We start from the raw sequence: 1,153,433 nt of genomic DNA, 5'->3' as shown, positions 1-1,153,433 counted from the left end.
CGTACAAAAAGCAGTTTTAGCCATTCTAATCAGCAGCATGTTTTAAATGGATGATTCAATCATAGAATTTCTTGTGTCGAAATTATCTGCAGCAAATACGGTTTAACTCAACTTGGAAGAGTTGTTTTTCATTGGAAACTCCACTTTGTGAGTTCAGTATGTGATAAGCAAAAATCTTTGGAAAATCCAGAGCTACATTACTACAGAGCTGCAGGCAAATTGCTCTGTACCTTCCAGTAATGTCTGCAGCCTTGTCGAGTGAAATTTGGAGCCATCAAATCTAAATAAAAAGCTCCAGATAAATAGAATATATATATAGAGAGAGAGAGAGAGAGGCAGAGAAAGGTATAGATCTACAGTACCTTTAGATGTACCTTTGGCCGCAGTTACAGCATCCAGTCTTAAGTATGATGCCACAGGTTTTGCACATCTGGATTTTGGGATTTTCCGCCATTCTTCTCTGAAGCTCCTTTCAAGCTTTGACAAGTTAGATAGGGACTGTCAGTGCACAGTCATTTTCTGGTCTCTCTAGAGATGTTCGATTGGGTTCAAGTCAAGGCTCTTGCTGGGCCTCTTAAGGACATTCATACAGTTGTCCATAAGCTACTCTTGTGTTGCTTTGGTTGTGTGCATAGGGTCATTGTCTTGTTGGAAGATGAACCTTCTGCCCAATTTTAAGTCCAGATCACTCCGGATAAGGTTTTTATTAAGAATGTCTGTACTTTGCTTCATTAAGCTTTCCCTCAACTCTGACCAGACTTCCTGTCCCAGCCTCTGAAAAACACCCCCACAGTATGATGCTGGATGCTTCACTTGTAGCGGTGGTATGGGAAGTGGCAGTATAGAGATGGTACTGTGTTTACCACAGGTGAACTCCAATTACGGTGTAGAAACAGCTCAGGGATCATAAAGAGAAATGGGAGGCCCAAGAGCTAAATTTGAAATGTCATAGCAAAGGGTCTGAAAACTTATATCTTTAAGAACTTTTAATTTTTCCTTTTTAATAAATTTGCAAAAACATCCCTAGAATTCTGTTTTCATGTTCTTATTAGGAGGTATTGAGCGCAGATTGATGAGGAAAACGTGACATTTTTTTTAGGCCGCTAAGTAACAAAATGTGAAAAACGTCAAAGGGTCTGAAGACTTTCCGAATTCCCTGTCGATAGACTGATAGATACAGATGCAGCCAAGCTAAACTTGATGGTTAAACGCATTAAGTAAAGAATGGCAAGAAAAAGATAACTAACTTTTCAATGGATTTCAATGGCTTTTGTCACAAGATAACCAAACTGTGACGTGTGTTACCAGAGTCAATTTTAGCTCGGCTAAAATCTGTATCATCAGATATGTAATCTGAATCGTCTGTATATTGAAAGATAGATAGGAGATAGAGCGAGATAGATAGAATGCAAGGGGAGCAGGTCACCGCTGCAGCCTGTGATTGGCTGCAACAGGCACATGTTCTCCATAAATGGTTGTGTTTATATCTGCGCAGAAGGGATTAGAAGTGCAGTTCCAGGAGTCACACAGACGGAACCAGTGGTAGGGACCAGGTGATCATCACCATGGCGGGTCAGCCACATCGTCTGATTTAGTCTCAGACAGCTCCTTTTAACAATTGCTTTAAAAGGTAAACTTTCACAAATCTGCATTTACTCCCATCAAATATATATTACAGGCCTTGAACTTTTTAACCCTCACATGATGGGTAAGACATCCTTTGATCTACGGTGTTATTTTGACATCAGTCTTACAAGTAGCATGAGGTTAAAATAGTGATTTGTCATGAATTAGAAGTGTATCACCCAGTGTAGACCTTCTCTTATCAGCAGGTAGTTGAGTGGAGACACTGAATCTTCCTCCGCTGTTTATTTGGGTTCTGTGCTACTATTATTCAAACACCATATGGCAATCCGGACAGCTCAGCACAGGAAGAGAGAGCCTTAAGCCAACCATATGTCATGAGCCCTATTTTCTCTCCAAAGGTTTATTTCAGATTTCTTAGTTGTCATAGACCATCCTCTATTCCACAGACTTTGCCTGACAAAGCTCATATCCCTGAGAGCAGGGAAATGATATTTTTTTTTCAACTCATTGAGGAATAAATCTATAATTCACAACTTCCTCCGAATCATTTTCTGCTATCCTTTGTGTTAAGGCTTCCAATGTTGTATTCTTCCTGTTAGGTTTCATTAAACACGGATTATTTGTATATTAAAAGATATGTTTCCAACTAAATGGTGAACACATTTGTCTATTCATATTTCAGTAGCCTAAACAAAGAAACATATATAGTGTTGAGTGAATCAAAGTGAAATTAATAGATTTTGATCTGAATTCAATTTGCAAACAATCCGAATTTCCTCGCGCTTCGTGGTAACAAGTCTTTTTCCTAAAATGCCAGCTACAGGTGTTAAAAAGTGAAAGTAAGAAGCCCAGGAATTCGATATGATCCATAATGCTATGCAGCCAGCCAATCAACAAATAGCCATAACCTGTGATGTCACAGCCCTATAAAAGCCTCATCCCAAGCAGTTGTCGCCATTTCACTGTGAACTGAGAGAGAGATGTGGCAAGCGCTAGAGACAGTATTTTAAAAATAAAGTTTTTAATTGTAGAATATTGGATAGAGACAATGCAGGGACAGTGTAGGAAGATCATAGGGAGAGTTTTTAGACAACGTAATGAGAGCATAGGGAGACTGCAGGGACAGTGCAGGCTGAGTGTAATCCCCCTGTGCATCTTGTTCACTTGCTGAGCCATTCATTCTTAATCTGGTCTGTTATATATAAATTTACTGTGCATAAGACTCCTTGTCAACAGGTGGTCTAATATATAGGTGTGTTCATCTGCCACGCCATTTCTACTTAATCTGTTCTGTTGTACTTAGACTTACTGTGCATCAGACTCAGTGTTAACAGGTGTTCTAATATATAGGCATTTTTATCTAGTTCATCTGCTGTGCCATTCATACTTAATCTGATCTTTTATACATAGATTTACTTTGCATCAGACTCAGTCTCAAAAGATGGTCTAATATACTGGCGAGTTTATCTAATTCACCTTCTGCCTCCATAGGGTCCAGGATCCTTCTATACTATGAACTTAATGGTATTTTACTTTTAATATGTATTTGGGTTAAAACCAGATGGGCCAATTTGCTGGATGGATCAAACATGGTAGCTGGATTATTGCCATACGATAGGAGTCTCGTTAGTTATTGGAATAAACCACGCAAATCACTCCACCAACTCAACCCAAATTCTTCATAGCTGATACATTATTTTAGTCAGTGTTTGGTCAGTGTTTTGCATAAGTACTTGATCAGAATTTGTAAACCAAAAGCAGGAGTGGGTCCAAAATACAGATCAGATGCAAATAATTCCATTACATGTTATCTCTATTTTTGGCTTACAATTAATGATCAAATACTGATGCAAAACACTGACAAAATCCTATCTTTCTGAAAGAGGCTTTATGGATGCTCAAAATATAGGATTGTTTTTTTGTTCTTCTGATGGATCAAAAGAAGGGAAACATAAACAATAATATTACCACAGCCTTACTGCCACTGCTGCTTCGCCCCTTTCCACTCTGTTATGGGGCCACTTTTGTCATGGTTACTGCCACTGCTTCTGCTGCCACCACCATCCCCACTCTGTCTTGGGGCCACTATTCTCACTGTTACTGTCACTGCTGCCACCACTGCCCCCACTTTGTCAAGAGGCCACTACTGTTGCTGCTGCTGCTGCTGCCACCATCCCCACTCTGTCATGGGGCCACGACTTGAATCTTGGGGCACTGCACAGTTAAGGCCATGGCAATGAAGAAGACCTGACGCTTTTATTGACCTGTAATACTGACACACAGTAATTCCAGCTAACAGAAGGGATTAGTTATGAATCTTGGTGCCCTGCACAGTGATATAGGTGGTGATGAATTACTGTACAGCTGCCTGTAATACTGATGGCATAGTACCTACAGAATGGATTAACTTTGAATGTGGGTGCACTAATATGTAATGCACACAGCGATACCCTTTCCCTGCACTGTCCCTGCAGTTTGTTCCAAGCCTTCACAGTGAGATTGGGCCACAAATTGGGATGCATATGATTAAGCAGAGTGGCCTGGGTATACCATATTTATCGTGATTCGTGACAAATTCATTTGGAACAAATCGAATTTCATGAAGAACTTCAGCAAATCGTCTGTATCAATTTTTAAAAACTTCACTCATCTGTAAACATATACATACACAGCCACACTGCCTAGTGTATATATATATATATATATATATATATATATACAGTACAGACCAAAAGTTTGGACACACCTTCTCATTCAAAGAGTTTTCTTTATTTTCATGACTATGAAAATTGTAGATTCACACTGAAGGCATCAAAACTATGAATTAACACATGTGGAATTATATACATAAAAAAAGGGTGAAACAACTGAAAATATGTCATATTCTAGGTTCTTCAAAGTAGCCACCTTTTGCTTTGATTACTGCTTTGCACACTCTTGGCATTCTCTTGATGAGCTTCAAGAGGTAATCACCTGAAATGGTTTTCACTTCACAGGTGTGCCCTGTCAGGTTTAATAAGTGGGATTTCTTGCCTTATAAATGGGGTTGGGACCATCAGTTGTGTTGTGGAGAAGTCAGGTGGATACACAGCTGATAGTCCTACTGAATAGACTGTTAGAATTTGTATTATGGCAAGAAAAAAGCAGCTAAGTAAAGAAAAACGAGTGGCCATCATTACTTTAAGAAATGAAGGTCAGTCAGTCCGAAAAATTGGGAAAACTTTGAAAGTGTCCCCGAGAAGCAGTCACAAAAACCACCAAGCGCTACAAAGAAACTGGCTCACATGCGGACCACCCCAGAAAAGGAAGAGCTGTGGAGGATAAGTTCATCCGGGTCACCAGCCTCAGAAATCGCAGGTTAACAGCAGCTCAGATTAGAGACCAGGTCAATGCCACACAGAGTTCTAGCAGCAGACACATCTCTAGAACAACTGTTAAGAGGAGACTGTGTGAATCAGGCCTTCAAGGTAGAATATCTGCTAGGAAACCACTGCTAAGGACAGGCAACGAGCAGAAGAGACTTGTTTGGGCTAAAGAATACAAGGAATGAACATTCGACCAGTGGAAATCTATGCTTTGGTCTGATGAGTCCAAATTTGAGATCTTTGGTTCCAACCACCGTGTCTTTGTGCGACGCAGAAAAGGTGAACGAATGGGCTCTACATGCCTGGTTTCCCACCGTGAAGCATGGAGGAGGAGGTGTGATGGTGTGGGGGTGCTTTGCTGGTGACACTGTTGGGGATTTATTCAAAATTGAAGGCATACTGAACTAGCATGGCTACCACAGCATCTTGCAGCGGCATGCTATTCCATCCGGTTTGCGTTTAGTTGGACCATCATTTATTTTTCAACAGGACAATGACCCTAAACACACCTCCAGGCTGTGTAAGGGCTATTTGACCATGAAGGAGAGTGATGGGGTGCTGCGCCAGATGACCTGGCTTCCACAGTCACCGGACCTGAACCCAATCGAGATGGTTTGGGGTGAGCTGGTCCGCAGAGTGAAGGCAAAAGGGCCAACAAGTGCTAAGCATCTCTGGGAACTCCTTCAAGACTGTTGGAAGACCATTTCAGGTGACTACCTCTTGAAGCTCATCAAGAGAATGCCAAGAGTGTGCAAAGCAGTAATCAAAGCAAAAGGTGGCTACTTTGAAGAACCTAGAATATGACATATTTTCAGTTGTTTCACACTTTTTTGTTATGTATATAATTCCACATGTTTTAATTCATAGTTTTGATGCCTTCAGTGTGAATCTACAATTTTCATAGTCATGAAAATAAAGAAAACTCTTTGAATGAGAAGGTGTGTCCAAACTTTTGGTCTGTACTGTATATATACAGTAAGATGACGTAGCTTAGGGGGGCGGCGCAGTTTACCTCGGCTGTGGGAGGATATTTCTGGATCAGGGGGCATGCTTGGGCTTCAAATTAAGGCGGGCTGGGCACTGCAGGGGGGCGTTACTGGGCTCCAGAGATTAAAAAAAAACGCCCCTCTGGGCACCTTGGAGGTTAATTTGCATAACAGGAAAAGGGCTTTTTTTAATCAAAATTACAATACGAAATGAAGAAAGAAGACCAGGAAATAAGATAGTTTATTGAACATGGCAATGGTGACAGCTTAAAATTATAAAACCAGGTGACAGATTACCTTTAAAGGAAATTTGTCATGAGGATAATTGCTATTGAAGTAAAGCCATGACCTAAACAGCACTTAGTGCCTTATTTCTAGATGTGCCTTTGTTTCAGCAATAGATGTTTTCTATCTTCTGAAAATCCAGTTTATTTGGTATGCAAATGAGCCAGTAAGGTTCCCAGACGGGCATCACTCTTGCAGGAAGGAGCCCAGGCACGCCTCCTGATAGTGCCCAAGCACTCCCTTATGCTGGGAGCAGGGAAAAGGGGAGCAGAGTTATGGCTTGAATGTGATGTAGGAGGGGTGGGTGGACACATTGTGGCAGTAGGCATGCCTGGGCTCCTTCCTGCAAGAATGATGCCCCTTGGGGCACCTTCGTCATATATTCGTAAATTCTAGAATTCGTGATCTCGTCATTATTTTCTTGATTGCGAAAATCGTCAATCGGAAAATTTGCTATAAAAATGAGTGATACGAAAATTTGTGATCAACACTACTCCTAAAGTCAAAGATATTGCAGCCTTCTCATTGGCCCACATTCAAGAAGCAGTGAAAGATCATGGGTACTGATGAAAAAAAATCTAGAATATTCGCAATTGCGAAGATATAGCACTATATTCTAGGTATTCTCAAATTCTTGAAGTGCCAATATTTGTGATAAAAATTTGCGATTTGAATATTCGAGATCAACACTAGAAATAAGGTACTAAGTGCTATTAGTCTATGGCTTTACTTCAATAGCGATTATCCTGGTGACATATTTCCTTTAAAGCTGACCTACAGCAGTGAAGAAAAATTGCTGGGTTGTTTTGGAAACCTGATGTAAAACTAGGTGTATGTGGAGACTAAGGGCCTGCGAGCTTCTATTGGGTGATAAGGGTCATATGATCAGGCTTCTATTGGCTAATGCATTTTCTGGGAATATCTCAGGAACGGTACGTGCTAGAGAGCTGAGACCTGGTCTAAATATATACACACGCATATGATTACATATGCAAACACATTTTGATACATACATATACAGTATACACACATAAATATACATAAACACACTCCCACGTATACATACACATATATACAGACATACACAAATATTCACGTTTGTTCATTTTAATTTTAAGTTACGGTATATTCCTTGTGACATGTCACCTTCAGGCAGTTTTCCCATAATCAATTATTTCTCGCAAAAGCACAGTACACTTTTAATATAGAATATTTTTGTTGAACAACTCCTTTAACCAATGGGGGAAAAAATGAATAACTGTAATCTTCCTGTCTATGCATTTTGAAGTCTCTTCAACCATTTTTACACAACAAAATGGCCAATCCGGTTGGCAGATCACATAACTGCCAATTTTAACTGGGTAAGAAAGTCCCCAGAAGTGCCCTGCATCCCCTACAAGCCCCTCCCAGTTGCCAATTTTTATAAATACATGTAACTGCCAACTAACCCATTTGCCTTTGGGCTACTTCTGGGGGCATTGTCATGGCAGTCACCATTTAAACCGTGTACCAGAATCTGTTCTTTGTTGTAAAGGGATCCATCAGGCCACCAAGCTGCTACTTCTTGCAATAGTCCCAGTGTAGTTGGATGCTTATTTACCCATAGGGATCACAGACACTGGTGCTAGGCACCAAGGGATGAGGCAGTACTTTAGTCAGGAAACAGGCAGAGGTCAGGGCAGGAAAAGTTTGTGTGAATCCATGAAACAATCCAAAGGTCAAAGTAGGTGGCACAAGATCAGTACTGTGAACAGGCACCCGTCAGTAATGGAGGCAGAGAGTTAAAATCCAGGAATCAGGCAGAAATCAATACACAGGCAGACAAATGTATTATAGCTCTTTAGCAGAGTCTAGCAAGCTAGAAGAAGTTTATAGAACATGATGTTCAGTCAAAAGGGTGGAACAAGTAACACAGTTTATATAGGAGAGCTGGTAAACTTTTTAATAAACATCTGAACACACAGAGCAAGAGAAGGTTAACACTTGCAGTACTATAACTGAGGTAATATACAATCAACAATGGCACTAATTCACACACAGAAAGCTGTGCACAGGACAGTGTGCTTTTATAGCCTGAAAATATGCATAATACAAATACCTACTGCATAGGTATACATACAAATTATTTATATTGACTGGTTCTCATGGATCTTCTATGCCTCAATCAAGTAACCTATTGAATAAATGGGGTAGATGGAAAGCAGAGTTTCAGATGTCATCTCTGCACATGATCTCACATTGCTAGAAACTGCACATACATGGCTTCCTTGCACAGGTATAGCCAGCTGGTGAATAGAGAAAATGGAAGGCTAATCTACCTGTGCTAGACCGTCAAGAATAGAACTACCACAGAAAGAAATCTCAAGTAGCATTAGAAGGTAAACATAGGTAAAATGTAGCATAGTTAAGGAGTGAGAAGTAAGAATGATGCATTTCCAAAATATTATTGCATTTAGAAAGATGATTGATCATATGTATATAGCCCTATGCCACATATGGTAGCTATATTATTTTTCCTTTATCTGACTCCTTTGGTCTTGGGTATCTTCTGGTAGAAATAATTGTGGTCTCGCCCTTCAGCTATGCAAAATATGTGCACATCCATGTTTAACTGCACTTTTCTAGTATCAGGACATGCTATCAATAAAATATGATATGTTGAATGCAATAATCATCACTATCTTACTACTTCTACCTTGAGAAAGTTAAAGGGCTGGTCCAGCCTTGGAGCCAACAACTCCTGGGGTCCTAACCTGTTCACTTTATCGTAAAAACACTACTTACCTGTGCACGTTCCTGCCGCTACCCCACTGTCAGTCATGTAGCAGTTACTGAAACGCTTTCTTGGTCCTGCCAGGACTGGAAGCAGTCAGGAATGGAGCAGTGGTGGAACCGCTGACAGGTGTGTGTTGTTGGGGTAGTTGGCTCCAAGGCCAAACAACCCTTTTAATTGTGTATCACCAAATTACTACAAATTACCATTACTATTACATGTGATGATAGAGTAGTCACCAATACATTAAGACAGGACAGGCTATCAGGACCAGGGCCGTTTCTAGAGCCGGGCAAGGGGTGCCACCACATGGGGCGCATAACATCAACAAGCAAAAGGGGGCTCTGGTCACTGGTGTTTACAGCTCATCAGCAGTAGAGCCAGGACGCAACTAATGAGCTTTTCCATTGTGGAAGTGCTCATTCATTAGTAAAGGAGGCTGAAGGAACGCTCCCACACTATCTGTACTCACCGCTGGCCCTCTTCTCTATGGCTGTAGTATTTTTGGGGATAGAGCAGCCTGTGCAGTGTGTGTGAGGGAGGAGGCGAGGCCTGTGGGAGCGTGTCAGGCAAGGAGGCGGGGCCAGTGTGAGAAGAGGACAAGGCACTGAGGGCTGTGTGGAGCTGCATGAGAGAGGAGGAGGAGCTTATCTGGGGAGGGGTCAGGTAGCACTGACCTGTGAGGAACTTTCTTCACAGGGAGTACAAAGTATAATGTAAATGTGCTGGAGCCTGTGCAGGAGGGATATACAGGGATATACAGTACATGAGGGGGAGATCCGGGGGGTGCTCAGTACATGAGGGGAGATCCGGGGGGTGCTCAGTACATGAGGGGAGATCTGGGGGGTGCTCAGTACATGAGGGGAGATCCGGGGGGTGCTCAGTACATGAGGGGAGATCCGGGGGTGCTCAGTACATGAGGGGAGATCCGGGGGGTGCTCAGTACATGAGGGGAGATCCAGGGGGTGCTCAGTACATGAGGGGAGATGCTAGGGGGGTGCTCAGTACATGAGGGGAGATGCTGCGGAGGATGGCGGTGCTCAGTGTATGAGGGCAGATGCTGCGGAGGATGGGGGTGCTCAGTACATAAGGGGAGATGCTGTGGAGGATGGGGGTGTTCAGTACATGAGGGGAGATACTGTGGAGGTTGGGGGTGTTCAGTGTATGGGGGGAGATAATTTGGAGGATGGGGGTGCTCAGCACATGAGGGGAAATGCGGGGAGGGTGCTCAGTACATGAGGGGAGATTCTGTGGAGGATGGTGGGGTTCAGTACATGAGGGGAGATAATATGTGGAGGATGGGGGTGTTCAGTGTATGAGGGGAGATACTCTGTGGCGGATGGGGGTGCTCAGTGTATGAGGGGAGATGCTGTGGAGGATGGGTGCTCAGTATAAGAGGGGAGATGCTGTGGAGAATAGGGGTGTTCAGTGTATGAGGGGAGATACTGTGGTGGCACTAGTGCTGCACTATGTCTTGGCAGCGCACAGCTCCAGGACGTATTGCACATATAGTAGGAGCACACTATGACCTGGCGCTGTGTGTTGTCAGGACATAGTGCAGCACTGGCGCCAGGACACAGTGCTAAACCAAAAGCAATGGTATCTGGAGGAGAAGCAGAGAGTGGAGTATACACCATATATATATATATATATATATTTTTTTTTTTTTTTTTTTTTTTTTTTTCTAGTCTGATGGCTGCATTTAAGGAGTGAGGTGGGGGTTATAGGGGGTGACAGGGGTCTGAATAAATTTTAGGCCTGTATAAATTTGTGGGCTGATCTGAATGAATTTGGGGGTTGTTCTGGGGTCTGAATGGATTTGGGGCTGACTTGGTGTCTAATCTTGGGTCTGTATGAATTTGGGGGCTGATCTGGAATCTGGAAACATTTTGAGATCTGGTCAGGAGGTCTGCATCATTATGGGATCTCATGTGGGCTCTGTATTAAGAAGAGTTTATCCAGCCATGTAAAATTAATTTTCTAAAACTGATTTGAATGTGATAATAAAAGTAGTGATCCATCTCTGATCCCTGCCGCACTCCTTCCACTACTTCCCGTGTCTTCGCTGGTCTATGTACTTCTAAGTCCCCCTCCACTGAGACATGAGACCACTGCAGCCAGTGATTGAGAAGTGAGCGGTGGGATCAAAAAAGTTTCACTACTTTTATTATTTTATCATGTTCTCAGCAGTGTTAAAGTAAACTAATGTAGGTCTATAGGGCAGCACCCGGCATAGCATTGGTGGACACTACTGGGAGGCAGTGTTAAAAGGGGCAACTATATAGAGAGGTTATTTGCTATAGAGGGTCAGGGTGGACTGCAGAAATAACAAGCCAAAGTCAAAGGTATAAGCTGAATTTCCTGGTCCCTAATGCAAAATCGGTAACAGACCTCCTCTACCCTGTGCCATTTATTAATATTGGTGTCTTTTTATGTGGCAGAGGGTGCTGGGCATCCCTGGCCGTAGATGTGTGCTCATGAGCTTCTGGAAACAAACTCAAAAGAAAAGGAAAGTGAACAAACTGAGATCTGTGGAGACTTTAAACGTGAAAGGGGGGGGGGTGCTTTTGTATTGTTCGCCCTGTTGGCAAAATTAAAGTAAAGAATGTATAGCATCATGTTACAAGGTATCTTATTGCTGTGGGGTACCAGCTTGCCCCAGTGATCATGTCCCTCCTTCTGCTGCATGCCCAGTAGAGGGGGAGAAAAGAGGAGAGAAGTGATAGTAGTGAGAATGGTGGTGGACATTCCCCTGGGCTGTGCAGTGATAGGAAGGGCCCAACTTTCCTCCCTTTGGGACACAACCTGGCTCTGGGGCTTCTCCTGCCTGATGGTGGTTTGGGGCACCCTTGGTGGTGTTGAATTGTGAGGTGTAAGACAGGGTCCCCTGCAGCACAGGAGGAAGCAATGATGAGTCCGTTTTAACAGTAGAACAGTTCTTTACTTGCAGTCAGGTCCAAATACGGCGTTCACAGTTCTCATCAGGCATGGACTGGCAGTTCTTACACAATGTGAAATTTCCACCGTTTTTACTGGCTGCAATAACATTTCATAGGCCAAGATGTCTCTTTAAAGCAATTTTTCTTCACACTGCACTTCTTTAAGTGACTTTAACATAAGTATCCAGAAATAGGGGTGCAACACTTTTCTTTCTCTGCCCAACCACAGGGCACTTTTTGCTCAGGTTGCCATACTCACAGGTACTGCAGGTTTCCATGGCAGGATGTAGTATAGTGGTTATATATGGAAAATGCCTTTGTAGGCCTGTCCAGGCACCAGAAGACTTGAATCTCCTGCACAGGTTTGCTGCGAAGCCTGTAAGTTTCTTTCTAAGTAGTTTATCTCCACAGTGCTTGTGTACGCGCCTTCTCTCAACACTGAAATGCTTTTCAAATATATCTTGCTGGCTAGCTTTCTTCAGGGCTGTGTTTTGCTGTGTTTTGCTGCGTCAACACAATTCACTGTCTAAACATCCACTCTTTGTACACTGACTGTTCTGAGGAGAGGTACACAGCCCCACCTAGAAATTTATTGCTAAGGTCTGTTAACTGTTAACTGCCTGTTACACAAAAATGTATAAATACTCAGTAAATCATATTTTTGCCCATCTTTCACAGAAAAGACCCCGTGCCACTATTTGAAACACATTTCAGTGTGTTTCACACTATGACAGTCTAGACAATTTTTTAGGCTGTATACAGTAGGTAGTCACATATGAATAGCAGCTGATCCTAATGTGGCTGCAGGTTACTAATACATTTATTTTAATGCCCTGCAGTAAAAAAAAAAAAAAAGTATTGTACTTTTGTTCAGCTCGCACTAGACCTTGTCTCCTCTAGGGTAACATTGTCTGTATATCGCCTATTGATTTTTGCATGATAATGTTGTAGAAATATCTTTGTTTATGTTCCAATTGACCTACAATAGATAAAACCCACACAAATTGCCCCAAGCCTGACATTTTACTAGCCCTATAAATAAAGAAGGCGATTTAAGGAATCCCAATAAAAGTGGGGTTATATAAAGTACTTTGTTTCATTAGGTATATTGTGAGAACTACACTGGGATGTACACTATAATGAAATTCAGCTTTAAAACAATCCAGTGAATACAAGCATCAGTTATATTCCTTATATTACTGTATTACCGTATGTTACACGACGTATGATTGTATACATCATTTTTACTCTGTCCTAAGGAGGAAAGCATGTAGTACTAGTAGTACATCACGTTTTTCACAATCGGATAATTTCCCTTGTTCTACAAGCATGTTGTCTTCCCCTACAGGTTATGGAATAGGACTTACATTTCCAGCCAAAATTGAAAAGGTCTAATTTTTCCAGATTTGTTTGTATGGCAAATAGATAATTGTCATTTTCTACTTCTTCTAGACCAGTATGCTTTTAGTAAACTCAATATCTTATGCGGCTGTAGCCTTGGTCTTCTTCTTAGTAAACTAGTCTTAGTGATTATACTGACTAGCTGGCATTCTTCATGGGTTTTCTTTCTCTCGTCTGGGCATCTATCAATGTGCAGTAAGTGCCCTTCTCCTGACCTGTTTTCACCATTAAAAATGTAATTCCATCCTGTACGTAGTACTTCCTGTTCCTGTTTCCAACCAAACCCATGATGCATTTCTCTTTTCTCTGCCACACCTCCAGCACCTCCCCTAAAGCCCAACTAGTTTATAGCTCTGGAAGTTTTTTTACCAGTAAAAACTAGAGATGAGCGAAGTAATGGAAAAATTCAGTTTCACAAAGAAATTCGCTTCATGCTGAATTACTTCGTCATGACGCGCATTTCTTTGTATGTAGCAGGCGCAATGACAGGGAAAAACAATCTCGTCACCCTCTATCATTGAACCCCTCAGATGCCAGATTTATCACTGATCGCGGTATCCGAGGCTACAGAGGTTAATCAGGGTGAAAATAAAATAAATAAATACTCACCTTATCCATTTGATCATGTAGAGGCCGTCATGGCCATCTTGATTGAAGACACCGAATGAAATCACGCGCTGTGACGTGATGACGTCATCACGCTGGCTTATTTTTTACAGTATTTGCACCTATGGTTTTTGCTGCATTTTTTGTGGGTGTATTTTGGGCATTTTATTGCACACAAAGTTCCTTATAAGTGTTTTCATGTTACTTTTCACCTATAGAAGGAGTTTTGGCAAGACACCAAGAAAAATGTCAAAATCTCCAGCATGCTGCATTTTTGAAAAGTGTAGAGAAAGACAAAAAGGCCACCTAATTAACAAAAATACCAGAAACATTACAGAGTTTGTGTTTCCTGCATTTAATATTTCCAATAGATCTTCAGCTAACATCTGAACCTGATGTTTTACTGATAAAAATGCTAAAAAAATGAATATGCAAAAAATGTGACAAAAATGCAAAAGGCCATAAAAACGCCAATGGAAAACTATGTGTGAAAGCACCTTTAATGCACCTAAGGCTACATGCACACGATCGTATGTGTTTTGCAGTTCGCAAATAGCGGATTCGCAAAAAAAAATGATGATGTTGGATGATCCATAAAACGGACAAGAATAGGACACGGAACGGAGCAACGGATGCGGACAGCACACGGAGTGCTGTCTGCATCTTTTGCGGCCCCATTGAAGTGAATGGGTCCACACCCGAGACGCAAAAAATGCGTCTCGGATGCGGAACCAAACCATGTTCGTGTGCATGTAGGCTAAATGTGGCACGTAGATGCGTAATAAGGAGCCTAAATTAGCTTCTTCGGTATGCAAACAAGCAGCTGATTGGGTATAATTTATGTAATTCTTTTGTATACTTATGTATATAAGTATATGTATTGGTGTTGCTTTAAGTCCTGCTGTGAGTTAATGCTGTGCTAACGGCTAAGAGAGATAACCTTAATTTATGTCACTTTCACAAGGTGAAAGTGAGTGGCTATTACAGCCGCCTACATTCTACTGCTGCCTGCTGGCATTTGTAGGACTCTATAGCTGATCACATTTACAGTCTCAAACCAGAGCCATGTGGAGTATAGTGTGAATAGAACCACAGATAGTCCCTGTAGTTCCATAATACAGAGACAAAAACACTGCTGCCACTTTAAGATGCTCTGCTTTGTGCAGTACCATATTTCTAAGATCGGCTTCCCTAGAAGCATGGAGAATAGCTTATCCAGAGTAACCATGGACCTCTTGCCTGCTTCCCTAATTAGTCCTCTCCTTGCCTGAGCTGTCAGTTTAAGTGGATAACAAAGTTTTTCAGGGGTCATGCGACCAAAGCGTGGCTTGAATCACCTACTGACTAAATTTTTATTTTTAATACATAAAACTTTTACTTTTATTGTTGATATTTAAAATTTTTAACACTCTAAATTGATTTAAAAATTCTCAGAGCGAGCAGTGAGTACTGATATATATTCCTGTGTACCTCTGCTCAGAGTACACCACTGTGTAGGATAGCCCCTGATATTTTTCTCAGGGCTTCCCAAATTTCCTAAGCCTTTTCTGCAACTTTATATTTAGTTGCACATATATCTCTACTATGGAGACTCACGATGCCCATCTGATTCTAAAATCTAAGGTGTTCCTGCTTCCCTACATGTTTCGCCGACAAACTTCGGCGTCCTCAGGGGATATGGTCAGTTTAAGTGGATGGCCATGTCTTGGTAGGTTTTCAGTTGTGCCATACTCCTATTTTTGGATGATGGATTGAACAGTGCTCCATAAGATGTTCAGAGTTTGGGATATTTTGTTTATAACCTAACACTACTTTACACTTCTCTACAACTTTATCCCTTACCTGTCTGCTGTGCTCCTTTGTTTTCATGATGCTTTTTAATCACTAATGCTCTCTAACAAACCTCTGTAATGGTTTGAAAACCATGTATCATTTTCTTTTCACTCCATACATACTTGATACGTTGTTTAGGTCTATTACATAAAATCCTAATAAAATACATTTAATTTTGTGGGTGTAACATGAAAAAATGTTTAAAGAAGTATGAATGAAATGGCTTATGATAAGGCAAGGCTCTAATACCTAACTTAATCCTGTGTTGGAGTTTTACTTTAAAGTGGCTATACTTTGGGAACACATTTGATATTTCTTAACTACTTTTCAAAAGTTTTGATTGGTTGTGGCCCCAACATTGAGACGTTCACCAACTATAATAAGGAGAGAGAAGTGCTCACATAGCTCTCCCCTTGCTGCAGAAGACAGAAGCAAGGGTGGCTCATAGACTTACTATTGAGTCCATGTCACCTCCATCTTCTGCAGCATGTTCAAATGATCAGTGAGGGTCTCAGTGTTCGACCCCAAAAGATCAAAATGTTTGATCCGTCTGTGTCGCTATAACATATTAAATGTTTTCCCCAAAGTACATGAACACTTTATGAAAAATAAAGTTGGCAGTAATATTACAATAAAAATACATAAAAAGTTCTCTATGCCTCCAAATCACAAGCTGTTCTACAGAACATGGAGGTTTGTATGTTTAAATTATGCCAGGTTTAAACGCTCAGAAAAGCTTTGTATATGATAAAAATGTATATTTAACTATGATGTTATACAGATTAAAATGCACCAAAAGTTTCAAAAGAGAAGCATATGGGGGTGTTGGAGTGGAATCATATGTATGCAAATCACACATATATATGAGGTTTTTATGACTGACTTGTTCTTCTCTTAATCAAAGCACGGGAAGCATTTGTGGTGGTATTGTATGGCTGATTTGCATTAAAACTTACTTGAGGTGGCTGTTATTTAGCATTGTAAAGCCGTCAGAGGCACAATTGCCTGTGTGTGCACATATATCTGTCTTTCGGTATATTTAGATACAGTTGAAAGGGGGTATTTATGTTTAAGATCTGCAGTAATTGGCCTGAGTCATTTGGTACTTTGGCGCTATAAAATCACTAAGGATTAATTAGGCCTTATGGTTTCCTGGAAGAGAAAAAAAAAGTGAGATACAGAAACCTGACAGTGATAGAGAAATTCTCTCCACTTTCATTTATCTTCATAAAAATACAATAAAAATATGTGTTCGAGCCTTTCCCACAGGAGCAAGGAGGGGCGGCGGATGCGAGGGTAGAACATTAAACGTACCTCACATGATACCAGTCTACCTTTAATTAATCATTTGCGTTCTGTGTGTTCAGCTTAAACTTTAAGCAAGGAAAAAGATTTTAGAATTTAACTGTGAAGTGGCTTTGAAAACAAAAGAAGCCATGAGAAGATACACACATCATAGATGTGGATGCATAAACAGAGGTATCCACTCAATAGAAAATAATATATAATGTCACGCCTTGACCTGAAATAATACTATATTCTGAGGGAACTAAATAATTACTTTAAACTAGTTTTCCAAGATTGTAAAGTTGATGGATAATCCCCAGGATAAAGTCTTCAGTATCAGATCAGCGGATGTCCGAGTCCTGGCACCTTTGACGATCAGCTGTTTTAGGAGGCCACGGCGATCCGGTGAGTGCTGCAGCTTCTTCCTTGACCAGTGATGTCACATTCATTGGCCAAATGGCATATGCTCAGCCCAGTCCCATGCAAGTGAATAGGACTGAGCTGGAACACCAAGCAAGGCCACCATCCAATGGAAGGTTTTGCCTCACTGAAGCTCTGCCATCCTCAAACAGTGGATTGGTGAGGGTTGTGAGTGTTGGACCCTCACCAATCTTATATTAATGGCCCATCAATATCACAATCTCAAAATACGCCTTTAGCATATACAGTAAGCAGCAGTATTTCTTAACTTAATAATAATAATCTTTATACTGCAGCACTTTACAATCAGAGAATATATGTACAACTAAAATGAGACATTACAGGGTAACAAACTAATCAACAATTCAAACAATAGCAGTCAGGGCCCTGCTCACAAGAGTTTACAATCTGCCTCTCTGGCTTTTCAGGGGCTCTCTGGGTGGAACTGTAGTGGCCCTGATGATGATACGTCATGGTGTACTCCCCCAGGCCGTCGTTCCCTGGGGTCGGTGCAGTGAAGAAGAGACACCTTCTACCATCAGGCATGGTGCCTTCTACCATCAGGTAGGGAGCCCACAGCTACAGGGAATGGTAGTTTGGCGGTGACAATTGTGTTAATGTCCATGTGAGTGCTAGGCAGGGCACATGTAGGAGATGCAATGGCCATTATGTCATGTTAGGAGAGTCAGAGACCAGGCCAGATGAAACTTAACAAGAGTCTCTCTTTACTGCAGGATTGAAGTTGTGTTTACAATGCAAAATCCTCCCAGATTTTCCAGCATAAGATAAACAGATAAATACAGGTTTGGCTCTCAGATTACTCTGGCTAAAATATTTAGGATATTAAGGCTATAGGGATGTTTGGCTAATTGTTGTGCACTGGCAACCGTGGCTATAGTGTCCACTATTCTGGGATGCCTATGGTGTCTTATTTTTTTTTACCTCTGCAGCAGCAGGGTCTGGTTCATCTTACGCTGTATTACCTTGCTGTATCTCTCTCTCTCTGTAGCCATGCAAATCCTCCTTCTTTAGTTCTTGCTTACTTGTATCTCCTGGAACTTGTGGAAGTGACAGAGACTCCAGGGCTTGTAATTTGAGTATAGGGGAGACGAGCACATGATGACTGCTCTTATTTCCTCCCTCTCTACAGCTACTGTGGCTGGAATCTTCTGGAGCTAGCCCACATGCTAAGCTCCAGAGAGGGATGGGCCAGATTTGGTAACCCTGGCCTTGCCTGGCTCATGCTGGAACAACAGTATGTAGTACATAGCATTAACATTGCAAATATAATATAGCAAACCAAACTTTGCCGATACCCACAGGTCTGGGGTACTGCAAATCTAAGAGGGAATAGCGGTGACACAAAAGGTATCTGTTTTCTGAAATGATCAGCCATGTTTTTTTTCTATTTAGTCTCTCTTGTCCCATTTTTTACCATGCAGACAAATCACAGTATGTAGTAGTTCCTGTATCCAGCCAACCCCATGATGCACTTCTCCTTTCTCTCCCACACCTCCAGCACTGCCCCTAACAGCATCCAGCTAGTTTATAGCTCATCCCACCCAGCTAGTTACATAGATGCTCCCCTATAACTGCCCCTGTTGCTGATTTGAGACCCCCATGGGCATACTATCACAGGAAATAAGAAAGAGTTGCATGGACATGGTGATGTGAAACCACAGTTCATGGAGTGTGGAAGAATTTTGTATTGGCACAAAGGTAAAAGCCCAGAGACACGTGCTGCGCAAACTGAAAATGGCTGGTGGTTCGCCAGAATCTGTAACCCAGAAACCGTTCAGCATATTTGTCATTTCCTTTTTTATTACATATACAAAAAAATAGATGGAGATCTTGGTATCAAAGTCATTTAGTGGAAAGCTTTGGCATTTCTGACATACACCTATGCATTAATATAATTTTCTCCAATTTTCTAGCATTAGCCCAGGCTGCAGCCCGTGGTGTCAGCAGGAGCAGTTAGCGCAGCACAGATTATAAAGAAGCAGTGCTGTGACCCGTTCTGAATGGTGCTATTTGCTGTATCTTTGCTTTAAAAAATCATCTGTTTTGAAAAATGGATTTTAGAGTGAGGCTGTTATACATTCACAAGCTTGCACTTAGGAGAACATTTAATTTCAGACAGATATATTTCACGTTGGAGCTTATATATTATTTTTTTTACATCACACTGCCATTTCAATCATCTTCTATAAATTCTCTCGTCCAATGTAAAGCAAAACCAAATGTTTCATGACACTGAATATACAGAAAACGAAAGGGTCAATGAGTTTTGTGAAAAAATTTCGATTGGTGGGGCTGAGCGCTGAGACCCCCACCAATTTATAGAACGACCCCTCTCTCCTCACAATAGAGCAAGCGCAATATGCAATCACTTTACCCTCTCCCCTTTTAGCAGTCAATGAGGGTCTCAGCAGTCCCACTGATCAAAACTTTTGATATGTCTCTATGACATATGAAAAATTTTAAAGCTTTCTCAAAACTCAGTGACCACCTAAGAAAAATGACAAAATAGGATTGCAGCTGTTAGTTGAAGGGGCTATCCAACCTCTCTAATGACCCCTTTGACGCCTGGGCACCTCATATAGGTTATACTTACCCTGCTCCCTGGCACCCGTGTTGCTCCAGCCCCCTAGCCTCCCTAGCATCACCTGCGATGGAAGGTTTGTCCCTGTTGTGGCCTGCTATTGGCTGCCCCCTCCTCCTCTCCGGATGTTTTGATCCACGTGACTGGGAGATGCAGTGGCGGCCGTGCAGGGAGCAGGAGCAACACGGGGTAAGTATAACCTATATATGGTTATATAGGTATATTGCAGAGGTCATTATAGGGGTTGGATAACCCTTTAATCAATTTTTTATCTAATGGGCTCCCAAAGTATTTGATAGGGGAAAAAAGCATGATCAGATACTGATGACCTATCCAGAATTTAAAGAACCCCTTTAAGCTCATATCTAGGGATGAGCGAACTCGAACTGTATAGTTCGGGTTCGTACCGAATTTTGGGGTGTCCGTGACACGGACCCGAACCCGGACATTTTCGTAAAAGTCCGGGTTCGGGTTCGGTGTTCGTCGCTTTCTTGGCGCTTTTGTGACGCTTTCTTGGCGCTTTTTGAAAGGCTGCAAAGCAGCCAATCAACAAGCGTCATACTACTTGCCCCAAGAGGCCATCACAGCCATGCCTACTATTGGCATGGCTGTGATTGGCCAGAGCACCATGTGACCCAGCCTCTATTTAAGCTGGAGTCACATAGCGCCGCCCGTCACTCTGCTCTGATTAGCGTAGGGAGAGGTTGCGGCTGCGACAGTAGGGCGAGATTAGGCAGATTAACTCCTCCAAAGGACTTGATTAACTGATCGATCTGCAGCTGTGGATCATTGAGCTGCTGATCCTCAATTGCTCACTGTTTTTAGGCTGCCCAGACCGTTTGTCAGTCACATTTTTCTGGGGTGATCGGCGGCCATTTTGTGTCTTGTGGTGCGCCAGCACAAGCTGCGACCAAGTGCATTTAACCCTCAATGGTGTGGTTGTTTTTTGGCTAAAGCCTACATCAGGGTGAAGCTGTCACACCAAGTGCATTTAACCCTCAGTAGTGTGGTTGGTCAAGCTATCACACCAAGTGCATTTAACCAGCAATAGTCTGTTCATTTTTTGGCCATATACTAAATCAGGGGCAAGCTGCGCCCGTCACCAAGTGCATTTAACCCTCAGTAGTGTGGTTGGTCAAGCTGTGACACCAAGTGCATTTAACCAGCAATAGTCTGTTCATTTTTTGGCCATATACTACATCAGGGGCAAGCTGCGCCCATCACCAAGTGCATTTAACCAGCAATAGTGTGGTTATTTTTTGGCCATATCCCAGTCTAATTCTGTCACTAAATCCATACCGGTCACCCAGCGCCTAAATACTAGGCCTCAAATTTATATCCCGCTAAATCTCTCATTACCGCTGTCCTGTTGTGGCTGGGAAAGTTATTTAGTGTCCGTCAAAGCACATTTTTTGTTCTGGGTTGAAATACAATTCCCAATTTAGCAATTTCATAATTTAGTGGTTTCTGCTATATCAGAGCTATTTGAAATCTATCCCTAAAAGGGTATATAATATTCAAGGTGCACATTGGGTCATTCAGAATAACTTCACACACACCCGCTACTGTGTATTTCCAAGTCTAATTCTGTCACTAAACCCATACCTGTCACCCAGCGCCTAAATACTAGGCCTCAAATGTATATCCTGCTAAATCTCTCGTTAGTGCTGTAGCTGGGCGAGTTATTTAGTGTCCGTTCAAGCACATTTCTTGTTCTGGGTTGAAATACAATTCCCAATTTAGCAATTTCATAATTTAGTGGTTTCTGCTATATCAGAGCTATTTGAAATCTATCCCTAAAAGGGTATATAATATTCAAGGTGCACATTGGGTCATTCAGAATAACTTCACACACACCCGCTACTGTGTATTTCCAAGTCTAATTCTGTCACTAAACCCATACCTGTCACCCAGCGCCTAAATACTAGGCCTCAAATTTATATCCTGCTAAATCTCTCGTTAGTGCTGTAGCTGGGCGAGTTATTTAGTGTCCGTTCAAGCACATTTCTTGTTCTGGGTTGAAATACAATTCCCAATTTAGCAATTTCATAATTTAGTGGTTTCTGCTATATCAGAGCTATTTGAAATCTATCCCTAAAAGGGTATATAATATTCAAGGTGCACATTGGGTCATTCAGAATAACTTCACACACACCCGCTACTGTGTATTTCCAAGTCTAATTCTGTCACTAAACCCATACCTGTCACCCAGCGCCTAAATACTAGGCCTCAAATTTATATCCTGCTAAATCTCTCGTTAGTGCTGTAGCTGGGCGAGTTATTTAGTGTCCGTTCAAGCACATTTCTTGTTCTGGGTTGAAATACAATTCCCAATTTAGCAATTTCATAATTTAGTGGTTTCTGCTATATCAGAGCTATTTGAAATCTATCCCTAAAAGGGTATATAATATTCAAGGTGCACATTGGGTCATTCAGAATAACTTCACACACACCCGCTACTGTGTATTTCCAAGTCTAATTCTGTCACTAAACCCATACCTGTCACCCAGCGCCTAAATACTAGGCCTCAAATTTATATCCTGCTAAATCTCTCGTTAGTGCTGTAGCTGGGCGAGTTATTTAGTGTCCGTTCAAGCACATTTCTTGTTCTGGGTTGAAATACAATTCCCAATTTAGCAATTTCATAATTTAGTGGTTTCTGCTATATCAGAGCTATTTGAAATCTATCCCTAAAAGGGTATATAATATTCAAGGTGCACATTGGGTCATTCAGAATAACTTCACACACACCCGCTACTGTGTATTTCCAAGTCTAATTCTGTCACTAAACCCATACCTGTCACCCAGCGCCTAAATACTAGGCCTCAAATTTATATCCTGCTAAATCTCTCGTTAGTGCTGTAGCTGGGCGAGTTATTTAGTGTCCGTTCAAGCACATTTCTTGTTCTGGGTTGAAATACAATTCCCAATTTAGCAATTTCATAATTTAGTGGTTTCTGCTATATCAGAGCTATTTGAAATCTATCCCTAAAAGGGTATATAATATTCAAGGTGCACATTGGGTCATTCAGAATAACTTCACACACACCCGCTACTGTGTATTTCCAAGTCTAATTCTGTCACTAAACCTATACCTGTCACCCAGCGCCTAAATACTAGGCCTCAAATTTATATCCTGCTAAATCTCTCGTTAGTGCTGTAGCTGGGCGAGTTATTTAGTGTCCGTTCAAGCACATTTCTTGTTCTGGGTTGAAATACAATTCCCAATTTAGCAATTTCATAATTTAGTGGTTTCTGCTATATCAGAGCTATTTGAAATCTATCCCTAAAAGGGTATATAATATTCAAGGTGCACATTGGGTCATTCAGAATAACTTCACACACACCCGCTACTGTGTATTTCCAAGTCTAATTCTGTCACTAAACCCATACCTGTCACCCAGCGCCTAAATACTAGGCCTCAAATTTATATCCTGCTAAATCTCTCGTTAGTGCTGTAGCTGGGCGAGTTATTTAGTGTCCGTTCAAGCACATTTCTTGTTCTGGGTTGAAATACAATTCCCAATTTAGCAATTTCATAATTTAGTGGTTTCTGCTATATCAGAGCTATTTGAAATCTATCCCTAAAAGGGTATATAATATTCAAGGTGCACATTGGGTCATTCAGAATAACTTCACACACACCCGCTACTGTGTATTTCCAAGTCTAATTCTGTCACTAAACCCATACCTGTCACCCAGCGCCTAAATACTAGGCCTCAAATTTATATCCTGCTAAATCTCTCGTTAGTGCTGTAGCTGGGCGAGTTATTTAGTGTCCGTTCAAGCACATTTCTTGTTCTGGGTTGAAATACAATTCCCAATTTAGCAATTTCATAATTTAGTGGTTTCTGCTATATCAGAGCTATTTGAAATCTATCCCTAAAAGGGTATATAATATTCAAGGTGCACATTGGGTCATTCAGAATAACTTCACACACACCCGCTACTGTGTATTTCCAAGTCTAATTCTGTCACTAAACCCATACCTGTTACCCAGCGCCTAAATACTAGGCCTCAAATTTATATCCTGCTAAATCTCTCGTTAGTGCTGTAGCTGGGCGAGTTATTTAGTGTCCGTTCAAGCACATTTCTTGTTCTGGGTTGAAATACAATTCCCAATTTAGCAATTTCATAATTTAGTGGTTTCTGCTATATCAGAGCTATTTGAAATCTATCCCTAAAAGGGTATATAATATTCAAGGTGCACATTGGGTCATTCAGAATAACTTCACACACACCCGCTACTGTGTATTTCCAAGTCTAATTCTGTCACTAAACCCATACCTGTCACCCAGCGCCTAAATACTAGGCCTCAAATTTATATCCTGCTAAATCTCTCGTTAGTGCTGTAGCTGGGCGAGTTATTTAGTGTCCGTTCAAGCACATTTCTTGTTCTGGGTTGAAATACAATTCCCAATTTAGCAATTTCATAATTTAGTGGTTTCTGCTATATCAGAGCTATTTGAAATCTATCCCTAAAAGGGTATATAATATTCAAGGTGCACATTGGGTCATTCAGAATAACTTCACACACACCCGCTACTGTGTATTTCCAAGTCTAATTCTGTCACTAAACCCATACCTGTCACCCAGCGCCTAAATACTAGGCCTCAAATTTATATCCTGCTAAATCTCTCGTTAGTGCTGTAGCTGGGCGAGTTATTTAGTGTCCGTTCAAGCACATTTCTTGTTCTGGGTTGAAATACAATTCCCAATTTAGCAATTTCATAATTTAGTGGTTTCTGCTATATCAGAGCTATTTGAAATCTATCCCTAAAAGGGTATATAATATTCAAGGTGCACATTGGGTCATTCAGAATAACTTCACACACACCCGCTACTGTGTATTTCCAAGTCTAATTCTGTCACTAAACCCATACCTGTCACCCAGCGCCTAAATACTAGGCCTCAAATTTATATCCTGCTAAATCTCTCGTTAGTGCTGTAGCTGGGCGAGTTATTTAGTGTCCGTTCAAGCACATTTCTTGTTCTGGGTTGAAATACAATTCCCAATTTAGCAATTTCATAATTTAGTGGTTTCTGCTATATCAGAGCTATTTGAAATCTATCCCTAAAAGGGTATATAATATTCAAGGTGCACATTGGGTCATTCAGAATAACTTCACACACACACGCTTCTGTGCATTTCCAAGTCTAATTCTGTCACTAAATCCATACCGGTCACCCAGCGCCTAAATACTAGGCCTCAAATTTATATCCCGCTGAATTTGAATACAATACATTGGGCCAAATAATATATTTGTTGTTGTGGTGAACCATAACAATGAGAAAAACATCTAGTAAGGGACGCGGACGTGGACATGGTCGTGGTGGTGTTAGTGGACCCTCTGGTGCTGGGAGAGGACGTGGCCGTTCTGCCACATCCACACGTCCTAGTGTACCAACTACCTCAGGTCCCAGTAGCCGCCAGAATTTACAGCGATATATGGTGGGGCCCAATGCCGTTCTAAGGATGGTAAGGCCTGAGCAGGTACAGGCATTAGTCAATTGGGTGGCCGACAGTGGATCCAGCACGTTCACATTATCTCCCACCCAGTCTTCTGCAGAAAGCGCACAGATGGCGCCTGAAAACCAACCCCATCAGTCTGTCACATCACCCCCATGCATACCAGGGAAACTGTCTCAGCCTCAAGTTATGCAGCAGTCTCTTATGCTGTTTGAAGACTCCGCTGGCAGGGTTTCCCAAGGGCATCCACCTAGCCCTTCCCCAGCGGTGAAAGACATAGAATGCACTGACGCACAACCACTTATGTTTCCTGATGATGAGGACATGGGAATACCACCTCAGCATGTCTCTGATGATGACGAAACACAGGTGCCAACTGCTGCGTCTTTCTGCAGTGTGCAGACTGAACAGGAGGTCAGGGATCAAGACTGGGTGGAAGACGATGCAGGGGACGATGAGGTCCTAGACCCCACATGGAATGAAGGTCGTGCCACTGACTTTCACAGTTCGGAGGAAGAGGCAGTGGTGAGACCGAGCCAACAGCGTAGCAAAAGAGGGAGCAGTGGGCAAAAGCAGAACACCCGCCGCCAAGAGACTCCGCCTGCTACTGACCGCAGCCATCTGGGACCGAGCACCCCAAAGGCAGCTTCAAGGAGTTCCCTGGCATGGCACTTCTTCAAACAATGTGCTGACGACAAGACCCGAGTGGTTTGCACGCTGTGCCATCAGAGCCTGAAGCGAGGCATTAACGTTCTGAACCTGAGCACAACCTGCATGACCAGGCACCTGCATGCAAAGCATGAACTGCAGTGGAGTAAACACCTTAAAACCAAGGAAGTCACTCAGGCTCCCCCTGCTACCTCTTCTGCTGCTGCCGCCTCGGCCTATTCTGCTGCTGCCGCCTCGGCCTCTTCCTCCGCCTCTGGAGGAACGTTGGCACCTGCCGCCCAGCAAACAGGGGATGTACCACCAACACCACCACCACCACCTCCGTCACCAAGCGTCTCAACCATGTCACACGCCAGCGTTCAGCTCTCCATCTCACAAACATTTGATAGAAAGCGTAAATTCCCACCTAGCCACCCTCGATCCCTGGCCCTGAATGCCAGCATTTCTAAACTACTGGCCTATGAAATGCTGTCATTTAGGCTGGTGGACACAGACAGCTTCAAACAGCTCATGTCGCTTGCTGTCCCACAGTATGTTGTTCCCAGCCGGCACTACTTCTCCAAGAGAGCCGTGCCTTCCCTGCACAACCAAGTATCCGATAAAATCAAGTGTGCACTGCGCAACGCCATCTGTAGCAAGGTCCACCTAACCACAGATACGTGGACCAGTAAGCACGGCCAGGGACGCTATATCTCCCTAACTGCACACTGGGTAAATGTAGTGGCAGCTGGGCCCCAGGCGGAGAGCTGTTTGGCGCACGTCCTTCCGCCGCCAAGGATCGCAGGGCAACATTCTTTGCCTCCTGTTGCCACCTCCTCCTTCTCGGCTTCCTCCTCCTCTTCTTCCACCTGCTCATCCAGTCAGCCACACACCTTCACCACCAACTTCAGCACAGCCCGGGGTAAACGTCAGCAGGCCATTCTGAAACTCATATGTTTGGGGGACAGGCCCCACACCGCACAGGAGTTGTGGCGGGGTATTGAACAACAGACCGACGAGTGGTTGCTGCCGGTGAGCCTCAAGCCCGGCCTGGTGGTGTGTGATAATGGGCGAAATCTCGTTGCAGCTCTGGGACTAGCCAATTTGACGCACATCCCTTGCTTGGCGCATGTGCTGAATTTGGTGGTGCAGAAGTTCATTCACAACTACCCCGACATGTCAGAGCTGCTGCATAAAGTGCGGGCCGTCTGTTCGCGCTTCCGGCGTTCACATCCTGCTGCTGCTCGCCTGTCTGCGCTACAGCGTAACTTCGGCCTTCCCGCTCACCGCCTCATATGCGACGTGCCCACCAGGTGGAACTCCACCTTGCACATGCTGGACAGACTGTGCGAGCAGCAGCAGGCCATAGTGGAGTTTCAGCTGCAGCACGCACGGGTCAGTCGCACTACAGAACAGCACCACTTCACCACCAATGACTGGGCCTCCATGCGAGACCTGTGTGCCCTGTTGCGCTGTTTCGAGTACTCCACCAACATGGCCAGTGGCGATGACACCGTTATCAGCGTTACAATACCACTTCTATGTCTCCTTGAGAAAACACTTAGGGCGATGATGGAAGAGGAGGTGGCCCAGGAGGAGGAGGAGGAGGAGGAAGAGGGGTCATTTTTAGCACTTTCAGGCCAGTCTCTTCGAAGTGACTCAGAGGGAGGTTTTTGGCAACAGCAGAGGCCAGGTACAAATGTGGCCAGCCAGGGCCCACTACTGGAGGACGAGGAGGACGAGGATGAGGAGGAGGTGGAGGAGGATGAGGATGAAGCATGGTCACAGCGGGGTGGCACCCAACGCAGCTCGGGTCCATCACTGGTGCGTGGCTGGGGGGAAAGGCAGGACGATGACGATACGCCTCCCACAGAGGACAGCTTGTCCTTACCCCTGGGCAGCCTGGCACACATGAGCGACTACATGCTGCAGTGCCTGCGCAACGACAGCAGAGTTGCCCACATTTTAACCTGTGCGGACTACTGGGTTGCCACCCTGCTGGATCCACGCTACAAAGACAATGTGCCCACCTTACTTCCTGCACTGGAGCGTGATAGGAAGATGCGCGAGTACAAGCGCACGTTGGTAGACACGCTACTGAGAGCATTCCCAAATGTCACAGGGGAACAAGTGGAAGCCCAAGGCCAAGGCAGAGGAGGAGCAAGAGGTCGCCAAGGCAGCTGTGTCACGGCCAGCTCCTCTGAGGGCAGGGTTAGCATGGCAGAGATGTGGAAAACTTTTGTCAACACGCCACAGCTAACTGCACCACCACCTGATACGCAACGTGTTAGCAGGAGGCAACATTTCACTAACATGGTGGAACAGTACGTGTGCACACCCCTCCACGTACTGACTGATGGTTCGGCCCCATTCAACTTCTGGGTCTCTAAATTGTCCACGTGGCCAGAGCTAGCCTTTTATGCCTTGGAGGTGCTGGCCTGCCCGGCAGCCAGCGTTTTGTCTGAACGTGTATTCAGCACGGCAGGGGGCGTCATTACAGACAAACGCAGCCGCCTGTCTACAGCCAATGTGGACAAGCTGACGTTCATAAAAATGAACCAGGCATGGATCCCACAGGACCTGTCCGTCCCTTGTCCAGATTAGACATTAACTACCTCTCCATAACCATATATTATTGGACTCCAGGGCACTTCCTCATTCAATCCTATTTTTATTTTCATTTTACCATTATATTGCGAGGCTACCCAAAGTTGAATGAACCTCTCCTCTGCCTGTGTGCTAGGCCTAAATATATGCCAATGGACTGTTGCAGTGGTGGGTGACGTGAAGCCTCATTCTCTGCTATGACATGCAGACTGATTCTCTGCTGACATGAAGCCAGATTCTCTGTTACGGGACCTCTCTCCTCTGCCTGTGTGCTAGGCCTAAATATATGCCAATGGACTGTTGCAGTGGTGGCTGACGTGAAGCCTCATTCTCTGCTATGACATGCAGACTAATTCTCTGCTGACATGAAGCCAGATTGTCTGTTACGGGACCTCTCTCCTCTGCCTGGGTGCTGGGCCTAAATTTATGACAATGGACTGTTGCAGTGGTGGCTGACGTGAAGCCTGATTCTCTGCTATGACATGCAGACTGATTCTCTGCTGACATGAAGCCAGATCCTCTGTTACGGGACCTCTCTCCTCTGCCTGTGTGTGTGCTGGGCCTAAATATATGCCAATGGACTGTTGCAGTGGTGGCTGACGTGAAGCCTCATTCTCTGCTATGACATGCAGACTGATTCTCTGCTGACATGAAGCCAGATTCTCTGTTACGGGACCTCTCTCCTCTGCCTGTGTGTGTGCTGGGCCTAAATATATGCCAATGGACTGTTGCAGTGGTGGCTGACGTGAAGCCTCATTCTCTGCTATGACATGCAGACTGATTCTCTGCTGACATGAAGCCAGATTCTCTGTTACGGGACCTCTCCTCTGCCTGTGTGTGTGCTGGGCCTAAATATATGCCAATGGACTGTTGCAGTGGTGGCTGACGTGAAGCCTCATTCTCTGCTATGACATGCAGACTGATTCTCTGCTGACATGAAGCCAGATTCTCTGTTACGGGACCTCTCTCCTCTGCCTGTGTGTGTGCTGGGCCTAAATATATGCCAATGGACTGTTGCAGTGGTGGCTGACGTGAAGCCTCATTCTCTGCTATGACATGCAGACTAATTCTCTGCTGACATGAAGACAGATTCTCTGTTACGGGACCTCCCTCCTCTGCCTGGGTGCTGGGCCTAAATATATGCCAATGGACTGTTGCAGTGGTGGCTGACGTGAAGCCTCATTCTCTGCTATGACATGCAGACTAATTCTCTGCTGACATGAAGACAGATTCTCTGTTACGGGACCTCTCTCCTCTGCCTGTGTGTGTGCTGGGCCTAAATATATGCCAATGGACTGTTGCAGTGGTGGCTGACGTGAAGCCTCATTCTCTGCTATGACATGCAGACTAATTCTCTGCTGACATGAAGACAGATTCTCTGTTACGGGACCTCCCTCCTCTGCCTGGGTGCTGGGCCTAAATATATGCCAATGAACTGTTGCAGTGGTGGCTGACGTGAAGCCTCATTCTCTGCTATGACATGCAGACTAATTCTCTGCTGACATGAAGACAGATTCTCTGTTACGGGACCTCCCTCCTCTGCCTGGGTGCTGGGCCTAAATATATGCCAATGGACTGTTGCAGTGGTGGGTGACGTGAAGCCTCATTCTCTGCTATGACATGCAGACTGATTCTCTGCTGACATGAAGCCAGATTGTCTGTTACGGGACCTCCCTCCTCTGCCTGGGTGCTGGGCCTAAATATATGCCAATGGACTGTTGCAGTGGTGGCTGACGTGAAGCCTCATTCTCTGCTATGACATGCAGACTTATTCTCTGCTGACATGAAGACAGATTCTCTGTTACGGGACCTCCCTCCTCTGCCTGGGTGCTGGGCCTAAATATATGCCAATGGACTGTTGCAGTGGTGGCTGACGTGAAGCCTCATTCTCTGCTATGACATGCAGACTAATTCTCTGCTGACATGAAGACAGATTCTCTGTTACGGGACCTCCCTCCTCTGCCTGGGTGCTGGGCCTAAATATATGCCAATGGACTGTTGCAGTGGTGGGTGACGTGAAGCCTCATTCTCTGCTATGACATGCAGACTGATTCTCTGCTGACATGAAGCCAGATTGTCTGTTACGGGACCTCTCTCCTCTGCCTGTGTGCTAGGCCTAAATATATGCCAATGGACTGTTGCAGTGGTGGCTGACGTGAAGCCTCATTCTCTGCTATGACATGCAGACTGATTCTCTGCTGACATGAAGCCAGATCGTCTGTTACGGGACCTCTCTGCTCTGCCTGTGTGCTAGGCCTAAATATATGCCAATGGACTGTTGCAGTGGTGGGTGACGTGAAGCCTCATTCTCTGCTATGACATGCAGACTGATTCTCTGCTGTCATGAAGCCAGATTGTCTGTTACGGGACCTCTCTGCTCTGCCTGTGTGCTAGGCCTAAATATATGCCAATGGACTGTTGCAGTGGTGGGTGACGTGAAGCCTCATTCTCTGCTATGACATGCAGACTGATTCTCTGCTGACATGAAGCCAGATTGTCTGTTACGGGACCTCTCTCCTCTGCCTGTGTGCTAGGCCTAAATATATGCCAATGGACTGTTGCAGTGGTGGCTGACGTGAAGCCTCATTCTCTGCTATGACATGCAGACTAATTCTCTGCTGACATGAAGCCAGATTGTCTGTTACGGGACCTCTCTCCTCTGCCTGGGTGCTGGGCCTAAATTTATGACAATGGACTGTTGCAGTGGTGGCTGACGTGAAGCCTGATTCTCTGCTATGACATGCAGACTGATTCTCTGCTGACATGAAGCCAGATCCTCTGTTACGGGACCTCTCTCCTCTGCCTGTGTGTGTGCTGGGCCTAAATATATGCCAATGGACTGTTGCAGTGGTGGCTGACGTGAAGCCTCATTCTCTGCTATGACATGCAGACTGATTCTCTGCTGACATGAAGCCAGATTCTCTGTTACGGGACCTCTCTCCTCTGCCTGTGTGTGTGCTGGGCCTAAATATATGCCAATGGACTGTTGCAGTGGTGGCTGACGTGAAGCCTCATTCTCTGCTATGACATGCAGACTAATTCTCTGCTGACATGAAGACAGATTCTCTGTTACGGGACCTCCCTCCTCTGCCTGGGTGCTGGGCCTAAATATATGCCAATGGACTGTTGCAGTGGTGGCTGACGTGAAGCCTCATTCTCTGCTATGACATGCAGACTAATTCTCTGCTGACATGAAGACAGATTCTCTGTTACGGGACCTCTCTCCTCTGCCTGGGTGCCGGGGCCTAAATATCTGAGAATGGACTGTTCCAGTGGTGGGTGACGGGAAGCCAGATTCTCTGCTATGGAACCTCTCTCCAATTGATTTTGGTTAATTTTTATTTATTTAATTTTTATTTTAATTCATTTCCCTATCCACATTTGTTTGCAGGGGATTTACCTACATGTTGCTGCCTTTTGCAGCCCTCTAGCTCTTTCCTGGGCTGTTTTACAGCCTTTTTAGTGCCGAAAAGTTCGGGTCCCCATTGACTTCAATGGGGTTCGGGTTCGGGACGAAGTTCGGATCGGGTTCGGATCCCGAACCCGAACATTTCCGGGATGTTCGGCCGAACTTCTCGAACCCGAACATCCAGGTGTTCGCTCAACTCTACTCATATCTCAAACAAGCACAAACTTACTAACAGTTTAAGCATGGATTATAAAATTGTGAAACAGGAATAAAAGCTACTTTAAAATCACGTGTAAACATTTTTTTAAAAGATTATATTTGACTGTTTCTTTTATCTTTTTTTTTTAATTCACTTGATTTTTCCACTGATGACTAAATTTTTTTTTTCCATTGTGCATTCCAGGTAGTTACAAATGGTAATAAACAGAAATCAAGGTTAGAGGAATAGACACATCAGCATACAGAGAGTGTAAACACATATTTGTTTTGATCGGTTGTTCCATTATCTAGTTGCATCTCTGTCAAGTGTTCCTAGCATCTTCTGCAAACAGTTAATACATTCCTTGTGCTCAGGAAAGTGAAGCATTATCTTCTTTATTTCTACACACGTTTAGTATACCTGCCTGCACATGAGACAACAGTATGCTGTATGTTATCAGTGTCACATATAGGCTTTTTGGGAATATATGTTACAGTGTACCTACACTATCCGATGACTTTTCAGAATAAACTGTTGTGAGTATTAGGGTTGATTGAATTGAAGTATCCAAAGTGGACTTCAAGACGAATTTCCTCATGCTTCATGGTAACGAATCAATTTGACCTGAAATGGCCATCTGAGGGCGAAGAGGCTTGCCGCGACCATCTTAATTGAAGATCCCATGCACAGAAACGTATGACGTCACCACGCCAGTCAGCATGATGAGGTCATCATGCACCATGCGAGATTTTGTGTGGAATCTTTAAGCAAGATGGCCGTGGCAGCCTATTCGTGCTCAAACGGATGAGGTAAGTGTTATTTTTTTTAACTAGTGAAAGGCCTCCGTTTTTAAATCAGATGCCGAGATCAGCAATGAATGCGGCATCTGAGGGGTTCAATGACGGGAGGTGGCGCAATTGCGGTTCCTCGACGTTGTGTCTGCTACTCACAAAGAAATGCGCTTTATGACTAAGTAATTCATCACAAAGGAAATTTATTTGTGAAATTCGGTGAAACAGCTGAATCTAAGTTTTCAGAACTTTGCTCAAAACTAGTGAGTATACAGTACATGAGTAATAGCACCACTTCTGACCAATATGGGACTTGTATTCTGCAGTTTTGGCAGATTTACCCTCTGTAGGCTCTGCCTTTTATTCTTACTTTTCCATGAGCTAGTGGATGGAAATTAGCCAATATGATGTCCGCAATAACAAGCACAAAAAAGCAGGGAGATTCTGCTCCTCTGTCATTACATTTCATTTACAGTGAAGCAGAAGAGCATTACATTACAGAGAAGTACTGAACTGTGTTGATGTGAATGAAACACTTGGGGGGAGATATAAAACTTGCTGCTAGCTGAAGCAGCTTCTTTCTCTCTGTGTTTTAGCATATAATTTAGATTTAATGCTAGTTTGGTAAAGAGAGGGGGAGGAAAAGAGCTAATAAGTGGAGAAAGAGGCATGCTCTTCTTATAAGATATACAACTTGCAGGATGACAGGTCGAACTGGATGGACAAATGTCTTTTTTCGGCCTTATGTACTATGTTACACGCAGATACGAGGTGGCCAGGATGGGAGCTGCTGTGCTTTTTTACTTCATGCCTTCTCTAAATTATAACTTTTTTATTTTTCTATTTACATAGCTTGTATGAAGGCATTCTTTTGCAGGACAAGTTGTACTTTCTCAAGGCACCATCTAATATTGTATACAATATAGTGGGAAGCTGGAAAAAAATGCTAAATGGGGTGGCATATGAAAAAAACAACACAATTTTGCCACAGTTTTGAGTTGTTTTTTTCTACGGCATGCCCTTCATTCTCTAGGTCCATGTCATTACAGCAATACCAATTTATGTAGTTTTTCTTGTGTTTTAATACTGTTTTCCTTTCATCACCATATTCTGACCATCATAACTTTTTATAGCTGTATCTATGGAGCTGTTGTTTTTTTTTGTTTGTTTTTTTTCAGGACAATCTGTAGTTTTTACTGATACTATTTTGTGGTGTGTATGACTTTTCTTATCACTTTTTAATTTTTGGGGAGGTGAAATTAAAAATGACCCATCAGTCATTTTTTTTACTCATTACTCTGCCATATGGGATAAATATTTATATATTTGAATAGTGTGTGAATTTGGGGATTTGGTGATGTCTATATGTTTATTTTATTATTTTTGTTTATTTTAATTGTGGGGAAAGTGCTATGGGAATTAATTGCAGATGTTCTTATGGAGCCCTGCCACCTTCAGGGCTCCATAGGAACTACAGCTGTAAAAGCCCTGGTTTCTTTCAGAGAAACCAATGCTTTCACATGCAATCAATGGCTTCTCCAATTGCAACACAGGGGTAGAAGGGGGCAGTTGAGACCTTGTAAGTGCAGCCATTCCGGGGAAAGCTGTCTCAGATGCCATGGTCAGAATTGAATCTTGACAATTGCAGACGTTAGCCCTGGGTGCTTGCTGTTTAAAACAGTAGAAGCCAGGTGGCCATGGCACCCACTGCGGTCGCCATTTTTAAAGACTGGACTTCCGCCATATATGTACTTTGGAGGTAGGGAAAGGGTTATTTGATTCCTGCCCCCTCTTTAAATTACTAGGATCTATCAAGCGCTGATTGAATCTTTCATATGACAGATTTAGCACAGCATTGTGCAGAAGTAATGAAGAAGACTTTAGGAGACATGAGTATCAGGCATTTATATCACAACTGTCCGATACATTTGTTCTCAGGGACAGGGGCGGATTGGCTATAGCCCCTTAGAGGGAAATTTCCCGGTGGGCCAATGCAATCCTCTATGAGCTAACCAACCAAGACTGTAGACTGATACATTTTGCCTACTCCATTATTGTAGTAAACTATCAGGCCAGGATAAAATTGAGAGTGAGAAATATTGGGTATGTATGGATTTTTTTCTTTCTATTGATGGCAAACAGATTATATAAATAGTGAGGAATTAAAACACACAATACATCGGGAATGTGCATAGCTTTTCATTGTAAAAAATGGATACGCTTTTACCAATAAAGCCTTCATTGATATTCCAAATCACAAGGTGGTCTGTACTCATTTTATTTAGTCAACTAAGCAAATTAAGTCCTAATTGCCTAATGATAGTTTTACTTTTTCCCCCCTACTGGGCTGATTTGTTATTTGGAACATTGGAGTACTAGTGTGGAATATCAATACTGACTAGTAACATTATTAATCAATGTGCATGACACATCCAGATTTCGATAAGAAATATGAGATCCGGATGTCTAAGGCTGCTTTCACACTAGCGTTCGCTGGTCCGCTCGTGAGCTCCGTTTGAAGGAGCTCACGAGCGGACCCGAACGCAGCCGTCCAGCCCTGATGCAGTCTGAATGGAGGCGGATCCGCTCAGACTGCATCAGTCTGGCGGCGTTCAGCCTCCGCTCCGCTCGCCTCCGCACGGACAGGCGGACAGCTGAACGCTGCTTGCAGCGTTCGGGTGTCCGCCTGGCCGTTCGGAGGCGTGCGGATCCGTGCGGATCCGTCCAGACTTTCAATGTAAGTCAATGGGGACGGATCCGTTTGAAGATGCCACAATGTGGCTCAATCTTCAAGCGGATCCGTCCCCCATTGACTTTACATTGAAAGTCTGGACGGATCCGTACTAGGCTATTTTCACACTTAGCTGTTCTATGCTAAAAATAATGCAGACGGATCCGTTCTGAACGGAGCCTCCGTCTGCATTATTATGAGCGGATCCGTTCAGAACGGATCCGCCCGAACGCTAGTGTGAAAGTAGCCTCATTTGTTTGAATTGCTGGGGCTCTTAAAGGGGTTACCCAGAATTTCACTCAAGCAGCCCCCCTGACAAGAAAATCGGAGCAGTTAATGAATCGCGCAGGACAAAGGCATTTTGTGGAGTTTCGGTGACGTACCAGGGTCTACTTCAGGCTGCCATACGGAGGCCTCTGCCCAGTGACATCACCGGTACTGGTGGGCGGGCTTTAGCACTGCCCTGGCCTGTAAAATGGCTAGGGCAGCGCTAAAGCACGCCCATCAGAGCTGGTGAAGCTTCCGCCCGGCAGTGTGTTATAGTAAATAAAAGAGCCCTTGCCCTGCGCTATCCTGTGTAGGGCAAGTGAGAGCATCGGAGCATGAACCCGGACAACCCCTTTAAATCAGCAATATTTCTATAGCTGGTCAATCGGAATATTTTTATTTTATTTTTTTGAATTTTTACCTCACTCTTGCTACTCATTTGACGTTAAATAAGTTTATCCTTCTGACATACAGATAGAGCAAACATTAACTTAACACATCAAATACACTTTGGGGAAAATTTATCTTGAGGGGAATTTTTTAAGTCAGTTTTGCAGGGGTCTGTTTTGCTGTAATTTGTGACAAATTTATCAAATGTTGGGCCATGTTTGATACATTTTGTGCATCTTTAAAGTGTATGTAACCTTTCGACAAACTATGCATTAATTAATAATACACTGATTGTACATGAAGAAGAACATATTTTCTGGCCACTATATCTGGCATTGTTAGCAGTTTTCCCCTATGCAATCTGAATGTCTAGTTTGCATTTTTTCCCAGAGATGGTGGGTGGAGACTAACTGACATTTGCTGCATAGAAAAAGTAGAAGTCTGTTTGTCTCATGCTGTAAAGACAAACACATAATTTCCTCCACATACTATGTTTAGCAGGTGGAACTGCATTTTATTGTCCTCTATTATCTTTTTATTGATATTAAACCGATAAAAACTATTAAAACAGAAAAAGTCGTCTGCTTCCTAACCTTCTCTTACTCACTCAGAAGTAGCCCCAGGTTCATGAAGGACATTGCAAAGAAGTACTGACCTGTATCATTGTGAATAGAGCACTTAGGCTGAGATATAAACTATTTAGCTGCAGCAGTCTCTTTGCTGTCTCTGAAGTCATGTCTCATGCTGCTTTTGTTCACTTCTCCCCCTCCCCTCTCAATAGACTCTTATAGACATGTGTAATATGATCTTTCTGTGAGCTGCTCCCATCCCGGATGGATTCAAAGCATATTTCAGAGAGAAAAGCAATTAGCAAGGGGTGGGAGGAATAAACAATGAGACATGGACATTACTCTCTGATGAGACATATTACAAAGTTTCTTATGGTGACTAATAATTTATGCAAAGTCTTGTAGAAAGTTAGTGATCATTTAAAGTCTAATACTTCTATCTTTAGATGTTACTCTGCCCTCCACGCCACCCCTTTACTGGAGTAAAATTGTGACAATTTCTGTAACTTTTTTATAAATCTTTCAGCTCAACAGGCTAACAATGCCACTTTCCCATTCAATTTTTAAAAATTAAGTTATTGATATAAAAATGCAAAAAGGTTGAAAAAATGCTCAAATAAGGCTAAGAAGTTGCAAAGCTGTATCTTGCGACTTTTTGCAGTTAGAATTCTGTAGTGCAGGGTTTGATGAATTCCCCCCCCCCCCCCCCCCCTGTGTATTTAATGTGTTAAGCATCAAGCTACTGTTTGCTCCTTCTGTAAATTGTGACAAATTGTTTTTTACTCCATGGCCATCGGTTACACATGTACTGTATTGCATGGCTTCAGAGATGATGCCTTCGATGTAGGCTTTACAAGATTTATTACCAGGTCATTGAGTTGGAGTAAGTAAGAAAAATATAAGTTTGGGGGTGAAGAGAATATACATTGTGTGGGCTCACGGCTCTCCAGCAGATGATATTGTGCTTGTCAATAGATTGTGTTTTATACGGATACATGCCTGGCAATCAACATTTTAGTCTGTATATTGAGGCTGCTTACAGCACAGTCCACTTTCTCTGTCTGTGCCTACTGGGGGCTGAATATGCATGTTAGGCACCCTAGCATCCTGGATATCTAATCTGAAAAAACATAATTAGGACATGCTCAAGTGACAGATAATATGGCGGTGGGTTTTCCCTTTGACTCCAGGATTGTTCTGTACTGGCTGGTGAGGTGGTCTGTCCACCCCTTGGCAACTACTTAATTCAGCTTCAGCTGATCTTTTTAATTCTGTCTAATTTGTCTCCGTTGACTGCTTTGTATCTGTATTCAGCAGGAACACATCTTACTTGACATACGGTGCCGACTGTAAGACTAGGAAACAAATTACTTGCAAATGTTGTTTAGCAAGAATTCAAATGTTCACTAGTGCTTGCCCTCTACTAAATAGAGAAGGGCAGAGCCAAAGGTGTGTCCTCGACATTCATTCCCTTACGTTTACCTAGACCAGGGATGCTCAACCTGTGGCCCTCCAGCTGTTGTAAAACTACAACTCCCATCATGCTCAGCTGTAGGCTGATAGCTGTAGGCTTTCCAGGCAAAATGGGAGTTGTAGTTTTGGAAAAGCTGGAGGGCCACAAGTCGGGCATCCCTGACCTAGACAATGCTTGATTAGTAGTAGCTGCTGATGATGGTTTTTGTAGTACAATTTGAGCCTTGTATGGTTAAGGAAATATTCCTATGTCAAGGTGATGTCTCCCCATATTCCATATTATCTGCAAATCAGTGCCATTAACATGATCATCCTTGGTGGTAATGAAAAGTTATTTTCTATTACGTCTCTTGTGTGCAGAAACTATGTCTCGTCTGGATTCATCACATTTAGCCGCATGTGTGTTTCTCATCATATTAAGTTGTGGGCAGAGAAGGATATTAACTCATCTCATTCTGGATTTCTGGATGCTACAGCTTACTCAAAGGGACATTTTCCTGCTTGCACCGCAGCATATGGGTTAAGGGTGTTTACGGATGGGTTGTTATCCCTCCTGCTGCGTAAGTTAATGACTTCTCCATCTTCCTACCCTCCTAATTTCTAAATATCAATAAAGTTAATTAAATGCCACACAGGGGGTCTTTTGAAGAGACATGCTAAAGGGATTGGCAAAGACTATTACAAAGGTGCTGTGTTACATTGCTGATAAAGCACGTCACAGGCACAAGGATGCCAAGGAAGAAGCTAGAAAAAGTGACTTTTTATGTAGAAATAGCTAAATATTTTAGGCCGCATTTCTTCTTCCTGTTCTATTTGCCAAGATGGGAAGTATAAGAGCAGAAGCATATCTCGATGAGGAAAAAGTCTATGCTGATCTATTGTCCTACAGAGCATGTAGCATTCATTAACTGGTATTCATTAATAGACTTGTCTCACTGCAAACTCTTTAATGTGGTTTTGAGACCCCCAAACATTGAGACATGTAGGCAGGAAGCAACCCTACTCACCTGTCCGATCCGCCAATGTTCCACCGTTCCCTGGTGGATTTTGTTTCTGATGCAGCAGCAAAGCCGTCCCCAGCTACCCAACATGATAGATGCCACCAATCAATGCCCTCAGCCATCTGGAGGACTTTACCTTTTGTAGCAAGGAGCTCTCTGCAGTGATGACTTGTCCAGTTTCCCCACATGATCATTAAAATCAATCACTGCCCTCAGCGATCATGTGTGGAAGACTTTATGTTGGTAGCGTGGGTCTCTCTGAAGCAATGACTTGTCCGACTCCCCCCTGATCATTACAGACAATCATTGTCCTTAGCCATCACGTTTGGAAGACTTCATATTGGTAACGTGGGTCTCTCTGCAGTGAGGACTTGCCCAACTACCCCACGTGAATGCCAAGACCAATGTTTAGCCACAGTCATCATGTGGAAATGTCTTTGATGCAGGTCTGGAAACAAAGAGGAGCATCAAAATGGCGGTAGCGAAATGGTGCGGGATCCTACTAAGGTTTCTTTTTCTTTTGTTGTTTTAGAATACTTTCTGCTTTTACCTCAATTTCTGGGGATATCCAAAACCCCTTTTCACATATATACATATATATATATATATATATATATATATATATATAAAGCTTTTTCAGCTACAGTCTGTACAGGTGAAATGTAGTATTACATGCAGCTCAATGTAAGAGTCACTTCTTGTTAGTTGCTCTTTGCACTAGTTTCTTAGAAGAGGATCCTGAATAAGGGATGCTCGTCTATGAAGTCCATATACTCTAATAGAGCTTATGACAATGGGTTGTCAAGATGAGACAATCCCCTCAAGTAAGATTCTTTCACCTGCATTGTGAACTTTAGATTCTAGAATTTTAAGAAGGGAAAACTCAAGTAACAGAAGACTGGATATCATGTAACATATGAAATTATTAATCGCTGATATAGGTGACCAAGTACTGTACATTGTATGTTTTTTATGTGCATTTTATGAGTAAAGCAGAAATTACCAAAACAACTGATCAGCAAATCAACTCTACAGAATTGAAATTTTAACCAATTTTCTTTTTCTAAAAAATTTATTAATTAAAATGAGAATTTCTTGAGATTTGATTCTAGAGCATTTGGAGAGAGAGAGATTTTCCTGGCACCTTTAATTCGGGTAGAACTGATTCATACCCGAATTGAAAATCTTGGCTAATTCAGATGAATAGGACTGAATTAAATTTTAGGAAATTTTAGGAAATCTCTAAATTGCTTAAATGGAGTCAATCACTAGGACAGATCCTTTAAATAGCACCTGTCACCTTTCCTGACTACTTTCATTCCCCATGTAATAAAAATTCTGGGTCATCTATAGTTATGTTATATGCTTGCAGTCTGCAATAAATATCCCAAGTGTGAGTGTGTCCCTGGACAGTCTGGCACTGTCCAATCAGTGCTTCCAGTTCCAGACTGTGCAGGGACACCCCAACCCTAGGTGGTACCACCCATATGGACCTTCACTGCAAACTGCTGGCAATTTATTCATAAACTTTTGGTAAGAATAATAGAAGAATGGCACAAAATAGAAATATATAAAACGATGCTCAAGAATTGGTATTGCATGCAGAATTCAATTAGTTATAGGGAGCCACTTCCCATAGGTGGCATTGGCAAGATGGTTCTCTTTCTTGGCAGATACCTCTTTGCATGACCTATATAAAGAAATATATCACATTTTGGGGTCGGTAAAAAGAACAAACTGCATTTCATATCTTCTGTATTAAACCAGTCTGTCCTAGGCACTTGCTGAAACAGCCTTCAATAAGTATATATTAGTTGAGTTAAAATTGCTAGCACGCAGTCATTCAAATTATAAACCTCTCAGTAAATACATTTGTTACAGTGTATATCCCAATATATATATATATATATATATATATATATATACACTGTGGAGATTTCTCACTAGTTTTTGACCATTTAGCATCCTGTATGGCTAAGTTTGGTATGTTTTTGTCTTTTTAATGCTGTTGTATGGTGCTTACATGCTGTTCACAGAACATATTAACAATTACATTAGAAACTAGCATAATCTATTGAAGCAGTTACTTAGTAATTAAAACTGATGACGTATCCTCAGGACAGGTATATGATTGGTGGGAATATAACAACTGGCACCACAGCCTCCTTGCAGCTTTCCTCCTTAGCTTAAAGTACAGCGACTGTGCTTGGTATTGCAGCTCAGCTCCATTCCCTTGAATAAGACTGAGCTGCACCTAGGTCATGTGACCAATGAACGTGATGTCACTTCCCTTGGAAGAGGCCATGGTGCTCACCGGATCAGCTACAGTCGGATCTCCGAAGATAGGTCATTGGTCTCAAGCACTCAGAAAGACCCTTTACTGCTGTAAGTATATTCCATCTTTTATGGAAACTTTGTCTCCAACGACACCACAGACATTCATTTACAATGTTCATTCTACCAAAGGTTAAAACTCGGCATCTCAGAAACACAGGCCTGTGAGCCTAGAAACTGCTTTTAATGTTTTGCTAATAAAGGACTGAAAGTGCAAGCACTTCATAAAAAGTGAGTAGCAATTATTCCTCACTAATACTTGTTAGCTAAGAGCTATATACAACTGACTTGTATTGAGATTATGGATACAGAGTCGGAGTGAGACTCAAGGTCAGTTGTTATCCACTAGTGGGAGTAATTTGATATTTTGCATTCTACCAAAGAACAATTCTCGATTGCTTAGATACAGTTCATAAAGGACGTACCTAGACCTACATGCCAGGTAAAAATTGCAGTCTGGCCACCAAATGTCAATTAAAGCTGGACGTACAATAGAGATTTTGGATGGTCGAAAGGCTGATTTAGACCATCTTCTGTTGACCATCAGCAACTTTTCATGGCATGAAAGAAGTCGACTAATCCCAGATATCTGTCAAAAAGATGATCTTAAGTGCTTGATATTTAGATTGTTGTTGGATGCAGCAATTGAAAAGTAATTTAAGTGGAATGACAGATCTTCATCCCAGATATGACAATAGAGACATTGCCATTGCAGAGAGCTGAGCTCCCTTTGCTCCTACAGGGTCATTTGCATATAATAAAACATCATTTTCATCAACAGTACAGTCACATATGAATATCGGACCAACACAGATGCCTTCAGCTGCCAAGCGCACATGCAACAGGTCAGATGCCCTTTAAACATCATCTGCCCCCGATAAGGGCCAATTTGTGAAAACTTTGGAATATGAAAAAGCATGAGACATGTGCCGGCGCGGTGTGTTTTTAAAAAAACGCTGTATGATAACACTGTCAAATGTGCATTTACCCATAGCTATGTATGTCAGTGTCACTCAGACATAATTTACTATTGTTGTCATTGCGTTCAAAAGCTTGGGGAGGGGGGGATGTTGGAGGGAAAAAAAAATCTAACATCTTTTTTTAAAGACATACGTTTTTCTAAAAATTATGAGTCCTAGGAGGCTAGAGGGGTTTATATATCAACTTTCGGGGCAACTGGAGCAACTTTGTTTTGGCCGGAATTGATACGAGTCCAAACGGAACTTTTTCAAAAATTCTGTGAACTGGACCTGAAACAAATCTCTCTCGTCTCTAGTTTGCAGGTTATTTAGGGCCCTTCACTCATAGACTCTTATTATCTTGATTATAGAGATAAGACTTTGCTGACAATTAGCTATGTTTGCAGTTCATCTTTGCATAGAACAAAGCCTTTTTTATGTGCATATTTGTAAATCAGAAAATATCAAACTTTGGCTACTTTCACACTAGCGTTCGGGTGTCCGCTCGTGAGTTCCGTTTGAAGGAGCTCACGAGCGGACCCGAACGCCTCCGTCCAGCCCTGATGCAGTCTGAATGGAGCGGATCCGCTCAGACTGCATCAGTCTGGCGGCGTTCAGCCTCCGCTCCGCTCGCCTCCGCACGGACAGGCGGACAGCTGAACGCTGCTTGCAGCGTTCAGCTGTCCGCCTGGCCGTGCGGAGGCGAGCGGATCCGTTCAGACTTACAATGGGAACGGATCCGCTTGAAGATGTCACCATATGGCTCAATCTTCAAGCGGATCCGTCCCCCATTGACTTTACATTGAAAGTCTGAACGGATCCGCTCAGGCTACTTTCACACTTAGAATTTTTTCTAAGTTATTAATGCAGACGGATCCGATCGAACGCTAGTGTGAAAGTAGCCTTAGATTGATTTTCCAGTGGTTGATTTGTACTGGTAGATGACTACAGAAATACCTGTTTGACATTGCAGATCTAGATTGGATCTGGCAGAATATGTTTCCAGTTGGGAATGAAACATCTAGAAATATGGAATGTGGATTAACTTGTTAATGACTGGAGAAACTTTAGCGCTGTTATCATTTCCATTGGTTTTCTACACATTTCCATATAACCATTTGTATTGTTACAAGACCAGTAGTGAAAGAAAACCTCGCAGAGTGTTTAACGATTTAAAAAAAATATATGTTCTCTACATAACACTTAGTGCAGTGGAGACGAAGCTGAATGCAAATAAGGGAACACTAAGTCTTACAATGCTCAATATCAGTGCTGTTTCCATGAAATAAACAGAGGTGCTGTGGATTGAGAATGATGCAAATGAGATTTCACTCATGTTGCATTCTCTATAGTCACCAATTCCTTAAAAAAAAAGTATAACGTATGAACAGCCTATTTGTGAATATTCTATGTCATTTTTTTAAATAAAAAATGGGTGAATGGTTTTCTGGATAAATTTTTTTAAGTCACTCCATGTATTCTACTTACTGTCCTAGTTGTTTAATTTCCTATTTGTTTGAACTTTTAGGACGGGTTTGCATTGGCGTTATGGAATTTCGTTATAGGTTCGGTTATCACAGATATAACGGAACCAAACAGAACCATTATTTGTCCCCATAGTTTTGCATTCCATTATAGAATTCCATTATATTCAGTTATAACTCTGTATAACGTAATTCCATAACGCCAATGCGAGCCCACCCTTAGTTCTACAGATAGCCATGATTAATATTTTCAGTCACGCCATCATTTTACCCAGAAAAAGCCCTCCCTGTAGTGACTTAATCAGAGCGCTACACATTACAATAGTCAATACAATGCTCTGTTGTGGGCACCTTCAGCTAGGCCTATCAAGAGAACAATTGTATTGTCATACTGTTATCCTGATTCTAGCCTTACTATTATCATGAAGATTACCTTTCAGATAGCATCTTGTCCTCATAGCAGCAGTAAGCTGACTGGATTACGTATCTATATAGGAGGTCTTACCATTTGTATTGACTGCTACATATTTATATTTAAAGTGTATAGTGTCATGTTTTCATTAAAAAAATATATATTTTAGCATATGTTACTGCTAGTGCAGCATTATGCATAAAGCAATCCTTAGTTTCTTCACCACTGTTTTCTTTGAGTTTTCCCTTAGTTACGGTTGTTCTGAATCCTGCATTATGATTATCTTCTCAAGATGGCTCCTCTGCCAGTTCAATGAGGGCAAAACTGCCTTTCCTTACTTCCCATACACATGTGCTTTAGCCAGCAGCCTTTGTGCCAGCCAATCAGATTGGATTACTGAAAGACACGCCTCCTCACTCTGAAACCTAATACAGGCATGCAGTGTGAAGGACCCCCTCTTCTGTTTACACTACAAGTGAAGACAGACAAGCCATAGCAATAAGGGACCAGTGGAAAGGGACGGGAGACATTAATGAAGGCTGTTATTATAAGGTAATTAAAGTCTCAGGTATACATGCCTATCTCCAATAAAATAAAATTATGATAGTTATATTGTAATTGTTAATGGTATAATACAGCCAAAATGACCAAAACATCTAAAAATTCAATTCTGGGCTGAATGGAATTTGTGTATAATACTCTAAGGTCTCCTAGGACTTATATTTTTCCCTGTTGGCTCTCTCTCTCAAAAATTCTCCAGAATCAAAACACCAAAAAGTCTGATTCAGATGCAGCTCAAATTTTTACAAAATTCAGGTCAGATACAACTAGTTTTAGGCCCATTTACATTGCCCGATGGAGAAGACGATTGTCAGGAAGGAAGCATTTCTTCCTGACAATCGCCTGCTCGTCAGTGGAGGATTAAGATGCATTTACATGCAGCAAAGATCTCCTCCACAGTATGGGGGGGGGGAATGATCACTATTGCCATCACTTAATCATTGTCTGCCGGCAGCAGAGGCTGTTTAGACACCATGATCTGCTGCCGGCAAACAATGATTTAGGTGTCCACACCAAAAATCTTTCACTCATTCATTGGGTAATTGGTGGCACTGCGGTACCAGATTATCACTAACCAGCATTTTTTACATCTAGTTAAGAAAAAATCTTTTACGCTCAAAAAAGAATTCAGTGGACGTTCAGGGACGCATTTTGACTAAAATTTTATAATCCAAGAATGAAATCAATCAGTCATGATAAGCGGCAGTTCATTATCACAGCAGAACATATGACGTTATGAAGCTTGACATTAGCCATGGTGCCATCCGATTGGACATATTCCTATTAATGAAAACAATAGATGAATAATTTAGGCCGTGACCTTTCAATTCTGATGTATGTCAGAAACTGGAGAGGATCATGTAAAAATGTCAATGGTATGCTATTCCCGCTGCTCTCAGTTGTACTGTTAATTAAAATCAGGGATAAAAACACAATTATGAATCTGATCAATAGTCTTCAGATAGCCATGGTGCGGTCTAGCAAGCAAATTAGATAGATATAGCCAGCATAATGAACCCCTGACACCTGCGATGGGTTTGTATCTCTGTGAAATTAATATGGCAATTGGGATTCTGCATATTGCGACCTCTTATGAAGTTTGTTAAGTGTCTGACTAGAGTTTATAATTGATACCGTATATCTCACAGTATTTCCACCCCTGTGCGCGGTTCAGTCTTTCTATGTTTTGACAGCTTCTCCAAGTGACAGGTTCTGCTATGATACAGCTGCCCGTTAGCCTCACTGCCCTATGGCGGTATTTTAATGAGTTTTTCCTAAGGGACGTATGGATTTTATAAGTGGTGAGTATCAGAGACCATTCTGATGGAGAAATGCACTAAACATCAGGGAAGTACTGTAGAATATCATCTTGTAAATTATGACCAGAGATGTATAATGCTGTTTAATCCATTTATTCAACATGTACAGTATATTGAGGGTTTTATGGAAGTAAAGCAGCTAAATAATATGTTTATAATTTACAGCTTTGACAGATTCCTAGTCTAAAACTGTGGTTTAAAGAGTAGCTGTCACCTCTCCTGCCTATTTTAGTAACTACGTGAATTTCCCATGCAATAACAATTATGACGCACCTATTCTTAGCACTCTATGTTGTGCCATTCCTTTATTATTTCTACTAGAAGTTATGAATAAATTGCTAGCAGTCTGCAGTAAGGGTACAGATGGGTGTTACCAGTTGGGAGGGAGTCCCTGCAGAGTTTAACAATATCCAATCAGTGCTGCTGGTGTCATACTGTGCAGCAGGGGTGGATTGGCCATAGATTCAGTGGCGTACCGCCAATATAGGCAGACCACGCCGTTGCTATGGGGCACAGGGGGGCCCGGAGCCCATGGAAGTCCCTGTGACGAAACCAACCTCGCCACGGTGTTTTGGAGGGGGCTGGTTGCCAGCCTCCTGCCTCAGGATTATGGCCCATACTAACTTTAAAGAAGACAGGCCGGCCGCACAGCTTAATTCTGTCTTTGGAATTGTATTTTGTTATGTGAGGGTACCCAGATGGCTAGTTTAATTGTATTCGTGTGGTCTGAGTGCCATTCGCCTAATGATATGCACTCAGACTTGAGCTATCTGGGAATATGTTAAATGTCTGTGTTTGCTGGGAGGGTGTGACATTGTGTGTTTAAATGGTGATGTCTGTCCTGTTGTCTCCACATGTGTATTGGCGATCTCCCCTTTGTCCTGAGAGATAATTGGATTATTCCTCGGTTGTCTCTGGGGCAGAGAGGAGGAAATCATGATGCATTGTGGGGATGTGTTGTATCTGTTCGGTGTGTCGCAGTCTCCATTCTGGTCCCCTGGGGGCGTGTCCACCAGATGGGGACCTGCATAAATACGGGCGGGTAGCCCTCAATAAAGTGTTCCTGTTTTATCCTTCATCATGTTGAGACTGGTGTTTGGATAACTGATCAAACTGGGGGATTGCTATACGCTGAAGATTTGCTATACTCCCCTGGCATAACTACTAGCTCTTGTAAGAGCTGTTTCTGCTCTCTGGCTGTAGGAGAGGCTCACCCACTGGAGCCTGGAGCCTTGTAGTAGGTCCAGCGTGGGTGGAGGACGGTGAGACCCCAACCAAGCTACGGCGGTTCGTGGGGTCTGCAGTGCGTACGGTGTCAAGTGGAGTGCTTGGAGTCCTCGGAAAGCACTAGGAGCATCTATCGACGGAGGTACCCGGTCGGGGTGCCAGGCGTTCCGTTACAGTCCCCGCCTCCTCTGTCTACTTTGCACAGACAGTTATTAGCTAATATGCGGCAGCTGCACTTGTGTTCACCCTTGGGCCCTCTCTGCCTGACCTGATGATCCTGGCTGCGGGCGTCTGCAGAATTTCACACTGGCCAATCAGCTTTTCGCAGCACAAAGACCCTGCTGCTGATTGGCCAGTGTGTAGCTGGCAGGCAGCAGGAGCAGGTGCCACGCAAGTTCACACACACTCTGCGTACTAGCATCCTCTTGGTCCCTGCGCTCTCTTCTGCCAGCCTAAAGTCATCAGCCAGTGGCAGTGAGTGCAGCCCCCCCCCAGCCCAGAGTGAAGGACCGGTCCGGTCTGTATGGGTATTCTTGAGGGCAGCAGGATTTGGGGGTATGGCCTCATAGAGGCTCAGAGAGCACTTGGGGGGTCTCATAGTGTCATGCCCGGCTCTGTGTGCAGAGGTCGGCCAGAATAGCAGCACGTGTTTAGTGTTTGTTTTGGAGTCGTGCTGGATCCGCCTCCCATCAGGTGCACTGGGTGGGGTCATTAGTTTAAATGGCTCTCAATTCCAGTGCTCTGAGCGGGTTATAGAAATCAGTCTGGCCTAGGAAGCAAGCAAGGAAGGAAGGTTTTCTGTCCCAGCTCTGATAAGATAAGTGTGGTTTCTGTTCTTGTTGTTTGCTGTTTTAGTTGTGTTGGTATCATCTCTCCCATCCAGGTTCTGTGCGAGCAGGCTGCTCCTATTTCCCCTTTTCACCATCTCAGGGAATTTAGGGTGTATTAGCCCAGGCACGAGGACACAGCATTCCTACCACCAAGGTCTGCCTGTGGGCTGAGCAGTACAGGGAGAGAGGTCAGGGATTAGCTAGGAGGTGACCCTTCCCCTGCTTCTCGCTCAGAGCCTGGTTGTTGGTTTTTCTGTGTGTCTGAGTGCTTGTCCACCGTGACACATATAGGCCTCAGGAGGGGGCCTCTATGAGACCCCCCAAGTGCTCTCTGAGCACTTGGGGGTCTCATAGAGCACTTGGGGGGTCTCATAGAGGCCTCAGGAGTAGGGATGAGCGAACTCGAACTGTATAGTTCGGGTTCGTACCGAATTTTGGGGTGTCCGTGACACGGACCCGAACCCGGACATTTTCGTAAAAGTCCGGGTTCGGGTTCGGTGTTCGTCGCTTTCTTGGCGCTTTTGTGACGCTTTCTTGGCGCTTTTTGAAAGGCTGCAAAGCAGCCAATCAACAAGCGTCATACTACTTGCCCCAAGAGGCCATCACAGCCATGCCTACTATTGGCATGGCTGTGATTGGCCAGAGCACCATGTGACCCAGCCTCTATTTAAGCTGGAGTCACATAGCGCCGCCCGTCACTCTGCTCTGATTAGCGTAGGGAGAGGTTGCGGCTGCGACAGTAGGGCGAGATTAGGCAGATTAACTCCTCCAAAGGACTTGATTAACTGATCGATCTGCAGCTGTGGATCATTGAGCTGCTGATCCTCAATTGCTCACTGTTTTTAGGCTGCCCAGACCGTTTGTCAGTCACATTTTTCTGGGGTGATCGGCGGCCATTTTGTGTCTTGTGGTGCGCCAGCACAAGCTGCGACCAAGTGCATTTAACCCTCAATGGTGTGGTTGTTTTTTGGCTAAAGCCTACATCAGGGTGAAGCTGTCACACCAAGTGCATTTAACCAGCAATAGTCTGTTCATTTTTTGGCCATATACAAAATCAGGGGCAAGCTGCGCCTGTCACCAAGTGCATTTAACCCTCAATGGTGTGGTTGTTTTTTGGCTAAAGCCTACATCAGGGTGAAGCTGTCACACCAAGTGCATTTAACCAGCAATAGTCTGTTCATTTTTTGGCCATATACAAAATCAGGGGCAAGCTGCGCCTGTCACCAAGTGCATTTAACCCTCAATGGTGTGGTTGTTTTTTGGCTAAAGCCTACATCAGGGTGAAGCTGTCACACCAAGTGCATTTAACCAGCAATAGTCTGTTCATTTTTTGGCCATATACAAAATCAGGGGCAAGCTGCGCCTGTCACCAAGTGCATTTAACCCTCAATGGTGTGGTTGTTTTTTGGCTAAAGCCTACATCAGGGTGAAGCTGTCACACCAAGTGCATTTAACCAGCAATAGTCTGTTCATTTTTTGGCCATATACAAAATCAGGGGCAAGCTGCGCCTGTCACCAAGTGCATTTAACCCTCAATGGTGTGGTTGTTTTCTGGCTAAAGCCTACATCAGGGTGAAGCTGTCACACCAAGTGCATTTAACCAGCAATAGTCTGTTTATTTTTTGGCCATATACTACATCAGGGGCAAGCTGCGCCCGTCACCAAGTGCATTTAACCCTCAGTAGTGTGGTTGGTCAAGCTGTGACACCAAGTGCATTTAACCAGCAATAGTCTGTTCATTTTTTGGCCATATACTACATCAGGGGCAAGCTGCGCCCGTCACCAAGTGCATTTAACCAGCAATAGTGTGGTTATTTTTTGGCCATATCCCAGTCTAATTCTGTCACTAAATCCATACCGGTCACCCAGCGCCTAAATACTAGGCCTCAAATTTATATCCCGCTAAATCTCTCGTTACCGCTGTCCTGTTGTAGCTGGGAAAGTTATTTAGTGTCCGTCAAAGCACATTTTTTGTTCTGGGTTGAAGTACAATTCCCAATTTAGCAATTTCATAATTTAGTGGTTTCTGCTATATCAGAGCTATTTGAAATCTATCCCTAAAAGGGTATATAATATTCAAGGTGCACATTGGGTCATTCAGAATAACTTCACACACACCCGCTACTGTGTATTTTCAAGTCTAATTCTGTCACTAAACCCATACCTGTCACCCAGCGCCTAAATACTAGGCCTCAAATTTATATCCTGCTAAATCTCTCGTTACCGCTGTCCTGTTGTAGCTGGGAAAGTTATTTAGTGTCCGTCAAAGCACATTTTTTGTTCTGGGTTGAAATACAATTCCCAATTTAGCAATTTCATAATTTAGTGGTTTCTGCTATATCAGAGCTATTTGAAATCTATCCCTAAAAGGGTAGATCATATTGAAGGTGCACATAGGGTCATTCAGAATAACTTCACACACACCCGCTACTGTGTATTTCCAAGTCTAATTCTGTCACTAAACCCATACCTGTCACCCAGCGCCTAAATACTAGGCCTCAAATTTATATCCCGCTAAATCTCTCGTTACCGCTGTCCTGTTGTAGCTGGGAAAGTTATTTAGTGTCCGTCAAAGCACATTTTTTGTTCTGGGTTGAAGTACAATTCCCAATTTAGCAATTTCATAATTTAGTGGTTTCTGCTATATCAGAGCTATTTGAAATCTATCCCTAAAAGGGTATATAATATTCAAGGTGCACATTGGGTCATTCAGAATAACTTCACACACACCCGCTACTGTGTATTTCCAAGTCTAATTCTGTCACTAAACCCATACCTGTCACCCAGCGCCTAAATACTAGGCCTCAAATTTATATCCCGCTAAATCTCTCGTTACCGCTGTCCTGTTGTAGCTGGGAAAGTTATTTAGTGTCCGTCAAAGCACATTTTTTGTTCTGGGTTGAAGTACAATTCCAAATTTAGCAATTTCATAATTTAGTGGTTTCTGCTATATCAGAGCTATTTGAAATCTATCCCTAAAAGGGTATATAATATTCAAGGTGCACATTGGGTCATTCAGAATAACTTCACACACACCCGCTACTGTGTATTTCCAAGTCTAATTCTGTCACTAAACCCATACCTGTCACCCAGCGCCTAAATACTAGGCCTCAAATTTATATCCTGCTAAATCTCTCGTTACCGCTGTACTGTTGTTGCTTGGAAAGATATTTAGTGTCCGTCAAAGCACATTTTTTGTTCTGGGTTGAAGTACAATTCCCAATTTAGCAATTTCATAATTTAGTGGTTTCTGCTATATCAGAGCTATTTGAAATCTATCCCTAAAAGGGTATATAATATTCAAGGTGCACATTGGGTCATTCAGAATAACTTCACACACACCCGCTACTGTGTATTTTCAAGTCTAATTCTGTCACTAAACCCATACCTGTCACCCAGCGCCTAAATACTAGGCCTCAAATTTATATCCTGCTAAATCTCTCGTTACCGCTGTCCTGTTGTAGCTGGGAAAGTTATTTAGTGTCCGTCAAAGCACATTTTTTCTTCTGGGTTGAAATACAATTCCCAATTTAGCAATTTCATAATTTAGTGGTTTCTGCTATATCAGAGCTATTTGAAATCTATCCCTAAAAGGGTAGATCATATTGAAGGTGCACATAGGGTCATTCAGAATAACTTCACACACACCCGCTACTGTGTATTTCCAAGTCTAATTCTGTCACTAAACCCATACCTGTCACCCAGCGCCTAAATACTAGGCCTCAAATTTATATCCCGCTAAATCTCTCGTTACCGCTGTCCTGTTGTAGCTGGGAAAGTTCTTTAGTGTCCGTCAAAGCACATTTTTTGTTCTGGGTTGAAGTACAATTCCCAATTTAGCAATTTCATAATTTAGTGGTTTCTGCTATATCAGAGCTATTTGAAATCTATCCCTAAAAGGGTATATAATATTCAAGGTGCACATTGGGTCATTCAGAATAACTTCACACACACCCGCTACTGTGTATTTCCAAGTCTAATTCTGTCACTAAACCCATACCTGTCACCCAGCGCCTAAATACTAGGCCTCAAATTTATATCCTGCTAAATCTCTCGTTACCGCTGTACTGTTGTTGCTTGGAAAGATATTTAGTGTCCGTCAAAGCACATTTTTTGTTCTGGGTTGAAGTACAATTCCCAATTTAGCAATTTCATAATTTAGTGGTTTCTGCTATATCAGAGCTATTTGAAATCTATCCCTAAAAGGGTATATAATATTCAAGGTGCACATTGGGTCATTCAGAATAACTTCACACACACCCGCTACTGTGTATTTTCAAGTCTAATTCTGTCACTAAACCCATACCTGTCACCCAGCGCCTAAATACTAGGCCTCAAATTTATATCCTGCTAAATCTCTCGTTACCGCTGTACTGTTGTTGCTGGGCAAGATATTTAGTGTCCGTCAAAGCACATTTTTTGTTCTGGGTTGAAATACAATTCCCAATTTAGCAATTTCATAATTTAGTGGTTTCTGCTATATCAGAGCTATTTGAAATCTATCCCTAAAAGGGTATATAATATTCAAGGTGCACATTGGGTCATTCAGAATAACTTCACACACACCCGCTACTGTGTATTTCCAAGTCTAATTCTGTCACTAAACCCATACCTGTCACCCAGCGCCTAAATACTAGGCCTCAAATTTATATCCTGCTAAATCTCTCGTTACCGCTGTACTGTTGTTGCTGGGCAAGATATTTAGTGTCCGTCAAAGCACATTTTTTGTTCTGGGTTGAAATACAATTCCCAATTTAGCAATTTCATAATTTAGTGGTTTCTGCTATATCAGAGCTATTTGAAATCTATCCCTAAAAGGGTATATAATATTCAAGGTGCACATTGGGTCATTCAGAATAACTTCACACACACCCGCTACTGTGTATTTCCAAGTCTAATTCTGTCACTAAACCCATACCTGTCACCCAGCGCCTAAATACTAGGCCTCAAATTTATATCCTGCTAAATCTCTCGTTACCGCTGTACTGTTGTTGCTGGGCAAGATATTTAGTGTCCGTCAAAGCACATTTTTTGTTCTGGGTTGAAATACAATTCCCAATTTAGCAATTTCATAATTTAGTGGTTTCTGCTATATCAGAGCTATTTGAAATCTATCCCTAAAAGGGTATATAATATTCAAGGTGCACATTGGGTCATTCAGAATAACTTCACACACACCCGCTACTGTGTATTTCCAAGTCTAATTCTGTCACTAAACCCATACCTGTCACCCAGCGCCTAAATACTAGGCCTCAAATTTATATCCTGCTAAATCTCTCGTTACCGCTGTACTGTTGTTGCTGGGCAAGATATTTAGTGTCCGTCAAAGCACATTTTTTGTTCTGGGTTGAAATACAATTCCCAATTTAGCAATTTCATAATTTAGTGGTTCCTGCTATATCAGAGCTATTTGAAATCTATCCCAAAAAGGGTATATAATATTCAAGGTGCACATAGGGTCATTCAGAATAACTTCACACACACGCTTCTGTGCATTTCCAAGTCTAATTCTGTCACTAAATCCATACCGGTCACCCAGCGCCTAAATACTAGGCCTCAAATTTATATCCCGCTGAATTTGAATACAATACATTGGGCCAAATAATATATTTGTTGTTGTGGTGAACCATAACAATGAGAAAAACATCTAGTAAGGGACGCGGACGTGGACATGGTCGTGGTGGTGTTAGTGGACCCTCTGGTGCTGGGAGAGGACGTGGCCGTTCTGCCACATCCACACGTCCTAGTGTACCAACTACCTCAGGTCCCAGTAGCCGCCAGAATTTACAGCGATATATGGTGGGGCCCAATGCCGTTCTAAGGATGGTAAGGCCTGAGCAGGTACAGGCATTAGTCAATTGGGTGGCCGACAGTGGATCCAGCACGTTCACATTATCTCCCACCCAGTCTTCTGCAGAAAGCGCACAGATGGCGCCTGAAAACCAACCCCATCAGTCTGTCACATCACCCCCATGCATACCAGGGAAACTGTCTCAGCCTCAAGTTATGCAGCAGTCTCTTATGCTGTTTGAAGACTCCGCTGGCAGGGTTTCCCAAGGGCATCCACCTAGCCCTTCCCCAGCGGTGAAAGACATAGAATGCACTGACGCACAACCACTTATGTTTCCTGATGATGAGGACATGGGAATACCACCTCAGCATGTCTCTGATGATGACGAAACACAGGTGCCAACTGCTGCGTCTTTCTGCAGTGTGCAGACTGAACAGGAGGTCAGGGATCAAGACTGGGTGGAAGACGATGCAGGGGACGATGAGGTCCTAGACCCCACATGGAATGAAGGTCGTGCCACTGACTTTCACAGTTCGGAGGAAGAGGCAGTGGTGAGACCGAGCCAACAGCGTAGCAAAAGAGGGAGCAGTGGGCAAAAGCAGAACACCCGCCGCCAAGAGACTCCGCCTGCTACTGACCGCCGCCATCTGGGACCGAGCACCCCAAAGGCAGCTTCAAGGAGTTCCCTGGCATGGCACTTCTTCAAACAATGTGCTGACGACAAGACCCGAGTGGTTTGCACGCTGTGCCATCAGAGCCTGAAGCGAGGCATTAACGTTCTGAACCTGAGCACAACCTGCATGACCAGGCACCTGCATGCAAAGCATGAACTGCAGTGGAGTAAACACCTTAAAACCAAGGAAGTCACTCAGGCTCCCCCTGCTACCTCTTCTGCTGCTGCCGCCTCGGCCTATTCTGCTGCTGCCGCCTCGGCCTCTTCCTCCGCCTCTGGAGGAACGTTGGCACCTGCCGCCCAGCAAACAGGGGATGTACCACCAACACCACCACCACCACCTCCGTCACCAAGCGTCTCAACCATGTCACACGCCAGCGTTCAGCTCTCCATCTCACAAACATTTGATAGAAAGCGTAAATTCCCACCTAGCCACCCTCGATCCCTGGCCCTGAATGCCAGCATTTCTAAACTACTGGCCTATGAAATGCTGTCATTTAGGCTGGTGGACACAGACAGCTTCAAACAGCTCATGTCGCTTGCTGTCCCACAGTATGTTGTTCCCAGCCGGCACTACTTCTCCAAGAGAGCCGTGCCTTCCCTGCACAACCAAGTATCCGATAAAATCAAGTGTGCACTGCGCAACGCCATCTGTAGCAAGGTCCACCTAACCACAGATACGTGGACCAGTAAGCACGGCCAGGGACGCTATATCTCCCTAACTGCACACTGGGTAAATGTAGTGGCAGCTGGGCCCCAGGCGGAGAGCTGTTTGGCGCACGTCCTTCCGCCGCCAAGGATCGCAGGGCAACATTCTTTGCCTCCTGTTGCCACCTCCTCCTTCTCGGCTTCCTCCTCCTCTTCTTCCACCTGCTCATCCAGTCAGCCACACACCTTCACCACCAACTTCAGCACAGCCCGGGGTAAACGTCAGCAGGCCATTCTGAAACTCATATGTTTGGGGGACAGGCCCCACACCGCACAGGAGTTGTGGCGGGGTATTGAACAACAGACCGACGAGTGGTTGCTGCCGGTGAGCCTCAAGCCCGGCCTGGTGGTGTGTGATAATGGGCGAAATCTCGTTGCAGCTCTGGGACTAGCCAATTTGACGCACATCCCTTGCTTGGCGCATGTGCTGAATTTGGTGGTGCAGAAGTTCATTCACAACTACCCCGACATGTCAGAGCTGCTGCATAAAGTGCGGGCCGTCTGTTCGCGCTTCCGGCGTTCACATCCTGCCGCTGCTCGCCTGTCTGCGCTACAGCGTAACTTCGGCCTTCCCGCTCACCGCCTCATATGCGACGTGCCCACCAGGTGGAACTCCACCTTGCACATGCTGGACAGACTGTGCGAGCAGCAGCAGGCCATAGTGGAGTTTCAGCTGCAGCACGCACGGGTCAGTCGCACTACAGAACAGCACCACTTCACCACCAATGACTGGGCCTCCATGCGAGACCTGTGTGCCCTGTTGCGCTGTTTCGAGTACTCCACCAACATGGCCAGTGGCGATGACACCGTTATCAGCGTTACAATACCACTTCTATGTCTCCTTGAGAAAACACTTAGGGCGATGATGGAAGAGGAGGTGGCCCAGGAGGAGGAGGAGGAGGAGGAGGAAGAGGGGTCATTTTTAGCACTTTCAGGCCAGTCTCTTCGAAGTGACTCAGAGGGAGGTTTTTGGCAACAGCAGAGGCCAGGTACAAATGTGGCCAGCCAGGGCCCACTACTGGAGGACGAGGAGGACGAGGATGAGGAGGAGGTGGAGGAGGATGAGGATGAAGCATGGTCACAGCGGGGTGGCACCCAACGCAGCTCGGGTCCATCACTGGTGCGTGGCTGGGGGGAAAGGCAGGACGATGACGATACGCCTCCCACAGAGGACAGCTTGTCCTTACCCCTGGGCAGCCTGGCACACATGAGCGACTACATGCTGCAGTGCCTGCGCAACGACAGCAGAGTTGCCCACATTTTAACCTGTGCGGACTACTGGGTTGCCACCCTGCTGGATCCACGCTACAAAGACAATGTGCCCACCTTACTTCCTGCACTGGAGCGTGATAGGAAGATGCGCGAGTACAAGCGCACGTTGGTAGACGCGCTACTGAGAGCATTCCCAAATGTCACAGGGGAACAAGTGGAAGCCCAAGGCCAAGGCAGAGGAGGAGCAAGAGGTCGCCAAGGCAGCTGTGTCACGGCCAGCTCCTCTGAGGGCAGGGTTAGCATGGCAGAGATGTGGAAAACTTTTGTCAACACGCCACAGCTAACTGCACCACCACCTGATACGCAACGTGTTAGCAGGAGGCAACATTTCACTAACATGGTGGAACAGTACGTGTGCACACCCCTCCACGTACTGACTGATGGTTCGGCCCCATTCAACTTCTGGGTCTCTAAATTGTCCACGTGGCCAGAGCTAGCCTTTTATGCCTTGGAGGTGCTGGCCTGCCCGGCAGCCAGCGTTTTGTCTGAACGTGTATTCAGCACGGCAGGGGGCGTCATTACAGACAAACGCAGCCGCCTGTCTACAGCCAATGTGGACAAGCTGACGTTCATAAAAATGAACCAGGCATGGATCCCACAGGACCTGTCCGTCCCTTGTCCAGATTAGACATTAACTACCTCCCCATAACCATATATTATTGGACTCCAGGGCACTTCCTCATTCAATCCTATTTTTATTTTCATTTTACCATTATATTGCAAGGCTACCCAAAGTTGAATGAACCTCTCCTCTGCCTGTGTGCTAGGCCTAAATATATGCCAATGGATTGTTGCAGTGGTGGCTGACGTGAAGCCTCATTCTCTGCTATGACATGCAGACTGATTCTCTGGTGACATGAAGCCAGATTGTCTGTTACGGGACCTCTCTCCTCTGCCTGGGTGCTGGGCCTGAATTTATGACAATGGACTGTTGCAGTGGTGGCTGACGTGAAGCCTGATTCTCTGCTATGACATGCAGACTGATTCTCTGCTGACATGAAGCCAGATCCTCTGTTGCGGGACCTCTCTCCTCTGCCTGGGTGCTGGGCCTAAATTTATGAAAATGGACTGTTGCAGTGGTGGGTGACGTGAAGCCTCATTCTCTGCTATGACATGCAGACTGATTCTCTGCTGACATGAAGCCAGATCGTCTGTTACGGGACCTCTCTCCTCTGCCTGGGTGCTGGGCCTAAATTTATGAAAATGGACTCTTACAGTGGTGGGTGACGTGAAGCCTGATTCTCTGCTATGACATGAAGACTGATTCTCTGCTGACATGAAGCCAGATCCTCTGTTACGGGACCTCTCTCCTCTGCCTGGGTGCTGGGCCTAAATATCTGACAATGGACTGTTGCATTGGTGGCTGACGTGAAGCCTGATTCTCTGCTATGATATGAAGACTGATTCTCTGCTGACATGAAGCCAGATTGTCTGTTACGGGACCTCTCTCCTCTGCCTGTGTGCTAGGCCTAAATATATGCCAATGGATTGTTGCAGTGGTGGCTGACGTGAAGCCTGATTCTCTGCTATGACATGCAGACTGATTCTCTGGTGACATGAAGCCAGATCCTCTGTTACGGGACCTCTCTCCTCTGCCTGGGTGCTGGGCCTAAATTTATGAAAATGGACTGTTGCAGTGGTGGGTGACGTGAAGCCTGATTCTCTGCTATGACATGCAGACTGATTCTCTGGTGACATGAAGCCAGATCCTCTGTTACGGGACCTCTCTCCTCTGCCTGGGTGCTGGGCCTAAATTTATGAAAATGGACTGTTGCAGTGGTGGGTGACGTGAAGCCTCATTCTCTGCTATGACATGCAGACTGATTCTCTGCTGACATGAAGCCAGATTGTCTGTTACGGGACCTCTCTCCTCTGCCTGGGTGCTGGGCCTGAATTTATGACAATGGACTGTTGCAGTGGTGGCTGACGTGAAGCCTGATTCTCTGCTATGATATGAAGACTGATTCTCTGCTGACATGAAGCCAGATTGTCTGTTACGGGACCTCTCTCCTCTGCCTGGGTGCCAGGGCCTAAATATCTGAGAATGGACTGTTCCAGTGGTGGGTAACGGGAAGCCAGATTCTCTGCTATGATATGAAGACTGATTCTCTGCTGACATGAAGCCAGATTGTCTGTTACGGGACCTCTCTCCTCTGCCTGGGTGCTGGGCCTAAATTTATGAAAATGGACTCTTACAGTGGTGGGTGACGTGAAGCCTGATTCTCTGCTATGACATGAAGACTGATTCTCTGCTGACATGAAGCCAGATTGTCTGTTACGGGACCTCTCTCCTCTGCCTGGGTGCCGGGGCCTAAATATCTGAGAATGGACTGTTCCAGTGGTGGGTGACGGGAAGCCAGATTCTCTGCTATGGAACCTCTCTCCAATTGATTTTGGTTAATTTTTATTTATTTAATTTTTATTTTAATTAATTTCCCTATCCACATTTGTTTGCAGGGGATTTACCTACATGTTGCTGCCTTTTGCAGCCCTCTAGCCCTTTCCTGGGCTGTTTTACAGCCGTTTTAGTGCCGAAAAGTTCGGGTCCCCATTGACTTCAATGGGGTTCGGGTTCGGGACGAAGTTCGGATCGGGTTCGGATCCCGAACCCGAACTTTTCCGGGATGTTCGGCCGAACTTCTCGAACCCGAACATCCAGGTGTTCGCTCAACTCTACTCAGGAGGGGGTGCATAGAGGACTCAGGGGGACAGTGTACTTTCCTCTTACATCCCTTCCCCCAAGGCATTTTGGGGGGCATTTAATTCCTTGCTGCTAAGTGTGCACATAGCCACCAATCATATCCCCCTCCCCCCAGCATATCAGTCACCTTTTGCACTACTACATTTTCGGTAATCAGAGAGCCATCACTGTGTTATCTGTATTCAGAGTGCTATCACTGTGTTATTTATGGTGTTACATAGGACTACAGGTGACATCTATTACATTATCTGTTACATAAAATTTTTATGGAATATCCACAGGGGCAGGAAAAGGGGCGTAGTTTTCTTGACTTGAAGCAAGGAGGCTGCGCCTCCTTGACTTCAAGCATGACTAGAGAAGCGCGCCGGCAGGGGATAAAAGAACGTTTTCTGAGCTTTAGCCCCATCGGCCTTCAGGAAGAAATTATCGTCGGAAACACACTGCTGGCTACTGTAAGGTACTGCTGGCGGCTTGGGATGGTTATGGAGGTGACAGGTTCCCTTTAAAGCTGATACAACTATAGCAAGTTTCCTGAGCCAGTCAATTCCATTGAGTTGATAATATCAGATCTAATCTTGGACGCGTTTTAACGATAAACCATGTATTTTATTCTAAAAACTAAAAAATGAAATTTATCTGTCCATGCAGACAACAATGTAAAATGTGTTACTGCAATATGTAGTTGCATTTAGTTAAAAGGAACCTGTCACAATGAACAGGGTGTCTGAGATGAAAGCAGCTTGTTTTAGAGCAGGAAGAGCTGAGCAGATTGATATATAGTTTTGTGGGAAAGAATTCAGTGCAACTTGTAATATATTCATTTAAATTTCTGCACATTCTGGGCTTTGAAGTCCAGGAGGCGGTCCTATCAGTGATTGACAGCCTGCCCTCTATAACTGTGTATACAGAGAGAGCTGTCAATCACTGGTAAAACCGCCTCCCGGACTTCAAAGCCTAGAATGAGCAGAAATTTAAATAAATTAAATATAAGTTCTACTGAATTCTTTCCCGCAGAACTATATACCAGTCTGCTCGTTTCCTCCAGCTCTATAACATGCTGCCTGCAGATTCATTCGCATTTTCGTGGTGACAGGTTCCCTTTAAACATGCTTTAATGATTTATATATTGGGGCCTTTAACACCAGAAGGCCTGAGGCGATTGTTTCAGTTGCATTGCCCTTGAGCTTGTTTTTTTTTTTATAGCTCTATCCTGAGGAGCAACTAATTATTTCCTACGTTTTAATAGACTGGCTTTAGATGAATGTAGCGAGTTGGGACAAAGCTGTGCATTATTAATTAGTGGTGAGATGACTGATGAGCAAGTCACAGCGCTTAAATTTTTATCACAAAATGTGGCACTCAGTCTGGCTTAGACATAGTGAAAATTTTATTTCTTCAGACGGTCAATAAAACAAGGGCATACATTATTCTATAGTCCTCAAAGTAACTTATTAGCATGACTTAACCAGTTGAAAACTGGGCCATTTACCCTCCTTCCTGACTAGGCACATTTCTGTTTTTTTAGTACATGCTTCTTTGAAATACATAACTTTTTTTTACTGCTCAGTAAATAATTGAGTGCTTTTTTTGGTGATACATAGAGCTTTTATGCCATTTTGATTTTAGCATTTATTATTTATTTTTTATTTATACCCAGGAAAAAGTCTGTTTTTATTTATTTTTTTCATTTTTGTTAATACCACAAAGTGCAAGTAAAATACTTTTTAAAATTATGTCTCCTTTTCCTAATGGTTATTTGTGGTAGCATTTGTTTATTTTTTATTTTGTCTTTATTTCTTTTTTATTTTAACCCCTACTAGCAAAAGCCAGTTTTGACCAAATGTTGAATCCCCATGTGTCACTTTATTTATTTTCCCCCTGCAATATATTTGATATGATAACTTTGTTCTGTGGATTGATACGGTTATGACTACACCAAATGTATATCCTTTTTTCCATGTTTTACTACTTTTGCAGCATAAAATCACTCTTATAAAAAAATTTATATTTTGCATCGTCATATACCAGCATCCATAACATTTTTATTTTTCACCAAACATAGTGTAGCTGTCTGAGGGCTTGTTTTTTGCAGAATGTGCTGTCGTTTTTATTGGTGCCACTTTGGGATACATAAAGGCTCTTTCACACAAGTGGATGTCGTGCGGGTAATCCGCTGTGTGAAAGAGTGCCAAGCCCCGCTCTGGACAGCAGAGACACGGAGCATTAACATGATTGATAATGCTCTGTGCCTCTGTAACCTTTTTACTACAATATCACAGTGAGATAAAGTTGTCAGTGTGATTTTGTAGTAAAAAGATCACAGAGATCATGTTAATGCTCCGTGTCTCTGCTGTCCGGAGTGGGGCTTGGCCCTCTTTCACACAGCGGATTACCCACACGGCATCCGCTCATGTAAAAGAGCCTTAAGACTTTTTGATCGCTTTTTAGTAAATTATTTGGGGAGTTAAGATGACAAAAACAGCAATTATTTTTTTTCTTTTTTACAGTGTTCACCACGCAGGTTAAGTAACATGATCCTTTTATAGTTCAGGTCATTACGGATGCAGCAATACCAATTATGTGTAGTTAATTTTATTTTTACATTTTTTAATCAATTTTAAATGTGCCGATATAAGAAAAGGCAATTTATTTATTTTTTATTAAAATTTTTATTTACATGTTTTTATTTTTATCTTACACAGTTTTTTTTATCAAGTTCAACTAGGATCTTGAAGATCCAATGTGGCTGATGGCTGCACTATACTCATATTGCAGAGTAAAGCACTGTCAGTTTTATGCCTTATACACACAGTCAGTGTTCGGTCAGTGATTTACATCAGTGATTTTACAGTGACTTTTAATCCTGATCAGGACCCTGCCTCTGACTTTGTTACATGGCAAGCCCGTATACCTTTGAAAGGTGTCCGATTGTCATGGTAACCATCAGGACGCTGCTGTCGCAGCTCGGTGTTCTGATGGAGAGGGAGCACCCTCCCTCTGCTAACCACATGGATGCCATGGTGGCTACTCACCACAGTATCTAAGGAGTTGATGGGCAGGAATCAGTGCCAGCATCAATCTTGGCCATTGCAGCAGAGTGTCAGCTGACACCTGCGGCTGATAGTGGCAGCTCATTTCCAGAGCTGCTATAATCAAGTTCTTAATGAGCAGGGGGGACATGAGCACTGAGGGGGCTGCAGGGAGCACAGATGGTGGACGGGGGGCACAGTGGAGAGGCAGATAATTACCTTCTTGCAGGCTCTGATCTCCACGGACAGGACCTGTGGAGATCAGAGCCTGCAAACAGAATATACACTCCTATTGGTTAGTCTATACAGACAAGGGACTGATCTGATTTGTCCCTTGTTAGTAGCTCCTATGTCTCCTCTGTCAGTAGGTAAGTATAAGAGTCCAGACTTAACTGTACATCCAGTTGCAATTTGGATGTAGAGTTACACCCATATATGGGAAGAGGTTATACAGTATGCCCCCCTTCCCCATAAGGTCATAAAAGAGCTACCCTGCCCCCAGTGACCACATAATCGCTAGGATTGGAGCAGGAGCAGGAAGTGACATTGCCAACTCCTGATCTGTATACATAGCACTCATTGAGTGCTCTGTATACAGCAATGGAGAATGCAGGGGTGGTAAAAAAAAAACCATCCCTGCCGCAGCACAATTAGCTTGTAGCTGCAAACTCTACAAGGAAGTTCAAGAATGTCCTTGCAGAGTTAGGGCTCATGCACATGAACGCATGGTGGCTGTGCCCATATTGCGGCCCACTTGAATGGGTCTGCAATCCAGAAGATACCGAGCAGAGGCACAGAGCAGAAGGCCACAGAAGTACTATGGTGTGGCATTTTGGTCTGTGCCTCTGCACCACAAAAAAATATAACACGCTCTATTATTTTGCGGTGCGGACAGATAGCGGACCCATTCAAGTTGAATGGGTCTGCGTACATCAGCGCAGGCCAAAGGGATTGTGCCCATGCATTGGGGACCGCAATTTGCAGTCCCCAATGCACAGCATGGGCACCCCACATTTAAGTGCATGACTCCTTAAGTATGGACCATTTGTATTTACCTGTAGAAAATAGATCAGTTTAATGCTTATATAACTGTCAATACGGTGTCAACTTTTAATCATCTCAGGGGGATAAACCATGGAGAATACTGAATACTGTGACAGTTTTTTTTTTTTTTGTGCCCAGCAGAGAAATTTATATTCAAAGTCTCTATTTCATCAAAAATGTCTATTAGGTTTTGAATCAAAGAAATATACTGTAGTTCCAAGTATTTTTTTTCTACTAGACCTTTGAAGCCCGCTATAGTATAATAGTCTGGGCCTACTGGAGGATTCTCTGGTGGGCCGGTACGACTCTACTTGACAGCATTTACTAACCAGACATCAGGAGAGCAGACAGGTCTTCTTTAGCTACAGTACTCATTAGTTATCCATATATTTGGCAAACTCATGAAATGTACGCTATCAAGTTAAATTGGGTCTCTGGTCTTGTTTAATATTCTCATTGTTGTCCCCAATTCAGTCAAATTGGAAATAAATATTATCTTCATATTTCAGTTAAAAATGGCAGCTCTTGAGGTAAACTATTAGCAAGATGTCCTTCTGGTAGAAATATCTTGAAAGGCGTGACAGTACAGCAGTGGTGATGATGAGGAACTCATCCGAGACGGAACATCAGGTTGGTCAGTAATGCGATAGCCGAATGTGTCTGAGCTTCAGTAGTTTATCATAGCAGACATCCAGTAATCACCTCTTGTCACTCACCACATGTTCCTCTAGCTCTTGTTGTTCCATTATGAAAGGCATTGTGAGAAGAAGACATGGAAGGATGTGCAGAAGATTTTGCATGTTGAACGTTTCTTATACAGAAGAGTATACTCAGTTCAAAGATCAATCCATGGAGCTACATCCTCATGTTGGCAAGGTTGTAAATTAAGAAAAAATTCCAAGAGGCTCTTCAATAAATATATGAATTCAAAGCCTAAATCAAAATGTCTAATTTGTGAAATTACTCCTAATGAAACCATTTAAGGTGACCTTGCTCGTTACACATCGTGTTCCTAGAAGCCGTGAATGACACAGCTGCGTCACTAACGCTAATGGACTAAACTCAGTTGCAGCTTTTAGCATTGAGGTCCTTCATTCACAAAAGGTCCACACATACTAATTTAACTCTTTAGGTAGCCAGAGAACCCACTATATAGCAACAATTACTGCTCTCTCTAGCAGAGGGCTATTATTATGTTCTTCTGATGGGCCTGTCAGCTCCGGAAATGATTGTCACATTTGTAAGCATTGATTTAATGACACATGGCACAGTCTCTCCATTACTGGAGACTCTAGCGCTAGAGACAGAGATGTGAGATGACCCAGCTCACATTGTCAATAGGATAGATAAATGAGGGTTGACGTGTCTTGTGTGTTGTTAGGGAGAGGGGAAGCATTTTATACACCTATATACACCAAAATAGGATGTGACCAGAGCTTCATAAAAAATAAATGTAATAGCAGTAAATAAGAAAAATATATAAGTGGAGATTGACTGTCATTGTATTACAGTAGTGACAGTGAAAGTTCAAAAAATGGATATTTAATTTAACCCCCTAATGACCAGCCTTGAAAAAGCCTTAATGACCTATAATCATATTTTTATTTTTGCCTCTTTTCATTTCAGCAACCATAACTTATTTTTCATTGACCTGACCGAGGCCTTGCTTTATGGGGGTGAAATGTTATTATTGTATTGCCGTTGTTCACGTTTACATATAAATTGCAATGGAATTTTTGGTTTTTATAAAAAAAAATAAAAAAATCCCATCATAGGATTGCCATCAAACCTCATCTGTCCTAGAACCATACATGTACGGCAGAATGAGGGGTTTTAAATATGGCGCCTACTTGCAAGCGCAGCGGGCACCATAGCTGCCAGGTTTCTGCTGTTTCAAACCGCAGAGGCCCGGTCTGCAATCGGCAATCACCCCGATTGCAGGCATTTAATTCTTTAGATGCTGCTTTTAAATGTGACCACATCATCTAAATGCCGAAAAACCCGAAGCTTGCGCTTCCGGGTCACGAACAGCTCCAACATACAGGGGAGCCATGCCTTTGCTCTGATGTACCCAGCGCATCAGAGATGTAGTTCTTATTGAGGTCTGGCAGGGCATTAAAGGATGGATATTAGATTTTACGGTAGTTCTATTGAAAGCAAGCTAAAAACAAGCTGAAGAAAAAAAACAAAGAACATAGGCATTACTGCATCCCAACATTCCTGAACTATTAGCATATAAAAATTGTTATAATACACGGCAAATAGCATAATGGGAAAAAATAAAAATAAATGCCCAATTTGCCATTTTTTCATCTCTTCACTTACCTACCAAAATTGAATAAAATGTGATTAAAAGGTCACACACACTCCAAAATGGTACCAATGAAAACTACAAATTGTCCCACAAAAAATAGCCCCTACATAGCTCTGTAGACATACCGTAACTATAAAAAGTTATGGGTGTGGCAGGCGCAGCACTATGAAGTGCCTTTTGCGCTGTGGCATTAGAAGAATTTTAATATCTTTAACTTTTAATCTAACCAGACTGTCTGCTGCTCTGCAATTCCTCTAGCACCGTACTAGGGTTAAAGAGCACACCAAATGCTTGAAATAACTTATTTATTAACTTCAACTTTTCTTCATATATAAAACTGACGCCTCCGCAGCAGATAGTCCATGTACATAACACTTGTTGAAAAGATATCACAAAATGGTGGTATGCATAAGATGGTGGTTCAACTGTTCAATCTTGTCATTCAACATAAAATGGTGGAAATATTTCTTTCTTGAGTATCTGTACTCTCACTTTAAGTTATTTAAGCACTTTATGATCTCTCTGAGAGGTATATCTGAGGTCTAACTAATAGTTCACTTGCTGAATTTGGTCGCAATTTGCAATATGTAGTTAGCAGTAACTATTTGCAGATTGATTAAGTATGATCTGGTATGGTTGTATGCAATTTGGATTGCAATATGGAATTTGAATTGTGAACTTTGTAGTTTGCAATTGCTGGAACTGTAAGTAAACACACATTTAACTGGTTCAGTATACAGTTTTAATCACTATAATAACAGTAGGAACATTATATAACTGTTTTAAATACCTATTTTGGCCTCTCTGTTTCCATCAAACACAGCTCTTTGTTGAGTGAATGTCTGTTCAGCGTCTCTCTCTGGTGAATAATAATTTCTAGCAGCTCCTGCTAGGGAATTCCCCACACAGGCTGTGTGTGAGGCTGGCTGTGGTTGGCCAAGACTCCTGCTGTGTGTGAGGCTGGCTGTGATTGGTCTAGACTTCTGCCCAGCAACAACAGTTTAACTCTATGCTTTCTGTTTCTGCTGTGTCATTGAGCTTACCTCACATCCATATAATGAATCTTAAAGGCATATTATCTTTTCTTCTTCTGTGAACACAATATATATGACAGTTATATGACATCCAAACATAAAGTCACTGTAAATAACTCTGCTTTTGTCTTTAACACACAAACATAGGAACTATATTAAGGTTATTGGCAGGTCTAGCTGTATAAACATATAAGCTATGTTATGAGATGCGCAGTTTCTATGGATTTGTGAGATGGGGTAGGATTGATGGTCAGTTTACGGGACCATACCTTGGGTCTACTCTGTTTACACACTTGTAGAACATTGATATAACATTGTCGAGATGTTCTATCCTGAAGACATTTGTTGTATTTTGTATAGATGGGTCATACTATGTTGAACACTTGTTATCAGTCCTTTCAGATGGATATAGCATGCGGTACATAATTGACTGCAGCAAGATTAGTATTATATTTTGGCCTTTGAAAGCATTGTAGTATTGTATTTTGTCTTGGTGAGTCATTGACGTGTCTTCTGTGGTTAAAGAATTTACTCTCATCCTCTTGTGTCAGCTGTTTACCTGAGCTTTCTTGTTGGTTCCAAGGACACATCTTAACTTTACCATTGAACTTATGTATTCACATGGAGGCTTAAGATGTTCCATTAATAGATAGCTCTTGAAAGCTATTCAGTGCATGCTAGACTGAGCCTTCCTAACGACCAATGTTTCTTCCAGTGGTTTTTAAAGTATGTTTACATTACACTATCCCAAGTTCAAGAAAATTTGAATGAGAGGTGAATAATGAAGAAGAACAATAACACTGAATTCAACAGATGCCACTAAATACAATAGGTTGGATCTGCAAAATAAATATCTCCAGCTTATGTGCCTAGATTTTTAGAAAGGACGTCATTTGTTTTTCCTATTGAAAATCTAGGTCCTGGCTCAGAAAAATTCTTCAGACTAAAGTGTAAAAGAATGTAAAGGATAAAACATGCTGGAGGCAATTTCATGTTTCTTCAGTGTCTCTTTTTGTTTAGATTGTAGGCAAGGAAAAGAAAATGTCCAAACTTTTCAAGCTCTGTGCCTAACATGGATGGAATTTATGGTATACAGTAGCATAGCTAAAAGCTATAATGTCCTATTCCCTCTATATACATATATGTTCTCATTCAATTTGGGGCAGGGGATAAGTGTCTACCAGAAACCTGTGGCACTGCCAACACCTAAGGCTACTTTCACACTAGCGTTCGGCTGTCCGCTCGTGAGCTCTGTTTGAAGGGGCTCACGAGCGGACCCGAACGCTTCCGTCCAGCCCTGATGCAGTCTGAATGGATGCGGATCCGCTCAGACTGCATCAGTCTGGCGGCGTTCAGCCTCCACTCCGCTCAGTGAGCGGACACCTGAACGCTGCTTGCAGCGTTCGGGTGTCCGCCTGGCCGTGCGGAGGCGTGCGGATCCGTCCAGACTTACAATGTAAGTCAATGGGGACGGATCCGTTTAAAGATGCCACAATATGGCTCAATCTTCAAGCGGATCCGTCCCCCATTGACTTTCAATGTAAAAGTCTGGACGGATCCGCTCAGGCTAATTTCACACTTAGCTTTTTTTTGCCAATTTAATGCAGACGGATCCGTTCTGAACGGAGCCTTCGTCTGCATTAATATGATCGGATCCGTTCAGAACGGATCCGATCGAACGTTAGTGTGAAAGTAGCCTAAGAGCAAACGATGAGTATGCTAATACACCATGGATAATTGGCGGATGAACGATTATTCAGATGACAACTATCTTCCTAACACCCCCATACACAAATACCATGTGAGAATGTGTCCTCAGGAAGGAAATACACTACGTGCAGAATTATTAGGCAAATGAGTATTTTGACCACATCATCCTCTTTATGCATGTTGTCTTATTCCAAGCTGTATAGGCTCGAAAGCCTACTACCAATTAAGCATATTAGGTGATGTGCATCTCTGTAATGAGAAGGGGTGTGGTCTAATGACATCAACACCCTATATCAGGTGTGCATAATTATTAGGCAACTTCCTTTCCTTTGGCAAAATGGGTCAAAAGAAGGACTTGATAGGCTCAGAAAAGTCAAAAATAGTGAGATATCTTGCAGAGGGATGCAGCACTCTTAAAATTGCAAAGCTTCTGAAGCGTGATCATGGAACAATCATGCGTCTCATTCAAAATAGTCAACAGGGTCGCAAGAAGCGTGTGGAAAAACCAAGGCGCAAAATAACTGCCCATGAACTGAGAAAAGTCAAGCGTGCAGCTGCCAAGATGCCACTTGCCACCAGTTTGGCCATATTTCAGAGCTGCAACATCACTGGAGTGCCCAAAAGCACAAGGTGTGCAATACTCAGAGACATGGCCAAGGTAAGAAAGGCTGAAAGACGACCACCACTGAACAAGACACACAAGCTGAAACGTCAAGACTGGGCCAAGAAATATCTCAAGACTGATTTTTCTAAGGTTTTATGGACTGATGAAATGCGAGTGAGTCTTGATGGGCCAGATGGCTGGATTGGTAAAGGGCAGAGAGCTCCAGTCCGACTCAGACGCCAGCAAGGTGGAGGTGGAGTACTGGTTTGGGCTGGTATCATCAAAGATAAGCTTGTGGGGCCTTTTTGGGTTGAGGATGGAGTCAAGCTCAACTCCCAGTCCTACTGCCAGTTTCTGGAAGACACCTTCTTCAAGCAGTGGTACAGGAAGAAGTCTGCAAGGTAAGAAAAACATGATTTTCATGCAGGACAATGCTCCATCACACGCGTCCAAGTACTCCACAACGTAGCTGGCAAGAAAGGGTATAAAAGAAGAAAATCTAATGACATGGCCTCCTTGTTCACCTGATCTGAACCCCATTGAGAACCTGTGGTCCATCATCAAATGTGAGATTTACAAGGAGGGAAAACAGTACACCTCTCTGAACAGTGACTGGAAGGCTGTGGTTGCTGCTGCACGCAATGTTGATGGTGAACAGATCAAAACACTGACAGAATCCATGGATGGCAGGCTTTTGAGTGTCCTTGCAAAGAAAGGTGGCTATATTGGTCACTGATTTGTTTTTGTTTTGTTTTTGAATGTCAGAAATGTATATTTGTGAATGTTGAGATGTTATATTGGTTTCACTGGTAAAAATAAATAATTGAAATGGGTATATATTTGTTTTTTGTTAAGTTGCCTAATAATTATGTACAGTAATAGTCACCTGCACACACAGATATCCCCCTAAAATAGCTAAAACTAAAAACAAACTAAAAACTACTTCCAAAAATATTCAGCTTTGATATTAATGAGTTTTTTGGGTTCATTGAGAACATGGTTGTTGTTCAATAATAAAATTAATCCTCAAAAATACAACTTGCCTAATAATTCTGCACTCCCTGTAGGAGTAATCTGCTGCCGGACACCTCTGGTGGCATATTCTCTCTTAAAAGGCTTTTTTTCTGAGTTTGCTATTGATGGCCTATCCTCAGGATAGATCGTCATTATCTGATTACCTGGTACCCCTGCTAATCAGCTGTTTGAAAAGGCAGAGGTCTCCAGTGAGCCCAAAGCCTCTTCCTACACCTGTAATGTTAGATTCATCAGTTCTGGCCTATTTGCCGCTCAATCCCATTAAAGGGAGTGGACCATGGCTGCAAAATCAAGCACAATTGCTATACAATGTATGATGCTGTCTGTGATTGGTAAGCTGTGAGGAGGCCACAGCACCCACTGTTGTCAGATCCCTATGTATGAGATAGTGATGACTTATCTGGAGGATATTCCATCAATATTAAACTCTCAGAAAAACCCTTTAAAACCAAAAAGATTTGGCATGATTCAATCCAATCCACTATTGAGGGAAAGTCAGGACAACCCCATAAACATTAGATTGTTAGTTGCTGCCTTCACAATTGGTGGATTCGCACTGTGGATATGGGCATTTTCTACTTGCCAACTTCCAGAGATATTTTATAGTTGTGAAAGGATTTTTTAAGCTGAAATAAAATATTTTAAAAACAAGAATGCAATGAAAAATTTAAATCCGTACTCACTTCAGGGATCCCCCACCAGCATTCTTCCTGCTGGCTCCCTTCCATTCTCAACATCCTGGTCCTGGTCTCTAAGTGTTAGCATTGGATCACCTCTGTAGTCAGTAATTGGCTGCAATGGTCAATACATCACCGCTGGACCAAGAAATAGTGAGCATTGGGGATCTGGGCAGTGTCAAAATGGGATGATGGCATTAATGAATTATCTGCTAGGAGTTCTGAGTGGTTTGTAATGATCATGCCCGATGTCCACAGATATATTTGCATTACCACCTCATAGTCTACCTAACCGTGTACATGAGAACATTGCTTTGCCTATAGGACTTGTTCTCCTCACATTTGTTAACTATAATTCTAAAGAAAGAAAAAAAAAATGGGATGATGGTGGAATCTGTCAGGTGACTATGTTTTTTTTTTTTTTTTTACTTTTTCACTGAATTGTTATTAGTTTTAAATGCTTATTTTTGGCTAGAAACTCCCCTTTAAGTGATGTCAGGTTACTTAAAGGTCTCTCTCTACTCTTGCTAAATGAGAACTCTGTTCTATAAACACGGAATTTGCCAAGTATTTGCAATAAGGCTTTTTACATCAGACATTCCGTATTACAGATTAAAATTATTTTTTATTTAAATGATTTTACTCCAAATGTCATTCAATTTAGAAATGACTCAAATTTCAACTATACTTTCCTTTAAAGTGTAGTGAGAATTACAGTATGTGGCAACGTGCCCAAATATTTACTGCAGCACTGATCAAATTCTACATTTTATTGTTACTACTATTACTAGCAATTACCATCGATGACGGCGTGTGGGAAGGCTTGCAGGTAAGCTGCTCACCATGGATGCCTGCACTAAATAAAAAAATAAAAATACAGAGATTATGTTTTTTTTCTTTCTTCATTTTATTATATACTAACTTGACACTAGTTACTTATTCAGGGTGAAATATAATGGAAATGTGCAAAGGTGGGGTGCCATGACGGTGGCAGGAAGAGGGGAATGTAGAAGAATGCTTTCCCCCTCCTCTTTCCTTCTCAGCTTGCTTCTCTTGTCATTTCCAAAGTAATGCTAGTTGTTTACCGCACACTGTTTGAAATTTTGACCGCAGGGGAAAATGATATGGCTGAGCAGAGAAACATACAGAAGGAACTCAGTCTGACAGTAGAGCTGGGGTACAGTTATTAGGTATGTCAGTATGGCAGAGAGACACAGCGGGGAGGAAGCGGGGACGTTATGGAGGAGGTGGAGTCTGTGCATGTGTAGCAGGCAATTCGCAAAACCAGACATATCCTTGCTGACAGCCTGAGTCACTAACATAGCTCCATACAATGTAAGTATATAGACCATGGAGGTACAGAGTGCACTGTGCCATACAGTAATGCAGGCATCATGTCTACATGGTACGATTGAATATAGGTCCTGTTGTGATGAATTGAAGACAATGCATTTCACTTTGCAACAGATTCAGTTTCTACGTGTTACTATTGTGTACTATGAATTCGGCATTCGGTGGTTGCAAGGGAGCAACAGAGATGAGCAAGAATCAGAAGTGAATGAACACTCGGATAATATTGATTTAAAGGGGTTGTCTCATTTCAGCAAATAACATTTATTAAGTAGAGAGCGTTAATATAAGCCACTTACTAATGTATTGTGATTGTCTATATTGCTTTCTTTTGCTGGTTGGATTTATCTTTCCATCACATTATACATTGCTCGTTTCCATGGTTACGACCACCCTGCTATCCATTAGTAGTGGTGGTGATTGCACTTTCTAGGAAAAAGCTCTAGCTTCTTTGGTGGCCGGGACCGTTGGCACGCACATAGGCTAGTGCCTTTTCCTATAGTGTGCAGGCACGACCACCACTGATGGATTGCAGGGTGGTCATAACCATGGAAACAAGCAGTGTATAATGTGATGGAAAAATGAATCCAATCCGGCAAAGGAGGCAATATGGATAATAGCAATACATTAGTATTAACTACGTCTACATAATAAATGCTATTTGTTGAAGAGAGACAATCCCTTTAAAGGCTATAGACACCTTTAGAGTATTTTATTTTATTGCATGTTACACATAATATTTTTTTTTCCAATGGTATTTATTAAAATGCTCAGCCATTTTTTGTATATAAACATTTAAAAAATCAATCTGTTTGCAGAATACCACTTCTCAGTCTTGTCAGCTGATGGCTCATGTGAAGCCTTATCTCTGATCTCCTGACCTCATAAACACTTGTTTAAGCCATATTCTTTTCACTTTGATAAAGAGTTTTAGCTATAATGAGTGTTTATGAGGTCATTAGACCATAGATAAGGATTCACATAAGCAGTCAGCTGAAAGATCTCAGGAGCGACAGACTGCAAATAGACTGATTTTTTTAACCCTTGTAACTCAAAAATGGCTGAACATTTTTAATAAAGACCAATTAAAAAACCTATTTTAGACCAAAATCATAAAATGCAAAAAGCAATCATAAAGAAAATTGCCCTGAAGGTATCGGTAGCCTTTTAATGAATAGTTTAACCAAGTTAAACATGAGAAATTATTGCTAAAACCTGCAGTTTAATTTTTATAGAATAAAAAGGAAAAATATTTAAAAATACTGTAGATAGCGTGCCACTTTAACAGATGCGTTGCTCGTGTCATCAGATCAATGTCTGTAGACTCCCCAATAACCTGCAGTGTTCCCCTGTCATTCTTATGATAGCGTTGCACTGGCAGTAAATGAGAACCTGTTGTAGTCAATAACTGCCAAAAAAGAGAACAGCTGGCCAGACCGCCCCAAGGAAGAAGGAACCCCTGCCATTCTCAGACAATAGAGGCCTCAAGTGCTGAGGATAAAAACATCAATTCCCATGAAATATTAGGTATTCTGTTAATAATATGCATTCTACAGAACACAAGCTTCACAGACAGCCCATGCCACCTTGGGAGTGCAGTTCTGTGATTTCTTTTTTCTGGGAAATTTCTCTATACTAGTGACATTGAAGCATTGGAATAATATAAATGCCCCATGCCTTAAAACATTCCTTCCTACTTGAATCTACAACATTGTTGGTAGCTTATAAACCAAATCGATTCATCTGCTGCCGAAAATGTGTAATTTCATAAAGCTATGCACATGTTGTACCATTCACCTTAATCCAGGATGAAGCAGAGGCATCCACAGTGGTTTCAGCAAGCCTGTAAGAGCTCTACTATAAGCTTCTACTGGATATATATTTCAGCTTTATGGACAATGCATGATAAATCAGCTCTAGATATCTCCCTATACAGATATTATAGGGCACATTCTATGTTTGAAATAGTGGAATAGGTGCTTGTTCTGAACTCCAGACGACAGGCGCAAATGAATTGATAAATTTCCTACATACAGCTCTAAATCTTCTGATTGCCTTGAACCAGTATGTGATGACAACTGGTTGACCTGCAGCCACCACTAGGGAGAGCTCAGTGGATAGGAATTTATATAGTTACTACTTAACACAATGGAAGCTGCAGAGTCTCTCTGCGCCAATCTCACTCTAGTGGTGGCTACAATAAAATGTGGTTTTATGGCAGGAACTGAGCCACCAGTGACCACAGGGCCCCCATAGTAGACGGATAGTCTGCTTCCACAGTGAATACACCACTACCTTCAGGAAATATATTGCACTTTCTTAATGGTAGCAGTAGAAACCTTGAGTGTATTAAATGATCAATCAGGGCAGGAGGGGTGTAATTAGTATCAGTTACATATACAGATCTGTCCTTCTGCAAGATATCCTTAGATATGTGGCACAAGATGTGGCACAAGATGAACAATTAAAAAAAAGCAAACACATAACTCTGTGAAATTCTCTCACCAGATGTCTTTCCTATATGTGCCTGTGTATGGCCACCCAGTGGTTAACATAGTAACATAGTACATAACATAGTAACATAGTACATAAGGCCGAAAAAAGACATCTGTCCATCCAGTTCGGCCTGTCATCCTGCAAGTTGATCCAGAAGAAGGCAAAAAAAAACTGAGGTAGAAGCCAATTTTCCTCACTTTAGGGGAATAAAAAATTCCTTCCCGACTCCGATCAGGCAATCAGAATAACTCCCTGGATCAACGACCCCTCTCTAGAAGCTATAGCCTGTAATATTATTACACTCCAGAAATACATCCAGACCCCTCTTGAATTCCTTTATTGTACTCACCATCACCACCTCCTCAGGCAGATAGTTCCATAGTCTCACTGCTCTTACCGTAAAGAATCCTCTTCTATGTCTGTGTACAAACCTTCTTTCCTCCAGACGCAGAGGATGTCACCTCGTCACAGTCACAGTCCTGGGGATAAATAGATGATGGGATAGATCTCTGTACTGCCCCCTGATATATTTATACATAGTAATTAGATCTCCCCGCAGTCGTCTTTTTTCTAAAGTGAATAACCCTAATTTTGATAATCTTTCAGGGTATTGTAGTTGCCACATTCCAGTTATTACTTTAGTTGCCCTCATCTGGACCCTCTCCAGCTCTGCTATGTCTGCCTGGTTCACTGGAGCCCAGAACTGTACACAGTACTCCATGTGTGGTCTGACTAATGATTTGTAAAGTGGTAGGACTATGTTCTCATCACGGGCATCTATGCCCCTTTTGATGCAACCCATTATCTTATTGGCCTAGGCAGCAGCTGCCTGATACTGGTTTTTGCAGCTTAGTTTGCTGTTTATTAAAATTCCTAGATCCTTTTCCATGTCAGTGTTACCGAGTGTTTTAGCATTTAGTATGTACGGGTGACTTGCATTTTTCCTTCCCATGTACATAACTTTACATTTGTCAGTGTTAAACCTCATCTGCCACTTATCTGTCCAAGGCTCCAATATATCCAGAACCCTCTGTAGTAGTATATTGTCCTCTTCAGTGTTAATTACTATACACAGTTTAGTGTCATCTGCGAAAATTGATATTTTACTATGCAAGCCTTCTACACGATCAATAATAAATATATTGAAGAGAATAGGGCCCAATACTGACCCCTGAGGTACTCCACTAGTGATAGTGACCCAATCTGAGTAGGTACCGTTAATAACCACCCTCTGTTTTCTATCATTGAGCCAGTTACTTACCCACTTACAGACGTTTTCTCCCAGTCCGAGCATTCTCATTTTATATACTAACCTTTTATGTGGTACAATGTCAAATGCTTTGGAGAAGTCCAGATACACAACATCCATTGATTCGCCGCTGTCAAGTCTAGAACTTACCTCCTCATAGAAACTGATTTAATTAGTTTGACATGACCGATCCCTCACAAAGCCATGCTGATATGGCGTTATTTGCCTATTTCCGTTAAGATGCTCTAACATAGCATCTCTCAGAAAACCTTCAAACAGTTTACCCACAACAGATGTTAAACTTACCGGCCTATAGATTCCAGGCTCTGTTATTGGATCCTTTTTGAATATTGGCACCACATTTGCCATGGTCCAATCCTGTGGGACAGTCCCTGTCAGTATAGAATCTGCAAATATCAGAAATAAGGGTCTGGCTATGACATTACTTAATTCCCTTAGGATACGGGGGTGTATGCCATCCGGTCCTGGCGATTTGTCTATTTTAATCTTTTTAAGTGGCTGTTGTACTTCTTCCTGGGTCAGACAGGACACTTTTAATGGGGAATTTATTTCAACATTTAGCATTTCATCTGACAGTTTATTTTCCTCAGTGAATACATTGGAGAAAAAATATTTAACAGCTTTGCTTTCTCCTCGTCGCTCTCTGCGACTCCCCCCTCATTGCTCTTTAAAGGGCCGACACATTCAGATTTATACTTTTTAACATTTATATAATTGAAGAACATTTTAGGGTTAGTTTTACTCTCTTTGGCAATTAATCTCTCGGTCTCTAGTTTGGCCGCTTTTATTTGTTTTTTACATGTTCTATTTTTTCCCTTATAGTTTTTCAGTGTTTCCGTGCTACCCTCCTGTTTTAGTGTTTTATATGCTTTTTTTTTTTGTCATTTATTGCTTTCTTTACAGTTCTGTTTGTCCACATTGGTTTCTTTTTGTTCCTTAACCTTTTATTCCCATACGGTATGTACCTCTCATAATGAGATTTTAGGATGCTTTTAAAGATATCCCATTTTGTGGCTGTATTTTTATTTTTGAGGACTTTGTCCCAGTTAGTTAGGCCTATGGCCTCTCTTAGTTGGCTAAATTTAGCTTTTTTGAAGTTTGGTATTTTTGTTCCTCCCTGTAGAAAAGCTCTTTTGAATGATAATTGGAAGGTTATTACTTTATGGTCACTATTTCCCAGGTGTCCCCCAACCTGCACGTCTGTTGTTCTGTCAGGCCTATTGGATAATATTAAGTCCAGTATGGCCGTCCCTCTAGTCGGGTCCTGAACCAGTTGGGAGAGATAATTGTCTTTGGTTATTGCCAAGAAGCTATTTCCCATATGAGATATACAAGTTTCAGTTTCCCAGTCTATATCTGGGTAGTTGAAGTCCCCCATAATAACCACCTCATTATGATTTGCCACCTTGTCTATCTCGTCTAATAGTAGATTTTCTGTGGACTCTGGTTTATTAGGTGGTTTATAGTAAACTCCTATTACTAATTTATTTTTGTTTTTGGCTCCCTGTATCTCTACCCACAGTGACTCCACATGTTCATGTCCCTCACTTATATCTTCACGGAGTGTGGGCTTTAGACAGGACTTTACATAAAGGCAGACCCCTCCTCCTCTCTGGTTTTGACGATCCTTTCTAAACAGACTGTAACCTTGTACATTAACTGCCCAGTCATAGCTATCATCCAGCCATGTCTCAGTTATTCCCACTATCTCATAGTGAATTGCAGCATATCAACTTTGTTCTTGACCATAGTTGAAATTCAATGGTAAGATATTTCTGCTGTACCAAAAATATAATACAATATTAATTGTATTAGAATAGTAATTATAACCACCAGAATCTTGATCAGGCAATACATAAAGCACAGTTCTGATTTTCCCATTATAATTATTAAGCAAAAGACAATTATAGATAATAGACTACAGGTGAAACTTTTAGATAATTTATATCTTACATACGGTATTCCTGAAAATGTTCACATTTTATCAGGCACATCGCAGGAGAATACATTTTAAGGCAGAACGGATCCCATGCATGTTTTATTGCAGTTACATCATCATGTATGAAAGAAGCGGGCTTTATCTAGTGATTGAGATGATGTGAAATGTAATTGTAATTAGCTGGGACTACCAGCAGCAAGACTATAATGAAACCCCTTATGATTGTATCTTTAATTAATTATGATAAAGTTCTGTGTGTTTTCGACTATGCTTTAACGTGGAAGAAGGTCAGAGAAGCCCCAGGGGTTCTTTAGCCCTGCCACCCATCAGAATCATCTCTCATCATTTTCTAAGTCTTAATAAGATTTTCTATAATTCTTTGTGGGGCTGTTATTGAGCAAATCCTCTTCTGTCATAGGTTCTAGTGGCAATGCTTTCCATACAACATAGTTCACGTCTTGGTAATGCAAAGGTTAGTCTAGCAGGAAAAATTGCAAAGCAGAAAAGAGTTACGTTCTTAGACAAGAACTTAGCTGGGAGGAATATAACCCAGATGCACCTCTCCTGGGATGCTGCTGTTTCCCAGCTTGGCTCTCTGCTCTGTGTAACATCAATCCCGGTGCTAATTTAAAATGATCCACCTTTCATAAAAATAACAATTCCAGTCTTGACATGCTTTTGCAAAAAGAACCATCTACAGTAACTCGTCCTATTCCCCTCAATTTCCTCCGTGTCTAAGAAATATTAGTTGTTCCCCACTGAAACAAACAGAGGCAATGTATCCATATAATCTTATAATACACCAAAGATTTAAGTTTTTGTACTTAATTTTAAAAAAAAATTCCCACCTGGTCATAATTATAGTTATTTATTTTTTCTAGGCAATGCAACCGCCACAACATTTTTTGAAGATAGGCTTTTCATACAGACAACAGACAGGGTGACGCTCTGTGATATTCAAATGCCACCTTCTTGCCTTTGCCAGGCAAGAAGGTGGCATTTGTTTGACAGCGCTACACAGCTGCAAAGCCCCATGTCATAGATAGACTAATAAAGTATGGCAAGGAGCAAAGCCTGCCTATAACACATAGACCTTGCAAAACTAACTGAATTATGGATGGTTAGGCTCAACAACAGAAAGTAATAAAAGGAATATTTTCACATAAAGTTGCAGAGTACCATATCTTTGACCAAGTATGGTAGATTGGCAGTAAAATAAGTTTTCTACTCTTTCAGTTGAAATAAGTCACTCCCCTGAAAACTCAATCACTCCTACTCATGCTTCAGTGACAATGGAGCCACCAAGGATGCAGATGTAGCAGTTACTTGTTTGCCCTGGTGTCTGAGATGGTCCAAAGGCCTATCAGGCACCAGGGCCAAGGCGTAACTGCTGCCTCTTCAACCTTGGTGGCTACATCCTTGTCACTGAGGCATGAGTAGGAGAGATAGGAGATTGTTGATTGTGTTTTCAGGTGAGTGACTCCTGCCAACTGAAAGAGCAGAAACCTCAATGGCTACAACAGACATGAACTGAAGAGAGGGGAGATCATTGAAGGCACCAATATTATATATGACATGTAGGAAGTTATGGGATTTTCTAGGAAGGATCACCAATGGACTAGTGAACAGGATCAAAAGATAAGACTAATTGCTTGCAGTAAAAGGTTATTGCAAGAATCTATGAAACTATGGGTGTTACTAAAAGGATGAGAAAGAATGATTTTTCAGTTTCATTAAATTCTTTGTTTAGCCGGGTTGCCATGACATGATAGGAACCTGTACAGAAAATAACTCTCTGCAGACTGCCATTCATTTCTGGTTGCATACTGGTCATGATGACAACTGCACTGACTACAGACTGTAGAAGTGACATGATTGGAGACTTCTATGCAGGGGCGTAGCTAGAAATGACTGGGCCCCATAGCAAAAAAAATTTATGGGCCCCCCCCTCCCGGATCTCCCACCCTCACATACCCCTCGGACCTCGCCGCCACATCCGCAGCTCCTCATGCACTTGCGACGGTTACGCGTTGGTCACTGGCAACGCATTTGTGCCAGTGTAGGAAATGTATGAATAAATATCTGTGTATTAAAGAAGATTGTTAAATTGTACAGGGGTCTGTAACCCAAGAAGGTGAAAGTACATATCGTGGGGTGTGTATGTGTATTAGACAGAAGGTAGGGATATGTATCTTGTGTAGTTTGGGTATTAGGGAGATTAAGGGGTATATATCTAGTGCTGATACACGTGTAGGTGAAGAGCGGCTCTGTATCAGCACTAGATATATACCCCTTACTCTCCCTAATACCCAAACTACACAAGATATATATCCCTACCTTCTGTCTAATACACATACACACCCCACGATATGTACTTTCACCTTCTTGTGCTACAGACCCCTCAGATAGGATTAGGTGGCTGTGTAATAGGGATTAGGGAAGATGCTGAGATCCGGCTGTACCTCACTGTAAGGTACAGCCGGATCTCAGCATCTTCCCTATTCACACATATACCTGCTGAAGCCTGGCAGGCGCAGCTGCATTATTTAATAGTGTGGTAATGGTTAATGGCATTTTGGCGAAGACACAGCCACCTAATCCTATCTGAGGGGTCTGGACCCCTCAGATAGGATTAGGTGGCTGTGTCTTCGCCAAAATGCCATTAATCATTCCCACATTACACTATTAAATAATGCAGCTGCGCCTGCCAGGCTTCAGCAGCAGTGGCGTAGGGATCGCCATAGCAGCCATAGCAATGGCTATGGGGCCCTACGCCACTGGGGGCCCGCCGCCGACTGAGGTTTAAAAAAATAAATACAATTTATTGTGTGGCGTGGGCCGGGCGTGGCGCTGTGATAGGGGGCAGTCGGAGCCGGAGGCAGAGAGGCAGTCTGGGCGGCGGTTCATCTAACTAGTCCTAGCCGGAAGTGGAGGAGGCGGAGTCGCGGACTCGGAGCGGGAAGTACAATGAAGGCAAAGCTGCGAGGCGAGCTGCTGGAGTCGGTCAGTTCAAGTGGCTGAGGACTGAGGTGAGGGCTCAGGGCTGGCTCTGGTCTGGCTGGGGAGTGGGACTGACTGAGTCTGTCACTGTAGTCTGTATCGGTGTGTGTCCGACCGAAGCAGCAGCGTCAGTCAGTGGAGTACTGGAGACTAGTGTAGTGGACAAGTGGAGATTGGAGTAAAAGTTATTTCATCTGTGTGTGTGAGGTATAGCCGGATCTCAGCATCTTCCCTAATCCCTATTCACACATATACCTGCTGAAGTTCTATGGGGTCAGTAGGGTTCAATTAAATATTCAGGGGAGGGGTTACCTTCTGTTACAGACAGTGGGTGTTAACCAATTGTGCCAACTAACCAGTCTGGCTTTGGACTAAACCTAAGGGCGTTGCCCTGGTGATTCCCTGGTATTCACCCTTTAACCCCTGTACAGGGATCTGGACTTCACCTCAAGGAACCAACTAGGCCGCAATCTCCTGGAGTAGTCCTGGTGTAGTTGTTTGCTGACCCACGGGGGCCAGAGACACTAGTGCAAAGCACCAAGAATATAGGCAAAGGCATAGTCTGAACATATTCCAATAGTCAAGGCTGGCTGAGTACTTACCTATTCCAATTAGCAGTTCCCAGGTCAGGGCAGACTGAGTGTGTGTATAATCCAGGTCACAATTCCAAGGTCAGGGCAGGCAGCAAGAAGCAGAATCAGAAGACAAACAAGGTTCGGTACACGGATATCCAGACGAGATCACCTTCACTGGCTACTAGTAACCTCAAAGCTCAGGCGAGGAGGTGGAACTACATTCCAGTTAAATAGGGAGGCTGATCAACAACTTAACCAGCACCTGGACAGGGGCAGGGGGAGAGCATTAACTCTCTCAGTGCTGAAGAAAAGTTCACAGAGCTCTAGTCCGAATTCAACCAGGGAGGGCAGAGCGATGTCCACGTCTGCTTGGGACAGGGGCCACAAGTGTGACTCCTTCCCTCCAGTCAAAAAACACATTTTCAGTTTTTGCTTGGAGGGTCAGTTAAAAAAATATTTTTTATGCATAAAACATCAAATCATACTATTTATTAATTGTTACTCTATCCATTTGTCATGTATGGGAAAAGTGCACACTTGACCTCCATCCACACCACTGTTCATACCTACGTGGACAATCTGTTTAAATGGTGACCCTCAACTGGGTGACGGTCTTTGACCTGACAACTTAGAAGAGACAAAAGGGGAAGTCAAAGAAACCAAGTCAAAAGCAGAGAAGAAACCACTACAGAGTAATAGACCAAGCAGGGTCAAAAGCAGAAGGAAATGTGAAAATCCAAAATCGGCAGTGAGAGGCAAAGTCACTAACAGGCAGAAGGTCAGAATTCCAGGAATCCATATGAATCACAAGCTAAGTGTGTGATGCAGGAAAACATATCACAGGCTATTGTGGCCAGCAATTGCCTGTTTAAAAACCCAGGAAGCACATGATGCTGACATTGAGTCTGATTGGCCCTCCATCCTTGCTTTCTGATAGGTTAATCAGCCAAACTCTCAGCTGGGCTGGCTGCCACAGTAATGGAGTGACACGGGCAGTGCTTTATGAGGCTAGACACACCCAAGCTGAATGACATAATGCTGTCGGTGTAATACAATAAATTCCAGGACCCTCAGGTTTACACAGCATTATAAATCAGTATAATGCTGTGCAAACCTGTGTCAGAGGAGGGGAGATCAGAATGGGACCTCTCATTGACACACACTGCATGTTCCTCACATTCAACTTGCTCTTGTGTGCATGGGCGTAGCTATAAGGGGTGCAGAGGTAGCAGTCGCTACCGGGCCCAAGAGCCTGAGGGGGCCCAAAGACCCTTGTGCCACATAAGAAGACACACAACGCACTGAGGGAAGGGGGGCCCAAGCTCAACTCTTGCACCAGGGCCCCTGTGCAGTTAGCTATGCCCCTGCTTGAGTGTCTGGCCAAAGTGAGTCCCAGGTGCATGGACAGCTAAGTACATGACATCATTGTTTAATTTTTTATTCAAATCATGCAAATGAATCATCTCATCAATTGCTCTAACACTTTGTTTTCAAGGCCTAATATCAAGAATTTCAATAAGATTCATTAGCAATACATAAACTGTATGTCTATTCTGCATCTGTTTCAGAAAACATATTTCCTGATTTGATTTCTGTTAGCATGGATCAATGACTATGGTACACTGGTTAAATTATTTATGGTAACAATGTAATCTACCTTATTAATTATATACAGTCCAAGGACTTCTTAGCATGCCCAAGAAGCATAAATACAAGCTATTTTATTCACCCATGCAAATAGCAATGACTACAGATGAGTGAATCAATTCTAAACTAATCAAATTCATCTCAAATCTCCCAACAATTCTGATTTTAGGCTAATCCTAATCTTTTGCGATTTGATTCAGACTAATCTCTCAAAATGGCAGCTATTATTTTACAGGTCGCAAGAGGGTATGATAATTTGTGTTAAAAAATAAAATCTGTTTGTTATCACTGGTTCCCACTCATTTGTACACATGCACATACAGGCATGGACTGGCCCACAGGGTAACAGGTGAATCCCCCGGTGGGCCCTTAATCCCACACCCTTTGCACAAGTGGCACATGGCACAGTACACTAACTGCACTGCATATAGAAAGGCAGTGTGCAACATCTCATCTAGCCTATGTGATCATATAAAAACTGGGGACATTATTTAACAAGTACCTAGTTTATTATTATAGATGCATCAGATAGCTGAGGAGACATCTACATAGAGTTGCCGATCAGCAAATATCCTCTTGTCCCAGGGACCTTCCCTCTTGAAGTCACTGCAGGGACTCCCACAATCATATTGAAGCATCTTGCTGCTGCTGTGTGAACAGATAGTATTTGCATGTTGCTATACAGTGGGCCCCCAGAATTAATGTAACTGGTGAGCCCTAGCCACCCCAGTCCCACACTGGCCACATATATATCATCATTGTCACTTTGACATTACTAATGCTGTTTTAGCGTAAAGAGTAGTGTTGAGCAAATCAAAGCCAAATAAATTGACTTTGATCCGAATTTCCAGAAAATTTCGATTCGCCACAAAGCCAAATTTTCTCTCGCTTCGTCATAACAAATCAATTTTTCCTGAAATGGCTAAAGAAAAAAAACAAAAACATACTCGCCTCATCAATTTACATGCGAAGAGGCAATGGCAGCCATCTTGACTGAAGGCACCATCTTTGCGAAATATCACGCTGGCTGAGCCACCACCCCCGTCCAGCATAATGACGTCATCACATCACTGTGCAAGATTACACGCTGTGTCGTCTTCAACAGCATCTATGCAAGCAAATGAATAAGGTGAGTCTTTATTTTTGTTTTTTTACCCCGATTAACCCCTGAAAAGCCAAAATTTTAATTTCAGATGCCGCAATCAGCGATGAATGCGGCATCTTAGGGGTTCAATGATGGCGGCCAGTGTGATCTCTGTCCCCGTCATTGTGCCTGCTACATACAAAGAAATGCACTTTGTGACAAAGTAATTAGTCCCAAATCAAATTTCTTTGTGAAGTTCGGGGAAGCAGTCGAATCAAATTTTTAATAACTTCTCTCATCTCTAGTAAAGAGCTTTGAAAAGGTTGGATACCGTCCAAGGAGACCTCACAGTGTCATGCACAACTTTTCATGGCAATCTGAGCACTTTCTGTTCAGGTCGAAATTTATTCATACCCAAATCAAATCTGCTGAAAGATTTGGAGCCCAAAAATATTTCAAGAAATTTACTCATGACTCTAGTCATGACAGCCTACACAACTGGGAATTTTCTCAATAAAAGGAATGCTGCTGAAACGTAGCTACAATGTACCTTCATTTCTATTTATGAATTTTGGGAGTGCTGGGAAGTTCATGGACTGTTTATGAAGGACTCCAGGATTGGAATATATTCCTGCTGGCTTCTTTGAATACACTCTATGCTGCTTTCTTTTATGATTTATTAATTGTATATGTGCACAAATATCAATACCAATGATCTTTAGACCCTGTGGGCTATGGGTTGGATTTCATAGATGTTACCATGGGTCTATGAGGGGGAAATGTCAATTTCATCAATATACATGGATTTTCCAGAAATGCTAGACAAAACTTCAGTAATCAGAGCCATATGCATGGTGGCACTGGAATCTCCACTGCTTTGTACTACAAAGACATAGGTACCTGATGTGCTCCTCTATTGTGTATCTTAATGCTTTAAGAGAATACACCCATAGTGTGGTTTCATAGTGAGGTTCAGTACCAAATACTTCTATGGGTGCTGTATTACTGATCTGTAAAACTTGGAGATTGTATAGGACCATAATAAGATCTTTGAGTAACGTGCTTCCAGCTGTCAGAAGGACCCATTACTTTCATCTTAAAGGGATTGTCCCATTACTAGAACCTATCCTCTATGTACACCATAGATAATAAGGGTCTGATTGTCAGGGGCACAACAACTGGATCCCGGTGATCACAAGAACAGGGGCCTGTGTCCCCTGATGGAATAGAGTGACAGACACACATGCTCATCCGTCTCTCCATTCAACCTTCTGGGACGGCCAGATATAGCAAACTACAAGCATTTGGCTATTTCCAGCAGCCTCATGGAACTGAATGAAACAGCAGTGCATATGACTGTCCACTGCTCCAGTCAGACAGGGGAACATGGATCCCCATTCTTTCAATTGGCAAGGGCCCAGAGTTGGACACCTGCTGGATAGTTCTAGTAATGGGACAACCTTTTTAAGGATAGAGTCACCAGCATGCAACTTCACTGCTGTCCCATTTGGCACTGACCTCACTGGGTCGGTTCTTGTCCCAAAAAGGGTAGGATGCTGTTAAATGGATCAGCTTGCAGTCATCATTAATCTGTGTCAATTTTGCCTTCAATGAAAGTGCAAAAGACAGAGAAGAAATCATTCATAAATGCAGAAACTATGAACTCAAAAATAATTGCAACCTGTAAGTTAAGAAGCCTCCTGCCCTGTACCTCCAACATTTTCCCATACTTTCAAACATATACAGAGTATATTTCCCTCATCTAAAATATCCACTAGTGGATGACTGCAAGATCATTTAATGTCACAAATGAATAATGAAAAGGATGTGCAGTCTCTAAAATTCTAGATAGATGGGACTTCTTTAAAGCAGATGCAGCATTCTGCATTTTTTAAGTGATAGATTCCCTTTAAGATTACTTGAAAGCAGTCACCTAATTTACTTGCAGTAAATTATTCAAACATTTCTAATTATGCGCCTGCAGCAGTACGTTAGCTACAGCTTTGTGATTGATCACCATCAGAAAGTCTAAAGTATTGGCAAAGTGAGGAGGCAGACATACAACTAAGCGATCCAAAATTCTAGCTTCTCCTGAGCAACATTTATACTAGTAATTGGATTATCAGTTGCTTTTTTACCAACTCTTGCCTGGCATCATTTAAAATGGCTTGGCACCAAAAGGACAAACATGAAAGGCAATTGTTCTATAAATGTGCCACCTCAAATATCAAAGACAAGCTTCCACGAGGGTCCAATCTAGATCATTACAGGTCTAGACAAAGGTTTGGCTACATGAGTAGATTTGGACCATAAATGGACATTAATTGATAATAGAGCCTCAGTAAGTTACACATTTCATGGATAAAGAAGAGCTGGTCTGGAAATGATTTCACCATGTATGAAAATATTCTATGGGTCACTAATGAAGATGAGCAAATCGATTCTAAAATTTTGAAATTTGACTTGAAATTTTCAAGAGAGAGAGAGAGAATGTTTCCAAGTAATCAAAGCACTTCCAAGTTGGGTTAAAATGTATTTGAATCAAATCTAATGGCCAATTCAGATCCATCAGACTAGAATTTAAATTTTTAAAAATTCATTCGTCTCTAGTCACTGAGCATTGCTATGATTACATTTAACACAAATCCCATACCTACAAATCAAACTATATTACACAACCTACAATCATACTTGGCAACATCAGGTCATAAAGTCCACATGACCTTATTGATTTTTCAAAAGCAACAACAATACATCAAAACATCACTAAAGAATATACCACCATAAATGTCAAAAAATGAGACTAGATGGGGTTGAAAAAGAGGTCCATACACATGGTTAGAAACAATAGTACAAAAAATCTCTGCTGCAAAATTTCATTGATATTACAAAAATTGCCTAATTAAGAAGGTTTCCTGAGTGTTTTATAATGATGCTCTATCCTCGGGATGGATCATTAGAATCTGATTGTCTAGAGTCTGACTCCCGGCACTCCCTGACGATCAGTTGTGCCGCAGTCTCCTCGTAGCTTACCGAGCACAGCGGCTTCCATTGGATAGGGGCTGTGCCTGCTATGGCAGTTTAGCCTCATTCACTTGAATGGGACAAAGTTTTGCCTGTGCCATGTTACCAAAGAGGCCTAGTGGAAGCTGCAAGGAGGCCACAGCACTTAACAGAGAACTGCGGCTTCTTCAAGCACTGATTGTTGGAGGAGCCAGGAGTTGGACCCTCACCGATCAGATACTGATGTCCTGTCCTGGAGTCATTAGTATAAAACACTTAGCAAACCCCAATAATACAAAGTGACAGTTAAGATTTAGTATTAATTCCCAATAGATGTGAAAAAAGGGCAGAGTATGAAAACGGCTAAGCAAAAGTGATCTGGAAATTAAATACGCACCTTCCACACCTATATGATTAGAAAAAAACACATAAATTACCTCTCTTAGGAGAATCTAGTTGTCTAAATGTTGTTTCATCAAGTGAATGCTTATAATAGAACAAAAAATTTATGGGGGGGGGGGGGGGCGCAAATAAATTATAACCTACTGACTCCATGAGAAAAAGGTTTTTTTAACCAGTATGGCACAGTAGAAACTATGCAAGTGTGACGTGTTTTGCCTGCTAGAGTTTAGTCCAGAGAACCGTGTTTCATGCTTTCTTAAGACTCTTTACACTGATAGATTTAGCAACCATTGTCAGAAAGTAGGCGTTCCTTCCCAACAACGGGCTGCTTGTCAGTGAAGGAGACTTGCAGCGATCCCCTCCACAGTATAGCGATTGCTCATCTCTGGCACACAATGGTTTAGGTGTCTGCGAAAACGCTCATACTCATCCGGTAATCGGCAGCATCTTTAATTGATCCAACGAGGACTGCATTGTTAATGGTCGGTCTGTATTGTTTGGTCGGTCTGTATTGTTAATGGTCAACCAACATAACCGACCCTTAGCATTAAAAATAAGGACCATTTGAAATTTCAGTTTTTCTGCTCCGTTAGAGGATTAGCACAACAAAAATAGCATAAGTACTGGATTCACATGTAACTGACACAAGTGGAGCCGAACAGACCCTATTCATTATAATGGTTTCCATTTGGGACACCACTTTTTTTCTGGCCCAAAAAAGGCCTGCATGGGTTTGTACACTACTGGAATAAGTAACCATGTCTAATATGGGCGTGGGGGGACTCTCTAATATGGGCGGGGACTTTTATGGTGCGCTGGTGACCAAGTAATTTTATGCTGCGCTGTGTTATTTATTTGGTGCTTTTGAGGTGGTATTTTGAGCTGCGTTGTGATATTTATTTAGGTGCTGCTGGTAGAGATATTTTGTGCTGTGGATTTATTTAGCTCTGTTGGGTTGGTATTTTGTGCTGCATTGTATTTATTCGGCACTGCTAGGGTAATATTTTGTGCTGCGTTGTGGTATTTATTTGTCGCTGTTGGGGTGGTATTTTGTACTGCGTTGTGATATTTATGTGGGGTTTTATGGCCTTGACCCTTACGCACAGAGATTGTTCCAGATTCTCTGAAACGTCGGATGATGTTATGCACAGTTGATGATGATAGATGCAAAGTCTTTGCAATTTTTTGCTGGGTAAGGCTACTTTCACACGAGCGTTCTGCTGTCCGCTCGTGAGCTCCGTTTGAAGGAGCTCACGAGCGGAGCAGAACGCTTCCGTCCAGCCTTGATGCAGTCTGAATGGATGCGGATCCGCTCAGACTGCATCAGTCTGGCTGCGTTCAGCCTCCGCTCCACTCGCCTCCGCACGGCCAGACGGACAGCTGGAGGCGTGCGGATCCGTCCAGACTTACAATGTAAGTCAATGGGAACGGATCCGCTTGAAGATGACACCATATGGCTCAATCTTCAAGCGGATCCGTCCCCCATTGACTTTACATTGAAAGTCTGAACGGATCCGCTCAGGCTACTTGCGCACTTAGAAATTTTTCTAAGTTATTAATGCAGACAGATCCGTACTGAACGGAGCCTGCGTCTGCATTAATATGATCGGATCCGTTCAGAACGGATCCGATCAAGTGCAAGTGTGAAAGTAGCCTAACACCTTTCTGATATTGCTCCACTATCTTTCTGCGCAACATTGTGGGAATTGGTGATCCTCTACCCATCTTGGCTTCTGAGAGACACTGCCACTCTGAGAAGCTCTTTTTATACCCAATCATGTTGCCAATTGACCTAATTAGTGTTAATTGGTCTTCCAGCTCTTCGTTATGCTCAAATTTACTTTTTACAGCCTCTTATTGCTACTTGTCCCAACTTTTTTGGGATCTGTCATCTACGTTCTATTACAAATTGAATATTGATATTTGCCATCTCCACATCATTGCATTCAGTTTTTATTCACAATTTGTTTAGTGTCCCAACTTTTTGGGAATCCGGTTTGTATTTCTATGGAACTGTGTGAAGGCTTGAGTTTTGTGGGACAACTTGCAGTTTTCATTGATATCATTTTGGAGTACATAAAACCTTTTAATAGCTTTTCATTCAGTTTTTTTTTTGTGAGGAGTAGGCAAAAAACGGCAATTTTGGCTTTTTTTGTGCTTTTTTATTATAGTGTTTACCGTGCACAAGAAATGACATGATACAATAACCGTGTAGTGTGGTTCGTTAAAGACACAGTGAAGCCAAACATGCAGAGGGGATTTTGTTTTTACAAATTTTTTAGGGGGGTATTTTGTACTGCGTTGTACTGGGTGTAAAGGTAGTAGTCACACCTACATTGACTCTGGTTCCTGATGGGCCCCAAAAGCCCCACTGACATGTTAAGATATCCCATAACAGATTTTGGGACCCATGAGCTTCAAGTTACAAATTAGTATGCCTGGGTCTAAAACTCATGCTTACACTATTCAAATTTATTTTATTTGGAGAGAGGTGTTACCTGACCACATAGGAAGATGTTATTCAACAGAAACAACATGTTCAGGCCATTACAGGTCAAATTGAGCGAGTTGATCTTATTTTATTCATATGGCCAGAAGGCCTTATCCTAATCATATTCTGCAACACATGCCAATAATGTATTTTCATACCCCCTAAAACAGCCTATTTCTACTTTTAAGACTTGAGGCCCGACCAGCCGTAAAATATAACCCTGGCTTGACATAATGCTCACCCATTAAGTTATAATTATACACATTACTGTCTTTTTTCATCCCACATTGTGCGGTACTGCATAATAGGCTGACAACATCTAAATAAATTATGCCAGCAGCAACCATTAACATGTCTATTTATGGGTTGTGGATTGAGCTTCTTTTGATCTTAAAAAAATAAAAGCGTCAGAAGCTCTTAATATCGGGGTTTAGACGGCGCTCTTATACGACAGATATGCTGGGCCTTCTCAGCACATGCTTCAGATACATTAAGTGTAAAAGAAAGACTACAAAGTAATTAAGTTTATCATTCAATATAGAAACATAGGGACAGAAGGGAAATAGGTTGAATTAATTAAGACGTTCAAGCAATAGTATAATGTTCCTCTTGCTTGAATCCTTTTCTTTAGCACATAGACTACAGATATTGTGCTGGCGGTCCATGCCTGCATGGCTGCCAATTGATGGGTGCCTGCTCTGCTCCCCCAGCGGACTGTGCTCCCTGGCGTCCCTTTGCTGATTCCCATTGGGCAAGGGTAGCACTACATCCTGATGGCTTTGCATATCTCTCTCTCTCTCTTTCTCTCTGGCTCGCCACACTTAATCTTCACCAGCCTTTGGCTGGCCACTCTTGGGTATTTTAAGCATCCTTCCCTGTCATTCCCCTGCTAAGGTTTGTTGCTTCTCATGTTAGCTCTCCTGTATACCAGTGTCAAAGCGGCTTTTAATTAAAGCCTTTAAGATACACTCTGGTGCTCTGAATCAAAGTACCCCCCAGGGGTTAATATCCATGCGTGGCTGAGAGACTAGAAGCTGACACATAGATGGTCAATGCAATCTGTAATTTATTACAGAAAGTCATTGTGCCACTCTGTGGCCTCCTGATGCTGCTTCCACCTCCACACTGTCATTGTTTCACTTTGTGGTCTCCTGATGCTGCCGACACCTCCACCTGTGGCCTCCTCCTGAAGCTGCTGCTGCCACCACCTCCACACTGTCATTGTGCCACTCTGTGGCCTGCTGATGCTGCTGCTTCCACCTCCACACTGTCATTGTGCCACTTTGTGGTCTCCTGATGCTGTGACACCTCCACCTGTGGCCTCCTCTTGAAGCTGCTGCTGCCGCCACCTCCACGCTGTCATTGTGCCACTCTGTGGCCTCTTTCTGATGCTGCCACCTCCCCACTGTCATTGTGCCACTCTGTGGCCTCCTGTTGCTGCTGCTGCCACCTCTGCACTGTCATTGTGCCACTCTGTGGCCTCCTCCTGATGCTGCTGCCACCTCCAGATTCTGAAATTGGGCCACTCTGTGGTCTCCTCATGCTGCTTGCACCTCACCAATATGTCATAGGGTCACTCTGTAGACTTCTCATGCTGTTCCCACCCTCCCCACTTCATGACTGGGCCACTATTCGGCCTGGCTGACATCATCATTTATTTGACTCCTCTTCTGATCTGTCAGAAGGAAGGAAAAATGAGAGGCTCAACGGATTCTGTCTATGTAACAGCTGTAAGACCTGCATGACATGGTCCCTATTTTTCATCAGAATTGGCTAATTATTTGGTAGCCAAAAGCAGTAGTGGGTACAAAACACAGAAGACATGCAAATATTCCATTTACGTGTCATCTCTGTTTTGGTTCCACTCCTGTTTTTTTTTTTGCTTTAGCAATACTGATGGATTACTGACCAAATACTGAACGAGTGAGGGCAGATGCTCCACAGACAGGATACATTTTTCGGGGGTTCTGACGGATCAGAGGAAGGGCAAAATATTCAGTGACGTCAACAGAAAACTTACTGCTGACAACCTCTCCACTCTGTCGGGGGGGGGGGGGCTCTACTTGTATAAGCGTTTAATAGAACAGGTTCTGTAGACATCTATTTGGAATCAGCTGGCGATGGTGTGAAAGGAGTGTGCTCCTTCTTGGCGCTAACATCGACCTGTAAGACTTAGTCCTTACTTGAGTTATTTGGACTGTTTTGGCCCAGTGACTGCCCAAATAAGTGAAGTGTGCAGTGATTCTAAGAGCGACGCCTGTCATCTTATTATTTCACTACCAAAGCAGACTCCCTATGCGTGTTACTACACGGCACAGTGTTCTAACACCACTATAAAGGCTCTCAGCAGCCAGTAAATAGCTGTTTTCAAGCGCTATTCGCCACCAATAAATTCAGATCGAACTGAATTTTTGGAAAAAATTCGGCAAACTGGCCGAATCAAATTTTTGAGAAATTTGCTCATCTCTAGAAATAACCAATGTCACTAATAATTGTTAGTTCATGGTTTGTGTAACCTTCATACAGCACAGTGAAACCTTTTTTGAGACTAATACCCAAATTGCATTGAAAATTGGTCTTATATTAGAATATCTTAGAAGAAGGTGTTCAGTATTCATAATATATGGTGGATCTGAAAATGTGTGTCACTTAATGGTGTGGATAAGGTCTTCTCAAAGAGCTGGTCTTTTGGCAAGATTTCATTCTGTATGCATAATTTGATACAGATGTGGCAGAACTGTAAAGGAAAATGGTTGTAGAAATTCGCTATGTGAACACTATTGGAATGCTGAAGCAGTCCTGTATCTCCAGCGCTGGCAAATGAGGAGAGCAGCGTCTGATTACAGTTCTTTGTGTTGCCTACAGACACTCCACTTCACAATGTTAACTAAACAAAAGAGACTTCAAGTTTAAAGGGTGCCTTCAATAAATGCAAGGATTTTGATCATCCATCTGGAAAGAGCACTATAATTGCACTGAGAGAAAAGGTAAAATGCTACATGACAAGGAAGTGAAAAAAAAAACCTTTACACTGTGACAAAAGTGAGAGAAACTGAAATATCCAACGGGGTGTGCAGTTTCTATAGATGGCTCAATATACCTTATATCAACAATAAGATTAGGAATTATAATGTTGGCAATCAGCCCCCATGGGCTTGGCTGCTAGAATACTCACCTCTTCCTCAGTGCCAGTAGTTTGTGGCAGCCAACATTTCTTTGCTTTCTCTCGGCAGGCTTGGCCAGCTGGTGGTTCCCCTGCAACAGAGTCCAGATCCCTGAGGGTTGAAGGAAGAAGACCAGGGGAGACACTTAGACAATGTTCTTAGGAGTAGCCCGGGTTCCACTCCCGCTGCATTACAGGGATTAGGGCTTCATGAGGGGCAGAACTTAAAGTGGCCCTGGAAAAAAAACTAAAAGTGGCCTCATGTTGTAGGGGACTCCAAATTGACAGCAGGCGGCAAAAACAAGCTAACAGTAGTCCGAGACAACAGAAGTAGGTGGGGCAAAACCAAAGGATAAAATACTGCCCTATCATACTGACAATGGTGTTACAGTTGAGTTCATGAAGGCACCTGCAGCTGCCGGCTAGATGATAAGTACCCGATGCTCCTAGCATTAATAATGCTGAGAACATCATATTGTAATGTACCTGGCAAGCAGTCACAAGGAGGGCTCAGGCAGACCATTTCCCTGTAGGGTATATGGCCAGTCTGCCGCTGGCTTCATGTCATAAATTTCTAGTAAATTAATCATTTGTGCTCAAACCAATTAACAGATCAATTAAAATGAATAAAATATCCAAATTTCATAATCAGTCTTGGTACTCCAAAGTTTTACGCAAAGATTGATGTAAAAAAATGAAAATAAGACATAATATAATACTTGAGAATCTCTTTGTAACAAAACTAGAACCAGCCGTGTACCTCACATGGATCCAGAGCTCCCCCATTGATTGCGCCATTAGCTCTTCTAGATTTATTTAAAGTTGGCAGCTCATGCCCTTTCTCAGGGGAGTGTCCTTTCTACCGCAGTTCTCTCCCTGTAGTCGTGATGGCTCAGGGGATGTGTCCTTTCTCAGGGGTGTGTACTTTCTGCAGGAGTGCTTTTCCTGTAACCGTCACAGCTACTAATGCAAGATCTGGCTTTTGGCAGTTTGGCAGATGGATGGAACTGAGCATGTGTGACCACCTCAGTAGGTGGACATGCACATTACTATACAGATTAAACACCAGATGACACTATCATAAAGTAAAAGAGAATATCTCACAACTGGGGCATTTTTGAAACAGAAAGTAAATTACAAAGCTAACTAGTTTTTTATGCTGGATTATTTATTATTTATTTACCTTGGTCACACCCATTCTAGTTCATCTATGTCTTCCTTAAACACAGGTGCCCAAAATTGGACACAATATTCCATATTTGGTCAGACTAGTGATTTGAGGTAAAATGATGTTCTTGTCATGAGCATACCCTGATTGTATTTGCCTTGACAGCAGCTGCTTGGCATTGGTCACTAAACTTAAGTTTATTATTCACCAATATCCCCAAGTATTTTTCATTGGCAGTTTTACCCAGTGTTAGGGTCCATTCACACGTCCGCAATTTCGTTCCACATTTTGCAGAACTGAATTGCGGACCCATTTATTTCTATGGGGCAGCACGATGCAGATCCGCAATTCTGTTCCCGAAAAAAAATAGAACATGTCCTATTCTTGTCCCCAATTACGGACAAGAATAGGCATTTTCTATTAAGTGCCGTATTTTGCGGATCCATGGATTCGTGGGTCCGCAAAACACACACGGACGTGTGAATGGACCCTTACACTGTTTGGTACTGAATTGTACTGTACATTTGGTTTGTGCATATGTTTATTAACATTGAGCTCCATCAAGCCTCCAGCTCCACCAAATTCCTTGGTAATATAATTTTTAGTGCTGGGCACAAATTTTCGAATCGCGAATATCGGCACTTTGAGAATTTGCGAATATTTAGAATATAGTGATATATATTCGTAATTTTGAATATTCAATTTTAGTTTTCATCAGTAACCTCCCTTCTTGCTTGTGGGCCAATGAGAAGGCTGCAATGTCTTTGTCAGAGCTTAGCAACATCCCGAGCAACCACTAGGAAAGTTGCCTCCCCCTTACTATATAAGAACCTCCCAAGCAGCCATTTTCTACAGTTTTTTTAAAGTTCTGAGAGAGACAGCAGTGTCATTGCTGTGCTCTGTGCTTTCCACACTACATTAGATAGTTAGTTAGCTCATATATATATATATATATATATATATATATATATTACAGATAGTTAGTGGGAGATAGTCAGTGTAGGTTATATCCTGATATAGTGTAGCTGTTGCAGTGCAGGGTGTTAGGTTCTGCTGTCCATACATGCTACAGCAATACTTAGTGCACCAATCAGTTGTCAGACCTGCTAAAATGTGAAGTTTCACGTATTGCGCCAAAATATTTGCATCATTAGTGCCGATTAGCGCAATTGTGAATATATTGGAGCACTTTAACTCCATATAAAGCCATTTTTAATGTTCTGCCTTGCCAACCATTTTCTCCAGTCTCAGGAAACTTCTAGCAGCTTGGAAAATGTAGCAAAAGTGACCCACGCCTGTATTTCGTGCGCATTACGCAAATATTACAGTGCTCATTTTTCGCAATCAAGAAAATAAATCTCGAATTTGCAAATTTGCGACTACATGAAGAATAATCGTCCAAATATTTGTGAAATATCGCAAATTCAAATAAAGCCCCTACCGCTCATCACTAATTATTTTATTCTCCCTTCGCACAATCGTATAAAGAAGAACATAATGGACTGAAACATAAAACATCTTATGCATGAATAATCCCAGGTTTTCAGCGATTGGGAGGCTCAGGACACAAAGCATATGACAAGTTTATTATGTAGGTTTTCAAACAATACTTTAAGAAATGTCTTTGCATAATGTGGGTAAATCCAACTGCTAATGGATTGAATAGGTGCTGTAACTACTGCAGGGACGGGCAGGCAGAACACATTTCTGTAAGAAAATGAAACTATAGTTCTACAATGTACTGATGTGTGAAGATCACATCTGTGACAGAGACCCACAGAAGGGCTTATTTTGAGTGTGAACCGGCTGCACAATATCTCAATGTCCTCAGAAACAGCAGATTGTGACTTTTATTAAGAAGTTCGAGTTGCTGCTTGGCCTATAGCCTGATTGCCTTGAGAGTATTTAAATGAAGTAATTTGAGAATAAGAATGCCAGCAAAGTCATTAAAGTGTATATCCAGCTAAAACCTAAAAAATGACATTTTACCCAGGTTAGGGTACGGTAAATCTCTAACAACCTCTCCTCAAAAAAATTGCAATATTACCTACGGATCATATTATACTCTATCTTCTAGAGGCAGCTGCTGATACAGAAGACAGGGTAGGCAGGGCAGTTAGAGATGTGATGGCAGCTCCTTCTAATTTGGGTGATACAGAACCACCTGGAATAAATATTAATCTTCATCAACATTATAATTAGCTATAAATAAATCATTAGCATCCATTCAAATAATTTTAAACAGCATCCAAGTCTAGTGAATTAAAGATTATTGCCTGCACCTCTGATTATCTATGGCAGTAAAGGGGTCTGTATCCTTCGTGGGTTATGGCAGTGAAGAGGTTACTGTATATGTGTTGGCAAGAAAGATGTTATGAGTATAAAAGGTGATCTAGAGCAGAGTTGAGGTTAGTTACAGTATCCTTGGTGGTCTAGGGCAGTGAAAGGGTTAATGTAAATGTAAAAATACCTTGGGCAGTCCGACAGTTAAATTTAAGATTCCCAAGGGGAAGGGGGGGGGGGCAGAAGAAAAGTTAATGCTGCAGACTTGAAGTACCTTTTTAGGATTCATCATTGTCCAGGCTGTACACTGATAGTTCAGCTTCCTATTTCCTCCCTGCATTAATCATACAGACCAGTGTGGGAGAGGACAGAGGGGACAGAGAAGCTGTTGTCTGTATAATTAACCCTATGTTCGGGCAGAGAAATTCAGATTTACTCTTCCTGATTATTAAGGGGGTTCTTAGAGAGTTTGCGTGGAAGAACACTTTCCCTGAGTGGGTATAGCTTCAGAGCTGGGCAGATGTGCAGCTACGCAGCTTAAAGGGAACCCTAAAGTCAAGCCCATTATTATGATTAACAATCAGCGAAGTTTGGTAAAATTTGATTCTGCGGCTTAGCCTAATTTTACAAAACAATTTGCTTTTCGTCACAAAGCGCATTTCTTTGTAAGTAGTGAGTGCAATGACAGGGAACAGCGATTGCTCCACTCCCTGTTATTGTACCCCTCTGATCGCGGCATCTGATATACATAAAAAGTGTAACATTTAAAAAAAAAAATACTTACTTTTATCCATTTGTTTGCGATGGGCCAGCCGCTGCCATCTTGTTTGTAGGTCTGGCACGAAATCTCTCATGCCCCCGAGATGACGTCATCACACCGGCTGGCGTCATACGTCACCGCGCACAGGATTTCAGCCGAGATCTTCAAGCAAGATGGTGGCGGACAGCCCGGCTTCACAGCGAATCAAATTTATCCTGAAATTCGGATCGAAGACCACTTTGTGGACTTATTTGCCACCAGGGTCTATGAGGCATTATTGATACTGTATGTCCTGCATGTAATACAGTTTACAATGCGATAAAAATGGAGATGCTTGTGTTTTAGATAGGTGGAAGATGAGAGAATTGTCTCTAGGGGGCTTAAGGAACCTCAGTTCGACAAAGTGCAGAGCTCCACAGAAGAGTTCCCTGAAGAAAAAAGACAGTTTTATAGTCACACTTGAATTTCGAGTTGCCCTCTGAAACCCACATACCAGACCTACATTCCAGTATGTCCATTTCATTTCCTAGATATTACAGGTGTGTTCAGTGGTTAAAGACTTGACGAATGGCTTAAAAACCACAGGTATAAGGAGAGATATTGACTTTGAGCCATTTAAAAAGCAAAACTCTTTTCAGGTCTGCAGTTGGTGCTGAGGCTTTTGTTGCACGGAAGAAGCAAAGATAAGAAACATAATGAACATTCTCAAGGAACTGAGGATTGCATTCACACAGTTGGAAATATATCCTAGACTTGAAAGTGAAAACAATACGTAATGTTATAAGCTCCGAAACCCTTATAGTTCCTGGAGTCTGTTTTACGCTCACATCGTGGACTAAGGAGAGAGATTTCTCTTGTGATTGAGTCCCCCGTCTATAAAACTGCAACTAAAGTCTTTCATCGAGCCTTTTATGCTCTAATTTTCCACATGTTCCTATTATGTAGCAATGACCTCACACTCATCCAAGTGAAATTTACTACTTATTGTATGTGCCAGGAAAAGAACATTAAATGATACTGTACAAAGTCTTCAAAGAAGGGGGAAAGTTCAGTCTCTTTTAAAAATGCAGAATTTGATGTATTTTAAAACATGCTTTTAGAAGTAACGTATTCATATTCTATTTCTCTTAATATGGTACATGCCTGGATTAAAAAGGGCTATTTCCCTTCTGTATTTAAGTACTTGAAACTAAACTGTTTAGCACCTGCTTTGTTCATGTGATTTTGAGATAATATTGGATCATCTACAGCGATTATATTAATAGGAGTTTTTGGTCATAATGATTTTTAAGCAAGTGCCCGCAGCCTGCCCTTACCTGCTCCACACCGCTCCAGTTCTCAATCTTCCAGTCCCAGCACTGCTTTCTTCTGGTCCAGCCAAAGACTGGGTTCAGCGGTGATGTGGCCACAAGCAGCACATCAGTGCTGAAGCCAGTGATTGGCTGAAGCAGTGTGTGCGACTATGTCCATGCACCACCAGAAGAAAACAGTGCGGGGACCAGAAGATGAGGGTAACGGAGGGAGTGTGGAGGGATCAGAGCACCGTGGAGCAGGTACTTATAAATCTTCTGTTTCAGCAGGCAGGCTGTGGGCACTGGCTTCAAAATCATTACAACCAGAAAACCCCTTTAAAAGGTGTTTTCCAGGTTTGAAGAGGCTGCAACGCTCCAGGTGCTGTGACCTTCTCACAGCGTACCAAGCACAGTGCCGTACATTGTAATTGTATAGTGGCTGTGCTTCGTATCGCTGTTCAGGTTCATTCATTTGAATGGGACTGAGCTGCACCTAGGCCATGTGATAGATGAAGGTGACATCAGTGGCCTAGAAGGCCACAGCCTCATCAGGAGGCGGACCCCCACTGATCAGATATTGATAACTTATCCTAAGAATATCAATATGAAAATCCTGGACAACTCCTTTTAGGCCACTTTTAAACCGAGAAATATGATTATTATGGATTTTTAAAAACATTTAGAAGAGAAGATTGTCTATCAAGCTCTGAACTTTTATTATTTTACTGCACCAGTGCCCTGTCTACTTCAGATATGTTGCCATATCTAAAGGGGTTATCACTTGAAGGCCATTTTTCACCACTGGGACCCTGACCAATCAGTGGGATTCCTGAACCCCTTGCTTCTACTTACTGAGTAATTTTAAGTCGAAGACATATAATGATTTACAAGTTTTTACTTCTCTTACCACAAATCAAAAGTGGTGAGAAAAGGGATGAGGCTTAGTGGAGGGAGCATGTCCTCCCAAAGCCCAAAATATTGACTGTGATTTACACCAGAAACTGGTATAAATGACAGCTCAAATCTACACCAGCTCATAGCTTATTGTACAGGAAGCTTTGGTGGCAGTATGAATAGCACAAATCTAACCCATTGAGAGAAAACATGTTGTCCGAGCTCGATTTCGACTGTTGTTATGCAGCTATCAGACTATGACTTAGTAATAGAACCAGCATGATAAAGAACTGGTTCTTGAATAGACAGCATGGAAAACTTTAGTTTTGGGTACTTTTTCTTTAGAGCGTTGATGGTACGTGTTCTGTATAGATCATTTCTTATGGTGGATTTAAAGGGTCACTGAGGTTTTGTTAAACATTTGATGTCATAAAGAAGCTCAGACCCCCACTGATTGCTAGAATGAAAAGAGAGAAATGCACGCTTATCGCGCTCTCTCTCCTCACTGCAGGAGACAAACTCAATAAAAAGTCTATGGGCACGTCTCGATTCTGTCCTCTGCAGTGAGGAAAGTGCAATATGTGCATGCTTCTCTCTTTCAGCGCTCAGACCTCCACTGATCGAAATGTTACTATGATATATCAAAACTTTTGCGAAAACCCAGTGACCTGTTAAAGGAAATGTGTCATCAGAAAATGACCTATTGTTCTTATTTTAAACATTCTTTTAGAATTTTAGATTTTTTTTACATATTTAATCTCTCTATATTTTACTAAAATTCATGCAATTTTTGAACAAGTCACTAGGCCTAATAATAGGGTCCTTATTTCCTGTTTTGTACAGGTAACTTTTCAGAAGCCTTCTCTTTATCATTACAGGCAGAAATACAGTGACAATAACACCTCTTTATAGATAACACCATTCACAATAGGTGATATCACAGCCTATCTGCTCACGCCTGACCTCTGCACTGGTCACCGAGCATACCTAGACAACTCTCCCATAGAAGTCATAGAGGTTCCCTCCAGACTATTGTGTCTATGGTTCACATGGGTGCTTTCAAAGAACAGGTAGCCTCTACTACTTTAGACCTAGTGGCTTGTACACAATTTTATGAGTTTTATTTAAATATAGATAGTGACATGGAAAAATAACCAAATATCATTAAAATTGCTTAACATAAAAACTTGGAGTGAAATTTACTAAGACTGGTAATTTAGATGCCGGTCTTAGTCCATGTCCGCTGACGCTTTGATACACCTAAGTTATGTAGAGGCGCCGGGCTCTACATAACTTCGGCGCTTTACCGGCGACCATGCAACTCGCTTAAATCTATGCCAGCTCCCTTGCTGGTGTAACATAGTAACATATTACATAAGGCCGAAAAAAGACATTTGTCCATCCAGTTCGGCCTGTTATCCTGCAAGTTGATCCAGAGGAAGGCAAAAAAAAAACAGTGAGGTAGAAGCAAATTTTCCCACTTTAGGGGAATAAAAAATTCCTTCCCGACTCCAATCAGGCAATCAGAATAAATCCCTGGATCAACGACCCCTCTCTAGTAGCTATAGCCTGTAATATTATTACACTCCAGAAATACATCCAGGCCCCTCTTGAATTCCTTTATTGTACTCACCATCACCACCTCCTCAGGCAGAGAATTCCATAGTCTCACTGCTCTTACCGTAAAGAATCCTTTTGTAGATTTAAGTCATTTTCTATGCCAAAAACATGCATTGAAAATGATGAATCCAGATGGGCATGCCGAGAGCCCAACTTATATATTGAGTGACGAATAGTATATATTCAGGAAAGGCTATTATGTCTTTGTCAGAGTTTCTCACCTATGTATTGCATTTATTTCACTTCTGCTGTTGTTGTTATTATTACAATAGCTGTGCCTACTGTATATTATATTTCTGTCATATTTTTTCCTGTTAGGAGTATGCCTATTAGCATGCTTTCTGCATAAGGACAAGAGGATTGAGAGTGTGAGGGTCATAAAATTGTGCATGTTTAATACATCAGAAATTATATTTGCACAATTACAATTAAAAAAACCTTTTATCATTTATCATTGGTTCTATTTACGGTGGGTGGGGTTAGACCCCTTTCACACGGGCCAAAATTCCATGCGGGTGCAATGCGTGAGGTGAACCCATTGCACCCACACTGAGTCAGGACCCATTCACTTCAGTGGGGCTGTTCAGACGAGCGGTGATTTTTCACGCATCACTTGTGCGTTGTGTGAAAATCACTGCATGTTCTTTATTCTGCGTTTTTCACGTTTTTCACGCAACGCAGGCCCCATAGAAATGAATGGCTCTGCATGAAAATCGCAAGCATCCGCAAGCAAGTGCGGATGCGGTGCGATTTTCACGCATGTTGCTAGGAGATGATGTAAGTAAATTGATAAGTCAATTTACTGTATTATTTTCCCTTATAACTTGGTTATAAGGGAAAATAGCATTCTTAATACAGAATGCTTACCAAAATGTGGCTTTAGGGGTTAAAAAAGAAAAAGAAATTAACTCACCTCATCCTATTGTTCGCGCAGCCGCATCTTCTTCTTTCTTCTTCTTTCAGGACTTGCAAAAGGACCTTTGATGACATAATCGCGCTCACCACGTGGTGAGCGTGGTGGCGTCAGCGCAGGTCCTGTGAATGATGTTACTTCATTCAGCAGGACCTGCGCTGATGTCAACGCGATTACGTAATCAAAAGGTCCTTTGGCAGGTCCTGAAAGAAGAAATAAGAAGAAGATGCCGGCTGTGCGAACAATAGGATGAGGTGAGTTAATATTTTTTTATTTTTTTTATTAACCCCTAAAGCCACATTTTAGTAAGCATTCTGTATTAAGAATGCTATTATTTTCCCTTATAGCCATGATAAAATATACAGAACACCTAACCCAAACACGAACTTCAGTGAAGAAGTCCGGGTTTGGGTCTGGGTACCACAGTCAGTTCTGTTCATTAGTGAAGGTATATCATAGGTCATTTTATTTCCAGGTATTCAGATAGACTCTTTGCAGACTGTTTTTAGTAAATGGAATTAAATATGACTGCGGGATCAGATAGCACTGGGTGTAATTGATTGTGATTGTGGATATACCCTTTAAGGCCCCTTTCACAAGAGTGAGTTTTCCGCGTGGGTGCAATGCATGACGTAAACGCATAGCACTCGCACTAAAACCTGACCTATTCATTTCAATGGGTCTGTGTACGAAAAGCGTTTTTTTTTTTTTCATGCATCAGTTCTGCAAAGCATCCGGAAGCAAGTGCGGATGCAATGCGTTTTTCACTGATCATTGCTAGGAGATGTTGTTTGTAAACCTTACGTTTTTTATCACGTGCGTGAAACTGGGCCCCACAGCAAATTTCTTTGCACCGCCCTTCTTCAAGATCACACTCTCAGACCAGGCCCAGCAGCCGCTTTATCCGTTTCCTACACATATATACTGTATGTCATGTCACTATACATAGTGTCATTGCATAGAATATCATATAATACTGTTGAGGGGGCCCTGACAATAAAATCTTTTAGTCCTCATGCTGGGTGGGCCCCTTCTGAGTTCGGGCCTCAAAGTAGTCGCTTCCCCGCCCTCCCCTATAGCTACACCCCTACACACAACCTAGGTGCCGCTTAGTCCCATTCAAGTTAGTGGGGCTATGCTGCAATAATAAGAACAGCCAGTGTGCTGTACTTGATGAGCTGTGAAAAAACCGATCTAATACTGATGACCTCTCCTGAGGAGAGGCTATCAATATCAAATTCCCCAAGTACCCATTTATTGATTACTTATCACATTTTCCTTTGGACATCTTTCTAATATTATGCATGAAGTACCCACAAAGATATTCTAATACACTTGGCACTTGGTGTGCAGGAAATAAAAAAAAAATTCATCATAGACACTTTATTAAATTGTTCTTTGTATTAAGGCTGATTTCAGCCTGTATTTGTGGGCAGGGCGTAGCTCCCTATATATGCCTGTCAAGGTCTCCCCTCAGGTGGTGTGTCTCACTTACGTTCGTAGGAGGAGCCACATCTAGCCGTCTAGCAAGCTGTTTGTTTCTCTCTCTCGTCCAGAGTGAATTGCTGCACGGTGCTACATTCCGGTGAGAAGTCTTTCTCCTCAAAGTAAGTTTATGGAGCGTGATACTCCCGTACGTCCTCCAGCAGTGCTTCCCTAAAATCACCTTGCGGTCCAAGGCGGAACGCATGTACTTCCGCCCGCCTCCTGTACGTGCTCAGCCGGCAGCAGCGCTTCCCCAAGTCGTCTTGCGGTCCAGGGTGGAACGCACCTACTTCCGCCCGCCTCCGGCACGCGCACAGCCGGCAGCAGCGCTTCCCCAAGTCGTCTTGCGGTCCAAGGTGGAACGCACTTACTTCCGCCTGCCCCATTCAGCCTCCCCAGGCGGAGCACAGACCGTTCCCACACACTCACCCGCCGGAGCCGCACCGGAGTCCTCCTTCCCCAGCGTGAGGTACCGCAGTATGACTGCAGTGTGTGGCTCTGGACTCATGGCGTTCCATCAGGGTCGGTCTGTGGCCCGCATGGTGACACTGCCAGGCACTCAGAAGATGGGTCACATCCACATGCGGCGAGGTTCTGGCATGTTGCCATTCCAAACTGGTCACTCACTCAGATATTCTCAGGCATGTCAGTTCGTCTTTTCAGATGAATGAGGTCTGAGAAGAGTTTGTCCCAGCAAGTCCAGCCCTGTGCCCCCACTCCCTGCAGTTCCCCAGCACACCCCGCATGTCACTCTGGTTCCATCTTCATGTCGTATGTCTCCTGGATCGTCCAGGCTCAGTGCCAACGTTGCATGTCACCTGGATCGTCCAGGCCCTGGTCATGTTGTATGTTACCTGGATCGTCCAGGCCTAGTCTAATGTTGTATGTTACCTGGATCGTCCAGGCCAGTCCAATGTTGTATGTTACCTGGATCGTCCAGGCCAGTCCAATGTTGTATGTTACCTGGATCGTCCAGGCCCTGGTCTCATGTTGTATGTTACCTGGATCGTCCAGGCCCAGTCCAATGTTGTATGTTACCTGGATCGTCCAGGCCCTGGTCTCATGTTGTATGTTACCTGGATCGTCCAGGCCCAGTCCAATGTTGTATGTTACCTGGATCGTCCAGGCCCTGGTCTCATGTTGTATGTTACCTGGATCGTCCAGGCCAGTCCAATGTTGTATGTTACCTGGATCGTCCAGGCCCTGGTCTCATGTTGTATGTTACCTGGATCGTCCGGGCCCAGTCCAATGTTGTATGTTACCTGGATCGTCCAGGCCCAGTCCAATGTTGTATGTTACCTGGATCGTCCAGGCCCTGGTCTCATGTTGTATGTTACCTGGATCGTCCAGGCCCTGGTCTCATGTTGTATGTTACCTGGATCGTCCAGGCCCTGGTCTCATGTTGTACGTTACCTGGATCGTCCAGGCCTAGTCCAATGTTTTTTGTCACCTGGTTCGTCCAGGCCACGCTTCACGTCATAGGTCACCTGGATCGTCCAGGCCATGGTCCAGTGTCGCGCGTTTCCTGGACCTTCCAGGCACGTTCCTGTAGGGTCACCTGGATCGTCCAGGACATGTCTCGCATGCGTACCTCCTGGATCATCCAGGTCCAGTGTCGATGTTGTATGTCACCTGGATCGTCCAGGCCAAGTTCAATGTGGTATATCACCCGGATCATCTGGGCTGTTCAATCTAGTGTGCCACTGGGCTCGCCATACCCTGTCCTAGTCTGCATAGGCTCGGCTTCATGAGCCTTACGGACGTTCAAGGGTCTCACGGTTCCCATCCTTTCTCACGGCTACGTCATTCAGTCTACTTAAATTTTCCCTCAGATTCCTAGAAGTGTTTCCAGCTGCTATAATTTCCAAGTAGAAAGTAGGCTAAAGTTCTGCAAGGTAAGATATTCGATACAAGAGTTATATCACTGGTAGGTTCTGTTCTTGCTTATTTCAGTCCACATATACCTTGTCTAGCTCTTATTTTTGGTTTTTCTCTCCGCGGCAATCCAGATCAAGTCATTCGTCAAAAGTCGGTTCAGCTTAAGGCGGGTCCAAGATGTCACAGGTGTCCGATATAGAAGACAACGTCTCTTCCTTAGGCTCTGCAGTCTCAGGTCGGGTCACCAACAGATCCCTCCGGAGCTGGACCATCCCAAAGTTAATTGCTGAGCTGAATAGGAAAGGGATCCGGTATCCTGCATCTGCCAGAAAAGCAGAACTTTTCAGAATTTTGATGTCTGAGGCTGGGCCCTCTGGGGAACAAACTTCCCTGTCATCAATTCAGCTCTCACTGTCTCAGCTCCAATCCTCCATCAGTGGTTTGGTCAGTTCGGTCTCGGACATCCAGTCCAGAGTCGACGTTCTGGAAGTCCAGCCCTCAACATCCGGTCAAAGTCAGGCTACCACATCATCCCTGGCCATCCCACAGTCTCTCCCAGGTATTCACATACCTACCCCCCAAATTGCCCCGTCCCACTTTCTGCCAGAGAATCTAAAAAAGGACATTGTGGCAGGGAAAGATATAAATCTAGCCTCCATTCTCATTGCATCCCACGATGTTCCAGAAAGTCGCGTGATTAACTGTGGGGACGTGTCCATAGTCATGAAAGCTAAAGATGCACGTCTCAACAGGAAGCTGACCATTCCGGAATTCGTGCTAGCTTTCAGCGTATATAGAGATGTGGTATGTTCAGCCCAGCCAGACAGAAGGGAGGAACTGGACAGATATCTTTACCAGGTCACCGACCTGGGTCAGAAATATGGTGGATCGGCATTTTACGATTACCACCGGTCCTTCTCCGCTAAAGCTGCAGCAGCACTTTCCCAGTTCCAGTTTGTCACCAATTGGGCGGAGATGGACACCGAGCTATTTTGCCGGCACTTTGCAGGTCTCAGGGCCCCCACCTGCTCGAACTGCCAATCCATATTTCATTTAACAGATTGGTGCCCGAACTCTAGCCCTGGCACGCCGCAAGGGGCGTGGCCCGGTCCCTCCGGTACTCAGGGTAATCCCAGTTCAGTGGACAAACTAGGCCGGCCCATAATCTACCTCGGCAAAAGCCAATTATGCAATAACTTTAACTTGGGAAGTTGTGCCTTCAATGCGTGTCGGGCCCTGCACATCTGTTCATTGTGTTTCAGAGCTCACCCACGCTCCTTGTGCCCTAGGAAAGCCTCAAAGCAGTTATGACTAACCGACATCAATGTCGAACTGCTGTCAAGTCTCCTCAAAAACCATCCTGACCGAGTCTTCACTGAATCCTTAATAGCTGGGTTCCACGAAGGGTTTCACACAGGGTTAGTCGCTCTTCCTCAAGCCAACTGGGAGGGTTCCAATTTACTGTCGGCCAGTCATGACCCAGAAGCAGTCGAGACATTGATACAAGCAGAGGTCAATAAAGGTTTCTTGCTGGGCCCCTTTTCTGATGTTCCCTTTCAGCACTGGCGCATCAGTCCTATCGGCATTGTGTCTAAACAGTCATCGAATAAAAAACGTATGATCTACGATTTGTCTGCTCCACATGCTTCGTCCACCCCCAGCCTGAATTCACTGATTCAATCAGAGGAGTACTCAATGAGATACTCTTCTATCGATCAGGCAGTCCAACTCATCTTGCTCTCAGGCAAGGGTTCTTGGCTCACCAAGGCAGATATAGCTGACGCCTTCAAGCTGCTGCCCATCCAGCCACAGCTTTGGGGTTTTTATGGCATCAGATGGTCCAATAAATTTTATTTTGCAAATCGTCTCACTTTCGGTTGCAAAAGCAGTCCATGGCTCTTTGACCAGTTAGCACAGGCCCTCCACTGGATATTGGTTCACCACGGCGGTTTGCCAATGGTCATCCACTATCTGGACGACTTCTTGATAATTGAGAAGCGGCATCCTCACCCGACCGGTTTAAACACTTTGACGGAGTTCTTTAATCAGTTACAGGTCCCGTTAGCTCAAAAAAAGACAGAAGGGCCAGCCACACAGGTCACCTTCCTAGGTATCATCTTGGACACGGTCCGTATGGAAGCCAGGCTTCCTCCAGAGAAATTAAGTAAAATCCGCATAGCCATGGACAGAGCAGTACTAGGAAACTCCATCACCAAAACGGAACTTCAGTCTCTTCTGGGAATGCTCAATTTTGCGACCAGGGTCATGCCGCAGGGTAAATCGTTTATGTCAAGGTTGCTGCAGCTTCTTCCTGAAGCTCAGGATCAGGACAGCACAATTTCTTTAGACAGTCATGCCAGGGCAGATCTGCACATGTGGAAGTCATTCTTGTCAAACTGGAACGGTATTTCTTTATTTATTCCTCCCCGAACCTCACTCTCCCCCATCATTTTTTCAGATGCAGCGGGGTCAGTCGGGTTTGCTGCTATTTCTGGCAACCATTGGATGGCGGGCAAATGGCCCCCAGAATTAAGCTCCGACATAGATGCTTTAAAATCATCCCCCCTCATAGAGCTTTATCCCATAGTAGCAGCCGCTCAAGTCTGGGGAAAACAGTGGGCCAATTCCTCTGTCCTTTTTGTCACGGATAGCCAGGCATTAGTTGACATCCTCGACAAACAAAGGGCTAAGTCCCCAAAAATCATGTCACTGCTACGCAGACTAGTATGGCTGTCCCTTTCTTTTAATTTCCGTTTTGCAGGGGAACACATTCAGGGACATAAAAATGTAGCAGCAGATGCATTGTCTAGATTCAATTTTTCGGTTTTTTTCCAGGAGATGCCCGACGCGGATCCCACGGGAGCCTCAATTCCGCCACACAACACTCTAGTGATGGACTAGAGTCTCTCATCTCGACAGCAAAACATTTCATAAGCCAATCCTTAGCCCCAAACACGGCCAGGAATTACAGAACCGGGTTGAAAGCATTCAGTAGGTTTAGACTCCTTTACCCTCAGGGCGACCGGGACGAAACATCGTACCTGCTGGCGTTCATAGCTTTCTGTCAATCCCAACTCAAACTCTCTCACAGTTCCATCAAAATATACCTAGCAGGCCTCCAACACCACTTCATGCTTAGTAATCCGGATCGTTCTTCCATTTTCTCAAACCAGGCCATCAAGGCAGCCCTTAGGGGAATTCAGAAAACCGCCAAACAAACTCCCTCCCGCAGACAACCGGTGTCCACCAAGCTGTTCAGGGATCTGTCTTCCGCGCTAGACGGCTCCCCTTTTGGGCCCTTGACCAGCACGGTATTACAAGCAGCCATGTTTTTAAGTTTTTACGGCTTTCTCCGTCCAGGAGAATTCACCGGCAGCACCCCGGGGCACGGCTGTCTTCGCAAAGACCAGCTGTCGTGGCATAATGACCATTTCATACTCAGCCTACCACTGACCAAAACAAGCCAAACAGGGCCACCCACGGAGATTAAATATTTCCCTACCCAAAACAACTGGTGCCCGGTCCGGATTCTTAACAAATTATTATCCCTGTTACAGTCTGCTCCTCCCAACAGTCCTCTCCTACCCTTCAAAGATAAACCCCTCTCTTCACATCAATTCACGTCCCATATCCGTTCGCTAACGGCAGGCCTTGGGTACGACCCAGGCGTCATCTCGGGTCACTCATTCCGCATCGGAGCGGCTTCGTCAGCTTCAAAACACCAAGTCCCTGCTCATGTCATCCGTTCCATGGGACGCTGGAGATCTTCTTGTTTCAACAGATACATCCCGAATCCACATAGGGAAATATCCCAGGCTTTTCAATCGTTGGCGTTATAGGTCATGCGGGGCGGTAGCACACAATAAACCGGTTTGCACGACACAGTGTACTTGTCTCTTTTGCCCTCTCCAGGCCTACCCACGCCCGTGGCTCCCGGCACAACTCAGCCATAGTTTAGGTTTGGCATGCCTTACCCACGTCCAAGACGCTTCCAGCCCTGCCCATAAGTAATATTATACATGGCATGACTGTAATATTTATTCAGCTTTGGCATATTTCTCCATTGCTTCTGTCGAGGCAAGCGTATACAGATATAAGCATGTAAAGGCCCCAAAATGGTGTTCAATATGAGGACAGTATAGCTGCTTGATCTCCTAAGCAATCTATATGCTACTTCCCTTTATTGGAGCTGCATCACTCTTTGTATGGCGCACAATCCCGGAGAATCTATTCACTCTGGGTTTTAACTGAGATAATTCTATATCTCTGATTGCTACTGTCTTTTCAATGACCCTATTTCCTGGGGCTCGCTGACCTGACTGATCTCATTTGGTGAAGCTCTTCAAGGAAAGATGAGCCAGCGTGTTGTCACCAAATTGTAGATGCAATCCCCCAATCCTCTTTTCTGTAGACTTCTATTTTAACAGCTAAAACTTCTTAGATACTTTGTTTCCAACTGGTTAAGAAATATAATTTCCTTCCTAGTTATAGTGCAATGCTTCTGTTATTGTTTCATGTGGTGTAATGGACATCTATAGTTGGAGTCCACCCAAAGCTTCATTCGACTGTATTCTGCCTATGAGGAGCAGCCGAGTGCGTGCAGAATATGGAGACAGTGTTATTCTGTGACGGTGCCCAACTCCAGTGTTTCAATACACAGCTCCAAAAGATACATGTATAAAAATGAAAAAATAAACAAATAAATAATACAAGGTTACAAAAGAAAAACAGGAAAAATTTATTTGGCCCGTTTCACACTTCCAATGTTGTTTTCCGGTATTGAGGTCCGGCAGAGGATCTCAATACCGGAATTATATATATTTTTTTTGTTTAGTCATCATGCATTCTGAATGGAAAGAGATTCATTCAGGATGCATCAGGATGTCTTCCATTCCGTCAGAATTCCGTTTTATGACTGGTCATAAAAATGGGAAAAAAAACGGATCCATCGCTGAAAACAATGTAAGTCAATGGTGACGGATCCGTTTTTTTAAGAGCCAAAAAAACTGATCCGTCACTGAGAAAATTGCAAGTCAAGGGTTACAGGGATGTATTGTGCACAAGCATCATACACTTATACAGGAGTCATGTAAGATATATATAGTAGTAGGTAGCAAAAAATCCACTATAAGAAAAAAACTCGTGCCTCCTACATCTGATGGTTTCGCCTCAAAACTATATGTGCTCTTCCTCCTACATAGAAAATCTGTATTGCGTGCAGAAGCAGCATGCCAACTTGAAAACATTAGATAAAAACAGGCAAATTAGCTACACCATATGTTGGCTTAAGGGCATACATTTGGCATCCGTGTGCACAAGTGTATTAGAAGATTATGCTTTATACTCTTACAATACAAAAGAAAAACTGTGCACTTTTATATTTCTGTCCATTTTCATTGGATAGGACTATAATAAACAAAAATTATATTGTTTTACATTCCAAAAAATAATAATAATATTTTGAGCCTAGAATGATATTGCAGATTTACTGGATAACTGGTTGCTTTGGATGTTAATGTAAAGAGTTGTCCACTATTTCACAAATGATGGCTTAGGCCTCATGCACACAACTGTTGTTTTGGTCCGCATCCAAAACGCAGTCCGCGTTTTGCGGACAAGAATAGGCAGTTATATCAATGGCTGTCTGTGCCGTTCACTCCATCAGTGTTTTTTGGATCCGCAATTTGTGGCCCTCAAAACACACAACGGTCGTGTGCATGAGGCCTTAGGCCCCTTTCACACGGGCGAGTTTTCCGTGCGGGTGCGATCCGTGCGGCGAACGTATGGCACCCACACTAAATCCTGACCCATTCATTTCTATGGGGCTGTGCACATGAGCGATGTTTTTAACGCATCACTTGTGCGTTCAGTTGAAATCGTAGCATGCTCTATATTGTCCGATTTCGACGTGACACAGGCCCCATAGAAATGAATGGGGTGTGTGAAAATCGGATGGCATCCGCAAGCAAGTACGGATGCGGTGCGATTTGCACGCACGGTTGCTAGGAGACGATCGGGATGGAGACCCGATCATTATTATTTTCCCTTATAACATGGTTATAAGGGAAAATAATAGCATTCTGAATACAGAATGCATAGTAAACCAGCGCTAGAGGGGTTAAAAAAAATAAAAAATAATTTAACTCACCTTAGTCCACTTGATCGCGAAGCTGGCATCTCCTTGTGTCTCCTCTGCGCTGAGCGGCTGAACAGGACCTGGGGTGAGCTGCTCCATTAAATATCGCTTAAGGACCTTCGATGACGTCACTCCGGTCATCACATGATCTTTTACCATGGTGAATCACCATGGTAAAAGATCATGTGACGTACCATGTGATGACTGGAGTGACGTCATCGAAGGTCCTTAACCTGTATTTAATGGAGCAGCTCACCCCAGGTCCTGTTCAGCCGCTCAGCGCAGAGGATACAGAAGGAGATGCCAGCTTCGCGATCAAGTGGACTAAGGTGAGTTAAATTTTTATTTTATTTTTTTAACCCCTCTAGCGCTGGTTTACTATGCATTCTGTATTCAGAATGCTATTATTTTCCCTTATAACCATGTTATAAGGGAAAATAATACAATCTTCAGAACATCAATCCCAAGCCCGAACTTCTATGAAGAAGTTCGGGTTTGGGTACCAAACATGCGCGATTTACCCATGACAAGCTGTTTTGCACTCGCGCGGGAAAATCGCGCATTTTCCCGCAACGCACCCGGGTCTTATCCGGGCAAAAAAACTGACGCCCGTGTGAAAGAGGCCTTAGGGTCCATTCACACGTCCGTTGTTTCTTTCCTGATCTGTTCCGTTTTTTGCTGAACAGATCTGGACCCATTCATTTTCAATGGGTCCTGAAAAAAAATCTGACATTGTGCTGTCCGGTTTTTTTCAGGACCCATTGAAAATGAATGGGTCCAGATCTGGTCCAGATCTGTTCCGCAAAAAACGGAACAGATCAGGAAAGAAACAACGGACGTGTGAATGGACCCTAAGTCTCACTATCTGATCACTGATTAGCTATTCTGCAGCACCTCTGGCCTTGGAGTATACTGAACTCTGTCAGTTGTGCAGTGGATGGAGCTACTGTGCTGTGCCCATTCACTTCCATGGACAAAGCTGAGTAGTTCCACTAACTATTTTGTGCCCATGCTACTGTAGCCATCACTTGTAAAAGACCAGGCAATCCCTCTGAGGAAAATGTCTCACAACCACCACAGACATTCTCAACTGGTCATCCCTCATTTCTTAAAATGAGTACTAAAGCCATCTGTGTCACTTTATGCCATCGATTCAAAGCTAATTTATTTTGACCCTTGAATTTCAGATGATTAGTTCATTGTTGCACTATTTTGGCTGTTTGCTGGACCATATTGGACATATATATTGTACAATATACTGTTGAGAAAAAAAGAAACACACCTAACGGTAAAATTGCTAACAGTTTTAAAGTAGAAGCTATATTTTGAGAGCCTCCTTGCAAGCTTTAGAGTGCATGCAATGGATCTGTAATACAAATTAATAGACTCATGTGGGCCCATATTGAGTTGTATTTTTCAAAGGCTTCCATTTGAAAACACAAGAAAAAAAATTGCGACGTATAATGCCATAAAATTGAGCATTTCTCAAATAGAGAAGAATTGAGTTAAGGTGGGATTCTCTTGTGCTCAAAAACAGCATGAGGAGATCCTGCAGTATCAACCAGTATCGGCTCTGCCACAGTCTAGGGTCTATGCCCAAGGCATTACAGTGTACATGAGGGGGTCATTTACTAATCAGAAATACGCCTATATTAGGTGTATTTCTGGGACAGATTGCAGTGCTAAGGTCCTTTGCGCAGCAATCTACAACTTCTCCCCACTCACTCCAGGTCTAAAAAAGTGGCGTGGGGGGGGTGTGGGGGGGGGGGGTACAGGGGACGGGAGGGAATGCCTGTCTCATTCACCATTTTCTACACCTGGTTTAGGCGTAAAAGCAACGGTGGATCCAAAGTCAAATCAATTCAAACAGCAACATTGACAAAGTTTTGCATGTGTAAGATCGTATATGGGTGTTGCAGAAACATCTACAAGTGTTAAAGGGGTTGTCCACTGGAAATATTTAACATTTTTCAAACCAGCATCTGGAGCTGAATATTTTTGTAATTGAATGTAATTTAAAATGTATAATAGACTCTGAGTTATTCAATAAAATGTATCTGAATCTGTATCCATTTCACAGAGCTGGTTCTAGCTTCGCTAGAAAGAAATTGTCATGTACTATATCAGCAGTCTCCAACCACCGGGCCATGGACCATCTGGTACTAGTCCGCGGGGAGTGCCAGAGTTCAACGGCGGAGACGGGAACTATTGGTTCCTATGCCCCGCTGTTTAGCCTCATAGACTGAGGGCTGCTAGGCCTGAGGCCTATGAGGCAGTGCTAAGGTGCAGGATCATCCTAATTACATCATTGTAGCCTCCTTCACTGGGTCACATGCAGCGTGATTTCATCACGCCACCAGAGGCACGGTGCAGGAGGTCGAAATGATGTTCACGACTGCCTGTACCGCAACCAAAGGCAGCCGGGAGGGCAGAAATCTGGAGGGAGGATATATATATATATATTTTTATTTTTTTTGGTTTGTGAGAATTTAGGGGGAGGGGTTATTGTCTTATATACTCGGGGGTACTATATATAAAAAGGCATTACTGGAGGGGGCACTATATTTTAAGAGGACACTACTTTGGGGGCACTATGTTTAAAGGGGCCACTACTAGGGGGGCACTATGTTTAAAGAGGCCACTACTAGGGGGGCACTATGTTTAAAGAAGCCACTACTAGGGGGGCACTATGTTTAAAGAAGCCACTACTAGGGGGGCACTATGTTTAAAGAAGCCACTACTTTGGGGGCACATTATTTAAAGAGCCCACTACTGGGCAGACTTTATGTAGGGGGGGGGGCACTTGTTTGTAAAGATGGCACTATAGGGGAGCATTATATGTAACAAAGCCGATACTGGGGGGCATCTTATGTGAAAAGGGCACTACTGGGGGCGTAAAAGAAGGCATTATCACTAAATGTTATGTGGGTGATTTACCCCCTCCTGCCGACACCCATCCTTCCTCCGCCTCCCCGGTCCAAGAGAAAATTGTCCTGCAAGAAACCGGTCCCTGGTACAAAATAGGTTGGGGGCCACTGTACTATATGATGTATGATTTTCATTTGTTACCCTGTTCATGGGATATTAAATGCAGATTGTACTAGATATTGTGCTTCAGATTCATCCATGTTACATCGAAAGAGGTAAAATCTGCAGTGAATATTGGAAGCCAATCTGTTACGTGTGAATTCACTCCATTACTTTTGACCCGCAGTCCAATTTTCACACAGATCTGTTTTTCCCGAACACATCCACATTGCATCCTACTTAGTGGAAGACATAAAATGTGCAGCTAGCTGTGGAGTTTTATAAGTACTGCTCTGTTATTGCTCACAAGTGCACTTTCAGTGATAATTGATATAAACATCCTCATTAGTTTATGAAAGCATATTTATTACATTTTATGCTGTGAAGGATTCATATTATAGGTAGAGCACTTTTCTACTCTCTGCACTAACTGCAGGATAACAGGAATTTTTTACTGGCCGGCTACGGACATTAGTTGCAGACTCAGCATTTTCTAAATGAACAGAACAATGGCTTTTTTGGTCAACCGTGCTTTCCACCCCCCACAATGGATAGAATTTACACTCCAGTCTCATTAAGTCATGCTATAGTAAAGATGCGAGAAAATGAAGGCACTCACCCAATAACAACCTTTTGCGGCACCGCCAATTGTTTTTACCTGTCTCTCTGGGAACAGTTCTCCAAACTCAACAGAAACTTGTAGAAAGTGAACATACCTTTTAACTTGTTTTACATGGATTTGCAATTTTTATGTCTGGGCAAAAAAAAAAAGAACATCACTGAAAAGCTAAAGAAAATGAAACCCAAACTAGAACTACATTTCTGTGGCGCAGCAGAGGTGCCAGTTGAAAATGCTTTCACCACCATATTTCATTAAAGGGGTTGTCCACATTGGACATTCCAATGTACACTAAGGACAGACAGCAGATTGCAGGATGCCATCTGCTCGGATCCCCAGTGATCTGCTTTAAATCCGGCAGAAAGTGTTCAGTTTCCCTACAGCACCACAACAGGAGAAACTGAGCATTACACATTTCCCAGTTTAGCTGATGGGCCGCCCATCTAATACTTGTGTTTTAAGTTCGGCGTCTAAAGTTCGGGTTCGGGTTATCGAAGAATCGCGTTATGGATTCCGCTACCACGGACCAAGTTATAGTCCTTGGTAGCGGAATCCATAACGCGATTCTTCGATAATCCGAACCCGAACTTTAGACGCCGAACTTAAAACACAAGTTCGCTCAACACTATTTGTAACAACTCTTTTGTCCAGGTAATAGAGGACAGTTTGGAACAGAAGACCTGACTTTAATCTCTATGATTTTGAGTATATAACCCCATATACAGTGGTTACTTACTGTGTCTACCAAGCGTTATTTCTTAACCCCTTAGTGACTACGCACTTTGTCATTTAAATCGCATTCCAACTTTTTTGTTTTTTCATCAATCTACTTGTATGAGATCTTATTTTTTTTCAGGAAAAGTTATAGTTTTTAATGCAGTTTTGGGAAAATGTAATGATTGATTAAAGCCAGCTGTTTAGCTAAAACCCCCTTTGTTGATAAAAAAATGAATCGGGTTCTACACTTTTTACTATCAGTTTTCTATTCAGATTTTTAATATACACTACTTTAATATACATTTTTCCCCCAGGTCCTCAAAGTGCAGGTTTTTGATCATGTCCAGAGATGTTACCTGAAACTCCTGGCCCTGATACAGAACCTGGAGCCTCTCATGTACCTGTCTTCTAATGTGGCAGAGAGCCATTTGGATCCCTTTAGACATGAGGGCCTGGGTGTGACTTTTACCTGTGCATTCCTATAGCCAGGGGCGTAACTATAGGGGGTGCAGAGGTAACAGTCGCTACCGGGCCCAGGATCCTAAGGGGGCCCAAAGACCCTTGTGCCGCATGAGAAGCATGATATAAAGTGCATGCTAGTCAAGTTATACCCCTGGCTGGAAGGAAAGGAGTTAGGTCAAGAATTTGGCATTGGGGTTGGGGAGGATTTACCATTTTAATTTTTGTCTCAGGCAGCACGAAGGCTATGTGCTTCCATATCCTTGGCCATAAAGCACTGAGGGAAAGGGGGCCCAAGCTGATTTTTTGCACCAGGACCCCCATGAGCCTTTATCTACACCCCTGGCTATAGCGCTACCCCTGATTACACCATTGACAAAATACTACTGATGTCCAGGCACATTTTACTGGACATGAGATGGCGACAGGTCACACTTGTGACATTCAGTATTATTTTACAAGTTACACACCAATTTCTGTCCATCTTAAAGGGGTATTCTGGTTCTTAAAAGTTATCCTATATTCACAGGATAATTAGATTGGCAGGAGTCTTATCTCAGGGACCCACACAGATCATGAGAACGGGTACCCCGTACTCCTCGGAGCCTACTCAAGTGAATGGAGTGGCGGGTCTAGTAAGCACACTGCCGCTCCATTTATCTCTACAGGAGTTCCGGAGAATGAGTATAGCGCTCTGTTATTTCTGGATCTTCCATAGAGATGACCAGAGCGGCAGTTCACATATTGATCTGCTGCTCTGTTTATTTCAATGGCTCTGAAGGGGAACAACGTCGGTGGGTAGGGCCCCCACACAACCGTATTTTGCATTCGTCCAATCCGCATTTTTCTTAATTAATTTCTTGTATATGTCGTCCTTGTGCCATCCACATCCATGTGTCCACAAGTTATAGAACATTTCCTATTGTGGTCCGCATTGTGAACTACAGTAACCATTTCTATTGATGGAAGAGAGAAAAATGCTGAAGCACACGGAAAGTGTCCGTATTTTGCCGATCTGTGGTTTGCAGACCAAAATACAGATAAGGTTGTGGGCAAAGGACCTAGTAGTTATTCCTTTTCCTGTGAATAGGGGGATGACTTATAAAAACTGGAATACACCTTGTAGTATCCTTGGTAGGCATTTTTGCTAAATTCCTGTCTATAAATGATTGGTGTTGTGTATTTCATGGCTTAAACCATGCACAAGGATTTCAAAGTATGATCTAAAAAGTTACCGTACATCCTGCTAAATATGTCAGAAAATATGTATTCAATATATCAAAGATGGATTTTTAATCTGAACCAATTCATTTCAGAACTGTCTAAATGCAGATAGAGTTGAGCATAGAAAACTTAAAATGACTTGACATGTCTGGGAAGATGAGGATCAGGTGGCTTCCTGACTGTGAACTGAGGACAGGGAAATGCAACATAACCTCAAGGGAGCGTGGCCGACACAGCTCTGCTACACCTATGTATGTGTCACATCATTGCAGGCCAATATGCATGTGTGAGAGCCCAGACGAGAGAAAGAGATTGCTCTTGTCACTTCTGTTCAGCCATCACCTGGGAAATGACTATAGACATGTAATTTATCTTAGAGCGCTTGGTTTAAATGGCTGCAGGAATACATTATCTCTCTGACATCAGGAAAATTCTTGAGTATGAGCACCAGAAACGTACATGAAACCCAAGGCCTATGTGAAAAGATTATAAATGATATTTACTAGTCATTGCTGCTTTTATTTTTTCCGCATTAGCAGAGCCTCGTGCATAATTTTTTAGTCATTCAATGGGCATATTGAAAATTCCCTTATGAAAGGGAGTGCCTCATTAGAAAATGATTCATCACTTTCTCCATACTGGAGTCTTGGGTTTTCAAAGGCTGCAAAATATGGCTTTTGAGACTTTTTAGGCTTATTTGCACAAAAATGTGAGACTTTTTGCATTTTTACACCACTCACTCCAGTTGGTGGGAAAGTGGAATTGGGTATTGTGAGGATTCGCTCTGGTAGGCCGCTTAGCGGGCGCAGTATAGAGGCAATCACAAAGTCTTTAACTTAAATAGTTCAGTGATTATTCACACAAAAGGCACAACAAAATAACAGTTCGCAGTGTTGGTGTATGTTCACACCATGGACAGTCCACGGAACACAAACGATAACCTTGTTAGTGGTTTTTCATCAGCCATCCACTGCAGGCTTTAGGGGGCCTGTTTTCCAGCAATGCGGCTCTCAGCCCTTTAGCACGGCACACCTCATGCAGATCCCAAATCCACAGCTTCACTGTCAAATGGAGGATAATCCACACAGCTGAGACTGCTGGCTGGGTTTTTATATTCCAGCCAAAACCCGGCCTGGAGTGTGGGGAGAAGCCACCCACCCTGCACGTTGGCTGCTCCCAGTAAGAGCCGGCCCTGATCGGCTCTACAGCCATACTAAATAACAAATAGTGTCAGTCAGCACTAACTGCCGCTGACACTTAGGTCCCTTTCACACGAGCAAGTTTTCCGCGCGGGTGCAATGCGTGACGTGTACACATAGCACCCGCACTGAATCCTGACCCATTCATTTCAATGGGTCTGTGTACATGAGCGTTGTTTTTCATGCATCAGTTCTGCGTTGTGTGAAAATCGCAGCATGTTCTATATTCTGCGTTTTTCACGCAGCCCTGGCCCCATAGAAGTGAATGGGGCTGCGTGAAAAACGCATTGCATCCGCAAGTAAGTGCGGGTGCGATGCGTTTTTCACTAATGGTTGCTAAGAGATGTTGTTTGTAAACCTTCAGTTTTTTATCACGCGCGTGAAAAATGCATCAAAACGCATTGCACCCGCGCGGAAAAAACTGAACAACCGAACGCAATCGCAGACAAAACTGACTGAACTTGCTTGCAAAATAGTGCGAGTTTCACTGAACGCACCCTGAACGCATCCGGCCCCAATCCGCAACGCCCGTGTGAAACCAGCCTTAAAATTACCAGCTCTTACCTCACCGAGGCCAGGAATCTCAGTGACACATACCTTCCGTCAATGACGGACCCTTGCTCCTTCCTACAGTATCTACATTCATTTCATTACAGAATTATCCCGTCACACTTCAGTAGGGGTGGAATAGTAACATTTCTAGATCAAAGTCCTAGGGGCAGATTTATCAAGCTTTCTGCATTTGTCTTGATATCCCCTGTGCTGCCAGAGGATGCGCCTAATTTATGACGAGGCACGCGACTTGTCATAAATTAGGCGTATTCTCCAGCAGTCCATTCACCTAAACAGAAATCTAAGGCAGCTCTGAGCTGCTGTAGATTTCTGGCTTCATTTCCACCAGAAAACCCCTTTCCCAACCTTGCACCCATTAAAAAGTGAGAAAGGCGTTGAAAAAGTGGAAGATGAAACAATTTAGTTGGCAATTTATTAATGGCACCTTTTAGGCACAAGGGAAATGATAAATCTCCCCCTTAGGTCTCTAGCACACGAATCTGTGCTGCCCGTGCCCGTGCTGCGGACCGCAAATTGCCATCCCCAATGCATGGGCACTGACCGCTGGCCAACCGCATGTGGATCGCGGACCCATTCACTTAAATGGTGTCCGTGATCCGTCCGTTCTGCAAAAAGATAGGACAAGTTAAATCTCTTTGCGGAACAGAAGCACGGAATGGAACCCCACAAAAGCACTCCGTATTGCTTCCGTTCCGTGGTTTGCACCGCATTTATGGATTTGCACACTCATTCAAGCGAATGGGTCCGCATCCATGATGTGGAATGCACCCGGCCGTTGTCCCGTGTATTGCGGACCCGCCGTATGGTCGTGTGAAAGAAGCCTTAGGCCGAAAAGCAAATGCTCCCTTAATTTGATAAATTCATCGCAAAGTACAGTCAGTAAAACTGACTTCAAATATTCCCCTCTTGATAAATCCCCCAATTGTTTAATAGAAGTTTTAATGTTAAACAAAATTTCATTATTTTTGGTCAATGTTTCTACAGTCAATATACAAGGGAAGATTGGCATACAGCAACAGAGTAGACAAAACTAAGTCCGAAAATTAAAAACACCCATGCTGACTAATTTCTGATGCTGTATCCCAATCATTTATTGTATATTGACTGGTCTGGTGATTTGGGAGGGATCTATTATGATTCAATGCTCATTTTTGTGTTCTATTGATTTTTTAAAACATTTTGAATAAAAAAAAAATCCTTTTCTGTTGAGATCACTTATCATCATAGACAGGATTGCAATGCAAGGTAGCTAAACACAGGATCACTTCACAAGAGGTGATGGTCACAGCTCAGCCCTCCCCTTCCCTGCACAATGACCTCTGCTCAGATCACGCCCACAGCACTCCCCCATAGACATCAATAAACCTTTCCACTCTACAGGCTTCTGCTGTTAAAGGGAACCTGTCACCGGGATTTTGTGTATAGAGCTGAAGACATGGGTTGCTAGATGGCCGCTAGCACATCCACAATACCCAGTCCCCATAGCTCTGTGTGCTTTTATTGCGGAAAAAAAAATATTTGATACATATGCAAATTAACCTGAGATGAGTCCTGTCCCTGACTCATCTCACATACAGGACTCATCTCAGGTTAATTTGCATATGTATCAAATCGTTTTTTAAAGCAATAAAAGCACACATAAGCTATGGGGACTGGGTATTGCGGATGTGCTAGCGGCGATCTAGCAACCTATGTCCTCAGCTCTATACACAAAATCCCGGTGACAGGTTCCCTTTAAGCATATCTCTGAATATGGAGGCAGAATTACAGAGATCCCAAGTTTGCATAGCTCCTATTCCCGGCCTCTCAGTTTTAGATGTTTTTGTAATCCCAGCTACTCCTTGACGCGCTCACTGTGGTTATTCCTTTCATGGCTGAGATGGGACAATCTCTTTAATAAGAGCTCAGGTAAGATGGCCGACCCCATAATCATGTTCAGAAAATAGAATTAAAAAAGTAAGATCATAAAATAAAAACAGATTTGAAAAAAAATATTTATCAGCATTGGTTTTAACTATTAAGAAATATAGGTGATGCATTCCCATGAAGCCGAAAGGACACTACAAGGAGGTTCTCTCTCCGGACTGCCAGCTATCAGCCATAGAAGAGCCTATATTACGTAGTCAATTATTTGAATCACCTACCTGTAATATTACAATTCCCTAAGGCCTCTTTTTTTTTTTCAGTTTACGTTCTGTTTATTGCGTTCCATATTCGGAACCATTCATTTCAATGGATCCCCAAACAAATGGAAGGTACTCTGTATGCCTTCCATTTCCGTATTTCCGTTTTTCTGTTCCGTTCAAAGATGGAACATGTCCTATTATTGTCCGCATAACGGACAAGGATAGTACTGTTCTATCAGGGGCCAGCTGTTCCGTTCCGCAAAAAACAAAATGCACACGGACGTCATCCGTATTTTTTGCGGATCCGTTTTTAGTGGACCGCAAAATACTGAAAAAGCCATATGGTCGTGTGCAAGAGGCCTAAGGGTATGAACACATATGCACGGTCGTGACACGGTTGCAGCACACCGTGTGGCCATACCAGTTGCAGGTCTCCAAATAACTAATTTTGGACCGCACTGTTTAGTCAGTCTTCATTGTTAATAGCCGCTCGGTATGGTGGATGCCGTGGGACAATTAGCAATGCAGGAGCTTGCTCTTAAGGCCACGTGCTACTCAACCTCTGTGTGGCCGCATTATAACCGTGCTTTGTGGCCATGCCTTAAAGAGGACTTCTGCAGGGGAAATTAATAATCAGCCATTGCTTTAAAGTGGGATAAGAGCTGATGGCTAGACAGGCTTCAGTTTACAAGGGGTTATCTTGATAAGGCAGCCACTTGAACATCTTAAAAATGTCTATTCTCCATTGACTCTCCAAATACAAACCCCCTTGTGAATTTTCTCCACCATTTCTGTTTGTTACACATCAAAACAAGTACGAATGTTGCATTATTTCCCACTCTAAGTCACTGAAAGACCTTCACTGCCTGACTATATTCCTGGCAATTCTTTGTAATAATGCAGAGAGTGACCAAAGTGAAAATCAATTTAAGGCAGCGCCGTAGGAGAAAAGTGTATGTTTGCCCTCATGCCTCCAGCTTACATGAATTGTCTTTGTTTCCAATCAAATCAGCTAAATGGAGGATTATACAGAGATCACAAAGGAAGTTGTTTTGTGTACAAGTACTATCATATGTACATTCATATAAGGTAGGTCTTTTAAAATCACATTTTTGGACATCTTGCCTCCAAACAAAATGACATGGGTTCGGATTCCCTCTATTTGCTTGTGTAGGGTCATCTTTTGACTACACTAAGAAGTTCCACACTTTAAATGGTTACTCATTATATGTATGTGCGCCAGATCACTTTGATCGCTTAAGGCTAGTCATACACATCAGATAGTTGTCAGCCATCTGAGTTCTGAATATGGTAATGAAAGCTCTGGTGGTTTATCACCTGTAGAACAAAATAATCTGGCATGTTTAAATCCAACTGCCCAGTCCTTCTTTTCTCCTGACTCCTTTTGGGGGTTAGAGTCAAAAAGCCCACATAGAGGTTAGTTGGGTGCTGCCAAAATTGGCAGTTTCAGACAACACTAATCTAATAGTGTATGTCCAGCTATATCATGTTCCCTAAAAGCCATGCTCAATCATCATACCATGCTTTTAGCCAAAAAGTGAGAACTACAAGAAGAAATTGAAAAAGTCCACCTGGAGGTCCACCTCAATTTGTGGTCTCCTAACCCGTTTTCATCATATAAACAAGAAAGATGACGAAACATAGAACATCAAAGCTTGCAGTGTATGAGACTATGTAGCCACAAAACTTTGAGGGCTCATGGTTACCCTGTCCATGGTTGGGTGTGTTTTCCTTTCCTGGGGAAGAGATGGTACAAGGATCTCCTATGGGAAGAAGGCAAGTAGAGGCAAAGTGATGCTCTGGGTAATAAAAACTTAAACATGGACCTGCGCTCTTTGAAACAGGTAGAGTTACTTTTCTTATGTAAGAAAGGTGAACATTCTCCGCAAGAGCTGAGATTGACTTCAAATCTCCTACATGAAGTTATTTCACACTCCAACTTCTTCTCCTTCACTCGGATATGTCTTTACCCACATATGGCCAAACCTCTGTGCACCTTATTCTAAAAAGAACAATAACATAGAATGTATCTGCAGCAATAGGCTCCACACAAAGACACTTTAATAACTTTTTGCTCCGCTTCATCAGGGGCATCCCATTAATTCTAATTGCTCAATTGAGAAATAATCTGGCGATTGAGCAGGTCAAGGAAAACATTCATGAGAAACCCTTGCTGTCTGTGGGCAAGCATTATCCTGTTGAAAAATGCCAGCTGGAGGGCCTGCCATGGGAGGCAATACACATGACTGCAGGATGTCCTGCACATATCTCTGAGCTGTTAGTGTCCATTGTATTACTACTAGTGATGACCGACTGTCATATGCAACAGCTCCCCAGATTATCACAGCAGCAGTTGGGACAGTGCTCACCATAAGGTCTCTGTACTGAAACCCGACCATCATGGAATTCCAAGCAAAACCTAGACAGGATGCTAAAGATGCTATGGTCCAGTCCATAGCAGTCTAGGTTTCGCTATCGGGACACCACTGCAAGCAAATTTAAGCCATGTGTGCATGCCCTCATGGAAGCATCACTCCCAACACCTCCTAACAGCTATCCATCCTGCTTTTCTCAATCCCCCTCATATGGTCTGTCTTCAAATATGTCATAGAGGCATGTCTAGCAGTCAGTGATCTCTCAACACGAGGTACCCTATCCAAAAGTAGCTTCTGAGAGCCTTTTTATAAGGCATTGGGAAAAGCACTTTTAGGACCTCTTGTGGTAAGACCCAGTGTCTAATCAGACCACACCTGTAATTATTTAGATATCTGCCTGAGACATAACTGCATGCCAAATTTTTTAGCAATCTCACATTTCTGAGTGTATTATTTTATTTATTTTTTTGTTAATGAGTGGTGCATATAGTGGTCTTAGCCAAGCAGAGAATGGGCTTCAGATTCTAATGAAGCATTGTATTTAGGTACAGTATATTCCTTCCAATCAACATAATGTCTTCTTTTTAGGGAAACTGCATAATAAAAGCTTGTTACATACTGTACTTGAGTGGAAGTGATTGGATGTATACAAATCTCATCTGTCTGCTTGCTAATCAACAGCGCTCATGATCAGTGCAGAACAGCAAAGGGAGAAAGGCTGGAATTCCTCCTCCACGACAACAAGAAAAGCTCGATTTAAGCGTTACTGAAGCAGTTTTTGAAAGGTTGCGCTTGTGGCTCGGTTTATGAATGTGAATACACAATGCACCATCTCCTTTAGATAGCTCAAATGTTTAATTTAATATAGACTATATTAAATACTAAAAAACGCTCTCTGATTTCTACCATTTTGCCTTTTTAATCCCAGCAATAGTAAGCATTTTAGAAACAATCCCAGCAGTGCAAATTGGAAGCAGGAATTAGAGACAGCTTTGTCCTCTGTGTGCCGGAGATAAGTGTATGAGTGACACGGAGGTTGGGAAAAAAGCTTTGACTTTTAATGGCACCCTGGAGAACTGCCATGTGGGAATTACTGTAAAGCTCGTTTTTCAATGTTTGGATACATAATGCCATTTATCATGAAGAAACCAAGAGGCAGAACTAGGCTACGAGCAAACAGAGAGGGATGGGTACTGTGTGGACAGAGCTTTTTTTTCAGCATGAATGCAGCAATATGTAAGAAACTGTTTCATGGCTTATGTTTGTCACAAAATCGAAAATCTAGTTTCCCATTGTGCCGGTATAGGATCCACCCATGGAAACTGTGCTTGAGTTTTTACTCACATGCTATGTCCACTTTCTTAGCCAGTGTGAATCAGCTCCTCAGCGTGGTGTGCGTATCAGCGAAATTGCCCTACGAGCAAAATGGAGATCAAATATGCACAGAAACGTAAGTTGAGGTACTTTATATCTGGGCCTTGTCTGCTTACCTAATGTCAACACAGCATCTTGATCTTTTGTGGTTTCAGGGGCGGATTGGCCATAGACCCTACAGGGAAACTTCCTGGAGGGCCGATGCCCAGGGGGTCACCCAAGCCATCTCAATGGCCACAGGCCAGGTACATAATGATCTGATGCTCAACAGCCACAGGTGCCATCCTGAACTCAACTGTATTACCACCCTCATAACAGTGATACAGTTTAATACTGTGCTTTGGGAGGCAGTATTTCGTGCTGCCCTGTGGTATTTGGTTCAGCTGGGGTGGTATTCTGTGCTGCACTATGGTATTACAGACCCTGCCTACTTGTTTTGGGGCCACTTTTAAGTTTTTTTCCCGGGCCACGTTAATTTCCCAATCTGCTCCTCAGTGGTTTAATCACTTTCATTATCCTGGATGATTGATTAATGAACGGGGACACGTGATCTGTGCCTCAGGTGCTGTTCTTCTCTGTGGGAGAACACAGCCCTTGGTTAAGGCCTCATGCACACGACCGTTTTTTTTTACGGTCCGCAAAAACGGGGTCCGTAGGTCCGTGATCCGTGACCATTTTTTTGTCCGTGGGTCTTCCTTGATTTTTGGAGGATCCACGGACATGAAAAAAAAGTCGTTTTGGTGTCCGCCTGGCCGTGCGGAGCCAAACGGATCCGTCCTGAATTACAATGCAAGTCAATGGGGACGGATCCGTTTGACGTTGGCACAATATGGTGCAATTGCAAACGGATCCGTCCCCATTGACTTTCAATGTAAAGTCTGGAGTCTCTTTTATACCATCGGATCAGAGTTTTCTCCAATCCGATGGTATATTTTAACTTGAAGCGTCCCCATCACCATGGGAACGCCTCTATGTTAGAATATACTGTCGGATATGAGTTACATCGTGAAAACTCATTTCCGACAGTATATTCTAACACAGAGGCGTTCCCATGGTGATGGGGACGCTTCTAGATAGAATATACTACAAACTGTGTACATGACTGCCCCCTGCTGCCTGGCAGCACCCGATCTCTTACAGGGGGCCGTGATCAGCACAATTAACCCCTCAGGTGCCGCACCTGAAAAGGTTAATTGTGCGTATCATAGCCCCCTGTAAGAGATCCGGGGCTGCCAGGCAGCAGGGGGCAGACCCCCCTCCCTCCCCAGTTTAAATTTCATTGGTGGCCAGTGCGGCCCCCCTCCCTCCCTCTATTGCATTAATTACATTGGTGGCAGTGTGCGGCCTCCCCCGGCCCCCCTCCCTCCCTCTATTGCATTAATTACATTGGTGGCAGTGTGCGGCCTCCCCCGACCCCCCCCCTCCCTCCCTCTATTGCATTAATTACATTGGTGGCAGTGTGCGGCCTCCCCCAGCCTCCCCTCCCTCCCTCTATTGCATTGATAACATTGGTAGCAGTGTGCGGCCTCCCTCCCCCTTCCCCCCCGATCGTTGGTGGCAGCGGAGTTCCGATCGGAGTCCCAGTTTAATCGTTGGGGCTCCAATCAGTAACCATGGCAACCAGGACGCTACTACGCTACAGGTCTGTGTGGCGCATTGCTGTCACTTACCAGTAGGAGGAGCTCCCGGCCGGACACAGACATCGCAGCAGCCAGCAGGTAAGTATGATGCTTCTACTATTGCTAAGTAACCATGGCAACCAAGACTGCAGTAGCGTCCTGGTTGCCATGGTTACCGATCAGAGCCCCAGCGATTAAACTGGGACTCCGATCGGAACTCCGCTGCCACCAATGATGGGGGGGGGGAGAAGGGAGGCCGCACACTGCCACCAATGTTATCAATGCAATAGAGGGAGGGAGGGGGGGCCGGGGGAGGCCGCACACTGCCACCAATGTTATTAATGCAATAGAGGGAGGGAGGGGGGGCCAGGGGAGGCTGCACACTGCCACCAATGTAATTAATGCAATAGAGGGAGGGAGGGGGGGCCGGGGGAGGACTCACACTGTGCCACCAATGTATTAATACAATAGAGGGAGGAAGGGGGTGGCCGGGGGGGCGCACACTGTGCCACCAATGTTATTATTACAATAGAGGGAGGGAGGGGGGGCCGCACTGGCCACCAATGAAATTTAAACTGGGGAGGGAGGGGGGTCTGCCCCCTGCTGCCTGGCAGCCCCGGATCTCTTACAGGGGGCTATGATACGCACAATTAACCCCTTCAGGTGCAGCACCTGAGGGGTTAATTGTACGGATCACGGCCCCCTGTAAGAGATCAGGTGATGCCAGGCAGCAGTCATGTACACAGTTCGTTGTATATTCTAACTAGAAGCGTCCCCATCACTATGGGAACACCTCTGTGTTTGAATATACTGTCGGATCTGAGTTTTCACGAAGTGAAAACTCAGCTCTGAAAAAGCTTTTATGCAGATGGATCTTCGGATCCGTCTGTATGAAAGTAACCTACGGCCACGGATCACGGACACGGATGCCAATCTTGTGTGCATCCGTGTTCTATCACGGACCCATTGACCTCATATTTTTTTGACGGACAGGGTACACAGATCACGGTCTCGGCTGCAAAATGGTCCATTTTCCGATTTTTCCATGGACCCATTGAAAGTCTGAAAACGGCACAACGGCCACGGATGCACACAACGGTCGTGTGCATGAAGCCTAACACTGGGGAGCTGCACCCTTCCTTGGGATAGACTTAGGTGGTTCTTTACCTTCATTGTAATCATCTCCATGGTCATTGGATTGTTTTGGAGAAGGGTCCAGGAACACATGACTAGTGTGCCTGGTCTCCTATCCCTACATTGAAAGGGGGGAGGCCCTTCCTCTTCGGGTGTTGACCAAGATGTCATCCTTTTAGCTCGGCCCACACTACGCTTAGATATTTTTTATGTCTGCCCTTATTTATGTACAGGTTTATGTGTGTGCAGGTTTGATCTCTATTTTGCTTGTGGGCAATTTTGCTGATACACACATCAAGCTGAGGAGCTAATTTGGCGTGCTACAGCTTTACTTGCGACCTAAGACTTTGGTGTGTGGACGCATGCCTGTCCATGTAAACTTCTGTTTACATATGGCTATGGAACTCCAAGCACGATGAGCCACATATGATGTATTTGTATTCTCTGTCCATTGTTAGTGGCCATATATGTACTACTGTATGTAGAAAAGGGTACTTTTAATAAAACCTCCATATAACACAGAGAAGGTTAACATGACCTCCCATCAGTAAATGTAAACCTGTGCCATAGTACCTGTCTATGCATTATATCTAGTAATGGAAATGGAAATAAAGTGCAGCACATGCTAAAAGCATCTTTATGTGTTTCCCACTTGGTTATATAGGCTCTGTTGTATTTCTTATCTAAATAACTGCCTTGGGTTTTATATCTAGGATGTAATATAGAAAACCTATTTTTTGTGCTCTCTTATTAAAAACAATCTACATAATTATATCAAAATATTATATTCTGGAAACTGTATTTCTTTCTTTTCTTTTTTCTTTTCTTTTCTTAAACTTTTACTAATTGATGGCTTATCTTCAGGAAAGACCATCAGTAGCTGATCGACAGGGGTCTGACACCCCAGCAATCGGCTGTTTGGTGCAGCTACATTGCAAATAGTCAACACTAGAGTTACATAGCACCGTCAACATTGTATTGGATTGAGGATGCTGCTACAGCGCTGTTCCTACTGAAGTCAATGGGAATACTGTAGTGGCAAACTCCCGCCACTACAATGATGATGGTGCTCTGTAACTACTCGGAAACAGAGCTGAACCACTTGATCTGTGGGAGTGCAGGCTACAGCACCCCTGCCGGACATCACTTAAAAAAAAGGCTGGACACCTGCTTTAAATAATCAGTTTTTCTTATCCTTAGGAGTCACTTGGGTGGTGCCAGGGGCAGACTGAGAACTTAAAGTGGCCCTGGAAAAAAATACTAAAAGTGGTTTTGTAGTTGGGTCTAAATTTATGGAAGGCAGGGCCAGCAATACCATATTGTGGGACATTATACCACCTTAACAGAGCCAAATACCACAGTCCATCACAAAATACTGCCAACAGCACAAAATACATCCCCAAAAACTTCCACTGGCCGGCGGTGAGGAGGACTCAGGCAGCCCCCTGGGCATCGGCCCACCAGGAAATTTCCCTGTAAGGTCTATGGCCAATCCACCCCTTGGGTGGTGCTACACAGTGAGTGACAGCTAAATCCGCATGATTAAGCATAAGGGAAGCGGTCATTTACTGACTCACCCACATGACTCCTAAGCATAAAAAAGTAAAGATTTAAATGAATACATTACAAGTTATTTACGTAGAAAACTATATATCAATCTTCTCAGCTGCTCCTGCTCTTTGACATGCTGCCTGCAGATTGTGCTGCATTTTCATGGTGACAGGTTCTCTTTAAAGGGTTACAATTCCTCGCCCATTAGACCAGACAAAATAAATCATACCTTGATTACCTGAAGGATAAGCTGTATGTGAATATTCCTGTAAAATCACAAAGCGACATTTAAAACAACAATATAACTATTGTCGGGATCTGTACTCAGGGTAGGGTCGGCAATGACAGACTTCAGCAGAGACAGCAGGTTATAAAGTCCAGTACATTTTCTGGTACTCAGCATAACAAAAAAGACTGTATTCAAGTTATCACTTCACTTGGTGGGATGAAACTGCGGCACCAACATCACCTAAAGAACAAAATAAACTTCTGCCCATCTGGGCACTTCCTAAACAGGTCATATTTAACACCACTACAGCACAATTCACACAAAGGGAATCATGCTCAGATAGCTAGCAGGTCAGCTAGCTTCTCAGGCTTTTTGACCCTGACTGAGAATCTGAGGCCTCTTTTTTTTATTCTGCAATAAGGGCTGTTTCACACGAGCGGATGCCGTGCGTGACATCCGCTGCGTGAATTACAGCCAAGACCCGATGCGGACAGCAGAAGTACGGAGCATTAACATGATTTATAATGCGTAGTAAAGAGATCACAGAGAGGCACGGAGCATTATCAATCATGTTAATGCTCCGTGCTTTTGCTATCCGCATCGGGTCTTGGCTGTCATTCACGCAGCGGATGTCACGCACGGCATCCGCTCGTGTGAAACAGCCCTAATGATCCTCAGCAGCCACACCTGGGATCACTTCAGGCTAGGGGAAATAACCGTGTTGGGAGGGTGTAGAATGGCAGGTCCCTCTACCAAACCTACCCACCAGTCCAAATAAAATCCAGCCCAGAACAGAATCCAAACAAACCAGTCTCAGGCTACTTTCACATATACATTTTGGCATCCCTGTTTTGAGATCCGGCAGAGGATCTCAAAGCCGGGCCAAAATGGTTCCTTTTTGTCCCCATTCATTCGGAATGGAAATAGATCCATTCAGGGTGCATCAGGATGACTGGACACAAAACCACTGCAAGCCGCGGTTTCGTATTCAGTCATCGAAATGGAACAAACCGGATCTATCACTAAAAACAATGTAAGTCACTGGTGAAGGATCCATTTTTTTTTAGGATCCTAAAAACACAGATCGGTCACCCTTTGACTTTCAATGTATTTAGTGACCAGGGGCGGATTGGAAGATTTTGGGGATGTATTTTTTGCTGCTGGGCAGTATTTTTTATGGACTGTGGTATTTGGCTCTGTTGGGCTGGTATAATGTACCGCAATATGGTATTGCTGGCCCGCCTACTTGTGTTGGCCCTGCCTTCCATCAATTTGGACCCGACTTCAAAATGGGGCCACTTTTAGTATTTTTTCCAGGGCCACTTTAAGTTCCCAGTCCGCCCCTGTTAGTGACTATCCCGTTTGTTGAATTTCGATTTCCCGCAACCGCATCCTAACGGAACGGATGCATCCTGAAGTGTAATCAAAACTGAACCGTTTTGGTCAGGTTTTAAGATCCTTTGCTGGATCTCAAAACCAAAACTCATATGTAGGGATTGGCGAATCGACTACGGATGAAACATCCGAAGTCAAGTCGCATAAAACTTCTTGGCTTCGATGAGCCAAAGCTATTGCTTCGCGAAGACTTGCAAGACTTTGCGCAATAACTTCATAAATTAATTTGTACTGTAAAAAACTATTTCCAGAACGCGGGTTCGGTTCCAAGGTACGGGAAATGTTTTTTTACAGTACAAATTCATTTATGAAGTTATTGCGTGAAGTCTCGTGAGACTTCGCAAAGCAACACCTTCGGCTCATCGGAGCCAATACATTCCAAGGGCTTGTTCACACAAACGTGCCATATTTTGTGGTCCGCAAATAGCGGATTCGCAAAACACGGATGCTGCCTGTGTGACTTCCGCAATTTGTGGAACGGAACAGATGGCCCTTTATAGAAATGCCTATTCTTGTCCGCAAAATGGACACGAATAGGACATGACTCATAATTTTTGCTGGGCCAGGGAACGGAGCAACGGATGCGGACAGCACACTGAGCATCTTTTGCGGCCCCATTGAAGTGAACGGCACCAAACCATGGTCGTGTGAATAAGCCCTTAGAACGAAGTTTTATGTGAATCGACTTCGGATGTTTCATCCAAAGTCGATTCGCTCATCCCTACTCATATGTGAAAGTAGCCTCCGCAAAATACACTTTTCCGAAATGTCTGCAGCTTTCTGGATTTTATTTATCTCCCCCAGTGGAGGATTCTGGGTGAAATATACACGTCTTCCAGCGCTTTACAGTACAATTTACCACTCTATATGAAACTAAATTAAAATATTGAAAAAAGGGAGACCAACAAATCATTGAACTGTACCAGGGGCCATTTCTGTCAATTTCTAGCGCAAATAGTACGAGATGACACACCAACCCTACCGCTTCTAGCCAAGGTTTATGTATAGACAAAATAAATCAGGGCCAAAAAAGAAATGCGAACTATGTCATCTTCACATCGAAAAAAATCTCAGCTTTAATTTTCCTTCTTTGTCTACAGAGGGCAAATTATTGCAAGCAAAAACATGACTCCCATTCAATTTCTCAGCTAAAACACTCTACTTAAAAATAAAGCAAAAAGAGAGAGAGAGAGAGAGAGAGGGAGGCCGCTTTTATCATGTCCTGATTAAAAAATACCAAAGCTTTTAATTCATCATTGTAATAAGGAGCTGGTCTGACAACATAGAAGGAGTGAAAATGTTGTGTGGGCAGAATAACGGGCGCTCTTTTGTCAGTGATGACAGCAGTAATTCTTCTTGACGAAGCTGTAAGAAGCAGCCACTTTGTGATCTGGACTCTATCAATTTGTGATTTACACGTAAGGTTCCAGGAAGAGGCTGCGGGCAAGTGAGAGGCCAGGGTGCCAGACAAGGAGGCAGGGAGGCAAAGAGAGAGCGCTCTGAAGGGCAAACCATTATTATTTTTTTTATGCCATTCAATTTCAATAGCTTTCAAAATGTCTCTTTTGCATTAATCTTTCTTCTTCCCTTTGATCAGCTCAAGTTAATGAGGTGGATATTTGTGTCATTACAGCAGATTGTAATCTGTAAGATGGTAAAACGCTATTGGCTTGTTCTACCCATGAAAGTATCCCTTCACCCAAGAATATCATTTATAATGCACAATTTTAACCACACTTGACAGGTGATAAGGGCTGCCCCAAAGATTAAATGTTCCTCTTCCAAATGTTACAGTCATGACAAACCGAATTCATAAAGCCTGGGCATGAAAAATAATCATGGCTGCTCTCTGATACCAAGGCAAGAACAATGGGTTTCAGCGTCGTTAGAGGAGAGCGATAACATTGTCCGGTATTGTTAATTTCCTGTCCTCCGTGATCCTGTCTTGTGATCACAATTTTAAACAGGAACCTGAAAACCAGTGAGTGAATAGACATGAAAAATTCTATTCAATATGCTAAATTAGGCTGCCCAGTTTACCATTCTATACAACACATCAGGGAAATTGATTGTTCTTTTCTTTTACCAAAGGAACCTTAAAGGGGTTTTCCGAGAGTCTATAACTGATTACCTATATCAGTCTGTGATCAGTGGGGGTCTGACACCCGGGACCCCAGCAGATTAGCTGTTTGAGAAGACACTGGTGTTCCTGTGAGCTCCACAGCCTTCTCACAGCTGTGGAGAAGGCTGCAGCGCTCGCAGGAGTGCCGGTGCCTTCTAAACAGCTGATCGGCATGTTCCCAGGTGTCAGACCCCCCCAAATCCCCACCGATCAGATCCTGATGACCTATCCAGAAGATAGGTCATCAGTATTAAAGTCTTAGAAAATCCTTTGAAGGCCTCTTGCACATGTTGTGAAATATGCATGGTTTTTCCGTGCGGATTCCATGTGGGAATATCACAGCGTAGTACAGTACCAGCAAAGTGCATGAGATTAGGCTAGTTTCACATTTGCGGCATGAGATCCGGCAGCCTGTTCTTGCCACAAATGCGAAACTAGCCTTATACAAATTTCATGTACACTTTGCGGATTGTTTCAAGGAAGAAATTAACCTGCAGTTTGCGCTTTTAGGTGCAGATTTCACCCTTTTCCAATGAAGGGCGAGAGCTGCAGCAAAACCGCATCTAATCTGCACCAAAATCTGCAAGTGGAATTTAGTGCTGATATGGTGCAGAAATGCACAGAAATCCGCACATAAATTCCAGCAGATCTTGTATGCAATAACCCTCATCGTGTGCAGGTAACCTAAAGGAGTTCCAAAGGATTTGAAAAAAGATGGCTACTTTCTTCTTAAAACTGTGCCACACTTTTCCATGAGTTATGTCAATATTACAGCTTAGTTAAATAGAACCAAATGGGACTTAACTGCAATACCACACACCTCCTGTCCTCAGCTATGGCACTGTTTCTGGAAGCTGTGTTTTTCCAATCCTCTATACATGTAAAATACTGATACTCAGTGTGTCTCAATGGTAGGCAATTTACAAAATCCATTTGTAAATGAGTTTCAAATTTGTACAAGGGAATCAAGTTATGTAAGCCTAATTCTTTAATTAAAGGGGTGTTCCAATTACTGATTACTGTGCTGAGAGAAGGTATATGGCCTGTACACCACCTCTGCCAGGATCACTCTATCAAACTCAATCAAAACGTCTGCCCCTACATTTCAACAGTTGTGGAGGTTTCATCACCTGGATCCCCACATATCAAAAAATATGATTAGAAATGAGCAAAGCTGTCGAGGTTCGGGTCAGATTCTTCAAATTTTTCAAAAACTTTGGTTAGGACCTGTATCGGTTCAGGCCAAAGCAGATTGGCTCCAATTACCCTGGAAATAGGTATATAACACCCTCTAGTAATTTTTTGAAAAACTTGTTATCTCTTTTCGTTCATTATTAATGAACTTTTGCTTTTTCTCTCCTCAAGCTCTTGAAGGCAATAACTACAATAAAAAATCATGCCTGAGTGACACTGACATACATAGCTATGGGTAAACGCATGTTTTACGGCGTTAACAAAAAGCATGTTTAAAAAAAATACCTCGGTGTGGCATGCGTTATGCTTTTTCATATTCCAAAGCCTCCATATATTGTCCCTTATTGGGGACAGATGGTGTTTAAGCATACACAGTGTTATGGAATAAAAAAATAAAAAAGTGGCTCCTTGGGGGACCGTCCAAAAAGTTTGCCTTGAAAAGGTCAGAATGCCTGCCCATATATCACGCACAAATGTTAATTCTCAGAAGGAAAAGAGGCTCGTTGTGAACGAGCCTAAAAAAATTCTCCCTTTTAGGGTCCATTCACACGTCCGCAATTTCATTCCGCATTTTGTGGAACGGAATTGCGGACCCATTCATTTCTATGGGGCAGCACATCGTGCTAACCTGCACTTCCGGGTCCGCAATTCCATTCCCGAATAAAAATAGAACATGTCCTATTCTTGTCTGCAATTGCGGACAAGAATAGGCATATTCTATTAGTGCCAGCAATGTGTGGATCCGCAAAACACGTTGCGGACGTGTGAATGGACCCTTAGGGCTCTTTCACGCTTGCGTTCTTTTCTTCCGGCATAGAGTTCCGTCGTCGGGGCTGTGGAAAGAGTAGGGTAAAAGGAGGCATGTGGCCACAATAGTAGCGGCAGCAAATGCAGGATAGCATGGAACATACAGGGCATGTATTTCTGTTAAAATGGCAAAAAAAAAAAAAAGTAATGTCCTTGCAGGCAGCTGCTTTTGATGTTCTGCAGCAGCTGCAGCTGTGTTAAAAGGCAGTAATTGCCACTAGAACGTGCTGCCAGACACACCCAGCCTCAGCTCCTAACTTCTCACTCCCTGGCTGACAGCTTTCCCTGGCTTTCCCTATTCTACACAATGGTCCTGGTGGTAGAATAAAAGCTTAATTGTGACTGTACACTGTTCCTAAGATCATTTTCTGTCGGACACTGCAAGATCCATCCACCCTCATTCACCGCCCAACACAGAATGATGTTCTGCAAGGATACCTCCCTGCTTGATGCTTGATACCCTGATAGGCTCATACTAGCTGTCTTTCGGCCCGTGAGCCGATCAGGGCAAACCCTCCCCCTCTACTTCCTCTTAGGGTCATGTGAGGATCCTTCTTCTTCCTCCCTAATGCTTTTTCCCGTCAACATGTGCAGTAAAACGGCGCTTTGGTGTTGTCCTCTATCTTGTGTCACACCCTTGCTCAACCTTTCCCTGCCTACACAGCTTCACTATCCCATCATCTCTCCAGTGATTGGACTTTTGATGTAGAAAGTTTGGGGCATGTTTTTTTTTTTTTTCTTTTGAAAGGTGAAAATGACATTTCCCTCAGGGGAATTACAAAGAATTTCCAATCGAGTACCTGAAAATGAAAGGGAGAAAGAGGAGTGATTAAATCCAGCAATATAACTTGGCCCAAGGTGACCCCTGACTCTAGATCAAAGGCATCTACGGTGCTGGCTCTAGTTTTCAATCTCAATTGGAAATGTCTGAGAGAGAACTCATGCATGCGAGTTAGATGTATATGGACCAAATTATTCAAAAAGAGGGTTCGCTGGCCTATATAGCTTGCCGTAGTGTATTTTAACTATTAAGCGGAGGCTGTTTTGTCATACATAGAGAAACACAATCGTCTTCAAATTTGTATTTTAGACAGCACACATTTCACTGATTGCAAATGCCAAACATAACAGACATTCATATTTCCCAGCAATGAGCAATTTGTCAATCACATGTACATGATGAATGAATGGTTCATAGCAATTCTAATAACTCACATGCCCTGAACAATTTTCTCAGAATACAATTTAGTTTATACCTGTTACAGGAAAAGGTCGTCTTTCTTCAGCTTCCTTTACGTGGTAGATGTTAATTTAAACGATTAATTACTTTAATTTAGATTTATTTTATAAAAATAGAAAGAAGACCTGGTGACCTGGTTTAAAGTGTCACTCGTTGTGTACTACCAATTTAAAGGTACACATGCCAATATACTGTATTAAGGGAAAGCCCCCAATTCGACAGGAATACACTAATTTACTCTGACTTGATGACTTGCTTCTGGTGCAAGCAGGAGGGATCTGAAGCTAGAGATCTGTCCCTAAAGCTTATGGGCAAACTATAGGTAGTTAGATAGAAGCATCATGACTAGAGTTGAGCGAACACCTGGATGTTCGGGTTCGAGAAGTTCGGCCGAACATCCCGGAAATGTTCGGGTTCGGGATCCGAACCCGATCCGAACTTCGTCCCGAACCCGAACCCCATTGAAGTCAATGGGGACCCGAACTTTTCGGCACTAAAACGGCTGTAAAACAGCCCAGGAAAGGGCTAGAGGGCTGCAAAAGGCAGCAACATGTAGGTAAATCCCCTGCAAACAAATGTGGATAGGGAAATTAATTAAAATAAAAATTAAATAAATAAAAATTAACCAAAATCAATTGGAGAGAGGTTCCATAGCAGAGAATCTGGCTTCCCGTCACCCACCACTGGAACAGTCCATTCTCAGATATTTAGGCCCCGGCACCCAGGCAGAGGAGAGAGGTCCCGTAACAGAGAATCTGTCTTCATGTCAGCAGAGAATTAGTCTGCATGTCATAGCAGAGAATGAGGCTTCACGTCAGCCACCACTGCAACAGTCCATTGGCATATATTTAGGCCTAGCACACAGGCAGAGGAGAGAGGTCCCGTAACAGAGAATCTGGCTTCATGTCAGCAGAGAATCAGTCTGCATGTCATAGCAGAGAATGAGGCTTCACGTCAGCCACCACTGCAACAGTCCATTGGCATATATTTAGGCCCAGCACACACACAGGCAGAGAAGAGAGGTCCCGTAACAGAGAATCTGGCTTCATGTCAGCAGAGAATCAGTCTGCATGTCATAGCAGAGAATGAGGCTTCACGTCAGCCACCACTGCAACAGTCCATTGGCATATATTTAGGCCCAGCACACACACAGGCAGAGGAGAGAGGTCCCGTAACAGAGAATCTGTCTTCATGTCAGCAGAGAATTAGTCTGCATGTCATAGCAGAGAATGAGGCTTCACGTCACCCACCACTGCAACAGTCCATTGGCATATATTTAGGCCTAGCACACAGGCAGAGCAGAGAGGTCCCGTAACAGACAATCTGGCTTCATGACAGCAGAGAATCAGTCTGCATGTCATAGCAGAGAATGAGGCTTCACGTCACCCACCACTGCAACAGTCCATTGGCATATATTTAGGCCTAGCACACAGGCAGAGCAGAGAGGTCCCGTAACAGACAATCTGGCTTCATGTCAGCAGAGAATCAGTCTGCATGTCATAGCAGAGAATGAGGCTTCACGTCACCCACCACTGCAACAGTCCATTGGCATATATTTAGGCCTAGCACACAGGCAGAGCAGAGAGGTCCCGTAACAGACGATCTGGCTTCATGTCAGCAGAGAATCAGTCTGCATGTCATAGCAGAGAATCAGGCTTCACGTCAGCCACCACTGCAACAGTCCATTGTCATAAATTTAGGCCCAGCACCCAGGCAGAGGAGAGAGGTCCCGTAACAGACAATCTGGCTTCATGTCAGCAGAGAATTAGTCTGCATGTCATAGCAGAGAATCAGGCTTCATGTCAGCCACCACTGCAACAGTCCATTGGCATATATTTAGGCCTAGCACACAGGCAGAGGAGAGGTTCATTCAACTTTGGGTAGCATCGCAATATAATGGTAAAATGAAAATAAAAATAGGATTGAATGAGGAAGTGCCCTGGAGTCCAATAATATATGGTTATGGGGAGGTAGTTAATGTCTAATCTGGACAAGGGACGGACAGGTCCTGTGGGATCCATGCCTGGTTCATTTTTATGAACGTCAGCTTGTCCACATTGGCTGTAGACAGGCGGCTGCGTTTGTCTGTAATGACGCCCCCTGCCGTGCTGAATACACGTTCAGACAAAACGCTGGCTGCCGGGCAGGCCAGCACCTCCAAGGCATAAAAGGCTAGCTCTGGCCACGTGGACAATTTAGAGACCCAGAAGTTGAATGGGGCCGAACCATCAGTCAGTACGTGGAGGGGTGTGCACACGTACTGTTCCACCATGTTAGTGAAATGTTGCCTCCTGCTAACACGTTGCGTATCAGGTGGTGGTGCAGTTAGCTGTGGCGTGTTGACAAAAGTTTTCCACATCTCTGCCATGCTAACCCTGCCCTCAGAGGAGCTGGCCGTGACACAGCTGCCTTGGCGACCTCTTGCTCCTCCTCTGCCTTGGCCTTGGGCTTCCACTTGTTCCCCTGTGACATTTGGGAATGCTCTCAGTAGCGCGTCTACCAACGTGCGCTTGTACTCGCGCATCTTCCTATCACGCTCCAGTGCAGGAAGTAAGGTGGGCACATTGTCTTTGTAGCGTGGATCCAGCAGGGTGGCAACCCAGTAGTCCGCACAGGTTAAAATGTGGGCAACTCTGCTGTCGTTGCGCAGGCACTGCAGCATGTAGTCGCTCATGTGTGCCAGGCTGCCCAGGGGTAAGGACAAGCTGTCCTCTGTGGGAGGCGTATCGTCATCGTCCTGCCTTTCCCCCCAGCCACGCACCAGTGATGGACCCGAGCTGCGTTGGGTGCCACCCCGCTGTGACCATGCTTCATCCTCATCCTCCTCCACCTCCTCCTCATCCTCGTCCTCCTCGTCCTCCAGTAGTGGGCCCTGGCTGGCCACATTTGTACCTGGCCTCTGCTGTTGCAAAAAACCTCCCTCTGAGTCACTCCGAAGAGACTGGCCTGAAAGTGCTAAAAATGACCCCTCTTTCTCATCCTCCTCCTCCTCCTCCTGGGCCACCTCCTGTTCCATCATCGCCCTAAGTGTTTTCTCAAGGAGACATAGAAGTGGTATTGTAACGCTGATAACGGTGTCATCGCCACTGGCCATGTTGGTGGAGTACTCGAAACAGCGCAACAGGGCACACAGGTCTCGCATGGAGGCCCAGTCATTGGTGGTGAAGTGGTGCTGTTCTGTAGTGCGACTGACCCGTGCGTGCTGCAGCTGAAACTCCACTATGGCCTGCTGCTGCTCGCACAGTCTGTCCAGCATGTGCAAGGTGGAGTTCCACCTGGTGGGCACGTCGCATATGAGGCGGTGAGCGGGAAGGCCGAAGTTACGCTGTAGCGCAGACAGGCGAGCAGCGGCAGGATGTGAACGCCGGAAGCGCGAACAGACGGCCCGCACTTTATGCAGCAGCTCTGACATGTCGGGGTAGTTGTGAATGAACTTCTGCACCACCAAATTCAGCACATGCGCCAAGCAAGGGATGTGCGTCAAATTGGCTAGTCCCAGAGCTGCAACGAGATTTCGCCCATTATCACACACCACCAGGCCGGGCTTGAGGCTCACCGGCAGCAACCACTCGTCGGTCTGTTGTTCAATACCCCGCCACAACTCCTGTGCGGTGTGGGGCCTGTCCCCCAAACATATGAGTTTCAGAATGGCCTGCTGACGTTTACCCCGGGCTGTGCTGAAGTTGGTGGTGAAGGTGTGTGGCTGACTGGATGAGCAGGTGGAAGAAGAGGAGGAGGAAGCCGAGAAGGAGGAGGTGGCAACAGGAGGCAAAGAATGTTGCCCTGCGATCCTTGGCGGCGGCAGGACGTGCGCCAAACAGCTCTCCGCCTGGGGCCCAGCTGCCACTACATTTACCCAGTGTGCAGTTAGGGAGATATAGCGTCCCTGGCCGTGCTTACTGGTCCACGTATCTGTGGTTAGGTGGACCTTGCTACAGATGGCGTTGCGCAGTGCACACTTGATTTTATCGGATACTTGGTTGTGCAGGGAAGGCACGGCTCTCTTGGAGAAGTAGTGCCGGCTGGGAACAACATACTGTGGGACAGCAAGCGACATGAGCTGTTTGAAGCTGTCTGTGTCCACCAGCCTAAATGACAGCATTTCATAGGCCAGTAGTTTAGAAATGCTGGCATTCAGGGCCAGGGATCGAGGGTGGCTAGGTGGGAATTTACGCTTTCTATCAAATGTTTGTGAGATGGAGAGCTGAACGCTGGCGTGTGACATGGTTGAGACGCTTGGTGACGGAGGTGGTGGTGGTGGTGTTGGTGGTACATCCCCTGTTTGCTGGGCGGCAGGTGCCAACGTTCCTCCAGAGGCGGAGGAAGAGGCCGAGGCGGCAGCAGCAGAATAGGCCGAGGCGGCAGCAGCAGAAGAGGTAGCAGGGGGAGCCTGAGTGACTTCCTTGGTTTTAAGGTGTTTACTCCACTGCAGTTCATGCTTTGCATGCAGGTGCCTGGTCATGCAGGTTGTGCTCAGGTTCAGAACGTTAATGCCTCGCTTCAGGCTCTGATGGCACAGCGTGCAAACCACTCGGGTCTTGTCGTCAGCACATTGTTTGAAGAAGTGCCATGCCAGGGAACTCCTTGAAGCTGCCTTTGGGGTGCTCGGTCCCAGATGGCGGCGGTCAGTAGCAGGCGGAGTCTCTTGGCGGCGGGTGTTCTGCTTTTGCCCACTGCTCCCTCTTTTGCTACGCTGTTGGCTCGGTCTCACCACTGCCTCTTCCTCCGAACTGTGAAAGTCAGTGGCACGACCTTCATTCCATGTGGGGTCTAGGACCTCATCGTCCCCTGCATCGTCTTCCACCCAGTCTTGATCCCTGACCTCCTGTTCAGTCTGCACACTGCAGAAAGACGCAGCAGTTGGCACCTGTGTTTCGTCATCATCAGAGACATGCTGAGGTGGTATTCCCATGTCCTCATCATCAGGAAACATAAGTGGTTGTGCGTCAGTGCATTCTATGTCTTTCACCGCTGGGGAAGGGCTAGGTGGATGCCCTTGGGAAACCCTGCCAGCGGAGTCTTCAAACAGCATAAGAGACTGCTGCATAACTTGAGGCTGAGACAGTTTCCCTGGTATGCATGGGGGTGATGTGACAGACTGATGGGGTTGGTTTTCAGGCGCCATCTGTGCGCTTTCTGCAGAAGACTGGGTGGGAGATAATGTGAACGTGCTGGATCCACTGTCGGCCACCCAATTGACTAATGCCTGTACCTGCTCAGGCCTTACCATCCTTAGAACGGCATTGGGCCCCACCATATATCGCTGTAAATTCTGGCGGCTACTGGGACCTGAGGTAGTTGGTACACTAGGACGTGTGGATGTGGCAGAACGGCCACGTCCTCTCCCAGCACCAGAGGGTCCACTAACACCACCACGACCATGTCCACGTCCGCGTCCCTTACTAGATGTTTTTCTCATTGTTATGGTTCACCACAACAACAAATATATTATTTGGCCCAATGTATTGTATTCAAATTCAGCGGGATATAAATTTGAGGCCTAGTATTTAGGCGCTGGGTGACCGGTATGGATTTAGTGACAGAATTAGACTTGGAAATGCACAGAAGCGTGTGTGTGAAGTTATTCTGAATGACCCAATGTGCACCTTGAATATTATATACCCTTTTTGGGATAGATTTCAAATAGCTCTGATATAGCAGGAACCACTAAATTATGAAATTGCTAAATTGGGAATTGTACTTCAACCCAGAACAAAAAATGTGCTTTGACGGGCACTAAATAACTTTCCCAGCTACAACAGTACAGCGGTAACGAGAGATTTAGAGGGATTTAAATTTGAGGCCTAGTATTTAGGCGCTGGGTGACAGGTATGGGTTTAGTGACAGAATTAGACTTGGAAATACACAGTAGCGGGTGTGTGTGAAGTTATTCTGAATGACCCAATGTGCACCTTCAATATTATATACCCTTTTTGGGATAGATTTCAAATAGCTCTGATATAGCAGGAACCACTAAATTATGAAATTGCTAAATTGGGAATTGTACTTCAACCCAGAACAAAAAATGTGCTTTGACGGACACTAAATATCTTGCCCAGCAACAACAGTACAGCGGTGGGTAACGAGAGATTTAGAGGGATTTAAATTTGAGGCCTAGTATTTAGGCGCTGGGTCACCGGTATGGATTTAGTGACAGAATTAGACTTGGAAATGCACAGAAGCGTGTGTGTGAAGTTATTCTGAATGACCCTATGTGCACCTTCAATATTATATACCCTTTTAGGGATAGATTTCAAATAGCTCTGATATAGCAGAAACCACTAAATTATGAAATTGCTAAATTGGGAATTGTACTTCAACCCAGAACAAAAAATGTGCTTTGACGGACACTAAATATCTTGCCCAGCAACAACAGTACAGCGGTGGGTAACGAGAGATTTAGAGGGATTTAAATTTGAGGCCTAGTATTTAGGCGCTGGGTCACCGGTATGGATTTAGTGACAGAATTAGACTTGGAAATGCACAGAAGCGTGTGTGTGAAGTTATTCTGAATGACCCTATGTGCACCTTCAATATTATATACCCTTTTAGGGATAGATTTCAAATAGCTCTGATATAGCAGAAACCACTAAATTATGAAATTGCTAAATTGGGAATTGTACTTCAACCCAGAACAAAAAATGTGCTTTGACGGACACTAAATATCTTGCCCAGCAACAACAGTACAGCGGTGGGTAACGAGAGATTTAGAGGGATTTAAATTTGAGGCCTAGTATTTAGGCGCTGGGTGACAGGTATGGGTTTAGTGACAGAATTAGACTTGGAAATACACAGTAGCGGGTGTGTGTGAAGTTATTCTGAATGACCCAATGTGCACCTTCAATATTATATACCCTTTTTGGGATAGATTTCAAATAGCTCTGATATAGCAGGAACCACTAAATTATGAAATTGCTAAATTGGGAATTGTATTTCAACCCAGAACAAGAAATGTGCTTGAACGGACACTAAATAACTCGCCCAGCTACAGCACTAGGGACAGATTTAGCTGGATATAAATTTGAGGCCTAGTATTTAGGCGCTGGGTGACCGGTATGGATTTAGTGACAGAATTAGACTGGGATATGGCCAAAAAATGAACAGACTATTGCTGGTTAAATGCACTTGGTGTGACAGCTTCACCCTGATGTAGGCTTTAGCCAAAAAACAACCACACCATTGAGGGTTAAATGCACTTGGTGACAGGCGCAGCTTGCCCCTGATTTTGTATATGGCCAAAAAATGAACAGACTATTGCTGGTTAAATGCACTTGGTGTGACAGCTTCACCCTGATGTAGGCTTTAGCCAAAAAACAACCACACCATTGAGGGTTAAATGCACTTGGTGACAGGCGCAGCTTGCCCCTGATTTTGTATATGGCCAAAAAATGAACAGACTATTGCTGGTTAAATGCACTTGGTGTGACAGCTTCACCCTGATGTAGGCTTTAGCCAAAAAACAACCACACCATTGAGGGTTAAATGCACTTGGTGACAGGCGCAGCTTGCCCCTGATTTTGTATATGGCCAAAAAATGAACAGACTATTGCTGGTTAAATGCACTTGGTGTGACAGCTTCACCCTGATGTAGGCTTTAGCCAAAAAACAACCACACCATTGAGGGTTAAATGCACTTGGTCGCAGCTTGTGCTGGCGCACCACAAGACACAAAATGGCCGCCGATCACCCCAGAAAAATGAGACTGACAAACGGTCTGTGCAGCCTAAAAACAGTGAGCAATTGAGGATCAGCAGCTCAATGATCCACAGCTGCAGATCGATCAGTTAATCAAGTCCTTTGGAGGAGTTAATCTGCCTAATCTCGCCCTACTGTCGCAGCCGCAACCTCTCCCTACGCTAATCAGAGCAGAGTGACGGGCGGCGCTATGTGACTCCAGCTTAAATAGAGGCTGGGTCACATGGTGCTCTGGCCAATCACAGCCATGCCAATAGTAGGCATGGCTGTGATGGCCTCTTGGGGCAAGTAGTATGACGCTTGTTGATTGGCTGCTTTGCAGCCTTTCAAAAAGCGCCAAGAAAGCGTCACAAAAGCGCGAAGAAAGCGACGAACACCGAACCCGAACCCGGACTTTTACGAAAATGTCCGGGTTCGGGTCCGTGTCACGGACACCCCAAAATTCGGTACGAACCCGAACTATACAGTTCGAGTTCGCTCATCCCTAATCATGACTTCCCTGATCACCAGAGATCACTCACATTATTCTGGATGCTGTAGGTGAAATGTTGAATAGTGTATGTACATAGATAACCACTCAAGTTGCTAGACTTGATTGAGAGGTCCTCATATCTTGGCTGGCACTGACAATCTTGTGCCTGTGCCACTGCCCTGAGTAGTGGCGCAGCCGCAGAGACTCTGCTTCCACTACCGGCGCAGCAACTGTGCATGTCCCGCTACAGTTCAAGATAGCGGCACAAGAACAGTGGCTACACCTACCCCACTACTTAAAGCAGTAGTGCAGCAATGAGATTGTCAGGTCCAGCTGAGATGTCTGACTTTTTAAATCAAAAGGCAGAGCGAGCCTCTTTGGATGTGGAGACACCCCCTCACAAGTGTAGATCACTAGATGATGAGACAAATCAATTCGCTCATCACTAGTCCCAATGAAAAATGGATTAAAGGTTGTCTCACTTCAGCAAATGGCATTTATCATGTAGAGAAAGTTAATACAAAGCACTTACTAATGTACTGTGATTTTCCATAGTGCTTCCTTTGCTGGCTTGATTTATTTTTCCATCACATTAAACACTGCTCATTTCCAGGGGTTACGACCACCCTGCATCTCAGCAGTGGTGGTCGTTATTGCACAATATATGAAAAAGGGGTGGCCTATTTGCACTCCCATGGTCCCAGCCACCAGGGAGGCTAGCGCTTTTCCTATGATATGCAAGCATGGCCAACCACTGGATTGCAGGGTAATCATAACCCCTGGACACGAGCAGTGTATAATGTCATGAAAAATTAATCAAGCCAGCAATGGAGACAAAATGGACCATCATAATACATTAGTAAGTGCCTTGTATAAACTTTCGCTACAAAATAAATGCCATTTGCTGCAGTGAGACAACCCCTTTAATGTAAAGTTGTAAAATAAATTAATAAAAGTATTAATAGATAAACATGTTTATTTCACGAAATAGATATGATTTCAGTTTATTCCTTATTGTGTGAAAAACATACGTAACGTTTATATGAATCTACATTACGTCTATATTTATAGATTAAATAGTGAGGGTTTCACAAGATATTTCTTGGCAGCTCTATTGCCTCTCTGTGGTATTTGAAAGTATAATACACAATGAAATGCATAATTTTCCAAACATGCTGGTATTTCCATGGCCTTGTCCATGTTTGTCCATAAATATTTTTATTCTTTAGCTAATAATTGGGCATATTAAGATAATTTGGGTAGACTGACACATTGCCAAAAACATTGAATTTAGTGAAAATATTGGATTCTTTTTGGCAATATATATGATCAATATTGTGTGCATCACGTGTATTTTAAAAAAAATCCATTCAATGTTGTAATACACTGAGGAGCAGTGTATTTCTATTTATGTAGAGGAAATTTTTCAAAGAAAAAATATGAACAGTTTATGTAATTTAGGTCTGAAAAAAGAAAAGAAAATGACTGCAGCTCCAGATCCCAGTGCAAATAATTTGTAACAGGGGCTCCTGGCTGCCATGTGAAGTACCCCAGACCCGGGGGTACTACTATGGTACCTGCAATTGTTTACTGTTTTATATGCAATGTAAATGCAATAACATGTAATACACCCTGTTCACCAGCAGAAGGGGTATGGTTGACAGTGTTTGGCAACAGGAATGGTAAGAGTGGGTTGGTCTGACTCTCTGCCAAGGGTGGGGCTGAGCTAAGGAGTGTCAGCGCAAGAATATAGAGTGAGGGAAAATCAGCATGCGATCCATCTCCTGTTCCTCCAGGCCAGGTGGATCACAGAGCCGGCTCACTTAGGCGAACGTTATTGCCCCAGGGAAACCTCAGGGTCATAGGCCACAAAGGAATTGCAAGCTATGATGTGTCAGAGTTAGCAGAGTGATCAGCGAAGAAGCTATCAAGACTCTAACTCTGCAAAGTGGTGGGAAACATGTTAAGACATCATCACAAGAGCTCAGGACAGGCATAGCTAAAAGCCTACATCGTACAGTGGACATCTACAGCCATTGGTGCCGGAGTAAAGCTATAGGGAAGGGAATCCTGTGAGAGACCGCATCAGCTAGCAAGTTTCTGAGTGTCATCTTTGCCACATACCACATTATCTGGGAGGAGAGACACTGAACTTTGTATGAGCTGCTGCTGGATGTGTTGCTATCCGTTTTTGCACTCCGTAAAGGAAGACGTTGTTTCTCAACCATCTCTACCTTGTTCCTTTCATCATCACTTTTTTCACTGCATCAAACCCCAGGGGGCAATGGCCTGAAGCAGGTCACCATGACACAACAATACCACATCAGAGCCACCACTAGAGATGAGTGAATCAAATCCCACGAAGTGGAATTCAATCCAAATTTCAGGATAAATTTGATTTGCCTCAAAGCCGAATTTTCTCATGCTTCTTGGTAACGAATCAATTTAACCTGAAATAGTGTAAAAAACTAAAAAAATTCTAACTTTCCGCCTCCATTTGCTCGAGACGGGTCGCCGGCCGCCATCTTGATTGAAGATCTCGGCTGAAATCCTGTGCATGGTGACATATGACGTCACCAAGCCGGCCAGCATGATGACATCATCTCGCGCTGCGTCAGATTTTGCACCAGATATTCAAGCAAGATGGCGGCGGCCAGCCCGTCGTGAGCAAATGGAGGCGGTAAGTTTGAGAAGAAAAAAAAAAATTATGTTAATTTTACACTGTTTTTACACTCAGATGCCACATTCATTAAGGCAGCATCTGAGCGGTTCAATGATGGGGAGCAGCGCTATCGAAACTCCCTGTCATTGCACCCACTATTTACAAAAAAAATTGCTTCATGAATAAGTAATTGGTCACAAAGTGAATTTTTTTGTAAAATTCGTTGAATCAGCCAAATCGAACTTTTCAATAATTCGCTCATCTTTAGCCACTACCACTCAAATCTTCAGCACCTGCTCCCACAGGGGCTCGCTTCACATGTGCCATTTATAATAATGGTGTCTTCTCAGACATTAGAACCTGGGAGCAGCGGCACCATCAATAACGACACCCCTAAATCAAGCTTTAGATACCGTATAAGTGCCCCAACATAGAGATGTATCACAGTCATCTAATGGGTAGGAGCTTTTGTTTCTAGCAACATGTCTGTAGACATGTTTGTGCACCATTCTGTAGCCCTCTAATTCCCCGCTAGTGAATGTGTCAAGTGCTTTACATTTGTCCCTCTGCCTTGGAAGAGGAGCAGCATTATATATTAGTTCTGGTCTGGAAATGCTAATGAGTTACAGAACAAGAACTGTAATTAAATCTGAATTGAATTACACTTTAATTTCATGGCAAGCAAATCAACGAGGAAACATTTCTATGAAATTTTCTAGTCATACAATTGCAGCTAATGAGACAGAGATGGGACACGAAGACACCTCAGCAGATGAGAGGTACAGAGGTGCATGTGGACAAAGAAGGGGCAAGTAAAAAAAAAAAAAAAATATATATATATATATATATATATACAGGTCCTTCTAAAAAAATTAGCATATTGTGATAAAGTTAATTATTTTTTGTAATGTACTGATCAACATTAGACTTTCTTATATTTTAGATTCATTACACACAACTGAAGTAGTTCAAGCCTTTTATTGTTTTAATATTGATGATTTTGGCATACAGCTCATGAAAACCCAAAATTACTATCTCAAAAAATTAGCATATCATGAAAAGGTTCTCTAAACGAGCTATTAACGTAATCATCTGAATCAACTAATTAACTCTAAACACCTGCAAAAGATTCCTGAGGTTTTTAAAAACTCCCAGCCTGGTTCATTACTCAAAACCGCAATCATGGGTAAGACTGCCGACCTGACTGCTGTCCAGAAGGCCATCATTGACACCCTCAAGCAAGAGGGTAAGACACAGAAAGAAATTTCTGAACGAATAGGCTGTTCCCAGAGTGCTGTATCAAGGCACCTCAGTGGGAAGTCTGTGGGAAGGAAAAAGTGTGGCAGAAAACGCTGCACAACGAGAAGAGGTGACCGGACCCTGAGGAAGATTGTGGAGAAGGACCGATTCCAGACCTTGGGGGACCTGCGGAAGCAGTGGACTGAGTCTGGAGTAGAAACATCCAGAGCCACCGTGTACAGGCGTGTGCAGGAAATGGGCTACAGGTGCCGAATTCCCCAGGTCAAGCCACTTTTGAACCAGAAACAGCGACAGAAGCGCCTGACCTGGGCTACAGAGAAGCAGCACTGGACTGTTGCATGTCATTCGGAAATCAAGGTGACAGAGTCTGGAGGAAGACTGGGGAAAGGGAAATGCCAAAATGCCTGAGGTCCAGTGTCAAGTCCCCACAGTCAGTGATGGTCTGGGGTGCCATGTCAGCTGCTGGTGTTGGTCCACTGTGTTTTATCAAGGGCAGGGTCAATGCAGCTAGCTATCAGGAGATTTTGGAGCACTTCATGCTTCCATCTGCTGAAAAGCTTTATGGAGATGAAGATTTCATTTTTCAGCACGACCTGGCACCTGCTCACAGTGCCAAAACCACTGGTAAATGGTTTACTGACCATGGTATTGCTGTGCTCAATTGGCCTGCCAACTCTCCTGACCTGAACCCCATAGAGAATCTGTGGGATATTGGGAAGAGAAAGTTGAGAGACGCAAGACCCAACACTCTGGGTGAGCTTAAGGCCGCTATCGAAGCATCCTGGGCCTCCATAACACCTCAGCAGTGCCACAGGCTGATTGCCTCCATGCCACGCCGCACTGAAGCAGTGATTTCTGCAAAAGGATACCCGACCAAGTATTGAGTGCATAACTGAACATAATTATTTGAAGGTTGACTTTTTTTGTATTAAAAACACTTTTCTTTTATTGGTCGGATGAAATATGCTAATTTTTTGAGATAGGAAATTTGGGTTTTCATGAGCTGTATGCCAAAATCATCAATATTAAAACAATAAAAGGCTTGAACTACTTCAGTTGGTGTGTAATGAATCTAAAATATATGAAAGTCTAATGTTTATCAGTACATTACAGAAAATAATGAACTTTATCACAATATGCTAATTTTTTTAGAAGGACCTGTATATATATATATATAGAAATATAGAGGAATTTAGAAAGATCTACAGCAATCACATTTGTTCTGTAGCTCAGGTTCTTGTGTATTATCATATAGCCAGTGGGACGGGTCCTTTTATTAAATGTCCCAGTGCAAAAGCTCAAATGATATGTTTTGTTTGACCAAATATTTTATTTCACCATTTCTAATTTCATTATTATCATTGATGGAATAGTTAAAGAGGTTGTCTGACTGTTTAATATTGGTGACCTGGTCAGGGTGGGTGGATCAGCCTCTGATTCTTGTCACCCCCATCCGATCAGAAGTTTGAAACAGAAGGTAAAACAGTGGAGCATCTCGGCCTCTTCCTAGGCCAGTGACGTCATGTTCATCGGTCACATGGCCTAAGCAAAGCTCAGTCCTATTCAAGTGAATCGGACTGTGCTTGGTAAGCTGAGGAGGCTGTGATGCTCACCGGACCACCGCAGACTCTTCAAAGATCTGATCAGTAGGGATGCCAGGAATCAGACTTCCACAGAGGAGAGGTCATCACTCTAAAAAGCCCTTTAATATTTTTGTGTTGCCTTTACTTTTGTATAGACAAGATATACTGTGCACCATAAACACACATACAAGTTTCTGAACAGGTGTGTAACTAAAAGGGGTGCAGAGGTCACAACTGCACATGGGCACTGGTGCCGAAGAAGCTTAAAGACCTCCAGTAATACACATGGTACATGGTAGTTACTATAAGTGACTCTGTTACAGTTTGTCATGGGGCTCTGGAGCTTCAAGTCACATCTTTGTTTTTTAAGGCAACAGTGGTCCTTCATCTCATATTCCTGGTACTTTCAGCTAGATTGTCCTAAGGTGACGGTACTGAATCTTGTCTCGCTCCCTTTTGTTCAAAGGGTTTTATGGCCTTATAAAAAAAAATAAACTTATGGCTGGCTGCAGTGTGCTGAATTTCTTTTTAACCTCCTCCCGTCTCGCTAACGCCGAAAGGCGTCAATGCTGCGGCGCTGCCAGGTCACACTAACGCCGATTGGCGTCATCTCGCGTGAGCCGAGATTTCCTGTGAACGCGCGCACACAGGCGCGCGCGCTCACAGGAACGGAAGGTAAGCGAGTGGCTCTCCAGCATGCCAGCGGCGATCGCTCGCTGGCAGGCTGGAGATCCGAATTTTTTAACCCCTAACAGGTATATTAGACGCTGTTTTCATAACAGCGTCTAATATACCTCCTACCTGGTCCTCTGGTGGTCCCTTTTGTTAGGATCGACCACCAGAGGACTCAGGTAGGTCAGTACAGTCGCACCAAACACTACACTACACCCCCCCCGTCACTTATTAACCCCTTATAAACCCCTGATCACCCCATATAAACTCCCTGATCACCCCCCTGTCATTGATCACCGCCCTGTCATTGATCACCCCCCCTGTCAGGCTCCGTTCAGACGTCCGTATGATTTTTACGGATCCACGGATACATGGATCGGATCCGCAAAAAGCATACGGACGTCTGAATGGAGCCTTACAGGGGGGTGATCAATGACAGGCGGGTGATCACCCATATACACTCCCTGATCACCCCCTGTCATTGATCACTTCCCTGTAAGGCTCCATTCAGACGTCCGCATGATTTTTACGGATCCATGGATCGGATCCGCAAAACACATGCGGACGTCTGAATGGAGCCTTACAGGGGGTGATCAATGACAGGCGGGTGATCACCCATATACACTCCCTGATCACCCCCCTGTCATTGATAACCCCCCTGTAAGGCTCCATTCAGACGTCCGCATGCGTTTTGTGGATCCGATCCATGGATCCGTAAAAAATCATGCGGATGTCTGAATGGAGCCTTACAGGGGGGGTGATCAGTGACAGGGGGGTGATTACCCTGATCACCCCCTGTCATTGATAACCCCCCTGTAAGGCTCCATTCAGACGTCAGCATGCGTTTTGTGGATCCGATCCATGTATCCATGGATCCGTAAAAAATCATGCGGATGTCTGAATGGAGCCTTACAGGGGGGGTGATCAGTGACAGGGGGGTGATCACCCTGATTACCCTGATCACCCCCTGTCATTGATAACCCCCCTGTAAGGCTCCATTCAGACGTCAGCATGCGTTTTGTGGATCCGATCCATGTATCCATGGATCCGTAAAAAATCATGCGGATGTCTGAATGGAGCCTTACAGGGGGGTGATCAATGACAGGGGGGTGATCAATGACAGGCGGGTGATCACCCATATACACTCCCTGATCACCCCCTGTCATTGATCACCCCCCCTGTAAGGCTCCATTCAGACATCCGCATGATTTTTTACGGATCCATGGATACATGGATCGGATCCACAAAACACATGCGGATGTCTGAATGGAGCCTTACAGGGGGGGTGATCAATGACAGGGGGTGATCAGGGAGTGTATATGGGTGATCACCCGCCTGTCATTGATCACCCCCCTGTAAGGCTCCATTCAGACGTCCGCATGCGTTTTGTGGATCCGATCCATGTATCCATGGATCCGTAAAAAATCATGCGGATGTCTGAATGGAGCCTTACAGGGGGGGTGATCAGTGACAGGGGGGTGATCACCCTGATTACCCTGATCACCCCCTGTCATTGATCACCCCCCTGTAAGGCTCCATTCAGACGTCAGCATGCGTTTTGTGGATCCGATCCATGTATCCATGGATCCGTAAAAAATCATGCGGATGTCTGAATGGAGCCTTACAGGGGGGGTGATCAGTGACAGGGGGGTGATCACCCTGATTACCCTGATCACCCCCTGTCATTGATAACCCCCCTGTAAGGCTCCATTCAGACGTCCGCATGCGTTTTGTGGATCCGATCCATGTATCCATGGATCCGTAAAAAATCATGCGGATGTCTGAATGGAGCCTTACAGGGGGGGTGATCAGTGACAGGGGGGTGATCACTCTGATTACCCTGATCACCCCCTGTCATTGATAACCCCCCTGTAAGGCTCCATTCAGACGTCCGCATGCGTTCTGTGGATCCGATACATGTATCCATGGATCCGTAAAAAATCATGCGGATGTCTGAATGGAGCTTTACAGGGGGGGTGATCAGTGACAGGGGGGTGATCACCCTGATTACCCTGATCACCCCCTGTCATTGATAACCCCCCTGTAAGGCTCCATTCAGACGTCCGCATGCGTTTTGTGGATCCGATACATGTATCCATGGATCCGTAAAAAATCATGCGGATGTCTGAATGGAGCCTTACAGGGGGGGTGATCAGTGACAGGGGGGTGATCACCCTGATTACCCTGATCACCCCCTGTCATTGATAACCCCCCTGTAAGGCTCCATTCAGACGTCCGCATGCGTTCTGTGGATCCGATACATGTATCCATGGATCCGTAAAAAATCATGCGGATGTCTGAATGGAGCTTTACAGGGGGGGTGATCAGTGACAGGGGGGTGATCACCCTGATTACCCTGATCACCCCCTGTCATTGATAACCCCCCTGTAAGGCTCCATTCAGACGTCCGCATGCGTTCTGTGGATCCGATCCATGTATCCATGGATCCGTAAAAAATCATGCGGACGTCTGAATGGAGCCTTACAGGGGGGGTGATCAGTGACAGGGGGGTGATCAGGGAGTCTATATGGGTGATCACCCCCCTGTCATTGATCACCCCCCTGTCATTGATCACCCCCCCCCCCCCCCCCGGTAAGGCTCCATTCAGACATTTTTTTTGGCACAAGTTAGCGGAAATTTTTTGTTTGTTTTTGTTTTTTCTTACAAAGTCTCATATTCCACTAACTTGTGTCAAAAAATAAAATCTCACATGGACGCACCATACCCCTCACGGAATCCAAATGCGTAAACATTTTTAGACATTTATATTCCAGACTTCTTCTCACGCTTTAGGGCCCCTAAAAAGCCAGGGCAGTATAAATACCCCACATGTGACCCCATTTCGGAAAGAAGACACCCCAAGGTATTCCGTGAGGGGCATATTGAGTCCATGAAAGATTGAAATTTTTGTCCTAAGTTAGCGGAAAGTGAGACTTTGTGAGGAAAAAAACAAAAAAAAATCAATATCCGCTAACTTATGCAAAAAAAAAAAAAATTCTAGGAACTCGCCAGGCCCCTCATTGAATACCTTGGGGTGTCTTCTTTCCAAAGTGGGGTCACATGTGGGGTATTTATACTGCCCTGGCTTTTTAGGGGCCCGAAAGTGTGAGAAGAAGTCTGGGATCCAAATGTCTAAAAATGCCCTCCTAAAAGGAATTTGGGCCCCTTTGCGCATCTAGGCTGCAAAAAAGTGTCACACATGTGGTATCGCCGTACTCAGGAGAAGTTGGGGAATGTGTTTTGGGGTGTCATTTTACATATACCCATGCTGGGTGAGAAAAATATCTTGGTCAAATGCCAACTTTGTATAAAAAAATGGGAAAAGTTGTCTTTTGCCAAGATATTTCTCTCACCCAGCATGGGTATATGTAAAATGACACCCCAAAACACATTCCCCAACTTCTCCTGAGTACGGCGATACCACATGTGTGACACTTTTTTGCTGCCAAGGTGGGCAAAGGGGCACATATTGCAAAGTGCACCTTTCGGATTTCACCGGCCATTTTTTACAGATTTTGATTGCAAGGTACTTCTTACACATTTGGGCCCCTAAATTGCCAGGGCAGTATAACTACGCCACAAGTGACCCCATTTTGGAAAGAAGACACCCCAAGGTATTCCGTGAGGGGCACGGCGAGTTCCTAGAATTTTTTATTTTTTGTCACAAGTTAGCGGAAAATGATGATTTTTCTTTTTTTTTCTTTTTTCCTTACAAAGTCTCATATTCCACTAACTTGCGACAAAAAATAAAAAATTCTAGGAACTCGCCATGCCCCTCACGGAATACCTTGGGGTGTCTTCTTTCCAAAATGGGGTCACTTGTGGCGTAGTTATACTGCCCTGGCAATTTAGGGGCCCAAATGTGTGAGAAGAACTTTGCAATCAAAATGTGTAAAAAATGCCCTGCAAAATCCGAAAGGTGCACTTTGGAATATGTGCCCCTTTGCCCACCTTGGCAGCAAAAAAGTGTGACACATCTGGTATCGCCGTACTCAGGAGAAGTTGGGGAATGTGTTTTGGGGTGTCATTTTACATATACCCATGCTGGGTGACAAAAATATCTTGGTCAAATGCCAACTTTGTATAAAAAAATGGGAAAAGTTGTCTTTTGCCAAGATATTTCTCTCACCCAGCATGGGTATATGTAAAATGATACCCCAAAACACATTCCCCAACTTCTCCTGAGTACGGCGATACCAGATGTGTGACATTTTTTTGATGCCAAGGTGGGCAAAGGGGCACATATTCCAAAGTGCACCTTTCGGATTTCACCGGCCATTTTTTACACATTTTGATTGCAAAGTACTTCTCACACATTTGGGCCCCTAAATTGCCAGGGCAGTATAACTACGCCACAAGTGACCCCATTTTGGAAAGAAGACACCCCAAGGTATTCCGTGAGGGGCATGGCGAGTTCCTAGAATTTTTTATTTTTTGTCGCAAGTTAGTGGAATATGAGACTTTGTAAGGAAAAAAGATAAAAAATAAAAAATCATCATTTTCCGCTAACTTGTGACAAAAAATAAAAAATTCTAGGAACTCGCCATGCCCCTCACGGAATACCTTGGGGTGTCTTCTTTCCAAAATGGGGTCACTTGTGGCGTAGTTATACTGCCCTGGCAATTTAGGGGCCCAAATGTGTGAGAAGAACTTTGCAATCAAAATGTGTAAAAAATGGCCTGCAAAATCTGAAAGGTGCACTTTGGAATATGTGCCCCTTTGCCCACCTTGGCAGCAAAAAAGTGTCACACATGTGGTATCGCCGTACTCAGGAGAAGTTGGGGAATGTGTTTTGGGGTGTCATTTTACATATACCCATGCTGGGTGAGAGAAATATCTTGGCAAAAGACAACTTTTCCCATTTTTTTATACAAAGTTGGCATTTGACCAAGATATTTTTCTCACCCAGCATGGGTATATGTAAAATGACACCCCAAAACACATTCCCCAACTTCTCCTGAGTACGGCGATACCAGATGTGTCACACTTTTTTGCAGCCAAGGTGGGCAAAGGGGCACATATTCCAAAGTGCACCTTTTGGATTTCACCGGTCATTTTTTACACATTTTGATTGCAAAGTTCTTCTCACACATTTGGGCCCCTAAATTGCCAGGGCAGTATAACTACCCCACAAGTGACCCCATTTTGGAAAGAAGACACCCCAAGGTATTCCGTGAGGGGCATGGCAAGTTTTTAGAATTTTTTTTTTTTGTCGCAAGTTAGTGGAATATGAGACTTTGTAAGAAAAAAAAAAAAAAAAAAAATCATCATCATTTTCCGCTAACTTGTGACAAAAAATAAAAAGTTCTATGAACTCACTATGCCCATCAGCGAATACCTTAGGGTGTCTACTTTCCGAAATGGGGTCATTTGTGGGGGTTTTCTACTGTTTGGGCATTGTAGAACCTCAGGAAACATGACAGGTGCTCAGAAAGTCAGAGCTGTTTCAAAAAGCGGAAATTCACATTTTTGTACCATAGTTTGCAAATGCTATAACTTTTACCCAAATCATTTTTTTTTTGCCCAAACATTTTTTTTTTATCAAAGACATGTAGAACAATAAATTTGGTGAAAAATGTATATATGGATGTCGTTTTTTTTGCAAAATTTTACAGCTGAAAGTGAAAAATGTCATTTTTTTGCAAAAAAATCGTTAAATTTCGATTAATAACAAAAAAAGTAAAAATGTCAGCGGCAATAAAATACCACCAAATGAAAGCTCCATTAGTGAGAAGAAAAGGAGGTAAAATTCATTTGGGTGGTAAGTTGCATGACCGAGCAATAAACCGCTAAAGTTGTGGAGTGCCGATTTGTAAAAAAGGGCCTGGTCACTAGGGGGGTATAAACCTGTGGTCCTTAAGTGGTTAAAAAAAAACCTCCCTCACAGTTTTCCAGGTGCTTTCTGTTCTAGCGATGTGGCTCTCGTTGGTTTATATGAAGATTTATATGAAGCTGGCAGCTCAGGGGGCGTGTCACAGCTGTCCCTATCACAGCTCAGGAGGTGTGTCTCAGCTCTCCCTATCACAGCTCAGGGGGCATGTCTCAGCTCTCCCTATCACAGCTCAGGAGGTGTGTCTCAGCTCTCCCTATCACAGCTCAGGAGGTGTTTCTCAGCTCTCCCTATCACAGCTCAGGAGGTGTTTCTCAGCTCTCCCTATCACAGCTCAGGAGGCAGTTGAAAGATGAAACTGAGCATGTGCGGCCTTTTTAATGAGCCGGTCAAAGAAATAAGAAAATAAGTGGCGCTATACAGATACATTTTACTGATTAGGTCAGTAGCTATACAAAATGTTTAATTACATGCAATCAGAAAAGCATTCAGATCCAGATGCTGGTTTTAAAACTGAAGAATATTTTTCGTGGGACATCCCCTTTAACCAGCCTATGGGCCCATATAAAACAAAAAAAACTGTGTAACTTATTTAACATACTACAAAGTTTATTATTATAGATACATAGGGTGGCTCAAATGACTTGGCAGTCAAGCCAGTATCCTTTTTCCCCAGGAACCCACCTTTTCAATGTCACTGCAGGAGCCACCATCATCAATCATCTTGCTGCTGTGTGAAAATATGTTCCTGGCTTGATAGCTAAGAGGGGCCTGGTCCAAGGCAAGAGCAAGTCAGCAGGATACAGAGACTTCAGGAAAGAACAGTCTGAAGCACAGGCTAGGCAGCGGGCTACCACTGAAAAAATGTGTTTACACATTTTCAGATGAGAGTTAGGTAATATTTGCACATAGATGTGTAGTGACCCCCAACAAGAATATTACCTGTGGGTCCTAGGAACCCCAGACTGACACTGGATTGGGGCACATTCTTGTCTGCGATACTGCTGCAGCCAATTAATGGCTTCAGCATGCCCATGATCAAGAACAGTTTGTCACTGATCAGCAGTGATGTACTATTGTTACACGTGTAACAGCTGAGGCCATTGGTTGCAGTCGTTTGCAATGCCAGAGTTATGGGGAAAATTCTTTAGGGTAACGGTTGCTTAGAGTTATTAAAATAATTAGTGCTGAGCGAATCAAAGCCAAGCAAATTGACTTCGATCCAAATCAGAAATAATTTGATTTCCCACGAAGACAAATTTTCTAGATTAACCCCTGAAAGGCCTTAATTTTAATCTCAGATGCTGCGATCAATGATGAACGTGGCATCTGAGGGGGTTCAATGAAGGGGAGCGGGGGCAATGGCTGTCCTTCGTCATTGCGCCCACTACATAAAAGAAACGCGCTTCAAGAAGAAGCATTTCATCACAAATCAAATGTCTTTGAAATTCAGTGAAGCAGCAGAATCAAATTTTTCATAACTTTGCTCATCACTAAAATTAATAAAATGTATTTCACCTTAAAGAAGATCAATACATAATGCAGGAGGGGACACATTAAAATGTCTACATTCTTTCTTAAAGGAGTTGTCTCACTATATTGCCACTATAGGAAAAAAGTGCCTGAGCCTTTTCCTACAGTGTGCAAGCACGGCCACCTCTCATGGATTGCAGGGTGGTTCTAACCCTTGGTTATGAAACAGTGTATATTGTGATGAAAAAATGAATCCAGCCAGCAAAGGAGGCAATAAGGACAATCACAATACATTAGTAAGTGACTTGTATTAACTTCTCTACATAATAAATGCCATTTTTGTAAGTGAGACAACACTTTTAAGTACACATATGCACATATATAGAGGAGGGGTACAGGTATATGGTATAGTAAAGTGTCAGGCAAGAGAAGCAGACCAGGCACAGATTGTACACTTCTATTAAGAACCCATTCGCATCTTCACATGATGTCTCTTATGAAGTACAGGGTTTAAGCTAAGTCCTATATAATCCGGGAAAAATATCGCCTTCGACCCTCAGTGACAAGCAATGAGCAAGAGCAGAGAAGTAACAGACAGCTCTGCTCCTTATCTGTGAGAAGAGCTGCAGGAAATTTTATCATTAGAAATGTATTTATGAGGTTTCGGCACTGTCTGTAGAACATCCGGAGGTGAGAGATGGCGAAGAATAATCATGGGAGTTATTTGTCACTTTCCAAAGTTTAAAGAGAAGTAGAAGTGAAAGACGTGATGGAGTTTATATATTCAAGGGACATAGTAATAAGCAACAGACAGATAAAAGCAAGATTAAGTCAGAGCATTTAGAGCAGCAGCATCGGGGTAATTGTAGACGTCCAGCCCTTGTGAAGTCCATAATACGCTTTCAACTTCTTTGACAATATTTTGACCGGAAACTTTATAAAAAAATAAAATTAATACTTTGCGGTTGTTAAGAAGCTCTCCATGTAAGCTGAAGATTTATAAGGTTCAGTTTGGAATCCAATGTTTTTAATACCTTGCTTGTATGGCTCATGAGCTCAAGTCCATAAATGAGCAAAAGTTTAAATGAAATGGTTTGCACAATTGTTTTTGTCCTCCTAGATCTTCTACTCTTTGTGTAACTTTCCTTGTCTCAGTGGCTTCCCAGGGTGGAGCAGCTTGGAACACATCACCAGTTGTATTAGTGCTATCAGATATGAACTCTCAGTATACGGAGGCGATCCAGCACCTAGTCATCTGCTTAAAGGGCATCTCTCAGAAGATTTTTACCTGTGAAACTGGCTGACCCGTTACATGTGCGCTTGGCAGCTGAAGGCATCTGTGTTGGTCCCATGTACATATGTGCCCGCATTGCTGAGAAAAATTATGTTTTAATATATGCAAATGAGACTCTAGGAGCAACGAGGGCGTTACCATTACACCCAGAGGCTCTGCTCTCTCTGCAGCTGGCGTGCCCTTTGCACTTAGATTGACAGGCACATATGAACATAGGACCACATGCACATGGAACAGGTCAGCCAGTTTCATAGGTACAAATCTGCTGACAGATGCCCTTTAATAGCTGCAGTAGGGACCACTAGTCCTGTAGAAATAACTTATCTCTGAAATGGTAAGGTCAAAGATGGTAGCATGACTATAGAGCTCCACCTAATCTGCCCAGTCATTATGCAGCAACAGTAGCCATTTCATTCCATACCAGGAGCATAGCTGGAAGGTTGCTGGTGGGCATATGTATAAGGAAGCCCCCCCATCCTCCAACATCAGGGACTACACATCCCATTGATTTACGGTGATATCTGAACTGGAATCCTTAAATGGATTCTGTCAGCTAGTTTGAGTCTATAGAGCTGAGGACATGTGCTGCTAGATCGCCACTAGCACGTCCACAATATACATTTTCCATAGCTCTGAGTGCTTTTATTCAGTCAAAAAAAAATTATATATATATGCAGATGAGGCTAGTAAGGAGCCCAAGGGGCTGTTACCATTGTTTCAGGAGCCCATCTATAGCCCAGCTCTGCCCCGCATCGTCCGAATCTCCTCTTTGCTCCCCTGATGTCACAAAGTTGAAGCGCTGTTATCTCGCGCATGCACGAGTATGCCGCATGTGAGTGCTGGCATGGTGTTACTTCCCTGTGCTGGCATCAGCCTCAGGGAATGAACTGTATATGTGCTAACTGGCATGCGAGAGAATACAGTACTTCAACTTTGTGACATCAGGGGAGCAAAGAGGAGATTCGGACGATGCGGGGCAGAGCTGGGCTCCTTCATAGTGGGCTTGGCTGGGCTCCTTAAAGGTTGGTAACAGCCCCTTGGGCTCCTTACTAGCCTCATTTGCATATATATAAATTCAGAACTATGGAAAATGTATATTGTGGACGTACTAGTGGTGACCTGGCAGTGCATGTCCTCAGCTCTATAGGCTCAAAATAGCTGACAGAATCCCTTTAATGGATTGTTTATGTACTGTCCAGCCTGTACCCTAAGAGTATGACCCCATGGTACAGCTGGCCACGTGCGGCCAGGCCACACCCGCCTGCAGTGGCCAACAGCCGGACAATTTAACAGCAAAATTGTGCGCCCATTGGTTGCCGCAGGAGGACATGGCTTGATCTCATGCTGCCAATTCCACTGTGGGGCCATACCCTAAAACTTTCTCAGGCAGGAACCAATGTCCTACTCCTTTGGTCTACTCTCTAAACATGATTCTAGCGTTCTTCAGCGGTAAACATAAAATTTGTCTAAATTGCAATTAGAGCATTTAGTGCAACTGATAAAGTAATAAGGACAATCCGAACAGGGACAAATATTTATCTTTTTTTTTTATTGCCCCAATAGATTGTGATCACTATGCTAGTACAAGTATCAGCGTGCGAGCTTCCAAACAGGTACATTTTCCGCTCCACTAATAACTATTCATGGCGCAAAGTAAACAAGACTATATGTCACGCCGGAAGAACAATTACTTGTTTCTCTCTTGTATTTCTCAATTATTGCCTTTAAATATTTTATGCTTTGAACATAAAATAAATACAATATAATTAAAAAGTAGATAAAGGAAACCACAGCTAGTAATGTCTCTAATAATTCTTAACCTGCGGGGAAGGAACCTAAATATTTTCAGGCCATCCACGCCTAGCTGCTCAACACATCACAGAGCTATGGAGCTGTACGTCTTATTTCTGACATATCGTCTAGCTTCTTAATTCCTGTTATATTTATAAGATAATAAAAAAATCTATTTTTGTTAGTGCCGAGTCTGTTGTGCTGCGCTTTGGGTGATATTCTCATTATACAACACTGTGGATGTTCGTTATTTTGGCACGGCAGCTGACACACTTCCTTTTCTTGGCATATGTTGCACTCATTTAAGATTGTGAATATATTTTAATAGGCCAACAAGAGACTTCTTGAAGCAACTATTTGGAAGTAGTAGGGTATCACCAGTCTCTTCTTCATGCTTAATGTAGCAGCACAGATGGATGGCAGCATATGTTCGATGGACTGAATTGTACGTAATAATGATTTGGGCTGTTTTGTCAATGGTAAGTATTGAGTTGGTCAATGTCTATTATCCTATTTAATGTGTACATCAAGATGATCATCTGCTATGCATATTCGTTATTATAATTATAACCTTATTCATTCTGATACTACAATCATCTAATCTTTTCAAGCCCATAAGGAAGAAAAAGTGTACTGCATGGAGTGATTCTAGTCCTCAAATTTTAGATTTTTTTTCAGGGTTAGAGCTAAACTCTACTTGTATGTATCTTCTTAAGGCTGACTTGTACTTAGCTCTTAAATTTGTTTAAACCCTGTAATAAGAAGCACAGCTATAGGAATTGCCAAGGTTCTCTGGTGCCTGAAGGAGCCAACGTGATTCACATAAAAATCAGTAAATTAACATAATAGATGATAAGTATCTGATTGCTGAGGTTCATGACCCCTGTCTGAATTATACAATGGACGGGTGTGTGCACTTGTAGAGGGGTCATACCTTACAGAAATGAACTTTTAGGCCCTGAGGAGAATGCGTGGCTCCCCACTAGAATGGCAGAGGGAAATATCTGGACACAAGCCTACTGGTCTCACGCTTAGGGGTTGCAGTCTTAGAAGAGGCAACAGGCTTACTTGTTTCAGAGTTGCTCTGTGAGGGCATTTATTTAAGGGCCCTTTTCCGAAAAATAATCGCTAATGAGCATTTATATGAACACTCGATAGCACTTATCTGGTGGTGTAAATGTACCGCTTCCTTCCCAACAATTTGCTGCTCTGTTGTCCCATGTAAAGAGACCTTTAGTCAGTCTCACCAGGCCTAATCCCCTTGAGGAAATGACTCACTCTACCTCTGGCTTGTGTTGCACCCACTCCCTGGGTGTCACCACTCTTGATCCAGTCTCCTTAGAGTAGCAGCAATGAAGATGTCTGTATCTGCAGTTATAACCTGCATGTCACATGTGGCTCAGTACTGCACAATCCTGACAGTCTATTTCAGGTCATGGACTGGTGTTTCTCTCTATATGACAAAAAAAATTGTGACTTAGGGCTCATGCATTCAAACGCTTTTTTTATTTTTTTGTTTTTTTGCGGCCCATATGCGGAACCATATATTTCAATGGGGCTGCAAAAAAAGGAAATTACTCCATGTGCATTCTGTTCCGTATGTCTGTATGTCCATTCCGCAAAAAAATTTTAATTGTCCTATTATTACGGACAAGGATAGGACTGTTCTATTAGGGGCCAGCTGTTTCATTCTGCAAAATACAGAATACACACGGACATCATCCGTATTTATTGTGGATCCGTGTTTTTCAGACCGCAGAATACATATGGGCGTGTGCATAAGCCCTTACACTGTGGTTCTCAGATGCTCTGTGACAGTATCTGTGCCCTGATGTGGGGCACCCATTTAACTAAGGGCTCACACCTCCATTTGCTAGCTAACTAAAATACAGGAATATTGCTGGATAAGTCTGTAGCAGTAGCTGCTCCCTAGTTTGAGCCTTTTAATACATTTTCCGCATTTTACACCTGCTTACTTTGTACTAATACCAGCATATGAAATACTTACTAACTCTTTCCTATTTTTTTCAGCTTTTCTTTAAACAGTTTTCTTCTTTTGTGTACTTAACACATCAGAAGGCATTACTAAAGTAGACATTAGATGAGAAGTGAAAAGTAATGGGAAGTGACATGGATATGTAGTATCCACTTGTAGCAATTGAGGTTGTGTTGTATTATATTAACTCTTGGAATTTAACTGATTAGTGTTCCTTCAGAAAGGTTGTTCCAGGCAGAAAAGCTATTTTTTAGCTGGCCTGACATAAGAAATTCCTGGGGATTTTATATTATTGCAACGTGAAGGTCACATATTTCTCTTGCTACAACTCCTTGTGTGCAGTTCTCTGCTCATAAAGGGGAAAGCTGAGCAGGGAAGCCCTATCATACGGCATATAGAAAGGGTTTGTGTGTCTTAATGAAATAACCCTGCTAAATGGGTTGACCGGGTTCAGAGCTGAAACCGGACATACCCTTATTTTCACCCAGGCAGCCTCCCTGAGGCTAGCATCGCGCAGGGCAACGGCTCTTTTGTTTATCATAACACACTGCTGGGCGGAAACTTCCGCCCGACAGTGTGTTTGGTGACGTCACCGGCTCTGATAGGCGGGCTTTAGCGCTGCCCTAGCCGTTTTACTAGGCTTGGGCAGCTCTAAATCCCGCCCATCAGTGCTGGCAACATCACCGGGCTTCCTGGCAGCACCATGGAGAGCCCCGGTACGTCACCGGATCTCCAAAAAATGCCTTTGCCCTGCGCGATTTAGTGCAGGGCAAAGGAGAGCATCGGAGCATGAACTGCTCCGATGCTCGTCAGGGGAGCTGCCGGGGTGAAAATGGAGGTATGACCGGGTTCAGCCCTTTAAAGTTGCCATCTGATATTTTAATTTTAACTTGGCAATTGTTGCATTTTTTTTTTATATTTTGCACATGTGTATGCTGTATGCAGCCATGTGTAAATGCTGTGTGTGTGACATGGCTTTAACATCAATATATATTGACTATTGTTGTATTAATGGCCTTTTTTCTCTCAGAGTGACTCTACTTCTCATGAGGTGTATGTCATTTTCCAGCAATACATTTCTCTGATACTTTGGAGAATAGATCTAGATGACGTGTGACATGTGTCAGTGACTAAATGGCTGTTCATCTGAAGGAGAATCAAAAGATGTACAAGGTCAAACACTTTGCCATGTTTCCTCTATGAATATTAACAGTGATTTCCACACCATGGCAGCACAAGGCCTTTAAGAGATTCCTTCTGTGCTTCTTCCTTTTCATTTATTTGCCTTTTGTCCTTTGGGTATCCTGGGCTCCTTTCTTGACTCATTTTTAGCTTATGCTACATACTTCAATGCATCACTACCTCTTCAAGTTAATCCACAGAGCACCGGGTAATATTTTTAGATAGAATCATGAAAGTGCGCCAAGCTTGATGTGAACAAACTTTGTATGTGGAATTTAACTGGCAATACAATCTAAATCTTCTAGTTGGTTTTCAAGATACCATTAATTAATTGGGCCCTTTTGGGAAATGTTATTAAAGGGGTCATATATGTTGGGGTAATGTTAGTTAATATGTTGGTTTAACAAAATGTCTGGGACTCACTGGTAATTTTAAAAAGGGTAATGTCCTGGTTAACTAATATATCTTCTTCATTAAAAGGGTTGTCTGACCAAGACAGCACATTTTCATATGATCTACTAAGGCGTATGAATGTTACATGCCCTCGGTCTAGCTGACCCAGCATGTTCTCGTATTAAATGCAAATACTGGGCTAAAGATGTTATAGGAAAAATAGGTACTTCATAGGGTGAGGATGTTCAGGACAAAAGGAAAAATCAAGCGATTAGGAAGTCTGATCTCTCATGGTTGAGCTTATAGGCACAATGCTATCGTAAGCATCCATGCCTCTCCTTGGTCAAATTGCTGTAGAAGATTGTAAGCCCTCACAGACAGGTACCCACCTTGCAGGCTAAGTTAAACGGAAAGGAAAGAATGATGGAGACAAGAATTTAAACTTAGACATTCAATTATCAGGTGTGCAACGTGCAAGTCCGCAGGTGTAGAACACGTGAGGTGCACGGTGGGCCGGAATGTATATACAGTGGACAACAGCCAGGTGGTGGTGGAGGTGCCCTTGATGGTGAATGGTTGTTGAGTGCCTGGGCAGCTGGGCCTCTGGTTTGAATAATGTCGTGACGCCATTACCTTTATGATGCAAGAGGTTGAGGGTAATAGTGGTGTGGAGTTGGAAGAATGAGGTTTAAATCCAACGATAAACTTTACTTTAACCAGGTTCTTGGTAACAGTTTACATCCAGCAATAAAACAGTCTCTGATACACATGCAAGTAGGATATGATTAATCCTAGTAACAGGCTGTACTGATAATACTGTGTCAGGCTAGCATGGTAAGTTATGTACTCACTGGGAAAACAGCTCTCGACCTTGCTTCAGTCATAGTTGAGGTAGTCCCAATCCTGAGCTTCTACAAAAGTGATATAACAGAATCCTTATCTGTCTTCAGAATAACAGTGAGGCTGCCTGAAGCTATTAAGTCCTTAACCAAATTGCAAAGGCGCCGAGAGCCTACAACAATGGCTTTGTCCTTCCTTTGTCTTGATCCACTTAATATCAGAAATCCACTTGTTGGTCCTGAAGAATAAAGGTAGACCTTCCTACACCTGTCTTCCTGCCTTGAATCCTAAGGTCTATGATGGCTTCTCTGGGCCGTGAAGCTCCAGAGAGCTGGGAGGAGAAGGAACCTCTCCTTCCCCCTGTAGCTCCTCACTCCATCTCCTCTTGAGAGCTCCCACACAACCAACTCCCTAACTAGGCCTGAACTACACTATTTATACTGTGGTGCTACCCCCATCTAGTGGTGGATGTATGTAGTGTACCTCACAGCCTGGTAAATAGGAATATCACAGGATGATGCAATACAGAATAATATACAGATTATAACAAAAAGCTTTTGCAGTTCCCACATAAGCTAGTGGGACGCTGCAGGTGCAGAAGACCACCAAGGGATCAATAAATAGAGACACTGTTTGTTTATTTCCAATCTAACCAAAGCAACATGAATTAGGGCTAATAATGACCTTTCATCAGGTTTACAACATCATTACCCATAAGCACCTTTAATCCCGCACATGCGCACGGACATATGCATTTCTTGAGGCTGCTGCCAGCACAGAGAAATAAGACCGCACAGGATTGCGGCGCTTCTGGGCAGTGATGTCATGCCTGGAAGGAGGACATTATTGGATGTGGGAATGCACTGGGCTCCCAGAGAATGGACGTGGCTCGGCTCCAACGGCAATAGGGACAGCCCCTTGGGCTCCTTAGGAAGGTATTTAGCATATAAATAAAATCTTTTTTTTTTTAAATGTAAACTAAATCATTGATGGCAGTAAGACAAGTATTTAAAACATGCTGAAGGAGACCTAACTGCACATATGAATATCTCTAGAGGCACAATCCTGCTGACAGAATCCCTTTAAGAATACATTACATTTCTGAGCACAATAGGATATAATTATCATGAGGGGAATTTTTTAAGTCAGTTTTCTTGAGTCTGTGTTGATTTAGTATGTGCCAAATTTATCAAACATATACTTACCATAAAGTAAAATTCTGATAATTTAATCCCTGCCTTTGGACTGCATAAGAGCATCCCCAAAATATCCTGGAAAGCCACAAAAACTTGCACTTTGTGGTGGGGCTTGTATGATCTCTGTCGCTTCCTCGACCCAATTCGCCCTGGTGTCCTGGCACATTAGGAACTGTTGGCAAAGTTTACAAACTTTGCATATTATTTGATAGCTTCGGCACTTCATACAAAAATAGCACTTTAGGCTTGAGATGTTGCTCCTGTTTTTAAAACCACCCATATATTGGAGTAAGTTTGTGACTGTAAGTGAAATAGTTGGAAATTTGAAGTGTTTAGGAGTGCTGAGTCACTTAGTGCACCAAACCTCGTCTGATAGTATCCCCACAAAAACTGCACCAGGATCTCTCTAAGATCTAATTTGCATCCCTTCTTTCCATAATTACTAGTATTACTGTAGGGAAAAGCTTGGGATCTAGTGATCACCAGTCAGTGTGGTTTACTATAAGTCAGACCACACAAAAACAAAAGTTTTAGATTAAAAAAAAACTGACTTTTTTAAAATTAGATTAGTGGTATACAAGTCCCTATCAGACTGGAACAGTTTCAATGGAGTCCAGGAGAAATAGGACCACTTAAAAGTGGCACTATTGAAGGCAACAGATAATTGCATTAGGCTTGTCAGTAAAAACAAAAAAAAGAAAGAGACCACTGTCGTACTCAGCAGAAGTGGCCAAAATCATTAAAAACAAAAAGATAGCAATTAGTAATTATAAAAAAAACTAAAATTACGATGACAGGGAAATTTATAAGATTAGGCAGAGAGAGGCCAAGCAAGTTATAAGAGCTTCTAAAGCACAGGCAGAAGAGAAATTATCTCAGTCAGTGAAAAAAATACATTCTTCAGATACATAAATGAAAAAAGGAAATTAAAACAAGGAATTACCAAATTAAAAACAAAAGAAGGAAGGTATATGGAAGAAGAACTATCTGACTGCCTTAATGAATACTTCGGTTCAGTTTTTACAAAAGGACCTCAGTTAGGGTGGAAGACTAATGAATCTTTTGATGCATGTTTCTTTACAGAGGAAGAGGTTCTAAGTCAGCTGTCTAAAATTAATACAAATAAGTCACAGAGGCCTGATGGGATACACCCAAAGCTATTAAAATGGCTTAGCTGTGTACTAGCAAAACCATTAACAGATTTATTTAACCAATCACTGGTAACAGGAGTCGTCCCAGAAGATTGGAAATTAGCAAATGTGCCCATTCACAAGAAAGGTAGTAGGGAGGAATCGGGCAACTATAGGTCAGTAAGCCTGACATCAATAGTGGGGAAATTAATGGAAACCATTCTTAAGGAGAGGATTGTGGAAAATCCCACAGATTGAAAGATAAAAAACAGCATGGGTTTACTTCAGGGAGATCATGTCAAACTAATCTTATAGATTTTTTTGATTGGGTAACTAAAATAATAGATAGAGGAGGTGCAGTAGACATCGCTTATCTAGACTTTAGTAAGGCTTTTGATACTGTCCCACATAGAAGGCTTATCAATAAATTGCAGTCTTGGACTCCCATATTGTTGAATGGATTAGACAGTGGCTGAGGGACAGACAACAGAGAGTTGTAGTCAATGGAGTATATTCAGACCATGGTCTTGTTACCAGTGGGGTACCTCAGCAATCTGTTCTGGGACCCATATTGTTTAATATCTTTATCAGCCAAATTGCAGAAGGCCTCAATTGTAAGGTGTGTCTTTTTGCTGATGACACAAAGATTTGTAACAGGGTTGATGTTCCTGGAGGGATACACCAAATAGAAAAGGATTTAGGAAAACTAGAGGAATGGTCAAAAATCTGGCAACTAAAATTTTATGTTGATAAGTGCAAGATAATGCACCTGGGGCGTAAAAACCGAAGAGCAGAATATAAAATCAGTGATACAGTCCTAACCTCAGTATTTGAGAAAAGAGATTTAGGCCTCATTATTTCAGAAGACTTAAAGGTAGGCAGACAATGTCATAGAGCAGCAGGAAATGCTATCAGAATGCTTGGGTGTATAGGGAAAGGCATTAACAGTAGAAAGAGGGAGGTGCTCATGCCGCTCTACAGAGCACTAGTGAGACCTCATTTGGAGTATTGTGCGCAGTACCGGAGACCATATCTCCAGAAGGATATTGATACTTTGGAGAGAGTTCAGAGAAAAGATACTAAACTGGTACATGGATTGCAGGATAAAACTTACCAGGAAAGGTTAAAGGACCTTAACATGTATAGCTTGGAAGAAAGATGAGACAGAGGGGATATGATAAAAACTTTTAAATACATAAAGGTCTGGGTGGCCCACAATATAAGACTTGTGGGGAAATATCCTTATTTTTAAAAATTAGCTTTTATACGATATGCATTAAAATATACACCTAAGGATGTATCACAAACAAAACATGTAATTAAGGGGTACTATGGTGTTGACCCCACTGCTGGCAGAAAAGAAAAGGTACTCATTAGCACTATAGCACCTGTGAGTGCACTAAAGTGTTACCCAGCTAACACACACAAACGACAATATATTGAGGTTCAATGGTAGGTACCCCACTTCTGGTTGAACAAGAATAAATGTTACTGCTGCGCCACAAAGGACGCAAGCAGTCTTACCTTACCCACCAGGTAACAGGGATCAGCGCAACAATGGACCAAGCCTGATGAAGGGGAGTATAGACAGGGGATGTAGTCATGAAAATAACAATAATAACAGTTCTGTGCCCTGTAACACCCTATATTCTTGGTAGGAGTTGGGGGCCTATTTTCATGCTACCTGTCTATACAGAGCACTCGCCCTGAGAAGGGCGACCCCGTCCGGATGCCTGTCCCTAGTTCGGACCTGAACCCTATAATACAAAACAAAACAAAAATAGAAATATAGATACTGTAGTGACTACAAGCCTCCCGACGTGGCACGTTTCTGTCGTGTCGACTCCTCAGGGGGATTTAGAACGTGTAGAGACAATAAACAAAAAACCAGGCTATGACCACAGGTAACAGGTTAGTATACACTGCGGTTATGCGGTTATATAGAATGCTAGACTAACACAATGTAGATGGAGGTCAAAGTCTAGGGGCAGGCATCCGTGGTGCTGGATCGCCATGCTGCAGAGGAAAAAATGCTTCTCCGCTTTCTAGTGTGAGAGGATATGGTGGTCCTCAGTACGGTGGTGTCCCTATCATTAAGGGGGTTCCTCAACCTATACCAGCCACCCTGACACATACCTTGGTGGGATTTAAATACATCCCCAGCGCGCCTCTTCTTGTGAGACCGCCCTGTCAGCACCTGCATCGGCGTGTGACGTCACGCGCATGCGCCACGACGCACAACACGCCGATGCCTGTGCCACATGATTACGGCGGCCAATCAGATCCGGAGGCGGAACGGGATGGCGGTTACCTAGGAGAGTATGTCAACAGGAAGTAACCTCACAGTACGTCCCCTGATGGAGGCGTCCGTGACAACGCTGCGATATAAAGTCGCAGCAAAGTAAGGCCGATATTTCTTGCACAATACCGGCGACATGAATACAAAACAGAGAACTGGACGCGAAACGAAGAATTATATAAGTATTTTGGAGTGGAAAAACGTCTCACATATTAGCGCATTATCCAAGGGGAGAATACCATCAATGATGTAGGCACAGACTCCAGTGAAGGAGAATATATTGCCATCACCCCTATAAGAATAATCACTATCATGGGAGAGAACATTCCACACATTTATATAAAGCACCCAAAATCCAGCCTTTCATTTAGGCCTAAGGGTGCAGATGTTTTGAGTTGGAAAATCCATCGAGATTCCTGTTGCAGCAGGCACCTGTCCCAATTGCCCCCTCTCACAGGCGGTTTGACCAGGTCAAAACCCAAAAATTTCAAGGAGGCTTTACCATTGTGTACAGTATGTACATGTTTCGAGATTGGGGTATCTCGTTTGTGAGAGATATCCCCCAAATGCTCCCCTATCCGCCTCCTAAATTCACGTATTGTTTTACCAACATATTCAATCCCACATTCACACCGGATCCGATAGATGACCCCTCTGGATTTGCAATTGATGAAATGTGGGATTGAATATGTTTTGTTGGTGACATTGCTCACAAACGTCTTGGTGACGTCTATGCGTTTGCATGCAATACAGTTTCCACATCTATAGCACCCCACACTCCTAGATCGCAACCAAGTGGTATTGGTGCGACCTGGTGCGTAGTGACTATGTACTAACTTATCGCGTATGTTCGATCCTCTACGGTAAGTAATTTGTGGTTGGTCACCCAGGACGTCTTGTAGGTCAGGATCCATTTTGAGAATTTGCCAGTGGCGTCCTAAAATCTGTCTCACTTGTTTGGACCCCCTATCAAAATTGGCAATCATTCTCATAACCCTAGTTGGTGGAACAGAGGTTTGATTCGGAGTGAGCAGTGGGCCTCTTGGTCGGGACAGAGCTGTTTGATATGCCGATCTCAAAACATGGTCAGGGTATCCCCTGGACAAAAATCTACTCCTCATATCCGCTGCTTGGATGACAAAATCACGTTTATCAGAGCAATTTCGTCTAAGACGCAGGTATTGGCCTCTAGGAATTCCTGTCCTGAGTGGGAGAGGGTGGTTGCTCTCCCATCTCAGAAGGGAATTCGTAGAGGTGGCCTTCCTGTAAATAGAGGTGTCTAGCTCCCCCCTCCCATTCTTAGAGATTTTTATATCAAGGAATGGTAGAGTGGTGGGGTGGGACTCGCTAGTGAAGCACATACCAATATTGTTACAATTGAGATGCTGGACAAAGGCTTCAAAAGTCCCCCGATCACCGTTCCAAAGAATGAAAATGTCGTCAATGTATCGCGCCCACAGACCAATCTCATAGGTGTCCAGAGCTTCATCCTCCTTAAATACGATGGTCTCCTCCCACCAGCCCAGGAATAGGTTAGCATACGATGGGGCACACGGGCTCCCCATCGCTGTACCCCTGAGCTGGTGGTAGGTCCTCCCATCGAAGGTGAAAAAATTACGTGTGAGCGTGAACTCAAGTAAACGCAGGACAAATTGGCTGTGGGCGCGATACTGACAGCCCCGTGATCGGAGAAAATGTTCAACCGCGTTGAGACCCAAATTGTGTGGTATAGATGAATAGAGGGCCTCAACATCAATACTGGACAAGAGACATGTCTCCTCCAATGTCAGCCCCTCAATGCGCTTGAGGAGATCAGTGGTATCTCTGACATGGGAGGGGAGAGCCGTGACAAACGGTGCCAGTACCCGGTCAATATAAATTCCCAGATTCTGGTTAAGGTTGTCCACCCCCGATACAATGGGTCTTCCCTTTAGGGGACTAACCCCCTTATGCACCTTGGGGAGACTATAGAACGTAGATTTTCGAGGATGCAGAGGGAAAAGGAAGGCAAATTCCTCAGCGGAAATGATATTATTGGTTTTCGCTTCTTCCAAAATATTTTTAAGTTCACGCCTATAACCCTCAGTGGGGTCACTATATAGTACTTCATACGTTCCTGAGTCAGATAGTATATTCCTACACATATTCACATACTGTTCCGAGTCCATGACCACGACATTCCCCCCCTTGTCAGCGGGTTTGATGACGATTTGGTGGTCGTCGGCTAATGATGAAATGGCGGTGGTCACAGACTCGGCGCAGTTGGAATAATGTGTGGACACCTGGAGATCCTCCAGGTCCTTAGTGACCATATTAAGGAATACATCTAAGCATGACAGTTCATTCGCAGTGGGTGGCATCTTTGTACTCTTTACTTTTAAGTTAGTAAAGGGACCGTTGCCCTGGGTGTTATCCCTATTGGAATCCAGGGACTGCAGAAGTTCTACATCCCTAAGTAGTTCAATCGGGATCCCTAACTCAAGGCATTGACGACGGTCCATCAGTCTAAAGTGTTTGTGCCACCTTAATTTGCGAATGAATAGATTGACGTCTTTAACGGACGAAAATCTATCAAATTTTGGGGTCGGCACAAAGCTAAGGCCTAGTTCAAGGGCTTTAATCTCATCAGTATTGAGAACACGTGAGGAAAGGTTTAGGATTTGTGGTCCCAAGACTAATTCGGAGGTTTCTGTATGCGATTGCGTAGTGGATATTCCACGTTCTGGTTGGACTGGCCTAAAAAACGGTTATCCTGGCCTCTATAAGCGCCCCGACCTCTACCCCTCCTATACCTACCCCTGTTGGGGTGTTGACTCGTTTTAGGGGCAGTTTCTCTCTCAGAATCGGATAAATCAGTTTCAGTGGAGGATCTCTCAGAGTTACTTGGTACGGTGTCTCTTCTGGTGTTACCAAGAGAGGAATATATACGGTTTTCTTTAAAGTCTGAGAGATCTCTAATAAACTGTCGATGTTTCCTTTCTTTGAGATGGTATTGGTATTTTTCTAAAGTGAGATGGAGCTGCTTTTCTTTGTTCTGGAATTCCGCTTCTTGTGAAAAAGTCTGCACTACCTCTGTGTGTTCTGTGAGTTTCTGACTAAGGGTGGCTAGGTTAGCTCTCTCCTCATCCAACAGGAGCCTCATCAACCTGAGGGAACTACTGGTGGCTTCTTGCTCCCACTTGGTTAAAAAGCCAGGGTGTTGTCGTAAGCGTGCCGCTGGGAGGAGAGAGATACGCAGCCCCCTTGGGACAATGTTATTTTTAATATAGTTGTCTAAACTTTGCACTTCCCACCAGGACGTAATCTGTTCTTTGTAGACCTGAGTAAGGTCCACAAAGGCGGTTTGGAAAGAAGGTAAGTACTTTTTTTGGGTAAATTGTTTATCAGAAAATATATCCTTGGCCTCGTGCAACCAGCTCTCTGCATCAAATCCCGTCGCCAGGAATCCTGCCATATCAGTAGGAAAAGATAATATCTGATTAGGACTATTGGTGAAAACAGTCCCACTGATATTTCAAGATTAACAAAGCTCTGGGTGGCCCACAATATAAGACTTGTGGGGAAATATCCTTATTTTTAAAAATTAGCTTTTATACGATATGCATTAAAATATACACCTAAGGATGTATCACAAACAAAACATGTAATTAAGGGGTACTATGGTGTTGACCCCACTGCTGGCAGAAAAGAAAAGGTACTCATTAGCACTATAGCACCTGTAAGTTTCGCGTCCAGTTCTCTGTTTTGTATTCATGTCGCCGGTATTGTGCAAGAAATATCGGCCTTACTTTGCTGCGACTTTATATCGCAGCGTTGTCACGGACGCCTCCATCAGGGGACGTACTGTGAGGTTACTTCCTGTTGACATACTCTCCTAGGTAACCGCCATCCCGTTCCGCCTCCGGATCTGATTGGCCGCCGTAATCATGTGGCACAGGCATCGGCGTGTTGTGCGTCGTGGCGCATGCGCGTGACGTCACACGCCGATGCAGGTGCTGACAGGGCGGTCTCACAAGAAGAGGCGCGCTGGGGATGTATTTAAATCCCACCAAGGTATGTGTCAGGGTGGCTGGTATAGGTTGAGGAACCCCCTTAATGATAGGGACACCACCGTACTGAGGACCACCATATCCTCTCACACTAGAAAGCGGAGAAGCATTTTTTCCTCTGCAGCATGGCGATCCAGCACCACGGATGCCTGCCCCTAGACTTTGACCTCCATCTATATTGTGTTAGTCTAGCATTCTATATAACCGCATAACCGCAGTGTATACTAACCTGTTACCTGTGGTCATAGCCTGGTTTTTTGTTTATTGTCTCTACACGTTCTAAATCCCCCTGAGGAGTCGACACGACAGAAACGTGCCACGTCGGGAGGCTTGTAGTCACTACAGTATCTATATTTCTATTTTTGTTTTGTTTTGTATTATAGGGTTCAGGTCCGAACTAGGGACAGGCATCCGGACGGGGTCGCCCTTCTTAGGGCGAGTGCTCTGTATAGACAGGTAGCATGAAAATAGGCCCCCAACTCCTACCAAGAATATAGGGTGTTACAGGGCACAGAACTGTTATTATTGTTATTTTCATGACTACATCCCCTGTCTATACTCCCCTTCATCAGGCTTGGTCCATTGTTGCGCTGATCCCTGTTACCTGGTGGGTAAGGTAAGACTGCTTGCGTCCTTTGTGGCGCAGCAGTAACATTTATTCTTGTTCAACCAGAAGTGGGGTACCTACCATTGAACCTCAATATATTGTCGTTTGTGTGTGTTAGCTGGGTAACACTTTAGTGCACTCACAGGTGCTATAGTGCTAATGAGTACCTTTTCTTTTCTGCCAGCAGTGGGGTCAACACCATAGTACCCCTTAATTACATGTTTTGTTTGTGATACATCCTTAGGTGTATATTTTAATGCATATCGTATAAAAGCTAATTTTTAAAAATAAGGATATTTCCCCACAAGTCTTATATTGTGGGCCACCCAGAGCTTTGTTAATCTTGAAATATCAGTGGGACTGTTTTCACCAATAGTCCTAATCAGATATTATCTTTTCCTACTGATATGGCAGGATTCCTGGCGACGGGATTTGATGCAGAGAGCTGGTTGCACGAGGCCAAGGATATATTTTCTGATAAACAATTTACCCAAAAAAAGTACTTACCTTCTTTCCAAACCGCCTTTGTGGACCTTACTCAGGTCTACAAAGAACAGATTACGTCCTGGTGGGAAGTGCAAAGTTTAGACAACTATATTAAAAATAACATTGTCCCAAGGGGGCTGCGTATCTCTCTCCTCCCAGCGGCACGCTTACGACAACACCCTGGCTTTTTAACCAAGTGGGAGCAAGAAGCCACCAGTAGTTCCCTCAGGTTGATGAGGCTCCTGTTGGATGAGGAGAGAGCTAACCTAGCCACCCTTAGTCAGAAACTCACAGAACACACAGAGGTAGTGCAGACTTTTTCACAAGAAGCGGAATTCCAGAACAAAGAAAAGCAGCTCCATCTCACTTTAGAAAAATACCAATACCATCTCAAAGAAAGGAAACATCGACAGTTTATTAGAGATCTCTCAGACTTTAAAGAAAACCGTATATATTCCTCTCTTGGTAACACCAGAAGAGACACCGTACCAAGTAACTCTGAGAGATCCTCCACTGAAACTGATTTATCCGATTCTGAGAGAGAAACTGCCCCTAAAACGAGTCAACACCCCAACAGGGGTAGGTATAGGAGGGGTAGAGGTCGGGGCGCTTATAGAGGCCAGGATAACCGTTTTTTAGGCCAGTTCAACCAGAACGTGGAATATCCACTACGCAATCGCATACAGAAACCTCCGAATTAGTCTTGGGACCACAAATCCTAAACCTTTCCTCACGTGTTCTCAATACTGATGAGATTAAAGCCCTTGAACTAGGCCTTAGCTTTGTGCCGACCCCAAAATTTGATAGATTTTCGTCCGTTAAAGACGTCAATCTATTCATTCGCAAATTAAGGTGGCACAAACACTTTAGACTGATGGACCGTCGTCAATGCCTTGAGTTAGGGATCCCGATTGAACTACTTAGGGATGTAGAACTTCTGCAGTCCCTGGATTCCAATAGGGATAACACCCAGGGCAACGGTCCCTTTACTAACTTAAAAGTAAAGAGTACAAAGATGCCACCCACTGCGAATGAACTGTCATGCTTAGATGTATTCCTTAATATGGTCACTAAGGACCTGGAGGATCTCCAGGTGTCCACACATTATTCCAACTGCGCCGAGTCTGTGACCACCGCCATTTCATCATTAGCCGACGACCACCAAATCGTCATCAAACCCGCTGACAAGGGGGGGAATGTCGTGGTCATGGACTCGGAACAGTATGTGAATATGTGTAGGAATATACTATCTGACTCAGGAACGTATGAAGTACTATATAGTGACCCCACTGAGGGTTATAGGCGTGAACTTAAAAATATTTTGGAAGAAGCGAAAACCAATAATATCATTTCCGCTGAGGAATTTGCCTTCCTTTTCCCTCTGCATCCTCGAAAATCTACGTTCTATAGTCTCCCCAAGGTGCATAAGGGGGTTAGTCCCCTAAAGGGAAGACCCATTGTATCGGGGGTGGACAACCTTAACCAGAATCTGGGAATTTATATTGACCGGGTACTGGCACCGTTTGTCACGGCTCTCCCCTCCCATGTCAGAGATACCACTGATCTCCTCAAGCGCATTGAGGGGCTGACATTGGAGGAGACATGTCTCTTGTCCAGTATTGATGTTGAGGCCCTCTATTCATCTATACCACACAATTTGGGTCTCAACGCGGTTGAACATTTTCTCCGATCACGGGGCTGTCAGTATCGCGCCCACAGCCAATTTGTCCTGCGTTTACTTGAGTTCACGCTCACACGTAATTTTTTCACCTTCGATGGGAGGACCTACCACCAGCTCAGGGGTACAGCGATGGGGAGCCCGTGTGCCCCATCGTATGCTAACCTATTCCTGGGCTGGTGGGAGGAGACCATCGTATTTAAGGAGGATGAAGCTCTGGACACCTATGAGATTGGTCTGTGGGCGCGATACATTGACGACATTTTCATTCTTTGGAATGGTGATCGGGGGACTTTTGAAGCCTTTGTCCAGCATCTCAATTGTAACAATATTGGTATGTGCTTCACTAGCGAGTCCCACCCCACCACTCTACCATTCCTTGATATAAAAATCTCTAAGAATGGGAGGGGGGAGCTAGACACCTCTATTTACAGGAAGGCCACCTCTACGAATTCCCTTCTGAGATGGGAGAGCAACCACCCTCTCCCACTCAGGACAGGAATTCCTAGAGGCCAATACCTGCGTCTTAGACGAAATTGCTCTGATAAACGTGATTTTGTCATCCAAGCAGCGGATATGAGGAGTAGATTTTTGTCCAGGGGATACCCTGACCATGTTTTGAGATCGGCATATCAAACAGCTCTGTCCCGACCAAGAGGCCCACTGCTCACTCCGAATCAAACCTCTGTTCCACCAACTAGGGTTATGAGAATGATTGCCAATTTTGATAGGGGGTCCAAACAAGTGAGACAGATTTTAGGACGCCACTGGCAAATTCTCAAAATGGATCCTGACCTACAAGACGTCCTGGGTGACCAACCACAAATTACTTACCGTAGAGGATCGAACATACGCGATAAGTTAGTACATAGTCACTACGCACCAGGTCGCACCAATACCACTTGGTTGCGATCTAGGAGTGTGGGGTGCTATAGATGTGGAAACTGTATTGCATGCAAACGCATAGACGTCACCAAGACGTTTGTGAGCAATGTCACCAACAAAACATATTCAATCCCACATTTCATCAATTGCAAATCCAGAGGGGTCATCTATCGGATCCGGTGTGAATGTGGGATTGAATATGTTGGTAAAACAATACGTGAATTTAGGAGGCGGATAGGGGAGCATTTGGGGGATATCTCTCACAAACGAGATACCCCAATCTCGAAACATGTACATACTGTACACAATGGTAAAGCCTCCTTGAAATTTTTGGGTTTTGACCTGGTCAAACCGCCTGTGAGAGGGGGCAATTGGGACAGGTGCCTGCTGCAACAGGAATCTCGATGGATTTTCCAACTCAAAACATCTGCACCCTTAGGCCTAAATGAAAGGCTGGATTTTGGGTGCTTTATATAAATGTGTGGAATGTTCTCTTCCATGATAGTGATTATTCTTATAGGGGTGATGGCAATATATTCTCCTTCACTGGAGTCTGTGCCTACATCATTGATGGTATTTCTCCCCTTGGATAATGCGCTAATATGTGAGACGTTTTTCCACTCCAAAATACTTATATAATTCTTTGTTTCGCGTCCAGTTCTCTGTTTTGTATTCATGTCGCCGGTATTGTGCAAGAAATATCGGCCTTACTTTAGCTGCGACTTTATATCGCAGCGTTGTCACGGACGCCTCCATCAGGGGACGTACTGTGAGGTTACTTCCTGTTGACATACTCTCCTAGGTAACCGCCATCCCGTTCCGCCTCCGGATCTGATTGGCCGCCGTAATCATGTGGCACAGGCATCGGCGTGTTGTGCGTCGTGGCGCATGCGCGTGACGTCACACGCCGATGCAGGTGCTGACAGGGCGGTCTCACAAGAAGAGGCGCGCTGGGGATGTATTTAAATCCCACCAAGGTATGTGTCAGGGTGGCTGGTATAGGTTGAGGAACCCCCTTAATGATAGGGACACCACCGTACTGAGGACCACCATATCCTCTCACACTAGAAAGCGGAGAAGCATTTTTTCCTCTGCAGCATGGCGATCCAGCACCACGGATGCCTGCCCCTAGACTTTGACCTCCATCTATATTGTGTTAGTCTAGCATTCTATATAACCGCATAACCGCAGTGTATACTAACCTGTTACCTGTGGTCATAGCCTGGTTTTTTGTTTATTGTCTCTACACGTTCTAAATCCCCCTGAGGAGTCGACACGACAGAAACGTGCCACGTCGGGAGGCTTGTAGTCACTACAGTATCTATATTTCTATTTTTGTTTTGTTTTGTATTATAGGGTTCAGGTCCGAACTAGGGACAGGCATCCGGACGGGGTCGCCCTTCTTAGGGCGAGTGCTCTGTATAGACAGGTAGCATGAAAATAGGCCCCCAACTCCTACCAAGAATATAGGGTGTTACAGGGCACAGAACTGTTATTATTGTTATTTTCATGACTACATCCCCTGTCTATACTCCCCTTCATCAGGCTTGGTCCATTGTTGCGCTGATCCCTGTTACCTGGTGGGTAAGGTAAGACTGCTTGCGTCCTTTGTGGCGCAGCAGTAACATTTATTCTTGTTCAACCAGAAGTGGGGTACCTACCATTGAACCTCAATATATTGTCGTTTGTGTGTGTTAGCTGGGTAACACTTTAGTGCACTCACAGGTGCTATAGTGCTAATGAGTACCTTTTCTTTTCTGCCAGCAGTGGGGTCAACACCATAGTACCCCTTAATTACATGTTTTGTTTGTGATACATCCTTAGGTGTATATTTTAATGCATATCGTATAAAAGCTAATTTTTAAAAATAAGGATATTTCCCCACAAGTCTTATATTGTGGGCCACCCAGAGCTTTGTTAATCTTGAAATATCAGTGGGACTGTTTTCACCAATAGTCCTAATCAGATATTATCTTTTCCTACTGATATGGCAGGATTCCTGGCGACGGGATTTGATGCAGAGAGCTGGTTGCACGAGGCCAAGGATATATTTTCTGATAAACAATTTACCCAAAAAAAGTACTTACCTTCTTTCCAAACCGCCTTTGTGGACCTTACTCAGGTCTACAAAGAACAGATTACGTCCTGGTGGGAAGTGCAAAGTTTAGACAACTATATTAAAAATAACATTGTCCCAAGGGGGCTGCGTATCTCTCTCCTCCCAGCGGCACGCTTACGACAACACCCTGGCTTTTTAACCAAGTGGGAGCAAGAAGCCACCAGTAGTTCCCTCAGGTTGATGAGGCTCCTGTTGGATGAGGAGAGAGCTAACCTAGCCACCCTTAGTCAGAAACTCACAGAACACACAGAGGTAGTGCAGACTTTTTCACAAGAAGCGGAATTCCAGAACAAAGAAAAGCAGCTCCATCTCACTTTAGAAAAATACCAATACCATCTCAAAGAAAGGAAACATCGACAGTTTATTAGAGATCTCTCAGACTTTAAAGAAAACCGTATATATTCCTCTCTTGGTAACACCAGAAGAGACACCGTACCAAGTAACTCTGAGAGATCCTCCACTGAAACTGATTTATCCGATTCTGAGAGAGAAACTGCCCCTAAAACGAGTCAACACCCCAACAGGGGTAGGTATAGGAGGGGTAGAGGTCGGGGCGCTTATAGAGGCCAGGATAACCGTTTTTTAGGCCAGTTCAACCAGAACGTGGAATATCCACTACGCAATCGCATACAGAAACCTCCGAATTAGTCTTGGGACCACAAATCCTAAACCTTTCCTCACGTGTTCTCAATACTGATGAGATTAAAGCCCTTGAACTAGGCCTTAGCTTTGTGCCGACCCCAAAATTTGATAGATTTTCGTCCGTTAAAGACGTCAATCTATTCATTCGCAAATTAAGGTGGCACAAACACTTTAGACTGATGGACCGTCGTCAATGCCTTGAGTTAGGGATCCCGGTTGAACTACTTAGGGATGTAGAACTTCTGCAGTCCCTGGATTCCAATAGGGATAACACCCAGGGCAACGGTCCCTTTACTAACTTAAAAGTAAAGAGTACAAAGATGCCACCCACTGCGAATGAACTGTCATGCTTAGATGTATTCCTTAATATGGTCACTAAGGACCTGGAGGATCTCCAGGTGTCCACACATTATTCCAACTGCGCCGAGTCTGTGACCACCGCCATTTCATCATTAGCCGACGACCACCAAATCGTCATCAAACCCGCTGACAAGGGGGGGAATGTCGTGGTCATGGACTCGGAACAGTATGTGAATATGTGTAGGAATATACTATCTGACTCAGGAACGTATGAAGTACTATATAGTGACCCCACTGAGGGTTATAGGCGTGAACTTAAAAATATTTTGGAAGAAGCGAAAACCAATAATATCATTTCCGCTGAGGAATTTGCCTTCCTTTTCCCTCTGCATCCTCGAAAATCTACGTTCTATAGTCTCCCCAAGGTGCATAAGGGGGTTAGTCCCCTAAAGGGAAGACCCATTGTATCGGGGGTGGACAACCTTAACCAGAATCTGGGAATTTATATTGACCGGGTACTGGCACCGTTTGTCACGGCTCTCCCCTCCCATGTCAGAGATACCACTGATCTCCTCAAGCGCATTGAGGGGCTGACATTGGAGGAGACATGTCTCTTGTCCAGTATTGATGTTGAGGCCCTCTATTCATCTATACCACACAATTTGGGTCTCAACGCGGTTGAACATTTTCTCCGATCACGGGGCTGTCAGTATCGCGCCCACAGCCAATTTGTCCTGCGTTTACTTGAGTTCACGCTCACACGTAATTTTTTCACCTTCGATGGGAGGACCTACCACCAGCTCAGGGGTACAGCGATGGGGAGCCCGTGTGCCCCATCGTATGCTAACCTATTCCTGGGCTGGTGGGAGGAGACCATCGTATTTAAGGAGGATGAAGCTCTGGACACCTATGAGATTGGTCTGTGGGCGCGATACATTGACGACATTTTCATTCTTTGGAATGGTGATCGGGGGACTTTTGAAGCCTTTGTCCAGCATCTCAATTGTAACAATATTGGTATGTGCTTCACTAGCGAGTCCCACCCCACCACTCTACCATTCCTTGATATAAAAATCTCTAAGAATGGGAGGGGGGAGCTAGACACCTCTATTTACAGGAAGGCCACCTCTACGAATTCCCTTCTGAGATGGGAGAGCAACCACCCTCTCCCACTCAGGACAGGAATTCCTAGAGGCCAATACCTGCGTCTTAGACGAAATTGCTCTGATAAACGTGATTTTGTCATCCAAGCAGCGGATATGAGGAGTAGATTTTTGTCCAGGGGATACCCTGACCATGTTTTGAGATCGGCATACCAAACAGCTCTGTCCCGACCAAGAGGCCCACTGCTCACTCCGAATCAAACCTCTGTTCCACCAACTAGGGTTATGAGAATGATTGCCAATTTTGATAGGGGGTCCAAACAAGTGAGACAGATTTTAGGACGCCACTGGCAAATTCTCAAAATGGATCCTGACCTACAAGACGTCCTGGGTGACCAACCACAAATTACTTACCGTAGAGGATCGAACATACGCGATAAGTTAGTACATAGTCACTACGCACCAGGTCGCACCAATACCACTTGGTTGCGATCTAGGAGTGTGGGGTGCTATAGATGTGGAAACTGTATTGCATGCAAACGCATAGACGTCACCAAGACGTTTGTGAGCAATGTCACCAACAAAACATATTCAATCCCACATTTCATCAATTGCAAATCCAGAGGGGTCATCTATCGGATCCGGTGTGAATGTGGGATTGAATATGTTGGTAAAACAATACGTGAATTTAGGAGGCGGATAGGGGAGCATTTGGGGGATATCTCTCACAAACGAGATACCCCAATCTCGAAACATGTACATACTGTACACAATGGTAAAGCCTCCTTGAAATTTTTGGGTTTTGACCTGGTCAAACCGCCTGTGAGAGGGGGCAATTGGGACAGGTGCCTGCTGCAACAGGAATCTCGATGGATTTTCCAACTCAAAACATCTGCACCCTTAGGCCTAAATGAAAGGCTGGATTTTGGGTGCTTTATATAAATGTGTGGAATGTTCTCTTCCATGATAGTGATTATTCTTATAGGGGTGATGGCAATATATTCTCCTTCACTGGAGTCTGTGCCTACATCATTGATGGTATTTTCTCCCCTTGGATAATGCGCTAATATGTGAGACGTTTTTCCACTCCAAAATACTTATATAATTCTTTGTTTCGCGTCCAGTTCTCTGTTTTGTATTCATGTCGCCGGTATTGTGCAAGAAATATCGGCCTTACTTTAGCTGCGACTTTATATCGCAGCGTTGTCACGGACGCCTCCATCAGGGGACGTACTGTGAGGTTACTTCCTGTTGACATACTCTCCTAGGTAACCGCCATCCCGTTCCGCCTCCGGATCTGATTGGCCGCCGTAATCATGTGGCACAGGCATCGGCGTGTTGTGCGTCGTGGCGCATGCGCGTGACGTCACACGCCGATGCAGGTGCTGACAGGGCGGTCTCACAAGAAGAGGCGCGCTGGGGATGTATTTAAATCCCACCAAGGTATGTGTCAGGGTGGCTGGTATAGGTTGAGGAACCCCCTTAATGATAGGGACACCACCGTACTGAGGACCACCATATCCTCTCACACTAGAAAGCGGAGAAGCATTTTTTCCTCTGCAGCATGGCGATCCAGCACCACGGATGCCTGCCCCTAGACTTTGACCTCCATCTATATTGTGTTAGTCTAGCATTCTATATAACCGCATAACCGCAGTGTATACTAACCTGTTACCTGTGGTCATAGCCTGGTTTTTTGTTTATTGTCTCTACACGTTCTAAATCCCCCTGAGGAGTCGACACGACAGAAACGTGCCACGTCGGGAGGCTTGTAGTCACTACAGTATCTATATTTCTATTTTTGTTTTGTTTTGTATTATAGGGTTCAGGTCCGAACTAGGGACAGGCATCCGGACGGGGTCGCCCTTCTTAGGGCGAGTGCTCTGTATAGACAGGTAGCATGAAAATAGGCCCCCAACTCCTACCAAGAATATAGGGTGTTACAGGGCACAGAACTGTTATTATTGTTATTTTCATGACTACATCCCCTGTCTATACTCCCCTTCATCAGGCTTGGTCCATTGTTGCGCTGATCCCTGTTACCTGGTGGGTAAGGTAAGACTGCTTGCGTCCTTTGTGGCGCAGCAGTAACATTTATTCTTGTTCAACCAGAAGTGGGGTACCTACCATTGAACCTCAATATATTGTCGTTTGTGTGTGTTAGCTGGGTAACACTTTAGTGCACTCACAGGTGCTATAGTGCTAATGAGTACCTTTTCTTTTCTGCCAGCAGTGGGGTCAACACCATAGTACCCCTTAATTACATGTTTTGTTTGTGATACATCCTTAGGTGTATATTTTAATGCATATCGTATAAAAGCTAATTTTTAAAAATAAGGATATTTCCCCACAAGTCTTATATTGTGGGCCACCCAGAGCTTTGTTAATCTTGAAATATCAGTGGGACTGTTTTCACCAATAGTCCTAATCAGATATTAAATACATAAAGGGAATCAACAAGGTAAAAGAGGAGAGAATATTTAAAAGAAGAAAAACTGCTACAAGAGGACATAGTTTTAAATTAGAGGGGAAAAGGTTTTAAAGTAATATTAGGAAGTATTACTTTACTGAGAGAGTAGTGGAGGCATGGAACAGCCTTCCTGCAGAAGTGGTAGCTGCAAATACAGTGAAGGAGTTTAAAGGGACACTGACAGGCCCAAAAAGCATATTTAGGGGTATATATGACAGTATAGGTCTTATAAAGGGTATTAGAATCATCTAAGTATCCCCCCTGTCCGCCTCATAAATACAGTAATCTGAAGTTTTATAACCTGCTTTCCTGGCGTTCAATCTGCCCAAGGGGCGGTGCTTCATATCAACTTGCGCCCAGCCAGCCTCGCCACAACTGCCATTTGAAGCGCCGCCCAGCATGCGCATAAAGCAGACGCGCGATGCGATCCCGGCCAGTGAGGGTGCCGGGCGCATGCGCTGAAGATGGCCGGGGACACTAGTACAGCGCTTCAGAGTAGCCGCCCAGCTCAGTGAATATTGATGAGCTGGGCGGCGCTTAAAACGGCAGTTGTGGCGAGGCTGGCTGGGCGCAAGTTGATATGAAGCACCGCCCCTTGGGCAGATTGAATGCCAGGAAAGCAGGTTATAAAACTTCAGATTACTGTATTTATGAGGCGGACAGGGGGGATACTTAGATGATTCTAATACCCTTTATAAGACCTATACTGTCATATATATACCCCTAAATATGCTTTTTGGGCCTGTCAGTGTCCCTTTAAGCATGCATGGGATAGGCATAAGGCCATCCTTCATATAAGATAGGGCCAGGGGCTATTCATAGTATTCAGTATATTGACTAGATGGGCCAAATGGTTCTTATCTGCCGACACATTCTATGTTTCTATGTAAGTTGATCCAGAGGAAGACAAAAAAAGCCCTGTGAGGTAGAATACAATTTTCCCCACATAAGGGGAAAACAATTCCTTCCCGACTCCATTCAGGCAATCAGATAACTCCCTGTATCAACTACCTATCTCTAGTAACTATAGCCTGTAATATTATTACACTCCAGAAATACATCCAGGCCCCTCTTGAACTCTTTTAGTGAACTCACCATCACCACCTCCTCAGGCAGAGAGTTCCATAGTCTCACTGCTCTTACTGTAAAGAATCCTCTTCTATGTTTTTGTACAAACCTTCTTTCCTCCAGACGCAGAGGATGTCACCTCGTCACAGTCACAGTCCTGGGGATAAATATATGATGGGAGAGATCTCTGTACTGACCCCTGATATATTTATACATAGTAATTAATTCTCCCCTCAGTCATCTTTTTTCAAAAGTTAACAACCCTAATTTTGACAATCTTTCAGGGTACTGTAGTTCCCTCGTTCCAGTATTACTTTAGTTGCCCTCCTCTGAACCCTCTCCAGCTCTGCTATGTCTGCCTTTTTCACAGGAGACCAGAACTGTACACAGTACTTCATGTGTGGTCTGACCAGTGATTTGTAAGGTGGTAGGACTATGTTCTCATCACGGGCATCTATGCCCCTTTTGATGCAATCCATTATCTTATTGGCGTTGGCAGCAGCTGCTTGACACTAGTTTTTACAGCTTAGTTTGCTGTTCACTAAAATTCCTAGGTCCTTTTCCATGTCAGTGTTACCCAGTGTTTTACCATATAGTATGTACGGGTGACTTGCATTATTCCTATCCATGTGCATAACCTTACATTTGTCAGTGTTAAAACTCAGTTAACATGTTAGGGTCTATAAAAACATGGTTCTGTGAGTTTGGTGTGGAAGAACTTAACTGGCCTACACAGAGCCCTAACCTCAACCCCATCCAACGCCTTTTGGATGAACTGCAATGGACATAGCAAGCCAGACCTTCCCATCCAACATCAGTGTTCAACCTCAAAAGTGGTCTTCTGGATGAATTGGCAAAAAAATGTCCACAGACATTTCCAAAATTTTGTAGAAATCCTTCCCAGGAGAGTGGAAGCTGTTTTGGCAGCAAAGGGGGGGCGGGGGACGACGACTCCATATTAATGCCTTTGGGTTTAGAATGAGATATAATAAAAACTCCTGTAGATGTAACATACAGATGTTCCAATACTATTGCACATTTACAAGCTATCTTCCATGCTCAACTGAACGTTATTGTCTTTAATTTACCATTTGTAATAATTTCTCACACACCAGTTTAGCTGTGACCAGTAAAAGGTTGTAAGAACTAAGACTAGGGAATGGAAGGAGTGCTGTGCATTCAGCTGCTGTATAATGGAGGAGAACAATGCTCACCTGCAAACTTTTTTTCGCATTTTTATTAAGCACATTCTGACTGAACTGTTCTGTCCTCCAATAATAATGTACATTCATTCCCTCAAATATACCTTGACCTGGCGCAACTAATGCTTCTCAATCTTGCCAGTTTTCTTTACAAGTCACTAAAACAATAAACCGTGTTCTACATCTCCTGGAGGTCTTTACAATGGTAATAAAACAGCACAGAACAAGGGAATAACACTAGGATACAACAAGTCCAATAAAGTAGCTAAGTAAAATCATGAAGCACTAAGGAACCAGTGAAACTTAAATAAAACATGAAATGGGATTAAAAGTAGCATGCTGCCAAGATACGCTGTCCAGCAAATCAGAGAATAAAAAGCATAGCCAGAAGCACCATGGGGCACACACCATTTTAAAAGTCACTGCCGCTCACTGTTTGTGTCTTTCAAACCCTTTCAGCAATTTATAATACTATCATATAAGCACTGTGGCTGGCTGGAGCCACCGGGATCTTAGGCAATACAGGGCATCACTGGATACTAGAATAATATCACAGTGAACAGATGTATATAATATGAGTCAAGTACACAACAAATGCAACATGCATGCTTGACATCTGCAGTCGGGGGAGAGACAAGGTATAGCCAACATTTATCTAATTTATATGGTCAGCTTGGCCCCTTTCCAACCTTTTGTGGGCATATGGACATTGCAGAATTAGGACCTCTATTAGCCAGATTGGAGCTGCAAGCAGTAAATTAAAATGTATTGCCATTCCCAGCTTCCCCATCTATAACCTTCTGCAAATGAACAAGCAAGACCCCATGCAGGTCTCCCATTTCTCCTGCATTTAACCAACTAGAGGTGGTCTCACACTTTAATCCTCACCTGTTATCCATTCTGTACTACAAAAATAGTCCCTTGTGGCATCTCTGTAGCCAAGTTGATGCGGAGCACGGCCGCAGTCCTCCTATTATGTTTTTGCTTCCCTTTCAATCTATTCTTAGTATGGAGATGCATCATACACATATATAAAATAAAACACGAGTGCTCACCACCTTTGCTCGACCTGAATCTTCCTGACATCCTTAATCTTCCAGCAGCCAGAAGCAGTTGTCCAACAGCATTAATCCGAAGTAAAAGATCAGTTTTCGACCCCTTGGGTAAAAACTATTCTTTTATTCTATCATTATATAAAATAGTACACTACAGTCCTTATAGTACAGTGCAGTCCATGATGTAATGGACTGCACTGTACTATGCTTTATGTATAACTGGAATAAAAGTATTGTTTTTATCTAAGCACCAGAAAACTGATCTTTGACATCATACACTGTAGCTACAAATAGTGGGATGCAATGTGTTCTCCACCTACTATGTAGCCCACCCGCTTCACAACCGGTCAAATTGGACAAGCCAACTGGAAAGCTAGCATTCCAATGAAAGTTTGTACAAGTTTTGGAATAAGAAAGCAATGTCAATGTCAATTGGTAAGCCTCGATATACTGTATGAGAACACCCTGGAATAATTGTGTTTTGAGTCCCTAAAATATCCCTTCAGAATTGTAAGAAATATAATTTGAAATTGCTGATTCTTTATGTTCCGACAGAACAATCAGCTTCTTCATATTATATCGCAGCACAACTGAGAATGTCTAGGGCAGCTGGAAAACACTGGCCCATTTTTACTAATGTGAGTGTACCTAAGCACTTTAGATAATTGCTTAAAAATTGGGAAAAATGGAACGCACTTTGGTTACAGTTTGATGCCTCCAGTTTTAGATCACCACGGGTGAGGTGGGGCTTAGACAGAAAGGCGCTGTGGTCTAAAAAGACACATTTTGCACCAAAATTGTTACAACGTAAGCTAATTGGTAGTTGGTGTAAGGTTAGAGACAAATGTCTCTCCCTGCACCACATTTATCATCCAGCCTGAGCCACTGTGATTAATCTAGTGCAGGTCTAGACAGCCTGTCTAAGGGGGTAATGTATTAACATGCAATTTTTGGCTCTATTTTTTGGAGTGTCTGTCATGAGTTGCGTGTAAGTTTTCTAAAACAACCTTAGAAAATGCCATTTGTTACATTAACAGCATGGAATATCTATAGATTTTTCAGTCTAAAGTCTAAACTTATTTATTATAGAGGTTAACAGCAGTCTGTATGTCACCAGGGGACTAAAGTATACTTGTGACTTTTTGGGGTGACTTCTGACTTTTTGGTTTAAATGCCGCAACGATAATTCTTGCTAAAAATGAAGCCCCGCCCACAGGACATCTGTCCGACCAATGGCAGAAACCAAATCTAAAATGATGCAAATGCATCATGCATTTAGTGCAAATGCCTATTCCACCTACAAAACACCCCACATTTTCTGGCATTGTCTGACAGAGTACATTTAATACATTATCCCCTAAGTTTATGTCATCTACAGGATTAGTAAATATTCCCCATTATGATCTGTCCAGCAGCCAGTCCAGTTGTCCCAGATCATAGCAAATATTAAAGGGAACCTGTCACCATGAAAATGTGAAGTAATCTGCAGCCAGCATTTTATAGAGCTGGAGGAGGTGAGCAAATTTTAAAAGATAGGGGTCATTTATGATCAGAAATACGCCATATTAGGTGTATTTCTGGTGCAGATTGTAGCGCAAATAACCTTTGCAGCTTTTCCCTGCTCATGCCAGGTCTAAAAAAGTGGGTGTGGACGGCGATGGGCTGGCAGGGCCGTTTTATTCATAATTTTCTAAGCTGTCTTACATTTAGACCAGTGATGGATACGCCGAAGTTTTGTAGAGGCCAACGCCTCTACATAACTTCAGCGGATTCACCGCCAACGCAAGGGCTTGTTAAGACTGCCGTCTAAATCACCGGTCTTAATAAATGACCCCCATAGTTTTGTAGGAAATGATTTGATAAAACTTGCATTTCATTCATTTAAATGCCTGTGCTTTCTGGAAGGAGGCTGTCCTATCAGTAATTAACAACTATCTCTGTATGCAGAGATAGAGCGAAGGCTGTCAGTTACTGATAGGATCACCTCTTGACTTCAAAGCCCAAATGAGCATGCATATAAATGAGTAAATTACAAGTTATACTGAATCTTTTTCCATAAAACTATATATCAATCTGCTCAGCTCCTCCTGCACTATTACAAACCGGATTCCCAAAAAGTTGGGACACTATACAAATCGTGAATAAAAACTGAATGCAATGATGTGGAGGTGCCAACTTCTAATATGTTATTCACAATAGAACTTAAATCATGGAACAAAGGTTTAAACTGAGAAAATGAACCATTTATCGGAAAAATATGTTGAATCAGAATTTCATGGTGTCAACAAATCCCCAAAAAGTTGGGACAAGGCCATTTTCACCACTGTGTGGCATCTCCCTTTCTTCTTACAACACTCAACAGACGTCTGGGGACCGAGGAGACCAGTTTCTCAAGTTTAGAAATAGGAATGCTCTTCCATTCTTGTCTAATACAGGCCTCTAACTGTTCAATTGTTGGGCCTTCTTTGTTGAACCTTCCTCTTTATGATGCGCCAAATGTTCTCTATAGGTGAAAGATCTGGACTGCAGACTGGCCATTTCAGTACCCGGATCCTTCTCCTACGAAACAATGATGTTGTGATTGATGCAGAATGTGGTCTGGCATTATCTTGTTGAAAAATGCAGGGTCTTCCCTGAAAGAGATGACGTCTGGATGGGAGCATATGTTGTTCTGCATTAATGGTGCCTTTCCAGACATGCAAGCTGCCCATGCCACACGCACTCATGCAACCCCATACCATCAGAGATGCAGGCTTCTGAACTGAGCGTTGATAACAACTTGAGTTGTCCTTGTCCTCTTTGGTCCGGATGACATGGCGTCCCAGATTTCCAAAAAGAACTTTGAATCGTGACTCGTCTGACCACAGAACAGTCTTCCATTTTGCCACACTCCATTTTAAATGATCCCTGGCCCAGTGAAAACGCCTGAGCTTGTGGATCTTGCTTAGAAATGGCTTCTTCTTTGCACTGTAGAGTTTCAGCTGGCAACGACGGATGGCACGGTGGATTGTGTTAACTGTTTCTGGAAGTATTTCTGAGCCCATTCTGTGATTTCCTTTACAGTAGCATTCCTGTTTGTGGTGCAGTGTCGTTTAAGGGCCCGGAGATCACGGGCATCCAGTATGGTTTTACGGCCTTGACCCTTACGCACAGAGATTGTTCCAGATTCGGATGATGTTATGCACAGTTGAAGATGATAGATGCAAAGTCTTTGCAATTTTTCGCTGGGTAACACCTTTCTGATATTGCTCCACTATCTTCCTGCGCAACATTGTGGGAATTGGTGATCCTCTACCCATCTTGGCTTCTGAGAGACACTGCCACTCTGAGAAGCTCTTTTTATACCCAATCATGTTGCCAATTGACCTAATTAGTGTTAATAGGTCTTCCATCTCTTCGTTATGCTCAAATTTACTTTTTCCAGCCTCTTATTGCTACTTGTCCCAACTTTTTGGGGATTTGTTGACACCGTGAAAATTTGAATCAACGTATTTTTCCTTTAAAATGATACATTTACTCGGATTAAACGTTTGATCTGTCATCTACGTTCTATTACAAATAAGATATTGACATTTGCCATCTCCAGATCATTGCATTCAGTTTTTATTCACAATTTTTTTGGGGGAATCGGTTTGTATATTCCGCCTTCTGCTCAGACCCCATGTTCAACATGAAAGGTTTTCTTTAATTGCACTTATTACAGACCTCTGCACTGAAGATCTGGCTACCTACATCAAAGAGAAAATTGAAAACACAAAATTAGCTGCCAGCCATTGTCAGTGGCAAGTGTCATCATTCAGTGGCAAGTGTCATCATTCCCTTTCCGCCCACATCTCCTCTGGTTCACTTTCTATATTCAACCCAGTCACAGAAGAAGAAATCTCCAGGCTCCTCTCCTGTTCTCACCCTACCACATGCACTTCTGACCCTGTTCTGTCACACATTCGCCAGTCTCTCATCCCAGCTGTCACTACTCACCTAACTAAAATCTTCAACCTTTCTCTCTCTTCTGGAACTTTCCCTTTTGCTTTTAAACACTCTGCCATAAACCCATTATAAAAATAAAAAAAAACTTCTCTTGACCTGTCTTGCTCAACTAACTACAGACCTGTCTCCAATCTCCCCTTCATCTCTAAACTCCTGGAGTGCCTGGTCTAATTTCGGTTCATCGACTATTTCTCTGCTAACTTTCTCTTTGGTCCATTATAATCTGGTTTCTGCACTTTACGGAAACTGCCCTCACCAAAGTGACAAACAACCTCCTGACAGCTAAATGCAACGGTGACTACTCTCTACTAGTTCTCCTCAATTTCTCTGCAGCTTTTGACACTGTAGACCACCATCTCCTCACCATGATCTAACCTATTGGCCTTAAGGACATTGCATTCTATTAATTTTCTTCCTATCTCTCTGACCACCCTTTCAGTGTATTGGTTCTTCTTTCATTCCTCTCCTTCTTGCTGTTGGGGTTGCACAGGGTCCAGCTAAACACTTCAACCCGTGACATCACCCCTGCTGTATTACAGAACACCAGTGTGTGTGTCCGCTGTCTCTAACATTGTTTTTCTCTATATCTGAAATTGAATCTTTTAAAAACTGAGATTCTAGTGTTTTTTCTCTATATACTAACCTACCTAAACCTGATATCCCCATCTCAGTGTGTGGCACTACCATCACCCCTAAGCAAGATACCTGCTGTTGAGGTGTTATGTTTGACACTGATCTTTCCTTTACCCTCTATATTCAATAGCTTCTTGCTCATGCCTCCTGCACTTTAAAAACGTTTCTAGAATCCACCCCTTTTTTTACTATGGAAGCAACAAAAACTCTCATTGTGACCCTGATCCATTCTCATCTCAATTACTGTAACTCATTACTAATTTGTTTGCCCCTCACCAGACTTTCACATCTCCAATCTATCCTTAATGCAGCAGCCAGGCTGATCTATCTGCCTAACCTCTACTCTGAAGCCTCCGCCCTGTGACAGTTACTGCACTGGTTGCCCATACAGTACATTTAAACTTACCCACCAAGTCCTCCACAGTGCAGCCCCCTTACCCATACACATACACACATTTACCATCTACTACACTACCCATGCTTTATGATCTGCAAATAATATACAAATAACATCCACCATAATCCAAACTTTTCACTCGCATCAAGACTTCTCTCGAGCTACACAAGTTCTCTGGAATGCCCTACCCCAAGTAATTAGGTTAATTCCAAACATCCAGAGTTGTAGGTGCTTCCTAGAACACAGCTTTTTAGGTTGGCCTATCACATCCCCTAACATACCTCTTCTCCATTCTCTCCCTTTCTTCATCATTCTTCCTGATCCATTATACAGCAGTATCCACCATACACCATGCACTCAAAATCACTACAAATATCAGACTGGTTTATGCAGCCTTATATCTACTCCCCTATTGTGTTAAGATGACTGGACCACTTTACAATACAAGCCGTTTTTACCTTTTTTGGTTCTGGCTTATCATCTCATAGATTGTAAGCCCTTGCAAGCAGGGCTCTTGTTTCTCTTGTTTTAATTGTTGACTTGTTAGTTGCTATGTTATTTTTGATTCTGTACATGAACCCCTTGATTGTAAAGTGCTGCAGAATATTATTATTATAAGCTGTATAAGCATTAGAAGCATTATATTTAGGCACCTTTTTAATATATTCTTCATGGTTATAGATGTGCTTACAGCAGCACTACTAAATCTAGCACATTTCTAAAGGAATATGAACAATGCGATATTTACTTCTCACTGGCCCAGAATATACTGTGATTTACATGTAAACAATGTTCCAATATACAAAATACATTGTATATCTCTTCAGAATCAGAATTCCATTCCACCTCACGATGCACTGTAGCTCAGCAAATGCAGAGCATGGAAACTGTGTAGATCCATTAGGATGGCAACTTGGCAGCTCAGCAGTAAATTGGTAACCACTGTACAGGGAGCACAACGATAAGTGTCAGGCAGCTGTCACACTCGCATCACTACATCTAGAAGATACTGCAATACGTTCTGACATAAATTTATGGGATGGTGCAATTTATGGGGTGGTGCCTATAAAGTACCAACAATGAATCCTGTAACTTTCCTGAATTCCGAAAAATGAGATTTTGGTTGTATAGACTTTACGCCTGAGGCTTTATTCAAAGATCTTTGGGTTGATACTGTACCATTGAGCTTACATGCACACAGAGGTGTTTCCTACAAAAAATCAGGGCATGCTCCAATAAAACAACAACAATATAGGGGGTCATTTACTATACTTAAATACGCCTAAATTAGACTAACCATTGAGCTGCTATCTGTGACCAGGTCTAAAATTGTGGCCATGGCTCGGAAGCTGTCTTGCATTTAGAACTGTCGCTGGATGCGCCAAAGTTATGGAGAGGCCTGCTCCTCTTCATAACTCCGGCAGAACCACTGCCAGTGCAGGGGCTTTATTAAGACCAGCGTCTAAAATGCCGGTCTTAATAAATGTGCCCGATAATCTTTTAGGCAATAGCATGCAACTGATAGAGATAGTCTAAGTAGGTCCAGTACTATCAGGTTTTTATAACAAGGGGTGCCATGTCTGGTTGGTCCTATCTAATTTGCTTTTACATGTCAGGAAAGTGAGTAGGACAGCAAGAACCAAATAGTTGGTGGATTGGCCTCAGTCATGGAAATACATGGAGCGGATAAAATACTAGGCACATCTAGGTGGCTAATCTGTACTCCATAATGGAGGACCCTGTTTGATCTTTACTGTGGGACTCTCACTCTCCCATGGATAATAGTCTACCTGTATAGTCAATTTCTGGGCAGGCTTTGCCTTGGTTGGAGCACTTGGAACAGCAATGTCCACCCAGCTGAGCACTTGGGAGACATTTTTCCTGGATATGGAATAAAGACACAAAGAACACACAAATATGTTTGGAATGCGTTTGCAATCTTCTGTGGGACAATGCTGTTAGTTACATTGGTAAAAATGATGTGACAGACTCCCTTTAAGGGCCTTGGTGTATATTTTAACTCCCAGGTTAGGAGATATTTGGTACTTAAAAGGGTATTCCTGCTTCTAGATATTGATTATCTATCCTCCAGCTAGATAACTAAAGCTAGCTAGCTAAACCAAAGTTGGACATCAGTATTCCTGCTAAATCTGAATGTTATTGCGACTTCATCCAAAACACCATTTGACTTTTTGGCCTCCAAGAAGCCATTTTTAATAAAGCAAAAGTTCCTGGAGGCTGAAACATTCCGATGTGTTTTGGATGAAGGCACAATAAAACCCAGATTTAGCGGGAATGCTGATGTCCATTTGTGCTTTACTTATGATCTTTTGGATTGGTATGAGCTAACCATATGGGACGGACTATTGCATGTGATCCTTCCAGTTCCTGTCTATAGGTGACATTTGTGCTTTTTCCACTGTCTGTCTATACAATATACTCCAGGTAGGTCATCAATATAAAATCTGTGGGGTTAACACTCGGCACCCATAAGGAATTAGCTGTTTTTGGCAACAATGGTTGGTCCGCAGTGTAATGGCTGCGCCAATGTACTGCAACTTAATTCGTATTCAATTGTAACATAAATTTCTTCTAGAAACTGCGCCAAACCTATCCACAGGTTGTATACAGTATTATAGCTCAGCCCCATTAACCTCAGTGGAGCTGAGATACAATACTAGACATGACCTATGGCCATTGGCCATGTGTGGCACTGCTTTTTCTAATCACGGACAACCCCTGCAACTATGTTGAAGAACGTTAAGTTGCAACTTTCTATATCAACTAAACTACTGCATAATTTGATTCACCAATTAATACGAAGGCACAATAATTACCTAAAATTCATCCAACCCCAGTACCCATGGTACATCCCGGACTATCCCTGGTCTGTGGTATTACAATGAATACACCAAGAAGAATCTAGTTACATATACATTTTTAAGACAAAAACAAAATCAGAAACCACTTTCCTCTGAGATAAATAAACCTTTGGTGAAAAAAGAGGTAAAATTATGATGCGTCTCCTCCTGACAATAATAGAGGTTAAGCAGATTGTGCTGGGGAGACTATTCATTACCTTTCCATTGTCCATACCCACAAGCATTAGCAGCCCTGGACGATCACTTATGAAGAGCAGAGGGAAATATACCGATTCTTACAATGTTTTTCAGGCAAATATACAGACCTGGAGGAGGCAAAAATGAAATGCAAATCTGCATTTGGCAAAGTGATTTTAGTAAAGTCATAATATTCTCAGCCTTGAAACTTGTTCAAAAATATTACATTTCAGATACTTTTTCAGTGCTGTAAGGAAGTTCACGGATCTCTGATTCTAATACACACAGGTAGAGAGGATCGATGCCCGCACCTTCCTGGGGCAGCAGGACAGTGGAGGACGTGGGCCACCAGCCTAAAGCCTCATTTACACGTTAGTGTTTTGGTCAGTGATTTCCATCAGTGATTGTGAGCCAAAACCAGGTGCGGCTCTAAACACAGGTGCAGATCTTTGCCTTATACCTTATGTCTGTGGAGGCTCCAATCCTGGTTTTGCCACACAATCACTGATGGAAATCACTGCCCAAAACACTGACATGTGAATGAGGCTTTAGGCTGGTGGTCCATATATCCGCCACTGTTCTGCTGTCCCAGGAAGGTTCGGGCGTCGCTCCACTACCTGTAAGTATTGGAATTAGAGATACAGCACTGATAGAGTTAATCCTTCTCTTTTGCTCCCTGTCCACCTGCTGACTATGGTGCTGATCAGCCTCCCTATTTAGCTGGGCTGTGGATCCACCTCCATGCCTATTTGGGTTTTCTAGTGTCTAATTACCAGCAAAGGTGTGATCTCTTGTCCGACTACCCGGGCACTGTACCTAGCCTATCTTGCTTTTCTGCTATTGCCTCCTGCCCCAAACTTGGAATTGCTATCTGGATTATGCACATGCTCATTCTGCCCCACACTTGTGATTGATATCTGGAATATAAATGTGTTTTGCCTGGTTTCTTGGTGCTTCACACTAGTGTCTCTGATCCCTGTGGGTCAGCAGCCAAAAATACCAGTACTAGTCCAGGAGGTAGTGGCCTAGTTGGTTCCCTGCAGCGAAGTCCAGATCCCTGTACAGGGGTTACAGAGTGAATACCAGGGAACCGCCAGGACATGCCTTTAGGTTTAGCCAAAAATCAAACTGGTTAGTTGTCACAGTGGGTCCACTCCCACCGTCCAATACAACATGCTAAATAGCAACCATCAAAAAGCTGCTGTTGATGGATCTGATCTTTCTACTGTGTGTCTCAAGGCACTTCTTGCTTATGGTTTCCAGTGATAAGCACTTCACAATTCACAGTTTTGTTTGCAGAGATCGCATGACTGGTGGTGGTAGAGAGGCGCGGGTCTGACTGTGTAACAAGGCTGTTGCATGCTTCATTACATCATGTCTTGGAAGTGTTCTCCTGTCAATGTTCTTCTGCTTCTACAGGACAGTATTTCCTGGTTAGATAATAATAAAGTGTGTAATGGTGCATATTTCACAAATTACTGTCACTCCTGCATTGCCTAAGGGGAAAAGCCAGAGGTTGAAGCAGAGGGCCCTTGTGCAAGAATAGTGTATGGGCCCTTCTCTAATAGTTCATCACAGGATCCCTCTTGTGTCTCTCTAACAATTTACTACAATAGTTACTGTAATCTATGAAATTCATTATATTAGTCCCTGGCTTGAAATCTAATAAACAGTAGGGCTACTAGACCTCTGTGAAGCTGCAGGTGGCACATATGGTATGTTAACCCCTGGACACAGTTATAGGATGTTCAGAGATAGCACCCCCCACCCCCATGACCATTAAAATAGGTATCAGTCTTGCCAATGATACATGGTAGGTGGGATTAGGAGCGTATTCTAACATTCAATGCTTTTGGCTTTATGATTTCTGCACAGAAGCAGTAATAAGATGGGGTGAATACTAGAAGTTGCTCCCTGGCCTGATCCTATACAATTTGGTGCTATCACCTTTTTGTAAGCATTAAATGCAGCTGTTCAATAAGTAAAATCTGAAGGCCTTGTGTAGTGTCCTGGAGCAAGGGTAGCTCGGACTATGGATGTTTGTATATATTTAGAGTGGCTGCACACGGTGCTGATTTGTGTGCAGGCAATCCGCAAGAAATCTGCAACAAAAGTGCACAAAAGACGCACATGAATCTGCATTCATTATAGCAGTTTTTGTGCAGATTTTCTGCACGTCTCACTCTTCTATTCCAAAGGGTGAAATCGGCACACACAAAAAAATTTCACATGCTGCAGATTTCAAAATGGGCACAGTAGCTCAATTTCCGCACATAAGAAAGAACAGCAAAGTGTACATGAGTTTTGTCTAATCTCATACACTTTCCCAGTACTGTATTACACTGCGGGTTTTCCGCATAAAATGCATGGAAAAACTGCATAATCCATAGCGGGTGCAGGCACCCTTAAAGACGTATATCGATACGCTCACCAACTGCAATGTGGAAACTTGTCACGGGCACAGTCAGCTTTTTTGCCCCATAGCTAATAAATCAATGTACCTAAGAATAGCACTGGGTCAGAGTGACCAAGTATTAATCTAGCATTTAGGACTTTTTTTTCCTTCTAAAATAACAGGTCTCAGACAGAAAAAGCTGAAACGGATGCGAAATGTGCATAAATGAGCATAACTGATTCTTCAAATACAGAAGGTTTTTTCTTAGTTTTTCTGTTCTTTTGAAGAATCAGAAATCCAATTGTCCAGTCCAAGGGTGTAGTTAAAGGCTCATGGGCCCTGCTGCAAGAGTTCAGCTTGGGCCCCCTTCCGTCGGTGCTCTGTGGCCAGGGGCAGGGAAGCACATAGCCTTCGGCAAAAATTTAAACTGTACCTCCCCCATGCCAAAATCGTGCTCTAACCCCTTCCCTCCAGCCAGAGGTGTAACTTGACCAGCATGTATTGTATACTGTCCTGATGAAGGGGGCCCTCCGCCCCTGAAACGCGTTGACTGAAAATAAAAGTATTGTTATCAATACCTACCTGCTTCTGACTCCTGCTGACAGCGCCATCCAAAGGTTCTTCTTCTTTCTTCTTCTGCAACTTGACCAGCATGCACTTTCTTTAAGACCTTTTTCACACGGGCGTCATGGATTTGGGCTGGATAAGATGCGGGTGCGTCGCGGGAAAATGCGCAATTTTTCCGCACGAGCGCAAAACTAAAATGTTCACGCAGCCCGGCTTCTCTTTCTGCCTTCTTCTTTGGGGAAAAGGACCAGTGGTGACGTCACTGCGCTCATCACATGGTCCGTCACATGATCCATCACCATGGTGATGGATCATGTGATGGACCATGTGATGAGCGCAGTGACGTTACCACAGGTGCTTTTCCTCCTGGACAGCAAAGAAGAAGACAGAAGTCGGGCTGCGCGAACAAGTAGATTTTTATTTATTTTTTTAACCCCTTACAGCCCTATTTTACTAAGCATTCTGTATTAAGAATGCTATTATTTTCCCTTATAACCATGTTATAAGGGAAAATAATTATGATCAGGTCCCCATCCCGATCATCTCCTAGCTATCATGCGTGAAAATCGCACCGCATCCACACTTGCTTGCGTTGCATGAAAAACGCACAAAATAGAGCATGCTGCGATTTTCACGCAACGCACAAGTGATGCGTGAAAATCACCGCTCGTGTGCACAGCCCCATAGAAATGAATGGGTCCGGATTCAGTGCTGGTGCAATGCGTTCACATCACGCATTGCACCCGTGCGGAAATCTCGCCCATGTGAAAGAGGCCTAATACTGGTGTCTTCTTATTTGGCACAAGGGTCTTTGGGCCCCCTCAGGTTCCTGGGCCCGGTAGCGACTGCTACCTCTACACCCCCTATAGCTACGCCCCTGGTCCAGTCACATATGCAACAATCAGTGTATGCTCCTCTTCAAAATAAGTAGCTGTGCTGAACTTTTTTTACATAATTTCCGTATGTTACATAATGCACAGTAAAATACTGTAATTGTTTTAGTTCCAGTGGCTACAGAGATATATAATGAACTGGCAAAATGTCAGTTGCTTGACATATAGAGACTAAAGAACTGTAGAAGCGCAGTGTGATCACAAAGGACGGTGAGATGCACTATTTAGCACTATACCCTCATTTACACTTCCTGTCACACACTACGGCATAAGTTATGCAGGAGTATCTGTAGCCATTATTATAAACTGTTGACAGAGAAACACGCTGTTTAGCGTTACATATTTTCCCTTCTGGCATAACACATTGTGAGGAAAGTACTCCTGTCAGCAATTATAGTTACAGTATTTTACGGTGCATTATGTAATATACAGCAATTAGAAGAACAGAATAATCTATATATGTCGACACTGCGAAGCAGATAAAAAGTATCCTGTCCATTCCTGACGTGGATCCCACGTGGAACCTGCCACCAGAGTTCCATAAAAAATGGCCAGGAAAGAAAATCCTTGCAAAAACAGAACCCAAAACCACATGTTAAAAAAATCTGGAAAAAAAAGCATGGATTCCGCATTGAGTTTTTTTTCCTTGCCCAAAATATTCAGGCCCTGATTTATCATACCTTCACTCCAAAATTCTGGCATCAAAAAGTCACAAAATAGGGCTTTTGCGACTTTTTTGCACTCCCTTGTGCAAAATGTATGCGATTGCGCGAGAATTTGTATCTTTTCACACTCACTTGCACAAAATGTTGTAACTTTTTGCATACGTACACCACTCACTCAAGTTTTGTAATATGGGTGGAAAAGTGGGTCTGGTTAGCTATGTTAATAAGTTATACTCCAGATTTTTTTATTGAGACTTTTTTTTAAAAAGTCGCAAAATAGTCACAATCTCACTCCAGGAGGAGGGTGGAGTAGGAAAAATGGAGGATCTTCTCTAGACAGAAGTGTTAGGTTTAAAGGGGTATTCCCATTACAGACAATGGGGGCATATAGCTAGGATATGCCCCCATTGTCTGATAGGTGTGGTCACATCTCTGGGACCCGCACCTACAGGGAGAATGGAGTGGGGACAGCTGTGGCTGGAGGAACCCAGATTTTCCAGGGTTCGGCCACCACCTAGCGCTGCTCCCATAGAAGTGAATGGGAGCACACGCGCGGCTCCTGCCCCTATTCATTTCTATGGGGCAGAGGGAAATAGCCGAGCCAGCGCTCGACTATTTTCAGCGGCCCCATAGAAATAAATAGAGGGAAGCTGCGCATGCGCAGGCACCCTCCATTCATTTCTCTGCTCCGTTCTCATTGTAGGTGCGGGTCTCCTAATCATAAATTCCCCCAACAGTGTGAACCTAGTCTTAGCCATATTTTCATCACAAGGGCTGTTATTGTGAGGGTCCTGCATTCGACTATTTAGAGACCATGACTTCTACTATTAATATTATTTTCAATTATGATTCATTGTATTTTAATGAGTTTAATGAGTGTTATATGCTGTCATCTACCATTGAGTGTATTAAAATAGACTCTTGGCCACTGTAAGCCAGTCATATTTTTTGTTACATTGCTTTGTGCACATTTGCCCCTATTGGTACTACCCAAAGCCATCAACCTAATACTTTAGTGCACTTGGAAGGGTTCACTTGCACTATGGTTTATGCTGTTGTTTACAGTTACACTGTTTTATATTGCTGAACTGCATTTTATATGTTTATTGCAATGCATCCTGTTTGTTTGCACAGTTATTGCATTATATCTCCACTATACTGTGGATAGGGTTAATGCACAGCCAGCTAATACTGACAGATTTTGATACTGTCTATCTAAACAATGAAAATAACAGACACATTGACCTTTTGACTGTGTTGTTTAGCTCTGTTGTTTATGTCCGAAGATGGATTTATGTCTGGAAAACCTGTTTAGTCATTCCCATAGACTTGTATTGAAACTCTATACAAGTTTATCAAAGACTGAAATTGCCACATTGTTTCTATTTTGGCTGTGCTTCTCCACTCCTCGCACTAGAAGGTTCTAGTTCCGTAAGAAACTGAATATAAGGAGAGCAGTTACAGTCCCTAGTTGTCTGCAGATAGGGACCAATGTTTGGTCAGACCGCTTGAGTGACAAGAAGATGCTAAGATAGAGATACTCTGTCACAGACCCGTGTTCACCGACCCTTTAACCACAGGACCAACGGATGTCTAAGCCACAGACTCTGGACCACCACCACCAGCATACGTTATGAACGGATCGGTTTGTATTATCTGTAACATAGCCAAGACGGATTTGTCATGAACTCCATTGAAAGTCAATAGAGGACGGATCCGTTTTCTATTGTGGCAGATTGTGGCAGAGAAATCCCAGGACTGAAAGCAAACTACACCATGTTGTAGTTTTCTCTGCAGTATGGGAACGCAACTAAACGGAACAGAGTGCATTTTGGAGCACTCCATTCTGTTCAGTTTTGTCCCCATTGACAATTAATGGGGACAAAACGGAAGCGTTTTTTTCCGGTATTGAGACCCTATAACAGATTTCGATACCGGAAAAAAAAAACACTAGTGTGAAAGTAGCCTTAGCTCAGGTCTTTCCTCAGCAGAGAACATTCTTCTGCTAGAGAGAAGCTAGAGAAGTCAGCTCAGTGCCTTGTCTGTACAAAGAAGCACACTGGTTTACTGCAAACCCTGATTCTCTGGACTAATTTCTTAGGCTACTTTCACACTAGCATTTTTGTTGGATCCGGCAGGGTTCAGCAGAAACACTTCCGTTACTGATAATACAACCATCTGCATAAATTATGAATGGCTCCGGTTGTATTATCTGTAACATGGCCAAGACGGATCTGTCATGAACTCCACTGAAAGTCAATGGGGGACGGATCAGTTTTCATACATCCCAGGACTGATAGCAAATCGCAGCATGCTGCAAACCGCTCTCCGGTAAGAAAACGGAACGGAAAGCATTTTGGAGCATTCCATTCTGTTCAGTTACGTTTTGCCCCCGTTGACAATGAATGGGAATAAAACTGAAGCATTTTTTTTCCAGTATTGAGACCCTATGACGGATCTCGATACCGGAAAATATTAACGCTAGTGTGAAAGTAGCCTTATTAGGATGCACAACGCCTTTCCATCCCTTCAGGAGAGCAGCAACATGAGTTGACACCTCAACAATGTCCAGAGGACCCAGTGTAGTGTTGGTACTACCCCAAGGTCACTTGTAAAAATTTGCTTCAGGAATTATGAAATGAAAAAAATGTCTAGCTTTATTTCCAAAAAAGCTAATTAATACAAATAATACATCCCATTGCCAATAATACATTTTGTATGCCCCAGACATACAGTATCAAGCTGTATGCCTATAGAGTTGTATATATCTTTCCCTGACTCCCAATTAAAGAGGTTTTCTGGGAGTACAATACTGATGCCATGTCTTCAGGTCCTCAATATCAATCATCTGGTAGTATCTCGCTGCTGTGTGAGCAGCTAATATTTGAATGTATCCGTATGGTTTGCCCCCAAAATTAATTTTACTGGTGGGCCCTAGGCACCCCAGTCTGACACTGGCCACAGCTCATCTATTCACACCATACAGAGCAAAGCGCCGTACATTGTATAGTGGCTGTGCTTGGTATTGCAGCCAAGGCCCTTTCACTATAATGGGACATACTGCACATACTGTAGGCTATGTGAACACGATAGGCATAGGAAGAAGACACAGCACTCATTAGAGGCACTCTTGGTATACGTCAGGAAAATTTCCCAGCCTATATGCCAAGTATACAGGCAAAATGTGATGTGATCACATAGCCTAATATAAGCATTGAAAAGTTCTTGACAATATCTCAGAGTTTTTGCTTCTTCGAGCAAATGTTCCTCTTTTTCTATCTTCTGAATTTGAGACACAAGACTAGATATACAGTACAATGAAAGAGTTAACATGAGCCCTTCTATATTTTATAAGATGCCTGTGACCTGTTCCTTTCCCATTGTTTTCAAGTCATTTTGCGGACTTGCAGGGAGGAGCATTTTATTCTGCTTTTTGCCAAGGAAAAGGAAAAGATTGTCTGACAAACTATTTATTAATTATTCTCATGGAGGCATGCAGCTATCTGATTGCAGTGTAAAGTGGCTTCAGCGCTGCAGAGATGGCACAATCAGATGCATATATACAATACTCGAGAGATAAACAGTACAGTGGTTACCATGGCAGTGCCATCTTTTAAGTGGTAACAAATGGTTTCCATGGCAGCACTGTAATTACAATAAGAGGCCAGTGAATTGAAGGAAATCTTTCCAGCCAGTGTGGCGTTTCCATCAGAAGGGTACATCTGGGGTGAAGGTATCAGCATTGCAGGGCTCTGACCTCTCCCAGCAGGCATTGCTTCCACCGATGCCACTTTGTGAGATACTTTGTTGTATTTAATCTTTTCGTGACTGTCGGCTGGTGCCTCTTTGCGGGAGCGAGAAGGTTAAACCTTTCAGGCGCAATTTCTTGCTTAATTGGCTCCAAGACCTTGGCAGGGCCTAACAGACAAGTGCTTCTGCCAATCAGCGCTCGTTAACCTCTGCGTTAACACCAGAGGCACACAGAAAATGAGGCAATCAGGAAAGCATCTGTTCAGGGAGGAGAGGATGGGAAGGTGAAAGGAGAGGGTGCTGGCACTGTGAATGTCTCTGCACCCTCATCAGAAGTAATGGTCTTGGTTGCTCTCCTCAGATCTCAAAAATCAAAATAAGAACACGTTAACTGTCCAAATTAACTTATGGAAAGTAAATATATGGATAATATAAAAGAAGAGAATATACTTAAATTACCATAATAAATATATAAAATTAACTGTTCACTCCTGCAATATAAAGTATAGAATATAGAAATGTTACAGCGGAGGCTGTGAGCTGAAACTGCTCCACTCACCTCGCCCAGTGACCCACTGCCTTCTTCCCAGCCGATCTGGCTGCTGGGTCTGCATGTTGACAGGGCCCCCTCCACTACAGCCCAAAAGGCACATGTGCATGCTTCGTCCAGCTCTTAAAGGGCCAGTGTGCACCCTAATCTTCATCAGCCAATTGCTGGCAACCTTGGGGTACTTCAATCACCTTTCCTCTGTGGGACAGTGCCTGAGCAATTAGGTTCCTTAGCCTGCTTAGTTCCTGTTAGGTGTGCTGTATCTTGTTGTCTGCCCATGCACCGAACACTGCCTGTTTACTGTATTCTGACCCTCTAATGCCTGACCTCCCTATTGACCCTCCACTGCCTGACCTGACCTGTGCCTGACTTCCATATTGATCCTACGCTGTTTGCCCTGACCTTGGCCTGATTCCCGTATTGCAGGTTGTGGGGACAATATGCATATTATTGCTGTTCAGGCCTGCAATGTTCTGCAGGTTATTTGACAGTAAACACAGAATACCCACTTCTCCAACCCCAGCGTTCTCCTGCCCTACAGGTGAGAACTCTTCTTCTGCCATCTGCTTTTTCTCATTTTCCACATCATCTAATATTGATGAGAATATGTCACCAGGAACATCCAGCTCCTCCTCTCTCTGAATCTTGTTAACTTTTCTAGGACATGGAGACTTTGAAGGATGATTTAGAAGAATAAAAGCCAGCAAAAGATGAGGATGGTCATCATTAAGACCTGGCCCCCCTCATGGCTGCAGACTGGATGGTATTGGTTGATACGCTGGCAGTGGAATTATAAAGGCTTCCACCTTACTGGTATTGAATTGCATATCTTAGTTTATGGCTGATGTAGGAATTAGTAAATGTAGGAATAAATAAATTAAACGGATTGAGAATAAGTCTCCCTGCACTATCCCTGCACTCTCCCTCTCCAGTACTCTTCTATTAATAATTTTCAGCAACACACATCTGCTGATTGGCTGGCTGCACAGTATTATGAGTGATGTCGCTTTCCGGGGCTTCTTACTTTCACTTTGTAACACGTTCAGCAGCCATTTTAGGAAAAAAAAATTGTTACTACGAAGCACGAGGAAATTTGGATTCATTGTGAATCGAAGTGTTCCTAAACTTTGGACTGAATTCCACTTCAAATACTTTGCTCAACACTAATCATCCATAAGCCAGGGATAGAGGCATCTACAGTGGGTTATGTGTAACAAGTATCATAGAAGTGGAGCTGTCACAATACATAACATTGAGTTATTATGGCAACCAATTTATTATTATCACATGATGGCATATATCTGCCAATTTAACAACTGAGCATTTATTAATATCAATGCACCATTCCCAGCGGTATTACATTCACCTTCCTGTGCACTGTGTGCAGCGTGCACCAGACTCATCAATATGGTGCACATCTACAGGGTGGGCCATTTATATGGATACACCTTAATAAAATGGGAATGGTTGGTGATATTAACTTCCTGTTTGTGGCACATTAGTATATGTGAGGGGGGAAACTTTTCAAGATGGGTGGTGACCATGGCGGCCATTTTGAAGTCAGCCATTTTGAATCCAACTTTTGTTTTTTCAATAGGAAGAGGGTCATGTGACACATCAAACTTATTGGGAATTTCACAAGAAAAACAATGGTGTGCTTGGTTTTAACGTAACTTTATTCTTTCATGAGTTAATTACAAGTTTCTGACCACTTATAAAATGTGTTCAATGTGCTGCCCATTGTGTTGGATTGTCAATGCAACCCTCTTCTCCCACTCTTCACACACTGATAGCAACACCGCAGGAGAAATGCTAGGACAGGCTTCCAGTATCCGTAGTTTCAGGTGCTGCACATCTCGTATCTTCACAGCATAGACAATTGCCTTCAGATGACCCCAAAGATAAAAGTCTAAGGGGGTCCGATCGGGAGACCTTGGGGGCCATTCAACTGGCCCACGATGACCAATCCACTTTCCAGGAAACTTTTCATCTAGGAATGCTCGGACCTGACCCCCATAATGTGGTGGTGCACCATCTTGCTGGAAAAACTCAGGGAACATGCCAGCTTCAGTGCATAAAGAGGGAAGCACATCATCATGTAGCAATTTTGCATATCCAGTGGCCTTGAGGTTTCCATTGATGAAGAATTGCCCCACTATGTTTGTACCCCATATACCACACCATACCATCAATTTTTTGGTTCCAAAAGTCTTGGAGGGATCTATCCAATGTAGGTTAGTGTCAGACCAATAGCGGTGGTTTTGTTTGTTAACTTCACCATTCACATAAAAGTTTGCCTCATCACTGAACAAAATCTTCTGCGTAAACTGAGGGTCCTGTTCCAATTTTTGTTTTGCCCATTCTGCAAATTCAGTGCGCCGATCTGGGTCATCCTCGTTGAGATGCTGCAGTAGCTGGAGTTTGTAAGGGTGCCATTTGTGAGTAGCTAATATCCGCCGAAGGGATGTTCGACTAATGCCACTCTCCAGTGACATGCAGCGAGTACTACGCTGTGGGCTCTTGCTGAATGAAGCTAGGACAGCCACTGATGTTTCTTCATTAGTGACAGATTTCATGCGTCCACATTTTGGCAAATCCAACACTGAATCAGTTTCCCGAAACTTAGCAAGCAGTTTGCTAACTGTAGAATGGGAGATGGGTGGTCTCGTAGGTTGTCTTGCATTGAAATCTGCTTCAATGACCCGGTTACTGCGTTCACCAGACATCAACACAATTTCTATCCGCTCCGCATGTGTTAACCTCGGCGACATGTCAATGGCTGTAAACAAAGAGAAACTTGTAAATAACTCATGAAAGAATAAAGTTACGTTAAAACCAAGCACACCATTGTTTTTCTTGTGACATTCCCAATAAGTTTGATGTGTCACATGACCCTCTTCCTATTGAAAAAACAAAAGTTGGATTCAAAATGTCCGACTTCAAAATGGCCGCCATGGTCACCACCCATCTTGAAAAGTTTCCCCCTCACATATACTAATGTGCCACAAACAGGAAGTTAATATCACCAACCATTCCCATTTTATTAAGGTGTATCCATATAAATGGCCCACCCTTTAGTTGAAGAGTCTGTCCTAGTAGTAAATGAACCATGTAAAGTTTTGGAAATCTTTGATAACTGCCTAGCTACATGGATATATATACACTAAATAAAAATATTTTTCGGTTTTGCTCCCATTTTGCATGAGCTGAACTCAAAAGTTCTAAAACATTTTCTACATACACAAAAGATCCATTACTCTCAAATATTGTTCACAAATCTGTCTAAATCTGTGTTAGTGAGCATTTCTCCTTAAATGCTCAGGTAGCCCGTGGCATTTAAACGATGGCCAATTGGCACTAAGGGGCCTAAAGTGGGCCCAGAAAACATCCCCCACACCATTACACCACCACCAGCCTGCACAGTGGTAACAAGGCATGATGGATACATGTTCTCATTCTGTTTACGCCAAATTCGGACTCTACCATTTGAATGTCTCAACAGAAATCGAGACTCATCAGACCAGGCAACATTTTTCTAGTCTTCAACAGTCCAATTTTAGTGAGCTCGTGCAAATTGTAGCCTCTTTTTTCTATTTGTAGTGGAGATGAGTGGTACCCGGTGGGGTCTTCTGCTGTTGTAGCCCACCTTTCTTTCCCATTCTGACATTCAGTTTGGAGTTCAGGAGATTGTCTTGACCAGGACCACAACCCTACATGCATTGAAGCAACTGCCATGTGATTGGTTGACTAGATAATCGCATTAATGAGAAATAGAACAGGTGTTCCTAATAATTCTTTAGGTGAGTGTAGTGTAAACAAGGGAAGCAGAACTGAGAAGAGGCCAGCCCAGGAGGAGCACTGGAAGATGTAATCATCAGGGGCCCCTCTACAGTATTATACAATGACATTATATACAGTGACATAACATACAGTATATACATGTACGAAATGGATGGAGTGGCTGCAGGGCCCGGTCTGAGAGAGGGATCTTGACTAGACGCAGGAGTGATGATTGCACGAGAGGAGCGGGTTGATGGGAGTGTGTATGTGGGGGGGGGGGGTTCAAAACGTTGCCGTATTGAGGCCCTTTGTCCATTGTAAGTTTACATATATTCTATATAGTAGAGTATAATCAGGGCTACAAGAGCATTTTTATCAAAACTGGTGAAAAGGAAAACTGGTTTAGTTGCCCATAGCAACCAATCAGCCACCTTTCATTTTACAAAAGAGATGTGAGAAATGAAAGGTCGAATCTGATTGGTTGCTATGGAGAACTAAGCCAGTTTTTATTTACACCAGTAGTATGGATGAATACTTAGATTTTGCTAATTACTGTAGAAGTAAGCTCAGTAAATGCCTATTATGTGTCGCTAAGGCTTCAGAGTGACGCGTATCGACTGGATATAGACATAACCATTTAGCATTTCATGTCTAGCTCACAATTGTTTCCAAATAGCTGAGTTTTCATAAAAGAATCGGCTAATTGCATGTAATGATTTCATATACGTCTCATTATCTACTAGGAGTCCACGGGCAGCGTGTTCAGCCGGCCTCCTAGTTAATGATCTTTCATCATAAGACAATTCATAAATCCGGTCAATACATTTACTGTCCACACGATCATAGAACCAGAGGTTATCCTTACAATGGATGGCAGTCATTACAGCACCTGAAAGAACGCGACAGCTGGAACCGCAGCCATTTTGACTATTAGAGTTTCGGAAGCTGACAAAATGTCTGTCAGCGTCTAAAGAACTAATTTAAAGGGGTTTTACTGTTTATTTTTAGCTGATGATCTATCCTCTGGATAGATCATCAGCATCTAACCGGCGGGGGTCCGACACCTAGGACCCCCGCTGATCAGCTGTTTGAGAAGGCAGCAGCACTCCAGCAGCGCCTCGGCCTTCTCACTGTTTACCGCTGGCCCAGTGACGTCACGACTAGTATCAACTGGCCTGGGCGCGGCTAAGCATCATTCAAGTGAACAGAGCTTAGCTGCGACCAGGCCAGTTGATACTAGTCATGACGTCACTGGGCCAGTGGTAAACAGCGAGAAGGCTGCGACGCTGCCTTCTCAAAGAGCTGATCGGCAGGGGCTACGGGTGTCGGACCCCCGCCGGTGAGATGCTGATGATCTATCCAGAGGATAGATCATCAGTTAAAACAAACTGCAGAACCCCTTTAAAGAGGACCTGTCACTTCTCAGTCATGACTTGTCTGTTTTAGTAACTACTGGCATTCCCCCTGTAATAACAATTCTGGGACATCTTTTCTTATAACTGTCTAATGTCCCATTCCTCTGTCTTTCTTAGGCCTCATGCACACGACCGTTCCATTTTTTTTCGGTCCGCAAACTGCCCATTGTAGAAATGCCTATTCTTGTCTGCAAAACGGACAAGAATAGGACATGTTATATTTTTTTTGCGGGGCTACGGAACGGAGCAACGGATGCGGACAAGTGCTGAAAAAAACAAAACAAATCCATCAGAGAGAGAGCAAAAACATTAGGCGTGCCCAAAACAACTGTTTGGAACATTCTTAAAAAGAAGGAACGCACCGGTGAGCTCAGCAACACCAAAAGACCTGGAAGACCACAGAAAACAACTGTGGTGGATGACCGAAGAATTCTTTCCCTGGTGAAGAAAACACTCTTCACAACAGTTGGCCAGATCAAGAATACTCTCCAGGGGGTAGGTCTATGTGTGTCAAAGTCAACAATCAAGAGAAGACTTCACCAGAGTGAATACAGAGGGTTCACCACAAGATGTAAACCATTGGTGAGCCTCAAAAACAGGAAGGCCAGATTAGAGTTTGCCAAACGACATCTAAAAAAGCCTTCACAGTTCTGGAACAACATCCTATGGACAGATGAGACCAAGAGGAACTTGTACCAAAGTGATGGGAACAGAAGAGTATGAAGAAGGAAAGGAACTGCTCATGATCCTAAGCATACCACCTCATCAGTAAAGCATGGTGGCGGTAGTGTCATGGCGTGGGCATGTATGGCTGCCAATGGAACTGGTTCTCTTGTATTTATTGATGATGTGACTGCTGACAAAAGCAGCAGGATGAATTCTGCTTCAGAACTCATTGGACGGCGCTTAACAGTGCAGATGGACAATGACCCAAAGCATACTGCAAAAGCATCCAAAGAGATTTTTTAAGGGAAAGAAGTGGAATGTTGTGCAATGGCCAAGTCAATCACCTGACCTGAATCCGATTGAGCATGCATTTCACTTGCTGAAGACAAAACTGAAGGGAAAATGCCCCAAGAACAAGCAGGAACAGAAGACAGTTGCAGTAGAGGCCTGGCAGAGCATCACCAGGGATGAAACCCAGCGTCTGGGGATTTCTATGCTTTTCAGACTTCAGGCTGTAATTGACTGCCAAGGATTTGCAACCAAGTATTAAAAAGTGAAAGTTAGATTTATGATTATTATTATGTCTCAATACTTTTGGCCCCTTAACAAGTGGGAGGCACATATGCAAAGTGCTGTAATTCCTACACCGTTCACCTGATTTGGATGTACATACCCTCAAAGTAAAGCTGACAGTCTGCAGTTAAAGCACATCTTGTTTGTTTCATTTCAAATCTATTGTGGTGGTGTATATAGCCAAAAATGTTAGAATTGTGTTGCTGTCCCAATATTCATGGACCTGACTGTATACACCTTTTTGACTACTATTAGTGAGGAGGTGTAGCTGTAATATGCTTCCCTAGGATTTTACATACATTAACTATACTAGACCATTACAATGCTTCATGCCAGAAATGTGATGTCTACAAGCGATATCATTTTCTGAGCTGTCAGACTGTGACTCGGCTGGTGAATCCATACAGAAATGCCTAGAGAAAATATTAACGGAACGTTCTTTTTGCTGACACAGGAAAATATTTCCTTCCTAGGAATTTGCTAGCAGTGTATGCATATTTCCTATTAATCTCTCTCGAATGGAAAAAGAAGATTATTTGGCAGACGGTTGTCGTTAAGCATTTAGTTGCGCTGAGTTCAGTCACATTGAAATCACTAGGCTTCATTTTCCTTAAAGGAAATGACTAGGTATGTTTTGTTGGGTAGCATTTTCCCACAGACAGCTATAGACAAAGTGTGTAACTGCTTCTATTTGTAGTAAAATCCCCGAGCATCTTCAAGGCGGCCACATGACAGGCAGCGCTGGGTACTTGAGTCAAAGGGTCCTTGGAGGGAAGGCTAAAGACGCCTCTGCCAGGCCTGCAGTGAGGCTGCATGAGGCAGATAAGCAGCCGCAATCCTCTGAGAAAAGCCGGACACCAGCAGATATAAATTGCCTTAACACTTTCACCCCTGAGAGAGACCTTGGTGGCAAAATTTGCAAGTTCCCAGCGATTACATCCTCAGACTTTTCTTGAAGCCTTTCTCAAGTCTGACGCAGTCGTGCTGGTAGCAGCCAGTTGACCGTCAGATAATCCTTATTTCGCACAGATTCTTTGGTGAACCGTGTCTTTGATCACCACAGCCTTCCTCGGCCCTATTTTTCCCGTATTGCTATTTTTCTCGGATAGACTGAAATGGCCTTCATCCCTTTGTGCTGTGGTAGTACACAATGCACAATGTGTCTTTTCCTGTCTTGCATCTGCCACTATTTGTTTTAACATTCAGATCGCACGCATTCAAAGGCTTACTGGTCTATTTTTTTGCCAATTGTTCTTGATTACCACCGGATGCTGTAGGACATCATAGGAAAAGATGAATCATCTAGTGCACAGCTCTGGATAGTCTTATGCTTTTGTTGTGCACATTTGATATAAAGAATTACATTTTCCTATTACCTAGAAATGAATTATGCATTTATTTTGCGCCCGTTGTTGCTCTGTCAGCAGCCTGTTGGCCGTCTGATAATCAGTGCTGGTGTGAGACATCTGTAAGATGTGTCTTTGAATGGCAAAGTCTGTGGTTCACATTCTGATACACTATGACGCTGTAGCTTACATTTGCCTGTTGAGTCCAATACTGTTTACAGCACAAAGTCGACAAAAATAATGCCTTATATATACATCTATATAATTATATGCCTACGATATCACTAAAGACGGATGTAGCAGAGCTGAGTATCTTAGTATTTTATATCCGATAATCCAGCTTTACTATACCTATATTTATTTTTCAATGCATGCAAATTAGTCCCTTCTTCCAAATAGAGAATAAGGATGAGCCTCTAATGCCACCAGATGTAAGTTAGTTAACCTATAAATACATTTTTTGACCTTTTAAACGGACTTTAAAACATATTTTAGGACTACAGCTAAGCCAGTACCTCATCTGCAGGCAGCTGTTTCAGGGTGATTGCTCCCCATCAGTGCAGAGAGAACTGGCTTAACCAGGTGAGAGACCTTTGCAATTACAATGAAACAGATGTCTGTAGATGTGGTACTGTCTTAGCCCTAATCCTAAATTATATCTTAGGGCCTGTTTAAAAGGTTGAGCACAGACTTATAGGATAACTACCTTACATCTTGTGGCATTAGAGACTCATCTTCCTTTTGTTTTTGAAAAGAGAACTAATTTGTATAACTTTTCCCCCAGTGGAGAATGGCCTGGCCGATAACACTCCTTATGCCTACTAAGCACTCTCCATAAGGAGATATAGTGCCCCCCAGATCCTGACCAAGGTATCTCATCTAGTTAAGCCAGTACTCTCTACTCTGCACTAATGAGTGGCAATCACTCTGAAACAACTGATCGCCCCCCGCCCCTCTTCCGCCAAGCCCAGTTGCAGTTGCACCCTCTGTGATCTCAATTGTTACACCCCTAGTCTCTGGTAATAATAATATCCCCCCACTACCACTAGTAATGCCCCTTTACTGTCCCCAGTAATGTCCCCCACTGTCCCCAGTAATGCCCCTTTACTGTCCCCAGTAATGTCCCCCACTGTCCCCAGTAATGTCCTTTCACTGCCACCAGTGATGTCCTCCCATGGCCCCCAGTAATATCCTTCCACAGGGTGCTTATCACAGCAGTAGTAAAAGTGCTGGGTCCTATTACATGTGAGTGAAGAGCGCTGGGGCCTGATAGATGGAGGACCAACCGCATGTGATGCTGCTGTGATGAGTGCTCTGACGGGGCCCGGTTAGAAGTTCAGTGATAGTGTGGGGCCCCATTACATGTGAGTGCAGTGGAACCCGCTGGGCCAGGTTGTTACACCTCTGATCTTAGCTATAATTGGGCCAATTACAGGGCTATGAGGCTCACATTAACTTTATTTTTTTGTGTTTTGTTGTGTGCTTACATGCGGGGGAGGGGGATTGATTAGGTTCCTCAACCCCCTGAAAATCCCGTGGCTTTCCATCCAGGGAATATCCACACCTCGACTGAGGTTCTTGGCCAACATCTGGGGTGGTAGCTCAGGTGGAATCAGGGCTCGCTGCCTGCACTGCCATTTCAGATACCCCCCCCCCCCACCCCCCCACCCCCCCCCCCCCCTCCGTTTGGCCAACCTACTATCCTGTTTGAACAGTGCTCCTGCCTGTTAAATGGCTGCATATGGAAGGGCATGTGGCCAAACATGTCATCATGCCTCCTCCTTTGAAACACAGTATAGTTCTACTCAATGGAGGAGGCATGAAATGTGTTTGCTCATAGGCCTCTCCATACGCTGATATTATATGGAGCGCCATCTGTATATCTCATGGTTATTTACATGCTGTGCCTACAGTGCAAACAACAGTGAAGTATTTTATTCTGATTGTAACGTTAAAAAAAAAGCCTGAACAAGATAAATTCAAGTCGATTTAATTACTGAACTGCACAACTTGACTACAAAAATGCATTGGGGAATATGGTCAGGATTGTGAACTCCCTTTTGAGCAAAGTCTCTCGCTCTCGTATTAATTACATCCAACTTATCTGTTAGCATTCCTAATAAAATCTGATGTCTTGATGTTTCGTGATGTGCCACAACCTCACTGATAGGAAGGGCACGTGTGCAATTAAGAAGACGTTTCAGGCGTTTCAGCTAAACAAACCCAAGGTACTTCTAAATCCCAGCTGAGCGGAGAAAGCAGATTACATTGCTTAGATTAAAAATGAAGTTGTGCGGTTCCTCTCCTTCCTTTACAATATACAATGACTCGTGTGGAAAGCATTCCTGAAAAGCTGTTTACTGTGAGGAATCTAGTAAGGGGACTTTCACACTCTATGAGAACGGAATGGATGCGGAGAGCACACTATGTGCTCTCCGCATCCGCATTTCCGGAGCATGGCTCCGAGCATTTCCTATTCTTGTCCTCAATTGCGGACAAGAATAGGCAGTTCTATGGGGGTGCCGGCCGGGTGTATTGCGGATCCGCAATGCACTACAGACGTGTGAATGGACCCTTAGGCTGAAAGCGCAGACTTGTGCATCACTTACTGCTAAGGCCTCTTGCACAAAAAGGTTTCTTTTTTTCCGTTTGCATTCCGTTTTTTGCATTTTGTATACGGACCGTATACGGAACCATTCATTTCAATGGATCCGCAAAAAAATTGAAGGTACTCCGTATGCCTTACGTTTTTCCGTTCCGTTCAAAGAAAGAACATGTCCTGTTATTGTCCGCATAACGGACAAGGATAGTACTGTTCTATCAGGGGCCAGCTGTTCCGTTCTGCAAAAACCGGAATGCACACGGATGTCATCTGTATTTTTTGCGGATCCATTTTTTGCTGACCGCAAAATACTGAAAAAGCCATACAGTGGTGTGAAAGAGGCCTAAGGGCTTCTTCACACGACCGTGCAAAGCCCGTGCTGTGGACCGCAAATTGCAGTCCACAATGCACGGGCACTGACCGTGGCCCAGTCGCATGGGGATCGTGGACCCATTCACTTGAATGGGTCCGCGATCCCTCCTTTCCAAAAAAAGATAGAGCATTCCATAGTGCTTCCGTTCTGCGTCTCCGTATTTGCGGACCCATTCAAGTGAATGTGTCCGCATCCTTGATGTGGAATGCACATGGAACGAAGCCCGTGTATAGCGGATCTGTAAATGCAGTCCGCAATACGCCAAAGGGCAGCACAAACGTAAACGCGCCCTAAGGAAGAGGCCTAGGCGGAAGTGATAGGTCAGCCGAGCGTGGAAGAATAGGATGCACAATGCACGGTATAAGGCCCCATTTACACGTCCGCAATTTTGTTCCGCATTTTCGTTCCGCATGACGTCACCGAAAGAGAAGACGTCATCGGCGCAGGCGCACTGAGGGAGTGCTGAGGAGGCGAGCCTCCTTCTCTCAGAGCGCCTGCGACAAATCAAGACAGGCACACGATTTTTGAAATGCAGACAGGGCCAGCCGGAGGAGGAGATCGCGGCTGGCCCTGTCAATCAACAGGAGGAGGGGGCGTTTTTTCGCGGCTGCTACCAGCAAGTCTGAGTGTTCAAACAGTGTGAAACTAACATAAAAAATAGCATTACATCAAACTTACCGCGTCCATTTGCGAGCGAATGGCTGGCTGCTGCCATCTTGCTTGAAGATCTCAGCCAAAATCACGTGCGGCGCGAGATTACATCATCACGCTGGCCGGCGCGGTGACATACCTGAAGTCATCATGCCGGCGTGATGATGTAATCTTGCCCTGCACGGGATTTCGGCCGAGATCTTCAAGCAAGATGGAGGCTGACGGCCCTTTGCGCGCAAATGGAGGCGGTAAGTTTTCATTTCAGGATTAATCGATTCACTGACAAGAAGCACGAGGAAATTCGGCTTCTAGGCGAACCGAATAATTCCTGAAATTCAGATCGAATTCCACTTGATGGGATTCGATTCACTTATCTCTACCTATCATGTACTAGCAAACTATTTTTTTGTTAATTACGTTTTGAGCTTCATTTTTACAGCGTTCACTGTGTGGCAAAAAGGACAATGGGGCACATTTATCAGGCTTTCTTCACTAAAGGGAGAGAGTGAATCGGACACCCAATCTGGACCCGAATCGAGTTTCCAGAAATTCGTTTATAGTCTACTGCATTCTGTGAGGTGATATCTAACATATGAGGCTATATCATCCTTTAAGGCGTTGTGTCACCGTAAACGTCTGTGGCATATCGCTAGGCTATGCCACCAATGTCAGATAGGTGCAGCTACCACCTATGAGACCTGCACCTTTCTCTAGAAGGGAGCTCCCAAAGTGAAGAAGAGCGCACTGGGCATTTCTATGGGAGTGCTGAAAATAGGAGACGCTCAACTATTTTCAGGAGTCCCAAAGAAATGAATGATGAGCACACAGTGCACAGCGCAAGTGTGGCCACCCTCCATTTATTTATACGGGAGTGCTAAAAAATAGGCAAGTGAGCATCCTCAACTATTTTTGGAAGTCCCATAGAAATGAATGGAGAGCACACAGCGCACTGCACATGCTTGGCCTCCCTCAATTCATTTTTATGGGAGTGCTGAAAATAGGCAAGTGAGCATGCTCAACTATTTTCCCTTGGAAATGGAGAGTGCACAGCGCAAGCGTGGCCACGGCGTTATTCAGTTCTATGGACAATTAAATAAATGGAGGCTGGCTGCACAGGCGTGGTATGTTCTCATTTACTTAGGTATAGGTGTGGTTAACAGATAGGTGCGGGTCCCAGTATTATGCCACCAATATTTGAAGTTAGACAACCCCTTTAAGATACTGTATGCAGAACATTCATTATTACTGAGTATAATTCAGGATCTCCAGGCATTTCCCACCTCTCATAGTAAGTATCCCGTCTTATGAAATCTTCTGTCCGCTGTTTTTTTCTGCTTCCTTTACTTAACAACCTTTTATTTCTGTACGTAATGACATTTCTACAAATGGCAGCTTGTGCGCCGGCCACCTTCTATTACCCTCCTCTCTCAGACTGGACTTGTTCCGTTGTGTCGGCACAATAATTTCAAGCAGGATAGCCGCCTTCTCAGATGCCATGACATTTAAAATTTTAAAAGAAACTCTGACATTTCCACTGCATGCGCACAACTGCTCTGATTATTTGATAAAGTTTCCATCACACTTTGATTGTGACTTTATGCTCTGTAAATGGATACATGGCAGAACCTGTCATTGTGCACTGAGATCCCTGAAAGAGTCCACACGTAATGGAATTTTTCCACCACGGATCTCAATGGAAATCCACGGCAATGTTGCAGCAAAATCTGCATGGGTTACATGCAGATTTAGCTGTGGATTTAATTCAGCTTCCTGTGGATTACACTAGTGTTGAGCGGATGTGAACTTCAGGAAAAATTCAATTCGCCGAATTTCCTCGTGCTTTGAGGTAACGAATCGACTTTCACTGAAATGGAGGTAAAAATAAAAGTTAATCATACTTGCCTTTATCCATTTCAGCACGAAGAGTCCGCCGTGGCCATCTTGCTTGAAAATCCAGCGCAAAATCTTGTGTGCGGTGACGTATGACGTCACCACGCCGGCTGACAGGATGACGTCATCACACGTCGCACAAGATTTCACGCTGGATCTTCAAGTAAGAAGGCCACGGAAGACACTGAAATGTATGAGGTAAGTACTGTATGATTAAATTTTTTTTTTTTGTTGTTGATCAACCCCTGAAATGCCTTAATATTAATCTTAAATGCCGCGATCAGCAATGAATGCGGCATCTGAGGAGTTCAATGACGGGGGGCGGCGCATTCACCATTTCCTGTCATTGCACCTGCTGTTTACAAAGAAATGTGCTTTGTGATAAAGTAATTCGTCATGAAGTGAATTTAAAAAAAAAAAATCGCCAAAGCAGCCAAATGGAATTTTTGAGAACTTTGTTCATCTCTAGATTACACAGGGGAAATCTGCAGTAAAATCGCAACAAATTCAACAAGTTATCTGGGGGCACCGTGGTGGCTCAGTGGTTAGCACTGGTGCCTTGCAGAGCTGAGTTCATGGGTTGGAATCTGACCAAAGACAACATCTGCATGGAGTTTGTATGTTCTCCCTGTGTTTGCTTGGGTTTCCAGTTTCCTCCCACACTCCAAAGACATACTGATAGGAAACCTAAATTGTGAGCCCTACTGGGGACAGTGTGATGCTAATGTCTGTACAGCGCTGCAGAATATGATAGCGCTATATACTGTAAGTGCACAAAATAAATAATTATAAATAAACCATGCTTTAAGTGTATCTGTCAGCAGGATTGACCTTATTAAACCATGCATACTGCCTAGTAAGGGTCATCCTGCTGATTAAAATGATACCTGTCTTGTGAAAACAGATTCCCGAGATTTTTATTTTTATTCTTTATGTAAATTAGGGATGCAGTGCACCTAGGTGCAGGGCCTAGCCCCACAGTGCTTCTCAGCTTTCCAGTGCAGGATCAACCTTACTAGACAGTATGCCTGGCTTAATAGGGATGATTCTGATGATAGGTGTTCTTTAAAGGAACACTTCTGGAAAATCTTGGTTTTAGGCCTACTGCAGGGCCTGAGGTGGCAGTGCTTGACTTTTAGCTTTGGTGTCATGCACTACACCACCCCCTCAGGTCCCCCACTAGTGATAACACAGTTAGGTTATTCTATAGACATATTCCATTTTAACTGAAAGCACTGTATGTGCTCTGTCATTTTAGCAAAAATTACTAAACTCCTTATATCCTCTTTGTGTCACTACATACAGTATTATATAGGTGAAATGATATTTTTACCACTTTTCCTTCAATAATACATATTTCATTTACTTTTTATTGCCAGCTAGATTGGATTCATTTTTCATAAAATGTGCCATATTTTGTCACTGCTATATGGCCACCAGCTAATATCCAGAGTAACTGCTGTGTGCAGCATGGACAGCAGCTAGAACGGCTGGGAGTGATTCACTAATAAGATCCTGGTTGTCACAGGTATCTGGAGCCATATTGACATCTGACAGCCTCTGGAGGGTGTGTGGGGTAGGATCCATAGAGCGACGATTGAGGTGGTCCAATATATGCTCAATTGGGATTGCTGCTAATCTGACCATCTAAAACATTATGGGCGAGGGTCTGCTGGTGACCCTCTAAAACATTAGGGATGAGGGTCTGCTGCTGAGCTGACCCTCTAAAACATTAGTAGCGAGGGCAGCCTGATAATCATGTTGATATGATAGCAAGAAAAGGAAGATTGAACCATATACCCTTTTTTTTGTGGTGGAAGGGGTGCATGGAAATACTGTGTATATAATACACCATAAAAGCCACATTTTAAGTGCCTTTAGGTTCAGCCACTTTCTTCTGGTGGAGTAGAGAAGTCAGGGGCAATCCAGGCTTTGTTCCTTTTGATAAGAGTCAACCCTTTCAGCATTTTCAGTTGACAGGCGGATGTGCTTATCAGTTATTATGCCCCCAGCAGCACTAAATACCCGCTCTGACAAAACACTGGCGGCAGGACAGGCCAGCACCTCCAAGGCGTAGAGCGCCAGTTCGTGCCACATATCAAGCTTGGACACCCAATAGTTGTAAGGCACAGAGGGATCATTGAGGACACTAACACGGTCTGCTACGTACTCCTTCACCATTTTCCAAAACTTTTCCCTCCTTGTGACACTAGGCCGCGCATCAGGGTGAGGGTGCTGGCGCGGTGTCATGAGTGTTGCCCTGCCTCTGTTGGAACTGCTGTGTGTTCCCCTCGTCTCCCCTACTCGGTTGCCCAAGGAACTACGTACTCTGTGGCCATTTTGCTAGTCCTCTCCAATACAGGAATGGGAGATGAGAAGTTCTCTTTGTAGTGGGGGTCGAGAAGGGTGAACAGCCAGTAATCGGTGTTGGCCAAAATGCGTATAACGCAAGGGTCACGGGAAAGGCAGCATAACATAAAGTCAATTATGTGTGCCAGAGTCCCAACAGACAAGACTTGGCTGTGTTCATCAGGAGTATGACTCTCAATCTCCTTATCCTCTTCCTGCCCTTCGGCCCATCCACGCTGAACAGATGGAATAAACCTGCTATGGGTACTACCCTCTGTAGCGAAGGCAACCATCTCCTGCTCCTCCTCCACATCACCATCATCCAAGTGCTGAGATGATGAACGGAGGGTGGTCTGGCTATCACTGTGTGTACTGTCTTCCCCCATTTCCACCTCTTCCACATGCAAAGCGTCTGCCTTCATTGTGAGCAGCAAGCATTTCAGTAGACACAGAAGTGGGATGGTTACGCTGATAATAGCGTTATTGCCACTCACCATCTGTGTTGATTCCTCAAAGTTGTGTAAAACCTTACAGAAGTCAGACACCCATGTCCACTCGTCGCTTGTGAAGAGCGGAAGCTGACTGAAAAGGTGACAACCATGTTGCAGCTGGTATTCCACTACTGCCCTCTGATGCTCACAAAGCCTGGCCAACATGTGGAACGTGGAGTTTGAGTGTGTGCTCACGTCACACAACAGTCAGTGAGCTGGCAATTGCAAGCGCTGCTGCAGAACTGCCAGACCGGCGGCAGCTGTAGAAAATTGTCAAAAATGTGCACACACGCGACACACCTTCACCAGTAGCTCAGGAAAATTGGGGTAGGTTTTGAGAAACCACTGAGCTACTAAGTTGAACACGTGGGCAAGGCATGGGATGTGTGTGAGCTTGCCGAGCTCCAAAGCCGCCAACAAGTTACGGCCATTATCAGACACAACCATGCCTGATTGTAAGTTGAGTGGCGAGAGCCACAGCTCAGTCTTGTCCCTCATACCCTGCCACAGCTCTGCGGCAGTGTGCTGTTTGTCACCTAAGCAAATTAGTTTTAGCTTGGCCTGTTGCCGCTTCCCCACTGCAGTGCTACACTGCTTCCAGCTACTGACTGATGGCTGACTGGTGCTGCAAGATGAGAATTCAGAGGTGGAAGTGGAGGAGGAGGTGGAAGTGGAGGAGGAGGTGGAGGAGGAGAAAGGGGGATTGCAGCCACTAATGTAGTTGGTGGCGGAAATCCTGATAGAAGTAGGAACCGCAATCCTTGGCGTCAATAGCACCTGTGCCATCCCAGGGTACGATTCGCTGCCGGCCTTCACAGCGTTCACCCAGTGGGCCATCAGGGAAATGTAGCGTCTTTGGCCAAAAGCACTTGTCCATGTGTCAGTCGTTAAGTGGACCTTTCCAATAACTGCGTTGGTCAGGGCATGGGTGATGTTACGGGACACATACTGCTGTAAGGCGGGGATGGCACACCGGGAAAAATAGTGGCGGCTGGAGACTGAGTAACAACGGACGGCCACCGCCATTAGGCTGCGGAAAGCCTCTGTGTCCACAAGCCTAAATGGCCAGAAATTTGGAAAGGTGCTCATTTAGTGCTATGGCCTGTGGGTGGGTGGCTGGGTATATGGACATCTGTATGCTGCGCTGGGACACAGAAGTGGATGTGCTAGCTGATTGTGAAGGTCCAGCTGAAGGTCCAAGTGCAGGGCGGGAGGCATCCGTGCCTGCGTCTTAGATAGGGATTGGCCAGCACTTAACACAGGGGAAGAGGAGGCAGTAGTGTGACCCACAGACACTGATTGTGGACCCAGGCATTCAGCCCACCTATTAGGGTGCTTTGATGCCATTTGGGGGATCATGCTGGTGGTGGTGAGGTTGCTAGTGTGCACACCCCTTCTCATTTTGGTACGGCAAAGGTTGCAAATGACAATTCTTTTATAGTCTGCACTTTCCTCAAAGCGCCAGTCTGTGGAACACCTAGCCCTTGGTAAGGGAGATTGTTGCAAGGGGATTGTCACGGCTGTTTAAGGGTAACAAGAGCATACACAGTAAAAAGAGCTACTGACCGGACCCAAACTAGGGAAGAGAAAGGGTGACCCCTGTCAGACCCTCAACACTCTCCCTATGCTGCTAAAGCACATGCCCGGATCCATGTGGTGGAACGAGACATGCCCGCGTGCCTAAGACTGATGAGCCCTGTAACCCCTACACTAGTAGAAGGGGCACGGCCACCGATGCCCTGCTCAGAATATGGAGGGAACTGTGGCCACCTCAGATCCAGTCAGAAAATCACCAGGTACACAACAATGTCTGCACACTTAGCTGATGGAGCTGCAGCCGCAGAGAAGACGGATCCAAGGGCCGCTGGCAATATCCGGAGTGCTTGCAGCAACAGAACACAGGTCCAGAGAACTAATAGCTTAACAAGTGAGGATACTCAAGGCAGAGCTACAACTGAAAAGAGAAATATAATCCACGCCCTGCAATAGGAGGAGGGGTGATTTAAAGGCAGGGAAATCAAAGGCAGGAGGAACAGCTGGGAGTAAAGACCTCATCACAGGGGCGGAGAAACAGAACAGTGAGAACACCTCCAAACTCTAAGTGACATCATCACAGGGGTGGAGACACAGAGCTGTGAGAACGTCTCAAAGCTCTGGTAGTGACAGGGGTGCTCCTGGAACAGTTGTGGGCCTGTTTGGTGTGGCCTGTCTTCACCCTTTTGCCACCCCACTGCCTCTTCCAGCCTGTTGTGATGCTGCGGATCTCTCCCCCCTCTGTTACCCTTGGCTTGCCACCTTCCCAGGTTGGGTCAGTGATTTCATCGTCCACCACCTCCTCTTCCACTTCCTCACTCTGGTCATCCTCCTGACTTGTTGACCTACCAAAAACCTCACTTATTGACAACTGTGTCTCATCCTCATCATCAACCTCTTGAGACACTAATTGTGGTTGACTTATTGGCAACTGTGTCTCATCATCATCATTCACCTCGTGAAACACTAATTGCCGTTCCCCACCGTCATCTTTTTCTGACTGTAGATGCTCAAGAGTTTGGGAATCAGTGTACAAGATCTCCTCATGTCCCTCTTCAAGTGGGCTTCGCGAGAGGGCCAAATCAAGGAATGGTGATGAAAATAGCTCCTCGGAATATCCGAGTGTGGGATCACTTGTTTGCCAAGACTCTCCATGGTGGGAGGATGGAAGAGAAGGGTGAGGATTCTGTTGACCAGACTCTTGGCTACTGAGACTAGATTTTGTGGAAGACAGGGTGGTGCTTAACTGACTGGAAGCATTATCTGCTGCAATCCAACCGACCACCTGGTGGTCCTGTACGCAGTGGTGTCCTATGCCGCCCTGCAAACTCGGACATGAAGCTAGGTATCATGGATGAGTGTGTTTCTTGTGCTCTGGCAGCAGGCACAGTTTCACCGTGCCCAAGGCCACGGCCTATGCATGCACCATCAGCAGCACGGCCTCTTTCCATCCCTTACTGCTCGCCTTGAGCATATTAAATGGTATATATGCTTGCAAGTATGTCACACATACAGTAGCGCAGGTTTTGTAAGTGTATGCGCAAATAAATTAAATTGAATGTCAAAGATATTTAGAATGTGCAAACATTCTACAGGAGATGTACAGTAGCGCAGGTAATGTCGCTGTCACTGAATGTCACAGATATTTAGGATGCGCAAATGTTATATAAGAGATGTAGCGCAGGTAATGTCGCTGTCAGCAGCAGCCAAACAATTGCGCTGAATGTCACAGATATTTAGAATGTTCAAATGTAACACAACAGATGTAACAGAGGTTGTATCACTGTCAGCAGCGGCCAAACAATTGCATGCAATTTAGTGCAGGTTGCGCTAATAATATATATTGCAGCCAGATAAAACATTAGTCCTTTAAAGGACTTTTGGGTCTCTAACACCATTCACGACTAAACCCTGCCTTAAAAAATAAAAATATTCCTGTCCCTACACTATCTGTCCCTTCTGCCGCAGCTCTCCCTGACTAAGAATGAGCCTAACCACGTGTCATCGGGTGCTATATAGCACCCGGTGATGTGTTCCGGCCAGTCCATCACTGTAATGCCAGTAACCAACATGGCTACGGCATTACAGTCAGCGCCAGTACTTCCCCGCATGTTTATTGGCTGTGTAGCAGCCAACAAACAAGCCGGGAGGAGACTCAAGCATCGCTGAGCATCGCGATGCTCGAGTCAAAATGGTGTTCGGACAAGCATGCTCGCCCAACACTAGTGGACACACATGCTCAGTTCCATACTTCAACTGCCACCACCTGCAGCAAACGGAAATGCCCCCTGGGAAAGGACATGCTCACTAAGCTGGCAGCTTGAAATCAATTTAACTGAGCAACTGAATCAGTGAATGGGGAGACCTGAATCCATGAGGTACAGGGCTGGTTCTAGCTTTGTAAGGAAGAGATTATCATGTATGTTAAGATGTCTGATTTTCATTTTTTACATTTCTCATGGGATAACCCCTTTAAAGTCTTTTTAATGTTAGGTGCACATTATCAAAATTGTGTTTTATGGATAGAAATGTTGTTTCATTGCCATAGGTAAGGATTGTTTGTTAAAACTAGATTACTAAAAGCTTGCCATTGTATTTAATACATGCAGTGCAGTCTATAGGGATACCAGATTATACCCTAGGCGTTAAGTCCATGCATAAGACAGAAAACAGGAGACTTATTGCATCATGCCTGTTGGAAGTAGTAGGACATCTGCATTGCTTCTCGGGGTCTGCTAAGCATTCACCATGCCTCTGTCTATAAATCAGCAGGATTTGTTTGTTTGTCTCAAGTAATCTTCTATACATATTATCTAGGTCATACATGTCTTTTCCAGGGTAATATGGTGTCTGTGTGACCAGGATGACGAGGACGGGCTGTAAGACCCTTTAATTCAGTGACTAAGCAGTAGTCAACCTGACCCTCCAGGACACAGCTGTATTACATCTCTGTCTGCCTGGCTTATTGTGTAACCTGTTATTTCTTTATACACAGCTCTGTATTGATTTAGGAGTTATACGATGCCTTTTTTTTTTTCCCTTCTGCTTCATCCTAATTTTTTTCCTCTTCCTATGAGACTAAATTGATTTCTGAGAATGGGCTCCCCTCCTTGCTCCCCCCCCCCCCTCCACTTTCTTCATTGGAAACAGCGGTATGATGAGGATTATTTCCTAGCTCCTCTAACTTTGTAGATTTTAAGTCCTCTCCATCAGGCGGGTTTATGCAGTGGATTAGTACCTTATGCTGGCAGCTTTGTTTGTGCGAGTAAAGCTATAGCACAAGATTGCTGAAATAAAGCCTGTTCTCATTTCGATCTATAGGTACCTTGCTGCCCTTAATTAGTCCCAAAGACCCTGTCATTAGGACGCTGGGAAAACTGTTTTATTTTAATCTTAGAAAAATGTTATTGTGCATATGATTTTAACTTAGATGAATTAGATTAAGCTTTTTCTCTGTGTGCCCCGCTGTACCCTGAGTGCACTTTGGTGATAAATGCTCTCTCATATTACTTTTCCTGAACCATATTGTTTTATTGCTTGGCATATATTGATAAAGAAATTCTTTAGGATGGCGATAGATAGATAATTAGATAGATAGACAGATATTAGATAGATAGATATTAGATAAATAGATAGATACAGTGGCGTAGCTAGAAATGACTGGGCCCCACAGCTAAATTTTTGCAACCCCTTCCTTTCATGCCGCCCCCATTCCTGTGGCTAGTAAAGATCGCTCTCTCAGACCAGGCCCGACAGCTGTTATATCCGTTTTGTACACTGTCTATACTGTCACTGTATATCATTTCATTGTGTAATACTGTTGAGTGGGGCAGCTGCTTCCTCTGTTGCCATTATAGCTATGCCCCTGGATAGATAGATAGATAGATAGATAGATAGATAGATAGATAGATAGATATTAGATAAATATATAGATAGATAATGAGATATATATATAGTACATAGATAGATAGATAGATAGTGGGATAAACAAACGTAGGAAAAAGGCAGCACTCTCAAATGGAAAAAAGGAACAACATTTATTCATCCAGGCAGGACGCAACGTTTCGGCTCTATACTGGAGCCTTGGTGTTGCGTCCTGCATGGGTGAATACATTTTGTTCCATTTTTCCATTCGAGAGTGCTGCCTTTTTACTACAGCAGATAGATAGATAGATAGATAGATAGATAGTGGGATAAACAAACGTTTCGGCTCTATACTGGAGCCTTGGTGTTGCGTCCTGCATGGGTGAATACATTTTGTTCCATTTTTCCATTTGAGAGTGCTGCCTTTTTACTATGTTTGTATATTTCGGCGATAGTCTTGTCCCATTGGGCTTGCATCTCGGCTTGCCTTCTTTTGTCTGGTGCTGCCATTTTTCTTCTCTAGATAATGAGATAGATAGATAGATAGATAATGATATGAAATGACAGCTAGATATAAGTTAGATTGATATAGATAGCTATGAGATAGATAGATAGATATGTAACACCCCAGAGTTGTGTTACTACATGCCTCTACCCTGCTACTATCTTCTAAGCGCCTGTACTGTATATTGTCATCTGATGTAATTTATATTATGTCTTCACAAATGTGCATATAAAACCATGTTAAATACAATTGTAATTTTCCAGGCTCACCAGCAGGTGGCAGCAACACTTTGGCAAGGTACTAGTCCTAGTTTAGTATATCTAGGCTGGAATGGATTATTCCAGCATAGCTCCCCCTCTGTGAGCGAAGTGGGCTGTTTCCACATCCTTCAGTATGGGTGGAGAAGGAAGTTAGAGTGAGTGTAGCCTCCCCCTGCTAGGGGTAGAGTGTGTGTGTAAGGAGTTCCCCTGCATAGGGAAGACAGCTAGGATCTTTTTTTCAGCTGAGACTTGATCATATTCCCAGTCTGAGCACCTTCAGCCTCAGCTGGATGAAGAAGCAGAAAACTACAGACAACCTCCAGAGTTCCAGAAAGAAAGTATCTCCTGAGAAACCATCTGAGAAATAAGTCCAGAGACCTAGGATAAGCCATTCCTCCTCGGCTAGTCTGTCCCCACAAAGCAGAAGTTATAGGAAAGTGCAGAAGATTAATTCCTGTCACAATTACAAAGCTACCAAGCAGACGACTTATCCTGCAAGCTCTAAGTTTAAAGCAGAAGCATTCATTTCCTGCCAACCATTGCTAAAACCTGCTGGGACCAGAGACCAAAGCTGTATACTGTTTGAAATCGATACAAGTTATCTTCAGTAAAGAAACGTTTGAACTTCATCTAAAGGTCTGGACATCATTTACTCTGCAAAATTCCTCTATTACTCCTACTATCACTACACTCAAATTTATTGCAAGTGAGCCAGGAGCCAGAAGTCCGGCCGTACCCAGGTAGGAGACACCGTGACACAACTACCACCACCCTACAGAGACATTATAGGCCATTACACCACTCTGGCATTCCTAATCTGGGACGTGCATTATAACTTGGAAAGGCCCTGGCATAGTACCCTGCGCACGCTGCAATTGGCGTCACGACAATTACAGACTATTATCCACCTGACCCTGCCACTGCATTGAAGTGGCATCAGCGTACCCTGTATCCTGGCCATTGCAGATAGATAGATAGATAATGATATGAGATGATATGAGTTAGAGAGGAGATAGATAGATAGATAGATAGATAGATAGATAGATAGATAGATAGATATTGATTTGAGATGATTAGTTGAAATCACGTTGGAATACTGATCACTGCCAGTCCAACGATGCCTACTTTCCTGGAGGATTTAGGCAGTCATGCCTACATTTTTATATGAGAACTTCTAGATTGCCTCAGTGTCATATTTGTGTGTCTGCAGCCTAGAAATGTATTGTGGAGTCTACAGTATCTTTATTTTGAACACCGTCAAATGTACTTATTACTTAGAGAGTCATTAAGACTTTCCAACCAGTCATCAAGAAGGAGCTTGTTAGCCTCAGAATATGTTTGCACATCTGCGGTATGCCAGATCGACAGGGGAATTATACGTGAGGTCTTGGTGTGAGCATTAGGTGGGCCGAGGTAAATACAGTTCTGGATACTCACGGTTATGTCGTCCCTGGGCAGGCCTGCACAAGTGATAAGGAGAACGGCACAAGAATTCTCTGGGGCACACTCTGGTGTAAGGGACACAAGCCAGATGGTGGTTCGAGGTGCCCTTGATGGTCTGTATTAATGTGCCTATGGCAAGGTCCCTTGAAGTCATGACGCCAGTACCTTTTGTGGTGGTACAACCATTTACTGTAGTGTTAATTGAGGAACTGGAGACTGAGACGAGGATGGTGTAATTCAACTTATAACTTTTACTGAATGTTGCTCCTGGTAACATTACATCCAAGTATTAAACAGTCTCTTTAAGATGGACAGAGGCAAATCTGCAACAGGTCCACTGCTGACAGGTGTGATGTCTGTCTCTATAGCTATTAAATGATGCAGATTTTTATGCTTACTGGTAGAGGACTTCTAAGCTGGTCCTGGTTATCCCAGTGCAGGTTAGTGAGGCTGTCGGAGGCTGGTAAATCCTTTACTTTTAGCTCCAAAGGTCCTAAGGCGCTTATAGAGATGGCCGTAACCCTTTGGGGGTCTGCTTCTTTAGTATTTTCTGAATTAAGATCCTCCTAAGTATATGGACCACTTCAACTCTGGGCTGAAGACTGGCTTAGAGATCAGACTGCACTCACTGCAGACTAAGACTGCAGACTCAGACTAGACTGACTAACTAGGCCTGAGCTGGGCTATATATATGGGAGGTGTTATCTCCCCCTAGTGGTAGGCTCAGTGTCATGCAGTCTAATACACCTGTAAGCAGGGATTATGCATAAGGATGCATTGCAACATAAGAAAGGGCTATACAAAGCATAACACAACAACTTTGTAGTACCCACGAGGGTAGTGGGACACTGCACATCTACCTAGCAACTGGCTCAATATGTAAATATTGACCACTTTGAAGCTTCATGATCTTGTATAAAATGACCACTCTAGATCTCCATGATTTTATGAGGCCATCATGGACAGTTTCTTTACTGTAGAAATTCTGGAGAAGCATGTTACTGACAGGCAACTAGTACTTCCCTCTTGGGTTTTGCAACAAAATGTGTCAAAATTGATAAAATAGCTTACACTTTGGTAATTAGGGTGTATTTTTTTATTCCACAAGTGAGATCAGACAGATGTTAGATGAAGTACACATGTAATTTATCTAAACAATAAATATTCTGGGGGCTTTGATGCTGGGAAGTAGGGTAAATTTTACATTTTGGATGACTAGCTTATTTCTCTGGGGAATGCTTGCTGTGTACAAGCTTGCTGATTTTAAAAACTTTTAGCATTTGCTTTAAAAAAAAATCTGTCTGTCTGACTCTTGTAGCATAGATCCTTATATCAAATGGCCATGATTGAAAACTGACATTTTCCAATTCATTGAGGTGCTGGTTATTAGTGTTTAGCGAGAATATTCGTATAACGAATTTTTATCGCGAATATCGGCAGTTCGAGAATTTGCGAATATTCAGAATATAGTGCTATACATTCATAATGACAAATATTCATTCATTTATTTTTATTTGTTTAACACATCAGGTGATCATCTCTACCTTCTTCTAGTTTGTGGGCCAATGAGAAGGCTTTGTCTGAGCTTAGCAACATCCCTAGCAACCAATAGGAAAGTTGCCCACCCCTTACTATATAAGAACCTCCCCAGCAGATATTTTCTAAAGTTTATTGCAGTTATGAAAGAGACAGCAGTGTCATTGCTATGCTCTCTGCTTTGCTGTATTACATTAGACAGTTAACTTATATATATAATTCAGATAGTTAGGGGGAGATAGTCAGTGTAGGTTAGATAGGTTCCAGTGCAGGGTGTTAGGTGGTGGGATAGGTTCTGCTATCCATACATACATGCTACAGATGTCACAAGTTGCACGTATTGCAAAAAATATGCGCATCTTTAATTGCCAAAAATTCGCAAGCGCAAATATATTGGAGCACTCTTTCTGCATATAAAGCTATTCTAATGTTCTGCCATGCCGACCATTTTCTCCAGTCTCAGGAAACTTATACCAGCTTGAAAAATGTAGCATAAGTGACCCACACCTGTTTTCCGCGCGCATTACGCGAATATTACATTGCCGATTTTCACAGTCAAGAATGTACGGCAATCTCGAATTCTCAAATTCGCGAATATATGATGAATATTCTACAAAATATTCTCGAAATATCGCAAATTCGAATATTGCCCCTGCCGCTCATCGCTACTGGTTATATGAGAACTGTAATGGAAGCAATTGGATGTTTGAAAGTAGTAAACTGACGTAATGCATTCTTGTCTAAAATTACATTAAATATACATTTGTATATCTTTTATTCCCAAGTGGAATTCATATATGAATGCTGTATTCCAGAATAAATGTAAATTTGGCATTGAAAGGGTCTTCAAAAGCCTATTCTGTATTTACAGTTATACTGTAAATGCAGAATTGCTAGCCATAATCACATTTAATTAACAGAAACATGTTATTCTTCCAATGCACCAAAGAAGAAAAAAATGCACCTTTCACAAAATGTTGAAAAGCTTCGTATACTGTTGTAGTGTTTTCAGCTCTTATGCTCACTTATGAGTTTCCATGGTAACAGACTACAAACAATTCTGAAGTAGTCGGATCCTGCAGTTGTACATTTTATATCTGTCCCCTACTCCTTTCCAACATACATATAGTAGGTGTCAAACAGCAGAGACAAGGTGAAAGGGCGTGCCACTGAAAGTCCAGACCACACTGTTACTATGGAGAAACATAGGTCGAAATAGGAACTATAGACACAAAACAATAGGATATTTCAATATTTTTTTTTTAAAGTGGAAAAGGTCTATGCAATCTTTACTGCTATATATGTACTTATTCTCAGAGTGTTGGAATACATGGTTAAGCTCGGAGTACGGGCTTGGCGCATGGCCAGGAATTACTCGGTGGTAACATAGCTGTGTTGGTAGCGTTAGCTGTTTATTGCTGTGACAGCTTCTGAAAGCACTTAGTGTGGGTATAACAGTATGTTGAGTGATGCTGCACTTCATCTATTGATCAGTGATTACACAGACAGCTTCACCGTATGATGATAAGGACATGAACTACCATGCTCGTCTTTGATATCTAGTATTGACATGCGCCAAGATCTAGCACTCCGGATGACATGTGATCGCTTAGTATGAACAATCCCGTGTTTTCATGATCAGGCAAATATGTTTACTAATTAATTTATCAGATTTAGATGTGTTTTTAATGTTATAATTATGGGTATCAAGTGTATTTATTGCCATTTATTTGTTTTACTATTTTTATGTAATCATGTTTGCTCGATTTTTGGATTTGTCACTTATTAAATATTATAGTTTTTAACTCCGTTAATGTGATGTCATTAATTATTGATTCACATGTGTTACTGCTATATATTCTGGCTCTTTGCACCCCAAGGCTACTTTCACACTTGCGTTGTTAATTTCGGTATTGAGATCTGACAGAGGATCTCTATGCTGGAATTAAACGGATCCGTTTGCATTAGGATGCATCTGTTCTGTTAGTATACGGTTGTGTGAAATCAAAACAGAAAAAAAAACTGATCCGTCACTAAATACAATCAAGTCAATGGGTGATGGATCCAGTTTTTTAGGCTCCTAAAAAAATGGGTCTGTCACCATTGACTTACATTGTTTTCAGTGCCAGATCATTTTTTTCCGGAATGCTGACAGAACGGAAGACATCCTGATGCATCCTAAACAGATCTCTATCCATTTACAATGCATGAGCACTAGTGTTGAGCGAACCCGAACTTTACGATTTTTGGTACCCGGACCCGAACCCGAACATTGCCGGAAATGTTCGAGTTCTGTGTTCGGGCATTTAATAAAGCTTGTTGAAAGGCTGCAAGACAGCCAATCAACAAGCTTTTAAGCTGTGTGCCCTTAGAAGCCATTACAAACATGCCTACTAATGGCATAGCTGTGATTGGCCGGTGCATCATGTGACCCAGCCTCTATATAAGCTGGATCATGTGCAGCACCGCCCATCAGGCAGCTGTAGTGAGGGACAGTGTTAGTGCGATTTTTATTTTATTTTTTGTGACACAGAAAGCTATTCATAAATCTGGCTGTTAATTCTGTGGGTGACCTACAGCAATTATTTTTTTTTTTTGTGTGTGCAATGCAACATTGTACTTTGTACCCCTGGCACACAAATAGTTCATTTAGTCTGTTCGTTAGGTGCACGTCATATACCCATTTATTGCGTGAAGTACACCTGCACTGCATACGGAAATTGATATAGTTAAACTGTCTGTTAGTTCAGTGGGTGACCTTAAAGAATGAGGAGAGGACGTGGCCCTGGTCGTGGTGCTGGTGTTGGTGGAGCTCTTGTTGTAGGGAGAGAACGTGGTCGATCTGTGCCAGCTACATGCCCAAATGAAACACCTTTCTCAGGTGCATGTAGGTGACAGAACGTTCAATGTTATTTTGTAGGCCCGAATACCAGTGTACGAATGGTGAATCCAGAACAAGTAGAGGCGGTAGTAGATTGGGTGGCTGACAGTGCCTCAAGTTCCCTCACATTGTCTCCCACCGGTCCCCTGCTGAAAGCGCAGAATTGGCACCTGCAGCCCATGGGCATCTGCCTTTCACCTCACCCCATTGCAAATCAGCCAAGCAGTCTGAGCTCCAAGTCATGCAGCAGTCTCTTATGCTTTTTGATGACTCTGCTTGCAGGGTTTCTGAGGGCCGTCCACATAACCCTGCCCCAGAAGTGGAAGAGATTGAGTGCACTGATGCCCAACCACTTATGTTTCAGGATGTAGACATGGGAGGACCACCGCAGCACATCTCTGATGATGACGAAACACAGGAGCCAACTGCTGCGCCTTTCTGCAGTGTGCAGACCGGTAAGGAGGGCAGAGGTGAAGAGTCGGTGGAAGATGATGTGGAGGATGATGAGGTCCTACACCCCACACGGAATCAAGGTCATGCGAGTGACGTGTGCAGTTTGGAGGAAGAGGTGGTGGTCACACAGCACCAGCCACACAGCAAAAGAGGGAGCAGTGTGCAAAAGGAGAGTGGCCGTCTCCTAGCCAGTACGCCTGCTACTGCCCACCACACCCAGGGACTGAGCACACCAAAGCCAGCTACAAGAAGTTCTCTGGCGTGGCAATTCTTTAGACAATGTGCTGACAACAAAACGCGAGTGTTTTGCACCCTGTGCAATCAGAACCTAAAGCGAGGCAACAATGTCCTAAACCTGAGCACCACCTGTATTACCAGGCATCTAAATGCAAAGCACGAGCTGCAGTGGCGTAAACACCTCAAAAACCACAAAAGAACTCAGGCTCCTCCTGGTCCCCCTTCTGCTGCAGTCTCGGCCTGCAGCAACGCCACCACAACTGTCACCATCACCAAGCATTTCCACAATGTCCAATGGAAGCGTTCAGCTGTTTATCTCCCAAACACTGGAGAGAAAGAGGAAGTACCCCCCTACCCTTCCGCGATCCCTGGCACTTAAATGCCAGCGTATCAAAATTCCTGGCCTTTGAAATGCTGTCATTCCGTCTGGTAGAGACAGAGACTTTTAAAATAGTTATGGCGGTGGCTGTTCCACAGTAAGTGGTTCCCACCCACCACTACTTTTCCAGGCGAGCCATCCCACTCTGCACAACCAAGTGGCAGACAAAATTAGGTGTGCACTGCGCAACGCCATCTGTGGCAACGTCCACATAACCACCGATACGTGGACCAGTAAGTACAGGCAGGGACGTTATATCTCCATAACTGCACACTGGGTAAATGCAGTGGCGGTTGAGCCTGAGGCGGATAGCAGTTTGGTGCATGTCCCCGAGGGTTACAGGATGTTTCTCTTTGCCTCCTGTTGCTTCCTCCTCCTACTCCGCTTCCTCCTCTACCGCCTCTTCATCTGGTCAGTGTAACACCTTCACCACCAACTTCAGCACAGCCAGTTTCAATGACAGCAGGCTGTTTTAAAACTCATCTGTTTGGGGGGAAACCCCACACCATGCAGGAGCTGTGGACAGGCATGGAACAACAGAGCGATGAGTGGTTGGTGCCACTGAGCCTCAAGCCCGGATTGGTGGTGTGTGAAAATGGGCGAAATCTCGTAGCAGCTCTGGGACTAGCCGGTTTGACACACATCCCTTGCCTGGCGCATGTGCTGAATTTGGTGGTGCAGAGGTTCCTGAAAAACGTTCCCGACATGTCAGAGCTGCTGCAGAAAGTGTGGTCCGCCTGTGCACGCTTGTGGTGTTTTCACCCTGCTGCTGCTTGCCTGTTTGCACTGCAGCGTTACTTCGGTCTTCCCGCTCACTGCTTCATATGCGACGTGCCCACAAGGTGGAACACCACCTTGCACTTGCTGGAGAGACTGTGCGAGCAGCAGCAGGCAATAGTGGAGTTTCAGCTGCAGCACGCACGGGTGAGTCGCTCTGCAGAACAGCACCACTTCACCACCAATGAGTGGGCCTCCATGCGAGATGTGTGTGCCATGTTGCGCTGTTTATAGTACTCCACCAACATGGCCAGTGCCAATGACGCAGTCCTCAGCGTTACTATCCCACTTCTATGTCTCCTTGAAAAAACGCTTCGGGCGATGATGAAAGAGGATGTGGCACAGGAGGAAGAGGAGGAGTAAGAGGGATCATTTCCATGGTTATCAGGTCAGTCATTCACAAGTGGCTCGGAAGGTGGGTTCCTGCACCAACAGAGGCCAAGTACACAATTGTCCAACCACGGCACAGTTCTGGAGGATGAGTATGATGAGGAAGAACTGTGCTCACAGCAGGGTGGCACCCAAAGCAGCTCATGTGCATCACTGGAGCGTGGCTGGGGGGATACAGAGGACACAGACGATACACCTCTCACAGAGGATAGCTTTTCGTTGCCTCTGGGCAGCCTGGCACACATGAGTGATTACATGCTGAAGTGCCTGCGCAATGACCGCCGAGTTGCCCACATTCTAACCAGTGCTTATTACTGGGTGGCCACCCTGCTAGATCCCCGCTACAAGGACAACGTGTTGTCCTTAATTCCGTCACTGGAGCGTGATCGGAAGATGTGCGAGTACAAGCGCATGCCGGTAAACACGCTGCTGATGGCATTCCCAGCTGAGACCGGGGGCTCAGTGGGAGCACAAGGAAAAGGCAGAGATGGAGGAAGAACTTGCCAATGCAGCTGGGGCACCACCAGCACCTCCGAAGGCAGGGTTAGCATGGCCAAAATGTGGAAAATATTTGTCAGAACACCACAACAACCAGCACCACCAGCTGATATGGTACGTCTTAGCAGGAGGCAGCATTTCAGCAACATAGTGGAATAGTACGTGTGCACACGCCTACATGTACTGACTGATGGGTCTGCCCTATTCAACTTGTGGGTCTCCATTGGGCACATGGCCTGAGCTTGCCCTTTACGCCTTGAGGTGCTGGCCTGCCCTGCAGCCAGTGTATTATCCGAACGTGTGTTTAGCACAGCAGGGGGGTGATCACAGACACAGTTCCTACTGAACTTGTCCGTACCTTGTGCAGAATAGACATGTATACCGGCCTTAACCAGCCATTGTTATACTCCAGCGCACTTTTTGTTTTCTTTTTTATATTCCCAATGTTTTGGGGTCTTACCAAATTTTTTAAAAATAAAATAACTACAAAAATAGTGTTGGCTACCTCCTCTTCTGCCTCTTCCTCCACCACCATCTCCACCTACACCACCACGTCCACCGCCTCTTCAACCTCCTACTACACTTTAACCTCCGCCTCATATTTCAAGATCATTATTTTTTACTTTTTTTAAAATTCTATGTTATTTTAATTCATTTCCCTATCCACATTTGTTTGCAAGGACAATTGTCCTGCTCTTACCCCTATTTTGCTTCCTTTTGCAGCCCTCTAGCCTTTTCTATGACTTTTTTAGAGCCATTTTAGTTCCCCAAAGTTCGGGTCCCTATTGACTTCAATGGGGTTCGGGGTCAAGTTCAGGTCCCAAACCTGAACTTCCAGGTGATCGGTCAACCCTAATGAGGACTAAACGGAAACATTTTTTTCCCGTATTGCGATCCTCTGCCGGATCTCAATACTGGAAAACAACAATTGAAGTGTGAAAGTAGCCTTATACATGCTTGAGAAAAGCTCTAATGCTCAGTCGAAATGTCCCAACCACATGTACAGTAGGTGAATAAAAGATCATTTCTACAGCATGATGCCTAATTTTGTATTTTCTAAATTTGAGGTCCTTGAGACAAGCTCCTCCTTGGACCTCATTCTAATAGTTTTTTTGTTTTGTTTTTTATTTTACTGGTGCTCTTTTTCTCAAGAGATATTATATATATATGTATATATATATATATATATATATATATATATAGTGTGTTGGTATTGTAAACCTATATCCTTAAATGGTTAAGCTGCACTCAATGAGTGCGGGCTTGGCGCATGGCCAGTTATTACTCAGTGGTAACATAGCTGTGTTGGTAGCGTTAGCTGTTTATTGCAGTGACAGCTTCTGAAAGCACTTAGTGTGGGTATAACACTATGTTCAGTGATGCTGCACTTCATCTATTGATCAGTGCTTACACAGACAACTTCACCTTATGAAGATAATGACATGAACTCTACACCTTCCTCTAATGTATTTCATAGGAGACAAAGCTTTTTCTCAAGAGATAGAGATGAATTGCCCCATCGTGTCGCTGTTTCTTTACTTTAACGTATAACTGTATGTCTGTTACAGTTTTTATACAATTACATAAGTGTTCACAGACATATGATTCATGGTACCGCAAAGTCATTTTTCAGTATGGGATCTAATGTCTACTAGAGGACCAGGGACAAGTGTATAGAACATGGAGAATATGAAAGTTATGTCGATTTTGTTCTCGGCTTTGTTGAGATGTCCTGATGTCCCCATAATACTGATAGCAGTCACAGTTAGTTACTCCACAACTTGCTACTCTAATTTAGACTGCCCTATGCTAAAGGGCATATTGGCTGTGAGACCTTCACCAGATACCAGCATTGGTTCAGACTCATGGGTCTCTGCGTGACTGGACAATGAGGCTTTTACAAAGAAAGGGTGGTGACAGGAACACTAAAATACAAACCTATGTGGATACAGTTTCCCTACTTCTGCCCAACAACATGGTTACCCAACACCAAGATTTGCTGGTCTCCAGTGTGATGTGAAAAACTAGATTGGGATCAAATATTTGGCCAACGCTGGAGTTGAGGAAGTGTCATTTCCATTGAGGATCTGAACATCTGGAATTTTTTCCTAAGATTTACTAGAATCGCCATCATTAGGGATGAGCGAACTCGAACTGTATAGTTCGGGTTCGTACCGAATTTTGGGGTGTCCGTGACACGGACCCGAACCCGGACATTTTCGTAAAAGTCCGGGTTCGGGTTCGGTGTTCGTCGCTTTCTTCGCGCTTTTGTGACGCTTTCTTGGCGCTTTTTGAAAGGCTGCAAAGCAGCCAATCAACAAGCGTCATACTACTTGCCCCAAGAGGCCATCACAGCCATGCCTACTATTGGCATGGCTGTGATTGGCCAGAGCACCATGTGACCCAGCCTCTATTTAAGCTGGAGTCACATAGCGCCGCCCGTCACTCTGCTCTGATTAGCGTAGGGAGAGATTGCGGCTGCGACAGTAGGGCGAGATTAGGCTGATTAACTCCTCCAAAGGACTTGATTAACTGATCGATCTGCAGCTGTGGATCATTGAGCTGCTGATCCTCAATTGCTCACTGTTTTTAGGCTGCCCAGACCGTTTGTCAGTCACATTTTTCTGGGGTGATCGGCGGCCATTTTGTGTCTTGTGGTGCGCCAGCACAAGCTGCGACCAAGTGCATTTAACCCTCAATGGTGTGGTTGTTTTTTGGCTAAAGCCTACATCAGGGTGAAGCTGTCACACCAAGTGCATTTAACCAGCAATAGTCTGTTCATTTTTTGGCCATATACAAAATCAGGGGCAAGCTGCGCCTGTCACCAAGTGCATTTAACCCTCAATGGTGTGGTTGTTTTTTGGCTAAAGCCTACATCAGGGTGAAGCTGTCACACCAAGTGCATTTAACCAGCAATAGTCTGTTCATTTTTTGGCCATATACTAAATCAGGGGCAAGCTGCGCCTGTCACCAAGTGCATTTAACCCTCAATGGTGTGGTTGTTTTTTGGCTAAAGCCTACATCAGGGTGAAGCTGTCACACCAAGTGCATTTAACCAGCAATAGTCTGTTTATTTTTTGGCCATATCCCAGTCTAATTCTGTCACTAAATCCATACCGGTCACCCAGCGCCTAAATACTAGGCCTCAAATTTATATCCCGCTAAATCTGTCCTTAGTGCTGTAGCTGGGCGAGTTATTTAGTGTCCGTTCAAGCACATTTCTTGTTCTGGGTTGAAATACAATTCCCAATTTAGCAATTTCATAATTTAGTGGTTTCTGCTATATCAGAGCTATTTGAAATCTATCCCTAAAAGGGTATATAATATTCAAGGTGCACATTGGGTCATTCAGAATAACTTCACACACACCCGCTACTGTGTATTTCCAAGTCTAATTCTGGCACTAAACCCATACCTGTCACCCAGCGCCTAAATACTAGGCCTCAAATTTATATCCAGCTAAATCTGTCCCTAGTGCTGTAGCTGGGCGAGTTATTTAGTGTCCGTTCAAGCACATTTCTTGTTCTGGGTTGAAATACAATTCCCAATTTAGCAATTTCATAATTTAGTGGTTTCTGCTATATCAGAGCTATTTGAAATCTATCCCTAAAAGGGTATATAATATTCAAGGTGCACATTGGGTCATTCAGAATAACTTCACACACACCCGCTACTGTGTATTTCCAAGTCTAATTCTGGCACTAAACCCATACCTGTCACCCAGCGCCTAAATACTAGGCCTCAAATTTATATCCCGCTAAATCTGTCCTTAGTGCTGTAGCTGGGCGAGTTATTTAGTGTCCGTTCAAGCACATTTCTTGTTCTGGGTTGAAATACAATTCCCAATTTAGCAATTTCATAATTTAGTGGTTTCTGCTATATCAGAGCTATTTGAAATCTATCCCTAAAAGGGTATATAATATTCAAGGTGCACATTGGGTCATTCAGAATAACTTCACACACACCCGCTACTGTGTATTTCCAAGTCTAATTCTGGCACTAAACCCATACCTGTCACCCAGCGCCTAAATACTAGGCCTCAAATTTATATCCCGCTAAATCTGTCCCTAGTGCTGTAGCTGGGCGAGTTATTTAGTGTCCGTTCAAGCACATTTCTTGTTCTGGGTTGAAATACAATTCCCAATTTAGCAATTTCATAATTTAGTGGTTTCTGCTATATCAGAGCTATTTGAAATCTATCCCTAAAAGGGTATATAATATTCAAGGTGCACATAGGGTCATTCAGAATAACTTCACACACCCGCTACTGTGCATTTCCAAATCTAATTCTGTCACTAAACCCATACCTGTCACCCAGCGCCTAAATACTAGGCCTCAAATTTATATCCCGCTAAATCTCTCGTTACCGCTGTCCTGTTGTGGCTGGGAAAGTTATTTAGTGTCCGTCAAAGCACATTTTTTGTTCTGGGTTGAAATACAATTCCCAATTTAGCAATTTCATAATTTAGTCGTTTCTGCTATATCAGAGCTATTTGAAATCTATCCCTAAAAGGGTAGATCATATTGAAGGTGCACATAGGGTCATTCAGAATAACTTCACACACACGCTTCTGTGCATTTCCAAGTCTAATTCTGTCACTAAATCCATACCGGTCACCCAGCGCCTAAATACTAGGCCTCAAATTTATATCCCGCTGAATTTGAATACAATACATTGGGCCAAATAATATATTTGTTGTTGTGGTGAACCATAACAATGAGAAAAACATCTAGTAAGGGACGCGGACGTGGACATGGTCGTGGTGGTGTTAGTGGACCCTCTGGTGCTGGGAGAGGACGTGGCCGTTCTGCCACATCCACACGTCCTAGTGTACCAACTACCTCAGGTCCCAGTAGCCGCCAGAATTTACAGCGATATATGGTGGGGCCCAATGCCGTTCTAAGGATGGTAAGGCCTGAGCAGGTACAGGCATTAGTCAATTGGGTGGCCGACAGTGGATCCAGCACGTTCACATTATCTCCCACCCAGTCTTCTGCAGAAAGCGCACAGATGGCGCCTGAAAACCAACCCCATCAGTCTGTCACATCACCCCCATGCATACCAGGGAAACTGTCTCAGCCTCAAGTTATGCAGCAGTCTCTTATGCTGTTTGAAGACTCCGCTGGCAGGGTTTCCCAAGGGCATCCACCTAGCCCTTCCCCAGCGGTGAAAGACATAGAATGCACTGACGCACAACCACTTATGTTTCCTGATGATGAGGACATGGGAATACCACCTCAGCATGTCTCTGATGATGACGAAACACAGGTGCCAACTGCTGCGTCTTTCTGCAGTGTGCAGACTGAACAGGAGGTCAGGGATCAAGACTGGGTGGAAGACGATGCAGGGGACGATGAGGTCCTAGACCCCACATGGAATGAAGGTCGTGCCACTGACTTTCACAGTTCGGAGGAAGAGGCAGTGGTGAGACCGAGCCAACAGCGTAGCAAAAGAGGGAGCAGTGGGCAAAAGCAGAACACCCGCCGCCAAGAGACTCCGCCTGCTACTGACCGCCGCCATCTGGGACCGAGCACCCCAAAGGCAGCTTCAAGGAGTTCCCTGGCATGGCACTTCTTCAAACAATGTGCTGACGACAAGACCCGAGTGGTTTGCACGCTGTGCCATCAGAGCCTGAAGCGAGGCATTAACGTTCTGAACCTGAGCACAACCTGCATGACCAGGCACCTGCATGCAAAGCATGAACTGCAGTGGAGTAAACACCTTAAAACCAAGGAAGTCACTCAGGCTCCCCCTGCTACCTCTTCTGCTGCTGCCGCCTCGGCCTATTCTGCTGCTGCCGCCTCGGCCTCTTCCTCCGCCTCTGGAGGAACGTTGGCACCTGCCGCCCAGCAAACAGGGGATGTACCACCAACACCACCACCACCACCTCCGTCACCAAGCGTCTCAACCATGTCACACGCCAGCGTTCAGCTCTCCATCTCACAAACATTTGATAGAAAGCGTAAATTCCCACCTAGCCACCCTCGATCCCTGGCCCTGAATGCCAGCATTTCTAAACTACTGGCCTATGAAATGCTGTCATTTAGGCTGGTGGACACAGACAGCTTCAAACAGCTCATGTCGCTTGCTGTCCCACAGTATGTTGTTCCCAGCCGGCACTACTTCTCCAAGAGAGCCGTGCCTTCCCTGCACAACCAAGTATCCGATAAAATCAAGTGTGCACTGCGCAACGCCATCTGTAGCAAGGTCCACCTAACCACAGATACGTGGACCAGTAAGCACGGCCAGGGACGCTATATCTCCCTAACTGCACACTGGGTAAATGTAGTGGCAGCTGGGCCCCAGGCGGAGAGCTGTTTGGCGCACGTCCTTCCGCCGCCAAGGATCGCAGGGCAACATTCTTTGCCTCCTGTTGCCACCTCCTCCTTCTCGGCTTCCTCCTCCTCTTCTTCCACCTGCTCATCCAGTCAGCCACACACCTTCACCACCAACTTCAGCACAGCCCGGGGTAAACGTCAGCAGGCCATTCTGAAACTCATATGTTTGGGGGACAGGCCCCACACCGCACAGGAGTTGTGGCGGGGTATAGAACAACAGACCGACGAGTGGTTGCTGCCGGTGAGCCTCAAGCCCGGCCTGGTGGTGTGTGATAATGGGCGAAATCTCGTTGCAGCTCTGGGACTAGCCAATTTGACGCACATCCCTTGCTTGGCGCATGTGCTGAATTTGGTGGTGCAGAAGTTCATTCACAACTACCCCGACATGTCAGAGCTGCTGCATAAAGTGCGGGCCGTCTGTTCGCGCTTCCGGCGTTCACATCCTGCTGCTGCTCGCCTGTCTGCGCTACAGCGTAACTTCGGCCTTCCCGCTCACCGCCTCATATGCGACGTGCCCACCAGGTGGAACTCCACCTTGCACATGCTGGACAGACTGTGCGAGCAGCAGCAGGCCATAGTGGAGTTTCAGCTGCAGCACGCACGGGTCAGTCGCACTACAGAACAGCACCACTTCACCACCAATGACTGGGCCTCCATGCGAGACCTGTGTGCCCTGTTGCGCTGTTTCGAGTACTCCACCAACATGGCCAGTGGCGATGACACCGTTATCAGCGTTACAATACCACTTCTATGTCTCCTTGAGAAAACACTTAGGGCGATGATGGAAGAGGAGGTGGCCCAGGAGGAGGAGGAGGAGGAGGAAGAGGGGTCATTTTTAGCACTTTCAGGCCAGTCTCTTCGAAGTGACTCAGAGGGAGGTTTTTGGCAACAGCAGAGGCCAGGTACAAATGTGGCCAGCCAGGGCCCACTACTGGAGGACGAGGAGGACGAGGATGAGGAGGAGGTGGAGGAGGATGAGGATGAAGCATGGTCACAGCGGGGTGGCACCCAACGCAGCTCGGGTCCATCACTGGTGCGTGGCTGGGGGGAAAGGCAGGACGATGACGATACGCCTCCCACAGAGGACAGCTTGTCCTTACCCCTGGGCAGCCTGGCACACATGAGCGACTACATGCTGCAGTGCCTGCGCAACGACAGCAGAGTTGCCCACATTTTAACCTGTGCGGACTACTGGGTTGCCACCCTGCTGGATCCACGCTACAAAGACAATGTGCCCACCTTACTTCCTGCACTGGAGCGTGATAGGAAGATGCGCGAGTACAAGCGCACGTTGGTAGACGCGCTACTGAGAGCATTCCCAAATGTCACAGGGGAACAAGTGGAAGCCCAAGGCCAAGGCAGAGGAGGAGCAAGAGGTCGCCAAGGCAGCTGTGTCACGGCCAGCTCCTCTGAGGGCAGGGTTAGCATGGCAGAGATGTGGAAAACTTTTGTCAACACGCCACAGCTAACTGCACCACCACCTGATACGCAACGTGTTAGCAGGAGGCAACATTTCACTAACATGGTGGAACAGTACGTGTGCACACCCCTCCACGTACTGACTGATGGTTCGGCCCCATTCAACTTCTGGGTCTCTAAATTGTCCACGTGGCCAGAGCTAGCCTTTTATGCCTTGGAGGTGCTGGCCTGCCCGGCAGCCAGCGTTTTGTCTGAACGTGTATTCAGCACGGCAGGGGGCGTCATTACAGACAAACGCAGCCGCCTGTCTACAGCCAATGTGGACAAGCTGACGTTCATAAAAATGAACCAGGCATGGATCCCACAGGACCTGTCCGTCCCTTGTCCAGATTAGACATTAACTACCTCCCCATAACCATATATTATTGGACTCCAGGGCACTTCCTCATTCAATCCTATTTTTATTTTCATTTTACCATTATATTGCGAGGCTACCCAAAGTTGAATGAACCTCTCCTCTGCCTGTGTGCTAGGCCTAAATATATGCCAATGGACTGTTGCAGTGGTGGGTGACGTGAAGCCTCATTCTCTGCTATGACATGCAGACTAATTCTCTGCTGACATGAAGACAGATTCTCTGTTACGGGACCTCCCTCCTCTGCCTGGGTGCTGGGCCTAAATATATGCCAATGGACTGTTGCAGTGGTGGGCTGACGTGAAGCCTGATTCTCTGCTATGACATGCAGACTAATTCTCTGCTGACATGAAGACAGATTCTCTGTTACGGGACCTCTCTCCTCTGCCTGTGTGTGTGCTGGGCCTAAATATATGCCAATGGACTGTTGCAGTGGTGGCTGACGTGAAGCCTCATTCTCTGCTATGACATGCAGACTATTCTCTGCTGACATGAAGCCAGATTGTCTGTTACGGGACCTCTCTCCTCTGCCTGTGTGTGTGCTGGGCCTAAATATATGCCAATGGACTGTTGCAGTGGTGGCTGACGTGAAGCCTCATTCTCTGCTATGACATGCAGACTAATTCTCTGCTGACATGAAGACAGATTCTCTGTTACGGGACCTCTCTCCTCTGCCTGTGTGTGTGCTGGGCCTAAATATATGCCAATGGACTGTTGCAGTGGTGGCTGACGTGAAGCCTCATTCTCTGCTATGACATGCAGACTAATTCTCTGCTGACATGAAGCCAGATTGTCTGTTACGGGACCTCTCTCCTCTGCCTGTGTGTGCTGGGCCTAAATATATGCCAATGGACTGTTGCAGTGGTGGCTGACGTGAAGCCTCATTCTCTGCTATGACATGCAGACTAATTCTCTGCTGACATGAAGACAGATTCTCTGTTACGGGACCTCCCTCCTCTGCCTGGGTGCTGGGCCTAAATATATGCCAATGGACTGTTGCAGTGGTGGCTGACGTGAAGCCTCATTCTCTGCTATGACATGCAGACTAATTCTCTGCTGACATGAAGACAGATTCTCTGTTACGGGACCTCCCTCCTCTGCCTGGGTGCTGGGCCTAAATATATGCCAATGGACTGTTGCAGTGGTGGGTGACGTGAAGCCTCATTCTCTGCTATGACATGCAGACTAATTCTCTGCTGACATGAAGACAGATTCTCTGTTACGGGACCTCCCTCCTCTGCCTGGGTGCTGGGCCTAAATATATGCCAATGGACTGTTGCAGTGGTGGCTGACGTGAAGCCTGATTCTCTGCTATGACATGCAGACTAATTCTCTGCTGACATGAAGACAGATTCTCTGTTACGGGACCTCTCTCCTCTGCCTGTGTGTGCTGGGCCTAAATATATGCCAATGGACTGTTGCAGTGGTGGCTGACGTGAAGCCTCATTCTCTGCTATGACATGCAGACTAATTCTCTGCTGACATGAAGCCAGATTGTCTGTTACGGGACCTCTCTCCTCTGCCTGTGTGTGCTGGGCCTAAATATATGCCAATGGACTGTTGCAGTGGTGGCTGACGTGAAGCCTCATTCTCTGCTATGACATGCAGACTAATTCTCTGCTGACATGAAGACAGATTCTCTGTTACGGGACCTCTCTCCTCTGCCTGTGTGTGTGCTGGGCCTAAATATATGCCAATGGACTGTTGCAGTGGTGGCTGACGTGAAGCCTCATTCTCTGCTATGACATGCAGACTAATTCTCTGCTGACATGAAGCCAGATTGTCTGTTACGGGACCTCTCTCCTCTGCCTGTGTGTGTGCTGGGCCTAAATATATGCCAATGGACTGTTGCAGTGGTGGCTGACGTGAAGCCTCATTCTCTGCTATGACATGCAGACTAATTCTCTGCTGACATGAAGACAGATTCTCTGTTACGGGACCTCCCTCCTCTGCCTGGGTGCTGGGCCTAAATATATGCCAATGGACTGTTGCAGTGGTGGGCTGACGTGAAGCCTGATTCTCTGCTATGACATGCAGACTAATTCTCTGCTGACATGAAGACAGATTCTCTGTTACGGGACCTCTCTCCTCTGCCTGTGTGTGTGCTGGGCCTAAATATATGCCAATGGACTGTTGCAGTGGTGGCTGACGTGAAGCCTCATTCTCTGCTATGACATGCAGACTAATTCTCTGCTGACATGAAGCCAGATTGTCTGTTACGGGACCTCTCTCCTCTGCCTGTGTGTGTGCTGGGCCTAAATATATGCCAATGGACTGTTGCAGTGGTGGCTGACGTGAAGCCTCATTCTCTGCTATGACATGCAGACTAATTCTCTGCTGACATGAAGACAGATTCTCTGTTACGGGACCTCTCTCCTCTGCCTGTGTGTGTGCTGGGCCTAAATATATGCCAATGGACTGTTGCAGTGGTGGCTGACGTGAAGCCTCATTCTCTGCTATGACATGCAGACTAATTCTCTGCTGACATGAAGCCAGATTGTCTGTTACGGGACCTCTCTCCTCTGCCTGTGTGTGTGCTGGGCTAAATATATGCCAATGGACTGTTGCAGTGGTGGCTGACGTGAAGCCTCATTCTCTGCTATGACATGCAGACTAATTCTCTGCTGACATGAAGACAGATTCTCTGTTACGGGACCTCTCTCCTCTGCCTGTGTGTGTGCTGGGCCTAAATATATGCCAATGGACTGTTGCAGTGGTGGCTGACGTGAAGCCTCATTCTCTGCTATGACATGCAGACTAATTCTCTGCTGACATGAAGCCAGATTGTCTGTTACGGGACCTCTCTCCTCTGCCTGTGTGTGTGCTGGGCCTAAATATATGCCAATGGACTGTTGCAGTGGTGGCTGACGTGAAGCCTCATTCTCTGCTATGACATGCAGACTAATTCTCTGCTGACATGAAGACAGATTCTCTGTTACGGGACCTCCCTCCTCTGCCTGGGTGCTGGGCCTAAATATATGCCAATGGACTGTTGCAGTGGTGGCTGACGTGAAGCCTCATTCTCTGCTATGACATGCAGACTAATTCTCTGCTGACATGAAGACAGATTCTCTGTTACGGGACCTCCCTCCTCTGCCTGGGTGCTGGGCCTAAATATATGCCAATGGACTGTTGCAGTGGTGGGTGACGTGAAGCCTCATTCTCTGCTATGACATGCAGACTGATTCTCTGCTGACATGAAGCCAGATTGTCTGTTACGGGACCTCCCTCCTCTGCCTGGGTGCTGGGCCTAAATATATGCCAATGGACTGTTGCAGTGGTGGCTGACGTGAAGCCTCATTCTCTGCTATGACATGCAGACTGATTCTCTGCTGACATGAAGCCAGATTGTCTGTTACGGGACCTCTCTCCTCTGCCTGTGTGCTAGGCCTAAATATATGCCAATGGACTGTTGCAGTGGTGGCTGACGTGAAGCCTCATTCTCTGCTATGACATGCAGACTGATTCTCTGCTGACATGAAGCCAGATCGTCTGTTACGGGACCTCTCTGCTCTGCCTGTGTGCTAGGCCTAAATATATGCCAATGGACTGTTGCAGTGGTGGGTGACGTGAAGCCTCATTCTCTGCTATGACATGCAGACTGATTCTCTGCTGTCATGAAGCCAGATTGTCTGTTACGGGACCTCTCTGCTCTGCCTGTGTGCTAGGCCTAAATATATGCCAATGGACTGTTGCAGTGGTGGGTGACGTGAAGCCTCATTCTCTGCTATGACATGCAGACTGATTCTCTGCTGACATGAAGCCAGATTGTCTGTTACGGGACCTCTCTCCTCTGCCTGTGTGCTAGGCCTAAATATATGCCAATGGACTGTTGCAGTGGTGGCTGACGTGAAGCCTCATTCTCTGCTATGACATGCAGACTAATTCTCTGCTGACATGAAGCCAGATTGTCTGTTACGGGACCTCTCTCCTCTGCCTGGGTGCTGGGCCTAAATTTATGACAATGGACTGTTGCAGTGGTGGCTGACGTGAAGCCTGATTCTCTGCTATGACATGCAGACTGATTCTCTGCTGACATGAAGCCAGATCCTCTGTTACGGGACCTCTCTCCTCTGCCTGTGTGTGTGCTGGGCCTAAATATATGCCAATGGACTGTTGCAGTGGTGGCTGACGTGAAGCCTCATTCTCTGCTATGACATGCAGACTGATTCTCTGCTGACATGAAGCCAGATTCTCTGTTACGGGACCTCTCTCCTCTGCCTGTGTGTGTGCTGGGCCTAAATATATGCCAATGGACTGTTGCAGTGGTGGCTGACGTGAAGCCTCATTCTCTGCTATGACATGCAGACTAATTCTCTGCTGACATGAAGACAGATTCTCTGTTACGGGACCTCCCTCCTCTGCCTGGGTGCTGGGCCTAAATATATGCCAATGGACTGTTGCAGTGGTGGCTGACGTGAAGCCTCATTCTCTGCTATGACATGCAGACTAATTCTCTGCTGACATGAAGACAGATTCTCTGTTACGGGACCTCTCTTCTCTGCCTGGGTGCCGGGGCCTAAATATCTGAGAATGGACTGTTCCAGTGGTGGGTGACGGGAAGCCAGATTCTCTGCTATGGAACCTCTCTCCAATTGATTTTGGTTAATTTTTATTTATTTAATTTTTATTTTAATTCATTTCCCTATCCACATTTGTTTGCAGGGGATTTACCTACATGTTGCTGCCTTTTGCAGCCCTCTAGCTCTTTCCTGGGCTGTTTTACAGCCTTTTTAGTGCCGAAAAGTTCGGGTCCCCATTGACTTCAATGGGGTTCGGGTTCGGGACGAAGTTCGGATCGGGTTCGGATCCCGAACCCGAACATTTCCGGGATGTTCGGCCGAACTTCTCGAACCCGAACATCCAGGTGTTCGCTCAACTCTAGCCATCATCATACTGTAGTCTTACAAAGTGTCTATCATTTGCTTCATTGTACCATGGTCAAAGCAGGAACAGAAACTTCTAAATTACAATGGGGAATTATTAATAACGTTAGTGGGGACAAGATTTCCTAGGTTTACCCTTTGTAGACACACAGGAACCAAACATAATCTTGTTAGCTTTCAATTATCCAATTTTTGTTAAACAGACATTGATACTAAATTAAACATAACTGTCAATGAAAAGTGCCCACAATTTCCATGTGCTATGGCACAGCCACAAGGCCACCTTCTACCTTTATTACATTGCTGGCAACTTTGTAGTCACAGATCCAATTATAAACCCTTAAACTTGATTCTGCTTGCTACACTTCAGCAAGGTTACTGCAGTTAGAAGCAATTCCTTCTATCCAATTTCTCTCAAAGTCTGACTCTTCTTGCTGTCCTTCCTTCCTTTCTTTAGGGTACAAAGGCACAATGTCAAAAGTGAGATACTGAAATTAACTCCCCTGTATCTTAACAATTCCAGATAGAACATTTTGTCTTAGATTTGAGAATACTTCAACATGTTTTGTGATTTATAGAAAAAAAGTATTTGTATTATATATATAATATAATAGCATGTATTTTTTGATACAATCCATCACCAAATGGCAATATCAGCAAGTCCAAAGCATGCAATGAGAAATATCAGTTTTTGGGTGGACTCAGAATACTTGTTTTTTGATAGATGACTGATAGATTAAAATGTTCTTGTCACATTGACCGGTCGGCGAGTATTTTTCAGTGTAGGAGTTGATCACTAGCACTATGAGAGATCCAGAGAGAATTATTATTAGTGTTGTATTTTGCACCATATTCTGCCTCTGCCATTTTTGTTTTGTGCCCTTTTTTGAATCGTGAGTTTTTGTCTGTTAACTGTGTTTATAAATTATTAATTAGGTGCAAAAGGTGTATATGTTTTTTAATGCACTCAATATTGTGAAGATCTGTACTTTTTTGCCTAATGCAGTCTGTAGGCAAGATACAACATACTGCATCATGTGATTGTATAAGTGGTGGCCATGCGACACATTGTGCCACAGGGATGCCTATTTGCGAAGCAATGCACCACACCAATTTTATACCCCCTACGAACTAGTATACTAATAGACAACCAGATGCAACTCAACATGGCTTAGACTAGAACAAGACAAGGCATAAATTATGTTTAGACAAAAAAGTGTCAGAAAAAATTACCAAAAAAAAGACATGTCTGGTATGGTGCACTCTGTAACATTTTTAGGCACTGTACATTAATGTTTGTCATGCTAGAAACACGAGCCACAACAAAATGACACAATGGTTTATGGATTCTGGGGCAAGTACTGTTGTGTATATGCCCCACTGCCTTTTGTAGCATTTACTTACATGCAGCTGATTGTTTGAATGTAATTTATCTGCTTATTGATAATTGAGTTTTTGTTGATACTTCCTGCTGATAGAGGGAAAGAGAGAGCTGACCTACTGATGTCCCTAGTCTAGAGTTACGGATGTGCACTTGGCAACTATCAATATTACTATTAGTTAAACAACATATCTTGCAAAATTTTCATTTATTGAGGTCTGTAGAAAGATGATGTGATTAATCTGGGTTCCTCACGTCCATAGATATGGTATATGAAGGGTGAAACAAAGAGGAAGTAGCCTTGACTACAGAGACCATTTAGAATTTAAGGGCTGAATTTAATTCATTGTTACCGGCAAAAGAAACGATAACTACATCTAAAACGTCCACAAGCTGTCTTCAGACAAATTCAGAATATGATCCTACACAGATGACACACAGATGAAACAAGCCTAATGGAAGCTATCTCAAATCTATAGCATGCCAGCTGGTGTAAAACTGCAACTGCCGACATACTTTGGCAGTCATACAAGCATGTTGGAAGTTTTTGGTTTTTTCCAACAGCTGATCAGCCAAATTTTGGAGATCACTGCCTTCCCTAGTAAGATAAATAACAGAAAATAAATCTTACTCAACTGGCACAAAGTTGTGTCCATCAGTGGAGCATCAGGATTATTCCAAATGCAACAAGCCCTTCAGGAGCCAGAGCAGCAGATGGGAGTGATAATGGCTCTCACTATTGGATGCGTCACAGTGGTTTCCCTCTGGGTATTTCTCCCTGGGGCCAATTCAATGAATGAAGGGGGCACCCTTTCTTCCCTCAAGGCATTCCCTGTAGTTGGGGCTCTTGCCTGATGATAGTTTTGAATGCCCTTGATGGTGGTTGTATGGGTGCCTGGCAAGAGGTGTAGTAGTGAAGTGGCCAGCGTATGGTGAGGTAGGAGTCAGGAAACCAGGTTAGAAGTAGAAGAATAAACTTACTTTACTAGAGTGCAAAATAGGATTTGTAGTACATCCAACAATAATCTGTACATAGTGCAAATCCTTGTCCCAGAGGGCAAGGTATAAGGCTGGCAAAGTGGCAAGTAATGGCACTCTTGGTATGCTAGCTTGCTAAAATATTTCTCACTAGAATATCTTGCTGGCAACTTTAGTCTGGCAATTATGGCTATAGTGTCCACTGCGGGATACAGGTTTTGGTGATGGGTGTCTTAACTGTAATACCTCACAAGCTGCAAAGTCTGGTTATCTATAGTCACAGGTTACCTTGCATAGTCCTATGCCTGGCCATGTAGATTCTAATTTCTTTCTTTCTTTCATTCACAGAAACAGTAATTTTCACAAGTATTAGTTAGTCTCTGGATCTTGAGGCCTAAGGAGAAGGATCAAATGGACTTGTTTCTTCCCTCCTCACACACTCACTCTAGTCTCCCTTCAGGAAGTAGGACCAGTCAGAGTGATTAACCTTTTCTCTGACAACCATACCAGGCTATACTGGGTGTACATTATATTAAATGACATTACATCACACCTTAAAAGGTCAGCAATGTTTCAACAAACGGAATAAATCAATAATAAAGGTGAATATAAGAAACTTCATTATACAGGAATATATCTTATCAGAGAAAAAGCCTGACAACATGTGTCTGTTTCATCTCTTCTGTCTCCGCGCAGCTCACTACCCCTCCCTTCTCCATAGAATTCTATGGGTCATTCTATATCTCCAGTGAGCTTTCAAGACAGGCTTAGCAGAGAATGATGTTAACAAGGGGTAGGGGAAGAAAGAAGCTTTTTATTTTAGATATTTTACAGAGTTTCTACTATTGATTTATGCAGAGTATGTTCAAATCACAGTGACCATTTAAATATGCAGATTGCAACCATTCTTCGCTCATTCCCTTGGAAAACAAAAATACAATGTCCCCAGAAGACCACAGTTACTGTAGCAAACATCTCCAACACGCACCACAACAATGCAGCAGCATCTAGTAATTGACTCTACCATATCTTCTCTCTGCACATGTTGTTGATGTTCCATAAACTCCAGAGAAGTAATTTACCAAGTCGGAATCTGTTCTGTTCATTAAGTAATACGGGTTTGTATGAATGAACAGAAACGTTAACATTATTATATTTCATCATTAGTTCTTTTACTTCTGACTTGGTTTTGCAGCCATTGTTTGAATAAATATGGAATTCAGATGCAGACCGCAAAACCTAAACTCTAAGTTTTTCTGAGATTGCTGGGGGTCCTGATAGTTGGGTTCCCATTGATCAGAAAGTGGTGGCCCATCCTAGGGGGAAACCCCTTTTAAAGAAATGATCTAGGAGGATTAGAAAAACATGGCTGCTTTCTTCCAAAAATGGTACCAAAACAGTCTTGAGGTTGTGTGTGGAATTGCCACATTCAGTTCAAGGGAGAAGAGTAGAGATGTGAGATGCTGTATTTGGAAGAAAATAGCCATCTTTGCATCTAAGGCTAGTATTCAAAGATCTGGAAGGATGTTCCAGTAAGATGCCGAGAATCAGGTGGAAAAATACAACCGTGCAGTATGTCCGGCCGATTCTCAGCATATTTGTCGGGTTGTTGTTGGATCTCCACCAGTCCACAATATAGTTAATGGAGCCGGCAGGAATTAAGGCAGTGTTAGGCAGTGCTGGATCCAGAGAGCTCTGGTAGGCTGTTCCCTGCTAGAAAAGCCTGCTGAATCTTTGAACACTTATGTAAAGCTAGTCTACAGTAAAAGTATATACTGTATTCTATGAAAAGATATTGAACTTATACTGCCCTCTACTTAAAAAAAAGTATTTTAAACGGGTAGCACATGCGGTAGATGGAATATTAACACTGAAAGCTTTTGCCATATTTTTTCAGAACAGCCATTCAGTTTGAGCAATGAAAGGGTATCTTGGATTTAACAATTGATGACTTTCCCTAGGTTAGGTCTTCAGTGTCAGAACGGTGAGGGTCTGAAACTCCAGCCCGCACCCCTGTCGATCAGCTGTTTGAAGTAGTTCTGGCACCACAGCTCCATCCAGTGTGTATTGGGTGGAGCCATTACTGCACTGCTGCTCCCATTGACTTCAGTGGGATTATCAATGCAGTAACCAGCTCCGTCCACTACACAATAGACTGTGCAGTTCCGGGGCCTATTTCTGGTGTCGGAAATCCTGAAGAACCCTTTTAATAAAGGACAATTCCACCTAAATATAAAAAAAAATAGACATATATTAATTTAAAAAATATATATATAAAAATTTGACACATGCCCTTAATTCCTAGTTTGACCTTATAGGGACGTCGGCAATTTTTTTCTTTCTTGGAGTTCCTGTTTTTGCAAAATGTGACAATAAGATCCACTAACAATTGAATAAGCCAATTCATCAGCCTAAACTGTCAGGTAAGTGCTTGTAAACTGCTGAGAAGCTACTGAACAAGAGACAACCATTATGGTGATGGATTCTGTTGTCACTTTTTTAAAGATGGGAACGGAGACAGAAAATAAGAAAACATAACTAAAAGCTTTAGCTATCACGTTAGCTGTAATTGGGCCAAATTTTAAAACCGAAAAATTTCAATAAAACCTAAATGAAGAAAAAAAAAAAAGGTTGTCCCATCAGGGCACCCCCTGTCCATATGTCCCATTCGAATACTTGGACATCATACAGGAGGAATTCCTTGCTTGGTACACCCCTCTGTTGGGTTGGCCACTATATTACAGTAGTTACATAATTACATAGGTTGAAGAAGACACAGGTCCATCCAACTCACCCTTTCTCAATGAATTCTGCCCTTGTGCTGGGAACAGCTCATAACAGCACTTTGTGATACACTGTTATGTGCTGGGATGGTTTACATCGATCACCCCTTGTTTACTGCATACATTCTTAATAAGACCTCCACACTCCAGTCCCAAAATGGCTGCTGAATGGAGAGGTCATTTGACTAGTCCTGTCTGCAAGTGGCCTCTGTCGACTAGCCCCGTGCGGCACTGTGCATGTGCTAGTTTCTAATACTATATGCAGTCAAAGGAGGCCGTTGAATTACTGGTTCATGCTTTACCCACACTGGTAGCTGGTGTTGTCTATGATTTGTCTTGAACATCGGCAATTTTAAAGGGCATCTGTCAGCAGATTTGTACCTACGACACTGGCTGACCTTTTACATGTGCACTTGGCAGCTGAAGACATCTGTGTTGGTCCTATATTCATACCGTATGCGCCCACATTGCTGAAAAAAATGAGCAAATGAGCCTCTAGGAACAACAGGAGCATTGCTGTTACTCCTAGAGGCTCCACTTTCTCTGCAACTGCCAGGTCCAGGTGTGATGATGTTTTCACTGCCTGGCTCTGTCAATTAAAGTGGAGAGGGCTCAGCAGTTGCAGAGAGAGCAGAGCCTCTAGGTGTAACAGCAACGCCACCGCTGCTCCTAGAGGCTCATTGGCATATAGTAAAATTTTATTTTTCACAGCAATATGAATTCCCCCCTCTTGTTCTTGCCTTTGTCATCCTCTGTATGTGATTTTGTCGTGATATGTTGATGTATCGGGTTGACTTTTGCACCTCTTTATTTCTGATGTATTACAACAACTCCTACTTTGTGCAGTAGCGCTGGCCTTTGTGCTGTTCATTCTGGTGCATTGACTTTCTTAAATTTGTCGGGACAGCAGAGGCTGGGATTTTTGCTATACACCTACAGGAAGGCACGGATATAAGTTGGACTTTTGAGAAATTCTGATTGACTCTGTTTTATTGGCTTATTTGTAACTGTGTGTGCATCAGCTTTTTCTCCGACATTCTTCCACAAAACCAGAAATTCAATAAGTAATAAGTGAATATACAACAGAAAGGCATTTTCCAGTACACTTATCTTCAGCTATTAAATTGTCACTCTACTCAATTTTGAAATGTTATATATCATTATCATAATCACTCAGGTCTCTGTTCAATAAATCTTCCCATCGAGGAAAATACTGTTTAAGAGCCATTTATTTTAATAGGATTTCTATGTTGCAAAATGGGGAAGACCACTTCATAGCACAATAATTAGCAGCCTGAGAGACGGAAGACATATAAAAGACGTTTTCATCCATTGTATATAGCCACCTTGCTAAACCTGAATATTATTATTATACTGCTGTAATGTTCCCAGGTAGACTTCATTACGTATGTGACTCACCGTAGCATCCAAATCTAATATTTTAATATTAAGAGGGTATTCTCTCTGCACAATAATAATGACCTATCGTCAGGATAGGACAGCGATGGCTAACCTCCGACACTCCAGCTGTGGTAAAACTATGACTCTCAGCATGCTCCATTCAATTCTATGGAGTTCTGAGAACAGCCAAGCAAGTGTACATCTTGGGAGTCGTAGTTTTATCACAGCTGGAGTGCCGGAGGTTAGCCATCACAGGGATTGGTCATCAATATCAGGTCGGTGGAATTCAACCCTCAGCTGTTTGAAGTGGACACAGCCCTTATGTAAGCACTGCAATTTCTTGAATGTTTACATGCAACCGGCTACATTGTAGTGGCGGCACAGGGTAATTGCAGCTCTGTCCCATTCACTTGACTAGAAGAGTAAAACTGTAATTATACTACAATCTAGATGGCGTGCAGCCAAACACTGAGCATGACGCAACGCTCACACAAACCCCTTCAAACTGCTAATCAGTGGGGGTGTCAGTTGTCGGACCCTCACTGATCTGAATTGGATGACTTATCCTCAGGATATTATGAATATTGGACAACCCCTTTAATGATATGTCTGGTCACAAGCCCCTTCCATCTGTAGCCATCTTATGGGCTTGACCTCTTTGTGAAAAGAGGACTTGCTTGTTGAATAAGGGAGCATGGCGCAATCAATACTGAAAAACGGCACAGAAGGGTATATTAGTAAGTTGCACTTATTCACCTACAACACAAATGTAATGTAATTAGTCATACACTGGCTAACGCATTTACATCATCAACCATCAATTTCAGTGAGCTACAGTAGATGCAATTCCACATTTCTCCAGCAAAATAGTGTCGGCAGCACATTAACCTGCTAAGATGCATTAGAAATGAACTCCTTTGAGTGGACCATAAGAGGAAGTCACTTTTTCCACTGCATGGTACCGGCTCTATCCTAGTCTACTCTACTCTCATCTACTCGCTCTTGGTACCAGGTACTTCGTTTTCCACTGTAGATATGGCACTGTAGCTGGTCATCATAGAGATGCTGAATGATACTGCAGTGACATCATCGTCAACGCGACACACACAGGAACAATAGAGGATATTGAAGGACTGTTATTTTATTTATTCTTATTATGCAGCTGTCTGTCATCTCCTCAGTAGACCACAGCATGGTTTTGAGGGTTGCCATATATTAAAAAGAGAGTGTTAAAAGCCCATCTCCCTATTGCTGTGCATGCTCCCACAATACCCTCACACTGCACTTCTAGCTTGGACAGCTGGTCCTCCATAATGTCCTGTAACTGCCAGCATGTAACTGCCACTAATTGTCCCCCCGACATGTTTCACCAATTCACCATATTAGGGCAGTGAACGCCGGTTATATGCCTTTCATTTCATGTAAACCACTTTAGGCAGCTATCCTGTAATGCCATGTTTCGTCTACATCATCTCTCGTTTCCATATTGGTGCTGTCCCATAGTGATGAGCGGCAGGGGCAATAATCAAATTTGCGATATTTCATTAATATTTTGTAGAATATTCGTCGTATATTCGCGAATTAGAAAATTCGCTATTAGTTTCTTGATTGCGAAACTTGACAATGTAATATTCGCGTAAATCTTGCGCAATACAGGCGTAGGTCATTTTTGCTACATTTTCCAAGCTGCTAGAAGTTTCCTGAGACTGGAGAAAATGGTTGGCACAGGAGAACATTACAACAGCTTTATATGCAGATAGAGTGCTCCAGTATATTCACGATTGCACTAATCGGCAATTAATGATGCGCATATTTTGGCGCAATACATGAAACGTCACACTTTAGAAAGGTCTGACTACATATTACTGATTGGTGCACTAAGTATTGTTGTGACATCACAGCACTATGTCTGTATGGACAGCAGAACCTATCAGCTACACTATATCAGGATATAACCTACACTGACTATCTACCACTAACTATCTGTATTATATAAAGGCTAACTAACTATCTAATGTAATGAGTAGAAAGCACAGAGCACAGCAATAACACTGCTGTCTCTCTCAGAACTGCATAAAACTACAGAAAATGGCTGCTGGGAGGTTCTTATATAGTAAAGGGGAAGGCAGCTTTCCTATTGGTTGCTAGGGATGTTGCTAAGCTCAGACAAAGACATTGCAGCCTTCTCATTGGCCCACAAGCAAGAAGCAATTGGATTCAGATGAAAAAAAATCTAGAATATTTGCTATTACGAATATATAGCGCTATATTCTAAATCTTCGTGAATTCTCGAAGTGGCGATATTTGCAATTAATATTCGCTATTCAAATATTCGCGCCCAACACTACTGCCCCACTCCGCCATCACAGCACCACCCTCCCGCTTGACTTAGCGCCTCTCCTGCTTGTAGTACGCTCTCTCTGTTTCTCATCAGAGAAATTTGTTTCGCTTCTGCGCATGTCTTGGGACTAGGTCATCCATTATATATGTACACTATGCCCTTATTCCTTCTTACTAGGAACTGATTCTTCCATTATCTTCTGATTCCTTTTTTCTTGCCATCTATACCTCTTATATATTTCCCTGATATGATACTACTGGCTCTTTGCCTTTTCATTATTATGAATGTTCCTTTCACAAGATTACTGTATATAACCTTTCTGTACTTCTACCAATATATATCTATTTGGGCAATTCCGGTGTACTTATGTAGTATTAGAGGTACATGATTGGTGTTCTCATTAGGTTTCTGAATATGAACTTTTCATACCTATAAATGTTATAATGTGTCCATTCACATTATCTACTAAATTCCTCCTGTGCTCATACTGTAGGTAGTAGTACTTATCCATGATTTTGTTGTTGTTCTTGTTAGGGTAAATGATCTTCCAATAGCCTTATGCGACATTAGATGTCCCCCTTGTATCTGTTTGTTCATTGAAGTATATCATTATTATTTTGTTCACCACTAGATGGAGCTCCTCAGCTTTTTAGTCTTTTCCCTAAAACATTGCTCCATCTTTGATTCTCTCAAGTTGAAATATTTTTTAGCTTATCTTATTCCTATAGCTTGATCTTATTTTCATTTTTGCTTTTTCTTCAGGGGGAGAGTCCATACGCCTTCATTCATCAGGTAAGTGTGATGCTTCTTCTTTTTGTATCTTTCCTCGTTTTGCTTCTAATCCTATGAATAGATACTACACTTTTTGGATATTACTCTGTGGGTTTCTGCAGTAATTGATGCCTTTGTTGTAACAGTAGTTAATTATGACAATATATACTTCTCTGTTGTGTGACATACCATTTAATATTTGCTCTCCTATGTTTTTATTTTCCTTATTGCTTAGTCTATCATTTTTTCTTCTAGTCTAGTTTATAATTTTTTGGCTATTTAAAGTATAACAATGGAGTGAAGGTGAATCGTTTGTTTATGAATTTTGCACAAAAAAAGGTATTCTTGGACCTGTTAGAAATGTACCTGTTGTAAACTGTAGTGAAGGTAATTTTATTTCCAAAGACTGCATTTATCCACTCCCTTCCGATCCTCAGTTGTGTCATGTGACCAACACTCTGACCCTCCAAATAGCACAGCAACTTATGTGTGGACAGGAAGACAGTTTTTCTATATATTCCTATAGGAGCCTCAATGTCAGTCTCATAGGAATGAATAGAGAAGTAACTGACTTCTTCTCCTGTGTTGGTCACATGACACAGCTGAGAATGAGAAGGGAGGCTATAACTCATAAATTCAATCCCTGGTAAAAAGATTGCCTTTATTACAATTTATATTATGTACCTTTCTAACAGAAAAGAGAATAAACATCTTTGTGGGAGTGCTTCTTCAAGCTTTGCAGGCGGTATATCCACTTTGTCTTTTGTAAGTTATTTTTTTTTGTCTTAATTTACTTGGAGTGGACCTGGTTTTACATGACTGATGCCAGAAAAAGAGAGGCTACTGAGGTTGCCCGGTTTGACATAACATGCTTTGAAATAAGTGTGCTATAAAATGAACAAAAAACAGTGCAGAGTGCCACATAGGGTAGTATTGTAATGTAAAAATGGTAGAGGATCGGCAGAAGAGGAACTTGGGAATTTGCAGATCTGCAGGTAAAAAGATGAAAGGGAAGGCAACAGGTCAGTGTTCTATTTCTACACCAGTTAATGTTTTTTTTGTTTGTTTGTTTTTTAACCAGAGTTGCTTTAACTTTAAATTGGTCAACCCTTTTAAAAATGCTTTGTTAATCCATTACTGTCCCATCTTGCACAGATATCTCATGTAGTGACAAATCTCTGGCCAATCAATGGTTAGCACGGTTCTTACATGATCTTCATAGTATTGGCTTGGCTTGCTTGGAACCTCATTGGATGTGATACCCAAAAAGTACCAGGTAGTATCCTGAACTTTGGCCTAGTGGAAAACCAAAAAGGCAAAGTAGAGTCGAGTACATACCTGTACAGTGAAAAATAGATTTAAAAGTGCAAACACAAACACCTCCCCAAACAGACAGAATAACATTAGTCATAAATTGAGGGGTAGAGGATGGTGGTAAAAGCTGGTCATACAAATAAAAAGCTGATGACTGCTGTCTCCTTTGACCTATAACTTTGCACACTTGGCATTGTGGGAAATGGCTGCCGTACGTATCTGAACAAAAGCATGGGGCATATTGAAATGCAACATAGAATAAAGAGGTTTTCTCAACCCAAAGGGTATTTATCATCTAAGGAATGTCCTTGAGGCTCCTACTGCACTGCTTATGCCATTTACAATTTATAAATATAATTTCTTACACTTGTTAGGGCGGGTTCGCATTCGCGTTATGGAATTCCATTATAAGGTTCCGTTATAACTTGGTTGAAATGTTAAGGAATTTTAGGACAGAGTGCAAAACGGCAAAGAGGCATTTTGTTTTGCTCCATCCTAATACATGTCTATGGGGACAAATAACTGTTCCGTTTAGTTCTAGAAAAAATAGTTCTCTATAGCAGAACCAAACTGAACTGTTATGTGTCCCCATAGACATGTATTAGGAAGGAGCAAAATGGAATGCCTCTTAAAGGCTTCCGTTTTGCTTTCCGTCCTAAAATTCCATTATATTCCGTTATAACTCTGTTATAACGTAACCCTATAATATAATTCCATAATACAAATGCGAACCCGCCCTTAACTGTTCAGTCATAAATGAGTCCTTATCAGACTGGAACGGATTACATGGAGTCCAGGAGAAATGGGACTACTTAAAAGGTGCATTATTGAAGGCAACAGAAAATTGCATTAGACTTGTCAGTAAAAGCAAAAAAAGGAAGAGACCACTGTGGTACTCAGCAGAAGTGGCCCAAATCATTAAAAATAAAAAGCTAGCATTTTGTAATTATAAAAAACCCAGAGCAATGAAGATAAGGAAATCTACAAGATTAGGCAGAAAGAGGCCAAGCAAGTTATAAGAACTTCTAAAGCTCAGGCAGAAGAAAAACTAGCTCAGTCTATGAAAAAAGGGGATAAGACATTCTTCAGATATATAAATGAAAAAAGGAAATTAAAACAAGGAATAACTAAATTAAAAATAAAGGACGGAAGGTATGTAGAAGAGAATAAAGGGCTAGCCGACTGCCTTAATGAATACTTCTGTTCAGTTTTTACAAAAGAAAAAGAAGGAGAAGGACCTCCACTAGAAAGGATGACTATTAAATCGTTTGATGCATGTGTCTTTACAGAGGAAGATGTTCTAAGTTTGCTGTCTAAAGTGAAGACAAATAAGTCACAGGGGCCTGATGAGATACACCCAAAATTATTAAAAGAGCTTAGTGGTGAGCTGGCAAAACCGTTAACAGATTTATTTAACCAATCATTAGTAACAGGAGTCGTCCCGGAAGATTGGAAATTGGCAAATGTCGTGCCCATTCACAAGAAAGGTAGTAAGGAGGAATTGAGCAACTATAGACCAGTGAGTCTGACATCAATAGTAGGCAAATTAATGGAAACCCTATTAAAGGATAGGATTGTGGAACATCTAAAATCCCATGGATTGCAAGATGAAAAACAGCTTGGGTTTACTTCAGGGAGATCATGTCAAACAAATCTTATAGATTTTTTTGACTGGGTGACTAAAATAATAGACGGTGGAGGTGCAGTAGACATCGCATATCTAGATTTTAGTAAGGCTTTTGACACTGTCCCACATAGAAGACTTATCAATAAACTGCAGTCATTGAGCATGGACTCCCATATTGTTGAGTGGATTAGGCAGTGGCTGAGTGACAGACAACAGAGGGTTGTAGTCAATGGAGAACATTCAAAACAAGGTCATGTTACCAGTGGGATTCCACAGGGATCTGTACTGGGACCAATTTTGTTTAATATCTTCATAAGTGATATTGCAAAAGGCCTCGATGGTAAGGTTTGTCTTTTTGCTGATGACACAAAGATATGTAACAGGGTTGATGTTCCTGGAGGGAAACGCCAAATGGAAAAGGATTTAGGAAAACTAGAAGAATGGTCAGAACTCTGGCAACTGAAATTTAATGTGGATAAGTGCAAGATAATGCACCTGGGGCGTAAAAACCCAAGGGCAGAATATAGAATATTTGACACAGTCCTGACCTCAGTATCTGAGGAAAGGGATTTAGGAGTAATTATTTCAGAAGACTTAAAGGTGGGAAGACAATGTAATAGAGCAGCACGAAATGCCAGCAGAATGCTTGGATGTATAGGGAGAGGTATAAGCAGTAGAAAGAGTGAAGTGCTTATGCCGCTGTACAGAACACTGGTGAGACCTCACTTGGAGTATTGTGCGCAGTACTGGAGGCCATATCTCCAGAAGGATATAGATACTCTAGAGAGAGTTCAGAGAAGAGCTACTAAACTGGTCCATGGATTGCAGGATAAAACTTACCAGGAAAGGTTAAAAGACCTTAATATGTATAGCTTGGAAGAAAGAAGAGACCGAGGGGATATGATAGAAACTTTTAAATACATAAAGGGAATCAACTCGGTAAAGGAGGAGAGCATATTTAAAAGAAGAAAAACTACCACAAGAGGACACAGTTTTAAATTAGAGGGGCAAAGGTTTAAAAGTAATATAAGGAAGTATTACTTTACTGAGAGAGTAGTGGATGCATGGAATAGCCTTCCTGCAGAAGTGGTAGCGGCAAATACAGTGAAGGAGTTTAAGCATGCATGGGATAGGCATAAGGCTATCCTTCATATAAGATAGGGCCAGGGACTATTCATAGTATTCAGTATATTGGGCAGACTAGATGGGCCAAATGGTTCTTATCTGCCGACACATTCTATGTTTCTATGTTTCTATCTCCTATATCACATGTGTTCCAGGGTCACAGGCTCTTTGGCTTCATTTAAGAAACTTTACATTTTGTAAAATAAGTAATAATATTCCCATAAAAGTTGCCTTGGACACCTTATTATTTTTTTGCGGTTTACACGAAAATGGATGAAAATCTGGATGACAAATGCAGACACATTTACTAACATTGTAGTTCCTTCCAGATCTTGACTAAACCATAGCTTCCAGTGATTTCTTGGTATGGCATATTGTGAAACATAACCTAAATGTGGATTGGTTATTATCTGCAATACATTTGTTTTATACATCACTGGTGATTATGACACTTGATCATATAGAATCATGTCACTGTGCTAATGAGGAACATTATTTAATTATACCTTCTGCATGATGTTCACATGCACAGTAATCCTCTCATTATCTTATTAACATATTACATTTGCATGAATTAAAAAGAAGGCTAGTTAAAGAAACAGCACTAATGTAAAGTGGCAACACCTCCTTGTGAGGGCACGTCCACACGAACAAATTTTGCACCATAGATTTTGCCACAAGTCCACAAGCAAAATCCATATGTATTACATGCAATTTTTTTTACAGATGTTGCTTTGGATTTGCCATTGCAAAGGGTACACCCCCCCCCCCGCCCCCCCGCCCCTCCCCTTGTCAAAACCTGCTGAAAGAATTGATGCGCTACAAATTTAAAATCCATATTTTATGTAAATTCCAAATTATTTTGCAGTGAAAATCTGCAACATATCTGCCATGTGGGAACATATCCTTATGGAGGAAAAAGCTCACGCAGCTACTATATGGCCAGTTCCAGATCCTTCAGTCCACCACATAACTTGTCAAATTCCAGAGTGGAGAGTGGTCATGTGTGGCCCTGTAGCCAGTAACTCACCCCAGTGGTGATGTTTCCTTCAAGCAGTCAAGTCTTCGGGTCTCGTGACCCTTGCGATTAGACGTTACTTGCAGCGGCACATGTGACCCCCATCCACTCTAGAAGATAACAAGCAGGGAAGCGTAGTGTTGTGAACAGAAGGAACTAAACCTGAGCAGTAGGGAGCAGGTTAGTATGCTTAGATTTTGCAGGTCCGGTGAGGAGAAGAGACTATGCAAAACTGTTTCAAATGTGGACAACCCCTTTGAAGATAGTGTGGCCATAAATGGGGGTTTGGGAGAACATTTTGCATGTTCTTGGAGCTGGGCTTGAATGTCCCTATCTCTCCTTGGGGGGTGAGTGCCTTAATCGGCGTGAGGAGACTTATAGGCCATACATGCTCCTCTGGAATTCTGGTAAAAAAAGGAATGCAAATCAACTATTAACAATACTCTGATGCCAACCAATGTAAGGCAGCTAGCCTATAAGTCCATGTTTGACCCTTTAAATAGGCCTTGAGACATGACTTGGATATTAAATAAGCCAGCACCTTCTCTGCAGACAGCTGTTTCGGGGTGAGAGAACTGGCTTAACCCATTTCCATCTCTTTCTTACCAGAATTCCAGAGGAGCATGTATGGCCTATAAGTCTCCTCATGTCGATTAAGGCGCTCTCTCCCCAAAGAGAGATAGTACCCCCAAATCCTGACTTAGGCCTCTCACCCAGTTAAGCCAGTACTTCTGCTCTGCACTGATGGGGGCCAATCAACCAGAAACAGCTGTCTGCAGATGAGGTGCTGGCTTATTTAATATCTGAGTCATATCTCAAGGCCTATTTAAAGGATAGCTGCCTTACATCTGGTGGTACCAGAGGCACAGCTTGTTAAGAGCCATTTGCATCCCTTTCCTCCTAAAATGTCCCTAAAATGCTGGTAGGGATAAGACAGCTATGTTTCCTGCTTTTTTACATTAGGTAAGAAGAGTGTAGAGTTGGTAATAAGTACCAGGCCATCCTGTCCCAGAATGGTGGAATAAGATGGCATGAAACACATCAAAAGGGGGTCCCACAATGTTTTGTTGCTATGTGGCCCCCTCCTTATATGGACAGTTTGGTCTTCATACATGCAAACTTCTCCTATTCCAAAGCTAGCGTTCATATTTTATGATTTCACACAGGTTAGGCTACTTTCACACTAGCGTTCATAGGTCCGTTCGTGAGCTCCGTTTGAAGGAGCTCACGAGCGGACCCGAACGCCTCCGTCCAGCCCTGATGCAGTCTGAATGGAGCGGATCCGCTCAGACTGCATCAGTCTGGCGGCGTTCAGCCTCCGCTCCGCTCGCCTCCGCACGGACAGGCGGACAGCTGAACGCTGCTTGCAGCGTTCAGCTGTCCGCCTGGCCGTGCGGAGGCGTGCGGATCCGTTCAGACTTACAATGTAAGTCAATGGGAACGGATCTGCTTGAAGATGTCACCATATGGCTCAATCTTCAAGCGGATCCGTCCCCCATTGACTTTACATTTAAAGTCTGAACGGATCCGCTCAGGCTACTTGCGCACTTGCGCACTTGCGAAATTTTTCTAAGTTATTAATGCAGACGGATCCGTACTGAACGGAGCCTCCGTCTGCATTAATATGATCGGATCCGTTCAGGACGGATCCGATCAAGCACAAGTGTGAAAGTAGCCATACATAGTTCTTTATTTTTGTAGCTTTACTATGTTAGTTACATTTTGTTAGTTACTCACTTGTGGGGCAATCAGTCTGGTTTTTATTTTATTTATTTTTTATGCTCTCTATCATCTGTGAATTAATTACCAGAAACTTTGTAGCAGCATGAAACCCTTCCGGCCAGTACAAGTTAATTGAAGCTGGAAAACTCGGTTTCATTTTCTTCCAGATCTCTGCTGACCGGAGGTGTCACTTTATTGAAAAATAGATGGCTGCTATTGTCTACCTGATGTTTCAAATACAGTAACGCCATGAAGAAGTCCCTGGAGTGGGGAAGACAGCTTACTTTAGAACAGATTCTTACATCTTTTTTCAGCCGGAGCTTATATAATGGTGTTGCTTCGAAATGAAATGATATTCCTTCCAAAAATAATACCAAAAATGTTGGTGGAATGAATTGACTATAGAAAATAACCCATGTAATATAATATGTGGTTGCTGCAGTTGCTAATATATTTTGTATTCAAATTTTATCCTTGAGGTCTGGTCCAGGAGGAATGTGCCGCAAAGAGGTTTTTTTTTTGTTTTTGTTGAAGCTGCTCGTCCATTGTGATAACTCTTTGAATGGATACATCTATATCGTTCATAGCTGATATGCCATATGTCGTCCATTCATATAGCTATCCGGACAAACTGCATGCATAGATAAATGTAAGCAAACTGAGAAGAGCTTTTCATTTCCCTAATTTTGAAGATTAGGACTTCTTCACATATTTCAGTGTTTGATCAGTGATTTCCATCAGTGATTGTGAGGCAAGACCAAACGCCTCCACAGAGATATGTTATGATGAAAAGATTTGCTAATGTTCTCTGTTTTTGCCCTCCCCCTGGTTTTGGTACACAACCACTGATGGAAATTACAGATTAAACACTGACCAAAAACTGACTGTATGGCCTCTTGCACACAAACATTTTTTTTTAAGTTTATGTTCTGTTTTTTGCGTTCTGTATATGGTCCATATACGGAACCATTCATTTCAATGGGCCCGCAAAAAAACAACGGAAAGTGCTCCGTATGCCTTCCATTTCTGTATTTCCATTTTTCCGTTCCATTCAAAGATAGAACATGTCCTATTATTGTCCGAACAAGGATAATACTGTTCTATCAGGGGCCAGCTGTTCCGTTCTGCAAAAAAATAGAATGCACACAGACATCATCCGTATTTTTTGCGAATCAGTTTTTTGCAGACTGCAAAATACTAAAAAAGCCATACAGTTGTGTGCAAGAGGCCTATGAAAGCAGCCTTATGCCTCTTTCTGTCACGCCAATGTGTGGGAGGGAGACACCACACCGGACGAAGAAGAGAGAGGGAACAAGGAACAAGGCCTGAAAGCAAGGGAAGAAAGAAGGACACCTCCTAGTCAAATCCCTAGTCATAGTCCTGACTGGCTATCAGTATGAACAGACCCCAAAACGTAGGTGAGTTCATAGGCAGGAGTACCTAAAGTCCTAACTCACCCTATAAGAACCTGGCGACTGAGACTTCCTGTTCCTCCAGAAAGGAAGGATAAGCAGGAGTCTCCCTCAGGCCTACAACAAAGGGCAGGGAAAAAACAACACACAGATAAACCAAAACAAAATGCAAAAGGGAAAGGAAACGCTTAACTTTCCAGTAGCTATGGCAGCAACAGGAACTCAGCCTAGAACCAAACTCCAGCAGACCACAGATACCGCTGAAGCTGTAAACCGCACAGCATTGTGGGAGAAGCAACTGGAGGTTAGAGGTGTGGCCTGTATCAGAAACAACACAGACGTCTATTGATCCACAAGGAAACCTGTCAGATCAAAGCACCTGTTGCCAGTCTCACAGATCTTCTGTCACCCACTGTTGCGGGGGACATCTGTATGTCTCGGTACGTCCGTTACACTTTCACACATCAGTGATTTTGAGCCAAAACCAGGTGCAGCTCTAAACGCAGAACAGATGCAGATCTTTCCCTTAGGTCTCTTGCACACAGCCATTGTGCGGCCATTCTGTTCATTGGGGACTGCAATTTCAGGGTAATATTGAGTTTTACTCAGCTGTTAACCCTTGATTATTACAGAAAAAAAAAGGATTAAAATAGAGAATCTGCCCAAAAAGTTAAATTTTAAAATGTAATTAAGATCCTAAAATAATTTATTACATTTACAGAATGTTGCAAACATGAAAGTGGGCATATGGGGAATGTAAGGTAATAACTCTCTTATGATATATCACTATCTGCCTTAAAAGCAAAGAAATAAACATTTTGAAAATTGCTAATTTTTCCACATTTTCTGTAAATTTTTGATTTTTTTTTTATAAATAAAAGGGAATTATATCGGCTAAAATGTTTCACTATCATGAAGTACAATGTGTTGTGAGAAAACAATCTCAGAATGGCTTGGATAAGTAAAAGCATTCTTAAGTTATCACCACATAGAGTGACACATGTCAAGTTTCCAAAAAACGGCCTGGTCCTGAAGGTAAAAAATGGCAAGGTCCTTAATGTGTTAAAATGAATCTAATCAGCAAAGAAAGCAATATGAACAATCACAATACATTAGTAAGGTCTCGTTCACATAACCATTTCTCCTTTCTGTTCTCCAGCTCCGTTGAGAAGCTGGAGAATGGAAGGGACGGATTCTGCAGATAACTAAGACCTAACTGAGCGTTATGGAGCCTAAAGACCCCATAGACTATAATGGGAACCGTTCGGTGTCCGCTCAGAACATAATTTTAGAGCAGAGACGGGTACCTACATCCAAAGCAGGTGAACGGTGTAGGAATTACAACAGTTTGCATATGTGCCTCTCACTTGTTAAGGGACCGAAAGTAATGGGACAATTGGCTTCTCAGCTGTTCCATTGCCAGGTGTGTGTTATTCCCTCATTATCCAAATTACAATGAGCAGATAAAAGGTCCAGAGTTCATTTCAAGTGTGCTATTTCCATTTGGAATCTGTTGCTGTTAACTCTCAAGATGAGATCCAAAGAGCTGTCACTATCAGTCAAGCAAGCCATCATTAGGCTGAAAAAACAAACCCATCAGAGAGATAGCAAAAACATTAGGCATGGCCAAAACAACTGTTTGGAACATTCTTTAAAAAAAGGAACGCACCGGTGAGCTCAGCAGCACCAAAAGACCCGAAAGACCACGGAAAACAACTGTGGTGGATGACCGAAGAATTCTTTCCTTGGTGAAGAAAACACCCTTCACAACAGTTGGCTAGATCAAGAACACTCTCCAGGAGGTAGGTGTATGTGTGTCAAAGTCAACAATCAAGAGAAGAAGACTTCACCAGAGTGAATACAGAGGGTTCACCACAAGATGTAAACCATTGGTGTGGTTCAAAAACAGGAAGGCCAGATTAGAGTTTGCCAAACGACAAAATTCCTTCACAGTTCCGGAACAACATCCTATGGACAGATGAGACCAAGATCAACTTGTACTAGAGTGATGGGAAGAGAAGAGTATGGAGAAGGAAAGGGACTGCTCATGATCCTAAGTATACCACCTCATCAGTGAAGCATGGTGGTAGTAGTGTCATGGCGTGGGCATGTATGGCTGCCAATGGAACTGGTTCTCTTGTATTTATTGATGATGTGACTGCTGACAAAAGCAGCAGGATGAATTCTGAAGTGTTTCGGGCAATATTATCTGCTCATATTCAGCCAAATGCTTCAGAAGTCATTGGACGGTGCTTCATAGAGCAGATGGAGAATAACCCAAAGCATACTGCAAAAGCAAGCAAAGAGTTTTTTAAGGGAAAGAAGTGAAATGTTATGCAACGGCCAAGTCAATCACCTGACCTGAATCCGATTGAGCATGCATTTCACTTGCTGAAGACAAAACTGAAGGGAAAAGGCCCCAAGAACAAGCAGGAACTGAAGACAGTTGCAGTAGAGGCCTGGCAGAGCATCACCAGGGATGAAACCCAGCGTCTGGTGATGTCTATGCGTTCCAGACTTCAGGCTGTAATTGACCGCAAAGGATTTGCAAGCAACCAAGTATTAAAAAGTGAAAGTTTGATTTATGATTATTATTCTGTCCCATTAGTTTTGGTCCCTTAACAAGTGGGAGGCACATATGCAAACTGTTGTAATTCCTACACCGTTCACCTGATTCGGATGTAAATGCCCTCAAATTAAAGCTGACAGTCTGCAGTTAAAGCACATCTTGTTCATTTCGCTTCAAATCCGTTGTGGTGGTGTATAGAGCCAAAAATGTTAAAATTGTGTGTGTATGTCCCAATATTTATGGACCTGACTATATGTGCTTTCTTTCTGCAGACCACTTGTTATCAGCCACCAATGAATCTGCCCTAAACCTGTCCAGTCTTCTAGATGTCCTAATGCTGCAGATTTGAGAGCAATTAACTTCCTAATCATAGAAACAATTAGATTATTTATGAATTTGCTTGCATTAGTTTTGAATTAATCACCATTAATTGTTGAAGAAAAGCCATAACTAATTGTGCCCTCATCTCCTATTAATTGCTTTCTTATCCTTTGTCGTTACTTCTTCTTCTCAAGCACCGCGTTAATCTAGGGTGATTTCAGGAATAAAAACGTACAAGATTTTCAGCTTCTCAGTGGTAGTTAATCACACCATGGCTAACGGATTTACTGTCAGATAATTATAAAAATTTCAGCTATATTTTTACCTATTTGATCCTTCTCCAGAACAAATACATAAATGCATTAAAAAAAAAGCAACATACCTGTTGTTATAGTGAGTTTTCTTCTAGTAAGAGAAAACATATAGAAAAAGCAAATTACATGAATGTAACTCTGTTCTCTTATTAATTTAATTCAGTTTTGCTATGTGTGATTTGGGTTTTTCTCTTTGGTGGAAGAATGGGTTTGCTTGGATACAGAAACAGGAAGTCCTACATGCAGGTTGTATAAAAAGATTTACTGGTTTACATGGTGAAAATTGGTCAGGAGAGTCCAAATTTAGAAAAAAAAAAAAGCATGAGGTAGATTTACATGAGGTAAGCAACTACATAATCATATCTGTTAAAAAACATAGGGGCACATTTACGCTTGTCTCAATAAACTGCTGCGCTGGCGGTGGTTCTGCCAAAGTCCAAAGTTATGAAGTGCCGACGGCCTATTCATAACTTTGGCAGATCCAGCACTAGTTTTAAATGTGAGACGGCTTCCTAGCGGTCTTACATCTAGACCTTTTTCTACGCCTGAAAATAGTAAGTCAGACAGGCCTGCTGGCCCGTCCCCTTCGACACTCCTCCGTTTAAGACCAGGCATGAGCAGGGAAAAGTCGCAGATGACTAATATAGGCGTATTTCAGTATAATAAATGACCCCCATAGTACACCCAGAAAACCCCAAAGCCTCTCATTGTGATACAATTATAAAATTTAAATATACACACCACGTAATTCCCCCCCGCTCCCCTGATTCCAGTGCTGCTGCTGCTCTGGTCCACACCTCCGATTTGCCGTGGTGAAGCAAGCTGTATAGGGTACGTGACCAGTGCAGTCAATCACTGGCTACAGCAGTGCCCTGATTGGCTGCAGCCTGTAAACACAAACTGTAGGTGCCGACCGGTGCAGCAACATTAGTAACAGCAAAGGATTAAAGAGGCTGTCCCATGAAAAAATTTGTACATTTTTCGAAACAATACCTGGCTCTGAATACTTTTAGAATTGAATATAATAAAAGATTTATAATAGCCACTGAGTTATTCTGTAAACTGCATCTATATAGCGCCACCTGCTGTTTGTTATTTTCCTTATTTCTCTGTCCGCTTTGCCTGGGTGGATGTATATGCTCAGTTCCATCCTTCAACTGCCACCAGTAGTATCCTCTGTTAGACACCGTGACAGTTACAGGGAGACAGCTGAAGCAGAAAGGACACCCCCCCCCAATCTGCTAGCCTGAAGAGAATCTAGCAGAGCAGTTGAAGAAATAAATTGGAGGATCTCTGGATCAATAGGAGGTATAGAAGGTTCTCGCTTTGAGATAGTTTTGTACTATATGATGTTTGATTTTCATTGTTTCCATTAATCATGGCTTAAGCCTTTTAATATCGGCTTAAAAATTACTAATATTTCTGACAACTAGGGTAAAGTGGTGAGGATTTGTTCTTTTATTATTTCATCACATTTAGTGGCTTTGGGGAGGAAGGAGGACAACCCTTATAAGCCATTGGGCCCAGTAGCCTCAAGCTACCAGTGGAACGCACACTCCTCTGTGTACACCTCTGATCACACGGACCACACGTATGAATGATGAGAGCTGAGTACAGGGGCGGACTGGCCATAGACCCTACAGGGAATTTTCCCGGTGGGCAGATGTCCCACAGGGCCACCAGAGCCCTCCTCCCTGCCGCTGGCTGGGTACATACTACTGGGGGCACTATAGGGGTCATTATTAGAGCAAGTCTAGGTAGCATGTAAAAGTAGGTCTGACTTGGTGCTGTGGCCCACATATGTCTTCGTAAGCCCCCGACTCTATATCTTCATTGGAGGGGGACAGAACATAGCAGTTATTAATAGCCATCACAGAGGAACAAGCTTCTGGGAGGTATTTTGTGCTGCATTGTGGTATTTGGTTCTTTGGGATGGTATTCTCTGCTGCACTATGGTATTGCTGACCCTGACAACTTGTATTGGCCCCATCGCCTTCTGTCAATTTGGACCCACCTACAACATTAGGGCCATTTTAGTTTTTTTCCAGGGCCACTTTAGGTTACCTGTCCGCTCCTGGCTGTGTGCAGCACACAAGGCATGATAATGATGGCTTTTCTTCTTTTAACCCTATAATGGAGGAGATGCTTGTGCTATTAATACTGTAACAATATCCGGCAGAAGAGATGCCTGTGAATGTGTCTGGGCAGTGGTTAATATGAGGTCACCTATCTATAGCTCATCCCTTTCTGCGCACACAAGCTGCTTTGCTGGGTTTTTGTCTGTAACCTCTTCTTCCTCTCCTCCCCCTCTTCCTCCTGTTCGCCTGAGCCTCGACGGGACACAATGGGATGCGCTCATGCTGATGAGGTCGCCCGGGTCATGAAGCAAATTTATCCTGCTGTTGTATTATTAGCATTTCAATTTATTTACACATTCTTCTGCAGATTCCAACTACCCATCCAGCAGCGCCATCTCGTTACAGGAGCCCATCCTGTTAGCAGCAGGGGGAGTACTGCAGCGGGAGTGTAAAAATTCTAAGAGGCAGCAAACCACCCAACTGAAACCAACAATCAGGCAGAGGATTTTATGTTAGATTTCTTAACCAAGAGCAATGACTGGGTAGGAAGAGTGAAATGCATCCAGCAGGCACAGGATTACCTCTCTTTATTCCATAGGCAACTTGCCAGCCTGCAAGCATAGGCTTCTATTCACTGAACAGACTGTATACGGAGAATCGCTAGACAGTTTTGTATCATGCATCCTCTGTCTGTAATCATATTTATATCACTGCGGAAAGTTAAAATAATTTCCAATTACTCTAATTACATTTTTACATTTCTCAAATAAACTAATTTTGTGTAAATATTTCACAGATCCATTTACAGTATGTGTATTTTGCAGGATTCAGTAATGCAACTGGGTAATGCATCTCGGGTTAATGAAGAAAACTCCACTAAATAGAGGCCCTTGTAATTAAAGTGGCAAGTATTTGACCTGTCCAGCAAGAGATGACGAACCTGCCCTGCAGCACCCCTATCATTACATGACCCATCCTACAGCAGATTTTCCCACCGTTGCAGTAATCCCACTCAGGAAACTAGCGAGCTAAGGGCTTAAGCCCACAACCATATGTATTTTTCTATTCGCAAAACACGAATCTGCCCCAAAAAAAGGACGACGTAATGTCTGTGTTACATCCGTTTTTTTTTTTTTTGTGGATACATTGTAACAATGCCTGTCCTTGTCCACAAAACGGACAAGAATAGGACATGTTCTACTTTATTGCGGAACGGACTTTCAGACATATGGATATGAAATGCACTTGGAGTCATTTCCATTTTATTTATTTTTTTGCTGCCCTATTAAAATGAATGGTTCCGCATACGGGCCGCAAAAAAACCCCCAGAACAGACAAAAATTAAGTTTGTGTGCATGAACCCTAACCCTGAGTGGTCCCTATGGGTGGTATGGAATCCTCTGTTATGTTCACCTGGAAGCTTCTGGCAAGTCGAGTACTCATACTAGCCGGGGTCAAAAAGAGTGGTTAAACATCAAAGCAAAAACAGTATCCAATAGAAATAACAAAACCAAGTCAAATCCAAAAGAGACAAAAGGTATGAAGGTAGGAAATTGGTCACTAAACAGTCTAAGGTCAAACATAGTAGCAAGCAAGAAACATGCAAATCGTAGTATCCGATGAGAAGCTGGGTCAAAAACACAAATATAATCACAACATGCAGAGAGTATTCGAACACACACTGGAACCAGGTTGAAGGTTAAAATAACTGACATTGAGCACTATCGCAACAGGATTTAAGCAGAGCACAGATCGCACTGACTGGCTCTAAAGCCAAGCTTCTCGATAGAACACATAAGCTCGTCATAGCTCTATAGTTATGCCCTCTCCTACTTCTTTGCCTGGCTTCTGGAGCAGAGATTGTTACAGTCGAGATTTTTTTATCAGAATGCTCCCACATGTTACCCATTTATGTTTGATAAGTGTTCATCATGATAATCCCTTGCATTAAACTGTGGGTTCACCTTTGGTGAGGCAAACAAGTCCTACATTTGTATTTTAGATATTATCATATAAAGCTATTTCTTAACCTGATAACATCCAAGCACTATACATGTATGGCGCTTGGTAATGGGCTTTACCGGGGTGCCATATGTGCAGTCTAGAAGACAGAAGCAGTTTTTTACTGATTCTGCCTTCTATTTTCTTTAGTCCATAGAGCACAATGAGTGCTATCCAATGAATAGAGGAAGTGGCTACGACTCGTACAGAGCAGAGCTGTTATGTCTTAGAAGACCCAGATAAGCTCTGCATGTGTACAGTGCTCCAATAGTGGGATGTTTTCCCCTTAGGATGCCTATGTCACACTGAAAAGGTCCAAAACAAAATTGTAAATGTCCCCTAGAGGTATTTTAATGACTTATTGGGGACATATTATATGCCAAAGTATATTTTTAAAAAACTAGTAAAAAATATAATAAAATACAGAAAGAAAAAATATGAACAAAACCCATACCAACTGAAATTGTAGCTATAGTCACCCTGTTCACCCAAACATATACATATTATACATGAATACAACAGACTCATATAATACTCCCAAATAACCCATTTTATGTTGGTAGCAATTTGATGCCCAGAGCCTAAGAACCTATGTATATTGTTCCATAAAGGTGCACTATCCACAAGGTGCTGCTTTTACTGACTGCAGGGGGCAGTATTTGGGACAGACACACCATACAGGCTTTCCCATCAGACATTCTGGGTGAGGAGGCTGCATTGCATCTTGCATAGCAAATAGGTTATAAGTAGGGATGAGCGAACTCGAACTGTATAGTTCGGGTTCGTACCGAATTTTGGGGTGTCCGTGACACGGACCCGAACCCGGACATTTTCGTAAAAGTCCGGGTTCGGGTTCGGTGTTCGTCGCTTTCTTCGCGCTTTTGTGACGCTTTCTTGGCGCTTTTTGAAAGGCTGCAAAGCAGCCAATCAACAAGCGTCATACTACTTGCCCCAAGAGGCCATCACAGCCATGCCTACTATTGGCATGGCTGTGATTGGCCAGAGCACCATGTGACCCAGCCTCTATTTAAGCTGGAGTCACATAGCGCCGCCCGTCACTCTGCTCTGATTAGCGTAGGGAGAGGTTGCGGCTGCGACAGTAGGGCGAGATTAGGCAGATTAACTCCTCCAAAGGACTTGATTAACTGATCGATCTGCAGCTGTGGATCATTGAGCTGCTGATCCTCAATTGCTCACTGTTTTTAGGCTGCACAGACCGTTTGTCAGTCACATTTTTCTGGGGTGATCGGCGGCCATTTTGTGTCTTGTGGTGCGCCAGCACAAGCTGCGACCAAGTGCATTTAACCCTCAATGGTGTGGTTGTTTTTTGGCTAAAGCCTACATCAGGGTGAAGCTGTCACACCAAGTGCATTTAACCAGCAATAGTCTGTTCATTTTTTGGCCATATACTAAATCAGGGGCAAGCTGCGCCTGTCACCAAGTGCATTTAACCCTCAATGGTGTGGTTGTTTTTTGGCTAAAGCCTACATCAGGGTGAAGCTGTCACACCAAGTGCATTTAACCAGCAATAGTCTGTTTATTTTTTGGCCATATCCCAGTCTAATTCTGTCACTAAATCCATACCGGTCACCCAGCGCCTAAATACTAGGCCTCAAATTTATATCCAGCTAAATCTGTCCCTAGTGCTGTAGCTGGGCGAGTTATTTAGTGTCCGTTCAAGCACATTTCTTGTTCTGGGTTGAAATACAATTCCCAATTTAGCAATTTCATAATTTAGTGGTTTCTGCTATATCAGAGCTATTTGAAATCTATCCCTAAAAGGGTATATAATATTCAAGGTGCACATTGGGTCATTCAGAATAACTTCACACACACCCGCTACTGTGTATTTCCAAGTCTAATTCTGTCACTAAACCCATACCTGTCACGCAGCGCCTAAATACTAGGCCTCAAATTTATATCCAGCTAAATCTGTCCCTAGTGCTGTAGCTGGGCGAGTTATTTAGTGTCCGTTCAAGCACATTTCTTGTTCTGGGTTGAAATACAATTCCCAATTTAGCAATTTCATAATTTAGTGGTTTCTGCTATATCAGAGCTATTTGAAATCTATCCCTAAAAGGGTATATAATATTCAAGGTGCACATTGGGTCATTCAGAATAACTTCACACACACCCGCTACTGTGTATTTCCAAGTCTAATTCTGGCACTAAACCCATACCTGTCACCCAGCGCCTAAATACTAGGCCTCAAATTTATATCCCGCTAAATCTGTCCTTAGTGCTGTAGCTGGGCGAGTTATTTAGTGTCCGTTCAAGCACATTTCTTGTTCTGGGTTGAAATACAATTCCCAATTTAGCAATTTCATAATTTAGTGGTTTCTGCTATATCAGAGCTATTTGAAATCTATCCCTAAAAGGGTATATAATATTCAAGGTGCACATTGGGTCATTCAGAATAACTTCACACACACCCGCTACTGTGTATTTCCAAGTCTAATTCTGGCACTAAACCCATACCTGTCACCCAGCGCCTAAATACTAGGCCTCAAATTTATATCCCGCTAAATCTGTCCTTAGTGCTGTAGCTGGGCGAGTTATTTAGTGTCCGTTCAAGCACATTTCTTGTTCTGGGTTGAAATACAATTCCCAATTTAGCAATTTCATAATTTAGTGGTTTCTGCTATATCAGAGCTATTTGAAATCTATCCCTAAAAGGGTATATAATATTCAAGGTGCACATTGGGTCATTCAGAATAACTTCACACACACCCGCTACTGTGTATTTCCAAGTCTAATTCTGGCACTAAACCCATACCTGTCACCCAGCGCCTAAATACTAGGCCTCAAATTTATATCCAGCTAAATCTGTCCCTAGTGCTGTAGCTGGGCGAGTTATTTAGTGTCCGTTCAAGCACATTTCTTGTTCTGGGTTGAAATACAATTCCCAATTTAGCAATTTCATAATTTAGTGGTTTCTGCTATATCAGAGCTATTTGAAATCTATCCCTAAAAGGGTATATAATATTCAAGGTGCACATTGGGTCATTCAGAATAACTTCACACACACCCGCTACTGTGTATTTCCAAGTCTAATTCTGGCACTAAACCCATACCTGTCACCCAGCGCCTAAATACTAGGCCTCAAATTTATATCCCGCTAAATCTGTCCTTAGTGCTGTAGCTGGGCGAGTTATTTAGTGTCCGTTCAAGCACATTTCTTGTTCTGGGTTGAAATACAATTCCCAATTTAGCAATTTCATAATTTAGTGGTTTCTGCTATATCAGAGCTATTTGAAATCTATCCCTAAAAGGGTATATAATATTCAAGGTGCACATTGGGTCATTCAGAATAACTTCACACACACCCGCTACTGTGTATTTCCAAGTCTAATTCTGGCACTAAACCCATACCTGTCACCCAGCGCCTAAATACTAGGCCTCAAATTTATATCCCGCTAAATCTGTCCTTAGTGCTGTAGCTGGGCGAGTTATTTAGTGTCCGTTCAAGCACATTTCTTGTTCTGGGTTGAAATACAATTCCCAATTTAGCAATTTCATAATTTAGTGGTTTCTGCTATATCAGAGCTATTTGAAATCTATCCCTAAAAGGGTATATAATATTCAAGGTGCACATTGGGTCATTCAGAATAACTTCACACACACCCGCTACTGTGTATTTCCAAGTCTAATTCTGGCACTAAACCCATACCTGTCACCCAGCGCCTAAATACTAGGCCTCAAATTTATATCCCGCTAAATCTGTCCTTAGTGCTGTAGCTGGGCGAGTTATTTAGTGTCCGTTCAAGCACATTTCTTGTTCTGGGTTGAAATACAATTCCCAATTTAGCAATTTCATAATTTAGTGGTTTCTGCTATATCAGAGCTATTTGAAATCTATCCCTAAAAGGGTATATAATATTCAAGGTGCACATTGGGTCATTCAGAATAACTTCACACACACCCGCTACTGTGTATTTCCAAGTCTAATTCTGGCACTAAACCCATACCTGTCACCCAGCGCCTAAATACTAGGTCTCAAATTTATATCCCGCTAAATCTGTCCTTAGTGCTGTAGCTGGGCGAGTTATTTAGTGTCCGTTCAAGCACATTTCTTGTTCTGGGTTGAAATACAATTCCCAATTTAGCAATTTCATAATTTAGTGGTTTCTGCTATATCAGAGCTATTTGAAATCTATCCCTAAAAGGGTATATAATATTCAAGGTGCACATTGGGTCATTCAGAATAACTTCACACACACCCGCTACTGTGTATTTCCAAGTCTAATTCTGGCACTAAACCCATACCTGTCACCCAGCGCCTAAATACTAGGCCTCAAATTTATATCCCGCTAAATCTGTCCTTAGTGCTGTAGCTGGGCGAGTTATTTAGTGTCCGTTCAAGCACATTTCTTGTTCTGGGTTGAAATACAATTCCCAATTTAGCAATTTCATAATTTAGTGGTTTCTGCTATATCAGAGCTATTTGAAATCTATCCCTAAAAGGGTATATAATATTCAAGGTGCACATAGGGTCATTCAGAATAACTTCACACACACGCTTCTGTGCATTTCCAAGTCTAATTCTGTCACTAAATCCATACCGGTCACCCAGCGCCTAAATACTAGGCCTCAAATTTATATCCAGCTAAATCTGTCCCTAGTGCTGTAGCTGGGCGAGTTATTTAGTGTCCGTTCAAGCACATTTCTTGTTCTGGGTTGAAATACAATTCCCAATTTAGCAATTTCATAATTTAGTGGTTTCTGCTATATCAGAGCTATTTGAAATCTATCCCTAAAAGGGTATATAATATTCAAGGTGCACATAGGGTCATTCAGAATAACTTCACACACCCGCTACTGTGCATTTCCAAATCTAATTCTGTCACTAAACCCATACCTGTCACCCAGCGCCTAAATACTAGGCCTCAAATTTATATCCCGCTAAATCTCTCGTTACCGCTGTCCTGTTGTGGCTGGGAAAGTTATTTAGTGTCCGTCAAAGCACATTTTTTGTTCTGGGTTGAAATACAATTCCCAATTTAGCAATTTCATAATTTAGTCGTTTCTGCTATATCAGAGCTATTTGAAATCTATCCCTAAAAGGGTAGATCATATTGAAGGTGCACATAGGGTCATTCAGAATAACTTCACACACACGCTTCTGTGCATTTCCAAGTCTAATTCTGTCACTAAATCCATACCGGTCACCCAGCGCCTAAATACTAGGCCTCAAATTTATATCCCGCTGAATTTGAATACAATACATTGGGCCAAATAATATATTTGTTGTTGTGGTGAACCATAACAATGAGAAAAACATCTAGTAAGGGACGCGGACGTGGACATGGTCGTGGTGGTGTTAGTGGACCCTCTGGTGCTGGGAGAGGACGTGGCCGTTCTGCCACATCCACACGTCCTAGTGTACCAACTACCTCAGGTCCCAGTAGCCGCCAGAATTTACAGCGATATATGGTGGGGCCCAATGCCGTTCTAAGGATGGTAAGGCCTGAGCAGGTACAGGCATTAGTCAATTGGGTGGCCGACAGTGGATCCAGCACGTTCACATTATCTCCCACCCAGTCTTCTGCAGAAAGCGCACAGATGGCGCCTGAAAACCAACCCCATCAGTCTGTCACATCACCCCCATGCATACCAGGGAAACTGTCTCAGCCTCAAGTTATGCAGCAGTCTCTTATGCTGTTTGAAGACTCCGCTGGCAGGGTTTCCCAAGGGCATCCACCTAGCCCTTCCCCAGCGGTGAAAGACATAGAATGCACTGACGCACAACCACTTATGTTTCCTGATGATGAGGACATGGGAATACCACCTCAGCATGTCTCTGATGATGACGAAACACAGGTGCCAACTGCTGCGTCTTTCTGCAGTGTGCAGACTGAACAGGAGGTCAGGGATCAAGACTGGGTGGAAGACGATGCAGGGGACGATGAGGTCCTAGACCCCACATGGAATGAAGGTCGTGCCACTGACTTTCACAGTTCGGAGGAAGAGGCAGTGGTGAGACCGAGCCAACAGCGTAGCAAAAGAGGGAGCAGTGGGCAAAAGCAGAACACCCGCCGCCAAGAGACTCCGCCTGCTACTGACCGCCGCCATCTGGGACCGAGCACCCCAAAGGCAGCTTCAAGGAGTTCCCTGGCATGGCACTTCTTCAAACAATGTGCTGACGACAAGACCCGAGTGGTTTGCACGCTGTGCCATCAGAGCCTGAAGCGAGGCATTAACGTTCTGAACCTGAGCACAACCTGCATGACCAGGCACCTGCATGCAAAGCATGAACTGCAGTGGAGTAAACACCTTAAAACCAAGGAAGTCACTCAGGCTCCCCCTGCTACCTCTTCTGCTGCTGCCGCCTCGGCCTATTCTGCTGCTGCCGCCTCGGCCTCTTCCTCCGCCTCTGGAGGAACGTTGGCACCTGCCGCCCAGCAAACAGGGGATGTACCACCAACACCACCACCACCACCTCCGTCACCAAGCGTCTCAACCATGTCACACGCCAGCGTTCAGCTCTCCATCTCACAAACATTTGATAGAAAGCGTAAATTCCCACCTAGCCACCCTCGATCCCTGGCCCTGAATGCCAGCATTTCTAAACTACTGGCCTATGAAATGCTGTCATTTAGGCTGGTGGACACAGACAGCTTCAAACAGCTCATGTCGCTTGCTGTCCCACAGTATGTTGTTCCCAGCCGGCACTACTTCTCCAAGAGAGCCGTGCCTTCCCTGCACAACCAAGTATCCGATAAAATCAAGTGTGCACTGCGCAACGCCATCTGTGGCAAGGTCCACCTAACCACAGATACGTGGACCAGTAAGCACGGCCAGGGACGCTATATCTCCCTAACTGCACACTGGGTAAATGTAGTGGCAGCTGGGCCCCAGGCGGAGAGCTGTTTGGCGCACGTCCTTCCGCCGCCAAGGATCGCAGGGCAACATTCTTTGCCTCCTGTTGCCACCTCCTCCTTCTCGGCTTCCTCCTCCTCTTCTTCCACCTGCTCATCCAGTCAGCCACACACCTTCACCACCAACTTCAGCACAGCCCGGGGTAAACGTCAGCAGGCCATTCTGAAACTCATATGTTTGGGGGACAGGCCCCACACCGCACAGGAGTTGTGGCGGGGTATAGAACAACAGACCGACGAGTGGTTGCTGCCGGTGAGCCTCAAGCCCGGCCTGGTGGTGTGTGATAATGGGCGAAATCTCGTTGCAGCTCTGGGACTAGCCAATTTGACGCACATCCCTTGCTTGGCGCATGTGCTGAATTTGGTGGTGCAGAAGTTCATTCACAACTACCCCGACATGTCAGAGCTGCTGCATAAAGTGCGGGCCGTCTGTTCGCGCTTCCGGCGTTCACATCCTGCTGCTGCTCGCCTGTCTGCGCTACAGCGTAACTTCGGCCTTCCCGCTCACCGCCTCATATGCGACGTGCCCACCAGGTGGAACTCCACCTTGCACATGCTGGACAGACTGTGCGAGCAGCAGCAGGCCATAGTGGAGTTTCAGCTGCAGCACGCACGGGTCAGTCGCACTACAGAACAGCACCACTTCACCACCAATGACTGGGCCTCCATGCGAGACCTGTGTGCCCTGTTGCGCTGTTTCGAGTACTCCACCAACATGGCCAGTGGCGATGACACCGTTATCAGCGTTACAATACCACTTCTATGTCTCCTTGAGAAAACACTTAGGGCGATGATGGAAGAGGAGGTGGCCCAGGAGGAGGAGGAGGAGGAGGAGGAAGAGGGGTCATTTTTAGCACTTTCAGGCCAGTCTCTTCGAAGTGACTCAGAGGGAGGTTTTTGGCAACAGCAGAGGCCAGGTACAAATGTGGCCAGCCAGGGCCCACTACTGGAGGACGAGGAGGACGAGGATGAGGAGGAGGTGGAGGAGGATGAGGATGAAGCATGGTCACAGCGGGGTGGCACCCAACGCAGCTCGGGTCCATCACTGGTGCGTGGCTGGGGGGAAAGGCAGGACGATGACGATACGCCTCCCACAGAGGACAGCTTGTCCTTATCCCTGGGCAGCCTGGCACACATGAGCGACTACATGCTGCAGTGCCTGCGCAACGACAGCAGAGTTGCCCACATTTTAACCTGTGCGGACTACTGGGTTGCCACCCTGCTGGATCCACGCTACAAAGACAATGTGCCCACCTTACTTCCTGCACTGGAGCGTGATAGGAAGATGCGCGAGTACAAGCGCACGTTGGTAGACGCGCTACTGAGAGCATTCCCAAATGTCACAGGGGAACAAGTGGAAGCCCAAGGCCAAGGCAGAGGAGGAGCAAGAGGTCGCCAAGGCAGCTGTGTCACGGCCAGCTCCTCTGAGGGCAGGGTTAGCATGGCAGAGATGTGGAAAACTTTTGTCAACACGCCACAGCTAACTGCACCACCACCTGATACGCAACGTGTTAGCAGGAGGCAACATTTCACTAACATGGTGGAACAGTACGTGTGCACACCCCTCCACGTACTGACTGATGGTTCGGCCCCATTCAACTTCTGGGTCTCTAAATTGTCCACGTGGCCAGAGCTAGCCTTTTATGCCTTGGAGGTGCTGGCCTGCCCGGCAGCCAGCGTTTTGTCTGAACGTGTATTCAGCACGGCAGGGGGCGTCATTACAGACAAACGCAGCCGCCTGTCTACAGCCAATGTGGACAAGCTGACGTTCATAAAAATGAACCAGGCATGGATCCCACAGGACCTGTCCGTCCCTTGTCCAGATTAGACATTAACTACCTCCCCATAACCATATATTATTGGACTCCAGGGCACTTCCTCATTCAATCCTATTTTTATTTTCATTTTACCATTATATTGCGATGCTACCCAAAGTTGAATGAACCTCTCCTCTGCCTGTGTGCTAGGCCTAAATATATGCCAATGGACTGTTGCAGTGGTGGCTGACATGAAGCCTGATTCTCTGCTATGACATGCAGACTAATTCTCTGCTGACATGAAGCCAGATTGTCTGTTACGGGACCTCTCTCCTCTGCCTGGGTGCTGGGCCTAAATTTATGACAATGGACTGTTGCAGTGGTGGCTGACGTGAAGCCTCATTCTCTGCTATGACATGCAGACTGATTCTCTGCTGACATGAAGCCAGATTGTCTGTTACGGGACCTCTCTCCTCTGCCTGTGTGCTAGGCCTAAATATATGCCAATGGACTGTTGCAGTGGTGGCTGACGTGAAGCCTGATTCTCTGCTATGACATGCAGACTGATTCTCTGCTGACATGAAGCCAGATCCTCTGTTACGGGACCTCTCTCCTCTGCCTGTGTGTGTGCTGGGCCTAAATATATGCCAATGGACTGTTGCAGTGGTGGCTGACGTGAAGCCTCATTCTCTGCTATGACATGCAGACTAATTCTCTGCTGACATGAAGACAGATTCTCTGTTACGGGACCTCCCTCCTCTGCCTGGGTGCTGGGCCTAAATATATGCCAATGGACTGTTGCAGTGGTGGCTGACGTGAAGCCTCATTCTCTGCTATGACATGCAGACTAATTCTCTGCTGACATGAAGACAGATTCTCTGTTACGGGACCTCCCTCCTCTGCCTGGGTGCTGGGCCTAAATATATGCCAATGGACTGTTGCAGTGGTGGGTGACGTGAAGCCTGATTCTCTGCTATGACATGCAGACTAATTCTCTGCTGACATGAAGACAGATTCTCTGTTACGGGACCTCTCTCCTCTGCCTGTGTGTGTGCTGGGCCTAAATATATGCCAATGGACTGTTGCAGTGGTGGCTGACGTGAAGCCTCATTCTCTGCTATGACATGCAGACTAATTCTCTGCTGACATGAAGACAGATTCTCTGTTACGGGACCTCCCTCCTCTGCCTGGGTGCTGGGCCTAAATATATGCCAATGGACTGTTGCAGTGGTGGCTGACGTGAAGCCTCATTCTCTGCTATGACATGCAGACTGATTCTCTGCTGACATGAAGCCAGATCGTCTGTTACGGGACCTCTCTGCTCTGCCTGTGTGCTAGGCCTAAATATATGCCAATGGACTGTTGCAGTGGTGGCTGACGTGAAGCCTCATTCTCTGCTATGACATGCAGACTGATTCTCTGCTGTCATGAAGCCAGATTGTCTGTTACGGGACCTCTCTGCTCTGCCTGTGTGCTAGGCCTAAATATATGCCAATGGACTGTTGCAGTGGTGGGTGACGTGAAGCCTCATTCTCTGCTATGACATGCAGACTGATTCTCTGCTGTCATGAAGCCAGATTGTCTGTTACGGGACCTCTCTGCTCTGCCTGTGTGCTAGGCCTAAATATATGCCAATGGACTGTTGCAGTGGTGGGTGACGTGAAGCCTCATTCTCTGCTATGACATGCAGACTGATTCTCTGCTGACATGAAGCCAGATTGTCTGTTACGGGACCTCTCTCCTCTGCCTGTGTGCTAGGCCTAAATATATGCCAATGGACTGTTGCAGTGGTGGCTGACGTGAAGCCTCATTCTCTGCTATGACATGCAGACTAATTCTCTGCTGACATGAAGCCAGATTGTCTGTTACGGGACCTCTCTCCTCTGCCTGGGTGCTGGGCCTAAATTTATGACAATGGACTGTTGCAGTGGTGGCTGACGTGAAGCCTGATTCTCTGCTATGACATGCAGACTGATTCTCTGCTGACATGAAGCCAGATCCTCTGTTACGGGACCTCTCTCCTCTGCCTGTGTGTGTGCTGGGCCTAAATATATGCCAATGGACTGTTGCAGTGGTGGCTGACGTGAAGCCTCATTCTCTGCTATGACATGCAGACTGATTCTCTGCTGACATGAAGCCAGATTCTCTGTTACGGGACCTCTCTCCTCTGCCTGTGTGTGTGCTGGGCCTAAATATATGCCAATGGACTGTTGCAGTGGTGGCTGACGTGAAGCCTCATTCTCTGCTATGACATGCAGACTAATTCTCTGCTGACATGAAGACAGATTCTCTGTTACGGGACCTCTCTCCTCTGCCTGTGTGTGTGCTGGGCCTAAATATATGCCAATGGACTGTTGCAGTGGTGGCTGACGTGAAGCCTCATTCTCTGCTATGACATGCAGACTAATTCTCTGCTGACATGAAGACAGATTCTCTGTTACGGGACCTCTCTCCTCTGCCTGGGTGCCGGGGCCTAAATATCTGAGAATGGACTGTTCCAGTGGTGGGTGACGGGAAGCCAGATTCTCTGCTATGGAACCTCTCTCCAATTGATTTTGGTTAATTTTTATTTATTTAATTTTTAATTTAATTCATTTCCCTATCCACATTTGTTTGCAGGGGATTTACCTACATGTTGCTGCCTTTTGCAGCCCTCTAGCTCTTTCCTGGTCTGTTTTACAGCCTTTTTAGTGCCGAAAAGTTCGGGTCCCCATTGACTTCAATGGGGTTCGGGTTCGGGACGAAGTTCGGATCGGGTTCGGATCCCGAACCCGAACATTTCCGGGATGTTCGGCCGAACTTCTCGAACCCGAACATCCAGGTGTTCGCTCAACTCTAGTTATAAGAAATCGAGTTCTTCCTTGTGCCCCCATAATTAAATCTAGTATTAGACAAGGGAAGCCTTAGTAAACATTGCATTTCTTCTGCATTATTCCAATAGAAATGCTTTACAATCCATGTAAATAATTAAGTGCCCCCCATGAAGGGGTTGTCTGAGATTCTGATATTGATGACCTAGCCTCAGTATCAGACCAGCAAGGGTTCGACTCCCGGCACCCCGCTGCTCAGCTGTTTGAAGAGGCGCTCCGGTGAGTAACGCGGCCTCTTCCAAGGCCATGTGATGTCACGCTCATAGGTCACATGGCCTAGGCACCGCTTAAGCCCATTCAAGTAAATGGGGCTGAGCTGCAATACCAAGCACAACCACTATCCGGAGGACGGCACTGTGCTTGGGTAAGCTGCGAGGAGGTGACCACCGCTGCCTCCTCAAAGAGAAGATCAGTGGGGAAGTCAATCTGATATTGAGGATAGGTAATCAATATTAAACACCAGGAAAACGCCTTTAAACTTCTGTGCTAAGTGCTCCACCAGCTTTAATTGCAACTTAAATAGATTTTGAAACAGTATTTCCGTTGCTGTTGAGGGATGTTAGGGCTCTGCTCTTAAATTTAGACACAACAGTAGTTTTCCATGCAGAGACTGCTTATTTCAGGCCCTTCCACGGCATAGGGAATTGCATAAGCAGTTCTCATTTAGTGTTGTTAGGGAAATTGCTCATTTCGGAACCAGATGCTCCCAGCAGAATACAGAACTTTGACTACACCAATCCACAACTTACCTTCTGTCTCCACTCCGATACATTTGGATCATGATTGGATCTATGACTCAGTGCACTTTCAGTGGCAATCATTGATGCAATCATTTCATGCTTAGAAGAATGCAGGTAATTAAAATTGGCTCTAGATTAAAGTTTCACTTTAAAAGGTCAAATCAGAAAACTTTCTTGAAGCACTAAAAATCACAGATTATTTTAAAGGGGTTATCAGATCTCATACATTGACAGCATATCGCTAGGATATGCCACCAATGTCAGATAGGTGTGGGTCCAGGCTCGGACTGGCCCACAGGGATACAGGGAAATCCCCTGGTTGGCCCCTGAGCAAGGTGGGCCCCTAGTCTCCCACTCCCTGCACAAGTGGCACATAATACAGTAGACTTACTTCACTACATACATATATTCAATGTACAGCACCTCATCCAGCCTATGTTTATATAAAAAAACTTGTTAGATTATTTATTATATTTGAATGTATCCGTACGGTGGGTCCCCAAAATAAATTTTTACTGGTGGGCCCTAGGTACCCCAGTCCGACACTGTGTGGGTCCTACCTCTAGGACCTGCTCCTATCTCCAGAATGGGTCCCAAAAAGGGATTGGGAGCGCACAGCACAACCTCGCCTCTATTTACTTCTATGGGAGTTCTGAAAATAGCTGAGCTCAGCTATATCCAGCAGACCCATAGAGATGAATGGTGAGGTGGCCATGCATGCACGATGCGCTCCCCATTCACATCTATTGGAGTTCAGAAAATAGCCGAACACGCTTGCTTGGCTATTTTCAGAACTCCCATAGAAATGAATGGAAAGCACGCGTGCATGCACAGTGCACTCTCATACACTTCGGGGGACCCGGGAGATAGGAGCGGGTCACAGATGTGGGACCCATACCTACAGTATCTGACCTACCGATATGCTACCACCAATATAGGAGATGACACAACCCCATTAATTATAGAAAATAAGCAAATGCAGAGAGTAGCTTAGACTCAGTGGAGTATTTAATGGGAACTAATTGAGCATTTAATTAATTATCTTACAGTGAATGATGTATCTAAACATAATGTTCTGTTAAAATTTAGCTTTTAGCAAATCTTACCCAAAAATGATATGAAAGCTAGAGGATACACATTGCTCCTCCTGATTCCTAACAATAATGGCTGCACATTTTGCATTAAGTATACAGTACATTAAAATGTATATTAACTGCCAAGGGGACTATATAGCATATGACATTGCAGCTTTCTAAATACTGTCTACCCTTCCATTACTAGCCGTGTACAATAGTGCTACCATTTGGGCCCAGTTTAAAGAATACAATAGGGAATTGCATAAACAGTTACCTCATATAGTGTTGTTAGGAAGGTTGCTCACTTTGGAAGCAGATGCTGTCAGCAAAATACAGTGTCCTCTGAGCAGAAAGCAGATGAGCCAAGCGCATTTCTTTGTAAGTAGTGAGTGCAATGACAGGGAGCGGCGATTGCGCGGACCCCCCGTCATTGTACCCCTCAGAAGCCCACCTCTGAGCCGGCCACCGCCATCTTGATTAAAGATCTAGCCCGTGATGATGTAATCACTTCGCCCGGCGTGGTGACGTCCTACGTCACCGCGCATGGGATTTCGTGCGAGGTCTTCAATTAAGATGGTGGCGGCCGGCTCTTTACGCTCAAACGGAGGATGTAAGCATGTTTTATTTTTATTTTTTTACCTACATTCAGGGAAAATTGATTCGCTACCACTCAGCACAAGGAAATTTGGCTTTGCAGCAAATCGAATTTTCCCTGAAATTCAGATTGAAGGACTTTGATTTGCTCAAAACTACTGGGCATGATAGCATGTGTCTAGTCGCAATGAAGATAGATCTCTATAAACAGCAGGAAGAGACAATTACACTGAATTTGGAACTTTCAGCAAACCCTACAGGGAGCAATTCAGATATTAACATTATACTGGAGACTAGCTCAGTATTAGGACAGTCTGCCCTCCGATGTCTAGGGCACAAAACAAGAGAGGAACTCATCTATCATTTTACCTTTTATAGAGTGGTTTAAAAATAAAGTAAAATTAGCATTACCTCACCGATAATGAAATGGCAGTGTCGGGGAATCGATGATGTAAGTAATGCTTATTTTATTTATTTTTTAACCCATCTGCCCATCTATAAAAACGTAATTCTACTGACAACCACTTTGAGTCATAAACTCATAATATACTTGAATCCTGTATGCTGCCTAGGAAGGTGCTATAAAAGGAGGAATCTGAATGGATACAACAACAAAAACACACACATTAGTTTATTGTCAGCCATACCTAACATTTTCGGCGAGACCGGCCTGCAATCAAAGGTGTCTTGCACGGGCTTTCTCCTCTTTGCTCATTGAAAACACATACAGTAGATGTTCCTCCAAAACCAAAGTGTATGTTTAATAGGAAAGGGGTCGGGTGAATTGTTCTTTTGGCCGACAACTCTTGTAGGTGTATGGGTACAGGGGATCCATACCCACTGGGTGTTTTACTGTACTTGCATATGATTTTTTACTTTTCATTAGCAACAAGTTCCCGCAGTTTGTGAATGGTGCAGTTAACTGTAAGTAGATCAGAACATTTATGTGACTCATCTTTCATCCCTTGTGCTATGTTCATAATTAACAAAATGACAAAAATGTCTGGATGTCTTCATAATGTGACTTGATTGCCTTTCAAAAATCCCATAAAGCTGCAAGCAGATCTAATCAGGTGTTTGGAGATTGATTAGACCATCTTCACTGATTTACATGTGGAAGGAAATGACAATGACTTTCTGTAACTCTTCCTGAATTAGAACATTTCATGAGTTCTGCAGTGGAACAAGGAGGGATCTATAAGGCTTGTGCTATACTATGTTTGGAACAAGGAGTTATTGCATAATATGAGTGGAAAAGCATTTAATCCTGCAGTACTATAGCACAACCATCATGGGCCAGTGTCAGTCAATTAACTTTTAATTGTAGTCTGAACCTTAAAGTGTACCTGAGTAAAAAAAAAAAAAGTTTGCATAATGGCTGTGCTTCTTTGTACAATCATAACTGTGAAGGAACAGGTCTTTTTTGGGCTTCCCTAATGTATTTTTCAGCCTAATTGTTTCCCTCTTTGTCTGCACAGCTAGATGCATTTCTCTCACAAGCAGGGGGCATCTCCCTTCTGTGGAATTTGCCATCACTGTACTGCTGTGATGTCCTTTCCCTTACTTCCCACTGTTTGTTTTCAGCTCCAGCGGTCATAGAACATATAAGGAGGGGGGATTTCACTTACAGAATGGCAGGATCCTCATCTGAATTCAGAAGCAGTGAAGAAGCAGTTTCTTTATCAGACTCAGGGTCTCAGCTAGCTCTGACATGCCCCCCACTTCCTCTTTTCCTTCTTCTGTGTCTCTGTTACTAGGGACGGATCTTTCCTGACAACAGGCAGTGAACTGCAAATGAAATGGAAGTGAGATTCCTAGTATCCATGACTTTACAGTTTTTTTTTAGGTGGATTCAAGCATATTTTTTTTAATGAAATGATTTTGAAATGTACGGCCCTCTAATCATGCGAGCGCAGGAGCTACACTGGCTCAATCATCGGCAGGGTCCCGGATGTCGGTGATTTCATAGATGCTGTCGTATTAACCCCTTATATGCCACAGTCAGAGCTGACAGCAGCATGCACAGGGTTTGATGAAGATACGGGCATCCTCCCACACTCCATTGGGTCCCCACACTACGGTGAAAGGGACCCAATGGGTGGTATGGCAGCCCAATGCCTTACGCAGGCATCAAAGCCTGCCAGCTACAGGAGCCTATGAGATCCAGCCTCCTGGCTGGATCTCATCGGCACTTTGTCAGTGTAAAAGCTGACAGGCAATGCATTACAATAAACAATGTTTTCTAATGCAAAAGTTAAAGTCTCACAGTGGGACAAAAATAAAAAGTAAAAAAAAAGGTGTTTTTCATAATAAAAAAAAAGTTTTGAGTAAAAAAAATGCCCCTTTCCCATAAAAAAGACATATATAATTGTAAAAAAATAGAAAAAAATAGAAAAATATACATATTAGGTGTCCCGCACGTCCATATCACATAATTTACCCCATCATTCACCCCACATCATTCATACGGCATTAGATGAAAAACTAAATAAAAAAAACTGTGCCAAAACAGCAATTTTTGGCAACCTTGTCTCACAAAAAGTGGAATACCAAGCTTTCGAAAAGTCATATCTACCCCAAAATGTTACCAATCAAACCGTCACCTCAAAAATATGGCTTTCAGAAAATGGCAACACAAAAACAGGATTTTCTCTTTTTAAAATTGTTCTTATTGTATAAAATTTTACTAAAATATAAAAAATAGACATATTAGGTATCTCTGTGTCCGTAACAAACTGCTCTATAAAAATATCACATGGTCTTACCCATCACTTAAATGCTGTAAAAAAAATTATAAAAATTGTGCCAATACAGCCGTTTTTTGGTCACCTTGCCCCAAAAAGTGTAATAGTGAACAATTTAAGAATCATATGTACCCAAAAATGTTACTAATTAAACATCAATTCTTCCCACAAAAAAGGAGCCCTACACAAGAGGAGCCCCTACACAACAGCACACAGGTATCCGTGTAAAAAGTGGGTAATTTATTAACCCATGTGATAGCAGTAACGTTTCAGCTCACTCCATGGAGCCTTTGTCAAGCCATAATACATCGGGCAAAATCAGGTGCTTATAAAGCATACATAATTAACATGGCGATTACATAATTACGTGTCAATACCCATACAAGCAATTAAAAAATCCATAATTCAAAGCGATATAAACAAAGTGTACATTATTCAAGATCGAATATATCCAAATAATCAAACATGAAGTGCAATGTGCCAATAATACATATATAAATTTATGTGTTACAGTACATATCCTAAAAGACCCTTGATTAGCCAACATCCAATCTCAGGTGTACATGATTATGTGTAAACAAATAGCTAATTAACCAAAATTCTCACATTTTGTTAATTAGCCATTTGTTTTTAATACACATAATCATGTACACCTGAGATTGGATGTTGGCTAATCAAGGGTCTTTTAGGATATGTACTGTAACACATAAATTTATGTATGTATTATTGGCACATTGCACTTTATGTTTGATTATTTGGATATATTCGATCTTGTTTATATCACTTTGAATTATGGATTTTTAAATTGCTTGTATGGGTATTGACACGTAATTATGTAATCACCATGTTAATTGTGTATGCTTTATAAGCACCTTATTTTGCACGATGTATTATGGCTTGACAAAGGCTCCATGGAGTGAGCTGAAACGTTGCTGCTATCACATGGGTTAATAAATTGGTCCTTGGTCTTTTTCAAGGTATTGCACCACCTGTTTGTTTGTTTGTGTGCTGCTCTTCAATTCTTTTTTACACATATATATATATATATATATATATATATATATATATACACATACACATATATACAGTACAGACCAAAAGTTTGACTATGAAAATTGTAGATTCACACTGAAGGCATCAAAACTATGAATTAACACATGTGGGATTATATACATAACAAAAAAGTGTGAAACAACTGAAAATATGTCATATTCTAGGTTCTTCAAAGTAGCCACCATTTGCTTTGATTACTGCTTTGCACGCTCTTGGCATTCTCTTGATGAGCTTCAAGAGGTAGTCACCTGAAATGGTTTTCACTTCACAGGTGTGCCCTGTCAGGTTTAATAAGTGGGATTTCTTGCCTTATAAATGGGGTTGGGACCATCAGTTGCGTTGAGGAGAAGTCAGGTGGATACACAGCTGATAGTCCTACTGAATAGACTGTTAGAATTTGTATTATGGCAAGAAAAAACAGCTAAGTAAAGAAAAACGAGTGGCCATCATTACTTTAAGAAATGAAGGTCAGTCAGTCCGAAAAATTGGGAAAACTTTGAAAGTGTCCCCAAGTGCAGTCACAAAAACCATCAAGCGCTACAAAGAAACTGGCTCACATGCGGACCCCCCCAGGAAAGGAAGACTAAGAGTCACCTCTGCTGCGGAGGATAAGTTCATCCGAGTCATCAGCCTCAGAAATCGCAGGTTAACAGCAGCTCAGATTAGAGACCAGGTCAATGCCACCCAGAGTTCTAGCAGCAGCCACATCTCTAGAACAACTGTTAAAGGGGTTGTCCAGGTTCAGAGCTGAACCTGGACAGCCCTCCATTTTCACCCCAGCAGCCCCCCTGACATGAGCATCGGAGCAGTTCATGCTCCGATGCTCTCCTTTGCCCTGCGCTAAATCGCGCAGGGCAAAGGCATTTTTCAGAGTTCCGGTGACGTACCAGGCTCTCCATGGGGCTGACAGGAACCCCGGTGACGTCACCGGCACTGATGGGCGGGATTTGGCTCTGCTCTAGCCAGTAAAACGCCTAGGGCAGAGCTAAAGCCCGCCCCTCAGAGCCGGTGACGTCACCGAACACACTGCTGGGTGGAAGTTACCGCCCGGCAGTGTGTTATTAAAAACAAAAGAGCCTGTGCCCTGCGCGATCTAGCGCAGGGCACTGGAGCGCATCGGAGCATGAGATGCTCCGATGCTAGGCTCAGGGGGGCTGCCGGGGTGAAAATAAGGGTATGTCCGGGTTCAGCTCTGAACCCGGACAACCCCTTTAAGAGGAGACTGTGTGAATCAGGCCTTCATGGTAGATCTCTGCTAGGAAACCACTGCTAAGGACAGGCAACAAGCAGAAGAGTCTTGTTTGGGCTAAAGAACACAAGGAATGGACATTAGACCAGTGGAAATCTGTGCTTTGGTCTGATGAGTCCAAATTTGAGATCTTTGGTTCCAACCACCGTGTCTTTGTGCGACGCAGAAAAGGTGAACGGATGGACTCTACATGCCTGGTTCCCACCGTGAAGCATGGAGGAGGAGGTGTAATGGTGAGGGGGTGCTTTGCTGGTGACACTGTTGGGGATTTATTCAAAATTGAAGGCATACTCTACCAGCATGGCTACCACAGCATCTTGCAGCGGCATGCTATTCCATCCGGTTTGCGTTTAGTTGGACCATCTTTTATTTTTCAACAGGACAATGACCCCAAACACACCTCCGGGCTGTGTAAGGGCTATTTGACCATGAAGGAGAGTGATGGGGTGCTGCGCCAGATGACCTGGCCTCCACAGTCACCGGACCTGAAGGTTTGGGGTGAGCTGGACCGCAGAGTGAAGGCAAAAGGGCCAACAAGTGCTAAGCATCTCTGGGAACTCCTTCAAGACTGTTGGAAGACCATTTCAGGTGACTACCTCTTGAAGCTCATCAAGAGAATGCCAAGAGTGTGCAAAGCAGTAATCAAAGCAAAAGGTGGCTACTTTGAAGAACCTAGAATATTACATATTTTCAGTTGTTTCACACTTTTTTGTTATGTATATAATTCCACATGTGTTAATTCATAGTTGTAATGCCTTCAGTGTGAATCTACAATTTTCATAGTCATGAAAATAAAGAAAACTCTTTGAATGAGAAGGTGTCCAAACTTTTTATCTGTACTGTATATATATATATATAGTTTTCAGAAAATGGAGACTCAAAAACATGTTGTTGTTGTTTTCAAAAATGCTTTTATTGTGTAAAACTGAAATAAATTTGAAAAAGTAGACATTTTAGATATCTCTGAGTTCCTATAAAGATATCACATGATCTACCCCCTCAGGTGAATGCCGTAAAAAAAAAAAGTTAAAACAAAAAGTGCCAAAACAGACATTTTTGGGTCATCTTCCCCCCAAAAAGTGTTATATTAAATGATCAAAAAATTATATGTATCCGAAAATAGTACCAATAAACACATCTACTCTTCTATTGTAGGAGTGCATCAGGGGGGGTCTTTAAATGCTACATGGCAACTTAAAATTATCCCAGTGAAATCTGCCCTCCAAAAATCATTTGGAATTATTTCCTTTCTGAGACCACATATGAGGTGTTTCTGTAAAGTATAAAATCAGGGTAATAAATTTTGAGTTTTGTTTGGCTGTTGACTTTTGCTCTGTTAAAGGAGAAAATGGATTAAAATGGAAAGTTAGCAAAAAAAAAGTGACATTTTTAAATTACCCCTCCATTTTCCATTAATTCTTCTGGAATACCTACAATGTTAACAATGTTTGTAAAAATCAGTTTTGAATAACTTGAGGGGTGTAGTTTCTAAAATGGGGTCATTTATAGGTGGTTTCTACTATGTAAGTATCACAAAGTGATTTCATAACTGAGCTGGTCCTTTAAAAAGTGGGTTTTGGAAATGTTCTTAAAAATTTTAAGAATAGCTTCTAAAATTCTAAGCCTTCTAACATCCTAAAAAAATAAAATGTAATTTCCAAAATAATTCAAACATAAAGTAGACCTATGTATGGGAAATGCAAAGCAATAAATCTTTTATGAGGTAAAACAAAATAAAGTAGTCATCTCACCTTCACTGCTCTGGACTTGGTGTGCCTGGAACTCCTGGAGTAGGGTAATCGTCAGTAGCAATAAACATCCAGCATCAGCCACCATCCAGTTAAAAAACGCATTTTTATTGGCATTTTCTTAAAACATTCACATGTATAGCAGCATGTCTAGATAAGCAGTGTAATAAATCCAGGTCTGGGATTTAAGGTGAAAAGTGGCTCAGTACTGAAGGGCCTAAAGTGAAGATCTATTGTTTATCATTATTTCATTTTAGGTCCTTCATTTTGTCCTGGTTGATTTCATACTATATTTTTTAATGGTTAGAGCTCTATTTTTTTCTAATACAGGAACTTCAAATCCCCTGAATAAAAGGGAACATTCTGGCTGCTAACAGTCACCACTAGGAGGAGCAAGGGAGCTAATGCCATGCTGTTATTATTAAAGGGTATTGCAGTGTAAAAAAAAAAAAAAAAAGCTTCCCCCCCATGGTTGCACATGCTGTAAAAATATAAGAATTTATACTCACCTCACACTTCCTGTGAATGCCACTCAGCCAATTACTGGCTGCTGCAATGACCCACCTTGGGCCAGATATCAGCAATCCCAGCTGTGTCCTACCACATTGAGACAGGAGCAAGAAGAAGAGCGCAGTGGGGACACTGGCACTGTTGGAACGGCAGCGGCAGGGGATTAGTGACGTGAATACAAATCTTGCTATTGTTTTATATTTGCAGCCTAGAGGGAGCTTTTCCTACACTGGAACACCCCTTAAACTCAATGTATAACAGTTTGCAGCTCATCACCTCCCTCTAGTGGTGGCTGCAAGTAAGCCAGCATGTTATGTTTTAAATCCATGTGTCTGCAGGGAATTTGGAGCAAAATGGAGCACAGAATGTTTAACCTCTTTCAGTGCCCCAAGATGGTATTTGCGGGTAGGTATACAGTAAATGGTGAATTGTACTAAAGATAAAGAACAACGCAATTGTCTAGTAGACTTGGGCTGTACTGATAGAGTAGTCTACTGCAGTGTCTCTGATGAAACTGCAAGAGAAATTGAACATATTACACAGTCAAGAAAATGACCCAAACAAAGGTTTTTTCCTAATATGCTAAGGGTACTTTCACACTGGTATTTTTGTTTTCCAGTATTGAGTTCCGTCACACGGGCTCAATACTGGAAAAAAAAAAAGATCAATTATCCTATTGCATTCTGAATGGAGAGCATTCCGTTCAGGATGCATCAGTTCAGTCCCTCTTACGTTTTTTTGCATGCTGCAGTTTTCTCTCCGGCCAAAAATACTGATCACTGAAGACAACTATTGTCTTCCCCTTACCGTGAAATAAACTCTCTCGGACACTAACCTAGCTGTATTGTGTGTTTTACTATCTCTTTCCTCTATCTACCAGACACCCTATCCCTCCAATTTACAAGCCCAGGCTGGAATCTTATTGTATATTCTGCCTATAACACATCCACGGACATCACCGCTATAGTCCCTTATGATTTGCTAAGGCTACTTTCACATCTGCCTTTTCCCTTTCCGCTGTTGAGATCCATTTTAGGGTCTCAATCAGTGGTGTATCTTGGTTTTGTGCTGCCCTAGGCGAGACTAAACTCGGGCAACCCCCTAATATAAATTTGACCCACCCCTTCCTTGTTAAAAAACAATGTGCAGCGAGTTAGTACAGTATTAATCCCTCCCTAATTCTCCCCCCTCTAACCACCCAACGGGTCCCAACCCCCTTACCCCATAAAACAACTAAGTAATTGATTTTTTGTGAATTACTGTAATTTAAGTACTTACAGTTTTTGAAGACAGCAGGCTCAGGGTTCAGTGCACTGGTGGCCGGGGCCTGGCCTCAGTGTTCACGGTGACCGTGTACAGGATGCGCTCTGCACTTGAAGGAGATAAGGCTCACCCTAGCGTTGCGGGCCCGTGACTCCACCTTCGAGTGACGTCACGACGGCAAAGTGAGGATGCAAAAGGCAGGGGAGGTCGGGAGGAAGTCAGGAGGGGGAGGAAGTAAGTTTTTCAACTCCTTCACTATGCGGCGCCTGCGCTGCCGCTTGCATAATGAAGGATCGGACAAGGGGCAAAAAATATATTTTGCATATTGTGTAACTATCACTAAGCAAACAAGGCATTTTGCCGCCCCCTTTTCAAGTGCCGCCCTAGGCAAATGCCTTGTTTGCCTTGTGATAGATATACCCCTGGTCTCAATAGCGGCGGAAAATGCTTCCGTTTTGTCCCCATTTATTGTCAATGGGGACAAAACTGAACTGAAGGGAACTGAGTGCACCAGAATGCATTCCCTTCTGTTTCATTGCATTCCCATGCCGGACACAAAAGTATTGCAAGCAGCATTTTTGAGTGTGTCCTAGGATGCAGAGCAAGACGGATCCTCACAATTTAAGTCAATGGTGACGGACCAGTTTTCTCTGACGCAAAAGAAAACAGATACGGTCATGGCTATTTTAGAGATAATACTACCGGTTCCGTTCAGAATGGATGCAGGCAGTTGTATTATCATGAGAGAAGCGTTTTTGTTGATCCATGACGGATCCAGCAAAAATGCTAATGTGAAAGTAGCCTAAGGAGGACTGCAAGGTACTATGCGCAAGCCCGATCCTCCTTCTTCATCTTCCCTGTTGTCTTCTGATCTGTAAAATGGTGAGTGCTATTTTGAACGAACCTGCTGAAATGAATCCCAAACGTTTTGGATTCAATGAAAATTGACGTTTTTGGGAAATTTGTAATGACTTCAATCCATTTAGAATTGATTTGCTCACATCTAGTAAGGAATGTTAAAGAGCGAGATTACCTTTCGATGAAAAGTTGTGGATACCATACCGGCTCAACCAGCTCATACGCTGTGGGGGCGATTGATAGTCCCTTATCCTAGATGTATGGTCAGCACCTCTGAGATAGTCCCATCTGTTTTGCACTTACTGTATTTAGGTTTCTGGTATACTGTGCTTGCAATGCGACTGACAGCTGCATTATATTCTGCTCTCCTAAGCCTGATTTTACATGTAAATTGCAGATACATTTGTATTCTGCAGCATCTAAAGTGATTTTTGTGTTTGAACTCATTTTATTTTAAGATTATTGGGCTGCAAATCCCAAATTGCTTTAGGGTATGAAGATGAGAAAGTGTATCCATCTTTCATTATAGTTGCAGACGAGGTCCCCTCCCTCCCTTCCAACTTCTGACACAGGGGGAGGTTAATGAGGCATCGTGGAGCTCCTGCACCAGTACTAAACCCCTATTATAACAGAAAAGGAGGTTTGGCATCTTTGAGTATAAACTCATTAACTTTTATGGCATAATAAATTGATCACATTAAAAAATAATTCTGATCCTGCTGGGTGCAAGTTAACCTTTCGGAACCTTCGCAACAGGACATCTTTTTCCAAACAGTTCAGTAAGTCTGGGCTGTTAGTATGGCTCTTGGCAAAATTGATATATATATATATATATATATATATGTATATATGTATATTGGAATATGTTGTTTTTGTAAGACATTAGTCAATTAGTGTCCAGAGCCCCAAAGCAGAACATCCAATACTTGATAATAATTGATTCAAGTTCATTCAGCAGAAAGCCTCAGTGTCCCATAACAATCAGATTGACATCCAGGTGACTACAGGCCATCGCTATAGACATGTATTTAAGGTATTTTAATTATATCTGTAATGGTCACTTACACACACACACACACAGGGGGGAGGATAGTGACCACTGCGCTCCACCCTCACCCCTGGCCCTGCCTACTTGCCTCACAAGTCCTGATGACAGGGCACAACTGGACGGCAGTACCTAACTTAGGATACGTGCGGGAAGGACAGACAAGACAAATAACGGATAGTGAACGGACCGGGTCAAAACCAAGAGGACAACGCAGTACAGAGGGATAAGCAAAGAAAGGTCAGGAGAAGCCGGGGTCATAAATACCAGGAGAGTCGAGAAGTACCAAAGGATTCCGCAAAAAATAGTCAGGTGGAAGCCGAGGTCAATATACCAGGAAGGATGCGCAGTACAGGAGGAGCAGGCAAAGGATCGTCAGGGAACAGGATCAGGTAAGTACACAGGTATCCAACAACTGCCAGGAACCTGTGGTCAGCAGGCTGCCTGTATTTATAGTGGGGAGTGAGGGTCATGTGACGTGGCCAGCGTCACATGACTGACAGACTGACCAGTCGAGCACCGAGTGATCAGCTCGGCGCTCAAGGCAGACCTAGGAGCAGGGAGCCTCCCACCTAGCAAAGCCACCCTGGGAACGAGGTCAAACACAGATCCTCGCTCTCGAAGCTAAGCAGCAGGTCTGCGGCTGATGGGAGACCGAGTGCGCCTTCAGCACCCCGTTACAATATCTTACCTAAGACTAAAACTTCCAAAGTCCAAACTTTGAGTTGCACCAGATTCCTGGTGGCTATCATAGGGGAAAAAAAGTGACCAAGGTCCTTCTGCCACATAAGGGTTTGGTCACACGGCCAGGTTTCTGCATGCAGTTTTGGAAGCTAAACTGGGGAGAATATCATAAAAGGGAGAAAGTACAAAGGACAAATACGGCTACTCTTTTTTAAATTTACTCCTGGTTTTGGCTTCCAAAACTGCATCATGAAACATGACCATGTGGGTGGACCATAAGAAGACAGGAGTATTGAAAATAACACAAGGTAGATGGGAGAACCTTACAGATTATGCTTTGAGGTTTAGGAGCTTCAAATTATGCCTGTGGAGCTGCATCCACGACACCCATATTAATTGCTACGTAGAAATCTGTAAGGGCTCATGCATACGGCCATTGCCATTTTAGCGGTCTGCAGATTGAGGTTTCGCAAGACACAAATACCGGCCAAGAGCCTGCAGAATAACTTTATTTATTTTTTGCAGAAAAGAAAGGTAAATGGTGATGTGAGCTTGGCCTAATTCGGAACCCCGCCCCCTTAAATCAAACAGAGCATTTAGAGAGCACTCACGGCTCAATACACTTCTTCTCTTTAAAGGGAATATGTCAACAAATACGTCTCACTAAAACTAGCTGACATGGGACATATGCGCTAGTCGGCTGAATCTAATGCTGTTGTTCTGATGTCGATAAATGCCTGCAATCTGTAGAAATGAAGCCTTTTATTGATATGCAAATGAGCCCCTCTGTGCAATGAGGGCCGTGCCACTGCACCTCATTGCACCCAGAGGTTCTCTCCTCTCACTTCCAGAGCATGCCCCCCCCCTTGTTTGAATGACAAGGCCAGGTAGTGAAGATGTAATTACACCTAGCTCGGAGTCTCACGCATGCACTTTTACTACATTGGTCAGCACAAGCACAGCACAGTGAAGAAGCTCGCTGGCCGATGGATTCAGTACTGCTCTGTGTTTGGCAGTGTCTTACATTTGGTGACACTGCCAAATAATTAGACTAACAATGAGTGAATCAATTCTAAGAGGTTTTCACTTTTGAGGGCTGTTCCCACTGATGAAAAAGGTTTGACAAGGCCGGACATCTAGCCTGGCCCTTTCAATCTTCTGCCTTCGTCGCTGCTTAGAGTAGCATCGCTATTGTGAAAGTGCTTATTAGGCTTTGGGTGCAACGACTGCACATGCAATGCTACCCTGAACTGCTCCTTCTATCCTTGCTACACTACTCTGAGCAGTGGCGCAGGCAGAAGATTGAAAGCACCAGGCTAGATGTTAGTCAAATGGTAGGTGGGTGCTTCTTCACTTGTGGGGACAGTGCCTTATAGGAGAAGAACTCTGGCTTATGAGATGAATCGATTTGTTAGAATTGGTTCACTTATCTCTGACTTAGACCTTTTTGATCAGCAATAGAAGCCTAAATAAATAAAGTGTGTTCGATCAAAACTTGACTTTCAATGGAATCAAAAGCCTTAGCCCTTCCCACTGTAGACTTTTGGCCTTAAAAAAAAAAAATATTAGCTACTCAGTTCTTGACAGCAACCAAACACTTAATCTTGCTATTGTGGCTTCAAAACCTCTCTAACAGAAAAATGTTTGAAAAAAATCAACCAAATATGTAGGCTAGATTAGAAGAACCACTGGCAAGAATGATATATACGATCCTCAATATTGAAATCACTGAAGAGGATAGACCTCCATTCCAGTCTCCCTTTTCTTCTTGCCTTGCATCAGGATATTCTTTGAGAGTCGGGGACGTGAGATCAATGAAACACCTGTAGGTGGACATCTGGCTTATAGCCCAAAGTTATGCAAATACTATCTTGATGGTTTGTGTAGACACTGTTTGCCACCCTAGGCTTGGGATGTGATGTTCAATTTAATTTGCAGTACAGATTGGATCACAACGCACCATTCTTCTAATCAGACAATCTGTCCATGCAGAGGTCGCCTCTGTGCACTTCTGTTGTCATCCAAGTTTGTTGATTGCTTCTCCCAACCCCCGGGACATGCAACGTTGAACAGGCTGACATCTTGGTCTAGGCACATAGCGATCTGCTGGAGTGATAAACCAAGGACTCCCACTTCCAGGATTGTGTTTCTCTCAGTTTGTGAAAAGTGGTGATAACTGGCACATCGACGAACAAGAGGCATCGCACAATCATCCCAAATGACTTGGTCTGATTTTTGAGGTTTCCAAAAAAAATATTTGCTTTCAATTTGGCTTTTATGCCCTTCCCACATATCACAGATTGGAGCTAGGTGTTTGAAAAGTTGATCATTTGCAGATCTTGGTGACGCCTGCTACTTTATCAATTTGTATACAGCTTATCCTTCTGGTGCTGCAATTTCAATGTTGAGGAGTGTATATATCCAAAGCCTGAAAAAGATATGAAATAATATAACTGTGTCAACTGTTTCCATTCACTGACAGCAATTGGAGACCTATAAAATTAAAGCACAATTTATATAAGAAAATGATAAAACTGTTTATTATAGAAAGAGAAAAATGTATGTGCATAAAGCTAGAAAACATTTAGTTAATTCAGAAAATATGCTCATAAGCATAACAATTGAGATGAAAGCAGAAGCACCATGGTGTCTGATGATCTCCAGCACTTCTGGAAAACTTTACATTCTCAACGCCACCTGGCACTTCACTTTCCTCATATAATAACTTGTGATACATAGGGGAAGTTCGAATGTAATCAACAATCATTGCTGGGTGGTGATTAAAACTGATTGGATCTTGTAGTGTTGACTTAAATTATAATTTGCTTCATAAAACACAGCAAGAAGTCATATATATGGCTGTCACAGGCAGATATGATAAAGGCTACCAAAATTTTCTTCCTCCACTTTCCCATACAGCGTACAGTGAGAATGATTCAATGTATCACTTTTCTTTCCCTGTGTAGTACTGTAAATCCTACCAACATTTAGAATCTTTGGGGGTCATTTGTTAAGAATGGCCTTTTAGACGCCAGTCTTAATAAGGCCCTGTGCTGGCGGTGCATCGCTGGAGTTATGTAGAGGTGCCAGCCTCTACATAACTTCAGCATATCTGTTGACGCTTCTAAATGTACACAAGATCCCTTGCTGGCGTAGATTTGACCATTTTCTGCGCGTAAAACAGGCATTGAAGATGATGAATGAGACTGGCCTCCCGACCTACCCCTTTTTCCGCCCATGCCACAACCCCTTTTGTAGACCTGGCATGAGTGGGGAAAAGATGCAGATTGTGGCGCTATCTGCACCAGAAATATTTCTAATATAGACGTATTTCTGGATAGTAAATGACTCCCTTTGTTGTTATTAGTCAATTACCCCCACTGTAAAAGGGAAAATACTGTAGCTGAGGGGATTGCCAGGAAATGCAAAGCCTTACTCCAGCCTTAATGCTTTTACAGTATTTCAGTTTAGGTTTTACCATTTGCTCCTTAAAGGGGTTGTCCAATGTCACCACCTCCAGGACCCACACCTATTTCTACCATGGACCCTCCCAAGTGAACGAGAGCGCATGCACGGCTGCCCTCCATTAATTTCTGTGGGAGTTCAAAAAATAAATGGCTATTTCTGGCAGTCCCATAGAAGTGAATGGAGCAGTGGCCGCGCTTGTGTAGCACTTGCTTGGCTATTTTTCTAACTCCCATAGAAGTGAATGGAGAGTATGTTGTATATGCCCGTTGTACAAAAAGATGCAGGTCCCAAAGGTGGGACCAGTACCTATCTGACATTAGTGGCATAATCTAGCAATATGTCACCAATATGTGGGTGACAACCCTTTTAAAGAAAATATGTCACCTATATTTGTTCTTAATGTACATTTTTATTCTCTTTACATGACTATAAGTGCAACTATTTTCCTGATCTGTATTCAGAAATGGGCTTTAAAGACACAATGGACAGGAAATGTTTATTAACGTCTATAGGAATGTTTTTTAGATATGCTCTGTTTCCTTTGCAGAGTTTCTTGAGCAGGAATGGGGTATGTGAATGGTGGATTCTGTGTTATCTATACAGAGGTGGTATCTGTCATTGTGATTATTCACTGTTGTAATAATTCTGCATTATTGTAATTCTGCAATAATGAAATGACTGCTGGAAAGTGAGAACTGGACTTTGCAGCCTATTATTAAGTAACTTGATTTGAACAGCAGGTCATTCTTTAAAGAGGACCTGTCATTTTTCCTGAAATGTCTACTTTAGTAACTACGGTACATGTATTCCCCATGTAATTTTGGTGTGGCAATGTTGCAAACAGGCTGAAAGAGATTTCCGTTTTGGGGAAAGTGTTACCCAAAATGCACTACAATTTTTCTTAATAAATGTGGAGCATCTCATGTCAACGCAGGACAAATTAAGACCAGCCTACACAATGCTAGTCTTAATAATGGCTTAAAAGTTACTAGTGTTTCCTGACTAGTGATGAGGAAATAGATTCGTACGATTTGATTCATTCATCAAATCAAATAGAATTCTTCACTTGTGAGCGGCTATTCCATGTTGATGAAGAAGCTCCCTCCTGTTGTTTGCTTAACATGCCCAGACATCTAATATCCTGCAGTTCCATAGAAGTGAATGGAGCTGTAGGTGCGCTTGCGCAGTGAGCTCTCCATTCATTTCTTTGCGACTTCCAAAAACAGCTGAGTGAGCCATACCCATAGAAATTAATAGAGGGCAGCCTCGCATGCTCTCTTCTGATCTTTGGGTGCTCCATTCTAAAGATGGCTGTGGGTCCTTGAGGTGCGACTCGCACCTATCTGACGTTGGTGGCATATCTTAGCAATATGCCACCAATGTTCCAGGTGAGACAAACCCTTTAAGACTCCTTATGCCTACTAAATAGTACCACCTGAATCCTGGCCAAAGCCTCTCACCTGGTTTAGCCAGTCTCTCTGCTCTGCACTGATGAGGAGCAATCGCCCCAAAACAACTGTCTGCAGATGAGGTGCTGGCTTAGTTATTATCCAAGTTATGCTTGGTGACATTAGAGTATTCACACAAATGGGATAAGTAACAGTCAAAAATATGTCATATTAAAAGGCACCCAGTGGAAAATTGTGGAGTATAGGTTACCTTTGAAACTTAACTTTTGATGATAATACCTAATATGATAGGCCCATAAGCAAATAATACAATTAAAAAGCATGCATGCATCGGTGTCCATGCCACACAGAATGGTGAAAGTATAGGCAGATAACAATTGCTGAGAGGGCGAGTTAGAAGAATGGGGGTATAAATCAAGAGGGAGACAGGTACTGGGTCTCTTCCCCTATAACTCCCTATGTTCTAACTCACATTCAAGCCCTCTCTGTATGTCCCTGGCTGTCCCTTAAAAAATTTCAGCGATGCCTGCCCAGCTTCGTCAGGGAATTGCATACACCACGGGTACACACATAAATAATGCCATAAATAAATGCCAAGCACACTCGTCCCAACGCGTTTCAATGGCCAAATAATAGGCCAGATCATCTGGGGACCGGCAAATCTATAAGTGGTCACAATAGCCAAATCTATAGTGGTCACAATAGCCAAATCTATAGTGCTCACAATAGCCAGTTAGGTCGCTTAACAGTTCAACAAAACAACCAAAGAGAACATGGCAACATTAGCCTGCTATTAGCAGATACTTAGCCCTCCACGTATGGATGTCCATGGCCCAGCTATAGTCCTCGCCTGCGTATGGCAATGGCATTAGAGGCTCAGCTTTCTTTTCTTTTTGAAAATAGAGCTAATTTGCATATATATATTTTTTCCCCAGAGGAGCATTGCCTGGCCTATAAAGACTCATTTTGCTTACTAGGCGCTCTAGTTAAGGAGAAATAATAGTCTAAATACTTAGATAGATTAATGAATTTATGATTGAATCACACCCAGGGACAAAAGACTATGAGCCCGATATCCCTCAATCTTGGATCTTCCTCCACCGATTCTGATATAACATAGATGATGACTACATGCTGAAGATCTTTATATTACCCACAGACTCTTCTTGCAGAATCAAGTCTTCTCGCCATCAATTTTAGGATATAATTTATTTAAAAATAAGACATTCATGACATTCATGATAAAGCACTCTGCGTTATTCCTGACTGATGCTTTTCCAAATCTATTCATAGCTTTTGCTTGAAGCTTCCTGGCTGGAAGAATATGACCATATGGCAGAACTTCTCTTGTGCTCAGTCCCCTCTAATTCAATTAATATCAGGAAGAGATACGGAGAAAAAGAGAGGGAGACAGAAGAAGAGAATGAGAACGCAAGAGCTAAAATACATTATTCCACTGTGGACATACCCAACACCAAGGCTATTTTAACACATTGGTCTGCCTAGTGCAAATATTTAATGACTGAAGACATTCTCATGCCTTTATGCCTCAACTGTGTGAACATTTTTCTCATTACATTATTTGTGCACCACAATATTTTTTAACAGTGTTTCATACCCTATGCAGTGACTTAGGGGCCATATTATCCAGCAGCCCACACTACAAATCTAGATGCGCACTCATCGTATACGTGGGCGCGCACACATATGCATCCTCACTACATATCTGTCTATGACTATACACATGGACGAATACACAAACATTCTTATAGATTACATGAAAACGTATGCATACATATGCATGCTCACCTTACCTTTCTGCGAATGTCATTACGAACCACACAATACAAGTTCAGTACTATGCCAAAACCCAGAACCACTGGGTTGACAACTGTGAAGAAGGTCTTTACACAGGGGCCTGATTTGTGCTGTACTTCAACTGTCACTAGTGGGCATGGTAGAGACTACCTGCAGGGATAAACTTCTATAGTATCCCTGGTGGAGGCTACAGGGATGGTGGATGTAACCACAGGAACCATGGAAAAGTGTCTGGTCAGTGTAAGCCTTTGAAGTATTTCAATCCAAAAAGAGTTGAAACTGGGGGCAAAGAGATAAACCCATAGACGACAGCTGAAATTAATCTCCACTGAGGATGTAGTTGGATAGAAAGAACAGTTTTACAGATTTTTTTTATTTATTTTTTTGTCAAACATGTTTTTTCGGGTGGTTTCCTCTGTGCCTTTTGGGTCTATCTTTCATTTCATTGGTCTTTTTATGGATCTCAGCTCTGATTGGAGGAAGAATCGCGTGATGGTCAGGCCAGGAAGTAAAATGCATGGAGTGACTTAATAATCATCTTTATTTACATAGTGCCAACATATTCCACAGCGCCTTAGAGACTTAAAGAAATTATATTAAAGGAGTTGTCCCATGGAAAATATTCTACAGTTTACAAATCAGCACCTGGATCTAAATACTTTTGTAATTGCATGTAAAATTTGCTTTAAAAATGTTGTACTGCAACTGAGTTATTCAATAAAATGTATCTGGTTAGTGCCACTTATTTTTTTATTTCTTTGACCGGCTAATTAAGAAGGTCGCACACGCTCAGTTTAATCTTGTAACTGCCTCCTGAGCTGTCATAGGGAGAGCCAAGACATGCATCCTGAGCTGTGATAGGGAGAGAGCTACAATGGAATGGACATGCCTCCTGGGCTGTGATAGGGAGAGCCAAGACACGCCTTCTGAGCTGCGATAGGGAGAGAGCTACAGTGGAATGGACACGCCTCCTGACCTGCAGCAGAAAAGACACTCCCCTTGAGCCGCCAGCTTGCTATAAATCTAGCAGATAAATAAATGGGGAGCTCTCTGGATCCATGTGAGGTACAGGGCTGGTTCTAGCTTTGTTAGAACGGTATTGTCATCTACTATATGATGTCTGATTTTAATTTTTCACATTATTAATGGAATAACCCTTTTAAGAAAACCGTCTAGCCCAAAAACACCCCAAAAATATTTTTTTCAAGTGTCCCTTTAAGAATCTATGCATATTACCTGACAGGTCTAGGAGTCATTCAAGTGACCCTGTATGTTACTCCTGTGGTTCTGCTTGTTAAGGATTTGTTGTCTATGCGACTGATATATTTTCAAAGTGACTGTAAAAGCGAGCTCACTTTAAGACCTTGTATTGATTGGCCGCGTTCTCATGCATATTACCTTGGCCTGCAGATGGTTGCCTCCTAAATGCTGTTCTGTAAATGGAGACTCAATTCCTATTATGTTCATGCGGCATGACATCAAGATTGAATAGAAGTTCTGTTTAGTTTTGAGGCCCTTTCTGCTTTCGCTGTTAACGGGGCATTGTTTATGGGATATTTCAGTGTTTTATTGCATGCATTTTAAACACTTTTCCATTTACAGCCATTTAGCCATACTGTGCTGGCAGCGGACAGGCAGGTACAGATCGGGTGAGAGAATTTGCTGTGGCAAATGTTTACATAGTGTATGCCATTTGCCTATTAGAAATGACTGCACCACATTTCATAGTAGTTTTATGGGGCCTGTTATTAGCCTAATCCATAAAATAGCATATGAAGTACAATGTGAATCCGGAACACTGCTAGAGATGATGGATAGTCTGTCTCTGCCACCTTAAAGTGGAGTTAATACAAACACTACTTGTCAGGAACACATTTCAATATTCAGCACACAGCAGAGCTGGAGCCGAGATTACAATTCATCGGGACAAAAAAAAAATGTTTTTCAGTTGAAGGTTGATTTTTATTTCGCCTTGGCATAGAACAGTGCTATAAATGAGAGGTTTATAAAACATCCACCGAATCCCTCCACTGGCAAAATTCTTCAGATCTGTCACAATAGTGGTTAATGAGAGGAAAATGGCGTCCATTTGCATTAGATTAATTTTAATATTTCCTCAATGGGATATTTTGTATCGCTAGCATTAATACAAGAGTCAACCCGGTATATTAATGTTTTAGCTTGCACCAATTTTTTATGATGTTCAGAGTTAGGTCTCATGCACACGACCGTATGTATTTTGCGGTCCGCAAAAAAAACTGATCCACAAAAAATACAGATGTGTCCGTGTGACATCCGTATTGCACCAGTTTTTTTTTTTTACGGATCAATTGTCCGCAAAACGGACAAGAATAGGACATGTTCACTGAATCATACTTACCTCATCGATTTGATCGCAAAGAAGCCACCGTGGACATCTTGTTTGAAGAGACAGTGGGAAATCTGGTGACGTTATACCTCACCGTGCACAAGATTTTGCGCAAGATCTTCAAGCAAGATGTCCGCGGCGGCCTCTTCGCGCTCAAATGGATCAGGTAAGTATGATTTATTTATTTTTTTACCGCCATTTCTGGGAAAATTGGTTCGTTACCACGAAGCACGAGAAAATTTAGCTTTACGGCTAATCAAATTTTTCCTGACATTCAGATGGAAGTCCATTTAGTGGACTTTGATTCCCTCAACACTAATGAACGTGAATACAAAAAAAAATTCTGCCCGCTTCTGTTACATAGTTAATACATTTGAAAAAAGATAAACGTCCATCAAGTTCAACCAAGGGGTAAGTGGGGACGCGAATCCCAGAAGGAAGTGAGACTCAGATTTCTACACGTTTTCATAAGCATTTATGCTTTTCACTTTTAAGAATTCATCTAAACCCTTTTTGAAACTGTCCACTGTTCCTGCTGTGACGTCTATTCCACAGATTCACAGTTCTTACAGTAAAGAAGCTTTGATGCTTCTGGATACTGAACTTTTTCTTCTTCAGTTGGAGGCAGAGCCCCTTGTCTTTTGAGCACATTTTACATGGAACAGCTTTTCGCCGTATTTTTTGTATGGCCCATTTATATACTTGTACAGGTTCTGCTCCTGCAAGTGCCCAGGAGGCGGGGCTTCACTGTGACGTCCTCTCTGCGTTGAGCTGCTCCATAGCCCCTCCCCTCTGCCTTTAGTGACAGCTGTAGCATCAAATCAAAAGACCACTACAGATGTCATGGAGGGGAGGGGCTGTGAAGCATGTACTGGAATTTGCATTTGATGACTAATTAGCCAATACAAGTCTAAGCTGAAGCTTTACAAATAGGATAGCGAATCCAAACACAAACCCTAGGGCAGTGATGGTGAACCTTTTACAGACCGAGTGCCAAAAGTGTAACCCAAAATCCCACAACTTTATCGCAAAGTGCCAACGAGGCAATTTAACCTGAATACTACTATCCAATACAGTATATCTTCCATGTTCTTTATCATTTAGCTATAATCGCCTGCCTACATTCAGTGCGCTGCCTGTGCCGTTCATAGTGCGCCCTGCGCTGATAAATGGCATATTGGTACACCATAGATTTTTCCAGGGTGTGGGTGCCCACAGAGAGGGCTCTGAGTGCCGCCTCTGGCACCAGTGCCATAGATTCGCAACCACTGCCCTAGGGCATTTCTAGTAACAAATGGGATCAAGGATCCCTACTAAATCTGCAGATTCCCCCAAAACACTGCAACCATAAAAGTGCAACAGAAGAATACAATGACTATCCCCTTTTTTATATAATTATCTATTATTATTATTATTATTATTATTATAGTGTCTAACATCTAATGACTGAGACTCCATATGAGACACGAACCTAAGTTTAATATTGAGGCAGTGCTTGACATAATTAGGGCCAAAATCTGCTGCATTTTTGGCCCAATTGGGTACATATAATTCTAGGCATATTTATAAAGCACGTAATCAAAAAAGAATAATTCAAAGCCCCCATTCACCAAGGGGGTGTGGCTTATAGAAAGAGGTGTGGCTTCTGAGGAAAGGACCATGGCTTAATATGCACTTCAAAATTCTGTTGCAGATTAAGGCCTCTTTCACACAACCTTTTTTTTTTCCGTTTAAGGGCCATTTTTGGTGTTCCGTATACTGTCCGTATACAGAACCATTCATTTCAATGGTTCTGCAAAAAAAAACGGAATGTACTCTGTATGCATTCCGTTTCTGTTTTTCCGTTCCGTTGAAAGATAGAACATGTCCTATTATTGCCCGCAAATCACGTTCCGTGGCTCCATTTAAGTCAATGGGTCCGCAAAAAAACTCTGAACACATATGGAAATGCATCCGTATGTCTTCCGTATCCGTTCAGTTTTTTGTGGAACCATCTATTGAAAATGTTATGCCCAGCCCAATTTTTTCTATGTAATTACTGTATACTGTATAGGCCATATGGAAAAACAGAACGAAAAAACAGAACCGGAACGTAAACACAACGGAAACAAAAAACGGAACAACGGATCGGGAAAAAACGTCCCGCAAAACACTGAAAAAGCCATTCAGTCGTGTGAAAGAGGCCTAAAACAGCCAAAGGGTAGCAATAAAGTAAGACAAATGTGTTTAGACTTGCAGACAAAAGGTACAAAAAGGTGCATCTTAGTACATCACCCCCTAAGTGTACCTGTATTTGTATTAGATGAGATCATATATTTTTTTTTTTATTCTGTCTTATTGCAGTCTCATTTGGCAGAGGTTAGGTTCATATCAGCGGCTCAGGACAGTTCTGGTAGGAGCATCCGTTGTAGATTCTGGAAAAAAAAATTATAATAATACCACTGCATGCTGCAGTATTGTGTCTGACAAAATGCCGGATTCCAATGTTCTGCTGCTATGCCAGAAGAGAATATCGGAATCTGGCCACAGGTGTGAACCAGTCTAACTCTGTGATTGACAGCAAGGAAAATCTATTCTCACCGAGAACTATGGGGGAGATTTATCATGGAGGAGATTTTTTTAAGTCCATTTTGCAGCAGTCTGTGTCATTGTAAGTTCTGGAAAATGTATCAAATGATGTTTGATAAATCTGGTGTATATTTAAGGGCTCATGCACACGGCCGTGGCCGTGTTTTGCGGTCCACACATTTCAGATCCGCAAAACACGGATACATTTTGTAGAACGGAATGTTTTGCCATCTATAGAACAGTTCTCTCCCTGTCCATAAAATGGACAGTACATGTTCTATTTTTTTTGTCGGGGCGGCAGAATGGACCTACTATGGGGACAGCACACTGTCTGCTGTCCGCATCCTTTGTGGCCCCTTTGGTCCGCATCTGATCCGCAAAAATTGCTGATTGGATCTGGGGAAAAAACAGGGTTGCGTGCATGAGCCCTAAATCTAAGGGAGTAATGAATATGCACTTTTTGGGGTGTCTGTTTTGAAGCTAGTTTTTTGTGACAAATTTACAAAATGTTGCATGTAAATTTTTTTAAAATTTGCTGCACAAATTACCATGGATTTTTTTGTCTAAAGTCTAATCATATTTATTACAAAGGCTCTGTCAGTCTTGTATTTCCCCTGGGGACAGGAGTACACTTGTGACTTTTTTGCCACTTTTTGGAAGAAGTTGCAATGATAAACCTGGCTAAAAATGTAGCTCTGCCCACAAAAAATCTGTCTGCCCTTTAGTAAATGCAAAATGCCAGGCATTCCATAAACCACCCTAAACATGGCACAAATACATCATAAATTTGACATAAATAGCATGTCTACTCCACTGACAACGAAACGAGCAGTGTATAATGTGATGGAAAAATGAATCCCGCCAGCAAAAGAAGAAATATGGACAATCACAATACATTAGTAAGTGGCTTGTATTAACTTTCTCTACATAATAAATGCCATTTACTGAAGTGAGACAACTCCTTTAAGATTGTAACAAAACTGCGACTTTAAAAAAATTCTCAGTTGATAAATCCACAGGCTAACCCCGCTCACTTTCTCAACCCCAAAACTGGAGTGAGCAGAGTTAAAATGGCTTCCAAAAAGTGGCAAAGCCCAATTTTGCAACTTTTAAAAGCCAGAATTCTGGTACGCAGGGCTTGATAAATTCTTACCTTGAACATAAGCTGGCCTGGGGATCTGCCCATCTCTGTGATTGCTTTTTCGGCAATCGGCTATGAAGCTGCAGTTGGCCATGTATTTCCCTTCAAAATTAATCTTTAACCATAATACATAGACGGGTCAACAGCTGGTTTGTGGCCTTCTGCTCTGGCTGATAGTGAGGGGACTGACAAGAGGGCACTGCCTGCGGAAGAGGGGTGTCATGATAAACCCATTTAATTATTAAAAATGTAGATTTTTCTGACCCAACATAGTCAACGACTTTGGTAACAAACAGTAGTGACCAGATCTCCAGTTGAATGACCCTAACGCACATCTCAGCATACCTCAGCTTCCTGCACCCCTATAATAGGGAGTAGGGTATAGGAAGTATATGCTGAATTATTAGATATTGAGGAGAAATAGGCAATAACTATACACTGTAGAATACATGAGCAGAGTCATATAAAGTGACTGTCACATCCCGGTGGTATCACATTTTGTTTTTCTCTTTCCACTTATCTACAAAAGCTTTAAAAATTTCTCTGCAAGCTCAGAGTGCCGTCGACCTTACTCCGTTACCCCACGGAGCAGAATGATAATCAGCAGTTCTTTGTCTTTATTTTTTTATTCATTCTAAATACTAATTTTGCAGTACGCTGATGTATATCACTTTATTAGTGGATTACTCATATATATGGAGGCTCTTCAGTGCAGCACAGTAATTAAAATTAGGTCAGATGGATTAAATACCATGCGCGGCTTTTATTATAATTTGCAGCATCTGGTAGGAGATGGTGTTATAGCAGTGAAGTGACAGATTGGGGCACATATTTCGCTAAGTGGTACTCTACCATAAAACTATTTCCAGAGCAATAACATATATTATGGCTTAGCAACAACATGTAAAGAGGGCTCTGATTCTTTCCATTGTATAATTGTTCATTGTCTTCAGGCTCATAAAGGCACGACACATTGGGGAGGGATGGGTAATATGCAGTACTCCAGCTGTTGTAGACAATACCCATGCGGCTCTCGTGATGGGCAGTAGATGAAAAGATAAATCCCTGCATCCAAAAACTTTTATCTACTGTATATTACCCATTAATAATAAACAGACCATATAATAAGTAATGAACATTTATAGTAAAAACCATACATCTATGGAAAATATTGGGGAGAATCTATCAAGATGTCACTTTTTGAAGTTAGTTTTGATTTCACTTAAATTTAGCAAAAGGTGCGTCTAATTTATCAAAAGTCGTATGATGTGTGATAAATTTGGCGCAACTTTAAACTGTCTAAAAATGCTGCTCCCCTTTTCCTAAGTTAACCCCCTAGGGTGTGTTCTTGTGCAACATTTTTTCAAAATTTTATTTTTTTTCAAAAAGTTGCAATGATAAATCTGTCTAGAAACTAATTACCATACTAAATCAAGCCCATTTTTTATATCATGAGTGGTGAGGATAATATGAAATAGCAAAAAGTTGCAAATTTGTAGACCAGTTCCCACCCCAGTCCCCTTACCCCCACCCCACCCCCAATATGATTAAATCTCCCCATTGGTAACTTGGGCATTCTGGCAAAACAAGGGAGAGTTGTCTTTTTAAGTATGCTTAAAAATTCTTGCTTAGTAAAAGTATTTACACCAATTTGCCAGTAAGACCAGTCCGCTAAATTTTATGTCCACAGTATACAGTGGGGGAAACAACTCACCAACCTTTTGAATATCGTTTTCATCTGGTTCCTTTGACCAATCTGTGATTGCACCTGGGAAGGTGCATGAGGCAGACTGGTATCACGACCGGCGTGCCGATCACATACGTGACTCAAAGGGAGGAAAAAGGAAGGCCCTGTCCAAGGGAGAGGGAAAGATGGTGACCCCTAACTCACCTTGCGGCTGGCACCTGACTGCCCTGACGTCCCTAGACGGGTTTCTCACCCGTACGCCAATCACGTTCCTAAAACCCTGGCTTTCCCTAAAATTAGCCCTACGTAGTGAATAGGGCGGTGGGAAAACTAGTCCGCACCACTAACACTAAAGGGAAACACTAGGGAGAAGACAGACAATACTGACAAAACACATAATCCCAGGTGGGCGACAACAAACCACCAACAGGGATCCGGAGGGTAACGCTCTGGTACGACAACCAGGGATAACAGCAACTCAGCTCCAGTGGGTCAGTATAGAAGTCCAGGCAGGAAGCTCTATATCTGGCAACCAGAGAAGTGGGAGAGGGGAATATAAGGAGGTTGGGAGTGACAGACAAGAAACAGCTGAGGAGAAGAAGCTACGGATCCCTGAGTGAGACAAAAAGGATTACAAAGCAAACCCAAAAAGCTACCATTAAGAAACAGCACTATTTTTAGACATAGAGCACGCAGCCACCCGCTGCGACTTCCTGACCCCGGGTATAACGGAGTCAGACGTGGCTCTTGACACCCTCATGACAACTGGAGGATATAGTTTAAGGCAATGGTACAACACCCAAAGAAATCTCATGCTTAGGTCCTATCATAAGGTTTCCAACTATACCACCCACCGGGATCCTTGTGTTTTCCATCCCCAAAACACGAGCAAGAATTTGACAATAGAGACACTTTTAATTAATAAATGTAAAACACATACTGATGCATCATGTATTCACAAAATGGCCAATGATAGTGTTGCCCCCCCCCCCCCCCCCCCCCCACTGATCAGATAGCAATGACATATACAGAGGATAAAGTCAGAAAACTCTTGTTAGGATGTTACCACAGTGGGTGCTCATACTTCATACATGACCAAAGAGAAGTTTTAATGCCCCAAGTGCTGCAATCGTGCCAGGGGTAGTCTCTTCCTATGCAATGTTCTGGACTATGAACTTAAGGTCCTCCAACACTTCCCTTTAGAATGACAGCTTGGGTGGTTTCTTGGATGGGTGGATCATTCAAAGCAGAGAGGACACCTGAAATGACAAAAAGGGACATGCTGTTTTTCTACAAAGACTGCCACACTTGGGCTGTGTCTAATATTACAGCTGAGCCTATTTAAGTGGACAGGAATCAGCTGTAATAGGATTTTGGTTGGCTGAGTGACACTGCTCAACTGAGCAGACAATTGTCAGGGAGGAAGTGTTCGCATTTATGTGCAGTGATCCCCTCTACAGTATGGGGAAGAACGATCACTAATGCCATAGCTCGTCCCCACACAGAGACATGGTGTGCCGGCAGCAGAGGCTGTTTAGACATCACGATCTGCTGCCGACAAACAATGATTTAGGTGACCGCATGACATTTTTAATTAGGCTAGGTCTACACGACAATAGGGCACAACTACACTGCAACATTTGTCACGCGACATTTTGTCGCACCAATGTCGCGGCACAATTTTTATATTGATAGTCTATGGTGTCGCAGCATGTCGCATGTCGCAGTGCGACGCCATAGACTATCATAAAAATTGTCGTGCGCCATTGGTGCAACAAATGTCGACAAATGTCATCGTGTAGACCTAGCCTTACCCGATGAACAAGCATTTCACTCATTCATTCGCTATTCAGGGCGCCTGTTCCTATGATTGCTTGTTAGCGATGATCTGCCTAATGCTGCATTGTAAAGGGACCTATATACTCCAATACAGCTGTCTGCAGATATATGGCTTGACTATCCCTTATCAGGCTTAAGAGCTGGGCATTGACTTAAATGGGTTTTACGGGATTACAATGGTTTTTAACAGATATGCTCATGTAGTTGCTTACCTCATGTACTCCATGCATTCTTTTTCTCAATGTTGACTCTCCTGACCTATTTTCACCATGTAAACAAATCCATCTGGTTTGTTTCCATCCTGTATGTAGAACTTCCTGATGTTGTATCCAACCAACCCCATGATGCACTTCTCCTTCCTCTGCCACGCCTCCAGCACCGCCCCTAACACCGCCCAGCTAGGTTATAGCTCCTACCACCCAGCTAGTTGCATCGACACACTCCTATCACTGCAACGGGAAATAAGAAAGAGCTCAATGGCCATGGACATGTAATCACAGCCCAGAGCGGACGATCAAGGTACAAGTAACACATTACAAAATTACAGCTACCCTCATGAATTATTTCAAAGGATGTTGATACAAAACTAGAAGCTACCCCCAATAAGTGGCACTAGTGAGATAGTTCTAGGCGATAGGGCTATTTACATATGCATTACAGGTACATAGTAGTAAATCTGATTCACATCCTGTATTAATCCTGTAACCGACCCTGTCTCATCCATGCCTTCTTCACGTGTGACCTTTATTCTTGCTGTGTTGTCTTTGTACTGACTTCGCTTTTCTTTGTCACATCTCATTTCACGAGTTTCTTTTTCCCTTCACCTGCTTCATTTCTCTTCCACTTTACCATCTCTTAAAAGACAGTTTAATTACACATTTTCTTCAGCTGTTATTTTTTTTGCTCTGCATCTCCTGTCTGTTCTCTATAATTTTTTCCTTGAATTTTTGCCATCAGCCTCCATCAAACTACTTGCAGCAAAAAAATGATTGACAGGCGATGAAGGGTGGGGGGAGGGGAGCAGAAATATACTGAGAATGAGGAAGCCAAAATTGTCTCAGGCAGAATCACACAACTTCAAGGCTACAAGATATGTAAGACATATCTGAGACAATCATACATCCTTATTTAAGGACAGTTTTAAGGATTTGTCTGGTTAAGAGGCCAATTAGGGTTTTCTGAGAGGGTCATAGTTATGCTCGCTTTACTAATAATCATAGCCTAGAAATATTTTATAATAAAGGGTGCATACCACTGTAATAGTAAAGAGTGGACCTCTTAGTCCCAGTACATTTTGGGAACATGCATTTTAGGAGTGGAAGCAGCTTGCCCGGTCTCCCTCCCCTCCATACAGATACCAGCTGCAAAAATGATCTGTTACTTAAGATCCCAGCACATCTATTACACAGACAGCCCATTAAAGGGGGTATTCCAGTTATAACAAATTACTCCGTATCCCCAGAATTCTGGATAACTATAGATAACTATTAGATCTGTGGGGGTCCAACCGATGTGACCCCTCCAATCACAAAAACAAGGTGACCAGTTGAGCTATACTGTGCCACATCCATTAATTCTCTATAAGACCACTGGAAATAGCTGGGCCCATAGAGAATGAATGGAGCAGCATGGAGCATGGTTGACCTACATCTCCATTCATTTTGAGGTACTTATGATTGGTGGAGGTCAGACCCCCACAATCTTATAGTTATTCCCTATCCTGTGGACATGGTATAACTTGTAGTAACTGGAATACCCCTTTAATTTACCCTGTGATCACCGTATCAGCCAGCAATCTTTCTAATAAAAAGAGAGTCTTCAAAGTTAAAAACTCCTTTACATATGGTGCATAGACACTGTACGTGTACTTTCAGTGGTTGTACTCATGGCCATTGGGAGTAAAGTGTCACTTTTTGCCAATGACTCAAAACCACTCTTGACTGTACAATATTATAAAAAGACTGAGATTAGCTGGCAGCAGGGAAGGAACGTGGCAGATGAATTCCAATGTTGATTAATGTAAAGTAATGCTCCTAGGCCTCTATAATCTTATGGTTGCATACACAATTAATAGAATGAAATTGGGGACTAAAGAAGTGACTCAGCTCTTTTGGGTATAAGTAAACAGAGCAGCAGTTCTCAATGCCAGGCAGTAGTAGTAAAAGCAAATAAGATTGTTGGGTGTATAAAAAGAGATATAAAAAACTTGTGATCCCAGTGTATTACCCCTTTATAAATTCCACATCTGGAATATGGGATTTAGCCTTGAGCTCCTCATGCTATTAAGGATACTGAAGAGCTAGAAAGGCAGAAGCAGACGGCTAGATTATAAAATGAGAAAGAAGGTCCCTCTTTCACTGAAAGCCTTAAAAATTTGGGCTTATTCAGGGTAGAAAAAAAACCCCACCAGATACTATGGCAGATACTATGTCAGCACTTAGAAAAGGGTTAGACGCTTATCTAACAGAGTGGCCAACCCGCAGTGGTGATCATACTTACCTGGTCCCTGCTGAGACCTCTATCGCACCTTGTGTCTCGTGACCAGTTGTCATTAGAGATGTCCTGAACTATTCGCCGGCGAACAGTTCCCGGCAAATATCGCATGTTCGGTCCGCCTCCTATACGTCATCATTGAGCAACTTAGAACTTCTGCCGACTTCCATGCTCATGGAGAGTCCCCATCACCATGGGAACGACTCCATGCTAGAATGTACTGTTGGATTTGAGAAAGTTGAATGTGATTAATTCAAATTCTATAAATCGCATTGCGATTTCAACTTACCACACTCTGCGTCAACTACGTAATTTTCCATAGGAGTTTTGCCATGGATCCCCCTCCGGCATGCCACAGTCCAGGTTTTAGTCCCCTTGAAACAACTTTTCCATCACTATTGTGGCCACAAAGAGTCCCTGTGGGTTTTCAAATTCGCCTTCCTATTGATGTCTATTGCAGTTTGCCTGGTTCGCATGTTCGTGAACATTTGCTGAAATTCGCGTTCGCCGCTGCAGTGGTCACATACACCCACCCTCCCCCATCAAGTGGATGTTGTTATCAGTGCACCAGCCAGCTATTTATTTTTATCTATTTTTTGCACTTATATAGCGTTACTATATTCCGCAGCACTTTACAGACATTAGCATCACATGGGGCTCAGGGGCGGACTGACAACTCATGGAGCCCCTGGGCAATAGGATATTATGGGGCCCCTGTGTCCCCGCCCACCATCAAGCCACACCCACACACAGCCTCACCCACATATCGCGCTGCGCCGGCTCCAGGCTCATGTGGGCCCTTGGGCGATAAAGTCTCAGTGGGCCCCCCTATACAGTGATAACTCTCTGAGTACAGATAATATAGTAGATGTCCCCTGCAGTCCTATGTAACAACACAGATAACACAGTAATCTGAGTACAGAAAATGTATTAGTGTTACCTGCAGTTCTATGTTAAACCACAGATTACACTAGTGGTGATAATGTGGTAGTGTTACCTGCAGTCCTATGTAAAAACACAGATAACACTAGTCCTGATAATGGGGTAGTGTTACCTATGTCCTTAGTGTGCCTCCCCGTGTCCCTCCCATGGACTCCATGCTGGCGGCGCTGACTCCTCATCCATCTTCTTCTTCTTGCCCCGCACAGAACGTCCTTATGCAGCTGCGTCAAGACACAGGAACACTGTGGGCATGGTGATAGTGAAACACACAGGGAGAGACACACAGAGACAGACACACACACAGGGACAGGGACACGCACACAGGGACAGACACACACACAGGGACAGACACACGCACACAGGGACAGACAGACACACAGGGACAGACACACACAGGGACAGACACACACACACACAGGGACAGACACACACACACACTGGGACAGACACACACACACAGGGACAGACACACACACACAGGGACAGACACACACACACACAGGGACAGACACACACACACACGAGGACAGACACACACACACAGGGAGAGAGACACAAACACAGGAACAGACACACAGCTAGGCCTCATCACACTCTAGCCAGGCTCCACTCGGTACAGGAACACACAGGGTCACTAGTGAGGTGACAGGAGGAGGAGGAGCAGGGTCACTAGGGGGGACAGGAAGAGGTGGTGAGCTGGGTCACTAGTGGGGTGACAGGAGGAGGGGGGAGCAGGGTCACTAGTGGGGTGACAGAAGGAGGGGGGAGCAGGGTCACTAGTGGGGTGACAGGAGGAAGGGGTAGCAGGGTCACTAGTGGGGTGACAGGAGGAAGGGGTAGCAGGGTCACTAGTGAGGTGACAGGAGGAAGGGGGAGCAGGGTCACTAGTGGGGTGACAGGTGGAGGGGGTAGCAGGGTTACTAGTGAGGTGACAGGAGGGGGGACCAGGGTTACTAGTGGGGTGACAGGATTAGAGGGGATCAGAGAACTGTGAGACTGGATGGAATCATGATTGGGGAGGGGGAAATCACTTACTTGAAGACTGACAGGCCAGGCTTTTTACTGCCACAACAACGCGGCCGGGGAAAGGGGGTCACAGGCCCAGGGTCAGCTTGGGCAGCGCAATCCACTCTCATTAATACAGCCACTTCCGGGAGCTGGCCCCTCCTCCTTCCAGCTCTCCCCTGCCTAACCCGACCTGTATCGCCAATACCCAACCAATAATAAAGCTCCTTGCTGTAAGGAGCTTTGTTATTGGTTATTTCAGGCACAGGCAGCATCGCTGTGCTACTCATGCCGTTCACAGCGCTCACTGCGCTGATGAATGTGGGGACTTTTTCCGGGGAGTAAAATGTATTATTTAGTAAAACAGTGGCATGCCTAGGTTGTTTGGCACCCGGGTCAGGTCCTTTCTCTGGCCCTCCCCCCCAATACTTCAAAAAAAATCATACTCCCTCACAGTAGTATTGCCCTCACTGTACAACCTTCACAGAAGTTTTATACAGATGTGTGCCCCCTAACAGTTGTTATGCCCACATTGTGCCCCCTTAAAGTACTTATGCCCTCATTGTGCCTCTCTCACAGTAGTTATGCCCTCTCTGTGGCCCTTTCACAGTACTAATGCCCTATCTGTGCCCCTTCAAAGTTGTAATGCCCTCTTTGTGCCCTCCATAGTAGAAATCCCCATTGTGCCCCTTAATAACAGTAATGCCCTCTGTAATAATAATGCCCATTGTGCACCCTTCACAGTAATAATGCCCGTTAATAGTAGCAATGCCCATTGTCCCCTTCACAGTAATAATACCCATTGTGCCCCCTTAATAGTAATAATGCCATTGTGCCCCCTTAATAGTAATAATGCCCATTGTGCCCCTTTACAGTAGTAATGCCCTCTGTTTCCCCTCCATAGTAGAAATCCCCATTGTGTCCCCTTAATAGTAGTAATGCCCTCTGTGATAGTAATACCCATTGTGCACCCTTCACAGTAATAATGCCCTCTGTGGCCCCTTCATAGTAGTAATGCCCTCTGCGCACCCTTCAGAGTAGTAATGCCCTCTGTGCCCCCTCATAGTAGAAATGCGTATTGTGTCCCCTTCACATTAGCAATGCCCTCTGTGCCCCCTCCAGAGTAGAAATGTCCATTGTTCCTCCTCCATAGTAGAAATGACCATTGTGCCCCCTTTACATTAGCAATGCCATTGTGCCCCCTCCAGAGAAGAAATGCTCATTGTGCCCCCTCCAGAGTAGAAATGCCTATTGTGCCCCCTCCAGAGTAGAAATGCCTATTGTGCCCCCTTCACATTAGCAATGTCCATTTTGCCCCCTCCAGAGTAGAAATGCCCATTGTGCCCCCTTCACATTAGCAATGACCATTGTGCCCCCTCTGTGTTAAAAAAAAAAACACAGTAACTACTCACCTTGTCCGGTTCCTGAAGCTCACAGTCCTTTCTCCCCTGCAGGCACAGATCGCTCTGCAGCACTGTGTGGGCGGAGTTTGTGCAGACTCCCGGGCTGCAGGATCCGCCCACACAGGCCGGCAGCGCGATCTGTGCCTGCAGCGCGATCTATGCCTGCAGGCTGAATGGTGGAGTGGGGAGAGTCTCCTGCTCTACCATTCAGAGTGCCGCCGGCCTGAAGGAGCGTGGGGAGCTGAGCGGTAAGTGACCGGACCCAGCTCCCTGCACTCCAGCAATGAGCGCTTCCATCTGTATTGATGGAAGCGCTCCTTGCTTCTAGCACCCCCGTGAGAGCCGGCATCTACCACGACACCCCCCCCCCCTTAGTACGACACTAAGTAAAAGTTATTGTGACCTCTGGCTGCAGGAGTGAGCGGGCCCCCGATCCATGCCCGAGTGCCCGAATGGTCAGTCCACCCCTGATGGGGCTTACAATCTAAGTTTCCTATCAGGGAAAGCATATAAACTCCATTCAGATGTTGTCCTTGGTCGGATTCAAACCTAGTACCCAGTGCTGCAAGGCACCAGTGCTAACCATTGAGCCACCGTGCTGCCCATGGAATGATAGAGACCCAACCCAGAAGTGGGGACCAGGCAGGGGCGTATCTATCGCGAGGCAAACAAGGCATTTGCCTAGGGCGGCACTTGCCAATGGGGCGGCAAAATGCCTTGTTTGCCCCTTGTCCCATCAGACGCCTCCGGTATATTCAGAAGATCCGATGGTATATTCTAACCCCCAGGCGTTCCCATGGTGACAGGGACGCTTGCCTGGGGGTTAGAATATACAGGGCCCCGCCGCTCACAGGAAAACATTTAAAAACGAATCAGTAACCTAAACTTTATTCATTAGTGATGTCTTTACTGGATACCTTACTCTGTCTTTCAGCTCCGGTAACAGCAGGCAGTGCGGGCGGGCGGCGCTCACTCACTGACGTCACGCGCCTGCGCCGCCTAGTGGGAGGAGCAGGCGCGTGACGTCAGTGAGTGAGCGCCGCCCGCCCGCACTGCCTGCTGTTACCGAAGCTGAAAGACAGAGTAAGGTATCCAGTAAAGACATCACTAATGAATAAAGTTTAGGTTACTGATTTGTTTTTAAATGTTTTCCTGTGAGTGTCAGGGGGAGGAGGAATCTGTGGATGGCACCGTTTAAGGGAGGGAGGGGGGGGGGAATCTGTGGATGGCACTGTTTAAGGGAGGGGGGGGGAATCTGTGGATGGCACCGTTTAGGGGAGGGGGGGGAATCTGTGGATGGCACCGTTTAGGGGAGGGGGGGGAATCTGTGGATGGCACCGTTTAGGGGAGGGGGGGGGAATCTGTGGATGGCACCGTTTAGGGGAGGGGGGGGAATCTGTGGATGGCACCGTTTAGGGGAGGGGGGGGAATCTGTGGATGGCACCGTTTAGGGGAGGGGGGGGGAATCTGTGGATGGCACCGTTTAGGGGAGGGGGGGGGAAATCTGTGGATGGCACCGTTTAGGGGAGGGGGGGGGGAATCTGTGGATGGCACCGTTTAGGGGAGGGGGGGGGGTCTGTGGATGGCACCGTTTAGGGGAGGGGGGGGTCTGTGGATGGCACCGTTTAGGGGAGGGGGGGGGGGGGTCTGTGGATGGCACCGTTTAGGGGGGGGGGTCTGTGGATGGCACCGTTTAGGGGAGGGGGGGTCTGTGGATGGCACCGTTTAGGGGAGGGGGGGTCTGTGGATGGCACTGTTTAGGGGAGGGGGGGGGGAATCTGTGGATGGCACTGTTTAGGGGAGGGGGATTCGTGGATGGCACTGTTTAGGGGAGGGGGATCCGTGGATGGCACTGTTTAGGGGAGGGGGATCCGTGGATGGCACTGTTTAGGGGAGGGGGATCCGTGGATGGCACTGTTTAGGGGAGGGGGATCCGTGGATGGCACTATTTAGGGGAGGGGGATCCGTGGATGGCACTATTTAGGGGAGGGGGATCCGTGGATGGCACATAGGAAGGGGTGGGGTTTAGAGAGAAAGGGGTTTGGCCTTGACAGGAAGGGGTGGGTCAAATTTATATTAGGGGGGTGCCCGAATTTAGTCTCGCCTAGGGCAGCACAAAACCAAGATACACCACTGGGACCAGGCAAGTATGATCACCACCATCGGTCAGCCACTATAATGTCTTATGATTAATCTGAGAAAGGTTGACTTGATGGACACATGACTTTTTTCAACCTATGAAACTATGTTTACTACTGCATGTTTATTTATTTTTTTGCACATTATTGTCTATTTAAATCATTTATCCATGAAATTAGACTATGAAAATTGGAGTGAAGGCGCCAAATGATAAATGTTATAAATCCTTTATTATGATATGACAAATATAAAATGTTTTTCATATAAAAAAAATTTTTTTTAAAATGCAGGGGGACAAGAGAAAGAGGAAGCAGGGAGGTGAAAAAACGCCACCCTGGGAGGAACACTCCGGTCTGAATACTGTAATGTATAAGAGGTCAGCGGGATATAAGTATACAGAAGGTAAATAACCTGCCCGCAGACAACTCTATGGGGTAAACAGGTGGGTCAAAAATTGATGACAGAACCCAACACAAAGCTGGATGATAGCACCCGGCCATGCAAGGACCTAGTATGGAAATAATCAGTCAGGATAATGGAGACCGGGGAGTAACAATAGACAAAACCTCACCTGAAACAGACCAGAAGTGAACCGACCAGGATGGCGCTACCCCAACGCGCGTTTCGGCATGCCTTCGTCAGGGGTTGGGTCGTTTTTTCTGATATATGTACTCGGGAGCCTGTGCCGAGTTATTCTCTAGGGGTGTTATTGTGGGTGTACTGGGTGGGCACGGCCCCCCCCCCTCTTTCTTCCCCTTTGTAACACCCCTGGGGTCGCCCCATTGTTTTCCTATGAAAATTGGAGTGCATGATGTACTACATAAATATTACTATTGCATTAGACATAAAGCTGTATTGCATATCATAGTCGTAGATATGTAGAAGGCAACAACAGTTTTGTCTAGCAGTAGAAAAAAATCTTCCGTTTACCCAAGCAACTAGAGTTTTAGGTAATGCTGCACATACATAATCATCTAGAGAACATTAATCCATGCAAGCAGAGGTCAATTTCTCTCTAATCTTAGTTCTGCCTAGTCGATGGTTGAATTGATTGCTTTCTGTGTATAAATGGTAATTTCTCCAAATAACAATATTATGTGTATATCTCTAGCATTTCATCACCCCTACTGAGAAAACCTAATGAGAGAGATCTCGAACGGCAAATATTTTAGTGCTGCTAGGTCTACGGAAAGCAGAAAAAGGCACAAGAGGGGTTAGGAGAGAAGGGAAGGTCACGTGAGAGGTGCGGAATGACACACAGAGGAAACGTTGCCACGGCTCATTGGTAACAGCACCAAGCCTTTTTTAATTTTGTCTAAATACTTTAAATGGTTTCAAACTTGGGTTATTTGCATAGCTTAAGAGATAATAGTGTCTGAGTAATGAAGGATTGCAAATTTTTGGTGAGGAGAAAGAAGCAGCAATGGAAAAGCATTAACATTTTCCATTAGAATTCCACCTCATTAGGTTGTAGGCAGATGTTAAGTACATTAACCCTCTTCTGGTTTATACTGGGAATTGCTATACTGAAATCCATTACTGATAGAAAATGGGAGAGAAAACCGGCCACTGAACTTCCTCAGCCTTGCCTATATTGCTGGTAAATTCTGCGTGCAAACGCATGTTCACCATGCAACTGGTCATATGTGACAGTTGCCTTGGGAGCTGCATTCATATTCTAAGTCATAAAAATAGAACTCGAATAGTCTAGAACTTCTACTCCTTGTAGAAATGACAACTTCAACTCATTGTAGATATGACAAAACATTATAGTAACTCTAGGCCAGAATCGGTTACCATTGCAATGTAAAAAGAAGATATGACTCTTAAAGTGTAACTTTGAGTATCATTTCATGAGCTGATTTCAAAATACCTTTATTGGGGTAGCAACTCAGTTCCTCTGATACAGAGCTCCACATCCTCCACTTCACTTCATATATCGATAGATATAGATGACAAAATTCTGTCTTCCTGCAGGTACCACAAGAGTGAGCTTAGGAGCTTACTGTATACAGAGTCCAATGGGATCTGTATAACTCTGTATGTAGTATTTACAAGAGGTCTTCCTTGTGCCACCAAAATATCTCTTGTGACCTGGTGATATCCCTTCCCCAGGAAAGCAATGTACTGTACATGACCCTGGCTGTCCACATGAAGTAAAAGAAAATGGGATCCATCAGACCAGGCTGGGTTTTTCCATTGTTTCATGGTCCCGATGATGGTGGACAGCAAGCAGCAACAACATGACTTTTCTGCGGCCACACAGCAAGCTGTGATGTCCTGTGTCTCCTCAGACCTATTGTATCATAGCCAGTATTAACATGATTAGGTTATTAGTTATTTCCTCAGGGCCTCTATAATCCCCTTAACTTCCCCATGTTCACACCTCACCCAAAAACAAACACACGCAGTGCCACCAGTCGGATTAAATCGGTCACAGCAGCAGTTTTATTAATAATAATAAATACAACACATAAATAATAAATTAACCCTGACGAGGGAGGTCCTAGAAGCCCCAAAATTAACATCCATGAAAACCAACATGGCAATTCCATCTTTCCTCCAGCCATAGAACACCAGCTCGGAGACACCAACTGTTGGACGCCTCTCCGAACCAACCAAGTGGCCAACTATGAGATTCCTGCCCCACCATTGAGGCCCTCCCATTCTCCAGTACCATCCCAAACCACCAGCTTCGAGGAACTCCGACCGCCAACAATGCGCAGCTTGAACCCTACTACCCTCAAGCTTGAACGTTCCTCCACAACCTTAAAGCCCTTTCAATACCTCCCTGCAGATCCAGGGACCACAGGTCGATACCTACTGTGTTGAGGTGCACTCCATCAGCTCTCCAAAATCCACCACTACCTGACTCCAACTTGGAATGCCTGACTGCCACAGCCCCGTTCCCGGCCATGAACATCCCAATTGCCCTGTTTACCTTTATCCTCACCTTATTAATACGCTCCACCGATCGCGCCTCCCTCCAATTCTTACAAGGCACTATATCCGACCACACTGTTACCAGAGCCAGGAAAAGGGACCACAAATGCAATAAATCAAACTTTATGTCCCTGATCAGCTTCCTACACGGCCTCACTCCCAAATCATTGCCCCCGACATGTAACACTAAGATGTCGGGGGGGGGGGGGGAGATCCAAACGTGCAAAACGATGCACTTCCCGAAAGACACTACCCAATAGCATACCTCTAGACTCGAGCCACCTTACTACCACGATGACCCTCTCAAAGCCCAGTTGGCGCCCGCTCGGCCGCACATCCTCCCTCAGAGCCCCCAAAAAAACGAAAGAGTGCCCTAGCCCTAACACCACAACCTCTACCCTCCATATCTGGGACTCCTACACTGAGTGGGACTCCTACACTCATAGATCCTATGCACTAAGTAAAAGGGCTGCCAATAATTACAATGAACCGGCACTCTAATACACCCTTTATTACACTCGAAGGAGGGCATCATACACACCCTTGAAAAATTGATTGGTGGCCTGCTGGTGACCCTCTAAAACATTAGGGGTGAGGGTCTGCTGCTAATCTGACCATCTAAAACATTAGGGGTGAGGGCCTGCTGCCGAGCTGACCATCTAAAACATTTTGTGTGTGAGGGCCTGCTGCCGAGCTCACCATCTAAAAATTTAGGGGTGAGGGTCTGCCCTCATTATGGTTGAGGGCCTGATGGTGTCCCTCAAAAACATTATGGGTGAGGGCCCGCTGCTGAGCTGACACTCTAAAACATTAGGAGTGAGGGCAGCCTAATAAATATGTTGATATGATGGAGGAGGAGGACAAGAAACGGAAGATTGAACCATATACCCTTTTTAGTGGTGGAAGAGGTGCATGGGAATACAGTGTGTTAAATACACCATAAAAGCCACATTTAGAGTGCCTTTATGTTAAGCCGCTTTCCTCTGGTGGAGTAGAGAAGTCAGGGGCAATCCAGGCCTTGTTCATTTTTATAAGTCAACCGGTCAGCATTTTCAGTTGACAGTTGGATGCGCTTATCAGTTATTATGCCCCCAGCAGCACTAAATACACACTCTGACAAAACGCTGGCAGCGGGGCAGTCCAGCACCTCCAAGGTGTAGAGCGCCAGTTTGTGCCACGTGTCCAACTTGGACACTCAATAGTTATAAGGCACAGAGGGATCACCGAGGATGCTGACATGGTCTGCTACATACTGCTTCACCATCTTCCACATTTTTTCTCTCCTTGTGACACTGGGCTGCACATCAGGTTGAGGGTGCTGGTGGGGTGTCATAAAACTGTCCCAGGCCTTAGAGAATGTTGCCCTGCCTCTGTTGGAACTGCTGTGTGTTCCCCTCGTCTCCCTTCCTCGATTGGCCAAGGAACTACGGACTCTGCAGCCAGCCTTGTCAGCTGGAAATTTTTGGAGCAATTTTCCCACGAGGACCTTCACGCATTTTGCTCGTCCTCTCCACCACAGCAATAAGAGATGAGAAGTTATCTTTGTAGCAGGGGTCGAGAAGGGTGAACAACCAGTAATCAGTGTTGGCCAAAATGCTTACAATGTGAGGGTCATGGGAAAGGCAGCCTAACATAAAGTCAACCATGTGTGCCAGAGTCCAAACAGAAAAGACTTCGCTGTCCTCATCAGGAGGATGACTCTCAATCTCGTCATCCTCTTCCTCCTCTTCTACCCATCTACGCTAAACAGATGGAATAAACCTGCTACAGGTACTACCCTCTGTAGCGGAGGCAACCTTCTCCTGCTCCTCCTCCTCATCATCATCATCTTCATCCAATTTTCACTGAGAAGACGAACTGAGGGTGGTCTGGCTATCACCCTGTGTACTGTATTCCCCCATTTACACCTCTTCCATATGCAAAGCGTCCACCTTAATTGTGAGAAGCGAGCATTTCAGTAGACACAGAAGTGGGATGGTTACGCTGATAATAGCGTTATCGCCGCTCACCATCTGCGTTGATTCCTCAAAGTTGCGTAAAACCTCACAGAGGTTAGACATCAATGCCCACTCATCACTTGTAATGCGCGGAAGCTGACTGGAAAGGTGACGACCATGTTGCAGCTGGTATTCCACTACTGCCCTCTGCTGCTCACAAAGCCTGGCCAACATGTGGAACGTGGAGTTCCAGTGTGTGCTCACATCGCACAACAGTCGGTGAGCTGGCAATTGCAAGCACTGCTGCAGCGTTGGCAGATTGGCGGAAGCTGTAGATGACTTGCGGAAATGTGCACACACGCGGCGCACCTTCACCAGTAGCTCAGGCAAATTGAGGTAGGTTTTGAGAAACCACTGAACGACTAGGTGGAACACGTGGGCTAGGCATGGTATGTGCGTGAGCTTGCCAAGCTCCAAAGCCGCTACCAAGTTACGGCCATTATCAGACACAACCATGCCTGGTTGTAGGTTGAGTGGCGAGAGCCACAGCTCAGTCTGGTCCTTTATCCCCTGCCACAGCTCTGCGTCGGTGTGCTGTTTGTCACCTAAGCAGATCAGTTTAGGCTTGGCCTGTTGCCGCTTCCCCACTGCAGTGCTACACTGCTTCCAGCTACTGACTGATGTCAGACTGGTGCTGCAAGATGAGAATTCAGAGGTGGAAGTGGAGGAGGAGGCGGAGGAGGAGAAGGGTGGGTTGCAGCCACTAATGTAGGTGGCGGCGGAAATCCTGATGGAAGGAGGGCCCGCAATCCTTGTCGTCGGTATCACCTGTGCCATCCCAGGTTACGACTCGCTCCCAGCCTCCACAACGTTTACCCACTGTGCAGTCAGTGAAATGTAGCATCCTTGATCAAAAGCACTTGTCCATGTATCAGTTGTTAAGTGGACCTCCCCAATAACTGCGGTGGTCAGGGCACGGGTGATGTTACGGGACACATGCTGGTCTAAGGCTGGGACTGCACAACTTGAAAAATATTGGTGGCTGGGGACAGAGTACCGTGGGACAGCCGCGCCATCAGGCTGTGGAAAGCCTTGGTGTCCACAAGCTTAAATTGAAACATTTCCAGGGCTAGCAATTTTTAAAGGTGTGCATTTAGTGCTATGGTCTGTGGGCGGGTGGCTGGGTATTTGCGCTTTCGTTTAAATTCCTGGGGTATAGACATCTGTACGCTGCGCTGGGACACAGAAGTGGATGTACTAGCTGATGGTGCTTGCGAAGGTCCAGGTGCAGGGCGGGAGGCATCCGGGCCTGTGTCTTGTACAGGGGATTGGCCAGCATATAACACAGGGGAAGAGGAGACAGTGGTGTGACTCACAGACACTGGTTGTGGACCCAGGTGTTCGGCCCACCTATTAGGGTGCTTTGATGCCATGTTGCGGATCATGCTGGTGGTGGTGAGGTTGCTAATGTTCAGACCCCTGCTCATTTTCATATGGCACAGGTTGCAAATGACAATTCTTTTATCGTCCGCACTTTCCTCAAAAAAGCGCCAGACTGCAGAACACCTACCCCTGGGCAAGGGAGATTGCAACAAGGGAGTGCTCCAGGGAACAGATGCGGGCCTGTTTGGTGTGGCCCGCCTTTTCCCTTTTGCCACCCCACTGCCTCTTCCAGCCTGTTGCGGTGCTGCAGATCCCTCCCCCTCTGTACTGCTGTCCTCGCTCGGCTTGCCACCTTCCCAGGTTGGGTCACTGACTTCATCGTCCAGCACCTCTTCTTCCACTTCCTCACTCTGGTCATCCTCCTGACTTGTTGACCTAACAATCTAAGTTATTGACAACTGGGTCTCATCATCATCAACCTCGTGAAACACTAATTGCTGTTCCCCATCATCATCTTCTTCTGACTGTGGATGCTCCAGAGTTTGGGAATCAAGGGACAAGATCTCCTAATGTCCCTCTTCAAGCGGAGTTGGTGAGATGCCTAAATTATGGAATGGCGATGAAAATCAGCTCCTCAGAATATCCGAGTGTGGGATCACTTTTTTGCCAAGACTCTCCATGGTGGGTGGAAGGAGTATCAGGGTGAAGATTCTGTTGACCAGACTCTTGGCTACTGAGACTGGACTTTGTGGAAGACAGGATGGTGCTTAACTGACTGGAAGCATTATCTACTGCAATCCAACCAACCACCTGGTCACACTGGTCTGTCTTCGAGAGTGGTGTCCTGCGCCGCGCTGCAAACTGGGACGTGAAGCTGGGTATCGTGGTTGAGTGTGTTTCTTGTGCTATGGCAGCAGGCACAGTTTCACCGCACCCAGGGCCACGGCCTCTGCGTGCATCATCAGCAGCACGGCCACTTCCCAGTCCCTTACTGCTCGCCTTGCGCATATTAAATGGTATATATGCTTGCAAGTATGTCACACGTTCAGTAGCACAGGTTTTGTAAGTGTATACAAAAAAACAGAATGTCGCAGATATTTTTAGTATGCGCACACGTTAACCAGGAGGTATAGCACAAGTAATGTCGCTGTCACCGCCACCTAATAATAAATTACACTGAATTAATGTCACTGATAAATTTAAGATCTGTAAACATTATACAGGAGATGTAGCACAGGTAATGTCGCTGCTACCAGCAACCAAAAATTTGACTGAATGTCACTGATATTTCGGATACGCAAAAGTTATACAGGAGATGTAGCCCAGGTAATGTAACTGCCCGCAGCGTACACCGTTTACAGAAAAAGTACACTGGATGTCACCGATATTTTTAGGCTGTTCACACGTTACACAGGAGATGTAGCGCAGATAATGTCACTATCACCAGCAGCGAAAAAAATTACACTGAATTCATTGATATTTCAAATGCGCTAACGTTATACTGGAGATGTAGCGCAGGTAATGTCGCTGCCAACAGCATGAAAACAAATTTTTTACTGAATGTCACTGATATTTCGGATACATAAACTTTATACAGGAGATGTAGCGCAGGTAATATAACTGTCCGCAGCGGACACCGTCTACGTAAAAAGTACACTGGATGTCACAGATATTTTTAGGCTGCGCACACGTTACACAGGAGATGTAGCTCAGATCGCTGTCTGCTGCAGCCAAACAATTGCAAGCTATTTAGTGCAGGTTGCGCTAAAAATATATATTGCTGCCAGATACAACTATAGTCCTTAAAAGGACTTTTGGGTCTATAACAAGTGTAAAAACTAAAATATTACTATTTCAATCCCTACACTATTTCTCTCTTCTGCTCGCCCAGCACTAATATTATACATTATTAAATATATAAAATGTTTCTCCTTTAATATTCTTTATTATTTTCATTGTCACTGCTTCATTGTATATAGTTTTACATACTGAACCTATGCATTCAGAAAGCTCAATACATCTAGCGGTGTCTCATTTTACAAGACTTTCTGAAAACAACAATAAAACTCACAGTACATGAAAGAAGATCCGCCATAAAGTTGGATAAAGAACGGGCTTGATTGCATCTGACAGGTCAATGGCTAGAAACGCGGTGGATTCTTTGCTTTCAGAGAGAACACTTGATGAAATTACTGTATGTTTGAAAGTGACAGTGCTTTTTGATTCTATTATCTGTCTCTGTGAGTCTGCTCTTCATTTGGTAGCAGGGATGCTCTTTGAGATTCTTCTGTGGATGACGTGACAGACAAATCTTCACCTCGCTTCCTTGCCTCTAACCTTAAAAAAAAAATACTGGTAAATACCTTTTTCCCTTAAATCTTTAACCCTCTCGTGGTCTATGCTTTATGCCTCCTAATAAGTAATAGGGTATCTTTCACATCTTCTTCTGTTAGGATCTTGATTCCCATTAATGTAAATACACGAGAGATGAAAGTTGTATTTGCTGGGTGAAAGGATGTGAAGAAAAAAGTCACCGTTTCTTCTTCTTCACTGTTCTAATCTCATTTCAAAGTGGCTGAATTTTGACAGTGAAATGTAACTCGAAAGAAATTCTCCATTATTAATGCTGAGAGCTCAAAGGTCGCACCTGGAGGGGAAAGATAATAGATTTTGAGATTTAATAACTGCCACAGTCAGTTGTCTTAGTGAGACCAGATATTAAAAGATGTGTACTTACAAAAATGTGTCAAACGAGCTTGATGATTAATCCAAAAGTGACTAAGAAGGCTGAATGTGTCTGGATCAGTCTCTCTCAAGAGCCATTTGATCAGGGAACAATAGACCATGTTATGAGTCGGAACAAGAGCAGCGATATTTTATTAGCGATGGTGTAGCTTTTTCATACCCAACACAAGGTTCTTCTTCTCAGGCTACACGATGAGTATGAATAAGGCCTGTCTATCAAATAGAAATATGTTTTATTGTAGCTGATGCAAACACAACTGGTAGTTATATAACGGGCTCCTGACCTTGGAGATTAAACTGTAATTCATTTCAGACTGGAAGTAATCATTTCAGTATTTTGTAAAAGTAACCAATTTTCAGTAGACCAGTTTTGACAATTATTAATTGGTTATTCTGGATATCATATCAATACTATGCTTGGATCCATGGGAATTCCTGGCATGACAATGCTCGTAATTGATACTTAGGTTGCAGTATTTGATAGGTCTAAAATCAGTAAGGCTATGCAATATTTTATGATTGCATTGTACTCATTTTGGGTTTGAAATAATTTATTAAAAATATTCAGCAGCTTTGTCATAAATAGTTAACTTCTATATAGCTGTGAGAATTGTACCTGTACTTTCACTTTATTTCTAAATTACTAATAGCTCAAAAACACTAAAGCCAGATAAGTAAGTAAGATAAGAATTGAGCTATAATGAGTGTTTATAAGGTCAGAGATCAGAGATGAGGAGCCGTCAGCTGAGCAGCCTGATGGAACACAGTAAAAACACAGAGTATGCTACTAGAGAATCTCTAGGCTGTATAGAGAAAGGTGCTCAAAATTATTTTCAATAAAGGCCAATTGAAAAAATGAAATTTAGCTCAAAATGAGTACAGTGCAATAATAAAAAATCTTACAAAGGTGTCCATATCCATTAACATCATGATACTAATAAAATAGATATGCAATATCTACTGTGTATGGCAGTATTGTGGCTCTGTACAACCTCTGAGTCATAATAGTGCACATATAGGCTTCTGTGTAGGGCTGGACTGTACCACAGCATTTTATATGAAGACATAAGGTACATTTTTCTGTCTGTATACTGTATATTCAACCAAACAAATTGCGGCATGGTTCTTCAGCTGTCATATTACGCAGATGACACAGAACACCTTACCACAGCACAACCTCCGGTACAAAGCTCTGTCACACACATGAAGCCTAGAAGCATTATTCATTTTATTCTATGATTTACCTCTGTTTCTTATTATGACAAATATTTAAATTCTGCTACATGATTCTGGAAAAAGATAACTGAAAAGCCCTGTATTTATCTGAGATGATGGCTAGGGATGAGCGAATCAACTTCAGATGAAACATCCGAAATCGATTAGCATAAAACTTTGTTCTAATAATGTACGGAGCAGGAGCTCCGACCAGTATTAGAATGTATTGGCTCCGATGAGCCGAAGTTATTGCTTCGTGAAGACTCAAGAGACTTTGCGCAATAACTTCATAAATTAATTTGTACTGTAAAAAACATTTCCATGGCTACATTATAAACTATGTTACTATGTTATTAAGCTACTTCAGCTATAAATTACACCAATTTTCTGGTGTAAATTATATTAAATATACCAGATCCAATAGCTCAGCTCCTTCCTACCCTAACCTACTTTTCCAACACACCCTTGGAAGTTAGTCTTCAGAAGTCCCACAATAACAACCTTCATTATTCATGAAATTAGTAGACTGTTCAATAATGGAACTTTATAGCAATAATAGAAAGTAATACTGATACTCATGGGCAGGATTAGAATGATGTTGTCAAGGACATTCCCGTGGCAGGTACCAGGAGATCGGAGAGACTGGCAACTCGTGGGTTAAATTGACAAGTTCACTGTGGATATTATTGTGTCTGTGTTTTGGTGAAGGCCACACCTCTTGCTTCAGGTGTTGCTTGTTGGTAAATTACCTTTCCCATAAGTAGCCGCTTCTCACTCTTGGAGGTGCCATTTATAGATTTTCTTCCTGCCTTCTAACTAGCTAGTCGGTTGTACTCTGTGGTGCTTCTGGAGTTGGCAGTTTTCTACTTTCAGATAAGTCTTTTCTTATTGTTTTGTGTTTGTTATATTCCGTGTTGCTTGTATCTGGGCCTGAGAGAGACTTCCATTCGTTGATCTGGGGAGGAATGGGTTGTCTCTGGTCCTAACCTCATTCAAGGGCCTTATAGAGATATAAGGGCCTAGGTATACAGCATATGAATATTCCTACCTTCATGGTCTATTCATATTGATAGGTAGTTAGGACCCGGATTAGGGTTGTTTAGGAGGTGACCTGTTTCTTCCTAGTTTCAGGCCCACTTACTGTTCCCCTTCCCTCCTGTGTTTAGTGTGGAGTTTTTCTCCTCCACACTGATTGTGACAGATGCTCTGCAGCTTAGAACTGTATGAAATCATAAAAACATGGAATAAATAAAAATAATTATTGCACAAGAGATAAAGGAAACTAAAAGGCAAACTAGTACTGGATTATACTTGGACATTTGCCATATATAGGAATTCACCATATAACCTTCAATATTTGTTTCAGATGTAGCAGGGTTAACACACAAACTTTTAACTTAAATTTCTTAACTTATCGTGTTATCTTGAAACAAAAGCCATTGAAAAGCAATTGAAGGTGTTTGCTTCAAGCATTTAGTTTAGATAACACGTCTCATAAAGCATGTGTGTTAACTCTACTACATCTGTACTTGGAGAGATTCACAATGAAACTTTGGTATTTGACTAAATATAATCTCTTGAACAACAGCTTGGAGTCTGAAAAAGTATCAAATCTTATCAAGTATCAAATCTTAACCATGCAAAGCGCCTATCATGAAATTGGTGATCGCCAGGTTCCCTCCATGATACACATGGGCAAAAGAACAACTTAAGCAGTTCAATAATCAAGTCTTAGCATCTTCTTCTCTGGTATGAATCTGGTTTAATGTGCTAAGCTGCAGAGAAGCCTATATACTAATATTTTAGGTAAATTAAAGGGAACCTGTCACCTCTACTCTTCTGCACTCTGAGTGACAGACCTGCTGGTTTCAGTGGATCATCACATTTGGGCTAGATTTAAAGTACTTTTACAGTACTGACCAGACAAACCTCGAGGTGCACATTAGAGCTGCAAGGCAGATGAGTCCGATGAGACTTGTGGCCCTGCCCTCCCCCACCTCCTGCTCATGACTATTAGGTTTCTTTTTTGTTATGCATAGGAAAGAAATCTGCCGGTCATAGACAGGAGTTGGGGGAGGGCAGGACCACAAGTCTCATCGGACTCCTCTCCCTTGCAGCGCTGGCGCACGCCTAAAGTTTCACTGTGAAAGTACTGTGTACTAGCCCAGAAATGTGTTGAAGAAGAAGAGAAAAAAAAAAGAAGGGGGATTAAACTCAGTAAAAAGGGAAGGAGGGAAAGTATTCTCTGGAGCGCCAAGAGGACTATTTAGAAGTGACGGAATGTTAGTGATGGGATGTAGATGGTTTGGTGGGTATTTACCGAGGCAGCACCCTAAAGCAGTGTACGTCAGTGCACTGCAAGATAATATGAAGATAAAATTTAAAAAAGTGCTGTAAGGGTTGCCCAAGAATAGTGGACCGGAGAGGATAGTGGGCAGTGGCACAAGGGCGCCAAGGTGAAGAAAAATCAGATGAGAGCGGTGTAGTAAGTCTATGGATAGTTACTACTTTGCTACTTCGATTTGTGCTTCTGCTTTACAGTATCGATATATGGCGACACATGTATCACTGTACGGGTAATTAAAAGATAATTAATATAGGTAGTAATAAATAATGAATAGTAATAAAAATAGCATTATTTATTACTACCTATATTAATTATCTTTTAAATACCCGTACAGTGATACATGTGTCGCCATATATCGATACTGTGAAATAGAACCAACATAAAATATAAAGAGACACAGTGATATATAGGCTTACCATATACTGAGACTGTGAAATAGAACCGCTAACTATATAGACACAGTGATATATATGCCTTTGCAATATATCGATACTGTGAAGCAGAAGCACAAATCGAAGTAGCAAAGTAGTAACTCTCCATAGACTTACTACACCGCCCTCATCTGATTTTTCTTCACCCTGGTGCCCCTGTGCCACTGCCCACTATCCTCTCCGGTCCACTATCCTTGGGCAAGCCCCACAGCACTTTTTTAAATTTTATCTTCATACTAGCCCAGAAATGACAGCCTATCCCTATACTATGCTGCCCTTAGGTGACAGGTTCCCTTTAAGGTTTTAGAGCGGTTGTATAAAATTAGAAAAAAAATGACTGCGTCTACAAATACCACCACTCTTTTCCATTGTATGTGGCTGAGTGGACTAAGTGTATCTTAGTCCTTAAGAAAGACCCCTGTGTAGGTTGATATGTGGTCTTTAGATGTATTAGTGCCAATAAAGACAAAGGGGCACATTTATTAAGACCGGTGTTTAGACAACGGTCTTAATAAAGCCCCTGCACTGGCGGTGGATCGCTGAAGTTATGAAGAGGCTCCGGCCCCTTCATAACTTCAGTGTATCCAGCGCCGATTCTAAATGTAAGACATCTTCTGAGTTGTCTTTCATTTAGACCTTTTTCTACGCCTGAAACAGGTGTAGAAAATGGTAGAAGAGATGGGCCTGATGGCCTATCCCCTTCCCCACCCACGCTGCACCCACTTTTTCAGACCTGGCATGAGTGGAAAGAAGTCACAGATTGCGGCGCAACTAACTCGCACTGCAATGTGCGGCTGAAATGTGCCCGATGTCAGCTTGATAAATGACCTCAAATATTTATTTGGATGCTTATGACATTTTTTGGAGGGATTACTGGGCATTTTTGCCATTTCATAGGGTGTTTGCCAACATTCTTGCTATTTGATACAGTTAACTTAAATAGGGCTGAGCTGAAATACCAGACACACCTCATGAACTAGTGTAGCGCTGTTTTCTGAAGCAGGTAGCCACATATTTCTGATAATTTACACCCCTTTTAAATCCATTCATGTCATCAGTTGTATGTGTAATATACTGTACGCTACATATAATTCTGGTTTAGGCCTCTTGCACACAAATGTATTTTCATTCCGTTTCCACTCTGTTTTTTTTTTACCTTATACAGAACCATTCATTTCAATGGGTCCACAAAAAAAAACGGAAGGTACTCCGTGTGCATTCCTTTGCCATATTTCCGTTCCGCAAAAAAATAGAACATGTCCTATTATTGTCTGCATTACAGACAAGCATAGTACTATTCTATTAGGGGCCAGCTGTTCCGTTCCGCAAAATACAGAATGCACACGGATGTCATCCGTATTTTTTTGCGGATCCGTTTATTGTGGACCGCAAAATACATACACTTGTGTGCAAGAGGCCCTATTGTGATGACTGCGAGCCGAGCATAGCATATTTCCTGAACACGGTAAAAGTATTTGTCCATGACAAGACACCTAAAAACCCTTACTACCACTGTACCGATAGTAAAGCAGAGACAAATCTCTCCACTCTACAGTAATTAACTTAGAGTTTGACTACAGAGGTTCCTATGTATGAAATGCCTATGAGCACCAGGTTATTTTTAGATAGGAAGGTGGAGGGATGTTTTGTTCTGCATGAGGTGTTGGTGCTTCTTGTAGTTCTATCCTCAGGGTACAGCCACAAGGTCAGGTTTCTTGATGCAGCTTTGAAAGCCAAAATCAGGAGTGGATGAAAAAATGAGAGAAAGTACAAAGAACAGATACAACGTGTCCTCTTTTCTGAATTTGCTTCTGCCTATGGCTTCCAAAACTTGATCAGGAAACTTGACCTTGTGGTTGTACCCTTAAAGGGGTTGTCTGACTGTTTTTGTCTCAGGATAGGTCACCAGTATATGATCAGTGGAGGTCTAACGCCTACACCCTTCACTAATGGGCATTACGATCTCATCGCAGCTTGTCATTAGAGATTAGCGAATCGAAGCTGATGAAGTGAAATTCGTTTAGAATTTCTGGAAAAATTTGATTCGCAACAAATGCAAATTTCTTCGTGGTAAACGAATCGCCATTTTCCTAAAATGGCGGATACACATGTGAGGACATGGGGCATGGAACTCTGGGAAGGCGGGATCACGCAGATTGACATGCCTGTATGCAGCCAATCAGCAGCCAGCCAGTCCTATGATGTCATAGCCCTATAAATACGGCAGTCATTTTAGATTCCGCCATTTTCCAGCATTCAGAGTGCAGGGACAGACGTGTGAAGACGCTAGGGAGAGTTATTGGAAAAACCTCTATGTTTTTAAATAAAACTGAAAAAAGGATTTATAACTGCAGGGACAGGATAGGGAGGAATCATTTCACAGCATCTTAGTGCAGGGAGAGACGTCAGAAGGCGCTAGGGACATTGATAGGAAAGTGATTTACAAGTGCAGGGAACGATTATTTGGGGATCCAAATAGTCATTAGACAGCTCTGTGATTCCAGCTATTTGTTAATGGGCTGCAAGTGCTATGTTAGAAAACCTTTAGTGGTGTATATCTTAGAATCTTATTAAGTACTACAAGAAAAATATATACGCATTTCACTTCTGCAGTTATTTCTGTTGAAAGTGTATAGGGGCGTATTACAGTACAACAAGAAAAATATATACGCACTGCACTGTTACTGTTATTTCTGGTCAAAGCGTATAGGGGCGTATTACAGTAAAAAAAAAATGAAAACTATATACGCACTGCACTGTTGCAGTTATTTCTGGTGAAAGCGTATAGGGGCGTATTTCAGTAAAATAAGAAAAATATAAAAATATATACACACTGCACTTTTTAATTGTTCTCTGGTTAAAGCGTATAGTGGACTATTTCATTCCAAAAAAAAAATATATATTCTCAGGTCACTTCTGCAGTTATTTCTAGTGAAAGCGTATAGGGGCGTATTTCATTAAAAAAATAAAAATATATCCGCACTGCACAGTTGCAGTTATTTCTGGTGAAAGCGTATAGGGGCATATTTCAGTAAAATAAGAAAAATATATACGCACTGCACTGTTGCATTTATTTCTGGTGAAAGCGTATAGGGGCATATTTCAGTAAAATAAGAAAAATATATACACACTGCACTGTTGCATTTATTTCTGGTGAAAGCGTATAGGGGCGTATTACAGCAAAGAAAGAAAAATATATTCTCAGTGCATTTCTGCAGTTAATTCTGGTGAAAGCGTATAGTGGCCTATTTCAGTCCAACAAGAAAAATATATGCTCAGTTCACTTCTGCAGTTATTTCTGTTGAAATCGTATAGGGGCGTATTATAGTAAAAAAAGAAAAAAATATACACATTTCACTTGTGCACTTATTTGTGGCAAAAGCGTTCAGTGGCCTATTTCAGTACAGAAATCAAAATATATTCTCAGTTCACGCCGGTGGTTATATGTGTTGAATGCATGGCTGGGAGTCAGTAGGGTGGCAGCAGTGGGAGGTCGGGAGCCAAATATGCCCAGGGTAGAGCACCTGCTTCGCAGCAGCCTACCTACCCGGGAAGTAGCAGGGGTTCATGGAAGAAGCAGAGGTGGTAGTCAGTCAGTGCGGTGGTTATATGTGGTAAAATCTTTTGTGACTTATTTCGGTTGAAAACCTAAATTTATTCAGCGTTAAGCGCTGCACTTATATGTGGTAAAATCTTTTGTCAATTATTTCAGTGGAATAACTAATTGTATTCAACGTTTAGCGTGCACTTATATGCGGTAGAATCTATTGTGAATTATTTAGGTGGAAAAACACATTTCATGCAGCGTTCAGCACTGCAATTACATGTGGTAAAAGTCAGTTGGTGGCTGCCTATCTGTGCCATCATCCATCCTCTCGCAGATATGACCGGGGGGGCCCTCTGCGCTCACGTTCCACTCCAATGGCTGCTGGGGAGGGGTCGGGTGGCAGGATCCTGAGTCTACAGTCGCTGCTGAGTAGCTTTCTTCACCCGCAGAGTGAAGAAACTACTCACCAATAGTGATGAGCAGCAGGGGAAATATTCGAATTAGCGATATTTCGTGAATATTTGTGTGAATATTCATCATAAATTTGAGAATTTGAGAATTCGCCATCATTTTCTTGAAATCGAAAATCGCCAATGTAATATGCGCATATTGCGCGCGCAATACAGGTGTGGATCACTTTTTGCTACATTTTTCAAGCTGCTAGAAGTTTCCTGAGACTGGAGAAAATGTTTGGCATGGCAGAACATTACAATAGCTTTATATGCAGATAGAGTGCTCCAATATATTCGCGATTGCGCAAATCGGCAATTAATGATGCTCATATTTTGGCGCAATGTGCAACTTCATATTTTAGCAGGTCTGACTACATATTACTGATTGGTGCACTAAGTATTGTTGTGACATTACAGCACTATGTCTGTAGCATGTATGTATGGACAGCAAAACCTATCAGCTACACTATATCACTATCTAACCTACACTGACTATCTCCCACTAACTATCTGTATTATATATAAGCTAACTAACTATCTAATGTAATGACACAGCAAAGCACAGAGCACAGCAATGTCACTGCTGTCTCTCTCATAACTGCAAAAGAACTGCAGAAAATAGCTGCTGGGGGAAGGTTCTTACAGTGCTGGCCATAATTATTCATACCCCTGGCACATTTTGACTTAAAGTTACTTTCATTCAACCAGCAAGTAATTTTTTGACGGGAAATGACATAGGTGTCTCCCAAAAGATAATAAGACGATGTACAAGATGCATTATTGTGGGGGGAAAAAATAAAAATCTCCACTTTTATTTACATTTGAGCAAAAAGTATCCAGTCCAAAATTATTCATACCATTCTCAATAATCATAGAAAAGCCTTTATTGGCTATCACAGCAATCAAACGCTTCCTATAATTGCAGACCAGCTTTTTGCATGTCTCCACAGGTATTTTTGCCCATCCATCTTTAGCAATGAGCTCCAAATCTTTCAGGTTAGGAGGGTCTTCTTGCCATCACCCTGAATTTTTAGCTCCCTCCACAGATTCTCAATTGGATTCAAGTCTGGACTCTGGCTGGGCCACTCCAAAACGTTAATGTTGTTGTCTGCTAACCATTCTTCACCACTTTTGCTGTGTGTTTTGGGTCATTGTCATGCTGAAGTGTCCACTGGTGCCCAAGGCAAAGTTTCTCTGCAGACTGCCTAATGTTGTTGTTGAGAATCCTCATGTATCGCTCTTTTTTCATGGTGCCGTTTACTGTGATTAGGTTCCCTGGTCCATTGGCTGAAAAACACCCCCAAAGCATTAGGTTCCCACCACCATGTTTGACAGTGGGGATGGTGTCTTTGCGTTGAAGGCTTCTCCTTTTTTACGCCAAATGAAGGAATCATCATTGTGACCAAACAATTAAAATTTTTGTTTCATCTGACCATAACACAGAAGACCAGAAGTCTTCTTCTTTGTCCAGATGAGCTTTTGCAAAGGCCAAGCAAGCTTTTGTGTGCCTTATCTGGAGAAGTGGCATCCTTATTGGCCTGCATCCGTGGAACCCAGCAGTGTGCAGTGTCCGTTCGATTGTCTGCCTTGAGACATTGCCACCAGCAGAGCCCAGATTCACCAGGATGGCCTTGGTGGTGATCCTTGGATTCTTTTTCACCTCTCTAACTATCCTCCTGGCCAGCATAGGTGTCACTTTTGGCTTCCGACCACGTCCTCTGAGATTTTCCACAGTGCGGAACATTATTTTTTGCTCAAATGTAAATAAAAGCTGAGAAATGTTTTTTCCACAATAATGCCTCTTGTACATCGTCTTATTATCTTTTGGGAGACACCTATGTCATTTCCCATAAAAAAAAAATTACTTGCTGGTTGAATAAAAGTAACTTTAAGTCAAAATTTGCCAGGGGTATGAATAATTATGGGCAGCACTGTATATAGTAAGGGGTAGGCAACTTTCCTATTGGATGCTAGGGATGTTGCTAAGCTCAGACAAAGACATTGCAGCCTTCTAATTTGCCCACATGCAAGAAGCAGGGAGGGATCATGGGTTCAGATGAATAAAAATCTAGAATATTCACAAATACGAATATATATCACTATATTCTAAATCTTTGCGAATTCTCGAAGTGGAGATATTCGCAATTAAATTTCGTGATTCGAATATTCGTGCCCAACACTACTCACCAGCAGCAGGTAGACCTGGAGCAGGACCTGAACCAGCAGGTGGTGGCATACTTGGACAGCACCCTGCCACCCCACATTGAAGATCCGCTGGACTACTGGGTAGCCAAACTGAATTTGTGGCCTCAACTAGCAGAGCTGGCCCTGGAAAAGCTGTCCTGCCTGGCCAGTAGTGTGGCATCAGAGCGGGTGTTTAGTGCGGGTGGGGCCATAGTTACCCCAAGGAGAACTCGGCTGTCCATCCAAAATGTGGACAGACTGACCTTTGTCAAAATAAAACAAGCATGGATCAGCCAGGATTTCCAACCAACAATTCCTGATGCATCAGACTAGATCATCCATGGTGCCACACCAACACTTTGATAAAAGAGACCGGTTTCTTCTGACTACCTGCCTCAGCTACTACTCTGATGCTGCAACCCGCCTGATGCCACACATCTGATGCCAAGTGCTCCTTCTTGACCCACCTTCGTCAGCGGGTACTGGTATTGCCACCCACCGCCCCACTCTGTTACCGGGTCAATTTGTGGTCTCCTGATGCAGCTGCTGCTGCCATATCCACACTATGTCACCTTGCCACTCTGTGGCCTCCTGATGCTGCTGCTACTGCCATCTCCACATTATGTCACCTTGCCACTCTGTGGTCTCCTGATGCTGCTGCCATCTCCACACTATGTCACCTTGCCACTCTGTGGTCTCCTCATGCTGCTGCCATCTCCAGATTCTGTCATTGTGCCACTCTTTCAAAGTGTTTTTTTTTCCAGTAAAAATGATGGGTGACTGAAAAACTCCTTTTGCTGTATGGACCGAATGACGTTGTGTGACATCTGAAAGTGTGAGGAAAATATATATCATGAAACAACAAATATACAAAATTTACATGAAAACAATGACAACCTCCTGATGCCGCCGCCACCTCCAGACTTTGTTATTGTGCCACTCGGTGGCCTCATCATACTGCTGCCATCTACAGACTCTGTCATTGTGCCACTCGGTGGCCTTCTCATGATGCTGCTGCTGCATCAACCACCTCCAGACTCTGTCATTGTGCTACGCAGTGACTTTCTCCTGATGCCGCAACCTCCAGACTCTGTCATTGCGCCACTCGGTGATCTGTCAGAAGGAAGCAAAAATGAGATGCACAACGGATCCTGTCTATGTAGCAGCTGTAAGACCTGTAAGGTCCCATCAGACTTGGCTTATGATTTGGTAGCCAAAAGCATGAGTGGGTAGAAAACACAGAAGACATGCAAATCTTCCATTCACTTGTCATCTCTGTTTTACATCCACTCCTGTTTTTTTTGGGCATTAGTAATACTGATGGATTATTGAGCAAATGCTGACCGAGTGAAGGCATATGCTCCACAGACAGGCTCCGTTTTTTTGTGGGTTATTGTTCTGACGGATCAGACAAAGGGCAAATTAATCAGTGACTCTGTCCGGGGGCCTCTACTTGTATACGCATTAACAAATCTATGTGAAATCAGCTGGTGGCGGTGTAAAAGGACTGCGCTTCTTCTTGGCGTTAACATCGACCTGTAAGGCTGAGTTCATACTTGAGTTATTTGGTCAGTTTTGGCCCTGTGACTGCCCTAATACGTGAAGTGTGCAGTGATTGATATTGGGTAGACTAGATGGGCCAAATGGTTCTTATCTGCCGACACATTCTATGTTTCTATTCTAAGGGAGATGCCTGTCATCTGCATGACATACGGACTCACAGTGTTAATTTACTACCAAAGCAGACTCCCTATGCGTGTTACTGCAAGGCAGTGTTCTACACCACTATAAAGGCTCTCAGCAGCCAGGAAATAGCATTTTTTGTAACGTAATTTGCCACAAATGTATTCGTATTGAACAGAATTTTTACAGAAAAATTTGGCGAACCAGCGAAAAGATTTTTTTGAAAAATTCGCTCATCTCTACTTGCCATGCACTGCACGCTCTATTGTATAGCAGCTGTGCTTGGTATTGCAGCTGAGCCCCATTCACTTGATGACCTATCCTCAGCATGATCGTCAGGGGTGCCAGGAGTCATACCCCCACTGCAGGCCTCCGCCAGCACCTCCAAGGCATAGAGTGCCAGTTCGTACCACGTGTCCAGCTTGGACGCCCAATAGTTGTAAGGCATAAAGGGATCATTGAGGATGCTGACACGGTCTGCTACGTACTCCTTCACCATTTTCCAAAACTTTTCTCTCCTTGTGACACTAGGCCGTGCATGAGGATGCTGGCGGGGTGTCATGAAACTTTCCCAGGACTTGGAGAGTGTTGCCCTGCCTCTGTTGGAACTGCTGTGTTTTCCCCTCATCTCCCCTCCTCGGTTGCCCAAGGAACTACGTACTCTGCCGCCAGCGTTGTCAGCTGGAAATTTTTGGAGCAATTTTTCCACAAGGACCTTCTGGTATTGCACCATTTTGCTAGTCCTCTCCACCACAGGAATGAGAGATGAGAAGTTCTCTTTGTTGCGGGGGTCAAGAAGGATGAACAACCAGTAATCTGTGTTGGCCAAAATGCATATAACTTTAGTGTCACGGGAAAGGCAGCATAACATAAAGTCAGCCATGAAAAAAAATTAAAACGGTCGTGTGAAAGAAGCCTCTCTTTCCTGCAGGCACAGATTGCTCTACAGCACTGTGTGGGCTGAGCTTATGCAGATTTCTGGGCTGCAGGCTCTGCCCACACATTCTGGCTGCGCGATCTGTGTCTGCAGGCTAAATGGTGGAGCGGGGAGAAGTCTTCCTGCTTCACCATTCAGAGCACTGCTGGACTGAAGGAGGGGAGGAGCACTGGGAGCTGAGCGGTGAATGAAAGGACCGCAGCTCCCTGCGCTCCAGCAATGAGCACTTCCATCTGTATTGATGGAAGTGCTCATTGCTTCTGGCACCCCCTTAAGAGCCGGCACCCGGGGCGGACTGCCACCCACCCTCCACCTCTTATTACATCACAGTCTGGAAGTGCCAATTTGCATTTGCTGCAAGACCGTCATGTGCCCTGCGGCCCTGCCGATCCATTTTAGGTGTGTGTGTAGAGTAGGAAGCACTGGTCAGGAGCAAGAATTCAATGCAGACATAGTCAATCCTTCAGTGCTTTGTGGCAAGGGGCAGAGGTGCACCTAGTCTTTCTACTGCCTGAGGCGAAAACCCCTTCCATCCAGCCTGAATGTTAAAGACATACTTGGAAAACATGACATACAGTACAGTGCTACAAAACATACAGGGTAAGGCCTCATGCACACGGCCGTGTTCCACGGCCGAGAGCGGACTGTGGAAACCCGGCCGGGATTCCTGCTGACAGCATGAGCGCACGGCGTCATTGGTTGCTATGACGCCGTGCGCTTCATGCAGCCGCTGCTGTACAGTAATACAATAGTATACTGCGGCCGTGTTCCGCTCTCGGCCGCGGAACACGGCCGTGTGCATGAGGCCTAATACAGTGCCACATATCTCTTACATCTAGTGATATGTCCACTGATGTAGACGTTCTCGTTCTTCATCTCCATCCGGAGCAGGAAGCCATGATGATTTCTTTCAGCCATCTATTGTCTCTGCAGAGTTTGACAAACAGACATCTTGGTTTCCTACTTTTCCATCATCCTCCCACCTCCTCAACACCCCATCCTCCCATCCACAATACTGTGCCCGCTGTGCTCCCCAATACTAAACTTCAGAAACAGATATGCGCCCTGATAATACTAGTACCATGCAGATAGTGACCCCCCAATAATCATTGGCATGCACTGCCGTAAAAAATAACTGCACCCAGCAAAGTGTTCCTGACACTAATAGTGTAAACATAATGTCCCCTAAAAATAATTGTGCTAAGCTGATAGTGTGCCAGGGTGCCTCCCACAGTAATAGTGTTCCCCAAAGTCCCACCAATACTAATAATTCTCTGCTTAACTGCACTTAGTGTTAACAGTGCTCCTAATAGTAATAATACCACCATTGAGCCCATACTAGTAATCATGTTTTCTATAGCCCTCCAGTAGTAATACATCTCCTTATAATGTGCGCCAGCACAAAAAAAACTTTATCATTTGCCAGTACAAAATATGCCCCCTTATAATGTATGCCTGAGCAAAATATACCCCCTTAGAATTTGTGCCAGTGTGGAAAATGCCCCCTTAAAATGTGCACCAGTGCAAAAATGCCCCTTTAAACTGTGTGCCAGTACACAAAATGCTCCCTTTTGTGTGCCAGTACAAAAAATACCCAGTCTTAGTGCCCCCCAGTACAGCCAATGTCCCCATAGTGCTCCCCATAATGTGTGCCAGTACAAAAATATGCACCCTTACATGGGCCAGTACAAAATGGCCTCCAGTAGATATAATGCTCCGATAATGCTCCTTTCCACTCCCATAGTGGCCAAACAGTACCAAATAAAAAATAATAAACTCCAATACTTACCTCCATGCGGCTGTCAGCGATTCAGTGTAGGCTTCTTCCAACCTGTTTCCTGAGCTGTACGTTGCTCGGCTCAGGTGGCGAGATGATGACATCATCTCACCAACTATGCCGGTCTCTGATAAGGTACAGGCACTCGGCCTGAAGCCTATTAGAGAGAACGGCAGGGAGACATTGCTCCCATGCCCTGCCGCAGCATTCAACTGTGTTCATAAATCCGATAAGTCCTGATAATTTGTGGTAAAAACTGGCTGGACCTGTATAGGTTGCAACAATTGTAGCACATCTCTAAATGAGAACATTCCATGTTAACTACAATGGGATTGAAGAAACAGCATGTGGAAATACTAAAAAATATCAATAGGAGGGCAGAAATGATCACAGAATATACAATGAGAGGAAAATGGAGCCTCACAGTCCTATTCCCGGCATCTGCAGTCCCATTAGCACATTCAGTGACTCATGAAATCCCTGTGTATCTAATATATATGCAGGTATGAGATCTTTTATCCAAAAACCTGTTATCCATAATGATCAGGAAAAGAAATGCTACCACAAAAACAACCATCTTAAAGCGGTTCTCTGGGAATTAGGAAAATAAAAATACCTAAATATTACTTTATTATAAATATATTCCAAAATACCTTTCATTAGTTATAATGGCTCATTTTGTCTAGGGAGCAATGATCAGGAGAAACAAAATGGCTGCCGTCCTGTTAGTACACACAAAAGCTGCCCTATTAACACAGGACAAGTTACTTCCCAAAACTGAGAGAAAGGTCTGCCTTATCCTCCTCTCTGCTCTGACTGTCAGGGATTATGATGATCCTGACTACAGTTTAATATGATACAGTGACACTGTCTGAATTTTTGTGGGAATGGAGTCAGGAAACATGAAGTACAGAGAGGACGGACTGTGGTAATGGAGACTGCATATCAGTGCATTAGTGTATTAGCCACATCTGCTCATGAACTCAATTCCTACAGATATTCAGCAGAAAATCTTATCATCTGTATTCGGGATAATCCCTAACAAGCAGAGAGGAGGATGAGGCAACTCTTTATCTCAGTGCTCTGAAGTAACTTGTCCTGCTGTATGATTTTTTTCTTTTTTGCTGTATGATTAGGACAGATTTTGTGTGTACTGATAGGACAGCGCCCATTTTGTTTCTCCTATTGATTGCTCTCCAGAGAAAATTAGCCTTTATAACTAATGGAAGGTATTTGGGAATATATTCATAAAGTAATATTTAGGTATTTTCATTTTCTTAATTCCCGGAGAACCCCTTTAAGTGCTTTACTAAGCAACCAATATTAGTAGCTCTGCAAAACAAGCGGTTAGAGCAAGATCAGTGTGGGCATGAAACCGCTTTTTACAATGTACTAGAGTAGAATTTAGGCACAATTCTCCAGAAATGAGTCATATTGCAATAGACAGATTTGAAAAGGAGTGCATATTATGTAGGCATTGGTATAAGTTAAAAGTATCCTGTGCTCACATTGCTGGAACTCTCTTAGAACAGCTTACTGTTGTTTAGCAGCTTTTCTTAGTTTTATTTCTTTTCTGTATGTTAATGTACTCTTGTATTTTGAAGAAAAATGTAATAAAAACATTTGTTTATAAAAGTATCCTGTGTTTGGTTGCGTTTGATATGTCACGCAGTGGGGTACATAGAGAGGTTAGGTCCCCATAGCAAGAATCAAACGAGCCACCCCCCTTCACAGGACAGAAGGGTTTCCGCCTAAACCCCTTTTAGAGGGTAGAGTCCTGACCAAGTTTTCACCCCCAGTAGAAGAAGGGATGATCCCAACTGGGCCCCCTCTTGCCCTGGGCCCCATAGCAGTCGCGTGATCTGCCGCTATGGAAGTTACGCCTTTGATGTCACCGTAAGACACCTACTGATCCCTAGATGGAGGAGAGAGAAGCCCTCATGCTATGTTGTCTCTTCTCACTGCAGGAGGACAGTCTATGGGCTCGTCTCGCTTCAGTCTCCAAGGCAGTGAAGAGAGACATGACCTATCTCCATGACTTATCAAATGTTTTTTGAAAGAGCAGGTATACTTTAAAGAGGTTATCCAAAGTCTAAAACATTCTACTCAATGCCTGTGCCCCTCATTATTCTTACACCCACATCGCTCCTGTATTTCCCCGTCGCGTGGATCAACAGCATGCCTCGATAGGGATGAGCCTCCCTAGTGTTCCGGGGAGCAGGGTAAACTATAAACTATATGAGGGGCCCGGGCATTGGGGGCATGTTTTTTACATTAGATAGCCCCTTTAAAGGTATTTGCCCCCCCCCCCCCGAAAAACAAAAAAACAAAGCAAGTGCAAGTTAAAGGGGTTGACCACCTTCTGGTTAATGGTTGATCATTATGCTTGTAAGATCACTATATGGCACTTACTAATATAGCCTGTGTTGATATTTTGCGCCGTTTTCTATATTTCATAAGGTTTGCCCTCCTTATATTGTAGTTCTCTCTTTTCTTGCGTAATCCCTATTTAGTATGTGTTCCATTATTGACAGTGCAGTCCAGTGCACATCTTGTCTAATGTATGCAGTCCTGGAACAGCTGTTTGAGGGTGCATATCTTTGTTCAAAATGTGAGCAAATTGCCCGTTTGGATTCGCACCGAGTATCAAAATGGGCGAATTTCAACACTGACAAGTGTTGACAATTTGGAAAAGAGTTTGCTGCACATTGAGCGAGCACTCTATGGGGTAGATATGAGGGAGCGTGGTAGCGAGAAGAGTCAGGAAAGTGAGGTAGCTAGCTGGGTAACAGTTAGAAAGCGAGGTAGAGGAAAGAGTGCCAGGAAGGCTAGCCCTGATCTGACACAACCCAACAAGTTTGCAAGGTTGGCAGATGAGGGGGATGTCAGTTCAGGGAGAGCACTGCTGCAGTCAACAGTACCTCTGTCAGTCAGGGGAATGTCAGCTCCAGTAAGCAGGGGAACAGGAGAGCAGGGCAGGCCAGACAGGTGCTGGTAGTGGGAGACTCAATTATTAGGGGTACAGATAGGGCAATCTGTCACAAAGACCGGGATCATCGAACGGTGTGTTGTCTTCCTGGCGCTCGAGTACGACACATTGCGAATCGGGTTGACAGATTATTGGGAGGGGCTGGGGAAGAACCAGCGGTCATGGTCCGGAACCAATGACAAAGTTAGAGGTAGGTGGAGCATCCTTAAAAATTATTTTAGGGATTTAGGTCAAAAGTTTAGGGCAAGGACCTCAAAGGTAGTATTTTCCGAAATACTACCGGTACCACGAGCCACACAGCCACACAAGAAAGTCAGCGGGACATTAGGGAGGTTAACAATTGGCTCAAGAACTGGTATAGGAAGGAATAGTTTGGGTTCCTGGAGAACTGGGCTGACTTCTCTGTTGGTTACAGGCTCTATCGTAGGGATGGGCTGCACCTAAATGGGGATAGGGCAGCTGTGTTTGGGGTAAAAAGGGCTAGAAGGTTGGAGGAGTGTTTAAACTAGGGACTGGGGGGAGGGTAATTACATTATAGGATGGGAAGATAGTGCAGATAGAGACCGGGGGCAAGGTAATGGGACTGGGGGAGTAATGGAAGGAGGGACTAGAACAGTTCAGAAGGAAAAGTGTAGGGTACAAAATTTACATAAACCTCTTAAATGTATGTATACTAATGCCAGAAGCCTGACTAATAAAACTGGGGAACTGGAATTAGTGAAGTGTGAGGAGGACTATGACGTAGTGGGAATAACTGAGACATGGCTGGATGATAGCTATGACTGGGCAATTAATGTACAAGGTTACAGTCTGTTTAGAAAGGATTGCCAAAACCAGAGAGCGGGAGCGTCTGCCTTTATGTAAAGTCCTGTCTAAAGCCCACAGTCCGAGAAGATATAAGTGAGGGACATGAACATGTGAAGTTACTGTGGGTAGAAATACATGGCAAAAACAATAATAAATTACTAATAGGAGTTTATTATAAACCACCTAATATACAATAGGCCACAGAAAATCTACTACTAAACGAGATAGACGAAGCGGCAAATCATAATGAGGTGGTTATTATGGGGGACTTCAACTACCCTGATATAGACTGGAACACTAAAACTTGTATATCTCATAAAGGAAACAGGTTCTTGCAATAACCAAAGACAATTACCTTTCCCAACTGGTTCAGGACCCAACTAGAGGGACGGCCATACTGGACTTAGTATTAACCAATAGACCTGACAGAACAACAGATGTGCAAATCGGGGGACACCTGGGAAAAAGTGACCATAAAGTAATAACCTTCCAATTGTCATCCAAAAGAGCGTTTGTTTCTTCAGGGAGGAACAAAAATACCAAACTTCAAAAAAGCTAAATTTAGTAATTATTTTAATAGTGTACATATTTTACAAAACTTAAAGGGAACCTGTCACCAGGATTTGGGGTACAGAGCTGAGGACATGGGCTGCTAGATGGCCGCTAGCACATCCGCAATACCCAGTCCCCATAGCTCTGTGTGCTTTTATTGTGTAATAAAAACGATTTGATACATATGCAAATTAACCTGAGATGAGTCCTGTCCCTGACTCATCTCACATACAGGACTCATCTCAGGTTAATTTGCACAATAAAAGCACACAGAGCTATGGGGACTGGGTATTGCAGATGTGCTAGTGGCCATCTAGCAGCCCATGTCCTCAGATCTATACACAAAATCCCGGTGACAGGATCCCTTTAAGTTCAGAAGAGACAAAAAAATAGAGAAAAAAAAGGATTAGCTAAATTACAATCTATATGTGTATTTTACAAAATTTCGTAATATTGCTCTAAGTTCGTCTTTTAGAATATTCGTAATATTTTAAAAGACGAAGTTAGAGCAATATTACGAAATTTCGTAAAATGCACATAATAATAATAATACATATAAAACTGCGATTTTAACAAATATAAGGACACAGAATGAGGAAAGAAGATCATGATTAGCAACACACTGGGGGATACTTTAAGGTACTGTGGTTGGTTTAATATGTGTTTTCCAGGTAACAGGTTCTCCTTAAAGGGATTCTGTCACCTCCCCTCAGCCAAAAAACGATTTAAAAGCAGCCATGCAGCACAGCTTACCTGGATTAAGCTGTGCTGTTTAATCTTGAAATCCGTCCAGCAGTTACTTTAAAAAACGACTTTGATCAATAAGGAAATGCGTCCTGAAGGTGCCCAGAGGGGCGTTTTTTTCTTCCTAGTGAGCCCAGTACCGCCCCTCTTTCAGTGCCCAGCCCGCCTTCCTTGTATTTTCTAACTGCCGCCCCCAGCCTGCCACAGCCTCTCCTGCCTCTCCTCCCCCTCCCTCACGCCGAACGAAGTCTCGCACAGGCGCAGTACCCACTGAGGGCTGCGCCTGTGCGATCATCAGGAGACTGAGGGCGGCAGCTTCATCTTCGTCACTGGGCATGCGCCGAGCCCAGTGACGTCCGATGCTCGCTCTTCCCTCAGTCAGCAGGGAAGAGAGAGCATCGGACGTCACTGGGCTCGGCGCATGCCCAGTGACGAAGATGAAGCTGCCGCCCTCAGTCTCCTGATGATCGCACAGGCGCAGCCCTCAGTGGGTACTGCGCCTGTGCGAGACTTCGTTCGGCATGAGGGAGGGGGAGGAGAGGCAGGAGAGGCTGTGGCAGGCTGGGGGCGGCAGTTAGAAAATACAAGGAAGGCGGGCTGGGCACTGAAAGAGGGGCGGTACTGGGCTCACTAGGAAGAAAAAAACGCCCCTCTGGGCACCTTCAGGACGCATTTCCTCATTGATCAAAGTCGTTTTTTAAAGTAACTGCTGGACGGATTTCAAGATTAAACAGCACAGCTTAATCCAGGTAAGCTGTGCTGCATGGCTGCTTTTAAATCGTTTTTTGGCTGAGGGGAGGTGACAGAATCCCTTTAAGGGGAAAATTGTCTTCTACTTCACTTTTTTTTTTTTTGCCTTCCTCTAGATCAACTTGCAGAATAACAGGCCGAACTGGATGGACAAATGTCTTTTTGTCGGTCTTATATACTATGTTAATATATTACATGCCCTCCTTGTTTGCCAAGTCTTTTCTGCTGTCTACATGGAGGCCCTGTCCATAAAATGGCTCCTGTTGGAGGGTCATGTGACCAAACATCACTCAGCGTCCTTTATTCAAATACAGGGTACGGGCCATTTGTATTTGCACTGTTGGGAGTTCCGTGCAAGTGCACTGTGTTTAGACTGGAGGAGGCTGAGTGTTGTATCTGGTCACATGACCGTCCATCAGCGGCACAATTTGCCCAACAAGGGGACATTATTTATGAAATAGAGCAAACTGCGCATCTGTCAGCAGAAGTCACCAAGTGGACAACCCCTTTAACATTGAGATTTGTTGATTTTTCAAAATCTCTCTTCATTGATTTTCTAAAATAAACATCACTCTTAGGCCTCTTGCACACGAACGTGGTGAATCCTTATCTTCCTCGACATCAGCCGTTGGGGAGAGTGCGGAGGCTCCTTTAACATTGGATGGTCGGACAGGAGGTTCATCCAACATATGGCTGTATCACAACAACAGATTATCTGACCAATTTCTGTCCAATCAGAGCAATAGTTGGTGTGCATAACAAAAGTTCTGTCCATCTGACCAATGATTGGTCAGAAAATCTTTCAGATAATCTGTTGGTGTAATACAGCCCATGGATGTAATGTATACATCTAGGATCTTTTAGAATATATCAAATAACAAATGATAAAAAGATCCCTCATATCCATCATGCAGGCATGGGATTCAGCCAGTTCCCTCAGGTTCTCCAGATCTGGTTGTTAAAATTCCAGCCGGATCGGAGAATCGTCTGAATCCCTATCCGGTGCTCTGGCGGTGGCAGCTGGAGATGAGCGCTTACATTCCTTAGTTTAGCTCCTTAGGCTTTTTAGGCACAAAAGGAGACCCCCAGAATCCAGAGTGGTAGAAATTATGAATAAATTACCAGCAGTTTGAAATGAAGGTTCAGCTGGGTGTTACCAATTTGGGGATGTGCCCTGCACAGTCTGACACCGGCAGCACTGATTGCATAATGTGCAGGGACACAACTGGTAACACCCATCTGGACCTTCCTTGCAAAGTGCTAGTTATTCATGCATAACTTCTCTCAGGAATAATGAAGGAATGGCACACCATAGAGGCATAAGAATAGTGGTGGTTATTTGGGGATGCAAGTAGTTTCTAAGGCAGACATGTAAGGAGAGGGGACAGGTCCTTTATAAAGGAAAAATACCAGCCAATTACATTTAACATTTTCCTGAAAAAATCTGAATTATCCATACTATGCATTAATATATTTTCTATTCATTCATATTTTTATATTTGTCCTGTTTACTTTCCACCTACTTTCCCTTTCCTCTAATGGCTGCAGACATCACGCTATCTGATATTAATCGCATGCCATTGGTATTGATGTTGTGTCCTAGTTTGCAGATTTTTTTTTCTGCCCATTTATAGGCTGAAGTCTGGATAATAGGCAATTTCTGGGGATGGATTGATTGCTCTCTAGACTAGTAAAGAGAAACAATTTATAACAGGAGCGATGTAATTACCCAGCACTAAGTCCTTGTGGGCCAAGCATCATTTACTTTATATAGATAACAATAGTTTTTTGGGGTTGAAATATATACATCCAAGAAGAAAGAAATAAATGTCAAAGATTGCAGAGGATAAGAAGTGTTTACTGTTAAATATTCATCCCTCATTCTGTACTTTCCGAGTCAAATGAAAATCTGGCAGGCCTCGGGAAATGAAAGCTAACTTGTCTGCGAGGAAAAAGAAGCGCAAAGATAACTCCTAAGAAAACACTGTAATAAAACTGCAGTAACTGTCCTCTCTCCTTTCCTTTTTCTAAGGGCTCATGCCCACGAACGTAAGGGCTCCGTGCCCGTGCTGCGGACCGCAAATTGAATGGGGTCCGCGATCTGCATCCGACGGTCCCCACCGCAAAAAAGTAGTGCATGCGCTACTTTTTTGCAGTGCGGAGGCACAACCAGAAACACCACGGAAGCAATGTTTCCACGCGAGTGCAAAACATTTTAATGCGTTTTGCACGTGCATGAGAAAAATCGGCATGTTTGGTACCCGAACTTCTTCACAGAAGTTCAGGTTTGGGTTAGGTGTTGTGTAGATTGTATTATTTTCCCTTATAACATGGTTATAAGAGAAAATAATAGCATTCTTAATACAGAATGCTTAGTAAAATAGGACTGGAGGGGTTAAAAATAAAATAATAATAATAAGTTTACATGGTGATGGATCATGTGACAGACCATGTGGTGAGGCAGTGATGTCCTCACAGGTCCTTTTCCTCCTGCACAGCAAAGAAGAAGACAGAAGAGAAGCCGGCTGCGCGAACAAGTGGATGAGGTGAGTTAAATTATTATTTTTTTATTTTTAACCCCTCCAGCCCTATTGTACTAAGCATTCTGTATTGAGCATGCTATTATTTTCCCTTATAACCATGTTATAAGGGAAAATAATAATGATCGGGTTCTCATCCCGATGATCTCCTAGCAACCATGTGTGAAAATCGCACCGCATCCGCACTTGTTTGCGGATGCTTGCGATTTTCACGCAGCCCCATTCACTTCTAAGGGGCCTGCATTGCGTGAAAACGCACAAAATAGAGCATGCTGCGATTTTCACTCAACGATAAAAATCACCGCTCATGTGCACAGCCCCATAGAAATGAATAGGTCAGGATTCAATGCGGGTGCAATGCATTAACCTCACGCATTGCACCCGCATGGAAATATCGCCCGTGTGAAAGAGGCCTAAGGCTACATGCACACGAACGTTGTTTGTTGCCGTGTCCATTCAGTGGCAACTCTAGGAACAATATATAAGGGCGGGGGGGGGGGCACATAAGATACCACAGTCAAAATGGGGGGGGGGACTAATAATTTTCACTACTTAATCATACTATTGAAAAAAACAAAATAAGTATATATAATATAAATAACATTTTTTACTGTCCCTTTAAGCAAAAGCCAGACTATAATAAAATACAAAAACAGACATTAAACTAAACTACATTTAGAATAAAACAATTTACTTACCAAAGAAGCTATTTAGTCGTCTGCTGTGCCGTCCTCTGCTTGCTTCCGTGGATTGTTTCCATCCTTTCAGTCTCTCCTCTTTGCGCAGGCGCACTGTTATCGGGGTATATAATTTAAAAAGTCTCTAGTACGTTGCCTTTTTCCGCGTCACAGGTCCCAATCGTGAAGTGGGTACAATTCACATAAATCTCAATCCTTTTCCAGTTGGACAGCGCTTATTCTGTATATGTGATGGTGCTTCACTATTGCGGTTATTCTTTGGTCTCTGACAGAGGCGAATCAGTGGAGGCCTTGTTGCTTTCTGTGGCCTTATTGCTTCCCTATATCCACGGATTATGTATTGTATTTATTTCTATTTTTAATATATTTATTGTGGATTTGAGAGGTGGAATATACACTCTCCTGTGGGTTAAATAGACCGCCCCGGAATCGGCGGATCAGATGCCCTTGACAAAGCTTTTCGGAGTGAAACCCGGCTCGGGTGTATGAGATTGAATATTATTTACTGCCTGTTTTCTATTCACCTTTGTGAGTATAATAAATTCCATTTATTCTGTATATGTGATGGTGCTTCACTATTGCGGTTATTCTTTGGTCTCTGACAGAGGTGAATGAGTGGAGGCTTTGTTGCTTTCTGTGGCCTTATTGCTTCCCTATATCCACGGATTATTGGAAGGAGTCTATAGTAGTGATTTTCCTGCCTTCTGGAGCAGCGCGGTCCAACTGGAAAAGCTGAAAAGTTATGGGGGATCTGTGGATGACACACTGTTAAGGGCATCTGTAGATAACACACTTATGGACATCTGTGGATGACACACTGTTATGGGCATCTGTGGATGACACACTGTTATGGTGGATATGTGGATGATTCACTGTTATGGGGGCATTTGTGGATGACACTGTTATGGGGGATCTGTGGATGACACTGTAGCAATGTCCCTCACACTGCCCCCACATTAGTATTTGTCCCCCACACTGCCCCCACAGTAGTAATTTCACCCCACACTGCCTCCACAGTAGTAATTTCCCCCCACACTGCCCCCACAGTAGTAATTGTCCCCCACACTGCCGGTGCCCACACAGTAGTAATTGTCCCCCACACTGCTGCCCCCACGATAATGTATTAATTGTCCCCCACACTGCCACCATGACTAGTTTGCTCCCCATGTAGTAATTTGCCCCCCACTGTCCCTTCAGTAATATGATCCTCCTGTGCCCCCCAGTAATGTCCCCCAAAGTTGGCACTTGGCAGTGGCACACAAAAAAAATAAAGCTAAAGATAATACTTACCTTACGTCCCAGACTCCTGGCTCTTACTCGACTCGGTACTAGGCATGCGCTCGATGACGTCATCACGCCCGCCTGCGGCGGGATTTTACTACCCCATAGGCTTCAGGCCTAGTAGGCCTGAAGCCTATAGAAGTGATCGGTGGGGCAGGGAACTATGCTCTCCCGTGCCCCGCCGTAGTTTGCGGGAACCTGGGCAGCCGCCGGCCAGCGTTTTTTTAAAGAGGAATCAGGGAATAACCTAGGGGGGTAATTTCCCCCCCCCCCTTGCCCCCGTAGCGATGCCTATGTCCAATGCTCTCCTTTGCCCTGTGCTGAATCGCACAGCAAAAAATGCATACAGTGGAGGATGCCCGCAGCGGACCACAAGTACCACAATAGACATCCTACACAAGATAGCAATTATGTGGATCTGATAACCAATATAACAATATAATAATATTAGCAAAGACAGGTGCACTCTGTGGTCTTAATAAACCCTCAAACTGATGTAAAAATTTAGAGATTAGCCAACATATCCTACTGTGGAGGACATGTCTGAGCCCAAGCACCGCTCCAAGGTTTCTCAACAGGCATCCTCCACTGTATGCATTTTTGCTGGGGATCGCCATTAGCAACGGGCCACAAGTGCAGGATTTGCTCCGATCTGAATTCTTAAAAATTGCATATAATTAAAAATGTAGTATAACCACTGAGTTATTCAATAAAATATATCTGTATAGCGCCACCTGCTGTTTATTTCTCTTATTTCTTTGTCCTGCTCACTGAGTTGGCCGCACATGCTCAGTTTCATCCTTCAACTGCCTCCTGTACTGTGATAGGCAGAGCATGGACACGCCCCCTGAGCTGCAGCAGAAAAGACCCTCCACTTGAGCTGCCAGCTTGATATAAATCTAGCAGAGCAATGAATGAGGAGATCTGTGGATCCAAGTGAGGTACAGGGCTGGTTATGGCTTTGTTAGAAAGAGATTGTCATGTTCTGTATGATGTCTCATTTTCATTATTTACATTAGTCATGGGATAATTCCTTTAAGCGGTGTCCGGCAGCCTCTGAACACATACATGCTTGGCCGAACCGAGTATCTATGTGTGGGGGAAGTTAGGAGAGATAGCTGTCGGCTAATGAAAGGGTATGGGCACCTTTAATTCAGAAGAATCAACTCACTACCTTTAATTTATTTCATTTTCAGGATGTTTCTCTAGATGAGAAGTGTTGAAATGAAACAGATGTTTATGTATGAGGAGCAAGCTGTCAGTATTATTTACCCCATAGACACGTTTTCCTGAACAGCTGCAGTCCTTTAATGAACCTTTTTCTTACAAATTATCTGAAAGAGGCGTGTTGCCTGAGGCAATGGTACCTCACTCGTTCTTTACACATCCTGGCATAACGACGTTTAGTAATAGGTGATAGACGCCCATTATCACTTTAATTACATTCTCATAAGGTCAAGTCACTGATATCATTGGGGAAGGCACATCATTCTATACATTAAAGGGAACCTGTCACCAGTTTTATGGTGTCCTAACTAAGGGCAACATAAATAAGTGACTGATTCTCTTAGCAAAATGCTGGGTCACTTTCTTTAATTGACCCAGTCAATCTGCCAACATCTTGTATTGAAAAGCTCCAGCTGATAATGATGAGTCATGAATATTTATGATCTCCTGACTCTCCCCACCCACCTGCTGCTGAGTGACAGTTATTTTCCATATCAATCAGCAGCAGGTGGGCAGGGGAGTGGCTATAGCTCTGAATTAAATATACGCTGGACTCAATGACATCATGCTGGACTCAAATCTAGCTCATTAGCATGCGGCATGTGGCATCTTTGTGTGTATATTATGAGGTAACCATCTGTCACATCAGTAAGTGAATACATCTAAGGCACTTTTTAGTAGTTAATGATTGTATATAATTAGTTAGATTATAATCAAATATCCACATGACAGGTTCCCTTTAAGTAGGAATAATTTCATTCATTCATTGTAGGAATTGCATGGACGTCCATCATGCAGGGGTCAACAGAACATTTTTTCAACAGGAAGGGAAAGCTGCCCCTATGAAAAAAGGTCTGAATATTAGATGTCTATTCAAATGACTGTATTTATACGCAGTTCACCTAACCTGCTCAAGTAGTGTACTATTGCATAGGTAGCATGGTAAGGCAGGGTTCACATCACATTTTTCTCATCTTTTTAAAGCCTCATTCACATGTCCGTGCTCCAGTGGCGTGCTTAGGGTGTTTGGCACCCAGGGAGGGTCCTTTCTCTGGCACCCCCCCCAATACTTGACCATATACCTCCTACATCCAGGGACATCTCCTGTCATGTAGACCTTCTCTTTCCTCTTATCCTCCGTTAGACCGCCATGACAAATTCTTTCAGCCGCATCTCGTCTCTACAGAGTTTGTAATAGAGACACGTTAGATTTATTAGTTTTTCCATCAACCACCCCATGCTGGTGTCCCCACAGTGTCATTCTGCTGCCACCCCCAATACTGTGCCCGTTGTGCCCCCCAATGCCCCAGTTACTATACTGCTGAAAAACTAGTGACCCCAGTAGACATAATTGAGGTCATTTATCAAACTGGTGTAAAGTAGAATTGGATTTCCAAAAGAGCTGTCAAATATGAAAGATGGAATCTGATTGGCTGTTATGGGCAACTAAGCCAGTTCTACTTTACACCAGTTTGATAAATGACCCCAACTGTCTTTATAGTGTCCACAGCAGTTATAATGACCACTAGAGTGCCCATAGTAATAATAACTCCCTATATTGTGCTCCAGGTAATAATCCCTGTATAGTGTCCCCAGAAATAATAGAATTGCCCCTACAGTGCCTCCCCAATAGCAACGCCCCCCACACTGCCCCATATAGTAATTTCCCCCACACTGCCCCATAGTAATCCCCCATAGTAATTTGCTGCCCACACTGCTCCATTATAGTAATTTCCACCACACAGTAATTTCTCCCACACTACCCCATATAGTAATTTTCCCCCACACAGTAATTTCCCCCACACTGCCCCCACACAGTAAATTCCCCAACACTGCCCCATATAGTAATTTGCCCCACACAGTAATTTCCCCCGCACGGCCCCACACAGCCCCCATATAGTAATTTGCCCCACACAGTAATTTTCCCCACACTGCCCCATATAGTAGTTCCCCCACACTGCCCCATACAGTAAATTCCCCCACACTGCCCCACACATTAATTTCCCCCACACTGCCCCACACAGTAATTTCCCCCACACTGCCCCCACACAGCATTTTCCCCAACCCTGCCCCTACACAGTAATTTCCCCCACACTGCCCCCCACTCAGTAGTTTCCCCCACACTGCCCCCCACAAAATAGTTTCCCCCACACAGTAATTTTTCCCACACTGCCCCCCACAGTAATTTCCCCCACATTGCTCCATATAGTAATTCCCCCCCCACATAGTAATCCCTCCCATAATAATTTGCCCCCACATAGTAATTCAATTCATCCCATAATAATTTGCCCCCACACAGTATCCCACCATAATATTTTTCCCCCACATGTCCTCCTGTGTCCCCCAAAGTTGGCACATAAAATAAAATAAAAATGTCCAGGCGCTTACTTGCAGAGGAAGGCGCGCACACTTTACTGTGCTGCGGTGTCCCAGCACAGGCACGTGCGATGACGTCATTACGCAGTATATGGGCGTCAGCACTCCAGCAATGAGCGTTTCCATCTGTATTGATGGAAGCGCTCATTGCTTCTGGCACCCCCCTGAGAGCCGGCACCCGGGGCACGCAACTGCCGTGCTTAAATCCGTCAGCAGGTGGTCAGTGATTCATCCGCGAAGCTGTCCGTGAATGATACATGTTGGGTCAGTGTGTCCGTTTTTTGCTGTCCATGTTGCATCCGTGTTTCACTGACACTGAACAGCTGAAAAACAATTTTCAAAGCATCTCTTCTTAATGGCATCCGTGTTGCATCCGTGGTTTTCATGAACCCATAGACTATAATGGACGTGATGAATCCGTGAACACGGACAAAATAGAGCATGCATCCGTGCTAAAAACACTGACCCACGGACCGTGCTAAAACACTGATGTCTGAATACACCTATTAAAATTAATAGGGAGAATCCTTGGAGAACACTTACAGCACACGTCCGTGAAACACCGACCTGTCAACGAGGCTTAACATATACAAAAAAAAGTATATGTTAAATGGATGCCTCAGACTGATGTCATACAGTGGCATCCATTCACCATAGAGTTCCATTGTAAAAAATAAATAAAATTATACTTTTTTTTTTACCAGACTATGCAGGATATAAGAACGTGGTGCGCTGCGTTTTTGTATCCTTTTTTTTCTAGGGTATACGTCAAACGGAGGCATAAAATGTTATGTGAACCCACCCTAAGTGACTTGAAAAAATCTGTCAGTTTCATTTGTGAAGTTGCCTCTAGGTATCCATGTTTAGGCTTCATTCACATTTCTGTGTCATTGTGAGATCCGTGAAAAAAAAGTACGTGTTTCATCCATGAAGATGTTCGTGAAGGATCCGTGGTTGGGCTGTGTGTCCATTTTTACCATCCGTGTGTCCGTTTTTACCATCCGTGTGTCATCCGTAATCCACTGACGTTTTTCAGCTGAAAATTTATTTCCAAAGAATCACCTATTAGTCTTCAGTGAAAAACAAACACAACAAGGACACAACATGTATGCAAAAAATGCGACGGAAATGTGAACGAGGCCTTAGTCGTGTGCCCATTTTTTACCTTTGTGTGATCTGTATTCCACGGACATGGCTCAGCTAAAAAAGAATTTCTAATGCATCACCTACCACATATGCCATCCTTGTTCTGTCTGTGATTTTCATGGACCCATAGACTCCACTGGGAGCGTTTGATCCGCATGACCGACCAAAGTAGTGCATGTCTTCATGATTTTTTTTACTGAGCAACGGTCAGTAAAAAAATTACTGATGTGTGAACAAACATTAAAATCCATTATTACGTGTGCTGTCACATGCATACGTCAGTGAAAAACGGAAATGTGAGCAAGGCCTACAACAGATGAAAAGCTGTAACTAATCCACAACATAATTGACATGCTATGGATTAGAAATGTTCAATTCTGCATGTAGAAAATGTGCACAGCATGTGGATGAGATTTCTAAATGTCACCCACTTGTCTAATACTATTATCTGCTGCTGACTTCCCCTGTAGGAAAAAATCTGCAGTGATTCTGTTGTGTGTACTCACCCTTAACACCCACATTTGCTTTGGTGTTTGTTTTTTTACAACCAATAAAACACCATAAAAACATCATGTTTCTTTTGCATGTCGCTGCATTTTTAATGCCTTTTTAGTGGCAATTTGTTCTTCTTACATGTGTGAATTGTGTTTTTTTAGCTGATTCTTATCTCATAGAGAAGAGTGTAGAAAAAAATGCCATTGCTAAATCATGCTGCGATAAAAAAAAAATACATGAACACATAAAATGCATCCCAAATTAAAAAAAGATAGCAACAAGAAAACAAAAACAAAAAAGTTTGTCCTACATTTCTAAATTCCCATGGGCATACAACTCATAATAATGCACCAAAAAAAGTATATTAATAAAAAGCATTAAAGCATAAAAAATGTCATAAAAAATTATGTATCAATTCAGTATAATGCCTCATTCACATGTGTTTGGGCAGTGATTTCCATCAGTGATTTTAAGCCAAAACCAGGTGCAGCTCTAAACACAGTACAGGTGCACAGCTTTCCCTTATGCCTTATGTCTGTGGAGGCTCCAAACCTCGTTTTGGCTCACAATTAGAGATGCCCTTGCGGTTCGCCCTGCGGTCGTTTTGCGATGAACTTTGCGCATTCGCGATTCACCGAACATGCGAACATATGGCGATGCCCGCTGGCACCATATTCTTTTGCATTGCGCCGAACTTTGACCCATGACACATCCATCAGGTGAGACAAGACAGCCAATTGAGATGTTTCAGCACATGGACACACCCCCACCCTATAAAAGAACCTGATCTGGCAGCCATTTTACGTTCTGTATTTTGCCAGTGTAGGGAGAGGTTGCTTTGTGGAGCAGGGACAGGCTGTTAGGGACACCAAATGCTAGCTAATAGGGCCACAAAAGACCTTTTAAGGACTGGTATGGGTGTGCTATCGATATATGTGATATACTGAGGGGTGTGATATACTTATAATATACTTTCTAACATAGAAAGTATATTATAGTGCATTTGTATTGTGCAGCAGTAGTGTGCGGTTCTGCTGTGATACCGCAGCTATATAGCGGGACACATTCTATTGGAACGACTAATTGCAATGGGTGTGATATACCTGTTGCCCCCCAAAAAACTGATTAAGGGGTGTGATATACCTTCTTCCACAAAATACCGATTTAGGGCTGCAATATACCTGTTGCCCCAAATAAACAGGCTGGCGTGATATAACTATTGTGGCAAAAAAAATAACTGAGGGGTCTGATATACCTGCTTCCACAAAATACTGATTAAGGGGTTAGATATACTTGTTTCTACCAAATATTGATTGAGGCCTGCGATATACCTGCTTACACAAAATACCGTTTAAGGGGTTCGATATACCTGTTACCACCAAATATTGCTTGAGGGTTGCGATATACCTACTTCCACAAAGTACTCATTAAGGGGTTTGATATACCTGTTTCCACCAAATATGAATTCATAGTTTTGAGTGTGAATCTACAATTTTCATAGTCATGAAAATAAAGAAAACTCTTTGAATGAGAAGGTGTGTCCAAACTTTTGGTCTGTACTGTACCTGTTTCTATCAAATATTGATTGAGGCCTGCGATATACCTGCTTCCACAAAATACTGATTAAGGGGTTTGATATACCTTCTTCTAGAAAATACTGATTGAGGGCTGCGATATACCTGCTTCCACAAAATACTGATTAAGGGGTTTGATATACCTGCTTCCACCAAATAATGATTGAGGGTTGCAATATACCTGCTTCCACAAAATACTCATTAAGGGATTTGATATACCTGTTTCCACCAAATATTGATTGAGGCCTGCAATATACCTGCTTCCACAAAATACTGATTAAGGGGTTCGATATACCTGCTTCCACCAAATATTGATTGAGGCCTGCGATACACCTGCTTCCACAAAATACCGTTTAAGGGGTTCGATATACCTGTTACCACCAAATATTGACTAATGCCTGCAATATACCTGCTTCCACAAAATACTGATTAAGGGGTTTGATATACCTGTTACCACCAAATATTGATTGAGGCCTGCGATATACCTGCTTCCACAAAATACTGATTAAGGGGTTTGATATACCTGCTTCCACAAAATACTGATTAAGGGGTTTGATATACCTTCTTCTACAAAATACTGATTGAAGGCTGCGATATACCTGCTTCCACAAAATACTGATTAAGGGGTTTGATATACATGTTTCCACCAAATATCGATTGAGGCCTACGATATACCTGCTTCCACAAAATACTGATTAAGGGGTTTGATATACCTGCTTTCACTAAATATTGATTGAGGGCTGCGGTATACCTGCTTCCACAAAATACTGATTAAGAGGTTTGATATACCTGTTTCTATCAAATATTGATTGAGGCCTGCGATATACCTGCTTCCACAAAATACTGATTAAGGGGTTTGATATACCTTCTTCTATAAAATACAGATTGAGGGCTGCGATATACCTGCTTCCACAAAATACTGATTAAGGGTTTGATATGCCTGCTTCCACCAAATATTGATTGAGGCCTGCGATATACCTGCTTCCACAAAATACTGATTAAGGGGTTTGATATATCTGCTTTCACCAAATATTGATTGAGGCCTGCGATACACCTGCTTCCGCAAAATACATTTCATGGGGTTCGATATACCTGTTACCACCAAATATTAATTGAGGCCTGCGATATACCTGCTTCCACAAAATACTGATTAAAGGGTTTGATATACTTGCTTCCACCAAATATTGATTAAGGCCTGCGATATATCTGCTTCCACAAAATACTGATTAAGGGGTTTGATATATCTGCTTCCACAAAATACTGATTAAGGGGTGCGATATACCTGCTTCCACAAAATACTGATTAAGGAATTCAATATAACTGTTTATACCAAATATTAATTGGGCCTGCGATATACCTGCTTCCACAAAATACTGATTAAGGGGTTTGATATCCCGGCTTCCACCAAATATTGATTTAGGTCTGCGATATACCTGCTTCCACAAAATACTGATTAAGAGGTTCGATATACCTGCTTTCACCAAATATTTATTAAGGCCTGCGATATACCTGCTTCCGCAAAATACTGATTAAGAGGTTCGATATACCTGTTTCTACCAAATATTTATTGAAGGGTCCGATATACCGGCTTCCACAAAATACTGATTAAGGGGTTTGATAATATACCTGCTTCCCCAAATATTGATTGAGGCCTGCGATATACCTGCTTCCACAAAATACTGATTAGGGGTTCGATATACCTGTTTCCACTAAATATTGATTGAAGCCTGCGATACACCTGCTTCCACAAAATACTGATTAAGGGGTTCGATATACCTGTTTCTACCAAATATTGATTGAGGGGTGCGATATACCTGCTTCCACAAAATACTGATTAAGGGGTTCGATATACCTGCTTCCATCAAATATTGATTGAGGCCTGCTATATACCTGCTTCCACAAAATACTGATTAAGGGCTGCGATATACCTGCTTCCACAAAATACTGATTAAGAGGTTCGATATACCTGTTTCTACCAAAAATTTATTGAGGGTTTCGATATACCGGCTTCCACAAAATACTGATTAAGGGCTCTTTCACACCTGCGTTATAGTCTTCCGGCATAGAGTTCCGTCGTCGGGGCTCTATGCCGGAAGAATACTGATCAGGATTTTCCTAATGCATTCTGAATGGACAGTCCGTCCTTCAGGATGCATCAGGATGTCTTCCGTTCCGGAACTGAACGTTTTTTGGCCGCAGCAAATAGCGCAGCATGCTGCGCTTTTTGCTCCGGCCAAAAATCCGGAACACTTGCCGCAAGGCCGGATCCGGAATGAATGCCCATTGAAAGGCATTGATCCGGATCCGGCCTTAAGCTAAACGTCGTTTCGGCGCATTGCCGGATGCGACGTTTAGCTTTTTCTCAATGGTTACCATGGCTGCCGGGACGCTAAAGTCCTGGCAGCCATGGTAAAGTGTAGTGGGGAGCGGGGAGCAGCATGGGTGCATGGACACGTCATCCATGCGCATGGGGCGCTCTGACGTCATTCTGGAGCGCCCCGGGAGCCGCACGGACTGTAAGTATGCCGCTCCCCCGCTCCCCACTACTACTATGGCAACCAGGACTTTAATAGCGTCCTGGCTGCCATAGTAACACTGAAAGCATTTTGAAGACGGATCCGTCTTCAAATGCTTTCAGTACACTTGCGTTTTTCCGGATCCGGCGTGTAATTCCGGCAAGTGGAGTACACGCCGGATCCGGACAACGCAAGTGTGAAAGAGGCCTTAGGGGTTTGATAATATACCTGCTTCCCCAAATATTGATTGAGGCCTGCGATATACTTGCTTCCACAAAATACTGATTAGGGGTTCGATATACAGAGCTTGCAGGGCACAGTAGGAAAAAAGCAGACTGCAAATGTATCTGGAACGATCCATCTACCATGTATGGTCACTTCTGGCGCTCCCAGGACGCCGGCACATGGCTCCGCAGTGTGGGCTTTTTTTTATGTGTCAGCTGCTGACAATAGTGTTGCCATCTGCAGCCTGTGCTGTTAACGCATAAGTCACGGTAAGCCAAACACTCACGTAGGGACGACTGCCTTAAGAAGGCACCTGGCCTCCCATCACCGAGCCTAGTGGGAGCAACGCTGTCAGAACCCAGAAAGCCATACTCCCGGCACTCCATGTCCTGCCTCCTCTCCTTCTCCTCTCTTCTCCAATTTGTCCTTCACTCGACCTTCCACCGTGCCGTCATCGCGTTCATCTGGCAGAAGGCAGGCTTCCGTGGCCCAAATGTTTGAGCGCAAAAAGTTGATGACGCAGGATAACCCTCTTGCCCAACAGCTGGTTTGTCAGAACTGCCATATAAACTGGTGGACTCGGAGGCCTTTAGAAAATTTGTGGCCATTGGCACACCACAATGGAAGGTCCCCGGAAGGAAGTATTTCTCCCAGAAGCGCATCCCAAAGCTATATGGTCACGTTCAGCGGCAAGTGAATATATCTCTGGCACACAGTGTCGGTGCCAAGATACATCTGACCACAGACACGTGGTCTAGCAAACACGGGCAGGGAAGGTACATAACTTTTACTGCCCACTGGGTGAACCTTCTGACGGCCACAAGCATGTAACCCATGGCTCCCGTGTGGATTTGGTGTTATAGCCAAGGATTGCATGCAGGCCTGCCTCTTCTTCTCCTCCTCCTACTACATCCTCCGTCTCCTCCTCGGTTGACTCCTCCTTTTCCACTGCTACCGCCTCTTCCGCTGTGCCTCCCAAGCTCCCCAGAACTTATTTCACGTCCCAGGTGAGACGTTGCCATGCTGTGCTGCGGCTGTTGTGCCTGGAAGCCAAGAGCCACACCGGTCCTGCACTGCTTTCAGCTCTGCGGTCACAGGCCGATCAGTGGCTAACCCCGCTCAATTTGACAGTTGGTAAAGTGGTGTGCGACAACGGTGCCAATCTGCCGAGCATGCTGAAATAGGGCAAAATGACACATGAGCCGTGCATGACACACGTCCTGAACTTAGTCTTGCAGCGATTTGTTGCCAAATACACCAGGGTCCAGGATGTCTTGCGGCAGACCAGGAAAATCTCCGGCCATTTTAGAAGATCTTAGACGGCCATGGCTCGCCTTGCTGACGTTCAGCGGCGACACCACTTGCCCGTCAGATGACTGATTTGTGACAGCCAGACGCGCTGGAACTCCACCTTGTATATGCTTGATAGGCTGCTCCAGCAGCAATGTGCCATTAATGACTACTGTACCTATACGAACTCTGCAGCAGGAAAGGTTCTAGGGAGCTTGGTTTCTTTTCACCACGTCAGTGCCTGCTCATGTGCGACGCATGCAGACTTCTGCGGCCATTTGATGAGATCACCAAACTGGTCTGTCACAGCCAGGGCACCATCAGTAACATCGTACCTTACGCCTTCTTTGTGAAGCGTGCATTGCGTCGTGTCATTGATCAAGCCATCGAGGAGCAGGAGCAGGAAGATGAGGAAGTCGCAATGATGAATGAATTTCCAGTGGGGGCTACTCCATCTGAGACAAGTCAGCAGGAGCCTGAAGAGGAGTCAGAGGAGGATGGTGGCTGGGGGAAGGAGGTGGAGGAGCAAGAAGAGCAGGCTTTGAGGGAAACTTTAAACTTTTTGGGGATCCCTGGTGTTGTCCGTGGCTGGGGGGAGGAGACCGAGGACGACATTCTTCTGGGCTATGAGCAGGAGCCAGGGCGCTCCACCGTTTCCAATTTAGTGCAAATTGGGGCCTTCATGCTCCAGTGATTGAAGAGGGATCCCTGTATAAAAAGCATAAAGGGCAAGGACCAGTACTGGGTGGTAACGTACTTAGACCCCCGGTACAAACACAAAATGGTGGACATGTTACCAGCATCACAGAGGGCTGTCAGAATGCAGCATTTCCAGGCCTTGCTGCTAGAGATTTCCACACACAGCGAAACAGATGCGGGTACCAATCCTACCGTGCCTGCAAGAAGAGGGCGGTTTGAAGATGTGTTGGTCACTTCGGATATGAGATCATTCTTGCAGCCAATCCATCGACAGCTGCTCTCCGGATCCAGCCTCAGGGAACGCCTAGACCAACAGATCTACATCGGGGTAACAGACGATGTGGCCATTCTGAGAAGCGAGGAACTCCTGGACTACTGGGTGTGCAGGCTCGATCTGTGGCCAGAGCTGGCACAATTTGCCATGGAACTGTTGGCTTGCCCCTCGTCGAGTGTCCTGTCCGAAAGGACGTTCAGTGCAGCCGGGGGGATCGTGACCGATAAGCGCACTCGCCTAGCTCACGACAGTGTGGACTACCTCACATTTCTAAAAATGAATGAAGCATAGATCTCAGAGGAATTCAAGACCTGTGACGACCACGTGTAATTGAATTTCCTCATGCCAGCTCACACATCTCCGCCAACAAAGACTGGTCCTTGTCTTATGTATATAGAGTGACATAAAAGGCTTTTTCTGTCAGGTGAATGCCTAATTTTTGGGGCTTGTACTCCAGTGGCCTACAGTAAAAATGTTATCCAGTGACTGCCTAATGTACCTGCAGACACATAATCACAAGTTCTTTTCTGTCAAGGGACTTTCACACTTGCATTGCTGGATTCCGGCAGGCAGTTTCGTCGCCGGAACTGCCTGCCGGACCTGGCAATCTGTATGCAAACGGAAACCATTTGTAGACAGATCCGTATGTGGATCTGTTTCACAAATACATTGCAATACCGGATCCGTCTCTCCTGTGTCATCTGTAAAAACGGATCTGGTAAAAAAAAATTCTTTACATCTTCAAAGGTCTGCGCATGCGCAGACTGGAAGGTCGAATCCGTCAATGTGGCAATTTTAATTCCAGATCCAAAACTATTACATTCCAATGGAAAAAAAATGCCGGCATTACGGCAAGTGTTCAGGATTTTTGGCCGGAGAGAAAAATGCAGCATGCTGCGTTTTTTTCTTCATCCAAATACAGTAAAAGGACTGAACTGAAGACATCCTGATGCATCCTGAACGGATTGCTTTCCATTCAGAATGCATTAGGATAAAACTGATCAGTTTTTTTCCAGTATTGAGCCCCTAGGACTGAACTCAATACCGGAAAACTTTGACGCAAGTGTGAAAGTACCCTCAGGTGAATGCCTAATTTTTGGGGCCTCTACTGGCCTACATTAGAATTTTTATCCAGTGAACGCCTAATGTACCCCCAACCACATGATCACAAGTTCTTTTCTGTCAGGTGAATGCCTAATTTTTGGGGCCTGTACTCCAGTGGCCTACAGTAAAATTTTATACAGTGACCGCCTATTGTACCTCCAGCCACATAATTACAAGTTATTTTCTGTCAGGTGAATGCCTAATTTTTGGGGCCTGTACTCCAGTGGCCTACAGTAAACTTTGTATCCAGTGACCGCCTAATGTACCTCCAGCCACATCATCACTAGTGATGAATGGCAAAGGCAATATTCGAATTCGCGTTATATCATACATTTTTGGCTGAATATTCACCATAAATTAGCAAATTCGAGAGTTCGTGATCTCCAGTCATTATTTACTTGATTGCGAAAATCGGCAATGTAATATATTCGCGCTAAAAGCGATTAGAATATTCGCAATCAACACTAAGGGGTAGGCAACTTTCCTATTGGTTGCTAGGGATATTGCTAATTGACGATATTCACGATAAAGACGCGATTAGATTATTTGCGATCAACACTATTCGCGAATACTAATATATAGTACTATATTCTAAATATTCGCGAATTCCCGAAGTGGCGATAGTCGCGATTAAAATTCGCAATTCAAATATTCGCGCTCAACACTAATTAGGTAAAGGCCTAATTGTCAGGTAAATGCCTAATTTTTGGGGCCTGTACTCCCGTGGCCTAAAATAAAAAATTTCTAGGCTCCAGCAGGGCACACTTTTGAGAGTTTCCCTTTAAGACGCATAAAAATGGCCCCTGATTAAAAAACATATTTTTGGTGTGAATTTTTGACAATGATCCCCCGTAGTTTTATTCTGGCCGCCTCTCAGCATGTTTGCCGTGCTGCCGCCGGAACTCCAGCCCGCCTCCATTATAGTCAATGGGGCCGGAGCGGTAGTCCGGGGGCACGCATGCACTAGCGGCAACACGGATCCAACAGGTTGTTCACCCTCCGGAACAGCCTGTCGGAGTTCCTTGCCGCTAGTGTGAAAGTACCCTTAGATAGATATACTGTGTATATAGGGAGTTAGATGAGAAGATTTCTCCCAGCCTTATCCATCCATTTCATCCTTATGTTACTGACTTTTATGACTACATTTTCCATCATTTATTCTTCTGACCTTCCATTCTGTAAATCGCGTTCAAGCTAAGTTCACATACAATTATATATAGGGCGCATTTGTATAAATCAACACATTTGCTTTGATGCTTTATGAAAGCATCTCTATGCCTAGAAACTGCTTCACGTTGGTGGCTAAATTGAGCTTATTATGATACTTTAATTTCAATTTCTCAACTAAAACGGTCTTTTAATTCCTGGTGATTTGTTTGTGACATGATTAAATGGTCAGACTTGGCAGGAGTCCACTCTCAGAGCTCCAGGCTGAGAGAATCTTTACATCATTAAAGATTAAGATGTTTTGCTCACCTAAAACATATTAAATTGGCAGGCAATTACAAAAAAAGGGATGAGGACTTGGAGGCTGTAAACAGCGAAGGCCACCGCTAGGTCAGTATAGAGTGTTCCTGTCAACTCCTTAATTCCTCGGATCATTTCCTTCCCTCCTCCTCTTAATTATTTATTAAAATGTATGACAAGAAGTATAGAATACGACAGGTGTCACTTCAGAAATATTCCGCTGTGCAACCTCGAGCACTTAGCTGTGGCCAGAGGAAGGGCAGGAAGCAGGTCCCTCTAACAGGTGCCTAGTGCTTCCATACTTCTTCTGCTCGGTGAGCTCCCTGACAATGATCTCTACCGTGTCCTTACTTCGCTCTCTAAGAGTCTTCTCATTATAGAGGCAATACTTATATTTGCATAAATGCAAAATAGACAACCTGTTCAGAATTTCGTTTTTAATTGTACAGGCGTGTAGACAGCAGTAAACGCCTTATGATTTATCAGCACATACTCTTGGGAGTTCATGGTTCCGATTCTCTAATTATTTTTGATTTGTCCCCCCAAAAAGGTGGTGTCAAACAGCCGCAGTTTTTGGTGCAGTTGTTATTTTTTTTACCCATCACAGTCTTATTGCCAGGGATAGATATATTAAAGCCAATGTACTGACCAAAGCACTTAAAGGGGTATTCCAATCTGAGACATTGGTGGCATATTGATATGCCATCAATGTCAGACAGGTGCGGGTTCCACCCCAGGGACCTGTTCATATCTCCAGAATAAGACCCCAAAGTGAACAGTGAGCAGCAACACATGTGCGGCTATCCTCTGCTTACCAGTATAGGATAAAAAAAAAAAAAAAAGGGTGCTGACTTGGCTATTTCTGGAAGTCCCTAGATAGGAGCGGGTCCTATCTAATATTGATGACATACCATAGTTGTGTCGATAGTTGGGCCTCGAGGTGTAACTGGTAACTCCCCTGTTTCTCCTAGAGGCTCATTTCCATATATGAAACCATCATTTTTCTCAACGATGCAGACACATATGAACATGGGACAAACACAGATGCCTTCAGCTGCCAAGCACACATGTAACAGGTCAGCCAGTTTCATAGGAACAAATCTGCTGACAGATGCCCTTCAAATGTAGCACCAAAGATGTAGCTTTAGGTTATGACCACATGGTCAGGTTTCTTGATGCAGTTTTGAAAGCCAAAATCAGGAGTTGATCATAAAAATAGAGAAAATATAAAGCACAAATACAATTTCTCCTCTTTTTTTTTATTTGAAAACTGCATCAGGAAACCCAACTGTGTCATCTCCATATGGCCATATACCGTGCTTACATGGCTCTGTAGCACACCTATACAGGATTGTAACGGTACCTTTGTCTTTAGACTTGCACCAGCAGGAAAAACTGAGTTTAATCCATATGCAAATGAGCACTCGCAAGTGCCCAGGGGAGGAGTTCAGTGTGTAGGAGCCCAGGCTGCTCTGCCTTCTTTTCACTTTACTCCTCCCCAGCCTCTGCCTTTGCCCTATCGATGAGGCAAGAGACTTGGAGGGCGGGCAAAGGAAGAGGCTGGGGAGGAATAAAGTGAAAAGAGCAGCCTGGGCACCTACACACTGAACTCCTCCCTGGGCACTTGCGAGTGCTCATTTGCATATGAATTAAACTCAGTTTTTCCTGCTGGTGCAAGTCTAAAGACAAAGACAAAGGTACCGTTACAATCCTGTAGAGGTGTGCTACAGAGCCATGTAAGCACTGTATATGGCCATATGGAGGTGACAGACTCCCTTTAATAATAATTTGTTTGGCCGAGGCATCTTCTGGGTAGCTCAATCCAAAGTTGATTTTTTTTAAAGCTTTGAGTAACATATCTTGTCTCCATTTACATACCCAGTCCCCTAATACCCAATGTAACTTTCTGTGGTTAATTTGTCTTTCTATCTATATGCACCTGAAATTGTATCTATAGCAACCAATGGAACAGTCTCTCCTAGGAAACAATAAAGGCAGCAACGAAACTTGTTATTAGGTTTCAACCCTGATCAAATCACTGCCATGTGTAGGAGGGGAACCTGCTTATACTCAGATACTTCATGTAGGAATAACTCCTATGATGTTGGAGGTTGTTCATGGATCACATTTAGCCATGGAAATGTGTTGTGTAAATGGATGGATGTCAGCTAGGCACAGTGACCCCGCAGGAGTGCTGTCCATGGTGCTGACATGATAATAACACTGATGTAGCACAGGCACTGTAAATTCCCTTTTTATAAGATGCATTTAGCTTCAGTCAGACATGACGCAAATCAGAAAACTTTTATGTATTCATTCAAGCTTCAGCTCCTGCCATCTAGGTTCTTCTCAGATAATTAAAACTTGATATATATTTTAACCTATAGACCACAGATCAGCAACTTCCAGCACCGCAACTGTTCTGAAAATGCAATTCCCAGAAGGCCTTATTCACTTCTATGGGGGTTACAAGAACTGCGCATAGTGGGTGTTGCAGATTCAGAGCAGCTGGGGTGCCGAATGTTGCTAACCTATGATGTAGACCATCAAAAGAGCCAAATGGTTATGGAAAACAAAGGCTGCTTATAAATGGGAGAGCTATGGGAGAGGTGGTATGCAGCCAGGGGAGTAGCTAAAGGCTCATACGCCCTTGTGCAAGAGTTCATCTTGGGTCCCCTTTCCCTCAGTGCTTTGTGGCCAGGGGCACGGGAGCACATAGTCATCATTCCCCTTCCCCCCCCCCATGCCAAATTCTTGACCTAACCACTTCCCTCCAGCCAGAGATGTAACATGACCAGCATGCACTTTCTATAACACCAGTGTCTTCTTATGTGGCCCAAGGGTCTTTGGCACAGCAGTGACTGCTACCTCTGCACCCCCTATAGCTATGCCCCTGCATGCAGCCTATCTGTTGTAGGAATGATCTCCCCTACATCTGGTCATGAAAGGGGCTGTCCGAGTTTTATAAAAACATGATGTTCTCCAATGCACCTGTGCCATCATCTTGTTGGCTGCAGTGATAATATCCCGTATACCTTGAACACCAGTGCTGCCAATCATTGGCCTCAGCAATGTATGGCACATGACTGCTGATGTCAGTGATTGGCTGTAGCAGCCAATCACTCAAACAAACCTTGGCAGGGAAGATCGAAGGGCTGGGAGTGGCGGGGGATGAAATAATGTAAGTGAATATACATTCGTATATTATACTACAATTTCCTTGGGAGACAATTTTTTACTTGGACCACCCCTTTAAGAGGTTACTCTTTTTCACAGTTGCAGAACACAGGAAATGATGGGCCAACAACACAATATGACTCTAGGTGACGATTAAATAGACCAAAAAATCCAGCATGGCTACAAAAGTTCACGTAGTTATTGACGAAATGGTCAGTAGGCTGAAAATCTGTGCGGAATTGATACAATTGATACATGTATTAGAAAGTTGTTGTTTTTTATCATCATGATAAAGCTTTGTTTATATCAGATCAGACAACCTCGATTAGAAATTATGTACAACCTCCTTGATCAGAAATCCATATAGGTACCGTACACCCGCTCGAACGCTATAAACTCTCCAAATGACCTCGCCATTGTTACTGATCATACAGTGCAGAGGCAAATGTCACCGCACCCCCTGCCTATTAGTCTTCCATTTCTGCTGAAGCAGCAAGAATTCCAACCCGTGAATAATTGTCGACTTTAATAGGAAACTGATTTGAGAAAATATCAACACAGCTCTTCATAAAAGCTTGAGATCTCTTAATTCAAATGCAGGTTGTTCAACTTGTCAATTTAGCAATTTTCCAAGAGTAACAACTCTCTGTAGCTCATATAAATATAATTGGAGGAGGATATAATATGAGACGTATTCATTTATACAGCCGCCATATCCATCATAAACGTGGGATATAAAAGAGAGCCGTATTTCATTATAGCTCTGGTGGCTGACTGAACTTCTGTATCGAGACACTTCAGCTATTTTCCTTACGCGTGTTGCCTGTGAGTGATGATAAAAGTCTCTGTGTTTGCTTCTAGAATATTCTGTTTCCGCTGTGGTAGAAACTGCTGAAGTTATTGTATGTCAGGGGCGAAGATTTATCAAAGGAGCGGAGGATTTACAGGAGCACTCAGTATCATTTACTTATGCTAGTGGCAGGTGAGTGCATCCGTAAATCTCACCCCTCCTCCATAAATCCACACCAATTTGTCTTAAAGTGAGATTGCAGGATCTCATGGGATTGCAATGGAGAGAAGCACATGTATTTATTCTTTACAATGTATCAGCAGTGCTTCATTCGCTATATGGCTTGCATCGGAGGAAACTGACCTCTCTCTTACACCAGGTAATCCAAGTTAGTTTTAGAAATCCGATGTTCTCATTCCACTTGTCCCTACATAACCTCACAGCATTTACCTGACATGTAGGCGGATCATTGACCTAAACCTCCTGGTCCATTAAAAGAGTTATAAATGGTTAATCACGGTGAGTCGTGTAGAATATTCAATTTCAACTATTGAAAGTAGGTCAGCCATTGTGAAAGATATGTATTATATGGTTGGTTAAAGTCTACTTGTCTCTGCTTTCTTACAATATTTCACTTGTCTACTTTTATTTTATCTTTTATGTGATTTAGAATGTCTGCCAATGACAATGACAGTGTCTATATATATATATATATATATATATAGATATATATATATATATACAGTATATACACTCACCTAAAGAATTATTAGGAACACCTGTTCTATTTCTCATTAATGCGATTATCTAGTCAACCAATCACATGGCAGTTGCTTCAATGCATGTAGGGTTGTGGTCCTGGTCAAGACATTCTCCTGAACTCCAAACTGAATGTCAGAATGGGAAAGAAAGGTGATTTAAGCAATTTTGAGCGTGGCATGGTTGTTGGTGCCAGACGGGCCGGTCTGAGTATTTCACAATCTGCTCAGTTACTGGGATTTTCACGCACAACCATTTCTAGGGTTTACAAAGAATGGTGTGAAAAGGGAAAAACATCCAGTATGCGGCAGTCCTGTGGGCGAAAATGCCTTGTTGATGCTAGAGGTCATAGGAGAATGGGCCGACTGATTCAAGCTGATAGAAGAGCAACGTTGACTGAAATAACCACTCGTTACAACTGAGGTATGCAGCAAAGCATTTGTGAAGCCACAACATGCACAACCTTGAGGCGGATGGGCTACAACAGCAGAAGACCCCACCGGGTACCACTCATCTCCACTACAAATAGGATAAAGAGGCTACAATTTGCACGAGCTCACCAAAATTGGACTGTTGAACTGGAAAAATGTTGCCTGGTCTGATGAGTCTCGATTTCTGTTGAGACATTCAAATGGTAGAGTCTGAATTTGGCGTAAACAGAATGAGAACATGTATCCATCATGCCTTGTTACCACTGTGCAGGCTGGTGGTGGTGGTGTTATGGTGTGGGGGATGTTTTCTGGGCACACTTTAGGCCCCTTAGTGCTAATTGGCCATCGTTTAAATGCCACGGGCTACCTGAGCATTGTTTCTGACCATGTCCATCCCTTCATGACCACCATGTACCCATCCTCTGATGGCTACTTCCAGCAGGATAATGCACCATGTCACAAAGCTCGAATCATTTCAAATTGGCTTCTTGAACATGACAATGAGTTCACTGTACTAAAATGGCCCCCACAGTCACCAGATCTCAACCCAATAGAGAATCTTTGGGATGTGGTGGAACGGGAGCTTCGTGCCCTGGATGTGCATCCCTCAAATCTCTATCAACTGCAAGATGCTATCCTATCAATATGGGCCAACATTTCTAAAGAATGCTATCAGCACCTTGTTGAATCAATGCCACGTAGAATTAAGGCAGTTCTGAAGGCAAAAGGGGGTCCAACACCGTATTAGTATGGTGTTCCTAATAATTCTTTAGGTGAGTGTATATTAAATCTACAGCCTATATGCTTTGCACAAAATCCTCACAAATGTGAAAATATCTTATCTTTAGGTAGGTCCAGGAGGTTTAGGTCAATGATCCACCTACACAACAGGTGAATGCTGTGAGGTTATGCAATACTCAATACTTATGAGTTGTGGTATTTTATCCAACCATTAAAAATGAGTATTTAAGTAGTACATTGATAATTACTCAGTGTAGTAGTGCCATACATTGGGATGCGAAGGTTTGGGCAACCTTGTTAATCGTCATGATTTTCCTGTATAAATCGTTGGTTGTTACGATAAAAAATGTCAGTTACATATATCATATAGGAGACACACACAGTGATATTTGAGAAGTGAAATGAAGTTTATTGGATTTACAGAAAGTGTGCTATAATTGTTTAAACAAAATTAGGCAGGTGCATAGATTTGGGCACTGTTGTCATTTTATTGATTCCAAAACCTTTAGAACTAATTATTGGAACTCAAATTGGCTTGGTAAGCTCAGTGACCCATGACCTACATTCACAGGTGAATCCAATTATGAGAAAGAGTATTTAAGGGGGTCAATTGTAAGTTTCCCTCCTCTTTTAATTTTCTCTGAAAAGTAGCAACATGGGGGTCTCAAAACAACTCTCAAATGACCTGAAGACAAAGATTGTTCACCATCATGGTGTAGGGGAAGGATACAGAAAGCTGTCTCAGAGATTTCAGCTGTATGTTTCCACAGTTAGGAACATATTGAGGAAATGGAAGACCACAGGCTCAGTTCAAGTTAAGGCTCAAATCTCGGATAGACCGAAGCGACGAATGGTGAGAACAGTCAGAGTCAACCCACAGACCAGCACCACAAGACCTACAACATCATCTTGCTGCAGATGGAGTCACTGTGAATCGTTCAACCATTCGGCGCACTTTACACAAGGAGATGCTGTATGCGAGAGTGATGCAGAGGAAGCCTTTTCTCCGCCCACATCACAAAAAGTGTCGCTTGAGGTGGGCTAAAGCACATTTGGACAAGCCAGCTTCATTTTGGAATAAGTTGCTGTGGACTGATGAAACTAAAATTGAGTTATTTGGCCATAACAAGGGCCGTTATGCATGGAGGAAAAAGAACACAGCATTCCAAGAAAAACACCTGCTACCTACAGTAAAATATGGTGGTGGTTCCATCATGCTGCGGGGCTGTGTGGCCAGTGCAGGGACTGGGAATCTTGTCAAAGTTGAGGGACCATGGATTCCACTCAGTATCCAGGAATCAGTGACAAAGCTGAAGCTGTGCCGGGGCTGGATCTTTCAACAAGATAACGACCCTAAACACTGCTCAAAATCCACTAAGGCATTTATGCAGAGGAACAAGTACAATGTTCTGGAATGGCCATCTCAGTCCCCAGACCTGAATATAATTGTAAATCTGTGGTGTGACTTAAAGAGAGCTGTCCATGCTCGGAAGCCATCAAACCTGAATGAACTAAAGATGTTTTGTAAAGAGGAATGGTCAAAAATACCTTCAACCAGAATCCAGACTCTCATTGGAAACTACAGGAAGCGTTTAGAGGCTGCAATTTCAGAAAAAGGAGGATCTACTAAATATTGATTTCATTTCTTTTTTGGGGCGCCCAAATTTATGCACCTGCCTAATTTTGTTTAAACAATTATAGCACACTTTCTGTAAATCCAATAAACTTCATTTCACTTCTCAAATATCAGTGTGTGTGTCTCCTATATGATATATTTAACTGACATTTTTCATCGTAACAACCAACGATTTATACAGGAAAATCAGGACGATTAACAAGGTTGCCCAATCTTTCGCATCCCACTGTATGTACTTATCTGAGAAGGGGATTAATTTCGGGAGAATTTCGGGAGAATCGATTTGGACCCAAATCAGATTGGTATACCCATTCGACCAAAACAAACCCAAATAGAATTTTGAATGATTCACTCATCTCTGATTATGAGGAAATATATTTGTCATTTAAAGGGATTATGTCACCTAGTTTTACCCTATAGAGCTGCGGACATACAGGGATAGATATCCGCTAGCATGTCCGCAATATACCTGTCCCATATCTCTGTGTGGTTTTATTTTGTTTAAAAAATTATTTTATTGATATGTAAATTAGGCAAGTAAGGTGCCCAAGGCGTGGTTACTTACGTTTAAGGAGCCCAGCCACGCCCCCTGTAAAGGAGCCCAGCACCGCCTGCATCTAGGAATCTCCTCCTTGCTCATGAAGTTACAGTGCCGTAATTTCACGATGCACAAGCACTCAGGCCTCTATCATTCAAATCCTTTTATGTCATCATGACATATTAGAAGTTTTTGCCAGTACAGTGTAAAATAATGATGTCATAGTTACATGGCTATAGAGCTGAAAGGTCTAAATACAATCAATCTTCTGTGCTCTTCATAGTTTTTTTGGCCAGAAAACTGGACAACTCTGAAATAGCAATTGGGTGTCCATTACTATTTGTACATGGTAACTACCATAGCGGCAGACCATGCGACTGCTATGGGGCCTAGGGCAAGAGGGGGCCCAGTTGGGATCTGCTACTGGAGGTGAAAACTTGGTCAGGACTCTACCCACTAAAGGAGCAACTTTTAGCACATGAAGCAGTGGAAAAAAATGGCCCAAGGATGATTGAAACAAGCTATTTACATGCCCGTGTGCCAGGTACTGACTTCCAGCAATGCTTTATTCAGATTCATCACTTCATCATTCATCATTTCAGACAAATTCTCCTTACAAATGAATTTGAAGTTTTAGTGATTCACTTAGGACAAATCACTTTTATAAATACAGTATACTAGTAAGGAAAAAAGGACAAGGAGGATAAAGATAGAGGATCACAATTGACTTGCTTGTTAAAAAAAATAACAAAATTATTTAATAAATAAAAATGAATAAAACTATCCGTGAATATTACAAATTGAAAACTATAAAGAGAAAATTGTGATTAGTGTATTTATTAATACGAGCACCTCAGTAACTTCATTTTAACAACTTGTGTAAGTCATGTCTTATTGAGCATCTCTACCTAGGGTATGTGCTACTCCATAATGTAGAGTTACACCCATCCTTCAATGTCCCTTTACTGTCATTGTGCCAGTTCTAGCATTATGTTCATGAAACAGGAATATCAATATAGTCATAAGCATTAGGAAGTAATATGGTATAAATATTCTTGTTTGTCAAAAAGCATATATACAGGCTATTTGCTTAAAAATCCAAAATATTTTCAGTCTTTATCAATAGTGAAATAAACTGTAAGGCTATTTACCCCTGTATACAGTACAAGGGCTACTTGCTGCTATATACCAGATTTAATTATGTGTAAGTAGTAGCACAGGCTATTTATTGCTATATAGTGAGTTTACAGTATTGTGGTATAGTGTATATATGCTATAGCAGGAGGAAGGATTATTTCAGCATCGTGTCCACGGGGTATGTAGCAAGAAGCAGGGAGTTTGATGGATGGCTGAAGAGCAGCATGGAGCCCGGGAGGAGTGGGGGAGCAACATTTTGGGCTCACAGAACCATGAAATGCTTCTAATGATTTCATTTTAGCAAAGAAAATGTAGTGCTATGCACTGTATCATACATTATGTGAACTGGATCTGGATATTACTTCTTCTAGTATATCCCCAAGCCATGAACAGTACCTTTGAAATGAGAAATTCCCATGATTCTTCTATGCATTAAAATAGTAACATCAGAATGAACCATTGAGTGTTTGCCAAGCAGAAAAAAATGTAGATGTTCCAAGACTGTAGACATTCTGAGAGATTATACCCCGCAGGTTCCAGATCTCTCATAATCATCATACATCATTATTGGACTTCTTAGAATGCGTGTGTGTGGCGGCCCGGGAGGAGTCAGAGTGAAGGATCGGAGTGGTATTGGCTCTAGTTGATGATAGTCTGTCATGGTGGCTTTCTCATATCATTGTACCCTAGGACCATGCAGTGAAAGGAGGAGGCACCCTTTTTTATCTCATGGCACACCCTGATTCTGGAGCTTCTGCCTGATGGCAGCTGGGGTGCCCTTGATGTTAGATGCTTGTAGATGGGTGTAAATCATGGAGTGTAGATTGCAGTGGTCAGCGTATGGTGTAGGGGCCAGCAACCAGGCCAGATGTAGTAGAATAAGCAGCTTTTTTACTTAAGTGCAAAATGAGAGTTGCACTACATCTAAGAACATTAAAGCACAGTTTCATCTATTCACTGTCACGGCTGTTTAAGGGTAACCAGAGCATACACAGTAAGAAGAGCTACTGACCGGACCCAAACTAGGGAAGAGAAAGGTTGACCCCTGTCAGACCCTCAACACTCTCCCTATGCTGCTAAAGCACATGCCCGGATCCAAATGGTGGAACGAGGCATGCCCGCATACCTTAGACTGATGAGCCCTGTAACCCCTACAATAGTGGAAGGGGCATGGCCAGCGATGCCCTGCTCAGAATATGGAGGGAACCATGGCCACCTCAGATCCAGTCAGGAAATCACCAGGTACACAACAAAGTCTGCACACTTAGCTGATGGAGCTGTAGCCGCAGAGAAGACGGATCCAAGGGCCGCTGGCAATATCCGGAGTGCTTACAGCAGCAGAACACAGGTCCAGAGAACTAGTAGCTTAAGAAGTGAAGATACTCAAGGCAGAGCTACAACTGAAAAGAGAAGTATAATCCACGCCCTGCAATAGGAGGAGGGGTGATTTAAAGGCAGGGAAATCAAACGCAGGAGGAACAGCTGAGAGTAAAGACCTCATCACAGGAGCGGAGAGACAGAACAGTGAGAACACCTCCAAACTCTAAGTGACATCATCACAGGGGTGGAGACACAGAGCTGTGAGAACGTCTCAAAGCTCTGGTAGTGACAGTACCCCCCCCCCCCTCTACGGGTGGACTCCGGACACCCAGGACCCACCTTCCCAGGATGAGCCCTATGAAATGCCCTGATAAGGCGAGTGGCTTTAATGTCCGACATCGGAACCCACATCCTCTCCTCAGGACCATAACCCTTCCAATGAACGAGGTACTGAAGAGAACCGCGGACAATGCGAGAGTCCACAATTCTGGAAACCTCAAACTCCAGATTGCCATCAACCAAAATCGGAGGAGGAGGCAAAGAGGAGGGTACCGTGGGCTGGACATATGGTTTTAAGAGAGATCTGTGAAATACATTATGTATCTTCCAAACCCGTGGAAGATCAAGGCGGAAGGCAACAGGATTGATGACTGACAAAATTTTATAAGGCCCAATAAACTTGGGACCCAATTTCCAGGAGGGAACCTTCAGTTTAATATTTCTTGTAGACAACCACACCAGATCACCCACATTCAGGTCCGGACCAGGCACACGTCTCTTATCAGCCACACGCTTATACTTCTCACTCATCTTTCTGAGATTACTCTGAATCTTTTGCCAAATGGTAGACAAAGACGAGGAAAATCTCTCCTCCTCAGGTAAACCAGAAAGAGCCCCTCCCGAGAATGTCCCAAACTGCGGATGGAACCCATATGCAGCAAAAAATGGTGACTTATCAGAAGATTCCTGACGACGGTTGTTCAAAGCAAACTCAGCAAGAGGGAGAAATGAACACCAATCCTCCTGGTTCTCTGCCACAAAACAGCGCAAATATGTCTCCAGATTCTGATTGAGGCGCTCAGTCTGACCATTCGACTGCGGGTGAAAAGCAGAAGAGAAGGACAGCCGAACCCCCAGGCGAGAACAGAAAGCCTTCCAGAACCTGGACACAAACTGCGTGCCTCTATCGGAAACAATCTCAGAGGGAATGCCGTGCAATTTAACAATATGATCGACAAAAGCTTGCGCCAACGTTTTAGCATTGGGTAAACCAGGGAAAGGAACGAAATGAGCCATCTTGCTAAAACGGTCCACGACCACCAGGATCACCGACTTCCCCGAGGAACGAGGAAGATCCGTGATAAAGTCCATGGACAGGTGTGTCCAAGGACGGGAAGGTATGGGTAACGGGAGAAGGGAACCTGAAGGTCGTGAACGAGGGACCTTAGCGCGAGCGCACGTCTCACAAGCCGCCACAAAACCCTCCACAGACTTACGAAGAGCCGGCCACCAAAATCTCCGAGCAATGAGATCTACCGTGGCTCTACTCCCGGGGTGACCAGCAAGAATCGTATCATGATGTTCCTTAAAGAGTTTGTGACGTATCTCAGGAGGCACGAACAACTTCCCGGAGGGACAACGGGCAGGTGCCTCAGACTAGGCAGCCTGGACCTCGGCCTCCAAATCGGAATATAGAGCAGAAACAGCTACCCCCTCCGCCAAAATGGGACCCGGGTCCTCGGAGTTTCCTCCTCCCGGAAAACAGCGAGAGAGAGCATCAGCCTTCACATTCTTGATCCCAGGGCGGAAAGTAACAACAAAATTGAATCTGGAGAAGAACAGAGACCATCTGGCCTGTCTCGGATTCATACGCCTGGCCGACTCCAAGTACGCCAGATTCTTATGGTCGGTAAAAACGGTGATAGGGTGCCTGGCCCCCTCCAACCAATGGCGCCATTCCTCGAAAGCCAACTTGATGGCCAACAACTCCCTATCTCCCACATCATAGTTTCTCTCTGCCGGGGAGAGTTTTCTAGAGAAAAAGGCACAAGGTCGCCATTTGGCAGGAGAGGGGCCCTGGGACAAAACTGCACCCACACCCACCTCGGAAGCATCCACCTCAACAATAAAAGGTAAGGAAACATCGGGATGCACCAAGATGGGAGCAGACGCAAAACTCTCTTTAATCTTAGAAAAGGCTGCAAGCGCCTCCTCCGACCAAGAGGAAAAATCCGTCCCCTTTTTTGTCATGTCAGTAAGGGGTTTGACAATAGAGGAATAATTCAAAATGAACTTTCTGTAGTAGTTAGCAAAACCCAGAAAGCGCATCAATGCCTTCTGATTTTCAGGAAGCTCCCACTCCAGCACAGCACGGACCTTCTCCGGATCCATGCGAAAACCAGAAGCAGAGAGGAGAAAACCCAGAAATTGAATCTCCGATACCATAAAAAGACATTTCTCCAGCTTGGCATACAGTTTATTCTCCCACAGTATCTGCAGGACCTGAAAAAGATGATCCTGATGGGTCTGAACATCAGGGGAAAAAATCAAAATATCATCAAGATACACCAATACAAATTTCCCCATTAAATGATAGAAAATACTATTAACAAAATGCTGAAAGACGGCCGGAGCATTCATCAGGCCGAAAGGCATAACGAGATTCTCGAAATGCCCGTTAGGGGTATTAAAGGCCGTTTTCCATTCATCCCCCTCTCTGACCCTGACCAGGTTGTACGCGCCTCTCAGATCCAATTTGGAAAACACCTTGGCCCCAACAATTTGGTTGAAGAGGTCCGGGATCAGAGGAAGGGGATAGGGATCGCGAATCGTGATACGGTTCAGCTCCCTAAAATCTAAGCAAGGTCTCAGAGAGCCATCTTTTTTTTTAACAAAAAAAAAAACCCGCGGCAACAGGCGACTTTGAGGGACGAATATGCCCCTTCTCGAGACTCTCGGAGATATATGTTCGCATTGCGAGTCTTTCTGGTTGTGAGAGATTGTAGAGGCGTGCCTTTGGCAGCTTGGCGCCGGGAATGAGGTTAATGGGACAGTCAAACTCCCAGTGAGGAGGTAGCTCCTGAACACCGCTCTCGGAAAACACATCCGAGAAATCAGAGAGAAATGATGGCAGAGTTTTAGTAGACACCTCTGCAAGAGTGGCTGTGAGACAATTCTCTCTACAAAAGTCACTCCACTCATTTATTTGCCTTCCTTGCCAATCAATAGTTATGTCTAGTGAGCCAGGGTAGCCCCAAAACTAGAGGAGAAGGCAATCCGTTAAGGACAAAACAAGATATCTCCTCCACATGAGTGTCACATACAGCTAGCCGGATATTGTGAACAATGCCTTTCAGAGATCTCTGCGAGAGTGGGGCAGAGTCAATAGCAAAAACAGGTATATCCTTTTCTAATGTACAAACCTGAAAACCATGCAAGGCTACAAATTGAGTGTCAATAAGATTGACGGCCGCTCCACTATCGACAAAAATCTCACAAGGAATGACTTTGCTCTCTAGCGCCACCCTGGCAGACAGGAGAAAACGGGAACTGCAGGTCAGAGGAAAAGCATCAATTCCCACATCAACTTTGCCCAAAGTAGCAGATGAAGCAGAACTTGATGATCTACCTCTTGAGGTTTTTTCTCTTATTATCACTCTTAGTACAGTTCAGGAATCTCCTAGACGGACAAACATTTGCCAAATGACCTATGCCCCCACAACAAAAACACACCATATTCTGAGGACTAAATCCTCTTTTATCAGGGGCAAGTCGGCCTAGCTGCATGGGCTCCTCCTCAGAGGGGAGCGAGACAGGATGAGACCCCTGCATAATGAATGAGTCCGCACCATTGCCCCTAGACTGACAATGGCTGGACGGAGAGGTCTTGTTTCTTTCCCTTAGATGCCTGTCAAGGCGTACCGCTAATGACATGGCAGACTCTAAGGACGTTGGTCTCTCATGGAAAGCAAAGGCATCTTTCAAACCCTCTGAGAGACCATGACAGAACTGACTTCGGAGTGCAGCATCATTCCAGCCTGAATCAGCTGCCCATCTCCGAAATTCAGAACAATAAAGCTCCGCAGACAGTTTGTTCTGGCATAGAACACGTAAGTTTGATTCTGCCAGAGCAACACGATCCGGGTCATCATATATCTGCCCCAGGGCCACAAAAAATCTTTCCACGGATCGAAGGGAAGGATCCCCTGATGGCAGCGAAAAAGCCCAAGTCTGAGCATTACCCCTGAGCAGGGAGATGACAATCCTCACCCTCTGTTCCTCATTACCAGAGGAGTGGGGACACAAACAAAAATGGAGTTTACATGCCTCTCTGAAGCGAACAAAATTCTCACTGCCCCCGGTGAACGTCTCCGGAAGTGAGACCTTTGGCTCGCAACAGACTCCATGAGCCGGAGCAGAGCCCAATGTTTGTAGCTGAGTCACAGATTGACGGAGATCCGCTACTTCCAAAGAAAGACCCTGCATGCGGTCAACCAAGCCAGAAAGCGGATCCATGTCAACAAGGACGGTTTTGGTGGATTATAATGTCACGGCTGTTTAAGGGTAACCAGAGCATACACAGTAAGAAGAGCTACTGACCGGACCCAAACTAGGGAAGAGAAAGGGTGACCCCTGTCAGACCCTCAACACTCTCCCTATGCTGCTAAAGCACATGCCCGGATCCAAATGGTGGAACGAGGCATGCCCGCGTACCTTAGACTGATGAGCCCTGTAACCCCTACAATAGTGGAAGGGGCACGGCCACCGATGCCCTGCTCAGAATATGGAGGGAACCGTGGCCACCTCAGATCCAGTCAGGAAATCACCAGGTACACAACAAAGTCTGCACACTTAGCTGATGGAGCTGTAGCCGCAGAGAAGACGGATCCAAGGGCCGCTGGCAATATCCGGAGTGCTTACAGCAGCAGAACACAGGTCCAGAGAACTAGTAGCTTAAGAAGTGAAGATACTCAAGGCAGAGCTACAACTGAAAAGAGAAGTATAATCCATGCCCTGCAATAGGAGGAGGGGTGATTTAAAGGCAGGGAAATCAAACGCAGGAGGAACAGCTGAGAGTAAAGACCTCATCACAGGGGCGGAGAGACAGAACAGTGAGAACACCTCCAAACTCTAAGTGACATCATCACAGGGGTGGAGACACAGAGCTGTGAGAACGTCTCAAAGCTCTGGTAGTGACATTCACAGTGCAAATCCTTTCCCCGGATGGTGAGGTATGGAGGTTGGCAAAGGTGAAAGTTATGGCACTCTTTGTACTGTCGTACTAAAGTCTCGCTCAGTAGAATCTATGGTTTGCAACAGTACCTTGGCAATAATGGTTTGTAGTGTTCACTGTGCGATACAGGGTTTTGAAGGCACATCTGGCCAGGACATGTCCAAATGTGAAGGGTGCCTTAACGTTGTCCCTCACTGCAGCAAAGTCTAAATAGCTGTAGTAGTAGGTTAACTTGCTGACTCCAATGCTTGGCCATGAAGATTCTAACTTTTCTTTCGCTCACTTTCTGTTGATCTTGCAGAAATTGGTGAGTCTATGTAGTTTGAGGCTTAAAAAGAAAGTGCATAGGTCACTGTTTCCTTCCTCTAACAACCCAGTAAGAACTAGCATAAGCTAAGGGTGGAGCCAGCCCTCCTACAAGAGCTAAGCCAGAATGGTTAACCCTGGCCAGGCCAATCATATAATACTATGCTGACTATACATTACATAGCATGAAATGCTATTATACAACATTAGATGACATTCCATCTGCTCTGTGGTACTGCATGTGGACAGCAGAAACTGAGCAAATAAATGAACTCTTTAAAAACTCCAATTAACTGAGCCCAGCAATGGTTGGCAACAAATACTATGGACACAGTCATTGTATGAGGATTAGGGTGGCTTGGCTGGCACTCTTGCATGGACACTTCTCTGGGGCTCTATGTAAGTTATCTGATGCAGGTAACCTGTGGAGAGAAGATATGTTCACCAATACTTACCCCTCAGTTGTGATGCCAATTCAGCAATCTCAGCAGTAATCCTGCGACAACCCAACTGTCTGCAGGCTCATCCAACTGAAATAGTGACCATATGTGCACCTGTGTTTTACTGTTCTGCTAATGTCCATGCAGATGCAAAGGAAGAAAAAGGAGCACAGCTGGTCAAGGCTTCAGAGGAAGAGCCCGCAGTCAGTCGGGCTGTCATGTGATCGCAGTCGCGATGACCGAAACAGCAGCACAATGGAAAGGTAAATACTGCTGAAAGAAAGTGAGTCTAATGGGTAAGGATAGGAACTACAGTGGGTTCAGATCATTTCCACAGGTAAAGAATGTTCTTGCTTGGCTATTGCTATTAAGAAGCAATTTCATCTCACAATGTGCTTGGCACTCCTACACAGCATAGAATGGAAGACCTAGCAGCGTATCTGAAAAAGCACCACTCAAGATGAAAGAAAGAATAAATAATACAGAAATGTAAACATTGTATTAAAAATATAACATTATAAAGTATCATTGCATGAGAACCTTTTACATAACGGATTGTAAGAAGACACTTCACTTGTGCAGAGCTTACCTCCAGATACTACGGGTTAAATGCTGAAATACTGGATCAAACATTCTACTTTTTTTTTTTCAATTTAAGTATCTTTATTATTTTTTCCAAATATGAACAGTATAAAAACAGATATCTGATCACAGGAAATGAACACATATAACAATTACATATAAAACAATGTATCGCTTCCATACCATAGAGCAAACATATATAGAGAGATATCTATAATCAGGGTAGCCCAGCTTTGATGTCGATTCTCTGGCCTAGATATCAAGACCCAAGAAAGACCCACCCCCCCCCCCTCATCACCCCCCACCCATCCCACCTGGCTTGGTGCGGCCGCCGCGGGGGGCGGCGGGGTACTCTTGCCCCCCTCATAGATATTTTCTTCAATCCTTTATAATATCAAACCTGCTTAATGTGGGCTGTGTTGATAGAATTTATCATTTAAGGATGTATAATGATTTGTAGGGTTGTAATTATGCCGTAGTCTCCACCGATAAATGGTCGTCAGTTCTAATCAGGATGTTTCTTCTAGCTGTTTCCCCTCTCTATACGCCCATTCCTATGGCATCGCTCAACCCGCGTCGTTTCATGCCCTCAAAATGTGTTATTCTCGTCATTAAACTTTGCCATTCATTTATTGTTGGAGGTCTATCTTTCACCCACTGTCTCAGGATATTCACCTTAGCCAATAGAAATCCCTTCAGCCAGTACGCCTGTTCATTTTTGGTGGTTTTATTTTTGTACTCGGGGGGGAAAAGTCCAAGCACAACTACTTGGATAGTCAAGGGGGGGCTATTCCTACTGTTTACCGCCATTGTCTGAAATATGCAGCCCCAAAAGGTCCTAATAGCAGGGCAGTCCCACAACATGTGTACAAGCCCTGCGGCTACAAAAGAGCATTTCAGACAACTAAATTCTTGACCCTTATTGATGTACATTTTGGATAATAGACTCGGGGTAACATATAGACGATGTATTATTTTAAATTGTATCAATCGGTGTTGTCGTGAAAGGGAAGCCTTCTTGATGTTTTGGTATATTTCCCGCCATTGTGAGGGGTTACATTCCCCAATGTCCATCTTCCATTTATCTACACTTTTGAATTTAGTGATAGTGCTTAATTCCTCAATGAATCTCCTATATATTAGTGAAATCTTAACTTTATTCCCTACTATATTATAACAAAATAGTAAAAACCCCTGAGTGACTCTTGTCAGAGGTGTTTTTTTAAACGTGTATGCTAATGCGTGTTGTAATTGACAATATCTATAGTGCTCTAATACAGTTATTGGTGTCTGTTGTATCAGTTCCCTTATTGGTTTGATTTTCCCTTTCGTGTATATATGTGAAACTAATGTGATACCTTTTCGAGTCCAGTATTCGTTTTCGTTAAGTGTCAGAAATTCTGTTAGCGCGGGATTATCCCATAACGGGGAGAAGTCCAGGATTTGAGGAGCATGAATCAGTACCTTGATTTTATTCCAGGCTTTCTGTAGCGCGGCCCCGATGGGGCAAGAGTAATCTGCACGCTGAAGCAGCCCGGATTCCAATATACTAAAAATGTTATTTACGTGCTGTTGGCGTTGACCTAGGATATGGGATAGTAATACTCCATCCCCGGTGTTAACACACCATTGTAGTTGTGCACACAGATAATAGATTTGAAAATGGGGCAGGCCTAGGCCCCCATTACTTGCGGCCATTCGCAAATATTGTAATTTAATGCGGACCCTTTTTCTGCCCCATATCAAATCATTTATCAAGCGATCAATCAATCTGAAAACACTATCCTCAATCCAAGCAGGGCAGGAGCTGACCGTGTACAATATCCAAGGCAGCAAAACCATTTTAATCAGCGCAATCCTGTTAATCTGCGAAAGCGGAAGTTTCTGCCAAACTCTTATTTTTTCTTTTATCTTCCCAACTAAAGGGGTAATGTTTAGCTGATTATACTCCCTAATGTTATTGCTAATTTTTATCCCAAGATAATCTAAGTGGTCTGTTGGGGCAATAATTCTGATCCTGAGGTCGTTCGGGGGGGGCATCCGGTTCAGGGGGAAGAGTACAGACTTTACCCAGTTTATCTCATATCCGGCAATTCTGCCGAATTCCTCTGTTATCCGCATAACATCAGAGACGCTTCTCCATCCATCATTCAGGTAGAGTAAAACGTCATCTGCGTATAAACAGATCTTGTCGTCCGTCCCTCTCCCCCCGAAGCCCACTATACCAGGTTCAGCCCGTATCCTGCAGGCAAGGGGTTCCATAAAGATTGAAAAGAGAAGTGGAGAGAGGGGGCATCCCTGACGTGTTCCCCGCTTTAGGGAGACGGCCGGGGTGAGCACCCCGTTAACCTTAATTCTGGCAGTTGCTTCACTATATAGCAATTTAACCCATCCAATAAATTCCTGGCCCAGATTCATCCTATACATAACACGCCAGAGGAAGGGCCACTCGACCCGATCGAACGCCTTAGCGGCGTCCAATGACAGGATCGAGCGGTCCCCCCCCCCCTCCAATCTGAATATTAAGGATGGTCCGGCGTATATTGGTCTGTATCTGTCGCCCAGGAATAAACCCTGTCTGGTCTACATGGACCAGGCGGGTTATTACTTTTTTTAACCTGTTAGAAAGAACTTTTGCGATTATTTTATAATCTGCATTAAGCAGTGATATTGGGCGATAATCCTCAACTTTATTGCCCTTTTTCCCTTTTTTGAGGATCAATGTAACCGTTGCTTCAGTCAAAGACGGGGGCAGCTTTCCACATTTGCTAGACTCATTTAGGACCTGCAACAGTCCAGGCAGGAGCACCTCCGCATGGCGCTTATATATGCCAAATGGGAGTCCATCCGATCCGGGCACCGAAGCACCCCGGGTCTCATGCAGAGCCGCCTGTAGTTCCTCCAAAGAAATTGGGGGCGCTCAAGGGGGCAGAGTCGGAGTCCGACAGCACCGGGATCTTGACTTGTTCTAGAAAGTCATCTATTTTAGTCACTGTATCTACCACGCCGGATCGATATAAATTGTCAAAATGATTAAAAAACTCTGCCACCATCTCCATTCCTCTTTCCAATCTACGCCCATCACCCGTCAGTATTTGTCTAATTCTTTGGGGGGGTTTTGATTCGCTATAATAGAGGACCAATAGCTTACTCGGGGTGCCACCCTCGCAGAAATCTTTATAGCCCATAAAAAATAATTGATTCTGCGCTTTTTCCTTCATAAAGGTGGTATAGTGGTCTTTAGTAGATTTTAACTTGGTGCGCATATTCGCATCGTTCCGTACTCGGATACAGCCCTCCAGGTATGCAATATTTGCCTCCAACTTTTTTTGTTCCGCAAAAAATTCATTTTTTTTCTTTTTTATTCTAGAAAAATAAAGCCCGCGCATAAATGCCTTCATGGCATCCCAAACAAAGTGGACATGTGCTGTACCAATATTCTCTTGCCAAAATTGTAAAAGTTCTTTATCTATCCCTACGGGGTCGTTTAGTATGGTTAGCCAGTGTTCATTCAATCTGAACGATCTGCTAATCCCAGCTTGTTGTCCGGTCTTCATCACCAGTAAAATCGGTGAGTGATCGGAGATGCCATGGATCTCATATGTCATTTTTAAGATGGATTCAAGCATCTGCTCATTGGCCAAGGCCATATCAATCCTGGACATAGCGCTGTACGCTTTACTAAAGCAAGAGAACACCTGTTTGTTGCCATAGAGCCATCGCCAAACATCTGTTAAACCTATCTCCTCACAAAACCCTCGAAGTAAGGCATGTTTTCCCTGCGCACTTTTCCGGGCAACTGAAATTCTATCCAGCGCCGGGTCAAGCACGCAGTTAAAATCGCCGCATATTAATATCGGAGATCGCTCTATATTATGCATAAAAAGCGCCAGCTGCTTTAGGACTGTCATTGTAAACGGTGGCGGGATATACAGGAAAGCAAGGACGCACTTTCTGCCATTCCATTGGGCAAAGAGGAAGATATATCTCCCATCTCTATCAATCGACTGGTCAAGCAGGATAAAGTCAATGCTTTGATGTATATACACACTGATCCCTCGGGAATATGCCGAGAAACCAGAGTGGAATTGATGCCCTGCCCATCTCTTTAGTAAATATTCAGGGATATTAGGTGTAGCGTGCGTTTCTAGTAAGGCTACTATTGCAGGGAGATGTCGAATAATCAAATCAAAAACCACTACCCTTTTCGTTCTATCAGCCAGTCCACGCACATTCCATATCATGACTCTATTGTTAGTCATATCATGAATTATAAAGGAGGCGTCCGTCGCCCCCCAAAGGCAACCGCAACCAAGCCAGGGTCCCCCCCCACCCACTACCCGCCCACCCCCTTTGACCCCCACCCCCCGGTGACCCCCTTACTGGTTCACTGATGCGAGGCATCGTTGTCAACCTCTTACATTTCGCCCATCCGTCCATGGGCCGCCCCCGCTATTCCCCCACCCCTTGATTGAGTGGCATTCCTGCCACATCAACCAAGACCCGGCGTCTAAACCCTGACAGAATCTAGCCATTCTAAGGTTTCTCTAGGGGAATGAAAAAACATTACGGTATCTCTATACACCACTCTTAACTTGGCGGGATATAACATAGAATATTTAATATTTCCCTCACGTAATCTTTTCTTGATATCAAAATATTCCCTGCGCTTGCTTTGGGTATCCCTGGAAAAGTCGGGGTATATCTGTATCGAATGTCCGTCAAGTATAGTGTCAGCTAGATCCCTCTTGCGTCGAAGCACCCAGTCTCTATCACTGGAGGAAAGTATCCTGATTATACTTTTAGTACAATTCTACTTTTAGTACAAGACATTTATATATGAGGGATGGGTTTCTATGGAGGTTTGGGTCACCATATGTATACATCTGTCCTTATGGATCAGGACGACCATCTGAAATGGACCCTCTGAACTCAATGTGTTTTTAGCCTAAAGGATTGAACGTGAGGCTGCGTCATTCTTTTTTTTTGGAACAATTCAGTAGAGTCTGGATTACAGGTTCCCACTCACAGGTTTGCTAGATAGAAGTCTTTTAGATTGTAATTCCTCACGGGCAGGGTCTTCTCTCCTTCTGTACCAGTTTGTAACTCGTCCTGTTCGTGCTTAGTGCAATTGTCTGTGTTATGTATGTGCCCCCTTTATCATATGTACAGGACCATGTAAAGAATGGAGCTTTAGCAATAAATAGTAATTATGATATAAGTGATTTTCCCAAGCATCCCTCATATAGATACAGTATCTGTATTGTTACCTTCTCATGGGGTTGTCCCATTTTTTAAAACCAGCTCCTGAAACTGAATACCTATTTAATTACATGTAATAAAAAATGTAGTATAGCCAATTAATCCAACAAAAGCTAACTGTATAGCACTGCCTGCTGTTTTTTATTTTCCTTGCCAAGTAACATTGTATAGGTGGTCACACATGCTCAGTTCCATCCTCAAACTGCCACCAGCCCTATTTCCTGTTAGAAGCTGTGACAGTTATAAAGAGAAAGCTGCTGCCGAGTGGACACAACTCCTGAGAAAGGGCACACCCCTGAGAAAGGGCACACCCCTGAGAAAGGGCACACCCCTGAGAAAGGGCACACTCAAAAGACCCCTGCTTGAAATAAATCTAGCAGAGCAACTGGAGCATAGAATGGGGGGATCTTTGCATGCATGTAAGGTGCCTGGCAAGTTGTAGATTGGTTAGAAAGAGAATGTCATATAATACATGCATATGATGTGTGATATTCATGTTATTGTATATTTTTTACATTAATTATGGGATAAACTCTTTAACCCGCACATTTTAAATAACAGTTTTTAAAAATATATATATATGACAGCCTACCCAGCTTAGTTTATCCAAAATAGATTAAATGGGTATTCCAGTTTGAGGCAGCTATCACCTTCCCAATGTATGGGTGACAAATACAGGATCCTTGGGGTCATATGGATGTTGTTTTCTGGCCTTATAAAGCTGGAATACTCCATGTTACAGAAGACTGGTATGGCAGTGGTGAATATTATAATTCTTTACCAGAAGAAAATTCAAACATTTCTTCAAATGCATCGGGCCTGGATGGGGGCGAAATGTATTAACTTCAAGACAAAGATTCATTTTGGACGCCGATGTGTATATAGAAAAAAAACGCAATCGGAAAAAATGTAATTTGCTGCCAGAGTCTTTTTCTTTCTCCGCTTTCTCGTCTTCCACTCTTTCCCCCTCCTTCTGGTTCCCGTTGACGCGGTTAATTTATTAGCTTTACAGAAACTGTCTTGCTTGTATTACTTAACATAATTCTTTCTTATTAAGCGAGGAGAGTACATTTGTTAGCTCTGCCCAGACGATAGTGTTTTGCCTTTTACATCATCAGCCGTGAAATTCGCTTCTTGATCCTTCGCTTACTGCTGGACCTCATATCTATGACCCTCTGGGCAAGATTCAGAGAGAGGCAGCTAGCAATGAGTGATACCCTGCTGAAGAGATAGGGAACGGAGAAAGAGAGAGAGAGACAAGGAAAAATAATACTACATATACTACATAAACTAAACTGTAAGCACAGCAGCAGTAGCGAGACTCGTCTGCATGAATGTGCTCTCCACTTTATTACTGCATGACTCCATCCAGCTAATGACAGGATAATAAAAATCCTTACAGGAAAAAGCTTTAAAGGAGAATTACATTTTCTTCTCTGCATACAGTTTTAATACAAGCTCACGGTCTGTTTTATTTGTTAGGCTGGGTTCACATATAGAAATGGAACAATTTTCAAAGGAAAAAACATCTTAGTTGCAGATTCCTGCAGAAATATCTTACAATAATTGAAACAACTGAATCTTTCTAATCCTTTAAAAAATTGGGCTTTGTTAGCATCTGTGCTATATTTTACATTCATAACGATGCCGCCACACACATTTTTTGGTTTCTTGGGGCCAAAAAGAAACCACCTGACTTGTTCAGCATTTTATTAGCCATTTCTAGGTGTTTTTGGTCATATAATTTTTTTTACCACCTGGCATTTTTTATGGTGTTTTTTGTGTTCCTTGTGTTTGTATAGTAAAGCAGGTGCCATACTATAATGTATTTTCCTCTGCAGAGCTATATGGGGAAATAAGGAATGGTACAAAAATGCTAAGCAAAAACACCATTAAAACGAGATGCACACTGGCATTTGTGCTTTTCAACCTGGGCAAAAAACTAAAATGTCAGGCAATGAGGGGGAAAATGGCACACATAGAGCAAGCTGCAATATAAAAAACAAAAGCTACTGACCCCAAAAAATGCACCTCAAGTGTAAAAAAAAACACCATTGCAAAAATTGGTTTTAATACTGTATTTCCAATATCTGGAGTTGGAATGTTTTGCCTAAAGATTTTATTTTCTCAATTAGTCCAATTCTTGTCTACAGGCTATTTGTGGTATGGTAGCTTCACCCCGTAGAGTTAAAAGCCATACAAGACAAAGGTAGACAGTGGAACTGTTTATGGTAAAAAAAATAAAAATAGACATTTTATCATAAATCCTGCTAATACTTTTTGTAATTCAATACGCAGCAAAAATAGTCAGCACTCATCTAATCCAAAAAGTTATTGAACTTACTGAGTGACAGATTTTTTTTTTTAAGGTTCAGTGGTATCTTCTTTCAAAGACACATCTATGTTGTATTTTAAATATCTACCATAATGACACATCAGAGAAATCTGAACCTGGATATTTCCTTTAAAGTGTAACCGTCTTTTCATTCTTTTTAATAAATGAATAATGCAGGTGATTATAAGAAACTTTGTAATGTATCTTATCAGAGAAAGATGTTTCCTTCTGTTATAAGGCTCCCTCTTCCTGTTCTAACTCTCACTTCTGCCTTCAGTAAAGACTGTCTGCCTGCTCACTGAAGGATCAGATTTGATAGAAATCTATGGAGAGGGTAAGGGGTAAGGGGGAAAGGGAGGGGCTGCACACTGGCAGAGACTGAGAGACTGCTTGTTTGTAAGTGATTTACTGTCTAATGTCACTTCTTAATTCTGCTTTGCAATGTCCACCATTACTGCTATTACTTCGGAGGATGTTTTAAAGTACAGAGAGATAGGGAACAGGATCAAATTTTTCTCCATGTCCTATGTATAGGCAGACATGATTAGATGTGGTCTCCATCAACTATCTCATAAAAAGAAATTAGAATTACAGACAAATTGCAGAGGGAGAAACTGCTAAAAATGCCAGATACAAGTCCCATAATGGCAACAAATAGTATTATTCCCCATGTACACATATGGCAGCATAGTCAGAAAAATTGGCAGTTACCAGATAAAATAAGAAAACACAACTAAAGAAACCCCAAACAATCAAAAACTAGAAAAGCTTAGCGGAGAGAGGGGCAGTCTGTGAATGGGATGAGAAATATCACATGGTAAAATGAGACTGAAAAATATAACAGAGGAAGCCTCTTGAGAGAGGGAGGTGGTGAAAAAATACACACAATGTGCATTAACCTGCAAAAAGGAGTTGATCAGATTTTTCTTCAAGGGTGGATAATCAGGCTAATAGTCCAGGAAAAACACTCATGAAAGAGACAAAAACAAAATTGCACAGAAAACAAACAGTAGCCGTGCTGCAGACAGGGAGGAATCAGCCATGACTATGAAAGCTGATTGAGGATTATTATGCCTTGTCCAAGCATTAGTCTCCTTCTTTCCATGTGCTTAGTGAATGCGTTAATGTGTTCGAAGAAAAGACATTGACTTAAGAAGGAACACCTGAACTCTGTGGATTTCACGCTAATCACGAATCAGTTAGTAGACGTGAGAAGTCATAAAAGGCACAAAATACATTTTCCTAATTGCGTAAAATTATTAGTCTGCATTATTAGTGCCGGACTGGCCAGGCAGTTTAACAAGGGATGCTCAGGTGAGTCCATTGGTTGGACACAATAATGGGCAAATTTAAAAACAAAAGATCAGAATTTCATGCACAGCTTTTCAGGGAGATTAAAGCACTTTTAATTCTGCTAGAATTGACTTAAGGCCTCATGCACACGACCGTTGTTTCATGCCGTGTCGGTTGTTCCGTTTTTTCTGATTTTCTGCGGACCCATTGACTTTCAATGGGTCAGTTGAAAACTCAGCTAATGCACCGTTTGTCATCCGCGTCGGTGATCCGTGGTTCCAGTCCGTCAAAAAAATATAACCTGTCCTACTTTTTTCGCGGAAAACGGTTCGCGGACCCATTAAAGTCAATGGGACCGTGAAAAAACGTGGAGGCACACAAGATTGTCATCCGCGTCCGCATACATTTTTTTCCTATCATTTGCATGGCAAACTTGACTTAGACTTTTTTTTACTTTCCTTCATGTCTGGTGATCCTCCAAAAATAAAAGAAGACTCACGGAAACAAAAACGGAAACGGATCACGGAACAACGGAACCCCATTTTGCAGAACGGAACACAACAACGGTCGTGGGCATGAGGCCTAAATCTGACACCGGATTTAAATGAATCAGACTCGAATTTTCAGGAATTTGTTGATCTCTACCTATTACCTATTGGGACACACAGTGGCCTAGATTTACTAATCCTAAACATGGTGCAAGCTTAGACAGGTTGTCTAGACCCGCACCAGATTTATCACGGCTAAGGCTGGATGTTAAATGTGGTGCTGAGATAAACAGTTTTGTCTGACCCAATAACAACCATTGGTTGTCCTACTTTGAGACAGATTTTTTTCATTAGATAAAGCACCATAAGATATTGGAAGGCTATGTTGCTCCATGCTCACCTTTTGTTGTTGTGTAAATCAGGCACAACACTGATTGGGCATAGTAGTAGTCTTTGACTGCAGCACAGCACAATGCAGGTGATGAAGGACAATCCTCAATGTTAAAATGCAGGAACAAAAAAATTGGCAATGCTGCCAAGGAAGGAATAAAGAAATAGAATAGAATATCAGATAAAAACAACGTTCAATGTTGACATCACATTTTCATCAGGTCATGTACAAGCTTGTTGAGCATGTCAGGGGAAAAGTGTAGAAACCCTACCACTTTTTCAACAAATTTTTAGTAAATCTGGGCCTATGAGTAGTGTTTAGCGGACCTGAACTGTAAAGTTCGAGTCCATACCGGAAAAGTTCGGGTTCGAGTTCGGTGTTCAGGCATTTAATAAAGCTTTTGAAAGACTGCAGGGCAGCCAATCAACAAGCTTTTACCCTGTGGTCACTTACAAGCCATCACAACCATGCCTAGTAATGGCATGGATGTGATTGGCCGGTGCATCATGTGACCCAGGCTCTATACAAGCTATATCACTTGTAGCAGCGCCCATCAGCTCTGAGTAGTGCAGGGACAGGAAGCAGGCAGCTGAAGCAGGGAGTGTTTGGAATCTGGCTGATTGTTTTGTGGGTGACCTATAATGATTTTTTGTGGGTGCAATACACCAGCTTTGCACCCCTGACACAGAAATATAATAATACATTTGACTGTTAATTCTGTGGGTGACCTATAGTGATTTTTTGTGGATGCAATGCACCATCTTTGTACCCCTGACACAGAAATATAATAATGTATCTGGCTGTTAATTCTGTGGGTGACCTATAGTGCTTTTTTAATCCGGATGTGGACATAAGAGGACCACCGCAGCACGTCTCTGATGATGATGACGAAACACAGGTGCCAACTGGTGCGGCTTTCTGCCGTGTGCAGACCGGCAAGGAGGTCAGGGGTTAAGAGTGTGTGGAAGATGATGTGGAGGATGATGAGGTCCTAGACCCCACATGGAATCAAGGTCATGCGAGTGACATGTGCAGTTCAGAGGAAGAGGTGGTGGTCACCCAGCACCAGCCGCACAGCAAACGAGGGAGCAGGCTGTAAAAGCAGAGTGGCCGTCCTCTAGCCAGTATGCCTGCTACTGCCCACCGCACCCAGGGACTGAGCACACCAAAGCCAGCTCCAAGCAGTTCCCTCCTACTCCACTTTGATCTCTGCCTCCTAGTTCAAGATTATTATTATATTACTATGTTATTTTAAGTCATTTCCCTATCCATATTTGTTTGCTGGGCAACTGTCCTGCTCTTACCCCCATTTTGCTTCCTTTTGTAGCCCTCTACCCCTTACTATGACAATTTTACAGGAATTTTAGTGCACCAAAGTTTAGGTCCCCATTGACTTCAATGGGGTTCGGGTTCAGGTTCGAGTTTGCGTCAACTTTGACCCGAAGTTCGGTCGAAATGGCGATCCCGAACATCCACGGGTTCGCTCAACCCTACCTATGAGTTCTGTCTCCACCCAGGAGAAAAAAAGTATTGCTCCTAGGAGAAAACATGGTGCCTTACTGAGGTGCAAAGAGTAGCAATGAATCTGCAGTGACATGTGCAGAAACCCCAAAGACTGATAGCCCTAGATATTCCCAAAGGAATCTGTATATTCATCCTGTCCTTAATTTGTCTTACTCATGAGCCCTTATGCAATGCTTACCAACACTAAAATTCATGTCTCAATAGCTGCAGGAAGACATCCTAACCTGTCAAAAACTCAACTCTTAAAGAACATTTACATAAACTGTAACCAATAAGTGCTGTGATTTACATGTAATGTCCTAAAAAACAGGACTATTGACGGGGCATGTGCCCCAGGTTCTGGGAGTCTAGTGGTGCCAACAAGCCCCTCTGCCTTGACCAAGGTATGTAGATACAGGTATAGGGTAGCATTCTAAATCTTTGCTGGGATGAATGAAAGCCTAGCTGTGACTCTGAAAAGTGGAACATAATGCCCAACTAGATTGAATACAAAAACCTAACCTAGTCTTAAATGGTCTTCATGTAACCCGTTTATTGTAAGAACTGAAGGAAATACAGGTCCTTCTCCAAAAATTAGCATATTGTGATAAAGTTCATTATTTTCTGTAATGTACTGATAAACATTAGACTTTCATATATTTTAGATTCATTACACACAACTGAAGTAGTTCAAGCCTTTTATTGTTTTAATATTGATGATTTTGGCATACAGCTCATGAAAACCCAAAATTCCTATCTAAAAAAATTAGCATATTTCATCCGACCAATAAAAGAAAAGTGTTTTTAATACAAAAAAAGTCAACCTTCAAATAATTATGTTCAGTTATGCACTCAATACTTGGTCGGGAATCCTTTTGCAGAAATGACTGCTTCAATGCGGCGTGGCATGGAGGCAATCAGCCTGTGGCACTGCTGAGGTGTTATGGAGGCCCAGGATGCTTCGATAGCGGCCTTAAGCTCATCCAGAGTGTTGGGTCTTGCGTCTCTCAACTTTCTCTTCCCAATATCCCACAGATTCTCTATGGGGTTCAGGTCAGGAGAGTTGGCAGGCCAATTGAGCACAGTAATACCATGGTCAGTAAACCATTTACCAGTGGTTTTGGCACTGTGAGCAGGTGCCAGGTCGTGCTGAAAAATGAAATCTTTATCTCCATAAAGCTTTTCAGCAGATGGAAGCATGAAGTGCTCCAAAATCTCCTGATAGCTAGCTGCATTGACCCTGACCTTGATAAAACACAGTGGACCAACACCAGCAGCTGACATGGCACCCCAGACCATCACTGACTGTGGGTACTTGACACTGGACTTCAGGCATTTTGGCATTCTGGCACCTTGATTTCCGAATGACATGCAAAATTTGCTTTCATCCGAAAAAAGTACTTTGGACCACTGAGCAACAGTCCAGTGCTGCTTCTCTGTAGCCCAGGTCAGGCGCTTCTGCCGCTGTTTCTGGTTCAAAAGTGGCTTGACCTGGGAAATGCGGCACCTGTAGCCCATTTCCTGCACACGCCTGTACACGGTGGCTCTGGATGTTTCTACTCCAGACTCAGTCCACTGCTTCTGCAGGTCCCCCAAGGTCTGGAATCGGTCCTTCTCCACAATCTTCCTCAGGGTCCGATCACCTCTTCTCGTTGTGCAGCGTTTTCTGCCACACTTTTTCCTTCCCACAGACTTCCCACTGAGGTGCCTTGATACAGCACTCTGGGAACAGCCTATTTGTTCAGAAATTTCATTCTGTGTCTTACCCTCTTGCTTGAGGGTGTCAATGATGGCCTTCTGGACAGCAGTCAGGTCGGCAGTCTTACCCATGATTGCGGTTTTGAGTAATGAACCAGGCTGGGAGTTTTTAAAAGCCTCAGGAATCTTTTGCAGGTGTTTAGAGTTAATTAGTTGATTCAGATGATTAGGTTAATAGCTCGCTTAGAGAACCTTTTCATGATATGCAAATTTTTTGAGATAGGAATTTTGGGTTTTCATGAGCTGTATGCCCAAATCATCAATATTAAAACAATAAAAGGCTTGAACTACTTCAGTTGTGTGTAATGAATCTAAAATATATGAAAGTCTAATGGTTATCAGTACATTACAGAAAATAACGAACTTTATCACAATATGCTAATTTTTTTAGAAGGACCTGTATATCAATTGTCAGCCAAGATTGTTAGGATACGATCACATCTAGAGGTTACTAGCAGGGCCACAACATAGCCAAAAACGTCTCTGACATATGCAAATCTGCATGATGTTTATTACCCCTGACTATCATTTGTTATTGTTGAGGGACTGTAGCGACAGATCTTAGAAGGTTTCTTCAGCATGCCAGGTGGCTATGGTTAAGAACCATCTATGGATTAAAACATATTCCATTGGGTCATGCACACTTGTGTTTTTAAGCTATTTGGAATAAGTGTAAGGCCGATTCATTGGCCTGTATTTGTGGGAGGGGCTTGGTTGCCTACTTCAACGGCCAGTGCCCTCCCACAAATCGTACGACGTGCAGAGTTTTGCAGGAAGCGTGCGCTCGTACCTGGCATCTTTGTCTTTAGCAGGCAGGTGAGTGGAGTCCGGTCGGCTGGCCCCTAGGTGAGTGGGGCTATGCTCCGGACCGCATCGCTTCTTTTCCTCCAGGCTGGGGGCGGACCGCACGGAGGCCAGGCTCCCTCATGCACCATGTCTGGCCGTCATTCAGGGGGAAGGGGGGCGGCGGCGGTATCTGCGCCCCCCTCCTCCCCCTGTCCACACAGGGATCCCGAACAGTGCCTTCCTCCGGCGGGGGGGCGGAGCCTCGGCGGGGGGGCGGAGCCACGACGATGACGAGCTCCCCTCCTCCCCTCCACACTGGGCTCCCGAACAGTGCCTTCCTCCGGCGGGGGGGGCGGAGCCTCGGCGGGGGGGCGGAGCCACGACGATGACGAGCTTCCCTCCTCCCGTCCACACAGGGTTCCCTAACACTGCCCTCCTCCGGCGGGGGGGCGGAGCCACGGCGGGGGGGGCGGAGCCACGACGGTGGCGGCGCTCCCCTCCTTCCCCGCTTACAGGTCCACCACGTTCCACTTCACCAGCGGGGGGCGGGACACTCGATGGAGCAGGGGCCCCCCCCCTACCCCTCCGATCTGGCCAGCGTCGCACTACCTCCCCACGTGGTGGGCGGGCTCAGCCGGCGGTGGGTCGGCCCCCAGATGAGGGGGGGCGCCCCCGCACTGAGCGCCCTGCCAGGGAGCGAGTGCGGCGCCACGGGGCCACAGTTTATCCGGATAAGGGGAGGGGCTGGGTCACATGAGGCCTCCCCCCTGTCCCGGCTCCTAGATGCCAGGGGGCTGCGCCGTTTCCCCACGTGGTGGGTGTGCCCAGCCGGTGGCGGGTCGGCCCCTCGAGCAAGGGGGGCACCCCTGCACTGGGCACCCTGCCAGGGAGCGGCGTGACCCCCCACGCGGCTCGTCTCAACCGGTGAAGGGTGGGGGCCGGCTCATATAAGGCCCCCCCCTGTCCCGGCTCCTAAATGCCAGGGGGCTGCGCCGTTTCCCCACGTGGTGGGTGTGCCCAGCCGGCGGCGGGTCGGCCCCTCGAGCAAGGGGGGCACCCCTGCACTGGGCACCCTGCCAGGGAGCGGCGTGACCCCCCACGCGGCAACATTCATTTGACCGATGTGGCGGGGCCCGCGTTGATTCAGGGGCCCCCCCGCACCGGTTTAGGCCAGAGGGCTACGCTACTCCCCACGCGGTAGAAGTGCTCAGCCGGCAGGTGGGTAGGCCCTGAGCGACGGAGGGCACCCCCCGCACTGGGCACTCTGCCAGGGAGCCGCGCAGCCCTCCACGTGGCTCACGTTCTGTGTTGGCGTGGGGCAGGGGCCAGTGCGCTAGAGGGTCCCCCCATTCGGGCCACGGTGCCAGGGAGCTCCGCGCTCCCCACGCGGTTATCGTGGTGGAATGCGGGGGGCGCATTGGCCATGCTCTGCGTTTTCACTAAAGTCTGGCACGGGCCGCCGTGCCACCTAGATAGGCAGGGATCCGTGACAACGCCGGAACGGTCGTGGGGGGTACATCTTAGCCAGTGACTAACCCCTTCTACCGGTCACCTGCAGCTTACAGCTCATGTCCAATCATTCCATGTTTTACCTGCACGGTTCCGTATGGCAGGCACGATCCACAGTTGACACCTTCATTGTTTGCTTCCAGGGTCCAAGTTGTCTTGATCTCATTACGTAATTGTGGCTTATCGGTAAGGTAGTAGGGGTTCACGTGGGGGAGGGGAAAGGAAGTGCCCATCAGTGGGTTATGTGTCTCACGCATTGTCTCACGTCCAGGTTGTGCTGTTTCACGAACTTTCTGTGGTGGTCAGTGTAGATTTCTGAGTAGGTAAGTAGATCATTTCCCCCGTGTTGTATTTCCGGGTGGCGGTTCCTGGCCACTCCCTCACGGTTCCTTTTGTGTCAGTGTGCATAGCTACACGGGGGCAGTACACCTTTCCTTGCTTTGCGTGCAGTTTCACGGATACTGGTGGTCGTCCAGTTTAGCCAGTCACTTATGTTACTGTTTCCACAGCTGTGATGTCACACGCATCAGACATCATCGAGGCGTCCGTGGACGAAAACGCAGCAGGAATGTCTGAGGGGGGCAGTATTCCGTCCCTACGTGCATGGACCATTCCCAAGCTCATGTCGGAGCTAACGAAGAAGGGCGTCCCTTTCCCGGCTTCCGCCAGGAAGGCAGAGTTGTATCGACTGTGGAAAGACTCTTTAGTGCCCAGTAGTGACGATCCCCCTATGGCCACGGTGCAGACGTCACTCGCGCAGTTGCACGTCATGTTGAACAGTCTGACTTCGGCGGTCACCTCGATACAGGCTAGGTTGGAATTAATCGAGTCTCACGTCCCGGTCGTTCCGATTTCTGCCCCTGAGGTCCCGGTCGTTGCCACCTCTGCCGTAGGGGATACCCGTTCTGTCCAGGCCATCCCCAACGTGGCTCCATCTCATTTCGTGCCAATCAGCATCAGGAAAGACATCCTTGAGGGTAGGGATGTTAACCTCGCTTCATTGCTGATAGCCTCCAGAGACTTGTCTGACAACAAAGTCATAGCTTGCGGGGAAGTCTCGGTGGTGCTGAGAGGCCGTGACCACAGGCTTAACCGCAAGCTAACCATCCCGGAATTTGTCATGGCGTTCAGCCTTTTAGGGATGTTATATGTTCTGCCAGGCCGGACAGGAGGGAGGAACTCGATCTGTACCTCTTTCGGGTTACAGAGTTGGGTTACAAGTATGGAGGAAATTCGTTTTACGACTATCATTGTTCGTTTTGGCCAAAGCAGCAGCTGCGCTTTCCCAGTTCCAACATGTGACAGATTGGTCCAACTTAGACACAGAACTGTTCTGCAGGCACTTTGCTGGCCTGAAAGCTCCCTCCTGTTCCGCCTGTCAGTCCATATTCCACTCGGTAGAGTGGTGTCACTAGTCAGCCGCCAGTACCTCATCGTACCCGTCCAGCTCTACAGCTGGACCACTCGATGTTTTCAGACCCCCCCAGCTCCGTGGACAAGCTAGGTCGGCCCATTGTTCAGCTAGGTAGGGCTCAGATCTGCCAAGAAAGTTGAGGGCCCGTCCACAGTTATCACCTTTCTGGGCATTGAACCAGACTCACAAGACATGTTAGCCAGGTTACCTTCGGACAAATTGATGAGGATCAGAGAAGTTATCCACAGGTTTGCAGTCACGACCGTGGTCACTAAGGCCGATTTGCAGTCACTACTGGGCATGTTAAATTTTGCCATGCGCATCATTCCGCAGGGCAGGGCGTTCATATCCCGCCTGTTGGCGCTCCTGGCCACGGCCCGGAGCAGGACAGCCCAGTGTGTCTGGATAGTCAGGCCTTAGCTGATCTCCACATGTGGGATCAATTTCTTTGTCAATGGAATGGGGTGTCCTTGTTCAGTCCCGAGTTGTCGTGTAATTCTCCTGTAGTATTTTCAGATGCGGCCGCAAGCTCAGGTTTGGCCGCTATTTTTGGCACCCACTGGGTCGCGGGCGAATGGCCTGCCGAGGTGAGACAGATCCCAGGTTTCCTCCACTCCTCGGTACTGTTCGAACTGTACCCCATTGTGGTAGCTGCCTACATATGGGGCAATCGTTGGGTAAATCAGTCTGTTCTGTTTGTGTCTGACAATGCAGCAGTGGTAGACATTGTAAACAGTGGGTCGTCTAGATCATCCCATGTTATGTGTCTCTTGAGACGACTAGTACTACTCTCCCTACATCACCACTTCCATGTCCATAGCGCGCATGTGCCAGGTTCACAAAACGTGGCTGCCGATGCCTTATCAAGGGCTAATTTCTCCCTTTTCTTACAGGTCATGCCAGAGGCAGATGTAGTGGGCGCTACCGTCCCTCCTCACGAATCCTTAATCCTAGCGTGACTAGTCACCTAGAGACGGCCCACGCCTTGATTTCCAAGTCCCTTTCCCCCAACACCACCAGGGCATATACCACCGGGTGGAAGGCGTTTTGCAAGTTTCAGGGGGAATGTCCTCAGGAGGAATCTAGTTTTGTAGAATACATCCTGGCGTTCATTGGCTACTGCCACTCAGAACTAAAACTCTCTCATAACACCGTGAGATCATACCTGTCGGGAGTGCAACATTTCTTCTCCATCAATCATCCCGAACGGACATCGGTGTTCTCCATGCATGCTGTCAAAGCCGCACTCGAGGGTTTGAGCAAATGCGGGCCCCAGGGCCAAGTACGTAGGCAGGCTGTCACAGGGCTCCTTTTCGTAGACTTTATGACGTTCTGGATAGGAATCCTTTTGGGGTTCTACCCAACCTGGTGCTCAAATCCGCCATCTATCTAGCTTTATGGCTTCTTGAGGCCTGGGGAGTTCACTTGTTCTCCTGGCAGCAGCAGGTTTCTCACAGTCGACCAGCTGGTCCAAAACGCCGAAGGTTACGTGCTGCTGCTGAGGACGTCCAAAACCTCACAGGTGGGGCCCCCAGTACCGGTGTCTTATTTCCCGCGTCTCATCAATGGTGCCCTGTCACAGTTCTGTCAACTACTATCAGCCTTGTCAGGGTCCGGGCCAGATAGTCCATTATTGCCCTTTGGGGTGGCGTCACTCACCACCCATCAGTTCGTGTCCCACGTACGCTCCCTGGTGGCCAGCTTGGGCGGCGACGCCACCGCGATCTCGGGACATTCGTTCCGCATAGGTGCTGCGTCCGCGGCTTCCAAGAATCAGGTGCCAGCGCATGTCATTCAGAAATTAGGGCGTTGGCGCTCCACGTGTTTTAGCCGTTACATACCTCACCCCGAAACTGAGATGTCAATAGCTTTCAGAGTCTGGTTTGTAATCACGTTGTAATAAAGTACTCCTGCCTACCGGTATGTCTTTTGCCCTCTTTCAGGCGTCCCTCCACGACGCGGTTACGGCACAACTCTGACCGCTTTAGAGTAGGGCATCCCAGGTAGATCTCGGTACGTTCCTGGTTGCCACGACCACAAGTGTAAGGCCGATTCATTGGCCTGTATTTGTGGGAGGGGCTTGGTTGCCTACTTCAACGGCCAGTGCCCTCCCACAAATCGTACGACGTGCAGAGTTTCCCCTCCCACCCACCCTTTTCACCTGTTACTCTCAAAGGGGATGCCCTCTTTCAGGCGTCCCTCCACGACGCGGTTACGGCACAACTCTGACCGCTTTAGAGTAGGGCATCCCAGGTAGATCTCGGTACGTTCCTGGTTGCCACGACCACAAAGTAATGTGACTTGCTGGCTAGTAATGAGCGGCAGGGGAAATATTCGAATTTGCGATATTTCACGAATATTTGGGCTAATATTCGTCATATATTTGCGAATTCTAGAATCCTCGATTTTTTTCTTGATAGTGAAAATCGGCAATGTAATATGCACGTATAGCACGCGGAATATAGGCGTGGGTCACTGTTGCTCCATTTTTCAAGCTGCTAGAAGTTTCTTGAGACTGGAGAAAATGGTTGGCACGGGAAAACATTACAATAGCTTTATCTGCAGGGTGGGGACTCACTCTGGTAGACAGGATTAGCAGACGCAGTGTAGAGGCAACAACAAGTTCTTTGGATCAAACAGTTCAGCGTTTTATTTACACTTTAGGCAAGTGACAAAACAAGCAGTCATATTCAAACAAAAAGTCACCCTGCAGTGTTAGTGGTAATTCACACCATGCGGCAATTCTGCCTCAAAGAGTCCTTGCGGATAGCAGCACCAACCTGTTTTCACGCCAAACAGGTAGCAAGCCTTCATCCAGACATGAGGCTCCCAGATCCCAACACAGAGACATGGCTTCTGAGCCCAGCTGCTTATTTAAGGACAGCCAGGTGCTTCCAAAACCCGAATCGGCATTTAAAATCCAGTCCGGTATTTGACCTCACCTGGCTGTAAATCAGCCCAGCAGCACATACTGGGAGGAAAATACCTGTTTTTCCAAAACAAACCTCTCACTGTGTCAAATATCCCCCCCCCCCTCTTTGTTCAACCCTGAAGGGGTGAACACACGCCAGACAGTGTACCTGGGATTCGAATATTCACGCCCAACACTATTGCTGGCTAAGATGTGTCTCTAAATTGCTTCACCTGGAAACTGGCCTGGTGTTCCCTCTTTCCTTACCCATCCAAGGATGCTACATATCACAGCAGATGGTGAGCTGATTGAAACTTATCTGTTTAATGCCATCGTATACAGTTTAATCCATTCTTTATTCTTGAGGAAATGCATTTTTGGTCAAATATTTAAAGTGAATGTCTCATCAAGTAAAAGATGGTGTGGAAGGGCTTATACTGGGGGGTCCCAAGCGGGGTTACCCCTCAAGATAGGCATTAAAAAAGGTTTTTTTGTCACGATACAGCGGCATATATACATATATATATTGTAGGAAGGTGCAAGGGTCCGTCATTGATGGAAGGCACGTGTCACCGAGGTTCCTGGCCTCGGTGAGATAGGAACCGGTTATTTTGTGTGTCAGTCGCAGCTAGTGCTCGCTGACACAGTTTTTTCTTAGTGTGGCTGAAAAGTCGATCCGGGCCGGTTCTTATTGGGAGCAGCCAAGGAGCAGGGTAGGTGGCTGTTCCGCACGTCCAGGAAAGGTTTTGGGCTGGGGTTTAAAAATCCAGCCAGCAGCTCAGCTGGGTGTGGAAGGAACCTCCAGGAGATAGTGGAGCTCTGTGTTTTGGGAGCTGAGGGGTTCTGCCATACTGCAAGGCTGACAGATGCCAGCTGGAAGCCAGGCGCCCTAGAGCCTGCTGTAGACTGCCAGGTGACGTGTTTCTTTGAGTTCTGTGGACTTTTGCTGTGTGAATTAACACCAGGGCCCTGCCTAGCATTGTGTTTTTTCCTGCCTTTTTTGTGTGAATAAACACTGACTTTTGTTTATCAACCGTGGTTTTGACTCTGTATTGCATCCGCTTACACTGCCTACCAAAGAAAATCCTCACAAAGTATACTGTGGATTTTATTCGGAGAGATTTCATGTGAAAAGCTATTTCCTCACTTTTCCCTATTAATGCTTCTCATCGGAAATGGCAATGGTTTGAAATCATCATCCACACATTTGGCAAATAATACAATAGCACAGAAAACCACTGTATGTTCACAGAGTTCCTTAACAGGAGGCTGAGATTGTTTAGACAGCGAGTGTAGAATTTTCTGAGAGAACCTCTATGATTGATATGGTTCCAAGCTGAGAAATGATAAGTGTAGGACAGCTCTTCGGAATTTCTACCTTCTTTTTTATTCTGCTAGAAGGTATATTGAAGGGAAAAGTAGATATCAAAGACAGACATAAAGAAACACCAACGCACATCTAGGAAAGGGTTTTCAAGTGGGGATGGACATTACTAAAATTATTATTTTCTTTGATTAAAATGTGCACAGCACAGCGATGTGAGGTTTCAGGCTTCGTTTAAGACCTCATGCATACGAACGTATTTTCTTTCCGTGTCCATTCCATTTTTTTTGCGGACCGCATGCGCAACCATTCATTTCAATGGGTCCGCAAAAAAATTGGCATTTTGTTTTCGCATGTCCTGTATTTCTGTTCCGCAAAAATGTCCTATTATTGTCTGCATTACAGACAAGGATAGGACTGTTCTATTAGGGGCCAGCTGTTCCATTCCGCAAAATACAAAATGCACACGGACGTCATCCGTATTTTTTGCGGATCCGTTTTTTGTGGACCGCAAAATACATACGGTCGTGTCCATGAGGCCTAAAGGGGGTTGTCTCGCAAAAAAATATTCTACAGTTTTCAAACCAGCAACTGGATCTGAATACTTTTATAATTGCATTTAATTAAAACTTTTGTATAGCTACTGAGTTATTCAATAAAATGTATCTGTATAGCGCCACTTAATTTCTTATTTCTTTGACCGGCTCATTAAGAAGGCCGCACATGCTCGGTTTAATCTTTCAACTGCCACCTGAGCTGTGATAGGGAGAGCTGAGACACACCTCCTGAGCTGTGATAGGGAGAGCTGAGACACACCTCCTGAGCTGTGATAGGGGGAGAGCTGCAGCACAATGGACACGCCTCCTGAGCTGCAGCAGAAGAGACACTCCCCTTGAGTTGTCAGCTTGATATAAATCTAGCAGAGCAATGAATGGGGAGATCTCAGGATCCATGTGAGGTACAGGGCTGGTTCTAGCTTTGTTAGAAAGATTGTTGTGTCCTATATGAAGTCTGATTTTCCTTTTTTGTTTATTATTCATGGGATAACCCCTTTTAAGCTTATGTGCTGGGACTATTTCGGTACCAAATTATCTGATGTCATACATAGCTTCTTGGGGGAAATACTGTACCTAGACGATGGGTCATATTATAACACAGATATTCTGAAAAAACACTTCTGAACTATTTCCACGGTATATTTACTTTAATGCTTAAGGCCTGAAGCTCGCCACTTTAATGAACCTACACTATGGTATATATCAATAAAATGTACAAGTACTCATTTGTATTATAGAAACTGCTCTCTGGGTATGCTGATAATGCAATAGTGCAGCCAGGAGAATTCATAGACCCAATACAATTCCATTCACAGATTTGAAAGAAGGTTTCATGATCCCTGTCGACAGGGCGTCTTTACTGGATGGGTACATTCACACAACAGTGAAAAGAATGGCCAAGGAAAGTTGGCCCACTGTCCGTGTTTTTATAGCCATTTTAAACTGTTTTTGCATCAATTTTCTTACCTTCTGTCCATTTTTAACAGATGTTTTGAATCAGTTTTTAACAGCTATTAAAAATGGAAAAATAATATGAATAATGCCCCCATTAGTGTCCCCCATTATTATTAATGCACCCACAAGTGCGTCCCTAGTATTCATAACGCCTCCGTTAGTGGCCGCCAGTATTAATAATGCCTTTATTAGTGCTACAGTATCAATGCCTCCATTAATAATAATTCCACCTTTGATAGCCCCCAGTATTATTAATGCACCCACTAGTGCCTCCCTAGTATTATTGATGCCTCAACTAGTGTCCCCAAGTATTAATAATGCCTTCATTAGTGGTAACCAGTATTAATAATACCCCCATTAGTGATCCCCAGTATTATTAATGCCCCCTTCTGGCCTTTATTCCACTTGTGTAAAAAAAAAAAACTCACCTCATCTACTTGAACGGGGACACTCACTCCTCACTGGATGCAGCAGGAAATGTCCTGGTGTGTTCAAGTGGACGAGATACATACTTTTTAATATTTTTTTTAACCCATGAAAGGCCTTTCATTCCTGATTTTAATTGCCATTAGGGCTTGTTCACACAAATGTATGTGTTCCATTTTTGTATTGCGGACCGCATATGCTGATCCGCAATACACGCACACAGTTCCGTGTGAATTCCGCATCACGGATGCGGAACTCATTCACTTCAATGGGTCCACAAATCCAGAGGTGCGGAACGAAAGCATGGAAGACTACAGAGTGCTTCCATGGGGTTCTGTTCCAGTACTTTCATTCCTGCAAAAAAGATAGAACTTGCCTCTATCTTTTTGCGGAATGGAAGGATGCGGACCCATTCATGGAACGGAACACATACATTCGTGTGAACAAGCCCTTAGACAGAATTGCTGCTGATTTTAATGCAGTCGTGAAAACCTTTCATGAGGTGCTTTGCTCTGGATAAACACGGTAGGTCTCTGATTTCAACTTTGCTAAGTACAGTATGTTTACTATGTTGCCTAAAGTCTGGTGACCTTCCAAAGCTTTGCATCTGCCATAGCGGTATATTTCCAAATAAGCCCATTGTCCCTCCACAATAAACACCCTGGATAAATAATCTCCACGCCTCACCTATTCAGGGGCAGAAACAGTGGTGTATCTACTGTGGAGCCAGATCACTCGAATACTAAAAGTCCCGGGGAGGGGGCCTGGGAATGACCAGCTTCTACTGTTCCCAGCATAGATTTACTACATTTTCCATCAACCAACACTAGGGGGAGCTCAGTGCAAAGAGATTATTTGCAGCATTTATTTAAGTCAATGGTAACTGCATAAATTACTATGCCCTGAGCTCCCCGAGTTTTGGCTACAAGCAGTTTTTTTGTATACTGTGTGAAAGGAAAGATATATTCCTTTCTGCATATTTAAAAACATATTAAAATGGGAATCTGAAGTCAGCTTTGGTACCGAGGTACCAGCTGGTACCAAAGCCTACTTTGGATTCCAATTTAAAAATGGTTTTAATTACGCAGATAGAAATATTGTACGGATTCACCGAAGTCTCTTGCAGCTTCAGGCAATATGAAGTTGGCCTACATGGAACCAATACATTTTAATGCTGTACAGAAGCAGCCTAAAAAACTAAGCTTTTGAACAATAAATAATAGTGCCCCCTACTGACCACATGCAAGTATAATGGTCATTCCAATTCATGGCTCACAATTACTGGTGGATTGGCTGACCGGTGAGGAATTTTCCCATATGAGTTGGTCCCATTGAGGGCCTATATTATGTTCCTGCCCTCTGTTGTTGGTTTCCCCAAGAGCTCCTATGTGTTTCACCATTATTTTTACATTGCCATGAAAATCCTGATGAGGGTTGTTGTACTTCAGCGGCAGCAGCAGAGAGTAACAGGTTGGATTCTCTTACCTTGAAGCCTTACGGCGCAATCTACTGATAGAAGCACTTTAAGATTCCGGCTCATTTAGCAAGAACTTATTATGAGAAAAAGTAATAACACGCTCATTTCTGACACTCCCTTGTAATGAAGCAGATGAGCGGGTCTGTGGGAGGAAGGGATAATAAGAGAGAAATAGGATGAAATGTTGATAAACACCGGCGAACAAGTGAAAATGATTAGGGAAGATTCAGTGGATTTGGAAGAAAGGTCAGAACGAATGATGAATACATTTATTAATTACTGTGCGAGTACAGGAGAACGGTGTTGGAGAAGAGTGTTCATCAATAGAATGAGTTTCTGAATTTACAGAAGTGAATCATTCATTAAGGCAATGCTTGTAGTGCAGTCTCTTTATGTACTCCAAGTTCTGTATATCATCTTCTCAGGAATGGATAAGATTGCCTGGCACAGGTGATAATTTGTTCTGTGAACTAACAGTGGTATAAAGTATATACTGCATGGCCCAGAAACCCGTGACGTATATGCTATGGTAGAGAGATATAGTGGCCTTCGTCTCCCATTGATTACCATTCTAAAGATAAAGAGTGTCATTTACAAACAGATATATGGCACTTTTGGGCGTATATCTGTTGCATATTGCGGCGCAAAGGTTATTTATGCCGCAATCTGCGACTTTTTCCCCACTGACGTCAGGTCTAAAAAAGAGGGTCTTGGCATGAGCGGAGAAGAGGAGGGAGGCTGGCATGCCTATCTCATTTATCATTTTCTATGCCTGTTTTAGGCATAGAAAATGGTCTAAATATACGCCAGCTCCCGATGCCGCTTCATAAATTTGGCACATCCACCACCAGCTAAAGTTGTGTTAAGACTGACGTCTCAGGGGTTAGCACTGGGGCCTTGCAGAGCTTGGGGTTCTAGGTCAAATCTGACCATGGACAACATCTGCATGGAGTTTGCATGTTCTCCCCGTGTTTGTGCTATATAAGTGAGTATAGGTCTGATGGGCCCTATAGTTCTGATGGGTGTTAAAAGCAGGGTTGGACTAGCCCACCAAAGTATATGCCATGATATAATTTACAGTGGAATGTCTTTGTATAGGAAGCAAAGTAGATTATTCTTCTGCCGGACCTTAAGGCCCTGTTTTATTAGGGTTCCATTATTGTGTCCGAGCTTGGCCCTTCTGGAGGTTCCTCTGGTACTATGGTGGGCTAGTCCAACCCTGCTTTTAACACCCATCAGACCTATAGGGCCCCACAGATATGTTCAGCTTAGGCCTCATGCACAGAGAACATATTTTGCATAAGTGTCCGTTTCAATGGATCCTCAAAAAATATGGACAGTGCTGTCTGCATCCGTATGTCAGTTCCGTAGTCCCGCAAAAAAAATTAGAACATGTCCTATTCCTGTCCGTTTTCCAGACAAAGATAGGCATTGTTACAATGGATCTGCAAAATAAACAACAATGCAATATGGACGCCAAATGGATGTCATCCGTATTTTTTGCGGATCCGTGTTTTGCAGACCACAAAACACATTCGGACATGTGAAAGCAACCTTATGTATAGGCTTTCTGCATGACACCTACTGCTACATGACTAGTTGTGTGAAGCATAATAATCACCATATGCAATAATGGATTGCAGGTCTGCTTTTAGGCCGGACCCATTTTCATTTCTGCATTTTTTTTTTTTCCTCTCAACATTCCAATGGCCATAACTTTTTTAATTTTCTGTTCACATGCCATGTTAGAGATTATTTTTTAAGGACAAGTTGTATTTGTTTTGTGGAACCGTTTAATTGACCATATCTTGTAATGAAGAATAAGAAAAAAAATCTTTGTGGGGTGAAACTGATAAAAAAAGTATTGGGGATTTTTACATTATGATGTCCTCATTCTGTGGGTCAGTACAATAACAACAATACCAAATTTGTGTAGTTTTTATTTTGTTTTCAAACCTTTGAAAAAATAAAGATTTTCTTTGCATTGCCATTTTCACACCCATAACTTTAATATTTCCACCTGCAGATCTGTGTGGGGGCTTGTTTTTTGAGGGGCAACCTGTAGCTTTTTTTGGTACCATATTTGGGTATGTACAATTATCTGATCACTTTGCAGTAAGCCGGATTGGTGACTAATTCACACTGGCGCAAAATTTAATAGTTTTTAGTTCGTGACGCCAATTGCAATGTGCGCAGGTTATAGCTTGGTGTGGGCCTGACTAGCTGAGGAGGAATTTGGCTGCTCCTGGACTCTCGATAAGTACTCACAGGACTGCTTGCAGAGAATGATTCTTCCTGGAGATCTGTAGTTCTGGAGGTGTTGCTTGGTGGTCCACAGTCGAGGCTGAAGGGCTCAAAATGGGAAGAGTGGTCCTTTGCCTCAGCCGAGGCTGGATCCTAGGTTGGGATCCCTGTAACTGGGAGCTTCTACTAACACAGCCTGCCCCAAGCAGGGGTGGCTGGTACACTAACTAGAACTTCCTTTCCTCCCCATGAGGCAGGATGTGGGAACATTATACAGCTCCTCAAAGAGGAGGGAGTCAGACTGGAATGTACTATTCCAGCCCAGACATACTAAACTGGCTAAGGTCTGCTGAATACATTGCTGCCACCTGCTGGTGCACATGGAAATTACAGCATAATATATCAAACAGGCCTGGAAAATACATATGCAGGGAAATGCAATGTTATATTACACAAGATGACAATAAATATACACCTGACACGTTGTAGCAGGGAAACAGAGTTTAGGAACATACTCTGGGATGTTACAACTTTTTATTCAATTTTTCGGAGGGACAATGTGACCATTATGGCATTCACCACACAGGAAAGATATTTTTATATTTTAACAGTTAAGTCATAGCTTGGTGTGGGCCTGACTAGCTGAGGAGGAATTTGGCTGCTCCTGGACTCTCGATAAGTACTCACAGGACTGCTTGCAGAGAATGATTCTTCCTGGAGATCTGTAGTTCTGGAGGTGTTGCTTGGTGGTCCACAGTCGAGGCTGAAGGGCTCAAAATGGGAAGAGTGGTCCTTTGCCTCAGCCGAGGCTGGATCCTAGGTTGGGATCCCTGTAACTGGGAGCTTCTACTAACACAGCCTGCCCCAAGCAGGGGTGGCTGGTACACTAACTAGAACTTCCTTTCCTCCCCATGAGGCAGGATGTGGGAACATTATACAGCTCCTCAAAGAGGAGGGAGTCAGACTGGAATGTACTATTCCAGCCCAGACATACTAAACTGGCTAAGGTCTGCTGAATACATTGCTGCCACCTGTTGGTGCACATGGAAATTACAGCATAATATATCAAACAGGCCCGGAAAATACATATGCAGGGAAATGCAATGTTATATTACACAAGATGACAATAAATATACACCTGACACGTTGTAGCAGGGAAACAGAGTTTAGGAACATACTCTGGGATGTTACAACTTTTTATTCAATTTTTCGGAGGGACAATGTGACCATTATGGCATTCACCACACAGGAAAGATATTTTTATATTTTAACAGTTAAGTCATTTTGGGATGTGGTGATATATATTATGTTTATTGTTTATAGTTTATTTATTTTGACATATAAAATTGGGGAAGGGTGAGTTTGAATTTTTAATATTTAAGTTTTTTCTAAAGGAGCTCTATCACCCTGATTTTGGACCATTATGTACAGTAGTTCATGTGTAGTCCTGTAGATAAGGATCCAGATCACTATATCATATTTTCCCACTGCCCCCGGTTCCCCCACTCTCAGGACTCAAAGCTGCACTAAATTACACAGTCTGGACTGCTGTGCTGTTCTGACATAATAGAGTGGACAATGCATCTTGGCACAGCTATGAGTGCTGACATTGGGGGAACAGGGAGCAGTACTACTCATGTATTACTATAGATAATGGTCCAAAGTTGAAGTCACAGTTTCCGTTTAACTTTTTTTTTTTTACTTTTTACATGGGAATTTTTAGTCCCCTGATTGTATGTCCCATAGACTGCAATAGAATACTCTTGCAGTCTATGGGACTCTAAGGTACTGCCTGCAGAGCTGTACCTCGAGCATGATTTTTCAGGCAGTCAGCTATGACAGGCCTGGGAAGCTCCACAGGGCCCCAGGCTGTCATGGAAAGTGATCAGAGCCCCAAGATTTTACCATGAAAGCTTCCATTGAAAGGCAGATCAGTAAAGGTCAAAACGGGGTTCCCAGTGATCAGACACTTTTCATCTATCCTATTTAAAGCTGATAAGTGTTATTCTGGGACATCTACTGCAATTAAAGGGCCTCTTATGGTCAGTCCTATTAAACCAGGTATATTGCCTGGTAGAGTTGATCATGCTGAGTAAAAATATATATTTATTTATTTATTTTCTCTAGGAATTTATTAAGTACAGAGATATATTCATTTTTATATTTATGTAAATTAGCTAATTGGAGCAACAGAGAGTTGGCCATAGCACTTGGAGCATTGCTAGCACAGCATCCCTATGCTTCCTGTACACCCCCCTCCCTTTTGAGTGACACAGCTAGACATCTCCTCTACCCCTGTGTTCTCATATCAGTGCTGAGGTTATGAGTCTGGAAAGCAGCACTCATCACACCCAATGAGCCATTGCCGAGTCACTGAGCCGACTCAGCGCTTGCACAGTGAATCTTCTGCTGCTTCCCAAGCTCAGAAAGCAGCATCTGTTACGGACGTGACAATACCAAATCTGACACCTTTTTATGGTTCTCTGTTTGATTTGAGCATTTTGGAAAAAAAATGATTTTTTTAGTGTCTCTATATTCTGAAAGCCATTGTTTTTTTTATTTTGTGTGATTGTCTTATGTAGGGGCTAATATTTTTCAGTATGAGATGACAGTTTGATTGGTACTATTTTATGGGGAATATGACTTTTTGATCGCTTGGTATTACACTTTTTGTGGTGAAGGTGAAAATTGCGTTTTTGACACACTTATAATTTGTATTTTTTTACGGTGTTCACCCGAGGGGTTAGGTCATGTGATATTTTTATACAACAGGTTCTTACAGACGTGGCGATACCTAAAATGTATACTTTTTTTTTTTATTTATTTAAGTTTTACACAATAACAGGATTTTTTAAACAAAAAAAATCATGTTTTAGGCTACTTTCACACTAGCGTTGTTAAATCCGGCATTCAATTCCAACACCAGAACTGCCCGCTAGATCCGGAAAAACGTGTGAAAACGGATTACATTTGAATCCTGATCAGGATTTTGATCACAATGAAAAAATGCATTGGAAAAAACGGATCCGCCATTTATGGACTTTTCTTTTCACATTTTTCAGATTTAACATGCAAAAGCCGGATCCAGTTGACTGAACACACGGCGCTGGATCCGGCGTTAATGCAAGTCAATGGGAAAAAGACCTGATCCGGCGTTCAGTCAAAGTGTCTATATGTCTATTTTGTTATTTATTTAAGTTTTACACAATAATATCTATTTTGAAACAAAGAAAAACATGTTTTAGTGTCTCCATATTCTGAGTGCCATAGCTTTTTTATTTTTTGGGAGATTGTCTTAGGTAGAGTATTTTTTGTGGGATGAGAGGATGGTTTGATTGGTACAAGGTTGGGGTGCAGATATGACTTTTTGATCGCTTGCTATTACACTTTTTGTGATGTAAGGTGACAAAAAATTGCTTTAACACGGTTTTTATTTTATATTTTTTACAGTGTTCACCTGAGGGGTTAGATAATGTGGTATTTTTATAGAGCAGGTTGTTACGGACGAGGCAATACCTAATATGTCTACTTTTTTTATTTATTTTTTACAAACCGGATTCCCAAAAAGTTAGGACACTATACAAATCGTGAATAAAAACTGAATGCAATGATGTGGAGATGGCAAATGTCAATATTTTATTTGCAATAGAACTTAGATGACAGATCAAACGTTTAATCCGAGTAAAAGGATCATTTTAAAGGAGAAATACGTTGATTCAAAATTTCACGGTGTCAACAAATCCCCAAAGAGTTGGGACAAGTAGCAATAAATGGCTGGAAAAAGTAAATTTGAGCATAACGAAGAGCTGGAAGACCAATTAACACTAATTAGGTCAATTGGCAACATGATTGGGTATAAAAAGAGCTTCTCAGAGTGGCAGTGTCTCTCAGAAGCCAAGATGGGTAGAGGATCACCAATTCCCACAATGTTGCGCATAAAGATAGTGGAGCAATATCAGAAAGGTGTTACCCAGCGAAAAATTGCAAAGACTTTGCATCTATCATCATCAACTGTGCATAACATCATCCGAAGATTCAGAGAATCTGGAACAATCTCTATGCGTAAGGGTCAAGGCCGTAAAACCATACTGGATGCCCGTGATCTCCGAGCCCTTAAACGACACTGCACCACAAACAGGAATGCTACTGTAAAGGAAATCACAGAATGGGCTCAGGAATACTTCCAAAAACCATTGTCAGTGAACACAATCCACCGCGCCATCCGCCGTTGCCAGCTGAAACTCTACAGTGCAAAGAAGAAGCCATTTCTAAGCAACATCCACAAGCTCAGGCGTTTTCACTGGGCCAGGGATCATTTAAAATGGAGTGTGGCAAAATGGAAGACTGTTCTGTGGTTAGACGAGTCACGATTCGAAGTTCTTTTTTGGAAATCTGGGACGCCATGTCATCCGGACCAAAGAGGACAAGGACAACCCAAGTTGTTATCAACGCTCAGTTCAGAAGCCTGCATCTCTGATGGTATGGGGTTGCATGAGTGCGTGTGGCATGGGCAGCTTGCATGTCTGGAAAGGCACCATCAATGCAGAAAAATATATTCAGGTTCTAGAACAACATATGCTCCCATCCAGACGTCATCTCTTTCAGGGAAGACCCTGCATTTTTCAACAAGATAATGCCAGACCACATTCTGCATCAATCACAACATCATGGCTGCATAGGAGAAGGATCCGGGTACTGAAATGGCAGGTCTGCAGTCCAGATCTTTCACCTATAGAGAACATTTGGCGCATCATAAAGAGGAAGGTGCAACAAAGAAGGCCCAAGATGATTGAACAGTTAGAGGCCTGTATTAGACAAGAATGGGAGAGCATTCCTATTTCTAAACTTGAGAAACTGGTCTCCTCGGTCCCCAGACGTTTGTTGAGTGTTGTAAGAAGAAGGGGAGATGCCACACAGTGGTGAAAATGGCCTTGTCCCAACTTTTTGGGGATTTGTTGACACCATGAAATTCAGATTCAACATATTTTTCCCTTAAAATTGTACATTTTCTCAGTTTAAACTTTTGTTTCGTGATTTATGTTCTATTCTGAATAAAATATTAGAAGTTGGCACCTCCACATCATTGCATTCAGTCTTTATTCACGATTTGTATAGTGTCCCAACTTTTTTGGAATCCGGTTTGTACATTTAGCACAATAAAAGCATTTTTGAAACAAAAAGAATCATGTTTTAGAGAGCCATAGTTTTTTTTTTTTTTTTGGGCGATTGTCTTAGGTACAAGCTCATTTTTTGCAGGATAAGGTAATGATTAGATTGGTACTATTTTCGGGGGCATACTCCTTTTTGATCGCTTGGTGTTGCAGTTTTACTGATGTAAGGTGACCAAAAAATGCTTTTTTAGCACAGTTTTTATTTTTATCTTTTGACGGTGTTCACCTGAAGGGTTAGGTCATGTGATATTGTTTTAGAGCCAGTCGATCAATGGTTAGGGGTCCGATCCCCTTAAAATGCATCACAATACTTCTGTATTGTGATGTATTGGCTGTAAGTGTATTACAGACTGTAATACACTTCAGCCAGCTTGCCTGTGAGATCCAGGGGGCTGAATCTCACCTGCTGTCACGGAAGGCAGCCACGATGCCTAAGAAAGGCATCGGGCTGCCTTCCCTGCCATCGGATATTGCACGTGCTGCGCCGGCATCTGTGTTTTTACTGATGCCAGCGCATACAGCAGGGGTCCGGCTATCAGTGACTGCCAGACCCCTGCCACTGATCAGGCGGGCGCAGCTCCTGCCCATAATAGTATGGCGCTGGGTTAAAAGTCACATCCCGCTGCGCCGTACTATTATGTCGCTGGTCAGGAAAGGGTTAAATCTATATTTTTTTTTATATATATATATATATGTATATATATTGTGGGGATGTGCTCGTGGTAGGCTACGGTAGCGGCGGCAGTATTGAGGCAATCATAGACAGTCTTTGTGATACACTGTGACTTTATTCACACCAACGGCATAACAGGCAATGTGCAGACCACACAGGTGCATATCCACATAGTGCATAAAACAAAAGTCCTTCCATAGAAAATAAACAGCAGGTTTGAGTCACCTTGTTTTGGACAGACCACAGCAGTTCTGCAGGCTTCTAGGCTATCTGCCTTTGTCTCCCTCAGGCCAGAGCCCCTTCGGCTCGTAGCACCACAGGTCCCAGGGCTATCCTTCAATGTGTGCTGCGCCCAGACTCTCCTTCACCAGCACTCACTCTGTCTGTGGAAATCTCCAGCACAGCAAGACACACCCCACCCCCATCATCAGCAGGCTGGGTTCTTAAAGGCCCAGCTCCACCAAAAACCTGGGCTGGCCGTGGGGAACAGTAAGAACCGGCCCGGACACGCTGCGCCAGCAGCATTCGCCGCTGTAACCGCAATGATCCGGTTCTTACTCCACCGAGGCCAGGACCTCTGGTGGCAAGTATCGTCCGTCCATTATTATTCCGGGGACTCTCCTACATATCCCCCCCCCTTTGTTCACCCCTGAGGGCTTGAACATACCGTTCAAGCCTGAGGGGGTGAACACACGCACAGCAGTGTACCCGGGACAGGGCATCTGCGTTCCCCTGTAAGCGGCCGGCCCTGTGCTCAACAGTGAACTTAAAGTTTTGGAGGGACAAGAACCACCTGGTAACCCGAGCGCTCCCCTCCTTAGCCCGACTCATCCACTGGAGAGGGGAGTGGTCGGTCACCAGACGGAACCTTCTCCCCAGAAGGTAATATCTGAGAGACTCGAGTGCCCACTTGATGGCGAGGCACTCTCTCTCCACAATGCTATACCGGGTTTCTGCAGGGGTAAGCTTGCGGCTTAGAAAAACCACGGGGTGCTCTTCCCCGTTGAGCTCTTGGGAAAGCACAGCCCCTAGTCCTACTCCCGAGGCATCTGTTTGAACTACAAACTCCCGCTTGAAGTCGGGCGTCACCAGAACTGGGGACTCACATAGGGCCGACTTCAAACGGGAGAACGCCTCCTCCTCCTTCTCCCCCCAGCGAACCATCACCGACTTTCTACCCTTCAAGAGGCCGGTTAACGGGGCTGCCAAGGTGGCAAAATGGGGAATGAACCTCATGTAGCACCCAATCAGGCCCAAAAATGACCGTACTTGCTTGGATGTACGAGGCCTGGGCCAATTCCGGATTGCTTCAACTTTATTTACTTGGGGCCTAATGACTCCGCGTCCAATCACATACCCCAAATAGCGAGCTTCCTCTAGTCCCACCGAGCATTTTTTTGGGTTGGCAGTTAACCCCGCCTTCCTTAGAGAATCTATCACTGCCTGAAGTTTTGACAAATGACCCTCCCAGTCTGGGCTAAACACGACTATATCATCCAGATACGCGGAGGTATACTGGTGATGGGGCTTGAGGACGACATCCATCAGACGCTGGAACGTAGCCGGAGCGCCATGTAACCCAAAAGGCAACACCCTATACTGAAAAAGCCCCTCCGGGGTGACAAAGGCCGTCTTCTCCTTTGCCGCCTCCGTCAGAGGTACCTGCCAGTAGCCCTTCGTGAGATCTAGGATCGAAAAATACCGGGCTTTTCCCAGCCGCTCTATCAACTCGTCTACCCGAGGCATGGGATAGGCGTCAAATTTTGATACCTCATTCAATTTCCTAAAATCATTACAGAACCGTAATGAACCATCCGGTTTGGGAATAAGGACAATCGGGCTAGCCCACTCGCTCTTTGACTCTTCTATGACCCCTAGACGTAGCATCGATCTTACCTCCTGCGAAATGGCCTGTCGCCGAGCCTCCGGTACTCGGTATGGTCTTAGGCGGACTTTCACCCGGGGCTCGGTGATAATGTCATGCTCGATCAAGGTGGTACGTCCAGGAAGGTCAGAGAATACGTCCCTATTCCGACTAACAAATTCTTTCACCTCTTGTGCTTGTTTGGTCGACAGTCCGTCCCCTATCGTCACCCCAGCGGCGCTCTCCGGAACACCTGGTGACCCCGGGTCACTCCCTGACGTCCCGACAGAGGGCGGGCTGTTTGCAAACAAATTCTCTCTGTCTCTCCAAGGTTTTAGTAGATTCACATGATATACCTGTTCGGGCTTCCGCCTCCCTGGCTGGTATATCCTGTAATCAACTGGGCCCACCTTCTCCTTAACTTCATAGGGTCCTTGCCACCGGGCCAAGAATTTACTCTCGACCGTGGGTACGAGTACAAGAACTCGGTCCCCCGGGTGAAATGTCCTTACCCGGGCGGTTCGGTTATATACCCGACTCTGGGCCAGTTGTGCCGCTTCCATGTGCTCACGGACGATCGGCAACACGACCCCTATTCGGTCCTGCATTTTTCCTATGTGCTCTATCACACTTTTATGAGGCGTAGGCTGTTGCTCCCATGCTTCCTTAGCGATATCCAGTAGCCCACGGGGATGTCGCCCATATAACAACTCAAAGGGCGAGAACCCCGTGGACGCCTGGGGCACCTCCCGTACCGCAAACAAAACATAGGGCAACAGTAAGTCCCAATCCCTCCCGTCCTTAGCCACGACTCTTTTTAGCATGGACTTCAGGGTCTTATTAAACCGTTCTACTAACCCATCGGTTTGGGGATGGTAGACGGACGTGTGCAGGTGTTTAATATTTAATAGCTTACACAATTCCTTTGTTACTTTGGACATAAATGGTGTCCCCTGGTCCGTCAGAATCTCCTTTGGTATCCCCACCCGGGCAAACATACTCATGAGCTCTTTAGCTATTACCTTGGCCGACGTATGGCGCAATGGGACCGCCTCCGGATAGCGAGTGGCATAGTCTAACACTACCAGGATGTGTTGGTGACCTCGGGCTGACTTAATAATGGGGCCTACCAGATCCATGGCGATCCTTTCGAAGGGCACCTCTATAATGGGCATAGGTACCAGTGGACTGCGATAGTGAGGTTGGGGGCTAGTCAGCTGACACACTGGACAGGACTGACAGAACCTCCGGACTTCCTCATATATCCCAGGCCAATAGAACCGTTGTAGAATTCGCTCCAGCGTTTTCTTAACCCCTAGATGACCACCCAACACATGCGCATGCGCTAAATCCAAGACCATTCGCCGGTAAGGCTGGGGCACCACCAGTTGTTCCACCACCTCCTGCCTCATCTTGTCTACCCTATATAACAGGTCCTGGTTATAGGCCAGGTGAGGAAATACGGTATCGGCGCCGGGACGCTGGGCAACACCATTAACCACCGACACCTCTTCTCTAGCCCGCAATAACGTCGAATCCTGGAGCTGTGCGGTCCCGAAGGTTTCTCGGGGTACCTCCAGATCCAGGATGGACGAACTTTCTACTGTCTCACCCGCCAATACTTCTAGGGGAAACCGGTCAGGGTTACACTCTACCTCCTCTACGGTGACCCCTACAGCTGGGGTCCCTGCCTCGGGGTCCTCGGGTTCGGGACCTGGACATTTTCCTTCCCCATAGGTAGGCAACCCGTTCCTCCACAAAGTCCAGAACAGGGGAAAGTCCCTCCCCAATATTGCGGCATAAGGGAGCCGTCTCCCCACCCCGACGACATGTGGTACCTCCTTTCCACACACTGCCAGGGTAACCTTAGTGGTGGGATACTCCCTGCGATCCCCATGTATACAGACAATGGTAAGGGTTCGCCTTTCTGGGAGTTTTTCCGTTACCAGCGACTCATGGACCAGAGTTACCAGGCTCCCAGAGTCCAGCAGGGCCTGCACGGAGTGTCCATTAACAACGACATCACACACCGGAGGGTTGTCCGCCGCCAGCAGGGGGTCAGCTATATACACCGGTTGGGCATAAAAAGAGGACCGGCGAGCGAACCCGCAGTCCATGGGTTCGGATGCCCTAGGGCAGTTGGATGCCACATGTCCCCAGTCCTGACAATGCCAACATCTGATCCTCGCAGCCTCCCTCCTCCCCAGGGTATTCCTCCCACGGACTGGAGATCCACTCCCCTCCTTATGTGGTGGGATCCCTTTTTCAGGATCCCGGGTCGGCAACGGGAGCTGACGTGACTTCGGTAGTACCGCTGAGTCCCGCACCAAATCCTGAGTGGCCATATACCTCTCCACCAGGCTAACCAGTTGTTCCAGGTTGCCTGGATCGCCTTGTCCCACCCAGCGCTGTATGGCTCTCGGGAGGGTACGCACGAACCTGTCGACCACGACCCTTTCAACCATCTGAGAAGTGCTCAATATTTCAGGCTGAAGCCATTTTTTTACTAGGTGAAGTAAGTCATAGGCTTGTGACCGGGCGGGTCGGGACTCGGCAAACACCCACTGATACACCCTGTGCGCTCGCACATAGGTGTTTACCCCCAACCTGGCCAACACCTCAGTTTTTAGCCTCTCATAGTCCTTGGCCTCATCACAGCTGAGGTCAAAATAGGCCTTTTGTGCGTCCCCCACCAGAAAAGGCGCCACCACCTCGGCCCACTGCTCCAACGGCAGCCTCTCTTGCTCCGCGGTTCTTTCGAATACCATCAGGAATGCCTCTATATCATCTCCCGGACCCATTTTCCTCAGGGCGGATCGGACTTTGTCCCTGTCGGTAGACACAGTCGGGGTTGTCGCAGTTGAAACTCCTTGCAGGGATGTTCGCACCGACTCTTGCATGGCTACCAGCTGCTGCATTAGGAGATTGTTTGTTTGCTGCTGTGCACACATAGCCTCATCATGTCTTTCCTTCTGAGCCTGCAATGTCTGTTGCTGCTGTACATTACTCTGAATCAGGTGCTTAATGGCCTCCTCCATCTTGTCAGGAACCATAAAACTTGCAGGCCTGATATATGACATGCAGTCCAACACAACTTTTGCCTCAGGCCTGCCTCACTGCAGGAATGCCCGCTCCAAGCCACCAATTGTGGGGATGTGCTCGTGGTAGGCTACGGTAGCGGCGGCAGTATTGAGGCAATCATAGACAGTCTTTGTGATACACTGTGACTTTATTCACACCAACGGCATAACAGGCAATGTGCAGACCACACAGGTGCATATCCACATAGTGCATAAAACAAAAGTCCTTCCATAGAAAATAAACAGCAGGTTTGAGTCACCTTGTTTTGGACAGACCACAGCAGTTCTGCAGGCTTCTAGGCTATCTGCCTTTGTCTCCCTCAGGCCAGAGCCCCTTCGACTCGTAGCACCACAGGTCCCAGGGCTATCCTTCAATGTGTGCTGCGCCCAGACTCTCCTTCACCAGCACTCACTCTGTCTGTGGAAATCTCCAGCACAGCAAGACACACCCCACCCCCATCATCAGCAGGCTGGGTTCTTAAAGGCCCAGCTCCACCAAAAACCTGGGCTGGCCGTGGGGAACAGTAAGAACCGGCCCGGACACGCTGCGCCAGCAGCATTCGCCGCTGTAACCGCAATGATCCGGTTCTTACTCCACCGAGGCCAGGACCTCTGGTGGCACGTATCGTCCGTCCATTATTATTCCGGGGACTCTCCTACAATATATATATATATATATAAAGAAGGACATATGTATGTAAGTATGTATGTATGTTCCGCGATTACTCAAAAACGCAACTATCAATTTCAATGAAACTTGGTATACACATCCCTTGCTACCTGAAAATAAATCTTGTGGAGATCATATGCCCCTACACAGCAGCTTCATGGAGTTTGTATGCTCCAACTGTTTTTGCTACATACATATTGATCTGTAACTCAAAAACTCATTGATCAATTTCTACTAAACTTGTTACACATATCACTCACTATCTGGGAAAGATTACTGTGGAGGTAACATGCCGGTACACAATGAGTTTCTGTCTGTCCCGACAGTCTGTCTGTTCTTTATGCGCGACCAAACGACTGGACCGATCTTTACCAAATTTGGAACACAGGTACATCAGGTGTCCGGGAAGGATTTAGACCAGGTCTCAGCTCTCTAGGGCGTACCGTTCCTGAGATATTTCCAAAAAATGACCTGCATTACCCAATACAAGCCTGCAAGTCTTTCTCTTCATATCCAAACTGCTATACATGGTCACATGTCCCTTATCAGCCAATAGAAGCTCACAGGCCCTTAGTCTCCACATACACACAGTTTTACTCCAGGTTGCTATAACAACCCAGCCATTTTTCTTCACTGCTGTAGGTCAGCTTTAGGCTAGGGCTACACGATGACATTGATGTTGCACCAATGTCGCGTGACACATGTTGTCGTGTAGCCCTAGCATTAAAGGGGCAGGGCACTGTGGAGGTCACTGTTAAAGAGGAGTTCACTGTGAATGTTACTATTAAGGGGGCAGGGGCCACTATTAAAGGGGCAACTGCTGTGGAGGTCACTGTTAAGGTAGAAGGGTACTGTGGAGGCGGGCCCCTGAGGAGGTCAATGTCAAGGGAGCGGGATGCTGTGAAACTCACTGTCAAAGGGGCAGGCTGCTGTGAAGGTCAAAGTTAAGGGGATGGGCTTCCGTGGAGGTCCCATTTTAAAGTGGCGGGGCACTGTGGGGGGGTCGTTGTTAAGGGGTGGGGGACTGTGGAGTTTACTGTTAAAGGGGCAGGGTGCTGTAGAGGTCACTGTTTTGGGGGATACTGTTGATATCTTTTTACGACACACACAAACATTAAATGAAATATAATGAAACATTAAATGAAATAGATGAAATATACCCATGCAAAGCCGATCCTTCTGCTGGTAAATGCTATAAAGTTAAAGATAATTGTTTCTAATATATTTTGGGATATTCAAGAACCACCCTTGGGCCTCTGCTTAAATGCCCAAAAAACGCCCACAAACCACCATGAAATTTGCACAAAACCTGCCACCAGAATCCAGAAAAAAATGCACATTATCCAAGTATCATGAACAGAAATATAACATAAAAAAATGTAATTCAGAAAAACACATTCAGCTAGAAGCATAGTGTCGTATTATTCCCTGTCTAATGAGATAATGCAGATAATATGGATGATGTAACACCATGACAGTGTCCTGTCTCACCACTGAGCCATACATTGGTTTTGCACAAGGCCATTAAATCTGAGGCCAATGTCAGATGGTTATTACATGAGAGGTCTCATATAAACCTATAGATTGGAAGATGAGAGAAGCCTGGTCCATTTTCTGTTGACATTTTTCCCACCAGCCACATTGATCCCTTCAGTTTTTGTCTATGTTGTAGCCACTCAAAATAGATTTTTCTCCTTTGCCTTGATTGGGGTCAAGTCTAAATGAACTTTCTTTTCATCCTTGAGGCACAGCAGGCAAAAGTAAAAGAACACTCATTTTATTTTTAAGAAATCTGCCCTGAAACAAGTTGAAAATAGTTTTTCTGTTCAGTGTTGGATTCCATCTTTTGTCAAAGATTGCCGTTTACCAGAGATTATTTTTGGTCAAAGAAAGAAGTACTGGTAGCTTTAGTATGAACTCATAATTTTGCTTCTGTAAACTTTCTTTCTGTTCTTTATAATGCCTCCATGATCTTGTGTTTTATTGCTTGCACATGGAAGGTATACACAGGTTTTGTTTTTATATGTACATTTTGGCCTACAAAGAATAAGGGTAGACAAAACCTCTTTCTTGAAGATTTTCTTTGATATTTTAATGTGAATCAGAAGAAACTTTAGCAAATTTCATCACTAATTCCTCTTGTCTTATTTTAACCAGGTTTGATTTCTGCAGTAACAAATGAAATCAGCAATAAGCCAACTGGAAGATGGGATCAAAATCAAGATACAACGTCCACCACCCTAACAGAGGACCTCGAAGGAGAGGTGCCTTTCATCACAACAGCACCCACTATGACATTGTTGAACCACCACCCACTTTTAGAAGGGATTCTTCATGAAAGTATCATGAAAAAGGACTTCCGACATCTACCATCTTACTTTTCTAGAATCAAACAAGATGATAATGATTTAAAAGACAGATTGACTGCACTCAAAACAAGGATTAATCTTGCACATGGAGACCCTTTATCAAATTCCCATGATGATTCTTCTACACCTACAATGCCTCTAAATCCATCTACCATGATAATGGACACCACTTCTATTGTCACTGAAAATGGAAGAGAAATACGGGACACAGTCTCATCATTCCCAGTCCTGGACTCTCTGCCAACTTTGGATTCTCATGTTGCACTCCAGACAGAGAAGGGTAATCCTTATTATGCATCTCAGCAAGGCTTAGGCCACGTGGAACCATTATCAATTGCTCATTCCTACTTTCCCACTGCCACACAAGGCAGCAGGGTCCCATCTGGTTCAACTGAAAATACCAATGGATTTACACCAGAGAGAAAGCATACAAAAAAGACTGTATCCAGGATATCACCATCCCCATTGAGACTGAATGAAGAAGAAGAGGAAACTACTACCAGCACCATTATTACCACAACTGTTACTACAACAGTGCCAGTATCAGGTGAATATGCAAATATTGGTCCAATGTAACCACATATATGCATTTTAAGGGTGTTTTCACAGTTTATCTTTATTTGGCATGTCGGGAAAGATCCTAACGCATGTTACAAATGGACACCTAGGCTCCCATTATACCAATGGAGGCCAAAACAGTGTTCTTTTGGCCACTGTTGCACAGTATATGCTCGGGCTTCTTACTGTTTTCCATATAGAGGCATCCAGTAAAAAAATAAGTTGCACGTTATACATTTTTTAAAAAAACTTTGCTGCCTATGTGTTACAGACGCAACTCCTAATGGGAAACTCACACGGACACTGCAGAGTGAAAAAACTTAACTCAGTCTGTAAAATATTTGGAAAATGAGAGGTTGGGTTTCTACATGTAAGAGATAAGGCTCCATCAAACAAAGCACATCTTCTGGTACTTATTCATGACAACACACTCACTAATCCAGTAAGGTCCTGCCTCTGTTTATTGCCTAGCCCCTTATCCTTTAAAGGGGTTGTCCCACAAAAAGTATTCTGCATTTTTTAAAGCAGCACCTGGATCTGAATACTTGTGTGGTAGCATACAATTAAAAATGTAGTATAGCCGCTGAGTTATTCAATAAAATCTATCTGTATAGTGCCACCTACTCTTTGTTCTTTACTTTAATTCTCTGTCCGCCTTATGTAAGTGTGTATACAGAGACAGCTGTAAGTCTCTGATAGCTGTACATGGGTAGGTGTTATCAGTGATTGAGAGCATTCTCTGCGTAAGGGTGCATTCACACTACCGTAAGTGTTTTGTGGTCCTCAAATTTCAGATCCGCAAAACACGGATAAGGCCGTGTGCATTCCACAATTTGCGGAGGTGTTATCAGTGATTGATGGCATTCTCTGTGTAATTGTGTATACAGAGATAGCTGTCAGTTACTGATAGCTGTAAATGATGAGGTGTTATCAGTGATTGATAGTATTCTCTGTGTAAGTGTGTATAAAGAGATAGCTGTCAGTCACTGATAGCTGTACACAGGGGAGGTGTTATCAGTAATTGATAGCATTCTCTGTGTAAGTGTGTATACATAGATAGTAGTGTTGATCGAGCACCGAAGTGCTTGGGTGCTCTAGAAATACCTCGGTTGCTAACATTAGGGGTGAGTGCCTGCTGCTGATCTGACATGTAAAAAATTATGGGCAAGGGCCTGCTGCTGAGCTGACCATCTAAAACATTATGGGTGAGGGCCTGCTGCTGAGCTGACCATCTAAAACATTATGAGCGAGGGCCTGCTGCTGAGCTGACCATCTAAAACATTAGGGGCAAGGGCCTGCTACTGAGCTGACCATCTAAAATTTTATGGGCGAGGGCCTGCTGCTGAGCTGACCATCTAAAACATTATGGGCGAGGGCCTGCTGCTGAGCTGACCATAAAAAAAATGATGGTTGAGGGCCTGCTGCTGAGCTAAATATCAATAAAATTATGGTAAAGGGCCTGCTGCTGAGCTGATCATCTAAAAATTATGGTTGAGGGTCTGCTGCTGAGCTGATCATCGAAAAAATTCCTCTAAAACATTAGGAGCGAGGGCAGCCTAAAAAGCATGTGTGCCAGAGTCCCAACAGACAAGACTTCGCTGTCCTCATCAGGAGGATGACTCTCAATCTCCTCTTCCTCCTCTTCTACCCATCCACGTTCAACAGATGAAATAAAACTTCCATGGGTACTACCCTGTGTAGCGGAGGCAACCGCCTCCTCCTCATCCAATTCGCGCTGAGAAGACGAACGGAGGGTGGTCTGGCTGTCACCCTGTCTGCCTTAATTGTGAGCAGCGAGCGTTTTAGTAGACACAGAAGTGGGATGGCTACGCTGATAATAGCTGCATCGCCGCTCACCATCTGTGTTGATTCCACAAAGTTGAGTAAAACCTCACAGAGGTCAGACATCCATGCCCACTCGTCGCTTATGAATAGCGGGAGCTGACTGGAAAGGCGACGACCATGTTGCAGCTGGTATTCCACTACTGACCTCTGCTGCTCACAAAGCCTGGCCAACATGTGTAACGTGTAGTTCCAGCGCATGCTCACGTAGCTGGCAATAGCAAGTGCTGTTGCAGCATTGCCAGACCTGCAGAAGCTCTAGATGACTTTCGGAAATGGGCACACACTGCGGCACACCTTCACCAGTAGCTCAGGCAAATTGGGGCAGGCTTTGAGAAACCGCTGAACCACTAAGTTGAACACATGGGCTAGGCATGGATATGTGTGTGAGATTGCTGAGCTCCAAAGCTGCCACCAAGTTACGGCCATTTTCAGACACAACCATGGTTGTAGGTTGAGTGGCGAGAGCCACAGCTCAGTCTGGTCTTTTATACTCTGCCACAGCTCTGCGTCGGTGTGCTGCTTGTCACCTAAACATATTAGTTTAAGCACAGCCTGTTGCCGCTTCCACACTGCAGTGCTACACTGCTTTCAGCTACTGACTGATGGCTGACTGGTGCTGCAAGATGATAATTCAGAGTTGGAAGTGGAGGAGGTGGAGGAGGAGAAGGGCAGGTTGCAGCCACTAATGTAGGTGGTGGTGTAAATCCTGATAGAAGTAGAGCCCGCAAGCAATCCTTGGCGTCGGTATCACCTGTGCCATCCCAGGGTACAACTTGCTTCCGGCCTCCACAACGTTCACCTAGTGTGCTGTGAGAAAAATGTAGCATCCCTGGCCACAAGAACTTGTCTATGTGTCAGTCGTTAAGTAGACCTTCCCAATTACTGCGTTGGTCAGCGCACGGGTGACGTTACGGGAGACAGTTACGGGAGACATGCTGGTGTAAGGTGGCGATAGCACACCATGAAAAATAGTGACGGCTGGGGACTGTGTAACGAGGGAAGGCCGCCGACATCAGGCTGCGGAAATCCTCACTGTCCACAAGTCTAAATGGCAACATTTCCAGTGCCAGAAATTTGAAAGGTGCGCATTTAGTGCTATGGCCTGTGGGTGGGTGGCTGGTTATTTGCGCTTTCATTCAAAGGCCTGGGGTATGAACATCTGTACGCTGCGCTGGGACGCAGAAGTGGATGTGCTAGCTGATGATGCTTGCGAAGGTCCAGGTGCAGGGCGGGAGGCATCCGGGCCAGCGTCTTGGACAGGGGATTGGCCATGCACGTAACACAGGGGAAGAGGAGGCAGTGGTGTGACCCGCAGACACTGATTGTGGACCCAGGCGTTCTGCCTCTTCCAGCCTGTTGCGGTGCTGCGAATCCCTCCCCCTCTGTACTGCTGTCCTCGCTCGGCTTGCCACCTTCCCAGGTTGGGTCAGTGATTTCATCGTTCACCACCTCATCTTCCACTTCCTCACTCTGGTCTTCCTCCTGACTTGTTGACCTAACAGCAACCTCACTTATTGACAACTGTGTCTCATCCTCCTCATAAACCTCGTGAAACAATAATTGACGTTCCCCACCGTCATCTTCTTGTGACTGTGGATGCTCAAGAGTTTGGGCATCAGTGCACACTATCTCCTCATGTCCCTCTTCAAGCGGGCTTGGTGAGAGGCCCAAATCAAGGAATGGCAAGGAAAAGAGCTCCTCGGAATAACTGAGTGTGGGATCACTTGTTTGCCTAAGGCTCTCCATGGTGGGGGGAAGGAGGATCAGGGTGAGGATTCTGTTTACCAGACTCTTGGCTACTGAGACTGGATTTTGTGGAAGACAGGATGGTGCTTAACCGACTGGAAGCATTATCTGCTGCAATCCAACCAACCACCTCGTCGCACTGGTCTGACTTCGAGAGTGGTGTCCTGCGCCGCCCTGCAAACTAGGACATGAAGCTAGGTATCGTGGATGAGTGTGTTTCTTGTGCTTTGGCAGCAGGCACAGTTTCACTACGCCCAGAGCCACGGCCTCTACGTGCACCATCAGCAGCACGGCCACTTCCCCGTCCCTTACTGCTCGCTTTCTGCATATTAAATGGTATATATGCTTGGAAGTATGTCACACGTACACTTATAGCTGTGCACAGGGGAGGTGTTAACAGTGATTGATAGCATTCTCTGTGTAAGTGTGTATACATAAATAGCTGTCAGTCACTGATAGGTGTACAGCGGGAGGTGTTATCAGCTATTGATAACATTCACTGTGTAACTGTGTATACGGAGATAGCTGTCAGTCACTGATAGTTGTACACCGGTAGGTGTTATCAGCTATTGATAGCTTTCTCTTTGTAAGTGTGTTTACAGAAATAGCTGTCAGTCACTGATAGCTGTACAGCGCGAGGTGTTATCAGTGATTGATAGCATTTCTTGTGTTACTGTGTATACATAGATAGATGTCAGCCACTGATAGTTGTACACAGGGAGGTGTTATCAGTGAGTGATAGAATTCTCTATGTAATATGTAAACAGAGACAGCCAACAGTCAATAAGAGCTACAACATGTTAGAGTGAATCTGGATCGCACATCCTCAATGCTATGCTTTTGATATGACGACTGTTTTTCAGCATAATAAAACATGGCTTCTCAGCACAATTATTAATAAATATAACCTTATGCTATGCACTAAAAGGAGGCATAGGTATACAGTTTGATCAAAGAGCATAGGCCCACTTACCACAGCAAGGTTGCTTCTTCAAGTGGGGACCTGCTCTAACTTTAGCGCGGCACTGCGCAGGGACTACCGGCACCACCGCACCGCACCAGCAGGCGATGGGACCCAGTATCCACACAGCGCCCTCACTGTGCGGCAAAGCCACCTTTGGCCTGGGTCCCATCACTTCACCAGCACAGCACAAGAGCAGCAATGGCCACCGCTCAGCACCGCATAATGTGAACAGGTGCAAAAGCTAACCTGTTCACAAACTCTCAGGAACTCCAACTGAGAGGTGGTAGGAATTTATAGACCCTTTGCAGACTCCTGCCGATTAAAAACACCTCGGCCGAATGGGGAGGAGTGCTGATCCAGAAATGGGGAAAAAGAAAATAAGACTATACAAAGTATACAACATGTGAGAGTGAATCTGGATCACACATCCTCAATGCTATGCTTTTGATATGACGACTGTTTTTCAGCATAATAAAACATGGCTTCTCAGCACAATTATTAATACATATAACCTTATGCTATGCACTTTAAGGAGGCATTGGTATACAGTTTGATCAAAGAGCATAGGCCCACTTACCACGACAAGGTTGCCTCTTTAAGTGTTCAAGTCTCTTAGAGACAGCTGTCAGTCAATGAGAGCTGTATACGGGGGTGGGCTTAAATATAGAACTAGCAGAGGCTTACATGTATAAATTACAAGTTTAATTTTTTTCCACAAAATTAGATGTTACCATGCTCAGCTCCTCTTTTAAATAAGTTCTAAATATGTAAGTTTTTTGGTCTTTCAATTGAATTAAACATAAAAGAAGAAATAATAACTTTTTGCAACATAGAATATATGAAATTACCACATTAGTTTTGTATTTCCCAAAATAGCATATATAGCACAAATCCTTCTGGGTCAGTGTTTTGTGGGTAGATGAGACCAAATAAGAAATTTCTGTAAATTATCATCTTTACGTATAAATTTAATTCATATTTTTTTTATTGTGGCATGTGTACATCAAAGAGGAGGGTAACCTGCTTCAGGCGTCCCTCTTTTAGTCACCATATTGCATGGTTGTCCATGGAAGTGTTTTATATATTTATTTATTTATTTATTTATTAGGTTAAAGAGGTTGTTTGATTTCAGGATATTGATGACCTATCCTTAGGACAGGTCATCAATATTGGATCGCTGGGGGTCTCACTCCGGGTACTCCCGCGATCAGCTGTTTGAAGGAGCTGCGGCACTTACATGTGCAATATATCACCTTCTAAGTTTACTTGTATGGAAGAGAAAGTTGTGATGAGCACTGGCCTCTTCTAACAGCGGGGGTTGCCAGGAGTCGGACGTGCACCGATTGTATACTAATGACCTATGCTGACCCCCTTTACATCATTTCATAGGTTATCTGCAGTCCTATATATCCTGTCAAAAGATAAATTTGATTGTATTAAATCAGTTGTGCACAACCATTTTTCGTCTGAGGGCCGCACTAGACATGGTATACATTTCGCGGGCTAGAACCAGGTAGCTTTGCCAGAAAGAAATGCAAACACTGTGAGGGGGCACATGTGAGCATTACTAAAATACATAATACATAGGCTTTCAAATTTGCGTTGCAGGCTGCGTTTGGAGCCTCTGTTGCAGATTCTGTCGAAAGACCAGACAAAAAAGCCTTGTATGCAGCACTTTTGTGTCCGGTAAAAAGACAGGATCCCGAACAGATACCATCATAGTCGGTGGAGTCTGTTCAGCTTCTTCCCTGTGGGATGACAGGAGGGGGGAGCAGGGTCACTAGTGGGGTGACAGGAGGGGGGAGCAGGGTCACTAGTGGGGTGACAGGAGGGGGGAGCAGGGTCACTAGTGAGGTGACAGGAGGAGGGGGAGCAGGGTCACTAGTGGGGTGACAGGAGGGGGGAGCAGGGTCACTAGTGAGGTGACAGGAGGGTGGAGCAGGGTCACTAGTGAGGTGACAGGAGGAGGGGGGAGCAGGGTCACTAGTGGGGTGACAGGAGGAGAGGGAAGCAGGGTCACTAGTGGGGTGACAGGAGGAGGGTGGAGCAGGGTCACTAGTGGGGTGACAGGAGGAGGGGGAGCAGGGTCACTAGTGGGGTGATAGTAGGAGGGGGAGCAGGGTCACTAGTGGGGTGACAGGAGGAGGGGGAGCAGGGTCACTAGTGGGGTGACAGGAGGAGGGGGAGCAAGGTCACTAGTGGGGTGACAGGAGGAGGGGGAGCAGGGTCACTAGTGAGGTGACAGGAGGGTGGAGCAGGGTCACTAGTGGGGTGACAGGAGGAGGGGGGAGCAGGGTCACTAGTGGGGTGACAGGAGGAGGGGGGAGCAGGGTCACTAGTGAGGTGACAGGAGGGGGGAGGAGGGTCACTAGCGCTTCCTGTGCCGTTCAGAGCGCTCACTGTGCTGATGAATGTGGGGGAAAAGTCTAAGGCGTATTGGTGCCCCTTAGACTTTTTACAGGCAGTCGCACGGGCCGCATGACACAGCGGGCGTGGGTTGGGCATCACTGTGCTATATTATTATGTACAGAATGTAACCATTGGGTGTGTCATTTTACCTACAGCTGGGACAAAGACACATATTCAGCTGTAATACTGTCTTTTTTCTTACAGAACCCTGCAGTAAAAATTTTACTGCTCCTGAAGGCATTCTCCGGTCTCCAGTTTATAGAAGTACTCTTTATTACACTGGCCTTGACTGCAGTTATACCATCTACGTGTATTCCGGTTATGGAGTTGAAATTAAGGTAAGTACTGTGTAAATAATGACAGGGAGTGAAAAAACTGATAAGTAAATGAAATAACTTACCCAGACCATATAACCGCTGTACATTCTATGGAATGGTAATAAATGGTAAGAAAAATACATTTTTATTAAACTTTTACATAACGGGATAACATTTATAAAGAAAAAAGGTGGACAAATTGCTGTAATTTCGGTTCAAAATGAAATGTTTTATATGTTCTTAGTTGACCTTCAAAGTGCATTATTGAGAAAAGTTTATATAGCATACGCAAAATGCACATTTAATAAAGCTGAAAATACACCGAATGAGTTAGTAAAGTGTGTATGAGCAGCAACATACCGGTACTTTCTTAGAAGCACCAGGTACCAGTGCTTTTAAAACACAATGACTACCTTTACAACCAGTTTTACTTATTTGCAAATTATCTTGTATCTCCTACCACGTGTTTACAGCTTTGATGGAGGCCTATGTGTCTCCTTGGTTGCAGACTACATACACCAATAATCCAGTGGTGGACAACAAATCTGCATCAAAACCTGCAAGAGCTACATGTGTATACTGACACAGATTTTGCAGCAGCTTTGCCATATATTTCAGTGGGTGAAAGCCACAGCAGTAATCTGCAATATAAATGTACATACTATGGGCTTAAAATCTGCAACATACATCAATTTCTGCACTGAATCTGCACAGATTGTTTTATGCAGTGAGTGGATGAGATTTCCTTAAATTGCACCCACTTTGCTGCTACTGTAAAACACTCCCTATTTTCCCCTGCAATTCGGCAGCAGAGAATCTGCAGTATATATGCCATATGGCGCCCCTCAGGGATGTGTACTATCGCCGTTCCTGTTCTCTCTGTACACGAACGAGTGCAGATCGGAGGAGGCCTCAGTTAAAGTCATCAAGTTCGCTGATGACACCACACTTGTGGGCCTGATTAGCGACAGCGATGAGCAGGCCTACCGTAAGGAAATTGACAGGATCAGCAACTGGTGCGGCGCACACAATCTGGTCCTAAACGCCACAAAGACGGTCAAGCTGGTCGTCGACTTCAGGAAGGGAAGGGTAGTCCCCCCCCCCCCGACCCATATAGACGGATCTGAAGTCGCAAGGGTACCCAGTGCCCGCCTCCTAGGCACGACAATCTCTGAAGACCTATCCTGGCGTCCCAAAATCTCATCCATCATAAAGAAGGCTCACCAGCGGCTCTATTTCCTTCGACAACTGAGGAAGTTCGGCATGGCTCAGGACCTACTGAAGTCCTTCTATTCCTGTACCATCGAGTCGGTATTGTGCTCGTCCCTTCTGGTGTGGTATGCCGGCTCATCAGCCAGTGACAAGCGCAAACTACAAAGGGTCATCAGCTCGGCGGAGAGAACTACTCGACTGCCACTACCACCCCTTGACTCTATCTTCTCCAACAGACTGCGCTCCAGGGCTCTGAAAATATTCAATGACCACTCCCATCCGGGCCATCATCTCTTCAGACGTCTAAAGTCCGGCCGCAGGTATCAGGCCATCCCTGCAAGGACATCGAGGAGGCTGAACACTTTCTTCCTAACGGCCGTCAGACTGCTGAACTCATCATGCCCCATCTCCCGCCCATAATCCCTCCCCCGCCCCTAATGTGCCCATTGCTTAACCCCCCCCTTCCACCCCCTAGTTACTATGCCTGTACCTGTGCCTAATAGTGTTGAGCGCGAATATTCGAATTGCGAATTTTTTTCTCGAATATCGCAATTTCGAGATTTCGCGAATATTTAGAATATCGTTCTATATATTCGCGAATTCGAATATTCGTATTTTTTTTTTTTTATTATATTTTTTTTCTTTCCCACTTCTCTAAAGTTGTTCTTACCTGTCCTTTGGATTCCTGGCTTCCTGGCTGCTCCATTCAGTGGTGTTTTCAACTTACTGCTATATTCCATATTAGCTAAATTACAATCTAATCTATATGTGTATTTTACGAAATTTCGCAAGTTGCGATGCGAGTAATATAACACGAAATAATCGCATGAAGATTTCAACTTAGCACTGCTATATTCCATATTCTAGCCTAGTATGGAATATAGCAGTGCTAACTTAGCACAGCTATATTCCATATTAGGCTAGAATATGGAATATAGCAGTGCTAAGTTGAAATCTTCATGCGATTATTTCGTGTTATATTACTCGCATCGCAATTTCGGCTTTTGCAAATGTTCTTAATATTGCTCTAACTTCGTCTTTTAGAATATTACGAATATTCTAAAAGACGAAGTTAGAGCAATATTACGAAATTTCGTAAAATACACATAGATTGTATTTAAGCTAATATACTGATATAGTAATATTTTTTAATAGTGTACATATTTTACAAAACTTAAGTTCAGAAGAGGCAAAAAAAAAATTAGAGGCAAAAAAAGGGATTATAGCAGTATATTAGCTAAATTACAATCTATATGTGTATTTTACGAAATTTCGTAATTTGCTCTAACTTCGTCTTTTAGAATATTCGTAATATTCTAAGAGACGAAGTTAGAGCAAATCACGAAATTTCGTAAAATACACATATTAGCCTAGCCATAGTCAATTAGCATAGGAACGTTGCCTTATACTATCAAGATAAATAATCGCAATACGCGAAAAAAAAATCGTATATTATTCGCGATAATTGGAATAATTACGAATATTCGATTTCGACGAATATAACACGAATATTCATTCGAATATTCGCGAAATATCGCAAAATCGAATATGGCACCTCCCGCTCATCACTAGTGCCTAACCCAATTCCGAGCACGATCAACTGTGTCGTGTTTGGTGAATAAAGCTAATTCTGATTCTGATATGTGGATCTACCTTTGCAGTCACCAGACCCTTCCTTACAGAACCAAGAACAGACCCCCTAGCCAAGTCTTCTAAATAAGTAGAGACCCCCCCAAAAAACAAATCTAAGTACATACCCAGCAAAGACTACCTAAACTGCATATTACAGCCTCCAAAACCAGATTCTCATAATGCAGGCTCAATTCATACAGACCAAGGAAAGACTCCCTAAATAAATACAGGACACCCTATTACAGACCCAGGGAAGACTCCCTGAATAAATACAGACTTTCTACATGCTGACCCAAGGCAGACCACCTGAATAAATTCAGGCCCCCAGACCCACTAAACACTTACTAAGGGCAGAACCCTTAAATAAATTGAGAGATCCAGGCCCCCTACATACTTACTAAGGATAGATCTCATACACTTTATCAGCAGTTCCTCTTCTGACTCCTTGCTGTCTCGAGTAGCTTGAAGACCTTCAGAGGTTATGTGATGGTAGATCGAAGATCCTTCAGCAGGTCCTGCAGAAAGTTGCACAAAGCAATTATTACAGCAATTTGTGGCCAAACCATAATAAAACTGCCTAAAGATTTTCGACTTTTTGGGGTGCCACAGACAGCCTTGGACCCTGAGCAGCTGTCCAAACTGCCCAAATTCTAATTCACTATCAGTGTCCTGCAGTTAAATGTCCCTCTGTCCCTTTCTTCTAGCTAATGTATATTCAGTATATATAAGTATGCTTAAAATAGTAAAAATAGTTACATGAAGTAGGGGATGCAGAATGCGGGATCAGACTACACAGGATTTGTTTGTTGTCTGTAACCCTGGCGACACATAGGTGACACATGAGAGCTGTATACACTAAATAGTAGTATATTTTTAATCAACATATACAAGTATGTTATTTTTTTTAAATTTAGATCTATTTGAGTCTTCAGAAGTTGTTCAAACGTGAACCTAACCTTTAAAGCTATTTACCATTTACAACAATTTCATTAATCTTGAAGATCCTGGTATGTTCATTCCTCCATACAGAAGTGTAGTCCAGCTTGCGTTAAAGATTCAGCTAACCTAGGCATGGCCATATGGTACCTTCACACAGCACTGTATTATTGAGGTAATCGCCCCTAGAAGCAATGCTTTGAGGGGATAACATCATAATATGACATCTGGTAAAACATACCACATTTATTTCTCCATTGAATTCCTTCCTATGATTTTGGAGGCATATGGAGGTACAGTAGGAGCTCACATGGCCATGTGCTCTAGGCCCTAAGGGTATCTTGTCATGAATGTAAAAATATATTAAACAATGTAATTTCTTGTGCAAAGAGTAAACGATTTTCAGGGAATTGTCCCTTAAAAATAAATAAAAAAGTCTACGTAGTAGGCTACTATTTCACTAGATCTCAGACCCTGTTCATCTAAGATGATCTATTGTATGCTTCAGGGGCAACCATGGTCTTTGGAATATTTCTTTAAATTCTTGCTAGCCACATCTTCTGACAATTGGTGGACATATCATATATCACTGAATCTATTTTATTCTATATTAGAGAGGATCCCCAGTGGGATTTTTGTGATCATCTTGACCACCATGTACAATATACATATCATATATGCAACCAAGTAGTTACACTGGAGACAATGCCACCTAAGAAGCTGTCAGCAGTTTCTTACTGTCTATTAAGTTGCATTAGATTTAAGGGGGTGCCCCAATACTGAGCTAAGGGGCCCATATACTGTTCTAATACCTGTGCACTCTGCTTTCTGTATCCACTCTTGTCCTTGTCCTCACTGATTGACCCTGTTATATTAGCCAAAAGAACTGCAATGCAATATTAAGAAAGTATACAGTGTATGTGTGTGTGTGTGTGTGTATATATATATATATATATATATACACCGTATATACACCTGCATTCCATTTATGAAGGAAACCATAGTGCATTGCCAGATATGTTGCGTGACAAATACCACCAATGCTTCATGCACGCCTCTATTGACTTACAATAGGGTCTTGTATAGCAAACTACAGTACCGTTTTATCAAAGTTATGTATGTAAAGGGTTACCATTCATTTCAGATGTTGAACTCAGAAAAGGCAATACAACTATTTTCAATGGTAGGTCTATAATTAAGGGCTTATGTTCACATGTCGACATTCTGTCACTTCTATAATGCAAAAGCGTGCTGGATCACCATGTGAAAGAATTTGGTAGTCATTCTAACAGACCATCCCACCTCCATACAACTGGTGTTCATAGCCTGCAGATTAATTATAGCTTGGCAATTGAAAAACAGACAGCCAGGCAGGTCGTGCTCAGATTTGCACATATTGTATTATAGCAATTAGCAGCTGCCGGTTACCTCAAGGTCGAAATTACACTACATGCTATTACAGTCATTAAAATCTCTTTCCGTCACACATGGAAAGTTGTGGATGTATTTACAGTGTATAAAAATGATTATTATATCAGTGACGTAATGATTTGATCATCGACCATACGTATCGCATGTTGTCTATATTCTATATTAATAATGTCAGCTAGGAGGCTACTATGATCGGCGTACTTGTATGTCATGTGTAAGGCTGATTGTAAAATTACGAAAGCAAAAAATGCAATAGTCTATGTGTTATGGAAATACTAAACATGTGTATAGGCAAGGTACAGTTTAGAATGTATTAGTTATGTGTTATAATAGCATCCATGTAATGAGTGAACTCTTTATATATATATATATATATTCTTGCACCATAATACATACCTGACCATAAGATGAAACTGGAGGAGGAAAATAAGAAAACCTTTTTTTTTTATCAGACCTCAGATCACACCCCCTATCTTTATCAGGCCCCCATTCCTCATCAGACCTCTGATCAGACCCCCATTCCTCATCAGACCTCAGATCAGACCCCCATTCCTCATCAGACCTCAGATCAGACCCCAAAATCAGACCATCCATTCCTCATCAGACCTCACATCAGACACACAATCTTCATCAGACCTCAGATCAGACTTCAGATCAGACCCCCATTCCTCATCAGACCTCAGATGAGACATAAAATAAATAAAATAACTTATCCCTTCTGCTTCAGATGGCACTGCCACTCTCAGATCTAGAGCACACTTCCTGCACTCACTGCTCCCTGGTCTTCTGCTGGCACCTCACTGCACTGACCACGCACAGCATCAGGTCATAGTGTGCACTTGTTCTGTGCAGTGTCAGGACACAGCACGCGGTGCTGGAAGAAGACCAGGGAGTGGTGAGTAGAGCCAGCACCAGGAGCGCTGTATTCACCGTTCCCCTGTCCAACTAGTGTACCAGTGTAGCATAATGGAAGCGCTCATTAGTATTTATTCACTTCATAAGACACAATGCCATTTTCCCCCCACATTTAAGGGAAAAAAGTGTGTCTTATGGTGTGGTAAATATGGCAATTCCTAATATGTAATAAAAGTTCATCTAAATCTTACAAGGGTTGTTCGAGAAAATGTAAAATCTTGGACAAGCCCTAAAATGGCTTAAAATTAAAAATGTTATAATACTCACCCCTTTCTCCAGTGCCATTCTTTGTAATGCTGGTCTGACTCTTCTGGCACTGTTGTACAGACAGTAGCGATGACATGCCTGGATACAGAACATAACTGCTGCAGCCAATCACTGTCCTCAGTGTTAGTGGTCTATCTCTGAGCACTGTGATTGGCTGCAACAATAATATGTTAAATCCCAGCACATCACTATGCATGCCACCGACAGTGTGACAAGCACAGTAATGTGCAAGCATATAGAAAATCACCTGCTGCAACCAATCACTGTTCTTATAGTTGGACCACTGAGGACAGTGTTTGGCTGCAGCAGTCACCTGCTGTATGCAGGCATGTCACCACTACTGTCTGTAAAATAACAGCACCAGGAGAACCAGACCAGAAACCAGGAGAACCAGACCAGAAACCAGGAGAACAGGGAGAGTTGTAATATGTTTTTCATTTTAAGACATTTTAAATTATTACGCAAATCCAGTGCCAAGACTCCGACCCCTTACCTCCAGTCCCTGACGAACAGGAAGTGCGATGTTCCATTCATGGTCATGGCCTCACTGGTGATATGCCCCTAAGTGGCATGGGGTCACAGAGGCTCAGTGGTCACATGCTATTTGGGGACACAACACTACTGCAGGATAGGTCATCATTATCGCATTTGTGGTGGTCCGAGTCCAAGCATCCCCGTCGATCAGCTGTTTCAGGAAGCTGTTGAGATCATCAGAGTTTGGGTAAGCACTGTGGCCTTCTGGCAGCTTACCAAGCACAGTGCCATACATCATATAGCAGCTTACTTGGTATTGCAGCTCAGCCCCATTAAATTAAATGAGGCTGAGCTGCAACTAGGCCATGTGACCCATATACACTGACGTCACTGGCCTCTTCTAACATGGAGGCAGCGCTCATGGAAGGGCCTCTTCTAACATGGAGGCAGCGCTCATGGAAGGGCCTCTTCTAACAGCTTTTAAAATAGGCCCCTGCCAATCTGATAGTTTCAAAATAGTTTCCTGGATAAATATTATAACCTCTTGTAGTTGGAGGTATACGGTGCCACATGGCTCTACCTGTGTATAAATGTACTGTATATTGTGTGAATATCCATTTTAACTTAAAAAAATCTGAAATACAACACACTATATATTTATTTGCTTTACTCCTGCTTCTGATCTGTCACCTCTGCATCCTTATTTTGGTTGGTTTCTAAAAAGTCCTGTCTGGAATATTGTAGACCACCTTTCTGCTCTCTGTCTGGCTCATAGGTAGGGGAAATGATGATATTTAAGAGAAAAACCTTCACTGCTCTTTCTGCATATTGCTGTATTTAAAATGCTGCTATGGAGACCACTCATCTCTCTTAGCAGAAAGGATAGAAATTGGTAGAGACGTGAGAAGCATGCAGTGTTCTTTTGTATTGTCCTATTACAGAGTATGGCGGAGGGCAAAATGTACCTTCTGAGTAAATGTTATTTTTATCACGCTGAACTTTTGTGCACAATAGAAAAAAAATATCTATTTTACATTTATGTATCTTTGTGCATAGAAAAACAAAATTGTACCAATGATTTGTGAAAATAAACACACATTTTCATAATATGAAGGGCTATTTTATGCTGTGACCACTGAACCAGAAGAATTTACGTGTACTGCTGTTTATTAAATTGGTAGAGAGAAGCATTATTCATGGCATGGTCAAAGGGACTTGGCTGACCCAACCCTGACTCCTGATTAACCGCTTCACGACCATGTGGTAAAACTGACCCATGTCCTTCAGTCTCCGGGTCAGTACAGTTACAACAATACCACATTTTTATATACTGTATTTTTTTGCCCCATAACTTGCACCTGTCCATAAGACACACCTAGGAGGAAAATAAGAAAAAATATATTTTTCATCGGACCTCTGATCAGACCACCCCAACCAGACCCCCAGTGTTTCTCATACCTCATATCACATCCCCAATCAGACCTCCAGTGTTTATCAGACCTTATATCACACCCTCAATCAGACCCCCAGTGTTGATCAGACCCCCAGTGTTGATCAGACCCCCAGTGTTGATCAGACCCCCAGTGTTGATGAAAATCCCAATCAGACCCCCAGTGTTGATCAGACCCCCAGTGTTGATAAGAATTACAATCAGACCCTCAGTGATTCTCAGACCTCAAATCAGACCCCCACTCAGACCCCCAGTGTCTGTAAGATCTCAGATCAGACCCCCAGTTTTCATGAGATCCCCAATCAGACTGCCAGTGATTCTCACCTCAGATCAGGCCCCCAATCAGACCCTCAATGTGTCTCACCTCTCCTGCTCTAAACTCACCTCTCCTGCTCTAAACAATGCAACCACCCAGGAGATCCACTTTCTGTAGCGCTGTGCTATGACCTGATATTGTACAGTGTGAAGGTCACAGAGAGAGTACACATCTTCAATGTTGTATGCAGGTCACAGCACTAGTGTGCAACACCAGCAGACTGAAGACCACAGAGTGGTGAGTACAGAGCTAGCACAGGGAATGCTGCATTCACCGCTCCTCGATCCTGTTGTTTTGGAGGAAAAAAGTGCGTCTTGTAGTGCAAAAAATATGGTAGCTTTTTGTGTGTTTTAAAGAGGACCTTTCACCGATCCTGACATTGTGAACTAAGTATACAGACATGGAGAGCGGCGCCTGGGGATCTCACTGCACTTACTATTATCCCTGGGCGCCGCTCCGTTCTCCCGCTATGCCCTCCGGTATCTTCAGTCACTAAGTTATAGTAGGCGTAGACTGCCCTTGTTCTGCTGTAGCGCTGGCCAATCGCAGCGCAGAGCTCACGGCCTGGGAGGTTATTTTCTCCCAGGCTGTGAGCTCTGCGATGCGATTGGCCAGCGCTACAGCAGAACAAGGGCAGACTCCGGCTACTATAACTTAGTGACCAAAGATACCGGAGGACATAACGGGAGAACGGAGTGGCGCCCAGGGATAATAGTAAGTGCAGTGAGATCCACGGGCGCCGCTCTCCATGTCTGTATACTTAGTTCACAATGTCAGGATCGGTGAAAGGTCCTCTTTAATACTGAAAACAAACTGGAAAAAATATTTTTTTTTCTCTTCATCGTCATATTCTCACTTTAATAACTTTTTTATAATCATGTCTACGGAGTTGTATGGGGGCTCTTTTTTGGGGGGACGATCTTTGGTTTTTATTGATACAATTTTGAAGTGTGTATGACTTTTTAATCACTTATACAATTTATTAGGAGGTGAAGTGACCAAAAAATGGTAAATCAGCCATTTTGATTTTTTGGTTTCCATAACGCTGTTTGTAGTATGGGACTAATATTTTTATGTTACAATAGTACTGGCATTTTTGTATTGTTTGATATTTTTTTTTCATATTTTTAAAACCTTTTATTTTTTTATTTTTTTTACTTTCTTAACTACAAACCAGATTCCAAAAAGTTGGGACACTATACAAATCGTGAATAAAAACTGAATGCAATGATGTGGAGGTGCCAACTTCTAATATTTTATTCAGAATAGAACATAAATCACGGAACAAAAGTTTAAACTGAGAAAATGTACCATTTTAAGGGAAAAATATGTTGAATCAGAATTTCATGGTGTCAACAAATCCCCAAAAAGTTAGGACAAGGCCATTTTCACCACTGTATGGCATCTCCCCTTCTTCTTACAATACTCAACAGACGTCTGGGGACCGAGGAGACCAGTTTCTCAAGTTTAGAAATAGGAATGCTCTCCCATTCTTGTCTAATACAGGCCTCTAACTGTTCAATCGTCTTGGGCCTTCTTTGTTGGCACCTTCCTCTTTATGATGCGCCAAATGTTCTCTATAGGTGAAAGATCTGGACTGCAGACTGGCTATTTCAGTACCCGGATCCTTCTCCTACGCAGCCATGATGTTGTGATTGATGCAGAATGTGGTCTGGCATTATCTTCTTGAAAATGCAGGGTCTTCCCTGAAAGAGATGACGTCTGGATGGGAGCAGATGTTGTTCTAGAACCTGAATATATTTTTCTGCATTGATGGTGCCTTTCCAGACATGCAAGCTGCCCATGCCACACGCACTCATGCAACCCCATACCATCAGAGATGCAGGCTTCTGAACTGAGCGTTGATAACAACTTGGGTTGTCCTTGTCCTCTTTGGTCCGGATGACATGGTGTCCCAGATTTCCAAAAAGAACTTCGAATCGTGACTCGTCTGACCACAGAACAGTCTTCCATTTTGCCACACTCCATTTTAAATGATCCCTGGCCCAGTGAAAACGCCTGAGCTTGTGGATCTTGCTTAGAAATGGCTTCTTCTTTGCACTGTAGAGTTTCAGCTGGCAACGGCGGATGGCACGGTGGATTGTGTTCACTGACAATGGTTTCTGGAAGTATTCCTGAGCCCATTCTGTGATTTCCTTTACAGTAGCATTCCTGTTTGTGGTGCAGTGTCGTTTAAGGGCCCGGAGATCACTGGGCATCCAGTATGGTTTTACGGCCTTGACCCTTACGCACAGAGATTGTTCCAGATTCTCTGAATCTTCGGATGATGTTATGCACAGTTGATGATGATAGATGCAAAGTCTTTGCAATTTTTCGCTGGGTAACACCTTTCTGATATTGCTCCACTATCTTTCTGCGCAACATTGTGGGAATTGGTGATCCTCTACCCATCTTGGCTTCTGAGAGACACTGCCACTCTGAGAAGCTCTTTTTATACCCAATCATGTTGCCAATTGACCTAATTAGTGTTAATTGGTCTTCCAGCTCTTCGTTATGCTCAAATTTACTTTTTCCAGCCTCTTATTGCTACTTGTCCCAACTTTTTTGGGATTTGCTGACACCGTGAAAATTTGAATCAATGTAATTGTCCTTAAATACATTTACTCGGATTAAAGGTTTGATCTGTCAGTTACGTTCTATTACAAATAAAATATTGACATTTGCCATCCTCCACATTATTGCATTCAGTTTTTATTCACAATTTGTTTAGTGTCCCAAATTTTTGGAATCCGGTTTGTACAATGAGCAATCATTAGATTGCTTCTACAACACATTGCATTGAATTGCCCTTGCCTCATCATAAATTAAGCACATCCTCTGTCAGCGCAGGAGATTTCAAAGACCAGCGTAAAATGCTAGTCTGTAATAAATCTCCCCTATTTTATCCGTTGTACAAAAAAAAATGAAAAATTCTTGTTTATCATTGAGCGTTATAATGCTTTTGGTCTGATAACCGCAAATATCTGGTGGGTCCTAAAAGGGAACGTGTCATCAGAAAATGACTTATAATAAGGTGACAGACAAACAACTTTTTAGCAGTCCTCATTATCATCATAGACACATTATAATTAAAGGAGCACTCTTGTTGTGACAAGTTATTTCCTATCCAGAGGATAGGGCATAACTATTAGACTGGTGAACTCCTAATGTTGGAATCCCCACCAATCATCAGAATGGTGACATCATACCCCTTGCCCCCTCCCCTAAATGAAGGGGGCATGCACGCTGTCACTCCATTCATCTCTATAGGAGTTCTGGAAATAGTTGAGCGCTCTACTTGGCTGTCACCTGTTGTGGTTGTCTAGTAGTTCCTCTGTACAGTACACTTCGGTAGCACATGTTCTGTACTGCCCTTTGTCTGTGTCAGGATGCTTCTTTGGAAGTCAGGTGAGGGCGACTCAGTTTTATTCTTCTGATACACTGTGTACTGTGCAGGACTCTAAGGAAGTTCCTGTCCTCATTACAGAAAGTGATTTCCAGCTGTCCTGGCTGTTAAATATAAGGACTTTTTTTTTTTTGTCTTAGTTATCTGCTTATTTTTCTCAAATCTTTATTTTCTCTTACCATGCAATGATTTTTTGGGCTTTGGAACTTATTACCAGTTTTCCTTAAAGGGGTTATCCCATGATTAATGTAAAAAATTAAAATCAGACATCGTATAGTACATGACAATCTCTTTCTAACAAAGCTAGAGCCAGCCCTGTACCTCACATGATCCATAGATCTCCACATTCATTGCTCTGCTAGATTTATATCAAGCTGACAGCTCAAGGGGAGTGTCTTTTCTGCTGCTGCTCAGGGTGTGTGTCTATTCTGCTGCAGCTCAGGAGGCGTGTCCATGATCTCCCTATCACAGCTCAGGAGGCAGTTGAAGGATGAAACTGAGCATGTGCGGCCATCTCAGTCAGCCAGACAAAGAAATAAGGAAAAAAACTAACAGCAGGTGGCGCTATACAGATACATTTTATTGAATAACTCAGTGACCATACAAAATTTTTAAGCACATGCAATTACAAAAGTATTCAGATCCAGGTGCTGGTTGAAAACTGTGTAATATTTTTCTTGGGACAACCCCTTTAAAGTTATGGATTGTTTAGGAAGAAATCCCACCAGCCCCCAGCAACATTTCGACTGCTTGAGTTTTTGTCAAGCAGTCAAGTGCATTGAGATCTATAGAGCCAACTTTTCTGATGTACAAATCCTCAAGATCAAGAGAACATCAGTTGAGTGGAGCACCTGTGTACTAGATATAACTTTTTATTATTTTTTTTTATTTCCACCCCAGGCTGCCTTTCTGTGGGAAAATCCATATTCACCTTCTCCCTGCTGCTCTCTGTTCCTGCTCCCTGGCAATCTTGACCAGTCTTCCAGTCCCCGTCTGTCAACTTCTGAACGGACAAGTGGCACATGAGCCAGCAGCAACATGACTCCAGAGATGAATGACACAGATGTAAACTAATCAAATTCATCATGAATTTTCTTTAAATTTTGATTCCAGCCAAATCTGAACGTTTTGCAATTCAGTTGGGATGAATCTTCCAAATTGGCCACCTTTTTTATGGCAGAGTAAAGAGAATCTCATATAGCAACCGACGGAGAGAAGGCATCTGCCACCAAAAAGGGATAATTTGTGGATCATGCTATTAGTTTGAAAATAAAATCCACCATGCTGTGTATTACTAGACTGTTTGTTACCACCGGCTACCATCTATTTACCCATAGCCATATATGCCAGTGTCACTCTGTCATTACTAATGTTGTCTTGGTGTTAAAGACAACATTTGGTTGGATATAGTCCTAGGAGACCAGAGAGTGTCATCTACAACTTTTTAGGAAAATTTCTGCACTTTCAATTCAGGTGAAATTTACCCAAATCGATTCTGATAATCAATTTGTTAGAATCACTCCTAAGGCCAGTCATTGTCTATTCGGAAGTTGAAAGACAGGGACCAGAGGACAAGTGAAGACAGCCAGGAAGACAGAACAGAGTGGTAGGGAGCAGGTGAGTATGATTTTTTTTCGCTGGACAAAGTCATATGGTCTTTACTTACTAAGCAGGTTTAATAATTGGTTGACAAAGACCCAAGCGGGTCGAAACGTCACCAGTTGCTATTCATGTTTGTGACATAAAATTGAATATGTTTTCCCACAAATAGAGTGCTGTAATTTCTTCCGAAAAGGGTGGAGGTCCATTGAACTAGGCCATCCTCACTTTTCACCATTGGTATCTAATGGTATTGTGTTGCTTTTCCTTCCTTTACTTGACTACTACATCTACAAAATGTTACCATTTCTGGCATTGTAATTTGATAATTTTATTATATTTGATCAACGTCATTCTTCATGACTAGGGATGAGCGAACTCGAACTGTATAGTTCGGGTTCGTACCGAATTTTGGGGTGTCCGTGACACGGACCCGAACCCGGACATTTTCGTAAAAGTCCGGGTTCGGGTTCGGTGTTCGTCGCTTTCTTGGCGCTTTTGTGACGCTTTCTTGGCGCTTTTTGAAAGGCTGCAAAGCAGCCAATCAACAAGCGTCATACTACTTGCCCCAAGAGGCCATCACAGCCATGCCTACTATTGGCATGGCTGTGATTGGCCAGAGCACCATGTGACCCAGCCTCTATTTAAGCTGGAGTCACATAGCGCCGCCCGTCACTCTGCTCTGATTAGCGTAGGGAGAGGTTGCGGCTGCGACAGTAGGGCGAGATTAGGCAGATTAACTCCTCCAAAGGACTTGATTAACTGATCGATCTGCAGCTGTGGATCATTGAGCTGCTGATCCTCAATTGCTCACTGTTTTTAGGCTGCCCAGACCGTTTGTCAGTCACATTTTTCTGGGGTGATCGGCGGCCATTTTGTGTCTTGTGGTGCGCCAGCACAAGCTGCGACCAAGTGCATTTAACCCTCAATGGTGTGGTTGTTTTTTGGCTAAAGCCTACATCAGGGTGAAGCTGTCACACCAAGTGCATTTAACCAGCAATAGTCTGTTCATTTTTTGGCCATATACAAAATCAGGGGCAAGCTGCGCCTGTCACCAAGTGCATTTAACCCTCAATGGTGTGGTTGTTTTTTGGCTAAAGCCTACATCAGGGTGAAGCTGTCACACCAAGTGCATTTAACCAGCAATAGTCTGTTCATTTTTTGGCCATATACAAAATCAGGGGCAAGCTGCGCCTGTCACCAAGTGCATTTAACCCTCAATGGTGTGGTTGTTTTTTGGCTAAAGCCTACATCAGGGTGAAGCTGTCACACCAAGTGCATTTAACCAGCAATAGTCTGTTCATTTTTTGGCCATATACAAAATCAGGGGCAAGCTGCGCCTGTCACCAAGTGCATTTAACCCTCAATGGTGTGGTTGTTTTTTGGCTAAAGCCTACATCAGGGTGAAGCTGTCACACCAAGTGCATTTAACCAGCAATAGTCTGTTCATTTTTTGGCCATATACAAAATCAGGGGCAAGCTGCGCCTGTCACCAAGTGCATTTAACCCTCAATGGTGTGGTTGTTTTCTGGCTAAAGCCTACATCAGGGTGAAGCTGTCACACCAAGTGCATTTAACCAGCAATAGTCTGTTTATTTTTTGGCCATATACTACATCAGGGGCAAGCTGCGCCCGTCACCAAGTGCATTTAACCCTCAGTAGTGTGGTTGGTCAAGCTGTGACACCAAGTGCATTTAACCAGCAATAGTCTGTTCATTTTTTGGCCATATACTACATCAGGGGCAAGCTGCGCCCGTCACCAAGTGCATTTAACCAGCAATAGTGTGGTTATTTTTTGGCCATATCCCAGTCTAATTCTGTCACTAAATCCATACCGGTCACCCAGCGCCTAAATACTAGGCCTCAAATTTATATCCCGCTAAATCTCTCGTTACCGCTGTCCTGTTGTAGCTGGGAAAGTTATTTAGTGTCCGTCAAAGCACATTTTTTGTTCTGGGTTGAAGTACAATTCCCAATTTAGCAATTTCATAATTTAGTGGTTTCTGCTATATCAGAGCTATTTGAAATCTATCCCTAAAAGGGTATATAATATTCAAGGTGCACATTGGGTCATTCAGAATAACTTCACACACACCCGCTACTGTGTATTTTCAAGTCTAATTCTGTCACTAAACCCATACCTGTCACCCAGCGCCTAAATACTAGGCCTCAAATTTATATCCTGCTAAATCTCTCGTTACCGCTGTCCTGTTGTAGCTGGGAAAGTTATTTAGTGTCCGTCAAAGCACATTTTTTGTTCTGGGTTGAAGTACAATTCCCAATTTAGCAATTTCATAATTTAGTGGTTTCTGCTATATCAGAGCTATTTGAAATCTATCCCTAAAAGGGTATATAATATTCAAGGTGCACATTGGGTCATTCAGAATAACTTCACACACACCCGCTACTGTGTATTTCCAAGTCTAATTCTGTCACTAAACCCATACCTGTCACCCAGCGCCTAAATACTAGGCCTCAAATTTATATCCTGCTAAATCTCTCGTTACCGCTGTCCTGTTGTAGCTGGGAAAGTTATTTAGTGTCCGTCAAAGCACATTTTTTGTTCTGGGTTGAAGTACAATTCCCAATTTAGCAATTTCATAATTTAGTGGTTTCTGCTATATCAGAGCTATTTGAAATCTATCCCTAAAAGGGTATATAATATTCAAGGTGCACATTGGGTCATTCAGAATAACTTCACACACACCCGCTACTGTGTATTTCCAAGTCTAATTCTGTCACTAAACCCATACCTGTCACCCAGCGCCTAAATACTAGGCCTCAAATTTATATCCTGCTAAATCTCTCGTTACCGCTGTCCTGTTGTAGCTGGGAAAGTTATTTAGTGTCCGTCAAAGCACATTTTTTGTTCTGGGTTGAAATACAATTCCCAATTTAGCAATTTCATAATTTAGTGGTTTCTGCTATATCAGAGCTATTTGAAATCTATCCCTAAAAGGGTATATAATATTCAAGGTGCACATTGGGTCATTCAGAATAACTTCACACACACCCGCTACTGTGTATTTCCAAGTCTAATTCTGTCACTAAACCCATACCTGTCACCCAGCGCCTAAATACTAGGCCTCAAATTTATATCCTGCTAAATCTCTCGTTACCGCTGTCCTGTTGTAGCTGGGAAAGTTATTTAGTGTCCGTCAAAGCACATTTTTTGTTCTGGGTTGAAATACAATTCCCAATTTAGCAATTTCATAATTTAGTGGTTTCTGCTATATCAGAGCTATTTGAAATCTATCCCTAAAAGGGTATATAATATTCAAGGTGCACATTGGGTCATTCAGAATAACTTCACACACACCCGCTACTGTGTATTTCCAAGTCTAATTCTGTCACTAAACCCATACCTGTCACCCAGCGCCTAAATACTAGGCCTCAAATTTATATCCTGCTAAATCTCTCGTTACCGCTGTACTGTTGTTGCTGGGCAAGATATTTAGTGTCCGTCAAAGCACATTTTTTGTTCTGGGTTGAAATACAATTCCCAATTTAGCAATTTCATAATTTAGTGGTTCCTGCTATATCAGAGCTATTTGAAATCTATCCCAAAAAGGGTATATAATATTCAAGGTGCACATAGGGTCATTCAGAATAACTTCACACACACGCTTCTGTGCATTTCCAAGTCTAATTCTGTCACTAAATCCATACCGGTCACCCAGCGCCTAAATACTAGGCCTCAAATTTATATCCCGCTGAATTTGAATACAATACATTGGGCCAAATAATATATTTGTTGTTGTGGTGAACCATAACAATGAGAAAAACATCTAGTAAGGGACGCGGACGTGGACATGGTCGTGGTGGTGTTAGTGGACCCTCTGGTGCTGGGAGAGGACGTGGCCGTTCTGCCACATCCACACGTCCTAGTGTACCAACTACCTCAGGTCCCAGTAGCCGCCAGAATTTACAGCGATATATGGTGGGGCCCAATGCCGTTCTAAGGATGGTAAGGCCTGAGCAGGTACAGGCATTAGTCAATTGGGTGGCCGACAGTGGATCCAGCACGTTCACATTATCTCCCACCCAGTCTTCTGCAGAAAGCGCACAGATGGCGCCTGAAAACCAACCCCATCAGTCTGTCACATCACCCCCATGCATACCAGGGAAACTGTCTCAGCCTCAAGTTATGCAGCAGTCTCTTATGCTGTTTGAAGACTCCGCTGGCAGGGTTTCCCAAGGGCATCCACCTAGCCCTTCCCCAGCGGTGAAAGACATAGAATGCACTGACGCACAACCACTTATGTTTCCTGATGATGAGGACATGGGAATACCACCTCAGCATGTCTCTGATGATGACGAAACACAGGTGCCAACTGCTGCGTCTTTCTGCAGTGTGCAGACTGAACAGGAGGTCAGGGATCAAGACTGGGTGGAAGACGATGCAGGGGACGATGAGGTCCTAGACCCCACATGGAATGAAGGTCGTGCCACTGACTTTCACAGTTCGGAGGAAGAGGCAGTGGTGAGACCGAGCCAACAGCGTAGCAAAAGAGGGAGCAGTGGGCAAAAGCAGAACACCCGCCGCCAAGAGACTCCGCCTGCTACTGACCGCCGCCATCTGGGACCGAGCACCCCAAAGGCAGCTTCAAGGAGTTCCCTGGCATGGCACTTCTTCAAACAATGTGCTGACGACAAGACCCGAGTGGTTTGCACGCTGTGCCATCAGAGCCTGAAGCGAGGCATTAACGTTCTGAACCTGAGCACAACCTGCATGACCAGGCACCTGCATGCAAAGCATGAACTGCAGTGGAGTAAACACCTTAAAACCAAGGAAGTCACTCAGGCTCCCCCTGCTACCTCTTCTGCTGCTGCCGCCTCGGCCTATTCTGCTGCTGCCGCCTCGGCCTCTTCCTCCGCCTCTGGAGGAACGTTGGCACCTGCCGCCCAGCAAACAGGGGATGTACCACCAACACCACCACCACCACCTCCGTCACCAAGCGTCTCAACCATGTCACACGCCAGCGTTCAGCTCTCCATCTCACAAACATTTGATAGAAAGCGTAAATTCCCACCTAGCCACCCTCGATCCCTGGCCCTGAATGCCAGCATTTCTAAACTACTGGCCTATGAAATGCTGTCATTTAGGCTGGTGGACACAGACAGCTTCAAACAGCTCATGTCGCTTGCTGTCCCACAGTATGTTGTTCCCAGCCGGCACTACTTCTCCAAGAGAGCCGTGCCTTCCCTGCACAACCAAGTATCCGATAAAATCAAGTGTGCACTGCGCAACGCCATCTGTAGCAAGGTCCACCTAACCACAGATACGTGGACCAGTAAGCACGGCCAGGGACGCTATATCTCCCTAACTGCACACTGGGTAAATGTAGTGGCAGCTGGGCCCCAGGCGGAGAGCTGTTTGGCGCACGTCCTTCCGCCGCCAAGGATCGCAGGGCAACATTCTTTGCCTCCTGTTGCCACCTCCTCCTTCTCGGCTTCCTCCTCCTCTTCTTCCACCTGCTCATCCAGTCAGCCACACACCTTCACCACCAACTTCAGCACAGCCCGGGGTAAACGTCAGCAGGCCATTCTGAAACTCATATGTTTGGGGGACAGGCCCCACACCGCACAGGAGTTGTGGCGGGGTATTGAACAACAGACCGACGAGTGGTTGCTGCCGGTGAGCCTCAAGCCCGGCCTGGTGGTGTGTGATAATGGGCGAAATCTCGTTGCAGCTCTGGGACTAGCCAATTTGACGCACATCCCTTGCTTGGCGCATGTGCTGAATTTGGTGGTGCAGAAGTTCATTCACAACTACCCCGACATGTCAGAGCTGCTGCATAAAGTGCGGGCCGTCTGTTCGCGCTTCCGGCGTTCACATCCTGCCGCTGCTCGCCTGTCTGCGCTACAGCGTAACTTCGGCCTTCCCGCTCACCGCCTCATATGCGACGTGCCCACCAGGTGGAACTCCACCTTGCACATGCTGGACAGACTGTGCGAGCAGCAGCAGGCCATAGTGGAGTTTCAGCTGCAGCACGCACGGGTCAGTCGCACTACAGAACAGCACCACTTCACCACCAATGACTGGGCCTCCATGCGAGACCTGTGTGCCCTGTTGCGCTGTTTCGAGTACTCCACCAACATGGCCAGTGGCGATGACACCGTTATCAGCGTTACAATACCACTTCTATGTCTCCTTGAGAAAACACTTAGGGCGATGATGGAAGAGGAGGTGGCCCAGGAGGAGGAGGAGGAGGAGGAGGAAGAGGGGTCATTTTTAGCACTTTCAGGCCAGTCTCTTCGAAGTGACTCAGAGGGAGGTTTTTGGCAACAGCAGAGGCCAGGTACAAATGTGGCCAGCCAGGGCCCACTACTGGAGGACGAGGAGGACGAGGATGAGGAGGAGGTGGAGGAGGATGAGGATGAAGCATGGTCACAGCGGGGTGGCACCCAACGCAGCTCGGGTCCATCACTGGTGCGTGGCTGGGGGGAAAGGCAGGACGATGACGATACGCCTCCCACAGAGGACAGCTTGTCCTTACCCCTGGGCAGCCTGGCACACATGAGCGACTACATGCTGCAGTGCCTGCGCAACGACAGCAGAGTTGCCCACATTTTAACCTGTGCGGACTACTGGGTTGCCACCCTGCTGGATCCACGCTACAAAGACAATGTGCCCACCTTACTTCCTGCACTGGAGCGTGATAGGAAGATGCGCGAGTACAAGCGCACGTTGGTAGACGCGCTACTGAGAGCATTCCCAAATGTCACAGGGGAACAAGTGGAAGCCCAAGGCCAAGGCAGAGGAGGAGCAAGAGGTCGCCAAGGCAGCTGTGTCACGGCCAGCTCCTCTGAGGGCAGGGTTAGCATGGCAGAGATGTGGAAAACTTTTGTCAACACGCCACAGCTAACTGCACCACCACCTGATACGCAACGTGTTAGCAGGAGGCAACATTTCACTAACATGGTGGAACAGTACGTGTGCACACCCCTCCACGTACTGACTGATGGTTCGGCCCCATTCAACTTCTGGGTCTCTAAATTGTCCACGTGGCCAGAGCTAGCCTTTTATGCCTTGGAGGTGCTGGCCTGCCCGGCAGCCAGCGTTTTGTCTGAACGTGTATTCAGCACGGCAGGGGGCGTCATTACAGACAAACGCAGCCGCCTGTCTACAGCCAATGTGGACAAGCTGACGTTCATAAAAATGAACCAGGCATGGATCCCACAGGACCTGTCCGTCCCTTGTCCAGATTAGACATTAACTACCTCCCCATAACCATATATTATTGGACTCCAGGGCACTTCCTCATTCAATCCTATTTTTATTTTCATTTTACCATTATATTGCAAGGCTACCCAAAGTTGAATGAACCTCTCCTCTGCCTGTGTGCTAGGCCTAAATATATGCCAATGGATTGTTGCAGTGGTGGCTGACGTGAAGCCTCATTCTCTGCTATGACATGCAGACTGATTCTCTGGTGACATGAAGCCAGATTGTCTGTTACGGGACCTCTCTCCTCTGCCTGGGTGCTGGGCCTGAATTTATGACAATGGACTGTTGCAGTGGTGGCTGACGTGAAGCCTGATTCTCTGCTATGACATGCAGACTGATTCTCTGCTGACATGAAGCCAGATCCTCTGTTACGGGACCTCTCTCCTCTGCCTGGGTGCTGGGCCTAAATTTATGAAAATGGACTGTTGCAGTGGTGGGTGACGTGAAGCCTCATTCTCTGCTATGACATGCAGACTGATTCTCTGCTGACATGAAGCCAGATTGTCTGTTACGGGACCTCTCTCCTCTGCCTGGGTGCTGGGCCTAAATATCTGACAATGGACTGTTGCATTGGTGGCTGACGTGAAGCCTGATTCTCTGCTATGATATGAAGACTGATTCTCTGCTGACATGAAGCCAGATTGTCTGTTACGGGACCTCTCTCCTCTGCCTGTGTGCTAGGCCTAAATATATGCCAATGGATTGTTGCAGTGGTGGCTGACGTGAAGCCTGATTCTCTGCTATGACATGCAGACTGATTCTCTGGTGACATGAAGCCAGATCCTCTGTTACGGGACCTCTCTCCTCTGCCTGGGTGCTGGGCCTAAATTTATGAAAATGGACTGTTGCAGTGGTGGGTGACGTGAAGCCTGATTCTCTGCTATGACATGCAGACTGATTCTCTGGTGACATGAAGCCAGATCCTCTGTTACGGGACCTCTCTCCTCTGCCTGGGTGCTGGGCCTAAATTTATGAAAATGGACTGTTGCAGTGGTGGGTGACGTGAAGCCTCATTCTCTGCTATGACATGCAGACTGATTCTCTGCTGACATGAAGCCAGATCGTCTGTTACGGGACCTCTCTCCTCTGCCTGGGTGCTGGGCCTAAATTTATGAAAATGGACTCTTACAGTGGTGGGTGACGTGAAGCCTGATTCTCTGCTATGACATGAAGACTGATTCTCTGCTGACATGAAGCCAGATCCTCTGTTACGGGACCTCTCTCCTCTGCCTGGGTGCTGGGCCTAAATATCTGACAATGGACTGTTGCATTGGTGGCTGACGTGAAGCCTGATTCTCTGCTATGATATGAAGACTGATTCTCTGCTGACATGAAGCCAGATTGTCTGTTACGGGACCTCTCTCCTCTGCCTGTGTGCTAGGCCTAAATATATGCCAATGGATTGTTGCAGTGGTGGCTGACGTGAAGCCTGATTCTCTGCTATGACATGCAGACTGATTCTCTGGTGACATGAAGCCAGATCCTCTGTTACGGGACCTCTCTCCTCTGCCTGGGTGCTGGGCCTAAATTTATGAAAATGGACTGTTGCAGTGGTGGGTGACGTGAAGCCTGATTCTCTGCTATGACATGCAGACTGATTCTCTGGTGACATGAAGCCAGATCCTCTGTTACGGGACCTCTCTCCTCTGCCTGGGTGCTGGGCCTAAATTTATGAAAATGGACTGTTGCAGTGGTGGGTGACGTGAAGCCTCATTCTCTGCTATGACATGCAGACTGATTCTCTGCTGACATGAAGCCAGATTGTCTGTTACGGGACCTCTCTCCTCTGCCTGGGTGCTGGGCCTGAATTTATGACAATGGACTGTTGCAGTGGTGGCTGACGTGAAGCCTGATTCTCTGCTATGATATGAAGACTGATTCTCTGCTGACATGAAGCCAGATTGTCTGTTACGGGACCTCTCTCCTCTGCCTGGGTGCCGGGGCCTAAATATCTGAGAATGGACTGTTCCAGTGGTGGGTAACGGGAAGCCAGATTCTCTGCTATGATATGAAGACTGATTCTCTGCTGACATGAAGCCAGATTGTCTGTTACGGGACCTCTCTCCTCTGCCTGGGTGCTGGGCCTAAATTTATGAAAATGGACTCTTACAGTGGTGGGTGACGTGAAGCCTGATTCTCTGCTATGACATGAAGACTGATTCTCTGCTGACATGAAGCCAGATTGTCTGTTACGGGACCTCTCTCCTCTGCCTGGGTGCCGGGGCCTAAATATCTGAGAATGGACTGTTCCAGTGGTGGGTGACGGGAAGCCAGATTCTCTGCTATGGAACCTCTCTCCAATTGATTTTGGTTAATTTTTATTTATTTAATTTTTATTTTAATTAATTTCCCTATCCACATTTGTTTGCAGGGGATTTACCTACATGTTGCTGCCTTTTGCAGCCCTCTAGCCCTTTCCTGGGCTGTTTTACAGCCGTTTTAGTGCCGAAAAGTTCGGGTCCCCATTGACTTCAATGGGGTTCGGGTTCGGGACGAAGTTCGGATCGGGTTCGGATCCCGAACCCGAACATTTCCGGGATGTTCGGCCGAACTTCTCGAACCCGAACATCCAGGTGTTCGCTCAACTCTATTCATGACTGATAATTAAAAAGACATCTGGCAGAACTCTCGCCAAGAAGACACTTGTTCCAGGGTATATATCTATATCATTACAATCTGACAAAGCAAAGTACATGACCCGTTGTGGTATAAGACATTCTGGAAAAAGTTGCTTTAAAGGGGAAGGAGGGCTGGCTACATGGTATTTTTCTGATTGGGAAGTTTCAATTAACTCATTTATATTGTTCTCAGGTTACTAACACAGCACATTAACTTTTATTAAGCTGCTCGGTCTCAATTTCCCCCTTCAAAAGAAGAACCAATTACTGCCCCCTCCCATTTGTCTAACCATCCAGACTCCGACTGAGCAATTGTCACTGTCGTCTTGTGCATTAGACGTGACAAAAACAGAGAAGTGAATTAGAGGAAAGTGTTAGATAGTTTAGAAAAATAGTCCTGCTTCTCTATTTGCAGCAAAAGTTTTGCATGTGGTCAGCAAAGCACTAACATGAGTAGTACTGAGTATATCCAACTTCACAACCAATGCCTTTTATTGATCCCATTGATCTAAAATTAAAATAAATAACTTTCCAAAGAATCTTGATTAAAACATCCTATGGTATGGTGCATACAGCTACTATGTAGAAATAGTGTATTTCCTTGGTGACAGACTACAATTACTGTGTAGAATGATCCTCAAATGTCTTCTATCTGCCTGTTTCTTATGTCTAAAAGTAGTATTTATTAATTAAGCAAAGAACCTTATTATACATTTGCTATCTGGCAAGGACTTAAAGGGATTAACCAGGAAAAGATATTTGTGACTTATCCTCAGAATAGGTTATCAGTAGAGATGAGCGAATCGAAGCTGAATAAGTGGAATTCGTTACGAATTTCAGGAGAAATTCGATTCGCACTGAATGTGAATTTCCTCATGCTTTGTAGTAACGAATCGTATTTTTCCTAAAATGGCAGCTGCACGTGTGAGAACATGGAGAAAGGAAGTCTGGGAAGGCGGGATCACCCAGACTGACATGCATGCAGCCAGTCAGCCCTGTGATGTCACAGCCATATAAATAGCGGCAGCCATCTTAGATTCTGCCATTTACCAGCGTACTTAGTGCAGGGAGAGACGTGTCTGCAGGCGTGTATTAGTGGCAAAAGTAAAATATATTTGCTGCTCAACGGTGCACTTACAGTATCTGTTTTAAGGCCCTTTTTTCTGTGTATTAGTGGAAAAAATATATATATATTTGCCACTCAGCGGTGCAGTTATCTGTTTTAAAGCCCTTTTTTGCGTGTATTAGTGGAAAAAGGAAAAATATCCTTGCCGCCTAGCAATGCAGTTATCTGTTTTAAAGCCCTTTTTTGCATGTATTAGTTGTCACAAGAAGGGAATGGAGAAGGTGCAACTCGACTCCACCCACACCTCTGTCCCTGCCTACTTGCACTTACCAGTCCTAGGTAACAGAGGGCAACTTGGCGGCGATCCCTAACCTAAGTAAGTGTGGAGAGACAAACAAACGGACAAGCAAAGAGAGGTCAAACTAGCATGGTCAAAACTAGGAGGTCAAGGCGGTACCAGGGAGCAAGCAGAAGCAGCGTCAATGAACAAACCGAGAGTAAATACCAGGAGAAGCAAGTAGCACGCGAGGAAGCACGCGAGGACAAGTCTAAGTCAAGCAGAAGTCAAATATCAGGAGAAGCAACAGTACAAAAGGAACAAGCAAGAGACGAAGTCAAATGACAAGCCGAAATACAAATACCTAGTCAAATGTCAAAGGATGGTATAGGACCTTAATGACAGGCAACCTGTGGCCAGCAGGCTGCCTGTTAAATAGAGGAGAGAAGGATTCATATGACGTGGCCAGCGTCACATGACTCATCCCCCTGCATACTGCTGAGCACCAAATATGGGAGCGGAGGACGCCAACCATGCTAAGGAGGCGTGCACGGCCGGGTTCTCTCCGCCCCCCCATTCCCCTGGAGACGAATATGCAGCGCACATCCTGGCCCCAAAGTTATTGCAGGGCGCCGGCGGCACCAAAAGGGAAGGAGCGCAAAGCAGGCGCCCTGTGACATTAGTGGAAAAGGGAAATATTTGCAACCTCGCGGTGCAGCTATCTGTTTTAAAGTCCTTTTTGGCGTGTGTATGTGGAAAGAGAAGAGAAAATATCTTTGCCGCTCATCAGTGCAGTAAGATATTTCATTATCCTTTCATTGGTTAAATGTTTTATTTCAACCATGTTTTCTTCTGGAAAATAGATGGGTAATTGTACAAATCCTTTTGCAGTATGGACTGAATTACGCAGTGGTGACATTATTTATGTGAAACAGGCTTTTTTGGGGAAAATAGATGGGTGATAGTAGACTTTCTTCTGTATGAACAGAATTCTATTATCCTTTCTTTGGTGAAAATTTTTATTTCAACCAATTTTTATTCTGGAAAATTTATGAGTAAATGTACACCTCCTTTTGCGGTATGGACCGACATTCTTAGTGGTGAAATTCTTTCTGTGACACTGGCTCTTTTTCAGAAATTGTATGGGCGAATGGTATGGAACAACTTAGAGGTGAAATTCTTTCGGTCACACTGGCTTATTTTCGGAAAATATATGGGTGAATGTACACCTCCTTTTGCGGTATGGAACGACTTACTTAGTGGTGAAATTCTTTATGTGACAATGGCTCTTTTTCAGAAAATGTATGGGTGAATGTACACCTCCTTTTGCGGTATGGAACGACTTACTTAGTGGTGAAATTCTTTCTAAGACACTGGCTTTTTTCCGGAAAATGCATGGGTGAATGCATATGTCCTTTTGTGGTATGGTCCGAATTATGTAGTGGTGAAATGTGTTATGTGAAACGGGCTCTTTTTGGGAAAAATGATGGGTGACTGTACACCTTCTTTTGCTGTATGGGCTGAATTACGCAGTGCTGAAATGTAAAATTTCAAAGTAAACTCCACTGCTCTGTATCTCTTGCCAAGTTAATGTCTCCAGCAATGCCCCTCTCGCGATTTACACCAAATACATTATATTCATGTAGATATCCAACAATTATGTTGAAGGAATGTAGTGTATGCAAGCCATGTGAAACCTCTCTCATCACTCTCACTCTGTTCTGCATCTGGTTTGCCTGGGCGAACAGAGTCACACAGGGGAGGAACTGCTACGTGTCCTTCAGCAAGAAACCATCAGAACCATGGTGAACGACATCGGGAAGAACATTGTGTCGGCGCTGCGTCAAGGATGGCTGATCCATGCTCCCTGCATGGCACACGTGTTCAATCTGGTTGTCAAGCAGTTTCTGAAGTCTTCCACCCATCTGCAAGATATCCTAAAAACTTTGCATGCACTTCAGCCACTCGTACACCGCAAAGCACACACTCCTTGAGCTGCAGCGGCAAAACAGCATCCTCAGAGGCGCTCACGGCTATCATAGGGATGTGGATCCAAGAAACGTTGACTGTTGTTTCGGTAATATGGTAATCAGTTCTCAGGACCTTACGTGGCTAGCAGCGATGTGGACCATGTATGACGTGTCTGGATCAGTGTCGGCCACAGAGCTTGTTTTCTCTGTGCCCGCCGAACCTCGCATGGACATTTCTTATTCTATCCACGCAGAGGACTTCAAGACTTTATGGAATGATATTCATAAATCAAAGGACGCGGTCACGTTTGACAAAGGCGACTATTTATTCCTATGTCTTTACTCGCATTTCTTCAGACACTTCCGAATCCACTGATCAGCAACCCAGCTCGTCACTGAATGAGCAGGAATCGGCTTGTTTGCTGGACTGTCCTCCAGTTATCAGCCATAACCCCATACATTTCTTGATCCGTATGCATTTCCCTTGTGGTCACCCCGACACTGTTTGTCAATCCATTCTAGTTGATGAAGCACTTTGTTTTTCCAGTTTGTCTTTTAAATCTAGTGGTTTTGCCCCTTCTGTGTTGTATTTTATGTGTGTTAATATCCTGTTTGTTTAAAAAAAATTGTGATTTGGTAGCCCAAAGCAGGAGTGGGTACAAAACACAGAAGACATGCAAATATTCAGTTTACGTGTCGGCTCTATTTTGGATCCACTCCTGTTTTTTTTGGCATTAGCAATACTGATGGATTACTGACCAAATGCTGACCATGTGAAGGCGGATTCTCAAAAGACAGGGTCTGTTTTTTGGATGTTGGTCTTATGACGGATCAGACGTAGGTCAAAATAATCAGTGACGTAAACACAAACTTACTCCTGACAACCTCTCCACTCTGTCATGGGGGCACTACTTGTATCAGCTTGTAAAAAAACAAGTTCTGTAGACATCTATGTGGAATCAGCTGATGACAGTGTTAAAGTAGTGCGCTTCTTCTTGGTGCTAACATCGACCTGTAAGGCTGAGTTCATACTAGAGTTATTTGGTCAGTTTTGGCCCTGTAAATGCCCAAATAAGTGAAGTGTACAGTGATTCTTATTGCGACGCCTGTCATCTGCATGTCATATGGACTCAAGTTTTATTTCACTACCAAAGTAGACTCCCTATGTGTGTTACTGCAAGGCACAGTGTTCTACACCAATGTAAAGGCTCTGTGCAGCCAGGAAATAGCCATTTTTTTTTAACGTAATTCTGCACAAATCCAAAAAAAAATCCCCAAAAATTTGGCGAACTGGCGAATCGAATTTTTGAAAAATTCGCTCATCTCTAGTCATCAGTATCTCAGATTTGCGTCGGTGCAAAACCTGGGACGCCCGCCGATCAGCTGTTAGAAGAGGCCTTGAGTGCTGCAGCTTCTTCCTAGGCCAGTGATGTCACCATACATCGCTCACATGGCCTAGTTGCAGGTTAGCCCCATTCAAGTTAAAGGGGCTGAGATGCAATACCAAACGCTGCTACTATACAATGTATGGTGCTAGGTCCTTATTAAAATTTCCAGGATAACCCTTTAAAAGTATGCCAATTATTATAAGTAGTGTTGATCGAGCACCAAAGTGCTCAGTGCTCGAGTAGAACACCTCGGGATGCTCGTTTGCTATACCAAGCACCCGAGCACAATGGAAGTCAATGGGAGAACCCGAGCATTAAACCAGGCACCCCCTGCTCTAAAGAGGGGTGGGTGTCTGGTTCACATGAAAAGGTCAGAAATGGATGGAAAAACCACTGAAATGGTTCAGGAACAGAATGGGAAGGATGTTTGGATGCATCTTGGACTCCCAGGTCGCTGCTGGGAATGATGTTGTCCGAGTAGTACGCCAATTTTACAGACTTCCAATAATACGCACAAAACTGAAGATAAAATCGATTTTAGAGTCAAAATTGTTAGATAACATTCTTTCCTGTATATATACTGGTATATAAAGTGCAAGTGGTGCCAAAAATTGGAAGGAAAAAGGCACTCCGATACAACCTGTATATCACATAAAGGAGGGCCTCATTAGCATTGTGGTACAATTGTTCAGGTAGTGGGACTCCTACACTCATAATGCCTATGCACTAAGTGAAAGGGCTGCCAAAAACTACAAGGAACCGGCACTCCAATACACCCTTTATTACACATAAATGAGGGCATCATACACACCCTTGAAAAATTGCTGGCCTGCTGGTGACCCTCAAAAACATTAGGAGCAAGGGCCTGCTGGTGACCCTCTAAAACATTAGGGGCGAGGGCCTGATGCTGATCTGACCATCTAAAACATTAGGGGTGAGCGTCTTCTGCTGAGCTGACCATCTAAAGCATTAGGGGTGAGGGTCTGCTGCTGAGCTGACCATCTAAAAAATTATAGTTGAGGGTCTGCTGGTGAGCTGAATCTCTAAAACATTAGGGGCGAGGGCCTGCTGCTGATCTGTCCATGGAAAAAAATTATGCGCGAGGGCCTGCTGCTGAGCTCACCATCAGAAAAATTATGGTTGAGGGTCTGCTGCTGAGCTGACTCTCCAAAACATTAGGGGCGAGGGCCTGCTGCTGATCTGATCATGGAAAAAATTATGGTTGGGGGCCTGCTGCTGAGCAAAATATTATGGTTGAGTGCCTGCTGCTGAGCTGACTATCGAAAAATATATGGTTCAGGGTCTGCTGCTGAGCTGACTCTCTAAGACATCAGGGGCGAGGGCCTATTGCTGATCTGACCATCGAAAAAATTATGGTTGAGGGCCTGCTGCTGAGCTGAGAGCGAGGGTAGCCTAATAAGCATGTTGATATGATGAAGGAGGAGGAGGAGAAAAGGAAGATTGAACCATATACTCTTTTTTGTGGTGGAAGGGGTGCATGGGAATACAGTGCATTCAATACACCATAAAAGCCACATTCAAAGTGTCCTTATGTTCAGCTGCTTTCCTATGGTGAAGTAGAGAAGTCATGGGCAATCCAGGCCTTGTTCATTTTGATAAGAGTCAACCTGTCAGCATTTTCAGTTGACAGATTTTGCCACGTGTCCAGCTTGGACACCCAATTGTTGTAAGGCACAGAGTGATCATTGAGGACGCTGACACGGTCTGCTACGTACTCCTTCACCATCTTCTAAAACTTTTCTCTCCTTGTGACACTAGGCCACACATCAGGGTGAGGTTGCTGGCGGGGTGTCATGAAACTGTCCCAGGCCTTGAAGAGTGTTGCCTTGCCTCTGTTGGAACTGCTGTGTTTTCCCCTCATCTCCCCTCCTCGGTTGCCCAGGGAACTACGTACTCTGCTGCAAGCGTTGTCAGCTGGAAATTTTTGGAGCAATTTTTCCACAAGGACCTTCTGGTATTGCACCATTTTGCTCGTCCTCTCCACCACAGAAATAAGAGATGAAAAGTTCTCTTTGTAGCGGGGTTCGAGAAGGGTGAATAACCAGTAATCGGTGTTGGCCAAAATGTGTATGACGCGAGGGTCACGGGAAAGGCAGCATAACATAAAGTCAGCCATGTGTGCCAGAGTCCCAACAGACAAGACTTCGCTGTCCTCATCAGGATGATGACTCTCAATCTCCTCATCCTCTTCCTCCTCCTTTGCCCAACCACCCTGAACAGATGGAATAAACCTGCTGTGGATACTACCCTCTGTAGCGGAGGCAACCGTCTGCTGCTCCTCCTCCTCCTCTTCCTCATCATCCAATTCGCGCTGAGAAGACGAACGGAGGGTGGTCTGGCTATCACCCTGTGTACGGTCTTCCCCAATTTCCACCTCTTCCACATGCAAAGCGTCTTCCTTAATTGGGAGCAGCAAGCATTTCAGTAGACACAGAAGTGGGATGGTTATGCTGATAATAGCGGCATCGCCGCTCACCATCTGTGTTGATTCCTCAAAGTTGCATAAAACCTCATAGAGGTCAGACTTCCATGCCCACTCGTCGCTTGTGAAAGCTGAAGCTGACTGGAAAGGCGACGACCATGTTTTAGCTGGTATTCTACTACTGCCCTCTTCTGCTCACAAAGCCTGGCTAACATGTGGAACTTGGAATTGAGCTGGCAATTGCAAGTGCTGCTGCAGCGTTGCCAAACCGGCGGAAGCTGTAGATGACTTTCGGAAATGGGAACACAGGCGGCACACCTTCACCTTCTCTCAGGAAAATTGGGGTAGGTTTTGAGAAACCGCTGAACCACTAAGTTGAACATGTAGGCTAGGCATGGTATGTGTGTGAGCTTGCCGAGCTCTAAAGCCACCACCAAGTTACGGCCATTATCAGACACAACCATGCCTGGTTCTAGATTGAGTGGCGAGAGCCACAGCTCAGTCTGGTCCCTTATACCCTGCCACAGCTCTGCGGCGGTGTGCTGTTTGTCACCTAAACATGGCCTGTTGCCGCTTCCCCACTGCAGTGCTACACTGCTTCCAGCTACTGACTGATGGCAGACTGGTGCTGCAAGATGATTATTCAGAGGTGGAAGTGGAGGAGGAGGTGGGGAGTTGCAGCCACTAATGTAGTTGGTGGCAGAAATCCTGATGGAAGTAGGGTCCCAATCCTTGTCATCGGTAGTACCTCTGCCATCCCAGGGTACGACTTGCAGGGTGGTGCTTAACCGACTGGAAGCATTATCTGCTGCAATCCAACCCACCACCTGGTGGCATTGGTGTGACTTTGAGAGTGGTGTCCTGCACCACCCTGCAAACTGGGACATAAAGCTAATATCGTGGATGAGTGTGTTTCTTGTGCTCTGGCAGCAGGCACAGTTTCACCGTGCCCAGGGCCACGGCCTCTGCGTGCACCATCAGCAGTATGGCCACTTCCCCGTCCCTTACTGCTCGCCTTGAGCATATTAAATGGTATAAATGCTTGCAAGTATGTCACACATACACTAGCGCAGGTTTTGTCCGTGTATGCGCAAATAAATTAAACTCAATGTCACTGATATTTAGGATGTGCAAACGTTATACAGGAGATGCAGCGCAGGTAACTTCGCTGTGACCAGCAGCTAATTTAAAGTTACAGGGAATGTCACAGCTAATTTGGGATGCGCAAATGTTATTCAGGAGATGTAGCGCAGGTAATGTCACTGCTGTCACCAGCGGTGAAAAAATTCAACTGAATGTTACTGATATTTATGATGCGCAAACGTTATACAGGAGATGTAGCGCAGGTAATGTCACTGCTGTTACCAGCGGCTAATAAAAAATTACAGGCAATATCATTGATATTTATGATGTGCAAACATTATACAGGAGATGCAGCGCAGGTAATGTCGCTGCTGTCACCAGCAACTAATAAAAAATTACAGGGAATCTCACAGCTATTTAGGATGTGCAAACTTTTTACAGGAGATGTAACGCAGGTAATGTCACTGTCCGCAGCATCTACGGAAAAAGTACACTGGATGTCACAAATATTTTTAGGATGCGCAAACGTTATACAGAAGTAGCACAGGTAATGTCACTGTCCACAGCGGACACCGTCTATGGAAAAAGTAGCACAGGTACTGCAGAGGCCAAACATTTGCAAGCTATTTAGCGCAGGTTGCGCTAAAAATATATATTGCTGCCATATACAACAACAGTCCTTAAAAGGACTTTTGGGTCTAACAATTGCAAGCAATTTAGCGCAGGATGCACTAATAATATATATTGATGCCCGACATAACAATAGTTCTTAAAAGGACTTTTGGGTCTCTAACACCAACCCTTCCTAACCAAAAAAAATCAATTCAATTCCCTACACTATCTGTCCCTTCTACAGCACAGCTCTCCCTGACTAAGACTGGCCGAACCACATGTCACCGAGTGCTTTATAGCACAGCTCTCCCTGACTAAGACTGGCCGAATACGTGTCACCGGCCAGCCAATCACTGTAATGCCAGTAACCAACATGGCTATGGCATTACAGTGATGGCAGTTCTTACCTGCCTGTTTATTGGCTGTATAGCAGCCAACAAATGTGCGGGAAGGGGACTCGAGCATGGCGCTCGAGCATACGCGGTATTCGGTCGAACACCGCCATGTGCCGAGCATCGTAATGCTCGAGCGGAACTGGTGTTTGGCCGAGCATGCTCGATCAACACTAATTATAAGTTATCTCTGGTCAAACAAGAACGGAGGTCCCGTGTCACATTTAAATAGAGCGGTGGCTGAGAATGTTTACTGCCACTCCATTCAAACTCCACAGGACTAGCAGAGATAGCAACTTCTGGCCTTGCAGCTACTATTCAACAGCTGATTGGTGGGGTGTGGGGCGTTGAACCCACTAATCAGAGTAGGCCGTCAACAAGTAAAGTGGACAACCCTTTTAAAGGCTCACCTTTCTACCAATTTTTTTATTGCAGAATAAAAGCATCTATTATCTGGAAACTGTCTTTATTTAAAAATCTCCTACAGTTTACAAGTGTGTAGATATAGCTCCATGGTAACAGGCTGCAAACAAATCCAGTGCAGTCTGATCCTGCAGACATACTCTCTCTCTCTATCTCTCTCTTTTGTTTAGGTCTGCATTGTAGCTCCAGACACGAAACATTAGATTTCTAATGAATCCTACTCACAAATATTGTTGTCTGAAAATATTTTTTTTTAAATGATTTGCAAATGTGACCATAATTTTGAGCAGATTTATAAATACCCAAAACTGTGTTATTTACATATTATTGTCATTTTTTTCCCCTCCAGTGCTGCCTAGAAAACTGCAGAGACTCTGCATACTATAGAGTTTAGGCTACATCAACACTTTGCCAAATGTTATCTGCAGTTGATTAGAGAAAACTGTCATAAAACTGTTCTGTCTGTGCTGCCTCCTTGTCCTGCTCACCGTGCGCAGGTGGAAGCTGCATAACAGTACCATCGGGTACTGAGAAAACTTGCGGCTAATGCTTTACTTATGCAGAAGGGACAGCGGTCAGTACCTCTGGCTTCATAATCCTTAAAACTCTCTCTAGGCAATTGCTTGGTCAGCTTTAGCAGAAAGAGTTTACTTTAGCATTTGCTGATTTTGTAGAATAATTCTGAATAATCCTCCACTAGAGCCAGGTTTTCTAAAAGTCTAAGCCCAGTAAAATCAAAGTTGGAATTGATTTTCTAGAATATCAACAGTTAGAATTATGTTTTTTAACCCACATTTTCTTGGTTTCTAAAAAGAGCATTTGCAACAAGCGCCTCCCCCCTGGGCCCTCCTTAACACGTCCCAGGTGTAGGAAATGCAGAGTGGTATGTTGCAGCCTGTTTCTTTATGTGTGTCACGGTGCTCCTACCTGGATACGGCTGGACCCCAGGCTTTGATTCTGAAGCTTTAAATAGGGGGGATAATTGAGGGATTTGAAGAAATATCTTGAGTCCAGACCTTGAGATGAAGTTCAATGGCAGCTTTACTTGAATAAATGTTTCTCCAAACAGTTTCAGGCTTTGTCTTGGTTCCAGCAGGCTTTAGCATTAAACTGGCAGGCAAACTCAACTCTGCTATATACCTTTCTCACCCTGCTGTACTGACAAGCTGACTTGGTAACTTGGCTTCTTCTTTATGCTGCACTTCACTTTTTAGTCAGACTTATCTTCAGCCAAGGAATAGGTAAGAATCCTGGCAGCTCCAACATGGAGTCTCAACCAACACAAACCAGAACTGCCCTAAAGGGGGGAACAATGGAATGGTGAGTTCCAATCTACAGTGCCTTGCAAACGTATTCACCCCCCTTGACTTTTTTTTGTATTTTGGTGCCTCATAACCTGTAATTAACATGGATTGTTTGAGGATTTGCATCATTTAGTTTACAGAACACGCCGACAACTTTGAAGATTTTTATTTTTTTATTTTATTGTGAAGCAAACAACAAATAGGAAAACTTAGAAAGGTTCCCTGGTCACAGAGTGCCACTCTCATGGGAGAAATATGGCATTAAGTGCTTAGTTTCCCAGCAGCGCCACCACAGGGCAAATTAAGCATTGCACATGCCCCTTAAAATCAATAGGTGGTCAGCATAATGCAGAACAGGACCTCCAGAGTGAGAGATGCTCTTTATGGTTGTTCTTCAATGTTTTCCAACAGATGAATATCCTGAGCTAGGAACAGTATGAAAATGGGTTTTCTAAACCAGGCAACGCATTTAAAGACTTTTATGCTAACTTTGAAATTAGCTATCAAAAGTTATACAGTTACAAGGATTGCCTTGTAAAGATAGCCCTGCTCAGAATGAAGCTGAACATGCCATAGATCTGGCTTTGGAAACCACTAGAGATGAGCGAATCGAAGCTGACAAAGTGGAATTTGTTTAGAATAGAGTATAGGGGCGTATTTCAGTAAAAAAAAAAGAAAAATATATACACACTGCACTGTTGCAGGTATTTCTGTTGAAAGCGTTGTGGCAATGTGAACATTGAGGTGTTGTTTGCACCAGGAGCGTGTCACCAAGGGGACCACCGGGTCGCACTAGTGTGACTTCGAGAGTGTTGTTCTGCGCCGCCCTGCAAACTGGGACATGAAGCTATGTGTTTCTTGTGCTCTGGCAGCAGGCACAGTTTCACCGCGCCTAGGGCCACGGCCTCTGCGTGCACCATCAGCAGCAGCACGGCCACTTCCCCGTCCCTTACTGCTCACCTTGAGCATATTAAATGGTATATATGCTTGCAAGAATGTCACGCATACAGTAGCGCAGGTTTTGTAAGTGTATGCGCAAATAAAGTAACAGAATGTCACAGATATTTTTAGGATGCGCACACGTTAAACAGGAGATGTAGCACAGATAATGTCTCTGTCCGCAGCGTCTATGAAAAAAGTACACTAAATGGCACAGATAATTTTTGGATGCACAAACGTTATACAGGAGGTAAAGCGCAAGTAATGTCGCTGTCACCACCGGCTAATAAAAAATTACACTGAATGAATGTCACTGATATTTAGGATGGGCAAACTTTATACAGGAGGTATAGTACAGGTAATGTCGCTGTCACCACCGGCTAATAAAAAATTACACTGAATGAATGTTAGTGATATATAGGTTGCACAAATGTCATACAGGAGGTATAACGCAAGTAAGGTCACTGTCACCAGCGGCAAATAAAAAATTACACTGACTTAATGTCACTGATATTTAGGATGCGCAAACGTTATACAGGAGGTATAGCGCAAGTAATGTCGGCCACCAGCAGCAAAAAAATTTGACTGAATGTTACTGATATTTCGGATAAGCAAACGTTATACAGGAGATGTAGCGCAGCGGCCAAACAATTGCAAGCTATTTATTGCAGGTTGCTTAAAAAATATATATTGCTGCCAGATACAACTATAGTCCTTAAAAGGACTTTTGGGTCTCTAACAATTCCACGCAATTCAGCGCAGGTTGCGCTAATACTTATATTGCTGCCAGATGCAACAATAGTCCTTAAAAGGACTTTTGGGTCTCTAACAAGTTTTTTCAATAAAAATATTAGTATTTCACTCCCTACACTATCTGTCCCTTCTTCAGCACAGCTCTCCCTGACTAAGACTTAACGGAACACGTGTCATTGGGTGCAATATAGCACCTGATGACGCTTTCCGGCCAGCCAATCACTGTACTGCAAGTAGCCAACATGGCTACAGCATTACAGTGAATGGCAGTACTTACCTGCATGTTTATTGGCTGCATAGCAGCCAACAAATGTGCGGGGAGAAGACTCGAGCATCGCACTGGAGCACACGCGGTGTTCGGCATGCTCGCCCATCACTACTCAGCACCATCCAAAGGTTGTAGTTACCTCTCTCCAACAGTGAAATTTCTATTTATGAAGCCACATTTAAAGGAAACCTGTCACATTGTACATGCTGTTCTGTCTGTGGGCAGTGTGTTACTGTGTAGGAGGCTCTTAAGAGTCCAGTTGGCGGGCCCAATCAGTGATCAACAACCTTCCCATAATGACTGTACACAGAGATAACTGTCAATCACTGATAGGGACGCCCATTGGACTCTTCAACATAAATGGTGCAGGGATGTAAATGAATAAAATACAAGTTACACTGAAACTTTTCCCACAAACCTATATATCATTCTGCTCAGCTCTTCCTGCTCTATACTAGCCTGTCTACAGGTAAGACACCATCTTTAATATGAGATGTTCACTCATTTCTTTGGCCTCACTGCTTTGATTGACAGGGCCAGGCATTGGTAAAGCAGTGAGGAAGGGACTGAACACAGAAAGGAGTGCAGCTTGGGTGCAACAAGAGCAATGGTGACACCCTCATTGCACTCAAGGTCTAATTTGTATAATAAGAAAAAGTATCATAACTCGGGAACAGAGCTTCGGATCAACAAAAGAAAAACAGCATTTTGTTCAGGTGAACCACAGCTATGTGACTATACAGTTGGATCGGGAAGTTACTGCTGACAGATTACCTCTAAGGTCTTTCTGTGAAAGTTGAGAGCTAAATTTTTTATTCCATAGCTTGCACCGCTGTTGACTACTACATTATTGTACTTCATCATTATTGATTGTGCATCATCTGCACAGATCGCGGAGTACAGCAATGCCCAAAAGAAATCTTGTCTTCTCTTCCAGTGTCTAGATTTACATAGCAGATCATTGATTTTAAAAATTACACAATGCAAAACTGAAATTGTTTGGAGTGGTTTTACTCTGCGTCAATTTTATACAGAGAATTCCCATTGCACTTAAGTGATTATATTAAAAACAAGAGCAGTAATATTCTGTATAGCTGTTAGATACGGAAGAGTGAAGGAATGGAATATGAAATACAGGCTCAAGAGAGTAGCCCTGTACCACCGAACTGTCTATATTGCAGTTTTCCTGGGTGGAAGGCATATAAGGTAAAATACAGATCTCTTAAAGGGGTTGGCCCAACTCATACTTTGGTGGCTTATCACTAGGATAGACCACTAATTTCAGATAGGTGCAGATTCCACCTCTGGGACATCACGTATCTCTAGAATGAGCCTCCAAAGCAAAGGAAGAGCGCAACACATATGTCTGGCATGCTCTCCATTCACTTCTATGGGAGTTACGAAAAGGGCCAAGTGAGTGCACTTGGCTATTTCCGGTACTTCCATAGAAGTGAATGGAGAACTTGTTACCATGCAAGCACAGACCCTTCTCTCCCTCTATGAGCGTTTCTAGACCCTGTTCTAGAGACCCATAGGTAGGACCCCTAACTATCTGACATTAGCGCTATATGCTAGCTATATGCCAGCAATGTGTAAGATGGGCCAACCCCTTTAAAGTACATGGAACAGTGCTAATGAAACTTTGGTATCTTGTAAAATCCTAGGAAATGAGTCAATTTTAGATACTTTTATTATATATGTATAGAAGCTTCAGCCACTTATGTTACCATAAAGTGGTAAAGTGGCTTTCTGGGACAAATAATGCTTATTTAAAGAGTTGCCCCAACTTCATACTTTCTCTCAAAAGAAAACTCACTGGCAAGTAGTTAATGGAAGCTTCTGAAGGTTCCAAATTTTCTCTGCAGTGGTTGCCCTTTCAAATAAATGGTCAGCTTTGCGATATATGGTTATGTGGAGCCTGCCTGAGAGGAAGCTGATTTTCCATTGTCTCTCAACTCTTATTCATTGAGAGGTCCCCTTATCTCATGACATCCATATTACTTAAAGAGGACCTTTCACCACTCCTGACAAGCCTGTTTTAATAGCTTGATGCATTCCCCATGTAATAACAATTCTGGAACATCTATTCTTATTAGTGTTGGGCGAGCAGGCTCAGCCTAACACCATTTTCACTTGAGCATTGCGATGCTCGGCACATCGCGGTGTTCGGCCGAACACCGCATGTGCTTGAGCGCGATGCTCGAGTCTCCTCCCTGCACGTTTGTTGGCAGCTGCGCAGCCAATAAATGTGCGGGGAAGTACTGGCCCTCACTGTAATGCCGTAGCCATGTTGGTTACTGGCATTACAGTGATTGGCTGGCTGGAACGTGTTATCAGGTGCTATATAGCACCCAATGGCACGTGGTTTGGCTCAGTCGTAGTCACAGAGAGCTGCAGCAGAAGGGACAGATAGTGTAGGGACAGGAATTGTTTAGTGTTTTAAGGACTATTATTTTATCTGGCTGCAATATATATTAGCGCAACATGTGCTAAATTGCGTGCAATTGTTTGGCCGCTGCTGACAGTGACACAACTCTGCTACACTGAGGCTTTCCGCAGCCTGATGGCGGTGGTCGTCCCTCGTTACTCAGTCCCCAGCCGCCACTATTTTTCCCCGTGTGCCATCCCCGCCTTACACTAGCATGTGTCCTGACCAACGCAGTTATTGAGAAGTTACACTTAACGACAGACACATGGACAAGTGCTTGTGGCCAAGGACGCTACATTTCCCCGACGGCACATTGGGTGAACGTTGTAGAGGCAGGGAGCGATTTGTACCCTGGGATGGCACAGATGCTACCGACGCGGGCCCTACTTCCATCAGGATTTCTGCCACCACCTACATTAGTGGCTGCAACCCCCCCTTCTCCTCCTCCACCGCTTCCTCCACTTCCACCTCTGAATTCTCATCTTGCAGCACCAGTCAGCCATCAGTCAGTAGCTGGAAGCAGTGTAGCACTGCAGTGGGGAATCGGCAACAGGCTGTGCTGAAACTAATTTGCTTAGGTGACAAACAGCACACCGCCAGGGTGTAAGGGACCAGACTGAGCTGTGGCTCTCGCCACTCAACCTACAACCAGTCATGGTTGTGTCTGATAATGGCCGTAACTTGGTGGCAGCTTTGGAGCTCGGCAAGCTCACACATACCATGCCTAGCCCACATATTAAATTAGTGGTTCAGTGGTTTCTCAAAACCTACCCCAATTTGCCTGAGCTACTGGTGAAGGTGCATCGCATGTGTGCCCATTTCCAAAAGTAATCTACAGCTGCCGCCGGTCTGGCAACATGGATGGGCCAAAGAGGAGGAAGAGGATGAGGAGATTGAGAGTTATCCTCCTGATGAGGACAGCAAAGTCTTGTCTGTTGGGACTCTGGCACACATTGCTGACTTTGTTATGCTGCCCAGGGCTGGTGCTACCATAAGGCAGACCAAGCGGCTGTCTTAGGGCGCACCCTGGGGGAGGGCGGGAAAATTAAATTATTATTTTTTAAATCACTTAATTGTGAGTTGCGCCGACGGCCGGCCGCTCCAGCCTTTGTGCGCCGTGCGACCCCGGCCCTCACAGAGCGGCACGGGTCCAGCAACACAGTCACGGGGTCAGGCGAGGGGCGTGTGACTGGCGAGCGGCGCAGCGGCAGCAGGGACTGGAGCTGACTGTCTGTAAGTCTGACTCACACACAGCCAGATTGCCTGTAGCAGCAGGACAGGTGGGTAGGTGATCACTGATGAGCACACTAGCACCAGTGCGCATGGCATAAATGTATTTTAAAAAAATTATTACACAAACAACAATCATAAATGGAGGGGGAGATGGTGACCGTGACATGATGGGAGGGGGGACTATGTCTGTAGTCTGTGACATGGGGATGGGGCCAGGGCCGGCCGGGGGAGGATGATGTGCCATGGGGGGGACTGAAATGTGACACAATAGGGGGTAATGATGTGATCATGATGTGACACGAAGAGGGTGATGTGACATGGTTTGAAGGGGGAGAAATGTGACATGGAGGGCTGATGTGACATAGGTGATTTGACATGAGGGGGAGAAATGTGACATTGAGGGGGTGAAATGTGACAATTTGTGACATGGAGGGGGAGAAATCTGACATGGGGGAGAAATCTGACATGGGGGTGATGTAGCAGAGGGTATTATATAAAAAGAAGGGGGATAAATGTGACATGGAGGGCTGATGTGACATAGGAGGGTGATTTGACATGGAGGGGGAGAAATGTGACATTGGGGGCTGATGGCTTACATGGGGGCATGATGGCTTACATGGGGGACTGATGGATGGGGCTGATGGCTGACATGGGGGGCTAATGGCTGACATCGGGGGGCTCATGGCTGACATAGGTGGGTAATGGCTGACATGGGGGCTAATGTCTGACATGGGGGGCTGATCTAAGGCATTGGGGGTCTGATCTGAGGTCTGATTAACATTGAGGGTCTGATTGCTGGTCTGACCTGAGGTGCGTCTTAGAGGGCAAAAAATATAGTCCGCAAACTAGCGATTGTCTGAAGCAGAGAGAAGATACCAGGACCACACAGAGGAGAAGCCAATTGCTGCAGATGGGACCAGGGCCAGGTGAGCTGCGAGGTGGGGGGCGCAAAAATTTTGCTTCGCTTGTGTTGGCGAAAATCCTTGCACCGGCCCTGATGCTGCCTTTCCCATGACCCTCACATTATACTGATTTTGGCCAACACCGATAACTGGTTCTTCACCCTTCTCGATCCCCACTACAAAGAGAACTTCTCATCTCTCATTCCTGTGGTAAAGAGGACTAGCAAAATGGTGCAATTCCAGAAGGTCCTTGTGGAAAAATTGCTCCAAAGATTTCCAGCTGACAACACTGGCTGCAGAGTACGTAGTTCCCTGGACAACCGAGGAGGGGAGACGAGGGGAACACACAGCAGTTTCAACAGAGGCAGAGCAGAACTCTTGCAAGGCCTGGGACAGTTTCATGACACACCGCCAGCAACCTCACCCTGATGCGCGGCCTAGTGTCGCAAGGAGGGAAAAGTTTTGGAAGGTGGTGAAGGAGTACATAGCATACTGTGTCAACATCCTCAGTGATCCTTCTGTGCCTTAAAACTATTGAGTGTCCAAGCTGGACACGTGGCATGAACTGGCGCACTATGCCTTGGAGGTGCTGGCCTGCCCCGCCACCAGCGTTTAGTCAGAGCGGGTATTTAGTGCTGTTGGGGGCATAATAACTGATAAACGCATCCACCTGAATATGCTGACCGGTTGACTCCTATCAAAATGAACAAGGCCTGGATTGCCCCTGACTTCTCTACTCCACCAGAAAAAAGAGGCTGAACATAAAGGCACTTTAAATGTGGCTTTTATGGTGTATTGTCAGCACAAGCACTTTGTATACAAGTAAATATACAGGAAAGACTGTTTCCTAACAATTTTTCCTCTAAAATCGATTTGATCTTCGGTTTTGTGTGAATTTCTGTCATTCTGTAAAAAGTGGCATACTACTCGGACAACATTGTTCCCAGCAGCAACCTGGGAGTCCAAGATGCATCCAGACATCCTCCCCATGCTGTTCCCGAACCATTTCAGTGATATTTCCATTAATTTTCTTGAGAGCAGGGGGTGCCTGGTTTAATGCTCGGGTTCTCCCATTGACTTCCATTGTGCTGTGGTGCTCTGTAGAGTATCCGAGCATCCCGAGGTGTTCTACTCGAGCACCCTAGCACTTTGGTGCTCGATCAACACTAATTCTTATGTCTCTATGCTGTACCGTTCCTTTATTATTTCTACTAGAAGTTATGAATGAATTGCTAGCAGTCTGCAGTAAGGGTACAAAGGGGTGGTAACCAGTTGGGGGATGCACCTACACAGACTCACTCTATCCAAGCAGTGCTGCCATTTTCAGACTGTGCAGGTACACCCCCCCCTAACTGGTTATCGCCCATCCGTGCGCTCTTACAACGGAGCAGGACAACGGAAATTGATAGCGCAAGTGTAAGAGAAGCCTTAGAGACCATGTCTAACCCCATACTAGACCATATCTTGCTAAATATGTAGGCACCAACTTATTAGGTTAGGAATTGCTAATATGTTTGTAAGTTAAAGGATAACTGTCATATTTTCACTCAAAATTCAATATTCATATAGTTGTTGCTGCTGTGGTGATAATCCATAATCACTTATTATTGTGTTCACATACCACTTGTTTAACAAGATTCCGTCCATAGCAAACGCTCCTCACAAGACTTCTTTCTGACTATCTTCTCAAGATGGCCGCCGATGCCCTTACCCTGAGGCTAAGACCTCCCTCCTTAACTACCCAGAATTCATTCGGCTCATCTCGGGAAAGCGCAGCCTCATCCCAATTAATCGGCTTTCTCCAGACTTAAACACAACCTCTTCCTCCTGAGTAGTTGATTGTGAATATTCTAATCGCAAATTTTTATAGCAAATATTCTAATCGCAAATATCGGCACTATCCCGGTCCGACGGGAGCACGCATGCAGAGTTTGGGACTGCCCACTACTGTGTCCTCTGTCTTCTGTATAAAGAAGATCGGAGACGGAGGACACCTAGCAACGCTGTTGTAGCCGCACCACTGAAATGCCTGGGGGAGTAAAGAACATGCTGCAATTACTAGGTAATTCAATACCTATACAAAAGTATTAACTAGGGAACTAAGGTAAACTTAGTCAGACCAATCCAATTACATAAAAAATAAAAAATGACAGTTACCCTTTAACAAAGGAGACAAAGAAAAAGGATATGCGGTAAAAGTAGTAAAAAATATACTAAGCAAAAAATTTACTGGGTGAACCCTGTACAATAAGAAGTATGAATTACAGCTTTGTGTTATCTGTTCAGTATACTTTGTGGACCTACATATGAAGAAACCATTTAAAATTGAATATAGTGAAAAAAAAAAAAATATATATATATATATATATATATATATATATACACTGTAGCTTAAATAGCATCTGTCAGCAGATTTGTACCTATGACACTGGCTGACCTGTTACATGTGCACTTGGCAGCTGAAGGCGTCTGTGTTGGTCCCATCTTACATATGTGCCCGCATTACTGAGGAAGATTATTTTTTATATATGCAAAAGATGCCACTAGGAGCAACGTGGGTGTTGTTGTTACAGCTAGAGACTCTGCTCTCTCTTTGATTGCAGTAAAGTGCAGGGTGCACAGCAGTTGCAGAGAGAGCAGAGCCTCTAGGTGTAACGGTAACGCCCCCATTGCTCCTAGAGGCTCATTTGCATCTAATAAAACTTGCACATATGATTCATGAACATGGGACCAACACAGATGCCTTCAGCTGCCAAGTGCAGATGCAACAGGTCACCCAATGTGATAGGTACAGATCTGCTGACAGATGCCCTTTAATATAACTTTTCTGTTTGCTTGCCTTAGAAATCCCAATGGCACACAATAGAGGCAGGCTATATGGCTGCTATGGGACCCTTGGAGAGAGGAGAGCCATATCTTATTGTACTGCGCTCTCTAGAGGAACTACATTGCTAGCAGAGAGTGGTGGAACCAAGGGTATGAAAAGGGAACCAGAGACCGTTCTATAAGGGGTTGCAAATTCGGACAATATAATGTGAGACCCCTCTCATATATGTATGCCATCTTAAATACACCTGAACGTGTTTTACTGTGATTGATTGACCGTTAATTAGATGACTACAATGCCTAGGAAAATCCTGATATTCCTTGGAGTAAATCCGCCAAAAGAAAACTTGATTATACACATACAAAAATGAGATTTCATTTCACTTGACATGATTCATCTATTCAAAATGCAGAAATTCTTGATTAGATCCCAGATATTTAATATCTTGTAAAGGTTATCATATGTGAATAGAGGGGGGCTCCTACTAAATAGCGGCGGAGCGATAAAGACAACTGTGGCCCGCTGCTGGCTTTCGAAGCTGGCGTGAATCATTTATCAAGCCGTGGTAATTTTTCAACGTCCGTAAACTAGATTCCTCTAATGTTGTCATTTAAGATTCTGGTCGATGGCTACGGTGCACACATACTATTTATTCTCTATTATTGTCCATCTGGAGCTCTGCCCTCCAGGCTCTGAACACATTACCATAAAACGCTATTGTTACTGCAACCTACTGCTATAGGTCAACTGTATTTCTACTTAAGATGTTTTATATGTAAAGACGAGGTAGAAAGAGATGATATATACCAGATGTTTCCAAGTGCAGCCGGATCCCAGAAGGCACAGTGAGAATAAGTGGCTTGGCCCTGAGCTATGTTCTGCTAAGCAATCAGTTAAGGAATATTTGACCTCCACAGGAATAGAATTTTAGACTTATAAATATAAGACCAGAATGATGTTGTTTCATCTTGTGTACAAGAACGCAATGCAAACCTTTCCTGTTAGCTTACAGCTCCTCGTAAGAAAGAGGTATCCAATGTTTGTGGCCTCGTATGATCTTACAAGGTGCTAATGATTGGTGACAGTATTGTCTTGATAGACGCACAAGTGCTTTGTGTCCGGGGCTACAGTTGGCAGCCCAAGAACTTGTTTGATGTATAATGAGAGACAGTCAGGCAGGAGGCGAGATGTGGGTGAGCTGTCATGTGTTGTTCTAATCAACAAAGCACCTCTCTCTCTGCTCTTTTTCCATACAATGCTTGACGTGTAGCTATGTGGAAAGCAGAACAATTGAGACAGGTACTTCAATTGGTTAAGGCAGCAAACACAGAGTAACTGCTTTAATTCAATTTCGGGCAATTTTGTGGAATAAACTATGAAATGTAAGGAGGACCTGAGGGCATTATTAGGAAATTCTTTAAAGGGGTTGTCTCACTTCAGCAAAAGGCATTTGTCATGTAGAGAAAGTTTAATACTACTGTTCTCTGGTAAGGTCTCCTTCCTATGAGTCAGAACCAAGACAAGTCAACTTTGCATTACATGGATGAACATTCATCTGGATTATTATCATCATCAGGTGATACTACGGGTGGTCATCAGTTGATACTACATTGCCCTCGCAGCAGCCACTGCAGGGAAAATGGTTGTTGGGTTTTAGGCCAAGATCAGGTGTTTGACAGGGGTGATAGCAGTGGGAAATGGAGGAGATTGGCTGATTGCCCAAGTGGCTGTATTTTAATAGAGTAGTGTTGGGCACGAATATTCGAATCGCGAATATCCCCACTTCAAGAATTTGCGAAGATTTTAAATATAGTGCTATATACTCGTATTTGTGAATATTCTAGATGTTTTTTCATCTGAATCCATGATCGCTCCATGCTTCTTGCTTGTGGGCCAATAAGAAGGCTGCAATGTCTTTGTCTGAGCTTAGCAACATCCCTAGCAACCAATAGGAAAGTTGCCTACCCCTTACTATATAAGAACCTCCCCAGCAGCCATTTTCTGTAGTTTTATGGAGTTCTGAGAGAGAGAGCAGTGACATTGCCGTGCTCTGTGCTTTCCACTCATTACATTAGATAGTTAGTTAGCTCATACAGTGCCTTGCAAAAGTATTCGCCCCCCTATTTTGTTAAATTACAGCCTTATGTTTTGTTAATCTGAATTTCATGTGATGGATCAGAACACAATAGTCTAAGTCGGTCAAGTGAAATGAGAAAAATATATAAATAAAGCTATTGTTTAGAAATAGAAAACAGAAAATTGGCACGTGCGTATGTATTCACCCCTTTGTTAGGAAGCCCATAAAAAGCTCTGGTGCATCTAATTACCTTCAGAAGTCACATCATTAGTGAAATGATGTCCACCTGTGTGCAATCTAAGTGTCACGTGATCGGTCATTACATATACACACCTTTTTTTTAAAGGCCCCAGAGGCTGCAATACCTAAGCAAGAGGCATCATTAACCAAACACTGCCATGAAGACCAAGGAACTCTCCAAACAAGTAAGGGACAATATTGTTGAGAAGTACAAATATATCCAAATCTTTGATGATCCCCAGGAGCACCATCAAATCTTTCATAACCAAATGGAAATAACATGGTACAACAGCACAACTGCCAATAGACGGCCGCCCACCAAACCTCACGGACCAGGCAAGGAGGGCATTAATCAGAGAGGCAGCACAGAGACCTAAGATAACCCTGGAGGAGTTGCAGAGTTCCACAGCAGAGACTGGAGTATCTGTACATAGGACGACAATAAGCCGTATGCTCCATAGAGTTGGTCTTTATGATGAAAGCACAAAGTATAAAAGTTCCGTAGGCGGCGCTCACCTGGCAGTGGAAGCACGGACTGTGCTTGGAAGGGGCACCAGTTGCAAACTGTATGAAAATAAGACGGGATGTCCAGCTTTCCAAAAAAGACGTTGTTCTTTATTCCAAAATAACACAGGATAAAAGACAATCCAACACGGTAAGCAGGTCTACATGTTTCGAATGCTCTAATACTGATCCTTATTCATGAATAAGGATCAGTATTAGAGCATCCGAAACATGTAGACCTGCTTGCCGTGTTGGATTGTCTTTTATCCTGTGTTATTTTGGAATAAAGAACAACGTCTTTTTTGGAAAGCTGGACATCCCGTCTTATTTTCATACAGTTGGTCTTTATGGCACAGTAACATAGTAACATAGTACATAAGGCCGAAAAAAGACATTTGTCCATCCAGTTCGGCCTGTCATCCTGCAAGTTGATCCAGAGGAAGGCTAAAAACCCCTGTGAGGTAGAAGCCAATTTTCCTCACTTTAGGGGAATAAAAATTCCTTCCCGACTCCAATCAGGCAATCAGAATAAATCCCTGGATCAACGATCTCTCTCTAGTAGCTATATCCTGTAATATTATTACACTCCAGAAATACATCCAGGCCCCTCTTGAATTCCAGAAGAAAGCCATTACTTTCAGCAAAAAACAATAAGGCACGTTGTGAGTTTGCGAAAAGGCACGTGGGAGACTCCCAAAATGTATGGAGGAAGGTGCTCTGGTCTGATGAGATTAAAATTTAACTTTTCGGCCATCAAAGAAAACGCTATGTCTGGCGAAAAACACATTACATCACCCAAAGAACACTATCCGCACAGTGAAACATGGTGGTGGCAGCATCATGCTGTGGGGATAGGACTGGGAAATTGGTCAGAGTTGAGGGAAAGATGGATGGTGCTAAATACAGGGATATTCTTGAGCAAAACCTGTTCCACTCTGTGATTTGAGGTTAGGACGGAGGTTCACCTTCCAGCAGGAGAATGACCCCAAACACACTGCTGAAGCAACACTTGAGTGGTTTAAGGGGAAACATGTAAATGTGTTGGAATGGCCGAGTCAAAGCCCAGATCTCAATCCAATAGTAAATCTGTGGTCAGACTTAAAGGGAGTCTGTAATCAACATTTCACCTTTGTAACCCTTCCCATCGCTTTCTATCATCCTTACAGTTAATAAAAACATTAAAATAAAATACCTTTATAATCAATCCTGGACTTATAAAACTGGCGCATGCGCATTAATTACTATGATGCCGTACAAGGAATGGGCATCGCAGTGCGCATGCGCCGGCCGACGGACTGAGTGCGCTGGCGCAGGATCTCGGCGAAACAAGAAGTTAGTAGATAGGCGGTCAGAGGGAAAGGATGGGCGGGCGGAGGGAAGGAAGGGGCGGGGGAAGCGAAGAAAAGGCTGAGCTACCAGGGCACCTACGAAGGGAACGCCACACCTGGGCACTTGCGAGCCCTCATTTGCATATGCTACAAAGTCCAGAATTTATTTTTATTAACTGTAAGGATGCTAGAAAGCTTTGGGATGGGTTACAAAGGTGAAATGTTGATGACAGACTCCCTTTAAAGATTGTTGTTCACAGGCGCAAACCATCCAACTTGAAGGAGCTGGAGTAGTTTTGCAAGGAGGAATGGGCAAAAATCCCAGTGGTAAGATGTGGCAAGCTCATAGAGACTTTATCCAAAGCGACTTGGAGCTGTGATTGCCGCAAAAGGTGGCTCTACAAAGTATTGACTTTAGGGGGGTGAATAGTTAAGCGCATTGACTTTTTCTGTTATTTTGTCCTATTTGTTGTTTGCTTCACGATAAAAAATAAAAATTAAATTTCAAAGTTGTGGGCATGTTCTGTAAATTAAATGATGCAAATCCTCAAACAATCCATGTTAATTCCAGGTTGTGAGGCACCAAAACACGAAAAAAGTCAAGGGGGGTGAATACTTTTGCAATATAATACAGATAGTTAGTGGGAAAAAGTCAGGGTAGATTGGATAGTGATATAGTGCAGCTGATCTGCTGTCCATACATACATGCTACAGAAATAGTGCTGTGATGTACAAGTTCACAACAATACTTAGTGAACCAATCAGTAATATGTAGTCAGACCTGCTAAAATGTGCAGTTGCGCGTATTACAACAAAATATGCGCATCATTAATTGCCAATCTGCGCAATCGCGAATATATTGGAGCACTCTATCTGCATATAAAGCTATTGTAATGTTCTGCCGTGCCAACCATATTCTCCAGTCTCAGGAAACTAACTTCTAGCAGCTTGAAAAATTTTGCAAAAGTGACCCACGCCTGTATTGCGTACGCAATAAACGCACAATACAGTGGCAAATTTCACAATCAAGAAAATAATGACGAATTTGAGAATTTACTTCGCCCAAATATTCGCGAAATATTGCAAATTCGAATATTGCCCCTGCCGCTCATCACTATTAGAGACGACCTTTCATGAGATTTTATTAAGGGAGATATATACAGTACAGACCAAAAGTTTGGACACACCTTCTCATTCAAAGAGTTTTCTTTATTTTCATGACTATGAAAATTGTAGATTCACACTGAAGGCATCAAAACTATGAATTAACACATGTGGAATTATATACATAACAAAAAAGTGTGAGACAACTGAAAATATGTCATATTCTAATTTATTCAAAATTGAAGGCATACTGAACCAGCATGGCTACCACAGCATCTTGCAGCGGCATGCTATTCCATCCGGTTTGCGTTTAGTTGGACCATCATTTATTTTTCAACAGGAAAATGACCACAAACACACCTCCAGGCTGTGTAAGGGCTATTTGACCATGAAGGAGAGTGATGGGGTGCTGTGCCAGATGACCTGGCCTCCACAGTCACCGGACATGAACCCAATCGAGATGGTTTGGGGTGAGCTGGACTGCAGAGTGAAGGCAAAAGGGCCAACAAGTGCTTAGCATCTCTGGGAACTCCTTCAAGACTGTTGGAAGACTATATCAGGTGACTACCTCTTGAAGCTCATCAAGAGAATGCCAAGAATGTGCAAAGCAGTAATCAAAGCAAAAGGTGGCTACTTTGAAGAACCTAGAATATGACATATTTTCAGTTGTTTCACACTTTTTTGTTATGTATATAATTCCACATGTGTTAATTCATAGTTTTGATGCCTTCAGTGTGAATCTACAATTTTCATAGTCATGAAATTAAAGAAAACTCTTTGAATGAAAAGGTGCATCCAAACTTTTGGTCTGTACTATACCTGTACTTGCGCGGTACACCCCGCTGATGCTGCCACCATGTTAGATTTTTTAAAATATGCTTCCTATGCCCCGCTGTACCCTGCCGGATTTCTCCCGCTCAGTATGCTAATACTGAACATCGGAACAGGGAGGAGGAGACGCCAGGGTTTCTCAATGTCTCCTCCTCCCTGGCTGTAGCGTTGCCCAACTGCAAGTACAGGTATATATCTCCCTTAATAAAATCGCATGAAAGGTCCTCTTTAATCCTAACAATAGAAAGTATCAGTACAGATGTAGAACTGTTAGGTTTTAAAACAAAGCAAAAAGATACACCCGTCGCAGTTTCCACATTAAAAACACTGGCTGAAAAATCAGATTCCAAATGGAAGTTTAATGGACTCTTTTGTAGTTGATGTGGTCCATGCAGCTCCATTTGGGTCAGCTATGTGTCCTATCCGGCACTTCCGTTGTTCTGCTCCTCTAATGAAGCAGAACAACTGAAAGAAACGGTGGTGATATGAACCCAGCCTTACTGGTATGCTTGACTTAAGTTACCTTTCTGGCTTTTTGATAAAGTGGTGCAAGTTTGTGCAATGTTTGTTAGCCAAAGTCAAACTATGGTGGAAACTGAACCAAAAACTGCGTACAGCGGTTGTGTTACAAAACATAGCCTTCACTTTTCAAACCAGCGCATGGATCTGAATACTTTTGTAATTGCATGTAATTAAAAATGTAGCTATTCAATAAAATGTATCTGTGTAGCGCCACCTGCTGTTTGTTCTTTTCCTTATTTTTTTGTAGTGTTGATCACGAATATTCGTATTGCGAATTTTTATCGCTAATATAGGTACTTCGAAAATTCGCGAATATTTAGAATATAGTGATATATAATTGTAATTTCCAATATTCTAGTTTTTTTATTGCGAATTTTCGTAATGCGAATTTTTCAATTGCCGAGTAAAAACATGATTCCTCCCTGCTTCTTGCTTGTGGACCAATGACTATTTGGCCCACAAGCGAGAAGCAGGGAGGAATCATGACTTGGGAAAAATTGGATGAATATTCTAAAAAAACTAATATATACCACTATATCGAATATATTAGTTTTTTTGAATATTCGTAATATTCTAAAACAAGAATTTATAGCAATATAGCGAATATTCGAAAACAAATGAATATAAAGCAATTTAGCTAATATAGTGCTATAATCTTCTTTGTCTAATAGTTGTAATTTTTTTCTCATCTAAAGTTCAGAATGGAAAAAAATTACAACTATTAAAAAAAAGATTACAGCACTATATTAGCTAAATTGCTCTACATTAATTTTTTTGAATATTCGCTGTATTGCTTTATATTCTTGTTTTAAAATATTACGAATATTTGAAAAAACGAATAAATTCGATATAGTGCTATGACTCATTGGCCCACAAGCAAGAAGCAGGGAGGAAACATGTTTTTGCTTGGCAATTAAAAAATTTGGGATAAAAATCCGTATTACGAAAATTCGCATATTACGCGATCATTACCTTGTCGATTTTTCGAGTAAAAAAAATCGTAGAATATAACGAATATTCGAATTTGCTAATATTCGCCGAATATTCTACAAAATATTAGCGGAAATATAGTGAATTCGAATATGACCCCTGCCGCTCATCACAAATTTTTTGGTCCATCTCACTGAGCTGATCGATCGCGCTCAGTTTAAATCTTCAACTGCCACCAGCCATATGTTCTGCTAGTTACAGGGAGAGAGCTGCAGCAGAAAGGACACACCCCCTGAGCTGCCACACTGAAGAGAATTTAGCAGACAAATTGATGCTATGAATGTGGAGATCTCTGGACCCATGTGAAGTACAGGGCTGGTTCTAGCAGGTACTGTCATGCACTATATATTATGTCTGATTTTTTTTTTTTACATCAATCGGGGCATAACTCCTTTAAAAACTCAAGCCTTGCATGCCAAAATGCAACATTTTTCCAAACCGGCAATTAGCCTGAAAATAGTGCATTGTTTTATTCCCCTACTGTTTTTGTTAATCTGGAGACTACCACCACGGGACCGATATTTTTAGGAACTATTCTATACAATAATGTTCAATGTCATAGAACTGACTGAGATCAATTTCCTGATATACTTGCACTATGTCAGTCTCGCCAGTCTGCATTCATGCCACTTCCTGTGTGCAGAATTTTCATTAAAAGTTGCGCCTGTCTTACCAGCTGTTGTGCCAGACTGAATGATCTCTGGTAAATATGTTTGTGTTGATTTATGTAGTGATTCGAAGGAATAAAGAGATTGTGTATTTCAGAAAACACTTTCGGCAGAGCTGTATATTTTACTAAAGTGAATAAATACATTGGGCGGCCACGTAGCGTATCACTCATCTGAAAAACAGGAATTCAAGCATTCTTGCAAAGAATAATTAAAAATAATCCTCACTTGTTTTAGCTGTCAGTGCAGTATATCCAAATTTTCTTCTTTCACCAAAGAAAGTCACTGCTGGACGGTGATTTATCTAAGTAACATAAAGTTAAGCTCATAATCAAATTCGCCTCTGCTTTCCTGTAGGCTTCTTCAGCAGAACAAATAAAGCAGCTGGTCTTCTGTGAATGAAATGAGCTCAGGGGCTGTCATGACATGCAGCGAAGCAATTGTCCCTGGTCACTGCATTCTCAGAGTAGAGGCTGTTAGGGCTCATGCACACGACCGTATGGCTTTTTCAGTAGTGTTTACGGTTCCGTTCTGTTTTTCCATTCCCTTTTCGCGTATGGCATATACAGTATACAGTAATTACATAGAAAAAATTGGGCTGGGCATAAAATTTCCAATAGACGGTTCCGGCAAGAACAGGAACGGATACGGAGGACATACCGAGCACATTTCGTATGTGTTCCGTTTTTTTGCTGACCCATTCACTTGAATGGAGCCATGAAACGTGATTTGCAGACAATAATTGTACATGTTTTATCTTTCAACAGAACGGAAAAACGGAAATATGGAAACTGAATGCACACGGAGACACTTAAGTTTTCTATGGTTCAGTATAATGGTTCAGTATAAGTAACGCATACTGAATTAAAAAACCGGCCAGTATACTGAACTAAAAAAAGCCCTTACAGAAAGCTTCTGTATACTGACCAATGGAACATACTTGGATTAAAAAAATATATCTACGTATCACTGACATGGTGCTCCGTTAACCAAACCTCTCCCGCTTTTAAACATGTCACTCCAGCAACCAAAAGAGGTTAGACACCTTCTTAAAAATCCATTTAAAGAGGAATTCCCACCTTAAATATGTACTGGAGTTTCACATCATATGCCATAAATGATAAATATGGCTTCAGATCTGAGACCAACAGCTATCTCCAGAATGCTTGCTTGGCTGTTTCTGTAACTCTCATTGAAGTATATGGAGACAGCTGTTGATATGCTGCCACCTCCATTCATTCTCCACCTTGTTGGTGGGGTGGGGGGCCCTCGTTCTGGAGATAGGGAAGAGTACCAACGGTGGGAATAAAAAGTCTAAGGTGTAAATGGCTCCAATGTTCTGCATAGTTTTAGAGCATACTCTTACTTTCGATATAGATTAATGTGTACTTTTGTGAAGTGTTTCCCTGCAAAGCACTGATGTTTTTGTTGCATACCTCTCCTCTAAAAAGAAAGTTGACATCATTGTCTGCCATGTTACACATACTGTACAGTGGAGTTGCAGCTCAGCTATGGTCACTCTGTCTACAGGTCTTCGAGCCCCTCCCTTCTCACACTATAGAGAGAGAGAGACTGCCTGCTTACCAGCGCCAATGCTGCTGTGATCACAAGACTTTATTACTCAGCGAGTTCCCTCTGCAGACACAAAGACATCTAATAATTCCCTATTTGGGTAATATATTCAAGTTATTTTAGCTGTATCTCTAAGAGAATGAAGCTATGACTAACAGCATAGAAAACTCATTTACACACTCAGGTATAAATCCTTTTAGGTGGGCCATGGGAAGTTTAAAGTAGTTGTCTCGTGTTTAATGGAAAAAAAAAAAGAAACTCAGACCTCATTTTGTACATGACAGTCTCTTTCTCAAAAAGCTAGAACTAGCCCTGTGTCTCACATGGACCCAGAGCTTCCCTCATTTATTGCTCCAATTGCTCTGCTAAATTTATTTCAAGCAAGCAGCTCAGGGAGTTAGTCTTTCTCAGGGGGATTGTCCTTTCTGCTGCAGCTCAGGAGATATGTTTTTTTCCACTCCAGCGCTCTCCTTATCACAGCTCAAGGGGTGTGTCCCAGGGGTGCGCCACTCTATGTGTAACTGTCACAGCTTTTAAAAGAAAATCAGCTGATAGCAGTTGAAGGATAGAACTGAGCATGTGTGACCCGGTGGTCAGAGAACTGTAGCGCTCTCCTTATTACAACTCAAGGGGGGTGTCTCAGGGGTTCACCACTCTATGTGTAACTGTCACAGGTTTTAAAAGAAAATAAGCTGATAGCAGTTGAAGGATAGAACTGAGCATGTGCGACCAGGTGGTCAGAGAAATAAGGAAAAGCACAAACAGCAGGTGAATACAAAACAGATACAAAATTATTTACAAATATAATTACATGCAATTACAAAAGTATTCCAAGGGTTGGTTTCAAAACTGTACACTATTTTTTGTGTGTTTTGTGTTTAAATGAGCTGCTTTAAAAGCTATTTCAATACCAATACAGTTTGGGTGTCAACTAACCCGTCAGCAGACTGCAGGCCGGCATAAACATAGTCTGCTTTCAATTGACAAGCAAGTCATGAAGAATTTGTATGGTAATACAGATAATGATACCAAATGATAACAATATCTTATAGCAAAGCAATACAGATGACCTACTCATTTCTATTTTCTGAACTAGTCTCTTATTGCAGCTCACATTTTTATAGGCCCTTATACATGTCTCTAGTAAATGGGATTTTGGATAGGTTGGGTCGCACTTCACTGTTCTGCGACTCCTGATAGCCCATCCAGTAGCAACAGTCAAAGATGTTCCTTAGTATCAAGCTTCAAGAAATCAACATCTTAGTAAGATAAAAAAAAAAAAGGTTTCAGCATCTACCCGTTCCATGTACAACATAATGGGAACTTGAATTGAATGAAGGAGAAAGAGAAAGGCAGTATTTTCCCTCGGGGCAGGCAGCGAGAGAAACAAGGAAGGCCTCATTCGGTATTCATGGCACCTCTATGAGGTGAGAAGGAACATCTCTGAATATGAGAATGCACAGAACACATCCTGACAGCCTGAGACAGCTGCAGGGGTGGGGTGGGAGATGAGACAGGAGGATGGAGAATGCATGGGGACGAGAGGTACAAATTAAAGTGAGAGCACCAAATGTAAAGAAAACATAAAGAGCAAAAAGGTGGAAATACTGACAAAGAAAGCTGAGTGGGTGTAAGAAGCATCATGAAGAAAGGGATGTTCAGCATGCAGGAGTATATGGGAGAACAGACAAAGCAAATGGAGAAAAATACTGAGAAACTCAGAGGCTACACACAAAAGAGATCACAATCATACGACAAATCATCTGATTAAACCCATATCTTCCTTGGAATTTTCTTCAAGGAGCAAAAATCAGTACTCTTGGTAGCTCATCAACATTACTTCTGGCCAACAGACCCCATACTCATCCTGAAGTCATCCTGACACCAACCCAATCTTTTGACACCGAGCACCTGCTGAGAAGCCTTAAAATATGCAAAAAGTCAAGATGTTAGCAAATGATTTACTCATACTTTATGGTTGTCTGGTTCCTGAGCGCTCCTTCTGATGTGCAGGAAGGGAGCTGCAGCTAGTTACAGATGACATGAGTGATGCTTCTTGATTCACTCTGATCTATTTAATTGCATCCTGAGATGTCTGGAGCTATACTATGGCACCGTCATTTCAGCACTGAATTCCATAGTGGAAAGAGAGTTGTTTGACTACTATACAAGTTAAAGGAGGTCCAGGAGATAGAATCAAGTTGTCCGTGTAGAAGAAACGTTTCCCGGTTGGATTGATCATAGGCAATTAAAAAATGCAAACAAAACAAATGGCATTATGATACCAGGGAATCGTGGACATGTGCACTCTTCCGTAGGTGATGTCTATTAAAAGGAAAGCAAGATATTGTATGCATTCACATTGGGTGAACATATGAAAACTAAAATGTCGATAAAAACTGGACTATACACAACATTACAGATGATATAATGAGATACACGTACTGCAGCGGGAACATACACAACATTACAGATGATATAATGAGATACACGTACTGCAGCGGGAACATACACAACATTACAGATGATATAATGAGATACACGTACTGCAGCTAGAACATACGCATGTGAATTTCACATATAACACATGCTCCTGCAAATCAATCTAAAGTAATTTGCAACCCAAAGCTAGCTAGCTTTCCTTGACCCGGGCAAAGATTCAAAATCTGTTGCCCTAGCCCTGTATCTCACTACTGTGGCTAAGATAGAGTGGCTTGTTGGCTCCTCTCCCTGGCACGCTGTACCGAGGCACATGTTACACCAGCTACGCACCTGCTGCCACGTCCTTTGCCCTAGGGTGCATTCATATGACCATATGTATTTTGCGGTCTGCAAAATGTGGATCTGCAAACAATACAGATGATGTCCGTGTGATGTCCATGGTGCAGTCGTCTTTTTTTTTTTTTTTTGCAGTCTCTTTGTAACAATGTTTATTCTTTTCTACAAAACGGACAAGAAAGGACATGCTCTATCTTTTTTGCAGAACAGACATACAGATGTCGACAGTACATGGTGTCCTGCCCATTTTATTTATTTTTGTGGACACACAGGTGTGCACCACCAATGAGGCAAGGTGAGGCGATTGCCTCAGGCAGCAAGACCTAGAGACAAGTAGGGGCAGTGGCAGGGCTGTGGGAATATTTCTCTATATTCAACTATATTACAGTATGACTTAAACAATAAGGCTGGAGGGGTTGGGCGCCGTTTCAATTTTTGCTTCAGGCAGCAGAAAGGCTAGGTGCACCCTTGCAGACACATAAAAATGAATGGGTCTGTGTGAAATCCTCTAAAATGCAGATTGGATGCAGACCAAAAATACAGTCATGTGAATAGGGCCTTAACAGGATATGCCAGGACTAATACTCCCTTCCATCTGTCATTGATCATTGCAAAATGGTATACTTCATCACACTGCCCGCCAAATAGAGGATCATAATCTAACAGTAGACCTCACAGTGGGGACTAGTAGATCTTAATGTAAGGCCAAAACATTGTTTTGCAAAAAATCTGCCTCCACGTAGAATTTCAATCTACTTAGTAAGACTTCTTGACTTCTGCCATGTTGCTTCTGCTCACCTCTGATTGCTTGTTTGCACTCCCATTTCTCCCAAAATGTAAACCCTCACCATTTTTGGGGCACTATTACTTGAGTCCCAACCTATGGAGACCTGTATTGCAGAAAGGCATGGTGTGATCTAAATAGTAGAATAAATTAGGACACAGACTGGTTAATGTATGTACAGTCTTTACATTGGGGCTGCTGGTTGTTGAGTTGTCACCTGGGCAGCAAACGTCTAGTAACCAATAGGTATTTAACACAAAGCAGAGATGCTACTAAATCTAGGGCAGATGAGGGATAGGGGGCAGTATTATAGAGACTTGTCAGCTGAAAATTGACCCCACACCATCAGCAGAACCCGATCATTCTTCTCCATCAATGCCTCACTTCACCAAAAATCCACTTTGATCAGCACTGAAGGGTTAAGAGTCAAGGAAGTTTAGATGCTGATAACTGAAGTCATCAAAAGCCCTCCTGAGATCTCGCACATGCGCCATTTTGTCCTATTCTCACCGCATGCCCACTGAAAAGTGGTGTATTGCTCAGACTACAGCCCAGGTACAGTGCACCACTGAAGCACACCTGCTTGGGCATAGAAAGCTCAACTTCAGTTCTCAATGTCTCCACCTCCTTGACACATTTAGATATGGTAAAGTGGTTATTAAAGCGTTTTTTGACAAAATGAGGCATCTGATGAGGCAAAAAATGACACACTGAGGACATGAGGAACAGAACAATCGGGTGGTTTGGGCAAAATATCTAGCTGCTAGGTTCCCTTTACAGGGCATCTGTCAGTAGATTTGTAGCTATGAAACTGGCTGACCTGTTATGTGTGCTTGGCAGCTGAAGTCATCTGTGTTGGTCTCTGTCCTCTACCAGGGCCAGGCAGTGTAAACTTCACCACACTTTTCCTGTCAATCAAAGTGCAGAGAGTGTGGCAGTTGCATATAGAGCAGAGCCTCTAGGTGTAATGGCAACGCCCTCGTTGCTCTTAAAGGCTCATTTGCATATATTACATTTTTCTCAGTAATGTGGGCACATATGAACATGGCACCAACAAAGATGCCTTCAGCTGCCAAGCGTACATGTAACAGCTCAGCCAGTTCCATAGGTACAGATCTTCAATCATTTTTTTCCAAAAACACAATCAGAAGGGGAATATGATTAACTTTGATGTAAGTCCGATACTGGTTTAGAAAAATACAACGTAAAAATTCTGTTCATTAAGAGTCTCCATTCTGAGAAGCTGCTGGCAGGTTCTATCACTCGCTGCCTGAAAGCTTGTCGATGAAACCTCCTTTAATTACACTGGTGTGTGAATCGTTCTGTCATCACAGCTCTTTGTCTTACACGAGCCCCGCTCATAGTCCGCTTCACATTGTGTTAATCTCTTTCCACGTTCCGGAAAACCATGTCTTAACACCTCCTTTTGGATTACTCCCTTATCAGAGATGTAGCTTGTAGTGTCCTCTTGTGTGGGCCTCTGCAAGCTTCATTACCCACGGATCTAGCAGTATGACATAACACAAATATCAGGAGGCCATTTACGGGAGAACACTGCACAGATGAAGCAGGAGCTGTGTCCTGATGGGGAGATTTCATATGATTGAAGTGGGTTCAGATAAATAAACGGGTCATGCTGATCTCACGCCACCATCACTGCAGCTTCCAAATACCTTAGGTCATTAAAAAGAGGAACCAATTGTAATATTGTCCTGGTAGAGGCAACACCAAACCTGTAGTGGCAGCTTCTCTGCTTCAATAATTATTTAAAGGGAATGTGTCATCATTTTATTACCCAAAATATAAAACTGGGGGTTGTACAGGTCCTCTATATAGCATTGACCGTAGACTCTGTGCTCCATAATTAAAAGCACAATATTACACTCTGACTACTTTCTACAGACATGACTTTTTTCTGGGTTACACATACCACAAGTTGATAGCCAGGGCAGATTCATAAAACGTTTAAAATAATTAAACTTTAAAAACTAAAATGGCCCTGAGATAAAAATCTAAAAGTGATGTTACGTTGTAGATAGGTCTAAATTGGCAGCAATCAGGGCCAATACGAGTAGGCCTGGTCAGCATTGGTGGCAGGTCAGACCAATGTAAAAATTACATATCGGCCCTTTTAATTACATAAGAGCCTTTTAAGACAATAGGACAGAGTGCCCTGATTTTTATATACCATTCTGTAGTCAAATATGGTGCACCTTCATTTTCCATACAGCCCGAATCCTAGTCATCACGAATCGTATATAGTCCCATAGTTAGATAATAAGCACTGTAAGTACAAGTACAGTGCCTTGAAAAAGTATTCACCCCCTTGACTTTTTTATGTTTTGGTGCCTTACAACCTGGAATTAACATGGATTGTTTGAGGATTTGCATCATTTAATTTACAGAACATGCACACATCTCTGAAACAGTTGATCGGCGGGGGTGCCGGGTGTCGGAGTCTCTACAGATCTGATATTGATGACCTTTCCTGAGGCTAGGCCATCAATATTAAAATCCTGGAATGCCCCTTTAATTCTTGCAGGTACAGTTTAACAGGAAGAAAGAATACCCATGCAGGTTTTACCCAATCACAAATGATAAATAGGCCACCCCACCAGTTACGGGCACTGACCTCATAAGGGTACGTTTACTTGGCAGGATTGTTGCAGAAATAGAAATATCTGGATGGAGCAGTTGAAAATTCAGGTACATGCTGCAGAGATCTGTATGGAACAGATTTCTAGTCACAGAAATGTCTGCCGCAAATTTGTCACATGTGAACCTTACCATCACTGGCTAGGTGGCATTTTCATATAGATAATTAAGATTTTCATGGTTAAACAGCAAATGCAAGAATTCGGAATTTCAGCTTCAGTCAGTACTCTGCTTAGTGTATATTTAAAAATGTCTGCCTATAAGCCACACTTATTAGCTTTCTCCATTAAGGAGGATTACTCTGAGTTATTCTCCGAGGCAAAAAAATCGAAACAATTGTTCAGGTGCATTTTACATCGCCTAGAAAAATAGGATTAGTGTGAAATTTAAACTGTTCTTAAAAGGCTTGGATTACACAACCACATGTTGGCCCATGAGGACTCATGCATAGAAAATTGTGCATAGAAAGAAAAAAGCAGAACCAATCAGATTTATCCAGGGCACGTTGGAAAATAAAAGAGAATTTCCACCCATAACATAAAAATTACCAAAGCGGAGCAGTGATTTATGTACAGAAATATTGGCATTATCCTTATTTATTGTGGCAGCCATTTTTGTAAAATTGACTACAAGAAGACATATTGAGAAAGCTTCTAAATAAGTTGTACCTTGGAATCCATTAGATGTGCTTTCAAAATGGTAGATGGTCATCACCAAACACTAGTAGAGTAGATAATTCTGGTTACAATTCCTGTTATCATTTTGAGCAAAGTGGCTGCCACAACAAAGCAGGGAGATGCCAATATTCTGAAAGCAAGGGGAACATAAGTAAAATACTTTGCTGGTCTAACTTCTAATTTTGTAGTCTATGGCCGCTTTGCTTTTTGTGTACAAATCTTCTGTAAAGAAATTACCTGAGGACAACTTGTGATATTTAGTTTTTAATTCTCTTTATGGTGCACCAAACCAGATGGTAATGGAGGCAAAAGGACAGTTGTCCTACTGCAGTGGTGGTGAACCAATGGCCCAGGTGCCAGAGGTGCCACTCAGAGTCCTGTCTGTGGGCACCCTGGAAAAAGTCTATGGCAGTGGTGGTGACTGGCGAACATATGGCACGGGTGCCAGAGGAGGCACTCAGAGCAACTCTGTGGGCACCCACACCCTGGAAAAAGTCTATGGTGTACCAATATGCCTTAGACTTTTCCTGCCATTCATCAGCGCAGGGCGCAATATGAACTGCGCAGGCAGCGCATTGAATGTAGGCAGGCTATTATAGCTAAATGATAAAGTACATGGAAGATATACTATATTGGTATTCAGGTTAAATTGCCATGTTAGCACTTTGCAATAAATAGGTGGGTTTAAGGTTGAAGTTTGGGCACTCGGTCTGTAAAAGGTTCGCCATCACTGTGCTAGTGCCTCCACAATATAGGAGCCTCCACACTCCAGTTTGTTAGGGCTTGTCAAAAACTTATTTAACATTATTGAGATTATTGTGGTGCTTGATAGCAGTCTCCAGACACTGTTATTTAGATTTAAAATAACACAGTTATCTGTTCATTGTATGATACATATTACAGTCCCAATTTTTTTTTGAAATTGTGGCAAATTTGGCTTGACCTGGCCAGAAATGGAAGGGGCTTAGGTTGAGGATGTTATTTGGGGTGTGCAAGGGTCAGGGCTTTAATTCTCCAAACTCACCAACATAAATATTGCACAATTAGGAAGGTAAAGTCAGGAGCATAACATGTAATCATGGCCCCCACAGTATCATGTGATATATGGCCCAACTTCCACATGGCTACCTTCAACAGCAAATTAATTTAGAACATGAAAATCATGTTACTGTGGTCTGCAGTGCTATGCGTACCTTTCCCTATTCACAGACATAATACATAAAGTGAAGGTACAGGATATATACACAGTAATGTGCACCGTGAAGGCACACTAGACATAATGCACACAGCAATGTCAAAGTACAAGGATAATGTGCAGTGAGTCCAAGAGAGCAGAGGATAGGATAGAAGTGATAGTAGCAAGAATAGTAGTTGTAGTTGGTACTCACTCTGAAGACTTTAAACTCCTCGATATGTGATAATGGAGACTCAATGGTCCTTTTAAGAGAGCAATTCTCCAAAGAACTTCTCTCTACACCTCCTCTTTTACATCTGTCATGCTTTCTGAGTGTGCAAAGTTCTTTTCTGGCCTTGCTGTGGCCGGCATCTGATCCAGGTCTGGCTTTACTTTCAATTACCACACTTAGGCCAAGTTCACAATTCAGTTATTTAGTTATTTCCATCAGTTATTTGAGCCAAAACCGGGTATGTATCAAAAACACAGAACAGGTGTAAATCTTTCCATTATACTTTATCTCTGTGTAGGTTTCTCTAAGGGTTTTGGCTGACAATAACTGATGGAAATAACTGACCAAATAACTGAAGTGTGAACTTGGCCTTGGTTTTCCGGGTTCAGCTGTTCTCTATTTATAGACTACATATTAGTGGAGCATAGGAGCATCTCCTTGCTCTGATGTGCCCACTTGTCGCTCTGCATCGTGCAGCACAAGGCTCCATTTGTTTTGTGCCGATGATTTACTGGGCTTCACATCACTGTGCTAAACGGAAAGCAGTGAGCCCGGTGATGTCACCCACACAAATGGGTGGCATCTAGCGCTGCTGTGGGCTGTTTTGGAGGTGGGTACGATGCAAAGTAGCATGTGAAATATAAAGTCTATAAATAAGGAATAGCTTATACATATGCACTGTGTACTTGCTCTTAGACTCACACACTCATGACTTTGACACTAGACTTAGTTGTTTCTAATACACTCCTACTCTCCATAGAGTGGGTCACACCAGCCCCATCTAGTGGTGTATGTGAATATGGTCTATTAACACCTTGTATGCAACTAATAAAGTAAATACATATACCGTACAATAGCACATTTTTTAAAAATCAAACGCCATATGTCTGCTAAACTGGCAGCGATCCTAATGGGAATTGTGTGGCACATGAGAATGGTGCTATGAATTAGGCACAGTATAGCCATCAATATTTGGGCAGTATAAGGCAAGTAATAGAATTCATTTCTACAGATCGTGCCCTGATTCTGAGGGTTTAGCATATTAGATAGTCCTGTTACCAGTTCTTTACATTTTGAAAAACCAAGGAGATTCAACCTTGTGTATGAATATAATTTGCACATGCCATGTCAAGTGAGTGAATTAATTTAGCCGTTAACCTGTTTAAGGACAAGCTCTATATTCTAAGCATGTAACCTATCTTCTATATCAGGCATGCTCAACCTGCGGCCCCCCAGCTGTTGCAAAACAACAACTCCCAGCATGCCTTAATAGCTGTAGGCTGTCCAGGCATGCTGGGAGTTGTAGTTTTGCAACAGCTGGAGGTCCGCAGGTTGGGCATTCCTGTTCTATACCATAATCATTGTCATTAAGGTTCAAGTATAATCGTGTCCATCAAAACATACATGGCATTTATTGGGAAGGACTATAGGCACCATCATTTCTTGGAATTCTGCAGACTTTGAATATCTAGCATAGGAAATAATTTCTATTAATTAATCTCCTGCCTTACAGTACATTTCCTTCATCAGCACAGAACAGCAATTTCCAGCAGAAACCATTCCAGGTGTGCCTGTTGGATGTCAAAGGTTAATACAATCTCGCTTTCAGACAGCCAGGGAAAGAACTGGGAATTTCCTGATACTTGGTGAATGGTGAACCCATTAACCTGTTATCCTGCTGGTGGTCGAATAGCTCTATCCCATATGTATAGCAGTGACAAGCCAGCTCTCCGCGGTTCTAAACTTTTTTGTATAAAATTGGAAGAAAGGACTTACCGTAGACTTCTATTTTTCAGTTCATGACATAACAACTTTATGGAATTTTTATTCAAATCAATATAAATTGTCTATTGAATATCATTTGTTATATGTGACTCTGTGTTCTTTACATTCACAGGTAATCTCATGCTAGTAAATGTGTAAGACTCCATCTTCAGTCATACTTTGTCATATTACTCATATGATTTGTCTTTCCATGCATAGGCTTCAGTTAGTAGGTGTACAAAGTACTGCTTCAGATAGACTTCTTCCTGATGTCGAGATGATTAAGAAAATGGAAGCCATTATGGGGCCTGATCTTTCATGGGGGGACATCACTGTTACATGAGGTTACAACTGTCACCTCTCCTGACATGTCTGTTTTAGTAACTACTTGCATTCCCCATGTTCTAGAGCAGGCATCCTCAAACTGCGGCCCTCCAACTGTTGTAAAACTACAACTCCCACAATGCCCTGCTGTAGGCTGATACCTGTAGGCTGTTCGGGCATGCTGGGAGTTGTAGTTTTGCAACAGCTGGAGGTCCGCAGTTTGAGGATGCCTGTTCTAGAGCATCTATTCTTATGGCTCTATATTGTGCCGTTCCTTTATTATTCATGCTAGCAGTTTGCTATAAAGGTCCAGATGGGTGTTATCAGTTGGGGGGGAGGGTTCCCTGCACAGTCTGGTGACACCCATCTGGACCTTCACTGGAAACTGCTAGCAATTCATTCATAATTTCTAGAAGGCATAATAAAGAAATGGCACAGCATAGAGTCAAACAATGGTGGATGCAGGTGGTTACAAAACTAGTGATGAGCGAATCAAAGTCTTCGATCCGAATTTGAAGACAAAGTTGATTCGCTGCCAAGCCGAATTTCCTTTTGCTTTGCGGTAGCGAATCGATTTAACCTGAAATAGTGTAAATAATAAATAAAAAATCATACTTACCTGATCTATATGATCATGACGGGCTGGCCACCACCATCTTGCTTGAAAATCTCGGCTGAAATCCCTTGCAAGGTGACATATGTTGTCACCATGCCGGCCAGCATGATGACGTCATGTCGGGCTGCATAAGATTTCACACCAGACCTTCAAGCAAGGTGGCGGAGCCCGGCCCGTCGCAAGCAAATCAATTAGGTAAGTATTTTTATTTTATTTTTTATTTAACACCGGGTTATTGCTATCAGATGCCACAATCATGTATTAACGTGGCATCTGAGGGGTACAATGACGGGGTGCGGCTCAGCCACCGCTCCCTATTATTGCACCCACCACTTACAAAGAAATGCGCTTCGTGACAAAGTAATTAGTCACAAAGTGGATTTTTTTGCAAAATTTGGCGAAGCAGCAAAATCTAATTTTACAAACGTTCGCTCATCTCTGCTCAAAACCATAGAGTACGATCTAAAATGATACCACTTGATTGATTAAAGGGGTTGGAGCTGGTGACTGGAGATGGTGAATTCAGTACCAACCCCATTCAAGTGAAAAGAAGCCGTGCTGCAGTAGCCAGCCCCAGTGTACACAGCTGTGTAGTTCCAGTACCTGTTTCTGGTGTAGAAGCTACTGCAGAACAGCTGATCAATAGGATGCCAGGAATAGGATCTTCAACAATGTGATATTGATGACGTATCCTAAGGACAGGCTATCAATGCATAAGTCTCAGAAGAACCCCTTCAAGGCTAGCCATGCACATAAGATAGCGTCAGACTAATGTTTTTTCAACAGCTATCACTCTTAATCCCTTCAAACACATTCACCAGCACCTTGACTGCCATGATGCCATCTACTTGGCAGCCTTGGCCTGGCTCTCATGGCATTGGCACAGTGGCACTTCAGTAGTTCACTCATATATTACCCGTAACGCCTACCCTCCGCCCATGCCAACATACACACTGTGACTGACTGACCAAATTCACTCAGGGTGGGACTGGGAATGACACTGACTGCAGTGTCACTTACTCTGTCAGGGTCGCTTTCAGGCTGCCTGTCTGGACTCTGGATAAACTCTCTGACCACTACAAGTACTGAAGCAGGGACAGTGCGGCAGCCATCTTCTGCTTCTATCTTCTTGCTCTGGCTCCGCACTGTCTTTCCTGCCTGGAAGGTGGGCGGAGCCTATCAGTGTGATCGTACCGTACCGCCCCGCCGTACCGTACCGCCCCCCCGTACCGTACCGTACCGCCCCGCTCTGCGGCACTGTGTGAAGAAAAAAATAACAGCGTCAGCGATTTAAGATTTTGTTGTTGCAGCGGGCAGCGCCCCCTGCAGTGTGGCACCCGGGGCAACGCCCCCTTCCCCCCACGCTTCGCCCCTGACTCTATGGGAGCACAACAGTGATCAGGCTGTGAAGAAAGAGTAAAATGAGGAAAAGTAAACATTCATAGGAAACTTCACAGTTCTGCACGGCTTGTATAGCAGCCCAGAGACCTGTCCGTCCATTTCCTAATTACAAATTGTAACATGTGCTAAAAGTTTTTAAATTGTTAAGTACACAAGATCTATAACTCCTTTAATGGTGGGTCAATTTGGAGTATTTGGCACAGTCTCAATGAGCAATGGATTCAAAACTGTTTAACTGCTTACACAGTGTTACATTATTTATGTTTAATTATTACGGCCCTATCTATATATCACCCTTGTTTGGCCCCAATCCGTTAGCAAGGGCAGGATTAGTCCTGTAGATGGGTTTCCTTTCTTCTTTTTGGCTGCCTTATGCAGCAGAACGGAGTGTGCAGTACTGGTGGTTAACCCTGCTTTCTCTCCCTGTCAGCAACTATTAGTGCTGGGTCAGCTCTGTCTGAGTGTGAAGAAATGGATTATAATACTCAGCATACAGACAGCCAGGAGGAGAAAACGTGAGCAAATGAAACACACTGGAGATGGCAAAGATGGTACAGGGCACCTGATGATAGAACTCTGATACCTGAATAGAAGTGATACAAGACTGTATGATGATGATCATTTAAAGGGGCTGCCCGATACCTAAAATACAATCTTAGAGGTGGCCGGGCATGGGCCGAACATAAAAAAAATATATATTAACCTTGTGGTAGCCTCCTGGTTCTCATACTGTCCCTTCTGTCCGCCCTGCTTCCAATACCCGCTGTACCACAAGTGTGAAGTGCCATCTACAGGCACATAACCACTGCTGGCCAAACAATGGCCTCAGCTGTGTCATGTGGAGAAGCAACACATTATCACTAAGGCACAGTGTTCACATGTCGTTATTGACACATCAGAGCTGAGGCCATTAATTAGCCAGGATCAGTGACACGCATGTTGACGGCAGGGACGGAGACTAAGGCTGAGTTCACACGGGCGAGATTTCCACGCGGGTGAAATGCAGTAGGTTAACGCATTGCACCCGCACTGAATCCGGACCCATTCATTTCTATGGGACTGTGCACATGAACTGTGATTTTCATGCATCACTTGTGCGTTGCGTGAAAATCGCAGAATGCTCTATATTGTGCGTTTATCACGCAACGCAGGCCCCATAGAAGTGAATGGGGCTGAGTGAAAATCACAAGCATCCGCAAGCAAGTGCGGATGCGGTGCGATTTTCACGCACGGTTGCTAGGAGACGATCAGAATGGAGACCCGATCATTATTATTTTCCCTTATAACATGGTTATAAGGGAAAATAATAGCATTCTTAATACAGAATGCATAGTACAATAGGTATGGAGGGGTAAAAAAAAATAAAAAAAAATTTAACTCACCTTAATCCACTTGCTCGCACAGCCGACATCTCTTCTGTCTTCTTCTTTGCTGTGTACAGGAAAAGGACCTGTGATGACGTCACTCTGGTCATCACATGGTCCATCACATGATCTTTTACCATGGTGATGGATCATGTGATGGACCACCCGCACCTTTTCCCACAACGCCCGTGTGAACGCTAAAAGCGGCGGAAACAGGCAAAATAAGTGCTCGAAGCGGATTACTCCGACAATGTGATTAGTGTCTTTTTTTTATTTTCAGGGGGTCAACCATAAATTGAATATATTTTGTTGACAATGAAGCCTTGTGCCCACATAATGGAAAAGCTATTCCTCAGGATAGGTCATCAATATGATATCCGGGAGTCCAACTCCAGGGACCCCGTCGATCAGCTGTACAAAGAGGTCACAGCACTCTGAGCTCTTAGGCTTCTTCCTAGGACATGTGACGCTACCATTAGTGTTGAGACATTCAAAGTATCCGAAGTGGACTTTGATTCGAATTTCAGGAAAAATATGATTCTTCACGAACCCGAATTTTCTTGCGCTTTGTGGTAACGAATCAGTATTTCCTAAAATGGTACCTGAAAAAAAATTACACTCACCTCATCCACTTGCTTTGGGCACGCGAGCAAGTGGATGACGCAAGTATAATTTTTTTTAAACCCCTGAAAGGCTTAATGTGACTCACAAATGACTCGATCATTATTGTACGTTGCATTTTTTGGGTTTAATGATGGGGCGGTGCAATCGCCATTTCCCATAATTGTGCCCGCTCCATACAATGGAAAGCAATTTGTGATTAAGTGATTTGTAACAAATCTAATTTTTTGTTGAAGTTCGGCGAAGTAGCCGAATCGAATTTTTCAAAACTTAGCTCATCTCTAGTCACCATGGTTGCCAACCAGAATTTTTCTTTTTTCTGGACAGCTTATCCCAAAATTATGTACAGCCAACATTTTGTTACAGACAAATTAAAAAACCGTAATGAATGTAGCCGAATCGAATTTTTCAAAACTTAGCTCATCTCTAGTCACCATGGTTGCCAACCAGAATTTTTCTTTTTTCTGGACAGCTTATCCCAAAATTATGTACAGCCAACATTTTGTTACAGACAAATTAAAAAACCGTAATGAATGAGAAAGATTATAAGTAATCCATGTCTACAGCTCAATACACTGATACACATTACCAGCAATTACTACCAAAATAATTGAGCTAAGTACCACCAGCCTCAAAAAAAATCACTGAGACATTTCTTTTCATGGTCACAGGAAAAGGTTGTCTATTTTTATGGACTGTCCAGAAATTTCTGGACGGTTGGTAACACTGGACATCATGTTCATCGGTCCCATTGACTAGGTACAGCACAGCTGATCAGTGGGGGTGCCAGGAGAACCCCTTTAATAGAACATCATATTTGAATCATGTTACTCTTAAAGACAAAAAGAAAAAAAATTCCAACCCTGTTTTTCTCAATGATTACATTTAAAAAAATCCAAGCCCTCTCAAATGTTATCTGAAGAGATAAAGAGAAAATATAAGAACAATAAAAAAAAAAAAAATAATACGCTGTTATAGAATTATGAGTCCTTCATGTAGCTTATTAGCCAGAGCATCTCTTGCCTTGGAAGTGCGGCACATTTCTCCATTACCTGGACTTGGTAATTGATTGATGCGTTATTTGTTAATGCATTACTTGGGAAATGACACATTCAGTGATTAAGGAATAATAGTCGACAACCCATATAGGAGCTTTAATAGCAGCCAATTGAAGTTGTCACTTTTTCGACACAAAAAGGAACAAATACATACAACTAAAAGATGGCAAGACTAATTTTCTGGAAAAGATAAAACTTTAGGCAAATCTGTCACTGTGATTTTGGACTATGGGACAGTGAGAGAGCAGGGGGCAACTGGTAAATAAAAATAGTGATCTGGACTCCTTATGTACAGTACTACTCATGTATGACTGCAGATAATATTCCAAAATCATGATGACAGACTCCTACTTATCATTGCAGAAAACTTATCCAGGCTCCAGCAGCGCGATCCTCAGCCTTGGCAGGGCCGCACCTGGAGAAGCTCACTGCTGAGCCATGCCCCCTAGTGGTGTGACAGCATTCTTAATAACAGGGTGCAATGCTCTATTTCTCCCCGCAGCAGGCGTGTGCTTAGGGAGATTATCAGTGGGCTGATTATTTCAGCTGCTCTATTACTGTGTACTAATGGAGCCTCGAGTCAATATCATATCAGGTACTGATCCAGGGACTCAGCGCACTTTTTAAATCCCTTTCTGTCTATACACCATTGTCAGGGATAGTATTTGACTCACTAGCTGTGTTCCTGTTTCTTGCTCCTGCGCTTAGTTTGATTGCTCATGCTTCTGACCCCAGCTTTTCTTCTGATCACGCTCTGTCTCTCGTTTGGTACTGCATAGTCCGCCTGGTTCTGATCTCGGCTTGTCTTATGACAACTCTCTGTCTCTAATTTGGTACATTTACATACGACTCTGGTATTGTGTTTGTCTATCGTTGTTTGTTAGTCTGTCTCTGCACTCAAATAGCATAGGGACCATCGACCTGTTGCGGTCTAGCTATCTAGAGCTCTTACTGAAAGTAGGTAGGGAAAGCGTGCTGGGTTCTATTCTTAAGGCTCAGTGTCAGTGTCCCTGAAATGCACCGTACAGTGGGAGGTACATGTAAGGTGCACTAATCATGCGGGCATAGGTGCCAAAATTGGGTAACTTTTTGGGGTTTTACACTGTACTGGTACCTCAGTGGCTCTTCGAATGTGACAAAGTGCACAAGAACCATTTCAGCTAAATCTTCCCCCCCAAAAGCCAAATTTTGATCCTTCCTCCTGACCTGGGGTGTTTTCATGTTCAAGAAAAAATGTAACAAATTGTATGTTTTTTTCCCTCTTATTACCCTTTCTGAAAATGAAGAATGTGGGGCTAAAGCAACATTTTATTTAAAAAAATATGTAATTTTTAATTTTCATAAGTAGGTGTCTCTAAATTCTGTGAAACACGTGTGGGGTCAAAGTTTCCCCCAAAAATTCTTAAGGGCCTCAGGGTCTCTTCAAATTCAACATAGCACCCAAAAACCATGTGAAAAATCGGCCCATAGAGCTGTTATGCCGACATATGGGATGTTTACATAAACTGCAGAATTGGGGTAATAACTATTTAGGTTGGTGGACACCTGACCATATGGGGAGGGTGTACAGGGACTGTGGGTCCCCCTTCCCCTTTTCCTAGGTCCCCTATCCTTGTTATAGGGCCCCATTCGTTTGGGTTAAGGTTCTGGGGCGTTGGGGGTTAATGGTTGCATCCTGCCGGCAGGAAGGGGCGTGCTGCTGAGTGCCCCTTTATAAGGCTCTGCGTCCCCTCCCTCTTCCTCTAAGCAGAAGCGCTGTGTCACTGGTAAGATCAGCGTTCCGTCTGCATAGAGGCATGGATCCCCTGAGGGATTTGTTTATAGCTCGCATGGCGGAGGGGGGTGAGGACTGGCTGCGCTCGTTTCTCTACAGCCTCGGATCCCCCTGCCGTCTGCCCCTGGCCTTGCTGTGACCGCCGGTGGCGTTTCTGAGACACCCCCTGATTCTGGAGCTCATTCGGGGGGTCGGCGGTCTTCCCGCAATAGCCGCCCCCCTGTTAGACTGGGGCATAGCCCTCCCCCTTCCTCGCGGCGTACCTTAAGCACTGTACGTGCAGCTGTGATCCCGGCTGGCCAGCGCTTCTCCGCTGTGTCGGCCGTAGCTCCGCCCCTTCGGGTTTCGGCGCCTGCACTTCCGGTTTCGGTATATGTGCCGGCAGTGCGGCGCGAACTTCATGATATTGGTATGGGGGCGAATGTCAGCAGTCCTCCCTCTGGGGATTCGCCACCTAACCCTCCTAGTGCTCAGCCCCCACCTCTCCCAACCCCCCCTGCTGTTGCTGAGCAAGGGGTGGACGTACCCACTGTGTCATCTGCCCTGGTGGGGGGTATTATGAACTTGCCTGCTACTGTGGGTGATAATGTGAATGCTCCTCAAGTAGCTGCTGCAGGGGCTCCTGTCCGGCAGCCTCAGGCCACCACTTCTATCACTAGGCGGTCACGCAGGCGCAGAGTTGATTCGGATTCATCATCCTCCTCTGTCCAGAGCCGGAGGCGGAGTCGGCGGGGATCACGTAGGCGTCAGTCCCGTCGCCGGTCTGGCGATTCGCGGTGGAGTAGACGCTCCAGATCTTCTAGGTGGCGGTCCCCATCCTCCTCTGAGGGGTCCTCCGCTGCTTCAGGAGAGTCTGGTCGGGTTTTGCACAAGACGCGCAAGAGGCGGATGCCTAGCCATTCTTCCAGGGTTGATAGCCTGGTTCCAGTGGCTTTTCCACAACCTGAAGTTGCTGTGTCGAATCCTGTGTCGGAGCAGATTCCTTCTACGTCCGGTGAGTACCAGTTCACGGGGGCCTGGGGATCGGGCAGTGGGGGTTCTGATACAGCAGCGTTGTTAAAAGCGCTGTTGGAGAAGTTTAGTCAGCCCCCGCTAAGCCAGCCTACCCCCCCACCTCCTCCCCTGGTCAAGCCGGTGCCAGCTTTAGCTAGTGTTTATAAGGATTCTTGTTTCTGTGGAGATAGCTCGCTAGGAGCCCATTTAGAAGAGGCGGTTAGGGAGAAGGTTTGGGCCAATCAGTATATAGATATCTGGTCCCTAGTATCTGTGGACCAACACACGGTGGATAAGGAGAGGCGCTTCCCGGAGAAGCCGTATGAGCGGAGGCCGAAAGTGGCGAAGACAATGAATAATTGGTTGCAAGCCTTTTCGGTTTTGGGTTGTGTCATGGGTCAGCGCCACCCCGAACGCTGTTCGGAATTGTTTATATACCAGGACGTCATTTACAGCGCTTATAAAAGCCATGGCGGCTCTGCATGGTGGCGTTATGATGAGGAGTTTAGGCGCCGCTTAGCATTGCAGCCAGACTTGGGTTGGGGTGTTAAGGCTACGGATGTCTGGCTTAGGTTGATGGTAGGGCAGAAACCTCCCCCCTTTTCGGGGGTGGCCGCTGGACCAGGGGGGTCTTCTTCCCCGGGCCCGGTGGCCGTCCGCCGACCAGGGTCATGTTGGTTGTTCAATGAGGGTAATTGCAGGTTTGCAGGGTTGTGTAGATTTAAGCATGAGTGGTGGCCCCCATTCAGCCAATAAGTGTTCCCGCCCTCCCATTAGACCCCCCAAACCGGGCGAGCAGGGTTTGCTTAAGAACTCCGGTGAGCGTAGCAGAGATGTCCCCCTGGCTAGACAGTTACCCCAATAGGCAGGCGGCCGAGCAGCTGAGGGCGGGGTTTTCAGAAGGGTTCTTTATTCCGTTTATCTTGAGTCGTTGTCCGGTCTTGTCAGATAATCTGAGGTCAGCTCGGGATTTCCCAGATGTTCTCAGGGAGAAAGTTGTGAAAGAGGTGGAATTGGGTCGTATGAGGGGCCCGTTTATTGAGTTACCTTTCCCTAACCTGAGGGTTTCTCCATTGGGGGTGGTCCCTAAAAAGGAGGCGGGTAAGTTTCGGTTGATACACCATTTGTCTTATCCCAAGGGCTCGTCTGTGAATGATGCCATTACCCCGGAGGATGCGTCAGTATCATATGTGTCATTTGACAGGGCAGTAGAGTTGGTCAGGGAAGCCGGTAGGGGGGCTCTCTTGGCAAAATCAGACATAGAGTCGGCGTTCCGCCTCCTTCCGGTTCACCCTGATTGTTTTCATTTGCTAGGTTGCCGTGTAGATGGTTTGTTTTACTACGACACGTGTCTCCCAATGGGGTGTTCTATATCGTGTCATTATTTTGAGATGTTTGGATCCTTTTTGGAATGGGTTGTTCGTTATGACACTGGGTCTACATCTATTTTACATTACCTAGATGACTTTCTATTTGTTTCCCCCGGTCCGGAGGGCGGTTGTCGATTCCTGTTAGACAACTTCTTGTCGAGGATGTCTCAGTTTGGGGTTCCCATTTCGGTTGAAAAGACGGAGGGTCCTGTGACACGTTTGTCTTTCCTGGGGATTGAGATTGACACGATGGAGATGGTCTTTAGACTTCCCGACGTGAAGCTTCAGAAGCTTCTCGGCTTGATTGACGGTTTCCTAGCCGTTAGGAAGGTTACTCTGCTTCAGCTTCAGTCCTTGTTAGGTCTTCTGTGCTTTGCGTGCAGAGTGATGCCCATGGGGCGGGTTTTTGCACGGCGTTTGTCGTTGGCTTCGTGTGGTGTCAAAGCTCCTAGTCATCATATCAGGCTTACTAGGTCCATGAAGGAGGATTTGAAGGTTTGGAGATCTTTTTTGCTGGCTTTTAATGGGCATACGTGTTATATGTCTAAAGTGGTTCCTAACTCGGAATTGTGTCTGTTTTCCGATGCCGCGGGATCCTGTGGTTTCGGCGCCATTTTTGGGAACGAGTGGTGTGCTGCCGCATGGCCGGTGTCGTGGTCTTCCTCTGGGTTGTGCCGTAACCTCACGTTGCTAGAACTGTTCCCTATTATTGTGGCGGTAGAGCTTTGGGGTAGGAGTTTATCCAATAGACATGTTTCATTTTGGACGGATAATCTGTCGGTGGTTTATGGTATTAACAGTCTTTCTTCCTCTTCCCTCCCGGTTTTGTCATTGCTGCGGCATTTGGTGCTTAGGTGTCTCGAGTTCAACATCTATTTCAGGGCTCGTCATGTTCCGGGGGTAGAGAATAAGATTGCTGATGCTCTTTCCCGTTTTCATTGGCAGGAGTTTCGGTCCCTTCACCCGGAGGCAGATCTGGAAGGCAAGGAGTGCCCGCAGCACCTATGGCTCCTGGTGGACAACAATTAATGCCGCTGATTCAGGCTTCGGTTTCCCCTGCAACTTGGCAGGCGCATGGTAAGGCGTGGGGGGACTGGGAGAGCATGGTGGGAGGGAGAGATGTGGCGTCCAGTGATGATCTCCGCCTTGAGGTAACGGTTGAATGGTTGTTGCAATTGCGCGCTAGCGGGGTGTCAGCTTCGATGGCGCAGCGTAGATTGTCAGGGGTTGCCTTCCATTTTAAGTTGCGTGATTGGCCGGATGTTACTAAGAGATTCATTATACGTCAGGCTCTTCGGGGGTGGAGGAAGGAACTTGTATACCGTGAATGTAGGCGTCCGGTATCATTTAACCTGTTAGGCAGGCTCATTGCTAGGCTTTCTGACGTCTGTCGGTCCCCGTTCGAGGTTGCGTTGTTTTCTGCTAGTTTCAGTATAGCATTCTTTGCAGCGTTACGGATAGGCGAGCTGGTTGCTCCGTCTGGTAGCAGACCAGGTGGCCTTTCTTGTGCTGACGTGGTCCTGGGTAATGGCGCGTTGAGGATCAGGGTGAGTCGCTCCAAGACGGACCAGTTTGGTAGCGGGTCGTGGATCCCCCTTCACCCGGTTCCCGGTGTGTCATGCCCGGTGCGGCTGACGTCTAGTTATAGCTCCATGCGAGGTCCGGGACATAACTTTTTGGCGCATGCTGATGGCTCCCCTCTGACTAAGTTCCAGTTCACTTCGGTTTTTAAGTCATGTCTGGAGTTGTCTGGTATGAATCCCAGGGAATTTGGCACTCATTCTTTTCGGATTGGGGCGGCGACGGAAGCCGCTAGGGCGGGTTTGCCAGAGTCCGAGGTTATGAGGATAGGTAGGTGGAAGTCTGCTTGTTTTGCGCGATATATTAGACCGGACCTGTTATAGAACAGTAAGACTGGAAAGAGACCGGGTATATGTGTTTAAAAAAAAATAAAAATGACATAAAAAAAAAAAAAAAGAAAAATGCATGTTTCGCGGTTTTAATGGTTGTTTCTTCGCAGGCGCAGTAGGTCCGACGGTGTGGATGGTGGGTCATTCCTACATTTTCTGGGCAGCGCAGAGAGCCGAATGTCGACCCGGCGGGAGATCCCTGGGCTTCAGCGATGTGAGAGTGTCGTGGAGGGGGATCCGGGGCCTCAGATGGTCCCAGCTGTTGTCACAGGTGGTGGAAATTGGCACGCAGGCTGTTGGTCCTGTTGTGTTGGTGGTCCACGCGGGGGGCAACGACATCGGGTCAGTGCCGTTGCTTGAGCTCTTGACGCTCATGCGGGCTGATTTGGAACGTTTTCCATCTTTTTTCCGGGAGGTCATCTTAGTCTGGTCAGAGATTGTGCCGCGGGCGGTATGGCAAAGTGGCAGGGATGGTGAGGCCATCGAGAAGTGCAGGCGTACGGTGAATGCTCGCATGTCCCGTTTTGTTAGATCCCGCGGGGGAGTAGTTGTTCGTCATCGGCAGTTGGAAGGGGACAATAGGTCATTGATGAGGCCGGATGGTGTCCACTTGTCCGATATCGGCCTGGACATTTTTCTCTCTGGTATCCAGGACGGGATTAAGCAGGCCATGTTCTTGTTGGGTGGTGGTCGGAGCCCCGTGTGAGGTTGGGTCTCCTCCGTGGCGGCTGGTAAACAGAAGTTGGTTACTGAGCAGGTGAACTGGCGTCATCCGCCCGCTGGGAGGCCAGCGGCTGGCGGATCGCATGGGCTCAGCTATGGTTATGCCGTTTAAAGAATTAGCTGTGGCCGACTACCACCCAACAAAATTGTTAAATAAAAGTTATAAACGTGACAAGGTTGTCTGTGTCATTTGTGGTGGGAGGGCATGTTGGGGCCAAGGGTTAGATGGTTCCCTCACCCCCCCTTCTCCTTTCCTGAAAGTGACTACCAACAGTCTGGTGGACACCTGACCATATGGGGAGGGTGTACAGGGACTGTGGGTCCCCCTTCCCCTTTTCCTAGGTCCCCTATCCTTGTTATAGGGCCCCATTCGTTTGGGTTAAGGTTCTGGGGCGTTGGGGGTTAATGGTTGCATCCTGCCGGCAGGAAGGGGCGTGCTGCTGAGTGCCCCTTTATAAGGCTCTGCGTCCCCTCCCTCTTCCTCTAAGCAGAAGCGCTGTGTCCCTCCCTCCCTCCCTATTGTTTGGATACGAGGTTTATGTTGGTGGGTTTTTGGTCATGTAGGTCTTGTTAATTGGGGCATCCTATTAAGTCACAGCTGGCGGCTGGTAAACAGAAGTTGGTTACTGAGCAGGTGAACTGGCGTCATCCGCCCGCTGGGAGGCCAGCGGCTGGCGGATCGCATGGGCTCAGCTATGGTTATGCCGTTTAAAGAATTAGCTGTGGCCGACTACCACCCAACAAAATTGTTAAATAAAAGTTATAAACGTGACAAGGTTGTCTGTGTCATTTGTGGTGGGAGGGCATGTTGGGGCCAAGGGTTAGATGGTTCCCTCACCCCCCCTTCTCCTTTCCTGAAAGTGACTACCAACAGTCTTGTTTTCCTGTTAACCCTTGCCGTGTTACAGGGAAAAAAATTGATGAAAATCCATGAAAATGTGCACAAAAAATGCAATTTTAAAATTTTAAGAAAGTTTGTAAAATCCATTTTTAATAATTTGAGGGGTGCAGTTTTTATTATGTACGCCCCTCAAAGCCACTTAAAACCTGAATTGGTCCTTTAAAAAGTCGGTTTTAGATTTTTTTTTACAAAATTAGAAAAATTGCTTCTAAGTATTCTAACAAAAAATATAAAACAACATTTACAAAATGATGCCAGCATAAAGTAGACATATGGTAAATGTTAAAAACTATTTTATGAGGTATCACTATCTGTCTTAAAAGTAGAAATTAAAATTTATAAAATAGCAAATTTTTCCAAATTTTCTGAAAATATTGAATTTTTTAAAAAAATAACTAAAACATATTGGCATATATAATTTACCAATAACATGAATTATGATGTGTCACACAAAAACAATCTCAAAATTGCTTGGATAAGAAAAAGCATTACACAGTTCTTACCACCGAAAGGGACACATGTCAGATTTCCAAAAATAGGCTCTGTCAGGAAGGTGAAACATGGCTGTGACGGGAAGGGATTAAAGCTCTACATCTACTGGTTATTTTATGATTTTATTAGGAAATGCACCGAATCACAACTTTTCCAAATAGGTGCCATTGTTATTAGCTGCTATTTTTTGGATTTTTTTCAGTCTAAGTAAAAGTAATATGACATATAAAACCAAGTCCTGTCTCAGGACAAAGTGAGTTTATCTATCCATTTTAATATATTTTAGACATGTATGGCACATTCAGTGCATCAAAATTAATGACTATGGTCACACCTTTTTCAGAAATCATTTTTAAGCAAATTTGAATGAAAAGTGAATAAAAGTAGTATGAGCATTGAAGCACAATAGAAAAACTGAATATCAAAATTAATATTATTTTCTATGCTTGATATACACTGCCTGTCCCAAAAAAATCGCCACCTGGATTTAACTAAGCAAATAGGTGAGCCTCCTATTGGATAATTACTGCATGGGCGATTATCTTTCAGCTGGCAACAAGTTATTGCCTGTGGGGGCAGTGCTATGATCTGGGATTGCTGCAGTTGGTCAGGTCTAGGTTTAGCAACAGTATGTGCTCCAAGAATGAGGTCAGCTGACGACCTGAACATACTGAATGACCAGGTTATTCCATCAATGGATTTTTTCTTCCCTGATGGCACGGGCATATTCCAAGATGTCAGGATTCATCAGGTTCAAATTGTGAAAGAGTGGTTCAGGGAGCATGAGACATCATTTTTACACATAGATTGGCCACCACAGAGTCCAGACCTAACCCCATTGAGAATCTTTGGGATGTGCTGGAGAAGGCTTTGCGCAGCAGTCAGACTCTACCATCATCAATGCAAGATCTTGGTGAAAAATTAATGCTACACTGGATAGAAATTTTTTTTTGCGACATTGCAGAAGCTTATCAAAACAATGCCACAGCGAATGCGTGCCGTAATCAAAGTTAAAGGCGGTGTGACCTTTTTTTTTTTTTGGTGGCGACTTTTTTATACATTGTGTATATTTATATATCTACTAAAAGATAACGTTTGTGTATGTCATTAAAAGATATCGACAGTATCCACTATAACAGTGCCATCTAGAGCCGAAATAAGGTGGCCGCCTGCTTCTTCTAGCAGACACCCGCGGCTCATGTCCACAACCGTCAGTAATGCCGATTGTGGAATTTAACCCCTTTAGATGCCGTGGTCAATCTTGACCACGGCATTTGAGCATGTGAAACGCTGGAAGTGTGCGCTTCCGGTGATGCTCCGGCTCCTCTGTGTGGCGATCGGAGGAGCCGGAGCGTGTATGCAGCAGCCCCTGTCTTTGCGAATGACAGGAGGCTGCTGCATAGTATTTCCTATGGAGCCCTTGCCTGTAATAGGGTTCCATAGGAAACAAGCAATTTTCTTATAGACTCCAATGCTAGCGCAATGCTGGGTTTATTAGAATAGCAATCTAATGACTGCATGTTATAGTTTCCTATGGGAACTATAAAAAAGTTAAAAAATAAAAAAAGTTTACAAAAATAAAATAAAAAAAGTTAAAATCACCCCCCCTTTTCCCAAAATAAAAATAAAATAACAAAAAAAATACACATCATGCGTGTCGCAATGTGCGAAAACGCCCATAGTATAAAAATATAAACATATATCCCCATACTGCAAACAGCAAAACGGGAAAAAGTGTGCAAATGGCCGATTCGCCATTTTTAGTCACTTCATTTTATGCAATTTTTTTTTTATAAAAAGTGATCAAAAGTCATACACACCCCAGGAATGGTATCAATGAAAAGAAAGTTTAGATCGTCCCGCAAAAAATAGCTCCTACACAGCTCCGTACACATAATTACAAAAAAGTTATAGATGTCAAAATATGGCGAAAAAAAAATAAAACAGATTTTTTTCCCACTTTTAAATTTTTTAATACTATCAGAACACAATAAAAACAATACATATAAAGGTATCACCGGATTTGCACTGACCTGTAGAAGAAAAGTAACTGGTCAGTTTTATCGCACATCGAACGTCGTAAATAAAAAGAACCTTAAAACTGTGGTGGAATTGCTTTTTTTGCAATTTTTTTTGCAATTTCACCCCATTTTTTATTTTATTACCGCTTCCCACTACATCCTATGCAATATTAAATGGTGGCGTTGGAAAGTACAACTTGTCCCGCAAAAAACAAGCCCTCATATGGCTATGTGAACAGACAAATAAAAAAAAGTTATGGCTCTGCCAAAAAAATAAAACAACTCCAGGGGTGAAAGGGTTAAAGCTGACCTACAGCAGTGAAGAAAATGGCTGGGTTGTTATGGAAAACTAGTGTAAAACTGTGTGTATGTGGAGACTAAGGGCCTGCGAGCTTCTATTTGCTGATAGGGGTCATGTAACCAGGCTTCTATTGGATAATGCATTTTTTGAGAATATCTCATGCAGGGATGTCATTTTGAACAGCTCACTCTCAGAGAGCAGCACTGTGCTGTCCAAGTGTGAGCTGCAGGGCAAAAGTCACCCTTCCTCCCACAAAAATTGATTTTTATCTTCATTTTTTTAATCCCTGTTGGCTGCGGAGTGGGCAGGGGCGTGGCCTAACTGGATTGGGGGCATGTCTTAGTGGGTTCTGGGGGCGGAGTGACCGTGTGTATGGCAGTTGGAATATGAAGAAAAAGACTTGCAGGCTTCTATTCCATTTTTGGGAATATCTCAGGAACGGTACGTGCTAGAGAGCTCTGACCCCCCCCCCCCCCCCCCACAAGATTTATGTAGCAAGGGATGTGTATACCAAGTTTTGTTGAAATCGATGGTTGCGTTTTTGAGTGATTGCGGAAAATACACACATACATACATAAATATGTCCTTCTTTTTATATATATATATATATATATAAATATATATATATAGATATATATATATATATATAGGTGATATGTAGGTTAATACAGTTATGTATTCATGGAGGATTTACTGTAGGTTCGAAGCTGTTGAACCACCTTGAGGAAAAAACATTAGGCATATTTCTGTATAATACGTGTTTTGCGTGTTTCTCGAGAGTAATGTCATTGAGAGTCACCTGAGCTAGCTTTGAATAATGAATATTCATAGTGAAATATGTAACCAGTGCCAAAAGCCCTTGGAGACTTCAGTGTTCCAGTTCTGTGACCAATATTGTGTGACGGCTATGCGATTTGCACAGCTAATGTTTTCCAGCCAGGGGTTGCAGCAGTGTGCCTACCTCAAGCATAATTACTCTGATACCATGCAAGTTGACTGCCTGGCATGACTCCGATCTCAGATTTAGTCGATTTTAAAAGCTTCGGGTGCCCAAAATATAAATCATGTTTCTCAGTGGTGACTCTAAAAAGTTGCTAATAAGACAGGTACTCTAATTCCATTTAAAACTATGTAAAAATGCTGGACAAACAGGTTCTGGTAGTTATTTTGTAAAAATACATAGAGGAGACCTCAATGGCTTTGACATAAAGAAAACTCTAAAGGTACATTTGGCTATCTCATAAGCTGCTCTTTTAAGCAGGACACCATCCAAGGGCATATTGAGCAGAAATTAGGAGTAATCATTTTAAGGAAGCTGGGGATCAAAGAAGGTAGCATAGTTTTTAGAATTTGGACAAACCTTGTCAACAGTAAAGCAAGCCATAAAGGAAGAGTCTTCTATTTCGTGACTTATTTGACTTATATGGTGTTGAATAACATTTACTAGATCAGTTTCTTATATTTCCTCAGGTTCCTTTTGTCCTTTTGTACCATTCAGTTTGATGAATTAGCAATAATGGGGGCTAGAGATAAGCGAATTGATTGTAAATGAATGAAATTCAACACACATTTTTCAAAATTCAGTTCAAATCCAAATCGAAATTTTTGACAATTTGATTCAGACAAATTTTTCAAAATGGTATCAGCCATTTTTTAAGCTCAGAAGACAGGAATGACGAAGAAGGAATACATGTAACCCCTGGCAAAATCTTTAACTCTTTATTTTTATTTTTATATATAACAAATCGTACAGTGCGGTTTGTTTTGTTACCATGCATTTACCCGTAGCCATATATATCACTTTTAGACTATTAATAATGTTTAGGCTTTAATCAGCTTAAAATAAATTGCATATAGTCCTTGGAGATCTCAGAGTGTCATCCACAACTGATATGGGGCAGTTGGAGCACTTTGATTCAGGTTGAGTTTATTCAGACCCAAATCTAATCGTCAAACTAATTTGTCCAAAATGAATACAAATCGAATTTCTAAAAATCGGTCATCAATATGGGAAACCGGACAACCCTTTTAAAGACCCCCTGGCAATAGGAGTTTTGGTATTATTCCCACATTTCCTATAAAAAAGAAATCTCTAACTTGTCCATCCTATCCAATGTACATGAGCTAATGACAACTTTGCTCTATTTTATATTCAAGTCTTATGCATGAAAAAGTTGAACAATGTGTGCGTACAGAAAGTCAATGCCTGCTTTTTCCTTTCATCCCGTTTCCTCTGTATTCTGTCTTTTCTTTCATGCTTTTTTGTGTCCTGACCTTTTGAAGCTGTTCTGATTAGAGTTAAGGATTTATCTCCGGTCTGTGAGAATGTGCGCCCTGACCAGGTGTCCTGTACATGAATTGCTGACTATTTTTAAGCCTGTTTACGCTCAAGAAATTCATTGTGAGGGAAAGTCAGAACAGAAAATGCAGAACATTATCCAATATATAATGTCATCTTATCAGCCATTTTTTTTTCTTCTAAAGGTGAGTGTGACATTATCAACTCGAAGAGTGGATGAATATGTTTAATTAGTAATGTTTTTATCATGTTAACTGTCCTTCTTCAGGCTGGAAATGGTTATTGGTATATAGATAGTAACCAAGTGCTCTAGATTTCCCTAATGTTGAGTATGGGTATCTTGTCTTAAAAGGGTAAGAGACACTGACAGCATATCCCTAGTATAGGTCATTAATGTATTCATGTATGATCGTGAGGGTCTGTCCTGTAGGACATAGACAGATCAGCAGAATAAACAGACTAGGGTGCTCCTTTATTGCTCTTCCAGAAACCATGGATGAAGCTTATCCCCCTTTAAGTGAACAGTGTATACAGATGTTGACTTATAGTATAGCTACCTTACATCTGGTAGCATTAGATCAGGCATGCTCAACCTGCGGCCCTCCAGCTGTTGCAAAACTACAACTCCCAGCATGCCCGAACAGCCTACAGCAGGGCATTGTGGGAGTTGTAGTTTTGCAACAGCTGGAGGGCCGCAGGTTGAGCATGCCTGCGATAGAGGAAGAGCTTATAAAGAGCTCATATACAATCCTTCTTCCCAGAATTCCAGAGGAGCATTGCCCAGGCTATAAGACTCCTCATGCCATTTTAGACTCTCTCCATACAGAGATATTGTATTCCCCAAATCCTGACCTAGGCCTCTAACCCAGTTAAGTCAGTACTCTCTGCTCTGGACTGATGAGTGGCAATCACCCTGAAACAACTGTCTGCAGGTGAGATGCTGGCCTAATTATTATCCAAGTCATGTCTCAAGGCCTCTCAAAAGGTTGAACATTGACTTATAGGATAGCTACCTTACATCTGGTGGCATTAGAGTCAGAGCTTGTTAAGAGAAGATTTGCATACCTTCTTCCCAGAATTTCAGAGGCACATGTATGGCCTATAAGACTCCTCAGGCCATTTAAGGCACGCTCCATAAGGAAATATTGTATTCCCAAATACAGATGTAGCAGTCATGGTTTTGGAGGCCGCAAAAGAAGATGCCAGTTTGTAAATGACCAATGGTAGGTGAGGGGTCCTTTTACAGTTCATACACCCCCTGAAAGTGAATGAGGCCTAGCTGAGATGCCAAGAACAGCAGCACACATACAGACGTGAATAAACATTGAAGCAGTGACACTCCAAAGAGCACCAAACATTTTGCTGTTCAAAGAGGTCCTAAGAATAGGTAATTCATGTTTTCCTCAAAAAAAAAATATATATATACAGTATATATATATTTTATTTCAGGGAACCTCAAAGACATGATAGATATAGAAAGCAAGATCACGCTAACAAGATGAACAGACAAGAATGCATTTTTAGAGGAATTAATTGGTTTCCAGATGGCCGCAGAAATATCTGATCTTCACAACGTGACTTTTTTTAACATCTTCACTTGGCTGGATTTTGAGTTGAAAGGAATCTTTTTGCAATCTATGTATTCAGCCAGGGCTAGTAAAAAACGGAGACAAATAAGACATGTAATGTAATAAATGCTCTCTTAATAATTTGCTATCACTTGACCCTTATAATTAACAAATTTGTTTTGTTAAAGGGTAACTGTCATGTTTTCATCAAAAAATCTATTTTAGCATATGTTATTGCTGCAGCAGCATTATGCATGAACCAATCTTTAGTTTCTTCATATTCCACTGTTTTCCTCGAGTTTTTCCCTTAGTTACGGCTGTTTAAACATTTACAATATGAGGACCTTCTCAAAATGGCTCCTCTGCCAGTTCTCTGAGGCCAAAACTGCTTTCCTCACTTCCAATACACACTTGCTGTAGCCAGCAGCTTCCTGTCAGCCAATCAGATTGGATTACTGAGAGACACACCTCCTCAGTCTGAAGCCTAATGCAGGCATGCAGTGTGAAGGACCGCCCCTCTGTCTTCTGTTTATACTAAAAGGAAGACAGACAAGCCATAGCAACAGTCTGTTAAGGGAGTAGTGGAAAGGGACAGAGGACATTCATGAAAGCTGTTATTATAAGGTAATTACAGATCTTTTCTTTTGACAATCATTGACAGACTAACTCAGGTATAGATGCCTAGCTCTAATAAACTAGCAAATAAAATAAAAATATGACAGCTACCCTTTAAGCAACACAACTTCTGAAAAGCCGGTTTCATTAGGATTTTTGTTTAATGTTACTGACCACCAATACTATTAAGCACCGTTGTCTATTTTCTATGATTTTTTATGATTTTTTTTTGCTTTTTGTCAATTAGGATTTAAAGGGATTTTCCAGGATTGTTATGGTTTTTAACAGATATGTTAATGTACATTAGTTGGCTAGTTGCTTACCTCATGTACATCTTCCCTATGCATTTTCTTTTTCAATCTGGACTCTCGACCTGTTTTCAACATGTAGACAAATCCCTCTGGTTGGTTTCCCTCCTGTATATGGTTTCCCTCCTGTATATAGCACTTACTGTTGCTGTATCCAACCAAACCCATGATGCACTTCTCCTTCCTCTGCCACACCTCGAGCACCACCCCTAACAACGCTCAGTTGATTTATAGCCCCCACCCACTCAGCTAGTTACATAGACACTTCCCGATCACTGCCATGGACATACCATTACATGAAATAAGAAAAAGCTGCATGGACATGGTCATGTGACAGGGATAGGAGCAATAAAGGTAAAAGAGATACATTACAAAATTATAACTACCTTCATAAATGATTAATTTAAAGAAATTCAATGCCTATAGAAAAAAAAAACTTTAAAAGCAACTGTACAGAATACATACTATACCTTGTTGACCTTTACAGTTCACTATGGATTGGCTAAAATAATAGCTGAATCCATAAAAGGCTGCTACAACAGTACATATGAAACAGATGCAATATAAAATGATCTTTTGTCAGTTGCCAGTGACTCTGAGATATTCAGTCTCTTCTGTTGACGATAAACTAACAAATGGACTTAGTTTTCATGAAGCGGCTTTCAGGAAGGGGCTCAGATGCTAGAAGTCATTATTTACATTCGTTTCTGGGGAAATTAAGGCTGAGCTGGCAGTGTAAGCTACTTTTCTGGTAATCTACAATGTTCTTTGCTTTGAAAAGCCATTTGTGCAACATGTAAGTGTACCATCATTTCAATCTATTTAAAGTACCAACATTTGGAACATAAAAAACCTATTGATAATCATAAAACAACCAGTGAGCAGAAAGCCCAGCATGTGATATTAAAGATGAATTGATAGAGAGATACAATACTGAGGTCATTTCATCAAAGTCATAAAATGATGGAGGAAAATTGTTCCATGTTCTTTAACTGTCTTGGCCTAGATAATGTGAATATTCACGGAAATTAATCCAGATGAATATAGACATGGGACAAGTTCTATATATTTTTACAGAACTCAGATTTACATGTGTGATATCCTAAGCTCAGGAACATGAAAAGGTGGTGTTGAGGCGGAGGTGAACCTGAAGAAGGTGGTGATGTAGCGGAGCTCGAACCTGAAGAGTGTGTTGATGGGGTGAAGATGGAACCTGAAGAGGGCTGTGATGGGGTGGAGCTGGAACCTGAAGAGGGCGGTAATGGGGTGGAGCTGTAAACTGAAGAGGGTAGTGATGGAGTGCAGCTGGCACCTGAAGATGGTGGCTATGGGGCACAGCTGGAACCTGAAGAGGGTGGTGATGGTTGCACAGCTGGAACCTGAAGAGGAATGTGATTGTTGCAGAGCTGGAACCTGAAGAGGGTGGTGATGGGGTAGAGATGGAACCTGAAGAGGGTGGTGATGGAGTGGAGCTGGAACTTGAAGAGGGTGGTGATGGGTTGAGGCTGGAACCCTGAAGATGGTGGTGATGGGGTAGAGCTGGAACTTGAAGAGGGTGGTGTCATGATAGGGTAGGTAAGCCGGGAAATAACCAAACATGGGAAACAAACTGAACAAACGATTAGGCCCAAAAGCTAGGGAGAAAAGGGTCACCTCCTAGCGATCCCTAAAAGCTTTCCCTAAACTGCTCTGCCCATGTGCATAACCTTATGGTGGATATGCACATGCCCTTGTGCCTAAACCTGAACACCCTGGGCAAACCCTAAGCAGCAGGGAAAAGGGAAGAGGCTACCTGCTTCTTCAAACCAGGAAGAAGCAAGCGTCTCCCTAGAGGCCTAGATAAAACACATAAAGGGAAATAAAGGAGAGGACTTATCTTGAGCAGAGCTGGAGCAGACGATCCACCACAAATCAAGAGCTCCCAGGAAAGAACTATAACCCGCACAGGTCACTGGGGGAAGGAGGGATAAATAGCATCACTAACAATGAAACCCAGTACACCTGAGGGAAGGTGGATCCAGCTCAAACCCAAATCAAAACAAAGAAGTCAGACATGTGCAACCAGTCTGACAGATCTCCGCACATTCACAGGGCAAGGCGTGACAGGTGTATATGAGGTGAAACTGCTGTAATGGTTAAAGCACCCCTCCCAGTGCTCCTCCTCCACAGATTGCTTATAATTGCTTATACATTAGCTAACATGAAGGTACTACACTTGGCTGTACTGCTCCCTGAACACCCCCTGAGCTACAACAGAAAGGACATGCCCCCTGAGCTGCCAGCTTGATATAAATCTAGTAGAGCAATTGGAGCAATGAATTGAAAAATCCCTGGATTCATGTGAGTTACAGATGTTGTGCAGATGTGGATTTATGCGAGTTATAAAGATGTGGTGCAACCCCAGGGTGTATATTCCCAGGAGAATGAAACACTAAAGCAGGAGAAGGATACAAACTCAAAGTTTTTCTCTATTTGTAACAAACGTAGCAATATACTTCTGATTCACAGAGGACAGTTCAAGCTTAGTGGTTTCTCTTCTGATCATTATAAATTACAGAGGTTCCATTCCTTGTATCAACAGGTTGCATCAAACTGTGATCAAAGTTGGTGGTTCCTTCCCTTGTTCCTGAGCCTTGGCCTTCGGCTGTCAGACTTAGCAATAGGCATCTGTATTGTGTACTCTGCCATTTGTGCCCCTCAGGCTTCATATATGTATCTGTTGCCATATCCTACCACGGAGTACCTTACCAATGTTCTTACGGGTCTTTAAAGGGGTTGCTCCACGAAAAATATCCTGCAGTTTTCAAACCAGCACCTGGATCTGAATACTTTTGTAATTGCATGTAAATGAAATACATTTAGTATAGCTATTGAGTCATTCAACAAAATGTACCCGTATAGCGCCACCTGCTGTTTGATTTTTTCTTTTTTTCCTCTGTCCACCTCACCTAGGTGGACACACGTGCTCAGTAATTCCATCTTTTATCTGCCTCCTGAGCTGTAACAGGGAAAGAGCTGCAGCAGAAAAGACATGCCACCTGAGCTGCAGCAGAAAAAGAAATGCAACCTGAGCTGCAGCAGAAAAGAAATGCAACCTGAGCTTGACATGAATCTAGCAGAGCAAATGGAACATTGAATGGGGACATCTCTGGATCCATGCAAGTTACAAGTGGTTCTACATTTGTTAGAAAGAGCTTGTCATGTACTACATGATGTCTGATTTAAAATTTTTACATTAATCATGGGATAACCCCTTTAATTTGTCCTCTGTAACCCATCTGGGCAGGGATTCACAGTGGGTTTCCTGCCTAACTCTAATACCTGACAATGCCAGGAGGCCTTGCATGAGCTTCTCTGTGCCCTGCTACAGGTTTCTCTCACAGTTTCAGGTTCCTGAGATGGGGTGTCATGGGTTTTATTCAATTTGCCCTACCTATCTTCTTGATCTGACCAGTCCTTAAAGGTACACTTACTTGGAAGGCTTTACCCCATGACTGCATTAAAAACTCAGCATAATCAAACAAAACACAGACAGTATCATCACAAACTCCTTCTGGCACCTTCCACCAACTGCGTTCTAGCATCTGCTCCTGGAATCTCCTTCCTGCCAAAAAAAAGGCACTTTACACTCAGCCAATGCATTACTTCACAAAATTACCTTATCACATTACCATATCTCTATACCAGATAGTGCTGTTATATCATTGTCATTCTTCTTACAAAATGCAAGTATCATTATATGAGTAGTGACAGACCTCCTATATGAAAGAGCTGAATAATAGTCCCCAACTGGGGTATCGCACATGCTAAAAAGTTCACTTTATTTGTTATTGGATATCCATGGACAGGGGTTTGTGGATTTTTTGGCATGTTTACTTGGACCCTTCTCTGTTGGTTAAGTCAAGAGATTCATTACACATGGCTCACCATTGAAAGACCCTATATAAATAGCAGGGCATGCTAAGGTATTATGGAAGCGCTGTGAGCGCTGCCGATACTCACCCTCCCTTGTCGTCTTCTCCAGATGGTGCTGTACTGCAGGTCTTGAGCCCGTACAGCGTCAGGACGTAGTGCGTGCACTATGAACCGACGCTGCACACAGTCATGTGACAGTGCAGCGTGGGCAGGGGAAGACAAGGAAGTGTGACTGGAGGAGTGATCGCTGGTCCTGGAGAGGAGCGGTGGAACAGGAGAAGTAACTGAAGTTCTTTATTTTATCTCTGATCTGAGGTCTGATATGGAGGTCTTATAGGGTTCTGACATGAAAGTCTGATCTAAGGTCTGATGGGAGTCTGACATAGAGGTCACATGGGGGTCTGGCATGGAGGTTTGATAGGGGTCTGAAATGGAGGTCTGATGGGAATTTGACATGGAGATCTCATGGGGTCTGATGTGAGTTCCTGATATGGTGTCTGAACTGAGTTCCTGATTTGGGGGTCTAATCTGAGGATCTGATGTGAAGTTTGATGAAAGATTGTTTTTCTTATTTTCTGGGCTGTTTCTTATCAGGTGTGTCCTATAAAGCAAAAAAATAAGGTATATATATTTTTTATCATATGTAATTGGGAATAGAATGTAACCTAAACAATAGGGACCAGGACCCACTGTGTGTCTTCTACTCTATAAGTTATAAGTATACAGTATGTGCATGGCACAAACTTATCATGTAGGCACCATGTGGCAGGATTATGTTGTCATCCTTCCGCTACTGGTACTCTGCTTTAAATAGGGTTACTGTGCAGTGATTGTGAATCCACTTCCCAGCATCCTGGTAGGTTGCCTTTTCCTTGTACAAACTAGTGAGACCTACAGAAAGCTGCTAAAACAGGTATGGCAGGTATGTTTAGGTGGACTATCTGATCATTTGTGTTTGGAATAAACCACAAGGTTATATGGCTGTTATATATACTGTTATATACTGTATTCAATTAGACATATGATGGTCACATACTATTAACAGCCATATAAACAGCCATAAATTGGAATTTGGATGCTAAGGTGAAGCAAGATATATTGTTCATTTGTGATACATCAAGTATCCTTATTAGTATATTCCATCTTATTTTATTCTTTATTTTTTTATTTTAAGCCAAGGTGTTTTACAATTGTGTGAATATTAAATACTTTTATAACTATTGGATATAAATATCTCTGGTTGATTCCAGATAAAGAATGCCTGCCTATAGCAATACTTTTTCAGGGCAACCAAGGTGGTGAGCCGCTAATATAACTATATTAATTAAGATTACTATTTTTTGCTACATGGATAACTTTAATAATACTAAATTTGCTGGATACCTGTCACACTCGTGTGTGGGAGGAAAACACCACACAGAGCATGGGAGGGAAAAGGGGATACCGCAATAAGGCCTGGAAACTAGGGAAGGAAAATGGACACCTCCTAGAGAAAACCCTAATTCCAGTCCTGACAGACTACCAGTATGAACAGGCCCCAAAGGTAGGCAAGTTTATACACCGGATACCCAGAATCCTATCGGACCCTGGAACTAATGTCAGGACTGAGTCTACCTACCTCAGCCAAGAACCAAACACAAACTAACCACAAGTCCAACAAAAGCTATAAACCGCATAGCATAGTGGGAGAAACAACAATACATAGAGAAGGTTAAATGACTAAAATAGCCACACCTGGGGAAAGAAGCAGCACAGACGTCATTTGATCCAAAAGGAAAACATGTCAGATCAAACCATGTGTTGCTAGTCTCAAAGATCTCCTGCCACCTGTCGTGGGAACGTCCGTATGTCTCGGTACGTCCGTGACAATACCATTCATACCATATGGCCATATTTATAAAAAACAATATCCCTGACATTTTTTATTTATAATAAAATCTGAGTGAATGAAGCAACATGAGAATGTGCCAAAAAGATAATTTTTTATAATAATCATCATTATGAAACATAAGCTTTATGCACACAGCAGAGTTGTAGGTGCAGAGACTGTGTTGGGACACATGGATCCGTAGGCACTTCATGTGCCACCACGACCCAAACCGACTATGACCGTGCCGTGTGGTCATACCCTTAAACAGTCATTTTCACTGTATTCCTTTGTGATACCAAGTCAGGTAACATACGCTGAAAGAAATATCACAATGTCTGGTTTTCCAATGTCACAAATGGTCTAAATATATACTGTATTTTTCTCTTTATAAGACAGTTTTCCCCCCAAAAGTGGAGGGAAAATGTCAGTGCGTCTTATAAGGCGAATAGCGAAGTCAGGTCAGTGCAACGCAGGGTTTGCAGAAGTTCATTTATTTATTTTATGCCATCTGAGGTCTGATAAGGGTTAGGGTTCTGATCTGAGGTCTAATAAAGATTGGGAGTGTGATGAAGATTGGAGGGTCTGAATTGAGGTTTGATAAATATTGGGGGTCTAATCTGAGGTGTGACACAGTTTGAGGGTCTGATCTGATGTCTAATAAAGATTGGGAGTCTGAGGAAGATTGGGGGGTCTGAACTGAGGTCTGATGAAGATTGGGGCCTGCTTTGAAGGTCTGATGAAGATTAGGGTCTGATCTGAGGTCTGATGAAAAATATATTTTTTTCTTATTTTCCTCCTCTAAAACCTAGGTGCGACTTAAAACAAAGTGAGTCTTATAATGTGAAAAATAGGGTACATGAGGCTGACCACATCTGTTGCCCCCTAAATAATTAATAGAGATTAGTGAATTAATTTTGAAATTCAGAAATGCAACCTGAGTTTTAAAAAAAAATCAGGATTCATTCGAATTAGAATTTTGTGTGAGTCAGTTCCGGAGAATTGAGGATAGGAGAGAGACATTTACAGGCAATCAAAGCACTTTAATTCGGGTAGAATTTATTCAGACTCCAATCAAATCACACGGACAATTCAGATCAGAATTAAATTTCATACATCTCTATTAGTTGCATTTGTTTAATTGTGCTGCTAAAGATATGTCGCTTTCTCACATTGAGATTGTCAATGAAAGGTTAGTAACAGTGCACAGATGCCACTTGTGGTGGTGCCTGAGCGAGGATTGAATATCTGGTTATTTAAAATTAAGGATGGAAAGCTGGGATTTGTGCCAAAAGATGGGCCTCCTGCCAAAGTGGAGGATAGCTGTTGTCCTGCTTTTTCATGAGGAGCAGGTACTAGCCAGGCTTGTATGACATGCTTCTTCCATTCAGGTGCTATAGACCTGTGCATAGTGATGTAACAGGAGAGAAGCTAAACAAGTTTTAGCTATAGAATTATTTTGCATTTTGTAAACCATTAATTGCACAGCTTCCTTCATCCACATCTTTTATTCATCCACGACTGTACTTTTCTGTTACTGTGATTGTTATCTGAGCGATTTGATTCTTTGTCCATGACTCTGCATGATGCTGGAGAATAGTTTAGTGTGTAATCACACTGTGCAGTTGAGTCAGAGTTTGTGTGCTAGCTGTGGCAATATAGCTATTCGCAATCTTGCTGTATGGTTTTCTGCTGCACAGCAAAAGCTATAGTACAGCCACTCCTTGCAAATACATCCTTATATATGCCTCAGTCTAAGGGTCCATTCACACGGTTTTGCGGATCCGCAAAACACGACACAGACAATGTGCGTTCCGCATTTTACAGACCGCACATTGCCGGCAATCTCATAGAAAATGCCTTTTCTTGTCTGCAATTGCGGACAAAAATAGGACATGTTATATTATTTTGCGGAACGCAAGTGCGGATACGCAAGTGCGGATCCGGATAGCACATTCCGGCACCATTGAAAATGAATGGGTCCGCACCCCTTCCGAAAAATTGCGGAACGGATGCGGATCCCTTTCTATTATCAGTGCTCCTTTTACCGCTATGGAGGACAAAGAAAGCTTCTTTCACACTTCCGTCTGTAGTTCCAGCAGGCTGTTCCAGCAACGGAGAACAGTCTGCCGGAGCTCTTTGGATTCGGCACTGTCAGACGTTACCGGAATGACCGCTGGCCCCATTGACTATAATGGTGTCCGTCAGAGATCCAGCCTCTACCCGGCAAATATCCTGGGATTTGGCCAGACAAAATCTACTGCACACTGAAGAGGTCTGCATCCCAGAATCTGTATTCCCGACATGTTTTCTGTACTCAACCATGGATTTAATGATCCAAACTCACAGCATCATAGATTTCTATCATGCTGTGAGTTTGGGTCAGTAAGCCCATGGTTGGTATCGGTCACATGTCCTGAATTTGGACTCCAGTAAACAGACATGTGAATCCATCCTTAGGCCTTATATAACAAGCTCAAGACGCTCCTTTCTATGCTCATGAAAACTGAGACTTTTTTCAGATATCCTATAAGTTCTGAACACAAATATATTGTGTCTCATTAATTTTATTTTGCCAGATGGTGACAATAGTCTATCGATTTGCATTTACATCTACAAAATGAATCTTCTCCACAAGAAAAAATCATCTTGACAGCCTGTGAGGTTATGTGATCCTTGCAAAGGTCAGCTGTGCGCACGGCAATATTCCTGAATGTGACCTTAGCCAGGAGAAGAACATTGATCCTTCAGACTGAGCTAGGTAAATTTGGACAGATGGCATATTAGAAACATAGTGATGTGGTATTAATGAGGATTCTGCGTGCGTTAGAAAATTATCTCTATTTTCACTTATTTTATATTTCAAACAAGACCAACATTTAAATTTGGAAATAATTAAAGTTTTCCGGCCCACAAGCAAAGAAATTGTGCTGGCAGTAGGCTCATAGTGGTTGCCGGTGTGGTGCTTCCAAATGTTCTATACTTCCTGTTCCTGTCTTGACAGGAAATGCCCTATCAGCCAATCATTGGCCTGAAGGCAGTGTTTATACGTACGAATATTTTAGTTGGTAAATTTGGGGCATGTAAGCCCCATCCCTGGACTGCTCAAACCCAATGGGGCCACTCATTTATGCATGGGGGTAGCATAGGCCCCACCCGCTTTGGCCCTGACGCCTGAATTTGCTGGGACTATCTCTGCAAATTAGGAAAAGTCTCTGAAAAGTCCCTGTGTGTCAAGATGAAAGCAGGGGGCCGCAATAATCTGGGTAGTATTGAAATGTCAGTGTCAGGGAATCAGTAATGTGAGTATCAGTTCTTTATTTTTTTTTACACCACTTTGAGGCTGCTGCAACCGCACCTAGCCTTTCTGCTGCCTGAGGTGAAAACTGAAATGACGCCCTCCCCATGCCAAATTCTCAACCTAACCCCTTCCCTCCAGCCTTAATGTTAAAGGCATACTTGGAAAACATTACAAATAGTGCTACAAAGCATACTGGTTAATATAGCGATACAGTTGAATATGCAGAGATCAACACTTCCACAATGAAGGCACTCATTGCACAAGGTCTTTCTGCTGCCCCCTACTTGGCCCTACCTGGTGCTACCTGAGGCAATCATCTCAGCACGCCGCATTGGCAGTGCGCCCCTGGGCTGCTGCCTCAAATTTATTTTCACACTGGAAAACACCTTTAGGTTATTGTATTTCTCTGTAAATGCATGGAGAGGTTGTTGACTCAGGTAGCAGGTTTAACATGGTTGGAACCAGTTAAAAAGCAAGGTATATGGGTGGTGAGAGGATGCAGTATACATGACCAAAGTAACGTAGCTGAAGACTGCAATATCCATCATGCATTGCAATCTTACAGCTTCCTCTGCCTCCCCCTTCCTTCTGTCTTACTACTGCATTCCTGTCTCCTTTCACCTCAGCAGTGGCGTTGCTAGGTTAAAACATTCAGGGCCTGGGCCCCTGATGTTTTGTCCCAGGCCCTGAATGTCCTGCCTGCCAGCTAGATACAACTATATTGCCGTCCTCAGGATGGCAATACAATTAAATCTAATGCACTGGAAGATCTGAAGGACCTGTGATGACATCACAGGCCATGTGACCAGTAAAACAGGCAGTGGTTGAGAAGGACCTGCGATGATAACACCATCATGTGACCAGTGCAAGAGAGGTTGGTAGTGAAGAGGAGAAATCCTGGGGGAAGAAGCTGTGGTGATGTCTGCTATATGAGGAGAGGTAAGTGAAGGGAGAGGCAGAGCAATGCTGGGAGTTGTGATTATTTAACTGGGACTTTATGTTAAGGCTGAAAGGAGGGATGTTATTTACAAAGAACTGTGTATTGGAGGTGGCTGGGGAGGGAGTGACGTTATTTACATGGGACTGTATGTTGGAGGGGGCTGGGGCAGGGTGATGTTATTTACATGGGACTTATGTTGAAGGCTTCTGTGGGAGAGGATGATGTTATTTACATGGGACTGTATTTTGGAGGGGGCAGGAGAGATGGTGTGATGTTATTTACATGGGACTGTATGGTGGAGGGAGGAATATAACTACAGGGGGCATGATAAATACTGGGGGACCTTCAGGGTGAGCATTATAACAGTAGGGGGCAGTATAAATACTGGGGGCACTGCAGGGGTATTATAAATCCAGGGGACATTAGGCGTTCTTATTACTACTGGGGGCTCTATAGGAGGGACTTATAGATCTGCCTTATTTCTACTAAGAGCACTATGGGAGGGGGGGCTTATTACTACTAAGTGGTCTGTAGATAGCTTTATTACCACTGGGGGGGGAAATAGGGGGCCTTATTTCTACTGGGGGCTCTGTGAGGGTATAATTAATACTGGAGGGCTCTTCTAGTAATGGGGGCACTCTTGGGGAGCATTATCACTGTTGGGGGCACTGTAGGGGGCAGTATTACTAATGGGGCATTCGTAGGGAGCATTATCACTGTTGGGGGCACTATAGGGGGCAGTATTACTAATGAGGGCATTCTAGAAGGGAATTACCATTGGTGGGACTATAAGGGGGCACTATACAGGATAGTTCTTGGGGGAATTGGGGAGCACAGCAAGCAGCAGGCTAACACTGTGGGGACTCCAGGATGGGAGATGAAGATAGAAAAGTGAAGAAGCTAAGATATCTGTGTGTCACACTCTGCAGAGACGAGGCGCGGCTGAAAGAAATTCTACGGACCAAATGGAGAACATGATGACAGAGAAGATCATCAGAGAAGACGTCACCTGGAGGCCCTGGATGTGACAGGTATGTGCTGCTGTATAGCAAGTACAACAAAATGTGGTGTGTGGGGGGAGGGGGTCGATTTAGAGAACTGGGCCATATTCATTGGGGCTTGGGTCCTGGATCTTATGAGACCCTAGCAATGCCCCTGCACCTCAGTATAATTCCTAGAAATAGTTCTCAGCATTTTGCAGTAGATGGATATTAGGCTGTAACAAGCATTCTCTTCTACAGCTGTAGGAATGACTGGGTGCTACTGCACATACTCAGCTTTCTCTCTGACAAGCAGAGAGAATGCCTACGCCCCACATAAAGATCAGCACGCCAGTAAGTATCTGGCTAGAAAGTAAGTGATAACTGCACTAGCATCACTACAAGGACATTGGCCAAGGTATACTTCTTTAACACAAGGTGGCACTCTTACAGTATGCAGAAAACAATATCTGGTATAGAAAAAATAAGTTTCAATAACATTAATTTGCAAACATTTATATTGGATTTTGAGTTTAGTGAATGGTATTTTAGGTATGGTGTTTTAGTGGCACAATTTTAATAGGGACATTTTTTTGAGAAGCTCATGGTCATTTTTATAGAATTATTCAGTTGCAGTTATTCAAAGAAGAAAAATGACCCTGTTGTTATGACTCATTGAAAATATGCAAGACTTGGCAAGACTACACAACAAACAGCAATTTCTAAAGACCCATCTAATTCTACAGAACAGAAGTGTACAGAAGTGTCGCAGTAATAATTCAACGCACCGATCATTACGGAAAGAGCTATGTATGACTGGAGAAGTCACCCTACTAAAACAAGTCACATTCTCAAATGCATCTAGATATCTTCTAAACAATGCAGGACGTTCAATAATTATTGAGATAAATTGGACAGTTCCTTAAATGTACTTGGTTTTATCATCAGTTAACCATTTCCCAACCTCCGCTGTTTATGTACGGCGAAAGTCTGTTATTTAAAAATGGTGCCTGCTAGTGAGCGCAGTCGGTGCCATAGCCGCCCGGTTTCTGCTGTTTGAAACAGCAGACACCCAGGGCTAATGATTGAGATTGGCAATAATGCCAGTCGCAGAAATTTAACCCCTCAGTTGCTGTGTTCAAATGTGACCATGGCATCTGAGCGCTAAATACCCAGAAGCAGTGCGATTTGGGCCTGGAATGGCTCCTTCACGTGGTGATTAAGGGAGCTGTTCATTTGTATTGATGTGCTGGGTCTCTCTGATGAAACCTTGCGTATCATAGCTGTAGTTGAGCTGGAGGTGAGCAAATGGGGCTTACAATACAGTGCTAATTAAATGCAATGTAAGCTGAAAGTGGTCTGTAGATTGCATATTCAAGCTCCCTAGGGGGGCTAAAAAAAGGTTAAAAAAAATTTAAACATTTTTAAAATAGAAAAATTCTAATCACCCCACTTTCCCCAGAATTATAGCCATCGACACATCCTAAAATGCCCTCACTAAAATATAAATGTATTTATCCCGTACAATGAATGCCATAATGTTCATCAAAATGGCCGTAATGTAATCAAAATGGCCAATTCCCGTTTTTTTCATCGCTCCACTTCCCCCCCCAAAATGGTATCAATAAAAACTACAGATTGTCCCGCAGAAAATAAGAAAACCAAACTGTAAAAAGTTGTACGGGTCAGAATATTCTGGTGAAAAGAAATAATTAATGTTTTCCAAAGGTTTATTTTTTTCTGTATTAAAACGCAAGAAAAACTGCACAAATGTGGTATCACTGCAATCGTACTGACCCAGAGAATGAAGGGCATGGGTCAGTTTGACGGCATAGGGAAGACGTAAAAACAAAACCCATAAAAGTTTGGAAGAATTGCATTTTTTCTTTCCAATGCCACCCCATTCAGATTTTTTCTTTCCAGCTATATTGTATGCAACAATAAATGGTGCCATTAGAAAGTACAAAGTGTCCCACAAAAAAAAACAAGCCCTCACACATCTATACGAACGGAAAAATTAAAAAGTTGGTGTGGTTTCGGAAGGACAGGGAGTAAAAAAAACACAAATGGAAAATCCCAGGGTCATGAAGGGGTTAATAAATTATCCAACAATGCCCTCCTTGTTTCATTATAACTTTACACAAGGCAAGGGTAAATGCAACATGGCAAAAGGCTCACAATTTTTTATGGAAGTCCTGCATTCACACGTCCGTGATTTCCATCAGTGATTGTGAGCCAAAACCAGGCGCGGCTCTAACCACAGAAGAGGTGCAGATCTTTCCCTTACCCTAAGTTCACACCTGAGCGTTTTACAGCGCGTTCAAACGCGCTGTAAAACGCTCAACACATGAAAACCAATGCTTCCCTATGGGAATGGTTCTCACCTGGGCGTTTTACAGCGCGTATGATCGCGCTGTAAAACGCCCGACGCATAATCAAGTACTTGAGCTTCTTTGGGGCGTTTTGACGCGCGTTTGTGGCCATAGGACACTGCAGTCAATCACACAAACGCGCGTCAAACGCGCGTTTACTATTACAAAAAACGCGCATAAAAACGCGCGACAAAAACACGCGTAAAACGCGCGTTTGAGAAACGCTCAGGTGTGAAAGCAGGGTAATACCTTATGTCTGTGGAGGCTCCAGTCCTGGTTTTGGCTCACAATCACTGATGGAAATCACTGACCGAAACACACAGACGTGTGAATGAGGCTTTAGGCCTCATGCACACGGTCGTTGTTTGGGTCCGCATCGGCGGCTCGGATGCGGACCTATTCACTTCAATAGGGCCGCAAAAGATGCGGACAGCACAGCATCCGTTGCTCCGTTCCGCGGCCCCGCTAAAAAATATAACATGTCCTATTCTTGTCCGCTTTGCGGACAAGAATAGGCATTTATATTGACGGCCGCCCGTTCCGCAAATTGCGGAAGGCACACGGACGGCTTTCGTTTTTTGTGGATCCGCGGTTTGCGGATCGCAAAAAATGGCATGGTCGTGTGCATGAGGCCTTAGTCTGTGTTGGTAATCAGTGGGTGGAATAGTAGATGGAAGATAAAACTGCCATACTGTAACTATTTCATAGAGGAAATCTCCTAACTTGATTCCTATATAAGGTTCCATTTTGGCTTAAAATCACTTTGGACATACAGCGTCTATTCTGGTTACTAATATTTCTTGGGAGATGCTTGAAAATCCAGAAATATGTCAGCTTTTATGTTTACCAATTTATCTCACATACTGTATGTTCAGAAGGATTTGCATGCATATGTATGAGTAATATTAACAGCTCTTTCCTAAGGCCGGGTTCACATCACCGTTTAGTTTTCCAACAGTCAGAAGAACAGAAAAATAAAGAAAAAAATGGACCCTGTATTTTAAGCAGCTGTTAAGCTCAGTTATGCACATTTTGCACCCGTTTTAGCCATTTCTCAAGCATATTGGATCACAGTAGGCATGAATAAAACGTAACTTTTAATATTTAATGTTAATAATTTCCACCACTTCAAAGTATAGATATGAACAAATACAAAAATTATTGTGCCATCGTATTTTCTTATCACCTTGATCGAAACAGAGGGGAGAGACTGATAGAGAGGACACGCGGGGGACCACGCTATCCCTACGAGGACCCTCAATAGTGCCTGATGGTGGATGGCCTGTGGTCTCGTACCTGCCCTGACACCCTCAAATAACCCTAAAACCTCCCAACGCATTTCCCCTAGAAAAAGTTTATCAGGGGAGAGATAATGGGTAAAGAAACAAAACACAACACAAAATTACTGTAAATCCCAGATATACAAGATGAAAGCCAATATATGCTACAAAAACAATGATTCACTATGCACCAAATGAACCCGATACTGGATATAGATAGTTTAGCTAGCCAATAGCCCCAACAGCCACGTCATTCAGGAGTGGCCTTAATTCTGCAACCAACTCGTTCACCGGTGGCCTTGTCCTTCTATAGGTTATACATAATTTATACAGTGTGTCCAGATATCACTGACCTAGAAAAATGCACTTATTGGCCTTAATTCTGCCACCAACTCGTTCACCGGTGGCCTTGTCCTTCTATAGGTTATACATAATTTATACAGTGTGTCCAGATATCACTGACCTAGAAAAATGCACTTATTGGCCTTAATTCTGCCACCAACTCGTTCACCGGTGGCCTTGTCCTTCTATAGGTTATACATAATTTATACAGTGTGTTCAGATATCACTGACCTATAATAATGCACTTAGATAAAATAAGATGCTCAACTAAGCACGTATCCACCTAATTTACATATATAGGATTGCCAATGCCCAGATATCACTGATATATAATAATGTACTTAGATAATGTAAGATGCTAAACTAAGTACCGTACGTGTCAACCAAATTCACACATATAGGGTTAATGCCACCAAAACTATTACCTGAATGGTGGTATATCCAGACATTAGTGACATATTTGGATCATATAAGATACTCAATTCAGTGACTATCAGCCAATATCCACATATACAGGGTTAACAAAATATCAGAATAGCACTTCACACAGAGAACTTGATTGTGGTCAAAAGACCTCTTACATATTCTATGGTAGCATAGGTGGCATAGGTGGCAGGAGGGCTGATGTATAAATGGATGGTTACATCGATGACCCCTCCGGCTGGTGCAGGCGTGGATGTCCTGAAAATAGATTTCTCAAGCATTACTATCCTTTCTCAAGCACTAACAGTGTCTCTTGGTACTCAAATACCCCCAGACTTACAGTAGGGCTGAATTGCATGAAACCCAGACGGTTGAAAGAAACATATATGAAGAATGTATCAACACTGGCAGACAACAATGTACTGAAATAATCTCACCAATAGATGAGAGGAACCAAATGATGATAGCCATGGATGAAAGGGATGGAAGTCTGGTAAAGGAGTAGATGGAAGATGCTAATGATATACAGGCTGAGAGTGGATGAATGACAGAGAACAGATATAATGAACTGATCCTGCTCTGACATACAGTCCAGCAAGAAATCTAAGACAAATCAAAAACCAACTTAACAAACAAACCTCAAAGCTGATGGCAGAAAAACCACTGGAGAACCACAGGCCCCAGGATACACTGAAACAATAAAATAGACCGGAACAAGGTACTGAATCTGGAAACAAAGGCTTGGACTGGACACACAAAGGCTAAGCAATCAACAACTTCACCCTAAACTTTCCAGTCCAAGCTAGGAGATAGCCTAAACCAGACTGCTATGCAACCTCCCCAACCATGTTAATAAGCAGCCAAGCACGAGGCTACAGAGAAATCTCTGTTGTTCATAACAGATTTATAGATAGATAAATAGATAGACAGACCAATCAATCGATAGATAGTAGATTGGCCTATGGTTCCACTACTCCTGACATGCCTGTTTTAATAGCTCCATGCATTTCCCATGTAAAAACAATCCTGGAACATCTATTCTGATGACTATATGTTGTGCCATTCCTTTATTATTTCTACTAGAAGCAGGGGCGTACACATAAATCATTGGGCCCCATAGCAAGAATCAGAATTGGGCCCCCTAACTCTGCCCGTTACCCACCCCTGGCCCTGGCTCCTCCGCTGCCACACCCATTTGCTAATAAGTAAAGAAATGCAATGTATAAATAACCTTTTAAAACTGTTATGGATAAATCATATTTTTTTTTTATAGAGGGAACCGCATTCCTCCTCCTTCACTCACAGGTGCCGCAATCGGAATTGATCGTGGCACCTGGAGGGTTAAATGATGGGGGCAGTGCACTGTCCAGAGACATTTACATCCTATGTGACTGATATCAGCAGCTCCTCTTATAACGCTCCAGTGCTGATATAACCTCAAGAGACATTACATCATACATAGGGGGATGAGGGCTGGGAAAATTTTAAATGCCACTGATGGGGGAGGGGGGGAGTCACTGGGAGACATAACTTCTTGCTCTGCATGAAGTATAGGTGAGATAGTCGGTGGGCAGAGGTCTGTGAGGGGCTGGAACAACAGGAGGTGTGCAGGGGCAGCAGTTTCAGGACTCTGCCTTCCCTCCCACAGTAACTTACCCCATTGCTGCTGTGTAGGAGGACCAGTGAGGGGACTGAACTTTATACTGGAGGCACAGTGACACAGGAGGTCAGAAGGTGCAGAGTCTCCATCATCTCCTGCTGCTGCCTCCGCTCCTCTGGCCTCGCCCTCCTCACACATGAAGGAATATCCCACTGCAGAGAGGAGGGGGGGCTGTCCGCTCATGTGGGGTCGGTGAAGTTTACTTTGGAGAAAGGAACAAGCCCTGCAAGGTACTGTGCTATCCCTTTCACCAAAGTAAAACTAAATGCAGTCCAGCAGCAGAGAAGAGAGGGTGGTGGTAACTGGGAGCCGGCCCTTGCTTCAATGCACTCTGGGCCCCCCCATTCGCACGGGCCCCATAGCAGCTGCGTGGTCTTCCTATATTGGCAGTACGCCACTGACTAGAAGTTATGAATGATTTGCTAGCAGTCTGCAGTAAGGGTACAGAGGGGAGGTAACCAGTTGGGGGGTGTACCTGCACAGTCTGAAAATGGCCACACTGAATGGATAGAGTGAGTCTGTGCAGGTACACCCCCCACCCCCTTACTGGTTACCTCCCCTCTGTACCCTTACTGCAGACTGCTAGCAATCCATTTATAAATTCTAGTACAAATAATAAAGGTATGGCACAACATACAGACATAAGAATAGATGCTCCAGAATTATTACACGGGGAATGCAATATTAAAACAGGCATGTCAGGAGTAATGACAGAGATTGCAGAGATCAGATGTTTATTCCGGGGGCACATTGCAATGAAATTAAATTTATTATTTAACTTTACTGATTGGCAATAAAATGTAGCTAAATCACAAAAAGAAAAATAAGTTTACAAACAGCCTTAGGAATGTCTTCTGCCAGCAGTGCACGCAGGGCTACCTATTTCTGATTCATAGGGCTCATGCACACGACTGTTGTTGTTTTGCGGTCCGTTTTTCACTGATCCGTTTGTCCGTATCTGAGTTTTTTTTTCCTCTGATTTAAGTCCTCTTCCGTTCCGTTATTGCACAAAAAATATCCGTATGATTTCCAGATTTGATCCGTTTTTTTGCGGATCATATACAGAAACAGTAACTTATTAATCACCAAACACACAAGCAATATGGGCTGGGCATAGCATTTCTACAGCATGGATGTGTTCTGTGTGCGTTCAGTATTTTTTGTGGACCCATTGACTTGAATGGGGCCTCGGACCGTGATTTGCGGACAATAATAGGACATGCAGTACTTTTTTGCGGAACAGCCATGCGGACAAACGGAAACGGAATGCACACGGAGTAATTTCTGTATTTTCTACAGCCCCATTGAAGTGAATGGTTCTGCATACCGTCCGCAAAAAAAACGGAACGGAAGCGGAAAGAAAATATGTTCGTGTGCATGAGCCCTTAAGGGAACGCTCTTTTTGCAAATAATTTTTGCAAACTTTTTTATTTCTTTTTCTCACTGTTTTTGCCACTGGTCAAGGCTGCAAAATTAAAAGTAGAACTGTGTGTGTATAGAGAGAAGCAAGCTGCATCTCCTTCAAAAACAGCGTGGGAGATTTATGGATCCACTAAATGGGTGTGAAAGCTTGAGTGCACTGCCTCTGCCCCCTTTGTTTAAGGCTTCAGAAAGCATTATGGACTTCAGGAGAAGATTTTCCAATCTAAAGGTATGAAATAGAAATTTCAAGAGGTTGAGCAAAGCATCTAGTTGCCCCATGTAATATGAACCATCTATTTGGCTCCGTAGGGAGATGCAATGAATCCTTTTAGCAATCATGACTTGATATGAGTGGAAGACACAAACAGCGCTTTACATTATGACAATTGGTATTTCTATAACATGCTGTCCAGTGCTCAGAAATCCGATTCCCAGGCTGTTGATTGTAGAGAATCCTATTAGCATGTAAGTGATGTAAAGTGACAGTGTGAGCAATGATCCTATCATAAATCTATTGAATTGAAAGTGGGGGACCAGAAAACTGGAGGACTCAAATGAATTTTTTCTGTAACATCAAGTATGATAAATTTCCCTGCTTATATTTGCAATATACATAACTGTTGTTTCAGAATAAGCTGTTGTGTGTGTGTACATGAGTGGTAGTATTTCTGGTCATTGCATGAATTGTATATGATATTTTTCACCGGGTTTACCCTCTGCAGGCTTCATCTCTAATTCTCAGTTGTCCCTAAGCTAGTGAGTGGAGGCTAGCTGCTATGATGTCTCCTATATGCTGCACACAGAAACTAGAGAAACTAGAGAAATTTCTTAAATATAGAAGAGCAGCAGCAACATGGAAGACATTATGGAGAAGTACTGAGCCGCGTAGATGTGAATCTAGCAACTGTCGGACAGTAAACAACTACTCTTAGAAGGAAGGTCGCCAGACTCCTTTGTTTTACACTTCAGGCCACAGTCTGGCTGCTAGGTCTCTTCCTGTGCATGTATTAGAGTTTATTCATTGAACCTTACCCTGCACTACTGCAAGGGTTAATTACCCTTTTGCTCTGTGTGCAGCTGCTTGACCAATGATCTAGTCCTATCTCCTTTATATGCTGGGGTGTTTGCTCCACCCCTTGCCTGAGCAATCTCTAGCTTGCTAGGTCCTGCAAAAGAGCTATAATTCATTTGTCTTCCTTTGTACTGACTTCTGCCTGATTCCTGGATTCAGTCTCTTTGCAACCTGATCTGACCCCTGCCTGTTCTCCATTCTGATCCTGTGCTGCCTGCCCTGGCCTCTGGACTGTTTCACAGATTTGTACTTATTCTGCCTGCCCAGACCTCTGACTTTGCACCAGTGTCTCCAACCCCAGTGGTTCAGCAGCCAACCACAACAGGACCATTCCAAGAGATGGCAGCCTGGTGGCTCCTCTGCAGTAAAGGCCAGATTCCTGTATAGGAGTTAAAGGTTAAAAACCAGGGGAATGCCAGGATAATGCCTTCAGGACTAGCCCAAAGTCAAACTAGTTGGTTGGAACAGTGAGTTCCCACTCACTGCCTGTAACACCAGTAATGTGATCCCTTAGGCCCCTTTCACACGAGGGAGTATTCCGCTCGGGTGCAATGCGTGATCCGAACGCATTGCACCCGCACGGATTCCCGGACCTATTCATTTCAATGGGGCTGTGTACATGTGCATTGGTTTTAACGCATCACTTGTGCGTTGCGTGAAAATCACAGCATGTTCTATATTCTGCGAATTTCACGCAACGCTGGCCCCATAGAAGTGAATGGATCTGCATGAAAATCGCATCGCATCCGCAAGCAAGTGCGAATGCTATGTGTTTTTCAGAGATGGTTGCTAAGAGATGTTGTTTGTATACATTAATTTTTTTTAAAACGCACGTGTAAAACGCATCAAAACGCATTGCACCCGCACAATAAAAACTGAACAACTGAACGCGATCGCAGGCAAAGCTGAATGACTTTGCCTGCGAAATCGTGCATTTTTCACTAAAAGCATTCGCAACGCATCTGGACCTAATCCGGACACGCTCGTCTGCAAGGGGCCTTAGTGAGATGAAAGCCCTTCTCATCTCCCAAGACAGATTTAGATGTGAATTTTAAAAGTAAACTGAGCGAAAGAAATGAGTCTGAAGTGGAGAAAAAGGCATTTTCTCTTATGCAATATACTACAAAGTTTGTCATTTTTGGCATACTATTGATTTATGTAAATTTTTTATGTCCACATTTAATAGCATATACAACATTTCCATAGTTGTGAATTTATCTACTACACATGAAGTATTTCTTCTGGGAATTGTTTGAACTGTTTACTTCCATTCCATGGAAAAGAACAGCGGAAGCCAACGCAACAGATGTTACATAGATTTTTATGGTCATTAAAGAATAGAAAAGCAATAGATATTGGAGAAGGAGGGGTAGATAAAATTAAGAGGAAGTGTTTTGTTTAGAAGGATAATAGTAAATGTGAAGTATGGGATATTGGGTAGGCAAGACAGGCAGACTCTGCCTTGAGTGCAGCTGTATAAGGCACCTAGAAGTGCTCAGAGTCACTACATAAAGATGACAGCTGTTCCATCAAATTTCAGGGAAAGGATCACCTGTTAGATGACAGCTGCTCTGTTCTCACCTTCATTAGCCAATCTCTTAGACTCACAGGAGGGGATTTATTATCTCCCTTGCGCCAGAAAAGTGGCTTTAAAGAGTCGCAAGCTGTGCATTTGTGACTTTTTAAATGTGACTTTGCCAGGCCCTCGTTTTACAGTTCCCTCAGCACTTTTATAAAAGGGGGCGTGGCAATGGCAGGAAAGGAGCGTGGTCATGGCAGGAAAGGGCGTGGCCATGACAGGAAATGGGCGTGTCCAACTTCAGAGACAAGCTTATCTTCATTTACACCAGTTTTCTGGTGCAAATGAAGCTAGAAATATACGGCATCTCTGAGCTGTTGCAGATTTCTGTGTAGGCATACTGGCTGCTGGAGGATGCACCTAATTTTTGACGAGGCATGCACCTCATCATAAAATAGACGCATCCTCTGGCAGCACAGGGGATATCAAGACAAATGCAGAAAGCACCAGTCTTGATAAATCCTCCCCATAGACCCTTAAGAACACTTAAAAAGGAGCTGTCACCTCTCCTGACATGCCTGTTTTAGTAGCCACATGCACTTCCTATGTAATAACAATTCTGGAGCATCTAGTCTTCTGACTAAGATGTGGCGTTCCTTTATTATTCCTGCTGGGAGTTTTGAATAAATTGCTATTAGCCTTCAGTAACAGCCCAGAGGGGTGTTAACCAGTTGGGGGGGGGGAGTGTACCTGCGCAGACTCACTTTATCCAATCAGTGCTGCCATTGTCAGACTGTGCAGGTACCCCCCCACCCCCAACGTATTACCACCCCTCTGTACCCTTACTGCAGACTGCTAGCAATTCATTCGCAACTTCTTGCAGAAATAATAAATGAATGGCACAACATAGAGCCATACGACCAGATGCTCCAGAATTATTACATGGGGAGTGCATGTAGCTTTTAAAACAGGCATATCAGGAGTGGTGACAGGTCCTCTATAAGGGAGAAAGATAATAACAGAAGGGATCAAACATTCAAAGAAGACTTGTCACATCTCCTGAAATGTATATTGTTCCATTCCTCTATTATGCCTACTAGAAGTTTATCAATAAATTACCAACTGAATTTTTACCAGTTGGGGTGTGTCCCTGCACAGTCGGACGCTGTCTAATCAGTGCTGTCAGTGAGAGACTCTGCAGGGACACTTCCCACTGGTAATATGCAGTTGTACCTTTATTCATAAACTTTAACAAGAATAATAGAGGAATGGTACAACATATAGTTCTAAGTAAAGATGCATCAGAATTGGTATCACATGGGGAATGCAAGTATTTACTAAAACAGATATGTCAGGAGCAGTGACAAGTATTCTAGTTCCTTCTGCTCAGCCGTCACTTAAAGGTCAAAAGCGATAAAACCTAGGTGTCGGAGCACAAAACAAGGATTTACTGAACAGTCGTCAGGTTACATCGATGTTGAGTTGTAATAAATGCAATTGAGTTATTATAGCACAGGGCAGTCCCTGTAACCGTGTGGCCAGAGAATAGCAACGCCTAATATATTATAAAGTATCTACACATCCTGTCCACTGAGATATAAACTATACTGGCCCACTCCGGAGGACCCTTTAATATACCTGGAACACAGTTGTGAGTTCACGTTAGGCTACTTTCACACTCGCGTTTTGGGCAGATCAGTCATGGATCTGCAAAAAACGGATCCGTTACAATAATACAACCGCATGCCTCCGTCATGAATGGATCCGTTTGTATTATCTTCAACATAGCCAAGACGGATCCGTCATGAACTCCATTGAAAGTCAATAGGAGACTGACCCGTTTTCTATTGTGCCAGATTGTGTCAGAGAAAACGGCAGGCAGCGTTTTGGTGTCCGCCTCCAGAGCGGAATGGAGACTGATCGGAGGCAAACTGATGCATCCTGAGCGGATCCTTTTCTATTCAGAATGCATTAGGGCAAAACTGATCCGTTTTTGAACCGCTTGTGAGAGCCCATGACGGATCTCACAAACAGAAAGCCAAAACGCGAGTGTAAAAGTAGCATTAGCGTATGGTGTCCTGCTCTATGGAGTGAATCACTGACGCCTACAGGAGAGCTCCACTTTCAATGATGCTCCATCACAGCCTGGTGCAGAACTATGTTTACTCGGACACACAAGGAAGCTCGCTCGCTCAGATTTTCATTTATGAGCTTCTGAATTAAGTATAACAAGTAGATCTGTTCCGAGGCTGCAGGGAGTAAAATTAATTTTGAAAGGAATAACAGAAAGGTGCTGAAGCTGATGTGTTCTTTGTTTTTTGACAGAGTGGAGCTCTCCCACGGCTTGTGATTAAAGGTTAAGCGGCCGCTTTCTTCTGTCTCAGCAGCACCACTTACTCATACAATCCTGTCATTTTATTCTTCAGCGCTGATGCTTAAAACATAACAAAAAAAAGGTTCACTGAGCCGTTGTTCCAATCTCCCTGATTCACACAGTGGAGTTCCACTGAGTAGCTCCTGTGGTATACCAGGACTCCATCATCTCATCCGTGTTTCTACATATGGCGGCATTTATTTTTCTGTTACAGCGTGCATGACAAATACGCCCGATTCTCATTGCTCTAAAGATATCGAAAGGCTTTGTGACTTCAGAAAGGCAGAGTGACTTAAAGCCGAGGAAACACAAACACCAAAACTCATACTTTGTGGTACACCAAAAAACAGATGACATCCGTGCTGCATCCGTTTTTGTATATTTTTTTTTGCAGATCCACTGTAACAATGCCTGTCCTTATAAGTTATAGGACATGTTCTATTTTTGTTGCGGAACAGACATGCTGACATACGGACACAGAATGTACACGGAGTGATTTCCGTTTTTTTTTTTCCAGCCCCTTTGAAATGAATGGTTCCACATACTGACCTGTAAAAAAATGGAACGGAAGAAAAATACTTTCGTGTGCATGAGCATCAAATGCGTAAAACTTTGCAAGAGTTTTTAATGTAGCCTTTGACAGTAACACGGTGCCGCCCTTGAAGATGGCACAGAAATGAAAGCAGACACGGACCTATTCAAAGAAGCAGAACTTTACTCTGGGTGAGGCACAAAAGGAAAAGGCACAGACAGAATCTACAAATATTACTTTTTTGGTTTCACCGTACATATTATGGTAAAATTATGTCATTACAAGACTCTACAGACTCTACGTGACGTAGCCTTAAAGGACCGTGTCACCCTGACCCTGCACTGGTGAGCGGGCGGACTGGTGAACAAATTGTATCGGTGAATAAATTGCGCTGCCACCGGCGGGATGGAGGGGGGGCACGTGCGGACTCGCAGCAAGCTTGTAGCGGGTCGGCTTGGGCAGGGCTGTCTTTAATATTGATTGGACCCTGGGGGAGAATTTACTTGGGCCCCTGGAGCCCGCCTTCGCACACCCTAGCATGCAATCACGCCCTCCACCACTATATATAATATAGCTTACAGTGAATTACTGTAAATACTTACAGTTCTGAAGACTCCAGCAGGCTCAGGATAGTGCTCTGGGCAGCTGGGCTCAGGGCTGGAAGTCTAGAAGTGGGCACCGATCTGCAGTTCAGGAAGGAGACCTGGGCTCGACTCACCCTAGCGTTACAGTGCACCCCAGAACCCCACGGTATGCAGTATAGCACCCTATAGTATACAGCACCCCACAGTATGCAATACATAGTATAACACCCCAGAGTATGCAGTATAGCATACTATAGCATACAGTACAGCACCCCACAGTATACAGTAGAGCCGTATAGCACTCCACAATATACAGCATCCCACAATATACAGTAGAGCAGTATAGCACCCAGTATACAGCAACCCACAGTATACAGTCAAGCAGTATAGCATTCCACAATATACAGCACCCCACAATATACAGTAGAGCAGTATAGCACCCAGTATACAGCACCCCACAGTATACAGTAGAGCAGTATAGCACTCCACAATATACAGCACCCCACAGTGTACAAAAGAGCAGTATAGCACCCAGTATACAGCACCCCACAGTATACAGTAGAGCAGTATAGCACCCAGTATGCAGCACCCCATAGTATACAGTAAAGCAGTATAGCACTCCACAATATACATCACCCCACAGTATACAGTCGTGCAGTATTGCACCCAGTATACAGCACCCCACAGTATACAGTAAAGCAGTATAGCACCACATAGTATACAGCACCCCACAATATACAGCACCCCACAGTATACAGTAGAGCAATATAGCACCACACAGTATACAGCACCCCACAATATGCAGTGCCCCCAGTATATAATCTCATACAGCAGCCCCCCAGTATCTAATCCCATACAGCAGCCCCCCAGTATTTAATCCTACATAGCAGCCCCCCCAGTATATAATCCCATACAGCAGCCCCCCCGGCCCAGTATATAATCTCATAAAGCAGCCCCCCAGTATATAATCCCACACAGCAGCCCCCAGCATATAATCCCACACAGCAGCCCCCAGTATATAATCCCACACAGCCGCCCCCAGCATACAATCCTCAGACCCTCCCCAGTAGTCACATACACCTCTCCAGCACTGACAGACTCTCTCCCCTCTACAGACACTGCTGAGCAGCCATCCCTGATCTTCCTACTCTGTAGACAGTTGGCCAATGCCTGTGATAGCAGAGCGCTGCCGACCCACATGACCTACCCTTCTTCTGCAGGCTTCAGCAACACTCCTGGAAGAAATAAAGGACCTTTGATTACTTTATAGCCATGTGACCAGTAATATCGCTATGTTACTGGTCACATGGTGATTATGTCATGTAAGGTCCTTTCTCCCACAGCTCTCCCTCTCTCACAGTTTGATCTGCAGTGCCGGTCTTCTGTTAGAATACTATACCTTACCGGCACGCAGGTAGGCATTGCAGCACCCCCCTGTAGCTGACAGCGTGACATCTGGGGCGGATGGCCCCCTCCCCTGTGGCACGCCACTTGATGTAATTGAAATTGTGGGCAGTGGCCAGCGGGGCTCAAGAGGCAGCTGCCTTTTGGTCCCCTAGGAACAACTGGGCATGGGGCAGCTGCCCCTTATGCCCTGCGTTAAAGATGGCCCTGGGCTTGGGACAACATCAAAAAGAAAAAAAAAGGGCATTAAAGGGGAAAGGGCAGAAGGGGGCAGGGGCTCAAGCCCCCTTTGAGCCCTATGTGTGCACGTCCCTGACTCCAGGTATTTGCCATTGAAGCGGTCGTAAAGACTATGTGTACAGTAGCCCTTACATGGGCCAACAATCAGGGCAATTATCAAGAAGGAGTATTCCTTGGACGTTCATTCCTGATCTGCGCAGTGTGCTGCCCCCTCAGGTGGAGCAGTCCCAGAGTGTAGGCTGCTGAGTGGCATACTGTGGCTTAATGTTTGTGTCACGGTTCTCCTACCTTCAGGCTGTCATTTCCTAGGGGTCAGTCTTCATTGTAGACATTCAGTTGAATAATAAAGTAAAGTCCAGACTTGGGAAAGTTTCAATCGTGTTTACATGAACAACGTGAACTCGACAATACAGTCAGTTTCAAAAGGTTTAGTGCTATTCTCCTTTACTTGGTTCCAGCAGGATGCAATATCGTGGCAGGCCATCTAAATGCTGCTCTCATATCTAACTGGCTTTGGCTTCAATATAGTTTGCTGAGGAGGTTTCATTTTGCTAGTTTTTCCTCTGCTCATTAAGGAAGTCTTTTAGTACAGGATGATGCAAGGGACAGGTGCTCTGCAAGCTGCTTCCAAGGGCTCCTGCAACAGGAGGGGGGCACACTCCCCTCATTGCACCAGGTCTAAACTTCAACTCCGTCCTTCCTCAGCAACCTCTCCCTTGGTGGAAATCAGGACTAGCCCACTTCTGCCCAAAAGGGGGAGAATGGAATGGTTAGTTCCATACTTTCTAAAGGAATCTGCCAGAACATATACCACCTGCTGGGAAACCAGGCACATTACATGTCATATAACGCTGCATAAATACATTATTAGGGCACAGTATGAGAGGACCTGGAAAAGAATACAAAGATGGCATGCATTGTTAACCAGTAGAGACAGTAGCTTGGTATAAAGATGGTAGTGCCCACTCTGGGGTACCACAGTTGCCCTGTGTAAGAGTGCATTGGATCATCCAATGAACGAAAGATCGATTGATCATTGGGAGAAAACATAGTTGATATGGACACCAAAATTATAATTAAGAGTCTGTATGGGAACGAGTGATTTCACCTCCACTCATCATTAGGAAATTATCATGAATTAATGATCATTCCTGATAATTGCCTACACAGTCAGCAGACTTAAAGAAGCCTTAACACCTTCCTGCAGAAATTCCCCTTTTTATATGCCTTCTTTTTTTTGTGACACTGATGCAAAAACCGATATTCAGCACATCAGCTGGAAATATCTATTATGTTTACAAAAAGAAAAGAAGAATTGATTGGAAGGAATTGTAACTTGGTAATAAAGTGGACCTGTCACTTACACATTAAGCATACATTATTGTTAAAAACAAACCTACAAACAAACGTAGCTTTCATTTAGAGCTTGCTGAGCTGCAAAGCTTCCCCTATATCAGCTTTGTAAGCCTTCATTAATCTCAGTCATAAGAGCTGTCTTCACAGCAGGCATAAATATTCATAAGAGTTAATGAGAGTTTGGATATCCTATGACTTTTTCATAATGTTAGACCCACCACAGGGCAATTTATCCATTTGGAGCAAAGTCATACATAACATTGTTAACTTGTCCTAGTTAAAGTTGTTTTCCGGGAGTTCAACATTGATGGCTTATCCTCAAGACAGGTCATCAATATTTGTTCGGTGGGGGTTTGACCCTTGCCAATAAGCAGTTTGAAGTTGTCATGGGGCTTCACATGACCTAAGTGCAGCTCAGTCCTAGTCAAGTGAATGGTTCTGGGCTGCAATACCAAGCACAGCCACTATGCAATGAACAGCACTGTGCTTGGTGAGCTGTGAGGAGGCCTCAACGCTCACCGGAGCATTGTGTCCACTTCAAACTGATCATGGGGGTACCAGGAATCAGCCCCCTACTGGTCAGATATTGATTACCTGTCCTGAGGGTAGGCTATCAATATTGAACTCCCTTAAAACCTCTTTAAGTGTATTGCCTTTCCATAAATGTCCAAAGCTAGCAACTTTTTTAAGCTTGACACACTTTCAACAAGTAGACAGCTTTCATGATTTTCACACCGGATCGCGGACCCATTCACTTCACATTGGTCCGCAATCACGGAGATGCGGAACCCCACGGAAGCACTACAGCGTGCTTCCGTGGTCTTTCTGGCTGTGCCTCCGCACCGCTAAAAAGTAGTGCATGCATCCGTCGGATGCGGATGGCGGACACCATTCAAGTAAATGGGTCCAAGATCTGCATGTGGCTGCCTCACAGTCGTGTCTGTGCATTGCGGACCGGCACACGGTCATGGGCATGAGCCCTAACTTGGACTCTTGATGTAGAGATATAGATAAAGGGAATCTGTCAGCAGTTTTATGTTGCAACGGGATGTGCTTGCTGGAGTCCTTGTTATCAAAAGCTGTGAGTTACCAGCTCTCCCATGGATGATTGACAGCCTCATCCTGTATTATGTGTAGGGTGCACTGAATAGACTACAGTCATCGGTCTTGCTACAGTTGCTTAACAGAGATTTTAAGGATACTGCTGAACAAAATATTAAGTGACCCTGCATTTAGATCAGATCTATGTCACCGGTTTATGCTGCCCTGAGATAGAAATGCATAAAACTGATGACAGGTAAGACTAAAAGACTAAATTATGTGTATGGGGATGTGTTGACTTTCCCCTAACAGATGATGTGTGCATTTCAACTTGCCCAAGTCCTTTTGTTCTTGGGGGAGAGATGCCAAAGGGGTGTAAGAGTAGCTTATTCTCCTCTCCTTATTGAAACCGAGCATGCACAGGTATGTGGGGGAGGGGGCGTCAGGAGGAATAGCTGTCAGCCAAATGAGCATTGGCTGACAGCTATTAAAGGTGTATGGCCATCATTGGGTTTTCTTAATGATGGTCTATGGCCAACCAAGTTTAGATTTACTTATGGCCATCTTCAGCTCTCCTTTATTGATGGTCTATGGTCAACTTTAGGTTTACTTAATAATGGTGATGGTCCATGGTGCCAAGAGTCAAACTGATTTTGATATACCGCACTGCTGGGCGCTACTCCGGTCAACCCATTGGCTACAGAAAGTACCTCCAACAGGACATGTATGATACCAAACCATGTTCACTGATAGAGTATGGCCATGTATGAGGAATTATCACCGAGCATGTCTAATGAGTAAAAGTGATCATTATTACATAACATCATGAGAAGTTTCACCATGACCAACTCCTACTCCACCTATAGACAACCAGCATTCTTTAGAATACTGAAGACAAGATGATATGTCAGCATGCTTCATTTTTGATATCTTCACAAGTATGGCTGATGTACTAGATTGGTTAATGACAATTCTACTTATATTTACCATATTTGTATATAGGTGGCACCTCTCCTAGTAATATAAACCCAGTTCTAAATTGTTCTACTAGATAGGGCTGAACAAAATACATATTTTACAGACCTAATTGAATCTTGTACTGGGAATTATCACCACTAAAAGACTCCTTGTATCCATATTATTCATTAAAACAATGCCCTTCACGGATAATAGTTAGACCCAAGTCCTCTTGACAGGATGGCGAGTGTTTGGTGCTTACTAATCATTGAGACTTTGATCTCATTTAGAGAATGATTAATTACCATGTGTTCGGTGCTTTGGACTTTAATTATTTCCCAGCCCCATGATTTCTTTGTCATTCCTTATCGTAAGTCTTGCTCTACAGGTCACTACTCCGCACATATCAAAGCTGTACATCATCTTGTATGGTAACTGTGTCATGTACAAAAGTGAAAACTTTTGATCAAATGTCTTCCATTCTATGCAGGGCTGTTCTTGTCTTGTCATCTTGGCTCAACTTTTCCCACACAGATAAAAGGAAGATAAAAATAACTGACATACAGCAAAAGCTGTTCTAATCCTATTATACTGGAAGCATCACCTGATGCCTCAGCTTGTTAATCCCGAAACTAGTGTCTTAATGGCAAATCTGGGGTGATGAACATGGCAGCACAGAGCCTTCATCAGTGCACCAGTCAATGGATATTGATCTCCGGACTTAAAGGGGTTCTCCGAGACGGAGCCACCTATTTTATGGCCAGGCAAGGTACAAAAAAGTGTCCTGGTGTTCAGTGTGACGCGTCATCTATGCCATCTAGAAGAAAGAAGTGACATACGCCATTATGTCACTTCTTTCGTCTAGACGACATGGTTGCTGGTCTAGGTGTAAAAAGATCACGATAAAGATCTCTGTATTGTCCGTTCAAATTTATGCACATTGCAATTAGGTCACCCGCCTAAGCTATCTTTTAGCTTAACTAGAAATTACTGGGCCCCACAGCAAATTTTTGAACAGGCCCTCCTCCCCAGCATCTTCTTCGCAACTACAGTCTCCTGTGCAACCCCCACTACTGAGGCTAGTCAAGATCACGCTCTCGGATGAGGCCCGGCAGCCAGTCGGTCCATTTCCTACAGTGTCACTGTATATAATGTCATCATATAGTACTGTTGATGGGGCCCTCACAATAAAATCTTTTACTCCTCCTTCTAGGTGGGTCCCTTCTGAGTCCGGGCCCCAAAACAGCTGCTTCCCCTATAGATACACCCCTGCTGTCTTGGCACTGCAAAAACTTCATTACCTTGGCCAATCTCCTTTGACCCGCTATGTCCTTCGGAGACACAGGTGCCCAAATTTTCACACGTTACATGTGTGATCTGACGAGCTGGCATTTAAACCGGGAACATTGTCAAGTTTGTAGAACGCATTCTTCCAACAGGCAAGTCTCTAAAGAAGGTGGAAATTAAGTCGATATTGACCTGAGTGATATATTTTTTTCACAATAATGCTAATTGGTGGCAGCTTTGGCGTTTCTCGGGATGAATTACGTTGTACAATCATTGAGGCCTTTACGCCATGTGTTACCCATCCTGTCTCTTAATTCTGCACTGAATTCCTTCCGTCTCTCACCGCATTGTTATACCCTCCCCGCTCCCGTCTCCGGACAGCCTTTGTATGAGCAGATGTTACCCATGCTACATAATTTATTTGGTTCCAACTTAATTACACCTTTTAATTAGTAGTCAAAACTCCATCTCCTAGTCAAACACCATTCCCTCTGCACTCCTTTTAAGTCAGTGACCCATTTAATTACAGAATGCTGTTTATGTCTTGCCTCATAGACAGATACAGGATTTTGGCTCTGAGTACAAGAGCAAAAGGTAAATTGGAGAGAAATACGTTTAATTTGTAAGTTTTGTCAGAATCACTGACGTTAGGCCCAGATGGCACAAGTAATTTGTGCATAGCATGAACTCTGATGCAGTTTTCACCCACTCGTATAGCGTTTTGTGCAATGCTCTGGTCAGCAATGTAGCAAAGCGTCACCTGCTACTACCCGAGTTGCTTTACTAGTAGGCTAGTATGGGAATTTAGCTATTTAACCCTATGTTCTCTCAACTAAATATGGACCAGATCTTGTGTCCATGTTTTTCATTGCTACCCACCATTGAGGCCATAGTGGCAATCATACAAGTAATGGTAGTGAATCAGTCCCCAAATCTCACACTGATGATGACATAGTTGTGTGATATTAATAGAGGACCTGTCACTTCTCCTGACATGTCTTTTTAGTAACTACCTGCATTCCCCATGTAAAAAAAAAAAAATCTGGAGCATCTTTTCATGTAACTTTATGTTGTGCTATACTTCTATTATTCCTCCTAGAAGTTATAAATGAATTATCAGTCCATCAGGGTGTTACCAGTAGGGAGTGTGTCCCTGCACAGTCTGTCCTTATCCAATCAGTGCTGCCAATGTCAGACTGTGCAGAGACACACCCCAACTGGTAAGTTCCCTATCAGTAGGCGTTTTGGAGTGTGAGGAAAGCCGCAGTACCTGGAGGAAACCCACACAGACACAGTAGAACATACAAACTCCATGAAGATGTTATCATTGGTAACCTAGGCCCCTAGAACTCTGCAAGGCCCCAGTGTTTACCACTGAGAATCCCAAGTTCTGTGAATGGCGACATATAGTCTTATAGTAATATTGTGATGTTAACATTGACCTTTTGACAGAGCTATAATACTAATTCCTAATTAAAATGTCAATTTACAATACACAATTTTAAATTTCTTATATTTATGTAGCTTACCTAACTTTGGGTGATACTTTAGTTGTATGTTCCTATGATTTATTTTTCAAACAAACATTATTCATTTATATGACAACTTATTATCATTATTTGTTCTGTTAATTTATTTAATATGCTTATATCAATTTAGTTGACAGATTTATAGTTTGGGTAATTCATACTGACATAATTTCTGTTTTTAATTAAGAAATTGTCATAAAATGCTACGGGCCACTGAATACAAAACTGTTTTTTAGATTAAATAAATTTTGACGCCAAGACGTTGTTTGCTGTTTGTATGTAGATAATTTTCACCACTAGACCAAAATGGCTTGAGAACAGCACAACAGCTTATAAAATCCTAGTTTGAAAGGAATGCTTCATTAGAAAATTACCAGTTTATGTTAAATGTAGTGGGTTTATTTTTACATTTTCTATCCTATATATTATTTTTTTTTATTCCCAAATCCTGCATTTTTTTTTTACATTGGCAATAAACGCTGCCCCTTTATGTTCTCTCTTCATTAGTCATCCAATGTATATACACTGATGAGCAAAAGGGTAACAATGTTTTTAACTATTGACTTTCAGGCTTCATGTCTCACCATTCACTTACCATCATTTTATAGACAATCATCTTGGCTATCTCATACATAAATTGCACTTGCAACTATTTAGCATATGATTAGTTCTGCAGATTCTTGTCTTGTAAACTGCATTGTTACTGTTTTGCTCCTAAAATTCTAAATTTAAATTTTTATTATTTTGTTAGTATTTTGTAAATCCACCTTTTGTAAATCCACCTTTCAGTACTTCCTGAATCCTTCTGGGCATGCTCTCAATCATATTCAAGCATATTTTGACCGAAATCTGTTCCCAGGTCTCTTCTACTAAGAGTTCCCAATGTTGGTGCATACTGGTCAACTCACTTGTTCAACTCACTTGAGTACGAATACAGCTTTTTCTTCAACTCTACCCACAAGTGTTCAATTGAGTTGAAGTCTGAGGACTGTGGGGGCTAATCCAGCACCTCTACCTCATTGTTATTGAACCATTTCTTCACCAGTCTCGACATATTATTTGCGTCATTGTCCTGTTGGAACACTATGTCGTCCTTTTCATACTCATAGTACTCAGGTGTACGAAGCAACTCATCTTGTAGGATACTCACATATAGCTCAGCATTGAGACCACCATTGATCCTAGTCAAGTATCCAACACCTTTGGCTGTGAAACAACCCCATATCATCAGGCTTTCTCCACCGAACTCGACAGTTCCTTCAATTTCTTGATTCATTAGCCCCCTTTTCCCTTCCAGACCCATTTTCACTCATCAGAACCCAGTCTATTGACTTTCATCTCATCGCTCCAAATCATCAGTCTCCAATCTTCTACTGTCCACTGTTCAAACTCAATCCGACACTTCTTATGACAATATTAAAGTCAAGGCTTCTTCACCTTTTTTCAGGCCACCATTGCAGACTTGTGTAATGCTCGTTGCACAGTGCTTGCATGGACGTCTGTGATCTCACTATTACGAAGCATACGAGTCACCTCCACTGCCGTCTTTGTAGCACCAGAACTTACAGACCTTGTGATGAGCAGACTTGTTGACTCTGATATTTTGCCTGGACGTCCACCTATTGGCTTTGGAATGGATGGACAGACTTTGTTTTGTATTCTTCCAACTCACATGATGCAGTTGGCAATTTTCTTGGCTGAGATATCACCATCGATGAGCTAAATGACGCAGTTTCTCTTTTCTTGGGAAATCTTCATGGCTGCTCCTGGATTTGAACCAGTGACTTTTCAACCTAATCATACACTGAGCTATTAGGGAATGTCAGAACAGGTTGTAATTTGTATTATACAAGAAGAAAAAGACTGTTCCACCACCAGGAGCAAAATCGTAACAATGCAGTTACATGACAAGAATCTGCATAATTAATCATATGCTAAATAGTTGCAAGTCCAATTTATGTATGAGATAGCCTAGTTGATTGCCTATAAAATAATGGTAGTTTCATTTCAATTCAAAGCTGTAGTGGATGGTGAGATATGGAGCCTGAAAGTTCAGAACATTGTGTATATTTACTGTGTATGCAGTATCCATCAATTGCAATTGGTGATGGTTATATCTACTCCCCCTCCCTGAACAAGGTCCTGTATACTGGTCACAAAGCATGTTTGCAACACATTCCCAGATAAGTCAATGAACTTCTCCTGTTCATTGTATGTAAAGTCCAGATAGCTGTTGTATTGCATATCTCTGAATCTTATTAACAGTGCTTCAGGCAAGATGACAACCTCCATAAATATGTAAAAAAAATCAAATTTAATAATTCTACTATCCGAAAATAAAAACAGATTAATAAAGGAACGTGTTTCACTATCTGGTTTTAATTAGTAGAAAAATATAGGTGATACTTTCCCTTTAAGTATTATTCTCTTTTCTACCGTACATGTACAGTGCATGTTGGGTCTACAAAGATGGTGTCCGCATGTCTGACAGAATGTAGCAATGCCGAGAATGGGGGAATGAAAGTGCTGATAATGTTAAATCGGTGTATGTCAAAAAAAGTATTATGTGACCGGAGATCCCCTTTAACATAATAATGTCTGCTTTTAGGGAGAATTAATATAGGATATACTGAGCCGCAGCACTAGTGACACAGAACAGGAATCTAAGAATAGAAATCTCACCACTTAAGATCATATATATCATAGAGACATCTCATACTGAGGGGTAGTGGCGTCGCTAGAGGGGGGCGAGGGGGGGCAATTGCCCCCCCTATGTTGTTCCTTGCCCCCCCAGGTGCCCCCCCGCTGATTCCCCCGAGTGAATACTAATGAGCGCTTCCATTAAGGAAGCGCTCATTAGTACAGAAGGACCAGGAAGTGGTGAACGCTCTGTACTCACCACTTCCTGGTCCTCGGCTGTCGGCTGTGCAGGGCTGCGCACAGCGTGAGGTCGCTCTGTGACCTCACGCTGTGCGCGCCAGTTTAGAGCACGCACAGTCGACTGAGGAGGGAGAAAATGGCAGGCGGCGTCCGTCCAGGAGCAGGAGAGGTAAGTGTTTTTTTTTTTTAATTTTATAAAAAATGTGGCTGCTGGGGGCATTATGGGGGCTAATAGGAGGCATATGCGGCTAATAGGAGGCATATGGGGCTAATTGGAAGCATATTTGGGGGCTAATTGGAGGCATATTTGGGGGCTAATTGGAGATGTATGGGGGCATTTGGAGGCATATTTGGGGGCTAAGTGGAGGCATATTTGGGGGCTAATAGGAGGCATATGGGGCTAATGGGAGGCATATGGGGCTAATAGGAGGCATATGGGGCTAATTGGAGGCATATGGGGGCTAATAGGCATATGGGGCTAATAGGCATATGGGGCTAATAGGAGGCATATGGGGGCTAATTGGAGGCATATGGGGGCTAATTGGAGGCATATGGGGGCTAATTGGAGGCATATGGGGGCTAATTGGAGGCATATGGGGTCTATGGGGCTAATTGGAGGCATATGGGGGCTAATTGGGGGCTAATTGGAGGCATATGGGGCTAATTGGAGGCATATGGGGGCTAATTGGAGGCATATGGGGTCTATGGGGCTAATTGGAGGCATATGGGGTTAATTTGAGGCATATGGGGGCTAATTGGGGGCTAATAGGAGGCATATGGGGGCTAATTGGAGGCATATGGGGGCTAATTGGAGGCATATGGGGTCTATGGGGCTAATAGGAGGCATATGGGGGCTAATAGGAGGCATATGGGGGCTAATAGGAGGCATATGGGGGCTAATTGGAGGCATATAGGGGCTAATTGGAGGCATATAGGGGCTAATTGGGGGCTAATAGGAGGCATATGGGGGCTAATTGGGGGCTAATTGGAGGCATATGGGGGCTAATTGGAGGCATATGGGGGCTAATTGGAGGCATATGGGGTCTATGGGGCTAATTGGAGGCATATGGGGTTAATTGGAGGCATATGGGGGCTAATTGGGGGCTAATAGGAGGCATATGGGGGCTAATAGGAGGCATATGGGGGCTAATAGGAGGCATATGGGGGCTAATTGAAGGCATATGGGGGCTAATTGGAGGCATATGGAGCTAATTGGAGGCATATGGGGGCTAATAAGAGGCATAATGGGGGCTAATTAGAGGCATAATGTGGGCTAATGAGGCATAATGGGGGCCAATGGGGCTAATAAGAAGAATAATGGGGGCTAATGAGGCATAAGGGCTTATATGGGGGCTGATATGGGAGTGATGAGAGGCATAATGAGGGCTAATGAGAGGCATAATGTGTCATCCACAGATCCCCCATAACAGTGTGTCTTCCACAGATCCACCATAACAGTGCGCCTGTGCACTGACGAGAGACAGAAAGAAGGGGAAAGAATCCGTGGAAGCAAGCAGAGGAGGCACAGCAGACGACTGAATAGCTTCTTTTGTAAGTAAATTGTTTTATTATAACTGTATCCCTGCAGACCGCAACTCTCTCGTATTTTGTAATCTTATTTTGTTTTTGCCCCCCCATTTTTGACTGTGGTATCTTTGTGCCCCCCCTATATATTGTTCCTAGAGTCGCCACTGCTGAGGGGGCCCTTGGAGAGAGTAGGCCCAGTCCAAGTTGTTTCCATTCCATTTTGCCAGACTGCCATCTCCAGAGGACCTGCATTTTTGCAAACAAAGGGTTTGGGAATTGACCCAAATGTCAAGGCTATTGAAGGGGTAGAAACAACAGTCCCATCTGTCCCATCATAATGGGGGCCATTTCCCATGAATGTCACTGTGACCAGCATGACAGTTTAGCCATAGAAAACTATTTGACCTGTGAGTAATGTTGGCTTTCATCATCTACATTGCTTTATGAACAGCTCAGCTATAAAACCAAGTAACTGCAGATCATTCTTAACTTCTAGACCAAAAAAATGGTTTGAGAACAGCACAAGAACGCCAAATTGTACAAAAAATTTGCTTTTGTGACGAATTACAAAGCGCATTTTTTTTTGTAAGTAGCGGGTGCAATTACAGGGAGCGGCAATAGCGCCGCCCCCTTCATTGCACTCCTTAGATGCCGCGTTCATACATGATCGCGGCATCTGAACGTAAAAACAGTGTAACAATAACAGTTAAAAAATAAATTAAATCAAACTTACCGCCTCCATTTTCTCACAACGGGCCGGCCGCCGCCACCATCTTCCTTGAAGTTCTGGCCCAAAATCTTGCGTGGCGTGCGGTGACTTCATACGTCACCATGCACTGGATTTAGGCCAAGATTTTTTTTGTTTGTTTTTTACACTATTTCAGCTTAAATCGATTCGCTAACACGAAGCACGAGGAAATTGGGCTTCGAGGCAAATCAAATTTATCCTGAAATTCAGATCGAATTCCACTTTGTGGGATACGATTCGCTCATCTCTAAATTTAACCTAAGTATTAGGGAGCTGAATGGATACATTTTCCCGAATAGAAATAATATAATGATGATAAAACCCATTATCAAATGCCCTTTCAGGACATTCTGAGTAGATTCAGATCTAATAAAAGCACTGACTTTTCTAGTATGTAATGTGTGCGTTACACTCCCCTCCTCTATTAAATGGCCTGCTTTCATGTACGTAACATAAATGAGACTTTTGCTTGTAGCTGGCAGTGAACTGCTATTAATTGGGATTGAAGGATATAAACCCCACTTAAATGCACTGAAATGAAACCTTCTTGAGTAAGGAAAAGACATCTAAATGACATGTTAAATACAGGACTATATCTTCTTTTCGCACATCTTTCCTATCATTTCCTTCTCCGTGCCGCTGTAATAACCTTCTGCTGGAATAATTATATGTGCTGATTTCCTGTTACTGGGCAAAACAGAATTTTACTCCTTGCTCTAGAGAGTTACATCTAATTCTACTTATTATAACAGTGATATTTCACCAAAATCACAGCAGACATGAAGTGTACGCTCATCATATAGATATGTACATTATATACAACTATATATGTGGCACTGGGAGTCGTTATCTCTAGGGCGACCACATCATATTATACCGTACCTGTTCTTACAACCATGGGGTGTCATGGGGCCTTTTAGTTTTTTTGGCTAGGAAAGATGGGATATTCAGGGACCTGTCCCTGTCAATCAAGAAGAGGGAGGGCCTGCAGAGGAAGCACCCTCAGTGCACTTAACCACTCATTTGCTTATGGATTGTATGTACTTTTTCTCTCAGTATGACCTCATGTTCACAGCCGTTGTGCGGCCGTTCCTTGCATTGGGGACCGCAATTGTGGTCCCCAATGCACAGGCAACATCCGTGCAGCGGGCCGGATATGTCCGCAAAGCGGAAAAATATGACATGCTATATTTTTTTGCGGAGCGGAACCACGGAAAGAAACACCACGGAAGCACTCCATAGTGTTTCTGGTGTTCCGTTCCGTGACTCCGTTCCGCATCTCCGGAATTGCGGACCCATTCAAGTGAATAGGTCCACATCCGTGATGCGGGGTGCACACGGCCGGCAGCCGTGGATTGCCGAACCGCCATTTACGGGCCGCAATACGGCCACGGCTGCCCAATGGCTGTGTGCATGAGGCCTATCACTGAGTATCAGTCAGTATCATTATATTCAGATGACCTAACCCTACTTGGTTTAAAAGTTTATTTTCACAGTACAGTATCTGATTGGTGGGGGTCCTCACACCAGGGTCCGACTGGGAAATTAAAGTGGCCCTAGAAAAAATAAATAAATAAAAGTGGCCCCCAGTTGTCGGCGAGTCCATATTGACACAAGGCAGAGAAACACAAGTAGGCAGGGCCAACACAAGCAAAAGTATGCAGGGATAACTCAAGTAGAAGGTGCCAGCAATACCGTACTGCAGTGCAAAATACGGACCCGGCAAAACCAAATATCAGAGTGCAGCATACAATATTACGCTATCATCTAAGAGTTGCTCCCATGAGTATTGGCCCACCAGGAAATTTCCTTGTAAGGCTCTATGGCCAGTCCGCCTTTGCCTGGCACCTCCACCAATCAGCTGTTTGAAAATGCCACAGCGTTCCAGTGAGGACAATGGCCTCCTTGCAGCTTACCAGGCACAGCACTGCACATTGGATCACGGCTGAGATTGGTATTGCAGCTCAACCCCATTCACTTGAATGGGACTGAGCTGCGCCCAGACAATGTGACCAATGAAAGTGACGTCACTGGGCTAGGAAAAGGCTGCAGCTCTCACTGGAGCTCTTTATTCCCTTCCCTACCACCCAACATAAAAATACGTCGGCAGTCGGGCATTTAAAAATGGCACCCGCTACACTCAACCACTGGGTGCGTGCTGTTTCATACTTTTAACCTTTCAACCTTTGAACTCTTCAAATGCGGTGGTCAAAAGTGACCACTGCATCTGAATGTGGTAAAACCCAGAAGAACGTGCTTCAGGGTGTGCTCCGATTCCCTCGGTGAGGACTGAATGGTGTGGGTCTAAGGATCCAGAGCCTCCAATGATCAACTTCTGATATACATAGTATCTATGAAGCATCCATAGGCAAATTTTCTTCCACCTACACCTTTCTGCTCGGTAATAACTTATAGTCTGTAGAACATGGGGACATCAGGACTATCTTCACAGTCATGGTTACACAATTGCTCATATTTTATATTATAGAGATGATGGCTTGTCATTGAAAGTGTAGGACAAGGCATGTTAGCTTGTAGCTCCTGAAAAGAGAATATGTGGCTATTCACAATTTGCGTACTTTATGATCTTGAAATATTCCTCTCCTGCAAAACTCGATCTCATTTTTCGATGAGAAGGTCACATTTACACCCTTGCTTATAAACATAGCTGCATTCTTCAAGCACATAATGTACTGGAGCAGTATATGCACTAAATGAAAGGTCCAAGCTTTCTATATACACTCTACATGTTAACTCTTCCAAGTTCTGCATGTGAGAATTTCTTTTTCGCTCTGCTAATACTCAACCCTGGGGTTATCTCCTGGGGGAAAAAAGCCGCTGTGAACGGCAAATTCAAGAAATGTATACCCATTAAAAGGAAGACCTTTATCTGACTTCAATATCCGAGGAATGCCATAAGCTGAAAGAATATGTTTTCCAAGCTAGTATATTCCTAGCAGAAGAAGTGGATAATATAAGTGCAATATCAGGATATCTTGAGTACCTATCTATGAGGACAAGGATATATTAGCCATTGGCTAGCCAGCCATAAATAACAACTGCTATTTCACGCCAGACAGTTGTAGGTAATGGAGACATTTGCAAAGGTTCAGGCTTTGAAGTAATGGTAACAAGCTGACAAGCTGAGAAATGCTATTATTATGTCTTTTGCAAATACATCCCAAGAAAGGATTTTATGTAACAGCAGTGTCAGGGCACCTTTTTGAACAATGTTTATCATTAAAGTGTACCTATCATTTCAATCCTCTTTTCTTAATTCAGTACCTGTTATCTTAACCTTCAAATGTGTAATATATTGTCTATTTAAAAGTAATTCATAAATCCTCCTGATCTGTTCTCCATTTTGCGGTTGCTACGGTCTTACTACGCCCAAACATTGAGGATATCTTCTGTTGTCAGGCATAATCCGCAGACTGACTGACCGCGTACGTCTACGGATCGCTTCCTGTTGGCAATGCGCGCTCCCGCACTGTCTGCAGAGCTCTCTCAGTACTGATGCGTTGCAGCAGAGAATTATGGGAAGTGAGGGCAACATCAGAAGAGCGCTGCATATGGGCAACAGCTCCACTACAGTCCCTCCCAGTGGTGTGCCTAGGGGGGCGGTCTGCCCTGGGTGTCAGGCTGCCAGCTACACAGGGGGGTGCTGCCCGAGCAGCAGCACCTGATCCAATGTTTTGTGCAAGGAAGGAGAGCTGTGATTCTCTAAGGAGAAAGGACCTTTGATGACATCATCACCCAGTAACATATCAATATTATTGGTCAAATGGCTATGAGGTAATGAAAGGTCCTTTCCCTCTATCAGGAGTGTTGCTGCAGGAGAAGTTTGTCATAATTGTGGTGCTTTTTTGTGAAGATTACATCAGGAAAAGGTGACAGGGGCTGGTATGCTAATATACTGTAAGCTACTGTATAGTGTGTAGTGCTGTATAGTGTGGGGTGCTATACTGCTCTATTTTATACTGTGGGGTGCTGTATACTGTGGTGTGCTGTATACTGTTGGGTGCTGTATACTGTATACTGTGGGGTGCTGTATACTGTATACTGTAAGGTACTGTATACTGTTGAGTGCTGTATATTTTGGGGTGCTATACTGTATGCTATAGGATGCTATACTGCATACTGTGGGGTGTTATACTATGTATTGCATACTGTGGGGTACTATATACTGTGGGGAATTGCATACTGTGGGGTGCTGTATACTATAGGGTGCTATACTGCATACTGTGGGGTGCTGTATACTGTGTATTGCATACTATAGGGTACTGTATACCAGGGCTGTGGAGTCGGAGTTGGAGTCGAGGAGTCGGAGGCAATTTTGGGTACCTGGAGTCGGAGTCGGCAAAAAATGAACTGACTCCACCTCTTACTAGATTTAAATTGGAATTTAAAAAAAGCAAGTTTAAATGTCCCAAATCACAAAAAGTTATAATTAATTACCGTATTTTTCGCCCTATAAGACGCACCTGCCCATAAGACGCACCTAGGTTTTTGAGGAGAAAAATAAGAAAAAATATATTTTGAACTAAAAGGTGTGCTTTTGGTGGGTTTTGAAATAATGGTGGTCTGTGGATGTCACTGTTATGGGAGGATCTGTGGATGTCATTGTTATGGGGGGATCTGTGGATGTAGAAACATAGAAACATAGAATGTGTCGGCAGATAAGAACCATTTGGCCCATCTAGTCTGCCCAATATACTGAATACTATGGATAGCCCCTGGCCCTATCTTATATGAAGGATGGCCTTATGCCTATCCCATGCATGCTTAAACTCCTCCCCTGTATTTGCAGCTACCACTTCTGCAGGAAGGCTATTCCATGCATCCACTACTCTCTCAGTAAAGTAATACTTCCTGATATTACTTTTAAACCTTTGCCCCTCTAATTTAAAACTATGTCCTCTTGTAGCAGTTTTTCTTCTTTTAAATATTCTCTCCTCTTTTACCTTGTTGATTCCCTTTTATGTATTTAAAAGTTTCTATCATATCCCCTTTGTCTCGTCTTTCTTCCAAGCTATACATGTTAAAGGGAACCTGTCACCAGGATTTTGTGTATAGAGTTGAGGACATGGGCTGCTAGATGGTTGCTGGCACATCCGCAATACCCAGTGCCCATAGCTCTGTGTGCTTTTATTGTGTAAAAAAAAACGATTTGATACATATGCAAATTAACCTGAGAAGAGTCCTGTATGTGAGATGAGTCAGGGACAGGACTCATCTCAGGTTAATTTTCATATGTATCAAATCGGTTTTATTACACAATAAAAGCACACAGAGCTATGGGAACTGGGTTTTGCGGATGTGCTAGTGACCATCTAGCAGCCCATGTCCTCAGCTCTATACACAAAATCCCGGTGACAGGTTCCCTTTAAGGTCCTTTAATCTTTCCTGGTAAGTTTTATCCTGCAATCCATGTACCAGTTTAGTAGCTTTTCTCTGAACTCTCTCCAAAGTATCAATATCCTTCTGGAGATATGGTCTCCAGTACTGCGCACAATACTCCAAATGAGGTCTCACTAGTGCTCTGTAGAGTGTCATGAGCGCCTCCCTCTTTCTACTAGTAATGCCTCTCCCTATACACCCAAGCATTCTGCTAGCATTTCCTGCTGCTCTATGACATTGTCTGGCTACCTTTAAGTCTTCTGAAATAATGACCCCTAAATCCCTTTCCTCAGATACTGAGGTTAGGACTGTATCACTGATTTTATATTCTGCTCTTGGGTTTTTACGCCCCAGGTGCATTATCTTGCACTTATCAACATTAAATTTTAGTTGCCAGATTTTTGACCATTCCTCTAGTTTTCCTAAAACCTTTTCCATTTGGTGTATCCCTCCTGGAACATCAACCATGTTACAAATCTTTGTGTCATCAGCAGAAAGACACACCTTACCACCTAGTCCTTCTGCAATTTCGCTGATAAAGATATTAAACAATATGGGTCCCAGAACAGATCCCTGAGGTACCCCACTGGTAACAAGACCATAGTCTGAATATACTCCATTGACTACAGCCCTCTGTTGCCTGTCACTGTTATGGGGGCATCTTTGGATGACACTGTTATGGGGGCATCTTTGGATGGCACTGTTATGGGGGCATCTGTGGATGGCACTGTTATGGGGGCATCTGTGGATGGCACTGTTATGGAGGATCATTGTGGGTGCATCTATGGATGACACATATATAGCATCTTATCTTATGTGTCATCCACAGAACCCCCCCATAACAGTGTCCCTGTGTAATGAATGGGGGCTGGCATCTGTTTCTGTAATGGCAGCGGGGCTCGGTGCCTGCTTCATTCATAAAGTGGGCGAAGCAGGCGGAGTAAGTCACGTTACCGCAAAACGAACACGTTAAGTGACCATGAAGAAGCATGCTTTTCATATGCTTCACTATATGGCACGCAACGCACAGTTAAGGAGCGGCAATACTTATACTTTCCATTGTGTTGTGTTCCGCTGTTACAGGGAACGTAACGCCCATGGTTAACCGAGCCTCTCACTGATAACTGATTAAGTAAATATGTTTTTTGCAGGACCAGACACTTGTATAAGTGAAGGGAATGGATAGTCAATAGTTCAAGACTGAAGCTGTAAACCATTTGAAAAACTGCTGTCATTCAGCTAAGGCTATAAAAACTTGTAAACTCAGATTGTTAGCTTAAACTTTAAACATGACTATGGGATTCTACTAGGGAAATCATGTTTTACAATAAATGCCCCTTCCCCGTCCTGGATCCTCCCACTGCCCCATCTTCAGCAGAAGATCAGCACACAAAGGAGAAGGCAGCAGCTTCCTAGCCAGTAGTCCTGTGGTAATGACCTGTATGTTGCCTTTCTGTCCTTCAAGGAATGTATAAAATACATTCGCATATTAAATACAGAGGAGTCGGAGTCGGGGAGTCGGAGTCGGAAGCATCAAAAACTGAGGCGTCGGAGTTAGAGTCGGAGCATTTATCTACCGACTCCACAGCCCTGCTGTATACTGGACGGTGTTATATACTGTATACTGTCACCACTCATCCCTCTATTGCTTCCTTTTCATTGATTAATCGCATTGATTATATGGTTTAGGGTCAGCACTGATGATAGCCGTCCTCTAAAAGCGCTTAATACGCTGCCTCCAAAATGTTTTCCAGATCCCTGGCATCCTCAGGGGTAATGGGCAATGACACTATATATGTGGCATCGTTTTCTTTAATATTTGCCAGAAAAAATAAACATGGGGCACAACGCTAAAAGATGGGACGGTCGGGGCAAATGGAAAGAGGCCCAAGATGGGTAAACAGCCCCCGGCCTATGATATACTTAATCCGCCCCTGTGTACGCTCTCTTATGCCGATCTCACTTGTATGCTTGCCGCCGGCCACTGCTCACCTTCCAGGTGGGAAAACCTTCCATCTTCCTTGCAGCTGGCAGTGCTCCAGTGCTCCTGAGCAAGAAAACGGCTGTGCTGTGCGGCCTGTGCCTTTTAGTGAAGTGACCACTTCACCAGTGTTGTGTGTGTCTGCAGATACACTGCCGCCAAGCTGAGCCTGCAAAAAGCACTGTGGTGTGTGGCAGTTAGGAGTGGTGCAGACAGGCACAGTGGCACTGTGGTGTGTGGCAGTTAGGAGTGGTGCAGACAGGAACAGTGGCACTGTGGTGTGTGGCAGTTAGGAGTGGTGCAGACAGGCACAGTGGCACTGTGGTGTGTGGCAATTAGGAGTGGTGCAGACAGGAACAGTGGCACTGTGGTGTGTGGCAATTAGGAGTGGTGCAGACAGGCACAGTGGCACTGTGGTGTGTGGCAGTTAGGAGTGGTGCAGACAGGCACAGTGTGCAGGCAAGAGGCAGCAGACTAGACAGACTAGAGAGATATTTATTCAGTTAAGGGCCTTGCTGCTTTAAATTTTTAAATGGGGGGAGGAGTAGTGAGGAGTCACAAGGCTGCTGCCACCCAGTGCCAAGGCAGAAATTTACAAGGGGCCCAATTATGGATGGGAAAGGACCAGGCTTATTAACCTGTAGGATACCAGTGCCGTACCTGTACGGCGCCGCAGGACGTGACTTGAGTACCGGTATGGCGGGCTGATCGGGCTGGAGCTGTGCCTGTCCGATCAGCGGCGCGGGTCCGGCTGTCACTGTTAGCTGAGCCCCTATCAGGACAGGGTGCACCGGCATCAGTGAAAACTCCAGCCCGCTCTATTAAAAATATAACCTGATCCGTCCCGTCAGGGGAACCTGTAAAAAAAATATATATATAAAAGCTGTGCAAAAACAGCCGTTTTTCTTCACCTTCCTTCACAAAATATGTAATAAGATTCCCTTTCAATTTTCATTTGCCAGCAATTTTCTGTTTACTAGCGATAAATTTTTTTATTTTTAACAAAATAAATATTTAAATGTAAAAATAAAGTTTCTTATGGTTTCGGTGGGGGGAAGGGGGGTGCCACAGAAAGTACCCGCCCCGGGTGCCAAATACCCTAGGCACGCCACTGGTCCCTCCCCCCTTAGAGCAGAAACGTAGATATTGTGGAGATGGGAGTAACGGAAACTATGAAATTAGACATGTCCAGAAAATGGTGTTTGCAATGAATAGGAAGGAAAGGCTGAGCGTCGAGAAAAAAGGGGTATAGAGGTAAGTTTGTGGAATGATAGGTACACTTTAAGAGCAGCAAGAAATTCAGAACCACTGTCTCAAAGAACAGCAATAATGGTCAAAAGGTATCCAATGATTATTCATCTGTTTTATGTAACACAATCTTCAATTTGGGTTCTGTATCCTTTTTGATCTACAATTTCAGTGAACTTGAAAGCCGCAATGAGGTCCCTGTACTGGAAACCGTGGTGGTCACACAACCAGCGCCGTTTTGTTATACTGCATGATTGTTGATATAGCCTTGAAACCAGATTTTTGCTTTTATTGCTTTAGTGAATCTAATATCTCCTTTTATTTTCTGTCTAGACCGCCTATGTGTCCCTGTGGTTATACAGACTGCAAACAAAACCTGTGTATTCTGATCCTGCAGTCATACTCTTCCATATGCCCCCTACATCTTACTAGTGGGACTACAGAATCAGACAACACATGTTGTGGCATTTGTAGTCTGTAACTATGGAGACACTTTGTTCTGCATAGGAGCTGGAGACTCAAAATGGAAGATGTTCAATGTATTGGAGCAATATGAAAACAATTGCATGTTGTGGTTGCACAGGGAGGCTCCTGCTACAAATTCACGTATGTGAAGTTTGAGGCGGGTGGTTGACGCACTTCACTGGTTCTTTCAATGAGGCCAAAATAAGCCAGGTGGAGGCATATGCATTTCTTTGCAGCAACAATAACTTTACTGGACAAGTACATATATCCTTTCACTCCACAGGAGGGCGCTACACTTAGAAATTCATATTATAATCTCTCATAGGAGGACATATCAATCTTGGATCTTCTAACTCAGAAGTACAATCTCTTAAATGGACTGTGTCCTCAAAAATAAATGACCTAACAGTGCTCCAGACTAAAAAAATATCAAGGAGCCATTGGCTCCTAACCTGAAAAATTTAGGAGCCTTATCTCACAAGTCCGGCGAGGCACAGGTAAGCCCTAAAAACCCACATGTGAAAGCATCCTCAGGCCCCGTTCATAGATTCTGCACTAAAAAGCCACCAGCACCAGCAGTTTATCTACCTCCAGGCGCTATAATAAGGCAGACCAAGCGGCTGCCTTAGGGGTCAGAGACAAGGGGGCGGAAAAATGAAACTTTTTTTATTTTTTTATAATCACTTGCGCCGCCGGCCGCCCGGCCTCTGTGAGCAGTTACGCCGCCCCACCACCCCCGGTCCCGCCTTCACCAATCCGGGCCCGCCTGGCCCAGCCTCTTCCCATCCGGGCCCGCCGCTGCTTTCTTGCTGTGATCTCGCACCGAGTCTCGCGGGATCACGCGACGCACGCCCGAAGACGGGATTGTGGGAGGCTGTGAGCGAGAGCAAGACGGCGGGAGCGGAGCAGTAAGTATTTTTTTATGCGCCAAAATGTAGCTTCGCTTTCATTGGCAAAAATCCTTGCACCGGCCTCCCACTGTTTTCAATGGGAGATGGCATGTAACGTGGCCATGTTTTATAGTGGCTAAACCACAAGTGGGTCTGCAGATTGAAACTAAAACACTGCACCATGTGAACCAGCCCTAAAGGAGATTTTTTCACTTGCTGGCACTGACCTATTAGATTCTGCCTCTCTCTGAAATGACAGATAAAAGAGAATGACGTGAAGATTTATGCGGGTCCCTTTAAGAGTAAAACGCTCACATTGTAAGAAGCTAATATCCCCAGCACCCGGGGTACTACAAGTACCACAGAGCCCGGCACAAGCCTAGCTAATCACATGTGAAATCTGACTGTACAACCCCCGCTAGTCGCCCGGCGGCAGAACATGTGCCACTAAACAGTGACCACCCCGCAATGCAGAAGTGCCAGATTAGCCAATCAGTGAGCATAATCCAAACTCTTTCGCCTGCATGTGACCAGACACCTGATTGGAGGATAATTTTTGTTGCTATTCCAGGCTGGCGATGGAGATTGGATGTGTGAAGTGCAATGTTTACGCAACCTGGAGTAGCGAGATGGCCGCGACTGAAAAAGCATGTGGTGGTCAGAGGCTTTTCCCTCGAAGTATTGAAAATGAAAACATACTGAAAAAACAAGATGCGGGAACCCAAGCTATGCCCACCCTCTATGCCAGGTAGTGTGATGGGCAGATCTTCACCCAGCAGACGTCTGCAGCGTGTGTCTGCTGAATGAAAGCCTTTTTTTCTTAAAGAGGCAGAGCAAAGGGTCTAGGCAAAAATGGCAACAAGACTACAAAGTCTTGTCGCCATTTTGCAATTCTAAGTCGCATTGGCGACCATTTTGGTCACCATCTGGAGCCCTGCCTAATGTTTGAATCAGGGTTTTATGTTAAACTTATTTTTTAGAATTTGTGATGGTTTTTTTTTATGTTCCTTCATGCTGTCCATATACTTTTCTTAAATCCTAAAAGTGGTAGCTGCAAATACAGTGAAGGAGTTTAAGCATGCATGGGATAGGCATAAAGCCATCCTTCATATAAGATAGGGCCAGGGACTATTCATAGTATTCAGTATATTGGGCAGACTAGATGGGCCAAATGGTTCTTATCTGCCGACACATTCTATGTTTCTACAATGACAGATAACACCTATGTGTACATAACACAAGATCCAGCATTTACAATAAGTGATGGTCACAGTTTATCTATCCCTTCCCTGTACAATCAGCTCTGCAGAGGTCACAGAACGTGTCCACAAAACTCTACCATAAAAGTCAATGAGTACTCTCCTATCTATTGTGCCTATGGTAGCTGCTGTAAAGCATGCCTCTAAATGCTGTTAAAAACAGCTCAGGTAAGCTGGCTGCCCGCATAATCATGTACAGGAATAAAAACCAAGAAATTACAGCTAACACATTTTGTTTAAAGGCACAGTCTTTTACTATTTACAGCCCCAATCTAGTCCCAGGAGGACCTTCCAACTACATGTGTGACGTTAGGCACTAGGCACAAGACACTACTCTACCATCAACCATCAAACTCTCTCCTGGACACTCTGTCTCCTGAGCACCATACTTGACGTGCCCCTCTTTGGGCTTTGACTCTTCTTTGCCTCAATGGTGCGATTCCTTTTACCACTGCCTCTTCTTAAGGGGACCTGGCCACCACTTAACACTTTGGTAACTAAAGTTTGGTTACCTTTGTCTGTAGACATCTTATATACTGCTTGAAAAGCGATTTTCAAAGTCTGTGGCCTCTACTTGGTCACCTAATTCGGAACAGTTGTTATATACAGGGTGAGTCAAAAGTCTCATGACTCTCTTTTATCTTAGAAACGAAAGGGAAAATAAAATATCTGAATACCCCAGTAAGTAATGGATGAGGGGGTCTATCTTTGAGGCCATGTCCGGTACATGGACACCATCTTGCAAGCCGTCATATTGGATCAAGGGCAAATTTTTCCAATGGGAAGTGGGTCATGTACCATATCAAGAAGACCAGACGTTTCTCATAAATCGATTGCCGTAATCAGATTTGCAATATCTCTTGTGGTTCAAAAGTTATCAATACAGAAACTTCAAAACTTCAAAGTTTAATGTTAGCATCAGGGACAAGACATTGAACACGTCAAATAGCTGTGCATCACAGGGAACATTCCCAGTTGCAACTTTCTGTGTTGATAACTTGGCTAACTTGTTACAGGAGGGAGGGTTTATCAGTGACTGACAGCTATCTCTGTATACACACAATGCTATCAATCACGGATAACCCCTGCTTCCTGTACCGATAGTTGTTCACAGGAGTTATAAAAATCCAAGGTATAAATGTATAAAATACAGATTTTAAAGGAGTTGTCTCATCCGACACAATGGGGGCATATCACTAGGATATGCCCCATTGTCTGATAGGTGCGGGTCCCACCTCTAGGATCCGCACCTATATCCTAATTGGAGCCCTAAAAGTGGTGGAGGGCACACTGCGCATGCATTCATCCATTCATTTCTGTGGAGCTGGCGAAAATGGCCGAGCGCTGGCTCGGCTATTTACATCGGGCCCATAGAAGTGAATGGGAGCGGTGGCCGGTCCTGCACTGTGCACTCCCATCCACTTCTATGGGGAGAGCCCTTGGTGGTGGCCGGACCGGAGTCCTCTAGCCACCACTTTGCCCACTCCGTTCTTGATATAGATGCAGGTCAGGTCCCAGCGGTGGGACCTGCACCTATCAGACAATGGGGGCATAGCCTAGCAATATACCCCCATTGTATCAGATGAGAATACCCCTTTAATGGACCTTTGCCCACAAAAATATAGATCAATCCACTCGTCTTCTTCTGCTCTATCACATGGGGCTTTCAGATTGCGTTGCATTTTGTGGTGACAGTTCCTCTTTAATTTGCTTTTCTCTATCACAGTGTACCCCACTCCCAACCTCCTCCAGATGATCCTATCGTTGCATTATAGGTCAGAGTGGATGAGCACAATGAGGTTACATTCGCCACTAGACTGAAGGTGAAGATTTTTCTCGCCGTAAATAAAAACTGATTTCAATACTATAGTTAGTATCCTTCCAATTTATTTCTGCAAAAACAAGAAGGTTATAGACAAAGAGATTAAACATGATACAGTCATAGGCCGGGAAAATGAAATTGCAAAAACCTTGAGACAGATACCGCATCGTGGGATGAACAACCCGTACAATATGGACTGACAGGCAGATCGAAGCACAGAGAAAATCTAAAAGTGGCTAATCTACAAAGATAAAACTGCAGACCTAAAGCACCGTGACAGATGGCTCCTCGATGAAGACAGATGAAGGAACAATGGCTCACTGTGTATGATTTATTCTCTTTTTATTTTATGGTACAAAACTCTGAGGCTTTCGGCCTTTTACCTGTGTCAGAAAGATGAGACTGGATCAGTTAACCCCTAACCTCCCACTCTGTAAGGTCAAATACTAAAACCATTCTATGTCTCTACATTGAAAAACAGATTCATTCTAAAGTAATCTCCTAAAGTTAACATTTACTTAAAGAATGGTCCAACGGATTAATTTACTTCTGATTGATTGTTGTGACCCAGAAATAGGTTTTATATCTGAAAATACCAGCACTGGGTGTCTGGTGTCTGGATTTTCTAATGTTGCACCAGGGGCGGCCTGGGAACTTAAAGTGGCCCTGGAAATAATACTAAAAGTGGCCCCGTTTTGTAGTTGGGTCCAAATTGAAGGAAGGCAGGTCCAGCAATACCATATTGTGGCCAATTTATACCACCCCAACAGAGCAAAATATCATAGTTTATCATAAAATACATGCCCAAAATCGTCCACTGGCCGGCCATGAGGAGGACTCAGGCAGCCCCCTGGGCATCGGCCCACTAGAAAATGTCCCTGTATGGTCTATGGCCAATCCGCCCCTGCGTTGCACCATTAGTAGTGGTGGAAGAAGGACAACAGGGTTAAATTAATCTAGGGGGCAGCAAATGTAGAAAATACCTTGGTCCATCTGGGATATGTCATCAATGTCAGATAGGTGCAGGTTCCACCTCTGGGACCAACTCCTTTACAGAACTGGGCCCCCAAATTGAAGGATAACACGCCACGTAAGCGCCGCTATCTCTCCATTCACCACTATGGGACTGCCCAAAATGGGCTGTTTTCCAAACTCAAATAGCGGTGAACAGAGCGTGGCCACACATGTGCGGCTGCGCTCTGTTCTCTTTGCAGGTCCCATTCTGTAGAGAGAAGGGGGTCCCAGAGGTGGAACCCACACCTATATGACATTGATGGCATATCCTGGCAATATGCTATAAATGTCACAGATGGAAATACTCCTTTTTTTTTATTTTTTTTATTCTGTTTATTTGAAGCAGATTCATCAAAAAGAAACAAGGCACGGGTCATGTACCCACATATCAATCATTACACACACTTTCCCCGCATGGGTTCCAGAGAAAACCAGGGGGCACAAACAGTTACATGAGGAACATGAGTATAATATACATGAATCTGACTGCATTTTCCAATTTTTCTGAAAGAAGTAAAAGCAAATAAAAACCAGAAAGAAATAAAGAAAAGAAAGGAAAGAGGGGGGAGGGACAGAAATAGGGGGGAGGAGGGGAGGGGAGGCAGGACTATACTGCCAGGGGTCCCAGGGTATTACCCAGAGAAGCTTTAAGATACCACGAGGTATACTGAAAGGGCTTCACCAATTCCCTAGTCTCTGGCGGACTAAAGTGCGCGGCAATAAAAGTACGCCATTTATTAAAGAATTTGGAAGCTGAACCTTCTTTGTGCCTAGACGCTTCAATCCTTTCAAATCCCAAAAGAACTTTCAATTCAGAGACCACATCAGGAATGTCTGGCATGGCATCTGTAAGCCATCTTTGGAGCAAGACTCTTTTGGCTACTAATAAGACTGAGTGCAACAAAATCGGGATCCGAGTCTGGTTCACCGGGCGGATATAATGAAAGACCAGGGCCTGGGGTTCCATAGACAATTCCACCGACCAGTTCTTCTTAATATAATCTATCACAGCGGCCCAGAATTTGACTACCTCAGGACACGTCCAAATGCCATGCCAGAAATCCGTAGCCGCCAACTTACAATTGGGACAATGTGTGATACGATCCGGAAACTGGGGAGAGGCCGGAAAGTTAAAACCATAGATTGCCCGGTGCATCATCCTGAAAAAGGTTTCACGCCAAGTCTCACCTACCACGCACTGGCGTACCTTACTCCAACCTTCCAGGATCTTAACCCCAATCTCATCATCCATGGTGATGTGTTCCCATTTCTTAAAAAGTGTGGAAGCCTTGACCTTCGTGAAATTTCCTGAGAAGGCCCTATACAGCCTAGAGAGTGAAACCGTTTGGGGGGAGAAACTGAGGACTTCATCTAAGGAATTTTTGGACGCTTCCCTCGACAAATCACGCAATCTATGTGAACAGAAACCCACAATCTGCATTATTTGCAGGAAATGGGAATCCGGCAGAGCGTATTTTTCCTTCAATTCTTTTGGAGTCAGCCAGCGTTTGTCTCCCAGATGCATCAGATGTTCCGCCCTAGCCAAACCCCTAGATATCCACAGCTCAGGAGGTCTCAAACTAGTTCCGGAAGGGAACTCCGGATGACCCCATAACGGCATCCATTTGGAGATTGCATGAGGCAAGTTAAATGTCTTCCTAACCGCCTTCCAGGTTGCTATCGTATCTCTCAATAAAAGCGAAGATTTAATATCCCCAGGCAATGCAGACAGATTAGAGTGAAGGCACGACACCAAGTTCCATGGGGCAACCAGGTTTTGTTCCACCTCCCTATTAGAGAAAAGATCCGTGTCGTGTACCCAGTCGGACACGTGACGCATGAGACATGCTAGATTGTATCCCCGTATATTCGGGAATTTTACTCCTCCCTCTGGTTTCCATAGCATAAGCTTCGAAAGAGAGATACGAGGGCGCCTGCCAGACCACAAGAACTTGGTAAAAGCCTTATTTAGTGCATTGACATCTGTATGTTTCAGTAGGATCGGAAGCGTCTGGAGAGGGTAGAGCAGCTTAGAAAAACTCATCATCTTGATGAGCTGGCACCTCCCCAGCAGAGATAAGGGGAGTGAATGCCATCTCTCTAGTTCAGAAATTATTTTCGTTATGAGGGGAGGATAATTTAGCAAATACAGTGACCCCGGGAGCTTACCAATTTTGACCCCCAAGTACGTAACCTGTTTCTTAACAACAGATAAAGAGAGACCAGCATCCCGCCAAAGCTGCGGTGGGTTAGCGGCGTGTAGCTCAAGAATCTCACTTTTAGACGAGTTAATTTTATACCCCGAAAAGGACCCAAAAGAACTCAGGAACTCCATTAAGGGGCCCAAGTGACGCTGGGGGGTATCCATGAAAATCAAAAGATCATCAGCATACAAGGTTAGTTTGACCTCCTTCTTGCCTATGGTAATGCCCTTGTATAAGTCAGAATCCTCTAGAAATCTGGCTAAAGGCTCGATGGCTAGGTCAAAAAGAAGGGGGGAAAGCGGACAAGCCCTGTCTAGTCCCTCTCTGAAGGGGGAAAACCCGAGACAAAAAACCTCCCGTGTGAATGCGCGCAGCCGGACTAGAATAAAGACCTCCCAAAAAAGTACGGACATCCCCAACAATCTGGAATTTGTCTAGCACCGCCCCCAACCAGTCCCAACGCACTGAGTCAAAAGCCTTTTCGGCATCTAAAGCCAACAGAATAGGGGCCCAGGCTGGCTGAGGGCGGCGCCTGACCCAGTCCAATGTAGCCAGTACCTTCCTAATATTCGCCACCCCCGACCTCCCTTTAATGAAACCTACTTGGGAAGGACCCACCAGGGTAGGCATTAAGAGACTCAATCTGTCAGCCAATATTTTAGTCAATATCTTGAGATCCTGGTTAATGAGTGATATCGGGCGATACGAGCCTGGATCTTGCGGGTCCTTATTAGGTTTAAGTATCAGTTTAATGTGGGCGACATTAACATGAGCTGGAAAACTACCCGTGTGCAAAAGATGGTTGAAATACTCCGTCATCGTGGGGGTAAGGTTATCCTGTAAGACTTTATAAAATTCTCCTGAGAATCCGTCAGGGCCTGGCACCTTACCATTATGCAAGGAGCGTATTGTATGTAGCACCTCCTCAGCCGTTATTTCCGCATTCAAAGATCCCTGTTGTTCCTCCGTCAGGGAAGGCAATTTAACGCCTGACAGAAACCGCCTAGCCCTTTTCCGGGTCCACTGGAGTGTCACTGTAGAGACGCTCATAATATTTTCCCAGAAGATCATTTATCAACTTAGGATTTGTTTGGGTCACTCCCCCCTCCTCTTTCAGAGCCGTAATGACTGTAGGAGCCCTTCTGCCCCGCGCTAAGTTAGCCAACATTTTGCCTGACTTATTCCCAAATCTGAACAGATCTGTCTGGAACTCCGACCTGTACATCGCCTCCCTTTTATCCACCCAAACTTCAAAGTTGTTTCTAGCTGCAATCCAGGCCTCCTTATTCCTAGTGGTGGCCACCCGAAGGAACTGAGTGTACGCCTGTCTAAGAGCCGAGCTAGCCTCCTGGTATTGTTTAGCTACTACCTTGCGCAGATTGCTGACATAACTGAGAATTCGACCCCTCAGTACCGCTTTAGCAGTCTCCCAGTGGGTCGAAACATCTGATGCATCCCGGGGATTGTCACCCTGAAACTCCCACCACCAACCTTGCAGTGTATCTTTAAAGTTGTCGTCTCCGGCCAGAAAAGAAGGAAAGCGCCATAGAAAATCAGTTCCTCTAGGGTATGTATCCTGCAGGGAAATGGAAATAGGTGAGTGATCGGAAATCAGTAAGTCATGAATTTCGGCGGAGACCACCCTAGATGCCATGTGCAAAGGAAGGAAAAGATAATCAATACGGGACCATACATTATGTGCATGTGAGAAATGCGTATACTCCCTGTCATCAGGGTGTAAAGAGCGCCAGGTATCATACAATCCTGTAGAGGTTAATAAGGGAGGTAGAACCTTGTCAGAGAGCCTTTGCGAACTGACCATCCCCACATCCCTCTTCCGGTCTTCCAGAACAGAGGCAACTGAGTTAAAATCGCCACCCACAATTCTGTTGTGAGTTCCATCCAAATGCAGTCTGTTCTCCAGAAGAGCGTAAAAGGGGGCATTATTATCATTCGGGGCATACACATTATGGATGCTATAAGAAATTCCTCCAATCTCTACTAATAACCTATGCCACCTGCCCTCACTGTCATGGGATTCCGATAATATTTTCCCTGAAAAATTCCTATGTAGCAATGTGAGTACTCCAGCTTTGCGCTCCCTGGCCGAGGATCCGCACACAGAACCTACCCAGAATTTTTTCATTCGGAAGAAATCTTTCTCCTCCAAATGAGTCTCCTGCAGGAGAACTATATCAGGTTGGAAACGCTTCAGGTGGCGCAAAATCTTAGACCGCTTCTGCGGGGAGCGTAAACCCTTGACATTCCAGGATATAATTTTCATTGTAGCCCTGGTATGTACGGATCCCTGAGCAGAGAAAGCCAAGGGAGAGGGGAGGAAGAAGGGAGAGAGGAGGGAGGGAAGGAGATCAAATAACACAAAACAGAAACCAAAACACGTGCAACCAAATAGCCCTGCCTAGATGAGTGGCAGCAGAAGCCAACCCGCCAGGCCGGATATGGCTATATGATGGCAGCCGTGACTAGATCTAGTTATAGACTTTCCTTTTTTCCGCCATGGCAGAGCTCTCACATACCTGGCCTAAAACAATAACAATTTGTGCGACTGAACAGTAAAGGCCTTAGCGTGGGGCACAGAGCTAAATAACAAAACAACCTTACTCTCGAACAAAGTCAGCAACACTGACAAAAACTGCCCCTCAGGATTGAGTCCCAACCACATTTTGAATTGAGGAATATCAACGTCCTCTTCTGGAGGGCCTTTCTAGGCCACTGCGCAAACGGTCATTCCCTCGTCGAGCAGTTGGATCCAATGAGTCCTTCAAAGTAGACCGCTGGGGAGAGAGGGGCACATCATGCGGTTCCGCATCCACAATCTCGTCCAAGGCCTCCTTTGCCTCAGTGGGGGATCTAAAGGTAATGGTCCCCCCATTTGCTCTGTGAATCTTCAAAACCGCCGGAAAAAGAAGCTGAAATCTGATGTCTCTGTGGTATAACTCAGTGCAGACTGGGCTGAAAGCCTTGCGTTTCTTCGCCACCTCAGCCGAGAAATCCTCAAACAATAAGATTTTGTGGCCTCTGATTGTTATCTGATGCCGTCTTTTACGGAAACTGCGGAGTAATGCCACCTTATCATTGAAGTCCAGCAATTTGAAAATAACCTGACGAGGCCTCGCATCCCCACCACGTGGAGACTCAGAGTTTGAGTCCCTAGAAGCTCCTCTATCTGGGCCAATCCTGTGGGCCCTCTCCACTCGACAGAAAAACTTCAGGCCCAGGGCCTCAGGCAGTTCTCTCTCACATATATCCAAAAGGTCCAGTTGTTTAATGGATTCAGGCAGACCAACCACGCTCAGGTTATTGCGGCGTGACCTGTTTTCAAGATCATCAACTTTAAACCGTAGGTATTCCAGGTCATGCTGCTGTGATTTCAAAACAGCCTCAGTGTTCCCTGCTTGCTGCTGCAAGGAGCGTAACTCTTTTTCAAGGGCCCCCACTTGCATGCTGGTCTGGTTTACCTCCTCCCTTAGGGAGTTAAATGAGGCCAGTATTGTTGTTTCCAGCGTTTTCTGGATGTCCGGCATTATGCGTAACGCCACCTCGATGGCTAGCTGCTTGTAATCCAGCGTGGCCGAGCCACCTAAAGGGGACCCCTCTCCCTGGGTGCTCTGAGAGCCCTCCTCCCGAAATAGCAGTGGCTGAGTGTCCGCCATTTTTGCCGCGCTCTGTGAGGCTGCTAGCTGCGCACCTGTGATCTTCTGCCCGCTCCGGAGGAGGTATCTTTCCATCAGCTCCTCAAGGCAGGTAAGTGGTGTCAGTCGGACGTTCCTCAGGATCGGTAAGCAGATCCCTGCGCTGCAAAATGACACGGGTATTCGGCGATATGCAGGAGCTCTGAGCGCTGCGTCCTCACATGGCGGCGCCGGAACCGGAAGTCTGGAAATACTCCTTTAAGGCTACTTGACCATGTTGCTCTTTTGTATGCAGAAAATCTGCCTGAAATCTACATAAAAAACTGCGTGAAAAGTGCACATAAATCAGCACAAATTATGAGGGTTTTTGTGTGGGATTATGTTCTGCTGTTGTAGACGTTCACGTGATTATGATTTTGATTTAAAGGGAACCTGTCACCTGGATTTTGTGTATAGAGCTGAGGACATGAGTTGCTAGATCGCCGCTAGCACATCTGCAATACCCAGTCCCCATAGCTCTGTGTGCTTTTATTGTGTAAAAAAAAACTATTTGATACATATGCAAATTAACCTGAAATGAGTCCTGTTCCTGAGATGAGTCAGAGACAGGACTCATCTCAGGTTAATTTGCATATGTATCAAATAGTTTTTTTACACAATAAAAGAACACAGAGCTATGGGGACTGGGTATTGCAGATGTGCTAGCGGCCATCTAGCAACCCATGTCCTCAGCTCTGTACCCCAAATCCTGGTGACAGGTTCCCTTTAAGTAGCATATACATAGGGAGCTATAGGGATCCATGGTGACATGCAGCTAGAGACTTCATGATGCCTTGGATACCCAACACACAGACGGGCAAAGGGAGCAATAAGTCAGTGATCCATTTCTACTGTTGCTGCCATTAACAGCAGCATAGTTTGCACAGTTGGACGGACCCAACAGAATAGTGGGTTGACAAAAGAAAACAAAGGCTTTTTATTTGAAGGGCTTGTCCCACAAAAAATATTCTAGTTTTCAAACCAGCACCTGGATCTGAATACTTTTGTAATTACCGTATTTATCGGCGTATAACACGCACTTTTTCCCCCTGAAAATAGGGGGCAAATGATGTATGCGTGTTATACGCCGATATAATGTTAAGAAGCCATGTTTTTACATACCAAATGTATAACATTAAGACGGCGCAGCGCCTGCCGCAGCTCCCTCCTCATGCGCCGCCTGTCCCAGCTCCCTCTGTCATGCGGCGCCTGCCCCAGCTCACTCTGTCATGCGCCGCTTGCCTGTTCATTCATAAAGTGAGATAAGCAGGCAGGCGGCGCATGAGGAGGGAGCTGGGGCAGGCGGTGCATGAGGAGGGAGCTGGGGCAGGCGGCGCATGAGGAGGGAGCTGGGGCAGGTGGCGCATGAGGAGGGAGCTGGGGCAGGCAGCGCATCAGGAGGGAGCTGAGACAGGCGGCGCATGACCGAGGGAGATGCCGGTCTGCGCCGTCTTAATGTTATACCTCCGGTACTACAGTAAGTACCGTACAATTAGATATAGAGTCAGATTGAATGTTTAACAGTTGCGAGGCCCGGTGTATTAGAGTCACTGCACATGTTCCCGCCTCCTCTCTCCACACTTATCCATCTGATGGGGGATCTGTAGATGACACTTATGGGGATCTGTGGATGACATAAGTGTCATCCACAGAGCCCCATAAGTGTCATCCTTTTACATTATTTACCTTATAAGTGGTATTAATATTAATAAAAAAAAGTTCTAAGCTACCCTTTTTTTCCTGAAATTTCCCTCTTAAAATGAAGGTGCGTGTTATACGCCTGTGCGTGTTATACGCCGATAAATACGGTACATGTAATTAAAATTTTTATTATAGCTACTGAGTTATTCAATAAAAACCTATCTGTATAGCGCCACCTGCTGTTTGCTCTTTTTCTAATATCTTTGTCCTGCTCACTGAGATGGAAGCACATGCTCAGTTCCATCCTTCAACTGCCACCAGCGGCAGATGAAAGAACACACTCCCTGAAAATGGACATGCCCCCTAAGCTGACGGCCTGAAATAAATGTAGCAGAACAATTGGGGCAATGAATGGGGGATCTCTGGATCCACGTGGTTCTAGCTTTGTTAAAAGAGGTTGTCCTGTACTAGATTATGTATGATTTTTATTTTTTACATTATTCATGGAATAGCCCCTTTAAAACATTGAAGGAGACATATCAAAATTGGTGTAAAGTAGAACTGGCTTAGTTGCCCATAGCAACCAATCATATTCCACCTTTCATTTTCCAAAGGAGCTCTGAGAAATGAAAGGTGTAACCTGATTGGTAGTTTTCATTTTTACCAGTTTTGATAACTCTTCCCAATTGTATTCTAAACTTTTTTTTTCTTTACTTTGCCACTAATTTAGGCAAAAGCTGTGATTACTGGTACAGGGGCATAGCATGGGGAAGGCAGGAAGGACAAGGAAGAAGTGCGGCGCCATCACAGTAACAACATAAAAATATACAATCAGCTCACTACCCCGGCAGACATCTAACATACAGAACGCCTCTGTCATCTGAAATCAGAGATGATTGGTGTGAGAGTCCAGGGGACAGCATCTACCAAGATGCTGCTGGCGACTGGTGGTCACTTCTGAACCACTTTCATTTAGGGTAAAGACCCACAAAGCTGCTACTGGACAGTTGCAATGAGACCAAAAACAATGCCAAGCTGCATGTTGGCGCGTGCGATTTGCCCAGTGGTTTTGCTGTAAAACAGCTTTACCTGCAGAAAGGAACCAACAGCCCTGATGCTCATAACCTGTGTAAAAAATAAAAAAATAAAAAAATGCAGTCCCTTAATCCCCAAGGCGTTGCCCGGTTCCTGGCCGCCAGACTAGAAGTGGCTTCACCTGCTTGGTCTCATGACCTCAATGGTCACATTTGTTGGAAGGACACATCACTAGCAGTGATTGGCAGCAGTAGTCATGGTACCACTTTCGGTCAAATGGGGGCCGCAAACAGTTCAGTGGTGCTTTTTACCTTTTTTTCAGTTGGTTGCAGATTACACTGCTAAGTCAGAGAACCCCTTTAGACTTCAAATCAGGATGGATAGGCCTGCTGGGAAGAGCTTGCTTATAGCCAGCTGAATCCTATCTTATATCCTATCAATGGAATCACCTGTGTAGTGCTGTAGTTGTATGGGTGGCACAGGCAATTAAAATGAGGTTACACAACACATCACTTTGAGGGTCCATAATCAAACCAGCCACAGAAAGCAAGGAATATAGGAAGGTGCAATCCAGATACAAAATAATGGAATCATTATATAAAGGAATACATTTTAGGATGTATTTAGATTCTATATAGCACTGTACCATTACATACAGTACCTCCCAACTTTTTGGACAGTCAAAGAGGGACCCTTGGTTCATTGGGTGAAAGTCCACTTTTCTTGTATATTTATCCACTTTAATAGTTTTCTTAGTGCACACTAGAGCAGCAAAAATTATCTGAATATAGAAATTTCTAAAATACAATTTGCATCAAATAACGAAATAATATGCAAGGTGGGGTCTAATAAAAAGAGAGGAACCAAACACTTTTTGGATTTATATTGTAAATGTAACAATGTGAAGCTATACCTCAGGTCAACAAGAGGGGCATTTAAGGAGGAAAGAGAAACAGAGGGATTTGGGTCCAAAATAGGGACTGTCCTTCCAAAAGAGGGACACTTGGGAAGTCCAGTGATGAGCGTCAGGGGCAATATTCGAATTCGCTATATTTCACAAATATTTGGGCGAATATTCGTTATATATTCGCAAATTTGTGATCTCCAGTCATTCTTGATTGCGAAAATCGGCAATTAAAACTTTTGTGATAAAAATTCACTATATGAAAATTTGCGATCAACACTACTCCTAAAGTCAAAGATATTGCAGCCTTCTCATTGGTCCACAAGCAAAAAGCAGTGAGGGATCATGGGTACTGATGAAAAAAAATCTAGAATATTAACGATTACGAAGGTATAGCACTATATTCTAGATATTCGCAAATTCTCAAAGTGCCAATATTCGCGATAAAAATTAGTGATTAGAATATTCGCAATCAACACTAGGGAAGTCTGCCATTACCAAAAGTGAAATTAGCGGGAACTAAGTGGTTGACCCAGGTATATTGTCTGCGCTGGGGCTTAGGTCGTTCCAGGCTCTCCTCTATGTCTGCTCAAAGCCAGATAGAAGCAAACATCAAAATGGAGATTTGTAATAACCAAACTTCTGATAACAGAACTTTTATAAAGCCAGTAGCAGATTAATTGAAACCGACTAGTTATTTAAATTATTCCCTGCCTTAGAATGTCCTCAACCGAGTTAAAGGTTCACTTCCTAAAAGCACCATGTTCTTCCATTCATGGTGAATTTCTAAAGGCAAAAAAGTGTGATAATTTAGCAAATTAGGCCACATTCAGATCCCAATTGTTGTCATGACAACAGGACATTGAAAGCATTGTTTTAGCTATGTTACTTACTGCATGAGCTGTCATGAATTGCTGAAAGCAAACTGACAATGTGTTGAACAAGTCATCTTTAATAAAGACCATTTAAATGTACCCAGGCCCCAGCGAAGGAGAGGAAAATGGAAAGAAAATACGGCAAAGCACGTCAAAAGAATTCTCTGGGTGCTTCATGTTTGCTTTCTTTAATCAATTTTTTTAAATCAATTTCTTGACATTTAAGAGACGTATGAGGCTCACCAGTAATTTTTTTCAGATACAAATAGTAACTAAAAAGCCCTAGCTACATAATCCCATTTCATTATGTAAGATCAGAGGTGAACCTCTTCATTGTCACAGTGCAGCAAAGAATACACACAGATAAATCTATATAGCGTTCCATCCTAGGGCCATTTATTAAGACCCGCGATTTATACGCCGGTCTTAATCCCCATGCGTCGGCGGTGGATGTGATAAAGGTACGTAGAGGCACAAGCCTCTACATAAGTTTGGTGCTTGGTGCTGGCGTAGTTTAAGACCATTTTCCATGCCATAAACTGGCGTAGAAAATGATAAAATGACACCGGCCAGAACGCCCTCCCTGCCCATGACACGGTTGATCATGGTGAATTAAATAAGCCCTCTATTGGTGCAATCTGATGTACAGTTGTTACAGGAGCACCTAAGGACTGACCTAGCCCATCGGAGCACCGCTTCACCTCCTACTCTTTCCCGTTGTCACTACCCCTCAAGGCTTGATTGTCAGGGCCAGGGATTCTCACTGTTCAGATGCCTGGCCCTGAAATATTGCTCTTCTGCTAGAAAGATTTCATCGTCACATGCACTGTTGATCTCAGGAGGCCTTCCTTGCTTAAATCTGCACTGCATAAGCACTGAAGATGGCAACAACAGATGAGCGAATCAAATCCACCAAGTGGAATTCGATCCGAATTTCTGGATAAATTTGATTTGCCGCAAAGCCAAATTTCCTCATGCTTCGTGGTAGCAAATCAATTTATCCCAAAATAGTGTAAAAAACTAAAAAAATTCTACTTACCTCTTCCATTTGTTCGCGACGGGCCGGCCACAGCCATCTTGATTGAAGATCTTGGCCGAAATCCCGTGTGCGATGACGTCATCTCGGGCCATGCAAGATTTCGTGCCAGATCTTCAAGCAAGGTTGAAGGTGAGGTTGTCTGGTCCTGTAAATCATGGCATGAGGGAGAGTAGTAGTAGGGGCAGGAGGAGGTGAAGTGGTGCTTTGAGGGGTTAGACCAACCCCTGAGTACTCTGAGCACCTAATTTACATTAGAATAAAATTAAAGATGTTGCTGTACATCAGATTGCAGCAATAGAGGGCTCATTCAATTTGCCACAATCAACCCTACATGGGTTGATCATGACTGATGAGAGAAGCACCTTTAACTAATATTAATAACTTCTGCTCTTGACAACAATCAGAATTGTTTAGAAATTATTGGGTAACGATATGAAATTATTTGCCATATGGTAAATTTTTAAATAGTTGTCCCATCTCAGCCTATTAGAGTTATGGGAACAGCGCTTTACTCTTTCCATAACTCCCATACCAGTGCATGGGAACAATTAAACAGTCAAACAGTATAGCACAGCAAGATACAGTGTTTCTGTAATTCCCGAGTTTGAGCTTGTTGTGCTCTGCTATTTGAGTAGGTTCCATTCAATGCTCCATAATTCTGGCAACCTCAATGCTTACTGTGGATTATTCCCATCTCAGCCACTAAGGACAAGATGTGAAAACCCCTTGTGTCCTCCTAGGAACCCTATTATATTAGTTAAAGTGTTGCAATTTTCCCACCAAAAACATCAGGATACATCCTACCCTTCCCAGCAACAATCTATGACTTTTAGAGGTTCTCTACACTTTTCATTAAAAAAAAAGGGGGGGGGACTTAGTGGGAGGGGCAGGGCTTAGCAAGAGCCACTGGATTTGAAACTGGCGTAAGTTATAACTCAAGTCTGCACCAGCTTCTATGAATAAATTAGAAACATCTTACTCCAGCGAGGGAGATTAAGTCTTGCATATGGGAACGCCAGTCTTGATAAATCCCCCCCAATTGTGTCCACAGCTTCTGTTCAGATCTATATATCCCCATGGTTACATACTATAAACAAACCTGAGCCTGAAATTGTGTGTCATTGTCTACCAACTGTTCCCTTTGCTGCTCGCCTACACACAGTGATATAACTCTGGGGGTTGCAGCACCGGACCCCCCTCATTACATTAATTATTTGCTTGATCTCCCGTCTGATTTCCTTTGATGTCTAGCATCAAAAGTATCATAAATCTGAGATATTGGAGTAGAGTAGACGGGAGAAGAAGATATATGATGCTGGAGATCCCCCACTGCCATAAAGGAGAGCATTTTATTGCCAAAAGAAGCAGTAGGTCAGTATATAGTCAAGGAAGGAAAGCTGTGGAGAAGCATGCAGACTGGTGGCTGTAACGGTTACAGTGCTCTGATAGTTCCTGTCTATAGGGTAGAGGCAACTGAGCTGTAGAGATTTTAAACCACCCTTAAATCAACTTAGACTGGTGGTAGTGTGTAGGTATCCAGTAATTAATACGAGCCCCATATGAAGGCTTACAGCCCAAGTAGACTAAAGTTAGATGTTCGTGTACTGGCTGACACCAGAGAGCAAAGCAAATCATAGAACTATAGAAAAAGCAAAATTTAATGTGAAAGCCTTCTGTCAAACAACTTGGATGCTGCCGACACTATTAAGGAGGCAGATAACTCCAAATCGAAAGGATGTAACTGCACTGTAATCGCTAGCTGATAGTGCTGCATCCACAGGTCACTTAAGAGACCCAGCAATGCCTTTCAATGGTACAGTGGCAGGTGTGAGGAAAAGTTGTGTCGGGCGGCCCAAGCGCTGGGGCCCATAAGCCCTAGTTTTTTTAGGGGACAGAAGAAAGGATGTGACACATCACTGCAGGACCAGACCTCGCACAATGAGGCAGATTTATTAATATTGGCTTACATAAAGATGGTCCAAACCAAGAGGACCTAGGCTGAAGATTAATTCCTTATCACTGATGCAAACGCTGTTTGATAGATTTGGTGCAGCTTGGCACAAGTCAAAGCCTTTCTCTTATTTCTCCCACCTCCTTGGTGCTTTACTTTTCCCCACTATTTCGGGCCAAAATGCTCGCTCACATCATTAGTAAATCTGTCACAACTTATACCTCAACAAAGCCACGCTCTCTTTTCTAGACACCTTTGAAAGCATCTTGCAAGGTGGAAAGTGTCTAAAACAGATAATACATATGATGCATCAGTTTTTTGGTACTTCAACAGCCAGAATTCTGTCCCGCTAGCCTTAGTAAATCTGCCCCAGTGTTCACTTCCAGTCTACAGCCGTATCGGCTCATAGGTCTCTGCAAGGTTTGCTTTATGTTTTTTTTTTAGACTTAATGAAGCCTTAGAGAAAGTGGTTATAAAAGTGGACATCTATCTTCAAAAAAGCACGCCACATAGTAAAATAAACAATTTTATTAGAAAATATGGTTTTACAAAAAAGATCAAGTATGAGTGATATGCAAGGGAGTCAAAGGGGGGGAAAGGAGCTTGAAAAACAACTACAGCATATTTAAAAAATATCCTAGGAGAATAAAAGGAAAGATATGGTAATGAAGACGGATCTGAGGATAAGATGGAGTATTAGCTTCCTTACTTATTTCCAGAATACATCATGTAATCATGGATTTCAGGTAAGGAGTTACAATACTAAACTACAAAATCACACTACATAATATTGTGGTACATGGTAAAGGCAGACAACTTCTTACATGTCTGCTTATCTACCTTGTTAAGGTTTTCATGTAGTCAGAAATCCTTGACTTTGTCTTTTCTGATGCTACAGCCAGTTGTCCCTTTTGTTACAACCTCCTGTGACTGCTGGTCGTCTTCCAGCTCCATAGATATTAATCTTTGTTGCCAGTTCAATTCCAGAACCACCAGACTACGGACATTTCCATTAATACCTTTGTACATTCAGCATTTTGCCCAACTCATGAAACTGAGGGTAAACTTGAAAAAGAAAACTGATTTTTCTTAAAAAATGTCTTGGTTTTTACAGCAGCAAAACTCTAGATGTGGTTTAATAATTAGGACAATGAGGCTACTAGCAGGGCTTTTAATTGGTACAATGCAAGGCAAAGCTGCCAAATAAAAGCAGAGAGCTCTATGTATTACCTGTATTAACTGCAGAGTGATTGAGGGTAGGCAGGCAAAAAGTCTGTGAGGTTCAGCTTCATCCTATGGCAAAGGGAAGGGCATTGCTTTGGCCACTTCTGCTGTACAACCCAGTAACATGCAGCAGAAGTTGTAATGTTCAGAGCTCCTTAAAAATGTCACTTTAATGGCTTGAAATGAAAGGGTTAAAATTAAAAATAATAAAGTTAATATTCCCCAAAAAACTGCTTGTTTTAAACAATGTTGGCAGTTTTTTATTTCAACAGTACTATGCCATTAAATATTAAATGCACAATATTGTTCTTCTGGAGCAGTTACCACAGAGATATAGTACTCCTATATAGATAGGTAATCCATTGTCTGTTTACTCCTGCTGTGAGGGGAAGGTGTTATCTGCCAGTAAAATAGTAGACTGTAGAATCTGGACAGCTGTATTGTTCTCTTGATAGGTCTACCTAAAAATGCCTGCAGAAGAAGAACACTGCACTTATCAGAGTAATGCGTGATGAGCTAATTGAGTCACTCATCCCTCTTCAATCTCTGGTTGCATTGAATGGTCTGATTGAGAAAGTCAAGCAACTCTGTTTGCCATGCTACAAGTCCAAACAAATGAGGAAGTTGATCAGCTAGGAAAGGGAGTAGAATACATGGAGTGACTTCTAATTATTATATCCAGAAAATCATCTACCTGTTTGTGTAAACTTAAGAAATTACATAGAATATTAACATATAGGTTGTTAAAAAAAAAAAAAACGTTTGGTGCTGTCCCTTTAAGATTGGTAGGTTCCGGATTGGATAGAAGAGTCCGTTTTTATACAACCCCTTAGTCTAATGTATTTCCTGACCAGACTTGTACAGTAGCTATTATATGGTATCACATATTACTGCAGCGATGGCTCATAGGACGGATTTTTTTGCAGACATGTTTATTTCATTCGCACTGCATATAACAATTTCTTTCTCTTTCTCTAATGCTACTCTTTTGTTCCCCACAACTAAAGTGTTTGTTTCTGAGCTGTAGAGAAAAATGTTCTGTAAGTTGGAACAACAGAGCAAATTGCTGGAAACATTGATTGTGTTTAGCAAATAAAACTGACAGCAATGTAAAGGCCAAATCCCTATTGTCAAGAAAATCTTCTTCATTTTCTTCTTTCCAGAAAAATGAATAAACTTCAAATCATGTGGTGTAAGTGCTATGTTTAATATAAATATGACTCACTAACCCCAGGGGATCACTATGTGATCAAGAACACAGGAGCACAGTGGTTAGATAAATATTTAACCATCTCAGAAATGATTTACCATTAAAAAGGCGTCAAGAAACGTTATGTCTGCTTGGCATGATGCATAATTTTCTGTATAAGGATAACATACAGTATGTTACTTAAAAAGGTCCTCCAGTACCATAATGAGATTTGTTATCTGCCCAGAGTACCTCAAACACTGCATAATTTTGCCCTGTTTTCATGCCAGCACTTTCCTCCCCCTGTTCTCAGCATCACTGCATCCTGGCAGGATGTTTACAAGCAGAACTTCCTGTTTTCATCAGCTCCTGCTGGGTTTTCTAACCAATCCCAACATGCTTTGCTCTGCAATGTTTCACAGAGTTTCCTCTGCCTATCACACAGTTTCCCATCCAGTAGTCATGCCCCCTACATCCATGTAAGACAGAGCAAGCCCTGTGAAATATTACAATGCATTGTATGCTGGGATTGGTTAGAAAACACAGCAGTAAGCTGATAAAAACAAGTCCTGCATGTAAACATCCAGCCAGGATGCAGCAATGCTGAGAAGAGGGGAAGGACAGTGCTGACATGAAAAACAAGTATGTGGTGCAAAAATAGGCAATGTTTTGGGTACTGCAGGTAGATTTTCAAAAACAAAAGTGATTATTGGACTGGAGAATCCCATTAAAGTAAAAAAAAAATAATTTTTTTGGCATGATTCCAAACAAGTCCTTAGATTTCCAATAGTTGGAAGTATTTTGTAGAAGCTGGTAAATCATTTATGGGAAGGGTGAGTAGGACTGAGGTGGCATCTCTCCCCTTCCTTCTGTCCATTTAGTACTTTAGAGTTGTGGTTCATGAACTGCGGAATGCGGAGCCAAAGCTGTATGTGTTCGCCTCCATTCAGACATTCAAAAACCTGCACTTGCACTGTTGGGAATTTTTAATGGAGGAGGCATGTGTCATGTGTCCCATAAGCCTTTATCAGTGGCCATTTTATGGACAAGACCTCTATGGGACAGCACAGAAGATTTGCATTGCTGATAAAATATAGCAAAAGGCACAGAATATCAACAAATGCTATAATAGTAAGTGTCATAGTCATCTTGAATACACATTGGTCACAAGTAATCAAAGTGGCCAATCCCTTCAACTCTACCACGGGTTGGTGGTGGTATAAATTGTATTATTTGTAGACGGTAGAATTCATTGTATTGTATGTAGGTGAAGGTATTAATTTTAATGAGCATTAATTGTGCTGTATATGGCTGGATTCATTATACTGTGGCAGTATTGATGACCAAGGCAGCAGTATTAATTGTACTGTGGGTAGTGGCATAAATTGAGCACTGATAGTATACAGTATTCATTTGAAACCGAATGGCAGCATTAATAATTTGCATTTGTCTGTAAGGTATTAAATGAGAACTGTATTGGGGTTATTAGTAGGCACTGTATAATGACATTAATTGTAGAAAACTATGAATTTCCAATTTTTCGCAGCTTGCATTTCACATCTTTTGTGGTTCGTTTATGCATGAATTTGGAAAGTAAATTTCAGAGTACTTGGTTGACATTGCTTTAACTAGAGGGTACTATTCATAGAAAGACTGAGAAACACTGCTTTACAGAGCATGGATTTACCTCCAAACCAAGGACTGAACTGGCCAAGTGACTATACAGCTGCCAATATACTATATGAAGAGGAACAAAATAGGCATGCCTAGACTAGTGGTCCATCCAGGCATGCATGGTATAAATCAGTCGACTAACATTAATGCCAGGTACACCGTCATTTAATGCTAGTCATGCCTCCAAGGAAACATATGATGGTGGAAATTAATAATTCACATGCCAAAATGCCATTGGAACCATGTATGGATGCTTATAGTCCGTATGGACATATCCCACATCCATGAATCAGACAAACAATAGCAAGCTCTCTCTCCTGGCAACATAAGATCTGGGCTCCACGTGAGCATATTGAATAGTTAAAGAACATCTAGCTCCCATTTAGTTTTAGAAAGGAAAATCTCTTTCTTGTATTCATTATTAGCAGATATGCTCTCTATTTGGGCAAACTACCACAGCTACAGCTTAACAATGCTACATATTTTATATTGCAGTCTGAACTGCCCCGCTCCCTGGTGAAGAAAGCATTGATTAAAAGCTCTTTTGACATTTCACACAATTGTCTTTGAGGATTGATAGACCTCCATCCTCCAATCTTTTACTTCAGATATAGAAGTAATATACCTAATAATAATGCATGGTTGTAAAATGCTATTTATATCACTGGCAGAAAGAGGCGCCATAGTGGCTGGTACAAGTGGGGTAAACACAACAGTTCCTTCTAGAAGCCACAATGTTATATAAGGTAGAAGCAGGGGTGTTTATGTACTGAGCTGAGAGGTCCCTAAATGAAAGTTAAAATGTAACTTCTCGGGACAAGAAGGATTTAGAGATTGATTTCTCCTCATCTCCATGTTTTCTAATATTGTAGAGACTGATAGAGGGGTTCACGTATTAAAATAATTGATACGGCCTGGAAACATACCTAAAAGAGACCCCATGTTGTAGTTGGGTCCAAATTGACAGAAAATGGGGCAACACAAGTAAAATAGTAACATAGTAACATAGTACATAAGGCTGAAAAAAGACATTTGTCCATCCAGTTCGGCCTGTTATCCTGCAAGTTGATCCAGAGGAAGGCAAAAAAAAAACTGTGAGGTAGAAGCCAATTTTCCCCACTTAATGGGAAAAAAATTCCTTCCCGACTCCAATCGGGTAATCAGAATAACTCCCTGGATCAACGACCCATCTCTAGTAGCTATAGCCTGTAATATTATTACGCTCCAGAAATACATCTAGACCCCTCTTGAATTCCTTTATTGTACTCACCATCACCACCTCCTCAGGCAGAGAGTTCCATAGTCTCACTGCTCTTACCGTAAAGAATCCTCTTCTGTGTTCTGTGACCCAATTTGAGTGTGTACCATTAATAACCACCTTCTGTTTTCTATTACTGAGCCAGTTACTTACCCACATACAGACATTTTCTCCCAGTCCAAGCATTCTCATTTTATATACTAACCTTTCATGTGGTATAGTTTCGAATGCTTTGGAGAAGTCCAGATATACGACATCCATCGATTTGCGGCTGTCAAGTCTAGAACTTAACTCCTCATAGAAACTGATTAACTTAGTTTGACATGACCGATTCCTCACGAAGCCATGCTGATATGGCGTTATTTGCTTATTTTCATTGAGGTACTCCAAGATAGTATCTCTTAGAAAACCTTCAAACAGTTTACCCACAACAGATGTTAAACTTACCCGCCTATAGTTTGCAGGCTCTGTTTTTGGACCCTTTTTGAATAATGACACCACATTTGCGCCAATCCTGTGGAACACTCCCTGTCAGTATAGAGTCCTTAAATATCAGAAATAAGGGTCTGGCTATGACATTACTTAATTATCTTAGAATACGGGGGTGTATGCCATCTGGTCCTGGCGATTTGTCTATTTTAATCTTTTTTAAGACGCCGCTGTACTTCTTCCTGGGTCAGACAGGGCACTTTTAATGGGGAATTTACTTTTACATTTCTGCATTTCATCTGACAGTTTATTTTCCTCGGTGAATACAGTGGAGAAAAAAATATTCAATAGCTTTGCTTTCTCCTCATCGCTCTCTTCAACTCCCCCTCATTACTCTGTAGATGGCTGACACCTTCAGATTTATACTTTTTACCATTTATATAATTGTAGAACATTTTACAGTTAGTTTTGCTCTCTTTGGCAATAAATCTCTCAGTCTCTAGTTTGGCTGCTTTTATTTGTTTTTTACATATTCTATTTTTTTCCTTATAGTTTTTCAGTGCTACCCTCCTGTTTTAGTGATTTAAAGCTTTCTTGAAGTTTGGTATTTTTGTTCTTCTCTGAAGAAACACTCCTTTTTAATGACAAGTGGAAGGTTATTACTTTATGGTCACTATTTCCCAGGTGTCTCCCAACCTTCATATCTGTTGTTCTGTCAGGTCTATTAGTTAATACTAAGTCCAGTATGGCAGTCTCCCTAGTCGGGTCCTGAACTATTTGGGAAAGGTAATTGTCTTTGGGTATTGCCAAGAACCTGTTTCCTTTATGAGATATACAGGTTTCGGTTTCCCATTCTATATCTGGGTAGTCGAAGTCGTCCATAATAACGACCTCATTATGATCTGCCTCCTTGTCTATCTCGTTTAGTAGCCGATTTTCTGTGTACTCTGGTATATTAGGTGGTTTATAATAAACTCCTATTAGTATTTTATTATTGTTTTTGCCTCCATGTATTTCTACCCACAGTCACTTCTTCATGTCCCTCACTTATATCTTCTCAGACTGTGGGCTTTAGACAGTGCTTTACATAAAGGCAGACCCCTCTCCGTTTTTTTAGATCCTTTTTTAAACAGACTGTAACCCTATATGTTAACCGCCCCGTGTTAGGGAAATATCCCTTCACCTATGATTTTTGGAATCTAAATTAAAAGGATTTGATACAAGCGCTTGGAAACTGACACAGTTATTGGACATCGCTGGATCAGATTTCTTTATTCAAAGACAAGCTCACGACAATATATAGGAAAAGACCATCACATGACAAACATGACATTTGCGGTTATAAGATATGAATGATAAGATCATACATGCTACGTTTCCATTCCTCTCTCCTCTCCCCCCCCCCCCCCCCCCCACTTTCTGAGACTCAGACAGATAGCTCTTCTTGAGAGGAAACTGTGGTGAGGGGTGTGTGGGTGCGATCAACACACATAAACTGACTTTTTGACCTTGTTTTAAGACATTATTATTATCTGTCTATTTACTATTTAACCTCTTCTATTTAACCCTGTAAGCTCCATTTAGGACCTGACCTAAATCTCCCATATACACAAGATGGAGGACATGTTTATAGAAAATGGATTCTCATCCCTCACACCCATCATCTATCCTATAACCCTCCCCCCAGTCCCTAGTTTAAACACTCCTCTAACCTTCTAGCCATCTTCTTTTCAATTCTCTTTTTTTAGAATTTTACAAGATTAACAGTTGCAAACACGATACAGTGCATTAACAGAGCTCAGTAAGCTGATAATACATGAATTGGTACTTTATCCTGTATTAATTTCTAACATAACAAACGAATCTGTGAGTAGGAGGGATGGGGGTGGGGAAAGGATGGTGGTAATGAGGGTTCTAGGGTGGGTGTAAAAGATTTTGAGATCAAATGAGATGGGTAGGAATCTTTTGCGGAGTCAGCATGACTCTGCTAGCTCGTTGAGGGCAGGTGTGGTTGTGTAAAAGGCTTGCCAGTCCCTCCATGTCTTTTGGAAGTTAGTGTGTGTTCTTGTATCCCACGCGGTGAGTTCTTCCATATGGTAAATGTGATTTACTTTGTGTAGCCACTGAGAAATAGTGGGTGAAGACTGTTGGTTCCAGTATTGAGGTAGCAATGTCTTCGCAGCTGCAGTCAGAAAATGGAATAGTCTTCATTTAGTGTGAAGAATGTCATTTAGTCTGGTGTTTAGTAGAACATATATTGGTGATGGGCTTTTGTCTAGTGTGTATATGCGTTTTGTCAGTTCTAGTATCTCGGTTCAAAAAGGCAGAATTACCGGGCAGCTCGACCACATATGTAGGTATGTGCCTCTTGAGTAGAGGCATCTCCAACAATTGTCAGAGCTGAGGCAGTTCATTTGTTTAAGCCGTGTTGGAGTGAGATACCACCTGGTTACTAGCTTGTACAAGTTTTCTTGGAGGCGTGTGCATCGGGATGTCCTGTGTGAGTGACAGGTATATTTGTCAAAGTCTCTACTCCACTCTGATACATATATTCTGTCACGTGGGTGTTTTAAAAACTGGAGGATCTTGTAGACTTGGGAGAGTAGGTGTTTGGGGGAGGTTCTTGAGGCTATACATTTTTCAAACTGGGTCAGTTCTCTCTGGGGGCTAGGAGAGGCCAGATACGGGGGTAAGTATAGTTCGGATGTGCGCTATTTCTATAGGATGTAGGGAGATATGGGTTAATAGGGTCTTCAATGTTTTCTGGGTCTAGAAATGCATGGATCGAGATGGATTCTAGCTCTAAATTTCTGATACCGACGTCTGCGTATTTTGTGTCGTATAATTCTGCTAGGTCTGCTAGTGTCATCAGAGGGGATAGGATGGGGCCGATATTCCCCATGTATGACTGCCAAATTCTCAGTGATGCCTGAGTGATAGGGATTTTGTGTAAGTTGACTTGGCATTTGTTTCTCCCTTTGCCAAAGAAGGGATCTCAGTGGACTGTTTGCTAGTTGTTCTTCGAGAGGTACCCAAAGCTTTCTATTATCTGTTCTCGTCCATTGTATCAGCCTTGATAGGTGCACTGCTTCGTAATATAATCTCTAATCAGGCAGTGCCATACCTCCTCTTGTTTTATGCTGGGTGAGAAGTGCACTGTTTAACTTCTAGCCATATTTTCCCCCAACACAGCTGCCGCTTCCCCGTTGAGGTGTAGCCCATCCCTAGGATACAGCCTGTAGCCGACAGAGAAGTCGGCCCAGTTCTCCAGGAACCCAAACATCTCCTTCCTACCAGTTCTTGAGCCACGTGTTAACCTCCCTAATCTCACGCTGCCTTTCTTGTATGGCTCGTGGTACAGGTAGTATTTTGGAAAACACTACCTTTGAGGTCCTTGCCCTAAATCCCTAAAATAATTTTTAAGGATGCTCCACCTACCTCTAACTTTGTCATTGGTTACAATATGGACCTATGACTGCTGGATCTTCTCCATCCAACCCCTCCCAGTAATCTGTCAACCCGAATCCACGATGTGTCGAACTCGAGTGCCAGGAAGACAACGCAGCTTTTGGCGATCCCGGTCTTTGTGACAGATTGCCCTATCTGTACCCCTAATAATTGAGTCTCCCACTACCAGCACCTGTCTGGCCTACCCTGCTCTCCTGGTCCCCTGCTTACTGGAGCTGACATTCCCCTGACTGGCAGAGGAAGGGTCCAGCTGCAGCAGTGCTCTCCCTGAACTGACAGCCCCCTCATCTGCCAACCTTGCAAACTTGTTGGGGTGTGTCAGGTCAGGGCTAACCTCCCTGGCACTCTTCCCTCTACCCCGCTTTCTAACTGTTATCCAGCTAACTACCTTACTTTCCTGATCCTTCTCCCTACCCCCCCCCCCCACACACACACACACACACACACACACACATCTACCCCATGGAGTGCTTGCTCAGTGAGCAGCAAACTCTTTTCCAAATTGTCAATGCTTCTCAGTGTTGAAGCTCGCCTGGTTAGATACTTGATGTGCAATTCCAAATTGGCAATTTGTCAATATTTTGAACAAAGATATGCACCCTCAAATGGCTGTTCCAGGACTGCATACATTAGATAAGATGTGCACTGGACTGCGCTGTCAATAATGGAACACATACTAAATGGGGATTATGCAAGAAAAGAGAAAAAATACAATTCAGTGCAGTGATAAGAAACAAACTTACTGTAGTCCCCTCCTAAAGTCCCTGAATCTCAAGTCACGTAATCTAAAGTCACACACTTAATACAAACACACACTTGAACTCAAACATGCGAACACTCACAAAGTCACGTTGTTTGTCTGCTTGTATAAGTGTAGCTCTCAAACCAGACTACTTTTTTCCCTCTGGACTCAAAGGACTGAGCTTCCCTCTAGACTGGCTATTTAACTTTTCCTAATTAGATAGCCACACCCTAATTACTCACCTGTGCAACACCCTGTGCAACACCAAACTTGCGTTGTTTGACTGCTTGTATAAGACCAGCTCTCAAACCAGACTGCTTCTTTTCCTCTGAATTCAACGAGACAAATAGGCAGAGACAAGACAAATAGGCAAAGACAACAGAAGTAGTCGGGGCAAGCAATACCGTAGTGCATCACAAAATGCCAACCCACAGAACCAAATACCATAATGCAGCATAAAATACTGCCCCACCACTACAGTATTCAACTTTACCACCATCCTGAGGATGGAGATACAGTTCAATTCAGCAGAACACCTGCGGCCACTGGCAAGATGCATAAGTATGTGATACCTCTAGCGTTAATTACTTGTGAGAGCATCAGATAACTAGGTATCCAGCTAGCGGTATGAGGAGGGCTTGGGTGGCCCTCTGGGAATATGGCTGGTCCACCTCTGCTATAGCATCTGCATGGTCTGCCTCAATGGTATGATCTTGGGAGGTAGCACAAGTGCAAAATACCAATGAAAACCCACTCACACACCTACCATTCAAGAGGGATGCAGCTGCTTCTTAGTACAGGTGCTCCCATATAAGCATACCTACCAACTTTTGATGGCCTCCAGGAATGCCCCTTTGTTTTCGGTCATGCACCTTTATGCCCCAAACCACACCCCATTTGTATGGTGCCAAACCAATTTTTTTATGGGCCCCAATCACTAAGTGCACTTTGGGTGCCAAGACTGCAGCCAATGATGCAGAATCCCAACAGAAAGCAGCCCTCCATTTCCCAACTCTTCCAGTAGTCTGCCCAACACTACTTGTATACAGTATATATTTTTTCAAATAGTTTTCTTCTCCCTGGAAGACCTCAAACTCTAAAATCAATTTATGTTTGTTACCCAGTGCATTCTTCTCATTCTAAAGCAAAATGGCTTCTCTTCCTCTTGTCTACTTAGGAGGGGCCTAAAACAAACTCTGCAGCCTAGATAGGCAGTACACTTTATAGCAAAGTATCCTATGGCCATTTCAGCTGCATATTGGTCACTCAGACAGATAAGGAATAGTCTACATGAGCTCCCTTGCATGCAACACAATAAATGATAGATACATTTGAGATGAAGTCCCCTTTACTTGCTTGGTTGATTTTTCTAGAATCCAGCACGCGAAGAGTCACAATTAGCAGAATTGCTATGTTTGTTACACTCGGCATGCAGGAGTAAATGGTTGTCAAGGACAAAGCAAATATTTTCTATGCCGAATCTATTTTCTCTCTGCTGAATAGTTACCGGCTGACTGGAGATATTTTTTTAAAGACAGATTTATGACTGTAATGTTTTATTAATGGATTTTAATTTCATTGCCGCGTGTAAATAAATTGATATTCCTCTTATTTTCTTTAAAATAGAACCAAAGCTATTTTTATATTAAAGTATGATGTTCTGATATAATTAGAATTTGCAACTCAGTGACTTCTAATTCCTGTATAATCTACATTTGGCTGTATATTACTTCATATAATACAAATATATTCTTAATGAATATCAAAAAGGAGATGGAAAAACACTAGTCTGCGCCAGTAAAATGGGAATCATTTACCCCCTACTGTCCAAATCATTTACCCCCTACTGTCCAAAATGTGGATCTATTTCTGTGCCCACATGAAAGCAGTTATAGGCCAGTTAGTTCGGTATAGGTGAGAGACTGCTGAGGCGATTGCTAATATAACTTTGTTTTACAGCAAATCAGAATATTATTCTTTAGATTATACAACTAAAGCAAAGCAATTTCAGATACAGAGGTGCTTGAAAGTGTCTGACATTGTGAATGAACCCTTCAGAATATTCTGTATTTCTGTGTAAATTGATCCAACACTACATCAGATTTTCATACAAGTTCTAAAAGTAGATAAAGAAACCAAGTCAAACAAATGAGTCAAAACTATTAGACTTAGATTTAACAAGGAAAATGATCCAATATCATATGTCCCTGAGTGGCAAAAGTATATGAACCTTCAGGAATATCTGATAATTTGAAGGTGAAAGTAGAGTCAGGTGTTTTCAATTAATGGGATGACAGGTGTGAGTGAACAATCTGTTTTTAAAGAACAGGAATCTATTAAAGTCTTATCTTCATAACACATGTTTGTGGAAGTGTATCATGGTACGAAAAAAGGAGATTTCTGAGGACCACAGGCTGGAAAAGGTTCTAAAAAGTTAGGACTCCACTATTCCACAGTCAGACAGATTGTAAACAATTTCAAGACCAATATTACTCTGTCCAGGAGTGTTGACCAATAAAGGTCATGCTAAGAACAAGGTGTGTAATAGTCCGCAAGGTCACAGAGGATCCTAAGGTAACCTCTATGTAACTAAAGGCCTTTCTCACAGTAGCTTATGTTCATGAGTCCACTATCAGGAGAAAACTGAACAATGGTGTGAATGGCAGGATTGCAAGTAGAATGAATCTGCTCTCCAAAAAGAACACTTCTGCCCATCTGCCATTTGCTAAAGGTCACATGGACAAGCCAGAAGGCTATTGGACAGGTGAGACCAAAATAGAACTTTTGGGTTTAAAGGAGAAATGTTATTTTTGGAGAAAGGAAAACAACGCATTACAGCATACATTTTTTTTGCCCATCTGTGAAACATGGTGGTTATCGTGGTTTGGGACAGTTTTGCTGCATCTGAGCCAGAATGACTTGTCATTATTGATGGAATAATGAATTCTGACTTATACCAACAAATTCTAAATAAAATTTCAGGACATCTGTCTGTGAGCTGAATATCAAGAGGAAGTTGGTAATGCAGCAAGACAATAGCCCTAAGTACACAATTTATTCTACCAAAGAATAGTTAAAGAAGAATAAAGTTTGTTTTTGAATGGACAAGTCAAAGTCCTGACCTTAATCTGATACAAATGTTGTGAACGGACCCCAAGCGAGCAGTTCATGGGCGGAAGCCCACCAACATAGAAGAGTTGAAACAGTTTTATATTGAGGAATGAGCTAAAATTCCACCAATCATATGTGCAGGACCAATTACCTGGAATGCTTAGATGCAGTAATTGCTGCATCATAGCCGATACTGAAAACAGAGGGTCACATTATTTTGCCACTCACGGACATATGATATTGGATCATTTTCTTTAAAAGAAAAATGACCAAGTGTTATATTTATATGTTATTTGCTTGATTTGGTTATCTTGCATGGAACACCAAAGTTTATTCAACTGAACAAAAATTGGCTTTTCAAAAATGTAGCAAACAAAAAATTAGCAGATGACTCATTTCTCATTCCTCAAGAAGATGCTTCAACGGACAAAGTAAGTCCAATTGATTCTAATAGTTAATATGACCTCCTTTGGAAGGGAAAACTTCCAGCAGGTGCTTCTTACATTTGTCTACATTGACATTAACTAGGAATTTTTTTTTTTTAGATGTGCAATATTTAAGGGGTTTACTTTAACTAAAGTCCGGTACTACAGGCACTAGGATGAGTATTCTCGTCCTAGGGTTAACGTGCTGCCACGATCAGCAATGTGAAAACACAGATGCCGGCGGATTAACCCCCTGTATGCCTCGGTCACGCTGACCGCGGCATACAGTGGGTTTGCGGCAACTTGTACATCCCCATCGGGTCCCCGTGCTGCAGTGACGGGGACCCGATGGTTGCTATGGCAGCCCTGATGCCTTCAACAGGCCTCGAGACTGCCAGCTACAGAAGCCCAGGAAATCTCCATGGGTCTCCTAGGCAACTGTTAGCGTCTTATAGTGTAAGACACTGACAGTTCAATACAGCACAATACAAATGTAACAGGCATCAGACCCTGAAATGTTAAAGTCCCATAGTGGGACAAAAAATTTAAGTGAAAAAAGAAGTAAAAAAAATTAAGTTTTACAAAAAAAATTTAGTTTCAAGTAAAAAGAAAAAAAGCACAATTTTCCCAAAATAAAGTAAAAAAATTGTAAAAAAAATTGGTAAAAAAGAAAAGTAGACATATTAGGTATCACCGCGTCCGTATCAACCGACTCTATAAAAATATCACATGACCTAAACCCTCAAGTGAACACCATCACTGTTTTTTGGCACCTTACATCACTAAAAGTGCAACACCAAGCAATCAAAAAGGTGTATGCCCCTCAAAATAGTACAAATCTAACCGTCACCTCATCCCGCAAAAAATGAGCCCCTACCTAAGACAATCACCCCAAAAGTTTTAAAAAAACAAGGCTCTCAGACAATGTAGAAACTAAAACATGATTTATTTTTGTTTCAAAAATGCTTTTATTGTGCTAAATGTAAAAAAAGAAAAGTTGACAGGTATTGCCGCGTCCGTAACAACCAGCTCTAAAAAAATACCATAAAAAATAAAAGTGTCAAAAAAGCAATTTTTTGTCACCTTACATCATAAAAAGTGTAATAGCTAGCAATCAAAAAGTAATACGCACCCCAAAATAGTGCCAATCAAACCGTCATCTCATCCCACAAAAATTATACTCTAAGACAATCACCCAAAAAAATAAATAAAAATGGCTCTCAGACTATGGAGACACTGAACCATGAATTTTATTTTTGGTTTAAAAAAAAAATGGTGTAAAACTTTAATACATAAAAAAGTATACATATTAGGTATTGCCAAGTCCGTAACGACCTGCTCTATAAAACATATCACATATCAGGTGAACACAGTAAAAAAAAAAAAAAAAAAACTGTGTCAAAGCCATTTTTTGTCACCTTACATCAAAAAAAGTGTAATAGCAAGCTATCAAATAGTCATATGCACCCCAAAATAGTGCCAATCAAACCGTCATCTCATCCTGCAAAAACGATACCATACCTAAGACAATCGTCCAAAAAATAAAAAAAACTATGGCTCTCAGACTATGAAGACACTAAAACATGATTTTGTTTCAAAAATGATATCATTGTGTAAAACTTAAATAAATTAAAAAAGTATACATATTAGCTATTGCCACGTCCGTAATGACCTGCTCTAAAAAATATATCACATGATATAACCCCTTAGGTGAACACAGTAAAATAAAAACTATGTAAAAAAAAGCCATTTTTTTGTCACCTGGCATCATAAAAAGTGTAATAGCAAGCAATCAAAAAGTCATAAGCACCCCCAAAATCGTACTAATCAAACCATCATTTCATACCCAAAAAATGAGCCCCTACATAAGACAATCACCCAAAAAAACAAAAACTATGGCTTTCGGAATATGGAGAAACAAAAAAAAAAAATCAAAAATTAAAAAATTCTTTAATTATATAAAACTGAAACAAACAACCAAAAAAGTTATTGTATTTGGTATTGTCGCGTTCATAACAACCTGCTCTATAAACATAGCACATGATTTAACCTGTCAGATGAACATTGTAAATTACAAAAAAATAAATACGGTGCCAAAACAGCTATTTTTTGTTACCTTGCCTCACATACAGTGGCGTAACTACCGGGGAAGCAGGGGAGGCAGCTGCTTCGGGGCCCGGGCTGCCAAGGGGGCCCGGCGCCCCAGCAGCGTGTGTGACAGTTTATTTTCAAGTTAGTTAAATATCATGTTCAGGGCCCCTTCACAGCCGCTAGTGTGATCTAATTTTACTGTCTGCTAAAGTCTCCTGGTCTGGGATTCAAACCCACAACCTCCAATCTATAAGTGAATCAGTGGCAAAGCATTTACCCTCACAGCCATAAAGGCTGCATTACAACTGACTGTTGTTATATCTGTATATGACAGCTGTCCCTGCACACTCAGCTCTGCTATATCTCTATCTATACACATGACAGCTGCCCAAACACACCTAGCACTGCTATATCTGTATATGACAGCTGTCCCTGCACACTCAGCTCTGCTATATCTCTATATATGACAGCTGCCCCAGCAAACCCAGCTCTACTACATCTATACACATGACAGCTGCCAAAACACAGCCAGCTCTGCTACATCTATACACATGACAGCTGCCAAAACACAGCCAGCTCTGCTACATCTATACACATGACAGCTGCCAAAACACAGCCAGCTCTGCTACATCTATACACATGACAGCTGCCCCCAACACACCAGGCACTGCTATATCTCTATATGACAGCTGTCCCAGCACACTCAGCTCTGCTATATCTCTATATATGACAGCTGCCCCAGCAAACCCAGCTCTACTACATCTATACACATGACAGCTGCCGAAACACAGCCAGCTCTGCTACATCATTACACATGACAGCTGCCCCCAACACACCAGCACTGCTATATATCTATATGACAGCTGTCCCAGCACACTCAGCTCTGCTATATCTCTATATATGACAGCTGCCCCAGCAAACCCAGCTCTACTACATCTATACACATGACAGATGCCTAAACACACCCAGCTCTGCTACATCTATACACATGACAGCTGCACCAGCACACTCAGCTCTGCTATATCTCTATATATGACAGCTGCCCCAGCAAACCCAGCTCTACTACATCTATACATGACAGATGCCCAAACACACCCAGCTCTGCTACATCTATACACATGACAGCTGCACCAGCACACTCAGCTCTACTATATCTCTATATATGACAACTGCCCCAGCAAACCCAGCTCTACTACATCTATACACATGACAGCTGCCGAAACCCAGCCAGCACTGCTACATCTATACACATGACAGCTGCCCCAGCACACTCAGCTCTGCTATATCTCTATATATCTATCTACTGTATAGCAATACTTAGAGATATATAGATGTAGCAGGGCTGGTTGTGCTGGAGCAGCTATCATATATAGAGATATAGCAGGGCTGAGTGTGCTGGGACAGCTGTCATATAGAGATATAGCAGTGCTGGGTGTGTTTGGGCAGCTGTCATATGCATAGATGTAGCAGAGCTGGGTTTGCTGGGGCAGCTATCATATATAGAGATATAGCAGGGCTGAGCTGGAACAGCTGTCATATAGATATATATCTGAGATACTGCTATATCTGTATATGACAGCTGTCTCAGCACATTCAGCTCTGCTACATCTCTATATATGAACAGCTGCCATGTGTATAGATGTACACTTAGCCAGCTATAACAGTAGAAGTCTCATATTTTTTCAGTCAGCCTCAAGGCAGCTCGTATGGTCTAGTGGTTAGCTGCTCTGCCTCTGAAGCAGAAGGTCGTGGGTTCGAATCCCAGCAGACTCTTTTCTGAAATACAAGCACTGAGTCCATATAAGGACATACAGGGCGGGACAGAATACAAGGCGGGACACAGGACAGCTGCATCGCATCGCTGACATGAAGGTAAGTAGAAGTGTTTATTATTTTTTTTTTAATACCCGACTGTTACTGCCATGGGGCAGTGGCACCTGATAGTGGCACATGGGGGGAGGGGGGTTGGCACCTGATACTGGCATGGGGGGGGGAGGGAGAGAAGCACCTGATACTGGCATTGGGGGGGAGGGAGAGAGGCACTTGATACTGGCACTTTTTTGTGGTGGTGGGGGGGGGGGGAGATGGCACTATGATACTGGGACATAGGGGGGGGGAGGCACCTGATACTGGCACATGGGGGGGGGGGAGGCACCTGATACTGGCACATGGGGAGGGGGGAGGGAGAGAGGCACTTGATATTGGCACTTTTTAGTGGGGGGGGGGGAGATGGCACTATGATACTGGGACATGGGGAGGAGAGAGGCACTTGATACTGGCATGTGGGGGGGGGTTGGCACTATGATACTGGCACATGGGGGGGAGAGGCACTTAATACTGGCACTTTTTTGCGGGGGAGATGGCACTATGATACTGGCACATGGGGGGAAGAGAGAGGCACTTGATACTGGCACATGGGGGGTGGGAAGGAGAGAGGCACTTGATACTGGCACATGGGGGTAGATGGCACTATGATACTGGGACATGTGGGGGGGGAGAGGCACTTGATACTGGCACATGATGGGGGGCACTTACTGGCACATTATTGGGGGGCATTATGGGGGACACTAGGCCGGCAGCCTATCAGAAGCCGGACACTGAGCGGCATCTACTGGGGCACTATATATGGGGCATTTTATACTGGTACATTTTGGGGGGCACTAGCAGGAAGGGGGGAGAGGAGCACTCTGGGGGAATTTACTGAGGGCACTCACCCAAAAAAATAAATAAAAATGGCTCTCAGACTATGGAGACACTGAACCATGAATTTTATTTTTGGTTTAAAAAAAAAATGGTGTAAAACTTTAATACATAAAAAAGTATACATATTAGGTATTGCCAAGTCCGTAACGACCTGCTCTATAAAACATATCACATATCAGGTGAACACAGTAAAAAAAAAAAAAAAAAAAACTGTGTCAAAGCCATTTTTTGTCACCTTACATCAAAAAAAGTGTAATAGCAAGCTATCAAATAGTCATATGCACCCCAAAATAGTGCCAATCAAACCGTCATCTCATCCTGCAAAAACGATACCATACCTAAGACAATCGTCCAAAAAATAAAAAAAACTATGGCTCTCAGACTATGAAGACACTAAAACATGATTTTGTTTCAAAAATGATATCATTGTGTAAAACTTAAATAAATTAAAAAAGTATACATATTAGCTATTGCCACGTCCGTAATGACCTGCTCTAAAAAATATATCACATGATATAACCCCTTAGGTGAACACAGTAAAAAAAAAAATATGTAAAAAAAAGCCATTTTTTTGTCACCTGGCATCATAAAAAGTGTAATAGCAAGCAATCAAAAAGTCATAAGCACCCCCAAAATCGTACTAATCAAACCATCATTTCATACCCCAAAAATGAGCCCCTACATAAGACAATCACCCAAAAAAAACAAAAACTATGGCTTTCGGAATATGGAGAAACAAAAAAAAAAAAAATCAAAAATTAAAAAATTCTTTAATTATATAAAACTGAAACAAACAACCAAAAAAGTTATTGTATTTGGTATTGTCGCGTTCATAACAACCTGCTCTATAAACATAGCACATGATTTAACCTGTCAGATGAACATAAAATTACCAAAAAATAAATACGGTGCCAAAACAGCTATTTTTTGTTACCTTGCCTCACATACAGTGGCGTAACTACCGGGGAAGCAGGGGAGGCAGCTGCTTCGGCGCCCGGCGCCCCAGCAGCGTGTGTGACAGTTTATTTTCAAGTTAGTTAAATATCATGTTCAGGGCCCCTTCACAGCCGCTAGTGTGATCTAATTTTACTGTCTGCTAAAGTCTCCTGGTCTGGGATTCGAACCCACAACCTCCAATCTATAAGTGAATCAGTGGCAAAGCATTTACCCTCACAGCCATAAAGGCTGCATTACAACTGACTGTAAAAAAAAAAAAAAATACATCTATACACATGACAGCTGCCCAAACACACCTAGCACTGCTATATCTGTATATGACAGCTGTCCCTGCACACTCAGCTCTGCTATATCTCTATATATGACAGCTGCCCCAGCAAACCCAGCTCTACTTCATCTATACACATGACAGCTGCCAAAACACAGCCAGCTCTGCTACATCTATACACATGACAGCTGCCAAAACACAGCCAGCTCTGCTACATCTATACACATGACAGCTGCCAAAACACAGCCAGCTCTGCTACATCTATACACATGACAGCTGCCCCCAACACACCAGGCACTGCTATATCTCTATATGACAGCTGTCCCAGCACACTCAGCTCTGCTATATCTCTATATATGACAGCTGCCCCAGCAAACCCAGCTCTACTACATCTATACACATGACAGCTGCCGAAACACAGCCAGCTCTGCTACATCATTACACATGACAGCTGCCCCCAACACACCAGCACTGCTATATATCTATATGACAGCTGTCCCAGCACACTCAGCTCTGCTATATCTCTATATATGACAGCTGCCCCAGCAAACCCAGCTCTACTACATCTATACACATGACAGATGCCTAAACACACCCAGCTCTGCTACATCTATACACATGACAGCTGCACCAGCACACTCAGCTCTGCTATATCTCTATATATGACAGCTGCCCCAGCAAACCCAGCTCTACTACATCTATACATGACAGATGCCCAAACACACCCAGCTCTGCTACATCTATACACATGACAGCTGCACCAGCACACTCAGCTCTACTATATCTCTATATATGACAACTGCCCCAGCAAACCCAGCTCTACTACATCTATACACATGACAGCTGCCGAAACCCCAGCAGCGTGTGTGACAGTTTATTTTCAAGTTAGTTAAATATCATGTTCAGGGCCCCTTCACAGCCGCTAGTGTGATCTAATTTTACTGTCTGCTAAAGTCTCCTGGTCTGGGATTCGAACCCACAACCTCCAATCTATAAGTGAATCAGTGGCAAAGCATTTACCCTCACAGCCATAAAGGCTGCATTACAACTGACTGTAAAAAAAAAAAAAAATACATCTATACACATGACAGCTGCCCAAACACACCTAGCACTGCTATATCTGTATATGACAGCTGTCCCTGCACACTCAGCTCTGCTATATCTCTATATATGACAGCTGCCCCAGCAAACCCAGCTCTACTTCATCTATACACATGACAGCTGCCAAAACACAGCCAGCTCTGCTACATCTATACACATGACAGCTGCCAAAACACAGCCAGCTCTGCTACATCTATACACATGACAGCTGCCAAAACACAGCCAGCTCTGCTACATCTATACACATGACAGCTGCCCCCAACACACCAGGCACTGCTATATCTCTATATGACAGCTGTCCCAGCACACTCAGCTCTGCTATATCTCTATATATGACAGCTGCCCCAGCAAACCCAGCTCTACTACATCTATACACATGACAGCTGCCGAAACACAGCCAGCTCTGCTACATCATTACACATGACAGCTGCCCCCAACACACCAGCACTGCTATATATCTATATGACAGCTGTCCCAGCACACTCAGCTCTGCTATATCTCTATATATGACAGCTGCCCCAGCAAACCCAGCTCTACTACATCTATACACATGACAGATGCCTAAACACACCCAGCTCTGCTACATCTATACACATGACAGCTGCACCAGCACACTCAGCTCTGCTATATCTCTATATATGACAGCTGCCCCAGCAAACCCAGCTCTACTACATCTATACATGACAGATGCCCAAACACACCCAGCTCTGCTACATCTATACACATGACAGCTGCACCAGCACACTCAGCTCTACTATATCTCTATATATGACAACTGCCCCAGCAAACCCAGCTCTACTACATCTATACACATGACAGCTGCCGAAACCCAGCCAGCACTGCTACATCTATACACATGACAGCTGCCCCAGCACACTCAGCTCTGCTATATCTCTATATATCTATCTACTGTATAGCAATACTTAGAGATATATAGATGTAGCAGGGCTGGTTGTGCTGGAGCAGCTATCATATATAGAGATATAGCAGGGCTGAGTGTGCTGGGACAGCTGTCATATAGAGATATAGCAGTGCTGGGTGTGTTTGGGCAGCTGTCATATGCATAGATGTAGCAGAGCTGGGTTTGCTGGGGCAGCTATCATATATAGAGATATAGCAGGGCTGAGCTGGAACAGCTGTCATATAGATATATATCTGAGATACTGCTATATCTGTATATGACAGCTGTCTCAGCACATTCAGCTCTGCTACATCTCTATATATGAACAGCTGCCATGTGTATAGATGTACACTTAGCCAGCTATAACAGTAGAAGTCTCATATTTTTTCAGTCAGCCTCAAGGCAGCTCGTATGGTCTAGTGGTTAGCTGCTCTGCCTCTGAAGCAGAAGGTCGTGGGTTCGAATCCCAGCAGACTCTTTTCTGAAATACAAGCACTGAGTCCATATAAGGACATACAAGGCGGGACACAGGACAGCTGCATCGCATCGCTGACATGAAGGTAAGTAGAAGTGTTTATTTTTATTTTTTTAATACCCGACTGTTACTGCCATGGGGGAGCGGGAGGCACCTGATACTGGCAGTGGCACCTGATAGTGGCACATGGGGGGAGGGGGGTTGGCACCTGATACTGGCACCTGGGGGGGGGGGGAGGGGGGTTGGCACCTGATACTGGCACATGGGGGGGGGAAGAGGCACCTGATACTGGCACATGGGGGGGAGTGGGGTTGGCACCTGATACTGGCATGGGGGGGGGAGGGAGAGAAGCACCTGATACTGGCATTGGGGGGGAGGGAGAGAGGCACTTGATACTGGCACTTTTTTGTGGTGGTGGGGGGGGGGAGATGGCACTATGATACTGGGACATAGGGGGGGGGAGGCACCTGATACTGGCACATGGGGGGGGGAGGCACCTGATACTGGCACATGGGGAGGGGGGAGGGAGAGAGGCACTTGATATTGGCACTTTTTAGTGGGGGGGGGAGATGGCACTATGATACTGGGACATGGGGAGGAGAGAGGCACTTGATACTGGCATGTGGGGGGGGTTGGCACTATGATACTGGCACATGGGGGGGAGAGGCACTTAATACTGGCACTTTTTTGCGGGGGAGATGGCACTATGATACTGGCACATGGGGGGAAGAGAGAGGCACTTGATACTGGCACATGGGGGGTGGGAAGGAGAGAGGCACTTGATACTGGCACATGGGGGGAGATGGCACTATGATACTGGGACATGTGGGGGGGGAGAGGCACTTGATACTGGCACATGATGGGGGGCACTTACTGGCACATTATTGGGGGGCATTATGGGGGACACTAGGCCGGCAGCCTATCAGAAGCCGGACACTGAGCGGCATCTACTGGGGCACTATATATGGGGCATTTTATACTGGTACATTTTGGGGGGCACTAGCAGGAAGGGGGGAGAGGAGCACTATGGGGGAATTTACTGGGGGCACTATATAGGGGTATTTTATACTGGCACATTATGGGGGCACTATGGGGACATTAGCTCAACTGGGGGCATTACAAGGGGGTATTTTTTGCACTGTCACATTATAAGGAGAATTATTACTACTGGGGGGGGGGGGCATTATGGTGGGTTTTATTACTGCCCCATGGTATGACCCCCTAGTAGCAGCACCAGCCTCTCCCTGCTCTGCTATCCCTCTGCCCCTTCTCCAAATCCTTATTATAAAATCTTTCTCATTAGGATAAAACACAACATCAGCTCCGCCGAGCCCCCGGCCAAAGTGTGGAAGTGGCGTCCGAGATCCCCAAGGGCCAAGCCATGTAACTGTAAGTGTTCATGTGGAGTATGTTTATGTTATGCACATATAGCCTACACTGTGCCCCACAATATACAGTATACCGCTACACTGTGCCACACAATATACAGTATACCTCTATACTGTGCCACACAATATACAGTATACCGCTACACTGTGCCAAAGGAGTGGGGTTTACACAGGAGGAGGGAGGTGCGAAGCGCGCTGAGGGGGGCCCTTACAAATATTTGCTGTGGGGCCCAGTCACTTCTAGTTACGCCCCTGCTCACATATAAGTGTAATATAGAGCAACCAAAAATCCTAAAATAGTACCAACAAAACTGCCACCTTATCCTGTAGTTTCCAAAATGGGGTCTTTTTTTGTAGTTTCTACTCTAGGGGTGCATCAGGGGGTCTTCAAATGGGACATGGCAACTTAAAATTATCACAGTGAAATCTGCCTTCCAAACACCTTTCCTTCTGCTCCCTGCCGTGTGCCCGTACAGCAGTTTACGACCACTTATGGGGCATTTTTGTAAACTACAGAATCAGGGCAATAAATATTGAGTTTTGTTTGGCTGTTCACCCTTGATTTGTTACTGGAAAAAGTGGATTAAAATGGAAAATCTGCCCAAAAAGTGAAATTCAGAAATTTCATCTCCATTTTGCATTAATTCTTGTGGAACGCGTAAAGGGTTAACAACATTTGTAAAATCAGTTTTGAATACCTTGAGGGGTGTAGTCTCTAAAATGGGTCATTTGGGGGTGGTTTTTGTAAGCCTCACAAAGTGACTTCAGACATGAACTGGTCCTTAAAAAGTGGGTTTTGGAAATTTTCTGAAAAATGTCAAGATTTGCTTCTAAACTTCTAAGCCTTCTAACGTCCCCAAAAAATAAAATGGCATTCACAAAATGATCCAAACATTAAGTAAACATATGGGGAATGTAAAGACTATTTTTGGAGTTATTACTATCTATTATAAAAGTAGAGAAATTTAAATAAGCAAATTTTTCCAAATTTGGGTAAATTTGGTATTTTTATATGAATAAAAATTAAATTTTTGACTCAATTTTACCACTGTCATGAAGTACAATATGTGACGAGAAAATAATCTCAGAATGGCTTGGATAAGTAAAAGCGTTTTAAAGTTATCACCCCATAAAGTGACACATGTCAGATTTGCAAAAAATGGCCTGGTCCTTATGGGGTTAATACCCATTCTAAACCAACACATAGCATCTTGATGAGAATTAGATCTAGGTTTTGACATGACCATATAATAACCTTTGATTTAATTGTTTTCCAGCTATTCCTGAGTGGATTGAATGTTTGATACCCAGGAATTCAGCCAATGAACATTTTAAGACAAATAGCTGTTTTGCACATTATGATTTTCCCTTGAATGTTAAAGATTTGCCAAAACTTTCATATTGATGACCTATTCTCTGAATAATAAATTAGTATCTGATCAGTGGGGGACCCACACCTCGGGACCCTATGCCAATAAGCTGTTTGAGAAGGCAGCGGCGCTCACAGTAGCACTGCGGCCTTCTCGAAGCTTAGCCTAGGCCTTGTGAAGTCACGCTCCTTGGTCACATGGCCTAGGCGCAGCTCAGCCCCATTGAAGTGATTGGGGCGGAACTACAATACCAAGCACAGCCGTTATACAATATACGGCACTGTGCTTGGTCAGCAGAGAGAAGGCTGCAGTGCTACAGCAAGTGGCAGTGCCTTCTCAAACATCTGATCGTCGGGTATCCTGGGTGTCAGATCCCCACTATCAGATACTGATGGCCGATCCAGAGGATAGGTGATCAATATAAAAATCTAGGAAATCCACTATAAAGTTTGAATATACCCAAATATCATTTGATACATAAAAACAAAATACAACAATGAAACCTAAATATAAAAACATCATTCTAATACTGCTGTATAAAACATCCAAACTTGAAAAATGAACAATGAACTGGTGTACGTCTTCAAACTTGACAAAATGCATTTGCAGAAAAATCTGCACCATGAATAGTTCCTGATTTCTTTAAATTTGTCTAATCTAAAAATCTAACGGATTAACTGCCTGAAAAAAGGACGCTAAAATCAACTTTATTAAATAATATTCAATAAAACTAGTGGCTGTCCACAATATCTTCCTATCAGGCTGGACGTAAAGACATGGAGACATAAAAGAAAAAGCATATATGTTTTGCCTCCTGCTATCCCACTCCTAAAAATAGTTTATTGCTGTTCTATATTCAAATATCAGCACATAATGGAGTTATCTAATAAATAGAGATGAGCGAATCAAAGTTGACAAAGTGGAATTCGATTCAAATTTCAGGAAAAATTTGATTCGCACCGAATCCAAAATTTCTCATGCTTCGTAACGAATCGCATTTTTTCCAAAAATGGTTGCTGCACGTGTTAGGACATGGAGCAAAGAACTCTGGGAATGAGGGATCACCCACAATGCCATGCATGTAGTCAATCAGCAGCCAGCCCTGTGATGTCACAGCCCTATAAGTAGTCTCAGCCATTTTGGATACAGCCATTTTTCAGTGTACTTAGTGCAGAGAGAGACGTCAGCAGGCCCTAGGGAAAGTGGCAGAAAATCCTTAAAGGGAACCTGTCAACGGGATTTTGTGTATAGAGCTGAGGACATGGGTTGCTAGATGGCCGCTAGCACATCCGCAATACCCAGTCCCCATAGCTCTGTGTGCTTTTATTGTGGGAAAAAAAACTATTTGATACATATGCAAATTAACCCGAGATGAGTCCTGTACTTGAGATCAGTCAGGGACAGGACTCATCTCAGGTTAATTTGCATATGTATCAAATCGTTTTTTTTTTACACAATTAAAGCACACAGAGCTATGGGGACTGGGTATTGCGGATGTGCTAGCGGCCATCTAGCAACCCATGTCCTCAGCTCTATACCCAAAATCCCGGTGACAGGTTCCCTTTAAATGTGCTGAAACAAACTATTTACAAGTTTAGGGAAATATTATTCAAGGTGTAGGGAAAGCATAAGGAGGCATCATCCATGCTATAAAAGGAGAACAGGGTGCAATAGGAGAGTGTACAGCTGGGTAATAGGAGTGATTATATTACACCTTGCTGCACTTATTGGGGATCCAAATTGCCATCATACTGCTGATTTTAGGTTTGCACTAGATGATACCTCTGTAATTCCAGCAAACCTTGTGGCACCACGCCATACCTGTCACAACCCAGGCTTAAGCTTGACAAAGGGTACCGCATTAGGACCCGAAACGTTGCATTAGCCGTAAATGTAATCGTGTGTACTACTGTACGAATAAAACTTCAATAGCAACTTCATTTGATGTGCTGTCGCCGCCATCTTTTGTGGAAAATTGTATACAAGACTCCTGGGGTGGAAGGAATCGATTGGCGGCGGGCACCCACGAAAGCCCCATACACGAGTGCTGTGGTTACTTTTGATTGGAATATTCCAGCAAACCTTGTGGTGCAAGTGCTGTGTTGCAGGGTGTATTTATAGGAAATATAAATATGTCATATTAACCATTCTGCGGTGCATTTAAATTGTTCTACAGTTTCTTTTGGGGTGTATTAGTGCAAAAAAAAATGGATTTATTTTTTGCCATTCTGTGGTGCAGTAACAGTACATTGTACTACAGTTGTTTTTTGGGATGTATAAGTGTAAAAAAAAGTACGTATCATTTCCTGTTCTGTGGTGCAGTTACATTGTTCGACAGCTTTTTTTCGGGGTGTATAAGTGTAAAAAAGTACGTCTTATTTGCCGTTCTGTGGTGTAGTTACTTTGTACTACAGCCTTTTTTGGGGTGTATAACTGTAAAAAACTGCATCTTATTTACCGTTCTGCAGTGCAGTTACTTTGTACTGCAGCCTTTTTTGGGGTGTATAAGTGTAAAAAAAAAGTATTTGCCGTTCTGCGGTGCACTTACATTGTACTACACATTTTTTAGGGTGTCTTAATGCTAAAAAAAAGTTACATAGTTAATATGGTTGAAAAAACACATACGTCCATCAAGTTATTAGTGGAAAAAAGTGGAAAAAAGAAGTACGCTTTATTTGCCACTCTGCGGTCAAGTTACATTGTTCTACAGCTTGCTAATCTGAGGCAATATGGGGCTGTTGGGGGGTAATCTGAGGCAATATGGAGCTGATAAGGAGGTAATCTGAGGCATTATGGGGCTGCTGGGGGGTAATATGAGCCAATATGGGGATGCTGGGGAGGTAATCTGAGGCAATGTGGGGCTGCTGGGGGATGATCTTGGGCAATATGGGGCTGCTAGGGGGGTGATCTGAAGCAATATGAGGCTGCTAGAGGATTATCTGGGGCAGTATGGGGCTGCTGGGGGCTGATCTGAGACAATAGGGGCTAATATGAGAGGCAATGGGGGTATCTGGGGGCTAATATGAGATGCAGTTGGGGCTACTGGGGGCTGATAAGAGGCAATAGAGACTGCTGGGGCTAATATGAGAGGCAATGGGCTGATATGAGGCAATGGAGTCTGATATGAGACTGCTGGGGGCTGATGAGAGGCATGGGATCTTATCTGAGGTCTGATTGGGGGTCATTCACATTGGAGTCCGGACTGAGGTCTGATTGTAGGTCTTATCTGAGGTCATGTTAGGGTCTTATTAACATTGGCGTACTGATTAGGGCTGTTAGCTGAGGTCTGATTAACATTGGGGGTCTGATTGGTGGTCTGAGGTCTAATACATTTTTTTTCTTATTGTCCGCCTCTAAAACATAGGTGCGTTTTATGGGCCGGTGCGTCTTATATAGCAAAAAATATAGTAATTATTTTATCTAACAGTATGTCAGAACGATAAGTGACATACTTTGTACTACAGCCTTTTTTGGGGTGTATTAGTAGAAAAAACAAGTACGTTTTATTTGCCGCTGTGCGGTCAAGTTACATTGTTCTACAGCTTTTTGGGAGTATACTAATTTCCTTTTAATTTTATTATTTTATCTAACAGTATGTCAGACAGAAAAGTGACAGGCCCTTCAAAGGGAACGGGCATTGGCCAAAATGTTTCTGTCACAGGCAGCAGAAGAAGGGGGGGTTGCAGCAGGAGTTGAAGCGAAAGGCCTGAGCTCCCGGTGTCATCTAGCGGTCGTGTCTTGACCAGCAACCCAGCGGTGCTTGAATAGTTTACTCGGTCTTCTACTTCATCGCAAATGACATCAGACATCCCCAGCCAAGAGTTGGTGGGTTCTTCAGACACAAAGCTTAGTTGGCATGGCCCGGGAGCAGGCTCTGTGCCCTCACCTGTCCTCAACCTGCCTTTGTCCTTTTCTATTCCCTCTGCTAGAGTAGTATTATATGCCGTAGGCTCCGCTTCACTTTTCAGCGAGGATGAGCTATTAGAGGACAGTCAGCAGCTATTGGCAGGCCAAGATCTTGAAGAGAGATCCGCCACTTCCTCTGGTAGGTGGGCAAGTAGTGATGATGAGAGTAAAGTAGAAGCTGATGTTGCGAGCGGTCAGGCTCCTGACCCTGAGACCATTGAGGGGGACATCAGTGACAGGCGGACAGTAGTGGATGATGATGAAGTTGATCGCACCTGGGAGCCGGGTGAAGAAGGGGCTTCATCATCATCAGGAGAAGAGGGTGGCAGCTTGCGCATGAGGCAGCGGCTGAGCCAGCAAGGTGGTAGCGTGGCTGGGAGTCAGCAGGGTGGCAGCAGTGGGAGGTCGGGAGCCAAACGTGACCAGGGTAGACCGCCCGCTTCGCAGGAGACTACCTGCCCAGGAAGTAGTGGTGCAGGGGTTCATGAAGGCAGTGGTAGCAGGCAGTCAGTACGGAGTGTTGGGGGAAAAATGCCATACTCGACGGTGTGGCAATTTTTTGTTAGGCCGCCAGAGAAGGTGAACATGGCCATTTGCCGAATTTGTGGGCAGAAGGTGAAACGTGGGCAGAACAGCATCCCCCAACATAGGCTGATATGCGACATTTTCACCCTTTGGAATTCCACCCTCCATATGTTGGACCGATTATATGAACAGAGAAAGGAAATAAACAATTTAATAATGATACAGGTGGACAAAGGAACTCCTCTGTGTAACTTCGATGTTAGCCAGTGGCAGCTCATGCGTGACACCTGCCATTTGCTCAGGTCCTTTGAGGAGGCCACTTTATTTGTCAGTCGCCAGGACTACGGGATGAATAACGTTATTCCACTGATTCATGTCCTGAAACAGATGCTGCTAAATCTGGCTGGCCACGGTACAGGAGACGTGGTGACTGACTACATCTCTCGGCCACATGAGCCCTGTGGGGTCTGTACTAGAGGAGGAGGACGAAGATATTCGAGCACAAGCAATGTGTAGAGAAATAGGTGTTTTTTCTACACAGGTGACAGGACAGGAGGAGCAGGAGCAGCCAGAGAAGCTACAGGACAATGAGGAAGAGGACGCAGAGGACCCACACACCGTGGCAATATGCAATGGAGATGGAGGCAGTGAGTCCCTCCGAGTCACTTGCGCAAATGGCCTAAAGCATGCTCACTTGCCTGCGTAGTGACAGCCAAATTGTCACCATTCACCAGAGGGGTGACTACTGGCTCTCTGCCATGTTAGACCCTTGCTACCAGTCCAAAATGGGGGACTTTTTTACACCCGCTGAGAGGGAGGACAAACGGCAGGACCAGCTCCATCAGCAGCAACTTAAGTCTAGAGTTGCTGATGAGCAGTTTTTTGTGGTCTGTGGTTTTCACTCTGTGGTCTCCTTATGCTGCTGTCACATCACTACTCTGTGGTCTCCTCATGCTGCTGCCAACTCAACACTATTTCACTGTGCCATTCTGTGGTGTCCTCATGTTGCTGCCACATCACTACTCTGTGGTCTGCTCATGCTGCTGCCACCTCAACACTATGTCACTGGGCCACTCTGTGGTCTCCTCATGCTGCTGCCACATCACCACTATGTCATTGGGCCACTCTATGGACTTCTCATGCCTTTCCCACCCTCTATTTTGCCTTTTTGGCCTGGTTGACATAATCATTTATTTGACCCTTCTTCTGATCTGTCAGAAGGAAGGAAAAATGAGACGCACAACGGATCCAGTGTATGTAGCAGCTGTTAGGCCTGTATGACATGGTCCCATCAGAATTGGCTTATGATTTGGTAGCCAAAAGCAGGAGTGGGTACAAAACACAAAGAAATGCAAATATTCCATTCACGTGTCATCTCTGTTTTAGATCCACTCCTCTTTTTTGGGGGCTTTAGCAATACTGATGGATTACTGACCAAATGCTGACCAAGTGAGGGTGGATGATCAACAGACAGGATCCAATTTTGGGGGCTTATTGTTCTGACTAATCAGAGGAAGGCCAAAATAATCAGTAATGGCCAACACAAACTTACTGCTGATACCCTCTCCACTCTGTCAGGGGGCTCTACTTGTATAAGCGTTTAATAGAACAGGTTCTGTAGACATCTATGTGGTATCAGCTGACAACGGTGTGAAAGAAGTGTGCTCTTTCACGCTATAGTAGGATCTTGGGCTTGTGCACAGTTCTTTATACCTAACGCTAACATCGACCTGTAAGGTTGAGTTCACACTTGAGTTATTTGGTCAGTTTTGGCCCCATAACTGCCCAAAGAAGTGAAGTGTGCAGTGATTCTAAGAGCGACGCCTGTCATCTGCGTTTCATACTGACTCACAGTATTTTTTCACTACCACAGCAGACTCACTATGCGTGTTGCTGCAAGGCACAGTGTTCTACACCACTATACAGGCTCTCTGTAGCCAGGAAATAGCCGTTTTTTAATGCGATTCGCCACAAATTAATTTGGATTGAATCAAATCTTTTCGGAAAATTCGTCAAACCAACCGAATTGAATTTTTGAGAAATTCAATCATCTCTATCCAATACCCTTAAATAAAATCCAGTGTGAGCAATTGCCTTCACAAGTCACCTAATTAGTAAATAGAGTCCACCTGTATGGAATTTGTTCTCAGTAAAACTACAGCTGTTCTGTGAAGGCCTCAAAGGTTTGTTAGAAAACATTAGTGATCAAATAGCATCATGAAAACCAAGGAACACACCAGACAGGTCAGGGATAATGTTGTGGAGAAGTTTAGAGTAGGCTTCAGGTTATAAAAACCTAAGCTCTAAATATCTCACTGTTCAATCCATCATCCAAAAAAGGAAGGAGTATGGGGATTCTTTTCTTCAGCAGGGACAGGGAAGCTGGTCCGAGTTAAAGGGAAGATGGATGGAGCTAAATATAGGGCAATTCTGGGGGGAAACCTGAAAGAGGCAGCACAAAACTTGAGACTGGGGCAGAGGTTCCAGCAGGATAATGACCCTAAACATACAGCCAGAGCTACAATGAAATGGTTTAGATCAAAGTATATTGATGTATTAGAATGGCCCAAAGTCCAGACCTAAATCCCATTGAGAATCTGTGGCAAGACTTCAAAATTGCTGTTCACAGACGCTCTCCATCCAATCTGACTGAGCCTGAGCTATTTTGCAAAGAAGAATGAGCTAAAATTTCAACCTACAGATGTGCAAAGCTGGCAGAGACATACTTGGAGCTGTAATAGCAGCAAAAGGTGGACCTACAAAGTATTGACTCTGGGTGGGCTGAACACATGCACACCCCACTTTCTAGATTTTTATTTATTGAAAATTTTAAAACCATATATAATTTTATTTTCACTTCACACATACTTGCTGCTTTGTGTTGGTCTATCACATAAAATCTCAATAAAATATATTTAAGTTTGTGGATGCAATGTGAATTTTTTTTGGAAAAGTTCAAGTATGAATACTTTTCCAAGGCATTGTCTTCACAATTAAATGTATCTTTCTTTTTTTTCATACCCCCAAAAGATATGCTATATAGAACTGTGTTCTTGTTTGTTCAACTTGTCAAATAAATATCTCTAAACCCTTGATGCCTTACCAGTCTGACATAAAAGAACGTAGCACCATTGACTCCAAGCAGCTTACACTGACTCACAGTATGAGACTTACCGAAGCAGCTGCCGGGCTAAACTGTTCTGCTGTGGCTAAAAATTATGTATAGAGCACTCCATGGTGCAGACTTTGTATGTCCAACAGCTGATGAATTTGCAGGGCTGCCCCGGTATCGCCTCCGTATGTTTTATGGAAGGCTACGAGGATCGATCATGAGCATTTCACCTCCTGACATTGAGGGCCGCAAAGGTAGAAATATCAGCTAAATTATGGTAGCAGCAGCTGTGATTCACACAGTAATAATTCGCCTTAAGAGGACCGGTGACATCATAAAACACAGAAGTGTCCCAAGGGCAGTGGATCTGTCAGTGTCACTGAATATTTGCTGATGAGAGCAAGCTCCTCAAAACACAATGCTTTATACACCGGGGAACTGAATAGGCACTGGCTGGTGGCCCGATACAAAAATCAGGCCATCTGTATTCCTCTGTTTTGTTACATTGTAGATTGCAATTCTTGTCTCATTTGTAAAAGTGGACAACAGTCAAACACCATGAAACTGTAAGGGTTATTGAGCGAGGACAAGCACTATGTTGACAAGGGGCATACTGGTAAATCAATAAAATAGGAACCTAGAAAGTGAATGGATATCTATCCCACATGACTCGATCAATTAATATAAATTATTGTTATTTTACTTACATATCTGAAGCCTTATGTGAGTAGCAAAAGCAATAGACAACGCAGTAGTATTGTCATAGAATAATGATCATTTTATCAAAGTCTATTGGCTTTTGGAGGTTCACAAAAGTCAAGTGGATGGGGCTACACGTCAATACCCCTACACAGCCTTTGAACAACAGTGGAGAAACCATGCTTTTCTAAACTTATGCAACCTCTCTAAAGAACTTTAGCTGAATGCAAACTGTTCTTTGAACTTGGCAAAGGGATGCAGGGCATAGTCATACTGCCAAAACTGCACCATTTTCCCCTCCCACTTCCATCCCCCCACCCAGATCTGAAACTTAGAAAAAAAGCCAAATGAATAGTGCCTACTACAGATGCTGATTAGCCAGTGTCAATGCATAAATAAGACCCAGTCTGTTAATGTATTACATGGGTGACAATTCATTTCTCCTGTAGCAACCTATGTCTATGATATGTGCAGTTTCCATTTTTGCTGAAGCAATACAAAAAAAATTAGGTTAAAGTGTCACTAACTTTTCAACAAACATTGCTTTAATCAAAAGTACAGTGTGTGTACATGAGGAATATCACCATTTCTGGCCACCATATAATTTGTTTCTGGCATTCTTGAGCTATGCTTGCTGAATATCTGGTTTCCACCTCTCTCAGACACAGTGGATGGAGACTAGCTGCCATCCACTGCACATACAGAAAAGTACTGACCTGTATGTTTGTGAATTTAGCACTTATGCTGAGATAGAAACGTCCTATGTAGCCGTGCAGTTACATTGTTTCCTCTGTCTCACTACTACTGCTACTCACTCTTCCCCCTCCCCTCCCCATAGACTTGCATTGACATGTATAGTATGATACTTCAGCAGAGCTGGTCCATCTTAAGACAGAATGAAAGCATTTTTCAAAGTGAAAAGCAATGAACAAGGAGTGGGGAGAGAGGTAAACAGCTGCTAACATTAGATTTCTCACTGATAAAATATATTGCAAGATTTCTTGTGGTGTTCACTAGTGACTACTATTACTATTTCTACTATTGATTTATGCAAAGTTGTGTGCAAAGTTAGTGACCATTTAAGGTGTTAGTATGTGCATGTGTTAAGGGTTTTAGACATTCTTTCCACCATGCTAGACAAGGAAACGTGGATTAACACAAAGTGGATGCGGCTTATTGGGAAGGGGTATTTCTTAACCACCTCCCATCCGCCCATAGACTTTAAACGTCCGGGAGGTGGTTCTATATCTCTGAATGGACATTCCTGAACGTCCGTTCAGAAACTGCAGCTGCACGCTAATCACTCAGCTGCAGATCAGGTTGCCCGCTGTCAGAAGGCAGGGACAGTGCCCAGCTGTCCCTGCCTTCTAGATCGCTGTATACACAGCACTTACCGAGCGCTGTGTATACAGTGCAGGAAGCGCTATGCGCCTCCTGTTCCAGCCCAGCGGTCATTTGACCGCCAGAGCCGGGTGAGTGCAGGAGCTGTGAGGTCTTCTACAGACCTCGATCAGCCCTGCACTGAGGCTGTACAGCCTCTCTGGGGGGTGTATTTCTCCTGTAACTGGGGCTACTATGTCAGCCCCAGTTACAGGAGAAATCAACAGTGAAAAAAAAAAAAGGTGAAGTTAAATGTCCCCCAGAGGTCTTGTAAGGGGGACAAAAAGTGCAAAAATAAATAAATAAAGTGTTAAAAAAAAAAAAAAAAAAAAGTTTCACATGTAAAAATCCCCAAGTAATATCACATGATCGACCCAGTCAGATAAACACCATAAAAAATCAAATAAAAAACGGTCAAAAATGCTATTATTGTGTTAAAGTGAAGTAAATAAAAAAAGGATACATATTAGGTATCGCCGCGTCCATAACAACCAGCTCTATAAAAATATCACATGACCTAACCACAGGTAAACACCGTAAAAAATAAAAAAATAAAAACTGTGTCAAAAAAAGCTATTTTTGTCACCTTACATCACAAAAAGTGCAACGCCAAGTGATCAAAAAGGTATATGTCCCAAAATGGTACCAATAAAACCGGAAAAAAATGAGCCCCTACATAAGAAAATCGCTCAAAAAATAAAAAAAAATATAGCTCTCAGAACATGGACACATTAAAACATAATTTTTTGTTTCAAAAATGCTATTATTGTGTAACACTTAACGATCTGCTCTATAAAAATGTCACTTGACCAAACCCCTCAGGTGAATGCTGTAAAAATAAATAAAAACTGTGCTAAAACAACCAATTTTTTGGTCACCTTACCCCATAAAGTGTTGTAATGAATGATCAAAAAAATCATATGTACCCAAAAATAGTACCAATAAAACTGGCACCTTATCCCCTAGTTTCCAAAATGGGGTCACTTCTTGGGAGTTTCTACTGTAAGGATGCATCAGGGGGGCTTCAAATGGGACATGACATCTAAAAACCATGTGGCGCTCCTTTCCTTCTGCGCCCTGCCGTGTCCCCATACAGCAGTTTATGACCACATGTGGGGTGTTTCTGTAAACCGCAGAATCTGGGTAATAAATATTGAGTTTTGTTTGGCTGTTAACCATAGATGTGTTAAAGAAAAAATTTGATTACAATGGAAAATCTGCCAAAAAAGTGACATTTAAAAATTTGATCAGCATTTTCCTTTAATTCCTGTGGAACGACTAAAGAGTTAACAAAGTTTGTAAAATCGGTTTTAAGTAACTTCAGGGGTGTAGTTTCTAAAATGGGGTCATTTATGGGGGAATCCAATATGTAGGCCCCACAAAGTGGCTTCAGACCTGAAATGGTCCTTAAAAAGTGGGTGTCACGACCCTTGGTCATGGTCGTGACTCCTTGGGTGCCGCATGCTGTTGCCCGCGGTTTTCCGTTGTCAACCGCAGCTGGGAGCACTTCGTTGTTGCCTCAGGTGCGGTTGCCGCGGACAATAGGCATGCGTGTGGTTGCCCTTGACAACGTGTTTTTATGTGCACTCCCTTTGTCGTTTTGTGGTGCACGAGGTTATGTGTTGTTTGCACGGAGACTCCTCCCTTCACCTGCGGTTGTCCGCGGCAACGTCTGGTGATGTTTGCATGCTGTGGAAGTGTCTCGGCCCGTTGGCTGTTCTTGAGGACACAGTTGCCACGCATGCCGTTGCCGTCGGAGACAGGTGAGTGAGTTTGTGTGCTTTCCCTTCTGTGGTGTAGGAAGGGTTAACTCCCTTCCCAGTGTGTCTGTGAGTCACTGGGTGTGTCTGACCGTGGGTGTGGCCACCTGGCCTATAAAGCCTCAGTCCCTGGCTTGGTTCAGTAGGTTGCTCTCAGCCATGCTGGCTGGAGCAGCCTCCTGTCTCCTCCATCTGCTTGGTGGGGACCATCCTTCTGTTCATAAATCTTCGTTAGTTATATTCATGTTTGGTGTTCAGAAGATGTTTGTGTGGTCTCTTTGTTGGTGCAGCATATGGTTTCCTAGGTTCCCGTGTTATGTCTGGTGTGTGCTGTGTCCTTTATGTTGCTGTGGACATCAGCACTTGTTCATGGGTTCCAGGTTTGTGTGTCTGTGGCAGGTAAGTGCAGGACTAGTCTCACTTACCTGTCATTTCCATATGTCTGTTGATGTTCCCCCTGTGTTGCTTGGCCGTTGAGACTCCTGCTCCTCCGTGCCTAGGAGGAGTAGGGCGTCTGACTCTGTCCCCTAGTTCAGGGCCGACTTGAGGGCTCGTAGGGACTTTTAGGTTCTGGCGTATGAGCCCTCCTACCACCAAGGTCGGCTCATACTGACAGGAGACAGGGTCAGCGTTAGGGACGCAATAGGAGGTGACCTGCTCCCTAACTCTGTGGTCCCGGCCAAGGGGTAACCCTATCATCTCCTGGCACCGCACGGCTGGGGGTTTCCCCCACCGCCAGCCGTGACAGTGGGTTTTGGCAATTTCCTTAAAAATTTTAAGAATTGCTTCTAAACTTCTAAGCCTTCTAACGTCCTAAAAAAATAAAATGACATTTCCAAAATGATGCCAACATAAAGTAGACATATGGGGAATGTTAAGTAATACATATTTTATGAGGTATTGTTTTAAAATCTGAGAAATTGAAATTTTTCTAATTGTGAATTTTTCCAAATTTTGGGTAAATTTGGGATTTTTTCATAAATAAAAGGTGAAATATATTGACTAAAATTCATAACTAGCATGAAGTACAATGTGTCACGAGAAAACAATCTCTGAATGGCTTGGATAAGTAAAAGTCTTCCTACTTTATTACCACATAAATTATTCTACGGTATAATGGGTGGCAACATTTCAACTGAATTTTGGTGCAAAATTCTGACACAAAATAAACCAACTAATAAGTCATATAAACTTAGACAAGGCAGATTTATCATCCAGCATCAGCCACTGCAATAAATAACATTTCTCTTGTCTACTTGTATGATTCTTACGCAACAGTAGTAAATCTGCCCCAGTGCTTCATACGGTATGTCCAGCCAAGCAGGTTGGTGATTATTGCTAGGACTGATACAATCGCTATCAGCTTTCTACCACTCCTCTGTTGCTATATCGGATTCAGAAAAACTGCACTATTCGCAGACCATAGACAGATGTGATCTGATAAAGAACATGATAAAATAACATTACTATCCACCGGTGTATGTTATATCTAGACAAAAGATTAAATATCAATAAAACTACAATGAAAAAAAAGAAAAATAATTGAGGCTTCTTTGATGCAACAGGAAAAATGACATGAAAGAAAGGCATGCAGGGGTGCCTTGGTAATGAACGTTTTGGTATTTGGTACCAAGAGCTCTGGCAATGTAGAGCTTTCAGAGTATCAAACCGCCATGATGAACAATGAGCGTAAAGCAACAGTTCTGTGATCTCGGCAAACAATAGGAACGGTGTATTGTTATACGTATCCCGGAGAAGAATGCTGAGCTTAGTTATACTACTAATGAAAAGGAGGTGTTTGATGTCACAGATATGACAAAGAAAAACGTTTGTTTTTCTGGAAGCTGGAAAATATTAGTGCTTGGTCACATTTCCATTTTGATGCCAACAGGTTATATAATCAAGAGCGAATATTGCCACCTGACAATTCAATCGGTGGCACACTTACCAATATTCTCAATTTCTACAATAACTTGTCAGGGGAATAAAAGTAAAACTGAACTTTTAATGAACAAAAAAAGATTTAAACCATGAAATACAAACAGTACAAAAGTTAATCCTCCAAAGTATGAATCCCCCTATGAATAAATAAGAAGGATATAAAAGCATAAATAACACCAAACGAGCAGCGGCACCTATCAAATTTGTGATAGAAAAACACTACCAATTTGGTCCCACCACCTCCTGTGGTTATTGGGTGGGTCACAACAAACGTGTGAGGTATAGTCTCCATTCCTGGTTTACCCTATGTTCACCCTAAGATGCCAAGCCACAGAATAGCCGTAAATCCAGAAACCTGTGACAATCTACCATAACCACAGGAGGTGGTAGGACCACATTCGTTGTATTGTCTATCACAAGTTTGGTGGGTTCCACCATGTACCACTTTCATGCTATTTATGCTTTCATATTCCTCTGATTTATCTATAGAGAGATAACTTGTATACTGTTTGTTTTTCATAGTTAAGTTTTTTTGTTCATTAAAAGTAAAGTTTTATGTTTATTCACCATGTAGTGAATCATGGGTGTAACTATAGCCAAAACTGCTCCCCATTGTCTAAGTGGAGCATTTAGGTACAATAATTGAAAGGGTTTTCCTAGACTTCTTTATTAATGATTTATCCTCAGGATAGATCATCAACAGGGATGTAGCTACCATGAAAGCAGGCTTCTACGGGGCCCGAACTCAGGACGGTGCCCAGGAGGAGGACAAATGGAGTTATTTTTATGGCCCAGGGAGCATTGAGTATAGTGCTCCTAGTCCAAGCACTGGTATTAGTCACCACTCAGGGGCATGGCTATAGGGGAAGCAGCTGCTTTGGATCCCAAATTCAGAAGGGGCCCATCCAGGATGAGGACTAAAAGATTTTATTGTCAGGGCCCCTCAACAGCATTATTCAATGACATTATATACAGTAACACTCTAGGAAATGGATGGAGTGGCTACCTGGAGAGTGGCCACAGGAGTGGGGGTTGCATGGGAAGAGGGGGTTGTGAAGAAGTTTTGGGAAGGGGTGGCACTCATTTATTTTGCTGTGGGGCCCAGCCATTTCTAGTTACGCCACTGTCACCTGCTCCTGGCAGCGCACATCTTCAGGACGGGGCAGTCTGCGTAGGACAGCACTACGACCTGATGCTGTGCAACGTCAGGTCACAGTGTAGTACATGCCTAGACTCAGTGCTACAGGAAGAGTGGAGGGCGCGTAGCGTGGGTTGCCAGCACCCGGGGCGAGCCATGTATTGCGCCCCCCCCCCCTCCCAACCTGTGGACACGCCCCTTTTACAGCTAATGTAGCAGTCCTATGTAACACCACAGATAACATGGTGACAACGCTCTAAGTACAGATGATGTAGTAGATGGGTATAAGGCCCCAGAATTCAGAACACGCACAGTGTGACCTGAAGTCTGGGGCCAGGATGCAGCAGGGATGCGCCAAATTCTCAATCCACCCCCCCCCCCCCCAACCCTACCGTATAACAAATATGTGTTTGGACATTACATACATCACTACAAAATATACAGTATAATACAGCACCACATACCTCATCCATCCAGTGACGTCTCCTGTGATGTAGACTTTCCTCAGCATCTTCATTCAGAGATAAGACCGCCATGACACCTTCTTTCAGCCACGTCACATCTCTGCAGAGTTTTATTAATATTAGTTATTATTATTATATATAATGCCCCACTCTGTATAATGACCCCTCTGTAATATTAGGATATATAATGGGCCATTATATATCCTAATAATACAGAGGGGGCCATTATATATAATAATTATCCAGAGGGTCCATTATATATCCTAATATTACAGAGGGGTCATTATATATAATAATTATACAGAGGGGCATTATATATATATAATATTAATACAGAGGGGGCCATTATATATCCTAATATTACAGAGGGGTCACTATATATAATATACAGAGAGGTCATTATATATTATAGTTATACAGAAGGGGCCATAATAAATAATAATTATACAAAGGAGCCATTATATATTATACAGAGGGGCCATTATATTATAATAATACAGAGGGGCCATTATATATTATAATAATACAGAGGGGCCATTATATATTATAGTTATACAGAAGGGGCCATAATAAATAATAATTATACAAAGGAGCCATTATATATTATACAGAGGGGCCATTATATATTATAATAATACAGAGGGGCCATTATATATCCTAATATTACAGAGGGGCCATTATATATTATAGTTATACAGAGAGGCTATTAATAATGGGCCCTCTGTATAATTATTATATATTATGGCCCCCTTGTATAATTCTAATATATAATGGCCCCTCTGTATTATTATAATATATAATGGCACCCTCTGTATTATTATAATGGCCCCTCTGTATAATATATAATGGCTCCTTTGTATAATTATTATTTATTATGGCCCCCTCTGTATAACTATAATATATAATGGCCTTCTGTATAATGTATCATGGCCCCTCTGTATAATATAAAACGGTACCCATTCTTTAAATATACTGGCCACCTCCATAGTGCCCCCAGTATGGCCCCCAGTACTTACATAAAAAAAAAAAAAAAAGTACTCACCTCTCTTCATCACCTCTTGCAGTCTTTGCTTGGGCGTCCCGGCGCAGGCAGTCAGGAACACATCACCGTGGCCTCCTGCATCGCGTCATCTCGCGAGACCCGGCGCAGGCAGTCAGGAACACATCACCGTGGCCTCCTGCGCCGCGTCATCGCGTCATCTCGCGAGACCCGGCGCAGGAGGTCACGGTCATATAATCACGATCTCCTGGACTCCTGCGCCGCTCTACTGCGTTTTAAAGCTTGATGCCAGGCGGAACGGAGGGGATGGGAGCCATAGGCTTCCATCACCCTCATTTTACTGCCTTCTGCCTGGCGCCCCCTACAATTTGGCGCCCGGGGCAACGGCCCCCCTGGCCCCCCCCACGCTACGCCCCTGGTGGAGGCACCCGCAGGAGGAGAAGAGAGGTGAGGATTCTCTTTTTGGTCCGGTCTGAGGTCTGCCATTCAAAAATTTGCTGTGGGGCCCAGTCACTTCTTGTTACGCCACTGGTCATCAATATGTAATCGGTTGGGGTCTGACACCTAACACACTGCCTATCTGTTGTTTGAAGAGGCCGCAGTGCTCCGGTGAGTCACCAATATGTGAATACTAGAAAACACGCTTTTTACCTTTAATCCTTTTTGGGGGTAAAAATATTGCATACAATCCTTTATTCTTAGAATCTGTCAGCCATTGTGCCATTTTTTTTAGTGCACCTCCTTCACATGGCATATGCCGTTAATAATGTATTACAAAGTGCTCCATGCTAGATATATTTTCTTAGTCATTTTTAATTACACTTTTTATCTAATCATAATTTTCTAGTCATATTCTAAGCTATGCTGTGTCACATTCGGTTGCCTGAAAGTACGCCAGCTCCAAGGTAGTAAAAAAAACTGTGTCAAACTCTGTTAGTATAGCAAGACCTGTGATGGCGCATTGTCACCTACACCATCACATGGCACCATGTGTTGCATATTTCCTACAGACTGCCTTAGACAAAAAATATATAATATATCAATAGAATTTGGGGCACATTTTACAGCATGACCTTTTAGTCATGATTCACAATTTATAATGCATTCAACAAAGAACAGACCATTCATAAATATGGCGCAAAATAAAAATGGTAGAATATTCTGGCACAAAATAAAATACTGTCTGGGATCTCTCTGCCATCTGGTACATCTGTACATTGGTGGGCTCTCCTTTTTGCAGAGGATCTACTATTTGGCACGACCATCCATACCATGATAGCTTCTCAAGTACAAGTAGTTATGCTGCTTCAGTTTACATAAATACCGTTCAGTTTATGTCACGGCGGACGAGCACTCAGTCACACAGATAAACCAACAACCAGGCTCTAGGCGAGAAGCAGGGGAAGGGTTACCTCCTAGCTAATCCCTGACTTCTCTCCCTGCACTGCTCAGCCCACATTCAGACCTTGGAGGTAGGAATGATGTGTCCCCGTGCCTGGGCTAAAACACCCTAGATTCCCTGAGATGGTGAAAAGGGGAAATAGGAGCAGCCTGCTCGCACATAACCTGGATGGGAGAGATGACACAACCTAGACAGCAAACAACAAAAACTAAAACCACACTTATCTTTTCTGAGCTGGAACAGACAACCTTCCTTCCTTGCTTGCTTGCTTGCTTGCTTGCTTCCAAGGCCAGACTGATTTCTATAACCCGCCCAGAGCACTGGAATTGAGAGCCATTTAAACTAATGACCCCACCCAGTGCACCTGATGGGAGGCGGATCCAGCACAACTCCAAAACAAAACACTAAACATGTGCTGCTATTCTGGCCGACCTCCGCACATAGTCAGAGCAGGGCATGACAGTTTACTTCTAGCTAGACAATGCGGGCCAATGCCTGACATTGCTATTGGGCCACATGACTTCTAGTTATACCCCACATAAAAAAAAAACTTTGGGGAGTAATAACACAGCAATTATACCATCTTGATGTACGGATATAGCCCAATAGAAATGAAGCATTTACAGTACCTAGGGAATCACAGATCGTTATCTTTATTTTACGCTGCTAATATTTATTACTAACCTTTGTAATTCAGTTTTCCAATTTCTGTGGAACTAAGGGGCCCATACTGCACTATAAAAAAAAGCAAATAAAGACTTGGCCCAGATTCATCCCAAAATCTGTCTCCCTCCTGCTGTCATGCAAGCCCAGTTTTAAACAAGAATAGCACAGATTGCTACAGGCATCTGGATATTTAACAGGTTTTGATGCTTAATGTCCGCAGGAAAATGATTAGCAATTAAAATGAAATACATTTTCCTGGTACAGCTAAGTAATTTTTTTTTTTAAAATAAAAGGTCGCCGGGGTACATTATTTTAGTCACATTGACTACTGAAAATGCACCTGTTTTGGAGACGTTTGAGCCTCGTTCACATATTTTGAATTTAGTCACAAAAACAGTGTAATTTCTACTCCTTTCCACGGCTATACTTTTTGTGTGTTGTGCAAAATTTTGCCTTAAAAATCGCACTTTTATGGAGACGTGTGCCTATTCTAAGGTTACATGAGCAACATTTTTCACGCGCATACTAATTAGACCAGCCTTAGTGAATATGAAGCTGTTGAACTGAAAAAGAACCACCAGAGGTCAGACTAATAGCACTACGCCTAGTCTAATTCATGAAGTGCTGTGCAACTTTATAAGAAATACTCAGCAAAAGAACGACAGACGAAGCAAATATGGTGCTCTCTCCTTGCTGCAGGAGACGGGCTCAGTAGGAGCATCTCACTTTATCTCCTGCAGCAAGCAATGTGCGCTCACTTCTCTCTCCTCATTGTAGCGACTGGTGAGGACCTCAGCACTCAGATCCCAATGATCTACTTACTGTCGATTTTTCATTCTACTATTTCTATTCATATTAAAAAGTCTTTCCAGGCCATCAAATTCTGATTTGACGAGGTCAGACACCCCACAACCCTGATGATCAGCTGCTTCAGAGTAGCTCCTGCACGGCAAGTTGTCACGGATCTATACATGTTCAATCCATTATGTAGTGGACTGAGCTGGTAACTACAGCACTGCTTCCAATTACTTCAGTGGGAGCAGTGCTGCAGTAACCAGCTCTGTCTACTACACAATGGATGGAGCTGTGCAGTTCCAGTGCTGGAGCTACTCTGAAACAGCTTATTGGCGAGAGTAAGTGGTGTATGACCACCTCTAATCAAATATTGATTCCCTATCCTGAGAATAGGCCATCAATATTAAAATTCTGGACAAAACCCTTTAAATTTACTAAACCAGTGTAGGATTGAAGTGTGCGGACAAAGCCCCAAAGTTCCAGCCAGTGATGGCCAGTTTGCATTGTTCGCCCGCTGCCATATTTTTTCATAAGTCCTTACCTGTGCCTGTGCCCCGAGCCGGTCTAAAAACAAATGCAATCAACTGGAGCAGGCAGTTCCGACAACAGCCCGATGGAGGCCCCCGGTGGCTGTTCTCGGAACTGCCTGCTCCCGCTGACCGCACTTGTTTTCAGACCGGCTCGGGGCACAGGCACAAGTGAACTTGTGAAAAAATATGGCAGCCCACATATGTTCGTGGGCGAACAATGCGAACTGGCCATCACTGGTTCCAGCAAAAAAAAATCTCAAATGGAAGTGACTTTGGAGCCGAACACTTTTCCTCCAGTGTCCATTTGTAATGGGTTAATTCACACCAGTTCTATTAGACCTTATGGGTGATATGTCTAATGCATGTAATGATAGCAACAAACGATGCAAATAACCGTGGAGGACGACACTCTGTAGAGATTGCGGGGCCTCAGAACCATTTTTCTAGTGGTCACAAGAAACCCCATTGAAGTACATGTCAATAATTTGGGCTTGTGTTCTCCATATCTCATTAACCTCATTTACAAATACCTGACACTATTGCATTTGTGATGCATCTTTAATTACTGCCTGATAAAGATTTCTATTACATTTCTGCCATTATTGAAAGAAAAAAAGGGAAGGCAGTAAACAGCACTTGTGTACAAACCTTTCAGAAATGATTTATGATGTCTCTGATTTGTCTTATTTAATTGGTTTTCTGCTTGTCTTCATTAATAACACTTATTTCACGTGCCTTGAAGTCTAAAGGAAGTGTGAGATGTTTGAAAACCCATTTGGAGAAAACCATCTCTGTGATGTCTTACTGGCTCCTATTATTACAAGTGACATCTTCAAACAGGCATAAAATAAGTCCAGTATCTATTCAATCTCACATGTCAGCTACAGATTAAGCATTTTGTCTGACTGCAGGCTTTATGGTGGCATGATATGCGCAATACACTCTTATCTACATTATTAGGATAAAGAATTTCATCAAATATGTGTAGAGACCATGCAATTCTGATGCAGTCTTATGTTGTGTGTTGGTCTTGGACTTTCCAAATTGACATTATTTAATGCACAGTAGAAGGAATCAAATTTTGCAAAGGCAGATATGTTTGTGCTTAAGGGTCCATTCACACATCTGCAAAATGGGTCAGGATCGTTCTGCAATAGGTGCAGTCCCATTCATTTTCAAAGGGGCCTCAAAAGATGCGGACAGCACACAACCGTACTTCCCTTCCGCGGCCCCGCAAAAAAATAGAACCTGTCCTATTCTTGTTTGCAGCTATAGACAAGAAAAGGCATTTCTAATATAGTGCCGGCCATGTGCGGTCTGCAAAATGCGGAACGCACATGGCCGGTGTCCGTGTTTTGCGGATCAGCAATTTGCAGACCGCAAAACAGTTGCGGATGAGTGAATGGACCCTAAAGGGGTTTTACAGGATTACTATGGTTTTTAACACATATGCTCATATGGTTGCTTACCTCATGTACATCTTCCCCATGATTTTTCTTTTTCAGTTTGGACTCTCCTGACCCATTTTCACCTCGTAGACAAATCATTGCATCCTGTATGTAGCACTTCCTGTTTCTGTATCCAACCAAACCCATGATGCACTTCTCCTTCCTCTGCCACACCTCCAGCACTGCCCCTAACACCGCCCAGCTAGTTTATAACTCCTCCCACCCAGCTAGTTACATGGACACTCCCCTATCTCCGTTGATTGGAACAATGAAGGAAAAAGAGACACTAAAACTACAGCTACCTTCATAAAGGATGTGGATACAAACCAGAAAACCCCTTTAATAAAGAATGAAATGGGTCAATTAGTGAGCTACTATTGGTGAATCACAGCATGTATGTAATATCTGTGATGCCTGCCCAAAAATCCTGGGAACATCTGAGTATTGGAAAAAATTATAGAAAAGTTTGGATTTTTGGAACTATAGAAGTGTCTGGAAGCCATTTATCCCAATGAACACGCATGCTTATTTATTCTGAACTTGCATGTTTATGGAGTCAGGGAGAACATCTTTTGGGCCAACCATTAGCTTATGTCTTTGGACAAATCACTAAAATAAAGTGGCCTGAACGGGAGGAAATGCTTAAAAACCCCAAACACTGTAGCGTGTTTATAACCGGGGGAGCAATTCCTCCGCATGTGGTCCGTTGCTAGTGGCAATCCCCAGCAAAAAATGCATACCATGGAGGATGTTGGCAGTGGACCACATGCACCACAAGGGCATCCTACACAAGAAGGAGTAGCATTTTTGCTGGGGATTGCCGTTAGCAACGGATCACATACGGAGGAATTGCTATAAACACGCTACAGTGTTTGGGATTTTTAAGCATTTCCTCCCATTCAGGCCACTTTATTTTAGTGATTTTTCTTTATATGTATAGAATGTGCCATTGCGTACTGCTGGTAGCATTCTGTTGCACCTGGTAGCCTGTGTAGCATGGCCTGTTATAGGTGGGGCTTGTAGCCCTATCCCCTCTCCCACTGCCTGAGTGATCTCACTATGGAAGGATGTGGGAGCTTGGCTGTGAGTTAGATCTTAGCACCATTCAGACCGTGCTCACACACCACAGGTGGTCTAGTGGTAGGAACCCATGCCACACTGTGATACCTCGACGTGGTGCAAAAGGGCTCCGTTGTGTTCCTGACTGGAATACATTGGCTAAAGTCTACGTTTTTAACATCAGCCTGAGGGATTAGCCAGTGTTGTCCGTTGCATATCATTGTGGTGCCCCTTTCGCAGTGATTTATGTCTGTGGACACAATCACACCACAGTCTGTAGCCTCAGACATAAGATTGAAGACACCAAAAATACAAACCAGATTTTCTGCATTACTTCACTTGCCTTAAAGAGGTTATGCCATGATTAGTTTAAAAAAAATGAAAATCTGAGATCATATAGCACATGACAATCTCTTTCTAATAAAACTAGAACCAGCCCTTTACCTCACATAGATCCAGAGATCTCTCCATTCACTGATTCAATGCTAGATTTATTTCAAGCTGCTCAGGGGATGTGTCCTTGTTGGGGGCGGGGGGGTCCTGTAACTGTCACAGCTTCTAACAGAAAATTTGGCTGGAAGGATGGAGCTGAGCGTGTGCATCCACCTCAGTTATGTTACTGAGGTGGACAGAAAAATGAGGAAAAGAACAAACAGCAGGTGGCAGTATATAGATACATATTATTGAATAACTCAGTAGCTGTATGAGATTTTAAATTATACATTTAGAATTTTACATTTTAAACAGATGTCTACGTAATCCACCAAGTTCTCTAGCCTCAGTTATACCAGTTAGGGGGAGTTTGCATTAGCGTTCGCAATTCTGTTTTTGCTTTCCTTTATAACCATGTTAACGGAATTGTAAGACGGAATTCAAAACGGAAACCTTTAGAGGCATTCCGTTTTGATCTGTCATAATAGAGGTCCATGGGCAAATATAACGGATCCGTCTGGTTTCCGTTATCCAGGACGGAAAAGAAAGTTCTGTGGACTGTACTAACTATAAGATTTTAATAACAGATTAGTAAGGCACCCGAAGAATTAAGTGGTTAATTGTAAAATATTCTTCACTAGTAGGATGACCCGGCTTCGCACGGATATATTTCCACTATTTAATTTAGGTTTGTGTGTGTTAAAAGATATCGACAGTATCCCTCATAACAGTGAACTCCACAGCCCCCACCCCTTAACACTGACCCCCCCCCCCCCCCCCAGTGCCCCACCTCCTTAAAATGTGACCTCCACAGCAGCTCACCCCCTTAACTTTGACCTTAACAGCAATCTACTCCTTAACAGTGACCTCCACAGCGGGGCATTATTGTCTTTAATTAGAAATATATAAAACCCCACAGAATTAGTATACACTTAAGGTCATGTGAGTTACATCAGCCTCTACAACAACTTTGGCTAAGCGTCGCAACCGAAAATCATATTAACTCGCACATAAGCTGTCTTATTTATTTATATTATGTATCGCTACTATATTCCGCAGCGCTTTACAGACATTGTCATCCAACTGTCCCCAATGGGGCTCACAATCTAAGTTCCCTATCAGTATGTCTTTGGAGTGTGGGAGGAAACCGGAGTACCCGGAGGAAACCCACACAAACATGGGGAGAACATACAAACTCCATGCAGATGTTGCCCTTGGTCGGATTTGAACCTAGGACCCCAGCGCTGCTAGGAACTGAGCCACCGTGCTGTCCCTATACTAAGAATGTCCATCGTCTTATACTAAGAATGTCCTTCATTGCCTACAGCAGCCAATCAGAGCTGTAGCAAAATAGAAGCTGAGCTGTGATTGGTTGCTATATGCAACCTGATGAATATCCAGGCTAACTGCCACAACAGCCAACAAACAATGGCTTCTGTAGTTTGGCGGTTAGGTTGCTAAGCGTATTTTTTGGCAAATAATTGGAAAGCGCAGGGTGAAAATTTCCACTCAAAACATAGTCTATGACTATGTTCCTCGAGTCACAGGAGGCGGCTGTGCAAAATTTTGTGATTGTAAATGCAACGGTGCAGATTCCTTTAGTGGACATACATACATACACTCAGCTTATATATATTAGATACTGCAAAAAAAAGGGGGTTAGTCAGCACCTCCCAGTGTGCAGGTGCACACCGCCATGGCAAAGACCTAGAGGAAAAAAAAGAGACAATGCAGCAGCACCCTGCAAATCAGATAAAGTACAATAATGCCAAAAATTATAGTGCTAATGCTATGCTTATTTATAAAGTGAGATGCTTGGCCAATGCATTTTGTACAAAACCATCTGAGCCCGTCTGCCGTACGTCAAGGCGATGTCTGCTAGACGGGTCCTAACACTAAATACTACCTGTTATGCGCCATAATGGCCGCCATAAAGATCAGAGAGTGTTGGATCCACATGCATGCTGGATCCACTCTGCTTTTTACCATTTTTGGTGCCATAATGGCCTCAATTACAAGGGATACAGGTACCAACATCTCCATTACTAGCTGAAGGACCCGGCTTCGCACGGGTATATTTAATCTATTTCATTTAATGTTTGTGTGTGTCGTTAAAAGATATTGACAGTATCCACTATAACAGTGACATCTACAGCACCCCACCCCCTTAACAGTGACCTCCACATCCCCCCAGCTCTTAACACTGACCTGCCCCCCCCACAGTGCCCCGACCCTTGAAATGGGACCTCCACAGCAGCCCACCCCCTTAAGTTTGACCTTTACAGCAGCCTGCCCCTTTAACAGTGAGTTCCACAGCACCCCACCCCCTTGATAGTGACTTCCACCCCATCCGCCCCTTAACACTGACCATACAGTCCATTTTACTGACCTCCACCATTCCTGGCTCTCTTAACAGAGACCTCCACAGCAACTTCCCCTTTAACAGTGACTGCCACAGTACCCCGCTCCCTTAACAGTGACCTCACAGTACCCCGCTGCCCCTTTAATAGTGGCCTCCACAGTCACCTCTTCCCTTAACAGTGACCTCCACAGCGGCCTGCCCCCTTAACAGTAATATCCACAGCGCCCCCCCTTTAACAGTGACCTCCACAGCGGCTGCCCCTTTATTACTGACCTCCACAGTACCCTGTCTCTTTAACAGTGGCCTCTACAGCAATCTGCCCCTTAACACTGACCTCCATAGTGGACCATCCCCTTAACTGTAACCACCACAGCAGCCTACCCCTAGGGTAGCCAGAGGTCCGGTTTTAGGCCAGGACAGTCCAGTTTTTAGACTCCCTGTCCTCCGTTTGGCGCAGGGCCTGGACAGAGACAGCAATGTCCTTTTGAACAGCTCACTCTCAGACAGCAGCTCTATAATTTTTTCAATCCCTGTCAGCTGTGGAATGGGAGGGGCGTGGTCTAACCGGGTCAGGGGCATAGCTTAGCGGGACCTGGGGGAGGGGTTGTTAAGTTCGTCTTTTGAGGGTGGCCTTAATGGCCATTAATTTTGACCTCCACAGCACTCCGCTCCCTTAACAGTATCATCCACAGCGCCCTGCCCCTTTAAAGATGACCTACAGCAGTGAAGAAAAATGTCTGGTTTGTTATGGAAATCTGGTGTAAAACTGTGTGTATGTGAAGACTTAGGACCTGCGAGCTTCTATTGTGACGATGTGTATGGCAGTTGGGATATAAAGAGAAAGACCTGCAGGCTTCTATCGGGTAATGTAGGTCATGTGATGTGCCATATTAGCATTTTTGGGGAATATCTCAGGAACGGTACGTGCTAGAGAGCTGAGACCCGGTCTAAAACCTTCCCGGACACCTGATGTATGTGTGCCAAATTTTGTGATTGTAAATGCAATGGTGCGGATTCCTTTAGTGGACATAAATACACATACACTCAGCTTTATATATTAGATAGCATTGTAGAGACAGACATTGGAGCTGAAATGAATGGCCATAATTTATATAATAATGTTTAAAATTTGCATGCAAAATTTAGAAATATACACAGAAATCTCTGTGTGCCAGGAGATCAGCCTTGTCCTCCCTCTTCCTCCTCACTATCCTGTGTCTAGCCTTAAGACAGCCGGCTGCAGCAGGAGCCTCCCCTCTGCGCTGTCTTCAGTAAGGCATTAAGTTCTATCCCTTGGCTAAGCATCACCCTTCATCTGGTCTCCCGCCAAAGATTGAAGAGATCATCTAGATTAACCGGCGTGTTATGTGTATTATTTCTTCGTTTCAGAAATATACAAAAAAAATGCGTCAGACTAACAAGCACTGGGGCAGGATTACACCCTCTTCTGTTTTATCTTTCACCTCTAGGTTTAGTGTTCTTTGAAGCAACCAGCTAGGAGCTCAACTTTTATCAAAAAATTCTGTTCAGCTTCTGCGACCCCTCCAGTCTGTCCTGACTGAAGTTAGATCAGCCTTTCTATCAAAATACAACTGGCAACCTTTATTTCTCCCTCAAGTCAAGAGAAGTTTCAGCTTTGGCTTGTTGGAGGTCTGCAGGAGACACGGAATGTATTACAGAACCCAGGTGGGAATGTGCCCTTTAAAGGTTGTGCGCTATTAATCCACCAACAGGTCCTACAAAGCTGTAGGCCCTTATTGATCGTATCCAGCCAAGCATTCATCATACAGACTGCATAACATACAACTGTCAAAGAATGAAAGTCTTTGCTATCATCCTTAAACAGAGAGGTTGGGGGAGAAGCGGCCGCAGGGCTGATTTAGTTTTCAGATACCTCCTCCTTCGTGCATTATACATTTTTTGCAGAACTTGCCTGATGTAGACTGAGGCAGGGAAGTTATTTCATCATCACGGAAAGCAGAACAAGGCAGGAGCTGCAATGCATAATATTGGTAGAAGGTTGATGATGTGCAATTATGCATGCAAGACCACCGTGAAGCTGTGGCCACAAAGGCCGCCGCCGGCACGTTAATCTCACATTAACCGTATTGGCCGTCCTCTGGGAACTCTTGCTATTAAATCATTACTTAAATAACTGTCTGTAATATTGTCAATAACATTTCTTGGCAGTGTCTTTTTTTTTGCAGTAATATAGGGGCTTTGGGATTTCGTACAAGGCACAACATGAATATATTTACATCTATTGGTGGCCATGCATTTTTTATGAATATGTCTGATTTGCAGACAGTTGACTTAAAAAAAAATTGTCTATGTCAGTCAGTTGTGGATGTTTTTGCAGATGTGGTAAAGAATTTTTATTCTTGCCATTTCTGTATTCTTTTTGAAGGCACTAGACTATAGCAGTGGACTCTCAGTATGCCTTCTGCCATAGTTTACACATTTACAGTTTATAAAGATCATCTCTAGGTCAAAGTTGCCACTTTCTATATCATAATAAGGGACACACAAACCCCCTTAAACTGCACTGATATATGGTATAATCATTTAAAGGGGTTTTCCAATCCAGAATATTTCCAAACCAGCACCTGAATCTGAATACTTTTGTAATTTCATGTAGTTAAAAATGTTGTATAGCCACTGAGTTTATTCAATAAAATGTATCTGTATAGCGCCACCGTTTTTTTTTCTTATTTCTTGGACCTGCTCACTGAGAATGCTGCACATGCTCAGTTTCATTCTTCAACTGCCTCCTGAACTGTGATAGGGAGAGCCGAGACAAGCCTCCTGAGCTGTGATAGGGAGAGCCGAGACACGCCTCCTGAGCTGTGATAGGGAGAGCTGAGACACACCTCCTGAGCTGTGATAGGGAGAGCTGAGACACGCCTCCTGAGCTGTGATAGGGAGTGCTGAGACACGCCTCCTGAGCTGTGATAGGGAGCGCTGAGACACACCTCCTGAGCTGTGATAGGGAGCGCTGAGACACGCCTCCTGAGCTGTGATAGGGAGCGCTGAGACATGCCTCCTGAGCTGTGATAGGGAGCGCTGAGACACGCCTCCTGAGCTGTGATAGGGAGAGCTGAGACACGCCTCCTGCGCTATGATAGGGAGAGCTGAGACACACCTCCTGAGCTGTGATAGGGAGAGCTGAGACCCGCCTCCTGAGCTGTGATAGGGAAAGCTGAGACACACCTCCTGAGCTGCAGCAGAAAAGAGACTCACCTTGAGCTTTCAGCTTGATATAAATCTAGCAGAGCAATGAATGGGGAGATCTCTGGATCCATCTGAGGTACAGGGCTGGTCCTAGCTGTGTTAGAAAGAAGTTGTCATGTATTATATCATGTCTGATTTTCATTTTTTACATTAGCCATGGAATAACCCCTTTAACATTTCCTGCTTAGGCTATGCCCATATTTGTGTTACGGTATTCCAGTTCTTTGTACCAGCAGAGATGCAGAATACTGGAATTGCCATATCTGGCATGGCCAGGTATCACTGGGGCCCCGCTGAATCCCTATTCACTATAATGGGATCCATCGGGGATCTGACAAGAAAACCAGCTTTCTGCCGGGAAAAAAAATTGAAGGAAAGGAAGCAAGCAGAGATGAGTGAAGTATTCAAAAATTCTATTAGGCTGCTTTGACGAATTTTACCCAAAAATTTGCTTTGTGACAAATTACTTCTGCCTCTCCCTGTCATTGTACCCCTCAGATGCCGCATTCATAGCTGATTGTGGCATCTGACAGTTATAACACAGTGTAAAACAAAAAAATAATAATCCTACTTACCTTATCCATTTGCTCGCAACGGCCTGGCCGTCATCATCTTGATTGAAGATCTAGCATTAAATCTCGCGTGGCCTGCAATGATGACATCACATTGATTAGTGTGGTGACGATATAAGTCACCACGCACGGGATTTCGTGCGACATCTTCAATCAAGATGGTGGCGGCCGGCCCATTGCGAGCAAATGGATGAGGTAGATATGCTTTATTTGTTTTTTTACACCATTTCAGGGGAAATTGATTCGCCACCATAAAGCCTGAGGAAATTTGGCTTTGCAGTAAATCGAATTTTCCCTGAAATTCGAAGATTCGCTCAACACTAGAAGCAAAGAATGTCCAACTGACTGACAACAGGAAGAGGTCTTAAAAACTGTGAGGAATGCAAGTATAAAGAATATTAGAAATAAATCCAAAGCACAAGGTTGCATCTACTGTACAGTGATCCCTGGGTACAGCAGCTCATCTCTTATTCAAGTAAATAGGAGGTGATCTGCGGTATGCCATGCCAGAAACTACACTACGGATAGATCCTACCATCCACTGCATAGTTTCCAGCCCCATTGGCTGCCTGGAACAGCTGATGGGTGGAGGTGGGTATTTTGAACCCCAACGGATCTGATATCAATAACCTATTGAAGGATAGGTCATCTATATCTAGGTACCAGAAAACGCCTTTAATATTATACCCCTTTATTTCCTCTCTCACTCTTCTCCATCAGATTGGTAGGTTTATGGAGGATAGGAATACTAACTAATGTGCAATTCTATTTTTGTATGTATATTTTTGCAACAAAAAAATAAAAAGAAACGGTCCTAAAGTTACAAAGGATAAAACTAAACTAGACAGGTAGAAACAGCGCACATTTATCACAATGACACAGGCTGTAGGATAAATGTTGGAAGTATTAAAAACCTCTCTCCTCCTTAGGGCTCATGTTCACGACCGTAGCCTGTTTCGTGGGCTGCAAATTGCAGATCAGCAAAAGCACGGATACCGGCCATGTGCGTTCCGCATTTTGCGGGATGGAGCATCCTGCCCTCTGTAGAACTGTCCTATCCTTGTCCGTAAAACGGACAAGAATAGGATATGTTCTATATATATTTTTTTTTTTACGTGGCCGTGGAACAGACATATGGATGCAGACAGCACGCGGTGGGCTGTCCACATCTGTTGCAGGACCCATTGAAGAGAATAGGTCCGCATCCCACCCACTAAAAATGCAGATCGGCTGCAGGACAAAAGCACGTGTGCATGAGCCCTTACTCCTATTTTTGTCTGGAATACTTGATATCAATATTTCATGCTAAAAAAAATACTGCCTCGCTTTGTGATTTTAGTCACACATTTTGTAGACACTGTTCAAACCTCTAGAGGGAGGTGTAAATAGTATCTAAAACACATTTAGTGCCCGCCACGTGCTACACTAATTTGGTGACATTTGCACAGGAATTGTAAGGAGTTTTGCTTAGTAAATCTCTCCCATGGTATTTCTGTTGACTAAATCCACGTACATGTTGTGCAACACGTGATTCATATTTAATGCACGGAACAGGATATGATGAATTGGAGGATTAAATTATATCAACAGGCTGAAGTCTTCGGCATGAAAAGCAGCAGTTTGCACAGCTCGCTAAGGTTACCAGTTCACTTCATTTTCTTACAGAATCAATTCCCAATGGTTTTGCTCATCTTAAACAATTGCCCATAATGTATCAAGCTGGAAGAAAAAATCACAAGATTTATCTTCAGCTTCAACATATTTTCATTTGGCATTCAGGAAATTTAGTAGCTGTGCACCCGCAACTGCAGAATCCTGATTTGAAAATTAAGAGCGCTAGCGAGTGCAGTGATTAAATTTTGTCTGCTTCTACAAATATAACCAGGTGATTATTACATTTGATTTATGTTATGGGTTAGGGAATACAATTAATATTACAAACCTGCAGTTTGATGATATCAAAGCCTCATGCTTGGTTCTTCGGTATTGTGCCTAATTGCTAGTAAATTGCGTTCTGCATTCTTATGAGCACTGGATCGTCCCACATAATATCTGTCTTTGCTGTGCAGGAGTCTGAAGTAGGTTAATACTTTGTATTCATAGCAACTCCATACACATTTCTTTTTATAAAAAATGAAAAACATCACCAGTAAAGAAATTTAAAAAAAACAGTAAAAGTCCATTCTGGTTTCTAAAAGTTGCGAGATTGGGCTTTTGTGATTTTTTTGGGCTTAGTTGGCATATAAACTTTAATTTTTACACCATTAATTCCAGTCTGGAAAAGGGGGACGGGAAAATAGACGTGGTTAGCCTGCAGAGCTGATTTAAAGGAGTTTTCTGGGAATTAAGAAAATTAAAATACCTAAATATTACATTATTATAAATATATTCCCAAATACCTTTCATTAGGTATAATGGCTTGTTTTGTCTAGGGAGCAATCATTAGGAGAAATAAAATGGCTGCCGTACTATCGGTACACACAAAACCTGACCTAATCACATAGCAGGACAAGTTACTTCACAACACTGAGCTAAAGAGCTGCCTTATCCTCCTCTCCTACTTGTCAGAGATTATGGTCCTGAATACAGCTGATAAGATCTTCAGCTAAGTCTCTGTGGGAATGGAGTTCATGAAAGACATGAAGTACAGAGAGGACAGACAGGACAGACTGTGGTGATGTGGGGCTGTGGTAATGGAGACTGCATACAAGTGCTACTGCTCATTAACCCCATCCTCCTCTCTGTACTTCATGTCTCCTCATGAACTCCATTCCTATAGAGATTCAGCTGAAGATCATATTAAAATGTATTACGGATCATAATCTCTGACTGCAACTTTTCAAAAAGTTGCAAAAATTGTCTGTCTTACTGCAGTAAAGGGGTGGTGTAGAAAGAGGAGTAACATATCAAGTGCTAGACTTCAAGATGCACACATTTTTTCAAACATTGTCCAGCATTTGATAAATTTGGTGCAAATTACTGTAACGCAGATTCCTGCAAAACTGACTTAGAAATTTCCCTTGTGACTAACCTCCCTTCATGAAGTTACAATATACTGCAAAATTAGTTGGGTCTGTTTCTGTGAAACTGGATGACAACCTATTTGACTGTCAGTTCAGCTTTACAGTGGTTGTCACTTAGCTTCCCTGTACTCCTGAACAGTTGATCTTCCAAGTCATGTAGTCATCCACCCAATACTGCCATATAGTCAAATAACTAGGCAGATTTGCTGCAGGGTAGCAAACCATGTCAGATTGGGGTATCTTAAGCTCACCATAGGAAATGACCCTGAAGATCTACTATCCATCCATCCATCCAGAACACATACATGATCACTTATTACTGTACACACAGGCCTTACATATTATCAGTATGACCTAATAGGTTATTTGTGAATCAACTCGTTGGAAAGACCCGAGTGGCAAGTGATTGGCTCCAATGTCATCTTCAAATGATGTTGTCTTCAATTATAGCTTTTGGCCAGGATCCCTTGTGCTCTTGTAGGCCAGCCCATCCCTGGTAACAAGCCTTATGGAAGCTGTAATGGGCATCTGTATAGAAGAGAACATCTTAAAGGCTCAGGTAGCAGCTTATCTCATTGTAATTAATTATGCCACATCCTTCTTTTCCATGACAGATGTCAACTGGCTCCCATACACATAAGATAGCGAGCTGGTCCTGGCGAAATCTGCAGATTTGGCCGGCTTTACGATTATATGTTTGGTCACTTTTCGTATATGAATAAAAACCAGTTGGAAAAGGAATTGACTGGTAGTCGTCATGATAAGCCAATTCTCCACTACAATTTTAGTTACTATGGTGTTGGATGTGATATAACTGTGTAACCAAAGAGGATAAATTGCTGGTTCTCATCCAATAATAATGGCAATTGTGCTGCTTATTCTTAGCTTGAGCAAATATACTGTAAATATATTTATTTAATGTTTTACCATTATCAAATTAATGTTCCTACGTATGACACTTGAAAACATTTACTTATGGCTCTTATTTACTTTATGGGCCCCTATTGGGGCCCTCGGCAAAGCTGTTATCTGTTGGGAAACCTGGCAGTTAGTGTTCCATTTTCCTGCAGCTCCACCACTGGAGAAATGAAGTATTACACTGTGTCTATTCATATCAATAAGTTGGCTGTGTAAAGCAGAAAAGGACAGGTCCTCCAAAGCGAGAAAAGTTTTTACACCGGCTTTCTGTTTTGGCTAAGAGATGAAAACAGCAAACCCTCTCTGTTATCACAAAATTACCTAATAGAGTAACAACCCCTTTAATACATAGATATCATTATAATGTGAAATCTTTCCACAGGTGCAAAACATCAGCCTGCTGGAAGGAGAGTCAGTAACAGTGGAGAGCCTAGAAGGGGTGGAGCCCGTCATTCTCGCCAATGAATCCTTTCTGATGAGGGGTCAAGTGATTCGAAGTCCGACCAATCAGGTCATGGTGCATTTTCAAAGTTTACAGCCATCAAACCTGGGCACTTTTCGATTTTATTACCAAGGTAAGGTATCTGGTGTTGTGTGTTGTGAATTATAAAAAACCTGTGCATGGAATCAGTCTGGATTGAATACTTCTGCCATACATTCTTCATAATGACCAGTAACTAGTCCTCCTCACTATAGCACTGAGGATGGGAGGCCATCATGCTCCTAAATGTTGGCTGACATTCCAGTTATCAAAAGTGACTACTTCAGATTTTCCAAAACATTAAGACATTTGCACTGGATGCTATTGTTGTTGCTTATCAGTTATTTGGAAAAATGTGTACTCCCACTTAGGAAACAATAGAGCCAGAAAAAGATTTATTAGAGATGTGATGAATAACGCCAATGCAGTTGGTCTAAACCACCCATAGATTGATATTTGAGGATCCTGCAGTTTTACAAGGATCTGCTGCAAGGGTGAAAGCTTACTACAGAGGCAGACAATTTATATGCTTCGAGACAAGAAGTCCTCTACCGACTCCATTGTTAGTAACCAAGAAGCCGGAGAATTGGGCCAAGGATCATGGAAAGGGTTGGGAGAAACCAACAGGCTCTTCTATGTTAGTAAAATCTATCTCCATCATGGGGCCTCAGTATTACCGGTGCTACACGGCTCCCTCTCTTCTGTGTATGTCACTCATCTGCTGACAATGTTGATGTTGGATGCCTGCCAGATACCAGTTGTAGGAAAATTAATTAACCATGCTGTATTTTCTGACAAATATTTTCTTGTTCATGCAAAGGTAAGCAGCAGAAAATACATCTGCACATCTATGCATGACCAACTAGTATGTGTTCATCTATCTTGCAGTGTTCTATATATGCAGCTTCTCCTATCAGAAGATGCATGTTTTCTTCAATCAACCCATTGCTTTCAAACTAAAGACACTTACATGATAGGGACCCCATAGGCATTGAATAACATAAATGCCATTTGTTTTCTTAGCCAGCAATATTGCACTTTTGTAGTTTGTAGATTGCCTTGTGTAGAATGCTGACCAACTGTCTGTTTCTGCTGGTGTCTGTGTGTATGTGAATTTCCGAGGGAGACAAGACTGTGGGCCCGTCTGGTGTGAATTTCAATCCTTTTCACAAGTATACAGAACATGTGGGCTTGAAAAACATGACAAAAATTTAACACCCAGGGAAAATATTTGCAAACAAAACAAACATAGCCTTTACTGGAGCCATCTGCTTGGAGAGATGGTAAAGAAAAATATTTGTGTTTATGTGTATAATTACGAACCATGCGGCACATCACAAAGTTACCCTTTTATGGGATATACTCTTTTAAAATTGCGGAGTATTCCCAGTCTTGGTCGATTATTAGTCCCATTGAGCTTTGAGAAAACAGTTTTAGCATTCAGAAAGGGTTTAGACCTTTTGATGTTACAAAACAAAATTTCCAGTTTACTTCAGAGATGCCTCGTAAGCAAGACTTATTTGTCAGGTCAAAAGTAGCACATTCTCTTCCACGGACTTTATAATTATAACTATAAAAAAAATAGTTAGAAACCGGAGGATATCTTTAACACTGTCACACAAATATCAGTTGGCAATTAAACTGGAGAACTGACCAATTAATATATGTATATGCGTGCTGTTTCTATGGAGGAGGGGATCTGTGACTGTGGCACTGCTCATCTCAGGGAAAGCGATATATTTAGCAAGGGAAAGGCCAAATAGCTTGGATTCATAATTTACCCAACAGCAGCTGTCATGGGGGTGTTGTAGATTCAAAAGATATCACATTATAAGATACTAAAAGTCATCTAATGTCTGTGGGCAGATTTAAGATCCATCTATAGTATCTGTCTTTCTGTATATCATCCGATTACCCACCCATCTGTTCATTTAGTATTGTTTTGCCCACTATGTCTCCTAAGACTTGACACAAAATTGTTATTCAAAATGTTTTATAAAAGGGTTTCTTGCAATCAGTAGGAAGTGCCATCATATCACTAGGATGTGCCATCACCTCCTTATAGAGGCTCATAGGCCCATTACATAAACTTGCCATTATCTGCAACACATCTCAATGGAAATGGCATTATTTTTATAATCTTAGAAATATTCCACAACTTTCGTGGCTAAGCAGGACATATGAGAGGGAAGAGCGTCTGCCGAGCTCCCCCGCACCATTGGCTCTCATCATGAAAACCTGCTGATATCGCGCTGCCACAGCGCTGACTGTGCCTCTTATAGACCCGAGACCCCCTCTGGTGTACAGCGGGACCGACAGCCCCCCTGACAAAGAAAAAAGACCCTAAAGGAGCAGAGAAAGAAATCCAATATGGCGCTGGAGCGGCAAATCTGGTGCTCCAGGGGCGTGCAGCAGAAGCACAGTGTGAAGCTGCAGCCAAACTGGAGAAATATGCCCAAACGTCTTCTGCCCTAGCTGGAAGGGGAGCACAAAAACGGCAAGTACTTGCACAAGAAGAGTTAAATATGGAGTCTGATACTGAAGGAGAGGGGTCTGAAGGGGTGAACATTGATATACTCAATAGATATCACGTCTTACAGACAGATGGCAAGGATGTAGATTTGGGGGCACAAGAAGCAGATCCAGATGAACCGACCCTAAAAGATGTTATTCATGCTTTCACTAAGTGTGGCAAATCACTAAACACCCTCACTGTACAAGTGGGAGCTATAAAGGAAGACATTTCCATTGTCAGACATGACTTAAAGACGTTGGCAGAATGTACAACATCCCTAGAGGACCAGATGGGAGCTGTTAAAGACGCCATACCGCCAATAAAAAGAGATCTAATGGAATATACTCGGCAGATAACTGCACTTGCAGCCAAACAAGATGACTTAGAAAACCAGTCTAGCCGAAATACTGTTAGACTGGTAGGGGTGCCTGAGAAAAATGAAGGGGCAAGCCGCACAGAGTCGTGGCTAAAAGAAAAAATTGGAGTGGAGGCGTTGACACCGCTTTTTGCTGTTGAAAGGGCTCATAGGGTCCCAACTCGGCCATTGCCACCGAGTGCACCCCCAAGACCTGTATTGATGAAAATACTGCATTACAGAGACCGGGACATTATCTTGAGGAAAGCTAGAGACTTGCAACTAAAATCCTTTTTTTTAAATGATTTCCTATTTCATAATCATTTTAATATAGGAGATGTATGGGTTATGGTTGCCAGGCTGGAGGTGTGGTGTATGATTTATTTATTTTTTTCTCGTCTTTATTTATTTTTCTTATTTTAACTTAGTGCCTCCCATAAAGTTATACAAGAACTTTGGCAGGTATTTAACACTACATTTTTTCATTTCTGATTTCTCCTGTTACTTTGGCTTACATATTATCCCCAGTTAAAGAAGGAATAGAGCTCCCATAGGCTTTAGGAAGGCTGTCGAGACTTACTGCAGAGCTGATTTGGGCCTGCTAAGACACAGCAGCTCATGCAGACACCCAACAATCACATGATTCCAAGGACCAGAGCAGGAAGCAACATCACTAATTCCTGATCTGTATAAACAGTAGTCATTTCGTGCTGTGTATACAGTGGTGGAGAAGGCAGGAATGATAAAAGAAAGACTGTCCTAGCCTTTTCTGTGGGGAGCCTAGCTGCCACTGACAGTAGGGATGCCTTCCCTTGGCTGAGATTGGGGAAGGCCTGAAGGTGGCAGCACTGTTTTGGAATATACTAAATCCTGTATTCTGTAATGGATAGAAATCAATTACAGAATACAAATGGCAATCTAATGACCTAAGGTGACTTAAAAAAATAAATAAAAAAGTTTTAAAAAAAATATATAAAAATTCAAATCTCCCCCTTTCCATAGAATAAAATAATAAATACACAATAAAAAAAAATAAACATCATGGGCCTCGTCGCATAGGAAAACGCCCATACTGCATAAGGGGGAAAAAATCATTAGAGCAGGTCAACAACAAGGAAATCCCAACCCTGACCTGCATCATTAGAATACGACCTCTGTCAAATATCTCTGATAATTGGCATATATTAATGAAAAATAATTTTCCATCTAGAATACAGTTCAGTTTAATTAGTATCTTTAATTCTGACAAGAAGCTTTGACATTCATAAAGATTTAGAAAACATGTTAACCATGTTTGCAAGCTTTTAGTTGTAAACAGTTTTATGCCATTATATTTATAGAAAATCATAGATAAAAATTATGTATTATAAATTACATTTTAGCTTCATTAATTAGATATAAGTCTGTAGAAGTACAGCCACCTCCAGAGTTGTATCTCTGTGTATGCAAAGTTTTATCTCTGTGTACAGTGTTACCATCCTGGCTGATCTTGACCGCCAGCAGTACAATAGAGCTGCCATTAAACCAATCACCTTCTGCTGACCATGTCTCAGTCTACACAGCAAAGCTGACTATTGAGCTATAGGAAAACAGAAATTGTCAGCCTATCATGGCCAGTGTGAAAGCTAGAAAATGTCAAGATTTGTTTTTCATTTAAAAAAAAAATATAAGTTTAGAATAATTTTTTTTTTTTTACTATTAATGCACTTTAACGGGAACCTTGTCACCTCTAAAAACCATCCCAAGCCGCCAGCAGTACCTGAGAGTAGCCCGCAGTGTGTTTCTAATGATCATTTTTTCGTTAAGCAGTCAGATGTGGTAAAAGCTCTGAAAACGTTCTTTTATTCGCTGCCCGCGTTATTTTCTAGTCATGCTTGAAGTCAAGGGGGCAGCGGTCTCCTTGCTTCAAGTAGAGGTAACCACGCCCCCTTCCCTGCCCTTTCGCTGTGACTGACAGCGCTTATGCAGTGAGTTCGGCAAAGCCAGCCGAACTGCCGGCTGTCAGTCACAGCAAAGGGGCAGGGAAGGGGGCGTGGTTATCTTGACTTGAAGCAAGGAGACCGCTGCCCCCTTGACTTCAAGTGCATTAAACAGTGCTTTGCCTTAATGTATGCTTCTTGATTCACAAAAAATCTATAAAACTCCAATTACCCCATACCATCAGAGATGCAGGCTTTTGAATCGTGTAGAGATAACGCTAAATGGTCCCTTCTCCTCTTGAGTCCTCAGGACACGGTGTCCATGGTTTTCCAAAAATAATTTCAAATTTTGATTCATCTGACCACAGTTTTCCATTTTGCCTCTGTCCATTTTAAATGAGCTTTGGCGTTTCTGGGTGGCTTCTTCTTTGAATGATGCAGTTTCAACTTGCATTCAGTGGATTGCATGGTGAACTGTGTTCACAGACATTGATCTCTGGAAGTGTTCCAGAGCCCATGCACTGTTTCTGGTACAGAATAATGCCCGTTTGTAATGCAGTACCATCTGAGAGTCTGTATATCACAAGCATCCATTACTGACCATCGACCTTGTCACTTTGTACCCATGGATTTCTCCAGATTCCCTGACTCTGTAGATATTATGTACTGTAGATGATGAGATATTCCAAGACTTCACAATCTTCCATAGGGGCCTGATGCACACAAATGTATTTCAGTCCGCATCCAATCCGCATTGTTTGCAGATTTATGGGGTTGCAAAAAGTGGGGACAGTATCCGTGCAGTCATGCAGGAAATTATAGAACATGTCTTAAAGGGAACCTGTCACCTGTATTCTGTGTATAGAGCTGAGGACATGGGTTGCTAGATGGCAGCTAGCACATCCGCAATATCCAGTCCCCATAGCTCTGTGTGCTTTTATTGTGTAAAAAAAACTATTTGATACATATGCAAATTAACCTGAGATGAGTCCTGTACGTGAGATGAGTCAAGGACAGGACTCATCTCAGGTTAATTTGCATATGTATCAAATCAGTTTTTTTTTTTTACACAATAAAAGCACACAGAGCTATGGAGACTGGGTATTGCGGATGTGCTATCGGCCATTTGGCAACCCATGTCCTCAGCTCTATACACAAAATCCCGGTGACAGGTTCCCTTTAATCTTGTCCATTTTTTGGAAAAGAATAGGCATTTCTACAATGGGGCCGTTGAAAAGTGCAGGATGCAAAAAGAGTGCAAAACGGATTACGGTGGTGTGCAGAAGGCCTGAGAAACATTTTTCTGGAAATTGTTCCACAATTTTTACATGTAGTTTTTCACGGATTGGTGAACCTCTGTCCATCTTTACTACTAAAAGTCTGCCTCTCATACATGGTCTTTTTATACCCATGTGACTAAGCAGCAAATTGTTCCTCCAGCTGTTTTCTTCTTAGTACCACTTACTTTTACATGCTTTGCCCCTGTCCTGACGTTTTTGAGATGCGTTGCTGCCATTAAGTTCTAAATTAGTAAGAGCGTTGCTCTACTGTCCTGTATTTCCGGTTTTAAGACGCTTTAATAAAGATCTCCATTTTATTGGATGCTGGATTTCCTCTTTGTCCTTTAACATTAGATGTCTGGTTTGCACTATCCTACATAGAGTAGAAGTGCTTATTACAGTATGGCCATAGAGACTTGCAGACCTTCAAGGCTTAAGTCACTTCAATTATAGTAGTTGGTGTCTAGAGATTTGTTGATGATGGTAATACTTTTTAATGGACACGCATAAAGATGCTTCATAGAGTAAGCCTTGTTCCTTGTAGAATCTCACGGGTCGCCTCTAGCAATGTTCTCTAGTGCCAGGGACAAGTAGTGCTTAGCTCTTCTAAATTAAGTCATGAGTCATTTAAGAGGTTTGTCTTGTCTGTAACAACATAGTTGTCTCTTGCCTACACCCTAAGTTTCTGGTTAGCTTCCCCATCATGTGCATTTTGTCTTCTTCTCCATACATACAAGTAGTATAACAAAAGTTGCATAGCCAAATTTAGAGGTTTTAATATAGACAATTTAGAGATTTTAAATAAGAGATTTCCATAATTTTAGAAGGGACTATAAAAGTGAAAAGATTTAAAAGGTTTTCCAAGATCTTTATACTGATGACCTATCCTCTAGATAGGTAATCAGTATCGGATAGGTGGGGGTGTAGGAAGGCCGTGGCACTACTGCTCATGCCGTGCCTTCTCAATATAAAGATCTCGAAAAACCCTTTTAACTTCGGGTGAGGGCATCCCGTAGTTTTAATTTAAATAGTAGACGAGGACGTAAAAAATTGTTGTACCAGACCATACAGTCTGCAATAAGGCCCTTAGAGACATGAAGCCCAGTTATGTTTGGTCCCATCCTATTTGCTAGTTAGTGCCCCGAAAGAAACACCATGTCTTTGTGTTCTGGCACCATAATGGTAATACACGACAGAGGTTCAGCAATCATGTGCCGCTCAGGGACATGTCACCGCTGAGGCCAGGCAATAACTGCGGTCTATGCGACCAAGGAGACCGATATGAGTGGGGAAGGGCGCCTTGGCACTGGAGTGAATCGGCATTCAGTAGGCAAGTGTTTTTTCCTTTCTCTGAGCTTTACAACCCGCTCTATTTCTTTTCGGGTCACACAACCTCCTTAAATGCAGTAGTACAATCATTTATCAATGTGTGCTGTGTCGGCAATGTAGATTATTATTTTACATAACCCGCCTACAAGGTAATAGTTTATTATAGTCAATTTCTGTCACACCGTTGTATTGTAAAACGTTGATGAATGGCTTTGTTCTGATTTGGCTTCTTCTGTTGGGTGATGGACTCTCCAGGTCGAAAGGCTAAACTACATAAGCGATATTTATTCACTTAGTATCACTATTAGGGAACCTACCTTGACAGTTAATAATTGTTCTGTAGTGTAATGATCGTCTTCAGCATTCAGAAAATTAATAGCCTTGTATAATGTCCAGCTGTTTAATATCTTTCACAGTTTAAGGAGATGAGTAATATATCTCTCATTCAGGACACATAAAGTGAATCTGGACAGAGACCGTTCGTCGAAGGAAGGCACAGAGCAAGTGCACTTACATTTGAGTGATTGGTCTCAAGGGCTCATGGTCAAAAGGTTGTTTTTTTTGCCACAATATTGGCAAACACATAGCAAAACATGGTTTTGCTGTGATTGTGCAAAAATCTCAATAAAAATGCAGTTTGATCATAAAGTGTGTATAAGCCCTGACTGTCTCTGTACACATGTAGGTTTCGGAAGGTCAAAAAGTAGATCATAAAATCAGAAAAAGTAAGACAGATAGATTCCATTTCTCATCTTTGTGAATCCACACCTGATTTTGACCTAAAGGGGTTGTCCAGCTTTTTTTCTTTTTTTTTTTGCACACCAGCCTGGAATACTTGTGGTAAAATCCATATTTGGTCAGTTGCCCCTTACCACTTTGTTTTAGCTCCCTGGCACCGTTCACGGGTCTTCTTGTCCCTGTCCATCAACTTTAACAAGGATGGGGTCACGTGCGCTGCTGCAGTCCATGATGCCCCAAGTGGTATGTCACTGCTGGCTTATGTTCTGCTTTGGCACACGTCACCGCTGGGGCTAGTCATTGGCTGCAGCAGCACACATGACCCTGTCTGAAGACAGACAGGGACCAGAAGATCAGGCAGAGATCCATGGACACAAAACGGAGCGGCAGGGAAGAATTAAGTAGGGATTTTTTCCATAGGTGCACATTGAGGTGCAAAAAGGCAGATAACCCCTTTCAAATTGTGTCAAAAACCATCATGAAAACTTTCATGTGTACCAGCAACCCATGAGGTTTAATCACTGACCTTAAAACATTTTGCTGCCCAAAGAGGCATACTTGCCATTAAAAAGGTTTTCCCATCTGGATATCTCCTTAGAAAGTAAGTCTTTTGGTCCTCTGAACATCCCTAATCAGCTGTAATCACTGGTGGGGCCTTGCGAGCCATCACTCATTTCCTCTATACAGCGACTTTTTTAAATGAATGCATAACCAATGACCATAGTAAATATAGTTGTGTTGAGTACAACAGATCGGAAGTGTCTCTTTGCACTCCTCTGGCTCATAGAGAGCGGTTCAGATTAAAGGAACTCTCCAATGAAATCTATATGCTCTTATAAATTGTATTGACAGAGCCTGTTTTCCGTTTTTAAAATAATTAATATGCTTCAGAGGCAGCAAATTGGTTGGCATGATATAGAACTAGCAGTCTAGTTTAGAAAACATTATCTATCATATAGGGGGAAAAATAAGTATTTGATACACTGGTGATTTTGCTAATTTTCCCCACCTACAAAGAATGGAGTGAGCTATATTTTTTATCGTAGGTACACTTCAACTGTGAGACAGAATCTAAAAAAAATCAAGAAAATCACATTGTATGATTTTTAAATAATTAATTTGCATTTTATTGCATGAAATAAGTATTTGATACAATAGAAAAACAGAGGTCAGACGTTCTTGACCAAGTTTGCACACACTGCAGCAGGGATTTTGGCCCACTCCTTTGTACAGATCTTCTCCAGATCTTTCAGGTTTCAGGGCTGTCTCTGGGCTACATTGAGTTTAAGCTCCTTCCATAGATTTTCGATTGGGTTCAGGTCTGGAGACTAGCTAGTCCACTCCAGGACCTTGAAATGCTTATTACGGAGACACTCCTTAGATTCCCTGGCTGAATGTTTCGGGTCATTATTATGCTGAAAGACCCAGCCACGACCCATCTTCAATGCTCTTACTGAGTGAAGGAGGTTGTTGGCCAAAATCTTGCAATACATGGCCCCATCCTTCTTCCCTTCAATACGGTGCAGTCGTTCTGTCCCCTTTAAAGAAAAGCACCCCCAAAGTATGATGTTTCAACCCACATACTTCACGGTTGGGACTGTGTTCTTGGGGTTGTAATCATCCTTCTTCCTCCAAACACAGCGAGTGGAGTTGATACCTAAAAGTTCTATTTTGGTCTCATCTGACCACATTACCTTCTCCCATGCCTCCTTTGGATCATCCAGATGGTCACTGGCGAACTTCAAACGTGCCTGGACATGTGTTGGCATGAGCAGGGGGACCTTGCGTGCCCTGCAGGATTTAATTCCATGAGGCGTAGTGTGTTACTAATGGTAGTCTTTGAGACTGTGGTCCCAGCTCTATTCAGGTCATCGATCAGGTCCTCCCATGTAGTTCTGTGAAGATTCCTGACCTTTCAGCGGAATCATCCTTACCCCACGAGGTGAGATCTTGCATGGAGCCCCAGACCAAGGAAGACTGACAGTCATCTTGTGTTTCTTCCATTTTCTAATAATTGCTCTAACAGTTGTTGCCTTTTCACCAAGCTGCTTGCCTATTGTCCAGTAGCCCATGCCAGCCTTGTGCAGGTCTACAATTATGTCCCTGGTGTCCTTAGACAGCTCTTTGGTCTTGGCCATGGTGGAGAGGTTGGAGTGTGATTGATTGAGTGTGTGGACAGGTGTCTTTTATACAGGTAAAGAGTTCAAACAGGTGCAATTAATATAGGTAATGAGTGCAGAGTAGGAGGGCTTCTTAAAAGGATTCTGTCATCAGAATTTAGGCCTATAACCTAAACATATGGCGAGGTCCCTACAATACACAGAATCCTTAACTGACCTTATCAAATGCGCCTGTGGCTCTATAATCATATAAAACAGGTTTATATCACCTGTCACTCACGTCAGAAATGTGTCCAACGGGACGTCTCATGATGCAGGGTGCCCGGCTGCAGCCATCTCCTTTCGGTGCCCAGCGCCGCCTTCTGAATTAAAATCGCCGCCTTCCCTTTCATTAGAGCCGCCTACCTCAGTTCATCGCCGCCTCTCTAACGTCCGCTCTCCTTAGCCAGATCCCGCGCGCGCGCACTAGGTATAACCTGAGGAGAGCGGACGATTTCAGAGGCGGCGCTGACGTTAGAGAGGCGGCGATTAACTGAGGTAGGCGGCTCTAAAGAAAGGGAGGGCGGCGCTGGGCACCGAAAGGAGATGGCTGCAGCCGGGCACCCTGCATCATGAGACGTCCCCTTGGACATATTTGTGACGTGAGTGACAGGTGATATAAACCTGTTTTATATGATTATAGAGCCACAGGCGCATTTGATAAGGTCACTTTAGGATTCTGTGTATTAGTAGGGACCTCGCCATATGTTTAGGTTATAGGCCTGAATTCTGAAGACAGAATCCCTTTAAAAAAAAAAAATAACAGGTCTGTGAGAGACAGAATTATTGCTGGTTGGTAGGTGATCAAATACGGTACTTATTTTATGCAATAAAATGCTAATTAATTATTTTAAAAATCATACAATGTGATTTTCTGTATTTTTTTTTAGATTCTGTCTCTTTACAGTTGAAGTGTACCTACGATAAAAATTACATTCTTAATTTTTTATAGAAGGCAAAACTTGCAAAATCAACAGTGTATCAAATACTTATTTTCCTTACTGCATATCCTATTATAATATACAGGGGTCTTCTGTTCTGGATCCTCATTGCTTGCCCAGAATGGCTACAAAGACTGTCTTGCTCTGGAAGACTTATCCTGTCCTGCATCACACAGATAACCCATTGATTTTATTGGGCACTGTGTAATGCCTAATTTCCCCTGTGGTGGCACTGCAGAAAAACTGAACACTTACCCACAGATTACAGCAGATCACCAGGGGTGCCAACAGGGGTCAACATTGTGATCAGGTTATAGCATTACTAGACTTGTAACAAGTAGGGACTGTCCAAAGCAGACAACCTCTACATAATCTGATTAAAAAAAATTACCAACTTTAATAGAAAAAATAATAAGACACAATTTCATAACTAAGCAGTTTGATATGTTAGCACATTAGGACAAACTAATGGGACTGGGAGATACAGAAACTGTCAAATGAGCTTATGCCATATCCCTCAATATCTCCCCTTTCCTCTAAAGGATGTTATGAGATTCAAAAATCATGGCTGCTTTTTTATTTTTTTATTACACACAGCACCAATCTTATCATCATCTAAGTGAATGGGGCCTACCTGCAATACCATACACAGACCATGTGCAAGAGTGGCATTGTTTCTGTAAGAAGGCAGCCATGTTTTCCTAATATCACACAATCTTATTTTCTGATATTTACTTCTAAAAATGAAACTTACAATTTTCCGCCGACAACTTGATAAATTCCCAGATATTGGCCTTTAATATATATGAAACTGCTCTCTCATATAGAGCGGTAATGCCATGATTGGTGTAAAAAGGAAAATCAGAAATTATTTAGTAAATGGCAATCTTTTTCTAACAAAGATAGAACCAGCCCCAGTGGCGTAGCTACAGGGGTCGCAGCGGTCGCAATTGCGACCGGGCCCCTGAGCCAGGGGGGCCCACGGCCCCCCTACCGCCTCCTATTCAAAATCCAGGCCACTAAGTTAATAATTGATCTAATAGGGCCCGGCGCCCGGGGGCAGTGCACACGCAGCTCACGTGTCAGAGGGGGCGGCCGCAACATTGAGTGAGGTCTGACTGAGTGAGGAGGAGCCGGAGGCGTGGTTTCCGCGCATCTCCGGCTCCCAGTCAGACACTCAGAAGCAGGCGGGCGTGCGGTAGCTGGCGGCGAGCGAGGTGAGTTTTGACTAGTCTCCCCAGCTTGATGATGGGATGGGAATGGAATGGGATGGGAATCAGGGAGGGAGAGAGGCACTTAAAACTGGCACATGGAAGGGGGGAGAGGCACTTGATACTGGTACTTTTATTTGGGGGGGGAGATGGCACTATGATACTGGGACATGGGGGGGAGGAGAGAGGCACTTGATACTGGCACCTGGGGGGGGGGGTTAGCACCTGATACTGGCACATGAAAGGGGGAGAGGCACTTGATACTGGTACTTTTATTTGGGGGGGGAGATGGCACTATGATACTGGGACATGGGGGGGAGGAGAGAGGCACTTGATACTGGCACCTGGGGGGGGGGTTAGCACCTGATACTGTGATACTGGCACATGGGGGGGAGGGGTTGGCACCTGATACTGGCACATGGAAGGGGGGAGAGGCACTTGCTACTGGTACTTTTATTTGGGGGGGGAGGAGAGAGGCACTTGATACTGGCACGTGGGAGGGTTTGGCACTATGATACTGGCACATAGGGGGGGGAGGCACTTGATACTGGGACATGATGGGGGGCATCTATGGGGACACTTACTGGCACATTATGGGGGACACTTGGCCGGCAGCCTATCAGAGGCCGGACACTGAGGGGCATCTACTGGGGCACTATATATGGGGCATTTTATACTGGTACATTATGGGGGGCACTAGCAGGGAGGGGGGAGAGGAGCACTATGGAGGAATTTACTGGGGGCACTATATAGGGGTATTTTATACTGGGACATTATGGGGACACTATGGGACATTAGCTCAACTGGGGGCATTACAAGGGGGTATTTTTGCACTGTCACATTATAAGGAGAATTATTACTACTGGGGGGCATTATGGTGGGCTTTATTACTCCCCCATGGTATGAGCCCCTAGAAGCAGCACCAGCCTCTCCCTGCTCTGCTATCCCTCTGCCCCTTCTCTAAATCCTTATTATGAAATCTTTCTCATTAGAATAAAGCACAACATCAGCTCCACCGAGCCCCCGGCCAAAGTGTGAAAGTGGTGTCCGAGATCCCCAAGGGCCAAGTAACTGTAAGTGTTCATGTGAAATATGTTTGTTATACACATATAGCCTACACTGTGCCCCACAATATACAGTATACCGCTACACTGTGCCAAAGGAGTGGGTTTTACACAGGAGGAGGGATGTGCGAAGCGCGCTGGGGGGGGCCCCCTTACAAATATTTGCTGTGGGGCCCATTCACTTCTAGTTACGCCCCTGACCAGCCCTGTACCTCACATGGATCCAGAGCTCCCCCTATTTATTGCTTTAATTGCTCTAATAGATACTCTTCAGGCTGGCAGCTAAGGGTGTGTGTTCTTTCTCAGTCTTTGATCTAGGGTGTGTCCTTCCTGCTGCAGCTCTCTTTCTGTTACTTTAATAGCTTCTAACAGTAAATAGAGCTGGGGGCAGTTGAAGGATGGAACTGAGCATGTGCGATCATGCTCCTCCAGCTCTCCAGGTGTCACGGACGTTCCCGTGGCAGGTAACAGGAGATTGGAGAGACTGGCAACGCGTGGGTTAAATTGACAAGTTGTCACGACCCTTGGTCATTGGTCGTGACTCTTGTGGCCGCATGCAGTTGCCTGCGGTCTTGGTGTTGTTGTCAATCACAGGTGAGGGCTATAGTATGTTGCCTCACCTGTGGTTGCCGCTGACAACATTGGGTATTTGGCAGCAGTGCAGCCTGAGTGGTGTTAGGCAGCTTGCTGCGGTAGGCATGCGGTTGCTCCTGGCAACCTCTCCTATAGGTGTGCCTTTTATTGGTGTGCACAGTGTGTTGTTTATCAGTGTGCACTTTGTGTGTTGCCCTTGGCAACGTGTTTTTGTGTGCACTTCCTTTGTCTGTTTGTTGTGCACGAGTTCATGTTTTGTATGCACGTAGACACCTCCCTTCACCTGCGGTTGTCCGCGGCAAAGTTGTTGTTGTGTGCATGTGGTGGCAGGGTCTCGGCCTGCTGGCTGTTCCCCAGAACATGTTTGCCACGCATGCCGTTGCTGGCGGTAACAGGTGAGTGAGTTTGTGTGCTTTCCCCTTTATGTGTGTTTTCCCTTTCCTGTGGTGCTGGAAGGGTTAATTCTCTTCCCAGTGTGTGTGATGTCACTGGGTGTGTTCTGACCGGTGGGTGTGGCCACTTAGGCCTATAAAGCCTCGTTCTCTGGCTTGGCTCAGTAGGTTGCTTTCAGCCAGGCATGGCTGGAGCAGCCTCCTGTATATTACCATCTACCAGTGGGGGCCTCCCTTCTGGTCATAAATCTTTGTTACACGGTGTTATCTAGGTGTGTGTGGGGTTTCTGTATCATTGCAGCTTATGGTCCGGGTCCCTGTGTGATGTCTGTGTGTGCTGTCATTGTTGGTGTCCTGAACAAACAGCACCTGCACATGGGTTCCTGGTTGTGTTGTTCTGTGGCAGGTGAGTGTTGTGTTGATTGCGTTTGCCTGTCACTGCCATAAGGTGTTTTCTGTTTCCCCTTGTTGCTTGGCCATTGAGACTCCTGCTCCTCCGTGCCAAGGAGGAGTAGGTCGTCTCACCCAGCTCCTAGGTCAGGGATCTGCGCAGGGCCGGTGCAAGGATTTTTGCCAACACAAGCGAAGCTACAGTTTGGCGCCCCCCCCCCCCCCCCCCCCCCCTCGCTTCTCCTCTCTCTGCTTCAGACAATGGATGGTTTAAGGACCATATTTTTCGCCCTCTAAGACACACCTAGGTTTTAGAGGAGGATAATAAGAAAAAAATATTTTCCATTACACCTCAGGTCAGACCAGCAATCAGACCTCAGCTCACAGCCCCAATCAGACCCTCAATGTTAATCAGACCTCAGATCAGAACCCCATGTCAGACATCAGCCCCCAATGTCAGACATCAGACCCCCATGTTATATTTCTCCCCCTTCATGTCACATTTTTCCGCCCTCCCCCAGGGTGCGCCCTAAGGCGACTGCTTGGTCTGCCTTATGGTAGCACCGGCCCTGGATCTGCGGAGGGTCAGCAGGGATCCGAGGTTCCTGAGTATGGGCCCTCCTACCATCAAGGTCGGCCCATGCAGGTAGGAGACAGGGTCAGAGTTAGGGACGCAACAGGAGGTGACCTGCTCCCTAATTCTGTGTTGTTTGGCCAAGTGGTAACCCTACCATCTCCTGGCACCGCACGGCTGGGGGTTTCCCCCTCCTCCAGCCGTGACACAAGTTCACTGTGGATCTTATTGTGTCTGTGTTTTGGTGAATGCCACACCTCTTGCTTCAGTTGTTGCTTGTTGGTAAATTACCTTTCCCATAAGTAGCCGCTTCTCACTCTTGGAGGTGCCATTTATAGATTTTCTTCCTGCCTTCTAACTAGCTGGTTGGTTGTTCTCTGTGGTGCTTCTGGAGTTAGTACAAATAAAGAGGAGAAAGGAAGGTTGGAAAGTGGTGAGGTACCACCCCATGCAACTTGCTCCAATAACCCAAAGCGAGCGCCATTCCAGGGCCTTATAGAGATATAAGGGCCTAGGTATCCAGCATATGAATATTTCTACCTTCATGGTCTATTCATATTGATAGGTAGTTAGGGCCCGGATTAGGGTTGTTTAGGAGGTGACCTGTTTCTTCCTTAGTTTCCAGGCCCAGTTACTGTTCCCCTTCCCTCCTGTGTTTAGTGTGGAGTTTTTCCCCCACACTGATCGTGACACCAGGTGGACGTGCACGTTACTATACAGATTATAGCATTTTTGCAATAAAACATAAATGACAAAAGTAACTAGTTTTTCATATTGCTGTGTGTTTATTCTAGTAGCGCTCTTCACCCTCCTCGCTGTGAAGCTGCAGTATCCTAGGAGGACCGCAAGACGCCTGCCACATAAAATAAGCAATAAATAAAAGAATCTTGATACCACGCTCTGTCAATTTTGAGCTGCGTCTCCAGGTTCAATGCACTCTGACCCGACCTGTGCCTGCAAAAAAAGCTCCAAAATGCTCCAAAAGGACCTAGGACTTGGGAGAAAAACACCTAGAGTAAAGGTAACTCATATTTATGACATCCCACAGCCTAGTCCATACGTAGGGTGTGAGGGGGGCTTATTCACATTGCAGCTAAAATTGACAGAGCGCGGTATTAAGATTCTTTTATTTATAGTTTTTCTTATTGAATGACATTAAATAATATTTAATGGTAGCACAACCGCATTTGTCAGCATGATCAACCCCATTACACCAGGCATGCTGATGATTTATTTATTTTGCTCAGTTACCGTACATCGCACTGACCTATTCAACAGCGTTTTACAGACTTTATCATTGTTTAGTGTATCCAGTGGAGCTCTAAGTTCCCTATCAGTATGTCTTTAGACTGTGGGAGGAAACCCACATAAACATGGGCAGAACATACAAACTCCATGCAGATGTGGTCGGATTTCGAGCTTAGGACCCCAGCACTGCAAGCCACCAAGAATGCTAACTACTGAACATGAGCAAAATGATACCTTTGTTGTGTCTGTAGGTAGAACCGTTGCCAAGACATTTGCATTTTTAGTACTAATACACAAATGAGCTGGTTCGAGCACCAAGGGCTCAGCTGGAGACCTCGGAGCACTGCTTTTTCAACACCCCTCTGATCTGTTACTTAAAATGCAAATATCTCGGCAACGGTTCTAAGTACAGACACAACAAAGTTATCATTTTACTCGGCATGATCAACCCTACCAGGCTGCATTCCTGATTTAACAGAGTTCATTATGCTGAATGATGCTCACCAACCACTGTATTTAGGCTTTATAGTGTTAATGGTAGCAGATTTTAAGTCCTAACTCCGACTTGTCTTAACTCTGGAACTTTTACAGCAGGGTGTCCATTTAGATGCGTTAGTGCGATCTCCAGCATCTGCATTCACTTATCAGCATTCACCTGACGTTTAAATGTAAGATACTTTGAGAGAAATCACTTACAGAAATTCAATACAATATCCAGAGCCCTTGTGATTTAACCCTTTCACTGCAGAGGCAATTACCGTGCACCACAGCCAGGTGTAAACAGTAGTCTACATCTGCATTTCCCAGGGGACATCAGAGTTCCTTTCTCCCAGCTGCAAATTCCGGCTGCAACCCTGCAAAGATTAAGGGGCAATTAAATAATTTAAGGCAATGTAATCCTGCTAAAGTTAATATCTGGCGTCTCAGGTTAAATGCGCACCCGCTGCATGCAGACACTAATGGAAATATAATTGGTGTGAGCAATTAGGTGATAATTTACCATAATTGTCTACAAAGTTGAGAACTTTTTCATTGAATCCTAGCACAGAGGCAAGTTCTATGTGCAGATGTAAGGGAAGAGTAGGAGTGCCTTCTGCATCTGTCATCTTGGCAATATATCTTAGAGTTACTTGCCGCCCTCTGCCCTAAAATAGTCCATTCACATCTCTTACTTGTCCAGAACACTGAGTTTAATGGATGGAGACCACATCTACTGCAATGCTTTTTTCTGATGCCAAGAAGTTTATTTTTGATGCTACTTTCAATGGGAAGCAGGGCTGTATTTATAGCTTGCGCCCCCTTAGGAACCAAGTCTGAAAACTTCCTCTAAGGGCCAGGATGAGGGGAGTGGTGTGGGGTGCCACAGAAGAGAGCAGTGGCTACAGGAGCAGACTGGGAATGTAAAATGGCTTAAGCACAAAATACTGCCCCGGCAGCACTAAATACCATATCGCAGCACAATATACTGCCCCAGCAGAACCAAATACCGCAAGGTAATATAATATACTGCCCAGCAGAACCAAATAACATAGTGCAGCACAATATACCGCCCCAGAAGAACCAAATACCATAGTGCAATACAATATACTGCCCCACCAGAACCATATACCACAGTGCAGCACAATATACTGCCCCAGCAGAACCATATACCACAGTGCAGCACAATATACTTCCCCAGCAGAACCAAATACCCCAGTGCAGCACAATATACTGCCTCAGCAGAACCAAATACCCCAGTGCAGCACAATATACCGCCCCAGCAGAACCAAATACTATAGTGTAATACAATATACTGCCCAGCAGAACCAAATACTATAGTGTAATACAACATACTGCCCAGCAGAACCAAATACCACAGTGCAGCACAATATACTGCCCCAGCAGAACCATATACCACAGTGCAGCACAATATACTGCCCCAGCAGAACCAAATATCACAGTGCAGTACAATATAATATACTGCCACAGCAGAACCAAATACTACAGTGCAGCACAATATACTGACCCAGAAGAACCAAATACCACAGTGCAGCACAATATACTGCTCCAGCAAAACCAGATCAGCACAATATACTGCCCCAGCAGAACCATATACCACAGTGCAGCACACTATACTGCCCCAGCAGAACCATTTCTTTTCAAAGGATGCCCATACCTGGGGAGTGTAGACACCGTCTATTAGCAGATAATTTGCCTATCCATGGAATGAAAGCAAAGGTTTTTGTAATCCTTTCCAGCTTCATGTGTCTCTGTAACATATCGTCTGATGTCTTCTGAAAGTTGTTTGAATGATGGCATGGTTTAAACTAACCAGTTATTCTTCTGCAGAACAGATTTTTCAGTAACTAGGTTTTATGCTTTGTGTGATTTTATTTAATGTGCAAAGTACCTGCAAACTCCACACTTTTAATCTCACCTCAATAATTAAAGAGGGCCTGTCACCAGAAAATGCAATCTGTAGGCAGCATGGTATAGAGCAGAAGGAGCTGAGCAGATTGATATATAGTTTGTGGGAAAAGATTCAGTAAAACATAAATCTCTGCTCTTTCCATACTTAAGATCACCCCCATGCACAACTATCTATGTATACACACTAACAAAGAGAATGCTATTAATCACTGATAACACCTCCCCGTGTACAGTTATCAGTGACTGACAGCTATCTCTGTATACACACTTACACAGAGAAGGCTATCAGTCACTGATAATACCTCCCCGTGTACATCTATCAGTGACTGACAGCTATCTATGTATACACTTACACAGAAAGTGCTATCAATCAGTGATAACACCTCCAGAGTGTACAGCTATCAGTGACTGACAGCTATCTATGGATACACACTTACACATAGAATGCTATCAATCACTGATAACACGTGCCCCATGTACAACTATCAGTGACTGAAAGCTATCTCTGTATATACACTTACACATAGAATGCTATCAATCACTGATACTACCTCCTTATGTACAGCTATCAGTGACTGACAGCTATCTCTGTATACACACTTACACATAGAATGCTATCAATCACTGATACTACCTCCCTATGTACAGCTATCAGTGACTGAAAGCTATCTCTGTATACACACTTACACAGAGATTGCTATCAATCACTGAAAATACCTCCCTGTGTACATCTATCAGTGACTGACAGCTATCTCTGTATACACACTTACACATAGAATGCTATCAATCACTGATACTACCTCCCTATGTACAGCTATCAGTGACTGAAAGCTATCTCTGTATACACACTTACACAGAGATTGCTATCAATCACTGAAAATACCTCCCCGTGTACAGCTATCAGTGATCGATGGCTATGTCTGTATACACTCTTACACAGAGAATGTTATTAATCAGTGATAACACCTCCCCTGTGTACATCTATCAGTGACTGACAGCTATCTCTGTATACACACTTACACAGAGAATGCTATCAATCAATGATAACACCTCCCCCATGTACAACACATATCAGAAATCACAGAGATATAAATGTATAAATTACAAGTTTTACTGAATCATTTCTCATAAACTTTTTCTCCCAGCACTGTGAATATTTACTCAATGACATGAATGATAATACTGTTTCTGTGCTACTGGTTACCCTGTGACTTTTATAATAACCCACTCAAGTTTTATCAGTAATCAATGCAGACGTCCAGGTCATTCCAAAGGGTTCACTTACTTTTTCTTGCAACTCTATGCATACAAAATCAGATTTTTTTTTTCATGAGCTCCAGAGCAGTAAGAATATACATGCACATTTCTAAGAAAGGACACAAACAGTTACATATCTTATTGGCTGAGAAATCTGTTTAAGAAAAAACAGGTCATTTATTAATGAATCACCCAGGGCAATAAATGAAATATTTACAGATAAAATAACAGCAAAGAAAAGAATGTAGAAATACATCATATAGAATATTGTAGAATATTTCGCCATGTAGGCGTGTGCGGTGTCTGCTCCTTAAAAGAGCATTGATCATTTTCTGTTTTGCCTTCAAATTAACATCAAGAAAATACAAACTTGACATCAAAATACTCTGACAATGATTTTCGTGTATCATGTGGAAGCTCACCATCGCTTAGCATGCACTGAATCATCTGTCTCCCTCCTCGGGCAAGCAGTGTGATTGTCGAATCAGTATGTAACCACATCATGCTGAGCACTTTACCAATAACCAGCAGTTATTGTACGGAGGGACACACGGGGCTATCAGCAACCCAGCGCCGGTTAACGCAAATGCCTAAAAGACATGAAAGTCCGGTTAAACAAGTAATTATAAACTGACCCGCCTGCATTACAAATAAGAAACAGCACATTGTATAACTGCAACTGCATTTCCAACTGCTTTAATGGGTTAAACTTTAACCAGGCATCATGTCTCCTTCCTTACCAGGCAGTTTTAGCAATGCGTCTATGTAATGGCAAATACTTACCTGGGTCCCCGCTCCCATTGGGCACGCCCTTGGTGCACTTAACTGCTCATTTGCATACAGAATTAAAAATACTTTTTCTCCAGACTGAATGAACAGATCGCTAATTCAAAGGTATCATTCGCTGAGCTATTGCAGCACTTTTTTAGGGCTCATGCACACGGCTGTTGCCTGTATTGTGGCCTGCAAACAGCACCAGCCGTGTGCACGCTGCATCATGGATGCGGACCCATTCACTTGAATTGGTCCGCAATCCAAAAGGTCGGTGCGGAACGGAGCATTACGGAAGCTTCCGTGGGGTTTATGTCCATGCCTCCGCATCGCACTACTTTTTTGCGGTGCAGACCGTCGGATGCGGATCCCTGGGTTGGTGCCCATGCATTGAGGACCTCAACGTTCGTGTGCATGAGCCTTTTGTTGCAGAGACACATTAGTAAATCTGGGCCACCGTTCCTGTTTTAGGCCTCACGCAAAACGGCGGGTCGGCAATCCACGGCCACCGGCCGTGTGCACCCCGCATCACGGATGTGGACCCATTCACTTGAATGGGTCCACAATTCCGGAGATGCGGAACGGAGTCACAGAACGGAACACCGGAAGCACTACGGAGTGCTTTCGTGGTGTTTATTTCCGTGGTTCCACACTACAAAAAAAAAAATGACATGTCATATTTTTTCGCGGTGCGGACATACCACGGACCTATTCAAGTTGAATGGGTCCGGCCCGCTGCACGGATGTTGCCCGTGCATTGGGGACCGCAATTGCGGGCCCCAATGCACGGAACGACCGTGTGCATGGGGCCTTAGGCTGGGGCTACACCGTGACTTTTTGCAGCGCTATTGAGCTACAGCTGCTATCCAAAGGAATACATTAGGTTGTAGACTGCAACTGTCAATCAGTCACGCTACCAAACAATCGCAGTGTAGCCCGGTGACAGTGAATTTCCTGGGGACAGACTTTCTTTAACATAAATGTCTAATTTTACAACTGAATTTCTTTTAACTAGCCCCGAGATATAATGAGGGAGAACAGAATTTCCCTTTCACCAGGACTCTGTTATATAACAGTATATTTTTTGCCACCTAAATGAATCTTGTGATGGATGCCCTTTAATATTAATGCAGGATGTGAATTTGGCCCCTGCCCATGGATTTGTCTTTTATAGCTGGCGTCTCTTTGACTGCATAGGTGTTAGGAGTCTATAGATCTTTGTCCTTCTGTCATTTCCTTTTGCAGATTGCATTCTCCTGTCATTGCGCTGGCTGCGGCAGCTCTCAGGATCTTGTGATACTGCCAAGTCAAACCTATCACTGCCATCCATCTGACTGATAAGGAGAGCGCTGAATCAGCTGCCTCGTAACGTCAGTCCTACCGTCTGCAGGATGGGACGAGTCCAGAGGATGCCATGAAAGCACCTAGATGCAACCAGCCAGGGGAAATGTTAAAGGAGTTCTCTCCTAATCCAAACATCACATATGTATTCACAACAATAAGCGTCTGGTGGGTGGGGGCATGACCAGACGGACCCCCCACTGATCCTTGTCCCTCCATATGAATGGCGCGCCAGTAGATCATGCATGCTGCCGCTCCATTCAAAGTCTAAGCACTGATGGGACAGCACTCCGTTATCTCCCCCAGTCCTGTAGAGTTTGAATGGAGCAACAATAGTTTCCTAGTATTGTGTGATTCTTCTGTTATTCCTCCCGGAAATGTAAGACTATACCATCAACTGACCATTACTACTACTCTTATCAATATGGTGTGTCCTGCACAGTTTGACATGGTCAGCACTAGAGTTGAGCAAAGTTTTTAAAAATTAGATTGCAAAAATTACCAGAAAATTACTCAAATATTCACTTTGTGACTAATTACTTCATCAGAAAGCACATTTCTTTGTAAGTAGTATGTGCAATGATAGGGAGCGGCGATTGCACCATTCTCCGTCATTTTACACGTTCATAGCTGATCCCGGCATCTGACATTGATATTACAGTGTAAAATAAAAAAATTCATAAAATCATACTTACCTCATCCATTTGTTCGCGAAGGGCTGGCGACCGCCATCTTGATTGAAGATCTAGCGCAAAATCTCGTGTGGCCCGAGATCATGTCATAACGTCGGCCGGCGTGGTGACGTCATATGTCACCTCTAGGGATGAGCGAATCGACTTCGGATGAAACATCCGTAGTCGATTCGCATAATGCTTCGTTTGAATACTGTACAGAGTGAGCGCTCCGTACAGTATTACAATGTATTGGCTCCTATGAGACTTCTCATAATAATTTCATAAATACATAAAAAAATATAAAAAAACACCATTTCCCGAACTCGGGTTTGGTTCCAAGTTTGGAACCCAACCCAAGTTCAGTAAATGTTTTTTTTACAGTAGAAATGTTTTATCCAAAGTCGATTCGCTCATCCCTAGTCACCGCACATGGGATTCCATGCTGGATCTTCAATCAAGATGGCAGTGGCCGGCTCTTCACGCTCAAACGGATGAGGTAAGTATGATTTATTTTATTTTTTACCGCCATTAAGGGAAAATCGATTTGCTACCACAAAGCACAAGGAAATTCGGCTTCGCTGCGAATTAAATTTTCCCTGCAACCCGGATCGAAGTCCACTTTGTGGACTTTGATTCGCTCAACATTAGTCAGCACTGATGGGACAGTATCGGATATAGCTATAGTGTGGGTACATCCCGTAGCTAATGTGCTCATACATTTCCAAGAGGAATAATTGAGAAATGACACAATGCAGAATTCTAAGGAAAGATTCTCCAGAATTCCTTTATTAGGAATATTAATACTCAATAGGGTCCATTCACACATCCGTAGTGTGTTTTGTGGATCCACGGATCCGCGTATACGCAAAACACGGACACCGGCAATGTGCGTTCCACAGTTTGTGGACCGCACATTGCCGGCACTAATAGAATATGCCTATTCTTGTCCGGACAAGAATAGGACATGTTCTATTTTTTTCGGGAATGGAAATGCGGACCCATAGAAATGAATGGGTCCGCAATTCCGTTCCGCAAAATGCGGAACGAAATTGCAGATGTGTGAATGGAGCCTTAAAATAAACATTTTAGGAATGCTGACAGATCCGTTTTTAAGTGGTAAGAACACTTCAAGTTATGTACAGATTCTACTGCAGTTCTCATCCGCTTGCTGGTACTATAAGTCCTCCTGCACACAATGCGGTTTATGTGCGGCTTTGGCCTCATGCACACGACCGTTGTGTGCATCCGTGGCCGTTGTGCCGTTTTCCGTTTTTTTTCACGGACCCATTGACTTTCAATGGGTCCGTGGAAAAATCGGAAAATGCACCGTTTGGCAGCCGCATCCGTGAGCCGTGTTTCCTGGCCGTGAAAAAAATATGACCTGTCCTATTTTTTTCACGGCCAACGGTTCACGGACCCATTCAAGTCAATGGGTCCGTGAAAGAACACGGATGCACACAAGATTGGCATCCGTGTCCGTGATCCGTGGCCGTAGGTTAGTTTCATACAGACGGATCCGAAGATCCGTCTGCATAAAAGCTTTTTCAGAGCTGAGTTTTCACTTCGTGAAAACTCAGATCCGACAGTATATTCTAACACAGAGGCGTTCCCATGGTGATGGGACGCTTCTAGTTAGAATACACTACAAACTGTGTACAAGACTGCCCCCTGCTGCCTGGCAGCACCCGATCTCTTACAGGGGGATATGATAGTACAATTAACCCCATCATATCCCCCTGTAAGAGATCAGGGCTGCCAGGCAGCAGGGGGCAGACCCCCCCCCCCTCCCCAGTTTGAATATCATTGTGCGGCCCCCCCCCTCCCCTGTTGTTAACTGTTGGTGGCACAGTGTGCGCACCCCCCTCCCTCCCTCCCTCTATTGTTTTAATACATTAGGGCCAGTGTGCGCGCGCCCCCCAACCCCCCCTCCCTCCCTCTATTGTTTTAATACATTGGGGCCAGTGTGCGCGCGCCCCCCCAACCCCCCCTCCCTCCCTCTATTGTTTTAATACATTGGGGCCAGTGTGCGCACCCCCCCCCCCCTCCCCCCTCCCTCCCTCTATTGTAATCATCATCGGTGGCAGCGGAGTAGAAGATTTTCATACTTACCTGGCTGCTGGCTGCTGCGATGTCTGCGTCCGGCCGGGAGCTCCTCCTACTGGTAAGTGACAGGTCTGTGCGGCGCATTGCTGTCACTTACCAGTAGGAGGAGCTCCCGGCCGGACGCAGACATCGCAGCAGCCAGCAGCCAGGTAAGTATGAAAATCTTCTACTCCGCTGCCACCGATGATGATTACAATGGGGGGAGGGAGGGGGGTGGGGGGGTGCGCACACTGGCCCCAATGTATTAAAACAATAGAGGGAGGGAGGGGGGGTTGGGGGGCGCGCGCACACTGGCCCCAATGTATTAAAACAATAGAGGGAGGGAGGGGGGTTGGCAGGGCCGGCGCTACCCATAAGCAGAGTAGGCCACCGCGTAGAGCGCACTCTGCCTGGGGGCGCCGGCGCTCTGGAGTCCGAATCCCGACTAGCCGCCACCACGCCCCCTACTTGTGATCCATCTAAGTAACATCTTCCTCTGATTCCCGACTAGCCACCGCCCGCGCCACGCCCCCTACTTGTGATCCAAATCTGACATCATTCATCTGCGGCTTCTTGACTCCTCCTGTACTTGCCGGCCGGATCAAGGATGTCCTGGGATGTGCGCCTGCGCGGGCATGAGTTTTTTTTCAGTCACTTCGGCGCAAAATCACGCGAGACCGGAGGTCACGGGTCTCGTGCCGATACTCATGATCGTATCTTATCCAACGTCATATCCGGGGGACAACAGGAAGTGACGTGACGACTCAGGGTATTGAAATATTACGGGGTAGGGAAATATCACTAGACACCCGCGGCAAGTACAGACTACAGGATCATCAGCGTCAGCGAGCGACACAAGTACGTACGGGGGGTTGTTTGGCGGCAATTTCAAATTACATAATGGGCATTGTGCACTGTGGGGGCAGTATTACTTAGTGTAGGCACTGGGGGGAAAATTACATAATGGGCATTGTGCACTGTGGGGGCAGTATTACTAAGTGTGGGCACTGGGGGGTAAATTACATAATGGGCATTGTGCACTGTGGGGGCAGTATTACTTAGTGGGGGCAAATTACATAATGGGCATTGTGCACTGTGGGGGCAGTATTACTTAGTGGGGGCACTGGGGGGCAAATACATAATGGAGGGCAGTGTGGGGGTCTGACTGGGCGGAGTCAAGGGGCGGGGTCAAGGGGGCGGCAAAATTTGCTTTCGCCTAGGGTGGCAAAAATCCTTGCACCAGCCCTGGGGGTTGGGGGGGCGCGCGCACACTGGCCCCAATGTATTAAAACAAGAGAGGGAGGGAGGGGGGGTTGGGGGGCGCGCGCACACTGGCCCCAATGTATTAAAACAATAGAGGGAGGGGGGGGCGCACACTGGCCACCAACGAGTTAACAACAGGGGAGGGGGGGCCCACTGGCCACCAATGAGTTAAAAACAGGGGGGGGGGTCTGCCCCCTGCTGCCTGGCAGCACCTGCCAGGCAGCAGGGGGCAGTCATGTACACAGTTTTTTTGTATATTCTAACCTGAAGCGTCTCCATCACCATGGGAACGCCTCTGTGTTAGAATATACTGTCGGAAATGAGTTTCACGATGTAGCTCATATCCGACAGTATATTCTAACATAGAGGCGTTCCCATGGTGATGGGGACGCTACAAGTTAAAATATACCATCGGATTGGAGAAAACTCCAATCCGATGGTATAACAGAACTCCAGACTTTACATTGAAAGTCAATGGGGACGGATCCGTTTGAAATGGCACCATATTGTGTCAACATCAAACGGATCCGTCCCTATTGACTTGCATTGTAATTCAGGACGGATCCGTTTGGCTCCGCAAGGCCAGGCGGACACCAAAATGACTTTTTTTTCATGTCCGTGGATCCTCCAAAAATCAAGGAAGACCCACGGACGGAAAAACGGTCACGGATCACGGACCAACGGAACCCCGTTTTGCGGACCGTGAAAAAAAACGTCCGTGTGCATGAGGCCTTTTTGTGCGGAAAAAATGCAGGGTAATATAACGTCGGCAAATTATATGAAATTAGACAAATCTCTTGTACTGTACACTTAACGATTTCGCACCTTCTGTATAGTGGTTTCCGCATGGACTTCAATGGTTACATTAATCTGCACAAAAATGCATTAAAATCATAATAAGGGTCCATTCACACATCCGTGAATGTGTCCGCAATACTGCGGAACGGGTGCGGACCCATTCATTCTCTATGGGGCAGTGTGCTGTGCGGATCCGCATTTCCGGAGCTAGCCACCGATCTTCCGGAACGCAGCTCCAGAAAAAAATAGAACATGTCCTATTCTTATCCGCAATTGCAGACAAGAATAGGCAGTTCTATAGGGGTGCCGGCCGGGTGTTTGAGGATCCACATTTTGCGGATCCGCAATACACTACGGATGTGTGAATGGACCCTTAATAGTGTGGATTTATGTGCGGTTTTGGTGTGGATTTGATGCAGCTTTTCTGCCATGTACAGGTACTCCCAGGGCGCCTTCACACTGCGGATTTTGCTGCAGAATTTGTGCCGTTTTTCTGCACGGATTCCCATGCAGAAAAAGCGCAGCATAGTACAGTACCAGCAAAATGTATGCATTTTGTGGGTGCAAAAACTGACCTGCCATGCGGATTTCTAAATCCTCAGCATGTCAATTATGTTTGCGGTTTTAGCTGAAGATTTCACTCTTTTCCAATGAAGGCCGAGATCTGTGGCAAAACCGCATCTAATCCGCACCACAATCCGCAATTAGAAATTGTGGCCCCTTCTTAGGGTGACTTCACAAGTTGCGGAAATTCCCACGACTGAAAATGAGTTCCAGTCAGATTCCATTTTTCAGAGCTCCCTTGGAAAATGAAAGATGGAATCTGATTGGTTGCTATGGGCAACTAAACTAGTTTTCCTTCACACCAGTTTGATAAATGGCCCCCAATGCCTGAATATATTGGAGATCTCTGGGTTATGTTTCTAGCGGTGAAGGAGTGCTGAGAATTTAATGTAGATAATGGGGTCAATTTATCAAATCTGGTGTAAGGGAAAGCTGGCTTAGTTGTCCATAGCAACCGGATTCCACCTTTCATTTTTCTAAACTTCAATGGAAAATGAAAGGTGGAATCTCATTGGTTGCTATGGGCAACTAAACCAGTTTTCCGTTACACCAGTTTAATAAATGGCCTCCAATGCTTGAATATGTTGGAGATCTCTGAGTTAAGTTTCTAGCAGTGAAGGAGTGCTGAGAAGGTCATGTAGATTACTTCTGAACATGACGGCGATCTCTGGGTTAATTTTTTACCAGAGGTGTTAATAAGAGTGCAGAGATGAGCCTGCCCATCGATTTCCATTACAGTAAACACACATACATAATATGTCAGCAACAAAGGAATAAAATACGGTGCTTGCTCAAAGTAGTGCGGTAAAGTTCAGATCCAGCATGCCTAATAATAGTGAAAGGTTGCTAAACAGCACACTTTGCCTAAGGCAAGATCTCCAGCCGGGGTAATTGACATCTTCTCTTCTCCTTCCACCCTCCCCTGCACTGACATTAACTACATACTGGCTTCTTAAAGATTTATTGGAAGGGAGCTAGATAGTAGAAGTAATGAAACATGCTTGGTAGGGAAAGAGAATCAAGATGTGCCCGTTACACTGGTGACTATCCTAGAAAATGGAGGCAGGTGCAGAACCTGAAATCTGAAGGGCCAGAGGTGAGGATGTCTCAACAGAGTGAAACAAATCTGTGGTCCAAAATTAAAAGGGTCGTCCGACCAACTTAAAGGGGTTGTGCAGGTGATATATATACTGATGAGCTATCCTCAGGATACTGTAGGTCATCAATATCAAATCGGCACCGATCAGCTGTTTGAAGAGGAGATGGCATTACACTGCCCGTCGTCTCAGAAGTCTCCGCTTGGGAGAGAAGTTTAGCTGTAGATCCCCTAATCCCGTTCAGGCTTGATTGATGACCCTGAAGACAGGGTACATCTCAAGTTCTTCCAAAATCCTGCACATGAACAGTGGAGTTGTATGTACTTCCAATACATATAGATAAAAATGAATAAAAGAATGAAGATGAACTTTCACATAAAATCCCGGTCCCTCTATTCTGTTACAGTGCGGAGCTCTCGCGCTGTTCAACGCAATCAATGTTCCATAGCGTTATTCTGTGCTCAGGTATGGAGCTTGCCGGTTTTAATTGTATGGTAATTCTAATATCTATGGTTCCCCAAAGTTTTTCCAGACAGCTTTTTAGATTTATATCAAGATGCAAACATTAGGTATCCAGCTTGAATGTAATAAAAATGTCGGAGTCTTACCACAAACTTGATGTGTCCGTTGTTTATAACATACATACGTATATATGCGGCTTTTGGATTCCGGTATTCACACCCGCAGGTGTCTGTGGCACGCAGGTGTCTGTAGTCAGACTCGCGCTAGTGCCGGCACTTTCATTGTTTCAGCGCATGCGGACTGTGAACAAGGAAATGCTGGATACAAACTGTAGCTGCAGATGGCAATTTTGGAATAGTACGATGGTTTTCTCCTGGGTTTCTTTGGCACAGAAATATAGACCTCGCTATAGTTTAATAGTCACCAGACGCGTTTCGAAACCGGAGCGCTTTCTTCCTCAGTGGTCCGAAATGTATTAAGAAAGAGGAACAGGATCACTCTTTATATTGGAGTGATCTCAAATGCCACACCGGATTTTACTTCACCGATGTTATTATCCAAACATGGGACCGGATCATGTAATCGCTATATACTTGCTGTTCAAATATAGCGTTTTTTAAAACACATGTAATACAATTCAACTCATATTATTAAAACATACTATGCCGGGCATGTGCACATTGCGTGTAATCATACTAATTCTTACATCAATCTCTATATTGGGATTCAATCATCTGACCAAAGGGCCATTCAGTGTATTTAATTCAGACTGCACGATTCATGATAGGTAATGCGCAGTCTGAATTCACGCGTACCCTACTTTCCATACCATGTTCTGATGTTGCGATTTTTATGTTGCTAAAAGGCCTCGTAAATTCTAATTATAACATTTCAACCTGGCTGGATTATGGCAACACTTGATGTAAGTGCTTTGCATACTTGTATAAATCACAAACAGGGGATACAAGCAATATCACAAATACTAACCCTAAAAAAAAATGACTTAAAAATGGAACAGACACAATTTGTATTGGATAGCATAGAGTACGTACTGACAGATAACTATTTTTATTTTAAATCTAATTTTTATTTTAAAAAAACTGGTACAGCCATGGGCACCAGTTTCGCCCTCATTTATGCTAATCTATTTATGGCGGCGTGGGAGCAACGGGCCATTAGACCTAGACTGGGTATGAGTCTGGTGCTCTGACGTCGTTTGGCAGGACACATACTGTATGCGGAATTGATTAGGTTTATGCAAGACTTAAATGATGGCAAATTAAATTTACGTTTTACATCTAACATAAAGGAGCAATCTATACAATTCCTAGACCTCAACATAGAGGTCTAAGAATCCAAAGTTATTTCCAGTACCCACCACAAAGCGGTGGCAAGAAATAGTTCTATACTTAATACAAATTGTCACCTTCCGCGGTGGTTACTAAATGTACCATTTAGTGAATTTCGCAGATTAAAAAGAAACTGCCCTGAAAACAATCAATTTGAAAGGGAGGCGGAGTCTATGAGAGAACAAGTTTTGGACAAGGAATAGCCATCTCAATTATTGAAAAATTCACTGAATAAATTAAGACAACTAGATAGAACGACTTTGTTTCAAACAACTGATAAAATCAATAAGGAAATGGAGAATACTTCAAAAATAATATTATCTTTTAACAGTGAATATAGAAAAATCTCCTCTATAATTAACAAATATTGGCATTTGTTACTTGAGGATAAGGTATCGGTGCCCATCCTTCCCAAAAGACCACCCATAATATACACCAGGGCTCCCACTTTAGGAATACAGGTGGCACCCATAGAAAAAAACAAAACAAATGGAAAATCTATAGTCACTTCATGGGAGGGTTAAAAAGGTTTTTACCTGTATTTGTGTATGTGATAGGATGTCACTAAGTTGTAACTGAATCTGACTTATCTGCTTCAATAAAAAGGATATAAAAAAAAAAAAGGTTTTTACAGATGTGGCCAATGCAGTAATTGCAAAGTAACTAAGTTAAATAGAAAAACATCTACAGTAAGATCTAAAGTTAACCCAATCAAATGGGAAATCAAGGAAATGCGAACATGCAACACAGAAGCTGTTATATATATTTTGGAAAGTCCATGTTCCAAACAGTATATAGGAAGAACGGGAAGAACACAAAAAATCTGAATATCCGAACACATTAACAACATTAAAAAAGGATATGAGAGGCATATATTCAAGATTTTTTTTCATTAATAACCATCATCCCTCATTGCTTCTTGCTTGTGGGACAATGAGAAGGCTGCAATATCTTTGAGTTTAGAAGTAGCGCTGATCGCGAATTTTCGTATCACTACATTTTTATCGCTAATTTTCCGATTGCCGATTTTCACAATCAAGAATATAATGACTGGAGATCACGAATTTGCGAATATATGACAAATTTTCACAAAATATTGCAAATTCGAATATTGCCCCTGCCACTCATCACTGGTAATAACAGTACCTGTGTAGGGAGTGCCATGTTCCCTCAGGTCCCTAGCAGAAACTATTCCATTCCCTCCATCCCTCCAGCTGCATCTGAGCTTTAGTTAGATATTGAATAGAACTGGTATTAGATTACTATAGAGCTGATTTTTGACAACTTTGGCTTGGTATTATTTTGAGCACCATATTGTGGCATTGTGTAGCACTTCTAATAATATACTTGCAGCTTTGACCAATATATGGAACTGGGAGCCATAGTGAGTGATCATTATTATTAAGCAACATGTAGTATTGTATCTCAGTAAACTATATCTAGAGAAGGATGACAAATTAATGTGTGTCTATGGGATAAATAGGTGACCTAAACATATTCGATGTTTAGGTCACTGGCTGCACGTGATTGACAACCGAGGAGATCGAGGAGACTGGCTGCACGTGATTGACAACCTCTTTGGTTTTACCTTTCTGTGTTGTTGTTGGGGATAACCACACCTCTTGTTTCAGGTGTAGCTTAAGTGGTCATTCCTTCTCCTCTATTTAGTCCAGCCTCACCCATCATGCTATGCGGTTGATAGCTCCTTGTTTGTGGAAGTCCTGGTGTTGGTTCTCTCTAAGTTCCTGCTGGTTCGCATACTTCTGGAAGTTACGGTTTTTTTTTTTGTTGTTTGTTTTTTTCCCCTTACATCTGGTATTAGGCCTGAGGGGGTCTCCTATTCCTTCATCTGGGAAGGAATAGTCCGTCCATGTCCTGACACTATCTGCAGGGCCCTGTTAGGGTGAGATAGGGCTTTGGTTCCTGCATATGAACATTACTACCATTAAGGTCTGTTCATATTGACAGCAGTCAGGGCTTAGCAAAGGGACTTACTAGGTGGTGACCTTTCCCCATCCCTAGTACCTTTTCTCTTCCCTTCTGTGTTCGGTGTGGAGTGTATTCCCCACACCGCGCCCTAACATTGTGTTGCCTGAAAAACCTGCTTTTGGTAGGGGCAGCAATGATAGGAACACGGTAATATTTTTCTATTCATTTATCTAAAGATGATTTGCTCTGTACAGACACTGAACAAGCAGGGTATGGTTGGAAACATCTGAAGCCTGTAGTTTGTGTCTGCCTCTACAAAAAAGAATGAGCTATCATGCCAGATGGAACTCAGGATTAGTACCAGATACATTTAAAAAATTATCCGCAAGTCATTCAATGTTACATGTAGATCATATCTAGATGTAGACTGAAATATTGTGTTCAAAGGCAATGCTTTAAAAAGATAGGTTCCCAGATATCCTATTAATGACAAACAGGATAAGTAAACTGTATGTGTCGATCCGTGACAGGTACAATTTAAGGCACCTCCATCCATGCGTGTAAAAGTGATAATCTATAGTGATTTACATCAGGTCTGTAGCGATTGCTGAGCCTCAATTATGGTGGTGTATTTTTACATCCACCGTAGAACAAAACCAATTTTCATCCTACTGAGAGATGATGTTACAGATTTTTTTTTCATACTTTATTTTTTTTACAGTCTAAATAGCCTCGTTAAAGGGAGTATTTCTCCTCAATTTTAACAATTCTAGTGTATCCTAAAATATATCTTTTTTTGTTTTGTTTTTATTTTCTGATTGTAGATTTTCTATTATAATTTCTAGAGATGATTATGGGGCAGCCATCATAAATGAGCTGCTAATCTGAGTGGTGAATAACAGATCCGACATTTGCTTTGTAGAAGACACCTAAGACATTAGTGTTGATCACGAATATTCGAATCGCGAATATTATTCGTTAAATATCGGCACTTCGAGAATTCGCTAATAATTAGAATATAGTGATATATATTCATAATTTTGAATATTCTAGATTTTTTTTTTCATCAGTAACCTCCCTTCTTGCTTGTGGGCCAATGAGAAGGCTGCAATGTCTTTGTCTGAGCTTAGCAACATCCCTAGCAACCAATAGGAAAGTTGCCTTCCTCTTACTATATAAGAAGCTCCCCAGCAGCCCTTGTATGCAGTATTTTGCAGATCTGAGAGAGACAGCAGTGTCATTGCTGTGCTCTCTGCTTTCCTGTGTCATTACATTAGATAGTTAGTTAGCTTATATATATATATAATGCAGATAGTTAGTGGGAGATAGTCAGTGTAGGTTAGATAGTGATATAGTGTAGCTGTATGTATGCTACATACATATGCGAATATTATATTGCCGATTTTTCGCGATCAAGAAAATAATCTCGAATTTGCGAATATATGATGAATATTCTACCAAATATTCGCAAAATATCGCTAATTCAAATATCGCCCCTGCCACTCATCACTAGACATAAACCTCAGCCAAAAAGTGACTCATTGCCTGATATGAAAGAGGGTTGTGTGCAGGGAGGAGGTTACCTGCCCACATCTCCTATTGTTGATAGGTAGGTACAGTGGAGGAAATAATTATTTGACCCCTCACTGATTTTGTAAGTTTGTCCAATGACAAAGAAATGAAAAGTCTCAGAACAGTATCATTTCAATGGTAGGTTTATTGTAACAGTGGCAGATAGCACATCAAAAGGAAAATCGAAAAAATAACTTTAAATAAAAGATAGCAACTGATTTGCATTTCATTGAGTGAAATAAGTATTTGAACCCTCTAACAAAAAAAGACTTAATACTTGGTGGAAAAACCCTTGTTTGCAAGCACAGAGGTCAAACGTTTCTTGTAATTGATGACCAAGTTTGCGCACATTTTAGGAGGAATGTTGGTCCACTCCTCTTTGCAGATCATCTCTAAATCCCTAAGGTTTCGAGGCTGTCTCTGTGCAACTCTGAGCTTGAGCTCCCTCCATAGGTTTTCGATTGGATTAAGGTCCGGAGACTGACTAGGCCACTCCATGACCTTAATGTGCTTCTTCTTGAGCCACTCCTTTGTTGCCTTTGCTGTATGTTTTGGGTCATTGTCGTGCTGGAACACCCATCCACGACCCATTTTCAGTTTCCTGGCAGAGGGAAGGAGGTTGTCGCTCAGGATTTCACGATACATGGCTCCGTCCATTTTCCCGTTTATGCGAATAAGTTGTCCTGTGCCCTTAGCAGAAAAACACCCCCAAAGCAAAATGTTTCCACCCCCATGCTTGACGGTGGGGACGGTGTTTTGGGGGTCATAGGCAGCATTTTTCTTCCTCCAAACACAGCGAGTTGAGTTAATGCCAAAGAGCTCTATTTTGGTCTCATCAGACCACAGCACCTTCTCCCAGTCACTCTCTGAATCATTCAGGTGTTCATTGGCAAACTTCAGACGGGCCTGCACATGTGCCTTCCTGAGCAGGGGGACCTTGCGAGCCCTGCAGGATTTTAATCCATTGCGGTGTAATGTGTTTCCAATGGTTTTCTTGGTGACTGTGGTCCCTGCTAATTTGAGGTCATTAACTAACTCCTCCCGTGTAGTTCTAGGATGCTTTTTCACCTTTCTCAGAACCATTGACACCCCACGAGGTGAGATCTTGCGTGGAGCCCCAGAGCGAGGTCGATTGATGGTCATTTTGTGCTCCTTCCATTTTCGAACAATCGCACCAACAGTTGTCACCTTCTCTCCCAGCTTCTTGCTAATGGTTTTGTAGCCCATTCCAGCCTTGTGCAGGTCTACAATTTTGTCTCTGACATCCTTGGACAGCTCTTTGGTCTTTCCCATGTTGGAGAGTTTGGAGTCTGCTTGATTGATTGATTCTGAGGACAGGTGTCTTTTATACAGGTGACTAGTTAAGACAGGTGTCCTTAATGAGGGTGACTAATTGAGTAGAAGTGTCTAACCACTCTGTGGGAGCCAGAACTCTTAATGGTTGGTAGGGGTTCAAATACTTATTTCACTCAATGAAATGCAAATCAGTTGCTATCTTTTATTTAAAGTTATTTTTTCGATTTTCCTTTTGATGTGCTATCTGCCACTGTTACAATAAACCTACCATTGAAATGATACTGTTCTGAGACTTTTCATTTCTTTGTCATTGGACAAACTTACAAAATCAGTGAGGGGTCAAATAATTATTTCCGCCACTGTATGCCTTGTAAGTAGAACTTTGAGGCTGCATCAGGAATGGTGCTAAGTAATGTGAGGTATCCTTTCAGTCTTCACCAGGGACCCCACAAGGAAGCTTGGGCTTAACCAGTTGGGTCTCATGGTTGCAGTCCTCAAAATAGACACCAATTGGCAGCAAGGATGCAGTAACAGTGTTGGAAAGAAATCAAAGCCATGGGTCAGAAGAACCAGAATATCAATCCTGTCTTTTCTGCCTTCAGTTTTATAATAGAGTTTCTACTGTACCTTTAATTGCACTCCTGCCCTCTGATGATAATGATATGACTGCTGTCCCCACAAGCTCTAAATTCATCTCTACAATACAGGATGTGCTGGAAGACTATTATGAGGACTCAATAATCCTTAGAGCCAAGGATCAGCAGCACTCGGTGAAGCACTACTACTCCTTTACAGAATTTCCCTGCACAGTGATGTTCCTGGCCAACTAAATGATGCTGTAATACAGTTCCCTGCAAAACATGTCACCAAGAGCGCCACTGTATGGGGAATAACCTAAAGAGACTCAAGTCCTTTCACTGTTGTGATCCTCGGGGGTCCAAGAGGTTGGATTCCACTGATTATAGTGCTGTGGCTTATCGTAGTGATGTATCATAGCATTAGCATTATCAACTTTTCCCCCTCAATTTTACCTGTTTATATTTGAACTTTTAGCAACCAAGAGCTGTCATAGAGCTTTCCATATCTGATGACTTCTGCAGGAGTCAGTCTGAGCAGGCTCCCTATGGGAACAGTCATATCAGCCATACTGGTTGTCACCCAGCTTTCTCAGAATCAGATCATGCTAAGAACTGGCTGAAGAGAATTTCCTGTTCAAGCTCATATTTACCAGTGGTCACTTTTTATATAGTTAGAAGTTCCCTACTGTGTACAAACCAGGTGAAACCAGGAGCCAAGTAGTCAATGATGGAGTAATGACTAAGGGATCATGTACATCAAGGATGGCCAACCTGAGGCCCTCCAGCTGTTGCAAAACTACAACTCCCAGCATGCCTAGACTGCCTACAGCTATCAGCCTACAGAAGAGCATGGTGGGAGTTGTAGTTTTACAACAGCTGGAGAGCCGCAAGTTGGCCATCCATGACCGTATGTAATTCGCGGTCCACAAAAACGGATCTGCAAAAAATGCAGATGACTTTCGTGTGCATTCCGTATTTTGCGGAACGGCACGTCTGGCCCCTAATAGAACAGTCCTATCCTTGTCTGTAATGCGGACAATAATAGGACATGTTCTATTTTTTTGCAGAACAGAAATACGGACTTACGGAAACAGAATGCACACGGAGTAACTTCCGTTTTTTTTCGAGGACCCATTGAAATGAATAGTTTCGTATATGGTCCGCAAAAAAAAACAGAACAGACGTGTGCATGAGCCCTAAAGGAAATACTCATCTCAGCCAGCTACAGGCATTAGATAGCTGTGAGCTGAATGGTTATTTGGTCGACAGCTATCTCTCCCAACCCCTCCATGCACATGCTTGCCCATCTAGGTCAAGTGTGCATGTGTGGGAGATGGGAAAAAGCCGCTACCAAACATCTCTGGAGGCAGCTTATCTCCTTGAGAACAAAAGGATTAGGCAGTTAAACGTCCATTCCTTTTCTCCCTTCCACATCAGCCATCAGTGGAGAGTTCAGAGATTTCCATTCCAAATTTAGTAGGTTGACCAAAATGTATCTTATTTGTGTGGTCAATGTTTTTTTAATGTCATTTACTGTACACATGTAAGTCTTATATTCACAAGTAGCAGATTTGTACTGCGTCTTCACCCGAATGGGGCTAACAGAAATCCATGTACTTGCCTCCAAAACAGATTGTCTTTGACTCATAGCCTTGCAGATAACCGAGTGAATGTGCACGGGAACCCATAGGCTTTGGAAGTGTACTTTTGGGGATAGATGAAACCTTTAAAAGGGACACTTCCATCACAAAAAAAATAACATATTAACAACTTGTATGTGAATATTCTATGCAATTTTTTTTATAAAAACTGGGTGGATGGTTTTCTGGAGATAATTTTCCAAGTCACTCCATGAATTCTACTTCCTGTCCTGGTTCTGTAGCTTCCTCTCGCTTAACTCTCTCTGTCAGACCGTTTACTGCGACCAGAGTGAGTTTCCTTGTATTTAATTAGAGCATCACATATTACTAGTCCATGCAATGCTGTTGTGTGGCCACTCTTCTCTAGGTCTATCAAGAAAACAATAGAACTGTCATAACGTCATCCCAATTCTGCACCTACTAATATGCTGAGGATTACCTTTCAGATACCGCCCCCTCACAGCATCAGTAACTGACAATGGAATACTTATCTATATAGAATGCCTTATCATCTGTACTGAATGCTGCAGAGGGACAATATTTTGTATTTTAAAGAAAAGCAACTGTAAAGTCTATAAAACAATGCTTTCTATGAATAGAAATGAATGACCTGAACATTCTATGAAGTGTTAAAAAATAACCCTTTCTGGTGGAAGTGTCCTTTAAATCTGAGCTCATCTGGAAAAAAGACATCTATTTAGAATCTGATGAAACTAGATCATTCAGAGCATGACAAATCGCCGCCATCTCCCCGATGCCCGGTGATGCAGCCTTTAATGTTGCCCTAGGTAATGTGTACATTTCGTGATCGGATCTAGGAGCTTCACTTTCACATTTGGTCCTACGGGAGTGTAGAAGAGTGATAAGCCTAATAGGCAACCAAGATGGCTACTATAGAAGCTGTATGTTTTTAAATTCCAGGTCTGGAACTCAGGGGAGACCAGAATTATAGTGGAAGATGCTGCTTGTGGTGTTAATTGTGCAAAACACAGACTTTTTAAAGGATCTTAAAATGTTTTCCTTTGGTTAGGGAGTATTTTTTCCTTCCTCTGTGTGTTTCTCAATATATATATTAGTACGTATGACTTGTACATATATCATCTTAAATTTTGTTGTGGCAATGAGGGTGAAGCTCAATCACTATGTCTACAGAAATTCAGCTTCAGAGGTAACACGTACTGAAAATGTAGCATTTCCATGAAATGTGTTATGACTTTAAGGCAAGTGCTAATGTGGCAGGTTTCAACAGCGGGTAGAAGGCGTGTGCTGCCACACTGAGGGCTGCTTATGAACCAGCCCTTCAAGGTAAAACACATATCCGCTCCACAAGTAGATGACAAGCTGACATATCGTCATTCTCGGCATTTACACAACCTACATAACTCTTCTATTATTGTTATTTTACATTGCTTTGCTGAACCCCTTCCCGACCGCCCAACGTAAACGTACGCCAGGGGTGGGCTATTTAAATATTGCGCACTATAGCCACCGGATGCCTGATGTTTTAAACAGCAGACACCCAGGGATAATGTATGCGTTTGATGATAATATCAATTGCGCACATTTAATCCCTCAGATGCCGTGGTCAAAAACCATGGCAGGGCTCCGTAGGAACGCACTGAAGTTCTCCTAGACTCCAATGCTAATGCTTTGGAGTCTATGAAAGAAGCAATCTAATGATTGCTTGTACAAGTTCCCTAGGGGAACTATTAAAAAGTCAAAAAAAAAAGTTTTAAAAAATTGTTAAAAAAACAAAAAAAAAAAAAATTTCAAATTACCCCCCTTTCCTCAAAATAAATTGACAGTTAAAAAATAAACATCATAGGCATTGTCATGTGCAAAAGTGTACTATTAAAATGGTGTATAATGGAAAAAATGATCCAAATCGCTGATTCTCCATTTTTTTTGTCACTTCCTCTCCCCCAAAAAATGGAATAAAAAGTGATCAAAAACTCATACACACTGGTATCACAAAATGGTATCAATAAAAACTACAGATTGTCCCACAAAAATGAGTCCTGACACATAAAATGAGCAGTACACATAAAAATAAAAAAGTTATGGGTGGGGTCTTAATATGGCGATGCAAGGAAAAGATTCGTTTTTTCAGTATTAAACTATAAGAAAAACTATATAAATGTGGTATCGTTGTAGTCGTACTGACCCAAAGAATTAAGAGGTCAGTTTTACCGTATAGGAAACACTGTAAAACCAAAATTCATAAAACTTTGGTGGAAATGTCTTTTTTTTAAGAATTCCACCACATTTTACATTTTTTTCCGGCTTCCCACTACATCGTATACAATAGCCATTAGAAAGTACAACATGTCCCGCAAAAAACAAGCCCTCATATGGCTATGTGAATGGAAAAATAAGAAAAAGTTATGTCATTGGGGATGCTGGGAGTAAAAAAGAAACAAAAAAAGAAAAATGGCCTGGTCCTGAAGGGGTTAAGCAACCACACACTGTGTTGCTAAGGCTTTATCTCTTATTTTCTACACAACCACATTTTTGTGGAAAGCATTCCTGTTATAATACTACAAATGTCAAAATATATCAGAAACTACATACGGAGTGAAGCTTTTAGGGCTCTTTATGTAGGAAATCCTGCACCAGAAAATAGAATGGCCAATCCACCATCCATCCATTCCTTACCTGGGCCCTGCAGAAGCGATCAGCGGGGGTCCCCCAATAAGTATAGGTTTTTGGAGTAAGAAGACACAATAGTTTTACTTTAGACAGAAATAGCCTCTTGACTTATTATTTGTGATCAATAAAAAAAAAATCCTTGCTGCTGATCTCCATTCTGTAATCTTTGGGTTAATTCCCCACATCTTTGTTTGCAAAAATTGTGAAGCCTATGGAAAGAAGGTCCATGTTCTCACCACCCATTAAAGGGGTTCTCCTGTCATTTCACCTAATTAGTATTCGGTAATGACCTGTGGAACGAAGATCTTTTACATAGTACTTACCCGTCTCTGGTTCCGCTAATGCCGCCGGTTCTGCTGCGCTTGCACATGCTACAGTTTCTTCTGGAACCCAACCAGATGTGGCCACTTCTTTTCCTGTTCAGTTGCATAGTAGTAAATGCGAGAGCAGACAAACAAGAGAGCGCGAAAATAACAAACACCAAACAGAAACTGAACCCACAACCAACACAACTACAATACAAATAGGAATTTTGGAACCACAAATCCCAGGATGTACATAAACTATAGTGATGAGCGGCAGGGGCAATATTCAAATTTGCAATATTTTGCGAATATTTGGGTGAATATTTGTCATATATTTTTCTTGATTGATAAAATCGGCACTTGAACTGCTGTCTCTCTCAGAACTGCAAAATACTGCATACAAGGGCTGCTGGGGAGCTTCTTATATAGTAAGGGGGAGGCAACTTTCCTATTGGTTGCTCGGGATGTTGCTAAACTCAGACAAAGACATTCCAGCCTTCTCATTGGCCCACAAGCAAGAAGGGAGGTTACTGATGAAAAAAATATCTAGAATATTCAAGAATACGAATATATAGCACTATATTCTAAATATTTGCGAATTCTCAAAGTGGCCATATTAGGCTACTTTCACACTTGCGTTCATAGCGGATCCGTCTGGTGTCTGCACAGACGGATCCGCTCCTATAATGCAGACGATGGGATCCGTTCAGAACGGATCCGTCTGCATTATAGTTTAGAAAAAATTCTAAGTGTGAAAAGTTGCTCAGACGGATCCGTCCAGACTTTACATTGAAAGTCAATGGGGGACGGATCCGTTTGAAGTTGACACAATATGGCTCAATTTTCAAACGGATCCGTCCCCCATTGACTTTCAATGTAAAGTCTGGACGGATCTGTCTGAGCAACTTTTCACACTTAGAAATTTTTCTAAACTATAATGCAGACGGATCCGTTCTGAACGGATCCCATCGTCTGCATTATAGGAGCGGATCCGTCTGTGCAGACACCAGACGGATCCGCTATGAACGCAAGTGTGAAAGTAGCCTAATATGGCCACTTTGAGAATTCGCAAATATTTAGAATATAGTGCTATATATTCGTATTCTTGAATATTCTAGATATTTTTTTCATCAGTAACCTCCCTTCTTGCTTGTGGGCCAATGAGAAGGCTGGAATGTCTTTGTCTGAGTTTAGCAACATCCCGAGCAACCAATAGGAAAGTTGCCTCCCCCTTACTCCTCCCCGCTGCAAGCAGCGTTCGGGTGTCCGCCTGCTGAGAGGAGCGGAGGCTGAACGCTGCCAGACTAATGCATTCTGAGCGGATCCGCGTCCACTCAGAATGCATTAGGGCTGGACGGATGCGTTCGGGGCCGCTCGTGAGAGCCTTCAAACGGAACTCACAAGTGGAGCCCCGAACGCAAGTGTGAAAGTAGCCTTAGCGATTCAAATTTGCTATTTAAATATTCGCGCCCAACACTAATAAACAAAGCCAATGGACAAGGATTCCAGACTTGGGAAATAACTGCACACAGCATTCACTACACCCGACAAAGAGCCACAGATACTAAAGGCAACACAAGACTCCCAGCAAACACAAGATTAAGCAAGTTGATAACTGAACCTGCATAGAAACTGCCTGAAACAAAGTTAGTGAGAAATCGGCAAGGGTTCCCTGCTGCTTCTAATATGCAGCCATCCTGGACTGGGCTCCCTTTCTCCAGGTGCCCCATAGAAGTTGCATCAGCTGTTTCTTTAGTACACTTGCATCACACCTCACCATACCAGGCCAGGATGACTGCTTCTACATACAGCCGTGTGCATCCCGCAATTTAAGTGGGCTCCATTGTCAAAATACCTAAGAATAGGACATGTTCTATTTTATTGCAGAGCGGACACATGGACATATGGATGCAGACAGCACGCAGCGTGCTATCCAGATTTTTGGTGGCCAAATGAAACAAATAAGTCTGTGTCCATTCTACAAAAAATGGGTATTGAGGTCATGTGCATGAGGCCTAAAAGGGAGAATTCGAAAATAAAGAAAATAACAACAGTCATCCCAAACCCATGGAGTCACCCCAAACCAAGAGAAAATAACCCTTGTCTTCAATGTATGCACTTACTGCCTTGTTCCTATCTTACCCCAAAAATTGCACCAACTGCTTTACCCACATGGACAGATGCCATAGAGATGATTTGTGCAGTAATGGCCTTCTCAGTCAGCATGTAACGTGTACGTCTTTGGTATCATTACACTCAGGAGAACTACAGGATTATTTTATGGGTCAATATAATTGGTATTGCCAGCTAAATTAGATTACAAGGGGAAAAAAATGAGGAAACGCATTTTTTTCCAGTTGCCGTATGTGTTGATTTTTTTCTATACAGCACAGACAAGTATTAGAAGGTGGTTCCATTTTGATTCTAAAAGAAAAGCCTGTAACTCTGTATTTCCCACAACAACAAAAAACTAATATTGGTAGAATATAAAATGAAAAAGAATGATCAGCTTTAGGGCTTGTTCACACAACCGTTGCCCCTCCGTGCCCGTGTTCTGGACCGCAAACTGCGGTCTGCAATGCACGAGAACCGGCCGTGGTGTTTCCACCTTACGGATCGCAGACCCCATTCACTTGATCTGTCCACGATCCGTCCATTCCGCAAAAAGATTGAGCAAGTTCTATCTTTTTGCGGTGTGGAGGCACGGAATGGAACCCACAGAAGCACTCCTGAGTGCTTCTGTAGGGTTCCGTTCTGTGGTTCCGTTCCGCACCGCATCTCCAGATTTGCGGACCCATTCAAGTGAATGGGTCCGCATCCGTGTGATGCGGAATGCACACGGGGAGAGGGGAGGTGCCCCGTGTAGCGGACCCGCCATATGCAACGGAGGGGAACAAGCCCTTAGAGTGCTTTAGACCAGAACACTTTAATGCCCATTGGTCCTGAACATGAGCCCAAATGATATACTGTATGGTCATTTGAGTAACAGGCTGTCGTTTCGGGGGTATATGCGCCCAAAACATATTGCACAAAGTTTTTCCATGTGTATTTTCGTGTGGGAAATCCAAAGCGTGATACAATACCAGCAAAGTTAATGAGATTTTCCACAGTGTGTATTTTGCACATGCAGAAATTGGCCTGCAGCATGTCCATTGTTTGTGTGGATTCTCAATGCAGATTGTAAATGTAAAAGGTGAGATCTGGGGCAAATCCACATCAAAATCCACAAGTAACACATGCAGATTTATGTGTCGAAACGCAGCAAAATCCGTGCAAAAACCTGTGCTGAAAATCTGCATAAACTGCACCGCTGTGTGCATATACCCTTCCAGAGCGGACAATATAATGCAAATATACAAACAATGTTCATACTGTGCTGGATAAGTCCCAGATCGCTGTATCTCATGGACCAGCTCAGCAGTGCCACCCACTGGCATCATCCGTCGCTGCACTAATGAGTCCTAATTACACAAACGCCTCAATTTACCATTTTAATTCCATTTCATATTTGAGGAATACATTATGAAGCCTCAGTCTAGAGTTTTGCCTAATTCTTTTGTAATTAGCCAAACAGCACCCTGGATTGTCGGTTAAACAGGTTTTCCAGATTTCTAAACATAATACTTAATGGGGTTGTGCAGCAATATATATCCTCAGGATAGGTCATTAATACCAGATCAGCGGGGTCGCCGGGTGTCATCTCAGAAGTGCAGTGTAATGACAAGTCCTCGCTCCAGGCACTTGAAGGGAGCGAGTACTTGTGATCAGTGATGGCCAGTTCGCCGTGTTCGCCTGCGAACACATGCGGGCTGCCATCTTAAATCACAAGTCCGGCGAGGCACAGGTAAGTCCTTACCTGTGCCTGTGCCGCAAGCCGGTCAGAAACAAATGCGGTCACCGGGAGAAGGCAGTTCCGAGAACAGCCCGATGAAGGCCCCCGGCGGCTGTTCTCAAAACTGCCTGCTCCCACTGACCGCATTTGTTTTTAGACCGGCTCGCGGCACAGGCACAGGTAAGGACTTACCTGTGCCTCGCCGGACTTGTGATTTAAGATGGCAGCCCGCATGTGTTCGCGGGCGAACACAGCGAACTGGCCATCACTGATCACAAGTACTCGCTCCCTTCAAGTGACTGGAGGGCTTACCTGTGCCTTGCCGGACTTGTGAGTTAAGATGGCAGCCCAAATGTGTTCGCGGGCGAACACAGCGAACTGGCCATCACTGCTTGTGATTAAACTACGCCGGCGCTACAGGGGAGACGTCACGTAGTGTAATGAAGAGGAAGCAGCACTGGCATGGAGCTCCACCTCCTCTTCAAACAGCTGATCTGATATTGATGACCTATCCTGAGGATAGGTCTTCAATATATACTGCCTGTATAACCGTTTTGCTGTCAGTGAATGAAAATAGTTTTGTTGTCATGCAGAGACAGCAAACCTGTATATAGCTAGTCCTGTACTCAGCCGAGGCTTGGATACGACTAGACAATACTGTAGGTCCATAAACATTTGGGATAATAATATAAATGGAAAACACGGCTGGCACTCACTTTAACACCCCATTTAACTCTTCATTTTCTAGACTGATTGAGTGAGCAGTCTTTCGTCTAGAGCACCCTTACCCGACTGAGGAGGGTGGTGAGCTATCCACAAATTTTTCCGATAACAATATAAAACCTGTCACCTACATTCCCCATGTAAAAACGATTTTGGAGCATTTATTCTTATGACTCTATAATATCCCATTTCTTTATTATTCCTGCTAGTTATGAATGAATTACTAGCAGTTTGCATTGAAGGTCCAGGTGGGTGTTACCAGCTGGGGGGTGTCCGTGGACAGTCTGACTCTGACAGCTTTGTTTGGATAATGTCAACTGATGACACCCATCTAGAACTTCATGGCAATAAATTCAGAACTTCTAGCAGGAATAATACATGGAATTATATGGGGAATGCAGACGTCAGGAGAGGTGTCGGCTCCACTTTAAGGGCTAATGCGCATGAGTGTGATTGGCCCAGGATACGTGGCTGAACTGACTGCATCATTGTAATATGATACAGTCTACCTGATCGTAGGACTCATGCATATGACTGATCGAACAGGGAAACGTGGTCCGTGTGTCGGTCGCATCTTCTGGTCCGACTGCGGCTCCCCTGAGCCAAACTATAATTTATGATATCCTATCATTATGATATTTATGATTAAGTCTCTACCTGATTCGGGGGCTATTGTACTGTGCTGACATCATCCTTTCAGTACACAGCAATACCCTCTTAATCAGACATGAACTGTATCATAAGTTTCTATAATACATCAGTTTGGCTCAGGGGAGTAGCGGTTGGCCCGGGAGATGTGGACGACACACGGAACGTGTTTCCCAGGTCGATCACAATCGTGTACATGAGCCCTGAATGACATAAAATCCAAAGATGCCTGTGAGGCCTCTTGCACACAAACGTATTTTTGCAGACCGTATACAGAACTATTCATTTCAATGGGTCCGCAAAAAAACGGAAGGTACTCCGTGTGCATTCCGTTTCTGTATTTCTATATTTTCGTTCCGCAAAAAAATAGAACATGTCCTATTATTGTCCGCATCATGGACAAGGATAGCACTGTTCTATTAGGGACCAGCTGTTGCGTTCCGCAAAATATGGAATGCCCACGGATGTCATCCGTATTTTTTATGGATCCATTTTTTGCTGACCGCAAAATACATACGGTCATGTGCAAGAGGCCTTAGGGCTTGTTCACACAAACGTTTTATGCGTTCCGTATACGGGCCGTTTTTTGCGTTCCGCATACGGAACCATTCATTTCAATGATTCCGCAAGAAAAACAGAATGTACTCCGTATGCATTCCGTTTCCGTATTTCCATTTTTTCCGTTCAAAGATAGAACATGTCCTATTACTATCCGCAAATCACGTTCCGTGAGCCATTCAAGTCAATGGGTCCGCAAAAAAAAGACGGAACACATACGGAATGTACTTTGTATGTCTTCCGTATCCGTTCCATTTCTGCGGAACCATCTATTGAAAATTTTATGCCCAGCCCAATTTTTTCTATGTAATTACTGTATACGTCATACGGAAAAACTTAACGGAACCGGAAACACTACTGAAACAAAAAATGGAAAAACTTTAAAAAAATTAAAAATGGTCCGCAAAACACTGTAAAAGCCATACGGTAGTTTGAGCAAGACCTAAAAGAAACTTTTTACAAGCCTGTAAGAAAAATTCACTGCATGGAAAGCACATATCGTAACATCTGCGTTCCGCAGGGATCTTTAAGAACTTATGAACAGATATACATAGATTTGGTAGGTCCCCCTCTGGATTCTGCTGTCACTCACTGCTTGCTGTAGTTTAAGTGCTGCCATATGCAACCCGTCCCCGTGTTTCCCCTCCAGGGATTGACTACATTCCTGTGGTTACTTTCCCTAATAGCATTTATTGAGCCGCTGGCCGCCACCAATCGAATGTTTAACCCGGCTGGGTAAATATCAATATATCACAGTGACAGCGGAGGCTATGCAACCTCTTACCTCATGTCTTCCTATAAATAAGATGTAAGAGATGCACTGATTGGTTTAATTGCCACTTGCTTGCCTATCTGGGCTGGTCGGTGTGAATTATCTCATGAATCACCCCCTGTTATGAAAGAAATATATGTTTTCCAGGAATGTGAGGTCTATAAATGTATTCTAGATTCCAGTTGCAAGCCCAGGGATCCTACTGACAGTGTGCTGGGTGGACGGGGCCACTTGTTCTTCCAGGTTCATGAATAGATGCCAAAATTACAGTGAAGACAGGCATTAACATGGGCAGTACAAGGGAGGAAGGGAGTCATTCTGTATAAAAATGCTGATTTATATTCTTCCAGTACTTAAAGGAGTTGACCCATCTGGGACATTGACGTCATATTGCAAGGATATGGCATCGATGTCAGATAGGTGCAGGTCCCACCTCCTATCTCCAGAACTGGGGCCTCCAAAGTCAACAGAGAGCAGCTGCTCATGCTTGGCCATCCTCGGTTCCCCACTGAGCACTAGCACTATTAACGGCAGTTACTAGTCCTGTAGCAGTGAATGGAGAGGTGACGGTGCTCACGTGGTGCGCTCTCCATTCACTTTGGGAATTCCAGAAACAGCTGGGCGCACTCGCTCAACTAGAAACACCCATAGCGATCAATGCAGAACATGCTGCGCATTTGCAGTGCGCTCTCATTCACTGGAGATTCTGGGACCAACACCTATCTGACATTGATGGAATATCCTAGTGACATACTATCAATGTGCCAGGTGGGCCAACCCCTTTAAATACTGATGGCCTATTCTCAGGATAGGTCATCGATAACAAATCAGTGGAGGTTCTATACCCAGCACCTCCATCAATCAGCTTTTTTGGGCAGTCACCAGCACCAGAAACTATGCTTTTGACCGAGCGAGAAACAGAAGAGTGGCCAACCACAGACAGAGCCTTCCATCCATTATAGTTTCCAGCGGTTGTCTGAAACAGCTGATTGATGGGGGTGTCAGACCCCCACCAATCTAATATTGATGACATCCTGAGGATAGATTATCAGTATCTAAGTACCGGAATACCCCTTTAAGAGTCTGTCTAAAGCTGAATTTTTTAGGTAATTTTTAAAGCATCTATGATTGACACCATGATTGAAATCCAGCATTTGTGTGGGAAAGCAGAGACTTCAGAGGCCTTACACCCATCCACAGGGCACCTCTTGGGTCAGGTTTGAAGGCCACCTATGTAGACCCATTGCCAAAAAAAACTTTCCTGTCCCTTATACAAGACACAAATATAGGGGATGCAAAGGTAGCAGCTGCACATGGGCCTCAATGTCTGAAGGGCCCAAAGGCTTCGCTGCCAGTGTTATAACCTGATTTTACATTGGGATCAGGAGTTTGAAGTTACGCTTTTTGAAAGCACAATCTCCTTGGCACAGTGTGAAGATTCACGGCAGCATGGAGAATTGACACTGTACTGTGACTGGAAACAGATTGTGATTTCGTCTCGCTCAGAGAAGCAGAACCATACATTGATATATCTTTTTATAGGGAAAAAAAGAACAGGGTGAGGGCTGAATCCCAATATGGATCAATGGTGGAAACAAAGAAGATATCCCAGTAACTTTGCTTGCCACGAACTAGGCCAAACCTGGCAGTCCTGATTTTGAGAGTTCGCACACATCTCATAGTGTACAGGACAATGATAACCTAAGGCAAGGGGAATGTCAGAATGATAAAAATGACTCGGGTGGAAGACTGGAAATGGATACTGATCCCCAAGTGTTCACATTTTACAGATATTGCAGAGTTGTGAAACAACCTTGCCATGTGGACATCTGGCAGACTGTATGGGCCAGCCATAATCTCTCCCAAATATTCCCCATACACATGCACGTGTTCTGAATGGAAAGAGGGGAGTAAGATGCTCCCACACTCCTTCTCTGGTGGCCTATCTCACAAGAACAAAAGTATTGGACATGTTCAACTCCAACTACCTGAGCCTTCCTCCCGCCAACACCCGAAATTGGTGAAGAGTCAGCTGGTTCCACCAAATTCAGAGGGTTCGGCCAACTAAATCTTACCTGAATGCTCAGCATAAGGGTCCATTCACACGTCCGCAATTCTGTTCCGCATTTTGCGGAACGGAATTGCGGACCAATTCATTTCTATGGGGACGCAAGATGTGCTGCCCGGATCCGGAATTGCGGACCCGCACTTCCGGGTCCGCAATTCGGTTCCCGAAAAAAATAGAACATGTCCTATACTTGTCTGCAATTGCGGACAAGATTAGGCATATTCTATTATAGTGCCAGCGATGTGCAGGCCGCAAAATGCAGAACGCACATCGCCGGTGTCCGTGTTTTTCGGATCTGCAAAACACATACGGATGTGTGAATGGACCATAAGGCTACAATCATACGACCGTAGTGATTTGCAGATCCACAAAACACGGATACCAGCCCGTGCGTGTTCTGCAATTTGCAGACCGCCCATGCCACCGCTATCATAGAAAATGCCTATTCTTGTCCGCAATTGTGGACAAGAATAAGATATGCTCTATATTTAGATTTTTTGCAGAACTACGGAATGGAAACGGAAACACAATGGAAACATAAAACTGAACAACGGATCCGTAAAAAAACTGACGGCAAAATACTGAAAAAGCCATACGGTGGTGTGCAAGAGGCCTAGGTGAAATGCTAATTATTTTTCACTGTGGATTTTTTTTTCTGCCCTATGGAAATCATTGTGTCATCAGATATGTTACACTTGGCCGTTGAACATCATGGTCCTGGTCCCATCTTCCTAGGTGCCCTCATTGTTGTGAAAATTGATGTTTTATAATATGCAGACGAGCCCTAGGAGCAACAAGGGAAGTACCGTTGCACCTTGTTGCTCCCAGAGGCCCTATTCACTGCCCTTCATGCCATTCCCCCATCTCTAACTGGCAGGACAAAGCAGTGAAGATCTACTCACACCTGGCCATGAAATCTCGCAGGAAATGTTTCAGCGCACGCGCTGTACAGGTGTGGAGCACCTCCCTTATTGCTCCAATGGGTCCATTTTCACATTATAAAACATCACATTTCCAACCTATGTGACCACAGAAGGGGACTTATGAGGTAGTGGTCACATCTGAACACCGCAGCTCCATTCATCTCTATAGGGCTGAGTACAAGTGCTCGGCTATCTCCAGCAGCAGATTTGAAGGGAGCGGCAATGCCCATATGTGAGCAAACGAGGAACACAGCACCCCCATTCTCATGATCAGCGGGGGAAATCAATGGTCAGGCTTCCTCCCATCAGACACTTGTCCATTATCCTGCGGAGAGAGGGATAAGTGTTTGTAATAGAACAACACCTTTCATATATCTATTGAAGGAAATTCCCTTTCAACCAACAGCATGGAGTCATTTTCAGTTGATAAATATATTCTTAAGCCTAAAGTAGAATCGATAAATTCATTCATTATGATACCCAGTGGTAGATGATTGTTATAATCCACTAAGGCACTAAATACGTCACATAGCGGGAAACTTTTTTAGAGACTACTGTATTTACTGAGATATAGGAACAGTTGTCTCTCTACAGGCATGGATGGCATGTACCGTATCTATTGTACGCCATCAAAATCGCACCAGTGGTCCTCTGTGTGTGACCACCACCAATCACTAGAATAGGTAAGCTGAATAGGTAAGCTTTCCCGGAACATTTTCAGGCCTTGTCATTCTGCTGCATATATTTTTTTGCATTAAAGTTACATTTACTTGCAATTGGAATGAAACTATGATGGAACCGACTGCCATGTAACAGCTACTAACACAGTTGTCCAAATTCCATGCATGCCACCTCATCCTTAGGCCTAATGCACACAACTCCCTCTGCACCAACCACATGGAGGTGAATGGACCACTTTACAAGCCTGTAATGTGCCCAGACTTATCAAATGTTGCATGCTGTTGATAAATTTGGCACATCTTTAAGTCTAAGACCTCATTCACACGGCCGTGATGACATCCGTGGCAAGATGGTCAGTGGTTCATCAGTGAAGATGTTCCATTTTTGGTCCCTGAGTCTGCTTTTTTTTTTGCTTTCAGTGTCCTCCATATTCCACAGACACCACTAGGCTGAAAATTAGTTTCCAGAGGATTTCCTACCAATGGCCCATGAAAACCACGCACCAGATACGGATGGCATCCATGTTGTGTCTGTGATTTTCATGAACCTAGACTATTATGTGCATGAGGCATCCATGGTAGACCACTGATGCGTGACTATACACATTAAGGTTAATCTGTACATTTGCTGTCCGTGGTGACCACACACTCACACTTCTGTCTTGAGATGTTACTCCACTTTCTATATAATCCTTTTAAGGGCTCATGCACATGAACGTATTTTCTTTCTGTGTCCGTTCAGTTGTTTTTGCGGACCGTATGCGGAACCATTCATTTCAATGGGTCTGCAAAAAAAAACGGAGCTCCTCTGTGTGCATTCCATTTCTGTATGTCCGTTCCGCAAATAAATAGAACATGTCCTGTTATTGTCCGCATTACAGACAAGGATAGGACTGTTCTATTAGGGGCCAGTCGCCTCGTTCTGCAAAATACGGAATGCACACGGACGTCATCTGTATTTTTTGCGGATCTGTTTTTTGCGGACTGCAAAATACATACGGTCATGTGCATGAGCCCTAAGGGAGTGAGGTTGAGACATTTTTTATGTCTTTTTAAAAAAGAGTCTCAGTTCATAAATGTGGCTTAAGTCAGCTAACCACGTCCACGTTCCCACTCACTTTTCATAGTAGTGAGTGAGTGATTGTAAAAATGCAAAATGTTGCAAAATATTTTGCATAAATGAACCCCAAAAAAGTCAGAGCCCACTTTTGTGTGACTTTTTGAAGCCAGGAGTTCAGGGCTTAATAAATTGTGTGTCACAAAAGCTTTGAGGAAAAGACCTGGAGGCACCCAGTCAAATAGACGTCTATGAGCGCCATGATTTCGAATACAGCCACGTTATAGTTGCCCATTGTAACTCATTAATATACAAATAAGGCTGGGTTCACATTTCAGTTTTTTTGGTCAGTTATTTTCATCAGTTATTGTGACAGAACACAGAATAGGTACAAATCTTTCCATTATACCTTATCTCTCAGTAGGCTTCACTGCTGGTTTTGGTTCTCAATAACTGATGGAAATAACTGACCAAATAACTGAAGTGTGAACTTGGCCTGAACCTGGGTTTTGTAACTCATCAAAAATATAGGTGTGGTGAACCATTCTATGCATTACATAAGTGTATAGAAAAACTAGATTCTGTACCTATTACTACAAAGCCTTACTCTGCTCCTCGGGTCAGGGGGCACCGCTAGAGAATGGCATGGTAAGAACTTCCCAGGACCGTCACTCTGCACAGCACTGTCCTCTGCTGCCATCTTTTGGTCAAATATGGTTAAACAGGTAATTGACAACTGCTACAGTACAGTTAGGTACAGAAGAGGCCACCAACCTTCTTATGCTTGGGAGCCACATACTAATGTAACAGATGATAATGTTCCACTTATTAACTATTTACTACCCACAACTCATAAATATATATGGGGGAAAAAATCAAGAAGAGAAATGACAATTAACCCCTTCATCTAATTCTACAGCAATGTGTTTTTTAGGTGCCATGGAAGGCCGTGAAGCCGTAGGTTGGGTAACACAGCTAAGTCAAGGAGGACATGATATTTTATCATTTTTGCCCCTCTACATAAACAGTGCCCAGAAAAAAGTGTCACTGTTGCCTCCATTGTTCCTGTTAGTTATGTAACTGGTGGTGAGGATGAGCTTCTGGGTCTGACACCCTGTCCGGCTTTCATTTTGACAGTTTTTATTTGTCGGGGCTTTTTTTCCCTGTAACCGCTATGGCAGCTCAAAATGTGCAGTGTGAATAAAAAGATAATAAAATACTCAAGTGGCATAAATGTATTTTCTGAACTTTTCGGGAACATGCCATAATACATTAAGCAAAAGTTTTCCAGGAGTACAATATTGAGGACCTATCTTTAAACGAGGTCAATATCTGATCGGTCGGAGTCTGACTCCCGGCACCCTCACTGATCACGGCCTTTGTGCAGCTCGGTCCTATTCCAGTGTTTGGGCCTGGGCTGCAATACCAAGCATGGCCACTATACAGTGTACAGCGCTCTGATTGGTATGCTCTCACCAACCAAACAGCTGATCGGCGGGGTGCCAAGAGTCGGACCACCATTGATCAAATCCTGAGATAGGCCATCACTATTGTATTCCTGGGAAACCCCTTTAACAAATGATGCAAGTATAAATGCAGTTATGTGCCAGGCCCTGTCCCTGACGCACTGAGCCTAACTAGAGCATGTCTAAATAACCAGCAGACAACAGTGGAGAAAAAATAGCTTCTATTGTTAGGATTTTGAGTTTACATCAGTGTTGGTATTTCTGCTTTTTTGAAAAAAAGAAAATGCCGACAATGTCGGATCTGTCACATGGCAGACACCAATGGCACCCAGCGGACTCCACTGACTGTCAGGTTTCTGACATTTTGCCTGAAGAAATATGGCTACTTGAAGCATTTATTACAGAATCTGACAAAGCCTTCAACACAGATGTGAACGTAGCCTTATTTGTCCTACCTACAAAGTTATAGCAAGTACAACCCAAAATCTCAAAAAAATAGGGTAGTACTTGGAAGTCTTGGTCATGCTCTTCCAAACAAGGTCAGACATTTCTAGCCGTTTTACATCTTGCATTGTCTTGCTGGAAGATCCCGCCCGCCACAGGGGAGACAATCAGCATGTATAGGTGTATGTGATCTGCAAGGATGGATTCATATCCAAATTTGAGAGTACCTTCCACATGGATAAGTGGGCCCAGAGAATGTCAGGAAAATATTCCCCAGACCATAACCCTGCCACCACCAGTGTGTCCTTCCAGCAATGGCTGCAGGGTATTTCTTCTCTGATGTTTCTCATCTGACACGCCAACGTCCATCTGTTCGATGACGCAGAAAACGGGACTCATAGGAGTAGGCAACCCCTTTGCCAATCAGCGGAGGTCCAATTCCGATATTGCCATGAAAATTAAAGGGAACCTGTCACAAGGATTTTGTGTATAGAGCGGAGGACATGGGTCGTTAGATGGCCACTAGCACATCCGCAATACCCAGTCCCCATAGCTCTGTGTGCTTTTATTGTGTAAAAAAAAAAACTATTTGATACATATGCAAATTAACCTGAGATGAGTCAAGGACAGGACTGGGCTCCTCATATGCAGAAGGGAGACCATCTAGGCTCGCGTGGTACCGCACTCTCTGCACCTCCTATAGTTACTCCCCTGTCCAGGACCAGCACAGGATAAACAATAAAATGTATCTCTAAAGATATATGAATTATACATTGGTGCTCCAATGTGAACATCAGTTGTAATTATATACAATGGCTGACACGTGATTGCATTTGTGATCATTGCCATAACATGCGTGATTCCGGTGACCCAGAGAGTGCAATTACACAGCAAGCTTGGATTTGTGATTGCCTGTGGCCACATAGTAGGGAAAGGGGAGAATTTACATAATAAATATATAATCATAGGAAGCACTGATAGAGATAACATTGTCTCCTTTTAGGTAACAGTGGGTCAAATGAGATGATTCACAGTAAATACACAGTCGAGTCACATTATTATGACCACTTCCTACTTTCGATGTTGGCAGCACGTAGCTAATGAAACAAGTCATGTGTGGTGAGCTGGCTTGGTGGGTATACAGTCATGTGAAAAAATTAGGACACCCTTTGAAAGCATGTGGTTTTTTGTAACATTTTTAATAAAAGGTTATTTCATCTCCGTTTCAACAATACAGAGAGATTAAAGTAATCCGACTAAACAAAGAAAACTGAAGAAAAGTCTTTTCAAGATCTTCTGTAAATGTCATTCTACAAAAATGCCTATTCTAACTGAGGAAAAAGATAGGACACCCTTGCCCCTAATAGCGAGTGTTACCTCCTTTGGCTGAAATAACTGCAGTGAGACGGTTCTTGTAGCCATCTACCAGTCTTCGACATCGGTCTGAGGAAATTTTACCCCACTCCTCAATGCAGAACTTTTTCAGCTGTGAGATGTTTGAGGGGTTTCTTGCACGTACAGCCCTTTTCAAGTCACCCCACAGCATCTCAATGGGATTCAAATCTGGACTTTGACTTGGCCATTCCAGGACTCTCCATTTCTTCTTTTTCAGCCAATCTTTGGTTGATTTACTAGTATGTTTTGGGTCATTGTCATGTTGCATGGTCCAGTTCCGCTTCAGCTTTAATTTTCTAACTGATGGTCTCACATGTTCTTCAAGCACCTTCTGATACACAGTAGAATTCATCGTGGATTCTATGATGGTGAGCTGACCAGGTCCTGCTGCAGCAAAGCAGCCCCAAACCATGACACTTCCACCTCCATGCTTCACAGTTGGTATGAGGTTCTTTTCTTGGAATGCTGTGTTTGGTTTATGCCAAACATGTCCTCTGCTGTTGTGTCCAAATAATTCAATTTTGGACTCATCTGTCCAAAGAACATTATTCCAGAAGTCCTGGTCTTTGTCAACTTTATCTCTGGCAAATGTCAGTCTGGCCTCGATGTTTCTCTTGGAAAGCAAAGGTTTCCTCCTTGCACACCTCCCATGCAAGTTAAACTTGTACAGTCTCTTTCTGATTGTAGAGGCATGTACGTCTACATCAACAGTAGCCAGAGCCTGCTGTAGTTCTCGAGATGACACTTTAGGGTTTTTGGAGACCTCTTTTAGCATCTTGCGGTCTGCTCTTGGGGTGAACTTGCTGGGGCGACCAGTCCTGGGCATGTTGGCAGTTGTTTTGAAAGCCCTCCACTTGTAGACTATCTTCCGGACAGTGGAATGGCTGATTTCAAAATCTTTTGAGATCTTTTTAAATCCCTTCCCAGACTCATAGGCTGCTACAATCTTTTTTCTGAAGTCCTCTGACAGCTCTTTTGCTCTCACCATGGTGCTCACTCTCACTTCAACAGTCAGGAGCACACCAAACTAAATGTCTGAGGTTTAAATAGGGCAAGCCTCATTCAACATGCAGAGTAACGATCTACTAATTATGTGCACCTGGTGTGATATACCTGTGTGAGATCTGAGCCAATTTAAGAGGGAATACATGTGAGGGTGTCCTATCTTTTTCCTCAGTTAGAATAGGCATTTTTGTAGAATGACATTTACAGAAGATCTGGAAAAGACTTTTCTTCAGTTTTCTTTGTTTAGTCGGATTACTTTAATCTCTCTGTATTGTTGAAACGGAGATGAAATAACCTTTTATTAAAAATGTTACAAAAAACCACATGCTTTCAAAGGGTGTCCTAATTTTTTCACATGACTGTATAAGGTGTGTAATAGGCTGTCTGCACATATATGCCTTGTTAGGGCTCTTACACACGACGTTATGTATTATGCGGTCCGCAAAAACGGATCCGCAAAAATTACAGATGACGTCCATGTGCATTCCATATTTTGAGGAACGGAACATCTGGCCCCCTAAAAGAACAGTACTATCCTTGTCCGTAATGCAAACAATATTAAGACATGTTCTATTTTTTTGCGGAACGGACATACAGAAACGGAATGCACACAGAGTAACTTCCGTTTTTTCTTTTTTTTTTTGCGGATCCACTAAAATGAATGGTTCTACATGCGGTCCACCAAAAAAAAACGGAACAGACACAAAGAAAATACTTTTGCATGAGCCCTTACTGTCATAAGGGGGAATTAGCAGAGTTGCGAAAAGTGAGGATCATTGTGGCAGTATTTCTGAAACTGCGCAGTTTGTGAACTGTTCTGATACTGCTGGGGTGAAAGTGTATTGTGAGTGTAATAGTGCCCCCGTCAAATAGGTAAAAATAAAAAAACATCTCAACACTGGCACAACAGGAACACTTGCTGTTCACTGGAGGCAGTAGGACCTGAGCTCCCAGGTTGGTGCTGTCACATGATCATGCTGGGACTATCAGGTCCTGCTGCCTCCAATGGAAAGCAAGTGTTAGGCGGTGGGGTTATGGTATGGGCAGGCGTATGTTATAAACAACGAACACAGGTGCATTTTATTGATGGCATTTTGAATGCACAGAGATATTGTGACGAGATCCTGAGGCCAATTGTTGTGCTATTCATCCACGACCATCACCTCATGTTGCAGCATTATAATGCACGGCCCCATATAAAGTGGCCCCATATAAAGTGGCACACCCGCCAAACCATGTTTTTGTCAACAAATAAAAAAACAAAAGCTCACGTGCCTGTGGTGAGCTTTTGTTTTTTTATTTGTTGACAAAAACATGGTTTGGCGGGTGTGCCACTTTATAGACTCTGTTACTGCACTGAACATTTTGCATGAGCTGAACTCAAATATCTGAAACATTTTCTACATACACAAAAGACCCATTAATCTCAAATATTCTTCACAAATCTGTCTAAATCTGTGTTAGTGAGCGCTTCTCCTTTGCCGAGATAATCCATCCCACCTCACAGGTGTGGCATATCAAGGTGCTGATTAGACAGCATGAATATTGCACAGGTGTGCCTTAGACTGCCCACAATAAAAGGCCACTCTGAAATGTGCACAGTTTTGCCTTACTGGGGGTCCAAAAACCAGTCAGTATCTGGAGTGGCCACCATTTGCCTAACACATCTCCGCCGCATAGAGTTGATCAGGTTGTTGATTGTGACCTGTGGTATGTTGGTCCCCTCCTCTTCGATAGCTGTGCGAAGTTGCAGAATATTGGCAGGAACTGGAACACACTGTCGTATACGCCGATCCAGAGGATCACAAACATGCTAAATGGGTGACATGTCCGGTGAGTATACTGGCCATGCAAGAACTGGGATGTTTCAGCTTCCAGGAATTGTATACAGATCCTTGCAATATGGGGCCGTGCATTATAATGCTGCAACATGAGGTGATGGTCGTGGATGAATGGCACAACAATGGGCCTCAGGATCTCGTCACGATATCTCTGTGCATTCAAAATACCATCAATAAAATGCACCTGTGTTCGTTGTTTATAACATACGCCTGCCCATACCATAACCCCACCGCCACCATGGGCCACTCGATCCACAACGTTGACGTCAGCAAACCGCTCACCCACACGACGCCACACACGCTGTCTGCCATCTGCCCTGAACAGTGAAAACCGGGACTCATCCGTGAACAGAACGCATCTCCAACATGTCAGATGCCATCGAATGTGAGCATTTGCCCACTCAAGTCGGTTACGATGACAAACTGCAGTCAGGTCCAGACCCAGATGAGGACGACAAGCATGCAGATGAGCTTCCCTGATACGGTTTCTGACAGTTTGTGCAGAAATTCTTTGGTTATGCAAACCGATTGTTGCTGCAGCTGTCCAGGTGGCTGGTCTCAGTTGCTATGTATTAGTTTTTTAGAATATTAGTCATTTTATTTTCCATCTGAAAACATGATTCCTCCCTGCTTCTTTCTTGTGGGTCAATAAGCCATTGGCCCACAAGCAACTTAAGCAGGGGGAATCATGTTTTCAGATGGAAAATAAAATGACCAATATTCTAAAAAAACTAATACATAGCAATTGTCACCACCAGACATCTGAGAAGCTCTGACAGATGCCTTTCAGAACCTCCTCCTTGAGCTTCCTTTGTTTTGCTTTCAGTTCCTCATCTCGTTAGCCTCTCTCAGCTGTCATGTAGTTGTACTGATACATCCCTTTAAATTCCTCCCCATAGTGCATCAGTTTGCGGTTTATATTGCTTCCTGGAGTGTGTGTGTATGCTGATCCTACTTCCCAGTCTTCTACAAGATAAGTGTTGTGCAATCATTTGTGTTTTTCTGTTTGCTGGATCCCAGGTGACCCTGACTCCCTCCGTATCTTGTGTAGGGAGCCGGTGGTCGTGTCCCCTCACTATTGTAGGGTGTTCAGGTGTTATACAGTCGAGGTACGAGGATATGCGATCATCTACCATTGGGATTTTCGCATAGGCTGAGCAGTAAGGGAGAGAGCCAGGTCTTATGCAGGGGTCTCCCTTTTTGTTCCTTAGTTTTGGATCCAGTGAGTCATATATTCATTTTGTGTTGTCTTGTTTCCTGTACACATTCCGTGACAGCAATATAGTGAATATATTCGTTATTTAGAATTTTGGCATTATTTTTTCCTATCTGTACAGTTGTTCGCATACTCCTCCCCGACAAGCGTCCCCGTCACTATGGGAACGCCTGTGGGTTAGAAAATACCATCGAATCTGAGTTTTCCCTGAGAACGTGAAAACTCAGATCCGATGGTATATTCTAACCCACAGGCTTTCCCATGCTTACAGGAACGCTAGTCGGGGAGGAGTATGCCAAAGTGGAATAACAGTACACATTGGGGAAAAAAAAGACGAATATTCTAAATAACGAATTTATTCGCTCTATTGCTATAACTTTGTCTTTTAGAATATTCGTAATATTCTAAAAGACGAAGTTATAGCAATATACCGAATATTCGTAAAATACACATATAGACTATAATTTAGCTAATATAGTGCTATAGTAATTTTTTTAATAGTGTACATATTTTCCAAAAGTTCAGAAGAGGCTAAAAAAATTTGACAAAAAAAAAAAGATTATTGCACTATATTAGCTAAATTACAGTGTGTATGTGTATTTTACAAATATTCGTAATATTGCTCTAACTTCGTCTTTTAGAATATTCATAATATTCTAAAAGACGAAGTTATAGCTATATATAGAATATTCGTAAAATACACATATTAGCCTAGCCATAGTCATAGGAATGTTGCCTTATACTGTCAAAAGAAAAATCGCAATACGCAAATAATTAAATCGTATATTATTCGCGATAAATAGAATAATGACAAATATTCGATTTCGATGAATATAAGACGAATGTTCAATCGAATATGGCACCTCCCGCTCATCACTAGTACCTACTATTGATTGGCTAACTTTAAGACAGGCTTTTTCGCCAGAACTGTGGTGCAATTGTGGCGTAAAATGTCCCCTCTTAGGCCATCGCATTTCAATCTGAGACCCACCTCTTTCTAGCAAAGTCCCACCCCCTTGTCAAGCCAGTCGGAATAAGCTGCAGAAACCCTTGTTGTACATGCAGACGCCTTAGTAAATCTGGGCCGGTGATTTAATTTTTCCTAGAGTCTCCTATAAATAGAAAACAATACAAAGCTAGTGCGGTAATATAATAAGGCAGAAGTCGTACAAGATTTGCTGTATATTGTTTTTTATGAGCATGGAAGTAGCTGCTCCCAATAAACTGAGCTTCTTCTGAAGTGCAGGGAAGACCGACAGATATATCCTCATATTAGAAATTTATTGTCGCTTCCTCCAGAAATGTAAGCAGAGAGTGAATCCGTCTCGTCCTCATTATAGGTACAAGTATTTTTCTCAGATTTGTATTCCTGCTTTGTTTGGCGCGCTCGGCGGGCGTAATAAAGGGAGATATATCACTGTGCGGCAATTAGTATGTGAATAACGCTCCACAGTCACTCTTCTTTCCTTGGCTATTCCTGTGTGACATCTCTCCCCGTTTGGTATCTGCCACAGACGCGCAGGAAATATTTTATGGGTCCCATTAGGAAAACAGCACGGCTAATTTATCAAGTCGGGAGTTAATGAGTGGTGCCAAGCACCCGGTCCGGCAAATCCATCGCAAGACAGAGATGGGACATTATAACTTTATTTCAGCTAATCCATCACTCAGGCGAGAAAACCTCTGAGCTTCACAAACCTCAGCGCTGTCTGTGACCCATAGATGACTATGGATTAGCCCAAAATAATCCCAAAAGTGCAATAAGGTGCGGATAGTGGCACGTTTTATGTCATCAGTCTCTATGTACCTTGAGGAATGATTGTAACAAGAAACTCTCTTTTCTATTCATTTTCTTTATTTTAGCGATAATGCCTCTACTGGATTTTTTGGATTAAGATTATAACCTATGGCACAATCCAAGAATTATCTATGGAAAAACCCAGACCATCACGTAACCTCTTAACAGTAAGCATTCCTTTACACGTCCAGAGGCTCTTCTAATTGAGTTATGATGTCTATCTTCTTGCAGCCTATGTCCTGAGCTGCGGATTTCCACGAAGACCGGCTTATGGCGATGTATCTGTCACTAGCTTGCACCCTGGAGGAGAAGCATACTTCTGCTGTAACACAGGCTACCAGTTACACGGTCCACACGTCTTAACCTGTCTTAATGCAACAAGGCCATTCTGGAGTAGCCGAGCTCCTCAATGTATAGGTAAGAAATGCATTGGATAAAGTGTAAGCAACAATGAAAAGTGTTGTGATAATTGCATATAATGAGATCATAAAATGGATCAACTCCGAAATTCCTCACCTGTTGCTAAATTACAAAGAAAAATTCATTGATTTCTATGTGACATTACCTATGGTAATTTAAAGGGGTATTCCAGTCTAAAAAAAAAAAAAAACTTTTTAAAAAAGTAAGCCAAGTTTTTATTTTGTTGTAAATTAGGACTTTTCTTTTGTTTTTGCTTGCAGGATAATAGACTGAACTGGATGGACAGGTGTCTTTTTTTATCCTTATAAACTATGTTTTACTTGTAAGATACATTTATCAATAGTTTGCAGCAGTACAATATTAATGTCTGTGCCTGCCCAGTCAATTTCTGAAATTCAGCTGTTTTGTGGGTGTTCTTATGGAACACATTGGTCTTTGGCCTTATTTATCATTGGGCCATTTGGAAAAGTCCCCAAAATTATTTCAGCTGCCCCCCACACCTGACCTGCCATAGCTGTGGCAGGTGAAAATAAGTCAGAATGTGATAGTTTGCCTGTGTTAGGCCCCTTTCACACAGGCGAGTATTCCGTGCGGATGCGATGCGTGAGTTGAATGCATTGCACCCGCACTGACCCGCTCCTGACCCATTAATTTCTATAGGGCTGTGCAAACGAGCGGTGATTTTCACGCATCACTTGTGCGTTGCGTGAAAATCGCAGCATGTTCTATATTCTGCGTTTTTCACGCAACACAGGCCCCATAGAAGTGAATGGGGTTGCGTAAAAATCGCAAGCATCCGCAAGCAAGTGCGGATGCGGTGCGATTTTCACGCACGGTTGCTAGGAGACGATCGGGATGGAGACCCGATCATTATTATTTTCCCTTATAACATGGTTATAAGGGAAAATAATAGCATTCTGAATACAGAATGCATAGTACAATAGCGCTGGAGGGGTTAAAAAAATAATAATAATAATAATTAAACTCACCTTAATCCACTTGATCACGCAGCCGGCATCTCTTCTGTCTTCTTCTTAGCTGTGTGCAGGAAAAGGACCTGTGGTGACGTCACTCCGGTCATCACATAGTCTATCACATGATCTTTTACCATGGTGATGGGTCATGTGATGGCCCATGTGATGACCGGATTGATGTCACCACAGGTCCTTTTCCTGCACGCAGCAAAAAAGAAGACAGAAGAAATGCCGGGCTGCGCGATCAAGTGGATTAAGGTGAGTTTAATAATTTTTTTTATTTTTTTAACCCCTCCAGCGCTATTGTACTATGCATTCTGTATTCAGAATGCTATTATTTTCCCTTATAACCATGTTATAAGGGAAAATAATACAATCTACAGAACACTGATCCCAAGCCCGAACTTCTGTGAAGAAGTTCGGGTTTGGGTACCAAACATGCAGATTTTTCTCACGCGCGTGCAAAACGCATTACAATGTTTTGCACTCGCGCTGAAAAATCGTGCATGTTCCCGCAACGCACCCGTACCTTTTCTCGCAACGCCAGTGTGAAAGAGGCCTTAGGGTGGGTGCACACTAGCGTTAGGGATTCCGTTAAGGCTTTCTGTTATAAAATGGATATAACGGAAAATAACGGAATCCATAAGACGGAAGGACGGATCCGTTCTTCTGCCCATAGACTTGTATTATGACGAAATGCAAGACGGGAGCCTCTAAAAGGCGTTCCGTTTGCTCTCTCCGTCCTAATAGAAGTCTATGGGAATCAAAACGGATCTGTCTGGGTCCAGTTATGCAAGGCGGAAAACAAAGTCCTGTCGATAGGACTTTGTTTTCCGTCTTGCATAATGGGACCCACACGGATCCGTTATGCTTTCCTAAAGACTTCTATTAGGACGGAGAGCAAACGGAACGCCTTTTAAAGGCTTCCGTTTTGCAGTCTGTCTGGGCATTCTGTTATAACGGAAAGCCATAACGGAATCCCTAACGCTAGTGTGAACCCACCCGAATATTTATATTTTCAAAGATTTGACGCACAGACCTTTATGCAAAGAGACAAATGTGAAAACAAACTTTAAATCGTCCCCTGTCGATAAATGAGAGCGTTAAATACAGTACGTACGTTTTCAATAGTAAATCTGCCCCACTGAGCACATTTATAAAATGTTCCATTTACAAAAATGAAATTGCTCAGTGTGTGTCAAATTCATAAACTCAATGCATGAATGAGTATAAAATATGAAAGATTTTCCCAGGTCAGGGGCCCCTTCACACAGCCTATTTTTCTGCCTGCATTTTTTGCGGATCGGATGTGGACCCATTCATTTCAATTGGGCCGTAAAAGATGCAGACAGTACACCGTGTCCCGCGGCCCCACAAAATAGATAGAACTTGTCCCATTCTTGTTCGTTTTTGCGGACAAGAATAGGCATTTTTATCATAGGAAAGGACGTTCCGATCCGCAAAATGCAGAACACACCTTTTTTTTTCCAGATCTGCAATTTGCGGATGGACCCTAAAATATATATAAACCAATAATAATAAATATGTCTATATTTCTAGATGCAATATAAATGTATCCATTAAGTGGGCTTTATCTTCTACTTCAAGTGTTTTCCATAAAACCCCAGATGTGCATTGTTAACCCCAATCAAAGTCCTGGAGATCAGTGCTCAGAGATATCATTTGAATGTTAGAGTACATGTTACATGTTGCCTGGGTGGGGATAGACTATGTAGACTTACCCAGGGCTAAGTGGATTGACAGAAGAGGGCTTTCCATCTCCTGCAAACCCCTTCATCTCCTGCAAACCCCTTCATTCCATTCCTGGTGGTCTTGTAGAGGAGATCAAGTAATTCTCAATAACTAGATTCAGCTTGGGGTGATTATTGGTGAGTGAGTTATAATGGAGACTTATAGTCAAACGATGCTCCATGGGAAAAAAGTATGCAAACCAAGAGATTCCTCCAAAAGGAATAGCGGCCCATCTATGGATTTTGGATATCTGTTTTGGAGTACTTGTCCCTCATCAGTTCAGTACCCCTTTCAGCTGATTGTAAGGTATTTTATCCAGAGACCAGTACCCTGCTTTGTATTGATGATACAAAAAATTAGAATCAGCAATCAGATGAGTCCTTCTTCCTTTTGAAGAAGTTTCTGGTTGGGTTGGCATGAGATTATTTGAATTGTTAGGTTCAATGTATAGCATTATGCAAGGTTGCTGACCTTTTTCTTCTTCTTTAAAGCAACCCTCCAGTCCAACAAAAATTTGAGTATACCTGGGAAATGCATGGTCAACATATCTGGTGCTCTCTCTAGGATTGATGGCCTATTGCAGAGTTCTGGTCCCTTAACTCTTTCTCAAAATGGCTGCCGTTAATGGAAAGTCTAAGGCTACTTTCACACTAGCGTTTTTGCGGATCCCTCATGGATCTGAAAAAAACGCTTCCGTTAAAATAATACTACCGCATTCATCCGTCATGAACGGATCTGGTTGTATTATGTCTTCTATAGCCATGACGAATCCGTCTTGAACTCTATTGAAAGTCAATGGAGTACGGATCTGTTTTCTATTGTGCCAGATTGTGTCAGAGAAAACGCATCCGTACCCATTGACTTATATTGTGTGCCAGGACGGATCCGTTTGGCTCAGTTTCGTCAAGCGGAGCGAATGGATCATTATCTGATCGAGGCAAACTGAGGCATTCTGAGCGGATCCTTTTCTATTCAGAATGCTCTTTTGAGAGCCCTGAACGGATTTCACAAATGGAAAGCGAAAACGCGAGTGTGAAAGTAGCCTAGATGTGTTTCCACCTCCATTGCCAGCAGAGGAAGAGGCAGATGGGATGGTCACAGCACCAATGTCATTGGCAATACAGGGGGAATTTTAGGGATGCGGTCTTAGACTTTCTGAGTGCACCTTCATAAGAAGAAGGAGTTGAAGGACCTAAAGTCTGCAACAAAGGCATAATAATCACGGTAAGCACCAGGTATGCTGACAATACATTTCCCATGATTATAGTCAAATTTTAGTTTTGGACTAAAGGGATGCCTTAAGTTACAAGTATAAAACTGAACATGGGAATGCTCTGATACTTTGCCATGAGTCAAAGAGAAGGGGCAAATTTTATCAGCAATCAACTAGCTTAATTACCTGTTATGATTTCTTTATCCAATGTCAATATAAGATGGTAAATTTCAAGATGTTTGTTACATGTAGTTTGCTTAGCGGTAACACTGCTAATCCTTTCTTTCTGCATAGCCATAAAATATGTGTTTCTACAGTAGCTACACGATGAGGCTTTACCATCAGACACACATGGTTAGACCCATTAACGTGACCTGCGCTATAGCATTTGTTGTTCAATACCACAACTGCTCTTCACCTTCCTACCTTGAACACATGAGACAGCAGCTCTCGCGTAGTTAGAGCATAACCCAATTAGTACCTTGCAATGCACTGAAATAGAAAAAAATAAAACATTTCTGCCGGTTTTATAATTTAAGGTTCAGAACAGGATATCATTTTAGAAATGCTTGCACATAACAGGGGGAGCTTTTACAATGGTGTTTAAAGGGAATGTGGCATCAGAAAGTGACCTACTGTTTAAATCTTATTGTATGTTAAAGATATTTTTTTGAATTTTTTGGGATTTATTTTTTTACTATATTTTAGAAATTTTTTTTTTTCATGTCACTATATTTTGAAGAATTGTGTATAATCCTGCATTTTTTTTATACTGGCCATTGGGCCTAATAATAGGTCATGATTTCCTGTTCTGTAGCTATTATCATTATCACCACAGGCAGAATTACAATGAAAAGTAACATCTCTATATAGATGACACAAGATTCACCATTCACGATAGGTGATATCACAGCTTATTAGCACCTTCCTGACTTCTACACAGGTCACGGAGCATGCCTACAAAACTCTCCCACAGAAGTCAATAAGGTCCCCTCCTGACCATTGTGTCTATGGCCCATATAGCTTCTGTCAAAAGAGGAGTATATACATTTTTTAATATAGATAGTGACATGGAAAAATAGAAAAAAACTCACCCCCAATTTTTTTTTTGATTTAAACAATAAGTACAAACCGGATTCCAAAAAAGTTGGGACACTAAACAAATTGTGAATAAAAACTGAATGCAATGATGTGGAGATGGCAAATGTCAATATTTTAGTTGTAATAGAACGTAGATGACAGATCAAACGTTTAATCCAAGTAAATGTATCATTTTAAAGGAAAAATACATTGATTCAAATTCTCACGGTGTCAACAAATCCCCAAAAAGTTGGGACAAGTAGCAATAAGAGGCTGGAAAAAGTAAATTTGAGCATAACGAAGAGCTGGAAGACCAATTAACACTAATTAGATCAATTGGCAACATGATTGGGTATAAAAAGAGCTTCTCAGAGTGGCAGTGTCTCTCAGAAGCCAAGATGAGTAGAGGATCACCAATTCCCACAATGTTGCGCAGAAAGATAGTGGAGCAATATCAGAAAGGTGTTACCCAGCGAAAAATTGCAAAGACTTTGCATCTATCATCATCAACTGTGCATAACATCATCCGAAGATTCAGAGAATCTGGAACAATCTCGGTGCGTAAGGGTCAAGGCCGTAAAACCATACTGGATGCCCGTGATCTCCGGGCCCTTAAACGACACTGCACCACAAACAGGAATGCTACTGTAAAGGAAATCACAGAATGGGCTCGGGAATACTTCCAGAAACCATTGTCAGTGAACACAATCCACCGTGCCATCCGCCGTTGCCAGCTGAAACTCTACAGTGCAAAGAAGAAGCCATTTCTAAGCAAGATCCACAAGCTCAGGCGTTTTCACTGGGCCAGGGATCATTTAAAATGGAGTGTGGAAAAATGATAGACTGTTCTGTGGTCAGACGGGTCACGATTCGAAGTTCTTTTTGGAAATCTGGGACGCCATGTCATCCGGACCAAAGAGGACAAGGACAACCCAAGTTGTTATCAACGCTCAGTTCAGAAGCCTGCATCTCTGATGGTATGGGGTTGCATGAGTGCGTGTGGCATGGGCAGCTTGCATGTCTGGAAAGGCACCATCAATGCAGAAAAATAAATTCAGGTTCTAGAACAACATATGCTCCCATCCAGACGTCATCTCTTTCAGGGAAGACCCTGCATTTTTCAACAAGATAATGCCAGACCACATTCTGCATCAATCACAACATCATGGCTGCGTAGGAGAAGGATCCGGGTACTGAAATGGCCAGTCTGCAGTCCAGATCTTTCACCTATAGAGAACATTTGGCGCATCATAAAGAGGAAGGTGCAACAAAGAAGGCCCAAAACGATTGAACAGTTAGAGGCCTGTATTAGACAAGAATGGGAGAGCATTCCTATTTCTAAACTTGAGAAACTTGTCTCCTCGGTCCCCAGACGTCTGTTGAGTGTTGTAAGAAGAAGGGGAGATGCCACACAGTGGTGAAAATGGCCTTGTCCCAACTTTTTGGGGATTTGTTGACACACACCATGAAATTCTGATTCAACATATTTTTCCCTTAAAATGGTACATTTTCTCAGTCTTAAACTTTTGTTCCGTGATTTATGTTCTATTCTGAATAAAATATTAGAATTTGGCACCTCCACATCATTGTATTAAGTTTTTATTCACGATTTGTATAGTGTCCCAACTTTTTTGGAATCCAGTTTGTAATTTTCTGATGACACATTCCCTTTAAGGAAGTACCAGTGTGCCAAAATGGTACTGTGTGTAAAGAAAGCAAAACTGCTTGGTAGGTTCTATAAATCCTATTGAAATACCACCAGGTGGTGCGGGGTCAGAACACCCCATTCTCAACACAGGTGCAGGTCGCAAAGGCAGGACCCACATCTATCAGACATATCCTATAGGTATGCTATAAATGTTTGTGATCGGAATACCCCTCACAGAAGTCACAGAAACTTTTCGGATATTCAGCATTTTTACACCATACCACTCACTCCAGTTTTGAAATGTGGGAAGGTGGATATGATAATTAGTATCACTTATCAATTCACTTCCTCAAGTTGTATTCTCCAGCCAGAATTTTCACATTTAGGGGACAGAGGATTTGAAACTATAAAGATATTTAACAGTAATAAGCAGCTCAAATAGGTGGGCCATACAATAATAATGTGATAAAGGGTGGAGAGTCACTTTTAAAGCCTTTGCTTGCCCAAAACCAAAACATCAAAAAATAAATAAAAAATTCTCATTCTCTTAATCCACTATTCAGCTGACTGTGGCGGGCTCATAAGAAATATCACTACCGGACGTCTGGTGTCACCCAACTTCCCAGGAAACTACAGCAATAACCTGACCTGCCACTGGGTCCTAGAGGCTCCTTTAGCACAACGCCTCCACCTGCATTTCGAGAAAGTCTCCCTGGCTGAGGATGATGACAGGTAAACTTATAGAAACTGCACGCACTAGCCAAAAATGTTATTTTTTATCTTAAACTGAGAAATATCACAATCTTATTACTAACCACAAAAATTGTATATTAAAAACAAATTTATGTTAAAATACAGTAATGGATCCTGGGAATATACTGCCATGTGTTTCATACATAGATGTGCTCTTCCTTACCTATTCTCTTGGCTCAATACCTTCCAAGATTTTGCGACACTCATGAGATCTCCATGATGTGTGTCGGTGTGTAGCCACCCAGTGGTTATGTTGTGAGTTGCAGTCTGTCAAGGGTTTTGCTAGCATGTCGAAATATTGTATTGAACTTGTTTCCTGAGAAATTGTGGTCTTGTAAGGGGTACTCTGTTTTCATAATGAATTTTCTTATCTACCCAAAGTACCCCAAACGCTGCATATTTTTGTCAATATACTGTTTTTCATGCCAGCACTGTCCTCCCCTTGTTCTCAGCATCACTGTATCCTGGCAGGATGTTTACAAGCAGAATTTCCTGTTCCTCATCTGCTTCCTCCTTGGTTTTTAAAACAAATATATATCTCATGGCTTGCTCTGCATGCCACGATGTTTTCTCTGCAATAGACAAGCCCCCTACACCTCCTCTCCACATGTTTGCTAGGCAGAGCATTCCTTGTAAAACATTACAGAGCTGGAATTAGAAAATCAAGCAGGAAGATGATGGAAACAGGAAGTTCTGCATGTAAACACATCTGGCCAGGATGCAGTGATGTTGAGCAAAGGGGAAGGAAATTGCTGACATGAAAACAGGTATGTGGGGAAAAAATAGTCAATGCTTGGGGTACTCTGGGCAAATCATTATGAAAATGGAGAACCCCTTTAACTAAATTCAAGAAATGATAAGTGTATTTTAAAAGCTATGGACACCTTCTGAGGCATGTTTTATTTATTTTATTCTACTTATTCAGGGCCACTTTCCCAGTATAATGGTGTAGCAGTAGGGTTCTGTATTTACATTGAAGCTCTTCATCTGATGGCTCATGTGAATCTCTTTTCTGTGAGCTCCTGAAGCTCATAAACACTTATTTAAGCCAAATTTCTATCAGTGTGGCAAGAACTGGAAGCTGGAACGAGTATTTATGAGCTGCCAAGAGTTCAAAGAATAGGGCTGCAGACTGAGCAGGCAGTTCTGCTGGATGAAGGGACTGAAGGTAAACAGAAAATGACAGTCTGCAGATACACTCTTAATTAACCCATGACATTTTTCACAAAGATCAATTGGAAAAAATTATTTTAGCCCAAAATGAGTGGAATACAATAACAATCTAATAATAATACCCATAGACTTTAACCCCTTACTGCCCAGCGCCGTACATATACAGCGCAACTGGACGTGACTTAATGCCAGCTCCTGCACCCGCCTGATCCGCGGCAGGGGTACGGCAGTCACTGATAGCTGGACCCCTGTGAAATCACCGATGCCAGCGCATTAACCCCTGCACGGCTGTGGTCAGCACTGACCGCGGCACATGCAATGTCTGTGCAGGGAGGAAGCAGCCATCGGGTCCCCGCGCTGCTGTGACAGGGACCCGTTGGCAGCCCGATGCCTTCCTTAGGCATCGTGGCTGCCTTCCGGGAGAGCCTGTAAGATCCAGCCCCCTGGATCTCACAGGCAAGCAGGCTGTAAGTGTATTACAGTTTGTAATACACTTACAGCCAATGCATCACAATACAGAAGAATTGTGATGCATTGTAAAGGGGATCAGACCCCCAAAAGTTGAATTAAAAAAATTAAGTGAAAAAAAGTTAAAAAAGTAAAGTTTAACATTTTTTTTTAAAGTTTCAAGTAAAAATAAAAGCGTCTTTTCCCCCCCAATTTTTTTTTAAAATAGGGTAAAAAAGAAAAGTAGACATATTAGGTATCGCCGTGTCCCTATCGACCGGCTCTATAAAAATATCACATGACCTAACCCCTCAGATGAGCACCGTCAAAAAAATAAAATAAAAACTGTGCTAAAAAAAACTTTTTTTTGTCACCTTATATCACTAAAAGTGCAACACTGAGTGATAAAAAAGGCATATGCCCCCCCAAAATAGTACCGATCTAACCGTCACCTCATCCCGCAAATAATGAGCCCCTAACTAAGACAATTGCCCAAAAAATAAAAAAAACTATGGCTCTCAGACTACGGAGATGCTAAAACATGTTTTTTTTTGTTTCAAAAATGCTTTTATTGTGTAAAATGTAAAAAACAATTAAAAAAGTAGACATATTTTTACATCGTAAAAAAAAAAAAACATCCACCTCTATAAAACTATCACATGACCTAACCCCTCAGGTGAACACTGTAAAAAAAAAAAAAAAAAAAAATGTGTAAAAAAAGCCATACGCACCCCAAAATAGTGCCAATCAAACCGTCACCTCATCCAGCAAAAAAATGAGACCCGACCTAAGACAATCGCCAAAAAAATAAAAATAAAATAGGGCTCAGAATATGGACACACTGAAACATGCTTTTATATTAGGTATCACAGCGTCCGTAACAACCTGCTCTATAAAAATGAAATAAAAATGGTGCCAAAACAGCTATTTTTTGTTATCCTGCCTCACAAAAAGTGTAATATAGTGCAACCAAAAATCATATGTACCCTAAAATAGTACCAACAAAACTGCCACCTTATCCCGTAGTTTCCAAAATTGGGTGCATCAGGGGGGGTCTTCAAATGTGACATGGCAGCTTAAAATTATCCCAGTGAAATCTGCCCTCCAAAAACCATATGGCGTTCCTTTCCTTCTGAGCCCTGCAGTGTGCCCGTACAGCAGTTATGACCACATATGGGGTGTTTCTGTAAACTAAAGAGTCAGGGCAATAAATATTGAGTTTTGTTTGGATGTTAATCCTTGCTCTGTTAGTGGAAAATAAATCGATTAAAATGGAAAATCTGCCAAAAAAAGGAAATTCTGAAATTTCATCTCTATTTTCCATTAATTTTTGTGGAACACCTAAAGGGTTAACAAAGTTTGTAAAATCAGTTTTGAATACCTTGAGGGGTGTAGTTTATAGAATGGGGTCATTTTTGGGTGGTTTCTATTATGTAAGCCTCACAAAGTGACTTCAGACCTGAACTGGTCCTCAAAAAGTGGGTTTTGGAAGATTTGCTTCTAAACTTCTAAGCCGTCTAACATCCCCAAAAAATAAATGTCATTCACAAAATGATCCAAACATGAAGTAGACATATTGGGAATGTAAAGTAGTAACTATTTCGGAGTTATTACTATCTATCATAAAAGTAGAGAAATTGAAATTTGGAAATGTGCTAATTTTTCCAACTTTTTAGTAAATTTGGTATTTTTTGTAAATAAAAATGATTTTTTTTTTTACTCAATTTTACCACTGTCATGAAGTACAATATGTGACGAGAAAACAATCTCAGAATGTCCTGGATAAGTAAAAGCGTTTTAAAGTTAGTACCACATAAATGGGGTACAATTACATACCAGTACACAGCCTTGACAGTTCAAAAACCAGCTCACAGGGGGAGGCTAAATACGATTTAAAATGTACCTATTGTACAATTATATTGGATACATTAGCTCAGCAATATATTCTATTTGGAACTTGTATTTGCAAATTATATCTGAAAGCAGGTGGTTACTGTAGCACACATGCTCATTAAATACAATTTCTTACATTGTAAGGAAACATTCACCCTCCATGTTCCTCTCTGTACCTCAATGCCCAACAGAAGATCAAATTGAGATTATATTCCAAGAAAAATAGACAGAAACTCGGTACAGCTGAAAATCAATATTATAAACCACAGTATGATGAGCATACTTCCCAAGAAATCTAGATTGCAGCCTACTCGAGTACTGGATCAATATTTTAAAACACTGTTTTCCTGCTTAAAATAATGTTCTAATTGGCAAAAATTAGAATCAAACGTATATTTCTTATTTCTTATCCAGCGCCTGATGTTTGTTCGCTTCATGTTGCCGGCTTGAGAACACATATTGACAGTCTGATAATGTCACTTGTTTGCTCTGCAGGCTCATTATCCGAGATGGAAATACCATTGACTCCCCGCCTGTGTATGACTCTTATGAGGTGGAATATCTTCCAATTGAAGGTTTACTCAGTACGGCTCGACACCTTTTTATAGAACTAACAACGGATAGCAGCGGCAGCTCCACGGGGGTGGCACTTCGTTATCAAGGTGATCCTATTTGTTTTTTCTGTCCTGAGGTTTATTCCCTTAGTCTCTTTGGTTCTGCTTTAAATCACGTTTCCCAGAGAGTACTGCTACACATAAGTATGGGATTGCTGGGTAGCAGGGGATTCCAATAAACGACACTTCTTTGACCAGATAGAGAGCTATGGCAATGACCTGAATCTTTGCCCCCCAAAAAACTAGATCAGTGCCCAGAAGAAGATAATTACGCAATAACTCATACTCCAAAGTAACAAGTCATGGAACATACAGATGTGATCTTTGGTTTTATCAATGGTCCCATTTACATAATTTTAAGCTATGTTTATGCCTTATGCACAAGACAGATCCATAGGCACTCCATGTCCCACCATATGGTGATTAGTACGGCACTGTATAATGGAAATATTATTTTCTAAAACTACTGTATGTACGTACACTAGGTAGGTACAGTATGGACCACAGAAGGTGAAATTGGGCTGTTTAATGTAGCTATATGATGTTTGTGTGCATGAGCTTATCATGCATCATGTTATAGTCTGTTATCGCAGTGGTTCCCACTGTGTCACCCAACAGATTTAACTTTGGGCTAATCCTAAGGGCATTATCCTAGCAGTCCCCTGGTATTCACCCTTTAAGCCCTATACAGGTATTTGTACTTCGTTGCAGGGGAGCCACCAGGTTGCTACCTCCTGGCGTAGTCTCTGTATGGTTGACAGCTGACCAACAGGGGTCAGAGCCACTGGTGAGGAGCACAGAGGGGTGAGGCAAAACTGTAGTCAGAGACAGACCAAGGTCAGGGCTGATGGAGTACGTTCAATATGGTAAATGGTCCAAGGTCAGGGCAGGCCAATGAAGGGTCAATACAAAGGTCAGATACAGGTCAGGTTAGACAGCAGGGGGTCAGAATCCAGAAAACTAGCAGAACCCAGAACACGGGAAGACAAACGAATACAGCACACCTTTTGCAGGACTCTAGCATGCCAGACAGTCTATTACTCAGGTACCCTCCCACAGGGGAAGGTGACTGAAGTACACCAAGGTAGCCAGACATTGACTGGTGACAATTAGGACATGTGCACATTCCCTAAGGGCAGAGGAAGAAAGCCCTATTGGCAAGCAAACAGCACCATGCATGGACGGACAGAGCAGGCTCAGCGGCCGGACACACTGGGAAGAAGGGAACAGCAGAAGGTGGGTCCGTGCCTCTGTGTCCTGGGCAACCGAGGCAGGTGAGCAGAACCGTGGCAGCCTCGGGCCACCACTGCAACATAGTCTCACCTTCTGTACAGCATGACTTCTTTATGAAATTCTTGTTTCTCTAGTTACCATACATTTATATAAAAAAAAGGTATCCTAACTTATTTAGCCATTTGGATTTTGTCCCAATTGACTGTAGCCACCACACTTAATTTTATATAGAACATGGAAAGCTTCACAGTTTTATTTCTCTTCTACAGCCTATGAGCAAGGACATTGCTATGAACCTTTTGTAAAATATGGCAACTTTACAAGTAGTGATCCGACCTTCGCTGTTGGAACCATTGTGGAGTTCAGCTGTGATCCTGGATATACACTGGAGCAAGGATCCACTATCATTGAGTGCCAAGATTCTGGGGATCCCCAGTGGAATGAGACAGAACCTGCATGCAGAGGTGACAACTAACTCAACATCTAGACAATTCATTTGCTTTATGTAAAAAATTGTTATTTGTAGCAAGGTAAAAAAAAATGGAATATAATACATTTATCACTGGAAAGTAGTATCATAGTAGGTCTTCATGGCAGAGATGAGAGGCTGATATCTGATTTTCTTCCTATCAGCTGTCTGCAGTGGGGAGATCACAGACTCTGCTGGAGTGGTTCTGTCACCCAACTGGCCAGAAGCTTATGGTAAGGGGCAGGATTGCATCTGGGGTATCCATGTAGAGGAGGAGAAGAGAATCCTCTTGGACATACAAGTGTAAGTGTTGCTGTGTTCTTTCTACTAATCGGTACTTTTTGTACAGACTACAAACAATCCCTGTGTGGACTGATGCAGTCATACTTTCATCCCTTCCATCTATCAAGTATTTGTTGTTAAAATATCTTCAGTACGGCAGCAAGATGTAGGGTATAGAGATGAGTGTGACTACAGGAACAAACTACGCAGAGTTATCGTCTGTTACCATGGAGACACATGGGTCTGAATAGGAGCTGTAAACACAAAACAGTAAAATATCTTGATGGGGATATAGTGAGCAGTCGACCACAGTATATATAGTCTATAGTTCCAGAGGCCAAACTAAAACTGCCTTTATAGTTCTGAGATTCTGACCAAACCAAACCTCTTGATTCAGAGAGGTTATTCATTCCAAGCAGAAGCCATATCTCATCCATTCTTGCTTTACCAACTTTAAATAGAGAATGTAAATATCTAATGTACACCAATGTAGCACTGGTTACCTCTCATATATAGATATAGATAAGTTAGCTGGATCGATGAAGAAATCCCGCGCCTGCGCCGTCCACTTCTGTATTCGGCGCAGTGAGTGAAGGACGCGCCCATGGTGCCGGCTTCCTCACTGTGACGTAGTTGGCGCAAGCGCAGTGAGGAAGCCAGCACCAGGAGTACGTTTTTCACTCACTGCACCTGCGCCGAATACAGAAGTGGACGGCTCAGGCGCGGGATTTCTTCAGCGATCCAGCTACCTCGGATGTCACTCAAGAGGAGCGGGGCGGGCTAAACGGAGGACCTGGGCGGGATGAATGGTTAGTAGACCGAGCCTCTAGGTGCTAAATCAACGCCCTAATAGCACCTAGAGGCTCATTTAAAAATGTGTTTTTTCGGAGAACGGCTTGAGGGACAAAAGTATAAAGAACACTGTTATGTACTGCTGACATTAGCACATCGCTAATGTCAGTCAGCTACATAACAGAATTTCTGATGATAGAAACCCCTTAAGGACTATTGATGTGTGTGGCAGCAGCAATATATATTTTTAGCGCAATCTTTGCTAAATTGCTAAAACTTTGCAGACCCAAAAGTCCTTTTAAAGACTATTTTGTGTTGCAGCAATATCTATTTTTAGTGCATCTTGCGCTAAATAGCGTGCAATAGTTAGGCCGCTGCAGACAGCGACATTATCTGCGCTACATCTCCTGTGTAATGTTTCCACATCCCAAATACCTGTGACATTCCATGTAATTTTATATTAGCCACTGCTGACATCAGCGACATTATCTGCGGTATTTCTCCTGTGTAACGTTTCCACATCCCAAATACCTGTGACATTCCATGTAATTTTATATTAGCCACTGCTGACATCAGCGACATTATCTGCGGTATTTCTCCTGTGTAACGTTTCCACATTCCAAATACCTGTGATATTCCCTGTAATTTTATATTAGCCACTGCTGACATCAGCGACATTATCTGCGGTATTTCTCCTGTGTAACGTTTCCACATCCCAAAAAACGGTGACATTCCCTGTAATTGTTTATTAGCCGATGCTGACATCAGCGACATTATCATCCCAAATACCTTTTTTTTTTTGCGCATACACTTACAAATCCTACGCTACTGTACGTGTGACATACTTTCAAGCATATATAACATTTAATATAAAGACGGCGAGCAGTAAGGGACAGCGAAGTGGCCGTGATGCTGATACTGCACGCAATGGTCATGGCCCTGGGCGCGTTGAAACTGTGCCTGCTGCCATAGCACAAGAAAAACAATCATCCACGATGCCTAGCTTCCCAGTTTACAGGGCTGTGCAAGACAACGCTCTCGAAGTCAGACCAGTGCGGCCAGATGATCGGTTGGATTGCAGCAGATAATGCTTCCATTCGGTTAAGCACCACCCTGTCTTCCACCAAGTCCAGTCTCGGTAGCCAAGAGTTTGGTCAATACAATCCTCACCCTGATCCTCCTTCCTCCCCCCATGGAGAGTCTTGCCAAACAAGTGATCCCACACTCGAATATTCAGAGGAGCTCTTTTCAGCGCCATTCCTTCATTTGGGCCTCTCGACAAGCCCGCTTGAAGAGGGACATAAGATCTTGTGCCCTGATTCCCAAACTCTTGAGCATCCACAGTCACAAGAAGATGACGGTGGGGAACGGCAATTAGTGTTTCACGAGGTGGATGATGATGATGAGACACCGTTGCCAATAAGTCAACAGCAATTAGTGTCTCAAAAGGTTGATGATGACTATGGGACAGAGTTGTCAATAAGTGAGGTTGTTGTTAGGTCAACAATTCAGGAGGATGAGCAGAGTGAGGAAGTGGAAGAGGAGTTGGTGGACGATGAAGTCACTGACCCAACCTGGGAAGGTGGCAAGCCGAGCGAGGACAGCAGTACAGAGGGGGGAGGCATCCGCACCACCGCAACAGGCTGGAAGAGGCAGTGGGGTGGCAAAAGGAAGAAGGCAGACCACACCAAACAGGCCCGCAACTGTTCCCTGGAGCACACCCTTGCAGAAATCTCCCTTGCCAAGGGGTATGTGTTCCGCAGTCTGGCGTTTTTTGGAGGAAAGTGCAGATGACAAAAGAATTGTAATTTGCAACCTGTGCCATACAAAAATGAGCAGGGGCGTGAACACTACCAACCTCAACACCACCAGGATGATCCACCACATGGCATCAAAGCACTGTAATAGGTGGGTCCACAATCTGTGTCTATGGGTCACACCACTGCCTCCTCTGTCCCTGTGTTTTGTGCTAGCCAATCCCCTGTCGAAGGTGCAGGCCCGGATGCCTCCCGCCCTGCACCTGGACCTTCGCAAGCACCATCAGCGACCACATCCACTTCCATGTCCTAGCACAGCGTACAAATGTCCTTACCCCAGGCATTTGAACGCAAGCACAAATACCCAGCCACCCACCCACAGGCCATAGCACTTAATGCACAACTTTCCAAATTACTGGCCCTGGAAATGTTGCCATTTAGGCTTGTGGACACTGAGGCCTTCCGCAGCCTGATGTCGGCAGCTGTCCCTAGTTACACAGTCCCCAGCCGCCACTATTTTTCACGGTGTGCCATGCCCGCCTTACACCAGCATGTGTCCCATAACATCACCCGTGCCCTGACCAACGCAGTTACTGGGAAGGTCCAAATAACCACTGACACATGGACAAGTGCTTTCGGCCAGGGACTCTACATTACCCTGACGGCACACTGGGTGAACGTTGTGGAGGCCAGGAGCGAATTGTACCCTGGGATGGCACAGGTGCTACTGACACCAAAGATTGCGGGCCCTAATTCCATCAGGGTTTCCGCCACCACCTACATAAGTGGCTCCAAACCCCACTTCTCCTCCTCTTCCACTTCCACCTCAGAATTATCCTCTTACAGCACCAGTCAGCCATCAGTCAGTAGCTGGAAGCAGTGTAGCACTGCAGTGGGGAAGCGTCAACAGGCCGTACTTAAGCTGATCTGCTTAGGGTACTTTCACACTTGCGTTTTTCTTTTCCGGCATAGAGTTCCGTCACAGGGGCTCTATACCGGAAAAGAACTGATCAGTTTTATCCCCATGCCTTTTGAATGGAGAGTTAGGGCTCTTTCACACTTGCGTTCTTTTCCTCCGGCATAGAGTTCCGTCGTCGGGGCTCTATGCCGGAAGAATCCTGATCAGGATTATCCTAATGCATTCTGAATGGAGAGAAATCTGTTCAGGATGCATCAGGATGTCTTCAGTTCAGGACCGGAACGTTTTTTTGGCCGGAGAAAATACTGCAGCATGCTGCGCTTTTTGCTCCGGCCAAAAATCCTAAACACTTGCCGCAAGGCCGGATCCGGAATTAATGCCCATTGAAAGGATCCGACGTTTAGCTTTTTCTGAATGGTTACCAAGGCTGCCAGGACGCTGAAGTCCTGGCAGCCATGGTAAAGTGTAGTGGGGAGCGGGGGAGCAGCATAATTACCGTCCGTGCAGCTCCCGGAGCGCTTCAGAGTGATGTCAGGGCGCCCCACGCGCATGGATGACGTGATCGCATGGCACGTCATTCTGGAGCGCCCCGGGAGCCGCACGGACAGGTAAGTATACTGCTCCCCCAGCTCCCCACTACTACTATGGCAACCAGGACTTTAATAGCGTCCTGGCTGCCATAGTAACACTGAACGCATTTTGAAGACGGATCCTTCTTCAAATGCTTTCAGTTCACTTGCATTTTTCCGGATCCGGCGTGTAATTCCGGCAAATGGAGTACACAATGGATCCGGACAATGCAAGTGTGAAAGAGGCCTAATCCGTTCAGTTTGCATCAGGATGTCTTCAGTTCAGTCGTTTTGACTGATCAGGCAAAAGAGAAAACTGCAGCATGCTACCGGATCCGGCATTTTTTCCCATAGGAATGTATTAGCGCCGGATCCGGCATTCAGAGTACCAGAATTCCGGATCCGTCGTTCCGGCATGCGCAGATCGGTAAAAATGTGAAAAGCGGAGAGACGGATCCGTCCTTGCAATGCATTTGTGAGACGGATCCGTCTCACAAATGCTTTCAGTCAGCGGCAGATCGGCGGATCCGGCGGGCAGTTCCGACGATGGAACTGCCCGCCGGATTACACTGCCGCAAGTGTGAAAGTACCCTAAGGTGACAAACAGCACAAAGAGCTGTGCCAGGGGATAAGAGACCAGACTGAGCTGTGGCTCTCGCCACTCAAACTAGAACCAGGCATGGTTGTGTCTGATAATAGCCGTAACTTGGAGGCGGTTTTGGAGCTCAGCAAGCTCACACACATCCCATGCCTAGCCACATCTTTAACTTAGGCTACTTTCACACTCGCGTTTGGTGCGGATCCGTCATGGAACTGCACAAACGCATCCGTTCAGATAATACAACCGCATGCATCCGTTCAGAACGAATCCGTTTGTACTATCTTTAACATAGCCAAAACGGATACGTCTTGAACACCATTGAAAGTCAATCGGGGACAGATCCGTTTTCTATTGTGCCATATTGCATTAAACTGATCCGTCCCCATTGACTTAGATTGCGTGTCAGGAAGCATCCGTTTGGCTCAGTTTCATCAGAAAGACACCTAAACGCTGCTTGCAAAGCAGAATGGAGGCAGAACGGAGCCAAACGGAGGCAAACTGATGCATTCTGAGCGGATCCTTATCCATTCAGAATGCATTAAGGGCAAAACTGATCCGTTTTGGACCGCTTGTGAGAGCCCTGAACGGATCTCACAAACTGAAACCAGAATGCCAGAGTGAAAGTGGCCTAAGTGATTCAGCGGTTTCTCAAAACCTACCCCAATTTGCCTGAGCTACTAGTGAAGGTGCTCTTCGTCATCGACAGCTTCAGCTGGTCCGTCAACGCTGCAGCAGCGTTTTCAATTGCCAGCTCACCGACTATTGTGCAACGCGAGCATGCGCTGAAACGACGCATTCCACATGTTGGCCAGGCTTTGTGAGCAGCAGAGGGCAGTAGTGGAATACCAGCTGCAACATGGTTGTCACCTTTCTAGTCAGCTTCCGCTCTGAACAAGCGAGAAGTGGACATGGATGTCTGACCTTTGTGAGGTTTTTAGAAACTTTGAGGAATCAACACAGATGGTGAGCGGCGATACGGCGATAACGCTATTATCAGCGTCACCATCCCACGTCTGTGTCTACTCAAACGCTCGCTGATCACAATTAAGGCCGACGCTTTGCATGTGGAAGAGGTGGAAATGGGGGAAGACAGTACACAGGGTGATAGCCAGACCACCCTCAGTTCATCTTCTCAGCGCAAATTGGATGATGATAAGGAGGAGGAGCAGGAGACGGTTGCCTCCATTACAGAGGGTAGTACCCATGGAAATTAATTCCATCTGTTCAGCGTGGATGGGGAGAAGAGGAGGATGAGGAGATTGAGAGTCATCCTCCTGATGACAACAGTGAAGTCTTGCCTGTTGGCTGACTTTATGTTAGGCTGTCTTTTCCGTGACCTACGTGTTTTACGCATTTTGGACAACACCGATTACTGGGTGTTCACCCTTCTCGATCCCCGCTACAAAGAGAACGTTTCATCTCTCCTTCCTGTGGTGGAGAGGATGAGCAATATGGTGCATACTTGTGGAAAAATGGCTCCAAAAATTTCCAGCTGACAACGCTGGCGGCAGAGTACGTAGTTCCTTGGGCAACCGAGGAGGGGAGACGAGGGGAACACACAGCAGTTCCAACAGAGGCAGGGCAACACTTTCCAAAGCCTGGGACAGTTCCATGATACCCCACCAGCACCCTCACCCTGATGCGCGGCCTAGTGTCACAAGGGGGGAAACATTTTGGAAGATGGTGAAGAAGTACGTAGCAGACCGTGTCAGCGTCGTCAATGATCCTTACAACTACTGGGTATCCAAGCTGGACACATGGCACGAACTGGCGCTCTACGCCTTGGAGGTGCTGACCTGCCCTGCAGCCAACGTTTTGTCAGAGCGGGTATTCAGCGCTGCTGGGGGCATAATAACTGATAAGCGCATCCACCTGTTCACTGAAAATGCTGACAGGTTGACTCTTATAAAAATGAACAAGGCCTGGATTGTCCCTGACTTCTCTACTCCACCAGACGAAAGCGGCTGAACATAAAGGTACTTTAAATGTGTTTTTTATAATGTACTGAATAAACTGTATTCCCATGCACCCCTTCCACCATAAAAAGGGTATATGGTTCAACCTTCCTTTTCTCGTCCTCCTCCTCTTCCATCATATCAACATGGTTATTAGTCTGCCCTCACTCCTAAGGTTGTAGAGGGTTAGCTCTCCTGCAGGCCTTCACATATAATGTTTTAGAGGGTCAGCTCACCAGCAGGCCCTCACCTACAATCTTTAAGAGGGTCAGATCACCTGCAGGCCCTCGCATATGTTTTTGAGGGTCAACTCACCAGCAGGCCCACAACAATAATGTTTTAAAGGGTCAGCTCACCAGCAGGCCCTCACTCATAATTTTTTCAATGGTCAGCTCAGCAGCAGGCACTCACCCATAATTTTTTCGATGCTCAGATCAGAAGCAGGCACTCGCCCCTAATGTTTTAGAGAGTCAGCTCTGCAACAGACCCTCACCCCTAATGTTTTAGATGGTCAGCTCAGCAGCAGGCCCTTTCCCGTAATGTTTTACAGGGTCACCAGCAGGCCCTTGCTCCTAATGTTTTTGAGGGTCACAAGCATGCCATCAATCATAATTTTTCAAGGGTGTGTATGATGCCCTCCTTTATGTGTAATGAAGGGTGTATTGGAGTGCCAGTTCGTTGTAATTTTTGGAAACCCTTTCACTTAGTGCATAGGCTTTATGAATGTAGGCGTCCCACTACCTGAACAATTGTACCACAATGTGAATGAGGCCCTCCTTTATGTGATATACAGGTTGTATCGGAGTGCATCTTCCTTGCAATTTTTGGCAGCACTTTCACTTTATATACAAGTAAATATACAGGAAAGAATATTTCCTAACAATTTTTCCTCTAAAATCGATTTTATCTTCAGTTTTGTGCGGATTATTGTCAGTCTGTAAAAGTGGCGTACTATTCAGACAACATCGTTCCCAGCAGCGACCTGGGAGTCCAAGATGTATCCAGACATCCCCCCCATTCTGTTCCCGAACCATTTCGGTGGTGTTTCCATCAATTTCTGACCTTTTCCTATGACCCAGACACCCTCCCCTCTTCAGAGCAGGGGGTGCCTGGTTTAATGCTCGGGTTCTCCCATTGACTTCCATTGTGCTCGGGTGCTCAGTAGAGCACCTAAGAATCCTGAGGTGTTCGACCCGAACACCCGAGCACTTTGGTGCTCGATCAATACTAATGGTTATGTTTTTTGCACAGAACATTGTGGACTTTTTTTTGATCAATTCCAACGAAGAATGCCCTGCTCCTAAACAGCCATATTGCAGGATGTCAGTAGCTCAGTGTGTTCAGTCAGAGAAATTAATCGTCACTACTGGAAAACATAAGTTTGTGACCATAGAGGAGGGTATTTTATGAGTACTGCCTGGTGATTAATCTGGATATTCTCAGCCCACATTCCCCGGCGCTCATTCCTCCTTTCTTCTAGGGAATGGATGTTGAGGAACGAGACGGTTTCTGTGGGATTATTAATATACTTTCTTGCTCTATTGGTTAATTAATATTCTCTCATTTGCATATCTCTCTTTTTCCTTGTCTTGCCTGGAGTTGTCATTTCTAAACATATGATCGTAATAAACGATCCCGTTCTGTTTTTCCACCAGTGGCTGTCAGCAAAATTAATTTTCTGCTCCGCACTCCTAACCGATGTACCCTCCACCATATCACAGCTTTTACAGAAAGCTCAGATCCCAGCTTGTGACGTGCTTGATGTGGCGTACCAATTTTCACTGACTAGATAGCAGCTTTTTACATCATACAGGAATGTAGGAACTAGGAAGGTTACGGCAAAATAGGTTTAATTACATTTTATCCTTTTTTCTACATAGTAGTTCTCGTGTAATGCAAGTTTTTTTTCTACACCTCCCTTGACTTGTAAAAATCACAGACCAAGAAGAATGAAATAACTGTGTTATTGTTATATTATAATATTTTTGCTGTGTATAAGTCTGTTAAATTCAGTTTCTAGATGTGTTAAGCATTAAATATTGCAACTTATACATTTTAAAGGCAAGTCTACTTTTGGACAACACTCCTAGAGAATGAAAAAGTTTTTCCCTTTTTTTTATATAGGCAAAGCATCTTCATAATGAAATGTATAATATATCTGTATATATTTTTTAGTTTGCATTGTTTTCTTGTTCATTAAAGAGAACGTCACCCCAGAATGCAGTGCAATCTGCAGGCAACATGATATAGAGCAGGAGAAGCTGCAGATTGATTTATGGTTTGTGGGAAAAGATCTAGAAAAACTTGTCATTTATACAGTGCATTTATATCTCTGCTATTTCTGAACTTAAACAGGCCATTTCATGGGATTATGCGTTACAAACTGGTCTGCTTACCAAGTGCAGCCCCTACAAAAAATACCCCTCCGTTCCGCCGCTGTGCCCCCTGCTGTTTTTGGTGCCTGATTTGTTCAGTTGGGCCATCGGTACAGGGAGGAGGAGACATTTGGTTTTCTCAATGGATGTCTCCTTCTCCCTGGCTCTGATGCTGTCTAATTGCAGAGGACCATATCACAGCCAGAAGGTGAGCTGTTTTTTCTCCCTGGCTGTGATGCGGTCCACTGTGATTGCATGGCATCACAGCCAGAGAGGAGGAGACGCCCATTGAGAAAACCAAATGTCTCCTCCTTCCTGTACCTATGGTCTAAATTAACATATCAAGCACCAAAAACAGCAGCGAAATGGAGGGGTATTTTTGAAATATCTGGTTAGCATACAAATTTGCAACACATAATCCCAGCTATCTCTGTATACACACTTGCACAGGGAATGCTATCAATTACTTAAAACACCTTCACGGTGTACAACTTGCAACAGTGACACAGATAACGGTATCAATCACTGATAAGACCTCCCTGTATACAGCTATCAGTGGCTGACAGCTATCTCTGTATACACACTTGCACAGAGAATGTTACCAATCACTAATAACAACTCCCCCTGTGTACAGCTATCTCTGTATACACACTTACATAGAGAATACTATCAATCACTGATAACACCTCCCCCATGTACAGCTATCCGTGACTGACAGCTATCTCTGTGTACACAATAACACAGAGAATGTTATCAATCACTAATAACACCTCCCCCATGTACAGCTATCACTGATTGAGAGTTATCTCTGTATACACACTAACACAGAGAATGCTATCAATCATTGATATCACCTCCCCGTGTACAACTATCAGTGACGGGACAGCTGTCTGTAAACACATTTACACAGATAATACAATCAATCACTGATAACACCTCCCTAGTGTACAGCTATTAGGGGCTGGCAGCTATCTCTGTATACACAGTTACACAGAGAGTGCTATCAATCACTGATATCACCTCCCTCATTTACAACTGAATTCAGAAATTACAGAGAGATAAATCTATAAATTACAAGTTTTATGAATCTTTTCCCACAAAACTGTACATGAATCTGCTCAGCTCTTCCCTCTCTTTAACATGCTGCCTGCAAATTACATTTTATGTCATCTAATAACCCTTATCGCTCAACTACTGAGAGCTCATAAACACTTATTTAAGCCACATTCTTATCAGTATGATAAGAACTGAGCTATAATAAGTGTTTATAATGTCTGAGAGCAGATATAAGGAGCCTTCAGCAACCTGTCTGATGGAGCAGAGAGAAAATTCAGATTCTGCTAGTAGAACATCTCAGCTCTGTACAGAGAAGAGGACTACATATTTTTAATAAAGACCAATTGAAAAAAATATTTTTAACTCATAATGAGTACAATGCTATAACTAAATAAAAAATTGCCCCCAAATGTGTTATATTTAATACATTCCATACTATAGCCATTTTTCTGTACATCTAATGCATGTAGGTAAGAATGCAGTGGAAGCACCATATGGCGGCATACTGAGTGCTTATGACTCTGTATGCTTCTGTACGAAACCTGTACATGTGGTTTTGCCATTTCCATGTACATTAGTGTACATTTGTGGTTGCTTTCGAAAAATGTACAAACTTTTTCATTTCATGATTAAACAGTTTTTTCCTGCAACACCACTAAATAGACCCAACTTGTATATAACTTGATTTTTAGAAAACTCTCAACCTTTGCCACAGTTGATCCATTTTTAGTTTAGTTAAAATGATATATGACCTAATCTATGAGATTATATATTAAAGGAATTATCACATAATGAATGTAAAAAATAATAATCAGACATCATAAAGTACATGACAATATATTTCTAACAAAGCTAGAACCAGCCCAGTAGCTCACATGGATCCAGAGATATCCCCATTTATTGTTCCAGTTTCTCTGCTAGATTTATTTCAAGCTGCAGCTCAGGGTGGTATGCTGGTATGTCCTTAATTTTACATCTCTCTCCCTATCACAGCTCAGGAGGCAGCTGAATGATGTAACTGAGCATGTGCGACCACCTCAGAGAGCTGGACAGGGAAATGAGGAAAAAACTGCAGGTGGCGCTCTACAAAATTTGTAATTACACAAAATAAAAAAAGGATTCAGATCCAGATGCTGGTTTGAAAGCTGCAGAAACTTTTTCATGGGACAAACCTTTTAATAATATATTAAACTTATATTTACTTGCTATTTGCACTACTATAACTAGTTATCTATACACCTTTAAAATAAAATCTTAGTTTAATCCTTTACAGTGCAGTTATAAGAGCTGTGTCAGCAAGCAGAGATTTTGAAAACAATGAGGACGTTAGCTGAAAAGAGGACAATGGCTGTAACATTTATGGAAAGCCTTTTTGTTCACCGTGTAACTTTAACATTTCAGTTCACATTTTGCAATGGTGTATTTATTAAAGGGGATTATGGAGTACAATATTGATACTATATATAGCTTGTCAATATCAGATAGGCGGGGGTCCGACCCCTGGCACCCCAGCTTTTCAGCTGTTTGGAAAGGACTCAGCTTTTGGATGAGTGCTGTGGCCTCCTCACAGCATACCAAGCACAGCACTGTACACTGAATATTGGCTGGTATTGCAACCCAAGCCCATTCACTTGGGATGTGACCAATGAGTATGACATTAGTGGCCTAGGTAGAGGCAGTAACTAGTGCGCCACAGCCTCTTTAAACCGTTGATCGCTGTGGGTGACAGGATTTGGACCCCCATCGATCAGATATTGGTGACATACTCTGAGGACAGGTTATCAATATTTTACTCCTGGAAACACCCTTTAAAGGCTATGTACACCTTTGCAGGCATTTTTTATTATTATTATTATTATTATTATTATTATTGCATTGTACTCATTTTGACCTAAAAAATACATTTTCAGCTGGTCTTTATACAAAATTTTAATCCCCTTTCTCTGTGCAGCATTTCTGGTAGCAGGCTCTGAATTTTTACTGTGTTCTATCAGGCAGCTCAGCTGACAGCTACTTATCTCTGACCTTATAAACACTCATTATAGCTCAATTCTTATCTTACTGATGAGAATATGGCTTACCTTTTAGTGATTTAGAGATAAGGTTTAAAGTGAAAGAATAATTTACACAGTTAGACAACCCGCTAATCTTTTGTGACAGGACAGCTGAATATTTTTATTATTACTATATATTAAACTATATATTAATAAAGACCAATTGAAGAAATTATTTTTAGCCCAAAATGAGTAAAATGCAGTCATAAAAAATTGCCCCTGACGGTGTACATAGCCTTTACTGTAAGTTCTTGTGTATTGATTATTGATAATTTAGATGTTTGTTTCCTGATTCCCCCATAGCCTGAATGTTGGCAAGAGTGACGTTCTCACTTTTTATGATGGTGATGACTTGACAGCCCGTGTCCTGGGTCGATACACGGGAACCCACAATCGCTTCAAAATCTACACATCAATGGCTGATGTCATCATCCAGTTCCAGACAGATCCCGGCAGTAATGTCTTTGGCTACCAGCAAGGTTTCATCATTAATTTTTTTGGTGAGTGACTTGGGACGTAGTGCATAATCAGTGACCAGTTTGGTTAATTTGATTGAGAAAATGATAATGCTAGCTTTATTTCTAGAGATGAGCGAAGTTTTGGAAAATTCAATTCGGCTGCTTCGCCAAATTTTTCCAGAAAATTCACTTTGTGACGAAGTAGCGGGTGCAATGACACGCTCCCCATCATTGTACCCCTCAGATGACGTGTTGATACATAATCGTGGCATCTGAGAGTAAAAAAGGTGCAAAATTAACAGATTTTTTTTTTTAATCATACTTACCACCTCCATTTGCTCGTAGTGGGCAGGCCGCCGCCATCTTGCTTAAAGATCTGGCCAGCAGATCACCACACACGGGATTTCGTCCGAGATCTTCAATCACGATGGTGGCGGTCAGCTCGTTGCAAGCAAATGGAGGAGGTATATATGATTTTATAGTTTTTTTAAATAATTCCAAGTTAAATCGATTCGCTACCTTGAAGCACAAGGAAATTCGGCTACACGGTGAATCAAATTTATCCTGAAATTCGGATTGATTTCCACTTCGTTGGATTCAATTCGCTCAACTCTATTTATTTCCTTGACAGCAAATGTAGAAAAAGAAGTTCTGCTCATTTCTGTGATCTTACTGTGTTTGCAGAAGTAGCAAGGAATGATACATGTCCAGAATTACCAGAAATTCCCAACGGATGGAAGACCACATCGCAGTCTGAGCTTGTCCATGGCACTGTCGTAACCTATCAGTGTTATCCAGGGTATGAGATTGCAGGAGCCGAGCTTCTCATGTGTCAGTGGGACCTTACATGGAGTGGAGACCTTCCGTCATGTGAAAGGGGTAAGAGGGAGCACTAATATATTGCTCCGTGGCTAGACCGCCATAATCACCCATTCATCACCGCCATAATCACCTGTATCCTATATTATATATGAACAGTGTCCTTTATCTTGAAAGAAAAATCTCAGCTGGAAAAAAAAACCTGAAAATCTCAACACTAGAACATCACAAATGCCTGGTCTCAATGTGAATAGTACTAAAGACTGGACTATACTCTTTTTTGTAATACATGAGAAACTAAAAAATGCTAACATTTTCACATAGAGCTGTCTCATATTGCAATCGAAAGTGTGGGTCTGCGAATATGAATTATACATGTATATTCAATATCTGACCAGTCTCTCTCTTGGAGGCAACCTGCTTTGCTTAGGGTATGGTCACATTCCTAAAATTAAAATTGCAATTTTTCCATGAGAAGATTTGGAATCCTTGTTGTAGTAAAAAAAAGAAAAAGCATGTTTTTTATTCTTGGCGCGATTTCAGCTCAGATATAGGGATACATCCATATTCAAAGGCAATCTGAAAATCTGTAGCAGAAATACGGTAACCAGGCAAGCAAAGCTCAAATGTTATTACTCTCCTGCCGAATGAACGCATGAACGGAGGAAGTTTATTTTTGCTAGGATGTCTTTAAGATTGTTTGGCATTGGCATCATTCAGACGGGTGTATTGTACCCATGTTTTATTGATCTCTTTGGCGTGTAAGTTAAGCAAAAGTGTGAGGTTGGGCACTACACCCCGAAAAGGGTATACTTCACAGAAGAGTCCTTTGTTCAATGATCTACAAGACAGTCTTACATATTAACCAGTTGCTGGGCCTTTGCTTTGCTTTTTTACTTATTAATATTTATATTTAATGCATCTTTAAATTGAGTTTATTAAAGGGGTTTTCTCATATAAGACAATGGGGGCATATCGCTAGGATAAGACCCGCACCCATCTCCTAAACAGAGCCCCGAAAGTAATGAAGAACGCACTGCACATGCGCAGCTGCCCTTCATTCATTTCTACTGTACTTCTAACCAGAACAATCAATGTTTTTATCATTTCCTGCCACGCAGGATCCACAAAAAAAAAAGATGTGGGCACAGGAGGGCCGGCATTAGCACCCGACATACCCGGGCAAGAGCCAGGCCCACTGCTCCTGGGGGGGGCCCACTGAGTCTCCTTACTCCAGAGGCGTCGCCAGGTCAAAACATTCATGGCTTGAGCCCCGGATGTTTTGACCAGGGCCCGGAATGTTATGGCCAATGGCCAGGGCCGCCATCAGGGTAGTTCTGGCTGTACTTCCAGTCAGGGGGTGACTGGCTGGGCTGGAGGCTATGTTTATGTCTGTGCTCACTGGTAACGGTCCCTGAACTGTGATTTTACTTCATGCATCAGATCGCTCACCACATGGTGTCATATGAGCAATATCACCTAATAATGAATCTAAAACATTGTAATAAATAACGACACAAACATTCTATGGTGAAATAATAGACGCGGTCCTTTATTAAGGGTTAATTTACATACCGAATAAAAGATAAATAATTAATTAATAAAATTAATAAATAACCATTAAAACCAGTACTTCAATAATGTCCCCCTAGCAAAGCTGGGTGACTAACCCCCCTCTAACTCAGGACCTGCGACTTTAAACTGGAGAGGGTGGGCAGGCGACAGTCTTCTTCCAGTGTTCAAGGACGGACAGGCTCCTGGACCCGCTGGACACCTGTATATATAGTCAAATTTCCCGCCGCTGAAGCTTGAGTGACCAATCACTGATGGGCAGAAAACAGGTACCCAGCAACAGGTAAGCAACCAAGCACCAATCAGAACCTCCCATTAAGATTCACCTCAGATGAGTGTAGAAATACATGAAATAAAGGGAAAAAAGGCGGGAAAAAAGCAAGGCAAAGGGGGACAAAACAGTATACTATATACCCTAATATGCTCAATCACACCATGGTGGTGACTTCGGCATATATCTCCGTGCCCACTAACATGGTGTCATATGAGCAATATCACCTAATAATTAACCTAAAACATTGTAATAAATAAAGACACATAAACATTCTATGGTGAAATTATGGCCGCGGTCCTTTATTAAAGGTTAATTTAGATACCAAATAAAAAATAAATAATGAATTATTAAAATTAATAAATAACCATTAAAACCAGTACTTAAATAATGTCCCCCCAGCAAAGCTGGGTGACTAACCCACCAGACATGCGGGTATTAGCCTTTTCTATCATTTCCTGCAAACCAACATTGAGATATAGCCCTAACACAAAGCCTTCCAACTCCGTATGTCTGAAGCTCCAACCATCTAAACTTGGAAGGTATTTTTCTATACTCCTATTAACTCTTTTCCTAATTTTATTATTGAAACCAAACTGATCACTTTTTCAGACGAGACGTGGAATCGTAACGTTAGGTAATACCGTAATTACTTTATAAAGCTCAAATCTGCTTTCATCTGATTAAAAAATTCTACAGTTCTAACTTTCCCTAAATCATTCCCCCCAGCATGAATGATCAAGACATCAGGCTGGGGTAAAGACTGCAACTCTCCTCTTAAAATCAGAATGATCTAATTCCATTTTATGCCTCTAAATCCTAACCAGAAAAATGAAATGAATAACGAACCAATCAACTGAATTCTGAGAATAATTACGCTCCGCATCCCTTCTTTCAGCCCAAAAGACGAAAGAATGACCCAGAATCCATACGATCAACTGCTTTGTACCTAAAAGAGCTTAATTTCTCATTTAATGTTTTAATAAAGTTTTAAGTATAACATTTTCATTTTTAGCATCCACTGATGTAGTCATGCATTAAGAGGGAGCACGTGAAGCATAGAGTGTTCAACATAGTAAGCCACACAACCGCATGGAAACAAACATTAAAGTAGTACAAAATCAAACACTTAAGAAAAAAAAACATGAGACAGGACATTAGACAGAGGGAGGGAGGGTATCCATAGCTAGATATGTAGAGTTACACTTGTATGTTCTGGAAAGTGTCACGCTAGGGTGTCACGCTAATGAGATCCTCTATTCTCTGGTGTAGGGCAATCTCCTCAAACCATTCCTCCACTGAAGGAAGAGAGATGGATTTCCAATGTCTTGGTATTACTGCTTTTGCTGCCTGGATCATATATTTCAGAAGTGAGTTCTTGTAGGCAGGGATGTTCAGGACAAGTATAGGCAATAAAAGAGCTTCAGGGGTATTCCGGATGGGGATGCCTGTTACGTCTCTGATTACCCCATGTACGGAGTTCCAAGATGGACATAGAATAGTACAATGCCACCAGATATGGCGGCATCTCCAGCAGCGATCTGACACTGTGGGGAACCATTTATGGAGCAACGCAGGTACTCTGTACCATCTGCATAGAATTTTGTAGCTCGTTTTTTGAGCCTTGGTAGAGATTAGTGCTTTGTGAGATAGAAGAAAACTTCTATTCTATTGGGATGGAGTGAGGTGAGTACCTAAGTCCTGCTCCCAGGAGGAGGGTACGAGGAGCGTTAATTTATCAGCAGCTTATATATAGTTGATATGTTTCTAAAACCCACTGAGGGGGAGATGCACATCTGCTCGAATGATGTAAGGTTTCAAGTCAGTGTGTGGGTCTTACAGATGGAGGAGTGGAAGTGCTTTAATTGTAAATATTCAAAGGAGTTGCGGGTTGATGGGGTGGGAGTCCCAAGTAGTTGAGGTAGAGGTTTTAATGAGGATCCCAAGAGGACATGGCAAAATCTAATTGGGCTGATCCTCGTACTTTGGAGAAAGGGCTGAGACGAGCGTCCTGGAGGGAATCGAGGGATGACCCGTTATTGGAACCAGAGGACCTTTAGGGTCAATTAGGGAGGTGTGGGGACTTACGAATGCTAATGTTGCAAACGTATGATCGGCTCTGAAGAAAAATAACTTTTTTTTGTATCTTTTTATTTCCATTTCATAAAGACATATACATTTGTACCCTAAACATATCAACTCAGCAATAGAAATTCCATATTATCAATAAATAATTACAGTTTCAAGTTTATCAAAACAGCAGATTTTTCTATGCTTAAAAAACTATTTTCAATCCCCATTTACCCACCCACCACCCTTGAGGGGAGGGGGACGAAGAAAAAAAAAAAAAAAAAAAAAAAAAAAGGGAAACCAATTATCCAGCCCTAAAGTAACCATTTTTTCCATACTTCATCAGCGTTTTGTGATTTTTTGCTATGGCCCTCCATCGCCCGTTCTTCTTTAATCAGATTGTCGACTGCTTTTCTCCACTGTCCCGCTGTCGAGGGAAATAACTTTGGTGGGGCTAGAATGGTAAATTGTTGTTATACAATATTCTGTGCTGCCAATTGGCTATATGGATGCCATGTTAACACTGTAATACTTTTAATAGTGTTCATTCCTGATAAGAATGTACTGTGATACACATTTTGTTTTGTACCAAAATAAATAAAATGTTTAATAAAAAAGAAAAAAAGAAAGAGTAGGACGGGGGAGCCTATTAGCCATGGTAGAGATGTTATAGAGCAGGAGGAGGAGTCACGTGCAATGTGAACCCAGGACTTGGATGTGTCAGTGCAGATCATGTCTAAAAGCCAGGCATAGACAGTAGCGTGGTAGTATAGTCGACAATCTGGAAGACCCACTCCCCCTATCTCCTTAGAACGGGTCAGTATTCCCCATTTGATTCGTGGCTTACCGGGTGACCACACAAATTGTGTGAAGCATCGGCATATGTGAGACCAGAATATGGACGGAATACGGAGGTGGTTGGTCTGCAGGAGATAGAGTAGTTTTGGTAGCATAGTCATTTTCAGGATGCTAATCCTACCAAACCAGGAGAAATCCCTTTGGCACCAGACTTCAAGATCCTTCTGAAATTGTTGGAGGAGAGGAGTGAGGTTTAGTCTAAAAAGCCGTGTCAGCTAAGCGGCGATTTTTATACCTAGATATGTTATTCCATTTGACGGCCAGGAAAAGGGAAAGGAAGCTTTAAAGGGAAGAGACCAGTGCACTGGGTAAGGAGACATCCAAGGCCTCCAATTTGGACATGTTAATTTTGAAGTTGGTCCAATCACCAAAAATGGGAGATCTCACGGAGCACAGATGGCAGAGAAATGTGAGGATTAGTTATATAGAGCAAGAGATCTGCGAAAGCCGCGCATTTGTATTCACATTCTCCGATCTTTATTCCTGAGATGTCCGAGTTGGCGCGTATGGAAGACATGAGGTGCTCCATAACCAAAATGTAAAGCAGAGGAGACAGCGGACAACTCTGAATCGTTCTTATGGATAGGGAAGGAAGGTGAAAGAGTGCCATTAATCTTAACTCGCAGCAAGGGTTGTTGGTACAGACTGAGAACCTTCGACAAAAAACCCGGACCTATGCCCAGGTGAGATAGGACGGTGTGAATAGAGTGCCAGGAAATTCGGTTGAAAGCCTTCTCGGCGTCTAGGGACAAGATCATGAGGGGAATTTTACTTGCTTTTGCATGATGGATGATATCCACAGTTTTAAGGGTATTGTCCAGGGCCTCCCTCCCCAAACGAACCCCACCTGATCAGGGTGGATATTCGAGGGTAAGAGTGCATTTAACCTGTTGGCCAATAGCTTGATCTAGATTCAAGAGAGATAGTACGATAGATAGCACATAAATGCGGGTCCTTACCAGATTTTGGGATGACCGCAATATGGGCCTCAGTGGTCTGCGCCAGGAAGGGAAGCCCAGGAAACACTGCGTTAAAGACCTGAAGCATAAGAGGGGAGAGAGAGAGGTCGCGAAGGACTTGTAGAACCTGGCTGTGAGCCCGTCAGGGCCTGGGCTCTTGTCCCCTGGTAAGGATTTGAGAACCGTTTGGAGTTCGGCTTCTGTAAATGGCGTCTCCAAGCTAGCGGATTCTAGTGCAGATAATCTGGGGAGCTGAGGGGGGTTTCAGATGTATAGTCTGCCTGTGTTAAGGAAGCATCGGGAAGATTGTAGAGCTCCTGAATAAAAAGAATGAAAGGAAGACGCAATATCTGTGGTGGTGTGTACCATGCGATCCATAGAGTTTTTGATCGCAGGGATGTGTGAAACAGCTAATTTTCCCCTAAGAGCCCTTGCCAACATGTGCCCACTCTTATTTCCATATTCGTAGAATTAGCTATGACATATTTGTATCATGCATTTGTAAGACGCTTCTAACAGGCATTTGGCATCCAAGCGTGCGTTTTGAAGAACACTGAGAGTCGGCAAGGATAGTTTGTGGGCAAGTTCCAAGGAGGCGATCTTTTGTAATGCAAGTTTGAGGGAATGTCCTTTCTCCTTCCTGAGACGGGAGCCGTGTTTTATGAAGACTCAGCTCAGGACACACTTCAGGGCTTCCCATTTCATTGGGAGAGGAGTGGTGTCCGCAAAGGTCCGCAGCGCACACCAGGTCAAGAAGGAGAGATTCGTTTAAACGCCAGGTCCATTCATTTTTGGTAAGAAAGGGAAGGTTCAGGGAGCAAAATATTGGGGCACGGTCCGACCACAGGATGTTGCCGATTTGTGTGGAGTCCAAACACGATAGAGCCGGTTGTTGAAGGAGAATAATCTATGCAGCTGTAGGAAGAGTAAGAGGCAGAATAAAAAGTATAGTCTTTGTCTGCTGGGTGTTGGAGGCGTCATGGGTTCGCAGAGTTGTAATTGGAGGAATGCTCTTTTAACTTTTTTAATACTGGAGTAGGGAAGGGAGGCACGTCCGGTCGAAGTGTCGAGTGTACGGTCAAGGGTGAGGTTAAATTCACCGCAAACGACGACCGTTCCTCGAATCAGGGGAAGGGCTTTGTCAGCTAGGTCCAAAGAATAAACAAGGCCTGGTTTTGGTCGGGGGCATAGGCAGTTAAGAAAGGTGAATTCACGTCCACCAATTAATAATGAAAGAATTAAGTATCTGGCTCCAGGATCAACAGTGCAGCCCAGCACCTGGTGAGGCAAAGATCTATGGATTGCTATGGCGACACCTTTTGTCTTATTCACCAGGTTATTTGCAAAGTGCCAGGATGTGTAATGCCTATGCCGTATGCCAGAGGCATCACCCTCTTTAAAGTGTGTTTCTTGAAAACAAACAATGTGTACCTTCTGACGATGAAAATGGTGAAGCACCCGGGTTCTTTTTTCAGGGGTGCTAAGGCCCTTTGCGTTGAAAGATGCTATCTTGAGTGACGTCATATCTACAGAAAGCAAAAAAACACAAGGAACATGGGGAAGGGTGACAGACAGAAGGGGATTGAAGCTCCAGCCCAGTTAGAAAAAAGTTTGGCTAAAACCTACGTTGGTGGGCAAAGCATTGCTATGCTCACATGGCATCTCACCTAACTCTTGGGCTGGGTCGGAGGGGGCTGAGGTGGAAGCTGGCTGCGGTGCTCTACTCAGCACCCCAAACTGCAATGCAGCCCGTCCGGGGGAGGAGCACCTGCTGCCACTTCTTCTGCTGGTAGCTTCAGCTGGGAAGTAGGATCTCCTAGGCTTCTTTGTCCTTCTTGACACCTGGCTGGGTTCTTCAGCGCTGTGAGGAGCGTCCTCTGATGATCCCGATGTCGCGCCTCCGGTGACATCATTCAGCTGCCCGACGTCACTTAGCCCCGCCTCATCGTTCGGCGTCGCCGCTCCTTCAGCTAAACAGTGCCGCAGCCAGTCTTCGCCTCCTCTTGACTCGCAGCGCAGGATGAGCTGCTTCAAGAGGTCCTCCATCCTGATCCACCGGTAAGGCTTCTTCTCTTGAACGCAGGCTCTGCTCCCAGATCTTCACTTGAGAATGGCCAATCCTCAGCTTCGGCTTTTCCTCCCTGTGCCTCCTGAAAGCAAGGTCCTTGCTGCTTCTCCACCGCCTGCTTGAACTTCAGCGCCACTCTACTGCTACTGCTACTGGTCCACCTTCTGCCCAGAAGTTCCGGCACAGCTAGGTATAGCTCTTTTGCATCTGCGCCGGAAATCCTCTGGGTCTTCACACAACGTCTTCTTCTTCCAGTGTTCAAGGACGGACAGGCTCCTGACCTGATAGACACCTGTATAAATAGTCACATTTCCTGCCGCTGAAGCTTAAGTGACCAATCAGTGATGGGCAGAAAACAGGTACCCAGCAACAGGTAAGCAACCAAGCACCAATCAGAACCTCCCATTAAGATTCGCCTGAAATAAAGGGAAAAAAGGCGGGGAAAAAACAAGGCAAAGGGGGACAAAACAGTATACCATATACCCTAATATGCTCAATCACACCATGGTGGTGACTTCGGCATATGCCTCCGTGCCCACTAACAGCAGCGTCAAATCCGCTCATTCCGGCATCTATCAGGCTCCAGCGCTGCCCTACTAGTACTCTCTAATTACTAATGAAGTGGGTGGGCGGAGTATAAGAAACATCGGTCAGGCTCCGCCCACCCACATAATTGGTGACTACTACTAGTAGGGCAGCGCTGGAGCCTGACAGATGCCGGAATGAGCGGATGTGACTCTGCTATGGTGAGCGCTCTGATGGGGCCCTGGCATGAAGTACAATGACCTGTTGCAGCCCCGTTACCAGTGAGTGCAGATGGGGGGGCACAGTAGGAAGATTACCAGGGGGTAAACATTGCTAGGGGCAGTTGCGGGACGTTACAGTGGGCACTATAGGGACGTTGCTAGAGGCAGTTGGGGAACGTTACAGTCGGCACTATAGGGACATTGCTAGGGACAGTCGAGGATGTTACTATGGGCATTATAAGGACATTGCTAGGGGCAGTCGGGGGATGTTACTGTGGGCATATAGGGACACTACTGTGGTACACTACAGGGACTATTTACTCTAAGGTTCACATCTGCGTTTTGTTTTTCGGTGTTCTGCTCTAACATTGGAGGAGAACAATGAAAATATCGGAACTGCCACAAGAGGGCCCACTGAGAATTTGTCACCCAAGGGCCTATGTGAACCTAGAGACAGCCCTGTAGCGCATGATCCCATAGAAATCAATGGGTCAGTGTGCCATACACAGAAAATGAGGATAGCACAGGGATAAAACATATGTTTGCATGCATGAGGCCCTTTTCTGCTCTATTAATTTAAAAAAATTGATTTATAAAATCTCATAACTTGCTTTGTAGAATAGTGCATTATGGAGATGTTTCTCACAGAAGATGGAATGGAAACAGTGAAATATGGTGCAATATCAAGCACCACGTGGTGGCACATGCAGTGCCTATGGCTTCGTAAAGCAACATTGCCGTTGTGGACATACACCCGCCTATGCGGTGTCGCACGTGTGCAGTGTTATTTGTCCATTCTGCTCTCACACTTGGACTGTGAGGCTGTCAAATAACACCACTTTGTCCTCCCGTTTTATACAAGCCCCATTCGTGCTTTCGGGTTTTGCGCAGATCTGCTTATGTATGCGATGAATGTGTTGGAAGCCGTGATGGATTGATATCTCAGCCAGCACGATTCATTTCCTCCTGTCACCGCACCTGACTGAGGCAATTATACAGCCATGAATTGATACTGATTGAAAACATATTTTGATTTAAATCTAGTTTAACATGATTACTAAGATGAATCCGCCCACAGAATGAACGCGGCGACCCGTGTCAGGATGTTCACAGTCTTACCCAGCACAATGGTAGAAAATACCAATGCAGCACTGGGAGAAAAGGAACTACTGGTTTATTTCAAGAGAAAGGAAAAGCGAAGGGAAGAAGAGTTAAAATCATCTTTAATGAACACATCTGCGAAAAAAAAAAAAAAAAGACCTGAATGAAGTTCGGATGAAAGAGAAATCTACCGGCTAATTAGGCTGCCTGAGAGCTTTAATTGGTCTCTTCAAACTGAAAATATGCTTTCTACCCACCTAACCCTCCGCTACATCCCTACTTACTCCTCTCCGCTAAAACTACTCTGCTTTCCTGTAGCAGAAAATTGCATCAAAGCAGAGCTGCCCTGGTCCAGCGGAGCCACAATTACTCCAAGTGTTTTGTTTCAAAGGCACTTAATTACATCAATGGCAAAAGTTTTGTGCATCAAATTATACTCGTTATATACTTTTGCCCACTAATTATAATATCATAAATCATGATTAATCTGAAAATTGTTATTAATTACACTGAATTAGGCTGTAATTACACAGCTCTATTGCGTCTCTGTGTGAGTGGGCCAGGAATGGGATCACGTCACATCATGAGAATGTAGTAAGACCTTTCCCAGGGATTCTTGAACCCATAATGGGAACTAATCAGATAGGAGCACCAGTCTTCCCCGATTGCAGCCTGATGATGTGCTCCTTTTCAAAACAGGCATGGACAGATTTACAGATTTAGCCGAGCAAAAAATGACTATGATAACACATGTCACAGTTAGGGTTAAACAAATCGAACTTTACGAAGTAGAATTCAATCCAAATTTCGTGGAAAATTTGATTCACCGCAAAACCAAATTTCCTCGTGCTTTGTGGTAAAGAATTGATTTTACCTGAAATGGGGTAAAAAAAAAAAAAAAAAAAATCATACGTACCTCATCAGTTTGAGCGCGAAGAGCTGGCCGTCGCCATCTTGATTAAAGATCCCGTGCGAAATCTCGTGCTTGGTGATGTATGACATCACCACGCCGGCCGTGCTAGATCTCCAATCAAGATGGCGGCAGCCAGCTCTTCGCAATCAAATGGATGAGGGTAAGTATGATTTTATTTTATACTGTATCATTGCTTTCAGATGCCGCAATTAGCTATGAACGCGGCGCCTTAGGGGTACAATGACGGGGAGCAGCGCAATCGCCGATCCCCGTCATTGCACTCATTACTTACAAAGAAATACTACTAACATAATTGTTGGTAAATTCAGGGCATTTAAACCCAACCCAACACTGCACAGGACCAGCCACTTTTGGGCAGGGTTTCTATACGTCCCACCCAATGTCAGCCAGGGACAGTCCAAATTTACAAGGATTGTCTCTGAAAATTAGGGCAAATTCAAGACTTTTGGAAACTATGGGGGAGATTTATGAAGGAACCAATCAGATTCCACCTTTCATTTGTGAGGAGGTTTCTCTCCGGTATGATCACACAAGAAGAAGACAATACAGAGTAGACGTCTTTCTTTTATACCTCTCCTCCCATTAGAATCCATTTCTGACTTCAGCTAGAAGTCAGAAGCATGAATAACTCTGCAAAATAGTCTTCTGAGGATTTAGCCAAGTCTATCGTATAGTGTATCGGTATCCTGATATAATTCCTAATGAAGAACTCAAATCGTCTTCTTTCTCGAGCCATATATGAGCTAGTACATATTTAAAATGTCAAATAAACAGTCAACAATGATGAATGTAAATCTAAATTTGCAATTCCAAAAAGAAAATACTACGATTAAAAAACATGTAAAAAGATTGTAAAATATCAAAAATATTCAAAAATCCTTGTAATACCCATAAACTTTAAAGGGAACCTGTCACCAGGATTTTGTGTATAGAGCTGAGGACATGGGTTGCTAGATGGCCGCTAGCACATCCGCAATACCCAGTCCCCATAGCTCTGTGTGCTTTTATTGTGTAAAAAAAACGATTTGATACATATGCAAACTAACCTGAGATGAGTCCTGTCCCTGACTCATCTCACATACAGGACTCATCTCAGGGTAATTTGCATATGTATCAAATCGGTTTTTTTACACAATAAAAGCACACAGAGCTATGGGGACTGGATATTGCGGATGTGCTAGCGGCCATCTAGAAACCCATGTCCTCAGCTCTATACCCAAAATCCAGATGACAGGTTCCCTTTAAAGGGATTCTGTCACCAGGTTTCACCCCCTCCAGATAAAAATATGGTTATGTTCAGGGAGCTTTAACCATTCCTAATGTGGTCTTATAAATGTAATCTGCAGGCTCATTTTGCTAAAAATACGCTATTACTAACCTGTCATTCATAAAAATAAGGTGCCCAAGGGCATGTAAATGGCTCCAAGCTGCCACCCGCACCCGCCGCCATTCGTGCCCAGCGCCGCCTCATAATCTTCTGTGACGCCTCCCGCTCTCCCTCCCTCCCCCTTGCCCTCCTCCTGCTGTAACATCACAATGTTACAGCAGGAGGAGGGGGGAGGGAGGGAGAGCGGGAGGCGTCACAGCAATCTTCCAGCAGGAGGAGGGGGGGGAGAGCGGGAGGCGTCACAGAAGATTATGAGGCGGCGCTGGGCACGAACGGCAGCGGGTGCGGGCGGCAGCTTGGAGCCATTTACATCCCCTTGGGCACCTTATTTTTATGAATGACAGGTTAGTAATAGCGCATTTTTAGCAAAATGAGCCTAAAGATTACATTTATAAGACCACATTAGGAATGGTTAAAGCTCCCTGAACATAACCATATTTTGATCTGGAGGGGGTGAAACCTGGTGACAGAATCCCTTTAAGGATTTAAAAAAAGCTCACAGTTTTTAAACCAGCACCAAACATTGCTAAAACGAGTCTGATCATTAAACATGTCTGGTATGAAAGGGCTTAAAGGGGTTGCATAGCTAATGACCAAAAGGAGAGAAGAAGGCTTCACATCAGCACAGATGGATTTTTACAGGAGCGGACTGGGAACTTAAAGTGGCCTTGGAAAAATACTAAAAGTGGCAGGGCCAACACAAGTAGGCGAGGCCAGCAATACCATATTGTGGCACATTATACCACCCTAACAGAGCCAAATACCACAGTCCAGCAGCACAAAATACATTTCCAAAAATGTCCATTGCCCGGTGGTGAGGAGGGCTCAGGTGGCACCCTGGGTATCAGCCAACCGGGAAATTTCCCTGTAAGGTCTATGGCCAGTCCACCCCTTGATTTTTATATTGTAGCAGCAGCAGGATAACTATGGAACCTTCCTGTCCCTTCCCTACCCCTCCCGAAAACAAAAATCAGGTTGCAAGCTATGCTGTACATATGTGTATGTTGACCATTCAAAGTGACCATGTAACACATGTAGAGGTCATGCCATCTAGTTAGCAGGAATGGCTCCTAAACAGAGGAACCCACCACCACTACCACACTGTGAGATCTAAAAGGACATATGGAAATTAGTTGTCCTCACGCCTTTATTTTAGTTTACAAATATATGTTACTGCAGAAGATTGCTGGAGATGGGTGGCGCGCTGATACAACTTGAATTAATCAAGAAGGATTTTAATGAAAAAAAGGAGGACAATTGGCAACAATTTCACGGGGCTTGTATGACCTTCCTCAGGAGCAACACAATAAGGCCTCATGCACACGACAGTTGTTTGGGGATGCGGACGCATTTACTTCAATGGGGCCGCAAAAGATGCAGACAGCACTCCGTGTGCCGTCCGCATCCGTGGCTCCGTTCCGCGGCTCAGCTAACAAAATATAACATGTCCTATTCTTGTCCGCACTTTGCGGACAAGAATAGGCATTTATATTGCCAGCGCCCATTCCGTTCCGCAAATTTCGGAAGGCAACATGGGCGGATTCGGTTTTTTGCGGACCGCAAAAAACTGAACAGTCGTGTGCATGAGGCCTTAGACTGGTGTATATATGTTTTCTTCAGCCTTAGGGCTCATGCACACGAACTTATTTTCTTTCCGTGCCCGTTGCGTTTTTTGGGTGGACCGTATGCGGAGCCATTCACTTTAATGGATCCGCAAAAAAAAACGGAAGTTACTCTGTGTGCATTCCGTTTACTTATGTCCGTATTTGCATTCCGCAAAAAAATAGAACATGTCCCGTTATTATCCGCATTACGGACAAGGATAGTACTGTTCTATGAAGAAATATTCAAATCAAAAGTGACCACAGCACTTGTGTACGGGGCTTTTGTGGGTGCACGTCTCCAAACGATTCCTTCCACCCCAGGAGTCTTGTATACACGCCACACCTGTCATAATCCAGGCTCAAACTTGACAAAGGGTACCGTATTAGGACCCGAAACGTTGCATTAGCCGTAAATGTAATAGTGTGTACTACTGTACGAATAAAACTCAAATAGCAACTTCATTTGGTGTGCGGTCTCCGCCATCTTTAGTGGAAAACTGTTCTATGAAGGGCCAGCTGTTCTGTTGCGCAAAATACGGAATGCACACGGATATCATCCGTATTTTTTGCGGATCCGATTTTTTGCGGACCGCAAAATACATACGGTTGTGTGCATGAGCCCTAATGCCTCGTTCACACGTCAGTGTTTGGTCAGTGATTTCCATCAGTGATTTTGAGATGCGGCTCTAAACACAGAACAGGTGCACAGCTTTCCCTTACACCTTATGTTTGTGGAGGCTCCAGTCCTGGTTTTGGCTCACAATCACTGATGGAAATCACTGACTGAACACTGACGTGTGAATGAGGCTTTATTTTGTACATTCTCTGGATGCACTGGTGTTTCAATGAGAGCGTTCTGACCCTTGTATTACACCACAGCCCATTTATTTGAATGGACACCATGTAATACTACATTTCTCCTGCTGCAAGACAAAATCCTGGGGGGAAGCGGCTTCCCTTGGCAAAACCAACCATTCGCCACCAGCCCTTTAAATACAGTCTAGTTAGAAGCAGAATGTATAATCACTACGATGCACGCATAACACAATTATATAAATATCTGCCCTTATTATAACAAATTCCGCATCTGCCTGTGGGTAAAAAAAAATAATTAAACAAAATAAAAACTTTACATTCTCATTCCTTTATAACAGCGCTTTGCGAAAATCATGATCTTATTAGATAATTATCGTCAGTTCCAACTCTTTGACAAATGACAACATCGTAATTAGTTTGTAAAAAGAACAAAGGAGAAACGATAGGGAAAGAGATTGATAATTAGCGCCTGCACAGAAATGACATCTCTGACAACCTTTCAAAGCATCTGGAAACTATGGCAACGAGGTGGGGGTGTCCTTGGTGAAACATCGATGTCAAGTGCACGCTGCTAAAACAAAGTGCTTGAAACCCGTGTTATATTAAAAGATATCACAGCCCTTATGTATTTAATCATAAATTCACGGGCAGATTGTAACGGTGCACATATTGTAATCACATCAGCTAATCTACTCATTGAGATGGAAAAAGACTTTATGGTTTTCAGTATAATCCTAGATTTCTATGCGCTGACTTTACCATGAGTATGAGCATAGACAATTCTCCTGCAGCGCCACCGAAGGATAAATTAAGCGTTACACTTAGTGCATTCAAGTAAACAGGTTGCCTATGATGGGTCCTGTGTGTGATCTATGGATGGTAGATAAGGTTGCTAAATGTTGGTCCCCCCACCACGCCATTAAAGGAAATCTGCCACCTACTTCTACTGTATGTAACCAATGGCAATGCCAAGTAGTACTGAACGTGATTAAAACTATACCTTTGTTTTGTCTGGGTTATCAATATTTCAGAATGCCAGAAAATTAACTTTGGCATGCAAATAAGGTCCATAGTGGCCAGCAGGGCATGACCAGCAGTTCAAGGAGCCCAAGCCCACCTCCTTGAAAAACCCAAGCCCGCCTCTCTCAAGACCCCATGACCACCCCTTCACTTGTTCCCACTACCTCCCCTTGCTCCATCCAGTCCACCCCCTCCTCTGCGACATCACATACTTCTTTTGAACTCTACCCACATTGTTAGCATTTGCCTCAGCAAAATCTCGCTCTAGTGCACAGAAAGAAACTTATTGCGCCTGCGCAGTGACTTCTTTGCTGTGGGAATCAGACTTGCATCACTGCGCACGGCATGGAAGTCACTGCGCAAGCAGCAGCCTGCTCTTTGCTAGCACGAGATCTCACTGAGGCAAACGCATGGTCAGAGAGCAGAGTTCAAAAGCAGCATGTGACATCACATAGGAAGGGAGCGGACTGGAAGGTCGGTCATTCTCTCCTTATTCCCAGCGCGCCCGGCCTCCGGGCTAGCTGTCCCTCCACGCATGCTGCAGCCCACTTCTTGCTGACTAGGCCTGTTTCTGCCCATAGGGCATCCTCTTTGGCTCTTAGAGCGCCAGCACCCTATTCTTCCCCAGCCAATGACTGGCTACCCTGGGAAGATACCTTCGCCCATGGGAAGGTGCCTGAGCAATAGGTTCTAGTCCATTATTGTAGGTGGGCTGGGTGGGCTGTTCTACGCTTTTCTGCCCATGTACCGACTTCATCTGCCTGTTTCCCAGATTTAGACATTTTGATGCCTGACCTGACCTCTGCCTGATCTCCGTTTTGACTCTGAGCTGCCGTCCTGACCTAGGACTGTTTAACAGATCATACAAACTCTGCCTTCCCTAACTGGAGCCTGCGCCTGACTATGGTTTTGCCTGATCCCTCAGAGCTCCAAATCAGTGTACCTTGACCTCCATGGCTTACCCGCCACTTGAATACAGACTACTCCAAGAGGTAGCTGCCTGGTGGTTCAGCTGCAGCGAAGTCCAGACCCCTATACAAGAGTTAAAGGGTGAAGATCAGGGGGGGCGACTTGGATAACACCCATAGGATTAGCCTTAAAGGGACACTGACAGGCCGAATAAGCATAATTAGCTGTATATATGTATGCACAGGTCTTCTATTGTGTAATAAAAACATATAAGTCTAACCCCTGTCCACCTTATGAAGACTGTAAAATGATGTTTTATAACCTGGTAGAATTGCTCGTCTTTCTGCCCAAGGGGCGGCATTTCAGCTTTACTTCTGCCCAGGCAACATCCCCCAACCGCCGTTCTGAAGCGCCGCCCAGCTCATCAATATTCACTTCGCTGGGCGGCTTCTGCTGTCCCCGGAGTTCCGAGATCCGGCGCATGCGCCCGGCACCCTCACTGGCCGGGATCACATCGCGCCTGTGTCCCCTCTGCTTTGAGGCCGCTTCAGCGTCTGCGTTCTGCGCCTGCACCGGGCACTTTTCTCAACAGCGCAGAAGCCGCCCAGCGAAGTGAATATTGATGAGCTGGGCGGCGCTTCAGAACGGCGGTTGGGGAGAGGCTGCCTGAAACGCCGCCCCTTGGGCAGAAAGACGAGCAATTCTATCAGGTTATAAAACATCATTTTACAGTCTTCATAAGGTGGACAGGGGTTAGACTTTTTTATACAGTGTCATGCAAAATCTATGAGAAAAAACTTCCCAATCACATGCCATATGACTGAGATATTCTGCCCTGGGAACTTTGATTTCAAATTTGAAAGCATTATATGGAGGCGCACAGAGCACCTACAGTTGTGCCATGTGTATGAGGCCTAACCCTAATGATCACAAGAATCAGCCAGCACTATTTATTTCAAGAGCTGCCAATGTACAACCAATTCACCATTTGATTCAAAGATCAGGAATTGTGCATGGGTGAGATAAGGGGTACTTCCAGTGGTGGGATATGCTCATTTCCACAGATTTTCCAACACACTGAAAATGATTCAACCTCCACATAGAAAAAAAAAGAAGGAAATATTGTGGAGTCCCTAGACAAACAGAGGTCACATCCGGCCTTCTATGGTTCCCTAGATAACAGTATCTTCTGTGTGTTCCTAGTTTCGCTCACTTAGGCTACTTTCACACTTGCGTTCGGAGCGGATCCGTCTGGTGTCTGCACAGACGGATCCGCCCCTATAATGCAAACGCTTAGATCCGTTCAGAACGGATCCGTTTGCATTACCATGAACCATGATAGTGCAAACGGATCAGTTTTGACTTTACATTGAAAGTCAATGGGGGACGGATCCGTTTGAAAATTGAGCCATACTGTGTCAACTTCAAACGGATCCGTCCCCATTGACTTACATTGTAAGTCTGGACGGATCCGTTTGCCTCTGCACGGCCAGGCGGACACCCGAACGCTGCAAGCAGCATTCAGGTGTCCGCCTGTTGAGCGGAGCGGAGGACAATCACTGCCAGACTGATGCATTCTGAGCGGATCCGCATCCACTCAGAATGCATTAGGGCTGGACGGAAGCGTTCGGGGCCGCTCGTGAGAGCCTTCAAACGGAACTCACAAGCGGAGCCCCGAACGCAAGTGTGAAAGTAGCCTTAACTTGATGTCTTATTACGTAGCCGTCTGTAATAGCTCCCGGTTGCTGTCACCTTGTCATTATGTTGAGGTGAAATCAGCACCATATTGTGTAACTGCTCCCCAGCATGCTGAGACACACACCCCAGCTCAGGCTTATTTTTAGAAAGATAAAGACGTTGATTGATCCAAATCAGTGTTATCTGTTGAGCTTAATTATCTTCCATGTAGATTCACATCTCTTCACTTCACCTGCTTCTCCCCTTTCATCGCTCTGACGTTTGTGTTGATTTCATCTCGCTGCAGCCTGTATGGTATCCCTCTGGTGACCAGACCTTCTCAGTGTTTTTTAGGAGGTTTCCCATCTTATTGGGAATCAGTATGTGTCCTTTTCTAAATATTTGCTTTATATGAGATACATAGCAAAGAAAAGAAATACGCCTGAGGGAAAGATGAGAGCAGATTGGAACACGGCCAGGGTTAGAATCAAAGAGACTCAGGGGCAAGAGAGGACTCCCCATCCTTTACCTTGATCTCCTGAGAATATTGATAAAACTGACATAATTATAGAATAAACCTTCACGAGCAAACATGAAGACAAAAAACTATAAGAAAACACCCGACACTAAACAATAGCACATAATAAAAAGCAAAAAGTAATAAAACGGTCTAAAAAAACAGTGTACTAAACCATTCTCTGTACTACCTCACCGGGATACATGTCTCTGGCTGCAGTTTTGCTCTACAATAAAATAGAAGCAGTCCAAAACAGATACAGGATTCCCATACACTAAGATCTGAACAGTAAAACCTGTAAAATAAAAGTGTTGACCTATTTGGCATCACACGTTGTCCAGATCTCCAATTTTTTCTTAAATAAACATCTTCAAATGTATGGCTGCCATTCCATTCCAGTGTTTATCAAATTCCAGCACAGACACCCCTCATTCTACTTATTGAGGGGCTGATGATCACCTAAATGAAATCTTTTTTAACGAGCAATAGTATAAAAACCACTCCTGTGGCCATCGCTATTCTCTTCTTATACAACCAGCTGGATGGCAAAAGCAGTGCTAGTAGTACCCGAAAAGTAAGGCCTCTTTCACACGAACATATTTTATTTCCGTTTCGTTTTTATGGTTTCCATTTGCGGTACCATTCATTTAGATAGTTCCGCAAAAAAAACGGAATGTACTCCATGTGCATTTCATTTCTGTATTTCCGTATATCTGTTCCTCTAAAAGATAGAACTTGTCTTATTATTGTCCGCAAATAACGTTCCGTCGCTCCGTTCAAATGAATGGGTCTGCAAAAAATACGGAATGCATGCGGAACACATCCGAATGTCATCCGTATTTTGCGGATCCATGCCCACTTTGCCCATGTGTTTACTGTTTACAAACATTACAGTACATTACAGTAAGGATTGCAAATTTAATGTTTCCGTTTGTGATCCGCAAAAAATGGATCGCATATGGAAACCATACAGAGATGTTTTTGCGGAAATATGGAACGGAAACACAACGGAAACAAAAAAGGAACAATGGATCTGTGAAAAACGGACTGCAAAATACAGAAAAATACATACGGTCGTGTGAAAGAGGCCTAAATACAGACCATGCCAAAAAGATTCAAGCATTCAATTCTAGTTTTACTGGCAGAGGGATACAGTGAGCGTCTGGTTGCTTCCATTATTAAAATTTCAAAGACAGCGGTTCATAAGAACAGGTCAAGCAGCAAACATTGGAGACAACAAAGCTACAGATTGGCAAAGTGCAATGACTCTCTACTGACCATGATGACCACTACCTCATTTGAATTTCACGTAACAACCGTAGGATGACATCAAGTGACCTGCAAAAAGAATGGGAAGCGGGAGCTTGGGTGCTATGCATGGCAAGGACAGTTTGAAGTAGGCTACAAGAGGCAGGGCTGAAGATGTGAAAAAAGCCCTTCATCAATGAGAAGCAAAGAGCCAGGCTGAAGAAGAGCCTAAAGGACTGGAGTAAGGTCACTTTCTTTGACAAGTCCAGTTTTAAGCTTTGCCCAGGTCATGTAATAGTTAGAAGAAGACCTCTAGAGACCTACAAGCCACAGTGTCTCATGCCCTCTATTCCATGAAAAATTGATTTCTGCACTCCACCTAAGGCTACTTTCACGTTAGGGTTTTTTGCAGATCCGTCATGGATCTGCAAAAACGCTTCCGTTACCATAATACAACTGCATGCATCCGTCATGAACGGATCCGGTTGTATTAATGTCTTCTATAGCCATGACGGATCAGTCATGAACACCATTGAAAGTCAATGGGGGACAGATCCGTTGTCTATTGTGTCTTGCTTCGCACCACATTGCGGACAGAAAAACGCTGCTTGCAGCGTTATTCTGTCCGCGATGGGAGCGCAACCAAACAGAACGGAATGCATTTTGGTGCATTCCGTTTAGTTTAGTTTTGTCCCCACTGACAATGAACGGGGACAAAACTAAAGTGTTTTCTTCCGCTACTGAGATCCTATGACTGATCTCAATAGTGGAATTGGAAACGCTAATGTGAAAGTAGCCTAAGTTGAAATATTAGTATTGTGTTGTTTAAAAATGAAGATCTGATAGTACTGTAACTGTTCTGTTATTTTAAAAAAATATGTTCTAAAATACAATATTTTGTGTTGTAGGTAGGATAGGTAGGATTGGTAGAGAGACCTACCATTCCACCCCACACCAGTACAGCTATACCCTCTAGTCTGAGGTGTTCTCAGGTGTAGTCACTGGGATCGTTACTGGGGAATAAATAGAGGCTTCAGACTGTCAGTCTGGGTCAGAGCCTTGACGCTGGTAGACCTGTCTGCTCTGAAAGCCTGATCTCTTTCTGACGTGTACCTAGCTGAGGTAGATTGGGGAAGGTCTTTGATTTTGTGATTTCTGTTTATTTTTTCTGCCATGGCTTCACGCAAGTGATTGCACAACTTCTTGGTTGTATTGGATTCTGCTAGATGCTAAATAAACTGAAGTAGACTTCTAAAAATGCTGAGTTAAGTGAAGTCTGTCACCGCTTGCCCTGTTCACACGTACAGATCCCTACAATATATACATACTATGCGTGTATATATATATATATATATAACAAAATGGCTGCACACCGTTATATATACAAACAATAGAGCTAAGAATGAATAATGGAAGCTCTTAGCGCACATACGTGTCGGGCCCACCTACCAGGCGTCAAGGTGGCTTCCGCAGATGGGTCCCTGTCACTAAAGATACTGCCTCACTTTGGACTTACTGCAATTTTGGGTTTTTTTATTATGTTTGCTTCATGGATATGCACCTGTGATTCTGAAGGTTTTAGTCTAAATTTTCTTGCAGTATATTGGGGGTGGCACCCCTTTTAGACTGGACACGCCCATCTACCTGGGACTTCTGAGCAGAGTACGTATGTAGCTGGTTCCTACACTGCCCTGAATATTGTAGGCTTAGGTAAGTCCAAAGTGAGGCAGTATCTTTAGTGATAGGGACCCATCTGCGGAAGCCACCTTGACGCCTGGTAGGTGGTCCCGACACGTATATGCGCTAAGAGCTTCCATTATTCATTTATACTCATTTATAGTCGGTATTGTACCACTTTAATCTAGAATGCCCCCCATTTCTTAGCTCTATTGTTTGCATATATAACGGTGTGCAGCCATTTTGAATTTTGTAATTATGTTTGCTTCATGGATATGCACCTGTGATTCTGAAGCTTTTAGTCTAAATTTTCTTGCTATATATATATATATATATATATATATATATATATCTGCTATATATATATATCTACACATACTACAAGAAAATTTAGACTAGAACATTCAGAATCACAGGTGCATATCCGAAAAGCAAACATAATTGATAAAATAGAAAATGGCTGCACACCATTATACATACAAACAATAGAGTTAAGAAATGGGGATCATTCTAAATAAAAATGGTACAATACTGACTATAAATGAGTTAATGGAAGCTCTTAGCGCACATATTTGATCAAACGTGTGTCGGGCCCATCTACCAGGCATCAAGGTGGCTTCTGCAGATGGGTCCCTAACACTAATATAATGCCTCTCTTGGACCTACCTAAGCCTACAGTTTTCAGCGCAGTGTAGGAACCAGCTACATACATACTCTGTTCAGAAGTCCCAGGTAGATGGGCGTGTTCAGTCTAAAGGAGGCGCTACCCTCAATTAATACTACAAGACAATTTAGACTAGAAAACTGTAGGCTTAGGTAAGTCCAAGAGAGGCAGTATATTAGTGTTAGGGACCCATCTGCGGAAGCCACCTTGTCGCCTGGTAGGTGGGCCCGACACACGTTTGATCAAATATGTGCGCTAAGAGCTTCCATTGACTCATTTATAGTAGGTATGATACCACTTTTATTTAGAATGATCCCCATTTCTTAGCTCTATTGTTTGTATGTGTGTGTGTGTGTGTGTGTGTATATAAATTATCCTAGGGAAATGCTATGAGTCTTGAAAAGTATATAATTTCTTTAAGCTGGGTAATCGTTCATACATATTACAAAGTGTTTTGAGGGAGGCACTGAGTCATTGAGTTGTCAGTATGGTATAGTGAAAGAGCAGATAGGTATGACATTGGTTGGCTAGGACATAAAATTGTGTGCCAATTCTTGAAGTAAAATAACATGAAAGCTTTTTGTACTGTTGACTTGGTGAATTTAGCGCACCTTTGTCTAATTTTGTACCAACTCTTGTGAGTTGTCGCCTACTTTTCTCTGATGTTACAAGTACTCTCAACAGAGAAATAGATCCATAATCTTCATTTGGTTTGATTTTGGCGAAACTTGGGCACGAAATTAAAAAAATCTTCACATTCCACATTCTTGAATCCACACAGCCTTTCCCAGTCAGATTTCCTGATTGCGGTCTGCAGAGTAATCATCGACTGACGGCAGGTGTGCTGCAAGATCATCCTAGAGCAGATATAGAAGCAGAGTCAGAATGAAGCCAAAAATCAATAGCAAGAGGGCAGATCAAAAGGCGACAAGGAATAAATAAAGTTATAACAATGTGACAAGACAGAAATTAATAATCCAGGGAGTCCGAATACAAGTACCTGGCAACAAAACCAGAAGGAAAAACAGAGAAAAAACACAAGACAGAGGTAAATGCCTTATTCATAATCAATGGCCCATGGTTAAATTCATACTTAAATATGCCATTGGGCTGAACACCATCAGAATGCAGCCGGTTGCCATGGTTGAAGGAAGAGAACCTATGCCGCAAGCCCTGAAGGAGCCGAGCAGAGCACTAGGAGTGGTAGTGGCTCTGGTAGTAACATGTCAATCACAGTGGCAATCCTTGCATTGATATTCCCTAATGCCATGGCAGTGTTAGGAGGGTGCAACCTTTCTTGCCTTGTCTTGGGGCACACTCTGATGCTGGGGCTGCTGCCTGGTCGTAGTTGGGGTGCCCTTGATGTTATAGGTTTAGTGTGGGTGCAATACAGGAGGTGTAGGGTGCAATTGCCAGCATATTGTACAGGAGTCATTAACCAGGCCAATTATTAATATCTTCTCCAGTTTTCTCTAAAAATGTGTTCACTCAACAGGAATGATGTTTCTCCTGGAGCTGATCATTTGCCCTGACCCGCAGGCAGAGCTAAAACTCTGAAGTGGCTGATGCAGTCCTGACTAGAAAGCTCCTCCCTCAGAGGGGAAAGCTAATTCCCTCTGCTAAATCAGGGCATAATGAACTAAACAGTGCCACCTACAGGCAGCTTTTGAGAATTCATACAGAGCATAATCCAAAGCATGAGGTGATTAAATATCATTCACTTAAGAACAATTTGCAATTACTCTGTTCTGGAGTACTGTACCTACGGCTGCAGGTGGGAGATCATCGGTGAATCAGAAGAGGTGAGTAACCCCTGAACAGTAAAATGTGACTGGTGGTTATATCTGGTCCTTATACCATTGTCTATCTGAGGAAATGTGTCATTCAGGACCATTCTGATCCCATGTTGGTAGTTTTATGGGCTCCTCATTTGCAATCACCCAACTTTCCCAGAACACAATATATCACTAAAAAAAAACAACCGACTAGAACAACTTGTTAAGAAAATTATGGATTCCTATTCATGGAGGAAACTCTTTTTAAGTAGGAATTAGCAATTAAAATGTAGAAGAACAATGAAAAACAGACCTTGTCCAGATGCAAATTAGACCAACTCTGGAGCTAACTAGGACTTGCCAATCAGTCCTATGTTGTTCCGATAATTCATTAGTGTACAGCACTCTAATTATCTTCTTTCCAAGCAAAATTAGATACAACGCCTGCCTCTCCAGCCCCCCTCTGCTCAGTCCAACAGCCAAATATTAGCAGCCCACACTTGTATCTTCTCCTCGGCAATGGGTAAGATACATGCCCTGAATGATGTATACAGTAGATATATTCTGCCCTTTAAACAAGGATTAACTGCAATCTGCACCAACAAGATGGAGGAAGATAAATCTGTATACTTTACACTGAGCCACCTGCACCTCTGCAGCGAGGAGACTCTGTGCCAAATAAAACCTAATTTTCAACCTTATAAAACAACAGAGTTCAGAGCACACCGGAGACAAATACAGTAAAATGTTATTGATCCCATAGCCTGAATGTATCAATCTTTTAGCTTCTCCTTAAGTAGTCGGCAGAGAAGACACAGTGTGATACTTTGTACTGAATCGCTTCACATTTCTCTCTCATTGTTACCATCTAAGTTTATTGGGGTCATTTTTACATGGGTTCTTTTATTGGTTTGACTATTTCAGTGCTATTTCTTCTTACTACTTCAATGTATTTGTACTTGAAAAAAATACATTTCCATGGTACGAAGCAAAGGAGACCTAAATTATGATGCAACATGCGCCTCAATGCCAATATAGCCAGAGGTTTGGTTTAAGTGCCCTGGCCTGGATGAAAACGCTAAACCCGAACCACTTACTTTACCAGCAATCATTTCTGATGTCACTGTCCTGTCAGATAGCCTGGCCTAGTACATACTGGTATTCTCCATGAGATAACAGTTCTTGTGCATCTTTTCTTTCACATTGTGCTGTCCCTCTGTTATTCCTCCTCGAAAGGTGTAAATAAGGCCTCTTTCACACGTCAGTGTTTAGTCAGTGATTGTGGGACAATTCCAGGAGTGGAGCCTCCAAAGAGATAAAATATAAGGACTCATGCACGTGGCCGTTGCCCAACCGTGCCCATTAGGGATGAGCGAATTTCATATTTTGAAATTAGTTTTCGGTTCGTGTTGTGGTATTTACTGAATTGCGTTATGGATTCCGTTACCATTGACCATAACGCAATTCCATAATGGAATGCCTTTAGAGGCATTCCGTTATTCATTCCGTAATAATAGAAGTCTATGGCCTGCATAATGGATCCATCCGGTATCCGTTATGCTGGAGTCCTCTCCTGCACAACGGAAACCGGACGGATCCGTTATGCAGGCGATAGATTTATATATATGCAGGCGATAGACTTTTATACTCTATTATGACGGAATGAATAACGGATGCCTCAAAAGGGATTCTGTTATGCATTCTGTCATGCAGGGGCGTTGCAAGGGTCTCAAAAGATCCGGGGCCCAAGCCCCAATGCATATTGACCAATTCTCTAAGTCGACCAACCGACCCCAACTAGCACTGAAGACATTTTACTGTACTAGCTATACAGCGGCACATCCAGCGCCTCCCAGGTGACGTCTCCTCTCATGTAGATCTTCTCGTCATCATCTTCTCCATTCGGTCAGGACAACTTCTCTCAGCCGGCTCGTCCCTGCAGAGTGTGACACACAGACATCTTAGGTTCATCACTTTCCTGTACCCCCAAATACTATTCTGAAGAAAATCGAGTGCCATACAGATAATCTTCCCCATAGTAATAGTACTCCTCATAGTCCCACCAATAGTAATTCCCTTCTAGAATGCCCACATTAGTAAAACTGCTCCCTACAGTGCCCCCAACAGTGATAGTGCTTCCCCAAGAGTGCCTCCATTAGTAGAAGAGCCCTCCAGTATTAATATTGCCTTTACATAGCCCCCCAGTAGAAATAAGGCCCCCTATTGTTCCCCCAGTGGTAATAAAGCGCTCTACAGACCCCTCAGTAGTAATAAGGCCCCCACAGTGCTCTTAGTAAAAATAAGGTGGATCTATAAGTTCCTCCTATAGAGCCCCCAGTAGTAATAAGAATGCCTAATAGTCCCCTGGATTTAAAATGCCCCCACAGTGCCCCCATATTTATATCACCCCCTACTGTTATAATGCTCATCCTGAAGTGCCCTAGTATTTATATTGCCCCCTACTGTTATAATGCCCCTACAGTGCCCCCAGTATTCATATCGCCCCCTACTGTTATAAAGCTCACCCTGACGTGCCCCAGTATTTATATTGCCCCCTACTGTTAACTGCTGTTATAATGCTCGCCCTGAAGTGCCCCCAGCATTTATAATGTCCCCTGTAGTTATATTCCTCCGTTTAGTGTTCTCAGAAATTATAATTCCTCAGCCCCTCCACCATACAGTCCCATGTAAATATCATCACACAACCTTTCTAGCCCCTCCAATTTTACAGTCCCATGTAAATAACATCCCTCTCTACCTATAGCCCCCTCCAAAATACAGTTCAATGTAAATAACATCACACCAGCTCTCCTGCCCCCTCCAATATACAGTCCCACATAAATAGCATCACCCCTTCCGATCCGCCTTCAACATACAGTCCCATGTAAAGAACATCACCCTCTCCCCAGCCGCCTTCAGCATACAGCCCCATGTAAATAACATTATCCCTCAACATTCAGTCCTGTATAAATAATATCACTCCCTTCCACAGCCGCCTTCAACATATAGTCCCATGTAAATAACATCACCCTGCCCTCGCAACCTCCAACATGCATTCCCATGTAAAACACATCACCCCCTCAATTTTCAGTCCTATGTAAATAACTTCCCTCTCTTCAGCCCTAATATATGGTCCCAGTTAAATAACCACAACTCCCAGCATTGCACTGCCTCTCCCTTCACTTACCTCTCCTCATGTAGCAGACCTCACCACAGCTTCTTCCCAGGACTTCTCTTCACTGCTGTCCTCTCCTGCACTGGTCACATGATGGTGACATCATCGCAGGTCCTTTTCAGCTACTGCATTTAGAACTGATCACATGACCTGTGATGTCACCACAGGCCCTTCAGCTCTTGCAGGGCATTAGATTCAATTGTATTGCCATTGTTCTAACAAAAATCCCTACTTTGTGAAAATACCCCTCGTGACTTCCGGGGGTGTGAGCCTCAACTTCCGGGGGTTTGCATCTTAGAACAAGCGCACTATCATGGCACGGGTAAGGTAAAATTACAGGGAGCGCTGACTCACGGACACAGCGCGTGCACCCTCAGGGGTAAGGAGATCGGACGGTCTTTTCTCCTTACCCTCACACTGTGCACACGCGGATTGTGAAATCTCCTTTTGCTCCCAGCACTATCAGCCATCCGGATGGGTGCAGCATATCGGGGGGGCATAACCCTAACCCTTGTGAGGGCAAGGAGATTTGACAATCTGCGCATGCGCAGTGTGAGGGTAAGGAGAAAAGACCGTCCGATCTCCTTACCCCTGAGGGCGCACGCGCGCTGTCCATGAGTCAGCGATCCCTGTAATTTTACCTTACCCGTGCCGTGGTAGTGCGCTTGCGCTGAGGCGCACACCGCCCGAAATGGAGGCGCACACCCCCGGAAGTCACGAGGGGTAAGGTATTTTCATGAGTAAGGATTTTTGTTAGAACACTGTCCTGAGGACGGCAATGCAGTTGTATCTATCTGGCAGGCAGAACATTCAGGGCCCGGGACAAAACATTAGGGGCCTAGGCCCCAAATGTTTTAACCTAGCAACTCCGGTCCGCGGTAACGGAATCCATAACGCAATTCAGTAAATACCACAACACGAACCGAAAACCAATTTCAAAATATGTCGTTATATAAGAAGACCGCGCTGCTGCTCACTCCTCTGAGCCTCCTCTTTTTTTCGATACAGAGCAAATATCTAGCATGGAGACGGACCAACAAGCTCCACAGATCGGTATCTCTCCTCTACCCAGCCTTCCTCACTACCATAGTGAAGCACTGACTTCCTCCGTACATTAAAAATGTTTTATTATACTCACAAGCAGAAACTTGACTAAAACGTATGTATAAAATTCCAAAGGTGCACAATCATGGGCGATACCTGTGATTGTGCACCTTTGGGATTTTATACATACGTTTTGGTCAAGTTTCTGCTTGTGAGTATAATAAAACATTTTTAATGTACGGAGGAAGTCAGTGCTTCACTACGGTTGCGATTCCTTGATCACCGACAGGAAGGCTGGGTAGAGGAGAGATACCGATCTGTGGAGCTTGTTGGTCTGTTTCCATGCTAGATATTTGCTCTGTACCGAAAAAAGAGGAGGCTCAGAGGAGTGAGCAGCAGCACGGTCTTCTTATATAACGACTTACTGGATTTTGTAATTTTAACCCACATCACATCGAAGACCTGCAGCGCGATAAGTACAGCTACGTATCTAAGTGACTTTATATTGTGGACCCAGTTTCAAAATATGAAATTCGCTCATCCCTAGTGCCCGTATTGCGGCCCCCAAAACAGCGGGTCCACAATATACGGGCATTGGCCGCGTGCGCACCGTATCACAGATGCGGACCCATTCACTTGAATAGGTCCGCAATCCGGGAGATACGGTGCGGAACAGAGGCACAGATCGGAAGCCCATAGACGCACTAGAGAGTGCTTCCGTGGGTTGGCCTTCAAACTACTGCACTACTTTTTTGCAGTGTGGACCGTCGGAGGCGGATTGCAGACCCCATTCAGAAGGTGGCCATATGGTCAGTGCCCGTGCATTGCGGACTGCAATTTGCGCAAATGGAAAGATCTGTTCTGTGCATTAAAACACACATCTGGTTTTGACTCACAATCAGGCCGAACGCACACGGCCGTGAGCGGACCGTGGAAACCCGGCCGGGATTCCTCCTGACAGCATGAGCGCACGGCGTCATTGGTTGCTATGACGCCGTGCGCTCCCTGCTGCCGCCACAGTACAGTAATACACTGGTATAGATCATACCAGTGTATTACTGTATTGCGGCGGCAGCGGGGAGCGCACGCCGTCATAGCAACCAGTGACGCCGTGCGCTCCAGGAATCCAGCCCGTGGTTCCAAGGACCGCTCACGGCCGTGTGCATTCGGCCTCACTGATAAAAAAAAACACTGACCAAACACTGACAAGTGAAAGAGGAGTTAGGCCTCATTCACATTTCCATTTTTCACTGACATGTGCTGAACGCATTTTCCATGGACAGCAAATGTACCCATTGATTTTAATGTGTCTGTTCACACATCAGTATTTTTATTACCAACCATGAGTCAGTTAAAAAATTACAGAGACATGCACTAATTTGGTACGTGAGGCGTTTTTCACTGACCACTAATAGGAAATGCTCTGGGAGTTAATTTCAGCTGAGCAGAGTCCGTAGAATACAGATGATGAGCGTAGGGTAAAAAACAGACCCGTGGGCCAAATACAGACATCTTCACTGATGAAACATATACAGATTTTTTTCATGGACGTCTAATGGACATGGAAATGTGACCGAGGCCTTAGTATACAATCTGGCACCTTCAGCAGTAATTGGACAATATCAGACTGGGTAGGGACACACCGTACTGACAAATGCAATTGTAATACCCGGTTGTAGAGTTAGGGCTCATGCACACGAATGTATTTTGTTTTCGTGTCCAATCCGTTTCTTTTGAAGTTAGGATGCGGACCCATTCATTCCAATGGGTCCTCTAAAAAATGCGAACAGCACACAGTTAACTGATGGAACAAAAGATGGAACACGTCTTAGTCTTGTCCATTTTGCAGACAAGGATAGGCATTGTTACAGTGGATCCGCAAAGAGGCGATATGGATGCCACATAGACGGCATCCATATTTTTGAGGATCTGTGTTTGGCGGACCGCAAAATGCATACAGTCGTGTGCTTGAGCCCTTATTAATACGTTTCTAGGAGTAATAACAGAGTGAGTGGCACATTGCAGAGTTGTAAGAAAAAGATTATAAAATCAATAGAGCCTGCGAGGCACCGGACGGATTAAGCATAGCATTGTGACCTTAGTTATGAATGGAAGCCGTGATTTACAAGTGAACTGAACCTAACATTAAGGCCTCATGCACACGACCGTATGTATTTTGCGGTCCGCAAAAAATACGGATGACGTCCGTGTGCATTCCGTATTTTGCGGAACAGAACAGTTGGCCTCTAATAGAACAGTCCTATCCTTGTCCGTGATGCAGACAATAGGACATGGTCTATTTTTTTTTTGCCGAACGGACACACGGACATATGGAAACGGAATGCACACAGAGATTTTCAAATAAAAGGACACGGAAAGAAAATCCGTTCGTGTGCATGAGCCCTAAGGCTAGATTCACATGACCGTATGTGTTTTGCGGTCCACAAAACACCGATCAGCAAAAAATATGGATGACGTCCTTTTGGCATCCATATTGCATCCGTTTTTTTTTGCGGATCCATTGTAACAATGCCTATCCTTGTCCGCAAAACGGACAAGAATAGGATACGCTCTAATTTTTTTTGCAGGGCTACGGAATGAACTGAGGATAGGTCATCAATATGTAAACCATGGACAGCCCCTAATGCCCGTCATCAAAACTTCAATCATCGCGGCAGGCAGAACTAACTACATACTACAATACTTACCTAGAATGCTGCAGCTCCTCTTCCTCGCGCTCCCGTCTTTCCGCCGGCGCTGCACTGTCACCTGACAGCGCGCAGCGTCAGGTCATAGTGTGCGCACTATGTCCTGACACTGTATGCGCTCAGGAGGATAGTGCAGCGCAGCTGCTGCCAGGGAGCTGGGACAGTGAAAGTTTAACCCTAAGTTCACACCTGAGCGTTTTACAGCGCGTTCAAACGCGCTGTAAAACGCTCAACACATGAAAACCAATGCTTCCCTATGGGAATGGTTCTCACTTGGGCATTTTACGTTTTACGCGCTGTAAAACGCCCGACGCATAATCAAGTACTTGAGCTTCTTTGGGGCGTTTTGACGCGCGTTTGTGGCCATAGGACACTGCAGTCAATCACACAAACGCGCGTCAAACGCGTGTTTACTATTACAAAAAACGCGCATAAAAACGCTCAGGTGTGAAAGCAGGGTAAAGGAGCGGGGCTGGCTGCGTAGGCGTGCGTGTTGGGTCCGGACCGGGATTGCCCCATCAGACATGTCATCCGGTGCAGCCCGCACCCGCCGCACCCCCCTCGCAACACCACTGCTAGTAGCAGTCTGCTACTGTGACTTCTATTGCGGCCACACTCCAGAGCGCCAGCGCCCCCAGCGAGAGTGCGCTCTACGCGGTGGCCTACTCTGCTTATGGGTGGCGCCGGCCCTGACTATAGGTCCCTAAGGCGCTGGATCCCAGCTGTGGTTATACCACTGAATATCGTGATAACGTCATTTCTTTAATCTCTGATATTTGCCCCTGAAAATGTGAACTACCCACAACCACATTATATACTGTAGAGCAGGGATCAGCTACCTTCGGCACTCTAGCTGCTGCAAAACTACAACTCCCAGCATGTGAACTTACACAGCTGTCCTTGTTACTCCCATAGCAGTGAAATGAGGATCCTAGGAGTTGTAGTTCCAGAACCGCTGGAGTGCCGGAGGTTGCTGATCCCTGATATACAGGTCCTTCTAAAAAAATTAGCATATTGTGATAAAGTTCATTATTTTCTATAATGTAATGATAAACATTAGACTTTCATATATTTTAGATTCATTACACACCAACTGAAGTAGTTCAAGCCTTTTATTGTTTTAATATTGATGATTTTGGCATACAGCTCGTGAAAACCCAAATTTCCTATCTAAAAAAATTAGCATATTTCATCCGATCAATAAAAGAAAAGTGTTTTTAATACAAAAAAAGTCAACCTTCAAATAATTATGAGCGTAATAGGAGGTAAATGAAAACAGCGGCACTCACCCGTGTGCTTCAAACAACTTCAGTAGCTTTATTCATTCCGGGATTAACTCAGGCAGGGGGCGGATGTACACAGGCACGCATTGATCAGCGGCGGCCGTTTCGCGCTAACTGCGCTTCTTCTGGCTGTGCGTCAATGCGTGCCTCTTACACCACTCCTTTTAAAAGCCGGCGCAGCCCGTCATCACAGAGACTGACGAATCAGGCAGCACCTGCATAGACAAAGTGATATACAAACCGCACATAATAAAACACAAAGATCCAAGCAATAAATTAGAATAAGTATGCAAATCAAGCGGCAAATATTTGTGTAATATTACACTACAAAGCACTACAAGAATGGGCTGAGATCATTTCTATCGTTAAGCCCGAGTTCTCCCAGGGCCTGGGTGCGTATTATCCACCTAGCCTCTCTCTGCAGGAGGAGACGATGTCTGTCTCCCCCCTGCAGAGGAGTGGACACAATTTCGAGGCCAGAGAATGAGATGCAATCAGTGTCACCATTATGTGTGGTTCTCATGTGCTCAATGAATCTCGGACAACCTTTCCCTGTCTTGATAGAATTAAAATGTTCCCGCACACGTTCAAAAAGGCATCTAATAGTTTTTCCAATGTAGAAACGTCCACATGTGCACAACAATAGATATACTAAAAAAGTACTCCGGCAGTTAATAAAGGTATTGACTGTGTGTTTAATACCAGCAAATTCAATACTCTTTTTCTGGGAATTATTAGTGCACAGTGAACAGTTTCCACATCTATAGTTGCCCTTTGGAAGGCTGCGTTTGAGCCAAAGGGCAACTATAGATGTGGAAACTGTTCACTGTGCACTAATAATTCCCAGAAAAAGAGTATTGAATTTGCTGGTATTAAACACACAGTCAATACCTTTATTAACTGCCGGAGTACTTTTTTAGTATATCTATTGTTGTGCACATGTGGACGTTTCTACATTGGAAAAACTATCAGATGCCTTTTTCAACGTGTGCGGGAACATTTTAATTCTATCAAGACAGGGAAAGGTTGTCCGAGATTCATTGAGCACATGAGAACCACACATAATGGTGACACTGATTGCATCTCATTCTCTGGCCTCGAAATTGTGTCCACTCCTCTGCAGGGGGGAGACAGACATCGTCTCCTCCTGCAGAGAGAGGCTAGGTGGATAATACGCACCCAGGCCCTGGGAGAACTCGGGCTTAACGATAGAAATGATCTCAGCCCATTCTTGTAGTGCTTTGTAGTGTAATATTACACAAATATTTGCCGCTTGATTTGCATACTTATTCTAATTTATTGCATGGATCTTTGTGTTTTATTATGTGCGGTTTGTATATCACTTTGTCTATGCAGGTGCTGCCTGATTCGTCAGTCTCTGTGATGACGGGCTGCGCCGGCTTTTAAAAGGAGTGGTGTAAGAGGCACGCATTGACGCACAGCCAGAAGAAGCGCAGTTAGCGCGAAACGGCCGCCGCTGATCAATGCGTGCCTGTGTACATCCGCCCCCTGCCTGAGTTAATCCCTGGAATGAATAAAGCTACTGAAGTTGTTTGAAGCACACGGGTGAGTGCCGCTGTTTTCATTTACCTCCTATTACGCTCACACTGAACTTTACCTGTGCAGCTGAGCACCACCGATCGTGTGCCGTCCTCTCCAGCCGTCAGGAGCATATGATCCTTGTGTACGCAGCCGGGACAGTGGTGCCGCCCCCTACCTTACTCGCTACATTGTTTGGGACTTTCTCTTTGGGGCTCGAGCACACTGTGGATTGCCGGCAGAGAAACACACAGGATAGATTGTTGCAACATCTGAACGAATATGGCTACAGAGGCATCTAGTCAGTCTCTATTGGAAGGCAGAGAAGGGGCGGAGGATTTCTTCACACAGTGCAACGTTAAAGATACCCTGCAAAATCTAAGCACTCGTGCACTCGAGTTTAAAGTAGCACAATTAGCAGAGAAAGAGATACGTCTCTTCTGGACGGTGAAGTCACTTAAGTCCTATAAGGAAAGTGGCAGAGTGCCTAGGGGTCTAAGAGTGTACAAAGTTCCTGCACAGTATGAACAAGATGATGTTTTTCTAAAGGAGTGGCAATCCCTACACATGAGTTTTTCCCTACAAATATTAGAAATGGTATTAAAGAGAGATATCAAAGAATATGACATCATTAAAAATGAACTTGACAAAGCGCGGACAGAATTAGAATCCAGGCTATCTGAGAATCTCCTGGAGACCTTTGACAAAAAGTTGAATAAAAAGTTGACTGTCACGCAAGCCGAAGTCAAGGAAAGAAAAAAGGATAAATTTGTGAGGGATAAACAGGATTATGAGTCCGGCACAATTTTCAACTGGAATATTGGGAAAAGATCCAATAGAAAACAACAAAAGAAAAAGACCTATCGTCGCCAGAACAATGATTATTGGACAACGGATTCCGATTCCAGCGTCTCAGATGACCCGGGTCACACGTCAACAGATCTGACAAGGGAGTCGTGCGACCCTTTAGGAAGAGGATCAGAAGAGGAGGGAGGAAGACCAATAAAGGTGACAGGAGTCAGGAAATCAGGAAGAGAGAGGAAACAAGTCTCTTGGAGGAAATAGACGCCCCCTTACCCTCTGATGAAAATCTAGTGATTAACCTGACTGACCACGTATTACCTCCAGGTTGCCTGGAAGTTCTCAACAAGGGACTGGGATACAGTCTAACTGAAGAATTTGATTCAACAACCTTTGAAGTGGATTTATTTAAAGCTGTCCGAAAATTATACCTGCATAAGCTGTTTAGGGACACTCCACAGAAACTATCCACTACCCAAGGAGAGATACCACTCCAGCCAGATCCCATGGCCTTCCAAATATGTAATAAATTTAATGAGGATGAACGGGCCTGTTTGGAGTTCCTTACTGGAACAGATATCACTGAGAGATCTTCAATTAATGTTTCTATGGATCCATTTGTTGGTGGAGTTAAATCCACCTTCTGTCCCCCTATGTCCGCCGGGAGTAGCATTGATATTTTCCAGTTTCAAGTTATGAGAGATATAAAAGCAGTGATGTATCCCACTGCCCAACTTAACATTACTACAGAGGAGCAGAAGGCCTTGCAGTGGCTACGTTCCCAGGAGGATATAATAGTGAAACCGGCGGATAAAGGGGGAAATGTCGTCCTCATGTCTAAAGAATTTTATATCAGTGAGGCCATGAGACAACTGGGTGACACCAGTATCTATGAGAGGATACGGGGGGACCCCCTACCCGATACCCAGCGGTTGCTGTCATCACTCGTTAGGAAGTACGTGGAGGTGGGTTTTCTACCCAGAAATATGCTGGACAAGCTTGTTCCACCATCCCCAGTCAAACCATCTTGGTACTTTCTCCCAAAGGTCCATAAGTCGCTGAGCCACCCCCCGGGCGTCCCATCGTCGCGGGGATTGGCTCAGTGACTGAACCTTTATCCAAGTATGTGGACTGGCTCTTGAGACCAATACTCAGTAGTGCACCTGCTTATCTCAGGGACACTAATGATTTTTTATTGGCCCTGAAAGAAATCCATTGGCAGAAAGGATACCAATTGGTATCACTCGATGTGGAAAGCCTCTACACCCGCATCCCTCATGATGCCGGTGTGGAGGCGGTCCTTGACATCGTGTTGAACCTAGGTAAAAATCCCGTGTATTGTGACTTTGTTGGAGAGTCATTAAAGTTTATCTTAACCAACAATGTATTCCAATTTGGTAGTGATTGGTATAGGCAAAAGCTGGGTACGGCTATGGGGACCCCCGTATCCTGCACTTTTGCAAATATGTACCTTGCCAGACTAGAGGACAGATATGTGTACTCTATGAACAACCCTTTTCTTTTAAAAATGAAAACATACCTACGTTTCGTAGATGATGTGTTCATGGTCTGGGAAGGCACTGAAATAGAGTGCAGTGAGTTCGTTGACTATCTAAACAATAACGACATGGGTATGACTTTCACCCTTAATTTTGGGGGGAACAGGTTAGAATTTCTGGACGTGGCTGTCGTGGTGGAAGGCGATGAGTTGGTCACGGAGGGGTTTCGTAAACCCACGGCGACCAACTCCTTGCTCCACCACGACAGCTTCCATCCACGGAGCGTCAAAAAAGCCGTACCATACGGACAATTTATCAGACTAAGACGCATTAACAGCAGAGATAGTGGGTACCATAGACAAGCAGAGGAGTTAAAACAGCGCCTAGTAATGAGGGGTTACCCCGAAGAAGTGCTCAGTAGGGACATGGAGAGAGTGGAGAGAAATTTCTCACAAAATAGTCTCCTCAGTAAAAACAAAAATAACCAGAAATTGGATAGTGGTAGTGACCGTATTGGGGGCACCAGATTTGCGTTCTCCTTTAAATACAGCCCTATGGCTGACCGTATTCGATCAGTCATTTTTAAGAACTGGGATGTTTTAAGGAGGGACGCAACCCTAAAAGAATTGACAGGACAGAGACCCCTCATTTCTTTTAGAAGGAGTCACACCATTAAGGACAAACTTGTCAGGAGCAGACTCCAAAAGGATGTTAGTAAAAATTGGCTCAAACGCAGCCTTCCAAAGGGCAACTATAGATGTGGAAACTGTTCACTGTGCACTAATAATTCCCAGAAAAAGAGTATTGAATTTGCTGGTATTAAACACACAGTCAATACCTTTATTAACTGCCGGAGTACTTTTTTAGTATATCTATTGTTGTGCACATGTGGACGTTTCTACATTGGAAAAACTATTAGATGCCTTTTTGAACGTGTGCGGGAACATTTTAATTCTATCAAGACAGGGAAAGGTTGTCCGAGATTCATTGAGCACATGAGAACCACACATAATGGTGACACTGATTGCATCTCATTCTCTGGCCTCGAAATTGTGTCCACTCCTCTGCAGGGGGGAGACAGACATCGTCTCCTCCTGCAGAGAGAGGCTAGGTGGATAATACGCACCCAGGCCCTGGGAGAACTCGGGCTTAACGATAGAAATGATCTCAGCCCATTCTTGTAGTGCTTTGTAGTGTAATATTACACAAATATTTGCCGCTTGATTTGCATACTTATTCTAATTTATTGCTTGGATCTTTGTGTTTTATTATGTGCGGTTTGTATATCACTTTGTCTATGCAGGTGCTGCCTGATTCGTCAGTCTCTGTGATGACGGGCTGCGCCGGCTTTTAAAAGGAGTGGTGTAAGAGGCACGCATTGACGCACAGCCAGAAGAAGCGCAGTTAGCGCGAAACGGCCGCCGCTGATCAATGCGTGCCTGTGTACATCCGCCCCCTGCCTGAGTTAATCCCGGAATGAATAAAGCTACTGAAGTTGTTTGAAGCACACGGGTGAGTGCCGCTGTTTTCATTTACCTCCTATTACGCTCACACTGAACTTTACCTGTGCAGCTGAGCACCACCGATCGTGTGCCGTCCTCTCCAGCCGTCAGGAGCATATGATCCTTGTGTACGCAGCCGGGACAGTGGTGCCGCCCCCTACCTTACTCGCTACTTCAAATAATTATGTTCAGTTATGCACTCAATACTTGGTCGGGAATCCTTTTGCAGAAATGACTGCTTCACTGCGGCGTGGCATGGAGGCAATCAGCCTGTGGCACTGCTGAGGTGTTATGGAGGCCCAGGATGCTTCGATAGCGGCCTTAAGCTCATCCAGAGTGTTGGGTCTTGCGTCTCTCAACTTTCTCTTCCCAATATCCCACAGATTCTCTATGGGGTTCAGGTCAGGAGAGTTGGCAGGCCAATTGAGCACAGTAATACCATGGTCAGTAAACCATTTACCAGTGGTTTTGGCACTGTGAGCAGGTGCCAGGTCGTGCTGAAAAATGAAATCTTCATCTCCATAAAGCTTTTCAGCAGATGGAAGCATGAAGTGCTCCAAAATCTCCTGATAGCTAGCTGCATTGACCCTGCCCTTGATAAAACACAGTGGACCAACACCAGCAGCTGACATGGCACCCCAGACCATCACTGACTGTGGGTACTTGACACTGGACTTCAGGCATTTTGGCATTTCCCTCTCCCCAGACTTCCTCCAGACTCTGGCACCTTGATTTCCGAATGACATGCAACAGTCCAGTGCTGCTTCTCTGTAGCCCAGGTCAGGCGCTTCTGCCGCTGTTTGTGGTTCAAAAGTGGCTTGACCTGGGGAATGCGGCAGCTGTAGCCCATTTCCTGCACACGCCTGTACACGGTGGCTCTGGATGTTTCTACTCCAGACTCAGTCCACTGCTTCCGCAGGTCCCCCAAGGTCTGGAATCGGTCCTTCTCCACAATCTTCCTCAGGGTCCGGTCACCTCTTCTCGTTGTGCAGCGTTTTCTGCCACACTTTTTCCTTCCCACAGACTTCCCACTGAGGTGCCTTGATACAGCACTCTGGGAACAGCCTATTCGTTCAGAAATTTCTTTCTGTGTCTTACCCTCTTGCTTGAGGGTGTCAATGATGGCCTTCTGGACAGCAGTCAGGTCGGCAGTCTTACCCATGATTGCGGTTTTGAGTAATGAACCAGGCTGGGAGTTTTTAAAAGCCTCAGGAATCTTTTGCAGGTGTTTAGAGTTAATTAGTTGATTCAGATGATTAGGTTAATAGCTCGTTTAGAGAACCTTTTCATGATATGCTAATATTTTGAGATAGGAATTTTGGGTTTTCATGAGCTGTATGCCAAAATCATCAATATTAAAACAATAAAAGGCTTGAACTACTTCAGTTGGTGTGTAATGAATCTAAAATATATGAAAGTCTAATGTTTATCAGTACATTACAGAAAATAATGAACTTTATCACAATATGCTAATTTTTTTAGAAGGACCTGTAGAACGAAGTTCACATGTTGTTAGGCACAGAATTCTCTCTGATCTGTGCCCATATGAGCAAAGCTTCTAGAAGACAGAACCTCTATCAGGGCCTGTATGAACACAAATTTGCTCTGGGATTTTTTCTTCTCTCAAAAAATGCTAGCCTTTTTTCCATACCACATGCAGTTTACGGCATTGTTTTTCTGTGTGAAAAAATGCCAAGCTTTTCAACATGATGCCTTTTTAAGGTTATGAACTACAAAAAAAGCTAATTAACAAAACTAACAAAAATGCTAGTAGCAAATAAAAGTTCTTGCGCCTTCTGCATTTCATATTTCCTATACAACTTTAGCTAACATCTACAAAATGAACCAAAAAACATAAGTGCAAAAAGCCCCACTAATTAAACCACAAAAATACCATTAAAACCTATGTGTAAAACCACCCTAAGGCCCCTTTCACACAGGCGAGAATTCCGTGTGGGTGCAATGCGTGAGGAGCTCCCTGCCCCCGATGCTTTTTAGTAAATGGGAATATATAGATAAGATCTTTTAAATCTATTGTATTGTCACCGTCTCTGATCACTGCCCCGATCGCTCAGCTACCTCCGGTAGCTGCGGGCACGGAGCTACAGCGCTTGATTTTATCGCTAACTTGGGGCTGAAGTGTAAAAAGGCGGCGCTCCAGCCCAAGGCCCCTTAGTGACCACCGTAAAAACACGTATGGGTGGTCACTAAGGGGTTAAAAGATAATAATATATCATCTCTTGGTACACCCCTATCTGTGTCTTCCTCCATCTGGAGAAGCCATGCACGGAGGTTTTTAGAAACCGTATATAAGAGGATAGAGCTGCCTTCGCCTGGCCTAAGGCTGAGAGGTGACTTCTGCGCAAAGCATTATCCAACCTACTATCCATCGGATCCCCAAAATTAGACCCATCCTTACTAGGGACCAAAGTGCGTCTAAATAATTTTGATATGGCAACATCTACTTTACGGGGTTCTCCCCGCTGTTTTTCCTCTTCTTGCTCCGTCATACACGTGGTTTTTAAACCTCTTATTAAATATCGGCCCCTTATCTGGCGTCTTCCACTCATTTACCATAAGCCTCTTCAACATAGGGTCTACCTTAAAGGCTCTGGATTTTTTAGGGATACCGTCGTCCCCCATTATCTCAGCCTGTAATACGGCCTCGGACTCCAAGGATTTAAATAACCTTGACATTTTCTGCAAAGGAGATGGATTCAGTTCCTGATCACTATCTTCCGATTCAGAAGTCTATCTCGTCAATCTCGTCTATGACCTTGTCATAGAACATATTCTTTCAGAAATAGCACCTGGCCTTAACGCCATCTGAGAACTTTAGGCTACTTTCACACTAGCGTTCGGGTTTCCGCTCGTGAGCTCCGTTTGAAGGAGCTCACGAGCGGACCCGAACGCAGCCGTCCAGCCCTGATGCAGTCTGAATGGAGGCGGATCCGCTCAGACTGCATCAGTCTGGCGGCGTTCAGCCTCCGCTCCGCTCGCCTCCGCACGGACAGGCGGACAGCTGAACGCTGCTTGCAGCGTTCGGGTGTCCGCCTGGCCGTGCGGAGGCGTGCGGATCCGTGCGGATCCGTCCAGACTTTCAATGTAAGTCAATGGGGACGGATCCGTTTGAAGATGCCACAATGTGGCTCAATCTTCAAGCGGATCCGTCCCCCATTGACTTTACATTGAAAGTCTGGACGGATCCGTACGAGGCTATTTTCACACTTAGCTGTTCTATGCTAAAAATAATGCAGACGGATCCGTTCTGAACGGAGCCTCCGTCTGCATTATTATGAGCGGATCCGTTCAGAACGGATCCGCCCGAACGCTAGTGTGAAAGTAGCCTTACTCGGACCCAGCCGTCCGCTCAGTCCAAATGCCAGTGCCAAGGGATCCCTTACCCACTGAGCCATTGGAATCTTGGAATATATATTTTTTTTTTTAAACTACACACATCCCGTCCGTATTGCTGAGCACTGACAGGGCATAGGGAGGACTCGAACCCAGCCGTCAGCTCAGCCCAAATGCCAATGGCAAGCGGTTTCATTATCTTTATCTGGTGATTGTTTGAATTGTTTCAATGTATCATGGACGAATACATCCTTATCGGATAAGGGCCGATCCTCCACAGAAAAGTCGTTTGCTCTGCAGTCTGAGCCGAAATAGAACTCGCTGCTATCCGGCAGGAGGGTGTTTGATCTGCAGGACATGTGTTTGCATTTCGCAGCAGACTTTCCTGCGGAGGAGCTTCTGTCTTCAGAACCCTGAGACATCTACAATAGAGCAGAGTAAGGGTCCATTCACACGTCCGCAAAATGGATCCAGATCCGTTCCGGAACATTGTGGAGCGGCTCCGGATTGATTCATTTTTAATGGGGCCGGAAAAGATGCGGACAGCACACAGACACGAACAAGAAAAGGCATTTCTATTAAAGTGACGGCTTCAGTCAGACTCCAAAGCTGGTACTTGCCAGTCCCTAAGCTGTGCATCCCCCGCGATCTGACAAGTCACAGGTATATTTGTAGTGTCCCACTAGGTAAAGGTGGGCACTACACAAGGGTTAATATGTCTGTTGTACTACTGTGATGTTTTATGTTAATTTCCCTGTGTTATCTGGGTATCAGGCCTGTTAGGGTGTAGTTTAGCCTCCTATACACTAGAGGGAGCTAGTAAGCCCTTGGTATATATAGTTAGGCCCAGACAGGGAAGGGCAGTTCAGTCCAGGTGGTTAGTAGTGTAGTCTAGCCAGCCTGAAGTTCCTGAGTCTATGTCAGCTCAGAAGAGTCACCCCATGAGAAGAGTTTTCCTCCTGGGAGAAACCTGCAGTTCCCACAAGCAAAGCAGCGCCAGTGTATCCAGCTAAACTCCAGTAAGCTGAAGGGCAGAAGAGTCATAAATATAGAGCAAGGATAAATACGGGAGGAAGATTATTGGCCAAGGATAAAAGCCAGCATTTGGGCGTCCGGGCCTTGGAATACAGCCAGCCAGAAGAACTAAGGAGTAGTGCAGCCTGGTCTGGGAAGTGTTGATTGTCACCCTCTGAGTATCTTGCAAAGGACTTTTGCCTGCCATCTATAAAGAGCCTCCTGATTGTGATGACTTCAATGTGGAACTGAAAACCCAACTGTACAAAGTTGAGCTGTTGTTCCAGTAAAGCAAAGTTTGGTTTACCATACAACCGTGTTCCTCAATTACTGCAACTATAAATCGGTGTGCCACCGTTACAGGCACTGGCGTCACGATTCTTAAAGGGACCTTGCCCCAGGCACATAAAACACTTGCAACATCCAGGGCACCTCGACCAGGCCTGGTCCCTATAAACAGAGTGTGCCCCAGAGGTCTCCTGTGCCAGCCTCTCCTTCACTGCTGTACGCCTGCCCAGGGTTTTCCTACAGAACTGTGAACCCTCGCTTGCCCATAAACCGTGACCTCACAATCACTATACCCTGCAGGTCTGGCGTTCTGCACATTCAGCCCAGAAGAACAGTTTATTCTGCTTTATTGTACTAGAGACAACGGCTAACACCACAAGTGAGAGATCTGACTAACAACCTCCACCTATAGAAGGAGCACCTACAGTGTAAGGCCTCTTTCCCACAGGCGTGTGCGCCCCGTCGCCGTATAGCGGCCCGCATTTGCAGGTCCACAATACACGGGTGCCGTTCTGTGGGCATTCCGCATCACGGATGCGGACCCATTCACTTCAATGGGTCCGCGAATCCGGAGATGCGGAATGGTGCAGAACAGAACCACGGACTACGGAGTGCTTCCGTGGGGTTTCGTCCCGTTCTTCCGTTCCGCAAAAAGATAGAACATGTCCTATCTTTTTGCGGAACGGCCGGATCGCTGACCCATTCAAGCGAATGGGTCACCGATCCGATGCGGCTTCCCCACGGACTGTGCTCGTGCATTGCTGCCCGCATTTTGGGGTGCAAACGCCCGTGGGAAAGAGGCCTAAACCTCACTGTGCCCATTTTTTGTTGTTGTTGAGAAGCTTCTAAGGAATAAACATAAGAAAACGGCAAATGGAATAAAGAAAGATTGCCTTTCTCTCCAGTCCCTCTCCTTCTTAGGCCTCATGCACACGACTGTGCTGTTTTTTGCGATCCGCAAACCGCAAGCCGTCCGTGTGCCTTCTGCAATTTGCGGAAGGGAACGGGCGGCCCATTGTAGACATGCCTATTCTTGTCCGCAAAACGGACAAGAATAGGACATGTTATATTTTTTTTGCGGGGCCTCGGAACGGAGCAACGGATGCGGACAGCACACGGAGTGCTGTTCGCATCTTTTGCGGCCCCATTGAAGTGAATGGGTTCACACCTGAGCCGATGTGGACCCGAAAAACGGTCGTGTGCATGAGGCCTAAGGGCTCATCCACACAGCTGTAGCCTTTTTGCAAAAGACGGATACCGGCCGAGAGCCTGCCACCGTTTTTTTTCACTCCTTCCTAAATGTCCTATCCGTATCTGCCAAATGAAGAATTGTACATGTTCTATTTTTTTTGCCGGACCGCGAAACGGACCTGTGTGCTGTCCACATCTTTTGCAGCCTACGGTTGTGTGCCTGAGCCCAAAATCCTATCTGTCGGCCTGAACCCCAAATCAGTTTGGTCAGCGTCCTGTAGAAAGCCAGACCCGTCAGGACACCTTTCTCCTAATTTTATCAATGAAATGACAACATGGCAATAGATTAGACACTAAGGTAAGGCCCAGCATCAGCTTCAATATACTGGATCAGTTCCCTTTTTTTCACCTGAACTCACCAGTCCTCTGACCTCCTTGCCATAGGAATATGACTGATCACTATAACCTTCTGGCAGGTGCGATATCCATCATGGCTGAAACAGTGGTTATCAGGCAGGTGTATAGGTTATGCTTCAACCAATATAAAAGTGCTAAAAGTGAATGGTCATTACAAAAGGAACACCAGCGTATTGATGAAAATGGAAAAAAAAAAAAGGCAATGGCAACAGTTTAATTCTTCTACTAATAAAAGTTAGAACAAAAATGATCCGTTAAAAAATAAAAATCATAGTAACCCCAATGAAAACGCGTAATGATATTTTGTGACCACAGCGCCCTCTACAGGTTTCTAGTTTAACTACATACTAATAGCACATTAGACCAGACAGTAAATATGTGTATTAAACTCAAGGCAACATCACGTGATTCATAAGGAAATAATGTTTTAAAAAATATTCACGTTTTCGTAAAAACGCTACAGTCCCTATAGCATCGTGCGGCGAGCTAGGAAGAACATTACAGAAAATACAGCTGGTGTAAACCTCTCGGAAATAAAGGCTTATTACATAATGGCCATTTAGACGTAGACCCAATCTAATCTGCCAGATACCTGCATATCTAATGTATAATAGTATAATTCCAAGTAGTCAACAATAACCTGGCTTATTTGGGGGTGCGCGTCGCGGTTATGTTCCTTGCTCCACCTCAGGAACCACACTCGTAGTATTTGTATAATTAGACAACACTCCGTTTGATTGATGTGATGATAAGTGATAGTTATTCAGCCGGACAATAATGATGCACAATGTACAGTTATGGCAACGTTTCCGCCTAAATGAAAGCCCTTCATCAGGCCCAAATCAGACCACACATGAAACGTCCGGCTGAATAAATATCACTTATCATCACATCAATCAAACGGAGTGTTGTCTAATTATACAAATGCATACCTAATGTATACAATTTATGTATTAGGGTATATTCACAAACAGCAGATTTGTTGCAGAAATTTGTATAGGCTGTAGGAAAGAAGAGGAAGGGGCGACATGATCAACACCTCTAAATATGTTACTGGGGAGCAATGCCAGAAAATGTTAGGCTGAAAGAGTAGTAGAAACTATAGACAAAAGTAAGGCAGATTAGATGGATCACGGGGTCTTTTTCTGTTGTCAATTTGCTTCCAAATTTTTGCATCTGAGATTCTGACCCATTCATTGGAATAAGGGCTCGTGCACACAAACGTATTGTTTTTCAGTTTCCGTTCCATTTTTTTTTTACAGGTCCATATGCGGAACCATTCATTGCAATGGGTGCGCAAAAAAATGGAAATGACTCTTTGTGCATTCCGTTTCCGTATGTCCGTTCCGCAAAAAAATAGAACATGTCCTATTCTTGTCCGTTTTGCGGACAAGGACAGGCATTGTTACAATGGATCCACCCCAAAAAACGGATGTCACATGGATGTCATCATTTTTTTTTTTTTTTGCAGATCTGTGTTTTGCAGACCGCAAAATACATACGGTCATGTGCATGAGCCGTAAGGCTGAGACTACACAGTGTTTTTGCCCACAACAATCGCTGTGCAGCAGTGCAGCCATTATACTGAATGTGGTCACAGTTCGAGTGTGACGGGTAAAATCACCATGTAGCCCGAGCCCTAGGCTTGCAGAAATCCACGTTTACGGCGCAAAAACAACACGATTCACACAACCATGTGGTCCGCAAAGCACGGGCACTAACCGTAAGGCCACCGTATGTGGACGCAGAACCAATTCACTTGAATGGGGTCCGCTATCCGCATCCGACGGTACTGCATGCGCTACTTTTTTGCGGTGCGGAGGCACGGACAGAAACCCACGGAAGCACTGTATAATGCTTCCATGGGGTTCTATGCCTCTGTTCCGCACTTTAAGTGAATGGGTCTGCATCCGTGATGCGGTGCAAAAACATCCGGGGCCTGTATTTTGTGGACCCGCTACTTGCGGGCCGCAATACAGGCACCAGTCTACAACAGTCGTGTGCATGAGCCCTAAAGGATGGATTTTTCAGCCGAAGAAAATTCTGCAACAACTGTGACACATAGTAACGTAACCTCAGGCTGTGTTCACACGGTGGATTGTGGTGCATTTCCACATCAAAACCTGCATGGAATCCACCTTCCATTGTTTTCAATGGGAAATACAAGATATAGTTCATATGGAACACTTTTTTACATGCATGGATTGTAAAATTTGTATTCTGGGGGGTCAAAAAGCAACATATTTATTGAAATCAATGGAAGGTTTATAATCCACATCGAAATCTGTACCAAAAACCACTTCAAAAGGAAAACCAAATTAAAAAAAACACTTAAATAAATGGAAATTGCATGGAATTTTGATACAGATTGCATACTTAAAAAATAATAATTGCAGCATGTTCCATCTGATGCAATATTATATGTGTTTAGCAGGGATTATCACGCAATATACAGTGAGCACCTGCAGGCCTCGTGCACACGGCTATTGATCGGCCCCCAATGAACAGGCAACATCCATGCGGATTCCGCAGACGAATCCAGACCCATTCAACTTGAATGGGTCCGTCCGCACCACAAAAAAGTAGTCCATGCACTACTTTTTTGCAGGTGCGGAGGCACGGAAGCACCACCTCCCTTCCACGCTGGACCTTCCGGATTGTAGACCCATTCAAGTGAATGGGTCCGCATCCGTGATGTGGGGTGCACAGGGCCCGTGCCCTACCTATTGCGGACCCGCTGTTCGTGGGACGCAAGACGGGCAAGGCTGGGGAACGGCCGTGTGCATGAGACCTTCAGACGTATTATTCATCTGGAAAAATCTGTCTTTTTTACACCAATTCATTGAAGCCTTTTTGTCTCCAATCGCACACTGTTGTTATATCTTTTTCTGGTTCGCACTTTTTCGACATGTCTGTAATTCTTTCCCTAGTGACTTCCTGCTCTGACCCTGGAGACGTAACTCACAGTCGCAGAATTCTTTCAAATGCAAAGTTTCCGGTGGGCAGCACAGTGCGGTATGTGTGCGATAAAGGCTATGTTCTCACAGGAAGCACTACTCTAACCTGCTACAACCGCCAAGCCGGAGTACCCAAATGGAGTGACCGTGCGCCAAAGTGTGTCCGTAAGTCACGCCGCTTTAGACGAATACACATTGCATATTCCCAACCTGTATTCGCCCCGGAATCCATGGCAGAAATTTAAGGCTGACCCGTCTGATTTTTTGCCATGGTATTATAGTTTGCATGTCGCGGATCTGCCCATAGAACCACTCAATGGATATAATCTGAGTGCAGACACCCGCCGCTACACCAAGAAGGGGTGTGACGCTTTATTCTACAACACGGTTTTAGAAACTGCGTGTGGAAAATCTGCATTGTATAAACTGTGGCACAGACTTTGCAACAAATAATGCGTGGAAAAATTCCTTGTACATATACCCCGTTCTCATGATCAGTGGAGGCCCCAGAGATCATACATGTATCACTGATCCCATTTTTATTGTGAAAACCCACCTTTAAAGATTTTTCTTGATGCCTTTTAAAGCAATACTAGAGTACATCCGCAATACGTACCATGACTTATTTTCTCATGTATGCGTCAGGACTCGTCCACATTTCCGTTTTTCCACTGGCGTGTGCTGTACGCATTTTCCACAGACAGCATACGTATCCCCAATGATTTAAATGTGTCTGTTCACATTTCAGTATTTTCTTACTGACCGTGGATAAGTAAAGAAATAACGGAGACATGCACTACTTTGATCCGTGATGCGGAGCCCGGCACGCCCATAGAAGTGTATGGGTCTATGAAAATCACGGTGCATCCGTTTTTCATTGAAGACTGATAAGAGATTCTTTCGGACATCTTCACAGATTAAACACGTATGCTTTTTTTCACGGATGTGTCAGTGACGCGGAGATGTGGACGAGGCCTCAGAGGTACAGCTATGGAGGCTGCAGCATTAACAGTTGTACCCAGTCCCTGGAGCCTGAGGAAGTCCACAAGCCAGATAGTTGTTTCTTGTTGGGGGGTGTCCCTGCACAGTCTGACACTGGCAGCACTGATTGGATAGTGTCAGACTGTGCGGGGACACACTCCCACCTGGTAACACCCATCTGGACCTTCATCGCAAACTGCTAGTGATCCATACATAACTTCTAGTGGGAATTATAGAGGAATGTCATAACACAGAATCACACAAATTGATTTTCCTAGAATTGTTATTTTGTGGGGAATACACCCGCTTACTAAAGCTGACAAGTCAGGAGGGGTAACCGGTCTTCTTTACGTTACACTTCTGTATTAAAAATCATACAATAGAGTCATGTGCCGAATGGATGAAGGGTTCAGAATTTACTTTTAATTGTTACTTCTCCTAAGAACAGGATTTTAGACCTGACGTACTGACTGATTTATCTTTGTCTTTAGCTGAAAAATATGAGCCATGTAGAAACCCAGGCACACCGGAAAATGGTCACCAGGAACCTGAGAGAAGAGCGTACCAACCAGGGGACGCCGCGAGATTTTCCTGCAATTCTGGATACACGCTGATGGGAGAACACAGTATAAAGTGCATTCCCGGACACCCATCCCAGTGGAGCAGCTCCCCGCCAACCTGCAAAGGTAATTAGGGATAATGAAGGTATCAAGCAGATGCAATTAGGCTACTTTCACACTCGCGTTTGGTGCGGATCTGTCATGGATCTGCACAAACGCATCCGTTCAGATAATACAACCGCATTCAGAACGGATCCGTTTGTATGCTCTTTAACATAGCCAAAACGGATCCGTCTTGAACACCATTAAAAGTCAATGGGGGACGGATCCGTTTTCTATTGTGCCAGATTGTGTCAGTGAAAACGGCTCCGTCCTGACACACAATGTAAGTCAATGGGGATGGATCCGTTTTGGCTGTTTCATCAGCAAGCAGCGTTTTGGTGTCCGCCTCTAAAGCGGAATGGAGACGGAACGGAGCCAAAGGGATGCATTCTGAGCGGATCCTTATCTATTCAGAATGCATTAGGGCAAAACTGATCAATTTTGGACCGCTTGGGAGAGCCCTGAACGGAAAGTAGCCTAACACATAATGTGCACAGGGGAACCATGCAGCCTAATCTTCCTTTTGGCCACTGACCATCTCTATTGGATGCTTTCACAAGACTTGGCATGCCGTCAGTCATGAGAATGACAAATGCATATTCTCATTACACAAACAAAAGTAATATAACCTTACCTGAAAAATTTGGTAACATAATAATTATGATTTTTTTGCTTATACGTCTCAGTGGTTGCATAAATAAGAGCACCATGTCCACTGCCCCCTGTCTGGTGAACCCATAAAGGGTTTGTGCAGTGCAAATATATTGATGACCTACCCTTGGCATTGGTGGTGGCCCAACTCCCAGCCACCTCACCAATCAGCTGATTGAGGAAGTAGTAGCACTCGTGCAAGCATTGCTTCTGCTGCCCCCTGTCTAGTGAACCCATAAAGGGTTTGTGCAGTGCAAAGATATTGATGACCCATCCTTGGGATCTGTGGTGGTCTAACGCCTGACCCCTTCACCGATCAGCTGTTTGAGGAGGTAGTAGCACTTGTGCAAGCATTGCTTCTGCTGCCCCCTGTCTGGTGAACCCATAAAGCGATTGTGCAGTGCAAATATATTGATGACCTATCCTTGGGATGTGTCAACAATATCAGATCGGTGGAGGCCCAACTCCCGGCCATCTCACCAATCAGCTAATTGAGGAGGTAGCAGCGCTCTTGCAAGCATTGCTTCCCCTTCAAAATGACCTGTTGACCATCTCATTTGCAGTGTAATTACAGTACATTCACTTGAATGGGATGAGAAGATGTAATTACACTGAGCCGCCTCTACAAGCGAGACAACGTGCAGGTAATCTTGAAGTGGAAGCAGCTCTCGCACTAGGCCGCTCAAAATAGGTCATCAATATCAGATCTGCAGGAGTCCGACTCCCGGCAGCCCCTGCTGTTTGAAGGGGGTGCCAGGAGTCAGACCCCTGCCGATATGATATAGATGACCTATTTTGAGGATAAGACATCAATATCTTTGAACTGCACAACCTCTTTATAAATCATTATAATAGTAAATTAACCAAGTTTTCACCATAGTTCCCCTTTAAAAGTAATCTGCCACTATCCACTATGCAGTAAATGAGGTGAAGATAAATGAGACTAGACTTGAAATGTAAAAGTCCTTTTATTAAGTGCAACTTGAACTTCAGAATACAAACGGTTTCAGCAGGCCTTAGTGCAAATACCTTTTAGCACCAGTGGAGGAGGTATGGTGGATGGCTGACTTGGAGGTGATGACTTCTGCACTTAGACTAGTAGTGGCTTGATGATAATGAGGGTGTCCTTGGCCCATTTTCCTTCTCTGTATAAGCAGGTAGTTGGTGCTCTATGAGCTGCTTTCCCCCACACTCCTTCTGGCTGGAGAGGGGCCACAGACATCCCCTCTCCGGCTCACTCTCCTCTCCACTGACTAACACTCTCAGCCCCCACCCTTGGCAGGAAGTCGGACTAACCCACTTCTACCAAAGGGGGAGGAATGGAATGGTAAGTTCCATTCTTGGTGCAGAGCACTGCCAGTCACACTACACCTGCTGGTAAATCGGCATACATATCATGTCACACATTAAGATTACATCCAAATTATGCAAAATACAATAAATCAGTGCAAAAATATTAATGCCGCTACTCTGGGGTATTACACCACAAGAAATGGACTGTTAAACCTGACACAGATGCCTTGTAGGGGTAACTCAGCTAAATAAAATGATACCTTTCACTTAGAAAACCATTACTTAATCCTAAAGAAGTACAGTATGTTTAGTATATATGCAAATAAGCAGTTAAGTGCACAGAGGGCGGACCCAAGCCACTCTGTGCACCCTTACTCCGCCTGCTTCCTTTGCCAGCTCCTCCCCTCTCTCTGATTGACAGGGCCAGTTGAGATGACTATACATGGCCTTGTCAATCAAGAAGCAGAGGGAGGGGCTGGCAGAGGAAGCAGGAGGAGCAAGGGTGCACAGAGTGGCTTGGGTCCGTCCTTGTTGCACTTAACTGCTCATTTGCATATGGGTTAAAAGTACTTTTTCTCTAGAATCAAGCAGCGGATCGCTGAGTGAAAGGTATCATTACATTCAGCTGAGCTAGCCCTACATGACATTGGGCCTGGTTTATCAAATCCCTTTAAAAGATAAGCTACCATTATGATTTCCATTGACAGCCTCACATATGAAATCATACCGTATCTTTCATTCTTTCACAGCTTCATATAAGGAATTCCTCAGCAACCAGGGAGCTGAAGGTGAGCACAATCTAAATCTTCAAGCCTTGTGCCTCAGAATTACATTGTTTAATTGTCTAAAGAGCTATGTAGAGTAGATACAGAAGACGACAAGAGACGCTGTATAAAGCTGAAAGTATACGAAGATTCATGTGTCGGAGAGAAGTAAACGCGAGGTGGATGCACATCATCGATCTCTATAGACGTGGAGCAAACAATAAATGTTCTCTCTTCTCTGGGTCTCCTGCTAATCACAGCCGGGATTTTGTGAGACTTCTCTCGGAAAGGGTTTCCATGCCTATGTTAGTGTGCACAGGCCAGGGCTACACCGAGACTGCTGACGGAATAATGATCAGGCTTCTGGCCGCAGCACAGCCATGGGGTGCACACGTTCATGTGCAAGTGGCCTGAACGGAACAAAAAAACTGAAATACGGAAGGCATACGGAGTACCTTCCATTTATTTTTTGCGGATCCATTGAAATGAATGGTTTCGTATACGGAACGCAAAAAACGGAATGGAAATGGAAATAAAAATCCGCAATACACCCTGCCAGCACCTCCATAGAACTGCCTACTCTTGTCCGCAACTGCGGACAAGAATAGAACATGTTCTATTTTTTTTTAGGGAGCCGAAGACCGAAAGATCAGGGCCGCGCTCCGGAAATGCGGATGCGGACAGTACACTGTGTGCTGTCCGCATCTCTTCCGGCCCCATAGAGAATGAATGGGTCCGGATTCGTTCCGTAACATTGCGGAACGGATCCGGACCCATTCTACAGACTTGTGAATAGACCCTTAGATGGGAATACCCCTTTTAGGGCTCATTCAAACGAACGTGTGCTGCCCGTTGCCGTATTGTGGACCGCATTTGCGGATCCGCAATACACGGGCATCGATCCGTGTGCATTTCGCTTTACGGATGCAGAACAATTCACTTCAATAGGTCCGCAAATCCGGAGATGCGGAACGGAAGCACACAACGGAACACTACGGAAGCACTACGGAGTGCTTTCTGGGGTTCCGTGCCTCCGCACCGCAAAAAGATAGAACTTGCTCTCTCTCTTTTCGGAACGGACGGATCGTGGACCCATTCAAGTGAATGGGTCTGCGATCCCCATGCGGCTGCCCCACGGATGGTGCCTGTGCATTGCGGACCGAAATTTGCGGTCCACAGCACGGGCTTCACAGGGTCGTGTGAACAAGCCCTTAAAGGATAACTGTCACATTTAGACCCTAATTTCAATTTTCATATATGTAGTTACTAATAACATGATATTCCAGAATCAGTTACTATTAGACTGACTTACCCCATATTTAATAAGATTCAGCCCTTAGCAACCAGTGGGCATAAAACTGCAATTTCACTATTCAGTTAAGATGGCCGCCACTGCCCTCCCCCTGAGGCTAATCCCGCCTGCCCTCACTAGCCAGTAACAATAGCCCCCCAAAAGTGTCAGTAACCAGAGCCCTCCCCCTAAAGGGTTAATCTCCTGCAGCACAAAGGGGTCCTCTTACCACATGTTCCTTTCATTTATACACTGAGCAGACGGCAGATCTCCCTTCCCTGCTCTGCGCTGCTTCGACTCTGCATTGTCCCAGTCTGGTGAGTGAGGGAGCGTCTGCCAAGCGCAGGGACAGGGAGAAGTGCACAGAGCCGAGGCACTGTTATCAGCTGCTGGGGAGGACCTGGCTCTAATCATTTACACACAGTCCCTGGCTGTCAGTAATCTGACCTTGCAGGCTGCGTACTTCTGCGTCCTCAGTCCTTCAACACATAGACGGACCATGCCTAGCAACCTGATTTTAAGCAGAGGTAAAAGTAGGCAGTACAGGGAACAAAAATGTGGAATTAAGGGGTAATTGAATACACAGTGAAAAGTTGAAATAGGGCCACCAAGGAGATATTAATCACCACAATCCAATACTCCAAAAATAAAAAATACGACAGTTATCCTTTAAGGAGATTCAGCACCCTGCCTAAGCTGGTCATATCTGCCCTTCATACTTTCTCTCCAGAAACCTGACCGTGTGGCCGTACCCTTAGAGCTGCTCCTTATAAACGAGGCCTCTCTGGTCCCGTCTCTCTCTGATTGCTGTCGGCAATAATGATAGCTTTACTGTTAGGCAGTTTTGATGAATAAGAACCTAACGGGGCAGATTTATCAGCAAATTTACTAAAGTTTTCTGGTGCAAGTACATTTAAGAATATGCGGAGCACAACTCAAGAGAGACTTCTAGCTATAAAAGTGTCAGGGAACGATAGCAGGTCTAACCTGACACAGATCTAATGGCCGACTCACACTATCAATAAGATGTGCTTCCTTTTGATGAGTCTTTATCCCGCTGTACTTCGTGTAGGGTTGCCATCTGGCTGTTGAACCTCCCCAAACCTGGTCAATATTTGAGTGGAAAAGGTGTCAATCCTATGGGCTCATTCACACGGCTGTGTTTTGCAGCCCATAAATCAGCAAAACACGGATACCAGTCAATTGCATGCCGAAATGTCCTATCCTTGTCCAAAAAAAACAGACAAGAATAGGACATGCTCTATGTTTTTGTGGGGCTGCAAAATGGACTTAGGGATGCGGGCAATAAAGGCGGATCGGATGCAGACCAAAACTGCGGCCATGTGCATGAGCCCTAACTGGGGGAAAGGTCCGTGCATTTCTTATGATGCATCAGTTTGTGAAGCAGCCGAAGAACACGGCAAGTCATTAGTAGTGATGAGCGGGAGGTGCCATATTCGATTTTGCAATATTTCGATTGAATATTCGTCTTATATTCGTAAAAATCGAGTATTCGTCATTATTCTATTTATCGCGAATAATATGCGATAAAAATTTTCGTGTATTGCGATTTTTATTTTTTTAATCCGATAATTTTTATTGAAGTAAAAGTAAATACAAATGTATTCAATAAATACAACAACTAAATCCCCCATAACCCCAACATTGTAGGAAGAGCAGCAAATCTAACATATTAGTCAGATACAATAGAATATGTGCAATTACATCAAGCACAGTAATGAATTCAACAGCGGAGACCATGGAGACGCCGGCAGACCCGCAATACCAAGCCCATAGACAGACTAGCCAAAATGGTAACAATGGTTCAACAGCGAAAGTAAGAGAAATAACAGTGAACTCCCCCTACAATTTACATTGAGTGACATGTACGGACGATGATCTTGGCTCCTGTACTCAAGAATAAGGAGATATCAGCACATACCTTTCTTTGACGGATATTCATATATTATTAGTTGCCAGCACATAAGTACCACCCCTGCTTTAAGAACGACCTGGAACAATCCAGCTACTACAGTGCAAGGACAGCCATTGACTGCACACCCCAGATTTGTCTATCCATGGTCCCCATATGGAGTCGAATTTCGACAGACAGTTTCTCTTCAAATACGTTCCCCTCTCCAGCCTTATAACCACATTCATTCTGCAAAGCTAGGAGGAGACGACTGAATCCATTTAGCCGCGATGGTTTTCCGAGCTTGATACAGGATTCTGTTGATACCCGTCTTAATGGGAGGTTGCAAAGACTCAGAGTCAAACAATCCAAGTATGCACATTCTTGCATCTAGTGCATATGTAGCGCAGTATATTTTGTTAATCAGTTGTATTATCTTAGACCAGTACCTATGCAGAGTGTTGCATTGCCAGATCATGTGGAACAGCCCAGCGTCATCCGTCCTGCATTTCGGACACGACGAGTCAGGGCGACACCCTATCATCTTCAAAAAGAGTGGCGACCTGTATACTCTATGCAAAAGAAAAATCTGGGATAATCTAGCCGCCTCACTCAAAGGCCTCATGCACACGACCGTTGTTGTGTTCCGTGTCCGTTGTTCCGTTTTCCGTGATTTTCTGCGTTGAAAACTCGGATAATGCACCGTTTGTCATCCGCGTCCGTGATCCGTGTTTTCAGTCTGTCAAAAAAATATGACCTGTCCTATTTTTTTTCACGGACAACGGTTCGCGGACCCATTCAAGTCAATGGCTCTGTGAAAAAACACGGATGCACACGAGATTGTCATCCGCGTCCGTGTCCGTTTTTTTCACTTTCCTTCATGCCTGGAGATCCTTCAAAAATCAAGGAAGACACACGGAAACAAAAACGGAAACGGATCACGGAACAACGGAACCCCGTTTTGCGGACCGTGAAAAAATACTGTCGTGTGCATGAGACCAAAGACAGGGTTGGAGTTAACGCCAACACCTCCACCCACTGAGCATCCGAAATTGGGCCCACAGTGTAATGCGATTTTTCACTGTATAAGGCAACTTTCCTAACTTGGCTAGGCTATATGTGTATTTTACGAATATTTGCTATATTGATATATATTCTTGTTTTAGAATATGACGAATATTCTAAAAAACAAAGTTATAACAATATAGAGAATATTCGTAAAGTACACATATAGACTGCAATTTACCTATAATAGTGCTATAATCTTTTTCTTTTTTTTGTCAATTTTTTTTTTCTCTTCTGAACTTCAGATTTGGAAAAAATTTACCCTATTAAAAAAAAATATATACTATAGCACTATATTAGCTAAATTGCAGTCTATATGTGTATTTTACAAATATTTGCTATATTGCTATAACTTCGTTTTTTAGAATATGACGAATATTCTAAAAAACGAAGTCATAGCAATATAGCGAATATATTCGTTATTTAGAATGTTCGTCTATTTTTCAATCTGTACTGTTACCGTATTCCACTTTGGCATACTCCTCCCCGACAAGCGTCCCCGTCACCATGGGAACGCCTGTGGGTTAGAATATACCATCGGATCTGAGTTTTCACTATCTCAGTGAAAACTCAGATCCGATGGTATTTTCTAACCCACAGGCGTTCCCATGGTGACAGGGATGCTTGTCGGGGAGGAGTATGCGAACAACTGTACAGATTAGAAAAAAAATATTGAATATTCTAAATAACGAATATATTCGCTATATTGCTATATATTTGTTTTTTTAGAATATTCGTCTTTTTTTTCTATATAAAAACATGATTCCTTCCTGTGGGCCTCATTGACTCATTGATCCACAAGAAAGAAGCAGGGAGGAATCATGTTTTCAGATGCAAAAAAAAAAAAAGAATATTCGATATAGCGACTATATAGCACTATATTCGAAATATTCGCGAAGTTACGATATTCGAGATTAATATTCGCTATTCGAATATTCGTGCTTAACACTAGTCATTAGAGATCTGCCATTAGTGGATTTTTATGATCACAAATATTTATTTTGCTCCTTTTTCATGTAAGTCGTCGAGCATTTTGCGGACAGGATTTTTCAAGGAAAATGACTTTGTCTAATAAATACGGGTTATACAAACTGAAGGTCTTTCTTCTCTTTCCATCCAGCTGTGGAGAAGGCAGCAGCTTCAGGCATCCCAGTAGAAGGCACACACATCCTGCTGGCTGTCTTTGTACCTGTGATCATGGTGGCGCTTATGATCTCCGCCATCTACCTATACTTCTCCAAGTAAGAAAACACAAACTGCTCAGTTTTCCAGGGCATCAAGCTGAATGGTACATATACCGGAGTCTGTCTGATTATTCCTTTTATTTTTTGGGTACAGGCTACAAGGAAAAGCTCTTCTGCGCCTGCCCTTCTCGGTATCGCCTCCTTATGATCAAGTCACTGAGGAGTCTGCTTTTGAAAATCCCACATTTGAGACAACAGTGAGTAGAACAGCTCATATTCAGTGCCTACAGGGGTCAGTAACTGTTTCCCTGGTCTAACGATTAGCGCAATATGGACAAATCAAAATTACATGTTCACGGTCTAGCAGCTGTGACTTCATTCAAAAACAATGCATCCTGGGGCTTCCTGTTTTATGTCTGTTTTCAAAGAGAGGCCCCAATCCTAAATTATATTAACATGAATCGTTCATTAGAGTTTCATTTTGCAATTATTTTATATTCTACATGTCAGATTTCATTTAACGTGATTTTTCACCCCTGGGGGCCTTTTGGGCAGACCCCAGCATGGCCAGACCTGCAGAGGGAATCATACTTAGGCCTCATGCACACGACCGTCGTGTGTTTTGCGGTCCGCAGATCCGCAAAACACGGATGGCGTCCGTGTGCGTTCCGCAATTTGAAGAACGGCACGGACAGCCTTTCATATAACTGCCTATTCTTGTCCGCAAAGCGGATTTGCCCGCATCCGACACCAATTGTAGGGGATCAGCTCTTTTTCGGGGGTCATTCTCACAGATATCTTCAGGACACCAAGTTTAAGATCCAAACACGGTGCTTTATTGCGGCACATCCGCATAAACATAAACAATAATACTAAATAATAAACACTCGGCCGGCTGGGCTCTAACTAAACATACTGTAATATTGCTGACTCACCTAAGTCCTTGTTCACACCCTGTGAACACAAGCGGCTTTCTCAGCCAATGTCCCACAGCCTCCTGGCTGTACAGAGCACAGTACGCCCAGTGCCTCCAGTCCAGTGTCTCAGCACACATGGGAAATAGTGGTCTCCCAGCCCTCCTGGCTTGGACCACACAGAGCATCCAGGCCTCTGTCCACAGGCAACACACTCCCCCCTTGCTGACACCCTGGGAGGTGCCTTATGCCAGCCTGATTACTTCCAGCTGGTCTCGCCTGTGGTGGAATAGGGGTGTGGACCGAACTATCCACCCCTTCCTTGCTTCTACCCTGCGTGAGACCTGTCACTGTCTCACAACGTATTTAAAAAAAAACTGTATGCAGCCACCACTAGGGGGAGCTAAGTGCATAGGAATTTATACAGTTACTGTAACAATCTTTTTGCACTGAACTTCTCCTAGTGGCAGCTGTGTAAATATGCAGTGCCAGGCCCAGGCTCCATCCCACCCTCCCTAACCCACTAACACCCCACCCCCTCCATAGCAAAAATTTGGTAACAAATTGTAGAATTTATAGGCATGCCTCCCAAGTGTTCCTTCTTTGGAGGAACAGTCCCTCTTTTTGACCCAAGACCATTTGGTCCCTCTTTGCTCGCAAATCTCCCTCTTTTTGACCTGGGAAATAAATGTGCTTTAAAATATTTACTAAATGGCTCCTTACTTAAGGATTCTGTCACCTCGTTTTAGTCTATAGAGATGCGGACATGCACGGCTAGATCGCCGCTAGCATGTCCGCAATATACCTGTCCCATAGCGCTGTGTGGTTTTATTGTGTTTAAAAAATGATTTTATAGATATGTAAATGACCCTGGTAAGGAGTCCAAGGGGCTGTACTATTCTTCTTGGAGCCCAGCCACATCCCCCTGTGAAGGAGCCCAGCACCGCCTGCGTCCTCCGAATCTCCTCCTTGCTCACAGTTAGAGCTGATGCCAGCACAGGGAAGGAACACTATACCGGCACTGCGCATGCTAATGGCAATCTAACTGTGAGCAAGGAGGAGATTCGGAGGACACAGGCGGTGCTGGGCTCCTTCACAGGGGGATGTGGCTGGGCTCCAGAAGGTTAGTACAGCCCCTTGGGCTCCTTACCAGGGTCATTTACATATCTATAAAATAATTTTTTAAACACAATAAAAGGGACAGGTATATTGCGGACATGTTAGCGGCGATCTAGCCGTGCATGTCCGCAGCTTTATAAGCTAAAACGAGGTGACAGAATCCCTTTAACGTTATGGTTTCTACCTGTATGTTAGACCTCAACTTTATTATTTGGTGCAATTTGGACCTCAAAATATCTACAGATTATTTGAATGACCCGTCTCCACAAGTGATTAAATCTTACACAAAATGAGCAACGAGTGTTCCTCTTTGACCGCCGAAAAAGTTGGGTGGTATGTTTATAGGCCATCTTCACAACCTGAAAATTGTGCTAATCTCTTCCTCGTAGAGAGGGACACAGTGCTGATGTCTAAGGATAGGCAGATGTCTCAAAGTCCACTAAGATCTATGCTACATTATATTGTGTCTTCCTATCTATTACACTGATGGTGACTGTTCATAAATGTTCACATTGCAGGACACAAGAGAATATGAAGTATCTATATAGACATACAAGCAGCATCAGTCTTGGTGGGAGAGACCTGGAAGAATACAGCATCTTGTCACTGTCAAATGTGAGAACTTCCCTGACTCTTTGCTTCTTATTTGGATGAACTGAGCATTTTACCCCAAAACAGGAGCAATTTACCGCAATGGTGAAACTTCAGCCTCCACAGCGATCTACAACTAAGTTGACTTTCCTAAAGCCTGTCCTTCTGTCTGTTTCCTGCTACTGTTCTGAAACCCTCAATAATGTGATCCTCTCTTAGATCCACAACTGGATCCTCTCTGTAGGTCAAGAGAAGATTCATCCACTTACAGTGATCAAGAGAAGACTCATCCACTTGCAGTGATCCAGTGATGTCATTAACTGCAGTTCCGAAGGTTAAGGGTTACAGCCGAAGACTAGGTCATGGTTGAGAAGACCTTTAAAAGGAGCAAACTGATCCACTAGATAAAACTGCATGAAAAATACTCATACTCACAGAAAAATGTCATCCCTATAACAAACCCAGGAACATGCCGATACATTAAGAACAGATATTGAGGCAGATAGAAGGGGTTCAGGGGGACTTTACCAATAGAGAGTGTGACTGTCTGTCCTAGCAATTATTGTAGAAAAGATCCACGGTTAAGAAGCCTCACACTTCAGTCCCTGGCCCATGACAGTATGTTTAGTTACATATGTAAATATCAATTTATATAATTCTTTATAAAAGATTCAAAGGGGGATTTCATAAAAAAGTTCATGTTCAGCAAGTCTCAGAGACCTTATTAAATCTTCCATTCGATCGCACTGACCGTGTGATCACCACTACAGAGACAAGCTTATCTGATTTTTTGTACAGTGAAACTCTTGGTGCCCATTTGGCTTTATGCCCTAGAAATAGAGACAGTAGTGTTTTGCTTATGTTTACTTCCCAGTGAAAAGAGATATCAAACTTTGCAAGCTATTCCTTATACAGAGAATGTGCAGAAACACACTTTAGTGTATTGCCATATTAACTTCATGTAACTGCAGAATTCTCATGTTTCTTGGAGGAGGGATTTTCATATCAGCATGTTTGGTCCAGAAAACATGCTCCATGTGAAATTCCCTGGACCAAATGCTCCTCCAATGACCTCACAGCATCATTATCACTTATGATGATGTGAGTTACTGCCCGACTATGGGTCTACTGTACTGACAGCATTATCTAAGTAAGGGAGCATTCACAAGACCGTATCTATTTTGCAGTCTGCAAATCGCGGATCCATAAATATGCATGCGGTCCTATGTGGCATCTGCAGTTAAATGTGGCACAGCTGTCTATGTGCAGCCCACATCTGTATGTCTGTTCCAGAAAAGATAGAACATGCCCTATACTTTGCTGCAAAACGTGGTCCGTGGACCCACAGAAGTCAATGGGATTGCAAAAATGCGGATGTCACATGGACCATATCTGTATTTTGTGGACCACAAAATACATACAGGTTATGTGAATGCACCCTTATTCTGCCACCAATATACGTGACAGAAGTCTCAGATAACTGTGAGTCGCAATCTCTTGTACAAAGTATGGAAGATAGTGAACTCGCTATAATCATTTCCCTAGCGACACCGGTTGTATGTGGAATTGTAGTGAGGTATATGCCTTTAGGTAATTTATTGAATGTACCTTGAGAAATTGTGACAGAGGTCAAAGGAAAATCCTCTATTTAGTTCTGTGATGCATGTCCGACAAACAGGAAAAGATTGAAGGGGACTGAATGTGAGCTCACAGAAGAGGAGGAGTGAATGACATGAAATTACAGCCATATATAACTTACATAAACCAAATATAACAATGGCCACTAGATGGCAGCAAAGTACACTAAGTGTAGTGGATACCAGCTATAATGCTATAATAATGAATTCTAGTTGAGAGTCATAGCTGGGACAGCATGTGCGTACAGTATTGTAGACCTGCAGTCAGTCAGCATGGAGCTCACGGTATTATAAGTCATTATAACTCTGTGAGTTCAGGTCATTGGTGTTGCTTTTGGTTCTGAAAGCGCAGCCACCACACACAAAGCGTACATCCCATACAAAACACGCTCATATGAAATTAGCCTCAAGGAAGTAACATGACAATTCTCAAGCATTCTTCAAATAAGCTGCTGAAAAAAAACCGCTACCATGGTGATTTTTTTTTTTACATTGAAGTCAATGGGAAACTGTTGATGGCATCTTGGATGTGGGTTATGCAGCAAAAAATGCTTGTTTTCCGCTCCTGAATGAGTGGCAGATTTTGCCCATGTGAACATAGCTTTAAAAGTATGTTCAATGTTAACCCACGCTTCAGATAAGTGTTTCATGATACTATACATAAAGAATACCTACCATTATAGCAGTTGGTATATTCGGGACATGTAAGCCTTGCCCCTTGGAACGGCCCAAGCCCGTCCGGGACCATCCATTTACAGACAGCCATACATTAGCCCCACCCAATTTCAGCACCAGAACAGCCAGACTTTTAATAATTTCCCATAGACTTTAAAGTAACCTTTGCAGCGTTTTTGACCTTAAAAAATGCTGCTAAAAATGTTGATAACAATGCTGCAAAAAACATTTTGTATGAATCCAGCCTTGAAGAGACAATGCAGTGCAGTAGTAGCAATGCAGCTCCCTGGTTTTCACCCTTTAACCCCTACACAGCGATATGTTTTTCGCTAAAGAGAAGGCACCAGGCTGCTACCTCTTGGAGTAGTCTCTGTGTGGTTGGCCTGCTCACCCACGAGGGTCAGAAACACCAATGCAAAGCACCTAGGGATCAGGTGAAACTCAGTCAGTAACAGGCCGATGTCTGGGCAGGTAGAGTTCAGTGCGAATCCATGAAATGGTCCAAAGGTCAGGTTAGGCAGCACATGGTCAGTACTGTGAAAAGGCACTTGTCAGGTCAGATGGAAGAATCCGGGAATCAGGCAGAGGTCAGTACACAGGCAGACAAGTGGATAATAGGCACCTCTGCAGGATCTAGCAAGCTAGAAGAAACCAAATGCATGTGCAAAGGGTAGTGCAAACAGCATAGCATATATAGCAGAGCTGATTAGCACATTGGTCAAGCAGCTGCACACAGCAATAGAGAATAATCCTTGCAGGAATGCGGGGTGATGTGAGGTTCAATGAACAGGAAACCGGTGCCTGGGACCTAAAGGGCCGGAACTGCGACAGACACAGAGTGAATGCAGCAGCGGGGGCCACGAACCGCCATTGTAACACTAGGCCTTCGTTTTGATTTGCATGCAGCTCAATGACATATTTATGACAACTTACATGACATACGATTCGTTGTCATCTTGGTTTTTCTGAGGCAGGGGAATGGCAGTGCATAAACATTTTCTAAAGGGAAAAGATTCAGGCGCAACCATGAGATTTTTATTTTTGCATCTAAAAGCAACCACATGAATACATTTAAATACAAATTATCAGAAAGTGACACATCTATTCATTGTTTTATGGTGTCCTCGTGTCTAGCCATGTGAATATAAACTATGAACTATGGCAAGGAGCCATCATTAGTCCTGAAGGCGACTGAATGTTGTCATCAGCACATCCCTGTTTACATGATTGGTGGATGATGACGTTGACAACTGATGATTTTATGGCCCATATAGGATGCGATTAAACAAGTGTTTGGCGACTGCTGGGCTCGTGTACATGTGGTAACATCATCTCATGTGAATTGCCCTTAAAGGCTTTGGAAACCTATGGGGGCATTTTTTCTTATTATTCCATTTTACTTATCTTGGGCTAAAAAAATCAATTGTCCAATTCATCTTTCTTAAAAAGTTTCAACAGTTTGTCTTCAGTCTCACTATTTCTGCAGACTGTTACTTTACAGTAAGCTGCATTTACAGGAGCCAACAATCGTCCAGATTATCAGAAAGGACCATTTCCGCAAACGGTCGGTCCCGACAATCTGACCGTGTAAACGTGACACCGATGAACTAGCGAAACGCAATGTGATCCTGTCGTTCATGCAGTCACCCCCGATCATAGTTTCTGGCCAGCAGATCGTGCGGTCTAAACAGCAATCTGCTGCTCAGAAACCATGAATCTGTATGAAGACGAGGGATTGCAATAACCATTCCTCGTCCTCATACTGTGAAGGAAATCGCTGCGTGTAAATACAATGGTCTCCTTCACTGAGCGAGTAGCTGGAAAGAACGCTTCCTTCCCTACAATCAGCTGCAGAATTGTCCCGTCTAAATCCACCTTTAGGGCTCATGCACACGACCGTATGGCTTTTTCAGTGTTTTGCGGTCCGTTTTTTACGGATCCGTTGTTCCGTTTTTTGTTTCCGTTGTGTTTCCGTTTTTCCGTTCCGTTTTTCCGTATGCCATATACAGTATACAGTAATTACATAGTAAAAATTGGGCTGGGCATAACATTTTCAATAGATGGTTCAGCAAAAACGGAACGGATACAGAAGACATACGGATGCATTTCCGTATGTGTTCCGTTTTTTTGGCGGACCCATTGACTTGAATGGAGCCAAGCACCGTGATTTGCGGACAAGAATAGGACATGTTCTATCTTTTCACGGCACGGAAATACTGAAATACTGAAACGGAATGCACACTGAGACACTTCAGTATTTTTTGCTGAACCATTGAAATGAATGGTTCAGTATATGTTCCGCATACTGAGCTCAAAAAACGTCCAGTATACTGAACGCAAAATACTGTCGTGTGCATGAGCCCTTAGAGTGCTGCTCTGGCAACCCTGCCTGTAGCCTTTATCTCTACTTTCCTAACAGCTCATAAACACTTATTCAAGCCAAATCCTTATCAAACCGATAAGACTTCAAATTAAAGAGGACTTGTAACCTCTCCTGACGTGTTTGTTTTACCTACTTGCATTTCCCATGTAATAATTCTGGAGCATCTATAGTCTATTCTTATGACTCTATGATGTGCCATTCCTTTATTATTCCTGCTAGAAGTTATGAATGAATTGCTAACTGTTTGCAATGAAGTGTAAGTTGGGTGTTACCAGTTGGCGGGGTGGTGTCCCTGCACAGTCTGACAATATCCAATCAGTGCTGCTAGTATCATGACACAGGGTCATAAGAATACATTGCTGGTCTATGATAAACCAGGCCCAAACTGTTGAAAATGTCTAATAAACCAAATGGAAAAGGAATTTCATCCCAAGATAAGTAGAATGAAATTATAAAAATAATAATAATAACAATAATAATAATAATAAAAAGTGTCCATAGCTTTAAATTCCCACATGGCGAATTTGCAGCAATTTACAATAAAATTCAAATGATTGCGCTTCCAAAACCCCATCCGCATGTACCAGAAAAATTCTGCAGAAATATCTGAGCATGATATGTACTGAACCACTGAAGTGCATGCACGCCGCGCTTTCCCTTCATTACTATGGTAGTTCCGAAAATAGCTGAGCAAGCACGGCTATTTTTGAAAGTCCCATAGCGGTGGATGGAGAGCGCACAGCGCAAGCGCGGCTATCTCTCCAGTCCCTGTTGCTCCTGTAGCAATCATCTCCTTCCATCTTTGATGTGACCGATGCAGCCTACCACTGGGCAGTTATTGTTTTTTTTCTTTTCTACACTTTGCCAAATGTTTTAGAATCTGGGACACCCCCCTTTAGGAAATAGTCACACATGGCAGACATTCTTAATAAATCTTTAAAGACCATTTATACCAGAAAATGAGTATTAAATTAGCTAAGGAATTTTGTCAAATACCTTCAATTCAATATGAGCTCCCAGAAGGCAACCAATCTAGAAGAACAATAATTATAAAGAATATAAATTTCCAGTGCACCCAAGTGATACATATTCCCAAAATCGAAATATTAGCCTAGTTGGTCATAGTGCGCACATATCTGGTGATCCCCATGCTTTATACACGTGATATTTCAGATATACAACTAACATTAGGACAACCAGCACATATACTCCATGGACATACTTCAGACACACTGTAAGGCTCCATTCACACATCCGCAAATGGGTCCGCATCCGTTACGGAACGGGTGCGGACCCATTCATTCTCTATGGGGACGGAATGGATGCGGACAACACACTGTGTGCAGTCCGCATCCACATTTCCGGAGCGCGGCCCCGATCTTCCGGTCCGCAGCTCCGCAAAAAATAAAAACATGTCCTATTCTTGTCCGCAGCTGCGGACAAGAATAGGCATTTCTATAGGGGGTGCCGGCCGGGTGTGTTGCGGATCCACAATTTGCAGGTCCGCAACACACCACGGACGTGTGAATGGAGCCTAAGGCTACTTTCACACTTACGTTTCACTTTTCCTGTATTGACATCTGGCAGAGGCTCTCAATACCGGAGAAAAACTCTTCCGTTTTGTCCCCATTTATTGTCAATGGGGAAAAAACTGAACTGAACACAACATAATGCTCCAAAATGCATTCCGTTCTGTTTGGTAACATTCCCATAAGGTTTTCTTCTCGTCATGGGATGCGGAGCAAAACGAATCCGGCATGACACGCAGTGCATGTCAATGGTGCCAAAAACGGATCCGTCCCCCATTGACTTTCAATGGTGTTCATGCCATATCCGTCATTGCTATTTTAAAGATAATAAAACCGTTCATATCGGATGCAGACAGTTGTATTATCAGAAGCGGAGGCGTTTTTGCTAATCCCTGCCCGATCAGGCAAAACGCAAGTGTGAAAGAAGCCTTACATGGCCGGGTATCAACCAGATCCTAGAACCCCCAAAATGCGTATAACACATCTTATTCATACTTGCTTCGGTTCAGTGCATTTTCCCAATAAGGTCCCTATCCTCGGTACGGTCGCCTTAGGGCAGGCAGAGATGTAGGTTGCCAATAGGGAAGCGGGTTGGTGAAGACAATCTTACTACATGTATAAATCTGATGTATATAATCTCGTTGTTTTAGGCTTTGTACATAGGAGTGTGGGTACATTTACACAGACCGTGTTTGTCCTGCCATATTTAGGGGCTGATTTATCCTTGTAGTAAGTGTGTCCTGTACGTGTATTATTAGAGCAAAAAGGAAAAAATGGCACAACAATATAGCAGAACCTCTATGCATCCGAAACTGGCAAGCATTGACTGACGGCCGGGGTTAGATTACCTCTCCTATCATTCCCATTCAGCTGATACCTAGTGGAGTACAGAATAGGCGTTGAAGTACTTTGTTCTTTAGAAAAATACCTATAGATGCCTTCGTCATGGCAGAACATCCAAGAGGTAATTGAACTGAAGGAAGAGGACCAGAAAAGCTGGGATATTGAAAAGGATTGCTCATTTAACCACTGGATTGCTTCCAAGTAACAATTATACACTGATAGAAGCACATTCGAAAAGGACAATTCATGTTTCCCAAGTAACGTACGACATAATTATACCGAAACAAGAACAACCCTCTTGTATAAATGGATTTTGTGATGGTTCGCCATTAAATAAATTATTTTTGGTCAGTACGCCTTGTCATGATTTATTTCCCAGACCTGGTGCATGGACGGCAGGGGCGGACTGGGAACCTAAAGTGGGCCTGGAAAAAAATAACTAAAAGTGGCCCCATGTCGTTGGCAGATCCAAATTGATGGAAGGTGGGGCAACACAAGTAGGCAGGGTCAGCAGTACCATAGCACAAAATACTGTCCCATCAAAACCATATACCGTAGTGCAGCACCATATATTGCTCCAAAAGCTGTCCTTCTATGGTGGCCATCTATAGATGCTATTGTCTATGACTGATCTGCCCCTGAAGGTCTTTTAGAGTCACTTATTTTTGTATGTAACATCTGGAACATTGCCGAGAAGTAAAATAACATGCAGGGGTGGACTGGCCATAGACCCTTCAGGGAATTTTACCACTGGACTGAAGACCAGAGCCCTCCTCACTGCCGCTGACTACTACGACTACTACTACTACTACTGGGGGGAGCTGTAAGGGTCATTAATAGAGGCAGTCTAGGCAACATGCTGAAGGTAGGGCTGTCTTGGTGTTGTGACCCACATTTCAAGCCCCCTGCTCCATATTAGAGACATTTGAAGGAGAAGAACAGAACGTGGAAGCTATTGATGGCCACCACAGATGGACAGCTTCTGGGGAAGTATTTTGTGCTGCATTGTGGTGTTGGGTTCTGTGGGATGGTATTCTCTGCTGCACTATGGTATTGCTGATCATCCCATCTACTTTGTTTCCCACCTTCTGACAAGTGAATCCACCTACAATATTGTCGTCACTTTTAGGCCTCATGCACGCGACCGTAGTTCGGGTCCGCATCCGAGCCGCAGTTTTTGCGGCTCGGGTGCAGACCCATTCACTTCAATGGGGCCACAAAAGATGCGGACAGCACTCCATGTGCTGCCCGCATCCTTTGCTCTGTTCCGTGCCCCAGCAAAAAAAAAAAAGAATTGCAAAACGGAAAAGAATAGGCATTTCTACAATGGGCCGCCCGTACCGTTCTGCAAATTGCGGAAGGCACATGGACGGCTTCCGCAGTTTGTGGACTGCAAAAAACTGAATGGCCTTGTGCATGAGGATTTCTTTTCAGGACCATGCCAGTCCACCCCTGATACAATGCAATAAGCACATACACTAAAAACTGGTGTAGTATTCTATAAGGAAAAACCTACTGTATTATATTTTGGGGAAAAGGACCTAGCTCCATCATGTTCAACCATTTCATACTTTCAAACCTAAGAGAAACCTGTCAAGGATGGTGTAATGTCACGGATGGTGTTGCAGAAATCTAGAACTTATAAATAAACATCCAACTGGCTTGATCCCAAACTAAGGAGCATATGGGTGAGCCCTATAAAACCCCTAGAGCTCTCCCTGACTGCTATGCCCATGCAAAGGTCTTTATGATAGACGAGTGCATGCCCACATACCTTATACTATGTGACACCTGAAAACCCTATAATAGTGAAGGGGACACGACCACCGGCCCCCTGCACTTAATACGGACGGAGTCAGGGTCACCTACAATCAAGCCAGCCAGGAAACACAAATAAAGAAAACAGACTTATCTGAGGAATCAGGAGAAGCAGCCTCCAGCAGTGAACAACTCATCCAGGAAGAAGTATAAACCGCAAAGTGAGGCAGTATGGGAGGGAATATAAAGGGAGACAATCAGTGCAAATAGGTGACAGCTGAGAGAAGGAAAGGAGATGACAAAGTGAAACCAAAACAAAGAAAGTCATGCAAGAGGTAGCGAAGAACGTCTAACAGACCTTCTCACAGAGCTGGCGGTGACAAAACCTTTCTAGATGGCAAAGACTCAATATGCCATAAAGAGGAAAGAAAAACTCTTCAGACCGATCCCAGGATCAACAAGCTATATTAAAGAGGTTTTCCAGGAGTACTGTATTGATCACCTATCCTCAGGATAGATCATCAATATAGGATCACTGGGGCTCCGACTCCTGGCAGTCCTGCTGATCAGCAGCTTGAAAAGGCCCCATCGCTCGAATGAGCACTGCAGTCTCCTCACATTATACAAAGCACAGCGCCGTACAGTGGCTGTGCTTGGTATTGCAGCCTACACCCATTCACTTGAATAGGACTGATCTGCACATAAAAACTTCCCCTCATCCCGCAAAAAATGAGCCCCCACACAAGAACATAGCCAGACAAATAAAAAAAAGGGCTCTATGAACATTGCAACACAAAAACATGATTTTTTTTTCTAAAAAATGCTCTTATTGTGTAAAATGAAAAAAAATTATAAAAAATAGACATATTTGGTATCACTGCGTCCATTACAATTGACTGTACAAAAATATCACATGATCTACCCCATCAAGTGAACGGTGTAAAAAAAAAAAAAGAATTATGCCAAAACAGCCTTTTTTAGTCACCTCGCCTCACAAAAAACATAATAGTAATTAATCAAAAAGTCGTATGTACCCCAGAATGGTAGCAATAAAAATGTCACCTTGACCCGCAAAAAACAAGCCCTCACATAAGACTATAGCCAGAAAAAAGAAAAAATATGGCTCTAAGAAAATGGCAACACAAAAACTTTTTATATAACAATGTTTTTATTGCGTACAACATAAAAAAAATCACATGATCTACCCCATCAAGTGAACGGTGTAAAAAAAAATTAAAAATGACACCAAACTGCTGTTATTGTGACTTCACCTCCCAAAAAATTTGATAAAAAGCAACCAGAAAGCCAACTGTACCCCAAAATTGTGCCAATAAAAACTACAGCTTGTCCCGCACAAAATAAGACCTCACGCAGCTTATTCAACAAAAAATTTAAAAAAGTTATCGCTCTTAAAAACCATGACAGAAAATTCCCTGTTACACCCCTTAGAAATTCCTTGGGTGGTGTAGTTTACAAAATGTGGTCACTTTTTGGAGGTTTTCACTGTGGGGGCACCTCAGGGTCTCTTCAAATGCAACATGATGGCCAAAGACCATTCCAGCAAAATCTGCCCTCCAAAAACCATATGGCGCTTCTTGCCTTCTGTGCTCTGCCACTTGCCAAAACAGCGGTATACGACCACATATGGGGTGTTTCTGTAAACTGCAGAATCTGTGTAATAAATATTGAGGTTTGTTTTGTTGTTAACCCTTGATGTGTTCCAGGACAAAATTGATTAAAATGGAAAATCCACAAAAAAGTTTAATTTAGAAATTTCACCTCTATTTTGCTTTAATTTCTACGGAATACCTAAAGTGTTAACAACATTTCTAAAACCAGTTTTGAATAGTTTCTACAAAAATAAAATTAAATTACCAAAATTATAGCAACATAAAGTAGACATATGGGTAAAGTTAATTAATTAATATTTTATGAGGTATCACTATCTGTCTTAGGCCTCATGCACACAACCGTCGTTTAAGTGTGCATCCGAGCCACAGTTTTTGCGGCTTGGATGCGGACCTATTCACTTCAATGGGGCCACAAAAGATGCGAACAGCACTCCGTGTGCTGTCCGCATCCGTTGCCCTGTTCCGTAGTCCGCTAAAAAAATATAACTGGTCTTATTCTTGTCCGTTTTGCGGACTAGAATAGGCAGTTATATCAATAGCTGTCTGTGCCGTTCCCGCAAATTGCGGAACCCACACGGACGCCATCCGTAATTTGCGGATCTGCAGTTTGCGGACCGCAAAACACACAACGGTCATGTGCATGAGTCCTTAAAAAGCAGAGAGATTCAAATTTAGAAAACAGAGAATTTTTTCGTTAACTTATTTTATAAATAAAGATAAAACATTTTGACTCAAATTTACCATTAACATGAAGTACAATGTGTCACGAGAAAACTCTGAATGGCTTGGATAAGTAAAAGCGTTCTAAAGTTATTACCACATAAAGTGACACGTCATATTTGCAAAATTAGACCTGGTCAGGAAGGGTTAAATGGCCCGGTCTGGAAGTGGTTAAAGATAATACAACCGGATCCGTTCACAATGAATGCAGCCGGTTGTATTATCAGTAATGAAAGACTTTTTGCTAATCCCTGCCGGATCAGGCTAAAACGCAAGTGTGAAAGTAGCCTTAGTCACATTTAAAGGGGCTGTCCCATTATGACGTGAGATCAGTGCAGTTTCTAGGTAAAATTTCTCTCCGGGCGAGTGTAAAAAAAACTCCCCCCCCCCCTCGTTGACAACGAATCCCGTTATCGAATATTATTGATAACGTTGATTAATCTTTGCAGCCCTAAGTGACACCCACAGCAGCCTCCATTCTAAATAATGTCCATAGTGATCATTATTAAAAATAATGTCCCCCACAGTGGCCCCCATTTTCATGTCCCCCGCATCGGCCCCCGCACCCCATTGTAATTAATGCCCTGTCTGAAAGGCATCCCGCCGCCCGCCGCTAGAAACGGCCCTGTCTGAGTTTTCAGACAGGGCATTAATTACAATGGGGTGTGCGGGTCGATGCGGGGGGCATGAAAATGACACCCACGGTGTCTCCCCATTGTAAAAAATGTGGAACCACATTGCACAGACGGTCACAGTGACGCACTGTCCCACAGACTCAGGCTCTCACTCACAGCAGGCTTCATTCTCAGCACTGCTCCGGGCGGGCAGTAACAGGCAGTGCGGCGCGTGACGTACAGTGAGTGAGCGCCGCCGCCCGCAGAGCCTGCCTGTGGGGGGACATTATTTTCTTATTATTATACAGGGCATGGGCAGGGTAATATAACTTAGCTCAGGACTAGGCCTATCAGACATTATAGCTATAATGACACCCACAGCAGCACCGCACGTTCTGGAGCTGAGTGACTGGACTCGGCACTCGGGCGCAGGGCAGGCCAGATCTCAGAGGGACGGCACGAGAGTAATAACAGGCAGAGAAACGACAAGAGGGCGCCCCTGCCGGCGCCCCCCTTCTGAAAGCGCCCCGGGCACCCTGCCCGCCCGCCCCTAGAAACGGCCCTGCGTGAGATGATATAAGTTTTATCGGCGAGCCTCCGACTGCTGAGACCACTCGATTCAGCTCTATTAGACTGCCAGCGATAATCGAGCCTCTCCAGTCAAATGGTGAGCACAGAACATTCTTGTGATTGTCGGGGACCCAGCAGTTGGACCCTCACTGGTCAGACACTCATCCTTTATCCTGTGTACGGGGGATAATCTGTCGTAATGAGACACCCCCTTTAAGTATAATCTATTCAACTATTTCTTAGTTTCTATAAAAACTAGGTGGCAGACATGATGATGCAAGTTGCACTAGCCTTGGCTTCATCTTCTTACTGTGCATGTCCCAGACACTTCACCGGACTCCTCTCCAGTAATTTATAAGCAGCGGGCATTTTTTTACACCTTTACCCAGCGCCATGTTTGGAACACTGTTCCCCAGCAGTATACTGACATTCTGGTGGTTTAGTGTAAAAAGCTAGCGACAGGTTCCCTATAAGAATTTCGCTGACACCCAGTGAGCGTCATGATAAACTTGCGGGTAGCGGAGATCTCTTTTATGTGTGAACGCCAACAATAACCAATTTACCTTTCACTGCTGATCGTTTATACAAAGCAATTATTGTTTTGTTCGCTGTAACTCATGTGAACCTTAATGATAATTGCTTCGTGTAAATCTACCCTAAGAAGCAGCTCGATGGAATTTCTAACAACGGTACAGCAGAGGAAAACTCATGGAATTAGATTTACTTGTTATGTTTTTTAGGATTACTGCACATGTTGTGTACTTGTACACAGAAAATCTGCATAAAAACGCATCAAAAACACAATAAAAACTGATGTAAACAGTAAACAAAACAAAATACATGCTGGAATTGCATTTTGTTTTTCAATTTCACTCCAAAATAATATTTTTCCCCATTTTCCAATAACAAGCTATGGTTATCCCCTTCCTGGTCCCACAGATGCTCAAGTCTGGGGAATTTGGGGGCCAGGGTAATACATGTGTAGTGTCCCACTAGGTAAATGTGGGCACTACACAAGGGTCAATTGGGCCACATTGTTCTCACCTCCTGCGGAACAGGGCCATTGTATTTTATGTGATGTTTTATGTGATTTTTCCCTGTTATCTGTGTATCAGGCCTGTTAGGGTGTAATTCCTCCTCCTAGACAGTAGAGGGAGCTAGGGAACCCCTAGTATTTATAGTCAGGCCCAGCTCGGGGAGAGTCAGTCAGGAGTCTGTGTAGAGTCGGAAGAGAGTGGATACTTAAAGGGCTTCTGTCACCCCACTAAACATTTATTTTTATTTTTTGTTTACTTATAATCCCTATACTGTGATTTATGCCTACATAATCTAATTAATCATTTTGGTTCAGTAGATTGTGTTAAAAACTTGCTTTTAAAATATGCAAATTACCTTGCTACCAGCAAGTAGGGCGGCTACTTGCTGGTAGCAGCCGCATCCTCCTATCCTAAAGACGCCCCCTCCTCATGTTGATTGACAGGGCCAGGGAACGGGATCGTCCGGTATTCAGTCGGCGCAGACGCACTGAGAGGCGGCCGCCTCTCAGTGCGCCTGCGCCAACTGAATACTGTTACGGCGCAGGCGCGAGACCTTGATAGCAGACAGGGCCAGCAGAGGACGATCCCGTTCACTGGCCCTGTCAATCAACATGAGGAGGGGGCGTCTTTAGGATTGGAGGATGCGGCTGCTACCAGCAAGTAGCCGCCCTACTTGTTGGTAGCAAGGTAATTTGCATATTTTAAAAGCAAGTTTTTAACACAATCTACTGAACCAAACTGATTAATTAGATTATGTATGCATAAACCGCAGTATAGGGATTCTAAGTAAACAAACAACAACAAAAACTGTTTAGTGGGGTGACAGAAGCCCTTTAAGCCACAGTGGAGCTGAAGACCAACTCCTGACATGCAGTTAGACAGCCCAGGCTTCTAGTTGCCACCAGGGGAAGAGTTGCCTCCTGAGAGAAACTAAGTTCCTACAAAGTACAGTGCAGAGCAAAAGTGATTCCAGCCGAACCAGAGAGCTGAAGGGCAGAAGGATCTATTTAAAGCAAGGAGACATATACCTGAGGAAGTTTTCCCTAACCAAGGATAAAGCCAGCAATAGGGCATACGGGCCTTGGGATAAAGACAGACAGGATTCTGAGGAAAGTGCAGCCTGATCTGTAAGTGTTTAACCCTTTGAGTATCTTGCAAGAACATTGTGCCTGCCAATTGATGTGAAGCCTGCATCTTAGTACCTCTTCCATATGGAACTTTGACCAAAGAAAAGACTGTATATAGTTGACTGTTTCCAGTAAACAGAAGTTTTGGTTCACCACAACATTGTGTTCCTCAATTATTCCTACAATAAATCCGTGTGCCACCGTTACCGGCATCACAAAATTAAAGGGATGTTGCCACCGGCACATTAAACACACCTGCAACATCCAGGGCACCTCACCTACCATCAGGCCTGGTCCCTATTCACAGAGAGTGCCCCAGAGGACCCCTGTGCCAGCCTCTCCATCACTGCTGTACGTCTGCCCAGGGTATACAAAAGACTGTGAGTACTATAACCACCCTCGGTTAGTAACTAGCCCTGTGACCTCACCATTCGCATCACCCTGCAGGGCGGCGTACTGCACATGGAAGTCCTGCTTTCAACCAATGTCGGACATTTCTAGCCATGTGACATCTCACTTTGTTTTGCTGGAAGATGCAATCCGCCCCAGGGAAGACAATCAGCCGGTATGGGTGTACGTGATCTGCAAGGATGGATTCATACCCAAACTGGTGAACCCTGTACGCAATAAAACAAAAAAGATGAATGTTAGGCCTTATGCACATGGCCGTTGTGTAGCCGTTCCGTGCATTGAGGACCGCAATTTGTGGTCCCCAATGCCTGGGCAACGTCCATGCGGCAGCCGGGACGGATTGATACCCATTGAACTTGAATGGGTCTGTGATCCGTCCGCACAGCAAAAAAGTAGAACATGTTCTATTTTATTGCGGTGCGGAGGCACAGACAGAAACACCACGGAAGCACTCCATAGTGCTTGCGTGGGGTTCCGTGCCTCAGTTTCTGGATTGCGGACCCATTGAAGTGAATGCGTCCACATCCATGATGCGGGGAGCACATGGCCGGTGCCCACATATTGCTGACCTGCTGTTTGCGGGCCGCAATGCAGCTGTGTGCATGAGGCCTTATCCCCATTTTCCAATACAGGGAGTGCAGAATTATTAGGCAAGTTGTATTATTGAGGATTAATTTTATTATTGAACAACAACCATGTTCTCAATGAACCCAAAAAACTCATTAATATCAAAGCTGAATATTTTTGGAAGTAGTTTTTAGTTTGTTTTTAGTTTTAGCTATTTTAGGGGGATATCTGTGTGTGCAGGTGACTATTACTGTGCATAATTATTAGGCAACTTAACAAAAAACAAATATATACCCATTTCAATTATTTATTTTTACCAGTGAAACCAATATAACATCTCAACATTCACAAACATACATTTCTGACATTCAAAAACAAAACAAAAACAAATCAGTGACCAATATAGCCACCTTTCTTTGCAAGGACACTCAAAGGCCTGCCATCCATGGATTCTGTCAGTGTTTTGATCTGTTCACCATCAACATTGCGTGCAGCAGCAACCACAGCCTCCCAGACACTGTTCAGAGAGGTGTACTGTTTTCCCTCCTTGTAAATCTCACATTTGATGATGGACCACAGGTTCTCAATGGGGTTCAGATCAGGTGAACAAGGAGGCCATGTCATTAGATTTTCTTCTTTTATACCCTTTCTTGCCAGCCATGCTGTGGAGTACTTGGACACGTGTGATGGAGCATTGTCCTGCATGAAAATCATGTTTTTCTTGAAGGATGCAGACTTCTTCCTGTACCACTGCTTGAAGAAGGTGTCTTCCAGAAACTGGCAGTAGGACTGGGAGTTGAGCTTGACTCCATCCTCAACCCGAAAAGGCCCCACAAGCTCATCTTTGATGATACCAGCCCAAACCAGTACTCCACCTCCACTTTGCTGGCGTCTGAGTCGGACTGGAGCTCTCTGCCCTTTACCAATCCAGCCACGGGCCCATCCATCTGGCCCATCAAGACTCACTCTCATTTCATCAGTCCATAAAACCTTAGAAAAATCAGTCTTGAGATATTTCTTGGCCCAGTCTTGACGTTTCAGCTTGTGTGTCTTGTTCAGTGGTGGTCGTCTTTCTGCCTTTCTTACCTTGGCCATGTCTCTGAGTATTGCACACCTTGTGCTTTTGGGCACTCCAGTGATGTTGCAGCTCTGAAATATGGCCAAACTGGTGGCAAGTGGCATCTTGGCAGCTGCACGCTTGACTTTTCTCAGTTCATGGGCAGTTATTTTGCGCCTTGGTTTTTCCACACGCTTCTTGCGACCCTGTTGACTATTTTGAATGAAACGCTTGATTGTTCGATGATCACGCTTCAGAAGCTTTACAATTTTAAGAGTGCTGCATCCCTCTGCAAGATATCTCACTATTTTTGCCTTTTCTGAGCCTGTCAAGTCCTTCTTTTGACCCATTTTGCCAAAGGAAAGGAAGTTGCCTAATAATTATGCACACCTGATATAGGGTGTTGATGTCATTAGACCACACCCCTTCTCATTACAGAGATGCACATCACCTAATATGCTTAATTGGTAGTAGGCTTTCGAGCCTATACAGCTTGGAGTAAGACAACATGCATAAAGAGGATGATGTGGTCAAAATACTCATTTGCCTAATAATTCTGCACTCCCTGTATAAGCTATTTTAACCCCTTCCTGACCAATTTTCAGTTTTTGCATTTTTGATTTTTATTCCCTGTCTTCCCGAAGCCATAACTTTTAAAATGTTCACTTCTCCCATATACTGCAACAAGGAATTACCTATCCCAGTGTGAGGGAGCCGGGATCGCTGCAATCTCAGGGAATGCTCTCCTGAATGCTTTGGCCGCACCTTAGCGGTTAAAAACCCATGGTTAATATCATTGCCAAGCACAGACTTTACCTCCAGGTGCCTTCTGTGTGAAAGAGCAGGGACTTGGGGTTTATGGTGTCCGCTCAGCTTTTGGTGAATCAGTAGACTCAATTTATTTATACTGGGGATGGACTGCGCATGGGCTAGCTTCCCTGTCAGTCCCCAGTAAATGGAGGCCGCTGATTAATGGGATACTCCATCAGCGGCCATGTTCCCAGCACAGGGCTAACATATAGGCAGGGGATCTAGAAACATAGAATGTGTTGGCAGATAAGAACCATTTGGCCCATCTAGTCTGCCCAATATACTGAATGTAATGAATCTGCATGTAAACATGAATTATTCATATTTAAGAGTTTGTCCCATGAAAAATATTCTACAGTTTTCAAGCCAGCACCTGGATCTGAATACTTTTGTAATTGCATATAATTTAAAAAATTTAGCATAGCCACTGAGATATTTAATAAAATGTATCTGTATAGCGCCACCTGCTGTTTGTTTACTTATTTCTTTGACCTGCTCACTGAGATGGCTGCACATGCTCAGTTTCATCTCCCAACTGCCTCCTGAGCTGTGATAGGGAGAGCTGAGACACGCCCCCTGAGCTGTGATAGGGAGAGCTGAGACACGCCCCCTGAGCTGTGATAGGGAGAGCTGAAACACGCCTCCTGAGCAGCAGCAGAAAAGACACTCCCCTTGAGCCGCCAGCAGGATATAAATCTAGCAGAGCAATGAATGGGGAGATCTCTGGATCCATGTGAGGTACAGGGCTGGTTCTAGCTTTGTCAGAAAGAGATTGTTGGTGCCTAACTTTGATGCCTAATTTTTATTTTTTACATTAGTAATAGGATAACCCCTTTAAGCTACCAGAAATGTGTCAATAATTTAATAATGCATATTACTAGCTGCATGCATATGCTATTACCAGTAATATAGACTGGCCAATCCATTTAATGCTATGCTAGACTATATTAAAATTACCCAACCTGCAGAAATCAGTGTGCAATATCCACTATTAGCCATTAGGTGTCACTTTCCAGTTACAATTGATGGTGTACCCGTGCATCAACCTTTTTTATTTCATGCAGATAGGTTTTGCAGCCCGGTGAATATGCAGCATTTTCACCTATTAAGTCTTACACGTGTTCAGTAATTCTGAATATATTCTAGTCCTTGTTTCCTGAGAAGAATGGGTATTGTATAGCACTTGTTAAAAGGTTACTCCGTAACTTGGCTAGAATTCTACTGAAATCTCTTAGGAAACACTGGCCTTTCCCATCGCACCTATAAATATTACACAGCCGCATCTGTTCAGAGCAGAAGTGTTCCAGGCATAATTCATAATGAATTAAAACGCTTAGAGGGACAGAAGAGGTCACAGGACTTCCATTGTGACTCCTCGGGTAGCTTTCTGTGCAGCCGAGCGTGATTATGACAACTATGAGTCCCGGCTCTCCCCAGATAGTCCTGCAAAGTTAGAACTCGGGATTCTCTTTCCATGAAATTCAGATTTCTCTTGGCACAAGAATAATGAAACTAGTGGGGAGATACAGTTCTGTTCAAAATTATTCAACCCCCAATACTGTAAAGGGTTTTAGGGAATTTAGTGTACATTTGTAATTGTGTTCAGAATGAAATCTTACAAGGACTTTTTAAAGAACCAAATGCAACTAAAATGACATCAATTGTTTTTGTAATACAGTATTAAATGTTTTTTTGTGATTTCTTCATTGACACAATTATTCAACCCCTTAAAGACTACCACTCTTAAGAACAGAGGTTCAGTCAAGTGTTTTCGATCAGGTATTGAAAACAACTGTGGATGTCAAGGAGCAGCAATCAAGCATAATAAGCACCAATTAGGCAGATTTAAAAGGACTGTGATACTCAGCTCCTTCTAGACATTTACTGGTGTGTTTACAAACATGGTGAAGTCAAGAGAATGGTCCAGAAAGACAAGAGTAGAGGTGGTGATTTCTCTTCACAGGAAGGGCAATGGCTATTGCAAAGATGTTAAACATACCAAGAGACACCTTAGGAAGCATCATTAAAAGATTCAAGGTAAAGGGCACTGTTGAAACGCTACCTGGTCGTGGCAGAAAGAAGATGCTGACTTCGACTGCTGTGTGCTACCTGAAGCGCAAAGTGGAGAAAAGTCCCTGTGTGACTGCTGAGGAACTGAAAAAAGATTTGTCAGATGTGGGTACTGAAGTTTCAGCTCAGACAATAAGGCGCACACTGCGTAATGAAGGCCTCCATGCCAGAACTCCCAGACGCACCCCCTTGCTGTCTCCAAAGAATAAGAAGAGTCGACTGCAGTATGTCAAAAGTCATGTGGACAAACCACAAAAGTTTTGGCATAGTGTTCTGTGGACTGATGAAACAAAATTAGAACTGTTTGGGCCTATGGATCAACGCTATGTTTGGAGGAGGAAGAACAAGGCCTATGAAGAAAAGAACACCTTGCCTACTGTGAAGCATGGCGGGGGTCAATCATGCTTTGGGGCTGTTTTGCTTCTACAGGTACAGGGAAGCTTCAGCGTGTGCAAGGTACCATGAATTCTCTTCAGTACCAGGAGATATTGGATGAAAATGTGATGCAGTCCGTCACAAACCTGAGGCTTGGGAGACGTTGGCCCTTTCAACAGGACAATGATCCCAAGCATACCTCCAAGTCCACCAGAGCATGGTTGCAGATTAAAGGCTGGAACATTTTGAAGTGGCCATCGCAGTCACCAGACTTAAATCCGATTGAGAACCTCTGGTGGGACTTAAAGAAAGCAGTTGCAGCGCGCAAGCCTAAGAATGTGACTGAACTGGAGGCTTTTGCCCATGAAGAATGGACGAAGATACCCGTAGGTCGCTGCAAGACACTTGTGTCAAGCTATGCTTCACGTTTAAAAGCTGTTATATAACTGGAAAAGGATGTTGTACTAAGATTGAATGTCACTTGGGGGTTGAATAAAACTGATAATGATGTGAGCACAGAAAAGACATTTGTGGTTATTTCATTATAAATGTTATGTTATATTTGTCTGACTTACAAGAGCCTCTTTGATTTAATTGTAAACAAGATGACTGAAATGATCAAAATCAATGTCAAACTGGCCAAAACACTCAATTTCAGTGGGGGTTGAATAATTTTGAACATAACTGTAGTTTAATATAATTTCACTAAGCTAATTGGCGAATTAAGCAGAAGTCTTGTCATATGGGTGCACTTAAAGGGGTTAACCCATTAATAATGTAAAATGCCATACATTGCTCTGCTATATTTATTAGATCAGAGGACGTGTCTTGTCTCAGGGGTTGTGTCCTTTCTGCCGCAGCTGGTGGTAGTTGAAGGATGGGACTGAGCATGTGCTTCCATCTCAGTGAGGACAGAGAATTTTGAAAAAGAGCAAACAGCAGGTGGCGCTATTTTTTTTTTTAATAACTCACTGGCTATACTATATTTAAAATTACTTGCAATTACAAAAGTATTCAGATCCAGGTGCTGGTTTGAAAAATGTTAAACATTTTTCAGGGGACTACCCCTTTAATCCACCATGGGCAGTGGACAGTGCGTATGCCACTCAGCCACATAATTGCTTTTCCAGATCACCCCCTGGGTATAGACAGGTTACTCTTGTGATCAGGCCTTGATCCCACTTTGCAGTAAGGGTCCAGCAGAGGATTATGCCACTGCTGAAACTAACAATATAGCAGACCGTGCAGGTGAATATTGACAGCAAATGCTTTTTTCACATTTCTAAAAGATACTGTGAATAATAAAATAAAAAACTATGTTTTTTTTAAATGAATCCACGCGGGGCATATATTCCAAAGTCTGACCTGCACAGCAGATTTTTAATCCGCATTTCAATTTCCATTGCAGACTTCACCGTTTGCAATGCATAGGGCAGGTAAATAAGCTCTCATCCAGGAAAAAAAGCTGCCTCTTTAGTGCCACCTACTGGAGGTGCTGCCCTATAACATAGAAACATAGAATGTGTCGGCAGATAAGAACCATTTGGCCCATCTAGTCTGCCCCATATACTGAATACTATGAATAGCGTCTGGCCCTATCTTATATGAAGGATGGCCTTATGCCTATCCCATGCATGCCTAAACTCCTTCACTGTATTTGCAGCTACCACTTCTGCAGGAAGGCTATTCCATGCATCCACTACTCTCTCAGTAAAGTAATACTTCCTGATATTACTTTTAAACCTTTGCCCCTCTAATTTAAAACTTAAACTAATTTAAATGTCCTCTTGTAGCAGTTTTTCTTCTTTTAAATATTCTCTCCTCTTTTACCTTGTTGATTCCCTTTATGTATTTAAAAGTTTCTATCATATCCCCTCGTCTCGTCTTTCTTCCAAGCTATACATGTTAAGGTCCTTTCATCTTTCCTGGTAAGTTTTATCCTGCAATCCATGTACTAGTTTAGTAGCTCTTCTCTGAACTCTCTCCAAAGTATCAATATCCTTCTGGAGATATGGTCTCCAGTACTGCGCACAATACTCCAAATGAGGTCTCACTAGTGCTCTGTAGAGCGGCATGAGCACCTCCCTCTATACACCCAAGCATTCTGCTAGCATTTCCTGCTGCTCTATGACATTGTCTGCCTACCTTTAAGTCTTCTGAAATAATGACCCCTAAATCCCTTTCCTCAGATACTGAGGTTAGGACTGTATCACTGATTTTAGATAACATATAAGTCTATGTTCAACCCTTTAACAGGATCTTGACTTGACTTGGGATACAGTTTTTTTATTTATTAATAATAATGTTTATTCAAAATCAGTCATCAGGAAAGGGGAATCGGGAAGGAGGAAGAGGGGGGAAAAAAAAACTGCAGGACATATCACCTGCTGACAGCTGTTCAGGGTTCTTGTCCCTCATTAGTGCAGATCACAGTGCTGTTGGATGGGTTTATGTGGGTTTATAGGGGTACCCGAAGAAATAGAAGTTCCAAGGCACTTAAAATTGCGTTTAGTGAAAAGCTTTGATTAGGTCTAGAGAAAGGTAAAATCATCTTTTCCAATAACTGCTCACACAAATCGGACGTTTTGGTCCACTTAGACCTTCTTCAGCTATATGAGCCTGAGAAGAAGTAGAGAAGCTTGTGGACGTCTGGACCGGAACTTCTATTTCTTTGATTGGCCGCAGCCTAGGGCTCACTGAGGATTTCACCGTCCAAGCCTGTATGGGCCAGGCAAGGCTCCCTGGGAAAATGGATATGTAAATAAGCCCTCATCCAGGAGGGAAAACACTGCCACATACCCTATAGGTATTGCAAGGAGTTATTATCCTCAGGATAGGACATCAGTTTCAGATCTGCAAGGGTCCGACACCCGGGACCCCCATCAATCAGCTGTTAGGAGAGGCCTGCGTTCGTGAGTGCCATGACCTCTTCCGCACATTACCGCACATCGGTCACATGGCCTAGTTGCAGCTCAGACCCATTGAATGGGTCTGAGCTGCAATATCAGGCACAGCCGCTGTACATTGTACTGTGCTGTGCTTGGTGAACTGACGGTATCCAAAGCTCCAGATAGAGCGGCGGCTCCTTGGAACAACTGATCAGCAAGGGTGCCGGGACTCAGACCAACTCACCCTGAAGTGATAAGGATAGTAGGTCATCATCACCAGTGCCTGGATAACCCCTTTAAAAAGGGACACCATAACTCAGATAGAATCCTACTGAAATCTTCGAAAATACTGGCATTTCCCATCACGCCTATAAATGTTACACAACCACATCGGCCATTAAAACGGATAAAGTGTTAGTTTTCATGGCCATTTTGCTTCAGTGTGTGCATGCATTTTCTGGACATTTATCAGATTTTTATGGCTGTTTTGCATCAGCATATGTTATGCGCCCATTATTATAAATAGCCCCCAATAGCGTATATTCCCCCATAGTGTCCTCAGTAAATATATGCCCCCATATGAATATAATGGTCCCCACCCCCTGTAGTGTCGGCGATTAATTTTTTTAAATAAAAAAATACTCACCTTAACACCTTGTGTGTGAGGACACTTTTCACTGAAGGCAGCAGGACCTGACGTTTCCAGTGTGATCATGTGATGTCATCATAGTGCAGGTCCTGCTGCATTCAGTGAGGAGCTAGTGTCCCCATACATTCAAGTGGTGCACTCCTGTCTAAACGGCCATAAGAAACTGTCCCAATGATTTCAATAGGGTCCTTCTGGCTGTGAAAACAACCAAAGATAGGACATGTCCTATTTTTTTATGGCCACTATTCACTGGCTGTTAAAACTTAACGTGGTGGGTGTTGGCTGTGTAATACAGCAAACAGCTTCCCGCAGTGACCAGCATCGAAGGTAACTCTAATGCAAGTAGGGCTGCAACGATTCATTGATGTGATCGATGCAAAAAAATCCTCAATGCAGTTTTCTTTCATCGAGGATTCGTTTAAATCACGTGACCACAGAGCATGAGTGAAGAGAAGCCTCTCACTCACCGTTCCGTGGCCTTCCGTCCGCACCGCACTGCCAGAGCCTTAAGTGCACACATCATCAGCGTGCTGGCTGACGCTGTGTGTGACGTCAGGTCCTGCCTAGTGCATGTCGGGAAGTGGGAAGAAGATGCGGTCCGTCTCCTGCGGACTCCATGTCAGCGCACCGCCAGGAAAGGTAAGTATAAGTTAGCAGGGGCCCGAATCTGCCAGGGGGTTGGGGGGCACCTGTGATTTGAAGGGGCTGATGGCGCGGGAGGACATGGATGGAAATGGCTTAAAAGGGCTGATGGTGCTGGGGGACATGGCATGGAGGGGCTGATCTGATGGCACTGGGGGATTGGGGGACATAGTGGATGGCATGGAGGCACTGGGGGAGGGTAACAGATAGCAATGGATGGCATGGAGGCACTGGGGGAGAGGGACATGGCAATAGATGGCATGGAGGCACTGGGGGAAGAGTACAGGCAATGGATGGCATGGAGGGGCAGATGGCACTGGGGGAGTGGGGGACATGGCATGGAGGGGCTGATCTGATGGCACTAAGAGAGTGGGGGACATGGTAGATGACATGGAGACACTGGGGGAGGGGGCAGATGGCAATGGAGGTACTGGGGGCGGGGGACATGGCAATGGATGGCATGGAGGCACTGGGGGAGGAGGACATGGCAATGGATGGCACGGAGGGGCAGATGGCACTGTGGGAGTGGGGGGACATGGCATGGAGGCTGATCTGATGGCAGTGGGGGACATCACATGGCAATGGATGGCATGGAAGCACTGGGGGACATGGCAATGGATGGTATGGAGGGGCTGATGGTACTGGGGGAGTGGAGCTGATGGCACTGGGGTGGGGGAGGGCTGAAGACACTGGGGGAACGGAGCTGATGGCACGGGGGGAAGCTGATGGCACTGGTGCATTGTGGAGCTGAAGGCACTGGGGTGGGGGAGAGCTGAAGGCACTGGGGGATAGTGGAACTGATGGCATTGGGGGGAACGGAGCTGATGGCACTGGGGGAAACTGATGCACTTAGGCTGATCGCACAGGGGGGAACGAAGGGTGTTAAGAACTTTTTGCAGGGGGTCTGAAGAGTTTTTATAAAGGAAAACAGTCTATTAATTAATTTTTTTTTTTATTAGAGTACTCGATTAATTGTAAAAATAATCGGTAGAATACTTGATTGCTAAAATAGTCGTTTGCTGCAGCCCTAAATGTAAGCCACTGAACCCCTCAGGTACCACACTCAATAGCCCTGTCCCACCACTGGGACCCGCACCTGTATGGGGAACGCAACCCCGCAAGGTGGTGGCTGTAGGACTCCGCTCCGGCCACCACCAAGCACGCTCCCCATAGAAGTGAATGGGAGAACACCCCGCATGACCCGCCACTTCTCCCATTCACTTCTATGGGCTCCAACACTTTCGGGGCTCCGTTCTCGATATAGGTGCGGATCCCAGCGGTGTGACCCCCACCTATGAGACAATGGGAGCGTATCCTAGCAATATGCCCCCATTGTCCGTGATGAGACGACCCCTTTAAATTATAGTAACTAAAAAAAAATGTAATTCAGCCTCTAAAATACAAATCAGGACATCTTGCATGGGGCTTAGACTAAAAGTGTCCTGGAAACTGAGATCCATGTTGTCAAAGTGAAAAATATGGTAATTCTGGGAATACTGGCAAAGCTGAAAGGGGAAGGGGTCGGTGCTGTTTCTAAGTCCTTTCTGTACGAGATAATCCACTTCCAGAGGTGTATGGCAGCAGCTTATTTTCCTCTCCCACTGAAATAAACCTGAACACTAGGATAATTCAAGTGTGGATTTTTTTTAGGGAGTTAGGCTCTGTCCACACGTGAAAATACAGGGGAAAAATCCACTGCGGTTTTTGCTGCCAGCCGTGTTTACAGATCCATTAAGCCCATTATAGTCTATGGGTCTGTGAAAAACACAAACGCAACACGGATGCCTCCCAAGTTTCATGAACCATTAAGAGGTGATACTCTGAAAATTAAATTCCAGCTGTGCAGCGTCCGTAGAACAGGGATAGCAATAAATAGTAAAGCCACGGCACTCCAATGGATATTTTCCGGTACCTTTATTTCACCTAAATCAGTAGCGACGTTTCGACCTAACGGTCTTTATCAAGCTCGTTAGGTCGAAACGTCACTACTGATTTAGGTGTAATAAAGGTACTGGACAATATCCATTGGAGTGCCGTGGCTTTACTATTTATTGCTGGCAACTACGGGAACCTCTGGACCGGGATCCAACGCTGCAGGCACCTCCACAAATTAGAACTACTGGATAAACAGTAAGTAGTGCTGTCTTACTGCTACATCTTGTACGTAGAACAGGGATGACGCAAGGAGAGCAAAAAAAGGACACGCACCAAACGTGCGTCACTGTGCTCATCACATGGTCCGCCACATGATCCATTACCATGGTGATGATCCTGTGGTGGACCATGTGATGAGTGCAGCAGTGACGTCACCACAGGTCCTTTACCCAGGTCCTAAAGAAAGAAGACAGAAGAGAAGCCAGGCTGCGCGAACAAGTGAATTAAGGTGAGTTAAATTATTTAAAAAAATTTTTAACCCCTCCAGCCCTATTTTACTAAGCATTCTGTATTAAGAATGCTATTATTTTCCCTTATAACCATGTTATAAGGGAAAATAATTACATCTACACAACCTTGAACCCAAACCTGAACTTCAGTGAAGAAGTTCGGGTCTGGGTACCACATTCAGTTTTTTATCACGCGCGTGCAAAACACATTGCACCCGCGCGATAAAAACTGAACAACGGAACGCAATCGCAGTCAAAACTGGCAGCAATTGTGTACCTACTCGCGCTGGTTTTCTGCAATGCACCCGGGACGCATCCGGAGCTAAAACGTGACGCCCGTGTGAAAGAGGCCTAATAGTATGCATTATGCAACTGAAACTGCTGTATTTTATAGTCTTTAACCCCTTCAGTACCGAGCCACTTTTCACCTTAAATGCCAGGCCAATTTATGTGGAAATAACTTTGGAACACTTTTACGTATCCAAGCCATTCTGAGACTGTTTTCTCATGACACATTGTACTTCATGACAGTCATAAATTTGAGTCAATATATTTCACCTTTATTTATTAAAAAACCCAAATTTACAAAAAAAAATATATTTCTCTGCTTTTAAAACAGAAAGTGATACCTCATAAAATATTTATTACTTAACATTCCCCATATGCCTACTTTATGTTGGCATCATTTTGTAATTGTCATTTAATTTTTTTAGGACGTTAGAAGGCTTAGAATTTAGAAGCAATTTTTTTAATTTTCAAAACCATTTTTTTGAGCACCAATTCAGTTATAAAGTGATTTAGAGGGGCTCACGTAATGGAAACCACCCATAAATTACCCAATTTTAGAAACTACACCCCTTAAATTATTAAAAACGGATGTTACAAACGTTGTTAACCCTTGAGGCGTTCCACAAGGAAAATGGAGGTGAAATGTAACAAAATTTTACTTTTTGGTACATTTTTTATGTTAATCAATTTTTTCTTGCAACACAGCAAGGGTTAACAGCAAAATAAACCTCAATATATATTACTCTGATTCTGCAGTTTACAGAAATACCCCATATGTGGCAGTAAACTGCTCTATGGGCACGTGGCAGTGGTAAGAAGGAAAGGAGCGCCATATGGATTTTGGAGGCAGATTTCGCTAGAATAATTTTTAGGCACCATTTTTTATTTAAAGAGACCCTGACGTACCCCTACAGTGGAAACCCTCAAAAAGTGACCCTATTTTGGAAACTACACCCCTTAAAGAATATATTAAGGGGGGTACTGACCACTTTGACTCCCTAGGCGTTTTATGGAATTTGGAAACACTTGGCTGTGAAAATGAAAGGTTTCATTTCTTCCAAGAAAATATTGCTTTAGCCCCAAATTTTTCATTTTCACAAGGGGTAACAGGAGAAAAAGCACCCCATAATGTGTTACTCATTTTCTTCTGAATACGGCAAGACCACATGTGGTGGTAAAGTGCTATGGGGGCACATGGCAGGAATCAGAATGGAAGGAGAGCCATACGGCTTTTGCAGCGCAGATTTTGAGGATATTGGCTTTTATTTTTTAAGTAATTGTCTTATGTGGGGGCTCATTTTGGCGGGGTGGATCATGTGATATTTTTATAGAGCCGGTCATTACGGACGTGTCAATACCTAATATTTCTACTTTTCTCTTTTTTCCTATTTTTTACAATTTTTTTTAACTTTATTTTGGGAAAAGGATGCTTTTTTTTTTTTTACTTGAAAATTATTATTTTTTGTAAAACTAAATTTTTTTACATCTTTTTTAACTTTATTTTTTGTCCCATACTGGGAATTCAACTTTTGGGGGTCTAATCCCCTTTACAATGCATCACAATACTTCTGTATTGTAATGCATTGGCCATACACTTACAACCTTCCTGCCATCGGCACAGCAGCACGGGGACCCAATGGACACACGGACACGTCAGGATACCGCACGTGTCTGGGAAGTGATCTGCTATGCATTTGTGCCTTTAAGCATGTTGGCATGTTTTCCTATAGTGTGCAAGCACGACCACCACTGCTGGATTGTCGGGTGGTCATAAGACCTTGAAACAAGCAGGGTATAATGCGATGGAAAAATGAATCAAGTCAGCATAGGAGACAATAAGGACAATCACAATACATTAGTAAGTGCCTTGTATCAACTTTCTTTACATGATAAATGTCAGATGCTGAAGTGATACAACCCCTTGAAGGACTATAAAATACAGCACTTTTATATACTTTCATGAATATCCAGACTCTAGAGCTCCAAATCAGCTCAGGTCATCAATATCTGATGGGTGGGGTCTGACTCCTGGCACCCCCACTGATCAGCTGTTTGAAAATGCCATGGTGCTCCGCATCTTCTTTCTAGACCACAATGTAGTGTCCCACTTATTGTCACGGGTGAAGTTGCAGATAGCTGGAACTTATAAATAAACGACCGACTGGCTTGATCCCAAACTAACGAGCATATAGGTGAGCCCTTTAAAACCCTAAGAGCTCTACCTGACTGCTATGCATATGCAAGAGTCTCAATGGTAGACAATTGCATGCCCACGTATCTAAGACTGTGTGACACCTGAAAACCCTATAATAGTGAGGGGACACGACCACCGGCTCCCTGCACTTAATACGGACGGAGTGAGGGTCACCTAGAATCAAGCCAGCAAGGAAACTGTCACAACCAGACAGCTGAGAAGCTCTGACAGAGGCCTTTCAGAACCTCCTCCTTGACTTTCTTTGTTGTGGTATTCAGTTACTCATCTCGTTAGCCTCTCTCAGCTGTCATGTGTTGGACTAATTGCTTCCCTTTAAATTCTTCCCCAGAATGCTTTTCTGGGCGGCTTATACTTCTTCCTGGAGTGTGTGTGCTTGCTGGTCTTGTTCTTCTCTCTGCTACAAAGTTAAGTGTTGAACATTTATCTGCTATTTTCTGTTTGCTGGATCCCAGGTGACCCTGACTCCCTCCGTATCTTGTGTAGGTGTCACGTACCGGCAGGACAGGTAGTGGATCCTCTGGACCAGAGAGGCGATGGCGCGGGTTGTACTAGAGGACCGGTTCTAAGTAGTTACTGGTCTTCACCAGAGCCCGCCGCAAGGCGGGATGGATTTGCTGCGGCGGTAACTACCAGGTCGTGTCCCCTAGTAACAACTCGACCTCTCTGGCAGCTGATAAGGCGTGGTACACAGGGAGAAGGCAAGAGCGTAGTCGGACGTAGCAGAGGTCAGGGCAGGCGGCAAAGGTTCTAAGGCGAGTAGACGGTAGCAACGGGTTCGGCAACAGGCAAGGCAAACAAACACTGTGGAACGCTTTCTCTGAGGCACAAGGCACAAAGATCCGGCAGGAAGCTGTGGGAGGAGAAGGTATAAATGGGCAGTGCACAGGTGCAGCCTAATTAAGTCAGCACTGCCTCTCACAAACCTTAACCCTAATATCCCTTTTGGACCAGGCACCAATCACTGGTGCACTGGCCCTTTGAATCTAAGAGTCCCGGCGCACGCGCGCCCTAGAGAGCGAGGACGCACACGCCGAGACACTGGAGTGCTGCCTGGGGGCATACGCTGTGAGCGCTCCGCGGCCAGCAGGGGACCCGGAGCGCTCAGCGTAACAGTACCCCCCCCTTTGGTCTCCCTCTCATTTTGGTACCGAAGAACTTGCGGATGAGACTGCGGTCCAGGATGTTCTCCTCCGGCTCCCATGACCTCTCCTCAGGACCGCAGCCCTCCCAGTCGACCAAAAAAAATCTTTTTCCCCGGGAGATCTTGGTCGCCAAGATCTCCTTGACAGAGAATATATCGGAGGTACCGGCGACAGGGGTGGGAGAAACAAGCTTGGGAGAAAAACGGTTAAAGACAGCAGGTTTAAGAAGGGAGACATGGAAGGAGTTATGGATTCGGAGGGAGGGAGGAAGATGGAGCTGATAAGAAACTTGATTGATACGACTCTTGATTTTATAGGGTCCCAAGAAACGAGGGCCCAACTTGTAACTTGGGACCCTAAATCGGATGTACCTAGAGGAGAGCCACACCTTGTCACCCGGGCGAAATTCCGGAGGAGATCTGCGTCTCTTGTCAGCTTGAACCTTCATACGGGCGGAAGCCTTGAGGAGAGCAGCGTGGGTTTCTCGCCAGATGGAGGAAAAATCCTGTACAAGACTGTCCACGGCAGGTACAGAAGAAGGAGTGGGAGACTGCGGCAGAGGTGGAAGAGGATGACGGCCAAAAACGACAAAGAAAGGAGACTTGTTAGAGGCAGAGGATTGTTTGTAGTTGTAGAGAAACTCCGCCCAGGGAAGTAGATCAGCCCAGTCGTCATGGCGTGAGGATACAAAGTGACGCAGATAGTCACCCAAAATTTGGTTCACCCGTTCTACTTGGCCGTTAGACTGAGGATGGTACGAAGAAGAAAAGTCCAATTTGATCCCGAGCTGAGCACATAGAGCCCTCCAGAATTTGGAGACGAATTGTACCCCACGATCCGAGACAATGTGTTTGGGAAGGCCATGGAGACGGAAGATGTGTTGGAAAAATTGTTTGGCCAACATGGGTGCAGAGGGTAGACCGGGCAGGGGTACGAAGTGAGCCATCTTGGAAAAGCGATCCACCACGACCCAAATAACGGACTTGCCATGGGAGGAGGGAAGATCTGTAATAAAGTCCATGGCGATGTGAGACCAGGGAACTTCAGGAATGGGTAGAGGCAAGAGGAGACCCTGCTGGTTTCTGGCGAGGCGATTTATCCCGGGCGCAAATCATACAGGCCTGGACAAAGTCCGAGACATCTTTCTCTAGAGAAGACCACCAGTACCTTTGGGAGATTAGTTGGAGAGACTTTTGCACCCCTGGATGACCGGCAAAAGGGGAGGCGTGGCCCCACTTGAGAATTCGCAGCCGCTGACGTGGGGGTACGTAGGATTTGCCAGGAGGAAGAAGGCGTAGGTCCACGGGAGCGACTGTTATAAGGCGTTCTGGAGGGATAATATATCGAGGTGTTAACTCGTCGCCCACCACATCAGAGGAGCGAGACAGAGCATCTGCCCTAATGTTCTTACAAGCTGGACGGAAATGGATCTCAAAATTAAAGCGGGCGAAGAACAGAGACCAACGAGCCTGACGGGGATTTAATCTCTGAGCAGACTGGAGATAAGCCAGGTTCTTGTGGTCCGTGAAGATGTACAGAGGATGTGTGGCGCCCTCGAGTAAATGTCTCCATTCCTCCAGTGCCAATTTAATAGCCAGCAGTTCCCTGTCCCCAATGGAGTAATTTCTCTCTGCGGAAGAGAATGTTTTAGAAAAGAAGCCACAAGTAGAAGTCTTGCCCCGGGAAGACTTCTGGGTGAGGACAGCTCCGGCTCCCACCGAGGAGGCATCCACTTCAAGAGAGAAAGGCTTGGTTGTAATCTGGTCTAGAGAGAACGGGTGCAGAGGCAAAGGCGCATTTCAGGGACTGGAAGGCTTCCTCGGCTTGGGAAGGCCAGGATTTGGGGTTAGCTCCCTTTCTTGTGAGGGCCACGATAGGAGCTACCAGAGTGGAATAGTGAGGGATGAATTGCCTGTAGTAATTCGCAAAGCCCAGAAATCTTTGTATGGCTCGGAGACCAGAGGGGCGTGGCCAATCCAGAACCGCCGAGAGCTTGGCTGGGTCCATTTGAAGTCCTTGGGCTGAGATAATGTATCCCAGGAAAGGCAGGGAGGTCCGTTCAAAAAGACATTTTTCAAGTTTAGCGTACAGGCGATTTCTCCTAAGACGAGTAAGAACTTGTTGCACATGGACCCTGTGTTGATCCAAATTGGAGGAAAAGATCAGGATATCATCCAGGTATACAACCACGCAGGTGTAAAGTAAGTCCCTGAAAATATCATTGACGAATTCCTGGAAGACAGCAGGTGCGTTGCAGAGGACCGAAGGGCATCACCAAATACTCAAAATGGCCATCCCTTGTGTTAAAGGCGGTCTTCCATTCGTCTCCTTCCCGGATACGGATCAGATTATAGGCCCCTCGAAGGTCCAATTTTGTGAAGATCTTAGCCCCTCGGAGACGATCAAATAGCTCAGAGATTAGAGGCAGAGGGTAACGGTTCTTGATGGTAATTTTATTAAGACCTCTGTAGTCAATGCAGGGGCGGAGGGAGCCGTCTTTTTTTGTCACGAAGAAAAAACCGGCCCCAGCAGGAGAAGAAGATTTTCTTATGAATCCTCTCTGTAGGTTCTCACGTATATAGTCGGACATGGCAAGAGTCTCAGGAGGTGAGAGAGGATAAATTCTGCCCCGAGGTGGAGTAGAACCGGGTATCAGGTCGATCGGGCAATCATAGGATCGGTGAGGAGGAAGGACCTCAGCTTGTTTCTTGCAGAAGACATCCGCGAAGGAATGGTATGGCTTGGGCAGCCCAGAAGGCGGAGAAACTTGCGGGTTCTGTTTGACCAGAGCAGGCTTGAGACAGCGGTCCGAACAGGAGGAACCCCAACGCAGGATCTCACCGGTGGACCAATTCAGGACAGGACTATGACGTTGAAGCCACGGCAGACCCAGGAGGAGTTCGGAGGAACAGAAGGGAAGGACAAAGAACTCTATAGTCTCGGTATGAAATATTCCGATGTCCATCTGCAGAGGCTGGGTACGGAACTGTACGGTGGCAGAGAGTCTCTCACCGTTAACAGTAGAGATGAAAAACGGCTTGGGTAGACGGATTACTGGAATACGGTACTTATCAACCAAGGAGGCGTGAATGAAGTTGCCAGCTGAACCGGAATCCAAGAAGGCGGCTGCGGAGAAAGAGGACTTGGAAGAGATGATCAACTGCACGGGTATGATGAGACGTGGAGAGGAAGAATCCACACCTAGCAACGCCTCTCCCACGTTTACTAGGTGCGAGCGTTTCCCGAACGCGGTGGACGGAGAGGACAATCTCTAAGGAAGTGCTCGGTACTGGCACAGTACAGACACAGGTTCTCGTTTCTGCGGCGGCTTCGTTCTTGCGGAGTCAGGCGTGACCGATCCACCTGCATGGCTTCCACGGCGGAAAGCCCAGTAGCGGGTTGAGGTGGACGCAGAAAAACGGGAGCCAGACGAGGAAAGCGTCTAGGACGAGCTTTTTCCTTTTCAAGGAGGAGTTCCTCTTGTCTTTCGGCGAAACGTTTGTCTATCCTAGTGGCCAGCAAGATGAGGTCACTAAGAGTGGAAGGAAGCTCACGTGCAGCCAGAACGTCCTTTACTTCACTATTAAGTCCCTTCTTGAAGGTGGCGCAAAGGGCTTCATTGTTCCAGTTCAGCTCAGAGGCCAGGGTGCGGAACTGAATGGCATAGTCACCCACGGAAGAACCTCCTTGGGTCAAATTTAGTAAGGCAGTCTCTGCGGAGGTAAACCCGGGCAGGCTCCTCAAAAACATTCCGGAACTCTAGGCAGAAGCTCTGGACGGAAGCGGTGGCAGGATCTGCGCGGTCCCATAGTGGTGTAGCCCAGGCCAGGGCCTTCCCGGACAGCAAACTGAGAATAAAGGCTACCTTGGCTCGCTCAGAAGGAAACTGGTCGGACAGAAGCTCGAGGTGGAGAGAGCACTGTGACAAGAACCCACGGCACTGCTTAGGATCTCCGTCATATTTGTCTGGTAGGGACAAACGGATTCTGGAACCGGTGGCAACTGCAGGCGGAGGTGACGCAGCAGGAGCAGACGGAGGAGCTGGCTGTTGCTGAGAAGGCAGGAGCTGCTGCAACATGGCGGTCAGCTGGGCCAGCTGTTGACCCTGCTGGGCCACAATAGTGGTGAGGTCCGCTAGGCTTGGCAGGGGAACATCAGCGGGATCCATGGCCGGATCTTACTGTCACGTACCGGCAGGACAGGTAGTGGATCCTCTGGACCAGAGAGGCGATGGCGCGGGTTGTACTAGAGGACCGGTTCTAAGTAGTTACTGGTCTTCACCAGAGCCCGCCGCAAGGCGGGATGGATTTGCTGCGGCGGTAACTACCAGGTCGTGTCCCCTAGTAACAACTCGACCTCTCTGGCAGCTGATAAGGCGTGGTACACAGGGAGAAGGCAAGAGCGTAGTCGGACGTAGCAGAGGTCAGGGCAGGCGGCAAAGGTTCTAAGGCGAGTAGACGGTAGCAACGGGTTCGGCAACAGGCAAGGCAAACAAACACTGTGAAACGCTTTCTCTGAGGCACAAGGCACAAAGATCCGGCAGGAAGCTGTGGGAGGAGAAGGTATAAATGGGCAGTGCACAGGTGCAGCCTAATTAAGTCAGCACTGCCTCTCACAAACCTTAACCCTAAATATCCCTTTTGGACCAGGCACCAATCACTGGTGCACTGGCCCTTTGAATCTAAGAGTCCCGGCGCACGCGCGCCCTAGAGAGCGAGGACGCACACGCCGAGACACTGGAGTGCTGCCTGGGGGCATACGCTGTGAGCGCTCCGCGGCCAGCAGGGGACCCGGAGCGCTCAGCGTAACAGTAGGGAGCCGGTGGTCGTGTCCCCTCACTATTGTAGGGTGCTCAGGGGTTATATAGTCAAGGTACGTGGATATGCAAACCTCCACCATTCGGATCTTTGCATAGGCTGAGCAGCCAGGGAAAGTGCCAGGTCTTCTGCAGGGGTCTCCCTTTTGTTCCTTAGCTTTTGGATCCAGCGAGTCATTTATGCATGTTGCTTTGCCTTGTTTCCTGTACACCGTCCGTGACAGAAACACAATAAAGGAAAAGACTTATCTGCAAACAGCAGCAGCAGCCTCCAGCAGTGAACACTTCATCCAGGAAGTAGTATAAACCACAAAGTGAGGCAGTATGGGAGGGAATATAAAGGAAGACGATTAGTCTAAATAAGTGACACCTGGCAGAAGGAAAGGAGATGACAAAGTGTAACCAAAACAAAGAAAGTCATACCAGAGGTAGAGAAAAACGCCTGTGAGACCTTCTCACAGAACTGGCGGTGACACTTATGTGTGTATGGGCCACTCCAAATTGCTATATGCCCCTTCATGTCATCTTGCACTAATCACTGTATTTTCTGTAGTCAATGATGCTAAATTCCTATTACAATGCATAATATAAAGAAATCCCAGCTGACGCTTAAAGTCTTCTATTATGTACTATTTATTATGTCACATCAATATCTCGAAACAGTGGACGCGTTACGGCTAATCCAGCCTTTATTCCCGTGCCGGCGTCCAAAAAGGATTGAGTGCCGACGACTTCTCTCCAAATTCCTATTACGGGCTGTTAAAATGCATTACACACTTCCAACTCTAGAGGTCACTATAACATCATTTATATAGGTCAGCCACAGGAAGTTAGATAGGAGAGGAGATGAGTTGAGGAAGGAGAGAAGTGAGGAGTCTCGGATACAGACTCTGCCTCTGTTCTCCTAGGCCTTGCCCCAGGAGTTAATCTACTTAAACTTGTGGAGATTAGAGCAGTCATAGCTTATGGACTCTACAGCACCAAGTGACCGGGAGAAGCCAAAAAGCACCTGGACACCATCTGACAACTAAGTACAAAGTTGTGTGTTACCATTTCTTTATGGACTATAGTTCAGACAACCTTTTCAAAGAATGGAGCAGAGAGTTTGCCTGCCATGAGGAAGACCGCCCTTGGGTTGTATACTATTAGTACCAGAGGATCCATATTATTGCAAGACTAACATAGTTACATAGTATATAAGGCCGAAAAAAACATTTGTCCGGCCTGTTATTCTGCAAGTTGATCCAGAGGAAGGAAAAAAATTCCTTCCCGACTCCAATAAGGCAATCAGAATAACTCCCTGCATCAACAACCCCTCTCTAGTAGCTATAGCCTGTAATATTATTACACTCCAGAAATTCATCCAAGCCCCTCTTATTGTACTCACCATCACCACCTCCTCAGGCAGAGAGTTCCATAGTCTCACTGCTCTTACCGTAAAGAATCCTTTTCTATGTTTGTGTACAAAAAGCCTGAGCAAGATCAGGAACTAAGGCCTCTTTCACACTTGCGTTGTCCGGATCCGGCGTGTACTCCACTTGCCGGAATTACACGCCGGATCCGGAAAAACGCAAGTGTACTGAAAGCATTTGAAGACGGATCCGTCTTCAAAATGCTTTCAGTGTTACTATGGCACCCAGGACGCTATTAAAGTCCTGGGTGCCATAGTAGTAGTGGGGAGCAGCATACTTACCATCCGTGCGGCTCCCGGGGCGCTCCAGAATGACGTCAGAGCGCCCCATGCGCATGGATCATGTGATCCATGCGATCACGTCATCCATGCGCCTGGGGCGCCCTGACGTCACTCTGGAGCGCCCCGGGAGCCGCACGGATGGTAAGTATGCTGCTCCCCGCTCCCCACTACAGTTTACCATGGCTGCCAGGACTTTAGCGTCCCGGCAGCCATGGTAACCATTGAGAAAAAGCTAAACGTCGCATCCGGCAATGCGCCGAAACGACGTTTAGCTTAAGGCCGGATCCGGATCAATGCCTTTCAATGGGCATTCATTCCGGATCCGGCCTTGCGGCAAGTGTTCCGGATTTTTGGCCGGAGCAAAAAGCGCAGCATGCTGCGCTATTTGCTGCGGCCAAAAAACGTTCCGTTCCGGAACTGAAGACATCCTGATGCATCCTGAAGGACGGACTGTCCATTCAGAATGCATTAGGAAAATCCTGATCAGTATTTTTCCGGCATAGGGCCCCGACGACGGAACTCTATGCCGGAAGACTATAACGCAGGTGTGAAAGGGCCCTAAGTAGAGTATTTACCACTTCTGCATAAGTTGAGCTGGAACCTACAGCCAGGTACATAAATATTGGGACATCAACACAATTATATCATTTTTGGCTCTATACACCACCACAATAGATTTAAAACTAACAAGATGTGCTTTAACTGCAGACTGTCAGCTTTAATTTGAGGGTATTTACATCCAAATCAGGTGAACGGTGTAGGAATTACAACAGTTTGCATATGTGCCTCCCACTTGTTAAGGGACCAAAACTAATGGGACAGAATAATAATCATAAATCAAACTTTCACTTTTTAATACTTGGTTGCAAATCCTTTGTAGTCAATTACAGCCTGAAGTCTAGAACGCATAGACATCACCAGATGATGGGTTTCATCCCCGGTGATGCTCTGCCAGGCCTCTACTGCACCTGTCTTCAGTTCCTGCTTGTTCTTGGGGCATTTCCCCTTCAGTTTTGTCTTCAGCAAGTGAAATGCATGCTCAATCGGATTCAGGTCAGGTGATTGACTTGGCCATTGCATAACATTCCACTTCTTTCCCTTAAAAAACTCTTTGGTTGCTTTTGCAGTATGCTTTGGGTCATTGTCCATCTGCACTGTGAAGCGCCGTCCAATGAGTTCTGAAGCATTGGCTGAATATGAGCAGATAATATTGCCCGAAACACTTCAGAATTCATCCTGCTGCTTTTGTCAGCAGTCACATCATCAATAAATACAAGAGAACCAGTTCCATTGGCAGCCATACATGCCCATGCCATGACACTACCACCACCATGCTTCACTGATGAGGTGGTATGCTTAGGATCATGAGCAGTTCCTTTCCTTCTCCATACTCTTCTCTTCCCATCACTCTGGTACAAGTTGATCTTGGTCTCATCTGTCCATAGGATGTTGTTCCAGAACTGTGAAGGCTTTTTTAGATGTCGTTTGGCAAACTCTAATCTGGCCTTTCTTGTTTTTGAGGCTCACCAATGGTTTACATCTTGTGGTGAACCCTTTGTATTCACTCTGGTGAAGTCTTCTCTTGATTGTTGACTTTGACACACATACACCTACCTCCTGGAGAGTGTTCTTGATCTGGCCAACTGTTGTGAAGGGTGTTTTCTTCACCAGGGAAATAATTCTTCAGTCATCCACCACAGTTGTTTTCTGTGGTCTTCCGGGTCTTTTGGTATTGCTGAGCTCACCGGTGCGTTCCTTCTTTTTAAGAATGTTCTAAACAGTTGTTTTGGCCACACCTATTGTTTTTGCTATCTCTCTGATGGGTTTGTTTTGTTTTTTTCAGCCTAATGATGGCTTGCTTCACTGATAGTGACAGCTCTTTGGATTTCATCTTGAGAGTTGACAGCAACAGATTCCAAATGCAAATGGCACGCTTGAAATGAACTCTGGACCTTTTATCTGCTCATTGTAATTGGGATAATGAGGGAATAACACACACCTGGCCATTGAACAGCTGAGAAGCCAATTGTCCCATTACTTTTGGTCCCTTAACAAGTGGGAGGCACATATGCAAACTGTTGTAATTCCTACACGTTCACCTGATTTGGATGTAAATACCCTCAAATTAAAGCTGACAGTCTGCAGTTAAAGCACATCTTGTTTGTTTCATTTCAAATCCATTGTGGTGGTGTATAGAGCCAAAAATGTTAGAATTGTGTCGATGTCCCAATATTTATGGACCTGACTGTATATACATCGCCTCACAGAGCCTGCTAATTGGGATTTGCAGCTTTATCATGTTTGCAAACTTCATGTAACACAAAGTACTGCTTTCAACTGCTAGTTACTGCAAGACTACAACTGACAAGTAAAGTTCCTGTTTGGTTCAACTACTGCCTCCTCATCATTCCATTTCTTCTTCCTCATTGCACCTCACTGTGCTGGTGTCACAAACACAGGGGCCCAGCCGCCAAAGCACCATAAGCGTTACCCAATTACCATCAAGGGCACCTCAACCAACATCTGGCTGGTGTTCCCTGCAACAGAGAGTGCCCAAAAGGATTTAGTGCTGTCTTCCCATCCACTGCACTGCCAGCCCAGGGAGCTACAGAACTGTGAGTACTACTACCTCCACTCGGCATATCATCACCAGTACACTCACACACTATACCCCTAGGGTGTCCGGGCCGCTGCATGATGTCCTGTTCATTGGTCACATAGCCTAGGCGCAGCTCAGTTCCACTCTAGTAAACAGAATACATACATACAAGGTCGTCCAGAAATTCGCCGCTCCTTACACCTCTCACCTAATATCCCAATAAATCCTCCCACAAAATCTCCAATCCTCCCGAGAACTTTTTCTCTCCTCTTACCTGCTCGTCACACTATAGCCTCAGAGATAGAGCTCACTACCCCGAACTATCAGATTCTCCCCACCTCCAAAACCTTCAAAAGAAACCTGAAAAGGGAGATCTTCAGAAAACCTACAATAACTCTGGCTGCCACTACACTACCATCTGAGCAGCTTCTACCCTCATCGACTGTCTCGTTCCCCCTTCCCTTGTAGACTGTAAGCCCTCACAGGCAGGGTCTTCACCCCCTCTGTATCAGTCTCACTAAATTAGAAGAAGAAAAAAATCTGTCTCACTAAGGCTACTTTCACACTCGCGTTTTGGTTTCCGGTTTGTGAGATCCAGTTCAGAGCTCTCACAAGCGGTCCAAAACGGATCAGTTTTGGCCTAATGCATTCTGAATGGATAAGGATCCGCTCAGGATGCATCAGTTTACCTCCGGTCCGTCTCCATTCCGCTCTGGAGGTGGAAACCAAAACGCTGCTTGCAGCTATAGCTCCAGCAAAGGGTTAGCAGTGCTTGCGAAATGGATATTTATACTACCCTCGGCGCTTGCGCACTGGGACGTAATTTTTCCCTACCCCCACACTGCGCAGGCGCGGAGATCGAAGTTATTCGCGCTTGCGCAATGGGCCATAATGTTTCCCTACTTCGGCTCTCCGGCGCATGCGCAGTGTCCCGGTGTGCTGCTGAACTCCACAGAGAGATTTTCCCTAAACTGTCCTTTTGCCCATGCACAGATCGTCAAAACTAAGGAACGCCTCCACACGTCATTTCCGGTGCGACAGGAAGTTAGGAGGTAGGGAAATCTCACGAAGTAGGGTAATGTAACGTTAGACCGGCCATGTGCGGCCCGGTGTACTGCAGATCCGCAATACACCACGGACGTGTGAATGGACCCTAAAGTTGATGACAGGTTCCCTTTAAATGCCCTTCTGCGACACAAAAAGGGTTTTGCACTGGGACCAGGTGCTTCAGGTTATGTCTGTGTGTGAAATAGCTTCATTCCAACTTCAGATATAAGGGAATAGTGGTACCTGGGTGTGACTGCTGTGTCCTTGCTTTTTGCCTATCGTACAGGACACATCCATATGGCTGACCATCTGCTCCACTTTAGTGTGCTGCAAAGCTATGACAGTCACGCGACCGATGCAAGTTATTTTATATTATAGGAAATCTAGGATCCTTTTTCCTGATCTTCTTTCCGTGTCTACCATAAAATAATGCTAATAATATCAGTCTAAAAATTTACAGCAGCTTCCATTACTCCTATCAGCATGCAATGCCAGCACTCGCCATTAGGTGGCTCTTTAGTCAATCTATTTGAACTAATCTCCATGCAAATGACTGAGACTATCCAAGAGCTAGCTGCTCACGCAAGAGACTGAAGAACAGGAAAATAAAGGAAAAAAATACAAATACTTTTTTAAAAAAAAAAAGCAGATCCTGAGCCTCAGTTATGCACATTTAGCATCCATTTGAGCCATTTCCGTCACAGATCCATTATTTTAGAAGAAAAAAAAAGTACTGCATGCAGGGACTTTTTTTTCTCTTTAAAAACGGATCTCTGGCAGAAATGGCTCAAACGGATGCCGAATGTGCATAACTGATGCTTAGGATCCGTTTTATTTAAAGGATCCGTATTTTTCTTTATTTTTCTGTTCTTCTGACAGATCAGAAGAATGGAAATATAACAGTGATGTGAACTCTCCTGTACTGACATCTACCCGCTATGCCTGAAATTAAGCTTTTTAGCAGATCCTTTACATTTGATTTGTTTCATGAAATCTCCTAAAAAAGTAGTGTATTTTTTTTGTTTTGTTTTTTTAAAAGGGGGGTCGAAGAAAGACAAATGGATTTAACTGCAATCTGACAAAAGGAACCTAATGCCAGTGTCATAAAGAGCGCTCTCCAATCTTTATCTTGCAAGTTGTAAGCATAACGTGGCATGACAGAACTACCTTGTGAACGGTTTGCTGTCATGACACCTGTAGGGATCAGAGGGAGCCCCCCTCCTCTAACCACTCAGATGCTACAGTCACTACTGATTGCAGATGTCTAGACCAGAGATCAGCAACCTCCAGCACTCCAGCTGTTCTGAAACTAGAAGAACAGCCGAGTAAGTGATGCATGCTGGGAGTTGTAGTTTCACAGCAGCTGGGCGTGCTGAAGGCTGCTGATCCCTGGTCTAGAACCAAAGTCATCCCTGACGGCTGCAGGTGGGTGTCAGCTATGTACCACAGCCGGCACCCACAGTGTATGAAGCATAGGAACAAAAGTTGCAATTCCCACTTTCAGGGCAGTTATAACACATTCGGTGGGGGTCCACTGCGGAAATTTCATGAGTAAACCCCCCCCCCCCCCCCCCCTTAGCTCACTTTGTGCCTCCATGCAGTAGAATGTCCTCTTAGCACCCCCACAGAGTAGTTATGCCCACTTAGAGCCCCTACACCAGGGATGCTCAACCTGCTGCCCTTCAGCTGTGTAAAACTACAACTCCCACCATGCCCTGCTGTAGGCTGATAGCTGTCCAGGCATGCTGGGAGTTGTAGTTTTGCAAAAGCTGGAGGGCCACAGGTTGAGCATCCCTGCCCTACACAGTAGTTATGCCCCCCTCACAGTAATGGCTCATTCACACAACCGTGTGGTCGCCGAGCCCATGTTGTGGACTGCAAACAGCGGGTCCACAATACATGGGCACTGGCTGTGCGAACTCCATGCTGCGGACCCATTGATTTGAATGGGTCCACGATCCACCATATGCAGGGCCGTCTTTACCAAGGGGCAAAAGAGGCAGCTGCCCCGGGCCCAGTTGCTCCTGGGGGCCCAAGGCAGCTGCCTCTTGAGCCCTGCTAGCCACTGCCCCGGGTGTCAGGCTGTCAGCTCTACCAGGAGTCAAGGCATCATGATCGTACTGTGTTAAAGTTTTGCTCTAGGACCTTAATGACATCATCTCCATGTGACCAGTAACCTAGCAATTACTGGTCACATGGCTATGAGGTCATCACAGGTCCTAGCAGGAGTGTTGCAGAAGTTAACTGTGGAGCTTTTTTGTGTGAAGATTACATCAGAAAAAGGTGACAGGGGCTGTTATGTTAATATACTGTAAACTACTGTATAGTGGGGTGCTGTATACTGTGTGGAACTGTATACTGTGTGGGGCTGTATACTGTGGTGGACTGTATACTGTGTGGGACTGTATACTGTGTGGGACTGTATACTGTGTGGTCGGCTGTATACTGTGTGGTGGTCTGTATACTGTGGTGGGCTGTATACTGTGTGGGGCTGTATACTGTGTGGGGGCTGTATACTGTGTGGTGGGCTGTATACTGTGCGGTGGGCTGTATACTGTGTGGGACTGTATCCTGTGTGGTGGGCTGTATACTGTGTGGGGGCTGTATACTGTGTGGGACTGTATACTGTGTGGTGGGCTGTATACTGTGGTGGGCTGTATACTGTGTGGGGGCTGTATACTGTGTGGTGGGCTGTATACTGTGGGGGGGCTGTGTACTGTGTGGGGGTCTGTATACTGTGTGGGGGCCTGTATACTGTGTGGGGGCCTGTATACTGTGGGGGCCTGTATACTGTGGGTGGCTGTATAGTGTGGGGGAGCCTGTATAGTGGGGGGGCCTGTATAGTGGGGGGGCCTGTATAGTGGGGGGGCTATACTGCTGTACTGTATACTGTGGGGGTCTGTATAATGTATACTGAGGGTGCGGTATGGTGTGGAGTGCTATACTGCTGTACTGTATAGTGTGGGGGGCTGTATCGTGTATTGTTTGGGGTGCTGTATACTGTGAGGTGTTGTATACTGTGGGGTGCTATACTGCTCTACTATATACTGTGGGGTACTGTATAGTGTGGGGTGCTAAACTGCATACTGTGTGGTGCTGTATACTATAGGGTGCTATACTGCATACTGTGGGTTGCTGTATACTATAGGGTGCCATACTGCATACTGTGGGGTGCACTGTAACACTAGGGTGAGCCGAGCCCTGGTCTCCTTCCTGCAGAGCGGTGCCCACTTCCAGCCTGAGCCCAGCTGCCCAGAGCACTGATCCTGAGCCGCTGGAGTCTTCAGAACTGGAAGTATTTACAGTCATTCACTGTACTCTACCAGATGTGTGGATTTTTTGTGTGTGTGTTGTGGTGGAGGGCGTGATTGCCTGCTAAGGTGTGGGAAGGTGGGATCCAGGGGGCCCAAGTAAATTTTTGCCCAGGGTCCAATCAATATTAAAGACGGCCCTGACCATATGTACAGCAAAACATATGACATGTCCTTTATTTTGTGGAGCGGAGGCGCGGATCGGAAGCCCACGGAAACACCCAGAAGCCCTCCACTCTGCATATATTGTGTTTATAACGATGACGGCGTCAGTATCGAGCGCCAGGGGCGCGTTGCTGGGGCGGTGCTCAAACTACATAAGCCCATCTCCTGGTGCTTTTTTTAATAATGGAACTCTATGGTGACAGACGGCATCTGTAACGTATACGTTTATTTTATGTACCGAGCCTTTTTCACACAAGCCATGAGTTATTCTATAGAATGGTCCCTGCTGCCAAGGCTGTGCTTGTACAGAAAGCCCACGTGATGCCTTTCAGCCAATCAGCTGGCTTCTCTGCCCTCCCCTTCAGGCAGCAAGAATGATTCTGGAATTAGATTGTAAAATGCTCTCCCTCGGGGTATCCAGGCTCGCCCTGTGCAGGAGGCGCGGTCAGGTCACAGGCATACTAAACCCTAGCTGAAGCGCTGCTTATCCAGGTCACTCCCGAACATGCCAGCTCCAACATGGCCGCCCTCTCATTACATACACATAACGCGCATGCGAAGCCAAAGCCAAAACATAAACAATAAAAAGCCCCATCCATGTACGCAGGAAGAGGACCTAGTTCCCTCCCACGGGCATGCCCCTGTACGCCCCTTTTTCCTAGCTCTGCGCCTGCGTACATCTAAGGACGTAACGTAACTTCACGCCGCGCCCCCTGCTGTGTGCAGGCCGTGTGTGCTTCTTCCATCCTACAGCGCACGCTCCGCTCGGTGACGTCACTGTACCCATCCAATCCTCCCCGCCTCTTTCGTGGCTGTTCTAGGCTTCCCGTTCTCGAAGACCACGCATGCGCATGGTTGGTGACGTAGATGTCGTCCGCTGTCTTCCCAGCGACTCAAAGAAACCCGTCTAGCCTGTTGCGCATGCGTAAACGCCGTGACGTTCCTAAAGTCTAGCGCTTCTCCTATCCTCGGTGTTTAGCGGCTCAGCGCTCCCCCTCCCTTTCTCCTTGTTGTACGCATGCGCAAAGGGCTGTCTCCCGCGCAGTCACTTTGCGCCAAGTGCGCGGCCGCTGCTGGGGGAGGGGAGACGCACGTAAGCAACCGCGGAAGGAGTGGAGCGGAACAGGGAGCCCGTCACGGAGCAGTGCGCCGTTATACAAGCCCTTCTGTCTGCCCTTCTCCCCTGTGAAAAGACGGGGCCAACATGGCCGGAGCCTTGATGCTTCCTGCAGACCGCAGCCATCGCAGGAGGAGGGACCGGCGACCAGTAGGCTAGGCCCTGGATAGGCCTCGCCATATCCCCGGAGCAGGGAGCGCCCCCTCCTCGGACTGCTTCCCTCTAAAGCTTTCTTGTCAGCCGGATAGCTCCTAGGAGACAGCGGCGCCCTCCAATCTCCGTTACTCGGAGCTCCAGGACCTGATCCCCCGGGGGGGAGGCCGCGGCGACCTCACTGAGCGACTCGTCTGCTGGGCCCGAGACCCCGCCATGGAGACCAAAACCATTGTGTACGACCTGGACACGTCCGGGGGGCTGATGGAGGTAAGCTGAGCCCAGCAATGAGGGAGGGGCCCCTGCAGACCCTGGCTCCTCTGCCCGGCCTCATAAGGCTGCCCTCGGCCCATGATCGGCGGAGACATGCGCAGTGACGGCCGGGCTCCATTTACTGCCTGCACAGCCTTAGCTCCCACCATGTCTGCAGGAGGACAGTCTATTGCTCCCTGTTATCGGAGGACATATCCTGCCCCCTGATCTCCTCCTCTACCCAGCATCTCCATGCACCTAGGTGACCGAGAAAAGGTGTAGCTTGCTGTACAAGTGGTGCACCAATCAGAGAGCTGCTTCTGTACTCCATGGGACCTCTGAAAAAATGAGAGATTGGATCTGATTGGTTGCGTTTGGACAAACCCTGTGCTAGCTCTGATCTCCTACAGTGTATTCATCAAGCAGCCCCGCTCGCACGTCAGTGTTTGGTCAGTGATTAGGAGCGAAGCCTATACACAGATACGCTATGATGGAAAGATCTGCTCCTGTGCTTTTATTTTATGACCCAAAATCACTGATGTGTGAACTAGGCTTGAAGGTGGTCGCATTAGATTAGCGTTTGTTGATTTTTGGCTGGGTTATCCAGGCAATTAATGTATATGAGTTGTTTCAGCTCCCCTCCACCTTGTGCCAGATTTTGGAGGGGAATGAAGGCTCGAGCATTTTGGAATTCAACATGCTTGAGCGTCTTGTTTTCAGAGGAGGTGCGTGGCGCCTGGCAGAGCCCAATGTGTATAGGGGTGGTAGCTGTTTGCTGAACTAGTGCTAAAAAGGGTCTTCCACACTATAGACACCAGTGACCTGTCCTCGGGATAGGTCATCATTGTGAGATTATGGAGGTCCGCGCCCCCGCTGATCAGCGGTTTGGTCGGGAGGCTGTGTCGGCGTACAGTCGGCCTCCAGATCTGCACACTGCTGTGTTCTGGTGCCGCCTGCTGCAAACAGCTGATCGGTAGTGGTGGACCCCCCACTGATCTGATAGTGATGACCTACCCGGAGGGCAGGCCCTGTTCACACGGGCATCATTTAGATCGCAGTCTTCCCCCCCCCCCCCCCAATCTTACACTATTCTGCCCGCAAGAACAGTGGAAGCCTTGAGATTAGGAATAAAGGGGCACCAGGCTTTCTTTTATTTTATTTTTCTCTCTTCTTATGTAGCTGCTTTGAAGAAGAAAAAAAATGGGGGTTTTCTCGTTGGACAAATCCAATTAAAATGAGTGGGGGTTGTTTGGCCGATTAAAAATGATACCGGTTCTGAAGCACAGCAGGCAGTGTGGACACTGTGTCCACAACAGCCCCCACCCTACTGCGTGACATCATTTGTGAATATTATTAGTTTTATGCAATAGGTTTGGAATCGTGTGTTCTGTCGCTGATGCTTTCCACCTTCCCCTGTGCCTACACTAGCAAATCCAAGCCCTCCTGGCACCACCCAAGAGTGAAGAAGGGGAGAAGAAAAGCAGGAGACCAGAAAAAGAGCCCAGGAGAAGTGGACGGGCCACCAACCATGACAGCTGTGATAGCTGCAAGGAAGGAGGGGACCTCCTCTGCTGTGACCACTGTCCGGCCGCTTTCCACCTTCAGTGCTGGTAAGAGGCCGTAGTCTATCCCCATCTTATATATTAGCTGTGGAGAGAGCTCCTGATAGTGCGAATACCTGTGTGTCTGGTGTTTGTTATCCTGCGAACCCTCCAGGCCTATATGTTGTCTCATTTGTTCTAATGGCAGGCCCTTAGATATTTACTATCAAAAGGCTTAGCTGGGAATTTGACATTGACGGCCTATCCTCAACTGTTGGAAGAGGCTTTGGTGCTCCTCCTAGGCCAGTGACGTTGGTCTTGTGGCCTAGGAGCAGCTTAGTCACGTTGAAGTGAATGGGCCTGATCTGCAATACCAAGCACAGCCGCTGTAGAATGGACGGCCAGAGCTCTGGTGAAAGCAGCATCTCTTCAGACAGCTGATCGGATGACGTGTCGGGAGGTGGACCTCCGCCGGTCTGATATTAATGACCTGTCCTCAGATAGGCCCTGAATATCACATTTCCAGAAAACCCCTTACTGCTGTTGTCATAGGGTTTGCCATCTATAATGTAGACGATGGTTCGCCGGAGATGTATACGGGCTACACCATGTGTATGATCTGTTGTGTGCTACTGTGCAAATATGCAGTGTTGTGCCTCCAGCCATCCCATAGGTGGCGCTGGTGCTGCTGTTCTTCACTGTAACACAAAACCAGTTCTGTTCATTGTTCTGTTTCTGGCAAAGTGAGGTCTTCCTGGGTCTGCGTGCCTCCGCAGTGCTGACTACAGCTGGATCGGGACGTTGGGGCATCGGCATCTTTTTGTAGGTCCTTGTGACAAGCGTTGGGTCAGGGGTCTGCAGCCTTTTCACTCCGGCTGTTGTGAAACTGCAACTCCCAGCATGCACACTTGCCCAGCTGTTGTTGTAACTACCATAGAATTAATAGGAATATTCTGGGAGTTGTAGTTTCAGGACAGCCGGAGGTTGCGGATCCCTGATCTAGATAATTGTGACATTGCCGCTTGCAGGCGGATGTCTTACGTCTGTGCTGCATAAGTGAAAGTTTCCCAGCCCAGAGTGCCCAGTGTTATTAGGTGGTGACACAGCGCGGTTCTAGTTACCCGGGGAGGAAATATAATTAGGCCTGTGTACTTCTGGTAAGGCCGGCGAGCAGTGCTGGGAAGGGTGCCAGCTTTGTTGCTCAAGGACAACCTCTATTGTATATGGATGGCCACTCGTACATGGAGGGAATGCTATCCGGACCCCTCTTCTTGTGGGGTCTTATGTAGAATCGCTGTGCACGGTGACAGACAGGAAGGAACTTGTCTGTGTTTACATGGCACGGGTCTCACCGAAGACTCTGTATACAGGGTGTCATTTGGGAAGCAGCTCTGTTTTATCTTCCTGTGCTGTAGATGGATGAATGCGGTATTGTGTAATTGTGTGAATTCCCTGCTGGTCGAGCAATGAAACCTTCGGCAGCTTCCTAAGGCTCTGTTCACACCATGTTTATGGGCTACTACCCATGTCTCGTCATTACCCGCTGCTTACATATCAGTAAGTTATTGTAGTGGGGGAGGAACCCCTCTACACACACAACCGTTGCCCCAGTGCTGTATGGCGACAATGTTAAAGGGGTTGTCTGGCCCCATAGCCAATTTTAGTTATGGCTCTGAAATTCAGCAAATGAAAAGGGGGTGGGGGCCCACTCGCCTATTCACCGCCTCTCAGGCCCCAGTATGATATGGCGTCTGCGGTCAAGTGCACCACTGCAGCCATTTACTATTTTCAGTGGTGACCTGTCCCCAAGCAGCATGTGGCCACAGCTCAGTGGTTTTGGGGCTAGATCGATCCCTTTAATTCTGCGGCACCGTGCTGCCCATAGATTTCCACAGTCTTCACATCAGAATACCATTGCTTGACCACATTGAAAAATGCAGTCTATGATGCCATTCAGCATAGCAAATGTATGTAGATGTTAAAGGATATTCCTTCCAGCGGGGGTCCGACCTCTGGGCCTCTCCAGCCTTTCTCAGCACAGCCCTGTCCGCCTGCTATGCGGGGGGTTTGCAGCACGGTGCCCTTAGGTGAATAGGACCAGCCCTGTGGCCGGGACACCTCTATCCAGGGAAGGACTTTATTCTAAGGAGTCGGACCCCTACTGATCGTAAAGTGATAAATGTGGTGAGAGGCCATCGCTTTGAGATAGGATTGCCCATTTACGCTATACTTTTTTGCAGTGTTAAGACTGTATTATACTGCCCAATGTTTTTGCAGATAATCGCAAATACTCATTAGCGATCATCTGGCAGTGTAATACTGCCACGAACGCTCGATCATCGGGCAGTCTAAGTCTTTTGACATGGTAAAAAAAAAAGATTGCATGCGGCAGATTGTGGTGTCCAATAACAATCTGCTGCGGGCAAACCACTATACAGCATGGGGACGAGCAATGGCATATAACGATTGCTCCTCCCTGTGCTTTCGAGAGATCGCTCCATGTAATAGCATCGGTCTCCTCTGCTAGCGAGCAGGAGATTGCCGGGAGGTGGCGCTCCCCATGGTCTGCCACGTTGGGCTGTGTAATACAGGCTTTAGTTAATGATGACGTGACAATCTGCAGCAGAAATCTGAGGGGCAGCCTTGCATTTCTCCTGGGGTTTCCACTGCAGTTTGTATTTACGTGTGGACAAACTCCAAGGCACACGTCTAGTTTTGGTCTGCATCTGATCCCCATTCTTTGAGGGTTGGATGTGGACCCATTTATTTCAGCACTCCATCCACGTCCGTATGTCTGTTCCACGGCCCTGTAAGAAAGAGAGAACATGTCCTATTCTTGTCCATGTTGCAGACAAGGATAGGCATTTCTAGCGGAGGACACGCACATGGCCGGTATCCATGTTTTATAGATCTGCAATTTGCGGAACACAAAAACGGATATGTCCATGTGAAGGAGGTCTAAGGCCTTGTAGTGAGTGGTATTTGTGTGGCACAGTTGTCAGGGAATCTTCTTGGTTCTCATTTGTAAACCACAGGTGCGTTATCCATTTCTGATGTGATTCTAGCGGCACTTTCCTAGAACTGTTTAATGTATTTGGCCGTCTGACCCCCTGCAGCCCTAATGCTATTCACAGCTGAAGGTTTGCCGCATTTCTCCTAGAGATCCTCTGCTAAATAAATCATCTGCGCCAATTTCTGTCCTGTGCTGATAGTTTGCTACAGTGTTTCACTGGAGGTGAAATGAGCCATTCTGTAGTACCAGCTGTGATTGCCTAGCCCAGGGATCAGCAACCTTTGACACTTCAACTGCTGTGAAACTACAACTCCCAGAATGCACACTTAGCTGTTCCTGTATCTCCTATAAACGTAAAAGGCGGATTCTGGGAGTCAGTAGTTCCAAAACAAATGGAGTGCCCAAAGGATGCCGATCCCTGACATAGCCTGAGCCGATTGAGGCAGTCTCTTCCATCTGCACCCACCTGCATAGCTCATGGACCCTTTGAAATAAATTGTGCAATTCACTGGGCCCATTGGTCCGCGCAGAGAAACTCTCAGCACGCGCCATTCTTGTCCGTGAATGTACCTTGCAAACGGACGCCTATAGGGGCGCACGCTCATCCGTCTTCTGCGGACAGCAATCACTTGCCATAAGCAAAAGCGCAACCTTATATTATACAATGATTAGAGCAGAATATAATATACAGACTTGGAACTGATCCTCTTTAATCCCTGCATATTGTGCCATTCACCATGTGCAGTGACGGCAGCCACTGTCTGCGGTGCGCACAGGCCGCCAAATCGATGGGAAGTGACAATAAACCCCCCCCCCCCCTTTTTTTTCTTTTTTTTTCATCTCTCTCTCTATATATATATATATATATATATATATATATATATATATATATATATATATATATATATATATATATATATATATATATATATATATAATCTATCTCTTTGGTCTTACAGGTATGGTACCCATGTCACATCACACGCCTCGTCTTATGACCCCAGGAAGACAGCTGATTTTGCTGGGGAAAGCTTTGACCAGCCAGGCATTTAGTAATGGTTAAAGGGAATGTGTTGCCAATTTTTTTTTTTCTGCTAATTTAGTTCCGATAGCAGCACACGTCCTTTTTACTCTGTTTTTAATTCCCGATGGCTGATTTTTCATTTTTTGTTGTTGTTTCCTGAACATTATGAGGGCGGCCATCTTGCCTGAGCAGTTGTTAAAGGGGCTGGCCAGTTTACATTACTACATGTATGCAGCTCGTAAGAAGCATTATTAAACAAGCAGCACTGATGTCCGATAGTTTAATATGAACAATTCATGTGTACTCACAGGACCCCTGACCAGCGGGCCAGCCATGTTCTCAGTCTTGGTAAACCATCGAACAGTGCCGATAGTTTTATAAAGCTTATTACGAGCTGCCTGCAGGTGCTGTTACCAGCATATGTACAGCTAGTAATATAAACTGGCCAACCCAGAAGAATCCCGGCTGTTGCGTTTTAGTTTTTTTAACCACCACCCTCATGGCTCTTTAGGCTACTTTCACATCTGCCTTGTGCTGTCCGGTTTTGAGATCCGGCACAGGGTCTCAAAACGGCAACACAACGCTTCAGTTTTGTGTCCATCCATGGTCAATGGGGACAAAAATGAACAAACCCGAACGGAGTGCATCAGAATGTGTTCCTATGCCGGACACACAATCGCTGTAGCGTTTTTTTTGTGCGGCATGGGAAACTGAACATGCCGTATCCAGCACCAAAAATCATGTAAGCCAATGGTGCCAGATCTTTTTTTTATTTTTTTCAGACCCGAAAAAGAACGGATCATGCGCCCGTTGACCAAGTGGTTTTAGTGCTGGATCCGCTTTCTTCATTTTCAGTATAATAGAACCGGATTCATTCTGCACAGTTGCAGCCGGTTGTATTACAACGGAAGCGTTTTGCTGTGGTTTTGAGATCCCCTGCCGGAACTCCAAACTGTGCTGCAAAAATGCAGATGTGAAACTAGCCTGATTTTGATATTTATATGGTTTCTGGCTCTGGGTTTCAGAACAGTTGCTTCCTTGTAGATCTTTGTGTCTGTATATAGCCAGGCAGTAAGAATAGTCAGCCTAGTGGCTGTGTCTGGTACTGCAACTCAGTCTATTTCCGCTGGAGGCTAAAGCCTATGGCCAGCTCTGTAACCTTGGCCTAAGGGTATGTTCAACACAGTATTTTTTTATTTTTTTGGGGGGCTGATTTTTCTGTGACTGTCATTTGATTGGGCCTTGTGCGGCAATCCACAGCATCACTTGACCTGTGGTGCGAATTTTAAATCCCCAGTGCATTGGGTGAAATGTGTGGCAAATCTGCAGCAGAAGTTCTGCCTTGTGTGTGGCCGTACTCGAAGGGAATGTTAACACGCAGCAGGTTTGTTGCTGAAATTTCTGTAACCTAATCATCCATTCCATATATGTGAATGGGCTTATTTTTGCAGGGTGTGCATCGGTTTCCTCAAGGCCCAATCAAATGAGACAGTCACAGAAAAATTACTGTGTTGAACATACCCTTAGGCCAAGGTTACAGAGCTGAGTCTCCAGTGTAAGGGCCATGTACACAAACGTATTTTCTTTCCGTCTCCGTGCAGAACCATTCATTTCAATGGGTCCACAAAAAATACGGACGTTACTCCGTGTGCATTCAGTTTCCATATTTCCACATACCCGTTCCACAAAGAAATAGAACATGTCCTATTATTGATTGCATTACTGACCAGGAAAGGACTGGTCTATTAGGGACCAGCTGTTTCATTCCGCAAAAATCGGAATCGCACAGACACTATCCGTATAAAAGGAATGAATTTGGTCGACAATACTAAAGCATTCATTTTCAGATGGCCACATAACATTTTCTAAAGGTGACCACTGATGACTTATCTGGTGTGTATGGGCAACCTTAGTTACTGTGACCCCCTTGTGGTTCAGACTGTCTTGTGAAAAGCAAGCTCCAAGAAGGCGTGATGGCTTCACTTTTCTACATTGGTGCGTTTTTGTTTTTTTTCCTCCACTGACAGCGCCGCAGTGGCCTGCTGCATCGTGATCTCCTGAGAGAAACTTTTTCTCACAAGACCATGTTCTCGCCTCACTTCACTCTTCAGCAGGCAAAGTAATAGTGTCACCCATATGAGAAATCCCTCTAACTGACTGGATTGTGGATGCTGGATCCATTATTAATTATTCTGTCCACCCGAGTCCTGAAAGGGCACATGGCAAACACTGGCTCTTTTTTTTTTTGCTTAGGATTTTCTGAAAGACGGCATTGAGTAAGTAAAGCCCATGTTCCCCTGTGCCCAGTAGAGCTTGAAGCATTTGTATGTAAAGTGTTAATGCCGTTTCCTTGTCTACAGACCACAGGGAGTGGACTCCGCAGACAAACGCATTCCTCGGGGACACAAAGCTTATATAATAAGGGCTTATTCCTGCTCTAGAGCTTTATAGGAGAGCAGAGGCTTCCTGTCCTTAGGGCAACCATAGGGGAGGCTGTGTGGTTGATACCCGGGGTGACGTCCTAGGTGACACTCATCAGTGACATATATGACGGCACTCTTCATAGATCTGCTTAAGTAGAAAGGAGATGATCTGCTGGATTCCCCCCTTGAAGGGGTAGCGACGTGTAATAAATGCCTGTGATCCGATCACATTGGCCCATCTCCGGATCACATTGGCCCATCTCCGGATCCGATCACATTGAACAGTCACCCATCTCCAGAATGAAAGACGGCTCTGACAACATTGTAAACAACCTCTCGCTTGGATCAATGGCTCTTTGCTTAGATTGTTGTCAGATTTCCATACCCAGAAATCTATGAGCACAGCCCAAAGCCTTCATTCCAATCCGTCATCAGTGAGACCTCATCTATCACCGCATCAGTAACGGCGGATTTACACCGGACGTTTGCTAGGCCGATCATCGTTAATGAAAGTTACTATGAACGCTCATCCCAGTAATCGGCCTGTGGAAAGGTGCCGTCGATCGCCCAATGAATGAGCAAAACACTTGTACTTCAGGGGGATTCATCGTTGATGCGGACACCTAAACCATTGCTTCTGTATCTGTATGAGGGCGAGCGATCACAATAGCCATCACTCATCCCCTTACATGCTACATACAAATGCATCTCTTGCCTATAGTGAAGGAGCGATTCCTTCCCGATAATTTCCCGCTCACTTGGAGCACGTATGTAACTGCACCTTAGGGCTCGTGCAAATGACCGTATTTTCGGTCCACACCCAATCCACGTTTTTTGCGGCTCAGTTGTGGACCACTCATTTTAATGGGCCCTAAAAGATGCGGAGAAAACACCATGTGTTGTCCGCATCTGCACATCTGTTCCGTGGCCCCTCAAAAATAGAATGTCCTATTGTCTGTTTTGCGGACAAGAATAGGTATTTGTACCACAGTGCAGGACCTGCGGAAGGGGGAAATGCAGGATGCACATGGCCATATACATCTGCAGACTGCAAAACGGTTACCATCGCGTGCATGAGCCCTCAAAGGGGTTGTCCGGGTTCAGAGCTGAACCTGGACATATCTCCATATTCACCCCTCCGGCCCCCCTGTTATGAGCATTTCATGCTCCAATGATTTCCCTTGCCCTGTGCTGTATCGCGCAGGGCAAAGGCTTTATTTTATTTACATTGGCACACTGCTATCACCGGCTCTGATGGGCGGGCTTTAGAGCTTCCCTAGCAGTTTTACAGACTAGGGCAGTGCTAAAGCCATCCCATTAGTGTCGGTGAAGTCACCGGGCTCACGGCTAAGCCTCCGCCTAGCAGTCCCTATGGAGAGCACAGTACGTTATCGGATCTTCAAAAACTGCCTTTGTCCTGTGCGATTCAGTGCAGGGCAAGGGAGAGCATTGGAGCATTAAATCCTCAGATGCTCATATCAGGGGGGCTGCCTGGGTGAAAATGGGGATATGTCCGGGTTCAGCTCTGAATCCAGACAACCCATTTAAGAAATTGATTTACCAGTAGATGGTTTTAGTGGTGGGACCTTCTCGGTGCAGACCCTTGGATGCCCTTATTGCCGCATTCCAATCCCCCAACATGATTCATAGATGCGGCAAATGACATGGGACCTCGCAGAGGGTGATCTACGGTTCAGTACCCTCTATATTAGCCAGAGCAAAAAGATGCTAAGTAACAGTATACTCTCTTCAGCAGTGCGTTACATTTCAATGGGCGCCATGGAGAGCTGCCTGTGGCGGCAGCTGCAGGAAGAATGTGCGGCAGTGTGGACTGGAGGATTTGCTCGCTGGTAATATTTTCCCAAATGTGGTTTCTAAGAAACCTGCAGAAGATTAACCGTGAAAAACCAGGTCTATCTTTAGAACCATTTTAGACTTAAGATCGTTCAATCTCGGCCACATTTGAGGGGTTGTGTAGGTGCGAAATCTGTACCCAAATCCACATATTTATCTCGACCTTATTTTTTGCAGATTTTCTGTTTATTTTAACAACCCCTTTGAAGTCTGTGGGGAAAACAACTATACATCAGATGCAGAATGGCACAAATAATTGAAGTGCTCTGTGTTTTAACCCCTTCAGGACCTTGCAATTTTCTGTTTTCGCTTTTTACTCCCTGCCGTCCCGAAGCCAGATCTTTTATTTTTCCTTTCACATAACCATGTTAGGCCTTTTTTTTTTTTTTTGCGGGACACGTTGTACTTTCTAACAGCGCCTTTTAAAATTCTGAGCGTGGTGGAACTGGGAGAAGACGCAATCTTGCACCAGGGATTATTACCTTTATTCTCCAGGTCAATACGATTACAGCGATACCACATTTATATAGTTTGTCTTGCGTTTTAACGGGATTGTCTGGGCTTTTACTGTTGATGACCTATCCTCAGTGTAGGTCAGCAATATCAGATCGGCGGGGATCCAACACCGGGCACCTCTGCCGATCAGCTGTATGAGGAGACGGCGAGCGCACGTACAGTCTCTCTTCCTGCTGCTGTCTATGGCAAAGACCATGCGGATTGGATGCGGCTAGGCCTGAACGAATCGACTTCGGATGAAAATTGGAACATAGTTTGGTAGAAGTGGTTTTTTTTTTTTTTTTTTTTTAACAAGTTTTCTGCAAATCGACTTCGGATGTCGATTTCGCTCATCCCTAGATGCGGACTAAAAATGCAATTGTGTGAATGGGGACTTAACTTTTTTTGTTTTTTCACATGGAAATGAAAACCTGTAATTTTAGAAGCTTCTGCGTCCACTTGAAAGAAAAACGCTAGCGATGTGTTTGTGGAAGTGTGCAGTCACGTAGATGAGATAAATGTAGGGGTCCGGGCCAAGGTGTGACTATGTGCATGCCATTTGTGTTGGCAGCCATCGTTGCCTCTTTGGATTCGGTGGTATGTCTCACAGGCCAAAGCCTGCCTAGGACTGGGGATATGTACGTGGTTGTTTCCACGGCAGGATTCTTGTCTCCGCTCTCTTGGAATGAAGTGTGGTATGCAGGCTTTGTGCGCCCAGTTCTAGACGTCTTCCAGGCCTCTGTGTTGTGCACGCGTTTGTATCCAAGTCCCTGTCCTCTTTACACCCTTCTGCTCTTCTCAAATACATTTTAGGAAGCTGCTGCTCGTACAGTAAGAATAGCGCTGTACCATGTTAGCCAGAAAGTCTGTGACGTTAAATATGAGGTGGGAGGGGTGACAGAGGGCCCCACTGTATGAAAGTCCTGTCGGACCAAGAGTGATCAGATGGCGTTTCTACTCGTGTGACCACTGCTGCCAGTTGCTGGCCTCAGTGGTCACGTGTTCAAAGACTGCATGTCATTGCAAAGGCTCAGTGGTCAGATGCTTTTCTTGCATACATGACTGCCGAGGCCAGTGATGGACTGCAGCGATCGTGAGTGGGAACAGGCGGTTGTCACGTCTGGTCCAGCTAGGGCAGAAGCTGCAGCGCTGGATTGGCAGGATCGTGAGGGAGAGACTCTCCTATTATGAATGCCAACTTAAAAGGGTTTTCCGAGATTTTAATACCTGCCTTCTTGATAGGTGATCAGTAGCCAATGGATGATCGAGAAGGTAACAGTGCTCCTGTGAGCGCCGCAGCCTTCTCCGCGTACGCAAAGGACAGTGCCGTATATTGTATAGCGACTGCTCGGTATCGCACTCACCTCACTTGAATAGGAGTGAGCTACTCCTGGACCATTTTACTGACTAACTTGTCATTGCTGGTCTAGGAGAAGCTGTGAGAAGGCTGGTACATCTTCTGGTAGTCAGTGTGGCAGAAATTCACACCTATACCAGTTATACCAGAGATGGTGTAAATGTGACCGAGGCCCTCCCAATAAGCCCCAGACGCAGTTTTTGTCCGCTTTTGGAAAGTGATGAGAGAAGTAAAAAGTCGCAGATTTTTGCTCCAAATATGGTGCCCACCGTAATTTACAATTTCTTTATGACATTATTGTGGCAGAAAATCATTCAGATGTACCATATTGTGAGCCAAAGTCTGGTGCGTTTTTTGGTGCAAAATGGCGTCTCTCATTTTAGACCTTTTTATCAAGTAAATGAGCAAAAAAGGAAAAATCTATTGCACTTTGCTAGTTGATGGGCATGGCATATGTGCCGGGCCCCTCACAGGTAATATACTTACCCCGCTCCCAGTGCCGCTCCTGGTCCTTGCACACGGATGAGAACATCCGGTGTCGGGGGGGGGGGGGGGGGGGGATAATGGGACTTCTGGAGGTGCTGACGGGGGTGCAGGGTGCCCCTACCAGTGAGCAGATAATGATGGCCTATCCTGAGGATGGGTCATTAATATTAAAATCCCAGAAAAACCTTTTAAGATGTGACATGTTGCGTTGTGTTTTATTTATTTTTTTGGTGCAAAATTCTGCTTTGAAGTAAACCAACCAATAGGTGGTATACAAAAGAGTCTAGCCGTGCTCCTGTACCCTGCGCCCCTGGATCCTTTATGGTGTTCTCTAAAGTAAAGTGCGTTGTAGATGACGCCGGCCTTCATATGTTTTACATGCAAGTGTCAAAGCCGCAGAATGAGACTTCAGTTTTACCCATCTGCATCTTCTGTATGCTACTGTTTGTGTGGCACCCACAGTCTGAGGGGGGGGGGCTGCCGGCGTGCATTGTGGGTGCTTCCTGTGTAACCATTACATGTTGCTTCTAGCGTGGCCGCTGAAACAATGTCATGAAAGAGAACATAATGTGCCTTAAAGGGTTAAAGGTGACCTACACATTGACCATGAACTTCCATTGACCCACCATCCAAAATGTTAGGCACGAGCAGCAGATTTCTGGGCTGTTTGGCTGCCTACCTCCTGGGGTTTGTCCAGCCCTCACTTAAGGGGAATGTGTCATCATAAAATGACTTATTGTTTATTCATGTTTTTGTTTTAACATTTTAAATATTTTTGATATTTTCAGTGTCAATATCTGTATTTAAACAAAACCAATAAAATCCAGCAGTTTTTCGCACTGGCCACTAAGCCTAATGCTACAAGCCACTTCTTGGTCTGTACAGATCACTTTATGAAAGTTACCTGCTTGTCATTCTAATCCTGCCTGTAATGATATCACCTCTGTGTATAGATAAGACACCATTCACAATAGGTGATATCACAGCTTGCCTACTCCCTCCTGACTTCTGTACAGGTCACAGACTATTGTGTCTATGGCCCATGGGGCCAGCTGTAAAGCAAAAAAGAGGAGCTGTCGCCTCTCCTGACATACCTGTTTTAGTAGCTTCATGCATTCCCCATGTAATAACAATTCTGGAGCATCTATTCGTATGGCTCTATGATGTGCCATTTCTTTATTATTCTTACTAGAAGTTAAGAATGAGTTGCTAGCAGTCTGCAGTAAGGGTACAGGGAGGGAGGTAACCAGTTGGGGGGGGGGGGGGGTGTACCTGCACAGTCTCACTCTATCCAGTTAGTGCTGCCATTGTCACTGTGCAGGGATCCCCCCTTCCCCCCAACTTGTTACCTCCCCTCTGTACCCTTACTGCAGACTGCTAGCAATTTACTCATAACTTCTAGTAGGAATAATAAAGGGATGGCACAAAACAGAACCATAAGAACAGATGCTCCAGAATTATTACATGGGGGGGATACATGAAGCTATTAAACAGGCGTGTCAGGAGCTGTAAAAGGTCCTCCTTTTACGCTAGGTTCACACCTGAGCGTTCTGAAAGGAGCACTCTGTATGCGCGATTATACGTGCGTTTACAATCGCGCATACAGAGACAAGCGAACGCCCATTGTCACGCGTTCCCGAAAGTCTATGTACGGGAACGCGCGACAAAACGCCCCAAAGAAGCTCAAGAACTTCTTTGAGCGTAGGGCGTCTTTCAGCGCGTTCAAACGCGCTGTAAAACGCTCAAGTGTGAACCAGGGCCATAGGGAAGCATTGGTTTTCATGTGTTGAGCGTTTTACAGCGCGTTTGAACGTGCTGTAAAACGCTCAGGTGTGAACCCAGCCTTAGTGTTTTCTAAATGCTGTTAAGAACAGCTCAGGGCTCAGGCAACATGGCCGACCCCATAATCATGTTAAGAAAATAGAATGGAAAAAAAAAATTGTTACCAGAAAATAAAAACAGATTAGAAAAAAGAATGTGTTGCCATCTGGTTTTAACTGGCTGATACATTTTTTGGTGACTCATTTCCTTTTAAGTGCTTTTCCAGGACGTTGATGAATCGGGACTTATCTGCAGTACCCCAGCATGGCCACTTCACCGTGTACGGCGCTGTATATAGGCTCTGCTGGTTCTTGTCCCCCGACTCCTGCTAGCAAACAGTAACTTGTCCACTGCTGTCATGCTGGTGTTCCCTGGGTCTGAATATAAGGCCATTTATTTAAGTACAGTGATCCTTGTACACTCTAATATGAGGGTGGTATGGGGTCCTGCCCACTGGGGTAGAGCGACGAGCAGGCGAATAGATGTGGCCGGTTCTGTGGCTTCACCATTAATGTGGCATGGACTAATGGCGTCTGCAGAGCGGTGTCACAGGCAGATAAGACCAGTAAGCATCCATGTGCTTTCATGTCAGGGGTTTTCTAATTCAGAGTATTATTTCTAAAACTCTTTTATTTTATTTTGAAAATTTTTCTGTAGAAATTGCTAATACACAATTGCCTGTATGCATCCGGTATGAGTGCGCAGTGCGGCCTGTTTATAAGGTTACTTACGTCTTCCCTCTTGTCTGCTTTCTTTCAGCAATCCTCCCCTGAGTGAGGAGATGCTGCCCCCTGGAGAGTGGATGTGTCATCGCTGCACCATCCGCAGGAAGGTATTGTGCTTTATGTAGTGATAAGCATGCAGCAGGTGGGGGCTTTCACATCAAGGTTTCCTTCCTAGTTTGGAGAGGCCCGGACAAAGAGGGTTTCAGAGACTGGCGGGCATGCAGCCCTACTAATTCACCAGCATTGGCTGCACGCCGATGTCTAGTCTAGCAAACGTTGAGCTGTTTTCCTTCCGCATTTCTGAGGACGTCTAGTGTTCTGGCAAGAAATTTTAGGTATTAATGGGGTATTCCAGGACTTTCATATAGATGCCCTATCCTCAGGATAGGTCATTAATATCTGATCTGCGGGGATCTGACTCCAGCAGCCCCTAACAATCAGCTGTTTTCAGTCGCTCAAGCGGTGGAACTACACATTGTGGGGGCAGCGCTTGTTACTGCTCCTATTTACTAGCAGATGGAGCTGTGTAGTTCCAGCGCCTATTTCTGATGCCGGAACCATTGAAAGAGGCTGAGTGGCTGGGGGTGCTGGGAGTTGGACCCCTGCAGATCAGGTATTGATGACCTATTATAAGGAAAGTCCATTAACCTAAAGTCCTGGAAAACACTTAGGGGCACATTTATTAAGACTGGCGGTTTAGACACCAGGTCTTAATAAAGCCCCATAGCTGGCGGAGGATCTGCTGAAGTTATAAAGAGGAGCCAGGCCTCTCCATAATTTCGGTGCATGCAGCGACCGTTCTAAATGGAAGACAACTTCCTTGCTGTCTTACATTTGTAGACCATTTTCTACACCTAAAACAGGCTTACTCTCCATTCAGAATGCATGGGGATATGCCTGATCAGTTCTTTTCCGGTATAGCGCCCCTAGGCCGGAAACTCTATGCCGGAAAAGAATAACACTAGTGTGAAAGTACCCTTAGAAAATTGTAAAAGAGACCAGCCTGCTGGCGCTTCCCTGTCCATGCCACACTCACAATTTTAGAACTGGCATGAGTGGGGAGAATTTGCAGATGCCATCTGTGCCTGAAAGTTGCCTAATATAGGTGTATTTCAGTATAATAAATGACCCCCTTTAGTACCCAGTGATTCTGCAGAATTTCGGATTCACTAGGCTTTCTCTTCTAGCATTACCGCTAAATAAAGATTGTTGGGTATCAGTCGTGTCAGAATAGTGCGTGTCTGACCCCTGATGATCATGTATGCAGCCTGCTAGGTTTTCCACCCCTGTATTTAATGCCTGCCTATACTTTAAAGGGATTGTCCTGTTTCAGAAAGAAATTTGACAACCCCCAGGATCCAGCTGAAGAAACAAAACGGGAAGTATTTACCGGACAGGTCCCACGCTGCCGCTCCCGTTCTCCCAGCCGGTGTCTGTTTACCTAGCTGCACCCGTGATGTTACAGCAACAACACGTGACCTCTGCAGCCAATCACTGCCCTCATCGGATGCCCTGTTGAAGCCAGTAATTGGCTGCAGTGGTCAGGTGGTGTCGATGTGATGTCACCACTGCAGTTGGGTAAATACAGTTCAGCTGGGAGAATCATAGCAGCGGCACAGGATCTGTCAAGGTTGTACTTACCTGTTCTTTACTTCAGGTGGATTCTTGGGGTTTACCCCCTTTTAAAAATAACTTTTGATATGTCCTAGTGAGCTATAATGTTTTAATCGGTGGGGGAGGTCTCAGCATTCTGACACTAGAACGAGGAGAACGACCTATTTACACACTGGTCCACCTCCTGCAGCACGGGGAGACCTCACTCTGTGTAAACTGATGGGCCAAGCATACAATGATTACTCCCAAAGTGAAATAGGCAAAATGTACTGATCCCCCTTAGGGGACAAAGGGGGTAAAACTTAACATTGAGTGAAGCGCTAGCCAGGGTAAGACCCTCAAAAACCAACAATAAGACAGCCCGGGTGGGCCTGGACAAACACTGAATGGTAACAGTATCAGATGGTGTATAAAAGGAATCCTCTCGCCCATCAGAAGCTGTAGAAGTTGATAGTCGAGTCACTTTCAATAAGGCGGGCTTCCATACAGTGGACTGAGATACCATTCAGAGATGGTGCCAACGATTGACCTTGTGGGTAGGAGTCGGGAGCAGGGAGTCCCTAAATCACCCTGACAAGGGGCAGGGACTAAATCTCCCTACCCATTTATACAAGGTACTTGCCCCGCAAGGGGTGACCCCGTCCGGATACCTTTCCCTATTCCCGGGCGGTATCCCTAGTACACCCTACTGGAGGTAAACTCCCGACGTATCACGTTTCGTTCCACACGAACTCATGCCTGCTTGAGTCCAGGTGCGACCCAGGATATATAGTATCAAACTAAACGGCTCTCTGCCTGCCGTTTATTTTGATACCATATACTGGGTCGCACCTGGACTCAAGCAGGCTTCACCCACTGGTGTGCCTGCGTACAGGTTACTTGTGTTTTGTTTTTTTTTATGTAAGCTCCAACTACTGCCAAACCTTGCTATTTACCCCTCTTTCTAATGTAAGCTTTTCCTTTTGCTTGCCATCATTTATGTACATCTTCCCTGATGAGTTCATGTGGAACGAAACGTGGCGCGTCGGGAGTTTACCTCCAGTAGGGTGTTCCAGGGATACCGCCCGGGACTAGGGAAAGGTATCCGGACAGGATTGCCCCTTGCAGGGCAAGTACCTTGTATAAATGGGTAGGGAGATTTAGTCCCTGCCCCTTGTCGGGGTGATTTAGGAACTCTCTGCTCCAGACTCCTATCTATGCCGAGGTCAATCGGCACCATCTCTGAAAGCCCGCCTTATTGAAATTGACTTGACTATTAACTTCTACAACTTCTGATGGGCGAGAGGATTCCTTTTATACGCCATCTGATACTGTTACCATTCAGTGTTTGTCTGTCCAGGCCCACCGGGCTGTCTTATTGTTTTGTTTTTGAGGGTCTTACCCTGGCTAAACCGGTCTCTCCTCGGTCTCAGCACCCTGACTCCCTAGGTCTCAGACCCTTTGCTCTGTCTCTGTGACCTATCACACAGTTAACCTAAGTACCTGGATTTGTCTTTGCAGAAACGTGAGCGGAAGAAGGAGCTTGGACAAGTCAATGGGTTGTTTGACAGATATGGGAGAAGGACTGTGTCGCCCACTAGTGACATGGATTATTCTGAAAGAGCTGCTGGCAGCTTTCGAGCCCTCGCCCAAGCCCGGATATTAGAGAGAAGGGTAAGCCGCCCCGGCACACCAACATCCAGTGCCAGCACCGATACGCCCACCTCGGAGCAAAATGATATGGATGAGGACATGATCGATGTGGATGAAGATCCTTCTGTGGAGTCGGAGTACACTCATTCTCAACTCAAGAGACCATTTCAGTTACTTATCGCAGCAGCCATGGAGCGCAATCCCACCCAGTTTCAGCTTCCTAATGAACTTACCTGCACCACAGCACTTCCAGGTCAGTCTCGTTTCTTTGTGTTGGTATAATATGCCCATTTCCCTGTATATTTATGGATCATTTGCTTGCTTTTCACTGTACTGTTGCTTCACCGTGCTGATTTAGTTTTGTAATGTGCAGTGTGCTTCCTTTTTGTTGTGCAGGCACCAGCAAACGTCGGAGAAAAGAAGAAATGACGGGGAAAAATGTTAAGAAAGCACAGCATGAGTTGGATCACAACGGCTTGGTACCTTTACCAGTCAAAGTCTGCTTCACTTGTACCCGGTATGAATTATAACTGGTCTCGGTAGAACGCGCCTTCTAATGCACAGTGAATATAGCCTTGTATACATCCTTTTTCTTTTTTATGCGTTTACGCGAAGAAATTACTATTTGATCAGTGATATCCAACTTTATTGCACAGAAATGGTCTTTGAGCTGTCTGTTTCTATTGGCCCTGTTTACGTCGCATTATAGCCCTACGTCTGTTTATTTTCTCACTGTTAGGGCTCATGGACACAAACGTGGCAGTTTTGCAATCCGTAAAAGAACTGATAAGGCATATCCCCATGCATTCGGAATGGAGAGTAATCCATTAAGGATGCATAAGGATGTCTTCAGTTCAGTCATTTTGACTGATCAGGCAAAAGAGAAAACCGGAGCATGCTACCGTTTTATCTCCGGCAAAAAAAACTGAAGACATGCCTAAATGCCGGATCCGGCATTTATTTCCATAGGAATGTATTAGTGCCGGATCCGAGAAAAAGGTGAAAAAAATTCCAGATCTGTTTTGCCAGATGACACCAGAAAGACGGATCCGACATTTCAATGCATTTTTTTGACTGATCAGTCTTACTAATGCCATAAGTTGGCATACGTTTGGCCGGATCCGGCCGGCGGTTTCGGCGACTGAACTGCTTGCCGGATCACTCTGCCGCAAGTGTGAAAGTAGCCTTACTGACTTTATTTCTGATAATGGAAGTCAAGAGGTGATGTATGTCTGCATAGTGACATGCATTGGGCAAGGCTCTAATGTTGTGATCAGGGTTTGTAAGCATTTTCAAGGGCAAGGTCTCATGCACATAGCAAAGCCGCACACAGAGCCTGTCACATGGCAGGGCAGCTGATGCGCCAAACTTATGTAGTGCCCAGCGCCATCTTTTTATTTTTTCTCTCTCCTTCACCTATTCTATATAAATCCATGAAAAAAATCTGCATAATGTAAGAGGCATGTTCTCCATCTAGCTCTAAATGTCTTATTTTAATTGCCGCCGACTGCCAGAGCTGATTTGTTTCTGTCATTTACCTGCTAGGAGCTGCCGCGTGGCACCTTTAATTCAGTGTGATTACTGCCCTCTCTTGTTTCATATGGACTGCTTAGACCCTCCTCTTACTGCCATGCCAACCGGCCGCTGGATGTGTCCCAACCATATCGAGCACGTTGTGGTGAGTCACTCTCATTGTTGGTCACAGATGCTGATTTACGCTTTCTAGAATGGTCGCACAGATGTGCCAGTGAAAGTATGTGTCCGCGTTAACTCCTCGTATACTGGATAGCTAAGAAATCGCAGTTTATGTGTCGTTTAAATTATCAATAAGGCCATGAACAATCTTTGGCTAAAAAATCTTTTAATAGTTGCCTTCAGATTTTTGTCAAGAATTGCAAGTATTTTAATATTAAATGTCATTTGTGTCTTCCAGCTGAACCAGAAGAATATGACCCTGAGTAATCGGTGCCAGGTGTTTGACCGCTTCCAGGATAGCATTTCTCAGCATGCGGTAAAGCTGGACTTTCTGAGCCGCATCCATAAAATACATCCCCCGAACCGCAGGCAGCTGCCTTCAGCCAGGAAAAACACAGTCAAGGTGTGTACGACTTGAAGCATTTGTGGAAGAGAGAATCCGTAGAAAGTGCACCAAGTGGTTTTCGGAATTGAATAGCATGTTTTGGCTTGCTCGTAATTGCTATAAACGATTTTTACACTTTCCACCACGAGTGGGCATCCAAAGCCATTGCTATTCTCAATATAGTTTGCAAAGCGTTGAGGGTTCAAATTTTTCTACTTGCTCCTCATCAGGTTCCTGAAGCCATCAAGGCCCAATATCAGTCACCTCCACAGTTACTGCCTCCTGCAGGGATACGTGACGGGGAGCTGATTTGCAACGGTGTTCCCGAAGACTCCCAAAAGCACCTGCTTCACTCTGAGCACTTGGCTAACCAAACAGAGCAACAAGAGGTTAGTAGGCGAACGTTCTCATCCCCAGCACTTTCACCTTCTTCCTTTTGTACCCACCACAAGATCTAAAATAAAAAGGGATGTTCTGTGCTACATGGAGTATAGACTGTGTACTGGGAGCGTTTCTTTCATAATTTTTAGGCTAGACGTGGTTAATTTGAAATGACACATTTTGTTCCATATTTAATTTATCAGTCTGATTTTCTTTTGGCTAAAATATCTACTGTCTGAAAGGTGCCCTGCTAGAGCCACAAATGCCATCATCTTCCATTATACATCTAATCGTGTAACCCCTAGATATCCGATGGGAGATGCATTCCTAGTTTTAATCCGAATGTTTTGGGTTTTGTTTTGAATCTTTAGTGGCTCCGTAGTGTGGTTGCACTTCAGTGCAGCATATTGAAATACTTATCTGCTAAGCAGATGCCAGCCTGGGGATCAGAGGACGTTGACTCGTTGGATGTGAAACCAGTCATATCACCTGATGGTTCCGTGTCCAACTCTCACCAGCACGCTGACGGCAAGCCTCAGTTATCTCCATCTTTAGAACTGTCTCCGAGGAGCCAATCTACAACGTTGGAAGACGATACTACTTACGTGGTGAAATCACATCTGTCAACCAGTGGTGGTACTTTCAATGGACCTGCTGTTTCGGAGTCCAAATCAAACGGACCTCATACTTGTAATGTTAGCCCAAGCCACACGGAACAGTTACGTGACCATCAAAGACTATCTGGAGCTAGTCCTGGTGTTTCTGTACTTTCTCAGAGACCAGCAAGGCCTCGGTCAGGCACTCCTCCCACAACAGTTGTTCTCCCAAATCATGTAGTGAAAACAGAAGGCACGACAGGAGCTGCACATTGCACCCAGAGGCTTTCAGGGTCCTACTCTTACACCTCCTAATTCTTGCACCAGTACGGAGCTTGCTAGCACTTTGTCATGGAAGCATACCCAAACGCAAGCTACTCCTTCACTCAGTCAACCTGATTCCAGACCTGTTGGGTCACCGCTCTCTGGCACCCGGGCACTTACGCCTCCACAGGCGGCTGGGGGTGATCTTACCTCTGCAGCTTCTGGTGCATCCAGGCTCTGTGTAGCAGCTCCTCCCACAGGTAAGTCATTGGCTTCTCTTTAGTTAATGATATTGAAATCAGAGTTTGCTTAGGGTATTATTAGGTCAATCATAATGTGAAGCAGGCAAACTGTCCTGCCACAATGTCATTGGCATCTGACAACTCCTGCCAATTCCATTTTGAGAATTCTGCCATCACATATTACTGTAATAGCTCTTGTCACGGTTCCTAGAAGTGCCTTAGGACAGAGATGCCCAACCTGCGACCCTCCAGCTGTTGCAAAACTATAACTCCCAGCATGTCTGGGCAGTCTCCAGCTATTGGGGCATGCTGGGAGTTTTACTTCTGAAACAGCTGGAGGGCTGCAGGTTGAGCATCTCTGCCTTACGACGTTGCAGGTGCCTAATATTCAGGCAGGGTTTCAGAAGCAGTGTTTGTGATCTTGGTGTAGATGTTACTGCATCGTATATGGTTCATGCCCTGAGCACCTAGTCACCAGGATCTTCTGAGCACCTTTTCTATACACTATAAACATTTACACTGCTCGGATCCTCAGTTATCAGTCAGAACCAGCGATATCCGACTGGAGGAAGTTATTTAAATAATGAAGCGACACAATGTGCATGAAAGGCTCTTTAATAGCCAAGGACGTATCTTATACAGCTTTGCTACTTATGGCTGTACCTCAGTCTGTATAGCAGCTAGAGATATGAGGCAAATCATCTTTGATGCTGCTATACAGCTAGAGATAAAGCCTTTAGAAATGGGTCACATATTCACTACCTGCTTCAACTACCAATCTGATTTTCTAGCAAGTAGGACTTCCCATATGCATGAATACAAAACAGAAAAACTAAGTTTAGTACAAATGGTAAATGCACAGCTGTTTAAGGCTACTTTCACACTAGCAGTTTGTACTGGATCCGGCAGGGTTCCGCAAAAACGCTTCTGTTACTGATAATACAACTATCTGCATCCGTTATAAACGGATCCGGTTGTATTATCTGTAACATACCCAAGACTGATCCATCATGAACTCCATTAAAAGTCAATGGGGGACGGATTAGTTTTCTATTGTCGGAGAAAACGGATCCGTCTTGTTCCACATCTCAGGACTGAAAAGCAAACCTACAACATGTTGCAGTTTGCTCTCCGGTATGGGAACGCAACTAAAATGCATTTTGGAGCATTCCGTTCTGCTCGGTTCAGTTTTGTCCCCATTGACAATGAATGGGGACAAAACTAAAACGCTAGTGTGAAAGTAGCCTAAGACTAAATGGCGAAACCGCGTCCTGCATGTACTGTCACATGTGTCGCCTGCTTACATGGGCCACTGAACATGACAATAAGTCGCTCATTCACAATAATTTCCCTGTGTGAACATGTTCAGGGATCAAGCAACAGATCAGCAAATATCCAGATGTAAAACTGGCTGCTGGCAGTCCATCTTCCCGTATACAGGGGTGTGCCTGACCTGTGATTACATGCAGTAATGATGATTGCTCCATGTAAATTAAGCTAAATGATCGCCAGTCGATGTTCATTACCAGCAGAAAGGCAGGGTTCACATTGTGTTTCCATCAGGGGCATACATCTGAATAGCCTTCATCAGGTATTCGGGGGTATACCATGACTGGTAAGTGCATCTTTGGATTCGGTTTGACCTGCTTTCTGGCTTTTTTGCACTATTCTGTCCAGCAAGAAAGCCAGAAACAAATGGAAAGCAGGTCAAACCGAATTCAAAGATGAATGCGTTGACCCATTAAAGGGCATCTGTCAGCAGACTTGTACCTGTGTGCCCCTACGTATATTAAAGGGATTCTGTCAGCTAGGTTTAGCCTATAGAGCTGAAGACACGCACTGCTGCATCGCCGCTAGGACGTCCACAATATACATTTTCCATAGCACTGTGAAGGAGCCCAGCACCACCCCGCTTCATCCGAATCCCCTCCTTGCTCCCTCAGCGTCACACAGTGCTGTAATCTTGCGCCGCTGCCTTCTTAAACAGCTGATCGGCAGGTGTCCCGGGTGTCGGACCCCCACCGATCAGATGTTGATGATCTATCCAGAGGATAGAGCATCAGTTTAAAAGAACTGCAGAACCCTTTTAAGGTGCAGCACATTTTGAGAACTTAATCAGGACCATCGAGGAGTTTGTATTCATGATGGGCATGATCCCCACCCTTCAGCCATTGATTTACAGTCCTCTCTCATGGGCTCGTGCCCACAAGTGTATTGCGGTCCGCAATGCACAGGCACATCCGCGTGCACTCTGCTTGCAAATGTGAACCCATTGACTTGATCGGGTCTGTGATCCACAACATACGGATGCAATGGGTCTACATCTGTGTTACGAAGTGCACACGGCCGTTTGCTGTACGGGCACGGAGCAAGTACGCTTGTGTGCATTAGCCCTTACTTTGCTTGGGACTAATCTGTGTCGGCGGCCGGAGGGTGTAGGAAGCCTGCATGTCATGAACATTGGTATAATTTGGCGCCCATGCGCTGCAATGATTAACATGCAACTTCTAGAAATCTGCTGCGGACTGCTGGAGTCGGCATGTCGGCTGCTACTTTATGCTGCCTTCACAGATCGCAGCATAATGGACCCGACAGGTGCTCTTTAACCCTTTTTAGGACACAGCCTAATATTTTTTAATTTACGTTTTTCCTTCCCTGCCTTCCAAGAGTCTTTGGCCCTGATCTCATACCTTCACTCCAGAATTCTGGCTCAGTCGCTTTTGCACCTTTTTTTTTTTTTTTTGCAGTCGCTTGCACATATTTTATGTGATTTCGCAAAAATTTTCGACTTTTTGCATTTGTACACCATTCGCTCCAGTTTTGTAATATGGGTGGGAAAGTGGGTGTGGCTAGCTATGTTAATTAGTTTCACTTCAAATTTATCATTGTGACTTTTATAAAAGTCACAATCTCACTCCAGTAGGAGGGTGGATTAGGAAAACTGAAGGAGCTTCTCTAGACAGAAGTGTTAGGTTTAAAGTAAGTAAGTAAAACTGACTTCAAATATTCTCCCCATGATAAATTCCCCCCTTTTATTTTTATTTTACGGTGCACTAAAAATATAATTATTTTATTCTGCAGGTCAATTCAATTATGGCTATACCAAATTTATGTAGGTTTATTATCTTACTCATTTCAAAAATAAAAACATTTAACTTATTTATTTTTTTTCTTTTAATTTTCTGATTCCCCCTGAGCCTGCTCCATTCACTTTACACTGCAGCACGACATGACTATGTTAAACATTACAGGTTTTACAGTTGAAATTTGTATATAATTCATGGATGTTCTGGAGCAGTGGTGGGGATTATTATTGGACTTGGATATTGATGATCTGTCCTCAGATAGGTAATTCATTTCAGATCAGTGGTGTCTGACACGTGGCACTCCTACTAATCAGCACTTTTGGGCAGCTTTCGGCACTGAATACTATACAGTGGAGAGAGCCAGAAGAGCAGGGATCTGTTCACTGCCTGGTGGCCGTGTTGGGGTACTGCAGCTCATCTTCGAAGGTGCCAGAATCTGCACTGTGGACAGATCCTTCTGCTTTTGTCTCCATCCTTTGTATAGTTTCAGGTGGCTGCCTGAAAGAGCTGATTGGTGGGGTTGACAGACCCCAACTGATCTTATATTGATGACTTATCCTGAGAATAGTTTATCAATATCTGATTTCCAGAAGACCCTTTTAATTAATATTGGCACCTCTTGCAAGTATTCACTATGTCTCCCTTATGCTGCACCCACAAGTGAGCATATATGTCAGTATTAAAGGAGTTGTCCAGCAGGCATGTACAAAGTACTGTGGACCACTCCAGGAGACCGCTTCGGTCTACAAGAACCTTCATAAATCTTAAAGGGAGTCTGTCAGCAGGTTTGACAGCACTAGCTAGGGGTTTAGGAGAGCAAGATAAACATAACTTTTTGTGAAGTGTGTGTGTTTTATATTTTTTATTTATCTGGAATGGTGTGGATATGAACTTTTTATTCTGCCAGATTCTGAGATGCTTCAAAGCTCCTCCCCTTTGCTCTGAGTGACATCTGTAGCGGCCAACAGGAGACAGCCTTTAGAATAAAACTTAATATTTACACTACTCATGAGAAGTGCCACCAAAAGTAATGTTTGTTCTGCTGACAGACTCTTTTTAAGGGGAGTAGCTTTATAAGCCAAGGCTTTTAATAAAGAGAGAACAATTGGGATAGGAGCTGAGGGAGACCAGGCTATGAGCGCTTTAGTTTAGTTTATATTTATTTTTTTAAAGAGGTTGGAGCTTTATTAAAAATAGAAACCAGATTTTAAAAATTCTGCTTTTCCCTTTGTATTGACCGTATCTACACACATAAGCAATAAATGTATGGGATAGTAACATTATGTATATTTTGTTAGATGGAAAAGTCCGACCCAGTGCGTTAATAATCGATGGGGCATCAACTGGCCCTTCGCCATATACTGTAAACTCCTCAGCGATGGCAGAGCTTACAAGTTCCCTAAGATCATTGATGGATGGAAATGGAGGTAAATAAGGTTTTATTAAAGGGAACCTGTCACCCAAAAATCGCCTATTAAGCTGTTTACAGTACCTTATAGTGCTGTATAGTCGTTTCCTGATGCACTTTTTGTTAGTTTTGCAGCATGTATGCTCAGTCAGAAATCGATGTTATATTCAGCTGCTGCCCCGTGCTTCAAGTCAGGCTTGAAGTCACGGGGGCAGCGGCCTCGGCGTCTTACATGGCCCTCTCCCCGCCCCCTGCCTCTGTGACTGACAGCCGAAATCCGATTCCGGGACCGCGCTCAACGGCCGCATGCGCAGTAAAGGGCGGCAGGAGCGCGGTCCCGGCTGCCGCGCGTACTACGCGCCGTCTTACTTTCGCCGCACTGCGCATGCGCCCGACATCCTGTATCAAACGCGCCCGCGCCCAGATGCCGGGCGCGGGCGCGTTTGATACAGGATGTCGGGCGCATGCGCAGTGCGGCGAAAGTAAGACGGCGCGTAGTACGCGCGGCAGCCGGGACCGCGCTCCTGCCGCCCTTTACTGCGCATGCGGCCGTTGAGCGCGGTCCCGGAATCGGATTTCGGCTGTCAGTCACAGAGGCAGGGGGCGGGGAGAGGGCCATGTAAGACGCCGAGGCCGCTGCCCCCGTGACTTCAAGCCTGACTTGAAGCACGGGGCAGCAGCTGAATACAACATCGATTTCTGACTGAGCATACATGCTGCAAAACTAACAAAAAGTGCATCAGGAAACGACTATACAGCACTATAAGGTACTGTAAACAGCTTAATAGGCGATTTTTGGGTGACAGGTTCCCTTTAATCATGCAAGTTGGATGCTGTGGAATACTTGTAATGTGAGGCTTCCCGTAACTTGTTATAGACTCACCCTTTGGACATTTACCATTGCAGAGATCCAGATAAACCTGCTGGATGAGAAGCTGGTAAAATTTTTGGCCATGCAGAGAATCCAGGAGATATTCTCTTCTAAAGACTATCCTGTAGCAAGTGCCACCCGTCCTTCGCCAACTCCATCCCTTGGACATCATGTGGAAGGTGGGTCTGTGTAGGTGCAGAAGCTTTTGTTAGATTTCCTTGTCTTGTACAGTTACTGAGATTTGTGATTCTTTCATCAGTTGTCCATAATAAGCTGCGAGTCTTATGGCGCTTTTACACGGGCAGGTTATGGGGATTATATGCTCTTTCCTGATAATTGCTCTATGTAAGACGCACCCTTGCTTGGCTGTTCTCAGCACTCCATAGAAATGAATGGAGCATGCTGGGAGTTGTAGTTTCACCACAGCTGGAATGCCGGAGGTTAGCGATCACTGTCCTAGGTAAACGGACATCTACCAATACAGAGATTATCTGTATGGGGACACCCCATGCAGAGGAGATGATTGCTGCATGTAAATGCAGCTCTCGTCTCCCCCTCAGTCGGGCAATTATTAGGAGCATTTCGTCCATTCCCAGTGATTGCCTATGAATCTGCCCATATGTAGGGGTCTTTAGGCTAGTTTCAGACTGGCACTAGAATTCTCTATGCACTCGGGCATTGCCAGACATTTGTATGTCTGTCCAGCCCTCTTAACTATAACTGAAACCAGTGGAGATCCTGCTGCATTCTGGCAAATACGCCAAGAATCAGTCTTTAGAAAACGACTGCATTAACTATAATGGGGACCAGCAGAGATCCGTCCATGTTCCAGCAAATATGCCGAGAAACTTCAGTCCGATTCTTTGCATATTTCCTGGGTTGGGGACTGATCTCTACCGGTCTCCATTATAGTTAATGTAGAGCCATAATGCGAAGAGATCTGGCAGGCTGTTCCCAGTCTAAAACTAGCCTTAGGCCTAGTTCACACTTCTTCAGTGATTTCCATTTTATTTTTATTTTTTTAAAGGGACTCTGTCACCAGTTTCTGACCCCCCACTTTTAAAAATATTGTTCTGTCCATGGAGCCCTTGTGATTACTATTGTGGTGTTATAAGCTAAATCTGCAGGCTCGTTTTGTTAAAAAAACGTTTTATCTAACCTGTCAGTCATATTGTTAAGGTGCCCAGGGCGTTGCTCATGGCCTGAAGATGCCGCCCGCCGCCGTTGGTGCCCAGCTCCTCCTCTGCTCTCGTCAGCGCCGCCTGAAAATACTGAGATACGCCTCCGGCTCTCCCTCACTCCCCCCTCCTTCTTTTCTAAGATCCCGCGCATGCGGCAGTGTTCGCGTTATCGGGAGGTTGAGCGAAGTGCCCGCACATGCGCACTTCGCTCAATGAGGCTGAACGGAAAAGTCCGCATGGGCGCATCAGGCACCTGTGCGCACGCGCGGGATCTTAGAAAAGAAGAAGGAGGGGGGAGTGAGGGAGAGCCGGAGGCGTATCTCATTTTTTTCATGCGGCGCTGACGAGCAGAGGAGGAGCTGGGCACCAGCGGCGGCGGGCGGCATCTTCAGGCCATGAGCAACGCCCTGGGCACCTTAACAATATGACTGACAGGTTAGATAAAACGTTTTTTAACAAAACGAGCCTGCAGATTTAGCTTATAACACCACAATAGTAATCACAAGGGCTCCATGGACAGAACAATATTTTTAAAAGTGGGGGTCAGAAACTGGTGACAGTCCCTTTAAATAAAACCTGGAATGGAGCCTGGATACGGTAGAATAGAAAGATCTACACTTGTTCTTTGTTTTTGAACCGCTCCTAGTTTTGTCTGAAAATCACGGACCAAACACTGAAGTGTAAAACTAGTACTTAGATTGGTGCTATGAGCAGCTTGTTTTGATAAATCCTCTATAACCTTCCTGTTTGTATGTGGAGCTATGTTAACGATGCTTCTTAAATGTTTGTCTTGATACAGCCCAGAGAAGAGATGTGCAGGCCAGGGCTGTATTTTACCCTCTAATGATGGGCACTGGTGCTCCCGTCAATATGTGCTACCGGACTCTTTACATTGGCACAGGTAAGTTTGCTGCATCAATTAAATCGTTCTCAAAGCTGCCTGTACACGTAAGATAATAGTCAACCAATTTTGGCAGCTAGAATTTGGTCATTGCAAACGATCAGATTGTTTACAAAATGTGTTCTGTCAGGTTGGATTTTTTTTTTCATCCTTGGTTGGTTGAAAGTGCATGGCGTGATCGGCTGAGTTGACTGATCATTAGGCCACTTGGCACAAGCCCATTTTTTGTTTTGTTTGTTCTTTTGGTTATATAAAATCACTCTTAGGCCAAACCCAAACAAACGAGTTCAGTTCAATGTGAGGAACTCGCTGCATGTGGCAATGTGAGTTGCCGTCCTGACCTCTGCTCCTCTGACAGGTACGCACAGCATTATAATGATTTATAAGGGTCCATTCACGCGTCCGTAGAATGGGTCCGGATCCGGAGCCATTCATTCTCTATGGGGCCGGAAGAGATGCAGACAGCACACAGTGTGCTGTCTGCATTTCCGGAGCGCGGCCCCGATCTTCCGGTCCGCGGCTCCAGAAAAAAATAGAACATGTTCTATTTCTTGTCCGCAATTGCAGACAAGAATAGGCAGTTGTATATAGGGGTGCCGGTCGGGTGTATTGTGGATCCGCACTACACTATGGATGTGTGAATGGACCCTTACGCTGTGTTGACCCTGTTTTTAATTCAATAGATTCCAGGTGCCACAGGGACACACAGCCTTATAACTCATTATAATGCCATGCAATCCTGTCAGAGGAGCAGAGGTCAGAACAGATCACAGTTTCTCGCAATAACTTACTTGTCTGTGTCTGGCCTTGGGGTCCATTGACACGTCTATAGGTGTTTTGCGGTCCGCAAATTGCAAATCCGCAAAACACGGACACCAGCAATGTGCGGTCTGCAAAATGCACATCGCGGGCACTAATATAGAAAATGCCTTTTTCTTGTCCGCAGTTGCGGACAAGAATAGGACATGTTCTATATATTTTTTTGGGGACCGGAATTTTGGACCCGGAAATGCGTATGTGCTGTCCGCATCCGTTCCGGCCCCATTGAAAATAAATGGGCCCGCACCCGTTCTGCAAAATTTTGTAACCGATCCGGACCAATTGTACGGATTTGTGAATGGACCCTTAGTCTGGTATGTTGAGATCATTTATACAAGCGGTCTCACAGATGATTGATACTTGAGTTAGCTGAACTTGTGTGCGTGTATAGGTGTATATATTTTTTATTTTCTCGTTTTGGCCTACCTTAGTTTTATATGTATGGACAGCTTGAGTAGCAAATAATCGATCTCGTGAAATCTTTTCATGTATTTCCTTGGATGCCGTGAGAGTGAACACCACTTTAGAGTTAAATTATTGTAGGTGACGGGTCAGAAGCTTTTTTTTTTTTTTAATCATTTCCTTGTACAGTGAGCCTTTTCATCATGAGTCCCCACTCTCATTGCAGGAGCAGACATGGACGTTTGCCTTACAAATTATGGTCATTGCAACTATGTTTCTGGCAAGCACGCTTGCATCTTTTATGATGAGGTGAGTATGTGTATAGTTGCCCCAGTTACTCAGAGAAAAAAAAAAATTATTTTACTGATCAATCAAGCTGTTCACGTCACTTCTTTCATTTTCAAATTGCGCTAGAAAAATATGAATTTTGGCAACTATAGGCACTTTGAAGGTTTCCATTTATCCAGATCGTGTAAACATCTAGTAATGAATAAAAAAAAAAAATATATAATATAGCATTTTTCTCATTTTGGGGGCGAAACTTTTTTTTTTTTATTCTCCCCCAATTTGTCTTTATTAAACACATTCAGCAGTTTTACTTTCACTTTGTGCCGTCCATCTAAGATGCCTATTTAAGCTACATTCTTATCAGTAAGGTACGTGTCATAAACACAGAACAGGTGCAAATCTTTACATTATACCTGATCTGTGTGTAGACTTCACTACTGGTTTTGGCTCACAATCACTGATGGAAATAACTGAAGTGTGAACTTTAGGAGGTCAGAGATAAGGAGCTGCCCGATGGAACAGTGAAAACAAACAGCACGCTACTAGAGAATCTCAGGGCTGTACAGAGAAAAGGGCTCAAAAGACCTATTGAAAAAAATATAAATTAATAATAAAATTGCCCCTAAAGGTTAATATATACCTTTTAAGCATCATGAGGGTGTCACCTGGGTTCTGCACTAGTTTTTCTACATTGGGCCTAATGCTAGAAAATGTTTCAGCGTAATCGTGCATGATACATCTTCATTCTGCTTCTGTACATTTTTTGCCCAAAGATTACAACAATATTCCATATACTGGGGTTCAGGGTTTTGAAGTTGACCAAGATAGTGTCACCGAGCGGGAACAGACACGCCCTACTGGTAACACTCAGATGGACCTGCTGCAGTTCGTTCATAAACTTCTAGCAGCAGTAATAGGTGGTAATGGTAAAATGTAGTCAGAAGAATAGATGCTGCAGAATTGTAGTTACTAAATAGACATGTCAGGAGCGGCGATGGGTCCTTTTAAAGGGGTTGGTCACTGTAAAAGAATGTAGAATATACAGTAGTTGAACCGCACCTGCGCAGAAGAGGATGTGGCCATGGACGGGTAAGAAAGCAGTCACATGAATAAGCCATGTGACTGCCTCCATTTTGGTAGTCTTGGATAAGCCTTTTAACAATGCTGCTACTGATAATGAATCAATTGTTTTTATTGTCTTAAGTGTATCGTCTGCTCTCTCCCACATAGAACACGAAGCATTACGAGCTGCTGAATTACAGCGAACACGGCACGACTGTTGATAATGTCCTCTATTCCTGTGACTTTTCTGAGAAGATCCTCCCCACCCCTCCCAGCAATATTGTTGCCAAAGTGCAGAACGTTATAAGTAAGTTTGGGCATTTTTTTAAAACATTCTCTTTTCTGTCCCAATTTCAGGAAAATGGTAGTAAATCATTACTATTTTTTGAATACCTATGGTGCAAAAATTGTTCTATCTTTGCAGATATAAGCTGCTAAAAGTCAGGCATTTTCATTGAGTATTCATCTTGTAGCATAGACTAATAGTCCAAACTGTCACTCTAGAAGAGAATTGGTGCGTTGATTTGAGGCAAAAATCAGTCACATTTTAAGCACAACACCAAAAGGCCGCTTTCAGACGAGCGAGTTGCACACATTGGACTCGCAGCATGTCTCTGCGGCAGCTCCTGCCCGGACCTCTCAGCACTGCCAGGGTCACATAGCATTATATTGATTTATGATGCCATGTAACCCTTAGAGTTCTGGAATGTATTGGGTAACACTGACAGCCTTATGTTAGTGTTACCCAATACATTCCAGAACTGTAAGGGTTACATAGCATCATAAATAAATATAATGCTATGCGACCCCCGTCAGTGCTGGGAGGTCCGGACAGGAGCTGCCGCAGACACATGCTGCGAGTCTGGAAGGGGCCAAACACTGATAATTTTGTTAGCCTTTGCTGTTGTGCCCTCTGCACTTTGTTGGACAGGGCCAGGTGTTATAACTTTTTAACTGCCTGTCACTCAAAGTGGAGTGGGCGCAGCATTTTCAGAGAGAGAGGAGTCTCGGTCTACTAGCAACTCTCTCGTTGCTCCTAGAGGCTCTTCATTTTTCTCAGCAATGTGCGGGCACGTATGAACATGGGACCAACACAGATGTCTTCAGCTGCCAAGTGTATAACAGGTCAGCCAGTTTCAGAAGTATGAATCTGCTGACAGATGCCCTTTAGAGTCTGAGGGACTGATGGAAACAGCAGGGAGCTGTACTCTCCTGTTTCCATCATCCCCCTTAGAATGGAGCAGCAGCGTGCATGCCTGAACGATGACACTCCAGACACTCCATTCAAACTCCTGCAAAGGGGAACTTGGGACCCCCTTTTTAATTCTTGATGCAGAATCAGCGATCCAATTGGTCTTTAATAACTGTTATTTTTGCTGCTTTCTTCCAGAAACAGGTCCTTAGGTTGTGTCTGGTATACAGCCTTTCCCTATTGAATTGAATGAGGCTGAGCTGCTAATACCACCAGGATGTCAAATATTCATGGTTTATTTATTTTTTAAAACTTTATTTATTTATTTTTTCCTCCTAGAGCGCCTGCAAGAGCCAAAATCCCGAATCCGAGCCCGTCAAGGAAGAGGCAGTTATGAACTCGCATGCACAAGGTCCCCACGTACAGCCGTGTAACTGCAAAGCCAGCAGCTCTAGTCTCATTGGAGGAAGTGGAGCCGGCTGGGAAGGCACAGCTCTCTTACACCACGGAAGCTACATCAAGTTGGGCTGCATTCAGTTTCTGTTCTCCATCACGGAGTTTGCAACAAGGCATCCCAGGGGTGAGAGTGAAGCCTTAGCACAAGACCTGGACTTGGAAGACAAGTTATCTCTGAAGTCACCCCACCAGGTGCCCGTTTTACGATCTAACTCTGTTCCTTAGGAGCCAAACACTAGAACTTTTACAAGACAAAGAACTCTTCCCGAAAGTCAACCTACTCGTCTGAGCAAACATGTCCAGTGGCCCCTCGGAAACGCCTGTTTTGGCCAGAAAGAGTTTGCACATTTGCATGAAATGAAGAAAATTCACCTTTTTATTTTTGTTTTTTCCTCTGCTCATTTTAGGGGCATTTGCACATATATTTCTATCATACATTTCATATATTATAAATATATATAAATATATATTTTTTTTTATTCTAAGACTCAAACAGCCCTTCTCCCTGTAGCGAAGTTTTACCTGGACAAGATTGCAATGTTTGGAGACCACAAAAAACAGAATTTAGGATTATTTTATTTTTTTTTCATTCTTCATGGCATTGTAAATTAATAAAAGACACAACAAGCTCATACACTTTTTTTTTTTTTTTTTTTTTTTTTTTTTTTTGTGCCAGTGACACTTTCTAGCATTTCAGGTTTCCATTAAACAGGATTAATTTTGTTACATGTAACTGCTTAGGAGCGTCCTTCTCTCAAACCCTCCGTCTGACCACAGCACGGATAAAACCTTTTGTAACATCACGTACAGCATTCAACGTTTTGTACAGACACCACAGATGGCTGCCCTTTTTGCTCTGGATTTTATTTTAATTTTACTTTTTTTTTTTTGTATACAGTGCTGTGTGAGATGCCTTTTGGCTCCTGTCTGTTGTAACTAAAGTTTTTTTTGTTGTATACTTGTTTGTCCCCTTTTTGTTTCTTTTTAATGTAATACTGCCACTTCTCTCGGAGGAGATTGGACGAGCTAGATTCAATGTAAATATAATTGTATCGTTTTAGATTTTACAAAACCTTTTTTCCTGTATTCTGTATATATAAAAAGTTGATTCTTTCTGAGTTTGTGTGTGATGCCTTTTCACAACTTGCTGTGAGAGTTGTCATAACTCGGTCACGAATTTATCTGCGTTTCCGTTTTGCTATCCACGAATTGCACAGCCGCAAAACATGGACACCGGCCGTGTGCGTCCCATAAATTCTGCCCTATGTTAGAAACTCTCGTTCGTGTCTGTGGATCAGATGCGCACCGAAAATGTGTAAATGGACCCGAAGTCAAAAATGACTCAGAATGCAGATGAAGAGCAGTGTATATGTTCTTAGCATCTTTAGAAATGGTTCATGATGAGATTATCAATTAGGCCACCTGCAGATGTTGCGGATTACATGCATTTTTTTGTTTATTTTTTTGCTCTGGTTCCGGTGCAGAAAAACCACAGTTTATTACAGTATCAGCAAAGTGTATGAGATTACACAAATCTCATGTACACTTTGCAGGTTTTGCGGAAATTGACCTGCATTGCAGATTTCTACAGCATGTCAATTATGTTTGCGGTTTTAGCTGCGGATTTCACCCTTTTGAATGGAAGGGTGAGATCTGCGGTAAAACCGCATCAAATCTGCACCAAAAACCCGCTGTTAGACATTGTGGATTTGGTGTGGAAATTCATGCGGACCTTATGGTCATTCACCTGCAGGTCCTTATAGTGACCACACACCACTCTGTAGGGGCTATTGAGGCTTTTCAAGACACCCATGTATAGTGGCAGTGATTAAAGTATACTTAGCAACTCTTGCCCTATATGCATATTATTCTCCAATTGTCCTTTCAGTGTTTCATCACCAGGCAAGTGTCTTTACAAGGAATAGTGGATGATGCAGAAAACGTCAAACATGTCAGTCAATCCTATATAGGAACGGTTGCCACTGAGATTAGAGATGAGCGAAGCGAGCTTCGGATGTTGCATCCAAAGTCACTTCTTTCGTAACTTCAGATTAATACAGTCTCCGTACAGTATTAGAATGTATGGGCTCTGATGAGCCGCGGTTAATTATTCATGAAGTCACACGTGACTTTGTTGAATAACTTCAGTAATTGATATTTACGGTGGAAAAACACTTTAAAACTTGAAACCGAACTCTGCTTTGGTTCTAAGGTCCCAGTCGGAACTGAAGCAGAGTAAAAATCAATTTACTAAAGTTATTCAGCTCACCGGAGCCTATACATTCTAATGCTGTACAGAGACGGATCTCCGTACAGTATTAATCCAAAGTTATGAACGAAGCACTTTGGATGTAGCATCCAAAGCTTGCTTGGGCTCATCTGAGATCAAAGGACACCTGCAGAAGAAAAGCAAAGTGGACACTTCATTTGCATAAGGGGGAGGAGTTAAATAGGGCCTTTCACCACTCTGGACATGCCGGTTTTAATAGCTCCATGCATTCCCCATGTTATAACAGTTCTGGAGCATATATTATGGCTCTATGTTGTGCTATTCCTTTATTATTTCTACTAAAAGTTATGAATGGATTGCTAGCAGTCTGCAGTAAGGGTACAGAGGGGAGGTAACTAATTGGGGGGGTACCTGCACAGTCTGATAATGGCAGCAGTGATTGGATATAGTGCGTCTGTGCAGGCACACACCCCCAACTGGTTACCACCCCTCTGTACCCTTACTGCAGACTGCTAGCAATTCATAACTTCTAGCAGGAATAATAAAGAATGGTGCAACATAGAGACCTAATAGATGCTTCAGAACTACTGTTATATGGGGAATGCATGAAGCTATTAAAATAGGCATGTCAGGGGTGGTGACAGGTCCTCTTTAAGAGTTGTTTTTCCACTGTTGCTATAGATGGATATGTTCTGAAATGTGTCTCCAGTCACTGTATGGTTGATTTGCATCTTTTCTCAGGATGAAAGAAAACCTATTATCGGCAGCTCATCTTCCCGTGTAATCAGGGATGTGGCACTGATGATCCGTGATCATCTGAATGAAGGATGATTGACTGCTGTAGCAATCATTCTTCCATGTTCACTTTGCATTAGCCTGTGTAATAGGCCAGTGCGGACTAACACCAATGCAATTGTGTGGTGTCCATCAGCATGAGTCCTGCTCGAACATCAGACAGTCTAAAACAAGGGTAGGCAACCTCTGGCACTCCAGCTGTTGTGAAACTACAACTCCCAGCATCCATACTAGCTCTGCTAAGAATTCTCATAGAAATGAATAGAGCATGCTTGGAATTGTAGTTTCACAACAGCTGGAGTGCGGAAAGTTGCTGACCCCAGGTCTAAAAGAATCAAATCTGTGTAGTAAGAGTAGCACTGGTCTCTAGACTTCTCCAGTGACTTGTTTTCACAAGCTATTAAAAATAACCTATGCATTCTAGAAAAGAATACACCTACAGGAAGTTTTGGGGGCGGCTGCTGCAATGTAATTTTCCCAGAGCTTTTAAGGGGAATCTGTTACCAGCGAGCTCCCTGTCAAACTGCATAGACACATAGCTGTTTTACTTTTGTTGATCTGAGGTTCATTCCCCAGTTATACTTTTCCTCAACGTGCAAATTAGGCCTTAAAGGGGTTATCCAAACAACTTTAAAACATCCCCCCCCCCCCACCCCCCATACTGGACCAGGTAGACCGTAATTACTTGTGGATAGAGGGGGTGGGGGGGGCAACACCTAAAGTTCCCTAGTGTCTGTCCCTAAATGTCCCTCAAATTATCCTCTGCCCAGAGATGCACCTGGATGGTAGGGGCACTCTGTCCACGTACCTAGACTGCCTGTCCTTGTAACGCCCTTATTAAAAATAATAAATTCTATACATTGTATATCAATGAAGATTAACCTGGGTCTCAGTATACACCAAGTATATGTTAGATAGAAAAATATAGATATACAGACTCTCACAGCATGATGCAACTCGTCCCGACGCATTTCCCCTTCTCATCCAGAAGGTTCGTCAGGGGACGGAAAAAAAAGTCTATTATCATAACATATGTGTCACAGATACGTCACAAATGCAGAGACCAAAAACAAACAAAACAAAACTGGAGCACGCACAAGCGAGCACTGGTCTATGGGACCGAGCAATAAATTTGTGTGGCTACTATGAGGCAATAAACCATACTAAATACCAGTAAATTACTTATCTGGTGATTAGCTTCAGTTTCAACTCATAGACCGGTGGTGCTTGGCTTGTGGCGCTCCAGGGGGCAGAAAAAAAATTGTGGAGCCACATTTTTTCTGCCCCCTGGAGCGCCACAAGCCAAGCACCACCGGTCTATGAGTTGAAACTGAAGCTTATCACCAGATAAGTAATTTACTGGTATTTAGTATGGTTTATTGCATCATAGCCACACAAATTTATTGCTCAGTCCCATAGACCAGTGCTCGCTTGTGGGTGCTCCAGTTTTGTTTGGTTTGTTTTTGCCTTTTTGGTCTCTGCATTTGTGACGTATCTGTGACACATATGTTATGATAATAGACTTTTTTTGCGTCCCCTGACTAACCTTCTGGATGAGAAGGGGAAACGCATCGGGACGAGTTGCATCATGCTGTGATTGAGTCTATATCTATATTTTTCTATCTAACATATACTTGGTGTATACTGAGACCCAGGTTAATCTTCATTGATATACAATGTATAGAATTTTTTTATTTTTAATAAGGGCGTTACAAGGACAGGCAGTCTAGGTACGTGGACAGAGTGCCCCTACCATCCAGGTGCATCTCTGGGCAGAGGATAATTTGAGGGACATTTAGGGAGAGACACTAGGGAACTTTAGGTGTTCTCCCCTCCCTCCCTCCCCCCCCCCCCCTCCTTATCCACAAGTAATTATGGTCTACCTGGTCCAGTATAGCTCTATTCTGTGTTTGTCCATGTGTGTATTGGTCCCCATTAAGGGATCAGTGTTTAATGATCTTTAATAAAAGTTATGTTTTAGGTAGTTGTTTTCAGTGATAGTGATTTGATTCTACAACTACCATATAAGTATTTTCCCTTGTTGAGAATATAGATCATACTTACCCTGCTCCCCAGCACCTGCATCGTTCCTTATCCCTGCACGGCCACCGCTGCATCTCCCTGGTGCACGTATCAAAACATCCAGTGATTGGGGGGGGGGGCAGCCAGTAGCAGGTGCGATGCTAGGGAGGCTTGTCCCTGTGGTGGCCTGCTATTGGCTGCTCCCCCTGTCGCCGGACATTTTTATCTGCATGATGGGGCGATGCAGCGGTGGCTGTGCAGGGATCAGGAGCGACACGGGGTAAGTATAATCTATATGAGGGGCTCGTGCATTTGGGGGCATGTTTTATAGTTTGGATAGCCCCTTCAAGCAACAGACAGTTTGGACCAAATGCCGGAGCCCCATTTTTCAAATCTGACGTGTCCGTTTATCTAGTAAAAACTTTGGAATGCTTTTACTAATCCGAGCCATTCTGAGATTGTTTTCTCGTGACAAATTGTACTTTGTTAGTGGTGAATTTTAGTTGATACATTTAACCTTTATGCATAAAAAAAATCCAAAGTTTGCTAAAAATTTGGAAAATTTAGCTATTTTCAAAATTAGAATTTCTCTGCTTTTAAGATGGTTAGTGATACTTCATAAAATAGTTATTACTGTACATTCCCCATATGTCTGTTTTCATAATTTTTTTTTTATGTAATTACATTTTTTCAGGAAGTTAGAAGGCATATAAGAAAATTGCCAAAACCCAATTTTAAGGGCCAGTTCAGTTATGAAATCACTATTTGGGGCTTACATAGTAAGGCTACTTTCACACTAGCGTTCGATCGGATCCGTTCTGAACGGATCCGATCATAATAATGCAGACGGAGGCTCCGTTCAGAACGGATCCGTCTGCATTATTTTGGCATATAAAAGCTAAGTGTGAAAATAGCCTCGGACGGATCCGTCCAGACTTTCAATGTAAAGTCAATGGGGGACGGATCCGCTTGAAGATTGAGCCATATTGTGGCATCTTCAAACGGATCCGTCCCCATTGACTTACATTGTAAGTCTGGACGGATCCGCACGGCCAGGCGGACACCCGAACGCTGCAAGCAGCGTTCAGCTGTCCGCCTGTCCGTGCGGAGGCGAGCGGAGGCTGAACGCCGCCAGACTGATGCAGTCTGAGCGGATCCGCATCCATTCAGACTGCATCAGGGCTGGGCGGAAGCGTTCGGGTCCGCTCGTGAGCCCCTTCAAACGGAGCTCACGGACAGCCGAACGCTAGTGTGAAAGTAGCCTAAAAACCACCAATAAATGACCTCTTTTTAGAAACTAAACCCCTCAAGTTATTCAAAACTGATTTTACAAACTGTATTAACCCTTTAGGTGTTCCACAAGAATTAAGGTAAAATGGAGGCAAAGTTTTAAAATTTCTATTTTTTGGGTGTGCAGATTTTCCATTTTGATAACCCTTGCTGTATTACAGGAAACATGTAACGGCCAAACAAACATCAATCTTTATTACCCTGATGCTGCAGTTTATAGAAACACCCCATATGTGGTTGTAAACAGCTGTATGGGCACACTGAGGAGGGTAGGGTTATAAAAAAAACTGCGATATCGCTGTTTTCTAATTACCGCGGTATTTTGTGACGTCACAGGAAGCGGTCATGTGCGCTGACCGCTTCAAAACTGTCGCCGCCAGCCCTTGCATCATTACACACCAATTGCCTCCCGCAGCGGCCGACCAGGCTCCGCCTCGCTTGCTCCCATGGTGCAGTCTCCGCCCACCAACGTCTAACGTCGGAATCGGATGATGCCCAGGCTGAGCAGCTCAGTAGCAGTGAGCGAGTGGCGGGAAAGTCAGTCAGAAGTTGAACTTTATCGCAGCTGCCAGACGGGCAGCTATTAAAGGTGTAATGTCTCTGCCCCAATTATATGTCTTTTGTCCGACCTTGGCCTACTCAGTCGTCAGTCCTTCATGCCTGCCTGCAAAGCAACTAGCTGCATGCTCCGCGCTGCACATTGAAATAGCAGGCAGGCAATGAGCCATCACAAGTCCCTCCCTCCCCCATGACCAACAAGAAGGAATTACTGTATGGTGGTGGCAGGCAGGTCACACAGGTGGCCATAAGACATGGGTGGGGGGAGGGGCAGCACCTTGTGGCTGCTGCCCCCACTGTGATGTCTCCTTTTGTGGCTGCTGCCCCCACTGTAATGTCTCCCTTTTGTGGCTGCTGCCCCCACTGTAATGTTTCCTTGTCGCTGCTGCCCCCATACTGTAATGTCTCCTTGTGGCTGCGCTGCTGCCCCCATACTGTAATGTCTCCTTGTGGCTGCTGCCCCGTCGAACACTGCCATACAGTGTGACAATTAATGTCTCCAAGTTGTGGCTGCCTGGCCGCTGCCCCAAGCCAATGTCTCCTTGTGGCCCCCATTATCCCCATAAAGTATGTCTCCTTGTGGCGGCCCCCATACAGTATAACGTCCCCCTTTGGCTGCCCCCATACAGTATAATGTATCCTTGTGGCTGCCCCCCATACAGTATAACTTCTCATTGTGTTTTTTTTCTTTTAAACGGGTATTTATCGCGATCTATATCGTTATCGTCTGAATATTTTTTATATCGCCCAACCCTAGCGGAGGGCAGATTTTGCCGGAATGGTTTTCAGGTGCCATGTCGCATTTGAAGAGACCCTGAGATACCGCTAGAAAGAGAACCCCAAAGGTGGCCCCATTTTGAAAACTACACCCCTCAAGGAATAAATCTGAGTGAAGTTAATGCTTTGACCCAACAAGAATTTAGAAACACATGGAAATAAAAGTAAATTTTTCAATTTCACAGCTAATGTAGCTTTAGCCCCAAATTTATTTTTATTTTTTTCAATTTCTTCAGCATTTTTTCCTGAATACGGCAACACCATATGTGGTCATAAACCGCTGTTTGGGGACACGGCCGCATGCAGAAGGGAAGGAGCAGCATCTGGATTTTCTAACATGTTATTTGCTAAAATTGTTTTTAGGGACCATAACATTTTTATTTTTTACCAATGTAGCTGTGCGAGGGCTTGTTTTGTGCGGGACTGGCAGTAGTTTCTTTGGTTTCATTTTGGGGCATATATGTCTTTTTGATCACTTTTTATTGAAAAAAAAAAAGTGGGTAAAAATTAGAGATGAGCGAATTTCATATTTTTTAATTCGTTCACGCTTAGTTTACTGGTAAAAGGTGAATTGCGTTATGGATTCTGTTACCACGAACCATAAAACAATTCTATCACAGAATGCATAACTCTCTTGCATAACGGAAACGGGACGGATTTGTTTTCCAGCCCATAGACTTCTATTATGACGGAATGCGTCTAAAGGCATTTAGTTATGCATTCCGTCATACAATTGCGTTATGGTCCGTGGTAACGGAATCCATAACGCAATTCACCTTTTACCAGTAAACGAAGTGTGAACGAATTTCATAACCTGAAATTCGCTCATCTCTAGTAAAAATGGCAATTCTGTCAGGGTTTTTTATTTTTAATGGGGCTCCTCTTGCAGTAAATATGAAATGATAATTTTATTCTTTGGGTTGATATGGTTATGGCGATATCAAATTTATATAGTTTTTTTGTTTTACAACTTTTTCAGCATAAAATCACTTGTGTTAAAAAAAAATTATGTTTTGCATAGTCATAACTTTTTATTTTTTCACCAATGTAGCTGTGTTGGGGCTTATTTTTTGCGGGACGGGCTGTAGTTTTTATTAGTATCATTTTGGGGTACATATGACTTTTTGATCACTTATTTATATTTTTGTGGAGGTGAGGTGGCACAAACAGCAATTCAGTCATTGTTTTTGACATTATTTTTTTGTGGCGTTCACTGAGCTGCTGAAGCTTCACAGGCCCACCATAGTAAGCTTCCTAAGCTCTGCACAGCTCAGCAGGGAGAGAGTAAAAAAAAAAATAGATATTAAATAGTGAATGAGAGAAGGGATAAAAAGAGCCCAGGTTCTAGCCCCCTAAGGGGAGTAAAAGTTGTTATAAAAGTAAAAAAAAAAAAAAAAAAAAAAAAAAAAACATTAAAAGTAGGGGTGGGCGATATAAATTTGTGCCACGATATGGATTTTGTGCATATTGCCTATATCTCCGGACTGCGATATGACCACCGAGCGGCAGTTCCGATTGGAGTCCGAACAGTGTAATGCTGGGGCTCCGATCGGTTACCATGGCAGCCAGGACACTACTGAAGTCCTGGCTGCCATGGTATGTCAGTGAGCAGCATTATACTCACGTGCGCCGTGGCCGCTGGGCGCTCCTTCTTCTGTCTGTGTGGTGCATTGCTAATGCTTATAGCTCACGTGCGGCGTGGCCGCCGGGCGCTCCTTCTTCTCATAGGTCTGTGCGGCGCATTGCTAATGCTATAAGCATTAGCAATGCACCGCACAGACAGAAGAAGGAGCTCCCGGCGGCCACGGCGCACGTGAGCTATAAGCATTAGCAATGCGCCGCACAGACCGAGGAAGGAGTGCCCGGCGGCCATGGCGCACGTGAGTATAATGCTGTTCACTGACATACCATGGCAGCCAGGACTTCAGTAGTGTCCTGGCTGCCATGGTAACCGATCGGAGCCCCAGCATTAGGCTACTTTCACATTAGCATTCGGGGCTCCGCTTGTGAGTTCCGTTTGAAGGCTCTCACAAGCAGCCCCGAACGCATCCGTTGGGCCCAATTCATTCTGAGTGGATGCGGATCCGCTCAGAATGCATCAGTCTGGCAGCGTTTGGCCTCTGCTCAGCAGGCGGACACCTGAACGCTGCTTGCAGCGTTCGGGTGTCAGCCTGGCCGTGGAGGCAAACGGATCCGTCCAGACTTACAATGTAAGTCAACGGGGACGGATCCGTTTGAAGTTGACACAATATGGCTCAATTTTCAAACGGATCCGTCCCCCATTGACTTTCAATGTAAAGTCTGGACGGAGCCGTCTGAGCTACTTTCACACTTAGAATTTTTTCTAAAATATAATGCAGACGGATCAGTTCTGAACGGATCCCATCGTCTGCATTATATGAGCGGATCCGTCTGTGCAGACCCCAGACGGATCTGCTCTGAACGCAAGTGTGAAAGTAGCCTTACACTGCTGGGACTCCGATCGGAACTGCTGCTGCCACCAATGATGTGGGGGGGAAGGGGGCGCACTGCCCACTGCCACCAATGATAGGGGGGGCGACAACCCTGTGGCCACCGCCACCAATGATTAATACTGGGGAGGGAGGGGGGGGTGGGTTTGAGTTACCAGAGGGGGCTGATCAGGAAAATTGGGGGGCACATCAGAGGCTGGAGGGCACATGAGAGGCTGGCTGCCATGGTCAGCTCCCTGCTGTTGTGTGCACAGGGCAGCAGGGAGAGTGTAAAGTCCTATTCACCCTAATAGAGCTCTATTAGGGTGAATATGACAAGGGTTCTAGCCCTTAAAAGGCTAATAGTTATTAAATAAAAAGTAAAAAAAAAGTTTAAACCCCCCCAAATATAGAAAACAATATATTGCGATATATATATTCCACATGCTTAAAATTATATCGCAATATAGATTTTAGGCCATATCGCCAACCCCTAATTAAAAGTTTAAATCACCCCTTTCCCAATTTTACATCTAAAAATATATAATCAAGGTACCAAGCTACCTTCAGGACCTTTATAAGGTGAATTATTTCCCCTTGTTGGAGAAAGTTAGAGAACTCCTGAGGAAGTATGATATCCCCCTCCTAACATGGATGGGTCAGAAAAAAATTATTAAAAGCCTATATCTTTCCCAAAATCCTTTATACGCTTCAAAAGGTCCCAATTTTGCTTCCTAATACTTTCTTCTCAGAAATTAAACTGGCCTTCGAGATTCTTGTGGAGAAAGATCCCCAGACTACCCCACCACTTGCTCATTAGAAGTAGAGAGAGGGGGTCTAGGATTACCTGACACACGTTTGTATTATCAAGCAGTACAACTAAATAGATGGATTGAACTAGCAGACCCAAGGAGACAACAGGATGTTGCCAAATTAGCGGCATTCTCGGGGGGTCCTTCATTCCTCCAACGCCTTTGGCTCCCCCGGAGCCCTTCACAGACTACAGGAACAAGTGACCCACTTTTGAAAGGCCCTGTGGGAAACAGGGGCAAAGCTCCACAATGATCTCTTTCAAAACCCTTCCCCAGTGCTCATGGGTTCTCCACCAGATACCTATCAAGAACTGGGATTGTTGCTCAGAGACTTCTCTAGAAGAGTTTTTTTCATAAATCACCAATTCCTATCTGAGGAAGCTCTCCCTCCGCGCCTTAGACACCTGGCCTTATTGGCTCTTTGTCGGGCACACTTTACCTCGATATGCCAAAGCGCTCTTAAAAAATACGTAGTAGGGACTTCGTTGTCCTCCTTTAAAAAAAATAAAAATTACTTTTCTAATCCTAAAGCATAGAAAAATTTCTGCTATTTATACGCTTCTGAGGAGCCAGGTTGAGACAGACAGACACTGCTTCTTGACGGAGTGGGAGAGAGAGCTGGATATATCGCTGTCAGATGGTGAGGTGAAGAGAATATCATCCACCTCCCATGGCTTTTCATCATGTATTTGCGTGCAGGAAAATCACTATAAACTATTATCCATCCCGCTGGTAAAAAAAAAAAAAAAAAAACGGAGTTTCCTGCACAACAGGGGATTGCTGCTGGAGATGTGGGGTTGGAGTGGGCTCGTCACATATATGGTGGGATTGCCCGGAGATTCATACGCAAAGTCACTGCCCGGGAGATCAAGATTTCCCTAGATATGATAGTTTTAGCAAGACCCAACAAAACATTCACACCCTCTAAAAGAGATTTTTTTCACGCAGCTACTCGCAACTGCTAGATCATTGATCCCACTACACTGGCTAGACAAGAACCCTCCCGCAATACAGGAATGGGTTAAGAAAGTAGATCTGATTTGTCAATACGAAGAACTATCCAATTGGATTTCCAGAACACATGATAAATTTGCAGAATTATGGCAACCGTGGAAGAACAGAGCCAACGTTATGCAACTCGTGGTGCCTTCCCCGGTTTGCTCTCTAATGCTTTGATCACTCTAGATACAAGACGTCTACCTACTAAGTCACTAAATTATACCTTCCCCCCCTACCTACCTACCCCTTCCTTTTGCTCTCTTCTCACCCACGTGTCACTTTAAGGGATAGAGCTTACTACTCATCCGTTGTTACTCACTTGCGTAGAGACCGCTTTATCTTAAGCATCGTTACAAAGTTGAGATGTTTGTATCGTCAAAATTGCGTTTGTCAACAGATAACATTGTAAGTGAGCCTCTGTAATGGCACATTCTTGTGCTGTTTTATTGCACTTTGTGTAAACTTGAAAATAAAGAATTTACACCAAAAAAAATATAAATATCTATATAGCGAAACTTAGAGGAGATAAAGGGTATACGTCCAATGTATTGATGAACTAAATACATATAATTAGGACGTTAAAATGCAAAACAATTAAAGTTTATTAATCATCAGCATTAAAAATATACAAAGAGGTGTGTGACCTAAAAAACAAAATGTGTAATAGGCGGACTGGGAGGTCACGCTTAGTTCACAATGACAAATTGGTAGAGCTCTGTTTTTATTCACACCTATTACTTCATTGTTGGTCAAGTGAACATTAAAGGGGTTCTGCAGTTTTTTTAAACTAATAATCTATCCTCTGGATAGATCATCAGCATCTGATTGGCGGGGGTCCGACACCCGACATCCCTGCCAATCAGCTGTTTGAGAAGGCAGTAGCGCCGCAGACTTCACGCTGTTTACCGCAGGCCCAGTGACGTCACGACTAGTATCAATGGCCTGGGTGGGGCTAAGCTCTGTTCACTTGAATGGAGCTTAGCCGTGCCCAGGCCAGTGACACTAGTCGTGATGTCACTGGGCCTGCGGTAAACATCGAGAAGACCGCGGCGCTACTACCAGCGCCGCTGCCTTCTCAAACAGCTTATCAGCAGGGATCTCGGGTGTCGGACCCCCGCCGATCAGATGCTGATGATCTATCCAGAGGATAGATCATCAGTTTAAAAAAACTGCGGAACCCTTTAATGTTCACTTGACCAACAATGAAGTAATAGGTGTAAATAAAAACAGAGCTCTACCAATTTGTCATTGTGAACTAAGCGTGACCTCCCAGTCCGCCTATTACACATTTAGTTTTTTAGGTCACACACCTCTTTGTATATTTTTAATGCTGATGATTAATAAACTTTAATTGTTTTGCGTTTTAACGTCCTAATTATATAGTACTATAGTACATAAGGCCGAAAAAAGACATTTGTCCATCCAGTTCGGCCTGTCATCCTGCAAGTTGATTGAGAGGAAGGCAAAAAAAAAAAAATAGATAGAAGCCAATTTTCCCCACTTTGGGCTGTTTCACACAAGCGGATGCCATGCGTGACATCCGCTCCGTGAATGACAGCCAAGACCCGATGCGGACAGCAGAAGCACGGAGCATTATCATGATTGATAATGCTCTGTGCCTCTCTGTGACCTCTTTACTACGAAAGCACAGTGAGATAAAGTTGTCACTGTGATTTCGTAGTAAAGAGTTTACAGAGAGGCGCGGAGCATTATCAATCATGTTAATACTCCGTGCTTCTGCTGTCCGCATCGGGTCTTGGCTGTCATTCACGCAGCGGATGTCACGCACGGCATCCGCTCGTGTGAAACAGCCATTAGGGGAATAAAAAAATCCTTTCCGACTCCAATCAGGCAATCAGAATAACTCCCTGGATCAACGACCCCTCTCTAGTAGCTATAGCCTGTAATATTATTAAGCTCCAGAAATACATCCAGGCCCCTCTTGAATTCCTTTATTGTACTCTCCATCACCACCTCCTCAGGCAGAGAGTTCCATAGTCTCACTGCTCTTACCGTAAAGAATCCTCTTCTATGTTTGTGTACAAACCTTCTTTCCTCCAGACGCAGAGGATGTCCCCTCGTCACAGTCACCGTCCTGGGGATAAATAGATGATGGGATAGATCTCTGTACTGACCCCTGATATATTTATACATAGTAATTAGATCTCCCCTCAGTCGTCTTTTTTCTAAAGTGAATAACCCTAATGATAATCTTTCAGGGTACTGTAGTTGCCCCATTCCAGTTATTACTTTAATTACATGTGTTTAGTTCATCAATAGATTGGACGTATACCCTTTATCTCCTCTAAGTTTCGCTTTATATATTTTTAGATGTAAAATTGGGAAAGGGGTGATTTAAACTTTTAATATATTTTAATATATGAGAATCTTGTGTGCCTCCGTGTTTTTCCACGGAACCATTGACTTGAATGGGTCCGAGAACCGTTGTCCGTCAAAAAAAATAGGACAGATCCTATTTTTTTGACGGTCAGGAAACACGGACGCGGAAGACAAACGGTGCATTTTCCGAGTTTTCAACGGACCCATTGAAAGTCAATGGGTCCGCAGAAAATCACAGAACAACGGACACGGATGCACACAACGGTCATGTGCATGAGGCCTTAGGGTGTTTTTGACTCGCTCCCTGCTGAGCTGTGCAGAGCTTAGCAGGAAGCTTACCATGGTAGGCCTGTGAAGCTTCAGCAGCTCCCAGGCTGTCATGGTAACCGATCAGAGCTCTGCGATTTCACGGCGAGGACTCCGAACAGAAGGCAGAGGGAGTCACATGCTTCACCTCACAGATGTGCGATCGCTGTTGATCGCAAGCATCTGAGGGTGCGAATGACAGGGTTCAGTGTGAGTGCCGTTCCCAGTCACTGCTTCCAGTTGCCTGCTGCATTATACAGCCAGCACCTGCCGTGTATGGAGCAGGCTCAGCGCAGCAGCCTGCTCCATACATTCCGTACGGGTACGTCACAAAGCTGAAGGGGTTAATCAGGTGAACTATACCTATGTGTCTATGCAAACAGTTAGATATGGAGGCTGCTGGTAAATAGAAAGGATGTTATTCTTTTAGATCAAAGAAAATAGAACACATTTTTATTGGAATCCTGTATGTAGATATTGCTGATACTTATGTATTCATGTAGGGCGCCATCTGGTGTACTTTTGGAGCTATTGCAGTTTTTTCATTGTACCTGCAGAAAAGTACAAAATGACAAAACAGACAAGTGACTGTGGTAATACATGTGGGCCCTCAGTGTTCCCTCCCATCCCCAGTCTTCTCATTGTACAGGGTCTGGCTGATCACAGCCGTTTCCTCACTTGTAAAGGTGCAAGCAAAGCTGATTTGTGGTGCTGCTGTGGCTGGAGATCTGGGAGAGCAGCACGAGGAGGAGCCAGCATCTCTACTCTGCTGAGATATTCAGCCATGCTAACTGAAGGGCCACACTTCATAATGCTGTTTGCCCCCTGGTAATGCTGCCTGTTGTCAATGTAAATAGTACACCTGTGCCCACTGCTGTATTGGTCTGCCCTCACAAAGTAGCCATAAGATGGATCCATAGTCTTCATCACCTAGAAGACTACAGATACCGTGATAGAGCACATGCTACAGTATATTGGCACTATTCTTTTGATTCCTTCTCAGAACGTCCACACCTAATGTGTCCTGTTGCGGTGGTGGCACGTGCCCAGTGGCTCTGTCCTACGGCCTTGATCCTCTTGTCCATGGCCAGTCAATAAGACGTGGCTCCTTCTATATGACACTCGACTAACTCAAAATACTAGAAGGTGTCGGAAGCATGTAGCAGCAATATCCAGAGCATTGAGCATATAGCAGCATTTTAATTAATTCGCCCAACTGAAAAAATTGTTTTTTGTGATTTATCACAGAAATGTGATGCTTCATTGTGGGATAGTCCCTTTTAGGCTTCAGGTATATGACCGTATATTTTTTGCGGTCCACAAACCGCAGCTACAGGTGTGGATGCTGCAATTTTTTCTCCATTCTGTAGAAATGCCCTATCCTCATCTTTAAAATGGACACGTTATATTTTTTTGGCGGAGTCTGCATCCAATCTGAAAAAAATGCGGATGGGATGAGGTCAAAATATATGGTCATGAGCATGAGGTATTCCGGTTGGTTACAGTTATCCCCTATCCACAGGGCCCCATAACCCCTACAGCTCCTTTGAAATCACTGGAGCGGCCGGTTGCACATGCCTGTTGCCGTTCCATTCATTTCTATGGGAGATCTGGAGATAGCCGAGCACCAAGCTATCTCTGGAATTCCCATAGAAATGAATGGAGCAGAAGCACGCATGCCTGACCGGCCGCTCCATTCATTTCAGGGGGGATGTGGCCCCGTATCCCCTATCCTGTGTATAGGGGATCACTTAATCTAATCGGCATACAGTCTTGGCCAAAAGTTTTGAGAATTACATAAATATTGGAAATTGGAAAAGTTGCTGCTTAAGTTTTTATAATAGCAATTTGCATATACTCCAGAATGTTATGAAGAGTGATCAGATGAATTGCATAGTCCTTCTTTGCCATGAAAATTAACTTAATCCCCCCCAAAAACTTTCCACTGCATTTAATTGCGGCCATTAAAGGACCTGCTGAGATCATTTCAGTAATCGTCTTGTTAACTCAGGTGAGAATGTTGACGAGCACAAGGCTGGAGATCATTATGTCAGGCTGATTGGGTTAAAATGGCAGATTGGACCTGTTAAAAGGAGGGTGATGCTTGAAATCATTGTTCTTCCATTGTTAACCATGGTGACCTGCAAAGAAACGCATGCAGCCATCATTGCATTGCATAAAAATGGCTTCACAGGCAAGGATATTGTGGCTACTAAGATTGCACCTCAATCAACAATTTATAGGAAGAACTTCAAGGAAAGAGGTTCAATTCTTGTTAAGAAGGCTTCAGGGCGTCCAAGAAAGTCCAGCAAGTGCCAGGATCGTCTCCTAAAGAGGATTCAGCTGCGGGATCGGAGTGCCACCAGTGCAGAGCTTGCTCAGGAATGGCAGCAGGCAGGTGTGAGCGCATCTGCACGCACAGTGAGGCGAAGACTTTTGGAAGATGGCCTGGTGTTAAGAAGGGCAGCAAAGAAGCCACTTCTCTCCAAAAAAAAAAACACCAGGGACAGATTGATCTTCTGCAGAAAATATGGTGAATGGACTGCTGAGGACTGGGGCAAAGTCATATTCTCCGATGAAGCCTCTTTCCGATTGTTTGGGGCATCAGGAAAAAGGTTTGTCCGAAGAAGAAAAGGTGAGCGCTGGACTTCCGGCGTGCGCATGGATAGCCGCTAGTGAGAGGTGCTCCGCTCGGCCGGCCCGAAACTCGTAGAACCGCCACTTATCGGGGCTGAAAAATACCCCCCAAGGACAACAGGGGGCCACCCATGGAAAAATTTGTGGTCAGAGGCGGTTTGCAGAAGGAGGTTCAGACAACACTCCCGACAGGTGACGACCTGAAAGCCAGGGGCAAGATGGCGCCGGTGGCCAAGAAACGTCACAGGCCCACCCGTTCGACTACTCAGTCGACGCAGAGAAGCACCGAGGCTTCCGGCTCGGAAGATGAAGAGGTGGACTGCGGTCACCTCCCGAAAGGTGATTTCACGACCTTGTGCAAAACCATGGCTATAGAAGTGGCCAAACTCCTTGCGCCAGACATAAAAGCCTCTCTAGAGGCCACAGTCGCAATGGCTTTACAACAGCTGCGATAGTGAAATATCTGAACTATGCTGCCAAAGAGGCCATATTGGCGAAGTTCAGGCGCAAAGAGCATCCCTTAATAATTCGGGGCAGCAAGATCTTACTGTTCAGCGACTATTCCGCGGAGGTGGCGAAACGCAGGAGAGAATTCAAATTTGCTTTATTATATCCTGCAACCCCGAGGATTTTCCGCCAAGATGGGTCGATCGATACCTTCCATTCCCCAGGAGAAGCAAGGGAGGCGTTGGAGTTGGATCCAATATGGTCCTGCCACTTTCCCAAAGATCCACAGCTTCGATCAGAGGAAGAGGGACCAGACAGAATCCAGGCAGATCGACGCCAAGAGCCAAGGGATCGGATCAGCAGGAAGCTGACCCCGAATGAAAGCGGGCAACACTGAGTATTGACTGCATCTGATGGGGACTCCCTGAAGGGACACGTGAGATACCAGTGGACTTATAGTTCATTCTTATTGAGTTTATAGATACCTGTTATACTTAATAATACGGGCTGGAGAGCGAGGCATAGTGGGAGAGAGTTAATGAATCAGCTAGATTTTTGTAGTGACAACTGCTACACTATAGTGAAGTCGAAAATGTGGATGTTTATGTTGTGGGTTGGGTTGCGGAGGTATGGGGTGGGGGAGGGGGTGAACACTGATTTAGGACGAATTGAAGCGAAGATGCCTAGACGCAACTATGTGAGATACATTGGTTGCCTGTTCTGAATAGTTTCTCCTGCAGAGATCTCTAAATTGAGAAACAACTATGAGAGTGGCCACATGGAATGTTAAAGGCCTCCGGTCCCCTGCTAAACTAATGGCAGTGTTACTCCATCTTAAAAAACTTAGAGTTGATGTCGCATTTCTGCAGGAGACCCATTTGGAAGAGGTGGATTTTGTAAGGATGACGAAGATTATGGGTGGGACAGGTAGTGGGCTCGCCCTCAACGGTCAAAAAAGCGGGAATCATGGTTCTATTTCATAAACGCCTGCGTTATGATATCTCATCTATGTCAACGGACAAGCAGAGGAGATGGATGCGTTTATGTATAGATTCACCAGCAGGTCAGTTAGTAATACATAATGTCTATGCCCCCAATAATTCCCAGGCAGTCTTTTAGGAGGCCCTAGAGAGGGACATTCTGATAGAAGATTCGCAAATGTTATTGGTGGCGGGAGACTTCAACTGGGTACATAGTGAACAGGAAGACAGGGGTTCCTGCGACCGCTACTAAGCAAAATCGAACCCAGACGCTACTCCCGTTTATTCAAAATACAGGATTGTATGATGCATGGCGGTACCATCACCCTGAGGACCGCGAGTACACCTATTTCTCTCATGCCCGGGGGTCATGGTCCAGGATGTTGACCAGAGTGAAAATGGTGGAGATTTCCGATCTGTTAATCTCGGACCATGCCCCGGTGGTTATGGAGCTTATGGACACTGTTCCCAGGGGACAGGATTATACTTGGAGAATGCCTCAGCACTTGTCCACGGACAAGGAATTCATAGATAAGCTAAAAGGTTGGTGGTGGGAATACGCACAGGACAATGCCGAACATGTGACAAATCAGGGCCTATTCTGGGATGCGGCTAAGGCGGTACTGAGAGGCCGGATAATGTCGTATATGATAGGGGAGAAGCGAGAGGCGAGGAAAAAGTATGATTAAGCCACGATGCGGGTACGGGAGGCATAAACCAAATTCCTACAAAATCCCACAGACCCCAATAAATTAATCTGGGTAACTGCTAAACATAATTTCGACTATTGTCAGGAAAGACGGGAAAAAAGTTCTTTCGCTTGGGTAATAGAGCCGATCGTTTACTGGCCAACTTAACGTGCCCCTTTGCCAAACAGCCGATGTTACACCCCCTAAAAGATAAGTCAGGAAAAGCTATGCACCCAACCGAAAGATATAGTGGAAATTCTGGGTGATTTTTATCAGACACTGTATTCTAGCGATTCCTTTGATCCTATGGAAGCAAGGGGTCTCTTGGACAAGGTGGACCTACCATAGATTAGGGAAGTTGGAAACATAATTTGGCGTGAGGGATTTTCAGGTTTGAGGTGTGATGGGCATTTTTACCAATGGCATACTGTGACCAATATTGTCTCAGATTAGTGTTCCTGGGTTGGGTGGTTTTGGGAGGGGGGGGCTTTGGGTCATGGGTGGGGGGTGGGTGGGATGTGGAGTTAAGAAATAAATAAATAAATAATTGTGAAACGTGAACTTGAGAGCTGAGCAATGACATTTGCCTGTACAATAATATTTGTCACAACTATTATCATTTATGACTTGTACTTGCATATTTATTGTATGTAATTTTTCACTTCAATAAAGAGATTATTTAAAAAAAAAAAAAAAGGTGAGCGCTACCATCAGTCCTGTGTCATGCCAACAGTAAATCATCCTGAGACCATTCATGTGTGGGGTTGCTTCTCATCCAAGGGCTCACTCACAATTTTGCCCAAAAACACAGCCATGAATAAAGAATGGTACCAAAACACCCTCCAACAGCAACTTCTTCCAACAATCCAACAACAGTTTGGTGAAGAACAATACATTTTCCAGCACGATGGAGCACCGCGCCATAAGGCAAAAGTGATAACTAAGTGGCTCGGGGACCAAAACGTTGACATTTTTTGGTCCATGGCCTGGAAACTCCCCAGATCTTAATCCCATTGAGAACTTGTAGTCAATCCTCAAGAGGCGGGTGGACAAACAAAAACCCACTAATTCTGACAAACTCCAAGAAGTGATTATGAAAGAATGGGTTGCTATCAGTCAGGAATTGGCCCAGAAGTTGATTGAGAGCATGCCCAGTCGAATTGCAGAGGTCCTGAAAAAGAAGGGCCAACACTGCAAATACTGACTCTTTGCATAAATGTCATGTAATTGTCGATAAAAGCCTTTGAAACGTATGAAGTGCGTGTAATTATATTTCACTACATCACAGAAACAACTGAAACAAAGATCTAAAAGCAGTTTAGCAGCAAACTTTGTGAAAACTAATATTTGTGTCATTCTCAAAACTTTTGGCTATGATTGTACCTCTTTAAATAGAAAATATCTGTCCTTCTGAAGTAGTCAGATGAAGCATTCCCTTAGGCCCCTTTCATACGGGCGAGTTTTCCGCGCGGGTGCAATGCGTGAGGTGAACGCATTGCACCCGCACTGAATCCGGACCCATTCACTTCAATGGGGCGGTTCACATGAGCGTTGATTTTCACGCATCACTTGTGCGTTGCGTGAAAATCGCAGCAAGCTCTATTTTGTGGGGGCTGCGTGAAAATTGCAAGCATCCGCAAGCAAGTGTGGATGCAGTACGATTTTCACGCGCAGTTGCTAGGAGACGATCGGGATGGGGACCCGATCATTATTATTTTCCCTTATAACATGTTTACAGAATGCATAGTACAATAGGGCTGGAGGGGTTCATTTTTTTTTTTTTTATAAACTCACCTTAATCCACTTGCTCGCGCAGCCCGGCTTCTCTTCTGTCTTCATCTTTGCTGTGCACAGGAAAAGGACCTGTGGTGACGTCACTGCGCTCATCACATGATCTTTTTTACCATGGAGATGGATCATGTGACGGACCATGTGATGAACGGTACCACAGGTCTTTTTCCTGTGCACAGCAAAGATGAAGACAGATAAGCCGGGCTGCGCGAGCAAGTGGATTAAGGGGAGTTAAATTATTATTTTTTAACCCCTCCAGCCCTATTGTACTATGCATTCTGTATTAAGAATGCTATTATTTGTCCTTATAAGGCAGTGGTTCTCAACCTTTCTAAAGCCGTGACCCCTTAATACAGTTCCTCATGTTGTGGTGACCCCCAACCATTAAATTTTTTTCCTTGCTACGTCATAACTAATTTTGCTACTGTTATGAATTGTAATGTAAATATCTGATATGCAGGATGTATGCCAGTCTTTTACAAGGTGTTAGGTAGTTCTGTAATTGGCGCTGTGTTGTGGGGGATCTGTGGATGGCGCTGTGTTGTGGGGGATCTGTGGAGGACACTGTTATGGGGGATCTGTGGAGGACGCTGTTATGGGGGATCTGTGGAGGACGCTGCTATGGGGGATCTGTGGAGGACGCTGTTATGGGGGATCTGTGGAGGACGCTGTTATGGGGGATCTGTGGAGGACGCTGTTATGGGGGATCTGTGGAGGACGCTGTTATGGGGGATCTGTGGAGGACGCTGTTATGGGGGATCTGTGGAGGACAGTGTTATGGGGGATCTGTGGAGGACAGTGTTATGGGGGATCTGTGGAGGACAGTGTTATGGGGGATCTGTGGAGGACAGTGTTATGGGGGATCTGTGGAGGACACTTATGGGGGACCTGTGGATGGCACTGTTATGGGGTGGATCTGTGGAGGACGCTGTTATAGGGGATGTGTGCTATGACACATAGGGCCATGAGGGGGGCCAGCATAAGACATATAGCATCTTATGCTGGTCCCGCTCATGGCCCTATGTGTCCCCTTCATGTGTCCTAAATGGCGCACATAACTGTCTTTGCATGTAAAGTATGTTACTCCTGTGTGAAACAATCTCTCTCCTATTTGTAGCGTTATACTACCCTACCTCGTGAGATTTCCCTACCTCCTGACTTCCTGTCGCACTGCTACTGACGTGAGGAGGCGTTCCTGAGTTTTGACGATCTGCGCATGCGCAAACCGACAGTTTATGGAAAATCTTAGCGGAGTTCAGCTTTACACCGGGACACTGCACATGCGCAGGAGAGCCTTAGTAGGGAAATATTACAGCCCAGTGCGCAAGTGCGGCCAACTCCGGCCGGCGCATGCGCAGTGTCCCGGTGTGAAGCTGAACTCTGCTGAGATTTTCCATAAACTGTCGGTTTGCGCATGCGCAGATCGTCAAAACTCAGGAACGCCTCCTCACGTCATTAGCAGTGCGACGGGGTCAGGAGGTAGGGAAATCTCACGAAGTAGGGTAATGTAACGCTACAATCGTGCAGCCCTAATAGGAAGCCTCAGGCGACCCCCCGGAAAGGGCCGATCGACCCCCAAAGGGGTCGCGACCCCTAGGTTGAGAACCGCTGATCTAGCCCCTGCCTTGGAGCATTAGTTATCGTGTGTGTGTGTAACTCCAGTAGTGACCATGTGAGTAATCCTGGACAGGACTGCAGGGTCTGAAGACCAATAAAACTGTATTAGGCCTAAGGCTAGGTCTACACGACGACTTTTGTCGCACCAATGTCGCACAACAATTTTTATAATGATAGTCTATGGTGTCGCACTGCAACATGCAAATCCGACGCGACAGTCACAAAAAATCCATTCGAGATGGATTTTCCTGCTACTGTCGCGTCGCAGACGCAGCATGTTGCATGTTGCAGTACGACACCATAGACTATTATTATAAAAATTGTCGCGCAACAAATGATGCAGTGTAGTTGTGCCCTGTCGAGCGACAAATGTCGTCGTGTAGACCTAGCCTTAGTCACACAGTCAGTGTTTGGTCAGTGATTTTGAGCCAAAACCAGGTGCGGCTCTAAACACAGAACGTATGATCTATACGAGTGTATTACTGTACAGCAGTGGCGGCACGAAGCGCACAGCGTCCAACGGCGCCCTGTGCTCGTGCACTCAGCAGGACAGCAGGCCTGGTTTTCACGGACAGTGGTCGGTCAAAATCTACGTTTGTGTGAATGCGGACTTAGGGCTTGTTCACACGGCCGTTGCCATATTGCGGCCCGCATACGGCAAATCTGCAATACACCAGGCACCGGCCGCGCCCATTATAGTCAATAGAGATGGATCGGCAGGCCGGGGGCACACGTGAAGGGGGTTCTTTCCAATAAAACGAGTTCCATTACCCTTGGTAGCGTGAATGAGGAGTCAGAAAAGGTATATTTGTATTCTACCTGCAGTACCTGATTTCTCCTGCCTGCCATGGTGGTGCTAGACTCTGAAAATATTGAGTTAGAAGTATTTGTGGACAGTGGTGCAGGGGTTAACCTTGTTGATTATCAATTTGTTCAGAGTCATGGTTTTATAACAAGCGCATTAAGCAAAGAGATATCAGTATTTGCTATTGATTCCGCTCCTCTCTCTCAAAAGTATCTAACTCATATTGTGCAGGATATTCATTTGAGGGTGGGCGATTCTCATGTGGAGTCCATTTCTTGTTTTGTTCTGAAAGGTTTGCCTGCTCCTCTGGTACTAGGTTTACCATGGTTGATCAAACATAACCCTACCATTGATTGGCAAACTAGACAAATCAGTAATTGGAGTGATTTTTGTATGGACAACTGTCTCGGCGCATCTATTTCTATGGTTTCCACTAAGGTGTTACCTTCGTTTCTTTCTGATTTTGCTGACGTTTTCTCTGAGGGTGGAGATCAGGAGTTACCCCCTCACCGAGAGTATGATTGTCCGATCAATCTTATTCCCGGAGCTAAATTGCCAAAATCTCGGCTATATAATCTTTCCCAACCCGAAAGAGTAGCTATGCGGGAGTATTTTGACGAGAGTTTGACAAAAGGGCATATTAGGCCATCTAAGTTACCTATGGCAGCTGGCTTTTTTTTTTTTTTAACAAAAAAGAAGATGGGACCCTTAGACCATGTCTAGATTTCCGGGAACTGAATCTCATTACTGTCCGTGATCCTTATCCTCTTCCCTTGATCCCGGATTTATTTGATCATATTGTCAGAGCCAAGGTGTTTTCTAAGTTGGATTTAAGAGGGGCTTAATCAGGGAAGGGGATGAATGGAAGACTGCCTTCAATACCCCTGAGGGCCACTTTGAGAACCTGCTCATGCCCTTTGGTTTGATTAATGCCCCGGCAGTCTTTCAGCACTTTATCAATGACATTTTTCATCATTTGGTGGGGAGGTTTGTTGTTATTTACCTCGATGACATACTAATTTACTCACCTAATATGGAGACTCATCAGGATAATTTAAGACAAGTATTATCGATCCTTCGGGAGAATAAATTGTATGCCAAGTTGGAGAAATGTGTGTTTGCTGTCCAGGAGCTGCAGTTTCTGGGTTACTTACTTTCTGCCTCAGGTTTTCGCACGGATCCTGAAAAGGTCCGTGCAGTACTGGAATGGGATCGGCCGAGAATCAGTAAGCTCTGATGCGGTTTTTGGGTTTTACTAATTACTACAGAAAATGTATCCTGAATTATTCCACTATTGTCAAGCCTTTGACTGATATGATTAGGAAGGGTGTGGACTTCTCAGTCTGGTTGGAAGAAGCATTACAGGCCTTTTCTGCTATTAAGGAATGTTTTGCTTCCGCTCCCATTCTGGTGCAACCCGAGGTGTCTCAACCCTTCATTGTGGAGGTTGACGCGTCAAAAGTGGGAGTTGCAGCAGTTTTGTCGCAGGGTCCCTCTCCTAGAAAATGGTGCCAGTGTGATTTTTTTTCAAAGAAACTTTCTGCTGCCGAAAGAAATTATGATGTTGGGAATAGAAAGTTGCTGGTCATTAAATTGGCCTTTGAGGAGTGGTGTCATTGGCTAGAAGGAGCAATTGATCTGATTAAGGTAATTACTGACCATAAGAATCTGGCTTATCAGCAAAGCGTCTGAACCCTATGCAGGCCAGGTCATTGTTTTTCTCTAGATTTAATTTTGTGGTCACCTATCACCCTGGGGTCAAAAACGTCAAAGCGGATGCTTTGTACACGTAAAGTGGATATAAATAGTCTACACACCCCTGTTAAAATGTCAAGTTTCTGTGCTGTAAAAAAATGAGACAAAGATAAATCATTTCAGAACCTTTTCCACCTTTAATGTGACCTATAAACTGTACCACTCAATTGAAAAACAAACTGAAATCTTTTAGGTAGAGGGAAGAAAAAAATATAAAAATAAAATAATACTAACTAAAACTAACTAATACTTTGTTGAAGCATCTTTTGATTGTATTACAGCACTCAGTCTTCTGACTTCTGAAATGATTTATCTTTGTTTTTTACATCACAGAAACCTGACATTTTAACAGGGGTGTGTAGACTTTTTATATCCACTGTAGCTTTCCTGGGGGGGGTAGGGGGGAAGAATTCGGAGGATCCCGCTCCGATTTTGGCCGATAGGGTGGTTATATCTGCTCTTTATCCCGAACTAGAGGCGGAAGTGTTGGGGGCTCAAGGTAAGGCACCTGATTCCTGTCCTTCAGGGAAGTTGTTTGTTCCTTCTGAACTTCAAGGTGTTTAAGGAACATCATGATACTGTCCTTGCGGGACACCCTGGGAGTAGATCCACGGTGGATCTCATTTCCCGGAGATTATGGTGGCCAGGTTTGCGTAAATGTGTTGATGGCTATGTAGCAGCTTGTGAGACCTGTGCACGTGCTAAGGTGGTTCACACTCGGCCTTCAGGATCTCTTCTTCCTTTGTCCATCCCGTCTTATCCTTGGACGCATTTATCTATGAACTTCATCACTGATTTACCAAGTTCCTCTGGGAAAACTGTCATTTTGGTGGTGGACCTCTTCAGTTAGATGGCTCACTTTGTACTATTGTCGGGTCTGCCAATGCTAAAACTCTCGCTCAGGTGTTTGTTGATAACATTGTGAAATTACACGGCATCCCCTCTGATGTTGTGTCCGATAGGAATTTGTTTCCAGGTTTTGGAAGGCGTTTTGTACTCGTCTGGGTATTTAGTTGTCTTTCTCTTCGGCTTTCCATCCTCGAATGGACAAACCGAGCGCACTAACCAGAACCTGAAGTCTTATTTGAGGTGTTTTGTCCCGGAGAATCAGGAAGAGTGGTCTTCGTTTTTGTCCTTGGCTGAGTTTGCCTTGAATAACTGTAGACAGGAGTCCACTGATAAGTCACCATTTTTTGGCGCATATGGTTTTCACCCTCAGTTCGGTACTTTTTCTGGGACTAAATCTTCTGGTATACCTGAAGAGGAAAGATTCTCTTCTTCGTTGTCTTCTGTCGGAAGATTTAAACTAATTTGAAAAAAAAAATGGGTGAACGTATGTTCCGGACCTGTGTGTGGGTGATTTGGTGTGGTTGTCCACTAAGAACATTAAGTTGAAAGTGCCTTCTTGGAAGTTGGGCCCAAGAGTTATTGGTCCTTACAAAATCTCGGCCATTGTTAATCCGGTTGCGTTTCATCTGGAACTTCCGCAGGCCTGGAAGAGCCATAATGTGTTTCACAGGTCTTTGTTGAAGAAGTATGTTCAACCTGCTGAACCATCTCCTTTGCCACCTCCTCCTGTCTTAGTAGATGGTAATCTGGAGTTTCAGATCTCCAGAGTACTCAACTCGCGTGTTCTTCGTGGCTCCCTTCAGTGCCCTGTGCATTGGAGGGGATACGGCCCTGAGGAAAGAATGTGGGTTCCGACGACTGATGTCAATGCTAGTCGCCTTGCGAAGGCCTTTCACAGGGCACACCCGGATAAGGTTGGCCCTGGGTGCCCGGAGGTCACCCAGTAGAAGATGGGGTACTGTCACGCCCTGCCCTGTGAGACGCCTGAGAAGACCTGACAGACTTGCTACACGTAAGTCTATCTGACAGATTGGTCTGTTTCTCTTTGTTGTGGTTTTGGGCAGGATCCCACCTCCCCACAGGTTCTGCTCATTAGCTATTTAGTGGTGCTATTTATACCCGCCTCTCACTATATCCCTTGTGGTTTATATTTGCTGCTGGAGTTCTTAGCTGTTGTTTGGTGGATTTCCTGCTCCCCGTCCGTCTTAAGCTAAAGTCCTACTCCTTCCGTTTTGTTGTGTGTCTCTGGCTAGGCCTCAGGAAGACGCTGGTTCCTGCACCCTGCGCTAGGAACCGGTTGTCTTATCTCCAGCTCCCTAGCTGAGGGTTTGTTTCAGTTTCAGCTAGGCTTAGGTTCCAGCGCATGAGCACTTCCACCTTAAGGATTTTCTCATGTTGTCAGCAGTCAGGGAAAGACTAAGGCCCCTTTCACATGGGTGAGTATTCCGCGCGGGTGCAATGCGTGAGCGTGATGTGAGCGCATTGCACCCGCACTGAGTCTGGACCCATTCATTTCTATGGGGCTGTGCACACGAGCGGTGATTTTCACGCTTCACTTATGCGTTGCGTGAAAATCGCCGCAAGCTGTATATTGTGCGTTGCGGTGCGATAATCCACGCAACGCAGGCCCCATAGAAGTGAATGGGGTTGCGTGAAAATCGCAAGCATCCGCAAGCAAGTGCGGATGCGGTGCGATTTTTAAGGATGGTTGCTAGGAGACGATCGGGATGGAGAGCCGATCATTATTTTTTTTCCTTATAACATGGTTATAAGGGAAAATAGCAGCATTCTGAATACAGAATGCATAGTAAAATAGCGCTGGAGGGGGGTTAAAAAATAATAATTCAACTCGCCTTAATCCACTTGCTTGCGTAGCCGGCATCTCTCCTGTCCCTTTTTTGCTGATTGCTTCAGTCAAAGGACCTGTGGTGACGTCACTCCGGTCACCACATGATCCATCACCATGGTAAAAGATCATGTGACGGACCATGTGATGAGCAGAGTGACGTCACCACAGGTCCTTTGACTGCAATCATCAAAGTAAGAGACATAAGGAGATGCCAGCTACGCGAGCAAGTGGATTAAGGTGAGTTGAATTATTTTTTATTTTTTTTAACCCCTCTAGCGCTATTTTACTATGCATTCTGTATTCAGAATGCTATTATTTTCCCTTATAACCATGTTATAAGGGAAAATAATACAATCTACAGAACACCGATCCTAAGCCCGAACTTCTGTGAAGAAGTTTGGGTACCAAACATGCACGATTTTTCTCACGAGCGTGCAAAACACATTTTTCCGTGCGTGTTCCCGCAACGCACCCGCCTCTTATCCGGGCCAAAAATATGACGCCCGTGTGAAAGAGGCCTAAGGGATTGTCAGGTGGTGCCCTTTCCCTGTTCCCTAGCTTTGAGGCCTAGACTGGTGTTTTTGTTGTATTTGGTTTGCTTCCCTTCCCTCACCTACCGTGACAGTTGCCCATAGACTTCTATTATGACGGATCGAAATGGAATGCCTCCATTTTGCATTCCGTCTGAGAATTCCGTTATAAACGGAACCTATAACGGAATACCCTACCACGAGTGCGAACCCGCCCTAACCAGCAGACAGACGAAAACTGATGAAAGGAGTAACATACGACTGGATCTCACTTCTCCTAGGGATGGTTTCTATTCTGTAACCATGATGGCAGTTCTGCATAGAAGCAGCAAACACAAAATGGTAGGCGATTTCCACCCTCTTGCCTATCATCGCATGACTTTATATGTCATGAAGGTAGGCTATTATCTGTAACCCGACATATAAAAGCGCCGGGTATTGTATTACGCTGCGGATCACACAAAAATCAACATGTAATAAGCACCACATGCACATAGCGGAGAAGTCTGCAGCGGTTTTGGCTTGCGCTTCCGCAAAAAAAACCTACTTGGATTACAAGGCTGTGGACTTCACTGAAATCCACAGAGGAGAGCTGTAACATATATTAACATGCTGCAGATTTTAAATCTTCACCGCAGGTCAATTTACGCTGCTGTTTTTGTACATGACGTGTGGATGAGATTTCCTAAAATTTTTATCTACTTTGCTGGTACTGTAGGAGCTCGGAGGCGTTAAACTTCCTTCACGGGGTGCCATGTTACACAAGGAGGCCCTGTATAAAAATGACACTGAATACATTAAATCTAGTGCAAAGGAAAACCGGCTTAGTTGCCCCTAGCAACCAATCAGATTCTAACTTTCATTTTTCAAAGAAGCTCTGAAACATGAAAGGTGGAATCTGATTGGTTGCTATGGGCAACTAAGCCAGTTGTGCTTCACACCACTTTTGATAAATCTCCCCTGTTCTATTCCTTATGTAGTTTATTTGCAAAATAATCCAAAGGCCATTTACAAGATGGAATCGGCACATGATAAGACACCTCTACTACGGGAAGAGAGCATCGCTAAAGAACAGAAAGGCGAACACAGGTAGTCTGTCCCTCCCAGGCCGCCGTAGCTGATCAGTCAGGAAGCAGCCTGCTTAGTGCTGTGAGGTTGCCTGTCATTACATAATGACAGTGGGGGAGGGCTGCAGAGCTGTAATCAGATAAACGCGGATTGTATGTAGGGATAGCACGGCACGCAGGAGCCATGGCCGCGGAGCTGCTGCTGCCCGTGGGGATAGTCCTAGGGCTCTATGTGCTCATCTACTACAACTTCATCAAAGGGCGGCAGTGCACGAGTGACGTCAGTCTGCAGGGGAAGACTGTCATAGTGACCGGTAAGTGTCCATGGCGGCGGGGGGCTCTCAGGTCTGGATCCCAGGAGGGATGATCAGAGTCCATTCACAAGTGCAGGTCTGCAGCAGGGCTTTTTAGATTCAGTATTTGAGGGAATTCAAAAAGTAACAGAAATATTACCTGGCCATTCTCTCCTTTTTATGATTCACCACTGATTTTTGTATGCATCAAAAACCTGCTTGTGTGAATGTATCCCTATTATACTAAAGGGCGGGCGTCTCCATCTCCATTGCATGGTGTGAGGCTGTCCAGTGTCACCTCTAATAAATAGGGACGGGAATCTTGTGACTCCTCAGACTGTGCAGCATTGTCATAGAGATTATATACACATACCCCAACGCACACGCGGTGAAAGGGTGAAGACTAGTGTAGAGAGAACTTGTGGTTTCAAGTTCAGAGTACAAGGTTCAGGTTATCTAAGAATTACGTTATGGATTCTGCTACCACGGACCGTAACTGACGGTCCGTGGTAGCGGAATCCATAACGGAATTCTTAGATAACCTGAACCTTGTACGCCGAACTTGAAACCACAAGTTTGCTCAACACTAGTGTAGACCTGTTTATTGCCAAGGCATTATATAATCTCCACTGCAGAATGCACATGGCCGGTGTCTGTGTTTTGTGGATCCACAAAACAGATACTGTCGTCTGAATCAGCCCTAACTGTATACTGGATTTTTCTGTTCACTTTTGGGTTTGTTTGTTTTTTGCCTTTTTTCTGGAGCCATATTTTGCAGTGTGTTTGCCCACTTGCATTTTATTCATGGTGCTTTTTCCCTATAGAGAAAGTGATGTGAAAATGCCAAGAACTCCCGCTTGCTGTGTTTTTGAAAGTCGGCCGTAAAGACAAAAAAAAAAAATGCCACCTAATGAACACAAATACCTGAGTGCTTCCATGGGGTTTTCTGTCCGTGCCTCCACACCGCAATAAAGTAGTGCATGCACTACTTTTTTCCTGTGTGGACCATTGGATGTGGATTGTGGACTCCATTCAAGTGAATGGGTCTGCAGACGACAGGCACATGGTCAGTGCCCGTGCATAGTGGACCGACACATCCGCGTGCATGAACCCTAACAAAACAACAATCAAACTTGTGTTACCTGTTTTTCGTGTTTCCTGTAGCCCTTCGGCTAATATCCGATGACTTCTTCACAGCACTAGTTATTTCATGTGATCCATATTGCACCTATTATTATTCATCTGACGTGAAGTGTCACCCGCTAGGCAGTGATAGCCAGTTCGCCCCCGAACACATGCGGGCTGCCATCTTAAATCACAAGTCCGGCGAGGCACAGGTAAGTCCTTACCTGTGCCTGTGTGCGAGCCGGTCTGAAACAAATGCGGTCACTGGGAACAGGCAGTTCCGAGAACAGCCGCCAGGGTCCTTCATCGGGCTGTTCTCGGAACTGCCTGCTCCCGGTGACGGCATTTATTTCAGACCAGCTCGCGGCACAGGCAAGGACTTACCTGTGCCTCGCCGGACTTGTGATTTAAGATGGCAGCTCGCATGTGTCTTCGGGGGCGAACTGGCTATCACTGCCGCTCGGTGACGTGACTGATCAACGTATCATCACTGGCCTAGGAAGGCTGCAAGAAGGCCACACGCTACAGCTAGTCCCAGTGCTTTCTCAAACAGCCGAGTGGCAGGGGTGTCACAATGGGGAGTGGGAGAAACCATACAAGGTGGGGATTATAGGGTAGCAGCTAGGCCTGGAAAAAGGGAAAAGGTCGCTGGTAACCAACTAAGCATCCCTAAATCCTATCCCTGACCTCCTGACTCGATGGTAGGGGAGCTCATACTCTCGAACCTGGGCCCTACGGACCCGAGCGGTCACTGCAATATGGCGTCAGAAGGTGGAGACAACCGATTCCTCCACGACACGGAGGAACTGGAGTCTCCAACAGGCCTAGCAACAAAGGGAAAGAAAGCAGCCAGCAGTAAGTGTCCAGAGGCAGAAAACTGCCAACAGGACTAGTATTTTAAGTTCGGGTTATTGAAGAATCGAGTTATGGATTCAGCTACCACAGACCATAATGGAATTTAGAATCCATAACGCAATTGTTCGATAACCTGAACTTTAGACGCCGAACTTAAAACACAAGTTCGCTCAACACTAAACAGGACTAACATGGACACCTACCTGATACAGCTGCAACAGGAACTTGAGCCGTCTACGCCGCTACCACTGGATCGTGGAAATGCGCATAGGCCCAAACACACACACACCAGGCAGGACCCAGCACAAACACCAAACACAGAATCCAGTAGAAACAACCTGGATCACCATGAGGCAAGAACCATGGTGGCACCAGGCCGAGCTGCTTGTAGTTCCCCCTCCGGGGAACTCCAGGGACCCCCTTCCGGAGGTATAGGACATACAAAGTATACGTCTGGCATCCATGCTGACCTGAAATGCCAAACAGGCCAGACATGAAACACCAAACCAGACATAACAACAACCCCAAACATAAACCCACACAAACATACAAGTGAGGTAGGGTAACAGAAACAAACACAAAGGGGTGACATCGATGTCCCATAAGGTGGCCCTTAAGGATGGGCAGATGGAATAGTACTAGCTCCACAAGACACTGAAGATAATCTGACCTCAGGCTCACAACTCCAGAACGAGCTCCACCTTACCCTCTTAACCCCGTGCATACCAGAAAGGGAAAGAAGAAAGCCTTAAAGGGGAAGTGCACACGCATGCTCAACAAACACCACTTTGCCACCGGCAACCGTCATGCGTGGCGAAAGTGTCATGGCAAACTACCACCAAGTAGGGCTGAAACGATTATTCGAATAACTCGATTAAATCGAGTCAAAAAATTCATCGATGCAGTTTCCCTGCATCGAGGAATCGTTTAGATCACGTGATCACGGAGCGGGAGTGAAATTAAGCGTCTCACTCACCGCTTCCGTGTCCTCCGGAGGCCAGAGAGGCAGGACTGAGCCGGCCGGCACAGCGGAGGGAGGAGGAGGGAGTCTCTCCCTCCCCACTGTGCGCGGCTGCCGCTGAACACCAATGAGGACAGAGTAGGAGGAGGAGGGGAGGGACTGTGGCCACTGCGCTACCAATGACTGTGCCGGCCATATCCCACAGGGTCCCCCTCCTCCCCCCCCCATCATTGGTGGCAGTGTCAGTTCCGATCGGAGGCCCAGCAGTGTAATGCTGGGGCTCCGATCGGTTACCATGGCAGCCAGGACGCTACTGAAGTCCTGGCTGCCATGGTATGTTAGTGAGCAGAGAGCAGCGCATTATAATCACGTGCGCTGTGGCCGGCGGTCGCTCCTTCTCATAGGTCTGTGCGGCGCATTGCTAATGCTGTAAGCATTAGCAATCCGCCGCACAGACAGAAGAAGGAGCGACCGGCGGCCACAGCGCACGTGAGTATAATGCGCTGCTCTCTGCTCACTAACATACCATGGCAGCCAGGGCTTCAGTAGCGTGACTCCTGGCTGCCATGGTAACCGATCGGAGCCCCAGCATTACACTGCTGGGGCTCCGATCGGAACTGACACTGCCACCAATGATGGTGGGGAGGAGGGGGACCCTGTGGCCACTGCCACCAATGATTAATACTGGGGAGGGGGGGTTGCGTTACCAGAGGGGGCAGGCAGATCAGAGGCTGGGGGGAGGGGGGCAGGCAGATCAGAGGCTGGGGGGAGGGGGGCAGGCAGATCAGAGGCTGGGGGAGGCAGATCAGAGGCTGGGGGGAAGGGGCAGGCAGATCAGAGGCTGGGGGCAAGCAGATCAGAGGCTGGGGGCAAGCAGATCAGAGGCTGGGGGCAAGCAGATCACATGTGTATAATGTGATGGAAAAATGAATCCAGCAAAGCAAGCAAGATGGATAATAACAATACATTAGTAATTGCCTTGTATTCACTTTCTCTACATGATAAATGCCATTTTCTGAAATGAGAGAACCCTTTTAAAATGCAAGAAAAACTATACACGTGGTATTGCTGGAATCTGTCACGGCTGTTTAAGGGTAACAAGAGCATACACAGTAAAAAGAGCTACTGACCGGACCCAAACTAGGGAAGAGAAAGGGTGACCCCTGTCAGACCCTCAACACTCTCCCTATGCTGCTAAAGCACATGCCCGGATCCATGTGGTGGAACGAGGCATGCCCGCGTGCCTAAGACTGATGAGCCCTGTAACCCCTACAATAGTGGAAGGGGCACGGCCACCGATGCCCTGCTCAGAATATGGAGGGAATCGTGGCCACCTCAGATCCAGTCAGAAAATCACCAGGTACACAACAATGTCTGCACACTTAGCTGATGGAGCTGCAGCCGCAGAGAAGACTGATCCAAGGGCCGCTGGCAATATCCGGAGTGCTTGCAGCAACAGAACACGGGTCCAGAGAACTAATAGCTTAACAAGTGAAGATACTCAAGGCAGAGCTACAACTGAAAAGAGAAATATAATCCACGCCCTGCAATAAGAGGAGGGGTTATTTAAAGGCAGGGAAATCAAACGCAGGAGGAACAGCTGGGAGTAAAGACCTCATCACAGGGGCGGAGAAACAGAACAGTGAGAACACCTCCAAACTCTAAGTGACATCATCACAGGGGTGGAGACACAGAGCTGTGAGAACGTCTCAAAGCTCTGGTAGTGACAGTACCCGCCCCCCCCCCCCCCTCCCCTCTACGGGTGGACTCCGGACACCCAGGATGAGCCCTATGAAATGCCCTGATAAGGCGAGTGGCTTTAATGTCCGACATCATAACCCTTCCAATGAACGAGGTACTGAAGAGAACCGCGGACAATGCGAGAGTCCACAATTCTGGAAACCTCAAACTCCAGATTGCCATCAACCAAAATCGGAGGAGGAGGCGGCAAAGAGGAGGGTACCGTGGGCTGGACATATGGTTTTAAGAGAGATCTGTGAAATACATTATGTATCTTCCAAATCCGTGGAAGATCAAGGCGGAAGGCAACAGGATTGATGACTGACAAAATTTTATAAGGCCCAATAAACTTGGGACCCAATTTCCAGGAGGGAACCTTCAGTTTAATATTTCTTGTAGACAACCACACCAGATCACCCACATTCAGGTCCGGACCAGGCACACGTCTCTTATCAGCCACACGCTTATACTTCTCACTCATCTTTCTGATATTACTCTGAATCTTTTCCCAAATGGTAGACAAAGACAAGGAAAATCTCTCCTCCTCAGGTAAACCAGAAAGAGCCCGTCCCGAGAATGTCCCAAACTGCGGATGGAACCCATATGCACCAAAAAATGTACTTATCAGAAGATTCCTGACGACGGTTGTTCAAAGCAAACTCAGCAAGAGGGAGAAATGAACACCAATCCTCCTGGTTCTCTGCCCCAAACAGCGCAAATATGTCTCCAGATTCTGATTGAGGCGCTCAGTCTGACCATTCGACTGCGGGTGAAAAGCAGAAGAGAAGGACAGCCGAACCCCCAGGCGAGAACAGAAAGCCTTCCAGAACCTGGACACAAACTGCGTGCCTCTATCGGAAACAATATCAGAGGGAATGCCGTGCAATTTAACAATATGGTCGATAAAAGCTTGCGCCAACGTTTTAGGATTGGGTAAACCAGGGAAAGGAACGAAATGAGCCATCTTGCTAAAACGGTCCACGACCACCAGGATCACCGACTTCCCCGAGGAACGAGGAAGATCCGTGATAAAGTCCATGGACAGGTGTGTCCAGGGACGGGAAGGTATGGGTAACGGGAGAAGGGAACCTGAAGGTCGTGAACGAGGGACCTTAGCGCGAGCGCACGTCTCACAAGCCGCCACAAAACCCTCCACAGACTTACGAAGAGCCGGCCACCAAAATCTCCGAGCAATGAGATCTACCGTGGCTCTACTCCCGGGGTGACCAGCAAGAACCGTATCATGATGTTCCTTAAAGAGTTTGTGACGTAGTTCAGGAGGCACGAACAACTTCCTGGAGGGACAACGGGCAGGTGCCTCAGTCTGGGCAGCCTGGACCTCGGCCTCCAAATCGGAATATAGAGCAGAAAAAACTACCCCCTCCGCCAAAATGGGACCCGGGTCCTCGGGGTTTCCTCCTCCCGGAAAACAGCGAGAGAGAGCATCAGCCTTCACATTCTTGATCCCAGGGCGGAAAGTAACAACAAAATTGAATCTGGAGAAGAACAGAGACCATCTGGCCTGTCTTGGATTCATACGCCTGGCCGACTCCAAGTACGCCAGATTCTTATGGTCGGTAAAAACTGTGATAGGGTGCCTGGCCCCCTCCAACCAATGGTGCCATTCCTCGAAAGCCAACTTGATGGCCAACAACTCCCTATCTCCCACATCATAGTTTCTCTCTGCCGGGGAGAGTTTTCTAGAGAAAAAGGCACAAGGTCGCCATTTGGCAGGAGAGGGGCCCTGGGACAAAACTGCACCCACACCCACCTCGGAAGCATCCACCTCAACAATAAAAGGTAAGGAAACATCGGGATGCACCAAGATGGGAGCAGACGCAAAACTCTCTTTAATCTTAGAAAAGGCTGCAAGCGCCTCCTCCGACCAAGAGGAAAAATCCGTCCCCTTTTTTGTCATGTCAGTAAGGGGTTTGACAATAGAGGAATAATTCAAAATGAACTTTCTGTAGTAGTTAGCAAAACCCAGAAAGCGCATCAATGCCTTCTGCTTTTCAGGAAGCTCCCACTCCAGCACAGCACGGACCTTCTCCGGATCCATGCGAAAACCAGAAGCAGAGAGGAAAAAACCCAGAAATTGTATCTCCGATACCATAAAAAGACATTTCTCCAGCTTGGCATACAGTTTATTTTCCCACAGTATCTGCAGGACCTGAAAAAGATGATCCTGATGGGTCTGAACATCAGGGGAAAAAATCAAAATATCATCAAGATACACTAACGGATCTCCTAGCACCCCGACCGGGTACCTCCGTCGATAGATGCTCCTAGTGCTTTCCGAGGACTCCAAGCACTCCACTTGACACCGTACGCCCTGCAGACCCCACGAACCGCCGCAGCTTGGTTGGGGTCTCACCGTCCTCCACCCACGCTGGACCTACGACAAGGCTCCAGGCTCCAGTGGGTGAACCTCTCCTACAGCCAGAGAGCAGGAACAGCTCTTACAAGAGCTAGTAGTTATGCCAGGGGAGTATAGCAAATCGTCAGCGTATAGCAATCCCCCAGTTTTGATCAGTTATCCAAACACCAGTCTCAACATGATGAAGGATAAAACAGGAACCTTTATTGAGGGCTACCCGCCCGTATTTATGCAGGTCCCCATCTGGTGGACACGCCCCCAGGGGACCAGAATGGAGACTGCGACACACCGAACAGATACAACACATCCCCACAATGCATCATGGTTTCCTCCTCTCTGCCCCAGAGACAACCGAGGAATAATCCAATTATCTCTCAGGACAAAGGGGAGATCGCCAATACACATGTGGGGACAACAGGACAGACATCACCATTTAAACACACAATGTCACACCCTCCCAGCAACCACAGACATTTAACATATTCCCAGATAGCTCAAGTCTGAGTGCATATCATTAGGCGAATGGCACTCAGACCACACAAATACAATTAAACTAGCCATCTGGGTACCCTCACATAACAAAATACAAATCCAAAGACAGATTTAAGCTGTCTTCTTTAAAGTTAGTATGGGCCATAATCCTGAGGCAGGAGGCTGGCAACCAGCCCCCTCCAAAACACCGTGGCGAGGTTGGTTTCGTCACACACACCAATACAAATTTCCCCATTAAACGATAGAAAATACTATTAACAAAATGCTGAAAGACGGCCGGAGCATTCATCAGGCCAAAAGGCATAACGAGATTCTCGAAATGCCCGTTAGGGGTATTAAAGGCCGTTTTCCATTCATCCCCCTCTCTGACCCTGACCAGGAGGTACGCGCCTCTCAGATCCAATTTGGAAAACACCTTGGCCCCAACAATTTGGTTGAAGAGGTCCGGGATCAGAGGAAGGGGATAGGGATCGCGAATCGTGATACGGTTCAGCTCCCTAAAATCTAAGCAAGGTCTCAGAGCAATCTTTTTTTTTAACAAAAAAAAAAACCTGCGGCAACAGGTGACTTTGAGGGACGAATATGCCCCTTCTCGAGACTCTCGGAGATATAGGTTCACATTGCGAGTCTTTCCGGTTGTGAGAGATTGTAGAGGCGTGCTTTTGGCAGCTTGGCGCCGGGAATGAGGTTAATGGGACAGTCAAACTCCCGGTGAGCAGGTAGCTCCTGAACACCGCTCTCGGAAAACACATCCGAGAAATCGGAGAGAAATGATGGCACAGTTTTAGTAGACACCTCTGCAAAAGTCGCTGTGAGACAATTCTCTCTACAAAAGTCACTCCACTCATTTATTTGCCTTCCTTGCCAATCAATAGTGGGGTTATGTCTAGTGAGCCAGGGTAGCCCCAAAACTAGAGAAGGCAATCCATTAAGGACAAAACAAGATATCTCCTCCACATGAGTGTCACCTACAGCTAGCCGGATATTGTGAACAATGCCTTTCAGAGATCTCTGCGAGAGTGGGGCAGAGTCAATAGCAAAAACAGGTATATCCTTTTCTAATGTACAAACCTGAAAACCATGCAAGGCTACAAATTGAGTGTCAATAAGATTGACGGCCGCTCCACTATCGACAAAAATCTCACAAGGAATGACTTTGCTCTCTAGCGCCACCCTGGCAGACAGGAGAAAATAGCATCAATTCCCACATCAACTTTGCCCAAAGTAGCAGATGAAGCAGAACTTGATGATCGACCTCTTGAGGTTTTTCTCTTATTATCGCTCTTAGTACAGTTCAGGAATCTCCTAGACGGACAAACATTTGCCAAATGACCTATGCCCCCACAACAAAAACACACCATATTCTGAGGACTAAATCCTCTTTTATCAGGGGCAAGTCGGCCTAGCTGCATGGGCTCCTCCTCAGAGGGGAGCGAGACAGGATGAGACCCCTGCATACTGAATGAGTCCGCACCATTGCCCCTAGACTGACAATGGCTGGACGGAGAGGTCTTGTTTCTTTCCCTTAGACGCCTGTCAAGGCGTACCGCCAATGACATGGCAGACTCTAAGGACGTTGGTCTTTCATGGAAAGCAAAGGCATCTTTCAAACCCTCTGAGAGACCATGACAGAACTGACTTCGGAGTGCAGCATCATTCCAGCCTGAATCAGCTGCCCATCTCCGAAATTCAGAACAATAAAGCTCCGCAGACAGTTTGTTCTGGCATAAAACACGTAAGTTCGATTCTGCCAGAGCAACAAGATCCAGGTCATCATATATCTGCCCCAGGGCCACAAAAAATCTTTTCACGGATCGAAGGGAAGAATCCCCTGATGGCAGCGAAAAAGCCCAAGTCTGAGCATTACCCCTGAGCAGGGAGATGACAATCCTCACCCTCTGTTCCTCATTACCAGAGGAGTGGGGACACAAACAAAAATGGAGTTTACATGCCTCTCTGAAGCGAACAAAATTCTCACTGCCCCCGGAGAACGTTTCCAGAAGTGAGACCTTTGGCTCGCAACAGACTCCATGAGCCGGAGCAGAGCCCAATGCTTGTAGCTGAGTCACAGATTGACGGAGATCCGCTACTTCCAAAGAAAGACCCTGCATGCGGTCAACCAAGCCAGAAAGCGGATCCATGTCAACAAGGACGGTTTTGGTGGATTATAATGTCACGGCTGTTTAAGGGTAACAAGAGCATACACAGTAAAAAGAGCTACTGACCGGACCCAAACTAGGGAAGAGAAAGGGTGACCCCTGTCAGACCCTCAACACTCTCCCTATGCTGCTAAAGCACATGCCCGGATCCATGTGGTGGAACGAGGCATGCCCGCGTGCCTAAGACTGATGAGCCCTGTAACCCCTACAATAGTGGAAGGGGCACGGCCACCGATGCCCTGCTCAGAATATGGAGGGAACCGTGGCCACCTCAGATCCAGTCAGAAAATCACCAGGTACACAACAATGTCTGCACACTTAGCTGATGGAGCTGCAGCCGCAGAGAAGACGGATCCAAGGGCCGCTGGCAATATCCGGAGTGCTTGCAGCAACAGAACACGGGTCCAGAGAACTAATAGCTTAACAAGTGAAGATACTCAAGGCAGAGCTACAACTGAAAAGAGAAATATAATCCACGCCCTGCAATAGGAGGAGGGGTGATTTTAAAGGCAGGGAAATCAAACGCAGGAGGAACAGCTGGGAGTAAAGACCTCATCACAGGGGCGGAGAAACAGAACAGTGAGAACACCTCCAAACTCTAAGTGACATCATCACAGGGGTGGAGACACAGAGCTGTGAGAACATCTCAAAGCTCTGGTAGTGACAGAATCGTACTGACCTGGAGAATGAAAGTAATTGGTCAGTTTTACTTTATAGCACGGGTGTCAAACACAAGGCCCGCGGGCCGAATCCGGCCCGCCAGACCTTGTCATGTGGCTCGCCGCCGGCAGCCAGCCTTCACCTTTTATTATCACTTCCTGCAGGCGGCCCCTGCAGGAAGTGATAATAAAACTACAAGCGCTCGCCGAGACTGAGAGGAGGGAGGAGGCAGGCTGCGCTCTGGCAGTGTGAGTCATACGTCACGCGCCTGCGCCGCCCACTTTATGAATGAAGCAGGCGGCGTGGGCGCATGACGTATGACTCACGCTGCCAGCGCCTGTCCTCCCGGCCTGCCTCCTCCCTACCGAGCGGCGAGCGCTTGTAGTTGTAAGTACCCACAGATCCCCCCCATAAGTGTCACCACAGATCCCCCCCCATAAGTGTCACCACAGATCCCCCCCCATAAGTGTCACCACAGATCCCCCCCCATAAGTGTCACCACAGATCCCCCCCCCCATAAGTGTCACCACAGATCCCCCCCCATAAGTGTCACCACAGACCCCCCCCATAAGTGTCACCACAGATCCCCCCCCCCATAAGTGTCACCACAGATCCCCCCCCCCCATAAGTGTCACCACAGATCCCCCCCCCCCATAAGTGTCACCACAGATCCCCCCCCCCCATAAGTGTCACCACAGATCCCCCCCCCCCCCAATAAGTGTCACCACAGATCCCCCCCCCCCAATAAGTGTCACCACAGATCTCCCCCCCCCCCAATAAGTGTCACCCACAGATCCCCCCCCCCCCCCCATAAGTCCGATACAACCGGCCCTTTGACGGTGACCAAACTGCTGATGCGGCCCCCGATGAATTTGAGTTTGACACCCCTGCTTTATAGGAAACGCTGTAAAAACAAAACCCGTAAAACTGTTGCAGAATTGCGTTTTTATTTTTTTGTTTGTTTTTTTTCACCCCATTTGGAAAAAAAATTTCCAGCTCCCCACTACATCGTATGCAATATTAAACAATGGAATTAAAGAGCGCAACTTCTCCCGCAAAAAATAAGCCCTCATTCAACTAAAGATAAAAGTTATGGCCCCAGAAAGGCAGGGAGTGAAAAATGTAAAACCCTCAGGGACTGAAACTCTGACCTCGCTTATAAACTCCTAAACAGTAAAAGATAGATCACAACTTCCCCTGTGTTTCTGAGTAAATTCTAGCCAAGACTGATATATCACACGACCCCCTTCCCATTGGAAAAACCTGAGCTGAATTGAATGTGGCGGATTTCAAAAATAGCAACAAAAATGTTTCCTCCACCAAATCATGCAGCCTCCGCCCTGATTAGTGCTTTCACACGTTGGAAGTCATAGTCACCCATGCGACTAGGACCTCCCATCCAGGACAGGAAACCTGAAGAGATAAAATGGTTCACACCCCCACCACACCTCGGTTCAGGTTTCCTGAGGAGCTCTGGCTCCTACCGTTGCTTTGGTTCTCACCTCAGGAGGCTGGGGAGGTCCGGGTCTACTATACCGTAAAGGGACCTATCCCTGGTGGCGTCAGTCTCATTGGGAGCCGCTGCCAGAGCCTGCTCTTCTTCCTGCCTCGTTGGGCAGCCTCTGTGGCCGTGTTCAGGCGGCTCCTGGTCCGATGCAGCAGGGTGCCCGGCATCCCGCTTCCAAGATGGCGGCGCGCACTTCTCTTGCGTTCTGGTGGAAACCCATATCCTGCACACAAGGCTGGCTGCCTTCTCCTGATGCAAATTTATCAAAAGCGCCTTGGCTCCTTTTAACCCCTAGGCCCAAAAATGCCTAATCCAACGCATGAGGATCCCCATACCTCTTCCCGAAATTACATCAATGAGCCGGAAGAGGCCGACCCGGCGCGCATTCGGTCGGGCCGCATTATAAGGTAGGATAATAATTAGATTAAGGATATCCAGATGAAAGGTCCTCTAAGTTTTTTTTCTTTGATTCCAGATAATCCATGGATTAAAAGATTCTGCCCCCTTCTTTAAGACCCTTGTCTTTCCCCTGGGATTTGAATACTGTCCTTTCAGCCCTATCACAAAAGCCGTTTGAACCATTAACTGAGATTTCTATTAAAATGCTTACTTTCAAAATGGCCTTCCTTTTAGCTCGAACATCTGCTAGATGGGTTTCAGAAATTCTGGCTTTCTCTGCCTCCCTCCCTATACTACCAGACCAGTTCCATCCTTTCAGCCTAAGGTGGTCTCTGATTTTCATAGAAGTCATAATGTGGTTCTACCCTCCGTCTGTCCAAATCCAACCAATCTGTTGGAAGAAAGATTCCATTGCCTTGATGTCAGAAGGTGTTTAGTTTTTTACCTAGACTCCACATCATCTTGGAAAATAGATGAGAATCTCCTTATTCAGTTTTTGGGTAGATCTAGAGGTCACAAAGTCTCTACTAGTGTTATTGCTAGATGGCGTGGGGATTCGCTCTGGTAGGCCGCTTAGCGGGCGCAGTATAGAGGCAATCACAGTCTTTAACTTAAAGGCCTCGTTCACACTTCAGTGTTTGGTCAGTGATTTCCATCAGTGATTTGTGAGCCAAAACCAGGTGCAACTCTAAACACAGAACAGGAGCAGATCTTTCCCTTCTACCTCATGTCTGTGGAGGCTCCACTTCTGGTTTTGGCTCACAAATCACTGATGGAAATCACTGACCAAACACTGAAGTGTGAACGAGGCCAAATAGTTCAGTGTTTATTCAAACAGAAGGCACAACCAAATAAGTTTGCAGTGTTGGTGTATGTTCACACCATGGACAGTCCACAGAACCCAAACGTTCACCTTGTTAGTGTTTTTTCATCAGCCATCCACTGCAGGCTTTAGGGGGCCTGTTTTCCAGCAATGCGGCTCTCAGCCCTTTAGCACGGCACACCTCATGCAGATCCCAAAACCACAGCTTCACTGTGAAATGGAGGATAATCCACACAGCTGAGACTGCTGGCTGGGTTTTTATATCCCCAAACCAAAACCCGGCCTGGAACGTGGGGGGCAGCCACCCACCCTGCACTTTGCATACTCCCAGTAAGAGCTGGCCCAGATCGGCTCTACAGCCATACTAAATAATGTCAGTCAGCACTAACTGCTGACACTTTAAATTACCAGCTCTTACCTCACCAAGGCCAGGAATCTCTGTGACACATACCGTCCGTCAATGACGGACCCTTGCGCCTTCCTACAATGGGTCAAGAATTCTATTTTCCTGGCTTATTCTTCCCTTAGCCTGACTCCTCCTTCGGGGCTCATTCCACTAGAACTGTGGCGGCCTCTTGGGCGGATGCTTCTGTGGCCCAGATATGCAGAGCTCCTACTTGGAGCTCTCCCCATACCTTTTTTTTAGACATTACAGACTGCATCTTGACTCAGATGCAGCCTTTGGGAGAAAAGTGCTACATACCTGATCAGTTCTTTTCCGGTATAGAGCCCCTGTGACTGAACTCGGTGCCGGAAAAGAAAAACACTAGTGTGAAAGTACCCTTATTCTCGCATGGGTGAGGGGAAAACAATAATTACTCTTACCGGTAAAAAAAATTCTTGAAACCCATGACGGCAACGCCTCCGGAGGTCTGTTTATCAGAATCTCTGAGGTGTGGTGGGGGTGTGAACCATTTTATCTCTTCAGGTTTCCTGTTCTGGATGGGAGGTCGTAGTCGCATGGGTTTAAATAAAAACTATTACTGGTAAGAGTAATTGTTGTTTTCTAGAAGTTACATCAACGACATACTTGTGCAGAATGGGCCGCCTTAGGCCTCGTCCACATTTCCGTGTCAGTGACACGTCTGTAAAAAAATAATAATGCGTATCTGTTTCATCCGTGAAGGATCCGTGTGTCCGTTTTTACCACCCATGTATCATCCGTAATTCACTGACGTTGCTCAGCTGAAAATTAAAGGGGTTATCCAAGTCAATAAAAATGTCCCCCATATGCTGGGCCCCTCACAATAAATATACTTACCTGGTTCTCCACTCATGTCCCCGCACCGCCGCTTCTCCCCGTGCGTGAATGACAACATCCTGTCCACATTTCCTGTGTGGGGGAGGGGAGGGGTGAGCAGCCAATGGCAGATGGGGACGGGCCTCCCTAGCGTCACCCGCAATGCTAGGCAGGCCCCCCCCCCCCCTCTCCAACACCGGATGTTTTCATCCGCACACGGGGAGAAGCGGCAGTGCGGGGAGCCAGGTAAGTATATTCAGTGTGGGGGCCCCGGCATATGGGAGACATTTTTATAGTCTTGGATAACCCCTTTTAATTTCCAAAGAATCTCCTATCTGTCTTCAATGAAAAAACGGATGCACCACAGATGCCATAGACTTCTATAGACTTGGTCCGCATCACGGATCAAAGTAGCGCATATTTCCGTGATTTTATTTATTTAATTTTTTTACTGACCCACGGTCACAAAAAAAAATACTGAAATGTGAACAGACACATTTAAATCAATGGGTATGTGTGTTGTCCGTGGAAAATACAAACGGCACAGTGAAAATCGGAAATGTGGACGGGCACATGGTTTAACTGCAGAACCACACGGTTATTCACAGAAAGCAAGCAATTGACAGTTCATCAAAGAAAACCACTGCGCCTGGTATGATCGTGTAGTTTTTAGCCACATCTCAAGCACCCACCAGATGCCATGTTTGCTCCAACCCTAGGCCTGGCATCTGTGTGATCATCACATGCCCAGGAGCGTTTTCCACCTTCTGAAAGTAAACTGTGAAGGTTCTCATTCAGTGACTGCAAGTAGAGATGAATTTGGAACTGAAGCACAAAGTGGATGACAAAAATGTATAACTAATCCTTATGCAGCCATTAAACGTTCCCTGCAGAAACTACAATAACCCTTTAAAGCGGAGAGTTCCCTGGCCACCTAAAACTGGGCCTCCGTTTTGGATCTTCTGCTCCATCATAGAATAGACGGTGTATGAGCTGTGAATGCACCGCCTGTCGAGATCTTGGTGACCAATGAAAAGAGAGAGAGGGAGATTTATCAAACTGGTGTAAAGTAGAACTGGCTTAGTTGCCCATAGCAACCAATCAGATTTCACCTTTCATTTTCCAAAGGAGCTGTGAGAAATGAAAGGTGGAATCTGATTGGTTGCTGTGGGTAACTAAGCCAGTTCTAATTTACACCAGTTTGATAAATTTCCCCCATAGTTTTTCTGTTCTTTTTTTTTTTTTTTTTACTGACTCCCTATTACATTTTCGCACACAGGAGCAAATGTTGGAATCGGCAGAATGACAGCTCTAGACATGGCCAAGCGGGGAGCTCGGGTCATTTTGGCTTGTCGCGTGAAAGAAACTGGAGAAGCTGCTGCGTATGACATACGTACAGTAAGTGGAGAATTCACAGCAACATGCATGATGTTTATTCTGCTCAGACATTACTCTCTTCCTCCCTCAACGTTCCCACAAATGGATGCCCACCGGGGTTGTCACCCAGACGTCTTTTTCTGCAGTGACGCTTTATATTGCAGGATGCATTGAAGATGTAAAGGTCCATAGCCTGTAATTCCTAAATCTATGGCGGTGTACACTACCATGGAGCTGATGAGTTGGATTCTTAGGGCTCATTCACACGCCCATAGGCTGTCCGTGCCCACCCTGCGGTCCACAATGCACAGGCATCGGCCGTGTGAATCTGCAATGCACCGGCCGTGTAAATCCCGTATTGCGGCGCAGGTCCATTGACTTGAATAGGTCTTCGATCCGCAATACACGGCAAGAGAGACCACTTGTCCTTTCTTTTGCGGTTCGGAGGCATGGACTAGAAAGCTTACGGAAGGGCGGTGCCTGTACATTGCTGACCCGCCGTTTGCAGTCTGCAATATAGGCGCAGACGGCCTACGGTCGTTTGAATGAGCCCTTAGGCTGCGTTCACATCTCCATTAGACTTGATCCGGTATTTTATGCCAGAAAGCAGCTGGATTGCCACCAGATCCCATTATAGTCAATAGGGATCTGGTGGATCTCTGCCGGAACGGCCTGCTGGAAACGTTCACTGGAGAGGAGAACGGAGTCTTGCTCATCATATTATCCTTATGGGTAACTGATTACTGTGCAGCATCTTGTGTGACAAGTAGAAACCATTCACATTTCTCGCAAAACCTAAATGCACAATGAATCACTAACTTTTTGGAATTAGATTTTAAGACTGATCAAATATTACATGGATTTTCCAGGTTTAGGATCTTCATGGTCTATCCTTAGGATAGCAGGAGTCAGACAACCCACACCCCAGTCAATCATCCGTTCTGTAGTAGCTGCAGCGACAGAACTCCACAGCTCCACCCATTATGCAGTGGACAGAGCTGGTTACAGCAGCACGGCACCCATTGAAATGAATGCGGCGGTAACCTGCCCTGTCCACCGCACAATGTAATTCCAGCTCCAGAGCTACTGGTGATCGGCAAGAGTGCGGGGTGTGTGACTCCTGAAGGTCAGATAGCAACGGCCTGTCCTGAGGATAGGCCATCACTTGTAATGGGTTGGCCAACACCAAGTCATAAAGCAGAGTTCTTTAGAGTAACGCTATTCGCATACTGCAAGCCCCTCTTATATATACTGTGACAATTTGGGGGTCACTTAATGCTCTGGGATCGCCATCTTCTCAGTTTAGATGGTTGGCACACCTCAAGAAGTCACTCTAAGGGCTCGTTCCGCAATTTACGGAACAGGAGACCCATTATAGAAATGCCTATTCTTGTCCGCAAAACTGACAAGAACAGGACAGGATAATTTTTTGCTGGGCCACAGAACGGAGCAATGGATGCGGACCCATTGAAATGAATGGTTCCGTATACGGCCCATATACAGAACGCAAAATACGCTCGTGTGAACGAGCCCTAACATCGTAGACTGGGTGCAATCATGTTTCACAGCTCCTTTGGAAAAGGTGGAATCTGATTGGGTGCTATGGGCAACTAAGCCAGTTCCATTTTTACACCAGTTTGACCGTTTTCCTGTTCTGTGGGGCCTAACACCCGCTCCCCCTTGATTAGCTGTTCCCTCCGCCACCAGCACTTTGGCAACAAGTAGCACAGCTCCGTTCACAGTGTAGTGGCCATGCTGGCTACCATTCAGTTCAGTGGGCACTGAGATGCAGGAACCCACCTCGGCCACTACACTTTGGAGCTGTGCTACTTGTTCCGTTCACAGGGCTGGTTCTGGCGCTGTGGGCTGCGGAACCACTGATCGGTGGGTGTGCGGAGTGTCGTACCCACGCTGATCAGACATTAATGACCTATCCTGAGGATGGGTCATTAAAATTAGGAGCCTGGAAACCGGGCTTTGGTCTCTGCATTTTGGAAATGTGTAGCATCGTGCAGGCTTAGACATGTCCTGTATGTCTTGTTGTTTCTGCAGCTATCTGGAAACAGTCAGGTGCTCTTCATGAAGCTGGATCTGGCCTCCATTGCATCAATTAGGTCATTCTGCAAGACGTTTCTGAGCAGTGAACCTCGCCTGGACATACTTATTAACAACGCAGGTGAGACATCAGAAGAATCCACGAGAAATGCGTCTGTCCCATGCCCCCATTTACCTAAAGGGCCATTAATATTATCCATCTGAGAAATCGCCCCTAAAAGTCTGATGTGATAACATGACCTTGTGTTTCTGTTCCTTTTAGGCCTCGAATGTAAAGGCAAGACTGAAGACGGCTTCAATATGGTCTTTGGAGTCAATCACTTAGGTCACTTTCTGCTGACGCACTTGCTTCTGGATCGTCTCAAGCAGTGTAGCCCCAGCCGTGTTGTGGTTCTCGCCTCCAGCGCTCACAAAAGGGGAAAAATTGACTTCAAGAATCTGAATCCATCTGGAGAAACTTGGATTGAAATTCTCCAGGCGTATTGTGACAGTAAACTCGCCAATGTCCTGTTTGCCCGTGAGCTGGCCAACAGATTACAAGGCACTGATGTGACTTGTTATGCTGTTCACCCAGGTAGGTGCCACTGTCTGTCCTGTTCTATAGCACAGTGCTGACAATCCAGCCATGGCATCGTGTGGGAGTAGCCGGTGATGGCGGCTGTATGCCGTACTCCTCTAATATGTGAGTATTACATGGTTGTATAGCGTCTTTCCACATTATTCTAACCCTTGGTGCTGCCATATGATGCCTGGGTATAGCACCACATTACGGAGATAACCCTAGAAACGTTTCTACTTGCATAAGAATGGTTTTCCATATGGAATCAAGGGTACAAAGAGGTACAGTATGGCCCCATAGATCTGTCGGGGGTGTACTGTGGCTACACATAAATTAGAGCTTGTATGGAGGCGTAATATTATTTTTAAACTTTTGACAAGTCATAGTGACATCAAAAGTTTTGATTGGTGGGGGCCTGAGTGCTGAGACCCCTGCCGATCACTAGATTGAGGAGAGGGCTCTGTCTTATTCCTTGCCACAGGAGACAGCATGGATAGGGGCCCATAGATTGTCTATTGAGTCCATCTCCTGCAGCGTGAGCGCTTCTCTCTCCTAGTGATCGGCAGGGGGCTCAGCACTCGGACCCCCACCAAGCAAAACTTTTTCATATGACACAAAGTTTTCCTGAAGTATACTGATATTTGAATGTTCAGCCAGATGACAATGGCTCCTTCACACCTGCTAGGAAATTAATTAATTTGTGGCATTACTTAAAGGGCATGTTGTACCTATGAAACTGACTGAAGGCATCTGTGTTCCTCCTATACATACCTATAGAAGACTGCCAGACCGCATGAGGTCAATAGTACACTTTATCTGCAAAATTCATAAGAAAATTCATGTATTAAAAACAAGTACAGGGAAATGGCGGCATCAACCGAAAGGGGGCACAATGGTAACAGTTGATGATAATAATACCACGAAATGAAATCCAAGTTAAAGTGCAAGAAATAATACAAGTATGCAAAGGACCGAATCAGTTACCCATAGTGTGCCCTATAACTTTCTCAGCACTGTGGGCACATATGGGACCAACACAGATGCCAAGCGCACATGTAACAGGTCAGCCAGTTTCATAGGTACAAATCCGCTGACAGAGGCCCATTAAGCCGGGGTCAATTCACACTGCATTTGCAGTAAATGGCAGGAGTATACATCTGGTGGATTTCTCTGTATAAGGCCTCATGCACATGACCGTCGTTTAGGTCCGCATCCAAGCTGCCTTTTTGGCGGCCAAAAGACTCACTTTTGGCCTCCACTGGGTAAATTGATGAGTATCTTACTCGGTGTGAATGTAGTTTTACACAGTTTTATGGGGGGAATCATCACAAAACTACTTATCTGAGGAATATTAACTTCTGCAGTTTTTTGTAGAATATATTGCTGCGGAATTTCTGTTTGGGGACAGTAAATGCAGAGGATGTTGTCTTTTAAGTACAAAAATACAGTAGAAGGTGACTATGAAAAAAATGAAGTCTTATGTTATGCCTCGTACAATAATCTTTCCTTCTTGTAGGTGTGGTGCGCACGAATTTAGGCCGCAGCTTTCCACGCTGGCTTCAGATCCTGCTGTACCCCTTTGTGTGGCTCCTACTCAAGACCTCTATGGATGGAGCGCAGACTTCCATTTACTGTGCTGTCCAAGAGGAGATTGAAATGTACAGCGGCCGCTACTTTGCCGACTGCAGGGTGCAACAGGTCCGGCCCCACGCACGAGATGACGCAGTAGCCAAGAAACTGTGGGAAGTTAGTGAAGATCTCCTTGGATTAAGCAAATAAAGGTTCCAACATCCAGTATTTAACCAGCAGGCAGCAAATGCCACTGACGCCTATGCAGATTCCGAGGTCTCTCCTTCACTTCCCATACAAACACTTTACAAGTGACGCATGGCAGACACCGGATTACGTAGTCCATGCCGCATTCCTGTATAGAACTTGTATGAGACCAGTACACTGCACACAAGTGGAAAAAGCACCTTTAAGCAGGGGTTTTGCAGTTGTTCATAGTTCACATTGGAGGTGATTTACTAAGATTTTTTATAACTTGTCCCATGGGAGTTTTTACGCTGTCCTTCCTTCTGGGGAGTGGCAGGGCCCAGCCATTGGCCCCAACAAATTGACAAATCTTTACGTAAATGACGCCTGAAATCTGCTCCAGCCAGGGTACATTTCGAACTAGACGCACAGACTGACTGAGCATACTCTTAATTTACTGTAGGTGCATCCTCTGGCAGCGCCAGGGTTATTTAAGACTGACTTAAAACGCTGGTCTTTGATAAATGACCCCCCCGCGATTAGCGTTATTGCCGGTTGCGGACATAAGCCGCCGGTGTCTGCTATAAGAAGCAGGCGGCTATGGCGCCATCTTTAAAGACCCAGCCAGCGCTGTACTATTACAGCGCTGGGGGTGAAGGGGTTAAGCTACCTGCACACAGGTGAAAGTTGCCAGGGGCGGACTGGCCATAGACCCTACAGGGAAATTTTCAGGTGGGCCTATGCCCAGGGGACCACCTGAGCTCTACTCACAGCCGCTGTCCATGTACTTAATAATCTGAAGCATTAATTAATGCTAGGAGCATTAGGCACTTATTCACCTGGCGAGCAGCTGCAGGTCCCCTCCTGGATTCATCTGCATCATCCTCCTCAGTATGATGAGGCAAAACTTTATGCTTGACGGGGCAGTATTTTGTGCTGGCCCTGTCTACTTCTGTTGCCCAGCCTATTAGTGGGTTGTGTTGCCCGACCTTCTGTCAGTTTTTTTTTTTTTTTTTTTTTTTTTTTTCTTTCTAGGGCCACTTTAAGTTCCCAATCCTCCCCTGCAGGTCTGAAAGCAGAAATTGCGTACAGATTTTCGTAGGGTGTTCTCTGCATTTACACATCAAATCTGCATGTGTTTTTTTTTTTTTTTTGTGGATTTTGATGCAGTTTTACCCGATCTTACCCTTTTGTCTCATACCATACACTTTGCTGGTACCCTTTTACGCTGCACGTAATCCGCAAAGTGTGTATATAGCCTTAGGGCACCCCCACCTGTTTCTCATATTCCAGTAAAATTATCATGTGACATCCATAGCCAATCAGATGACAATAGAGTAGATCCCAAAACTTACAATATTAACTGGTTCCAGGACACCTAAGTGATTAAAGCAATCTCCCTATAGAAAACCGGTAACTGCTTCCAAAGCCCCCATCATGCTGCGTTACGGTTCTGTCCCCAGAGAGTTGTGGCATCAACAAATAGCTGGCTGAAGTTATCGCTAATCGCTTCCGAATCCTCTCATCTAGTCCGAAATCTGCCAGTGTTTAGCATTGTAAATGCTCTGGGGACCGACGAGCAGCGCAAATATTTAGAGATTTATTGTTTCCTTTAATTGAGCCTCTTTTGAATGCAATTGACTCGCATGCCACTTGTTAACCCCTTAAAGAACAGGCCAATTTTTGGTTTTGCCTTACTTTTTTTTTCCTTGTTTCCAAAAGAATATATACAAACGAGCCTGTAGGAGGAACAGGGGCGTTGCCTTTAGGCTATGTTCACACTGGCATTTTGGCTTTCCGTTTGGGAGATCCGTTCAGGGCTCTCACAAGTGGTCCAAAACGGATCAGTTTTGCCCTAATGCATGGAAAAGGATCCACTCAGAATGCATCAGTTTGCCTCCAATCCGTCTTGATTTCGCTTTGCAAGCAGTGTTTTGGTGTCAGTCTGACTATACTGAGCCAAACGGATCTGTCCTGGCACACAATACAAGTTAATGGGGACGGATCCGTTTTCTATGACACAATCTGGCACAATATAAAACAGATCCGTCCTCCATTGACTTTCAATGGTGTTCAAGACAGATCCGTCATGGCTATGTTAAAGATGATACAAACGGATGCAGACGGTTGTATTATCTAAACAGATCCACGATGGATCTGCACCAAACGCGAGTGTGAAAGTAGCTTAACACCTACAGGCTGCTGCGCCCTCTCCACTTTGACAGGGGTTGAAAATGTCATCACTCCTGTCTGGCCCTGTCTGTCAAAGTGCAGAGGGTACGGCAGTTGCAGGGAAGGCACAGTCTCTAGGTGTAAAGGCAACGCCCCAATTGCTCTTAGAGGCTCATTTGCATATATTAAAACATAATTTTTCTCAGCAATGCGGCCACACATGATCATGGGACCAACACAGTTGCCTTCAGCTGCCAAGTGCAGGGGAATAACTCTCGACACCTTTTACGCTCACTGGAGCTTCAGTAAGTGTTGCGGCCTCCTCTCAGCACAGCGCCGTACATTGTGTAGTGGCTGTGCTTGCTACAGCAGCCCAGGCCCATTCACCTGAATGGGACTGAGCTGTACCTAGGCCACATTACCGATATGTATGGTGACGTCACTGGCTTAGGAAGAGGACTAAGACAGAAGTTGGACCCCTAAACATGACAATGGCATCTGGAGGTGCAATAACCTGGAAGCACGCTATTCCAGGTGTGTTCTGGCTCCCAGTGTAAAATGTTTTTTTTTTTTTTTTTAAATAAGATATATAAAAATTCAAATTGCTTCCCCAAAATGAAAATAAAAATACATAAACAATAAAAAAAATACACATTGTGCACTGCCATGTTTGAAAATGCCCATACTATTAAAAACTGGAAAAAATATTTATCCCATACAGGAAAAAGTCAAAATCGATGATACACCTGCTATTAAATAAAAAGTGATAAATTCGTACACATCCCAAAAGAGTATCCATAAAAAAGACAACTTCCCCCTCAAAAAAGGGGCCCTCAAGAAGCTCTGTACACAGAATATTTTTTTTTCAGTACTAAATATGGATAGTTTTTTCTTATCGCCGTAATTGTACTGGCCTGGAGTGAAGTAACAGGTCGGTTTGACCGCATAGGGCACGCCGTAAAAACAAAACCCATAAAACTGTTGCAGAATTGCATTTTTTCCAATTTTACCCCATTTTGGATTTTTTTTTTCCCCAGCTCCCTACTACATCGTATGCAATATTAGGCTACTTTCACACTCGCGTTTTCTGCAGATCCGTCTTGTATCTGCACAAAAGGATCCGCACAAATAATGCAAATGCTTGTATCTGTTAATAACGGATCCGTCTGCATTATTCATAAAAGAAAGTAAGTCAAAACGGATCCGTGGAAAAAGTTCTGAAATAATTTATCTTTGTCTTTTTTTTTTAAACAGGGGTGTGACATTTTAACAGGGGTGTGTAGACTTTTTATATCCACTGTAGATGGCTGTGAACACCGCCCTGCTAAATGAACTATGAACAGTTGCAAAACCAATATATAAAGGGTTGTCGTAAGCTTTTAACTTATCCTCTGTTCACAGTTTAGGTATCTGGTCTACAGGGGTCCTACAGCTGGGACTCACACTGATCATGGACGGGGGTCCCTAGCTCAAATGATAGAAAAGAGTGGTGGTCGTGCATGCAAGATGCCATTCCATTTATTTTGAGACTGTCGAAGCACTTGTGGATAGGGTATAAGTTTGTATCTTCGGAGGGCCCCTTTAAAGTTGAACTGTCTGCATTTCTTTGGTTAAAGTTATCCAAATTATGTAAAGGAATTAAGCACTGACTAAATATTTCCTTTTCTGCTGTGAATCATTTGTAAAGGGTTAAAATAAAAAAATGTATCATCTCTGGGCACAACAGTTTTCCTACATCAACAAATGTACAGGCAGTTTAGAGACCTCCTTTAGTTAAAGGGTTTATCCCACAAAATGTATTACAATGCAATGAATGGGGCAATTCCAATTAAATATTTTTGCAATAAAAACATTCTTAGTTTTTTCACGTACATTACATTTTCATCTCTGGTAATGCCCTCTGTTGTTTCTCATGTGGTGAAATTCTGGTCCACCTTCTACTGCGTTCACTGGTGGACACACGTGCTCAGTAGCCTCCATGCTCCCCTTACTCCTCTCAGTGCTTGTATAGTGATCTCATAGTGAAGCAGACGAGACACCTTTCATTCATTCGTCCCTGCTTCTGAATTCCTAGAAATATTTAGCTGTATATCTCTATACAGTGAAGAACATTGGGGTGGGGGATTACACGCCATAGTGCTGTTTATTAGTAGAATGGTACAAACTTAACAGAAGCTGAAGGTGGGGCAGTGAAGAGACCCGAGCTGCAGAGCAGTGAGTAAAGAAGCTAAAAAAGGGTAAAATTTACTCTGGAGAGCAGTATTTTTAGTTATTTTTTCCATTCATATAGTTAAAATAGTTGCATGCATAAGTCCCCATTCACACAGCAGAATTTTTGGTGCACATCCAATAGAATGTGGACCCGTTCATTTCGGTGGGTCCACAAAACAATGTCCATTCCATAGCCCCACAAGAAATACAGACGTGGACAAAATTGTTGGTACCCTTTGGTCAATGAAAGAAAAAGTCACAATGGTCACAGAAATAACTTTAATCTGACAAAAGTAATAATAAATTAAAATTCTATAAATGTTAACCAATGAAAGTCAGACATTGTTTTTCAACCATGCTTCAACAGAATTATGTAAAAAAATAAACTCATGAAACAGGCATGGACAAAAATGATGGTACCCCTAACTTAATATTTTGTTGCGCAACCTTTTGAGGCAATCACTGCAATCAAACGCTTCCTGTAACTGTCAATGAGACATCTGCACCTCTCAGCAGGTATTTTGGCCCACTCCTCATGAGCAAACTGCTCCAGTTGTGTCCGGTTTGAAGGGTGCCTTTTCCAGACTGCATGTTTCAGCTCCTTCCAAAGATGCTCAATAGGATTGAGGTCAGGGCTCATAGAAGGCCACTTTAGAATAGTCCAATTTTTTCCTCTTAGCCATTCTTGGGTGTTTTTAGCGGTGTGTTTTGGGTCATTGTCCTGTTGCAAGACCCATGACCTGCGACTGAGACCAAGCTTTCTGACACTGGCTAGTACATTTCTCTCTAGAATTCCTTGATAGTCTTGAGATTTCATTGTACCCTGCACAGATTCAAGACACCCTGTGCCAGACGCAGCAAAGCAGCCCCAGAACATAACAGAGCCTCCTCCATGTTTCACAGTAGGGACAGTGTTCTTTTCTTGATATGCTTCATTTTTTCGTCTGTGAACATACAGCTGATGTGCCTTGGCAAAAACTTCGATTTTTGTCTCATCTGTCCACAGGACATTCTCCCAGAAGCTTTGTGGCTTGTCAACATGTAGTTTGGCATATTCCAGTCTTGCTTTTTTATGATTCGTTTTCAACAATGGTGTCCTCCTTGGTCGTCTCCCATGTAGTCCACTTTGGCTCAAACAACGACGGATGGTGCGATCTGACACTGATGTTCCTTGAGCATGAAGTTCACCTTGAATCTCTTTAGAAGTCTTTCTAGGCTCTTTTGTTACCATTCGGATTATCCGTCTCTTAGATTTGTCATCAATTTTCCTCCTGCGGCCACGTCCAGGGAGGTTGGCTACAGTCCCATGGATCTTAAACTTATGAATAATATGTGCAACTGTACTCACAGGAACATCTAGTTGCTTGGAGATGGTCTTATAGCCTTTACCTTTAACATGCTTGTCTATAATTTTCTTTCTGATCTCTTGAGACAGCTCTTTCCTTTGCTTCCTCTGGTCCATGTCGAGTGTGGTACACACCATATCACCAAACAACACAGTGATTACCTGGAGCCATATATATAGGCCCAATGGCTGATTACAAGGTTGTAGACACCTGTGATGCTAATTAGTGGACACACCTTGAATTAACATGTCCCTTTGGTCACATTATGTTCTGTGTTTTCTAGGGGTACCATCATTTTTGTCCATGCCTGTTTCATGAGTTTATTTTTTTACATAATTCTGTTGAAGCATGGTTGAAAAACAATGTCTGACTTTCATTGGTTAACATTTATAGAATTTTAATTTATTATTACTTTTGTCAGATTAAAGTTATTTCTGTGACCATTGTGACTTTTTCTTTCATTGACCAAAGGGTACCAACAATTTTGTCCACGTCTGTATATCCTACTCTTGTCCATTTTGTGAATGAGGATAGATATTGTTACAATGGAGCCACAAATTTTTTAAAAAAAATAATGATGCAACACAGATGTCACATGCAGACCGTAAAATACATACAATCGTGTGAGATAACCCCTTTAATAACTACTGTAGTAAATATGCAATTAATTGGGATAAAAAGCTAATTTTACCAAAATATTCCCTAATTGTGAATTCATATTTGTATTTAAGCACTGTACATATTGTGTGCATAAAAAAAATAAGGATACAATACTGACGTTGGAAAGAAAGTTGCGATTTATTAAAACGGATAGTTCTGTTACTTCAGCAAGAACCATGAAACTCTAACTGTAAAGAGGGCAAACTAACCTGGAAAACAGCAGGGAAGTGGGGTAAAAGTTTACAGCAATGCATCAGTGACAGTGATTAGAGGGAATTCAAGTGGGGTTGAAATTGGTTGTGTACCTGGTTGACGTGGCATCTAGTGGCAGTATAGTGATAGTACTCAATGGTATAACATAACTTTGTGTTAAGCTATTGGAAAGAGTGAAAACATTTGCCTGGTACTTGTATCTAGCAGCTGTGATCTATAAGGGGCATAGGGGCTTGGAACCAATCCTTATAGTGGTTAGGTAGGTCTAAGGAGTCATGGTTTGCTGGTCTGCCAAAGATGCCTGATAAGCAAGTTTTTAGGATATGCTCATCTGGCAGACAACTGTCTTTAGCCTGCCTGTCTGACAACCCCCACCCTCTCTAACCTCAACCTGGCCCTCCTTCTTTATCCTGCTGATCTACCTCACCATTCTCTCTTTCGACTTCCTATCTGCCCACCTCTCCTTTTTTAGCCTGAGTGTCCAGCTGACCATGACAGCATGGTCCCTGAAAACCCGTCCTGAGTGCACAAGCGCCGCCTGTACAGCGACAGCACAAAGCGAACGAGTCATAGCAACCAATGACACCGTGCACTCGGCAGGTGAGGTTTTCACGGACCGTGGTCTGTGAAAATTCACGTATGTGTGCACACCTATCTGACAGACCACTCCTTGTTTAGCCCGCCTATCTGACGGACCACTCCTTGTTCAGCCTTCCTATCTGTTGGACCCCCTCCCATTCTTTAGCCTTCCTATCTGTGGGACCTCTCCCATTCTTTAGCCATCCTATTTGCCAGACTGCTACTTGTTTAGCCAATCTGTGTGCCAGGCTACACCTTCTTTAGCCTGGCAGTCAGCAGGACCACTCCTTCAGCCTGACTATCTGCTGGAATCTAATAACAATGTAATGTCTGTCCAGAACTTAGTACGGTATCTTATAGGTAAGTGGCTATTAAAGAGTTGTCCAAATTATATGCACATTTTAACTCCAATTTGGCAGCGGATTAAACACTTATTTCGCCTTCGGTATTCCATATTCGTTGTGGGTTTTGCTTTGGAAATGTTCTGTGGATACCGGCAAATAGTTTGACTCAAATACAGGGGGAGACTATATGACCGTTATGTACAGGCGGTGGTGACTACTAAAATACGTGGTGTGTGTATATAGTAAATTACTAATCTATTTTGTCAGATAAATGAAATAAAGTACATTTCTATTTCTCAGTACAAATAATTTGTATAGTGTGTAAAGCTTGGTTTAATAATTATTAAAATAAAAAAGGAAAAAAAAAAACCTTCATGGCAAACAATGTGTGATGTTTTCTCAGTTAGGGTCCATTCACACGTCCGTGAATGTGTCCGCACCCGTTCTACAATTCTGCGGAACTGGGGGGGACCCATTCATTCTTTATGGGGCAGGAATAGATGTGCTGTCTGCATCTGCATTTTCGGAGCGCGCCCCCGATCTTCCGGTCAGCGGCTCTGGAAAAAAAATAGAACCTGTCCTATTCTTGTCTGCAATTGCGAACAAGAATAGGCATTTCTATAGGGGTTCCAGCCAGGTGTATTTTGGATCCGCACTACGGACGTGTTAATGGACCCTTAACAGGAACAAAATAAAATATATAAGGAATATATTATAGAAGACACTTTGCTCTGCTGTTTTTCATACGTTCAAGTAACTGCTTGCTTGTCTATAACACCATCAATGCAAAATTAGTAATGTCATTAGCAGCCACGTAATCCTCCCCATTAATGGCTATCTGCCAGCAGACTTATACCTATGAAACGGTCTGATATGCCTTTTAAAGGGGTGAGAAAAACAAAGCTGTTTTCTTCCAAAAGCAGCTCCACCCCTGACCATGGGTCGTGTCTGGCATTACAGTTGAGCTCTATTGGAATCAATGGGGCAGCGCTGCAATACTGCACACAACCTGTGGACAGGGTAATTAAATAATGGCATATTGATGAGATATGCAATCGCTTTATAGTCGCTGGGGTACAACCGCGGAGTATGAATAGGCCATAGTGCTGTGTTTTTCCTGTATGCTGGCACCCCAGCAATCTTCTATGCAGGGAGTGACAACACCGCCACGTAAAAATGTACGGTGCTGCCTGTGCCTCCCTACACAGGTAGGTCGCTGGGAGTGCTGCTGTGCTAGGTAAACTAAGAAGGCGACATGGCTATATACTAGCACTATGAACTCTTCAGTCTCCGGATCGGTGGAGATTCTAGAGGTCTGACCCCCTACTGGTTATAAATTATTTGCATAGCCTAGTGCAGACATGCTCAACAACCTGCATCCCTCCAGCTGTTGCAAAACTACAACTCCCAGCATGCCCAGACAGCCTACAGCAGGGCATAGTGGGAGTTATAGTTTTACAACAGCTGGAGGGCCACAGGTTAAGCATCCCTGGCCTGGTGCTATGGGAATCACCTTTTAACACCACAGTTCAGCTCCATCAATCTTCCATTTAGGGCTCATGCACATGACCGTATGTATTTTGCAGTCCGCCAAAAATACAGATGACGTCCGTGTGCATTCTGTATTTTACGGAACGGAACAGCTGACCCTTCATAGAACAGTACTATCCTTGTCCGTAATTCGGACAATAATAGGTCATGTTCTATTTTTTTTTGGGTGGAAGGGACATACGGAAACGGAATGCAAAAGGAGTAACTTCCGTTTTTTTTTTTTTTTTGCGGACCCTTTGAAGTGACTGGTTCCGCATACGGTCCGCAAAAAAAAACGGAACGGACACGGAAAGAAAATACGTTTGTGTGCATGAGCCCTTAGGTTGATGACTGAATAACGGTCCCTGGCCACCCTAAAGTGAATGACTATCTTTTAACACCATTTATATTTTAGGGCCTGCGTTGCGTGAAAAACGCACAAAATGGAGCATGCTGCAATTTTCATGCAACGCACAAGTGATGCGTGAAAATCACCGCTCATCTGCACAGCCCCATAGAAGTGAATGGGTCCGGATTCAGTGCGGGAGCAATGCGTTCACCTCACGCGTTGCACCCGTGCGGAAAACTCCCCCGTGTGAAAGGGGCCTAATACTGCTCCCAATTTACTAATTCCCACCAAAATAGAGATAGAGATACACTGTTACGATAATCTGCTCAACTCTATAAGGCCTCTTTCACACAATCTCACAAGCGAGTTTTCCATGCGGGTGCGATGCGTGAAGTGAATCTCATTTGAATATTTTTCCCACAATGCCAGAGGTTCATCGCCTGGCCTACAATACTGCACTCAGGTATTCTTTATAATAGGGGATTTCTAGCATGATGAATTCACAGAAGAGAGACCTGAACCAATGTTTAATATATCAAGGTCCAGAAAATGTGTATATACTGATATCCAGAACACAAATTTAGGCCTCTTAAACATGAATGATACGGATTGGCTCCGGATGCATTCAGTGAAACTCGCACCATTTTGCAAGCAAGTTCAGTCAGTTTTGTCTGCATTACAATACAGGATGTATTGTAATTGGAGATGAGCGAATTTCTCTAAAAGCTGCTATTTCCTGGCTGCTGAGAGCCTTTATAGGGATGTAGAACACTGTGCCGTGCAGTAACGCGCATAGGGAGTCTGCTTTGGTTGTGAAATAATACTGTGAGTCAGTATGACATGCAGATGACAGGCCGCATGGTGGCATAGTGTGGACATGGCAGCAACAGCAGCAGCATGATACCATAGAGTGGCACGGTGACAGTGTGGAGATGGATGATCTAATCTGATGCATCAGGCATTGGTGGGTGGAAATCCTGTCTGATCCACGCCTGATTCATCTTGACAAAAGTAAGTCTGTACACATTTTGGGTGATCAGGCGAGTTCTTCTTGGGGTAACTATGGCCCCTGCAACACTAAACACCTGCTCTGATGCCACACTACTGGCCGGGCAGGACAGCTTTTCCAGGGCAAACTCGGCTAGTTGCGGCCACAAATCCCGTTTGGCTGCCCAGTAGTCCAGCGGATCTTCTATGACGGCTGGCAGGGTGCTGTAAAAGTATGCCACCACCTGTTGGTTCAGGTCCTGCTCCAGGTTTACCTGCTGCTGCTGCCAAGTAGTTTCTTTACTATGCGGGTTAGAAAGCTGCTCATCAGCGACTGTAAACTCAGAATGCTGGTGCTGCTGTCACTTGCAACGAAGTTGAAGATCCAGTCAACCAATCAAGAACCGCTGGGTTGCTGGTCAAGACATGACCGCTAGCTGACATGTGGACCTGAGGCCTCGCGAATAAACCCCTGCTGCCATGCCCCCTTATTCAGCTGTGACCCGTGTCTGCGTCCGAATCATTTACGCCTCTGACACTCCCCTGTGCAGGGCCTGGCACTTCTCTGTCTGACATAATTTATTTAGTTCAGCTAATATTAAAAGCAAATTAAAAACACCCCTAAAAGCGCCAAATATATATATATTTTTTTTTTACTGAGATGGGCAACTAAAGGACTTGAAATTGGCAACAAAAAAATTTCAGAGTAAATAACAGCAAAAATGAACTCCGTATATATTTCTCATATTGATCTAAAATAGGCCACTAAATGATTTCAAAGTAAATATCTGAAAAAGTGAACTGCGAATATTTTTCTCTAGAAATATGACAAACGCTTTTAGCGCAAATAACACCAAATGTGAACTTTGTCTATTTTTCTCATATTGTACTGCAATATGACAAGAAACTCTTTCAGCGCAAAAAACACCAAATGTGAACAGTTTTTTATTTTTCTCATAAAACACCAAATGTGAACTCCGTTTATTTTTCTCGTATTGTAGTGAAATATGACAATAAACGCTTTTAGCGCAAATAACACCAAATGTGAACTGCGTCTATTTTTTTCATATTGTAGTGAGATATGACAAGAAACGCTTTTAGTGCAAATAACACCAAATATGAACTAAGTCTATGTTTCTCTTGAAATATGGCAATAAACGCTTTTCGCGCAAATAACACTAAATGTAAATTGCGTCTATTTTTTTCGTATTGTAGTGAAATATGACAAGAAACGCTTTCAGCGCAAATAACATCAAATGTGAACTGTTTTTTATTTTTCTCATATTGTAGTGAAATATGACAATAAATGCTTTTAGGGCAAATAACAGCAAGTAAGAACTTAGTCTATTTTTCTCTAGAAATATGGCAATAAACGCTTTTACCGCAAATAACACCAAATGTGAACTGCGTTTATTTTTTTCATATTGTAGTGAAATATGACAAGAAACGCTTTTAGCACAAATAACACCAAATATGAACTAAGTCTATTTTTCTCTTTTTCTCTAGAAATATGGCAAAAGCTTTTCGCGCAAATAACACCAAATATGAACTAAGTCCATTTTTCTCTTTTTCCTCTAGAAATATGGCAAAAGCTTTTCGCGCAAAGAACACTAAATGTAAACTGCGTCTATTTTTCTCGTATTTTAGTGAAATATGACAATATACGCTTTTAGTGCAAATAACACCAAATATGAACTAAGTCTATTTTTCTCTAGAAATATGTCAATAAACAAAAGTGACCCGCATAATTATTTCTCGTATTGTATTGAAATAGGCCACTAAATGATATCAGCGCAGTTAACAGCAAAAGTGATCTGCGTATATATTTATCTTTTTCCACAGATAAAAGACACTAAAGGCTTTTAAACATAGCACTTGCACCCCAATAACTAATTGCTGGAATGACAGAGCTGTATTATGAAACTATCTGGATCCCCAAGTAATGTTTCCCTGCACTTATAAATAGCGTTTTTTCACAATGAGGCTTTTCCTATGACTCTCCCTAGCATCTGCACACGTCTCTCCCTGCCTGTGAAATGATTCATCACACTATCCTTTCCCTGCACTAGTAAATCGCAGCTTTTTTTTTTTTAAACAATTAGTTTTTCTTTCACTCTTCCTAGCGCCTGCATACACATCTGTCGCTGAACAAAGTACGATAGTGAATGGCAGACTCTAAGATGGCGGCCATATTTATAGGGCTGTGACATCACCTGGTGCTGGTGATGCCGCCATGTTAGGAAAAATTGTGATTCGTTACCACGGAGCGCGAGGAAATTCGCATTTGTTCAGAATCAAATTTTTCCAGAAATTCGGAACGAATTCCACTTCGTCAGCTTCGATTTGCTCATCTCTAATTATAATGCATTGCAGATGGCATCAGACCCCAGAAGTTGAAGAGGGACAAAAAAAAATGTGTTTTTCATAATAAAAAAAAAGTTTCAAGTAAAAAAACAAACAAACACATAAAATTGTGAAAAAAAAGAAAAAGAAAACCAGACATATTGAGTATTGCTGCGCCTGTAACAACCAGCTCTATAAAAATATCACATGATCTACCCCCTCACCTAAACGCTGTAGAAAAAATTAAATAAAAACTGTGATAAAACAATCATTTTTTTGTCATCATACATCACAAAATGTGCAACATCAAGCGATCAAAAAGGCATATGCCCCCCAAAGTAGTACCAATCAAACCATCACCTTATCCCGCAAAAAGAGCCCCTACCTAAACCAATCGGGCAAAAAATAATAATAATATGGAGACACTAAAACATGGTTTTTTTTGTTTCAAAAATTTTTGTTTCAAAAATGCCTTTATTGTGTTAAAAGTGGAAAAAAATAAAAAAAGACATATTAGGTATCGCCGTGTCCGTAACAACCAGGTCTATTAAAATATCACATGATCTAACTCCTCAAGTGAACACTGTCAAAAATACTTCAATTACTCTTACCGGTAATATGTTTTCCATGAGCCCATGACAGCACCTGCGAGAGATCTTCCCCTTCCGGACAGGAAACAGGAACTTCCCAGATCTTTAAATTGGTCCACTGCCTTCCACCACTCAGTATTTGACAAGATTCCTGGGACCAGCAATACACCTATATATAGTGAAACTAAGAACACAAGCAAAAAACAAACTAGAAAAAACTGCGCCAAATATATGCCAGGCATATCTCTTCTTTGGCACAATACTAAAATATAGATTTTCTCTCTTTTTTTTTTTTTTTTTTGCTATATATATATATATATATATATATATATATATATATATATATATATATACACACACACACACACTTTTTTTTTTTTTTAGGGAGGGAATTATGTAGGTGCTGTCATGGGCTCATAGAAAACATATTACCGGTAAGAGTAATTGAAGTATTTCCATTACGCCCCATGACAGCACCTGTGAGAGACTAGACTAGATGACTATTAGGGGGGGGGGGGGGGGGGGGGACTACAGCCTGCAGCACCTTTCTCCCAAAAGACATATCCTGCACAGGTGAGAGGTCCAACCTGTAGTGCTTGTAAAACGTAGAGGGGGAATTCCACGTTTTGCTCAATGGTAGCGCACCCTTTTTCTGCCCAGGAAGAGGCTACTGCCCTGGTGGAATGAGCTGAAAAATCTAAGGGTACCTGACAATCTGATTGTGAATATGCCAGACCTATCGCTCTCTTGATCCACCTGGCTAAAGTACGGCTTGTGACTTTCGAGACTCTGTTCTGACCCTGAAACTGAACAAAGAGTTGTGGGGTTTTCCTAAAGCCCTTCGTAGCCTCTAAATATGCACAGACACACCTTCTGACGTCTATGTATGAAAGGACTTTTCCCCCTCGTTCTTTGGGTCCTGACAAAAGGAAGGGAGAACTATTTCCTGAGATTTATGGAATACTGAAACTACTTTGGGCAGGAATGCAGGATCCGGTTTGAATACAATTCTATCCTCCAGAATCTGAGTATATGGTGGGGAAGATGACAAAGCGGATAGTTCTCCTACTCGTCTGGCGGATGTAATGGCCACTAAAAATACAGTTTTATAGGATCTTAAAGGGGATGTCCTCAAGGGGCTCAAACGGAGCCTTGGTTAGAGCGGATAGAACCAGGTTAAGGTCCCACGGGGCTGATTTAGATTTAACTGTAGGACATAGTCTAGAGGAACCCTTAATAAACCTTTTGACCCAAGGATGAGTAGCTAATCTAAAGTCAAATAGAGCACTCAGTGCCGAGACCTGGACCTTGAGAGTGCTGGGTTTAAAACTTTAAAATGCCGCAAATAAAGTTTTATTAACCCCCCCCTGCACCCCTGAATTATTTTATGTGGGCGGGTGGTGCAGGGGGGTGTTGCAGGTGGTGCGGGAGGCGGGTGGTGCGATCCCCCGCCCGCCCTCCCCTTGAATAATCGTTGGTGTGCAGTGGTATACCAGGGTGTCAGCACATTGCTGACACCCTGGTATAAATGGCTGACATTCTTTCAGTGTTTGCTTATATCTTTGTGTAATTGACTACCAGAGTGCTGTTACCTGTAGTTCTACTAATCCAATTGTGTTTCAGCCAAGGTAGCGTGCACCTGCGTTCTCATATTCACTTATTATGGAGGTGCTGGTTCGTTTATTTTTCTTTCCCATTGTCAGTGCCACTAGGGGGGTGGCTCCCTCTGGTGGTGAGATTGAACCGTGCACCACCAGCCCATTTACCATGTGCTTTTAATTAGATAGCTTGTACAGCTGTATTCTACTCAGCCCATACTGCAGGCTCATAGCCTGGGAGAGGGATGTGTAGGATACAGCTTGGTACTACTTTGCCCAGATTGTAGGCTGTAAGCACAGGAGAGGCATGTTAGAGTAGGACCCATCTGATTAGAAGCTACCTTGTCGACTGGTAGATGGGCCCGAAATATTTTTGATCAATTATATCCGCAAAGAGCTTCTAACTGCATTTGCAGTAAGTATGACCACCAAGTATTTATTCTTTCAGTGTTTGCTTATATCTTTGTGTAATTGACTAGCAGAGTGCTGTTACCTGTAGTTCTACTAATCCAATTGTGTTTCAGCCAAGGTAGCGTGCACTTGCATTCTCATATTCACTTATTATGGAGGTGCTGGTTCGTTTATTTTTCTTCCCCATTGGTGATGCGATGTCAGCCGTTTAACCCTTTCCATACCACGGTCCGTATGGACCGCTGTATGGAAAAGGTTACAGCTCAGGGAGCACCCTCCCTCTCCTATCGGGGGGCTGCTGTGCCTTTGCAGCCCCCCGATGGAGAGGGAGAGAGCCCCCAGACAGCCCCGTCCTTACCCTTCCCCGTCTGCGCAGTTGTGGCTACAACTGAGCAGACGGGGAAGGTTCCCATGGCAACAGGATGCCTTCTCAGGCATCCTGCTGTCCATGGTGCTGAACAGATCTGTGCTGAAGGCAAAGATCTGTTCAGACAAAGTGTAAATAAAATACAGTACAGTACCCTATATAGTGTACTGTACTGTATTATACAGACATCAGACCCACTGGATCTTCAAGAACCAAGTGGGTCTGGGTAAAAAAATAAAATAAAGTGAAAAAAGTTAAGATTTAAAAAAAAACATTTATCACTGAATAAAAAAAAATGCACTACACATATTAGGTACCGCCGCGTCCGTAACGAACTGATCTATAAAACGGTCATGTTACTTTCCCCGCACGGTGAACGCCATAAAAAAAAAAAAAAAACTATGAATTTTTTTTAATTTTGCCCAACTTACTTCCCAAAAAAGGGAATAAAAGTGATCAAAAAAGTCGCATGTACGCCAAAATAGTACCAATCAAACCGTCATCTCATCCCGCAATAATCATACCCTACCCAAGATAATTGCCCAAAAACTGAAAAAACTATGGCTCTTAGACTATGGAAACACTAAAACATAATTTTTTTGTTTCAAAAATGAAATCATTGTGTAAAACTTAAATAAATAAAAAAGTATACATATTAGGTATCGACGCGTCCGTATAGACCGGCTCTATAAATATATCACATGACCTAACTCCTCAGGTGACCACCGTAAAAAAATTAAAATAAAAACAGTGTAAAAAAAGCAATTTTTTGTCATCTTACGTCACAAAAAGTGTAATAGCAAGCGATCAAAAAGTCATATGCACCCCAAAATAGTGCCAATCAAACCGTCCTCTCATCCCGCAAAAAATTAGACCCTACTTAAGATAATCGCCCAAAAACTGAAAAAACGATGGCTCTTAGACTATGGAGACACTAAAACATTTTTTTGGGTTTTAAAAATGAAATCATTGTGTAAAACTTACATAAATAAAAAAAATTGTATACATATTAGGTATCGGCGCGTCCGTGACAACCTGCTCTATAAAATTACCACATGATCTAATCTGTCAGATGAATGTTGTAAATAACAAAAAAAAGTGCCAAAAAAGCTATTTCTTGTTACCTTGCTGCATAAAAAGTGTAATATAGAGCAACCAAAAATCATATGTACCCTAAACTAGTACCAAAAAAACTGCCACCCTATCCCGTAGTTTCTAAAATGGGGTCACTTTTTTGGAGTTTCTACTCTAGATGTGCATCAGGGGGGCTTCAAATGGGACATGGTGTCAAAAAAAACAATCCAGCAAAATCTGCCTTCCAAAAATCGTATTGCATTCCTTTCCTTCTGCGCCCTGCCGTTTGCCCGTACAGCAGTTTACGACCACATATGGGGTGTTTCTGTAAACTACAGAATCAGGGCCATAAATAATGAGTTTTGTTTGGCTGTTAACCCTTGCTTTGTAACTGGAAAAAAAATATTAAAAGTGAAAATCTGCCAAAAAAGTGAAATTTTTAAATGTTAAATTATATTCCATTAAATCTTATGCAACACCTAAAGGGTTCACAAAGTTTGTAAAATCAGTTTTGAATACCTTGAGGGGTGTAGTTTCTTAGATGGGGTCACTTGTATGGAGTTTCTACTCTAGGGGTGCATCAGGGGGGCTCCAGCAAAATCTGGCTTCCAAAAACCATACGGCGCACCTTTCCCTCTACGCCCTACTGTGTGCCCGTACAGTAGTTTACGGCCACATATGGGGTGTTTCTGTAAACGGCAGAGTCAGGGCAATAAAGATACAGTCTTGTTTGGCTGTTAACCCTTGCTTTGTTAGTGGAAAAAATGGGTTAAAATTGAAAATTAGGCAAAAAAATGAAATTCTCAAATTTCATCCCCATTTGCCAATAACTCTTGTGCAACACCTAAAGGGTTAACGAAGTTTGTAAAATCAGTTTTGAATACCTTGAGGGGTGTAGTTTATAGAATGGGGTCATTTTTGGGCGGTTTCTATCATGTAAGCCTCCCAAAGTGACTTCAGACCTGTAGTGGTCCCTAAAAATTGGGTTTTTGTAAATTTCTGAAAAATTTCAAGATTTGCTTCTAAACTTCTAAGCCTTGTAACATCCCCAAAAATAAAATATAATTCCCAAAATAATTCAAACATGAAGTAGACATATGGGTAATGTAAAGTCATCACAATTTTTGGGGGTATTACTATGTATTACAGAAGTAGAGAAACTGAAACTTTGAAATTTGCAAATTTTTCCAAATTTTGAGTAAATTAGGTATTTTTTTATGCAAAAAAAATAAAAATAAAATTTTTACTTCATTTTACCAGTGTCATGAAGTACAATATGTGACGAAACAACAATCTCAGAATGGCCTGGATAAGTCAAAGTGTTTTAAAGTTATCAGCACTTAAAGGGACACTGGTCAGGTTTGCAAAAAAATGGCCAAGTCCTTAAGGTGAAATAGGGCTGAGTCCTTAAGGGGTTAAGTTTTTTGTTTAGGCCTTCCTGTAAAAAATTTTAAATTAAAGGGATGTTGGGTGAGTTCAAGTCTAGGCCTGGTCTGCAAACCGAAGGAAGGTCTTCCATACCCTCAGATAGATCTCGGAGGTGACCTTTTTCCTACTGGCTAGAAGAGTCACAATTAGGGATGAGCGAACTCGAACTGTATAGTTCGGGTTCGTACCGAATTTTGGGGTGTCCGTGACACGGACCCGAACCCGGACATTTTCGTAAAAGTCCGGGTTCGGGTTCGGTGTTCGTCGCTTTCTTGGCGCTTTTGTGACGCTTTCTTGGCGCTTTTTGAAAGGCTGCAAAGCAGCCAATCAACAAGCGTCATACTACTTGCCCCAAGAGGCCATCACAGCCATGCCTACTATTGGCATGGCTGTGATTGGCCAGAGCACCATGTGACCCAGCCTCTATTTAAGCTGGAGTCACATAGCGCCGCCCGTCACTCTGCTCTGATTAGCGTAGGGAGAGGTTGCGGCTGCGACAGTAGGGCGAGATTAGGCAGATTAACTCCTCCAAAGGACTTGATTAACTGATCGATCTGCAGCTGTGGATCATTGAGCTGCTGATCCTCAATTGCTCACTGTTTTTAGGCTGCACAGACCGTTTGTCAGTCTCATTTTTCTGGGGTGATCGGCGGCCATTTTGTGTCTTGTGGTGCGCCAGCACAAGCTGCGACCAAGTGCATTTAACCCTCAATGGTGTGGTTGTTTTTTGGCTAAAGCCTACATCAGGGTGAAGCTGTCACACCAAGTGCATTTAACCAGCAATAGTCTGTTCATTTTTTGGCCATATACAAATCAGGGGCAAGCTGCGCCTGTCACCAAGTGCATTTAACCCTCAATGGTGTGGTTGTTTTTTGGCTAAAGCCTACATCAGGGTGAAGCTGTGACACCAAGTGCATTTAACCAGCAATAGTCTGTTCATTTTTTGGCCATATACAAAATCAGGGGCAAGCTGCGCCTGTCACCAAGTGCATTTAACCCTCAATGGTGTGGTTGTTTTTTGGCTAAAGCCTACATCAGGGTGAAGCTGTCACACCAAGTGCATTTAACCAGCAATAGTCTGTTCATTTTTTGGCCATATACAAAATCAGGGGCAAGCTGCGCCTGTCACCAAGTGCATTTAACCCTCAATGGTGTGGTTGTTTTTTGGCTAAAGCCTACATCAGGGTGAAGCTGTCACACCAAGTGCATTTAACCAGCAATAGTCTGTTTATTTTTTGGCCATATCCCAGTCTAATTCTGTCACTAAATCCATACCGGTCACCCAGCGCCTAAATACTAGGCCTCAAATTTATATCCAGCTAAATCTGTCCCTAGTGCTGTAGCTGGGCGAGTTATTTAGTGTCTGTTCAAGCACATTTCTTGTTCTGGGTTGAAATACAATTCCCAATTTAGCAATTTCATAATTTAGTGGTTCCTGCTATATCAGAGCTATTTGAAATCTATCCCAAAAAGGGTATATAATATTGAAGGTGCACATTGGGTCATTCAGAATAACTTCACACACACCCGCTACTGTGTATTTCCAAGTCTAATTCTGTCACTAAACCCATACCTGTCACCCAGCGCCTAAATACTAGGCCTCAAATTTAAATCCCTCTAAATCTCTCGTTACCGCTGTACTGTTGTTGCTGGGCAAGATATTTAGTGTCCGTCAAAGCACATTTTTTGTTCTGGGTTGAAGTACAATTCCCAATTTAGCAATTTCATAATTTAGTGGTTTCTGCTATATCAGAGCTATTTGAAATCTATCCCTAAAAGGGTATATAATATTGAAGGTGCACATTGGGTCATTCAGAATAACTTCACACACACGCTTCTGTGCATTTCCAAGTCTAATTCTGTCACTAAATCCATACCGGTGACCCAGCGCCTAAATACTAGGCCTCAAATTTAAATCCCTCTAAATCTCTCGTTACCCACCGCTGTACTGTTGTTGCTGGGCAAGATATTTAGTGTCCGTCAAAGCACATTTTTTGTTCTGGGTTGAAGTACAATTCCCAATTTAGCAATTTCATAATTTAGTGGTTTCTGCTATATCAGAGCTATTTGAAATCTATCCCTAAAAGGGTATATAATATTGAAGGTGCACATAGGGTCATTCAGAATAACTTCACACACACCCGCTACTGTGTATTTCCAAGTCTAATTCTGTCACTAAACCCATACCTGTCACCCAGCGCCTAAATACTAGGCCTCAAATTTAAATCCCTCTAAATCTCTCGTTACCCGCTGTACTGTTGTTGCTGGGCAAGATATTTAGTGTCCGTCAAAGCACATTTTTTGTTCTGGGTTGAAGTACAATTCCCAATTTAGCAATTTCATAATTTAGTGGTTTCTGCTATATCAGAGCTATTTGAAATCTATCCCTAAAAGGGTATATAATATTGAAGGTGCACATTGGGTCATTCAGAATAACTTCACACACACGCTTCTGTGCATTTCCAAGTCTAATTCTGTCACTAAATCCATACCGGTGACCCAGCGCCTAAATACTAGGCCTCAAATTTAAATCCCTCTAAATCTCTCGTTACCCACCGCTGTACTGTTGTTGCTGGGCAAGATATTTAGTGTCCGTCAAAGCACATTTTTTGTTCTGGGTTGAAGTACAATTCCCAATTTAGCAATTTCATAATTTAGTGGTTTCTGCTATATCAGAGCTATTTGAAATCTATCCCTAAAAGGGTATATAATATTGAAGGTGCACATAGGGTCATTCAGAATAACTTCACACACACCCGCTACTGTGTATTTCCAAGTCTAATTCTGTCACTAAACCCATACCTGTCACCCAGCGCCTAAATACTAGGCCTCAAATTTAAATCCCTCTAAATCTCTCGTTACCGCTGTACTGTTGTTGCTGGGCAAGATATTTAGTGTCCGTCAAAGCACATTTTTTGTTCTGGGTTGAAGTACAATTCCCAATTTAGCAATTTCATAATTTAGTGGTTTCTGCTATATCAGAGCTATTTGAAATCTATCCCTAAAAGGGTATATAATATTGAAGGTGCACATAGGGTCATTCAGAATAACTTCACACACACGCTTCTGTGCATTTCCAAGTCTAATTCTGTCACTAAATCCATACCGGTGACCCAGCGCCTAAATACTAGGCCTCAAATTTAAATCCCTCTAAATCTCTCGTTACCCACCGCTGTACTGTTGTTGCTGGGCAAGATATTTAGTGTCCGTCAAAGCACATTTTTTGTTCTGGGTTGAAGTACAATTCCCAATTTAGCAATTTCATAATTTAGTGGTTTCTGCTATATCAGAGCTATTTGAAATCTATCCCTAAAAGGGTATATAATATTGAAGGTGCACATAGGGTCATTCAGAATAACTTCACACACACGCTTCTGTGCATTTCCAAGTCTAATTCTGTCACTAAATCCATACCGGTGACCCAGCGCCTAAATACTAGGCCTCAAATTTAAATCCCTCTAAATCTCTCGTTACCCACCGCTGTACTGTTGTTGCTGGGCAAGATATTTAGTGTCCGTCAAAGCACATTTTTGTTCTGGGTTGAAGTACAATTCCCAATTTAGCAATTTCATAATTTAGTGGTTTCTGCTATATCAGAGCTATTTGAAATCTATCCCTAAAAGGGTATATAATATTGAAGGTGCACATAGGGTCATTCAGAATAACTTCACACACACCCGCTACTGTGTATTTCCAAGTCTAATTCTGTCACTAAACCCATACCTGTCACCCAGCGCCTAAATACTAGGCCTCAAATTTAAATCCCTCTAAATCTCTCGTTACCGCTGTACTGTTGTTGCTGGGCAAGATATTTAGTGTCCGTCAAAGCACATTTTTTGTTCTGGGTTGAAGTACAATTCCCAATTTAGCAATTTCATAATTTAGTGGTTTCTGCTATATCAGAGCTATTTGAAATCTATCCCTAAAAGGGTATATAATATTGAAGGTGCACATTGGGTCATTCAGAATAACTTCACACACACGCTTCTGTGCATTTCCAAGTCTAATTCTGTCACTAAATCCATACCGGTGACCCAGCGCCTAAATACTAGGCCTCAAATTTAAATCCCTCTAAATCTCTCGTTACCCACCGCTGTACTGTTGTTGCTGGGCAAGATATTTAGTGTCCGTCAAAGCACATTTTTTGTTCTGGGTTGAAGTACAATTCCCAATTTAGCAATTTCATAATTTAGTGGTTTCTGCTATATCAGAGCTATTTGAAATCTATCCCTAAAAGGGTATATAATATTGAAGGTGCACATAGGGTCATTCAGAATAACTTCACACACACGCTTCTGTGCATTTCCAAGTCTAATTCTGTCACTAAATCCATACCGGTGACCCAGCGCCTAAATACTAGGCCTCAAATTTAAATCCCTCTAAATCTCTCGTTACCCACCGCTGTACTGTTGTTGCTGGGCAAGATATTTAGTGTCCGTCAAAGCACATTTTTTGTTCTGGGTTGAAGTACAATTCCCAATTTAGCAATTTCATAATTTAGTGGTTTCTGCTATATCAGAGCTATTTGAAATCTATCCCTAAAAGGGTATATAATATTGAAGGTGCACATAGGGTCATTCAGAATAACTTCACACACACGCTTCTGTGCATTTCCAAGTCTAATTCTGTCACTAAATCCATACCGGTGACCCAGCGCCTAAATACTAGGCCTCAAATTTAAATCCCTCTAAATCTCTCGTTACCCACCGCTGTACTGTTGTTGCTGGGCAAGATATTTAGTGTCCGTCAAAGCACATTTTTTGTTCTGGGTTGAAGTACAATTCCCAATTTAGCAATTTCATAATTTAGTGGTTTCTGCTATATCAGAGCTATTTGAAATCTATCCCTAAAAGGGTATATAATATTGAAGGTGCACATAGGGTCATTCAGAATAACTTCACACACACGCTTCTGTGCATTTCCAAGTCTAATTCTGTCACTAAATCCATACCGGTGACCCAGCGCCTAAATACTAGGCCTCAAATTTATATCCCGCTAAATCTCTCGTTACCGCTGTACTGTTGTTGCTGGGCAAGATATTTAGTGTCCGTCAAAGCACATTTTTTGTTCTGGGTTGAAGTACAATTCCCAATTTAGCAATTTCATAATTTAGTGGTTCCTGCTATATCAGAGCTATTTGAAATCTATCCCAAAAAGGGTATATAATATTGAAGGTGCACATTGGGTCATTCAGAATAACTTCACACACACCCGCTACTGTGTATTTCCAAGTCTAATTCTGTCACTAAACCCATACCTGTCACCCAGCGCCTAAATACTAGGCCTCAAATTTAAATCCCTCTAAATCTCTCGTTACCGCTGTCCTGTTGTAGCTGGGAAAGTTATTTAGTGCCCGTCAAAGCACATTTTTTGTTCTGGGTTGAAGTACAATTCCCAATTTAGCAATTTCATAATTTAGTGGTTCCTGCTATATCAGAGCTATTTGAAATCTATCCCAAAAAGGGTATATAATATTCAAGGTGCACATTGGGTCATTCAGAATAACTTCACACACACGCTTCTGTGCATTTCCAAGTCTAATTCTGTCACTAAATCCATACCGGTCACCCAGCGCCTAAATACTAGGCCTCAAATTTATATCCCGCTGAATTTGAATACAATACATTGGGCCAAATAATATATTTGTTGTTGTGGTGAACCATAACAATGAGAAAAACATCTAGTAAGGGACGCGGACGTGGACATGGTCGTGGTGGTGTTAGTGGACCCTCTGGTGCTGGGAGAGGACGTGGCCGTTCTGCCACATCCACACGTCCTAGTGTACCAACTACCTCAGGTCCCAGTAGCCGCCAGAATTTACAGCGATATATGGTGGGGCCCAATGCCGTTCTAAGGATGGTAAGGCCTGAGCAGGTACAGGCATTAGTCAATTGGGTGGCCGACAGTGGATCCAGCACGTTCACATTATCTCCCACCCAGTCTTCTGCAGAAAGCGCACAGATGGCGCCTGAAAACCAACCCCATCAGTCTGTCACATCACCCCCATGCATACCAGGGAAACTGTCTCAGCCTCAAGTTATGCAGCAGTCTCTTATGCTGTTTGAAGACTCCGCTGGCAGGGTTTCCCAAGGGCATCCACCTAGCCCTTCCCCAGCGGTGAAAGACATAGAATGCACTGACGCACAACCACTTATGTTTCCTGATGATGAGGACATGGGAATACCACCTCAGTATGTCTCTGATGATGACGAAACACAGGTGCCAACTGCTGCGTCTTTCTGCAGTGTGCAGACTGAACAGGAGGTCAGGGATCAAGACTGGGTGGAAGACGATGCAGGGGACGATGAGGTCCTAGACCCCACATGGAATGAAGGTCGTGCCACTGACTTTCACAGTTCGGAGGAAGAGGCAGTGGTGAGACCGAGCCAACAGCGTAGCAAAAGAGGGAGCAGTGGGCAAAAGCAGAACACCCGCCGCCAAGAGACTCCGCCTGCTACTGACCGCCGCCATCTGGGACCGAGCACCCCAAAGGCAGCTTCAAGGAGTTCCCTGGCATGGCACTTCTTCAAACAATGTGCTGACGACAAGACCCGAGTGGTTTGCACGCTGTGCCATCAGAGCCTGAAGCGAGGCATTAACGTTCTGAACCTGAGCACAACCTGCATGACCAGGCACCTGCATGCAAAGCATGAACTGCAGTGGAGTAAACACCTTAAAACCAAGGAAGTCACTCAGGCTCCCCCTGCTACCTCTTCTGCTGCTGCCGCCTCGGCCTATTCTGCTGCTGCCGCCTCGGCCTCTTCCTCCGCCTCTGGAGGAACGTTGGCACCTGCCGCCCAGCAAACAGGGGATGTACCACCAACACCACCACCACCACCTCCGTCACCAAGCGTCTCAACCATGTCACACGCCAGCGTTCAGCTCTCCATCTCACAAACATTTGATAGAAAGCGTAAATTCCCACCTAGCCACCCTCGATCCCTGGCCCTGAATGCCAGCATTTCTAAACTACTGGCCTATGAAATGCTGTCATTTAGGCTGGTGGACACAGACAGCTTCAAACAGCTCATGTCGCTTGCTGTCCCACAGTATGTTGTTCCCAGCCGGCACTACTTCTCCAAGAGAGCCGTGCCTTCCCTGCACAACCAAGTATCCGATAAAATCAAGTGTGCACTGCGCAACGCCATCTGTAGCAAGGTCCACCTAACCACAGATACGTGGACCAGTAAGCACGGCCAGGGACGCTATATCTCCCTAACTGCACACTGGGTAAATGTAGTGGCAGCTGGGCCCCAGGCGGAGAGCTGTTTGGCGCACGTCCTGCCGCCGCCAAGGATCGCAGGGCAACATTCTTTGCCTCCTGTTGCCACCTCCTCCTTCTCGGCTTCCTCCTCCTCTTCTTCCACCTGCTCATCCAGTCAGCCACACACCTTCACCACCAACTTCAGCACAGCCCGGGGTAAACGTCAGCAGGCCATTCTGAAACTCATATGTTTGGGGGACAGGCCCCACACCGCACAGGAGTTGTGGCGGGGTATTGAACAACAGACCGACGAGTGGTTGCTGCCGGTGAGCCTCAAGCCCGGCCTGGTGGTGTGTGATAATGGGCGAAATCTCGTTGCAGCTCTGGGACTAGCCAATTTGACGCACATCCCTTGCTTGGCGCATGTGCTGAATTTGGTGGTGCAGAAGTTCATTCACAACTACCCCGACATGTCAGAGCTGCTGCATAAAGTGCGGGCCGTCTGTTCGCGCTTCCGGCGTTCACATCCTGCCGCTGCTCGCCTGTCTGCGCTACAGCGTAACTTCGGCCTTCCCGCTCACCGCCTCATATGCGACGTGCCCACCAGGTGGAACTCCACCTTGCACATGCTGGACAGACTGTGCGAGCAGCAGCAGGCCATAGTGGAGTTTCAGCTGCAGCACGCACGGGTCAGTCGCACTACAGAACAGCACCACTTCACCACCAATGACTGGGCCTCCATGCGAGACCTGTGTGCCCTGTTGCGCTGTTTCGAGTACTCCACCAACATGGCCAGTGGCGATGACACCGTTATCAGCGTTACAATACCACTTCTATGTCTCCTTGAGAAAACACTTAGGGCGATGATGGAACAGGAGGTGGCCCAGGAGGAGGAGGAGGAGGATGAGGAAGAGGGGTCATTTTTAGCACTTTCAGGCCAGTCTCTTCGAAGTGACTCAGAGGGAGGTTTTTTGCAACAGCAGAGGCCAGGTACAAATGTGGCCAGCCAGGGCCCACTACTGGAGGACGAGGAGGACGAGGATGAGGAGGAGGTGGAGGAGGATGAGGATGAAGCATGGTCACAGCGGGGTGGCACCCAACGCAGCTCGGGTCCATCACTGGTGCGTGGCTGGGGGGAAAGGCAGGACGATGACGATACGCCTCCCACAGAGGACAGCTTGTCCTTACCCCTGGGCAGCCTGGCACACATGAGCGACTACATGCTGCAGTGCCTGCGCAACGACAGCAGAGTTGCCCACATTTTAACCTGTGCGGACTACTGGGTTGCCACCCTGCTGGATCCACGCTACAAAGACAATGTGCCCACCTTACTTCCTGCACTGGAGCGTGATAGGAAGATGCGCGAGTACAAGCGCACGTTGGTAGACGCGCTACTGAGAGCATTCCCAAATGTCACAGGGGAACAAGTGGAAGCCCAAGGCCAAGGCAGAGGAGGAGCAAGAGGTCGCCAAGGCAGCTGTGTCACGGCCAGCTCCTCTGAGGGCAGGGTTAGCATGGCAGAGATGTGGAAAACTTTTGTCAACACGCCACAGCTAACTGCACCACCACCTGATACGCAACGTGTTAGCAGGAGGCAACATTTCACTAACATGGTGGAACAGTACGTGTGCACACCCCTCCACGTACTGACTGATGGTTCGGCCCCATTCAACTTCTGGGTCTCTAAATTGTCCACGTGGCCAGAGCTAGCCTTTTATGCCTTGGAGGTGCTGGCCTGCCCGGCAGCCAGCGTTTTGTCTGAACGTGTATTCAGCACGGCAGGGGGCGTCATTACAGACAAACGCAGCCGCCTGTCTACAGCCAATGTGGACAAGCTGACGTTCATAAAAATGAACCAGGCATGGATCCCACAGGACCTGTCCGTCCCTTGTCCAGATTAGACATTAACTACCTCCCCATAACCATATATTATTGGACTCCAGGGCACTTCCTCATTCAATCCTATTTTTATTTTCATTTTACCATTATATTGCGATGCTACCCAAAGTTGAATGAACCTCTCCTCTGCCTGTGTGCTAGGCCTAAATATATGCCAATGGACTGTTGCAGTGGTGGCTGACATGAAGCCTGATTCTCTGCTATGACATGCAGACTAATTCTCTGCTGACATGAAGCCAGATTGTCTGTTACGGGACCTCTCTCCTCTGCCTGGGTGCTGGGCCTAAATTTATGACAATGGACTGTTGCAGTGGTGGCTGACGTGAAGCCTGATTCTCTGCTATGACATGCAGACTGATTCTCTGCTGACATGAAGCCAGATCCTCTTTTACGGGACCTCTCTCCTCTGCCTGGGTGCTGGGCCTAAATTTATGACAATGGACTGTTGCAGTGGTGGCTGACGTGAAGCCTCATTCTCTGCTATGACATGCAGACTGATTCTCTGCTGACATGAAGCCAGATCCTCTGTTACGGGACCTCTCTCCTCTGCCTGGGTGCTGGGCCTGAATATATGCCAATGGACTGTTGCAGTGGTGGGTGACGTGAAGCCTCATTCTCTGCTATGACATGCAGACTAATTCTCTGCTGACATGAAGCCAGATTGTCTGTTACGGGACCTCTCTCCTCTGCCTGTGTGTGTGCTGGGCCTAAATATATGCCAATGGACTGTTGCAGTGGTGGCTGACGTGAAGCCTCATTCTCTGCTATGACATGCAGACTGATTCTCTGCTGACATGAAGCCAGATCCTCTGTTACGGGACCTCTCTCCTCTGCCTGGGTGCTGGGCCTAAATTTATGACAATGGACTGTTGCAGTGGTGGCTGACGTGAAGCCTGATTCTCTGCTATGACATGCAGACTGATTCTCTGCTGTCATGAAGCCAGATTGTCTGTTACGGGACCTTTCTCCTCTACCTGGGTTCTGGGCCTAAATTTATGAAAATTGACTCTTACAGTGGTGGGTGACGTGAAGCCTGATTCTCTGCTATGATATGAAGACTGATTCTCTGCTGACATGAAGCCAGATTGTCTGTTACGGGACCTTTCTCCTCTGCCTGGGTTCTGGGCCTAAATTTATGAAAATTGACTCTTACAGTGGTGGGTGACGTGAAGCCTGATTCTCTGCTATGATATGAAGACTGATTCTCTGCTGACATGAAGCCAGATTGTCTGTTACGGGACCTTTCTCCTCTGCCTGGGTTCTGGGCCTAAATTTATGAAAATTGACTCTTACAGTGGTGGGTGACGTGAAGCCTGATTCTCTGCTATGATATGAAGACTGATTCTCTGCTGACATGAAGCCAGATTGTCTGTTACGGGACCTTTCTCCTCTGCCTGGGTTCTGGGCCTAAATTTATGAAAATTGACTCTTACAGTGGTGGGTGACGTGAAGCCTGATTCTCTGCTATGATATGAAGACTGATTCTCTGCTGACATGAAGCCAGATTGTCTGTTACGGGACCTTTCTCCTCTGCCTGGGTTCTGGGCCTAAATTTATGAAAATTGACTCTTACAGTGGTGGGTGACGTGAAGCCTGATTCTCTGCTATGATATGAAGACTGATTCTCTGCTGACATGAAGCCAGATTGTCTGTTACGGGACCTTTCTCCTCTGCCTGGGTTCTGGGCCTAAATTTATGAAAATTGACTCTTACAGTGGTGGGTGACGTGAAGCCTGATTCTCTGCTATGATATGAAGACTGATTCTCTGCTGACATGAAGCCAGATTCTCTGTTACGGGACCTCTCTCCTCTGCCTGGGTGCTGGGCCTAAATTTATGACAATGGACTGTTGCAGTGGTGGCTGACGTGAAGCCTGATTCTCTGCTATGACATGCAGACTGATTCTCTGCTGACATGAAGCCAGATTCTCTGTTACGGGACCTCTCTCCTCTGCCTGTGTGTGTGCTGGGCCTAAATATATGCCAATGGACTGTTGCAGTGGTGGCTGACGTGAAGCCTCATTCTCTGCTATGACATGCAGACTAATTCTCTGCTGACATGAAGACAGATTCTCTGTTACGGGACCTCTCTCCTCTGCCTGGGTGCCGGGGCCTAAATATCTGAGAATGGACTGTTCCAGTGGTGGGTGACGGGAAGCCAGATTCTCTGCTATGGAACATCTCTCCAATTGATTTTGGTTAATTTTTATTTATTTAATTTTTATTTTAATTCATTTCCCTATCCACATTTGTTTGCAGGGGATTTACCTACATGTTGCTGCCTTTTGCAGCCCTCTAGCTCTTTCCTGGGCTGTTTTACAGCCTTTTTAGTGCCGAAAAGTTCGGGTCCCCATTGACTTCAATGGGGTTCGGGTTCGGGACGAAGTTCGGATCGGGTTCGGATCCCGAACCCGAACATTTCCGGGATGTTCGGCCGAACTTCTCGAACCCGAACATCCAGGTGTTCGCTCAACTCTAGTCACAATGACTTGTTCTGATAGGCCTCTAGACCTGAAGAATGTCCTCTCAAAATCCAGGCTGTCAGGTGGAGGTTCTTGACTTCCGGATGATGTAGAGGGCCCTGATATAATAAGTCCTGTCTTTCTGGAAGTATCCAGGGATCGGCTATTGATAGTCTCCTGAACCAGGCAAACCAGACTCTTATCGGCCAAAACGGTGCTATTAGTATCACTGTTGCCTGCTCCCCCCTGATCTTCTGGATCACTCTGGGCAATAGACCGATGGGAGGAAACGCATAGACTAGGTCCTTCCCCCATAGCTGTGAGAGCGCATCTGTGCCTATTGACTGATCCTCCCTGCTCAGAGAAAATAAACTTTCGCACTTTTTGTTCTCTAGCGAGGCGAATAGATCTATTGCGGAAGATCCCCATAGGACCTCTATTTGGCGAAATACCTCCTGATTCAGACACCAATTCGCCTGGCTGAACCTGTGTCTGCTGAGAACGTCCGCCTGGTGATTCTCTGAGCCTTTCAAATGAACCGCTGAGAGAGAAAGAGCTTTCCCCTGTATTAGCAAGAAGATCCTGGATGCTAGCTGCATTAGTTGAGGAGATCTTGTCCCTCCTTGTTTGTTGATATAAGCTACCACTGAGGCATTGTCGGATAGGATCCTGACATGTTTTTGAGGCAATGAGGGGAGACTTTTCTTTAATGCGCACAGGACTGCTCTTAACTCCCTGGCCTTTTGGGACTGGGCACTCTGGGTTTTTGACCAAGGGCCTTGGAAAAAAAACTAAACTGAATGGGCCCCCCATCCCCAAGGGCTTGCATCGGTGGTTATTATTAAGGGGTCGTGTTTCAACCACTCTACTCCCTGACTTAGGTTCGGAGTTTTTAGCCACCAAGTTAGGGACCGGGTTACTGACCCTGGGATCACCATCTTGCGATCCAGGGATAGCAACTTCCCATCCCATTTGGACAAATTGTGCCATTGAAGTATTCTGGACCTGAATTGGGCCCACCTCACAGCAGGAATACAAGCCGTCATCAGACCCAGAATAGACATTGCTTTTCTTAGGGATACTTCCTTTTTTTTTTTTATTCGGTTTATTTGAAGCAGATTCGCAAAATGACAAGAACAAGGATCATGTACATACAAATCATACAACAAAATATCCCCCTTGTTCCCAAGACGAGAAAAAAGGGGTTGGTACAGCATTTAAAGGAACACGAGCCTCATGTATGCATATCTGACTGCATTTTCCAAATTAAAATAAATAAAACAGTGATAAAAAAAAACAGGGAGGGAAGAAAGGGGGAGGGAGAGGGGGTTAAGGGGAAAAGAAAAAAGGCAGGGCTACACTGCCAGGGGACCCAAGGAATCACACAAAGATGATTTAAGATACCAGGAGGTATACTGGAAGGGTTTGACCAACTCCTTTACATCTTCGGGGCTAAAGTGTGTAGTAATGAATGTTCGCCATTTGCTGAAAAATTTAGAAACTGAGCACTCCTTGTGTCTCACTGCCTCTATTCTTTCAAAAGCCATCAGCACCTTCAACTCAGAGATCACAACAGGAATGTCTGGCATGGTATCCATGAGCCAACGTTGTAGCAGAACTCTTTTGGCTATCAGTAGTATGGAATGTAAGATGATCGGGATCTTAGTCGGACTGCCAGACTGCACCCCCTCAAGAAGTATGTAGTGAAAAATCTGAGCCTGGGGCTCCATAGGCAAATCTAAACACCAGTGTTTTTTTATATAAGCGACCACGTTGACCCAAAAGTTAACTACCTTGGTACACGTCCATATACCAAGCCAGAAATCTATTGCCGAAACTTTGCAATTTGGGCAATGGGTGATGCGATCCGGGAATTGAGAAGAGGCTGGAAAATTAAAACCATAAATTGCATGGTGCATCATTTTAAAATATGTTTCACGCCATGTTTCGCTTTTCACGCACTGGCGGACCTTTCCCCATCCTTCCAAAATCTTTTCCTCAATCTCATCATCCATGGTGATGCGTTCCCACTTCTTAAACAGAGTGGATACCTTGGCCTTCGAGAAGTTGCCACGGCCTTCGTGAAGTTGTGAAAGTGCCCTGTATAACCTCGAGAGGGATACCGTTTGAGGTGGGAAACTTAGAACCTCGTCAAAGGAGTTTGCGATCGCCTTCTTTGACAAGTCCCGCAACCTATGTGAACAGAAACCTAGAATCTGCATAATTAGCAGGAAATGGGAATCAGGCAGGGCATATTTTTCCTTCAGTTCCTTTGGGGTCAGCCATCATCTTTCCCCTCGGTGCATCAGATGTTCCGCCTTTGTCAACCCTCTAGTCACCCATAGCTCAGAGAGTCCTGTACTAGTCCCACAGTGGCATCCATTTAGAAATCGCATGAGTTAGGTCAACTGTCCTCCTAATCGCCTTCCAAGCTGCTATCATATCTCTCAATAAAAGTGTTAAAAGGTTTTGATATCCTTGGGAAGCGAGGAAAAGTGGTCAATGTTGTGTATCCAATCTGACATATGTCTCAAAAGGCAAGATAAATTGTATCCCCGTATGTTCGGGAATTTCACCCCTCCCTCCGGTTTCCACAACATGAGCTTTGAAAGAGAGATACAAGGGTGCCGACCAGACCACAAGAACGTGGTGAATGCTCTATTCAGAGCAGTAACATCAGTATGTTTTAGTAGAATCGGAAGCATTTGGAGAGGGTAAAGTAATTTAGAGAAGCTCACCATTTTAATGAGCTGACATCTGCCAAGGAGAGACAAGGAAAGCAAATGCCATCTCTGTAATTCTGATATTTTCGCTATGAGGGGTGGGTAATTTAGCTGGTATAATGACTCAGGGAGCTTACAAATCTTCACCCCCAGGTAGGTAATGTGTCACTTAACAGCCATTCGGGAAAAACCCGATGCAGTCCAAAAATTGGGGGGAGGGTTTGTGGAGTGCAGCTCCAGGACCTCGCTTTTGGAAGAGTTGATTTTATATCCCGAAAAAGACCCCAAAAGACGAAGAAACTCCATTAAGGGGCCTAGATGTCGCTGAGGCGTAGCCATAAAGATCAAAAGGTCATCGGCATATAAAGCCAGTTTAACCTCTTTCCTACCTATAGTGATTCCTGAGTATAACTCAGGGTCCTCCAAGAAACTAGCCAGAGGTTCGATGGCCAAGTCAAAAAGGAGGGGGGAAGAGAGCGGGCATCCCTGCCTGGTTCCTCTGTGTAGGGAAAGAATGGGGGATAGAAACCCTCCAGTGTAGATACATGCCGCGGGGCTAGTATAGAGTCCCTGTAGGAAAGTACGGATATCTCCGTATATCTGGAATCTGTCTAGCACCACCCCCAGGCAGTCCCACCGCAGCGAATCAAAAGCTTTTTCCGCATCCAAAGCCAGCAAAATAGGGGCCGTGTCTGGCTGGGGGCGGCGCTGGACCCAATCCAAGGTTGCCAGGACCTTTCTGATGTTTGCTACCCCCGATCTCCCCTTTATGAGGGGCGGGCATTAGGAGGCTCAGTCTATCAGCCAGGATTTTGGTCAAGATCTATAGGTCCTGATTGATGAGCGAGATCGGGCGATTACTTCCTTGGTTTTGCTGAAAGACCAGATTTTCTGCTGAATAACTTTCTTCGTCTACTGGAAGATAAGATTTCTGCGTCTGGGAATCTAATAAGATGCCTAGGAAAACACATTTGGAGGTTGGATTCAGGGACGATTTGTCCCAATTTATTAACCAGCCCAGGCTCATCAGGGTCCCCAGGACCTCCTGTATTTGAGATCTCAACAGCTCTGGGGACTGCCCTACCAAGAGAAGGTCGTCCAGGTATGAGATTATAATGATGTCTGATCTTCTTATTTCTGCCATTACCTCCGCCATTAGCTTCGTGAAGAGCCTCGGTGCCTGTGATATCCCAAAGGGAAGTGCTCTGAACTGCAAATGGACAATTGATTCTCCCATCTTCACCGCTACCCTGAGGTATTTCTGAGATGATGGATGAATGGGCACGTGATAGTAGGCATCTTTTATATCTATTGAGGCCATCACGCAGTTGGGGAACAGATTGAGGACCGTGGAGGAGATGGATTCCATCCTGAATTTCTGGTAGGTCAGATATTGGTTGAGACTCTTCAAATTTATTATCAGCCTGAACGTCCCGTTGGGTTTGGGAACCAAAAATAGGGTCGAATAAAAACCCTCCCCTTGTTCGTTCTTTGCGACTGGAACAAGGACTGCCTTTTCCAGGAGGTTGTTTATTTCCTCCGTAAGTGCCGCCTGTTTTGGAGAATGTTGGTTTAAGGAAGTAATTTTGAATGTCCTGGGTGGTAGCCTTTTGAAGTCTAGGCGGTAGCCTTCCTCTATAATACCCCTTACCCAGACGCTTGCTGTAATATTTTGCCAGGCAGGAGAAAACGAAGAAAGACGACCGCCTACCTGGGGTCCGGTGTCATTGTTGAGTGGAACTTGAAGTCTGAGGTCTGGATTTAAACAGCATGCTTTTTGATTTATCCGATCTCCATTCCCTTCTTTTCTTCTGATCCCCAAAACCTTTCCTTCTCTCATTACTCCGAAATGGCTTCCCCTGTCTAGGAAAGGACGATGCTGGAAATCCTTTTTTCTTATAAGATGCCTTATCTAAAATATCGTCCAAGGTAGACCCAAATAAAAAATTTCCTTGGCAAGGAAGGGCGTGATGGCCTCCATCTGTTCCCCAGCTTAGACTTTGAAGCCACATCGCCCTTCCACCCTTTCAACCATAGGGACCTTCTGGCTGAATTGGACAGTGTGGCCGCTCTAGCGGAAAGCCTCAATGCATCAGCGGAGGCATCAGAAATAAAGTCCACTGCTCTGGACATGGTCGGTATAGCTTCCAGAAGCTGATCCCTAGGAGTCTTGTTCTCTATATGAGACTCTAGTTCCTCCAACCAGACCTTTATGACCTCGCCACTGAAGTAGTCGCTATATTTGGTTTAAGGGCAGAAGTGGATGCCTCCCAATTCTTTCTTAAGTAGGCATCTGCCCTTTTGTCCATGGGATCTTTAAGGGACCCTAAATCCTCAAACGGGAGAGCTGATTTATCTTAGTTACGGGGGCGCATAGGCGTGCGCACGGGGTGTGCCGGGGGTGCCTGGGCACACCCTAATCATCACCTCCGTGCTGCACTGCCATCTGCCAACTCCTGATGCGATCCTTCATATAGGCTGCAGGCTAGTGGTCTGAAGCCTATGAGACAGTAGAGCGCTAGAATGGATTTGCTCTAGGGAGGTATGATGTCGGGAAATAGGCGGGGTCTCGTCATACAGGGGGCGGGGCCTCGTCATACAGGGGCGGGGCCTCAAGATATGCCGGAAATTCAACAGAGCAGGCTATTGGAGAGAGGGGCAGAAGCCATAGGTAAGTCTGTGGAGGAGAAGAGTGACTGTTATATGGACTTGGGGGGCTTTTTGCAGGGGCTGAAGGGAGGAGGAATAATCATTGTACACTGGAGACTGTTAGAGGGGTCTGAAGAGAGGGGGGTGAAGTGATATTATTTACAAGGGGACTGTATGCTGGAGAGGCTGAAGGCAGAGAGAGTGATGTATTTTACATGGGACTGTATGCTGGAGGGGCTGAAGGCTGGAGGGGTGATATTATTTTACATGGGGACTGTATGCTGGAAGGGCTGAAGGCCGGGGGAGGTTTGTATTTTACATGGGACTGTATTTTGGAGGGGCTGAAGGCGGGGCGTGATGTATTTTACATGGGACTGTATGCTGAAGGAGCTCAAGGCAGGCAGCGAAGAGAGGAAGGGTGATATTATTTACATGGGACTGTATGTTGGAGGGGCTGAAGGCAAGGAGTGATGTATTTTACATGGGACTGTATGCTGGAGGGGCTGAAGAGCGCCATAATTATTACTATTCTGGTCCATTCACACGTCCGTAGTGTTTTGCGGATCCGCAATACACCCGGCCGGCACCCCCATAGAACAGCCTATTTTTGTCCACAGCTGCGGACAAGAATAGCACATGTTCTATTTTTTTCCAGAGCCACGGACCGGAAGTTCGGCAGGCCGCTCCGGAAATGCGGATGCGAAGAGCACACTGTGTGCTTTCCGCATCCATTCTGTCCCCATAGAGAATGCATGGGCCCGCACCCATTCCACACAATTGCGGAATGGATGCAGACACATTTTGCGGACGTGTGAATGGAGCCTAATACAGAGGGGGCCATTATAATATTAAAGGGAACCTGTCACCAGGATTTTGTGCATAGAGCTGGGGACATGGGCTGCTAGATGGCCACTAGCACATCCGCAATACCCTGTCCCCAGAGCTCTCTGCGCTTTTATTGTGTTAAAAAACAGTTTTGATCCATAAGCAAATGATCGGATATGAGTCAAGCGGAAAGGAGCCCAGCACCGCCCCGCGTCCTCCGAATCTCCTCCTTGCTGGCTGACGTCACAGAGCTGGAGCGCCGAAATCTTGCGATGTGCGAGCTAGCGCATGCGTAGTTTGTTCCCTGTGCTGATGCCAGTACAGGGAATGAACATGATGCCGACACTGCGCATGTGCTAGCTCGCGCATCACGCGATTTCGGCGCTCCGGCTCTGTGACACAAAACTGTTTTTTAACACAATAAAAGCGCAGAGAGCTATGGGGACTGGGTATTGCAGATGTGCTAGTGGCCATCTAGCAGCCTATGTCCCCAGCTCTATGCACAAAATCCTGGTGACAGGTTCCCTTTAAGAATAATAATAACACAGAGGGGCCAGTATATATTATAATTACACAGAGGGCATTATACTTCTGGGCACTACGGGTGGAGGGGAGGTCTGTTATCTGAGGATGATAGTAAAGTGAGAAATCTAAACATTTTTCTGTGAAACTCTGCAGAGTCGCGGCTGAAAGAAGGTATCATGGCGGTCTTATGTCCGAATGAAGACGTTGAGGAAGGTCTACATCACAGGAGATGTCACTGGAGGTAACAGGTATGTGCTGCTGTACTCTACTGTATAGTGTGTACCATTATATGTAATGCCCATCCACATATCTGTTTAGGGGGGGGGGGGGGGGGTGGCTATAGAATTTGGCCCACACTGCCGAAGCCTGCCCCCAGACTTCAGGTCACACTGTACGTGTTCTGAATTCTGGGGCCTCACACCCATCTACTATATTATCTGTACTCACAGAGTTACCACTGTGTTATCTGTGGTATTACATAGGACTGCAGGTGACATCTGCTACATTATCTGTACTCAGTTATCACTTTGTTATCTGTGGTGTTTCATAGGACTGTAGGTGACATGTACTGCATTATTTGTAAAAAGGGGCGTGTTCACAGGTTAGCGGGGGGGGGCAATACTTGGCTTGCCCCGGGCGCTGGCAACCCACGCTACGCCACTGGAACTCTGCCCTGTATGTTCCCTGCTGCTTGCTACCCCTCCTCAATTACTCCTCTGTATAATGTACCCTGATACCCCTCAGTTATATGATACCGTATAAATGAGGGGTATCAGGGTAAATTACAGGGGGTAATATAACTGAAGGATCAGGGTAAATTATACAGGGGGTAAAACTAAGGGGTATTAGGGGTACATTATTATACAGGGGTAATATAACTGAGGAGGGCTATCTCAGGCGACATAAGTTATATTACCCCTGTATAATGTCCCTGATAGCCCTCCTCAGTTATATTACTCCTGTATAATTTACTCTGATAGCCCTTAGTTATATTACCCCTGTATAATAATATACCCTGATACCCCTTAGAGTATTTGTGTGTGTGTGTATATATATATATATATGTGTGTATATATATATATATATATATATATATATACATACATACATACATACACACGCGCGCGCGGCATGTGTTTGTGCTTTAGGGTGCACACCCTAATGCAATAGGCTGCGCACGCCTATGCGGGGGCGCCTACCCTCGGTACCTCCTGCCAAGCTGATACTTCTTGATCGTCAAAGGGGTACTTCTCTTGACCGCTCTAGGGATAAAAAAAAAAAACGTTGGGCTTCTCCCATTCACGTTTAATCAGGTCTTTGATACAGTCCTGAATGGGGAACACCCTAGACGTTTTTTGGCTTTAGGCTCTCAAACATTAGTTCTGGCCTAGACCTGGACTCCTTTTCTTCTTCCAGCTCCATTGTGGATCTAACCGCCTTTAATAGTAGATCCGTATCCTCCGCTCTGAATAACGACTTCCCTGTCAAATCCTCACAGGAGGAAACTCTGAGCTTGCAATGGCGCCCTCCTCAGACTCAGAATCTGTAGTATCCTCCACTATCGTCTGAGCCTTCTTATGTCTGGATGAGATAGGCAGGGATTTTTTAAGAACTTCCACAGAAGAACAAACTTTCTTTTTAACTAACTCTTGGATGCTTTGTAATAAAGATGACGACTCATCTGCTACTAACTTATCCAGACATGGTTGGCAACATGTTTTGGGGTAAGACAGGCTCAATTTACGCTTGCAAATTCCACACTCCTTAGCTCTTGTTTTGTGGGTAGCTTTTCTTAGGGCTTCTTTAACCTGCATATAATAAAACAGCCCTAATCAGTCTAATTCTGACCACAATAATAACTCCCCAAAGGGAGATGGTGGGGGTTAACCCCTCTTACCCCCAGGAGTACCATGCTGGATTCAGAGAGCTGCTCCTGTCTGTCAGTACGCAGTTGCACTTCCCCTTCTTCCTGCATGATGATGCTGCTTCAAGGGGGGCAATGGAGGGAAGAAACTGCTCGTCCGGACCGGTATCCGCTTGCTGCTGTTCCCTCCATGCTGGCTGGCCGGCGTTCCCTTTTTCAAATGGGCCGCACAACGCCCGCCATGTTTAAGCTCCTCCCCTTCCGGCCAGTGGAACGCAAGCGTCACTTCCGGTGCGACGCGCGCGTCCAGACTCGGCCTGCCGCATCGGGAGGAGAAGATCCACCTCCCCCCTCATGCCGAAACTTCGCCGGCTAGGCAGGGACAAATGAGGCAGCTACAGGCATCCCCCCCATGGCTCTGAAGAAAGGGAGAAAAAAATGCCGGGCTTCTCAGCGGCTCCTAGTGGAGACTTATGCCGACATGTACCTTCACTAGGTTTCCATCATTTTTAACTTTAGAGGTCCTGCAGCCCAAAGATAGACCTGAGAAGAAATCCTCCTGTCTCTGGACAGGAAACAGGAAAAAACTGAGTGGTGGAAGACAGTGGACCAATTTAAAGATCTGGGAAGTTCCTGTTTCCTGTCCGGAAGGGGGAGGATCTCTGACAGGTGCTGTCATGGGGCGTAAAGGAAAAGCCATTTTTTGTCACCTTACATCACAAAAGCCGGAATTAGTATTTACCGGTAATTCATTTTCCATGAGATCACCACGACGGCCATATAAGGAGATTGACCCCTGACCTCTGTAGGGGCAGGAAGCAGAGAAAGGTTTAAATACCCCCCTCCCACCACCAAACACCAGTGCTTCCAAAATACCAGAGTAAAAGGTGGTGGATACACACGTGAAAAAAATAAAAATAAATATAAATAGGAGAAGATATTTCTTCATATCAACCCCCAAGTAATGAACAGGGAGAGAAATACGGGCCGTCGTGGTGATCTCATGGAAAATGAATTACCGGTAAGTACTAATTCCGGCTTTCCATAGCATTACCACGACGGCCATACAAGGAGGTATATCAAATATGAATTTAAGGCGGGACACAGACTGAAGGACTCTTTGTCCAAAAGACATAAAGAAATATCAGTCTTTTTGAAAAGGTCTAATCTATAATGCTTGGCAAAAGTATGGATGCTGGACCAAGTGGCTGCCTTACAGATCTCCTCAAGGGAGACACCCGCTCTTTCTGCTTGAGAAGACGACATTGCCCTAGTAGAGTGGGCTCTGATATTATCAGGGCAAGAAAGATTCTGTAAGGAATAACAAGAAGCGATGGTAGCTTTAATCCATCTGGCAATGGAGGACTTGGAAACTTTCTGACCCTTGTTTCTTCCTCCAAACTGGATAAAGAGGCAGTCTGACTTCCTGAAGTCTTTTGTGGTTTCTAAGTAATCAAGCACTGCCCGTCTAACATCAAGCGAATGAAGGGTAGATTCCCAATCATTAGATGGGTTGTTAAACAGTAAAGGTAGAGTGATCTCCTGGTCTTTATGAAACTTTGAGACCACTTTCGGTAGAAAACACGGATCTAGTTTTAGAATTATCCTGTCGTCCAAGACCTGTAGGTAGGGCTCTCTAATCGATAGTGCTTGTAGCTCACTGATTCTTCTGGCTGAAGCTGATGGCCACCAGGAAAGCAGTTTTGTAAGATTTTAGTTTCAAGGAGCAGTCACTCAGAGGCTCAAATGGAGGATGTGATAGTCCCCTAAGGACAATGTTTAAATCCCAGGTAGGGACCTGGGACCTTAGAGTCGGACGTAACCTCGTTATTGCCTTCATGAATCGCCTTATCCACCTATGGTTTGCCAATTCGGTGTCATAAAAGCAACTGAGGGCTGATACCTGGACCTTGAGTGTGGATGGTCTCAATCCCATGTCAAATCCTTTTTGTAAAAAGTCCAGAATCATTTGGATATTTGGAGCTGAGGTATTTGGCAGAGGGCAAACCTGACCACGAGCAGAACCGTTTCCAGATCTTCAGGTATATTGAAAAGGTGACTTTCTTTCTGGAAGCTTTTAGGGTGGAAATTACTGCATCCGATAGTCCCTGATGCTTTAGAATTTGGGTCTCAGGATCCAGGCTGCTAGGTTGAGGAAGTCCGGGTCTGGGTGTAGAATCGGACCTTGGTGAAGATGTCTCGTCTCTTTGGCAGAATCCAAGGATCCTCGCTGGCAAGGTTCCACAAGATTGGGAACCAGCTCTTCTTTGGCCAGTAGGGTGTTACTAGTATGACTGAAGTCCTGTCCTGAATGATCTTCTGTACCACCCTCGGTATTAGCGGAAGAGGAGGGAAAGCGTAATAAAGACCTCGGTTCCATCTGAAAGAGAATGCGTCCAGAAATTTCGGTCTGTCTCTGGGATTTAGGGAACTAAAAACTGGCAATTTTGAGTTAACCCGAGTGGCAAAGAGATCTATTGCTGGTCTCCCCCATTTGTCCGACATCGTCAGGAAAACTTCCTCGTTTAAGGACCATTCTGAGTGGTCTATCTTTGCCCAGCTGAGGTAGTCTGCTTCCACATTTAGGGACCCCTTTAGGTGGACTGCAGACACTGAATGAACATTCTCTTCTGCCCAGGTGAATATCTTTGCCGACAAATCCAGCAGGCTGCTTGATCCCGTGCCTCCCTGATGATTTAAATATCTTATCACTGTCGTATTGTCTGACAGGACTCTTACGTGATGGCCTTGAAGATTAATTTTGGCTTGCTTTAGAGTTTCCCAGACTGCCATCAATTCTCGAAAATTTGACGACTGGAGACTGAATGATTTTGGCCAGACTCCTTGGTAGTAAACATCTCCGACCTTCGCTCCCCAACCGTACTGGCTTGCATCCGTGGTGATCTGGGCATAGGGATTCTTTGACCACGTCACCCCCTTGGAGATATTGAGCCTGTTCTTCCACCAAAGAAGGGAGGTTTTTATCCTTTGAGGGATGATCACCTTTTGGTCTAGGGAAGATTCCCTTCTGTCCCAGACCCTGAGGATCCACATCTGCAGGGTTCGGAAATGGATCTGGCACCACTGAACGGATGGTATGCAGGATGTGAGGATCCCTAAGAGACTCATTGAGTCTCTGATGGAGTAGAATATCTTGGAGTTGAAGATGGAGATTCTCTTTTGGATGTCCTGTATCTTGCTTAGAGGCAAACAAGTTAGCTGTCTCTGGGAATCCAGAATAACCCCCAAGAACTGGATCTTTGTTGTCGGTTCTAACTGTGATTTTCCTATGTTGATCAACCAACCCAATCCTCTAGGGTCTGATGGAAGAAATTCAGATCTCTCTGCAGAAGAAGAGCAGAACTGTTTGAGATCAGAAAATCGTCTAAGTATGGAAAAACTGTCAGACTTTCCTTCCTTAGATAGGCAACTACCTCGATCATTAGTTTTGTAAAAACTCGAGGGGCTGAGGATATGCCGAAGGGGAGAGAGGTGAATTGATAATAGAGAATTCTGCCCAGATGGTCTCTGACCACGAACCTCAGGAACCGCTTAGAGCTGGGATGTATCGGGACATGATAGTAAGCGTCGGTCAGATCGACCGTGCACATTACTGAATTGTTCTGGAGCAGAGGAACTATGGATTTTAGGGTCTCCATCCTGAATTTCTGATAGGTAATGTACTTGTTCAGGCGCTTTAAGTTTATTATTGTACGATAGGATCCCTCCTTCTTTTTCACTAGGAAGAGGTTCGAATATAACCCCTTTCCCTGTTTGGATTGTGGTACTTCCGCCACTACCCCTTTTGTGAGTAGTTCTCGAATGCCTACGTGAATAGGATGATTGGGGTCTGGGACCGCAATTTTGGTGACTATAAATCTTTTTGGGGGAGGATCTGAGAAATGTATTCTGTATCCTGACTCTATAATCCTCAGAGCCCTTGAGTTTGAGGATATTTCCTCCCAACGGGGAAAAAACATCCTCAATCTCCCCCCTACCCTGATGTCACTGGTTTTCGTTTCCTTTTTGGGGGGAAGAGGCGGGAGCCTTACCCCTCCCCCCTTGGGATAACTGAAACGGCCTGACTTGCCCTTACCACTGTATTGATTACTTTGGTTGGAAGGGGCACGAAAGGGATACTTCCTCCTATAGACTTTTTCCTCCGGGAACCCTTTCTTTTTATCGGAGGCTTTTTCTAAGATTTTGTCTAATTCTGGGCCGAAGACATACTCCCCAGAAAAGGGAATGGCACATAGTCAGGATTTTGACACTTTGTCAACCGACCAGCATTTAACCCACAAGGCACGGCGAGCTGCATTAGACAGACCCGCATCCCTTGCTGCAAAGCATACCGACTCCGCAGAGAGCCAGACCTACATAGATCTGGCAACTGATGTGGTCGCTGTGTTTGATTTAAGCGTGAACATGGCCGCCTTCCATGACCTTCTCAATAGACCGTCAGCCTTCTTATCCAACGGATCTTTGAGCTGAGAGGCATCTTCAAATGGTAGGCTGTTTTTTTTTTATTGACCCTAGCTACCTGGGCGTCAATTTTAGGGATGGTATTAAAGGTCCTAGCCTCTTCCTGATCAAAAAGAAGCCGGTTTTGGAAGGATTTGGCAACTCCTGCCCATTCATCCAAAATCATCCCCTTGATGTTATCATTAATAGAGAAGACTTTGGACTTCTTCACCCCGAGACCTCCGAACATCTCATCTTGTACTGATGGAGTAGAATGCACCTCCTCTACCCCCATAGTAGCCCTAACGGCTTTTAAAAGCTCGGGCATATCTTCAGTAGAGAAATAAAATTTCCTTCTGCTCTCTGAAAATTCTCGCTCAGAGTTTATCTTCATCCTCCATATATCTAGAAGAGTAAGCCGAACCACCATAAACTTCAGAATCGGATGAAACATAATTGTCTGATTTGTGGCGTTTGGCGGGGGGCTCCGTAAAAACGGGTTTCTCTGTTTGAAGTGTAGAAATGGCCGCAAAGGAGGATTTAATCTCTTCCTGCATCATAGATCTAATTTCGTCCATGAGGGACGGCTGTTCCTCACGGACGATTTTAGAAATGCAGTCCCCGCACAACTTCTTAGGATGGTCATCAGGTAAATGTTTAAAGCATGAAATACACTTTGGAGATTTCTTGGGCTTTCTCAGAGGATCTTTAGCAGTCTGGAACAGCCAAGAAAAAAAAACCATTAGAACCAGGGAAAATATCCACAATAGTGTGCCCAGGTGAGAGAAGAAGAAAAAACTCTCCCCTATGGGGAACTTACGGACGGCAGGGTAGAGGCCTCAGTGTGCTCAGACGCAGACATCCTGGAGGATAGCCAGAGAGAGTAAGCACTCACCGCAGGACGCTGAAGCAGGGGGATCCATTTGAATTATCCCGCCTCCAGAAGCCGGCCACCGTTCGAGTCACTTCCGGTAACGTCACTGCTGGCCGGAAGTGACGAATTTGCATGGCGCTGGGCGCGCAACCCGGTGTGGCTTTGGTAAACCAGCGGGCGTTTTGCGCTCCGGGAGCAGGCCCCAGATCAACCGGAGGCGAGTCTCTCCCTCTCCCCCCTGCCCGGCGTTAGTACAAGACCGCGGGCTGACAGGGGGGTCCCTCCGAAGCAGGTACGTGACTCCACATCCAATTCAGGACCTTCATCTCCACGGCGGCTGCACATGGAGACCTTTCTCTGCCCCTGTCCTCTGTAGGGACAGGAAACACTGGTGTTTGGTGGTGGGAGGGGGGTATTTAAACCTTTCTCTGCTTCCTGCCCCTACAGAGGTCAAGGGTCAATCTCCTTGTATGGCCGTCGTGGTGATGCTATGGAAAAGTGTAATACCAAGCGATCAAAAAGTAATATGCACCCCAAAATAGTACCAATCAAGTTGTCATGTCATCCCGCAAAAAATGAGACCCTACCTATGACAATCGCCCAAAAAAAAACAAAAAAAACTATGGCTCTCAGAATATGGAGATCTCTTTGTGTAGCCAGCAACTGAGAGGAGGAGCACACACAGCTACATGCACCACCTAATCAAGATTGCATGTAGGGTAGGAGGGGCAAAAGTGCACAAAAATGCTACTTCTAAGATAAAATAGGAGCGCATTCACACATGAAGGTGCGACTCCTTCAAGAGCATAAACTAATAAAAAAATCACAGAAAAAGACGATCTGATAACTGAATGTGCATGGCTACATTTATAAAAGAAACATCACGGAAAATAATGCATTAACACAATAGATGCAAACATTATATATGGACTAAGCCCTCCCAATGGCTTACGTAGGTTTAGAGTTGGACATGCCTGACTGAGACCACCTTGGCGCTGGTAGGGGGGCACAGATGTGTTTTGATCAAAATACAGATGTAGCAGGGTTAGGCCTCATGCACACGACCGTTGTGTGCATCCGTGGCCGTTGTGCCGTTTACAGTTTTTTTTCGCGGACCCATTGACTTTCAATGGGTCCGTGGAAAAATCGGAAAATGCACCGTTTTGCAGCCGAGGCCGTGATCCGTGTATCCTGTCCGTCAAAAAAATATGACCTGTCCTATTTTTTTGACGGACAACGGTTCACGGACCCATTCAAGTCAATGGATCCGTGAAAGAACACGGATGCACACAAGATTGGCATCCGTGTCCGTGATCCGTGGCCGTAGGTTGCTTTCATACAGACGGATCCGAAGATCCGTCTGCATAAAAGCTTTTTCTGATCTAAGTTTTCACTTCGTGAAAACTCATTTCCAACAGTATATTCTAACACAGAAGCGTTCCCATGGTGATGGGGACGCTTCTAGTTAGAATACACTGCAAACTTTGTACAAGACTGCCCCCTGCTGCCTGGCAGCACCCGATCTATTACAGGGGGATATGATAGCACAATTAACCCCTTCAGGTGCGGCACCTAAAGGGGTTAATTGTACTATCATATTCCCCTGTAAGAGATCAGGGCTGCCCGGCAGCAGGGGGCAGACCCCCCCCCTCCCCAGTTTGAATATCGTTGGTGGCACAGTGTGCGCCCACCATCCCCCCCCCCCCTCCTTCCTCCCTCTATAGTTAAAAATCATTGGTGGCACAGTGTGCGCCCACCATGGCCCCCCCCCTTCCTCCCTCTATAGTTAAAAATCGTTGGTGGCACAGTGTGCGCCCACCATCGCCCCCCCCCGTCCTCCCTCTATAGTTAAAAATCGTTGGTGGCACAGTGTGCGCCCACCATCGGCCCCCCTCTCTCTATAGTAGTAACAACCATTGGTGGCAGTGTGCGGCCTCCCATTCCCCCCCCACCACCACCACCACCACCACAGTAGAAGATTCATACTTACCTGCTTGCTGCTGCGATGTCTGTGACCGGCCGGGAGCTCCTCCTACTGGTAAGTGACTGTTCTTTAGCAATGCGCCGCACAGACCTTTCACTTACCAGTAGGTGGAGCTCCCAGCCGGTCACAGACATCGCAGCAGCAAGCAGGTAAGTATGAATCTTCTACAATTGTACTATTGCTAAGTAACCATGGCAACCAGGGATGCAGTAGCTTCCTGGTTGCCATGGTTACCGATCGGAGCCCCAGCGATTAAACTGGGACTCCGATCGGAACTCCGCTGCCACCAATGATGGGGGGGGGGGAATGGGAGGCCGCACACTGCCACCAATGGTTGTTACTACTATAGGGAGAGGGGGGGCCGATTGTGGGCGCACACTGTGCCACCAACGATTTTTAACTATACAGGGAGGAGGGGGGGCGATGGTGGGCGCACACTGTGCCACCAACGATTTTTAACTATAGAGGGAGGAAGGGGGGGGCGATGGTGGGCGCACACTGTGCCACCAACGATTTTTAACTATAGAGGGAGGAAGGGGGGGGCCCGATGGTGGGCGCACACTGTGCCACCAACGATATTCAAACTGGGGAGGGGGGGGGCTGCCCCCTGCTGCCTGGCAGCCCTGATCTCTTACAGTGCGGCACCTGAGGAGTTAATTGTGCTGATCACGGCCCCCTGTAAGAGATCGGGTGCTGCCAGGCAGCAGGGGGCAGTCATGTACACAGTTTTTCAGTGTATTCTAACCTGAAGCGTCCCCATCACCATGGGAACGCCTCTGTGTTAGAATATACTGTCGGAAATGAGTTTCACGATGTAGCTCATATCCGACAGTATATTCTAACATAGAGGAGTTCCCATGGTGATGGGGACGCTTCAAGTTATGTTCGGGTGTCCGCCTGGCCGTGCAGAGGCAAGCGGATCCGTCCAGACTTATAATGTAAGTCAATGGGGACGGATCCGTTTGAAGATGACACACTGTGGCTCAATTTTCAAACGGATCCGTCCCCCATTGACTTTCAATGTAAAGTCTGGACGGATCCGTCTGAGGCTATTTTCACACTTAGAAATGTTTTAACAATATAATGCAGACGGATGCGCTCTGAACGGAGCCACCGTCTGCATTATGAACACAAGTGTGAAAGTAAAGGGACTCCTGACTTTACATTGAAAGTCAATGAGGACGGATCCGTTTGCAATTGCACCATATTGTGTCAACGTCAAACGGATCCGTCCCCATTGACTTGCATTGTAATTCAGGACGGATCCGTTTGGCTCCGCACGGCCAGGCGGACGCCAAAACGACTTTTTTTTCATGTCCGTGGATCCTCCAAAAATCAAGGAAGACCCACGGACGAAAAAACGGTCACGGATCACGGACCCCGTTTTTGCAGGCCGTGAAAAAAAACTGTTGTGTGCATGAGGCCTTAGGCTACTTTCACACTAGCGTTCGGGGCTCCGCTTGTGAGTTCCGTTTGAAGGCTCTCACAAGTGGCCCGAACGGATCCGTACAGCCTTAATGCATTCTGAGTGGATGCGGATCCGCTCAGAATGCATCAGTCTGGCACCGTTTGGCCTCTGCTCAGCAGGCGGACAACCGAACGCTGTTTGCAGCGTTTGGGTGTCGGCCTGGCCGTGCGGAGGCAAACGGATCCGTCCAGACTTACAATGTAAGTCAATGGGGACGGATCCGTTTGAAGTTGGCACAATATGGCTAAATTTCAAACGGATCCGTCCCCCATTGACTTTCAATGTAAAGTCTGGACGGATCCGTCTGAGCAACTTTCACACTTAAGCCTCATTCACACGTCAGTGTTCTGTCAGTGATTTTCATCAGTGATTTTGAGCCAAAACCAGGTGCGGCTCTAAACACAGAACAGGTGCAGATCTTTCCCTTATACCTTATGTCTGGGGAGGCTCCAATCCTGGTTTTGGCTCAGAATCACTGATGAGAAAACACTGACGTGTGAATGAGGCTTTAGAATTTTTTCTAAACTATAATGCAGACTGATCCGTTCTGAACGGATCCCATCGTCTGCATTATAGGAGCGGATCCGTCTGTGCAGACACCAGACGGATCCGCTCTGAACGCAAATGTGAAAGTAGCCTTAGGCTGCGTTCACGCGGGCGAGATTTCCGCGCGGGTGCAATGCAGTAGGTGAACGCATTGCACCTGCACTGAATCCTGACCCATTCATTTCAATGGGGCTGTGCACATGAGCATTTTTTTTCATGCATCACTTCTGCAATGCTTTAAAATCGCAGCATGTTCTATATTCTGCGTTTTTCACGCAGCCCTGGCCCCATAGAAGTGAATGGGGCTGCGTTAATAACGCATTGCATCTGCAAGCAAGTGCGGATGCAATGCGTTTTTCACTGATGGTTGCTAGGAGATGTTGTTTGTAAACCTTCAGTTTTTTATCACGCGCGTGAAAAAAGCATCAAAACGCATTGCATCCGCACGGATAAAACTGAACAACTAAACGCAATTGCAGCCAAAACTGACTGAACTTGCTTGCAAAATGGTGCGAGTTTAACTGAACGCACCCTGAACGCATCCGGACCAAATCTGTCACGCTCGTGTGAACTCAGCCTTAGCACTCAAACTCAACTCAAATTTCTTAAATCATCGTGTTATCTTGAAACAAAAGCCACTGAAAAGCAATTGAAGGTGTTTGCTTAGTTTAGATAACACATCTCAGAAAGCATGAGTGTTAACTCTACTACATCGGTATATTGGCTGAGAGTCTCAGATTTTATCATATCAGAGGGCTTGGTCCATATATAATGTTTGCATCTATTGTATTAGTGCATTATTCTTCGTTATTTTTCTTTTATAAATGTAGCCATGCACAACCGCATATACAGTTATTATATAGTGCAGGGTGGTTTGTATCTTTTTCTGTGATTTTTGAATGGGAGCGCACCACGCATGAGCGGCCACCGCTTCCATTTACTTCTGTGGGCCCCACGGAAATAGCCAAGCCAGCGCTCAGCTATTTTCGGCGACCTCATCAAAATGGAGGGCGGCTGCATTGTAGGTGTAGGTGCAGTTCCCAGAGGTAGGACCCACCCCTATCTGACATCTAGCGATATGTACCCATTGTATGATCTGGTAAGTACCTTACATTTTTTTCTAAAACTAGCTTAAATTGTGGGAAGTTTTTTCAGAACTGTTGTAAAAGAAATCTAATGCCACTTTTCATTTTTCAGAGCTTCTTTTGGAGACTGAAATGTGGAATCTGATTGGTTGCTATGGGCAAATGACATCCGTGTGCTGTCCGCATTTTTCGCAGACCACACTGAAATTAATGGGCGTCAAGAATGGATAGATGCAGATCCTAAAAATGGTCATGTGCGTGAAGCCTAAACCGTATGCAAATGAGCAGCTAAGTGCAATGAGGTAGGGTCCAAGCCACTCTGTGCACCCTTGCTCCTCCTGCAGCTCCATTCACTCTGCGGACTCCAACACTGTAGTCTTGTGATCGGTAGGGGTCCCAGCAGATGGACCCCCAACGGTCAGATACTTCTATCTTGCGGATTGGGGATAAGTTCTTATGGTAGAAGAACCCCTTTAGGGCTCATGCACACAAACGTATTTGCGTGAAGAAAGGATGCTTGCCAGCTGCGGACTTCATTACTACGCCTGCACCGCATACATCACAGTACAATCGGAAGAAGAGCGATGCCGGCATCATTGAAGAGGAGAGGGTGTACTGTGACGTACGCGGCGCAGGAGCAGTAAGAAAGTCCACAGCCAGCGAGCATCCTTTCTTCACTATGTCTGCACCGCATACTAAATGGCTGAGGATTTCACCCAAACTGAGGGCCGGGCAGGATGACATGAACACTGCCTGGCCCTGACAATCAAGTCTAAAAGGGCGCGGTTAGAGGTGGGAGAATGGAGCCAGGTTAATGCCCATGTTTCTGCTGACAAAATGCCCTTTAATGCCAGTTTCCCTGGTGGCCTGGGCAGAGTAAACAGTTAACGTGCTTGGGCTACTGGTCACCTGATAAACGCTCGTTCATCGGGTGATCCTGACGTTCGTGCAGGCATGAAACAGCGATCTGCTGCTCAGAAACCATGACTCTGTATGAGGACGAGGGATCGGCCATCCCTCATCCTCATACTGTGAAGGAGATCGCTTCCTTCCCGACAATCGGCTGCTACATTGTGCAGTCTAACCGCGCCTTTATGCTACCTGCACACGTTACGGATGATGCATAGTTTTTCCCACGTGGATTTTCAATACAGTACCTTCAGTGTATGAGATCTGACAAATGTCATCTACACTTTGCTTCTTTTTTTTTTTGTGCGGAAATTGATCTGTCGTATGGATTTTAAGATCTGCAGCGTCAACTGTTTGCGGTTCAGCACCTTCCGTACAGTGAAATTTCCCAGAGACTTCATCGGGGTTGTTAATATAAATCAAAAATTTCCATCCAAAACTGCCCAATAAAGCCATAGTGCCTGCAGAGCGCCCCATAAACCATAGCGCCTGCAGAGCGCCCCATAAACCATAGCACCTGCAGAGCGCCCCATAAACTGCAGCGCTTGTAGAGCACCCCATAAACCATAGTGCCTGCAGAGCGCCCCATAAACCATAGCGCCTGCAGAGCGCCCCATAAACCATAGCACCTGCAGAGCACCCCATAAACTGCAGCGCTTGTAGAGCACCCCATAAACCATAGTGCCTGCAGAGCGCCCCATAAACCATAGCGCCTGCAGAGCGCCCCATAAACCATAGCGCCTGCAGAGCCCTCCTATAAACCATAGCGCCTGCAGAGCGCCCCATAAACCATAGCGCCTGCAAAGCGCCCCATAAACCATAGCGCCTGCAGAGCACCCCATAAACCATAGCGCCTGCAGAGCACCCCATAAACCATAGCGCCTGCAGAGCACCCCATAAACCATAGCGCCTGCAGAGCACCCCATAAACCATAGTGCCTGCAGAGCGCCCCATAAACCATAGTGCCTGCAGAGCGCCCCATAAACCATAGTGCCTGCAGAGCCCTCCTATAAACCATAGTGCCTGCAGTGCCCTATACACCGCAGCGCCTGCACAGTGCCCAATAAACCATAGTGCCTGCAGAGCGCCTCATAAACCATGGAGCCTTTAGAGCACTCCTATAAACCATAGCGCCTGCAGAGTGCCCAATACACCGCAGTGCCTGCACAGTGCCCAATAAAACGCATCGCCTGCAGAGCCCCATAAACCATAGCGCCTGCAGAGCGCTGTAGAGCGAACTATACACTGCAGCGCCTGCACTGTGCCCAATAAACCATAGTGCCTACAGAGTGCCCCATAAACCATAGCGCCTGTAGAGCACCCTATACACTCTAGCGCCTGCACTGTGCCCAATAAAGCCATAGTGCCTGCAGAGCGCCCCATAAACCATAGCGCCTGCAGAGCACCCCATAAACCATAGCGCCTGCAGAGCAACCCATAAACCATAGTGCCTGTAGAGCGAACTATACACTGCAGCGCCTGCACTGTGCCCAATAAACCATAGTGCCTACAGAGTGCCCCATAAACCATAGCGCCTGTAGAGCACCCTATACACTCTAGCGCCTGCACTGTGCCCAATAAAGCCATAGTGCCTGCAGAGCGCCCCATAAACCATAGCGCCTGCAGAGCACCCCATAAACCATAGCGCCTGCAGAGCGCCCCATAAACCATAGCGCCTGCATAGCACCCCATAAACCATAGTGCCTGCAGAGCGCCCCATAAACCATAGCGCCTGCAGAGCACCCCATAAACCATAGCGCCTGCAGAGCACCCCATAAACCATAGCGCCTGCAGAGCGCCCCATAAACCGCAGCCCTTGTAGAGCACCCCATAAACCATAGCACCTGCAGAGCGCCCCATAAACCGCAGCCCTTGTAGAGCACCCCATAAACCATAGCGCCTGCAGTGCCCTATACACCGCAGCGCCTGCAGAGAGCCCAATAAACCATAGTGCCCCATATTTATCATAGAACTCAGTAAAAGTGTATTTTTTTTTCTTCTTTTATTGCAGCTTCCAATGGCGACAGCAGACGAGAGAGTGACCGGTGACGCCAGCGTATGCCCATCACGAGCATTCCCAGCACTGGGTGGCCGCCCCTCGTCCACACACTCACGGGCGGAGCCGCGCTGTTTTCACTCAGGAGAAAACAGTTATCCACGTGAGCATGTGACCCATCACTGTTCTGATTGGTTAGCCGCTACTCTTCTCCGTACAACAAAGCCCCGCCCTCTTAACCCCTGTCCCCCACTGTCGGCCTTATAATCCTGGGCCACGCCCACTCGCGGTTGGCGGAGGTGGGGGCAGTGGTCGCCGAGCAGCAGGCTCCTCCCCTCTCCGGTGTCGTGCGCGGCTTGTTGTCTGTTAGAGCAAGGCGAAGTCAGCGACGTGTGTAGTGAGGGAGCAGCTCAGCCGCTTACAGGCATGGGGAACTGTCACACGGTGGGGCCTAACGAGGCGCTGGTGGTGTCTGGTGAGTGCGAGCTACATGCAGGGACAGGGGCCCCCGTGTCCGCCCTTCCCCACACTGGCGAGCAGACCTGAGCTATTTATAACGTGTAGGCAGCGTCCTGGTGTATACTGGGAATGCTGTATTGGTGGGGTTATTGGATTATACAGCGCCCTGGTGTATACTGGGGATGCTGTATTGGTGGGGTTATTGGATTATACAGCGCCCTGGTGTATACTGGTTATACTGGGAATGCTGTATCAGTGGGGTTATTGGATTATACAGCGCCCTGGTGTATACTGGTTATACTGGGAATGCTGTATTGGTGGGGTTATTGGATTTTGCAGCGCCCTGGTGTATACTGGGAATGCTGTATCGGTGGGGTTATTGGATTTTGCAGCGCCCTGGTGTATACTGGGAATGCTGTATCGGTGGGGTTATTGGATTTTGCAGCGCCCTGGTGTATACTGGGGATGCTGTATTGGTGGGGTTATTGGATTATACAGCGCCCTGGTGTATACTGGGAATGCTGTATCGGTGGGGTTATTGGATTATACAGCGCCCTGGTGTATACTGGGAATGCTGTATCGGTGGGGTTATTGGATTTTGCAGCGCCCTGGTGTATACTGGGAATGCTGTATCGGTGGGGTTATTAGCTTATACAGCGCCCTGGTGTATATTGGTTATACTGGGAATGCTGTATCGGTGGGGTTATTGGATTTTGCAGCGCCCTGGTGTATACTGGGAATGCTGTATCGGTGGGGTTATTGGATTTTGCAGCGCCCTGGTGTATACTGGGAATGCTGTATCGGTGGGGTTATTGGATTTTGCAGCGCCCTGGTGTATACTGGGAATGCTGTATCGGTGGGGTTATTGGATTTTGCAGCGCCCTGGTGTATACTGGGAATGCTGTATCGGTGGGGTTATTGGATTTTGCAGCGCCCTGGTGTATACTGGGAATGCTGTATCGGTGGGGTTATTAGCTTATACAGCGCCCTGGTGTATATTGGTTATACTGGGAATGCTGTATCGGTGGGGTTATTGGATTTTGCAGCGCCCTGGTGTATACTGGGAATGCTGTATCGGTGGGGTTATTGGATTTTGCAGCGCCCTGGTGTATACTGGGAATGCTGTATCGGTTGGGTTATTCGATCTCGCTGCTCCCTGGTGTATACTGGGAATGCTGTATCGGTGGGGTTATTGGATTTTGCAGCGCCCTGGTGTATACTGGGAATGCTGTATCAGTGGGGTTATTGGATTATACAGCGCCCTGGTGTATATTGGTTATACTGGGAATGCTGTATCGGTGGGGTTATTGGATTTTGCAGCGCCCTGGTGTATACTGGGAATGCTGTATCGGTGGGGTTATTGGATTTTGCAGCGCCCTGGTGTATACTGGTTATACTGGGAATGCTGTATCAGTATTAGATGCCAGTCAGGGGTATAAATCTTCCAGCACCATCTGTTGCGGGGGGGTCATGTAGGGTACCCTGCTGACAGTCTGCAGCCGTACGGTGTATGTGATCTCTACTATATAGGATTTAGGGCACCCCTCTCTCCCCTCCCCTGTATAGCACTGACAGGCAGGATCTGCAGGGAGTGGCAGGGCTGGCTCATTGCGGAGGGTAATTCCCAGTGGATCTGCACATTAACCCTTTGCATGAGATGCATGTAGCTCCTGGGTCCGTTATGAGGGTGTGTTATTCATCCCGTTATCTCCTGATAATTATACTGTACGGTTGTGTCAGTAGCTGCTGCGGGAGGGTTTACACATCGATCGCTCTCTGATGTCTGACACTCCATCGGGGGCTGCACTTGGAGGGTGGCAGACTGCTCCGCAGTGTACCACCCAGAGACGTGTGTGTGTGTGTGTGTGTGTGTGTGTATATATGTATATATATTATATTATAGTCTCTGCCCTTGTGGTGCACTGTGGGGTTTATATCACTATTGTCATTTACACCTGTAAGAGCGTTTGCAATGTGCTTCACATGGGAAGCTGTAACCGCACCCTTCCTAATGGGGAGGAAGTGCCGTATATGAGGACTTTCCCACTTGAAGGGTGGGTTCACAGGCTGGTGGCAGATCAGGCGGACGACTGCCAAGATGGCAGCGGGTGCTACGTTGCTTTCAACCTTTGCATTGCGGTCAGCATCTCAGAATTAGATAAATGAAATGAATGGGATCGCGGGGCAAGTCGAAAAAAAAGCCAGCATTTTTAATTTTTATGGGATCAACACATCAGCATTAAACCCTCAGCATAACCCGACAGGCAGTGGATAGAAAACCTGCAGCGCAAGTCCGTTAAAGGTTGGTTTACACTTGCGTTTAATGGGTCACGCAGGCTAGTCTGGCAGAGGACAGCCTGCTGGAGTTCACTGGACCCCATTGTTCACCGCCGGACCCCTTCGACTATAGTGGGATCTGGTAAACTCTGGCAGGCTGTCCTCTGCTGGAATAGCCCACCGGATCTGTTAACCCCAAGTGTCAACCTACCCTTAGGTCTCTCACATGAGCAATCAGGACTTTTTCAGTGTCTGTTCAGAGAAAAATTGATGATTTTGCCCGCAGGTTAGGCCTCGTGCACACGAAAGTTGATTTGGTTCGCATCTAACTTGCATTTTTAGGGGGGTCGGATGCAGACCCTTTCACTTCAATGGGGCCACAAAACTGCGGACAGCACTCCACATGATCCCCATCCATATGTGGCCGTATAACGATCAAGGATAGGACTAGTCTATTGAGGGCCAGACCTTCCGTCCCGCAAACCACGGTATGGCCGAAAAAACCCAGAATCGCACACAGCATCTCCTAGCCTCGGGTTACGAGGGTTTTGTTTTTCCAAAAAAAGGACGCCACTCCGGTCTGTATTGAAGGAGCCTGAGCTGCAATATCTCACACTGCACATGGGTTCACGTCACATTTTTGCCATCCGTTAAACCTATACAGAAACATACAGTGGCATCCATTCCATTGTGTGTAAAAATAAATAAATAAATAAAATATACGTATATGTTTTGTTTTTTTGCTTGACTTTGCAGGATGGAAAAGTGTGGTGTGCTGACGGATACGTCAAACAGATGGCAAAAATGTGACGTGAACCCACCCTCGACTGTGTGCTGGCCGGGCCCGTGCTGTGGACAGCAGATTGCGGTCCACAATGCTCTGGTACCGACCATAGGGCCACCACATGCAGATCGCGGACCCATTCACTTGAATGGTATCTGCGATCCGTATCTGACAGACCGCATCACAAAAAGTAGTGCATTCACAGAAAACCCGATCCGTGCCTCCGTTCCACACCGCATCTCCTAGATTGCTGACCCATTCAAGTGTATGGGTTCGTATCTGTGATGCGAGGTGCACACAGCCGGTGCACTTGTATTGTGGGCCGCAATACGTCCACGGCCGGGCAATGGCTGTGTGCATGAGCCCTTAGTTATAGCATTCTCTGGGCAAGCTTGGTGACAGCAGTATGGATGCCATCTCAGCTGCCTGCCCGGGCATTTCCCCAGATTCCTTGGATTCCTCGGTGGCTAATTTGCCTGTTTACAGTCTAATGACTTCCATCTCCCTTGTACTTGTATAACTGGGCTGATTTTTCATTCAGGGACTTGTGGAAAGCCTGGGACGGTTTCTTACATGTTCCACTCATTGACAAAAAAAGCATCAAGAAGAAGTTGTTGGAATCTAATGAGGTTTTCTCTGTGTGTATGTAATGGTGATATGTGTAAGTGATCACAATACTAGAGGAAAGGAGAAGGTTATTGGGGAAACTGTACAATTGAAAGGAGGATCTAGTGCCTGTTGTGCCCCCTGCAGTCTGAATACAAGGTGCGATATGGCCCCTAGGCTAGATACAAGGTGAGATATGGCCCCTAGGCTAGATACAAGGTGAGATATGGCCCCTAGGCTAGATACAAGGTGAGATATGGCCCCTAGGCTAGATACAAGGTGAGATATGGCCCCTAGGCTAGATACAAGGTGAGATATGGCCCCTAGGCTAGATACAAGGTGAGATACGGTTGGACATTTTACCCACAAATTGACCTGTAAATCCTGCACACTCGTAGGTTGCTGAAGCTGATGTCCCAGCTGGTCCCATAAATGCTCAATTGGTGATAAATCTGGAGACCAGGCAAGGAAGCGTGACAATCTGGTGGGGACGTTGCTAGCAAAGCCTTGCTGTGTGTGGGTGAGCATTATTCTGCTGAAAAAAAACAAACAGGTGGAAGCCCTGCTATGAGAGACCACACGTGGTGGCAGGATGTCCTGCACATATCACTAAGATGTTAGTGTCCCTCTTATCACTACTAGAGGTGACCGACTGTCGTATGCCTGGTCATCACACCTGCAGTGGGGGGGGGTGAGGGGGCGGGCAGTGTGCTCCATAAAGCAAAGGCAGGACTGAAGCACTCGCCATAGGGCTGATACTGATGGGATCCCAAACAGAACCAGCATTTGTTAGGGTACTTTCACACTTGCGTTGGGCAGAAGCTGCTGATCTTCTGCTGAAGATAGGGCAGTGGGGAGGATCCAGGACGGGGAAGGGGCATTTATTGTAAAACCTGATTTCCCTAGTAGAATCCCATAGTTGTGTTTAAAGGGACACTGACAGGCCCAATAACCATAATTAGCTGTACATATGCATGCACAGGTCTTCTAATGTGCATTAAAAACATATAAGTATCCCCCCTGTCCACATTATGAATACAGTAAACTCACGTTTTATAACCTGAAGTAATCGCTTTTCTTTCTGCCCAAGGGGCGGGGTTTCAGCTCCAGTTGTGCCCAGCCAGCCTTAGTCCAACCGCCGTTTGAAGCGCCGCCCAGCTCATCCATATTCACTTCGCTGGGCGGCTTCTGCTGTCCCCGACTTTCCGAGATCCGGCGCATGCCCAATAGAAAGCTATGGGTGCCGGGCGCAGAAGCTGAAAGCGAGTCCGATGCCCATAGCTCTCAAGTGAGCTTGACCCTCGAATCGCAAAAAGTCAAGCATTTTTGAATATTAGTTTTTCCACAGTTGTGGCGGCTTGTGCTGCAACCTCATTCGGTTCAATGGCTGCACTGCTAAACGGCCTCTTTGGTAATGTGGCTGGTATGGCGGCCAAGATCAGCATGTAGCCCCAGCCTTAGTGACTTAAAGAGAACCTGTCACCGGGATTTTGGGTATAGAGCTAAGGACATGGGTTTCTAGATGGCCGCTAGCACATCTGCAATATCCAGTCCCCATAGCTCTGTGTGCTTTTATTGTGTAAAAAAAAAAAAAAGATTTGATACATATGCAAATTACCCTGAGATGAGTCCTGTACGTGAGATGAGTCAGGGACAGGACTCATCTCAGGTTAATTTGCATATGTATCAAATCAGTTTTTTTAAACAATAAAAGCACACAGAGCTATGGGGACTGGGTATTGTGGATGTGCTAGCGGCCATCTAGCAACCCATGTCCTCAGCTCTATACACAAAATCCAGGTGACAGGTTCCCTTTAATATTTATTGCTAGCCCCACCACCGATCATATCTGATTAGTGGGGAAACTGGGATCAGTTATCTTCATGGGGAAAAAAGGCCCAAAGTAGACAGCCCCTTCAATTCTTACGTGCCATACTGTAGCCTATGGATGCATAAATGAGATATTATATACAACGCTGTGTGTAGCACTGTGATTTCTCGCTCAGCCAGCTATGTAGCCTGTATGACGACGGCAGTGTAATATTTCCAGTGACAGTGATGATGTGCAGAAAGCTCCTGAGCTAGCCTGACCATTCAAGAACTCCGGCATCGTGATCCACCCGTAAATATTAGTATGCGAAACACAAAGGGCGCATACACCAACAGGATGGTTCAGGCTTGGAACAAGCTCCCATTAGACGTGGTTGGGAAACCTACAGTAAGTGCCTTTACACATGCCTGGGATAAACACAAGTCTATCCTAAGACAATAAGAAATACTAGAAGGCAGGACTAGATGGACCCTGAGGTCTTTTTCTGCTGCCGATCTTCTCCTTCAGCCCTTCCTTGTCCATTGTTTGAGGAGTAGCGTGCAGTTCAAGAATGTTTTAGAACTGGTTTGCTGATGGGAGTGCCGGTATTCACTTAAGTTCAGAGTTTTGAGATTATTTGTTATGTTAAATAGTTTTGGGGCTTTTTGTACAGAAATACAGAGCACCCGTATGAAGATGATCTGCTCCATATTGGGTCATCCTATGAGTGCTTGTTTTTTATTTTTTGTGGCACAAGTTTTTTAAGTACATCTCATGTATTGTATAACCTTTTTAGAATAATTTTTGGGGGGTGATGAAATGAAAAGCAAAAAAACCCCAGCAATTCTACCTTTGTTTTGTCTTTGACGTGAGCACCCTTGAAAATGTGTTTAAGTCCTTTATTTTTCCATCTACAGAATTGTATGTGGCGCTTTAAAATTTTATATTTTTTTAATGTATTTTTGGGTTGTGTTTTTCATAGTTTTTTTTGTGTGTGGTGGAATGGAGAGAAAATGGCAATTTTGCAATTTTTTATTTTTTTTAAACTTTTTTTTCTCTGTTCACTTGTTCGGAATCATTTGTATGTGTTATGGGAGAACTTGGGGCCATTCTTAGGCCCCCGACTGCCATAGTGACCCCTTGGCACCCTGCAGTTGGCGGGAGGATGATGGAGCGAAAGAGGGATCCCCCCTCCTTCTCTAACCATTTACATGCTATGGTTAGCGTAGGCAGTTGTATCTAAAGGGTTAAGCTACCAGGATCAGAGTATACTATAACTGGCACCTGCAAGTGATGGCGCGGGTACAGCTCATGCGCCTGCGCTGTCACAGTGCTGTAATAGTACACGCAGAGGCCTAGCTACTTACATGCAGTGACAGACTATTACAAAGCAGGGACTTGAAGGGGTTGACCAGCTTTTACTAAGTGACGGTCTGTCCTCAAAATAGTCCATCGCTAGTTGATTGGCGGGGGTCTGAGACCATGCCCCCCTGCCGATCAGCTGCTAGGGTGTAGCTTCATCTTTGGAGGTCTGCACTGGAAATACACAGAACTGTCAAACTTGTAGTGGAGGGAACTTGTGACTACAGCGCTGCCTCCAATGATGACGGTCAGAGGAATTACTTCATCTCTCATTCAAGTGAATTCGACAAAAAGTATTTATTGTCCTGCACCACCACTACAATGTGGAGAGCACGGAGGACGCACTGGCGCTGTGTGCCCTTGTAGCTGAGACAGAAATTACAGCAAGCTCCAGTGCATGCTGCATTATGGAGGACTTCTCCACCAGGACCCTGCTTCTATATAGTGCTTCAGGGTGCCCACCGGTCTGTACTGTGCACCCACCGGGCCTTCTGATTCCCACACTGGAAACCGCTGCTTACACTCTGTACACAAATCCAGGTTCCTCTTTTCATTCTCCTGGCGGTAAGCCGTTTGCTTCTTGGACATGTGATTGTTGTACGATTGTGAAAGTGTTAACCTCTGTTGCACTTCCTGAAAATGAACTGGTGACCGCACTAGCGTATTCCTCATGGCGGGCCGCTATTTGTGGAGGAGTAGTCAACGTGACTTTATGAAAGCCTTAGGACTTGTTCTTTTCCTTCCTGGATATGTTGTCATATGTGAAATACCAACTGAATGCTCTAATGGCTGTCAAGCAGATGCAATACAGGCTTCGTGTATAGCCGTACTGCTCCACGTTCTTAAGCGGAGTACCCCCTAATTAAATCAAAGAGCACCCAAAGATCTGACCATGCTGGGTGCTGCACCTATTAAGATTGGCATAAAGCAACTCCTGGGGTGCTCCAACCACAGGCCGAGAACCATGGGTGTATGGTATATTACAACATAGCATGCATCTAGTAAAGCTGAAATACTCCTACACAATCCACAGTTTAAAGGGGTTGTCCACCTTTTGGGGGGGAGGGTTGACAAACTGCCCTACTAGCCAGACCCCTAAAAGGTAGGCATACTTAGGCAAGTTGCACGCATCAGTTTTCTTCCAGCCGTTCTTGGCATATTTGCCAAAATTATAGTAAATGGTGACTTACAAACCTCCAGCAATGCCGCAGTGCGCATCTGACGCTAGCGTGCAACTAGCTTTGCTGCTTGCCGTCGCTAGGCCCCATCTCCTTCACTCCCTGCCCTCAGCTGCCTCACTCGCGTCGCCCGCTGTCATCTGCTTTGACAATGGGTGCAGCCAGTAACTGGCCCCAGCAGTGACCCGCTCCTCTTGCATCACGTGACCAGTTCACCTGATGCTAGGGGAGCAGGTTGCTGAAGCAGGTGTTGACAATGGGGGACCCGAGCGAGGCAGCCAAGAACAGGGAGCGAAGGAGCCGGACCAAGCAGTGGGGGGCAGGTAAGTATGCTTTCCGAGGGGCAGTTTTCCAAAACCCTTCACAAAAGGTGTCTCGCCCCTTTGAGAATGCTTTCATTAGGGTGCTTCCACAGTTTATTTTATTTTTTTGGATGGGGGGTGTTTGTGGCTTGTAAGAAACACCATGAAATTCATCTGTTTCTTTATAACTCTCTCTTTTTTTCGGTGTTGCAGTTGTTTATCACATTTTACTTTATTTTTATTCCCGTATTTTCCTATTGGCCAGCATGTAGCTTCTGGACGCTGCATTTTTTTTTGCTTAAAGAAAAAAAATGACAAAAGCAGTGATTAAACAAAAAACAAACTGTGCGGCCACCTTTATCAGAACATCTATCACTGAAGGGTTGTATGGGACTACAGGAAGAGGACTGCTTGGGGTCTAGTATTACAGCCCCTTTAAATTGAGATGCACCTACTGTTTACTTGTTGACGTGAGAGATTGTTTCCAGGTAAAAAAAAAGCTGACTTTTTTATTTCTTTCTTACAACCCCATTGAAGGGCGGCCCAGTTGCCACAGCTCTGGTATCATGAGATTGACCTTTCCAAAAACTCAACTCTCTCAAGACAGGATTAGTGAAGCAGCAGAGATGTTGGTGTGGTGCTTCTTCTGTATAGAAATGGCCATGCAGCGTTCTATAGGCAGCTACCCGCCGGCAGCAGGTGACTGCAGGAGGCAGTCGCTGGCTATAGTAGTGACAGGTCCACTGTCTCACATTTCTCATGTCAAGAGGGACCAGGTAGTAGAAACCAGTGGGGGACCTGGGGCGTGTTGGTGGATCAGTAAGGTGTTACTTTTTATAGGCTAAAGGCAATTTTAATTATTATTGCATTCTACTTACGGTATTTTGGGCAAAAAATATATTTTTTTCAGTTGATCTTTTCGTAAAAATCTTCAACCATTTTTCCAGTATAATGGTGTAATCTGTGTATTTGCAGAGCATCAGGGTTCTTTGTTTACACTGAATCCTGTCACCTGACAGCTCATGTGTTAACCTCTGTAGTACAAGAGCTGCTGGAAAGACTAATTGAAAAAAATATTTTTATCCTAAAATCAGTGCAATATAAAAATAAAATTGTCCCAAAGATGTCCATAGCCTTTAAGCCATTATGCCCCTTTTTTATTTTTCATGGCTGGACAGGGGTTAACAGCTTACACAGCTTAGTCTTTTGCAGACTGCCCTCAGATACGGCCTGACACGTCCGCTTTACCTATTCTTTACATAAGGTTGACCGTTTTTCCGAGTGATCTTGGTTGATGGAGGTGATTACCCTTCTGCTGCCATTTCTGCTCCTCATCCATCTTACTCTTGCTGTATAAATCTCATTTGCCATTTTGTAGGGAGGACTCCATTATCTCTACCGTACAAAGTGCTGGTGGATTATTACGTGACGTCCCTTACGATTCAGCTAAACATTTCCGTAGAGCAGGAAAACCTCTTGTGATTTGTCAGTTTCATTTATTTAAGAGAAGATTTCTTTAATACATTGAGGGTAACTCAGCCTTTCAGCAGGCACACAGTTCATACGTGTTCTTTGTCTGAGCATCTGAAACCCTCACTGTTATTGTCATGCGTTAGACTGATCATGAGGACAGCTGAAATTCCTTGTCGTCATGTCTTGTCTAGTACAGAGGCGGCAAAATGTACATTGTTAGAAACCAGTCAGACCACTCTAGGAATCGGTTTTAAATTTATGTTATAGATGAGTGAATTTCCGCTTATGAAATTTGTTCACACTGTTTGGTGGTAAAAGGTGAATTGCGTTATGTATTCCGTTACCGCGGACCATAACGCAATTCGTTGACGGAATGCCTTTAGAGGCATTCCGTTATTTATTCTGGTCCGTGGTAACGGAATCCATAACGCAATTCACCTTTTACCACCAAATGTGAAGTGTGAACGAATTTCAAAATATAAAATTTGCTCATCTCTAAGGGTCCATTCACATGTCCGTAGTGCATTGCGGATCCGCAATACATCCAGCTGGCACCCCCATAGAAATGCCTATTCTTGTCCACAATATCGGACAAAAATAGGACATGTTCTATTTTTTTTTTTCCGGAGCCGCGGATCGGAAGATCGGGGGCACACTCCGGAAATGCAGATGCGGACAGCACACTGTGTGCTGTCCACATGCATTCCGTCCCCATAGAGAATGAATGGGTCCGCACCCGTTCCGCACAATTTGCGGACGTGTGAATGGAGCCTTACACATATATTACTGTTGCCCCTACAGGCTTTTAGTGGCCAGGTGCTCCCGTGTAGCGCTGGTTGTGCTATGGGTGGGACTGCTGTGCCTCCTGGAAAATCGGGGCCTGTTCTGACACACTTCCGAGTCCGACACAGTTTTTACTACAAGGAGGGAGGGGATGATACATTGCTGTTACTAACATTTGAGCACTCATGTGTTCTGCGAGGTTAAGGAACCCTCTGTCAGCATGATCAACCCTATGAAACCTGATGGGACTCAGCAGGCTGATTAAAACTATGCCTTTTCTTTTGGCTGTATGTTAAACAGCTGCAGAGATATCAGCATTTGTTTGTTTTTCCCCATATAAAAATGAGCACTTCGAGCACCATGGGGCAGGACTGTATCCTTGGAGCACTGGTTTTGTAACAGCCCCGTGCTCTGCGCACTCCCCTTAATTGACAAGGCATGCTGAGGGCAGAGCTGTGTCCCAGCATTTACAGATCATATACACTTCTTACTATAGCCTTACCATAATGAGAAGAGTGGATTTATATGCTCATAAAGCTAATATCCATATTACTGTTTTATTCATGGGCACAATATGTGATTAGAAAGACACCATTACTATGTATTAGATTTCTAAGTATAGAAAAAACATAATTCTTTCCATGATAAGACTATAGCCTGCCGTACGATATGGTGGAACATTCCGAATGTTCTGAAAGACGCAGTATTATTATTGTACACATTTTACATATCATCATTTAAAACTTTTTGTCTGATGTTTTTTTTTTTTCTGATGTACTTTCTGTAGGTGGCTGCTGTGGCTCAGATTTTAAGCAGTATGTGTATGGAGGATGGGCCTGGGCGTGGTGGTGTGTCTCTGACACCAAAAGGTGAGTGACCTAATTTTAAATGTCTCCACGTAGAAGTGTCGTTTTTTTGCATGCCGTCCCAGATTTGTACGGTGGTTTTTCTACAAGTTTGTAAAGGTGTAAGATTTCATACACGTCTCTTAATATCAAGGAAGCACATATAAAAAAATGACCTTCTTTCACTAGAACCAGACCTCTTTAAATTTGGGCACTGATGAGATGAGTTCCACACTTGTGTGCCAAAATACATGTTTTGCTGCGGTTTTGAGACCCCGTGCCAGATCTCAAAATCGGACAGCGCAACGCTGATGTAAAAGTAGCCTTAGGTGGTTTGGTGGAATGTAGACCTTAAGTTCAGCCTCATTGAGTATCCTACAAGTGCCCTCAATAGACTCTGGCATTGTGATTGACATAGGTGTGCTGTATACTACAAAGAAATATTACACCTTTATAGGTTATTCCCCTTGAAGGCACTGCATGCTGTCTTCTACTCACATTGAATCCCAATATCACTTTTACTTTATTAGATATTTCCTCAGTTCATGAACAAAGTCGTCTTGTTAAAGAGGAGATCCAGTCCTCTGGGTTATAGATATGCGGCAGGAGATCACATTGGTGAGGGCTGCAGTCTTGGACAATGCTCAATTTATTTATTTTACTGTTTTGACAAAATATTGACCAATCCAGTGAATGGTATTTTTGCCTTAAATATTTGACTGTTATCTTCTGATGTATATCTATGACCTATCTATCAGGAGATCATTTTGACAAGATTTCCCCTTTAAGAACATCGCTGGCCATCATGCCTTAACATTTTTAGCCACCTGCATTGCCATGCCAAATTTTGTGTGACTATGACTTGCTGTTGTCATACACACTGCTGGTATCCGCCCTTAGTGTGTGCGTTTTAAATAATAGTATACTCGTACAGAGTTTAATATTGATGGCCTATCCTCATGATAGGTCATTAATATCTGACCAGTGGGGGTCCAGCACCCGGCACACCCATGGATCAGCTGTTTGATAAGACTGTGGACTGAGCTGCCATGTGACCAATAAATGTGACATCACTGGCCTAAGAGGAGGCCGCAGCGCTTACAGGGGTGCCATGGCCTTCTGAAAAAGCTGATCGGCGGGGGCACTGGGAGTCGGACCCTCCACATATCAGATAATGATGACTTATCCTGAGGATAGATCATAGATATTGTAGTCTCAGAAAATTCCTTTCATTGTAATAAACCTGGGGTATTCCCATCTATGGCAGATTCATGCTTCCCTTACCACCAGCAGAATGAAATACCGACAGGCTTCATCATAACAAAGAATTAGGTTTTATGCCTCATTCACTGACCAAACACTGACATGTGAATGAGGCTTTATGCTGAAACGGGAAGAAGTGTCCGCGGCTCCCTCAGGCTTTCCAGAACCCAGCTTTGCTTCACTAACAGGCCTCTCCCTGCTTGAATTTTACAGTAAAACCTCATTCTTTGCAATAGGGGACAGCATGGATCTGCCGACAGGTTCCCTTTACGGATTTCTGGCATATCCCCGTGTGTTTTACCTCCTGCATGTTTCGCTTCACTCTGATGCCTGGTAGTCTAGTCCTTGGTTATAATGTGTGTACTTTTTACTCTGCTCAGTTGTGTCACAACCCTCCACTCACCATCCCCTACACACAATGGACACGGACATGTTCTAGACTGACCGATCTATGAGAGCTCCGTCAGTCCTTTTAGTAAAGCCTCTGATATCAGGGAGGTAGAGTTTAGTGGGGGGGTAGTTCATCAATATAGAAGTATAGCATTTTTATGCAAATCACTTCTGGCCGCAGTTTCCCTTGAATGGGGCTAAATCCACATGTGGATCCGTGGCATTTACAACTGGAAATCCGAGGCTTTGCTGCTTATTTTTTCGACTCGGGTTATGTGAACATACAAGAGAGCCTCCACTCCTCTTCACCAGTGCCGAGATCATCCATTTTCTCAGTGTACATATGCTAGAAATCAATAGCAATCTTTCGGGACTACTTTAGACTGCCCAGTGTCAGGGGATCTGTCCTTAGGAAATTGACCTATTGTGTAAATCCAGTTTTTAAGCTACAAAAAAAATCCTGAAATATTGTAGTTTACACCTGAGCACTAAAGCTAGCCTACACTTTAGATGGCTGTAAGCCAAACACTAGTTCACCCAACAGCAATTCCAAGCTTGGCAGAGTGTGGATGTGTCCTCAGTGGGGAGAGGGACGTAAGCCTCTGCCAAAGCCCTCTGCTGGTGGCTTGTCTCCTCAAATCCAAAATGGCATGTTGAAATCCCAAATTTCTGACCCTCCTCTACCCTGACATCTACCCTCGGGGGTGGAGGGAATAAAGACACCACTATAGACAGGTTAGGCTAACATTCATCTAATGTGTATGGCCAGCTTAAAGGGGTTCTCTCGGGCCAAAGTATTGATGACCTATTTTTAGGTTATGACGATCAGATCAGTAGGATTTGACTCTTTTGAATCCCGCTGATCGGCTGTTTTTCAGTAGCTCCAGCTGCAGGAACATTGTGTAGTGGCCAGAGCTGGTTTCCCCTCTCGTTCACTTGAATGGAAGCAGGGCTGAGCTGCGTGTTGCCGGTGTCTATTCCTGTGCCGGATCTACTGCGAAACTGCCCCGACTACCTGCACCCCCGCTGGTCTGACATAAATGATCTTTCCCATGGATAGGTAACCAGTACCTCAGTACCAGAGAACCCCTTTAAGCCTAAAAATAAGCTTGACCTTTTGGGTTGTGCAGAGATCACTTTTCAGCAGTCATCTCATCATCACAGACAGAGTAACCAGTAACATCTCTGTCTAGAGAATAGAGTAATACATCATTCACATATGATGGCCACAGCCCACCTCCTCCCCATATCTGCACAATGACCTCTGTACAGGTCACAGAGCATGCCCACAACACTCTCCCAATGAGTTATCTCTAGTCTACAGGTTGCAGTGGTCCATGTGCCTGCTGAAAAGCATATCTCTAAGGCTGGGTTCACACTTGAGCGTTGCGCAAACGCGCGTTTTACGCGCGTTTTTGACGCGCATTTTTATGCGCGTTTTTGTAATAGTAAACGCGCGTTTGACGCGCGTTTGTGTGATTCACTACAGTGTCCTATGGCCACAAACGCCCCAAAAGTCGCTCATGTACTTTTTGGAGCGTCGGGCGTTTTACAGCGCGATCGTACGCGCTGTAAAACGCCCAAGTGTGAACCATTCCCATAGGGAATCATTGGTTTCTCCTTGTTGAGCGTTTTACAGCGCGTAGGAACGCGCTGTAAAACGCTCAGGTGTGAACCCAGCCTTAGGCCTCATGCACACGGCCATTGTTTCGGTCTGCATCCGAGCCGCAGTTTTTGCGGCTCGGATGCGGACCCATTCACTTCAACGGGGCCGCAAAAGATGCGGACAGCACTCCATGTGTTGTCCTCATCCATTGATCCATTCCGTGGTCTGCAAAAAAAATATAACCTGCCCTATTCTTGTCTGTTTTGCGGACAAGAATAGGCAGTTAAATTAAAGGCTTTCCGTGCCATTCCGCAAATTGCGGAATGCATACGGGCGCCAACCGTGTTTTGTGGATCTGTGAATTGCGGTTCGGAAATGGCAGAACGGCTGTGTGCATGTAGCATAAGTCTAGGGCTACACTGTGACATTGGTCGTGCCCCAGCTGTTGCAGCCAGGATTGCTGAGTAGCGGTGATCCCATAGCAATGTATGAATTTGTCGCAAGAAATCCAGCAGTGTTGGGATCACCATTAGGGCTCGTGCATAGGACCGTATGTATTTTGAGAATGGATCTGCAAATAATACGGATGACACCCGTGTGCATTCTGTATTTTGCGGAGCTGGCCCCTAATAGAACAGTACTATCCTTGTCTGTGATGCGGACAATAATAGGACGTATTTTTTTGCAGAATGGAAATACGGACCTACAGAATGTAATGCACACAGAGTAACTTCTGCTTTTTTTTTGGACCCGTTGAAATGAATGGTTCCGCATACGGTCCACAAAAAAAGGAATGGACACAGAAGGAAAATACGTTCATGTGTGTGAGCCCTTACTTAGAGCCTGGCTGGGGCGCGACCAATGCTAACAGCATGGCTGCCCCATGTGTCACTAATATTTTATTTTATTTTTTTCAAGTAAGGCATGATCACAGTGTAGAGGAAGCACGACACCCATCAGATATCACTAATAGTCACCCATCAAATGAATCCATACATCTGTCACGAACCCCAGCATGCTCCTAGCTTGCTTGCTTGGTTGTTCTGATTGCCAGCAGTAATTATCTGTTGTTGAAATTCCTTGTATTACTAAGTCAGATGGACAGTAGGTTGTCAAAGAGACTATTCAGTCATTCTGGGCCTACAGTACCATGTAATAGAAAACTCCTAGTCTTCATGTCCCGGCTCTCTTCTTTCAGGATTGGGTGGGCAGACACTGGTGAGTAATGTTACCAGCCTGTGCTTGCCTGCTCCATAGGAAAGACTGGAATGGTATCTTTGAGTAGACACCAGCACAGTTAAAGGGATTGTCCCACTGCAGCAAATGGCATTTATCATGTAGAGAAAGCGAATACAAGGCTCTTACTAATGTATTGTGATTGTCTATATTGCCGACTCTGCTGGCTAGATTCATTTTTCCATTACATTATACACTGTTTGTTTCTAGGGGTTATGACAACCCTACAGTCCAGCAGCAGTGGTCGTGCTTGCACACAATAGGAGAAAGTGCAGGCCTCTGGTGGCCGGGACCGTGGGAGTGTGCATAGGCCATCGCTTTTTCCTATAGTGCGCAAGCACTACCACTGCTGCTGGATTGCAGGGTGGTTGTAACCATGGATATTAGCAGTGTATAATGTGATGAAAAAATGAATCCAGCCAGCAAAGGAGGCAGTATGGACAATCATAATACATTAGTAAGTGCCTTGTATTAACTTTCTCTCCAAGATAAATGCCACTTGCTGAAGTGAGAGAACCCCTTTAATGGGTGGTGGTGCCTTTAACTAACCCATTCCTATTGATAGCAGAATGGCAGGGCTGAATAGTTGTTATATATATTGACTGTCTGATATTCTGTCTGCTAAGGCTCATTGTTAATATTAAATTCACCAGCAACAACCTGTGTATGTACAAGCCGTGACTACTATTATTTCTTATCTTTACCATGTTCCTTAAACATGAACCCGACTTTATGCTTTTTCTTGGTTTATTGGTCGTAACACATAGAACCTGCCCTTTACCCCGTTTGACCACCCCACTGTTTGTCGGCAGACCTCTTATGTAAGCAGAGAAACGCTCTCTGGCCCGTAGTACATCATTATCGGATCATCAGTGGCACATTTATATCAAGCGTTCCCTGGAAGATTTGTTCGGAATAGTTGGTTCAAACCTCAGACCACGTCAAAGGGTCTATGTAGTAACTATTGTTTGTCACTCATTCAGATTTGATCGGCCAGTGTAAAGGCTGTTTAAATGAGCAGTCGATTTGTTTCATCGTGGATCGGTTCTCCTTATGGCGTGCATCAGGCGCTGTAAAAGGACCATTAGGGACCTTTTACATAGGTAGATTAAAAAAAATAAAGGCCAGTGATCGGACACAAAGCATTCGTTTTTTTGATCATTGCTCGCTCATGTAATCTTATTTACATGCCGCTGTCATCCCCTCCTGTTGGCGATCATTCATCCCCATACAGATTTGTTTGTTGGCAGCACACAGGGCAATGTTTTACCCAAAAATTATGATTTTATGTGCTTAGTAAACAATCGGGTCACCCAACAATCAAGCATTTTGCTTGGGCATATAAGTCCTAATTCACATAATCGCGTTCGGTCTGGGAAACACTGTCCATGTGTTGGCCATATCTCCCACGCCAACCGCTGCTCTTCTGACCCAAACTGATTGTATTGTAGTGAATTATACTTCCCATCTGATCGCCAGTCCATTGTACTGTGCTCACATCATGTGAGTTACTATGATGGTCAGTTTGGTCTGGTACAGGGATGGGCATGTCTCGGCTCTCCAAATCCCAGTATGCCCAGTCTGCCTACAGCTATCAGCCTACAGCAGGACATGATGGGATTTGTAGCTGGAGAGCCGCAGTTTGCCCATCCCTGGTCTGGGAGATCGGGCTTGGTTTCCTAGACCAAGCACGGCCAAGTGAAATAAGTGTTCATAGGAACGTTAGTTCCTGATATGACTCCATCTTCTGCCTATGTAAAAGGTCCTTTACAGTCAGGCAGTTATTGCCTTTTCCTCCATTGTGACTATAAAATTATGATTTAAAGGCTAGTGTAAAGTAATTTTCCATTATAAACCACATATAATGGGCCCTTCAGAAGGGGCAAAGATACTTAATTTCCAATGATTGCCCCGTGTACACATGTCCAGCAATCGACCACAAACATTTCTTAAATCCTATAGACTTTCACCTAACATCTATGGTTTGAGTTTTCTAGCAGGAAAAAAAAGCTCAAAAAATGTATTTAAAAAAGACACGTCAAAAAACGGTACATAAAAGGGGTGAACTTATCACGCCCTGCAGCTAAGAATTCTTAAGAAAAAATAGGGCTTTTGCGACTTTGGCTTGCCATAAAATTCAGAGAGTGCAAGTTCCACACATGCTGAGTCCATCTACCATTTTTGGTGGCATAATGGCCTCCATTAAAGGAAACCTGTCACTGGGATTTTGGGTATAGAGCTGAGGTCATGGGTTGCTAGATGGCCGCTAGCACATCCGCAATACCCAGTCCCCATAGCTCTGTGTGCTTTTATTGTGTTAAAAAAACGATTTGATCCATATGCAAATTAGCCTGAGATGAGTCCTGTCCCTGACTCATCTCACATACAGGACTCATCTCAGGTTAATTTGCATATGTAGCAAATCGTATTTTTAACACAATAAAAGCACACAGAGCTATGGGGACTGGGTATTACGGATGTGCTAGCGACCATCTAGCAACCCAGGTCCTCAGCTCTATACACAAAATCCCAGTGACAGGTTCCCTTTAAGTGCACATGGAACCTGCACTCCCTGAATTTTATGGTGGCCATTATGCCACATAACGGGTAGTATTTAGTGTTAGGTTCCCATCTTACAGACATCGCTTTGACATTTGGCAGACGGGCCCAAATAATTTTGTACAAAATGTATTTGCCAAGAATCTCAAATTTACAAAAGAAGCCTAGCATTAGCACCAGAATGTTTTCTACAACTATGGCATTATTGTACTTTGGTTTGCAGAGTGCTGTTTAATTGGGGTGTGTGTGTGTATACATACATACATACATACATACATACATACATACATACATACTCTTACGGACTAGCAGAATGACCCAGTTTCGCACAGGTATATTTAATCTATTTCATTAAATGTTTGTGTGTGTGTCGTTAAGATATCGACACTATCCCCCATAACAGTGACCTCTACAGCACCCCGCCCCTTAACACTGACGCCCCCCCCCCCCACAGTGCTCCGCCACTTTAAAATGGGACCTCCACAGTAGCCCATCCCCTTAACTTTGACCCTCAGGGGCCCGCTGCCTTAACTGTGACCTCCACAGCAGTTGCCCCTGCCCCCTTAACAATGACCTCCACAGTGAACGCCTCCAAGATGGGTGTCTCGTCACAGTTGCAGTGCAACACCATAGACTATCATAAAAATTGTTGCGCAACATATGTAGCAGTGTAGCTGGTTTGTACGGCCCTAGCCTAAAGCTGACCTACAGCAGTGAAGAAAAATGGCTGGGTTGTTATGGAATCCTGGAGTAAAACTGTGTGTATGTGGAGACTAAGGACCTGAGAGCTTCTATGGCTGATTAGGGACATGTGACCGTGTGTATGGCAGTGGGGATATGAAGAGAAAAACCTGCAGGCTTCCATTGGCTAATGCAAGTAAATTTTTTGGGTATATCTCAGGAACAGTATGTCCTAGAGAGCTGAGACCCCCACAAGATTTATTTCATATAGCAAGGGGGTGTGTATACCAAGTTTCGTTGAAATCGATGGTTGCGTTTTTGAGTGATTGTGGAGCATACATACATATACACACACACACACACACACACACACACACACACACACACACACACACACACACACACACACATATTACAAAAAAACTGAATATATATATATAAGCAAAAAACGGAACAGCACCTCCTGAGACAAATCGCAGGTGCAAGCTACCTGGCAATAATACAGCAAAAAATATAAAGTAGCAGTACACCACTAAATGCATTAAGACTGAGTAAATAAGTAAATGTGTGAACAGGGTCAAATACATGACGCCAATAGTTACTGCAAAGCAGTGAAGAAGCTCTTAGCGCATATTTTGATCAATAATATGTCGGGCCCACCTACCAGACGACAAGGTAGCTTCTTATCAGGTGGGACCTACTCCGTGTTAGTCTGGTAGGTGGCCCCGACATATTATTGATCAAAATATGCGCTAAGAGCTTCTTCACTGCTTTGCAGTAACTATTGGCGTCATGTATTTGACCCTGTTCACACATTTACTTATTTACTCAGTCTTAATGCATTTAGTGGTGTGCTGCTACTTTATATTTTTTTGTTTGATAGATATAGAGATCACACACCACTGCCCAATGTGAAGTCTAGTTCTCATGTGAGTGCCGCAGCCCTTCAAACAGCTGATCGGCATAGCTGCTAAGAGTCAGCCCCTAACCTGAAGGAAGGCCATCAATATCCTGATCGTGTGAAAAAACTGTTTTTAACCTGTCTTGATTTGCATGTCGTTTACAGTCACTTCTGTTCAGAGAAACTCGGAACAAGAATGACCGATATCAGATTGCAGTTTAACCAGTTTCCACTGTAGGCGTCTAGGGTCAATCATGGCGCAATATCGGCAGCATTATTCACTAGGTAACAATACTCCACATCTGTAGGGGTCCACCAGATCTCTTCAAACCAACCAGACTTTGGTCATTGTTCTCAAGTCACATTACCTGATGTGGCAGCACCTAGACATTGTTGAAAATTGCACCAGAATTTGGTACTTATTGGAGCAATTTGTCGCATCAAGCTCACCAGGGATGTAAGACGGCTGGAAAGGGGTCAGGGCCTAAGATGTGTCTGGTGTAAAGCTAAGGCCCCCTGCACACTATCAGGATTGCGTGCGGAAAATCCGCACCGTAGGTCATGTACATTGTATTCTATGAGAATTTGAAATTCTCAATGCACACGATGCAGATTTTTTCCGCGCGGATTTTGACCTGCGGTGCGGATTTTAAAATCCGCGACATGTCAATGAATTTTTTTTTTTTTTTCCTGACCGGATTTTCTTCATTCACTTAGTGAAATCCGCATGCAGAAAATCCGCACCAAATCCGCATGCAAATCTGCACCAATTAATGCGGATTGACCGCACAGATTTGCCTGCGAACACCTGCGGATTTCAGTGCGGATTCTCCGCACATGAATCCTGAACGTGTGCATGTACCCTAAAGGGGTTATTCGGTAATATATCTCGATGACCTATCCCCAGAATAGGTAATCTGTATCAGATCTGCAGGGATCTGTCACACGGGATCTCTCGACAGTCAACTGTTAGAAAAGGCCGGACGCTCATTGAACGCTGCGGCCTCTTCCTAGGCCATGTGGTGTCACCGTACATCGGGAACATGACCTAGTTAGATAGGTCATCATTTCACAGTTAGCTCCTTTAAATAAGTGTTTAGTCCTGCACCAAATCGATCATCCAGCATATGCCACTGAGACAAATGTAGTGCATAGTTTGCCACCTACAGGATTAGTAAATCTGCCCCATAGTATGGAAAGGACCCTATAGGATATTTGTGGATACTGGGCCGCTGCCCTGAGCTTTGTGCAAAGTTACCTGATTTACTGCTATGATTGTAGCGTATCTGTAGGATAGAAGTTGGTTTACACCCCGTTCTTGGAACAACATTCGTATAACAATATCCTAATTTTCCAGTTGTATAGTTGATTGGGGAGGATATACGGCCAGAGCCATCAGTACAGGTGAGAGCAGCAATACGAGGATCACGTAATAGACAGTATGTCCGTCTTTTCTCCTGGGATCTTAAGGATGACCAGACCTGTTAAAGATCTTCTCAGAAGTGGATTAGCTTGAATCCTTCAGCATACATGTAGGAGCCGCTTTCCTGCAGCTTACACAACAGGTGTCATTTGGCATGCACTAAAATAGGTAAACAGATGATAGAAGGAAGTGAGATTCTGTGGTTTCCCCACACATTACAAACGGATACTCTTCCTTTACTGCACTCCTCTGCTGTATACAGGTATATATGCACACTCCTTGCCAAAAAAAATAAAACACAAAGAAGTTGTTGGAATCAAATGAGACTTTTTAGGCTAAGGCTACACGACAACATGTATCGCGCGACAATAAGTCGCACGACACAGGGCACAGCTAAACTGCCACATGTGTCGCGCAACATTTTATTGTGTGACACTTTTATAATGATAGTCTATGGTGTCGCGCTGCCACTGAGACTCAACAGTCGCAGAAAAATCCATCTTGGATTTTTTGCTACTGCCGTGTCAGTCGCAGCATGTCGTATGTTGGAGTGCGACACCATAGACCTGGGTTAGGCAACCTCCGGCACTCTAGCTGTTATGAAACTACAACTCCCAGCATGCATACTTGCTCTGCTCTTCTAAGAACTCTATATATACAAACTGAAAAGAATGGCGCGTTATTAGCAGGAGGTGCTCAAACCCACATGCAGTCGTGCATGTGTATATATAGGGGAGCAAATCCTGCACTTGTGGCCCGTTGCTAATAGCGATCCCCAACAAAAATGCATACGGTGGAGGATGCCCGCAGCGAACCACAAGTACCACAATAGACATACTACACAAGGTAGCAATGATGTGGATGTGATAAATAATATAACAAAATAATAGCAAAGACAGGTGCACTCTGCGGTCTTGCTAAACCCTCAAACTGATTTTAAAATTGAGAGATTAGTCAACATGTCCTACGGTGTAAAACATGTCTAAGCCCGGGCACCACGTCAAGGTTTCTCAGTAGCCATTTTTGCTGGGGATCGCCATTAGCAACGGGCCACAAGTGCAGGATTTGCTCCCCTATATATGCATGCACGACTGCATGTGGGTTTGAGCACCTCCTGCTAATACCACGCCATTCTTTTCAGTTTGTATATATAGAGATTCTTGGAGGTGTATAAACTCCAATTTAAATGTGCCTGTTTTCCATCTACAGGCCACATTTAGGTGCACCTGTGAGGCCTGGGCCATATCAGCCTGTCTTGAGTGGGACTCGCAGACTCCTCCCTCCTCCCATTGCAAGCATGGTTACATGCTGGAGGTAACTGGTGAGCTGTTTTGTGAGTCGGCCTCATGCTCCTGTAATTTGCCCACTGGCTCCTGGTATTGCCCCATACGGCTCAGGTAGGAGAGTGTTAGGCCCCGGGCTACTTGAGAAACCTTGGCGTGGTGCCCGGGCTTAGACATGTCCTACACCGTAGGACATATTGACTAATCTCTCAATTTTAAAATCAGTTTGACGGTTTAGTAAGACCGCAGAGTGCACCTGTCTTTGCTATTATTTTGTTATATTCTAAGAACTCGCCTTGAAATGAATGGAGCATGCTGGGAATTGTAGTTTTGCAACAGCGGGAGTGCTAAAGGTTGCTGATCCCTGCTGTAGAACATCATGACAAAATGTCGTCGTGTAGCCCTAGCCTTATGTGTGAATGTAATGATGATATGTGTAAGTGATTATATTAGAGCAAAAGGAGAAGTTTATTGGGGTTCTAGTACCTGTTGTGCCGCCTCTAGCCCAGATACAAGATGAGATTCGGTTGGGCATGGAGACATACAGGTTCGGTATGGTCTCCTGCAGCACATTTTCCCACAGAGTGAGGATCCTGCACACTCGTAGGTTGCTGGGAGCTGGTGTCTCATACATGCTTGATACATGGCGATAAATCTGCCAACCGGCAAGACAAGGAAGTGTTAGTCTGGGGGAAACCCTTGTGGGTGAGTATTATCCTGCTGAATATGCCATGAGAGGCAATACATGTGGCGGCAGGATGTCCTATAAATATCACGGAGCTGTTAGTGTCCCTTGTATCACTACTGGAGGTGATGGCTCCCAGGTCACCACACCAGCAGTTGGGGCAGTGCGTTGCTTCACAGCAAAAGGCAGGACTGAAGCGCTCACCTCAAGCCCTCCATTCTCTAACCCAACTGTGGTGTGATCCCAAACAGAAACTGGATTAGTTTCCAAAGACAATATTTTTCTAGTCTGTAGCAGTCCAGGTTTCTCTTTCACGACACCACTGCAGATAAAAGCGATGGCAGGACACATAATGGGCACCATGACACCAAATCTCCTTCTGCTAAGCATTTGGAAATGGTCCGGGCAGAGACTGGTATGTAATTAAGGTACCACCTGCGTCTAGATGGTGGACAACCTGTGGAAGCTGCTGGTGCTTGTCAACAGATCAAACGATCCACTGTACTGGTGGTCTGTCCGGAGCTGGTTCGCCATGTGTGCATGTTGTCGCATAACGACTGCGTCTAACCCTTTCTAACAGCTGGGTCAAAATGGCCTAGATCAGGCATGCTAAACCTGCGGCCCTCCAGCTGTTGTAGAACTACAACTCCCACAATGCCCTGCTGTAGGCTGATTAGGCTGTTCCGGCATGCTGGGTGTTGTAGTTTTGCAACAGCTGGAGGGCCGCAGGTTGAGCGTGACTGGCCTAGATGGTGGCAAATTTATCCTAACAACTATCCTGCTTCTCTCAGTCCAGTAATGGGCCCCCTTTCATAGTCTGTCAACTGGGCAAACAGTCTTCAAGTGCGTTGTAGAGGCAAGTCCGGCACTCAATCTCTTACCAAGAAGTATGCTACCCAAAAGTAGCCTCTGAGAGCCTTGTTATACGGAAGCGGGGGAAGCCATTTTATGCCCTTTTTTTTTGCAAGACCCAGTGTCTTGATATATCTGCCTGAGACATAACTACTAAGTTTTCTATCTGGATGCATTATGTTTTTATTTTTATTTTATTTTTGTCAATGAGTGTACTTGCATATCTATCGTATATAACTGGACTTGGCGCTAACAGAGTGCTAGCTGAGAAACGAGACCTTGCCTAAAAAAAAAATGAATGACCTTCTTTGCCATTGGGATATTTGTGTTGTGTGTTCTGCTTTTAGAGAACCTTTATTGCCAGGCCCGTTCCATGCATGTCCTATATAGACGCTCGTTTACAACAGGTTTGTTGTTTTTGTAAGTGTAGTCAATGATGAGCGGGTCATTTTGCACACCTCATCTTTATATAGCATTGTGATCTGTAGTTTTACACAGGACTGCAACTAAACTTATTGCATTAACAGCAGGAAAAAAACATATTAAGCTAAAAGTATGCAGCCCCAAAATCTGGCAAATTCAACTCTTGTTAAGGGTCTATTCCGCATTTTGCGGAACGGAATTGCGGACCTGCACTTCCGATCCTGACAAAAATAGAACATGTCCTATTCTTGTCCGCAATAGCGGACAAGAATAGGCATATTCTCTTAGTGCCGGCAATGTGCGGTCTGCAAAATGCAGAATGCACATTGCCACTGTCCGTGTTTTGCGGATCCGCAAAACACACACGGATGTGTGAATGGACCCTAAATCTGTACATTTAATTTCTGCCATTTGTGACACCACTAGCAAGTTGTGGGAGTAGTGAATAGTGCCTGTGATAACACACGTTCCCGCTCCCTGTCAGACACCTTGCATGGCCTGCTCGTGCGGCAGCAGACTAACACTAACCACACTTCAGTTCTGCGTTTTATTTTTCCTTTTGGTGTAACTGGTTTGTGTGTTCCTTTCTGGTAACTGCTCTGTGTATTTGCTGTCCTCCTGCCCTCATTTAACGCTGCTCAGACTGTCATTGGAGGTTATGACCATCCTATGTCGCTGCGAGAATATTGAGACATCGGAGGGGGTCCCTCTGTACGTAACAGGGGTTGCACAGGTAATACACTTCCAGCTTCCTAATTCTGCTCCTCAGTTTCTTGATCTCTTTTATTATAAGCAGAAACGACGACCAGAGGACTCTGCACTAACCCCTAATACCATCCTCTTCCTCCCAGGTGTAAGCTTTCAACTTTCCTTCCCATGTTCTCTTCCTCTCTCATGTCCAGTCAGCAGTCACCTTTGGACGTAATGTGAAGCTCTAGTGAATACAAAAACTTAAGTTTACCAGACATTCTCATAAAGATGCCAACAACTTTACCGAGTCGCAGAAAGGCTCTGACTAATCGCCGCTTTCCACCACAGCCTCCTAAAACAGGAGTCCACGTCTTCTGTTACATGCCAGGTCCATGCGCAGGAGGATATGAATCCGGCTCCATTGGGATATCGCAGAATAAAAGATATAAAGACTAATTAGAAATAGAAGCCAGTCTGGGGATCTGATAACCTGAAGTCTGCGTCTATAACCTCCAGCCATTATCACCAGGGACGGCTTCTTCCCAATAATTGCCCATGTTGGGCTACTTTCACACACTCACATTTGGTGCGGATCCGTTATGGATCTGCAGAAACTGATCCGTTTGATCCATTTTGGCTATGTTAAAGATAATACAAACTTTAACACTATTGAAAGTCAATGGGGGACGGATCCGTTTTCTGTTGTGCCATATTGTGTCAGTGAAAACGGATCCGTCCCCATTGACTTACATTGTGTGTCAGGACGGATCTGTTTGGCTCAGTTTCGTCAGACGGACACCAAAACACTGCACAGCATCGTTTTGGTGTCCGCCTCCAAAGTAAAATGGAGGCGAAACAGAGGCAAACTGATGCATTCTGAGCGGATCATTATCCATTCAGAATGCATTAAGGGCAAAACTGATCAGTTTTGGACCGCTTGTGAGAGCCCTGAAACTGATCTCGCAAACTGAAATCCAAAAGGCCAGTGTGAAAGTAGCCTAAATGTGCCACAAATTTGATCAGTTCTGCCGCCGAAAAAATGTGCTGCTGACATACAGTGAAACTGCATGGGCACGAGCGACCGCAGTGGGGTCCACATACGGAAGGATGATTGCTGCGTGTAAATGCACCTAAACGGTCTGTTCCTGATCATTGCACTGTGTAACCAGTCAGAACCGAAGCAGAGTTTAGTTTCCAAGTTTTAAAGTGGTTTTCCAACTACCGAAGTTATTCAACGAAGTCGTACGAGACTTTGCGAATAACTTACTTTGGCTCACCGGAGCCCATACATAAATCTCCAAACAGTATTAATCCAAAGTTTTGAATGAAGCGACTTTGAATGTAGCATCTGAAACTCACTTCACCTTTCATTACTGTCAGTCACTGATGGTTGTACACCAGGAGGTGTTATCAGTGATTGATAGCATTCTCTGTATAAGTGTGTATACGGACATAGCTGTCAGTCACTGATGGCTGTACACAAGGTGTTATCAGTGATTGATAGTAGGGGTGGGCGATACAGACCATATGTGATATAAACTATATAAATTTAGTCAACGATAGAGATTTCGTTTATATCACGGTAGAACATGGCATGCACCGCTCCTGGCACGCACCATGTTCTCTGAGCCGGCACAGTCCCTCCCTCCCCACTGTGTGCGGCTGCCACTGACCACCAATGAGGAGGAGGGGGAGGGACTGTGGCCACTCCACCACCAATGAGAGCAGAGGAGGGGAGGGGCTGTGGCCACTGCGCCACCAATGAATATAGTTACTAAGCCTGAATACAAACGTAGCCTGCATGTGCCGGCCATATCCCATACCTGGCCTCTACTACTGTGCGCAGTGATCCGCCGCAATTAACCCATCAGGTCCTAAGTGGTTAATTGCAGCGGATCATGGCGTGCAGTAATAGAGGCCAGGTATGGGATATGGCCGGCACATGCAGGCTACGTTTGTATTCAGGCATATTAACTATATTTTTTGGTGCGGTGGCCACAGCCCCTCCCTTCTACTCCCCCTCTTCTAAGTATTCTATTAATTATGCCCCCTCCACACGATTAAATCATTAGTGGCAGTGGCCCCAGGGTGGCAGCTTCTGATCGGAGCCCCAGCAGTGTAATCACGGGGCTCGGATTGGTAACCATGGCAGCCAGGACGCTACTGAATACCTGGCTGCCATAGTCGGCTCCCTGCTGCGGTGTGCACTGTGCACAGGGCAACAGGGAGAGTGTCAAGTCCTATTCACCCTGATAGAGCTCTATTAGGGTGAATAGGACAAGGGCTCTAGCCCCTAAGGAGGCTAATAGTTATTAAATAAAAAGTAAAAAAAAAATCGCAATATAGATTTTAGGCCATATCGCCCACCCCTAATTTATAGCATTCTCTGTATAAGTGTGTATACAGAGATAGTGGTCAGTCACTGATAGTTGTACATGAGGAGGTGTTATCAATGATTGATGGCATTCTCTGTGTAAGTGTGTATACAGAGATAGTGGTCAGTCACTGACAGCTCAGTTGAGGTGTAATCAGTGATTGATAGCATTCTTTGTGTAAGGGCTCATGCACGCGACCGTATTTTGCGATCCGCAAAAAATACGGATGACGTCCATGTGCATTCCGTATTTTACAGAACAGCTGGCCCCTAATAGAACAGTACTATCTTTGTCTGTAATGCAAACAATAATAGGACATGTTCTATAATTTATTTATTTTTATTTTTTGCGGAACGGAAATATGGACATATGGAAACGGAATGCACACAGAGTAACTTACGTTTTTTTTTTGTTGCTTGTTGCGGACAATATGAATGGTTCCGCATACAGTCTGCAAAAAAAATAATAATGGAACGGACACTAAAAGAAAATACGTTCGTGTGCATGAGCCCTAAGTGTGTATACAGAGCTGTCAGTCTGAGATTTCAAAATGCTCAATCCTTTCTTGATGCTTTCCTCCCCCCTTATGAAACAGACATTCATGCTTAGCCAAGCTGGGTAATGTCTATGCGAGAGTCGAGAGAATCACCATGGACCAAACGAGTTTAGTTAGTAGCCTATTACTTACTGTGGTGTTCTTTAGCTCTGCACTCTTCCAGGGCAGACACTGAACAGAGGACCTCTCTCACCCCTCTCTAAGGCCTCATGCACACGGCCGTGGCTGTATTGTGGCCCACAAACAGCAGGTTCGCAATATTCGGGCACCGGCCGCATGCTCCCCGCATCACTGATGCAGACCCATTCACTTGAATGTGTCCGCAATCCGGAGCTGAGGTGCGGAACGGAGGCACGGAATCCCACAGAAGCACTACGGAGTGCTTCCGTGGTGTTTGTCCGTGCCTCCACACCGCGGTGCGGACGGATCACGGACCCATTCAAGTTGAATGGGTCTTGATCTGTCCCGGGCGCTGCATGGATGTTGCCCGTGCATTGGGGACTGCAATATGCGGTCCCCAATGCATGGAACGGCTGTGTGCATGAGGCCTTAGGCTCTGTTCATGTTTCTGGCATAAATGGCTCCGACACAACACTGTGGTTTCCATCACACAGCAGAACCTATTGACTAGACTGTTCTTCCCGTCAAATATGATGGAATGTGCAATATAGGTTTCTGACGGAGGCTCTGACGCAAGTGTGAACACAGCCTTATACTAATTACATTGAACATACACCCGTGACCCGACTGCTTTCCATTGATCACAACAGATCACGTCATTAACTGCTTCTATTTTCTGGATATTTACAGTTAGGCCGAATGCACACGGCCGTGAGCGGTCCGTGGAACGCACGGCGTCATTGGTTGCTATGACGCCGTGCGCTCCCTGCTGTCGCCGCAATACAGTAATACACTGGTATAGATCTATACCAGTGTATTACTGTATTGCGGCGGCAGCAGGGAGCGCACGGCGTCATAGCAACCAATGACGCCGTGCGCTCCTGCTCTCAGCAGGAATCCAGCCCGTGGTTCCACGGACCGCTCACGGCCGTGTGCATTCGGCCTTATAGTGAGGTGTAGGCCCCCAGGATCTCAGACATATGATCTGTTGACTCGTGCTTTTCATTTTCTGACCAGGAAGGTGTCTGGTTCTGATATTGTTCTTTTCGAGCGCTGATGGGCACATACTCCCAGAGGCTCTTCTCTTTGGTGTAAGTGTAGACTATAGTAACCTTATTACACCGTCTCTTTCACCTACCTCACCTGAGGTGTCTAAATGCTTAAATGCAATAAAAATACGTAGCTTCTCCTGGTGTAATCCACTCCCCTGTCCAGTTACTTACCTTTTGGTGCTGGTGTATTTAATTTTACAGAAGGATTATTTGTGTTACCGTCTGAGCTGAGCATTGCGGACATTGTGACTATGGACTAGAAGGGGGGAAGAGATCTACGGGAAGTGTAAAGTTGATGTTTGAAACTGTGCAAATGTCTTACCTTTTTTGGCAGGATTTCCCTAGAGATAATGACGTTACAGCCCAGGTGTGAGGACGTAGAGACGGCCGAGGGTGTAGCGTTAACTGTCACTGGCGTGGCCCAGGTACTGTAACTCTCTGCACCTCATTTTGGGAATGCATGTCTCCAGGAATGGATACAGTCTGATGCCATGACAAGTTGGCACATCGGGTCTGCAAGTACAGACACTCGGAAAAAAATTCATAAGCATGTACAAAGTGAAAAGAAAATGAGAAATGGTGTACGACTATAGACTGGATGATGTATATGCATATGTAAAATTATGATCCACTACTACTACTGCTGCTACAATTGTAGACATGTCGGGCTGGACTTGGGTATAGCAAATTCTTATAGTCCCTGGAAACTTAAAAGGGGGACTATGTCATCAGTGCAGACAGGTTCAGGTCCCACATCTGGGACCAGCTCTGGTTTCCAGAATGAGACCCTCCAAAGTTAAGGGTAGTTTCACACTTGGCAGTAAGAGATTCAGGCAGGGAAGAGCCTGCTGGAGCTCTCTGGATCTGGCATTGCCCGCCGGCCCCATTAACTATAATGGGCATTCAGATACCGTCTGGCAGTGCCGGATCCAGAGAGCTCCAGCAGGTTGTTCGCTATCGGAACAGCCTGCCAGATCTCTTACCGCTAGCAGAGCAGCTGTGTATGTGCAGCCACCCTCCTGTCCCTGCTATGGGCGTTCTGAAAATACTGGCTGTTTCCAGCAGTCTCAGAGTGAAGCATCAGAGCATTTCCCCTTGCCTCGCGCTGCATCGCACAGGTCTGTTTACTGCCAGTGACATACCGGGCTTCACATCACTATGCTAGGCGGAGCCTCTAAAACAGCCTAGGCCAGCGCTACAGACCACCTATCTGTTTCGGTGACGTCACCAGGCTCGCTGCTAGGCAGAGATTTCCACCTAACAGTGATGTGAAGCCTGGTACATCATCGGCAGTAAATAAACAGACCTTGCCCTGCATGATGCACAAGGGGGAGCATCGGAGCAAGGAAATGCTCTGATGCCCAATCTGCATCTTTTGCTGATTACACATTACCCAGTTCTTTTCTACGGGGCCACAAAATATTCAGACAGCACACAGATCTCATCCATGCCGCCGTGCCACAAATTATAGGACATGTCCTATTATGGTGCGTTTTGCAGGCAAGAATAGGCATTTTGACAATGGGGCCAAAAAAAGGTATTTTAGTCTTAATCTATTGTAACAAATCCAGATAAAAAAATATTCCAATCATAAAACAGAAGTTGCCTTCATACGCCACACAGAACCAGGACCCCTGGAGGAAGCGACTGCGTTGAGGTCTCAGGTGCTGCAATGGTCTGTATCATTGTAATTTTTTTGCACTTTGACTCATATTCCCCCTTTTTGGGTTATGTTTACTGGTTCTTATGCTGGTTCTATGTCCTGATCAATTGTGTGCCACATTGTAGCTCCTGGTCCTGTGTGGGTATGGAGGTAACTTCTGTTTTAATCATGGAATATTTTTAAACTGTATTTGCTACGATAAAGATTCGTTTTTTGATCATTTGAATATATTGTGTGGTGTCGCTATTCTTGGTGTTTTTTCAGTGGTTGGGGAGAGCAAGATAGGCAGACGTAACTTTTGTGGAGCTTTTCTCTTCAGGAGCAGTATGAATATGAATTTTTATTCTAGCAAATTTTACTTAAGTGGAGTAAAGGCAGGTTTTCACAGTGAAGTGCTGCCTGCAGTGAGCTGCGTCACAGCTCCTTTCCTCTACTCTGAGGCACCTGATCCTCCTGCTTGGATACTACAGTTGTCGGAGCATAGCCGCTAATTACAGCACAGTGAAGCTCAGCCTTTAGTACAGCAAAATTTGGAAGGAAAAAGGTCATATTCGCACTGCTCCTGATGAGAAGTGCTCCAGAAAAGGTATGTTTGTCTTGCTGTCTGGCGCCTACTTAGTGCTGTCAGCAGTTTTGCAGAGCGACAACTGCTGACAGAATCCATTTAAAGGGAAGCTGTTACATTAAACATGATGTCTCGGCCGAATGCAGCATGGGATAGAGCAAGATGAGCTGAGCAGATATATAATACAGTGAAAGTCATTTTAATTGTTTAAGTTTCTGTTCATTCTGGGCTATGAAGTCCAGGAGGCGGTCCCATCGGTGATCGACAGCCTTTCCTCTATGGCTGTGTATACAGAGAGCTGTCAATCGCGGATGGGACCACCTCCTTGAATCCAAAGCCCCAAATGAGGAGGAATATAAATGAGTAAATTGCAAGTTTTAGGCTCCATTTACTCGTCCGTAGCGTGTTTTGCGGATCCCCAAAACACTGACACGGCACTGTGCGTTCCACATTTTGCGGCCGGCACTAATAGAATATGCCTATTCTTGTCTGCAATTGCGGACAAGAATAGGACATGTTCTATTTTTTGGGGGGGGGGGGGGGGGGGACGGAAATGCAGGGCCGCATTTCCGCAGCTGGGCCGCACATCGTGCGGCCCCATAGAAATTAATGGGTCCGCAATTCCGTTCCGCAAAATGCGGAACGAAATTGCGGATGTGTTAATGGGGCCTTACTGAATCTTTCCCAATAAAACCATATATAGCAATCTGCTCAGCTCCTCCTGCTCTATAACATGCTGCTGGCAGATTGCACTACATTTTAATGTTGACGGGTTCGAATTTAAACAGTGTTCTGGAAGAAATTACCTGTAGGACACGTAACGGATACATAACTGGCACCTGCACACGGTGTCCATTACACATGGCTCTGCCGTGCAGCAAATCTACAGCATAATGTAGTACCTGCTAAGTAGATGAGATGTTAAAAATCTCATTGACTCAGTGCAACTTATCCGTGCGTAAATGGACCTGCGGTGTGATTTAGAAATCTTTAGCAAATCCACAATAAAATCTGCATGTAACACTTGAGAATTTTGACACCGATTATCAGGGAAACACAGCCACACACAAATCCATGCAGATAATTCTCATAAAATACATGCATTTATATGCAGGTAGCCTTAGGCCCTTTTCACACAAGCGAGTTTTCCACCTGGGTGCAATGCGTGAACTCATCGCACCCGCACTGAATCCGGACCCATTTATTTCAATGGGTCTGTGTACATGAGCGTTGTTTTTCACACAGCACTTGTGTGTTGCGTGAAAATCGCAGCATGTTCTGTATTCTGCATTTTTGATGCATTGCTGGCCCCATAAAAGTGAATAGGGCGGCGTGAAAAACGCATTCCATCCGCAAGCAAGTGCAGATGCGATGCGTTTTTCACTGATGGTTGCTAAGAGATGTTTGTAAACATTCATCACGCAGCAATGCGCATTTCACCCGTGCAAAAAAAAACTGAACCACTGAACGCAATCACAGACAAAACTGACTGAAATTGCTTGAGAAATGGTGTGAGTTTTCCGGAACGCACCCGGACCTAATCCTCGTGTGAAAGGGGCCTCATAGTATGGCATGCCATGGAACATGCCGCAAATATTTATTCCCTTTCTGCAAAAAAATTATCTGTCTCTTCTCTTAAGGGAGCATTCACACGACTGTAAGTGTTTTGCGGTCCGCAAATTGCGGATCCGCAAAACACTGATACCGGCCGTGTGCATTCCGCATTTTGCGGACTGCACATGGCCGGCGCTATATAGAGAATGCCTATTCGTGTCCGCAATAGCGGACAAGAATAGGACATGCTGCATATTTTTTGTGGGGCTGCGGAACTGAACAACTGATGCGGACACGCCGGACAGCATACGGTGTGCTGTCCGCATCTTTTGAAATAAATGGGACCGCACCCGTTCAGCAAAATTGCGGAACGGATGCGGATCCGTTTATACGGTCGTGTGAATGCACCCTTAACTGGAGAGGAGGAGGAGTAGTAGTAGTAGTAAGTCAAGTATTTAAACATTGAGTTCTATGAGCGCCTTATTATGGATCCAGGCATCATAGATCTATGATTATGGTTGAGTGCATGTATTGATTTGAGATTTTCATCAATGGATTATTTGATCTGATATTTCTTCTTTGTTCTCCTCTGCATGAGTTATTAATACCTGCTAAATGCCATGTAAAGATGTCCTGCTTCACTATGTGTCCAAAATTGTCCACAAGTCAATGTATGGCATTGTAAAGATGACTTTTTCTTTTCCCCAGGACTGTTGTGTTACTGTCTCCTGGAATTTATGTCCCATGTGTCACTGTTATATATGTATGCACATATAGATAATGTCTGACATATTGTATATTATGTACTTATTTCTTGTACTTGCCTGGTAATTGGATAGTTTGCAGATATGTTATTGTTTGTGTCCTCTTGTATGTAAGGTCATGTGCACATTTGTACCATCATATCCCTTTCATGTCCCAAATCCCCTGATGACGCCACTTTGTGCCGTTAAACATGTTGGGGATGGGGGGGGGGGGGGGGGCGCGTGTGTGTCTATGTGAATCTTGTATTTTTTAACAAGCAAATGTCCTGTGTGTGTTCAGATTTAAAGGGATTATCTGGGATTTTTACTATCGATGATCTATCCCCTGGCGCACATGCTGTTTTCTGTTGCTGTTCCTGATCACTGCTGAGGTCTATGGCAAAGACCAGCAGCAGCGGCGGACAGGAAGAGAGAAGGGAGACTGGCACTGCGCGCTCTGTCTCCTCATACAGCTTATCGGCGGGGGTATCGGATTAAAGACCTATCCTGATGGTAAAAGCCCGGACAACCCCTTTTAAAAGATTGACAATCCGGTACTCCAGTCTGACAGGTTGATAATTAATAAGTCTGGATCTTTCCAGTGTTAAAGGGGTTGTCTCATCTTAGACATTACTGGCATATCGCTAAGATATGCCACCAACGTCAGGTGTGGGACCCACACCTATCTTCAGAACGGGACCCCCAAAGCGAGAGGAAAGCAGTTGACCATGCATGGCCGCACTCCCTTCATTTCTATGGGACTGCCAAAAATAGCCAGGCTCTGACTTGGCCATCTCTGTCAGTCCCATAGGAATGAGTGGAGCAGCAGCCTTGCTTTCATGGTGCGCTCTCCATTCATTTCTATAGGACATCCGTAAATGGCCAAACACGCTTGCTCAGCTATTTTCGGAACTCCCACAAAAGTGAATGCGCGGCTGCCCTCCTTCACTTTCAGGAGCCTGTTCTGTGACCTGCACCTATCTGACATTGGTGGCATATCGTAGCGAAATGTCAGTACTGTCTAAGATATGACAACCCCTTTAATACTAGCAAAAAACAGACTTGTTGATTATGAGCCTGTCAGATTGGCGTACCAGATTACATATTTTGCACACCTTAAAAAGGTCCAAATCTCCAAAATGGTTTGAATAAAATGGGATTTACACTCTTAGAAATACATGAGATAAAACTTATTTTTGAAAGTTATTATTAAAGGGGTTTTCCAGGTCCTCTGATACTGATGACCTATTCTCAGGATGGGTCTACTCGTTATTATGCTATCAGTGAGGGTCTGACACCCAGCACCAATCAGCTGTTCCCTGCAGCCTCTGGAACTAACAATGTGATTGTAGAGGGAAGCACAGCTCCGTTCTAAGTGTAGTGGCCGTGCTGGGTTACTGCACTTTAGCTCGCTATTGAAGTGAATGGAAGCTAAGCTGCAGTAACCTGGCATGACCACTACACTTAGAACGGAGCTGTGCTTCCCTCTCCATTCACATTGTTAGTTCCAGAGGCTGCATGGAACAGCTGATCATTTGCGTGCGGGGTGTCGGGCCCTCACCAATCTTATTTTAAAGGTGTTTTCCAGGCTTTTAATATTGATGACCTATTCTCAGGACGCATTAGCCACCCACACATGTCCGAGCATTGGTTCAGCTTGAAAAAGGGCACCTATTAAAAGGGCCCGAAACGTAGCACTGATGTCTATTGATAATCACTGATGTTGAAATAAATTAAATAAAAGAGGCAATAATCCAAAGAAATACATTGGTGTGCAGTCTTCAACCATAAATATACAACAGTTAAATACGGATCCCCAGGTGGAGGGAGATCAACCCGGGGACGTGCACCCACAAAAGGCATCAGGACGAGTGCTGTGACCACAATTGTTATACTATCCTCAGTATAGGTCATAAATATCAGATTGGCGGGGGTCCGACATTTGCCACCCCAGCTGATCAGCTGTATGAAGAGAAGACACGCGCGTGTCGTCTCCTGTCTCTCTTCCTGCTTGCCGCTGCTATGTTGACAGCGAGCAGGAAGAGCGACAGGAGACGTTATGGCGCGTGCCTTCTCTTCATGCAGCTGATCAGTGGGGGTGCCAGGTGTCGGACCCCCATCGATCGGATATAGATGACTTATCCTGAGGATAGGTCATCAATATTAAAAGCCTGGAAAACCACTTTAATGACCCAACTTGAGAATAGATGATCAGTATCAGGGGCCTGAAAAACCCATTTACACAGTAAATGGCTTTCAACCCTTCTCCTGTCCATGAACATTGCCAAAAGACTTTAAAACAAGTACATCACCATTATTTTTCCGTCTTTCTAAACCGGAAGAGATTTTTATTTATTTTTTCTGTTCTTCTGACTGATCAGAAGAACAGAAAAATAACTGTTACGTGAACTGTCCCTTACAACTACCTTGCATTATTTCTCTGTACTGACTGGTAGTTCCCTAGAGAAGAAGCTAGGCAGGACAGGTTCTCCTGCAGATCCTGCCCAGTGTTCATGTAATAAACATGGGAGTGATCTGTGTATATAAAATCCCCATAGATATAAAAATAATTTTATTTAAAGGGATAACATTGAATAGTGATCTAACATATACGTAATTGTTTAGTCTTATCCGGTTTCTATTTCTTATATGGCAGTTTTAAATATATATTTTATTATATATATTTTTTTTTCCTGTAGGTGAAAATCATGACTGACCGCGAACTTTTAGCTGTGGCTTGTGAGCAGTTTCTTGGAAAAAATGTCCATGAGATTAAGAATGTTGTCCTGCAAACCCTGGAAGGCCATTTGCGATCTATTCTTGGTAAATAAATGCGTCAAATAGGTTTTTGTCTGTTTCTTGTTGTAGGAGGGGCTCAACTGAGTATTGTGAAACCATCCAAGTAAAAATGTATACATTTTGATCAAAATTGTTAAACCTACAAGAAATATGTCCCGTTAACACTGTGCAGTAGAAAACCATGTATTCACATGCAGTTTTTGAAGTGCGGTAATGATGCATCTGCCTAATGCATCATTATTGCCCAGTGTGGATGTACCCTTAAAGGGACACTGCCATCATTTTTTTTTTTTCTCACATAATAAAAACCTGTGAAGTCACTCCATGTATTCTACTTCCAGTCTTGAGTCTTTTAAAGGGCATCTCTCAGCAGATTTGCACCTAGGAAACTGGCTGACCTGTTACATGTGCGCTTGGCAGCTGAAGGCATCTCTGTTGGCCCCATGTTCATATGTGCCAGCATCGCTGAGAAAAATTGTGTTTTAATATATGCAAATGAGCCTCTAGGAGCAACGGGGGTGTTGCCGTTACACCTAGAGGCTCTGCCCTCTCTATGCAACTCCTGCGCCCTCTGCATTTTGACAGGACCAGGCAGTGAAAATGTCATCACACCGGCCCCTGTCAATCAAAGTGGAGAGGACATGACGGTGGCATTTTGCAGAAGACAGGGTCTCTTAAAGGGGTTATCCAACACTTTTATAATGACCTCCAAAATGCCCGGGACCCTCCTACATGTTATACTTACTCTGGCACCCACGTCGCTCCTGATCCCAGGGCGGCTGCTGCGCGGATCAAAACATCCAGTGGGTGAGCAGCCAGGAGCAAGCAGCGATGGGAACGAGCGTCCCAAACATCGTGGGTGATGAACAGTAAAAGATGTATTGAGTAGCCTCCACTTCTTAAAAAATGTGGTACTTCTAATTTCAGCTGACTTCTCAAAGGGTCCCTGAGTTGTCGGGAAAACTTCTGATATGTAATAGAGACATCAACATTTTTGATCAGTGGGGGTCTGAGCGCGAGTTATTCAATGATATGTGCTGGAGTCCGCTCCCTCTGTAACCGCTTCTCCATTGCCTGCGGCATGTAAGGGCATGCAGGACTTTTGTCTCCGCTCCAAAATCATTTTCTGAGCATAAACCTAACGGACCCCATTATAGTCTATGGGGTCCGTAGGCTCCGCTCGTCTGTTATGTGCCCAATCCGTCCTTTCCGTTCTCCTGCTCCTATAACGGAGCAGGAGAACGGAAAGGCTGAACGCTGGTGTGAACTCAGCCTTAGTGGTATTCCTTGCACTGTGTAGGCCTCTGTAATCTGTAGGTACTGTAGTCTGACTGCAGTGTGTGTCTTCTCATTCAGGTACACTTACAGTGGAACAAATTTATCAGGACAGGGATCAGTTTGCAAAGCTGGTTCGTGAAGTGGCAGCTCCTGATGTCGGCCGCATGGGTATTGAAATCCTAAGCTTTACCATTAAGGTAAGTGTCTAAATGGAATCTGTCACCACCATTATGCAGTTTTTTTTATAGCTCATTTTCTAATTAAATATTCCCTACCACTAGGAATTCATTGATAACCAGGCACAACACCTTATGGGCGAGCTCAACTGAATGTAAAGATTATTTTTTTTACTTGGGGCTCATGCACACGAGTGTATTTCCACAAAATACGGAATGCACACGGCCGGTATTCGTGTTTTTGCAGATCTGCAATTTACAGACCAAAAACATCCAGTGGTTGTGTGCATGAGCTCTTGGTGATCGGCTTCATTTTAGGAGAAGTGTTTGTGTTTTTTTTTTTTTTTTTTTTTAATTATGTGCAAATGAACAGGTAAGTGCACTGAGGGCGGGCCTATGCCACTCTGTGCACACTTGCTCCGCTTGCTTCCTCTACTAGCCTCTCCCTCTCCTAGATTGTGACAGGGCCAGGTTAAATGACTGTGCAGGAACCTGACCCTGTCGATCAAGAAGTAGACTAAGGGGCAGACAGTGGAAGCAGGAGGAGCCAGGGTGCACAGTTTGGTTTGAGCCCTCCTTCGGTGCACACAACTGCTCATTTGCTTATGGATTAAAAGTACTTTTGCTCCAGAATGAAGCAACAGATGAGTGAAAGGTATCATTACATTCAGATGTCCCCTTTACAAAAGTGACTTGTGTATGTAAATTTATTTTATCTCGGTTCATTACTTTGTGTAGTTCAATTTCCCCCCCTGCACAAAAGTGCCTCCTGTAAGAAATGGTACTTTGAGTCCTCCTTGCAATTGAATGCTGTCTGTATTTTGCATTTGCCTTATATCCCAATGCCTATGTAATTCCCATAATGCATGTTGTGCTCCTGCAGGACGTGTACGACAAGGTTGAGTATTTAAGCTCTCTGGGTAAGACTCAAACAGCTGTTGTGCGGAGAGATGCTGATATTGGCGTTGCAGAAGCAGAACGAGATGCAGGCATTAGGGTACGTAATCCACCAGAGGATTTGAAGTGCTTAAAATACTATATGTGGCTTTCTGGCCCTGCAGAGTAATTGAATTTGTTATTTCATTTGCCTAACAGGAGGCCATGGCCAAGAAAGAAATGCTTGATATCAAATATCTATCCGATACTAAAATGGCAGATTCCAAACGGGCGTTTGAACTGCAGAAAGCGGCCTTCAGCCAAGAAGTGAACACCAAGGTGAGCTGGAAAGGAGAGGGTGGGGGTATACTAAGCATGCCACTTGGCACGGTGTAAGACATTTTGTGGCCAATTTTCTTTTTTTATTATTGCATTGTACTCATTTTGAGCTAAAAATCACTTTTTCAATTGGTCTTTATTAAAAATATGGAGCCCTTTTTTCTATACAGAGCTGAGATGCTCTAGTAGCAGCCACTGGATTTTCTCTTTTTTTTTTTTCTGTCAGTTGGGGCGCTGACAATCTCTGCTCTCTGACATTATAAACACTCCTTATAACTCAGTTCTTATCTTACTGATAAGAAGTGTTTATGACCTCTCAGTAGTTTAGAGATAAGGTTTTATTAGATGACCCACACAAAGTTAAAGTACCAGTCACACAGTTAAAAAAAACTGTTAACCCTTTGGAACAGACTGGCTCGACATTTTTAATAAAGGCCAATTGAAAATAAAATTTTTAGCCAAAAATGAGTAAAATGCAATCAAACAAAAGAAGCTCTGCCTCCAGTGCACTTAAAGGAGCAGAATCTGGTAGAATACAAATTTATATTCGCGCTACTTCTGATAATTTAGTAATTTAGCATTGTCAAAACTGCTGAGACTCCCTTTACAAGTGGATTTTTGGTGAGTGTTTCCCTTTAAGGCCTCTTTCACACTTGCGTTGTCCGGATCCGGCGTGTACTCCACTTGCCGGAATTACACGCCGGATCCGGAAAAACGCAAGTGTACTGAAAGCATTTGAAGACGGATCCGGGACGCTATTAAAGTCCTGGTTGCCATAGTAGGAGCGGAGAGCGGGGGAGCGGTATACTTACAGTCCGCGCGGCTCCCGAGGGCGCTCCAGAATGACGTCAGAGCGCCCCATGCGCATGGATGACGTGCCATGCGATCACGTCATCCATGCGCGTGGGGCGCCCTGACGTCACTCTGGAGCGCCCCGGGAGCCGCACGGACGGTAAGTATGCTGCTCCCCCGCTCCCCACTACACTTTACCATGGCTGCCAGGACTTTAGCGTCCCGGCAGCCATGGTAACCATTCAGAAAAAGCTAAACGTCGGATCCGGCAATGCGCCGAAACAACGTTTAGCTTAAGTCCGGATCAATGCCTTTCAATGGGCATTAATTCCGGATCTGGCCTTGCGGCAAGTCTTCAGGATTTTTGGCCGGAGCAAAAAGCGCAGCATGCTGCGGTATTTTCTCCGGCCAAAAAACGTTCCGGAACTGAAGACCTCCTGATGCATCCTGAACGGATTTCACTCCATTCAGAATGCATTAGGATAAAACTGATCAGGATTCTTCCGGCATAGAGCCCCGACGACGGAACTCTATGCCGGAAGAAAATAACGCAGATGTGAAAGAGCCCTACATAACTAACCACACCCATTTTCAAAAGTGACGAGAGTGGCATAAAAAACGCAGTGTTTGCCTGCAAATGTGGCATGTGCCCAAAATTGTCACTGTGTAATGATAAACTGCCCTTTCCACAAGACTCAAGCAGTTTGACAGAAGGTTGACTATGTTACATAGACAAGATCTGCTTAACCTTGGTAACTTTGAGGCTGCCTGAGAGGTACTGAACCAGCTATATCACTGAGACAGACCAATTTATATTAGCCCCATGCAGACGACCGTATCGCTATTTCGGACTGATCCGCAAAATATGGGCCCCTTCCATGTGCTTTCCACATTTTTCTCTCGCCCATCATTAGAAATGGCTATTCTTCTCCGCTGTGCGGACCAGAATAGGACTGCAATTTGTGGACTGGACATACGAATGCTGCAGGCCCTCCACTAGGCATCCAGAGTGCAGGAAGTTTTCCTAGAGCCCATCATGGGCCGGATTCTCCTGCCAAGTTCTTTGTCTACATAAGACATTATTCCAGAGGGTGAGCACGTTATGTAGACAGATTAGTAAGTTTGTGAGCCAGCATTTGCTCTATAAAGTGTGTGCACACAGTGTATTGTATAGATAGTACTTAAACTATGCTGACTCCTTCATCCCTTCGCTGTGTAGAAAGCAGAAGCCCAGCTGGCCTACGAGTTGCAGGCAGCCAAGGAACAGCAGAAGATTCGACAAGAAGAAATTGAGATTGAAGTAGTGCAGCGGAAGAAACAGATTGATATTGAGGAGAAAGAAATAGTCCGCACGGACAAGGAGCTGATTGCCACTGTGAGGAGACCAGCAGAAGCCGAGGCTTACAGAATGCAGCAGATTGCCGAAGGAGAGAAGTGAGTGCCTATTTTACATATTGAATTTCTGTCTATACCCAACGTTGCAGCATCCAGAACCAGATTGTTGGGGCACAGAGACGCACATAAAGATTGTGTCTCATCACAACAGCCCTATTGTCACATATAGACATCACAAAGGGGGGATCTTCGACTCTGGAGTCGGGAGCTGCTAACCTAAAGATACTACTCTTCCACTGGACAACCCTACTCATCCATTCATTCATTTCAATGGCCCGCATATAATACAAAGTTTCCTCTGCAGCAGTCACAGCTTTCAGGACGTTATAACCGATTGCCAGCAATGTCTGATTTAACGTCCATGCAGCTTTTTTGCTGAAGTGTTGTCTTCAAGGGTTCACTTTCTGTCTGCCTGTTTTTTTGTTTTTTTTTAAGCATGCCATGTGGTAGGAGTGTAAGCTCTACCATTATTAATAGTTGGAATTGGTAGTTTTTGCTTAAATGTTTGATTTCCATAGGGTAAAGCAAGTGCTAATTGCTCAAGCAGAGGCTGAGAAAATCCGGAGAGTTGGAGAAGCAGAGGCTTCGGTTATTGAAGCTATTGGAAAAGCAGAAGCTGAGAGGATGAAGTTGAAAGCGGGTGCTTACCAACATTATGGAGAGGCAGCTAAAATGGCTCTCGTTTTGGAGTGTCTGCCTGAGGTAACCACTCACTTAATGAAGTCTCCTAAAGGTCATTTCACACTGGCAGATATTCTGCCTGGTAACAAGCGCTGATCGCCGATAATATTGTCGATTAGCGCTTGTTACCAGCAGTTTACTTGCTCCAGTTAACTTTAGTATAGGGAAGAATGATGCGTATTACGATCTTTCATCCCCAGACAGTTTACTGGCAATCAAACCATTTGCTTATTTTTGGGGTGATTGGCAGCATGTTTACACAGGGCAATAACTTGGAACAAATTTTGTTCTCAATCTTAGGTCTTGTAAAAGTCCCTAAAGGTTCCTATACACAGGCCAAGAATCTGTCAGATAATCGCTAATATAGGAACGCTCAATAGCGGTTGTCTGGCAGTGTAAAGGGACGAAACACTCGTTCATCAAGTAATAGATAATTTGTGCAGACACAACAATTGTTGTTTTCTGGCCATCTAAACACTCTCTGCTGCCGACAAGCAATGAGTCAGTATAGGGACGAGCGATGGCATTAGCGATTTGCTCCTCCCCATACTGTGGAGCAGATCACTGCGTGTAAATGCAGCGGTCTCCTCCACTGACTAGTAGGCATTTGCTGGGAGGGAATCGTTCCTTTCTGGCAATCCTCTGCTATTTTGTCCTGTCTAAAGGGACTTTAAGGCTGGTTTCACACGGGCGTTGCGGGAACATGCACAATTTTCCGCGCGAGTGCAAAACATTGTAATGCGTTTTGCACGCACGTGAGAAAAATCGGCATGTTTGGTACCTGAACTTCTTCACAGAAGTTCTGGTTTTTGGTTAGGTGTTGTGTAGATTGTATTATTTTCCCTTATAACATGGTTATAAGGGAAATAATAGCATTCTTAATACAGAATGCATAGTACAATAGGGCTGTAGGGGTTAAAAAATAAATAAAAATGTAACTCCCCTTAATCCACTTGTTAGCGCAGCCCGGCTTCTCTTCTGTCTTCTTTTTTGAGGAATAGGACCTTTTGATGACGTCACTGCGCTAATCACCGTTGGCTGCGCTAAGAAGTGGATTAAGGGGAGTTAAATTATTATTTCTCGCCCATTTTCCTTGGGGGACACAGACCTTGGGTATAGCTCAGCTCCCTAGGAGGCGTGACACTAAGTAAAACTGTTAAGCCCCTCCTCCATCAGCTATACCCTCAGCCTGGAGATAGAGGCTACCAGTTTTAGCTTAGTGTCCAAGGAGGCAAGACACTCCCTGCTACTGCAGGGCTGTTTTCTCCTTGTTATTTTTACTTTTTCTTCTAATTTTGTTATTTTATTTTTTCCTAGGGATACCAGAGACGCATTTGACCTCTCTGCTCTCCCGGGGTTGAGCTGCGCCAGTGCCAACTTATCTGCACTGCTGCCTCCCCCACAGAAGCAATAGGAGGATCTGGGCAGCAATGGCTCCCCTACATCCCGCCAGCGCAAGGGTCGCCCGCACGCCAAGCCCCTCTTCCAGCTTCCTGCCACTGCGGTGCCAGTGGCTGAAGGGGCGACCCTGCTGGAAAGGACTGAGGGTGAAGACGTCGCACGGTGAGATGGCTATTCCAGCCCATACCCCGTCCCTATCTGCAGCATCTACCCCTCTGGGTAAGGGGGGCACCCGTGGTCGCTCATTCTGAGCGCTCATCTGCAGGACAATGCAGCACAGCAGCATCCTCAGCACCCCCACGCTTTTCCCCCCCACGCTGCTATCTTTCTCCCCCCCCCCCTCCCCCTCATTCGGGGCTGACTCCATTTTTCTCTTCTTTCCCGCCGAGAACGGGGGGCGGGGCTTAGCGGTCCCGGCAGGGGGCGGGGCTTAGCGGTCCCAGCAGGGGGCGGGGCTTTCGAGCGTCATTTTGGGGGCGGAGCTACGTTCTCCTTCACAGGAGACATTTCAAGCGCTGGAGGGGGCGGAGCTTGTTCCCCGCGCTTTCTGCTGAGGTTTCCCGCGCTTCCTCACTCCTGACAGGAAGCTGGGACACGGTGGGGGACTCTAACCTCCTGTGTACATCGCTCGGCTTCTGTGGGCGCTCTCTGCTGCTCTCTGCTGCTCACTGCTGTTCACTGCTTCTCTGCTGCTGCTGATCTGGGCCATCTCCTGACGTTCTTCTGAGGCACTGGTAGGACAGTTAACCCTCTCCTAACCCTCCTGGTCATAGCTGCTATAACCCTTTGTGGTCTCTATATTAGAGTACAACCACACTTCAGCATGTCAGATCCCACAGGTGCCCCCAAACCCTGGTACCATGCCTGTACCGCCTGTAAGGAACTTTTTCCGCGTGGGCAATCTGAGCCGCATTGCCTTGCATGTCAGGCCCCGGTGCAGGGCCCGCTTCCCGCTGCGCCCCCCGGTGCCTCTGAACCCCCTGACTGGGCTAGGTCTCTGTCTCAGGCGGTGGAAAGCCTTACACACGTAGTGGGCCGTCTCGTGGATAGACCGCCTCTCCCGCAGGCTGCCACAATCCCTGTCGCACCCGCTGGGACTACCGTTTCTGCCGCCCCCACTGGTTCCCTGCCTCCCAGCGAATCTTCCAGGGCCCGGCATACTCAGAAACGTTCAAGGGTTGAGCGCACATCTTCTCCAGATGCTTCGCTCTCTCCGCCATGCGTGCGAGCTCAGTCAAGTCTATCCTCTCAAAGGGATACGCTTTCTGAGGGAGAACTGGCGGATTCGGACGTGGACATGGACTCAGAGCTTCCGTCCAAATTGGCGTCCGCGGTGGGGCATCTTGTCACTAGCATCCGTGATACCTTTCAGCTACACGATGACCCCCCCAGCTCTGAACAGGCCGGCGTGTCCTTTCTCCGCCCCAAACAGGCCTCCAAGGTTTTTCCCATACACGCTGATTTTTCTTCTGTGGTATCCAAGGCTTGGACTCGGCCTAACGTCCGCTTTATTACACCCAAAAAGCTGGACATTTGTTATCCCTTTCCAGCGGATTCTGTGACCACGTGGACATCCCCGCCTAAGGTTGATCCTCCCGTGGCTCGCCTGTCCAAAAGCACTACTATTCCTGTACAGGACAGATCTTCCCTCCAGTCTGTTGAGGACCGTCGTACGGAATCCCTCTCCAAGGCCATATTTACTGCCTCTGGTTCGGCCCTTAGACCGGTCTTTGCCTCCGCCTGGGTTGGCAAAGCGGTCTCTGAATGGGGTTTGCAACTGGAACGGGAGTTAGGGTCGGACGTCCCTGTTCAGGACCTCCGTTCCTTAGCCCAACTAATTGTTCAGGCCGGAAAATTCGTCTGTGAGGCCTCCCTTGATGCGGGTGCCCTCATTGCCCGTTCCTCTGCCCTGGCAGTTTCTGTCAGGAGGGAACTCTGGCTGAAGGTTTGGGCGGCGGACGCCGCTTCCAAACGCTCTTTGGCCGGCCTACCATTCACGGGTTCCCGCCTGTTCGGAACCCGTCTGGACGAACTTATATCAGAGGCCACGGGTGGGAAGAGTACTCACCTCCCCCAGTCCAGGCCAATGGGCGCCCCCCGTGGTCGCGCTGGTTCGTCCCGTTTTCGGTCCTTTCGCAAGCCCACCGGGTCTAGACCCGCGGCCAGTTCTTCTTCCTCTGGCCCAGCCCAGGATAGACGCAAGAAGCCGTTTTTTCGGACGCAACCTACCTGGCGCAAGTCCCAGCCTGCACGGGCTCCCACAGGCCAGCAGCCCTCTGCCTGAAGGTGCGCCCCCACCCACCCGGGTGGGGGGCCGCCTTCTCCTATTCAGGAACGTATGGCGGGCCCACATCTCAGACGCATGGGCGCTCGAGATTGTATCTTGCGGATACAAAATCGAATTTGCGTCCATTCCGCCAGACCGCTTCTTCCGATCCCGTCCTCCGCGAGATCCCGTACGAGTGGCCGCCTTCTTCGCGGCCATTCACTCTCTAATGGACAAGGGTGTCGTCGCCCCCGTGCCTCCGACGGAAAGGTTCAGGGGGTTCTACTCGAACCTCTTTGTGGTTCCCAAGAAGGAAGGCTCAGTGCGTCCGATCTTGGACCTAAAACGCCTGAACCGTTTTCTCCGACTGCAGAGATTCCGGATGGAGTCTCTCAGGTCTGCAGTGGCCTCCCTGGAAAGAGGGGATTTCATGGCCTCAATCGACATTCAGGATGCATACCTCCACGTTCCGGTTGCTCCATGTCATCACCGCTTCCTGCGCTTTGCGGTGGGGGACGATCACTTCCAATTCGTCGCCCTTCCCTTTGGTCTGGCGACTGCTCCTCGAGTGTTCACCAAGGTCCTGGCCCCTGTCTTGGCCCTTCTACGTTCAAGAAGTGTTTTTCTTCTCCCATACTTGGACGACATCCTGGTCAAGGCACCCTCCTTCTCTCAGACATCCCGCAGTGTGGAACTCACTCTGGAGACCCTGACGCGGTTCGGTTGGATTATCAACCACCCCAAATCTTCCCTTACCCCCTCCAGACGGCTGATCTTCCTGGGGATGCTCCTGGATACAGAGTTGGCGGAGGTCCGCCTTCCGTCGGACAAGCGTCTGGCCCTTCGCGGGTCGGTTCGCAGTCTCCTCCGTCATCACCGCCCTTCCCTCAGATCCAGCATGCGGTTGTTGGGAAAGATGGTTGCCTGTTTCGAAGCGGTGCCGTTCGCACAATTCCGGATTTCCGCACCTTTCAGAGGGCAATTCTGTCGGCCTGGGACAAATCACTGAGGAGTCTGGACAGGACCTTTCTTCTGCCTCCCCTGGCTCGAGCTTCCCTCGGCTGGTGGTTGCATATCCCTCTAAGGGGGAAGTCCTTCCTTCCACTGAACTGGCTGGTGATTACCACAGATGCCAGCTTACGGGGGTGGGGGGGGGGGTTTTCCCTCCCCGGTCCGTCCAGGGCGTTTGGTCTCTATCGGAGTCCAGACTTCCAATCAATATTCTGGAACTGAGGGCGATTCTTCTGTCCCTCAGACACTGGACCCATCTGCTGAGGGGCCACCCTGTTCGGATCCAATCGGACAATGCCACGGCTGTGGCATACATAAACCATCAGGGAGGCACTCGCAGCGCTGCAGCGATGCAAGAGGTGACCCTCATTCTCCTCTGGGCGGAGACGCACGTGCCGGCCTTATCTGCGATTTACATCCCGGGGGTGGACAACTGGGCGGCGGATTTCCTCAGCCGGTCCACCATCGACCCGGGAGAATGGTCCCTGCACCCAGAGGTGTTCGAAGCCCTTTGTCTTCGCTGGGGTCGCCCCGACGTGGACCTCATGGCCTCCAAATTCAACCACAAGGTCCCCCTATACCTGGCCAGGGCACGGGACCCGAAGGCATACGGCGCCGACGCGCTCGTCCTTCCGTGGCGCGAATTCTCCCTTCTGTACGTCTTTCCTCCTTTTCCCCTCCTGCCACGGGTTCTTCGGAGGATCGCGGCAGAGGGCGTCCCCGCGATTCTAATCGCCCCGGATTGGCCCCGCCGGTCTTGGTACGCCGACCTAATGTTGCTGTTGGCAGACGCACCGTGGCCACTGCCCTCCAGGGAAGACCTTCTCTCTCAGGGACCGATCTTCCACGAGCATTTAGGCTCGCTACGTTTGACGGCGTGGCTATTGAGACCGCCGTCTTAACGCGACGGGGTTTCTCCGTGGACGTAGTCCGCACCATGATCCGGGCTCGTAAGCCCGTATCCTCTAGGATCTACTATCGGGTTTGGAGGTCCTATCTGGGGTTCTGTGAGTCCCGGAGCATCCCACCTCTCCGGTTTTCTCTTCCCACAATCCTGTCCTTCCTCCAGTCGGGTCTGGACCTGGGGCTGTGCCTCAGTTCTCTGAAGGGTCAGATTTCGGCGCTGTCTATTCTTCTCCAGCGTCCCCTGGCCCCTCTAGGGCCAATTAAGACCTTTTTACAAGGGGTGGCTCACTCTGTTCCGCCGTACCGCCCTCCAGTTCCTTCCTGGGACCTGAATGTGGTGCTCTCGGCGCTCCAATCAGCCCCCTTCGAGCCTTTACGGGAGGTCTCCCTTCGCCTTCTGTCCTGCAAGGTCATCTTTCTTGTGGCCGTCACGTCTCTCCGACGGGTGTCGGAGTTAGCGGCTCTTTCTTGCTCCGAACCTTTCCTGATCTTCCACCAGGATAAGGTTGTGCTTCGGCCTGTCCCGACTTTCCTGCCAAAGGTGGTCTCCGCCTTTCACATCAATGAGGACATCGTCCTTCCGTCGCTCTGTCCCTCTCCTTCCCACCCCAGAGAACGGGAACTGCACCGTCTGGATGTGGTCAGGGCGTTGAGGATTTACTTGGAGGTCACCGGGTCCTTTCGGCGCACGGACTCCCTGTTTGTGGTTCCGGAGGGTTCGCGCAAAGGGTTGGCGGTCTCCAAGGTGGCTATTGCCCGTTTCATTAAACTGGCGGTGTCTGAGGCTTATCGAGCCAAGGGCAGACCTCCGCCTTTTGGCGTCACTGCTCATTCCACCAGAGCAGTCGGAGCTTCCTGGGCGCAGAGGCATCGGGCCTCGGCTGAACAGTTGTGCAAAGCAGCCACTTGGTCCTCTCTGCACACTTTCACAAAGTTCTATAGGGTGCATACGCATGCATCAGCGGATGCTGCGTTGGGCCGCCTGGTTTTGCAGGCAGCGGTTTCCTGATGCTCTGGTGGTGTTCCGCCTTGGGTTTGTGGTCCCTCCCTTCTTGGACTGCTCTTGAACGTCCCAAGGTCTGTGTCCCCCAAGGAAAATGGGCGAGAAAAGGAGATTTTTGTATAACTTACCAGTTAAATCTCTTTCTCGCTCTTCCTTGGGGGACACAGCACCCACCCTTCTGTGTTTGGTTACAGGGTTATGGTCTGGCGCCCCGTTGGGTTGCTGGCTGGTTGTTTCCGTTATTGGTTGTTATCCTTTCACTACTTGGACACGCAACTGGTAGCCTCTATCTCCAGGCTGAGGGTATAGCTGATGGAGGAGGGGCTTAACAGTTTTACTTAGTGTCACGCCTCCTAGGGAGCTGAGCTATACCCAAGGTCTGTGTCCCCCAAGGAAGAGCGAGAAAGAGATTTAACTGGTAAGTTATACAAAAATCTCCTTTTTTTAACCCCTCCAGCCCTATTGTACTATGCATTCTGTATTAAGAATGCTATTATTTTCCCTTATAACCGTGTTATAAGGGAAAATAATAATGATCGGGTCTCCATCCCGATCGTTCCCCTAGCAACCGTGCATGAAAATCGCCCTGCTTCCGCACTTGCTTGCGGATGCTTGCGATTTTTACGCAGTCCCATTCACTTCTATGGGACCTGGGTGAAAAACGCAGAATATAGAACATGCTGCGATTTTCATGCAACGCAAAAGTGATGCGTGAAAATCAACGATCATGTGCACAGCCCCATAGAAGTGAATGGGTCCGGATTCAGTGCGGGTGCAATGCGTGCACCTCACGCATTGCATCCGCGTGGAAATCTCGCCCGTGTGAAAGGGGCCTAAGACTGGCTTCACACAGTGTTCTTTTTTTTTTTTTTTTTAATCCAAAACGCTGCGGCCAGATGTTTAAAAGGGAACCCGTCATGCCATAGATCAGAAGAAACTGATCAGATTGATATTTAGTTAGTGGGAAAGATTCGGCAGTTCTTGGGGAAACCAGTGAAAAGTCCAAGTTTGTGACTGACAGACCTGTCCATGTGAGTGTACATCCAGATATAGCTGTCAGTCACCTGTTAGAACCCCTCCCCGGACACCTAAGTATAGAACGGGCAGAGATTTTAATGAATAAATTACAAGTTATACTTTTTCGACAAGACTATATATCAATCTGCTCAGCAACTCCTGCCCTCTTACTTAAAGGGGTATTCCAGTTGTGAGAAGTTATCCTTTACACAAAGAGAAGGGTATAACTATTAGATTGATGTAGGTCCTACCACTGGGACCCCAATTGATCACAGGAACGGTGACCCCGAACCCTGAAATGAATGAAACAGCAGATCGAGCATGCGCAGTGCAGCTCCATTCATCTCTAAGGGAGTTCTGGAAATAGACAAATGCTGACTGTCTCCCCCATAGAGATGAATGAAGCGGCAGAAAGCATGCCTGAACTGCTGCTCTGTTCATTTTGGAGTGTGCAAAGGGGTACATAGTCCCTGTTCTCGTGATCGGTAGGTGTCGCAGTGGCATGTTGGCGGATCAAACTGTGTCTTCATTGCGTTAGTGTCCCTTTTAGAGTCCATAGCAAATTATTAAAATGTTCACATAGTGCATATGGGAATCTCTCTTCTAACACCGCTAGATTCTGGAGTTTTAGCCATTCATTCTGACATTGCTTTATTCTGCACAGTTGTTGAAGTTCACTCTCCTTCTCCTCATTCCTCACAGATCGCTGCCAAAGTGTCTGCTCCTTTGGCCAAAGTGGATGAAATTGTCATTCTCAGTGGAGACAATAGTAAAATAACCGGCGAAATGAATCGTCTCTTGGCGGAAGTTCCTGCTTCGGTTCAGGCTCTCACTGGAGTAGATCTGATGAAGGTGAGCGGACTGCTGCACTCTACTAACAAAAACAGCACAAAATGCCATTTGGTAAATGGCATATACAGGTGGAATTACATGAGTGACTTTAGGCAGGTCATACTAGACCTTTTAGAAGGCACCATCTGGCAATAAATTTTAAATGTCAAAAAGCTGCATAATAGGGTTTTGTAGCATTTTGGCGTTATTTGTGCAAACTGTGCAACATTTAGCATTTTTACACCACTGTAGTTTTGAGAAGTAAATGGGAAAGTGTTCGTGTTCAGTCTCTAGAGATTAAGCCAGATTATGGGAACACAAACTCCTCACTTTAGCAATCTCTTTATGATAAGTCACCCCTTTTTTGAAAGTTGTGCTCCCTTCAAAGGTCCTGCACATTTTTCTATTGCAGAGTTTCCCTTTGCTTGGAATCTGGTGCAACACATATGATAAAACAAATAAAATAAAAAGTACTGTATGTCTCTTAGGGCTCATGCACATGGCCGTGCCCGTATTGCGGCCCACAAACAGCGGGTCTGCAATACACCGGCACCGGCCATGTGCACCCCAATGCACGGAACGGCCAACCAACGGCCGAGTGCATGAGTCCTTCTTTGGTATTGCTTAGGCACTTGATTTGCTTATGATGTTGGATGTCTCCTGGTTTCCACTGATGGTATCTTCTGACATGTCAGCGCAATTCTACCTAAAATTAACGCAGATTGACGATTACTTCCCCTACACCCCTAACTCTTCTCTGCTCTCCCATTTTCCTAGCTGAACAAGGGTTATTTTTAAAGAGGACCAGTGTCTGTTTTAGCAACTGCTTCTGAACCTTCTATTCTTATGACTGTTGTACAATTCCTTTATTATTCCTTCTAGAATTTATGTATTAATAGCAGTTTGCAATGAAAGTCAAGATGGGTGTTACTCGTTGGAAGGGTTTCCCTATAGTTGGACACTCACAGTTGGCAGTGATTGGATAGTGTCAGACTGTGCAGGAACACCCCCCTCAACTGGTAACACCCAGCTGGGCCTTCATTACAAGCTGCTATTAAAGGGCTTCTGTCATCAGGAACATGGTTATTAAACTGGTTGACTTTAGACATGTGCTAATATCAGCTGAAGCTAACAGTCTTTGTCCCTTCTTTCTGAGTGCCTCCGTTTTTGGCAAAATTAACTTTTATTTTATGCAAATGAGCCTCTAGGTGCAATGGGAGTGATGCTCTGTTCTCCCTCCTCTGGCCACGCCCTCATCATGTTGATTGACAGGGTGAAGCAGGATGATGTGAACAATCAATATGATGAGGGTATGGCCAGAGGAGGGAGAACAGCGCCTCTGAGTAGGGGATGATCCTGTATCCTATTGTTCTATACTTACACTTTTTGTATGTTTCTTTTTACCTTTCCACAGATCCCACTGATCCAGAAAGCCACAGGAATCATGGCATAGGGAAGAGTGCAAGTGGCCTGCCCTTCATTCACTTGAGCAAATGCCTTCAATGCTTCGGGACTCTGTTTTATACAGAAAAGACAGTTTCAGTTACATTTTTAAACATCTGGTGCCTTACAATTCAGGACCAGAACCACAAGTTGTCATATCATTTAAGTATTTAGGTTCTTTTTTTTTTTTTTTTTTTTTGTCAAAATATTATTTTTTTAGCAGAATCATTTTATGTGTTGTTGTGGTGATTTACTTTGTTTCTATACAATCAGTTTGCTCGGCAGAGTTCAGGTATGGCTGGAGTCACTGCCCTCTGTGCCTTCAGAGTCCTCACCCTCTGGTGTATCCGGTCAGTGCTGCCAAAATGCTGCTTTTTTTTAAATGTAGGGACTTCAGCTACCGACATACACAAGTGCATGGCACTGATCCCTGGCACCTGCCACTATATGCGTGTAATTGGGCAGCTAGCCCAGTTGTCTCTCCTGAGATCTGTCATCACATTGGATATGCCTGGCCTTGATTGCAACCCCCCCCCCCTCCAACTAGCATCGCAGGGACATGCTATGCAGATGTATGAAATGCATGTAACATCGGCCCTTTCACAAACATAAATGTAAGTGTAACTATATATATCCATTGCTGGGTTTTTTCAGGTTCACTGCATTTTTCACACAGTTTGTACATCTGAAGCGTAAGCTGCCACCCATTTACTATGACCTGGCAAGTCTGCATTATTGTTATGATGCTTTTAGTGGTAGAGTGGCATTTACTACATGGCTGATATCCTCATATGGCCCGTATGACGTTGCCTACCCCAAATGTGAAAACGCCGTAGGAAGTGTCAATAATCTGCTTATCCACTTATTACACATTTCTCAGCAGCTGCCATTTAATATTTTCTATTTGTCTTTAAGGGACATCTGTCAGCAGATTTGTACCTATGACACCGGCTGACCTGTTACATGTGCGCTTGGCAGATGAAGGCAACTGTGTTGGTTCCATCTTCATATGTGCCCGCATTGCTGAGAAAAATGATTTAATATATGCAAATGAGCCTCTAGGAGCAACGGGGGCGTTGCCATTACACCTAGAAACCCCGGCACATGTAACAGGTCAGCCATAGGTACTAATCTGCTGACAGATGCCCTTTAATGATGAACCTCTGTAATGTCACCACAATGAGGATGTATGACTTCATCCTCAGCCTTTTGTTATGTACATATTGATATTGCCATTGAGCTCCTAGAAGAGCACATGGCTCTTATATGCTGAATACACTATTTAAAGGGTTTGGTTTTCTGAGAGTGATTTATCCTCTGAATAGGTTATCAATACCTGATTGGTGAGAGTCCGGCACCCATCACCCTTGCCGATCAGCTGTCTGAAAAGGCCGCAGCTTTCTTCACAGCTTAACAAGCGCATCACCATTCATTTGATTTGCTGCTGTGCTTGACATTGCATCTCAGGCCTTTGACTTGAATGGGACTGAGCAGCACCCACAGTGATGGCTAACCTCCGGCACTCCAGCTGGGGTGAAACTACGACTCCCAGCATGCTCCATTCATTTCTATGGAGATCTGAGAACAGCCAAGCAAGTTTAGATCTTGGGAGTTGTAGTTTTACCACAGCTGGAGTGCCAGAGGTTAGCCATCACAAGCCTAGACCATGTGACCAATGAATGTGACGTCACTGTCCCAGGAAGAGGCCATGGCACTTAGGCAGCACTACAGTCCCTTTTAATTGTCAGGGGTGCCGGGAGTCGGACCTCCACCGATCAGGTATTGATGGTCTACCCTGAGATAGGTCATCAATATTAAAGGCCCGTTTAAAGAGGATCTGTCGCCTCTCCTGAATTGTCCATTTTAGTAAATCCTTGTGTTCAAACTGTGCTGCTCCTCTGTTATTCTTCCTGCAAATTTTAAAACCCAGCTGTCAACTTGTTTGCCAGTAGGACATGTACAGAGCCTGACAGTTAGTGAATGTCGCCAACACAGTCAGAGGGGTAGCACAGGGCAGCGTTCTAAGAACATATGATATGATTTAGCATTGTTATAGTTTGTTTTCTAGAAGAAACGGGTCAGGAGGACCAACATCTTCTCTTTAGTGCTTTTCATTGCTAGATTCTTTAATTTCACGTTTTACTGTTTGTGTACTATATCCAGTGCACTAGATGATCTGGGAAATATGTGAATTTTTTTCCCCCCTAAAACTGTGATATTTTAACCTCTTTTGACATTATATTGGTCTGCTCTATGAACGCCAAGCCCGTGGCTGTGCCTGTAATGTTCCTTTTGGATGAACCCAAATACTATGACATTCAAAATGCCCACACCTGGCCGTCTCCACTGACACTAGAACTGTTTCATTAGCATGTAGCACAATTTTTTTTTTATATTATTTGTATCGTTCTATCTGCTAAAGACAGCTTTAATTGAGCCATTACCTAGCACTGAGATCAGGCCCTTCTGATTTCGTATCTACAGTCATTGCCTATTCCAGTGCGGTATAATGTAGTTTAGGGGTGAGCAACGTCTGGCACTTTAGCTGCTCCATTCACTTCTATGGGAGTTCAGCCTAGTATCTTTGCATGCTTGGAGTTGTAGTTTCCTAGCAGCTGGGGTACCAGAGGTTGCTGACCCTTGATGTAGGTACTGGCAGGGCTCTGCACCATCAGAGGTGGGACCTGCTCATGAGATCTCCTGTAAATACTGAATACACCAAAGTCGCATACCTTTTTCTTTTAAATGGACAGTGATTCGATCACATTTTAGGTTTTTATCTTTCGATGTTGTGTTTTGTATGTGGCAGCCTATGAGAAGAGGTCAGAGCTCCACCACATCTTGGCAGTACTGTTACCTTCTGTGTGGTTATAGGACGCATCAGTTCATCAACACTTTCATTTATGAGGCCAGAGTGATGTCCTTTTGCCACCATTGTATTGGACCAGGCTTTCATCGGCCTGGTGTAAATCTTTGATTGCAAATCATAATCCTGCTGGGAACTGGTGATTGATCAGTGTCACCATTACCGCTGCTCATGAATGGCCCCCTGCACCATTAAAGAACTGCAACACCGAGTTGGAGCGGTGCATTTTAAAGTGGGTTGTTTAGAATTGCAAATGGGTCCTTGCAGGGGTTTTATATTGATGACTTATTGCAGTGGCAACGCAATGTAATTAGAAGTACTCGAGTACTTGTAATTAGACTGCGCTTCTGAGACGGCGGGCAGTGTAATGAAGAGAAAGGAACGCTGCCTGCTCTTCAAATAGCTACTCTGTGGGGATGTCGGGCGTCAGACTCTCTGCCAGTTTGATATTCGGATAGGTCATCAATGTATATTGCTGTACAACCCCCTTAAGCTGTGCCTGATATTGGCGCTCATCCCCAATGGAAGCAAATGGATATTTACTGCAATACCGGACATAATCAAGGACAAAAGTGTGTTTTTTGTTTTGGTTTTTGAGGGGGTGGGGGTGAGACCTTCTTTGTAATCCTGCACAACCCCTTTAAAACTGGGGAAAGTGCATGTAGTGCTGTAATGGTCAAGCTCTCTGAATGTGAGTGTTCTCCGATGTATATGGCCATGAATAGAACCATGGGCCCAATAGATATTAAGTTTTGGTGCATGAGAGCCATTGTTTCCATGCACCAATCCATATTGCCAATTTGCACCCACAGTAGGTTTCTCCATAACTATGACTACCAGCATTTGCAGTTAAGAAGAAGGGGGGGGAAATCCAGGACATCATCTTTAGTCGTCATTGTTTTATTGCCCTTGGTCACATGCTGTTTGTGATTATTATGCATATCAAATGTATAGTTATGGTTTATGTCTATCTTTTCATTGAAGTATATATCATTTTATGTTTTGTATACATGAAGAAATCTACCTGTCTTACATTTGCTATTGTATGTGTAAGAGCTTCACTATTCCTTCCTTATGGAACTTGAAGGTGTTCCCTTCTAGAACAATACCTGTATATGAATCAAAAACCAGATCCTTTTCTGATGGGTCAGATAGTTATAAGGATTATTTGGTCTGTGTGATTCTTGCCATATGTACAGGGATAAATGGCAAATTGTATTAGTTTTAGGCAGTATGGTAACAGGTTTTGGACTGTGCCATGGAAAGTTTTATTATATTCCAGTTGAACTTGTTCTCCTTCTGGTTCACGTCTTAAAGGGTATGCCCGCCAATGTACAGTTTATCTTGTATAAAACATTGTACATGACTGCCTTGTACTAATACTGAGTTATAGCCATTATTATAACCTAGAACTGCTTTATGAATTCTTCAGTCTTCAGAGCAGAAATCTCCCAGCATTCCTTGCAGGCTCAATGTCTAACTCGGGATGATGTATATTTCATCTCTAAACAAGCTGCAAAGAAGGACATGCCCTCTAAAACTAATCTGGTTCATGTTTTGGTTATCTCCCCCCTAATGTTCTACTGTTAATGGGAAGCAGGAATATGAGGAGGCTGGGTGGGCACTGGTATTTTTATTTTCCATGCTAGTGGAGATAGGTTTCTTTGGAAAGAAGATTAGCATATCCCTAGTGTGAAGCCAGACATGGAATGGAGCTTTTATACCAGTTTCAGATGTGTTCACTGTGGGAGCTGTATTTCCCATCATGGACATTGCTCATATGGAGTGGATTTCCAGCATCATAATGATACAGCCAAGAAGGAATTCTGTAGGAGAGAGTTCCTCAGTTCCAGTCCTCAGGGCCACCTGTCGGTCATGACTTCAGAATATCCCACAGAATGAATACCTCGGGTAAGTCTTCATACATTGACACTAATTATATCATCTGTTCAATACTAAGAAAATCCTGAAAACCTGACTGGCAGGTTGACCCTGAGGACCAGAGTTGAGGAGCACTGCTCTAGAATATCTATAGACTATCCTCAGGAACACTGGCTCATCCCAGAGAATGCCCATCTTGGTGCATAGTACCTTTTCGTTGATGCAAAGAAATCAAATCACAAATGTTAATATTTGCACTCCTCTATAGTTCACACACACAAATATTTCTTTCCTGCATTTCATGAGTTCTGCTGTGCCTTAACACCATTTCAGCATTTCCACGTTATGTTCTGGTCCAGTTCTCGATCATATAATTTCAATGTAAATAGCAGATATCCTGAACTATAGTCGGAGTATAATTCCGATGCATCCTTTGTGGTCTAATCGAGTGTGTGTGAAATTTATGAAACTTTGTACGGGGGAACAAAAAAAATAGTCATCAGCCAATCGGAATTGGTTATATTCCAGTGGGCGGAAGAAAGCAAGCATTTCATTGGCTGCTGTGATCACCATCATTCCACCTTTTCTCCAGTGACAGTTTTCATAAATGTGTACTGATGTACCAAGAGCAGTCCTGCCTGTCTGTAAACCCCCATCTTGTATTTGGTTATATACACACATTATAAAGATATATATAATATGGACACTATTCAGACCGGAAGCGAACCATTACCCTGTTCGGGAGAAAGAAGTGTCTAGATTTGTCTTTAGACCTCAGGGATAAGGTCTTGACCTGTCAGAAATATGTGATCCCTTTGTATAATAAGGAAGCAGATATCTAATGACTGTTAGGTTATCCACATTATTATCTGCATGTATAATGTATGTGCAGCAGACATCATATGGATCTTGATATTGTTCATTTTGTGAGTTTGCAAGTGTTTCATATATATATAATAAAAACCTATGCTACTGAATGACTTCTCTTCTGGTTTGTTATAACATACATATACTCGACATAGACAAGGGTAGACACCGAAGCAATCCCATCCCTATGTGCCTGTGGACTGTCATTCTAATATTGGGGGAAGAAACAGATGCAAATTATCTCTTAACAAGCTCTGCCTCTAATGCAACCAGATGTAAGGCAACTATCCTATAAGTCCATGTTCAACCCTTTAAATAGGCCTTGAGACATAACTTGGATATTAAATAAGCCAGCACCTTCTCTGCAGACAGCTGTTTTCAGGTGATGATTGCCCCCTCATCAGAGCAGAGAGTACTGGCTTAAACTTGGAGGCCTAAGTCAGGATTTGGGGGGTACTATCTCTCCTTGGGGAGAGAGCACCTTAAATCGGCATGAGGAGGCTTTATATGCCGTACATACTCTTCTAGAATTCTGGGAAGAAAGGGATGCAAATGAGCTCCTAACAAGCTCTGCCTCTAATGCCACCCTTTCTTCCCAGAATTCCAAAGAAGCACGTATGGCCTATAAGTCTCCACACGGATTAAGGTGCTCTCTCCCCAAGGAGAGATAGTAACCCCCAAATTCCAGTATTATGAATGGACTTGGTCTACCATTGGCTGGTATGTTGCTTGGACTATTCTCTGAAGACTTTCTACTCTGTTGTGAAACATGGCTGCATCGCTGTGATGACACGTGGTCCACACTTTATTTAGTCATATTAATGCAAACACAGTAGTAAACTGTAAGGTTAAAAAGAAAGGCACAGTTCCATCTAGTTCAACCTATAATCCTGTTCTGTCCACAATCTGTCCCCTCCTTACATGTCTGCCCTGCTTTCCAGATACATACCCACACGTAATCTCTGATCCTCACAGGACCTCCTTTCTTATCGCTTCTGTTCTTCACACAATCCTCTGCAAGATTTCTCATGTGCATACCCCATACTCTGGAACTCGCTACCTTCAAAAGTAACCTGAAAACCCATCTCCTCTGGAAAGCCTACGACTTGCAATGAGCATGCTGCCACCAGACAGCCAGATGAGCATCGGTTTCCCTCACTTACTGGGTCCTTCCCTCACAAATTGTAAGCTCTTGTGGGCAGGGTCCTCTCCCCCACTGTACTAGTCTTATAATAGTTTCACCTTTAGGGTGGCTGCACACAGTGCAGATTTGCGTGCAGAAAATTAGCATGCAACTCTGCTTTCACACTTGCGTTTTGGCTTTCGTTTGTGAGATACGTTCAGGGCTCTCACAAGCGGTCCAAAACGGTTCAGTTTTGCCCTAATGCATTCTGAATGGATAAGGATCCGCTCAGAATACATCAGTTTGCCTCCGATCAGTCTCCATTCCGTTCTGGAGGCGGACACCAGCATTTTGCTGTCCTCTTGACGAAACTAAGCTAAACTGGTACAATAGAAAATTGATCCGTCTCCCATTGACTTTTAACCCCTTAGTGACCACCCATATGTGTTTTTACTGATGTAAACAAAGGGGGGTTTTGCTAAACAGCTGGCTTTAATCAATCATTACATGTACTTAAAATGGTGCATTAAAAACTATAACTTGTCTTGCAAAAAATAAGACCTCGTACAAGTACATTTATGAAAAAAAATAATATTCTAGCTCTTGGAATGCAATTTTTAAAAAAATGTGCTTGGTCACTAAGGGTGTTAATGGAGTTCATGACTGATCCGTCTTGGCTATGTTACAGATAATACAAACGGATCCGTTCATGACGGATGTATGAGGTTGAATTATTGTAATGGATCCATTTTTGCAGATCCATGACTGATCCGACCAAAACGCGAGTGTGAAAGTAGCCTAATCTGACAAAAATTTTGGTTTTTTTGCTTATGTAAACGACCCCATTGAGGTCTACAGGTGAAACCGCTCTACAGAAGGCACGGAATTGTAAGAACAATTATGCTGTAGATTTTAAAATCCACACTGTCAATTTCCGCACCTAAATAAAAAAAAAAAGCTAAGTGTACATGAAATTTCTGTAATCTCATGCACTTTTCTGGTATTGTATGATGCTACGTTTTTTCTGCACAAAATCTGTGTGGAAAAACCGCACATTATCCGTGTTGTGTGTAGCCACCCTTAAAGGCTATGTAAACCTTTTCTTATTATTGCATTGTACTCATTTTGAGCTGAAAATAATTTTCTCAATTGGCCTTAAACGGGTTGTCTGCTTTTTACTAATGAAGACCTATTCCCAGGATAGGTCATCAATATCAGATCGGCAGGGTTCTGTCTCCTGGCACCCCTGCTGATCATCTGTTTGAGGAGAAGGCAGCACTGGTATGATGAGCGCTGTTTACCTGCTCGCCGCAGCAATTGCAGTGGTGAGCAGGTGTAATTATAAGTATGGTGCTCCTATTCACTTCTATGGGGCAGCTCCTTCCTATTCACTTGAACAGACAGAGCCATCCCAAATAAATGAATGAGGGCGCCATACTTGTATAACACCTGCTCACTACTGCAATTGCTGCGGCGAGCAGAGAAGGCAGCTCTCATATCAGCACTGCCTTCTCTTCGAACAGCTGTACCGGTGTGGGTTACGGGAGTCAGAACCCTGCTAATCTTATGTTGATGATCTATCCTGAGGATGGGGAGTCAATGGTAAAAAGCAGACAACTCCTTTAGGAATTTGGAACCCCTTTCTCTGTACAGGGCTGAGATTCTCTAGTACAGTGATGGCTAACCTTGGCACTCCAGCTGTGGTAAAACTACAACTCCCAAGATGCCCCTCTTGCTTGGCTGCTCTCAGAACTCTATAGAAACAAATGGAGCATGATGGGAGTTGTAGTTTCACCACAGCTGGAGTGCCAAGGTTAGCCATCACTGCTCTAGTAGAAGGATCTGTACTTTCACCCTGTTACATCAGGCAGCTCAGCTGACGGCTCCTTATCTCTAACCTAAACACTCATTATAGCTCAATTTTATCTTAATGATAACAATATGGCTCAAATAGGTGTGTGACCTTTTTGCAATTTAGATTTGCCCTGAAGGTATACATAGCCTCTAAGGAGAATATTCCCCCTGGACTCTAACTCTGGGAGAATAATTCCCTCAATGATCTCATTTCCAGCAATCTAAAGCCTCTAACCTGCAATATTTTAACTTTTGAGAAATACATCCATCTTGAATTTTTACAATAAACCAGCCCTCACCAGCTCCTCTGGTAGAGACTTCCATAATCTCACTGGTCTTACAGTAAAGAATCCATGATTATGTTGATGGTGAAACCTTTTTTCCTCTAGATGTAGAGCATACCCTCTTTTCATGGTTTCAGACCTAGGTATAAACTATCATTAGAAAGATATCTGGGGGCGTGGCTTAGCGCGATATGTGAGGAGACGCTGAACTCTTCGGTCTGGGACAAATATCCTGTAAAACCATCGGCATCCACGATATAAACGATAAAAAAAGAAGTGTCACTCACAGCAGCGCTAACTGACACTGGAGTCCGAGGGCATCGACCGCCGGTGTTATGAAGCGGAACAGCAGGAAGGAGAGGGAGGAGAAGATGAGCGGACCAGCAGTGCACTCTAGTCAAGATAGCACCGGAGCAGGAGAGAAAGCTGCACTGGCTGGGAAAGTTTGCCAGACCGAATCCCCTGATAACGCCACTATCACTGGTGGACCAGCCTAGTGAAAGCGCTGAGGACTGGGTGTACTCACCTCTTGCTGCGACTACAGGTAGTGCTGATGCAGCACGCCAGACCTGCAGGGGATTGCGATTGTGAGGTCACGGTTTATGGGCAAGCGAGGGTTACTCACAGTTATTTAGGAAAACCCTGGGCAGGTGTACAGCAGTGAAGGAGAGGCTGGCACAGGAGTCCTCTGGGGCACACTCTGTGCAGTTATGTTCAAAATTATTCAACCCCCACTGAAATTGAGTGTTTTGGCCAGTTTGACATTGATTTTGATCATTTCAGTCATCTTGTTTACAATTAAATCAAAGAGGCACTTGTAAGTCAGACAAATATAACATAACATTTATAATGAAATAACCACAAATGTCTTTTCTGTGCTCACATCATTATCAGTTTTATTCAACCCCCAAGTGACATTCAATCTTAGTACTTAGTACAACATCCTTTTCCAGTTATAACAGCTTTTAAACGTGAAGCATAGCTTGACACAAGTGTCTTGCAGCGATCTACGGGTATCTTCGCCCATTCTTCATGGGCAAAAGCCTCCAGTTCAGTCACATTCTTAGGCTTGCGCGCTGCAACTGCTTTCTTTAAGTCCCACCAGAGGTTCTCAATCGGATTTAAGTCTGGTGACTGCGATGGCCACCTCAAAATGTTCCAGCCTTTAATCTGCAACCATGCTCTAGTGGACTTGGAGGTATGCTTGGGATCATTGTCCTGTTGAAAGGTCCAACGTCTCCCAAGCCTCAGGTTTGTGACAGACTGCATCACATTTTCATCCAATATCTCCTGGTACTGAAGAGAATTCATGGTACCTTGCACACGATGAAGCTTCCCTGTACCTGTAGAAGCAAAACAGCCCCAAAGCATGATTGACCCCCCGCCATGCTTCACAGTAGGCAAGGTGTTCTTTTCTTCATAGGCCTTGTTCTTCCTCCTCCAAACATAGCATTGATCCATGGGCCCAAACAGTTCTAATTTTGCTTCATCAGTCCACAGAACACTATCCCAAAACTTTTGTGGTTTGTCCACATGACTTTTTGCATACTGCAGTCGACGCTTCTTATTCTTTGGAGACAGCAAGGGGGTGCGCCTGGGAGTTCTGGCATGGAGGCCTTCATTACGCAGTGTGCGCCTTATTGTCTGAGCTGAAACTTCAGTACCCACATCTGACAAATCTTTTTTCAGTTCCTCAGCAGTCACACAGGGACTTTTCTCCACTTTGCTCTTAAGGTAGCGCACAGCAGTCGAAGTCAGCATCTTCTTTCTGCCACGAACCAGGTAGCGTTTCAACAGTGTCTCTTGGTATGTCTAACATCTTTGCAATCTTCTTATAGCCATTGCCCTTCCTGTGAAGAGAAATCGCCTCTTCTCTTGTCTTCACCATGTTTGTAAACACACCAGTAAATGTCTAGAAGGAGCTGAGTATCACAGTCCTTTTAAATCTGCCTAATTGGTGCTTATTATGCTTGATTGCTGCTCCTTGACATCCACAGGTGTTTTCAATACCTGATCGAAAACACTTGAATGAACCTCTGTTCTTAAGAGTGGTAGTCTTTGAGGGGTTGAATAATTGTGTCAATGAAAAAATCACAAAAAAAACATTTAATACTGTATTACAAAAACAATTGATGTCATTTTAGTTGCATTTGGTTCTTTAAAAAGTCCTTGTAAGATTTCATTCTGAACACAATTACAAATGTACACTAAATTCCCTAAAACCCTTTACAGCATTGGGGGTTGAATAATTTTGAACACAACTGTATATTGGGACCAGGCCTGATGGTGGATGAGGTGCCCTGGATGTTGCAGGTGTTTTATGTGCCTGGGGCAGGGTCCCTTTAAGAATCGTAGCAGTAATAAGTGAGGAACACAAGTTGCGGTGAACCAAACTTTGCTTTACTAGTAACAGTTCAACTTTGTACAAGTCAGTCGTCATACAATTCCATATAGCAAGTTCCCTTTCACAAGCAGGTTTTCACAATCAACAATGGCAGGTAGTCCTTGCAAGATACTCGGAGAGTAATAATCACACACCCACTCAGACCAGGCTGTACCTTCTCCTCAGATATAGAGTACACTGTTCCTTAGAACTCCTGTCTGGTTTCTATCCCAAGGCCCGGATGCCCAAATGCTGGCTTTTATCCTTGGCAAATAATCTTCCTCCCGTATTTATCCTTGCTCTATATTTATGACTCCTCTGCCCTTCAGCTTACTTGGGTTTAGCTGGATACACTGGTGCTGCTTGGCATGTGGGAACTGCAGGTTTCTCCCAGGAGGCACATCTCTTCTACTGGGGTGAATCTTCTGAGCTGACATAGGCTCAGGGAAACTTCAGGCAAGCTAGGATCCTTCCACTAGCCTCCTGGTAGCAACTAGAAGCCTGGACTGTCTAGCTGCATGTCAGGAGGAGGCCCTCAGCTTGTCTCTGGCTGGTGCCTTCTCACTTCTGTCTCCCCAGACTCCTGACTAGACTCTCCCTCCCTGTCTGGGCCTGAACATTTATACTAGGGGCTCCCTATCTCCCTCTAGTGTCTAGGATGCTACACTACACCCCAATAGGCCTGCTGTACATGTCACAGGGGAACAATACATATAAAACCTATAGAAAATACATTAAAATGCATAGTTAAATATAATGCCACTGTCCCTCAGGAGTAAGAGTACCACGTGGCCCAATTGACCCTTTTGTAGTGCCCACCCCTACCTAGTGGGACACTACACTGGCAGCATGGAGAAACGAGGGGCAGAGGGAGAGGAGGTGGTGAGAGACACAACTGGAGAGGCTGTAAATGATGGAAAGTCTGCACAGTTGTCCACTGAACCAACAATGACTGATGTGTTTAAAGCAGTTACAAACTGCAGCACAGCGCTGATAACCCTGAATACACAAATGGGGAGCCTGCAAGAAAATATGTCTCTTATTAGACAAGACCTCAGGAAGGTCACTGAGAGAATTAAAGAAGTGGAAGAATGGGTCAGCTGCTTGGAAGATGCTGTGTGTCCTTTAAGGAAAGACCTGGGTAAAATCACTCATGATGTCTCATATCTGCTGAAAAAGGCGGACGATTTGGAGAACAGAGATCGCAGGAATAATTTGCGGCTTGTGGGTGTCACAGAGAAAGTAGAAGGCACGAATGCTGCCGTTTTCTTTAGCGAGCCCAGTGACGTCCGATGCTCGCTCTTCCCTGCTGACTGAGGGAAGAGCGAGCATCGGACGTCACTGGGCTCGGCGCATGCCCAGTGACGAGGATGAAGCTCCTGCCCTCAGTCTCCTGCTGATCGCACAGGCGCAGCCCTCAGTGGGTACTGCGCCTGTGCGAAAGTTCGTTCGGCGTGAGGGAGGGGGAGGAGAGGGAGGAAAGGCTGTGGCAGGCTGGGGGCGGCGGTTAGACAGTGCAAGGAAGGCGGGCTGGGCACTGTAAGAGGGGCGGTACTGGGCTCTCTAAGAAGAACAAAACGCCCCTCTGGGCACCTTCAGGACACATTTGCATATGAATAAAAGTCGTTTTTTTCCGTAACTGCTGGACAGATTGCAAGATAAAAGAGCACAGCCTAATCCAGGTAAGCTGTGCTTCATGGCTGCTTTAAAATCGTAGAAGTTGAAGTAGAAGAAGAAGTTGAGTTATCCAGTTAGCTTGTCGGTACAGCAGAGAGAAAGAGATAAAGCAGAGTTGAGTTTGCCTGCCAGTTTATGCTAAAGCCTGCTGGAACCAAGACAAAGCCTGAGAACTGTTTTGGAGAAACGTTTATTCAAGTAAAGCTGCCATTGAACTTCATCTCAAGGTCTGGACACAAGTTATTCTTTCAAATCCCTCAATTATTCCCCCTATTTATTGCTTTGGACCCAAAGCCAGGGGTCCAGCGGTATCCTGGTAGGAGCACCATGACACACAATAAGAGACATTTAGGCCGCACTACACCACCTTGCATTCCTACTATACCTGGGACGCGATATAGAGGGCCCTGGGGGGAGGCGGCCCGTTGCACTATGGGCAACTAAGCCAGGTCTACTTTACACTAGTTTGATAAATGACCCCCAAAGTCTTTTATTGGATGCTGGACTTTCTGTTGTCTTCTATGTACTGATTTTAAAGCCAAAGTGAATGAGCTCTCATGTAGAAGTAAATGACCACAAAGCCAGGAAAAATACATCCCCTCCACCTATTTCACTGCTGCCCCCATACCCTGCAGCCCTATGTAGGAGCCCAGTTTGCTCTGGTTTTGTATTGGTTTGCTTTGTTAAAAAAAAAAAAAAGAAAATGAAAAATGATGGCATAAGTGAGAGAAAATGTCTTTATAGAGAGACAAAAAACTGTTCCATCTGTTAGAAATATATGAGATATTCCTCTAGTGATAGTCGTTATAATTATTACTGTATCTTGTAATGGGTCTGCATATTTTACAGACAGTGTGTAACCAAGAAATTCCCTGATAAATCAGGCACAATGGGGGACATTTATCAAAACTGGTGTAAAGGGAATCTGGCCAAGTTGCCCATAGCAACCAGATTCCACCTTTCATCTTTCAGAGCTCCTTTTTTAAATGAAAGATTTGATGACATTTAGACGTCTCTCTGTTCTCTCCGTCAGGTTCTACACAGCAGAGATGGTATGTGGCCTCCAGTTCCTCCATGGACACAACATCGTCCACCATTGAGCAGAACTTTCCCCCTTCTTTACAATCTAGAAGTCATACACCCAGCTTTCCTAGCGTCCTGAAGGACTATTCTCCCCGGTCCTGCAGATTTGTTATTCTCTTGTATTATTTCATTGCAGAGATCTAAAGCCCCTGAACATCATGTTGGATGCAGATGGCCACATCCGTATCATCGACCTCTGGCTGGCCCAGGATGGTGTCACTGCCTCCAAAAGGATCTGTGGAGTGACCGGAACCTTCTATTACATCGCCGCTGAGATACTTTTTAAATAAAGATACTGCACAGCAGTTGACTGGTGGAGCCTGGGGATTGTGGTGTCCAGGATGGCATCAGGACACCACCCATTTTACCACGGGCCCTTCCGGAAAATGGCTAGCATAGCCATTACCACCAAAGAGCCAGATATTCCAACTTGGCTTGATGATGGCGTGCAACATCTCATCAGAAAACTGCTGTGCAAGAATCCTAAGAAGCGTCTGGGTGTGCACGGAAATATCAGACAGCATCCATTGTTTTCCACCATCGGCTGGGAGGAACTGGAGGAGAGGAGGGCACGGCCACCCTTTACACCATTTCAGCCAGTTCTGGAGAAACAACATCTGCATTGGCCAAAGGATAAGAAAGCCCTTCACCCCGTGGCCGAATTTAGCTATATGTCACCAAGCTGGGCCCGGTAAGTTCCTCCTCCTCTGGGGATGACTCATCCAGTATGGTCATCATAACTGGCCTTCTATCTGTGCCAATTACTATGTCTCTGCTACTTCTTAGGTGGATGAGGAGATCTGGGCTGTAAAGGAATCCACGACCAACTGGTGAGCGACTACTATACACAGATGACTCACATTATTATATCAGAACATTAAATCTGATGTTACAAAGCTGGATGCTTCATTTTAAAGACCATCCCTCTAAGATAACAGAAGCTTCAGTAGACAGATTGTGGCGAAAATAACCTCGCCACTGGGTTTTGGAGGGGCCTGTTTGCCAGCCTCTTGCCTCAGGATTATGGCCCATATATTAACTTTGAAGGAGAAGGTAGACCGGCCGCACAGCCTAAATCTGTGGAACTGTTTTGGGCAGGAAAGCCATGCTTGCGGTCAGCCAAATGTGACTTCCATGGGATTCGGGAACCCCTGCTCGGATCTGGGTGATTTTTGGATATGTTGTTCACACAGATCAGAGCTATCAATGGATGTATAAATTATGGGGATATGTGGGGTTTTGAGGTGTTTTCTGTGTTTTGGGGAAAAATGAGTGTTTTCTGCCTGTGAGTGTTTAAGTTAGCCCATTATGTTTGGTAATTGTATCACAGGCAGAGCCGATTATGTTTTGGTAATCGTATTTTGTTCATTGCGTCAAAGACAATGCCTATTCAGTTATTGAGTGCGTCACAGACAATGCCATTGTGTTTGTTAAATGTATAGTTTTTGTGTAAAGGATTGGCTGCTATGTTATGTCCTCAGTTCCCAACCAGGTCCACAGGGGTGGTACCCTTGTTGGAAAATGTGTATATAAGTCAATGCTTGTGTGTTCAATTGAGAGACCTGCTTTACCCCTTCGTGAAGTTTTGGCTCATGTTTGGGGGAAGGGATAATTACACTCTTAGGGATTGCTATATCACAATACTCACCTGAGTATAAGCTCTTGTAAGAGCTTGTTCATGGTTCCTGCTCTATGCATTTAGGAGAAGTTTACCCACTGGAAGCTGAAGCCCGGTCTTAGGTCCCGCGTGGGTGGAGGACGGTGAGACCCCAACCAAGCTGTGGCGGTTCGTGGGGTCTGTAGTGGTTATGGTGTCAAGTTGAGTGCTTGGAGCCCTCGGGAAGCACTAGGAGCATCCATCATCAGAGGTACCCAGTCGGGGTGCCAGGAGTTCCGTTACACAGATATACTTGAGATGTCTTCCTCTTATGTCGTGCAGGATCAGCTTGTGCCAAATGCCCAGAACTTTGTGCCTCCTGAGTCCTGACCCATGCCTCATATCTCTGCTGATGTATATCACCTGGGCTGCCATGGAACATCATCTCTCTCCATACCACCATCATGCCTCTCCATTGTCATTTTGCTGCAGCCCCAGGCCCTTGAGCTGGAATCCTCCAATCCCAGGCTGGTATCTGACACCACTACATCCTTAAGATCCTCTATGACCCCAGGAGCGGCCCGTGCTTTGTTTCCATCTGGTGAGTTCAGGGACAAGAGCCGCATGTTGTAGTCCTGGGGCTGCTGAGCGGCTATTATCCCTGAACTCCCCTCAGCACAGGCCGGGTAAGTACTACACACACCACACACATATCACTGACACTACATGCTAGGTATAGGAACACTACATGCTAGGCATAGGCACTCTACATGCTAGGTATAGGCACCCACACATAGTAGACACATAGTTATCGGCTTTGATCCTGGGACTTATTCTGATGGCCATAATTGGGGTCGGGAAGGAATTTTCCCCCTTAGTTAAGGACAATTGGCCCATTCCTCACAGGTGTTTTCGCCTTCCTCTAGATCTACACGGCATTAAATAGGTTTAGCATGACACATTAGTTCACACATTACTAATGTAATATAAATCTATAACCCAATTTAAAAAAAAACTTTTAGTTTAGAAAAATTCTTAACACAAAACTTTAATAAGAGATTAGAAGTCCATAAAAATGAGTATCATTTATACCCATCTCACACAGGTCCAGTATCAGCCTTTGATCCTGGGATTTATTCTGATCGCCAGATTTGGGGTCAGGAAGGAATTTTCCCCCCTGTTATGAGGACAGGGGGTTTTCGCCTTCCTCTGGATCAACACGGCCCATAAATAGGTAATAGATAAATAATTTACACATACCTATACACATATAAAATTCTAAAATAAATGTCCCTTTATATGTAAATAAAATTGGCCCTTTACCCCCCTATATCTGTGTGCTTGTCTTTATTCCTATTGGACGTCTCTAGTAGTACATGCCGTATAGGCCCCAATGTCTTATTTTAGTTTGTAAAAAATACACTGATTTCATATGTTTTTGGGGTATTTTTTTATTCAGATGAAAATACCACACTTACGCTGCATTTAGAGAAAAAAAAACACCTTTAACCGAAAAATTTGTAAAAACATAATATTTGTGATGTTTTTACAGTAAAAATTATAAGAAATGCAGGAAAAAAACAGTCTTGATTTAGCTTATGATGGTGTCAGATGCTCCATAATTATTAAACGGATATTCCGGTTGAATGAAGTTCAACCGGATAAGTAATTAGATCAGTGGTGATCCTACCGCCGGGACCTCCACCGATCATGAGAAAGTAGGCCCCATACCCCCTCATAGCCGAGTACAGCGCTCCGCTATCTCTTGAATTCCCATAGAAATAATGAAGTGGCACCATGACCAGCCGCTCCATTCAGGAGGTACGTGGCCCCCAGTGCCACCCATAAGCAGAGTAGGCTATCGCGTGGGGGAACCCCGGCAGGAGTCCAAATCCCAAGCAGTAGCTCCCAGCCGCCGCCCGCACCCCTACATCTCCTTTACTTCACTCCTTCTGTTCCTGTACTAGCAAAGTTCTACTGTAGGTAACTTTGATACCTAGTGTACAACCATACACATGACAGCTGCCCCAACACACCCAGCTCTGCTACATCCATACACTGTGTACTGGGGCAGCTGTCATGTGTATAGATGTACCTGGAGCAGAATGTGGACCTGGAGCACAGCGAGGAGCAGAACCTGGTGAGCACCCCTGGCAACCGCACTCTGACAACCTGCACTAGGGTGTCAGAGGCTGCAGGACAGTGACTGGCAGCAGGGTGGCACACACTTGTGTACAGGGGTCAGGGCACACCTGCTGCTTGACTAGGGGCCATAGCTTCTGACTAGCACAGGGTGCCCAGCAGTGGCACATGGAGCCTAATAGGTAGCACAGACTGTCTAAAGGGCTATGAATGGTACAAGGTGCAGGACAGTGCCAGACTGGCAGAGGGCACAAGGCAGCATACTGTTTTATGCCCTATATTTAGATGATTTGCAACATATTTTAACCAATGATTTATATAATGTGTCATTTACACTCACCTAAAGAACTATTAGGAACACCTGTTCTATTTCTCATTAATGCGATTATCTAGTCAACCAATCACATGGCAGTTGCTTCAATGCATGTAGGGTTGTTGTCCTGGTCAAGACAATTGATTCGAGCTTTGTGACATGGTGCATTATCCTGCTGGAAGTAGCCATCAGAGGATGGGTACATGGTGGTCATGAAGGGATGGACATGGTCAGAAACAATGCTCAGGTAGCCCGTGGCATTTAAACGATGGCCAATTGGCACTAAGGGGCCTAAAGTGTGCCCAGAAAACATCCCCCACACCATTACACCACCACCACCAGCCTGCACAGTGGTAACAAGGCATTATGGATACATGTTCTCATTCTGTTTACGCCAAATTCGGACTCTACCATTTGAATGTCTCAACAGAAATCGAGACTCATCAGACCAGGCAACATTTTTCCAGTCTTCAACAGTCCAATTTTGGTGAGCTTGTGAAAATTGTAGCCTCTTTTTCCTATTTGTAGTGGAGATGAGTGGTACCCGGTGGGGTCTTCTGCTGTTGTAGCCCATCTGCCTCAAGGTTGTGCGTGTTGTGGCTTCACAAATGCTTTGCTGCATACCTCGGTTGTAACGAGTGGTTATTTCAGTCAACGTTGCTCTTCTATCAGCTTGAATCAGTCGGCCCATTCTCCTCTGACCTCTAGCATCAACAAGGCATTTTCACCCACAGGACTGCCGCATACTGGATGTTTTTCCCTTTTCACACCATTCTTTGTAAACCCTAGAAATGGTTGTGCGTGAAAATCCCAGTAACTGAGCAGATTGTGAAATACTCAGACCGGCCCGTCTGGCACCAACAACCATGCCACGCTCAAAATTGCTTAAATCACCTTTCTTTCCCATTCTGACATTCAGTTTGGAGTTCAGGAGATTGTCTTGACCAGGACCACAAACCTACATGCATTGAAGCAACTGCCATGTGATTGGTTGACTAGATAATCGCATTAATGAGAAATAGAACAGGTGTTCCTAATAATTCCTTAGGTAAGTGTATTTATTGTAGGGGATTAGCTCTTTTTCAGGGGTTGCAAACACACACTTCTTCACAGACACCAGGATTTAGGGGCCAAACTGTGCTTTATTGTGGCACACGGCATAAAGCAAAACACACAAAGCCAAAATAAAATACCTTGCCCGTCTGGGCCCTATCTAAACACATAGGTTTCCCTGACTCACCTAAAGCGTACCACAGTTCACACCCGTGATGAGATGCGGCTTTCCCAGCCCAACCTCCAGCAGCCTCCAGGCTGCTCCCACACCAGTGTCTCTTGTGGGATAGTGGTCTCTCAGCCCTCCCGGCTCAGACCACACAGAGCCACTCCAGCCTTCTGTGTGCAAGTCCCCCCCCCCCCTCTCACTCTGAGGATTCCTTTATCCCCAGGTGATTGCTGCACCTGGTCTTTCTTCAGACCTGGTGATTCTGGGGAAGACACAGCAAATCCTGCCATATATCTCCCCTAACAACCATGAGGCCTGTCACTTCCTCACATATCCCCCCCCTTTTGTTCAAGCCCGTGAGGGTGAACACCTGCATAACCAGGGGAGGCTGGTGAGAGGGCATCCACCTGGCCTGGACGTGGGGAACAGCCACCCACCCTGCTCTTTGGCTGCTCCCAATAAGAACCGGCTCAGATTGGCTTTACAGCCACACTAAGTAACCCAGTGTCAGTGTGCACTAGCTGCCACTGACACAGAAAATTACCGGTTCTTATTTCACCGAGGGCAGGAACCTCGGTGACACGTACCTTCCCTTTGTTCTGCCAGACCCAGGACAACAGCGCTTGGTTTGTCACCCTCATGAGTTTATTACAGAGCTGACAAGGCCTCTGGGATTTTCTTGCCCATCCCATGAGCAGGTACTGTCTTTTTATATTTCCTGGCTTCTGCACAGGCCTCTCACGTCCTTTCTTGGACTGCAGCAACTCTTGACTGGACTGGTCCCAGTCATGGTCGTGTCCCAACCCTTTCTCTTTTGCCTTGCGGGGCTCCTTCAGCAGAGCAGGTTTCTTATGTCTCGCTCCTTTTCCACGCATCTGGACCCCTTTACCATTATTCTCAGTAGGGGTTTCTTCGGGTTTGGAGCCAGCTTCAGAGTCTTCTGCGTCTTCAGTGGCTTTTTCCACTTCAGCAGTCGCTCTTTCCACCCTAACCTTGGTCTCTGGGACATCCAAGGTTTTCTCCCATTTTAACCGCTTGCCGCCACGCTAACGCCGAAAGGCGTCATTCCGGCGGCTCTCCCAGGTCACACTAACGCCGATTGGCGTCATCTCGCGTGAGCCGAGATTTCCTGTGAACGCGCGCACACAGGCGCGCGCGTTCACAGGAACGGGAGGTAAGCGAGTGGATCTCCAGCCTGCCAGCGGCGATCGTTCACTGGCAGGCTGGAGATGTGATTTTTTTAACCCCTAACAGGTATATTAGACGCTGTTTTGATAACAGCGTCTAATATACCTGCTACCTGGTCCTCTGGTGGTCCCTTTTGCTTGGATCGACCACCAGAGGACACAGGTAGCTCAGTAAAGTACCACAAAACACCACTACACTACACCCCCCCCCTGTCACTTATTAACCCCTTATGAACCCTTGATCACTCCATATAGACTCCCTGATCACCCCCCTGTAAGGCTCCATTCAGACGTCCGTATGTGTTTTACGGATCCACGGATACATGGATCGGATCCGCAAAACGCATACGGACGTCTGAATGGAGCCTTACAGGGGGGTGATCAGGGAGTCTATATGGGATGATCACCCCCTGTAAGGCTCCATTCAGACGTCTGTATGTGTTTTACGGATCCACGCATCTATGGATCGGATCCGCAAAACACATACGGACGTCTGAATGGAGCCTTACAGGGGGGTGATCAGTGATAGGGGGGTTATCAGCCCATATAGATTCCCTGATCACCCCCCTGTCATTGATCACCCCCCTGTAAGGCTCCATTCAGACGCCCGTATGTGTTTTACGCATCCACACATCTATGGATCGGATCCGCAAAACGCATACGGACGTCTGAATGGAGCCTTACAAGGGGGTGATCAGTGACAGGGGGGTGATCACCCCATATACACTCCCTGATCACCCCCTGTCATTGATCACCCCCCTGTAAGGCTCCATTCGGACGCCCGTATGTGTTTTACGCATCCACGCATCTATGGATCGGATCCGCAAAACACATACGGATGTCTGAATGGAGCCTTACAGGGGGGTGATCAGTGACAGGGGGGTGATCACCCCATATACACTCCCTGATCACCCCCTGTCATTGATCACCCCCTGTCATTGATCACCCCCCTGTCATTGATCACCCCCCTGTAAGGCTCCATTCAGACGCCCGTATGTGTTTTACGCATCCACGCATCTATGGATCGGATCCGCAAAACACAAACGGACGTCTGAATGGAGCCTTACAGGGGGGTGATCAGTGACAGGGGGGTGATCAGTGACAGGGGGGTGATCACCCCATATACACTCCCTGATCACCTCCCTGTCATTGATCACCCCCCTGTAAGGCTCCATTCAGACGCCCGTATGTGTTTTACGGATCCATGCATCCATGGATCGGATCCGCAAAACGCATACGGACGTCTGAATGGAGCCTTACAGGGGGTGATCAGGGAGTCTATATGGGATGATCACCCCCCTGTAAGGCTCCATTCAGACGTCCGTATGTGTTTTGCGGATCCGATCCATGTATCCGTGGATCCGTAAAAAACATATGGACGTCTGAATGGAGCCTTTCAGAGGGGTGATCAATGACAGAGGGGTGATCAGTGACAGGGGGGTGATCACCCCATATCATTGATCACCCCCCTGTAAGGCTCCATTCAGACATTTTTTTGGCCCAAGTTAGCGGAAATATATATATATATATTTTTTTTTTCTTACAAAGTCTCATATTCCACTAACTTGTGTCAAAAAATAAAATCTCACATGAACTCACCATACCCCTCACGGAATCCAAATGCGTAAAAAAATTTTGACATTTATATTCCAGACTTCTTCTCACGCTTTAGGGCCCCTAAAAAGAGCACCTTTAGGATTTCACAGGTAATTTTTTACAGATTTTGATTTCAAACTACTTTGCACACATTTGGGCCCCTAGAATGCCAGGGCAGTATAAATACCCCACATGTGACCCTATTTCGGAAAGAAGACACCTCAAGGTATTCCGTGAGGGGAATATTGAGTCCATGAAAGATTGACATTTTTGTCCCAAGTTAGGCTACTTTCACACCTGCGTTCAGGTGTCCGCTCGTGAGCTCTGTTTGAAGGGGCTCACAAGCGGCCCTGAACGCAGCCGTCTGGCCCTAATGCATTCTCAGTGGAGGCGGATCCACTGAGAATGCATCCGCCTGCCAGCGCTCAGCCTCCGCTCCGCTCAGTGAGCGGACACCTGAACGCTGCAAGCAGCGTTCGGGTGTCTACCTGGCCGTGCGGAAGCGAGCGGATCCGTCTAGACTTATAATGGAAGTCAATGGGGACGGATCCGCTTGAAGATGACGCCATATGGCTCAATCTTCAAGCGGATCTGTCCCCCATTGACTTTCAATGTAAAGTCTGAACGGATCCGCTCAGGCTACTTTCACACTTAGAAATTTTTCTAAGTTATAATGCAGACGGATCCGTTATGAACGGATGCAAACGTCTGCATTATAGGAGCGGATCCGTCTGATGAAACATCAGACGGACCCGCTCCGAACGCTAGTGTGAAAGTAGCCTTAGCGGAAAGGGAGACTTTGTGAGAAAAAAACAAACAAAAAAAATTTCCGCTAACTTGTGCCCCAAAATTTTTTTTCAATGAACTCGCCATGCCCCTCATTGAATACCTTGGGGTGTCTTCTTTCTAAAATGGGGTCACATGTGGGGTATTTATACTGCCCTGGCTTTTTAGGGGCCCGAAAGCGTGAGAAGAAGTCTGGGATCCAAATGTCAAAAAATGCCCTCCTAAAAGGAATTTGGGCCGCTTTGCGTATCTAGGCTGCAAAAAAGTGTCACACATGTGGTATCGCCGTACTCAGGAGAAGTTGGGGAATGTGTTTTGGGGTGTCATTTTACATATACCCATGCTGAGTGAGAGAAATATCTCGTCAAAAGACAACTTTTCCCATTTTTTTATACAAAGTTGGCATTTGACCAAGATATTTATCTCACCCAGCATGGGTATATGTAAAATGACACCCCAAAACACATTCCCCAACTTCTCCTGAGTACGGCGATACCACATGTGTGACACTTTTTTGCAGCCTAGGTGGGCAAAGGGGCACACATTCCAAAGAGCACCTTTCGGATTTCACCGGTCATTTTTTACAGATTTTGATTTCAAACTACTTCTCACACATTTGGGCCCCTAGAATGCCAGGGCAGTATAACTACCCCACAAGTGACCCCATTTTGGAAAGAAGACACCCCAAGGTATTTTGTGATGGGCATAGTGAGTTCATGGAAGTTTTTGTTTTTCCGCTAGCTTGTGACAAAAAATAAAAAGTTCTATGAACTCACTATGCCCATCAGCGAATACCTTAGGGTGTCTACTTTCCGAAATGGGGTCATTTGTGTTTTTTTTTTACTGTCTTGGCATTGTAGAACCTCAGGAAACATGACAGGTGCTCAGAAAGTCAGAGCTGCTTCAAAAAGCAGAAATTCACATTTTTGTACCATAGTTTGTAAACGCTATAACTTTTACCCAAACATTTTTTTTTTTTTTACCCAAACATTTTTTTTTTTATCAAAGACATGTTGAACAATAAATTTAGCGAAAAATTTATATATGGATGTCGTTTTTTTTGCAAACTTTTACAACTGAAAGCGAAAAATTTCATTTTTTTGCAAAAAAACTTTACATTTCGATTAATAACAAAAAAAGTAAAAATGTCAGCAGCAATGAAATACCACCAAATGAAAGCTCTATTAGTGAGAAGAAAAGGAGGTAAAATTCATTTGGATGGTAAGTTGCATGACCGAGCAATAAACCGCTAAAGTTGTGGAGTGCCGATTTGTAAAAAAGGGCCTGGTCACTAGGGGGGTATAAACCTGTGGTCCTTAAGTGGTTAAGACCTCTGCCTTAGCTTCTTTGGAGTCTCCATTTACTTTATTATCCTTTTCATCCTTCACAGACTTGGCCTCATATCCTTGCCTTCTTAGCGCCTCCTCCTTCTCATCAAGGTTGGAGGCACTGGGGACATCAGGATCTTCACCAGACTCGTTGCCTTCTGGCAAACCCTCTAGAGGTTCACTCAGGATATTGTTCCCCAATCGCTTAAGCTCTAGTGGAGCCATATCACAGTAGTAGACACCATCTGTATGCTGATCGTCTGTTTCCTGGTATTTCTTCTCCAGCAGACCGCTGGCTTTCTGTAAGGCACTGACGGCAGAGGGAACATCTTTCATGACCAGGTCCTGGCTACTTATTGCCACGAGTCTATTGGCCTCTGCATTCACATCAGCACCATCAGTTGGGTGAGCAGAAAGATCTTCCATCTTCTCCACATCGGTCGGCACTACGGCGCCACCATCTCCAGACCCATTCTTAACAGGCTCTGGCTTAGACTTCTTTAACTCATAGACGTTCTTCCTGACATCATCCTTTGAGCTCATGAGATCTTCCATCCCTGCTCTGAGTTGTCTGTTCAGCCTCTCACATTTATCTCGCTCCTCAAGCGCTTCTTCAAGGGATCGAGCCAAGGAGAGTGTCTCCTGTTCCAGATGCTCTTCAATTGGCTCTACTGCAGCCGATGTAGGAGTATCACCATTCTCTTTTGGCCACCCTGTGGGGGTTCCATGCAGGGCCGTTTTAAGCACTTTGTCTGTATCTACTGCAGTCTTCTTCAGTGACTCTGTGAAGACATCTAGTCCCTTCTCTATCATATCTATGGACCGGGTGGAGAGAGAAAAATCTTCAGGATTGCAGCTGTACTGACGTGTCAGGTCATCTACCCCTGCCTGGGTATGGGTCTCAGACACTAGGCTGCCATCTCCCCACTCAGCTCTCGTCACTTCAGGTATAACTGTCGTCTGGTCGCTACTAGTGACCACCTGAATTTTGCAATACCTTGACTTGGTAGCTTCCTTCTCAGAGTTGCCAATGGTCACAGCGCATATATCGCCTATGTCACTGGTGTCATTATTAACTCTGACCTCTAGGGGCACTGCCGAGTTAATTCCTACCTGGGACATTACTTTATGGACCATAAAGCACTGTGGAGACTGCATGTCCACCTCTGGTACTTGTGATACTCCCTCTAGGACTGCTACCCTTTCTTGCACATTCACCAGAGTAGGATTGCTCCACTCAGTGCTCACAACATTTATCTGCACTTCTGCATCATTGTTTTCAATAGGAAATATTCTTTCCTCATGGCAGTCAATGTGCAGCTCCCTTAGACCTTCATTTACACAGGCAAGTACAGGTTCTGCAGGAGTTTCGTCACTATCTGCAGAAGTGTCTACCTTGCCCCATAACAACGAAACGTTATCACAACTCAACATCACATCATATAAGAACATATTTGTAACATCAGGTCCATAAGACCCAGTTCTTACTGGAGACTCCCCCTCAGTGAGAACCACCTGCACTTGCTCAGGCTCTCTTTCAGGTGCCTGGTTCACATTACTTATATGCAATTCTTCAAACCTCCTGATCAAGTCATAAAGTTCTTCATGAAAAATAGCAGATGAAGAAAATAAAGATTCATCATCATTTACATTTTTACCACCTGTGGGCGCTTCTCTCCTGATCACATCCTGAAAGGGAAAAGGCATGTCATCATCATCATATACTTCACATGACCTCACATTTTCATTTTTCACTTCAACTATATCACTGTTTTCAATGGTCCTTTCCCTTACACGTTCACTTAAAGGGACAGGTACAAGTTCTGCAGGAGTTTTTGCACTCTCTGCAGAAGTGTCTCCATTACTCCACAACTCCCAGCATAAGGGAAAATTACACCCCAACACTCCCTCCTGCATAAGCTTATCTGTAACATCCAGTTCATAAGTCCCTGTTCTCATTGGAGTCTCACGCTCAGTGAAAATCAGCGGATAGTCCTTATCCACACGACTGTCCAGCACCTTTATTATTTTACCAGTCTCAGGTTTCAATATTGTGCTACCTCTTACCCGGGCTAGCATGGGATCCCGGATCCTTGTCATCCCAAAACTAGCTTTGGTCATGGGCAACTGAGGTAACACAGAACCCTTCTCCCCTGCAGGTTTCTGCGAGGGAGCAATCACAGCAGGCTTATCCGTCTGTCCAGACACAGTTTTTTCTCTGTGTGACTTATCACCTACCGGCCCAGCAGATATCCCCTGCCGCCGGCTCACTGTCACTGGCTCTGCCACATAGTTAATAACAGGAACCGTCTTACCCTTTGTAATCAACCATTCTGGTAAAGCAGTGACATTCTCTCCCGCGGACTCATCAAGGTTGTGGTTGCTCCTAGCAACAGCCTTACTGCACCTCCGCACTTCCTCTCTAGGACTCCGGACACAGTCGCAGGGAAGATATGCACTCCTGAGAACCGCACCGCTCTCCACCTCTTTATCTTCCCGACGGTTGCCCTTGGCAACGGCATATCTTTGCTTTTTATCAGGAACTCCGCTCCACAACTGCCCAAACAATGGAAAGTCCTTGCCCAGTACAAATTCCACTTCCAGTGTCTCACATTTTAACAGCTCCCATTGCACAGAGCCATACTCTGTCACAAAGGTCAGAGACACGGTGGCATCCGTCTCTGGCCCTCTCTCCAGAAAGTCCAGGATTTCAGGCAGGACCCGAGACAATTGCTGGCGAGAGTCTAGAATGACCCCCAGCGGGATTCCCCCGATCACTAACTCGCAGGATTTCTCCCACTGGCTATACCATTTTGCAGCCATTTCCACCAGTCAGTCTCTCGTACTCAGCTTCTGGCCCTTTAAATCCTGCACAGTAACTCCTTTGCAACCCAGCAAAAAGTGTCCAGAACAGCATGAGTAGCACCTGCTCCTTTCAGTGATGTTGTTGCCCCTAGCAACCACGTTGCTTTTTTTTACTCTTCAGCACGGACATGTGCCCGCATCCGACACCAATTGTAGGGGATTAGCTCTTTTCCAGGGGTTGCAAACACACACTTCTTCACAGACACCAGGATTTAGGGGCCAAACTGTGCTTTATTGTGGCACAAAGCCAAAATAAAATACCTTGCCCGTCTGGGCCCTATCTAAACACATAGGTTTCCCTGACTCACCTAAAGCGTACCACAGTTCACACCCGTGATGAGATGCGGCTTTTTTTCAGCCCAACCTCCAGCAGCCTCCAGGCTGCTCCCACACCAGTGTCTCTTGTGGGATAGTGGTCTCTCAGCCCTCCCGGCTCAGACCACACAGAGCCACTCCAGCCTTCTGTGTGCAAGTCCCCCCCCCCCCTCACTCTGAGGATTCCTTTATCCCCAGGTGATTACTGCACCTGGTCTTTCTTCAGACCTGGTGATTCTGGGGAAGACACAGCAAATCCTGCCATATATCTCCCCTAACAACCATGAGGCCTGTCACTTCCTCACAATATATATATATAAAAATTTAAAAAATCGGACTGCACTCCAAGCGTATCTTCTCAAAAGATGTTTTTAATCACCCATGTGGTGGCTTTTTGCCACCACATGGGTGATAAAAAACATCTTTTGAGAAGATACTCTTGGAGTGCAGTGCGAATTTTTTACTTTTTATAAGTTGGTTACCATACTTGGATTTTGCACCAGTTTTTTTCCCTTATACTATTTGAGGGTGGTGCTGCCAGTGGTTTCTTTTTCCTATAGATATATACACACATATATATATATATATATATATATATATATATATATATATATATATTGTACCATATATGTATCATTTAGAATATATATTTTATGCAGTGTTTATCTCACTGACTGAATATAGCCTTTTTAAGGTCTAGAAAGTATTGAAGTTGTTGGATTTCATAAGGAGAGTTGAATGTTATTAGCTAGTCATGTGGACAAGTTAAATATATGAACCCGGATGCCAAGTAAAAAGGCCCATTGTCCCTTATCATGAATTTAAAAAGACAGTAGAGGATAGTGACTCCAACATGTCTAGATTAAGGGTAATTTAAATGTCACGAAGAAACCCTTATTACTGATGTATATTGGAGAGGTTAAGAAGGTCATGCGAACATATTATTAGGTATTTAGAATTAATGTTTGAAATTGATATATGGTACAACAGTGCCATCTAGAGGTAGGTGGATAATAGTATGTGTCATTTTCACAAGTATTTTGAGGGTTAAAATGACATCATTATTATCTGCATACAAATACACCCACCTTGTCTGATTGGAGATCCCTAATCTAGAAGGGGGATGAGTTCTTAGATAGCATGGGGTATAAAGTATGTATGTAAGAGGTTAGAGAGGACACTTCAACTGACAGAACCTTCAACTAACAACTTACTTCAACAACTAAAATACAACTATAACACAAGAAAATCTTGCTATAAAGAAACATTGGCACAGAGAAAGTTGCCCATAAGAAGGATTCATCACAAAGAAACTTGGATTAATTTTTGTCTACTGGAAGAGTATTTGAGAACTGATCACACCCGAAACCCTGTTCATCCTTGACCCGGTAACGTATATTTCCATAGTATGATTGCCGAGTGGGATATAATATCATATTAATATCATATATATTTTTTGGATTGGTCATAAGGAGACAGTGGATCGGTTATGCTTCCAATATTAATCTGTGTTTATCCATTTATATTCAATTTTGTATGATATATATTTAATTGATCTTCGGACAATTTTATGCTGGTGAGAAAGCAATAATGGGTTACACCACCATCTAGTGGTGGTTTGTTGGTACTGCGTCAATTTGTCTATCCATTTATCTTATGTCTGTTTTGTATTGGATTTTACTCATTTATAAATAAATGATTACATATATTTTTACATAAATATCTGTCCATTGTTTCGCTGATTGCACAAAACGATTTAAGATTTCTTATCAAAGAACTTAGAGGTAATATGTCAGCCTAGAGCACGGGTGTCAAACACAAGGCCCGCGGGCCGAATCCGGCCCGCCAGACCTCGTCATGTGGCCCGCGTAGCCGCCGCCGGCCTTCACCTTTTATTATCACTTCCTGCAGGCGGCCCCTGCAGGAAGTGATAATAAATCACATAAGGAGGGCTGGTCAGGGGCCACACACCACAGACTACGGGCCCCGCTCCTACCTGGGAAACGTCTACAGCAGGGTCTGACCTGTCACTATGGTAACTGCTGATCACCAACACGCTAACTACCGATCACGAGTCTTTCTCCGCTCTTTTGATTGGCCAATCTTCTGTTGTGGGCGTGGTATCCCGATTTTTTTTGGGGGGGAGCCAGGTGTTGTGACGTCATCAGCCGCCGACTCAGTTCAGACGTCATCAGCCGCTGACACGAGGCAGCCAACGTGAGCCAGGCAGCATGGCAGAGCCCAGTGTGCAGCTGGCGCAGAGACTGGCGGCCAATGACATGAACAGCTGCGACCGGGCCCTGCGCAAACTGCGCCACTACCTGTCAGTCCGGAGCGCGGAGCGCGAGGGTGAGAGGAGAGGAGGAGGGGGAGCACTGAGAGAGAGGAGAGGAGGGGGAGCACTGAGAGAGAGGAGAGGAGGGGGAGCACAGAGAGAGGAGAGGAGGGGGAGCACTGAGAGAGAGAGAGGAGGGAGCACTGAGAGAGAGAGAGGAGAGGAGGGGAGCACTGAGAGAGAGAGAGAGAGAGAGGAGGGGAGCACTGAGAGAGAGAGAGAGGAGGGGGAGCACTGAGAGAGGGAGAGGAGGGGGAGCACTGAGAGAGAGAGAGAGGAGGGGAGCACTGAGAGAGAGAGAGGAGGGGGAGCACTGAGAGAGAGAGAGAGGAGGGGAGCACTGAGAGAGAGAGAGAGAGGAGGGGGAGCACTGAGAGAGGGAGAGGAGGGGGAGCACAGAGAGAGGAGAGGAGGGGGAGCACTGAGAGAGAGGAGAGGAGGGGGAGCACAGAGAGAGGAGAGGAGGGGGAGCACTGAGAGAGAGAGAGGAGAGGAGGGGAGCACTGAGAGAGAGAGAGAGAGAGAGAGAGGAGGGGGAGCACTGAGAGAGGGAGAGGAGGGGGAGCACTGAGAGAGAGGAGAGGAGGGGAGCACTGAGAGGAGAGGAGAGGAGGGGGAGCACTGAGAGAGAGGACACTTATGGATCTGTGGATGACACATAGCATAAGATGCTATATATGTGTCATCCACAGATCCCCCCCATAACTGTCATACACAGATCCCCTATAAGAGCCACCCACAGATCCCCTATAAGAGCCACCCACAGATCCCCCATAAGAGCCACCCACAGATCCCCCATAAGAGCCACCCACAGATCCCCCATAAGTTTCACCCACAGAGCCCCCATAAGTGTCACCCACAGATCCCCCATAAGTGTCACCCACAGATCCCCCATAAGTGTCACCCACAGATCCCCCATAAGTGTCACCCACAGATCCCCCATAAGTGTCACCCACAGATCCCCCATAAGTGTCACCCACAGATCCCCCATAAGTGTCACCCACAGATCCCCCATAAGTGTCACCCACAGATCCCCCATAAGTGTCACCCACAGATCCCCCATAAGTGTCACCCACAGATCCCCCATAACAGTGCCATCCACAGATCCCCCATAACAGTGCCATCCACAGATCCCCCATAACAGTGCCATCCACAGATCCCCCATAACAGTGCCACCCACAGACCACAATTAGTTCAAAACCCACCAAAAGCACACCTTTTGGTTCAAAATATTTTTTTTCTTATTTTCCTCCTCAAAAACCTAGGTGCGTCTTATGGGCCGGTGCGTCTTATAGGGCGAAAAATAGTTCTGGAATGTGTTGGATAACACTGACAGCACAACCGGCCCTTTGAGGGTGACCAAACTGCTGATGCGGCCCCCGATGAATTTGAGTTTGACACCCCTGGCCTAGAGGATCCGATCATTTTTATATTTTATTTTTCTAAGATCTTCTCTTTTATATCAAGATTAATTTTATATAGAAGATAATTCGACAGGTGACATATTTCCTTTACAGGGGTTGAGCAGTAGTTTAATATTGATGACCTACCCTCAGGATAGATCATCAATATTAGATCAGCGGGGGTCTAACTCCCTGCACCCTCGTCAATCAGCTGTATGAAGGGGTACGGGAGCCTGTGCGAGTGCTATTTCCTATTCAAAATTACCTGTGTCTCGACTTCTTTAGAGCGACAGCGGCGGTGCAGTGTAATTACAATACATTCACTTAAACAGGAAGGAGCCGTCTAATAGAAGTGAATGGGATGGCTAAGATGTAATTACACCTCCTCACTGCTCCAATGTTGACAGCGTGCAGGTAAGCAGTAAAGAGAAAGCGCCACTCGTATAAGCACTGTGGTCTCTTCAAACAGCTGATTGGAGGGGGTGTCGGGAGTATATATATGTACAAAGACTAATACATACATAGGCATATATCGACAATAGGTACCTATATACAGTACAGACCAAAAGTTTGGACACACCTTCTCATTCAAAGAGTTTTCTTTATTTTCATGACTATGAAAATTGTAGATTCACACTGAAGGCATCAAAACTATGAATTAACACATGTGGAATTATATACATAACAAAAAAAAAGTGTGAAACAACTGAAAATATGTCATATTCTAGGTTCTTCAAAGTAGCCACCTTTTGCTTTGATTACTGCTTTGCACACTCTTGGCATTCTCTTGATGAGCTTCAAGAGGTAGTCACCTGAAATGGTTTTCACTTCACAGATGTGCCTTGTCAGGTTTAATAAGTGGGATTTCTTGCCTTATAAATGGGGTTGGGACCATCAGTTGCCTTGTGGAGAAGTCAGGTGGATACACAGCTGATAGTCCTACTGAATAGACTGTTAGAATTTGTATTATGGCAAGAAAAAAGCAGCTAAGTAAAGAAAAAACGAGTGGCCATCAAATGAAGGTCAGTCAGTCAGTCCGAAAAATTGGGAAAACTTTGAAAGTGTCCCCAAGTGCAGTCACAAAAACCATCAAGCACTACAAAGAAACTGGCTCACATGCGGACCGCCCCAGGAAAGGAAGACCAAGAGTCACCTCTGCTGCGGAGGATAAGTTCATCCGAGTCACCAGCCTCAGAAATCGCAGGTTAACAGCAGCTCAGATTAGAGACCAGGTCAATGCCACACAGAGTTCTAGCAGCAGACACATCTCTAGAACAACTGTTAAGAGGAGACTGTGTGAATCAGGCCTTCATGGTAGAATATCTGCTAGGAAACCACTGCTAAGGACAGGAAACAAGCAGAAGAGACTTGTTTGGGCTAAAGAACACAAGGAATGGACATTAGACCAGTGGAAATCTGTGCTTTGGTCTGATGAGTCCAAATTTAAGATCTTTGGTTCCAACCACCGTGTCTTTGTGCGACGCAGAAAAGGTGAACGGATGGACTCTACATGCCTGGTTCCCACCGTGAAGCATGGAGAAGGAGGTGTGATGGTGTGGGGTGCTTTGCTGGTGACACTGTTGGGGATTTATTCAAAATTGAAGGCATACTGAACCAGCCTGGCTACCACAGCATCTTGCAGCGGCATGCTATTCCATCCGGTTTGCGTTTAGTTGGACCATCATTTATTTTTCAACAGGACAATGACCCCAAACACACCTCCAGGCTGTGTAAGGGCTATTTGACCATGAAGGAGAGTGATGGGGTGCTGCGCCAGATGACCTGGCCTCCACAGTCACCGGACCTGAACCCAATCGAGATGGTTTGGGGTGAGCTGGACCGCAGAGTGAAGGCAAAAGGGCCAACAAGTGCTAAGCATCTCTGGGAACTCCTTCAAGACTGTTGGAAGACCATTTCAGGTGACTACCTCTTTAAGCTCATCAAGAGAATGCCAAGAGTGTGCAAAGCAGTAATCAAAGCAAAAGATGGCTACTTTGAAGAACCTAGAACAGGGCTTGACAAATTTCCTTGGAATCTAGGAGCCAGCTAAAAAAGTTAGGAGCCGTTTTTTTTTTACCTTTTATAAAGCCGTTTTTTTTCAGCGACAAAAATAACACCTCTCAAATTAACATATAAAGAAGTCTAGACCCAAACAACATGGGCATTGTTTATTATCAGTGTGCTATGACGTCACTGTGTGTGTAATCCCTGCGCTGTGACGTCACTATGTGTGTAATCCCTGCGCTGTGACGTCACTGTGTGTGTAATCCCTGCGCTGTGACGTCACTGTGTGTGTAATCCCTGCGCTGTGACGTCACTGTGTGTGTAATCCCTGCGCTGTGACGTCACTGTGTGTGTAATCCCTGCGCTGTGACGTCACTGTGTATAATCCCTGCGCTGCAGCTGACTGAACTGAGATCCCTTCCCCAGGATGTTTGGTCCGGACTCATTCATCTCATAGAACTGCAGCTATGAAATCCACAGCGTATTGCAGCAAATACCAGCAAAATGGATAAAATTTTACCTAAAATCCACACGGAAATGAACCTACTGTGCACAATTCAAATCTGCACCGTGGTAATATAGGATTTTACCACGTGTAACTGAATTCCAAAGCAAATCCACACGCTACATGTAGAGTTTGATATAAATTGAGTTTGATATATCAGATGATTTAGCCATTTTGGAGTCTTATGGCAGCTCCTAAGAGACCTGTGTGGTATACAGCCTGTCACCCAGCTTTCCTGAGGAGAACATATCTCAGTATGGGAACATATAGAGAAGTCATCAGATGATTTGGCCATTCAGCATTCTTAGTTCTCATAGGAGCTGCAACCCGGCTTTCCAAGACTCCTGAATGGGTAAATCATATGATAACGTATCTAAATGTTCCTATACGGAGATATATTCTCTTCAGGAGACCAGGAAAGCTAGGTGACAGACAGCCTGTATACCACACAGCTCTCCTAGGAGCTGCCACCCGGCTTTCTGTGTGGTATACAGGCTGTCACCCAGCTTTCCTAGAAGGGGACAGAACTAAGAAGTGGCCGAATGGTAACTGCAGGGATGGAGGATATATATATATAATACTTCCCCCCTTGGATGGGAAATTGCCTACGGCCCCCATCGTCTAAGGGGCCCCCTGCTTCAGTACTGCTGTTCAGCTGAATATCCGTGGAAGCGAGCGGACGGACAGCTGAAAAGCTGCACTTTAAAATGCGCTGTATGGTCCCCTCCCTGTACACTAATCAGCTCCAGGCACCAGCAGCACTCTTCTACAGAAGCTGTAGGACCTGCCATAATGTCACGTGCAGCAGGAGGCGGAGCTCTTCAGAGAAGAGAAGATGAAGGACCTGCGATAACCTTAGCATCATGTGACCAGAACATGAGGCGGACCTTAGCAGTGCAGTGAAGTAATGAAGAAGACCAATGATGATAGCATAGGAAGAAGTGAAGAAGGACGGTTTCAATGTAAGAGCCACGGAAATGCTGGGAGTTGTAGTCCTCTCCTCTTATACCTCCTGATGTTCTGTAATATCAAAGTACATTACAAGAGGAGGTCTAAGAGTACGGGACTACAACTCTCAGCATATCCAGGCCATTATTATGTAATATCAGGGTACATTACAACACCCTGGACATGCTGGGAGTTGTAGTCCCATCCTCTTATACCTCCTTTTATAATGTACTTTGATATTACATAATAACTGCTTTGACATGCTGGGAGTTGTAGTCCCATCCTCTTATACCTCCTGTTGTTCTGTAATATCAGAGTACATTACAAGAGGTGGTCTAAAAGGAGGGGACTACAACTCTCAGCATATCTAAGCCATTATTATGTAATATCAGGGTACATTACAACAGCATGGACATGCTGGGAGTTTTAGTCTCCTCCTTTTATACCTCCACCCCCTGTAATGTCCTCTAATACAGCGGTCCCCAACCGCCGGGCCGCGGCCCAGGATCGGGCCCTGGAGGATGGTTTGCCGGGCCACGGCGATCAGGGCAGTCTTTAACACTGTACTAATGAAGCGCTTCAATTATGGAAGCGCTTCATTAGTACAGAAGGACCAGGAAGCAGTGAAGGATCTGTACTCACCACTTCCTGGTCCACGGCTCGGCTATCGGCTGTGCAGGGCTGCGCACAGCGTGAGGTCTCTCTGTGACCTCACACTGTGCGCCGCTATACACAGCCAGCAGAATGAAGAGGATCGCGATGGTGACTAGGAGAGGTGTTTATTTTATTTTATTTGCACTGGGGGCTGATGGCTGACCTGGGGGACATTGGGCAGACATGAGGGGCTAATGGGGGGCTTATGGCAGACATGAGGGGCTAATGGGGGGGCTTATGGCTGACATGAGGGGCTAATGGGGGGCTTATGGCTGACATGAGGGGCTAATTGCTGACATTGGGGGGCTTATGGCTGACATTGGGGGGCTAATGGCTGACATTGGGGGGCTAATGGCTGACATTGGGGGGCTAATGGGGGGTTTATGGCTGACATTGGGGGCTGATAGATGGTTAAAGTTTTGGGGGTTTATCTGAGCCATTGAGGGTCTGATCTGAGGTCTGATTAACATTGGGGGTCTGATTACTGGTCTGACCTGAGGTGTAATGAATTTTTTTTTCTTATTATTGTTCTCCTCTAAAACTAGGTGCGTCTTATAGGGCGAAAAATACGGTACAGTGCAGCAGCGACCATAGTCAGTTTATATAGTCGTTATATATTTTAATATGCACCTTGTGCTTTGTTATGCGCTTGAATTAGTCAGCCCCGCCCACCCCCTAAGCCCCCCCCCCCCCCCCCCCCCCGCATAACCTTTGCTTTATACAAGCAATTGCAGTAGTGTATAATGCAGTCCTTTACAGTACATATGCACAGCAGGTTCACTTCACAGCACGGCAGGTTTAAATCTGGCAAGATACTTGGAGGGTAAACAGTTAATGCTTTGCAGTACAATGCTGCTCTATCCCCTCAGCTATTCTAGCTGGCTGGATCCCAAGGCCCGGATGCCTAATTGCTGGCTTGAATCCTTGGTATATAAAATCCTTCCTCCAGTATTGGCACTTGCTTTAGGTTACAGTACCTCTGCTTCTTAGCTGGATTCTCTGCTGGATTGGAAAGGTGGCTGCAGGTTTCTCCCAGGAGGTGCTCTCCTACTACTGGGGTGTCTCATCTGTATTTGCTGGATTACTGGTCTCCAGGCAGGCTATACTCCTTCTAGCCTCCTGGTGCAACTAGAAACCAGGACTATCCAGCTGCATGTCAGGAGGAGGCCCTCAGCATATCCTGGGCTGGTGCCTTCTCACTTCTGTCTCCACAGACTCCTGACTATGACCTAACCCCTCCCTGTCTGGGCCTGGACATTTATACTAGGGGCTCCCTATCTCCCTCTTGTGTCTGGGATGTCTAATTACACCCAACTAGGCCTGCTGAGCATTAACAGGGGAAACATACCAATGTAAAAACACACAGGAAATACATTACAATGCATGGATAAATATAATATCACTGTCCCTTGTGAGCAGAAGTTACACGTTACCCAATTGACCCTTGTGTAGTGCCCACTCCTACCTAGTGGGACACTACAGATATACCTACTGCAAATAACTTACACACCGAAGCAAAACTCACTAGTAATAACCATATACTATAGCAATACATCAGTAATAACTATACGGGTCAGCAGTAACAGTGTACAGAATAATATTGATAACTACACTTTTCAGTGAGATAGTGCATATAGGTGATGATAGAGTATAGTGGCCCCTGAGGTACTTATCTGCAGCCTACAGCCTGTGACCCTCTCAGTTCAGTCTCATAGGCCGCAAGCCACTAAGCGTGAAGCCCATGGGGAGGTAGAGCAGTGTAGGAGGTCGCAGTGACATCACTGTCTTGTGTGATCACGTCATCATGCGAGACTCAGCAGAAGACGTCATTGCGACCACCAGGGGCACAGCTAAAGGCTCAGGAGAGTGTCATATTGTGGGGGTGCATCACAGGATATGTAGTCTTCTTCAGCAATAAGGGATGTTGCGCAGGTGTAGGTCAGTACATCTACACACCTGACTACTTGAAATGTGTCTCCAGTAGATGGGTGGATATGGACGTCTTTCGGACATTTCTCCTAAGACAAAACAGTATTGTTAACAAATGAGCTAGGCTACAAAAAAATGGACGCTTTTCTGCAGACAAGAAGTGAATAGTTACATGTGGTCCATACTCTGTGTTAACATAACGAGTTTGATAGGGAAGATATGTCACTGCTGAGTCATATATCCCTACTGTATACGGCCACTGGAGGGTCACTTATATATAAAGTAGGATTGCCATCTAGAGGTCGGCCCCTAGATGTCTAAAACTAGCAATCCTAGTAATCCTAGTAAGGATTGTTAGTTAGATACGAAATGCTTACACACCTTGTTTCTTTAGTGTCCTCTATGTCACAAAATAAAGGGGTGATTTATCAAACTGATGTAAACTAAAACTGGCTTAGTTGCCCATAGCAACCAATCCAATTCATCCTTTCATTTTCCAATGGAGCTGTCCAAAATGAAAGGTGGAATCTGATTGGTTGCTATTGTAACACCCAGGAGTAGTGTTACCACTTCTGCACCTTGCTACTATCTTTTATGGTCTAACCTGTATGTCATCTATATATTTATTTCCAGGTCCCTCAACACTGTGCATTTATATGAATGTTATGTAACTGTTTATGTAATGTGCCTGGTTCACCAACAGGTGGCAGCAAACACGGCAGAGCTGTATGTAGGTAGAATTGAGCGTTCCATTCTCCCCCCTTTGGGCAGAAGTGGGCTAGTCCTACTTCCTGCAGGAAGGGTGGGGACCAGTTAGAGTTAGTCTAGTTTTACCCCAAGCAAGGAGAAGGGTGTACAGGGGCAAACCTCTGCTGGACATGCCCATGCCAGTCAGAGCACCCTAAGCTCTGCAGGCCATAGAGTCAGAAGCCTAAAGCCTCTGGAGCCAGGAGTAAAGTTCCTTGGCTGAACAAGTCCGACTACAGAGTGAAGTGCAGCATCAAGAAGAAGCGGAGTTATCCAGTTAGCTTGTCAGCACAGCAGAGAGAAAGAGATAAAGCAGAGTTGAGTTTGCCTGCCAGTTTATGCTAAAGCCTGCTGGAACCAAGACAAAGCCTGAAAACTGTTTTGGAGAAACGTTTATTCAAGTAAAGCTGCCATTGAACTTTATCTCAAGGTCTGGACTCAAGTTATTCTTTCAAATCCCTCAATTATTCCCCCAATTTATTGCTTCGGAGCCAAAGCCTGGGGGTCCAGCGGTATCCAGGTAGGAGCACCATGACACACAATAAGAGATATTTAGGCCGCACTACACCACTTGGCATTCCTACTACACCTAGGACGAGATATAGAGGGCCCTGGGGATAGGCGGCCCGTTGCACTATGAGCAACTAAGCCAGGTCTACTTTACACTAGTTTGTTAAATGACCCCCAAAAGTTTTTGGGGGGATGCTTGACTTTCTGTTGTCTTCTATGTACTGATTTTAAAGCCATTGTGAATGTGCTCTCATGTAGAAGCAAATGACCACAAAGCCAGGGAAAATACATCCCCTCCACCTATTTCACTGCTGCCCCCATACCCTGCAGCCCTATGCAGGAGCCCAGCTTGCTCTGGTTTTGTCATATTGGTTTGCTTGTAAAATAGAAAATGAAAATGTATGGCATCAGTGAGAGAAAATGTCTTTATAGAGAGACAAAAAACTGTTCCTTCTGTTAGAAACATATGAGATATTCCTCTAGTGATAGTCGTTATCATTATTACTGTAGCTTGTAATGGGTCTGCATATTTTACAGACAGTGTGTAACCATAAAATTTCCTGATAAATCAGGCACAATGGGGGACATTTATCAAAACTAGTGCAAAAAGAATCTGGCCAAGTTGCCTATAGCAACCAATCAGATTCCACCTTTCATCTTTCAGAGCTCCTTTTCGAAATGAAAGGTGGTATCTGATTAGTTGCTATGGGCAACTTAGACAGTTTTCCTTTACATAAGTTTTGATAAATATCTCCCAATGCCTTGTAGGCCTCACTCAGCTGAATATAAAGATACCCTTCACTTAGGATTAGGGTGGCCACTGGCTTCACCCAAGAAAGCCGGAACTCACTGGCCACACCCCAGACCTATAAACCACACCCATCTCTGTGAAGCCACGCCTCCATTGCCGACCGGGGGAAAAATGGGGGGGGGGGAGAAGTTTCTGAGGGGAAGGTGAGCTGGAGGCAGCCAGGGTGATTCTGTCTCGCTCAGTTAGCCAAAGGGAGCCATGTCTGTGGCTCTAGTGACTGACTACGAGTGGGTGAGAGAAGCCTCAGTCAGTTGCTGCAGCTGACGCTCAGACAGCGCAATGCTGTTGTCTGAGCGTGAGCTACAGCAAGGGTGGACATCCCTGTGTCCGTCCAGGCCCTGCACTGGGTGGAGGACAGAGAGACAGAAAACTGGACTGTCCGGCCTAAAACCGGACGTCTGGCCACCCTCCTTTGGATATGACCACACAACGTGGTCATGTCGTGGTTGCTCTGTGCCCGTTCTGTGATGGAGTTCCACACAGCCGTATGATCTATAGTGAGCTCTAATTACACTAACGGGGACTCCACTGTTAAGTTGGTCTGAATTGTTAATGGCTGTGCAGTATTGAAGGTGCAGTGTGGCCATTAACAATGCAGGCCGACCAAACAGCGCGGTCATCAGTTTAATTAGATTCCCTTGCGGCTGCGTGACCATATGTCAAAATCCGAGACTGAGTTAACACCTACATTGAAGTCTCCGTCATCAGACTCTGTTGTAGATTCTGTCAAAAGTACAAGAGATAATAACGCCACATACTGCCCTTTTTTTTGACTGGTGAAATAATGGGTTTTCTACTGGAAACCATATCCCATTACAGTCAATGGGCTTCTTCAGGTGGTACTGGTTTCCATCCATTGTTATGCTCCTATAATGGAGAACTACAGAAATAAAAATATGAATAAACTCCTCGTATCTGTATTATCTCAGCCATTATCAGTGGGTTCAATTAATTATCTCTCTCTTCCCCCACTGACTACAATTTCCGTACAACTACCCTTATTATAACATGCCAGTACAGTGAGTGATGAGCTATGGGCGCCACTACCAGCCATCATATACCTGCCACATCACCATCTACTAATAATATAGCACCAGACGAAGCCGCCATGAAGTTCCCTCACTCCTTCCTCTGGACACTAAGCTGCCACTCATGGAACCCACCTCACAGTGTACATGGCAGAGCAGGTCCATGGTCCACTGCCAGGCAGGTGCCACCTGAAGATTCCATGGTGACCTCATGCCACCTGCCTAGACCAGTGGCACACGACCAACTGCCGTTCACTTTCAACTGTCGACGGCAGCGATCGAGCAGAAGTCTACAGCTTGGAGGATTTTTTGCGAAAAATGGCGTCCACGGGACACAGCGAAGAGAGCGAGGAGCAGAAGAGAGAAGAGGAGAAGAGGAAGAGGGAAGAGGACAGCATGACAGGATCCAGCGTCATGAAGAAAAGGAGAGGAGACGAGGAGAGTGGATTGGAGGATGAGGAGATAACATCTGACTCCAGCCAAGACTCTGGCTCATCCAGCCCTTTTGCCAGGCTTACCATCAGCCGCTTCACCATCCACAAGGTCCTGGGCACAGGCAGCTTTGGCAAAGTAAGTATGATCACTCTTTTATGCATTTTAATCTGATCTGTCTCCCCATTTATTGCTTTCTGTCATCAGCCACTTCATGTTGGGTAGATGAGCATTCTCCATTTCTTTTCCTCAGGTGGTTCTGGCATCAGTCCCTGGCCGAAACATCTACACGGCCATCAAGATGATCAACAAAAAATGGGACAATGCAGATACCATCTTGAGAGAGCGGCGGATACTCCTGGCGGCCAGAGACTGCCCCTTCCTTTGCCACCTGTATGCTGCACACCAGTCTCAGGAGCGGGCATATTTCACCATGGAGTATCTGTCCGGCGGCAGCCTAGAGGCCTTAATCAATGTGTGCGGCCACCTGAACATCGACAACATAAGGTGAGAAAATGGGGAATATACCAAACTGAACTGGGGGATGGGGTTGGGAGGAGGGATAAATGCTAAGGTCAGGGGTACAGTCAGTAGAGGGCTGGCAGGCATTTAGCAGGGTGCAAGGTGGGGGGTGTAATTCTTGGTAACTCTTTGGTCTGGGTATTTAGATACAGGTCTAGAGCAGCAAACTGAATGTCTGTCCTGGGTTAAGAATAGTGTATCTAATACTCTGAGGTGGGAGATCTGATGGAGAACAATACAGAAAATGGAATAGAATAGAATAAAGGCTGCAGTTGGGTACCTTCCATGAAGGAGGATGGGAAGCGAGCCCTGAACTCAGTCTTTTTTCCCCCCAACATGCGGCCACCACTAGGGGGAGCTCAGTGAAAAGAAATATTTATAGCTTGCATTGCAGTCATTGGTAACTGTATAAATTCCCATGCACTAAGCTCTACCTAGTGCTGGCTTCAGGCTTACAGTTTTATAATACACTGTATAAAGGAAGCAGAAGACATGGAGCCGTATGGGAAGGGTTATCAATGTATTTATGCCAACAATTTATATTTTTAATTGAAATTTCTTCTGCTTAATAAAAATTGTAAACTCATCAAAAATGTGGTGCATTGCACTTTGCAACTGAGAAGCTGGGTGGGGCCTATACTAAGTTTCGCTGTGGGGCACTGACATTTCTGTACGCCCCTGCAAACACTCTATAAGCTCCACCCAAAATCATCATAACATGATATTAGGGAAATGATAAGAGTGAGATTTAATGACATTTAGACTACTCTCTGTTCTCCCCGTCAGGTTCTACACAGCAGAGATGGTATGTGGCCTCCAGTTCCTCCATGGACACAACATCGTCCACCGGTGAGCAGAACTTTCCCCCTTCTCTCTGTCTCCTTTACAATCTAGAAGTCATACACCCAGCTTTCCTAGTGTCCTGAAGGACTATTCTCCCTGGTCCTGCAGATTTGTTATTCTCTTGTATTATTTCATTGCAGAGATCTAAAGCCCCAGAACATCATGTTGGATGCAGATGGCCACATCCGTATCATCGACCTTGGGCTGGCCCAGGATGGTGTCACTGCCTCCAATAAGATCCGTGGAGTGACAGGAACCTTCCATTACATGGCCCCTGAGATACTTCTTAGAAAAAGATACGGCACAGCAGTTGACTGGTGGAGCCTGGGGATTGTGGTGTCCAGGATGGCATCAGGACACCACCCATTTTACCACGGCCCCTTCCCGAAAATGGCTAGCATAGCCATTACCACCAAAGAGCCAGATATTCCAACTTGGCTTGATGATGGCGTGCAACATCTCATCAGAAAACTGCTGTGCAAGAATCCTAAGAAGCGTCTGGGTGTGCGCGGAAATATCAGACAGCATCCATTGTTTTCCACCGTGGGCTGGGAGGAACTGGAGGAGAGGAGGGCACGGCCACCATTTACACCATTTCAGCCAGTTCTGGAGAAACAACATCTGCATTGGCCAAAGGATAAGAAAGCCCTTCGCCCCGTGGCCGAATTTAGCTATATGTCACCAAGCTGGGCCCGGTGGATGAGAAGATCTGGGCTGTGAAGGAATCCACGACCATCTGGTGAGCGACTACTATACACATATGACTCCCATTATTATATCAGAACATTATATCTGATGTTACAAAGCTAGATGCTTCATTTTAAAGACCATTCCTCTAAGACAACAGAAGCTTCAGTAAACAGATATACTTGAGATGTTTGCCTCTTATGTCTTTCAGGATCAACTTGTGCCAAATGCCCAGAACTTTGTGCCTCCTGAGTCCTGACCCATGCCTCATATCTCTGCTGATGTATGTCACCTAGGCTGCCGTGGAACATCATCTCTCTCCATAACACCATCATGCCTCTCCATTGTCATCTTGCTGCAGCCCCAGGCCCTTGAGCTGGCATCCTCCAATCCCAGGCTGGCATCTGACACCGCTACAGCCTTAAGATCCTCTATGACCCCAGGAGCGGCCTGTGCTTTGTTTCCATCTGGTGAGTTCAGGGACAATAGCCGCATCTTGTAGTCCTGGGGCTGCTGAGCGGCTATTATCCCTGAACTCCCCTCAGCACAGGCCGGGTAAGTACTACACACACCACACATCGCCAACATTACATGCTAGGTATAGGCACACTACATGCAGGGTATAGGAACATTACATGCTAGGTATAGGCACACTACAATGCAGGGTATAGGCACACTACATGCAGGGTATAGGCACACTACATGCTAGGTATAGGCACACTACATGCTAGGTATAGGCACACTACATGCTAGGTATAGGCACACTACATGCTAGGTATAGACAACCATACATAGTAGACACATAGTTAGGGCTCATTCACACGGCCATTATCCCTCCGCATTGCGCTCCACATACGGCAGGTCCGCAATACACGGGGCACTGACCATGTGCATTCTGTATCACGGATGCGGACACATTCACTTGAATGGGTCCACAAATCCAGAGATGTGGTGTGGAACGGAACGGAAGAGCGGAACCCCACGGAAGCACTATGGAGTGCTTCCTGGGGTTCTGTGCCTCCGCACCAGAAAAAGATAGAGCAAGTTATTTTTGCTGAACGGACGGATCGCAGACCCCATTCAAGTAAATGGGTCCGCAATCTGCATGCGGCTGGTCCATGCTCAGTGCCTGTGCATTGCAGACCGCAATTTGTGGTCCACAGCACGGGGGGGCAACATTCGTGTGAACAAGCCCTAATCGGCTTTGATCCTGGGATTTATTCTGATCGCCATATTTGGGGTCGGGAAGGAATTTTCCCCCTTAGTTGAGGACAATTGGTCCATTCCTCACATGGGTTTTCGCCTTCCTCTGGATCTACACGCCCTTAAATAGGTTTAGCATGACACATTACTAGTGTAATATAAATCTATAACCCAATTTAAAAAAAACTTTCAGTTTGAAAAAATTCTTAACACAAAAAACTTGAATATGAGATTAGCAGAAGTTCATAAAAATGAGTATAATTTATACCCATCTCACATAGATCAAGCCTTTGATCCTGGGATTTATTCTGATCGCCAGATTTGGGGTCAGGAAGGAATTTTCCCCCCTGTTATGAGGACAGGGGTTTTTCGCCTTCCTCTGGATCAACACGGCCCATAAATTGGTTTTAATAAAAGAGATAAATAATTTACACATACAATTCTAAAATAAATTCCCATTTATATGTAAATAAAATTGGCCCTTTACCCCCCTATATCTGTGTGCTTGTCTTTATTCTTAATGGATGTCCCTGTAGTAAATGCCATATAGGCCCCAATGTCTTATTTTGGTTTGTGACTATAAATGCAAGCAAAATAATAGTAATAAGATATATTAGTATATAAAAAATATAGTGATTAAGCTTTATTAACCTAAAACTGGGAAGACCCTCATAACGTTCAATGTGAAAAGTGAATGGTATAAAGTTGCGGTCCCCAACAACTGAGCCACGGACCAGTACTGGGCTGTGGATTATCTGGTACAGGCCTATGAGGCTGTGCAAAGGTGCAAGATGGTCGTGACATCATCACAACCCCCTACGCAAAGATCAGGCGCAGGAGGTCGCAATGACATTCGTGATCGCCTTACCATACCACAGGCAGGCAGCTTGGAAGGAGGTGAGTATTTTGTTTCGTTTTTTTGAGTTATGAACACTATTTGGGGCAGTACAGAGGAGGCTTTGGGGAACTATATACTGGGGGCACTATGTAAAGAGGGACTACTGGGGGAGGGCTATATTTAAAGTGACCACTACAGGGGGGCACTATGTTTAAAGAGGCCACAACTGCGGAGCACTATTGGGAGGCACTTTATGTAAAGAGGCTACTATTGGGGGTGTTATATGTGAAAATGGCACTACTGAGGGGCATTATATATAAAACGGGCACTAATGGGGGGGCATTATATGTGAAAAGAGCACCATTGGGGAGCATAGTATATGAAAAGGGCACTACAAGGGGCGTTATATGTACATAGGGCACTATTGCGGGATATTATATATGAAAAGGGCACTACTGGGGGGCAGTGGCGTAACTAGAGTGTTATGGGCCCCAGTGCAAACTTTGGATCGGGCCCCCCCCCCATTTTTACAAAGAGGCGGCACATTTTCTTTACACTAAGGGCTCTTTCACACAAGCTACACAACAGTTAAAGAGCCCTAAGCCCAATGCATGGCTACACATTAACCGCGTCGGCGTGATGTCCACTGGATCCAGAACAAGGTCCCTGTGGTGATAGAGAAAAAAAGAATAATCACATAAGGAAGGGATGGTGACTGCCCCTGTGAATCCCAATCCCAGGCTGGCATCTGACACCGCTACAGCCTTAAGATCCTCTATGACCCCAGGAGCGGCCTGTGCTTCGTTTCCATCTGGTGAGTTCAGGGACAATAGCCGCATCTTGTAGTCCTGGGGCTGCTGAGCGGCTATTATCCCTGAACTCCCCTCAGCACAGGCCGGGTAAGTACTACACACACCACACATCGCCAACATTACATGCTAGGTATAGGCACACTACATGCAGGGTATAGGAACATTACATGCTAGGTATAGGCACACTACATGCAGGGTATAGGCACACTACACACTACATGCTAGGTATAGGCACACTACATGCTAGGTATAGACAACCATACATAGTAGACACATAGTTAGGGCTCATTCACACGGCCATTGTCGCTCCGCATTGCGCTCCACATACGGCGGGTCCGCAATACACGGGGCACTGACCATGTGCATTCTGTATCACGGATGCGGACACATTCACTTGAATGGGTCCACAAATCCAGAGATGTGGTGTGGAACGGAACGGAAGAGCGGAACCCCACGGAAGCACTATGGAGTGCTTCCTGGGGTTCTGTGCCTCCGGACCACAAAAAGATAGAGCAAGTTATTTTTGCTGGACGGACGGATCGCAGACCCCATTCAAGTAAATGGGTCCGCAATCTGCATGCGGCTGGTCCATGCTCAGTGCCTGTGCATTGCAGACCGCAATTTGTGGTCCACAGCACGGGGGGGCAACATTCGTGTGAACAAGCCCTAATCGGCTTTGATCCTGGGATTTATTCTGATCGCCATATTTGGGGTCGGGAAGGAATTTTCCCCCTTAGTTGAGGACAATTGGTCCATTCCTCACATGGGTTTTCGCCTTCCTCTGGATCTACACGGCCTTAAATAGGTTTAGCATGACACATTACTAGTGTAATATAAATCTATAACCCAATTTAAAAAAAAACTTTTAGTTTGAAAAAATTCTTAACACAAAAAACTTGAATATGAGATTAGCAGAAGTTCATAAAAATTAGTATAATTTATACCCATTTCACACAGATCAAGCCTTTGATCCTGGGATTTATTCTGATCGCCAGATTTGGGGTCAGGAAGGAATTTTCCCCCCTGTTATGAGGACAGGGGTTTTTCGCCTTCCTCTGGATCAACACGGCCCATAAATTGGTTTTAATAAAAGAGATAAATAATTTACACATACAATTCTAAAATAAATTCCCATTTATATGTAAATAAAATTGGCCCTTTACCCCCCTATATCTGTGTGCTTGTCTTTATTCTTAATGGACGTCCCTGTAGTAAATGCCATATAGGCCCCAATGTCTTATTTTGGTTTGTAACAAATACAATTTCACATGTTTTTGGGTCTTTTCTTAATAAGACATTTTTCACATTTTTTTTTTCATGCATTTCTCATTCCTCTAGAGAAAGCTGGGAAAACGCATGAAAAACACCACATGCTGCATTCCTAAAAAGAACAACACAAAAACATCCCAATCCAAAAAATTTGAAAGAAAAGTCACAAAAATTTAGTGAACGTTGTGTACTCTATGGGGAGAGATTTATCAAGGTTGTCAGCCCGTCTTGATGTAGCTTATGATGGTGTCAGATGCAACACAATTATTAATCTGTAAATGATTTTGGAGCATTTCGGCAGGTCTGTGCACTGCAATTCGACACCAACTAGGAGCTGGCATAGGTTTTAGGTATTACTTGGGGAATAAAACTGTGAATGAGTTGGACCATTTAGACAACGCCCCTACAACAAAAGCCAAGCCAACAAAAGAGTATGGAGGAGAAGGGGGAAAAAATCAAAAATCACTCAATCAGGCACATGGGCTTGATAAATGGCAAATCTACTGTGTATTTGTCACCTCAGAATTACGTGCGGAAAATCCACAGCCTATAACAGTGGCTGTTGTTACCTGATGTGTGCATTGTAAGGGTATGGCCATACAATGAATGAGTGCATACAGTATATCTTGAAAATACTGACATGGTAAGGCTACATTCACACGACCGTGGGACGGCCGTACCCGTGTTGTGGATCACAAACTGCGGATGTACTAAAAATGTGTACTGGCCGCATGTGAGGACACATTGACTTCCGCAATCCACAAAATGTGGTGAAAGATGTTCTATCTTTTATGGTGCGGAGGCATGGACCCGGAAGCACACGGAAGCCCTTCTGTGTGCTTCTGGTCCGTGTCACAGCGCCGCAAAAGATAGAACATGTCCAATGTTTTGCTGCATCTTGTGGATTGCAGACCCATTATGTTTATCGGATCCGCAATTTGTGGTCCGCATCACGGGCACAGCTGTCCCACGGTCGTGTAAATGCATCCTTAAGCATAAGATGGCTCATTGGTAAACACTGGTGCCCTGTAGTGCTGGGGTCCAGGGGCAAGATCTGCATAGAGTTTTATGTTCTCCCTAAATTTGTATGGGTTTCCTTCCACACACCAAAGACATACTGATAGGGAACCTAGATTGCGAACCTCACTGGGGACCGTAAAGTGCTGCAGAATATGTTGCGACTATAAATCCAAGCAAAATAATAGTAATAAGATATAATAGTATATAAAAAATATAGTGATTAAGCTTTATTAACCTAAAACTGGGAAGACCCTCATAACGTTCAATGTGAAAAGTGAATGGTATAAAGTTGCGGTCCCCAACAACTGAGCCACGGACCAGTACTGGGCTGTGGATTATCTGGTACAGGCCTATGAGGCTGTGCAAAGGTGCAATATGGTCGTGACATCATCACAACCCCCTACGCAAAGATCAGACGCAGGAGGTCGCAATGACATTCGCGATCGCCTTACCATACCACAGGCAGTCAGCTGGAAGGAGGTGAGTATTTTGTTTTGTTTTTTTTAGTTATGAACACTATTTGGGGCAGTACAGAGGAGGGTTTGGGGAACTATATACTGGGGGCACTATGTAAAGAGGGACTACTGGGGAGGGCTATATTTAAAGTGACCACTACAGGGGGCGCTATGTTTAAAGAGGCCACAACTGCGGAGCACTATTGGGAGGCACTTTATGTAAAGAGGCTACTATTGGAGGTGTTATATGTGAAAATGGCACTACTGAGGGGCATTATATATAAAAAGGGCACTAATGGGGGGGCATTATATGTGAAAAGAGCACCATTGGCGGAGCATAGTACAAACCGGATTCCAAAAAAGTTGGGACACTAAACAAATTGTGAATAAAAACTGAATGCAATGATGTGGAGATGGCAAATGTCAATATTTTTTTGTAATAGAACGTAGATGACAGATCAAACGTTTAATCCGAGTAAATATATAATTTTAAAGGAAAAATACGTTGATTCAAAATTTCACGGTGTCAACAAATCCCAAAAAAGTTGGGACAAGTAGCAATAAGAGGCTGGAAAAAGTAAATTTGAGCATAACGAAGAGCTGGAAGACCAATTAACACTAATTAGGTCAATTGACAACATGATTGGGTATAAAAAGAGCTTCTAAGAGTGGCAGTGTCTCTCAGAAGCCAAGATGGGTAGAGGATCACCAATTCCCACAATGTTGCGCAGAAAGATAGTGGAGCAATATCAGAAAGGTGTTACCCAGCGAAAAATTGCAAAGACTTTGCATCTATCATCATCAACTGTGCATAACATCATCCGAAGATTCAGAGAATCTGGAACAATCTCTGTGCGTAAGGGTCAAGGCCGTAAAACCATACTGGATGCCCGTGATCTCCGGGCCCTTAAACGACACTGCACCACAAACAGGAATGCTACTGTAAAGGAAATCACAGAATGGGCTCAGGAATACTTCCAGAAACCATTGTCAGTGAACACAATCCACCGTGCCATCCGCCGTTGCCAGCTGAAACTCTACAGTGCAAAGAAGAAGCCATTTCTAAGCAAGATCCACAAGCTCAGGCGTTTTCACTGGGCCAGGGATCATTTAAAATGGAGTGTGGCAAAATGGAAGACTGTTCTGTGGTCAGACGAGTCATGATTCTGTCATGGAACCATGAACCAGACGTACAACAAGAGATGAGTGGAAATAAGAAGGCTTTATTGAAAATCAAGCTGTAAGGCAAAAGTCCAAACGGATGGCTAAACCGAAGCAGGGTCTTGCGGAGCCAGAGGTCAGGAACCAGCAGGGTAGTCAGACGAAGCCTGGATCAGGAACCAGCAGGGTAGTCAGACGAAGCCTGGATCAGGAACCAGCAGGGTAGTCAGACGAAGCCTGGATCAGGAACCAGCAGGGTAGTCAGACGAAGCCAGGATCAGGAACCAGAAGCAGCAGCAGTCTTAGAAGCATGTGAACACAGGAGGACCAAGCAAGGAACTGAAGCCACAGACCTCCTATATATATGAGCTAGGCATCCAGCTCCTCCCAGTGGGAAGGAGAAGCCGCAGGGTGGGAGGCTACAAGAAACCCAGAAACCAAGATGGCCGCCAGCACATGTCAAACGAAGGAGAACAGCAAGAAGGTAAGACCATGACAGTACCTCCCCCTCAAGGGCCCCTCCTCCGCGGAGTAAAGAACGGTTTCTGAGGGAAGCGTGCGTGGAAGGCTCGGAGCAAGGCAGGAGCATGGACATCTGCGGAGGGAACCCAGGAACGCTCCTCTGGACCATAACCACGCCAATGGACCAAAAACTGCACCCGACCGCGGACCAGGCGTGAGTCCAGGATATTGCTCACCTCATACTCCTCACGATTGCCCACTTGGACCGGACGAGGCCGAGGAACCGAGGAAGTGAAACGATTACACACCAGTGGCTTCAACAGGGAGACATGAAACATGTTGGAGATCCGCATGCCAGGAGGAAGCGCAAGGGCATAGGCTACCGGGTTTACCCTGCGAAGCACTCGGAAGGGACCAACAAAGCGAGGCGCCAGCTTGGGAGTGGGCACTCGAAGGTTGAGGTTGCGGGTGGACAACCATATGCGGTCTCCGACCTGGTAGGAAGGAGCGGGCGCTCGTCTGCGATCAGCCTGGAGTCTCTGGCGCTGCGCAGAGACCTCAAGGGACCTCTGGATCTGTACCCAAGAAGCACGTAGGACGGAAAGGTGATCCTCCACAGCCGGAATATCCTGGGGAGAGAATACCTCCGGTAACACGGCAGGTTGGAACCCATAATTGGCCATGAAGGGAGACGTCCCAGAGGAAGAGTTCACCGCCGTGTTCCTGGCAAACTCAGCCCAAGGCAGGAGGTCAACCCAATTGTCTTGGTGATCGGAGACATAGCAACGAAGGAATTGCTCCAAGGCCTGATTGGATCGTTCTGCGGCCCCATTGGACTGAGGGTGGTAGGCCGAGGAGAAAGAGAGATGAATCCCCAACTGGGAGCAAAAGGCACGCCAGAACCTGGACACAAACTGACTCCCCCGATCCGACACAATCTCCTTGGGCAAACCGTGCAACCGGAAGACCTCCCTGGCAAAAATCGTGGCCAACTCTTGTGCAGAGGGTAACTTCTTGAGAGGAACACAGTGGCACATTTTGGAAAACCGATCCACAATCATGAGAATGACCGTATGGCCTCGGGATGCAGGGAGGTCCACAATGAAATCCATCCCCAGGTGTGACCATGGACGCTCCCCGGTGGCTATGGGTTGCAAAAGGCCCAACGGACGGTGCCGAGGGGACTTACTCTGGGCACAAACGGAGCATGCCGCTACATATGCGGCGATGTCGGAACGTAGAGAAGGCCACCAGAACAGACGTGAAACAGCCCAGGACAGCTGATTCTTTCCAGGATGCCCCGCGGCCTTGGAGTTATGGTAGGTTCGCAACAACCGAGTGCGCAACTCCTCAGGCACAAAACATCTGCCGTTGGGTCTCCCAGAGGGAGCACCAGATTGAGCCGCCAAAATCTGCTCACCCAGGGGAGAGGTCAGGCTGGTGCGAATAGCGGCCAGGATCTGATTCGGAGGTATGACCGAAGTCGGAATCGACTCCTCCCCGGACAGCTCGGAGTACTGCCGTGATAAGGCATCCACTCTGATGTTCTTGGAACCGGGTAGGTAGGAGACCACGTAATTAAAACGTGACAAGAACAGAGCCCATCTGGCCTGACGTGGTGTCAATCTCTTGGCCTCAGAGAGGTAGGTCAGGTTCTTGTGGTCCGTCAGGATGAGAACCGGAACCACCGAGCCCTCGAGCAAGTGCCTCCATTCTTTAAGGGCCTGCACGATGGCCAATAACTCCCTGTCACCAATCTGATAGTTGCACTCCGCGGAAGACAGTTTCCGGGAGTAAAACCCACAAGGAAGCAGAGGACCCTCTGGTGTTCTACGCTGAGACAGAAGGGCGCCTACTCCCGTCTCAGACGCGTCCACCTCGAGGACAAAAGGCAACCCAGGGTTAGGATGCGACCGAATCGGAGCCGACACAAAGGCGGACTTTAGAGCCTCAAAAGCTCGGATGGCCTAGAGCGGCCAGACCTGGGGATTACTGCCCTTCCTGGTCAGATCCGTGAGAGGCTTGGCTAGCATGGAAAAGTCCCTGATGAACTTCCGATAATAATTGGCGAAGCCCAAAAAGCGCTGCAGGGCACGAAGACCACTGGGCTGGGGCCACTGTAAGACAGCCGAAACCTTCTCAGGATCCATGGAGAACCCCTCAGCGGAAATGATGTAACCTAAGAAGGTTACCTGGGATCGGTGAAATTCGCATTTCTCAAGCTTACCGAACAGCTTGTTCTCTCGTAACCGTTGCAACACTCGTCTGACATCCAGAATGTGGGCCTCCATGGATTCAGAATATACCAAGATGTCATCCAAATAGACCACCACACACTGCTGCAACAGGTCACGGAAAACATCGTTGATGAATTCCTGGAAGACTGCGGGCGCATTGCACAACCCAAAGGGCATAACCAAGGATTCATAATGACCGGTCCTGGTGTTAAACGCGGTCTTCCACTCATCGCCCGCCTTGATCCTTACCAGGTTATATGCCGCCCTCAGGTCGAGTTTGGTAAAGACCGTGGCCCCTTTGAGGCGATCGAACAGCTCGGAAATCAAGGGTATCGGGTAAGCGTTCTTGATCGTGATGCGATTGAGACCCCTGTAATCGATGCAAGGCCTCAACTCACCGCCCTTCTTTTTCACAAAGAAAAATCCAGCCCCTGCCGGGGACGAGGATTTGCGAATGTGTCCGCGTGAAAGCGCCTCCCTCACGTACTCCTCCATGGCCTCATTCTCCGCTACCGACAGTGGATAGACTTTGCCACGAGGAGGAACGGCACCAGATTGTAACTCTATGGCACAATCGTATGGGCGGTGCGGAGGTAGGGCAACCGCACGCACCTTATCGAATACATCCCGGTACTCCTCGTATTCAGGAGGCAACAGAGAGTCCGAGGAAGTACACAGCAACTTGACAGACCCATGGATGCAACTAGCCCCACACTGCGGTGACCACGAGAGGATCTCGGCCGATCTCCAATCGAAAGTCGGATTATGCTTCTGGAGCCAGGGGTACCCCAAGACCACCGAGTAGTGTGGAGACGAAATAACCTGGAGACAGACCGACTCTCTGTGAACGGCACCAATGGCCATCCCCACTGGAAGGGTCTCATGAGTCACGTGTGGCGGCAGAAGGGGTCTGCCGTCTATCGCCTCAAGAGCCAGTGGGGAACCTCGAGGCTGCAGAGGAATGGAATTGGCGGCAGCGAACACACTATCAATGAACAAACCACCAGCACCAGAGTCCACCAACGCCTGGGTCGTCACCGAGCCCCCGACCCAGGAGAGGACAACAGTAATCAGTGGTTTGTCAACACGGGAAACCGGGGACGAGGAGACTCCACCCAAGATCTGCCCCCGACAGGATTTCAGGTGCGAGCGTTTCCCGGACGGTTCGGGCATGCCAACCGAAAATGCCCACCGAGACCACAGTACATGCATCGGCCCTCGCGTCTCCGGAGTACCCTCTCCCCCTCGGACAGGCGAGCAAACCCCAGCTGCATGGGTTCACCCCCAGACGAGTCATCCCCAGGAGGCGTGGGAGGAGAGGGAGGCACGGGTGGGACAGCAAACGTAGGCGCCAATCTGTTAGAAGACCTCCGCAGGCTCTCCTTAAAGGAAGGTCTCTCCCTGAGTCTGGTGTCAATCAAAATCAGGAAAGAAATAAGAGACTCGAGCTCCACTGGTAGTTCCTTAGCTGCAACCTCATCCTTCAAGGCATCCGAGAGACCATGAGAGAAAGCAGCGACCAGAGCCTCATTATTCCAGCCCACCTCTGCTGCCAGGGTACGAAACTCAATGGCGTATTCAGCTACGGATCGTGAACCCTGTCTGATGGACATAAGGAGCTTCGCAGCAGAGGCAGCACGAGCCGGCACATCGAATACCTTCCGAAGAGAAGCAACAAAACCGGAGAACTCGGCAACCACCGGATTGTTGTTCTCCCATAAAGGGCTGGCCCAGGCCAAGGCCTTGTCCGAGAGCAGCGAGATCAAGAAGCCCACCTTTGATCTCTCAGTAGGAAAGGCATGTGGCAGCAACTCGAAATAAATGCCCACCTGGTTAAGGAAACCTCGGCACTGAGTTGGCTCTCCCCCAAAGCGCTGTGGAAGGGGGGCAGAACCGGTCATACCCCGAAACACCGCAGGCGCAGCAACAGGTGTCGGGGTAGACTCTGGCGCAACAACCGGAGCGGCAGTAGGAGCGGGCCCAGCAGCGACAACCGACCCATCGGCAACGGAAGCTAAATGAGCTGTGCGTTCAAGCAGGGTTTGCAACGCCACAGCGAACCGACCCAACAGGTCATCCTGCTGATCAAGTCTGGCAACCAGCGTAGGTAGCGAGGATGGCCCTGTACCGTCAGAATTCATGGCTTGGTCCTAATGTCATGGAACCATGAACCAGACGTACAACAAGAGATGAGTGGAAATAAGAAGGCTTTATTGAAAATCAAGCTGTAAGGCAAAAGTCCAAACGGATGGCTAAACCGAAGCAGGGTCTTGCGAAGCCAGAGGTCAGGAACCAGAAGGGTAGTCAGACGAAGCCTGGATCAGGAACCAGCAGGGTAGTCAGACGAAGCCTGGATCAGGAACCAGCAGGGTAGTCAGACGAAGCCAGGATCAGGAACCAGAAGCAGCAGCAGTCTTAGAAGCATGTGAACACAGGAGGACCAAGCAAGGAACTGAAGCCACAGACCTCCTATATATATGAGCTAGGCATCCAGCTCCTCCCAGTGGGAAGGAGAAGCCGCAGGGTGGGAGGCTACAAGAAACCCAGAAACCAAGATGGCCGCCAGCACATGTCAAACGAAGGAGAACAGCAAGAAGGTAAGACCATGACACCGGACCAAAGAGGACAAGGACAACCCAAGTTGTTATCAACGCTCAGTTCAGAAGCCTGCATCTCTGATGGTATGGGGTTGCATGAGTGTGTGTGGCATGGGCAGCTTGCATGTCTGGAAAGGCACCATCAATGCAGAAAAATATATTCAGGTTCTAGAACAACATATGCTCCCATCCAGACGTCATCTCTTTCAGGGAAGACCCTGCATTTTTCAACAAGATAATGCCAGACCACATTCTGCATCAATCACAACATCATGGCTGCGTAGGAGAAGGATCCGGGTTCTGAAATGGCCAGACTGCAGTCCAGATCTTTCACCTATAGAGAACATTTGGCGCATCATAAAGAGGAAGGTGCAACAAAGAAGGCCCAAGACGATTGAACAGTTAGAGGCCTGTATTAGACAAGAATGGGAGAGCATTCCTATTTCTAAACTTGAGAAACTGGTCTCCTCGGTCCCCAGACGTCTGTTGAGTGTTGTAAGAAGAATGGGAGATGTCACACAGTGGTGAAAATGGCCTTGTCCCAACTTTTTTGGGATTTGTTGACACCATGAAATTCTGATTCAACATATTTTTCCCTTAAAATGGTACATTTTCTCAGTTTAAACTTTTGTTCCGTGATTTATGTTCTATTCTGAATAAAATATTAGAAGTTGGCACCTCCACATCATTGCATTCAGTTTTTATTCACGATTTGTATAGTGTCCCAACTTTTTTGGAATCCGGTTTGTATATGAAAAGGGCACTACAAGGGGCGTTATATGTACATAGGGCACTATTGTGTGATATTATATATGAAAAGGGCACTACTGGGGGGCAGTGGCGTAACTAGAGTGTTATGGCCCCCCCCCCCCATTTTTACAAAGAGGCGGCAGATTTTCTTTACACTAAGGGCTCTTTCACACGAGCTTAAACAGTTAAAGAGCCCTAAGCCCAGTGAACTGCGTCGGCGTGATGTCCACTGGATCCAGAACAAGGTCCCTGTGGTGATAAAGAAAAAAAGAATAATCACATAAGGAAGGGATGGTGACTGCCCCTGTGAAATCACCAGCAGGGGGCGCTGTGCTGGCCTGTAAGACTGAGCCATGCCAATGTATAGCAGGGTAATCTAGGACATTTTCCCTAAGTCTTACCACACAGTACTAATGCCCACATTGTGGCCCCTCACACTACTATTGCCAACCTTGTGGCCCCTCACAGTAATTGAGCCCACCTTGTGGTTCCTTCAAAATAGTTATGTCCTTCTTGTGGCCCCTCACAGTAGTTATGCCCAAGTTTGTTCCTGTCACAGTAGTTATGCCTACTTTTGTGCCCCCTCACAGTACTTATGCCCAGATATGTGTCTCCCTCACAGTAGTTATAGCCAGATATGTACCTCCCTCACAGTAGTTATGCCAGATATGTGCCCCCTCACAGTGGTTATGCCATATATGTGCCCCCTCACAGTGGTTATGCCAGTTAGGTGCCCCATCACAGTAGTTATGCCAGATACAATGAGGAACAGAAGTATTTGAACACCCTGCAATTTTGAAAGTTCTCCCACTTAGAAATTAGGGGGAGGGGGGGGGGGGGCTTGGCTGTAATTCACATTGCAGGTGCATTCCCACTCAGAGACAGAATAAAAAAAATTAAAAAAAGGAAATCACATTGTATGTTTTTTAAAGAATTTATTTGTCTTGCACTGCTGAACATAAGTATTTGAACACCTGAGAAACAGCAAGAATTCTGGCTCTCAAAGACCTGTTACTGTGCCTTTAAAAAGTCCATTCATTAATCTAACTTAATAGCACCTGTCTGAGCTCTTTAAAGACCCCTGTCCACCCCACAGTCAGTCAGACGCCAACTACTACCATGGGCAAGACCAAAGAACTGTCAAAAGACACCAGAGACAAAATTGTGTACCTCCACAAGGCTGGAAAGTGCTACAGGGCAATTGCCAAGCAGCTTGGTGAAAATAGATCAAGCAATTGTTAGAAGATGGAAGAGGCTAAAGACGACTGTCAGTCTCCCTCGGACTTGGTCTCCATGCAAGATCTCACGTCGTGGGGTATCACTGATGATAAGAAAGGTGAGGAATCAGCCCAGAACTACAAGGGAGGAGCTGGTCAATGTCATGAAGAGAGCTGGGACCACAGTTTCAAAGGTCACTGTCGGTAGAACACTACGCCGTCATGGTTTCAAATCATGCATTGCACGGAAGGTTCCCCTGCTCATTACATGTCCAGGCCCCTCTGAAGTTTGCCAATGACCACCTGGATGATCCAGAGGAGGCATGGGAGAAAATCATGTGGTCAGATGAGACCAAAGTAGAAATTTTTGGTCTAAACTTCACTCATCGTGTTTGGAGGAAAAAGAAAGATGAGTTGCATGCCAAGAACACCATCCCTACTGTGAAGCATGGGGGTGGTAACATCATGCTTTGGGGGTGCTTTTCTGCAAAGGGGACAGGACGACTGCACTGTATTAAGGAGAGGATGAATGGGGCCATTTATTGTGAGATTTTAAGCAACAACCTCCTTCCCTCAGTCAGAGCATTGAAGATGGGTCGTGGCTGGGTCTTCCAACAAAACAACGACCCGAAGCACACAGCCAGGATAACCAAGGAGTGGCTCCATAAGAAGCATATCAAGGTTCTGGAGTGGCCTAGCCAGTCTCCAGACCTAAATCCAATAGAACATCTTTGGAGGGAGCTGAAACTCTAGAGGAGATCTGTGTGGAGGAGTGGGCCAAAATTCCTGTTGCAGTGTGTGCAAACCTGGTCAAGAACTACAGGAAACGTTTGACCTCTGTAATTGCAAACAAAGGCTTCTGTACCAAATATTAACACTGATTTTCTCAGCTGTTCAAATACTTATGTTCAGCAGTGCAAGACAAAAACATTCTTTAGAAATCATACAATGTAATTTCTTGAATTTTTTTATTTTATTCTGTCTCTCAGAGTGGGAATGCATCTACAATGTGAATTTCAGACCCCTCCATGATTTCTAAGTGGGAGAACTTGCAAAATTGCAGGGTGTTTCCTCACTGTATGTGCCCCTGCACAGTAGTTATGCCCACATATGTGCCCCCTCCCAGTAGTTATTTCAGATTAGGCTGCCCCCTCAGTAAAGATGCCCACTTTTGTGCCCCCTCACTCAAGTTGTTGCCTCCAGTCTGCAGCTTTATGAAAAACAAACACACAAAAAAAAACAACACACTTACTTTCTTCCCTGATGAAGCGCTCCCACACTCACATCGCGCTGCTGGCTATGCTGAAGGACGTTCCTGGGCCTTCAGCGCTCCTCCCACAGCCAGCAGTGCGATGTGCAGCCAGCAGGGGGAGTGCCGGAGCTTAGAAGAACAGTGAAGCAGGTAGCGGAGAGGTCTCCCTGCTTCACTCTGAAAACTAACAGCCCGGCAGTGACAAGAACTGCCAGGTGAGTGCGCCCCCCCTTCCTTGCCTCTGCGCTCCCCCTGTTTGAAGAGTGCTCTGACGGGGCCCAGCATTCTCACTGTACTCCATGTCGGGCCCCGTCAGAGCGCTCCCATAACATGTGAGTGCAGCGGACCCCCTCCCCACCCTGAGCCCGGTCGTGGTCGCACCCTCTGCGACTACGATCGTTACGCCCCTGCTGGGGGGGCATTATACATGAAGACGGCACTACTGGCGGACATTATATATACATAAGAAACTATGGGGGGATGGGGTAGGAAGCATTATATCTACTGGGGCCTAAATGGGGATGATTACTAAGTAGGGGCATAAAAGGAGGCATTAATTCTAAATAGGTATGTTCAGCTATGCAGAAAGAAGTTGTGGTCATCAGCAAAGTGATCTGTGCTGGACTGAGAAAAAAGGAAAGAGAACAATTCGCATTACGGACAAGGATAGTACTGTTCTATTAGGGGCCAGCTGTTCTGTTTCGCAAAATACGGAATGCACACGGACATCATCCGTATTTTTTGCGGACCTCAAAATACATACGGTCATGTGCAGGAGGCCTATGTCAGAATGGGTGCCTAAAATAGATTATTAATTGCCGTGTTTTGTTATGTGTGTGATTTAACCAAACACACACACACACACACACACACACAGACACTGGTCCATGGGAAAATTGTTTTGCGTGAAACCGGTCCCTGTACCATTCATGGTACAAAAAAATAAAACATGTAAACACAAACAGTGCCAAAAAGTACAATTTTGCACGCATAAGACAGGGCCTCATATAGACATGTCAATAAAAATAAAAAAAATTGCTGAAATGCAGAAGGGAAAATATGAAGAAAAAAATAATTCGGACCAATAAGGAGTTACCTTGGTATAAATCACTTGTAGCTGATTTGCTTTAAAAATAAATACAAAAAATACCAGTAGGTGGCAGTCAAAGTAAGTATGTATTATCTCTTAAAGTGAGCACAAGTTTCGGTTCAATACAGTGGCCTCTGTCACTTGATATGAATCGTCAAAATAACTGCCTATGGTTGGCTTCACACTGTGTTTTCGTAATTTTTTTTAAAATGCCACATAAGTTTTTGATGCAGTTTTTTTAGCCAAAGCCAAAAGTGAATCCAGTGGGATGGAAAAGGGTTAGGCTACATTCACACGACAAAAGAAGACCATCGGTGTAAGCATCAATTTCCTGACAATTAACTGATTATTTTTATTGGCTTTTTTTTTTTTTTAAACCCCAACGCCTGCAACCTCTAGGTTATGGACCGCAAGTGAAAAAACATGCCACTAAAAAATACATATTAAAAAAAAAAGGGCAGCAAAAACTTGCAGAATTCACCAAAAATAATTACATATTCAGACAGGCATTGTTGAAGTTGTCCATACATGTTTTGCATGATATGATGTGATATGGATGTTTTCTGAAAAGGCTGTGTGCAACTTTGCAACCGTTTATCTTCATTTTTATCCAAATGCATCTGGAAGGAAATGTTTTTGGAGGTTATCCGAGATCCCACGCGATCCATGCGGCCGGCACTTCTGGGATTATGTGCCATACATTCGGCACGGGATCCCAGCCTGGGATTACAGCCTGCAGTGCATGCGTGAGTCTGAATCTCTCACTAAAGTGCTAGCGAGTGATTCAGACTCATGTGTGCGCTGCAGGTTCCAAGCATGTGATCCACTGCCAGATGCACAGGATCGTTTGGCGTCTCGGACAACCCCTTTAAGACTATTTGCAAGGTTACCTAATTTTTGTAGATTTATTAATACAAGTATTGTGTATTCCGAGGGGCATCTGTCGGATAATTTGTACCTATGACACTGGCATACATGTGTATTTGGCAGCTGAAGACATCTGTGTTGGTCCCATGTCCATATGTATCCTGAGGATATTTCATCAATATCAGGAGCCTGAAAAAGCCCTTTAATGCTACGGCTGATCAATCTACATGCACTACGGCCGATTTCATATACAGTGGCGGAAATAATTATTTGACCAGTGGCAGATAGCACATCAAAAGGAAAATCGAAAAAATAACTTTAAATAAAAGATAGCAACTGATTTGCATTTCATTGAGTGAAATAAGTATTTGAACCCCTACCAACCATTAAGAGTTCTGGCTCCCACAGAGTGGTTAGACACTTCTACTCAATTAGTCACCCTCATTAAGGACACCTGTCTTAACTAGTCACCTGTATAAAAGACACCTGTCCACAGAATCAATCAATCAAGCAGACTCCAAACTCTCCAACATGGGAAAGACCAAAGAGCTGTCCAAGGATGTCAGAGACAAAATTGTAGACCTGCACAAGGCTGGAATGGGCTACAAAACCATTAGCAAGAAGCTGGGAGAGAAGGTGACAACTGTTGGTGCGATTGTTCGAAAATGGAAGGAGCACAAAATGACCATCAATCGACCTCGCTCTGGGGCTCCACGCAAGATCTCACCTCGTGGGGTGTCAATGGTTCTGAGAAAGGTGAAAAAGCATCCTAGAACTACACGGGAGGAGTTAGTTAATGACCTCAAATTAGCAGGGACCACAGTCACCAAGAAAACCATTGGAAACACATTACACCGCAATGGATTAAAATCCTGCAGGGCTCGCAAGGTCCCCCTGCTCAGGAAGGCACATGTGCAGGCCCGTCTGAAGTTTGCCAATGAACACCTGAATGATTCAGAGAGTGACTGGGAGAAGGTGCTGTGGTCTGATGAGACCAAAATAGAGCTCTTTGGCATTAACTCAACTCGCTGTGTTTGGAGGAAGAAAAATGCTGCCTATGACCCCCAAAACACCGTCCCCACCGTCAAGCATGGGGGTGGAAACATTTTGCTTTGGGGGTGTTTTTCTGCTAAGGGCACAGGACAACTTATTCGCATAAACGGGAAAATGGACGGAGCCATGTATCGTGAAATCCTGAGCGACAACCTCCTTCCCTCTGCCAGGAAACTGAAAATGGGTCGTGGATGGGTGTTCCAGCACGACAATGACCCAAAACATACAGCAAAGGCAACAAAGGAGTGGCTCAAGAAGAAGCACATTAAGGTCATGGAGTGGCCTAGTCAGTCTCCGGACCTTAATCCAATCGAAAACCTATGGAGGGAGCTCAAGCTCAGAGTTGCACAGAGACAGCCTCGAAACCTTAGGGATTTAGAGATGATCTGCAAAGAGGAGTGGACCAACATTCCTCCTAAAATGTGCGCAAACTTGGTCATCAATTACAAGAAACGTTTGACCTCTGTGCTTGCAAACAAGGGTTTTTCCACCAAGTATTAAGTCTTTTTTTGTTAGAGGGTTCAAATACTTATTTCACTCAATGAAATGCAAATCAGTTGCTATCTTTTATTTAAAGTTATTTTTTCGATTTTCCTTTTGATGTGCTATCTGCCACTGTTACAATAAACCTACCATTGAAATGATACTGTTCTGAGACTTTTCATTTCTTTGTCATTGGACAAACTTACAAAATCAGTGAGGGGTCAAATAATTATTTCCTCCACTGTAATGCCAAGTAACTCCAATCGGTATGTTTTTGGTGGAAACACACAAACATAGTTGTTGCCTCAATAATGTATCTATTTCTGCAGCAACCCGTTTGGGGAATGGGGGGGCTAGAGAATGAGAGTGGTAGTAGTTCACAGCGGCTGTCTGCACTCCTGCATTCCCTGGGGCCGTGCAGTGGTCAGTGTACTGGGACGGCGGATCCATGGTGGTGGAGTCAATGACCAGGCTTGTTTGGTTGTAATAAATAAAGTATCTCTTTTCTCAAGGGATGATAGAGGTAGTAGTAGTACAGATAGTAGCAATAGGAACACTTTAGTAGTAAGTTACACAGTAATGCTCTTGACAATGACTGTGTATAGGCAGCGACAATAATGGTGGCAAGGTGGCAATCCTCCTGTCTGTCTCTCCATATCAATATATAGGAACCCTTAATAACCTCCATTAATGTGATGCTTTTTTAATTGAGACTGTTTTATATTGTTAAGAAAAAAATATTTACATGTCACATTATCTTCTGTGCGGTTGTGTAACCCATTCCACTGACCCACGTGTAATTTCCACAGCCCGTCCTGTGGGTAAGAAATAGTACACTTAATATGTTTGCTTACATGTAATACCATTTATAAGCACTAGAGGTCATTATGGGCAACTCCCAGAATGAACGCTCACCTTCTCGAGCCTCAACTTCATCATATATACTTCCAGAAGCTAATGGAGCTCCAAGTCTTTCCCCATTTAAAAGCCCCTTTAGACGGGACGACAGAGCAGAAGATTTTTGGGAAGGAAGCGTTCCTTCCTGACAGTCTGCTGATCCTTAGTGGAGGGGACCGATGCATTTACATGCAGCGATCTCCTCCAGAGTATGGGAAGGAGCGATCACTAATACCATCGCTCTTCCCCATACTGGCTCGTTGTTTGCCAGCCACAGATTATGTTTACACAGCGCCACCTGCTGCAAGTAAATGATCTTTTTTGTGTGTGCACAAACGATCAATCATATTACCCGATCAACAAGCGTTTTGCTTGCTCATCGGGTAAATCGGTGGCACATTTACACCACCAGATAATTGCTGACAAGGTTCCTACGGACGCTTATTAACCATTATCTTTTGGATTCCTAGTCCATGTAATGGTCCCTTTACTCATGAGGTCCTCTACAATTTTCCTTCTTAAAAATTCATATATATCTGTATATCGTCTTCACCAGCGCCAGATAATTGTAATGAAACATGGCTGCATTAATATGCCAATCACATCTACAGTATTTAGTTGTATCACTGTATAGCCTACACGTTTCTCTCACACTCTTACTATGGCAGAATGGACAATCCACCAATCTTGGCTTGACATCAGCACAAGCAGTACGTTCATGGGCACACTGGGTCTGACACGTTTATTGAAGACATACTGGCCAGCACTTTTAAGTGATTCAAGGCATTATCCTGGGGGCTTGAGCATCATAGACCCCAGCAGCAAGTGACCCTCTCTGTTGTCTGCTGCATTGGGTTCAAAAGGAACATTTTCATATAAATTGAAAATTTTGATCTGGACTATGACTAAAGGTGAAGGCCAGCAATCAACATGTTACTATGGCAGAAGGGACAATCCACCAATCTGAAAATTTTGATCTGGACTATGACTAAAGGTGAAGGCCAGCAATCAACATGTTCACGCTGGTGATGGCCCAGTAGAAAAAGATTGAGAAGCTAACCACAGGTTATAATTATCTCAAAAGATCAATAAATCCTCTGCAAATCGTTGATGAATGACAATCTATAAATTCACTGTTATGGGGGATTAAATAGCCAAATATAAAAATACCAAAAGTCAAACAAACGAACAACCAATAATTGTGTTCCTTGTTCTGACAGAAAAGAGAAATGGACACCTACATGTGCAACATGGGAACTTAGGCTTTAACAAACTTAGGTCCAGTGGTTTTCTTACACATTTTAACCCATTAAGGACCTGGCCAGTTTTTTGCATTTGTGTTTTTGTTTCTTCCTCCTCACCATCCTAGATCCATAACTTTTAAAAATTTCCATTCACATAGCCATATGCCCTCATTTTTTGCAGAACAAGTTGTATATTTTAATGGCACTATTTAATTTACCGTGCAATAAATTGGAAAATATTGTGTAAAATAAAAAATAATAATCTACCAAGGTTTTTAGGGTTTTGTTATTATGGTATTCACTATGTACTAAAAATGACATGACAATCTTATTCTGTGGGTCAATACGATTACAGCGATACCAAATTATTTAAATATATTTATATATTATTAAATATATATAATTGTTTTACCACTTTTAAAAAAATTAAAACCTTTGAAAAAATAAATATTTTCTTTGCATCACCATATTCTGACAAAAAACTTTTTTGTTTACATCAACAGAGCTGTATCAGGTCTTGTTTTTTAGCAGGACAAGGTGTAGTTTTTATTGGTACCATTTTGGGGTAAATATGACTTTTTATAAACATTTTTGGGGAAGATGACCAAAATAATGATGAATTGCACATTGAATTTTTTTTCCATTATGACATTCACTAGGCAGGAAAATATTTTTATATTTTAATAGTTTGGACATGGCTATACCATTTTTAAAACTCTTTTTTTTATTGTTTATTTTTACATGCAAAATAGGGGGTGATTTGAATTATTACTATTTTTTTATACTGTTATTTTTAGACCCCTTAGGTCTTCTTCACTTGTACCACAGACTGCATTAGAACAGTATTGCAGTCTATGGGATTTTTAGAGGCTGCTTGTCAGGCCATGGCTCAGATGCCGTGACCCTAATGACCATGACATCTGAGGGTTGTTATCACCAATCTCATGAGCCCACTCCATACATTTCCTCAACACAAATGACAAAGTCATGGTGGGCTAAGGCTCTGTTCACATGAAAACCCACAGCACATTGCCGTATCCATTGTATGATGGATATCCCTGTTGCCTGATATACCCCAGTGACAATCGGGGTTTATGCGGTCCAGATAAAAAAGAAAGTTGCCTCACAACATTGGTCTCCGGCAAGTACATTTTATTGTGGTAATACAAATTGCAACATGGCGACATTTTGGCCCATACAAGGTAGAGCCCAAACTGAATTTACCACAGGTGACTCCAGAGAAATGGGGGGAGGGGGCTAAATTTCAAGTGTCATAGTAAATGGCCTGACTTCTTGTCCTTGAGAAACTTTCGTTTTTCCTTTTTAATAAATTAGCAAACATTTTTAAAATTCAGTTTTTACTTATTGGGTATAAAAGAAAATGATACAAGTTTTTAAAAATGTATAATAAATAAAGATCCTGAAAGTATGGCGTGCATTTGTATTCAGCCCCCCTGAGTAAATACTCTGCAGGACCACTTTCTCTACAATTACAGCTGCAAGTCTTTTGGTGTATGTCTCTACCATCTAGAAGCTGAAACTTTTACTCATTCTTCTTTGCAAAATGGCTGAAGCTCAGTCAGATTGGATGGAGAGCATTTGTGAACAGTAATTGCCACAGATTGCCAATGGGATTTGGACTTTGACTGGGCCATTCTAACACATGAATATGCTTTGACCTAAGGCTACTTTCACACTTGCGTTCGGGGTTCCGCTTGTGAGTTCCGTTTGAAGGCTCTCACAAGCGGCCCCGAACGCCAGTGCGGCCCCCCTCCCTTCCCAGTATTATATTCATTGGTGGCCAGTGCGGCCCCCCCTCCCTCCCCATTATATTCATTGGTGGTCAGTGCGGACCCCTCCCTCCCTCCCCAGTATTATATTCATTGGTGGCCAGTGCGGCCTTCCCTCTGCCCCCCCCCCAATTAAAATCACCCCCCCCCCGTCATTGGTTGCAGCGGAGAGTTCCGATCGGAGTCCCAGTTTAATCAATGGGGCTCCGATCGGTTACCATGGCAGCCAAGACGCTACTGCAGTCCTGGCTGCCATGGTTACTTAGAAATTTTAGAAGCATTATACTTACCTGCGATGTCTGTGACCGGCCGGGCGCTCCTCCTACTGGTAAGTGAAAGGTCTGTGCGGCGCATTGCTTATAGCACAGACCTTTCATTTACCAGTAGGAGGAGCGCCGGGCTGGTCACAGACATCGCAGGTAACCATTCCCTTGTAGCTCTGGCTATACGTTTAGGGTTTTTGTCCTGCTGGAAGGTGAACCTCCTCCCCAGTCACAAGTCTTTTGCAGCCTCGAACAGGGTTTCCTTCAGGATTGTCCTGTATTTAGCTCCATCCATCTTCTCATCAACTGTGACCAGCTTCCCTGTCCCTGCTGAAGAAAAGCCTCCCCACAGCACGATGCTGTCACCACCATGTTTTATGGTGGGAATGGTTTGTTCTGGGTGATGTGCAGTCATAGTTTTCTGCCATGCATTTTGCATTTAAGCCAAAAAGTTTAACTTTGGTCTCGTCTGACCAGAACACCTTCTACCACATGTTGTGTCCCCTACATGGCTTGTGGTAAATTGTACTTCGTATGACTTGCTTTCAAAAATGGCTTTCTTATTGGCAATCTTCTATAAAGGCCAGACTTGTGGAGTACACGACTAAACAGTTGCCCTGTGGACAGATTCTTCCACCTGAGCTGTTAATCTCTGCAGCTCCTCCAGAGCGACCATTGGCCTCTTGGCTGCTTCTCTAATTAGTCCTCTACTTGCCTGGGCTATCAGTTAGGTGGACGGCCATGCCTTGGTAGGTTTGCAGTTGTACCGTACGCCTTCCATTTTTGGATGATGGGTTGAACAGTACTCTGTGAGATGTTCAGAGCTTGGGATATTCTTTTTATAACCTAATCCTGCTTTACACTTCTCCACAACTTTATCCCTGACCTGTCTGGTGTGTTCTTTGGTTTTCATGATGCTGTTTGATCACTAATGTTCTCTAACAAACCTTTGAGGCCTTCACAGAACAGCTGTAGTTAAACTGAGAATAAATTACATACAGGTGGACTCTTTTTACAGGTGGACTTCTGAAGGCAATTGGTCACACTGGATTTTATTTAGGAGTATCAGAGTACAGGGGGCTGAATAAAAATAGACGCCACACTGTTCAGATTTTTATTTGCAAAAATTAAGAAAACCACGTATTATTTTCTTTTCACTTCACACTTACTTGCAATTTTGTGTTGGTCTATCACATAAAATCCCAATAAAAATACATTTAAGTTTGTGGGTGTAATATGAAAAAAATGTGGAAAAGTTGAAGGGGTATGAATACTTTTTCAAGCACTGGAGGAGGTAGCAAACATAACAACAGATCATAACAATAAAACAAACATAAGTGGGAGGAGAAGGTGACCCCTTACTCTACACTGTACTCTAACTGCTCTAGAGATTGCAGAGCAACAACCTCTTAAGGAGCGACACCCACCCAGAAACCCACCCCGATGCACCCTGTTAAACCCCTACACTGTCCCGATGCTTTTCAGCTCAAGTGCACTTTCATCAGTAGACTCACGACAGGGAAGAAAATAACGCCACAAACCAGGTGAACAGAATGCCCTCCGGCTAGGTAGACATTCACCAGTGCAACACAAAGTAGAGGGCAACAATTGCCAACAGAAAAGACCTTCCTCTGGATCAACTTGCAGGATGACAGGCCGAACTGGATGGACAAATGTCTTTTTTCTGCCTTATGTACTATGTTACCTTAGTGCAGTTTCACATGGCTGTATTATAGACACAAGACGCTGATACGTGGGCACAGTAGCTGCAGGTGTTATGAGGGCGCTATATCCGGCACATTTATAGGAGCACATCCACAGTGCCTGTCAGATTTTTGGGAACTGATTGATAGGCCCCATAGAAATAATATGGTTGGTGATGACAAATCTCATATTTAGGACCAGCAAAACTGACTGGTGCGGCACAGGACCCAGTATTTGTGTGTGATATTACATGGCTTTAGTATGGATTTGTGTTAATTACTATGTTATATCTGTATTTTAGGTGCAAAGAAAGAAAGCATTCTGGCAGCTGAAAATTAGACTAAAAGTGATGAAATGCACCAGACTTAAGCTTCATTCACACGTCCGTGTTCGAATCCGTGAGAAGGTGGTCAATGATGCATCCATGAAGCTGTCCGTGAAAGATCTGTGTGTCCATTTTTTATTGTCCGTGTGCCATCCGTGTTTCACTGACCCAGAACAGCTGAAAAATAATTTTCAAAGAATCTCTTCCTAATGATCTGTGAAACACGGATGCAACACGGATGGCATCTGTGTTGCATCCGTAGCTTTCACGGACCCAAAGACTATAATGGTCATGATGGATCCGTGAACACAGACAAAATAGAGAATGCTTCCTCGCTAAAAACACGGACTGTGCTAAAATACTGATGTCTGAATACACACATTAAAATGAATGGGGATGTGTGCTGTCCGTGGAGAACACGTGCAGCACACGTCCGTAAAACACTGACGTGTGAATGAGTCTTTAGGCTACTTTCAAATCTGCCTTTTTGCTGGATCCGCCATGAATCAGCAAAACGCTTCCGTCATGATAATACAACTTGTTGCATCTGTTATGAATGGATCCGGTTGTATTAGCTCTAAAATGGCAATGACGGATCCATCACTAAAACCGTTCTAAGTCAATGGGTGATGGATCCTTTTTTTTTATGCCTGAGAAGACGGATCTGTCTTGCTCCGCACCCCATGCCGGACAGAAAAACGATGCTTGCAGCGGGGTTTTTTGTCCACGATGGGGGCGCAACCAAATGGAACAGAATGCATTTTGGGGCATTCCATTCCATTCAGTTTTGTCCCTATTGACAATGAATGGGGGCAAAATTGAAGCATTTTCCTCCCCTATTGAAATCCTGTGACTGATCTTAATAGCGGAAATGGAAAGCGCAGATGTGAAAGTAGCCTAATTGTGTTCCCTGGAGGGAGGGGGTCATTTTTGGCCATAAAAGCCTTCCCTACCCCTGATGTTCATATCTCGGCTTTATTGAGGAACATATCTCAACCAGCATTCCAACTGTAGCTGCTGGCCCTCAGATTAGTGAGGACCACAGGGCATAGAGGTAAGGTTAAAACACATTTCTATAAGACAATGGAGCGCCACTGAAAGTTACGCCAATATGTGGTGATGCATTTCACCTTTATGAAGAATATAAACTAAAGCAGGCTAAATAAAATGCTCTTGTGATGGAGGATTCGTGTCATGTACCTATGTTTACTGTAAAACTGACATTCGCCTCGTATAATCCCATCTGCTATATTGCTTGTTTTGCAGCTCTGCCTTCATCTGGAGACTGATAAGCAGGTCCCGAGTCAGGATCACAGTGATATAAAGGTCTGTGCCTTATCATGGCTTGCCTTCCCTCACAGATACAGACCCAAACACACCCAAACTACTGCCAAATACAGCGTCATTCTCCTGATGCTGCTGTACAGATGTAGCAAAGATCAGTTTGTACATGGCACTATAAGCAGTGGTAGCCTCGTGTGGTATTGGTGTGTTTTACAGGACAGTAGGTCAATTAAATTTATAACATAATTCACTTAATTATCATGATGTACAAAAGTGATGACAAATTTATTAACACCATTCTTATGTTCTAAAAAAACAAACTGATGAGTGGGGGTCAGACTGTGAACGGACCGAGTATTCGTAATTACACTGGGCCACTGAGACTTCTGAGACGATGGACAGTGTAATGAGGAGGAAGTACCGCTCACAAGGGCGCCACCTCCTCTTTAAATAGTTGATTGGCGGGGGTGCCCTCACCGATCAGTGATTGATGACCTGCACAACCCCTTTAATACAGGACATTTACTAATGTATTGTGATTGTTCATATTTCCTCCTTTGCTGGATTGATTATTTTTTCCATTACATTATACACTTCTCGTAGCCACCCTGCAATCCACTATAGGAAAAAGCATCATCCTCTCTGGTGGCCCGGACCGTTGGAGCACGCATAGGAAAGCATGCGCAGCAGCTCCTGTCCACCTCATATCTGCGCTGCAGCGGTGGTTGTAACCCCTGGATATGAGCAGTGTATAATGTGATGGAAAAATGAATTCAGCCAGCAAAGGAGACAGTATGGACAATCACAATACATTAGTAAGTGCGCCAAAGGACGCCTAAAAACAATTATTTTAATAGATCAGTAAAGAAAGAGAACCCTAAGGATAATGGGTCACCTCTAAAGCCACATATACGCAGACTTAGTCAGACAGGGTACAATATCGTAATATTGCTACCTAATTGATATCATACATATGAGTCATAAAGCAGGGGACAATAACCAAAAGGTGAAAAAATGGCAGAAGTAAAAGAAAACAGACAATGAGGGCCGAATCGGTCCAAACATGGGGAGAACAAATGATCCTTGCTCTTTCCCTGACTCAGCCCTATTATAGCCTCTGCCCGGAGACAACCCCTGATGGTGGGATTGCTCCTTCCCCGAACCTATACCTGAATGACCCTTAGTGTCCCTATGGTAAAGGACTTATAAACACATATTTCCCGACGCGTTTCCCCCAAAAACAAATGGGTTCCTCAGGGGGCTGATGCATATCAATGAAAAAGATAAAAATAAGATTGTATACAATACTTATGGTAGTAGTTCAATCAGACGGGTGCAGAGGGGTCCTGTACATAAACACTGTAGATGTTGCTGAATACATACCTACAAAGCAAAGGTGACATATAAGCACCATGTGTAACCAACCACATATGCCAATGGAGCGCACCGCATCAACAAACGGCGCATGACATACCTCCGGCCGGTGGAACGCATGAGCCGCCCACATCCGGTCTGTAGAGCGCAGTCAGCGCTTCCACTCCGGCGATATTATGCAGACGGCTCCCACTGCTATACAGATGTGGAGTGCTGAGCTCGGGCAAGTGTTACAGCAATTGCTTAAGGGACGAATGATAAATGCCATTTGCTGAAGTGAGACAACCCCTTTTAACTACTGAAATGAAAGCATTTAAGCCCCATTGGGGTCACAAGGTCTTATAGCGGACCTAATCAATAAAACAGAAAATGTTATGGTCGTTAAACCTCCTTAGGATCTTTTCTCTACCTCTTTTACATGCTACAAAAAATTTCCATACTGTGGCAAACATCTACCTCGGAGAAGAGTACCCTGCTACTTACCAGTATTTCTTCAGATGCCACACTGAAAAGCTGAGGGTTAGGGCTCATGCACATGACCGTTGTTGTTTTGCGGTCCGTTTTTCACGGATCTGTTGTTCCGTATCTGAGTTTTTTTCCCCTCTGATTTAAAGGGAACCTGTCACAGGTATTTTGTGTATATACCCAGTCCCCATAGCTCTGTGTGCTTTTGTGTAAAAAAACGATTTCATACATATGCAAATTAACCTGAGATAATTTCTGTCCCTGACTCATCTTAGGGACAAGACTCATCTCAGGTTAATTTTCATATGTATTAAATAGTTGTTATGGGGAGCTATGGGGACTGGATATTGCAGATGTGCTAGCGGCTATCTACCAACCCATGTCCTCAGCTCTATACACAAAATACCGGTGACAGGTTCCCTTTTAGTCCTTTTCCATTCGGTATTAATCAAAACATATCCTTTCGGTTTCCGTATGTGATCCGTTTTTTGCAGATTGGAAACGGAAACCGTAACTTATTAATCACCAAACACATGAACACTATGGGCTGGGCATAGCATTTCTACAGTATGGATCCGCAAAATACAGATGAAATACGGATGACATACGGATGCACACGGAGTACCTTCCTTGGTTTTTGCGGACCCATTGAAGTGAATGGTTCCGCATACGGTCTGGAACGGAAGCGGAAAGAAAATATGTTCGTGTGCATGAGCCCTTAGCCCCATTCATTAACAACTGTGCTGATCCTCTTGCGGCTCCTCTGCACATCTGTGGCAGGAATCTGAGTGTCGTCTACTGCTGAAACACACATCGGATTTAGGCCTCATGCACACGACTGTATGTATTTTGCGGTCTGCAAAAAATACGGATGACACCTGTTTGCATTCCGTATTTTGCGGAACGGAACAGCTGGCCCCTAATAGAACAGTACTATCCTTGTCCATAATGCGGACAAGAATAGGACATGTTCAATTTTTTTGCAGAACGGAAATTTGGACATACAGGAAGCGGGATGCACACGGAGTACCTTACATTTTTTTTTTAACGGACCTTATTAAATTTATGGTTCCGTATACGGTCCTGCAAAAAAAACGGAATGGACACAGAATTAAAATATGTTCGTGTGCATGAGGCCTTGAAAGGATGTTTAGGGAATTGAATACTGACAATATATCCTCTGTTAATCAATATATGATTATGGGGATTACGATACGCTGCATCCCTGCTAGGCTTGAGTGAATCGACCTTTGGATCAGAGATCTGAAGTTGATTCGTTCAAAAACTTTGTTTTGATACTGTTTCCATACAGCATTAAAATGTCTTGGCTCCGTGGAGCCAAACTTCGTCTCACCTAAAGTCGCACGAGACTTCAGTGAATTACTACTGTGCGAATTCAGACGAGACAAAGTTTGGCCCCATGGAGCTAATACATTTTAATGCTGTACGGAAACAGCATTAAAAACGAAGTTCTGGAACAAATCAAAGGGCGACACGCTCAAGCCAAATCCCTGCCATTAAGCGGTCTGAATGGACCGCAGCACACGGGGAGGCACTGAGACCTCTTCATACTATACAAAGCACAACACCGTACATTTTATAGCAGCTGCATTTGTTACTGCAGCTCAATCCTATTCTTATGTGAAAAAATCATTTTGGTTAAAAAGTTTTTTTTTTATTGATTGGCGGGGGTCCCGGGTGTCAGATCCCCACCAATCAGCTGTTAGCGCAGCGGCCTTGTCTAGTTTTTAACTTTATAAGCAGCCATTAAATCTCATAAAAACTACTTAGCTACATTGAAAAGATGGTAGGTTGAAGGCAAACATTTCTCATGCTATACCTGGGAAAGAGTGGTCGGTGTGAAAGAAAAAAATTATTTCTAATTAAAATATGGAATACTAATAAATAAATACATTAATAAAACCCCTCCTATTACCCAGTGGTTTCTGCTTAAAATATAACCTTTACTTTGCTCTCAATGACATACGGGAAGAATCAAAAAAAGAATCGCTGGTAGTGAATAGTAGTTACACTGTCTCAGAATTCTCCATATTATTTCCAGGACTGTAACTACAATTGATTATTATGTTGTTGCAAAGTGAAAGACTTCAGACGCTGCTGCAATGCATGCAATAAGGTATCTGTAATCGTGAGGTTCTGCCCCTCCTGCTACACATATACTGTATACTGCAGCTGCTCCATCCGTTATCAGGGGTCACAACATGTACGTGCTGACTGGTAATGAGTCTTCAAAGTAACATCGCCCTGGAGGAGGCTGATAAGTCCCAGGAACATCAGCAACATTGCCTAATCTAATGCTGCTGAGTAGGTGTGATGAGCCGACCCACCCAGTGAATGATGAAAGGCAGGGCAATCACATGACGGACAAGAGTCCTCACAGCAAAGCAACGGCCATTTCCATAGGCCGCACATCAGATGGGAGCCTGGAGCACCATACACGTACAAATGGTGTAAAAAATGCCCCAAGTGGTTATCACTTCGCAAAAGGACGGCCTAAACTTCTTATTACTGTTATCAGAGTATTATGCTTCTCAGTACATCTGATATCACGTGGAGACGCTCCGAATTTTTCTTGAGAAAAATAATCATGACCTTCTCTATCCTGCGCTGTATTGCAGTCGTAATACAGCGATACCAGCGTCAGCACACATAGGGCAACATTTATTAACACTGGCATATCGTGTACATTTATTAAAGGGCATCTGTCAGCAGATTTGTACCTATGACACCGGCTGACCTGTTACATGTGCGCTTGGCAGATGAAGGACATCTGTGTTGGTCCCATGTTCATATGTGCCCGCACTTGCTGAGAAAAATGATGTTTTAATATATGCAAATGAGACTCTAGGAGCAACAGGGGCCTTGATGTTACACCTAGAGGCTCTGCTCTCTTATTCAACTGCTGTGCCTTCTCCACTTTGATTGACAGGGCCAGGCACAATAATGTTTTCACTGACTGGACCTGTCAAAGTGGAGAGGGACGCGGCAGTTGCAGAGAAAGCGTATTTTCTATGAGTAACGGCAAAGCCCCTTTTGCTCCTAGAGGCTCATTTAATATATTAAAACATTACACCTGGCTCTGTCAAAGTGGAGAGGGAGCGTCAGTTAAAGAGAGCACAGAGCCTCTAGGTGTAATGACAACGCCCCCGTTGCTCCTAGGGGCTAATTTGCATATAATAAAACATCATTTTTCTCAGCAATGCGGGCACATATGAACATGGGACCAACACAGATGCCTTCAGCTGCCAAGTGCACATGTAACAGGTCAGCCAGTGTCATAGGGACAAATCTGCTGACAGATGCCCTTTAACCTTATGGGGACACATGACGTACCGGTACGTCGCGATGTCTCGTTACTTAAGGACACATGACGTACCGGTACATCATGTGTAGTTCCGATCACCGCCGCATGGCGGGAGGTGATCGGAACTGGGTACCTGCTGGAAACAATCAGCAGGCACCCTCGGACAATGCGCGGCGCGGGGGGGGGGGGGTGTCCTGTCAATTCAGACATGCGGTTTGCAGCGTTTATTGGTCGTTCCGGCGGGCGGTTGGCGGTGCCATCGGGTCCCCGTGCTGCTGTATTGGGGACACGATGCATCGGCGCTGCCTTCCGGTGATGAGCCTGTGAGATGGCTGAAAGCTGTATGAGTAATACACACTGTATTACTCAAACCGCCAATGCATTCCAATACAGAAGTATTGGAATGCATTGTAAAGGGGATCAGACCCCCAAAGGTTGAAGTGGGGGAAAAAAAAAAAAATATCATTTCCCCCAAATAAAGTTTAAAAAAAATTGGTAAAAAATAGAAAAAAAAAAAGTTTACATATTAGGTATCACCGCGTCCATATCGACCCGCTCTATAAACATATCACATAACCTAACCCCTCAAATGAACACTGTAAAAAATAAAAACTGTGACAATAAACAATTTTTTTTATCACCTTGCATCACTAAAAGTACAACAGCAAGCGATCAAAAAGGCGTAAGCCCACCAAATATAGTACCAATTTAACAGTCACCTCATCCCGCAAAAAATTGAGCCCCTACCTAATCGGTCCAAAAAAAAAAACTATGGCTCAGAATATAGAGACACTAAAACAATCATTTTTTGTTTTAAAAAAGCTGTTATTGTGTAAAACTTAAGTAAATTAAAAAAAGAGATTAGGTATCGCCGTGTCTGTAATAACCTGCTATATAAAAATATCACATGACCTAACCCCTCAGGTGAATATCGCAAAAAAATAAAATAAAAACGGTGTAAAAAAAGCCTTTTTTGGACACCTTACATCACAAAAAGTATAATAGCAAGCGATCAAAAAGTCATACGAACCCCAAAATAGTGCCAATAAAACCATCATCCTGAAAAAAAATTAGTTCCTACACAAGACATTGGCCCAAAAATAAATAAAACTATGGCTTTCAGAATGTGTAGACAAAAAAAAAATATGTTTTATGTAAAACTGAAACAAAACCAAAAATACCATATTTGGTATTGTCGCGTCCGTGACAACCTGCTCTATAAAAATACCCTGTCAGATCAATGTTGTAAATAACAAAAAATAAAAATCGGTGCCAAAACAGCTATTTCTTGTTACCTTGCCTCACAAAAAGTGTAATATAGAGCAACCAAAAATCATATGTACCCTAAAATAGTACAAACAAAACTGCCACCCTATACCGTAGTTTCTAAAATGGGGTCACTTTTTTGGAGTTTCTACTCTAGGGGTGCATAAGGGGGGCTTCAAATGGGACATGGTGTAAAAAAAACAGTCCAGCAAAATCTGCCTTCCAAAAACCGTATGGCATTCCTTTCCTTCTGCGCCCTGCCGTGTGCCAGTACAGCTGTTTCACGACCACATATGGGGTGTTTCTGTAAACTACAGAATCAGGGCCAAAAATATTGAGTTTTGTTTGGCTGTTAACCCTTGCTTTGTAACTAGAAAAAAATTAATAAAAAAAAATTGAAAATCTGCCCAGAAAAAGTGAAATTTTGAAATGTTCTCTCTATTTTCCATTAATTCTTGTGGAACACCTAAAGGGTTAACAAAATTTGTAAAATCAGTTTTAAATACCTTGAGGGGTGTAGTTTCTAAAATGGGGTCACTTTTTGGGAGTTTCTACTCTAGGGGTGCATCAAGGGGGCTTCAAATGGGACATGGTATCAAAAAACTGTCCAGCAAAATCTGCCTTCCAAAAACCGTATGGCATTCCTTTCCTTCTGCGCCCTGCTGTGTGCCCGTACAGCAGTTTACGACCACATTTGGGGTGTTTTTTTGTAAACTACAGAATCAGGGCCATAAATATTGAGTTTTGTTTGGCTGTAAACCCTTGTTTTGTAACTGGAAGAAAAATTATTAAAATGGAAAATCTGCCAAAAAAGTGCAATTTTTAAATGTTCTCTCTATTTTCAATTAATTCTTGTGGAACACCTAAAGGGTTAACAAAGTTTGTAAAATCAGTTTTGAATACCTTGAGGGGTGTAGTTTCTAGAATAGGGTCATTTTTGGGTGGTTTCTATTATGTAAGCCTTACAAAGGGACTTCAGACCTGAACTGGTGCTTCTAAACTTCTAAGCCTTGTTAACATCCCCCAAAAATAAAATGTCATTCACAAAATGATCCAAACATGAAGTAGACATATGGGGAATGTAAAGTAATAACTATTTTTGTAGGTATTACTATGCATTATAGAAGTAGAGAAATTGAAACTTGGAAATTTGCAAATTTTTCAAAATTTTGGTTAAATTTGGTATTTTTTTTATAAATAAAAATTTTTTTTTTACTCCATTTTACCAGTGTCATGAAGTACAATATGTGACGAAAAAACAAACAACAATCTCAGAATGGCCTGGATAAGTCATCCACATAAAGTGACATTGGTCAGATTTGCAAAAAATGGCCTGGTCCTTAAGGTGAAAATGAGCCCAGTCCCTAAGGGGTTAAAAAGGTGCATGCCTAAAACATTTGCCGCATTTGGGATCTGACCTACATCTGCAATAGGCAAGCAAAGATTTTCACCAACATTTGTGCCACTTTCGGGCTTTCTTGTTACTAAATTTGACTAAAACTATAGTGGGAAATTATGATTTCCTTTCACTTTTTGGCAAAGAAAAGTTGCACATCTACCATATTTGTAACTTTTTAACACATCTGCAACTTTTCAAACCGCAATCTGTATTTCACGCCGCCCTTGCCAAGTCTATGAAGAGGGGGCCTGGAGAGGGCATTGTAAGGGCAGAGTCATCAGCCCCAGTTAATTCATCATTATTTACGCCAGCTTCGAGCTGCCATAGATTTCATTCTGGCGCACAGAGAGCCAGAGGAAGGCCTGTGCCTCGTCATAAATGACATGCCTCCTCCGGCAGTGCAGGCTTATGGCTCCTCGGAGACTGGGCAAAGTTTTCTTGCAACTTTGTACTTTTGGAATGGTGAGAAAAGTGGGCAAGTTTAGTAAAATCTTTCCTACATCATCATTTGCAACTTTTGAGGGAATAAATTTATGCTGAAAACTTTCATAAAAGGCTTAGTAAATGAGGGCCACTTTCTTAAAGGTGGGGTGAGGTGGGGCGGGAGGTTTGTCAGACCGAAGCACATTTACTATCATTAAAGAGGATCTGTCACCACTCCTGACATATCAGTTTTAGTAACTACCGGTACTTGCATTTCCCATGTAATAACAATTCTGGTGCATCTATTCTTATGACTCTATGTCGAGGCATTCTTCTATTCTTGCTAGAAGTTTATGGATATATTTACAGATGGGTGTTACCAGCTAGGGGGGGGGTCCCTGCACAGACACTATCCAATAAGTGCTGCCAGTGTCAGGGACACACCCCTGGTCAGTAACTCTCGTCTGTACCTACAGTCAGGTCCATAAATATTGGGACATCGACACAATTCTAAATTTTTTGCCTCTATACACCACCACAACGGATTTGAAATGAAACAAACTAGATGTGCTTTAACTGCAGACTGTCAGCTTTAATTTGAGGGTATTTACATCCAAATCAGGTGAACGGTGTAGGAATTACAGCACTTTGCATATGTGCCTCCCACTTGTTAAGGGACTAAAAGTAATAGGACAATTGGTTTCTCAGCTGTTCAATGGCCAGGTGTGTGTTATTCCCTCATTATCCCAATTACAATGAGCAGATAAAAGGTCCAGAGTTCATTTCCAGTGTGCTATTTGCATTTGAATCTCATCCTGAGAATTAACAGCAACAGATTCCAAAGAGCTGTCACTATCAGTGAAGCAAGCCATCATTAGGCTGAAAAAAACCAAAACAAACCCATAGAGAGATAGCAAAAACATTAGGCGTGCCCAAAACAACAACTGATTTGGAACATTCTTAAAAAGAAGGAACGCACCAGTGAGCTCAGCAACACCAAAAGACCCGGAAGACCAAGGAAAACAACTGTGGTGGATGACCGAAGAATTCTTTCCCTGGTGAAGAAAACACCCTTCACAACAGTTGGCCAGATCCAGAACACTCTCCAGGAGGTAAGTGTATGTGTGTCAAAGTCAACAATCAAGAGAAGACTTCACCAGAGTGAATACAGAGGGTTCACCACAAGATGTAAACCCTTGGTGAGCCTCAAAAACAAGAATGCCAGATTAGAGTTTGCCAAACGACAGCTAAAAAAGCCTTCACAGTTCTGGAACAACATCCTATGGACAGATGAGACCAAGATCAACTTGTACTAGAGTGATGGGAAGAGAAGTGTATGGAGAAGGAAAGGAACTGCTCATGATCCTAAGCATACCACCTCATCAGTGAAGCATGGTGGTGGTAGTGTCATAGCGTGGGCATGTATGGCTGCCAATGGAACTGAATCTCTTGTATTTATTGATGATGTGACTGCTGACAAAAGCAGCAGGATGAATTCTGAAGTGTTTCGGGCAATATTATCTGCTCATATTCAGCCAAATGCTTCAGAACTCATTGGACGGCGCTTCACAGTGCAGATGGACAATGACCCAAAGCATACTGCAAAAGCAACCAAATAGTTTTTTAAGGGAAAGAAGTGGAATGTTATGCAATGGCCAAGTCAATCACCTGACCTGAATCCGATTGAGCATGCATTTCACTTGCTGAAGACAAACTGAAGGGAATATGCCCCAAGAAAAAGCAGGAACCGAAGACAGTTGCAGTGGAGGCCTGGCAGAGCCTCACCAGGGATGAAACCCAGCGTCTGGTGATGTCTATGCGTTCCAGACTTCAGGCTGTAATTGACTGCAAAGGATTAGCAACCAAGTATTAAAAAGTGAAAGTTTGATTTATGATTATTATTATGTCCCATTACTTTTGGTCCCTTAACAAGTGGGAGGCACATATGCAAACTGTTGTAATTCCTACACCGTTCACCTGATTTGGATGTAAATACCCTCAAATTAAAGCTGACAGTCTGCAGTTAAAGCACATCCAGTTTGTTTCATTTCAAATCCATTGTGGTGGTGTATAGAGCCAAAAATGTTAGGATTGTGTCGACATCCCAATATTTATGGACCTAACTGTATATCCATAAATGTCTATCAGGAATAAAAGAACATCAGTTATAAGAATAGATGTTCCTAAATTATTACATAGGAAATGTAAGTAGTTACTAAAACGGACATGTCAGGGGCAGTGACAGACAGGTCCTCTTTAGTGTTGATCAAGCACCGTAGTGCTCGGGCCGAACACATCGTGATATTTGGGTGCTCGACCGAGCACCCGAGTATAATGGAAGTCAATAGGAGAACCCGAGCATTAAACCAGGTACTCCCTGCTCTGAAGAGGGGAGGGTGCCTGGTTCATAAGAAAATGTCAGAAATTGTTGGTAACACCACCGAAATGGTTCTGTAACAGCGATGGGATGTATGGGTGCATCTTGGACTCGCTGGTTGCTGATGCAAACTATGTTGTCTGAATAGTACGCCACTTTTACATAATGACAATATGTACAAGACCAGGGGGGGGAAAAAACGATTTTAGAGGAAAAATGAAAATTCTTTCCTGAATATTTACTTGTATATAAAGTGCAAGTGCTGCAAAAATTACAAGGAAGAGGCACTCCGATACACCGTTAGTTACACGAAAAGGAGGGCATCATACACACCCTTTAAAAATTATGATTGATGGCCAAATTTTGGAGCAATTTTCCAACCAGGATCTTCTGGTATTGCACCATTTTGCTCGTCCTCTCCACCACAGGAATGAGAAATGAGAAGTTCTCTTTGTAGCGGGGATCGAGAAGGGTGAACAACCAGTTATCCGTGTTGTTTAAAATGCATATAACGCACAGGGTCGCGGGAAAGGCAGCCTAACATGAAGTCAGCCATGTGTGCCAGAGTACCAACAGGCGAGACTTCGCTGTCATCATCAGGAGGATCACTTCCAAGCTCCTCTTTCTCCTCTTCTGCCCACCCACTCTGAACAGATGGAATTAAACTTCCATGGGTACTACCCTCTGTAGCTGAGGCAATCGTCTCCTGCTCCTCCTCCTCTTCAGCCTCCAATTTGCGGTGAGAAGACGAACTGAGGGTGGTCTGGCTATCATCAACCTGTGTAATGTCTTCCCCCATTTCACCTCTTCCACATGCACAGCGTTGTCCTTAATTGTGAGCATTTGAGAAGACACAAAAGTGGGATGGTGACGCTGATAATAGCGTTATCGCCGCTCACCATCTGTGTTAATTCCTCAAAGTTGCATTAAACCTCACAGAGGTCAGACATCCATGCCCGCTCCTCACTTGTGAATAGCGGAAGCTGACTGGAAAGGTGAGAACCATGATGCAGCTGGTATTACACAACTGCCCTCTGCTGCTCACAAAGCCTGGCCAACATGTGGAACATGGAGTTCCAGCGCATGCTCACGTCACACAAGCTGTCGGTGACTTGCAGAAATGTGCACACACGCGGCACACCTGCGACAGTAGCTCAGGCAAATTGGGTTATGCTTTTAGAAACCACAAGGTTGAATACGTGGGCAATGCATGGGATGTGTCTAAGGTTATCCAGCTCCAAAGCCGCCACCAAGTTACAGCCATTATCAGGCACAACCATGCCTGGTTCTAGGTTGAGTGGCGAGAGCAACAGCTCAGTCTGGTCTCTTATCCCCTGCCACAGCTCTGCGGTGGCGTGCTGTTTGTCACCTAGGCAGATCAGCTTCAGCACGGCCTGTTGCGGCTTCCCCACTGCAGTGCTACACTGCTTCCAGCTACCGACTGATGACTGACTGATGCTGCACGCAGATACTTCGGAGGTGGAAGTGGAGGAGGAGAAGTGGGGGTTGGAGCCACTAACGTAGGTGGTGGCAGAAACCCTAATTGAATTGGGGCCCGCAATCCTTGGCGTCGGTAGCACCTGTGCCTTCCCAGGGTACGAGTCGCTCCCGGCCTCCACAACATTCACCCAGTGTGCTGTCAGGGAAATGTAGCATCCCTGGCCGAAAGCACATGTCCATGTGTCTGTGGTTAAGTGGACCTTCCCAGTAACTGCGTTGGTCAGGGCACGTGTGATGTTAAGGGACACATGTTGGTGTAAGGCTGGCATGGCACACCGTGAAAAATAGTGGCGGCTGGGGACTGCGTAACGAGGGACGGCCACCGACATCAGGCTGCAGAAGGCCTCAGTGTCCACAAGCTAAAATGGCAACATTTCCAGGGCCAGTAATTTGGAAAGCTGCACATTTAGTGCTATGACCTGTGGGTGGGTGGCTGGGTATTTGCGTTCAAGTGCCTGGGGTAATGACATTTGGACGCTGTGCTGGGACAGGGAAGTGGATGTGGTCACTGATGGTGCTTTGCAGGTGCAGGGTGGGAGGCATCCAGGCCTGTGTCTTGGACAGGGGATTGGCTAGCACGTAACACAGGGGAAGAGGAGGCAGTGGTTTGACCCGCAGACACACATTGTGTACCCAGGCGTTCGGTCCACCTATTAGTGTGCTTTGATGACATGTGGCGGATCATGCTGGTGGTGGTGAGGTTACTAGTGTTCACGCCCTGGCTCAATTTGGTGTGGCACAGGTTGGAAACTACTATTCTTTTTGTCGTCCGCACTTTCCTCAAAAAAGCACCATACTGCCGAACGCCTATCCCTTGGCAAGGGAGATTTACGCAAGGGGGTGCTCCGTGGGACAGTTGCGGGCCTGTTAGGTGGTGCCTGCCTTCTACCTTTTGCCACCCCACTGCCTCTTCCAGCCTGTTGCAGTGCTGCAGATCCCTCCCCCTCTGTACTGCTCTCCTCGCTCAGCTTGTTGCCACCTTCACAGGTTGGGGTCAGTGACTTTGTGGTCCAGCACCTCCTCTTCCACTTCCTCACTTTGATCATCCTCCCGATTTGTTGACCTAACCACATTCTCAGTGATTGACAACTGTGTCATCCTCTTCATCAACCTCTTGAGACAGTAATTGCGGTTGACCCATTGGCAACTGTGTCTCATCATCATTCACCTCATTAAACACCAATTGCCATTCTTGTGACTCTGAATACTCAAGAGGTTGGGAATCGGGACACAAGATCTCAGGTCCCTCTTCAAGCGTGCTTTGGCAAGAGGGCCAAATCAATTAATGGCAATGCAAAGAGGTATATCCGAGTGTGGGATCACTTGTTTGGCCAGACTGTAAATGGTGGGAGGAAGGAGGATCAGGGTGTTGTGGAATCATATATCTATATATCTAGTATCAAATGTATACTTGCTTGTATTATATCTAACAGTTTGCTTAACAAACAAAATGGCCCCTGAAGTAGCAGCCAGCTCCCTTAATAATCCCTTACTAAACACTTTATGATGGATTATGTGGACCAGACTCCTGGCTACGGAGACTGGACTTGGTGGAAGACAGGGTGGTGCTTAACCGACTGGAAGCACTATCTGCTGCAATCCACCCGACCACCTGCTCGCACTGGGCTGACTTCAAGAGTGGTGTCCTGAGCTGCCCTGCAAAATGGGACATGAAGCTAGGTATCTTGAATGATTGTTTTTCTTGTGCTCTGGCAGCAGGCACAGTTTCACCGTGCCCAGGGCCACAGCCTCTGCGTGCACCATCAGCATCAGGGCCAATTCCCCGTGCCTTAATGCTCGCCTTCTTCATGTTATAAGGGACCATTTATAGGCAAAGTGTGGATAAATTATGGAAAAAATAAATTGTTTTCGCTAATATTTTTGCCAATATCTGGCCCTGACACGCTCTTGCAGCGCAGATGTCACAATTCACTACAGACACCGTTTATAGGCAAAGTGTGGATAAATTATAAAAAAAAAAGATGAAGATTACTCTTACCGGTAATTGGCTTTTCCGTATAGCCTCCACAACGGCACTAAGCAGGAGGGTACCCCGCCTCCCAGAGACAGGAAACAACGTAGAGAACAAAGTTTAAAAGCCTCCTCCCCTTTACCTTCTCCAGTAAATACCCAAGAACTCAGGATGATGCTGAAGAAAACAAGACTTTTATTTTGGGAGAGAATTTTTATTTTTCATTTATTAGCACATAACATAACGAAAAGTATCAGGGTGGGAAAAAAACAAACAAACTCAGTGCCGTTGTGGAGGCTATACGGAAAATCCAATTACCGGTAAGAGTAATCTTCATCTTTTCCGTACGCCTCCACAACTGCACTAAACAGGAGGATTAACAAAGAAATCAGGCTAGGGAGGGACTACTGCAGACAGAACCTAAGGACAATTCCCTATTAGACTGTACATCCAGCCTATAGTAATTGAAAAAGGTTGATGGACTAGACCAGGTTGCTGCCTGGCAAATTTGAGACAAAGATGCTGAGGCATTTTCTGCCCAAGAGGCTGACACTGCTCTTGTGGAATGGGCTTTTAATTCAGTTGGAGAGAGTCCTTTTTCTTTGTATGCCATGCCAAGTCATTTCAATCTAGCGAGCGATGGTAGCTTTTGAAGCTGCCTGTCCCTTATTTTGTCCTGCGTACTGGACCAGCAAACGGTCTGTTTTCCTTAGTTCTTTCGTAGAATCTATATAAGACCGCACACATCTACGCACATCCAAATGATGAAACTTCGATTCCTTAGATGATTTTGCTTGGGCGCAGAATGTAGGCAAAGAGATTTCCTGTTGACAGTGAAATTTCGAGAACACTTTTGGTAAGAAAGAAGGCTCATGTAGCACTTAGCACTATTCTATCTTCCAAAATATTAAGATACCGAGGCCTACAGGACAAGGCTTGAATTTCTCAGATTCTCCTAGCTGAGGTGATGGCTATAAGAAAGGCTCTTTTTAGAGATAAGAGTCTGAGAGAGATTTTGTCAAGAGGCTCAAAGGGATGATCCATTAAGGCCAAATGCACACCGCCGTTGTTCACGGCCGTGAGCGGACCGTGGAACCGCGGCCTGGATTCCTCCTGAGAGCAGGAGCGCACGGCGTCATGGGTTGCTATGACGCCGTGCGCTCCCTGCTGCCGCCGCAATACAGTAACACACTGGTATGATCTGGTATGACCGTGAACAACGGCCGTGTGCATTCGGCCTAAGACCGAAAGGACCAGGTTAAGATCCCAGGGAGGGATCGTGGATCTATGAACAGGATGCAGCCTACTTACCCCCTTAATGAACCTCTTGATCAAATCCAGCCCGGCCAACCTGACCTCCATAAAGGCACTAAGAGAGGCTATCTGGACCTTAATGGTGCTAACTCAGAGTCCTTTGTCAAGACCTTTTTGCAAAAAGTCTAAAATGACTTTAGTATCAGGTGGTAAAGTAGGATTTCATGAGTCCTTGGAAAATTGGAGAAAGGTCTTCCAAGTCCTAAGATAGATGTTAGACGTGACTGGTTTTCTGCTGGAAAGAAGAGAGAGTGTTGATGACTGCGTCTGATAACCCTTTTGATTTCAGGATGCACTGTTCAAATTCCAGGCAGTGAGCTTTAATTGGCTGATTGTTGGGTGCCAGGCCAGTCCTTGCAGCAGAAGGTCCGGGATCTGAGGAAGAATCCAGTACCTATTTCTGGAAAGACTCAGAAGCAGGGGAAACCATGCCCTTTTTTGCCAATATGGGGCAATCAGGATTACGTGAGAACGTTCTTCTGCAATCTTCGGCAGGACTTTTGGGATTAACTGGATTGGTGGGAAGGCATATAGAAGACCTGGCGGCCAAGGACCTGAAAAGGCATCCACTCTCGTTGGGTTGTCCCTGAATGAGAGGGAATAAAATAGATCTGTTTGGTTCTCTGAGAAGCGAAAAGGTCCACCTTCGGATGTACCCATTTGCTGCAAATTTTCAAAAAGACTGATCTCTTGAGGCTCCACTCTCCTGGAAATAACCTCCTTCGGCTCAGGAAGTCTGCCAGAATGTTCTCTTCTCCTCTTAGATGGACTGAGGATATTGACTCTATGTGTGTCTCGGCCCAGGAAAAATATCTGGGATGCAATCTGGCACAGTAGTGCTGTTGTCTGAGAGGATCTTGACTGCTGAGATCTTTGCAATTAAGTCTTTCTTCTTTGATTTTTGAAGAAAGGAGATCATTTGATGGGAATCAATCTGTATCCCCAAAAATACCTTTACCCTGGTGGGTGTTAGATATGATTTTTCCAAATTCAGCTTCCAGCCTAGGGACTGGAGGACATTTGGAACAGTCCTCAGATGATCTTGCAGAAGTATCTGTGAGGATGCTGAAATTATGAAATCGTCTAGGTATGGGATAAAAATTATCTCCTTCTGATGAAAAAAAACTTGATATCACTGCTACCATTTTTGTAAACATCCTGGGAGCTGATGCCAGGCCGAAAGGTAGAACCTGAAACTGTAGATGTATTAGGTGATCTTCCAAGAATATTGTGAATCGTAGATATTTCTGATGTTTTTGATAAATTGGTACATGGTTATAGGCGTCTGCTAAGTCGAGCGTTACCATGTAGCAATCCCGTGTTAACAAATTGATTGTGGATTTCAGTCTTCAGCTTGAACTTTCTGTATTGTATCAACCTGTTGAGATATTTTAGGTTGTTAATAGCTCTGATGGAGCCGTTCAGTTTTTTTTACTAGGAATATTGGAGAGTAGAAGCCTGTGCCTATCTGGTCTTCTGGGACTGGAATAACCAGTGTCCAGAATCCAATATCAAATATATTGCGATCACACTCCCTACACCATCTGTCCCTTCCTAAGCGCAGCTCTCCCTGACTCACCCGATGACGCGTTCCAGCCAGCCAATCACTGTAATGCCAGTAGCCAATATGGCCACTGGCTTTACAGTGATGGCAGTACTTAGCAGCCGCGAAACTTGCGGGGAGGGGACTCAAGCATGGCGCTCGAGCAGATGCGGTACTCGGCCGAGTACCGCCATGTGCCGAGCATAGCGATGCTCGAGCCGAACAGGTATTCGGCCGAGCATGCTTGCTCAACACTAGTCCTCTTTAATGATCGTAAATGGGCTGGGGGTAATAGCCTGACAATCGCCACTTGCACTTAGGTTTAGGTGCAATGGTGTTCAAAAAGTCAGAAACTGTGGATTTGCAACATTTAAGTATGTATTTTACGGATGATATCCGTGTGCATTCCGTATTTTGCGGAACGAAACAGCTGGACCCTAATAGAACAGTACTATCCTTGTCCGTGATGCGTACAATAATAGGACATGTTCTATTTTTTTGCGGAACAGAAATGCGGACATACAGAAACAGAATGCACACGGAGTACCTTCGGTTATTTTTGCAGAACCATTAAAATGAATGGTTCCGCATACGGTCCGCAAAAAAACGAAACGGAACAGACACAGAAAGAAAATACGTTCGTGTGCATGAGTCCTAAGTGTGGGCATTTTGCCAGCAGCCTGTGAGCGGACATTAAAAACTTGTGAACGGGCGCACATTAATTGCTGCGCGTCCAGGCACCTGCGCAGCTTAGAGGGAACACTGGTATGAACCCTTTGTCTGGCTGAGTATTATGCATTTCAAAAATAGGGCAGGAGACCATGTCAAAATGCAGTCCAACACTGAATACTCATGCACTGAAGCTGGTTACTACACACTGCGGCATCAAGAGCAGTTTACCTAATGAAGGCACTGGTTTGGTGGTGCAACACGTAGTAACTAATAATTTGTATCCTTACTACTTTGGCCCATGCATCTGTACCCATCAGTAGTGATGGACGAACATCTGCCGGGACGGTTCGAGAACGCAATCAAATGTTCGCAAACTGCAAGTTTGCGGCGGGTCCCATTCATTTTAATGGCAGGCGAACCTGAAAAACCTTCAGCTCATATTTGCAGCCAAGGAAATTATTGCACAAACAGTCCCACAACATGGACAGTGACATACCAGATGTATTATTCAACTTTGCGGTCCATTCATTATTTTTTTCAATGTGAAATATCAGCAATGTATATTTCACGTACCCGCACACCAGTTATAATTATTTTTTCTAATAACGTTTGTCACAGTTTGTAGCAGAGGGAACGCAGCAAAACCTCAAACAAATGCTGCTGTACCCAAATGCACTATATAGAAAGTATATTATTGGTATAACACCCCTCTTCTATCAGTTTTTTTGGGGGTGACTGGTAGAATTATAATTTTTTTAATAATTTTTTCTTATTGCGTTTGTCACTCTGTGTAGCTGCAGAACCGATCACCAGTCACAATGCTGCACAATACAAATCCACTATAAATATGCTTTCTATGTTAGAAAGTATATTATAAGTGTATTACACCCCTCTGTACTGCACACCTATCAATAGCACACCTATACCAGTCCTTAAAAGGACTTTTGTGGACCTATTAGATAGCGTTTTTTGTCCCTAACAGTCTGTCCCTGCTCCACACAGCAACCTCTCCCTACACTGACAAAAGACTGAATATAAAATGGCTGCCAAATCGGGTCTATTTATAAGGTAGGGGGTATGTCCATGTGCTGAAACTTTTCGATTGGCTGTCCTGTACCATCTGATGGATGTGTCATGGGTCAAAGTTCTTCACAATGTAAAAGAAAATGGCAGGTGCGAATATCGCCATATGCTCGCATGTCCGGCGAATCGCGAATGAGCAAAGTTCGGCACGAACCGCAAGGCCATCACTACCCATCAGCACCAGAGGTGATCCACAAATTTTGATTTCTTCATTACGTGTTACATACATATATATATATATTTTTTTTTTGTGCTCCAGAGACTAATGGCGGCCATACTCATTCAATAGCGGTCATACTCTCTCTCTCCAGATTCCCTCACAACTCCCCTTAGTGACCACGCACATTTTTATTTTTTTAAATCGCAGTCCAAGAGCTATAAAACTTTTTAGTTTTTTCATCAATGTACTTGTATGAGGTCTTATTTTTTGCAAGACAAATTCTAGGTTTTAATGCACCATTTTGGGTACATGTAATGATTGATTAAAGACAGCTGTCTAGCTAAAACCCCCTATCTTTACGTCAGTAAAAAGGTGTATTAGTGGTCACTAAGGGGTTAATGAGGAGAAAGTCGCTGTGAAACACTTCTGCCGGCAGTTTAGCTCCCAGGAGAACAAAAGGATTGAGGCAAAAATATTAAATTAGCCCGATCCTTTTCCCCTCCAATGTCATCTGTCAGGGGGGAGTTGGGAACTCCCCATACACATTAAACTATCATCTGGTATAATGTGTATGGGGGGACCTTAAAGGAAATGTGTCGCCAATTTTTTTTTCTGCTGGTTAAAACAAGCTACACAAGATAGCAACACACATCCTTTTTTTTCTGATCTGTTTTTAATTTCTGATTACAGATTTTTAAATTCTATTTACTGAACGCGATGATGGGGCGGCCATCTTTCCCGAGTTGTTCTTAACAGCATTTAGAAAGCATTAAGAAAATTGCTTTACGGCAGCCACATGGCCATAGACACAATGGTCAGGAGGGGACCTCATTGACTAACATGGGAAAATGTTCTAGGCATGATCTGTGACCTGTGCAGAGGTCATTGAACAAGGACAGAATAGATAAACTCTGACAATCGCCCATAGTGAATGGTGGATCCTGTCTTATCTATACACAGAAGTGATCTCATTACAGGCAGGATTAGCATGACAGATAAGCAGGTAAATGCAGTAACATGATCTGTACAGACCAAGTAGAGAGCATTATTAGTGGTCAGCTTAAAGGGGTTGTCCGGGTTCAGAGCTGAACCCGGACATACCCTTATTTTCACCCCGGCAGCCCCCTGAGCCTAGCATCGGAGCATCTCATGCTCCGATGCGCTCCAGTGCCCTGCGCTAAATCGCGCAGGGCACGGGCTCTTGTGTTTTCAATAACACACTGCCGGGCGGTAACTTCCGCCCGGCAGTGTGTTCGGTGATGTCACCGGCTCTGAGGGGCGGGCTTTAGCTCTGCCCTAGCCGTTTTACTGGCTAGGGCAGAGCCAAATACCGCCCATCAGTGCCGGTGACGTCACCGGGGTTCCCGTCAGCCCCATGGAGAGCCCCGGTACGTCACCGGAACTCTGAAAAATGCCTTTGCCCTGTGCAATTTAGCGCAGGGCAAAGGAGAGAATCGGAGTATGAACTGCTCCAATGCTCAAGTCAGGGGGGCTGCCGGGGTGAAAATGGAGGGCTGTCCAGGTTCAGCTCTGAACCTGGACAACCCCTTTAATGGCTAGTGCAAATACTGCAGGATTTTTTGCTTTTTTTGTTTAAATATAGATAGACATGGAAAATTAAAAATATCACCAAAATGGTTTTAAAAATATTTTAAAAATGAAAGAGTTCCTTCACGACTATTGCATTTACATGCAGCGATCCCCTTCACAGTATGAAGACGAGGGATGGCTATTGCGATCCCTCGCCCTCATACAGAATCATTGGGGGTCATTTATTAAATAATGTAAGAAGGTACCTGAAATCATTGTGGATGGAAGGTATAGGTCACTGAGGCCCCTAGCTATTGCTAATTGACACCTTGAGGTCAGCATGGCTGTCATAGCTGATCCGAGATGGCTCTTACTGGGAGTAGTCAAAGTGCTGGGTGGGTGACTACTCCCCATGTTTCAGGCCGGGTTTTGACAGGCATAAAAACCAGCCAGCACTGCCAGATTTACCTCCCTCTGACAGTGGAGCTCAGGAGTCTGTGTGCTGTGAACTGAGGGCTGTGCTGGGATTTGTGGTTTGAGCCGGAATGGAGGACTCAGGCCCCTCTAAAGGCGAACAGGCCACCTATGGACTTGATGAGGCTGAACTGCTAACAGGGTGTGAATTAACACCAAGGAGAAAAGGTGACTTATTGTTTATGGACTTTCCTTGTGTGTGAACAAACACCAAGCCACCTGCATTTTGTGATACACCTTATCTGCATTTTGTTATACACCAATGTGTGAATAAACACTGCTGTTTGATTCAAGAACTGTGTACGTTGCCTTTATACTGTATCCGCTAGTCCTAACTACCAGAGCGAAGCCCAACAACAAATATGCCAAAATTAGGTGTATTTGTAGCGCAGGGGTCCTTTGGCCCACAATCAGACTTTTCCCCGCTCATGTCAGGTCTAAAAAAGTGGGTGTGGAAGGGCGTCTCATTTACCATTTTTTTTACACCTGTCTTAGAAAATGGTATAACTATAAGACATCTAGGAAGCTGAGGTGGTTGATGTGCCGAAGTAATGGAGAGGCTGGCGCCTGTACATAACTGCGGCGGATCCACCACCAGTGCAGGGCTTTATTAAGACGGGAGTCTAAAACGCTGGTCTTCATAAATGCGCCCCATTGTTCACTGTTTAGACAGCACAATCTGCTGCCTAGAAATGACGACTGATGTGCCTGCACAAACGACAGGATCACCCGATGATCGAAAGTTTTGTTCGTTGATGGCCAGATTATCGGTAACGAGAGTTTGCAGGAAGAGTCGCTCCCAATAATCTGGACGATAGTTGGTTCGTCTGAATCCACCTTAAACTTACAGCACCATGGTGCTCACACTGCACAATGTTATCAGATAAAGCTGTGTCCCAATCGGCCCCCTTTACTACCTGTGCAAACAGTGGCGCTCTGTTGGACTACATGGCTCCAGACTCCAGAGCAACAGAAACACTAGAAAGACTTATACCAATGGGCACCATGTAATTCCTTAGGGGAACGTGAAAACATTCCATCAGGGGCATAACAAGTCACCATTGCAATACCTGGTATGAGCCACTACTTCTCCATTACAATATCCATTACCAAGTTAAAAAAAAAAAAAAGGTAATGATTAATCTACTTAAAACAAAGAGATAATGCACACAGTGATGTCACAGCTCAGGGATAATTTACAAAGTGATGCCACAGTACAAGAGTAAGGTACAAAGTGACATCATAGTACAGGGATATTAACCACAGAGATGTAATAATGGTAGAATAATGTGCACAGTGATGTCACAGTACAGGAATAATGCACACAGTGATATCAAACCACAAAGATATTCTACTGCGTGATGAAATAGCACAAGAATTAATCAAACTATGATGTTATTCTACAATCATAAAGCACACAGCACTGCATAGCACAGTACCAAGTACCCGATTCCTGTGAAACTGAATTTCTATGGATTTTGTGCAGATTTCTCAGCATTTTCACAAAGTATCCACACCAAAATCTGCATGTTACTTGCAAATTTTGTTGCTTTGATCTCTAAAATCAGCAGAAACTATTGAGACGCTACGCATTTCAAAAGCCGCACGACAGGTCAATTTCTACACGGAAAATATAAGCCAATTCTACATGAGAGTTGCCAAATCTCATTCACTTTGTATTACACTGCATTTTTTCTGCACCAAACGTAATCCACAATGTGAGCATTTATTCTTAAAACCACATATAGAAATGTGCAATGGATTAACATTCAACCTGTATGTGCGGGACCAGCAAGATTAGGATTTTTTTTATTTATTTTTTGGAGCAGTTTACAAAAATGTTACTATAAATGCAAGCAAATGTAAGTATACTATATATAACACTATAGACACATTGTATAGAGGAGTTTCACAAGCCTCCTGTTGCATGCACTTTCTTTATCAGTTAAATGCTGACAACGTTACAAGGGGAGGGTCAAACGAGAGCTGCTAGTTAATATGTAAATGAGTGTAGGGCTTTATAAAAGTGTGACCCCGGAGCCAGTAGATGTGTCACCTCGCTGGTAGATGGAGCAAGATGAACCCTAAGCCACTGTCCTGCTGCAACTCTTAAGGTAAGAGAATGGAGACTAGGAGAAAGCGGACACTCGTTATATACTCTGTATATTGTATACTGCTTACTTTATGTCAATCGTTTCAGTTGTAGAAAACAAAACATTATAGAATATACTGCATCACTTATAGAGGTAGCAGTGTTGGGTGCGTGTTTTGGATAATCAAAAGCTATGTCCCACTCAAAAGGGTCCTGAAAGCAGAGGTAGGAGTCATTTAGCGACTTTAGAGCTTAATTTATCCCAGTATTATTATTTTTTATAATTTGATTTTTATAAAAATTTTCTATAATTTGATGGGAGGGGGAAAAGTGTGGTTGCTGGTGAATTTTTTTTCCCCTGACAAAATACGGTAGAATTTTAAAGCCCAAAATGGAACAGCTACCCAACATGGGCTCGATTTTGTCAGACAGGGAAACAGAACCACCAGTGTCCACAGGTTTTTTCCCCATACCAAAAGCAGTTCCACACACATTTAGGGCTTCATTAACATCTGCGGGGGGCATTCTGTTCAGTCATAGGTCACTTTTCACGCATTCAGTATTTTTCATGGGTATTTGTAAGCCGCTATATTTTATCTCCTCACGTTTTACAAATACTGATCATACTGACCGTGTGAAAGCGGCCATAGGAACATAAAACGGAATACAAACCTAAGATGGATCTGTCATATGACAGATCCCGTTGACTAAAATGGAGTCCCTTAGGTTTGCATAACTTATGTCAATCACTTTGGCGGCCGTGCTGACACAAGTTCCTACCAGAGCCTGTGATGCAGATGTGAATGAAGCTCAAAGCAGATGTACAGTGTGTGGACCACATCCTACGACACGTCTCTCAGCTTCCTGGATCCCTATGAGGGTGAGGGAAATGGGTACTGGGGTTCACGGCAAGTCAGGTGTGAATATTCAGGTTTGGGTGGGATTAGATAATTTACAAGATCTACAAACAGACCCATATAATACCACATATAACACAAAGACCTGCTACGTCTGCATTCACCTAAACATTTACTGAACACATGTCCTCGTCCCTGGTAAAATTACCTTATTTTTTATTTTTTTTCCATTTTGGTGTAAATTGTGAGAAATTCCCAAAGGAGGACTGAAAAGATTAGTGAAAGACATCAGGGAAAACATTGCTCCTTGTCATTTAACCGCTTCTTTTTGTTTTCTTCCCAGGTTTATTGAAGGAGAATTTTGGAGAGTTCAGTAAAGCCGCTCTATAGGTGTTGTGTGTGGGATATCATCATATACTGTAAGTTTGTTATACGACACTACAGTATAGATGATGTACTATACCATAGCCTTAATATACAACTGGGTGAAAGAAGAACCTTGTACAACGCCCCCCATAGGCTAGAAAAAAATAAGCATCCCCCATTATGCTTTGTAACACTGTGATCTGATATTCCCCTATAATGACCAACATAGCAAAGCTCTATGTAGATAATATGATGTAGTTTTCTTATAACTATGCAAAACTGGAAACTCTGCACCAGCGCACGGATGATGACACAGGAGTCGGCGATTAAACCGTTACCATTACTGAGTTTTGTAATGGTAAGGGTTCTATTGCTGCTCCAAAACTCACCTTCAAGACCCGCAGGACACACAAGAGGCCACGGAGGAGGAGAAGCGTTCCAGGGTTACAGATTCAGAATGCTGTGCTAGGTGTATTCGCTTCTCATGTAAATCTAAATAAACTCTTCTCATGGTCTTAGCTGTCCAGTCATTTATTATATGTAATGCTCCTTCTCATTGAGTCTCAAAAGCTACATAACAGCAAGGCAGGCCTTAGAAAGTTGTGCATTTTATAGAGATTTAGCAGACACTATACAATATATATTGTATAGTGTCTGTATAATATATATATATATATATATATATATATATATATACACACACACACACACATACTATAAATATATATTGGTATCTTAATGCTTGTCTTGTGCACAGTGATAAGGATGCAATAGTAGTGGTGTATATATATATATATATATATATATATATATATATATATATATATATATATATATATATATATATATATATATATATATATATATATATATATATATATATACACACACACACACACACAAACCCCAAATTCAGCTCCACTACATGTGCGTACATGGAAGCGCACCTCTTGGTAAGCCAGGACACTCTTGCACCTCATATTCAAGCACATGAGCACTTCAGTGCAGGGTTGTCCATGTACCCCGCTGGTTTGTTGGCAGGGGTGGACTGGCCATAGACCCTACAGGGAAATTTGCCAGTGGGCCAATGTCTAGGGGGGCGCCCGAGCCCTCCTATGGCCTCTGGCTCGGTACAATAAATCTAATTCTCTCAGCATTAATTAATGCTAGGAGAATCAGGTACTCATGCACCTGGCCGGCATCTGCAGGTGCCTTCCTCAGGATGGTGATATGGCAGTATTTCGTGCTGCACTGTGTTTGGTTTTGCTGGGGTGGTATTTTGTGCTGTACAACTGCATTGCTGGCCTCGTCTACTTCTGTCGTGGCTTTTGTTGTCCCTCCCTACTTGTGCTGCCCTGCATAATGTCAATGTGGACTCCCCTACAAGAGGCGGACGCTTTTAGGTTCTTTCCAGCACTACTAAGTTCCAAGTCCGCTCCTGGTTGTTGGGAAATCAAGAGAAGATGTGATCCAGCAGCATACGCAGGTAGACATATACATGTATAAGGGATACACACGTCACTTTATTATATATCGCAGATTTTGTCATTTTGTACAGAATGTCGATATAAAGATGTGCGGTCTGTGACTGTTCACAGGACTGCAGGTGAAGAGTTATTATAATCTAGTGGGTTACAAGAATGTAACAAGTACTGCGGATGTGTCAAATTACTCAAATTAATTAAATTGACTTGACAAAAAAAAATTCTCGATGATAATTTTTTGCATAGATGATTCATTTGTGCCATGTGACCATGGAGGGTGAGTGACTTGCTATTACTCACATTCCATGGTCACCTGCCTGCCCGCACAGCGCTGCACTGCACTGCATCCTGACGTACATACTTCGCCAGGACATAGTGCACGTAAGTGCACACTATGACCTGATGCTGCATGATGTCAGGTCTCAGTGCAGAGCGTAAAGAAGAGGTGGAAGATCTTTGGAGTGTCGTCAGTGCCCCTACAGGAAAGGCAAGTATTTTAGTTCACTGGTGCTGTGGCTGGGCACTGATGGCTAGGAGGAGGAGTGAGGGAACTGATGGCAGTGGGGGCAGCTGGTGGCACTGCGGCGAGCTAATGGAATTCGGGGAAGAGCTGATGGCACTGGGAGAGGGAGCAACTGATGACATGGGGAAGCCGGTGGCATTGGGGGAAGAGCTGGTGGCATTTGGAAGGGGACCTGATCGCACTGGGGGTGCAATGGCACTGGGGGTAGCTGGCAGCACTGCTGGAGGAACTAATTGCATGGGGGGGGGGGGGGACTGTTGGCAAGGGAGCTGATGAGTTTTTATAGAAAATGTTCTTTTGATTAGCTTTTTCTTATTAGAGTACTCGATTAATCGTTGAATTAATTGGTAGAATACTTGATTACTAAAATAATCGATAGCTGCAGCTCTAGTGTCAGTGCTCATTTATTAGGTCAAAAATAATTATTTAAAAAATTTTTTGGGGGGGGGGGGAGGGGTGTTGAAAAGATCAATATTAAAAGGACTGAACAAGATTTATAAAAATAAATTAAAAAAAAATGTGCACTTTAGTGTAGATACAGTGCACTGGTGGCCATGGGTTAGGAGTGGTATTACAGCTTATTCACATTCAGTTGAATGGGAATCAACTGCAATACCAGACACATCCATGGACAAAAGTGGAAGTTTCTAGATAACAAAAAAAAATAATATTTGAAGATGGATCCTGTTTTTCTTCTGTATGGCAGCAGGAGAAAGCAGTGCAGTTGCATCCCGTTTTAAAGATACCTTTCAGAAACGTAATGTAACCAGGGCCTTAGATCAATAGTCACTGTCCAGACACACACACACCGGTGTTGGCGTGCCCTATGATGGCTTCACTATTGCTGATTATATGAAGACCTTTATAACAGGTTTATAACAAAGATAGAGACTAGCGATTGGCTACGGACGTCATGTGTAGTCCACGTTACTTTAGCGGAAGCAGTGGGCATTCAACAGGTAAGTAATGCTCATTTTGCACCATACCCTGTCCCACTTTTTCCTAGGACAAAGTCATTGAGATTTCATTCCAAATCCTACAGGAAATGATGCACATGTAGATTTGTGGAAAGCTATTTGGTCATCTGCTCAGAACGTCCCCTTAAAGAACATTAAATCAATCATTATGAACCATTGGTTACGGTATATTTTCTTCTGAACATTGCTAAAACCATTTGGCAGTCCAATCCAAAACAGCAGCAACCAGTTTATGCTTTTAAATGAGACATCTGGCTGCTATCTCTTCCTATACTTCACTGCGAGCTGCAGCCGGACATCACACAGGAAAGCATTCATTAGATCGCACCCGGCTTCCTTTGCAATCCTGCTGATCAGCTCCCCACTAGGGCCAATGAGAAGTTTCTATGTAAAGACAAATATCCATGTTATTACCAGCTGCACAATGAATGCGTCAGCACACAGGCCAGCTTTATATCAGAGGTGCCTTGGATTGTTAAAGGAGTTGTGTCACTTCAGCAAGCGGCATTTATCATGTAGACAAAGTTAAAGGGATTGTCTGTGTTCAGAGCTGAACGCGGACATACCGCCATTTTTACCCAGGGAGCCCCCCTGACTTGAGCATCGGAGCAGTTCATGCTCCGATGCTCTTCTTTGCCCTGCGCAATTTTTTACGGCGTTCCGGTGACATACTGGGCTCTCCACGGGGCTGCCAGGAAGCCCTATGACATCACTGTAAAACGGCTAGGGTAGCGTTAAAGCACAGCCATCAGAGCCGGTGACGCCACCGAACACACTGCCGGGTGGAAGCTTCCGCCCGGCAGTGTGTTATTGTAAACAAAAGAGCCCGTGCCCTGCGCGATCTAGCGCAGGGCAAAGGAGCGCATCGGAGCATGAGATGCTCCGATGCCAACATCAGGGCGGCTGCCTGGGTGAAAATTGAGCTCTGAACCCGGACAACTCCTTTAATACAAGGCACTTACTAATGTATTGTGATTGTCCATATTGCCTCCTTTGCTGGCTTGATTCATTTTTCCATCACGTTATACACTGCTCCTATGCAGGGGTTACAGCCAGATACGAGGTGGCTGGGATAGGGGCTGCTGTGCATGCGTGACTATGTGAGCTCCCACAAACCCGGGCGGTGTTTTTTCCTATAGTGTGCAAGCACTTCCACCTCTGCTGGATTGCAGGGTGGTCATAACAATGGAAACGAGCAGTGTATAATTTGATGGAACACTGTTAGTGTTAGGTACCCATCTGCGGAAGCCACCTTGATATTGATAGATGGGCCCGACAAACATTTGATCAAAAATGTACGCAAAGAGCTTCCGTTTTTTATGTATAGCAGGTATTATACCACTTTAATACAGAATAATCCCCAATCTTTAGTTCTATTGTTTGCATGTGTAATGGTGTGCTACCATACGTTTTTGTTTGCTGTCTGCATACTAGCTTTATGGATGTGCACCTGTGACTATGGATGTGCTAGTCTAAATTTTCTTGCAGGAAAAATTAATCCAGCCAGCAAAGGAGGCAATATAGACAATCCCAATACATTAGTAAGTGCTTTGTATTAACTTTTTCCTCGAGACAAATGTAATTTGCATTAGATTTGCCAGTGATAACATTTTGCTAAGATACTCACCACATGGTTTTCCTTAGGCACTAGCAAAGTCTGCTTAATAACCAGTTCGCCGCCAGAACCTTCCTCCCAAAATTCATTGACCTGTGATTACATGGTAAAGAAGATAAGTTCCAAGGTCAGATCTTACAACCAACATAGCAATTGACTGTGTACGTGTATATAGTATAATTGACAACCAAGAAAATAGATTTCTGGTATGTGATGCATACTACCATGAACAGGGTAACCTAACCAAAATGGTTAGTGCTTAAAACTCCCATTATACCTTACATATGATAATGTGATGTCATCTGTTGTCCCCCTGAATGCATTACTAAACCTTTGTTGAAATTTTTTTTATTGCTTCTAGAATTGCTCTGTCCCTTTGGCTTTCTTCCGCTCTGCTCAGCTTTTCAAGACTGATCCGCAGAAAGTATATGGGTGCAGGTTTATAAAAGTGTTCAAAAGAAAAAAGATCAGCCTTTGTTGCCCATAGCAATCAATCACAGCTCAGCTTTTATGGGGTTTTATGAGATTTTAACTGATGACCATCAGTATCTAATCAGTGGGGGTCCGAAACCTGGAACCCCTCGCAGCTCAGCTATTTGAATAGGCACTGGCACTCTTGTAAGTGCTGTGGCCTTCTCATACTCATAGGTCACATGGCCTAGGTGCAGCTCCACTTGAATGGGGCTGAGCTGTGATACCAAGCACAGCCGCTATACAATGTACAGCGCTGTGCTTAGTGAGCAAGGAGTAGGCCGCGGCACTTGCAGGAGTGAAGATACCTTCTCAAACAGCTGATTGGCGGGCTTCCCAGGTGTCAGACCCCCACTCATCAGATACTGATGAGCTATCTAGATGATAGGTCATCAGTTAAAGTTTCATAAAACCCCTTCAATTTAGAAACATAGAATGTGTCGGCAGATAAGAACCATTTGGCCCATCTAGTCTGCCCAATATACTGAATACTATGGATAGCCCCTGGCCCTATCTTATATGAAGGATGGCCTTATGCCTATCCCATGCATGCTTAAACTCCTTCACTGTATTTGCAGCTACTACTTCTGCAGGAAGGCTATTCCATGCATCCACTACTCTCTCAGTAAAGTAATACTTCCTAATATTACTTTTAAACCTTTGCCCCTCTAATTTAAAACTATGTCCTCTTGTAGCAGTTTTTCGTCTTTTAAATATTCTCTCCTCTTTTACCTTGTTGATTCCCTTTATGTATTTAAAAGTTTCTATCATATCCCCTCTGTTTCGTCTTTCTTCCAAGCTATACATGTTAAGGTCCTTTAATCTTTCCTGGTAAGTTTTATCCTACAATCCATGTACCAGTTTAGTAGCTCTTCTCTGAACTCTCTCTAAAGTATCGATATCCTTCTGGAGATATGGTCTCCAGTACTGCGCACAATACTCCAAATGAGGTCTCACTAGTGCTCTGTAGAGCGGCATGAGCACCTTCCACTTTCTACTGGTAATGCCTCTCCCTATACACCCAAACATTCTGCTAGCATTTCCTGCTGCTCTGTGACATTGTCTGCCTACCTTTAAGTCTTCTGAAATAATGACCCCTAAATCCCTTTCCTCAGATACTGAGGTTAGGACTGTATCACTGATTTTATATTCTGCTCTTGGGTTTTTACGTCCCAGGTGCATTATCTTGCACTTATCAACATTAAATTTTAGTTGCCAGATTTTTGACCATTTCTCTAGTTTTCCTAAGTCCTTTTCCATTTGGTGTATCCCTCCAGGAACATCAACCATGTTACAAATCTTTGTGTCATCAGCAAAAAGACACACCTTACCATCGAGGCCTTCTGCAATTTCGCTGATAAAGATATTAAACAATATGGGTCCCAGAACAGATCCCTGAGGTACCCCACTGGTAACAAGACCATGGTCTGAATATACTCCATTGACTACAACCCTCTGTTGTCTGTCCCTCAGCCACTGCCTAATCCATTCAACAATATGGGAGTCCAAGCCCAAAGACTGCAGTTTATTCATAAGCCTTCTATGTGGAACAGTATCAAAAGCCTTACTAAGGTCTAGATAAGCGATGTCTACTGCACCTCCTCCATCTATTATTTTAGTCACCCAATCAAAAAAAAAAAAATCTTTAAGATTAATTTGACATGATCTCCCTGAAGTAAACCCATGCCGTTTTATTCATTTGAATAGTTGCAATATAATGCTCCATTTCCAGCAGCTGTTCTTCTCCATCCTAGGTGCAGAACAACGAAAATGACGGGAGTCCTGGCACATAACTGGATGGACCCCACTTCCGCCAGGGGGCCCAGCATTTTACTGGCTTTTTTCATGGAGCCTCTGATACAGATGTGAACAAATGCCAAGAGATCTTGGATACTACCCCTGCAGGAAGTAGTATCATAGGTTTGTCCAAATGGTTATATGTTTGTCTATACAAAACAACCAGTATGGATGAGTCTTGCAGGACGTACAACCCAATGTCTTCTCCTGTAGTAGCGATCTGAGACCAGTGCTCTGGACCTGAATGTTAAAAGGACATCTGTCAGCAGATTTGTTCCTATGACACTGGCTGACCTGTTACATGTGCACTTAAAAATAAGTTTTAATAGATGCAAATGAGCCTCTAGGAGCAACAGGGGCGTTGCCATTACACCTAGAGGCTCTGCTCTCTCTGCAACTGCTGCGCACCCTGCACTTTAATTGACAGGGCCAGGTGTTCTGATATTTTCAATGCCTGGCCCCATCAATAAAAGTGGAGAGGGCGCGGTAGTTGCAGAGAAAGGTGGAGCCTCTAGGAGTAACGGCAGCACCCCCATGGCTATTTGCATATATTAAAACATCATTTTTCTCAGCAATGCGGGCACATACGAACATGGGACCAACACAGATGCCTTCAGCTGCCAAGTGCACATGTAACAGGTCAGCCAGTGTCATAGGGACAAATCCGCTGACAGATGCCCTTCAATGGTCAGCGAGTTTCACTATTACATCCCTTTAAAAGAAATTCAATATAGATTACACCTGTGGAAAAGCCACAAAGACCATTTGTTGAATGATGTACCTGTGTAATATTGTAAGGAATTTCCTGGGGCAAGTATTCAAGAAGTTTCTCTCTGATTATATTATTGCAAATTTCCTGTGGTGCCTGAGTGGTCACAACCTTGCTGTGATATTCCCATTCTCCAGGCTTGGCAAGAGTCAGCAGATATTTCTAAAATTAGAGAAAGACAGGTTTACTCTACTTGTTATGCTTAGGCTACTTTCACACTAGCGTTCGTCGGTCCGCTCGTGAGCTCCGTTTGAAGGGGCTCACGAGCGGACCCGAACGCAGCCGTCCAGCCCTGATGCAGTCTGAATGGAGCGGATCCGCTCAGACTGCATCAGTCTGGCGGCGTTCAGCCTCCGCTCCGCTCGCCTCCGCACGGACAGGCGGACAGCTGAACGCTGCTTGCAGCGTTCGGGTGTCCGCCTGGCCGTGCGGATCCGTCCAGACTTACAATGTAAGTCAATGGGGACGGATCCGTTTGAAGATGCCACAATATGGCTCAATCTTCAGGCGGATCCGTCCCCCATTGACTTTACATTGAAAGTCTGGACGGATCCGTACGAGGCTATTTTCACACTTAGCTGTTATATGCGAAAATAATGCAGACGGATCCGTTCTGAACGGAGCCTCCGTCTGCATTATTATGATCGGATCCGTTCAGAACGGATCCGATCGAACGCTAGTGTGAAAGTAGCAGTCAGTCCAAATCCACATACACTTCTAGGAATTAAAGGGGTTGTCCCATTAAGATAGGGGATAAGTGTCTGATAGGCAGGGGTCCAACTGCTGGGGTCTCTGCCAATCACAAGAAAGGGGACATATACTCCCCCTTTAAATGGATTCAACTCTATGTAACTGCTGGAGATAGCTGAGCTGAATGGAACGGAAGTGCGCACACGTCGCTCCATGCAAACTTATCCCCTATGCTTTGGATACAGGATAACTTGTTTCCATGGGACAACCAATTTAAAAGGGAATCTGCACAGACACATAGCTGTGGTTCACCTGATTCAAACACAATTTTTTTTTTGTTGATCTGAGGCTCCATTCCCGAGTTATGATGTCTTATTTACATATTCAGAAAAAAGTATTTGGTGCAATAAGGGCATCACCATTGCTCTTGTTGCAACCAAACACCGCTCTTTCTATGGCCAGCCCTTCCCTCACTGCTTTGATTGTCAGGGCCAGGCAGTGGCGAGGGAGGCTCTGGCCACAGAAATGAGCGGAGCTTAGGTGCAACAAGATCAATAGTGATGCCCTCACCAGGGCCGGCTCCAGGTTCATGTGGGCCCTTGGGCGATAAATCCCAGTGGGCCCCCATGAGGCATTATTTTACATTGACATGTCCCCCTGTGGCTCCTACACGGTATAATGACCCCCAGTGGCCCCTATACAGTATAATGACTACTAGTGGCCCTTCACACAGTATAATGACTACTAGTGGCCCTTCACACAGTATAATGAACCCCCAATCCCCCCCCCCCCCTGTATTATGACCACCTGTGGCCCTGCATTCAGAATAATAACCCCCAGTCGCACCCATTCAGAATAATGACCCCCAGTAGCCCCCACTGGGGGAATACTGTATGGAGGGGGCTCTGGGGGTCATTATACTAAATGGGGGACACTGGGGGGTCATTATACTATGTAAAGGGCCCTCACAGTATAATGACCCCACAGTGACCCTCCATTCAGAATAATGACCCCCAATCGCCCCCACACTGGGGGTTATACTGTATGGAGGGGGCACGAGGGGTTATTATATTTAATGGGGGCTCTGGTGGTCATTATGCTAAGTGGAGGGTCAATGGGGATCATTATACTAAATGGGGGGCACTGGAAGTCATTATACTGTGTAAGGGGCCCTCACAGTGTGGTGAATGACCCCCCAGTGGCCCCCTCACATACCTATCATTGCTGGAGAGCAGGGGAGCTGGTGGTCCTGTCATTCACTAACCGCAGCTCCCTGCGCTCCTTCTCTCCTCCGGCCCACTGCAGCAGTGAGCCAGGCCTGGAGGAGAGAAGGAGATGTGCAGTGATGTAGCTAGAACTGACAGGGCCCCACAGCAAATTTTAGTACGCCCCTCCCCCCCCCATCACGTTTTTCCTATCGGTTTGATGTATACAAATGTGCAGCACTCCACGTTTTTGTATCCTGCAGAGTCAAGTAAAAAATGCATACGTTAACGTATATGTTTTTTTACAATGGAACTGTATGGTGAACGGACGCCACTGTACGGCATCAGTCTGAGGCATCTGGTAACGCATATATTTTTGGTATACATTAAATGGATGGCACAAATGGGATGTGAACCCAGCCCCAGTGTCAGAATAAGCACCAGTACACAGCGGAGCAGCGTGGCGGAGAGGGGAGGCCGCCATGTACTGACAGAGCGCTGCCTGGTCCTGGTGGTCAGGGGTGAGGACTGTGTTTCCCAAGGATCATTTTCTACTGGGAAATACAGGGCCCAGTATAATACACTAGAATCTATATACTATAAAGATATTAGCCCTACCCCCGAATAATAATACAATTAGGGGGTCATTTATTATATAGAAATACGTCTATGTTAGGCTACTTTCACACTAGCGTTCGGGGCTCCGCTTGTGAGTTCCGTTTGAAGGCTCTCACAAGCGGCCCCGAACGCATCCGTACTGCCCCAATGCATTCTGAGTGGACGCGGATCCGCTCAGAATGCATCAGTCTGGCAGCGTTTGTCCTCAGCTCCTCTCAGCAAGCGGACACCCGAACGCTGCTTGAAGCGTTCGGGTGTCCGCCTGGCCGTGCGGAGGCAAACGGATCCGTCCAGACTTACAATGTAAGTCAATGGGGACGGATCCGTTTGAAGTTGACACAATTTGGCTCAATTTTCAAATGGGTCCGTCCCCCATTGACTTTCAATGTAAAGTCTTAACGGATCCGTTTGCATCATCATGCAAACGTATCCGTTCTGAACGGATGTAAGCGTTTGCATTATAGGTGCGGATCCGTCTGTGCAGATACCAGACGAATCCGCACCTAAACGCAGGTGTGAAAGTAGCCTTAGGCGTATTTCTGACACAGATTGTGGCACAAAGGTCCTTAGCACCACAATCTGTATCTTTTCCCGCTCATGCCAGGTCTAAAAAAGGATGGCGTGGGCAGGGAAGGGGATACAGTTATGGCCATGCATTTATTGGATACCACCGCCATATAGTGATAACACCGCCATACAATGATAAAACCACCATACAGTGACCGGATAAAAGGGTATAAGAGGGCACAGTACAGGGAATGACTACGGGCACTGCACATGGTGTGGTAAGAGGGCAGAATGCAGGGTATAAGTGGGCACAGTACGGGGTGGGGGGCACAGTCACATGACCCTGTGACGTTAGAAGGTCCTTATGGTGAATGCGGTTCATACGCCACCATAATGAGAGGCAGAGGAGTGAGACAGGGGCCCTGGATGGACAGGAGGGGTGGACACAGCAAGTAGGTTGAAGGGGCTCTGAGGGGGATTCATACAAGAAGTAGGGGCAGGAGGTCTGTGCAGGGCAGCAACAGGAGATAGGAGGGTGAAACAGGAGCTCTGGATGCATGAGGGAGGAAAGGAGACAGCAGGGGCCCCATGAGGATAAGATAGGACAGGATATGGGGGGGGGGGGGCAGATGTGGGGGGGGGGGCAGGTATCATGGAGGCAAACTGCTTAATGAAACAGTAATACAACTAAATAGAATGAAGCAGCAGCCGATCGGAGAGTCCCCCCCCCCCCCCTTCTGTCCCACAGACAAGAAACAGTCACAGTGCAGACTGCAGACTCACTCACAGCTCCAGCCCTCCGGTCTCTCTCCTCAGGCAGCATGTTTCCTGTGTAGAGGGGGCGTGTTCTGAGTCTCTGCAGCTCAGAGGGCCCCACCAAAGGGGTACTGCGTAACTGAAATGACAGCAGTGAGAGCTCCCATCTGTATTGATGGAAGTGCTCATAGCAGCTCAGTGGGCCCCCCCAGGAGCATTGGGCCCCGGCACTTGCCCGGGGATGCCGGGTTATGACCGGCCCTGGCCCTCACTGCACCAAAGGCCACAGATCAAAAGCAGAAAAACAGGTGAACCACTGCTGGGTCTATGGAAACAGCTGGTGACAGATTCCCTTCAAGGTTACTAGTGTTGAGCGAGCTTCTGTTTTCAAGTTTGGCGTACAAGGTTTGGTTTATCTAAATATTCCGTTATGGATTCCGCTACCACGGACCATAAGTTATGGTTCGTGGTAGCGGAATCAATAACGGAATTCTTAGATAACCCGAAACCTTGTACGCCGAACTTGAAAACAGAAGCTCGCTCAACACGATTGTTAACCAGTTAAAGAGACCTACCAGTGAGAATTAAAGGGGGTGCCCTGCATAAACTATGTCCTCCTCCTCCTCCTACTTTCCGTTAGATTATGTAAAATATAGTACTGGAATCATTTAAAACTACGTTTCTACATATTTGTGCTACCTACGCCTACGTCTTATGGCGCCTCCTGGTGTTCTTGTTAATTCTCTCTCTCAATATCCACCTATTATGACTCGATCTAGTGATAAAAAGCGGCTTCTAACTGCGCCAATTTTTACTGACTGACTTCCACTCCACCACTGCAGGATCCAAGCTGTGGAGAGGAGGTACCGAGCACTAAGATTAAATAAAAGAAACAGCAGGGGGCACTATAACAAGAATGTAACAGCAATAGCTAGACACAGGAGCAGGTTTTTTAAATGATAATATCATTGTTTTTCGTTATAATTTCTCCCATGCAGAGATATAATTTTAAACTACCAGCCTGAAGCCTGAGACTGCGCCACTTAGAGATTCTGAGAAAAGCATGACTTGATTTCAAGGGAAGTCTTGACTTAAGAACTTTATATTGATCCATCAACATCAAAGTCCCCATATACACCCAGAAATCAGAGAGTGCAAGCTCAATTCATAATCCCTCAGTAGAGCAGTGTCATCAGTAACTTCAGGCAATCATGTATGCTGCATGGCATTTTTAACTTTTACTTTTCCCATCTCAGACAATGGGGGCATATCGCTAGGATATGCCCCATTGTGCAATAGGTGCGGGTCCCACCTCTGGGACCCGCACCTACACTGAGAATGGAGCAGGGAAGGTGGTGGCCAGAGGACCCCGGGTTTCCTGGGGTCCAGCCACCGCCAAGTGTTCTCCCCATAGAAGTGAATGGGAGTGCACAGCGCTTGCGTGGCCACCACTACCATTCATTTCTATGGGGCCGACAGAAATAGCTGAGCCAGTGCTCAGCTATTTTTGGCGGCCCCATATGCACTGGGTGCCTTCCCCATCTTTCAGGGATCTGTTCTTGATGTAGGTGCGGGTCGCAGAGGTGGAACCTGCACCTATCAGACAATGGGGGCATATGCTAGCGATATGCCCCCATTGTCTGAGATAGGAATACCCCTTTAAGCCTCATTCACACGTCAGTGTTTTGGTCAGTGATTTCCATCGGTGATTGTGAGCCAAGACCAGGATTGGAGCCTCCACAGACATAAGTTATAAGGGAAAGCTGCGCACCTGTTGTGTGTTTAGAGCCGCACCTGGTTTTGGCTCAAAATCACTGATGGAAATCACTGACCAAACACCGACGTGTGAATGAGGAATTATTCTGATAGGTCTCATCTATGAAGCAATATGAAGGCAGTCATATTTTGGAACTTATGAACACACATGCACAAATTTTGGCATGCCATAGCGCACTGTGCGGCCCCTGACCAATGGGACTGTGACAATGCATCCTTACTACATTATTGTCTAATGGTAAGCATGAAGAGGGTCCATCAGAGACTTTATACCCCCCTCCCCTGTCAATCTCATATAGATACACAGGACATCTAGAGGAAGAACAAAAAGTCCTCTATGACAGAGCTGGAAGAAACCGTATTGTGTACAGTCATCCAATATCATCATTATATACCATCAATACCATGATCATATTGGTTTGATACCCAGACTTACCTTCAGCGTCTCCACTTCATCTCCTTCTAAGGCTGAAAGCATAAACACCTCCTGAAAATGAGGCCACCCGGTCTTGTCCTGATGACCTCCATCCTTAGGATTAACCCCCGAGAGCTCTCTATGCCCCTCGGGCTGATCTCTGGTCTCTTTTTTCAGTACGGAGGCGCTCTCTTCATCTGGTTGAACACTTCTGTCTGATGTCTTTTTACTAGATTTGATCACAGCTTTTCTCCCTTTCACCATCCCTTCAGTCAGTTTACCAGTGACTTCCAGCAAACTACTTTTTTGCTTTAATAAATCAACCTAAAATACAACAAATGCAATATAAATGGTGTGAGCACAAACACAGCTGCCCATGGGAGAAGTTATGACAATTTTCACAGAGCTTTGGTTGTCAGCCGGCTCTCTCATTAAGGCCTCATGCACACGACCGTTGGGTGTTTTGCGGTCCAGAAATTCTGCATCCGCAAAACATGGATGGCGTCCGTGTGTGTTCCGCAGTTTGCGGAACGGCACATACAGCCATTAATATAACTGCCTATTCTTGTCCGCAAAACGCAGACAAGAAGAGGGCAGGTTATATATTTTTTGCAGATAACGGATGCAGAAAGCACACGGAGTGCTGTCCGCATCTTTTGCAGCCCCATTGAAGTGAACGGGTCCGCATCCAAGCCGCAAAAACTGCGGCTTGGATGCAGACAAAAACAACGGCTGTGTGCATGAGGCCTAACAGACATAGTTGTTATAGGGGTTTGCCAGGAGTTGGATACTGATTGAGTATCTTCAGGATCGGTCATCAATAGCCGATTAGTAAGGGTCCGACACACAGCGCCCTTGCTGGCCAGCTGTTTGAAGAGCCTGCGGCGCTCCAGTCATGGCTGCAGCCTCCTCACAGGTTAGGCTACTTTGACACTAGCGTTCGGGTGTCCGCTTGTGAGCTCCGTTTGAAGGGGGCTCACAAGCGGCCCCGAACGCATCCGTCCTGCACTTATGCATTCTGAGTGGACGCGGATCCGCTCAGAATGCATCAGTCTGGCAGCGTTCAGCCTCCGCTCCGCTCAGCAGGCGGACACCTGAACGCTGCTTGCAGCGTTCGGGTGTCCGCCTGGCCGTGCGGAGGTGTGCGGATCCATCCAGACTTACAATGTAAGTCAATGGGGACGGATCCGTTTGAAGATGACACACTATGGCTCAATCTTCAAACGGATCCGTCCCCCATTGACTTTCAATGTAAAAGTCTGGACGGATCCGCTCAGGCTACTTTCACACTTAGAATTTTTTTTACAATATAATGCAGACGGATCCGTTCTGAACGGAGCCACCGTCTGCATTATATGAGCGGATCCGTCTCAGACGGATCCGCTCTGAACGCTAGTGTGAAAGTAGCCTTACCTAACACATCACCGTAGATTGTATAGTGGCCGCACTTGAATATGATTCACTTGAATAGGACTGGGCTGGAAATAGGCCATGTGATCAATGAACGCGACGTCACTGGCCCAGGGGAGACAGCAGCACTCACTGGAGTGTCACTGCCTCCTTAAACAGCTGAAGAGCGGGGGTGCCAGGCATCAGACCCCTACCAAATCAAATACTGAAGGCCTAGTCAGACCATCAATGTCGAACATCCGGAAACCCACTATACTATATATAGTATGGAGCATTTCTACTCTGTGTGTATAATATGTATATATTTCTAATATATAAAGCTGAGAGTATGTGTGTAGGTCCGCTAAAGGAATCCGCACCGTCGCATTTACAATCACAAAATTTGGCACACGGGTACATCAGGTGTCCGGGAAGGTTTTAGGACTGGGTCTCCACTCTGAAACCCAATTCAAAAACACCACACATATAATAAAAATAAAAAAAACATCTTTATTAGGTTATCTCCATAAAGATATACAGATATAAATATCAGGGACGATCAATAAAAACAACAAAGATAGATGTTGTGAGAGTGATATCTCCCCCCCCCCCCCCAAGCTCTAGATCCTCATATCTAATCACACTTTATTTCGAATGTACAATTGTCAACAATATATATGAACAAAATCCCTGGTCAGTGCCTATATCCAAATCACTAATAGATGATGTCTGAATCCACTCCTCCACATTCAATCACATTATCTAGATTATCAGTATATAGTGGGGAGGTAATCGGACCCAGACATCATCATCCACAAAATGTTAGAAGAATCCCCCCTCTCCTAATCAAAATAAAACTGAATACATAGGGGGAAGGTACAAGAAAAAAGGACAGTGAAACAACTGGGACATACCGACCACGAGCTGGAGCGGGCAGGAAAACCCCAGCGTACGCTTCGCCTCGCTTCTTCTGGGGGCATGTCTATCTGACCTGGTCTCATACTATATATACCCTCTTCAATATAACCACTCACTCCTTATCATCAATGAAGTCATTCACCTGTGATCTGCGGATATGTCCCATAAATCGAGCATGGCGTTAGATGGCATTTTCTAACATGGCGGCAAAATCCCACGAGGTATTACGAGATCACGTGCGGGAGCGCAACCACGCGGCCAAATCTTGCGTCAGTAACCCAACCGTACCAGAAGGGAATCCATGAACTCCCGGGCCTCCAAATGCTCTCTAGCAAACTTCAGATGGGCCCGGACATGTGCTGGCTTAAGCAGGGGGACACGTCTGGCACTGTAGGATTTGAGTCCATGGCGGCGTAGTGCGTTACTGATAGAAGCCTTTGTTACTTTGGTCCCAGCTCACTACGTCCCCCCCGTGTGGTTCTGGGATTTTTGCTCACCGTTCTTGTGATCATTTTGACCCCACGGGGTGAGATTTTGCAAGGAGCCCCAGATGGAGGGAGATTATCAGTGGTCTTGTATGTCTTCCATTTTGTAACAATTGCTCCCACAGTTGATTTCTTCACACCAAGCTGCTTGCCTATAGCAGTTTCAGTCTCCCCAGCCTGGTGCAGGTCTACAATTTTGTTTCTGGTGGCCAATCAGGCCACCCTCAAAACACGTATTTAAAAACCCAGCCACGCCCCTGACCCGGTTAGGCCACGTCCCCTCACCCCACAGCCGATGGGGACTGAAAAAAATGAAGGCAAAAATCAACTTCTGTCAGCTGCAGGGGTGGGAGGAAGGGTGAATTTCTTCCTGCAGCTCACGCTCAGACAACACAGTGCTGTTGTCCGAGAGTGAGCTGTTCAAAAGGACATCCTTGTGTCCGTCCAGGCCCTGCGCCGGACGGAGGACAGGTAGTATGAAAGCCAGACTGTCTGGCCTAAAACCGGACCTCTGGCCACCCTAGGGGCAGGCTGCTGTAGAGGCCTCTGTTAAGGGGACGGGGTGTTGAGGAAATCACCGTTAAAGGGGCGGGATGCTGTGGAGGTCACCGTTAAAGGGGCGGGATGCTGTGGAAGTCACCATTAAAGGGGACAGGGAACGGTGGAGGTCACAGTTAAAGGGACGATCTGCTATAGAGGTCAGTGTTAAGGGGGCGGGGTGTTGAGGAGCTCTGTGGAGGTCACAGTTAAGGTGGCGGATTATTGTAGAAATCGCTGTTAGCGAGATGGGGTACTGTAGAGGTCACTAATAAAGGGGCGGCCGCTGTGGAGGTCACTGTTAAAAGGGCGGGGGCTGTAGATGTCAATGTTATAGTGGATACTGTCTATATCTTTTAGAGACACACACAAACATTAAATGAAATAGACGAAATATACCCGTGCGAAGCCGGGTTCTCTGCTTTACTATGAAACAATGCAGTGTTTCCTTCAAAATATAGAGGGTTATTTACTAATCTGAAATACGCCCAAATTAGGCGTATTTTAGATGCAGATGGCGACGCAACGGTTAGCTGCGCCGCTATCTACGACTTCTCCCCGCTCATGCCAGGTCTAAAATTGTGGCCGTGGCGTGGGCAGGGAAGGGCCAGCACACCCGTCTGATTCATCATTTTCTACGTCTGTTTTAGGTGTAGAAAATGGTATAAATGTAAGACAGCTCAGAAGATGTCTTACATTTAGAACTGGTACTGGATGCGCCGACGTTATGGAGGGCCTTTATTAAGACCAGCCTCTAAAATGCCCATCTTAATAAATGTGCCCCATAATTTAAAAATGAGGTAGGCACGGGGAGCAGAGTCCAGGGCATGTGCCTGCCTAGTTATGAAACTACATTCTATCTGAAACCCTGCAGTATTTTATAGTAAAACGATGCCGGCTCTGATCAGAGAGCTCATCAGAATTTCATGCTGCCCTCGGCTTTTGGTAACATGAACTTGATGACAAATATTTTCTTTAATCCATCATTAAAGGGATATTTCATACATAGTTAGGCCTCTTGCACACGAATGTAAGTGCTCCGTGCCCGTGCTGTGGACTGCATACGGTGGTTCCACAATACACGGGTCACCAGCCGTGCGCATTCCGCATCACGGATGCTGTCCCATTCACTTGATGCAGTGCTGAACGGAACGGAACCCCACGGAAGCACGACGGAGTGCTTCTGTGGTTTTCCGTTCTGTGCTTCAGTACCGCAAAAAGATAGAACTTGTTCTATCCTTTTGCAGAACGGACGGATCGCAGACCCCATTCAAGTGAATGGGGTCTGCGATCCGTATGCTGCTGCCCCACGGACGGTGCCCAGGCACTGCGGACCGCAATTTGCAGTCCACAGCATGGGCCCCTTACGTTTGTAGGCAAGAGGCCTTAAGGCGTATCCACAGGCTATGCCATGAAAGTCTAATAGATGCAGATCCCACCTCTGGGTCCAGTGATCCACCTGGTCAGGTGGCTGGCAGCCGCCGCATCCGGACGAAAAACGAGTGGAGACGTGGCCAAGCAAATGCGTCATTCACTCCATCCACTTCGGGAATGCTTCCTCCACTAACTCCCATATAAGTCAATGAAGAAAGACGTGTACATTCACCTCCATACACTCTACGCCTAGATGCAGCGGCTACCTCCCCCGGAGGGGTGCGTATTAGGGGAACCACGCTCTACAGATTGGTACAGAGGTGGCACCAGCATTTATCAGAAATTTATGTCACATTCAGTGGCTTTGAAGGGTGCCAGATTATCAAATATTCTTGAAACGTGTTGTAAACACTTCTCCATGTTTTTGATTTTGTCAAATTAATTAATTATACAGCAGTGTGCTGAATTATCAACATTTCCACATTATTAGACGACTAAAGTACGGTATTAAGATTCTGTGGTCTAGTCAGTGTGCATTAGAAACCATGGCAGCAGACTGATAGCATGGACCATCACTTACCAGCCAGCTTCTCAACTCTTGTGCAGATATTGCAGCATAAGCATAGCAATTATTCTAAATGCACCCGCAATGTACACAAGCTTCTTAGGAAATAGGTCAAGAGTAGTGAAAAGTGATGAGTGCTTCAGATGCAATTGATCTGTTTCTCATTTGCTCACTTATATTGAGAATGCATACAGCAAGATTGATGGCCTAATAAACTTTATATATTACAATATGTAAATGAGCAGGAGACGGTCTACACAGCACTCTAGCACTAAGAGAATCTAAAAACACGACTGAGATTAGCAAAGTGCATACGTTTTGTGGTCTTACCTTGTTCAGCACAAGAATGCTGGGGATGTGGGAGTTCTTGGCTAGACACTTGAGCACTTCGGAGTGCAAAGATTTCCTCATCCACTTATCTGACACATCCACTAAAACCAACACTGCACAAGAGAGAGCATTAGAGATCAGCACATCATCCAGTATGTGAGAGAGAAAGAGAAAGAGAGACACAGAGAGCAGGCAAGACTTGGAAAGTGAAGAGTGCACAGCAGAGAGGAATTTTTACAGCTTTGAATTAAAAATCGCCTCCAAGGAAAAGGGTGACGAAGAGACCTTACCTACATCAGCCAACTTCACTGACTGCCAGGGATCCTCCTGAAAGGTTTTCTCCAGTTTATGCCTAAACACAAAAAAAAAAGTCAGCTATATGAGGATTGAGCTATTACATTTCAACACGCTTGATCATTTTATTTTCGATGAGATAAGACGCTAAACTAGGAGTCTGGAGTTTACACCGCTCTCGTTATTCAGTACAAATGCACGCTCTGTATCAGTCATCTAAGGAAATAGTAGACAAATATCTTTCCGTTTCCATACTATATTCTGCTTTTCTAACCAGGTTATATATATTTAACCTTACATTGGATCTGTTAGGCTCTGTTCACACTCATGTGATGGTTTCTGAGTAGCTGTGACCTCTATTATTAAAGAGTCTGTGAAGGTTCTCATTTATCCAGGTCATGGTATATATCTGTAAAGAATAAATCAAGGCAACTGGACGTACTGTAGATTTCTTGAAAACGTTTCACTCGTTCTTCCAACGAGCTTTCTCAAATCTGAGTGACTGTACAAGAATTCTCTGGGAATAAATATGGAACTGAATAAACATCTGGTAATTATACCCAGGATGGGGTCAAAGGTGTTGTCTGCCACATACAATGCTGTCTTGACACCTTTTTCTGGGAGGTCATTAACACCTACTGACTCCAATTAGGATAATGGAATCAATAACTTTGACCCCATGCTGGGTATAATTACCAGATGTTGATTCAGTTACATATTTATTCCCAGAGAATTCTTGTACAGTCACTCAGAATTGAGAAAGCTCGTTTTTCTTTACAGATATTATTAAAGAGGTTCTCTGTGGGTCCCAAACTATGTATCTTTGGATGATGAGTTGTGGGATCATTATGAGAGAATATTTTTGAGGGAGACTTTGTTTTTGGCACGAAAAGCTGTAGCAATTCGGTGGATGGGGGAGAGAGGTCCTACATTGAATCAGTGGAAAGACTTAGTAAATGCCATTATTCCATACGAAAGTATTGTATATAAAAACAGGGGAATGCGTCTCAAAGTTTACTAAAGTATGGGACAGATAGTGTTCTTCACCGCAGTCGATGTATTCTAGGCAGGATCTTTCTAATTCATTGGCTGAAGTATCGAGACGATTGTGAACTTATGTCTTTATTTGAACGCACTGTATGTAATCATAATATTGTGTATGGCACTGTGTATTTGGTGATCTGACTGACCAACTTGACATGTACGGACTATGTTTGTGATTTCTGTATGGTACATACCGTTGTGTGTACTTTATATGACTTGTGTATTTTTATGCTCATAAAAAAAAAAAAAAAAAAAAAAAAAAAAAAAAAAAAAAATGAAAGAAGAGGTTCTCCGGGAATTAAGAAAATTAATTTATATTTTAGTTCATGGGGAATGGAGTTCATGAGGAGACATGAAGTACACAGAGGACGGACAGGACAGGCTGTGGTAATGTGTTGCTGTGGTAATGGAGACTGTAAACAAGTGCTGCTGCTGCTGCTCATTAGCCGCATCCTCACCTCCTCTCATGTCTCCTCATCATCTCCATTCCCACAGAGATTCACCTGTATTCAGGATCCTGCTTTTAGGAATCATAGCAGAGAGGAGGATAAGGCAGCTCTATGGCTCATTGTGGTGAAGTAACTTGTCCTCCTGTGTGATTAGGACAGGTTTTGTGTGTACCGATAGGACGGCGGCCATTTTATTTCTCCTAATGATTGCTCCCTAGTCAAAACAAGCCATTCTAAGTAATGAAAGGTATTTGTGATATTTATAAAAAAATATATTTAAGTATTTTCATTTTTTTTTATTCCTGGAAAACTCCTTTAAGAGCCCCAACATATTTGAGCCAATGTTTAATGCTTAGCATTGCCTTTGAAATTTCTGTGAAATATGTTCCATTACAAACTCTGAATGATTAATGAATAATTACCATTTACAAACCACAGTTCCCATTGAAATACAGCTACATAGGAAGCATATTAAGAATGGAACGCTTTTCAATCCTGGGAACCAATATCTGATTTTTTTTACATGGTGATTTATTATGTTTATTGGTTCTTTAAAGCACGAGTAATGTGGCATTATCTACATCCCCTCACTACATCGATTGCCTGTGTGAAGCGAGGCCCTTAAGCTAGCACTGACAAACCCCATTGATCCATGTAAATGTGTCATTGATCTTTTGCTAAGTTAGAAACCCTGCTACTTGCGAAAATCAAGTGGGTGACGGTACAGAAAACGCAAGCCTAAACATTCAGCTCCGAGATCCCCACAGACATAGTATGAAAGGAAACAAAGAAGGACGAGCACTGTAATGAATATTAGCGGACTCGATATAAAAGGCAGATTGCGTAAAACATGTTTCTATAAATTGCTGTGTGATAGTCTTATGCCTAGTTCACACTTCAGTGATATGGTCACCTGTGAGCCAAAACCAAGCGTGGGTCAAATATACAGGACAAGTGCAGATCTTTCCCTTAGGCTTTATGCACACGACCACATCTGCTCTTGCGGTCTGCAAAACACGGCCATGCGCATCCTGAACTTTCGCAGGCCCAGCAACATGTTACAAATGCCTATTCTTGTCCGCAAAACAGACCAGTATAGGACATGTTCCGTTATATTTTGCAGGGGTCGCAGAACGGACATACGGATGCGGACAACACACGGTGTGCTGTCTGCATCTTTTGCAGCCCCATTGAAATTAATAGGTCCACATTCAATCTGCAAAAAAAGCGGATTGGGTGCAGACCGAAACTACGGTCGCCTGCATGAGGCCTTATAGCTCATCTCTGTGCACCAAAACCAAGAGTGGAGGCTACACAATCACTGAAGTGACTATAGACAAGCCATAGTTTTAGAACATGCAAAGCACAATGCCATGTAAAGCCAGCACCCAAAATACTGCTTCATCACATTTGCTGCACCAAACTACATGGTCCATAAAGGAACACTAAACAAAAAATACTCATAAAAAATAAATCTCAGAACTATGGGGGTCATTTATCAAACTGGTGTAAAGTAGAACTGGCCTAGTTGCCCATAGCAACTAATCAGATATCAAATTTCACCTTTCATTTTCCTAAGGAGCTGTCAAAAATGAAAGGTGGAATCTGATTGGTTGCTATGGGCAACTAAGCCAGTTCTACTTTACACCAGTTTGATAAATGACCCCACGTGTCCTTTATTATCCTTGTGTTTGCCTAACTGAGAAACAGTTATCCTTGTGTCCCAGAATAGCAGCTATCCCCCACTATCTTGTGTCTGCCTGTAAGACAACTGGATGCAGCAGGAGCCTCCTCCCTCGGCTCTGTCTTCAGTAGGACACAAAGATGGTCAAAATTTCTACCCATTAGGCTTAGACTACAAAACGACATGCTTCACGTGACAGGAAAGTTGCGCAAAACTTCATGTAATGATGGTCAAGGGCATGCGTCACGCGACACACTGCCACGAAATAGTTGCAAAAATCCAGACATTCTGACTTTTACTCCATTGGCTTTAATGTAAGTCACATGATACAGGTGACTCGCCTGTGTTTTTACAGCTAAATGAAAGTTCTAAAATAGCTGCCCGTCAGCATGTGGCACATATTTGTGATTTTTTGCGACTTTTTTTCCCCTCGCCAAACCTTTAGTAGACAACCAAAATAGAACGTATCAGAAGAAAACCTGCAGGATTTCTACAAGACACTTTGGGGAACATTTATCAATAATGGCGTAACTTGCGCCAAAAAAGTACAGATTACAAGTGAAAAGTGACGACTCACTTCACCTCATGTATCAAGGCGCAAACCACTTTGAAAAATGCGACTTTTTTCCAAATATAAACTTGGTTATCTGCCTATTTCTCTCTATTTGCGACATTTTAACAGCATTGGCACTAAAATGCGGCTTTTGAAGCATATTTGCGACATTTCCAGTGGTAAATTGCGACTTTTGTCTCGGGATGTTTTTGTTATTGTTTCGTTTTTGTTGTATGTCAATTATTGACAAAACCCTGTTGTTTATCCCATTCATATATTAGATAAAAATAACTGCCTCCTGTTTGAATACTTACCCATCACATGTTCCCACGACGGGTTGGTTTTCTTTTCATAAATGCGTCTTTTTGACAAAAAGTCGCATCTTTCTGCCATAAATGTGACGTTTTAATTGTCCAGAACTATTTAAGCCATTTCTGAGCCATGAAACACAGACATAAAAGAATCACAAGGCCCAATCCAGACAAACAGGCAGCTCACCTTCCAGCTCTTATAGAATTGACCATACCAGGAGTATCCAGGAGGATCTAAACAGAAAAAGACCACTTCTATTTAAAGGGGTTGTCCCATGAAAAGTATTACACATTTTTTTAAACCAACACCTAGATCTGAATAATTTTGTGCAATTAATCATTTAGTATAGCCACTGAGTTACTCAATAAAAGCTATCTTCATAGCGCCACCTGCTGTTTGTTCTTTTCAGTATTTCTCCCGCCGCCTCACTGAGGTGGTCACACATGCTCAGTTCTATCCTTCAACTGCCACCGGCTGAGTGGCTGAGACAGTCACAGGGAGAGAGCTGCAGCAGAAAGGACATGCTCCCCAAGAATGGACACACTTCCTCAACTACCAGCCTGAAATAAATGTAGCAGAGCAACTGGAACAATAAATGGGCAAATCTCTGGAGGTGAACTACAGGGCTTGTTCCAGCTTTCATGATGTCCGATTTTAATTTTTTACCCGAATCAAGGGTTGACTCCTTCAAGGGCCACACTGCAACTTGTAGCTGTGTGACATTACAATTTTAATGACATGCTGCAATCACAACTAATGATAGTGAATTTTGTAGCGTTGAAAACCAAAAGGTTTGGTTTTGTCACAACTGTCGAGTTGCATTTGCTTAAGGTTGCAGGTCGCAGCTGGACCACATTCACTATAGTTAATTGTGATTTAACATCACCGTGTGAAGCTGTCCTAAAATATTTCCTAGCGCCACATAGTACAAAAGAACATACAGTACTACAGTCTCACATCCACACAAGAACTGTTAGGACAGGAATGCAGTGAAATGGACAGCATATCATAATGAATAAAGAAGGCACATCTCAAGTCTATCAGGCAAACCATGCAAATATATCACTACTGATATGTCAAACAGATTGAGATGTAGTCAACATTTTTGCCTAGTCCTACAGAATTTAAAGCTGTAATCTACTTGCTAGCGTAAAACTGCTGTCAGACTTGGCATGGAAATGTACTAAAATAATAATAGAACGTTTATACTTACCACCACTCCAGCGGCAACGGTCCGATCACTGCAGCTACGACATCCTGTATATTGCACAGAACCACTGCAGCCTATCCTTGGTCTCAGCAGGATACAGCACAAGACCAGTGATTGGCTGCAGCAGTCACACACAGCATACAGGCATGTCAACGCTGCAGTCATGAAAACACTGGACTGGAGTGGCAGGAAAGAGGAATGGAGGCAGTGTAAGTTCTGTTATTACTTTAATATCTTGCCATGTCTTACCCAAATTAGCTTTTTAACTGGGACAACCCATTTAACTTGGTCTAGTCATCTGCAATCTGGGATCCAGCAACTTCATTTCACATAGTGTAGTACTGTATCTTGATACAAAACTACAGTCCTCAACTTGCTGGGAGTTGTAGTTCTGTAACAGCTGGAGAGCTATCAAATAGAGCCCACTGCTGCACAGTGTAGGGTTTAAGGAAGTCTAACACTGGCTTCACAAAGTTATTCAAGTTTGAGGTACTCGACATGTACTTACCATCTGGGTGTCTCCTTCTGTGAGAATACCTTGTGCTTTGCAGCGTGTGGTGTGCACTTTACTGGATACAGGAAAAACCTAGACACACAAGAGTATTTTATCTGGTGAAAATCTTCATGCATTGTCTGTTACCATTTAATGGGTTTTCCAACATTTTAATACTGATGACCTAGCCTCTGGAAAGGTCATCAGTATCTGATCGGTGGGGGTCTGACACCCGGGACCCCAGACGATCAGCTGTGTTGAGACGGCACCGGAGCTCCTGCGAGTTGGAAAACCCCTTTAAAGGGAACCTGTCACCGGGATTTTGGGTATAGAGCTGAGGACATGGGTTGCTAGATGGCCGCTAGCACATCCGCAATACCCAGTCCCCATAGCTCGGTGTGCTTTTATTGTGTAAAAAAACTGATTTGATACATATGCAAATTAACCTGAGATGAGTCCTGTACATGAGATGAGTCAGGGACAGGACTCATCTCAGGGTAATTTACATATGTATCAAATCGTTTTTTTTACACAATAAAAGCACACAGAGCTATGGGGACTGGGTATTGCGGATGTGCTAGCGGCCATCTAGCAGCCCATGTCCTCAGCTCTATACCCAAAATCCCGGTGACAGGTTCCCTTTAATTAGTATAAGGCCTCATGCACATGACAGTATTTTTGGTCAGTCGCACTTTTTCTGGCCTATTCATTTCTATAAAAACATGCGGACAGCACACGGATCTCATCTGTGTGCTGTCCGCGTCCATACAGCCATTCCGCAAATTATAGAACATGTCCTAATCTGTTTTGCGGACAAGAATAGGTATTTCTATAATAAGGACGGAGGAAAGTGTGGGACGCGATCGGCTGCTATCCGTATTTTGCAGATCTGTGGTTTGTAGACTGAAAAATACATATTGTCGCATATGCATGTTGCCTAATATGAAGATAAAATGACATAATTCTATAGATCTTGTGCTCCGCTACCTGACCGTGATACTGCACCACTAGGCGCTTTACTTCTCCTTCTAGGACGCTTCTCTGGTTTGGCCTATGCCGCTCCTCAGAGGTTCCTCATGCATGCTTCTGAAAAAGCTGGAGAACTGTGCTCTGTAACTAACACATCAAGCTCCCTCTTCTCTTAACAAGGAGGTTCTGCAGCAGCTGTAGTTCATATTATAAGCTGTTTCAGCTGCTGCAGAACCAGACAATACACTACCCAGCTGCACCAGAGCCAATCAGGAGGAAAAAAAACAAGGCTATATAGATCAGTCAATGTTTTCCATCAAACCCTCTCTTTTCTTTCAAAGAAGAGATTCTGCAGCAGCTGGGACAAATACTATGAGTTATGATGTACAGCAAGGAAAAGAAGCCTATAACACTCCAGTTGTTGTGAAACTACAACTCCCAGCATTCTACAGTCACTTCTATGGGAGTTCTGAGAACAACTGAGCAAGGGTCCATGCTGGAAGTTGTAGTTTTAGAGCAGCTGATATGCCAAAGGTTGCAGACCCTTGATGTACTGTAACATCTATAGTCTCATGCTGTTCTAAGGCCTGGGAACTTCTTGATGAAATGTGAAATTCTTAGCATAACGTCGTACAGAACATGATGTATATCTTGAATATAAGTCTTGTGTGATGCTCTTTACCTTTCTGCCCAGAAGCTGATTGGATAAAGTTGATTTCCCTGCATTGGGAGCTCCTATAATAGCAAGTTTTAGGACTTTTGGGTTCTCTGGCTGGTCAGGAGCATGCTTTAATAAACGGTCTTGATCATCTACAAAGAGAGAGAAATGTATTTAGTCTGAACGGCAGAAAATGGGGAAAAGACATAAATGGTTAAGGTTGATGCAATATTTGTAAAGCTGGCCATATGGCTTAGATGACAGTTAGCCGAGGATTTTGGTTGGATTGGCAGACCATCTAATGTGTATGGGGGCTGCCCTGAATAACTCCTCCACAGTGGCAGATCTTGGAGAAAAGTAAGATCCTTGTTCCTGTAGAAGATAGGTTGTTGCCAGAGTGCTCTGCTGGTGCCTTTATCCAATCCACCCATTGAAATGACCGAACTTATGGTGAAGTAAGAAGGAATAGTAGTGATCCGAATGCTCATTCACCAGACAGATCTGATGCATATTGCACACTTAAAAGGGATTAAAAGACAGGTGATAAACAGCTGATTGTGGGGCGTTCCCACCAATCACTAAAACAGGGTCCCTAGCCCCCCGTATGTCCTCACTACAAAACCACAGCGAGGAGAACTTTGAATGGAGCTGTCTCCTAGCATGCTCGGTGCCACTCAGCTCAAAGTCTATGGGACTCCTGGAGATAGAGCTCTCAGCTGTTTCCGTTCGCTCCACAGACACTAGTGGCAAGGGGTAAGCTTGTACTGCAGCTCCATTCAAACTGCTCCTCATTGCAGCTGTCCCATGAGGAGAAACAAGGGTGTCTGGATCCCTGTTCCATTATGGATAGGAGATAAGTGTCTACTGCAGAACAATCCCTTAAAAACCCCATACACATTACGGTATAGTTTTTTTTTTTGGGCCAAGCTCGCTGCTCTTGGCAGGTTTGGACAAAAGTCTATTGTGTACGGGGAACTCCTGATTCTCCCATGAAGGATGATTCAGGGGGAGAAAAAGGATGGGGTACTTTGAATTGTAATCCTTTTTTTCCTCCGGGAAGATAACACCCCACCAGAGGCATCTGGCAGTGGCTTTCTCCTCTCTCCCCATTGAAAACACAAACATGCTCCACCAAACTGAGCATTTATATGAATGGAGGTGATGGTAGAGAGATAGCGATCTGATGGTCCGAGCATTTATATGAATAGCGGTGATGGGAGACATAGCAATCTGCCGGGCCAAGCATTTATATTTGTATGGAGGTGATGGGCGAGATAGTGATCTGCCGGGCCAAGCATTTATGTGTATGGAGGTGATGGGAGAGATAGCGATCTGATGGTCCGAGAATTTATATGAATAGCGGTGATGGAAGAGATAGCGATCTGATGGTCCGAGAATTTATATGAATAGCGGTGATGGGAGACATAGCGATCTACCGGTCCGAGCATTTATATGAATAGCGGTGATGGGAGACATAGCGATCTGCCGGTCCGAGCATTTATATTTGTATGGAGGTGATGGGAGAGATAGCGATCTGATGGTCCGAGCATTTATATGAATAGCGGTGATGGGAGAGATAGCGATCTGCCGGTCCGAGCATTTATATTTGTATGGAGGTGATGGGAGAGATAGCGATCTGATGGTCCGAGAATTTATATTTGTATGGAGGTGATGGGAGAGATAGCGATCTGCTGGTCCAAGCATTTATATTTGTATGGAGGTGATGGGAGAGATAGCGATCTGCCGGTCCAAGCATTTATATTTGTATGAAGGTGATGGGAGAGAAAGTTGTCAGATGAACTGTGCACATATGTGTGTGAGTCAGGAGAGATAGCTGCCTGATGAACTGAGTGTTTATGTGTATGGGGAAGTTGGGAGAGATAGGCGTCGGTTGAAGAAGCGTTCGGCGATACAACTGTTCCATGGACATATTCACCTTTATTGAAGGAGATAGCTGGGGCCTGTGGGCTGAGAAGTTCACTGGTGGACTCATGCTTGTTCACCCCCAACAGGGTTCCAATAGCAGAGTCTTTTCCATATAGACATGCGGCTAATCTATTAACCCTTTGATGCTCTCTCTTCCTTAACAGTATGGCAGTTCCTGTGAAAATAAAAAGGAACACGAAACATATTAGAGAAATAAAACTAGTCAAAGCTACACAAAAGAGTAAAATCTATGGCAGAAATTAAAGGGGGTTCTCTGGGAACTAAGAAAATGAAAATACTTAAATATTACTTTATTATAAATATATTCTCAAATACCTTTCTTTAGTTATAATGGCTTGTATTGTCTGGGGAGCAATCGTTAGGAAAATAAAATGGCTGCTGTCACACAGCAGGACAAGTTACTTCACAACACTGAGATAAAGCGCTGCCTCATCCTCCTCTCCTACTTGTCAGGGATTATGAATACAGATAATAAGATTTTCAACTCAATCTCTGTAAGAATGGAGTTCATGAGGAGACATGAAGTGTAGACTGTGGTAATGGAGACCGCATACAAGTGCTGCTTGTCTCCTCATGAACTCCATTCCTATAGATATTCAGCTGAAGACCATATTAAACTGTATTCAGGAATATAATCCCTGACGAGTAGTAGAAGAGGATGAGGCGGCTCGTTAGCTCAGTGTTGTGAAGTAACTTGTCCTCCTGTGTGATTAGGACAGGCTTTGTGTGTAATAAGACTGCGGCCATTTTATTTATTATTATAGGTCTTTGATAACCCCTTTAAGGGAGTTTGTCTTCTGGACTGAAGCTAAGCTCCTACCAACTTAGTCTTCAGGACGGTGACAGGTTCACAGCGATGTCATTTTGTATTCTGTGCAAGTGGTCTAGGTCTTTGTATAGGTCTTCGATAACCCCTTAGGTTGTGCACCCCCACAGCAATTTTACTTATGGCCCTGAAATTGCTCAGCCCAAAGACAAACAAAAACACACCATGAAAGGCATGGGAAAAAAAAAAAAACAGGACAACCCCCTATAAAAAAATCCCTTGGAAAATATGGTGAATGTCCAAGGGCAAGGAAGTCAGAGAGGTCATGTTACAGTCACAGTCTGCTTGCTAAGGAGCACAAAGATGAGGACACCTCAGATTTTGACAATCCAGCACCTGGTTGCAGGCTGACCGGACATGCTGGGAGTCTGACATGTTGCAGTCCTAATCGTTGTATAGTGTAATAAGCATGTCAGGCACACACAGCAAAGACCAAGGTAACTTGCTGCTGCAGAACTACAGGTCCCAGCGCTCTCTACAAGCTTGTTGGTGCAGCTCCCTGACAGGAGGGACGTCATCACGGCGCGCCATCACTGACCTGCCCCTTTGCTCTCAGCCACCACACGGACGGCTCTGACCGACCTGAGCACCGCGCACCACATCCTTCTCACTGGCCCCTGGGTATTAGATCACGCCTGGACTCGTGGGCGCCGCCATGTTGTACACCTGTCGTCTCACTTGGTGACGCCGTGTCTGCGACAGGACAAGCGCGGCGCACCGACGCCATCTTTACTCTGGGCAATAGGACACGCTTGTAATGCCCCAAACCACGAGTTTTAGTGTTTTGCAGACCTTTTCCTGTTCAAATCCGTGGATAATGACGTGGCACCCTGCTGGCTTATGATTTTAACATTTAGGGGGGTGATATTACCAAACTGTATAATTATAGTGTAGACTAGTAATATGTCTGGCTGCCCTGGCTTTAGACCTGTATTAGGACCTTGTTTCTTAGGCACACACCATTTTCCACGAGGCTGAAGTTGGTTTCTTATTCGTCCTTCACAGTTTGTTTAATTATTGTTTTTGTGTCACTCTGAGAGACATAATTTTAATATATATAAATATATTTTTATAACTTTTTTGCCGCAAGTTCATGAGGTTTTGGGTAGTGTTGAGCGAACTTCTGTTTTTAAGTTCGGCGTACAAGGTTCGGGTTATCTAAGAATTACGTTATGGTTTCCGCTACCACGGACCATAACTGATGGTCCATGGTGGCAAAATCCATAACGGAATTCTTAGGTAACCCTAATCTTGTACGCTGAACTTAAAAACAGAAGTTTGCTCAATGCTAATCTTGGGGAGTCATTTACAAAGTAAAAAAGTCACAAGACCCAATTTTTGGACTTTTTTAAAAACCCATGCAGTCTGTTCATTGAGTTAATTGCACTGCATGTGGTCGTTTCTTCAGCTTGTGCATGGATTTGTGCAAACTCCATACAGATACAGGTCCTAATCATACCTTGCAGATTTTATTAATATTTAGGACCAGTATTTAGATGCCAAAATCAGGAGTGGATGCAATGAAGAGAAGTAGAAATCTTTCCATTATATTCCCTGGGGCACTTCAGTTGTGAGTGGTGAGTTGCGCCACATTTTGCCTAAAAAGTCGCCCTTTCACGGAGACGTGTGCCTACTTTCAGCTCACCTGTGCCACGCTTTCATGCACATACTAATTAGACCAGTCCTAGGCTACTTTCACACTAGCGTTTTTGCTGGATCCGGCAGGGCTCAACATAAACGCTTCTGTTGCTGATAATACAACCGTCTGCATCCCCCATCTTGCATTGGGGGTCATGACGGATCCGTCTTGAGCCGCATCTAATTACGGAAAGCAAACTACAACATGCTGCAGTTTGCTTTCCAGTATGAGAGCGCAACCAAACGGAACGGAAAGCATTTTGGAGCACTCCGTTCTGTTCAGTTACGTTTTGTCCCCATTGACAATGAATGGGGACAAAACGGAAGCGTTTTGTTTTTTTCCGGCATTGAGACCCTATGATGGATCTCAAAACCGGAAAATAGAAACGCTAGTGTGAAAGTAGCCTTAGTGAGTATGAGCCTGTCGTACTGATAAATAACCACTAGAGGTCAGACTAATAACAATACGCCTAGTCTCATATATGAAGTGTCGTGCGACTTATGATAAATAGTTGGCAAAAGAAAGAAAGACGAAGCAAATACACCCGTCAAAATACTGACCATATCTGCAGTGTGTGAATAAGGTCCTATAGGACAGTCATACATTTCTGCAACAAACCTGTTGCGTGTGAGTGTACCTTAAAGGGGTTGTCTGGGTTCAGAGCTGATCCTGGACATATCCCCATTTTCACCCCTCTAACATGAAATGCTCCGATGCTCTCCCTTGCCCTGTGCTGTATCGCGCAGGGCAAGGGCTTGTTTGTTTATATTTGGACACTGTGTTCCCAGTGACGTCACTGGCTCTGACGGGCGGGCTAAAGCCTGCCCAGCAGTTCCGGTAATATCACTGGGCTTACTGCTGGGCAGAAGCCTGGTACGTCACCAGATTTCCATAAAAAGCCCTTGACATTACACCTAGAGGCTCTGCTCTCTCTTGCATATATTAAAACTTAATTTTTCTCAGCAATGCGGGCACATATGAACATGGGACCAACACAGATGCCTTCAGCTGCCAAGTGCACGTGTAACAGGTCAGCCAGGTCATAGGGACAAATCTGCTGACAGATGGTCTTTAAAACACTAACAATTACGTATAAGGACATCGACAATCCTGTCTCCTCTGTACATCCCTGAGCTACCCTCCAGATACATCCCCACATGTAATCTCCGATCCTCACAAGACCTCCTTCTCTACTCTCTATCACCCATCCCCAAATCGCCTCCAGGATTTCTCCAGTGCATCCCCCATACTCTGGAACTCTACCCCAACATAGACGCTCACCTACCGTGGAGACCTTCAGAGAAACCTGAAAACCCACCTCTTCAGACAAGCCTACAACCAGTGACCCTGCTGCCTCTATACCGCCATGACCAGCTTCACCTGCACCTACTGCGTCCTTCTCCCATACCCTTGTAGACTGGAAGCCCTTGCGAGCAGGGTCTCTCTCTTTACTCTCTGCCTTCCTAGAATCATAACTTTTTTTATTTTTCCCTTCACATAGCCGCCCGAGGGCATGTTTTTTTGCGGGACAAGTTGTACTTTCTAATCGCATACGATGAAGTGAAAAGCTGGAAAAAAATTCTAAACGGGGTGGAATTGGAAAAAAAACCCCTGCAATTCTGCCACAGTTTTACGGGTCTTGATTTCCTAGGCAGTAAAACTGACATGTTACCTTCATGCTCTGGGTCAGTACGATTACAACACCATATTTATATAGTTTTTATTGTGTTTTAATACTGAACAAAACTTTTTTTTTTATCTTTTTTTTATCGCCATGTTCTGACCAACTTTTTTATATTTGAGTCTGCAGGAGATGATGTGAGGACTCATTTTTTTTAAAATATATTTATTTTTTTGGGGGGGGGGCTAACTGTACTTTTCAATTATATCATTTTGGAGTGTGTATGACTTTTTGATAATTTTTTCCCCAGTTTTTTTGGGGGGTTAAGTAACGAAAAAATGTTTCCAGGCATAAATGTTAGTAAATGTGCCGGGGCTGATGTCCCAGTCCCAAGAGGCGAGGACAGCGTAAAAAAAATTACCATGCAGCAAAAATGATGTCACACGGTTGTTAAAATGGGGTCTTGCAACTTTTTTTAAAGCCAAATAGTGGCATAGAGATATTAGTAAATGGCCCCCAGTCTTCTATTGTAGTTTGGGACTTTGAGAAATCCACATCTAATGAACGTAAAAGATTCGATTTTTTAGTTGCAAAAATTTATGCAAACAATTTGCAGCTTAGTAAAATACTTTTTTGGGCCACTTCATTTCAGTAAGAAAATAGAAAACACTGGAAATAGGCAGCCATAAAAAAGTGAGCTGTACGTACCTAGTGGATCCAGCACTACCGCTGCATGTAACAACAAGTTAAAAATGTGTGACCGTTGCAGCCAATCACTGGCTTCAGAGTTGCATTAAGAAGGCAAGTGATTGGCAGCAGTGGTCATGTGTTATCTGAGTGATGCAGTCAGGTAAGCTTAGCCCAGTATAGAGAACTGGAGCCGCAGGGCTAGATCTGCTATTTGAGCACTATATGAAGGTATTAATTTGCCACTAGTGGCAGTATTTTAGTGAATTGTGTGGTAGTATTTTGGCCACTATGTGGTAGTATAATTTCACCACTATATGGTAGTACATTGGACGCAGTATGACAGTATTACTGCTGTATGGTGGTATTTAGGGATGAGCGAATCAACTTCTGATGAAACATCCAAAGTCGATTCGTATATAACTGTTTCAATACTGTACAGAGCGAGAGGGACCTTGGAACCGAACAGAGTTCGGGAAATGTTTTTTTTACACTATAAATCAATTTCTGAAGTTATTATGCAAAGTAATAACTTCAGCTTATCGGAGTCAATACATTCTGATACTATATGGAGCGCTCGCTCCGTACAGTATTGAAACAAAGTTTTATCCGAATCGACTACGGATGTTTAATCCAAACTTGATTCGCTCATCCCTAGAGGTATTTTTTGGGCACCATATTGGAGTATGGAGTAGTTTTAACAATGGGGGAGATTCATGACAAAGGTTTATTGACAACTGAAGCGGCTACATGGCTTGACAGTGCTGGATTTTTTGGCGATTCCGGGCTTGCGGAAAACGTGAGAGTCATGCCGCAATCCCATTCATTTCTATAGCTGCCCTGTTACACTGCGATACCTGGGTAACGCCCAAAATCGGTATGTAGCCGAAACCGAAAGGGAATGGCCAGTTTGTAAAAATCATTGCAAATAGGTCTCAATCTATTTATTGTTGCAGACATCTGGCTGTCACACTATAACTTACTGCCCCGAGGAGCACATCATTGACTGCTCAGTGCATGCGCACAGCGCTGGTGATGAGGGTGAATGATGTCACCACCACCATCATCTGGCACCCTATGGGGACAGATGTTTGTCACACAATAAAAAGATTAGGACGTATCTGCAATCAGTTTTACAAACTACCTTTCCCTTTAAAGACAGATATGACGTCTTCTCTTTAGGCCTCATGCACACGGCCGTTGTTTGGGTCCGCATCCGAGCCGGATGCGGACCCATTCACTTCAAAAAGGACAAAAAACGGCACGGTCATGTGCATGAGGCCTTACTGAAATCGACTCCTGGTTTTGGCTTCAAAAACTTGCATACATTTTATTTTTTTAAACCTGCCCATGTGAATATACCCTAACTGAAAAACGGATTGCTCATAGCAACAAATCATAAGGCAACTTTCATTTGTCATGAGCATCTTTATGAAATGAGAGTTGTAAAAGCTTTGATTGGTTGTCATAGGCAGCGAAGACTGTTTCTGTGAGACATTTCTCACGACTTTTCTCTTTGTGTATTGAGGGGTGTTTCTTTCTATTCACCCGTCTTATGGCAATGTGATTTTACAGGAATCATTGCAACTAGTAATCCAAGGGGCGCAATCCTGAGATAATTGCAACTTTTTTTTTTAAAGACATTGGGGCTCGTTTGTTAAGTAGAACAGGCTTAGTTGCCTATAGCAACCAAT

At 44.3% G+C, this 1,153,433-nt stretch overlaps 6 protein-coding genes and 2 long non-coding RNA genes across 10 annotated transcripts; 7 read left to right on the top strand and 1 right to left on the bottom strand.

Annotated features, from left to right (window-relative positions):
• The first annotated feature begins 258,817 nt into the window (after positions 1–258,817).
• Positions 258,818–792,363, top strand: SEZ6 (seizure related 6 homolog). Its single transcript, XM_044285764.1, has 18 exons — positions 258,818–258,863; positions 259,137–259,166; positions 429,668–430,426; positions 437,606–437,739; positions 644,564–644,756; positions 706,065–706,250; positions 713,484–713,652; positions 717,682–717,848; positions 719,303–719,497; positions 719,667–719,805; positions 732,166–732,362; positions 733,005–733,199; positions 779,758–779,949; positions 781,257–781,451; positions 784,121–784,159; positions 789,524–789,644; positions 789,742–789,844; positions 792,139–792,363. Exons 1-18 carry the CDS (start codon positions 258,818–258,820, stop codon positions 792,166–792,168), a joined length of 3,090 nt encoding a protein of 1,029 aa, XP_044141699.1. The 3' UTR covers positions 792,169–792,363.
• A 44,361-nt stretch (positions 792,364–836,724) lies between these two features.
• PHF12 (PHD finger protein 12) lies at positions 836,725–870,714 on the top strand. Its single transcript, XM_044283807.1, is given in 16 exon segments — positions 836,725–837,404; positions 838,815–838,996; positions 852,160–852,232; positions 855,240–855,624; positions 855,768–855,888; positions 856,917–857,049; positions 857,305–857,469; positions 857,682–857,840; positions 858,204–858,716; positions 858,718–858,952; positions 863,319–863,447; positions 864,335–864,478; positions 866,280–866,381; positions 867,829–867,911; positions 869,121–869,259; positions 870,484–870,714. Coding segments are annotated over 16 exon segments (2,712 nt in total). The 5' UTR covers positions 836,725–837,350; the 3' UTR covers positions 870,579–870,714.
• Positions 870,715–900,326: 29,612 nt separating this feature from the next.
• Positions 900,327–922,450, top strand: DHRS13 (dehydrogenase/reductase 13). Its single transcript, XM_044286824.1, has 5 exons — positions 900,327–900,509; positions 916,106–916,224; positions 918,256–918,379; positions 918,521–918,832; positions 920,334–922,450. Exons 1-5 carry the CDS (start codon positions 900,380–900,382, stop codon positions 920,594–920,596), a joined length of 948 nt encoding a protein of 315 aa, XP_044142759.1. The 5' UTR covers positions 900,327–900,379; the 3' UTR covers positions 920,597–922,450.
• A 50,059-nt stretch (positions 922,451–972,509) lies between these two features.
• FLOT2 (flotillin 2) lies at positions 972,510–1,025,185 on the top strand. Of its 2 annotated transcripts, none has more exons than XM_044283805.1 (11): positions 972,510–972,722; positions 984,069–984,150; positions 998,071–998,161; positions 1,009,446–1,009,569; positions 1,010,902–1,011,020; positions 1,011,883–1,011,996; positions 1,012,095–1,012,214; positions 1,014,226–1,014,440; positions 1,014,920–1,015,103; positions 1,023,389–1,023,538; positions 1,024,932–1,025,185. In XM_044283805.1, the coding sequence occupies exons 1-11, from the start codon at positions 972,674–972,676 to the stop codon at positions 1,024,968–1,024,970; spliced, it is 1,287 nt and encodes a 428-aa protein (XP_044139740.1). In that variant the 5' UTR covers positions 972,510–972,673; the 3' UTR covers positions 1,024,971–1,025,185. The 2 variants fall into 2 exon arrangements, with proteins under 2 accessions (XP_044139740.1, XP_044139739.1); XM_044283804.1 differs by lacking the exon at positions 998,071–998,161 and adding an exon at positions 1,002,556–1,002,646 and having other exon boundaries at positions 972,513–972,722.
• A 1,362-nt stretch (positions 1,025,186–1,026,547) lies between these two features.
• Positions 1,026,548–1,047,339, top strand: LOC122930422. Its single transcript, XR_006388128.1, has 3 exons — positions 1,026,548–1,026,932; positions 1,033,028–1,033,030; positions 1,047,316–1,047,339. It is a non-coding gene; the product is annotated as an uncharacterized LOC122930422 (long non-coding RNA).
• Positions 1,047,340–1,065,521: 18,182 nt separating this feature from the next.
• LOC122931694 (protein kinase C theta type-like) lies at positions 1,065,522–1,067,720 on the top strand. The gene is made up of 4 exons (XM_044285763.1): positions 1,065,522–1,065,773; positions 1,065,889–1,066,142; positions 1,066,944–1,067,006; positions 1,067,141–1,067,720. Exons 1-4 carry the CDS (start codon positions 1,065,522–1,065,524, stop codon positions 1,067,718–1,067,720), a joined length of 1,149 nt encoding a protein of 382 aa, XP_044141698.1.
• A 48,908-nt stretch (positions 1,067,721–1,116,628) lies between these two features.
• Positions 1,116,629–1,118,670, top strand: LOC122932431. The gene is made up of 2 exons (XR_006388304.1): positions 1,116,629–1,116,951; positions 1,118,130–1,118,670. It is a non-coding gene; the product is annotated as an uncharacterized LOC122932431 (long non-coding RNA).
• Positions 1,118,671–1,120,598: 1,928 nt separating this feature from the next.
• Positions 1,120,599–1,148,464, bottom strand: ERAL1 (Era like 12S mitochondrial rRNA chaperone 1). 2 transcript variants are annotated; one of them, XM_044286821.1, is made up of 11 exons: positions 1,148,331–1,148,464; positions 1,146,956–1,147,120; positions 1,145,044–1,145,171; positions 1,143,408–1,143,485; positions 1,141,876–1,141,922; positions 1,137,644–1,137,705; positions 1,137,354–1,137,466; positions 1,131,777–1,132,079; positions 1,125,801–1,125,950; positions 1,122,764–1,122,844; positions 1,120,599–1,121,520 (listed from the first exon to the last, which is right to left on the bottom strand). In XM_044286821.1, the coding sequence occupies exons 1-11, from the start codon at positions 1,148,392–1,148,394 to the stop codon at positions 1,121,395–1,121,397; spliced, it is 1,317 nt and encodes a 438-aa protein (XP_044142756.1). In that variant the 5' UTR covers positions 1,148,395–1,148,464; the 3' UTR covers positions 1,120,599–1,121,394. The 2 variants fall into 2 exon arrangements, with proteins under 2 accessions (XP_044142756.1, XP_044142757.1); XM_044286822.1 differs by lacking the exons at positions 1,120,599–1,121,520; positions 1,122,764–1,122,844 and adding an exon at positions 1,124,989–1,125,259.
• Between the last annotated feature and the right edge of the window lie 4,969 nt (positions 1,148,465–1,153,433).

Source organism: Bufo gargarizans, chromosome 3, assembly GCF_014858855.1.
Source record: "Bufo gargarizans isolate SCDJY-AF-19 chromosome 3, ASM1485885v1, whole genome shotgun sequence".
Taxonomy (NCBI): Eukaryota; Metazoa; Chordata; class Amphibia; order Anura; family Bufonidae; genus Bufo; species Bufo gargarizans.
This window is presented reverse-complemented; position numbering and strand designations above follow the sequence as displayed.

Coding starts and splice junctions, on each gene's coding strand:
- FLOT2 (XM_044283805.1), top strand. CDS start 972,674: ATGGGGAACTGTCACACGGTGGGGCCTAACGAGGCGCTGGTGGTGTCT. Junction 998,162..1,009,445: donor ACGTAACAGGGGTTGCACAG/GTAATACACTTC, acceptor TTTTTCCTGTAG/GTGAAAATCATGACTGACCG. Junction 1,009,570..1,010,901: donor CCATTTGCGATCTATTCTTG/GTAAATAAATGC, acceptor CTTCTCATTCAG/GTACACTTACAGTGGAACAA.
- SEZ6 (XM_044285764.1), top strand. CDS start 258,818: ATGTGTCCATTCACATTATCTACTAAATTCCTCCTGTGCTCATACT. Junction 781,452..784,120: donor CTCCCCGCCAACCTGCAAAG/GTAATTAGGGAT, acceptor ATTCTTTCACAG/CTTCATATAAGGAATTCCTC. Junction 784,160..789,523: donor CAGCAACCAGGGAGCTGAAG/GTGAGCACAATC, acceptor CTTTCCATCCAG/CTGTGGAGAAGGCAGCAGCT.
- LOC122931694 (XM_044285763.1), top strand. CDS start 1,065,522: ATGGCGTCCACGGGACACAGCGAAGAGAGCGAGGAGCAGAAGAGAGAA. Junction 1,066,143..1,066,943: donor CTGAACATCGACAACATAAG/GTGAGAAAATGG, acceptor TCTCCCCGTCAG/GTTCTACACAGCAGAGATGG. Junction 1,067,007..1,067,140: donor GGACACAACATCGTCCACCG/GTGAGCAGAACT, acceptor ATTTCATTGCAG/AGATCTAAAGCCCCAGAACA.
- DHRS13 (XM_044286824.1), top strand. CDS start 900,380: ATGGCCGCGGAGCTGCTGCTGCCCGTGGGGATAGTCCTAGGGCTCTAT. Junction 900,510..916,105: donor GAAGACTGTCATAGTGACCG/GTAAGTGTCCAT, acceptor TTTCGCACACAG/GAGCAAATGTTGGAATCGGC. Junction 918,380..918,520: donor CATACTTATTAACAACGCAG/GTGAGACATCAG, acceptor TGTTCCTTTTAG/GCCTCGAATGTAAAGGCAAG.
- ERAL1 (XM_044286821.1), bottom strand. CDS start 1,148,394: ATGTGGTGCGCGGTGCTCAGGTCGGTCAGAGCCGTCCGTGTGGTGGCT. Junction 1,137,467..1,137,643: donor AGTGAAGTTGGCTGATGTAG/GTAAGGTCTCTT, acceptor TCTCTTGTGCAG/TGTTGGTTTTAGTGGATGTG. Junction 1,125,951..1,131,776: donor ATGAAGTGGAGACGCTGAAG/GTAAGTCTGGGT, acceptor CTCTAATTTTAG/AAATATCTGCTGACTCTTGC.